This window comes from Pleurodeles waltl, chromosome 10, assembly GCF_031143425.1.
Source record: "Pleurodeles waltl isolate 20211129_DDA chromosome 10, aPleWal1.hap1.20221129, whole genome shotgun sequence".
In the NCBI taxonomy this organism is placed as follows: domain Eukaryota; kingdom Metazoa; phylum Chordata; class Amphibia; order Caudata; family Salamandridae; genus Pleurodeles; species Pleurodeles waltl.
Genome location: NC_090449.1, coordinates 245,660,538 through 246,695,956, shown reverse-complemented (window position 1 = coordinate 246,695,956; position 1,035,419 = coordinate 245,660,538). Strand labels below are relative to the sequence as shown.

The 1,035,419-nt window shown below is 46.8% G+C and overlaps 1 protein-coding gene and 1 pseudogene across 4 annotated transcripts; both read left to right on the top strand.

Annotated features, from left to right (window-relative positions):
* Positions 1 to 61,620: 61,620 nt before the first annotated feature.
* USP42 (ubiquitin specific peptidase 42) lies at positions 61,621 to 730,104 on the top strand. Of its 4 annotated transcripts, none has more exons than XM_069210321.1 (18): positions 61,621 to 61,697; positions 84,703 to 84,952; positions 121,059 to 121,259; positions 155,631 to 155,741; positions 156,046 to 156,148; positions 217,871 to 217,938; positions 218,073 to 218,143; positions 275,730 to 275,812; positions 298,860 to 298,971; positions 407,128 to 407,268; positions 460,370 to 460,470; positions 460,556 to 460,706; positions 523,866 to 524,615; positions 594,227 to 594,324; positions 618,680 to 620,089; positions 647,031 to 647,362; positions 647,645 to 647,761; positions 729,126 to 730,104. In XM_069210321.1, the coding sequence occupies exons 2-18, from the start codon at positions 84,712 to 84,714 to the stop codon at positions 729,140 to 729,142; spliced, it is 4,107 nt and encodes a 1,368-aa protein (XP_069066422.1). In that variant the 5' UTR covers positions 61,621 to 61,697; positions 84,703 to 84,711; the 3' UTR covers positions 729,143 to 730,104. The 4 variants fall into 4 exon arrangements, with proteins under 4 accessions (XP_069066422.1, XP_069066426.1, XP_069066424.1 ...); XM_069210323.1 differs by having other exon boundaries at positions 61,673 to 61,809; XM_069210324.1 differs by lacking the exon at positions 61,621 to 61,697 and adding an exon at positions 62,085 to 62,308.
* A 3,435-nt stretch (positions 730,105 to 733,539) lies between these two features.
* LOC138262490 (5S ribosomal RNA) lies at positions 733,540 to 733,658 on the top strand (annotated as a pseudogene).
* The last annotated feature ends 301,761 nt before the right edge of the window (positions 733,659 to 1,035,419 follow it).

Genomic DNA, 1,035,419 nt, shown 5'->3' with positions numbered 1-1,035,419 from the left:
TTTTAAGTGCCCTCTCAGAATGGGACTTTTTCATTTTTTTGAAGAAAAAAATTGAAATTTGATTTTTTCACTTTTGGGACTAAAACAGATGAAATTTGAATTTTTTCACTTTTTGGATGAAAAAAGTTGAAATTTTTTCCAAGTGCCCACTCAGAATGGGACTTTGTCAATTTTTTGAAGAAAAAAATTGAAATTTGATTTTTTCCCTTTTGGGACTAAAAAAGATGAAATTTTGATTTTTTCACTTTTTGGATGAAAAAATTTGAAATTTTTTCTAAGTGCCCACTCAGATTTAGAATTTGTCACTTTTTTGAAGAAAAAAATAGAAATTTGATTTTTTCACTTTTGGGACTAAAAAAGAGGAAATTTGGATTTTTACACTTTTTGGCTGAAAAAATGTGATTTTTTTCTAATCCCCACTCAGAATGGGACTTTGTCACTTTTTTGACAAAAACTATGAATTTGCTCTTTTTCACTATTCGGATCAAAAAAAGTTTATCCTTCCATCCAATAAGTCAAAATGTCCCACTCTGACATGGGAAGCAGCACACATGTCAACTTAGACAAAAGTTGAATATTTTTCTAAGTCCCATCTCATAATGAGATGGGACTTAGAAAAAAATTCAACTTTTGAAAAAAGTCAAATGAGCTTCCAAGTCCCTTGTCAGAATGGGAATTTGTCACTTCTTTGAAGAAGAAAATTAAATTTGGATGTTTTCACTTTTGGACGATAAAGGTTGACATTTTTCCTAAGTCCCCATTCAGAATGTGACTTTGTGACTTTTTTGAAGAAATGTATTGAATTTGGATTTTTTCACTTTTTGGATGAAAAAAGTTGATTTTTTTTTAAGTGCCCTCTCAGAAAGGGACTTTTTCATTTTTTTGATGAAAAAAATGAAATTTGATATTTTCACTTTTGGGACTAAAAAAGATGAAATTTTGATTTTTTTCACTTTTTGGATGAAAAAAGTTGAATTTTTTTCTAAGTGCCTTCTCAGAAAGGGACTTTGTCACGTTTTTGAAGAAAAAAATAGAAATTTGATTTTTTTCACTTTTGGGACTAAAAAAGATGAAATTTTGAGTTTTTCACTTTTTGGATGAAAAAAGTTGACATTTTTTCTCAGTCCCCATTCAGAATGGAACTTTGTCATTTTTTTGAAAAAAGAATTTCAATTTGTATTTTTTCACTTTTTGGACAAAAAAAGTTGAAATTTTGATTTTTTCACTTTTTGGATGAAAAATGTTGGATTTTTTTAAGTCCCCAATCAGAATGGGACTTTGTCACTTTTTTGAAGAAAAAATTGAAATTTGAATTTTTTCACTTTTGGGACTAAAAAAGTCGAAATTGGATTTTTTCACTTTTTGGATCAAAAAAGTTGAAACTTTTTCTCATTTCCCACTCAGAAAGGAACTTTGTCACTTTTTTGAAGAAAGAATTTGAATTTGCATTTTTTGTTAATTTTGGGACCAAAAACGTTTAAATTTGGATGTTTTTCACTATCTGATGAAAAAAGTTGACATTTTTTTTCAGTCCCCACTCAGAATGGGACGTTGTCACTTTTTTGAAGAAAAATGTGTATTTGGATTTTTTCACTTTTTGGATGAAAAAGTTGAATTTTTTTCTCAGTCCACACTCAGAATGGAACCTTCTCCCTTTTGAAGAAGAAAAATTTTGATTTTGCATTTTTTCACTCTTTGGACCAACAAAGTTGAAATTTGGGTTTTTTCACTTTTTGGATGAAAAATGTTGAATTATTTTCAAAGTCCCATCTCAGAATGGGACTTTGTCACTTTTTTGAAGAAAAAGATGAATTTGTACTTTTTAACTTTTTGGATGAAAAAAGTTGAATTTGGATTTTTTCACTTTTTGGATGAAAAAAGTTGACATTTTTTCTAAGTGCGCATTAAGAATGGGACTTTGTTACTTTTTTGAAGAAAAAAATAGAAATTAGATTTTTTCACTTTTGGGACTAAAAAGATGAAATTTGGATTTTTTCACTTTTGGATGAAAAACGTTGATTTTTTTTCTAAGTGCCCACTCAGAATGGAACTTTTTCAGTTTTTTGAAGAAAAGAATTGAAATTTGATTTTTCACTTTTGGGACTAAAGAAGATGAAATGTGCATTTTTTCACTTTTTTGATGAAAAAAGTTGAAATTTGCATTTTTTCACTTTATGGATGAAAAAAATTTGAAATTTTTTCGAAGGCCCCACTCAGAATGGGACTTTTTCATTTTGTTGATGAAAACTATGAATTTGCACTTTTTCACTATTTGGGTCAAAAAAAATGAATCTTTCGTTCCAATAAGTCAAAATGTCCTATTCTGACATGGGAAGCGGCACACATGTCAACTTAGACAAAAGTTGAATTATTTTCTAAGTCCCATCTTAGAATGAGATGGGATTTAGAAAAAAAATCAACTTTTGAAAAAAGTAAAAAGTGCTTCTAAGTCCCTTGTCAGAATGGGAATTTGTCACTTCTTTGAAGAAGAAAATTAAATTTGGATGTTTTCACTTTTTGGATGATAAAAGTTGACATTTTTTATAAGTCCCCATTCAGAATGGGACTTTGTGACTTTTTTCAAGAAAAAAATTGAATTTGGATTTTTTTCACTTTTTGGATGAAAAAAGTTGAAATTTTTTTTAAGTGCCCACTCAGAAAGGGCTTTTGTCACTTTTTTGAAGAAAATAATAGAAATTTGATTTTTTCACTTTTTGGGACTAAAAAAGATGAAATTTGAATTGTTTCACTTTTTGGCTGAAAAAATGTGAATTATTTTCTAATCCCCACTCAGAATGGGACTTTGTCACTTTTTTGACAAAAACTATGAATTTGCATTTTTTCACTATTTGGATCAAAAAAGTTTATCTTTCCATCCAATAAGTCAAAATGCCCCATTCTGACATGGGAAGCGGCACACATGTCAACTTAGACAAAAGTTGAATATTTTTCCAAGTCCCATCTCATAATGAGATGGGACTTAGAAAAAAATTCAACTTTTGAAAAAAGTCAAAAGAGCTTCTAAGTGCCTTGTCAGAATGGGAATTTGTCAGTTCTTTGAAGAAGAAAATTAAATTTGGATGTTTTCACTTTTTGGACGATAAAGGTTGAAATTTTTTCTAAGTCCCCATTCAGAATGTGACTTTGTGACTTTTTTGAAGAAATGTATTGAATTTGGATTTTTTCACTTTTTGGATGAAAAAAGTAGAAATGTTTTCCAAGTGCCCACTCAGAACCGGACTTTGTCACTTTTTTGAAGAAAAAAAATGAAATTCGATTTTTTCCCTTTTGGACTGAAAAAGATGAAATTTGGATTGTTTCACTTTTTGGATGAAAAAAGTTGAATTATTTTCTAAGTGCCCACTCAGAATGGAATTTTTTTCACTCTTTTGAAGAAAAAAATAGAAATTAGATTTTTTTACTTTTGGGACTAAAAAAGATGAAATTTATATTTTTTCACTTCTTGGATGAAAAAAGTTGAACTTTTTTCTAAGTGCCCACTCAGAACGGGCTTTTGTCACTTTTTTGACGAAAAAAATTGAAATTAGATTTTTTCACTTTTGGGACTAAAAAAGATGACATTTGGATTTATTCACTTTTTAGATGAAAAAATTTGAAATTTTTTAAGTGCCCTCTCAGAATGGGACTTTTTCATTTTTGGGATAAAAAAAAATAAATTTGATTTTTTCACTTTTGGGACTAAAAATATGAAATTTTGACTTTTTCACTTTTCAATGAAAAAATTTGAAATGTATTCAAATCCCTACCCAGAATGGGACTTTGTCACTTTTTTGACAAAAACTATGAATTTGCACTTTTTCACTATTTGGATCAAAAAAGTTTATCTCTCAATCCAATAAGTCAAAATGTCCCATTCTGACATGGGAAGCAGCACACATGTCAACATAGAAAAAAGTTGAATATTTTTCTAAGTCCCATCTGATAATGAGATGGGACTTAGAAAAAAAATCAACTTTTGAAAAAAGTCAAAAGAGCTTCCAAGTCCCTTGTCAAAATGGGAATTTGTCATTTTATTGAGGAAGAAAGATATATTTGGATGTTTTCACTTTTTGGACTATAAAGGTTGAAATGTTTTCTAAGTCCCCATTCAGAATGACTGTTTTGAAAAAATTTATTGAATATGGATTTTTTAACTTTTTGGATGAAAATAGTTGAAATTATTTCTAAGTGCCCACTGAGAATGGTACTTTGTCACTTTTTTGAAGAAAAAAATTAAAATTTGATTTTTTCCCTTTTGGGACTAAAAAAGATGAAATTTGGATTTTTTCACTTTTTGGATGAAAACATTTGAATTTTTTTTTAAGTGCCCTCTCAGAATGGGACTTTTTCATTTTTTTGAAGAAAAAAATGGAAATTTGGACTTTTTCACTTTTTGGATAAAACAAGTTGAATGTTTTTCCAAGTCCCCAATCAAAATGGGACTTTTTTCACTTTTGTGCCAAAATGATGAATTTGCACTTTTTCACTATTTGGATTTAAAAAGTTGATGTGCTTTGTCACTTTTTTGACAAAAACTATGAATTTGCACTTTTTCACTAGGTTAATAATTTCTTCAAAAAAATCTAAATATGACATTCTGACATGGGAACCGGCAAACATCTCAACTTAGACAAAAGTTGAATTATTTTCTAAATCAGATGGGACTTAGAAAAAAATTCAACTTTTGAAAAATGTCAAACGTTCTTCTAAGTCCCCACTCAGAATGGGAAGGTGTAACTTTTTTGGAGAAAAAATATGACATTTGATTTTTTTACTTTCTGGATGAAAAAAATGAAACTTTTCCCAAGTCCCCACTCAAAATGGGACATTTTTCACTTTTGTGCCAAAAATGATGAATTTGTACTTTTTCATTTTTTGGATGTAAAATGTTGATATTTTTTCTAAGTCCCCACTCAAAATTGACTTTTTTCAGTTCTGTGCCAAAAATAATGAATTTGCAGTTTTTCACTATTTGGATGAAAAAAGTTGAATTTTTTTTCTCAGTCCCCAGTCAGAATGGGACCTTCCCCCTCTTGAAGAAGAAAAATTTGATTTTGCATTTTTTCACTCTTTGGACCAACAAAGTTGAAATTTGGGTTTTTTCACTTTTTGGATGAAAAATGTTGAATTATTTTCAAAGTCCCATCTCAGAATGGGACTTTGTCACTTTTTTGAAGAAAAAGATGAATTTGTACTTTTTAACTTTTTGGATGAAAACAGTTGAATTTGGATTTTTTCAATTTTTGGATGAAAAAAAGTTGACATTTTTTCTAAGTGCGCATTAAGAATGGGACTTTGTTACTTTTTTGAAGAAAAAAAGAGAAATTTGATTTTTTCACTTTTGGGACTAAAAAAGATGAAATTTGGATTTTTTCACTTTTTGGATGAAAAACGTTGATTTTTTTTCCAAGTCCCCACTCAGAATGGGACGTTGTCACTTTTTTGAAGAAAAAATGTGTATTTGGATTTTTTCACTTTTTGGATGAAAAAAGTAGAATTTTTTTCTCAGTCCCCACTCAGAATGGGACCTTCTCCCTTTTGAAGAAGAAAAATTTTGATTTTGAATGTTTTCACTCTTTGAACGAAAAAAGTTGAAATTTGGGTTTTTTTCACTTTTTGGATGAAAAATGTTGAATTATTTTCAAAGTCCCATCTCAGAATGGGACTTTGTCACTTTTTTGAAGAAAAAAATTGAAATTTGATTTTTTCCCTTTTGGGACTAAAAAAGATGAAATGTTGATTTTTTCACTTTTTGGATGAAAAAAATTGAAATTTTTTCTAAGTGCCCACTCAGATTTAGAATTTGTCACTTTTTTGAAGAAAAAAAATAGAAATTTGATTTTTTCACTTTTGGGACTAAAAAAGAGGAAATTTGGATTTTTACACTTTTTGGATGAAAAAAGTTGACATTTTTTTCTCAGTCCCCATTCAGAATGGAACTTTGTCATTTTTTTGAAAAAAGAATTTCAATTTGTATTTTGTCACTTTTTGGACAAAAAAAGTTGAAATTTAGATTTTTTCACTTTTTGGATGAAAAATGTTGGATTTTTTTTAAGTCCCCCAATCAGAATGGGACTTTGTCACTTTTTTGAAGAAAAAATTGAAATTTGCATTTTTTCACTATTGGGACTAAAAAAGTCGAAATTTGGATTTTTTCACTTTTTGGATCAAAAAAGTTGAAACTTTTTCTCATTTCCCACTCAGAAAGGAACTTTGTCACTTTTTTGAAGAAAGAATTTGAATTTGCATTTTTTTTAATTTTGGGACCAAAAACGTTTTAAATTTGGATGTTTTTCACTTTTTGGGTGAAAAATGTTGGAATTTTTTTAAGTCCCCACTCAGAATGGGGCTTTGTGACTTTTTTGAAGAAAAAAAATTAATTTGGATTTTTTCACTATCTGGATGAAAAAAGTTGACATTTTTTTTCAGTCCCCACTCAGAATGGGACGTTGTCACTTTTTTGAAGAATAATGTGTATTTGGATTTTTTCACTTTTTGGATGAAAAAAGTTGAATTTTTTTCTCAGTCCCCACTCAGAATGGGACCTTCTCCCTTTTGAAGAAGAAAAATTTTGATTTTGCATTTTTTCACTCTTTGGACCAACAAAGTTGAAATTTGGGTTTTTTTCACTTTTTGGATGAAAAATGTTCAATTATTTTCAAAGTCCCATCTCAGAATGGGACTTTGTCACTTTTTTGAAGAAAAGATGAATTTGTACTTTTTAACTTTTTGGATGAAAAAAGTTGAATTTGGATTTTTTCACTTTTTGGATGAAAAAAGTTGACATTTTTTCTAAGTGCGCATTAAGAATGGGACTTTGTTACTTTTTTGAAGAAAAAAATAGAAATTTGATTTTTTCACTTTTGGGACTAAAAAAGATGAAATTTGGATTTTTTCACTTTTTGGATGAAAAACGTTGATTTTTTTTCCAAGTCCCCACTCAGAATGGGACGTTGTCACTTTTTTGAAGAAAAAATGTGTATTTGGATTTTTTCACTTTTTGGATGAAAAAAGTTGAATTTTTTTCTCAGTCCCCACTCAGAATGGGACCTTCTCCCTTTTGAAGAAGAAAAATTTTGATTTTGAATTTTTTCACTCTTTGAACGAAAAAAGTTGAAAATTTGGGTTTTTTCACTTTTTGGATGAAAAATGTTGAATTATTTTCAAAGTCCCATCTCAGAATGGGACTTTGTCACTTTTTTGAAGAAAAAAATTGAAATTAGATTTTTTCCCTTTTGGGACTAAAAAAGATGAAATGTTGATTTTTTCACTTTTTGGATGAAAAAATTTGAAATTTTTTCTAAGTGCCCACTCAGATTTAGAATTTGTCACTTTTTTGAAGAAAAAAAATAGAAATTTGATTTTTTCACTTTTGGGACTAAAAAAGAGGAAATTTGGATTTTTACACTTTTTGGATGAAAAAAGTTGACATTTTTTCTCAGTCCCCATTCAGAATGGAACTTTGTCATTTTTTTGAAAAAAGAATTTCAATTTGTATTTTTTCACTTTTTGGACAAAAAAAGTTGAAATTTAGATTTTTTCACTTTTGGATGAAAAATGTTGGATTTTTTTTAAGTCCCCACTCAGAATGGGACCTTCTCCCTTTTGAAGAAGAAAAATTTTTGATTTTGAATTTTTTCACTCTTTGAACGAAAAAAGTTGAAATTTGGGTTTTTTTCACTTTTTGGGTGAAAAATGTTGAATTATTTTCAAAGTCCCATCTCAGAATGGGACTTTGTCACTTTTTTGAAGAAAAAAATTGAAATTTGATTTTTTCCCTTTTGGGACTAAAAAGATGAAATGTTGATTTTTTCACTTTTTGGATAAAAAAAATTGAAATTTTTTCTAAGTGCCCACTCAGATTTAGAATTTGTCACTTTTTTGAAGAAAAAAAATAGAAATTTGATTTTTTCACTTTTGGGACTAAAAAAGAGGAAATTTGGATTTTTACACTTTTTGGATGAAAAAAGTTGACATTTTTTCTCAGTCCCCATTCAGAATGGAACTTTGTCATTTTTTTGAAAAAAGAATTTCAATTTGTATTTTTTCACTTTTTGGACAAAAAAAGTTGAAATTTAGATTTTTTCACTTTTTGGATGAAAAATGTTGGATTTTTTTTTAAGTCCCCAATCAGAATGGAACTTTGTCACTTTTTTGAAGAAAAAATTGAAATTTGCATTTTTTTCCCTTTTGGGACTAAAAAAGATGACATTTGGATTTTTTCACTTTTTGGATGAAAAAAGTTGAATTTTTTTCGAAGTGCCCACTCAGATTGAGACTTTGTCACTTTTTTGAAGAAAAAAATAGAAATTAGATTTTTTCACTGTTGGGACTAAAAAAGATGAAATTTGGATTTTTTCACTTTTTGGATGAAAAAAGTTGAAATTTTTTTTAAGTGCCCACTCAGAAAGGGCTTTTGTCACTTTTTGAAGAAAATAATAGAAAATTTGATTTTTTCACTTTTTGGGACTAAAAAAGATGAAATTTGAATTGTTTCACTTTTTGGCTGAAAAAATGTGAATTATTTTCTAATCCCCACTCAGAATGGGACTTTGTCACTTTTTTGACAAAAACTATGAATTTGCAATTTTTTCACTATTTGGATCAAAAAAGTTTATCTTTCCATCCAATAAGTCAAAATGCCCCATTCTGACATGGGAAGCGGCACACATGTCAACTTAGACAAAAGTTGAATATTTTTCCAAGTCCCATCTCATAATGAGATGGGACTTAGAAAAAAATTAAACTTTTGAAAAAAGTCAAAAGAGCTTCTAAGTGCCTTGTCAGAATGGGAATTTGTCAGTTCTTTGAAGAAGAAAATTAAATTTGGATGTTTTCACTTTTTGGACGATAAAGGTTGAAATTTTTTCTAAGTCCCCATTCAGAATGTGACTTTGTGACTTTTTTGAAGAAATGTATTGAATTTGGATTTTTTCACTTTTTGGATGAAAAAAGTAGAAATGTTTTCCAAGTGCCCACTCAGAACCGGACTTTGTCACTTTTTTGAAGAAAAAAAATGAAATTCGATTTTTTCCCTTTTGGGACTGAAAAAAGATGAAATTTGGATTGTTTCACTTTTTGGATGAAAAAAGTTGAATTATTTTCTAAGTGCCCACTCAGAATGGAATTTTTTTCACTCTTTTGAAGAAAAAAATAGAAATTAGATTTTTTTACTTTTGGGACTAAAAAAGATGAAATTTATATTTTTTCACTTCTTGGATGAAAAAAAGTTGAACTTTTTTCTAAGTGCCCACTCAGAACGGGCTTTTGTCACTTTTTTTGACGAAAAAAATTGAAATTAGATTTTTTCACTTTTGGGACTAAAAAAGATGACATTTGGATTTATTCACTTTTTAGATGAAAAAATTTGAAATTTTTTAAGTGCCCTCTCAGAATGGGACTTTTTTCATTTTTTGGGATAAAAAAAAAATAAATTTGATTTTTTCACTTTTGGGACTAAAAATATGAAATTTTGACTTTTTCACTTTTCAATGAAAAAATGTGAAATGTATTCAAATCCCTACCCAGAATGGGACTTTGTCACTTTTTTGACAAAAACTATGAATTTGCACTTTTTCACTATTTGGATCAAAAAAGTTTATCTCTCAATCCAATAAGTCAAAATGTCCCATTCTGACATGGGAAGCAGCACACATGTCAACATAGAAAAAAGTTGAATATTTTTCTAAGTCCCATCTGATAATGAGATGGACTTAGAAAAAAAATCAACTTTTGAAAAAAGTCAAAAGAGCTTCCAAGTCCCTTGTCAAAATGGGAATTTGTCATTTTATTGAGGAAGAAAGATATATTTGGATGTTTTCACTTTTTGGACTATAAAGGTTGAAATGTTTTCTAAGTCCCCATTCAGAATGGGACTTTGTGACTGTTTTGAAAAAATTTATTGAATATGGATTTTTTAACTTTTTGGATGAAAATAGTTGAAATTATTTCTAAGTGCCCACTGAGAATGGTACTTTGTCACTTTTTTGAAGAAAAAAATTAAAATTTGATTTTTTCCCTTTTGGGACTAAAAAAGATGAAATTTGGATTTTTTCACTTTTTGGATGAAAACATTTGAATTTTTTTTAAGTGCCCTCTCAGAATGGGACTTTTTCATTTTTTTGAAGAAAAAAATTGAAATTTGATTTTTTCACTTTTGGGACTAAAACAGATGAAATTTGAATTTTTTCACTTTTTGGATGAAAAAAGTTGAAATTTTTTCCAAGTGCCCACTCAGAATGGGACTTTGTCAATTTTTTGAAGAAAAAAATTGAAATTTGATTTTTTCCCTTTTGGGACTAAAAAAGATGAAATTTTGATTTTTTCACTTTTTGGATGAAAAAATTTGAAATTTTTTCTAAGTGCCCACTCAGATTTAGAATTTGTCACTTTTTTGAAGAAAAAAAATAGAAATTTGATTTTTTCACTTTTGGGACTAAAAAAGAGGAAATTTGGATTTTTACACTTTTTGGCTGAAAAAATGTGATTTTTTTCTAATCCCCACTCAGAATGGGACTTTGTCACTTTTTTGACAAAAACTATGAATTTGCTCTTTTTCACTATTCGGATCAAAAAAAGTTTATCCTTCCATCCAATAAGTCAAAATGTCCCACTCTGACATGGGAAGCGGCACACATGTCAACTTAGACAAAAGTTGAATATTTTTCTAAGTCCCATCTCATAATGAGATGGGACTTAGAAAAAAATTCAACTTTTGAAAAAAGTCAAATGAGCTTCCAAGTCCCTTGTCAGAATGGGAATTTGTCACTTCTTTGAAGAAGAAAATTAAATTTGGATGTTTTCACTTTTTGGACGATAAAGGTTGACATTTTTCCTAAGTCCCCATTCAGAATGTGACTTTGTGACTTTTTTGAAGAAATGTATTGAATTTGGATTTTTTCACTTTTTGGATGAAAAAAGTTGATTTTTTTTTTAAGTGCCCTCTCAGAAAGGGACTTTTTTCATTTTTTTGATGAAAAAAATGAAATTTGATATTTTCACTTTTGGGACTAAAAAAGATGAAATTTTGATTTTTTTCACTTTTTGGATGAAAAAAGTTGAATTTTTTTCTAAGTGCCTTCTCAGAAAGGGACTTTGTCACGTTTTTGAAGAAAAAAATAGAAATTTGATTTTTTTCACTTTTGGGACTAAAAAAGATGAAATTTTGAGTTTTTCACTTTTTGGATGAAAAAAGTTGACATTTTTTCTCAGTCCCCATTCAGAATGGAACTTTGTCATTTTTTTGAAAAAAGAATTTCAATTTGTATTTTTTCACTTTTTGGACAAAAAAAGTTGAAATTTTGATTTTTTCACTTTTTGGATGAAAAAAGTTGGATTTTTTTTAAGTCCCCAATCAGAATGGGACTTTGTCACTTTTTTGAAGAAAAAATTGAAATTTGAATTTTTTCACTTTTGGGACTAAAAAAGTCGAAATTTGGATTTTTTCACTTTTTGGATCAAAAAAGTTGAAACTTTTTCTCATTTCCCACTCAGAAAGGAACTTTGTCACTTTTTTGAAGAAAGAATTTGAATTTGCATTTTTTGTTAATTTTGGGACCAAAAACGTTTAAATTTGGATGTTTTTCACTATCTGGATGAAAAAAGTTGACATTTTTTTTCAGTCCCCACTCAGAATGGGACGTTGTCACTTTTTTGAAGAAAAATGTGTATTTGGATTTTTTCACTTTTTGGATGAAAAAAGTTGAATTTTTTTCTCAGTCCACACTCAGAATGGAACCTTCTCCCTTTTGAAGAAGAAAAATTTTGATTTTGCATTTTTTCACTCTTTGGACCAACAAAGTTGAAATTTGGGTTTTTTCACTTTTTGGATGAAAAATGTTGAATTATTTTCAAAGTCCCATCTCAGAATGGGACTTTGTCACTTTTTTGAAGAAAAAGATGAATTTGTACTTTTTAACTTTTTGGATGAAAAAAGTTGAATTTGGATTTTTTCACTTTTTGGATGAAAAAAGTTGACATTTTTTCTAAGTGCGCATTAAGAATGGGACTTTGTTACTTTTTTGAAGAAAAAAATAGAAATTAGATTTTTTCACTTTTGGGACTAAAAAAGATGAAATTTGGATTTTTTCACTTTTTGGATGAAAAACGTTGATTTTTTTTCTAAGTGCCCACTCAGAATGGAACTTTTTCACTTTTTTGAAGAAAAGAATTGAAATTAGATTTTTTCACTTTTGGGACTAAAGAAGATGAAATGTGCATTTTTTCACTTTTTTGATGAAAAAAGTTGAAATTTGCATTTTTTCACTTTATGGATGAAAAAATTTGAAATTTTTTCGAAGGCCCCACTCAGAATGGGACTTTTTCATTTTGTTGATGAAAACTATGAATTTGCACTTTTTCACTATTTGGGTCAAAAAAAATGAATCTTTCGTTCCAATAAGTCAAAATGTCCTATTCTGACATGGGAAGCGGCACACATGTCAACTTAGACAAAAGTTGAATTATTTTCTAAGTCCCATCTTAGAATGAGATGGGATTTAGAAAAAAAATCAACTTTTGAAAAAAGTAAAAAGTGCTTCTAAGTCCCTTGTCAGAATGGGAATTTGTCACTTCTTTGAAGAAGAAAATTAAATTTGGATGTTTTCACTTTTTGGATGATAAAAGTTGACATTTTTTATAAGTCCCCATTCAGAATGGGACTTTGTGACTTTTTTCAAGAAAAAAATTGAATTTGGATTTTTTTCACTTTTTGGATGAAAAAAGTTGAATTTTTTTTCAAGTGCCCTCTCAGAATGAGACTTTGTCATGTTTTTGAAGAAAAAAATGGAAATTAGATTTTTTCACTTTTGGGACTAAAAAAGATGAATTTGGATTTGTTCACTTTTTGGATGAAAAAAGTAGATTTTTTTTTAAGTGCCCACTCAGAAGGGCTTTTGTCACTTTTTTGAAGAAAAAAATGTAATTTGGATTTTTTCACTTTTTGGATGAAAAAGTTGATTTTTTTTTCACTTTTGGGTCTAAAAAAGATGAAATTTTGATTTTTTAACTTTTTGAATGAAAAAGTTAAAATGTATTCTAAGTCCCCACTCAGAATGGGACTTTGTCACTTTTTTTGACAAAAACTATGAATTGGCACTTTTTCACTAGGTTGATCTTTTCTTCCAAAAAATCAAAATTTGACATTCTGACATGGGAACCGGCGAACATGTCAACTTAGACAAAAGTTGAATTATTTTCTAAGTCAGATGGGACTTAGAAAAAAAATCAACTTTTGAAAAAAGTCAAACATGCTTCTAAGTCACCACTCAGAATGGGAAGGTGTAACTTTTTTGGAGCAAAAATATGAATTTGCACTTTTTCACTTTTTAGATGAAAAAAGTTGAATTTGTTTCTAAGTCCCCACTCAAAATGGGACTTTTTTTCAGTTTTGTGCCAAAAATGATGAATTTGCTCTTTTTCAATTTTTGGATGAAAAAAGTTGAAATTTTTTCAAAGTCCCCACTCAGAATGGGAGTTTGTCACTTTTTGCCCAAAAATATGAATTTTCACTATTTGGATGAAAAAAGTTGAAATTTATTGTAAGTCTCCCTTCAGATTAGGACTTTGTCACTTTTTTGGCGAAAATCATGAATTTGCACTTTTTCACTTTTTAGATGAAAAAAAGTTGAAATTATTTCTAAGTCCACACTCAGAATGGGAGTTTGTCACTTTTTTGCCAAAAAATTGTGCATTTGCACTTTTTCATTTTTTTAGATGAAGAAAGATTAAATTTATTCTAAGTCCCCACTCAAATGGGACTTTTTTCAGTTTTGTGCCAAAAATGATGAATTTGCTCTTTTTCAATTTTTGGATGAAAAAAGTTGAAATTTTTTAAAGGCCCCACACAAAATAGTTTTTTTCACTTTTTTGCCAAAAATCATGAATTTGGACTTTTTCACTTTTTGGATAAAACAAGTTGAATGTTTTTCCAAGTCCCCAATCAAAATGGGACTTTTTTCACTTTTGTGCCAAAATGATGAATTTGCACTTTTTCACTATTTGGATTAAAAAAAGTTGATTTTGTTTCAAGTCACCACTCAAAATGGTGCTTTGTCACTTTTTTGACAAAAACTATGAATTTGCACTTTTTCACTAGGTTAATAATTTCTTCAAAAAAATCTAATGTGACATTCTGACATGGGAACCGGCAAACATCTCAACTTAGACAAAAGTTTAATTATTTTCTAAATCAGATGGGACTTAGAAAAAAATTCAACTTTTGAAAAATGTCAAACGTTCTTCTAAGTCCCCACTCAGAATGGGAAGGTGTAACTTTTTTGGAGAAAAAATATGACATTTGATTTTTTTACTTTCTGGATGAAAAAAATGAAACTTTTCCCAAGTCCCCACTCAAAATGGGACATTTTTCACTTTTGTGCCAAAAATGATGAATTTGTACTTTTTCATTTTTTGGATGTAAAATGTTGATATTTTTTCTAAGTCCCCCACTCAAAATTGACTTTTTTCAGTTCTGTGCCAAAAATAATGAATTTGCAGTTTTTCACTATTTGGATTGAAAAAAATTGAATTTTTTTTTTTAGTCCCGACTCAGAATGACTTTGTCACTTTTTTAATGAAAATGATGAATTTGCACTTTTTTGATTTTTGGATGAAAAAGGTGAAATTTCTTTTGAGACCCCAATCAAAATAGGACTTTTTTTTCACTATTGTGCCAAAAATTATGAATTTGCACTTTTTCAATTTTCTGATGAAAAAAGTTGAAATTTATTTTAAGTCCCCACTCAGAATGGGACTTTTTTAACAAAAAATATGAATTTGCAATTTTTCACTAGGTTGATCTTTTCTTCCAAATACTCAAAATGTGACATTCTGACATGGGAACCGGCAAACATCTCAACTTAGACAAAATATGAATTATTTTCTAAGTTCTATCTCAGACTGAGATAGGACTTAGAAAAAAAATCAACTTTTGAAAAAAGTCAAACGTTCTTCTAAATCTCCACTCAGAATGGGAAGGTGTAACTTTTTTGGAGAAAAAAATATGAATTTGCACTTTTTCACTTTTTAGATGAAAAAAGTTGAATTTTTTTCCAAGTCCCCACTCAAAATAGGACTTTTTTCAGTTTTGTGCCAAAAATGATGAATTTGCACTTTTTCAATAGTTGGAGAAAAAAGTTGACATTTTTTCAAAGTCCCCACTCAGAATGGGAGTTTGTCACTTTTTTGCTAAAAAATATGAATTTGCACTTTTTCGCTTTTTGGATGAAGAAAGTTGACATTTTCTAAGTCCCCACTCAGGATGGGACTTTGTCACTTCTTTGACGAAAATCATGAATTAGCATTTTTTCACTTTTTGATGAAAAAAGTTGAAATTTTTTTCAATGTTCCCACTCAGAGTGGGACTTTGTCACTTTTTTCAAAAAAGAATTTGAATTTGGATTTTTACACTTTTTGGAAGCAAAACATTTACATTTTTTTAAGTCTACACTCAGAATGGGACTTTATCACTTTTTGGAAGAAAACTATGAATTTCCACTTTTTTACTAAGTTGATAATTTCATCCAAAAAGTCCTATTCTGGCATAGGAACCGACAAACATGTTAACTTTGAGAAAAGTTGATATTTTTTCTAAGTCCCGTCTCAGAATAAGATGGCTGAAAGTTCTTCTAAATCCTCCCTCAGAAAGGGATTTTGTCACTTTTTTGAAGAAACAAATTAAGTTGGTGTTTGTCACTTTCTAGGTGAAAAAAGGTGAATTTGTTTTCTTACTCCCCACTCAAAATGGGACTTTGTAATTTTTTTAGAGAAAAATTTTGAACTTTTAACTTTTCTGTTTTTGGATAGAAAAGTTAAAATTATTTCTATATCCTCACTCAGAATGGGACTTTGTCACTTTTTTGAAGAAAAAAGTTCAAATTGTAATTTGACACTTTTTGAATGAAAAAAGTTGCTTTTTTTCCAAGTTCCCACTCAGAATGGGACTTTGTCTCTCTTTTCCAAAAGTGAATTTGAATTTTGATTTTTTTCCCTTTTTGGATGAAATATGTTAGTTTATTCCAAGTCCCCACTCGGAATAGGGCTATGACACTTTTTTGAAGAAAAAAGTAGAAATTGTAATTTGGCACTTTTTGGATGAAAAAAGTTTTTTTTTTCCAAGTTCCCACTCAGAATGGGACTTTGTCACTTTTTTAAAAAAAAAAATAGAATTTGTTTTTTTTCACTTTTTTGGATGAAAATTTTTATTTTTTTCCAAGTCCCCACTCAAAATAGGACTTTTTTCAGTTTTGTGCCAAAAATGATGAATTTGCACTTTTTCAATAGTTGGATGAAAAAAGTTGAAATTTTTTCAAAGTCCCCACTCAGAATGGGAGTTTGTCACTTTTTTGCCCAAAAATATGAATTGGCACTTTTTCGCTTTTTGGATGAAGAAAGTTGACATTTTTTCTGAGTCCCCAATCAAAATGGGATTTTTTCACTTTTGTGCCAAAAATGATAAATTTGTACTTTTTCACTTTTTGGATGAAGACTGTTGATATTTTTTCAAACTCCCCACTCAAAATGGGACTTTTTTCAGTTTTGTGCCAAAAATGATGAATTTGTACTTTTTCACTATTTGGATGAAAAAAGTTGAATTTGTTTTTAAGTCACCACTAAAATGGGACTTTGTCACTTTTTTGACGAAAACTATGAATTTGCAGTTTTTCACCAGGTTGTTCTTTTCTTCCAAAAAGTCAAAATGTGACATTCTGGCATGGGAACCGGCAAACCTGTCAATTTAGACAAAAGTTGAATTATTTTCCAAGTCCCATCTCAGAAAGAATTTGAATTTGGATTTTTTCACTTTTTGGATGAAATTAGTTGACATTTTTTCTAAGTCCCCACTCAGGATGGGACTTTGTCACTTTTTTTTTGACGAAAATCATGAATTAGCATTTTTTCACTTTTTGGATGAAAAAAGTTGAAATTTTTTTCAATGTTCCCAATCAGAGTGGGACTTTGTCACTTTTTTCAAAAAAGAATTTGAATTTGGATTTTTCACTTTTTGGATGCAAAACATTGACATTTTTTTAAGTCTACACTCAGAATGGGACTTTATCACTTTTTGGAAGAAAACTATGAATTTCCACTTTTTTACTAAGTTGATCATTTCATCCAAAAAGTCCCATTCTGGCATGGGAACCGACAAACATGTTAACTTTGAGAAAAGTTGATATTTTTTCTAAGTCCCGTCTCAGAATGAGATGGCTGAAAGTTCTTCTAAATCCTCCCTCAGAAAGGGATTTTGTCACTTTTTTGAAGAAAAAAATTAAATTGGTGTTTGTCACTTTCTAGGTGAAAAAAGGTGAATTTGTTTTCTTACTCCCCACTCAAAATGGGACTTTGTAATTTTTTTAGAGAAAAATGTTGAACTTTGAACTTTTCTGTTTTTGGATAGAAAAGTTAAAATTATTTCTATATCCTCACTCAGAATGGGACTTTGTCACTTTTTTGAAGAAAAAAGTTCAAATTGTAATTTGACACTTTTTGAATGAAAAAAGTTGCTTTTTTTCCAAGTTCTCACTCAGAATAGGACTTTGTCACTCTTTTCCAAAAGCGAATTTGAATTTGGATTTTTTCACTTTTTGGATGAAATTAGTTGACATTTTTTCTAAGTCCCCACTCAGGATGGGACTTTGTCACTTTTTTTTTGACGAAAATCATGAATTAGCATTTTTTCACTTTTTGGATGAAAAAAGTTGAAATTTTTTTCAATGTTCCCAATCAGAGTGGGACTTTGTCACTTTTTTCAAAAAAGAATTTGAATTTGGATTTTTCACTTTTTGGATGCAAAACATTGACATTTTTTTAAGTCTACACTCAGAATGGGACTTTATCACTTTTTGGAAGAAAACTATGAATTTCCACTTTTTTACTAAGTTGATCATTTCATCCAAAAAGTCCCATTCTGGCATGGGAACCGACAAACATGTTAACTTTGAGAAAAGTTGATATTTTTTCTAAGTCCCGTCTCAGAATGAGATGGCTGAAAGTTCTTCTAAATCCTCCCTCAGAAAGGGATTTTGTCACTTTTTTGAAGAAAAAAATTAAATTGGTGTTTGTCACTTTCTAGGTGAAAAAAGGTGAATTTGTTTTCTTACTCCCCACTCAAAATGGGACTTTGTAATTTTTTTAGAGAAAAATGTTGAACTTTGAACTTTTCTGTTTTTGGATAGAAAAGTTAAAATTATTTCTATATCCTCACTCAGAATGGGACTTTGTCACTTTTTTGAAGAAAAAAGTTCAAATTGTAATTTGACACTTTTTGAATGAAAAAAGTTGCTTTTTTTCCAAGTTCTCACTCAGAATAGGACTTTGTCACTCTTTTCCAAAAGCGAATTTGAATTTCGATTTTTTTCGCTTTTTGGATGAAATATGTTAGTTTATTCCAATTCCCCACTCAGAATAGGGCTTTGACACTTTTTTGAAGAAAAAAGTTGAAATTGTAATTTGACACTTTTTGGATGAAAAAAGTTTGTTTTTTTCCAAGTTCCCACTCAGAATGGGACTTTGTCACTCTAAAAAAAAAAAAATTGAATTTGTTTTTTTTCACTTTTTTGGATGAAAAATGTTAGATTTTTCCAAGTCCCCACTCACAATGGGGCTTTGTCACTTTATGGAAGAAAAAAGTTGAAATTGGACTTTGTCACTTTTTGGATCAAAAAAGTTCACCTTTTCAACAAAAAAGTAAAAATGTCCCATTCTGACATGGGAGCCGGCAAACATGTCAACTCTGATAAAAGTTGAGTTCTTTTCGGAGTCCTGGGATGCAGAAATAAATTCAACTTTTGAAAAAAGCCAAAACTTCTTCTAAGTCCTCACTCAGAATGGGACTTTGTCACTTTTTTGAAAAAAAAAAGTTCAAATTGTAATTTGACACTTTTTGAATGAAAAAAGTTGCTTTTTTTCCAAGTTCCCACTCAGAATGGGACTTTGTCACTCTTTTCCAAAAGCGAATTAGAATTTCGATTTTTTTCACTTTTTGGATGAAATATGTTAGTTATTCCAAGTCCCCACTCAGAATAGGGCTTTGACACTTTTTTGAAGAAAAAAGTTGAAATTGTAATTTGACACTTTTTGGATGAAAAAGGTTTTTTTTTTTCCAAGTTCCCAATCAGAATGGGACTTTGTCACTTTAAAAAAAAAAAAAAAAATTGAATTTGTTTTTTTTCACTTTTTTGGATGAAAAATGTTAGTTTTTTCCAAGTCTCCACTCACAATGGGACTTTGTCACTTTTTGGAAGAAAAAATTTGAAATTGGACTTTGTCACTTTTTGGATCAAAAAAGTTCACCTTTTCAACAAAAAAGTAAAAATGTCCCATTCTGACATGGGAGCCGGCAAACATGTCAACTCTGATAAAAGTTGAGTTCTTTTCGGAGTCTCGGGATGCAGAAATAAATTCAACTTTTGAAAAAAGCCAAAACTTCTTCTAAGTCCCCACTCAGAAAGTGACTTTGACACTTATTTGAAGAAAAAAATTAAATTGGAGTGTGTCACTTTTCAAGTGAAAAAAATAAGATAAAATTCCAAGTCCCCAATCATAATGGGACTTTGTCACTTTTTTGAAGAAAAAATTAGAATTTGGAACATTTCGCTTTTTGGATGAAAAATGTTGAAATTATTTCTATGTCCCCCCTCAGAATGGGAGTTTGTCATGTTTCTGAAGTAAAAAAATGAATTAGGATTTTTTCACTTTTGGGATGTGCCACTTTTTTTGACAAAAAAAACTTTAATTGGACTTTGTCACTTTTTGCATGAAAAAATATAAATATTTTCCAAGTCCCCACTCAGAATGGGACTTTGTCACTTTTTTGAAGAAAATGACAAATGTGCACTTTTTCACTTTTTGGATGAAAAAAGTTGAAATTTTATCCAAGTCCCCATTCAAAATGGGACTTTGACACTGTTTTGAAGAAAACAATTGATTTTGGATTTTTTCACTTTTTGGATGAAAAAAGTTGAGTTTTTTTCTAAGTCCCCACTCAGAATGGGACCTTGTAACTTTTTGACAAAAATTATGAATTTGCACTTTTTCACTTTTTAGATGGAAAAAGTAGAATTTTTTTCAAAGTTTTCACTCAAAATGGGGCTGTCACTTTTTTTTGAGTCCTGATTGAAAACAAAAGACAGGAGGAGCCATAATGTGTTCCGACTCTGTCCAGATCTCTAATCCAAAGATTGACACCAAAGGGTCAGCCTCCATCAACCAGAGGAGAGGAGGAATGGGGGGGTCAGAACAGATCCACACCCCCATCTCCTCTCTGTTGCATCCTAATGCTTGGACTCTTACCATAATCAAATAACAAGAGTTAATTCATATTGTGTCTCCCTGGACTGTAAATAGAGAAGGTTAGCTCTGTAGAATGCCAGAAAAGGTTCCCACATTCTCTGACACTTAACCAAGCCATTACTACAATCTAGGTCAGAGATTCTCTTCACCGACAATACCCAATCAGTATAAGTGAGGGGGAGACCAGAGAGCCACTTAATGAATATTTCCCGCCGTGCTATCAGCACCAAAAAAAAAAAGGTGCGCCAGGTTTCTCCAATTTATTGTGTATATTCCTCTTGAAACCCTCATATAATCCAAATACAATCATTGGTAGGGTTATCTCAGCTTGTCTGTTTATGATGGATAAGATCACCTTGCCCACTTTTTCCCAGAATATTTGAATACCCGGACACCGCCACCAGAAATGGATGTCGTCTGTGCCCTCTAGATCGCACTTCAGCCAAGTACTCTTCCATTGAAATCCTATTCTGGCACGCCTTCCAGGAGTCCAATAGCCCTGATACACGGTGAACAAGTGGTTCCTCCATAAGGGAGCGGATTTTACCACAGACAAAGTGTATTCATAGATGCCTGCCAAAAATGAGGGAGGTCCGGTGCAGGGAAGTCAGATTTCTACCCCTCTACGGGTAATGGAAGAGAGACATCTTCAGCTTGTGTTAATACCCAGTACCACCTTGAAACTTCTTTCTTTAATCTCTGGGTGCCTATGATTTCACTTTCCCAACCCATGAAACATCCGGCCTCAGGCTCTCTTTGTACCCAGCTTTGAACTTGTATACCTGAACTTGAACCTGGATAGCTTAGCATTTGTTGCTTCAAATAGGGACTCCCAAGGGATTGCGGAGCCCCCACTATTTGTCCCCATCACACAATTCCTCCCTCTATCAATGGAATAGCTAATGCATCTTGCAGATATATATGGTGTACTGGGCAAATTCCAAATTGGAGCCAGCTCACTGTAAAACGGGATTCTCAGTCTCGTTCTCACTGCAAACCATATCCTACAGGAAGTATTAAAAACTTTTAATCTAACTTTTTTGTAATATCTAGGATGGCTGAATTTATAGAGAAAATGTGTGCCATGCTCCCAGAGGCTCCCTGTTAGTGCCCGCAGCCGAGAAGATCCGTAATCCTTGGAGAATAGTGGTCTAATATTGTTCAGTTGAAATGCCAAGTAATAAAGCTGAAAATCTGGAAGTGTGATTACTCCATCTAGCTTCTTCTTCTTCAGTTTCTTCCAGGCTATTCTTGGATTATTGTAAGACCAAATGAAGCTGACTACTTCCCCCTGAAATGTCCGTAGCCAATCAGCTTTAAAAAATAAGAGGATAGCATTAAATATGAAGGTAAAGTTTGGCAGTATCACCATTTTTTTAAAGTTTGTGCTACCTAAAATGGAGAGATATAAATGTCACCATTGGAGAAGGAGCCTCTTTGTTTCCCTCAAAAGATTTAAAAAGTTCACCTGGGCCATCGCTGCCAAATTGACCACTTTTACCCCTAGATAACGAATTTCATTTTTCTCTAATAGACTGTCCTGTGGACCATTCCAGGTCATTACTTCAGATTCACAAGTACTGACTAAGTAGCCCAAAATTTCCACAAAACCAGCTATGATTTCAAAAAGTGCAGGAAAAGCACTTTGAGGATTCTGTTTATAAACCAGGAGGTCATCTGCATAGAGGGCTTCCTTCAGAACCCAGCCTTGATACTGAAAGGGTATTATTCTCTGATCTAGTCTAATTCTCCTAGCCAAAGGTTCAATGTATAAATTAAAAAGAAGAGGAGAAAGAGGACAACCCTGTCATGTTCCTCGTTCAATTTTGAAGTGTGGGGATAAGATGCCATTAACCAAAACCCTTGCTGTAGGTGCCTTGTAGATAACTTTGATTACCTTAAGGAAATTATCTCCTAAATTGTTGCGTTCCATTACTGTATGCAGGAAAAGCCAGCTTACTCTATCAAATGCCTTTGCGGCATTGATTGTTAATATGGTGAGAGGAATATTAGTGGTAGTGGCGATATGAATTGCAGAAACTAAATCATGAGTCAGATCCCCTAAGTGCCAATTTCTCATGAAACCTTTCTTATTGTTGTGTACCAAGTCACCAATCACATTATCCAGCCTCCTGGCGAGTAATTGTGCAAACATTTTATAATCATTATTAAGCAATGAGATGGGTCTATACAACTCACATCTCCTAGCATCTTTCTGTGGCTTTAATATTAAGGTTATGACGGATGCATGCTGTGCTCACTGCGGGGCTCCGGATGCGGGTTTTTTACATCTGGCGTGGGAGTGTGCGGAAGTATATAATTTCTGGGTGGAGGTTTGGCAAGCGATTACTGAAATGGTTGAACTGGAGATGCCTCTTTCCCCTAAGGTTGCGCTGTTGGGATGTGTTGATGAGATTCAGGGGTCGCATAGGCGTCTAGTAGGCCTGCTCATGTTGTTGGCTAAGCGTAGGGTTGCTATGTGCTGGGGCCGGGGGAATGGCTGCGGGATGTGGCTTTCTGCCATGATCAGCTGTCGGTCTTTTGGGGACTTATGCCAGAGGGGTCCCGTCCCAAGGATATCTGGGCCCCTCTGAATGAATATCTGGCGGCCCGGAATGAGTGTGTGGCGTGATTGGTGGTGCCCGTACGCGAAGTTCATCCCCCCGGACTAGGTGTGCTATTGTGTTGTTAAGATAAGCCTGCACGATATGGTTGTGTGCTCCACCTGCCTTTTTTTAGTGGTTTGTTTTTCCTGTAGCTCTTTCCCCTCAACTATGCTATGGTATGACCTCTAGCGGGCAAGGCTTCTTCCTGCATTGGCGTTGCAGATTGCTTCGCTTCGCCGTCTGTGGAGGATGTTTGGAGATGGATCCCTTGATATTGTTGCATATAGGGAGAGACTTTAACAGAGAGCTCCTTGCGATCTGGGATAATGTTGAAGCTGTATGGTCTGATACTTTTTTCACTGATTTTCACGTCGAGGGACTTGTTTGTACTAATGGATGCTTTTTTGTGTATGGAAAAATTGAATTAAAAAAAAAAAGTAAAAAAAAAAAAAAAAAGGTTATAACAGCTTCGTTCAATGAAGTCGGAACCGGGAAAGACACATAAATATCGAATTCATCAACTGAGTCAAAACTGGCACAAGTTCTTCTTTCAGGAGTTTGTATACTTCAGCTGGTATTCCATCTGGGCCCGGAGCCTTCCCATTTTTCAACCCCACAATTACATTATCTACCTCGCTGGAATAAACACATTGATTGAGAATCTGGTTCTTATCTGGTTCTAGCCTAGGGAGGATATCTCCCCTCAGCCAATTATCAGTCATCTCTGTCAAAGGCACGGTGTCTTCCCTGTATAGTTCACAGAAAAACTTCACAAACACTCCTGCAATATCTTGATCTTCTGAGGAAGTTCTGCCCAACTCATCTATCATTATACCTTTAATAGTATTCCTAACATTGCCAGACCTGGTTTTACAAGCTAGTAACCTTCCGCAACCTTCGCCATACTCAAATTGCGCCAGTTTACTGGCTTCCCATTTACTCTTCACTTTTGATTCCAAAAAGACCTCAAGTGAGTTTTTAACTTCCTGAATTTGGTTCTGTAGATCAACTTGTGTTGTTGCATCCTGAGAGATATCCATCCAGGCTTGGAATTTGAGGAGTTTACTCTCCAGAGTCTCTACTGTGGCTTTAGTTCTCTTAGCTCTGTAGGCTGCATAACTAATCAATTTTCTATGGATGAAGGCCTGATATGCTTCCCAAACTATGGCTATGAGCCTATATTGATCTAAAAATAATCCTTGGAATCCCTTTTCAACTTTTGTACGTTCTCTTCCTCCCCCAAGAGAGATCTATCAAGTGTCTATCTGGGGCATGAATGAGGACCGGAAAATGTTATGTCTCGCTGTACTGCTGAGTGGTCCGAAAGATGAATCATCTGGTGAGAGGCTCCCACTAAGTTATTTCGAGGTCTTGTATCGATCAGGAAAAAGTCAATTCTAGAAGCGTGACCATATTTCTTGTTCCAGAAGGTGAACTCCTTGGTCTGCCCCATTCTAATTCACCGAGGGTCAATCAAGCTGACATTCTTCATTTTGTTATGCAGACAATTTCTCATATTGATTGTGCTGAGAATGTTGCACCGTGGCGGACCGCAGCACGAGCCAAGCATTCGGCTCGCAGCCGACCGCAATACGTGGTGGCCGGGTGTGTCGCGCCCCTACTATACTGTATTTTCTCACTCGAGGCCCCAAATTGGGCATGGGGCCTCGTGAGTTGTGGGTGCGGCACGCCCTCAGTATTTCCTTGGACAGCTCCCACCACACCACTCACTTACCTGGTGAGCCTATCCTCTTTTCCTTCCTTCTTTTCTTTTTCTTCCTTTCCTCCTGTATTTATGTACTTCTCCAGCTGCCATGTTCTTTCTTCTTCCCAGCATGCCTTCTTTCTCCCTGCATACTTTAGGAACTTTTTTCAACATGGTGTCTTTTCTCTATATGTTCCTATGTTTCGTTCCCAATCAATATGGTGACTTTCTACTTCTTGTTGGTCATTTCCTGTTCTTGGGTATACAAGGTGAGTGATTCTTGTTCTCCTTGTACTGCAACACTTCCTTTGGTGGTGATCTTCGCTCCTGCTACTTTTTTCGCCAGTTATATTTTTCCTCGCCTGTTCCAGCTTCTTTCTACTTTTCTCTTCACTATTGATTCCAAAAACACCTCAAGTGAGTTTTTAACTTCCTGAATTCGGTTCTGTAGATCAACTTGTGTTGTTGCATCCTGAGAGATATCCATCCAGGCTTGGAATTTGCGGAGTTTACCCTCCAGAATCTCTACTGTGGCTTTAGTTCTCTTAGCCCTGTAGGCTGCATAACTTACCTGGTGAGCCTATCCTCTTTTCCTTCCTTCCTTCTTTTCTTTTTCTTCCTTTCCTCCTGTATTTATGTACTTCTACAGCTGCCATGTTCTTTCTTCTTCCCAGCATGCCTTCTTTCTCCCTGCATACTTTAGGAACCTTTTTCAACATAGTGTATTTTCTCTATATGTTCCTATGTTTCGTTCCCAATACAATATGGTAACTTTCTACTTCCTGTTGGTCATTTCCTGTTCTTGGGTACATAAGGTGAGTGATTCTTGTTCTCCTTGCACTGCAACACTTCCCTTGGTGGTGATCTTCACTCCTGCTACTTTTTTCGCCAGTTATATTTTTCCTCGCCTGTTCTAGGTTCTTTCAGAATTATTTTTCCTTTAGGAAGACTTACCTTTTTGCTTCTTTTTTGTTCCAGAGAGTTCCTCCTTAGAGGTTTTTCCCTTTTCGTTTTTTTCCTCTGGGACTCCTTCTGGAGGGCATGGACTGCTTTTGGCGTTCCTCCGTCGGCAGCACTGTGGGTACCAGAAAGGGCCACCCCTACCTGGGTCAAGGCAGAACCTGCAAAAATCAAGACCTCTCTGCAGTTCCAGTGGGCCAAAGACATAAACGACGAGTAGCCCGTGACAGACAGTTGGTCTGGGGTGACCCTATCTAGAGTGGGGTTGAGCAAAACATTAAAATCCCCTCCAACTATTATAAGGTTCTTAGCTCTTTCTGACAACTGCTCATAGAGATCCCTGAGTGGGCCTGGGTCATCCACGTTAGGTCCATAATAAGAGACCATGGTGTACTCGACCCCTTCTTGCTTAATGTTTGTCAGCACCCATCTCTCCCTGGACTCAGCACTAACATCTGTCAGGTGACCTCAGTCCTTGTTCTTTGCAATAATTGCCACCCCTTTCACGTTGCAAGATTGATTAGTGCAAGCAAGCTGAGTGATCCATCTTTGTGTCTTAAGGATATTCATCCTCTCCTTATATCTTAAGTGATTCTCTTGCAGTAGAATGATCTGACTGTCAGATAATCTTAAGAATTCAAGAATTCTCCTTCTTCTGCTGCTTACTCTAAGACCATTTGAATTCCTTGTAAGGATTTTAAGTTTGAAAGTGACGTCGGGCCCCAATATCCTGTTCTAATTCGGGTAGCTGTCTCCTGTCCAGCCCAAAAATTATATTAAAAGCGTAAGGAATCTATTTTTTTCCCATCTGCTCCCCCCTAGTGAAACCTTAACCAAGTAATTTTGTTACGTGACACCCCGAAGATACCCTTCCCTCGATCCTCCTTAGGGAACCCTTCTTTAAACCATATTGGGTGGTTCATTTTCCCTTGAGCCCCACCGCTCCGCAGCCCGCTAGCTCTCCACTTTTATCTGTTCAATTAGTGCCATGACTTCTTGGGGATCTCTCATATTGTGCAATTTATTTCTCTGCATTACCTTCAGGGCAGCAGGAAACCTCAGTTGTGGAGTAGCACCCAAGGTTTTAAGCTCCTGCATGCACTTCCCCAGCTCCCATTGTCGATCTTGCGTTACCCTGGACATGTCAGATCTTATTGCGAAAGTCCAACCCTCATGCTTGAAGCCCTGAACTTTGAGAGCTTCTGTAAGAATCTGCTCCTTCACTCAGTATGAGCAAAATTAACCAGCACCTTCCAGGGTTTATCCCTGTTAGGGTTTCTCTTAAAAGGGTCCCGATGGACTCTGTAGTTCCAAGACCAGATCAATGAAGGCTACTGTTGGGATATGTTCTTTAATTAAGGTTATTATGAGACCTTTAATTTTGTCCCCTTTCACTCCTTCTGGGTCCGCCTGCAGTGATTCTCCAAGGATTCTAATTTCTCTCTCAGATCTTTGTCGCTTCGTTTTAAGGCTTGGACTTCATGTCTGTTGGACTCCACTTCTGCCTGTAATACACCAATAGAAGACTCCATAGCCCCTAATCTCTCTGTCAGATTGGTAATTTTTGCATCAAGACTATCGCAAACCCACTGAATTTTAGCCTGGTTGGATTCAGATACAGCAAATTTGTCTCGCATCTCTTGCAGTCATGACTGAAGTAGAGAATCCGATTGGGTTATGCTGCTTCGTACAATCTCCGCCTCCCGCAATAATGAAAGAAAGAGTCCTTATGGATTTCTTTGCTTGTTATTTAAAGTCGTAAAGAAAACAATCTGTCTCCCTTGTTAATAGTGGCAGTTCAAATCTTTTGGCTGCACATTCCATTAAAATATTGTGAAAACCACTAATATCCCCTGGTGGAGAATCTACTGGTGCTGCTGGGGATCAGATAGTCATCCTACTCATCCTGTTCAGTTGTCATGCCCCTTATCTCACCTTCTGCCCTGTCCTCAGCTGACGAGGGCACATCCTCACTTATGGGCTGTGTTAATTTAGTTGCTATCCCCTGTGTGGAAGCAATTGGCATTAAAACCAATGGAGAGGGTCTTGGCAACGGTGTAGGTGTCTCAAAGAGCTGCACCTGAGGTGACCCTTGTGTGATAGGTGTTGCAGGAGTTGAAGAAGGGAACCTACGGTAGTAATCCTAAAGCATACTCTGAAGATTTGTTATTAGAGATGCTGGCATAAGAAAAGAATGCTCCTGTTGATATTCTGAATACTCTTGCTGGAACGGTTGTGTTTGTTCACCTGCCCTGTAATATTCCTGATACTGTTCGTCTTCATCCTCACCAAAGTCCTGGCATTTCACTGTGAGCGGAGATGGGCAACTAGCTGCACCAAAAGGCCTGACCTCTTCAGAATCCCCATTGTCGTCCTAAAGGTGGATAAGTGGGTAAGGCAGGACCTTACTTGGTGATGTATGATTAGGCAGTATTGTGGAATCTGATGACTTGTTTTTCAATGGTATGAAAGACAGTGGTTGAAACAACCTCTTAAATGTGTAACTGGTATTTATGTAGATTGTTCTATTACTTTTGTTGACGAATTTGTCACAGAATGCTGTCCCACTGACGGTAAGCCCATTGCTGTTTGTGTTGACAATGGTAACGTTGTTATTTCTGAGTCCAGAATTGTCATATATGGGCTTGTCAACGGAATCTTCGCCGACGAGACAGCCACCATCAACGGTGTCATCGTCGACAACGAAGATAGCTCTGTCGACAAGGACTTCTTCATCGAAAGTGCCATTGTCGACAAAGGCATCATCGACGAGGCTATTGTGGACGCATTTCCTGCCGTCAACATTGTCTTCTGCGTCGATGGTAAACTCAAGTAGGCTGTTGTCTATGGAGCTGCGGCAGAGCTGTGTTTGAAAATCTTCACAGTTACAATCTCCATTGGTGAAAGTGGTGACGATTAAACTATCATTCGAGAACTTGGTGCTGTAAACATCGGTGTTGCAGTCGTGGTTGTTACTGTAGATGGTGCAGTCTAAGAGCCCATCAACTGTATTTTCATCAATGTTTTCATCAACTACAAATCCATTTTTTTTGCCTTCATCGTCGACGGGGCAGATTGTGAAGTACTTTTAAGAATAGTTTCCTTCAGGGACGGAGTAGTGGGCCCAGACCTAATCTTAGGGGATAGGTTTATGCTGCTTGGAGAATGATGTTTCTCCTCAGTTTTCTACCTCTTACTTGAAGTTGTGGCTTGTGAGGAATCGTCACTATCCTCCTCAGATCAAGGACATTCTCTGGTTTTGAGTTTCTGGAGTCACAATAAAAGCCTAACGTCTCTCTCCTTTAGGGGCATATTTATACTCTGTTGGCGCCGGAATTGCGTCGTTTTTTTTACGCAATTCCGACGCAAAACTAACTCCATATTTATACTTTGGCGTTAGACGCGTCTAGCGCCAAAGTCCATGGAGTTTGCGTCATTTTTTAGCGTGGACACCTACTTTGCGTTAATGATATGCAAGGTAGGCGTTCCCGTCTAAAAAATTGACTCCGATGCATGTGCGCCGTATTTACACTCCCGGGCAAAATTCACGCCCTGGAGTGGGCGGGTCAAAAAAAATTACGTACGGCCGCTTTTGCGCTGTTTTTTAGCGCCTGGAAAAGGCAGGCGTTAAGGGACCTGTGGGCTCAGAAGGAGCCCAGAGGTGCCCTCCCATGCCCCCAGGGACACCCCCTGTCACCCTTGCCCACCCCAGGAGGACACCCAAGGCTGGAGGGACCCATCCCAGAGACATTAAGGTAAGTTCCGGTAAGTATTATTATTATTTTTTTTTTTGTGGCATAGGGGGGCCTGATTTGTGCCCCCCTACATGCCACTATGCCCAATGACCATGCCCAGGGGACAGAAGTCCCCTGGGCATGGCCATTGGGCAAGGGGGCATGACTCCTGTCTTTGCTAAGACAGGAGTCATCTCTATGGGGGTTGGGAGTCGAAAAAAATGGCGCAAATCGGGTTGAGGCGAAAAATTTGCCTCAGCCTGACTTGCCCCATTTTTTGGCGCCCAAGCACCATATCGCCCTACGCCGGCGCTGCCTGGTGTACGTCGTTTTTTTCCACGCACACCAGGCAGCGCCGGCGGCTAACGCCGGCTAACGTCATTGATTAAATACGGCGCCCGCATGGCGCTTCAGAATGGCGTTAGCCGGCGCTAATTTTTTTGACGCAAAACTGCGTTAGCGCAGTTGTGCGTCGAAAAGTATAAATATGGCCCTTAACCCCTTCCCCGCCACGGACGTAATGGTTACGTCCATGGCAGCGCCCGTGTGGCGCCATGGACGTAACCATTACGTCCAGGGACTGGCAGTCGGGGGAAGCGCTAGCGCTTCCCCCGAGGGCCGCCCCCCAACACCCCCAGGCCAGGGCTGAAAGGGGAATCCCTTCCCCTTTCACGCCCACCCCCCTCCCCCCCCCATGACGTCAGCGCGCGATCGCGCGCTGATTTCATGGAAACGGGGAATGACGCGCTGGAAGCCATTTGCTTCCAGCGCGTCAAGGGAGAAGGTGAGTATTTCACCTTCGTGCGGGGTAGGGGTGCTCTCAGAGAGGCATCGAGGGAAAGGAAAGGGTTTTCCTTTCCCTCGATGTCTCTTTGAGCATTCCTGCTGCCCGATCGCGATGCGATCGGGCAGCAGGAATGCCCACTAGACACCAGGGATTTCTGTATGTGTGTGTGTGTGAGTGAATATTAGTGTAGGGGAGCGACCCCTTGGGCAAGGGTCGCTCCCCTTTGGGGGCACATGCTTTTTACGTCGTTTCTGCCCCCCCTGGGGCAGATTGGCCCTATTTTTAGGCCGATCTGCCCCCAAGGGGGGCAGAAAGCCACTAGACACCAGGGATTTTATTGTTGCTGTGTATTTTTTGTGTTGGGGGGCGGCCCCTTGGGCAAGGGTCGCTCCCCTTTGGGGGCACATGTAATTTACGTCGTTTCTGCCCCCCCTGGGGGCAGATTGGCCCTATTTTTAGGCCGATCTGCCCCCAAGGGGGGCAGAAAGCCACTAGACACCAGGGATTTTATTGTTGATTTGTATTTTTTGTGTTGGGGGGCGGCCCCTTTGGCAAGGGTCGCTCCCCTTTGGGGGCAAATGTATTTTACGTCGTTTCTGCCCCCCCTGGGGGCAGATTGGCCCTATTTTTAGGCCGATCTGCCCCCAAGGGGGGCAGAAAGCCACTAGACACCAGGGATTTTATTGTTGATGTGTATTTTTTGTGTTGGGGGGCGGCCCCTTGGGCAAGGGTCGCCCCCAGGGGCCCTCATGTATTTTTGGGCAGTTCTGCCCCCCTTGGGGGCAGAGAGGCCTATTTTTTTTAGGCCTTTCTGCCCCCAAGGGGGGCAGAATCCCAATAGCGCCAGAAATAGTATGTATGTATGTGTGCTTTGTGTTGGGGGGTGGCCCCTTGGGCAAGGGTCGCTCCCCCCAGGGGCGCAATGTATTTATTGTCGTTTCTGCCCCCCTTGGGGGCAGATTAGCCCTATTTTTAGGCCGATCTGCCCCCAAGGGGGGCAGAAAGCCACTAGACACCAGGGATTTTATTGTTGATGTGTATTTTTTGTGTTGGGGGGCGGCCCCTTGGGCAAGGGTCGCCCCCAGGGGCCCTCATGTATTTTTGGGCAGTTCTGCCCCCCTTGGGGGCAGAGAGGCCTATTTTTTTTAGGCCTTTCTGCCCCCAAGGGGGGCAGAATCCCAATAGCGCCAGAAATAGTATGTATGTATGTGTGCTTTGTGTTGGGGGGTGGCCCCTTGGGCAAGGGTCGCTCCCCCCAGGGGCGCAATGTATTTATTGTCGTTTCTGCCCCCCTTGGGGGCAGATTGGCCCTATTTTTAGGCCGATCTGCCCCCAAGGGGGGCAGAAAGCCACTAGACACCAGGGATTTTATTGTTGATGTGTATTTTTTGTGTTGGGGGGCGGCCCCTTGGGCAAGGGTCGCCCCCAGGGGCCCTCATGTATTTTTGGGCAGTTCTGCCCCCCTTGGGGGCAGAGAGGCCTATTTTTTTTAGGCCTTTCTGCCCCCAAGGGGGGCAGAATCCCAATAGCGCCAGAAATAGTATGTATGTATGTGTGCTTTGTGTTGGGGGGTGGCCCCTTGGGCAAGGGTCGCTCCCCCCAGGGGCGCAATGTATTTATTGTCGTTTCTGCCCCCCTTGGGGGCAGATTGGCCCTATTTTTAGGCCGATCTGCCCCCAAGGGGGGCAGAAAGCCACTAGACACCAGGGATTTTATTGTTGATTTTTATTTTTTGTGTTGGGGGGTGGCCCCTTGGGCAAGGGTCGCCCCCAGGGTCCCACATGTATTTTTGGGCAGTTCTGCCCCCCTAGGGGGCAGATATGCCTATTTTTTAGGCCTTTCTGTCCCCAAGGGGGGCAGAATCCCCATAGCGCCAGGGATACTATGTATGTGTGTGTGTGCTTTGTGTGGGGGTGTGGCACCTTGGGCAAGGGTCGCCCCCCCCCAAAGGGCGCAATGTAATCTGGGTGATTTCTGCCCCCTCCCCTTGGGGGTAGATTGGCCTATTTTTTTTTTAGGCCCATCTTCCCCCAAGCAGAGAAGACTAGACTCGGGAAAATGAAAAAATGGTTAGTGGCGGAGTGTTTGTCAACTGGCGAAGTATTTACTTTTATGATAATAACAGTTTTTCTCCTTTTTGTTTTAGTTCTAAGCTTTTGCTGACTTTGCTGTGGCTTGTTGCAGTTTTGGCAGTAGTTGTCCTGCGGTTTGCGTAGTTGCATGTTTTAGGTAAGTAAATAAATTTACTCCAAGTGAGTATTGTTGCAATGCATGAATGACATGTTTGTAGGTGGTGTACTGAATGCAGGATTGTGTGTGAAATTGTCCTTAGAGTTATGCACAATGATTATTGTGTTGTCTTATGTCTAATTTGCTTTTTTTTTTCTCTTTTTAGTGGGATATCGTTGGTGATTGCTGTGGCTGTGCAGAGTAGTTGCTGGTGAGTCAAGCTTTTTCAGGCAAGTGAGCAGTATAGTTTTTGAGTTTATAATTCTTAGTGATAAACCTATACTTTGTTACTTATCTTACACAGTGCTGGTTGTTGGTGGTGTATTTGTCCAGTTAATTTTAGTAGGAAGGATCATGGCCAGCCGTAGGATGACCGCTCAGCAGGTTGTTAGTGTGCTTTTTGAGTCATCTTCTGACCATGAATATGAGACTGACTCTGCATCTGAGGCAGAGGAGGAAGTGCAGGATTCTGGAAGTGAATTTTCTGTCAGAGATGAATCATCTGATGATGAAGCCACTCTCAGTGCTGATGAAGGGCCTGTTTTAGAGGAGGACAGTGATGTGCCAATGGTGCAGGAGCCAGCGGCTGAAAGGCTTCCCATTGGAAGACCTGACGCATGGGTTGCACCAAACATGGAGCAGCCACAGTTGCCTGCGTTTACTGGTTTTCCAGGGTGTCGAGTTAATACGGAAAACTTTTTGCCCGTCAACTTTTTTGAGTTGTTTATGGACGATATATTTTTGGAAGAGATTGTTGAGCAGACTAATTTGTATGCAGAGCAGTTTTTGAGGGACAACGCTGCCAGACTTAGGCCACACTCTAGAGCTAGCCGGTGGATTCCCACAAACCTGGAAGAGTTGAAAAAGTTCTTGGGTTTAACTTTTTTGATGGGGCTGATAAGGAAGCCGTCGCTGTCTTCATATTGGTCTACTAGTCCCTTGATGGCAACTGCTATATTTCCTGCCATCATGAGTCGTAACCGGTATGAGCTTCTTCTTCGGATGTTGCATTTTGTAGATAATGCTTTAGCCTTGCCACGAGATCATCCTGATTCTGACCGTCTTTTTAAGATTAGACCTGTCCTTGATCATTTGGTAGATCGGTTTTCAGAGATCTATGTTCCAGGGAAAGAAATATCTGTAGATGAGTCTTTGGTCCTGTTCAAGGGTCGTTTGGTTTTTAGGCAGTACATTCCTAGCAAGAGGGCACTGTATGGAATTAAATTGTATATGCTGTCAGAAAGTAGTACAGGATATGTTTATAATTTCCGGGTCTACACTGGTAGGGATTCCAATATTGACCCCCCTGGTTGTCCTCCCACTTTTGGAGTTAGTGAGAAAATTGTGTGGGAACTTGGTAGACGACTGTTTAACAAAGGTCACCATTTATATGTAGATAACTTCTACACTGGAGTTCGGTTGTTCAAGGAGTTGTTCAGAGTGGACACTGTTGCTTGTGGCACAATCCGCTCTAATCGGAAAGGCTATCCAAAAGAGCTTGTCTGTAAAAAACTTGAGAAGGGACAGTGCAGTGCCTTGCGGAATGATGAGCTGCTAGCTCTGAAATTTGTAGACAAGAGGGATGTATACATGCTAAGCACCATCCATGATGAGAGTACTTCACCTGTGGCTGTTTGGGGTCAGGTTGCCGAAGTGCGCAAACCTGTGTGCATCTTAGACTATAATAAGCACATGGGTGGTGTTGATAGAGTAGATCAGAGGTTAGAACCTTACACTGCTGCTCGTAAGTCTTATGTGTGGTATAAGAAATTAGCGCTTCACTTGTTCCACTTGGCAACTTTTAATGCTTTTGTTGTGTTTAAGGATAGTTCTCCAGAGTCAAGGATGACATTTGTGAAATTTCAGGAGTCTATCATAGCTAGCCTTGTTGTGCTGGAACAGGCAAGAGTTCCTAGAGAAGCAGTGGTGGAGGATGTGGCTAGATTGAAAGATCGTCACTTTGCTGAGCACATTCCTCCCACGGCCAAAAAAAACTTTCCTGCTAAGAGATGTAGAGTCTGTGCTCGAAGAGGTATCAGGAAGGAGACTAGGATGTACTGCCCTGATTGTCCTTCAAAGCCTGGGCTGTGTGTGGGTGGCTGTTTCAGGAGCTACCACACACAGAAGAATTATTGGGAAATTCCGTGAGCGTAAACTGGTGTTTTATATTTTTATATGTTCGGTTTCACGGTTGGCATTAGTCATGTATTCAGTTAGAGCTTTTGTGTTTGTAGTTTTGTACTAATTTATGATTAGTGGTTTCTTTGTTGTTTAAAAACAAAAAAAAGGGGATGGCATGTGTAAAGTGGCGCTTGGCTGGCGGCGTGGGTGTGGTGGCGCTTGGCTGGCGGTGTGTGTGGGGTGGCGCTTGGCTGGCGGTGTGTGTGGGGTGGCGCTTGGCTGGCGGTGTGTGTGGGGTGGCGCTGGGCTGGCGGTGTGTGTGGGGTGGCGCTGGGCTGGCGGTGTGTGTGGGGTGGCGCTTGGCTGGTGGTGTGGGTGGGGTGGCGCTTGGCTGGCAGTGCCGGCCAAACGCCAGTCCACACACTCATCAGCTGGTGTGATTGCTGTATCAGGCATGTGGGCGTATGAAAGTGATGGGCCCTTGACTGGCGCTGTCTGTGGATGCGAGTCTTGTAATGTGCTGGGCCCGTGGCTGGCGGCGTGAATGGTCTAGTGCATGTCATGTATGAAAGGTGTGTGAATGGACTGTAAAGCGGTTGGTGCCTTGTCGTGGCTTTACAGCTCACGAGCTGTGAGTCATTGGTTCAGTTTTTTGGCCTTTCAGTTATTACCAGTGCATTTCACTTTTGTGAAATCTCTTGTTAATAAAATTTGATCTACTGAACCATCACTCACCCTCGTGCCAAATCCAACCAGTATGTGTGGTACAAATGACAAAACCTGCTCCGCTGTAATCAGGCGTCGCAGCACACTTGAGACACGCTAGGTGCCTCAGGTGGGACCCCGATGATGAAGCATGCCACCAACTTGGTTGGTGGGTGAGGGGTCTTCTTCACATAACCTAAGTGTGTTTCTTTTCACAATTTTAGTGTTTGGCACATCACGGACGTATGTGCACACATCAAAGTGATATATTCCAAAAATACCTGTGTTTGGGGGGGAGGGCCCACCTATGTTTTTGGTCCTGGGTGCGGCCGTCATGTAGGGAAACCTACAAAACCCAGAAACTTTTTAAAACTAGGCACCCCAAGGAGTCTAGGGAGGTGTGGCTTGTGTGGCTCCCCCAACATTTTCTTACCCAGACTCCTCTGTAAACCTCACAATTTGCATAAAAAAGCATATTTTCCTGATTTTTCTTAGTAGGATCACCGCTCCAGCACAAAATTCCTACTCCCCAGTTTTCCCCTCAGTCTCCCAAGTAAAATGACACCTCACTTATGTGGGTCCCCAAAGCAGAGTCCGTCTAAAGATGTATAAAAGAATATGCCCTTATAAACTTGCTGTGCTATCCCTTCTATCCCTTCAGGTTTTGGGCCTTATTATTTTGCAGGCACCTGGGCCACCCACACAAGTGAGGTATCATTTTTATCGGGAGACTTGGGGGAACGCTGGGTGGAAGGAAATTTGTGGCTCCTATCAGATTCCAGAACTTTCTGCCACAGAAATGTGAGGAACATGTGTTTTTTTAGCCAAATTTTGAGGTTTGCAAAGGATTCTGGGTAACAGAACCTGGTCCGAGCCCCGCAAGTCACCCCTCCTTGGATTCCCCTAGGTCTCTAGTTTTCAGAAATGCACTGGTTTGGTAGGTTTCCCTAGGCGCCGGGTGAGCTACAGGCCAAAATCCGCAGGTAGGCACTGTTTTCTCCCAAAATTGTGGATGTGTCCACGTTGCGCTTTGGGGTGTTTCCTGTCGCAGGCGCTAGGCCTACCCACGCAAGTGAGGTATCATTTTTATCGGGAGACTTGGGGGAACGCTGGGTGGAAGGAAATTTGTGGCTCCTCTCAGATTCCAGAACTTTCTGCCACAGAAATGTGAGGAACATGTGTTTTTTTAGCCAAATTTTGAGGTTTGCAAAGGATTCTGGGTAACCGAACCTGGTCCGAGCCACACAAGTCACCCCTCCTTGGATTCCCCTAGGTCTCTAGTTTTCAGAAATGCACAGGTTTGGTAGGTTTCCCTAGGTGGCGGCTGAGCTAGAGGCCAAAATCTACAGGTAGTCACTATGCTAAAAACAGCTCTGTTTTCTGTGATGTGTCCAGGTTGTGTTTTGGGGCATATCCTGTCGCGGGCGCTAGGCCTACCCACACAAGTGAGGTATCATTTTTATCGGGAGACGTGGGGGAATGCTGGGTGGAAGGAAATTTGTCGCTCCTCTCAGATTCCAGAACTTTCTGCCACAGAAATGTGAGGAACATGTGTTTTTTTAGCCAAATTTTGAGGTTTGCAAAGGATTCTGGGTAACAGAACCTGGTCCGAGCCACACAAGTCACCCCTCCTTGGATTCCCCTAGGTCTCTAGTTTTCAGAAATGCACAGGTTTGGTAGGTTTCCCTAGGTGCCGGCTGAGCTAGAGGCCAAAATCTACAGGTAGTCACTTTGCTAAAAACAGCTCTGTTTTCTGTGATGTGTCCACGTTGTGTTTTGGGGCATATCCTGTCGCGGGCGCTAGGCCTACCCAAACAAGGGAGGTATCATTTTTATCGGGAGACTTGGGGGAACATAGAATAGCAAAACAAGTGTTATTGCCCCTTGTCTTTCTCTACATTTATTCCTTCCAAATATAGGGGTGTGTGTAAAAAAGACATCTATTTGAGAAATTCCATGTAATTCACGTGCTACTATGGTCACCCCGGAATTCAGAGATGTGCAAATAACCACTGCTCCTCAACACCTTATCTTGTGCCCTTTTTGGAAATGCAAAGGTTTTCTTGATAGCTATTTTTTACTCCTTATATTTCAGCAAATGAATTACTGTATACCCGGTATAGAATGAAAACGCACTGCAGGGTGCAGCTCATTTATTGGCTCTGGGTTCCTCGGGTTCTTGATGAACCTACAAACCCTATATATCCCCGCAACCAGAGGAGTCCAGCAGACGTAACGGTATATTGCTTTCGATAATCTGACATTGCAGGGAAAAGTTACAGAGTAAAAAGTAGAGAAAAATTGATGTTTTTTTCACCTCAATTTCAATATTTTTCTTTTTCAGCTGTTATTTTCTGTAGGAAACCCTTGTAGGATCTACACAAATGACCCCTTGCTGAATTCAGAATTTTGTCTACTTTTCAGAAATGTTTAGGTTTCTGGGATCCAGCATTGGTTTCATGACCATTCCGGTCACTGACTGGAAGGAGGCTGAAAGCACAAAAAATTGCACAAATGGGGTATGCCCCAGTAAAATGCCAAAATTGTGTTGAAAAATTGGGTTTTCGGATTCAAGTCTGCCTGTTCCTGAAAGCTGGGAAGCTGCTGAGTTTAGCACCGCAAACCCTTTGTTGATGCCATTTTCAGGGGAAAAAGCACAAGCCTTCTTCTGCAGCCCCTTTTTCCAATTTTTTTGAAAAAAACGAAATTTTCACTGTATTTTGGCCAATTTCTTGGCCTCCTTCAGGGGAACCCACAAAGTCTGGGTACCTTTAGAATCGCTAGGATGTTGGAAAAAAAGGACGCAAATTTGGCTTGGTTAGCTTATGTGGACAAAAAGTTATGAGGGCCTAAGCGCGAACTGCCCCAAATAGGCAAAAAAAGGCCTGGCACAGGAGGGGGAAAAGGCCTGGCAGCGAAGTGCCTGAGAGAAAGTATGGCACATTTTACGGTCCTTTACCTTATGATCCAGATATAGAGAGGAACCTTTTCTTTCCACAGGTGTCAAGTGCCCTGAAAAGGTATTTTTTCAAAGTATAGGACATATTGGCCAGTCAAAGAAAGCAGGTTGTCCAATTAAAGAACAAAATTCTTCTGGAAACTTGTGAGGAAAACAGGTAGTTTGAGCAGAGCTGAAGGAGACTCCCTTTACACAATGTGCAGTAGAAAATCTGAGGGAAACAGCCTCTGTTGGGAGTGTGCTAGAGGGTGCTTGTGTCTGGTCATAGGTTAAGTTTGGCCCTTATTTTAGAAAGGAAGTAGGCTATTAAACAGAGTTTACATCGCCATTTTAGCCTATGAAACTAAGATATACTGCTTTGCTAAGGTGCCGTGGGAATCCCACTTTGACAAGGAATATTCAAGCATGTGAATCTATGAAAGATCCAATACTGGAAAAATAGTTTATCAAGTTTGCCAGCTTGTATCACTTTGCAATACTTTGAGCCAGCGTAATTTATTGATAAATCAGCCCCTCAAGTTCAGTCATTATCAGTCTCTCACTGCCTATCACTCACTTTCACACACCACACACACACACACACACACACACACCCTGTCTTACACAAACACACTCACCTGCTTGCACACAACATACATTTAAAACCATATAACTGTACTTAACACAGGTGCCAGGGAAGGTCCTGTTCCAGCTACTGCTGCTTCATTTTACGTACAGTGTAGAGAATAAAACACTATGGGGCATATTTACACTCCGTTTGCGCTGGAATTGCGTCGCTTTTTTTGACGCAATTCCGACGCAAAACTAACTCCATATTTATACTTTGGCGTTAGACGCGTCTAGCGCCAAAGTCCATGGAGTTTGCGTCATTTTTTAGCATGGACACCTACTTTGCGTTAATGAGATGCAAGGTAGGCGTTCCCGTCTAAAAAATTGACTCCGAGGCATGTGCGCCGTATTTACACTCCCGGGCAAAATTCACGCCCGGGAGTGGGCGGGTCAAAAAAAATGACGTCCGGCCGCTTTTGCGCCGTTTTTTAGAGCCTGGAAAAGGCAGGCGTTAAGGGACCTGTGGGCTCTGAAGGAGCCCAGAGGTGCCCTCCCATGCCCCCAGGGACACCCCCTGTCACCCTTGCCCACCCCAGGAGGACACCCAAGGCTAGAGGGACCCATCCCAGTGACATTAAGGTAAGTTCAGGTAAGTATTATTATTTTTCTTGTTTTTTGTGGCATAGGGGGGCCTGATTTGTGCCCCCCTACATGCCACTATGCCCAATGACCATGCCCAGGGGTCAGAAGTCCCCTGGGCATGGCCATTGGGCAAGGGGGCATGACTCCTGTCTTTGCTACGACAGGAGTCATTTCTATGGGGGTTGGGAGTCGTAAAAAATGGCGCAAATCGGGTTGAGGCGAAAAATTTGCCTCAGCCTGACTTGCCCCATTTTTTGGCGCCCAAGCTCCATATCCCCCTACGCCGGCGCTGCCTGGTGTACGTCGTTTTTTTCCACGCACACCAGGCAGCGCCGCCGGCTAACGCCGGCTAACGTCATTGATTAAATACGGCGCCCGCATGGTGCTTCAGAATGGCGTTAGCCGGCGCTAATTTTTTTCACGCAAAACTGCGTTAGCACAGTTTTGCGTCAAAAAGTATAAATATGGCCCTATAATTCTCTATCAGCATAATAAACAAGCATTTGCAATGCAAAAGGTCTAGCATTTGCTTGAGTTAGAGCTATTGGCATTGTAAATTCATACCAGTACTTTTCTTGCCACATAAATTGGTCAACCCTGCCTCATAATCTCGTCTCTCCTCCTGTAAAAATTCCAGTGGCCCTGCATATATCTAAAGCATTTCCATTTACCTTCTTCCTCTATCTGCAGCACAAAATAAAAATGTTGCCATTTAGTATCCTAATTTAAATCTGCCAAGCTAATTCCATTAAAATACCACTTTCACCACCCTACCATCAGAGTTGCTGGCTGGCTAACACAATTCCCCAACAAAAGACACAAGACAGCCAAGGAGCAGAAATAAACAAAAAGGGTCACCCAAACATACCAAGAGTGTTCAAACAGCCATAGTGTAATTAGGATATTAAGTTGGCCTGAATCGTGGTCATAATTATAATAAGGAGAGAATAATGAAACATACACAATTATCATATAAACCTTTATCAGAAATAAACTTTTGGCATTAGACTGTAATGCTCAAAACAGCCCCTTGAGGGCACCATAACAAAAATATCATTTGGAGAAACCTGGTAATGTAACCATTGTTAGCCCATAGAGGGCATAACCCCATGGATAAAAACAGGAGAGAGCAAAGCAGTGTAACTTTATACTTAGCCCCTAGAGGGTGTTTTAGGGCTAGCAGACCAACTGCAATTATATTACAAACACGGACTTTAAAACAAAACTTCTTCCAGCTGTAAAACGAAAGTTCTAGCCATGAGAAAGCTTAAAAGACACTGAATGCTGGGAGGTTTTTTGGGGGGTCCCCACTAACCTAGTATGGGTACCCAGACCTTATGTAGACAGAAAGAGAATTTTGAAGGTGGTCCCATTGACCGAGGACCACCACAGGCTGAGTTATGAGCAAAAAGGTTTTGTAAAAGTAATGCCCTGCGAAGCATTATGGGGCACGTTTCCGTGGCACAAATATTTAAGTGTGTTGATATAACTATAATGCTTAGAACAGCCCCTAGAGGACACCACAATGAAAATAGCATTTATAATAAAGATGGTCATGTAACTATATAGTTAGCCCCTAGAGGGCATTACCACAAAGAACGAAAATGTCATTAAATATTGTAGGGTAACCAGAGATTTAACCCCTAGAGAGCATAGTGCAATACAAATTTTCAGGGGTAGCTAGTCTATAGCAATACTACAAATAATGCCGTTAAAACACATGCTATCCCCGGCTGCAAAACAAAAGTTCCAGCCATGAGAGCACTTAAAAAGGCACTGAATCATGGGAGGAGTTATTATTTTGGGGTTCCCACTAACTTAGTGTAGAGACCCAGAGATGATGTAGACTGAAAAAGCATGTTGTTCTGAAGGTTTTGTAGGTGGTCCCATTGTCCTAGGACCACCACAGGTTGAGTTATGAGCACAAATGTTTTGTAACACGAATGCCCTGCAAAGCATTATGGGACAAGTTTGCTGAGTGCAGTAAATATTGTGGTATTGGCTCTCCTGCTGTGCCGCCAGAGCCGCTTTCGCTTTGAGGATTTCTGTTTTACTTAAAGCATTTACCAATTTCAAGTGTTTTGAGGGGAGAACCACAAGAAATGACTCTTATTAGGTAACTGTGAACAATGTTACCAGTGCTCCAATACCGCTGATTGAGTTCACGCTGTTGTGCCTGTTCGCGCTGTGAGCACCATGGCTGCCTTGCAGCAAGAAGGGGAGAGACAAAAGAAAAAAAAATAGTTACCCCACGCTGAAGTATATCAGCGATCGTGGAATAATCCATGTAACAGGGGCAGTCTGCAAGGTGTGACAAAAACAGCCTCAAGGCGGGATAAACGTAAAGCATTTACCAATGACCAAGTGATTTTGAAAGGTAAGTGTAGGAACAAATGAAAGTGATAGGCGTGGTAAAAAGGTCCACAATATTTACAACAGGTCAAAGTGCTTGTGCACTTGACCTAAAAATGATCCAAAGAGGAGGGTGGAGCACAACACCTATAAGGATAAGCTGTCCCAGTGTTCTTGACACTGATTTTAATACCTCTGCTGCCAGGGGTCACAAAAGCAGTGTTGGCAGTTGCAAACAGTAAGACAGGGGTTGCAGTTGCGACCCCCTAAATGGCATCCCTGGAAGAGGGCTTGGAGGCAGTCCTTGGCTTACCATAGTTTGGCTTCAGTGTCACTCTCATTTGGCAGCTGCCATTGGTTTCCTTCCTCTTCATGTCTTTGTCCCTCACTCAAAGCATGGATGCATTACGTGTGTCCTTCCACTGCTCATTTTTAGGTGCTACTTTTTCATTTTGTTTGAGCCCTCTACCAGAGTGTGTCTTTTTCATTTCTCTCCACTGTGTACTTTTCCTGACTCTGTGCTCCTCCCACCCTGCTGACATTTGGCTGTCATATTGCCCACAACCTACTGTAACTTGGTTATCCTTATTGCCTCACCACCACCTGTCCGTCCATTATCTGTATTGCCCGTCGCCTGATTTCCTTCTTTAGTCCATGTTGCCTCCAGCACCCGCCCTCCCATTGTTGTCTGTGTCCCTATATCACCCACTCTCCCTCCATTGCCTCTGTTGTTCTGACGCCAGCCAAAGCTCCGTTGTCATCCAACTCTTCATCCATGCCTTGTCCGTGTTGCCCTATCCGGTCTCTGTGTTGCTCCTGCCACCTACCCTGCATCCATTGGATATGTTGCCCCCACCACCCACTCTCCATCCATTGTTGGTCTTGTCTCTGCCACATGCCCTGCCTCTCTTGTCCCTCTTGCCTCCGCCATCTGTCCTCCCTGTTGTCCATGTTGCACACCAACCTCCAGAAAAAAAGAAAAAATTGTGACGGAGTCAGCGCTGGCTGCTTATAAATCTCTCCGTTGTCCATATTGCCACTTCCCCAACACATGTGGCTTCCAAACCCACTGTGGTGCCTCCCACCCTGCCCGCCTTCCAGCAATAAAAAAAAAAAAGTGCCTGGGCACTGTAAGCGCTAGCCCTGTCATTTTTTTTTTTTTTACTCTGTCATGCAACACAGCAGCTGTGCTGCTGTACAATATGACTAAAAACTTCGACAAAGGCAATATTTCACGTAGGCGAGACCTAATATCTTTGCTAATGCTTCTTTATTCCTTGGCTAGCGTAGGCTTGCCTTCCTATTAACTTTTTTGTCCCTTCCCTGTAGTATAACCTTTTTACTTGTGTCCTTTCACCGCTCACTTCAAGAGGACTATATTTTCTTCCTGCTTAAGCATTCCATGAGCGTGTATGTGTTTCCCAGTTGTCTGTCTCATGTGCTTCTCTCCCCTGTGCTTTTGGTTTTCTCACATTTGTGTGCTTTTATCCACCACCCGCTCTCTTGCTCTCTTACCCGTGTAATTTTCTTCCTCGCTCTGTGTTGCCTTATTCGCTTGTGTGCTTCTCACCCAGTGTTGCTCTCCCTTGTGTGCTGTTTTTCTACTCCCTCACCCACTCCCTGTTCTTCCCCCACACCTTGCAGTATATTTGTTTTATTTATGAAACTTGAAAAAATGTTTTCATGCTTTTTTTAAATGACTATACTGATCCGTTTCAGAGAATAAACAAATAGACAATGGAGTGACGGTTCATGAACTCTGCTGATGCAGGGATGAGAAACCCTTTTGCCTTTTCATTAATAAATTACACAACATAGCTTTGGGCACCCGGGCAACGTTATTCCAGTAGACAAAATGCTTGAGCGAGGTAGGGCTCTGTATTTGACTTAACTTCTGTGACTATTTCCATCTCAATCTTGTATCAGGCAGTAGAGCTAGCTAAAACACCTACGATTATGACCCCTGACCTAGAAAATCAAGCTGTCAGACGCTTCCATACCTACCTGCTTTCAAGAAAACAATGGTAATAAAGTAGATATACTGGTGTGCTGGGCCTAACGGTTTGCCAGCCCAGATGTTCAAAGCTGAAGTTACATTCTGATCTTGTTGATTGTTATATTTTAGTTTCTTTTTACAGTTGGACATGGTTCTGGGGGCTTGAAGACGCTCGATACAGTATCCACTACTTTACAATGGGACCCGAAGCAAGTAGGCAATTGTCATCTAATAACCGTAACACAGCCGAATGCATTAATGCAGGGAGGTGGTTCCCTTCCACATTGGGTAATACGTGCATAAATGCAATATGCAGATTACACGTTCCTTTTTTGATCAAACGAAGATCGTCATTCCACAGTCATTTGCCATATTAAATAGGTACCTGAAGGCAAAGTGCCTGGTGGCAAATCCTGCAAAACTAATTTGATAACTTTAGGTAAGGCGCAAACAAGCCGAAATTAAATGGTCCGTAGGAAGTATGGAATTAGAGTGCAGCAGTCACTGTAAAGTCACAGGTGTGTGGTTTACCGAATCAGGCTCACACAAACTTCATCAAGTAACGTCACAAAACAAAGTTTCTTCTATTACTTTTGGCTTCTGAAGACTGTCTGGCAAATTGATTAGTTCTTCTGTAGATCCCAATTTCAAAAGTGGACTGTCTGCTGATGCCTTCACTTTGCAATGGCAAAGTGGCTTTCCCTGGGAAAACTCCTGATTTTCTAGATAAAAGTCATTGGACCATGCACAGTTTTAGACTTCCTACAGCATCAAAGTGGACTCAGTTAAGGTTGAAGGTTTATTTGCTGAAGCAGAATTTAACTAGGTATGCACAGTTTCTAAAATAACAATTTAGGGTTCAAGAAGCTAATGCTGGCACTTTAAAGAAGCTTTTATGGCAATTTGTTATAGGCTCTGCACATTCCTATGTGGAGGAAACTCCTTGCATGAAGACCTATTTTCCCTTCAGCTCTTAATGGTCGGAAATTTCATTTACATTGGGATCCGAAGCAGTGTTGATCTTCATTTAAGGATTTAAAATGAAAATGACTTAGCAAAGTTTCTTCTGAGCAGGGTTACATTAAGTTAAACATGCTATATTTTTCTATCAATAGTTTGTGGTTTCATATCCACTGGGGGATACAGCTGAGTGTACCTGTTTTCTTCCAGTAAATGCAGGATTAGGCACGAGATTAGAGTGAGATTCATAGCCATAAGGGATTTTATAAATAATTGGCCTTCATTTCCTAATATGCACCTGGATAACCTGTGCTGATAGTTTCGAAACGTCGATACACTCTCATTCCAGTGTTTCCTGAACTGTGGCTTGCACAAGTAAAGACAGCTTTAAATTTTGTATTTATCTTGTTACATCAGCTGTTCTTCGAAGACAGAGGTCAAATGTCAGGGTATGTCTTCTGACTTTTTTTTTTTTTTTAACATGGAGATTGGTATTGACAAACTCCCCTCCCTTTGCAGTCAGAGATAGAAAAGTAAAATTAGTTATGTGACAATCTTGCTGGGCCTACTGGGAGAATGAAAGTAAAGACTGTAGGATGTCATATTTAGTAACACCCAAACTGTAAATACCTATATTAATGTACACATTCAGCATTTACAACTGTGAAAATGAAGCACTTTTGTGAAATTCTGAAGTGTGATGGAAAAAAAACTATTAGGCTCAAAACAAATGAAGATATTTTACTTAGTGATGAACAAATGATACATATTCACTGACACCCGATTTCCACACATTATCGTTTGTGTCCAATATAGTTTTATCCGTAAAACTATATGCCTGTGCCAAGTTAGTGACCATTTCAATGGAAAATGTGCTGTCTGTAAATTACAGTGTGCTACCACATGTTGCTTTAGTGACATTAAAAAAAAATCCCCGCACATGTCTATTAATGCTTCATGAGTCACGAAAGGTTGTTCTAAAAATTGGGTTGTGGTTCTAAAAAGTTCAGGAAGTACTGGTGCACTTAAAGACATTTTGGCTCAGAAAAATATTTCTGATGAAAGGAATATGTTTATGTGAAAAGTCTGTTTTGTTAAGTCTAAATTCTGAAAATCCTAAAATTGCTTTGTATAGACTAACTTATAAGAGTTAGGATGGTGCAAGTTAGCTTAAAAGTGATAATACAGATCATTGTGAAATTGAAATAGTTTATTTGCAATTTTGACCATTACAGGTATATTAAAGTTGGCTGTTTTGAACAGTGGTTTTCATTTTCACTCTTGCTTTGTAATATATTGAATGTAATGGTTTTAATTAATCTTTTACAACAAAATGAACTTGAGCATTTGGGATAGCACCCTCAAAGGCATGAAATAGTCCAGTAAAGATGTCTCTGAAGGCATAAACCCCACTTCTCCTTATTGAATCATGGAAGGCAGCAGTGAGTAAATACAAAATGAGTCGAGTGTTAAGCAAGTAGTCAGGTCCAGCTGTAGAGATAGCAGTCTGTACAGCAAAAACAAAGTTGAGCTGCCAAAGATAAGGATACTATATTTTGAGTAAAAATTGAATGCTTTTCCCTACTTATCAAAGTGCAATGGAGTAGCGGTAGCATTTGGCCAGAAAGGGACATCTGAAGCCCCAAGAGTAGGTGGAAATAATGAGACAGCACAGCAATTCCAGGGGCATTTGTACTGGTAACAGATAACACCTGGACGCAACTCACTGCAAGAGGCATTCAGACTGAGAATTTAACTCTTGCTTTCCATCAGTGTTTGAAACTGTGGAAGAAAAGTAAAAGACGTGCTCCTTAGCAAAAGTGCACTCTTCCCATTCACAAGCGCTACCCAATAGCATGTGTTCAGCACTTCCATTCCCCTCATCCATCTTCTAAAAGCCTTTCCACTCCTCATCCTTCTCTCTTTATCTCTTTTCCCTGTCCATTTTTCTCCAATCCGCACGTCCTGAAAATAAACACAGAGAGACCAGTATACAATGTAATGTCAAGAGAGAGAGATGACTGAGGCAAACAGTTATGCTGGAAAGTAAAGAAAATGTTAACTTTGAATTTCGGTGCAGGGGGCTTAGTTGTGGGTTCTGGCTCTATCAGGAGGTTATTTTGCTTATTTAAAAAGTAAGTTAATCCATCATTAAGTTATCTCAAAGTGCTGAGGGTAGGACTGAGAGTATAGAATAGTGGGTGCTAAAGAGAGGAAAGGGGGAGGCAGCATGGAGGAAACAAAGTTGGAGAAAAACGTTCCCAAGACACTGGTACCTCACCGGACAGAGCAACAGTGCTTTCACTGTAGCTGCTTTCAAGTGCCTGGCCACAGATAGGAGAAAGAAGTAGTAGTAATGGGAAGCAGGACAAGGCAGCAGGAAAGTGAAGAGGGATATAGGTAGACATGTGGAATGATATTTAGAGGAATCAGAGCATGACAGCTTTAGAAATTAGGGTACACTATTCAGAGAATGCTACGGCAAGATAGAAAGAGCCCCTGGTGGTACCACAGTGCCAACGAATTCCACACTGTTTCCAGTAAGATCATCAAGACCTCTCTCTGGCAGTTAGAATTAGCTGGTTGAGGAAGAACTGGCCATCTGGGAAGACCATCATGATATTTAGAGATTTAGGGCTTTTACCTAAGCAAAAGAGGGAAGAAGAAGACAGTTCAATCAGACAGATGGGCAATCTTTTGAATGGAAAGAAATGCAAGTAGTTACTGTCTTGAAGCACTTATACAGTAAAGGTGGTGCTCTACCGCTGAAAATTAAATTAGCTTGAGATTGAGATTGCAAATCAACCAGTACTTGTAAAGCACAGCCTATCACCTGTGACGGTGTCCAGGCGCTGGGTTGCTGGGCTTAGTTGAAGAGCCGGGTCTTAAGTTTCTTCCTGAAGTCTGTAAGTGAGGGTGATATTTGGAGGTGGAGGGCATGCCAGGATCTGGCAGTGAGGAGTGGCCTCCTCTGTGGCTACTGCAGAAGCGCAGTGTCTGGGTGAGGGAGGCGGAGCAAAGGTTTCTGGATAGTTGATGACAGTTCAGGCAGTGGTACATGTATGCTCGTCATGAGTCGTGAGGGGCCTTATAGGCATGCATTAGTAACTTGAAATGGCATCTTTTCTGGATGGGGAGTCGTGGAGGTTTCTCAGGTGTTGGGAGATGTGGGTCAGTTTAGGAAGGCTGAGAATCAATCTGGCAGCTGAGTTCAGTATTGGCAGGAGCCTTCTCATGGTTCCTGCGTACAGTGCATTGTCCTATTCCAGTCAGCTGCTGATTAAGGCTTGTGTGCCATCTTCTCTCCAGTTGTGTTTCATAGTGCAGAGTTCTGGTGCGTACCACCTGGTGTGTTTGGTAGATCTGCAGGTTTTGGATGTTTTGATGGGGGCGACTAGGTCAGCGGCGTTGGTGATCCAGGTGTTGAAGTACTAGATTGCTTGTTCCAAGTTGGTTGTGGCTTTGGGTTGGGTGGCGTAGAGGGCCTTTATCCATTTGATCTGTGTCACTTTGCTCCAGCTGCATAATGGGGTGTTGGGAGTGTGGAGGCTGTGTGCCTGTGACAGTGAAGTGGACAATGAAGTAGTCAGTCCAGGCGAGTTCTGTGACATGGCTGTATTTGACTCTTTCTGGACGTGAAAATAGGGTCCAGTGTGTGTCCTGCTGTGTGTGTGGGGTCAGTGACCAGCTGGGAGAAGCAGAGGCTGTTCATTCATTACAGGAGGTTGGTGGAGTTAGTGTCTGAGCAGTCTAGGTGGAAGTTGAGGTCTCTGAAGAAGAAGTAGTGCTCGGACTTGATGGCAAGTGGGGCAATGAAGTCTGTGCTTCCATTGCTGAGGCCAGTGCGTAGTCCTAGGTCATCTGTAGGAGATAGTACCTTTGATGGTTGTTTTGTCGTTGGTGTGGAGTTGGAAACTGAGAAAAATGCAAGGTCGACATGGCACCACTCTCAGGGTGCCATGCCCACAAACCACTACCTTTAGCATAGGTAAGTCATCCCTTTAGAAGGACTTACAGCCCTAAGGCAGAATGCACTATACCACAGGTGAGGGCATAGCTCCATGAGCAATATGCCCCTACAGTGTCTAAGTCCATTGTTAGACATTGTAAGTGCAGTGTGGCCATATTGAGTATATGGTGTTGTTTGTTTGTTATTACGAACTCCACAGCTCCATAATCACTTCACTGAATATTGGGAAGTTTGGTATCAAACTCCTCAGCACAATACACCCACACTGATGCTAGTGTAGGATTTATTAAAAAATGCACCCAGAGGCCATCTTAGAGATGTCCCCTGTATATTAACCAAACTGCTAGTGGTGGACTGACCAGTCTGTGCCAGCCTGCGACTTTCAGACAAGTTTCTGACCACATGGGGTGAGAGCCTTTCTGCTGTCTGTGACCAGAAACAAAGCCTGCCCTGGGTGGTGGTGCTTCACACCTTCCCGCTGCAGGAACTATAACACCTGGTGGTGAGCCTGAAAGGCTCAAGCCTAGTGTTACAGTGCCCCAGTGCACTCCAGCTAGTGGAGCTGCCCACCCCCCGGACAAAGCCCCACTTTTGGCGGCAAGTCCAGTGAGAAAATGAGGGAAACCAGGGAGGAGTGACCACCCCAAAGGTGTCCAGTGCTGAGGTGACCCCCCCTCCCTGCAGAATCATCCATCCAGGTTTGGAGGACAGGGTCCAATAGGATTAGGTTTGTGCCCCACCTCCCCGAAGGGAGTGGACACAAGAAGGGTGTAGCCACCCTCAGTGACAGTAGCCATTGGCTACTGCCCTCTGACCCCTGTAATTCCCCTAAATCCAGGATTTAAGGGCTCCCCTGAACCCAAATCATCAGATTCCTGGCAACCTGAAAAGAAAGAAGAAGGACTGCTAAGCTGAAACCCCAGCTGTGAAAAAGGAAGATGAAAACTGACTTGGCCCCAGCCCTCCCGGCCTGTCTCCTACTTCAAAGAACCAGCACAAGAACAGCAATGCTTCCTGTGGGACCAGCGACCTCTGCCAATCTCCAGAGGGCTGTCCTGCATCACAAAGGACCAAGACCTCCCCACAACAGTGGCCCTGTCCAAGAAGAAACAACACCCAAGGACTCCAGAGCCTCCCCGGACTTGTGAGTCCTCACCACTCTGCACCCAACGCCCACGGCCTGTGTCCGGGTGGCCCAACTGACTAGAGAGGTTCCCCAGTCGATTCTGAGCAAGTGGCCACCCTGGGCTGACATCTCCTGTCCCCCACAACAACGACTGCAGTGTGAATCCAGAGGACACCCCATGACTGCGAAAGGTCCGGACGTAGATACCTGTCGCCTAAAGGTCCACTGCACCTGCAGCCCCCAGGCCTTGGAGAACCCGACCGCCAGTGCAGCAACGTTCAGCAGATGGCCCTCCTACTTGTCCAGCCCATGGTTTTCCCAAACCGACCCCCTGGACCCAGCCTGCATCATCCAAGTGAACCCCGGGGGCCCTTCATAGGAAATCATTGGGAGCCAGACACCCTGTTTGCACCCTGCACCTGGCTGTCCCTGTGCTGCTGAGGGTGTGTGTTTGGAGCCTACTTGTGGCCCCCCCGGTACTCCTCTAAACTCCCCAGGTCTGCCCTCCAAAAACACGGGTACTTACCTGCCAGCAGATCTAAAACCAAGTGCCCCCAGTCTCCATAAGAGCCCATGTTAAATTTGCATCAACTTTGACCTCTGCACCCGGCTGGCCACATGTTGCTGGTGGTGGGTGTTTGTGGTTAACTTGAACCCCAACCTGTGGACTTCCTAAAACCCAGAGACTGGAACTGTAAGTTTTGTACTTACCTGCAAATCGAACTAACTTTTCTTGCCCTCAGGAACTGTTTCTGAAAATTGCAGTGTCAACTTTTAAAACAGATAATTGCCAATATCTCAAAAACTGTATAATTTAACAATTTCAAACAAAGTAGTATTGATATATGTGTGAAATACGAATCTATTGAAGTACTTACCTGCAACTTGAATGTTGTGGTTCTAGAAATAAATTTACGAAAAAAATGTTTCCATATAAAAACGACTGGTCTGGTGTTAAGACATTGAGGGTGTGCTTATTCTATTGTCTGTGTGTGTGCAGCAAATGTTTTGCACTACCCTCTGATAAGCCTAACTGCTCAAACACACTACCACAAAAGAGAGAATTAGTATTGTCTAATTTAGCCTCTGGGGAACCCCTGGACTCTGTGCACACTATATCTCATTTTGATATAGTATTTACAGAGTCAGCTTCCTACATACCCAAACTGAGCCTACGTGCTGGGGAGATGTGCTTGACTTGGGTATTGGAGTGGCTACTGGTAACGGACATGGTGATGACCAAGGACACAGAAAATATTCTAATGCAAACAGTGAAGGCGTGCTGGACAACCTACATGACCAAGACACCCTGTACCCCCTCTTATGCCTGAGAATTGCATCTCTGGGCAATGCCAGGATGCAAAGAGCTCGGCTCCCAGCCGGTTGTGCTCAGATAGATGGAATCTGGACTTACCACATGGGGTGACCTCTTTAATGATAACATACTGTACACAGTTGACAGTTTGGAGGCCGATGAGGTTATACCACTGGGCGTCTTTCTAACTTATGCCTCACTAACGAGACATCTTGACGAAAGGCAGAATAGCCATGAACTGGAAATCGACTACTGCCCCCCCACTACGTCAATGGTTACTGGATCTGCGTGCTAACATAACAGTCAAACAAGAAGCAACGAGAATTGCTGGCAGGGGCCATCAGACTCCCACTAACACTTCAAATTGGCAAAAATATCTGGAAGTAGTCGACGCTAAAACTGTCACAGTCCCACTCTGATTACACATCCCGGGAGGGACTGGCACCAAGGGTACTGACCCCCCTGTTCTGACACTCTTGTTTACAAAAAGGGCTTGGAGCTCACCCATCCCATTGATTATGATTTGTCTGCTTCAGTGTCACTCTTCTCTGCTGCCATTTTAGTTTACCAGTTCAGCCTAAACGTCACTTCTGCCACTTGAGGAGGAGCAGGGACCAAGCAAAGATTGATTCAATTTAATCAGTGCCTGTCTGCGGCTCTCAATGCGATTCAGGTATTATTATTATTTTTTTGGCCACTTTAAACATCAGTTCCGAGGACTGTGTATTACTGAGGATCCCAGAGCGAGTGACTCCTCTGAGCACTACAGAACTCCAGATGCCATGGAAAATGCTCTCTATAATAAACAGTTCTTCATCAGGATCTCACAATTAATACAGGCTGTCGCTTAATCAGCTCATTAGATGTCAGCGTGGCTCACTGGGTTGCATGTGAAACCTGTACTAAACCTACTACTCACAGGTTTACATCCTAGAACATAGGTCAATTTTTAATATTTTCCGCAATGATAAAACAAGTCATTTTAGCAATAAAGATGCCACAGATCGCTACTCAATAAACTAATTTGGTGCACCGTGTGGACACTAGGAAATGCAACCCTATGAAAGCACACCATGGTACGGGCCAACATTTAGAGAACATCATATTTTAAAGGAAAATGATGAGTCTCTGTTTTTTTATTTTATTCATTGGGTCCTTTCACTCATGAGGTTTTATCTTTGAACGATGTGTTTATATATTCTCAAATCCGATTTTGGTATTACATATGAAATGGGTATATTAAAATAGGAATAAAGCATATATGAATGCCATTTTGTTAGGTATTGCATAGATGCAACAGGCGTATCTATGCGTAACTGCTGGCTATCATGAGCTCTTCTTGAAAATTACGGAACTTCTCCCGACAGCTTGTGGAATTCTCTGAGAAATTAAAAAATGTCTGCATTTCACATAGTTCTGGTTGTAGGCCCATGGCTTTAGACTGTCACATTTTTTATAACTCGAAAGCACTTTGAATACAAATTCCCCCAAAAATTCCAACCTCTTCGCAAACTCGTTATGAGTCAGAATTACAAGTTCTGCAATATTTATCACGCCTGGTAATTATCATGTGGCATAAACACTGCACCCTCCAGTAAATATTGACAGATCTAACCTGCCGGACTTAGAACAGATAAAAAGGCCCTGTAATTACGAGGGCATGTAGATTTTGGTTTAGTCGCACCAAAATCTGATTTTTATACCACATCACTGAGAAAAACAAAACAAAACTCAGAAAAGGTGCTATTTTTGCACCCCAAAAAAATACATTCCATTAGGTGTCAGATTTTATCAGATGTGATAAATACTGTCTTTCCAGGGAATGTTGTAAATAGCCCTCAAGAATGCTGTAGAATGAGACAGGGAAATAGAAAGACGGAAAGGGTAAAAGGCAGTTAGAATGGTCGTCTTTGAGAAGAAAGAAGGTGGGAGGGTAAATGAATGAAAAAGGTTGAATAGTAAATACAAGAAGGGTCAAAAGGCAACACAAAGTCAGGGGGAGTTGTCATGTAAAATGCCTGTGCTCAATGACACGGACTGTGGTGGAAAACAAATGCAGGCCGCCTTGAAAGCATCAAGGGGGACTCTGCATTGCTTCTCCCAAAAAAAGAACAAGGGAAGCCTGAAGGCCACAAATATGCCATGGCCCCGGCAATTGGGCACTATTCAATGGGTGAACTTATATTTTTCCTCTGCCGTATCCCTACTTGCTAGTGTAGATACTGCTGAATGGGCCAGGGAAAGTGCCCCCTAAACACCAGAGTTCTCAGTGCAGGATAACTGGAATTATGTTATCTTAATTTGGCACATTTTGTGACAGTATTACCTCATTATTTTGTCATATTGAGGTTGAAGTTGCAAAGACACATTGGGGACATACTAAAAGCTTACCTAGAAATGCATTCCGCACATTGCCTACTATTGATTTTGCATTTTGTCTTTCATATTTGTTTCCTGGCTTTATTTATTTTAGCCCGTCCAGCATATGTTTGCCACCCCCAACTCCAGAACATAGCTTGTTTACCACTTCCAATTGGTTCCTTTTATTCTTCTGCAAATGCTTTCCTTTCAGGAACATTTTTTTTCTTTTTTGTGAAGCACTCCAAGAAAGGGCATGTGTTTTATATGTCTCCTTTTTATGCTTCTCTTCCGCATCTCCACCCCTCCACCGCTTCCTTTGAGTTGCTTTCAAGCACTGTGTTCTTCTGTAGATACTCCTTCGGAGCCTGGAATCTAATATCTGGTGTATCACGTCCACAAGGCAGACATGGTTGCAGATGTTGCCTTTTACCTATGTCCTTTTTGCAACATGTGAATACACAGTGTTAAGAGCCAGACAGGGTATTCTTTACAGTGTGTGTTCATACGGTAATACACATTAAAATGGAACAGAATCTGGGGCGACCGGGCTCCGTAACTTCATTCGACACATTAATGCACTGGTCTTCACACTTTTTTATACTGAGTCAGTGCGCCACCTCAACCTTTTGAATGCGGTGGGCAGTGCAGGGGTGCAAGAATTATTAAATCAGCATGTTAGAAATTCCACTGGGCCAAAAGTCATATTTAGGTCCTCAAATTCACATTTAGACCTCATTTGATAATCATTATCCTAAACTTTCTTTTTAAAGTCTTATCCTGAAGACTCTGTAAATTTCTATCCAAAGTCAGTAGCACGTCCCTGTGTACCCCCTGAATGTTACTTTTAGTGACGTTTCAGTGGTGCACACTGCAGGGCCATATTTACATGGCTACGTTAAGCCACCCTGCTTGGCTTTTCACGGCCTTGTACCTATGGACTGAGGCAAGTCGCCCCACCCTGCAATAGGGAGGCGTGCCATCATCATTAAGGTGAGTGTTCCCATGGAACACCCATGGCATTTGACACATTTCTGGATTTACCAGATTTTGTAAACCTGGGATCAACCTCAAAGGTAATGACTCGGACGAGCAGCACCAAAAAAAAGATTGATTACCAGCAAGTAATCGGGCCATTACCCCAGGGGAGGGGAAGGGGACTGCAACAAGAAAAAACACCTTTGTTTCTCCTCTTGTGATTGTTTTTGTGCTGGGAGGAACACCTTACCGCACAAAAACTATCATCCCTGCAACGCAGATACCCCTGCACGACGACGCAAGGATGCAAGCATTGGCAACTGATTATGCGGCCATGCAGGGGAAAAGGGCAGGAATGCACTGTAACTCATAGATACCTGCACATTCCTGTCCTTATCTTTTGCTGCAGGGCAGCACAACAGGAAACCTTGCGACACTACCCTGCGTCAAAACCTCATACGTTGATATACAATGCTCTCACTTACACAAAGCAGTATTTTAATACCCCGGTCAGTACAGAAATTAGCATAATTGAAAAAAGTGGGTATTTTTTCCCATTATGAGTACATATTTTAATCAATAAATATAAGAAGCACACACTTTAGAATGTGTTCTACAGATCCCTTAATAAAAACCTGACAGATAAAGTAAGAAAGAAAAATCATGGTGAAAATAACTACAGGTGATTTGATGTACCATTCTCTTGAAGTAACATGTTCAGGCCTTCATAGTTCTGAAAACGTGATCACATGACTGATATTTTATCTTGCGATAGGTGGAAATTCCACCCACATCAAAACCGTACCTCCCTTCAAGACCTATACAGTCCTCAACTCTTTGCACCCACGTTAGCATAATCCCACTAATAACACAGTTATATATTTTTACTGTAAATCTGATTAAAAATAAGTCTACAACCACATATCAAAAGAATTGAAAAGTGCTTTCTCAGAATGATGAATCTACTCCCCTTGCTTTTGTTTTTTCACTAGGCACTGCCTACATCGAGAAGAGGCAAACTAGAATAGAAGCCCAACTGCCCTTAAAAAATAACCACAAAAAAAAGACAAAAAGACAAAAATAAGATACACAAAATCCATGATAGGGAAACCTTTCTGAGTTTCACTGTTTTGGAATTAGTAAGGCACTGGGGGGCTGTGGTCTTACGCCCCCACCCACCCCTCTTCCCCCGGGGGGTCATGCCACCCAGTTTTAAGACCACTGCCTTAATGGGACAGGCCAGTAAATGTTAGGTATTTTCAGAGTACACTTCATTTCAGATTAGTTTACTTCCTTCAATAAACATAGGCTGCTAGTGTGCTATGCTGAGCAATGAAATTACAGGTTCAAAGGGTGCATGAAACATCACATTCGGACTCACAGCTGTCATTTGTGTGTTTTAGTGAGTTTTAAGGGGTAGGTTTGTATGAAATGTGGTGGCAACCTGTGGACTGCATAGAATGGCTTGAAGGCCCTGCCTGATATGGATAGGTTGATGACAGGACAATAAACAGCTAACAGGAAAAGAAATAGGTGGTAGATCAATGCCATAGGCTGAAACTGTGAGAGTGTTAATGACAAGAGATCCTACTCACTGTTCTAGACCTGATTAAAGGGAGTCATGTGGTAGCAATAATATATCTGCTGAATCTAGTTCAGTGTTTCTGAGTCAACCAATATGCAAGTAGCTGTAAACTCTGACACATGTCCTTCATATAATGTCAGTAGTAGAGTATTCCACAATGTTTCTGTTCCTACAAAAGTAAAAGATTATTGCTTGCAATAGTTGTTCAATAGTATAGTTATATTCTTTAATGTATTGATAGTTGTTTTTGTATCCAGGGGAAGTTGATGCTGTATATACATATGTACATTTTGGCTGTTATTATACTGTGCATCTCGTGGACAGGCTATGTTATGTATGGTAGTTTGTCTGTTTTCAATATAGCAACTGCAATCTGAGTTCCTGCTGGCTGATTGGCAACCATCAGAATAGTGTTCATTTCTGCTGGTGAGCAAGGCAGTGCAAAAGGTCGGTTGTTGGCTCTTCCTGAACCAAAGTAAAGTGTCCATCTTCATCTACTTCTTGTCCCTGTCTCAAACTTTAAAGGAAACACCACCACATTACCCTTACCTACTTTAACATCTACCCACCCTAAATCCTAAATTCAACTTCACCTCTTTCTGCACTTTTACCACTTTTTTAAACAGCATAAAAAATGATGGTATTTAAAAGAAACACTTACCTGGTTGGTAAAGTACTGCATGGTAAAGTATACGGGTTAAAGGTTAAAACCTATTCAGGGTGAAACACCTGTGTGGTACTCATTTGCATGGTAAATATTTTTTTCCTTTTTATTTACTCAACAACTTGGATTGGTGAATAAAAAGAAAGAAAAAAAAGCATTGCTATTTAGTAGGCACATGCCTGCACGCATCTACAAAATGACACAAAGGGCTCCACTTTAGGCTTCTTTCATTTTTCTTTAGCCACGGTGCACAAAATCAGGGACATAGCACTGCTAAAAACCAGTGGCAAAAACAATAGGCCCCAAAGGTGAGATCTATTGGCTTTGCTAGTGCTTGTATTTTGTATGGTTAGACGTGGCATTCGCTGTAGGGTGACCACCCGTCTGTAAATTTCACGGACTGTCTGTAATTTTGCCCTGCCGTCCGTTGTCCGTGATGAAAGGCTTAACGGATGGCATTTGTCCGTAATATTAGCCTTTCACCAGAAGGACAACCGACGGCAGTGCGAAATTACGGGCAGATCAATTTCCCCGAGCTGGATGGAAAGGCAGGGGGTCTCCTGTGCTCTGTGGGAGGCAGGGGCAGACAGATAAGAAAAGGCCTTCTTACCAGGGTGTCTCCTTCCCTAAAGAAATGCAAATGTTGGCAACTTTTATATATGCAAATGCAAAGAGGCTTGAAAACCTGCATTGCCCTTAATCAAAGGAGTCACTTGAGGCTTTCTGATGGCAAAGATATTTTCTTTTAGAGCAGTACGGTAAGGGTGTTCCAAGGTGAGCTGTGGAGTGTGTGGTTTTAATGGAGTGTTCTAAAAAAAAATTAGTACTAGGTATAAACTGTATATTCAAATCTGTATTTGAGAAGCACTTTTTTTTATAATTAAACGAAATGTATTTGCACTTTTTTTTAGCAGCCTATATTATGATGTAATTGTGTTCCATGTTATACACCAGAGTGGCTGCTGTTCAGCATGGCTAAACGTTAGTGGCTTAGTGGTGTGGAGTGAAGTAGAGGGGCATAGGAGCAGTGACGTAGAGCCCAGTGGTGCAGAGTACAGTGCAGTGGGGTACAGTGAAGTTGTTTTGAGTGCATTGGCATAGAGTGCAGTGGTTTAGAGTGCAGTGGCATGGAGTGGCGTGGGACAGAGAAGAGTGGCATAAAGTGCAGTGGAGTAGAGTGGCATACAATAGAGCAGCAGAGTGAAGAGTAGGCATAGAGTGCAGTGGCGTAGAGTGGTGCAGAGTGGAGTATTGTAGATTGGTGCAGTGCAGAGTAGAGCATAGTGTCTAGAGTGCAGTGGCGTAGAGTGAAGTGGCATAGAATGCAGTAGTATAGAGTAGAGTGGTGTAGAGTGCAGTGTTACAGAGTAGAGTGTCAGTGCAGTGGTGTAGAGTGGTACAGAGAACAGTGGCATAGAGTACAGTGGTGCAGAGTAAAGGGCGGTGGAATACAGTGCAGTAGTTTAGAGTACACTGGCATAGAGTGCAGTGACACAGAGTGGCAGGGTGTTAAGTAGAGTGGCATAAAGTGCAGTGAAATAGAGTGTTTTGGTGTAGAATGTAGTAGTACAGAGTAGAATGGTGTAGAGTATAGTGGCAGACAGTGCAGTGTTAGAGTAGAGTGTCAGCATGTAGTGGTGTAGAGTGCATTGAACTAGGGTGCAGTGTTCAGGGTGGCGTAGAGTGCAGTGGCATAGAATAGATTGTTTCAGAGTAGAGTGCAGTTGCATAGAGTGGAGGGGTTCAGGGTAGAGTGCAGTGGCATAGAATGCAGTGGGAGAGAGTGCAGTGGCGTGTAGTAGTATGTTTCACAGTAGAGTGAAGTGACTTAGAGTGGAGAGGTGCAGGGTAGAGTGGAGTTGCATAAAGGGGCATAGAGTGTGATGGCATAGAGTAATGTGTTGAAGAGTGCTGTGGTGTAGAGTGCAGAGTAGATTAGAAGGACGTACAGTGTATTGATGTAGAGTGCAGGGGCATAGAGTTGAGTGCTACATAGTAAATTGCACTAGCATAGAGTGTATTAGCTTAGAGTGCAGTGGCATACATTGCAGTGTTGCAGAGTGGCATAGAGTGGAGTTGTGCAGACACTGATTGGTATTGCCTAGACTGGAGTGGTATTGCGTACAGAGACACAGAGTTCAGTGGTGTAGAGAGGCATAAAGTGCATTGGCATAGAGTAGAGTGGTACAGATTAGAGTAGAGAGGCATAGTGTGAAGTAGCATAGAGTGCAGTTGCATAATGTGGAGTGGTTCAGAATGGAGAAGAGTGCCGTGGCATGGAGTGGTGTAAGGTGGAGTGATACAGAGTAGGGTGCAGTGGTGGGGAGTGGTGCAGAGTGGAGTATGCATGGTGTAGTAACACACTGCCATTACAGACAACACATTTTTGATTGAAATTACCATTACATTTGCACAGACATACAGTCTTTCAAATCTACCTATACTGTGCACAGACAGTGGTGTGTGGAAATTGCATCACCTAATGCAATGATTTGTTTTAATCGTATAAAGGTACTTGTTTCCAGAACAGTTTAGAATTAACAAAAATGTGCTTCATTTGTACTCCTAATTCTGATATATTCTGAAGTTTATTTAAATGTTCTCATGTGATAGAAAAAACTTTCCAAACTCCAGTATTCAGCAAGATTGCCACATAAAACATCTCACTTTGAAGTCAGAGAATGAAAAGTAAGCACTAAGTTCCCACCGAAGACAGAGCCTGACATTTGACTTTGTTCTTTGAATGCACAGCAAATGTGATGAGATAAGAACAAGATTTACAAGCCTATTTACAGAAAGGGAGCACTCGGAAGGATGCTGTAAGTAAGGTTTGGGCAAGGGAGGACGAACTCAAGCTACATAGCCTAAAACAAATAAAGCCAGCAAACTGAAAGCAACAAAATGTGAGTTACAAACCTCAAAGCCAATGGCAAGCAATAGGCGGAATGCATTCCCAAGGAAGCACTATGAATGTACTTAAAGTGACAACTGTGGGATACTTTGTGGGGAGAGTCCAGTATTCACTAGTGCCACAAGGCCCACTACCGAAAGCAGAAGAGAAGACCAAAAAGCAAACTGGGCTTAGAGGGACCGTGACGTTCTGCCGAGATTCCCATACTGCAAATCAGTGAGAGAATAGTAGATATTAATCACTAGGCATCAAAAAGGTAACTGGTTCCCAGTTCAATCTGAGATTTTATTGTACATAAAGGGGAAAACAGTGCCATATGTTGAAGAAACACTAATTACATTTTTAAAATTTTACATTTTGTTTGTGGAATTTACATCCTAAATGTTTTGAAGATTCTATGTGACTTGACACTTCGGGATAACCCAGATCACTAGTTTGGCTTTTGCTCAATTTCAAAACCGTTTAAAGACATGGACAAAGCGGGTAATTGCCTTGCACAACCTTGCAAGGTGTCTGGCCCCTGCTCACCGTTCACGAGCACAGACAGAGGACCATTGCACTAGAAGAGTTTGCCAAGGTGGATGGGTGTTGCTTGTTCAACCACTTGACAGTGCCTCTTCTGTTTCTCTCCTGTGTGCAGAGACACATCCCCAGGTACGCAATACCTTCTGATAGTCTTGGTGGGCCCATCTTGTCTGATTTTAGGAATTGTCCCACTTTGTTCTTCTCTTCTTTATTTATCCAGTTCTTGACAACAACCTTTTGAATCACTAGCCGTGGATCTCCCATATGATCTCGATTTCATCCTCCTCTTTTATTATCTTTGATTGGTAGTCCGGGCTCCCAGTTCTGCGATAAGTGTAGTCTAAGACATACACTCTAGTGCTGTGAGACCACAGACAAGTTGTGTGTACTCACATCCTGACATTTGGGGTGAGACAGTCACCCACACCACCTGCCCCGCCTCATTGCATTTTTTTTATGTTGAAAGTCTATTGGCGGTTGGGGTGAGCCAGATGTTTTTGTTCAATTTGTTTAAACTAGAATAAGGCTAATTACCTTAATGTTTCCCAAACTGTTTGCCAGGGGTTTTAAAATGTTCAGAAACATAATAAAAATGTTGCTGTTACTTTCTCTTCAAGAAAGATTGGGTAGGGGTGATGGCCTAGAAGCAGTGCTGAAGGTCATTAATTTACTACTGAATGAGGATGTAATGTGACTCCTGAATGTAGCATACAAGGAGGCAATCACAAAAAGACCACAGTGAATAAATAGTGCTATGTTAAAATATAGTAAATAAATGCACTGATAACGTAATGGGGTATGGGGCCTCTCTTGGGTGTGTCTGTAAAACTGACGTTTGTTCTTGAATTTTTGCCCTTTATTTTGACCCTTTGTCCTGAATTTTTTACAGTCCTGTCCAGAATTTGCCTCAATGCCTGGTGGTCACCCTAATTTGCTGTTTTGTTTTTCTGTCGCAGAATTGGGATCAACCTCAAAGGTAATGACTCGGACGAGCAGCACCAAAAATATTGATTACCAGCAAGTAATCGGGCCATTACACACAGTGACTGCGGGCATCCTGAAAGCCAAGCTGGGCCTTTGGCCTCAACGGAGCTGCTCATATAACCCAGCTGGGCCCACCAATACTTTAGAGAACCTGACTCCGCGGCCCACAAGTAGACTCAAGCTCTGAAACAGCCCCGCCCTAAAATAGATGTAGTGTAGTGATGCGGTGTATTAATGTAAAGACACAGTTTTGTCAATTGATAGTAGTCTTTCCTATGCCTGCCTCGTTAAATATAACATGTTCGTTTCTCGCGATTGTATACACGTTCCAAGCCTTCCCATAATCATCAAGATATGAAATTTCCTGCGTTTTGTTAAATGGTTTAGGGGAAATTATCATAAGGTTCTGCCCTTTCTTTAATACGGAGTCTTTCCGCACGCGCTCTCTACATCGTTCCTGGGCTACAAAATTCAAACTGCACTTAACAACCGTGCGCAGCCCAGAGTTCGAGATCAAGGGAAACGTCTGCTGCGCCCTCCTTGCCTGTAGCAGCCTTTTCTGACCCGGAGACGCTCCAGCCGGCTCCCCGCCCACAGTACCCGGATGTGGGAGGTAGCCTTGGGTACGTCATTGTTCGAAGACGGGGACGCATTGTAATGGGGTGAACTGAATGGGGGCAAATCCAGGTAATTTACCGATTTTTTTTTCTTTTGCGATTTAAAACGGATCCCCTTTGCTCCTTTTGATTTCGAGTAGCGCAGCCACTTGGAGGAGTTGTGGGACTATTCCTCCTGATAGGTGAGATTCTGTTTTCTTTCACTGAAGCCTCGTGTGTATGGGTTTGCCGGCTTCTTTCGCCAATGTTTTGCACGCCTTTCATACAACGAGGATTTGCTCTGCCGGTCAGCTCTGCCCGGAAGGGCGGCTACCGGGTCGTTGACCCTTGCCCCACTCTTGCTGCACCATTTCGTACACGCGTTATGCGTGGGGCAGGAAGAGGTTCCCGTTCTGCGCCCGTGACCCACAGCACGAGACCGAAGTGGACCTTTGACGCTCGGCGGTAAATGAGGTGCCACACTTGTGGGTGGTCACACAGATCGTATTACGTCAGTGCGTCAAGCAGTTTACGTTACCCGGGTGTCCTGACGTTTCGCTTCCTAGCCGTTATGCCGCCTGGATGTTATGACGTCAAACTCGGCAATCGAATCTTTGGTGCGCGCGCGTGGTTGTTGCTAAGGGCAGCGAACATGAAGGGATAATGCTCGGCTTAGTCTGAATTCAGCCATCTGAGAAAAAGGTATTGGTGGCATGAGCCTCCCCGCTGTGATTTAAAGGGGTAAGGGTGGACAGTACACACCTTCAGCCATTTTCGGTGTGGGCTCAAATCTTGATGGTCTGGAGTATCCCTCCATCCTAAACACACGCCCACTTTCGTGCTGACTATGGGCAAGTCTGGGGCAAATTCAACTGTACGTGGGGTAGTGTTGGGATAGTGTGCCTAGGTAATGGTTTCGGAATGTTTTCCTTTTCTAAATATTTTACTCTTAATTATTGTTTTTACGTTTTGGATTTCGAAAGAGTTGTATATACGTCGGTCTGGGAATAATAATGGATCTAAAATAACAAAACATGAACGTTTGTTTATATTGCCAATTGTCCAGTGTTGCGCAATCGCTTAATATGAATGTCCAAGGGCATATTACAAGTATTCGAATGCCAACAAAGAAGCGTGTGTTATGCTCATAAACACGCGACAGCTGTTAGACCTCATGCACTATTTAAACTAACATAGAACATTCACAACATAAAAATAATTTGCTGTTGAGCTTCGAGGTTAAGTTACGATCTTGTATCCGATCGTAACACTTAGATTTTGCAAGGTTGTAGAAATCTTGTACTACCCCATGTTTGAAAAGAGCCGGAAAATAATTTTCCACTATTCTTAATTTTAAATATAGAAGCATAATGGTTAGCTATTTTTTAATGCCGTGTTTCCGAAAAGCGCTCGCTTCACTAAACTATTTTTTTGCTTCTGACCCGCACTGCTTCCTGGTACTGTTTGTGATACTAACAAGTATTGGCAAGGCCAACACGTTTCGTTTTGGCATTTTTTTTTAACATGTTACATTACAGCACGACCTGATGTGCAACATTGCTTAAAGAAAATAAACTCTGTGAAATGTTTATATCATAAAGGAATTGTGTTATAACGTACAAATATATTTCATGGCAAGCAGGTTAGTATGAATACAGAACGAAACGGAAAAGGCGCTGGGAAATTGTTAGCTCAAGAAGAGTACAATGCTTGCAGCCGGCAGGCCATCTTTTAATTGTTTAGCCTCTTACATTAGAATGGGTACCTTTAGTCGAGGAGGGCTCATAGGGTTGTGTGTCGGATCGTATGTATGGACAGTTTTGCCTCTGTGGTATTTGCAGTTCCCTTTCCTAAACCACTGGGCGCCCGGAGAGCTCAGGCCTTGGTGAAGCCTTCCCGTTTGCTACTAGCCAGATGGCTGCTACTCCTTTTGCCCCCGTTACCTTGCCGCTGCTCAGCCAGTCAGTCCTGGGAACTCCAGCTAAAGCCTAGTGAATTCAGCTCCGGGGTGGAAGGCCAGCCTTATCTTCCAGATTTGATAGTGTGTTGATAAAGGTGAACCCAAAAACTGCATGATGTTTACAAAGGCCTTTGCTCTGCAGCTTCCATAACACTCACTCTTTTGCTCATCTCTACTTCGGGTTTGTTAGAGCATAGAGTCTGGCTAAAACTGAGTGAAGCAGTAACACCAACATATTCCTTTCACATACAAACTGCTCTCTTCTGTCAGACATCCGCCCTGCGATGTTTACCTGCTCTCCAGTGCAGCGTTTTAAGAGCAGTCATTCATTTACAATACTTTCATACAGTGGAATGAAAAGGTTACATTAGAAAATGAAGAGGCAACGTAAATTATAGCTGCTGAAACACAGCTAGAAATATCTGAAGGTCGCCTATTTAAACTGCAATTAATGAGCACAAGAGATTAAACAGGAAATTAGGTGAGAGTTGGCGAGCAGTGACTGATCACGCATCAACAAATACGGGCGTAGAGACAGTCTGCAAAACAATGCACTCTAATGGAGTGCTACTCTTTAAAAGAAAAAAAAAAGTACTTTACAGGTGCACGGACCCGACCCCCAGAAGCAGAGGACGACGACAGAGGTGAGGCGGACTAGCCAAGTGACGTAGTAGCCTTTATGGGAGCCAGCCTGTGATAAGTATAGATAAGTAAGTGGCGGGTTCTAAGCCCCTTTTAATATTTTTTTTATTCCCAAGTACAAGAGATTTCGCAAGCGCTGTTCAGGTGAACCTAAAAATGAGATAGGCATCTGTACCATAGTCACTCCTTACACTCTGATTTACAGTCTGCTCTTTCGCCATGCTTGCCAAACTACGCACATTGTGAGACTCTACATGCTCCTTTGCGCTCAGCCATTTCCAGGAACAGAGTTCATAACTGGAGAAAAGCCATTAAAAGATCTGGCACGTAAATCCCACTACACACGTCATGTGAGATATAACGACTGTTTAATATCGAAAAAAGTATTTATACCACATGTATCATTGTAATACCTTAGATTATAGTACTGTATTGAGTGACATTCATTTAAAGTAACGGTTTCTTAACAAAACTACGTTAGGGAAAGAAGGCCAGTGACTGGGATGCTTGTCCTTGCTATCTTTTGGCTTACCTACCTCCGGGACATAGAGCCAAGCTGCATCCAGACATTTGGATCAAACCAGACTTGAGCCTTACTTGGGTTGTACCTCTCTAATTTCCACACCGCATCTGCAGGGCATGCACAGACAGCTGGCCATGCCGAGCATATACCAGTCCTCCTTAGTAACCCTTTACACACCCTTCGCCATGGTCTGTAGCCCTCAAACACACTGCACCTAAGCAACAATGCTTGGGATGCAGCCGGCTAAGCCACCCTCCCTTTTGCACCCACGCTGTTTGCTGACCATTACACTGCACACATTCATCACACTTTGCTCACCCTCATTTGTGCTTTAATGATTCATAAAGTATGTACCTGTAGCATGAGGAGGGCTTCAAACTGATCAGATTTGCACGCCCACTGTAGGTTTTGGTGGTTGGTATAATTTAGGGCATTAGTCGGAGTGAATAACAGAATAAAAAAAAAATACTTCAAGTAGTCAAACTAACGACTGATAGTCTCTTCAAAATTCAAAAAAGTGTATTTCAAAATTCAAAAAAGTGTATTTCATTAATATACAGAAGCATTACATTTTAGTAGTTCAGATTATATTAAGAGGCGTTTATTAAGAGTGATAGTTTTCAAACATGAACTTAAACCAAATCATGCCTCCGCCAAGCCCTGAAAGCAATACCATTAGTGGACTAAGAGGTCAGTCAGTTGTGATGTGCACCCTTTGGGAGGCCTAGGTTGTTCTTATACATGAAACAACATTATAGTTTATTAAATCAAATACACAAGAAGGTTTTGTATAAAGCGCGCCATGAACTATTATATTTCGAGGTGCTCTTGTGATAATGAATTAAAAGGAGGCAAAGAGAACAGACAATTGGCTAGGATCACGCAGTTTGGTAAAACTATGGTTTCCATTGTGCAATTCACTGACTAAATGGGTATCTTTTTCCCGCTCCTGCTTTACCCCAAAAATGAATGCTTTGTTTTTAATTATGTTGTGGAGGTTGGATCGTGGTTAACAGACTCAAGCCACTTGAAGGCTCGACTTGTTTTGGGCTTTAGACTACAAGCTGAGCCAGAGCAATGCATCTGGCTCAAGCTTGGCTCATCCGTTCAGTAGTTACCCACCTCAATCACATAATGACAATTAAGAGGGCAAAGGTATAGGAAGGATACTATTTGACTGTCAACAAATAATTTGGTGAAGGATTACCAACAACACAGTGCAGGACACATTGCTTCAAGATTCATAACTTTCTCACTACACTATATTTTAGTGAGTGGATTAAGAGATTGGATGTTCTCTTTCCCCATTTGAAAAATCAAATGATTGTTGGGTTACGGTCCTTTTTTAATATCACATTCTTGCTAATATTATTTAAAGTATTTTTATTATTAAAGATTTTCCTTTCTCTGAAAAGTAGAAGAGAAATGTGTTCAGAAAGCAATTACCCAGGAGCGTACAATTTGTCACACCGGCAGGCCAAAATTAATAAAAAAAAAAAAAAAAAAAAAGGCCTTCTGATTCCATAGGTCCAGCTTCCTCATTGCACAATAAGTGGGGTGCGAGTGGTTCAGATAGTGAGGCCTCGGGGACGGCTCTTTCCAAAGAAATGACACACTACAGTACCCAAACAATAAATACAGAGTTCACACCCAGCATATTTTTCAGGGTGCTAGAGGCAGGATTAAGTGTCAAGTCTCATAATGCAATTGTTGAAACTTTCCACTGTCCCATGTCTAGTGTGGAGGTTAGGTGTTTGTGTCTGCCGACCTCTGTGAATTGCACACATTGTGGAGAGTCTTTGGGAAGGATTCCTTTATAGCACTTGCTTTCATAACAGAGCCTGTTTCTAAGCACTCCTAATGTTTACAAATAAGTGACTAAAGTTATCAGTAGGTTGTGAGGTCTAAGATTCTATTTCACCCAAATTTCAATGTTCAACTAACTTTCTTTGTACCGTTCACTTGCTTAATGTAGTGATGGCAAGCAGAGTGTTTTCCTCAGTGCTGTAGAGGGATAGCAACTCGGATACATCATAACATAGTATTGTCAAATCTATGACTATTCTAGCGACTAAGGGCTTAATTTAGAGAGCAGTATGAAATAAAACACTCAAAATAACTCAATTTTCACTGTTCACATAATGTACATGCTTTGCTTCCTCAGCGACCATTGTAAACCCCCTGACCCTTCCCTCATCCTGCTTGCAACAATGCAGACTTCGGTCACCCTTGACCATACATTTGGGCCCCTGTGAAAATGTTTGTGAGTACCCATGGTCTACAACTTTACTACAGTGCACTCTAAAATAATTTACCAGGTGTGTAAATGCCCCATTCCATCTTATTTTGCATTTGTGTTGTGCAATCCTCATTTGAATTTTATGGTCCACAAAGCAAATCACAAGAACATTATATTGCGTAAGAAAACTGGTATAGTTACGATTATTCATGATTGGTAGAGAGTGTGTTATTTTGTTTAATATGGAAAGTTTTGGTATTGGCTGTTTGATCACAAACCAAAGATTTACTACACTTATAGGATCAGTTATCCGAGGAAGGCCTCTAAAAGAAGACAGGGCATTGGTGGTATGCACATTGCTCATTTGGTAGTGTTGCAGGAATCACAGAAGTTTTTGTCCCTCTTGATGTGAATTCAGAGGTTTTTCAAAATGTATCCCTCTGACTGATAAAACATAGCAATTTCTTGAAAGACATTTAGCTGACTGCATTATTCAAAGGGGTTAAGGTGCAACCACTCTTCTGCTGTCATTATTTTCTTGAGCTTGGGGTATGTATCCCTCAAAAAACAGAAAACAATGCTACCAGATTTGCAGTTGTAGTTACTTGGATAATCCACTCAGCCAAACTGTAATGCTCTTGACCCATTGTCTGGTCTCAAATTGTGTGATCCTAAATTATTTTATTTCAGTCACCTATTTTTTCATTATCACATACAAAAACACCTTCCAATACGAGTTCAGCAAGCCTGCTTTACAAAACTCTTGTTTTATTGAATACACTGAATGTTTGCTCCTTGCAAAATAAAAATCAAGCCCACATATAGGATACACATGAATCCTAACTTGCCTCTTAGTTCAATAATAGAATTGTCATTGGTGCTGGGGCAGGAATGTTTTTCGTTTCATGTTTGAATACTCTCACTTGTAATAAATGGATTACTAGACTATGATGTGGTAGCACACTGTCATTTATAAATAGCACATTTCCGTGGGAATGGCCACAAATGTTCCCACTGACATGCACTTTTACTGATAAAACTATATAGCAGACAGATGATAATGTGTTGAATTAATATTTCAGCAAATATTTATGATCTGCACAGCACCAAGTAAAGTGATCTGATTTGTGTGATCCTTATAAAATCTTTGTTTACATCCCAATTCTATTATATGAAAATATACTTTCCTAATTTCTGATATGTTGAAATATTTGAGCAGTATATATAGAAGCTATTTAAATGTTTTTAAAGAAAAACTGACATGCTACAGTCTCATGTCACACTCCCTGTACCCTAGCATGGTTGTCAGACCGTTCACATTACAAAATCCTTTGTCTTTATAGACTGAGAAAGACAAGTAAATAGCAATCTCCAGGATAAAATATGCAGCAATTCGTAAGAAAACATAAGCTGCATTTGACCTCTGTCTTCGAATGCACAACAAATGTCACAATATAAAAGCAATACTGTAAGGCAACTTTGTTGCTCATTCACTTTTTCTGAATCAACAGAACACCTATTCTTTGGCAGCTCGAGTTCTCACAAGAATGGGTCAGTTGGTTCTAAAAATAGGGTGCCCTGATAAAATCGGACTCCTCATAGCAAGTGGGTGAGTAGATTTTAAAAGACCTTGGTATGGGAAGGTTTCCTCTAGGACTAAATCGTGCTATATCTCTTGACCTCCCGACAGTGCTTTTTGGGTAACCTCATTCAATTAGCATCAAATTCAGCAAATATTTCTTGTAACTACTTGGGTGATTATTGGGGATGGGTGCTTACCCACCTCAAGGAATAATCCAAACCTTGTGAGGGTGAACCCTCGAAGTCACTAGATTGACCTGAGTTCAGGCCCCTGGTAGCTATGGCCTAGAGCATACAGATTTGACTTCGGGTACAAATATTTATGCAGCACCAAAACAGTATTAAATATAAAAAGCCAAACAATAAAAATCATTAACCAATTTAGAAAATAGGGTAAAAATAATGGACAAAATGACACAAATTCAGTAAGGAGAATTAGAGAGATTGCGATATAGGCACAATTCCTGGCTGACCATGATGGAGCATGGGTCCGATAAACTAACCAGGTTCATCCTTGTCAAAAATATTACCTTCTGGCTTAGCCTTTTAAGTTACAATCAACCACAAGACTAAATTTCTAAAGCCCCTGTCCCCTCCACCGTCCCCGTACCTCAAGAGTGGGATTTAGAGATTCACAGAGTGTTTGACTGAGACCAACTGCAGGATTCAGTCTATGTCCAGGTTCCATTGGTCTGCTGGGTACTTCCAATGAAAGGCCTCTTGGAGCTTGTTTTCTCCCAGTGGCCACACAGAAGACCATCAAAAAGGCCCATGAGTCCACTTCTTGGTCCAGGTCCTAAGAGGAAGCAGGCCAGTCCTTTTGCGCTCCTCTTAGGTTACAGACGGCAGGTCCAGATCTCTTCTAAGTTTCTGCAGATCCAGAAAGTGTTGTGAAGTTAGCTAGTGGGTGCAATTACTCCTGGGCATGCCCTAACCAATGTGGTAAGAGTTCCCAGGGCCAACCCTATCCACTTTACAGTGGTTCCTGTTTGCCTTTCTGCAAACAGGCCCAAAACGCGACTTATTAAGGAATTTTCAAAATGGTTGTGTGTGTGTGTGTGTGTGTGTTTGTTTGTATATGTGTGGGTGTTGTACTATGGTAGTGAGATCGCAGGAGTTGCCCTGACATCCTGTTCTGTCCCTTTCAAATGTGCCCCAAGTGTTACACGTGGCTCAACAGACCTGTCAAGCAGGATTTTACACTGTGTGGTCACAGGAGATCTACATCCACGCGCTGCATATATTTTTAAATTCAAAGGAAGTATCTCTATTCATTCAAGGTAGCCTTTTGTTTTCTCCTGAAGGCGTTTCACACCTCTTCCATATCTATTTCACACCTATTTAAGGCTGAGTGCAGGCCAAGAGCTGACAGAGGCTCGCGCTAATTACCCTTTTGATTATGCAGACAGGTAGAGCGTAACTATAGGATAACTTTAATTTAATATTTATTAATCATCTGACTTCATCATTTGATTGGATTTGTATTAACTATTATAGTTGTGTGATTATTTTTCCCCCTGGTTCCATTCCTGAGATACAGTAGTCATATTCTAATCAGGCCTAGAAAAATCATAAAAATGTTACTAGACCTGCAGGTCGAGTAGCTTGAATAATCTACGCGACCACAACTGTAATGTACTTGATCCTTAAACAGGTCTCAAATTGTGTGATCCTAGTCAAATATTTTAGTTTACAGAGGCACCTTTTTCTTCATTTTCACATAGGAGAGTACCTTCAAATATGTGAGCTCAACAATTCTGCTGTACAAAAAAACTTTGTTTGCTCCATGTGTAAAAAGAATCTAGCCCACTTATAAGGAACACATGATCCATGACTTGCCTCTTAGTTTTCTAATAGGATTGCCATCAGGGCAGAAGTGTATCTTAGTTTGTTTAAACAATCACTTTTAATAAATACATTACTAAAGCTTGATGTGATCGCACACTGTTTACAGACAGAACACTTCCAAGAACTGTCCAAAAACCTTTCCACTAACTTGCAGCTTTACTGATAAAAGTATATAATGTATTAACAATCTGTAAAAATCAGGTTTCAGAAAACACATTTTCTTTGAACATAACCAAGTAAATAGTTCTGATTTGTTTTCATCCTATTATAATATTTTTTTTGTTCATCACACAGAAGTACAAACAATGGGCTTTCACAACTAATGAACTATTTTGGAAATGTTTGTACAGTTGACTTAGCTATTTAAATGTTTTGTGTTAGGAAAAACCTGACAATTCTGGAATTCTGCAGTGAGATGGAAAAATAATTGTAAGACAAACTGACTTTCGACCTCTGTCTCTGAACACAGACCATAAGTGACAAGAACAAGATTTAAAGGCATCTTTATTGCTCTTCCACTTTCTGACTGAACAGAACACCTGTTCTTTGTCAATTCGCTAGAAGGGGCGAGTAGGTCCTAAAAGTAGCTCAACCTGATAAAATATTACTTGCCACAGCAAGTGGGCGAGTCCCATGTCAATGGGACTTATAGGCAAGTTTAATGTGCCAATTAAGAATAAACTATGTTTAAAGGGAGGCTTGTGGAAGCCCATTAACACAGAGACGAAAGTTGTTGAAAGTAAATAATCCTTTTATTGTCAGGTCGATAGATCAACAAGCCCCATCTAAGTCAGCAGGTTTGTGTGCACCTTCTCCAGATGAAGTTAACTAAAAACTCACTGCTTGTACATTCCTGTGATGATGTTTTGTCACGGAACACAACATACATCATCACATAACTACCACAGCTTCATGGATACAGAACTCTGCATCTAGTTAGTTACCAAAGGGCTCTAGCGGGATAAGTTTAACAATGTCATTATCGTTCATTTCTAGCAAAAGTCAAGAAATTGGGGGTAACTACACAGAAAGCAGGAATTTCCCGTGATTCTTGTATATGCAGCTCCTATGTATCCCGAGAAATTGGCTGAATGGGAGGTCTCCCCTCGGTGCTTCTGTGTGACAGCTATTATATTATAACAGGGAGTTGCACTTGGTTGATTTGCGGAAGAGCTTGATGTAGATGGTATTGTTATTGGTCCTAATCTCAAGCTCTATGTAGTTGACTTTCTGATTGAATGAATTGTGAATCGTAAATTAGGGTTGAAATTGTTAATCCACCCAGCGAATGCCAAGAGAGACCTCTCAGGCCCTTTTCAAATAGCAAGGGTTTATTCTTAAGTGAAGACTATGGATTATCGGAGTTTAAAGATATGTTTGTTCAAAACGATCCACGTGAAGTACGGCAAAATTGTGAATTCTGCAAGGGGTCTGTTTTGCTTCACTAATGACCGAGCTGAAACACTCATGCACTGACAAAAATCTCTGGAATGCGCTTCCTAGTCTAAAGAAGACATTTATTATTTCCCTTTGCAAGGTTTGTAAAAGGAGATTAGCATGCTGAAAGCACACTTTTAAAAATGGTCCCAGCAATGAAATAAAAACATGTACAAATGATTCTACACTGCAATATACACAACAAATATATGTATTTATATTGTAATGCAAAGCAAATAATGAATTAAAAAGTTTGCATCATCATGAGGCAAGGGCACAACTGCTTCATCTCTGTCCTATTCAGCATCAGATCGCCAGATTACAGAATCGATCGAGGAGAGAAAGATCAATTATCCTCATGGAAAGGATGACCAACCCCAGTGTCCTGGGTATGCCTGAGATCTGCAAACACAGTGTTCCCAGTCCATCTCAAACTAGAGAGGAAAATTCTAGAAACTCCCTCTCACTGCAGAAGTTTATGTATTCAAAAAATGCTGATTGCTTTAGGCCAGCTTTGAAAATAACATGTCGGGACTTGGCCACAATCCCAAGGTGCCAATTCAAAACAAGACCGTTTCCCGCCGTTTTAGTACATTCTTATCAGCCTAAGCCCTTGGTGGGCAAGAACACGAAAAATAAAAACATGACTGCAGCTTTTAACGTGGCAGTGGCTAATGCTAAAATAAAGTCAATAGGCAAAATGTATCTGGTGGTCACTAATGTGACGGTGTGCTGCTAGGCGCAACGTGGAGTCAATGGTCAAAACTTGCAAATTATTACAGGGTCATTTGTGTAGCTCCTTCAAGGTTTTCCTGTAGAACAGTTGAAATAAAAAAAAATATTGAAATTGAAAAAAACAGCCATTTCTGTGTACGTTTTCTTCTGTAACTTTACCAACTATGGCAGATTTTTGAAAGCAATATACCATTATGTCTGCTGTACCCTTCTGGTTATAGGATATATAGGTGTTGTAGGTTCATCAAGAACCCAATGTACCCAGAGCCAATAAATGAGCTGCACCTTGCAGGGGGTTTTGATTGTATACCGGGTGTACAGCAGTTCAGTTGGTAAAATATAAAGAGTAAAAAAAAAAAAAGGTATCAAGGAAACCGATGTATTTTCAAAATGGGCACAAGACATGGAGTTCAGAAGCAGTGGTTATTTGCACATCTCTGAATTCGGGGGTGCCTATACTAGCATGTGAATTACAGGGCATTTCTCAAAATTAGTTCTTTCTTAAGCACTGTTACATTTGGAAGGCACAAAGGTAGAGACAGACAGTAGGCAATTGCACTTGTTCTTCTATTCTGTGTTTCTCCAAGTCTTCCTATAAAAATGGTACGTCACTTGTGTGGGTAAGCCTAGTGCCCGCGACAGGAAACGACCCAAAACACTACCAAGAAACTTCACATTTTTCCAGTGAAAACAGATGCGTTTTTTGCAAATTGCCTAGTTGTGAATTTTGGGCTGTAGCTCAGCTGGCAAATAGGGAAACCTAGCAAACCTACACATTTTTTAAAACTAGACACCTAGGGGAATCCAGAATGGAGTGACTTGTGGGGCTCTCACCAAGTCCTGTCACCCAGAAACCTTTGCAAACCTCAATTTGTCTAAAACACACATTTTCCTCACATTTCAGTGATGGAAAGCTCTGGAATCTGACGGGTGCCACAAACTTCCTTCCAGTCAGCATTCTCCCAGGTCTCGCGATTAAAAAATCTTACCTCCCTTTGTGGGTAGGCCTGGTATCTGCAACAGAAAACGGCTCAAAACACAGTGGACTCATCACATTTTTCCAATGAAAACGGATGTGTTTTTTGCAAAGTGTCTAACTGTGAATTTTGGCCTCTAGCTCTAGCTTAAATTAAAAAGAAAAAAAAATACTCGGGTGCAAAGCACCGGAGAATGTTTGAAACCGCTCCCTGGTGTCAGTCAATGGTCGTAGCCCGCACCAGAGAGGGGTGTGTGTGTGTGTGTGTCTGCCATTTGCGCATGCACGCACCAGTTGGGTTAAAAAGACAGTTTTGGCTGAATGAGACTCCTCCTGACATAAGGGGATCCTTGATAAGTAAAATGTTAGCTTTCTTTTTTCACACCTGGGCTTAGGCAATATTTATTTCAGTGGTTGTTCTTTATCTTATTTTAACATTATCTTACATTTTCAGACCTGCTCATGTGAGTTGCAACTGAATTTTGGATGCATATCAGGCTTTACATTTATCCCACTTATTGCTTGTCCTTTAAATTGAAAAAATGCTCCCTCTGAGAACTCTACATTGGCTGCATTAGTTTGTTGTGTCAGACTTTTAAAGAAGATTAAACAGTAAAAAATCTATTTCACTTATAAGGATGACATTTTAATTTGAGCTAAACCTGTTTTCTCCTGGTCCATCTTATATCTAGAGAATGCTCAAAAGCTAGAAGATGGAAGAGCTTAGACATTAAAATCAAAAAGCCAAGGAGATTTGATTGTAAAACCTTATGTTTTTAGAGTTTTTTTGTCTTTGTTCAGTTGAAATATGACTGCCATTTCAGGTGTTCCTAGGTTTTGATGTTCGACCAATTGAAAATAATTCCCAGAAGGCTACAAATGCATAGCGGATGAGCCCATGCAGTGGAGAGCCTTTAAATAAACTAAGTAAGATAGCCTAAAGCAAAGTCAGGTGTTCTTTCATGGCTTTCTTCAATATTATAATATTGATTGAGCATTACATGGTTGTCAAGTGGGAACCTGTTGATATGTTTATACTTATGTTTGTCATTTTTATTGGGGGTACAAGGGAAAACTGTCACACAAGCCAAGAGCAAGTAGACAACCACTAACAGTCATGCACATGTGGTACTCCCAATGCAACATGGTTTAAGTAATTATGCATGTGTTGTACTTCCAATGCAGTGTGGTTCAAGGGTAGCTAAAGAAAGTCCCATGTCTGTCAAACAAATAAATTCTTTCTTCCAAAAATGCTGCAGTTTCCTCTACTTGAGTAAGAGCATGTTGCTATCCTCCCATAAACCTTCATCTTAAGCTTATGGGGTACCACAGCAAACCCAGGTTTTTAATCATCTGAAGCTTGAATTTTCATCAACCGTTGTTATTGATGAAGTACAGGACTTTCTCACCATCCGGTGAGACCACATTCCTCTTGCCAGCTTCACCCAGGCTTATTTTGTGGTCTTGTAGCGTGCTCTGCTCTGCAGTTACTGTGCATTTAGACTGTAAATGCTACTATTCACACTGTTTGTCCATGCTCTTTATATTCTCTTTATCCTTTCACTTGGTGAGATTGTAATTGACAGTTCCCCTTTTCTAATACACCCTGTATGTCCGCATAGAGGGACACACCGTCGTCTGATTGGAAATAAATCTTTATGTGTGCCCTTGAAGGCCTGTCCAGAGTCCTCAAAATTTATGCTGGGGTTCTAGCTGTCTCATGGGTCGGATAATGCAGGATGTAAAATCCATAGTTATTTGTCACACTCTTGAAGCCCCTTTACATGCCTCTTAAGAACCCACACCATGGTGTTCACTCCTTTTGTGTTTTCTTCAGTGTTGGATAGTCTGTGGTCCAAAGCTCCTACCTTGGAAATTATTGAAGGAGACCTTGATCTCAGTGGTGGTTGTGGTGTGTTGTACTTCATGGATGATAGCCAGAATCGGCGACTTTCTTTTTTAAGCTTGAAGCCTCTGGCACAATGAGCATGGGACTCATGTGTGTGCATATGCGTTGATCCTAGAGTTTCTACGTAAAATAACAATAATAATAAAATAAATGTTTGATTTAATCTCAGCCACTAATGATTGCTTTGTGTAGCATTCTATGCTCCAATGTTTTTTGTCTAATGTGCTATTCTGGACATAACCCAGCTGTATGCAAATCATGACTCTAGTTGTGATTCACTGAGGAACAAGTAGGCTGGAAATGGCCTGGAATTGTTTATGTTCTCGTCTGGAGAGGACCCGGTCTGCCACACTCGGTTGGACTGTGCCTAAAGGGTTATAATTGGGACTGATTTGTATATGGCTGGTCTCTTATTTGAGTGACAGTGCCAGTGGTGCATGTGGGCTGGGAGGCAGACAGGACACAGCCGTACTCATAAACACTGACTCAGACCTGTGCATTCACATATGCATGCACACACACAACTATTCACACCACTCACTTTCAAATATTCATGCATGCACGCATGTACAAAACATAAAAAAAATAATTATACATACTTGCGCAGCGCTGCCTTGGAGGTCCTAGGAGAGTTAAGACTGCTGCCTTCCCTCATTGGCTGGTCTAGGATCAGCCAATGAGGGAAAGCAGCAGTCCCTCACTTGTCACAGAATGGGATGGGGTCAGTCAGAGTTGCTGAACCCCACCCCACTCTGTGACGAGGTGTCACTGATTGATACTTGGCCCTGGGTATTTCAGGGCTTAGAACTGAAGGGCCGAGGTCCAGGTAATCAGTGAGCCCCCACACACTTTAACAAGGAGAAGGGCCTCAAGGTGCTTTGCCACACTGAGTAGGCCATGCCTACAGGAACCGGAGCTGGACTTCTCCAACCCGGCAGAGTTCAGCTGCTGAAGCCTGCACAGTTAGCGCATGACTAGCTCATGGCTGCCTGACCTGAAAATAAAGAGTGTCTGTCAAGCTGACCTTTGCTCAGCTTGACGGATACTCTTCTTTTTGGACAATTTTCCCATTAGGACAGGCTGCTTTTCAGCAATGTGGCAAAAACTATGGACTGGAATCCGGTCCAAGCAATCACATGTGACTGTGATTAAATTCAAGCCATCCATCCATCTATTTATTGTTGTGGGAGGTATGAGTACAGCCCATTTGTTGTATGATAAACAGTGTGCACAATAGAAAGTACGTTATGCAGATACTATGCAGGGCCTGCATGGCATTTCCAGTATACTCAGCCCCTGATTATGTGCGACTCTGTAAAGGGTGAGCTTTTGTCTGCACCCAGTAACTACTTAAGTAAATGGATTAGTATTACAGGGTGTTTTTAATACTTTGTTGCAAGTTTTCACTCGGGCAATGGGGAATTATATGCAGAAGTTATGTTCACTGCACGTTTTATGTTGTTTATCAGTTTGACCTTCTGAAATGTGTCAGTGGAAATTGTGCATCTGTATTTAACTCACAATTCAAACCTCTGGGTAAACATAAGTTTGCATAGAGATCAGAATTAACCCACCTCTTTCTCCCATTTTACAGTTAGGGCCTTAGGCTTTCAAAGCCAATCTAAACTCAAAAGAGTTGACAAAAAAACTCTTGTTTACAGCATCAATAGCCTGTATATGAGAGTATATGAGTGAACTTGTAAAGAGAGTTGAAGAAGAAATGGAATGACGTAGACGCCCACCAGAAAACTCCTATGAAGTGAGTGACTTCCAAGTCTTTCGACAAAGAGCCCCTGGACTGCCCAATAACCAGAGATAAGGAAGGAGAATAATAGTGGAAGAATATGTGTAGCGCAACTGGAAGTAATACTTGAATGGAGAAATATTTAGATATATAGTGAAAAAAATCTAATAAGCACTTTCAAACATTTTTATCATATAGATTTTTTTAAATTAAATTACATTAATTGTTGTTTCTCAGCATCTACATATCCCAGTGGTGCAAAAACGTAAAAAAAATAGTTTTAGAAAAGGAATTGAAAATAAAAAAACATGACAGGTTTGTTGGATGTATTACAGCTGCTTGTAACATTACTCCTCATTGGAATTATCACTGTCATACTCGATTTACTTAGGCGAAGGTTGAATGGTATCTAATGCTACCTTTTCCTTGGTGTGAGCTGGAGTACCTTAGAACCCAATATTGATTGTCACAGGAGTTGGGGATCGAGTTGGAAGAAGAAACTTAAGTTGTTAACCCTATAAATGGACACATTATGATTTCTACTGGGTCCATTGCTTGGGCATGTTAATTGAAATTATTCAGAAAGTTAAAAGGTACCCTAGCTGAGCTCGGGTGTATGTGCTACATGATCATTCTAATGGGTGCGTATCCAAAGTAAATAAAAGCGCAATGGCAAAATGTATTATATCGACTAGTCTTACTACTGCTAATACCTTAAGAAGGAAACCAAGGCACTTCTCTGATTTTTATGATGAAAGTCCTTTATTCCTTGTTTTATCAGGGAAGTACATGCCCTGATCCAATAGGATACATTCGACAACTGAATTCGAAGCCAATAACAATTTCCATAGTTAAGAGAAAACAGCCGACACGTGTTTCGTCACCATTGACTTTCTCAAGGCTTAAACAATGTAGAAGTGAATTTTATATTGAAACTTCAAATAGTTTCGAAGATGTACGATCTATCAATAACGAGGTTAAGGTATAGGTCATGTGGGGAGCCAGAGACCATAGTAAGTCTTTTGTTGTCCTCCCGGCTGAAATGTAAACGAACAGCGTCGCATCAAAGGCCTTTGAGTTTCAATATAAAATTGAAAAAGATATAACCGCGAGTATACAATGCATACATTTTGTCATTTTTTACGAGGCTCCCAGGGTCTAACCAGGCAGGCTGTACAAAAGATCGTCATGAAGAGCTCTAAAATGAAAAGGCCATCCGTACTACCAGGAATAGAGCTGCAATGATGGGCACACAAATGACAAACCATGCCACTCTGGTAGGTGAGGATTTGCAAACTTTAAATTGGAATGCGTAGGCAAATTCTGAATGATTCAAGAATATCTAGGGCCTTTGATATAATTAACAAAAGGTAGGTTAAAGTTTTTCAACTCTGAAATGTCTTAGTCTGTAAATGTTCAGAATATGCAAACGGTTTTGATTGGCTTTGGGGTGCTGGTTAAGCAACTTGAGAAGGTTTACCTTTTCTTCCTCAGCCACTACATTTTAGCTTTGGCAATCTGTTGTCAAGCTACAAGATCAAATATTTTACTATTTGTTTTATTGCAGAAGTCAGTAGATTATCCTCAACAACTTAAATATACGGTCAGGGGTGTGGAATTTAATAAAATATCTACATTCCCATTGGAAAGGTTGCTTCTTAAATCTGCTAGTCCTCTTAAAAAAAAAAAAAAAAAAAAAATCTACTTCTCTGCAGATCTTTTTCCAGTTTGGAGTAATTGCTCTCTTCTGGGTGAGGGAAGAGCCCCTTGAAGAGGGCACTATAGAACCCCTCTGTAGTCAAATGCTCATCAAGAGGAGAAACCTGCTGCTTCCCCCTAGAAGGTTGAACATTGCCAGCCACCCCACGTTCCTGAAGGGGTTTTGTAGAACTTGAAGATGTTTGTAAAGAATACTTAAATACAGCCAAATATAGATGTGCAAAGTTGGAAGAAATCTGTATAAACAAATTCATTGTTTTATAACTGCTGTCAAAGTGTCTTCATGAAGTATCACCTCAGGAGAATGGATACTTAGCAAATCACATTTTTATTATGTGAGTGGAGACTTATCAATTGCAGTATTTTTTTAAACTATAATGAATCATTTCATACAATATAGACCATGAATGACAATGGCAAGTGTGATGTGTAGGTATGTTGAAAGACACAGAATTTAATTGTATGAGTTTCTGAGGCACTGATACAACAAAATGAAAAAGTTCAAAAGATGTGTTTTCATATCATTGTAGAAAGTGTGACCGTATCAACAGAGGTACGTTTGTGCCTGAGATTATAGTTTGTAAGATATATTTATTTACCTAATTTTAAATTAATTTTAAAACTCTTTAAAAGCAGCTTTCTGTGAGGAAATGTGCAGCTCGTTCTCTACAAATGTTTTCTTCAGTGGACTAATTGTAAACCAATTGTTATCGAGAAATTCCCAGGAAAGCCAAAAAGTAATCCAGTCTTCATTTAGCAACCTGTCATATCTCTTTCCTTAGGACAGTTGTTTGCTATATTTCTATTTTCAGTCAGTAGAGCTAGCACAAGCACTAAACCGTTGTAAATGGATAGGAGTCTTAAAATAAATAAAAAAGGGCAGGCTAAATTTAAGTATGTCTTTCAGTAGTTTGGTAAACATGAAATAATTTATACATTTTGGGAAATGGGTGTTAAAGGTCATCGGTCCAGTTGACATTTTATTTTTCATTTCTCCTTTTAAAAATACTCTTCCCCTTTTTCTGTAAAACTATACTATATTTAATCTTTCCCCTGCAAGCAAGCGAGCACAGAATGGACAAGAATTTGTGATCTTCAAAGAAGATAATACTATGATAAAAAAAAAAAATGACGGTTTAGTAAATATAATTTCTGATGGATACACCTACCTGTGGATTCCTCACCAAAAGAATTCTCCCCTCGCGCCAGCCTTCAACGGAAATTTCTTCTAGCTCTGCACGTCGACGATGACGTCACAATCGCCCGACTCCACGCGACGCCACATGACGGCATCCAGGCAATAAGAAGCTCTCGTCGACGTGCAGACGTCAGTTCCCTTTTTTCCATGCCCGAATAACGGTTGTTTCTTCGAGGCTCACAGGGAGCTACTGTTACCAACTGTCGGTTATCATGTCGCAGCCTAGAAAATCCAGCTTTAAACCTTGTAACCAATGCGGGGGTCGGATGTCGGTTACCGACCCCCACGATAACTGCCTCTGGTGCCTTAGTTCAGATCATGAGGTCGAGGCGTGCGGTTCGTGCCAGCGCATGAACCCTAAGGCACTCAAAGAAAGAGAGGCGAAGTTATTCTTGGCTCGATCCAAGAAGAGGAAAGAGAGGCGTCATAGGAGGGAGTCTTCGTCGCGATCCTCGAGGTCTCGCCACCATCATAGTGGCTCTTGGCGCCGTCATGGATCTCGGCGCCGATCGAGCAAGGGTCGGTCCAGGTCTAGATCGGCTTCTCCGTCGGCTCGGCGTCGTCCGACGTGGGAGATAAGCCCGACCGTCACCCCTCCTCCTCCGGTGACCCCGACGTCACCCGGGTCGGTCTTTGAGGTCGAGCCTCTCCAGAGGCCTGAAGGTTCTCCTGGCCAGGAGTTACCCGGACCCTCTTCGGCAGCTGTACCGGCGCAGCAACAACAGTACCCGGCTTTCCCGACTCCGGGATCGGATCCTGCAGCGTTTTTAAACACTATGTTTAACATCTTTGCTTCCATGGCGCCGGGTGGAAGTCACGCAGGTCCGTCTGGTCCTTTGGCCTGCGATTTGGGTGTTCCGGCGTCTTTCAAGTCGGCGCCGTTCAACCCGTTTATGCCTACTGCGTCTGAATCCGGTGGATTCGACTCGGATCCCATCGACGTCTTGGATCGCTGGGGAGCCGGAGCCTCTGGCTTCGGACGGATCCGAGGCTCGGCGCCGACGGAGGTCTTGGGCGTCGGCTGACGCCTTGTCGACTCTAGGCTTGGAGGGCTCTCCAGTGGTGCGTCCGCAGGCAGTGGTTTCAGCACAAAGGGGATCTCGAAGACTCGATAAAGATCTCCAGAGACACTGCAGTGGATCTTCAGTGGTGTGCAGCGGTCGGCAACCTGTCTCAAGGAAGGCCGTTTTCGCTACCCCCACCAGTGGCCTCAGTGGTAACGGATGCTTCCACTCTAGGGTGGGGAGCTCATCTGGGGGACCTGGAGATCAAAGGCCTTTGGTCTCCAGTAGAACAGAAATTACACATCAATCTGTTAGAATTGCGGGCAGTACGGCTGGCACTCAAGGCCTTCCTCCCGTCCATTCGCGGTCAGTCATTCCAGGTTCTAACGGACAACACGACCGCGATGTGGTATATAAACAAGCAGGGAGGAGTGGGGTCATATCTTCTCTGCAGAGAAGCTCTTTGACTCTGATCCTGGCTTCAGGACCACAAGATCTGCTTGATTGCATATCATTTGGCCAGAGTCCTGAATGTGCGTGCAGACATTCTCAGTCGACGCAGTTCGGTCGACCACGAGTGGCGTCTTCATCCAGATCTGGTTCTGTATATTTTCCAGATGTGGGGATATCCACAAATAGATCTGTTTGCCACTCAAGAGAATGCGCAGTGCCCGCTATTTTGCAGCCTCCAGTATCCGGTGCAAGGAGCTTTGGGGGATGCATTTCAGATGACCTGGAAGGGTCAGTTGCTTTACGCGTTTCCCCCCATACCCTTGATTCCTCGAGTTCTCAGGAAGATCCGCCAAGACCGAGCCCAAGTCATCCTAATAGCTCCGGATTGGCCGAGAAGGGTGTGGTATTCGGACCTACTGCAACTCTCTGTGCCCTCCGCTCCGTCTCCCTTGCAGGGTGGACCTCCTTTCGCAGTCGCAGGGGCAGATTCTACACCCCCACCTCCAGAGCCTACATCTTCATGCCTGGAGATTGAACTGGGCAATCTGAGTTCCTTTTCTCTCCATCCAGATGTGGTGGAAGTTATTCTATCGGCCAGGCGACACTCCACCAAGTCAATCTATGCGAATCGTTGGGCTAAGTTTACAAGCTGGTGTGGAGAGAATAATTTAGATCCTTTAAAAGCTGGTTTATCTGACATTTTGTCATTTGCACTCTATTTAGCACAGAAAGGTTTTTCAGTTGCCACTGTTAAAGGTTATCTGTATTCACTATCTGCTTTTCTGTGCCTTCCTGATCAACCATCCTTCTTTAAGTCACCAATTGTTTTAAAGTTTCTAAAGGGACTAACTAATAAGTATCCGCCCACGCCATTTGTTATGCCTCAGTGGGATCTTAATTTGGTTTTAACTTTTCTTATGGGGGCCCCGTTTGAACCCATGCACTCTTGTTTTTTACGATTCCTAGTATTTAAAACTGTTTTCCTGGTGGCAATAACATCTGCCAGAAGGGTTAGTGAGCTTCAGGCTCTAACTGTAGAAACCCCATTCCTTTCCTTCTTCAAGGACAAAGTGGTGTTGAGGACCAAGGCGGCTTAACCTACCGAAGGTTGTTACACCCTTTCACCTGGGGCAGTCAATTACGCTCTCTTCCTTTTACCCTCCTCCTCACCCATCCAAGGAGGAAGAGAGGCTCCACCGGCTGGATCCACGAAGAGCGCTGAGCTTCTACGTCGCCAGGACGAAAGAGTTCAGGCAGGGTGAACAGCTCTTCGTTGGATACGTGGGGAAGAGGAAAGGTAGAGCGGTCCACAAGAGAACGCTATCCAGGTGGGTCATTCTGTGTATTAAGATCTGCTATTCTTTGGCGAAGCGAGATCCACCTGTGGGGCTTCGTGCCCATTCCACCAGGGCCAAAGCGGCTTCATCGGCTTTGGCTAGAGGTGTTCCTGTGGTTGACATCTGCAGGGCAGCGACCTGGGTATCCCTCCATACTTTTGCCAAGCATTACTGTTTGGACTCTGAGGTCAGAAGGGATGGCCATTTTGCTCGCTCAGTGCTGCAGGATTTCTTGGTTTGACCATTCGGGCACCCACCACCGGAGGTTATACTGCTTGGGGACTCTATTCTTTTGGTGAGGAATCCACAGGTAAAATGGGGTGTGATAATAAGGGATTGATGGCGCTCAGGGTACTATTAGACCAATTGAATTATTAGGGGTTGCCTACACAAGGGAAAACACCCATCCCTCGAAGGTTCAAGATGAACCCAACAAAAATTTAAAACAAGGTGAGGCCCCCCTACCGAAATTATTACATGCGTAAAATTAAGTATGTCAAAATTCAATTGAGTACAGTTCAAATCACACAAGTCAAAAATTCAAGTGAGTAATGTTCAAAGGAATGCAATCAAGAGGTTCCACATCAAATAATATAAAGTCCAATTCAGATCCACTGTCCACTGGATCCACAGGCTCCACAGCTGCCACAACACCGTCATCTGGATCATCCTCCTGCATAATGTTTGATATTGAGCAGTGAAATGTGTCACATTACTTATCTTTTGGAGTGACTTGCAATAAATTGGAATCGGAAGCTTACAAGAGCCCTGAAGAAGTCGCTGGGGACTAGAAGAATTCCCCTTGACGAAACACGTGTTGGCTCGACGTGGAGTGTACCTTCGTGGAGGATGCTGTAAAATTTAAAATTGTGACCTATTAAATTTCTGGACTGAATTGGACTTTATATTATTTGATGTGGAACCTCTTGATTGCATTCCTTTGAACATTACTCACTTGAATTTTTGACTTGTGTGATTTGAACTGTACTCAATTGAATTTTGACATACTTAATTTTACGCATGTAATAATTTCGGTAGGGGGGCCTCACCTTGTTTTAAAGGAATCCACAGGTAGGTGTATCCATCAGAAGAATAAGTTACTTACCTTCGGTAACGCTTTTTCTGGTGGATACAGTAACTACCTGTGGATTCCTCACAGTCCCACCCACCTCCCCGTTGCCTGACTGGTCAAACCAAGATCTCTTTAGGTGCGCATCCTTGATCTTGTATATATGTATATAGTTTATTCATGCATACAGTTGTATTCATTGTATATACTTTTCCTTTGCAAATTAAGATAGTGAAAAGGACATTTTGGACTGGAATTATTCATATATATATTTACTTCTATCTCGAATTAGAGCATTCATACCTGTGATTTATATTGAGTTTTATATTAAATGTTTTATTTTCATCTATTCTGGATGAATGTGTGCTCTTTAGGTTAGTTAACCTGTTCGCCTCTAGGGCACGTAAAAAATGGTGAAAACTGACGTCTGCACGTCGACGAGGGCTTCTTATTGCCTGGATGACGTCATGTGGCGTCGCGTGGAGTCGGGCGATTGTGACGTCATCATCGACGTGCAGAGCTAGAAGAAATTTCCGTCGAAGGCTGGCGTGAGGGGAGAATTCTTTTGGTGAGGAATCCACAGGTAGTTACTGTATCGACCAGAAAAAGCATTACCGAAGGTAAGTAACTTATTCTTTTATGTTTCTAGTTGAAATAATGTTTTGCATGTGTATTAATGATTTGTTCAACCTGACAACTGTTTCTTTAAAATTATTTTGCAGAGATGAACAATGACTATAGTTGACAAACTCTCCGAGTCCTCTAACCCTACGGCGTGCCAAAACCTGCCTTGCAGCTCTCTGGCACCAGGTTCGGGAGATATGGACTCGGGCTCTGCAAGTTGGGGTGCAGTTTCATCTTTAAATGATGTTCCAAAACACAAACTGTCTTTGGGACCTGTACCTGGAGCTGCTGTGTATTCCAATTCATTGTTGCCTGAAAAAAATAAGCTAGTTCCACAGACTGACCAGTGTAAGTTATAACCTATCAAGCTAATTTCTGCTTATTTGTTCTCAACGGTGTGTACGCGTCTATGTAGTAAGTGTTTTAATATTGCTGAATCTGATGCATGCCTAATTTCTAAATGGAATTAGGCTACACAACTTGTTGTCCATGTAAGGAACATTTCATTTTCTACTCTTAAATTGTAAAACTAGTTTGCCAACTTTCAGCTAGACATGAGTTTGGAGAGAGAAGTAAAGGTGCTTGCTAATCAATAACTTGTGGCTCTAGCAAATCTTGAGAGTTGGAAGATCTTGTATGTAACTGTCTAAGATAAATTATTTAATTTTATGCATTAAATTCTCTGTCATTCATCCCCTTTATGAATGACGATAGATTGCAGGATATGATATTCTTTCACATTAAGCTTGAAGTCTATTTCAGATTCTAACTGTTGGAGAGGCCCAACTACATTGTTGCCAAAGTTGTTGTGTGTCATGTCACTATAAGAAAAAGACCAATCACAATGGCCATGTTTGTCATCTGTTTGTCTAAAAAGTGAATTTGTAGATATATCCACACACCCATGTTTATCCATATTTTGGTTGCCAACCATGATGTGGCACGCCGATATGTGATTTGCTTGCTCTATTATTTATTTGTTTCACATTGTAGGCCTTTTGATCATTATGACCAAGAACATCATTTTCAGCCTCCCAGAATTAGTTTCGGTTCAGCAGTAATACAAAGATAGTTAGGGTTAGTTCAGAGGTGGAATAAAATAGTACCTTAATGAGACCACTCCTGATTAGATTACATGATGATAGCTGGGCAGCCACACATGAGGATGCTGTCCAGTGCTGGATGAGAGTTCAGCATCCATTGGGACTTCCCTGATGTAGAAAAAAAGTTTGAAATAGGCATGACCATCAGGTACTTTCACACTTTGGTTTATTCTCACCCCTAGTGTGGCCAGGCATGTGGTGGGTTCCTCCCCGAAAGGCCTAACTGACGAACTCTGAACCATAGCTGGCAGGGTTGAGTGTCCTGCTTGCATTGCGTGAGTTTGAGCAGTCCACATATCATTTTCTGGCAATCAGAAGCCTTGGTGGAAGGATCCACTAGTAAAAGTTCTGGATGGGTTCTTACCTGCCAGTCTGACAACCCCAGGCGAGTTGACGAAGGGAGGCCTGGTGTGTACCTCTTGCTTATGAGATGATGTGTGCAGCAGTATGAACATGTGAGCGTTATTTCAAGACTGAGATGTTGATGATGCTTCAAGTGAAATGTGTCTATCTTATTGGCTGGCAGATGCTCTTTTTTTTCCTCCTAAGTTAGATTTTATTGCTTAATTGCGCTTCACATGTGAAGTTTGTAAGAATACAGCAGATCATTCTCTACAGCATTGTATGAGGCGAAAGTCAAACATGAACAATAGATTAACCACAAAGTGGGATTGAAAGGTGACGGCCATTGGGAAACATGTTGATTTGTGATTTTTCACCCCAAACACCCCCCTTCCCCACACACAGACCTGACTTTCTTTCTTCTGATAGCTAGCAGCACCCCATACCCATAAAACCACCTTTAGGACTGTAGGCTTGAATACATATTCCTCTAACAAGGATTTTTTTCTGTACATAAAAGATGATTATCACTGTATATGTGTGAGAAATATTTTTTTGTGACGAGATACTCTAAATTTTTTATTTATTAAAATAATTCTCTTTTTTTAAACATTTTTTGGAGAATGAAATGGCTTATTAAATCTACAGAAAAAAAAACAAGTCGGATCATGTTTTGTTTGAATGAATAAAAGAATCTTAAAGATAACTGGGCAGACGGGCATTCTCCCTTTCATATAGAAGAATTAATGCACTTCAGAGGTCTCCAGCACTGCATCCCTTAGCTGTTGAGTACGCCACTGGCTACCAATAAGGAATTTATGGAAGAGCTCTAAAACCCAGGATTGGAAAAGCGATGACTCTGGGAGACCAGTTATTATTTTAGCTCTGCACAATTTGGGACTGTGATTACTGGATTAAGCTGTTGCATTTTTTTTTTGTTTATTTTTACTAAAACTGGTTTGAAACCTGTGTTGTAAAAGCTACCCTCAACATTCCTGGGTTTTTTAGAGGCATTCCTGTTGAGTAGTGAACTTGTAGAATGCTGTATTTTCACACTCATTTTGCTTCTTTAGAGAGATCTGGAACAGCATCCTTATTGACATCCAGACTTCTCCAACTGTCCTACAATTTAGGAAGATGCTGATGACACTCTTTTATGCAGCATTACCCCCAGTAGACTAGAGTTACCTGTTACTTCCCATATATAATTGTAACACTTGTCCATGTTTAGTTTTCCACACATGTGGTCAGATGCAATCAGGCGACAAACAAAAGACACAAGTTAAAGGATGGCGATCCCACAATACATAGGGAAAAAAGCAAAGGTTGAGTCGTTGACAAATACAATTGAAAAAAGAGATACAAGTAAGCCGACTGATAGTCGTTGGCGATGGGCAAAAATTTGGACTCAGCGATGACAGCGCTGACAACATCGTCTAGTGTTGCTGAAAATATAATGAAGGAGTTAACCAAGTTAGGTACCCCTTCCGCATCGAATGAGAGATCACAATCAGGAGAGGCATTGTTGGTGAGTGGTAAGAATGAAGTTGAGCACAAGGAATTTCTTGTCAACATAGGAGTCAGTGTCGAGGGAAAATGTATCATCGACAAAAAGAACACCGTCAACTAGTGTATTGCCTTGGACAGGAGATTTTTCGATAGTGAAAATAATGTCATCGCACAGAAAAAAGATGCTGGAAGAAAAACAAATAATGACAACAAGCATTAAACTAAAAAGTCAGATAAAGGAAATTAATATTGAGAGTGTGGAGCCTATGTTGGAGCAATGCAAGGGTCTCCTGTGCCCTTCAAACCGCCCCAGAAGATATTACAGGACACTTTACCAGAAGGTCATGGTTCGTTGCAGTGTTAAGAGGGAAGCACAGTACCTGATTTAGATGAGATAAAGACTGTGGCCACAAGGGCGAGAGTGCAGCAGAAACTGTCTCCGCCTCGACCATGGGGGTGCGAGGAGAGCGCTAGCTAGCATTCTAGTTGTCGACCACAGCACGTCCCTGGAATGCTCCAATCCCATTATGAGGCGAGAGGAGACTTCCTAGGGTGCACACAGTGAAGGATCGGAGGACACAGTGGCACAGGATGAGGGACAGCAGAATGTGGAAGCAGAGGATGTAAGGGAGTGAGGTGACGCCAGCGACAGCATCAGAGACCCGAAGGACTCTGTTAAGACCAGCTCATCAGCAGGGGAGCTACCACCTAAGTGGATGCAGAGTTCAGTATTGGATTCCCGAGGGACGTCAGAGCATCGGCAGGAGGAGGCGGAGAACAGTGTATCCCGGGTAAAGGCAATATTGGTCAGGCCATGGCATCTCTAAACCAGAGTTGCGGCTTCAGGCAAGTAACGCAGCAAGGCGCATGAACCTGTTTGGTGGGCCGTCACGCAGCGGTAATGGATGGCAAGGGAAGTCCTAGGGAGCCTCCCCTACGTTGTATAAGGTGTTGAGCACAGACAAACTGGGGGAGCACACAGGTGAATAATAGAGCCGGAATATTTAAGGCATATAACGCACAGACCTGGCTGTATGAGGAGAAACTTTACCTATCACATTACCTGTAGCACCCGGAATTTATATTTTTGTTCATTGCTATTGTTCATGGGCCAGTGGGCCTTGCACTGCGGTTTGACTTAGGTGTGGTGTTGGGACCTCCTTATCGTCATAAAGTCTGATTACTAAGTCCTTTCCTGTTTTATTTTCCCCAAGGTTCACAACCAGGACCCAATGGAGGAATTACATCAAGAGGGTGATTCTATCCTAGAAGCTATGGAATGCACTAAACACCCGTACAGTTGATCCTTGTGGATTTATTTATTTATTTTTGTTTAAAAAAAAAAAAAAAAACCTTTACACTTATCATCCTTAGTCTGGGTCATCTTTCAGTTCCTGTTACAGAGGCATTTTTTTAGCAAAGAAGAAAGTGCTGATGACTAGGAAAGGGCAACTCATCCAGTGGATTTAACTATACAATAGATAGAGAATGAGGAGATGCCGTGGAAAATGTGGATTGCTTTCAAGCCAAGAGAGGAATGCAAAGGATACAGGCATTTGAAAAATGTGTCTAAGTACTAATGAAAATGTTAACATTGCTGCATGACATAATTGCAGATATCTTTAAGAGACTACCACCGCAGACTCCACAGGAGGGGCAATGGGAAATGAGGACCCCTCAACCGATGGTTTTGCAGCGAGAATAGCAGGTACGAGAATAACAGGAAACTCATCAATTTTCGAAGGATACACACTCTGGCGAAGTGACATCAGATGAGGAAAAGCAGCATGGTCATGAAGAAACACCGTTGGGAGCAACAATGATAGCAGCCAAGATACAGATGATGATGGAGAAGGTCCACATAGTAGACATGGAGCACGAGAAAATGATTCAGTGGAGGGTGCACTTTTGCCTTGCGTGTCCCCGAGCTCTGGAACACTTTCCCACTGCAGTTAAGGAAAATGGAGTCTGAACTAAAATTCAGAAAATTGTTTAAAACTGCCCTTTTCATCTAATATGTCGGTCCAATGCTACTATGCCTGAATTCTGTCTTAGTGCTGGGAAGCCCTTCTGGATAGCCATGCACTTTAGAAATCCACATGAATAGAATGACCATGAATAGAAGAATGTAACAGTTTATTGTGCCAAAGGATGCTAATCGAGATCCTGTGTGACAGAATTCACCCCCAGATGAAATTGAAAGGTTTCATTCACTGATAGATAAAGCATATGACTGATTCAGCCTGCCAATTTCTGTGTCATAAAAATCTTGTTTTCTTTATGATTTTAAGGAAAAAAACACATTAAAGGCACAAGATGATTTCCTGTTTTAGAACATCTGCGGGAAGGTTTAAAGACCATGAAAAATCCCTCTAGTGCAACAGTAAATCTATCAAGAATAGAGAAAAAATACAAGCCTAGACGATGCACCAGGATATATTTTGAACCACGCAGCCGGTGGTTTTGACAGCTGCGCAACTGAGATCAAGAAATCCCTAGTCCCCTTGCACAACACCAACTGGCAAGAAAGGCAGAAAATGGGTATGAATTGGGAAAAGAGGTAATTTACTGGTTGTGGATGCAAATAAAATGGCAATTTCATCAGGAAGCCTAGCAAGACATGAAAGACAATTATGGAGTTTCATTGCTCCACTACTAGAAAAATTGCCAGTGGAAGACAAAGAGCAAGCCAAGGCAATACTGAAGAATGGCGAATAGGCATCATCATCATCATCATTAATAGATGGGGCAATTGATTTCTCAACATGCACATTTAGGCGGGTTGGAAGTACAACAGTCATGAGGAGGAATGGCTGGTTAAAGAGCTCATCTTTTAGGGCAGAGGTCCAGGCACAAATGATGGATTCGCCATTTGATGGCAGTAATGTTTTTGGGAGTAACATAGATGAGACCTTTCAGGCAATTAAGGCAGACACAGAAGCAGAATGTTGCTCGGTATGGTGCAAGGAAGACAGCTGTACAGAGGGTATAAATGGCAGTTTCTGATGGATACAAACTACCTGTGGATTCTTCACCTCATGAATTCACCCTTGCGCCAGCATCCGATGGAAAATCTTCTTCCCAGCTCCTCACGTCGACGTCACAATTGCACGGCTTCACGCGACTCCGTCTGACGTCACCGAGCCAATAAGAGGTCCTCGTCAGCGTGCTGACGTCGGTTCCCTTTTTTCCGTGCCTTCGATGCTAACGGTTTTCTCCTAGCTCTCGCTTCTGTTGAAGGTTTCCTCTTGTTGCTCTTTGTAGTTACAATGTCTCCCCTGAGAAAGTCCAGTTTCAAGCCTTGCAGAGAGTGTGGTGGTCGCATGTCGGTCACTGACCCTCATGTAGATTCTTTGGTGCCTTAGCTCTGAGCATGACGTCTAGGAGTGTCCGTCTTGCTAGAGCATGAATCCTAAGGCTTTAAAGGAAAGGGAGACCAAACTCTTTTTTGGCAAAAGCGAAGAAGGGTCATACGAGCCATAAAAGATCCTCTTCTCATGCTTCTTCCAAGAAACATAAGAAATGGCACTGTAATGACTCTCGGCGCCGTTCGGCTGGGAGCCGATCAAGATCAAGGTCTCTATCTCGCCTGCGACGTGGGAGGTGAGTCCAACGGTGATTCCGCAACCCCAGAGTCCTGAGGCTTTTCTGGCGCCGTCCGTCTTTGAGGTTGTGGCACCTCAGGACAGTCCTCGGTTTTCACCTGCTGCTCAGGAGTCAGATGGTCAGCAAGTACAGGTGCAACAAGACCAGCGGTATCCTGCCTTCCCGGCTCTGGGAGCGGATCCAGCGGCATTTTTGAATGCCATGTTTGCTGTGTTCAACACCATGGCCCCTACTGGTACACCGGCTGGTCCCACGGGTCCATTGGCATTTTCTTTGGGATCCCCGGCTCCGTACAAGGCGGCACTGTTTATGCCGTTCTATCCGGCTGAGGGTACCGGACCTGCACCAATGACATTGCCTCGAGGTCCTGTGAATCCCATGACGTCGCCAACTACATCTATGGTGCCGATATCATCACTCTGTCAGCCAGCGCCGATGGTGGAGTCACATGCATCTTCGGCGCCATAAGGATCCGTGCCGGCGCTAGACCCGGGTGATGGATTCCAGCGGAGTCAACCCTCCTCTCAGATTCCTCGTCAGGTGTTGAAGCCGGTGTCTTCGACGTTGGCAAACTCCATGTCGACGCCGAGGTTGGAGGCTTGTTTGAGGTCACACAGAAAGGCGAGATTGTCGAGCCCTTGGGAGAGTATCAGGGCTTGGAGTTGGCGAGTGGGCTGGATACTTCCCCAGAATGGGACTTATCTTCACCGGGGGAATTTACAGAGGGGGCAGCTTCATTTCACATGGTAATCAGGAAGGCAGCTGACTTTTTAGAACTTCCATTGCCTGCTGCAGAAGTTAAAACGAACATATTAACGGAGGTGCTGCATCCTTCTTCGGCTTCTGCAGACCCTTTGCTTCCTTTCAATGAGGCTCTTACGGAACCCATTTTGGAACTGTGGAGGAAGCCGGTTTCGTCTCCTGCGGTGAGTAGAGCTGTGGCAAGAAGATATAGAGTGGCGCCTGGCGATACGGGGTTTTTATCGCGGCATCCTACCCCGGAAAGTTTGGTGGTTCAGGCATCTTGCTCTACAAGGTCTGCTCCTGGCGCTTTCCCTGTGATTCCATCTGACAGGGAATCCAAGCGGATGGAGCAATCCGCAAAGAAGACTTTTTATTTTTGCAGCATGGCTCTCGAGGCTGCAAACGCTACCTGTCTGCTGGGTAGGTATGTCCACGCCCTCATTGACTCTGCGAAAGCCATGGTTCCGGATCTGCTGCAAGATATACAGAGGCCTTCTGGGAAACTCCTGTCTGATGCGCAGGCTGCGGCGAAGCAGATAATTCACTCTGGCCTAGACTCTACGGACTAGGTTGCCAGGTCAATGGGTACATCTATTGCTAACAGGAGTCACGCTTGGTTAAGGTCCTCTAGATTTTCTTCAGATGTACAGACCACCTTGTTGGATTTGCCGTTTGATGGGGACAAACTGTTTGGAGGTAAAGCGGATTCTGCCCTAGAGCGCTTTAAAGACAGCCAGGCCACAGCAAAGTATTTAGGATTGCAAGCCTCCTCTGCTACCCCTTTTAGGTCCTTTCATAGGTTCAGGGGGTTTGGACGTGGGGCAGTTTATCGAAGTAGACCACGGTCCTCAGTCCAGCAACCTACTAGCCTCCCATATCGGTCCTTTAGAGGGGGAAGGGTTAAAACGAGAGGGGCCACCCAGCAGCACCCTACGTCATCCTCTTCCTCTGGAGGACAACAGCAAGGGAAGCAGCCCTAGTTTTCTCCCCTTTATCGACCATACTTCTCCTGTAGGGGGAAGATTACGTCTTTTTCTCCACGAGTGGGAGTTAGTTACATCAGACTCCTGGGTGCTAAACATTGTGAGAAAAGGATATACTCTCCGTTTTCAGGAGTTTCCTCCTCCCATCCCTCCCTGTCCCTTGTTTTGTTAAGAAGACCATCTCCTGTTGTTGCAACAGGAAGTTCAGACCCTATTGTCAAAAGGTGTGGTGGAGTTGGTTCCAGAGCAAGAAAGGGGTCAGGGTTGTTATTCAAGATACTTCCTGATCCCTAAGAAGGACGGTCGTTTGAGACCAATCCTAGACCTGAGGATTTTGAATTGGTTCCTCAAACAGGAGAAATTCAAGATGATGACTCTAGCGCAGGTACTTCTGGCGTTGAACAAAGAAGATTGGATGGTGTCTGACGATTTACAGGATGCATACTTTCATATCCCTATACTCAAGTCGCACAGGAAGTATCTCCGGTTTGTGGTGGGGTCGCAACACTACCAGTTTGCGGTCCTTCCGTTTGGTCTTACTTCAGCACCTCAAGTCTTCACAAAGGTGATGGCAGTGGTGGCAGCAAGTCTCAGAAGGAAGGGGATATCGGTATTCCCTTACCTGGATGATTGGTTGATCAAAGCCAAGCCTCCAGAGCTCGTGTTGAATCAATTGCGGATGACAACTCAGTTGTTGTTCAGACTGGGTTTTTCGATCAGTGTACCCAAATCTCACCTGGAGCCCTCTCAACACCTCCTGTTCATAGGGGCAGTGCTGGACACAACATTGAATCGGGTATATCCTCCGCCTCATTGGCTCCGGGATATTCAGGCATTGATTCCAATGTTTCAAGATGGAGAGGTTGTTCCAGTCCTCAAGGTCTTACGCCTGCTCGGTCTGTTCGCTTCTTGCGTTCTGTTGGTCACTCATGCACGTTGGCACATGAAGGCTCTCCAATGGTGCCTCCGCAGGCAGTGGTTTCAACACCAAAGAGGATCTCGGAGCCGATAATGATCTCCATAGACGCTGTAGCGGATTTGCGATGGTGGGCTGTGGACGGCAACCTTTCGCAAGGAAGGCCGTTTTCACTGCCGCCGCCGGTGGCCACGGTCTTGACGGATGCTTCCACTCTAGGGTGGGGAGCTCATCTGGGGAACCTGGAAATCAAAGGTCGTTGGTCCCCAGTGGAACAGACTTTCCATATCAATCTGTTGGAATTGCAAGCGATATGCTTGGCTCTCAAAGCCTTCCTCCCGTCCCTTTGCGGTCAGTCAGTCCAGGTCCTGACGGACAGCACTACCGCAATGTGGTATATAAACAAGCAGGGAGGAGTAGGGTCGTATCTTCTCTACAGAGAAGCTCTGCGTCTCTGGTCCTGGCTTCAGGATCATTGGATTTGCTTGATAGCAAATCATCTGGCCGGGGTGCTCAACGTACATGCGGATTCGATCATTTGGCTCCTTTCGGCCGATCAAGAGTAGCGTCTCCATCCAGATCTGGTCCTGCACATTTTTCAGATGTGGGGTACTCCGGTGATAGATCTGATTATCAGGAGAACGCGCACTGCCTGTCATTCTGCAGCCTCCAGTATCCAGTGCAAAGGACTTTGGGGGACGCGTTTCAGATCTCTTGGTGCAACCAGTTGCTTTACGCGTTTCCCCCTGTAAGGAAATGCCTCCTTGGCATGGTTACCCCCTGACTTTTTGCCTTTGCTGATGCTATGTTTTGATTTGAAAGTGTGCTGAAGCCTGCTAACCAGGCCCCAGCACCAGTGTTCTTTCCCTAACCTGTACTTTTGATTCCACAATTGGCACACCCTGGCATCCAGGTAAGTCCCTTGTAACTGGTACCCCTGGTACCAAGGGCCCTGATGCCAGGGAAGGTCTCTAAGGGCTGCAGCATATCTTATGCCACCCTGGGGACCCCTCACTCAGCACAGACACACTGCTTGCCAGCTTGTGTGTGCTGGTGAGGACAAAACGAGTAAGTAGACATGGCACTCCCCTCAGGGTGCCATGCCAACCTCACACTGCCTATGCAGTATAGATAAGTCACCCCTCTAGCAGGCCTTATAGCCCTAAGGCAGGGTGCACTATACCATAGGTGAGGGCACCAGTGCATGAGCACTGTGCCCCTACAGTGTCTAAGCCAAACCTTAGACATTGTAAGTGCAGGGTATCCATAAGAGTATATGGTCTGGGAGTCTGTCAAACACGAACTCCACAGCACCATAATGGCTACACTGAAAACTGGGAAGTTTGGTATCAAACTTCTCAGCACAATAAATGCACACTGATGCCAGTGGCTACTGCCCTCCCTGAACTAAACACACCCCTAAATCCTGTATTTAGGGGCTCTCCTGAACCTAGGAAATCAGATTCCTGCAACTTACGAAGAAGAGGACTGCTGAGCTGAAAAACCCCTGCAGAGAAGACGGAGACACCAACTGCTTTGGCCCCAGCCCTACCAGCCTGTCTCCCTCCTTCAGAAGAAAACTGCTCCAGCGACTCTTTCCCCAGGACCAGCGACCTCTGAATCCTCAGAGGACTGCCCTGCTTCCAAAAGACCAAGAAACTCCTGAGAACAGCGGCCCTGTTCAACAAAGACTGCAACTTTGTTTCCAGAGGAGCAGATTTAAAGACCCCTGCAATCCCCGCAAGAAGCGTGAGACTTGCAACACTGCACCCGGCGACCCCGACTCGACTGGTGGAGAAACAACGCTACAGGGAGGACCCCCCGGCGACTCCGAGACTGTGAGTAACCAAAGTTGTCCCCCCTGAGCCCCCACAGCGACGCCTGCAGAGGGAATCCCGAGGCTCCCCCTGACCGCGACTGCCTGACTCTAAAATCCAGACGCCTGGAAAAGACCCTGCACCCGCAGCCCCCAGGACCTGAAGGATCGGAACTCCAGTGCAGGAGTGACCCCCAGGAGGCCCTCTCCCTTGCCCAGGTGATGGCTACCCCGAGGAGCCCCCCCTTGCCTGCCTGCATCGCTGAAGAGACCCCTTGGTCTCTCATTGAAACCTATTGAAACCCCGACGTGTGTTTGCACACTGCACCCGGCCGCCCCCGTGCTGCTGAGGGTGTACTTTTTGTGCTGACTTGTGTCCCCCCCGGTGCCCTACAAAACCCCCCTGGTCTGCCCTCCGAAGGCACGAGTACTTACCTGCTGGCAGACTGGAACCGGGGCACCCCCTTCTCCATTGAAGCCTATGGGGCTCATTCCGAGTCCGGCGGGTGCCGCCCTCTGGGCGGAAACCGCCCAAAGACCGCACCGCGGTCAAATGACCGCAGGGGTCATTTTGACTTTCCCACTGGGCCGGCGGGCGATCTCCAGAAGATCGCCTGCCGGCCCAGCGGGAAAGCCCCTGCAACGAGGAAGCCGGCTCCGAATGGAGCCGGCGGAGTTGCAGGGGTGCGACGGGTGCAGTAGCACCCGTCACGATTTTCACTGTCTGCATAGCAGACAGTGAAAATCATGGTGGGGCCCTGTTAGGGGGCCCCACGACACCCGTTCCCGCCATCCTGTTCCTGGTGGGTTTTACCGCCAGGAACAGGCTGGCGGGAAGGGGGTCGGAATCCCCATGGCGGCGCTGCAAGCAGCGCCGCCATGGAGGATTCCCTGGGCCAGGGGAAAACCGTCAGGAAACCGCCGGTTCCCCTTTTCTGACCGCGGCGGTAAGAATAGCCCTGGAAGCACCGCCAGCCTGTTGGCGGTTCTTCCGTTGCCCTCCACCCTGGTGGTTTCAAACCGCCAGGGTCGGAATGAGGGCCTATGTGTTTTGGGCCCTGAGCTGCTGGTGTGGTAACTTTGGGGTTGCTCTGAACCCCCAACGGTGGGCTACCTTGGACCCCAATTTGAACCCCGTAGGTGGTTTACTTACCTGCAAGAACTAACAATAACTTACCTCCCCTAGGAACTGTGAAAATTGCACTGTGTCCACTTTTAAAATAGCTATATGTGTTTTATGTAAAAAGTATATATGCTATTGTGATTATTCAAAGTTCCTAAAGTACTTACCTGCAATACCTTTCAAATGAGATATTACATGTAGAATTTGAACCGGTGGTTCTTAAAATAAACTAAGAAAATATATTTTTCTATACAAAAACCTATTGGCCTGGAATTGTCTCTGAGTGTGTGTTCCTCATTTATTGCCCGTGTGTATGTACAACAAATGCTTAACACTACTCCTTTGATAAGCCTACTGCTCGACCACACTACCACAAAATAGAGCATTAGTATTATCTCTTTTGCCACTATCTTACCTCTAAGGGGAACCCTTGGACTCTGTGCATACTATTCCTTACTTTGAAATAGTGCATACAGAGCCAACTTCCTACACCCCCCCCCCCCCCCCCCTACCCTTGATTCCTCGGGTTCTGAGGAAGATTTGCCAAGATCGGGCTCAGGTAATTTTAATAGCCCTGGATTGGCCAATAAGGGTGTGGTACACGGACCTTCTCCAACTCTTGCTGTGCCCTCCACTCCGTCTCCATCTCAGGGCAGACCTACTCTGTCGCAGGGGCAGGTTCTACACCACCACCTCCAAAGCTGGCACCTTCATGCCTGGTGATTGAACGGGGCAACCTGAGTTCCTTTTCTCTCCCACCAGATGTAGTGGATATTATTTTATCGGCCAGGCGACACTCCACTAAGACCATATATGCCGGTAGGTGGGCAAAATTCGTGGCTTGGTGTGGAGAAAAGCAAATTTACCCTTTGAAGGCCCACCTTTCTGATATTTTATTATTTGCTTTGGACTTCGCAAAGAAGGGTTGTACAGTGGCTACAGTTAAGGGTTACTTAACTGCTCTGTCAGCCTTTCTTTGCCTCCCGGATCAGCCCTCATTGTTTAAATCACCTATTGCAGTTGGGTTTTTTAAGGGTTAACTTAATGCGTTTCCTCCCACTCCTTTTCATGTGCCTCAGAGGGACCTAAATCTTGCTTTGATCTTTTTAATGGGTTCACCTTTTGAGCCCATGCACTCTTGCCTGTTAAGGTTTTTAGTGCTTAAGACAGTTTTTCTTGTTGCCATAACCTCGACTAGGCGGGTTAGTGAGCTCCAAGCTCTTTCTGTTAACCCCCCTCCCCCTTTACCTTGTTTTCCCCAAATAAAGTGGTGTTGAAAACCAGGGCGGCTATCCTGCCAAAAGATGCCACTTCTTTTCATATAGGGCAGACTATTACCCTTCCATCTTTTTACCCTCCTCCTTACCCCTCAAAGGAGGAAGAAAGGCTTCACCGGTTGGACCCTAAAAGGGCACTTAGTTTTTACATTGAAAGTACAAAGGACTTTCGCCTGGAAGATCAGCTGTTGGTGGGGTACATTGGACAAAGGAAGGGTAGAGCAGTCCATAAAAGAACTATCTCGATGTGGGTTATCCTTTGTATCAAGATCTGCTACTCCTTGGCGAAAAAGGTTCCCCCTGAAGGTATCAGAGCCCACTCCACCAGGGCTAAATCTGCTAATTTGGCCCTGGCAAGGGGGAGTTCCGGTGGTCGATATTTGCAAGGTGGCAACTTGGGCGTCCCTCCATAACTTTGCAAAGCATTACTCTGAGGTTTGGAGGGACGGCCATTTTGTATGATCTGTTTTGCAGGATTTCTTGGTGTAATCAGACAGGAACCCACCTCCGAGTTCGGTACTGCTTTGGAACTCTATTCATAAGGTGAGGAATCCACAGGTAGTTTGTATCCATCAGAAGAACAAGTTACTTACCTTTGGTAACGCTTTTTGTGGTGGATACAATAGCTACTTGTGGATTCCTCACAGTCCCACCCGCCTCCCCGTTGCCTGTCTGATTGCACTTCGATTTGTGGTTGTATAAATGTATGTATATAGTGATACTTTTCCTGTGTGTGTATATATATATATGTGTGTGTGTGTGTATATGTATATGTATGTATGTATATATATATATATATATATATATATTTCTATATATCTGAATGATGGTTTTGATTATGTTGCATCATGAAGGCTTTATATATGTATTTACTGGAGTCATTGTGGGGTCGGTTCTCACCTGTTCGCCTCAAAGGCACGTAAAAAATGGGTGAAACTGACGTCAGCACGCCGACGAGGACCACTTATTGGCACGGTGACGTCAGACGGAGTTGCGTGAAGAGCTGGGAAGAAAATTTTCCATTGGATGCTTGCGCAAGGGTGAATTCATAAGGTGAGGAATCCACAGGTAGCTATTGTATCCACCAGAAAAAAGCGTTACCGAAGGTAAGTAACTTGCTCTTTTTCACCAAGAACACCAGCCGCGGTCTTATTTTTGACTGTAGAGACAGAGTTTAACATATGGATAGGAAACAGTTCATATGCACAACAGTCAAGACGACCAGAGGCAGTAGAGGACAAGGCTATAGGCAAGGTCAAAGCAGTGCCAGGAAAGGAAATCAACCCTTAAGGTTTGAGGACAGAGCCAGAAGGTCATGACTTATTGGAGACAGAAGCCCCCAACATTCAGCTGTCAGTTGGAGGGAGGATGCAGTATTACTAAAATAATTCACAGCAGATAACTACAGACAAGTGAGTGCTGCATATTGCAGAACAAGGCCATGTATTGGAATTTATAGAGAACCACCATCAGTCCTTCCAGTAAGAGAACAACACAGACATTTAAGAGAAATGTGGAAGGAGATAGCGAAATTAATAAAGAACGCAATGATGAAGGTGCCGATAAAAGACGTATGGAAGGGTTTTTATTTGAGATTCTTTCTCATTTTAAATAAATCTGGAGAATGGCGTTAAATACTGGATTTAAGCTGTAGGAAAATGGCTCCCTGTTGCAGTTACCCCCACACTTTTTGCCTGATACTGATGCTGACTTGACTGAGAAGTGTGCTGGGACCCTGCTAACCAGGCCCCAGCACCAGTGTTCTTTCATTAAAAATGTACCATTGTTTCCACAATTGGCACAACCCTGGCACACAGATAAGTCCCTTGTAAAAGGTACCAGTGATACCAAGTGCCCTGTGACCAGGGAAAGTCTCTAAGGGTTGCAGCATGTGTTGTGCCACCCTTAAGGACCCCTCACCTAACACATGCACACTGCCATTCCAGATTGTGTGTGTTGGTGGGGAGAAAAAGGCAAAGTCGACATGGCATCCCCCTCAGGGTGCCATGCACACAAAATACTGCCTGTGGCATAGGCAAGCCACCCCTCTAGCAGGCCTTACAGCCCTAAGGCAGGGTGCACTATACCACAGGTGAGGGCATAGCTGCATGAGCAATATGCCCCTACAGTAAGTCTATTCTTAGACATTGTAAGTACAGTGTGGTCATATTAAGTATATGGTCTGGGAGTTTTTCAAAAACAAACTTCACAGCTCCATAATGGCTACACTGAATACTGGGAAGTTTGATATCAAACTTCTCAGAATAATAAACCCACACTGATGCCAGTGTTGGATTTATTAAAAAATGCACACAGAGGGCATCTTACAGATGCCCCCTGTATTTTACCCAATCCTTCAATGCAGGACTAACTGTTCTGTGCCAGCCTGCTGCTGAGAGACAAGTTAGTTTCTAACCCCCTGGGGTGAGAGCCTATGTGCTCTCTGAGGCCAGAAACAAAGCCTGCACTGGGTGTAGATGCTTAACACCTCCCCCCCTACAGGAACTGTAACACCTAGCAGTGAGCCTCAAAGGCTCACGCTTCGTGTTACCATGCCCCAGGGCACTCCAGCTAGTGTGGCTGCCCGCCCCCTGGACACAGCCCCCACTTTTGGCAGCAAGTCTAGGGGAGATAATGAGAAAAACAAGGAGGAGTCACCCACCATCAGGACAGCCCCTAAGGTGTCCTAAGCTGAGGTGACCCCTGCCTTTAGAAATCCTCCATCTTGATTTTGGAGGGTTCCCCTAATAGGAATAGGGATGTGCCCCTCTCCCCTCAGGGAGCAGGCACAAGGAGGGTGTAGCCACCCTCAGGGACAGTAGCCATTGGCTACTGCCCCCCCAGACCTAAACACACCCCTAAATGTAGTATTTAGGGGCACCCAAGAACCCAGAAGATCAGATTACTGCAACCTGAAGAAAGAAGAAGGACTGCTGACCTACAAGCCTGCAGAGGAGGAGGAAGACGACAACTGATTTGGCCCCAGCCCTACTGGCCTGTCTCCAACTTCGAAAACCTGCTCCAGCGACTCATCTGACAGGGACCAGCGACCTCTGAAGCGTCAGAGGAGTGCCCTGGACTACAGGACCAAGAAACTCCTGTGAACAGCGGCCCTGTTCAAAACCAGCTACTTCTTTGCAACAAAGAAGCAACTTCCAAGGACTTCACGTTTTCCGGCGGAAGCGTGAGACTCTACACTCTGCAGCCGACGCCCCCGGATCGACCTGCAGAAAACCAACACATCAGGGAGGACTCCCTGGTGATTGCAAACCTGTGGGTAACCAGAGACGACCCCCTGAGCCCCCACAGCGATGCCTGCAGAGAGAGTCCAGAGGCTCCCCCTGACCGCAACGGCCTGTAACAAGGGACCTGACGCCTGGAACCAACACTGCACCTGCAGCCCCCAGGACCTGAAGGAACCAAACTTTGACGCATGAGTGACTCCCAGGCGACCCTCTGCCTTGCCCAGGTGGTGGCTGTTCCGAGAAGCCCCCTCGTGCCTTCCAGCACTGCTAGAGTGACACCCGGGTCCCTCCATTGAAACCTATACAAAACCCGACGCCTGTATTGCACACTGGACCTGGCCGTCCCTGTGCTGCTGAGGGTGTGTTTTGTGTGTCTACTTGTGTCCCCCCCAGTGCTCTACAAAACCCTCCTGGCCTGCCCCCTGAGGACGCAGGTACTTACCTGCTGGCAGACTGGAACAGGAGCACCCCTGTTCTCCATAGGCGCCTGTGTGTTTTGGGTACCTCTTTGCCCTCTGCTACTTACAGGCCCGAGCTGCTGGTGTGGTAACTTTGGGGCTGCCTTGAACCCGCAATGGTGGGCTGCCTATGCCCCAGGACTGAGACTTGTAAGTGTTTTACTTACCTCCTAAGCTAACCTTTACTTACCTCCCCCAGGAACTGTTGATTTTTGCACACTGTCCACTTTGAAAATAGCTTATTGCCATTTTTACAAAGACTGTACATGATATTCTTTTCATTCAAAGTTCCTAAAGTATTTAAGTGAAGTACCTTACATTTAAAGTATTAACTGTAAATCTTGAACCTGTGGTTCTTAAAATAAACTAAGAAAATACATTTTTCAATATAAAAACCTATTGGCCTGGAGTAAGTCTTTGAATGTATGTTCCTCATTTATTGCCGGTGTGTGTACAACCAATGCTTAACACTACCCTCTGATAAGCCTACTGCTCGACCACACTACCACAAAATAGAAAGCTAGAATTATCTAATTTTGCCACGATCTTACCTCTAAGGGGAACCCTTGGACTCTGTGCACACTATTCTTACTTTGAAATAATATATACAGGGCCAACTTCCTACATAAGCTCAATAGATTTTGATAATGCATTTTCAATAGACCAATTCACAAGAAACACAGACAATACCTCTTCTTTATGGTGGTAGGACAACACTGTCAGTTCAAAACCATTTGATCTGAGATCAGCTCCTCGAATGTTTACAAAATGCATAGCGCCATTTATAAGATGGAAGGGGGGTATTGTGTATCCATACCTGGACGATTGGCTTGTAAAACCAAATACAATGAGAAGGAACAGAGAGATAACAAAGCTAACCCAAAAAGTACTTATGCTTTTGGGCCTTGCATTAAATGCAAAATAGCTAAAAATTTAAGCAGGTCAGGATTTGAATTATCTAGGAGGCAGAATGAGAACATTAAAGGGGTTGGTATTCCCTTTGCAGGAAAGAGGCAGAAAGTTGATAAAGCAGGCGACTACCCTTGTAGTGTGGTCAGTTTTACGTATATTTTGCGCATTAGCTTCAGGCCTTAGGCCTCTGTGCACTTTGCCCTAAATATATTTTATTCATTTGCTAACAGCTTAGAGCCTCTGTGCACTTTGCTCTAAATGCTTTCTATTAGGCTTCGTACTGTTATTTTACAGAATAGCCAGTTCTACGGTGTTGTTTTTTATTCATATCACACTGTTTTGCCTACTTCAGCACTGGAGTTCTTCATAACATATTCACTCTGTGCTTTAGTCAAGGATACAGTCTGGTACATTGCCGATAGACGTGGTAGGAGTCTAGACTTGCCATTCCTGCGTAGGAACATTTTGTGATCACGATGACATGTTAGTTATAAAATCACTTCCTTGTCCCAATACATGCAAGAGGGAGATTCCGACCAGGGAACCACAACTAGACGCTGACTGCCTCGTTGCAGATGCTGAACCAGATCACAGGCCTTTGCCTCAGGTATGAGTGTGTCCGTCTCCCTAGTGATACAGAAAGGCAAGCTGAAAGCTTAACATGCTGTGCTCTAAATAGAACAAGCAGAGGGAGAGTAGAAACGGTTAGGAATTATGATAGCTTTATTTCTATGTTTTACTCTCCTGGTTACTATATCAATCCTACTATGTTGTATTGTTCTGGTTATTGCGGCTCACGCCTTAATATCTAAAATACAGTCGTTTTATTAAAACATTATATAAAACTTATACTGTCTTTGTCATTTGTATATGAGACCATATTGTGAATGAGAGAGTTGGTTTGGATCTGAGTGACCACGACTTCCCTGAGAAGTTCCAAAGATGTCATGCGCTCGGCTGCCCAATCATTTCTTCCCCGTGGGAGAAATGAGGCACTGCTAGTTAGCCGGAGCAACAACCGGATTTAGGGTGACAGAGTTCCTTACACGTGGGTCAGACTCAGTCCCCCACACCATTATCGATCCTACTGCCTAGAAATCCAGTAGTCTCATTTAGGATAATGAGAGCCCACGCGACACCCTGATTGGGAAAGAGAGAGTTATTGAAAGACTAATGAAGGCAATGTTGGGGACCATGTCATCATGTATTCTCTATATACCTTATTGCCGTCGTCGGATGAGAGCAATACTAGATGAGTTGAACAGGCAATGGCAGCATAAAGATGGAGGTTGGGGTGATAGAATCCATATAACTCAAAAGAAGGTCTTTGCCGGGGAATGCAGAGAAAAACAATTTTCAATGGGCAGATTCTGTAGATGCCCTCACTTCAGAAATATCTAACTACAGATGCTTCCATTTTAGGTTGGGGAGCACATATAGAAAACAAGCTTGTTCATGGTGTTTGGTCAAAGGAGAAAGGGAGTGACTACATATATATGTGTTGGAGATGAGGGCAATAAGGCTAACATTAAAAGCTTTTCAGCACCTAGTAAAGAAGTGTCAAGTAATGATAAGAACAGACAATACAACCACAGTGTAGTATATAAGGAGGAACAAGGTTATTGATTCTCTCGAAGGAAGCATATAGAATATAGATATGGGCCATTGCAAACAAAGTTTCGTTGATGGCAGAACATATTCCAGGAGCTGAAAATGGGCAAGCAGATTGTTTGGGCAGACAGCATATGTATAACCACAAGTGGGAAATAGATGCAAAGCAATAGGGCAAAGTATTTCAAAAGTGTAGAAAGTCCGAATGGGATATGTTTGCCACGGATCAGAATGGCAAATACAGAAGGTATGCAGTCAGATGGAATTGCCCAGGAACCGAAGAGCAATGCCTTCACAATAAAATTGAAGGGAAAAGTTTATCTATGGGTTTTCTCGAATATCTCTGATTGCAAGGGTATTGTGAAAGATGAGGAGAGAGAGCTACAGGGCAATTTTCGTAAAACCAGCATGGCCCTGTCCACCTTGGTGTGCATAACTGTTGGAGATGTGTGTAGGCAAACCAGTGAAATTCAGCCTGGATGCACAGTACAGGGGACAGGTGTTTCATTGCAGTTTGAAATCGTTAGACTTAAAGGCAAGGCTCATTGATACTTAGAGTTGGGCATTTCAGCATACCTGAAGACTGTAGAGAGGTATTAAAGAAGGCCAGGGCACCGTCGACAGTTAACGCATATAGTTTGAAATGGCGAAGGTTTGTGCAGTGGGCACTTGAAAAAGGATTGAATCTAATATGTATAGAACCACATGCATAGTTACCATATTTGTAGCATTTGGCTAAATCTGGATTGTCATTTGGGTCAGTAAAACTGCGTTTTGCAGCAACTTCAAGATTCTTAAGGAAACCAAATAGAAAGTCTTAATATTCACAGAAAATAATTAAAGAATTAATGAAGGGTTTGTTTAGAGTATTAGAGTATTACGACAAATACAGAAGTTGGCACCTGATTGGGAGTTAAACATAGTGTTGGCAGGTGTGATGAAGGCTCCGTTTGAGCCAGTTTGCAAGGCAACATTAAAGCATCTGTCATGGAAGATCGTCTTTTTGTTAGCCATAACAGTGGCAGGGAGAGTTGGTGAATTATTGGTGTTAAATATATAGAGCCGTTTTTGTTTTCTTTCAAATGAAAGACGACCTTGATGACAAACCCAAAATGTATACTAAAAGTGGCAAGGACATTTCATTTAAAACAAAAGATAACATTGCCATTGTTTATTGTAAAGCCAGTAACAGCAGCTGAAAGGATATTGCATTCATTAGACATTATAAGATGTCTAAAATGTTATTTACAAGCTACTAAGGAAATTCTGAGAACAGATCAATTGTTGGTTCCCTATGGTTTAGGACATAGGGGAAAATAGTTACAGCTCATTCATTGATGAACATGTCACTAATGCTGGAAGTCAGAGCACATTCGGCAAGGGCAGTAGCAACGACAACAGCCTTCTTTGCGGGAGTATCCTTGGATGATATTTACAAGGATGCAACGTGGAAAACAACATGTTTGTAAGACATTATGGTGTAGACTTTCAAGTGAGCAAAGAGGCCGCTATGAGTCAAGCAGTTCTCAGGAATCTGTTTGGATAAGGTAAGCCTTATTCCCATCTTCCACTGTTAAGAATTATTTACTGCTATGTTAGCCTGGTATTCAAGTTTGTGAATCTATGAATTATGAAATGCTGGAGAAGGAAATAAGGGCCAGATGTACGAAAGTTTTGTGAGTCACAAATGGGTCGCAGCGCTATTTGCGACCTCGCAAAAAGCGAAATGATATGTTCCAATGACATTTCGGAGTACCAAATAGCGATGCGACCCAATACCGACTCGCAAAAATTGCGACTTGAAATTGTGACTCGCAATTACAAAGTCTCAAACCGAATGCACAAGGCAGTCGCAAATTGCGACTAGTCGCAAAAAGCCCGTTTGGCACACCCAGATTAGCACCGATTCCGAACAGGTGGTAACCAGAACCAAAGTATAAAAGGAGACCCAGAAGGCATCTGGGTTTCTCAAAATGGCTGCACTATACGTGATTGCATGGAGAAGGAGAGTCCAGGCTGCCCAGCAGAGGAGGAGGAGGAGGAGGAGGAGGAGGAGGAGGAGGAGGAGGAGGAGGAGGAGGAGGAGGAGGAGGCAGAGACAGGAGAGGATGTACCGAACCAGGCAGACACTATTTCAACAAACTGAGGATGAGATTTATGATAAATACAGACTGAGCAGCGCAGTTATCCTAGAGATCATTAAACTGCTGAAACCTCAGCTTGAACGCCAGACAATGCGCGGCTTCTCCATCCCCACACATGTGCAAGTGCTCTGCTCACTGCACCTCTTGGCCTCTGGTAGCTATCAGGGGGGTGATTGCTGTGGCAGGTGGAGTATCCTAAAGTGCCCTCTCAAGATTCTTCAGAAGTTTCCTAGATGCCATACTCTCACATATGTCCAGATACATATACCTTCCCAGGAATGAGGTGGAAATTAACAGCACCAAGTTGGACTTCTACAGAACTGCCAACTTCCCCGTAATAGGGTGTGTGGACGGGACACATATATCAATTTGCCCACCAGCAAATCTGGAATATGTTCCGCAATAGGAAATTTACCCACTCACTAAACATCCAGGTGGTATGTGATGCCCATAATGTCATTACTGACATTGCGGCTAAATATCCACGGAGTACACATGATGCATACATATTCAGGCACAGTGGGATACACCAACACCTAGAATGTGGGGAGTTTGGCGAAGGATATTTATTAGGTACTGTCAAGTACACTCTGATGCCTTAAATACATGTCACTGCGTAACCCAGTGATGCCCTGCTAATTTTGGCTCTTTTGTCACACAGGTGACAGTGCATTTTCTCTTCCAGGGGATCCTCATCAATAGTCATAAACATTGAATATTCCCACCCTTGTGCGGGGACCCTGGAGCATATATAAAATACACACATATTATACATGTGTAAAAACAGCAATGCAGGCTATAATGTTAAAACAGGCTAAAATGCTTTATTTCTATGAAGTTTTTTTTTTGTTTTTTTTATATATTATAAAATTACAATAGAGAATAAATATCTACCCAAGCCCCCAAAACTGGGCTTAGGGAAGTAAGCAGCAGTAAACTCTAGAGAAAAAGAGAAAAAACTACATTGAAAAACAATGGAGCATTCTTAGCCAATAGGCTGCATGCAGGTTAACACAGGAGAACCATAAAAACTTTGGCACCGTGCCTTTAAGACCCTGAGCACCTCCAGTATCCCACCATGCCTCAGGGGTGAAGGAAAGGTGACAGTTGGTTCACAGTTAGGACAGTTCTTTTTTCCGGCTTCTTCTGAGAGGATCCTGGAGCATTGAGCTCTCAGTTTTTCTGAGTTTTTTTTCAGAAAAATCCTTTTAAAAGCGTTTTTTCCTGTTTCATTCGACAGATAACATCTTTGTCTGTGTTTGGCAGTTTTTTCCTGACAGAAAAATGCCTTCACTTTTTGTCAAATGCCCTTCTTGTGGGAAGAAGAAGGCCCAGTCAGACCCACACTCTCTTTGTATTGTGTGCCTGCCTCAGAGTCACTGCCCTGACACTTGCAAGCACTGCAAGAATATGTCAAGGAGGACTCTGAAGGACAGAGAGAAGATCAGGCTACATGGGCTTCATGAGAGGCAGAAAACATCGTCCTCCTCTCTTCCCAGGCAACCAGCAGGCCATTCTCAGGAGAGAATGGCTATGTCGACGTCAGCAGGTAGGAAAGTACCTGTTTTTTCCCCGTCGACGTCGTCGCTGCCACGTCTCACCGGCATAGATCGCCGTCAACGGCGAAAGACCCGACGTCGAAGGATACGGCGTCGAGGGAACACCATCGCAGGGGCAGATCTCCGTCGACGGCAGCCCGCCGATCGACGTCGAGCCATCGCCGGCGTGCCCGGTCGCCGCCAAAGGCCGTACGCCCCCCGACGTCAAGAGACGCGACGTCGAAATCGCCACGACGGCATGAGAGACATCCGCCGTCGACCTCCCACCGCTCCACGTTGAGGCACACGACGGCGAGTAGGTCGAGGTCCAAAGAGCGCCGTTCGACGTCGAGGCACTCTACGTCGAGGCACTCAACGTCGAGGCAAGAGCATCCGATGGGGCGCCCTTCGACGTCGACACAGGTTTTACCTGTCCCGCAGGGAGTAGAACATCGCCCTTCGCCAACAGACAAGGCCGCACCATCTCCCGTGGTCTCCATACCGAGCGACTCATCTCGTTCAAGAGCGGCATCATCTGGGCATGTTTCGCCCATCAACCTATCTCCAAGATGGCTAGAGAGCCTTAACAGACCAGCGGCCTCCCCGGATTCGCAGTATTTGCGAATGTACTCGCCTACTGCCTCCCTTCCAAGAACGCCATCACCGACAGCAAGGGCAGGACGGGCACGTTCTGTTCCTCGTCAACCGACCGTGAGGCCTCGGCACTCTGCTACAGCGTCTCGCAGCAGGTCTCGTTCTCAACGGCGATCCAGGTCTCGTTCACGAAGAAGATCACCCTCTTGGTCGTCGTCAGGATCATCTGTCGGGCGTTACTCCCCCACCCTAACAGATTCTCCACCTGCTAGGGTCTCACCGGTGGATGACATTACCACGTTTAACGAGGTGCTGTTAAGGGGAGGGCAGAAATTAAACAGAGGTTCCAGAGCCATCTACCTCCTCGTCAGTCATCTTCGAGACTCTGCAGCATAGATCAGCGTCAAAAAAGCTACTGCCTCTAGTGCCTGGTTTGTTGCAGCCAACCATGGACACTTTTCTGGCCCCAGCTACGCTCAAATCTGCCCCGGCTAGGATTCTGAAAAAATATAAGGCTCCCGAACAGGACCCTCTGTTCCTAAGAAAGGATCCGCCACCGGACTCTGTAATATTGGCCGCAGACCGAAAAACCCACTCGGTGGCATCATCCTCCACGGTCCCCCCGGATAAAGAGAGCAGGCATCTAGACTCTCTGGGGAGAAAGATGTGCGGTACGGCGGCTTCGGCAATGAAAGTCTCCAGTGCTTCTGCACTCCTGGGCAGGTATGACCGTTCTCTGTGGGACTCCCTCAATAGATTCACAGAGAAATTGCCCAGAGAAGACAGACAAGATTTTCAAGAGATCTTGCAGGAGGGATGCCTGGTATCCAACCAGGTTATCAGCGCGGCGGCAGATGGGGCGGATCTAGCTGCACATGGGTATGCACATGGAATCTGTGCAAGAAGGTCTTCCTGGCTGAGTCTGTCTGGGTTAAAACAAGAAGCACAACAGCGCATCCTGAATCACCCATTCGCCGGGAACTCGCTGTTCGGTACCCATGGAGACGAGGAAATGGCCCGCATGAAGACCGAGGTGGACACCATGAGGGCCGTAGGCCTGGAAAGGAAGAAAGATTTCAGGAGAAGGTATAGGCCTTATGACAGGTGCCCTTTCCAGCAGAGGGTTCAATCCCCTCACTGGCCCCAGAGGCCACAACAACGGCAGGGACGCCCTCTTTTTCAGTGAAGGAACACAAGGGAGCGAGGGTCAAGTAGACCTCAGCAGTCCACACCGAAAGCGCCGGCCAAACAATGAGATCTCGCTTCCCTCGACACTGTACACCACTCCGGTGGGGGGAAGTATTGCAGGTTATCTTCACGAGTGGCACTCTATCACAAGAGACAAATGGGTGCTCAATATTGTCGAAAATGGCTACTCTCTTCTTTCCAAACAGCCTCCACCACACTTGCCACCAGCCAAATGCAATCCATCTCATCTCAGCCTGCTGCGCAAAGAGGCTCTCGCCCTCTTACAAAAGAATGCCATAGAAAGGGTTCCACCTGCGCACAGAGGAAAGGGGGTTTACTCCCGTTATTTTCTGGTGGCGAAAAAGGGCCGAGAGGGCGTCTTCAGACCAATTCTGGACTTACGGCTGCTGAACAAATACATAAGAAAACAGAAGTTCAGGATGCTAGCGCTTCACCAGATTTTCCCTCAACTACATCAGGGAGACTGGATGTGCTCCATCGACCTACAGGATGCATATTTTCACATCCCAATAGCTCCCAAGCATCGGAAATTCTTGCGCTTCCAAGTAGCGTCACAGCATTACCAGTTCAGAGTTCTACCATTTGGCCTGAAATCTGCCCCACGCGTCTTCTCGAAATGTATGGCGGTGGTAGCGGCACATCTTCGAAAACAAAAGATATTCATCTACCCATACCTAGACGACTGGTTACTGAAGGCTTCTTCTCCGGAGCAGGCGAGAAGCCATCGGGACATTGTGCTCAGGGTTTGCGAGTCTCTAGGTCTTCAGGTCAATTCCCAAAAGTCAACATTGATTCCAACACAGAACCTTCACTACCTGGGAGCTATAATAAACACAGAACTCCAAAGAATGTATCCTTCGGAGGAACGACTATCCTCAATAGACAGGAAGTGTCAGACCTGTTGAAAGCCAACGCACCTACGGCACGTCAGGTGACATCGCTGCTGGGCTCCATGGCATCATGCATCTTCATTGTCCCAAATGCCAGACTGCACATGAGGCCTCTCCAAGAGGCATTGGAGAGCAACTGGAGCCAAATGACAGGTCGCTGGGAGGACAGAGTGCGACTACCGGCAGCGGCACCTCAGTCATTGAAATGGTGGATGCACAGACCTCACCTGTCAATAGGTGCTCCGTTTCACCAGGTAGTTCCATCCGACACTCTTGTAACGGATGCGTCTCTTCAGGGATGGGGGGCTCATCTGGGTCCCCTTCAAGCTCAAGGCCTGTGGTCAGACAAGGAAAAGCAGTACCCCATCAATCTGCTGGAACTCAGAGCGGTCCATCTGGCTCTCAAGTCTTTCACACCATTGATTCAGGGGAAAACTCTCCTAATACAAACGGACAATACAACCACGATGTATTATTTGAACAAACAGGGGGGAACGAGATCCCTACCCCTATCTCGAGAGTCCCAAACGATATGGCATTGGCTCCTGGCCAGAGGAATGTCCCTTACAGCGGTTCACCTGCCAGGACAACAAAACGTGGAAGCAGATTTCCTGAGCAGACACCTAGAGGACGCACACGATTAGGTCCTACACGGCGAAGTCGTCGAATACATCTTCGCTCAATGGGGTCGACCTCAATTGGATCTCTTCGCAGACGAAGTAAACAAGAAATGCCCAGACTTCGCATCCAGGTTCTACCGTCCGGGATCTCGAGGGAATGCCCTGTTGATCGACTGGTCAGGGATATTTCTCTACGCCTTTCCACCGATTCCCCTCATACCGGCAGTGATCAACAAACTTTACAGATCCAGAACCAGAATGATTCTCATAGCGCCACAATGGCCCCGTCAATTCTGGTACACAGATCTCCTCAACCTATCCGAAAAACCTCACAGGAGGCTGCCGTGCAGACCGGATCTTCTGAGCAGAATGGAGGGCAGGATTCTGCATCCCAACCTACCCTCTCTGAGCTTAACAGCATGGCTCCTGAATTCCTGCAGTATGGGCACCTAGGGCTCTCACAGGAGTGTATGAACATCTTGAAAGAGTCCAAACGACCTTCCAAGCGGCGTTCTTACGCTTTTAAGTGGAAAAGATTCTACATATGTTATGTTATGTTATGTTATAAAGATTTATATAGCGCCCAACTGCCAACGGCCTCGTAGCGCTTATACAGCCATAATGATGATATACTGTTTAAAAAACACAAAATTATTCAGTTTTAAGTTTTAAATAGCCATGTCTTCAATTCTTTTCTAAACAATACCTCTTGAGAGTTGTTTCTCAGCTTGAGAGGAAGGCTATTCCAGAGTAACGCGCCTTGATAGGCTACCGATCTTCCTCCCCATCTGGCTTTCCTCATAGTTGGAACTTTAGCCAGATTAGCTGAGGAGGATCTAAGAGGCCTAGCTGGAATATAGAGCTGAGCAAGAGTTTTCAACATTTCAGGTCCCTTCTCAAATATGGCTCTATGAACATGGCACAAAGTCTTGAATTGGATCCTTTCTGCCACAGGGAGCCAGTGTAAAGAAACAATTCCTGGCCGTATTGAGTGATGTTTAGGAATGTTTAGTAGTAGACGAGCCGCTGCGTTTTGTACTCTTTGCAGTCTCTGGATTACATATTTCGGGGAGCCAATGAACAGCGCGTTTCCATAGTCAATCCGGGCCCCAATCAATGCCTGGATGACCATTCTCCTCGCTGTAAAAGGCAGAATAGTTAACACCTTCCTTAAGGTCCTGAGCAGAGCAAAGGTCGTTCCTGCTACTTTATTTGCATGTTGAGCCATAGAAAGAAGGGGATCAAGCCATATCCCGAGGCTTTTTATCAGGTCTTTAGGGGGGGGAAGAGTCGATATTCCTCCCAATATGCTAGGATTAGAAGGAGGAATTTTATTTCCAAAAAACATAACCTCTGTTTTATCATCGTTAAGCTTTAGTTTACTATCAGCCATCCAGGTTGCAACTGCCTTCATACAAGGGCCTAAAGCTAGTCCCATGTCCGGGTGGGAATTGGAAAAGGATACTATCAGCTGCGTATCATCGGCATACGAAACTATGTTCAGTCCAAAGGGCTCAACTATGCCTGCTAATGGCCTCATGTATATATTAAAAAGCAGTGGACTCAAGGCCGAGCCCTGGGGGACACCACAGCTGCTAAAAGTGCTCCTAGAGATACATTCTCTGTCAAGTACCTGGAAAGACCTACCATAAAGGAAGGAGCAGATCCACTCTAAAGCAGACCCATCAATCCCACATTCTTGTGCCCTTTCTTAAAGGATTTTCAGATCAACTGTATCAAAGGCGGCACTTAGGTCAAGGAGGATGATCGCGGTATCCATACCTAAGTCCATCCTCTTCCTTGCCTCTTCTGTTATGGAAATCAAGGCAGTTTCAGTATCATGTTTAGGCCTGAAACCCATCTGAGTCGGATGTATAACCTTTTTTCCTTCTAGGAAAGATGATAACTGAGAATGTACATGTTTCTCAGCCAATTTAGAGATTAAGGGCAACAATAAAATTGGTCTAAAGTTGCTTAGTATCTTGGGGTCCAGGCTAGTTTTCTTCAGGAGTGGCTTGACAATGGCTTGTTTCCAATGGTCAGGTACTATGCCGTCCTTCAGGGAATTATTAATAAGATTCTTTATTATAGGCCCTATTACTGAGATTCCCAAGAGTAGGGCCTGGGGAGGGGCCGGGTCAAGCGGAGAGCCCGATTTTGTTAATCTCATTAGACTGATAACTCTATCCAGACTGATAGGGGTAAAATTAGTAAAAGTGATTACCTCCCCGGCCTTCTGGTTTACTCTCTCCTGTCCTATATTCGACGTATTAGGAAATGCCAGGTAAATATTCTGGATTTTATCCAGGAAAAAATTAGCTAGCTCTTCAACATGTTGTTGGGGGGAGTCTCTACTTTCTACTTCCTCTCTAGGATGGATAAGATCTTTTAGGGCCTTAAAAATCTCCTTAGGAGAGTTGGCCGCCGCTTCAATTTTTCCTGCATAGTATATTGCCTGAGCTTTTTTTATTTCCAGGTGATATTCTCGGCTCGCATTTTTATAATCCTTTTTCATGGATTCATTTTTGGTACATCGCCATCTTCTCTCAAATTTCCTACACTCTCTTTTTTTCTCCAGTAGATCGGCAGTGTACCACGGAGGTGACTTATTACTCCGAGTACAATTAGACGAGGAGAGAGGTATAATCTCATCCAAACTGTTCTCTATCCATTTATTGACAGAATGCGAAAAGACCGTTATATTGTTAGTATTTATGCTCCCTGGTCTATTTTTCTCCAATGCGGAGACAAAATCTGCAGGTTTTAACCTATGCCATTTCCTCCGACGCGGGGGTATCCCTCTGTGTGGGGTCTTGTAGTATGTAAGGTGTAGTTCCATTTCTACAAGAAAATGATCTGACCAAACCAGCGGGAGGATAGTAGAAATTTTAGATCAGGATTATTGGAAAAAGCCAGGTCAAGAGTATGGCCCCTGACATGGGTAGGGCCCTGAATAATTTATTAGCACATATGGTGCTGTCAGCAAGGCCAGAATCCCATACGGGCTCAGGAGGATGTCATACTGTCCTATTTACTTCATCTGGCAAAGTCCAGTCTGCAGGTATCATCCATTAAGGTACATTTGTCTGCCATTACAGCCTATCGTAAGTCACCTTCTCAGGAATTCTTCTTTACGAAACCTGTAGTCAAGGATTTCTTAGAAGGTTTGAAAAAAGTTTTTCCGCCCATTCGGAGACCATCTCCTCCATGGGAACTGAACATAGTATTGTCAAAACTTATGGGCCCTCCTTTTGAGCCTATACACAAGGCCTCTTTACAACACCTTACGTGGAAGACGGCTTTTTTGGTGGCCATTAGGCGAGGAGGGTCAGCGAAATTCAGGCTTTGTCTTCCAAAGAACCGTACACGGTTTTTCACGACAATAGAGTGGTTCTGCGAACTCACCCATCTTTCCTTCCGAAAGTGGTGTCAGAATTCCATATCAATCAGACTATGGTGGTCATTCCAACACTGGCGGTCAATGACCGCCGGGTTGGAGGACCGCGGGAGCACCGCCGACAGGCCGGCGGTGCTCCCAAGGGCATTCCGACCGCGGCGGTAAAGCCGCGGTCGGACCGGCAACACTGGCGGTCTCCCGCCAGTGTACTGCCGCCCTTTTGAATCCTCCAAGGCGGTGCAGCTAGCTGCGCCGCCGAGGGGATTCCGACCCCCCCTACCGCCATCCAGTTCCCGGCGGTCCGCCCGCCGGGAACCGGATGGCGGTAGGGGGGGTCGCGGGGCCCCTGCAGTGCCCATGCCACTGGCATGGGCACTGCAGGGGCCCCCGTAAGAGGGCCCCTACAAGTATTTCACTGTCTGCTTAGCAGACAGTGAAATACGCGACGGGTGCAACTGCACCCGTCGCACCTTCCCACTCCGCCGGCTCGATTCCGAGCCGGCGTCATCGTGGGAAGGGATTTTTCCCCTGGGCTGGCGGGCGGCCGCCCGCCAGCCCAGGGGAAAAGTCAAAATACCCGCCGCGGTCTTGCGACCGCGGTACGGTATTTTGACGGCGGGACTTTGGCGGGCGGCCTCCGCCGCCCGCCAAGGTCCGAATGAGGGCCAATATCTTTACCAACTTTCTTTCCCAATCCGGAGACTCCGGCAGAGAAAGCATTGCACTCCTTAGACTTGAAAAGAGTGCTGAAATTTTATTTGGATAAAAAAAAATCGATTAGACATTCCAACCGATTGTTTGTAAATTATGGTCATTTGAGGACAGGAGAGGCGGCATCTAAACGAACTATATCAAGATGGATAGTTTCTTGTATTGTTAATACTTACCAGCTGGCTAATAAACAATTACTAGCTAGGCCTAAAGCGCATTCCATAGGGGAAAAGCGGCTACTGCTGCCCTCCTTAGTGTTCCAATATCTGAGATTTGTAAGGCTGCTACATGGAAGTCTGTACATACGTTTACTAAACATTACTGTTTGGACTCAGATGCAAGAGCGGATGCCCAAGTGGGGCAGGCCTCTCTGAGAAATTTATTTGCATAATATGTATCTATTCCTGCACTTCTATTAGACAGTCCGCAGAGTTTAGGGATGGGCTTGCTAATCTATTCAATGTTTATGACTATTGATGAGGATCCCCTGGAAGAGAAGGATAAGTTACTTTCCTGTAAATCCTAGTTCTCTTCCAGGGGTATCCTCATCAAAGTCATAAACAACCCACCCTCCTCCCCGGACTCACGTCTCCTAGAAGTGCAGGACAGACTGTCTTTCGAATCAGTTACACAGATTGTCACCGTAAAAAAAGTACTGACCTAACTGTGAACCAACTGTCACCTTTCCTTCACCCCTGAGGCATGGTGGGATACTGGAGGTGCTCAGGGTCTTAAAGGCACGGTGCCAAAGTTTTTATGGTTCTCCTGTGTTAACCTGCATGCAGCCTATTGGCTAAGAATGCTCCATTGTTTTTCAATGTAGTTTTTTCTCTTTTTCTCTAGAGTTTACTGCTGCTTACTTCCCTAAGCCCAGTTTTGGGGGCTTGGGTAGATATTTATTCTCTATTGTAATTTTATAATATATATGTTTTAACATTATAGCCTGCATTGCTGTTTTTACACATGTATAATATGTGTGTATTTTATATATGCTCCGGGGTCCCCGCAAAAGGGCGGGAATATTCAATGTTTATGACTTTGATGAGGATACCCCTGGAAGAGAACTAGGATTTACAGGAAAGTAACTTATCCTTTCCTGAGACCATGGCTACTCACCCCATACCTAACACCTGGCAATCAGAATGAGAGGCGATACAACATAGGACATCGGTGGACCAGAGCTGTCATTGAGAGGACGTTCGGCTTGTTTAAGTCACGTTTCCGATGCCTGCACAAAAGTGGAGGGGCACTCCAGTATGCCCCAGAAACTGCACACAAGATCGTTGCAACTTGTGCCATCCTCCACAACATTGCCACCAGACGTGGGCTATATCTCACCCTCGACGACACAGATTCAGAGGATGAGGAGCAAGAGCTACCACACCGACTGCCTGGGGATGGAAGCATCGCAATGGATGGCAGACGGAGACGGAACCACATTGCAACCCACTACTTTGGCAGGTACATGGCAACCGTGACAACACTCACAAATGTAAGACACACATAGCCCAGTTGTGTAGTACAACAAATTATCCCTTTAATTTCGGGAATATAATACAGAAAATATTGTCAACTCAACTGCATGAAAAAAGCAAAACATAATGTCTGACACATTAAGTTAATGTGCCTCAGTCAAAACACAGATTAGGTAGCTCACAGCCTCCTGCGACTATTGTCACCATGGCCCAATCCAGGTTGGTCCCCTGATCCTTGCTGGGCACTGCTACCCCGCAGGATCCGTGCATCAGAGGCAGATACACTGCTGACGCTGGAGATCTCCTCGCTATCCTGAGGGGTATCGCCAATGCCCCTTGCTGCCTGGCTGGTCTCTATCAGGTCCACTGCATGGCTGATGCGCCCTAGACCTCTTGCCATATCACCAGCAAAATGGCCAAGTTCCACCTGCAGCTTCACTGTGCGCCTTGACAGGCAGGTGGTTGTGGTTGCAAGGCGCCCAATTGATAGACTCAGACGGTCCAAACGGGCAGTAGTGTTGCACTCTCTGCGCCTTGCATGTGCCCTGTCTGCCACCATTTCCTTGACCAAGTCGTTTATGGAGCTTGTAAGGTTTGCCATGTTGGTGTTCATAGCAGTGAATTGGTTGTCCACATTGCCAAAACCCTGGGAGAGTGTCTGCTGCAGTCTGTGCAGGTTCCTATTCATAACCCGCATGTGTTTGTTTTGCAGCCGGTGACTTTGCTGTAAGGATGCCTCCAGTCCTAAAGATTGTTTGTCAGTGACATCCTCCTCACTGGCTGACTGCATTGGGCGTTGCCGTCTCCATACAGACCCAGCTGACCTATGTGGCCGACTCCCACTCATCAGTGGCCTCGGTGTCAAGTTGCCTGCCTCAAGTTCCAGATCAGTCTCATCGATGTTCTCTCGTGCATGTTGAACGGGTGGTGTAGTCATGCACTCCCCAGCAGTTACAGTGGCTGCCTCGTCTGCTGTGTTTGTGGCTGGTTCATCTCCCTGCACAGTAGGGTTGTTGGTGGGTCCTTGTGGAAGAACTGTGGGACACAGGGGATGCAGTGTCGGTGCCTCACATATGTTTGATGTCTCAGAATACATATTTCTCAAAATTTGGACTACTGTACTACATTGCCCATAATGCATTTTTCTATAGGTTGCAATATAGGCATGGAGCAAATCTGGAGAATGCATGCTGATGTGTACTGTGGTTGTGTGCATGGTTCATTGAGTGGTGTAAACAAGTGAATTTTGGTACTTACTTTTGGATGTTCCCGGAGCAGAACTGTCAAGGTCTCCAATTCCGATTACAGCCTCCGGCTCCAGAGTGGTCTCCACCATGGTCTCTATGGCTGTAGGGAGTGGTACTGTTGATGGTCCTCCTCCAGTGCGGTGCATCTCCCTCATCTGCTCGGCCACCCTTTCCTTGGTCCTGGACTGGAGGTCGTACTACCTTTTGCGGACCTCATCTATTGTGCGATAGCTGACCCCAGTAGCATTTATCTTGGTAAGGATGTCCTGCCAGATTTTGTTCTTTTGGGTGTCAGGGACACTCATTGCAGCCTTGCCAAACAAGACATCATGGTGCAGGCAGCACTCTTCTGTTAGGACCTCCTGCTCCTTTTCAGTAAACTTCAGTTTCCTTTTCCTCTCAGCACTGGGTTTCTCCTTGTCCTGATCTGACATGGTTGTAGTAGCTCCTCTCAGCTGGGTGTGACTCTGCTGTGCGTGCTGGGTAGGCTCCTCCCTGTTCCGTGGGGGTACTTCCTGGTTCTGATGTCATCACTCAGAACCAGGAAGTGTGTGTTTAACTTTTTTTTTTTTTTTTTTTTGCACCTGCGTGCAATTTGCAAGCCAGTCGCAATTTGCGACTCCGGACCACACCCTTGTGCAATTTGCGACCTAGCAAATAGCGATTTCGCAAATTGTGAGTTCGCAAATTGCGGTGCGACTCCGCACCGAATCGCAATTTGGTTTAGCGATATTTTCATGCATCTCATTTTGTGAGTCGGAAATAGCGATTCGCAAGGAGTCGCTATTTCCGACTCGCAATTATTTTTCTTCCTACATCTGGCCCTAGGCTACGTACTTGTAACTCTAGTTCTTCTGCATTGGTATCTCATAGATGCACATGCTTCCCTCCCACCTACCCTATTATGAGGCTTCAAAATGGAAAAGAATATAGAAGTTTCGAAAATCGGACGGTTGGAAGAATCAGCGGGGAAACAGCCATGTTTGTAGAAGCAGATTAGCTCAAGTCGAGTCATTACAATGATGTGGATAGGTTGGAATATGTTCCAATCCATGTTACTGTAAAGGCATTTTTGTACTGCTGTTGATAATGTTATCGGGTGTTTCCAGTCTGAGGACTGGGAAGGATCAAGCGTGTGAATCTATGAAAGCTACTAATGCTGAAGAAGCAGAGTTACACACAAGTAACTTATTTCCTTCTCCCTTGCTTCCAAGGTGGGTTCGTGGTATGCAGGTGCCACATACATACATATGACTAGATGGCGTTGATGAGGCAACACATATTTATTATTTTACAAAATATAGATTTAATTAATCAAGGTTTCCAGATCAGAAAGTGTCATACTCTGAGGCGAAACTCCCTGAATCTGTTTTATATTGTAGATGGTTATACCACCTACCTTAATGAAGTTTTGTTTCCTTGTGCATTGCTGTGTGAGGACGCGTAAAAAAAATAATTAATCTGTATGACCCAGATAAGTAGTATGCATGAAGGGAAACAAATAAGCTCCTCTTTTAGATCTTTGCAAAAGTCCTACAGTTAAGATATGTGGAACCGAAAAAAAGAGCAAAATTAAAGATTGCAATAACTTTATATGGTATTTTTAAAGATAATAAGATTGAATTATTTTTGGGGAAGGGCATTTAAGAAGACAGTGAAATGACATTCATTTTCATTTTTATCCATGGATTTAGGACAGATGTCTAAGGAGGGTTTCTTAAAATGCTAAGTTGACTACTCTATGAGTTGAGTCTAGCTATCTTCGAATAAAGTGTGACTACTTTGATCTTCATCTCAAAAGTATACCTACACGTGTTATGGAAATTAGCAGGGTGAAAAGTTGCTGTACTTGTATCCCTTGTTGGAAATTTAATAATAGCATCTTTATAAGCATATGTTGTTTATATATTCTGGAACATTATCTTTTCGGGTGTTAGTGGTAGGGAAAATTAGTTTGATTATAGGTTAGTTTTTTTTTTTTTTTCTCAGAACCTTGTAATCCTTAACAATACTTTAATCTTTACTGCAGAAGATCCTTAGATGAAAATTTAGCTAGAAGCTATGGGTTCAAGAAACCTTCCAGTGAATTCTCCAAGTTGCCAACTTAATGCTAACAGAAACACATTGGATTTGTTTGAAATCAAGGACAATGTTTTAGATTATAAAGATTAATGGATCCTTTTATATTGCTAGACTTGATGTATTTCTTTCTTTTACAAGAATGATTTAAAGAAAAGTGCTCTGCATCATTGAATATTGAGTTGGTCTTCTGATCATACTTTATCTTAATGGAGGAGTTTCTTGTTCTACTGTACTTTTTCCCTGTTTAACTCTCATGGGTAAGTGACGTTTATGAAACACTATTCAAACTTCTTATTGCTCTGACATAACTCCTACTTGCTGAGATGTGGGAGCTACATTTAGCTCCTGCCTACTAAATGTCTATTCCAATGCCCTGACTACATTATGTTATGGAGGAACAGTCAGGCTTACATTTTTTTCAGAACCTCCTTACTCTAATTGACTAGGAACACAAACTTGGTATATCAGCATGGGAAAAATTCAATACCACGCCTGGCTTTTCTAGAAAAGGAAGAACCATTTTGTGCCAGAGAATTGATGTGTGCAAGTTGGTGCACAGTGCCTAAGCCTGACCTTTGCGAATGGTTGACTCCTGTTGAGAAATCGTTCACACAGAAAAAGGTTCCTTAACTTAACATGATTAACGTGGGTTTGTTTGTCACCCTCATCATGAGGTGGCATAACTGAGAATGTTGGCAATAAAACTGTCAGACACTTGAACTGACTTTTCAGGTAAAGTTAAGCATTCAGAATTACACTTATATTACATTATTTGCTGTTAAAATGGAACTGCAATTATTTGACACCATTTATTTTTATTAAAACGTTCATTTTGGATAAGTGGCAAATAGATGCTTATTGATTGACAGTACAAATGCAGATGTTTGTCTTTTTTGCTCTAGGTTCTGGCGACGGAATTTCTCCACCACAGAAAATCCTATTTCCATCAGAGAAGATTTGTTTGAAATGGCAACAAATACATCGTGTTGGAGCTGGACTCCAGAATCTTGGCAATACATGTTTTGTCAACTCTGCTTTACAGTGCTTGACTTACACACCACCTCTTGCAAACTATATGCTTTCTCATGAACATACCAACATATGTAAGTACCCTGATCTGCTTACGTCCTATAACTTAATTGATATAGTCATTCTTCTAGGAAAGTCTAATATTGGTGAATAAGTAAACCTCCATTATTCTGTGCCCCTTGCAGTCTACCAATGAATAAGCAATTTTACTTCCCATACCATAGTTAATCCTTTCCCACAAACTTAATTCTCTTTAGGCTCCACAACAGTAGACCTATAAAGATGTACGTACAAAAAGACCGCATTGACAATCAGTTTTTAACAGAAACATTTTTGCAGTTTTTCTAAAGATCAGCAGAAAAGTCTTATCTTTACTATCCTTGACCCATGAGCCTTAAAGTCCAGTACTGCATATGTGTGCTTACCTTTCAGCTAAACCGAATTCTCTGAATACCTAATCTAAGGTTTGTGGAGGAAAAATATCTAATGAGCCATTAATTATATTTTAGGGAAGCTTCTTTTAAGAATTGACACACAATGCACTTAGCAAATGTATTTGTATGTAATAATAATAATGGCTACATGCAGCCTGTGTAGAGGGCTTAAGCCTGCTTTGATTCTTTCCTGTGTCCTAGGTTACCTAGGGTAGTAGTAATATTTTGCAACCTGGTATATGAGAATTGGGGCGTCCAATACTATGGCACGTAGCTGCGAATGAATGAGCAATTAAACTATGCTTTTGCATTGCAGTTTTTTTGTTAATGTATGCCTGTTTTGTGGTTAGGAAAAGAAAGGCTGCCAGACCACTGATGCAAGGTGAGCCTTCACTTTGAGATTCACTTACGATATAACAACTAAATTATTTTCTATTTTGGTGGGATTGTAGCTTCAATCCAAAACAATGCAAATGAATGAGAAAGTTTACTTGGTGCAAAAATATATTACTTGGATCATTAGAAGGACTTCTTTTAGACCCCTTTCAGTTTCATGCCATTTTTTCATTGGGTAGTTCTCTCATCAACTCCATTTTTAACAGATAAGTCCTCCTAAGTGCTTTTTACATGCAGTTAGATTTGTATATCATCTCCATATGAATGAAGCTGTGTCCCTGACTGACATCTGAGACCGTATACTGCTTAAGAAAGATATTATGGAGGAGCTGAGATGGGGTAATCAGTCTGTGTGCCATCCAGTGGTCTAAATTCCCGATAGGTGACCGTCAAGACAGATTTAGTGATCTGTAATCCTTTTGTACAGCTTCTTTTGGAAAAATACACAGGTTCGAGTATGTATAATCCATAGTTCCTGCAGAAAAGTATGTTGAAATGGTGTGCATGTTAAAACATTAATTTGCTTTTTATCTAACTGAAATGGTTCAGAAACAAAATAGTGTTTTGGAAATCAAAACTGTCACTTGTTTAGCTTATACGTAAGTACTAAGCAAAAGTGCACAATAGCAATTTTACACCAGGTAGTGAAGAAGGAGGGAAAAAGTAGTTACAGAGAGTGGGAATAAAACATTAAGAAAATGTGGTTTATAATGGAGAAGTAAAAGGCGCAGCACTGAGGATAATAGAGGGTTGGACAGGGAGTAGAGAGTCAAAGCTAAAGTTAGGAGGGCACAGTGTCAAACACTGCAGTGTATCATATTTCTTTGTGTGGCATTGTCTCATTGCCCTAAACTTTTTTCTACTGGTTAAAAATGTAGTAGTGATCTCTTTGCCGACATACATGGAAAACCTGTCTACTTTCCTTTGTGGGTCCATGTAAAAGTGAGTGTCGGCACTAGCTAACCTTTCTTCCTAAAGAAAACTGCATGAGGCAACGAAGCCTGTGATTTCATAACCCTCATTCAGATAGGTTTCTAAAATCGTCTTAGAAAAATAAAGTCTAAAAATACATCACAATTCATGCAAGAGGAGTGTACATGTTTGCATTTAGCTAGAAGAGTTCCACAATGTCCTTGTTTCCATCAGGTTTTCTTTTTTTTCTTATTAAACGTAATTTTCCTTTCACTTAATTGTTGATTTTAAAAACATGTTTTCAGCTAAAGTTAACCTTGTGTTTGGGAACATCTGTAAGTACATAAATTATCATTTATAGTTCCTTATTTGAAAATGTAATAGCAGGTGTTACAGATACTATAGCCTTTGTTTTCTAAAGTGCAAATAGAAAACAAGTGCAGTGCAGTGAATAAAGAGGAACTATCACCTGGCAGCATGTTAGTTTCACCAATAGTGTGGTTTAGATTCCTTCATTAACTTTTTCCACGCGCTACCCCATATGAAGGTGTGTTAGTAAAACTTTCAAACCATGTTCTATTGACTGGAATATATGCTTTAATAGTCTTTCCCATGCCAATTTCTCAAGGTGCGTCCAACAGTTTTGGCATATATTGAACTAGCAAGGATTTCTTTCTGTATCTGCAGTCAATATTGAATTTGCCATGATAATACCATTTCCTTTTTCCATATTTTAAAGCGTGCTTCCACCTAGCAGAATCATTATATATTAATTTATGCAATACGCAGATAAAATACTTTTGTTAGTGGAATTTTATTATTTAGATTTACTGACCTCCCTAAATCGAATGCCACATCAAATAAAATATATATGGGAGATCTCGGTCTTTTGCATAAAGTAAGTGACGACTGATAGACGAATACCCAGTGACAGACTAGTACGTCAATTTTCCCCTATTTTATGATTTTGGCTTTTTGCCCCCTAACCCCTATTGCATGGCATGAGTGCACATTCGGCAAACAAATCCAATTAAAGCAGTGCATACAATGTACTCCATCTAGTGCATTCATATTTTTTAAAAGTTTAGATAAAGCTAAAAACTAAGACTAAAAAACGCAACAGCAAACACAGGGGAACCTACGTCTTCAGCATACATACATCTTAATTTGACGGGCGCAGTCAGTCAATTGATATTTCAGATGGTTGAAGTTGTCCAATACTTAACAAGAGGAAGCAACCAAAAGAAATAGACTACAATGTGCTAAGAAATATATTAGGTGGACAGACTTCATCTGCTGTTTGGAACTGCTAAATGGCACCAAGAAAAGAGTTAAGTAACCTTTTACATGGAAATTACATTTGGGCAGGTTTAGATTTTATGTTTATACAAACAGGACTTCTGGGCTCCAATTATAACAATTAATGTACACGCAACACTAAAATATACATTTAAAGATTATTTGAATTGTATAGATAGTTTGGGGGTGGTGGGAGCGGATGAAAGGCAGACTACACATGACCATCTCAGTGATACTGATGATCAGTTTTACTATTGGTATACTACAAAGATGGCATGCAACTTAATGATGCAACTGAATAGGACCCACAGAGGTGTGGAATTTTATAAAATAACTACTTGTCCATGGAACAGGTTGCTTCATAAATCTACTTGCCCTGTAAAAAGAAATCCACTTGTCTCTTTGGTGCCACTTAGTGCAGTGACAAATTATCACAACAGTTTCATTATATAAGAACTCTGATTATATAGCCTCTCTGATTATGCTAGGGTTTGAATACTAGCAATTCCCTTATTTTGCCACCTTTCTGCAGATATACATACTGGTTCTGAAAGTAGTGGTAGCTAATAATTCCAAGATTGGAATGCCCTTTTGATTGTGTGCAAACCTACTAACTTGCATTTTTTTAGGGGGTTTCACCAGCTCTTCTTTAATTTTTCCCAAACTGAGAAAAGTTGGAAATATACTTCTGACAAGGGCAGAAGTAAAATTTCTTCCAGGGTTGGGAAAAAAGTGGTGGGTGAGAAAATGAACTTAAAAATGCTCAACAGATTTTCGTGTGACCAAATCGACACATGCATATTTGCTTGTGCTAAAATGCAGTTCACAAATATTTTCTAGGAGTGTGATTTCCTGGCCTACTTCTGTAAATTCTTGTGAATTCATGAAAACAGTAAATCTGCACTAATGCAAGGACATATACCATGGATGTACTTTTGTGACCTTCTTTAAGAATTGGGGCCCTAGTCAGGTCTGGTGTTAACCAAGACCTTTTGTTGTTACTAAAATTCTGTCTCTTTATCTGTCTATCTATAGAGTGGCTTCACTGAGTGATGGCATTCTGCTCTTTCATAGGGAGCATATTGGCACACAGTGTAGTTTTTTCAGTGCCACGAAAATTGTAGTAATGTGTGCTTTTGAGAAAAAAAGCATTTTTATTTTTGTCAATGTTTGTTGAAATGGTGAGGCACCAATAGCTCCGACTGCTATAAAGTCATGCAAAACATGTCAAAATAAGATACACATTGACAAAACCAAAAGGCTGACCACCAATGTCAGACCTTTTGGCTTTGCCCATGCTTGCTTATTCTCATGTTTTCCATAATCCTGTTGAAACTTGTTACCCTAATTTTCAATTAGGAATATTTTTGGAAATACTAGCATGCATCCACTCATTTTACTAAATGATGCTTCAAAGAAATGGTATTTAAAATTTGACAGGAGTTTAGCAAAACATTTGTTTTCTAGTTGCATTTTTTTTGGAACAATTTATCTTGAAAGCAAAGACCTCATAAATCTTGCTTTTAAAATTCTGCAGATATTTGGATCTATTTTGACTGCATTGTGGGAGCATCAAACGTAGCCTCATGTTGCAAATGTATGTATACATTTGTATACTGGAACCACTGTCAATAGTACAGTCCTAGGCTTACAAAATTTCCCTAGAGCGCTCACCCTAAGAATAAAGGTTTTGCATTAATGAACTATAAATACAAGTTTGCACAGCATTAACCTATGGACACAAACACAGTGCCCTTCACTGATCCATAATATGGTACTGTAAATTGGCAGCAAAAGGGTTTGTGCTGCAGTGGATTGGTCCTACCTGTCCTAAGGACAAAATAGACATGAAAACTTGTTGTCCTTGACGCCAAAAAATATGTGCTGGGCGTCGAACTGTTAACGCGTCCCTTTATGATAATTTATTACATATCCGGACTCGTTTTAGGCCAATGAATCTTTTGACCTAGTTGAGAGACACCTTAGGACGAGATAGCTAATCAATATGTCAATCAATACATCTATGATGTCATCAGTATTTATCACAACAATACATTTCACTTTAGTCAAAGTCATTAATCAATTCAAAACGCTACCATGACCTTTCAGCCATGAATAACCACACCAGTTTAGTAGAATGTTATGAGTTTTATTCCCTATTGATTACAGATCTAAGAGCAGATGCGTTAACCTCAACAACAAGAAACATAATAGCATAGTCACGATATGGCAACTCTGGTAGGATTTCATTAAGGCGAGAATCACAAACATCAGAACATAACACGGCGTAAACATAGAACAATTTAGCAGAGTGTAAATAACACGTCAGTTCAACAAAGCATAGTTTCGGTCGTTTATCTGTTTGCGTCAGTTTGGTGAACACCTGTCCTAACCACTGATTAGCATTCGCATGTTGGGCTTCATGCAAAACAATTTAGAACACCAATTTGAAAAACCTCTAACTATGGTCTCTGTCAAAAGTAAGCAGTTGGTACTTGTAAGGAAATGCCTCCTTGGCATGGTTACCCCCTGACTTTTTGCCTTTGCTGATGCCAAGTTATGATTTGAAAGTGTGCTGAGGCCTGCTAACCAAGCCCCAGCACCAGTGTTCTTTCCCTAACCTGTATCTTTGTTTCCCAAATTGGCACACCCTGGCATCCAGGTAAGTCCCTTGTAACTGGTACCCCTGGTACCAAGGGCCCTGATGCCAGGGAAGGTCTCTATGGGCTGCAGCATGTCTTATGCCACCCTGGGGACCCCTCACTCAGCACAGACACACTGCTTGCCAGCTTGTGTGTGCTGGTGGGGAGAAAATGACTAAGTCGACTTGGCACTCCCCTCAAGGTGCCATGCCAACCTCACATTGCCTATGGCATAGGTAAGTCACCCCTCTAACAGGCCTTACAGCCCTAAGGCAGGGTGCACTATACCACAGGTGAGGGCATAGGTGCATGAGCACTATGCCCCTACAGTGTCTAAGCAAAACCTTAGACATTGTAAATGCAGGGTAGCCATAAGAGTATATGGTCTGGGAGTCTGTCAAACACGAACTCCACAGCTCCATAATGGCTACACTGAAAACTGGGAAGTTTGGTATCAAACTTCTCAGCACAATAAATGCACACTGATGCCAGTGTACATTTTATTGTGAAATACACCCCAGAGGGCATCTTAGAGATGCCCCCTGAAAACATACCCGACTTCCAGTGTGGGCTGACTAGTTTACCAGCCTGCCACACACCAGACATGTTACTGGCCACATGGGGAGAGTGCCTTTGTCACTCTGTGGCTAATAAAGCCTGTACTGGGTGGAGGTGCTTCTCACCTTCCCCTGCAGGAACTGTAACACCTGGCGGTGAGCCTCAAAGGCTCACCCCCTTTGTTACAGCACCCCAGGGCTCTCCAGCTAGTGGAGTTGCCCGCCCCCTTCAGCCACGGCCCCACTTTTGACGGCAAGGCCGGAGGAGATAATGAGAAAAGCAAGGAGGAGTCACTGGCCAGTCAGGACAACCCCTAAGGTGTCCTGAGCTGAGGTGACTCAGACTTTTAGAAATCCTCCATCTTTCAGATGGAGGATTCCCCCAATAGGATTAGGGATGTGCCCCCCTCCCCTCAGGGAGGAGGCACAAAGAGGGTGTAGCCACCCTCCGGGCTAGTAGCCATTGGCTACTAACCCCCCAGACCTATACACACCCCTACATTGAGAATTTAGGGGCTCCCAGAACCTGGCAAGATAGATTCCTGCAACCTGAAGACGAAGAAGAACTGCTGACCTGAAAGCCCTGCAGAGAAGACGGAGACACCAACTGCTTTGGCCCCAGCTCTACCGGCCTGTCTCCCCACACAGGAAAACTGCAACAGTGACGCGTTCCCCAGGGTCCAGCGACCTCTGAAGCCTCAGAGGGCTACCCTGCATCTAAAAGGACTAAGAACTCCCAAGGACAGCGGCTCTGCTCCAAAGAAGAAACATCTTTGCAACAAGCAACTTTTAAAAGACCACACGTTTCCCGCCGGAAGCGTGAGACTTTGCACTCTGCACCCGACCTGCGGAGAACCAACACTACAGGGAGGACTCCCCGGCGACTGCGACCCTGTGAGTAGCCAGAGTTGACCCCCCGAGCCCCCCCAGCGACGCCGCCAGAGTGAATCCAGAGGCTCCCCCTGACCGCGACTGCCTGCTTCAAAGAACCCGACACCTGGTAAAGACACTGCACCCGCAGCCCCCAGGACCTGAAGGATCCGACCTCCAGTGCAGAAGCAGCCCCCAGGTGGCCCTCTCCCTTGCCCCAGGTGGTGGCTACCCCGAGGAGCTCCCCCCCTTGCCTGCCTGCTTCGCTGAAGAGACCCCTGGGTCTCCCATTGGACTCCATTGCAAACCCGATGCCTGTTTGCACTCTGCACCCAGCCGGCCCCGTGCCGCTGAGGGTGTACTTTTTGTGCTGATTCCCCTGGTGCCCTACAAAACCCCCCTGGTCTGCCCTCCGAAGACGCGGGTACTTACCTGCTGGCAGACTGGAACTGGGGCACCCCCTTCTCCATTGAAGCCTATGTGTTTTGGGCATCACTTTGACCTCTGCACCTGACCGGCCCTAAGCTGCTGGTGTGGTAACTTTGGGGTTGCCCTGAACTCCCAACGCTGGGCTACCTTGGACCCAACATTGAACCTTGAAGGTGGTTTACTTACCTGCAAAACTAACAATCACTTACCTCCCCCAGGAACTGTTGAAAATTGCACTGTCTAGTTTTAAAATAGCTTATTGCCATTTGTGCCAAAAGTGTACATGCTATTTTGCTGATTCAAAGTTCCTATGATACTTGAGTGAAATACCTTTCATTTGAAGTATTGATTGTAAATCTTGAACCTGTGGTTCTTAAAATAAACTAAGAAAATATATTTTTCTATATAAAAACCTATTGGCCTGAAGTAAGTCTTTGAGTGTGTGTTCCTCATTTATTGCCTGTGTGTGTACAACAAATGCTTAGCACTACCCTCTGATAAGCCTACTGCTCGACCACACTACCACAAAATAGTGCATTAGAATTATCTCTTTTTGCCACTATCTTACCTGTAAGGGGAACCCTTGGACTCTGTCCATGCTACTTCTTACTTTGAAATAGCACATACAGTGCCAACTTCCTACAGTACCTAGAAAGGAAAAGCAAACAGACAAATTACAATTGCATTGTCATAATTACCCTCCAAAGTTTAGGTCAGCACACAGGTTCAGTCTTCGTCTTCAGGACATCAGTCAAATCGCCATGCGTCAGGACTCAGCTCCGGGGAAAAGGGTACTTCCCTCATAATGAGGTGAAGTGTAAAAATGGACAAATCTAAGGACGAGGATGGTTTTAAGTAAACCAACAAGTCACCAAACAGAGTGACAGAGTTTCTGGATAAAATCAATAGCATTCCCTACCTAATTCTAAATGGCTCCCGTGTCATGGGTTTTTATCCCTTTTTCTTTGTACATTCCCCCAAACTTTTACTGGACATTTGTTATACCCCACTATCTTTAACCTATCAGAAAACACATTAGGTCACCTACTCTTCACCCCATATTATTTTACAGACATTTTATTGGTCTCCATAATTGACTTCTTCAGAGGTGGCACATCCGGTATGATTTAATCTTTTTGTAATTCTTTGCACATCTTTTGGTCAGTAGCTCCATTGTCTTCACCGGTTTGAATGACCTTGTACATTACATTAATCTACACTGTTTTATTCTGTTTTAACATTATTCTACAAGCAAGGAAGAACGCCTGGGAACGGATCTAGCATGGTTACATTTGTCTTCTGGTTTTGAAGAAAAAAGTAGAGGTCTTGTCCTTTGTGAGTCAGCACACTGCAAGATAGGAAAAATACATTTAATAGGCGAGCCAAGCAGCTAAACTTCGGCTCATGCTAACTTAAGGCCTATAAGGATTTCAGCACAATTCAATGATATATTATTAATAATTAGTATAAACTTATTTAATAGTAATACACAAACATTTTAGTCATCATTATTAGTCCACGTATACATTGGCGGCCACTCCCCGTGGTCACATTTTAGGTGCATGTTTAAGTAAATTACTATTACAGTTTCTATGTAGCAGTATCACACATTAATTCATAAACATTTCATGTTAATATAGGTTATATAAGCTACGCTCTCTGAGGGCTATTGGAATTCTGCATCCTTGGGACTCGGACTAGGAGTGTGCAAAAAACAGTAGCAGGGCTTAATCCCCTGCAAAAATATGCACTTTATATTTTCTGTGAATAATTTGAATGTTTTGTCAGCAGTTTGAGAAGAGGGATTGTTGTCTTCTAGCTCATACTGGGGTGGGTACTCATCAGGGATAGTGATTGCTCTGCATTGTTTTGTTACTGGTACATTTTCATAGACAGGGCACCTAGCAAAGATAAAATCACTCCTAATTTGTAAGGTTTCTTTAATCCCATTGAACTGCTGTAGGGAAGGCCTGATCAGCCACTTCCTAGCCGACATACAACATATTAGGGAATAAAACTCTGATCAAATTATGTTACATGGGGAGACTGTAATGATTATTTACTGCCACAAAGTTCTGAGGAGGCAGCTAATTTAAGAGTTGTCAAACGGTTTTGTGGTATTGATTGAATTAAGTTTATTAACTGGAAACAGTGCTGTTACAACTGTGATTTGGAATTGTTTCCAATTGATATTGTTGAGAAATTTGATAGATTTTTCAGTGCTGACATGCTGGTATAGTACACATGTTTTTCTAATCATGGTCCATGTAATTCATTGAATTAAACTTCTGCAGAGTGTTTTCGATACATTGAGGCAGTTTATTTTCATGGTAAAATTGTCATAACTAATACCTGCCAGTAAGAAGTGTTATTAAAGAAGGCATGTATTAACGTTACAACTGAGTAAACTGTGTGCAAATACGGTTGTGATTGGGAACGTTGCCACATTTGTTCAAAGGACCTTAGTCCTTTATTTAACGAGTAAATACGTGCAGGGTATTAAAGGTAGCCTCGGAGTTGTGCCCATAAACAGTGGCCCAGTGAAAACATCGAAGCAGACTGTGTGGGGTAACAGTTTTGTGAAGCTTTGGAACATTCGTAGTTATACTGGACATCCAAATGGTGCAGAACCACATGGTATTAATTTTGAAAACTCATGCTGCACTATTGGGTCATAATTATCATAGGTAATGGAAAGAAGTATTAATTATGGCGTGCCTTCTAAATCCTGGCAGTATATTTTTGAATGCCAATGTTATGCATCTAAAAATGGAATGTAAAAGATGCATACATGGGGGCAAAGTAGACGAGTTGCATCTAAAAGAAGTAGCATCTCTTGGTTTGTTCTTGATTTGGCAGTTACAAAGGAACAGTAGACTACCCATATAAATGCTTTGCGCAGTAAGGCGCAGAGTGAGAGCTGCGTAAGCAAGTCAATAAAGTTGTAATCAATTGGGGACAAAGAGGTTGTATTGAAATGTTTTGAAAATCTGTTAAAATCGGTCAATTTATCTACCTTGCTGGGTCTACATTTTTGCCCAGTGATGGTGGTTATATTAAGTACATACTTTTGGGCTAGATGTTATACGTTTTTATTTTTACTGTTCACCAGAAAAGTCTAACTCTCTTGGCATAAAAGACATCTTAGTCCAGTTCATTTAAAAGGCACTCAATTCTGAATTTTAAACTATAGAGTTATCACTTTTCCCAATTGTGAGGCCAAATTATTGGTGAAATTAATACTCAAGCTTTTGATTAACTGGATTAATGCTAACATAATATTGCCAGCCGAGAATGCTGTATTCAGAGTAGTCATCATGTACTATCACTGATGTTACAGCTCAGTGATGTTTAGTTGAAAATACTTTATTAAGATAGAAATGTCTTTTGCTTTTAGTAAACTGTTTAAGCATGGTTTTATGTGTAAACAAGGAACTGTTGTGATACAATGAAAAAATGCTCTAGCTATCATAACAAAGTTTCTATTCTATTAAGGACACAGAGGCGAGGATTAGGTTTAGTCTTTCTTCACTTTATTTAAGAGCAGCGTTTACCAAGAACTTAAACCACCCCTCAAACTACATTTCCCTGAGAGATTGGGAAAACAACAACAAATAGTTCAGCAAGTGTCTTTCAGTCAACAGTCGTCAAGTCCCTGAAGAGCCCGGGTAGGCATCCTTTCTTTCTGTGACCTTCAATAGAATGGAACTTCACATTCCTGTTTCGAGGTATCCATTCCTAAAACAACATATCACTATGTATAAAACGTGCTACACCGAATGTAAACATTACAGAAATCACAGCAGAGCAGTGTCAAAGTCTCTAGACAATAATATAATCTACAAAAATAGACATGGATGCAACCGATATCAGGAGCCGCATCATCAACACGATCTGTACAGGATAAATCAACAAACTTAAAGTACCCACCTGATACGTGGGGGGGGGGACTGTTTGTCGATAGAGTGTGCAAATCTTCGCCTTTGTGTCCTTGATGGAATTGAAACGCTCCATTACAATAGCTAGGACATTTTTCATTCTATGTCCGTACCGGAGTCGAGGATTAGGCTAGTTTAAAGCTTATCGACCACTAGCGAGGCCACAGTTTGGATAGGTTTGAAGTAGAAGGTCTTGAACATGGAGTCCGAGGACCAGTCGGGCGCATTAAGAATATCTTTCAAGCAAGCCATAGCCCCTCTCACTATATGCACACCAAAAATATATATGTATATTCCAGCCTAACTCATGGCCAACTTGACCCATCTGGCGATTGTAGGAGACGTGACCGCTTTATGAGGTTTTGTGAGGGCTATAAGAAGTTGATTCTCTTCATGTGGTCAGAGATCATTTGTCATAACCTCACCCTTTTATTGCCCTGACTACACATAGCTTTGGAGCATGTGGTAATTTTGGATTTGAGACTGTTCTGAAGTTAGATTTTTTTACACCTGTGGATCTGAAAAGTCACCTCTTTTGGAGTAAATACCCTACCTGTTTGAGCCAATGCTCTGACATCCGAAACTGTGTGACCGGAGATAAGACCTAATAGGGTTGCTAGTTTGGCTGACATTTGCTTCCTGGAGAGGTATTTATTGAAAGGCCAAGATCAGAACAAGGATAGAGCCCATTGGCATCCTAAAGGGAAGAACAGTGAGGTTGCGGGGGAGGATTACCTAAAGCCTCTCAGCAATTTGCACACTAAAGGATGCCCCTCGATTGGAAGCTGGCCCGAGGAAAATATTGACCAACCTATATGCCATCCCTTCAGAGGCTAAGGAAGCTAGGAAGTTAATTATATGGACAACTCCTGCCCCCATGGGATCCAAGTGTAATTTGAGACACCAACCCAGCCAGCGGTTCCAAGTGAGTTATATTGTCTGTTAGCCATTTCTGACCAGGCTTTGGCGAGAAGTGAGGCAGCCTCTTTTGAAATTCCTGGCACTTTCCATCTTTCCCAGTAATCCTCCAAACCATGCGATTGAGGCGACCTTTATCTATCAGGGTATGAGGATTCCCCCAAGGAATAGAGCAGGAGATCCAGGAGAGGGGGTAGACAGATTGGAAAATCCCAAGAAAGTTCCATTAGAACTGGAACCCAAGCTTGAGACTTCCTTGTTGGCGTATCCAGCACTAGATCTGCCTTCTTTCTCCGGAGTTGGGATGACGTCCTCAATATCATAGCAAAGGGAGGAAACGTGTATCCCTGTTCCTGGGTCCAATCCTGGTGGAACGCATCCGTCCAAGTAGCCCCTGGATCTGGTCTCCAGCTGCAGTATCTGTCAATTTTATGATCTAGCCTGGAGGCAAACAGTTCTATGAAGAAATAACTCAGTTTGTCTTCGATCGCTCAAAAAACTCCCTTGTGGAGCTTCCAGAGGCTCGTGTCGTGCCAGGGACATGAGTGCCAATCCACCACCTGATTGGAAGCCCACGGTAAGCGCTCTGCCACTACCGAGATTTGATAGTCAAGGCAATACTCTCAGAAGGATTTCGCCGGATCAGATGGTGCCTCCCAGATGGTTGATGTAGCAGACCACCGCCACATTGTCCATCTTCAGAAGGACTCAGCGTTGAGACTTGTCTTGTGTCCAACATCTCACTTTATAGGAACCCACCAATAGCTCTAGACCACACTTTGTCTGTGAGGAATTCCCTATAATGAGCTCACCAGCCGGATGCGCTGACATCGGACTCTGACTAAATCTGGTTAAGAACCAAAGATGAGCCGGATACCCCTTGATCTGAGGAACTCCACCACGGGTCTTAAGAGCTTGGTGAAGCACCAAGGGCCGAGGAGAGTTCAAAAGGAAGGGAAGTGAACTCGAACACCTGCACTGTCATTCAAAGTGGAGGAAACGATGGTGAGGGGGGAAAATGGGCACCGTAAGATAAGCGTCCTTCAGATAGAGGGGCACTAGCCAGTCGTTTGCCTGCAGGATGTCTCGTAGGAGGGGGATGCCCTCCATCTTGAACTGCCAGAATATCACCCATTCGTTGAATTCTTTCAAGTTGATAACTGGGTGGTGTCCTCTGTCTCTTTTCTACCAGAAAGAGATTGCTGAGGAATCCAGCGGGGTGGAGAGAAGTTCGGGCACAAGCCCTCTTCTACAATAGTTCGGAAATGTCGGGGTCCACCAGGTCCATTTGGGCTGTGGAAAACACTACAGGTTGGGGTCTCCTGGTTTGGACTGGAGAGCTGTAAAACTCTATATGAAACCCTTTCACTGTCTGTAGCACCCAGGCATCTGAAGTAAGGTTTTCCCTGTTGTGCGAGAATTGTGCCAACCTACCCCCCAAAGGACACCTCTTAGAGGGAAGTGCAGTCACCTTGATGGTAGCTAAAGGTGTTGTTATTGCCCCTGCCGACGCTGGTAGAGGGGTGCTAAGGGGCGCAGGGAAAGTGGCGCTGCAGTCGGTGCAGCGCCACTTCCCATAAATCTGCCCCTAATTTGGAAGATCATGTAGTTGTGTTAATTGGGAAAATGCCTTTTTGAGGTATGCAAAGGCCTCTAGGTCGACACCATCTTCCCCTGCATGCTTTTGTTTATGATCTAGGCCTTTTGCCTACCCCGGAGGTGTAAGGCCCGAGGGCCCAGCTTGGTCTTCCCTTGTGAGGGGTAAAGGGCATTGAAATGCCATTTAGTCTAGTTCCCTCTCGGGGTGGGGGTCATTAGTTAAGTAACTACCTTAAAAATAGAGGCGTCCATTATCGGACAGAAATTGTCATCTAGTGGAAGGTAGGAGATCTGCTCCTCTTCCACATATTCCCCAGAGGGGTCTTCAAAATGCCATTTCTCATCCATATTGGCAAATGTGGCAAATATGTACCAGATTATAGGCGCTGTGCATGCTGATCACTGAGGGCAATTAGTGTTCAGGAGGCAGGCCGAAGATATATGTATGCCAAAGGCAATTTAAAGAGAGCGAGAAGTAATTATCTGCCTTTGTTTTCTGGGGGAAAGCAAGATAATGCTGAGCGTTACTATGCCTGGGCCATGTCCCTTTAGTGAGGTCTGAGGGGCCTTAACCATGACGGGTGTCAGGCTCCATACAGACTCCGTAAACGAGTCTTATTTTTAATAAAAACGGACAGCTCCTACCAAGCGTGGGGAAAAAGTAAACCTTCCCTGCAGCTGTAGACCCACATCAGCTTCAGTCATTTTTAGGGTCGAGCCTGCGTTGCATGCGCTCGCGCATGCGTATCGCAGCGAGACGCCTTAGTATTTAGAAAAGGGCTCGGAGCCCTGTCAACTTCACGTCCGTGTTTATTGGTTCGTGGGTGTAAAGAAATGGCTCCCTATTGCAGTTACCCCCCACTTTTTTCCCGATACTGATGCTGACTTGACTGAGAAGTGTGCTGGGACCCTGCTAACCAGGCCTCAGCACCTGTGTTCTTTCACCTAAAATGTACGATTGTTTCCACAATTGGCACAACCCTGGCACCTAGGTAAGTCCCTTGTAACTGGTACCCCTGGCACCAAGGGCCCTGATGCCAGGGAAGGTCTCTAAGGGCTGCAGCATGTCTTATGCCACCCTAGGGACCCTTCACTCAGCACAGACACACTGCTTACCAGCTTGTGTGTGCTGGTGGGGAGAAAATGACTAAGTCGACTTGGCACTCCCCTCAGGGTGCCATGCCAACCTCACACTGCCTATGGCATAGGTAAGTCACCCCTCTAACAGGCCTTACAGCCCTAAGGCAGGGTGCACTATACCACAGGTGAGGGCATAGGTGCATGAGCACTATGCCCCTACAGTGTCTAAGCAAAACCTTAGACATTGTAAGTGCAGGGTAGCCATAAGAGAATATGGTCTGGGAGTCTGTCAAAAACGAACTCCACAGCTCCATAATGGCTACACTGAATACTGGGAAGTTTAGTATCAAACTTCTCAGAATAATAAACCCACACTGATGCCAGTGTTGGATTTATAAAAAAATGCACACAGAGGGCATCTTAGAGATGCCCCCTGTATTTTACCCAATTGTTCAGTGCAGGACTGACTGGTCTCTGCCAGCCTGCTGCTGAGAGACGAGTTTCTGACCCCATGCGGTGAGAGCCTTTGTGCTCTCTGAGGACAGAAACAAAGCCTGCTCTGGGTGGAGGTGCTTCACACCTCCCCCCTGCAGGAACTGTAACACCTAGCAGTGAGCTTCAAAGGCTCAAGCTTCGTGCTACAATGCCCCAGGGCACTCCAGCTAGTGGAGATGCCCGCCCCCTGGACACAGCCCCCACTTTTGGCGGCAAGTCCAGGAGAGATAATGAGAAAAACAAGGAGGAGTCACTGGCCAGTCAGGACAGCCCCTAAGGTGTCCTGAGCTGAGGTGACTCTGACTTTTAGAAACCCTCCATCTTGTAGAAGGAGGATTCCCCCAATAGGGATAGGAATGTGACCCCCCTCCCCTTGGGAGGAGGCACAAAGAGGGTGTACCCACCCTCAGGGCTAGTAGCCATTGGCTACTAACCCCCCAGACCTAAACACGCCCTTAAATTTAGTATTTAAGGGCTTCCCTGAACCTAAGAATTTAGATTCCTGAAACTACAAGAAGAAGAGGACTGCTGAGCTGAAAAACCCCTGCAGAGGAAGAACAGAAGACACCAACTGCTTTGGCCCCAGTCCTACCGGCCTGTCTCCTGCCTTCCAAAGAAACCTGCTCCAGCGACGCTTTCCAAAGGACCAGCGACCTCTGAATCCTCAGAGGACTGCCCTGCTTCAAGAAAGACAAGAAACTCCCGAGGACAGCGGCCCTGCTCCAAAAAGACTGCAACTTTGTTACCGAGGAGCAGATTTAAAAACCCCAGCAATCCCCGCAAGAAGCGTGAGACTTGCAACACTGCACCCGGCGACCCCGACTCGACTGGTGGAGAAACAACACCTCAGGGAGGACCCTCCGGCGACTCCGAGACTGTGAGTAACCAAAGTTGTCCCCCCTGAGCCCCCACAGCGAGGCCTGCAGAGGGAATCCCCAGGCTCCCCCTGACCGCGACTGCCTGACTCTGAAATCCCGACGGCTGGAAAAGACCCTGCACCCGCAGCCCCCAGCACCTGAAGGAACGGAACTTCAGTGCAGGAGTGACCCCCAGGAGGCCCTCTCCCGTGCCCAGGTGGTGGCTACCCCGAGGAGCCCCCCCCTTGCCTGCCTGCACCGCTGAAGAGATCCCTTGGTCTCTCATAGGAAACTATTGAAAACCCGACGCGTGTTTGCACACTGCACCCGGCCGCCCCCGCGCTGCTGAGGGTGTACTTTCTGTGTGGACTTGTGTCCCCCCGGTGCCCTACAAAACCCCCCTGGTCTGCCCTCCGAAGACGCGGGTACTTACCTGCTGGCAGACTGGAACCGGGGCACCCCCTTCTCTCCATTGAAGCCTATGTGTTTTGGGCACCTCTTTGACCTCTGCACCTGACCGGCCCTGAGCTGCTGGTGTGGTAACTTTGGGGTTGCTCTGAACCCCCAACGGTGGGCTACCTTGGACCCAAACCTGAGACTTGTAAGTGATTTACTTACCTGTTAAAACTAACATTACTTTACCTCCCCCAGGAACTGTGAAAATTGCACTGTGTCCACTTTTAAAACAGCTATTTGTGTTTTATGTGAAAAGTATATATGCTACTGTAATTATTCAAAGTTCCAAAAGTACTTACCTGCAATACCTTTCAAATGAGATATTACATGTAGAATTTGAACCTGTGGTTCTTAAAATAAACTAAGAAAATATATTTTTCTATAACAAAACCTATTGGCCTGGATTTGTCTCTGAGTGTGTGTTCCTCATTTATTGCCTGTGTGTATGTACAACAAATGCTTAACACTACTCCTTTGATAAGCCTACTGCTCGACCACACTACCACAAAATAGAGCATTAGTATTATCTCTTTTTGCCACTATCTTACCTCTAAGGGGGAACCCTGGGACTCTGTGCATACTATTCCTTACTTTGAAATAGTGCATACAGAGCCAACTTCCTATAGTGGGCTTGCCTAATAAAATCTGCTTTCTTTCATTAGTCGAAGGCACATATACGTCATGCCTTTTCCGGTAGCAAGCCCTCCTCGAGCGCAGCGACCAAGTACAGAAAACATGCAAGGCTCGCTGTTTTCCATCGGGCTCGTGGACTTCTTTTTCTCTAATTTACGAGTGCGATCTTGCTTGGTAGAAGTCGAGCGCTTTACATAGTTAATTTCACTTTTTCGGGTTATGTACATAAATGCACTTTTGCCCGATAGGTGAAAAGTCGGGTTAGAAGTTTACAACGCGATCAGCTCTAACATGAGCAAACGTGAGACCCGTTGCATTGTAAATAAATGCCTGTTAAACTTAAAACTGATGGGTCTTTGGCGCATATGGCCGAATGTAAGGAATTTGAAGAATATGGGGAAAACTCTGGCGGTCGGAAGACCGGCCTCGCTCAGAGCCAAGGTTTTTGCTGCACAGGAACAAAAACGTTCCCGCAGCATCTGAACGAAGTGCAGAGACACTCTGAAAACTAACAGACACAGTATACAGTTATTTCAAAACACAGTGTAAAGAAAGAGGAGTGGTACTTATTTCGTTCTGGGAGAAGTGAAGGAAGAGGAAGAAAGGATGTCTCTCCGGGCTCTTCAGGGACTTGGCAACCAACACTTGCTGTACTATTTATTGTTTTCCCAATCTCTCATGGGAAATGTAGTTTGAGGAGTGGTTTAATTTCTTGGTTAACGCTGCTGTTAAAGTGAAGAAAGACTAAGCCTAATCCTCGCCCCTGGTCCTGACATAGAATTTGGATTTTCAGGGCATGGATGCATTTCTAATGAAGTTGATTCAGACATTCTAGGTTAATACAATGTTAGTCTTAACATGCGGGACAAATCGAGCACAGATCAGAAAATTACAGCATATTGTTGTTATCATCAGAGACCACATGCCTCATCTCCTTCATAATGATCTGAACTACACAGAATTCAATTTGAATGATCAGACTGTATGAGTACTGAATGATAATGTAGCCCTCTGTACTCCCTAAAACAAACACAGTCCTATCTCACCCCCTTGGTTCAACGATAAACCTTGCAAAGTTAAGTCTATTAAAAGTTTGAATGTAAATGGTACTCTGCATACTTGCCCACCAAAGATTCTAACGCAGATTTCAGGCTTGCACCTTCCTGTGCTCAGTAATATTTGGATATAGCAGGCTATTGTCAGAGTATTGGAAATATGGCCAGGTTATTCCAATTTCGAAAAATTGCTCTCCAGATCCCCTTCTATCTGCTAACTACAGACCTGTTTACTGCTTGCCTTGGCGAAAATACATGAAATTGTCTTTACCTGAGAACTTCTTCAAATCTAGTTCTATCCTAGACATCATCCAATCTGACTTATGTGTCAGTCATAACAGTGACATCGCCTTAGTATCCGCCACCGACAGCTTACGATACATCGCGGCCTCAGTCAGCGGATTTGACACTGTGGTATACTGCATCTGTTTTGAAAGACTCTGAAGCCTAGATATCTGTCATGCAGCCTTGAATGGATCAGTTGATTTCAAATGGACCAGTCAATTGGTATGTTAGACCTTCTGCTGCTTCACAGACACTAATAATAATTATGGAGCCCCACAGGGCTCCACATTGCACACCACTCTTTTCAGTATGTATGTGCTTTCGCTATCAGCCTTGGTTAGATATTTGGGATTTGCAATCCTATTTTATGCTGATAATATTCAGGTTATAATCACAATCCCTACAGAACTGGATGATACTAAAAGCAAGTTTCCACAGTGTTGGAATGGATGCATGTCAACTTTCTTAAGTTAAACTATGACAAAACAGAGATATTATTACTAGGTCATCTGTCTCACCCTTGGCCCAGTGAAGACTGGCCTGCTTCCCTTGAAACAGGCAAGCCCTGCCACCTGTAACTTCAGTCAGAAATCTAAAAAGAGACTTTTGATGCCCATGTTGCTTCTTTCTGCTTCATTACACAAAAATGCTGGAAGCTCTTGCAAATCCATAAGCTACTCGATCTCTACATTAGATTATAGCAGGGCACTTTGTTTGGGCTTATCATCTAGACTTATTGATTAACCACAGCGTTCACCAAAGTTGCGACTAGAGCTGTTCTAGCTCTTCCACAACATTCACACACATATCGCGCTCCTTCAGTCATTATACTATGATGAAAAGAGAGATTTTAAATTTTTTGTGCCTGATCCATATATCGATCCTTCCAATAGGATCCTAATAGTTTCCAAATGTATTTTGCAAGTATGCTTCCAATTGGCCTCTTTGCTGTCCCAAAGCTAATCTTCTCTAAGATTCATGAGTTAGACCTTTTCACTGTGGAGGTTGTGCTTTGTAGTTTCTTGCTCCTAAAACATCTCTTTCAAGGCTCAAAAATATTTTGCTACATTCAAAAAGAACTTAGAAACAAGGCTTCACACAGCACTCATCTGACACTGTCTGTAGTGGTTCCCCGTTCTGTTTTTTTCCCCCCTTGATTTTTAGCACCAGCACGCTCTTAGAGTTGCATGGCAGTATACAAATTCAGTTAGCAGTCATTTAACAAATGATAGAAAAATAAACTGTTTGCTTGCACAGACTCTCTTTATTTGGGTATTCTACTGACATCAACCATGAGTTGTGGGACTCAACTTTAGTTAGGTGCTAGAAAGGTACAAAGATGTGACTTGGTTAATCCTATTTAATAATGAGTATAAATATTGTCTTCTGTTCCTTCTTTATGCACTTTTATAGTAAAGTTAAAGTGACGTTATATGCTGCAGCTATCTCTTGGAACAACTGATGGTAGGGTAAATCATACAGCGTGCAGTGGATGGAATGGTCTACTGAATTTGAGGCAAGGCACCTAGGATGTGCTTTCAGGGTTGCAACTTGGTAGAGTCTAGGTAGAGAAACCATGTTTCTCTAGCTAGAGTAGTTTTCATGTACTTGTTGAGACTGAGGTAGGCAAATATGTATATATAATTTTAATCCAAGTGGTACTGACTTGGCCAGAAATTAATTAAGCTGCTTATTAAACCATGTAAAAGAGGCAATCTTTTCAATAAAAAGTAGTTTGTGTTTCCAATTTATGTTGCCAATTTTTGAGGCAACAGTCTGTCCTGTAAAAATACACTAGAAAGCAAATGAAATGTGATTACAGGTAAATTCAGCTTCACCTGTTTTCTCACCTAGCTTAAAAAGTTGAAGCTTCTGTTTTCATTGGCAGATACTTGTGCAGAGTTAAACTTCCATTGATGTATTGGTGGAACCATTGTCACCTTGGATAAGACGCTTTACAAGATTTTGGTTAATGCCACTTTTAGTAGAGTTAGGCATACTTGTAACACCTATTAAATACGTTTTTGGTTATACAGTGTTGAGACAGAAATCCTGATGCACATATTATGATTTTGCCTGGGCTTCTTGATCTGCACAGGTTTCATTTAAAACACAAATTTAATTTCTATAGTATCTGGAGTTGGTTCTTTTATTTTTTTTTATCTGGGGGCAAGAACAGACTATGGACCGGATGTATAAAGGGTTTTAGCATTCTCAAGCCCTCCGATTCAAAACATCAGAGGGTTTGTGTAGGGAGTTGGCTCTGTATATACTATCTCAAAGTGAGAGATAGTGTGCACAGAGTCCAAGGGTTTCCCCTTAGAGGTTGATAGTTGCAAAATCAGATAATACTAATGCTCTATTTTGTGGTAGTGTGGTCGAGCAGTAGCCTTATCAGAGGGTAATGTTAAGCATTTGTTGTTCTCACACAGGCAATAAATGAGAACACACACTCAAAGACTTAACTCCAGGCCAATAGGTTGTTATATAGAAAAATATATTTTCTTTATTTTTAAAACCACAAGATTCAAATTTGAGGTTAGTACATAAAATGCAAGGTACTTCACACAGGTAAGTAAAAAACTTTGATTTAAAACAGTAGTACACACCGTTTTGGTTAAAATGGCAAATAGCTATTTTAAAAGTGGACATAGTGCAAAAATCAACAGTTCCTGGAGGAGGTAAGTATTGGTTAGTTTTTCAGGTAAGTAAAGCACTTACACAGTCAGTCTCCTGGGCATAGGCAGCCCAGCTTTGGGGGTTCAAGGCAACCCCAAAGCCACAGCACCAGCAACACAGGGCCGGTCAGGTGCAGAGGACAAAGGAGGGCCCAAAACATATAGGCGCCTATGGAGAACAGGGGTGCTCCGGTTCCATTCTTCTAGCAGGTAAGTACCTGGGTCCTCGGGGAGCAGACCAGGGGATTTTTGTAGAGCACTGGGTGGGACAGACACAAGCACACAAAACACACTCTCAGCGGCACAGGGGCAGCCGAGTGCAGTGTGCAAAGTAGGTGTCTGGTTTGCTATTGAAAACAATGGAGGGACCTGGGGGTCACTCTGGCGGTGCAGGCAGGGCACAGGGGGGCTTTTCGGACCAGCCACCAACTGGGCTAGGATGAGGGCCCCCTGCTGGTCACTCCTGCACTGGTAGGTGGTTCCTCTGAGTCCTGGGGGCTGCGGGTGCAGTGCTCGGTCCAGACATCGGGTTCCTTTGATACAAGGCAGTTGCGGTCAGGGGGAGCCTCTGGATCCTCTATGCAGCATCGCCGTGGTGGTGCAGGGAGGTCGACTTAGGGTGTCGACGTTGTTGGAGTTGCCTGGGAGTCCTCTCTGCAGTGTTGATTTCTCCAAACTCGAGCCGGGGGCGTCGGGTGCAGAGTGTGAATACTCCCGCTTCTGGCGGGAAGCTAGAGTCTCTTTAAAAGTTGCTTCTTTGTTGCAGTTTCTGAACAGTGCTGCTGTTCTCGGGAGGTTCTTGGTCCTTTAGGTGCAGGTCAGTCCTCTGAGTCCTCAGAGTTTGCTGGTCCCACTGGATGCGTCGCTGTCCAGGTTCTTTGAGTCTGGAGACAGGCTGGTGGGGCTGGGCCAAGTCAGTTGAAGTCTCTGTCATCTCTGCTGGGCTTTCAGGTCAGCAGTCTTTCTTCTTGTTCTATTTTGCAGGAATCTGATTTCCTGGGTTCAGGGTTGCCCCTAAATACTGAATTTAGGGGTGTGTTTAGGTCTGGGGGCAGTAGCCAGTGGCTACTGTCCTTGTGGGTGGCTACACCCTCTTTGTGCCTCCTCCCTGAGGGGTGGGGGCACATTCCTATTCCTACTGGGGGAATCCTCCAAAACCAAGATGGGGGATTTAAGGCAGGGGCCACCTCAGCTCAGGGCATCTTAGGGGCTGTCCTGACTGGTAAGTGACTCCTCCTTGTTTTTCTTATTATCTCCTCTGGACTTGCCGCCAAAAGTGAGGGCTGTGTCCGGAGGGTCGGGCATCTACACTAGCTGGGATGTCCTGGGGTGCTGTAACAGGCATATGAGCCTTTGAGGCTCACCGCCAGGTCTTACAGTTCCTGTAGGGGGAGGTGTGAAGCACCTCCACCCAGTGCAGGCTTTGTTCCTGGCCACAGAGTGACAAAGGCACTCACCCCATGTGGCCGGAAACTCATCTGGTTGTGGCAGGCTGGCAGGAACTGGTCAGCCTAACACTAGGAGCCGGACTTGCATGCAGGGGGCATCTCTAAGATGCCGTCTGTGTGCATTTTTCAGTAAATTCCACACGGCATCAGTGTGGATTTATTGTGCTGAGAAGTTTGATACCAAACTTCACAGATTTCAGTGTTGCCATTATGGAACTGTGGAGTTCGTGTTTGAGAAACTCCCAGACCATATACTCTTTATGGCTACCCTGCACTTACAATGTCTAAGGTTTTGCTTAGACACTGTAGGGGCATAGTGCTCATGCACCTATGCCCTCACCTGAGGATTAGTGCACCCTCCCTTAGGGCTGTAAGGCCTGCTAGGGGGGTGACTTACACATGCCACAGACAGTGGCATGTAGGCGTGGCACCCTGAGGGGAGTGCCATGTCTACTTAGTCATTTTCTCCCCACCAGCACACACAAGCTGTGAGGCAGTGTGCAGGTGCTGAGTGAAGGGTCCCAAGAGGGGCATAATACATGCTGCAGCCCTTAGAAACCTTCCCTGGCCACAGGGCCCTTTGTACCAGGGGGACCCAGTTACAAGGGACTTATCTGTGTCCCAGGGCTGTGCCTATTGTGGGAACAAAAGTACAGTTTTAGGGAAAGAACACTGATGCTGGGGCCTGGTTAGCAGGATCCCAGCACACTTTCAGTCATAACTAGCATCAGCAAAATGTTAGGGGTTAACCCTGCCAAGGGAGACATTTCCCTACAGTTTGTGAAAGTAAATGCCTTTTACTTGTGTACTAAACTCATTTAGTGATTCGGAAAAGTTTTTCAGAATCACCAAATGCACTTAGAAATAGATACTGATTCAGTATCTGGAAAGGGGATCTTGAGGGCATACCTTCCAAATATTAAATTTGCCCTAACCTCCCCAGTGTTAAGCCTTTTTTTTCTCTTTTTGGGGTAGTTTGTGCTGTTCCCTCCATGACTTTTTGTTCACATAAGGTATTTACGCCAAAGCAGCGTTTTTTCCCCAACATTCTAAGGATTCTAACATTACCCCAGGGTATGTGGATTCCCCTACAGGGGACCGAAAAAATAGTCAAATACAGCTACATTTGTGTTTTTTGGGGAAAGATGGTTTGTAATATCATTGCAGTATGCCTGCTGACCCAAAACGCCCTCTTGGGGCCAAGTATATAATTACACTGCATTGCTTGCTTCTGTTTTTTTCATGGGGTTATCCCCTGTAGCGGCTAATAATATGGTTACATGACCATGTTTCTTACAAATGATATTTTTCTTATGGTGCATTACAGTCTAATAGGCTTTATTTCTGATAAAGGTTTAAATAATTGTATATGCTTTTAATAATCTCTCATTTTTACAGTTATGACCATGATTCAGGCCATCTTAACGTCCTTATTACACTATGACTGTTTGAACACTCTTGATATGTTTGGGTGACCCTTTTAGTTTATTTCTCCTCTGTGGCTGTCTTGTGTCTTTTGGGGGGGAATTGTGTTAGCCAGCCAGCAACTTTGATGGCTTGGTGGTGAAAGTGGTATTCTATTGGAATTAGCACATCAGATTTCTATTAGGATGCGAAATATCAACATTTTCATTTTTTGCTGCAGATAGAGGAAGAAGGTAAATGGAAGTGTTTTAGTTATATGCAGGGCAACTGGAATTATATGGCAACAAATGATGAAATTATGAGGCAGGGTTGACCAATTTATGTGGCTAGAAAAGTCCAATATAAATTTATAATCCCAGTATCTCTATCTCAAGCAAATGTGAGAACTATTGCATTGCAACTGCTTGTTCCTAATATTTGTGCTTGGAACCTCCTTCACTTAGTGGTAGAAATTGAGGTGACACTAATGGTGGATCCCGCAAAGCTGTACATTTCTGAAAAGTAGACAAAATTCTGAATACAGAAATGGGTCATTTGTTTGGATGCTTCAAGGTTTTCATATAGAAAGTAACAGTTGAAAGTTATTTTTTTTTTTTAATTGAGTTGAAAAAAACACCCATTTGTGTCTGTAACTTCTTCTATGGCAGATTTTCAAAACCAATATACAGTTATGGCCGCGGGAACCCTTCTGGTTGCAGGTATATATAGGGCTTGTAGGTTCATTAATAACCCTAGGTGCCCAGAGCCAGTAACAGCTACACCTCGCAATGGATTTTCATTGTGTACCGGGTATATAGAATTTCATTTGGTAAAATATCGAGTAAAAACTAGGTATGAAGGAAACCTACATATTTCTGAAATGGGCACAAGATATGAGATTTAGAAGCAATGGTTATTTGAACATCTCTGAATTTGTGGGTACCCATACCAGCATGTGAATTAGAGGACACATCTCAAAATGACTTCTTTCTTACACACTGTCTTTCATTTAGAAGGCGCGAATGCAGAGAAAGACAAAAGGAAATAACACTTGTTCTGCTATTTTGTGTTCACCCGAGTCACTCAATAAAAATGATACCTCACTTGTGTGGGTAGACCGAGTACCCGCAACAGGGAACGGTCAAAAACACAACATAGATACATCCCATTTTTCCACCCAAAACTGTCCCTTTTTTGCAATTTGCCTAGCTGTGGATTTAGGGCCTTAGCTCATTCTGCCAAGTATCGTTCCACTCAGTCTTCTGATAAAAATCGTACCTTACTTGTGTAGGTGGGCCAGTGCCTGCAACAGGGAAGGGCCAAACATGTGTAAAAATTGAGGGTGAACCAAAGTGGGTCAAAAAGAGCAGGGTTTTTTTTCATAAGTTTTTAGGCTGACTGCTTTGGGCACCCACACAACTGGGGCAGAGCTTTTATCAGTAGAGATGGAGCAATGCTGGGTGGTAGGAATTTTGTGGATTTCTGTGGATTCCGGACGTTTTCATCAAAGAAATGTAGTTAAAATGTGTGATTTCAAGAAAAGTTGGGGGTTTTCAGGGCATTGTAGGTAAGAAAATGGTGTGGGGTGCCTCTGAGGCATACCACTCTTGACCTCCCCCAGATGTTTATTTTTCAGAGGTGTCTGAGTCTGGTAGGTTTTTCCAGGTGGGCAGCGTACCCAGGTCCAAAAAGTGCAGCCGCCCACCATTGCTCGCACCAGAGGGATTTCCTGTCTCCTGGGCCTCACAAGCATTGTGTGCGAGGAGGGCTTCCAGCCGTCCTATGCACACAAGGGTTAATGGAAGGCTGTGGTCCACAGAACTACTGCCTCTCCTTAAACAAAAAAAAATGAGAAAAATAAACTATTCTTTTTAAAAGTAGACCCATTTCCTTTAAGAATATGTGTTGCATTAAAAAAATAAAAGGTTTGCTCTATTAAAAACCAATCATAGCCCATAGACCTGGTGGTCTGCTGATCCCAGCATACCACCATCCCTGTAATAGCTGTGAATCATAGTGAATGGCAGTTTGCGACCTACCTCATCAAATGTTCATGAGGTCGAATTGCGACCCACTATTATTCAGTAGTCTGTCAATCATCCTATTACTATATAGGCCAGTTAGCAAAATTCCACACTGGTCGCAAACTGCTGATCAAGATTGTGACCAGTATTTTATGGCCCGTGCTTTTGTACATCTGGCCCTCTATTGGCATGCAACCCCAAGCTAGCTATAAATCCATTACGTTTAATGTGAAGGTGATTGTTGAATCCAAAATACTGGGGATTCATCTTTTTTTAAATTTCTGTGAGAGGGCCCAATATCAGCCATATAGAAGTGGGTACTAACGAATAATGAAGCACAGCAACATATCATAGTATATATTGAATAGTAATAATGCTGCCAAAATGTTTTTAGTCCATATGAATTGGTTTTTATGTTTGTTGTAAGGAGCCATTGACTTAACACTGCAGTAGAGATTTTGAATTTAATCTCTTGTTCTGGGGCCACCTTACTTTTTTACTTTAAACTAAATACCGAGTACACCCCATAATGACTTGAGTCTCAGGTTTGTGAAGCAAAGCAGCTCGAGGGATACTCTGCGCAGTGACGAGGATTAAGCACTCACAAATTATGCAAAAAAGTGAAATGAAGCTTCTTAAATTAATATCCTATCCTTTAAGTAAAAATGAAAGTACTTTTGACCCTCTGTTATTTTCCTGTGAATTAAGCATTTCCCTGCATACCTCCCCAATTATATCCTTGATCTGTGTTATCCATACTGGAAAGATCTTGCAAATAGAACAGTTGTATGGACATCTCTGCACAGAGTTAAACTGGTGAAAACTCTTCATACATTTCATCTGTGTGGCCTTACGTGGGCACCAAACCGACCTGACATTATCATTTATATTGAGGATTTGTATTATTTCTCCGATGGTTTAAAGTTAGTCAGTATTGCTTATATTTTTCCAGTTACTACCTCTTTAATCTCATATGCTTTTGATATACTTTCATAATGGAATTTGTGGATTCCTTCTTACAAAAGTTTGTTTGTAATTTACCTTCATTTATACAGGATAGCAAAGATATCCTCAATAAATTTGAGGACTTTCCTTGGTCAGATGATCTCTTGTATGTTACTATGGATGTGAATAGTTTTTATACATGTATCCAAAAATCTTTTGGCATATTAGCAGTCACTTCCTATCACTGCACCCGGACGGCTGACCATTATGCCCATAATCAGATGCTTTTAGAAATGATTGACATCATCTTATCTAGGAATTACTTTTTGCACAATACTGAGTGGTTCCAACAAATACAAGGGACCGCGATGGGTTCAAAATTCGCCCCTTCCTATGCATGGCTGGTTTGAGAAAATACATGCTTGGGGAAAGCATGCCTCCCTCTGGACTGAATTTATTGTATTCTGGGGGAGGTATATTGATGATATCATTTTAATATGGAATGGAACCATAGAACAACTCACCTTGTATCACGCTTTCCTCAACGACAATCCCTACAATGTAAAACTCAGCCTACATTACAGTAAAGATACTATTGATTTTTTGGATATAAGATTTTTCATACAACATAATTGTATGCAAAGTGTTCTATATAGGAAATCCACATCCTGTAACAGCCTTCTCCATGCGACCAGTGCGCACCCATTTTCTGTAATCAACAATATTCCTTTTTGTGAGATGACACGTGTGCGACGCAATTGTAGTACTGATGATAAATTCCTTGAACAAATTGAATTTATCAAAAGAGGTTACAGTAGCAAGACTCTTTAAAGCGGAATAACGAATTATGAGAACATCAAGGAAGGACAATTTGACTTTAAAACCCTGTAGAAACAAAAACTGTACTGAACATTTGTCATTTGTGACTTGATACACAGTTCACAGTCAGGGTATTTACAAAATACTAAAACGCCACTGGCATTTGTTGACCGATTTGCCTAGGACTTAAAGGGCTCCTCCCCAAAACACTTAAGATTACTTATCGCAGAGGGAGGACACTCAGGGATCAACTTTGCCCTAGTTATGTCTCTGTACCCAATGCAACAACGTGGCTTTCCACACAACCTTTGTTTTTTTTTTTTACATGTCGTGAATGTATCATTTGTGCTTTTTGTCTGGACACATCCAAAACTTTTTGCTACAACAACACTGGGACTCACACTATTAGAAGTTTCATTAATTGTAACACCAAATTTGCGATCTATATTTTAGGGTGTGCATGCAATAAAATATATGTGGGTAGTACCATATGACCTCTCAAACATAGAATACAGGAGCATATTCATGCCATCAAGAATAATGGTAGCAGGTACCCACTGACATCTCATATGGCATTGGTTCACCCTCATGACAATCTGATTTGGTTTCAAGGGATTGACCATATCCCAAAACATCCCAGAGGAGGGAATAGGGAACTACAATTGCGTAAAAGGGAGGCAGCTTGGATATGCCGCCTACGAGCAGTTGAGTTGGGCCACAACACAGATCACGAATTCCATTATTATTTATAATCCAGTGCTGCTATTCTATAACATGATGTGGTTTTGTGTGTATGGCAATCTTCCAGTACCTGTCTCGCGAGCCTATTCAAGTTATAATTATGATTATGATATGCTTCTTGAGACCCTTGTCTATGTTTCACCTATAGTTACCCTCCTATGGTCAAAACTTAAAATGTATTCTTTTTGTTCATTGCAGTTGGACTTATGAATAACCAATTTATTTGATTCATCTATCAACCTGTAAATAGGCCTATTGATGTATTTACAATTTTGTATTATTACTATTTCTCATCACTTTTCATGGAATTTGGAAATAGAATTTGTTTATTCATTTGGGCTAGTACTCACTAAACATACACCATTCTGGTCACTATGCACTCCCTTCTTTTGGGTCCCCACCCTTCTTTCTTCCTCTTTTTTGTCCACCTTCCCTTTTTTCCACTTTATTTCTTTACATCTTACTTTTGCTTGTAACTCTTGCTGGTATCCGGTCAGTATCTTCTTATATCTAAATTACCACTAAGATAGTCTTTTTTCTATTTTCTCCCAACAATGCATATGGCAATCAGGAAATTGACTTCTATATAATGGCTGCCATATGCAGTTCATCGTTTATGTCGATACTCGCTTCCCGGGCCCGTCTTGACTTCTGGGATTCGGCGTCCTTTTAAAAACCCTCAGCTCCTGCGGGGAGCATGCTTATATTCAGCGGGACGGGCGGCATACGGCCAGGCCAGTTTCTCTTTTTGGTGATTTCTCGTCCAGACCTGAGACCCGGCCTTTGATTTATCGGACTCTATGTGCACCAATTTATGGATATTTTTTGGTAAGACTTTTTACATTTTATTCACGAGCGTGGCATTCCTTTGTTGGATTTACTTTCAGATCGTCTTCTACGTGGGTGCCGATCGGTCTTTTTGTGGTGATTCTTATTTGATAATTACCGAGGGGCATATTATTAAATATTTGTCCCATGATTAATTATTGGTATACTCATTATAATTACTTGTTTCTGAACCCCTCTCTTTTTTATAATTCGATTTGCCATATGGGAGTTTAGGATATTTTCAGTATTCTCAGTATCTTTGTTCCAATATATAGTATTGGTAGCTAATGTCCTTGGTTACACATATTAGTGTTTAATTAACTTTTTTTTCCTCCTTATTAGGCTTATTACACACTTTTGTGCAATCGAACATTAAAAATAGCTTTTGTTCGACTGGATACCACTTTGGTATATTTGCTGACTTCACTTTACCTGCTTACACTATTCTTTGATCACGAATTGGAGTTTTGACACTGGGTAGAGGGTTCCTCTCTTGGGCTCCTAATATTTAGTGTGCACTTTTTCTTCATGACGAATCTGTTCTTTCACGTTCTTTTCACATTTTTTTCACGCCTCTTTCACGTTGTACTTCTGGATTCCCCTCTTTCTGATCTTTTCATTTGATTTCTTCTCCTTGCCGGTTCCCTTGACCACATATGACTTTGTACTTGCTTAGAAGAATATACTACTTACACACTTCTTACTGTATTACTGATGTATTTTGTAGGAAGTTGGCTCTGTATGTGCTATTTCAAAGTAAGGAATAGCATGCACAGAGTCCAAGGGTTCCCCTTAGAGGTAAGATAGTGGCAAAAAGAGATAATACTAATGCTCTTTTTTGTGGTAGTGTGGTCGAGCAGTAGGCTTATCAAAGGAGTAGTGTTAAGCATTTGTTGTACATACACACAGGCAATAAATGAGGAACACACACTCCGAGACAATTCCAGCCAATAGGTTTTTGTATAGAAAAATATATTTTCTTAGTTTATTTATTTTAAGAACCACAGGTTCAAATTCTACATGTAATATCTCATTTGAAAGGTATTGCAGGTAAGTACTTTAGGAACTTTGAATAATTACAGTAGCATATATACTTTTCACATAACACACAAATAGCTGTTTTAAAAGTGGACACAGTGCAATTTTCACAGTTCCTGGGGGAGGTAAAGTATTGTTAGTTTTTGCAGGTAAGTAACCCACCTACAGGGTTCAGATTTGGGTCCAAGGTAGCCCACCGTTGGGGGTTCAGAGCAACCCCAAAGTCACCACACCAGCAGCTCAGGGCCGGTCAGGTGCAGAGTTCAAAGTGGTGCCTAAAACGCATAGGCTTCAATTGAGAGAAGGGGGTGCCCCGGTTCCAGTCTGCCAGCAGGTAGGTACCCGCGTCTTCGGAGGGCAGACCAGGGGGGTTTTGTAGGGCACCGGGGGGGACACAAGTCAGCACAAAAAGTACACCCTCAGCAGCGCGGGGGCGGCCGGGTGCAGTGTGCAAACACGCGTCAGGTTTTCAATGGTTTTCAATGAGAGACCAAGGGGTCTCTTCAGCGGTGCAGGCAGGCAAGGGGGGGGCTCCTCGGGGTAGCCACCACCTGGGCAAGGGAGAGGGCCTCCTGGGGGTCACTCCTGCACTGGAGTTCCGATCCTTCAGGTGCTGGGGGCTGCGGGTGCAGGGTCTTTTCCAGCCGTCGGGATTTTAGAGTCAGGCAGTCGCGGTCAGGGGGAGCCTCGGGATTCCATCTGCAGGCGTCGCTGTGGGGGCTCAGGGGGGACAACTTTGGTTACTCACAGTCTTGGAGTCGCCGGAGGGTCCTCCCTGTAGCGTTGTTTCTCCACCAGTCGAGTCGGGGTCGCCGGGTGCAGTGTTGCAAGTCTCACGCTTCTTGCGGGGATTGCAGGGGTCTTTAAATCTGCTCCTCTGAAACAAAGTTGCAGTCTTTTTGGAACAGGGCCGCTGTCCTCGGGAGTTTCTAGTCTTTCTTGAAGCAGGGCAGTCCTCTGAGGATTCAGAGGTCGCTGGTCCTGGGGAAAGCGTCGCTGGAGCAGGTTTCTTTGGAAGGCAGGAGACAGGCCGTTAGGACTGGGGCCAAAGCAGTTGGTGTCTTCTTTCTTCTTCTGCAGGGGTTTTCAGCTCAGCAGTCCTCTTCTTCTTGTAAGTTGCAGGAATCTAAATTCTTAGGTTCAGGGGAGCCCTTAAATACTAAATTTAAGGGCGTGTTTAGGTCTGGGGGGTTAGTAGCCAATGGCTACTAGCCCTGAGGGTGGGTACACCCTCTTTGTGCCTCCTCCCAAGGGGAGGGGGTCACAATCCTATCCCTATTGGGGGAATCCTCCATCTGCAAGATGGAGGATTTCTAAAAGTTAGTCACTTCAGCTCAGGACACCTTAGGGGCTGTCCTGACTGGCCAGTGACTCCTCCTTGTTATTCTCATTATTTCCTCCGGCCTTGCCGCCAAAAGTGGGGCCGTGGCCGGAGGGGGCGGGCAACTCCACTAGCTGGAGTGCCCTGCGGTGCTGGAACAAAGGGGGTGAGCCTTTGAGGCTCACCGCCAGGTGTTACAGCTCCTGCCTGGGGGAGGTGTTAGCATCTCCACCCAGTGCAGGCTTTGTTACTGGCCTCAGAGTGACAAAGGCACTCTCCCCATGGGGCCAGCAACATGTCTCGAGTGTGGCAGGCTGCTAGAACCAGTCAGCCTACACAGGTAGTTGGTTAAGGTTTCAGGGGGCACCTCTAAGGTGCCCTCTGGTGTGTATTTTACAATAAAATGTACACTGGCATCAGTGTGCATTTATTGTGCTGAGAAGTTTGATACCAAACTTCCCAGTTTTCAGTGTAGCCATTATGGTGCTGTGGAGTTCGTGTTTGACAGAATCCCAGACCATATACTCTTATGGCTACCCTGCACTTACAATGTCTAAGGTTTTGCTTAGACAGTGTAGGGGCACAGTGCTCATGCACTGGTGCCCTCACCTATGGTATAGTGCACCCTGCCTTAGGGCTGTAAGGCCTGCTAGAGGGGTGACTGATCTATACTGCATAGGCAGTGTGAGGTTGGCATGGCACCCTGAGGGGAGTGCCATATTCGACTTACTCGTTTTGTTCTCACCAGCACACACAAGCTGGCAAGCAGTGTGTCTGTGCTGAGTGAGGGGTCCTCAGGGTGGCATAAGCTATGCTGCAGCCCTTAGAGACCTTCCTTGGCATCAGGGCCCTTGGTACCAGGGGTACCAGTTACAAGGGACTTACCTGGATGCCAGGGTGTGCCAATTGTGTAAAACAAAAGTACAGGTTAGGGAAAGAACACTGGTGCTGGGGCCTGGTTAGCAGGCCTCGGCACACTTTCAAATCAAAACATAGCATCAGCAAAGGCAAAAAGCCAGGGGGTAACCATGCCAAGGAGGCATTTCCTTACATATTTTCACACTATTTGTTTTTCGTAAAGCAATTTCGTTTTATTTGCTATATGTATGTAAAAAAACATCTCTCTATGTTAGCATGTTCTGTACTTTGTGTTATTATATTATTCTTTTTATGGTTGTATGTCACTTTTTAGCCCTGAAGAAGCCCCATGGTGAAGGGCGAAATGCGTTGGCTGTGTTTTTTCTGTGTACATCATGTTGTAACAAGTTCCCTGCGTCAATAAAAGTCTTTGGAAAGAAACTGACAGAAGTCTTGTACCATCATTAATATAACAGTATTAGACTCTTTATTCTTACTGCATCCTGTTCAGTGCCTTGGAGCGGTGCACCCCCTGTATGTTTTACTTTCATAATGTTGTTCATACTGTCTGATCTGGGAAGACATAATTGCCAAATAAATCAGGTTGCGGTGTGCAATGGTGACCTTGGGATCCTTGTGCAGAATCACAGGTCAGCCAAAAACATTACAAGGATGCAAAAATGCCAGGTTGTGAGCTATGGAAATGCAGTAACCTAACCTATTAGCGATTTATACACTGGTTAATACAAAAATAGGTGGACAGAGAGAGATACATAAGCTGTAATGCATCCATCCCTTAGGAAAAATGCATAAATGGTGTGCTGCAGTTCCACACACCCACACCACGTTTTCACAAACATCAGGCAGTGTGTCGCACATGCGTTTTGCAGTAACAATGAGGTAAGATTTCACCTCTTATGATTGCCAGATGACAGTGAAGTTATGTTTAATTACAACAGCTTCATAAGAAACGTGTTTTCATTTTAAGTAAGTATTAGATATATTTCTAAATGTCGGAGCGGCCCTCTAAGATTGACTTGGAGGATTTCAGCTATATCCTGTGTATGGGGAGGATTGCTTTGTCTCTGGTAGGTCACCGTTAAGCCGCCACATGGTGTTAAATGTGAACTAGGGAATATGGGCTTACCTAGGTTATCTATAGTCGGGAAGCATTTTCCAAAGTGCATATCCCTTTGTTGAGTTTGGGCTTATGACGTTTGCGAACTCAGTGGTGAATGTGTACCTTTTCATCTTCAGACTGCATTGATATCCATTTCTAATATTAACATGAAGCTTCTGGTGACTCATATAAATATTAACTTGTGGTCTTTGTCCTTTTGTTGTTTATTTTGACAAAATTATTGCCACCAGCATCTAATTGGACTACTGTTGAGTTTGTTAGTTTTTTCGCATAAATGTCCTGTGTGCAGTTTACCTCTTTAAAAATGTCAATTGAATGCCCTTTCTGTCTTTTTGTGCGTTGTAGGTCATGAGCAAGGGTTTTGCATGATGTGTACAATGCAAGCTCATGTCACCCAGGCTCTTGCTAATTCTGGCAGTGTCATTAAGCCTATGGCTGTCATCAACGACCTTAGACGTAAGTCTCCTTTACTCTCGCAGTTTGAGTTTGCTTTGAATTTCTAGTTGATTTTTTTTTTGGGGGGTGGAGTAGAAGGAGTAGAGTACGATAATGATTATGAAAAAAGAGTCTGCTGTTTCTGCAAAGGTACAATATAATAGGATGGCCTTTTTTTTGGGGGGGTAAATAAAAGGTGTCTATTTTCTTATTAAAAAAGTTATTTTTTCTGTTCTATAGATCTAATTAAAATGCATAATGTTGTGTGAAATGTTTATTCTTGCATTGCCGTCACAGTTGACGTATCTTTTTCCTATTCAAAAAGGTATAGCAAAACATTTCCGTTTTGGAAACCAGGAAGATGCACATGAATTCATTCGCTACACTATTGATGCTATGCAGAAGGCGTGTCTAGATGGTAGCAGCAAGTAAGTACTAAGCAAATATATGTTGCTGCAATTATTTTAACAAGCATTTGCAAAGGCACTTAGTGAGACTTTACACTGCTGAAACATGGAACTACAGATTTGTACAAATGCTGGTTGCATGTATTGCATGCACAAATGCTCTGTAGCACATTAAAGCCAGACCTATTGACTTTGCCAGTATTGGGAGAAAAGTAGCAGAAAATGATTAATTTCTGCAGAGACTATATAGAAGATCTAAAAAACCGAATGACAAACAGTGTGATGACTACGTATATTTTCTGATGTAAAATTCCAGTGCAAGAACGTTAGTGGCAGAATAATACACAAACAGCCAACATGAATTGAGAGAGAAATTCTCTTTGGTAGAGCCAAAACGCACTTTATGTATGTTCTTAAGACTTTGTAGCAATAGGTCTAGACCAAAAGATTTGTTGTCAAGCCAGACCAAAAAAGAAACTGTAAAACTTTGGTGAATACAAAACAAAGACTATTTCTTTCAAAACCCGTTACTTTTGGTTTGCTTTCTTGATTCTAGCAGCCATCAGGACATCATAATTAGTCCCAAAGATAGCGGTTAAATAATTGTTTTAACTAAAGATGTTGAGCACTAAGTGTGATAGTTGTGCATCTCGTTATGAGACGCTCTATGAATCTACAATTGTTAAAATCCTGTAATTCCTTAATGATACCACACCGTACCACATGAATACAAGGTGGTTATTCAGCATTGCACGTTTTATAGATTTACATACTTAAATACTGCCTGTTGTCAGTCTCGGAACTCTCTGCACCATAGGAGTGTCACTGATAGTTGTAAATAAATGTGGAGTAGCCCCACCTGAGTACGTTCTTTATATATGTATTGAGCTAATTATTGAGTTTGTAAGTATCGCCTCAAGTTTGTATAGAAGTAGGAAGGTAGTGCTGGGATTGGAGGAATTGGAACATGCCACCAGTGCCTCATGTTCAAGCTTACTTAATCATAAGTCTGGGCCAATGAAGCCTGGAGGACAGCAGTAAAGGTGCATCATTTCACATCTTCTCAGAGAAAGAATTGTAATTGTAAGTAAAGTAGATAGTCCTTTCCCCTGACGGTCTCTCTGAATATAATGCTAAAGTGAAAGTAATTTTTGAAACTGAGCCATTTTGTTTTTTACAGCTGTATTGTTGCTTTATAGCTTAAAGCTTTACACACCCTTTTTGTCAGTGCTTTTTCATATGCTAACGTCTGCTTCCCGTGCTATATAATCAAAGTTAGTTTCAGACATAATAAATTTTTTGTTTATAATCCGAGATTTATGCATTTAGCAATATCAACTGTCTTCAGATAATAATCATGGCTTACCAGCCTAAACTCCGGTACTATGATACATGGGCAACAGAAAGTTTAAATTAGACAAGTGTAGCTCAGCCAAACAGAATCAACCAAATCCTCATATTGTTTTTTCATCTCTTTACCCTACTTCATTGGGGGGGGGGGGGTGTTCCTCTTGAAGCAGGAAAGTCCGACTTTAGATCCCTGGAGTTCATTGATCAAACAAAAGGGATGACTAATTGAGTTTTCACAGATTTTTGCTGACTCACTCTGTCCGAAGCGTGATTCCGCTCAAGTGCTCCCTTGTAAACTCTAGGTGAGCTGTCTTGAGAAATTTGGGGCATTGGAGTAGGGCCATTGGGGGCATAATGGTGTCAAAACTGAAGATGGATATATTAAGCACTTAATAATATTTTTTTTAAAGTAACAATGCATGTCCAGGGTACTGAACGATTTCTGAAAATGTATTACATAAGGCCCTCTCCTCGTTTAGCACCCCTCAAACACTGATGGTCACATATATGGGTAGCTTTTCCAGTTAGGTGTGCAACATTGCCTTCTTAGTGTCCTAGATTGGTGCAATGTTTACAAAAAACCTCAAACATCCACCAGGGAATCACACCCTGGTGTGATTTCCACTGACTAAAATTGGCTCTGCTTTTGATGACAGCGATTTGTAGGATAGACAAACCAGATCTCAACATGAGAGATTGGCAGTCCTTCACAAAATGCGCAGTCAAGTTGCAGGATCTTGCTGAGGTATGGGACTTATAAGTTAAGCAAGTATGTCCCTCTCCAATCCAGAGCTCTGGTTGTTGACTGTGTTCAGGAAGATCCACTTTTGCTCTCTGATGAAATATGCAACCTCCCCAATAGCTTCTGCTTGAAAATCGTATGTCTAGCCAGGTCATACCTATTTTCTCCAGCAGATCTGTTTGAGAATGCAGTTGCACCACATTCACTCTCATAAACAAGGTGCTAACCATGGTCTGCAAGTGTGAAGAAGGAAAAACAACCATTGGTTAGGTGCTGGTGGCTCCATGAACTTTAGTAACCCATGAGTAGAAGTACTGAAGGATGCAGCCTGGCAACTTCAGACATACTTCATGTGGGGAATAGCAAAATCCCCTGAGCAATCAACTAAAATTACTAAATACAAATTCAAGGCCAGGTGGCAAAGTCCGCTGCATATTGATTGTGCAACAAAAGCTCATGGCCTATAATTTTCAGGCCGCCAGAAAGTTAAACTGGATCAGAGCACAAACTCTCCAGCTATCAGATTGCAGTCTTGTGAAGCAGAAACACACTGTAGGTAACTCCAACCACTCTATAGTGTTTGTTTTCTAAAGCCTAATTACACTTTAGTATAAACTTGAGCAGCAAGAGATTGGGTATTTAAAGCTCTTTATCTGGAACCCCTTGACAGCAACTTCATGTGTTTAATTTGTCTCTTATGCTAGTTCATCCCTGGATGCTGGTGCAAAATTATATGTTGGCAAATGAGCCCGGGCTCCTTCTGCCATCCTCCTCTACTCACTTTGAGATCTTTATGCAGCTGCAACATTTAGAAAAGCCTTGAATTTCATAGATTGTTTCTGATCTTAAGTTGGCATCAATGTATGGTAAGAGATTTTACAGGCTAAGCGAAAGATCTCAAGATCCCTGCACAAAGAACCAAAAGCCAAAAACATATGTTGGCGCAGAGTGGCAGGACAACAAGAAAAATAGACAGAAGAAATTACACTTTCAAAGAAGAATCTAATTGTTTTTCAGCTCCATGAAAACTGACACCAGAACTGGGGAAAAAAGGATTCTACTCAGCAAAAGGCTACACTGTTTGTATTGCTTTCTAGAGACTGGTTGATGATAAGTTTCGATATGTTGGGCATGCTTAAACTTTTTTCGGTGACGCGAGTCATTCTCACTAAACTAGCAAATTAATCTTTGGTTGCAACAGGTCTCATAAAGCTGATGACTGGGCAGATCCACATGAATGCTCACCACTTGCATGATCTTTTTAGAACTCAGTGCCCAACTCCTTGCAGACCATTTTATAGTGAACCTTTACTGTTGGAGCTCCCCTAAATCCCATTTTGTCACGGAAGCTAAATAAAACAATTACAATTGAAAGGTGCCACCAAACATTTTTATAGTACTTTTATTAGGCTTTTGTCATCTCATGTTTTTGAAACAAATCTCATTTTAATTAATGCCAATGCCAGTTTTCATGAGACCTTTAAAGAAATCACCCTAAAAATGGAGTTTCGTTTTATCCAAAAAAGATATCAATTATTACTAACTTAACAACACAGCTACAAATAAACTCCTCTGTAAATCGTTGTGCTGCTAATGAAAGTCCAGTGAAGCTTTTACTAAACTTGCTTAGTTTCACCAGCCAGGAATTCCAATGGAATGATTTAAAAGTCCGAAAAATAGTTTGTCCAGAAAGTGCCATCCTCAGAATTCACTGTATTTTATTACTGAAATAATTGCCTCTTGATTTTCAAAATATCATGAAACAAGCATGTGCTTGTTGTCCATTTACACTTCCCTGTGACATTTGCTATCTTAGGTGACAAAAACACCCCTTCATCGGACTGGTATGATCCATTGCAACTGGATAAAGTCTCTTATGTTACAGTCTGCTTTAAAAAAAACAATAGTCATGCCATTACTTAATTAACCTTTCATATCACTTTTTTCCTGTATACAATTGCCTTATATTTTTTTCTTTAAACTACTAGAAAAGAATAGTTGTCAACGGCAAGACTTTATAGGAAAATTACATCAGCTTCACACTCTTCAAACCGAGCATCTCCCAGAGAAAGATTCTTTTCCCAGCTTAGCAGGCTGAACACTGGGAATGGTCAGACACAAAATCCACAGATTTATTACTTTAGAAAATGCCAACCTTCAGAAACCCAAACACTCTTTAGAAGACAGAGATATACTAAATTAAATCTCTCCACAGATCAATCTACTGTTCTAAAAAATGTCTACACTACAGCATGTTATTATAAAACCAGCAGACAAAGGTGGGAGTATAGTTTTACAGAATAAATTAGACTATGATCAGGCGATTTTACAACAACTGAGGCATGACACATAATATTTAAAAAACTACAAGGGGATCCAACAGCGTCTATTCAAAAATTGATTTATGAACTTACCATACGTGATCCAACAAATCTTATATCAGTGCTAATGAGTTTGCTTAACTAAGTAAAAAAAGATTACTCAGTCTCAGCTTTTTACACGCTACCTAAAGTACACAAAAACGTAGAAAAGCCCGCTGGTTGACATATTGTTGCAGGATGTAGTTCTGTACTACATTCTTCAGCTGAATATGTGGAGTTTTTCGTAAACCATTAGTCCCACTCACAAAATTTATACCAAAGACAGTAGAGCACTTATTAATCATCTAGAAGGTGAAACATTTAATGCTACTCAAGATTTGCTTGTTGCAGTCCTTATAGAATGCCTTTATACCAACATCCCACATGGACTTTAAATATCGTTTATTTAGTTCTGGAAACTCGCGCCGTCTACTTAGAGTGCCAAATTCATTCATAGTAGATTGTGCCTCTCTTGCACTAGGACAGACCTACTTTATTATTGTTTTTTAAATATATTTTTTATATATATATATATATGTTCGATGGCATGTGTAGCTGCAGATACACATGCTGTGCACAGTCCGCCGTCTGGTGTTGGGCTCGGAGTGTTACAAGTTGTTTTTTTTCGAAGAAGTCTTTTCGAGTCACAAGACCGAGGGACTCCTCCCCTTTCGGCTCCATTGCGCATGGGCGTCGACTCCATCTTAGATTGTTTTTTTTCCGCCATCGGGTTCGGACGTGTTCCTTTTCGCTCCGTGTTTCGGGTCGGAAAGTTAGTTAGAATCTCGGAAAAAATCGTCGTATTGTTTCGTTCGGTATCGGGTTAGTTAGCACACATCGACACCGAATCTTGAAGAGCTCCGGTGGCCCTTTGGGGTAATTTCGATCCCCCGTCGGGGCCTGGTCGGCCCGACCGCGTGCGACTTCAAGACTGATGGAACGGACCCCGTTCCGATTCTGTCCTAAATGCCCTAATAAATATCCTTATACGGATCAACATTTGGTCTGTAACTTGTGCCTGTCCCCCAAGCACAAGGAGAATACGTGCGAGGCCTGTTGCGCGTTTCGGTCGAGGAAAACGCTCAGAGACCGAAGAGCCAGGAGATTGCAGATGGCGTCCACGCCGACAGGACAACAACGGTTCGAGGAGGAAGAAGAAGAAACTTTCTCCATCCAAGAGTCGGATTCCGAAGAACTAGACGCCGAAGAAATGTCAACCGTGAGTAAGACGTCGAAACCAAAAGCTCACGAAAAGACTGACAAAGCCCAGGGGACGCCACCGCCAACAGGCCATGGCTTAACCCAAAAAGTAGGTGACCGTCCATCAGCACCGAAAAAGGGCGGGCTGCTGCCGAAGTCATCCGACTCCGGTCGAGATACAGGCACGCAGCACTCTCGGGCCCGAGAGAGTGGCGCAGACACCATTCGGCACCAAGACAGCGGCACCGAGATTGGTCGGCACCGAGAGGGCACGACGCAGAAAAGAAAAAAGATTTTGTCGGAGCCGAAAAAATCAGTCGAAAAGGTTTCGGTGCCGAAACAACCGGCATCCGAACCGAGAAGCAGTTCCTACTCAGAGGAACAAGGACTGTCCTCTCAAATGAAAACACACAGATTTGAAGAGGAATTACAAACAAAAGAGCCAGATCACACGCAAAAGAGGCTCTTTATTCAAAAAGATACTGGGAGGATCAGCACTCTTCCCCCAATTAAACTCAAAAGGAAACTTGCCTTCCAACTAGGAGACAAGCAACCACAAGCAAAGGTGGTGAAAAAAGTAACTCCACCACCTTCTCCACCACCATCAACTCATGCATCACCGGCGCAAACTCCACCATTAACACACTCACCAGCTCATACCACAATGAGCCAGGATGATCTAGATGCATGGGACCTCTACGACGCCCCAGTATCAGACAATAGCCCAGAGTCGTACGCAACTAAACCGTCACCACCTGAGGACAGTACCTCATATGCACAGGTGGTCGCTAGGGCAGCCGAATTCCATAATGTATCACTACATTCGGAGCCTATTGAGGATGACTTCCTCTTTAACACCCTGTCCTCCACCCATAGCCATTATCAAAGCCTTCCCATGCTCCCGGGAATGCTAAGGCACTCAAAACAAATATTTCAGGAGCCAGTTAAAGGCAGACCTATAACTCCAAGGGTGGAGAAAAAATTAGGAGACACGCATGGCTGCGCACATCTGGGTTCAAACCTGAAATACAACAGGCTGTGCTCAATATGCCGTTTAATGAACAGCAATTGTTTGGGCCAGAGGTGGACACTGCCATTGAAAAACTAAAAAAGGACACCGATACAGCCAAAGCCATGGGCGCACTGTACTCCCCGCAGAGGCACATTTCGGAAAACACCTTTTAGGGGAGGGTTTCGGGGTCAACCCACAGAAACCAACACCTCACAAACAAGACCACCTACCTACCAGGGACAATATCAAAGGGGAGGTTTTCGGGGACAATACAGAGGAGGCCAATTACCAAGAAATCAGGGAAAATTTCAAGGTCCCAAAACCCCTCAAAATAAACAGTGACTCACAAGTCACACAACCCCTTCACACAACACCAGTGGGGGGAAGACTAAGCCAGTTCTACAAATCTTGGGAGGAAATAACAACAGACACTTGGGTCTTAGCAATTATCCAGCATGGTTATTGCATAGAATTTCTCCAATTCCCTCCAAACGTCCCACCGAAAACACACAATATGTCAAAACAGCATATAGATCTTCTAGGACTAGAAGTTCAAGCATTACTGCAAAAGGACGCAATAGAATTAGTACCAAGTCCACAGAAAAACACAGGAGTTTACTCACTGTACTTTCTAATACCAAAAAAGGACAAAACTCTGAGACCAATACTAGATCTCAGAACACTAAATACCTACATCAAATCAGACCACTTTCACATGGTCACATTACAAGACGTGATCCCACTGCTCAAACAACAAGACTACATGACAACATTAGACCTAAAAGATGCGTATTTCCATATACCGATACATCCTTCACACAGGAAATACCTAAGGTTCGTATTCAAAGGAATACATTACCAATTCAAAGTGTTGCCATTCGGAATAAAAACCGCGCCAAGAGTCTTTACAAAATGCCTAGCAGTAGTAGCTGCACATATCAGAAGGCAGCAAATACACGTGTTCCCTTACTTAGACGACTGGTTAATCAAAACCAACACGCTAAAAAAGTGTTCAGATCACACAAAGTATGTCATACAGACCCTTCACAAGCTAGGTTTCTCCATCAACTATGCAAAGTCACAACTTTTGCCGTGCCAAACACAGCAATACTTAGGAGCGACAATCAACACAACAGAAGGGATAGCCACTCCAAGTCCACAAAGGGTTCAAACATTTCACAAGGTAATTCAGGCCATGTATCCAACACAAAAGATACAAGCAAAAATGGTATTAAAACTCCTAGGCATGATGTCTTCATGCATAACCATTGTCCCAAACGCAAGGTTACACATGCGGTCCTTACAACAGTGCCTAGCATCACAATGGTCACATGCATAGGGTCAACTTCTAGATCTGGTGTTGATAGACCGCCAAACATACATCTCGCTTCTATGGTGGAACAGTACAAATTTAAACAAAGGGCGGCCTTTCCAAGACCCAGTGCCACAATACGTCATAACAACCGATGCTTCCATGACAGGGTGGGGAGCACACCTCAGTCAACACAGCATCCAAGGACAATGGGACATACATCAAAGACGGTTTCACATAAATCACCTAGAACTGTTAGCAGTATTTCTAGCGCTGAAAGCATTTCAGCCCATGATAACCCACAAATACATTCTTGTCAAAACAGACAACATGACAACAATGTATTACTTAAACAAACAGGGGGGGACACACTCAACACAGTTGTGTCTCCTAACACAAAAAATATGGCATTGGGCAATTCACAACCACATTCGCCTAATAGCACAATTTATTCCAGGGATCCAAAACCAGCTAGCAGACAATCTCTCTCGAGATCACCAACAAATCCACAAATGGGAAATTCACCCCCAAATACTGAACACTTACTTTCAAATTTGGGGAACACCCCAAATAGACCTATTTGCAACAGAAGAAAACTCAAAATGCCAAAACTTCGCATCCAGGTACCCACACCAGCGATCCCAAGGCAATGCTCTATGGATGAACTGGTCAGGGATATTTGCGTACGCTTTTCCCCCTCTCCCTCTCCTTCCATATCTAGTAAACAGATTGAGTCAAAACAAACTCATACTAATAGCACCAACATGGGCAAGACAACCTTGGTACACAACACTACTAGACCTGTCAGTAGTACCTCATGTCAAGCTACCCAACAGACCAGATCTGTTAACACAACACAAACAACAGATCAGGCATCCAAACCCAGCATCGCTGAATCTAGCAATTTGGCTCCTGAAATCCTAGTATTCGGACACTTAGACCTCACACAAGAGTGTATGGAGGTCATAAAACAAGCTAGAAAACCTTCCGCTAGACACTGCTATGCAAATAAATGGAAAAGATTTGTTTGTTACTGCCATGATAATCAAATTCAACCATTGCACGCATCTCCAAAAAATGTAGTAGGATATTTACTACATTTGCAAAAATCAAATCTAGCTTTCTCTTCCATAAAGATACATCTCACCGCAATATCTGCTTACCTGCAGACTACTCATTCAACTTCCCTATTTAGAATACCTGTCATTAAAGCGTTTATGGAAGGCCTAAAGAGAATTATACCACCAAGGACACCACCTGTTCCTTCATGGAACCTCAACATTGTCTTAACAAGGCTCATGGGTCCACCTTTCGAACCCATGCATTCCTGTGAAATGCAATACTTAACGTGGAAAGTTGCATTTCTCATTGCCATCACATCTCTAAGAAGAGTGAGTGAGATTCAGGCATTTACCATACAAGAACCATTTATTCAAATACACAAGAATAAGGTAGTTCTAAGAACAAATCCAAAATTCTTACCAAAGGTTATCTCACCGTTCCACTTAAATCAAACAGTAGAGTTACCAGTGTTCTTCCCACAGCCAGATTCGGTAGCTGAAAGAGCACTACATGCATTAGACATCAAGAGTGCACTAATGTACTACATTGACAGAACAAAACAAATTAGGAAGACAAAACAACTATTTATTGCCTTTCAAAAACCTCATACAGGGAATCCAATTTCAAAACAAGGCATTGCTCGGTGGATAGTTAAGTGTATTCAAACCTGCTATCTTAAGGCAAAAAGAGGGCTGCCTATTACACCAAAGGCACACTCAACCAGAAAGAAAGGAGCTACCATGGCCTTTCTAGGGAATATTCCAATGAATGAAATATGTAAGGCAGCAACCTGGTCTACGCCTCATACATTTACCAAGCACTACTGTGTAGATGTGTTAACTGCACAACAAGCCACAGTAGGGCAGGCTGTACTGAGAACATTATTTCAAACTACTTCAACTCCTACAGGCTGAACCACCGCTTTTGGGGAGATAACTGCTTACTAGTCTATGCACAGCATGTGTATCTGCAGCTGCACATGCCATCGAACGGAAAATGTCACTTACCCAGTGTACATCTGTTCGTGGCATGAGTCGCTGCAGATTCACATGCGCCCACCCGCCTCCCCGGCAGCCTGTAGCCGTTTAGAAGTAGATCTTAAACAATTGTACATTTGTAAATATATTACCTTAAACCTTTATTATGTACATAAGTATTCATTCCATTGCATGGGCGCACTATTACTAATATACACAACTCCTACCTCACCCTCTGCGGGGAAAACAATCTAAGATGGAGTCGACGCCCATGCGCAATGGAGCCGAAAGGGGAGGAGTCCCTCGGTCTCGTGACTCGAAAAGACTTCTTTGAAGAAAAACAACTTGTAACACTCCGAGCCCAACACCAGACGGCGGACTGTGCACAGCATGTGAATCTGCAGCGACTCATGCCACGAACAGATGTACACTGGGTAAGTGACATTTTCCATATATGTTCGATGGGATGTGTAGCTGCAGATACACATGCTGTGCATTATCCTGCCATCTAGTGTTGGGCTCGGAGTGTTACAAGTTGTTTTTTCTTCGAAGAAGTCTTTTCGAGTCACGAGACCGAGGGACTCCTCCCTTTCGGCTCCATTGCGCATGGGCGTCGACTCCATCTTAGATTGTTTTCTTTCCGCCATCGGGTTCGGACGTGTTCCTCTTCGCTCCGTATTTCGAATCGGGAAAGTTAGCTAATTATCGAAAATTTGACGGTATTGTTTGCGCTCGGTACCGGTTTAGTGTTAGTACATCAACACCGATAGTAGAAGTGCTCCGGCGGCGCTTCAGGGCTTCCACTCTTCAACGGGGCCCGGTCGGCCCGACCGTGTCCATCGTCAAAACTCAAGGACTGGACCCCCTTCCGCTTCTGCCCAAATTGCCACACCAAGTATCCTTATACAGACCAACACTTGGTCTGTAATCTGTGTCTATCACCGGAACACAGGGAGGATACTTGCGAGGCCTGTCGGGCATTTCGAGCGAAAAAGACCCTACGCGATCGAAGAGCCAGAAGACTACAGATGGCGTCGACAGAACAGATCGACGTCGAGGAGGAGGAAAGAATCTCCATACAAGAATCGGACTCGGACGACTCCGAAAGTGAGCTACAGACGACACCGCAGAAAACTGTGAGTAAAACTGCCCCGTCCAAGACTCACTCCATAATAATAAAGGCCAAGGGGATGCCACCGCCAACAGGCCATGGCTTAACCCGAAAACACGGTGACCAACCATCGGCACCGAAAAAGACCACACAACAGCCGAAGACATCCGACTCCGTCGAGATACCGGCTCCGAACCATCTCGGCACCGAGAGTTCGACACACCCAAGGTGAAAAAGGCTACCTCGGAGCCGAAAGACTGCTCCGAAACCTTCGGTATCGAAAAAGGCAGCTTCGGAGCCAAAAATAGGCTCCTACACAGAAGAACACGGACTTTCCAGCCAAATGCAAGAGCATAGATTTGAGCAGGAATTAAGTATGGGAGAACCAGACCATACTCAAAGGAGGCTGCACATCCAGAAAGAGACTGGTAAAATACAAACTCTTCCTCCAATTAAAATAAAAAGAAAGCTAGCATTTCAGGAGTCTGAAATGCAGCCAAAGGCAAATGTGGCAAGAGACAAAACACCACCACCAAGGTTTTCACCACAGCCATCTCCACTGCATTCACCACAGCTGTCCCCGGTAACAACACCCCCAATGCAGTCACCAACAAACACGGGGATTACACAGGATGACCCGGATGCATGGGCCTTATATGATGCACCGGTCTCAGACAACAGTCCCGATTGTTACCCGGCAAGGCCGTCCCCTCCAGAGGACAGCACTGCATATATGCAGGTATTGTCAAGGGCAGCTACTTTCCACAATGTAGCAATGCATGCGGAGCCAATAGAAGATGATTTCTTATTTAACACCTTGGCGTCCACCCACAGTTCTTATCAAAGTTTGCCAATGCTCCCAGGCATGCTCAAGCACGCAAAACAGGTGTTCCAGGACCCAGTGAAAGGCAGAGCTATCACGCCTAAGGTGGAGAAAAAATACAAACCTCCCCCAACGGACCCTGTGTTTATAACACAGCAACTGACACCAGATTCGGTGGTCGTGGGAGCGGCAAGAAAGCGGGCAAACTCCCAATCATCAGGAGACTCACCACCGCCTGACAAGGAAAGTCGGAAGTTCGATGATGCGGGCAAACGAGTGGCAGCACAGGCAACCAATCAATGGTGGATTGCCAATTCACAGGCTCTACTGGCTCGCTACGACAGGGCACACTGGGACGAGATGCAACATATAATACAGCACTTGCCCCAGGAACACCAGAAACAGGTTGTTGAGGAAGGACAAGCAATTTCCAACAACCAGATAAGGTCTGCACTGGACTCGGCAGACACAGCAGCACGGACAGTGAACACTGCGGTAACCATTCGCAGGCATGCATGGTTACGGAGCTCAGGTTTTAAACCGGAAATCCAGCAAGCTGTGTTAAATATGCTGTTTAACCAGGAACAATTGTTTGGGCCGGAGGTGGATACTGCAATTGAGAAACTAAAGAAGGACACAGACACGGCCAAAGCCATGGGTGCGCTCTACTCCCCACAAAGCAGAGGCACTTTTAGAAGGCCAAAGCTTAGAGGGGGGTTTCGTACCCAAAACCCAGAGCCTTCCACCTCACAAGCCAGACCCACCTATCAGGGGCAGTACCAGAGAGGAGGGTTTCGAGGCTCATACAGGGGTGGTCAATCCCAAGAGCAAGGGGAAAATTCCAAAGCCCTAAAACAACTCCAGCCAAACCGTGACTTCAATGTCACAAACCCCCAACACTTAACACCAGTGGGGGGGAGACTTACTGCATTCTACAAAAACTGGACAATCATAACTACGGACGCATGGGTCCTAGCCATTATCCAACATGGTTATTGCATAGAATTCATACATTTCCCACCAGATGTGCCCCCAAGAGCACACAATATGTCCAAACAACACTTAGACCTGTTACAGCTAGAAGTCCAAGGATTGTTACAAAAACAAACAATAGAACTAGTACCCAACCATCAAAAAGGAACAGGTGTCTACTCCCTATATTTCCTAATTCCAAAGAAAGACAAAACATTGAGACCCATATTAGACCTCAGAACGCTGAATCTCTACATCAAATCAGATCACTTCCACATGGTAACACTTCAAGACGTGATTCCCTTGCTCAAAAAACAGGACTACATGTCAACGTTAGATCTCAAGGATGCATATTTCCATATACCCATACATCCTTCTCACAGGAAATACTTAAGGTTTGTAATCCAGGGCGTGCATTACCAATTCAAGGTGTTACCGTTCGGGATAACAACAGCCACAAGGGTATTCACAAAATGCCTTGCAGTAGTAGCCGCTCATATAAGGAGACAGTACATGCATGTATTCCATACTTAGACGATTGGTTAACAAAAACCAGCACTCATCAACAGTGTCTTCTTCACACGCAATATGTTATAGAAACTCTACACAAACTAGGCTTTTCTATAAATTACCAAAAATCACATCTACAACCATCCCAGATACAACAATACTTGGGAGCAACACTCAACACACAAAAGGCGATTGCCACTCCAAGTCCACAAAGGGTGCAAGCTTTCCAAAATATAGCATTAAATATGTAGCAAAACCAACACTACCAGGTGAAGTTTGTAATGAAACTTCTAGGCATGATGTCTTCATGCATAGCCATTGTCCCAAACGCAAGACTACACATGCGGCCCTTACAACAGTGCCTAGCAAAACAATGGACACAAGCACAGGGTCAACTCCAAGATCTAGTGTTGATAGACCGCCAGACACACTTCTCGCTTCAATGGTGGAACTCTGTAAATTTAAACCAAGGGTGGCCATTCCAAGACCCAGTGCCTCAATACGTGATCACAACAGATGCTTCCATGGTGGGTAGGGGAGCACACCTCAACCAGCACAGTATACAGGGACAATGGGACATTCAACAAAAACAACTGCACATAAATCAGTTAGAACTGTTGGCAGTGTTTCTAGCATTGAAAGCATTTCAACCACTCATAACCCACAAACACATTCTTGTCAAAACAGACAACATGACAACAATGTATTACCTCAACAAACAAGGAGGGACACACTTGTCACAACTGTGTCTCTTAGCACAAAAAAATTGGCATTGGGCTATTCACATTCACCTAATAGCACAGTACATCCCAGGCATTCAAAACCAATTAGCCGACAATCTCAGTCGAGATCACCAACAAACACACGAATGGGAAATTCATCCCCAGATCCTACAAAATTCCTTTCTACGCTGGGGAACACCAAAAATAGACCTATTTGCAACAAAAGAAAACGCAAAATGCCAAAGCTTTGCGTACAGGTACCCACACCCTCAGTCCAAGGGCAATGCGTTATGGCTCAGTTGGTCAGGGATATTTGCTTACGCTTTTCCCCCTCTCCCACTCATTCCTTATCTGGTGAACAAACTAAGTCAAAACAGACTCAAACTAATACTCATAGCACCAACATGGGCTCGCTAACCGTGGTACACAACACTGCTGGACCTATCAGAAGTACCTCACGTCAAATTACCAAACAGGCCAGATCTGTTAACTCAGCACAAACAACAGATCAGTCACCCAAACCCAGCATTGCTCAATCTAGCAATCTGGCTCCTGAAGTCTTAGAATTTGGGCATTTAGACCTTACACAAGAATGTATGGAGGTCATTAAACAAGCTAGGAAAACTACTACAAGACATTGTTATGCAAACAAATGGAAAAGATTTGTTTACTACTGCCACAATAATCAAATTCAACCATTACATGCTTCCACAAAGGACATTGTAAGTTACTTATTACACTTACAAAAGTCTAAATTAGCATTCTCTTCTTTTAAAATACATCTCACAGCAATATCTGCCTATCTGCAGATTACACATTCAACATCGCTTTTTAGAATCCCAGTCATCAAAGCATTTATGGAGGGATTAAAAAGAATCATACCCCTGAGAACACCACCAGTACCTTCGTGGAACCTTAATATTATATTTACACGACTCATGGGACCACCATTTGAACCCATGCACTCTTGTGAAATGCAATACTTAACTTGGAAAGTAGCCTTCCTAATAGCTATCACATCTCTTAGAAGAGTAAGTGAAATACAAGCATTTACTATACAAGAAGCCTTTATACAAATACATAAACGTAAAGTGGTTCTCCGTACAAATCCCAAATTCTTACCAAAAGTTATATCACCATTCCACCTAAACCAAACAGTGCGACTCCCATTTTTTTTTCCACAACCAGACTCAGTAGCCGAAAGAGCCTTACATACGTTAGACATAAAAAGAGCACTAATGTATTACATTGACAGAACAAAACAGTTTCGCAAAACAAAACAATTGTTTGTAGCCTTCCAAAAACCTCATGCAGGGAATCCTATATCCAAGCAAGGCATTGCCAGATGGATAGTAAAATGTATTCAAACCTGCTATATCAAAGCAAAAAGAGATCTACCTATTACACCAAAGGCGCATTCCACTAGGAAAAAAGGCGCCACAATGGCTTTTCTAGGGAATATACCTATGACAGAAATTTGTAAGGTAGCCACATGGTCTACGCCTCATACATTCACAAAACATTACTGTGTAGATGTGTTAACAACACAACAAGCCACAGTAGGACAGGCTGTATTACGAACATTATTTCAGACAACTTCAACTCCTACAGGCTAAGCCACCGCTTTTTGGGGAGATTACTGCTTACTAGTCTATGCACAGCATGTGTTTCTGCAGCTACACATGCCATCGAACGGAAAATGTCACTTACTCAGTGTACATCTGTTCGTGGCATGAGACGCTGCAGATTCACATGCGCCCTCCCACCTCCCCGGGAGCCTGTAGCCGTTATAAGTTGAATGTAAATTGGTAAATAAATACTATTTTAATACACATTATGTACATACATACTTACTCCATTGCATGGGCACATTTACTATATTCACAACTCCTACCTCACCCTCTGCGGGGAAAACAATCTAAGATGGAGTCGAAGCCCATGCGCAATGGAGCCGAAAGGGAGGAGTCCCTCGGTCTCGTGACTCGAAAAGACTTCTTCGATGAAAACAACTTGTAACACTCCGAGCCCAACACTAGATGGCAGGATAATGCACAGCATGTGAATCTGCAGCGTCTCATGCCACGAGCAGTTGTACACTGGGTAAGTGACATTTTCTATATATATATATATATATATATATATATATATATATATATATATATATATATATATATATAGGCTCTGTATGCACTATTTCAAAGTAAGGAATAGTATGCACAGAGTCCAAGGGTTCCCCTTAGAGGTAAGATAGTGGCAAAAAGAGATAATACTAATGCTCTATTTTGTGGTAGTGTGGTCGAGCAGTAGGCTTATCAAAGGAGTAGTGTTAAGCATTTGTTGTACATACACACAGGCAATACATGAGGAACACACACTCAGAGACAAATCCAGCCAATAGGTTTTGTTATAGAAAAATATATTTTCTTAGTTTATTTTAAGAACCACAGGTTCAAATTCTACATGTAATATCTCATTTGAAAGGTATTGCAGGTAAGTACTTTAGGAACTTTGAATAATTACAGTAGCATATATACTTTTCACATAAAACACAAATAGCTGTTTTAAAAGTGGACACTCAGTGCAATTTTCACAGTTCCTGGGGGAGGTAAGATATTGTTAGTTTTCGCAGGTAAGTAAATCACTTACAAGTCTCAGGTTTGGGTCCAAGGTAGCCCACCGTTGGGGGTTCAGGGCAACCCCAAAGTTACCACACCAGCAGCTCAGGGCCGGTCAGGTGCAGAGGTCAAAGAGGTGCCCAAAACACATAGGCTTCAATGGAGAGAAGGGGGTGCCCCGGTTCCAGCCTGCCAGCAGGTAAGTACCCGCGTCTTCGGAGGGCAGACCAGGGGGGTTTTGTAGGGCACCGGGGGAGACACAAGTCAGCACAAAAAGTACACCCTCAGCAGCGCGGGGGCGGCCGGGTGCAGTGTGTAAACAAGCGTCGGGTTCTCTGTAGGTTTCAATGGGAGACCAAGGGGTCTCTTCAGCGGTGCAGGCAGGCAAGGGGGGGGCTCCTCGGGGTAGCCACCACCTGGGCAAAGGAGAGGGCCTCCTGGGGGTCACTCCTGCACAGAAGTTCCGTTCCTTCCGGTGCTGGGGGCTGCGGGTGCAGGGTCTTTTCCAGCCGTCTGGACTTTAGGTTCAGGCAGTCGCGGTCAGGGGGAGCCTCGGGATTCCCTCTGCAGGCGTCGCTGTGGGGGCTCAGGGGGGACAACTTTGGTTACTCACGGTCCCGGAGTCGCCGGAGAGTCCTCCCTGAGGTGTTGGTTCTCCACCAGTCGAGGCGGGGTCGCCGGGTGCAGTGTTGCAAGTCTCACGCTTCTTGCGGGGATTTGCAGGGGTCTTTAAATCTGCTCCTCTGTAACAAAGTTGCAGTTCTTTTGGAGCAGTGCCGCTGTCCTCGGGAGTTTCTAGTCTTTTTCTTGAAGCAGGGCAGTCCTCTGAGGATTCAGAGGTCGCTGGTCCCTGGGAAAGTGTCGCTGGAGCAGGTTTCTTTGGAAGGCAGGAGACAGGCCGGTAGGTCTGGGGCCAAACCAGTTGGTGTCTTCTTTTCTTCCTCTGCAGGGGTCTTTCAGCTCAGCAGTCCTCTTCTTCTCGTAAGTTGCAGGAATCTAAATTCTTAGGTTCAGGGAAGCCCTTAAATACTAAATTTAAGGGCGGGTTTAGGTCTGGGGGGTTAGTAGCCAATGGCTACTAGCCCTGAGGGTGGGTACACCCTCTTTGTGCCTCCTCCAAAGGGGAGGGGGTCACATCCCTAACCCTATTGGGGAATCCTCCATCTGCAAGATGGAGGATTTCTAAAAGTTAGTCACTTCAGCTCAGGACACCTTAGGGGCTGTCCTGCCTGGCCAGTGACTCCTCCTTGTTATTCTCATTATTTTCTCCGGCCTTGCCGCCAAAAGTGGGGGCCGTGGCCGGAGGGGGCGGGCAACTCCACTAGCTGGAGTGTCCTGCGGTGCTGGAACAAAGGGGTGAGCCTTTGAGGCTCACCGCCAGGTGTTACAGCTCCTGCCTGGGGGAGGTGTTAGCATCTCCACCCAGTGCAGGCTTTGTTACTGGCCTCAGAGTGACAAAGGCACTCTCCCCATGGGGCCAGCAACATGTCTCGGTTGTGGCAGGCTGCTGGAACCAGTTAACCTACACAGATAGTCGGTTAAGGTTTCAGGGGGCACCTCCAAGGTGCCCTCTGGGGTGTATTTCACAATAAAATGTACACTGGCATCTGTGTGCATTTATTGTGCTGAGAAGTTTGATACCAAACTTCCCAGTTTTCAGTGTAGCCATTATGGTGCTGTGGAGTCCGTGTTTGACAGACTCCCAGACAATATACTCTTATGGCTACCCTGCACTTACAATGTCTAAGGTTTGGCTGAGACACTGTAGGGGCACAGTACTCATGCACTGGTGCCCTCACCTATGGTATAGTGCACCCTGCCTTAGGGCTGTAAGGCCTACGAGAGGGGTGACTTATCTATACTGCATAGGCAGTGTGAGGTTGGCATGGCACCCTGAGGGGAGTGCCATGTCGACTTACTCGTTTTGTTCTCACCAGCACACACAAGCTGGTAAGCAGTGTGTCTGTGCTGAGTGAGGGGTCCCCAGGGTGGCATAAGATATGCTGCAGCCCTTAGAGACCTTCCCTGGCATCAGGGCCCTTGGTACCAGGGGTACCAGTTACAAGGGACTTACTTGGATGCCAGGGTGTGCCAATTGTGGAATCAAAAGTACAGGTTAGGGAAAGAACACTGGTGCTGGGGCCTGGTTAGCAGGCCTCAGCACACTTTCAATTCAAAACATAGCATCAGCAAAGGCAAAAAGTCAGGGGGTAACCATGCCAAGGAGGCATTTCCTTACACAACCCCCCCCCCCCCCCCCAAACGAAAGAGGATGAGACTAACCTTTCCCAAGAGAGTCTTCATTTTCTAAGTGGAAGAACCTGGAAAGGCCATCTGCATTGGCATGGGCAGTCCCAGGTCTGTGTTCCACTATAAAGTCCATTCCCTGTAGGGAGATGGGCCACCTCAACAGTTTTGGATTTTCACCTTTCATTTGCATCAGCCATCTGAGAGGTCTGTGGTCAGTCTGAACTAGGAAGTGAGTACCAAAGAGGTATGGTCTCAGCTTCTTCAGGGACAAAACCACGGCAAAGGCCTCCCTCTCAATGGCACTCCAACGCTGCTCCCTGGGGAGTAACCTCCTGCTAATGAAAGCAACAGGCTGGTCAAGGCCATCATCATTTGTTTGGGACAAAACTGCCCCTATCCCATGTTCAGAGGCATCTGTCTGCACAATGAACTGCTTGGAGTAATCTGGAGCTTTTAGAACTGGTGCTGTGCACATTGCTTGTTTCAGGGTGTCAAAGGCCTGTTGGCATTCTACAGTCCAGTTTACCTTCTTGGGCATTTTCTTGGAGGTGAGTTCTGTGAGGGCTGTCACAATGGATCCATATCCCTTCACAAACCTCCTATAGTACCCAGTCAAGCCAAGGAATGCCCTGACTTGAGTCTGGGTTTTTGGAGCTGCCCAGTCCAGAATAGTCTGGATCTTAGGCTGGAGTGGCTGAACTTGGCCTCCACCTACAAGGTGTCCCAAGTAAACCACTGTTCCCTGCCCTATCTGGCATTTGGATGCCTTGATAGAGAGGCCTGCAGATTGCAGAGCCTTCAAAACCTTCTTCAGGTGGACCAGGTGATCCTGCCAGTTGGAGCTAAAGACAGCAATATCGTCAAGATAAGCTGCACTAAAGGACTCCAAGCCAGCAAGGACTTGATTCACCAACCTTTGGAAGGTGGCAGGGGCATTCTTTAAACCAAAGGGCATAACAGTGAACTGATAATGCCCATCAGGTGTGGAGAATGCTGTCTTTTCTTTTGCTCCAGGGGCCATTTTGATTTGCCAGTACCCGGCTGTCAAGTCAAAGGTACTTAAGAATTTGGCAGCCCCTAATTTATCAATCAGCTCATCAGCTCTAGGAATGGGATGGGCATCTGTCTTGGTGACAGAGTTAAGTCCTCTGTAGTCCACACAAAACCTCATCTCTCTCTTTCCATCTTTGGTGTGAGGTTTGGGGACTAAGACCACTGGGCTAGCCCAGGGGCTGTCAGAGTACTCAATTACTCCCAATTCCAGCATCTTGTGGACTTCCACCTTGATGCTTTCCTTAACTTGATCAGACTGTCTGAATATTTTGTTTTTGACAGGCATGCTGTCTCCTGTGTCCACATCATGGGTACACAGGTGTGTCTGACCAGGGGTTAGGGAAAAGAGCTCAGCAAACTGCTGCAGGACCTTCCTACAGTCAGCTTGCTGTTGGCCAGAGAGGGTGTCTGAATAGATCACTCCATCTACTGAGCCATCATTAGGGTCTGATGACAGAAGATCAGGGAGAGGCTCACTCTCAGCTTCCTGATCCTCATCTGTTACCATTAACAGATTTACATCAGCCCTGTCATGGAAGAGCTTAAGGCGGTTCACATGGATCACCCTCTTGGGGCTCCTGCTTGTGCCCAGGTCTACCAGATAGGTGACCTGACTCTTCCTCTCTAGCACTGGGTAAGGGCCACTCCATTTGTCCTGAAGTGCCCTGGGAGCCACAGGCTCCAAAACCCAGACTTTCTGCCCTGGTTGAAATTCAACCAGTGCAGCCTTTTGGTCATTCCAACACTTCTGGAGCTGTTGGCTGGCCTCAAGGTTTTTGCTTGCCTTTTCCATGTACTCTGCCATCCTTGAGCGAAGGCCAAGTACATAGTCCACTATGTCTTGTTTAGGCTCATGAAGAGGTCTCTCCCAGCCTTCTTTCACAAGAGCTAGTGGTCCCCTTACAGGGTGGCCAAACAGAAGTTCAAAGGGTGAGAACCCTACTCCCTTCTGAGGCACCTCTCTGTAAGCGAAAAGCAGACATGGCAAGAGGACATCCCATCTCCTTTTGAGTTTTTCTGGGAGCCCCATGATCATGCCCTTTAATGTCTTGTTGAATCTCTCAACAAGGCCATTAGTTTGTGGATGATAGGGTGTAGTGAATGTATAAGTCACTCCACACTCATTCCACATGTGTTTCAGGTATGCTGACATGAAGTTGGTACCTCTGTCAGACACCACCTCCTTAGGGAAGCCCACTCTGGTAAAGATACCAATGAGGGCCTTGGCTACTGCAGGGGCAGTAGTCGAACTAAGGGGAATAGCTTCAGGATACCTAGTAGCATGATCCACTACTACTAGGATGTACATATTTCCTGGGGCTGTGGGAGGTTCAAGTGGACCCACTATGTCCACACCCACTCTTTCAAAGGGGACCCCCACCACTGGAAGTGGAATGAGGGGGGCCTTTGGATGTCCACCTGTCTTACCACTGGCTTGACAGGTGGTACAGGAGGTGCAAAACTCCTTAACCTTCTGGGACATGTTGGGCCAGTAGAAGTGGTTGACTAACCTCTCCCACGTCTTGGTTTGTCCTAAATGCCGAGCAAGGGGAATATCACGGGCTAAGGTCAGAATAAACTCTCTGAACCCCTGAGGCACTACCACTCTCCTAGTGGCACCAGGTTTGGGATCTCTTGCCTCAGTGTACAGGAGTCCATCTTCCCAATAGGCCCTATGTGTTCCATTTTTCTTGCCTTTGGACTCTTCAGCAGCTTGCTGCCTAAGGCCTTCAAGAGAGGGACAGGTTTCTTGTCCCTTACACAACTCTTCCCTTGAGGGTCCCCCTGGGCCCAAGAGCTCAACTTGGTAAGGTTCTAGCTCCATAGGCTCAGTTCCCTCAGAGGGCAGAACTTCTTCCTGAGAAGAGAGGCTCTCTTTTTCTTGTTGTGTTGCAGCTGGTTTCCCAGCTGACTTTCCTTTTCTCTTGGTAGGCTGGGCCTTTCTTCCAGACTCCAGCTCTACTTTTTCACCCTGTGCCTTGCACTGTGCCCTTGTTTTGACACACACCAGTTCAGGGATACCCAGCATGGCTGCATGGGTTTTCAGTTCTACCTCAGCCCATGCTGAGGACTCCAGGTCATTTCCAAGCAAACAGTCTACTGGGATATTTGAGGAGACCACCACCTGTTTCAGGCCATTGACCCCTCCCCACTCTAAAGTTACCATTGCCATGGGATGTACTTTAGTTTGATTGTCAGCATTGGTGACTGGATAGGTTTGTCCAGTCAGGTATTGGCCAGGGGAAACCAGTTTCTCTGTCACCATAGTGACACTGGCACCTGTATCCCTCAGGCCCTCTACACTTGTCCCATTAATTAAGAGCTGCTGCCTGTATTTTTGCATGTTAGGGGGCCAGGCAGCCAGTGTGGCTAAATCCACCCCACCCTCAGAGACTAATGTAGCTTCAGTGTGACACCTGATTTGCTCTGGGCACACTGTTGATCCCACTTGGAGACTGGCCATTCCAGTTTTAGCTGGAGTGGAGTTAGAAGTGGTATCTTTCTTGGGACAGGCCTTGTCTCCAGTTCGGTGTCCAGACTGACTACAGCTACGACACCAGGCCTTTTTGGGATCAAAGTTTTTACCCTTGTACCCAGGATTGTTTTGTGAAGAGGCTCTGGGCCCACCCTCCTGTGCAGGTTTTTGGGGGCCTGTAGAAGACTCTTTACTATTTTTGTTTTTGGCTGTCTCACCACCCTTCCCCTGGGGAGGTTTTGTGACCCCTTTCTTTTGGTCACCCCCTGTGGAAGTTTTGGACACCCTAGTCTTGACACAATGGTCCGCCTTCTTTCCCAATTCTTGGGGAGAAATTGGTCCTAGGTCTACCAGATGCTGATGCAGTTTATCATTGAAACAATTACTTAATAGGTGTTCTTTCACAAATAAATTGTACAACCCATCATAATTACTTACACCACTGCCTTGAATCCAACCATCTAGTGTTTTTACTGAGTAGTCTACAAAGTCAACCCAGGTCTGGCTCGAGGATTTTTGAGCCCCCCTGAATCTAATCCTATACTCCTCAGTGGAGAATCCAAAGCCCTCAATCAGGGTACCCTTCATGAGGTCATAAGATTCTGCATCTTTTCCAGAGAGTGTGAGGAGTCTATCCCTACACTTTCCTGTGAACATTTCCCAAAGGAGAGCACCCCAGTGAGATTTGTTCACTTTTCTGGTTACACAAGCCCTCTCAAAAGCTGTGAACCATTTGGTGATGTCATCACCATCTTCATATTTAGTTACAATCTCTTTAGGGATTTTCAACATGTCAGGAGAATCTCTGACCCTATTTATGTTGCTGCCACCATTGATGGGTCCCAGGCCCATCTCTTGTCTTTCCCTTTCTATGGCTAGGATCTGTCTTTCCAAAGCCAATCTTTTGGCCATCCTGGCTAACTGGATGTCCTCTTCACTGGAGTTATCCTCAGTGATTTCAAATAAGTTGGTCCCTCCTGTGAGGGAGCCAGCATCTCTGACTATTATGCTTGGAGTCAGGGCTTGAGAGGCCCTGTCTTCCCTAGATAGGACTGGTAGGGGGGAATCACCCTCCAAGTCACTATCATCATCCTCTGAGTTGCCATCCTCAGAGGGGTTGGCCTTTTCAAACTCTGCCAACAGCTCCTGGAGTTGTAGTTTGGAAGGTCTGGGGCCCATTACTATTTTCTTTATTTTACAGAGTGACCTTAGCTCCCTCATCTTAAGATGGAGGTAAGGTGTGGTGTCGAGTTCCACCACATTCATCTCTGCACTAGACATTATGCTTCTAAAAGTTGGAATACTTTTTAAGAATCTAAAAACTAGTTCTAGAATCTAATTCAAACTTTTACCAAACTTTTAAACTCTAAAAGAAATGCTAAACAGGATCTAACACAAGGCCCTAGCAGGTCTTTTAAGAATTTAGAAAAATTTCAAATTGCAAAAACAATTTCTAATGACAATTTTTGGAATTTGTCGTGTGATCAGGTATTGGCTGAGTAGTCCAGCAAATGCAAAGTCTTGTACCCCACCGCTGATCCACCAATGTAGGAAGTTGGCTCTGTATGCACTATTTCAAAGTAAGGAATAGTATGCACAGAGTCCAAGGGTTCCCCTTAGAGGTAAGATGGTGGCAAAAAGAGATAATACTAATGCTCTATTTTGTGGTAGTGTGGTCGAGCAGTAGGCTTATCAAAGGAGTAGTGTTAAGCATTTGTTGTACATACACACAGGCAATACATGAAGAACACACACTCAGAGACAAATCCAGCCAATAGGTTTTGTTATAGAAAAATATATTTTCTTAGTTTTTTTTTAAGAACCACAGGTTCAAATTCTACATGTAATATCTCATTTGAAAGGTATTGCAGGTAAGTACTTTAGGAACTTTGAATAATTACAGTAGCATATATACTTTTCACATAAAACACAAATAGCTGTTTTAAAAGTGGACACAGCGCAATTTTCACAGTTCCTGGGGAGGTAAGTTATTGTTAGTTTTATCAGGTAAGTAAATCACTTACAAGTCTCAGGTTTGGGTCCAAGGTAGCCCACCGTTGGGGGTTCAGAGCAACCCCAAAGTTACCACACCAGCAGCTCAGGGCCGGTCAGGTGCAGAGGTCAAAGAGGGGCCCAAAACACATAGGCTTCAATGGAGAGAAGGGGGTGCCCCGGTTCCAGTCTGCCAGCAGGTAAGTACCCGCGTCTTCGGAGGGCAGACCAGGGGGGTTTTGTCGGGCACCGGGGGGGACACAAGTCAGCACAAATGGTACACCCTCAGCAGCGCGGTGGCGGCCGGGCGCAGTGTGCAAACACGCGTCGGGTTTTCAATGATTTTCAATGAGAGACCAAGTGATCTCTTCAGTGGTGCAGGCATGCAAGGGGGGGGCTCCTCGGGGTAGCCACCACCTGGGCAAGGGAGAGGGCCTCCTGGGGGTCACTCCTGCACAGAAGTTCCGTTCCTTCAGGTGCTGGGGGCTGCGGGTGCAGGGTCTTTTCCAGCCGTCGGACTTTAGGTTCAGGCAGTCGCGGTCAGGGGGAGCCTCGGGATTCCCTCTGCAGGGACGCTGTGGGGGCTCAGGGGGGACAACTTTGGTTACTCACGGTCTCGGAGTCGCCGGAGGGTCCTCCCTGAGGTGTTGGTTCTCCACCTGTCGAGTCGGGGTCGCCGGGTGCAGTGTTGCAAGTCTCACGCTTCTTGCGGGGAGTTGCAGGGGTCTTTAAATCTGCTCCTTTGAAACAAAGTTGCAGTCTTTTGGAGCAGGGCCGCTGTCCTCGGGAGTTCCTTGTTTTTCTTGAAGCAGGGCAGTCCTCTGAGGATTCAGAGGTCGCTGGTCCTTTGGAAAGCGTCGCTGGAGCAGGTTTCTTTGGAAGGCAGGAGACCGGCCGGTAGGACTGGGGCCAAAGCAGTTGGTGTCTTCTGTTCTTCCTCTGCAGGGGTTTTTCAGCTCAGCAGTCTTCTTCTTCTTGTAGGTTTCAGGAATCTAAATTCTTAGGTTCAGGGAAGCCCTTAAATACTACATTTAAGGGCGTGTTTAGGTCTGGGGGGTTAGTAGCCAATGGCTACTAGCCCTGAGGGTGGGTACACCCTCTTTGTGCCTCCTCCCAAGGGGAGGGGGTCACATCCCTAATCCTATTGGGGAATCCTCCATCTGCAAGATGGAGGATTTCTAAAAGTTAGAGTCACTTCAGCTCAGGACACCTTAGGGGCTTTCCTGACTGGCCAGTGACTCCTCCTTGTTATTCTCATTATTTCCTCCGACCTTGCCGCCAAAAGTGGGGGCCGTGGCCGGAGGGGGCGGGCAACTCCACTAGCTGGAGTGTCCTGTGGTGCTGGAACAAAGGGGTGAGCCTTTGAGGCTCACCGCCAGGTGTTACAGCTCCTGCCTGGGGAGGTGTTAGCATCTCCACCCAGTGCAGGCTTTGTTACTGGCCTCAGAGTGACAAAGGCACTCTCCCCATGGGGCCAGCAGCATGTCTCGGTTGTGGCAGGCTGCTGGCACCAGTCAGCCTACACAGATAGTCGGTTAAGGTTTCAGGGGGCACCTCTAAGGTGCCCTCTGGGGTGTATTTCACAATAAAATGTACACTGGCATCAGTGTGCATTTATTGTGCTGAGACGTTTGATACCAAACTTCCCAGTTTTCAGTGTAGCCATTATGGTGCTGTGGAGTCCGTGTTTGACAGACTCCCAGACCATATACTCTTATGGCTACCCTGCACTTACAATGTCTAAGGTTTGGCTTAGACACTGTAGGGGCACAGTGCTCATGCACTGGTACCCTCACCTATGGTATAGTGCACCCTGCCTTAGGGCTGTAAGGCCTACTAGAGGGGTGACTTATCTATACTGCATAGGCAGTGTGAGGTTGGCATGGCACCCTGAGAGGAGTGCCATGTCGACTTACTCGTTTTGTTCTCACCAGCACACACAAGCTGGCAAGCAGTGTGTCTGTGCTGAGTGAGGGGTCCCCAGGGTGGCATAAGATATGCTGCAGCCCTTAGAGACCTTCCCTGGCATCAGGGCCCTTGGTCCCAGGGGTACCAGTTACAAGGGACTTACCTGGATGCCAGGGTGTGCCAATTGTGGAATCAAAAGTACAGGTTAGGGAAAGAACACTGGTGCTGGGGCCTTGTTAGCAGGCCTCAGCACACTTTCAATTCAAAACATAGCATCAGCAAAGGCAAAAAGTCAGGGGGTAACCATGCCAAGGAGGCATTTCCTTAAAGTGTCTGTGCTGAGTGAGGGGTCCCCAGGGTGGCATAAGATATGCTGCAGCCCTTAGAGACCTTCCCTGGCATCAGGGCCCTTGGTACCAGGGGTACCAGTTACAAGGGACTTACTTGGATGCCAGGGTGTGCCAATTGTGGAATCAAAAGTACAGGTTAGGGAAAGAACACTGGTGCTGGGGCCTGGTTAGCAGGCCTCAGCACACTTTCAATTCAAAACATAGCATCAGCAAAGGCAAAAAGTCAGGGGGTAACCATGCCAAGGAGGCATTTCCTTATATATATATATATATATATATATATATATATATATATATATATATATATATATATATATATATATATATATATATATATATATATATATATATATGTATATATATATGTATATGTGTGTATATATATATATATGTGTGTGTATATATATATATATATGTGTGTGTATATATATATATATATATATATGTGTATGTATATATATATATATGTTATTGTGTTATACATTAGCAGACAATATCTCAACTGTCCCACACCCCAACACAAGAAGGAGCAAGCCACAGCAACTATAATTAAGTGTCAAGTAAGGTTTTTTCCAGTAGAAATTCCTCAGTTACATGCACATCATTACAAACATTATAAGATGGTTATACACAGTTAAATTTCTACAAGTCGTCATCTACTGCCATCTCCGGAGTGTCCATGATCTGTTGTAAGTGTAGCTCTGCCAGATCCCATTCCATCCTCTCACCTTGACCTTACCCAGTAAGTATTAGTTTGCATCTCACCCCCCCACCTTCCCCACCTCCATTCAGCACTCACCCATCTAATGTATTCCCTTAGCCATTGTTTACCAGTGGTTAATCTGGTTGTGAGCCATCGTTTTTCTATACATTTCTTTGCTACCACCAGCCCCAGTTCAGCAATTTTTTCCACTTTCTTGGTGTGTTTGGCCCGGGGTACTAAGCCCAAGAGGCATAGTAGGATGGAAGTCTGCAGTGGCAGTTCAGTTAGATCCTTCAATTCCTTATTACATCCTTCCAGGAGTCTTGTACCCCCCTGACATTTTCACCACGTATGTAGAAAGGTCCCTATTGCAATTTTACATTTGGGACAGCACTCAGGCTTAGAAGTATCTATCCTATGCAGTCAGCTCAGTGCAACATAATCTCTGTGAATACATTTATAATTTATCAATATGAGCCTTGTGTTGCGCGTCACCCTCCTGCAATTACCAAGTATGTGGGCCCGGCCCTCTATCACTCTACCTGCATCATTTTCCCATTGTAACCCCAGTGACCCAATACGGGGAAATCTTTCAGGAAAAGCAATGTGTATAATCTACTGATTAATTTACCTTCCCTTCCCAAGTCCGGTAAGACTTGATTAAAAAAAATGTGTGTCTGATTCCTGTGTGAATCTGACTCCCAGGCCTTGGGGATGGCCGCGGCCAACCCTGCATAAAGCTAGACAACATCCCCTGGTCAAACTCCATTTGTCATAGAAGGTTGCATAGCTCTCATTAGTTGACTGCCTTCATATAAATCCCCCAGTGTTATTGGAGTATTGTCCCTCTCTCTATGCCCCATAAACAGAGCGATCACAGGGCTGAGTCCCCTATATCACAGTATCATACTTTGGGAGTACATATAGTCCTCTCTTTTGCCTTTCGACGCCTGCTCCCATATACTCAGTAGAGTACGGATCTGCAATGGGAGTAACCCTTTTTTTTCCCCTTTGGACTTGCAGTAAAACCAAGAGCATGTGTGGTTTAATCAATCTCGCCAATATGTCAGTGGCCGGATCAGTGTGCTGTTCATGAATCATGTGACCACATCCTGCAGATGGGATGCCCAATAATAACTGCAGAAGTGCAGAGCCTGTAACCCTCCAATATCCCATGATAGTTGCAACACCCTCAAGCTGGTATGTGCCCTCCTGTTACCCTAGTATAGTAGCCGAAGCAGTTTGTCCATATTCTGGAAGCATGCATCCGGTATATGCATCGGCATATGCTGCAGCACATACATCATCCGAGGTAAAACAATTGTTTTGCTAATCGCTATCCATCCCATGAGTGATATCAGGAACCACAGCCACTGGCGGACACTGCACTCAGCATTATCAAGCAATTCCTCCACATTAGAATCCTACATTTCAACAGAGTCGGAGCTCAAATAAACTCTAAAGTATTTGACGGGGGTCGCCTGAACCCTAATGCTAGGTAGAGAACCCTCCCCTATGCCAGAGAGCCGTCGTGGGTAGATTACTGATTTATCTAAATTTAACATAAACCCAAAATGTGTCCCTGCTTCTGAAATTATGTCCTGCACTGCGGGCCACAAACTTATCGGGTCCCGCAGAGTCAGCAAGATATCCGTATATCGGGATATGATTTCCCGCCTATTCCTAACCATCACACGTCTTCTTCATGTTTAGTTCCCATCAACCTTGCTAAGGGCTCAATAACCAAAGCAAAAACTAGCAGCGACAGGGGGTACCCTTGTCTTGTGCCGCTCTCTACCGGCCAACTGTCCGATAACCTATTGCCTACCTTTATTATGCCTTTGCTATCTGTGTAGAGCAAATGTATCCATTTTAAGTAGGTGTCACTGAGGCCATAGTGTCTGAGCATTCGATCCACAAATATACAGTCAACATGTTGGATGCCTTATGGACATCTAAGCTGGCAAGCGCACAAGATTCCTCCCCCTTTAAAATCTCCTTTATGATCAGGAGTGGCTTCCTGATATTGGTCGTATCAACGCACAGACAGTTCGTCATTTCCCAGTATCTTCCCTGTGTTCATTTGTTCTGTTGCCCACTTAATGTCTGACTTGTTTATCGGAGCGTTCAAAGTCTCCCTCATTCCATCATCCGCAGCAGGTAGCTGCGCTTCATCCAATATAGCGTTTATACCCACCTCGTCATGGCCACCCCGTCGCTTGTACAGAGCAGAGTAGAACTCTGCAAAACTACATAAAATATCCTCATGGGTTGTGTCCCTCCGTGTGCATCTTTGAGTGTAACAACTGCATGCCCTCCCTTCTCTCTATTAACCAACCATGCCAGCAGTTGGCCTGGCATACCTTCCTGTTCATTTTGGACTGAAGTATATGTCTTATAATAATGGTGACCTAGAGTTTCACACGCCTCATTCAGCTCAAACTGTAATCTGTCTCATTCCTCCCAAACCGCTTCCATGTGTGGAGCCTGACAATCTATGTCTCCCACCTGGCGCACTAGAGTGGTGAAAGTGCACTTCAATGATTGATGCACCCCATAGTTTGTGGCCATACGCTTACCCCTGATAAGCACTTTAAAGGCCTCCCCTAGGAGCCCAGCAGAGGCAACCAAACCTGTGTAAATGACAAAAACACTCCCTCACCGCCTCTCGGCGTTCCTTCCTGTAAACGTGGTCCTGCAGTGCACATGCCTGAAAGTGCCATATCAGTATTGGGGCTGCATACGTACTGCCCCTAAGCAAAGCCACCAGTGGGGCATGATCTGACAACGTACAAACAAAGTATTGTACTGCACCAAAGCTCAGAGCCTGCTCCTGATGCACCAGTCAGTAATCAGTTCTAGAAAACGTGAAATGTGGGGGCGAGTAAAAAAAAAAAAAATCTCTAATCTGGCCATTCACTGTCCGCCACAGTTCTGTTAAATTTAAAGTATCCAAACTTTCTAGTCTGGCCCTAGAATCTCTGCCCAACTGCCGCGCCACAAGCCTAGAGCTATCTAGCTCCCTGTCCAGCACGTTATCATCCCCCATCCATATCATATCATATATATTGCGTATACGGTGTCAGCAAGTGTCAGCTCCTCAAAGACGTCCGGTGTATCTGCATTAGAAGGTGCGTGTCCTGTAGCATAAAGACTTTACCCGGTTACCTGCAGGCATTGGGCCAGATCCTATGGCGCTTAATGGGATTCTGGAACCCCCTGACGTTCCAAGATAATATCGTCTCCTCCATGTGTAAATGTGATATATGTCTGTATCCACGCATTGCTACATCTGATTGTAAATATGTCACTGGTAGCAACCACTCCTTCTCAGCAAGTGTAAAAATTATAGCACTCCCCTTCTCCCCCTCCTGTGTGGCCTACCCCAACCTAGCCTCCACAATTGACACATTGAGCCTCATTCTCTCCCTCACAGAACTGCAAACAAACATCCCTGTTAAAAGCGTGGTGCGCCCATGTATCCCTGGTGTAGGTTATCCCAGGTACAACAGCGCCATTGGTGGCACACATACTAGAAATAAAACAAGCCCCAAAGGCCCCCCTCCTCCGGCCAACTCTCATACTATTCACAATCATCTGTAGCGGACCCCCCTCTCTGTAACATGGAGCAGTATCGGCACCCCTACAGTAACCATCACTATGACACAGAACATAAAAAGTACTTATCACTATAGTAGGAATCAATGGCTCTCAAGCAATTCCATAGCTTCTTCAGAGTGGTCCGAGAAATGTTGTTTACCCCACAGATCCACGCGCAAACTTGTTGGGGGCAACAGAGCATGGGCAACCCCACGGTCCCTGAGTTTCCTTTTATCTTTCATGAAAGATCTTCTTTTTTGGGTAGCTATGCCATAATCTGGATAAAAACAATATTCTGTTGGCATTGCATTCAACATGACCCTGTGTACGAGCTGCTGCCAAGATGCCCACTTTATATCGTAGCATACGGGTAATCAACATGCGCGGAGGTGCACCAGGTTTAGGCTTCCCACCGGGAGTTCTGTGTGCCCTATCCACATGTAATCCTACCTCCACGTTCATTCCCGTTGGCACCGTAGAGAGCCAGGTCTCCAGAAATAACTCCACAGGCACTGTTTCCATGCCCTCCTCTAATCCAAGAATGTGCACAAAGTTGTCCCTAGATCTTCCTCTTGTCGCTGTAAAAGCCGCTCCTGGTCTGCAAGCTGGTTAGTGTGAGCCCGAGAAGTTCCTCTGCATCATTAGCCCTGGTGCCTAAATCTTTTATATGGTACCTCATCTTATCCACGTTGTGGTGTGGTAGCGCCACAGTGGTTAGCATTCCATCAGGTTTTTCAGTGATTGCTTTATTGCTCTCTGGAGTCAAATTTTTAATGTCGAGGGTAGACTGCAGAGCAGCCTCCCCCACCTCATGTTCCCGACCAGGAGCCCCACTCTGCTCCATTTTGGCAATGCCCTCCTCAATGGTATTGCGAGATTTCTTGGCCGAATCCGGGCATCCCTTAGGCTTTGGCGGCATGCGTGCAAGGAGAGCTCCCTGTATGTGGGCCCTCAATTCGGGAGCCATAACAATGTCTGTCCTTGCCACTCAGTAATTGAAACTAGGGTACCATCAGCAGTCCACTGCATGCATGGTGCATTCCGTGCAAATATCAGCCAACAACGCTTAAGTATAAGGCTCTGAGCTGCACAACTGCCTTGTTTTGAATCAGTAAGAGGGGGGTAGGAGGGCTGTCACCAGCCACCAGAGATACACTTACTGGGCAGGGATAGCAACATCGATCACACCCAAACTCCAAGACCCCGGTGCAGCACAACGCGTCTGCCCCTGGCACCTCCAACAGCTCACTTGGCCATGGTGTTGTCTTCTCCTTTGCCACTGTTCGGCCTGGTGCGGACCGCCTCGACTCCACTCCATTGGGCACCACACGGGCTCTGGGCTCCAGCAGATATGTTCTGTGCAATGCCGTCGCCCCACGAACTCCAGTGTGCAGCATATGTGGCCGAGACGGTCCCACTAACTGCAATGCGTTGGAACTCCGATCAGGCACGTCCGCTCAGTCAGCCATCTTGGCTCTTTCTCAGAACTACTTTATTTTTAAGTGATTCCTACGCCCAAATCAAAGGAGTGCAATGGCAGCAGTGTTCACTCTGGACTTAGCCAATCTAGACGTGGCAGATTTTGAAGACAAAACATTTTATTCAGACGCAAACTCTTTTATTCCATATATTCTTAAATGACTACAATACATAAACATTTTTTTTTTTTTTTGGTTCCTCGAAGCCCCCTCACAGAACTCTGGTCATTCCACAGTATGCTCAGTAATCAAAGTATTCACTTAGGGCCTGATGTATGATGTAATTTTGCAGTCGCAAAAGGCGAATTATGCCTTTTGCAACCGTAAAATGGCCTATTCCAATGTTCAATCCCTAATTTGTGAGCCAGCATTCAAATACCGACTTGCAAAATAGGGATTGCGACTCGCAGTTGGGAAGGGGCGTTCAAAGGTGTTTTGCTTTCACTAATGACCGAGCTGACAAAATCTCTGGAATGCACTTCTCAGTTCAGAGAAGACATTTATTATTATTTCACCACGAGGTTCCTAAAAAAGGAGATTAGTAGGTTGAAAGCAAACGTTTAAAAATAGTCACTGCAATGAAAGGAAAATATACCAAAATGATTCTCATCTGCAATGTACACAGCAAGTATATGTAGTTATGATTATGAAAAGCAAAGAATAAAGTAACAATTCATCACTGTAGGGCCTGCCAAGCTCTTCATCTTTCTCATGCCAGCAAAAGATGACCCCTTTCAACTGCGAGAAAGAGATATCCACCCTCACTGGACAAGTGTCAGGCATTTGACATCCAGTCCTGACCGAGGTCTCGGAATTCTACAGCTACTGAGCAGGGCCACCTTTTTATATCTTAAAGAACCAAAGGGCTTTCTGGAAAAACCCCTCCCATAAAAAAGAAATATTCAAACATGCTGGCTAATTTAGGTCAGAGTTGAAATAAACAGGTTTGAACTGGCCAGTCTCCCAAATTGTCTCTCTCAAGGCCAAACCGTTTCCTACTTCTTATCGTGCTGACTGACTAACTGTTGGGTGATAATATGTCCTAGCTCTTTGGTGAGAAAGAATACAAAAACAAGCACAGTTTACAATGTGGAAAAACACAAGACGTATTTAACATGGCAGTGTCTAATGCTACGATAAAGTCAGTAGGCAGCTAAGCTGAATACAAAATGAAATCTGTAACTGGTGAACACTGAACAACTAATCCAGGTGCAAAGTGGTACAACAGAAAGTCAGTGGTCAAAAACACTTTTCACTACATTTCCACCCTTTGATCAATAACTGTACTTTTCTCTTATTTAAAAAACAAAAACATTATAAGCAAATCAGGTTTGCATTGTATACAGCAACATAATGAAATGATAAAAGCGATCACTATAAAGAAAAGGAAGTGGATTAATGTATTGATCTTATAAACAGTTAAACCAGACACACCTACAATAAAAAGAAGCTTATATATTCTGATTAAGATAATAACTGATTGAATAGTATCTTTAGGATAGCAGGTTGGTATAGAATTAGATTAAAACATCACGGTCCCCCTTAAAGGTTTGCTGGAATTTAAGTGTTCCCATACAAGAATAGTCAGCCAGCTGGCAATTTAAACATGCTTAATGAGACTGGCAGCAGTCATCAGATGATAACAAGCCATGGGTTGTTCCAGTGGAAACTGTAATCAAACAGGTTGGCAGAACATCCATGGTACTCTGCATTGATCTCAAGCAGAACTTTGATCTGTGAAGCACAATTAGCGCTAAATGGATCCATAGGTTTTGTACTTTAAAAGCAGCCGGAGCGCTGTGCAAAGGTTATCAATCGGGTTCAGGTTGGGGGTGTGGTCCATCCCCGACCCTACATTCAAACTCCCGAATGGAGACCACACAGCACACTCATGGTCAGTGGCAAGTCGTAGTAAGATCTGTAAAAGAAAAAGTATGATTTTTCTTGCCAATAACATTTGTCATCTGAAATGTGCTCGCCTTTTTCCTTTCCTTGTTTTATAATCAGCAGGACATTATTGGGGCCCTTTGCTATAATTTCTGCATGTTCTGGAGGACCATTTGGGAATTCAACACATACCTTAGCACTGATGTTTTTATCTGCTGCATCACAGCTTCCCTTTCCTTGCACTGTCAGAAGGGCTGGGGCAGTCCCCTTTCTCACCAATCCTCCCTACACTGCACTTATGATAAGTTGGACAATTTTGTCTCCAGTCTGTATGAATAAATCAGCTTCTCCACTATTAAACAGAATAGCTTTGATTTCTATCTGTCCTGGTAACTTTCCTCTCCCCAACTGATCTTTGACTGCTTGTGGGACAGAACTCTGTTGTGTGTGCTGACAGAATATTGCAAAATCACAGTTTTTATCAACTCTAGGGGAATGTGCATCTCTCTAATCTCTTCCCCCCTGTAAGTGGATTTGTCTCCCAGATGTCCACATTTCTGGTGCGCCCACTTAGCCATTTCCACCAAGTCAGAATTCTGGGTTGACACTTCTGCCTCTGAACTTTTATCTTTGTCGTCTACAAGGGAATTGAACCAGCGTTCTAGTGAGTCAATGGGACAATGAGCATCTATGATTTTACTCTGTTCTAATATTTCCCAAATTTCCTGCCATAACTCTTTGCTGAATGAACCAGTTATATGCATGCCATGTGGGAAGCCAAATGGCTAATCCATTGGCAATGGACCAAGAATCAGTATAAAAATGACAAGTCCCAGACAGCTTTTACTTTAGAGCCTGACACACAGTGTACAACTCTGCATATTGGCTACTTTTTCCTTCTCCTGTGGTAGACAACAACATTTTTCAGTAACTGGATTGTATGACACTGCTTTCCAATGTCTTTTAGTACCCACGTATTTGAATGAATCATTAGTGAACCAAACATGCTTCCTATTCTCAGGGGAAAATAATTCAAATGGCACACTCCATTTCCCTGGTGACTCTTTTTTTACCTGTGGTGTCTCCTGCACTCTCTCCTCACCCTGTACAGGGGCTTGTGACACCTGTTCATGTAAGGCTGCAGTGCCTGCCGGTCCTACTCGCACCCTGTCTTGTATGTACCAGATCCAGTGTATGATACTAGCCTCTTGGGAATGTCCTATACGGTGACAGTTAGATGAACTCCTCACCCACTGCATGATTGGTATTTCAGGTCTCAGAGTTACATTATAACCTAGTGTTATTTGCTCAGTATCCACCAGAGCCCAATAACAGACCAAAAGCTGTTTTTCAAAAGGAGTACGGTGCTCCCCAAAGTCAGGTAGTTTTCTAATCCAAAACCCCAGGGGCACCTTTGTCCTCCCCTGTTTCTTCCACATATTCCAGTTTGTATATTGTCCCTGAACATTTACATGTAACTCAATGTCTCCCTCTTGCACTGTACACAAGTCTAAAGTCTGTTGAATTATTTCATTTGCCAAATCAAAAGCATAAGCTGCTCTTGACTTCATTCAAACTCATGGTTACTTTGTACCAAAGGGTTAAGATTTCACTCGGATGAGGGTTATGCTGTTTCCAAAAATCAAACAATCTCATGAAACTCTGTCTCTCTTGCTTAGTGCGATTAGTAGCAAACAGTAACATCTTTTGTTTAACCTGTAACAACATCTCTCTATTTTCTGGATTCAACTGAATTCCCAGAAACTGCACATTTTGCGACAGTGTCTGTGTCTTGTTTGAATTCATTGTACACATCGTACTCTGCAAAAGTGGTCTGAATATACCGGTAACATTGTCAACTTCTTGCTCAGTGTAATCTTTTTAAAGAATGCATTTCAACTCCTGCCAAATACTTTGGGCTACTATGCGCACAAACTACGCTCTGCTCATGCAGCTCACACTCGCCCCCACCTTTTTTAACCACCTCATTACTGGAATTTGAAAAGCCAGATTCTCTTGTAACAGCTTGGTAGATTTCAGTTTTATCTTGTAATAATTTGTTCTGACTAACTTGCTCCTTTAATTTCTTATTTTCATATTCTAACTGTTTACATCTCTCATGCATTTTTCTGTAAGCAGACAAAAGTATCCAACCCATCCTGTCAAGAACAAAAGGGATATCATTCTGTTCAAAAAGCACCTTTTCTAAACATGTAAAAACATTTAACACTTTTGTTTTATCCAAGCATCCATCCCAAAACTTAGAAAGTCCTGATAAACAAGAAAATACATTTGCTAAAACATCATAAGGCATTTTAATTTCACATGCATTTTAAAACATGGTTTGCTGTGCTTTCTTTAATTTTCTGAACAAAAACATATTTACACTTTTAAATCGTGCACTTCCAACCTCCAACCCCTCTTTTTTTAGACTGTCCGACCTACACCAAACTAATGACCGAGCTGACAAAAATCTATGGAATGCACTTCTCAGTTCAGAGAAGACATTTATTATTATTTCACCACGAGGTTCCTAAAAAAGGAGATTAGTAGGTTGAAAGCAAACGTTTAAAAATAGTCACTGCAATGAAAGGAAAATATACCAAAATGATTCTCAACTGCAATGTACACAGCAAGTATATGTAGTTATGATTATGAAAAGCAAAGAATAAAGTAAAACATAATCACTGTAGGGCCTGCCAAGCTCTTCATCTTTCTCATGCCAGCAAGAAGATGTCCCCGTTCAACTGCGAGAAAGAGAAATCCACCCTCACGGGACAATTGCCAGGCATTTGACGTCCAATCCTGACAGAGGTCTCGGAATTCCACTGCTACTGAGCAGGGCCACCTTTTTATATCTCAAACCGAAGGGCTTTCTGGAAAAACCCCGCCCATAAAAAAGAAATATTCAAACATGCTGGCTAATGCAGGTCAGAGTTGAAAGAAACAGATTGGAACTGACCGGTCTCCCAAATTGTCTCTCTCAAGGCCAAACGTTCCCTACATGCACTATCAGTCTGGTACATTCTTATCGTGCTGAGTGATTAACTGTTCGGTGATAATATGTCCAAGCACAGTTTACAATGCGGAAAACACAGACTCATTTAACATGGCAGTGTCTAACGCTACGATAAGGTCAGCAGGCAGCTAAACTGAATACAAAATGTAATCTGCAACTGGTGAACACTGAACAACTAATCCAGGTGCAAAGTGGCGCAACACAAAGTCAGTGGTCAAAAACACATTTCACTACAAAAGGGCGTCCCTTCCTAATTGTGACTCACAGGCCTATGTATGATTGTTTTGACTCTTCATTTGCGGTCGCAAAATAATCGCAGTTACCACCACTTTCAAACCGTTGGTAACTCATTTGCAGGCGTCAAGGGGTCCTCAAGGGACTAAATCAACTGCACGTAACACACTTTTAAAATATGGTAGCCTTCATCTTAGAAAGTTGAGAGACAACTTACCTTTTTGGTAATTTTTAAGAATCACAAGCAGCTGCACGAAGATAATGGACTATTTCGAGGAAGAAAAAATACTGTACTTAAAATTTATTACAAGAGGTTACTCGCCGAGACTAGTGTAAAGATCCCTCGAAAGGGCATGATATAATAATAGAGAGGAACTTCTGAAAGAAAAAGTGAGAAACACAAACACTACACTTATAGCGTATGTAACCACATTTGGGACTGAATCTAACAATATATTTAAAAAATTGGCATTTGCTTGAATCTTTCAGTTTTACAAAATCAAAAAGACTGGATAATTTGGGGAAGAAATTGTTTTCTGCAAACAGTCTAGCGCTGCGGTCCGTGAACACAGCATGACTTTTGGGCCGCTATTCCCATACTCTCTGGTATATGGTCGCGCAAGTGCTGCCTGCAGTTCCAGAGGAGGCTCGGACTGTCCTTTTCCAAGCCGTAACAGATGGGAGGGATGCAGCTAAATTAATGATTCATTGTGGACTGGATATGACCGACTCTCTGGGCAGATCGGTTGCATCGACGGTGACACTGAGAACATCTGGCTTTTCAGGTGATGTCCAGCAATCCTTGATGGACATGCCCTTTGATGGCACACGTCTCTTCGGAGACAAGGCGGACTCGGCGCTCGAGTGCTTTAAGGATTCCCGAGCCACGGCCCGGTCCCTTGGCCTCGCGCCCGCACCTAGACCCCAGCAGGAAGGAGCACGCAACCGTGTTCTTTTTACCCTGGCCACCGACCCGTGCCCTGTACAGCCCCTGCGAGTCCGTGGTCGCAGGATCCCATTCTCCCGGGGATCAGGGAGCCAGCGTATCGCCCAGTCCACCCCCTCTTCAGCCTCCAAGCCTTCCTAGTCCACGGGGACATCAGGAGCCAGTGGGTGGCAGGATACACCATCACCTGCCCCAATGGCAATCCATTACCTTGGTCAGTTGGGTCCTCCAAATTGTCCGAATGGGCTACTCCCTCCCCTTCGAGACATCTCCTCCAGCCATGCCACCTTCATACAATCCGATATCGGATGATCATTTGGCCCTTCTCCCCGAGGAAGTTCAAGCCCTTTTGGCCAAAGGAGCTATATAGAGGGTTTTGTTGCCAGAAGTAGGTTGTGGTTGCTATTCCTGCTACTTTCTGGTTCCATAAAAGGACAAAGGTCTTCAACCTATATTAGATCTTCAGTCCCTCAATCTCTTCCTAAAAAAGAAGTTTAAAATGTTGCCATTGGCTCAGGTCCTATCTATCCTGGATCCCGGAGACTGGATGGTAGCGTTGGACTTGCAAGACGCATACTTCCACGTTCCCGTCTTGCCGGCCCACAGATGTTACCTACGATTCGTGGTAGGTCACGAGCACTTTCAGTTTACTGTGCTCCCCTTTGGCCTTACCAGTGCCCCTTGGGTGTTCACAAATGTGATGGTAGTGGTGGCAGCTCATCTGCGCAGGTTAGGGGTCCCCATCTTCCCCTACCTCGACGATTGGCTGTTGAAGGTGAACTCGCCCCAGACAGTCATCTTCCACCTCCAGACTACAGCGAACCTTTTGCATTTGCTGGGGTTCACTATCAACGTGCCGAAGTCACACCTGACTCTTTCTCAGATGCTCCCTTTCATCAGAGCTGTTCTGAACACAGTTCAGTTTCGGGCATATCCTCCCGAAAAGCGAGTCCAGGATATTCGGGCTATGATACCGATGTTTCAGCCTCTGTCCTGGATTTCGGTGAGAATGACTCTGACTCTGAGGCTGCTGGGCCTCATGGCCTCCTGCATCCTGCTGGTTCAAAATACCAGATGGCATATGCGGGCTCTGAAGTTCCAGTGGACGCAGCATCAGAGGAATCTCTCCAACAAGGTCCAGATCTTGGAAGGGACTGCGAAAGACCTGCAGTGGTGGTTAACAAATCAGGATTGGGTCAAGGGCAGATCCCTCTCCTTTCCCCAACCAGATCTTACATTGTGACAGATGCGTCACTCCTGGGATGGGGTGGCCACATGGGAGAGGCAGAGATCAGAGGCTTCTGATGGATACAACTACCTGTGGATTCCTCACCTCATGAATACTCCCATGGCACCAGCATTCGACGGAAATCTTCTTACTAGTGTCTGCACGTCGACGAGGACGTCACTGTCGCCCACGCGACGCCGTCTGACGTCATACAGGCAATAAGAGGTCCTCGACGACGTGCGGACGTCAGTTCCCTTTTTTCCGTGCATTCGAAGCGGTTATCTTCGAGGGAGCAACTGTTACTCTTGCGGTTACAGTGTATATCTTGCTGCGTACTCTTTCTCTGTGGAAATAATGTCGCAGAGAAAGTCTGGATTTAAGCCTTGTCGTGAGTGTGGAGGCAAGATGTCGGTGACGGATCCTCATTCCGATTGCCTTTGGTGTTTGAGCTCCGACCACGACGTCTCGACTTGTGATTCATGTCAGCACATGAATCCGAAGGCCCTTAAAGAACGTGAGGCGAAGCTGTTTATGGCCAAGTCAAAGGAGAAGCATCACAAGAAGTCTTCTCCAAGACATCGGCGTCATCGAGACTCCCGGCGCCGTAGAGAATCTCGGCGTCATTCAAGGGAGGCTCGTTCCAGGTCTCCGGATCGGCGCCGAAGGACATGGGAGGTCAGCCCCACGGTGACGCCGCATCCTTCGACGCCGTTGCCCTCTCCGGCGTCTCCAACTTCGCCTGGACAGGCGTCGGTGATTGAGGTATTGGAGCCTCAAGTGTTTTCTCCGGCGCAGACGCCGAGGCCGGCGCCGGGGTCGCCTCCGAGACAGGCACCCCAGTATCCGGCTTTTCCCACCCCTGGAGCCGATAGTTCCGCATTCTTGAATGCGATGTATGCCATCTTCCAACAGATGGCTCCAGGGGGTGCTCCGGCTGGGCCTTTGGCCTTTTCTTTGGGTGATCCTGCGCCTCTTCGGCCGGCACCCTTTATGCCCTTTCTCCCGTTTGGGAACGTGGGCTCGGCGCCAGTGTCGGCGCCGGTGGCCGCTCCGGTGGCTTCGGAGGGATTGGCCCCAGGGATTTCCATCCCGTCGACGTCGAGATTTCGGCCTGTGACTCCGGTGGGTCCATCCGTTTCAACTGCTCTTCAGTCGGCGCCGAAGTTACCTGTGGTGCCGGATGCGGCGTCGGTGGCTTCGGAAGATCGGCGCCGATCTTCGGCGGAGGCATTGTCGACTCCGCGGATTGAGCAACGACTGCATTCAAGGAGGCGTGCTCTCCGGGTACTAGAAGAGCAGGAGTACCAACGAGCCCTAGAGGAAGGAGAGCTAGAGGACTCGGGTGATGGGCTGCGTGGACTGGAGTCGGCCAGTGGGCTGGACACTTCCCCTGAGTGGGACCTTTCGTCCCCGGGGGAATATACTGAGGAAGCTGCTTCCTTTCATACAGTGGTACGGAAGGCAGCTAGTTTTTTGGACCTGCCTTTGCCGGTGGTGGAGGCGAAACAAAACCTTTTGACAGAGGTGTTGCATCCGGCCTCAGCCGCGGCGGAGCCTCTGTTACCTTTTAATGACGCTCTGCTGGATCCGGTTTTAGAGGTGTGGAAGAGGCCGGCATCTTCCCCAGCAGTTCACAGAGCCGTGGCCAGGAGGTAACGGACGGCTCCAACTGATCCTGGTTTCCTATCTAGGCACCCTACGCCGGAGAGCTTGGTAGTGCAGGCCTCCTGTTCGTCCAAGTCAGCGCCTGGTTCTTTTCCGACGGTGCCTGGGGACAGAGATTCAAAAAAGCTAGAGGCGCAGTCGAAGAAGATTTTTTCGTCCTGCAGTCTGGCGTTAAAAGCCACCAATGCAACCTGTATCCTGGGGAGGTATATTCATGCTCTGATGGATGACATCTCCTCTTCGTTTACAGAGCTTCCCCAGGGTCTTTTGGATCTTGTCTCTGATGCCCAGGCTGCTGCGACCCAAATTATCCAGACGGGACTGGATACCACCGACTCGGTAGCCAGAGCAATGGGCACAACTGTGGTGGAAAGGAGACAGGCCTGGCTCCGTAACTCGGGCTTTTCGGCAGATGTACAGTCCACATTGTTGGATCTCCCGTTTGATGGGGACAAACTGTTTGGGGCTAAGGCTGATTCGGCCTTGGAACGTTTTAAGGAGAGCAGGGCCACGGCTAAGTCGTTGGGACTCCAAGCTCCTTCTTCCACGGCCTCTTCCAGATTCTTCAGGAGGTTTCGTGGATTTGGGCGTGGCTCTTCCTCCTCTTCCTTTCGGGGAAGATATCAGCAACCTGCCTCTTCCCATCCCTATAGATCTTTTAGGGGGAGGGGTAGGGTCCGCACCAGGGGAGCCTCTCAGCAGCACTCTGCCTCTTCCTCATCCTCTGGCGGGGTGCAGCAGGGGAAGCAGCCTTAGGCTTCCACCATTTCCCACTCACTCCTCTCCTGTAGGGGGAAGATTACAGCATTTTCTCACCAAATGGGAGACTGTTACGTCGGACACTTGGGTTCTCAGTGTTGTGGGAAAAGGCTACACCCTTCCCTTTAGGGAGTTTCCGCCCCTCATCCCGCCCCGCCCTTCATATTGTTCACAAGAACACCTCCTGTTGCTAGAACAGGAGGTAGAAGTCCTCCTTTTAAAGGGCGCGGTGGAGTTGGTCCCGGAGCAGGAAAGGGGTCAAGGAGTTTACTCAAGGTATTTCCTGATTCCCAAGAAGGATGGTCGTTTGAGACCAATTCTGGACCTGAGGATCTTGAATTGGTTCCTCAAGCAGGAAAAGTTCAAGATGCTGACCCTAGCACAGGTGCTTTTGGCGTTGAACATGGAAGACTGGATGGTGTCTGTCGACTTGCAGGATGCTTACTTTCATATCCCGATGCTCAAGTCACACAGGAAGTATCTCCGGTTTGTGGTGGGATCGCAACACTACCAGTTTGCGGTCCTTCCGTTTGGTCTTACTTCAGCACCTCGAGTCTTCACGAAGGTGATGTCGGTGGTTGCGGCAGAGCTCAGAAGGAAGGGGATAGCAGTATTCCCTTACTTGGACGATTGGTTGATCAAAGCCAAGTCCCCGGAGCTTGTGTTGCGTCATCTGCAGTCAACAACCCAGTTGTTGTTCGACCTGGGCTTTTCGGTGAACGAGCCCAAATCTCACCTAGAGCCCTCTCAGCGCCTCCTGTTCATAGGGGCAGTACTGGATACAACATTGGGTCGGACCTTTCCTCCGCCTCAGCGGATTCAAGATATTCAGGATTTGGTTCCAATGTTTCGAAATGGAGCGGTAGTTCCAGTCCTCAAGGTCCTTCGTCTGCTCGGTCTTTTTGCCTCCTGCATTCTGTTGGTCACGCATGCTCGCTGGCACATGAGGGCTCTTCAGTGGTGCCTCCGAAGGCAGTGGTCTCAACACAGAGGGGATCTAGAGGGTACTGTCAAGATCTCCAGAGATGCTGCTGTGGATTTGAAGTGGTGGATTGCAAGCAACAATCTTTCACAAGGAAAGCCGTTCCAGCAGTCGCCACCAGTGGCCACAGTCCACTCTAGGGTGGGGAGCTCATCTGGGGGATCTGGAGATCAAAGGTCTTTGGTCTCCAGAGGAACAGAGGTTTCATATCAATCTGTTAGAGTTACGGGCTGTACGTCTGGCTCTCAAGGCCTTCCTCCCTTCCCTTCGTGGTCAGTCGGTACAGGTCCTAACGGACAATACTACCACGATGTGGTACATAAACAAGCAGGGAGGAGTGGGGTCGTACCTTCTCTGCAGAGAAGCTCTTCGACTATGGTCCTGGGCAAAGGACCATCGGATTTGCTTGATAGCAAACCATCTGGCCGGAGTTTTGAACGTGCGTGCGGACAGTCTCAGTCGCCACTTCTCGGCAGACCACGAGTGGCGTCTCCATCCAGATCAAGTCCGTTTAATCTTCCAGAAGTGGGGGTTTCCTCGGGTAGATCTGTTCGCCACTCGAGAGAACGCGCATTGTCCGTTGTTCTGCAGCCTTCAGTATCCGATGCAGGAAGCGTTGGGGGACGCGTTTCAAATGACCTGGTGCGGCCAGTTGCTTTACGCGTTTCCTCCCATACCCTTGATTCCTCGAGTATTGAGGAAGATTCGCCAAGACCGGGCTCTAGTAATCTTAATAGCTCCGGATTGGCCAAGGAGGGTGTGGTACTCCGACCTTCTCCAACTCTCAATGTGCCCGCCGCTCCGTCTCCCTTTCAGGGCAGACCTCCTCTCACAGTCGCAGGGGCAGGTTCTACACCCCAACCTCCACAGTCTGCACCTACATGCCTGGAGATTGAACGGGGCAACCTGAGTTCCTTCTCTCTCCCGCCTGAGGTAGTGGATGTTATATTAGCGGCCAGGCGACACTCCACTAAATCTATCTACGCTAATAGGTGGTCTAAATTTGTTGCGTGGTGTGGAGAGAGGCAGATTGATCCTTTACATGCTCATCTATCGGACGTTTTGTCTTTTGCTCTATCTCTGGCGCAGAAAGGTTGTGCAGTGGCTACCATTAAAGGTTATTTATCGGCCTTGTCAGCCTTCATATGTCTTCCAGACCAACCATCTTTATTTAAATCCCCTATTGTTATCAGATTCTTGAAAGGTCTTCTAAATCAATATCCTCCAAAGCCATTCGTTATGCCGCAATGGGATTTGTCCTTAGTCCTGACTTTCCTTATGGGGTCCCCTTTTGAACCTATGCATTCTTGCCCCTTGAGGTATTTGGTTTTAAAAACAGTCTTCCTGATAGCTATAACATCAGCAAGGAGAGTGAGTGAGTTGCAGGCCTTATCAGTAAAACCCCCTTATACAACTTTTTATGGGGATAAGGTGGTGTTGAGGACCAAGGCTGCTTTCCTCCCGAAGGTTGTTTCACCCTTCCATTTGGCTCAGGCAATTACTTTGTCCACGTTCTATCCTCCGCCTCATCCTTCCAAAGAGGAAGAAAGACTGCACCGTCTGGACCCAAAGAGAGCGTTGAGCTTCTTTATCGATAGAACAAGGGATTTCAGGCTGGAGGATCAGCTGTTTATTGGATACGTGGGCAAGAGGAGAGGAAAGGCAGTCCACAAGAGAACACTATCCAGGTGGGTTGTTCTTTGCATTAAAATATGTTACTCTTTGGCAAAGAAGGATCCTCCTGAGGGCATTAGAGCTCATTCCACCAGAGCTAAGTCGGCCACTTCGGCCTTAGCCAGAGGTGTTCCGGTGGTCGACATCTGCAAGGCCGCAACTTGGTCGTCCCTTCACACTTTTGCAAAACATTACTGTTTAGATTCTGAGGTTAGAAGGGACGGCCATTTTGCACGGTCAGTGCTGCAGGATTTCTTGGTTTGACCATTTAGGCACCCACCGCCGGGCGTGGTACTGCTTTGGGACTCTATTCATGAGGTGAGGAATCCACAGGTAGTTGTATCCATCAGAAGAACGAGTTACTTACCTTCGGTAACGACTTTTCTGGTGGATACATTAGCTACCTGTGGATTCCTCACGGTCCCACCCGCCTCCCCGTTGCCTTTCTGGTCTTGCCAAGTAATCCTTGAGTGCGCTCCTCTTGGTCTTTGAGGGTGCAATAGATGTATATATAATATATTTATATATATATATGTATATGTGTATATATCTTTATGTATATACTTGGTGTGTGTATATATTTTAAAAGAGAGAGTTTTATATATATATATATATATGTACATAAAAAGATTTACAGTTATTCATACAATGTGGTGTATTTTTACAATATAATGGATGTTGCCTTGCTCTTTCATTGCATTGCCTGGTTGTTCTCATGCACGTAAAAAATGATTGGTACTGACGTCCGCACGTCGTCGAGGACCTCTTATTGCCTGTATGACGTCAGACGGCGTCGCGTGGGCGACAGTGACGTCCTCGTCGACGTGCAGACACTAGTAAGAAGATTTCCGTCTAATGCTGGCGCCATGGGAGTATTCATGAGGTGAGGAATCCACAGGTAGCTAATGTATCCACCAGAAAAGTCGTTACCGAAGGTAAGTAACTCGTTCATCTGGTCTCCGGCGGAAACCAGGCTCCATATTAATCATCTGGAGCTCCGAGCTTTTTGACTAGCATTGAAAGCATTTCTTTCCTCCCTCAAGGGGAAAGCAGTGCAAGTGTTCAGACAACACCACCACCATGTGGAGTGGGGTCGTGGACCCTTTATCAGGAGGCCCTTCGCCTCTGGACTTGGCTGGAACATCAGGGCATTTCACTGGTGGTTCAACACCTGGCAGGCTCCTTGAATGCCAGAGCAGACAAACTCAGCCAACGATGCATGGTCGACTACGAATGGCGTCTCCATCCAGAGGTGGCGCAAGGTCTCTTCCTGCAGTGGGGAGAACTTTGGTTAGACTTGTTCGCCTCCGTAGAGCGTGCAGTGTCAGCTGTTTTGCATGTTGGAGTTTCAAAGGCGGCACTAGCTCGGCGATGCTTTTCGTCGCAAGTGGAATTCAGGCCTCCGGTCCGCCTCCGCCTATACCACTTCTGCCCAGAGTTCTGAAGAAGATCAGGCACGACCAGGCCCAAGTAATACTGGTGGCTCCAGTCTGGGCACGAAGAGTCTGGTATCCCGAGCTTTTGAACATGGCCATAGCTCCTCCGATCAGACTGCCCCTTCGGGAGGATCTTCTGTCGCAGCAGCAGGGTAAGGTCCTCCACTCAAACCTGTCAACTCTGCGGCTTCATGTTTGGAGATTGAGCGGTGACAGTTGACGTCTTTTGACTTCCCACCCGAAGTCTGTGATGTTAATCTTGGCAGCCAGGCGTCCCTCAACCAAAAAAGCATACGCCTGTCGTTGGAAGAAATTTGTGCCATGGGGCATCGACAATTCTGTCGATCCTCTATCTGCTCCTCTTTCTCAAGTTCTTCTCTTTATTCTTTCCCTTGCCCGGCAGGGTTCCACCTTGGGCACTATTTATTAAGGGATATCTTTCTGCTATCTCTGCTTTCTTGAGGTTACCTGATCAGCCTTCCTTATTTGAATCTCCCATAGTTGGGAGGTTTCTTAAAGGCCTCACACATCTTTCCTCCTATCCCATTCATCATGCCCCAATGGGATCTCAATCTGATCTTAACATATCTTATGTGTACCCCGTTTGAACCACTTCACAACTGTCCTCTAAGGCTCTTAACTATAAAGACTGTCTTTTTAGTTGCCATTACTTCTGCCCGCAGAGTTAGTAAACTCCAGGTTCTGTCATCGAAGCCACCTTTTCTTGCCATACATCCTGACAAGTTGGTGCTTTGCACAAGGGCTTCTTTTCTACCTACGGTAGTGACACCCTTCCTTGTCGGACAGTCCATCAACTTGCCTACCTTTTACGCACCCCCTCATCTCTCTCATGAAGAGGAGAGACTCCACCGTCTGGACCCAAAAAGAGCGTTGGCGTTCTGTCTTGATCGTACCAAAGACTTCCGGTGGACGATCAACTCTTTGTGGGATATGTGGGTGCAAAGAAGGAGGAAACAAAGTGTGTTTCCCATGTTAATTTCCATAGATTCTTTATGGCGGAGATGTGATTGGCAGCCAACACTTCAACCAGAGAGTGTTGGCAGCCATTCTGGGACTCAATTTCAGCCGAGTCCCAAAAAAGGCACACGCAATAAGGGAGGTAGTTAAAGGGGGGGGGTAGGAATGCCCTAATCCTCTAGCCTTGGTCCGGGGGTCTGCCTGGGACTGATTTCGAAGAGGATGCAATGCATGATGAGTCCTACAATAAGTATGTGTGTCAGCAGGAATGTAGGAATATAATTCTGGAAGTGCTCGTATGGATTTCAGGCAGAAACCCCCTTCTTATGGTAGAGAACCAGAGGTGTTCCAAGTGCCAATGGCCTTTTTTTGATCTACCTTGCAACAAATGATGATAACTTTTACTAAATTATTACTGCAGCCATCCAAGAATCTTAATATGGGATTACCTACTACACCCTTTCTTCCGGCTCCTTTACCAGCTTCACCACCTAGAATGCCATCACAGCTACCTCCTCCACCAACACCAGGAGGGCCGTTCTATGATGGGGACATGGATGATGCTTATTTTAATTCTACTTATTCTAATGCTACTCATTCGAGGAGAGGAAGGAGAAATACCAACAGATGATGCGAGGGATCAAGAGAGGGATGCAAGATTACATTGTTTCAGGCGGAACTGATGGTCTGGCTCCACAAAACGCTACAGATGACATTTCAAAGTTTAATTCCCTCATTGAAAGAGCGGCTAAGAAGTTTAATTTACCAATGGTTCCTGTGGATCAGCCTTGTTTTCTTCATGATTTTAAAGAGCAACCACGAAAATATGTAAAGTCTACCTATTCTGGATTATGTTTGGTTGGGAGGTCTCAAGCTTATATAGATACCTACTACAGTTCCTGCGGTAATACCTTGTCTGGAAAACAAATAAAAAGCTCTGGATTCAGCTCCGGCATGCCTTACTGGTCATACAGAACCTGATTCTGTAATTGCATCAGCAGCTCACAGAAGAACCAAGGCTCCAACAATGCAGTCATCTAATCCGCCAAACAAGGACAGCAAGCGTATTGGTAATTTGGGTCGAAGAATTTGCTCTATGACAGCAACCTCAATAAGGACAGATAATGCACTGGCGATTCTAGGTCATTATGATTGTCAGATGTGGCATGACATAACTCCATTGTGGGACCTTATTACAAAGGACAAGGGGAAAACCGGGAGAGCTATTGTAAAGGAAGGGGAACTGACCTCATCTTTGATTGTTGATGCGGCAATGGATGCTTTAAAAACTGGTTCTCGGCAGTTGGCAGGAAGTACTGTGCTAACGATGCAAGTCTGTTTAAAATCTGCAGCCTTTCGTACAGATGTTCAGCCCAAGGTCTTGACATATATTTTGATGGCCGAACTATTTTTGGAAGGCATGTTGAAGAGGCTTTACAAAGTGTTAAGACTGATACGGATACTGCAAAGGCATTGGGGCGGTTGCAAAATTCCAGATTTTGAGTCTCTAATTTTTGTGGCTCACAGAGGTCACACATTTTCAGAGGAGGATATAATCAGTACGGAGGTCAGGGACGACCTTATTATCCTCAGAAACAGTTGAGTTATGATCAAGGATAGTCCTTCAACAGAAACTAAAGACCAGTTTGTGGAAGATATTCACGAAGAGGTTTATCCCAAGCAAGAACCAATGACCATCTGAAATAAGCCTGACTCATCTCACTCCTCCTCTTCCTTCTGGTCCACAAACGTTGGGGGCGGGGAGAAGTTCCCTTTCTGCTCCTGCACAAAACAACATAACTTTGGACAAATGGTTGAGGCAAATTGGCCAGTCAAGTCATACTCTAGTTCATCCGGAGCACCCCAGTTTGTTTGCCAAGAAAGGTATATCATCTTCATGAAGGAGTTACAGATGGGAAATCTCATGCTTCTCTTTAAACGAGCAATAGAGGTTGTCCCCAAGCCACAAATGAATCCATTGATTGAAAACACAGGAAGTATCTTCAATTCTCAGTAGCTCATCAGTACTACCAGTTCAAGGAGCATCCCTTTGGGCTCAGATCTGCCTAAAAAATATTCACCAAATGCCTCACATTAATTGCCCCATTTCTCAGGTGAGGTCACCAGGTGTTCCTATATGTGGACGACTGTTTAATCAAGGCGTCTTCCAGAGACGCAGCCTTAGAGTCCACAAAGACTGTTACTAATCTATTGCACAGGTTGGGTCTTATGTTAAACAGAGAAAAGTAATAGTTAAGTCCCTAAACAAGCACCCTGTTTCTACGAACAAGGATAGACCCTCAGCTGGGGAAAGCCTTTCCATCAGTGGAAAGAGTGACAAAGTTACAGAAAATGTCAAGATCTATTGCTAGAAAGCAGACGATCACAGTGAGTCCATACAAATCTCTGATAGGACTGATGGCATCCTGTATAGGCCTCATTCCATTCTGCAAACTTCAGATGAGACCTGTTCAGCAAGAGCTGGATCTGCAATGGAAGCAAGTAGAAGGCTTGTGGGAAGATACGGTCTGTATCACAAGGCACTTGAAACAAGCTTTAATGTACTGGAAGATACCAGAAAGCCAACCACAGAACTTTCTTTCCTACCAGTAACATAATGGTTGTTACTGAATGCAGATGTAACCATGGATGGATGGGGAGCTCCTCTCCCAAGAGCTTTCAACCATGGGTCTTTGGTCGGAGGCAGAGCAGAAGTTACACATCAGTGTTTTGGACCTCTGTGCCATAAGCCTAGGCTTACAGGCATTCCTCCCCAGGTTGGCAGGTCAACCGGTTCTGATCAAAATAGACAACGCAACATCCTTGATTTATATAGTCAGAAATGGGGTGGACACGATCCAAGATCCTTTCAGAAAAGGCACAGCTTTTATGGAACTGAGATATTTCTCACAGGGTAGTCATTGCCGTGAAACATCTGCCAGGCTGCCAGAACGATGAGGAAGGCACACTCAGTCGGCAAATGTCAGATTGTCATGAGTGGGAATTGGAGCGGAAGCAGGTGGATTACATCTTCAGGTGGTGGAGTCACCCCACGATCGATCTGTTTGCTACTCTGTACCACAAGAAATGCTGTGCTTTGCAAGAAGGTTCTGGCACCTAGGGCCGATGGGCAACGCTCTTTCGATGAGCTGGTCCAAGATATTTGCTTACACCTTTCCACCTTTTCCCCTGATTCCCAGGGTGTTGAAGGTGAGGCTAGACCATTGCAATCTGATCCTCATTTCTCCGTCCTTGCTAGTACTAGCACAGCGAGCTCCTGCAGTTGGCAGCACATTCAGCCATTCCTTTGAAGTTGCATCCTATGGTATTGTCCAAACATCAAAGAGAGGTCCTTTACCACGACCACAAATCACTGAATTTAACACCAAGGTACCTGACACCTAGAGTTTGGTCATCTGGATCTTTTGCAGTTGTGTATGCCAATCTTGGCACTGGAGCGTGCTTCAGTGACCAGTAAGAAATTTGTTGCTAAGCAGGAGCGGTTCTGTGTCTGGTGCAAGAATAATAGACATCTCATATCCTGGCATATCTGCTAAGTTTTGCCAAGAGTGGTCTTAAATATTTTTCAGTGAGGGTGCATCTGGTTGCAATCTTCAGGTTTAGGAGGACTGGCAATTTGTCGACTACTCTATTTTCCCAAAGGATCATTAATCAATTTATGAAGGGACTCTTCAGAGCTTTTCCACCTCTTCGACATCCTCAAGTTACATGGGAGCTTAACACAGTCCCTAGTCAACTAATGTTACCTCCTTTTAAGCCAATATATTATGTGGTCTTCAAGTTTGTCTCATGGAAAACAGCTCTCCTCTTAGCTCTCACATCTGCCAGGAGAGTGGGAGAGATTTAGGCATTCGCCATCATGGAGTCATTCCACAGCTTCACTAAGGACAAGGTTTTACTCTGAACTATCCCCAAGTTCATTTGTGCCTACTGACTTCTATTTGAATAGGCCTGTCATTCCTGGATCTTTTTTTACTATCATCTCCAGCAGAAAGATCATTCCTTAGATTGTGTGTAGGCCTCAGATTCTGTATGGACTAGACAAAGGGCATACTCACCTCGGAACAGTCATTTGTGTCATTTGCTCGATCAGGAAAAGGAGAAGCCCGGTCAAAGCAGTGAGTATTCTGCTGGCTCATCCTACATTGCTTTCTGCCATGCAAAAGCTAAGCATCCTCTCCAGGGATGAGTGACGGAGCATTCTACCAGGGGCATGGCTTCAACTGCAGCACTCTACGCTGGGGTGCCTTTGAAAAATATCTGCCTTTCAGCCACCAGGGCGAGCAGGCATATGTTCACTAAGCATTACTGCCTAGATGTAGACACAGGTGCAGATGCAGCAGTGAGACAGGCAGTCCTGAGAAACCTATTTTCCTAAAGGTGAGCCTGCTTCCCACTTTGTTGTATTTCATACTGCTTGCTATTCTGATTCAATCATGTGAGTATATAAAATATCCAGTGTTGGAGAAGAAATTTGTAAAATACCTGTATCTCCAGTTCTCCAACATAGGTATCTTTTATATATTCACATGCAACCCTCTCTCCTCCCTGGTCAGAGGTTCATCGTATTTTATTCTCACACTTGTGCTTTAAAATCTAAATATGTGGTGGCCTCTAAGGGGAGTAGGAATATTTGGTGGCCTCTAAGGGGAGTAGGAATATTTAAGGTTCCACCTCTGAACCGCTGAAGTTTGAGCTCTTTCAAATGAAGTGGATGTACTACTAAACTTATTGTGTTGTTTTAGACCTATGGCGTTTTACATTATATACTTCATATTATATGTGTTTTGCACTGTATACTTCTAGTTTAATATATCAGGGATTCCCAACCTGATGACTGGGAATGGTTCAAGCATGTGAATATATAAAAGATACCAATGTTGGAGAACTGGAGTTACAGTTAAGTAACTAATTTCTACTTTAATGTATGTCATTACACTCTGTGCTACTCTACGCAACTACACTCTACCCTGCACCACTGCACTCTACGCCACTTCACTCTTCTCTGAAATAATGTGCTCTACGCCACTGCATTTTCCTGGCACTCTGTGACCCCCCCCATTCCATGCCTCTGCACTGCTCTTATCTACTGCACTCTATGCCAATGCACTCTACACAAGTGCACTCTGTCCTTGCACTGTATGCCACTGCACTCTGCTCTGCATCACTGAACTCTACGCCACTCTGCTCCACACCACTGCACTCTGACACACTTCTCTGCAACACTGCACTCTCCGCCTTGAACTCTCTGCTACTCTACTCTGCACTACTCTATTCTACTGTACACCAATCTACGCCACTGTACTCTCACTCGACTGCACTCTGTGCCACCCGAGACCTCACTGCTCTCTGCATCACGCCACTCTGCTCTGCGCCACTCCCCTCTGCACCACTCCACTCTACTGTGCACCACCACATAGCATTGAACCCTCTACTCTTGATAACATTGACATTTTACAATGTATTTGCATCCTATCCACATCATTGTAACAGACTTAAACTACAGCCAATCAGAGATCACTGGCCTGAGTTGTTCCCTTGTCAGGGGTCCTCTTTATTGATCACATCTGAGCTGGGACAAAATAAATCTTTCTTCAAGGAATGCTGGACTTGTGAGAAAAAAAAAAAAAAAAAAACCTGGATGATCTATAAGGAAAATACAGCATTGTCTTCATCCCACTCACAACCTAGAGAAGTGTTATGCCAAAAAGTATTCTCACAAATCAAAGAGAAAGGCACAGTCTGCTGAGGAAGAACATTTGAAGAGACCTAAGGTTGCTGATATCTGGTACTCAGGTGCCTTGCCGTCTACCAGAAGACCAGTGGAGATGACTTCAGGTCCTGCAAGTATGTCAAGTGCCCAAGATGTACAACATATGCATATGAAGAGATACTCATTGTTGACGACAGCCACACCATCCTCGTAAATACAGCCTGTGATGATTGCTTCTGAAGCATTGACGCATTGTCAACGATGCTTCCATTGCCTATGAGGACGAATCCAGAAAGGCTCTCGTCTATACCAATATCATTGATGATGGGAAAAATTCTTGGATCCACTCCCAGTGAGCCTTCCTGCTACTCCTGAAGTTCAAACGGCTTGCGTTTCAGCCACAGCAGCTTCAACAATATCTGTAGTAATGCCTCTGTACTCTATAATGGTGTCACTAGTGTCATTGCCTCTTCCAAAAAGATTCTTGCAGGATGCTTCTTCAGGCCAAGAAGTGGACGGTGTACAGGATGATTAAAATCTGGGCACAACTGAGGCCTTCGTCAGTGATGATTGCGATCAGGAAGAAGAGTGAGGAGCTGCTAGGCCTTCAGCTCTGAATGTTTGTGTTTTTGATTCAGAAGAGGAGTACAACGAATATCATTTTTCTCCATGTAAGGTGTAGGAGTTGCAGTCACCTAGGCTGATACTCCAAAAAGTCTGAAGAATGCATTCACCCTACCTGCTCCCCCTGTGGTTAAAGTACAATTGCACATTTTCAGTAACTAAAAAGATGTGTTTAAAAAACATTTGTCAAAGACTTCCACATCATTCCAACCTTGGCTGTCATCCAGACGAATGGTTCCCTCTCCAACCACCACTGCCGCTTCCAATTACTTCAGAACTGAAACCTGTTTAGGTGCCTCAAGAACAAATACCAGAAGAACCAACATTGCCTGAAGGATCTGGCTTTACAATAGTAGTAAATAATGGCATTGATAGAGATGTATCTAGTTCAGATGATAGACACCACGAAGGTGTGGAACCTGTTCATGATGGTGATGACTCAGGTTATGCTAAAATGCCTCCACTTGACAATTATGATGTTAATATACCTGAAACTTCTAGTAAGTATTTAGAATGGAATGATGTTATAATTCCTGATGTTGCATGCCCCAAACCAGTGCCAAAAAAAGAAAATGCGCTGCTGGTTGCCATTAAGATTGCAAACCCATCTTCCAAAATTGCTGGGTTAGATCATCAACTTTGGAGCTACTAGAAATATTGCTGGAAGAGGACAAGGCGAAATTTAAAGCAATCTTGAACAAGGTAGGGAGAGCAACATCTGATATAGATGAAGCTACGGATGCTGTAATCTGTGCTTTCTGACAAATTGGTAATGCAGCTGTCATACATAGGATCTGACATCTTTTAGACTTGAAATTCAATCCAATACAATGTACAAACCCTTTGATGGACTGAACATATTTGGGAAAAAGGCGAATTATGCTCTACCATCCCTAAAGGCTGATACAGAGGCAGTGAGATCTGTAGGAGTAGTGTAACCTATGCAGCCTTACAGGGAATACAGATTGTAGAATCCGAGGTCCTACAATCAGGGATCATTTCTTCACCTATATAAACAATATGGATCGTATTGGCTGCAGGCAACCAGTTGAACAACAAAGGGCAAAGATGCAGAGGAAATCAATCCTCCAATTATGACCCCAAAGGAGGTACAGCATGACTTTCCAGCCTAATTTTCCAGGAAATACCTGTTACCTTTTAAATCTGCCAGTGCTGGGGCACAAGATGGCTTATTTCAAGAGAATGTAAAGCAGACAAGAGCAAATGTGTGTTAGACTTCATCCATCGTGGCCACTACCTAGAATTTATGGAAAGCACACTATCACTTCCACCAGGAAAAAAAAAGACACAAACGCCTATAAGGGTTTCAACTGGAGATGTCCATACCAGTGGCCATAGAGGAAGTACCGTCTATGTAAGTCTGTCAATGCTCCTATTCAAGATTCTTGCTCATTCTAAAAAGATCAGGATATTGGTGACTTCTGTTTAACCTAAGGTATTTAAAAACAAATCTAAAAGCCAAAGATTTTGCAAGGTTACACTAGAAGAGGATTCTACCGTTTCCAAGGAAAGGCAAATTCTTCACATCCATAAATCTAGAAGTTGTCTACTTCAACATCCCAATTCATGTAAAACAAAGAAGATGCCTTTATTTCATGGTTCTGATCATGAGTACTAGTTCCAAACCTTAACTTTTGGCCTACAATCAGCTCCTCAAGTCTTCACAAACTGTTTAGTGCCAGTAGCATCCTTTATAAGAACAAAAGGTGCTATGTGTTATCCATATCTAAATGACAGCCTGATGAAGGCAAAAAACAGCTGTCTTGGGTGCCAGCAAACTTAACAATGAAGGTCCTGTCTTTTTTAGGCTTGTTTATCTACAAAAGCAAATCAAATTTGACTCCCAAGCTGAGATTTGGTTATTCTGGGAGACCGAATTCACACACAAGAGGGATCACGATATCCATCCCAGGAGAGAGGCAACAAATAGATGCATTAAGCTACAGCCATTTTATCAAAAGAAGGAGCAATCCCAAGAACAATGTCATTGTGCATTGAGCTATTGCCTCATTGTTGACGACAGAGGGAGATAATCAAAACGGAGAAATCAGTAGTACTAAGGCCCATATTTATACTTTCTATGCGCTGCATTTGCATAATTTGTTTGACGCAAAAGCGGCGCAAACCTACAAAATATAATTATATTTTGTAAATTTGCGCCGCTTTTGCATCAAAAAATGATGCAAATGCAGCGCTAAAAAAAGTTTTAATATGGGCCTCAATCTCAGGAGACTTGGATGATGTGGTTTTCATGACCCCACACATGAAACAAGACATTGGAGGGTGGATCGGAAAGGAGAGTTTTCAAGGGACAATTGCCGACTCCTATGAAGCCCCACCTTCTCTTAACTACAGATGCTTCGCTGACAGAATGGGACATACATTTACAAGGTATGGAAATAAATGGGCTTTGGTTAGTGAGAGTGCCAGTTGCACATCAATACTCTGGAACTCAGAGTAGTCAGGACGGCATTAAAGACATTTTTACCTACAGTTCAAAGGTCTTATGTCATAGTTCATATGGACAACACCGCCACCATGTTTTACATCTTAAAAGGCAGAGGAACCAGGTCACTTCGTCTTTTGCAAGAGACCCAGAAGGAGTAGAGATGGGCAATTCATCACCATGTTGAGCTTTGTGTGAAGTATGTCGTGGAGGTTCCATAATGGTGTGGAAGATCATCCAAGCAGACATTATGTGGGCATCCACAAGTGAAAAATAGACAATAACTATAATTGATCTTTCAAAAAAGGGGTACTCCTCAGCTGGACATGTTAACTTGAGACCAAAACTAAGTGTCCAAATTATGCCAGCAGATGCTTTTGTTCAGGCTCGAAAGGAGGCACCTTCACAATAGATTGGACAGTGAAATTTATGCATTTCCCCAAATATCTTTAATCCCCAGGGTACTATGCAAAATAAGACACAAGAATCGCCACTGAAACTAGTAATCCCAGCATGGGCCAGTCCTCATTGGTATGCTAAATCGAGGTACCAGTCATTGGAAGCACCAGCCCAGTCAAGGTAGATGCATGACTGTTTTCAAGGAAAAGTGGTCGAATACATTGCTGTCGTCCACATTTGCTGCAATTGATCGTATAGCTCATCAAGACATGGACTTTGGGCATTTGCCAATCCCTGAAGCAAATAGAGTAACTTCAGCAGTGAAACGTATAATTTAAAAGGGGATCGTTTTCTGCATTTGATTAAACAGGAAAAATGTAATCCTCTGGAAATGACACTACACCATATTTAGCCTGCTCGGTTAAGTTTAGCAAAAGCTGGATCTCATTTGCATCTGTTAAAGTGCATCAATCTGCTTTTTTTTAAAGAGACTCCAGTATAACGCCATTTTCTGCCATAGAATAAGAAAATAATTTGAGCGGTCTAATGAATGTTCCTGCCTACTCTAGAGTGGGATCCAAAATGGGAGCTGACTCCAGCACTGGTGGCTTTGATGTGTATGCCTTTTGAAACCATTAATCAAGTGTCCATTCAGCAGATTTTGTGAAAGACAGTTTGTCTTTTAGTTATCACTTCAACAAAAAGAGTTAGTGACGAACAAGCATCGTCTTGAAACAGCTTTTCTTGCATTTTGCATAAGATAACGTAGCCCTGACTACCAATTGAAGGTGTATTCACAAAGTTCCTTTGTCATTTCATATCAGGCAGAGAATGGCTTCCCATCATTCTTTTTTAATCCAAACCCTGCAGCTGAAATGTTGCATTCATTGGATTGAATAAAATGTTTTATTCTATTTGAACAGTATGAGAGAATTTCAAAAATCGGCCAGCAAAGAGGCAAGCCAATAACCAGGCAGACTTCAATGAGGTGGATTGCGGCTTGCATCACAGTGTCACATGCATTGATAAACAGACCATTGACAAGTACATTGAAAGCTCATTCTATAAGAGCTATGGAAACAAGAACTTCGCTCTTTGCTGCACTTTCCTTTAGAAACATAGGTGAAACAGTGACACAGTGTGCTGCCCATGTGTTCACTAAGCACTATGGCATTGATGTAGATGGCAGCAAAGGTACTGCATAGTATGGGCTGTGCTCAGAAACCTGTTTAAGATAAACCCTATGTCCGCCTACTGCTTTCCTTATACTGCTTTGATGATCTTTATTAAGGCATGTGCTTATATGAAAGATCCAGTACTTGAAAAGAAAAAAAGTTACTGTAAATCCAATTCTCTAGCAGTTCTTTCATCGAAAGTCTCATATTGGCTGTAGTTTGAATAATTTATAATGATGTTAATAGGATTTAATGGTTTGTTTAAAAAAAAAAATGGCATCTTCAGATGAGAGAGTCCATCTTTGCCTTCTGAAGTACAGCTCTGCTGGACCTCTTTGCCACTTGCAAACAATTGTCTCCTGTTCCACGCCATTTAGTATCTAATGCAGGTAGCTCTAGGGATGCGTTCCTTCTAATCTGGGACTTTCCCCTTGCTCTATGCATTCTCTCCGGTTCCTCTGATTCCTTGGATGCTGAGGATTCTGCACCCAGATCATGCATAGATGCTTCTGATCACTCCAGATGGGCTGTGGAAGATTTTGTGTGTTCCACCCATCTCTGTCCTTCCCTTCTGCTTACAATCAGAGTGCACCTCCTGTTGCAGTCAGAAGGCAGGGTTTTACACCCCATCCTTCATAGCCTCCACCTTCGGGTCTGGTGAGTGAGCAAGGCAATTTAAGATCTGTCCATCGACTTTGGGAGGTGGCGGATGTCATCCTGTCAGCAAGTCACCCCTCAACAAATCTGTCTTCTGTCACTGTCAGATCCCCTTTTTATCTTGGTGAAGTGTGAAGGACACTGATCCTCCTAAGGTTCATATGTCAGATGTGCTGTACTTTGTGCTTTGCTTGCCTGATAAGGTTTCTCACTTGGCCACAAGTAATGATTACATTTAGGCTTTCTTTATCTGCCAGACCATCCTTCACTGTCCAAGTCCCCAATTGTGATGATGTTTCTCAAAAGGTTGTTTTACACATTTCTTCTTTCATTACGCCTCAGTGGGACCTTAACTTGGTTTCACAGTTCTGTTGGAGACGCCTTTTGATACCTTGCATAGCTTCAAGTTTTGTTTGTTACAGATGAAGATTTTGTTTTTGTTGCCGTTATGTTGGCTCGTCGGGCGGTCAGCTATTCGATAGGAATTCCAGACTGGTGATGAGCTATAAAAGGACAAGGCATTCCAGGTGGAGTGCACTGCATTAAAATCTGCTTTGCCCTTGCAGAGAAGGAACCTCCAGAAGGTATCCAGGCCTGACTTACCTAGGTGAAAGTGACTACTGCTGACTGGCCCTCAGACGAAAAGGACTCCGAATACTCCAGGGCGTATTCTACATCTCACCATATTTTGCTTGTAGTGAGTCTGCAATTAGACCCAGCTTTCCCATAGTGTTCAACGCCAGCACAGTCTTCTTCAAACCTTTGCTGCAACAGAGCCAACACCTCTGGTCGCTCCTCAACCAGTTTCAGCTTCACTATCAGAAATCTCTCAACATGACAGGAACTTTCCATATGCCACTCCCACTCATTGGCTAGGCTCCTTAGGAGGTCTAGACATCATTCAGACTGGTCCAGGTGCAGAACACGTTCCCGGTCAGCATACCACTCCAGTTCAAGATCTTGGACCTATTTATCTTGGTCTTGCAAAATGGATTATTCAACCACACTATCTTTGCATCCTCATTCAGGAATCTTTCATGTTCGGTGAGTTTGTGTTCAAATGAATTTTAAAAATTAAGATTCTTAAACCAACTGCACTGACAATGTCATCAGTCATATTAGATACTCCTCATCTGCTGTCCACTACATGGCTACTACTTCAACATTTACCAGGTTTGCTAGAGCTTGCACTCGAGCAGTTGTTCACACCAGCTTTACTAAAATCAATATCTACCTGGCTGCAGAAAAAGTATAAGTCTTGGGATCAAGAGCCATACTTTTGGCAGAAAGATCTTCAACTTGATTCTGTAATTTTTCCTCTGCGACAAGTGAACACTATTTGACTTCTCCAACTTAACCTGTGCCACTGTGAAGGAAAGAAAATGGATAAATGCTGCTGGCCATAAGGTCTGTGTTACCTCCACGAAAGCCATGAAAACTGCCATTGGCATAGCATTAATTGTGAAGTACAACTATTCCTTGAGGTATTTCTGCCAGCCTTTCACAAAAAACATAATTGAGAACATAGAGATGATTTTAGGAAGGCCCTTCTGGAAGGGTTAATAGTTCTAGTAAACTCAAGAGTGCAGTGGCTGATTGATCGGATCTGGCAGCTCATATATTGCAATGGCTTGGCTATGAGGCATTCGTACTGGCTCCGACTTGCAAGATTATAGCTTGTAGAAGAAGTCTGCATGAAGCCTCTTTTATTAGGACCCCTGTGATAAATGATTTCCTCTAATGGTTTAAAAAAAACGTTTCCTACAGTAGGGAGACATTCTCTTTATTTTTACTTAACCATGTGCCCAACCCACCCTTGACATTTTTATTTAATCTATAGCCACCTTTTAAACCAATCGACAGGGCTCCCTTCTGGCACTTGTCCTGGAAAATACCTTTCCTTGTAGTCACAGTTCTGTTTGTAGTCATTGAGATTTGGGTACTTTCCATTAGTAAACCATAAACAGTCTCCACAAAGTTGAGGTGTTTATGCTAACTCATTTGAGTTTCCTACTAGTGGCAGATTTCGTGTCAATTAGACCATTTACCATACAAATACCTTCCAAAATCTCTCCTCCGCAGCAAGGAGGTCATTGCACTGATCGACTTTCGGTGGGGTTCAATCGTCTACTTTAATAAGATAAAGGAAGTAAGAGAATCTAACCTACTTTTTTCAGTTATGGACCCATTCATACTGGTCTAGCCAAGACACAGCATTCTATTTTTTGATGTATTGTTTCCCCTATTTTATTGTGTTAAGAGTGTTTACAGAATCTGATAGGCCCGAACCCCATTCTGCAAGGGGAAGAGCATCTTATTCTACATTCATAAATAAAATTTCTGTTTCTGAAGTCTGTAAATCTGCCATTTAAGTTACGTTCACATCTTTACAAGATATTTTTCCAAAGCAAATGCCTAGGGGAACCAAGCTTCCTTACCAAATCACTCTGTACAGTATTTTATTTTCTTTGTCTGCATCTGCTGTTGTAGTGTTGGCCATAATACTCCATTCAGTGCTTATGACTATAAATGGAGATCTCCTGGAGTAGAAGCAGTATGTAACTAGCTGTAATATTAGTTCTCCTCTAGGGAATCTTCAGTATAGTCCTAAGCAACCTGACGTCCTCCGAGGAGATTAGCCAAAAAAATTGACTGATTCTCTCTAAGGAGCTTTGATATTTGTAAAAAGAGAATTATCTCATGTGTCCCTGACGGGGCATGGTGGGATATTTTTTTAAATGTCCTTCTTTTAAAGAAAGGTGTCAGTTCTCCGGGCCTTTCTACGCTGCATCCTATTTGACTATGCTACCATTCTTTTCTCATGTGAGACTCTAGGCACTTTTGGGCTCCTATATAAGTTATCTTGCCACCTTTGAGTCATCTAAAATCCCATGCCACACATCTCCACCTTTTTTCAAGCAGTTTTATTTTAGAATTTATGATAAAAGATCTGTCTAGTAATACCCTATTATTGATTGCAGTGCACAAGAAAATAGGGGAATATAGTGTCTATTCCATTAATGGTGCATTATCTTTCATGGAAAAACACCTATTTTGCTTTGCAGACTCACTACTTATGATAAAGTGTCTGTTGGTTGACAGTGCCCCTAATAGTTGTAATTTTCTCCAGTTTTGCAAAACTGAAATCACAGAAATCTGTTGCACAGGTAAATCATTATTGTGTTAGTCAATACTAAAAGGTATAAAATTTATTTTATTTTGTGATAGTTCTTTTAGAGAGCCAATAGTGGTCCTTGTGTGTGATCAGAGCTCTGATTGCCTGTGTTTTCATATTTTTTAGGTTGGACAGACATACCCAAGCCACAACTCTCATTTGTCAAATATTTGGAGGCTACCTGCGTTCCAGAGGTATTTTTTTTTTTTTTTTTTAAATAGACATTTTAACACAAAAATGTTGACCTTGTACTCTTGCTGAAGTACATTTTTGGTGTAAAGCATCTCCTAACTTACTTTTTCATGTTTCAAATTATGTGTTTTTACAGTTAAGTGCTTGAACTGCAAAGGCGTTTCTGATACCTTTGATCCATACCTTGACATTCCATTGGAAATAAAGGTAAAACCTTTTTGACTTTGTGATAGTAAGCTATCCCATTCAGAAATTCCTGCCTGTTTCCAATATGTACCTTTAATGGCATGTTGCTTGGAGATCCCATTATACTCTACATGAGATCAGTCTTATGAGCCTGACATAAATAACATCCCCTCTTTGAAGCCAGTTCTTTCTAACTGAGGAGTAGTACTCTTAATTTTGTTTTAGACAACCCAGTTTGAACCTGTTTTGTATAAAAGTACCACAATTCTATAAATAAACTAAATCATCAGTTCCTCAGGAACAGTATGGTTAAGAAGGCATCTCAAACATATATTGCAAACAGTTAATGATACACAGCTTTCTTAAATGCGTGAATTCTCAATAGATTTCTGTTTTAGCAAATGTCTTTTAGGTTGTTGTGATTATAATAATTACTGTAATTACATTGTAAACAGGTATTTCTAATTACCCAATAAAAATATCTTCAGTACTCGAGTATCTAAATCTTAAGCCATTAACAATAATGAGAGGTTTACTTTTTAAGCCAATTTCTTAGACGAAAATTAGTTTAAGAAATTAACATTACGTTAAATCACATTGGTGTTCTACGCCTTTAGCACAAGAAGCACACATTATTTGGACTCCCTGTTCCCATTATTTAGCACAGTTTTTCAGGTTTCTCCAGGATTCCCATACCACAACCTTAGTGCAGTAACTGTTGAACACACTCAGTCTCCTTCTGAAAAGTAAACTACTACTCTGATTTTTGAGAATCCTTGCTCTTGACCATTTAGTTTCTTGTAGCGCAATGTCATCTCAGTCTCTCAAATCTTATTTTGTTCTTAAAGATTTGAGACATCAGCCTTTAAGGAATCCCTGCATTTGCACTTAGAGATGCGAGATCAGTTGTGCATCACCTTTCTCAGCTTCCTTTTAAGCTCCATCTTTCCCAGTCTAAGGATCAAGATCCTATCAGTCATAAAAATCTCCTTCATCCAAATCTTACACAGTTTCATGTTTCACTAAGTTATAGTTTTGGGTATCTGGTAGAGACTTCTAGCTACAGATTCCTTACCATAGAATTTCCAGGCATCTGCTTGGAGTCTGGAACTTTGTGATGAGCAATACCCCTGCGCTCCGCGTTGGGTGGCTTCGTTCAGCTTCGTGTGGTGTTGTCGGCAGGGCCGTCTATGACGTCCCGGTCACATCTTAAGGCGCCACCCAGGCGTTCGTATGTCAGTTCTTTTCCTTCCATGCCGGTTAAGCACAGATCCGAGGTAGAGCTACACCTCTCTTTTATGACAGGCCTTTTTTTCAACTTTTTGGAACGTTTTTTCATCTGTGTGAAGATGTCATCAAGAAAGATGGGATTCAACCAGTATGGTACCTGCCATGGTGCCATGTTGGTGACAGATCCCCATCTAGTATACCTTTGATATCTCGAACAGGCTACGAACATGTGGCTTCCCTGGGGATGTCCAGGCAAACCTTATGAACATGCCCTTAGGTGGCTCACGCCTGTTTGATGAAAAGGCAAACTCAGCGCTGGAACCCCTTAAGGACTCCCAGGCTACGACCAAGTCCTTGGGCCTCTCGGCGACCCCATGCCAGCCGTCTTGTCTTTCGTCCCTTTCGTGGCTACGGGCAGCCTTCTTAGTGGCAATATCATCTGCTCGGAGGGTGAGTGAGATGCAGGCTTTGTCATCCAAGCCTCCGTATCTCACAATGTTTCCAGGCAAGATAATGCTTCGCACTCATGCCTCTTTCCTCCCTAAGGTGGTGACCCCATTCCACCCTGGTCAGACTATCACCCTACCCAGCTTCTTTGCTACCCTGCATCCCTCTAAGGAAGAGGAGGGACTTCACAGACTGAACCCCAAAAGAGTGTTTTAGTTCTACCTTGACCACACAAAAGAGTTCCGGGTGGACGACCAACTCTTTGTGGGGTACGTGGGAGCGAAGACAGCCCAGGCAGTGCAGAAACTTAACAGTTTTGCAGTTGTTCTCTGCATAAAAATATGCTGCGCTCTGGCCAAAAAAGCAGTCTCCCAAGGGGCAAGGCTGCTACCATAGCGCTAGCAGAAGGTGTACCAGTCCTGGATATCTGCGAGACAGCAACGTTGCCAAACACTACTGCCTGGACAATCAGGTCCACAGAGACTGGCATTTTGCCCGTTCGGTCCTGCAGGAGTTTTTTGTCTAGAGTGAATTTGTTGGCAGCCCACTACCAGGAGGTTATGGCTTGGGTATCTGTTATAAGATAAGGAATCTGCAGCTAGAAGTCTCTATTAGATGAACGAGTTACTTACGGTTGGTAACACATTATCGGGTAGAGACTCTATATAGCTGCAGATTCCTCACACCCACCCATGCCTCCCTGCTCTGCGGATTCATTTACTAGGGTTGAGAGTTGTCCCGTTCAGGACCCTAATTTTGGCATCGACCAAGCCTGACCTTTTCTTCCATTGGCTCTGTGCTTCTAGAGTGGACGTTTGTGGAAAAGTAACTGATGTACATGCATCTGGGTGGTGCCTTTATAGGTGACCGTGATGACATAGATGGCTCCAATGATGACGACGCCACACGAAGCCGAATAAATCCACCCTACGGCACACAGGAGTATTGCTCAGCTAAAGAGTTCCGGATTCCAAGCTGATGCCTGGAAATTCTAAGATAAGGAATCTGCAGCTAGATAGACTCTCTACCAGATAACGCGTTACCAAAGGTAAGTAACTTGTTCTTCTGTCTCCTTTCATAGTAGCCACATCAGGGATTAATCAACTGTAGTTAATATATGTGATGCCAACATCCACATATGTTTTGCTTCAAAACTGCGTAATCAGACTATCTCAACTCCAATCACTTAGTTGCCATCTGCTGAACTTTCTAACCACATCCAAGCCTGGTCAAAATCAGTTTTTCCTTCTAAATCATGAGGCGTCCCATCTACAAGTACTCAGACTGTATCCGACTAAGATGGTTGCTTGATAAAAAGAGGCCTAAATGGTTATGCCTTTTTGCTCCTCTCACTGTAGTGAATGCTGACTAATTTTTCATCTACGAAAGGCAAGTATAGCCTTCAGTTGGTTATTTTTCTTAAATGTTATGCATTTGGACTACTCTTAGATGTTGTTCCAGCACCCCTTTTTCCCTTGAGTGACCTTTACCAAAAATTCCATTACTGTTCCGTTAACATTTATCCCAAACATATTATACGTATGTCTTGAGGCATTCTTATGTCTTTTTAAAGGTCCAGTAGGGTAGACTATAATTTCACTATTTAGGGTGCACATAAATGAGTATGGATGGGACCATGACTCTTGTCTTAATCACTTCCTGTACTGGGGTCCATGTAGTCTCACTACTGCTTTGCAGCTTCCCATCGAATAAACATCCTCTGAGAGTCTTTCTTGTGAATCAATCCAGGCACATACTTTCTATATGCAACTCGTAAATTGCATGTACCAGTGGTTATGGAGTTCCACGGTCCTCGACCTTGGACTACTGCCTATTTTCATATCAGAAAACACTGTTGCAAATTCTTTATGCTCTCCATATAACAGTGAACTATTTACTTTGTTAGCTTTATTTGCTTGATTAACTTCTGCCTTTTAAAATATCTGAACTGGAAACGTAACTTCTTTCTTTAAAAAGCAAACTTATTTTCAGAACTGCCCTCCGCTAGCAGGTACTGCACATGCTTGCCTGCCTCAAATGTATCATGTCCCGATCCTTTGAAGCCTTCTATAGTTCCTGCGTACCTCATAAGAGTGTGGCTCAGAACCTACATCTGTCATGCTCATCAAATTCCTTATGCTGGGATTAGACTTGATAGTTGTTTTAGTTTAGATTAAGGTAATTATGGGGTTTTGAACACCAGACACAGTACCAAGTACTGTTTCTGGTGATAAGGTGGTGAGGTTTCAACTCTCACTCGCTACTACCTCCCCCCGGTGACCCAGCGTGGAAGTCAGCCTCATTTGATGCACGTAACATGGAAGGTAAAAGTTTGTGGTCTTGTGACTGTTATCTCCCCTAGCACCGTGTAGCTTGTTCGCACAAGGCCTTGTTCTTATTGTCTACATAAGAGACACAAGGCACCTGGAATTTGGAAACAAATCACTCTACATCGCTGAACAATTTGTATTACCGTCAAGTCAAGCTAGTCTGGTTGTGAAGGTTCCAAGCCAATGTTTTGTAATGTACAATTAGTCTCTCCCTTTTGGTGCTTTGTTGTGAGCCTGTTGCTGTGAGCTTGATTAGGCCTCCCTTCCTGGGTTTCGTCAGAGGGCCAAGACTCAGTTTGCTTTGGTGACTTCAGAGACTTGCTCAGGGGAGTCCAGCTTAGCTTCCCCGGTCGGCGATCTGTATGCCAGTCTGAAAAGGTAGGATGGTCCCTAAAATACTGTTTTGCCCTTCTAGTTGATCTCAGTTGCCACACTTTGCAGATAGCAGTTGAGAAACGAAAGCACTATTTGCTTAGGAACACAAAGCCCAGTTGAAAATAAAGCACAGGAAGCAGGCCTTCCCCAGTGTTCAGACACATCTGTACACCAATGATACAGTAGGCTGAAGAGAAAGTAGAAGCACTGTGAGACTGTCTTTCGCTAATCTTGTCACTCTGGGCACCCAGCTGCTTCATTTCTTTTCAGAAGGTATGCTGACACAAGTTGCACTGCAGTAATATATTTGTGAACCTACTACCTTCTAAGACAGTTCACTTTCTGGAGTAACCGAAGTTGCCATCAGTTTCTCTTGCACGACCCCTGGGCTTTAAAGAGCTTGTCCCTGTACTACAGTCTGTTCCTCAGGACTTTGCTTTAATGGATTTTCACTAACTGTTTGACAACCATCAAGGGTTGTGGGCTCCATGTCCAGCACTTAGATTCACCCAAACCCTCAAACAAGAAGGAGCTGGACCTAGAGTTGCTTCCTACCTCCACTAAGATCTGTCTTTTAAACCTCTTGTGCAGAAGAAGTCTTTGTTCCCCTCCCCGGCATATTTGATAATGCCTGCATGCCACTTCAAGTACCATTTCGGGTCTGAGCTGTGACTTTCTTCTCACTAATTATGTGTTGCGCTGTTTGGGTTTAAAGTTAAGTTTTAAGTGCTCACTCAATCTGCAGATATTGGCAGTGCCATTGTTTCTTTCATCTGAAACTTCTGAGAAACATTCTCTGTCGTGATACCTTCACCAGAGCTGCAGTTGTCACTACAATTGTTGGGTCCATGTTGGATCAGGGGTCTTCCTTGTCTTTGGCTCTTCTTAAGCACCTTTTGTCAAGTCTTCAAAATACTCAAACTGTGACTAGTCGCTGTGGATCTGCCTCCCCCACCCCCACAAAAAGACTGTTGCTCCCACCCTGACTGACGTTTTTTTCATTTGTGTTTATTATTTCACAGTCGTAACAACAGTAAAGCCAGTACGATTGAATACAGTGCACGGCCAAGTTACTAGAAACCATCATCGTAATGTGGTCCATTACCAAGAACAAAAAAGCAAAAATGACTGTCTCAACAGTTCCAAGGATATCCACTGTACGGAAATAAATGCAAAGGGGGGGAATGAAAAAAGCCATACATGAAGAAAGCATTGGGACCAGAATATATCAAACATGGACCATCAGCAAGCAGTAAAAACAAATCAACTAACAATGTTCATGTGTCATGGGAACCCATTCATGTGTCTAACTTGCAGTGCCCACTAAGTTACAGCAATACAGAAGGCTCATGGTACCTCTAGCTTGTCTCTGTGTAGAAGCAGCACTGTGGTGGCAAGACTTTTTTCTCAAGGTGGGGGTGTATTGTTCGTAGCCTCAGTGTTCACAATGTAAGTGTTTCAGATCTCACCTGCGCCACACCTTTAGTGTGTAATGATCGTAGCACAGAGGATTTCTCTTGTGCCCATAGCAATAACGTGTTCAACCATTTTTCAGTGTTCGGGGCAAAGGGTGCCTTCCGCTGTATGCAATCATCCGTTAAAAAAGAATAAATGCAAGATCAATAAACTGGTGTAAGCGTTTATCGCCCTTGACTTTTGGATGAAGAACCAGCAAGCAGGATTCAGGGGTGGGGGACAGCACATCACCCCAGGTGCAATGGAGGGCATTCTCATACCTTGTGGTAAAACCCAGCATATGCCAACTTGCAGCTTGGGCATTCGGGGGTAGATGTGGGATACATGTAATTTAGTCGTTGGGGAGAATAAGCATGATGTGTGTAATTAAATTGTTTAAAACAGACTCTGGGATTCTAAACACCTCCTTCCCCTGTTGCAAAGCTGTGCACAAGACTCGTCCGTTTGTGGTCGAAGGAGAGCTAGATCCCATTGGGCACATGCCTTCCCCAAGTACACAGAGGCATTAGAGAGTACACCCCATAGAGCATGGAAATAGCCACCACATATAAGGAGTGTTTGTAGGATAGGCAATTAATGAGGTTCTGTCTCCCCTGGATCCCCGAATGGCTTTTACCATATGTTGTATGGCATGACAGATGAGGAAGTGGCCCAAATCCAAAGTGTATGTGTCCATGATATCTGTGAAGGGCATGAGATTCCTTCATGGAAAAGGTCTCCTAAAGTGTCGATTCCAGCCAACAGTCAGGGTGTCAGGTTGTGTTGAGGGGCCAACTCCTGTGCAGCCTCAACTGTTCCAAACCGATTGACAGGCACCCTCACTGACTGTATGTTCCCCTAGCTAGTTCTCTCTGACAGGATCAAAATAAAGGTACTATGCGAAGTCCTTAAATCATTAAATTGTACCATTGTACAGTCACCAAGTTTAAAATAGTGCAATATTGCTCTTATCATTTTTTGTTAATTTGTATTCCCCGACGGTATCTCATATAGAAAAATAGAGTCAGAACTCACTGGGAAAGCTTTTAACATTGCACCTGCTCTTTAGAATTCTCTGCCTTCCCCAACCAGCCCCTTATATCTTCTGTTTTCCATGCAGCTTAAAACGTAGAGATTTACTTTCAAAGAGCATCCCTGCTAGATATAGTCTCTACATCTTTTTGGCATATGTACTTGTTGACAAGAAGCTAGTGGATATATGATATTTTAGATATCATAAAAGATCAGTCAAAATCCCCATTGATCACATTCTACCCATCCCAGTCGAGTCAAATATAACCAGAAGCCCAGTTTCTCAGTTCAAGGGAAGCTTTAATCATTTACATCCATAGGGTAACTTAAAACTAACTCTCCTAATCAAATTTCAAAAACTGACAATTAGGTGTTGTAAATAGACATGATGTTAATTAACTGTAATATATTTTTCCAAAGGTCTTCACATCCATATCGCCATGATTATCTAATTTATGTTTTGATCTGTTTATATTACTGTTACTATGACCTCCAGAAAGACAGGTGCAAATTCATTACCACCACCAAGTTAAGTTGAGGCTCATCCTTTTGTCAGGACATTGTTGATAAAGCCTTCACTGTGTTGATGCTTATCACTTACAGATCACGCAACGCTTTTTTTTTATTTTATTTTTTTACATTTATCAGTCTTAATAGCTAATTAGTTTAGTCTGAACACTATTTAGTCAATAGTTCTCAGCAAAAAGGACCATCTCTTGCTATGACTTTGTTATAATTACATCTTTTATGGCATCTCAGTTGGAAATTTGGACAGGGACAGTGTTTTCATATGGAGAAACAATCTGTATATTTTGTAGCTATTTAAAGTTTGCTCAGTTATGCAGCATGTTTGCACAGGATGTCTAAGTGTTAACTGTGCAAAATACCATACTTGCTAAGTTTCAGGCACTAGCATAAATATTTCTATTTGGAAGAGCCTTATTTACTCTTCTGTCCCAGCATACATATGTGTCAGTATTTATTTACAAATCCTTCCTTCCTCTGTTTAAAATATATAACCTTTTGCAAATACTGTGAAAATAAATAGAAGCAATAGGAGGGTTGCGTCTGATGCACAGCAGTAGGCAAAAGCTGAAAGTCATACTCAACTATTTTTCATGTTTAGTATGGAAAATATTGCATAACCACCCTTATAATTGATGATGTGTGATATGAGGGTTATAACTTGATTTATCTCTACACTTGCCTTGACTTAGTGCTTTCACAAAGCCATCAAGAAGGATACAGTGTGGGCCAGCAAGAGCTGACAGTTGGAGACTGGCAAGGGGAGTGCCATCGACTACCTGGGTGAGAACACCTGCCTTGGTGGAATTGGAGGGAGGAAGGCGGGAGAGACAAGGTACTTTAATATTGTTATGGGCCTACCCTGGTCTCTCCCCTCCTACCCTCCTCAGACTACTCTCTGCAGGGCACCTGCATGACAGAGCCAAAAGAAAGCAGGGGATGGAAGTTGTGCAGTGCAAGGAGGTTTATATAGAGAATGAAACTCTGCATGGCTTCAGCGATCATGAACTGGAGCTGTTTTGCAAACATTGTTCTCACCTAACATTACCTAGAAAAATAACTGCCCCATCCAGTATGGCTAAAAATGAAAAGGTTTCCATTGAAACTCAGTATTACTAGAAATGGTATTGTTATATTTATCATACTTTTCATTCAACTTGTTCATAGCTCAAATCTGTTTAGTCCTGTATTTTTTGAACCAGCCATAAGGTCTCCTCTGACTTGCCTATGTACAGATCTTCTGTTTGGCCCTATTAAATTCTACTCGCCCCTGCAAGTACCTGTCCATTACCCACTGTTATTTTTCGCTATTGCGATTTCCTAACTTTCTTTTAAAGCTACTTTGTTGGAATTGCCTTCCACTCCTTTTTACAGAGTTAAAAAAAAAAATCACTATGTCAGAAGCAGTGCCATGCATCAGTCTTGCAAAGCCTGCATTTCATATTTGGGTAACTTACCCAGCATTAATCAACAAGTCATGTCCTTTATAAGCAGTAGTAGCTCTGCTTACATCAGGATCAGTTTGCAGCACACAGGCAATGACATAACCTTCCTTAAGAGACTTTTAATGGCTCAGGTTTTCTAGGACTCTTGAAGCCCAGAAATGTCAACCTATTTTTATTAAGTTTAGAGGCTAAAAGTTCATTGTGTCTGTAAGGGTCATATAAGCCAAAGCATTTTAACAGTGTGTTTTATGAGGATCCTTAATGCAAATGTTTCATAAGCTTCTGGGAAACTGGAACTTTAAAAATGAGTAATTTCAAAGGTGACTTAAGTATGCAGGTCAGTCTCACCTTCCTTGCTAGTCCCCTAAATAGCACCAAGTTCCTTTTCTTTTGAAATAATCTTGGGTCGTAAGGAGTTCTTCAGATACATCTTAAAATATCCGATGTCTATCACTTTACTTACAATCAGCGTCGTATAAGAGGTTCTTATGTACCTTTGTGCATCCAACTTCTTCCAGCCAAAGGGAATACTAAACACCAATAGTTTTTAATTTCCTGAGACATGTCAAAATTCTATATTCACAGTTTTGTGAAAAATGTTGAACTGTGGGGAAACGTTATGATAGGCTTTGATGTGGGACATTATGTGGAGAAATTGTCTTTATTACTGTTTAACTGTTTCCTTATCCATAGCTCTGACACCTGTAACCAATTCTTCCTGGTTTCAGAACATAAGTAGCAAAATTAGAATGATCCTGCACAAGGATTCATCCCAAATTTGTGAAATGTTGCCAATTTTGAAGGCCAGGTTGTAAATACCACTCCTTTTAAAGTTCTAATGAAAGAGTCCGTTCTGTGGTTGTAAGTCCAAACTAGCATGCCAAGACTGACATTTTCTTGAAATTCATCTGTAACCAGATTATATTTCCGAAACATAATACAGTTTGACATTACTGATATGAATCTCTGTAACAGAATTTAATTCTGCCATGCACAGATTAACGTTGCTACAGCTGGTGAAATTCTAAATACATACGGAGAGGCTTCCTGTAATAAATGGTGATAAAAAGTTTAAGCCAACGTCTGCAGTTGTCTCACCAGTCATTTAGAAACAGTAAACATGTAATTTTTCCAAGCATGTCAGTTTGCTACCATAGAAAGGTCTCAATTTCAGGAGGTTCTGAGACATGCCTAGTTGTTCTTACAGAGATCAGTAAAAGTGTTTTCTTTCAGAAGCTTTTAATCCCCTCGGTGGCACTTTATCTGTCAACCATATACCCTCAAGTGATCTAGCTGTGCACAGCCATGTAGTGCAACCCACACCAGTCATTTTTTAATACATTCGTTTTTGAGCTAGCAAGCAGTTGGGATTGGTCTTTTATGTTATTTCCATTGTTCTATGAAAAATTGATCCAGTCTGGAGTATTATTTTTTGCTCCGTTTCACATTTTTCAGTTCCTGATCACTGCATCCTCAGAGTTTGGCCCTTTATAAAGGCAGGCGACTCAGTGGATAAGTGTAGGGTCTATATTGAAATTAATTTCAGTGGCGTTATTGATCAACATCTTGATCCCACTTGTCCTGACTATTTTTGGTCCATGTAATGTTTGAGGTCCTTTTCTGTTTGTGAGTTTCAAATCGGGGCCAATGGAGCAAAATATTTATTCCTTATAAGTGGCAATACACAATTACAGCTGGGCCCAGAAGTGCTGGCTAGGTTCATGATTCAGTGGGATCAGATTGCCTCTGTTTACAGAACTCTTGAACTGTACAATAAAGTATCACAGACCTCTGTATCTCAGACTTTCCCATTAAAAGTTTTTGATTAATGGTAAAGGCTATGTAAGCAGCACTAGAGAATCTTTCATTGATCTGTAACCTTTCTGTTTGTGGCATGTGTAGCTGTAGATACACATGATGTGCATACTCATGCCATCTACCATTGGTCTGGGACGTTCATTTAACAAGAGCATTTTGGGATTTGTATTATTGGTGGATTTCAATTCAACTAACTTCCCGGACAACAATGATGTGAAAAGGGGAATCCAAAGGCTTGTTTTTCTTTCAAGAAGTCTTCGAGTCCCAAGGTATAGTGACTCCACTTGGTTAACAAAGGAGCCAATCCTCATGCACATTAACAGTAGATTGTTTTTTTTTTCCTCCGTCAGGTTCAACCATTGCTCTGCCAAGCTGCTGATTGACTCCTTGTGATAGTCTTCAGGCCTGTTTAGATTCTCCAGCCAGCTGTTAAAGCATTAATTGTGTCTGCCACCCTTTCAGAGTTGTGGTGCTACCTCGTCCATCTTGACAACCAGGATCTTTTTTTGTACCCAGCCTGGGCCTTTCCATTTTGGGCCCTCCTCCGAGACTGACACCTCCCTCAACAAACTATTGTTCAGTAGCTGGGGAACTACACCCTTGCTCTCCTCAGGAACCACGATGTTAAACAAAAAACACAGCCAGGGCCCCTGTCTTTCAGTCCCAACGCCAGTTCCCACTTGCACCTCAAAACCGAAGTCCCAACGCCTGTCAAGGTTCATATGAAGAAAAAATCTGCTGTGAATACATCTCCATTTCCTGTCACAGAATGGAGGCCCAAGTGGTACCCTCAAGGGGGTCAGGCATCGATCCCTGAAGCCCACTGGCACCAAAAACATGTTCCTGCTCTGGGGCCAAGCCAGCTCCCAGCATCAAAGCAAATTCTAAAGCCTTGGCTCTTGGTGTCAGTGTCATAGACAGCCTCCAGACCATCTTCGGCTCTGAAAACTCTTTTGGCACCCAAACCGACCTCGACACCAGAGAGTCCAAAACAATCTTTTGTGCTTAAGCACACAATCCCTAGAGCTCCACCCTTTACTGCATCTGAGGACCAGGACCAACCAATAACACAACGCCTTCAGGAAGAGCTCGATGCCAGGCAAGAGCATCTCAAAACTCAGTTCCTGTAACATAAAAAATAAATAAACAATATTGACTTTTGAGGAGGCATGTGACTTACAGCCTGAGCCACTGGCCAAAATAAAGAAGCACTACCACTGGGGCACCAGTCTTCTACTTCCCCAGCTCGGTCCACCTTTTCCTCCATCTCCTTCTCCTCCATCTCCTTCTCCTCTTCCATCCTCTCCACCTTTCCGCTTCACCTCAGCCGCATGCAGCCCCTCTACTTGATTCACCAGAGGGCTCTCCACATTCTGGTTTTGGAGGAGGGCAGCCCAGGCAATCCACAGGATCTCTGTGATGCACCATTTGTCCCACAGCTACATGATGACCCTCATCAAATATATCCTGTCAGAGCACTTCCACAATGTCATACTCCAGGATGTCATCCCTCTAGTATAGCAAGGCGCTTCTATGACTGGCTTCAGCCTGAAGGACACTCACTTCCTCATCCCAATCCACCATGTGCATCTTTGGGACCCCTGGTTCTTGGTAATTGTCCAGCATTTCCAGTTCCAGATGCTGCCTTTTGGGTCACGACGGGCCCAAGAGTGCTTACAATTTATCTTGCTGTGTTAGCTGCTCTCCTAAGGAGGAGCGGCAACCATGTATTCCGTTATTTGGACAACTGGCTGATCTAGAGTGCAGACGAACAACAATTCTTGACTCATACCCAAGTCACCGTAGACCTCTTGAAGATCTAGGATTCACCATCAACACAGTAAAGTTCCACCTTCTGCCCCTTCAGGTCCATTTCTTTTGAGAAGCCGCTCTCAACTTAGCCACCGGAAGAATGTATCCCAACCCAGCCAGAATTGAAGTATTCTATCTGTTATTGCAATTTTTCTGCCAGATTGCCAAATAACTGTGAGGAAGATCATGTGCCTCCTGGGCTTGGCTTTCTGTATTGCCATTGTCTCCCATGCCACATTACCCATGTGCCCACTCCAAGAAAACCTCGTGGCACAGTGGTCACCAGCGGAGGGTCACTAGTAAGATCTAGTGTTAAATCGGGCCATCACCTATTGCTCTCTGCAGCAGTGGAACAGCACCAATCTGTTACAGGGCCAACCCTTTTACGACCCAGTTCCGCAAGTAACCAGCAACACGGACCCCCCCAACGAGTCATTGCTGGAAGCCAGGGTCCCTGGCCTAAGCATTGTTGATGCTTTGAACAGCAAAACAATAAACAAAATACAGAAACATACACAAGTGATAGCAGTTAAAAAAAAAAAATTGTAAACAAATATAAATTGAAAAAACATAAAAATGTAGTTCTAATAGGAAGGTTGGGGGTTTTCTAAATTCAATTGAAGTCACACATCATCACACTATATTCTATTTGACTCACCTGCACTGCTTCCTTTAATCAATCTGAGGATAACAATTTAATTTTTAGCCTCCAGTTTCAAATTGCTTGACATTTACAGTACACTTTAAAATTTGCAACTGTATTTTTAGCCACTTTATATACACTTTATTAATCTGTTAATAATATTTAATTTTCTAATCAGTCACGGACCCCTTGCAGAGGCTTTGCGGCCCCCCCAGGGGTCCCTGGACTGCAGGTTGGGAACCACTGATCTACAGCTTTCTTGGGTAACATATCTGTAGCTGACATCTGCAAGGCAGCTACTTGGTACACTCTCCACACCTTCAGCAAGCACTACTGTGTAGATGTCTTAGCACACCAACAAGCTAGCTTCAGCCAGGCTATACTCTGTACACTTTTCCAGTCTTCTCCAACATCCTCTGGCAAGCCAGTGCTTAGGGGAGAGCTGCTTTAGAGTCTGCGCACTACATATGTATCTACTGCCACATATGCCACGAATGGGGAATGTTACTTACTCTGCAACCATCTGCTTGTGACATGTTGTGCTGTAGATTAACATGTGTCCACCCTCCTCACCCAGAAGTCTCAGGTTGTTGCAAATGCCTGTTTTGTTTCTGCTTACTTTTCTTGGTCTTCTTTTTTTGTGTCGCTACCCTCCATTTTTCATCCTTACCTGCCCAGCATGTGAATCTACAGCACAGCATGCCACGAACAGATGGTTACAGGGTAAGTAACATTTTCCTTATGGTTAGTCACCAAATGGTGAAGTTTCCCACTGATAGGTCTCAGAGAAATATTCTAGTAGATACATTCTGTTACATTGCAACGATTTTCCAGGATGTGTGTGTTGACAAGTATCTATGTTTTCTGCATGAATCCTTTCTGGGTTCATATGCTGTGTATTACTCTGCCATCTCGTAGTTGGGTCCAGAATCGTCTTGTTTAGTCCTTTCACTCTAGCTTGTATCTCTTTCCATAGATTCTAGAAGAAGTGTTGGTTGGCTAATATGCTCTGCCATTTGCGATACCCAGTAACTGGAGTTTTGGCATTGTGGATTGCTGTGTGACACCAGGTGGATAAATTGCTCTAGAGAGTTTTTTTTAACTTAGTTTAATTTCAGTTTGCTATGTAATGACATATATACCACTCAGTCATATATTTCATTGGTCATCGGCAAGGCCACTGGAATGATGCTTCTGACGAGGACCAAATTATGTGGCAGGATTTACTAAATTATCCATCAAGGAAAGGCAAATCATTCATCATAATGCAGCACATTCTGTGATTGTATTACCTCATTATTTTGTCATTATTAGGTCAAGCCTACTAGACACTGTTGTGAGGCATATTGTGGCTTACCGTGAATACAGAGGGGGTTGGAGCTCGCCCAGTGATTGCCTTTTGTTATCACTCTAATTTCCCTCTATTTTATTTGTGTTCCAGTTTCAGTTGTGTGTTTGTCCCTACCTGATAGCATTGCTTCTTTACTATGTGTTTTTTTGCTTTGTTTGTGCTCGATGTCAGGGAAGTGCTTTTTTCTTTTTTCTTTTTATGTGAGCACTCACAGAAAATGCATATTTGTGAGCAATCTCTAACATGTAATTCTCTCTCGCCCTGTCCGCTTCTCCCTGCACCCCACCATTTTGCACTTAACTGTATGTTTCTCCATGTTGCATCCGCCTCCCACTATGTTGCTTCTGTGTCCCACTGCCCGAACCCTGTTGTTTTGGGGTCTCCCACCCTCTCCTTGTTGCTTCTATGTTCCCACACCCTCTCTCTGTTTTCTTCTGAGTCCCCCTGCCCTTCCTGTGTTGATACCGCGATCCCCACTCTCCCTATGTTGCTTCAGAACCTCCCTGTTTCTAGCCCTGTTGCTTGTGCTCCTGGCCTGCTTTAAAAAGATTTTCAAAAATGCTTTTGCATGTTTTGTTTTTAGTTACCGATCTGATCCTGATTGGTAACCTAAAAACAAAGAAATTCTGCGGCGTCATTTCATATGCATGTATATTGACTCTATTTATTGCTGGTAATTGCAGTGACGCTATTGTTTGATTGTGCCATCCTTTTGGGTCTGTGCTAAAATATGCAGTTTATGCCGCATATGATGGATTTGTGTCAAATGTGACAAATCCTTAATTATGCGGAAAATGCAACATCTGCAAAATTGTCTAATTTATTTCACACGTCTGGCATGTTAAAACCATCTTAGGCCAAGTGTGTGTGTGCAGTGAGAAAATTTTTGCCTTATCAATTAAGTTAGTCTTATACTTTACCTACAGCACTACTGTATAGATTCAGGGTGAGCTTTTGTCTGATTTCTCTATGAAGTCTGAGAAAGCTGTCTTTCATACCTCCAGTGCGGTATGCCGTGGTCTGCTTGAAGACATTCATCTGACGCCCATCAGAGCAACTCAGATCGCCAATTTCACCAAGGTTGGTGCATCTAGCTCATAGCAATTCTGCATTTGGCTAAAATAATGCCAGGTCTGTAAACTTTCTTATTTACTTCTTCCTGCATGTGGGAATAATTGCAGCAGGCACACCTCTGGAAAGGTCTGTAAACTGCTAGATGTAACCCCGTTACTCTCCTCACAGTAAGGTGTTAGTGTGGTACATTCCCAACCCCTGTGGGATCACTAGTGCGAGTGGCACCTTGGTCAACTCCCCAATGTATTTCCAGATACTTTGCATATTCTACTTGGTGGGAGATGTGTGGTGGAGAAAATGTAATTTGTCTTCGCTTGAATTTGCTGTTCCTGGAAGTCGTCGCCTTTTATGGCACTATCCTATTCCTCACTTTAGCTCTAAATTCCCTTCCCGTTTCTTCCACTGTATTGGAAGTCCAATGAGCATCCTTCCCAATGTCTCTCAATATTTTACAGTACATGTGTGACATTATCAGACGTCCTGTCCCTGATGTCCGTTAGGCCTGTGTACATTTATATGTGATTGGATCAATGTTTTCAGCACCCCAGTGTCCTATGGCAGCATGCCAGTCTGTCTTACGACGAGCGTTTCAGTAACATATGTATTTTCAGCTGTGCCACCATGTAGTAATATTTATAGTCTGGGGCCCCTGGGCCACCTGAAGACATTATTATTATGAACCTTATATCTTTTGAACACTTATGCTGGACTTCTCTCTGTTTCCAATTTATAAATTAGGTTCTAGTTGTTTAACCATCACCATCAGGATTGATTTTAATGTTTTGCTAAATTTCTAATAAAAATGAGATTTTGATAATACACACAGATGTTCGTAATCATGCAATCTCAACGTAAATAGCTAGCCTCTTATCAATGCAAACATCCTTGATGATTTCTTACATCATTTTATAACCTAGACGGGTTGCTACAAAATCAAAGGTCCTGAATTGGGGATAGCAAAGGACCAGCCCGCAGGTTGCTCACCAGTGTTGGGCCAGAGAACCCTATGTCTCTGCTGGGTTCAGGTGGTGGGTACTGACACCTGGCCTCAGGTGCGATCCAGCATTATCGCGCCCCTGTGGGCATGCAGTCAGGAGATGCCATTCATACTTTGGCTGCAGTTCTCTCTGCACGGCTGAGTGCTTGCTTACTTGTTTGAGGGCTTGGAACAGAGTTATAGCACTAGTATAAAATTAGTAGACTGAAAGCATATTCCGTTGTATGGATTATCCTGTCCAAGAGGGCTTGTTCACTTCCTGGTCACGATCTACTTCCTGTCTTCTGCACGCAAGTTGGTGAAAGAAAGGAGGCAAACGTTAGTAACATCTACTACATCGAGGGGGTTATTGAAGAAAATGAAAGACCGGGGAATAGACACTATATTGGAATCTATGTTGGTATCACCAATACCCTTGCATTCACCACAATGTTTATTGCAGGAAATTTCTCCATAGGAGCAAGGTCATTTGTTGTATTATCAAGAAGGCAGTTAGGAAGACTTTTGTTTAGTGAAAGAGAAAATGCTAAGGAAGAAGGAAGGGCATCCCGTCCAGGAGAGTTGAACATTAAGTGCATTGATGATGAGAATGATGATGATGTAGAGTATGTAGAGAGATTACTTTCCCAAGCTTGACACTAGCTAAAAGAAGGGATAATTGGCTAAATCCTTCAGAAAGACTGGTTCAGGTTCCAGTGCAAATATTGACATCATTGCAAGATATGATTAGAGATATTTATCAGAGGCTTCGACCTCCGGGAACACAGAAGGGGCAGGAGTCTGAATTAGCAAAGGCTCCTCAGCCGCCAGTTTTGCAGCCTGTTTAAACACAAACCCCTGGAAAGTGAGGGGACGCAAACATTATCAGAGTATGTGAATCCAGAGCAAGTTTTTTTGGGTGAAGGATAGCAGAATGATGGGGTAAAGTCCCCTTTTAGGGGTAGTGATGATGATGATAATGATGATTATAGTACACACAGTCAATCAGGGTCTCCTACAGAGGATTCTGAGTAGAATCAATTTATAGTGCAGTAGGATGCTCTTTCAGGACCGGCATGCAAGAATTGCCCTCTAGATTTAATTTGCTTAGCTAGAAAGTATCCGAACGCTTCAGTCTTTCAGTATGTGCTTCAGAAACACTTGTTTTCTATCTGATTTTAAGGAAAAGGCACACCGGAGCATAAGTCCGAATTGTGTCCTAGTACATCTTTGGGAGGAAGATCTAGCAATTTTGCAAAATACAGCAATTGCGTCAGTAAATTTATCAAGATTTGAAATGAAATAGAATGCTACAAATGATATGGCAGGCTGCATTTTGAACCAGATGCGTACTGACTAAGTAATATCAGTGGCAGCTCAATGATGATGAAGGAAGCCTTCATCCCCTTGAACAGAACCAACTGCCAAGAAAGGCAGAAAGTAGGGCTCTGTGGAGAAGAGAATAAATGTGTTGGCTGCTGATGCAATTAAGATTTCTAATTCGTCTGCGTGATATGACAGACAATTGTGGAGTGACGTGGCACTGTACCTTGAAAAATTCCCTGAGGAGGATAAAGAGAAATTAAACGTGATATTGAGAGATGGAGAAGAAGCGTCGTCTTCATTGATAGAACTTGGCAATGCATGCCTCAACATGCACATTTAGCGAGTTTGGAAATGTGACTGTCATGCATTGGTATGGCTGATTGAAGAGTACATTGTTTAGACTAGAACTCAAGTCACAAGTGATGGACATGCCATATGTTGGCAATAGTGTTTTCAGAAAGAAGGTGGATGAGGCTCTTCAGACACTAACAGCAGATACACAAACGACACATAACTGGGTATGCCTACAGAAAAGGTAGCAATGCAGATGATTCAAGAACAAATGTTTTTTGCCATGGTCTGGTGCAGAAGGCATGTTTTTTTTAGAGCCTGCAGGCAGTATTGATCATATGGCTGTACAATTCATATGGACCGGAGGCGAGGCAGCAAAGACAGCAGAGAGGACAAGTTTGTAGGCAGGGACAAGCAAGAATCCGAAAAGGACCGTAGCCTTTAAAATTTGAGGGCAAAGGAGGAAAATCATAACTTCTTCGGAAGGAGTTCAGCTGCCAGTTGGAGGAAGAATGCCGTTTTATTTGATAAATTGGCAGCAGATAACATCAGACAGTCATGTTCTGAAATTCCGGATTCTGAAGCCTCGTCAGTCCCTCTAATAAAAGGGAGACAAATGAGAGAATTAAAGGTGGGGATGCAAAAGTAGTAAAGAAAGCTAACAAAAGGGTGCCATTGGAGGATGTATGGGAGGGCTTCTACTCCAGATTCTTCTGCCTATTTAAAAAAAAATTGGAGAATGGCTTCCAACATTGGATTTGATGGTATTGAACACATTTATTAAGAAACAGAGTTTCCACATTTTCTGCTTTGTAACATTACAAGAGATTCTTCTGTTTATAAGAAAAGGGGATCTACTGAGTTCAGTAGACTTCAAGGATGAATATTTAAATATGCCCATTCACAACATAAACAAAAAATATCTCTGTTTTATGGTGGCAGGTCAACACTATCAGTTCAAAGCTCTACTTTTTGGTCTTTATGGCAGTTTTATACGGCTAAAGGGGAGGTATGGTGTATCCGTTTACAACGGAAATACTCTTTAAGTTAGACGTTGTATTGCATACAGAAGTCGAACATGGAACCAAGCAGGGATTTGATGTATTTAGTAGCTAGACTAAGAACATCTAAAGGGGTGGTGTTCCCATCACAAGAAAGAGGCAAGAAGCTAATTAGGCAGGTGTAGGAAGTTGGCTCTGTATATACTATTTAAAAGTAAGAAATAGCATGCACAGAGTCCAAGGGTTCCCCTTAGAGGTAAGATAGTGGCAAAAAGAGATAATTCTAATGCTCTATTTTGTGGTAGTGTGGTCGAGCAGTAGGCTTATCAGAGGGTAGTGTTAAGCATGTGTTGTACACACCCAGGCAATAAATGGGGAACACACACTCAAAGACAATTCCAGGCCAATAGATTTTTATATAGAAAAATATATTTTCTTAGTTTATTTTAAGAACCACAGGTTCAAGATTTACAAACAATACTTTAAATGAAAGGTATTTCACTTAGGAACTTTAGGAACTTTGAATTAGCAAAATAGCATATACAGTTTTCACACAAATGGCAAATAGCTATTTTAAAACTGGACACAGTGCAATTTTCAACAGTTCCTGGGGGAGGTAAGTGTTTGTTAGTTTTGCAGGTAAGTAAACCACCTACAGGGTTCAAAGTTGGGTCCAAGGTAGCCCACCGTTGGGGGTTTAGGGCAACCTCAAAGTTACCACACCAGCAGCTCAGGGCCGGTCAGGTGCAGAGGTCAAAGTGGTGCCCAAAACGCATAGGCTTCAATGGAGAAGGGGGTGCCCCGGTTCCAGTTTGCCAGCAGGTAAGTACCCGCGTCTTCGCAGGGCAGACCAGGGGAGTTTTGTAGGGCACCGGGGTGGGGGGACACAAGTTAGCACTAAAAGTACACCCTCAGCGGCACGGGGGCGGCTGGGTGCAGTGTGAAAACAGGCGTCTGGTTTGCAATTGTTCAGTGGGAGACCCAGGGGTCTCTTCATCGATGCAGGCAGGCAAGGGGGGTGCTCCTCGGGGTAGCCACCACCTGGGCAAGGGAGAGGGCCACCTGGGGGTCGCTCCTGCACTGGAGGTCGGATCCTTCGGGTCCTGGGGGCTGCGGGTGCATTGTCTTTACCAGGCGTCGGGTCTTTGAAGCAGGCAGTCGTGGTCAGGGGGAGCCTCGGGATTCCCTCTGCAGGCGTCGCTGTGGGGGCTCAGGGGGGTCAACTCTGGTTACTCAAGGGCTCGCAGTCGCCAGGGAGTCCTCCCTGTAGTGTTTGTTCTCCACAAGTCGAGCTGGGGGCGTCGGGTGCTGAGTGCAAAGTCTCACGCTTCCGGCGGGAAACGTGTGTTCTTTCAAAGTTGCTTCTTTGTTGCAAAGTTGCAATCTTTGTGGAGCAGAGCGGCTGTCCTCTGGAGTTCTTGGTCCTTTTAGATGCAGGGTAGTCCTCTGAGGCTTCAGAGGTCGCTGTACCCTGTGGAAGGTGTCGCTGGAGCAGTTCTTTAGAAGTGGGGAGACAGGCCGGTAGAGCTGGGGCCAAAGCAGTTGGTGTCTCCGTCTTCTCTGCAGGTTTTTCAGCTCAGCAGTCCTTCTTCGTCTTAGGTTGCAGGAATCTATCTTGCTGTGTTCTGGGAGCCCCTAAATACTCGATTTAGGGGTGTGTTTAGGTCTGGGGGGGTTAGTAGCTAATGGCTACTAGCCCTGAGGGTGGCTACACCCTCTTTTGCCTCCTCCCTGAGGGGAGGGGGGCACATACCTAACCCTATTGGGGGAATCCTCCATCTGCAAGATGGAGGATTTCTAAAAGTCAGAGTCACCTCAGCTCAGGACACCTTAGGGGCTGTCCTGACTGGCCAGTGACTCTTCCTTGTTTTTCTCATTATCTCCTCCGGCCTTGCCGCCAAAAGTGGGGCCGTGGCCGGAGGGGGCGGGCAACTCCACTAGCTGGAGTGCCCTGGGGTGCTGTAACAAAGGGGGTGAGCCTTTGAGGCTCACCGCCAGGTGTTACAGTGCCTGCAGGGGGAGGTGAGAAGCACCTCCACCCAATACAGGCTTTGTTACTAGCCACAGAGTGACAAAGGCACTCTTCCACATGTGGCCAGCAACATGTCTGGTGTGTGGCAGGCTGCGAAAACTAGTCAGCCCACACTGGTAGTCGGTTTAAGGTTTCAGGGGGCATCTCTAAGATGCCCTCTGGGGTGTATGTTACAATAAAATGTACACCCGCATCAGTGTGCATTTATTGTGCTGAGAAGTTTGATACCAAACTTCCCAGTTTTCAGTGTAGCCATTATGGTGCTGTGGAGTTCGTGCATGACAGACTCCCAGACCATATACTCTTATGGCTACCCTGCACTTACAATGTCTAAGGTTTTGCTTAGACACTGTAGGGGCATAGTGCTCATGTACTTATGCCCTCACCTATGCTATAGTGCACCCTGCCTTAGGGCTGTACGGCCTGCTAGAGGGGTGACTTATCTATACCTATAGGCAGTGTGAGGTTGGCATGGCACTCTGAGGGGAGTGCCATGTCGACTTAGTCATTTTATCCCTACTAGCACACACATGCTGGCAAGCAGTGTGTCTGTGCTGAGTGAGGGGTCCCCAGGGTGGCATAAGACATGCTGCAGCCCTTAGAGACCTTCCCTGGCATCAGGGCCCTTGGTACCAGGGGTACCAGTTACAAGGGACTTACCTGGATGCCAGGGTGTGCCAATTGTGGAAACAAAGGTACAGGTTAGGCAAAGAACACTGGTGCTGGGGCCTGGTTAGCAGGCCTCAGCACACTTTCAAATCATAACTTGGCATCAGCAAAGGCAAAAAGTCAGGGGGTAACTATGCCAAGGAGGAATGTCCTTACAGCAGGTGCCAGTTTTCACAGGAAAAGAAGTGGCAACAGTGAAAATGATCAAGGCAGTTCTAAATACTATGTCCTCATGCATTCTGTTGATTTCCCCATTGCTGCCTTCGGATGAGCATATTTCCGGAGGAGTTGAGCAGGCACTTGCAGCAGAAAAGAGGAAGATGGGATGATATAGTCAAAGTAACTATGAGTATGGAGAATGCTTTTCGCTGGTGGATGCGGAACAAGAATATTTGTCAAGGGTCAGGTGCTGCAGTCGGAAAAGCCACAGATGTACCTGACTACAGATGCTTCCTATGCTGTGTCTGACTATGGATACGTCCATGATAGGCTGGAGAGCGCATCTGTGCAGCATGAACATACATTGTGTGCGGTCAGAAGTGGACAAAATGTTGCACATGAATGTAATGTAACTAAGAGCAGTAGGGCTGCACTAAGAGCCTTTCAACATTTAGTAAGGAACTGTCATGTAAGGATAAGGACAGACAATTCGACCACAGCGTATTATATCCAGAAGCAAGGAGCAGCAAGACAGTTGATCCTGTCAAGGGAAGCGCAGACGATCTGGTAATGGTTGATTGTCACTGATGGCAGAGCACATTCCAGGAGTGGACAACAAAAAGGCAGATCAGTTGAGCAGATGTTAAGTGGATACACACAAGTATGAAATAGACCTATGGCAATTAAACATGATATTTCAAGGCCTGGAAAGCCCTAATAGTATATGTTTGCAGTGGATCAGACTTGCAAATGCAGGAAGAATGCAGGCAGATGATTTTGCCAGGAGTTTAAGCAAAAAGTACTGATAAAGGCGGAATGCTGAACAATTCGAACATTCAACCCCAGTCACAGAGATCTAGGTTTAATCGATCATTTTTTTTGCCCACCTCTCCACTCAAGTTTGAACCCTGCCATATGCAAATCAGCCTTGACTGTGCTTCCCTTACCAACAGTCCAGTCCGAACTGCCAGGCCAGGTCCTTCGTGGACCGGAAAACGAGCATCCTGGGACTAGTGCCCCAGAATCCCCCCTCATCAGCCAGGCTAGCTTGAATGTAATGGCTCAATGAGCACCGGGCCCACCTCTGGGCATACCATTCTCACTTAATGTGACAAAAGCAAAAAGAACAGATGATGGACGGAATGCTGAGCAATGCAAGCTTTCACCCCCCCAGTCACAGAGATCTGGGTTTAATTTTTTATTTATTTTTGGAAAATAAGACAATGCATTTTCAGTAAATTGGACAGGGATGTTTGTTTATGCGTTACCACCAATACTGTTAATTGAAGAGTAATATGCAAGAGTTCTACATCGATTTTGGTAGCGCCCGTGTGGCAAAGCCAACATTTGTATGCTAATCTATTGTAGTTATGTGTAGGAAGGCCAGTGAATTTCAAACCAGCTGTTCAATTACTTTTAGGGAACAAGGGAAGGGACAAGTACTTCTCTACATTCCACAATTGCTTCACCTGATGGCTTAGCTCATTGGTACTTAGAATTAGGACAGTTGAGTATTCCAGAGGAGTAAAGAGGTATTCTTAAAAAATAAAATAAAAATAAAAGGGGGTGATAAGAGTTTAGGAAAGGTTTAGTTAGAACATTTCCACCAGTACAAAGATGGCATCGGAGAACCAGCAACTGCAGCTGAAAAGACACTACGTCCTTTGGACATTAAGAGATGTCTGAAGTTTTATTTACACGTGTAAGGAAATGCCTCCTTGGCATGGTTACCCCCTGACTTTTTGCCTTTGCTGATGCTATGTTTTGATTTGAAAGTGTGCTGAGGCCTGCTAACCAGGCCCCAGCACCAGTGTTCTTTCCCTAACCTGTACTTTTATTTACACAATTGGCACACCCTGGCATCCAGATAAGTCCCTTGTAACTGGTACCCCTGGTACCAAGGGCCCTGATGCCAGGGAAGGTCTCCAAGGGCTGCAGCATATCTTATGCCACCCTGGGGACCCCTCACTCAGCACAGACACACTGCTTGCCAGCTTGTGTGTGTTGGTGAGGACAAAACGAGTAAGTCGACATGGCACTCCCCTCAGGGTGCCATGCCAACCTCACACTGCCTATGCAGTATAGATAAGTCACCCCTCTAGCAGGCCTTACAGCCCTAAGGCAGGGTGCACTATACCATAGGTGAGGGCACCAGTGCATGAGCACTGTGCCCCTACAGTGTCTAAGCAAAACCTTAGACATTGTAAGTGCACGGTAGCCATAAGAGTATATGGTCTGGGAGTCTGTCAAACACAAACTCCACAGCACCATAATGGCTACACTGAAAACTGGGAAGTTTGGTATCAAACTTCTCAGCACAATAAATGCACACTGATGCCAGTGTACATTTTATTGTGAAATACACCCCAGAGGGCACCTTAGAGGTGCCCCCTGAAACCTTAACCAACTACCCGTGTAGGCTGACTGGTTTTAGCAGCCTGCCACACTCGAGACATGTTGCTGGCCACATGGGGAGAGTGCCTTTGTCACTCTGTGGCCAGTAACAAAGCCTGCACTGGGTGGAGATGCTATCACCTCCCCCAGGCAGGAGCTGTAACACCTGGCGGTGAGCCTCAAAGGCTCACCCCCTTTGTTCCAGTACCACAGGGCACTCCAGCTAGTGGAGTTGCCCGCCCCCTCCGGTCACGGCCCCACTTTTGGCGGCAAGGCCGGAGGAATTATTGAGAAAAACAAGGAGGAGTCACTGGCCAGTCAGGACAGCCCCTAAGGTGTCCTGAGCTGAAGTGACTTTAACTTTTAGAAATCCTCCATCTTGCAGATGGAGGATTCCCCCAATAGGGATAGGAATGTGACCCCCTCCCCTTGGGTGGAGGCACAAAGAGGGTGTACCCACCCTCAGGGCTAGTAGCCATTGGCTACTAACCCCCCAGACCTAAACACGCCCTTAAATTTAGTATTTAAGGGCTCCCCTGAACCTAAGAATTTAGATTCCTGCAACTTACAGAAGAAGAGGACTGCTGAGCTGAAAAACCCTGCAGAGAAGAAGACGACACCAACTGCTTTGGCCCCAGCCCTACCGGCCTGTCTCCCTCCTTCAGAAGAAAACTGCTCCAGCGACGCTTTCCCTGGGACCAGCGACCTCTGAATCCTCAGAGGACTGCCCTGCTTCCAAAAGACCAAGAAACTCCCGAGAACAGCGGCCCTGTTCAACCAAGACTGCAACTTTGTATCCAGAGGAGCAGATTTAAAGACCCCTGCAATCCCCCACAAGAAGTGTGAGACTTGCAACACTGCACCCGGCGACCCCGACTCGACTGGTGGAGAAACACCACCTCAGGGAGGACCCTCCGGCGACTCCGAGACCGTGAGTAACCAAAGTTGTCCCCCCTGAGCCCCCACAGCGACGCCTGCAGAGGGAATCCCGAGGCTCCCCCTGACCACGACTGCCTGACTCTGAAATCCCGACGCCTGGAAAAGACCCTGCACCCGCAGCCCCCAGGACCTGAAGGATCGGAACTCCAGTGCAGGAGTGACCCCCAGGAGGCCCTCTCCCTTGCCCAGGTGGTGGCTACCCGCAGAAGCCCCCCCCCCTTGCCTGCTTGCACCGCTGAAGAGACCCCTTGGTCTCCCATTGAAATCTACTGGAAACCCGACGCTTGTTTGCACACTGCACCCGGCCGCCCCCGCGCTGCTGAGGGTGTACTTTTTGTGTAGACTTGTGTCCCCCCCCGATGCCCTACAAAACCCCCCTGGTCTGCCCTCCGAAGACGCGGGTACTTACCTGCTGGCGGACTGGAACCGGGGCACCCCCTTCTCTCCATTGAAGCCTATGCGTTTTGGGCACCACTTTGAACTCTGCACCTGACCGGCCCTGAGCTGCTGGTGTGGTAACTTTGGGGTTGCTCTGAACCCCCAACGGTGGGCTATCTTGGACCCCAATTTGAACCCCGTAGGTGGTTTACTTACCTGCAAAAACTAACATTACTTTACCTCCCCCAGGAACTGTGAAAATTGCACTGTGTCCACTTTTAAAACAGCTAAATGTGTTTTATGTAAAAAGTATATATGCTATTGTGATTATTCAAAGTTCCTAGAGTACTTACCTGCAATACCTTTCAAATGAGATATTACATGTAGAATTTGAACCTGTGGTTCTTAAAATGAACTAAGAAAATATATGTTCGATGGCATCTGTCGCTGTAGATACACATGGTATGCATGAGCTCGCCATCTGGTGTTGGGTCGGAGTGTTACAAGTTGTTTTTCTTCGAAGAAGTGTTTTCGAGTCACGGGACCGAGTGACTCCACCTTCTGTGCTCATTGCGCATGGGCGTCGACTCCATCTTCGATTGTTTTCTTTCCGCCATCGGGTTCGGACGTGTTCCTGTCGCTCCGAGTTTCGGAACGGAAAGATAGCTGAAGACGGAAGATTTTCGACGGTATCGTTGCGATCCGGTTAGAGATAGACACATACGACGACGCGTTGAACATCGAAGCGCTTCGGTGCCCTTCGGGGTAGATTTCGGCACCCCGTCGGGGCCTAGTCGGCCCGACCGCGTGGAGGACAACGCCGATGGAACGGACCCCGTTTCGATTCTGCCCCGAATGCCACAACAAATATCCTTATACGGACCTACACTCGGTCTGTAATCTGTGCCTGTCACCCGAGCACAGCGAAGAATCCTGTGAGGCCTGTCGGGCGTTCCGGTCCCGAAAAACTCTGCGCGACCGTCGAGCGAGAAGACTGCAGATGGCGTCCACGCCAAAAGAGCGTCGACAGTTCGAGACAGAAGAGGAACAGGAGGAATCCTTTTCCATCCAGGATTCAGACTCCGACGAGCTACACTCTACAAGAACTGTGAGTAAGACGTCGAGATCAAACCTTAAAAAAGGAAAGAAGGCCCAGGGGACGCCACTGCCAACCGGCCATGGCTCCACCCAAATTCTCGGTGACCAACAATCGGCACCGAAAAAGGCCCATTCAGTGTCGAGATCGTCCGACTCCGGTCGAGACACCGGCACGCAGCCTCCTCGAGACCGAGAGACTGCTAAACAGAAGCATCGACACCGAGAGTTCGGTGTCGACACGGATCGACGCCGAGACAGTGGCGCCGAAGACCATAGAGGCCCAGAATTTTCGGCACAGAAAAAGAGGAAGGTTACCTCGGAGCCGAAAAAACAATCGACAGGGTTTTCGGAGCCGAAAAAAGCGACATCAGACCCTGTTTCTGGCTCCTACACTGAAGAGCATTCTATGTCTTCTCAAATGAAGAAACATAGATTTGAACAAGAACTGCAATCCACTGACGTGGATCACACGCAAAAGCGTATCTTTATTCAGCAGGGGACTGGGAAGATCAGTACCCTTCCACCTGTCAAACGAAAGAGAACGCTTCAGTTTACTCCTCAGCAACAAACAGCACAAAAGGTAACACCTCCTCCCTCGCCTCCACCTGTAACTCCGGCTTCGCCAACGTACACCCCGTCACATTCGCCAGCTCACACCGCCATGAGCCACGATGACCAAGATCAGGATGCGTGGGACTTGTATGACGCACCAGTGTCTGATAACAGCCCAGACACATACCCAACTAGGCCATCACCACCGGAAGACAGCACAGCCTACTCACAAGTGGTGGCTAGAGCAGCATTATTCCATAATGTGGAACTACACTCGGAACAAGTAGAGGATGATTTTTTATTTAACACCCTCTCCTCAACCCACAGCTCCTACCAAAGCCTGCCGATGCTCCCAGGCATGCTACGCCATGCAAAGGACATTTTCAAGGAGCCAGTTAAAAGTAGGGCAGTGACGCCTAGGGTGGACAAAAAGTATAAGGCGCCTCCTACGGACCCTGTATTCATCACCTCTCAGCTGCCACCAGACTCTGTGGTGGTAGGGGCTGCCAGAAAACGGGCAAACTCACACACTTCTGGGGATGCACCTCCCCCAGATAAAGAAAGTAGGAAGTTCGATGCAGCCGGGAAGAGGGTTGCTGTCCAAGCAGCAAACCAGTGGCGCATCGCAAATTCACAAGCGCTGCTAGCGCGATACGACAGAGCCCACTGGGATGAGATGCAGCATCTCATTGAACATCTCCCAAAAGATCTGCAAAAAAGAGCAAAACAGGTTGTTGAGGAGGGTCAAAACATTTCCAACAATCAAATACGCTCCTCCATGGATGCAGCAGACACGGCCGCAAGAACCATTAATACGTCGGTTACCATCCGTAGGCACGCATGGCTCAGAACGTCTGGATTCAAGCCAGAAATTCAGCAGGCAGTGCTTAACATGCCAGTAAACGAGAAACTTCTGTTCGGTCCGGAGGTCGACACAGCCATAGAAAAGCTCAAGAAGGACACTGACACTGCCAAGGCCATGGGCGCACTCTACTCCCCGCAGAGCAGAGGATCTTATAACACCTTCCGCAAAACACCTTTTAGAGGAGGGTTTCGGGGTCAGGCCACACAAGCTAGCACCTCACAGTCCGCACCGCCCACCTACCAGGGACAGTACAGGGGAGGTTTTCGGGGCCAGTATAGAGGGGGGCAATTCCCTAGGAATAGGGGAAGATTTCAAAGCCCCAAAACCACTACCAACAAGCAGTGACTCACATGTCACACACCCCTCCCACACAACACCAGTGGGCGGGAGGATACGTCAATATTACGAAGCATGGGACAAAATAACTACAGACACATGGGTCTTAGCAATTATCCAGCATGGTTATTGCATAGAATTCATGCAATTCCCTCCAGACATACCACCAAAATCACAAAATTTATCAAAATACCATTCACAGCTTCTAGAGATAGAAGTTCAAGCACTACTGCAAAAAAATGCAATAGAATTAGTACCAAGCACACAAATAAACACAGGAGTTTATTCACTGTACTTCTTGATACCAAAAAAGGACGAAACACTGAGACCAATTCTAGACCTCAGAGTAGTAAACACATTCATCAAATCAGACCACTTTCACATGGTCACACTACAAGAAGTGTTACCATTGCTCAAAAAACACAACTACATGACAACCCTAGACCTCAAGGATGCATATTTCCATATACCAATACATCAATCACACAGGAAATATCTAAGGTTTGTATTCAAAGGAATACATTACCAATTCAAAGTATTGCCTTTTGGTTTAACAACCGCTCCAAGAGTATTCACAAAATGCCTAGCAGTAGTCGCTGCACACATCAGAAGGCAGCAAATACATGTGTTCCCGTATCTAGACGACTGGCTAATCAAAACCAGTTCGCTCACACAATGCTCAAACCACACAAATCAAGTCATACAAACCCTCTACAAACTAGGGTTCACCGTCAACTTTGCAAAATCAAACATTCTGCCAAGCAAAGTACAGCAATATCTAGGAGCCATAATAGACACGACAAAAGGAGTAGCAACGCCAACTCCACAAAGGATCCACAATTTCAACAGGGTCATTCAACACATGTCTCCAAACCAAACAATACAAGCAAGAACAATACTACAGCTCCTAGGCATGATGTCCTCATGCATAGCCATTGTCCCAAACGCAAGACTGCACATGAGGCCCTTACAACAGTGCCTAGCCTCACAGTGGTCTCAAGCACAGGGTCACCTTCTAGATCTGGTGTTGCTAGACCGCCAAACTTACCTCTCGCTTCTATGGTGGAACAGTATAAATTTAAACATAGGGCGGCCTTTCCAAGACCCAGTGCCAGAGTACGTAATAACAACAGATGCTTCCATGACAGGGTGGGGAGCACATCTCAATCAACACAACATAAGAGGACAATGGAACATACATCAAACAAAACTGCATATAAATCATCTAGAATTATTAGCAGTTTTTCAAGCACTAAAAGCTTTCCAACCAATCATAACCCACAAATACATCCTTGTCAAAACAGACAACATGACAACGATGTATTATCTAAACAAACAAGGAGGAACACATTCAACGCAGTTAAGCTTGTTAGCTCAAAAAATATGGAAGTGGGCAATCCACCATCAGATTGGTCTAATAGCACAGTTTATTCCGGGGATCCAGAATCAGCTGGCAGACAATCTCTCTCGAGATCACCAGCAAGTCCACGAATGGGAAATCCACCCACAGATTCTGTACACCTACTTCACACTCTGGGGAACACCACAAATAGACTTATTTGCAACAAAAGAGAACGCAAAATGCCAAAACTTCGCGTCCAGATACCCACACAAGCAATCCCAAGGCAATGCCCTATGGATGAACTGGTCAGGAATATTTGCTTACGCTTTTCCTCCTCTCCCTCTCCTTCCTTACCTAGTAAACAAATTGAGTCAAAACAAACTCAAACTCATTTTAATAGCACCAACTTGGGCAAGACAACCCTGGTACACAACACTGCTAGATCTGTCTGTAGTACCACACATCAAACTGCCCAACAAACCAGATCTGTTAACGCAACACAACCAACAGATCAGACACCCGGACCCAGCATCGCTGAATCTAGCGATCTGGCTCCTGAAATCCTAGAATTCGGACACTTGCAACTTAGCCAAGAGTGTATGGAAGTCATAAAGCAGGCCAGAAGGCCATCCACTAGACACTGCTACGCAAGTAAGTGGAAAAGATTTGTTTGGTACTGCCATCATAATCAGATACAACCGCTAGATGCAACTCCAAAACATATAGTAAATTACTTGCTCCATTTACAAAAAGCAAAGCTAGCCTTCTCTTCTATTAAAATACACCTTGCAGCAATATCTGCATACCTGCAAACTACCTATTCAACTTCCTTGTATAGGATACCAGTTATCAAAGCATTTATAGAAGGGCTTAAAAGAATTATACCACCAAGAACACCACCTGTTCCTTCATGGAACCTAAACGTGGTTCTAACAAGACTCATGGGCCCACCTTTCGAACCCATGCACTCTTGCGGAATACAATTCCTAACCTGGAAAGTTGCCTTTCTCATCGCCATTACATCTCTAAGAAGAGTAAGTGAAATTCAAGCCTTCACAACACAAGAGCCTTTTATACAAATACATAAAAATAAGGTCGTCCTACGACCTAATCCAAAATTTTTACCAAAAGTTATTTCACCATTCCATCTAAATCAAACGGTAGAACTACCAGTATTTTTCCCACAGCCAGATTCTGTGGCTGAAAGAGCACTACATACATTAGATGTCAAAAGAGCATTAATGTACTACATTGACAGAACAAAGAACATCAGAAAAACTAAACAGCTATTTATTGCATTCCAAAAACCTCATGCAGGTAACCCAATATCAAAACAAGGTATAGCCAGATGGATAGTTAAATGCATCCAAATCTGCTACCTTAAAGCAAAAAGACAACTGCCCATTACTCCCAGGGCACATTCAACAAGGAAAAAAGGTGCTTCAATGGCCTTTTTAGGAAACATCCCAATGCAGGAAATATGTAAGGCAGCCACTTGGTCTACGCCTCACACATTCACCAAACACTACTGTATAGATGTGCTATCCGCACAACAAGCTACAGTAGGTCAAGCTGTATTAAGAACTCTATTTCAGACAACTTCTACTCCTACAGGCTAAACCACCGCTTATGGGGAACTAACTGCTTACTAGTCTATGCATACCATGTGTATCTACAGCGACAGATGCCATCGAACTGAAAATGTCACTTACCCAGTGTACATCTGTTCGTGGCATCAGTCGCTGAGATTCACATGGACCCACCCACCTCCCCGGAAGCCTGTAGCAGTTCAGAAGTTACCTTCAATTTTGTACATTTGTATATATATTACTTAATCCTTTAATAGGTACATACTTACATTTTTCATTGCGCGGGCACTATTACTATAGTACAACTCCTACCTCACCCTCTGCGGGGAAAACAATCGAAGATGGAGTCGACGCCCATGCGCAATGAGCACAGAAGGTGGAGTCACTCGGTCCCGTGACTCGAAAACACTTCTTCGAAGAAAAACAACTTGTAACACTCCGACCCAACACCAGATGGCGAGCTCATGCATACCATGTGAATCTCAGCGACTGATGCCACGAACAGATGTACACTGGGTAAGTGACATTTTCATTTTCTATAACAAAAACCTATTGGCCTGGAATTGTTTCTGAGTGTGTGTTCCTCATTTATTGCCTGTGTGTATGTACAACAAATGCTTAACACTACTCCTTTGATAAGCCTACTGCTCGACCACACTACCACAAAATAGAGCATTAGTATTATCTCTTTTTGCCACTATCTTACCTCTAAGGGGAACCCTTGGACTCTGTGCATACTATTCCTTACTTTGAAATAGTGCATACAGAGCCATCTTCCTACATTGGTGGATCAGCGGTGGGGTACAAGACTTTGCATTTGCTGGACTACTCAGCCAATACCTGATCACACGACAAATTCCAAAAATTGTCATTAGAAATTGATATTTGCAATTTGAACTATTTTTCTAAATTCTTAAAAGTCCTGCTAGGGCCTTGTGTTAGTCCCTGTTAGCATTTCTTTTAGAGTTTAAAAGTTTTGTGAAAGTTTAAATTAGAAACTAGAACTAGTTTTAGATTCTTAAAAAGCATTCCAACTTTTAGAAGCATAATGTCTAGTACAGATGTGAATGTGATGGAACTCAACATCACCCCTTACCTCCATCTTAAGATGAGGGAGCTAAGGTCACTCTGTAAAATAAAGAAAATAACAATGGGCCCCAGACCTTCCAAACTACAGCTCCAGGAGCTTTTGGCAGAGTTTGAAAAGGCCAACCCCTCTGAGGATGGCAACACAGAGGATGAAGATAGTGACTTGGAGGAAAATTCCCACCTACCAGTCCTATCTAGGGAGAACAGGGCCTCTCCAGCCCTGTCTCCATATATAGTAGTCAGAGATGCTGCTTCCCTCACAGGAGGGACCAACATCTCTGAAATCACTGAGGATAACTCCAGTGAAGAGGACATCCAGTTAGCCAGGATGGCCAAAAGATTGGCTTTGGAAAGACAGATCCTAGCCATAGAAAGGGAAAGACAAGAGATGGGCCTAGGACCCATTAATGGTGGCAGCAACATAAATAGGGTCAGAGATTCTCCTGACATGTTGAAAATCCCTAAAGGGATTGTAACTAAATATGAAGATGGTGATGGCATCACCAAATGGTTCACAGCTTTTGAGAGTGCTTGTGTAACCAGGAAAGTGAACAAATCTCACTGGGGTGCTCTCCTTTGGGAAATGTTCACTGGAAAGTGTAGGGATAGACTGCTCACACTCTCTGGAAAAGATGCAAAATCTTATGACCTCATGAAGGGTACCCTGATTGAGGGCTTTGGATTCTCCACTGAGGAATATAGGATTAGATTCAGGGGGGCTCAAAAATCCTCGAGCCAGACCTGGGTTGATTTTGTAGACTACTCAGTGAAAACACTGGATGGTTGGATTCAAGGCAGTGGTGTTAATGATTATGATGGGCTGTACAATTTATTTGTGAAAGAACACCTGTTAAGTAATTGTTCAAATGATAAACTGCATCAGCATCTGGTAGGCCTAGGACCAATTTCTCTCCAAGAATTGGGAAAGAAGGCAGACCATTGGGTCAAGACTAGGGTGACCAAGACTACCACATGGGGTGACCAAAAGAAAGGGGTCACAAAGCCTCCCCAGGGGAAGAGTGTTGAGACATCCAAAAACAAAAATAGTAAAGAGTCTTCTTCAGGCCCCCAAAAACCTGCACAGGAGGGTGGGCCCAGAGCCTCTTCACAAAACAATTTTGGGTACAAGGGTAAAAACTTTGATCCCAAAGAGGCCTGGTGTCGTAGCTGTAATCAGCCTGGACACCAAACTGGAGACAAGGCCTGTCCCAAGAAAACTACCACTTCTAACTCCACTCCCGCTAACACTGGAATGGCTAGTCTCCAAGTGGGATCAACAGTTTCCCGAGAGCAAATCAGGTGTCACACTGAAGCTACATTAGTCTCTGAGGGTGGGGTGGATTTAGCCCCACTGGCTGTCTGGCCTCCTAACATGCAAACATACAGGCAGCAGCTCTTAATTAATGGGACAAGTGTAGAAGGCCTGAGGGATACAGGTGCCACTGTCACAATGGTGACAGAGAAGCTGGTTTCCCCTGGTCAATACCTGACTGGACAAACTTATCCAGTCACCAACGCTGACAATCAGACTAAAGTACATCCCATGGCTATGGCAACTTTAGAGTGGGGAGGGGTCAATGGCCTGAAACAGGTGGTGGTCTCCTCAAATATCCCAGTAGACTGTTTGCTTGGAAATGACCTGGAGTCCTCAGCATGGGCTGAGGTAGAACTGAAAACCCATGCAGCCATGCTGGGTATCCCTGAACTGGTGTGTGTCAAGACAAGGGCACAGTGCAAGGCTCAGGGTGAAAAAGTAGAGCTGGAGTCTGGAAAAAGGGCCCAGCCTACCAAGAGAAAAGGAAAGCCAGCTGGGAAACCAGCTGCAACACAACAACAAAAAGAGAACCTCTCTTCTCAGGAAGAAGTTCTGCCCTCTGAGGGAACTGAGCCTATGGAGTTAGAACCTTATCAGGTTGAGCTCCTAAGCCCAGGGGGACCCTCAAGGGAGCAGTTGTGTAAGGGGCAAGAAACCTGTTCCTCTCTTGAAGGCCTTAGGCAGCAAGCTGGTGAAGAGTCCAATGGCAAGAAAACTGGAACACATAGGGTCTATTGGGAAGATGGGCTCCTGTACACTGAGGCAAGAGATCCCAAACCTGGTGCCACTAGGAGAGTGGTAGTGCCTCAGGAGTTTAGGGAGTTCATACTGACCTTAGCCCATGATATTCCCCTTGCTGGGCATTTGGGACAAACCAAGACGTGGGAGAGACTAGTCAACCACTTCTACTGGCCCAACATGTCCCAGAAAGTTAAGGAGTTTTGTGTCTCCTGTACCACCTGTCAAGCCAGTGGTAAGACAGGTGGACATCCAAAGGCCCCCCTCATTCCACTTCCAGTGGTGGGGGTCCCCTTTGAAAGAGTGGGTGTGGACATAGTGGGTCCACTTGAACCTCCCACAGCCTCAGGAAATATGTACATACTAGTAGTAGTGGATCATGCTACTAGGTATCCTGAAGCTATTCCCCTTAGGTCGACTACTGCCCCTGCAGTAGCCAAGGCCCTCATTGGTATCTTTACCAGAGTGGGCTTCCCTAAGGAGGTGGTGTCTGACAGAGGTACCAACTTCATGTCCGCATACCTGAAACACATGTGGAATGAGTGTGGAGTGACTTATAAATTCACTACACCCTATCATCCACAAACTAATGGCCGTGTTGAGAGATTCAACAAGACATTAAAAGGCATGATCATGGGGCTCCCAGAAAAACTCAAAAGGAGATGGGATGTCCTCTTGCCATGTCTGCTTTTCGCTTACAGAGAGGTGCCTCAGAAGGGAGTAGGGTTCTCACCCTTTGAACTTCTGTTTGGCCACCCTGTAAGGGGACCACTAGCTCTTGTGAAAGAAGGCTGGGAGAGACCTCTTCATGAGCCTAAACAAGACATAGTGGACTATGTACTTGGCCTTCGCTCAAGGATGGCAGAGTACATGGAAAAGGCAAGTAAAAACCTTGAGGCCAGCCAACAGCTCCAGAAGTTTTGGTATGACCAAAAGGCTGCACTGGTTGAATTTCAACCAGGGCAGAAAGTCTGGGTTTTGAAGCCTGTGGCTCCCAGGGCACTCCAGGACAGATGGAGTGGCCCTTACCCAGTGCTAGAGAAGAAGAGTCAGGTCACCTACCTGGTGGACCTGGGCACTAGCAGGAGCCCCAAGAGGGTGATCCATGTGAACCGCCTTAAGCTCTTCCATGACAGGGCTAATGTGAATCTGTTGATGGTAACAGATGAGGATCAGGAAGCTGAGAGTGAACCTCTCCCTGATCTTCTCTCATCAAACCCTAAGGATGGCTCAGTTGATGGAGTGATCTACTCAGACACCCTCTCTGACCAACAGCAATCTGATTGTAGGAAGGTCCTGCAACAATTTGCTGAGCTCTTTTCCCTAACCCCTGGTCAGACACACCTGTGTACCCATGATGTGGACACAGGAGACAGCATGCCTGTCAAAAACAAAACTTTCAGACAGTCTGACCAAGTTAAGGAAAGCATCAAAGTGGAAGTCCACAAGATGCTGGAATTGGGAGTAATTGAGCACTCTGACAGCCCCTGGGCCAGCCCAGTGGTCTTAGTCCCCAAACCTCACACCCAAGATGGAAAGAGAGAGATGAGGTTTTGTGTGGACTACAGAGGACTTAATTCTGTCACCAAGACAGATGCCCATCCCATTCCTAGAGCTGATGAACTGATAGACAAATTAGGTGCTGCCAAATTCTTAAGTACCTTTGACTTAACAGCAGGGTACTGGCAAATCAAAATGGCACCTGGAGCAAAAGAAAAGACAGCATTCTCCACACCTGATGGGCATTATCAGTTCACTGTTATGCCCTTTGGTTTAAAGAATGCCCCTGCCACCTTCCAAAGGTTGGTGAATCAAGTCCTTGCTGGTTTGGAGTCCTTTAGTGCAGCTTATCTTGATGATATTGCTGTCTTTAGCTCCAGCTGGCAGGATCACCTGGTGCACCTGAAGACGGTTTTGAAGGCTCTGCAATCAGCAGGCCTCTCTATCAAGGCATCCAAATGCCAGATAGCGCAGGGAACTGTGGTTTACTTGGGACACCTTGTAGGTGGAGGCCAAGTTCAGCCACTTCAGCCTAAGATCCAGACTATTCTGGACTGGGCAGCTCCAAAAACCCAGACTCAAGTCAGGGCATTCCTTGGCTTGACTGGGTACTATAGGAGGTTTGTGAAGGGATATGGATCTATAGTGACAGCCCTCACAGAACTCACCTCCAAGAAAATGCCCAAGAAGGTAAACTGGACTGTAGAATGCCAACAGGCCTTTGACACCCTGAAACAAGCAATGTGCACAGCACCAGTTCTAAAAGCTCCAGATTACTCCAAGCAGTTCATTGTGCAGACAGATGCCTCTGAACATGGGATAGGGGCAGTTTTGTCCCAAACAAATGATGATGGCCTTGACCAGCCTGTTGCTTTCATTAGCAGGAGGTTACTCCCCAGGGAGCAGCGTTGGAGTGCCATTGAGAGGGAGGCCTTTGCTGTGGTTTGGTCCCTGAAGAAGCTGAGACCATACCTCTTTCGTACTCACTTTGTAGTTCAAACTGACCACAGACCTCTCAGATGGCTGATGCAAATGAAAGGTGAAAATCCAAAACTGTTGAGGTGGTCCATCTCCCTACAGGGAATGGACTTTATAGTGGAACACAGACCTGGGACTGCCCATGCCAATGCAGATGGCCTTTCCAGGTTCTTCCACTTAGAAAATGAAGACTCTCTTGGGAAAGGTTAGTCTCATCCTCTTTCGTTTGGGGGGGGGGGTTGTGTAAGGAAATGCCTCCTTGGCATGGTTACCCCCTGACTTTTTGCCTTTGCTGATGCTATGTTTTGATTTAAAAGTGTGCTGAGGCCTGCTAACCAGGCCCCAGCACCAGTGTTCTTTCCCTAACCTGTACTTTTGTTTTACACAATTGGCACACCCTGGCATCCAGATAAGTCCCTTGTAACTGGTACCCCTGATACCAAGGGCCCTGATGCCAGGGAAGGTCTCTAATGGCTGCAGCATATCTTATGCCACCCTGGCGACCCCTCACTCAGCACAGACACACTGCTTACCAGCTTGTGTGTGTTGGTGAGGACAAAACGAGTAAGTCGACATGGCACTCCCCTCAGGGTGCCATGCCAACCTCACACTGCCTATGCAGTATAGATAAGTCACCCCTCTAGCAGGCCTTACAGCCCTGAGGCAGGGTGCACTATACCATAGGTGAGGGCATCAGTGCATGAGCACTGTGCCCCTACAGTGTCTAAGCAAAACCTTAGACATTGTAAGTGCAGGGTAGCCATAAGAGTATATGGTCTGGGAGTCTGTCAAACACGAACTCCACAGCACCATAATGGCTACACTGAAAACTGGGAAGTTTGGTATCAAACTTCTCAGCACAATAAATGCACAGTGATGCCAGTGTACATGTTATTGTGAAATACACCCCAGAGGGCACCTTAGAGGTGCCCCCTGAAACCTTAACCAACTACCCGTGTAGGCTGACTGGTTTTAGCAGCCTGCCACACTCGAGACATGTTGCTGGCCACATGGGGAGAGTGCCTTTGTCACTCTGTGGCCAGTAACAAAGCCTGCACTGGGTGGAGATGCTATCACCTTCCCCAAGCAGGAGCTGTAACACCTGGCGGTGAGCCTCAAAGGCTCACCCCCTTTGTTCCAGCACCACAGGGCACTCCAGCTAGTGGAGTTGCCCGCCCCCTCCGGTCACGGCCCCACTTTTAGCGGCAAGGCCGGAGGAATTAATGAGAAAAAGAAGGAGGAGTCACTGGCCAGTCAGGACAGCCCCTAAGGTGTCCTGAGCTGAAGTGACTCTAACTTTTAGAAATCCTCCATCTTGCAGATGGAGGATTCCCCCAATAGGGATAGGAATGTGACCCCCTCCCCTTGGGAGGAGGCACAATGAGGGTGTACCCACCCTCAGGGCTAGTAGCCATTGGCTACTAACCCCCCAGACCTAAACACGGCCTTAAATTTAGTATTTAAGGGCTCCCCTGAACCTAGGAATTTAGATTCCTGCAACTTAAAGAAGAAGAGGACTGCTGAGCTGAAAACCCCTGCAGAGAAGAAGACACCAACTGTTTTGGCCCCAGCCCTACCGGCCTGTCTCCCTCCTTCAGAAGAAAACTGCTCCAGCTACGCTTTCCCTGGGACCAGCGACCTCTGAATCCTCAGAGGACTGCCCTGCTTCCAAAAGACCAAGAAACTCCCGAGAACAGCGGCCCTGTTCAACCAAGACTGCAACTTTGTATCAAGAGGAGCAGATTTAAAGACCCCTGCAATCCCCGCAAGAAGCGTGAGACTTGCAACACTGCACCTGCTGACCCCGACTCGACTGGTGGAGAAACAACACCTCAGGGAGGACCCTCCGGCGAGTCCGAGACCATGAGTAACCAAAGTTGTCCCCCCTGAGCCCCCACAGCGACGCCTGCAAAGGGAATCCCGAGGCTCCCCCTGACCGCGACTGCCTGACTCTGAAATCCCGATGCCTGGAAAAGACCCTGCACCCGCAGCCCCCAGGACCTGAAGGATCGGAACTCCAGTGCAGGAGTGACCCCCAGGAGGCCCTCTCCCTTGCCCAGGTGGTGGCTACCCCGAGGAGCCCCCCCCCCCCCCTTGCCTGCTTGCACCGCTGAAGAGACCCCTTGGTCTCCCATTGAAATCTACTGGAAACCCGATGCTTGTTTGCACACTGCACCCGGCCGTCCCCGCGCTGCTGAGGGTGTACGTTTTGTGTAGACTTGTGTCCCCCCCGGTGCCCTACAAAACCCCCCTGGTCTGCCCTCCGAAGACGCGGGTACTTACCTGCTGGCAGACTGGAACCGGGGCACCCCCTTCTCTCCATTGAAGCCTATGCGTTTTGGGCACCATTTTGAACTCTGCACCTGACCGGCCCTGAGCTGCTGGTGTGGTAACTTTGGGGTTGCTCTGAACCCCCAACGGTGGGCTACCTTGAACCCCAATTTGAACCCCGTAGGTTGTTTACTTACCTGCAAAAACTAACATTACTTTACCTCCCCCAGGAACTGTGAAAATTGTCCACTTTTAAAACAGCTAAATATGTTTTATGTAAAAAGTATATATGCTATTGTGATTATTCAAAGTTCCTAGAGTACTTACCTGCAATACCTTTCAAATGAGATATTACATGTAGAATTTGAACCTGTGGTTCTTAAAATAAACTAAGAAAAGATATTTTTCTATAACAAAAACCTATTGGCCTGGAATTGTTTCTGAGTGTGTGTTCCTCATTTATTGCCTGTGTGTATGTACAACAAATGCTTAACACTACTCCTTTGATAAGCCTACTGCTCGACCACACTACCACAAAATAGAGCATTAGTATTATCTCTTTTTGCCACTATCTTACCTCCAAGGGGAACCCTTGGACTCTGTGCATACTATTCCTTACTTTGAAATAGTGCATACAGAGCCATCTTCCTACAACACGCAACTCAGGAAATACGTAGCACAGCACAATTATTTGTACCCAGTGCTTGGGGAAGTAAAGGAAATACAGTATCTAAGCAGACGATTGCAAGATGGATAGGGGCCTGTATATCTACAGCTCATGGTGTAATAAAAAGACCATTGGCACAAAGTCAGTGCCCATTAGACCAAGGCAATGGCTATTACAGCAGTTTTTTTGCAGTATCGTCGTCGAACATGTGTAAAGCATGTGAGAACAACACGTACTGTCTTTTAAGCATTACTGTGTAGACTTGGAAGGAGGCTGCATCAGGTCAAGCAGGTCTCAGGAATCTGTTTGTATAAGGTAACTCATTCCTGCCTTCCACATTTTGAGTGATGGTATTCCTATTTTAGTCTGGTTTCAAGCATGTGAATCTATGAAAGATCTAATTCTAATAATGGAGAAAGAAATAAGTTAGTTACATGTAACTCCGGTTCTCCAGCCTTGGTATGTTTCATTGATTAAGATGCAGCCCACCCGCTTCCCCTTTTATGAGGCTTCCAAAATTATGAGAGAGAGGTTTGCGATTCAGAGACTCTGACATTTGGCAGCATCAGTGAAGGGAACAGCTGGGTGAGGTTGGTTCTGATTGGCTGGAGTTTGTATCATGTATAATGACATGGATAGGTTAAGTAAAGTTTCATTGAGTGTCAATGTTAATGAATACATATAGGTGTACTGCTGTTTGTAATGTTAGAGGGCTCTCAGTCTGAGGATGGGGAAGGATTCAACCATGTGAATCTCTGTAAGATCCAATGCTCGAGAAGTATTTACCTTTTTTGCTCTTTTCTATTTTTGCCAGAGATTTCTTCTTGATATTTATCTCTTTCCTAGCCGTTCTCCAGGACTGTTGGCTCTGCCTGTTGTGGTTATTTTCTCCACCAGCCTCCTTGTGGGAATTGCATCTTAATTTGCCATATGGAGGCCATCTGATCCAAGTGATTTGCTCCTAGCCATCACCAGTATGTGAGACTACCAATATGTGTCTTATATTCAAAACAACACAGTCTTTCCATTGTGGCTGGCAGTGATGATTGGGTCTCGCCCAATTCTTCCTTCAGTCTTTGTTCCAAATTTCTTTGTTTTATTTGATCTTCTCCATGTCTTTGAGGAGGATCTTCTCCATGTCTTTGAGGAGAGTGTCTTGATACTGTTTGATATCTCAATTTATTTCTTCCTGATTACCTCCTTCAAGGCCTCCTATAACACCCACGGCACCCTCAACCGGATAAAAAGGCATGAACAGTGCCGACTTTTAAGGAGCCGGGGAGCGTAATGTGAATGCCAAAGGACCTGTGGGACCATCCGTTGCACCACAGGAGCCATAGCATTGAACATGTTAAACATGGCATTCAAAAATGCCACTGGATCTGCTCCCGGAGCAGGGAAAGCAGGATACCACTGACCTTCCTGCGGCACTTGGGCTGGCTGGGCATCAGAATCCTGCACCCCAGGCGAAAAGCGAGGACTCTCTTGCGGTGCAACCACCTCGAAGACCGATGGCGCCGGAGAAGCCTGACGGCTTTGAGGCTGTGGAGTCACCGTAGGACTAACCTCCCAGGTCGCCTTCTAGATGGAGACCTGGATCATGAACGACCTCTAGACGAACGTCTTAGAAGAAGTATGTGAAGAGGATCTGCAATGACTTCTATGCCCTTTCTTCGCTTTAGCCTGAAAGAGTTTGGCTTCTCTCTCCTTCAGCGCTTTCGAATTCATGCTTTGGCAGGACACACACTCCTCCACGTCATGCTCCGAACTTAGGCACCAAAGACAGTCATCGTGATGGTCCGTAACCGACATGCGACCCCAGCAGTCCCGACAAGGTTTAAACCCAGACTTCCTAGTAGGAGGTATTGTAACCAGAGACAAAAAGGACACCTTTGAAACAGTAACTAGAGTTAGGAGAAAACCGTTAGCGTCGAAGGCAAGGAAAAAAGGGAACTGACATCAGCACGCCGGCAAGGACCTCTTATTGCCACGGTGACGTCAGACGGAGTCATGTGTGGAGCCGTGCAATTGTGACGTCCTCGTCGATGTGGAGAGCTGGGAAGAAGATTTTCTGTTGAATGCTGGCGCATTTGGAGAATTCATAAGGTGAGGAATCCACAGGTAGTTGTACCCATCAGAAACAAGAGTTAGCACCCTCTCTGGTGAAATGGATGGGGCTGTGAGGGAGTGGTTTAAGTGCTGGGAGCCACCAACCCATGACATCTAGAGGCAAAATAGTATGCGGGAAAGAGTCTGAGCCCTTAGCAGGACTGTGAAAGTGCCTCCTGGGTTCTAAATATTGTGAGGAAAATATATCACCTTCCTTTACAGGAGTTTCCCCCATTCATCCCTCCCCGTCCCTCGTGTTCAGAAAACCATCTCCTGTTGTTTCAGCAGGAGGTTCAGGTCCTGTTATCAAAAGGTGCAGCGGAGTTGGATCCAGAGCAGGAAAGGGGTCAGGGTTGTTATTCAAGATATTTCCTGATCCCCAAGAAGGATGGTCGATTGAGACCTATCCTGGATCTGAGAGTTTTGAATTGGTTCCTCAAACAGGAGAAATTCAAGATGCTGACTCTAGTGCAGGTGCTTCTGGCGCTGAACAAAGAGGATTGGATGGTGTCTGTCAACTTACAGGATGCTTACTTTCATATCCCTATTGTCAAGTCTCACAGGAAGTATCTCCGGTTTGTGGTGGGGTTGCAAATCTACCAGTTTGCGGTCCTTCCGTTTGGTCTTACTTCAGCACCTCGAGTCTTCACGAAGGTGATGGCGGTTGTTGGAGAAAGTCTCAGGAGGAAGGGGATATCGGTATTCCCTTACCTGGATGATTGGTAAGTCTCCAGAGCTCGTGCTGCATCATTTGCAAATGACAACTCAGTTGTTGTTCAGTCTGTGCTTTTTGATAAACTTGCCCAAGTCTCAACTGGAGCTCTCTCAGCGCCACCTATTCATAGGGGCAGTACTGGATTCAACATTGAATTGTGCCTATCCTCCACCTCAGCGGATTCATGACATTCAGGCGTTGATTCCAATTTTTCAAAATGGAGCGGTTGTTCCAGTCCTCAAGGTCCGGCACCTGCTCGGTCTGTTCGCTTCTTGCATTCTGTTAGTCACTCGTGCACGCTGGCATATGAGGGCTCTTTAGTGGTGCCTCCGTAGGCAGTGGTTTCAACACAGAGGATCTCGAGGCGTCAATATAGATCTCCAGAGACGCTGCAGCAGATCTACGATGGTGGGCTGTGGACGGCAACCTTTCCCAAGGAAGTCCGTTTTCACTGCCGCCTCCGGTGGGTGCGGTCATAACGGATGTTTCCACCCTAGGGTGGGGAGCTCATCTAGGGGACCTGGAGATCAAAGGCCTTTGGTCTCCAGTGGAACAGACTTTTCATATCAATCTGTTAAAATTGCAGGCGATAGGTCTGGCTCTCAAGGCCTTCCTCCCGTCCCTTCGCTGTCAGTCAGTTCAAGTCTTGACAGACAACACTACTGCAATGTGATATATCAACAAGCAGGGAGGAGTGTGGTCGTACCTTCTCTGCAGAGAGCCTCTGCGGCTCTGGTCCTGGGCTCAAGATCATCGCATTTGCTTGGTAGCAAATCATCTGGCCGGAGTTCTCATAGCATGTGCGGACAGTCTCAGTCGGCATTTCTCGGCCGATCACAAGTGGCGTCTTCATCCGGAGCTGGTCCTTCACATCTTTCGGATGTGGAGCTCTCCGCGGATAGACCTGTTTGCCACTCGGGAGAACGCGCACTGCCCGTCGTTCTGCAGCTTCCAGTATCCGGAGCAAGGAGCTTTGGGGGACGCGTTTCAGATGTCTTGGTGCGACCAGTTGCTTTACGCGTTTCTCCCCATACACTTGATTCCTCGGGTTCTGAGGAAGATTAGCCAAGATCGGGCTAAAGTCATTTTAATAGTTCTGGATTGGCTGAGGAGGGTGTGGTACACAAACCTATTCCAACTCTCACTGTGCCCTCCGCTCTGTCTCCCTCTCAGGGCAGATCTCCTCTCACAGTCACAGAGGCAGGTTCTACACCCCCACCTCCAGAGCCTGCACCTACGTGCCTGGAGATTGAACGGAGTAATCTGAGTTATTTCTCTCTTCCACCAGAGGTAGTGGATGTTATTTTATCGGCCAGGCGACACTCCACTAAGATTGTTAAAATGCGTGGCTTGGTGTGGAGAGAAACAAATTGATCCCTTGAGAGCCCATCTGTCTGATGTTCTGTTGTTTGCTTTAACTTTAGCTCAGAAGGGTTGTGCAGTTGCGACTGTCAATCTATTTGTCGGCACTCTCAGCCTTTCTTTGCCTTCCGGATCAACTTTCCTTGTTCAAATCACCTATTGTTGTTCGGTTCTTGAAAGGTTTAACAAATACATTTCCTCCCACTCCTTTTCTTATGCCTCAGTGGGATTTAAATCTGGTTTTGACTTCTGTAATGTGTTCTCCGTTTGAACCCATGCATTCTTGTCCTTTAATATTATTGGTCTTTAAGACCGTTGTTCTTATAGCTATTACGTCTGCTAGGTGTGCAAGTGAGCTTCAGGCCCTTAGTGTCAAACCTCCTGTTACATCATTCTTTGCTGACAAAGAGGTGCTGAAAACCAGGGCGGCTTTCCTCCCTAAAGTTGTCACTCTTTTCCATATGGGGCAGTCTATTACCCTTTCCTCTTTCTACCCTCCTCCTCATCCTTCAAAAGAGGAAGAAAGCTCCATCGTTTGGACCCCAGAAGGGCTTTCAGTTTCTATATTGAGAGAACAAAGGACTCTCGGTTGGATGACCAACTCTTCGTTGGAAATGTAGTAAAGATGAAAGGCAGATCTGTCCATAAAAGAACCATATACAGGTGGGTCATTCTTTGCATTAAGATCTGTTATCCGTTAGCAAAGAAGATTCCTCCTGAGAGTATTAGACCCCATTTTACCAGGGCTAAGGCTGCCACTTCAGCTTTGGCTAGGGGTGTGCCAGTGGTAGATATTTGTAAGGCGGCAACTTGGGCTTCCCTTCATACTTTTGCAAAGCACTACTGCTTGGATTTGGAGGTCAGAAGGGATGGCCATTTTTCTCGTTCTGTGTTGCAGGATTTCTTGGTGTAACTAGTCAGGCACCAACCTCCGAGTGCGGTACTGCTTTTGGACTCTATTCATAAGGTGAGGAGTCCACAGGTAGTTGTATCCATCAGAAGAACAAGTTACTTACCTTCAGTAACGCTTTGTTCGATGGCATCTGTCGCTGTAGATACGCATGTTCTGCAATAGCTCGCCATCTGGTGTTGGGCCGGAGTGTTACAAGTTGTTTTTCTTCGAAGAAGTCTTTCGAGTCACGGGACCGAGTGACTCCTCCTTTTGTCTCCATTGCGCATGGGCGTCGACTCCATCCTCGATTGTTTTTTTTCCGCCATCGGGTTCGGACGTGTTCCTGTCGCTCCGAGTTTCGGAACAGAAAAAATAGTTAATTTCGGAAGATTTTCGTCGGTATTGTTGCGTTCGGGATCGGCATACTTACATTCAACACCGCATCGAAGATCGAAGAGCTCCGGTGCCCTTCGGGGTAATTTTTCGATCCTCCGTCGGGGCCTGGTCGGCCCGACCGCGTGCTGAAGAACGCCGATGGAACGGACCCCGTTCCGTTTCTGCCCCAAATGCCACAATAAATACCCCTACACAGACCAACACTTGGTCTGCAACCTGTGCCTGTCACCTGAGCACAGCGAAGACACCTGCGAGGCCTGTCGTGCGTTCCGGTCCCGAAAAACACTCCGAGACCGTCGAGCCAGAAGACTTCAAATGGCGTCCGCACCGACAGCCCGACGGGAGTTCGAGGAACAGGAAGAGGAAGGTACCTTCTCGATCCAAGACTCAGACTCCGAAGGATTCGACGATACACAAACCGTGAGTAAGACGTCGAAAACCACACAAAGAAACATTTACAAGGCCCAGGGGACGCCACTGCCACCAGGCCATGGCTCAACCCATAAAATCGGTGACCGACCGTCGGCACCGAAAAAGGCCCAAACAGTGCCGAGATCGTCCGACTCCGGTCGAGACACCGGCACGCAGCCTTCTCGGGACCGAGAAAGTGCTGGAGACAAGCCTCGACACCGAGATGCCGGTGTGGACACGGCTCGACGCCGAGACAGCGGCACCGAAACAGATCGACGCCGAGAGGTTTCGGCCCCGAAAAGGAAAAAAGTCACCTCGGAGCCGAAAAAACACGCAGACACAGTTTCGACGCCGAAACAAACTGCAAGCGACCCAGCTTCAGGCTCTTATACAGAAGAGCACTCGCTAACCTCCCAAATGCAGAAGCATAGGTTTGAGGAAGAGCTACAAGCAACTGATGCGGACCATACGCAAAAGCGTATCTTCATTCAGCAGGGGACAGGAAAAATAAGCACCCTTCCCCCCATTAGGAGAAAGAGAAGGTTGGAGTTCCAGACGGAACAAGCACCACAACCAAAAGTGGTGAAAAGAGTTACACCACCACCCTCTCCTCCGCCCGTGATTAACGTTTCACCAGCACAAACGCCATCACACTCCCCAGCTCACACCACCATGAGCCAGGGTGACCAAGACCAGGACGCATGGGACCTATACGACGCCCCAGTGTCAGATAACAGCCCAGAGGCATACCCTACAAAACCATCTCCACCAGAAGACAGCACCGCGTACTCTCAGGTGGTGGCTAGAGCAGCACAATTTCACAACGTAAGCCTCCACTCAGAACAGGTCGAGGATGATTTCCTGTTCAACACACTCTCCTCCACCCACAGCTCCTACCAAAGCCTGCCTATGCTCCCTGGTATGCTCCGGCACGCAAAAGACATATTTAAGGACCCGGTCAAAAGTAGGGCAATCACACCAAGGGTGGAAAAAAAGTATAAGCCGCCTCCTACAGACCCGGCTTTCATCACAACACAGCTGCCACCAGACTCTGTTGTTGTAGGAGCAGCTAGGAAAAGGGCCAACTCTCACACATCTGGAGATGCACCACCCCCAGATAAAGAAAGCCGCAAGTTTGATGCAGCTGGTAAAAGAGTCGCAGCACAAGCTGCAAACCAGTGGCGCATCGCGAACTCCCAGGCACTACTTGCGCGCTATGACAGAGCCCACTGGGACGAGATGCAACATCTCATTGAACATCTGCCCAAAGACTTCCAAAATAGGGCAAAACAAGTGGTTGAGGAGGGACAGGCCATCTCCAACAACCAGATCCGCTCCTCCATGGACGCTGCAGATACAGCTGCACGGACAATTAATACATCTGTAACTATCAGAAGGCATGCATGGCTCCGAACGTCTGGATTTAAACCAGAGATTCAACAAGCAGTTCTCAATATGCCTTTTAATGAAAAAGAACTGTTCGGTCCAGAAGTGGACACAGCGATTGAGAAACTCAAAAAAGATACGGACACTGCCAAAGCCATGGGCGCACTCTACTCCCCGCAGAGCAGAGGGAATTACAGCTCATTCCGTAAAACGCCCTTTCGAGGGGGGTTTCGGGGTCAAAGCACACAAGCCAGCACCTCACAAGCCACACCGTCCAGTTACCAAGGACAGTATAGAGGAGGTTTTCGGGGACAATATAGAGGAGGGCAATTCCCTAGAAATAGAGGAAGATTCCAAAGCCCCAAAACCCCTACTACTAAACAGTGACTCACATGTCACTCACCCCCTCCACACAACACCAGTGGGGGGACGAATAGGTCATTATTACAGAGCATGGGAGAAAATCACTACAGACACTTGGGTTCTAGCAATTATCCAACATGGTTACTGCATAGAATTTCTACAGTTCCCTCCAAACATACCACCAAAAGCACAAAATTTAACAACACACCATTCCAATCTCCTAGAGATAGAAGTGCAGGCACTATTGCAAAAGAATGCAATCGAATTAGTGCCAAACACACAAATAAACACAGGAGTTTACTCACTGTACTTTCTGATACCAAAGAAGGACAAAACACTGAGACCAATCCTAGACCTCAGAGTAGTCAACACTTTCATCAAATCAGACCACTTCCACATGGTCACACTACAAGAAGTATTGCCATTGCTAAAGCTGCACGACTACATGGCAACTTTAGACCTCAAGGATGCTTATTTCCATATACCAATTCACCCATCGCACAGGAAATACCTAAGGTTTGTATTCAAAGGAATACATTACCAATTCAAGGTACTGCCTTTCGGATTAACAACCGCACCAAGAGTCTTTACCAAATGTCTAGCGGTAGTCGCTGCACACATCAGAAGGCAGCAAATACATGTGTTCCCATATCTAAACGACTGGCTAATCAAGGCCCATTCGTTAATAGAGTGCTCAAATCACACAAATCATATCATACAAACCCTCTTCAAACTAGGGTTCACCGTCAATTTCACAAAATCCAAGATTCGGCCACGCAAGGTACAACAATACCTGGGAGCCATAATAGACACATCAAAAGGAGTAGCCACTCCAAGTCCACAAAGAATTCAAAATTTCAACACCATCATACAACGCATGTATCCAACACAAAACATACAAGCAAAGATGGTATTACAACTCCTAGGCATGATGTCATCATGCATAGCCATTGTCCCAAACGCAAGACTGCACATGAGGCCCTTACAACAATGCCTAGCATCACAGTGGTCTCAAGCACAGGGTCACCTTCTAGATCTGGTGTTAATAGACCGCCAAACTTACCTCTCGCTTCTGTGGTGGAACAACATAAATTTAAACAAGGGGCGGCCTTTTCAAGACCCAGTGCCACAATACGTAATAACAACAGATGCTTCCATGACAGGGTGGGGAGCACACCTCGATCAACACAGCATACAAGGACAATGGAACGTACATCAAACAAAACTGCATATCAATCACCTAGAACTTCTTGCAGTTTTTCAAGCACTAAAAGCTTTCCAACCAATAATAGTTCACAAATACATTCTCGTCAAAACAGACAACATGACAACAATGTATTATCTAAACAAGCAGGGAGGGACGCACTCCACGCAGTTAAGCATGTTAGCACAAAAAATTTGGCATTGGGCAATTCACAACCAAATTCGCCTAATTGCACAGTTTATACCAGGGATACAAAATCAACTCGCAGACAATCTCTCTCGAGATCACCAACAGGTCCACGAATGGGAAATTCACCCCCAAATACTGAACACTTATTTCAAACTCTGGGGAACACCTCAGATAGACTTGTTTGCGACAAGGGAGAACGCAAAATGCCAAAACTTCGCATCCAGATACCCACACAAACAATCCCAAGGCAATGCCCTATGGATGAACTGGTCAGGGATATTTGCTTACGCTTTTCCTCCTCTCCCTCTCCTTCCTTACCTGGTAAACAAACTCAGTCAAAGCAAACTCAAACTCATATTGATAGCACCAACTTGGGCAAGGCAACCCTGGTACACAACGCTGCTAGACCTATCAGTGGTACCCTGCGTCAAATTGCCCAACAGGCCAGATCTGTTGACACAGCACAACCAAAAGATCAGACACCCAGATCCAGCATCGCTGAATCTAGCAATCTGGCTCCTGAAATCCTAGAATTCGGGCGCTTACAACTTACCCAAGAATGTATGGAAGTCATAAAACAAGCAAGACGGCCATCCACCAGGCACTGCTATGCAAGTAAATGGAAGAGGTTTGTTTGCTACTGCCATATTAATCAAATACAACCATTACACACAACTCCAGAACATGTAGTGGGTTACTTGCTTCACTTACAAAAATCTAACCTAGCTTTCTCTTCCATTAAGATTCACCTTGCAGCAATATCTGCATACCTGCAGACTACCTATTCAACTTCCCTATATAAAATACCAGTCATTAAAGCATTCATGGAGGGCCTTAGGAGAATTATACCACCAAGAACACTACCTGTTCCTTCATGGAACCTAAATGTTGTCCTAACTAGACTTATGGGTCCACCTTTTGAACCCATGCACTCCTGCGACATACAGTTCCTAACCTGGAAGGTGGCATTTCTCATCGCCATTACTTCCCTGAGAAGAGTAAGCGAGATTCAGGCGTTTACTATACAGGAACCTTTTATACAACTACACAAAAATAAAGTCGTCCTAAGGACCAATCCAAAATTTTTGCCAAAGGTTATTTCACCGTTCCATCTAAATCAAACAGTGGAACTTCCGGTGTTCTTTCCACAGCCAGATACCGTAGCTGAAAGGGCACTACATACATTAGATGTCAAAAGAGCATTAATGTATTACATTGACAGAACAAAGAACATCAGAAAGACTAAACAACTCTTTATTGCATTTCAAAAACCTCATGCAGGAAACCCAATTTCAAAACAAGGTATAGCCAGATGGATAGTTAAATGCATCCAAATCTGCTACCTTAAAGCTAAACGACAGCTGCCCATTACACCAAGGGCACACTCAACCAGAAAGAAAGGTGCTACCATGGCCTTTCTAGGAAACATCCCAATGCAAGAAATATGTAAGGCAGCCACATGGTCTACGCCTCACACATTCACCAAGCACTACTGTGTAGACGTGTTATCCGCACAACAAGCCACAGTAGGTCAAGCTGTATTAAGGACATTATTTCAGACTACTTCCACTCCTACAGGCTGATCCACCGCTTTTGGGGAAATAACTGCTTACTAGTCTATTGCAGAACATGCGTATCTACAGCGACAGATGCCATCGAACTGAAAATGTCACTTACCCAGTGTACATCTGTTCGTGGCATCAGTCGCAGTAGATTCGCATGTGCCCACCCGCCTCCCCGGGAGCCTGTAGCAGTTTGGAAGTTACCTTCAATTATTTATATATGTATCATCTCAACCTTAAATAAGTGCATACTTAGTCACTCCATTGCATGGGCACTATTACTACAATTCAACTCCTACCTCACCCTCTGCGGGGAAAAACAATCGAGGATGGAGTCGACGCCCATGCGCAATGGAGACAAAAGGAGGAGTCACTCGGTCCCGTGACTCGAAAGACTTCTTCGAAGAAAAACAACTTGTAACACTCCGGCCCAACACCAGATGGCGAGCTATTGCAGAACATGCGAATCTACTGCGACTGATGCCACGAACAGATGTACACTGGGTAAGTGACATTTTCATTCTTGTGCATACACTAGCTACCTGTGGATTCCTCACAGTCCCACCCGCCGCCCCGATGCCTGTCTGGTCATACCAAGACTTCTGTATTACAAGTGTATATATGTTTTGATTGATTTTTTTGTATAAATGATTGTTGTAATTCTGTTACATCAATATGGTTTTATGTATGTATTTATTTGAGCTATTGTGAGGTTGGTTTTGACCTGTTCGCCTCAAAGGCACGTAAAAAATGGGTGAAACTGATGTCAGCACGCCGGCGAGGACTTCTTATTGCCATGGTGACGTCAGACGGAGTTGCGTGCGGAGCCGTGCAGTTGTGACACCCTCGTCGACGTGGAGAGCTGGGAAGAAGATTTTCTGTCGAATGCTGGCACATTGGGAGATTTCACAAGGGGAGGAATCCACAGGTAGCTAGTGTATCCACCAGAAAAAGTGTTACCAAAGGTAAGTAAATTGTGTGTTACATACCTGCGTACCAGGTTGTGCACTCCAGGCCTAAATATATGTTGGTGCAGCACCCGAGACCAACCGCCTTCCAATTGGCCGAATTTTCGGTAATCAAGCAGCTGTTACAAAGGTCAGAGGCTCCACTGACTCCCAGGATCCAGTTGAGCTAGGCAAGTTGGTGTGCTGATCACAGTTATGCGGACAAATTAGGCTGGGTTACTTTGAGTGCAAAAGTGGGAGAGTTGAAATTTCACTCCCTGTTGATCAACTTGCAGGCCAAACATCCACAATTCCCTACCAGTCTCCTGCCCCCTTCCCTCGTGAGAGGGTAGAACTGGGGTGTTTGGGAATTTTTGGGAGGGGGGGGTTGTTTGATCTCAGAGCTCTTACAATGTTTTTAGATGTCATCCATTACACAGCTTCTCATCTGTACAGACTTTATTCCCAATGCAGCAGACCACCAGTGACTTACACAATTTTAAATATTTGGAGCACCAGTGAGCAGAAAGCTCTACATTGCCACTCTTTCCATTCAAGAAGGGACTGAACATTCAAACAACATTTTTAAAACTCAGATGTGTGAACTACAGATGTCAGAGAAGAAGCTTAAATTGTTTAGCGCTTTACTCAGGTAAACTCCTAAGTATTTGGGTAAGGATATGACAATAGTTGGGCCAGTGCCTTTAAGGCATTTTTAATATGTTTCAAAGTGTTTAAATGTTTGGTGGAATTGCAATTATTAAACTTATTTTAAACAACAACTTTTTGTGCATCTGTTGGCATAAGACACGGGCAGGTATTCAGCTGTCTGTTTTTTTTATTTTCTTCTATTTCAACCTGCAGCTACCTGGTACTGGACAGAGTCAATTTCTCAAAATATTACAGTATTAATAAAATGCTTGTAGGAAGCTGGCCTGTTGTGTGGTGAGCACCTATGGTGTTATCACCCTATACCAGGTCCAGGTATCCACTATTAGTGAGGTGTAGGCAGTGTCTAGGAAGCCAGGGCTCTCTAGAGGTAGCTGTGGATGAGCAGCTAAGACTTATCTAGGAGACATGCAAAGCTTATGCAATACCACCATAGTCACACAGCACTTAGACACATGAAAGAACCACACAGTGTTACAAAAATAAAGGTACTTTATTATAGTAACACAAATACTAAAATACTGAATAGGCAATACTCCAATAGGAGGTAAATAAACACACTATTGTGTACACATTAGGAGTCCGTGATTCGCATAGAAAGCAATAGCAAATGGTAAAAGCAATAGTAAGTAATGAAAGCCCCAGGGGGTGACCAAACCAAACACTAAGTAAGTAGAACTTGAAAAGCAGTCACCCACCCAAGGAAGTGGAATCTGTAGAGGGGAGCTGGAGGAACTAGGAACCCCAAAAGGTAAGTACCAGGGTGACACCCCCCAAAGAAGAGAAGAGGTAAGTACCTCTTTTTCCCCCAAACCCACAGGAGAGCTTTGGAAAAGTACTGTGCAAGACACAAACAAGCTTGGAAGATACCAAAGGTGGATCCTGGCAGAAGAGGACCTGCAAAAGAAGGGGGCCAAGTCCAGTTCGAGTGCCCAGCTGTGGCAGGAACCACTACCCACCCTTCTTTGGATGCGGGACCAGGTCTACAGTGGATGAAGGAAGTCAGCAGTGCAGCACAGGAGCAGAAGAGGAGTTCCAGAAATGATGTAAGTGATGTCCCACGTCAGCGGTCGTGATTCAGTCAGTTAGTGGTGCTGGAAAACCACCAACAAACCTTGGCAAATGCAAGAGTAGGACAAGAAGTTTTTGCAAGGCTGAAGAGGACCCACAAGGCCCAGGAGATTTAACCCAGGGAGGGGAGTCCGAGAAGGTCCTCAGCTTCTGGGAGAGTCGCAAGTAGAGGAGGCAGCCCTCATAGGCGACCCACAGGCGGCAGGCACAGGAATCTCAGTGAGGCCCAGTCAGAACACCTGGAGAGATGACCACGTCGCTGGAGCAGCAGGCAGGAGACTGTGCTTTGCAGGGAAGAGTGCTGGAGGCCAGGGCTACACAGAGCCTGAAGATCCCTTGGAGGAGGAACAAACAAGTCTTGGTAACTGCAAGAGTCGCGGTACACAAGGGTACTGTCCTGCAAGGAGAGGCAAGGGCTTACTGTCTCCCAAGTTGGACAGCTGGTAGAGAGGACGAGAGTATCACTCCAGACCACCTGTGATGCAGGATCCACGCAGTTCCGAAGGAGAGAGGATCCACGCAGACGGTAGTCCTTGCAGTTTGTGCCTGCTGACCCTTCACTCCTAGGGAGATTCTTTCTTACTTATTGTGCAGGCTGATGACTCGTCACCCTCAGAGAATGCACAGCAAAGGGAAATGTAGCAATTGCTGGAAGGAGCCAGAGAAACAATGTTGCAGAGCGGAGTCGTCAATGGAGTTGCAGATTGTTTGTTCCTGGAGAGTCCAGTTGTAGTCCCGGTGGCCAGAAGATGAAGTAAATGATGCAGGGGAATCCTGCTGAAATCTTCCATGTTGAATCTGAGGACCCACCCAGGAGAGAGACCCTAAATAGCTCAGGAAGGGGGATTGGTCACCTAGCAGGGTGGCCACCTATCGGGAGGGGTCTGTGATGTCTAAGATGGCCGAATAAAGTGGCCATCTGGAGGAGCTCTGGGCACCACCTCTGGGGTGGTGATGGACAGGGGAGTGGTCACTCCCCTTTCCATTGTGTAGTTTAGTGCCAGAGCAGGGACCGAGGGCCCTGGACTGGTGCAAACTGGTTTATGTAATCAAGGCACCCAATGTGCCCTTCAAAGCATACTGGTGGCTTGGAGAGGCTCCCCCTCCCAAGCCATGTAACACCTATTTCCAAACGGAGAGAGTACCACCTCCCTCTCCCGAAGGCAATCCTTTGTTCTGCCTTCCTCTGCTTGAGCTGGTCAGGAAGCAGGAGAGCAGAAACCTGTGTGAGGGGTGGCAGCAGCGTGACCTGCCCGGAAAACCTCTGAAGACTGGTAGGAGCAATGATGGGGGTCCTCTGAGGAGCTCCCACAGTGCATGGAATCATACAACCAATACTGGCAACAGCATTTGGGTATGATTCAGCGATGTTTGATACCAAACATACCCAGATTCTGAGTTACCATCATGTATTTGGACAGAGGTAGTACACGGGTAAAATTGCTTCACTGCACGTAGGAAGTCAAGAGAAATGTAGTTGGAGTGCGTAGGGGCACCCTCTGCTCATGCAGGGGTGCCCTCACACACAGGTACCTGCACCCTGTCCTCTGGGCTAGGAGGGCTTGACATAGGGGTAACTTTTCGCGACCTGGTGCAATGACCAGTAGTTAAAGGGTGCATGCACATTGTCACACATGCTGCATTGACAAGCTTGCAGACACATTTTGCATGGGCTCCCATGGGTGGCACAGTACATGCTGCAGCCCAGAGTAAACCCCTGGTGCCCCAATGTCCTGGGTACCCAAGTACCATAGACTAGGGATTTATTTGGGGAAACCAGTATGCTAATTGTGGGGTGTGCTAAGTCCTGAGCAACCAAATTTAGATGGAGAGAGCACAGTCACTAGGGTCCTGGTTAGCAGGATCCCAGTGAACACCGTCTAAAACACACTGACAGCAGGCAAAAAGTGGGGGTAACCCTGCCAAAAAGAGGGTAGTTTAATATAGTGCTAATAAGAGGATAATGTTTTTTCTTCTGCTTAATCATGGCAAAACATTAGAAAGTAGAACAGTCTATATGTATAGAATACCAAGAGAAAAATATGCACAAAGTTAGAAATATGCAAGCAAAAACAGTGGATGAAGTTCAGAATACATGGGGGAAATTGAACAAAAGTACTAAAATGTAACTTGCTAACTTCAGTGACCTGTGATCGTCTTCAGTACTGCAGAGTCTCAAGTAACTGAGGTGATGTTTTTTCCGCTCCTGAAGTGGGCATGTTTTAATAAATAAATGCAAAAAAATGTTTGGCCCTGGCTTCACCAGGAGGTGGGCAGTTATCATTGAATTATTGTCCTCAGTATCAACAAAAATGCTCAAATGCAGACATCACTGTTTGTTTCAAGAAGTGATAAAAAAGCAGGACACATATTTTCTAAATTTTATGCTCTAAAGATTCTTGTGCAGGATAAGTTCTGTGCTGCAGCAACTTTGTTCCAGCCACCTCTGAAAATAACATAAACCCTTTTAGACACTTCATAAGACAAAGCTGTGTAAATAACTGATCTGGGTTGAAAACTCATGCAGTTGAAGCAAAAAGGTGATAAGGTGAATTGATGAGTGGAGTGGCATTAGTCCGTAGCAAATAACCACAAAACGAACCCAATGGACAAACATTAGAGGCTTATGCAGAAAGGGGTGGGCAAATACTTTTGAGTGGGTCATGGACACGAAGAGCATATATCAGTGCGGGGAGCAAGGAGCAACAGGAGGGGCATATGGATCTGGTATTGGAAGTACATTTCTTCATGTAGGTGTACAAGGGGCAGATGACAGCACCAGATAGAACATAGTAAACAGAAGAGTCATCAAGCACAATGGACAGTAGATGCTCAAGGGAAGCAAAGCTGGATTGAGCTTCCCTGAGGAATCCCACTCCTCAAGCTGCTTTACAGAATGCTGTAGTGGTGCACTAGGAGCTAGAGCTGCATTGTTTCCCTTTCCTCCTACGTAGCTTCTCCGGGGCCTTAGGAAAATGGAAATTGGGCTGCTTTCTGCATCCACCCTCCAAGAGCCAATGGGAGCAAAGTGGCTGATGTTGGTGTGTCAGCGAGGGAGTTATGTGGACTCCTGTCAGGTAACATCTGGTGGACAACGTTGTTATAGAGTCGTGTGACGCCCTCTACTGACGTGGAGATGTAAAAAGTATTCCGGATTCAGCTTCTTGCCTGTGGAAAATTCTAAAGTATGGCATCTGGGGCTAGATCCTGTCTCTACCAGATAATGTGTTATCGAAGATAAGTAACTTATTCATCTGTCACAGCTCCATCGGTTAGTGTGGTTCTTTTGTAGGGGTTTCCATTCTCATATGAGAAGAACTGTAACAGTCCCTGTGCCTTGAAAGTTAAGTCCCACTCAATTGATATGTCTGCTGCTTCCTCCTTGGCAACTTAATATGTTTTATGTGGAGATATCTCTAAATGCCATACTTAAAGCAAGTGTGGACAAACTGTTTACCTGAATTGTGCTGCCCGCAAGTCTCCAGAGGTGCCATTTTGGAGTTCTTCTATTTTCGGTGGTCATTCTTCATACTCTGGGTGCATTGGAATCTGTGTGTGGGTGGGATGGCAGCGTGTATGCATGCTCCACGCCAATGCAAGTTATTGATTAAATGTAATTTCACCACATCTTTTCTTAACTCTCCCTTCTAGGTGTTCTAACTTTTTGAGAACACTTGTAGATGAGTGGGATGATGAGATCTAAGAGGAAGATGAGATGGTGATCGTCATCTTAGTCCATAGTCTAATTTCGTAGGACCTGTGCCCCTCTCCAGAGCACAATCATGTTTTCAACCTGTAACAATAGATTAGTAAGAATTAAGGAGAACATGCAGGTCATGAGAAAGGATTGAGACAGGTCTGTTCTGTACGATGCTACTCTATTATTACCTTAACTTGAAACGTTTTTAAGAGGATTTTTTAATTATTTGCTGGATCTAATGTTCATTATGTTGGTACATTGGTAATTTGGAGTTGGCTATTAACTGTCCGTTACTTTCTTTCAGAAAGTTACATTTGTTGTGTTTGTTTGGATTGAAATTACCAAAGAGCTGATACATGTGGGTTTGCAGTTGACAGTACTAGGTTAAGCTTTCTGTAGTGCAAGATTTTTTTTAATTCTGTCTGGAAAGTTTCAGAATGGACTGCTATATAGCTATTGGTATATTTCTATGTAAAGGAAATGTGCTTGTTAATGAGTGTTGCATTTTCAAACTGCATTTTTTGTCGAAGTAGAAAGATTATGCTTGCTATTACTGTGCTAGTATTTATTTTATGTATTTTTTTTCCAGACGGCTCAAAGTGTAAGCAAAGCTTTAGAGCAGTTTGTAAAGCCTGAACAACTTGATGGGGAAAATGCGTATAAATGTAGCAAGTAAGATCTAAAAATCATGACTTTGATATAATATGCATGTTTTACTTTTCAAATTCAATATTCTATAATTAAATATTTAGAAACTGCGCATGTAATGTCACTTGTTGGTTACAAGTGCAGTAAGAATGTTCTTTATGTTAAAAGTGTTAGTTGTTTTTCAGCACTTTAATTTTTCTAAATGCATCTACTGTCTGAATATTCCCCCATTTCAACCAAGGAATCCTCGACGAAAAAAGCAGGAAATGTTATATATTTGAAATACATATCTATAAATATATATAAGTAGCATGTGTGGCTGCAAAGAATTGGTTATTTACTTCTAGTTTGGTTCTGCACAGTAGACATCTTCACTGAAATCATAAATATCATAATAATTCTCCACTGTGTGATGTGACCCCACGCTTGGTCTACAATGCACCTTCACACTTGTTACTCCAGTATTGGAACTTTCATAGATTCACATGCTTGAATCATTCCCCGTCGTCGACATGGGAGTCCCCGGTGTAATACAAAAAATCATACTCAATTGCACATAAAGCTCAGAGGCACTAGGCCTCTTAATTTAGTAACCTCTTATAGTCATTTTATTTAAAAAATAAAAGGAACAAACTTAAGAGATAACCAGTCAGCTCTCCCCACCCTCTAGAATCCTTCTGTGAGGAGCTGATTTCCCTTAGATTTTCCACTGCACGTTGTGCTAAGGAGTCTCCTCTGAGCTCTGCTCAGTTTTGTTCTCTCAGAAATCCTCTCTGAGTGGATCTGGATATTTTCTCTCTTCAGGAATAATTCAGGGTGGTTCAACCTGGCTACAATGTCAGAGACACCTAAAAAAGGGTTTTTTAGAGCCTGTGCTGCCTGCATGAAAAAAAGGGTGCATGTTGATGATCAGCATAAGGACTGTATATATTGTCTCGATCCTAGCCATACACCTAGAGACTGCAAGGTAGGAAGAACCTTTTCTACTAAGACTCTGAAGGACAGAGAGGGTCATCTTCTCATCTGGCAACAAAAGTTGAAATCCAGAGACAATCCTGTCTCTGATGAGGACAGTGCCTCTTCTTCTGTTTCTGTGGTGAAAACACCTGTCAAAATTGATAGCCCTTCAAAGATGAAGACTAAAGCTTCAGACTTAAAGAAAAAAAGAACCCTGTGTCGGAGTTGTCGACACCACCATTCAAATTTAAGAATATCTTCAAAAAAACAACTTCTGCACCATCAATCGGATCCTCGTCAACGACGGCGCTCTCTCAAGTCCTAACGATGACTTCCACATTCTCCACACTGTCTCTCTCTGGCGATATCCAGCTCCTCGTTGACGATATGCTCATCCTCGTCGATGGCACGTCCTATAGCTCTACCATCGGCTTTCATACCATCGGCGCTCTCATCGACGACCCCACCGCGGACGCTGCTTCCACTGTGGACGGCCTCGTCGACGCTGCTATCACCTACGACTGCTTCGTCGACAGACCATCAACCGTCGACGACACTCCAACCGTCGACGTCAACCGATCCGTCAATGCTCTCATCGACGATTTCCCCGTCGATGCCACCACTGTCAACGGCGCATCTCTCGTTGACAACGAAGACTGCAGTGAAAGTTCAGAGTCCGTGTTCCTTGCCTCTGTTCTCGTCAGTGGACCAAGATGCTCACAGGAGGGCGAAAAAGAATCACCTAACGCCTTCAGTAACGTCTCCTAGCAAGGTTTCTAGCCTTCTACCCTCACATCTCTTAGATGAAGATGATTCGGATGAGGAGGGTATTTTTGGAGTGGCCTGCAGCCCTTCCCAGTTAAGGGTTAAGTGCCGAGAATACTCGGATGACGATGCTTCATACTATACGCAAAGGTATTATGAGCAGCCAGCGCTAGTAGGTCTTCCCCCTGGGCTTGTTTCTGACCTACAGGCAATGTTGGTGGACTATCAGGAACGTTTTCCAGCTAAGCCTTCGTCGGTACAACAGGCGATACATCTGCCTCCGGCAACAACTCCTCACTTGCAGCAGCCTCCTCATACACCTCAGCCAAGATCACAGCAGTCGGTTCTTTCCACACCAAGACATCAAGTATCCTCCAATGAGGATGCAGAGGAAGGTGAGATGTAGCCTGACAATGATGAGTTGGATGATTATATTACACCAGCACCTGCTTCTCCTACAGCGCCCATGGTTGAGTCCTCACCTGAATATATAGGTGGCTTCCATAACTTGCTTGAGCGTGCCGCCATGCAGTTCGATCTTCCAAAGCCCGCAACTCAGCAGGATTGCTTCCACTATGATTTTAAAGAGCCCCACAGGAAAATGGTCAGAGCTATACCCATTATAGACTGTTTGGAGCCAGGGCCTGAAAATTGTGCAGAATCCGGCAACGGTCCCTGCAGTTCTGCCGAGACTGGATAAGAAATATGAACCCACGGAGGATGCACCGTCTTGCCTCTCAGGACACCCGAATCTGGACTCTGTGATATCGCAAGCCGCCCAACATCGCTCCAGGAACCCCTCTACGGCGTTGACACCACCGCCAGATAAAGAAGGGAGGCGCTTAGATAACATCGGCAAGCGTTTCTCCTCCATGTCTGCTATTGTGGTAAAGGTGGCCAATTCCCTTGCTCTACTAGGCAGATATGATCAACAGCTCTGGTTGGATATATCCCATTCATTGGAGGAGCTTTCAGACGCTTCCAAGACAGAAGCTAGGAAAGTTCTGGTAGAGAGTCAGTGATCTTCAGCAGAGATCATCGATTGTGCACTGGATATAGCGGCAGTGGGCTTCAGGGTCAGATGTGTTGAGGCGTCAAGGTTGGCTCAAAGCCACCAACTTTCGTCCCGAAGTACAGACTAAAATACTAGATCTTCCATATGATGGAAAAGCTCTATTTGGCTAGCATGTCGACAACGCCCTTCAAACCATCAAGTCGGATAAGGAAACGGCGAAATCCTTAGGCACCCTGCAATACAGAAAAGTGCCCTTTTGTGGTGCTAGGGGCAGAGGCCAACCTTCCTTTCGTGGGGATACCAGCAATATAGGTACCCATCTTATTTCTCCACGTTTCAGCCTTCTAGGACACAATATCAGCCGAGGCAACCGCCTCCTGCAGCATATACCAGGCCCTACCACAAGAGCAAGCAGGGGCGACAACCTGAAAATCCGCATGTAGACAATGACTGTCTACCGACACGTCCTATACATTCTCCTCCTACAATTTATTACGGAATTCTAAAACATCATATCCAACGCTGGCAACAAATATCCAAAGACAAGTGGGTGCTGGATGTCGTCCGTTTTGGACACCTGTTGGAATTCACTCAGATTCCCCCTTCAGTGCCTCCATCCCAGATTCGTCAAAAACACCTTCGTCTACTCCACCTGGATGGAATTAACCATGCTGAAGAAAGGGGCTATAGCATCTGTTTCGCATTCCCGGAGGGGAAAGGGTTTCTACTCCAGCTTCTTTCCCATCCGAAAAAGGAGGCCAATCCTGGACATACGGGAGCTAAAGAAGTACCTCAAGAAGCAAACATTTCGGATGCTCACCCTACAAGACATCCTCCAGCTTCTTAACAGAGCAGACTACATGGTCTCTCTAGACCTTCAGGACGCGTACTTTCACATTTCCATTCATCCGCTTCACAGAAAGTACCTGAGGTTTGCGGTCAGCGGCAAACATTTCCAGTTCAAGGTCCTTCCCTTTGGCCTACGTTCAGCACCACAAATTTTCACCAAATGTCTAGAGCCAGTGGCGACCTACCTGAGGAGAAACAAACACCAGGTTTTTCCCTACCTCGGCGACTGGCTATTAAAAGCTCCAGATGTCCAGTCAGCAGAAAATTCAGTCAAGGCGACGCTGCACCTTTTCAGGGAATCCGGTCTTACGCTCAACAAAGAAAAATCGTTCCTACACCTTTCCACTCGATTAGCCTTCCTAGGGGCTATCTTAGACACTCAACGAGCCAAAGCCTATCCAATGCCAGACAGACAAACAAGGTTATAACAGCTGGCAAGGCGCTTCCAAAGAAAAAAGTGTCTTTTAGTTCGGAGGTACAAGTCCATGTTGGGCTTGGTGTCGTCATGTATAAGCCTCATTCCATTCTGCCGCCTGCGAACGCGTCCAGTTCAGGAGGAGCTGGACAGGCAATGGATGCAAGCACAAGGATCCTTAGAGGATACCATCCTCATAACACCACGCATGGTCCATTTTCTGGATTGGTGGACAAATCCCCAGAACGTTTCCAAAGGACTTAGCTTCTTGGCACGAGCTCCTCTAATGATTGTAACTACGGATGCATCACTCACAGGATGGGGCACATGCTTGCAGGACCGTTGGGTGAGCGGCAAGTGGCCACCCTCTCATCGTTTGTTCCACATAAATCTTCTCGAGCTGAGAGCGGTCTATTATGCCTTGCAAGCCTTCCTTCCAAGGTTACGAGGATCAGCAGTGCTCGTCAGGGCAGACAATACCACCACAATGCACTACTTAAACAGGGAGGAACACGTTCTCACATACTTTGTCCAGAAGCACAAACCATCTGGAAATGGTGCATTCACCACTCAATCCACATAACTGCAGGGCATGTCCCAGGCCTACAGAATACTATTGCGGATTCGCTAAGCAGGTTGGCGACATCCTCCCACAAGTGGGAATTAGATCAGGGAACACTAGATCGAATATTCTACCAGTGGGGAAAACCGAATCTGGGCCTATTTGCATCTTCCCAGAACGCCAAATGCCGACATTATGCAAGCATCACCAACAGGGATCATGGGGGGGATGCATTTTCGATCGCATGGTCAGGGATCTGAGCATATGCTTTTCCTCCGATTCCTCTCCTCGCAAGGGTGATCAGGAAGGTGCAGTCAGAACCCTTCCAGCTGATCCTAATAGCTCTAGCGTGGCTGCGTCAACCGTGGTACACAGAGTTGCTTCTCCTGTTGGCCTGTTCACCCATCAGACAATCCAGGAGCTGCTTACCATCAATCGGGGGCAAGTGAGGCACCCGGACCCCAAGTCTCTCAGTTTTGTACGCATGGCTCCTGAGTACAATGACTTTGGCCATCTAGATCTATCGTCTGAGTACGGAGAAGTGCTAGCTAACCCACGTGCAGCTAGCACCAACAAATCTTATCGACTAAAATGGAAACGATTTTGTGTATGGTGCAAAACCCAAACTATGCACCCTCTTTCTTCCGCACCGGAGGCAGTGTTGCCATATTTCTTACAGCTGGCATGTTCCGGTCTGGCCCATTCCTCAATTAGAGTCCATTTAGCTGCCATCTCCAGATACAGAAGAGTACCAGTGCGTCTTTATGCTCCCTAAGATTAGTAAAGCAATTTCTGAAAGGTCTCTTCAGAACTTTTCCTCCAGTAAAGCCTCCAGTAGAGCCTTTTGAGCCTATCCACAGGGCGGACATCAAGTACCTCACTTGGAAAGTGGCTCTCCTTCTCGCCCTTGCTTCGGCGCGCAGAGTTAGTGAAATTCAAGTTTTCACTATACAAGAACCTCTTTTTTTACAGTTCAAACAAGATAGTCATCCTGCACACCAATCCTAAATTTGTCTTTAAAGTGCCTTCGGAGTTCCATATCAACGAGCCGGTGGTGCTCAAAACTTTCTTCCAGAACCCGCAAACTGCTGCGGGAAGAACTCTCCATTCACTCGACCGTAAAAGGTGCATAAAATTCTTCCTGGACAGAACGAAGTCATTCAGACAGTCCATGCAGTTATTTGTAGCGTTCAGTGCCGCTAGAAAAGGTCACTCTGTAACGAAACAGACTATATCCTGATGGAATAAAGACGCAATCATATTCTGCCATCAGAAAGCAGGAAGACCATTGCACACAAGCGTAAGGGCGCATTCTACCGGAGCTATATCTGCGTCCTGTGCGCTGTTTGCTGGTGTATCAATTAAAGACATCTGTCGTGCTGCGACATGGAGGACAACTCACACCTTCCCGCAGCATTACTTCTTGGACACGGAGTCACTTCGGGATGCAGCCGTTGGTCAAGCGGTCCTTCGAAACCTGTTTCAGTGAAGGTGAACTAAATTATTATTTCCCTCCATCCGCTTGTTTTCTGTTATATCACATTTTCTTTATAATAATGCTGTAGATAATAGCAGGAAGTGTATGTACATATTATCATGCAGTTCACATTTCAGAGTACTATGCTGCTAACTATAAGACGAAAATGTGTTATCCACTGCTTACTTTTCTGATTCAAGCATGTGAATCTATGAAAGTTCCAATACTGGAGTAAGAAACAAGTTACTTACCTGTAACTGTAGTTCTCCAGTATTGGAAACTTTCATAGATTCACATGCGACCCACCCTTCCTCCCCTGAGGAGCTCACCTTCATTTTCCTAGTCCTAGATCCAACATTGCACTTGTGCTTGGAAAATCTGAGGGAAATCAGCTCCTCACAGGAGGGTTCTAGAGGGTGGTGAGAGCTGATTGGATGTCTATTAAGTTTGGTCCTTTTTTCTAAAGTGAGTATAAGATGTTACTAAATTAAAAGGCCTACTGCCTCTGAGCTTTATATGCAATTGAGTATGATTTTTTGCATTACACCGGGGACTCCTATCTCGACGACGGGGAATGATTCAAGCATGTGAATTTATGAAAGTTTCCAATACTGGAGAACAACAGTTACAGGTAAGTAACTTGTTTCTTCCACCTCAGATTGTTTTATTCTGCCATGAGGGTGGGACATTTAGGAATGCTTCTTCAGGATTGAAGTGCTAATTCACACATGTTCTCCGTCTTTTGTTCCTGTGGCCTATGCGCCAAACACTGCAACAAAAACCGTGCTACCTCACGGACTAAAGTATCTGCCTTTTAGGACTTCAGACTTGGCTCTCACTGACCTTTAAATTTTGATGCACTGTGTCCTTGAGCCACCATCCTCCTCTGGTCTCCAGTCTTTGCCAATGCCTCTTGGGGAATGCACCTAGGGAACTGATACGGAATGTGCATCCTACCAGTTCTTCCCTAGGTGTAACACCAAGTACCTCTTGAGTGACCTTCATGAGATGAGCAACCTCTATCTTTCCCCAGTCCATATCAACCCTTCCTGTAAAATGTGCCTCCCTTGCCTTCTGCTGCAAAAAAAAGTAAGGTAACTTAGAGAAAGAAGGTGGCCCATCAGAAAATGGAAAAGCATGCCTCGTTGGAGATGCCCAGCAATTTTGTTCACGGATGTGCTAAGTGCTGAGGAATACAAAACTGGTTCCTCAAGTATTCCAGCTTGACAGTTCAGAGACCGTTATCTCCGATGGCCCCCACATCATAGAAGTGGTAGACTTCTTGACCCTTTGGCACAACATTTGCAGACTCTGAGGCCGGAAACGGTGCATACTTCAGGTTTGGGTCTCCCCACCAGGAGTCCCCAGACTCAGGATGCTAGAACGACGCCTGCTAAGACTCCATCCTAGGGCATTGACTTGAACAACTCGTTGATGCTGTCTTGGCCCAGAGGAGCCAAAAAGCCAGACTTTTGAGGTTAAATCAATGGTCCTGGATGAAAAGCAAAATAAGTTTTTGATTCACCCGGACACAGGCAAAATTCTTTCCAAACCTCTGCCTTGAGGACTCTTCCAGATCCTGAAGAAACCCCAGCTGACTTTCAAAGCGGACCCTTCCAGACCACCTCATCCCAAAAGGGTCAGGGATTCTGCATCTATTCCTATACCATTCCCAACATTGCTACCTCTACCACCACTACCTCTGCACTATTCTTCACCTAATCCACAGGACACTGACTCATAGCTGACCCGACCTTACAGGACGTATAATGAGCCCTTCAGGTCCTTGGAAGATGGTGATAACTGGGAGGACTTTATGGTAGATGCTCAAGGCGACCCTTACCTTGAGCCCTGCCACATCACCCCTGCCAAATTATACCTTAAATCATGTGTTAATACATCTAGCTGCACAGTACCATCGAGTCAAAATGCATACAATGTATGAAAAAGACATCTTTGTGATGTAGACCTTGTCCGAGATGGAATATGCATAAATTAGCTACCGTGTTGAAGGGAATGCTTAGGCTGGTGACTGACAACTTTAAGGAAGCGGTAAAGGCCAGGGTGGTCATTCCTTGGTTTGAGAAAAAATATAAATCTGCCTTAAAGATCCTGCTTATGTTTGTGGTCAGATTACCCTGACTCCCTTGTAGTTCACCGTGCTTGTAAAGGGGCTTAGGCACTGGCTACAGGGGATGCTCCTCTGCATGATAAGGAGTCTAAGGGAATTGATGTTGCTGGGAAGCGGATAGCGCTTGGGGCAGACATTCTTTGCCACATTGCAAACTCACCCGATATAGTCTCAAAGTATGATTGGTATCACTGGAAGGAAATGGAAAAATTGACATAAGTTGATGGTTGAAGGGGGAAGCATCAGCATTGTCAATATTAGAATCTGGTATGCCAGGCAGTGTTCTCTCCTTCCCTTTTCTGATTTTCTCCTTGTTGAGTTGTTGGTCAGAACCACGAGAAGACTGTAAGCAGCACCGCCAGCACCCTAGATGTAACTTGTTTCTCTCTACAGAAGAACATCAAATATCCTGAATCAAGGGATACAGAGCACTGGCTGCACCAGCAATGGTGAAAACTAAAGACTTTCAACTAAAGTTCTATTTTGCACTTCATTAACCACAATGTATCAGGGCGCATTGTATGCTGGTATGCCAAGCAGTGTTCTCCCTCCCTCTTTTACTCCTCCACAAGCGTTCCTGGCTTTGGATGTTACGGTTTAGGCCCAAGGAGTAGCAGTACAACCTGAAAATGTCTTAATGGAGAACATCTGTTTGGTCCCCCAGGTTGACCAGATTCTTAAAAAAATCAAGAAGGATACACATATCGCCAAATCTGTGAGTGTCCTACAATTCTCCAGTGTAAGGAAATGGCTCCCTGTTGCAGTTACCCCCCACTTTTTTCTGATACTGATGCTGACTTGACTGAGAAGTGTGCTGGGACCCTGCTAACCAGGCCCCAGCACCAGTGTTCCAGTGTACCATTGTTTCCACAATTGGCACACCCCTGGCACACAGATAAGTCCCTTGTAAAAGGTACCAGTGGTACCAAGGGCCCTGTGACCAGGGAAGGTCCCTAAGGGCTGCAGCATATGTTGTGCCACCCTAAGAGACCCCTCACCTAACACATCCACACTGCCATTGCAGATTGTGTGTGTTAGTGGGGAGAACAAGGCAAAGTCGACATGGCATCCCCCTCAGGATGCCATGCACACAAAATGCTGCCTGTGGCATAGGTAAGTCACCCCTCTAGAAGGCCTTACAGCCCTAAGGCAGGGTGTACTATACCACAGGTGAGGGCATAGCTGCATGAGCAATATGCCCCTACAGTGTCTAAGTCTATTCTTAGACATTGTAAGTACAGTTCTGGCCATATTAAGTATATGGTCTGGGAAATTGTCAAAAACGAACTCCACAGCTCCATAATGGCTACACTGAATACTGGGAAGTTTGGTATCAATAATATACCCACACTGATGCCAGTGTTGGATTTATTAGAAAATGCACACAGAGGGCTTCTTAGAGATGCCCCCTGTATTTTACCCAATTGTTCAGTGCAGGACTGACTGGTCTGTGCCAGCCTGCTGCTGAGAGATGAGTTTCTGACCCCATGTGGTGAGGGCCTTTGTGCTCTCTGAGGACAGAAACAAAAGCCTGCTCTGGGTAGAGGTGCTTCACACCTCCCCCCTGCAGGAACTGTAACACCTAGCAGTGAGCCTCAAAGGCTCAGGCTTCGTGTTACAATGCCCCAGGGCACTCCAGCTAGTGGAGATGCCCGCCCCCTGGACACAGCCCCCACTTTTGGCGGCAAGTCCAGGGGAGATAATGAGAAAAACAAGGAGGAGTCACCCACCAGTCAGGACAACCCCTAAGGTATCCTGAGCTGAGGTGACCCCCTGCCTTTAGAAATCCTCCATCTTGATTTTGGAGGATTCCCCCAATAGGGAACACACCCCTAAAATCAGTATTTAGGGGCACCCCAGAACCCAGGAAATCAGATTCCTGCAACCTGAAGACGAAGAAGGACTGCTGACCTGAAAGCCCTGCAGAGAAGACGGAGACACCAACTGCTTTGGTCACAGCCCTAACGGCCTGTCTCCCTACTTCGAGAAAAACTGCAACAGTGACGTGTCCCCCAGGGTCCAGCGACCTCTGAAGCCTCAGAGGACTACCCTGCATCTAAAAGGACCAAGAACTCCCGAGGACAGCGGCCCTGTTCCAAAGAAACCAAAACTTGCAACAAAGAAACAACTTTAAAAGGACTCCACGTTTACCGCCGGAAGCATGAGACTTTCCACTCTGCACCCGACACCCCCGGCTCGACCTGCGGAAAACCAACACTACAGGGAGGACTCCCCGGCGACTGCGAGCCTGTGAGTAGCCAGAGTTGAACCCCTGAACCCCCACAGCGACACCTGCAGAGGGAATCCAGAGGCTCCCCCTGACCGCGAATGCCTGCTTCACAGAACCCGATGCCTGGTAAAGACACTGCACCCGCAGCCCCCAGGACCTGAAGGATCTGACCTCCAGTGCAGAAGCGACCCCCAGGTGGCCCTCTCCCTTGCCCAGGTGGTGACTACCCCGAGGAGCCCCCCCCCCCCCCTTGCCTGACTGCTTTGCTGAAGAGACTCCTGGGTCTCCCATTGAAACCTATTGCAAACCCGACGCTGCAGCATGTGTTGTGCCACCTTAAGGGACCCCTCACCTAACACATGCACACTGCCATTGCAGATTGTGTATTGGTGGGGAGAAAAAGACAAAGTCGACATGGCATCCCCCTCCGGGTGCCATGCCCACAAAACACTGCCTGTGGCATAAGTAAGTTACCCCTCTAGCAGGCCTTACAGCCTAAGGCAGGGTGCACTATACCACAGGTGAGGGCATATCTGCATGAGCAATATGCCCCTACAGTGTCTAAGTCCATTCTTAGACATTGTAAGTTCAGTGTGGCCATATTAAGTATATGGTCTGAGAGTTTGTAAAAATCGAATTCCATAGTTCCATAATGGTTAAACTGAATACTGGGATGTTTGGTATCAAACTTTTCAGATTAATAAACCCACACTGATGCCAGTGCTGGATTTATTAAAAAATGCACACAGAAGTCATCCTAGAGATGCCCCCTGTATTTTACCCGATCCTTCAGTGCAGGACTGACTGGTCTGTGCCAGCTGGCCACTGAGACAAGTTTCTGACCCCATGGGGATTAGAGCCTTTGTACTCTCTGAGGCCAGAAACAAAGCCTGCACTGGGTGTTGGTTCGTCACACATCCCCCCTACAGGAACTGTAACACCTAGCAGTGAGCCTCATCCAGGGCACTCCAGCTAGTGTAGATGCCCGCTCCCCAGACACAGCCCCCACTTTTGGGCGCAAGTCCAGAGGACATAATGAGAAAAACAAGGATGAGTCACCCTCCAGCCAGGACAGCCCCTAAGGTATCCTGAGCTGAGGTGATCCCCTGCCTTAGGAAATCCTCGATTTGCTTTGGAGGATTCCCCGCAATAGGATTAGGGATGTGCCCCCTCCCCACTGGGTTGAGGCACAAAGAGAGTGTAGCCACCCTCAAGGTCAGTAGCCATTGGCTACTGCCCCCAGACCTAAACACACCCCTAAATTGAGTATTTAGGGGCGACCCTGACCCTATGAAATCAGATTCCTGCAACCTGAAGAAAGAAAGTCTGCTGACCTGAAAGTCCTGCAGAGATGACGAAGACAACAACTGACTTGGCCCCAGCCCTACCGGCCTGTCTCCACACTCAAAGAACCTGCACAGCTACGCATCCAGCAGGACCAGCGACCTCTGAGGACTCAGAGGACTGACCTGCACCTAAAGGACCAAGAACCTCCTGAGGACAGCCGCTCTGTCCAAAAACAGCAACAAGAAACCAACTTTAAAGAGACTCCAACTTCCCGCCAGAAGTGTGAGTCTTCACACTCTGCACCCGACTCCCCCGGCTCGAGTTCAGGACAACCAACACGCCTGGATCAAGCACTGCACCCACATCCCACCGGACCGAGATGAATCACCTACCAGTGCAGGAGTGACCAGCAGGCAGCCCTCATCCTAGCCCAGTCGATGGCTGGCCAGAGATCCACCCCCCACCCCTGTGCCCTGCCTGCATCGCTAGAGTGACCCCTGGGTCTTGCCATTGATTTCAATACAAAACCCGACACCTACTTTGCACTCTGCGCCAGGCCGCCCCTGTGCAGCTGAGGGTGTGCCCCCTCCACCCCCACCAAAGAAGTTACAGCTGAGGCCTGACCTTCTTACTTAGCATCAAGATCAGCTTAGGCATTAAGATTTGGGATCACCCACCAGTCAGCTGAACCTCTCAGTCTGGAAACGGAGTTCCCTTGAGTTTCTTCGGTTTGACTAGCTCATTCTGCAGAATCAATTCTTCTAGCTCAGTCTGCCAGAATGCAGAATGCATTCTTATTCTGTGTGAAACAAGAAAGGCCAATTTTCTCACCTGTTACGTGGCTAAATGGAAAAGGTTCACACATTACTGCATCTTGAAATAGACCCTGTAGGAAAGTCCTTCTTTCTGTCATGTTACCCCCACTTTTTGCCTATTGTCTATGTGCTTAGACTTTTTCACTCAGAATCATGCTAACCAGGACCACAGTGATTGCGTTCACTCCTCTAAATTTGGTTGACTTGGTACCCATTACACCCCACAATTGGCATACTTGTGTTCCCCTGTAAGTCTCTAGAATGTGGTACTGGGGTATCCAGGGCAGTGATGCACCGGTGTCTCCCATGGGCTTCAGCATGTATTATGCCACCCAGGGGAGCCCATGCTAACTGTGTCTGCAGCGAAAAGATGCATGTAACCTTTCAATGCTGGTCACTACACCAGGTTACTGTAAGTCACCCCTGTGATAAGCCCTTCCAGCTCTAAGGGGAGAGTGCAGGTCCCTGTGTGTGTGGGTGCCCCTACAAACTCCAATTCTAATTCCTTGGACTTCGTAAGTGCGGGGAAGCAATTTTAGCTAAGTACTGGCCATAGGTCACTACCTATGGTCCAGCTTCATAATGGAAACTCTGAACCTAGGCATATTTGATATCAAACATGACGAAGTCATAGCTCAATACTGATGACAGTGTTGGTGGCATGATTCCATGCACTGTGTGCAGTCCTGTGATGATCCCCCAGTATTGCTCCTGTCAGTCTTCCATGGCTTTCCAGCAGCCCACTAGACAGGATTCTGCTCACCTGCTGCTTGACCAGCTCAAGCAGGGTAAGGCAAAACAAAGGATTTTCAGTGGGAGAGACGTGTAACCTCCTCTTCCTTGGAAATAGTTGTTAGAAGGCTGGGGAGGGGTAGCTTCACCGCACCACCGGTTTCCTTTAAAGGGCACATTTGGTGCCCTCCTTGCATAATACGGTTTGACCCGACCAAGGGACCCCCAGTCCCTGCTGTGGCATGCAACTGCACAAAGGAAAGGGGAGTGCCCACTCCCCTGTCCATCACTAGCCCCAGGGGTGGTGCCCAGAACTCCTCCAGGTGGCCACTTGATTCTGCCGTCTTGAAAGCAAGATGGGCAGAGTCCCTGGGAGTATCTGATGGGCCAGGTTAGGCAGATGATGTCAGGGAACCCCCTCTGATAGGTGGTCACCTTGCAAAGTGACTAAGCTCTTTTATCGTCTACTTAGGGGCTCCCTTGTGGGTGGGTCCCCAGATTCGGTGTGCAAAATTTCACCAGAACTCCTCTGCAGCAACCTCTGCTGCTCTTGTACTGGGCTTCACAGGAACCGAACAAGACTGCAACACTTAGACAACCTCTCCTTGAACCATTGTTTCCATGCCTCCTGTCAGCAACTTGCAACATTTCCACAGATGTATATCCTCTAGGGTCGGCAGGACTTCAGCTGCAGCAAAGAAGCAGGAAAGAATCTCCCTTGGAGTGAAGGAGTTACTCCACTGCATCTGCAGGCACCTAAGGCAACAGCGTGGGTCTGCTGGGATCTGCTTTCCTCTGGACCTCCGAAGATTCTCCCAACACAGGTGGTGGTTCTGAGGGGTCCTCTGGGTCCCCTCTGCCTTCTGTCTAACTTGGGAGACATTGAGTCCTTGCCTCTTTCTCCAAGTCAGAACCCCTGTGTGCTGCGACTGTTGCAGCAGCCAAGGCTTGTTGACTACTGCTCCTGGGATCTTCAGGCTCCAACTAGCTCCGGCCCCCAGCATGCTAGCTCTGCAAGGACAAGTCTCACCTCTGCTGCTCCACCTGCGTAGGACTCCTCTTCAGGTGTGCTGCATGGGGCTCACTGCGATTTATTGTGCCTGCTGCAAGTGGGTTGCTTGTGGGGACTCCGACTGCTTTTGCTGGCTCTCTTGAATTGCTAGGGCCAGCTCAGACTCCCCTCCAAGGGTCGAGTCCCCAGGACCTTGCTGGTCCTCTTCTGCTCTGCAAATTTCCAACAGTTCCAGTTGCATGTGCTTGTTAGTGGTCCTCCTGACCACTGACCTGTCTGCAATCCGGCGACCGTCAAGGGACAGCTCCTAGGTGAATTCAGGGACTGCTCTGCAGCTCCTGGACTCCGCAGCTGGACTTCATTCACAATTGTCGATCTTCACACACAGAAGAGTGGACATTGCCTCCTGCGTGGACTAAACTCTGTCCCCTTCTTTTGATGGTCCTCTTCATTCAGAATCCACCGTTGGGTTCCACCGGTCTGGTCCTGTTCTTGCAATATTCCATTTACGAGTCCCCATGTTAGCCTATGGGATGACCAGGTAACTTAACTTTGCTCTTCTGGTCAAATGGGGGGTCTTCTAGATACTTACCTCTTGTAGTTCCATTCTCCCCCAACCCTTGGCTAACTATTCCATATACTCTGGTGGGGGGCCCATTCTTGCCTTCCACTTTCTTAGTATACGATTGCCCCCCGGATAGGGCCCTTGCTATTTTGTGCTATTTCCTAATACTTAACTGTGTATATTTTATGTGTACTTATCTCCAGATGAAATTTACCTATAGTAATCGAGTTTGGTGTTCCTGTAATAAAGTACCTTTATTTTTGCAACACTGTTCCTTTCATGTGTGATAGGTTACTGGGTGACTCCTGTGGTATTGCAAGGGCTTCACCCTACTCCTAGATAAGTATTGGCTGCTCTCCACAGTTACCACTAGAGAGCCCTGGCTACCTAGAACCTGTAACACTATCTAATAAGGGCTGCCTGGACCCATTTAAAGGTGTAACACCCTAGGTGTTCACCACACACTTGACCAGCCTCCTAAAGACCCCTTTCCAGTTTCTGTGCAGGAAATTGTTTTACCTCCTACGCCTGTGCAAGACAGACATTGTGTATACGTCTGATAATTACTTTTAACTGCAGTAAACTACTCTAATCCCTTTTTGAGGTCTCAGAAATTAAGGCCTTCATGGAGGGCTTCAAAATTGTAATACCTACAAAGATGCCCCAGAACCTGTGTGGAACCTCATTGTGGTATTCATTCGACTCATTACACTCCCTTTGATTATCTGTACTCATGTAACCTACAGTTCTAGACTTGAAAGGTGGATTTCCTCATCTCAGTCACATCCTTCAGAAGCATTAGTGAGCCCCAAGCTCTTACAGTAAAGGAACCATTCATCGAGGTGCAAAAAGATAAGTCAGTCCTTCGTATCAACTTCATGTTTTTGGTAGTTAAGTGCATTCGGACTTGTTATGCCAAGGCCAAACACAGACAGCCTGTCCCCCGTGAGCCCTCTGTACACACAAAATGGTGTTACCCGAACCTTTTTAGGTAATGTCCCTTTAACAGTTTTATGTAGGGCTGCTACGCAACACACCTTCAGCAAACATTACTTAGTGGATGTTCCAGCATGTCAGCAGGCTTTCGTTGTCATTAAAACACTTGTTCAACATCTTCTGTTCGCTATCCACTTCTTTAACCCCTTAGCTGCTGGGCCTTTTCCCCCCCAGTGCTGAGCCCTTTTTTGGCTATTTGGGGTAGTTCGCGCTTAGGGCTTCATAACTTTTTGTCCACATAAGCTAACCACGCCAAATTTGCGTCCTTTTTTTCCAACATCCTAGGGATTCTAATGGTACCCAGAGTTTGTGGTTTACCCTGGAGGAGACCAAGAAAATAGCCAAAATACAGTGAAAATTTCGTTTTTTCCAAAAAAATGGGAAAAAAGGGCCGCCGAAGAAGGCTTGTGGTTTTTTCCCTGAAAATGCCATCAACAAAGGGTTTCTGGTGCTGGAATCACTATCTCCCCACCTTTCAGGAACGGGCAGACTTGAATCAGAAAACCACATTTTCCAACACAAATTTGGCATTTTACTGGGACATACCCCATTTTTACTATTTTTGGTGCTTTCAACCTCCTTCCAGTTAGTGACAGGAATGGGTGTGAAACCAATGCTGGATCCCGGAAAGCTAAACATTTCTAAAAACTAGACAAAATTCTGAATTCAGCAAGGGGTCATTTGTGTAGATCCTACAAGGTTTTCCTACAGAAAATAACAGCTGAAATAAAAAAATATTGAAATTGAGCTGAAAACAACAGCCATTTTTCTTTGTTTTACTCTGTAACTTTTTCCTGCGATGTCAGATTTCTGAAAGCAATATACCGTTTTGTCTGCTGGACTCTTCTGGTTGCGGGGATATAAAGGGCTTATAGGTTCATCAAGAACCCTAGGTACCCAGAGCCAATAAATGAGGTGCACCCTGCAGTTGGTTTTCATTCTATACTGAGTATACAGCAATTCATTTGCTGAAATATGAGGAGTGAAAAAGAGGTATCAAGAAAACCTTTGCATTTCCAAAATGGGATCAAGATAAGGTTTTGAGGAGCAGTGGTTATTTGCACATCTTTGAATTCCGAGGTGCCCATACTAGCATGTGAATTGCAGGGCATTTCTCAAATAGACGTCTTTTTTACACACTCTCTTATATTTGGAAGGAAAAAATGTAGAGAAAGATAAGGGGCAATAACACTTGTTTTGCTATTCTATGTTCCCCCAAGTCTCCCGAAAAAAATGATACCTCACTTGTGTGGGTAGGCCTAGCGCCCGCGACAGGAAGTGCCCCAAAACACAACGTGGACACATCCCATTTTTTCACAAAATACAGAGCTGTTTTTTTTGCAAAGTGCCTACCTGTGGATTATGGCCTCTAGCTCAGCCGGCACATAGGGAAACCTACCAAACCTGTACATTTTTGAAAACTAGAGACCTAGGGGAATCCAAGATGGGGTGACTCGCGGGGCTCTGACCAGGTTCTGTTACCCAGAATCCTTTGCAAACCTCAAAAAGTGGCTAAAAAAACAAGTTTTCCTCCCATTTCGGTGACAGAAAGTTCTGGAATCTGAGAGGAGCCTCAAATTTCCTTCCACCCAGCGTCCCCCCAAGTCTCCCGATAAAAATGATACCTCACTTGTGTGGGTAGGCCTAGCGCCCGCGACAGGAAATGCCCCAAAACACAACGTGGACACATCACAGAAAACAGAGCTGTTTTTTGCAAAGTGCCTACCTGTAGATTTTGGCCTCTAGCTCAGCCGGCACCTAGGGAAACCTACCAAACCTGTACATTTCTGAAAACTAGAGACCTAGGGGAATCCAAGATGGGGTGACTCGCGGGGCTCGGACCAGGTTCTGTTACCCAGAATCCTTTGCAAACCTCAAAAAGTGGCTAAAAAAACAAGTTTTCCTCCCATTTCGGTGACAGAAAGTTCTGGAATCGGAGAGGAGCCTCAAATTTCCTTCCACCCAGCGTCCCCCCAAGTCTCCCGATAAAAATGATACCTCACTTGTGTGGGTAGGCCTAGCGCCCGCGACAGGAAATGCCCCAAAACACAACGTGGACACATCACAGAAAACAGAGCTGTTTTTTGCAAAGTGCCTACCTGTAGATTTTGGCCTCTAGCTCAGCCGGCACCTAGGGAAACCTACCAAACCTGTACATTTCTGAAAACTAGAGACCTAGGGGAATCCAAGATGGGGTGACTCGCGGGGCTCGGACCAGGTTCTGTTACCCAGAATCCTTTGCAAACCTCAAAAAGTGGCTAAAAAAACAAGTTTTCCTCACATTTCGGTGACAGAAAGTTCTGGAATCGGAGAGGAGCCTCAAATTTCCTTCCACCCAGCGTCCCCCCCAAGTCTCCCGATAAAAATGATACCTCACTTGTGTGGGTAGGCCTAGCGCCCGCGACAGGAAATGCCCCAAAACACAACGTGGACACATCACAGAAAACAGAGCTGTTTTTTGCAAAGTGCCTACCTGTAGATTTTGGCCTCTAGCTCAGCCGGCACCTAGGGAAACCTACCAAACCTGTGCATTTCTGAAAACTAGAGACCTAGGGGAATCCAAGGAGGGGTGACTTGCGGGGCTCGGACCAGGTTCTGTTACCCAGAATCCTTTGCAAACTTCAAAAAGTGGCTAAAAAAACAAGTTTTCCTCACATTTCGGTGACAGAAAGTTCTGGAATCTGAGAGGAGCCACAAATTTCCTTCCACCCAGCGTTCCCCCAAGCCTCCCGATAAAAATGATACCTCACTTGTGTGGTTAGGCCTGGTGCCTGCGACAGGAATAGATCACACAACGGTCAATGTTGGTCCTTACGTGAGGCAGCTGTTGACCCTGGGGTGATCCATTCCTGACACAGACACTAGGTGTAGGCACTCAAGTGGGGTAGTGTTTTTATCAGGACAGGTGAGGAGTCACTGGGTGGTAGGAATATTGTGGATCCCAGCATATTCCTGTAGTTTGTGTGACAGAAATGCGAGAAACATTTAGTTTTTTTTCAACATTTCAGCTTTGCAGGGTATTCTGGTTAAGAACACTTTGGGGAAGCCACAAAAGTCACACCTCTGTGGACTCCCCCGAATGTCTAGTTTCCAGAAATGTTTGGGTTTAGTGTGTTTCTCTATATGGCCGCCGAATCCAGGACCAAAAACACAGGTGCCTGCCTTACAAAACCAGTTTGTTTTGCCATGGATAATTTTGATGTCTCCACAATATGATTTGGGTGGTGGAATTTGGGGCTGAACTAAATTGGGGAGCTCCCAAGAGAGCACTCTCTCTCTGCTTGCCGCCACATTCACCTGCTCTCTGGGTTGACCTAACCCACTATTACCCAGTTGCACAAACAGCTTGCGAAGGGACAGCAGGACTGTCCTCATCACCTCCCTCATAATGTACTGGAAGAGGAGTTATCGAATGGGACTCCTCTGACTGAAAAATCACTCCCAGAGTCTGCGCCATTGTCCTATCCCTCAGATGCTGTCTCAGTATCTGATGTCTCAGTCTCTGATCCTATGTCAGAGCGGTCCTCTATAACCCGAGTGTAGGCAGCAGTCATCCATCAAGATGCCATCTCTGCTATTGGCTAAACTGTTGCTCTAAAACACTAGCCTACGTAGACAGTCACAAAATCGATGGTGTGTGAGATACGTGCAACAGTAGAGGCCACCTTACCTGCGCTTCTTCCCTCAATCAGCACGTACTTTCAAGACACTCAAAAAACACCTTGTCACATACCATTCGTCACAGTCTTTAGCACCTCCTGCGCCCAGTTCAACAATCATTATTGGTGCTCCCACTCCCTCCTCCTCGGATTCCCTCATTACCACCCAGCAAAAGTGCCCTTCATCTCTCCATAGACTTTGCTAATGTACTCAGCTATTTACATAAAATACAGATTTGCTCTTTGCAGTAGGCATATAAACCTTCTGCGCTTCTTTATGGCACTAAAACTGCCACTAGACAAGTCGGACCCTTTTCCCCCCAGGGAAACCACACACATATTGACAAAAGTGATATATATATGACAGCCAATCACCTGAAACTCAACTCAAGCAAAACCGAAATAATCCTCTTTGGCCCACACAAAAACACCTGGGACCCCTCATGGTGGCCCACCACGCTAGGCCCTGCACCCACCCCCGCCAACCACGCACGCAACCTCAGCATCATCCTAGACTCCTCCCTCTCGATGACCCAACAAATCAACGCTCTCACCTCCTCATGCTTCAACACACTCCGTATACTGAAAAACATTCAAATGGATCCCCACAGAGACCAGAAAAACTGTCACTCACGCACACATCAGCAGCAGGCTTGATTACGGAAACGCCCTCTACGCCGGCACCACTCTAAAACTCAAGCGCAAACTACACGCATCTAGAACTCAGCAGCACGACTCATCCTCGACCTCCGCCGACACGAACACATCTCTCCACACCTCCAATCCCTCCACTGGCTCCCCATTGACAAAAGGATCACCTTCAAGATCCTCATCCTCGCACACAAATCACTCCACAACACAGGCCCTGCCTACCTCAACGAGAGTCACCTTCCACACCCCCACACGAAACGTCCGCTCAGCTGACCTCTCTCTCGCCTCTGTCCCCCGCATCAAACACACCACCACCGGGGGCAGATCCTTCTCCTACCTTGCACCCAAAACCTGGAACGCCCTCACAACCCACCTTCGCAAGACCCAAAACCTACTTCTTTTCAGGAAGGGCCTCAAAACCTGGCTTTTCGAACAGTGAACCTCCCAGCCCCTTTCCCTCCCCCCGCCCCCCCCCAAGCGCCTTGAGACCCTCACAGGTGAGTAGCACACTTTATAAATCTCTTTGGTATATATAGATCTACCTCTATATATATATATATATATCTATGTACATAGATATATCTATAGATATATATAGGCAAAAAGTGACTGTGTGCAGGAGAGAGCGCACTTTCCAAATATAAGCTATTGTTCATTTGCAAGGTCCATGATGACGTAAAACGATGGGGGGAGTGCTCAAAGAGGTATGCACCCAGCCACAGAGTGCGTAAACTGTCACCCCGATCGGGTTACAGTTGTAATGTGCATAGAAAAAACACCAAGGCACATCCCAAGAAGCTGTAATGTTCAGTTTTATTCCTCGTATTGTCTTTGAATAAGAACAATGGCCTGTGGCCTAAGCTGACATCTTGGAACCAGAATCGAAGATGGAAACATGAATCCTTGTTCAAGTGTACAAGTCCAAATAATATATAACAGCCGTGGACAGCAGTCCAAATGGTATACAAACAGCCGACACGTGTTTCGTCTGGATAGACTTTATCAAGGCTATAGTAAGGACAATATCTCGAAATTCCAAATTGTTAGAAACAAATTAATGTCGTATATGATGAAAAAACGATTGAAGAAGGTAAAATACGAGGACCATGATAAGCCCAAATAAGCCCGTTTGACGGCGATGGACGCAACTGACTGAACCTCCTGGCTAGGCTATTTTAGCCGTCATTTGGGCTTATCATGGTCCTCGTATTTTACCTTCTTCAATCGTTTTTTCATCATATACGACATTAATTTGTTTCTAACAATTTGGAATTTCGAGATATTGTCCTTACTATAGCCTTGATAAAGTCTATCCAGACGAAACACGTGTCGGCTGTTTGTATACCATTTGGACTGCTGTCCACGGCTGTTATATATTATTTGGACTTGTACACTTGAACAAGGATTCATGTTTCCATCTTCAATTCTGGTTCAAAGATGTCAGCTTAGGCCACAGGCCATTGTTCTTATTCAAAGACAATACGAGGAATCAAACTGAACATTACAGCTTCTTGGGATGTGCCTTGGTGTTTTTTCTATGCATATCTATAGATATATCCATGTACATAGATATATCTATCTACATAGATATATAAATATAGATCTATATATAGATCTATTTTTTTTAGTTGTTGTATAGTTTCCTTGGGGGCCAAAATGGCCCCCAGGGAAACCCTACAACATCTAAAAAAAAAAATTGCCCCCACAGGGGGTCACCCTGCCGACGGGCGACCCCCTGTCATTTTTTTTTTTTTTTTCATTATTTAAAAAAAAAAAAAAAAACAATCCCCGGGGGGGGGGAGGGGGGCGCGATCGCGCCCCCCTCCCCCCCCCCCCCCCCAGGGGGCACCTACCTTTTTTTATTTTTATTAATTATGCCCCCGGGGGGGGGGGGGCGGCCCGTTTTCCGAGGGGGCCGCCCCCCCAAAGTGAAATCCCTGGCGTCTAGTGGTGTTTCCTGGCCCCCGATCGCAGCTGTGCTGCGATCGGGGGCCAGGAAACACTTCGAGAAGGCCTCGTAAGAAAGGGGAGTGTCTCCCCTTTCTTACGAGGCCTTCCTGAAAGTGTTTCCTGGCCCCCGATCGCAGCTGTGCTGCGATCGGGGGCCAGGAAACACTTTCAGGAAGGCCTCGTAAGAAAGGGGAGACACTCCCCTTTCTTACGAGGCCTTCCCGAACGTGAGAAAGGCCGTTTTCCCCATTAAAGCAGGAAGCGGCCGCAAGGCTGCTTCCTGCTTTGATGGGGAAAACACCTTTGCAACGTCAGCGCGCCGCGAGGCGCGCTGACGTCACAAAGGGGCGGGGGGAGACACGGAAGCTTCCGTGTCTCCCGGGGGGGGTTTAAAAAAAAAAAAAATCCTCGGGTGCGACGCACCCGAGGATTTATTGATACCCTTCCTGGTGTCGGCCACTGGTCGTGACCCGCACCAGGGAGGGTGTGTGGGCGTCGGCCAGTGGCCGACGCCCGCACCTATCAGGTTAAAGTCTGTGCAGTGCTTGTGTATGTACAGCCACACATTCTACAAACAAAAATGTTGATTTCCTTTTAACTATCTGCCTGTAGTGTGTAGTCTTTGATGTTTTCAATGTCCTTTTACTCCCTTTAATATGCACAATACACCTTTTTCTACACTGCACTTTCCTTATGTTACTTGCCTGCTGAGCAGAAAATAATCTGACATGGAACCAGTGTGGATCAAGGGTGGGGTCACAACAGTTCTTGTGACTGACATCCTTTCGAAGACATGCAATTGGCAAGAATCCAGAACCAAAATTAGATATATTTGTAACCAATTATTTTAGGTGTAGTTGTTTGGTATAGCGGAGTCTGCTTCATGGAGAACACCATAGATGTAGACCAGACAAGAAATATAAGATTTGAAAAATGTGCTGAACTTTTGACTGGCTTGAGTTCCCTTTTCTAATTTTTCTTTTTTTATCCCTTGTATTTTCAGGTGTAAAAAAATGGTCCCTGCTTCTAAGAGATTTAGTATACATCGATCTTCCAATGTTCTTACTTTATCCTTGAAGAGGTTTGCAAATTTCAGTGGTGGGAAAATTACAAAGGTATTAAACTGAAAAAGTGCAAATGTGATTGTTAATATTTCGATTTTTTGATTATATCATGGATATATCTAAAGTCATTTTGTGAAATGTGTTCAGCTATTCTAAGAAAATTGTACATTCGTACGGGGCGGGTGGGGGATGGATGACTTCTATTGAGTATTTCTCTTTTTTTTTTTTTTATCAATACAAAACAACGAACCACTGTCATACATCGATAGAATATATGAAGAAGACGATGACGAGGGTGTGCAAGATACATTAACTAATATCACATGACTCAGCATCATCAATAGAAAATGTATTAAAGGGAGTTGCATTTCTGTTGCGGGCCAGAAACCCAAAGACACAGCAGCAGCTTCACTGGTTAAGTCCATTATGGGTTATGCTTATTCGTTTTCAAGTTCATAATATGTAATCTAAGGACCCCATATTGAACAACATTTACATTGACAACCTCTGCTCTTATATACCACCCTCTCTGCCGCCATACACCTATCCATCCCTCCCTTCCATTCAGATATCATTGGGGGCTCCAGGGCCCCCCCATTGTCCAGCAGTGTCTCTTTTCGCTATCCGCAGGACCAGGTTACAAAGTGTCAGTTGCCTATGATGGAGGTCTATATCACAGTGGACCCCCAGAATGATGCATTACGGGTCTTCTAGCAATACAGTCTCAAGTATATCCCCCAACTCAGTTAACAGGATTCTCCAATAAGGACATAATACCGGGCAAGACCAGAATGTGTGGAAATATCCTCCGCTGTGCTCCCACATCTCAGGCAGTCAGGACAAGACGACCGACCTATAGCATAGAGGTGCATTCAGTCATAGTAGATGCAGTGCAGTATCTTAAGTTAATGAGACGTAATCGGGTCTTCATTCCAACCTGTCTAGGGAACATAAGAGCCACCTCCCAATCTATATTGTCTAATTTGCCTACCGCTGCTTCCCAGGTAGATCTCAACTTTGTAAGGTTGTCAGGCGTGGTATTATATTAAGTGTTTTATGTGTGGATGAGACTGATTTCCCCGGTATTTCCCCATCATTAATTTGCTTTCCAGGGGCGAATACTCCGCAAGTCAGTTGGTATAGATTCTGCTCTCCATGCATGTTGGAGTTGGAGATATCTGAAGTGTTGCGTATCAAGGAGTTGATACTCCTGCTGCAGAGTATAGAAGGCCATCCATTCCCCCTCTTTGAATAGGTCTCTCACCTGAAATTCCTATGGTGTCCCAGTCTATAAATTGCGATCTCTTTAAGCAGATTTTCTGTCCACAAAGGGGTCTCTCTTGTGATTTTACCCACCCAGCCAATGCGTTTAGACGCTCTGTCATATTCCGATCACCACCTGGGTTGTGGGCAGGAGGTGTCTCACTCCTCCTCAGTATAGATAGTGAAGGTAGGATCTGGATTGAAATTTTGTTCATTACAACGTGTAAGTAGCATGGGGTCCCATGTGCATGACTCCAGTCATAGACGCCCTGTAGTAAGCTCTGAGTTCAGAAAGAGCAACACCTCCATAGTAGCAGTTTCCCTGTAATGCCTGTACGCTTATTAAAGGATGCTTTTCTTGCCAGAGGAACCATCATAGTTCCCTGTCTATTTTTAGGAAGTGCTCATTAGGCAATTTGTAATATCAGTTCTTCAGGGCATAAAGAAACTTGGAGAGGGTAACCATCTTGAACATAGCGGCTCTACCCATGATTGTAAGAGGGAGTGTTTTCAACCCTCAGCATCCACTGGGAAGTCTGACAGTATTTTGCCAACATTGCGGCTAATACTACACTCAGCATTACATGTCACGTAAATGCTGAAATATTGGAATGCCTTATGGGATATTCGCTATCGGACGGTAATGTCTTTCAACACAGACCGCTCAGCCTCTGTCAGATGATTATGATAGAGGACTGATTTTGCCCAGTTTAAGGTATAACCGGAATGCTGAGCATAAGTGTCAAAGGCCCAAAACATGGCTGGCAGAGAAGTGTGTGAATGGGACATATAGAGAAGGATATCATCCACATACAATGATATCTTCTCCTCTGCAAAGGCAGAGTCTAAGGCCTGAAATCCTCGTATCAACAGGTTATCACAGATGTGACCGGCCAAGGGTTCCAGCGTGAGTGGAAATAGAAGGGGTGCTGATGGGTGCTTCTTCGGATAATTCATTCATTCAACATCACTCCGTTAACTCATACTGCTGAATGACGTTCTCTATACAGCAGCTCCCCCATGGCAAAAATTACCCAAATTCATGGGAATCTGGGCGGAACTCCACGGTCTTCATTCAGTTATGGAGTCGTCGGAGGTTACCTCTGGTGGAGTGATTTGGCTTAAACCCCGAATGGTCCAGCTGAATGAGAGGTAGGAGACGACTCTCAAAAGTCTGGTGGCAAGTATGGTGGTGAGGACTTTAGTTTCAACGTTCAGCAATGAGATGGGGAGGTACGATCCAAATTCTGTTGGGGGTTTTCGAGTTTTATGGATGACCACTATTGTGGTTACTCCAGTATTGGAACTTTCATAGATTCACATGCTTGAATCATTCCCCATCGTCGAGATGGGAGCCCCCGGAATATTTAATTAAGTAGTGTTGAAATAGATATAATCTAAGGGCCCCAGGCCTCTTAATTTAAGTCTATCAGAGTCATTTTAAGAAAAAGGGCCAAACTTGAGCATCCACCAATGAGACAACACCACCCTCTAGAACCCTTCTGAGAGAAGCTCCAGTACCTCAGATTTTCTACCAAATGTCGTGCTAGGGAGTCTCCTCAGAGCTCTGCTCTTTCTTCACACTTTTGGATTAGCTTTAAGCTGTTTTTTTCTCTGCTAAACTTGTTTTGACTGATTGTGGGTAAGGCCTCTACAGCATGTTGACAAGGAGAAGAAGGGTTTATTCAGAGCTTGCAAGACCTGTGGTAAAAAGAGACTACACTCTGAAGGCCCTCATCAGGATTGCGTATACTGCCTCTATCCAGACCACTCAGCCAAGGACTGTAAGGTTTTTCATACCTATTCTTCTAAAACTCAAAAGGATAGAGAAGGCAGATTGTTGATATGGCTGCAAAAACGTTAGTCCGGAGATAATCCAGTCTCTGATTCAGATAGTGATGACTCAACATTGTCCAAAAAGGGCTAGATCACATACAAGATCTCCTTCGGAGCAATCAAGAAAAGCCCACAAAAAGACCACCTCAGGGTCTTACAAGGGCCACAGCCCTTCTACTTCACCTCATAGATCCTCCAAGAAAGGGGAAAGAGGTCATGCCAGCAACTCTGAAAGGCACAAAAAGTAATCTTCTGTACCGCCATCTGTGCCTTTCAAAAGGCCCTCATCTGCTCCTGGGGCGAAGACTGTACAGTCGACGACGGATTCATTGTTGACGAGGGTGTGTTCAGTGTTTTTTAAGCGTAGTCGACGACGACTTCCACCGTTTTAGTACCAACAGCAGTTTTGACGACATCGTCGACACGTGTCCCACCGTCGGCCAGAACAATGTCGACGACGTCATCATCTACGAGGATCTACACCTCATCATAATCGACGGCAGTGACAGTGGTGTTTGCATTGCCATCATCGACGGCCTCGTCGACGGTAGACTCTTCAGTAAGGCTGTCGACGATTAAGATCTCTATGCGTTTGTTGACGACGACTCCACCGTCGATGAAGGCTATATTTGCGCCGTCAACGAGGAAAAAACAGCACAAAAACCAGGCAAAACTTACTTACCCCAAAGCCTACCTCACCTAGTAATGTAACCCCTTTCATGCCAGTCCACCTGCTGGAGGAGGATGGAGAGTCAGACGTAGAGGGTCCATTTGGAACAGCACATAGCCCCTCACAATTAAATGTCAAGAGGACGATGATGAGTATGGCGAGACCTATGACCCGCAGTACTATGGAGGGGATCAACCATATCAGGAGGAGGCATACATACCAAGCTCTTTGCTTTCTGATCTAAGAGAAATGCTGGCTGACTACAGTAAGCGTTTTCCTCCTCAAGGACAGCAATCTCCTCAGTCGCCCATTTCAGGGGTTACCACTCCACGTCAGAGGCCAACCTCTTTGCCACTAGCGAATGTGGCCATGCCGGATATGACCATACCGCAGGACACTGATGTTTCAGAAGGTGATCAAGAAGAAGGGGAGCTCCTTGACACTCAGTCGGAGTGGGACAAAGATATTATTCCTCCTCCTCCTTCTCAGCCGAAGGTGGATTCCCCTCCAGATGACATCGGGGGGGGGGTTCCATAATCTCCTGGAGAGAGCGGCTAAACGGTTTGCTCTGCCAATGCCGTCCAAGCAAACGGATTGCTTCCTATATGATTTTAAAGAGCTGTTCCAGAAATCTGTGCGCTCTATACCATTAGTCAACTTCTTATGAGAAGAGGGGTTGAAAGTTATGCACAACCCTGCTACGGTCACGGCGATGCTTCCCCGGCTAAACAAAAAATATAAAGCACCGGAGGATGTCCCAGCATGTCTAACTGGTCACCCTCATCCAGACTCAGTGGTTGCTCAGGCGGCACAGAGAAGCTCCAAATTACTCTGCTTCTTGAAATATTCTGCAGGAAGGCTGTTAGTGCCCGGGGTCTTTCCTGTGGCAAGGTGCACAACCGCAGCTTTCACTTCCATGAGGTTTATCTGTTCGTCTAAAGAATCCTTATCTTCTGCCGGTAACGCCACGAGGGAAATAGTGTCTAGATATTCCTCTACTTGGTGCTCCTTTACCCGGGGACGTTCTCTACAAAGAGCCTCATAAACGCAGGCAAATTCATCTATCATCTCCTTGGCAGTCACACACAGAGCAGCACCTCCCTCTCCTTCTATCGGAGTCACCCATCTCGCCTCCAGTTCCCGCGTCCCAGCAATGCGAGCAAATTCCCTGCCTTGTCACTCGTGTCGTATAGGCAATGCTGTACTGCTAACTGGTGAGTTCTCACCTCTTTAGTGGCCTCCTCTTTATATTTGGTTATTAAAGCCTCTAGCTGTCTGAGGATTATAGGGGAGGGCGAGTTCGTACTCTCTGCTTCCAGACATGTCAGTCTGTCCTCTGTCTTGCATTTCATCAATCCCTTTCTTTTTCTTGTAGGCAATAGCATCTTGTGCCCTACGAGTTATCACCGCCTTATAGGCTTCCCACAGCACCACCGCCGAGCCCACCATATCTTTGTTTTCTAGGAAATAGTTTTGTCTCAGTCGTGATTTTTTTCAGAATCATCTCACCTCGGAACTCCCAAGAATTCAGTCTCCAACCAGCCCCCCTATTCTTGCATCGCTGTCTGATCGTTACCTTCACCTGGCAGTCCTTGTGCCAAGTATTCATCACCCTGTACTACCTCCACTTCTCAAACGAGGGTGAATGCATAGAACAGTCTTGAAAACACTATGAACCTTTGAGTAGTAGGAGTATCTTTGTCCATTCGAGTGTAAGCGCCTCCATAGATCAGTCAGACCCAGCAAATCAACAAAACGTCTACGTGGCGTGGTCCTGCACGACTCCTTCATGCGTGATCTACCTGACTTATCTAATGTGCTCATCAAAACATCATTAAAGCCTCCCCTGATTATATCTAGAGAGGAGTCTTTTTCTAGAAGGATGTCCGTCACAGCTTGCAATGTGCGCTGTTGTAGACGGGAGTGCATAGACACTTGTGATACTGACGTCTTCCCTGCCACACAGACCCTGCACCACTGCATATGTCCCGTTAGGATCTATCCATGTTCTGTGGACCCCGAAGGGAGGTGTCTTTCGAACAAGGATTGCTACACCCCTCGCCCCGGAGGTAAATTCAGCATGCACTAGCAGCGTGTAAGCTCTCCTTGCTACAAAGTGGCAGCGGGTTCCTCGAAGATGAGTTTTCTGTAAGAGGACGACATCTGATTATTCTTGTCTAATAAAGCGGTCACTAGTCCTCTCTTCACTGTGTTCCCCTAGGCCATTCACATTCCATGTAAGAACGAAACGTGTTCCACCAGTAGAGTTAAACGTCGCCATTGGTAACCCGATGTTGCAGTACTTTGTCCCATGTTGGTGAACTGGGCCCACAATTTAACGTAGTATCTGCACCTCATTGTCTTATACAAAATCCTGAACAAACTGCAATCGAGCAAAACAGAACATAACAGTCCCATCCCAATCCCCTCTCCACACCCCCTCCTCTCCCGCTCATCCGTGGCCACATGGATTCTATAGCCATCGTGTCACTGGATCAGGCCTGAGGGTCTGTAGCCCACCCTACCCCAACTATAGAAAATTACAAACTCGTAACTAAACCCTAGGAAAGGGTTCACTCAACAGCAATCACCCCTCAGAACTGAAAATCAACAATCTGGCAATTAGTTCCTAGTATCACTCCACCTCAGACTTCCAACAGTAGGAGAATGCGGCGACAGCCGCACTATACATACGCACTCTACCTATAAAACTATCTAGGGAAAATGGGAGTAAGGAAAGAGGTGAGGAATGGGGCAGAACAAAGGGGGGAGTGGGACTGAGGGGGACGGGATAGGAGGGAGGAGAAGGACAAGAGAGCAAGGGGGTGAGGGAAGGAGGGAGGGAGGGAGTGAGAGAGAGAGAAGAGAAGAGAAAAGAAAGGGGGAGTGCACTTCTCCAGGCTATCCATGCCCAGAGCCATACAGCAGCCCTAAGGATGAGAGAGAAGTCGAGTTCTGTAAGGACAGCATATCAGTGCTCGGAGTCCCCATCCGTCCCTTTACTGAGATCTATGCTACATTGTTATTCGTGACCCGCCGGATATTCCTCTGGTGAGGGGCTCCTTTCATCATGGTCTGTCCCACTCTTCTCCATCCGTGAAGGGTGCCTCTTTGCAGAGTGTTAATTATGTTGAGGGGACAGTACTTGCATCCTCTCTGACTCCAATTTCGAGGAGCGGTTTACCAGGACGTCCTTTGTATGAGCTATTCCACTGGATCTGTTGCAGTCACTACTCAAGCGCATTCCCCGCTTTCGCCCAGGGGTCTCAATTTTAAGTCTGGACACCCTAAGGCCATGTTCCTGCGATCCAACTTCGGTCGACCAACCATGTGACAGATAGGGACGCTCCTCCACCCATCTCCATGCCTCCTCTGGTGTATCAAAAAGGAGCGCATTGTCTTGCAGAATCACTTTCAGTTTCGCAGGGAAAAGGAGCATGTAACTTAGTTTTGTTGCACGGAGTTTAACTTTGACTGCGTTGAAGGATGGCACTGTTTTTGCACTTCACAGGAATAGTCCAGGGAAATCCGTGCCATAGATGAGTGAAAATTGAGGATTCCCTGGTGCTACTCTTTTCTAAAAGTAGCGTCTGTATCATGGTAGTGCGGAAAGTGCACTATGAGGGCTCTTTGGGTAGCTCTGAATGGATGTTTCGGTGCCAACGCTTTGTGGGATCTCTCTATCACAAAACATGTTGAGAAATTGGCAGGCGGAAGGGGGAAACGGAGCCAGGTTTCTAAGAAAGCAGGAGCTTGTGTTCCTTCAGCTCCCTTAGGGAAACCTAGAAACCTGAGATTATTGCGCTGTGCTGTATTTTCAGCATCGTCTACTCTCCAGGGGAGGTGTAGGAAATTGGCTCTGTATATACTATTTCAAAGTGAGAAATAGTGTGCACAGTCCAAGGGTTCCCCTTAGAGGTAGGATAGTGGCAAAAGTCGATAATTCTAATGCTCTGTTTTGTGGTAGTGTGGGCGTGCAGTAGGTTTATCAGAGGGTAGTGTTAAGCATTTGTTGTACACACACAGGCAATAAATGAGGAACATACACTCAAAGACTGACTCCAGGCCAATAGGATTTTATATTGAAAAATATATTTTCATAATTTATTTTACGAACCACAGTTTCAAGATTTGAAGTAAACACATACAATACAAGGTACTTCTCATAGGTAACTTAGGAACTTTGAATGAAAGCAATACCATATACAGTCTTTGTTAAAATGGCAATAAGCTATTTTCAAAGTGGACACAGTGCAAAAATCAGCAGTTCCTGGGGGAGGTAAGTAAAGGTTAGTTTGTGAGGTAAGTAAAACACTTACAAGTCTCAGTTCTGGGGCATAGGCAGCCCACTGTTGGGGGTTCAAGGCAACCCCAAAGTTACCACACCAGCAGCTCAAGGCCGGTCAGGTGCAGAGGTCAAAGAGGTGCCCAAAACACATAGGCGCCTATGGAGAACAGGGGTGCTCTTGTTCCAGTCTGCCAGCAGGTAAGTACCCGCGTCCTCGGGGGCAGACCAGAGGGGTATTGTAGAACACTGGGGGGACACAAGTAGACACACAAAACACAGCCTCAGCGGCACAGGGTCGGCTGGGTGCAGTGTGCAAAGCAGGCGTCGGGTTTCAGATAGGAATCAATGAAGGGACCCGGGGATCACTCTTGCGGTGCAGGCAGGCACGGGGGCTTCTCGGGACAGCCACCACCTGGGCTAGGCAGAGGGTCTCCTGGGGGTCACTCCTGCAATGAGGTTCGGTTCCTTCAGGTCCTGGGGGCTGCGGGTGCAGTGCTGGTTCCAGGCATCGGGTCCCTTGTTACAGGCAGTTGCGGTCAGGGGGAGCCTCTGGATTCTCTCTGCAGGCGTCGCTGTGGAGGTTTAGGGGGTCATCTCTGGCTACTCACGGGCTCGCAGTCACCGGGGAGTCCTCCCTGTGGTGTTTGTTCTCTGGTTCTCGAGCCGGGGGCGTCTGGTGCAGTGTGAAGTCTCACGCTTCCGGCGGGAAACATGCAGTCTTTGAAGATTGCTTCTTTGTTGCAAAGAAGTTGCTGGTTTTGAGCAGAGCCACGGCTCACGAGAGTTTCTTGTTCCTTTAGTCCAGGGCAGTCCACTGAGGCTTCAGAGGTTGCTGGTCCCTGTCGGATGCTTCGCTGGTTGCAGGTTTTCGAGTCAGGCGACAGGCCGGTAGGGCTGGGTCAAAGCATTTGTTGTCTTCTGTCTTCTCTGCAGGTTTGTAGGTCAGCAGTCCTTCTTGTTTCTTCAGGTTGCAGGAATCTGATTTCCTGGATTTCAGGGTGTGTTTAGGTCAGAGGGCAGTAGCCAGTGGCTGCTGTCCTAAAGGATGGCTACACCCTCTTTGTGCCTCCTCCCTGAGGGGATGTGGGAACATCCCTAATCCTACTGGGGGGATCCTCCAAAACTATGGTGAACGATTTCTAAAGGCAGAGGTCACCTCAGCTCTGAGCACCTTAGGGGCTGTCCTGACTGGTGGGTGACTCCTCCTTGTTTTTCTCATTATCTCCTCTGGACTTGCTGCCAAAAGTGGGGGCTGTGTCCAGATGGGCCGGCATCTCCACTAGCTGGGATGCCCTAGGGTGCTGTAACAAAAGGCATGAGCCTTTGAGGCTCACTGCCAGGTGTTACAGTTCCTGCAGTGGGGAGGTGAGAAGCACCTCCACCCAGTGCAGGCTTTTTTTCTGTCCTCAGCACAAAGGCTCTCACCCCAGGGGGGCAGAAACTCGTCTCAGTGGCAGGCTGGCACTGACCAGTCAGTCCTGCACTGAAGGATTGGATAAAATACAGGGGGCATCTTTTAAGATGCCTTCTGTGTGCATTTTGTAATAAATCCAACACTGGCATCAGGGTGGGTTTATTATTCTGAGAAGTTTGATACCAAACTTCCCAGTACCCAGTGTAGCCATTATGGAACTAAAGAGTTTGTGTATGACAAACTCTCAGACCATATACTTAATATGGCCACACTGTACTTAAAAATGTCTAAGAATAGACTTAGACACTGTAGGGGCATATTGCTCATGAAGCTATGCCCTCACCTGTGGTATAGTGCACTCTGCCTTAGGGCTGTAAGGCCTGCTATAGACCTATGACACAGGCAGTATTTTGTGGGCATGGCATCCTGAGGGGGATGCCATGTTGACTTTGCCTTTTTCTCCCCACCAACACACACAATCTACAATGACAGTGTGCATGTGTTAGGTGAGGGGTCCCTTGGGGTTGCACAACATTTGTTGTAGCCCTTAGGGACCTTCCTTGGTCACAGGGCCCTTGGTACCACTGGTACCATTTAGAAGGGACTTATCTGTGTGCCAAGGATGTGCCAATTGGGGAACAATGGTATATTTTTTAGTGAAAGAACACTGGTGCTGGGGCCTGGTTAGCAGGGTCCCAGCACACTTCTCAGTCAAGTCAGCATCAATATCCGGCAAAAATTGGGGGGTAACTGCAACAGGGAGCCATCTTCCTACAGGAGGTCATGTCACATCATCAACCTCTAACATCCTCTCTTCAGCTGCAGTCATTCTTTCATAGACTTTTCGGAGGTCTTGACACAGCAGGGAGATCTATACCGACCACCTTGCCGACATTCGTTTCCAGGCCTTTCCTAGTTTGTTAAATAGCTGACACTAAGGCTACGTTATCTGGCATCAGAATGGCTGTCTCATTAGCCGTCTGGGCCTCTAATGTCTTGGTGTACTTGCTTTTCGCCTGTCTGGAGGGCTTTGGGTCTTTGTCTTTGGCCATTGTGCAGTTATGGGGGTGGAAGCGATCTCGGTTGTCCCACAAAGCGACTGTCTTCGTTAGTTGGAGAAAAGAGGCCGGATACCCCTGCTGCGTCAGTCAGTTCACTCTGGTACCAGAGAAGTAAGGTCTCGGCTCGCCCAGTTAGACCCCTCAAGGAGAGCATTACGGGGATGGAGGCCTCACTCACGTTCTGCCCCACGCCTGTTCTGAAAGATGGGTGGTATACGGCACTCTGTTAAGGTGACACAAGGCGAAGCGAGGGGGTAGGGACCTTGACATGAGACCACAGTTCCCACTGATAGCTGGACATCTAACCTGCGGCACAGCTCAGTGGCACGTCTTCTCAGAGGGTGGAGCGAGGCAAATGCAGTTCTCCATGTCAGTCAGGGCAGCTCTCCACTCACAGGTGGCCTCTGTAGCTGGTGTGGAGAGACTGTGACCGAGGTCTCCCGCACCGTCAGCACCTCTGGAGGAAAGTCCCGTTGTTGTGAGTGCAGCGGCACCGTCCCTCATCACTCAGTCGCTCTGCAGAGCCTCCCTGCGTCAGCCCTGGAGCAGGTTCCCCCGGTACCAGAAGTTCACCGATTCCCTTGCACCTCTTGTCCTGCCATGCAGCGCTTGTCTGCCCTTCTCCGATGCTCAGCAACTGCCGCTGCTCAGTCCAGGTCCGCAGCCACCCAAAGAGACTTCCTCAGGTCAACAGTCACCAGGTAGAGGCACGCAGGCTCTTGACCGCAGCCCTGCAGGATTGCGCCTTCTATGCTTTCCGACTTCCGTAGGCTCGGGCCCTGTCTCTGCAGCGTTTCTTTTGGTGCAAGCCGCAGCTAGTCTGCAGGGCCCTCAGGAGTTGATCGCTACACAGAGAGCAGAGTGCAGGGTCGTCCAGGCAAGCGAATGCACACCGACCCCCTTTTAGGGAGTTGCGTGTCAGCCTTGGAGTATGCCCCGTCTCAGCTGTTTGTCACGGCTATGGCCAGTGCCATTTTACCAGGTCCCTTTCCAGGATGTCCTCCCTTCGGGTGCACCGTGCCAGGTCGTCTAAGGCACTCCAGGAGCACCGCATCCACTCGCGGGTTGTCTCAGATCCGGCAGGTGTATACATTTGCGTGGCGAATGGGAAATTGATGAACAGGATTGCAGCAGGGTAACAGTGGGCTTTGCTGGAGCTTTCGCTAGGCTAGGGTGACCACCCGTCCGTAAATTTCACGGACTGTCCGTAATTTCACCCTGCTGTCCGTTGTCCGTGATGAAAGTCTTCACGGACAGCATTTGTCCGTAATTCTAGCCTTTCACCTAAAGGGCAACGGAGGCAGGGCGAAATTACGGCCAGAGGAGTTTCCCCAGCTGGGCTGGAAGGCAGGCGGTCTCCTGTGCTCTGAGGGAGGGAGGGGCGGACAGATAAGAAAAGGCCTTCTTGCCAGGGTGTCTCCTTCCCTAAAGACATGCAAATGTGGGCAACTGGTAAATCTGCAAATACAAAGGGGCTTGAAAACCTGCATTGACTTTAGTAAAAGGAGTCACTTTAAGTTTGCTGGTGGCAAAGATATTTCTTTCAGAGAGGTATTGTAATGGTGTTCCAAGGTGAGCTGTGGAGTGTGTGTTTTTAATGGAGTGTTATACATTTTTTTTATCACTAGGTATAAACTGTATATTATTCAAAGCACTTTTTTAAAATTTAACCGAAATGTATTTGCACATTTTGTAGCAGCCATTATTATGATGTAATTGTATTTTTCACAGTTCTTTCAGGTACCTCGGTACCTCATAGTACTAACAAACATTGGCAAAGCCAATAGGTCTCATCTACGAAAGAGTTATTGGCTTTGCTAATGTGTTTTTAGCCATTAGCCATGTTATACACCAGAGTAGCTGCTGTTCAGCATGGCTTAAAGCTAGTGGCATAGTGGTGTGGAGTGGGGTAGAGTAGCATAGGAGCAGTGGCGTAGAGCCCAGTGGTGCAAAGTACAGTGCAGTGGAGTACAGTGCAGTTGTTTAGAGTGTGTTAGCGTAGAGTGCAGTGGTTTAGAGTGCAGTGGCATGGGACAGAGTAGAGTGGCATAGAGTGCAGTGGAGTAGAGTGGCATACAATAGAGTAGCAGAGAGAGCAGTAGTGTAGAGTGGTGCAGTGGCATAGATTGCAGAGTAGACTCACATTGCATGGAGTGCAGTGGTGTAGTGTAGAGTAGGGCAAAGTACTGTAGAGTGGAGTGATGCAGAGTAGAGTGACTTAGAATGCAGTAGTACATAGTACATTGGTGTATAGTACGGTGGTGGAGAGTGCAACACTGAAGAGTAGAGTGTCAGTGCAGTGATGTAGAGTGGAGTAGAGTGGCACAGAGCAGTGGCGTAGAGTACAGTGGTACAGAGTAGAGGGCAGTGGCGTACAGTGCAGTTGTTTAGAGTGCATTGGCGCAGAGTGCAGTGGCATAGAGTGGCATGGGGTAGAGTTACATAGAGTGCAGTGGAGTAGAGTGGCATACAATAGAGTAGCAGAGAGTGCAGTAATGCAGAGTGGTGCAGTGTCATAGTGCAGAGTAGACTCATGTGGCATAGAATGTAGTGGTGCAGAGTGGAGTATTGTAGAGTGGTGTAGAGTATAGTGCCTAGAGTGCAGTGGCATAGAGTAGAGTGGTGTAGAGTGCAGAGTTGCAGAGTAGAGTGTCAGTGCAGTGGTGTAGAGTGGTACAGAGAACAGTGGCATAGGATACAGTGGTACAGAGTAAAGGGCAGTGCAGTTGTTTAGAGTGCACTGGTGTAGAGTGCAGTTGCATAGAATGGCATTGGGCAGAGTACAGTGGCATAGAATGCAGTGGAATAGAGTATATTGGTGCAAAATGCAGTAGTACAGGGCAGAGTGGTGTAGAGTATAGTGGCGGCCAGAGCAGTGTTGCAGAGTGTCAGCTTGCAGTGGTGTAGAGTGCAGTGGTCAGAGTGGTATAGAGTACAGTGGCGTAGAATAGATTGTTTCAGAGTAGAGTGCAGTTGCATAGAGGGAGAGGTGCAGGGTAGAGTGCAGTGGCATAGAATGCAGTGGCACAGAGTGCAGTGGCATAAAGTAGATTATTTCACAGTAGAGTGAGGTGGCTTAGAGTGGAGAAGTGCAGGTTAGAGTGGAGTTGCATAAAGTGGCATAGAGTGTGATGGCATAGAGTAAAGTAGTGTAGAGTGCAGTGGCATAGAGTGCAGAGGTGCAGAGTAGATTAGAATGATGTACAGTGTATTGATGTAGAGTGCAGGGGCATAGAGTTGAGTGTTACAGAGTAAAGTGCATTAGCATAGAGTGTATTAGCTTAGAGTGCAGTGGCGTACAGTGCAGCGTTGCAGAGTGGCAGAGAGTGGAGTTGTGCAGATTAGATTGGTGTTACCTAGACTGGAGTGGTATGGCGTGCAGACGAGCAGAGCGCAGTGGTGTAGAGAGGCGCAAAGTGCGGTGGCTTAGAGTAGAGTAGTACAGAGTAGAGTAGAGAGGCATAGTGTGAAGTAGCATAGAGAGCAGTGGCATAATGTGGAGTGGTTCCGAATGGAGAAGAGAACAGTGGCATGGAGTGGCGTAAAGTGGAGTGAAACAGAGTAGGGTGCAATTCTGATATATTCTGAAGTCTATTTAAATGTTGTCATGTGATAGAAAAAACTCTTTCCTAACCCCAGTATCCAGCAAGATTGTTGCATAAATCCTCTCACTTTGAAGTCGGAGAAAGTAAAGTAAACACTAAGTTCCCACCGAAGACAGAGCCTGACATTTGTCATTTTCTTCTTTGAATGCACAGCAAATATGATAAGATAAGAACAAGATTTACAGGCCCGTTTACAGAAAGGGAGCGCTCGGCAGGATACTGTAAATAAGGATTTGGCAAGGGAAGGGACGAATTCAAGCTGCATAGCCTAAAACAAAGCCATCAAATTGAAAGCAACAAATTGTGAGCTACAAACCACAAGGCCAATGGCAAGCAACGGGCAGAATGCATTCACAAGGAAGCACTATGAATTTACTTAAAGTGACAGCTGTGGGATACTTTGTGGGGAAAGTCCAGTATTTTAGTCCATATCTTGCAGACGTTTGGCTACATCAATCACCCAGGTAGTATGACAAGAAGACCTGGAGTGGTTTCCATGTTGCAGGATAGGTCTGTACACCCATTCTATCAGTTTGCCACCATTTCCTATGGTACAGAGCTTCTGGCACACCTCTTGTAGGGTTAGTGCTAGGTAGCAGACATGAAATAGGGCATTTAATGATTATTTAAGGTGGTTGTAAGTAAGGAGTTGACCGGGGTGAAGATTGTAGTCTGCCACAAGGGTATGGAAATTTAGTAGCTCACTGTTCAGAAACAAAGTCCCCAATTTTAAGACACCTGCAACATGCCACTGATGGAGTTGCTCTGAGCACAGCCATCCTGGGCGAGTGGGAAGGCTTAGCAAAGGTAGTGCAGGAGCATAGGGGTTCTTCGTGTCAGTGAGTTTACAGGTTTTGGCAAGGCAAGAGAAAGCCATACATGATAACCCCGGATGGTGAGCCATAGAATGGTCAGTAGGAAACGATGAGCAGTGCATCAAGCCTTCCTTAAAAGTCTTTACTGGTAAACCCCATCTCATGCAGGGAGGTGGGCAGAAAGCCAGTGAGCCACCCATTGGACATCTGCAGTTGAATAAAAGCATTCTACGTCCATAAGATCTAATCTACCCGCAGTCACAGTTAGCTTTAGAGTGGAAAGAGCTCCCGATGGCGCCGCGGCGACCAAATCAGATGTGTTGCATGTCTGAAGAAGGAATGAAGGACGAGCAGGGGAAGGTTTGCAAAATAATACTATCATTGGGGTAGCACACCATCTTCGCTAGTGCCACATGGCCTCTACAGAAAGCAGAAGAAAAGACCAAAGAGCAAACTGGGCTTGGAGGGACCGTTCGCTCTGCCAAGATTTTCTTCCTGGAAATCAGTGTAAGAATGGTAGATATTAATCACTAGGTATCAAAAGGTAACTGGTTCCCAGTTCAATCTGAGATCTAATTGTGTATGAAGGCGAAAGCAGTGCCATATGTTATAGAAACACTAATTAAATTTTAAAATTTGTAAAATTTGTTTGTGCAATTTACATCCCAAATATTTTGAAGATTCTATGTGTACTTGACACTCAGGGATAACCCAGATCTCTAGTTTGGCTTTTGCTCAATTTCAAAACCATATAAAGACATGGACTAAGCGGGCAATTGCCTTGCACAACCTTGCAAGGGGTCTGGCCCCTGCTCACCCTTCACAAGCACTAACAGCTAACCATTGCACTAGAAGAGTTTGCCAAGGTGGATGGGTGTTGATTGTTCAACCACTTGACAGTGCCCCTTCTGTTCGCTCCTGTGTGCAGACAACTTCCCAGGTACCCAATACTTTCAAATAGTCTTGGTGGACCCATCTTGTCTGATTTTAGGAATTGTCCCACCTTGTTCTTCTCTTCTTTATTTATCCAGTTGTTAGCAACAACCCTTTGAATTACTTGCCGTGGATCTCCCATTTGATCGCGAGTTCATCTTACTCTTTTATTATCTTTGGTAGTCCGGGCTCCCATTTCTGAGATAAATGTAGAGTCCCAAACATACACTCTAGTGCAGTGAGACTACAGACAAGTTATGGGTACATCATATCCTGTCATTAGGTGTGAGACTGTCACCCACACCATCTGCCCTGCCTCTTTAAACAAAAATTAGGTTGAAAGTCCATGGGCGGTTGGGGTAAGCCAGATGTTTTTGTTCAATTTCTTTAAACTAGCATAAGGTTAATTACCTTAATGTTTCCCAAACTGTTTGCCAGGGTTTTTGAAATGTTCAGAAACATAATCAAAATGTTGCTGTTACTTTCTCTGCAGGAAAGATCGGGTAGATTTAGGTAGGGGTGATGGCCTTGCTGTGAAGGGCATTAATTTACTACTGAACAAGGACGTATTGTGACACCTGAATGTAGCACACCAGGAGGCAATCACAAAAGGTCCACAGTGAATAAATAGTGCTATGTTAAAAAACAGTAAATAAATGCACTGACAACATAGTGAGGCATGGCCTCTCTTGCGTGTCTGTAAAACTGACGTTTGTTCTTGAATTTTTGTCCTGAATTTTAACACTTTGTCCTGAATTTTTGTCCTGAATTTTGACCCTTTGTCCTGAATTTTTTAGAGTCCTGTCCAGAATTTGCCTAAATGCCAGGTGGTCACCCTACGCTAGGCACGTCAAGGCCGGCATGTTGTCAGCGAGCCCTATTGAGTATTTCTAAAAAGCCCCCTGATCTATTTCCACTCAGAGCGCCAGTTTATGTGCCAAAAATGGGCTTACCAATCTCTGCCAAGGCGTGCACCTTGTGACAGATTTTATTTGAACTTTATTATGAAGTGTGAACTTTGACTGGAGACAGAAGTACTGTTGTATATAGCAGAAAAGTAATGTAGCAAGTTACTGAAACAGGATATTTAAAACACTATAAAACATACAGCGCATATTAATCTGATAATTATCACTGACAAAAAAAATACTAACTTAAGAACCAAACCTTCAGGACAGTCTGTGCACACACATATATAAGCTAACATCCTATTTTTCAGTGAAACAAATCATTAATTTTTGTAGTATGTTTTCAATTCCCTCTGAAGCATGACACAGTTTTGACAGAAACAATCAGGGTGTTCCAGAAATGAGCTGTGGATGAAGATATGGTCTGCTTTTGAGGTATGGAGTTTCTGATCCAAGACATATTCATCAAATAACTTGCTCTAGTCAGTAAACCTCCATAGGTTTGAAGTTTGTTCACAGATAGCTAAGCTGTTACAACACCTCTGTTTTTTACGTCAAGGATCCACGTTTGAACACAAGGTCTCCTCAAATAGAAAACAGTCAACAGATGCTTGAGTGGTGGGGTACGTAATCATATGTTCGATGGCATCTGTTGCTGCAGATACACATGTTGTGCACAGTCCGCCATCTGGTGTTGGGTCGGAGTGTTACAAGTTGTTTTTCTTCGAAGAAGTCTTTCGAGTCACGAGACCGAGGGACTCCTCCTCTTTGCTTCCATTGCGCATGGGCGTCGGCTCCATCTTAGATTGTTTTTTTTCCGCCCTCGGGTTCGGACGTGTTCCTTTTCGCTCCGGGTTTCGGGACGGAAAGATAGTCAAAACTTCGAAAAATTACGTCGGTATTGTTTCGCTCTGGATCGGGATAGTTAGAATCGACACCGAATCGTGAAGAGCTCCGGTAGCCCTTCGGGGTAATTTCAATCCCCTGTCGGGGCCTGGTCGGCCCGACCGCGTGTAACATCGACACCGATGGAACGGACCCCGTTCCCATTCTGTCCTAAATGCCACAATAAATATCCATATACGGACCAACATTTGGTCTGTAACTTGTGCCTGTCACCCAAGCACAAGGAAGAAACTTGTGAGGCCTGTTGTGCGTTCCGGTCCCGAAAAACGCTCAGTGACAGTCGAGCCAGAAGACTACAGATGGCGTCCACGCCGACAGAAAACTGAGAGTTTGAGGAACAAGGAGAAGAGGAGAAAGCCTTCTCCATCCATGAAACGGACTCAGATGAATTCGACGTCGACGAAACTGTGAGTAAGACGTCGAAAAGCACACAGCACAAGAAAATAGACAAGGCCCAGGGGACGCCACTGCCAACTGGCCATGGCTCAACCCATAAAGGTGACCGTCTATCGGCACCGAAAAAGGCCGAACCGGTGCCCAGATCGTCCGACTCGGGTCGAGACACAGGCACGCAACATTCTCGGACCGAGAAAGTGTTGCCGAAAAAGATCGACGCCGAGAAGGCGGAGCCGACGCTGCGCGACGCAGAGACAGCGGCACCGAGGATGATCGACGCCGAGAAGGCTCGACTCCGAAAAAGAAGAGATTCGCCTCGGAGCCGAAAACAAAAAAGGACACAGTTTCGGTGCCAAAACAATCAGCAACCGAAACCACTACCGGCTCATATTCAGAGGAACATTCATTGTCCTCTCAAATGCGTAAACACAGGTTTGAAGAGGAGCTACAGACTACTGATGTAGACCATACACAAAAGAGGATCTTCATCCAGAGTGGAACGGGGAAGATTAGCACTCTTCCACCAATCAAGAGAAAAAGGAGACTAGAGTTCCAAACTGAACAACTAACACCACAAGCAAAGGTGCCAAAGAAAGCAACTCCGTCACCCTCTCCTCCACCTGTAACTCAAATATCACCGGCACAAACTCCGTCACATTCAGCGGCTCACACCACCATGAGCCAAGATGACCAAGATGTTTGGGACCTATACGACGCACCAGTGTCAGACAATAGCCCAGAGTCATACCCTACCAAGCCATCACCACCCGAGGACAGCACAGCGTATGCGCAGGTGGTAGCTAGGGCAGCAGAATTCCACAACGTGTCGTTACACACAGAACCTGTCGAGGATGACTTCCTTTTTAACACCCTCTCCTCCACCCATAGCAACTACCAATGCCTGCCTATGCTTCCGGGAATGCTAAGGCACGCGAAGCAAATCTTCAAAGACCCCGTCAAGAGTAGAGCAATCACTCCATGGGTAGAGAAGAAATATAAAGCACCTCCCACAGACCCTGCTTTTATCACCTCTCAACTGCCACCAGACTCAGTTGTGGTAGGAGCAGCTCGCAAACGAGCCAATTCACACACATCGGGCAATGCACCACCCCCGGATAAGGAAAGCCGAAAATTCGACGCAGCTGGGAAAAGATTCGCTGTACAAGCTGCCAGCCAGTGGCGCATCGCCAACTCTCAGGCGCTCCTAGCGCGCTATGACAGAGCCCATTGGGATGAGATGCAGCATCTCATCGAGCATCTACCCAAGGAATTTCAGAAGCGGGCAAAACAAGTGGTTGAGGAGGGACAAAACATCTCCAATAACCAAATACGCTCCTCTATGGATGCAGCGGACACAGCTGCAAGAACAATAAACACTGCAGTTACCATCAGAAGGCACGCATGGTTGCGCACATCTGGCTTTAAGCCAGAAATACAGCAAGCAGTACTCAATATGCCGTTCAACGAACAACAATTGTTCGGACCAGAGGTTGAGACGGCGATTGAGAAGCTGAAAAAGGACACTGACACAGCCAAGGCCATGGGCGCGCTCTACTCCCGCAGAGCAGAGGCACTTTCGGCACCTTCCGTAAAACAACATTCAGAGGAGGGTTTCGGGGTCAGGCCACACAAGCCAGCACCTCACAATCAACACCGTCTACCTACCAGGGACAGTACCAAAGGGGAGGTTTTCGGGGCCAGTACAGAGGAGGACAATTCCCGAGAATCCGGGGGAAATTTCAAAGCCCCAAAACCCCAACAACCAAACAGTGACTTACAGGTCACTCAACCCCTCCACATAACACCAGTGGGGGGAAGACTAAGTCAGTTTTATCAATCATGGGTGAATATAACAACAGACACTTGGGTCTTAGCAATTATCCAACATGGTTATTGCATAGAATTTCTACAGATCCCTCCAAATATCCCACCCAAAACACAAAAAATGTCAAAACAGCATTTAGACCTTCTAGAAATAGAAGTTCAAGCACTACTGCAAAAAGAAGCAATAGAACTGGTACCATGTACAGAAATAAACACAGGAGTCTATTCACTGTATTTTCTAATACCCAAAAAGGACAAAACACTGAGGCCAATCTTAGATCTCAGAATACTAAACACCTACATCAAATCAGACCACTTTCACATGGTCACGCTACAAGAAGTGTTACCACTGCTAAAGCAACAAGATTACATGACAACCTTAGATCTCAGACGCGTATTTCCACATACCGATACATCCTTCGCACAGGAAATACCTAAGGTTTGTATTCAAGGGAATACACTATCAATTCAAAGTCTTACCGTTCGGTATAACAACCGCACCAAGGGTGTTTACCAAATGCCTAGCAGTAGTAGCCGCACACATCAGAAGGCAGCAAATACACGTATTCCCGTATCTAGACGATTGGCTAATCAAGACCAACTCGCTAACAAAGTGTTCACAACACACAGAGTATGTCATACAAACCCTCTACAAACTCGGGTTCTCCCTCAACTACACAAAATCAAACATTGTGCCGTGCAAAATACAGCACTACTTAGGAGCGGTAATCAACACAACAAAAGGATTAGCCACTCCGAGTCCACAAAGGGTTCAACATTTTCACAAGGTCATACAGGCCATGTATCCAACACTAAAAACACAGGCAAAAGTGGTTTTAAAACTCCTAGGCATGATGTCCTCATGCATAGCCATTGTCCCAAACGCAAGACTGCACATGAGGCCCTTACAACAGTGCCTAGCATCACAATGGTCACATGCACAGGGTCACCTTCTAGATCTGGTGTTGATAGACCGCCAAACATACATCTCGCTTCTATGGTGGAACAGTACAAATTTAAACAAAGGGCGGCCGTTCCAAGACCCAGTGCCACAATACGTAAGAACAACAGATGCTTCCATGACAGGGTGGGGAACACACCTCGATCACCACAGCATCCAAGGACAATGGGACGTACATCAAACAAAACTGCATATAAATCACCTCGAATTACTAGCAGTATTCCTGGCCATAAAAGCATTTCAACCCATCATAACCCACAAATACGTTCTTGTCAAAACAGACAACATGACAACAATGTATTACCTAAACAAGCAAGGGGGAACACACTCGACACAGCTATGTCTCCTAGCACAAAAGATATGGCAATGGGCAATTCACAACCACATTCGCCTAATAGCACAGTTTATTCCAGGGATCCAAAATCAACTAGCAGACAATCTCTCTCGAGATCACCAACAGGTCCACGAATGGGAGATTCACCCCCAAATCCTAAACACTTACTTCAAAATTTGGGGTACACCGCAAATAGACCTTTTTGCCACAAAGGAGAACGCAAAATGCCGAGACTTCGCATCCAGGTACCCACACAGACAGTCTCAAGGCAATGCCCTATGGATGAACTGGTCAGGGATATTTGCATACACTTTTCCCCCTCTCCCTCTCCTTCCATATCTAGTAAACAAATTGAGTCAAAACAAACTCAAACTCATATTAATAGCACCAACACGGGCAAGACAACCTTGGTACACAACACTACTAGACCTGTCAGTAGTACCACACGTCAAGTTACCCAACAGGCCAGATCTGTTAACACAACACAAACAGCAGATCAGGCATCCAAACCCAGCATCGCTCAATCTAGCAATCTGGCTCCTGAAATCCTAGAATTCGGACATTTAAACCTCACTCAAGAATGTATGGAAGTCATAAAACAAGCTAGAAGGCCATCCACTAGACACTGCTATGCAAGCAAATGGAAAAGGTTTGTTTGCTACTGCCATAATAATCAAGTTCATCCATTACACGCATCCCCAAAAGATGTAGTGGGATACTTACTACACTTACAAAAGTCAAATCTAGCCTTCTCTTCCATAAAAATACACCTTGCAGCAATATCTGCATATCTGCAGATTACTCATTCAACTTCACTGTTTAGGATACCCGTCATTAAAGCATTTATGGAGGGCCTAAGAAGAATAATACCACCAAGAACACCACCAGTTCCTTCGTGGAACCTTAACATCGTCTTGACAAGACTCATGGGGCCACCTTTTGAACCCATGCATTCTTGTGAAATACAATTCTTAACCTGGAAAGTTGCATTTCTCATTGCCATCACATCTCTAAGAAGAGTAAGTGAAATTCAGGCATTTACAATACAAGAACCTTTTATCCAAATACACAAAAATAAGGTTGTACTAAGAACCAATCCTAAATTCCTACCAAAGGTTATTTCACCGTTCCACTTAAATCAAACGGTAGAGTTACCAGTGTTCTTCCCACAGCCAGACTCAGTAGCTGAAAGGGCACTACATACATTAGATGTCAAAAGAGCACTAATGTACTACATCGACAGAACAAAGGAGGTTAGGAAAACAAAGCAACTGTTTATTGCATTTCAAAAACCTCATACAGGAAACCCAATATCAAAACAAGGTATAGCCAGATGGATAGTTAAATGCATCCAAACCTGCTATCTTAAAGCAAAGAGACAACTGCCCATTACACCAAGGGCACACTCAACCAGGAAAAAAGGCGCTACCATGGCATTCCTAGGAAATATTCCAATGCACGAAATATGTAAGGCAGCCACATGGTCCACGCCTCACACATTTACTAAACACTACTGTGTAGACGTGCTATCCGCACAACAGGCCACAGTAGGTCAAGCCGTACTGAGAACTTTGTTTCAGACTACTTCCACTCCTACAGGCTGAGCCACCGCTTTTGGGGAGATAACTGCTTACTAGTCTATGCACAACATGTGTATCTGCAGCAACAGATGCCATCGAACTGAAAATGTCACTTACCCAGTGTACATCTGTTCGTGGCATTGGTCGCTGCAGATTCACGTGTGCCCACCCGCCTCCCCGGGAGCCTGTAGCCGTCGGAAGTTATCTTCAACAACTGTACATTTGTATATATATATATTACTTAACCTTAATTTGTACATACTTATTCATTCCATTGCATGGGCACTATTACTAACACACACAACTACTACCTCACCCTCTGCGGGGAAAACAATCTAAGATGGAGCCGACGCCCATGCGCAATGGAAGCAAAGAGGAGTCGTCCCTCGGTCTCGTGACTCGAAAGACTTCTTCGAAGAAAAACAACTTGTAACACTCCGACCCAACACCAGATGGCGGACTGTGCACAACATGTGAATCTGCAGCGACCAATGCCACGAACAGATGTACACTGGGTAAGTGACATTTTCATTTGCATCCTCTTTCACCATCTGTGCAGCAGATGAAAAAACTGACGTAAGGGATGTGCCTTCTTACAGGTTAGGCAGGCATTGCCCTGTTAGTCTGGGACATTGGTGGTATCTGCACTGTAGATTGAAAAGCATAATGTGGCATCCGTGGCCTTACATACCTGGTAATGTTACCTGAAACTATGTTATTTGTATAAGTATGTTTTTTTTGGTTTGTGTGACTGTAGAAAAAGTTATTTTTGTATCTAAGCAAAAGCTTAGCAACAGCAGCACATTTGCCAGCAATTCAGTGCAAAAATTCAGTCTTGCAATATTAAACTTTAAACGAGCAGAGTCACTCCAGTCCTCTGTGACAGAGATGCGGCTTATTTGGATGTGGCCTTCATCACTGTGGTCTAATTGGGTATCCTGTGAATTCAGGTGTGATGATACCCTGGCCACCCAGACGTTTTTCTGTCTGCTGTAAGGACATATTAACAGCAAAGAAAATCATTTAACATGGGATTGAACGTGTCGTTTGTATGCTAAGGACTGGAAATAGGAAAGTTGTGTTTTGAAACGTCTGAACTATAGCTTTGCATCGCGGCTACATTTTAAGTCATTGCTTGCTCCCACAATAGATTTTTTTATTGATTCTTATGAACATGATGGACTGCTCCCATTCACAAACCAGGGATGTGCAATTTGTGGGTCTGCAGTTTGCTTCTCGTAATTTGACCCACAGAGTTATTTTCTTTTCTGCAGTGGAATTGCTGAAAGGTTATCAAACTAGTGCCAACTCCTTGTGGTAAAAGTGATCCTTCTCCTATTAGCCTGATCATGTCTCCAGAAATTTTGCTTAGACTCTCTTAAAAAAACACACTGACAGGATTTGACTTTGCTTTGTTTAGTCTTCCAGAAACTGCACATCTTTACTGGCTGGACTAGGATGTCCAATTGAAAATCAAAAGGGCAGTTTCCTTATAACACCTCACGTGTTTCAAACGTTGAGACAGGTTCCACATTTATCCAGTATCAGGCTTTTTTATTAAGAACTCTTCCTAGAGCAGTTGCACCCTTAAATACACAAACATCACAGGGGACATGAGATAGAATAAATTGATGCCCAACATAAGTGTCCTTTTGTGGGTTTAACATTTGCAAAGCAGTCTTCATAAAAGCGAGATCTAAAAAGCACTTGAAGGTGACCCTTCTCCTCTAGTACCGTACCTTACGAATCACAGCTTTTCTGATTCAAACTTGACGTAAGAACCTTATGGATGCTTCAGCCACAAAAATTGTTTAGTGGTATCAAAAATAATGGTTTTAAAATGACCTGAATATGGATTGAGATCACTTCCCTGCTAAACGGAGTCTTCCCGTAAGTCTGAATCGCCTTTTAGATAAGCACTATTTACAGCCGTTTATGTTACACAAGTGCAGTGTCAAAGGCCTTTCATCTTTATTATTCACAGTGCAGTAGTCTCAGGCACCAACCTCTTTACCTTCTGCGGGCCGTTTTTAGTTCACCGTCCTTCATCAGCTTCTTGAGAGTCACACATTTAAGCACCTTTTTGAAGGAGGGTTTCATCAACCTTATAGATTCGGATTATTTCTTCTTCAGAAAAGGGAGCATGTTAGATGCTGCTCTCATGATTCCATATCAGATCATTTAGTAAATTATCTTACAGATGAGCTGAGAGTTTCTCATTCTGCCAATGGAAACGTCATTGAAAACCTGTATCTTCCCTTGTGTAATCAAGGAGAAGTTAATTACGAGATAGTTGTAGCTAATAAAGTCTAGAAGTTTTTATAATTATGAGAGTGGAATTAGTATATTCAAGATAATTTGGCCAGATGAAGGATAGTGTGTGTTTGGGCATGTTGCTGGCAGGATTTGAGTTATTGCACAGCCGATGGTGATGCTGTTGGGTTTTATCTGGTGTTGGCTAGGCAAAGTGCACTTGGTGATATTTGATTTGCCTTCAAATTTTATGTTGATCTTTGTAACAGGTGGTTGTCATCCATGTTACTAAGATAATCAATATAATAACTGATAATTGGGCCAGGTCAGTGTTAAATAGTGGGGCTGATTAAAATCAGCCTAAAGTCCTAGATCGGCATCCCTCTCTAAGAAGGTAATCTGAACCTTACACGGAAGAATACTAAAATCATATGGAATATGATGTAGTTGCACCATACCCAGCCTATGTATAAACCAGAGGAGAAGGATGAAAGTTGTTCACAAAAAAGTCATGCCGCTAACAATTTTTGCTGTTATATTGAGTGCATTTTTAATGTTAACATCAAGAATGATAGGTTCCATATAGGGACTCAAGGGGTCTCAGTCTTGATTAAAAGATTCCATGTAAGCATACATAACAGTGGTTGTCTACCATTGTGATAGTCAAGATATCATTATCTACTTCAACCCTCTTCACATCCACCCTTCTCCTTATCTCTGAAAGACATTTACCGTGCACAAGCATAATGAATCCAACAATTTCAAAGCAGCAGAATTCTTAGCAGGACCATACAGCAACATGAATCCGAGCTGGGAGCATGCATGCCTCCTAGCTGTATGTAGTCCTAGACTTGATATGTCTAGTTGCCATCTTAGGAAAACTCTCCATATTTTCCACCAGAATTTTCCGAAACTAGCCAAGTGTGAATATCCCCACCACATCTGGCAAAAGTCAGCACCAGTGTCCAAACATTGAGAGCAGGTAGTAGTGTATGATGGATTCATTTTAAAAATGAAAATGAGACAGGTACCTCTCATTCAACACTTGACAGTTTGAACTCGTTACTGGCCTCGTTGGAATTACAGGTGCACAAAAAATGAAGACTTATGTGTTTCAGCCCCACAAGGGCTCCAGCTATCCAATTCACATGCGATAGAGATCTAATCTCCATCCTCATAAGTGACCAGTGCATTCTATGTATTCCCACTCCACTTTGGAGTGCATAACAGCTTACTTTGGAAAACATAATTTTACAAATCACAATTGCTGCAGTAACCATGTCTCTTCCACCTCTTTACAAATTGGAATATGCCATACCATCTGGTACAAACATGATGGAGCCCTGAAGGCCTACCTGTCATTACTAGACTAGATAAACGACTCATTCTCCCTCGTTGCCTCAGATATTATCTGTGTGGCAGTATTGATTAATTTCCGGTATAAAAAAGACCCCTCATTAAAAAGAAAGCAAAATGTAAAAATCCAGATCCTGATTACTGTAGCTGGCCATAATTTTGGCAGTTTAAAAAAATATGTCATCCTTGCAGATTTGATCACTGCATTCTGTACCATCACAAAGTCTCATTAGACTTAGGGGGTGCATATCAACTTCCCAATAAAACAGTATATTTATTAAGTTTAATTTCTGAGCTATGCATAACTTGTTCACAACTGATAACAGCTGCAATATTCCATACTTTCTGTATCAAATGTATGCACCAGAAAAGGCCTTGAAAGATTAAGTAACATCACAAAAATATTTAACAAGTGTGCATTAGCAGTAACTTTTTCACTTTTTACATCACCAGTTCCAAAGTATAGTACCCATCATTTACATGCTGTAGAACTGCTGTCTAGTACTCAGTCATGAAATACAGGGTTTCCAAAATAGCTTCAGTATATAGAAGAAATGTTAACTAGTTGTTACTGTCATTCTATAGCATTGCAGATTCATATGCTTGAATCATTCCACTTCATCAAGCTGGTAGTGCCATAGTAACATTTCTATAGTAGTAGAAAGAACATTCCTTTAGAAACATCTGAAACCCATACACCCTTTAAGGCAGTTACCGCAATACAAAATACCCACATTTCAGCCAATGCCTTGAGAGTGCACTGATCTCCATTCCTCCCAGACACTTTCATTCTTCAAATTTCTGTAGTATTAGTGTGAAATGATTCTTCAATGGAGAGCCTTTTATTGGGAATGAGGGGGGTAGCATGTAATACTGTGACAGACAACAATGCTGGAGACCTGTAACCTAGTTCTTCTCCAGCAATGAATCTTTCAAATTTTAACATTCCTGTCTCAAAATAGCAAGTAGTATCCAGCATGCAGTCTAAACACTGGGTGCGTTATGTAGTACATCAATATCACAAATATCAATGATAAACGAAAAAAAGGCTCACCTTAATCAAAAAGATGATGTAAGACTGCCTAGCCAAAAACTGCATCTCTCGTAAACTCTGTATCCATATAGTAGTGTCTTGAGAAAGTATGCAAGCTCCTCCATGTTGCTGTTCCGTAGGAGACACTTTGGCATAAAGCGCTGCAAAGCGGACCTCCTCACTGCATATACTGGAAGTGTTATAATCATTATCTATTTTCTTTTCCTGGTATCCCGCTTTTCGAATTTTCTATGTTGCTTATTTAGGTGTAGGTTTGAAATAGAAGTGTACATTTGTTCACATAGTTATTCATTGCAATGTAATAATTGTCTGCTTTAGTATATTTGTTTTTCTTTATAGATGTAATGTATGTTTCAGTGATTGTTTTTAATAACGAACAAGGTTGCATAGAAGCTTGTAACTTTATGGCATGTGTAACATAGATACATATGCTTTGCAAAGTCTTCCATCTAGTGTTGGGCTCGGAGTCTTAAGAGTTGTTTTTCTTTGACAATTTTTTTTGAGTCACAGGAGAGAGTGACGCCTCCTCTGAGTAATACTGTGCATGGGCAGCAAGTCCTTTGTTAGATTGTTTTCTCTTTGCTGTCTGGTTCCGACGTGTTTCCTCTTGCTCCGGTGGATCTCGGTTCGGGCCTTCTGAACTTTTTCTACCTTTCTATAATACCGTCAATATTGTTTCAATCGTGTTTTCTGTCTATAGTCAATCTGATTAAAACGGTCAGGGTAAATTTCTTTTTGCCATAAAAAAAAAAAAAGAGGCCTCGCCCTTTTAGGGCCCTCTTGAATGTCAGGCTGATGGAACGGACTTCATTTTCATTCTGTCCTCGGTGTCATGCCAAGTTCCCGTACACCGATCAGCATTTGGTGTGAAGTCTCTGCTTATCTCCCGACCATCGAGAGGAGACTTGCGATGACTGCAGGTTGTTTAAATCAAAGACGATTCTCCGGGATCGAAGAACTTGTCGGCTGGAAATGATGTCCACGTCTATAGAGGACACGTCAGACATTTTTAGTGAGGGCCACGCGCAAAAGAAGGAAGAACAGAGTACAGCACTTTCCATTGAAGACTCTGACTCCGACCACGACTCTGATGCGGACAGCCACTCTATACATCTGGCGCAGTGAGCACACCTGCCCATCATACCACCCAATGGCAGTGAAAAAGTCTCCAGCACAGGTCATCGGTTCTCCACTGCCTTCGGCCATGGTCAGATCCAGAAAACAAGTCTGGATGACCAACCTTCGGGTTGAGCACCGAGAATGAAGACCAAAGTGCTTTCGGCACCGGCAAAACAGACTGATCCAACTGTTTTGGTGTCCAGACGAAAATTAGACATCCATTTTGGAACTGAACAAACATTCGTCTGTTTTGGAGCCGATAATTTCAGTCCAAGTAAATCACTCGGTGCCTAAAACCTTGGAACCGAAAGCTCCAAATGGGAAAATTACTACTTCCACACAAGAAAACTCACAAGTACAGCCCATTCTAGAGGTTATAGACTCTTGGCAGCGCGAATTACAAATACAAAAGGGCACAGGAAGGATAATTGCCTCTTCCCCAGTGACTATAAAGTTAAAATAATCCTTTCAAGAGACCCTAGATGCTAGACCTCCACCAAAAAAGGTCTCAAAGAGAAAAGACTGTGCAGCAGAAACAACCTTTGCCACCACATTCTCCTCTTCTTCCCTCCACACCACCACCATCACTCACATTCCAGATGCAGGTCTCTCCTCAGACATCCTCAGCATCAACACACAGGGATGATTTCAGTGACATTCAACAGGGCACAGATCCATATCTGTATGACCTTAATTCCATTTCATTCAATGGCCCAGATTTATACCCTGCTCGACCTTCTACCCAGAAGACAAAAGAACATATGATCAGTGTAGGAAGTTGGCTCTGTATGTACTATTTCAAAGTAAGAAATAGTGTGCACAGAGTCCAAGGGTTCCCCTTAGAGGTAAGATAGTGGCAAAATTAGGTAATTCTAATGCTCTGTTTTTTTTTTTGGTAGTGTGGTCGAGCAGTAGCTTATCAGAGGGTAGTGTTAAGCATTTGTTGTTCACACACCAGCAATAAATGAGGAACACACACTCAGAGACTTACCCCAGGCCTATAGGTTTTTTTATATAGAAAAATATATTTTCTTATGAACTACAAGTTCAAGATTTGAAGTAAATACATAAAATGCGAGGTACTCCACACAGGTAAGTTAGGAACTTTGAATTAAAGCAATATCATATACAGTCTTTGTTAAAATGGCAATAAGCTATTTTCAAAGTGGACTCTTAGTGCAAAGATTCCTGGGGGAGGTAAGTAATGGTTAGATTGTGAGGTAAGACAGACACTTACAAGTCTCAGTTCCTGGGCATAGGCAGCCATCCATTGGGGGTTCAAGGCCACCCCAAAGTTACCACACCAGCAGCACAGGGCCGGTCAGGTGCAAAGGTCAAAGAGGTGCCCAAAACACATAGGTGCCTATGAAGAACAGGGGTGCTCCGGTTCCCATCTGCAGCAGGTAAGTACCCACGTCCTCGGGGGGCAGACCAGGGGGGGGTTTGTAGAGCACTGGGGGGGACACAAGTAGGCACACAAAACACACCCTCAGCGGCACAGGGGCGGCTGGGTGCAGTGTGCAAAGCAGGCGTCCGGTTTTAAATAGGAAACAACAGAGGGACACGGGGTGGTCACTCTACCTTTGCCGGCAGGCACAGGGGGGGCTTCTCAGGACAGCCACCACCTGGGCTAGGCAGAGGGTCGCCTGGGGGTCGCTCCTGCGCTGTGGTTCGGTTCCTTCAGGTCCTGCAGGTGCAGTGTTGGTTCCAGGCGTCGGGTCCCTTGTTACAGGCAGTCGCGGTCAGGGGGAGCCTCTGGATTCTCTCTGCAGGCTTCGCTGTGGGGGATCAGGGGGGTCGTCTCTGGTTACTCACGGGCTCGCAGTCGCCTGGGAATCCTCCCTGAGGTGTTGGTTCTCTGAATTTCGAGCCGGGGGCGTCGGGTGCAGAGCGTGAAGTCTCCGTGAAGTCTCACGCTTCCGGCGGGAAACGTGCAGTCTTTGAAAGTTGCTTCTTTGTTGCAAAGAACTAGCTGGTTTTGAACAGGTTCGCTGTTCACAGGAGTTTCTTGGTCCTTTAGTCCAGGGCAGTCCTCTGAGGCTTCAGAGGTCGCTGATCCCTGTTGGATGTGTCGCCAGTTGCAGGTTTTTGAAGTTGGAGACAGGCCGGTAGGGCTGGGGCCAAAGCAGTTGTCGTCTTCCTCCTTCTCTGCAGGCTTGTAGGTCAGCAGTCCTTCTTGTTTCTTCAGGTTGCAGGAATCTGATTTCCTGGGATCTGGGGAGCCCCTAAATACTGAATTTAGTGTTGTGTTTATGTCTGGGAGGGCAGTAGCCAATGGGTACTGTCCTGGAGGGTGTCTACACCCTCTTTGTGCCTCCTCCCTGTGGGGAGTGGGGCACATCCCTAATACTATTGGGGGAATCCTCCAAACTCAAGATGTAGGATTTCTAAAGGCAGGGGTCACCTCAGCTCAGGACACCTTACGGGCTGTCCTGACTGGTGGGTGACCCCTCCTTGTTTTTCTCATTATTTCCTCCAGCCTTGCCGCCAAAAGTGGGGGCAGTGGGGCGGGCATCTCCACTAGCTGGGATGCCCCGGGGGCGCTGTAACGAAAGGGGTAAGCCTTTGAGGCTCACCGCCAGGTGTTACAGTTCCTGCAGGGGGCGGTGAGAAGCACCTCCACCCAGTACAGGCTTTGTTCCTGGCCACAGAGTGACAAAGGCACTCTTCCCATGTGGCCAGCAACTTATCTGGTGTGTGGCAGGCTGGCAGAAACAGGTTAGCCTACACTAGAAGTCGGATTGGTATTTAGGGGGCATCTCTAAGACGCCCTCAGGGTATATGTTACAATAAATTGCACACTGGCATCAGTGTGCATTTATTGTGCTGAGAAGTTTGATACCAAACTTCCCTGTTTTCAGTGTAGCCATTATGGAACTGTGGAGTTTGTGTTTGACAAACTCCCAGACCATATACTCTTATGGCTACCCTGCACTAACAAAGTCTAAGGTTTTGCTTAGACACTGTAGGAGCATAGTGCTCATGCACATATGCCCTCACCTGTGGTATAGTGTACCCTGACTTAGGGCTGTAAGGCCTGCTAAGGGGGTAACTTACCTATGCCACAGGCAGTGTGAGGTTGACATGGCACTCTGAGGTGAGTCATTTTCTCCCCACCAGCACACACAAGCTGTGAGGCAGTGTGCATGTGCTGCGTGAGGGGTCCCCAGGGTGGCATAAGACATGGTGCAGCCCTTGGAGACCTTCCCTGGCAACAGGGCCCTTGGTAGCAGGAGTACCAGTTACAAGGGACTTACCCAAGTGCCAGGGTTGTGCCAGTTGTGGAGACAAAGGTAAAGTTTGGGGAACAAACATTGGTGCTGGGGACTGGTTAGCAGGATCCCAGCACACTTTCAGATCATAACTTAGCATCAGCAAAGGCAGAAAGTTAGGGGGTAACCATGCCAAGGAGGCATTTCCTTACAAGTCAGCATCAATCTCAGGCAAAAAGTGGGGGGTAACTGCAACAGGGAGCCATTTTCCTACAATCGTCATAGCAAGAGCAGCTGCATACCATAATGTGCAGATGCACACTGACCCCCTAGAGGATGATTTTCTCTTTAATACTCTCACATCCACTCAATAAGAGTATCCATGTTTCCCAATGCTACCTGGAATGCTCAGGCAATCAACAAACATTTTTAAAGACCCAGTGAAGGCTAGGGTTATCACTCTTAGGGTTGATGAAATATAAACCAGCTCCATCAGACCCAATCTTCATAAGAGCTGTTTCCACCAGATTCTATAGTGGTTGGGGCAGCAAGAAAAAAGGCTAACATTCAGTCAACCGGGGAAGCTCCTCCTCCAGATAAGCAGAACAAAAAGCTAGGCGCTGTAGGAAAAAGGGTTGCCTCACAAGCAGCGATCCACTGGAGAATAGCCAACTTGCAAGCTCTTTTAGTGAGGTATGAGAGGGTCCACTGGGACGAGATGGAACAGTTGCTCACATACCTTCCAACAGAGCACCAAAAGCGGGGACCGCAGATAGTTACAGAGAGACTCACAATCTCAAATAATGCCATTAGATGCGCTACAGATACAGCTGACAATGGAGCTAGGAACATAAATACCAGCATTGTTATTAGAAGACATGCATGGCTCAGATGTTCAGTCTTCTTACCTGAAATTCAACAGGCAGTTTTAAACATGCCTTTCAACAAGGAGCATCTGTTTGGGCCAGAAGTGGAGAGAACCATAGAAAAGTTAAAGAAAGATTCGGAAACAGCCAAGGCAATGGGGGCATTGTATGCTACACCTGCTAGAGGTACCTTTCACAGGCCACAGTTCAGAGGTGGCTTCACGCAAGCAGCCCCAGATCCAACATCCACATCCCAACGGAAACAAATCTTACAATTCTAATCAAGAGGTTCATTTCGAGGCTTATGCAAAGGGTCCACTAATAGCAGAAGAGGAACGTCATCCACTTCCAGAACTTCATCCACTGCAACCAAACAGTGACTCACTCACCATCCCCACAGCACATATCTCCTGTGGGAGGAAGCTGGTACATTTTTATCTGCAATGGCAAAACATCACTAAAGACCAATGGGTTTTGTCAATTATACAATATGGTTATTGTCTGTAACTAATTTCTACTCCACCAAACATTCAACCTCATTTACACAGACTTACTCAGGACCATCTCAAATTACTGAAAGAGGATCTACAGTCACTACTACTCAAAGGAGCCATAGAACTAGTACCCATATCCCAACAAGGATCAGGAGTATATTCACTATACTTCCTAATACCAAAAACGATGGCACATTAAGGCCAATTCTAGATCACTGGCACCTCAATCTATACATTCTTTCAGAACACTTTCACAGGGTCACTCTACAAGATGTCATACCTTTACTACAAAAATGAGATTACATGACAGCATTAGATCTGTGGTACCTCATCACAAGCTACCAAACAGACCAGATCTCTTGACCTAAACCAGAGGTCAAATTAGACACTCCAGTCCCAGCACACCCAATCTTGCAATATGACTCCTGAAGTCATAGAGTTTGGTTACCTTAAGCTTACATCTGAATGCATGGATATTTTAAAAGAGGCACGCAAACCCACAACTAGACAATGTTATGCTGCCAAATGGAAAAAATGTGTGTACTATTGCCAACCCAAAAACATAGACCCACTTAAAGCTTTAGTACAGGATATTGTTTGCTATTTGTTATACTTACAAAAAGCAAACTTGCCATACTCCTCTATTAGACTTCATATAGGAGCTATAGCAGCTTATCTTCAAAACAGACAACTTGTTTCACTGTTTAGAATTGCTGTTATAAAACCATTTATGAAAGGACTCAAGAGAGTAATTCCACCTAGAGTTCCTCCAGCTCCCGCATGGAACATAAACCTTGTACTCACAAGACTTATGGGCTCGCCATTTGAACCCATGCATTCTTGCTCTCTACAATTCTTGTCATGTAAAGTTGCTTCCTTAGTAGTGATAACTTCTCTAAGAAGAGTTAGTGAAATTCAAGCTTTCACTTTGGAAGAACCGTTCTTTCAAATTATTAAAGACAAACTAGTTCTCAGGCCAAATCCAAAATTCCTACCAAAAGTAGTTTCACTTTTTCATATCAACCAGACTCTGGATTTGCCAGTCTTCTTTCCACGGCCAGACTCAGTTGCTGAAAGAACCCTACACACTCTTGATGTTAAAAGAGCTCTCATATACTATATTGACAGAACAAAAGACTTTAGAAAGTCAAAATAACTTTTTGTTGCATTTGCGGAACCTCACAAGGATAATCCTATTTCAACTAATGGATTAGCTAGATGGATAGTCAAATGTATTCAGACTTTATATTAAAGCCAAAAGACAATTACTAGTAGCTCCTAAAGCTCATTCCACCAGAAAAAAATTGCTTTAGTGGCATTTCTAGGCAATATACCAATAGCAGACATATATAAAGCTGTTACATGGTCTACACCACACACATGTACTAAACACTATTGTGTGATGTGTTAGCTCGCCAACAAGCAAATGTTCGGCAGGCAATACTTAAAACATTAGTTCAGGCTTATCCAACTCCTACAGGCTGACCACTGATTATTTTGGAGGGGACTGCTTTACAGTCTGTGAAAAGCATGGGTATCTACAGCTACACAATACATCGAACAGCAAATTTTGCGTACCCAAAAGACATGTGTTTGTGTCATGTAGTGCTGTAGATTCAGGTGCACCCTCTCTCCTACCCGGGAGCCTGTAGCCGTTGCAGAACCATGTATTCTAAATATGTAGATACATTGCATGGACATCTCATTTCTTCTATCTATATACACACTCTTTACTTCACCCGCCTCAGAGAAAACAATCTAACAAAGGACTCAATGCCCATGCGCACTATCACAGAGAGGAGGAGTCACTCAATCTCTTGACTCGAAAACCTTCTTAGAAGAAAAATAACTTTTAACACTCCGAGCCCAACACTAGATGGTGGACTTATGCAAAGCATGTGACTCTGCAGCACTACATGCTACGAACAGATATCTACAGGGTAAGTAACATTTTCCTTCTTTTTTTATTGTTTTTAATGAAATAGACAAGGTTGCACAGAATGTAATTAAGTAAAAGGCTATCAGGGATGTACCGCTAATTGATAAAATATATAAACTTAGAAAAGAGTGTGGTGAGATTGGGACTCAAGACTGAGGTCATACATAGATACAATGACCATCCTATGTTCATTCTTCACTCTGTGGGCTTACCTGCCGACCCACCGACGCATACGACCAGAACAGATGCTGTTCTTGTAATGGACATTGGTTCTATTGTTCCAAAGGGGTATGCTGGTGTGAACTATCTCTGAAACTCGAAGTAACAGATTTTGGTGCTACGTTTTAGCTTGTTAGCCAAGAGCATGGTGGGTGGGTAATAATTGTTGTAAAGAAACTTTGATGTAATCATAATGTTACAAAATTTGTATTATTCACTCTTGATAAGTATCATTGCCAAAACGTTTTTGTTTTTATAATGGTTAATATTCATATTGTATGCTCTAAGATGGGGTTTTGACCTGATGGAAAAACGTAGTATAATCAGTGTAAATCATCTGTATACATCTGAGTGCGGTGCTGTTTCTACATTTTTAGCGGAATTTTGAAAGAAAGCTTCACTAATAACAATTAAGATTAAACTCTAAGGGCATTTTTCAAATGAATTTTGGTAGTACATTGTCCATGCAAAATCACAAAATGGTCGTTTGATGGTGAAAGCACACATTTCACTGTCTGTCCTAGCAAAGATTAGCACTACGAACAAAACAGTCCGCTATCAAATAAACTTAATGTCTGCTTTACATGTGCGTTTGAAGGCATCTCTCATCAACCTAAGAGCTGTGTTCATTTTCAGTGAAGAAGCTTCAGCTGTCACATGCTGAAAAGCAGTGAACAGACTTTTGAGAAATTCCTTTTTAATCCTTGTTGAAAGGAGAAATAATGTAAGAAAAGCTAATGAACCATGCCACTGCCAGTAAATTAACCTTAATGGAGCTATACTATTGTGCCAACTGTTATAAATACAGCAAGATTTGAGAAGGTTGTGTTGAAACCAGATTTAGTCCTTTATGTTGATACCACAGTTAAGTGTTTCAGTTTAGCTTGGTAAGTTTTAGTGGTAGAAGAGACTCTGACCTGAGCTAAGCTTTCTCAGCAGTTGTGTGGGATGTCTAGGTGTGTGAACCTGAGGTGTTGAGCCATGCCAACAAGCTGAGGGTTGCTGGATCATGGTGTAGGATCTGCCTGTTCTTTCTCAATAGCAGATTAGGTGCATTATTAGAGGTTTAGATAGGTCTTCCAACAGATGAAGGAGGTCCATCTACCAGTTCTGGCAGGCTCATGCTGATGCTATTGCCATTAGCCTGCAGAGTTCTGATAGCTTGACTAAGTTCTCTCAAGACTAGGGAAAGTGGTGGAAAGGTCTAATAAAAGTTGTTGACACATAAGATTGAAAATGCATCTACCCTGTACCCCAGATGCCACTGCCTGCTGGAAAAATGGTGGCTTTACTTTTTCAGTGTTGTTGCAAAACCAGCAAAGATATTGATCATTACTTTCTGATGCAATTCCCACTTGTGATTTACAATTTTGGACATGCTGAGAGCATCCCCTCGTGTTGAATTCCCCTGGTAGCTTTGAGCTGTGAGCGGTATTCTGTGATGTATATCACAGTCCCGCAGAAGTTGTGCTTCTACTGACAGTTGATGAGACTGTGTTCCCAGCAGACTTATATAAAACATAGTGGTCATGCTGCCCTTTCGTACGAACAGTGGTGAATTTTATATTCTCGGAATAACATAATTTAATCTCTTTTGGGCTGGCCTGAATTCCAGGATGTTTGTTACAGAGGTCGTACTTCTGGCTCAGCCAATGAGCTTCTTGTCTCCAGTTCCGGAAAGCGAATACTTCAGCCTTTGAGAGATGCATCCGTGCTCATTGGCCACATTTTTTTTTCAATCAATTTTGTATTATGTTTTTTAAAGTACATAGAATACAGGGTGATGACAATTAGTACATGCAGTAGCTTCACGAAGACAAAACCCACAACAAGACGGCAGTACGTTTGTATGTACAGAAGACCCATTCTGTAAGCTTGTGAAGTTTGGGTAAGATCATAGATGCTAGCACAAAAAGTACAGAATGTATCATCGGATAAAAAAGTGAATGATGGGCGGTGCAGGAGGAAGCGAAACTTTGGAAAACTGGGCCAGAAGGGGGAGTTTGGGGTCGTCAATGGGAAAAGGGAATATACTATGGTGGTTAGGATTTGGAACAAAGATCTGATGAATTCAAGTGACAAATGTGGTCTGAGCACCCCAGCGTCAGGGCTAAGAGAAGTGATGGTTCAGGTGATCAGGTGAGGGAGCATCAAGGTTCCGACATAGTGCCGAGGAGGGGCTGTTCTAGAAGTCCTTCAGGGGTACTGGAGTAGAATCCTCCTGTAGCTAATTCAGGACATGTGAGTGAGAGTACTCAGCTAGATTCTTTCATGACAAGTTTTATAATTGAGGTGTAGGGAAAGATGGAGGGAAACCTAGGGGATGAACTCTGGAGGAGGAGGTGGACCAGTTGTGAGATTCTCGTAATTTCGCTATAAGCTCGTCCCATTCAGGGGCTATCGGGTAGTGACGAAGGCTTCGTGCCTCTTCCCTGTGGAGGGCTACAGCTTCCGACCCAGCCCATAGGACCAAGGCCCGCCTCCGCTGCCATGCCCCGGTGGATGGGGGCACAGGGCTTTTTACTGCAAGGAAATGGTGCAGTTCACTAGGAGCAGGGCTAGGTCCAGGAAGCGGAAAGCTGTTCGACATGTATTTAGATCTTTTGTAGATGCCCACTCCCCGCCTTCCCACATGTCAGTCAAATGGAGCCGGCTGTGTTGCGGCCGTGCGACGGGTGCAGCTGACCTGTCGCGCTTTTCACTGTCTGCTATGCAGACAGTGAAAAGCTGCACGGGGCCCCCAGGGGCCCCGCAACTCCCCGTACCGCCAGCCTTTTCCTGGCAGTTGAAACCGCCAGGAAAAGGCTGCCGGTAGGGGACTCGTAATCCCCTGGGCAGCGCTGCAAGCAGCGCTTCCCTGGTGGATCATCACCACCGGGGCAAATGTGGGGGGAAACCGCCGGCCCTGGCGGTGCGACCGCGGCTCTACTGCCGCGGTCGTAATCCCCTCTGAAGCACCGCCAGCCTGTTGGCGGTGCTTCAGCCAAAACAGCCCTGGCGGTCTTGGACCACCAGGGTTGTAATGAGGGCCCAAGTTCCTCCAGATTCAGTGGTAGTGAATGCGACTAGAAAGAGGGCTAATAGCCAATCCTCAGGGGATGCTCCTCCCCCTGATAAGGAGAGCAGAAAATATGATGCTGCTGGCAAGAGAGTGGCCACACAAGCGGCCAACCAATGGTGAATTGCAAATTCGCAAGCACTTCTAGCCAGATATGATAGAGCCCACTGGGATGAGATACAAGAACTCCTACAGCACCTCCCAAAGGAACATCAAAAGAGGGCACAGCAGATTGTAGAAGAGGGACAGGCCATAAGCAACAATCAGATAAGGTCTGCCCTGGATGCTGCGGCTACAGCAGCCAGAAGTGTCAATACTGCCATTACTATAAAAAGGCATGTGTGGCCATGTTGTTCTGGTTTTAAACCAGAAATCCAACGGGCAGTACTCAACATGCCTTTTGGCACAAAACATTTGTTTGGTCCTGAGGTCGATATGACCATAGAAAAGCTGAGGAAAGACTTGGACACTGCCCAAGCAATGGGAGCATTATACACATTATGGAGGCTCCTTTCACAGGCAACAATTTAGGTGACTTATTTACTATCCCTCAACCCCACACATCTCCTCTGGGGGGAAGACTACAGCAATTCCACTCTTATTGGCAAAATATCACCACAGATCATTGGGTGTTGTCAATTATCTGCAATGGCTATTGCCTAGAATTGATCTCCACCCCTCCAAACATTCCCCCATGTTACCACAAATTGTTCCCAGAACACAACGTTCTATTACATGAGGTACAATCGCTAGTACTGAAACAAGCAATAGAATTGGTCCCACATTCTCAACAAGGAACAGGAGTATATTCACTATACTTCCTTATTCCCAAGAAGGCCCATCATAGACCTCAGGTCACTGAATCTATATATCCTGTCATTCCACTATTACAGAAGCAAGATTACATGACTGCTTTAGACCTCAAAGATGCGTATCTTCATACACCCATCCATCCAGCTCACAGAAAATACCTCAGGTTCGTCATAGCAGGAAAACATCAGTTCAAACTTCTGCCATTCTGCATAACAACAACCCCAAGAGTGTTCACAAAATGTCTAGCAGCTTTGGCAGCCTACTTAAGAAGGCACACATTCATGTCTTTCCATGTCTAGACGATTGTCTAATAAAATCAAGCAATTCTACCCAATGCCAACAACACACTCAGTATGTAATAGAGACCCTACATACACTAGGGTTCACTCTAAATTACCAGAAATCTCACCTTCAACCAGCACAAGTACCACCTTATCTAGGTGCTATTTTAAATACACAAAAATCCGTAGCATATCCAAATACACAAAGGATACAGGCTTTCCAAAATCTCATACCACCCATACAGCCAAATCAACAATACACTGTAAGATTTATTATGAAGATTCTAGGAATGATGGCATCTTGCATAGCAATAGTACTGCATGCAATACTCAATATGAGGCCGTTACAACAATGCCTCTCACAACAATGGTCTCAGGCACAAGGTCAATTGCAAGATCTAGTGTTGATGGACTGCCAAACGCTCACGTCCCTTCAATGGTGGAATTTTAGCAATCTAATGAAGGGGAGTAATTTCAAGACCCTGTGCCTCAGACCAAAATAACAACAGACGCATCAATGATAAGTAGGGGAGCTCATCTCAACAACCTTACCATTCAAGGGGAATGGGATTCCAAACAGAAAAAATTTCACGTAAACCATTTAGAATTAATAGCTGCGTCCTTTGCCCTTAAAGCATTTCAACCCCTTCTCAAACACAAGATTGTTCTGATAAAAACAGACAATATGATGACCATGTATTACCTGAAAAAACAAGGCGGGACACATTCATCTCAAGTGTCTCTATTAGCCCAGACAATATGGAAATGGGCAATTCACAATCACATTCATCTGTTAGCAGAATACATTCCAGGAATACACAATCAGCTGGCGGATCTCCTAAGCAGGAACCACCAACAGACCCACGAATGGGAGATTCACTTTTTAGGTACTTCAAAAATATTTTCAAAAGTGGGGAACACCAGAAATTGACTTAATTGCAACAATTGAAAACACAAAATGCCAAAACTTTGCATCCAGACACCCACATCCCCTATCCAAGGGCAATGCTCTATGGATCAATTGGTCAGGGATATTTGCTTACTCTTTGCCCCTCTCCCAACCCTTCCCTTTCTGGTCAACAAACTACGTCAGACATCTCTCATCATGATAATCCTAGCCCTAGCATGGGCACGTTATCATTGGTACACAACACTCCTAGACCTGTCGTAGTACCTCATTCCAAACTCCTAAACAGACCGGATTTGTTAACGCAAAACAAAGATCAAATCGGGCATCCAAACCCCATTGCTCTCAATTTAGCGATTTGGCTCCTGAAGTCATAGAGTTTGGATACCTAAAACTTACATTAGAAGTATTGTATGCTATCTACTTCATTTGCGGAAATCAAATTTAGCTTTCTCATCCATTAAAATTCATCTTACTGCAATATCAGCATACTTGCAGACTATTCAACACACTTCTCTATTTAGAGTTCCAGTTATAAAAGCTTTCATGTAAGGTTTAAAACTCATTATTCCACCTAGAACACCACTGTAGGAAGTTGGCTCTGTATGCACTATTTCAAAGTAAGAAATAGCATGCACAGAGTTCAAGGGTTCCCCTTAGAGGTAAGATAGTGGCAAAAATAGATAATTCTAATGCTCTATTTTGTGGTAGTGTGGTCGAGCAGTAGGCTTAACAGAGGGTAGTGTTAAGCATTTGTTGTACACACACAAGCAATAAATGAGGAACACACACTCAAAGACAATTCCAGGCCAATAGGTTTTTATATAGAACAATATATTTTCTTAGTTTATTTTAAGAACCACAGGTTCAAGATTTACAATCAATACTTTAAATGAAAGGTACTTCACTCAGGTATCATAGGAACTTTGAATCAGCAAAATAGCATGTACAGTTTTGGCAAAAATGGCAATAAGCTATTTTAAAACTAGACACAGTGCAAATTTCAATAGTTCCTGGGGGAGGTAAGTATTTGTTAGTTTTGCAGCTAAGTAAACCACCTACAGGGTTCAAAGTTGGGTCCAAGGTAGCCCACCGTTGGGGGTTCAGGGCATCCCCAAAGTTACCACACCAGCAGCTCAGGGCCAGTCAGGTGCAGAAGTCAAAGTGGTGCCCAAACCACATAGGCTTCAATGGAGAAGGGGGTGCCCCAGTTCCAGTCTGCCAGCAGGTAGGTACCCGCGACTTCGGAGGGCAGACCAGGGGGGTTTTGTAGGGCACCGGGGGGGACACAAGTCGGCACAGAAATTACACCCTCAGCAGCACAGGGGCGGCCGGGTGCAGAGTGCAAACAGACGTCGGGTTTGCAATGGTGTTCAATGGGAGACTCAGGGGTCCCTTCAGCGAAGCAGGCAGGCAAGGGAGGGGCTCCTCGGGGTACCCACCACCTGGGCAAGGGAGAGGGCCACCTGGGGGTCGCTTCTGCACTGGAGGTCGGATCCTTCAGTTCCTGGGGGCTGGGGGTGCAGTGTCTTTACCAGGCGTCTGGTTCTTAGAAGCAGGCAGTTGCGGTCAGGGGGAGCCTCTGGATTCCCTCTGCAGGCGTCGCTGGGGGGCTCAGGGGGGTCAACTCTGGCTACTCACAGGGTCGCAGTCGCCGGGGAGTCCTCCCTGTAGTGTTGGTTCTCCGCAGGTCGAGCCGGGGGTGTCGGGTGCGGAGTGGAAAGTCTCAAGCTTCCGGCGGGAAACGTGTGGTCTTTAAAAGTTGCTTCTTTGTTGCAAAGTTGCAGTCTTTGTGGAACAGGGCCGCTGTCCTCAGGAGTTCTTGGTCCTTTTAGATGCAGGGTAGTCCTCTGAGGCTTCAGAGGTCGCTGGACCCTGGGGGACGCGTTGCTGTTGTAGTTTTTCTCAAAGTGGGGAGACAGGCCGGTAGGGCTGGGGCCAAAGCAGTTGGTGTCTCTGTCTTCTCTACAGGGCTTCAGGTCAGCAGTCCTTCTTCATCTTCAGGTTGCAGGAATCTATCTTGCATGGTTCTTGGGGCCACTAAATACTCAATTTAGGGGTGTGTTTAGGTCTGGGGGGGTTAGTAGCCAATGGCTACTAGCCCTGAGGGTGGCTACACCCTCTTTGTGCCTCCTCCCTGAGGGGAGGGGGGCACATCCCTAATCCTATTGGGGGAATCCTCCATCTGCAAGTTGGAGGATTTCTAAAAGTCAGTCACCTCAGCTCAGTACACCTTAGGGGTTGTCCTGACTGGCCAGTGGTGACTCCTTGTTTTTCTCATTATCTCCTCCGGCCTTGCCGCCAAAAGTGGGGCCGTGGCCAGAGAGGGTGGGCATCTCCACTAGCTGGAATGCCCTGTGGCGCTGTAACAAAGGGGGTGAGCCTTTGAGGCTCACCGCCAGGTGTTACAGCTCCTGCAGGGGGAGGTAAGAAGCACCTCCACCCAGTACAGGCTTTGTTACTAGCCACAGAGTGACAAAGGCACTCTCCCCATGTGGCCAGCAACATGTCTGGTGTGTGGCAGGCTGGCAAAACTAGTCAGCCACACTGGAAGTCGGGTATGATTTCAGGGGGCATCTCTAAGTTGCCCTCTGGGGTGTATTTCACAATAAAATGTACACTGGCATCAGTGTGCATTTATTGTGCTGAGAAGTTTGATACCAAACTTCCCAGTTTTCAGTGTAGCCATTATGGTGCTGTGGAGTTCGTGTATGACAGACTGCCAGACCATATACACTTATGGCTACCCTGCACCTACAATGTCTAAGGTTTTGCTTAGACACTGGAGGGGCATAGTGCTCATGCACCTATGCCCTCACCTATGGTATAGTGCACCCTGCCTTAGGGCTGTAAGGCCTGCTAGAGGGGTGACTTATCTATGCCATAGGCAGTGTGAGGTTGGCATGGCACCCTGAGGGGAGTGCCATGTCGACGTAGTCATTTTCTCCCCACCAGCACACACAAGCTGGCAAGCAGTGTGTCTGTGCTGAGTGAGGGGTCTCCAGGGTGGCATAAGACATGCTGCAGCCCTTAGGGACCTTCCCTGGCATCAGGGCCCTTAGTACCAGGGGTACCAGTTACAAGGGACTTACCTGGATGCCAGGGTGTGCCAATTGTGGAGACAAAGGTACAGTTTAGGGAAAGAACACTGGTGCTGGGGCCTGGTTAGCAGGCCTCAGCACACTTTCAAATCATAACGTGGCATCAGCAAAGGCAAAAAAGTCAGGGGGTAACCATGCCAAGGAGGCATTTCCTTACAACCACCTGTTCCTACTTGGAATCCAAATATCTTACTTACCAGACTCATGAGCCCACCTTTTGAACCTGTGGATTCTTGTCAAATTCAATTTTTGACATTGAAGGTTGCCTTTCTAGTTGCTATTACTTCATTACGAAGAGTTAGTGAATTACAAGCATTCACTCCTGAGGAACCTTTTTTCCAAGTACACAAACATAAAGTTGTACTTAGGATAAATCCCAAATTTCTACCAAAAGTAGTATCTCCTTTTCACATAAACCTAATAGTGGAATTGCCAGTCTTCTTTCTACAGCCAGACTCAGTTGCAGAAAGAGCCCTTCATACTCTTGATCTCAGAAGAGCTCTTATGTACTTTATAGATAGAACTAAATGTTTTAGAAAAACAAAACAACTTTTCATTGCTTTTCGGCAACCACATAAAGACAATCCTATCTCTAACAAAGATTAGCAAGATAGATTGTTAGATGTATACAAACATGTTACATTAAGGCAAAAAGACAACTTTTGATCACACCTAGAGCGCATTCTACATGAAAGAAAGGTGCCCCTATGGCATTCTTAGGACACATACCAATGGTTGATATATGTAAAGCTGCCACATGGTCTACTCCTTTACAAAACATTATTGTGTAGATGTATTTTCAAAGCAACAGGCCAATGTTGGCCAAGCTGGCTTAAGAACACTATTTCAAACAACTTCAACTCCTACAGGCTTGCCACCGCTATTTTTTGGGAGGATTAACTGCTTTGTAGTCTATGCATAGCATGTGTATCTGCAGTTACACATGCCATCAAAACTGAAAATGTCACTTACCCAGTGTACATCTGTTTGTATCATGTAGTGCTGCAGATTCACATGCACCCTCCCTCCTCCCCGGAAGCCTGTTGTCATTGAAAGTTTTATCATTTGTGCATACGTTGATACATTACATTTACATCTGTTTATATTCTTACACTCTATTACTCCTGCCTTCACCCTTTGCGGGAAAACAATCTAACAATGGAGTCGATGCCCATGTGCAGTGTAACCGAGAGGAGGTGTCACTCGATCCCGTGACTCCGAAAAGACTTCTGCAAAAATAATCAACTTGTAACACTCCAAGCCCAACACTAGATGTTGGAAGAGCTATGCATAGCATGTGAATCTGCTGCACTACATGCCATGAACAGGTGAGCACTGGGTAAGTGACATTTTCCATAGATAGATATATTTTCGATGGCATGTTTAGCTGCAGGTACACATGCTTTTCATAAGACCTCCATATAGGGTTGGGCTCTGAGTGTTACAAGTTGTTTTTCTTCGAAGAAGCTTTTTCGAGTCACAAGATCAAGTGACTCCTCCTCTCGGTGATAGTGTGCATGGGCATTGAGTCCCTTGTTAGTTTGTTTTCTTTCCACCATTGGGTTCGGACATGTTCCATCTTGCTCCAGTAGATCTCGGGTCGGTACTATCTGACCTTCTCTATCTTTACTTTAAACGTTGGTATCATTTTCGAATGCGTTTTCCATACTACACTCGATCCGTTGTAGCGTCGGGATCGCTTAAACGCCCTTTCGGGCGCCTGCACACTTCTCAGGCCTTCTGGAGCCTACTGCTTCAAAGGCTCATGGATTGGACTCCATTTCAATTCTGCCCTCGTGCCACACCAAGTTCCTCTACACTGACCAACACTCGTGTCTAATCTCTGCCTGTCTCCGGATAACAAGGAAGAAACTTGCGAGGCGTGCCCATCAGTCATCTCCAAGAAGACTGCGGGATCGAAGAGCTTGTTGGTTAGAGATGGCATCGAAGTCAACCGAACAAACGCCCAACATTTTCACTGAGGATCAGGCACAGACTGCAGTTTCCATCACAGACTCAGATCCCGACCGTGACTTAGATGGGGACAGCCAAGTTATTCCTGCAGTGCAGTACGTGGGTACGCTAGCTCCTTCCCATCACCAAAATCATTCCAAAAAGTCAGCACAAATGGTCTTGGGTCACCACTGCCTGCCGGCCATGGTCTGACCTGAAAGTTACATCTTGTCGACCGGTCCTTGGGTTCAGCGTCGAAAAAAGACCAAAATGCATTCGACCAAACAGACTGCCACGCCTGATTCAGGATCGAGTCGCAAAGTGGAGGCTTCCACTTCGTAACCGAAACATTTGCATACCATCTCAGAGCCGAAGCTTCGAAGCTCCTCTTCGGAGCCGAAAAAAATCCTATCTGTTTCAGCGAACACATTTTTGGCCCGATTAAAGCAGACAGTCACCGCGCTTTCGGATCACACACTTATGGGAAGCAAACATGTTCCATCTGCAGAGGAGTCAACAGACATCAGGCCTGTTCTTGAAGTGATGGACCATAAACAACGGAAAATACAAATTCAAAAAGCACTGGTAAAATTATTGCCTCTCCTCCTTCAATAACCAAAAGGAAACTGTCTTTCCAAGAAAGTTTGGAAGCTGGGCCTTCACCTGCAAAAATATTTAAGCACAAGGAGAAACCAAAACCAGTACAACAGCCTTCTCTGCTGCATTCTCCTTTGCTTCACACTTCACCACCACCTTCACCTACACAGTATTGTATGCAGTCGCCTGCCTGTTCACATGGGGATGATATGGGTGACAATACTTATTCTGTAGCCCCATGGGATGTGTATGATTCAGACCCTATCCCATCTAATGACCCTGATCTATGTCCCATTAGGTCATCTCCACCTGAAAACACTGCGGCCTATAATTGGGTGATTTCTAGAGCAGCCACATACCATAAAGGATGACTTTCTGTTCAACACACTATCCTCTACACATAAACAGTACCAGTGGTTGCCAATGCTACCTGGCATGCTAAAACATGCTGATGATATTTAAAAAAAAAAACAGCAAAGGCTAGGGTACTCACACCGAGAGTGGACAAAAAATATAAAGCTGCACCATCAGATCCACTCTGCCAACTGATTCCATTGTTGTCAGTGCAGCTAGAAGAGGGACAGATAGTCGTTCCACCGGGGTTGCTCCTCCCCCTGATAAAGAAAGCCTAAATTTGATGCAGCAGGCAAGAGTGGCAACTCAAGCTGCAAATCAGTGGAGAATTGCCAACTCCCAAAATCTTTTAGTCAGGTACGACAGGGCCCATTAAGACGAGATGCAAGAGTTCCCCCAATATCTCCCACCAGAACACCAAAAAAGGGCACAGCAGGTAGTGGCAGAAGGACACGCTATTGCCAACAGTCAAATTAGATCCGCCCTAGATGCCGCAGACACTGCAGCTAAGGGTATAAATCCTAGCATTATGATCAGGGGGCATGCTTGGTTGCTGTCCTCAGAATTCAAACCTGAGATAAAACAAGGGGTCCTTAAAATGCCGTTTAACAAAAAGCAGCTATTTGGACCAGAGGTGGATACCAGCATCGAAAAATTAAAAAAGGACTCCGACACAGCAAAGGCCATGGGTGCCCTTTACACAACACCTGTTTGGGGTACTTTTCGCAAGCCCCAATTCAGAGGGGGTTTTAAACCCCAAACATCAGAGGCCTCTACATCCCAACAAAAGCAGGGACAACAGTATTAGTCTAGAGGGTCTTTCGGAGGATCCTATAGAGGACACAACTTTAGAAGTAGGGGGAGATCCACTGCCACAAGAGGTGCCTCCACCTCATCAAAGCAGTGACATTCTCTGCATCCCCACACAACACACATCTCCTGTGGGAGGAAGACTGCAACATTTCTACCATCAATGGCACAACATTACATCAGATCAATGGGTACTGTCAATTATCCACAATGTTTGTCATCTCCACTCTACCAGACATTCCCCCTCGCTCACACAGGCTTTCTCCAGAACACCTTGTTCTGCTAAAACAAGAGGTACATTCACTTCTACTCAAAGAAGCAATAGAGGTAGTACCTATAACTCAACAAGGGACAGGAGTATATTCTCTATACTTCCTCATACCAAAGAAGGATGGCACTCTCAGACCAGTCCTCGATCTCAGACCCTTCAATCAATACATTCTCTCAGAGCATTTCCACATGGTCACTCTTCAGGATGTCATTCCTTTGCTACAAAAACAAGACTACATGACCGCATTAGAGCTAAAAGTTGCTTACTTCTGTGTTCCCATACATCCAGCACACTGCAAATACTTAAGGTTTGTGATAGGCAAGCACTACCAATTCAAAGTGCTACCCTTTGGAGTAACAACAGCACCAAGGATATTTACCAAATGCCTAGCAGTGTTTGCAGCATACCTCAGAAGACAGTATATACATATGTTTGCCTATCTGGACGACTAGCTCATAAAAGCCAACACCATTCAAGTCTGTCAACAACACACACAATACACAATCGATACCCTACACAGTCTAGGGTTCACAATCAATTACCAGAAGTCTCACCTTCAACCAGTGCAAATACAACCATATTTGGGAGCAATTCTGAACACTCAGTCAACATTAGCTTGCCCAAACCCACAAAGAATTCAAGTGTTCCACGGTCTCATATATCAGCTACAATACAATCAAACTTACACAGTAAGGTTTATTATGAAGCTATTGGGAATGATGGTATCATGCATATCAGTAGTGCCCAATGCACGTCTAAACATGAGACTCCCACAACAGTGTCTTTCACAACAATGGTCTCAGGCACAGGGTTAACTTTACGATCTGTTGTTGGACCGCCAGACTTACAACTCTCTGCAATGGTGGAATCACACCAACTTATCAAAATGGCGGCCATTTCAGGACCCTGTGCCACAGACCATAACCACCACAGATGCATCAGTGACAGGTCCCAATTGTCCCTTCTAGCACAGACAGTTTGGAAGTGGGAAATTCACAATCCCATTCACCTATTAGCAGAGTATATCCCAGGGATACACAACCAATTAGCAGGCCTCTTAAGTAGGACACAGCAACAAATACACGAATGGGAGATTCACCCACAAGTAATTCAACAGTACTTTCACATGTGGGGAACACCAAACAGACCTTTTCGCAACAAGCGAAAACGCAAAAAGCCCAAACTTCGCATCCAGGTACCCACACCCTCAATCCAAGGGCAATACTCTATGGATCAATTGGTCAGGAATATTTGCTTATGCTTTTTCCCCTCTCCCACTAATTCCGTTTCTGGTCAACAAGTTCCGGCACACTTCCCTAACTATGATACTCATAGCTCCCACTTGGGCACGTCAACACTGTTACGCAACACTATTAAATCTATCTGTAATACCACATCGCAAGCTCCCAAACAGACCAGACCAGACCTATTGACTCAAAACAAAGGCCAAATCTGGCATCCCAATCCCAGTAAGGTCAACTTGGCGATTTGGCTCCTGAGGTCATAGAATTTGAATATCTACAGATTCCATCAGAATGTATGGATATTCTAAAGGAAGCACGTAAACCTACAACCAGTCAGTGCTATGCAGCTAAATGGAAAAGCTTTGTAGATTACCCTCAACCCAAAAACATTGATCCGCTTAAAGCATCAGTACAGGATAATGTATGTTATTTGCTTTGCTTACAAAAAGAAAATCTTGCATATTTATCTATTCAAATTCATTTAACAGCAATATCAGCCTACCTCCAAAACGGACAGCATACTTCTATGTTTAGAATTCCTGTCATAAAAGCTTTTTGGAAGGCCTTAAGAGTTATTCCACCTAGAGCTCCACCAGCTCCTGCCTTGTATCTTAACATTGTGCTCACAAGGCTTATGGGTCCACCATTTGAACCCATGCATTCTGATGGATACAACTACCTGTGGATTCCTCACCTAATGAATACTCCCATGGCGCCAGCATTCGACGGAAATCTTCTTCCTAGTCTCTGCACGTCGACGAGGACGTCACTCTAGCCCACGCGACGCCGTCTGACGTCATACAGGCAATAAGAGGTCCTCAACGACATGCCGACGTCAGTTCCCTTTTTTCCGTGCATTCAAAACGGTTATCTTCGAGGGAGCTACTGTTACTTTAGTGGTTACAGTGTGTTTTCTGCTGCGTAGTTCTTCTCTGCGGTAACAGTGTCTCAGAGAAAGTCGGGTTTCAAGCCCTGTCGAGAGTGTGGGGGCAAGATGTCCGTTACAGATCCTCACTCCGACTGTCTCTGGTGTTTGAGCTCCGACCACGACGTTGTGACTTGCGATTCATGTCAGCACATGAATCCGAAGGCCCTCAAGGAACGTGAGGCTAAATTATTCCTGGCGAAGTCGAAGAGAAAGGAAAAACATCACAAAAAGTCTTCCTCGCCAAGGTCTCATCAGCGTCATCGAGACTCCCGGTGCGTAGAGATTCACAGCATCATTCAAGCAAGGAGACTCGTTCGAGGTCACCTTCGGCTCGGCGTTGGAGGACTTGGGAGGTCAGTCCAACGGTCACGCCGCATCCATCGACGCCGTTGCCCTCTCCGGCGTCATCGACTTCGCCTGGACAAGCGTCTGTGGTTGGGGTGATGCAGCCTCTTGTGATGTCTCCGGCGTCGAGGCCGGCGTTGGGGTCGCCTTCGATCCAGGCACCTCAGTATCCAGCTTTTCCAGCCCCTGGAGCCGATAGCATTTCTGAATGCGATGTATACCATCTTTCAGCAGATGGCTCCAGGAGGTGCTCCGGCTGGTCCTTCGGGGCCTTTGGCCTTTTCATTGGGTGATCCTGCGCCTCTTCGGCCGGCACCCTTTATGCCCTTTCTCCCTTTTGGGAATGTGGACTCGGTGTCGGCGCCGGTGGCCGCTCCGGTGGCTTCAGAGGGATTGGCTCCGGAGGTTTCCATCCCGTCGACGTCGGGATTTCGTCCTGTGACTCCGGTGGGTCCATCGGCTCCAAGATCTCTTTGTCCTGCTCCTTCATCGGCGCCGAAGCTGCCTGTGGCGCCGATCTTTGACTTCGGCAGAGGCCATGTCGACTCCGCGTATTGAGCAGAGACTGCATTCAAGGAGGCGTGCTCTCCGTCTGTTGGAAGAGCAGGAGTACCAGCGAGTCCTGGAGGAAGGAGAGGTTGAGGACTCTGGTGATGGACTGCATGGTCTGGATACGGCCAGTGGGCTGGATACTTCCCCTGAGTGGGACCTTTCATCTCCAGGGGAGTATACGGAGGAGGCTGCTACCTTTCACGCGGTGGTGAGCCCTCTCAGCGCCTCCTGTTCATAGGGGCAGTACTGGATACAACATTGAATCGAGCCTTTCCTCCGCCTCAGCGGGTTCAAGATATTCAGGAATTGGTTCCAATGTTTCGAAATGGAGCGGTAGTTCCAGTCCTCAAGGTCCTTCGTTTGCTCGGTCTGTTTGCCTCCTGCATACTGTTGGTCACGCATGCTCGCTGGCACATGAGGGCTCTTCAGTGGTGCCTCCGAAGGCAGTGGTCTCAACGCAAGGGAGATCTAGAAGGTGCGGTCAAGATCTCCAGAGATGCTGCTGTGGACTTGAAGTGGTGGATTGCGAGCAACAATCTTTCACAAGGAAAGCCGTTCGCGCAGTCGCCACCAGTGGCCACGGTCATAATGGATGCTTCCACTCTAGGGTGGGGAGCTCATCTGGGGGATCTGGAGATCAAAGGACTTGGGTCTCTAGAGGAACAGATGTTTCATATCAATCTGTTAGAGTTACGGGCTGTACGTCTGGCTCTCAAGGCCTTCCTCCCATCCCTTCGTGGTCAGTCGGCACAGGTCCTGACGGACAATACTACCACGATGTGGTACATAAACAAACAGGGAGGAGTAGGGTCGTACCTTCTCTGCAGAGAAGCTCTTCGACTATGGTCCTGGGCAAAGGACCATCAGATTTGCTTGGTAGCAAATCATTTGGCCGGGGTCTTGAATGTACGTGCGGACAGTCTCAGTCGCCAATTCTCGGCCGACCACGAGTGGCGTCTCCATCCAGATCAAGTTCGTTTAATCTTCCAGATGTGGGGGTTTCCTCGGATAGATCTGTTTGCCACTCGGGAGAACGCGCATTGTCCGTTATTCTGCAGCCTCCAGTATCCGGTGCAGGGAGCATTGGGGGACGCGTTTCTGATAACCTGGTGCGACCAGTTGCTTTACGCTTTTCCCCCCCCCATACCCTTGATTCCTCGAGTGTTGAGGAAGATTCGCCAAGACCGGGCCCAAGTCATCTTAATAGCTCCGGATTGGCCAAAGAGGGTGTGGTACTCCGACCTTCTCCAACTCTCGCTGTGCCCTCCGCTCCGTCTCCCTCTCAGGGCAGACCTCCTCTCGCAGTCGCAGGGGCAGGTTTTACACCCCAACCTCCAGAGTCTACACCTACATGCCTGGAGATTGAACGGGGCAACCTGAGTTCCTTCTCTCTTCCGCCTGATGTAGTGGATGTTATCTTAGCGGCCAGGCGACACTCCACTAAATCTATCTACGCTAATAGGTGGTCTAAATTTGTTACGTGGTGTGGGGAGAGACAGATTGATCCCTTACATGCTCATCTGTCGGACGTCTTGTCTTTTGCTCTGTCTCTAGCGCAGAAGGGTTGTGCAGTGGCTACCATTAAGGGTTATTTGTCGGCTTTGTCAGCCTTCATTTGTCTTCCAGACCAACCATCGTTATTTAAATCCCCTATTGTTCTCAGATTCTTGAAAGGTCTTCTAAATAAATATCCTCCAAAACCATTTGTTATGCCTCAATGGGATTTGTCCTTGGTCCTCACTTTCCTTATGGGGTCCCCTTTTGAGCCTATGCTTTCTTGCCCCTTAAGGTATTTGGTTATTAAAACAGTCTTCCTGGTGGCTATAACATCTGCAAGGAGAGTGAGTGAGTTGCAGACCTTATCGGTAAAACCCCCTTATACAACTTTTTATGGGGATAAGGTGGTGTTGAGGACCAAGGCTGCTTTCCTCCCGAAGGTTGTTTCACCCTTCCATTTGGCCCAGACAATTACTTTGTCCCCGTTCTATCCTCCGCCTCATCCTTCAAAGGAGGAAGAGAGACTACATCGCTTGGACCCAAAGAGGGCGTTAAGCTTCTTCATTGATAGAAGAAAGGATTTCAGGCTGGAGGATCAGCTGTTCATCGGATACGTGGGCAAGAGGAGAGGAAAGGCAGTCCACAAGAGAACACTCTCCAGGTGGGTTGTTCTTTGCATTAAAATCTGTTACTCTTTGGCAAAGAAGGATCCTCCTGATGGCATTAGAGCTCATTCCACCAGAGCTAAGTCGGCCACTTCAGCCTTGGCCAGAGGTGTTCCTGTGGTCGACATCTGCAAAGCCGCAACTTGGTCGTCCCTTCACACGTTTGCAAAACATTACTGTTTGGACTCTGAGGTCAGAAGGGACGGCCATTTTGCACGGTCAGTGCTGCAGGATTTCTTGGTTTGACCATTTCGGCACCCACCACCGGGAGTGGTACTGCTTTGGGACTCTATTCATTAGGTGAGGAATCCACAGGTAGTTGTATCCATCAGAAGAACCAGTTACTTACCTTCGGTAACGACTTTTCTGGTGGATACATTAGCTACCTGTGGATTCCTCACGGTCCCACCCACCTCCCCGTTGCCTTTCTGGTCTTACCAAGTAATCCTTGAGTGCGCTCCTCTTGGTCTTCAGGATTGCAATAGATGATGTATATATGGATACTTGTATATATTTATATGTATATATGTATATATTTTTGTGTATATACATGATTTACATATATTTGTTGGTTAAAAAAAAAAAAGTTATATTAAATCTACAACCATTTTATTGCAATGTTGTGTATTTTACAATGTTATTGGATGTTGCCTTGCTCTTTCATTGCATTGGGTTGTTGTTCTCATGCACGTAAAAAATGTTGGTACTGACGTCGGCACGTCGTCGAGGACCTCTTATTGCCTGTATGACGTCAGACGGCGTCGCGTGGGCTAGAGTGACGTCCTCGTCGACGTGCAGAGACTAGGAAGAAGATTTCCGTCGAATGCTGGCGCCATGGGAGTATTCATTAGGTGAGGAATCCACAGGTAGCTAATGTATCCACCAGAAAAGTCGTTACCAAAGGTAAGTAACTCGTTCTTCTTGCGCTCTTCAGTTTCTTTCATGGAAAGTTGCTTTCCTGGTAGCAATTACTTCCTTGAGGAGAGTTAGTGAAATTCAAGCATTCACTTTAGAAGAGCCTTTTTTCCAATCCAAAATTTCTACCAAGAGTGGTTTCACTATTTCACATCAATCAGTCAGTCGAATTGCCAGTCTACTTTTCACAGCTATATTCAGTTGCTCAAAGAGCTCTCCTCACTCTTGATCTCAAAAGAGCTCTCATGTATTATATAGACAGAACAAAAGATTTTAGAAAATCTAAACAACTTTTTGTGGCTTTTCAACAGCCTCAATAAGGTAATCCTATTTCAAAACGAGGATTGGCCAGAGGGATAGTAAAGTGTATTCAAACTAGCTATCTTAAAGCTAAATGGTAACTATTAGTAACTCCTAAAGCACATTCTACTAGAAAAAAAGGAGCTTCAATGGCATTCTTAGGAAAAATACCAATGGCAGACAGATGTAAGGCAGCCACATTGTCCACACCACACATATTCACTAAACACTATTGTGTGGATGTGCTATCCCGCCAGCAAGCAAATGTTGGTCAAGCGTGCTTAAAACAGTATTTCATACTACTCCAACTCCTACAGGCTAGCCACTGCTTATTTTAGGAGGAGACTGCTTTTCAGTCTATGCAAAGCATGTGTATCTGCAGCTACACATGCCATCGAACGGAAAATGTCACTTACCCAGTGTACATCTGTTCGTGGCATGTAGTGCCACAGATTCACATGTGTCCTCCCTCCTCTCTGGAAACCTGTGTGTGGCTGTTGTCACATTATGTAGTGTAAATATGTATACACGTTGCATGGACATCTCTTTTCTTTACTATATATAAATATCTACAAATACCCTTGTACACTCTTTACTTCACCCGCTGCAGGAAAACAATCTAACAAAGGACTATCCATGCACACTATGAGTGAGAGGAGGAGTCACTATAACTTGTGACTCAAAAAAGCTTCTTCAAAGAAAAACAACTTGTCACACTCCGAGCCCAATACTAGATGGCTGACTTATGCAATGCATGTGAATGTACAGTTTTACCCATACAAAACCATAGAAATTTAGCAGTTATAGTTATGCTTATGTTAAGAAACTGTAACTTGTTGCCCAAAGTTACTTTCCGGCACGAGTTATAGTTTCTTCAGATAAGTATAACTATAACTGCAGAATGTCTTGGTTTTACATGAGTAAAATGTCAACCTAACTATAATGTCCCTGTAACCTTTGTTTTTTTCAGTGAATTTCTATGTTTTTTTAATGCATACGTTATTATTTCTGTCAGGTTGCAGCCAATCAGGGCCGTGCTTTTCCTCAGGATCTGAGGAGGATCCTTGTTTTGCTTTACTGCAGACTAAGAAGACATACACAAATACTGAGAGGAATTTCTGGCATGCAACCCTTTCAGTCTGAGAAACACATTTATCCAGGCAATCTGCAAGTTTTAAATAGGACGGTCAATGGTGTACAACCCGAGTGCACATTTGAAGAAAATCACTGCAGTGAAATAAAAGTGTACTGCTTTACTGTAAACTGAGAGGAGACACGAATGAAAAGAATTCCATCCAGGCAGAGCTCTTAGTCTGAGTAATAAATATAATAAAGTACTGTTTAAGTTTCTAAAAGAGGCGTTATGTAGGTCAAATGCAGCAACACAAATACACCTCCAAAAATAATCAGGGCAATAGGATAATAATGTTCATAAAACTAAACAATAAAAATACACTACTTTAATCATGGATTATATATCTGCATATACAGTGATTATATATGCATGCAAAATGCAAAGCTAGAAATAATAATAAAAAAGAATTCATCACCATGTGGCTCGCTTGCTTCATCTCTTTGCCAGCAACAGGTTGTGAACCCAGTCGACCATGAAGAGAGTACTACCCTCGAGGGAGGATGGTGAGCACAAGCGTCCCTGTCTCAACCAGAGTTCAATCTGTTCACGCCAGCTTGGTCTCGGCCTATTATATACTTTAAACAAGTAGGAGAGGAGAATTCTAGAAATCCCCCCCATTATGATGAGTTGTGGCACAAACGCTGGCTACATCGGGTTAGTTATGAAAAAAACATGTTGAGATAGGCCACATCCCAAGGTGCATTCTCAAAACCAAGCTGGTCCTTGCTGTACCATAAACATTGTCCTAGCAATTCCTTAGCTTATATTTGCTCCCCCGTCTTATGTCCTAGCCCTTGGTCAGAAGAGAACATGTAGTGTTAAAACATGACCGAAAAAAACATTGCATAACTTGTGCACGGAAAAATATCTGCAGCTTCTTTACCTTTAACATGGCAATGGCTAAACCTAATTTAAGCACAAAATAAAGTCAGTGGTCAAGCTGTAGCAGTGGTTAAGTACAAATATCATTACAAGCCGTGAATCTACAGATCAGCCGTAAACACAAATATAGGCAATTTTTTTTTAACCCATGAGAGGTCCCTAAGTGACCCCCTATGGGGTCACCTGTATCCTGCCCCTTACATAGTTTTTAGACCGTTTTTTATCCCCACCGTTTCAGGCAATGCAAGAAACAAAATGGCGGTCACACTTTTTCTGCCAGGTTGTGGCCAGCCAGTCAGGGCATTGCTTTTCCCCAGGATCCAAGGTTTCAAGGAGGATCCGTGTCCCTTTATATACAAATTTAGTTTTCATTTAATAACTAGAAAACCACTGAACTGATTCACACCAAATCTCAAAAAGGTTGCTTTCTGAACCAGGACCTAGCTTTCTGCCAAATTTGGTGTAAATCCGTCCAGTGGTTCAGCCACTATTCCTGTTCAAACTCCCTATGGAAAAATGAATGTGGAAAAAGCATTTTGGGACATCCGTCCCTTTCTCGTCCCTGCTGAATGGACCACCCCAAAACTTTCCATACAGACGCTAAAGTGAGCTTCGTATTTTTTTGGGGGAAATTTCCTGAAGATTCATCAAACAGCTCCACAGTTATTACCAGTGAATGTATGTATGTGTATATATATGTTTGTGTGTGTATATATATGTATGTATATGTTCGATCGCATGTGTAGCTGCAGATACACATGCTGTGCACATCCCGCCATCTGGTGTTGGGCTCGGAGTGTTACAAGTTGTTTTTCTTCGAAGAAGTCTTTTTGAGTCACGAGACCGAGGGACTCCTCCCATTTCGGCTCCTTGGCGCATGGGCGTCGACTCCATCTTAGATTGTTTTTTTTCCGCCATCGGGTTCGGACGTGTTCCTTTTCGCTCCGTGTTTCGGGTCGGAAAGTTAGTTAGAATCTCAGAAAAATCGTCGGTATTGTTTGCGTTCGGTATCGGGTTAGTTACAACAGATCGACGCCGACTTTCGAAGAGCTCTGGTGGTCCTTCGGGGTTTTCTTCGATCCCCCGTCGGGGCCTGGTCGGCCTGCCACGTGTCTCTTCAAGGCTGATGGAACGGACCCCATTCCGCTTCTGCCCAAAATGCCATAACAAGTATCCATATACAGATCAGCTTCTGATGGATACAACTACCTGTGGATTCCTCACCTAATGAATACTCCCATGGTGCCAGCATTCGACGGAAATCTTCTTCTTAGTCTCTGCACGTCGACGAGGACGTCACTCTAGCCCACGCGACGACGTCTGACGTCATACAGGCAATAAGAGGTCCTCGACGACGTGCCGACGTCAGTTCCCTTTTTTCCGTGCATTCGAAACGGTTATCTTCGAGGGAGCAACTGTTACTTTTGTGGTTACAGTGTATTTTTTGCTGCGTAGTCCTTCTCTGCAGTAATAATGTCGCAGAGAAAGTCGGGTTTCAAGCCTTGTCGAGAGTGTGGGGGCAAGATGTCAGTTACAGATCCTCACTCCGACTGCCTTTGGTGTTTGAGCTCCGACCACAACGTCTCAACTTGCGATTCATGCCAGCACATGAATCCGAAGGCCCTCAAGGAACGTTAGGCTAAGTTGTTTATGGCGAAGTCGAAAAAAGAAAAGCATCACAAGAAGTCTTCTTCGCCAAGGCATCGGCGTCATCGAGACTCCCGGCGCCGTAGAGACTCACGGCGCCATTCAAGCAAGGAGACTCGTTACAGGTCGCCTTCGGATCGGCGCCGGAGGACTTGGGAGGTCAGTCCCACGGTCACGCCGCATCCGTCAACGCCGTTGCCCTCTCCGGCGTCACCGACTTCACCTGGGCAGGCGTCGGTGATTGAGGTGATGCAGCCTCTTGTGTTGTCTCCGGCGTCGCAGACGTCGAGGTCGGGGTCGCCTTCGATACAGGCACCCCAGTATCCGGCTTTTCCCACCCCTGGAGCCGATAGTACCGCATTCCTAAATGCGATGTATACCATCTTCCAACAGATGGCTCCAGGGGGTGCTCCGGCTGGTCCTTTGGCCTTTTCATTGGGTGATCCTGCGCCTCTACGGCCGGCACCCTTTATGCCCTTTCTCCCTTTTGGGAACGTGGGCTCGGCGCCGGTGGCCGCTCCGGTGGCTTCAGAGGGATTGGCCCCAGAGATTTCCATCCCGTCGACGTCGGGATTTCGTCCTGTGACTCCGGTGGGTCCATCTGCTCCAAGTTCTGTTCACCCTGCTCTTTCATCGGCGTCGAAGTTGCCTGTGGCGCCGGACGCAGAGTCGGTTGCTTCTGGGGATCGGCGCCGATCTTCGGCGGAGGCCATGTCGACTCCGCGTATCGAGCAGAGGCTACATTCGAGGAGACGGGCTCTTCGTCTATTGGAAGAGCAGGAGTACCAACGAGTCCTGGAGGAAGGAGAACTGGAGGACTCTGGTGATGGACTGCATGGTCTGGATACAGCCAGTGGGCTGGACACTTCCCCTGAGTGGGATCTTTCGTCACCAGGGGAATATACGGAGGAGGCGGCTTCCTTTCACGCTGTAGTACGGAAGGCAGCTAACTTTCTGGACCTGCCTTTGCCGGTGGCAGAGGCGAAGCAGAATCTTCTAACGGAGGTGCTACATCCGGCCTCTGCTGCAGCGGAGCCTCTCTTGCCGTTTAATGAGGCTTTGCTTGATCCGGTGCTAGAGGTGTGGAAGAGGCCAGTATCTTCCTCAGCGGTTCATAGGGCTGTGGCCAGGAGGTATCGAGCTGCGCCATCTGACCCTGGCTTTTTTTTTTCTAGACACCCTACGCCGGAGAGCTTGGTGGTGCAAGCCTCCTGTTCATCAAAATCAGCGCCTGGATCTTTCCCGACGGTGCCTGGAGACAGGGACTCGAAAAAGCTGGATGCGCAGTCCAAGAATTTTTTTTTCATCCTGCAGTCTGGCGTTGAAGGCCACCAACGCAACTTGCATTCTGGGGAGATACATCCATGCTCTTATGGATGACATTTCGTCATCATTTACGGAGCTTCCCCAGGGTCTTTTGGATGTTGTTTCGGACGCCCAGGCTGCCGCGACCCAGATTATTCAGTCTGGGCTGGACACGACCGACTCGGTGGCTAGGGCAATGGGCACGGCTGTGGTGGCAAGGAGACAGGCCTGGCTCCGTAATTCGGGGTTTTCTGCGGATGTGCAGTCAACCCTATTGGACCTCCCGTTTGATGGGGACAAACTGTTTGGGGCCAAGGCAGATTCGGCCTTGGAGCGATTTAAGGAGAGCAGGGCCACAGCCAAATCGTTAGGGCTCCAAGCTCCTTCTTCCTCTGCCTCTTCCAGACTTTTCAGGAGGTTTTGTGGATTTGAGCGTGGCTCTTCCTCCTCTTCCTTTCGGGGGAGATTCCAGGAACCTGCCTCTTCCCATCCCTATAGATCTTTTAGAGGGAGAGGTAGGGCCCGCACCAGAGGAGCCTCTCAGCAGCACTCTGCCTCTTCCTCGTCCTCTGGAGGGGTGCAGCAGGAAAAGCAGCCTTAGGCTTCCACCATTTCCCACTCACTCCTCTCCTGTAGGGGGAAGATTACGGCATTTTCTCCGCAAGTGGAAGACTATTACAACGGACACTTGGGTTCTCAGTATTGTGGGAAAAGGCTACACCCTTCCCTTTCGGGAGTTCCTGCCCCCCATCCCGCCTCGCCCATCTTATTGTTCAGAAGAACACCTCTTGTTGCTAGAACAGGAGGTACAAGTCCTCCTTTCAAAGGGCGCGGTGGAGTTGGTCCCAGAGCAGGAAAGGGGTCGAGGTTGTTACTCAAGGTATTTCCTGATTCCCAAGAAGGATGGTCGGTTGAGACCAATCCTGGATCTGAGGATCTTGAATTGGTTCCTCAAACAGGAAAAGTTCAAGATGCTGACCCTAGCTCAGGTGCTTTTGGCGTTGAACAAGGAAGATTGAACGGTAGCTGTCGACTTGCAGGATGCTTACTTTCATATCCCGATACTCAAGTCACACAGGAAGTATCTCCGGTTTGTGGTAGGATCGCAGCACTATCAGTTTGCGGTCCTTCCGTTTGGTCTTACTTCAGCACCTCGAGTCTTCACGAAGGTGATGTCGGTGGTTGCGGCAGAGCTCAGAAGGAAGGGGATAGCAGTATTCCCTTACTTGGACGACTGGTTGATCACAGCCAAGTCTCCGGAGTTTGTGTTGCATCATCTGCAGTCAACGACTCAGTTGTTGTTCGACCTGGGCTTTTCGGTGAACGAGCCCAAATCTCACCTGGAGCCCTCTCAGCGCCTCCTGTTCATAGGGGCAGTACTGGATACAACATTGAGTCGAGCCTTTTCTCCGCCTCAGCGGATTCAAGATATTCAGGAATTGGTTCCAATGTTTCGAAGTGGAGCGGTAGTTCCAGTCCTCAAGGTCCTTCGTCTGCTCGGTCTGTTTGCCTCCTGCATTCTGTTGGTCACGCATGCTCGCTGGCACATGAGGGCTCTTCAGTGGTGCCTCCGAAGGCAGTGGTCTCAACACAAAGGAGATCTAGAAGGTGCTGTCAAGATCTCCAGAGATGCTGCTGTGGACTTGAAGTGGTGGATTGCGAGCAACAATCTTTCACAAGGAAAGCAGTTCGCGCAGTCGCCACCAGTGGCCACGGTCATAATGGATGCTTCCACTCTAGGGTGGGGAGCTCATCTGGGGGATCTGGAGATCAAAGGCCTTTGGTCTCCAGAGGAACAGATGTTTCATATCAATCTGTTAGAGTTACGGGCTGTACGTCTGGCTCTCAAGGCCTTCCTCCCTTCCCTTCGTGGTCAGTCGGTACAGGTCCTGACGGACAATACTACCACGATGTGGTACATAAACAAACAGGGAGGAGTAGGGTCGTACCTTCTCTGCAGAGAAGCTCTTCGACTATGGTCCTGGGCAAAGGACCATCAGATTTGCTTGGTAGCAAATCATCTGGCCGGGGTCTTGAATGTACGTGCGGACGGTCTGTCGCCAATTCTCGGCAGACCACGAGTGGCGTCTCCATCCAGATCAAGCCCGTTTGATCTTCCAAAGGTGGGGGTTTCCTCGGGTAGATCTGTTTGCCACTCTGGAGAACGCGCATTGTCCGTTATTCTGCAGCCTCCAGTATCCGATGCAGGGAGCATTGGGGGACGCGTTTCAAATAACCTGGTGCGGCCAGTTGCTTTACGCGTTTCCTCCCATACCCTTGATTCCTCGAGTATTGAGGAAGATTCGCCAAGACCGGGCGCTAGTCATCTTAATAGCTCCGGATTGGCCAAGGAGGGTGTGGTACTCCGACCTTCTCCAACTCTCAATGTGCCCTCCGCTCCGTCTCCCTTTCAGGGCAGACCTCCTCTCGCAGTCGCAGGGGCAGGTTTTACACCCCAACCTCCAGAGTCTGCACCTACATGCCTGGAGATTGAACGGGGTAACCTGAGTTCCTTCTCTCTTCCGCCTGATGTAGTGGATGTTATATTAGCGGCCAGGCGACACTCCACTAAATCTATCTACGCTAATAGGTGGTCTAAATTTGTTGCGTGGTGTGGAGAGAGGCAGATTGATCCCTTACATGCTCATCTATCGGACGTTTTGTCTTTTGCTCTGTCTCTAGCGCAGAAAGGTTGTGCAGTGGCTACCATTAAGGGTTATTTGTCGGCCTTGTCAGCCTTCATTTGTCTTCCAGACCAACCATCGTTATTTAAATCCCCTATTGTTATCAGATTCTTGAAAGGTCTTCTGAATAAATATCCTCCAAAACCATTCGTTATGCCGCAATGGGATTTGTCCTTGGTCCTGACTTTCCTTATGGGGTCCCCTTTTGAGCCTATGCATTCTTGCCCCTTAAGGTATTTGGTTATAAAAACAGTTTTCCTGGTAGCTATAACATCTGCAAGGAGAGTGAGTGAGTTGCAGGCCTTATCGGTAAAGCCCCCTTATACAACTTTTTATGGGGATAAGGTGGTGTTGAGGACCAAGGCTGCTTTCCTCCCGAAGGTTGTTTCACCGTTCCATTTGGCTCAGACAATTACTTTGTCCACGTTCTATCCTCCGCCTCATCCTTCTAAAGAGGAAGAAAGACTGCACCGTCTGGACCCAAAGAGGGCGTTGAGCTTCTTTATTGATAGAACAAAGGATTTCAGGCTGGAGGATCAGCTGTTCATTGGGTACGTGGGCAAGAGGAGAGGAAAGGCAGTCCACAAGAGAACACTCTCCAGGTGGGTTGTTCTTTGCATTAAAATCTGTTACTCTTTGGCAAAGAAGGATCCTCCTGAGGGCATTAGAGCTCATTCCACCAGAGCTAAGTCGGCCACTTCGGCCTTGGCCAGAGGTGTTCCTGTGGTCGACATCTGCAAGGCCTCAACTTGGTCGTCCCTTCACACTTTTGCGAAACATTACTGTTTGGACTCTGAGGTCAGAAGGGACGGCCATTTTGCACGGTCAGTGCTGCAGGATTTCTTGGTTTGACCATTTAGGCACCCGCCACCGGGCGTGGTACTGCTTTGGGACTCTATTCATTAGGTGAGGAATCCACAGGTAGTTGTATCCATCAGAAGAATGAGTTACTTACCTTCGGTAACGACTTTTCTGGTGGATACATTAGCTACCTGTGGATTCCTCACGGTACCACCCGCCTCCCCGTTGCCTTTCTGGTCTTACCAAGTAATCCTTGAGTGCGCTCCTCTTGGTCTTCAAGGTTGCAATAGATGTTGTATATATGGATACTTGTGTATATTTATCTGTATATATATATGTATATATCTTTGTGTATATACATGATTTGCATATATTTGTTTGTTTAAAAAAAAAAAAGAAAAAAAAAAAGAGAGTTATATTACATTTACAGCTATTCATTGCAATATTGTGTATTTTACAAGGTTATGGGATGTTGCCTTGCTCTTTCATTGCATTGGGTTGTTGTTCTCATGCACGTAAAAAATGTTGGTACTGACGTCGGCACGTCGTCGAGGACCTCTTATTGCCTGTATGGCGTCAGACGGCGTCGCGTGGGCTAGAGTGACGTCCTCGTCGACGTGCAGAGACTAAGAAGAAGATTTCCGTCGAATGCTGGCGCCATGGGAGTATTCATTAGGTGAGGAATCCACAGGTAGCTAATGTATCCACCAGAAAAGTCGTTACCGAAGGTAAGTAACTCGTTCATCTGGTCTGTAACTTGTGTTTTTCGCCGGAACACAAGGAAGATACTTGTGAAGCCTGTTGAGCGTTTCGGTCCAGGAAGACACTAAGAGACCGAAGAGCAAGGAGACTGCAAATGGTGTCGGCGCCGACAGGACAAGAGCGTTTCGAGGAGGAGGAAGAAACATTCTCCATCCATGAATCGGACTCGAATGAGATCGATCCCGAAGAAACGCCGAAAACCGTGAGTAAGACGTCGAAACACAAAACTCACGAAAAAACCATTAAAGCCCAGGGGACGCCACCGCCAACAGGCCATGGCTTAACCCGAGAAATAGGTGACCGATCATCGGCACCGAAAAAGGGCACGCTGGTGGCGAAGTCATCCGACTCCGGTCGAGATACCGCCACACAGCAATCTCGGGCCCGAGATAGTGGCTCCGAGCAGGTGTGGCACAGAGATAGCGGCACCGAAATGGGTCGGCACCGAGAGACCACGACGCCGAAAGTAAAGAAGGTTTCGTCGGAACCAAAAAACGCAGCCGAAAATGTTTCGATACCAAAACATCCGGCCTCGGAACCGAAAACAAGTTCCTACACTGAGGAACAAGGACTGTCCACACAAATGAAAACACATAGATTTGGACAGGAATTGGAAACAATAGAGCCAGACTATACACAAAGAAGGCTCCATATCCAAAAAGAAACAGGGAAGATCAGTACTCTCCCTCCAATTAAAATGAAACGCAAACTTGCCTTCCAAGAAAAAGACAAGCAGCCACAGGCAAAGGTGGCTAAACAAGTAACCCCGCCGCCATCTCCACAATGCTCTCCGCAACCATCACCGGTAGCCACTCCACCAATGATGCAATCCCCAACTCATACAGGAATGAGTCAAGATGACCCTGACGCATGGGACCTTTATGACGCACCAGTGTCAGATAATAGTCCTGAATGTTATCCAGCTAGACCGTCGCCACCAGAGGATAGTACAGCCTACGCACAGGTGGTGTCGAGAGCAGCGGCATTTCATAATGTCAGCCTGCATGCTGAGCCCATTGAAGACGACTTTCTTTTTAACACACTGTCGTCCACACACAGCCAGTATCAAAGTCTTCCTATGCTACCCGGGATGCTAAAACACTCAAAACAAGTGTTTGAAGAGCCTGTAAAAGGAAGGGCCATTACTCCAAGAGTGGAGAAAAAATATAAACCGCCACCAACAGACCCCGTGTACATCACACAACAGCTAACACCGGACTCAGTTGTAGTAGGCGCAGCGCGCAAGAGAGCGAACTCACATAGTTCAGGAGATGCACCACCTCCAGATAAAGAAAGTCGAAAATTCGACGCAGCAGGCAAGAGAGTGGCGGCACAGGCAGCAAACCAGTGGCGTATTGCCAATTCACAGGCTTTGTTGGCCAGATAGGATAGGGCCCATTGGGACGAAATGCAACACTTTATAGAACATTTGCCCAAAGAGTTCCAAAAGAGAGTGCAGCAAGTAGTAGAAGAAGGACAAAGTATCTCCAACAATCAGATACGGTCAGCAATGGATGCTGCAGACACAGCTGCTAGAACTGTCAACACAGCAGTAACAATAAGGAGACATGCATGGCTGCGTACTTCAGGATTTAAACCAGAAATACAGCAAGCTGTGCTGAATATGCCATTCAGCGGACAGCAGTTGTTTGGGCCGGAGGTGGACACTGCGATCGAAAAACTTAAAAAAGACACTGACACGGCCAAAGCCATGGGCGCACTCTACTCCCCACAGAGCAGAGGCACATTTCGGAAAACACAGTTTAGAGGGGGGTTTTGAGGACAAAGCACAGAACCCTCAACCTCACAAACAAGACCCACTTACCAGAGCCAGTATCAGCGGGGAAGTTTTCGGGGACAATATAGAGGGGGACAATTCCAAAAGAATAGAGGGAAGTTCCAAAGTCCCAAAACTCCTCAAAACAAGCAGTGACTTCCAAGTCACAAATCCCCAACACATAACATCTGTGGGGGGGAGACTAACCAAGTATTACAAACATTGGGAGGAAATAACAACAGACACTTGGGTCCTAGCAATTATCCAGCATGGTTATTGCATAGAATTTCTCAAATTCCCTCCAAACGTCCCACCGAAAACACACAATATGTCAAAACAACATATAGATCTTCTAGGACTAGAAGTTCAGACATTGCTACAAAAAAAAAGCACTAGAATTAGTACCAAACCAACACAAAGGGACAGGAGTTTACTCTCTGTACTTTCTCATACCCAAAAAAGACAAGAGTCTGAGACCTATACTAGATCTCAGAGCATTAAATACATACATCAAATCAGATCACTTTCACATGGTGACATTACAGGACGTAATCCCACTGCTCAAACAACAAGACTACATGACAACACTAGACCTAAAGGATGCATATTTCCATATACCGATACATCCTTCACACAGAAAGTACCTAAGGTATGTATTCCAAGGGGTACATTACCAGTTCAAGGTGTTACCATTCGGAATAACAACTGCGCCAAGAGTTTTTACAAAATGCCTGGCAGTAGTAGCTGCACATATCAGAAGGCAGCAAATACATGTGTTCCCGTACCTAGACGATTGGTTAATCAAAACCAACACGCTAAAACGGTGTTCACAACACACCAAGTACGTCATAGAAATCCTCCACAATCTAGGTTTCTCAATCAACTACACAAAGTCACACCTTCTGCCGTGTCAAACACAGCAATACTTAGGGGTGACAATCAACACAGCAAAAGGGATTGCCACTCCAAGCCCACAAAGGGTTCAAGCATTTCACAATGTAATAAAGACCATGTATCCAAAACAAAAGATACAAGTCAAAATGGTAAACTACTAGGCATGATGTCCTCATGCATAGCCATTGTCCTGAATGCAAGGTTACACATGTGGCCCTTACAACAGTGCCTAGCATCACATTGGTCACAAGCACAGGGTCAGCTTCTAGATCTAGTGTTGATAGACCGCCAAACATACACCTCGCTTCAATGGTGGAACAGTATAAATTTAAACCAAGGGCGGCCTTTCCAAGACCCAGTGCCACAATATGTAATAACAACAGATGCCTCCATGATAGGGTGGGGAGCACACCTCAATCAACACAGCATCCAAGGACAATGGGACACTAAGCAAAGACAGTTTCACATAAATCACTTATAACTATTGGCAGTATTTCTAGCGCTAAAAGCATTTCAACCCATAATAAGCCACAAACACATTCTTGTCAAAACAGACAACATGACAACAATGTATTACCTAAACAAACAAGGGGGGACACACTCAACACAGTTGTGTCTCCTGGCACAAAAAATATGGCATTGGGCGATTCACAACCACATTCGCCTAATAGCACAATTTATTCCAGGAATTCAGAACCAGTTAGCAGACAATCTCTCTTGGGATCACCAACAGATCCACGAATGGGAGATTCACCCCCAAATACTAAACAAATACTTCCAAAATTGGGGAACACCACAAATAGATCTATTTGCAACAAAGGAAAACGCAAAATGCCAAAACTTTGCATCCAGGTACCCACAAGATCAGTCTCAGGGCAATGCGTTATGGATGAGCTGGTCAGGGATATTTGCTTACGCTTTTCCCCCTCTCCCACTTCTTCCATATCTAGTAAACAAGTTGAGTCAAAACAAACTCAAACTCATACTGATAGCGCCAACATGGGCAAGACAACCTTGGTACACAACACTACTAGACCTCTCTGTAGTGCCTCATGTCAAACTACCAAACAGACCAGATCTGTTAACACAACACAAACAACAGATCAGGCATCCAAATCCAGCATCACTGAATCTAGCAATTTGGCTCCTGAAGTCCTAGAGTTTGGACACTTAGACCTTACACAGGAATGTATGGAGGTCATAAAACAAGCTAGAAAACCTACCACTAGACATTGCTATGCAAATAAGTGGAAAAGATTTGTTTATTACTGCCATAATAATCAAATTCAACCCTTACACGCATCTGCCAAAGACATCGTAAGATATTTACTACATTTGCAAAAGTCAAAGCTAGCTTTCTCTTCCATAAAGATACAACCTACCGCAATTTCAGCTTACCTGCAAATTACGCACTCAACCTCACTATTTAGGATACCAGTCATAAAAGCGTTTATGGAAGGACTAAAGAGAATAATACCACCAACAACACCACCAGTTCCTTCATGGAACCTCAACATTGTCTTAACACGACTCATGGGTCCACCTTTTGAGCCAATGCACTCTTGTGAAATGCAATACTTAACATGGAAAGTTGCATTTTTAATTGCCATCACATCAAGAAGAGTGAGTGAAATTCAAGCATTTACCATACAAGGACCATTTATTCAAATACACAAGCATAAAATAGTTCTACGGACAAATGCAAAATTTTTACCAAAAGTTATATCACCGTTCCACTTGAATCAAACAGTAGAATTACCAGTGTTCTTCCCACAGCCAGACTCTGTAGCTGAAAGAGCACTACATACATTAGACATCAAAAGAGCGTTAATGTACTACATTGACAGGACAAAACTAATTCGAAAAACAAAACAATTATTTATTGCTTTCCAAAAACCTCATACAGGTAATCCAATTTCTAAACAAGGCATTGCTAGATGGATAGTTAAGTGTATTCAAACCTGCTATCTTAAAGCAAAGAGAGAACTGCCTATTACACCAAAGGCACACTCAACCAGAAAGAAAGGTGCTACCATGGCCTTTCTAGGAAATATTCCAATGACCGAAATATGTAAGGCAGCTACATGGTCTACGCCTCATACATTTACCAAACACTACTGTGTAGATGTGTTAACGGCACAACAAGCCACAGTAGGTCAAGCAGTACTACGAACATTGTTTCAAACAACTTCAACTCCTACAGGATAACCACCGCTTTTGGGGAGATAACTGCTTACTAGTCTATGCACAGCATGTGTATCTGCAGCTACACATGCCATCAAACGGAAAATGTCACTTACCCAGTGTACATGCATTAGTCGCTGCAGATTCACATGCGCCCACCCGCCTCCCCGGGAGCCTGTAGCCGTTAAGAAGTTGATCTTGAACATTGGTAAATTTGTTAATTTGAAAATATATTACTTTAAACTACATTATGTACATTACTCCATTGCATGGGCACTATTACTAGCATACACAACTCCTACCTCACCCTCTGCGGGGGAAAACAATCTAAGATGGAGTCGACGCCCATGCGCAATGGAGCCGAAATGGGAGGAGTCCCTCGGTCTCGTGACTCGAAAAGACTTCTTCGAAGAAAAACAACTTTTAACACTCCGAGCCCAACACCAGATGGCGGGATGTGCACAGCATGTGAATCTGCAGCGACTAATGCCACGAACAGATGTACACTGGGTAAGTGACATTTTCCATATATATATATATATTTATATACACATATACATACAGTTCCACTTTTTTCCGGCTGCATCCACCAGACGAGGCTGGTGCTGACAAAACGGGTGTTGATACCGTTTAAATTATTAAAAGAATCCTTCAGCTTTGTTGTGCTAAAAGAAAGAACCACACCCAGCGTGTCTGCATCTTTACATTCATTCTTTATTCGGCTATGCGTTTTAACCCCAGAGGGTCTTCGTCATGGTCTAATAGGAAAAATTGTGGTCAATCCCTTGCTGGGTGCGGTTCTTTTTTTTAACACAACAAAGCTGAAGGATTCTTAATAAATAAATATAGATATATATATAATACCCAACGCTCTTTCCTCGTTCCAAAGAGAACCAGGACACCTCCGTATACAGTTCCAGAGTTTATTCATAGCAAACAAAACACATTTTTTTGTTTGCTGTGAATAAACTCTGGAACTGTATCCGGAGGTGTCCTGGTTCTCCTTGGAACGAGGAAAGAGCGTTGGGTATTATATGTCTGGGCGTCCCTGAGCCCGACCAGGACCGCTGTGTTGTAGCGGCCGCATTACGGGGATAAACTTTGTTGAATGATTGATATATTCATATATATATATATATATATATATATATATATATATATATATATATACATTCATATATATATTCTCTCTCTCACACACACGCACACATATACTCTCCCCCCCCCCCCCCCCCCCCCCCCCCCCCAATGTTTAAATTCTGCCACCAGGGTATTACACAAGGTGCAAGTTTCCAGGGCATCAGGAAAGATGTTGTGTATACGCACAGGGGAGAGGCAGGTCCTATGTAGTATGGAATCACTTAAAAACAAGTGTTCTAGGAAACCTTCCAGGGGTATTCTGGGGCCCTGGACCACTATGTATCATGCAGGGCTCTGCCTATCTCTTCTTCCCACTTGTTCCTAAGATGTTGCAGTCAGATTTGAGAATGAATGACAAGGACTCTGGACAGCCAAGTGATGAATCTCCTCCCATTCCCTGTCGTGTTTAAGGTATTATTGAGTTGGTTGGTAACTGTTTCAGACAGTTAAGGTCAGTTTAGCGACTGGCTTCTGGAGCCAAGAGGGCGGAAGTCATCCCCTTAGCCAAAGAAAGGCCCAGGGTGCTGGTATCACTCAAAAGGGTCCTGGATATGCAGCAGGTTGGCCACTGTAGCTGAGGTGCAAGATGGTAGGACTCAAAGTTGGGTGCGCCCAGGTCCTCCAGGTCTGGGTGATGCTGCATCTTTGACAGAGCCACCAGTTGGGGGTTCTCAAATAGGTACAGATGTTATGGAAGCATCACCATCTTAGAGACGGCGCTTCAACTCAGGACAGATAGAAGATACCGCCAAAAGATAACCTGAACTTGGAGGGAAGTTACTGCTGCGGTAAAAGATACTATTGTGGAAGTTCTGGTCTGTGTGGGCAATCCGAATCCCCTGGTATAGGAAGGATGAGGCATTGCATCTACCCCACCCCGCATAATGTCCCAACTCGCAGCAGCAACTGCAGGTGTCAGGAGGTACAGACATTACTTTTTCCAACTCACCGAAGGCCTTAGAGTGTGCCAGAGTTGCCCAGGAGCTGAAAAAAATGGAATTGTCATCTCCAAGAACTTTAATTTAGAACAACACAGTTAGCATAATGGGAAATGAAGTGGGACTTGTCTGGTAAGGAGATTCTCCAGGCCCTTCCAGATAGATGGGTGTGGGTGGCTAGGGGCTCCATCGCTAGCGTGAATAAAAGGGATACAGGAGTATATACCTGATGCCCCTTACCGACCAGCCCCACGTCAAATATAAGGCCCTCAAATCTGGCCCTGCTTGTTGAATTAGAGTATAACAAATGGACAATCCTAATGATGTGTGCTTCCAAGCCGAACTGGGCCAGAACACTGAAGCAGTATTTCCAATCCAGGGAATCAGATTGTAAGGAAATGCCTTCCTTGGCATGGTTACCCCCCGACTTTTTGCCTTTTGTTGATGCCAGTTATGATTGAAAGTGTGCTGGGACCCTGCTAACCAGGCCCCAGCACCAGTTTCTTTCCCTAAGCTGTACCTTTTCTCCCACAATTGGCACAGCCCTGGCACACAGATAAGTCCCTTGTAAATAGTACCCCTGGTACCAAGGGCCCTGTTGCCCGGGAAGGTCTCTTAGGGCTGCAGCATGTCTTATGCCACCCTGGGGACCCCTCACTCAGCACATTCACACTGCCTCACAGCTTGTGTGTGCTGATGAGGACAAGATGACTAAGTTGACATGGCACTCCCCTCAGAGTGCCATGCCCACCTCACACTGCCAGTGGCATGGGTAAGTCACCCCTCTAGCAGACCTTACAGCCTTAAGGCAGGGTGCACTATACCACAGGTGAGGGCATATGTGCATGAGCACTATGCCCCTACAGTGTCTAAGCAAAACCTTAGACATTGTAAGTGCAGGGTAGCCATAAAGAGTATATGGTCTGGGAGTTTGTCAAACACGAACTCCACGGTTCCATAATTTCTACACTGAAATCTGGGAAGTTTGGTATCAAACTTCTCAGCACAATAAATGTACACTGATACCAATGTCGGATTTATTGTAAAATGCACCCAGAGAGCATCTTAGAGATGCCCCCTGAATACCAGTCCGACTCCTAGTGCTAGGCTGACCAGTTTCTGCCAGCCTGCCACAACCAGACGAGTTTCTGGCCACCTGGGGAGAGTGCCTTTGTCACTCTGTGGCCAGGAACAAAGCCTGTACTGAGTGGAGGTGCTTCTCACCTCCCCCTGCAGGAACTTTAACACCTGGCGGTGAGCCTCAAAGGCTCCTGCCTTTTGTTACTGCACCCTAGGGCATCCCAGCTAGTGGAGATGCCCATCCCTCCAGCCACTGCCCCCACTTTTGGCAGCAAGGCAGGAGAGGATAATGAGAAAAACAAGGAGGAGTCACCCACTAGTCAGGACAGCCCCTAAGGTGTCCTGAGCTGAGGTGACCCCTGCCTTTAGAAATCCTCCATCTTGAGATTGGAGGATTCCCCTAATAGGATTAGGGATGAGCCCCCTCCCCTCAGGGAGGAGACACAAAGGGGGTATAGCCACCCTTCAGGACAGTAGCCATTGGCTACTGCCCTCCAGACCTAAACACACCCCTAAATTGAGTATTTAGGGGCGACCCAGAACCCAGAAAATCAGATTCCTGCAACCTACACAAAGGACTGCTGACCTGAAAGCCCTGCAGAGACGATGGAGACGACAACTGACTTGGCCCCAGCCCTACCGGCCTGTCTCCAGACTCAAAGAACCTGCACAGCGATGCATCCGACAGGGACCAGCAACCTCAGAGGACTGCCCTGAACCGAAGGACCAAGAAACTCCAGAGAACAGCGGGAATGTTGCCCAACAGCAACATTTTTGCAACTTTGAAGCAACTTTTAAATAACTCACTCTTCCTGCCAGAATCGCGAGACTTCTCTGCACCCGACGCCTCCAGCTCGAGCTCCAGAGAACCAACACTGCAGAGAGGACTCCCAGGCGACTGCTACCTCATGAGTAACCAGAGAGGATCCAGAGGCTCCCCCTGACCGCGACTGCCTAGTAACAAGAACTCAACGCCTGGACAAAGCACTGCACCCGCAGCCCCCAAGACCGGAAGGAACCAACCTCCAGTGCAGGAGTGACCATCAGTCGACCCTCTGCCTAGCCCAGTCGGTGCCTGACCCGAGAAGCCCCCCTGTGCCCTGCCTGCATCGCCTAAGTGACCCCCGGGTCCCTCCATTGCTTTCTATAGCAAACCTGATGCCAACTTTGCACACTGCACCTGGCTGCCCCTGTGCCGCTGGGGGGGTGTTTCGTATCCCTAACCCCCCCCACCCCCGCCCCCTGTTCTACAAAAACCCACTGGTCTACTCCCCGAGGACGCAGGTACTTCTGCCAGCAGACCAGAACAGGAGCACCCCTGTTCTCCATAGGCGCTTATGTGTTTTGGGCCCTCCTTTGACCTCTGCACCTGACCGGCCCTGTGTTTCTGGTGTGGTGACTTTGGGGTTGCCTTGAACCCTCAACGGTGGGCTGCCTATGCACGGGAAACTGAACTTGTAAGTGCTTTACTTACCTCAGAAACTTAACCATACTTACCTCCCCCAGGAACACTGTTGATTTTTGCATTGTGTCCACTTTTAAAATAGCTTATTGCCATTTTAACATTTACTGTGTATGTTACTGCTCTAATTCAAAGTTCCTTACTTACCTGTGTGGAGTACCTTGCATTTTATGTATTTACTTCAAAGCTTGAATCTTGTGGTTCTAAAATAAATTTAGAAAATATATTTTTCTATATAAAAACTATTGGCCTGGAGTTAAGTCTTTCAGTGTGTGTTCCTCATTTTTTGCCTGTGTGTGTACAATAAATGCTTAACACTACCCTCTGATAAGCCTACTGCTCGCCCACACTACCACAAAATAGAGCATTAGAATTACCTAATGTTGCCACTATCAGCCTCTAAGGGGAACCCTTGGACTCAGCACACCATCTCTCACTTTGAGATAGTATATAGAGAGCCAACTTCCTACACAGATGTCTTCTTTAAGACCAGAATTAGGGCATCAGAACACAGCCAGCTTATCTTCCTGGCCTCCATAATTTGACAAAGCTTTTCTGATCCATATGTATCAAGGCGGGAGCACCCGTTGTTTATGAATGGCTAAGATTTTGTTGAGAATGTTATAGGCTGTATTCAAAACCACTATAGGGTGGGTTTATGTGGTCTTTTGTGCTCATGGGACTCTTGCAGTTGAAAATGAAGGCCTTGTGTCAGGTTCGAACTTGTTCTCCCCCCCCCCCCCCCCCCCCCCCCCCCCCACTATAAAGCATGATTCATGTGGTCAAAGAAGGATCTGGTTACTTGAATTCACTGGTCAAACCAAGCCCTACGGACAGAAGTTTTGATTTTCGGTATTGTTGAGTCAGGGATTGTAAGCAAAGAATTCTTCACTGGCAGAAGGTCCTGATTTTATATACATGTTTGCATCCAGGAGTTGAATGGAAGTGACTGACTGAATATTAGATTTGTCTCTATCAAGGGAGAGGCCTAACTTGTTGAAAAGTTGCTTTCAAACCCTTGTGGATCGCTCTGCTTTTTGTAAGGTCTTCTCTTTGACTAGCCTATCGTCTAGATACAAAAAGACCTCATATCATTGGCAAAGCTGGTAAGAAGCCACTGGTGCCATGCAATTTGTGAATATCTTTGCTGCTGACTGGAATCTAAAATGTAGGGCCTTGAATTGCTAATGGCATCCAGGTGTCTTGAATCATAGATACTTGTACCGTTTAAGGTGGATAAGTATACAGAAACCGGCATCCTGTAGGTCTGGAGAGGCCATGAACTCTTTCTTGAAGAACCAGCAGAACATCTTGCATAGTTGCCATTTTGAATGACCTCTTCCGTAGATGGTGTTGACCTGTTTGAGGTCCGGGACGGATCACCCTTCTCTCAACCTTCTTTTTCCTGATCAGGAAGAACCTTTTGGGTGCTTGGGTTTGGGGTCAGGCTCCAGAGCATTCCTCTACAGTGGAATTTGCAGAGGCCTTGGGACATTCAATTGAGTGTGCCTATTTTTTACCAGGTCTTACACCCACTGGTCGGATATAATAGCTTGCAATTCAGAATAAAAGGCAAAAATCCTGCCTCCACCTGACCTGGAAATTTATATTGGGTACATCACATTATAATATTTGACTCATAATCTTACATTACTGATTACTATAATAATAATCTGCATTTACAGCATAGGCTTAACACTGGGTTTATTGACATACAGCACTTTCAGATCCTCCTGTATACTTAGTCTCAGTATTTTATGCTTTGGCATATGGTGAAGGTTACTTTATGATAACTTTGATTACTTTGCAATGCCCTGATGTCTGTTACTGTTTCTAGATCTAAGTAAGTTGTTTGGACAATGATTTCATTGACAAAACACGTTAGCTTGTGGGGAGACTTGTTTATCAGGAATGTGATTATTATACCAAAGTATAGTTGAAGATCTTTAGTCTTTAGATTAATTAAAATTATTACAATATATAAAAGGACACATGCGAAGAAGGACTAACAGGTTTAACTGCAACGTGGATCTCAAAGTTCGAGTTCACTGTAAAAAGATGATTTTTTAAAAATAAACTAAAAACAAATGGTTTAAAGTAGGCGAACCTCAGTAAAATTCATTGGAATAAGAAAAAGTTCTGTAAGTACACTGAACCAACAGAAGGAGAGAGATCATAATTAATTTCCTGATAACATATTAGATGTTTTTTGTCAGATGGCATGCGTCAGATATTCATTTGCGGAGCCGCATAATCGGCAATTCTTTTTTGCCCCTTCTGACCTCAACCAGGGGTCACTGCATATGAGATGGCAGGATCCTTAAGGGATAGCCTAGATATCTACTCTTGACCCTGCAGTTCAAAGCTATCCCAAGATATTCCTGTGGTCTTAAAGTTTTGTAGCTGGTTAAAGTAGCCCAGGAATGTGAGCGCTTTTCTAGAACTGCTCTATTATCTAGTAAAGAAATTATTTTCATGGTTTTATTGACAGCTCTTTCAAAGATGGTGTCACTCGCAACAACCGGCCACAGATTTGCCAGCCCAAACTGAGTAATTGTTTCCTCAAGGTAGGCATGTGCTGATTAGCGTGGCCTTTTCATTATAACCTCCCATATATGGTAGTTTAGTGTGTATGCCTCGGCGAGTTTGAGGTTATGACAGAAAAGAGCAAACACTGCACGTCTCCCGTGGGACCGTTTTACTAGTCCCAACTCTAACCTGATGTGGGCTGGTGATGCATAACTTGGAAGCTAAACGATTTGTCTATATATTTGTGTTGCTGTTTTTTTTTTTTAGCTAAATTTGAGGTTTGCTGAGGATTCTGGGTGAGAAGACTTTGGGGTATCCACGAAAGTCACACCCCCTTGGACCCCCCTAGTTTTCAGAAATGTCTGGGTTTGGTAGGTTTCCCTAGATGGCTGCTGAGCCCAGGACTAAAAAGGCAGGTGCAACACCCCCCCCCCCCCTTTCCAAAAGAAAAAAAACATGTATTTGATAATTTTGATGTGTCCAGATAGTGTTTTGGGGCCTTTCCTTTCGCAGGCACTAGGCCTACCCACACAAGTGAGGTACCAGGAGACTTGGGAAAAAGCTGGGTGGAAGGAAATTTGTGGCTCCTCTCTGATTCCAGAACTTTCTGTCACCGAAATGTGAGGAAAAAGTGTTTTTTGGGCAAAATTTTGAGGTTTGCAAAGGATTCTGGGTAACAGAACCTGGTGAGAGCCCCTACAAGTCACTCCATTTTGGATTCCCTTAGGTGTCTAGTTTTAAAAAAATGCACAGGTTTGGTAGGTTTCCCTAGGTGCCAGCTGAGCTAGAAGCCAAAATTCACAGCTAGGCACTTTGCAAAAAAACAGCTCTGTTTTCTTTGGGGAAAATGTGATGTGTACACGTTGTGTTTTGGGGCATTTCCTGTCACGGGCGCTAGGTCTACCCACACAGGTGAGGTACCATTTTTATCGGGAGACTAGGGGGAAGCACTTGGTGGAAGGAAATTTGTGGCTCCTCTCAGATTCCACAACTTTCTGTCAGCGAAATGTGAGGAAAAAGTGTTTTTTTGGCCAAATTTTGAGGTTTGCAAAGGATTCTGGGTAACAGAACCTGGTGAGAACCCCACAGGTCACCCCATCTTAGATTCCCCTAGGTGTCTAGTTTTAAAAAATGCACATGTTTGGTAGGTTTCCCTAGGTGCTGGCTGAGCTAGAGGCCAAAATCTACAGTTGGGCACTTGGCATAAAACACATCAGATTTCAGTGTAAAAATGTGATGTGTCCATGTTGCATTTCCTTTTGCAAGCATTAGGCCTACCCACGTAAGTGAGGTACCATTTTTATCGGGAGACTTGGGGAGCACAGAATAGCAAAACAAGTGTTATTGCTCCTTGTCTTTCTCTAAATCTTTTCTTCCAAATGTAAGACAGTGTGTAAAAAAGACGTCTATTTGAGAAAGACCCTGTAATTCATATGCTAGTATGGGCACCCCGGAATTCAGAGATGAGAAGCAGTGGTTATTTGCACAACACCTTATCTTGTGCCCATTTTGGAAATACAAAGGTTTTCTTGATACCTATTTTTCACTCTTTATATTTCAGCAAGTGAATTGCTGTTTACCCGGTATAGAATGAAAACATATTGCAAGGTGCCTAGGGTTCTTGATGAACCTACAAGCTCTATATATCCCCGCAACCAGAAGAGTCCAGCAGACGTAATGGTATATTGCTTAAAAAAATCTGACAGGAAAAAGTTACAGAGTAAAACTTGGAGGAAAATGGCTGTTTTTTTTACCTCAATTTCAATTTTTTATTTGTATTTCAGCTGTTATTTTCTGTAGGAGAACCTTGTAGGATCCATACAAATTACCCCTTGCTGAATTCAGAATTTTGTTTATTTTTCACGAATGTTTAGATTTCTGGGATCCAGCATTGGTTTAACACCCATTTCTGTCACTAACTGGAAGGAGGCTGAAAGCACAAAAAATTGTAAAAATGGGGTATGTCCTAGTAAAATGCCAAAATTGCATTGAAAATTTTGTTTTTTTGATTCAAGTCTGCCTGTTCCTGAAAGCTGAGAAGATGGTGATTTTAGCACTGCAAACCCTTTGTTGATGCCATTTTCAGGGGGGAAAAAACATAAGCCTTCTTCTGCAGCCCTTTTTTCCCATTAATTTTTTTAAACAAATGAAATTTTTGCTGTATTTTCGCTAATTTCTTGGTCTCTTCCAGGGGAACCCACAAACTCTGGGTACCCTTAAAATCCCTAGGATGTTGGAGAAAAATGACACAAATTTGGCGTGGATAACTTATGTGGACAAAAAGCTATGAGGGCCTAAACGTGAACGGCCCCAAATAGCCAAAAAAAAGGCTCGGCATAGGAGGGGAAAAGGCCTGGCAGCGAAGGGGTTAATAAAGTACCTTACACTGTGTGGTTGTTTCATGTGTGTAAATGCTATGTGACTATAGTGGTATTGCATAAGCTTTGCATGTCTCCTAGATAAGTCTCGGCTGCTCATCCACAGCTACCTCTAGAGAACCCTGGCTTCCTAGACACTGCCTACACTTCATTAATAGGGGATACCTTGACCTGGTATAAGATGGTAACACCAAAGGTGCCCACCACACACCAGGCCAGCTATGTGCATTGGTGGTGGAGGGGGGGGGGGTGTAAGACACTTGCCATTGCCTTACCACTCTGTCACTGGTTACGTTCCACTGGAAAGACCATTACTAGTCAGGTACACATTGCACTTAGTTGTCAGTATTTCTAATATCCTACGTTAGGGGGCTAGCGTAGCCCTTGCTCCAAACTTCTCTAGGGGTCCTAGTTGTTAGAGTAGTTAGGTGTACCCGCACCACTCTAGCAAGAATGTCTTCAGTAGAGCACGCCTCTCATGCCCCAGACTCTCATTATGAGAATCTGACTTTCCAAGAGTTGGGGGAGATGTGTGCCCTCTAGAAAACTAAAGACGGGAGAAATCCCAATAGAAGACTGCTTCTGGGGTTACTTTTCCAGCCTAGACAGGGTAGATTTAGGCTACCCTGGGGAGGGTCAGGAAGAGCCTGGGGAACACCAGAGTCCTGTTAGGAGCACTACAGGCAGTGAGGGGGGTCATATTAGTAGGTCCACCTTTACTCCCAGAGGGTTGGTTCAGAGAGTCCCCAGTAGTCTTCCTCTTTCAATACCCATGTCTCCTCAGTATCTGAAGTGAAGAGACCCACTGCTTTCCTTAGATATGGAGCTTAGGAAACTGAGGTTGGAGGAGACCAAGCTGAGGCTGCAGCACCAGCAGCCAACCCTAGACTGGGAGGCCTTAGCAGTGGAAAGAGAGAGACAGGGTTTGGGGTTATCTCCCCATGGTGGCAGCAATCTTAGCTTTAGGGACACCAGGATCAGGGAGGACTCTATGATTCTAGGATCCTGAACATGATCGTCCCACCTTATAAGGTGGGAGATGACATTTACAAATGGTTCACTGCTTTGGAGAGGGCTTGTAAAGTACAGAAGGTCCCCAAAGACAGTGGGCAGCAATCTTGTGGTTCTCCTTCTCTGACAAAGGCAGAGACAAACTCCTCACTGTCAGAGAGAAAGATGCAGACAATTATACATTACTCAAAAATGCATTGCAATATGGTTTTGGCTTGACTACTAAACAATACAGAATTAAGTGCAGGGAACCCAAAAAGGAGTCCTCCCAAGACGGGTTGCATGGGAGCAAAGTCAGTGATTACCAGGGCGTGTACAGTTTGAATCCAAGAGAGCACACGGTGTATCTGATCAGCTGCATCAATACCTAGTTTACTCTGATCTGACCTCTCTCCAAGAATTGGGAAAGAATGCAGACAAGTGAGTCCTCACCAGGGTGAGTAGGAAAACTCACACAGGGGTGACCACAAAAAGAAGGAAGCAGGTAAGCATCAGGATAAGGGTGGTGACAAAGATAAAACTAGTCCTCAGGGCCACAAAACCCCTTTGGGGGTTGAAATAAATCCTCTTCCTCAAACTTTAAGAAACCTTGATGCTACATTTGTAAGAACAAAGGCCGTAGGGCAGTGGACAGCTCCTTTCCTAAGAAAGGCACCTAGCCCCCCACCATTGCTAATACCACTTCTACTCTTAGTGCCCCTAGCAATATCAATAGTAGTGGTAGCAATAATAACAGTAGTCTGTCCAAAAGCATAGCTGGGCTCACCTTGGGGACTGTAGTGGGATCTGGGCTAGTCAGGGAGACCACTGAGGCTGCGTTGGTCTCTGACGGGGACATTGACTTTGCCACTCCTAGCTGCCTGTCCCCTTAATATGGGTAAGTACAGGAAGCATCCCTTAAGAAATGGTGTTGAGGCTGAGACCTACAGGGTCACAGGTGCCAGTGTCACTATGGTGACTGAAAGGTGTCTCCTGATCAATACCGACTTGGTCACTCATCCAAGTGACTGATGCTCACAGTAACACTTTAGGCCACCACATGACAGTTATTGACTTTAGCTTTTTTTGGGGGGGAGAAGTTACTGGCCCTAAAAAGGTTGTAGTGTCCTCTGATCTACCTGTTGAATGTCTGCTAGGTAATGACTTGAAGAATTCAGCTTTGGCTGAAGTGGAATTGGAAGCCCATGCAGCTGTGCTGGGTATCCCTAGCATATCTTTGCCCTTACCAGAGCACAGGCCAAGAAACAAAGGGAACAGGAAGCCATGGAGCATCGAACAATGGCCCAGGAGGCCCCTAAACAGAAGACCAGAAATGGTAAAGAGATGCCCCCTGCTCCAGCCTCTAGTGAAGATTCAACTGCTGAGGGAGAATAATCTACTCCTTGGGTGGAACCTACACCAGAAGTGCTCAAGGCTGACACATCTGAGCTCTTGGGTGGTGGGGGAGCCACCAGGGAGGACCTCGGCAAGGAACAGAAAACCTGTCCCACACTGGAGAGCTTAAGGCAGGAAGCTGCAGCACAAGAGGCAGGGGATGTCAGTGGCACCCATAAGGTGTTCTGGGATAGTAGCCTCCTTTACTTAGAAGCAAGGGACCCTAAACCTGGTAACACTAGGAGACTGGTTACCCCTCTGAAGTTTCGGGAGTTCCTTTTAACTGTTGCACATGACTGTCCCCTTGCAGGCCACTTGGGGCAAAGCAAGACTTGGGACAGGCTTGTTTCTCACTTTCACTGAGCCCACGTGTCTGAAGACACCAAGGAATTGTATTGCTCCTATGTCACTTACCAAGCCAGTGGCAAGAGAGGTGGCACGCCAAAGGCCCCTTTAATTCCTCTTCCAGTGGTTGGGGTGACCTTTGAGAGGGTTGGGGTGGATATTGTTGGCTCCCTGGACCCTCCAACAGCTTCGAACAATTGATTTATACTGGAGGTGGACCACCATGCTACCAGGTATCCAGAGGCCATTCCTCGTAGGACCACTACAGCTCCTGCAGTGGCCAAAGCCCTCCTTGTATTTTTCTCAAGGGTGGGCTTTCCTAACGAGGTATCAGACAGACGTGCAAACTTCAGGTCTGCTTACCTTAAAGCCATGTGGAAGGAGTGTGGTGTCACTTATAAATTCACCACTCCTTACCATCCTCAAACCAATGAATTAGTTGAGAGGTGTAACAAAACCCTCAAAGGCATGATAATGGCACTCTCAGAGAAACTCTGAAGAAGGTGGGATGTCCTGTTACCTTGCCTCCTCTTTGCCTATAGGGAGGTTCTTCAAAAGGGAGTGGGCTACAGCCCCTTTGAACTTTTGTTTGGACACCCTGTTAGGGGTCCCCTTGCTCTTGTGAAAGAAGGCTGAGAGCAACCTCTCAAGCCTCCAAAACAGGACATTGTGGACTATGTATTAGGCCTCAGATCTAGGATGGCCAAAATCTTCAGGCCAGTGAAGAGCTGCAGAAGCAGTGGCATCGCCAGAAGGCTGTTGTAGGAAGTTGGCTCTGTATGTGCTATTTCAAAGTAAGGAATAGCATGCACAGAGTCCAAGGGTTCCCCTTAGAGGTAAGATAGTGTCAAAAAGAGATAATTCTAATGCTCTATGTTGTGGTAGTGTGGTCGAGCAGTAGGCTTATCAGAGGGTAGTGTTAAGCATTTGTTTTACACACACAGGCAATAAATGAGGAACACACACTCAGACAATTCCAGGCCAATAGGTTTTTATATAGAAAAATATCTTTTCTTTGTAAATCTTGAACCTGTGGTTCTGAAAATAAACTAACAATACTTTAAATGAAAGGTATTTTACTCAGGTATCTTAGGAACTTTGAATCATCACAATAGCATGTACAGTTTTGGCAAAAATGGCAATAAGCTATTTTAAAATTGGACACAGTGCAAAATTCAACAGTTCATGGGGGAGGTAAGTATTTGTTAGTTTTTCAGGTAAGTAAAGCACTTACAGGGTTCAAAGTTGGGTCCAAGGTAGCCCACCGTTGGGGGTTCAGGGCAACCCCAAAGTTACCACTCCAGCAGCTCAGGGCCGGTCAGGTGCAGAGGTCAAAGTGGTGCCCAAAACGCATAGGCTTCAATGGAGAAGGGGGTGCCCCGGTTCCAGTCTGCTAGCAGGTAAGTACCCGCGACTTCGGAGGGCAGACCAGGGGGCTTTTGTAGGGCAGCGGGGGGGATAGGGGGACACAAGTCAGCACAGAAAGCACACCCTCAGCGGCTCAGGGGCGGCTGGGTGCAGAGTGCAAATAGGCGTCGGGTTTGCAATAGGTTTCAATGGGAGACCCAGGGGTCTCTTCAGCGTTGCAGGCAGGCAAGGTGGGGGGGCTCCTCGGGGTAGCCACCACCTGGGCAAGGGAGAGGCCACCTGGGGGTCGCTCCTGCACTGGAGGTCGGATCCTTCAGGTCCTGGGGGCTGCGGATGCAGTTTGTTTCCCAGGCGTCTGGTTCTTTGAAGCAGGCAGTCGCGGTCAGGGGGAGCCTCTGGATTCCCTCTGCAGGCGTCACTGGGGGGTCTCAGGGGGGTCAACTCTGGCTACTCACAGGGTTCGCAGTCGCCGGGGAGTCCTCCCTGTATTGTTGTTTTTCCGCAGGTCGAGCCGGAGGCGTCGGGTGCAGAGTGGAAAGTCTCACGCTTCAGCAGGAATCGTGTGGTCTTTAAAAGTTGCTTCTTTGTTGCAATGTTGCAGTTTCTTTGGAACAGAGCCGCTGTCCTCAGGAGTTCTTGGTCCTTTTAGATGCTGGGTATTCCTCTGAGGCTTCAGAGGTCGCTGGACCCTGGGGGACGCGTCGCTGTTGCAGTTTTTCTTGAAGTGGGGAGACAGGCCGATAGGGCTGGGGCCAAAGCAGTTGGTGTCTCCGTCTTCTCTGCAGGGCTTCAGGTCAGCAGTCCTTCTTCGTCTTCAGGTTGCAGGAATCTATCTTGCTTGGTTCTGGGGGGCCCTAAATACTCAATTTAGGGGTGTGTTTAGGTCTGGGGGGTTAGTAGCCAATGGCTACTAGCCCTGAGGGTGGCTACACCCTATTTGTGCCTCCTCCCTGAGGGAAGGGGGGCACATCCCTAATCCTATTGGGGGAATCCTCCATCTGCAAGATGGAGGATTTCTAAAAGTCAGAGTCACCTCAGCTCAGGACACCTTAGGGGTTGTCCTGACTGGCCAGTGACTCCTCCATGTTTTTCTCATTGTCTCCTCCGGCCTTGCCGCCAAAAGTGGGGCCGTGGCCGGAGGGGGTGGGCATCTCCACTAGCTTGGATGCCCTATGGTGCTGTAACAAAGGGGGTGAGCCTTTGAGGCTCACCGCCAGGTGTTACAGTTCCTGCAGGGGGAGGTGAGAAGCACCTCCACCCAGTACAGGCTTTGTTACTAGCCACAGAGTGACAAAGGCACTTTCCCCATGTGGCCAGCAACATGTCTGGTGTGTGGCAGGCTGGCAAAACTAGTCAGCCCACACTGGAAGTCGGGTATGTTTTCAGGGGGCATCTCTAAGATGCCCTCTGGGTGTATTTCACAATAAAATGTACACTGGCATCAGTGTGCATTTATTGTGCTGAGAAGTTTGATACCAAACTTCCCAGTTTTCAGTGTAGCCATTATGGTGCTGTGGAGTTCGTGCATGACAGACTCCCAGACCATATACTCTTATGGCTACCCTGCACTTACAATGTCTAAGGTTTTGCTTAGACACTAGGGGCATGGGGGGTCATTCCAAACCTGGTGGTCATCGACCGCCAGGGTGGATGACCACGGAAGCACCGCCAACAGGCTGGCGGTGCTTCATTTGGGATTCCGACCGCGGCTGTAAAGCCGCGGTCGCCCAACCGGGTCCGGCGGTTTCCCGCCAGATTTCCCCCGGCTGGGAGAATCCTCCATGGGGATTCCGACCCCCTTCCCGCCAGCCTGTTTCTGGCGGTTTTTACCGCCAGGAACAGGATGGCGGGAACGGGTGTCGTGGGGCCCCTTGAGGATTCTCCCAGCCGGGGGAAATCCACTGGCATAGGCAGTGCAGGGGCCCCCTAACAGGGCCCCAGCATGATTTTCACTGTCTGCATAGCAGACAGTGAAAATCGCGACGGGTGCAACTGCACCCGTCGCACCCCTGCAACACCGCCGGATTTCCCCCGGCTGGGAGAATCCTCCATGGGGATTCCGACCCCCTTCCCGCCAGCCTGTTTCTGGCGGTTTTTACCGCCAGGAACAGGATGGCGGGAACGGGTGTCGTGGGGCCCCTACAGGATTCTCCCAGCCGGGGGAAATCCACTGGCATGGGCAGTGCAGGGGCCCCCTAACAGGGCCCCAGCATGATTTTCACTGTCTGCATAGCAGACAGTGAAAATCGCGATGGGTGCAACTGCACCCGTCGCACCCCTGCAACACCGCCGGCTCCATTCGGAGCCGGCTTCTGTGTTGCAGGGCCTTTCCCGCTGAGCCGGCGGGCGCTCCCTTGGCAGGCGCCCAGCGGGAAAGTCTGAATGGCCCCCGCGGTCTTCTGACCGCGGAGCGGTCATTTGACGTGGTAAGTTTGGCGGGCGGCAACCGCCGCCCGCCAAACTTGGAATGACCCCCATAGTGCTCATGCACCTATGCCCTCACCTGTGGTATAGTGCACCCTGCCTTAGGGCTGTAAGGCCTGCTAGAGGGGTGACTTATCTAAGCCATAGGCAGTGTGAGGTTGGCATGGCACCCTGAGGGGAGTGCCATGTCGACATAGTCATTTTCTCCCCACCAGCACACACAAGATGCCAAGCAGTGTGTCTGTGCTGAGTGAGGGGTCCCCAGGGTTGCATAAGACATGCTGCAGCCCTTAGAGACCTTCCCTGGCATCAGGGCCCTTGGTACCAGGGGTACCAGTTACAAGGGACTTACCTGGATGCCAGGGTGTGCCAATTGTGGATACAAAGGTACAGGTTAGGGAAAGAACACTGGTGCTGGGGCCTGGTTAGCAGGCCGCAGCACACTTTCAAATCATAACTTGGCATCAGCAAAGGCAAAATGTCAGGGGGTAACCATGCCAATGAGGCATTTCCTTACAAGACCCTTGCAGGAATGCCTTGAGGACCAATCAACAGGAAATTAAGAGACAGGGTTCAGCTATCCCGTCACTCAAAACTGTCACTGAAATGATGGTGCTCTCCAACCAACATCCTGCGAGGAACACCATTCCATCAGGAGATTCCTCCTCAAACCACATTCACAGTTGCCTTTCTTCTAGGATGGGGAGCCCACATGGACCACCTACAAATTCAGGGTAAGTTGTCCCAGAGAGAATCAACATATCACATCAACCTCCTAGAGCTGCGAGCAGTTCATCTGGCGCTGAAAGTTTCTTCCATCGTTCAGTTCCAACACCCTCCTTGTTCAGATGGACTGTATAACAACCATGTACTACCTCAACAAGCAGGGAGGAACGAGGTCCAGGCCCTTGTCTCACGAAGCCCAAAAAATCTGGACATGGCTTCTGTCCAGGAACTTATAGATAACTATGACTCACCTTCCAGGTGTGCAAAATACCAAAGCTGATTCTGTTAGCAGACTCCTCCAAGAAAATCATGAGTGAGTTTTAAAAGCCAAAGTCGTTCAAGACGTATTTCAATGGTGGGGAACTCTGGCCATCGACTTGTTCGCAACCGCCTAAAGCGCTAAATGCCAAAGCTTCCCATTGAGGTTCTTCCAACCGGGAACTCTGGGAAATGCCCTATGGATCAACTGGTCTGGCAGATTTCTCAATGCTTTTCTGATCATTTCCCCTAATTCAGATAGTCCTCATTAAGCTTGTCCACTCGAGAGCCAAGAAGATACTCATAGCTCCATAGTGGCCACATCACTGGTGGTTCACGGACCTTCTTCCCCACTCCATCTGTACACATCTCAAGCTACAATGCAGACCAGCTATACTGATGAAATTTGGAGGCTAGATAGTGCATCCCAGTCTCTCCTCTTTGAGTTTGGCAGCATGGCTCCTAAGCTAGTACAGTATGGACACTTAAATTTGCCACAAGACTGCATGGACATTCTTAGAGGAGCAAATCGGCCTTCCAAATGCTCCCTATATGCCTTCAAATGGAATACATTTTACATATGGTGTTCATCTAGAGACAAAGACCTTACCACCAACCAGGAAGATGTAATTCTTCTATACTTATTCTCATTGGCACAATCTGGCTTGCGGTTCTCTTCTATAAAAGTTCACCTGGCAGCTCTTCCTGCATACAGAAAATGTCCTCCACAAACCTCTTTTTTAAAATTCCTTGTCATGAAGGATTTCTTAGAGGATTTGTAGAAAGTCTTTTCTCCCATTAGGCGCCCTTTTCGTCCATGGGAGCTAAATATAGTTCTTTCACACCTTATGTAAGACCCTTTTGACTCCATACATAAGGCCTCTTTCTAACATTTATCTTTGGAAAACCACCTTCCTGGCAGAGTTAGAGAAATTGGGCACTGTGTTCAAACAAACCGTACACTGCATTTCATTCCAACAAAGTAGTCATGAGCACTCACCCAAAATTCCTCCCGAAGATGGCTATGGATTTCCATGTCAATCAAACCATATCCTTGCCTACATTTTTTTCAGAATACCTCTACTCCAGCAGAAAGATCGCTCCATTCCCTGGAAGTAATTCAAGTTCTCAAATTCTACCTTGACAAGACACAAAGCATCTGCAAATCGGACCAATTGTTTATCAGCTACGGTTCTCTATCCACAGGTTAGCAACCTCTAAGCAATGCATCTGTGATGCATAGTCTCCTGTATTTTATTGTGCTATCAAAAATGCTACCAAAGCACTCTATTAGGCCAAAAGCACACTCTACTAGAGATACTGCTGCTTAGTTGCGCAATATTCTATCCCAGAGATTTGCAAAGCAGCAACCTGGAAATCAATTCACACATTCACTAAACACTTCTGCCTAGACTCTGACGTTAGAACAGACGCTCGAGTGTGGCAGGCCTCCCTCAGAAACCCTTTTGCTTAATTTTTTTTCAGTTCATCCTCTGTCTCTTACCCTGCTCTCCATAGGGATGGGCTTCCTATTCTATTAAGTGCTTGTCACTATACATGGAAATCCCTTACGAGTGAAGGAACGGTTTCTTACCTGTAACCCCAGTTCTCTCTAAGGGGAATTTCCATGATAAGTCATAAGCAAACCTCCCTCTTCCCCAGGAGAATAGACAGAGATATCGGCACACAGTGCATATGTCTAACTTTGCCTTCAGTTGGAACTGAATCAACTGACACCAGCTGTCCATGATGGGACACTGGTGGTCTCTGAGTTCTTAAAGGCACAGTCTCTTTTTCAGCCATATAGTGGTAGCCTATGGGACTACTCTATCCTCCTGCCCCTCTTCTCTATCAGGCAAAAGGAGTTTGTGAGGGAGATTCATTCTATTGACAAATTACTGTCAAATTGTAATGTGCTGACCTTTTCTTTGATTTAAGATGAAGAGTTCAGCCAGCGTAGCCTATGTACACAGACTGCATTTTCCCTTTCTTAAATCCTGAAAAAAGGTGAAATCATCCACTTAAGATATTTTGAAGTGCTCTGGGGTCCCCGCACATGGGTGGGACTGTTCAGTACTTATGACCTCATGGTAATTCCCCTACAAGGGAACTGGAGTTACAGTTAAAAAACCATTCCTTCACCATCATTACCCTCCCACTTTATGTTGGGTTAGGTTTGTGGTGTTCCGAAAGTCACCCTGCAGTGTCGTCATCTGTGCCATTTTCAACGGGAGTTGCTCACAAAAGAGGTTTTCTCTATGGGGATAAATTCATTAAAAATGCATTTCTTTCTAAAAACCCAAATTACAGATAATTTGTTAAAAATATACTAAAAAATGTCCCAGGTCAACAACAACTAAACTAGTTGAAAAAGTCATCATACGTTGCAGGCAACTTATAAAACTGGTCACAAGAGCCCTGTTGTCACCGGAGTATCCACTCACAAGGACAACTAACCTGTTGGTTTAAAACAGACATTCCAAATAGAGTATAGTATGATGGCTTGGATAGGGAGGCACATATTGCCTTGCCACATGCTGCAGCTTGAATGCTACAGAAAGGTCTACTGACTGATGCGGCTATTTTTATTTTATTTTTTGACAGCAATATCAACTGTGTTAGCAAGACCATTGATATTGAGACAAGAATCCAGTGCACTGAGGAGGAGTGCTTACCAAGCATTGGCCAAATATCGCACTTGTTAATATTTCAATGAGAGACATAACTGAGACAATATTTTTTTTTGCTCTGTGTTATTGCTTTCGTTTTTGTTCTTTGTATGAGACAACTAACATCAGGCCTCTTGTTTTACATCCTTTAATTATATGCAAATCCTGGCTGGTGACATTAGTACGTACATGCTGGTTGAAATTTCCGTTTTAAAACAGCAGATTCCTTGTCCCATTGAGGTGATACTCTGGTGGGTTGTTAATTAACAGGGCAATTGTGCAAATTTTAGAAGATGCCTGCACCATATGATCAACTTTCCAACTACATCATTTGTTGTAGGCCTGCTTGTGAAGGACTGTGGTGTACATGTTACTAAAAGCCTTTTTATAAAAAAAAAGGTTTCTGCAAAATACTCCTATTGTCTAATATCATACACATAGGATTTTTTAGGCAATTGGGGTATTTCACTTCCTTGTGTTTGATCCTGAGAGTCCCAAATGGTGTTGGCCAAAACACGTTGAAAGTTCATTAGATAGAGGTTACATTCAGGAGAACAAAGGAATAGGAGAATTAATTGGATAAACAAATAGTACTTCAAAGTGGTATTGGTCTTTACTGCTTACTGGTTGTGAATTCCTTCAGGATGTGCTGTGGAGATATGAATTCTCAGGGTGTGCTATAGATTGTTCAAATTTAGGCACCATTTTTTGTGAAAATGTAATACAAGGACTGCTGAACAGTGTTATCTGATGTTATGCACTGTGAGGTGACAGTGTGAAGAAATAGTGTGAATAAAATGACAAATGATTTGTTATTGAGTATTACCCATGGTTCTTTATATATTAAGAATCCAAAGGCAAGAGTTGTGAACTTGCATGTTGAATGGAATATAAATGGATTCATGATAGTGATTGATTACGCTATTTCGCTGTAAAGAAAGGTGCAATTAATTCATCTCTTTAGAGAATTCTCTTTCACATATTATATACCCAGGTACACACAGGTTTATTCCCATTTAGCCTATCATCATCATCATGAGTGTCATCAAGGGCTATGAGTTACCTGATGTGCCCTCAGAGGATAACTTGCGTTGCTGGTCTAATTCTTCCTTTGACTCCTTTGAAGTCATCGAGAGGCTCTTCTGGAGTATATGAATTTTCCTGAGATTTCAGAGGCACTTTCGTCATCTCCAGCCAGCATTTTGATGCTTCTTATCTTCATGACAGAGCAATGAGCTAGTGTTATAGCATTTTTGCTTTTGTCCTTAAAAACTTGACTTCCAAATCTGGACTTTTTTCTTTCTGGGGGGTTTAGGTGTTAATCATTTAGTGGTGAATTGGCCTTGAGGTTTCGGGATCTTACCATAGTCTGATTTCTGTCTTGTCTCAGCTCACCAAATTTGTATCTTACAGGTGGGTGTGGGGAAGAGGATGTGTGAGTATTCAGGACGCAACATGGTGGTTTGGGTGGCCTCTGTAAGATTACACAGCTTGTGCAGTCCGGGATGGCTGAGGCATACCAAAACATATGTGACTTTCACTACCCGGTGTTCTTGGTTGCTGGCAATGGGATGGATAATGGTCAGAGAAATAGACTTGCCTCTTGATGGCTGCGAAGGTAAGACAGGGACCCACAAACCTCAAGCCTTGCAATGCTAAGGTACGGCCTGGCAATTCACATGTATGACAAGAGAAGTATGACATATGCACCATTGCTGCTTGAGTCCTAGAACATATGGTGGAGGTGTGTGGTTGAGTCTTTGTAGGGATGCAGGCTTCTACTCTGTGTGCTGCCTGGTGAGGGAGTGCCATGCGATAAGCTGCCTCACATGAAAGTATGTAAACAGCCCATTGAAGGAAAGCCTTAAGTGTACTTGTGCCTGCTTTTTTATAAGCATATTCTTGAATGGATGATGCTGATTCTACCAGGGAGAATCCCAGTTCAAATGCACTGATGTCTTGAATATTTATTAGCTATCTTCCAGCGGTGACTGGAAAGGGCGTTTTAAATGACTTAGTGCTAAGCTCATGGTGTGCTGTTTTAATTTGTTGATGCAGGCAGAAGAGAGTATCCAGTAAGCAAGGACTGCCTGCCGTCTTGTCTGGACCATGTTTGGGAAAGACCAGCCTACTTACTTCCCCAAGTTGTTAGGGACCCTAGTTGAGAAGCATTGAAGCCAGCGACAAACAAGTGTGATATAAACCCTGAGCGTTGTCCTGTTGCTTTTATGTTGATTCCTTAAATAACTGTTACTGCAATAACTAAACTTTGAGGGTGGAAACCATATTCAGTTTTGCCACACATTTTAGTAGGAATACATTAGACATGCCATCTAGTCACAGTGATGAGATTGAAAACTTACAGTTCAAGAGAAACCACTTCTTAGATCACATTCTCGTTCCAGGATAGTAAAGACCCCGGAGCACATACAAAACACACATATATACATTGTATATGTAAGCATACAATTTTATCTAGAATTTTTATACATATATCTATCTATCGACATCAGTAACCCAAACTACGACCAGGCATGATTCACCTACAGTTAAACCTATAGGAAGTAGAACTTCTCTGGCATCCTCAAGAGCTTCCTCCCATTCAGACACAAAAGGACTGTTATCTCCAATTAATCTGTCACCAGTGTAGTGCTTTCCTCTTAGCTAGTTTCTAAGCACTAACATAACACAACAGAAATGCACTTCTGAGGTCAAAGAAGACTTTTATTGTTGTTAATTCTTCCCCAACGCCAATTTTTTATGTATGACGAATTAGTAGCTTTCAAGTCCGCGTTAATCAAACAAAATATATCAGTTTGCAATATACACAGCAGGTTATATTTATAAGATATTGAATGCAAAGCAAAACAAATACTTCACCGTGTGGGAACTATTCACAGCTTCATCTTTCTAAGGTCTGCAAGCTGATGACCCCTGTCAGCCGCGAGAAAGAGATTCATCTACCCACACGGGATTGCTGCCAGCTGGCGCCAAGCTCCAGCACGAGGTCCGGCAGATTCGAATCTGACCCTCTGCAGCCTGTTACATTCGTTACAAAGGTGTGCCCCCTCCTCTCAGACCTGGGAAACTGAGCAAGCCTTTTGGAGACTGGCCAGGTCTCCAAGACTACTCCTGTTCCCAAGCTCAAGCAGAGAGAACAACACCATGTACCCTCTCTTATCAGGTCTAGTCTACTGTGAGAAAAACATCTTGGTTCAAAAACACAGCTTGGAAAAATACAGCTTGGATTCTCAACTGCAATGTCTAACTCCACGTTAAAGGCAATAGGCAGCTAACCTAAGTATCAAATGCAATGTCTAGTGTCATGTCAAAGCCAATAAGCATCTAAGCTGAATACAAAATGCAATGTCTTATATCATGTCAAAGCCCATAGGCAGCTGAGCTGAATACAAAATGCAATGTATAATATCATGTCAAAGCCAATAGGCAGCTGAGCTGAATATAAAATGCAATGTATAATATCATGTCAAAGCCAATAGGCAGCGGAGCTGAATACAAAGTGTAATGTATAATATGATGTCAAAGCCAATAGGCAGTTAAGCTGAATATAAAATGCAATATATAATATCATGTCAAAGCCAATAGGCAGAATATCTAATAGCATGTCAAAGTCAATAGGCAGCTAAACTGAATACATCATGTCAAAGCCAATAGGCGGCTAGACTGGATACAGCATGTCAAAGCCAATAGGCAGAATACAGAATGTAATGGCTAATGCAATGTCAAAGCCCATAGGCGGCTCAACTGAATACAGAAAGTAATGGCTAATGCAATGTCAAAGCCCATAGGCGGCTAAACTGAACAAAACATACCATGTGCTACTGGTGAACATTGAGCAACTAATATGCGCAGTGGTGAAACACAAAGTCATTGGTCAAAACAAAACTTAACAAATGGCAGTACAACCAGGATGGCTAGAAAGCCTTCATAAGGGCCCAGACCCATGCAGTCCGGACTCACAATATTCACAAATGTATTCACCAACGCGGTATCCCCCATGGACACTGTCACCTATGCCTCAGACACAAAAGACTGGACATACAACAGCACCTGGTTCTACCGTTCATTCCGGACTAAAAAAGAACAGACAGGACTCCTTGGTCACGCTCAAGGAGCAGCACACCGCAAAGATCCTGAGCAAGATCACCCTCTCCTACCAGGAGATCTCAGAGCTCTTGATCACGTCTTCGAAGATGCAGATCATCTTCCTGGTCTTCCACTACTACATCACCAATAAAAAAAACTATACGCCCACTCTGATAGACACTCCTTCTGCAAGAGTGTTCTCGGTGGAAGACATTAATACCTTTAATGACATGTTGGTTAGAGGAGCTCATAAATTAAATATTGACATCCCTGAACCCACAACATCGTTGTCTGTAAAAAAAATTTAACTCTGCACCTTCGGTCCTCTTTGAGACAAGCTCCTCCATCAGGCCCCAGGACTCCTACAGCCAGTAATGGGCACTTTCCTAACGCCAGCATCTTTACGTGCAGCTACGACAAAAATCCTGAACAAATATAAGGCCCCAGACCAACACCATTATTTCTCTGAACCGATCTTCCACCGGATTCAGTCATCCTATTTGCCGCCAGTAAGACTCAATCAGTTGCTTCCTCATCAACGGCACCACAAGATAAAGAAAGCAAACGCCTGGACTAGTTGGGGAGAAAAATGTGCAGCACTTCAGCTTCCTTCATGGTGGTATCTAGTGCATCTGTGCTTTTAGGGAGATATGATAGATTTCGCTGGGATTTTCTATCCAGATTTGTTGAAATACTACCCAGGGAGGATAGGCAGGATTTCCAAGAAATCCTACAGGAAGGAGGCCTAGTAGCCAATAAAATAATTAGTGCAGCTGCGGACAGCTCAGATCTAGCTGCACGTGGATATGCCCATGGAATATGGGCCAGACGTTCATCTTGGCTCTGCCTTACAGGCCTCAAGCCGGAAGCACAACACCGAATTATTACCCTCCCATTTACAGGCAACTCTTTATTTGGGTCGCACACGGACGATGAGATTGCCAAAATGAAGGCTGAAATCGACACAGTTAAGGCAGTAGGTCTAGATAAACGTAAAGAATACAGCAGAAGATACATGCCTTACAACAGCCGCCCATACCTTCAGAAGGTTCAAACCCCTCACTTGTTCCCAAGACAGCAACAAAGACCAGGGAGACACTTCTATCAATTCTGTAAACCAACAAGGAGGAGCCAGACAAAATCCATCTACTTCCAAAACACCAGGAAAACAATGAGAAATGACTTCCCGCAGTTCTGTCATCCACTCCAGTAGGGGGAAGTATCACCAGTCATGTAGGAGAATGGAGCTTCATAACCAAAACAGATAGGTTTTAAATATTGTAGAAAATGGGTATTCGCAATGCTTCAAAGCTCCACCTCCATCAGTCCAACCATCAAAAACATCTTGTCATCAACATCTCCTCCTACAAAACAAAGTTGTCACATTACTTCGAAAGGAGCTATTGAAGAGGTCCCACCCTCTCAAAAGCGAAGAGAAGTGTACTCCTGTTACTTCCTTGTGTGGAAAAAAAAGCCCAGAGACTTCAGATCCATTCTAGACCTAAGACATCTCCACAAATACATTTGCAAGGAAAATTTAAAAATGCTTGCCCTCCATCAGCTCTACCCCCAGCTCCATCAGGTGGACTGGATGTGTTCCATCAATCTGCAGGGTGGCTACTTTCACATCCCAGTAGCAGAGAAACACTGGAAATTTCTGCGCTTTATGGTCCGATCCAAACACTATCAGTACAAAGTACTACCCTTTGGTCTGAAGTCAGGCTCTCGCACATTCTCCAAGTGCATAGCGGTAGTGGCAGCAGACCTGTGGAGGAAAAATGTCTTCATTAACTCATACCCCGACGATTGGCTACTGAAAAGTAGCTCACCAACTCAGACAATGCAACATTGGCTACAAACCTTGCAAAGGTGTATCCTTTGGAGGAGAGAATATCAATAGCACAGAAGTGTCACAACGTCCTTCTCATTTCACAACCAATGGCCAGACAAATAGCCTCGCTCCTGGGTTCCATGGTCTCCTGCATTTTCATTGTTCCAAATGCCAGATTACACATGAGACCACTCCAAGAGAATCTGGAGGATCAATGGAGTCAATTCGCAGACAAGTGGGATGACAGATTGACTCAGCAGCGGCAAGGAACTCCCTACTGTGGTCGACTCATCGACAGCATCTGTTAATAGGAGCCCCTTTTCATCAGGACATTCCTACTCAAACTCTTGTAACAAATGCATCTCTTCAGGGATGGGGGCTTACGTGGGCTCCCTCCAATCTCAGGGCTTGTGGTTGAGCAAAGAGCAGCAGCACTACCACATCAACTTGCTAGAGCTGGGGGGCAGTTCATTTAGCTCACCACTCCTTTTACTCATCCATTCAGGACAGTTCTCTCCTGGTTCAAACGAACAGCATGACCACAATGTATATCTGAACAAGCAGGGGGGCACTTGATCTCATACCCTATCTCGGGAAGCACAGAACATCTGGTATTGGCTAATAGCAAGGAAGTTGTCAATCACAGGTATTCACCTCCAAGATATCCAGAACAAAAAAGCGGACCCTCTCAGCCAAAGCTTTTTCGACTCGCACAACTGGATTGTTCACAACAACGTTGTGCAAGATATTTTTCAAGGATGGGGGTATCCTCTATTAGACCTGTTTGCTGACAAAAACTGCAGAATCTTCGCATTCCGGTTCTACCAACCAGGGATAAAGGGGAATGCCCTGTTGATAGTCTGTTCAGGGACATATCTGGATGCTTTTTCACGCCTTCCCCTGATTCACACAGTCATCAACAAGTTTTACAGAGCCTGGACCAGGATGATACTAATAGTCCCAGAATGGCCCATCAATGGTGGTACACAGATCTTCCCCATCTATCAGAAAAGCCACACAGGAGACTCCCATGCAGACGGAATCTTCTCCACAAGCTCGAGGGGAAAGTATTCCATCCCAACCTTGACAGCTTGACTTCTGAACTCCTGCAAAATGGTCATCTAGGCCTTTTGCAGGAGTGCATGAATATTCTAGAGGAGTCTAAAATACCTTTAACACGGCATTCCTATACATTCAATTTGGAAAAGGTTTTACATGTGGGGTCTCCAGAATAACTTGCATCCAATTCTGGGGTAGGAGGATGTCATACTACCCTACCTCCTTCACTATCAAAATCAGGTTTACAGTTATCGTCAATTAAGGTACATCCTGCAGCTATTACTGCTTATCGAAAAATCACCCTCTCAGACAACATTCTTTAGAGTGCCTGTGGTTAAATATTTCCTAGAGGGCTTAAGAAAAATCCTCCAACCAAACCCCCCCCCCCCCCCCCCCCCCCCCCCCCAAAACCACCCTCACTGTTCATTTTCACCTCTTTGGGAATTGAATGTGATTCTGTCAAAGCTCTTGGGACCTCTCTTTGAACCTATACATAAGGCTCCTTTACATCTTACATGGAAGACAGCTTTTCTTGTTGCTATCACTTCAGCATGCAAAGTCTGCAAAATTCAGACTCTCAGTGCTAAGGAGCCCTACACAGTATTCCATGGTAATTGGGTGGTAATGAGGACCCATCCTGATTCCCTCATTATGCCTGATTTTCACATTAACCATACTATCTCACGTCCACCGCTCATTCCTAAACTGTCTACACCAGCAGAAAGAATGTTGCATTTTTTAGATCTGAAAAGAGTACTATCATTCTATCTCGATAAGACTAAAGATATCAGACAGTCTGATCATTTGTTTGTGAACCATGGCCCTATGAGAACCGGCATAACTGCCTCAAAGCAAACCATTTCCAGGTGGATAGTCTCATGTATTGTATTTACCTGCCATTTGGCTAACAAACAATTGACTGCCAGGCCCGAAGCCCACTCTACAAGGGGCAGGGCTCGACTTCTGAAAAATGTTCCCATCTGCGAAATCTGCAAAGCTGCAACATGGAGATCGCTGCATACTTTCACAAGGTATTACTGTTTAGATTCCGATACTAAGACAGACACTCAAGTGGGTCAGGCCTCCTAAAGAAATGCATTTCAGTAAACAAGTCAAATGCTTTTGCTTACATTTTTTCATCCGCAGGGGTGGGGGATTGGCTTGATAATCTATTCAGTGCTTATGACTATTGATGAGGATGCCATGGAAGAGAAGGATGTTACTTACCTGTAATCCTAGTTCTCTTCCAGGGGAATCCTCATTAAAGGCTTAAGCAACCCGCCCACCTACCAGGACGAATTTGGTATACCACAGTTTATACTTGCTGGTATTCTACTCTTCTTATCACCATAAAAAAGAAATAACCTAACTGTAACCCAACTGCCACCTTACTCTCACCTCTGGGGCATGGTGGGATTCTGGAAGCTCTGGAGGCCGTAAAGCATGGTGCCAGTTTTTCGTTCTGCTATGTTTATTTAAGTGCAGCCTATTGGCTATCAATACCTTTACATTTCATTACAGTTTTTATCTCAAATAAAACATTTCCTTAGCACTTTATCACTCTCTTTGCTGCTTTACAGAAATAGTTAACTTTGTTTTTCATGTTTATTAAGGAAAAACGTTACTAAAATAGGGCATTTTCAGCCTATTTTTAACATAGGCTGCATAGATGTGTAGACACGTGTGTGATGGATAAATGTATTTAAATTCTAGATATAATTTTATGCTTGCATTTATATGTAATGTATATACATGTGTGTTTTGTATGTGCTCTGGGGTCCCCTCGCGTGGGCGGGAATATTCAGTGCTTATGACTTTGATGAGGGTTCCCCTGGAAGAGAAACTAGGATTACAGGTAAGTGACTTATCCATCTTGCTCTCCCTCCTTCATATAACCAGTCCATTCATTTCTTCTTTTGGCATACTTCAACTTCTATTCAGCTTTACATAGTGGATATTTTCTAAGAGAGGCCAGATGTCCGATGGTAGAGGAGTGCCTCCATTTGAAGGTCTTGTGAGTGCAAGTAAAATTGCTGATGTTCCTGGGTAAATTTAGATGGAACTCGAAGGAGAAGTGGAAGAAGCTGCAGGTGACTTGGAGTTCTTACTGTGGAAACCAGCAATAATGAGTTTCCAGGATGTGTTTGTGTAGGAAGCTGGCTCTGTATATACTATATCAAAATGAGTTTTAATTTGCACAGAGTCCAGGGGTTCCCTGGAGGCTTAACAGAGGCTAAAGTAGATCATACTAATGCTCTCTTTTAGGGGAGAACCCGGGGTCACAAAGTTGCTGCAGATGAAGTCCAGAAGGTCTGTCCCGGGAAACCAAAGGCTGTACAAGGAGGAGGGCTACACCGAAGATCGGATTCACCAAGGCCAGGGGGCTACGGGTGCAGGGGGTACCTTTTGGCATCTGGAATCTTCGTCTGGTTTTGTTGTGGTCAGGAGGTCCTCCGCAGTTAGGCTGCATTTGACATCGTGTTGGACAGGAGGGGTCAACTCAGAGTTGACATTAGGTCAGAATTGCTTCGGTACCAGCTCTAGTCGGTTGGGCCTCCTGGACACGGGCCGTGGGTGGTTCTGGAGTCCTTTGCTGGTGTTTCTTTCTGGACAGGGCCACTGTCAACAGGAGGTCATGGTCCTCTGGGGTGCAGACAGTTCTCTTGAGGCTTTTCAGAGGTCGCTTGTCCTGCAGGATGCATAGACTTTTGGTTGCAGGGCTTCAGAAGCTGCACACAGGCCTGTAGGGATGGGCCCAAGACAGTTAGTGTATTCATCTTCTCTGCTGGGGGTCGGCTTTGCAGTCTCTTTTTTTTTATTCTTTCTTCTTCTTGAGGTCACCAGGAATCTGGTGAGCTGGATTCAGAGAGGCCCTTCAGTCCTGGATTTAGGGGCGTTACAGGGGTCAGGGGGCAGTAACGAATGGCTACTGTCCCTGAGGATGACTCTACCCTTCCGGTATACCCAAAGGGAGTGCACTATACCCTTCCACTCCATTTGGGGAGGGCGACACAAACCTAACCAAATCCAAGATGGAGGATTCTGCAGGGAGGGGTTCACTTCAGCTCTGGACAACTTAGGGGTGGTCCTAGCTGGAGTGGCCACTCCTTGTTTTTCCTAAGTTTCCTGATGGACTTGTCGCCAAAAGTGGGGCTTTTTCTGGGGGTGGGCATCTCCATTAGCTGGAGCGCACTGCAGCACTATAACAGGAGGCCTGAACCTTTGAGGCTCACTGCCAAGTCTGTACAGTTCCTCTAGAGGGGAGGTGTGAAGCATCTCACCCCCACCCCCCACCCCCTTGCTCAGGCTTTTTTTCGTGGCCTCAGAGTACAAAGGTTCTCAACCCATGGGGTCAGACTCTTGTCTCTTAGTGGCAGACTGGCACAGACTGGTCAGTCCTGCACTAAAGGATTGGGTAAGATACAGGGAAATCTCTAAGACGCCCTCTCTGTGCATTTTACAATAAATCCAACAGTGGCATCAGTGTGGTTTTATTGTGCTGAGAAGTTTAACAGACTTCAGCGAGACTATTATGAAGCTGTGGAGTTAATAATGACAACCCCCAGCCCCTATACTCAGTATGGCCACACTGCACTTGCAGTGTTTAAGAATGGACTTAAACACTGTAGTGGCATATCCTCGTGTAACTATTCCCTCACCTGTGGTATAGTGCAATCTGCCTTAGGGCTTTAAGGCCTGTTATAGGGGTGATGTACCTGGACGTGTGTGTGTGTGTGTGTGTATATATATACATATGTTCGATGGCATGTGTAGCTGCAGATACACATGCTGTGCACATCCCGCCATCTGGTGTTGGGTTCGGACTGTTACAGGTTGTTTTTCTTCGAAGAAGTCTTTTCGAGTCACGAGACCGAGGGACTCCTCCCATTTCGACTCCATTGCGCATGGGCGTCAACTCCATCTTAGATTGTTTTTTTTCCGCCATCGGGTTCGGACGTGTTCCTTTTCGCTCCGTGTTTCGGGTCGGAAAGTTAGTTAGAATCTCGGAAAAAACGTCGGTATTGTTTGCGTTCGGTATCGGGTTAGTTACAACAGATCGACACCGAATTTTGAAGAGCTTCGGTGGCCCTTCAGGGTTTTTTCGAACCCCCGTCGGGGCCTGGTCTGCCCGGCCATGTCTGACTTCAAGGCTGATGGAATGGACCCCATTCCGCTTCTGTCCAAAATGCCATAACAAGTATCCGTATACGGATCAGCATCTGGTCTGTAACTTGTGCTTGTCCCCAGAGCACAAGGAAGATACTTGTGAGGCCTGTCGAGCGTTTCGGTCGAGAAAGACGTTAAGAGACCGAAGAGCCAGAAGACTGCAGATGGCGTCGACGCGGACAGGACAAGAGCGTTTCGAGGAGGAAGAGGAAGCTTTCTCTATCCACGACTCGGACTCGGAAGAGCTCGAGGCCGAAGAAATGCCGAAAACCGTGAGTAAGACGTCGAAACATAAGACTCACGAGAAGTCAACAAAAGCCCAGGGGACGCCACCACCAACAGGCCATGGCTTAACCCAAAAAATAGGTGACCGATCCAAGGCACCGAAAAAGGGCACGCTGGTGTCAAAGTCATCCGACTCCGATCGAGATACCGCCACACAGCAATCTCGGACCCGAGTCATCGGCTCAGAGAAATTTCGGCACCGTGACAGCGGCACCGAACAAATTCGGCACCGAGACACCACCACGCCGAAAATTACAAAGGTTTCTTTGGAGCCTAAAAAGACGTCCGAAAAAGTTTCGGTTCCGAAACATCCAGCCTCGGAGCCGAACACAGGTTCCTATACAGAGGAACAAGGATTGTCCTCCCAAATGCAAAAACATAGATTCGGAGAGGAACTTCAAGCAGTAGAGCCAGACTATACTCAAAGGAGGCTCCACATTCAACAGGACACAGGGAAGATAACCACTCTTCCCCCAATTAAAATAAAAAGAAAACTTGCCTTTCAACAAAAGGACAAGGAGCCACAGGCAAAGGTGGCAAGGAAAACAACTCCACCACCGTCTCCACCACCATCAGTGCACACATCACCAGTAGCAACTCCTCCACTGATGCACTCCCCGACTCATACTACCATGAGTCAAGATGATCCCGATGCATGGGACCTTTGCGATGCTCCAGTATCGGACAACAGCCCAGACTCGTACCCTGCCAGGCCGTCCCCACCTGAGGACAGTACATCTTACACACAGGTGATCGCAAGGGCACCTGCTTTCCATAACGTCACCTTGCATTCCAAACCAGTTGAGGATGACTTTTTGTTTAACACGCTATCCTCCACTCATAGCCAATACCAAAGACTACCTATGCTCCCAGGAATGCTAAAACATTCAAAACAAATCTTTCAGGATCCTGTTACACAATGGTCACAAGCACAGGGTCAGCTTCTAGATCTGGTGTTAATAGACCGCCAAACCTACATCTCGCTTCAATGGTGGAACAGTATAAATTTAAACCAAGGGCGGACTTTTCAAGACCCAGTGCCACAATGCGTAATAACGACAGATGCATCCATGACAGGGTGGGGAGCACACCTCAATCAACACAGCATCCAAGGACAATGGGACATTCAGAAAAAACAGTTTCATATAAACCACTTAGAACTGTTAGCGGTATTTCTAGCTCTAAAAGCATTTCAACCCATAATAACCCACAAATACACTCTTGTCAAAACAGACAACATGACAACAATGTATTACCTAAACAAACAGGGAGGAACACACTCGACACAGTTGTGTCTCCTGACACAAAAAATATGGCATTGAGCGATTCACAACCACATTCGCCTAATAGCACAATTTATTCCAGGGATTCAGAATCAGTTAGCAGACAATCTCTCTCGGGATCACCAACAGATCCACGAATGGGACATTCACCCCCAAATACTGAACACTTACTTCCGAATTTGGGGAACGCCACAAATAGATCTATTTGCAACAAAAGAAAACTCAAAATGCTAAAACTTCGCATCCAGGTACCCACAACATCAGTCTCAGGGCAATGCACTATGGATGAACTGGTCAGGGATATTTGCGTACGCTTTTCCCCCTCTCCCACTTCTTCCATATCTAGTAAACAAGTTGAGTCAAAACGAACTCAAACTCATACTAATAGCACCAACATGGGCAAGGCAACCTTGGTACACAACACTACTAGACCTTTCAGTAGTACCTCATGTCAAACTACCAAACAGACCAGATCTGTTAACACAACACAAACAACAGATCAGACATCCAAATCCAGCATCGCTGAATCTAGCAATTTGGTTCCTGAAATCCTAGAATTCGGGCACTTAGACCTCACACAGGAATGTATGGAGGTCATAAAACAAGCTAGAAAACCTACCACTAGACACTGCTATGCAAATAAGTGGAAAAGATTTGTTTATTACTGCCATAATAATCAAATTCAACCTTTACACGCATCTGCAAAAGATTTAGTAGGATACTTACTACATTTGCAAAAATCTAAACTAGCTTTCTCTTCCATTAAAATACATCTTACTGCAATTTCAGCATACCTGCAAATTACGCACTCAACTTCATTATTTAGGATACCAGTCATAAAAGCGTTTATGGAAGGCCTAAAGAGAATTATACCACCAAGAACACCACCAGTTCCTTCATGGAACCTCAACATTGTCTTAACACGACTCATGGGTCCACCTTTTGAGCCCATGCAATACTTAACGTGGAAAGTTGCATTTTTAATTGCCATCACATCTCTAAGAAGAGTGAGTGAAATTCAAGCATTTACCATTCAATAACCATTTATTCAAATACACAAAAATAAAGTTGTTCTAAGGACAAATCCTAAATTTTTACCAAAAGTAATCTCACCGTTCCACTTGAATCAAACGGTAGAATTACCAGTGTTCTTCCCACAGCCAGATTCTGTAGCTAAAAGAGCACTACATACATTAGACATCAAAAGAGCACTAATGTACTACATTGACAGAACAAAACTAATTCGAAAGACAAAACAACTATTTATTGCCTTTCAAAAACCTCATACAGGAAATCCAATTTCAAAACAAGGCATTGCTAGATGGATAGTTAAGTGTATTCAAACCTGCTATCTTAAAGCTAAAAGAGAACTGCCTATTACACCAAATGCACACTCAACCAGAAAGAAAGGTGCTACCATGGCCTTTCTAGGAAATATTCCAATGAACGAAATATGTAAGGCAGCAACATGGTCTACGCCTCATACATTTACCAAGCACTACTGTGTAGATGTGTTAACTGCACAACAGGCAACAGTAGGTCAAGCTGTACTAAGAACATTATTTCAAACTACTTCAACTCCTAAAGGCTGAACCACCGCTTTTGGGGAGATAACTGCTTACTAGTCTATGCACAGCATGTGTATCTGCAGCTCTACACATGCCATCGAACGGAAAATGTCACTTACCCAGTGTACATCTGTTTGTGGCATTAGTCACTGCAGATTCACATGCGCCCACCCGCCTCCCCGGGAGCCTGTAGCCGTTTAGAAGTAGATCTTAAACATTTGTACATTTGTAAATATATTACTTTAACCTTCATTATGTACATACGCATTCACTCCATTGCATTGGCACTATTACTAGCATACACAACTCCTACCTCACCCTCTGCGGGCAAAACAATCTAAGATGGAGTCGACGCCCATGCGCAATGGAGTCAAAATGGGAGGAGTCCCTCGGTCTCGTGACTCGAAAAGACTTCTTCGAAGAAAAACAACTTGTAACACTCCGAGCCCAACACCAGATGGCGGGATGTGCACAGCATGTGAATCTGCAGCGACTAATGCCACGAACAGATGTACACTGGGTAAGTGACATTTTCCATATATATATATATATATATATATATATTCAATGGCATGTGTAGCTGAAGTCCTTTCGAAGTCACAGGATCGAGTGACTCCTCCTCTCGGTTACAGTGCGCATAGGCATCGACTCCATTGTTAGGTTGTTTTCTTTCCGCTGTCTGGTTCTGACGTGTTTCCTCTCGCTCCGAGATTTCGAACCGGAAATCTCATTTAATCGTCGGTATTGTTTCGATCGCGTTCCATCTAGCCTCGAACCGATAGTGCCGTCGGAATATAGATTTCACCCTTCTGGGCGTGCCCGACTCTGGCCTGTTCAGGCCTACCGCGTGGAAGCATGATGGATGGGACTCCATTTCGATTCTGCCCTCGGTGCCACGCGAAGTTTCCCTATACAGACCAACACCTGCTTTGTAATCTGTGTCTTTCTCCGGATCACCAAGAAGAGGATCGTGAGGCCTGTCGATCGTTTCAATCCAAGAAGACCTTGCGGGATCGGAGAGCCAGAAGGTTAGAGATGGCGTTGAAAAGTACAGAGCATCCCAACGTCATGGAAAAACAGGCGCAGACAGCAGTCTCCCTCCGAGACACCGACTCCGAGCAAGAGTTGGAAGAAGACAGACATATCACTGCTGGCCAGCACGCGAGTACGTCTGCCCCTACGCCCACCTACAAAAAAACCTCTGAAGGCCTTGGGTACACCACTGCCAGAAGGCCATGGTTCTACCCGAAAAAAGACTGTTGACCGACCTTCGGGTTCGGCGCCGAAAAAGACCACTTCTCCGTCCACTTGGGAGTCGAGTAAATCGGTAAAAAGTTCTGCCTCGGACTCCAGTAAGCGTCTTCAATCCTCGGAGACGAAGCTTCGACGCCCTGCTTCGAAGCCGAAACAGCCGACTCCATTTTCGGGACCGAAAAAGATCCGAACTTCGGAACCCAAGAAAGCTTCTTATACAGAGGAACAATGACTTTCGAGCCGCCTCAGACTTCTAAATCAATGCAGGAATCTTACAGACCTTCTGATGAGGACACTGAGATTCAGCTCATACTGGAGGTTATGGATGAGAGACAATCCAGAATCCATATACACTAATAAACTGGCAGAAATGTTAGTGCACCCCCTTTGAAAACTAAAAGAAAGCTGGCTTTTCAAGAGGAATTAGACTCTGTTCAACCACCAGCAAAAATGTACAAGCAAAAGGATCCTTGGGATCTATATGACCTGGATCCTATTACAGATAATGTTCCTGACTTATACCCCCCCCAAGCCTTCTCCACCAGAGGACACTACTGCATTCACGCAGGTTGCTTCCAGGGCAGCTGCTTATCATGATATGCTTATGCATACTGAGCCCCTAGAGGAGGATTTCTTCTTCAACACTGTCTTCCACTCACTCTAGATATCTATGCCTTCCCATTTTGCCTGGAATCGTCAAACATGCAGACCAAATTTTTAGTGAGCCGGTCAAAGCTAGAGTAATTACTCCGCGTATTGACAAAAAGTACAAACCTGCTCCTATAGACCCAGACTACATCACACACCAAGTTCCTCCAGATTCAGTGGTGGTGAGTGTGGCTAGAAAAAGGGCTAATAGCCAATCCTCTGGGATGCTCCTCCACCTGATAAGGAGAGTAGGAAGTTTGATGCTGCTGGCAAGAGAGTGGCCACGCAAGCGGCCAACCAAGGGCGAATTGCAAATTCACAAGCACTTCTTGCCAGATATGATAGAGCCCACTGGGATGAGTTGCAAGAACTCATACAGCACCTCCCAAAAGAGCATCAAAAGAGAGCACAACAGATAGTAGAAGAGGGACAGGCCATAAGTAACAACCAGATACGTTCTGCCCTCGATGCTGCCGATACAGCCGCAAGGAGTGTAAATACTGCCATTACAATAAGGAGTCATGCTTGGCTACGCTCTTCTGGCTTTAAACCAGAAATCCAAAAGGCAGTACTAAACATGCCTTTTGACAAGAAACACTTATTTGGGCCTTAGGTCGATATGACCATAGAAAAGCTGAGGAAAGACTACGAGACTGCCTAAGCAATGGGAGCATTATACACATCACCGTATAGAGGGTCCTTTCGATGGCCACAATTTAGGGGAGGATACAAACCACAATCCTCTGAAGCTTCTACCTCCTAGGCAAAGCAGGGACAACAGTAGCAACAATATCAGAGAGGGGGATTTTGATTGTCCTATTGAGGCTAATATTTTAGAGACAAGTTCCAAGCCTCAAAACAAACCACTACATCATCCAGACAGTGACTTCTTTCCCACCCCTCCACCCCACACATCTCCTGTGGGGGGAGGATTACAGCAATTCTATTCTCATTGGCAAAATATCACCACAGATAATTGGGTGTTATCAATTATCTGCAATGGCGGTTGCCTAGAATTAATCTCCCGCCCCTCCAAACATTCCACCACGTTACCACAAATTGTCCCCAGAACAAGTTCTGTTGCAACAGGAGGTGCAATCACTACTACTAAAACAAGCAATAGAATTGGTCCCACATTCTCAACAAGGAACAGGAGTATACTCACTATACTTCCTCATTCCCAAAAAACAATGGCACTCTAAGGCCTATCCTAGACCTCATGTCTCTCAATCTATATATCCTGTCAGAACACTTTCACATGGTAACTCTGCAGGACATCATTCCACTGCTACAGAAACAAGATTACATGACTGATTTAGACCTCAAAGATTCGTATTTCCATGTACCCATCCATCCAGCTCACAGAAAATACCTCTGGTTTGTTATAGCAGGAAAACATTATCAGTTCAAAGTTCTGCCATTCGGCATAACAACAGCTCCAAGAGTCATCACAAAATGTCTATTAGTAGTAGCAGCCTACTTAAGAAGGCAACACATTCACTTCTTTCTATATCTAGACGATTGGCTAAAAAAATCAAGCAATTTTACACAATGCCAACAACACACTCAGTACGTAATAGAAACCCTACATGCACTAGGGTCCACTCTAAATTACCAGAAATCCCACCTTCAACCAGCACAAGTACAACCTTACCTAGGTGCTATTCTAAATACTCAAAAAGCCCTAACATATTCAAATACACAAAGGATACAGGCTTTCCAAAATCTCATACCACACATACAGCCAAATCAGCAATACACTGTAAGATTTATCATGAAGATTCTAGGAATGAGGGCATCTCGCATAGCGATAGTATGCAAGACTCAACATGAGGCCTTTGCAAAAATGCCTCTCAGAACAATGGTCTCAGGCACACAGTCAATTGCAAGATCTAGTGTTGATAGACCGCCAAACGCACATGTCCCTTCAATGGTGGAATCTCAGAAATCTAATGAAGGGGCAGTCATTTCAAGACCCTGTGCCTCAGACCACAATAACAACAGACGAATCAATGATAGGTTGGGGAGCTCATCTCCACAACCAAACCGTTCAAGGGGAATGGGATTCCAAACAGAAAGAATTTCACATAAACCATTTAGAATTATTAGCTGTTTTTCTTGCCCTAAAAGCATTTCAGCCCCTTCTCAAACACAAGATTGTTCTGCTAAAAACAAACAACATGACGACCATGTATTACCTCAGAAAACAAGGCGGGACACATTCATCTCAACTGTCCCTACTAGCCCAGTCAATATGGAAATGGGCAGTTCACAATCACATTTATCTGTTAGCAGAATACATTCCAGGAATACACATTTAGCTGGTGGATCTCCTAAGCAGAAATCACCAACATACACACAAATGGGAGATTCACTTCCAGGTACTTCAAAAGTACTTTAAAAAATGGGGAACACCAGAAATAGACCTATTTGTAACAAGCGAAAACACAAAATTCCAAAACTTCGCATTCAGACATCCACATCCCCTATCCAAGGGCAATGCTCTATGGATCATTTGGTCTGGGATATTTGCTTACGTTTTTCCGCCTCTCCCACTCCTTCCCTTTCTGGTCAACAAACCTCACCATGGTGCTCATAGCCCCAACGTGAGGACGATAACATTGGTACACAACACTCCTAGACTTCTTTGTAGTACCTCATTCCAAACTCCCAAACAGACCGGATTTGTTAACACAAAACAAAGGTCAAATCAGGCACCCAAACCCCAATGCTCTCAATTTAGCGAAGTCATAAAATTTTGATACCTAAAACTTCCATTAGAATGTATGGAAGTACCTAAGCAGGCACGTAAACCTACTACTAGACAATGTTATGCTAACAAATGGAAAAGATTTTAAATACAAGCATTCACTCTTGAGGAACCTTTTTTCCAAGTACACAAACATAAAGTTGTACTTAGACCAAATCCTAAATTTCTCCCGAAAGTAGTATCTCCTTTTCACATCAACCAAACAGTAGAATTGCCAGTCTTCTTTCCACAGCCTGACTCAGTTGCAGAAAGAGCCCTCCATACTCTGGATCACAAAAGAGCTCTTATGTACTATATAGATAGGACTAAAGATTTTAGGAAAACAAAACAACTTTTCAGCAACCACATAAAGGCAATCCTATCTCTAAACAGAGGTTAGCAAGATGGATCGTTAGATGCATACAAACATGTTACAACTTTTGATCACATCTAGAGCATATTCTACAAGAAAGAAAGGTGTTGCTATGACACTCTTAGGAAACATACCAATGGCTGATGGAAGTAAAGCTGCCACATGGTCTACTCATACATTTACAAAACATTATTGTGTAGATGTATTTTCAAAGCAACAGGCTAACGTTGGCCAAGCTGTCTTACGAACACTATTTCAAACAACTTCAACTCCTACAGGCTAGCCACCGCTTATTTTTGGGAAGATTAACTGCTTTGTAGTCTATGCATAGCATGTGTATCTGGAGCCATAGAACGGAAAATGTCACTTACCTAGTGTACATCTGTTTGTGGCATATAGTGCTGCAGATTGATATGCACCTTCCCTCCTCCCCGGAAGCCTGTATTCGTTTAAGTTTATCATATGTACATATGTAGATACATTTACATTTGTATGGACATCTCTTTATATTCTTATACTCTATCACTCCTTCCTTCACCCTTTGTGGGAAAACAATTTAACAATGGAGTCGATGCCCATGCGCACTGCAACCGAGAGGTGGAGTCACTCGATCATGTGACTCTGAAAAGACTTCTTCGAAGAAAAACAACTTGTAGCACTCCGAGCCCAACACTAGATATCGGAAGAGATATGCATAGCATGTGAATCTGCAGCACTGCATGCCACGAACAGATGTACAATAGGTAAGTGACATTTTCCATATAAGGCCATTAGAATCAAGATTTGATTGGGAAGCCTGGGAAGAATGCAGGTGCAGTATTTACTGAACATATTGAATAAGGTTTTTTTTCCTAACTTTCATCTCAAGTAATTTTGATTAGAGCTTTAGTAAATGTTGCTTCTACCTATGAATGTCATAGCTTAAAAAAATTCTCTGAATATTCACAATAGTGTTCATCATCCAGTATTTATAAAGGTTTACATTTATGGAATGGTACCTTTGTGAGCGACTACTAGCAATTTGATATTTTTTGTGCATGTCTGTCTGTCTTTCTGTAGCTTTATTGTTACCTAGAAAGTATGAAGAGTAATATTGAATGGCCCATGTGGGTTCATTTGCAGTGCTGCAGGATTGATAGGCATTTTCAATGACCACTTCTATTTCTCTAAGACTTACACGATCTAACCATTTATCTACCCGTTCTTTTTTTAGGAAGTGAAATATCCAGAATATTTAGATATACGTCCATACATGTCTCAGCCTAATGGTGAAGCAATATTTTATGTGTTGTATGCTGTCCTTGTCCATAGTGGTTTCAGCTGCCATGCTGGGCACTACTACTGCTACGTGAAGGTAAGAAATTGTTCATTAGTATTGATAAAAAGATTTTAACTGAACAACTGTCTTCAACTTTTAAATATCTAACAAAAGTTGTAATCACTAATGGTTTAATCAATGACGGTTTTAAATTTACGTGAATTGTGTAGGAAAACTATGGATGCAGGACCCTTAAGTTTCCGAAATCTCTCATTTAATGTTACGAGCGAAGAAAAACTACATCTGTGAGTGTGTGGCATCTTTCCTATTTGGGAACATCCAAATGATGTGTTGTAACTTTGAAACTGTACCTGGCAGAAATTGCACACAGTAAAAATATTTCCACCCTCCTCCCACCCTTATATTTAAAAAGTTGTTTCTTGCAAGTTCTTAACTTAAAGGGCTTCATGATAGTGTAGCGATACAAGCTTTGTTGCTTCTTTTTCCAGTCTCCTTTTCAATCTTATATTCTCACTCCCCTGCTATTGTTTCTTTTTTCCCCACACATCCTCTTGCTATTTTGGTTAAATTAATCCTCCTACTGTCTCTAATCAGACTTACTTCTTCCATGCTACGCGTGTCCTTAAACCCTCAAGGTTTTCTTGCTTCCTCTTCTGGAATTCCCATGCACCAGACTAGCCTTTTTTTCTTGTCTGATCTCTCTATTGCTCTTTGTCTTTCCACTGCTGTTTTGTAGGAGGAATAGTCATTTCTCTCGTAGGGGATTTCCATGTATAGTCCTAAGCACTGAATAGTTCTGCGCGCCTGCGGGGACCCCGGAGCACTGATGTGAAGCATATTCTTAAGTGCAGATACCAGCCCTTTGAAAAAGGTCTGTCAAAAACCACTTAAGAATAACACTGTGCAGCCTATGTGAACAGCTACACAGGCCAAATTGTTAAAAAGAAAGCAGCTGCAGTGTAAATTCACGTTCAAACACCTATTTATTGTAGAAATGTGATAAAAAATACATTCTCATACTTTATTTACATCCCTCATGAGAATAAAACAATGCAGGGCAGTGTAGCCCATAGGCTGCCATTATACAGAATGTAAATAGAGCTGTGCCTTTAAGAAAGTAAAGTCTTCCTGTATCCCATCATGCACAGCAAAAGGCAGTTGCCTCAGTTCTTTTTTCCATCTCCTTCTGACAGGACCCTGAAGCATTGAGCTCTACTTCACAAAGCTTTTTTGACAGAAAATTCAATTAAAACTTTTTGAATTTCAATTTCACTCGACGTTTTTAACATTGAGTGAACATTTGCTAACCTTTTCTGTCAAATTCTGACAGAAATTTAAGGTTTTTCTATTTTAGAATGCCTTCACTTTTTGATAAATGTCCTTCTTGTGGCAGAAAAAAGGCTAAAACAGATCCACACCAGGTCTGTATAATTTGCCTTCCATCCAGCCACAAGCCTGACTCCTGTGACATCTGTAGAACTTTCTCCAGAAGAACCCTTCGTGACAGGGAGAAAATTCGACTTCAGGCAAGAGAGGACAGGAGAAGAAGTGGTCAATCTGCCACAGAGCGAGGAGAAGGTCAGTCTTCTACCAGGGCTCACCCTGTTTCCTCTGCTACTTCTGCCAGACCTGCTCATAAACGGCATAGGTCTCCGACGACGTCGAGGCCTGGAACGGCGCCGACATGCTCGCCGTCGAGGACCGGCTCACCGTCGAGAAAGAGGCATCGCTTGACGTCGGCAGCTGTTTCGCCGTCGAGAAGATCTTGGTCCGGGTCGACGCGACGAGGACGATCGGCGTCGAGGGAGAGTGCTCGCCGTCGAAGACGGTCGCTGTCATCACATCGACGTCGAGAAAGGTCGTCGTCGAGAGGATCTCAGCAACGAGGGGAATCAACGTCAAGAGGCACCCGCCGTCACCGTACTTCGACGTCGAGGAGTGTGTCGACGTCGAGGCAACAGTCAAAGAGGCCTAAAAGGGTTTATACCACTTCAGAATCCTCGGCCTCACTCATCCTACTTCCGGCTTCGCCTCAGCTCTCTCCTCAACAGCCGCCGTTGCCGCAGACACCAGTAACACCTGCGGCTCCTCTTCCGTCCCCCCCTTCAGAGTCTGTTTCGATGACTCCAGCGGAATCCATAAGACATTCTAGACATTCCTCTAGACGTTCGTCTTCCTCTCGGCACCAACGACATGAGTCATTTCAGAGATCCTCGCATTCACGTCATAGACATTCTTCTTCGTCTACAAGGGACTACTCTCCAACCCTGTCGGACTCCCCGTCCCCGAGAGTGTCCCCCATAGATGACGTGAATACCTTCCAAGAGGTCCTAGTGCGCGGGGCGACCAAACTAAATATCCCGCTGGCGGTACCCGCCCCATCGACCTCCGTGATTTTTGAGACTTTACACCAGAGGACATCGTCAAGACCTTTACTTCCACTGGTTCCGGGTCTTCTTGAACCGGCAATGGATATTTTTCTGACACCGGCCACAACGAAATCTGCTCCTTCCAGACTTATTAAAAAGTATCGCCCACCGGAGCAAGACCCTCTATTCCTAAGATCGGACCCGGTGCCGGACTCGGTGGTTATAGTAGCGGCAAAGAAGTTACACTCTACATCACCGTCTTCCTCCTCGCCTCCGGATAAGGAGAGCAGAAAGATCGATGCTGCAGGCCGAAAAGTATGCTCTACCGCAGCCATCACAATGAAAGCAGCCAGTGCCACTGCTTTATTAGGAAGATATGATTGTGCTCTTTGGGACTCTATGCTGCAGTTTGCGGAGCACTTACCCAAGGACAAAAATTTCTTGGAGGTCGTGGGTGAGGGTGCCATGGTTTCCAACCAGGTGATAAGTGCTGCTAATGATTGTTCGGTGCTGTCGGCACATAACTACGCTTATGGAGTAGCTTTAAGACGACACGCATGGTTGCGATTGACATCTCTCAAACCAGAGGTACAACAGAGGATTCAGAATTTACCATTTTCAGGCTCCACCTTGTTTGGCTCTCATGCCGATGACGAAATGTCAAGAATGAAGTCTGAGTTAGACACTTTAAAAGCGGTAGGCATTGAACGCCCAAAGGAACAACAAAAAGTATTCTGTCCCTACCAGCGAAGGCTATTCACCCACAGGTATCAGGCACCACACTGGATGTCCTCACTTCCCCAGCAGCAACAGCAGCAGCCAAGGGCCTTCTCGACACAGCGAAAGTCGACAAGGGGTCGTTCCACGCCGCAAACTCAGGCAATTCGCCAGGCTCCCGCGTCTAAGCCCTGAATCTTCGCTTCCCCCTCCTCCGTTACCCACTCCGGTAGTGGAAAGTATCTCAAATCATCTGGACGAGTGGCTACGCATCACATCAGACGCCTGGGTATTGAATATTGTGCGAAATGGTCACGCTCTCAGATTCATCAGTCCTCCTCCATCTGTTCCACCCAAACCAGCCAGCCACCACCTCGAAGCTCTTCAGTTAGAAGTAGATATTCTATTACAAAAAAGAGCAATAGAGCCCGTCCCGATCAACCAACGCGGGAAAGGGATTTATTTGAGGTATTTTCTAGTGCCAAAGAAGGACAAACAAGAGTTTTGTCCCATTCTAGACCAAAGGGCAGCAAACAAGTGGATTTGCAAAGAGAAATTCAGGATCCTATCCTTGCACCAAATTTACCCGCAACTTCGTCAGGGCGACTGGCTCTGTGCGATAGACCTTTGCAACGCTTATTTTCACATTCCGGTGAGCAAGAAACATCGAAAATTCCTACGGTTCACCGTCGGCAAAAGCCATTACCAATTTGCGGTTCTACCCTTCGGCCACAGATCAGCGCCGAGAACTTTTTCCGAATGCATGGCGGTGGTAGCCGCCCATTTGAGGAAGCATCGAATATTTGTCTACCCCTATCTAGACTATTGGCTCATAAAGGCCTCCAACTATCTAGAGGCCCAACAACATTTCAACTGGACTCAACAACTGCTCCACAATATCGGTCTTCAAGTCAATCTTCTCAAGTCCACAGCAACGCCTGTTCAGAGGCTTCATTACTTAGGGGCCATTATATATACCAATCAAGGAAAGGTGTTTCCTTCGGAGGAACAAGAATTATCGATTCTCCAAAAGTGCAAGCAACTAGAGAGAACACCACAGACCACTGCAAGAGTAATAGCCTCTCTACTGGGCTCGATGGCGTTGTGTATTCACCTCGTTCCCAATGCTCGCCTCCATATGAGACCCTTACAGGAGTGCCTGGAGGACCAATGGTGTCAACTGATGGACGATTGGGAGAGCAGAGTCCTTCTTTCCCCCCACGCCTTACAGTCCCTCAAGTGGTGGTGTTCACCCAACAATCTCTTGGTGGGGATGCCTTTCCATCAACAGCCTCCAGCTCAAACCATCGTAACAGACGCATCGCTGCTCGGATGGGGAGCGCACATGGATCATCTTCGAGTCCAAGGCAAGTGGTCACAGAGAGAGAGTCTCTATCATATCAACCTGCTGGAGCTTCGCGCAGTCCATCTTGCGCTCAAGGCCTTCCTACCTTCTCTGAAAACGGAAACTCCCCTCCTCCAGACAGACAACGTGGCCACCATGTATTACGTAAACAAACAAGGAGGCACCAGGTCCAGGATATTATCCAGAGAGGCTCAGACAATCTGGCATTGGCTTCTAGCCAGGAACCTGTCGCTAGTGGCAACGCACCTGCCGGGCAGGCAGAATGTTCAAGCGGATGCTCTCAGCCGCGTAATGGACGAAAACCACGAATGGGTATTACACGACGACGACGTTCGTTCCATTTTCGCACTATGGGGTACCCCCTCTATAGACCTATTTGCAACCCCAGAAAACAAAAAATGCCAAAGCTTCGCCTATAGATATTACCATCCAGGTACACTGGGGAATGCCCTGTGGATAAGCTGGTCAGGAGCATTTCTTTACGCCTTTCCACCGCTTCCCCTGATACCGGCAGTCCTCCAGAAGCTATCCAATGCTCAATCCAAAATGATTCTAATTGCTCCAGAATGGCCACGCCAATGGTGGTTTCCAGACCTTCTGCACCGGTCACTCAAGCCACACATCAGACTGCCTCATCGTCCGGACCTTCTCACGAAGTTCAGAGGGCAGATATCTCATCCCAACCTCTCATCATTGAGTTTGGCAGCATGGCTCCTGAGTTAGTGCAATATGGACACTTGAACCTACCTCAGGACTGTATGGAAATCCTAAGAGAAGCAAAGCGCCCTTCCACACAATCGGCTTATGCATGCAAGTGGAAAAGATTCTGTGTGTGGTGTTTGGACAACAACGTTGACCCGGTATCCTGTGGAGAGGAAGCTATCCTGCCATACTTGCTAAGTTTGGCAAAATCGGGTTTACAATTGACATCAATAAAAGTACACTTGGCGGCTCTAACGGCATATAGAAAGAGCCCCTCTCAAACCTCCTTTTTTAGGATCCCAATTATCAAGGACTTCCTGGAGGGCTTAAAAAAGGTTTTCCCTCCCATTAGGAGGCCATCTCCTCCATGGGAACTGAATGTTGTCCTATCGCGTCTCATGCTACCTCCGTTCGAGCCAATACATAAAGCATCACTTCAACATCTCACGTGGAAAACTGCGGTTGCAATCACATCAGCGCGTAGGGTCAGCGAAATCCAGGCCCTTTGCGCTCAAGAACCCTACATGGTCTTTCATTTTGCGAAAGTAGTGATGAGGACGCATCCAAAATTTTTACCGAAAGTCGTTTCTGACTTTCATGTGAACCAAACCATTTCATTACCGACTTTCTTTCAAAATCCAACTACCCCTGCCGAGAGAACTCTGCATTCTCTGGATGTAAAGAGGGTTTTGAAATTTTACTTGGACAGGACAAAATGCTTGCGTAAATCACAGCAGCTCTTTGTTAACTATGGCCCAGTTAGAACAGGGTTGGGCACGTCTAAGCAATCATTATCCAGGTGGATTGTTTCATGTATACTGTTGTGTTATCAGTTAGCGAACAAATCTCTTGGTGGCAAGCCAAAAGCCCATTCTACTAGAGGGAAGGCAGCTACTACGGCCTTAATGAGAAATATCCCTTTGGCAGAGATATGCAAGGCAGCCACTTGGAAATCAGTCCATACCTTTACACAGCATTACTGCCTTGATACAGACGCTAGGGCAGATGTGCAGGTTGGACAGGCCTCGCTTAAGAATTTATTTGCATGATTCATGTTTTTTCAGTATTATTCTGTCTACTCCACCGCGGTTATGGGGATGGGCTTGCTAGTCTATTCAGTGCTTAAGACTATACATGGAAATCCCCTACGAGAGAAGGAATGGTTTCTTACCTGTAACTCCAGTTCTCTCGTAGGGGTATTTCCATGATAGTCATAAGCAACCCTCCCTCCTCCCCGGTGGAGTTGACATAGAAAAAGTTGCCATAGTAGTATCGAGGTTGGTACTCCAACGAATGTTTTGTTCCTTCATGTCAGGTTACAAGCCTTCAAAAAGAACTGAGGCAACTGCCTTTTGCTGTGTATGATGGGATACAGGAAGATTTTACTTTCTTAAAGGCACAGCTCTATTTACATTCTGTATAATGGCAGCCTATGGGCTACACTGCCCTGCATTGTTTTATTCTCATGAGGGATGTAAATAAAGTATGAGAATGTATTTTTTTATCACATTTCTACAATAAATAGGTGTTTGAACGTGAATTTACACTGCAGCTGCTTTCTTTTTAACAATTTGGCCTGTGTAGCTGTTCACATAGGCTGCACAGTGTTATTCTTAAGTGGTTTTTGACAGACCTTTTTCAAAGGGCTGGTATCTGCACTTAAGAATATGCTTCACATTAGTGCTCCGGGGTCCCCGCAGGCGCGCAGAACTATTCAGTGCTTATGGAAATACCCCTACGAGAGAACTGGAGTTACAGGTAAGAAACCATTCCATCTTCAGGTTTGGCAGTTATGTACATCATTTCCCTTTTGGCCCAAGTCTGTTCTGCTCAATACGTTTTAGGAGGCTATTAAAACATGCTCCTCATTTTAGACACAGTGGGTCCCTCTTTCTAACTTTATGATATTGGAATATGTGACAAAATGTGTTCATCAAGAAACCATCACCATCCACTGTCCCATAAGAAGACCACCATTGAGAAAGTGAAAGTAGAAATTATATATATATGTTCGATGGCATGTGTAGCTGCAGATACACATGCTGTGCACATCCCGCCATCTAGTGTTGGGCTCGGAGTGTTATAAGTTGTTTTTCTTCGAAGAAGTCTTTTTCGAGTCACGAGATCGAGGGTCTCCTCCCCTTTCGGCTCCATTGCGCATGGGCGTCAACTCCATCTTAGATTGTTTTCTTTCCGCCATCGGGTTCGGACTTGTTCTATTTCGCTCCGCGTCTCGGTTCAGAAAGTTAGTTAAAATCTCGGAAAATTCGACGGTATTGTTAGAGTTCGGTATCAGGTTAGTTACAACAGATCGACACCGATTTCGGAAGAGCTCCAGTGGCCCTTCTGGGTTTTCGATTCCCCGGCGGGGCCTGGTCGGCCCGACCACGTGCGTCTTCAAGGCTAATGGAACGGACCCCATTCCGCTTCTGCCCCGAGTGTCACAACAAGTATCCTTTTACAGATCAGCATCTGGTCTGTAATTTGTGTTTGTCTCCAGAACACAAAGAGGATACTTGTGAGGCCTGTCGAGCGTTTCGGTCGAGGAAGACGTTAGGAGACCGAAGAGCAAGAAGACTACAAATGGCGTCGGCGCCGACAGGACAACGACACTTGGAGGTAGAGGAAGAAACCTTCTCCATCGCGGATTCGGACTCGAACCAGGTCGATCCCGAACAGACCCCGAAATCCGTGAGTAAGACGTCACAACACAAAACTCACGGAAAAAACGCTAAAGCCCAGGGGACGCCAGCAGGCCATGGCTTAACCCGAAAAATAGGTGACCGACCATCGGCACCGAAAAAGGGCATGAATGTGTCGAAGTCATCCGACTCCGGGGCAGCACCGAAATGAGTCGGCATCGAGAGATCAGTACGCCGAAAATTAAAGTGTCTTCGGAGCCGAAAAAGGCTGCCGAAAAAGTTTCCATACCGAAACATCCGGCCTCGGAACCGAAATCGTGTTCCTACACCGAGGAACAGGGCCTGTCCTCACAGATTCGGACAGGAACTAGAAGCAGTGGAGCCAGATTACACTCAAAGAAGGCTCCACATTCAAAAGGACACAGGGAAGATCAGTACTCCCTCTAATACGAATGAAAAGAAAACTTGCCTTCCAAGCGAAAGACAAGCAGCCACAGGCAAAGGTGGCAAGACAAGTGACTCCGCCACCATCTCCACAACGCTCACCACAACTATCACCAGTAGCCACACCACCAATGATGCAGTCCCCAACTCACACAGGGATGAGTCAGGATGATCCCGACGCATGGGATCTTTATGATGCGCCTGTACCTGATAACAGTCCCGACTGTTATCCAGCAAGACCGTCACCACCTGAGGACAGCACTGCCTACACACAGGTGGTGTCAAGAGCAGCTGCGTTTCATAATGTCACTCTGCACGCAGAACCTATAGAGGATGACTTTCTCTTTAATACACTGTCGTCTACACATAGCCAGTACCAGAGTCTCCCTATGTTACCAGGAATGCTCAAACACTCGAAACAAGTGTTTCAGGAGCCTGTGAAGGGCAGGGCCATAACTCCAAGGGTGGAGAAAAAATACAAAGCGCCACCAACAGACCCTGTGTACATCACTTAGCAATTAACACCAGACTCAGTGGTAGTAGGGGCAGCTCGTAAAAGGGCGAACTCGCACACCTCAGGAGATGCCCCACCTCCAGACAAAGAAAGTCGCAAGTTCGACGCTGCAAGCAAAAGGGTTGCGGCACAGGCAGCCAACCAATGGCGCATTGCCAACTCACAGGCATTGCTGGCGAGATATGATAGGGCTCATTGGGACGAAATGCAACATTTCATAGAACACCTGCCCAAAGAGTTCCAAAAAAGAGCACAACAAGTGGTGGAGGAAGGCCAGAGTAACACGAACAATCAGATACGTTCAGCAATGGATGCAGCCGACACAGCTGCTAGGGCTGTAAATACAGCAGTGACCATACGGAGGCACGCATGGCTAAGAACCTCAGGATTCAAGCCGGAAATACAACAAGCAGTCCTGAATATGCCCTTTAACGGACAGCAGTTCTTTGGGCCGGAGGTAGACACTGCCATAGAAAAACTTAAAAAGGACACAGATACGGCCAAAGCCATGGGCGCACTCTACTCCCCACAGAGCAGAGGCACATTTCGGAAAACACATTTCCGAGGGGGGTTTCGGGGACAGAGCACAGAACCCTCAGCCTCACAAACAAGACCCACTTATCAAAGTCAATATCAGCGGGGAAGTTTTAGGGGACAATACAGAGGAGGACAGTTCCCAAATAGTAGAGGGAAGTTCCAGAGCCCCAAAACTCCACAAAATAAACAGTGACTTCAATGTCACAAATCCCCAACACATGACACCAGTGGGGGGGAGACTAACCAATTTCTACAACAACTGGGAAGAAATAACAGTAGACACGTGGGTCCTAGCCATTATCCAGCATGGTTATTGCATAGAATTTCTTCAATTCCCTCCAAATGTCCCACTGAAAACACACAACATGTCCAAACAACACATGGATCTCTTACAACTGGAAGTCCAAGTGTTGTTGCAAAAAGAGGCAATAGAGCTAGTACCAATTCATCAGAAAGGAACAGGAGTTTACTCCCTGTACTTTCTCATACCCAAAAAAGACAAGACTCTAAGACCTATACTAGATATCAGAACATTAAACATATACATCAAATCAGATCACTTTCACATGGTGACACTGCAAGACGTGATCCCATTGCTCAAACAACAAGACTACATGACAACACTGGACCTCAAAGATGCGTATTTCCTATACATCCTTCCCACAAAGTACTTAAGGTTTGTAATCCAAGGGGTACATTACCAGTTCAAAGTGTTGCCATTCGGGATAACAGCGCCAAGAGTTTTTACAAAATGCCTGGCAGTGGTGGCAGCTCATATCAGAAGGCAGCAAATACATGTGTTCCCGTATCTAGACGTTTGGTTAATCAAAACTAATACGCAAGAGCCGTGTTCACAACACACAAAGTATGTTATAGAAACCCTTCACAAGCTAGGTTTCTCACTCAGCTACAACAAATCACACCTACAGCCGTGTCAGATACAACAATACTTAGGAGCAACAATCAACACAACAGAAGGGATTGCCAATCCAAGTCCACAAAGGGTACAGGCATTTCAGAACATAATACAAGCCATGCACCCAAATCAAAATGTACAGGTAAAATTAGTGATGAAACTACTAGGCATGATGTCCTCATGCATAGCCATTGTCCCAAACGTAAGATTGCAAATGCGGCCCTTACAACAGTGCCTAGCATCACAATGGTCACAAGCACAGGGTCAACTTTAAGATCTAGTGTTGATAGACCGCCAAACATACACCTCGCTTCAATGGTGGAACACTATAAATTTAAACAAAGGGCGGCCTTTTCAAGACCCAGTGCCTCAATGCGTAATCACAACGGATGCCTCCATGATAGGGTGGGGAGCACACCTCAACCAACACAGCATCCAAGGACAATGGGACACTCAGCAGAAACAGTTTCACATAAATCACTTAGAACTCCTAGCAGTATTTCTAGCGCTGAAAGCATTTCAGCCTATAATAACCCACAAACACATTCTTGTCAAAACAGACAACATGACAACAATGTATTATCTGAACAAACAGGGACGAACACACTCGACACAGTTGTGTCTCTTGGCACAGAAAATATGGCATTGGGCGATTCACAGCCACATTCGTCTAATAGCGCAGTTCATACCTGGAATTCAAAACCAGTTAGCAGACAATCTCTCTCGGGATCATCAACAGATCCACGAATAAGAAATTCATCCCCAAATACTAAAGACTTACTTCCAAAGGTGGGGAACACCGCAAATAGACCTATTTGCAACAAAAGAAAACGCAAAATGCCAAAACTTCGCATCCAGGTACCCACAAGCTCACTCTCGGGGCAATGCGTTATGGATGAATTGGTCAGGGATATTTGCATACGCTTTTCCCCTCTCCCACTCCTTCCATATCTAGTAAACAAATTGAGTCAAAACAAACTCAAACTCATACTAATAGCACCAACTTGGGCACGACAACCTTGGTACACAACACTACTAGACCTCTCAGTAGTGCCCCATATCAAACTACCAAACAGACCAGATCTGTTAACTCAACACAAACAACAGATCAGACACCCAAATCCAGCATCGCTGAATGTAGCAATTTGGCTCCTGAAGTCTTAGAATTCGGGCATCTAGACCTTACACAAGAATGTATGGAGGTCATAAAACAAGCTAGAAAACCAACCACAAGACATTGCTATGCAAATAAGTGGAAAAGATTTGTTTATTACTGCCACAATAATCACATTCAACCATTACACGCATCTGCTAAAGATATCGTAAGTTACCTACTACACTTACAAAAGTCAAAGTTAGCTTTTTCATCCATAAAAATACATCTCACCGCAATTTCAGCTTATCTGCAAATTACGCACTCAACTTCATTATTCAGGGTCCCAGTCATAAAAGCATTTATGGAGGGTCTGAAAAGAATTATCCCACCAAGAACACCACCAGTTCCTTCGTGGAATCTCAACATTGTCTTAACACGACTTATGGGTCCACCTTTTGAACCCATGCACTCATGTGAGATACAGTACTTAACATGGAAAGTAGCATTTCTGATAGCTATCACATCTCTCAGAAGAGTAAGTGAAATACAAGCATTTACTATACAAGAACCCTTTATTCAGATACATAAACATAAAGTAGTTCTACAAACAAATCCTAAATTCTTACCGAAGATCATATCACCGTTCCACCTAAATCAAACAGTGGAACTCCCAGTATTCTTTCCAGAACCAGATTCTGTAGCTGAGAGAGCATTACATACATTAGACATTAAAAGGGCACTAATGTACTACATAGATAGAACAAAACAAATTTGCAAAACAAAACAATTGTTTGTTGCATTCCAAAAACCTCATACAGGGAATCCAATATCCAAACAAGGCATTTTCAGATGGATAGTTAAATGTATCCAAACCTGTTATATAAAAGCAAAAAGAGAACTGCCTATTACACCAAAGGCACACTCCGCTAGAAAGAAAGGTGCTACCATGGCCTTTCTAGGAAACATACCAATGACTGAAATCTGTAAGGCAGCCACATGGTCTACGCCTCATACATTTACCAAGCATTACTGCGTGGATGTGTTAACAACACAGCAAGCCACAGTAGGACAAGCATTATTACGGACTTTATTTCAAACAACTTCAACTCCTACAGGCTGAACCACCGCTTTTGGGGAGATAACAATGTGCAATTTATTGTAACATACACCCAGAGGGCATCTAAGAGATGCCCCCTGAAAACATACCCGACTTCCAGTGTAGGCTGACTAGTTTCTGCCAGCCTGCCACACACCAGACATGTTGCTGGCCACATGGGGAGAGTGCCTTTGTCACTCTGGCCAGGAACAAAGCCTGTACTGGGTGGAGGTGCTTCTCACCTCCCCCTGCAGGAACTGTAACACCTTTGTTACAGCGCCGCAGGACATCCCAGCTAGTGGAGATGCCCGCCCCTCCGGCCACTGCCCCCACTTTTGGCGGCAAGGCTGGAAGAGATAATTAGGAAAACAAGGAGGAGTCACCCACCAGTCAGGACAGCCCCTAAGGTGTCCTGAGCTGAGGTGACTCTTACTTTTAGAAATCCTCCATCCCCCAATAGGATTAGGGATGTGCCCCCCCCCACCCCCCACAGGGAGGAGGCACAAAGAGGGTGTGGCCACCCTCAAGGACAGTAGCGATTGGCTACTGCCCTCCAAGACCTAAACACACCCCTAAATTAAATACTTAGGGGATCCCCAGAACTTAGGAAACTAGATTCCTGCAACCTTAACCAGAAGAAGGACTGCTTACCTGAAGCCCTGCAGTGAAGACGGAGACAACAACTGCTTTGGCCCCAGCCCCACCGGCCTGTCTCCCAACTTCGAAGAAAACTGCAACAGCGACGCATCCAACAGGAACCAGCGACCTCTGAAGCCTCAGAGGACTGCCCTGCAACCAAGGACCAAGAAACTCCCGTGAACAGTGGCCCTGTTCAACAATCTGCAACTTTCTTTCAACAAAGAATTAACTTTAAGGACTTCACGTTTCCCGCCAGAAGCGTGAGACTTCCACTCTGCACCCAACGCCCCCGGCTCGATCTGTGGAAAACCAGCACTACAAGGAGGACTCCCCGGCGACTGCGAGCCCGTGAGTAGCCAGAGACAACCCCCCTGAGCCCCCACAGCGACGCCTGCAGAGGAAATCCAGAGGCTCCCCCTGACCGCGACTGCCTGTAACAAGGGACCCGACGCCTAGAACCAACACTGCACGCACAGCCCCCAGGACCTGAAAGAACCGAACTCCAGTGCAGGAGCGACCCTCTGCCTGCCTAGCCCAGGTGGTGGCTACCCCGAGGAGCCCCCGTGCCTGCCTGTATCGTTGAAGAGGCCCCCGGGTCTCCCCATTATTTCCTATCTGAAACCCGACGCCTGTTTGCACTCTGCACCCAGCCGCCCCTGTGCCGCCGAGGGTGTACTTTCTGTGCCGCCCGCCCCCCTCCCCCACCGGTCCCCTACAAAACCCTCCTGGCCTGTCCCCCAAGGACGCGGGTACTTACCTGCTGGCAGACTGGAACCGGGGCACCCCTGTTCTCCATTGAAGCCTATGTGTTTTGGGCACCTCTTTGACCTCTGCACCTGACCGGCCCTGAGCTGCTGGTGTGGTAACTTTGGGGTTGCCTTGAACCCCCAATGGTGGGCTACCTTGGACCCAACTTTGAACCCCATAAGTGGGGAGGGGGACACAAGCAGGCACAGAAAGTACACCCTCAGCAGCACAGGGATTGATGGGTGCAGAGTGCAAACAGGCGTCGGCGTGCAGGCAGGCACGGGGGGCTCCTCGGAGTAGCCACCACCTGGGCTAGGCAGAGGGTCGCCTGGGGGTCGGTACTGCACTGGAGTTTGGTTCCTTCAGGTCCTGGGGGCTGCGGGTGCAGTGCTGGTTCCAGGCGTCGGGTTCCTTGTTACAGGCAGTTGCGGTCAGGGGGAGCCTCTGGATTTCCTCTGCAGGCGTTGCTGCGGGGGCTCAGGGGGGTCAATTCTGGCTACTCACGGGCTCGCAGTCACTGGGGAGTCCTCCCTATAGTGTTAGTTTTCCGCAGGTCGAGCCGGAGGCGTCGGGTGCAGAGTGGAAAGTCTCTCATGCTTCCGGCGGGAAACGTGGGGTCTTTAAAGTTGCTTCTTTGTTGCAGAAAGTTGCAGTTTCTTGAACAGGGCTGCTGTTCTCGGGAGCTTCTTGGTTCTTTAGATGCAGGGCAGTCCTCTGAGGCTTCAGAGGTCGCTGGTCCCTGTTGGATGCGTCGCTGGTGCAGTTTTCGTTGAAGTAGGGAGACAGGCCGGTGGGGCTCGGGCCAAATCAGTTGTCGTCTCCGTCTTCACTGGAGGGCTTCAGGTCAGCAGTCCTACTTCTTTAGGTTGCAGGAATCTATCTTCCTCGGTTCTGGAAGCCCCTAAAAACTGAATTAAGGGGTGAGTTTAGGTCTGTGAGGGCAGTAGCCAATGGCTACTGTCCTTGAGGGTGGCTACACTCTCTTTGTGCCTCCTCCCTATTGGGGGAATCCTCCTTCTACAAGACGGAGGATTTCTAAAAGTAAGAGTCACCTCAACTCAGGACACCTTAGGGGCTGTCCTGACTGGGGGGTGACTCCTTGTTTTTCTCATTATCTCCTCCAGCCTTGCCGCCAAAAGTGGGGGCAGTGGCCTGAGGGGCGGGCATCTCCACTAGCTGGGATGCCCTGTGGCGCTGTAACAAAGGGGGTGAGCCTTTGAGGCTCACCGCCAGGTGTTACAGTTCCTGCAGGGGGAGGTGAGAAGCACCTCCACCCAGTACAGGCTTTGTTCCTGGCCACAGAGTGACAAAGGCACTCTCCCCATGTGGCCAGCAACATGTCTGGTGTGTGGCAGGCTGGCAGAAACTAGTCAGCCGACACTGAAAGTCGGGCATGTTTTCAGGGGGCATCTCTAAGATGCCCTCTGGGTGTATTTTTACAATAAAGTGCACACTGGCATCAGTGTGCATTTATTGTGCTGAGAAGTTTGATACCAAACTTCCCAGTTTTCAGTGTAGCCATTATGGTGCTGTGGAGTTTGTGTTTGACAGACTCCCAGACCATATACTCTTTATGGCTACCCTGCACTTACAATGTCTAAGGTTTTGCTTAGACACTGTAGGGGCATAGTGCTCATGCACATATGCACTCACCTGTGGTATAGTGCACCCTGCCTTAGGGCTGTACGGCCTGCTAGAGGAGTGACTTACCTATGTCACAGGCAGTGTGAGGTTGGCATGGCACTCTGAGGGGAATGCCATGTCGACTTAGTCATTTTTCTCCCTACCAGCACACACAAGCAGGCAAGCAGTGTGTATTTGCTGAGTGAGGGGTCCCCAGGGTTGCATAAGACATGCTGCAGCCCTTAGAGACCTTCCCTGGCATCAGGGCTCTTGGTACCAGGGGTACCAGTTACAAGGGACTTACCTGGGTGCCGGGGTTGTGCCAATTGTGGAGACAAAGTTACAGTTTAGGGAAAGAACACTGGTGCTGGGGTCTGGTTAGCAGGGTCCCAGCACACTTTCAAATCATAACTTGGCATCAGCAAAGGCAAAAAGTCAGGGGGTAACCATGCCTAGGAGGCATTTCCTTAGACGGTTGTTTCTTCCCGCCCGCCCGCCCCTTGGCTGGGCTGCTCTTTATCCCGCCCGCCCGCCCCTTGGCTGGGCTGCTTTTTATCCCGCACGCCCGCCCCTTGGCTGGGCTGCTTTTTATCCCGACCGCCCGCCCTCCCCGTTGGCTGGGCTGCTTTTTATCCCGACCACCCGCCCGCCCCGTTGGCTGGGCTGCTTTTTGTCCCGCCCACCCGCCCGTTGGCTGGGCTGCTTTTTGTCCCGCCCACCCGCCCGTTGGCTGGGCTGCTTTTTGTCCCGCCCGCCCGTTGGCTGGGCTGCTTTTTTTCCCGCCCGTTGGCTGGGCTGCTTTTTGTCCCGCCCGCCCGCCCGTTGGCTGGGCTGCTTTTTGTCCCGCCCGCCCGCCCCTTGGCTGGGCTGCTTTTTATCCCGCCCCTTGGCTGGGCTGCTTTTTATCCCGCCCGCCCGCCCCTTGGCTGGGCTGCTTTTTATACCCGCCCACCCCTTGACCGGGCTGGCCGGGCTGCTTTTTATACCCACCCGCCCGCCCCTTGGCCGGGCTGCTTTTTATACCCACCCGCCCGCCCCTTGGCCGGGCTGCTTTTTATACCCACCCGCCCGCCCCTTGGCCGGGCTGCTTTTTATACCCACCCGCCCGCCCCTTGGCCGGGCTGCTTTTTATACACCCGCCCGCCCCTTGGCCGGGCTGCTTTTTATACCCAGCCGCCCACCCCATGGCCGGGCAGCTTTTTATCCCGACCGCCCGCCCTCCCCGTTGGCTGGGCTGCTTTTTATCCCGACCACCCGCCCGCCCCGTTGGCTGGGCTGCTTTTTGTCCCGCCCACCCGCCCGTTGGCTGGGCTGCTTTTTGTCCCGCCCACCCGCCCGTTGGCTGGGCTGCTTTTTGTCCCGCCCGCCCGTTGGCTGGGCTGCTTTTTTTCCCGCCCGTTGGCTGGGCTGCTTTTTGGCCCGCCCGCCCGCCCGTTGGCTGGGCTGCTTTTTGTCCCGCCCACCCGCCCCTTGGCTGGGCTGCTTTTTATCCCGCCCCTTGGCTGGGCTGCTTTTTATCCCGCCCGCCCGCCCCTTGGCTGGGCTGCTTTTTATACCCGCCCACCCCTTGACCGGGCTGGCCGGGCTGCTTTTTATACCCACCCGCCCGCCCCTTGGCCGGGCAGCTTTTTATACCCACCCGCCCGCCCCTTGGCCGGGCAGCTTTTTATACCCACCCGCCCGCCCCTTGGCCGGGCTGCTTTTTATACCCACCCGCCCGCCCCTTGGCCGGGCTGCTTTTTATACACCCGCCCGCCCCTTGGCCGGGCTGCTTTTTATACCCAGCCGCCCACCCCATGGCCGGGCAGCTTTTTATACCCAGCCGCCCGCCCCATGGCCGGGCAGCTTTTTATACCCAGCCGCCCGCCCCATGGCTGTGCTGTTTTTTTACACATGGTCACGTTGCTTTTTATCCCACCCGCCCCATGGCTGCGCTGCTTCTGATGGATACAACTACCTGTGGATTCCTCACCTAATGAATTCTCCCAATGCGCAAGCATTCGATGGGCAGCTTTTTATACCCAGCCGCCCGCCACATGGCCGGGCAGCTTTTTATACCCAGCCGCCCGCCCCATGGCCATGCTGTTTTTTACACATGGTCGCGTTGCTTTTTATCCCACCCGCCCCATGGCCGCGCTGCTTCTGATGGATACAACTACCTGTGGATTCCTCACCTAATGAATTCTCCCAATGTGCAAGCATTCGATGGGCAGCTTTTTATACCCAGCCGCCCGCCACATGGCCGGGCAGCTTTTTATACCCAGCCGCCCGCCCCATGGCCATGCTGTTTTTTACACATGGTCGCGTTGCTTTTTATCCCACCCGCCCCATGGCCGCGCTGCTTCTGATGGATACAACTACCTGTGGATTCCTCACCTAATGAATTCTCCCAATGCGCAAGCGTTCAACGGAAATCTTCTTCCCAGCTCTGCACGTGGACGAGGACGTCACAATTGCCCGACTCCCACTCGACGCCGTCTGACATCATCGAGGCAATAAGAGGTCCTCGCAGACGTGCTGACGTCAGTTCCCTTTTTTCCGTGCCTTCGAGTAATGTTTTTTCCTCCTGGCTCTTAGGGAGTTACTGTTTCTCGGAAGAGATACTTTGTAGTGAAAATGTCTCCACCTCAGAAGTCCGGCTTCAAGCCTTGCAGGGAGTGCGGGGGCTCTATGTCGGTGACTGACCCGCATAATGACTGTTTATGGTGCTTGAACTCCGAGCACGACGTGGAAGAGTGTGGTTCGTGTCAACAGATGAACCCAAAGGCGTTGAAAGAGCGTGAAGCCAAGCTGTTTTTGGCTAAATCGAAGAAGGAAAAGCACCAACATCGGAGGTCGTCCTCGAAATCTTCACATAAGAGAGGTTGTCGTCATGACTCTCGGCGTCTGCATGATTCCTGACGTTGTTTGGAAAAAGACCGATCTCGTTCAAGATCTCCATCTGCTCGGCGTCTTACGACGTGGGAGGTCAGCCCGACAGTGACTCCACAAAGCCCTCAGGCTTCTCCGGCGCCGTCGGTTTTTGAAGTGGACGAGCCTTGCCAGAGTCCTTCCTTCTCACCTGCACAGTCAGAGGTGCCGGATCCAGTGCCGACGTCGCAGTCAGCGCTGACCCCTCAGGGGTGTCCTGCTTTCCCGGCTCCAGATGCGGATCCAGCGGCATTCTTAAATGCGATGTACAGCATTTTCAGCTCCATGGCTTCTGACGGCGCACCAGCTGGTCCCTCAGGTCCATTAGCTTTTGGTTTGGTCGTTCCGGCTCCATACAAGCCAATGCCTTTTATACCCTTCTGCCCAGTAGAAGGTGTTGGTCTGGTGCCGGTGCCTTTGGCGTCACCGAGAAGACCTTCGACGCCGGCGGTTTCAGCTGATCCGGTGGCGGCGTTGACTGCGCCACGACTCCAATTGACACCGGCGAAGAGGTCTCGCCTTTCCATGGCGCCGATGGATCCGGCGTCGGAAGAATCCGAAGATCAGCGTCAGCCGAGGGCGTCGGCTAATTCTTTATCGACGCCGAGGATAGAGGCCAGGTTGCGCTCGAGGAGGAAGGCGCTGAGGCTATTGGAGGAGCAGGAGCATCAGAGGCGCTCCTTGAGGAAGGCGAGATCGCAGAGCCCCTGGGGGACTTTCAGGGTTTGGACTCTGCCAGAGGTCTCAATACTTCCCCAGAGTGTGACTTAGCTTCTATAGGCGAGTTTACTGAGGAAGCTGCTTCATTCCACTCAGTGGTGAGGAAGGCAGCGGACTTCTTAGATCTCCCGTTACCTGCAGCTGAGGTGAAAACCAATATCCTCACAGAGGTGTTACATCCGACTTCGGCTGCTGCAGAGCCACTCCTGCCTTTTAATGTGGCTCTCACTGAACCGATTCTTGAGGTTTGGAGGAAACCAGTGTCTTCAACTTCAGTTAACAGATCAGTGGCGCGGAGATACTGATTGGCTCCTGGGGACCCAGGCTTCCTCTCTAGGCACCCGACTTCGGAGAGTCTGGTGGTTCAGGCATCCTGCTCCTCGAGCTCAGCTCCTGGATCATTGCCCGGGGCTCCATCAGACAGGGAGTCGAAAAGTATGGAGCAGTCGGCCAAAAAGATATTTTTTTCTTGCAGTATGGCCCTGAAGTCTGCTAACGCAACTTATGTTTTAGGAAAATATATCCATGCCTTGATGGATGCTGCTAAGGCTGAGATGCCGGATTTGCCCCAGGACATGCGGGGTCTTTTGGCTGATTCACAAGCGGCAGTGACTCAGGTCATTCAGTCAGGGTTAGATACTGCGAATTCTGTGGCCAGAGCGATGGGAACATCCATTGCAACCAGGAGACATGCTTGGCTGAGATCGTCTGGTTTTTCATCTGATGTGCAAACGACTCTTTTAGACTTGCCATTTGATGGGACAAGCTATTTGGTTCAAAAGCTGACTCTGCCTTAGAGCGCTTCAAGGAGAGCAGGGCACCGGCTATGTCCCTAGGTTTGCAGGCTTCAACCACCACCCCGTTAAGATCATTCAGAATGTTCAGGGGGTTTGAACGAGGCTCTTCCTTTTGGGGGAGACTCCAGCCTGCAGGCAAACAACCATCTACTCCTTCCTATAGGTCATTTAGAGGGAGGGGTAGAGTTCGAACCAGAGGAGCCACCCAGCAGCACCCTGCTGGGGGGTGGGGGGGAGGCGCAACAGGGAAAGCGGCCTTAGTCCTCCGTCCATTCCATCCAATATTGTCTCCTGTAGGGGGGAGGTTGTTTCATTTTCTCTGCATGTGGAAGTTGATCACATCGGATTCCTGAGTCATCAATATTGTGGAGAAAGGTTATGCACTTCCCTTTCGGGAGTTTCCCCCTTCCATCCCTCCCCGTCCCTCCTTTTGCACAGAAGACCATCTCCTGTTGTTGCAACAGGAAGTTCAGTCTCTATTGTCAAAAGGGGCAGTGGAGTTGGTTCCAGAGCGGGAAAGGGGTTGTTATTCGAGATATTTCCTGATCCCCAAGAAGGATGGTCGGTTGAGACCTATCTTGGACCTGAGGGTTTTGAACTGGTTCCTCAAGCAGGAGAAGTTCAAAATGCTGACCCTAGTGCAAGTGCTTTTGGCGTTTACGAAGAAGATTGGATGGTGTCTGTTGACTTGCAGGATGCTTACTTTCACATCCCTATTCTCAAGTCGCATAGGAAGTATCTCCGGTTTGTGGTGGGGTCGCAACGCTATCAGTTTGCTGTCCTTACTTTTGGTCTTACTTCCGCGCCTCGAGGCTTCACGAAGGTGATGGCGGTGGTTGCAACGCATCTCAGGAGGAAGGAGACAGCGGTATTCCCTTACCTGGACGATTGGTTGATCAAAGCCAAGTCTCCAGAGCTCGTGTTGCTTCACCTGCAGATGACAAGCCAGTTGTTGTTCGATCTGGGCTTTTTGGTAAACTTGCCCAAATCTCACCTGGAGCCCTCTCAATTGCTCCTGTTCATAGGGGCAGTACTGGAGACAACGTTGAATCGGGCCTTTCCTCCGCCTCTGCGGATTCAGGACATTCAGGCGTTGATTCCAATGTTTCAAAGTGGAGTGGTCGTTCCAGTTCTCAAGGTCCTTTGTCTGCTGGGTCTGTTCACCTCGTGCATTCTGTTGGTTACTCATGCACGCTGGCACATGAGGGCTCTTCATTGGTGCCTCCGGAACCAGTGGTTTCAAAACAAAGGGGATCTCAAGGAATCAATAAGGATCTCCAGAGGCACTGCAGCGGATCTACGATGGTGGGCTGTGGACAGCAATCTTTCCAAGGGACGGCCGTTTTCACGGCCGCCTCCGGTGACCACGGTGATAACGGATGCTTCCACTCTGGGGTGGGGAGCTCATCTGGGGAACCTAGAGATCAAAGGTCGTTGGTCTCCAGTGGAACATATGTTTCACATCAATCTGTTGGAATTGCGGGCAATACGTTTAGCTCTCAAGGCCTTCCTCCCCTCCCTTCGCGGTCAGTTGGTTCGGGTTCTGACAGACAACTCTACTGCAATGTGGTACATCAACAAACGGAGGAGTAGGGTCGTACCTTCTCTGCAAAGGAGCTCTACGGCTTTGGTCCTGGGCACAGGACCATCAGATATGTGTAGTAGCAAACCATCTGGCCAGAGTTCAAAACGTACGTGCAGACCGCCTCAGTTGGCACTTCTCAGTCGATCATGAGTGGTGTCTCCATCCGGACCTGATCCATTACATCTTCCGGATGTGGGGATTTCCTCAGGTAGACCTCTTTGCCACTCAGAAGAACGCACACTGCCCGTCGTTCTGCAGCCTCCAATATCCGGTACAAGGGGTGTTGGGGGACGCGTTTCAGATGTCCTGGCACGGCTGATTGCTTTACACGTTCTCCCCTATACCCTTGATTCCTCGGGTTCTGAGGAAGATTCGCGAAGACCGGGCACAAGTCATTTTATTAGCTCCAGATTGGCCACGAAGGGTGTGGTACTCGGATCTTCTCCAACTCTCACTGTGCCCTCCGCTTCGTCTCCCTCACAGGGCAGACCTTCTTTCACAGTCGCAGGGGCAGGTTCTACACCCCCACCTCCAGAGTCTGCACCTGCATGCCTGGAGATTGAACGGGGCAATCTGAGTTCCTTTTCTCTCCCGCCTGAAGTGGCGGACGTAATTTTATCGGCCAGGTGACACTCCACCAAATCGATCTATGCTGGTAGATGGGCAAGATTTGTAGCCTGGTGTGGAGAGAAACAAACTGATGCCTTACGGGCCTATTTGTCAGACATTTTATTATTTGCGTTGTCCTTGGCGCAGAGGAGTTGTGCAGTTGCGACTGTTAAGGGCTATCTGTCGGCGCTGTCGGCCTTTCTGTGCCTTCCTGATCAACTTTCTTTGTTTAAATCCCCTATAGTTACAAGGTTCTTAAAAGGTCTTACTAATAAGTTCCCTCCCTCTCCTTATATTATACCTCAATGGGATCTGAATTTAGTACTCACATTCTTGATGGGTTCACCGTTTGAACCCTTACATTCATGCCCATTAAGGTTTTTAGTGTTAAAAACTGTTTTTCTTATAGCCATCACATCAGCTAGGCGAGTGAGTGAACTTCAAGCGCTTAGCATTAAACCCCCTTTTACTTCCTTCCATGCGGACAAAGTGGTGCTGAGGACCAGGGGCGGCTTTCCTACCGAAGGTTGTTACGCCCTTCCATTTAGGACAGTCTATAACGCTATCATTCTATTATCCTCCTCCCATCCATCGAAAGAGGAGGAGAGACTCCATCGGCTTGACCCCAAAAGAGCTTTAAGCTTCTACGTTGAGAGAACAAGAGAGTTCTGGGTGAAGATCAGCTCTTCATCGGCTACGTGGGGAAGAGGAATGGCAAGGCGGTCCACAAAAGAACACTATCCAGGTGGGTCATTCTTTGCATAAAAATGTGTTATTCCTTGGCAAAGAAGGTTCCTCCTGTTGGAATTAGAGCCCATTCCACCAGGGCTAAGTCGGTCTCTTCAGCTTTGGCTAGAGGTGTTCCTGTGGCTGATATTTCTAAGGCCACATCTTGGGCTTTCTTCCATACTTTTGGGAAGAATTATTGCTTGGATTCAGAGGTTAGGAAGGACGGCCATTTTGCACGGCCGTGCTGCAGGATTTCTTGGTGTGACCATTCAGGCACCCGCCACCGAGTGGGGTACTGCTTTGGGACTCTATTCATTAGGTGTGGAATCCACAGGTAGTTGTATCCATCAGAAGAACAAGTTACTTACCTTCGGTAACGCCTTTTCTGTTGGATACACTAGCTATCTGTAGAGTCCTCACAGTCCCACCCGCCTCCCCGTTGCCTGGTTGGTCTTACCTAGGGTGTATATGTATATACAGAGGTGTATATATGTTTGATGATATATGTAGATATAGGTGGTTTTTACACATATAAATATATGTTCGATGGCATGTGTAGCTGCAGATACACATGCTGTGCACATCCCGCCATCTGGTATTGGGCTCGGAGTGTTACAAGTTGTTTTTCTTCGAAGAAGTCTTTTCGAGTCACGAGAAAGAGGGACTCCTCCCATTTCGACTCCATTGCGCATGGGCGTCGACTCCATCTTAGATTGTTTTTTTTCCGCCATCGGGTTCGGACGTGCTCCTTTTCGCTCCGTGTTTCGGGTCGGAAAGTTAGTTAGAATCTCGGAAAAATCGTCGGTATTGTTTGCGTTCGGTATCAGGTTAGTTACAACAGATCGACACCGAATTAAAAAGAGCTCCGGTGGCCCTTCGGGATTTTCTTCCATCCCCGCAGGGGCCTGGTCGGCCCGGCCACGTGTCTCTTCAAGGCTGATGGAACGGACCCCATTCCGCTTCTGTCCAGAATGCCATAACAAGTATCCATATACAGATCAACATCTGGTCTGTAACTTGTTTGTCACCAGAACACAAGGAGGATACTTGTGAGGCCTGTCGAGCGTTTCGGTCCAGGAAGACACTCAGGGACCGAGGAGCAAGAAGACTGCAAATGGCGTCTGCGCCGACAGGACAAGAGCGTTTCGAGGAGGAGGAAGAAACATTCTCCACCCAGGAGTCGGACTCTGAGGAGATCGATTCCGAGGAAACGCCGAAAACCGTGAGTAAGACGTCGAAAACAAAAACTCACGAGAAAAGCGCTAAAGCCCAGGGGACGCCACCGCCAGCAGGCCATGGCTTAACCCGAAAAGTAGGTGACCGTTCATCGGCATCGAAAAAGGGCGAGCTGGTGTCGAAGTCATCCGACTCCGGTCGAGATACCGGCACACAGCAATCTCGAGCCCGAGATAGTGACTCAGAGAAGATTCGGCACCAAGACGTCGGCACCGAGAGAGCACGACGCCGAAAGTAAAAAAGGTTTAGTCGGAGCCGAAAAAAGCAGCCGAAAAGGTTTCGGTACCGAAATATCCGGCCTCGGAACCGAAAACAAGTTCCTACACTGAGGAACAAGGACTGTCCACACAAATGAAGACACATAGATTTGGACAGGAATTACAGGCAATAGAGCCAGATCACAAACAAAGACGGCTCTATTCAAAAAGATACAGGGAAGATCAGCACTCTTCCTCCAGTCAAAATGAAACGCAAGCTTGCTTTCCAAGACAAAGACAAACAGCCACACGCAAAGGTGGCTAAACAAGTAACACCACCACCATCCCCACATCACTCTCCGCAACCATCACCGGTAGCCACTCCACCAATGATGCAATCCCCAACTCATACTGGAATGAGTCAAGATGACCCTGACGCATGGGACCTTTATGACGCACCAGTGTCAGACAATAGTCCAGAATGCTATCCAGCTAAACCATCGCCACCAGAGGATAGTACAGGCTACGCATAAGTGGTGTCAAGAGCAGCTGCATTTCATAATGTCAGCCTTCATTCAGAGCCCATTGAAGACGACTTTCTTTTTAATACACTGTCGTCCACACACAGCCAATATCAGAGTCTTCATATGCTACCCGGAATGCTAAAACACTCCAAACAAGTGTTTGAGGAGCCTGTTAAAGGGAGAGCCATTACTCCAAGAGTAGATAAAAAATATAAACCGCCACCAACAGACCCAGTGTACATTACACAACAGCTAACACCAGACTCTGTTGTAGTGGGAGCAGCGCGCAAAAGAGCCAACTCTCATACTTCAGGAGATGCACCACCTCCAGATAAAGAAAGTTGAAAATTAGATGCTGCAGGCAAAAGGGTGGCGGCACAGGCAGCAAACCAGTGGCGTATTGCAAATTCGCAAGCTTTGCTAGCCAGATATGATAGGGCCCATTGGGATGAGATGCAACACCTTATTGAACATTTACCCAAGGAGTTCCAAAAAAGAGCGCAGCAAGTAGTAGAAGAAGGACAGGGTATCTCAAATAATCAGATACGGTCAGCAATGGATGCTGCAGACACAGCTGCTAGAACTGTCAACACAGCAGTAACAATAAGGAGACATGCATGGCTGCGTACATCAGGATTTAAACCAGAGATACAGCAAGCTGTGCTGAATATGCCATTCAACGGACAGCAGTTGTTTGGGCCGGAGGTGGCCACTGCGATCGAAAAACTTAAAAAAGACACTGACACGGCCAAAGCCATGGGCGCACTCTACTCCCCACAGAGCAGAGGCACATTTCGAAAGACACAATTTCGAGGGGGGTTTCGAGGGCAAACCACAGAAGCCACAGCCTCACAAACAAAGCTCACTTACCAGAGCCAGTATCAGCAGGGAGGTTTTCGGGGACAATATAGAGGGGGACAATTTCAGAGGAATAGAGGAAAATTCCAAAGTCCCAAAACTCCTCCAAACAAACAGTGACTTCAAGGTCACAAATCCCCAACACATAACACCATTGGGGGGGGAGACTAACCAAGTTTTACAAACATTGGGAGGAAATAACAACAGACACTTGGGTCTTAGCAATTATCCAGCATGGTTATTGCATAGAATTTATCAAATTCCCTCCAAACATTCCACCGAAAACACACAATATGTCAAAACAACATATAAATCTTTTAGGACTAGAAGTTCAAGCATTGCTCCAAAAAGAAGCAATAGAGTTAGTACCAAAACAAGAACTAAACACAGGAGTTTACTCACTGTACTTTCTGATACCCAAAAAAGACAAAACTCTAAGACCTATACTAGATCTCAGAATATTAAATACATACATCAAATCAGACCATTTTCACATGGTTACATTACAAGAAGTAATCCCACTGCTCAAACAACAAGACTACATGACAACACTGGATCTAAAGGATGCATATTTCCATATACCAATACATCCTTCACACAGGAAGTACCTAGGGTTTGTATTCCAAGGGATACATTACCAATTCAAAGTGTTGCCATTCGGAATAACAACTGCGCCAAGAGTTTTTACAAAATGTCTAACAGTAGTAGCTGCACATATCAGAAGGCAGCAAATACATGTGTTCCTGTACCTAGACGATTGGTTAATCAAAACCAACACGCAAAAACAGTGTTCACAACACACAAATTACGTCATACAAACCCTACACAAATAGGTTTCTCAATCAATTACTCAAAGTCACACCTTCTGCCGTGTCAAACACAGCAATACCTAGGAGCAACAATCAACACAGTAAAAGGAATTGCCACTCCAAGTCCACAAAAAGTCCAAACATTCCAAAATGTCATACAAGCCATGTATCCAAACCAAAAGATACAGGTCAAATTAGTAATGAAACTCCTAGGCATGATGTCCTCATGCATAGCCATTGTCCCAAACGCAAGGTTGCACATGCGGCCCTTACAACAGTGCCTAGCATCACAGTGGTCACAGGCACAGGGTCAACTTCTAGATCTGGTGTTGATAGACCGCCAAACATACATCTCGCTTCAATGGTGGAACAGTATAAATTTAAACCAAGGGCGGCCTTTTCAAGACCCAGTGCCACAATGCGTAATAACGACAGATGCATCCATGACAGGGTGGGGAGCACACCTCAATCAGCACAGCATCCAAGGACAATGGGACATTCAGCAAAAACAGTTTCATATAAACCACTTAGAACTGTTAGCGGTATTTCTAGCTCTAAAAGCATTTCAACCCATAATAACCCACAAATACACTCTTGTCAAAACAGACAACATGACAACAATGTATTACCTAAACAAACAGGGAGGAACACACTCGACACAGTTGTGTCTCCTAACACAAAAAATATGGCATTGGGCGATTCACAACCACATTCGCCTAATAGCACAATTTATTCCAGGGATTCAGAATCAGTTAGCAGACAATCTCTCTCTGGATCACCAACAGATCCACAAATGGGAAATTCACCCCCAAATACTGAACACTTACTTCAGAATGTGGGGAACGCCACAAATAGATCTATTTGCAACAAAAGAAAACTCAAAATGCCAAAACTTCGCATCCAGGTACCCACAACATCAGTCTCAGGGCAATGCACTATGGATGAACTGGTCAGGGATATTTGCGTACGCTTTTCCCCCTCTCCCACTTCTTCCATATCTAGTAAACAAGTTGAGTCAAAACAAACTCATACTAATAGCACCAACATGGGCAAGGCAACCTTGGTACACAACACTACTAGACCTTTCAGTAGTACCTCATATCAAACTGCCAGACAGACCAGATCTGTTAACACAACACAAACAACAGATCAGACGTCCAAATCCAGCATTGCTGAATCTAGCAATTTGGCTCCTGAAATCCTAGAATTCGGGCACTTAGACCTCACACAGGAATGTATGGAGGTCATAAAACAGGCTAGAAAACCTACCACTAGACACTGTTATGCAAATAAGTGGAAAAGATTTGTTTATTACTGCCATAATAATCAAATTCAACCTTTACACGCATCTGCAAAAGAAATAGTAGGGTACTTACTATATTTGCAAAAATCTAACCTAGCTTTCTCTTCCATTAAAATACATCTTACGGCAATTTCTGCTTACCTACAAATTACGCACTCAATTTCATTGTTTAGGATACCAGTCATAAAGGCGTTTATGGAAGGCCTAAAGAGAATTATACCACCAAGAACACCACCAGTTCCTTCATGGAACCTCAACATTGTCCTAACACGACTCATGGGTCCACCTTTTGAGCCCATGCACTCTTGTGAAATGCAATACTTAACGTGGAAAGTTGCATTTTTAATTGCCATCACATCTCTAAGAAGAGTGAGTGAAATTCAAGCATTTACCATTCAAGAACCATTTATTCAAATACACAAAAATAAAGTTGTTCTACGGACTAATCCTAAATTTTTACCAAAAGTAATCTCACCGTTCCACTTAAATCAAACAGTAGAATTACCAGTGTTCTTCCCACAGCCAGATTCTGTAGCCGAAAGAGCACTACATACATTAGACATCAAAAGAGCACTAATGTACTACATTGACAGAACAAAACTAATTCGAAAGACAAAACAACTATTTATCGCCTTTCAAAAACCTCATACAGGAAATCCAATTTCAAAACAAGGCATTGCTAGATGGATAGTTAAGTGCATTCAAACCTGCTATCTTAAAGCTAAAAGAGAACTGCCTATTACACCAAAGGCACACTCAACCAGAAAGAAAGGTGCTACCATGGCCTTTCTAGGAAATATTCCAATGAACGAAATATGTAAGGCAGCAACATGGTCTACGCCTCATACATTTACCAAGCACTACTGTGTAGATGTGCTAACTGCACAACAAGCAACAGTAGGTCAAGCTGTATTAAGGACATTATTTCAAACTACTTCAACTCCTACAGGCTGAACCACCGCTTTTGGGGAGATAACTGCTTACTAGTCTATGCACAGCATGTGTATCTACAGCTACACATGCCATCGAACGGAAAATGTCACTTACCCAGTGTACATCTGTTCGTGGCATTAGTCGCTGCAGATTCACATGCGCCCACCCGCCTCCCCGGGAGCCTGTAGCCGTTTAGAAGTAGATCTTAAACATTTGTACATTTGTAAATATATTACTTAAAACTTTATTATGTACATACACATTCACTCCATTGCATGGGCACTATTACTAGCATACACAACTCCTACCTCACCCTCTGCGGGCAAAACAATCTAAGATGGAGTCGACGCCCATGCGCAATGGAGTCGAAATGGGAGGAGTCCCTCGGTCTCGTGACTCGAAAAGACTTCTTTGAAGAAAAACAACTTGTAACACTCCGAGCCCAACACCAGATGGCGGGATGTGCACAGCATGTGAATCTGCAGCGACTAATGCCACGAACAGATGTACACTGGGTAAGTGACATTTTCTATATATATTTATATATATATATATATATATATATATATATATATACACACACACACACACACACACATATATATGTTATTGTGCTGGTTATATTTGATTAAAGGTTATGTTTTTTATTTGACTGATGTATTCCTGTCATGTATGTATTGTCGGTAGTCACCTGTTTGCCTTGGAGGCACGTAAAAAATGGTGAAAACTGACGTCAGTACGCCGGCGAGGACCTCTTATTGCCCCGATGACGTCAGACGGCGGGCAATTGTGACGTCCTCGTCGATGTACAGAGCTGGGAAGAAAATTTCTGTTGAATGCTGGCGCATTGGGAGAATACACTAGGTGAGGAATCCACAGGTAGCTAGTGTATCCACCAGAAAAGGCGCTACCGAAGGTAAGTAATGCCACCGCATGGGCGCGTTGCTTTTTAAATCCACCCGCCCGCCCCGCCCCATAGCCGTGCTGCTTTTTAACCCACCCGCCCGCCCCATAGCCGTGCTGCTTTTTAACCCACCCGCCCGCCCCATAGCCGTGCTGCTTTTTAACCCACCCGCCCGCCCCATAGCCGTGTGCTTTTTAACCCGCCCGCCATCCCCATAACCGTGCTGCTTTTTAACCCACCCGCCCGCCCCATAGCCGTGCTACTTTTTAACCCACCCACCCGCCCGCCCCATAGCCGTACTGCTTTTTAACCCAAGCACCCGCCTGCGCCATAGCTGTGCTGCTTTTTAAATGGCCGCGTGGCTTTTTATCCTTGCCGCCCGCCCTCCCCATGGCCCCGCTGCCTTTTAATCCCACCCGCCCTCCCCATGGCCCCGCTGCCTTTTAATCCCACCCGCCCTCCCTATGGCCCCGCTGCCTTTTAATCCCACCCGCCCTCCCCATGGCCCCGCTGCCTTTTAATCCCACCCGCCCTCCCCATGGCCACGCTGCCTTTTAATCCCACCCGCCCTCCCCATGGCCCGCAGCCTTTTAATCCCACCCGCCCTCCCCATGGCCCCGCAGCCTTTTAATCCCACCCGCCCTCCCCATGGCCCGCAGCCTTTTAATCCCACCCGCCCTCCCCATGGCCCCGCTGCCTTTTAATCCCACCCGCCCTCCCCATGGCCCCGCTGCCTTTTAATCCCACCCGCCCTCCCCATGGCCCCGCTGCCTTTTAATCCCACCCGCCCTCCCCATGGCCCCGCTGCCTTTTAATCCCACCCGCCCTCCCCATGGCCCCGCTGCCTTTTAATCCCACCCGCCCTCCCCATGGCCCCGCTGCCTTTTAATCCCACCCGCCCTCCCCATGGCCCGGCTGCCTTTTAATCCGACCCGCCCTCCCCATGGCCCGGCTGCCTTTTAATCCGACCCGCCCTCCCCATGGCCCCGCTGCCTTTTAGTACCATCCGCCCTACCCATGGCCGTGCGGCTTTTTAAAATGGCTGTGCTGCTTTTTATCCCACCCGTCCGCCCCATGGCCGTGCTGCTTTTTATCCGACCTGCCCGATGGCGGTGCTGCTTTTTTATCCCACCCGTCCCATGGCTGCGCTGCTTTTGATATGGCCGTGCTGCTTTTTATCCCACCCGCCGGAGGGCCGCGCTGCTTTTTATCCCACCCGCCGGAGGGCCGCGCTGCTTTATATCCCACCCGCCCATGGGCCGCGCTGCTTTATATCCCACCCGCCCGTGGGCCGCGCTGCTTTATATCCCACCCGCGGGCCGCGCTGCTTTATATCCCACCCGCCCGTGCCCCGCGCTGCTTTATATCCCACCCGCAGGCCGTGCTGCTTTATATCCCACCCGCCCGTGGGCCGTGCTGCTTTATATCCCACCCGCCCGTGGGCCGCGCTGCTTTTTATCCCACCCGCCCGTGGGCCGCGCTGCTTTTTATCCCACCCGCCCGTGGGCCGCGCTGCTTTTTATCCCACCCGCCCGTGGGCCGCGCTGCTTTTTATCCCACCCGCCCGTGGGCCGCGCTGCTTTTTATCCCACCCGCGGGCCGCGCTGCTTTTTATCCCACCCGCAATGCTTTTTATCCCACCCGCCGGCCGCGCTGCTTTTTATCCCACCCGCCCTCCAGAGGGCCGCGCGGCTTTTTATCCCACCCGCCCGCGGGCCGCGCTGCTTTTTATCCCACCCGCCTGCAGGCCGCGCGGCTTTTTATCCCACCCGCCCGCGGGCCGCGCGGCTTTATATCCCGCCCGCCCGCGGGCCGCGCGGCTTTATATCCCGCCCGCCCGCGGGCCGCGCTGCTTTATATCCCGCCCGCCCGTGGGCCGCGCTGCTTTATATCCCGCCCGCCCGCGGGCCGCGCTGCTTTATATCCCGGCCGCGCTGCTTTATATCCCGCCTGCTCGCGGGCCACGCTGCCTTTTAATCCCACCCGCGGGCCACGCTGCCTTTTAATCCCACCCACCCTCCCCATGGCCGCGCTGCCTTTTAATCCCACCCGCCCTCCCCATGGCCGCGCTGCCTTTTAATCCCACCCGCCCTCCCCATGGCCGCGGTGCCTTTTAGTACCATCTGCCCTACCCATGCCCGCGCTGCCTTTTAGTCCCACCCGCCCGCCGCATGGCCATGCTGCTTTTCAAAATGGCTGTCCTGCTTTTTATCCCACCCGTCCGCCTGCCCCATGGCCGTGCTGCTTTTTATCCCGCCCACCCGATGCCCGCGCTGCTTTTTATCCCACCCGCCCACCCGATGCCCACGCTGCTTTTTATCCAACCCGTCCCATGGCTGCGCTGCTTTTGATATGGCAGTGCAGCTTTTTAAACCCTCCCTCCCACCCGAGGGCCGCGCTGCTTTTTATATGCCACCCGCCCACCCGAGGGCCGCGCTGCTTTTTAGAGACACCCGAGGGCCGCGCTGCTTTTTATCCCGCCCGCCCGCGGCCCGCGCTGCTTTTTATCCCGCCCGCCCGAGGGCCGCGCTGCTTTTTATCCCGCCCGCCCGAGGGCCGCGCTGCTTTTTATCCCGCCCGCCCGAGGGCCGCGCTGCTTTTTATCCCGCCCGCCCGAGGGCCGCGCTGCTTTTTATCCCGCCCGCCCGAGGGCCGCGCTGCTTTTTATCCCGCCCGCCCGAGGGCCGCGCTGCTTTTTATCCCGCCCGCCCGAGGGCCGCGCTGCTTTTTATCCCGCCCGCCCGAGGGCCGCGCTGCTTTTTATCCCACCCGCCCGAGGGCCGCGCTGCTTTTTATCCCGCCCGCCCTCCCAGTAGCCGCGCTGCTTAATCCCACCCACCCTCCCAGTAGCCGCGCTGCTTAATCCCACCCACCCTCCCAGTAGCCGCGCTGCTTAATCCCACCCACCCTCCCCGTAGCCGCGCTGCTTAATCCCACCCACCCTCCCCGTAGCCGCGCTGCTTAATCCCACCCACCCTCCCCGTAGCCGCGCTGCTTAATCCCACCCACCCTCCCCGTAGCCGCGCTGCTTAATCCCACCCACCCCGTAGCCGCGCTGCTTAATCCCACCCACCCTCCCCGTAGCCGCGCTACTTAATCCCACCCACCCTCCCCGTAGCCGCGCTACTTAATCCCACCCACCCTCCCCGTAGCCGCACTGCTTCTTAATCCCACCCACCCTCCCCGTAGCCGCACTGCTTCTTAATCCCACCCACCCTCCCCGTAGCCGCACTGCTTCTTAAGCCCACCCACCCTCCCCGTAGCCGCACTGCTTCTTAAGCCCACCCACCCTCCCCGTAGCCGCACTGCTTCTTAAGCCCACCCACCCTCCCCATAGATGCACTGCTTCTTAAGCCCACCCACCCTCCCCATAGATGCACTGCTTCTTAAGCCCGCCCGACCGCCCCCCCAGAAGCCGCACTGCTTCTTAGCCCGCCCGCCCCCCAGTAGCCTCGCTTCTTCTTATCAGGCCCGGCCTCACCGTTGCTGGGCTGCTTACTACCCCTCCCTCCTGCCCTCCACGTAGCCCTGTTGCTTCTTATCCCTGCCACCCTCCCCGTAACCGTGCTGCTTCTTATCCTTCCCACCCTCCCCATAACTGCACTGCTTCTTATCCCTCCCGCCCTCCCAATAACTGCGCTGCTTCTTATCCCTCCCGCCCTCCCAATAACAGCGCTGCTTCTTATCCCTCCCGCCCTCCCCATAACTGCGCTGCTACTTATCCCTCCCGCTCTCCCCATAACTGCACTGCTTCTTATCCCTCCCCATAACTGCACTGCTTCTTATCCCTCCCGCCCTCCCCGTAACGGCGCTGCTTCTTATCCCTCCCGCCCTCCCCGTAACGGCGCTGCTTCTTATCCCTCCCACCCTCCCCGTAACGGCGCTGCTTCTTATCCCTCCCTCCCTCCACGTAACGGCGCTGCTTCTTATCCCTCCTGCCTTCCCACTAGCTGTGCTGCTTCTTATCTTGCCTGCCCTCCCCATAGCTGTGCTGCTTATTAATCAGCCACCTTGCTTCTTATACTGCCCACCCTCCCCTTAGCCGCCCTGCTTATTTTGTCCAGTAAGGAAATGCCTCCTTGGCATGGTTACCCCCTGACTTTTTGCCTTTGCTGATGCCAAGTTATGATTTGAAAGTGTGCTGAGGCCTGCTAACCAGGCCCCAGCCCCATTGTTCTTTCCCTAACCTGTACCTTTGTTTCCACAATTGGCATACCCTGGCATCCAGGTAAGTCCCTTGTAACTGGTACCCCTGGTACCAAGGGCCCTGATGCCAGGGAAGGTCTCTAAGGGCTGCAGCATGTCTTATGCCACCCTGGAGACCCCTCACTCAGCACAGACACACTGCTTGCCAGCTTGTGTGTGCTGGTGGGGATAAAATGACTAAGTCGACGTGGCACTCCCCTCATCCTCCCATGCCAATCTCACAATGCCTATAGGTATAGATAAGTCACCCCTCTAGCAGGCCTTACAGCCCTAAGGCAGGGTGCACTATAACATAGGTGAGGGCATAAGTGCATGAGCACTATGCCCCTACAGTGTCTAAGCAAAACCTTAGACATTGTTAGTGCAGGATAGCCAGAGTATATGGTCTCTGAGTCTTTCATACACGAACTCCACAGCACCATAATGGCTACACTGAAAACTGTGAAGTTTGGTATCAAACTTCTCAGCACAATAAATGCACACTGATGCCAGTGTACACTTTATTGTAAAAATACACCCAGAGGGCATCTTAGAGATGCCCCCTGAAACCATACCGACTACCAGTGTGGGCTGACTAGTTTTAGCAGCCTGCCACACACCAGACATGTTGCTGGCCACATGGGGAGAGTGCCTTTGTCACTCTGTGACTAGTAACAAAGCCTGTACTGGGTGGAGGTGCTTCTCACCTCCCCCTGCAGGCACTGTAACACCTGGTGGTGAGCCTCAAAGGCTCACCCCCTTTGTTACAGCACCCCAGGGCACTCCAGCTAGTGGAGTTGCCCGCCCCCCTCCGGCCACGGCCCCACTTTTGGCGGCAAGGCTGGAGGAGATAATGAGAAAAACAAGGAGGAGTCACTGGCCAGTCAGGACAGCCCCTAAGGTGTTCTGAGTTGAGGTGACTCTGACTTTTAGAAATCCTCCATCTTGCAGATGGAGGATTCCCCCAATAGGATTAGGGATGTGCCCCCCTCCCCTCAGGGAGGAGGCACAAAGAGGGTGTAGCCACCCTCAGGGCTAGTAGCCATTGGCTACTAACCCCCCAGACCTAAACACACAGAACACAGCAAGATAGATTCCTGCAACCTAAGACGAAGAAGGACTGCTGAGCTGACAAACCTGCAGAGAAGACGGAGACACCAACTGCTTTGGCCCCAGCTCTATCGGCCTGTCTCCCCACTTCAAAAGAACTGCTCCAGCGACGCGTTCCACTGGGTCCAGCGACCTCTGAAGCCTCTGAGGACTACCCTGCATCTAAAAGGACCAAGAACTCCCGAGGACAGCGGCTCTGCTCCAAGAAAGAAGCATCTTTGCAACAAAGAAGCAACTTTGAAAGAACACACGTTTCCCGCCGGAAGCGTGAGACTTTGCACTCTGCACCTGACGCCCCCGGCTCGACGTGTGGAGAACAAGCACTACAGGGAGGACTCCCCGGCGACTGCGAGCCCTTGAGTAGCCAGAGTTGACCCCCCTGAGCCCCCACAGCGACGCCTGCAGGGGGAATCCAGAGGCTCCCCCTGACCGTGACTGCCTGCTTCAAAGACCCGACGCCTGGTAACGACACTGAACCCGCAGCCCCCAGGACCTGAAGGATCCGACCTCCGGTGCAGGAGCGACCCCCAGGTGGCCCTCTCCCTTGCCCACGTGGTGGCTACCCAGAGGAGCCCCCCCCCCTCCCTTGCCTGCCTGCATCGCTGAAGAGACCCCTAGGTCTCCCATTGGATTACATTGCAAACCCGACGCCTGTTTACACACTGCACCCCGCCGCCTCCGTGCCGCTGAGGGTGTACTTTTTGTGCTGATTTGTGCCCCCCCCCGGTGCCCTACAAAACCCCCCTGGTCTGCCCTCCAAAGACGCAGGTACTTACCTGCTGGCAGACTGGAACCGTGGCACCTCCTTCTACATTGTAGCCTATGCGTTTTGGGCACCACTTTGACCTCTGCACCTGACTGGCTCTGAGCTGCTGGTGTGGTAACTTTGGGGTTGCCCTGAACCCCCAACGGTGGGCTACCTTGGACCCAACTTTGAACCCTGTAGGTGGTTTACTTACCTGCAAAACTAACAAACACCTCCCCCAGGAACTGTTGAAAATTGCACTGTGTCCAGTTTTAAAATAGCTTATTGCCATTTGTGTGAAAACTGTATATGCTATTTTGCTAATTCAAAGTTTCTAAAGTTCCTAAGTGAAATACCTTTCATTTAAAGTATTGTTTGTAAATCTTGAACCTGTGGTTCTTAAAATAAACTAAGATAAGATATTTTTCTATATAAAAACCTATTGGCCTGGAATTGTCTTAGAGTATGTGTTCCCCATTTATTGCCTGTGTGTGTACAACAAATGCTTAACACTACCCTCTGATAAGCCTACCGCTCGACCACACTACCACAAAATAGAGCATTAGAATTATCTCTTTTTGCCACTATCTTACTTCTAAGGGGAACCCTTGGACTCTGTGCATGCTATTTCTTACTTTGAAATAGTACATACAGAGCCAACTTCCTACATTGGTGGATCAGTGGTGGGGTACAAGACTTTGCATTTTCTGGACTACTCAGCCAATACCTGATCACACGACTAAATTCCAGAAATTGTCATTAGAAACTGATTTTTGAAATTTGAGCAATTTTTCTAAATTATAAAAAGTCGTGCTAGGGCCTTGTGTTAGTCTCTGTTAGCATTTCTTCTAGAGTTTAAAAGTTTTGTAAAAGTTTGAATTAAGTTCTAGAGATAGTTTTAGATTCTTAAAAAGTATTCCAACTTCTAGAAACATAGGGGGTCATTCTGACCCTGGCGGTAAAACCCGCCAGGGCTGTGAACGACGGAAAGCACCGCCAACAGGCTGGCGGTGCTTTCCTGCCCATTCTGACCGCGGCGGTAAAGCCGCGGTCAGAAAAGGGGATCCGGCGGTTTCCCGCCGGATTTCCCCTGGCTGGGCTGAACCTCTATTGCGGCGCTGCAAGCAGCGCCGCCATGGGGATTCCGACCCCCTTCCCGCCAGCCTGTTTCTGGCGGTTTTTACCACCAGGGACAGGATGGCGGGAACGGGTGTTGTGGGGCCCCTGGGGGCCCCTGCACTGCCCATGCCACTGGCATGGGCAGTGCAGGGGCCCCCTAACAGGGCCCCAGCATGATTTTCACTGTCTGCATAGCAGACAGTGAAAATCGCGGCGGGTGCAACTGCACCCGTCGCACCCCTGCAACACCGCCGGCTCCATTCGGAGCCGGCTTCTGTCTGAATGGCCCCCGCGGTCTTTTGACCGCGGAGCGGCCAAGTGGCTGCGTAAGTTTGGCGGGCGGCAACCGCCGCCCGCCAAACTTGGAATGACCACCATAATGTCTAATGCAGAAGAGATAGTGATGGAACTCAACGTCACCCCTTACCTGCATCTTAGGATGTCAGAGTTAAGGTCTCTCTGCAAAATCAAAAAGATTAAAACTGGTTCAAACCCTACCAAAGTACAGCTCCAGGAGCTTTTGGCAGAGTTTGCTAAAAACAACCCCTCTGATGATGGCCTCACAGAGGGGGACCCTAGTGACCTGGAGGATTTCCCACCTCCAGTCCTAGATAGGGAGCCCAGGGTCTCTCAAACCCTGACTCCAAATGTGATAGTCCGAGATGCTGTTTCTCTCACAGGAGAGTCCAGCAACTCTGGAAGCATTGAGGGCAGCCTCAATGAAGATGACCTCCTGTTAGCCAGGATGGTCAAAAGATTGGCTTTGGAGAGACAGCTCCTAGCCATAGAAAGGGAAAGACGAGAGATGGGTTTTGGTCCCATCAGTGGTGGCAGCAACATAAATAGGTTCAGAGATTCTCCTGACATGTTGAAAATCCCAAAGGGATTGTAACTAAATATGAAGATGGTGATGACATCACCAAATGGTTCACAGCTTTTGAGAGGGCTTGTGCAACCATAAAAGTAAACAGATCTCACTGGGGTGCTCTCCTTTGTGAAATGTTCACTGGAAAGTGTAGGGATAGACTCCTCACACTCTCTGGAAATGATGCAGAATCCTGTGACCTCATGAAGGCTACCCTGATTGAGGGCTTTGGATTCTCCACTGAGGAGTATAGAATTAGGTTCAGGGGGGCTCAAAAATCCTCGATCCAGACCTGGGTTGATTTAGTTGACTAAGTTAAAACACTGGATGGTTGGATTCAAGGCAGCGGTGTAAATGATTATGATGGGCTGTACAATTTATTTGTGAAAGAACACATGTTAAGTAATTGTTTCAATGATAAACTGCATCAGCATCTGGTAGACCTAGGACCAATTTCTCCCCAAGAATTGGGAAAGAAGGCGGACCATTGAGTCAAGACTAGGGTGACCAAGACTTCCACAGGGGGTGATCAAAAGAAAGGGGTCACAAAGACTCCCCAGGGGAAGAGTGTTGAGACATCCAAAGGGAAAAGTAAAGAGTCTTCCATAGGGCCCCAAAAACCTGCTCAGGAGGGAGGGTCCAGAGCCTCTTCACAATCCAATTTTGGGTACAAGGGTAAAAACTTTGATCCCAAAAAGGCCTGGTGTCGTAGCTTTAATCAGCAAGGACACCAAACTGGAGACAAGGCCTGTCCCAAGAAAGGTTCCACTTCTAACTCTACTCCAGCTAACACTGGAATGGCCAGTCTCCAAGTGGGATCAACAGTGTGCCCAGAGCAAATCAGGGTCCACACTGAAGCTACACTAGTCTCTGAGGGTGGGATGGATTTAGCCATACTGGCATAGCCCTAATATGCAAAAATACAGGCAGCAACTCCTAATTAATGGGATAAGTGTAGAAGGCCTGAGGGATACAGGTGCCAGTGTCACCATGGTGACAGAGAAAATGGTTTCCCCTGGTCAATACCTGGCTGGACAAACTTATCCAGTCACCAACGCTGACAATCAGACTAAAGTACATCCCATGGCTATGGTAACTTTAGAGTGGGGAGGGGTCAATGGCCTGAAACAGGTGGTGGTCTCCTCAAATATCCCTGTACACTGTTTGCTTGGAAATGACCTGGAGTCCTCAGCGTGGGCTGGGGTAGAACTCAAAACCCATGCAGCCATGCTGGGTACCCCTGAACTGGTGTGTGTCAAGACAAGGGCACAGGGCAAGGCTCAGGGTGAAAAAGTGGTGCTGGAGCCTGGAAAAAGGGCCCAACCCTCCAAGAGAAAAGGAAAGAAAACTGGGGAACCAGTTTCAACACAACAAGAAAAACAGAACCTCTCTTCCCAGGAAGAAGTTCTGCCCTCTGAGGGAACTGAGCCCATGGAGTTAGAACATTATCAGGTTGAGCTCCTAGGCCCAGGGGGACCCTCAAGGGAACAGTTGTGTAAGAGGCAAGAAACCTGTCCCTCTCTTGAAGGCCTTAGGCAGCAAGCTGCTGAAGAGTCCAATGGAAAAATAACAGGAACACATAGAGTCTATTGGGAAGATGGACTCCTTTACACTGAGGCAAGAGATCCCAAACCTGGTGCCACAAGGAGAGTGGTAGTGCCTCAGGAGTTTAGGGAGTTCACTCTGACCTTAGCTCATGATATTCCTCTTGCTGGGCATTTGGGACAGACCAATACGTGGGAGAGATTAGTCAACCACTTCTAGTGGCCCAACATGTCCCAGAAGGTCAAGGAGTTTTGTGTCTCTTGTGCCACCGGTCAAGCCAGTAGTAAGACAGGTGGACACCCAAAGGCCCCCCTCATTCCACTTCCAGTGGTGGGGGTCCCCTTTGAAAGAGTGGGTGTGGACATAGTGGGTCCACTTGAACCTCCTACAGCCTCAGGGAACCAATACATACTAGTAGTAGTGGATCATGCTACTAGATACCATGAAGCAATTCCCCTTAGGTTGACTACTGCCCCTGCAGTAGCCAAAGCACTCATTGGTATTTTTACCAGAGTGGCATTTCCTAAGGAGGTGGTGTCTGACAGAGGTACAAACTTCATGTCAGCATACCTGAAACATATGTGGAATGAGTGTGGGGTGACTTACAAATTCACCACACCATACCATCCACAAACCAATGGTCTTGTTGAAAGATTTAACAAGACATTGAAAGGCATGATTATGGGGCTTCCTGAAAAACTCAAAAGGAGGTGGGATGTCCTCTTGCCATGTCTGCTTTTCGCCTACAGAGAGGTGCCTCAGAAGGGAGTAGGGTTTTCCCCCTTTGAACTTCTGTTTGGCCATCCTGTAAGGGGACCACTAGCTCTTGTAAAAGAAGGCTGGGAGAGACCTCTTCATGAGCCTAAACAAGATACAGTGGACTATGTACTAGGCCTACGTTCAAGGATGGCAGAGTATTTGGAAAAAGCAAGTAAAAACCTTGAGGCCAGCCAACAACTCCAGAAGTTGTGGTATGACCAAAAGGCTAATATGGTTGAGTTTCAGCCAGGGCAGAAAGTCTGGGTTCTGGAGCCTGTGGCTCCCAGGGCACTTCAGGACAGATGGAGTGGCCCTTAACCAGTGCTAGAGAGGAAGAGTCAGGTCACCTACCTGGTAGACCTAGGCACTAGCAGGACCCCCAAAAGGGTGATCCATGTGAACCGCCTCAAACTCTTTCATGACAGGGCAGATGTGAATCTGTTGATGTTAACAGATGAGGACCAGGAAGCTGAGAGTGAACCTCTCCCTTATCTCCTCTCCACAGACACTAAAGATGGCTCAGTTGATGGAGTGATCTATTCAGACACCCTCTCTGGCCAACAGCAATCTGACTGTAGGAAGGTCCTGCAGCAGTTTGCTGAGCTCTTTTCCCAAACCCCTGGTCAGACACACCTTTGTACCCATGATGTGGACACAGGAGACAGCATGCCTGTCAAAAACAACATTTTCAGACAATCTGACCAAGTTAAAGAAAGCATCAAGGTGGAAGTCCACAATATGCTGGAATTGGGAGTCATTGATGACAGCCCCTGGGATAGCCCAGTGGTCTTAGTCCCCAAACCTCACACCAAAGATGGAAAGAGAGAGATGAGGTTTTGTGTGGACTACAGAGGACTTAATTCTGTCACCAAGACAGATGCCCATCCTATTCCAAGGGCAGATGAATTGATAGACAAACTAGGTGCTGCCAAATACTTAAGTACCTTTGACTTGACAGCAGGGTACTGGCAAATCAAAATGGCACCAGGAGCAAAAGAAAAGACAGCATTCTCCACACCTGATGGGCATTATCAGTTTACAGTTATGCCCTTTGGTTTAAAGAATGCCCCTGCCACCTTCCAAAGGTTGGTGAATCAAGTCCTTGCTGGCTTGGAGTCCTTTAGTGCAGCTTATCTTGACGATATTGCTGTCTTTAGCTCCAGCTGGCAGGATCACCTGGTCCACCTGAAGAAGGTTTTGAAGGCCCTGCAAGCAGCAGGCCTCTCTATCAAGGCATCCAAATGCCAGATAGGGCAGGGAACTGTGGTTTACTTGGGACACCTTGTAGGTGGAGGCCAAGTTCAGCCACTCCAGCCTAAGATCCAGACTATTCTGGACTGGGCAGCTCCAAAAACCCAGACTCAAGTCAGGGCATTCCTTGGCATGACTGGGTACTACAGGAGGTTTGTAAAGGGATATGGATCCATAGTGACACCCCTCACAGAACTTACCTCCTAGAAAATGCTCAAGAAGGTAAACTGGACTGTAGAATGCCAACAGGCCTTTGACACCCTGAAACAAGCTATGTGTATAGCACCAGTTCTCAAAGCTCCAGATTACTCCAAGCAGTTCATTGTGCAGACTGATGCCTCTGAACATGGGATAGGGGCAGTTTTGTCCCAAACAAATGATGATGGCCTTGACCAGCCTGTTGCTTTCATTAGCAGGAGGTCACTCCCCAGGGAGCAGCGTTGGAGTGCCATTGAGAGGGAGGCTTTTGTTGTGGTTTGGTCCCTGAAGAAGCTGAGACCATACCTCTTTGGTACTCACTTTGTAGTTCAGACTGACCACAGACCTCTCAGATGGCTAATGCAAATGAAAGGTGAAAATCCAAAACTGTTGAGATGGTCCATCTCCCTACAGGGAATGGACTTTATAGTGGAACACAGACCTGGGACTGCCCATGCCAATGGAGATGGCCTTTCCAGGTTCTTCCACTTAGAAAATGAACCTCTCTTGGGAAAGGTTAGTCTCATCCTCTTTCGTTTGGGGGGGGGGGGGGTGTAAGGAAATGCCTCCTTGGCATGGTTACCCCCTGACATTTTGCCTTTGCTGATGCCAAGTTATGATTTGAAAGTGTGCTGAGGCCTGCTAACCAGGCCCCAGCCCCATTGTTCTTTCCCTAACCTGTACCTTTGTTTCCACAATTGGCACACCCTGGCATCCAGGTAAGTCCATTCTAACTGGTATCCCTGATGCCAGGGAAGGTCTCTAAGGGCTGCAGCATGTCTTATGCCACCCTGGAGACCCCTCACTCAGCACAGACACACTGCTTGCCAGCTTGTGTGTGCTGGTGGGGATAAAATGACTAAGTCGACATGGCACTCCCCTCAGGGTGCCATGCCAACCTCACACTGCCTATAGGTATAGATAAGTCACCCCTCTAGCAGGCCTTACACCCCGTAAGGCAGGGTGCACTATACCATAGGTGAGGGCATAAGTGCATGAGCACTATGCCCCTACAGTGTCTAAGCAAAACCTTAGACATTGTAAGTGCAGGGTAGCCATAAGAGTATATGGTCTGGGAGTCTGTCATATGCAAACTCCACAGCACCATAATGGCTACACTGAAAACTGTGAAGTTTGGTATCAAACTTCTCAGCACGATAAATGCACACTGATGCCAGTGTACATTTTATTGTAAAATACACCCCAGAGCGCATCTTAGAAATGCCCCCTGAAACCATACCGACTACCAGTGTGGGCTGACTAGTTTTAGCAGCCTGCCACACACCAGGCATGTTGCTGGCCACATGGGGAGAGTGCCTTTGTCACTCTGTGGCTAGTAACAAAGCCTGTACTGGGTGGAGGTGCTTCTCACCTCCCCCTGCAGGCACTGTAACACCTGGCGGTGAGCCTCAAAGGCTCACCCCCTTTGTTACAGCACCCCAGGGCACTCAAGCTAGTGGAGTTGCCCGCCCCCTCCGGCCACGGCCCCACTTTTGGCGGCTAGGCCGGAGGAGATAATGAGAAAAACAAGGAGGAATCACTGGCCAGTCAGGACAGCCCCTAAGGTGTCCTGAGCTGAGGTGACTCTGACTTTTAGAAATCCTCCTGTAGGAAGTTGGCTCTGTATGTACTATTTCAAAGTAAGGATTAGCATGCACAGAGTCCAAGGGTTCCCCTTAGAGGTAACATAGTGGCAAAAGGAGATAATTCTAATGCTCTATTTTGTGGTAGTGTGGTTGAGCAGTAGGCTTATCAGAGGGTAGTGTTCAGCACTTGTTGTACACACACAGGCAATAAATGGGGAACACACACTCAAAGACAATTCCAGGCGTATAGGTTTTTATATAGAAAAATATATTTTCTTAGTTTATTTTAAGAACTACAGGTTCAAGATTTACAAACAATACTTTAAATTAAAGGTATTTCACTTAGGAACTTTAGCAACTTTGAATTAGCAAAATAGCATTTACAGTTTCCACACAAATGGCAATAAGCTATTTTAAAACTGGACACTGCAATTTTCAACAGTTCCTGGGGGAGGTAAGTGTTTGTTAGTTTTGCAGGTAAGTAAACCACCTACAGGGTTCAAAGTTGGGTCCAAGGTAGCCCACCGTTGGGGGTTCAGAGCAACCCCAAAGTTACTACACCAGCAGCTCAGGGCCGGTCAGGTGCAGAGGTCAAAGTGGTGCCCAAAAAGCATAGGCTTCAATGGAGAAGGGGGTGCCCCCGTTCCAGTCTGCCAGCAGGTAAGTACCCGCGTCTTCGGAGGGCAGACCAGGGGGGTTTTGTAGTGCACTGGGGGGGACACAAGTCAGCACAAAAAGTACACCCTCAGCGGCACGGGGGCGGCCGGGTGAGGCAGTGTGGAAACAGGCGTCGGGTTCGCAATGGAGTTCAATGGGAGACCAAGGGGTCTCTTCAGCGATGCAGGCAAGAGGGGGGCTCCTCGGGGTAGCCACCACCTGGGCAAGAGAGAGGGCCACCTGGGGGTCGCTCCTGCACTGGAGGTCGGATCCTTCAGGTCCTGGGGGCTGCGGGTGCAGTGTCCTTACCAGGCGTCAGGTCTTTGAAGCAGGCAGTCGTGGTCAGGGGGAGCCTCTGGATTTCCTCTGCAGGCATCGCTGTGGGGCTCAGGGGGGTCAACTCTGGCTACTCACGGGCTCGCAGTCACCGGGGAGTCCTCCCTGTAGCGTTGTTTCTCCACAAGTCGAGCCGGGGGCCTCGGGTGCAGAGTGCAAAGTCTCACGCTTCCGGTGGGAAACGTCTGTTCTTTCAAAGTTGCTTCTTTGTTGCAAAGTTCCAGTCTTTGTGGAGCAGAGCCGCTGTCCTCTGGAGTTCTTGGTCCTTTTAGATGCAGGGTAGTCCTCTGAGGCTTCAGAGGTCGCTGGACCCTGTGGAACGCGTTGCTGGAGCAGTTCTTTAGAAGTGGGGAGACAGGCCGGGAGAGCTGGGGCCAAAGCAGTTGGTCTCTCCGTCTTCTCTGCAGATTTTTCAGCTCAGCAGTCCTTCTTCGTCTTAGGTTGCAGGAATCTATCTTGCTGTGTTCTGGGAGCCCCTAAATACTCGATTTAGGGGTGTGTTTAGGTCTGGGGGGTTAGTAGCCAATGGCTACTAGCCCTGAGGGTGGCTACACCCTCTTTGTGCCTCCTCCCTGAGGGGAGGGGGGCACATCCCTATCCCTATTGGGGGAATCCTCCATCTGCAAGATGGAGGATTTCTAAAAGTCAGAGTCACCTCAGCTCAGGACACCTTAGGGGCTGTCCTGACTGGCCAGTGAATCCTCCTTGTTTTTCTCATTATCTCCTCCGGCCTTGCCGCCAAAAGTGGGGCCGAGGGGGGCGGGCAACTCCACTAGCTGGAGTGCCCTGGGGTGCTGTAACAAAGGGGGTGAGCCTTTGAGGCTCACCGCCAGGTGTTACAGTGCCTGAAGGGGGAGGTGAGAAGCACCTCCACCCAGTACAGGCTTTGTTACTAGTCACAGAGTGACAAAGGGACTCTCCCCATGTGGCCAGCAACATGTCTGGTGTGTGGCAGGCTGCTAAAACTAGTCAGCCCGCACTGGTAGTCGGTTAAGGTTTCAGGGGGCATCTCTAAGATGCCCTCTGGGGTGTATTTCACAATAAAATGTACACTGGCATCAGTGTGCATTTATTGTGCTGAGAAGTTTGATACCAAACTTCCCAGTTTTCAGTGTAGCCATTATGGTGCTGTGGAGTTCGTGCATGAAAGACTCCCAGACCATATACTCTTATGGCTACCCTGCACTTTCAATGTCTAAGGTTTTGCTTAGACACTGTAGGGGCATAGTGCTCATGCACTTATGCCCTCACCTATGGTATAGTGCACCCTGCCTTACGGGGTGTAAGGCCTGCTAGAGGGGTGACTTATCTATACCTATAGGCAGTGTGAGGTTGGCATGGCACCCTGAGGGGAGTGCCATGTCGACATAGTCATTTTATCCACACCAGCTCACACAAGCTGGCAAGCAGTGTGTCTGTGCTGAGTGAAGGGTCCCCAGGGTGGCATAAGACATGCTGCAGCCCTTAGAGACCTTCCCTGGCATCAGGGCCCTTGGTACCAGGGGTACCAGTTACAAGGGACTTACCTGGATGCCAGGGTGTGGCAATTGTGGAAACAAAGGTACAGGTTAGGGTAAGAACACTGGTGCTGGGGCCTGGTTAGCAGGCCTCAGCACACTTTCAAATCATAACTTGGCATCAGCAAAGGCAAAAAGTCAGGGGGTAACCACGCCAAGGAGGCATTTCCTTACACAACACCCCCCTCCCCCCCCCTTCTCACCCCCCCAAACGAAAGAGGATGAGACTAACCTTTCGCAAGAGAGTCTTCATTTTCTAAGTGGAAGAACCTGGAAAGGCCATCTACATTGGCATGAGCAGTCCCAGGTCTGTGTTCCACTATAAAGTCCATTCCCTGTAGGGAGATGGACCACCTCAACAGTTTTGGATTTTCACCTTTCATTTGCATCAGCCATCTGAGAGGTCTGTGGTCAGTTTGAACTACAAAGTGAGTACCAAAGAGGTATGGTCTCAGCTTCTTCAGAGACCAAACCACAACAAAGGCCTCCCTCTCAATGGCACTCCAACGCTGCTCCCTGGGGAGTGACCTCCTGCTAATGAAAGCAACAGGCTGGTCAAGGCCATCATCATTTGTTTGGGACAAAACTGCCCCTATCCCATGTTCAGAGGCATCAGTCTGCACAATGAACTGCTTGGAGTAATCTGGAGCTTTGGGAACTGGTGCTGTGCACATTGCTTGTTTCAGGGTGTCAAAGGCCTGTTGGCATTCTACAGTACAGTTTACCTTCTTGGGCATTTTCTTGGAGGTAAGTTCTGTGAGGGGTGTTACTATAGATCCATATCCCTTCACAAACCTCCTGTAGTACCCAGTCAAGCCAAGGAATGCCCTGACTTGAGTCTGGGTTTTTGGAGCTACCCAGTCCAGAATAGTCTGGATCTTAGGCTGGAGTGGCTGAACTTGGCCTCCACCTACAAGGTGTCCCAAGTAAACCACAGTTCCCTGCCCTATCTGACATTTGGATGCCTTGATAGAGAGGCCTGCTGCTTGCAGGGCCTTCAAAACCTTCTTCAGATGGACCAGGTGATCCTGCCATCTGGAGCTAAAGACAGCAATATCGTCAAGATAAGCTGCACTAAAGGACTCCAAGCCAGCAAGGACTTGATTCACCAACCTTTGGAAGGTGGCAGGGGCATTCTTTAAACCAAAGGGCATAACAGTAAACTGATAATGCCCATCAGGTGTGGAGCATGCTGTCTTTTCTTTTGCTCCTGGTGCCATATTTATTTGCCAGTACCCTGCTGTCAAGTCAAAGGTACTTAAGTATCTGGCAGCACCTAGTTTGTGTATCAATTCATCTGCCCTTGGAATGGGATGGGCATCTGTCTTTGTGGCAGATTTAAGTCCTCTGTAGTCCACACAAAACCTCATCTCTTTCTTTCCATCTTTGGTGTGAGGTTTGGGGACTAAGACCACTGGGCTAGCCCAGGGGCTGTCAGAGTGCTCAATGACTCCCACCTTGATGCTTTCCTTAACTTGGTCAGACTGTCTGAAAATTTAGTTTTTGACAGGCATGCTGTCTCCTGTGTCCACATCATGGGTACACAGGTGTGTCTGACCAGGGGTTAGGGAAAAGAGCTCAGCAAACTGTTGCAGGACCTTCCTACAGTCAGATTGCTGTTGGCCAGAGGGTGTCTGAATAGATCACTCCATCAACTGAGCCATCTTTTGGGTCTGTGGAGAGGAGATAAGGGAGAGGTTCACTCTCAGCTTCCTGGTCCTCATCTGTTACCATCAACAGATTCACATCTGCCCTGTCATGGAAGAGTTTGAGGCGGTTCACATGGATCACCCTTTTGGGGGTCCTGCTAGTGCCTAGGTCTACCAGGTAGGTGACCTGACTCTTCCTTTCTAGCACTGGGTAAGGGCCTCTCCATCTGTCCTGAAGTGCCCTGGGAGCCACAGGCTCCTGAACCCAGACTTTATGCCTTGGCTGAAACTCAACCATAGCAGCCTTTTGGTCATACCACAACTTCTGGAGTTGGCTGGCCTCAAGGTTTTTACTTGCCTTTTCCATATACTCTGCCATCCTAGAACGTAGGCCTAGTACATAGTCCACTATATCTTGTTTAGGCTCATGAAGAGATCTCTCCCAGCCTTCTTTTTCAAGAGCTAGTGGTCCCCTTACAGGATGGCCAAACAGAAGTTCAAAGGGGGATAACCCTACTCCCTTCTGAGGCACCTCTCTGTAGGCGAAAAGCAGACATGGCAAGAGGACATCCCATCTCCTTTTGGGTTTTTCAGGGAGCCCCATGATCATGCCTTTCAATGTCTTGTTAAATCTTTCCACAAGACCATTGGTTTGTGGATGGTACGGTGTGGTGAATTTGTAAGTCACCCCACACTCATTCCACATGTGCTTCAGGTATGCTGACACGAAGTTGGTACCCCTGTCAGACACCACCTCCTTAGGAAATCCCACTCTGGTAAAGATACCAATGAGTGCTTTGGCTACTGCAGGGGCAGTAGTCGACCCAAGGGGAATTGCTTCAGGGTATCTAGTAGCATGATCCACTACTACTAGTATGTATTGGTTTCCTGAGGCTGTGGGAGGTTCAAGTGGACCCACTATGTCCACACCCATTCTTTCAAAGGGGACCCCCACCACTGGAAGTGGAATGAGGGGGGCCTTTGGGTGTCCACCTGTCTTACAACTGGCTTGACAGGTGGCACAGGAGGCACAAAACTCCTTGACCTTCTGGGACATGTTTGGCCAATAGAAGTGGTTGACTAATCTCTCCCACGTCTTGGTCTGTCCCAAATGCCCAGCAAGAGGAATATCATGAGCTAAGGTCAGAATGAACTCCCTAAACTCCTGAGGCACTACCACTCTCCTAGTGGCACCAGGTTTGGGATCTCTTGCCTCAGTGTAAAGGAGTCCATCTTCCCAATAGACTCTGTGTTCCTGTTATTTTTCCATTGGACTCTTCAGCAGCTTGCTGCCTAAGGCCTTCAAGAGAGGGACAGGTGTCTTGTCCCTTACACAACTGTTTCCTTGAGGGTCCCCCTGGGCTTAGGAGCTCAACCTGATAAGGTTCTAACTCCATGGGCTCAGTTCCCTCAGAGGGCAGAACTTCTTCCTGGGAAGAGAGGTTCTCTTTTTCTTGTTGTGTTGAAACTGGTTCCCCAGTTTTCTTTCCTTTTCTCTTGGAGGGTTGGGCCCTTTTTCCAGGCTCCAACACCACTTTTTCACCCTGAGCCTTGCACTGTGCCTTTGTCTTGACACACACCAGTTCAGGGATACCCAACATGGCTGCATGGGTTTTGAGTTCTACCTCAGCCCATGCTGAGGACTCCAGGTCATTTCCAAGCAAACAGTGTACAGGGATATTTGAGGAGACCACCACCTGTTTCATGCCATTGACCCCTCCCCACTCTAAAGTTACAATAGCCATGGGATGTACTTTAGTCTGATTGTCAGCGTTGGTGACTGGATAAGTTTGTCCAGCCAAGTATTGACCAGGGGAAACCAGTTTCTCTGTCACCATGGTGACACTGGCACCTGTATCCCTCAGGCCTTCTACACTTGTCCCATTAATTAAGAGCTGCTGCCTGTATGTTTGCATGTTAGGGGGCCAGGCAGCCAGTGTGGCTAAATCCACCCCACCCTCAGAGACTAATATAGCTTCAGGGTGGACCCTGATTTGCTCTGGGCACACTGTTGATCCCACTTGGAGACTGGCCATTCCAGTGTTAGCTGGAGTAGAGTTAGAAGTGGAACCTTTCTTGGGACAGGCCTTGTCTCCAGTTTGGTGTCCTTGCTGATTACAGCTACGACACCAGGCCTTTTTGGGATCAAAGTTTTTACCCTTGTACCCAAAATTGGATTGTGAAGAGGCTCTGGACCCTCCCTCCTGAGCAGGATTTGGGGCCCTATAGAATACTCCTTACTTTTCCCTTTGGATGTCTCAACACTCTTCCCCTGGGGAGTCTTTGTGACCCCTTTCTTTTGATCACCCCCTGTGGAAGTCTTGGTCACCCTAGTCTTGACCCACTGGTCCGCCTTCTTTCCCAATTCTTGGGGAGAAATTGGTCCTAGGTCTACCAGATGCTGATGCAGTTTATCATTGAAACAATTACTTAACAGGTGTTCTTTCACAAATAAATTGTACAGCCCATCATAATCATTTACACCACTGCCTTGAATCCAACCATCCAGTGTTTTCACTGAGTAGTGAACAAAATCAACCCAGGTCTGGCTCGAGGATGTTTGAGCCCCCCTGAACCTAATCCTATACTCCTCAGTGGAGAATCCAAAGCCCTCGATCAGGGTTCCCTTCATGAGGTCATAAGATTCTGCATCTTTTCCAGAGACTGTGAGGAGTCTATCCCTACACTTTCCAGTGAACATTTCCCAAAGGAGAGCACCCCAGTGAGATCGGTTTACTTTTCTGGTTGCACAAGCCCTCTCAAAAGCTGTGAACCATTTGGTGATGTCATCACCATCTTCATATTTAGTTACAATCCCTTTTGGGATTTTCAACATGTCAGGAGAATCTCTGACCCTATTTATGTTGCTGCCACCATTGATGGGACCAAAACCCATCTCTTGTCTTTCCCTTTCTATGGCTAGGAGCTGTCTCTCTAAAGCCAATCTTTTGACCATCCTGGCTAACAGGAGGTCATCTTCATTGAGGCTGTTCACAATGTTTCCAGAGTTGCTGGACTCTCCTGTGAGAGAAACAGCATCTCTGACTATCACTTGTGGAGACAGGGTTTGAGGGACCCTCTTCTCCCTAACTAGGAGTGGGGGTGGGAAATCCTCCACCTCACTAGCTTCCTCCTATGGGAAGGCATCCTCAGAAGTGTTGTTTTTAGCAAACTCTGCCAAAAGCTCCTGGAGCTGTACTTTGGTAGGGTTTGAACCAGTTTTAATCTTTTTGGTTTTGCAGAGAGACCTTAACTCTGACATCCTAAGATGCAGGTAAGGGGTGACGTTGAGTTCCATCACACTCTCTTCTGCATTAGACATTATGGGGGTCATTCTGACCCTGGCGGTCAGCGGTGAAGCGGCGGTAAGACTGCCAACAGGCTGGCGGTTTTTTTCATGTATTCTGACCATGGCGGTTACCGCCATGGTCAGCCGCCGATTCACCGTTCCGACCGCCACGGCGGTAACGACCGCCGGGCTGGAGACCTGGGTCTCCAGCCCGGCGGTCGTCACATACCGCCAGCGGTATTCCAACCCGCCTGACCCCGGCTTACCGCCATGGATTTCATGTGGTTGGGGACCCCCATTCAATCCATGGCGGTAAGCACTATCAGTGCCAGGGAATCCCTTCCCTGGCACTGATAGGGGTCTCCCCCACCCCCAACCACCACCCCGACTCCCTCCCCTACCCCCCCCCCCCCCCCCCCCACCACCCCTGCCACCCCCAAAAGGTTGCAGGACCCCCGTCCCCCACCCCGATCCCCAACATATACACACACATACACACATACAGGCACGCATTCATGCACATACACCCCCCCCACCCCCCCCCCCGCATTCACACGCCCCCTCAATATACACACACGCACACAACTCACAACACCCCCCCACCCCCCTTCCCTAGCGGACGATCACCTTACCTGTTCCGGGTGATCCTCCGGGAGGGAATGGGCAGCTCCGCCGACACCGCGACACCAACAGAACACCGCCACAGCGAATCACAGGTCGCCCTGGTCCGCCCTCCGAAGACGCAGGTACTTACCTGCTGGCAGACTGGAACCGGGGCACCCCCTTCTCCTTTGAAGCCTATGCGTTTTGGGCACCACTTTGTCCTCTGCACCTGACTGGCCCTGAGCTGCTGGTGTGGTAACTTTGGGGTTGCCCTGAACCCCCAACGGTGGGCTACCTTGGACCCAACTTTGAACCCTGTAGGTGGTTTACTTACCTGCAAAACTAACAAACACTTACCTCCCCCAGGAACTGTTGAAAATTGCACTGTGTCCAGTTTTAAAATAGCTTATTGCCATTTGTGTGAAAACTGTATATGCATTTTTGCTAATTCAAAGTTCCTAAAGTTCCTAAGTGAAATACCTTTAATTTAAAGTATTGTTTGTAAATCTTGAACCTGTGGTTCTTAAAATAAACTAAGAAAATATATTTTTCTATATAAAAACCTATTGGCCTGGAATTGTCTTTGAGTATGTGTTCCCCATTTATTGCCTGTGTGTGTACAACAAATGCTTAACACTACCCTCTGATAAGCCTACTGCTCGACCACACTACCACAAAATAGAGCATTAGAATTATCTCTTTTTGCCACTATCTTACCTCTAAGGGGAACCCTTGGACTCTGTGCATGCTATTTCTTACTTTGAAATAGTACATAGAGAGCCAACTTCCTACAGTCCACCATCCCCTTAGCTGTGTTGCTTCCTATTTCGTCCACCCTCCCCTTAGCTTTGCTGCTTCTTATACCGCCTCTTTTAGCATGCTCCTTCTTCCTGTCCACCCTCCCCTTGGCCGCACTGCTTCTTCCCACCTGCATTCCTCTTGGCCGTCTTGCTTCGTGTCATCAGACTTTTTACCTTTCTTCATCAGATTTGCTTTCCACGGTTCTCTATTTTCTCCAGTTCTGTGAGTCACTGTTATTTTTGAAACATTTTTGAAATGAGATGATTGGAATAATTCAATTGGTCTCAGTCAATGGTAACTACTTTGTCACATTTGTAGGAAGCTGGTCTGGTGTTTGGTGAGCACTTGAGCTGTTATCACCTTATGCCAGGTTCAGGTATCTCATATTAGTGAAGTGTAGACAGCGTCTAGGAAGCCAGGGCTCTCTAGGGGTAGCTGTGGATGAGCAGCCAAAACTTAACTAAGAGGCATGCAAAGCTTATGCCACCATAATAATATAGCACTTACACACATTAAAGAACCACACAGTGATACGAAAATAAAGGTACTTTGTTATAGTAACACAAATACTAGAATACTGAATATGCAGTGCCTTAACTGGAGGTAAGTAAACACACTAATATATACTGTAGGAAGTTGGCTCTGTATATACTATCTGAAAGTAAGAAATAGTGTGTACAGAGTCCAAGGGCTCTCCTTAGAGGTAAGATAGTGTCAAAATTAGATAACTCTAATGCTCTATTTTGTGGCAGTGTGGTCGAGCAGTAGGCTTATCATAGGGTAGTGTTAAGCATTTGTTGTACACACACAGGCAATAAATGAGGAACACACATGCAAAGACTTACTCCAGGCCAGTAGGTTTTTATATAGAAAAATATATTTTCTTAATTTATTTTTAGAACCACAAGTTCAAGATTTGAATTAAATACATAAAATGCAAGGTACTCAACACAGGTAAGTTAGGAACTTTGAATTAGGGCAATAACATATACAGTTTTTGATAAAATGGCAATAAGCTATTTTAAAAGTAGACAGTGCAAAAATCAACACTTCCTGGGGGAGGTAAGTAATGGTTAGATTGTGAGGTAAGTAAGACACTTACAAGTCTCAGTTACTGGGCATTGGCAGCCCACATTTGGGGGTTCAGGGCAACCCCAAAGTTACCACACCAGCAGCTCAGGGCGTCTCTCATCCATGTATTCCTTTCTACCATATTATCACACCTCTTCTAATTGCTTCCCTCTTATGTATTTGTTTTGCTGAAGTTTAATGTTTTCCTCCATCTTTTTCTGTACTCTTTAATCTCATGTGACATTAGAAAATGAAAAGTTATTAACATTTCACCTTAGCATTTGAATTTCATGGCTGACGTTTAACTCTGAGTATGTTTTGTGTGAAATATCTTTTTACAATATTCTTGAAATGTTCTTACCTTGCAGGCCAGTAATGGGCAGTGGTACCAGATGAATGACTCTGTCGTTTCAAGCAGTGACATTCGGTCTGTGCTCAATCAACAAGCCTACGTGTTGTTTTACATCAGGTGCCAACAGTTTTTCAAATCTTACTATTATTTTTCTAAAAAATGTAAAGATTGCACTCCTAATTTCAGTTTTTTTTTTCTATAGATCCAGTGACCTGAAAAATGGGGATCATATTAATTCTGTGCATACTCCAGGACAGTCCTCTCCTCGACCCTTAATGAATCACCGTGTCATTAGTAGTAAGCAAACGCCGTCTTCATTTATTGGACCTCAGCTGCCTCATCATATGATTAAGGTAATTCTTCAAATAAGGAAGGAATGGGTTGTGTTGGTTTCTACAATATTTTCAAATGCTGTAGTGCTATTTGGACTTGCTCCAGGCTTTTTTAATTCTGGGATTCTTTTAGCCTCAGCATAGTTAACAGACAACCTGATTGATTGTGAACTTTTACTTGTTCTAATACATCCCTTTTGGTGTCAAACAATTCCAGTCTATTGGTGAAACTAACAGGACCTAATTCTTCTCTTCCTTGTGGATATTTCTACCTGCAGATTTAACATGTCTTAATATGCCTCCATACTGAATTTAGAAATTTGATATTGCTCCTCTGTGCCAATATGTAGCACCTTTGCTCCATCTCAATTCTGCCATACACCCATGATTTAACGTTACAGTCAAATAAGTCGCTACCCAGCACACTGACATAAGTTCCGTTTTACCACATGACCTTCGATGCATGTGTGAGTTGCTCCTGAAAGTGTTATTCAGAAATAATTACATTGACAGTGTTTTTAAGAGGTCTAAACCTTCATTCTCTTGTCAGAGCAAGATGCTACTGACCCTAAAGATGTGTGTCTCTTGTGCCTGTTGAGCCAACATGACTCCAAATGTGCGAAGTATTATATTATACAAATCAAGGGTGGGAGGGCTAGCTCTTCACTATGTAGGCTCGAAATGAATTCTCTGGCGCGTCACCAGTACAGACTTAGGTCCAACTTGATGTCCAATTCTAGTTTGCCTACGACCAGCAAGTCCTCCAGGAGAGTCGCTTCAAAGGACGAAGACAGTTCTTTAGAAGACTCACATATTGTGTTATGAGAGAAATACTTTTGCTTCTTGTTGTCGCTTCTGCTCCAGGGTTATCCCTTCCAGACTGCAGCTGTGGCAACATACCACAAACTCATCATCATCTTCCGAGCCTGTTTTGGTGAAGCTGTACTTGGCTGCAGTTCTGGCTCTGATACCAGAGTCACCTTTTCCCTTCCTCTAGTTTCCCATCTCTGATGTTGACATGGCACAGTTTTTGAATTTCATACAGGCAAACCTGGCCATTTTTCACTTCTCCCTGACTCCCTCGGACACACCTGTGGACCCCCAGAAGCTTCTGGGGCCGCTGACTAGACATTCGCTGCTAACTATCCTTGGCCACCCCTCCTTAAACCCTGAAGGTTTTCCTGCTCCCCTTCTGAAATCTCCATGCATCAGACTAGCCTTTCTCTCTTGTCTGATCTCTTTATTATTCTCGGTCTTTCGAATTTTGTTTTGTCGGAGGAATAGTCACAGCTAAAGAATCCATGATTCACATTTATGTACATCAATTCCCTTTTGTCCTAAATCTGTTCTGCTCAATACATTTTAGAAGGCTGTTGATATATGCTCCTCTTTTTTGACACAGTGGATCCCTCTTTCTAACTTTATGATGTTGGGATATTTTGACATGTGAGCATCAGGAAACCATCACCATCCCCTGTCCCATAAGAAGAGCACCACAGAGAAACTGAAAGTAAAAAATATGTATTCTAAATCTCCTCCTCCAATCTCTACTGCTACCTTGCTGGTTCTAAGCTCACAAATTGTATAGATGACAGCCAAATTCCAAAGCAATTTTGCTCCTTGACAAAACAGATGCAAGACTTTCTGATGGATACAACTACCTGTGGATTCCTCACCTAATGAATACTCCCATGGCGCCAGCATTCGACGGAAATCTTCTTCCTAGTCTCTGCACGTCGACGAGGACGTCACTCTAGCCCACGCGACGCCGTCTGACGTCATACAGGCAATAAGAGGTCCTCGACGACGTGCCGACGTCAGTTCCCTTTTTTCCGTGCATTCGAAACGGTTATCTTCGAGGGAGCAACTGTTACTTTCGTGGTTACAGTGTATTTTTTGCTGCGTAGTCCTTCGCTGCAGTAATAATGTTGCAGAGAAAGTCGGGTTTTAAGCCTTGTCGTGAGTGTGGGGGCAAGATGTCAGTTACGGATCCTCACTCCGACTGCCTTTGGTGTTTAAGCTCCGACCACGACGTCTCGACTTGCGATTCATGCCAGCACATGAATCCAAAGGCCCTCAAGGAACGTGAGGCGAAGTTGTTTATGGCGAAGTCGAAGAAAGAAAAACATCATAAGAAGTCTTCTTCGCCAAGGCATCGGCGTCATCGAGACTCCCGGCGCCGTAGAGAATCACGGCGCCATTCAAGCAAGGAGACTCGTTCCAGGCCTTCGGATCGGCGCCGGAGGACTTGGGAGGTCAGTCCCACGGTCACGCCGCATCCATCGACGCCGTTGCCCTCTCCGGCGTCACCGACTTCACCTGGACAGGCGTCGGTGATTGAAGTGGTGCAGCCTCTGGTGTTGTCTCCGGCGTCGCAGACGTCGAGGCTGGCGTCGGGGTCGCCTTCGATATAGGCACCCCAGTATCCGGCTTTTCCCACCCCTGGAGCCGATAGTACCGCATTCCTAAATGCGATGTATACCATCTTCCAACAGATGGCTCCAGGGGGTGCTCCGGCTGGCACTTTGGCTTTTTCATTGGGTGATCCTGCGCCTCTACGGCCGGCACCCTTTATGCCCTTTCTCCCTTTTGGGAACGTGGGCTCGGCGCCGGTGGCCACTCCGGTGACTTCGGAGGGATTGGTCCCGGAGATTTCCATTCCGTCGTCGGGATTTCGTCCTGTGACTCCGGTGGGTCCATCCGCTCCGAGTGCTTCTTCATCGGCGCCGAAGTTACCTGTGGCGCCGGACGCGGCGTCGGTGGCTTCTGAAGATCGGCGCCGATCTTCGGCGGAGGCGGAGGCATTGTCGACTCCGCGTATCGAGCAGAGGCTTCATTCGAGGAGACGTGCTCTCCGTTTATTAGAGGAGCAGGAGTACCAACGAGTCCTGGAAGAAGGAGAACTATAGGAATCGGGTGATGGACTGCATGGTCTAGATACAGCCAGTGGGCTGGACACTTCCCCTGAGTGGGATCTTTCGTCTCCAGGGGAATACACGGAGGAGGCTGCTTCCTTTCACGCAGTGGTACGGAAGGCAGCTAGTTTTCTGGACCTGCCTTTGCCGGTGGCAGAGACAAAACAGAACCTTCTGACAGAGGTGCTTCATCCGGCCTCAGCTGCGGCAGAGCCTCTATTGCCGTTTAATGACGCTTTGCTGGATCCGGTGCTAGAGGTGTGGAAGAGAGCAGTATCTTCCCCAGCGGTTCATAGAGCCGTAGCCAGGAGGTATCGAGCTGCACCAACTGACCCTGGCTTTCTTTCTAGGCACCCTACACCGGAGAGCTTGGTGGTGCAGGCCTCCTGTTCATCCAAATCAGCGCCTGGTTCTTTCCCGACGGTGCCTGGGGACAGGGACTCGAAGAAACTGGATGCGCAGTCCAAGAAAATCTTTTCGTCCTGCAGTCTGGCGTTGAAGGCCACCAACGCAACTTGTATCCTGGGGAGATATATTCATGCTCTTATGGATGACATTTCCTCATCATTTACGGAGCTTCCCCAGGGTCTTTTGGATGTTGTTTCAGATGCCCAGGCTGCCGCGACCCAGATTATTCAGTCTGGGCTGGACACGACCGACTCGGTGGCCAGAGCAATGGGCACGACTGTGGTGGCAAGGAGACAGGCCTGGCTCCATAATTCGGGGTTTTCTGCGGATGTGCAGTCAACCCTATTGGATCTCCCTTTTGATGGGGACAAGCTGTTTGGCGCCAAGGCAGATTCGGCCTTGGAACGTTTTAAGGAGAGCAGGGCCACAGCCAAATCGTTAGGACTCCAAGCTCCTTCTTCCTCTGCCTCTTCCAAGATTTTCAGGAGGTTTCGGGGATTTGGGCGTGGCTCTTCCTCCTCTTCCTTTCGGGGGAGATTCCAGCAACCTGCCTCTTCCCATCCCTATAGGTCTTTTAGAGGGAGAGGGAGGGCCCGCACCAGAGGAGCCTCTCAGCAGCACTCTGCCTCTTCCTCGTCCTCTGGAGGGGTGCAGCAGGGAAAGCAGCCTTAGGCTTCCACCATTTCCCACTCACTCCTCTCCTGTAGGGGGAAGATTACAGCATTTTCTCTGCAAGTGGAAGACTATTACAACGGACACTTGGGTTCTCAGTATTGTGGGAAAAGGCTACACCTTTCGGGAGTTCCCGCCCCTCATCCCGCCCCGCCCATCTTATTGTTCAGAAGAACACCTCCTGTTGCTAGAACAGGAGGTACAAGTCCTCCTTTCAAAGGGCGCGGTAGAGTTGGTCCCAGAGCAGGAAAGGGGTCGAGGTTGTTACTCAAGGTATTTCCTGATTCCCAAGAAGGATGGTCGGTTGAGACCAATCCTGGACCTGAGGATCTTGAATTGGTTCCTCAAACAGGAAAAGTTCAAGATGCTGACCCTAGCTCGGGTGCTTTTGGCGTTGAACAAGGAAGATTGGATGGTGTCTGTCGACTTGCAGGATGCTTACTTTCATATCCCGATACTCAAGTCACACAGGAAGTATCTCCGGTTTATGGTGGGATCGCAGCACTATCAGTTTGTGGTCCTTCCGTTTGGTCTTACTTCAGCACCTCGAGTCTTCACGAAGGTGATGTCGGTGGTTGCGGCAGAGCTCAGAAGGAAGGGGATAGCAGTATTCCCTTACTTGGACGACTGGTTGATCAAAGCCAAGTCTCCGGAGCTTGTGTCGCATCGTCTGCAGTCAACGACTCAGTTGTTGTTCGACCTGGGTTTTTCGGTAAACGAGCCCAAATCTCACCTGGAGCCCTCTCAGCGCCTCCTGTTCATAGGGGCAGTACTGGATACAATATTGGGTTGAGCCTTTCCTCCGCCTCAGCGGATTCAAGATATTCAGGAATTGGTTCCAATGTTTCAAAATGGAGCGGTAGTTCCAGTCCTCAAGGTCCTTCGTCTGCTCGGTCTGTTTGCCTCCTGCATTCTGTTGGTCACGCATGCTCGCTGGCACATGAGGGCTCTTCAGTGGTGCCTCCGAAGGCAGTGGTCTCAACACAAAGGGGATCTAGAAGGTGCTGTCAAGATCTCCAGAGATGCTGCGGTGGACTTGAAGTGGTGGATTGCGAGCAACAATCTTTCACAAGGAAAGCCGTTCGAACAGTCGCCACCAGTGGCCACGGTCATAACGGATGCTTCCACTCTAGGGTGGGGAGCTCATCTGGGGGATCTGGAGATCAAAGGCCTTTGGTCTCCAGAGGAACAGATGTTTCATATCAATCTGTTGGAGTTACGGGCTGTACGTCTGGCTCTCAAGGCCTTCCTCCCTTCCCTTCGTGGTCAGTCGGTACAGGTCCTAACGGACAATACTACCACAATGTGGTACATAAACAAACAGGGAGGAGTAGGTTCGTACCTTCTCTGCAAAGAAGCTCTTCGACTATGGTCCTGGGCAAAGGACCATCAGATTTGCTTGGTAGCAAATCATCTGGCCGGGGTCTTGAATGTACGTGCGGACAGTCTCAGTCGCCAATTCTCGGCAGACCACGAGTGGCGTCTCCATCCAGATCAAGTCCGTTTAATCTTCCAAAGGTGGGGGTTTCCTCGGGTAGATCTGTTTGCCACTCTGGAGAACGCGCATTGTCCGTTATTCTGCAGCCTCCAGTATCCGATGCAGGGAGCGTTAGGGGACGCGTTTCAAATAACCTGGTGCGGCCAGTTGCTTTACGCGTTTCCTCCCATACCCTTGATTCCTCGAGTATTGAGGAAGATTCGCCAAGACCGGGCTCTAGTAATCTTAATAGCTCCGGATTGGCCAAGGAGGGTGTGGTACTCCGACCTTCTCCAACTCTCAATGTGCCCTCCGCTCCGTCTCCCTATCAGGGCAGACCTCCTCTCGCAGTCGCAGGGGCAGGTTTTACACCCCAACCTCCAGAGTCTGCACCTACATGCCTGGAGATTGAACGGGGCAACCTGAGTTCCTTCTCTCTCCCGCCTGATGTAGTGGATGTTATATTAGCGGCCAGGCGACACTCCACTAAATCTATTTACGCTAATAGGTGGTCTAAATTTGTGGCGTGGTGTGGAGAGAGGCAGATTAATCCCTTACAAGCTCATCTATCGGATGTTTTGTCTTTTGCTCTGTATCTAGCGCAGAAAGGCTGTGCAGTGGCTACCATTAAGGGTTTTTTATCGGCCTTGTCAGCCTTCATATGTCTTCCAGACCAACTATCGTTATTTAAATCCCCTATTGTTGTCAGATTCTTGAAAGGTCTTCTAAATAAATATCCTCCAAAACCATTCGTTATGCCGCAATGGGATTTGTCCTTGGTCTTGACTTTCCTTATGGGGTCCCCTTTTGAACCTATGCATTCTTGCCCCTTAAGGTATTTGGTTATAAAAACAGTCTTTCTGGTTGCTATAACATCTGCAAGGAGAGTGAGTGAGTTGCAGGCCTTATCGGTAAAGCCCCCTTATACAACTTTTTATGGGGATAAGGTGGTGTTGAGGACCAAGGCTGCTTTCCTCCCGAAGGTTGTTTCACCTTTCCATTTGGCACAGACAATTACTTTGTCCACGTTCTATCCTCTGCCTCATCCTTCTAAAGAGGAAGAAAGACTGCACCGGCTGGACCCAAAGAGAGCGTTAAGCTTCTTTATTGATAGAACGAAGGATTTCAGGCTGGAGGATCAGCTATTCATTGGATACGTGGGCAAGAGGAAAGGCAGTCCACAAGAGAACACTATCCAGGTGGGTTGTTCTTTGCATTAAAATCTGTTACTCTTTGGCAAAGAAGGATCCTCCTGAGGGCATTAGAGCTCATTCCACCAGAGCTAAGTCGGCCACTTCGGCCTTGGCCAGAGGTGTTCCTGTGGTCGACATCTGCAAGGCCGCAACTTGGTCGTCCCTTCACACTTTTGCGAAACATTACTGTTTGGATTCTGAGGTTAGAAGGGACGGCCATTTTGCACGGTCAGTGCTGCAGGATTTCTTGGTTTGACCATTTAGGCACCTGCCTCCGGGCGTGGTACTGCTTTGGGACTCTATTCATTAGGTGAGGAATCCACAGGTAGTTGTATCCATCAGAAGAACGAGTTACTTACCTTCGGTAACGACTTTTCTGGTGGATACATAAGCTACCTGTGGATTCCTCACGGTCCCACCCGCCTCCCCGTTGCCTTTCTGGTCTTACCAAGTAATCCTTGAGTGCGCTCCTCTTGGTCTTCAAGGCTGCAGTAGATGTTGTATATATGGATATTTGTGTATATTTATCTGTGTATATATATATATATATATATATATATATATATCTTTGTGTATATACATGATTTGCATATATTTGTTGTTTAAAAAAAAAAAAAAGTTATATTAAATTTACAGCTATTCATTGCAATGTTGTGTATTTTACAATGTTATGGTATTTTACCTTGCTCTTTCATTGCATTGGGTTGTTGTTCTCATGCATGTAAAAAATTGTTGGTACTGACGTCGGCACGTCGTCGAGGACCTCTTATTGCCTGTATGACGTTAGACGGCGTCGCGTGGGCTAGAGTGACGTCCTCGTCGACGTGCAGAGACTAGGAAGAAGATTTCCGTCGAATGCTGGCGCCATGGGAGTATTCATTAGGTGAGGAATCCACAGGTAGCTTATGTATCCACCAGAAAAGTCTTTACCGAAGGTAAGTAACTCGTTCGTTACGCTTCTCCCATCTAGACATCTGCCTGTGATCCTCCTGAAGCGTTAAACATTCCCAACTTTCCTGAAGACGAAGGACAGTCGGGACAGGCCTGATGCAAAGCATGTCAGGCTGGAGGAACTGTTTTTCTGTGATTCACATTAGATTCAGCTGTTGAACATTGTGCGCCACTACAATGAGGATAGCAGTGTGCCTGCCAAAATCCATCATATGCCAACCAACCCCATCCCCCTCCCTCAAGTCCCTCACTCAGGGGAACCCTGGTCACTGACTGACATTCCAGAACGGCAGTGGATGGCCTTGCTACAACCCTGAATCTGAAGTGACCTCCTTGGCTTCCCTCTAAGGAAGTTGTTGCGTAGGTCCTTGAATTGCCTTTACCTTTAGAGGAGAACAAAGCAAACTTCCTTCTTACAGAATGTCTGCACCTGGCATCCTCCGCTGTTGAACCACTGCTCTCCTTCATTGAGGCCTTGATGGACCACATTTTCTATGAGTCAAGAAAACCAGTTTTGCCCCTGTGGTGAACCGTTATCGTCTACTCCCTGGAACCCAAACGTTTGACAACTCACCTCTTTTCTAATAATGGCGAGTCAAAAACTATTGAGGTGATTGTAGGAAGTTGGCTCTGTATGTACTATTTCAAAGTAAGAAATAGCATGCACAGAGTCTAAGGGTTCCCCTTAGAGGTAAGATAGTGGCAAAAAGAGATTATTCTAATGCTCTATTTTGTGGTAGTGTGGTCGAGCAGTAGGCTTATCAGAGGTTAGTGTTAAGCATTTGTTGTACACACACAGGCAATAAATGGGGAACGCACACCCAAAGACAATTCCAGGCCAATAAGTTTTTATATAGAAAAATATATGTTCGATGGCATCTGTCGCTGTAGATACACATGGTATGCATGAGCTCGCCATCTGGTGTTGGGTCGGAGTGTTACAAGTTGTTTTTCTTCGAAGAAGTGTTTTGGAGTCACGGACCGAGTGACTCCTCCTTCTGTGCTCATTGCGCATGGGCGTCGACTCCATCTTCGATTGTTTTCTTTCCGCCATCGGGTTCGGACGTGTTCCTGTCGCTCCGGGTTTCGGAACGGAAAGATAGCTGAAAACGGAAGATTTTCGACGGTATCGTTGCGATCCGGTTCGAGATAGACACATACGACGACGCGTTGAACATCGAAGCGCTTCGGTACCCTTCGGGGTAGATTTCGGCACCCCGTCGGGGCCTAGTCGGCCCGACCGCGTGGAGAACAACGCCGATGGAACGGACCCCGTTTCGATTCTGCCCCGAATGCCACAACAAATATCCTTATACGGACCTACACTCGGTCTGTAACCTGTGCCTGTCACCCGAGCACAGCGAAGAATCCTGTGAGGCCTGTCGGGCGTTCCGGTCCCGAAAAACTCTGCGCGACCGTCGAGCGAGAAGACTGCAGATGGCGTCCACGCCAAAGGAGCGTCGACAGTTCGAGACAGAAGAGGAACAGGAGGAATCCTTTTCCATCCAGGATTCAGACTCCGACGAGCTAGACTCTACAAAAACTGTGAGTAAGACGTCGAGATCAGAACTTAAAAAAGGAAAGAAGGCCCAGGGGACGCCACTGCCAACCGGCCATGGCTCCACCCAAATTCTCGGTGACCAACAATCGGCACCGAAAAAGGCCCATTCAGTGTCGAGATCGTCCGACTTCGGTCGAGACACCGGCACGCAGCCTCCTCGGGACCGAGAGAGTGCTAAACAGAAGCATCGACACCGAGAGTTCGGTGTCGACACGGATCGACGCCGAGACAGTGGCGCCGAAGACCATAGAGGCCAAGAATTTTCGGCACAGAAAAAGAGGAAGGTTACCTCGGAGCCGAAAAAACAATCAACAGGGTTTTCGGAGCCGAAAAAAGCGACATCAGACCCTGTTTCAGGCTCCTATACTGAAGAGCATTCTATGTCTTCACAAATGAAGAAACATAGATTTGAACAAGAACTGCAATCCACTGACGTGGATCACACGCAAAAGCGTATCTTTATTCAGCAGGGGACTGGGAAGATCAGTACCCTTCCACCTGTCAAACGAAAGAGAACGCTTCAGTTTACTCCTCAGCAACAAACAGCACAAAAGGTAACACCTCCTCCCTCGCCTCCACCTGTAACTCCGGCTTCGCCAACTTACACCCCGTCACATTCGCCAGCTCACACCGCCATGAGCCACGATGACCAAGATCAGGATGCGTGGGACTTGTACGACGCACCAGTGTCTGATAACAGCCCAGACACATACCCAACTAGGCCATCACCACCGGAAGACAGCACAGCCTACTCACAAGTGGTGGCTAGAGCAGCACTATTCCATAATGTGGAACTACACTCGGAACAAGTAGAGGATGATTTTTTATTTAACACCCTCTCTTCAACCCACAGCTCCTACCAAAGCCTGCCGATGCTCCCAGGCATGCTACGCCATGCAAAGGACATTTTCAAGGAGCCAGTTAAAAGTAGGGCAGTGACGCCTAGGGTGGACAAAAAGTATAAGGTGCCTCCTACGGACCCTGTATTCATCACCTCTCAGCTGCCACCAGATTCTGTGGTGGTAGGGGCTGCCAGAAAACGGGCAAATTCACACACTTCTGGGGATGCACCTCCCCCAGATAAAGAAAGCAGGAAGTTCGATGCAGCCGGGAAGAGGGTTGCTGTCCAAGCAGCAAACCAGTGGCGCATCGCAAATTCACAAGCGCTGCTAGCGCGATACGACAGAGCCCACTGGGATGAGATGCAGCATCTCATTGAACATCTCCCAAAAGATCTGCAAAAAAGAGCAAAACAGGTTGTTGAGGAGGGTCAAAACATTTCAAACAATCAAATACGCTCCTCCATGGATGCAGCAGACACGGCCGCAAGGACCATTAATACGTCGGTTACCATCCGTAGGCACGCATGGCTCAGAACGTCTGGATTCAAGCCAGAAATTCAGCAGGCAGTGCTTAACATGCCAGTAAACGAAAAACTTCTGTTCGGTCCGGAGGTCGACACAGCCATAGAAAAGCTCAAGAAGGACACTGACACTGCCAAGGCCATGGGCGCACTCTACTCCCCGCAGAGCAGAGGATCTTATAACACCTTCCGCAAAACACCTTTTAGAGGAGGGTTTCGGGGTCAGGCCACACAAGCTAGCACCTCACAGTCCGCACCGCCCACCTACCAGGGACAGTACAGGGGAGGTTTTCGGGGCCAGTATAGAGGGGGGCAATTCCCTAGGAATAGAGGAAGATTTCAAAGCCCCAAAACCACTACCAACAAGCAGTGACTCACACGTCACTCACCCCTCCCACACAACACCAGTGGGGGGGAGGATACGTCAATATTACGAAGCATGGGACAAAATAACTACAGACACATGGGTCCTAGCAATTATCCAACATGGTTATTGCATAGAATTCCTGCAATTCCCTCCAGACATACCACCAAAATCACAAAATTTATCAAAATACCATTCACAGCTTCTAGAGATAGAAGTTCAAGCACTACTGCAAAAAAATGCAATAGAATTAGTACCAAGCACACAAATAAACACAGGAGTTTATTCACTGTACTTCTTGATACCAAAAAAGGACGAAACACTGAGACCAATTCTAGACCTCAGAGTAGTAAACACATTCATCAAATCAGACCACTTTCACATGGTCACACTACAAGAAGTGTTACCATTGCTCAAAAAACACAACTACATGACAACCCTAGACCTCAAAGACGCATATTTCCATATACCAATACATCAATCACACAGGAAATATCTAAGGTTTGTATTCAAAGGAATACATTACCAATTCAAAGTATTGCCATTTGGTTTAACAACCGCTCCAAGAGTATTCACAAAATGCCTAGCAGTAGTCGCTGCACACATCAGAAGGCAGCAAATACATGTGTTCCCGTATCTAGACGACTGGCTAATCAAAACCAGTTCGCTCACACAATGCTCAAACCACACAAATCAAGTCATACAAACCCTCTACAAACTAGGGTTCACCGTCAACTTTGCAAAATCAAACATTCTGCCAAGCAAAGTACAGCAATATCTAGGAGCCATAATAGACACGACAAAAGGAGTAGCAACGCCAACTCCACAAAGGATCCACAATTTCAACAGAGTCATTCAACACATGTCTCCAAACCAAACAATACAAGCAAGAACAATACTACAGCTCCTAGGCATGATGTCCTCATGCATAGCCATTGTCCCAAACGCAAGACTGCACATGAGGCCCTTACAACAGTGCCTAGCCTCACAGTGGTCTCAAGCACAGGGTCACCTTCTAGATCTGGTGTTGCTAGACCGCCAAACTTACCTCTCGCTTCTATGGTGGAACAGTATAAATTTAAACATAGGGCGGCCTTTCCAAGACCCAGTGCCACAGTACGTAATAACAACAGATGCTTCCATGACAGGGTGGGGAGCACATCTCAATCAACACAACATAAGAGGACAATGGAACATGCATCAAACAAAACTGCATATAAATCATCTAGAATTATTAGCAGTTTTTCAAGCACTAAAAGCTTTCCAACCAATCATAACCCACAAATATATCCTTGTCAAAACAGACAACATGACAACGATGTATTATCTAAACAAACAAGGAGGAACACATTCAACGCAGTTAAGCTTGTTAGCTCAAAAAATATGGAAGTGGGCAATCCACCATCAAATTGGTCTAATAGCACAGTTTATTCCGGGAATCCAGAATCAGCTGGCAGACAATCTCTCTCGAGATCACCAGCAAGTCCACGAATGGGAAATCCACCCACAGATTCTGAACACCTACTTCACACTCTGGGGAACACCACAAATAGACTTATTTGCAACAAAAGAGAACGCAAAATGCCAAAGCTTCGCGTCCAGATACCCACACAAGCAATCCCAAGGCAATGCCCTATGGATGAACTGGTCAGGAATATTTGCTTACGCTTTTCCTCCTCTCCCTCTCCTTCCTTACCTAGTAAACAAATTGAGTCAAAACAAACTCAAACTCATTTTAATAGCACCAACGTGGGCAAGACAACCCTGGTACACAACACTGCTAGATCTGTCTGTAGTACCACACATCAAACTGCCCAACAAACCAGATCTGTTAACGCAACACAACCAACAGATCAGACACCCGGACCCAGCATCGCTGAATCTAGCAATCTGGCTCCTGAAATCCTAGAATTCGGACACTTACAACTTAGCCAAGAGTGTATGGAAGTCATAAAGCAGGCCAGAAGGCCATCCACTAGACACTGCTACGCAAGTAAGTGGAAAAGATTTGTTTGGTACTGCCATCATAATCAGATACAACCACTACACGCAACTCCAAAACATATAGTAAATTACTTGCTCCATTTACAAAAAGCAAAGCTAGCCTTCTCTTCTATTAAAATACACCTTGCAGCAATATCTGCATACCTGCAAACTACCTATTCAACTTCCTTGTATAGGATACCAGTTATCAAAGCATTCATAGAAGGGCTTAAAAGAATTATACCACCAAGAACACCACCTGTTCCTTCATGGAACCTAAACGTGGTTCTAACAAGACTCATGGGCCCACCTTTCGAACCCATGCACTCTTGCGGAATACAATTCCTAACCTGGAAAGTTGCCTTTCTCATCGCCATTACATCTCTAAGAAGAGTAAGTGAAATTCAAGCGTTCACAACACAAGAGCCTTTTATACAAATACATAGAAATAAGGTCGTCCTACGACCTAATCCAAAATTTTTACCAAAAGTTATTTCACCATTCCATCTAAATCAAACGGTAGAACTACCAGTTTTTTTCCCACAGCCAGATTCTGTGGCTGAAAGAGCACTACATACATTAGATGTCAAAAGAGCATTAATGTACTACATTGACAGAACAAAAAACATCAGAAAAACTAAACAGCTATTTATTGCATTCCAAAAACCTCATGCAGGTAACCCAATATCAAAACAAGGTATAGCCAGATGGATAGTTAAATGCATCCAAATCTGCTACCTTAAAGCAAAAAGACAACTGCCCATTACTCCCAGGGCACATTCAACAAGGAAAAAAGGTGCTTCAATGGCCTTTTTATGAAACATCCCAATGCAGGAAATATGTAAGGCAGCCACTTGGTCTACGCCTCACACATTCACCAAACACTACTGTATAGATGTGCTATCCGCACAACAAGCTACAGTAGGTCAAGCTGTATTAAGAACTCTATTTCAGACAACTTCTACTCCTACAGGCTAAACCACCGCTTATGGGGAACTAACTGCTTACTAGTCTATGCATACCATGTGTATCTACAGCGACAGATGCCATCGAACTGAAAATGTCACTTACCCAGTGTACATCTGTTCGTGGCATCAGTCGCTGAGATTCACATGGACCCACCCACCTCCCCGGAAGCCTGTAGCAGTTCAGAAGTTACCTTCAATTTTGTACATTTGTATATATATTATTTAATCCTTTAATAGGTACATACTTACATTTTTCATTGCGCGGGCACTATTACTATAGTACAACTCCTACCTCACCCTCTGCGGGGAAAACAATCGAAGATGGAGTCGACGCCCATGCGCAATGAGCACAGAAGGAGGAGTCACTCGGTCCCGTGACTCGAAAACACTTCTTCGAAGAAAAACAACTTGTAACACTCCGACCCAACACCAGATGGCGAGCTCATGCATACCATGTGAATCTCAGCGACTGATGCCACGAACAGATGTACACTGGGTAAGTGACATTTTCATTTCTTAGTTTATTTTAAGAACCACAGGTTCAAGATTTACAAACAATACTTTAAATGAAAGGTATTTCACTTAGGAACTTTCGAAACTTTGAATTAGCAAAATAGCATATACAGTTTTCACACAAATGGCAATAAGCTATTTTAAAACTAGACAGTGCAATTTTCAACAGTTCCTGGGGGAGGTAAGTGTTTGTTAGTTTTGCAGGTAAGTAAACCACCTACAGGGTTAAAAGTTGGGTCCAAGGAAGCCCACCGTTGGGGGTTCAGAGCAACCCCAAAGTTACCACACCAGCAGCTCAGGGCCGATCAGGTGCAGAGGTCAAAGTGGTGCCTAAAACGCATAGGCTTCTGTGGAGAAGGGGGTGCCCCGGTTCCAGTCTGCCAGCAGGTAAGTACCCACGTCTTCGGAGGGCAGACCAGGGGGGTTTTGTAGGGCACCAGGGGGGACACAAGTCAGCACAAAAAGTACACCCTCAGCGGCATGGGGGCGGCCGGGTGCAGAGTGCAAACAGGCGTCGGGTTTTTAATAGGATTTAATGGGAGACCCAGGGGTCTCTTCAGCGAAGCAGGCAGGCAAGGGGGGGCTCCTCGGGGAAGCCACCACCTGGGCAAGGGAGAGTGCCACCTGGGGGTCGCTTCTGCACTGGAGGTCGGATCCTTCAGGTCCTGGGGGCTGCGGGTGCAGTGTCTTTACCAGGCGTCGGGTTCTTTGAAGCAGGCAGTCGCGGTCAGGGGGAGCCTCTGAATTCCCTCTCCAGGAGTCGCAGTGGGAGCTCAGGGGGGGTCAACTCTGGCTACTCACGGGCTCGCAGTCGCCAGGGAGTCCTCCCTGTAGTGTTGTTTCTCCGCAGGTCGAGCCGGGGGCGTTGGGTGCAGAGTGCAAAGTCTCACGCTTCCGGCGGGAAACGTGTGTTTCTTTAAAAGTTGCTTCTTTGTTGCAAAGATGTTTCTTCTTTGGAGCAGAGCCGCTGTCCTCTGGAGTTCTTGCTCCTTTTAGATGCAGGGTAGTCCTCTGAGGCTTCAGAGGTCGCTGAACCCTGGGGAACGCGTCGCTGTTTACAGTTTTCTTGAAGTGGGGAGAGAGGCCGGTAGAGCTGGGGCCAAGGCAGTTGGTGTCTCCGTCTTCTCTGCAGGGCTTTCAGGTCAGCAGTCCTTCTTAGTCTTAGGTGGCAGGAATCTAGTTACCTAGGTTCTGGGAGCCCCTAAATACTCGATTTAGGGGTGTGTTTAGATCTGGGGGGTTAGTAGCCAATGGCTACTAGCCCTGAGAGTGGCTACACCTTCTTTGTGCCTCCTCCCTGAGGGGAGGGGGGCACATCCCTATTCCTATTGGGGGAATCCTCCATCTGCAAGATGGAGGATTTCTAAAAGTCAGAGTCACCTCAGCTCAGGACACCTTAGGGGCTGTCCTGACTGGCCAGTGACTCCTCCTTGTTTTTCTCATTATCTCCTCCGGCCTTGCCGCCAAAAGTGGGGCCGTGGCAGGAGGGGGCGGGCAACTCCACTAGCTGGAGTGCCCTGGGGTGCTGGAACAAAGGGGGGTGAGCCTTTGAGGCTCACCGCCAGGTGTTACAGTTCCTGCAGGGGGAGGTGAGAAGCACTTCCACCCAGTACAGGCTTTGTTCCTAGCCACAGAGTGACAAAGGCATTCTCCCCATGTGTGGTGTGTGGCAGGCTGCTAAAACTAGTCAGCCCACATTGGTAGTCGGGTATGTTTTCAGGGGGCATCTCTAAGATGCCCTCTGGGGTGTATTTCACAATAAAATGTACACTGGCATCAGTGTGCATTTATTGTGCTGAGAAGTTTGATACCAAACTTCCCAGTTTTCAGTGTAGCCATTATGGTGCTGTGGAGTTCGTGTTTGACAGACTCCCAGACCATATATTCTTATGGCTACCCTGCACTTACAATGTCTAAGGTTTTGCTTAGGCCATGTAGGGGCATAGTGCTCATGCACTTATGCCCTCACCTATGGTATAGTGCACCCTGCCTTAGGGCTGTAAGGCCTGCTAGAGGGGTGGCATGGCACCCTGAGGGGAGTGCCATCTCGACTTAGTCATTTTCTCCCCACCAGCACACACAAGTTGGCAAGCAGTGTGTCTGTGCTGAGTGAGGGGTCTCCAGGGTGGCATAAGACATGCTGCAGCCCTGAGAGACCTTCCCTTGCATCCGGGCCCTTGGTACCAGGGGTACCAGTTACAAGGGACTTACCTGGATGCCAGGTTGTGCCAATTGTGGATACAAAGGTACAGGTTAGGGAAAGAACACTGGTCCTGGGGCCTGGTTAGCAGGCCTCAGCACACTTTCAAATCATAACTTGGCATCAGCAAAGGCAAAAAGTCCGGGCGTAACCATGCCAAGGAGGCATTTCCTTACAGTGATGGATAGCTCTATTTTCTTTTTAGGGAGCCTGGCGCTTCGCTTCATAAACACAATTTACTTCCTCGTTCCTCACTCACATTCATTGTTGGTAATGGTGCTAGTAACTGTCGCAAACCTGTGACTATTTAGCAGAAGATTACGTAAAATCTATGCAGATCATTCTTCTGGCCCGATTCAGTGGCGCAATCCATGAGTTCTTCTACTTTTCTCTGCAGATGTACCTGTATATGTTCCACAGGCCTTTCCGGGTATGTCCAGACAAATCTTATGGAGATGCCCTTCTATGGAGTAGTATGCCTCTTTGGAGAGAAGACTTACTCAGCACTGAAGCACTTCAGACAAGTTCAAACTATGGCTAGGTCCTTTGGGCTGACTTTCTCTGCTTGATGTTTTCACAGCAACACTGAAAGTTCAAGGAATGTTCTTGAGGTCTCCCCTTTCTGCAGTGCAGGCTCTTGAAGCCAGTACAGCATTCTGAATCCTTTGAAGCTTCTGGGTGGAGGGGCACTCCAAAGGCTGTTGATGGCAACAACAAAAGTCCTCCTTTGTATGGCATGTGTGGCTGTAGGTACACATGCTCTGCGTACTCCTGCCATCTAGTGTTGGGTCCGGAGTGGTGCAAGTTGTTTTTCTTCAAAGAAGTCTTTACGAGTTACTCCTCCTCTGGGTGATATTGCGCATGGGTATTAACTCCTTTGTTAGGTTGTTTTCTCTCCCCTGTTGGGTTCGGACTTGTGTGTCTTCGCTCAGTCTAACGACTCTCTTTGGTTTGTTTTTTTCCAACCTTATCTCACTTCAACTGTAGTGTAATAATTTTCGCTTTACTTATCTTAGTGCTCTAGTGCTCTTGTTGTTTCCGTTGGTTTCGGGTTTTGATCAACCGCCCTTCCGGGTGTAAGCACCCACCTTGTGCCTACCTTCCAAGTGGCACCGATGGGGATGATTCCCTGATGGAACGACTCCATTCCGCTTCTCTCTTCGGAGCCACACCAAGTTCTTGCACACCGACCAACATCTTGTGTGCAATCTTTGCCACTTTCCAGCAGATCAGACATCCAGATCCAAAGTCACTCAACCTGGCGATATGGCTTGTGAGGTCATAGAGTTTGGCTACATAGGCTTGCCCGCAGAGTATATGGACATTCTTAAGGAAGCCCACATACCTACTAGTAGAGCATGTTATGCTGCAAAATAAAAACGTTTTGTTAGCTACTGCCAACCCAAAACACATTGACCCCCATGAAAGCCACAGTTCAAGAAATTGTTAGCTATTTTCCTCCACTTGCAGAAAGCAAATCTAGCCTGCTCTTCTATTAGGTTACATCTCACAGCCATAGCCGCATATCTACAGAACAGATAACATGTTTCCCCGACTAGAATCCCAGTTATTAAGGCTTTCATGGAAGGCCTTAAATGTGTAATTCCACCTAAGGTACCTTCTGTACCATAGTGGAACCTCAACATTGTATCTCCAGGCTCATTGGTCACCCTTTTGAGCCCCTCCATTCATGTCCACTTCAGTCTTCTCATAGAAAGTGTTTTCTTTAATCTCCATTACTTGGCTCAGATGTGTTAGTGAGCTCCAAGCACTAACCTTGGAAGAGTCTTTCTTCCAAATTCATAGATATAAAGTAGTTATTCGCATTAATCTCAGATTTCTCCCTAAAGTGGTTTCACATTAACCAGTCAATTGAACAACCAGTCTTCTTCCCGCAACCAGGCTCTGTTGCAGAAAGAGCCCTTCACACCCTAGATGTCAAAAGACCACTCATGTACTGAATTGACAGAACCAAAGAGTTTAGGAAAACCAAGCCACTCTTCCTAGCTTTTTCACCACCTCATAAAGGTAACCCAATATCCAAATCAGGCATAGCTAGATGGATATATATAGTCAGGTGCATCAAGACTTGTTATACTAAGAGACCTTTGCCTGTTACCCCGAGAGCACGCACTACTAGGAAAAATGGTGGTACCATCACTTTCCTTGGAAACATAGTAGCTGTATGGTCCACACCGCACACTTTCCTAAAACATTACTGTGTGGATGTGCTAGCATGTCAGGCTGTGCTTCATACACTTTTCCAGTCGACTGCTTTACAGTCTGTGCAGAGGATGTGTATCTACAGCCACACATGCCATCAAACAGATTGTTACTTATCCTGAAAGCATCTGTTTGTGGCATGTAGTAATGTGGATTCACATGCGCCCTCCCTCGTCCCCGGATGCCTGTGGCCATTGCAGATACATTATATCTGCATTTATTTGTACATATGTATTTACATTTTTGCATCAACATCTTTCGCTATACTTTTCTTCCTTACATTCCCTTCTCACCTGCCTGCTGGAAAACAAACTAACAAAGGAGTCTATGCCCATGCGCAGTGTCAGAGAGGGGTCACTCAATCCTGTGACTCGAAAGACAGTTTTTTTTCTTCCACAAAGGAAAAAAAAGAAAACGATCTTGCACCACTCCGGACCCAACACTAGATGGCAGGAGTATGCAGATCATGCGACTCTACTGCACTACATGCCACAGATGCTTAGTCCTTCTCCTTAACAACCTCTCCTGCAAAACTACTTCAATCCACCCTCGAATGAGCACAGGTGGCTTGTTGGAGGGGGAGGTGGGGCAGGTATCTTTCCCTTGACGTACTGGCAGTTCAGTCAACTCACTGTTAAGTGCTTAAAATTGTCAAGCAAGGCTCCTCCCTTCCCATCCAGGATTGCCTTGTCCCACTAGCCCTGTTCCCTCTATCACCTCAGAAAACCATGCCTGCATTCCGCAGGAGAACGTTCTTACTCTGCTGTGCAAAAGGGCCATGGAATTGGTCCCAAGGAATGTGTTTGAGGTGGGATACTTTTCCAGTTATTTGCAAGAAAGTCTATAGTCCTGCCCTAGTTCACGTTCGGAATACCTTCTTCCTTTAGGGGTACTTGAAAATGCTTTCTCTTGCACAGTTCCTTTTGGCTCTGGAACTCTAAGACTGGATAGTGCCCCTTCGACTTGTAGCACAAACAGTTTCATGCTTGATACTGCAGTTGCACAGGTGTTTGCACAGCATTTTATGGCGATTCCACCCACTTTGAATTTACAGTCACCCTTTTGGTCTAAAATTAATCTCCCAACTCTTCACAAAGGTGACATTGGTGGTCGCGTCAGGTCTTCACAAGATGGAGTTTCTAAGTTTTCCCATACTTCGACAACTGGATGCTCAAGTCGTGGTTGCCACAGCCAGTGTGGGGACCACCTGCACTCCACAATCTCTCTGCTTTTCGACTTGTGGTTTTCAATCAACCTCCCCGGGTCCCACCTCCAGCCCTTGCAGTGTCTCTTCAGTGCGGCGCTGGACATCAGCCCTCCTGAGCCAGTTTGGGACAGTCAGGCTTTGATGACAATGTTTTGGGAAGGAGCTCTTCTTCCAGCCCATACGGTCCTCCTTGTCTTGAGCATGCTCACCTCTTACATTTTCCTGGTGCTCCATTCTTGATGACTTGCATTTGCACTCCTATTGTGTCTGTTTTCAGTGGACCCAGCACTAGGGAGCCCTGGTGTACAACACCTGTAATTCCCTAGACACAGCTCATGATCTACATTGCTGGCAGGTGTCAGACCTCAACATGTGGGGAAACCATTCTGCCCCTTGTGATAGGGTCCACTGTAATTATAAACGCCTCCGTTCTTGACTTCTCAAAACATTGGGAATTCGAGAGCTATGGTTATCTTTCTGTATTGGAGATCAGAGACCTATAGTCATTTGGACTTTAGGTACTATATCAACTTGCTCGAGGTCTGGGTGATTTGACTGGCCCTCAAAGCATTCCTGCTTTCTATACACAGTTGATTGATCCAGATCCTGCTGGACCATTTTAATCCAATGATCTTGCTGGGAATCTCTCCAAAGATATGATGACAAGCTACCAAAGGAAGACAGACCTGACTTCCAAGAGGTCCCTAGTAAGGGTGTGTTTGTCTCCACCCAAATCACTGGTGCAGCTTTGGACACTTCTGACATGGTGACGCTTGGATACTGCCATAGTATCTCTCTGAGATGGAGTTAATGGTTCAGATCAGCTGGATTTGAACCTGAGGCTCAGCAGTGGCTATTGAATTTACCTTTTTCAGGGAATTCTCTTTTTTATAATCATGCGGACAGTTAACTTGGTCAGAAGAAGTCTGAAATGGAGATATTGAAAGCTGTGTGTAGTGTCAAAAAAGAGAATACAGTTTCGTGCAGGTCAGTGAATGACATATGACCTCCTCACTCTTTAGATGGCTTAAAATCCCCACTTCTTCGGCGGTGACATTGTAACACAATGAAAACGTCAACGAAGAAGCTACCTCGAAACAGTGTAACAGGAGAGGAAGAAAAACATTTTAGCCTTGAAGCATGGAAAAAAAGGAAACTGACGTCAGCACGCCAGTGAAGACTTCTTATGGCTCTGAAGACATCAGACAGAGTCTCATGCGGAGCCGTGCTATTGTGACGTCCTTGTCGATGTGTTGAGCTAGAAAGAAAAGATTTCCGTTGAATGCTGGTGCATTGCGAGAATTCAAAAGGTGAGGAATCCGCAGGTGGTTATAGATAGTGTATCCACCAGAAAAAGCATTACGGAAGGTAAGTAACTTGTTCTTCGGACCTATTCTCTATTTCCGGTTACTGAACAAATACTTAAGAAAATAAGGATGCTTCTCCAGTATTGGGGTATCTTTCATAGATTCACATGCTTGAATCATTCCCCGTCGTCGAAGTGGGAGTCCCACGGTACATAAAAAGCAGCAAAAAAGAAATTGCCTTTTTTTTTTTTTTTCATTGTAGTTAATGGCAAAAATACATTCACTTTCCCAGCTATCAGCCTCATTAGGAAAGGCCCAAAGTTCAGCCAATCAGGCGAGAGCAGCCCTTTAGAATCCTCAGCACAGAGGCTCAGTCTCTCAGATTTTCTACTGCACGTCGTGTGTAAGGGAGTCTCCCTGAGCTCTGCTCAGTTTCCTTTCTCTTCAGGAGATATTATTCAGCTTTCATTCTTAGCTTGGCTGCAGTGCTTTCTCCATCATGTCTACAGCTAGAAAAGGTTTGTTTAGACCTTGTGGTACCTGTGGAAAATTAAGGCTTCATTGTGAAGACCCTCACAAGGACTGCATCTACTGTCTCCATCTTGAACATAAGGTCAAGGATTGCAAGATCTGCAGGACATTTCCTAATAAGACTCTCAGAGACAGAGAAGCCAGGCTCCTGCTTTGGCTTCAAAAGCGAAAGTCCAGAGAGACTTTCTCTGAGGAGGAGGACAGCGATGCTTCAGTGGCCTCAAGAAAGAGGAAGAGGTCTATGGAGAGCTTCTCCCCCAAGAGCAGTAAGTCAGCTAAAAAGCTGCATGTGTTTAAGGACATGCCTGAGGAACACCCATCAACTTCCAGGGAACATAGTGGTAAGGTTCGTTCTGAGCCATCTACTCCAGCTACCACATCAAAGAAGTTCAAAAGATCTTCAAGTTCCCTACCACCGTCGACATCCAAGATTTCCACACCTTCGACGGCACAGTCGACGACCGCATCATCAACAACAGTTTTTCCTCCATCGACAACAGCGACGGCCACATTTACAGCTCCGTCGTTGCCAATGATTATTACTTCTTCCCCGTTGTCCGCTTCAACCATAACGTCGGTGAGCTTAAACTACGGTCCCTCACCTGCTCATACCTTAAAGATTTCAAAGAGACCGTCGACAGGGAAGAAGGTGAGGTCTTTATCGTCGACGCACACATCAATGGGTAAGCTCCAAAGCTCTTTGTTGACGATACCACTGACGGACGCATCGACGACGGCGCGAGAATCTACTTTGCCGTTGAAGACAACGGCTATGGCACCAGCTCCGTTGCCGACTACTCCGTTGATAACACCTCCATCGACGGCAGCTCCGTCGACGCCTGCACCGTTGATGACAGCTCCATCGTCACTCGCACCGCTGATGACGACACCGCTAATGATGGCTCCGTCGACACCTACACCGTCGACGAGAACACCATCGACGGACGTACCGTTGACAACAGCTCCGTGGATGGCTCAATTTTCTGAGTCCTTATCCAAACAATATCAAGCATCTCCTTTCTTACCTCAAAGGATTCTGCCGATAAAGAGTAAATCTACTCACCTGTTACCAAGTCATACATCGCCTAGTAAAGTCTTGCCATTACCCCCGCAGCATCTGTTTGCTGATGAGGAGGAGGAGGATGACATATATTCAGATGACTGCTTTTTCCCGATGACACTTAGCCCTTCAGAACTACGCATTAAATGTCAGGTGGAGGAAGATGAAGAAGAGAGTGAGAAACACTATTTAGGTCAACAGCCGCAGAGTCACGTACGACCTCAGGAGCAACAAGAACAAACGATCCAGATGCCTGTCTCCTTGATTACCAACCTTCAGCAGATGATGCAAGACTATTACACTAGATTCGATCCACCTGGCTCTACTACTCCGGTGCAACCTCCACACACACCGATAACTACTCCGGTTCAGCCATCGGATTCTACGGAACCTATCCCAGTTCCTTCATCTGGCCCGGATGTTGATCCACCTTCATCAGAGGACGAGCAAGAGGAAGGTGAAATTCAAGACACTGACTCGCTCATCCAGGAATGGGATGAATATCAGATCTAGACGCCATCCCCTTCTACGCCGCCACCGGTGGACTCTCCACCACAAGACATTGGTGGTTTCCATACTATAATGGAGAGAGCAGCAAAAAGATTTCAACTGCCATAAACATCAAAGCAGTCTCCTCTATGATTTCAAAGAGGACACTAGAAAGTCAGTAAGAGCAATACCTATTGTTGACTTCATTTGGGAAGAGGGGCTTAAGGTCATGCAGACCCCGTCTTCAATACCGCCGGTACTACCAAGACTCGAAAAGAAGTTAAAGGCACAGATAACTCTCCAGCATGTTTGGTTAGTCACCCTAAGCCGGACTCTGTGATATCCCAGGCAGCTCAGCGAATGTCCAGGAATCCGTCTTCGACTGCGCCCCCGGATAGGGACGGACGGCGGTTAGATTCGTTTGGCAATTTTTTTTCGACTATGGCGGCAACCACGGTCAGAGCAGCGAATTCCCTGGCAATCCTGGGAAGATATGACCGCCAGATGTGGTCCGACATGTCGCACTTTATAGAGCTACTGCCTGAAGTTAGTAGAGCGGAAGCGCGCAAGATATTACAGGAGGGTGAGAAGATCTCGGCTGAGATTATAGATTGTGCGATAGATGTCTCGTCTACAGGTTTCCACCAGTTAGCTGGAGTGGCCGTACTCAGACGTCAGGGGTGGCCGAAAGCTACATCGTTTCGACCAGAGGTGTAGTTAAAGATCTTGGACATGCCCTATAATGGTGAGCTCTTATTCGGTAAGCATGTAGATGATGCTTTCCAATCCATTAAAACACACCGAAACAGCCAGATCCCTGGGTGCATTACAATGCAGAAGACAGCCCTTTTGAGGAGCGAGAGGAAGAGGGCTCTATGCTTACAGAGGCTGCTCACACCAGTACCACCAATATTCATCATACCAGGGCCAATTTCGTTCCACCATTGGCCAGCAGCAGCCGCATACTTATCAGCAACCACCATCCACACACTTCCGGCAAGCTGCAAGAGGAAAATCGACTTACAAGGCCAAAGAAACAGCAAGAAAACACTGACCTTCATCAGTTGCCTGCACCCAACCCCTATGATAGGGGGCAGAATTTCCAATTTCCTCCACCAGTGGTCCCAGATTACATCAGACAAATGGGTACTCGATATTGTCAGAAAGGGGCACACACTAGAATTCAATCAGCCTCCCCCTCACGTACCACCAAGGGGTCCCCCAACTGCCCATCTAAAGGAACTCCTAGTGCAGATTGCCATCTTGATAGAGAAGGGAGCAATAGAGATCGTACCAAGGAATTAGAGGGGAGCAGGCTTCTACTCTTGCTTCTTCCTTATACGGAAAAAGACAGGAGACTGGAGACCTATTTTAGACCTTCGTTCTCTCAACAAATTCCTCAAGAAGCAATCATTTCGCATTATCTCTGTAAGGAAATGGCTCCCTGTTGCAATTACCCCCCACGTTTTGCCTGATACTGATGCTGACTTGACTGAGAAGTGTGCTGGGACCCTGCTAACCAGGCCCCAGCACCAGTGTTCTTTCACCTAAAATGTACCATTGTCTCCACAATTGGCACACCACTGGCACCCAGTTAAGTCCCTTGTAACTGGTACCCCTGGTACCAAGGGCCCAGATGCCAGGGAAGGTCTCTAAGGGCTGCAGCATGTCTTATGCCACCCTAGGGACCCCTCACTCAGCACAGACACACTGCTTGCCAGCTTGTGTGTGCTGGTGGGGAGAAAATGACTAAGTCCACATGGCACTCCCCTCAGGGTGCTATGCCAACCTCACACTGCCTATGGCATAGGTAAGTCACACCTCTAGCAGGCCTTACAGCCCTAAGGCAGGGTGCACTATACCACAGGTGAGGGCATAGGTGGATGAGCACTATGCTCCTACAGTGTCTAAGCAAAACCTTAGACATTGTAAGTGCAGGGTAGCCATAAGAGTATATGGTCTGGGAGTCTGTCAAAAACGAACTCCACAGCTCCATAATGGCTACACTGAATACTGGGAAGTTTGGTATCAAACTTCTCAGAATAATAAACCCACACTGATGCCAGTGTTGGATGTATTACAAAAGGCACACAGAGGGCATCTTAGAGATGCCCCCTGTATTTTACCCAATTGTTCAGTGCAGGACTGAATGGTCTGTGCCAGCCTGCTGCTGAGAGACGAGTTTCTGACCCCATGTGGTGAGGGCCTTTGTGCTCTCTGGGGACAGAAACAAAAGCCTGCTCTGGGTAGAGATGCTTCACACCTCCCCCTGCAGGAACTGTAACACCTAGCAGTGAGCCTCAAAGGCTCAGGCTTCGTGTTACAATGCCCCAGGGCACTCCAGCTAGTGGAGATGCCCGCCCCCTGGACACAGCCCCCACTTTTGGCGGCAAGTCCACGGGAGATAATGAGAAAAACAAGGAGGAGTCACCGGCCAGTCAGGACAACCCCTAAGGTGTCCTGAGCTGAGGTGAATCTGACTTTTAGAAATCCTCCATCTTGCAGATGGAGGATTCCCCCAATAGGATTAGGGATGTGCCCCCCCTCCCCTCAGGGAGGAGGCACAAAGAGGGCATAGCCACCCTCAGGGCTAGTAGCCATTGGCTACTAACCTCCCAGACCTAAACACACCCCTAAATTGAGTATTTAGGGGCCCCAGAACCAAGCAAGATAGATTCCTGCAACCTAAGACGAAGAAGGACTGCTGAGCTGAAAAACCTGCAGAGAAGACGGAAACACCAACTGCTTTGGCCTCAGCTCTACCGGCCTGTCTCCCCACTTCAAGAAAAACTGCAACAGCGACGCGTTCCCCAGGGTCCAGCGACCTCTGAAGCCTCAGAGGACTACCCTGCATCTAAAAGGACCAAGAACTCCCGAGGACAGCGGCTCTGCTACAAAGAAGAAACATCTTTGCAACAAAGAAGCAACTTTTAAAGAACACACGTTTCCCGCCGGAAGCGTGAGACTTTGCACTCTGCACCCGACGCCCCCGGCTCGACTTGTGGAGAAAGAACACTCCAGGGAGGACTCCCCGACGACTGCGAGCCCGTGAGTAGCCAGAGTTGACCCCCCTGAGCCTCCACAGCGACGCCTGCAGAGGGAAACCAGAGGCTCCCCCTCACCGCGACTGCCTGCTTCTAAGAACCCGACGCCTGGTAACGACACTGCACCCGAAGCCCCCAGGACCTGAAGGATCCGACCTCCAGTGCAGGAGCGACCCCCAGGTGGTCCTCTCCCTTGCCCAGGTGGTGGCTACCCCGAGGAGCCTCTCCCCCCTTCCCCCCCCCCCCTTGCCTGCCTGCATCTCTGAAGAGACCCCTTGGTCTCCCATTGAACTCCATTGCAAACCCGACGCCTGTTTGCACACTGCACCCGGCCACCCCCGTGCCGCTGAGGTGGGCTACCTTGGACCCAACTTTGAACCCTGTAGGTGGTTTACTTACCTGCAAAACTAACAAACACTTACCTCCCCGGGGAACTGTTGAAAATTGCACTAAGTGTCCAGTTTTAAAATAGCTTATTGCCATTTGTGTGAAAACTGTATATGCTATTTTGCTAATTCAAAGTTCCTAAGTGAAATACCTTTCATTTAAAATATTGTTTGTAAATCTTGAACCTGTGGTTCTTAAAATAAACTAAGAAAATATATTTTTCTATATAAAAACCTATTGGCCTGGAATTGTCTTTGAGTGTGTGTTCCCCATTTATTGCCTGTGTGTGTATAACAAATGCTTAACACTACCCTCTGATAAGCCTACTGCTCGACCACACTACCACAAAATAGGGCATTAGAATTCTCTTTTTGCCACTATCTTACCTCTAAGGGGAACCCTTGGACGCTGTGCATGCTATTTCTTACTTTGAAATAGTGCATACAGAGCCAACTTCCTACATTGGTGGATCAGCGGTGGGGTACAAGACTTTGCATTTGCTGGACTACTCAGCCAATACCTGATCACACGACAAATTCCAAAAATTGTCATTAGAAACTGATTTTTGCAATTTGAACTATTTTTCTAAATTCTTAAAAGTCCTGCTAGGGCCTTGTGTTAGTCCCTGTTTAGCATTTCTTTTAGAGTTTAAAAGTTTTGTGAAAGTTTGAATTAGATTCTAGAACTAGTTTTAGATTCTTAAAAAGTATTCCAACTTTTAGAAACATAATGTCTAGTGCAGAAGAGATCGTGATGGCACTCGACCTCACCCCTTACCTCCATCTTAAGATGAGGGAGCTAAGGTCTCTCTGCAAAATAAAGAAAATCACAGTTGGCTTAAGGCCCTCCAAACAACAGCTCCTGGAGCTTTTGGCAGAGTTTGAAAAAGCCAACCCCTCTGAGGATGACACCCCAGAGGATGAAGCTAGTGACTTGGAGGAGACCTCACCCCTCCCCCCACCCTCCAGTCCTGCATAGGGAGAACAGGGCCCCTCAAGCCCTGTCTCCAAATATAATAGTCAGAGATGCTGCTTCCCTCACAGGAGGGGCCAGCACCTCTGAAATCACTGAGGATAGCCTCACTGAAGAGGACCTCCTGTTAGCCAGGATGACCAAAAGATTGGCTTTGGAAAGACAGATCCTAGCCATAGAAAGGGAAAGACAAGAGATGGGCCTAGGTCCCATCAATGGTGGCAACAACATAAATAGGGTCAGAGATTCTCCTGACATGTTGAAAATCCCTAAAGGGATTGTAACTAAATATGAAGATGGTGATGACATCACCAAATGGTTCACAGCTTTTGAGAGGGCTTGTGTAACCAGAAAAGTAAACAGATCTCACTGAGGTGCTCTCCTTTGGGAAATGTTCACTGTAAAGTGTAGGGGTAGACTCCTCGCACTCTCTGGACAAGATACAGAATCTTATGACCTCATGAAGGGAACCTTTATTGAGGGCTTTGAATTCTCCACTGAGGAGTATAGAATTAGATTCAGGGGGGCTAAAAAAACCTCGAGCCAGACCTGGGTTGATTTTGTGGACTACTCAGTAAAAACACTGGATGGTTGGATTCAAGGCAGTGGTGTTAATGATTATGATGGGCTGTACAATTTATTTGTGAAAGAACACCTATTGAGTAATTGTTCAAATGATAAACTGCATCAGCATCTGGTAGACCTAGGACCAATTTCTCCCCAAGAATTGGGAAAGAAGGCGGACCATTGGGTCAAGACTAGGGTGACCAAGACTTCCACAGGGGGTGACCAAAAGAAAGGGGTCACAAAGCCTCCCCAGGGGAACAGTGTTGAGACATCCAAAAACAAAAATAGTAAAGAGTCTTCTTCAGGCCCCCATAAACCTGCACAGGAGGGTGGGCCCAGAGCCTCTTCACAAAACAATTTTGGGTACAAGGGTAAAAACTTTGAACCCAAAAAGGCCTGGTGTTGTAGCTGTAATCAGCCTGGACACCAAACTGGAGACAAGGCCTGTCCCAAGAAAAATGCCACTTCTAACTCCACTCCAGCTAACATTGGAATGGCTAGTCTCCAAGTGGGATCAACAGTGTGCCCAGAGCAAATCAGGTGTCACACTGAAGCTACATTAGTCTCTGAGGGTGGGGTGGATTTAGCCACACTGGCTGCCTGGTCCCCTAATATGCAAACATACAGGCAGCAGCTCTTAATTAATGGGACAAGTGTAGAAGGCCTGAGGGATACAGGTGCCAGTGTCACCATGGTGACAGAGAAACTGGTTTCCCCTGGTCAATACCTGGCTGGACAAACTTATCCAGTGACCAACGCTGACATTCAGACTAAAGTACATCCCATGGCTATGGTAACTTTAGAGTGGGGAGGGGACAATGGCCTGAAACAGGTGGTGGTCTCCTCAAATATCCCAGTAGACTGTTTGCTTGGAAATGACCTGGAGTCCTCAGCATGGGCTGAGGTAGAACTGAAAACCCATGCAGCCATGCTGGGTATCCCTGAACTGGTGTGTGTCAAGACAAGGGCACAGTGCAAGGCTCAGGGTGAAAAAGTAGAGCTGAAGCCTGGAAAAAGGGCCCAGCCTACCAAGAGAAAAGGATAGACAACTGGGAAACCAGCTGCAACACAACAACAAAAAGAGAACCTCTCTTCTCTGGAAGAAGTTCTGCCCTCTGAGGGAACTGATCCTATGGAGTTAGAACCTTATCAGGTTGAGCTCTTAGGCCCAGGGGGACCCTCAAGGGAGCAGTTGTGTAAGGGGCAAGAAACCTGTCCCTCTCTTGAAGGCCTTAGGCAGCAAGCTGCTGAAGAGTCCAATGGCAAGAAAACTGGAACACATATGGTCTATTAGGAAGATGGACTCCTGTACACTGAGGCAAGAGATCTCAAACCTGGTGCCACTAGGAGAGTGGTAGTGCCTCAGGAGTTCAGAGAGTTCATACTGACCTTAGCCCATGATATTCCCCTTGCTCGGCATTTGGGACAAACCAAGACGTGGGAGAGACTAGTCAACCACTTCTACTGGCCCAACATGTCCCAGAAAGTCAAGGAGTTTTGTGTCTCCTGTACCACCTGTCAAGCCAGTGGTAAGACAGGTGGACATCCAAAGGCCCCCCTCATTCCACTTCCAGTGGTAAGGGTCCCCTTTGAAAGAGTGGGTGTGGACATAGTGGGTCCACTTGAACCTCCCACAGCCTCAGGGAACATGTACATACTAGTAGTAGTGGATCATGCTACTAGATACCCTGAAGCTATTCCCCTTAGGTCGACTACTGCCCCTGCAGTAGCCAAGGCCCTCATTGGTATTTTTACCAGAGTGGGTTTCCCTAAGGAGGTGGTGTCTGACAGAGGTACCAACTTCATGTCAGCATACCTGAAACACATGTGGAATGAGTGTGGAGTGACTTATAAATTCACTACACCCTACCATCCACAAACTAATGGCCTTGTTGAGAGATTCAACAAGACATTAAAAGGCATGATCATGGGGCTCCCTGAAAAACTCAAAAGGAGATGGGATGTCCTCTTGCCATGTCTGCTTTTCGCTTACAGAGAGGTGCCTCAGAAAGGAGTAGGGTTCTCACCCTTTGAACTTCTGTTTGGCCACCCTGTAAGGGGACCACTAGCTCTTGTGAAAGAAGGCTGGGAGAGACCTCTTCATGAGCCTAAACAAGACATAGTGGACTATGTACTTGGCCTACGTTCAAGGATGGCAGAGTACATGGAAAAGGCAAGTAAAAACCTTGAGGCCAGCCAACAGCTCCAGAAGTTTTGGTATGACCAAAAGCCTGCAATGGTTGAATTTCAACCAGGGCAGAAAGTCTGGGTTTGGAGCCTGTGGCTCCCAGGGCACTTCAGGACAAATGGAGTGGCCCTTATCCAGTGCTAGAGAAGAAGAGTCAGGTCACCTACCTGGTGGACCTAGGCACTAGCAGGAGCCCCAAGAGGGTGATCCATGTGAACCGCCTTAAGCTCTTCCATGATAGGGCTGATGTGAATCTGTTGATGGTAACAGATGAGGACCAGGAAGCTGAGAGCGAACCTCTCCCTGATCTCCTCTCCACAGACCCTAAAGATGGCTCAGTAGATGGAGTGATCTACTCAGACACCCTCTCTGGCCAACAGCAATCTGACTGTAGGAAAGTCTTACAACAGTTTGCTGAGCTCTTTTCCCTAACCCCTGGTCAGACACACCTGTGTACCCATGATGTGGACACAGGAGACAGCATGCCTGTCAAAAACAAAATATTCCTACAGTCTGACCAAGTTAAGGAAAGCATCAAAGTGGAAGTCCACAAGATGCTGGAATTGGGAGTCATTGAGCACTCTGACAGCCCCTGGGCTAGCCCAGTGGTCTTAGTCCCCAAACCTCACACCAAAGATGGAAAGAGAGAGATGAGGTTTTGTGTGGACTACAGAGGACTTAATTCTGTCACCAAGACAGATGCCCATCCCATTCCAAGGGCTGATGAACTGATTGATAAATTAGGTGCTGCCAAATTCTTAAGTACCTTTGACTTAACAGCAGGGTACTGGCAAATCAAAATGGCACCTGGAGCAAAAGAAAAGACAGCATTCTCCACACCTGATGGGCATTATCAGTTTACTGTTATGCCCTTTGGTTTAAAGAATGCCCCTGCCACCTTCCAAAGGTTGGTGAATCAAGTCCTTGCTGGCTTGGAGTCCTTTAGTGCAGCTTATCTTGACGATATTGCTGTCTTTAGCTCCAACTGGCAGGATCACCTGGTCCACCTGAAGAAGGTTTTGAAGGCTCTGCAATCAGCAGGCCTCTCTAGCAAGGCATCCAAATGCCAGATAGGGCAGGGAACTGTGGTTTACTTGGGACACCTTGTAGGTGGAGGCCAAGTTCAGCCACTCCAGCCTAAGATCCAGACTATTCTGGACTGGGCAGCTCCAAAAAACCCAGACTCAAGTCAGGGCATTCCTTGGCTTGACTGGGTATTACAGGAGGTTTGTGAAGGGATATGGATCCATAGTGACAGCCCTCACAGAACTCACATCCAAGAAAATGCCCAAGAAGGTAAACTGGACTGTAGAATGCCAACAGGCCTTTGACACTCTGAAACAAGCAATGTGCACAGCACCAGTTCTAAAAGCTCCAGATTACTCCAAGCAGTTCATTGTGCAGACAGATGCCTCTGAACATGGGATAGGGGCAGTTTTGTCCCAAACAAATGATGATGGCCTTGACCAGCCTGTTGCTTTCATTAGCAGGAGGTTACTCCCCAGGGAGCAGAGTTGGAGTGCCATTGAGAGGGAGGCCTTTGCTGTGGTTTGGTCCCTGAAGAAGCTGAGACCAAACCTCTTTGGTACTCACTTTGTAGTTCAAACTGACCACAGACCTCTCAGATGGCTGATGCAAATGAAAGGTGAAAATCCAAAACTGTTGAGGTGGTCCATCTCCCTACAGGGAATGGACTTTATAGTGGAACACAGACCTGGGACTGCCCATGCCAATGCAGATGGCCTTTCCAGGTTCTTCCACTTAGAAAGTGAAGACTCTCTTGGGAAAGGTTAGTCTTATCCTCTTTCGTTTGGGGGGCGGGATTGTGTCAGGAAATGCCTCCTTGGCATGGTTACCCCCTGACTTTTTGCCTTTGCTGATGCTAAGTTTTGATTTGAAAGTGTGCTGAGGCCTGCTAACCAGGCCCCAGCACCAGTGTTCTTTCCCTAACCTGTACTTTTATTTACACAATTGGCACACCTTGGCATCCAGGTAAGTCCCTTGTAACTGGTACCCCTGGTACCAAGGGCCCTGATGCCAGGGAAGGTCTCTAAGGGCTGCAGCATAACTTATGCCACCCTGGGGACCCCTCACTCAGCACAGACACACTGCTTGCCAGCTTGTGTGTGCTGGTGAGGACAAAACGAGTAAGCCGACATGGCACTCCCCTCAGGGTGCCATGCCAACCTCACACTGCCTATGTAGTATAGATAAGTTACCCCTCTAGCAGGCCTTACAGCCCTAAGGCAGGGTGCACTATACCATAGGTGAGGGCACCAGTGCATGAGCACTGTGCCCCTACAGTGTCTAAGCAAAACCTTAGACATTGTAAGTGCAGGGTAGCCATAAGATTATATGGTCTGGGAGTCTGTCAAACACGAACTCCATAGCACCATAATGGCTACACTGAAAACTGGAAAGTTTGGTATCAAACTTCTCAGCACAATAAATGCACACTGATGCCAGTGTACATTTTATTGTAACATACACCCCAGAGGGCACCTTAGAGGTGCCCCCTGAAACCTTAACCAACTACCCGTGTAGGCTGACTGGTTTTAGCAGCCTGCCACACTCGAGACATGTTGCTGGCCACATGGGGGAGAGTCCCTTTGTCACTCTGTGACTAGTAACAAAGCCTGCACTGGGTGGAGATGCTTATCACCTCCCCCTTGCAGGAGCTGTAACACCTGGCGGTGAGCCTCAAAGGCTCACCCCCTTTGTTACAGCACCACAGGGCATTCCAGCTAGTGGAGATGCCCGCCCCCTCCGGCCACGGCCCCACTTTTGGCGGCAAGGCCAGAGGAGATAATGAGAAAAACAAGGAGGAGTCACTGGCCAGTCAGGACAACCCCTAAAGCAACCTGAGCTGAAGTGACTGACTTTTAGGAATCCTCCATCTTGCAGATGGAGGATCCCCCCAATAGGGATAGGAATGTGACCCCCTCCCCTTGGGAGGAGGCACAAAGAGGGTGTAGCCACCCTCAGGGCTAGTAGCCATTGGCTACTGCCCTCCCTGACCTAAACACACCCCTAAATTCTGTATTTAGGGGCTCCCCTGAACCTAGGAACTCAGATTCCTGCAACCTAAGAAGAAGAGGACTGCTAAGCTGAAAAACCCTGCAGAGAAGACGGAGACACCAACTGCTTTGGCCCCAGCTCTACCGGCATGTCTCCCCCCTTCTGAAGAAACTGCTCCAGCAACGCTTTCCCCAGGACCAGCGACCTCTGAATCCTCAGAGGACTGCCCTGCTCTAGAAGGACCAAGAAACTCCTGAGAACAGCAGCCCTGTTCACCAAAGACTGCAACTTTGTTTCCAAAGAAGCAACTTCAAGACAACTGCGTTTCCCGCCAGAAGCGTGAGACTTGCAACTCTGTACCCGACGCCCCCGGCTCGACTTGTGGAGAAACAACACTTCAGGGAGGACTCCCCGGCGACTACGAGACTGAGTAGCCAGGGTTGTCCCCCCTGAGCCCCCACAGCGACGCCTGCAGAGGGAATCCAGAGGCTACCCCTGACCGCGACTGCCTGACTCCCAGATCCCGACGCCTGGAAAAGACTCTGCACCCGCAGCCCCCAGGACCTGAAAGATCGGAACTCCAGTGCAGGAGTGACCCCCAGGAGGCCCTCTCCCTTGCCCAGGTGGTGGCTACCCCGAGGAGCGCCCCCCTTGCCTGCCTGCATCGCTGAAGAGACCCCTTGGTCTCCCATTGATTTCAACGACAAACCCGACGCGTGTTTGCACACTGCACCCGGCCGCCCCCGTGCTGCTGAGGGTGTACTTTCTGTGATAACTTGTGTCCCCCCCCAGTGCCCTACAAAACCCCCATGGTCTGCCCTCCGAAGACGCGGGTACTTACCTGCTGGCAGACTGGAACCGGGGCACCCCCTTCTCCGTTGAAGCCTATTCGTTTTGGGCACCACTTTGAACTCTGCACCTGACCGGCCCTGAGCTGCTGGTGTGGTAACTTTGGGGTTGCTCTGAACCCCCAACAGTGGTCTACCTTGGACCCAAACTTAAACCCCGTAGGTGGTTTACTTACCTGCAAAAGCTCACTAACTCTTACTCCCCCTAGGAACTGTGAAAATTGCACTGTCTAGTTTTAAAATAGCTATATGTGATTTATTGGAAAAGTATATATGCTATTGTGATTATTCAAAGTTCCTAAAGTACTTACCTGCAATACCTTTCATTTGAAGTATTACATGTAAAATTTGAACCTGTGGTTCTTAAAATAAACTAAGAAAAGATATTTTTCTATACAAAAACCTATTGGCCTGGAATTGTCTTTGAGTGTGTGTTCCTCATTTATTGCTTGTGTATGTACAACAAATGCTTAACACTACTCCTTTGATAAGCCTACTGCTCGACCACACTACCACAAAATAGAGCATTAGTATTATCTCTTTTTGCCACTATCTTACCTCTAAGGGGAACCCTTGGACTCTGTGCAAACTATTCCTTACTTTGAAATAGTGCATACAGAGCCAACTTCCTACACATCCTCAATTACATCAAGTGGGCTTTGATGTGTGCAATAGACCTCCGTGATGCTTATTTTCACAATCCGACAATAAAGAGGCATTGAAAATTCCTCTGTTTCAAATCATTGCCAATGCAAAATCCTACCATTATGCCTAAAATCAGCTCCTTGATCATTCACAGAATATATTTTTCCCATTGTAGCAACCTTGAGTAGGTAAAAAAATCTCCACCTACCTTTATCTAGACAACTGGCTAATAAAAGCTGGACCTTCGGAGGACACTTTAAAACTCTTAAAAATATGGCTGTATACACTATGCCATCTGGGTCTCCGAGTCAGCCTCAAGAAATCAACAATCTTCTCAGTGCACAGAATACACTGTTTTGGTGCTATTTGGAATACTCAGGCCACAAACATTTATCCTTCAGAGGAGACACTATCATATGTCCCTCTGAAATGGCTTAATCTGTTATAAACTCCTCGCCCAATAATACAACAAATATCTCTTCTAAGACCGATGGCATCCCCTATTTTTCTGATACCTCACCCCAGACTTCACATGAGGCTACTACAACAATGCCTAGAGGACCAGTGGAATTAGTTCTCTAGGAAAGAGATTAACTCTTATAACATTCAGCGATTGTAGGAATCTAGCTCTGTATATACTATATCAAAATGAGATATAGTGTGCACGGAGTCCAGGAGTTCCCTAGAGGCTTAACAGAGGCAAAAGTAGATAATACTAATTCTCTCTTTTGTGGTAGTGTGGTCAAACAGTTAGGCTTATCAAAAGGTAGTGCAAAGCATTTGTTGCACACACACAGAAAATACAAGAAGCGCACTATCAATGACTTAACTCCAGACAATGGTTTTTTTATATGGCAAATATATCTTTTGTAAATTTATTTCTAGAACCAAATTACAGGTAAGTACATAAATAAGTATTTCACATATGTGTCAATACCACTTTGGTCAGAATTGGTATGTTATACAGTTTTTGAATAAATGGTAATTATCGATTTTAAAAGTTCACACAGTGCAATTTTCAGAAACAGCTCCTGGGGGGGAAGAATAGTTAGTATGATTTGCAGGTAAGTACAAGGCTTACAGTTTCAGTCTCCAGGTGTTAGGAAGTCCAGTTAGGAAGTCCACATATTGGGGTTCAGGTTAACCCCAAACAATCACCACCAGCAACACAAGGCAGGCTGGATGCAGAGGTCAAAGATGAGGCAAATTTAACCTGAGCTCCTATGGAGACTGGGGGCACTCTGAATCAGGCCTACTTGCAGGTAAGTACCCGCGTCTTCGGAGGGCAGACCCGGGGGGTTTAGAGGAGTACCGTGGTGGCCACAGGTACGCACCATACATACACCCTCAGCGGCGCAGGGGCAGCAGGGTGCAAACACAGCATTGGGCTTGCAATGCTTTCCTTTGAGGGAATCCCAGGGGTCACTTAGATGCTACAGGCTGGGTCCAGGGGGGCGGTTCCGAAAACCACAGGTGAGACAAGTAGGAGGGCCACCTATTGAACGTTGCTGCACCGGGGGTCGGGTTCCCAAAGGCCAGGGGGCTGCGGGTGCAGTGTACCTTTTGGCATCGGATATCTTCATTGAGTGCTGTTGGGGTCCTCTGGATTCACACTGCAGGTGTCGTCGTGAGGGATAGGAGAGGTCAATCCAGGGTGGGCACTTGCTCGGAATCGCCTGGGGACCCTCAGCAGTCGGTTGGGCCACCTGGACACGGGCCGTGAGCTTCTGGTGCAGAGTGGCCTGAATATCCACACAGGAGGCTGTCATGCAGACGGGATTTCTTGTATAAGTTTGGTGGCTAGGTCCTTCACCCCATTCTTCCATTTTTAGGTCGAGCATAACAGCGCACAAGCGCTGCCTTTCCAACATGGTGTAATCTATTCTGGGCTTTAACCGTGCCCACCTCACGCCCATCACTTTCATTCGTCCCTGGGCTTGCCTTTCAAAACTCTCTTGATGTCATTGGCAAATGCTTTACGTTTGTCCCGCCTTGTGGCGGTTTTGTTATGCCTTGCAGACTGACCCACTTACATGGATTATTGCACCATCGGCCATATACTTTAGTATGTGTGCAATTTTTTTTTTTATTTGTCTTTCCCCTTCGCGCTCCATGGCGTGTTGAAGTTCCATATAGCGTGAACTGAGTTGGAAGTATTAAAGCACTTAACAATACAGCATTTGTTTTTGGAAGTGGGGTTGTGTGTTCGCTGTATACATAACCTTTTTCGTGGGGAGTGTTGTGTGCATGTGTGTACGCAACTTCTCCCTTCACTGGCATGTTCTGTATGCACTACATTCAACACGTTTTTGCATTAACAATCCTGAAAAAGTGTGTATTACTATGTTCGATGGCATCTGTCGCTGTAGATACACATGTTCTGCATAGCTCGCCATCTGGTGTTGGGTCGGAGTGTTACAAGTTGTTTTTCTTCGAAGAAGTCTTTCGAGTCACGGGACCGAGTGACTCCTCCTTCTGTCTCCATTGCGCATGGGCGTCGACTCCATCTTCGATTGTTTTCTTTCCGCCATCGGGTTCGGACGTGTTCCTGTCGCTCCGAGTTTCGGAACGGAAAGTTAGTAGATTTCAGAAGATTTTCGTCGGTATTGTTGCGTTCGGGATCGGCGTAGTTAGATTCAACACCGCATCGAAGATCGACGCGCTCCGGTGCCCTTCGGGGTACTTTTCGATCCCCCGTCGGGGCCTGGTCGGCCCGACCGCGTGTCCAACACCGCCGATGGAACGGACCCCGTTCCGTTTTTGTCCCAAATGCCACAACAAATACCCGTATACAGACCAACATTTGGTCTGTAACCTGTGCCTGTCACCTGAGCACAGTGAGGAGACTTGCGAAGCCTGTCGCGCGTTCCGGTCCCGAAAGACACTCCGTGACCGTCGAGCCAGGAGACTTCAGATGGCGTCCACGCCGACAGCGCACCGAGAGTTCGAGGAACAAGAGGAAGAAGAAACCTTTTCGATCCACGAATCGGACTCCGAGGAATTCGACGATCAAAGAACCGTGAGTAAGACGTCGAAAACAACACATAAGAAAAGTGACAAGGCCCAGGGGACGCCACTGCCACCAGGCCATGGCTCCACCCATAAGTTCGGTGACCGACCATCGGCACCGAAAAAGGCCCAAACAGTGCTGAGATCGTCCGACTCCGGTCGAGACACCGGCACGCAGCCTTCTCGGGATCGAGAAAGTGCTGGAGAGAAGCAACGACACCGAGATAGCGGTGTAGAAACGGCTCGACGCCGAGACAGCGGCAACGACGAAGATCGACGCCGAGAGGTTTCGACTCTAAAAAAAGAAAAAAGCCACCTCGGAGCCGAAAAAAGATACAGGCAGGGTTTCGGTGCCGAAACAACCCGTAACCGACCCAGGTCCAGGCTCTTATACAGAGGAGCAATCACTGTCCTCTCAGATGCGAAAGCATAGGTTTGAGGAAGAGCTGCAATCCACCGAAGTGGACCATACGCAAAAACGTATTTTCATACAGCAGGGAACAGGAAAAATAAGTACCCTTCCCCCTATTAGGAGAAAAAGGAGACTGGAGTTTCAAACAGACCAGGCGCCACAAACAAAGATGGTGAAAAAGGTGACTCCGCCACCCTCTCCTCCACCTGTAATTAACGTCTCACCGACGCAAACTCCGTCACATTCCCCGGCTCACACCACCATGAGCCAAGGTGACCAAGATCAAGACGCTTGGGACTTATATGACGCCCCAGTGTCGGACAACAGTCCGGAGGCATATCCAACAAAGCCCTCACCACCTGAAGACAGCACAGCATATTCTCAAGTGGTGGCTAGAGCAGCACAATTCCACAACGTAAACCTCCACTCAGAACAAGTCGAGGATGACTTTTTATTCAACACCCTCTCCTCCACCCACAGCTCCTACCAAAGCCTGCCTATGCTGCCAGGTATGCTTCGGCACGCAAAGGAAATCTTCAAGGAGCCGGTCAAAAGTAGGGCAATAACGCCAAGGGTGGAAAAGAAATATAAAGCACCTCCTACAGACCCTGTTTTCATCACCACACAGCTGCCACCAGATTCCGTCGTAGTGGGAGCAGCTCGGAAAAGAGCCAACTCCCACACATCTGGGGACGCACCACCCCCAGATAAAGAGAGCCGCAAGTTCGATGCAGCTGGGAAAAGGGTCGCAGTACAAGCTGCAAACCAGTGGCGTATCGCTAACTCTCAAGCACTACTTGCGCGCTATGACAGAGCCCATTGGGATGAGATGCAACACCTCATCGAGCATCTACCCAAGGAACTTCAAAAAAGGGCAAAGCAGGTGGTTGAGGAAGGACAGAACATATCAAATAACCAGATACGATCTTCTATGGACGCAGCAACCACAGCTGCAAGAACAATTAATACATCTGTGACCATTAGAAGGCACGCATGGCTAAGAACGTCTGGGTTCAAACCAGAGATACAGCAGGCAGTGCTCAATATGCCATTCAACGAAAAACAACTGTTCGGACCAGAAATGGACACGGCAATCGAAAAACTTAAAAAAGACACTGACACTGCTAAAGCCATGGGCGCACTCTACTCCCCGCAGAGCAGAGGAACCTACAGCACCTTCCGCAAGACACCCTTTAGAGGGGGGTTTCGGGGTCAGGCCACACAAGCCAGCACCTCGCAGGCAACGCCGTCCAGCTACCAGGGACAGTACAGGGGAGGCTTTCGGGGCCAATACAGAGGAGGGCAATTCCCTAGGAATAGAGGAAAATTTCAAAGCCCCAAAACCCCTACAACCAAGCAGTGACTCAGATGTCACTCACCCCTTCCACACAACACCAGTGGGGGGAAGAATAGGTCATTATTACAAAGCATGGGAGGAAATAACTACAGACACTTGGGTCTTAGCAATTATCCAACATGGTTATTGCATAGAATTCCTACAATTCCCTCCAAACATACCACCAAAAGCACAGAAATTGTCAAAACAACATTCCGACCTTCTGGAAATAGAAGTTCAAGCACTATTGCAAAATAATGCAATCGAATTAGTACCAAACACACAAACAAACACAGGAGTCTATTCACTGTACTTCTTAATACCAAAAAAGGACAAAACACTGAGACCAATCCTAGACCTCAGAATACTAAACACCTACATCAAATCAGACCACTTTCACATGGTCACGCTACAAGAGGTGTTACCATTGCTAAAACTACAGGACTACATGACAACCTTAGACCTCAAAGACGCGTATTTCCATATACCAATACATCCATCTCACAGAAAATACCTACGGTTCGTATTCAAAGGAATACATTACCAATTCAAAGTATTGCCTTTTGGTTTAACAACCGCACCAAGAGTCTTTACAAAATGTCTAGCAGTAGTGGCTGCACACATCAGAAGGCAGCAAATACATGTATTCCCGTATCTAGACGATTGGCTAATCAAAACCAATTCACTAACAAAGTGCTTACAACACACAAATCAAATCATACAAACCCTCTACAAACTAGGTTTCACCGTCAACTTTGCAAAATCCAACATTTTGCCGTGCAAAATACAACAATACCTGGGAGCCATAATAGACACAACAAAAGGAGTAGCCACTCCAAGTCCACAAAGAATTCAAAATTTCAACAAGATCATACAACGCATGTATCCAACACAAACAATACAAGCAAAGATGATATTACAACTCCTAGGCATGATGTCTTCATGCATAGCCATTGTCCCGAACGCAAGACTACACATGAGGCCCTTACAACAGTGCCTAGCATCACAATGGTCACAAGCACAGGGTCACCTTCTAGATCTGGTGTTGATAGACCGCCAAACTTACCTCTCGCTTCTATGGTGGAACAGTATAAATTTAAACAAAGGGCGGCCATTCCAAGACCCAGTGCCACAATACGTAATAACAACAGATGCTTCCATGACAGGGTGGGGAGCACACCTCGATCAACACAGCATACAAGGACAATGGAAGTACATCAAACAAAACTGCATATAAATCACCTAGAAATGCTAGCAGTTTTTCACGCATTGCGGGCTTTCCAACCAGTTATAACTCACAAATACATTCTTGTCAAAACAGACAACATGACAACTATGTATTATCTAAACAAACAGGGGGGGACACACTCAACGCAGTTGAGTCTTCTAGCACAGAAAATATGGCGATGGGCAATTCACAACCACATTCGCCTAATAGCGCAGTTTATTCCAGGGATCCAGAATCAACTTGCAGACAATCTCTCTCGAGATCACCAACAAGTCCACGAATGGGAAATTCACCCCCAAGTTCTAAACACTTACTTCAGACTCTGGGGAACACCTCAAATAGACTTGTTTGCAACAAGAGAGAACGCAAAATGCCAAAACTTCGCATCCAGATACCCACACAGGCAGTCCCAAGGCAATGCCCTATGGATGAACTGGTCAGGGATATTTGCCTACGCTTTTCCTCCTCTCCCTCTCCTTCCTTATCTGGTAAACAAATTGAGTCAAAACAAACTCAAACTCATTTTAATAGCACCAACTTGGGCAAGGCAACCCTGGTACACAACACTGCTAGACCTATCAGTAGTACCCCACATCAAATTGCCCAACAGGCCGGATCTGTTAACACAACACAACCAACAGATCAGACATCCAGATCCAGCATCGCTGAATCTAGCAATCTGGCTCCTGAAATCCTAGAATTCGGACACTTACAACTTACCCAAGAATGTATGGAAGTCATAAAGCAAGCCAGAAGGCCGTCCACTAGGCACTGCTATGCAAGTAAATGGAAGAGGTTTGTCTGCTACTGCCATCATAATCAGATCCAACCTATACACGCAACTCCAAAGGATGTAGTGGGTTACTTGCTTCACTTACAGAAATCTAGCCTAGCCTTCTCTTCCATTAAAATACACCTTGCGGCAATATCTGCATACCTGCAGACTACCTATTCAACTTCCCTATATAGGATACCGGTCATTAAAGCATTCATGGAAGGGCTTAAAAGAATTATACCACCAAGAACACCACCTGTTCCTTCATGGAACTTAAATGTTGTCTTAACAAGACTCATGGGTCCACCTTTTGAACCCATGCACTCTTGCGAAATACAGTTCCTCACCTGGAAGGTTGCATTTCTCATCGCCATTACATCTCTAAGAAGAGTAAGCGAAATTCAGGCGTTTACAATACAAGAACCTTTTATACAACTACACAAAAATAAAGTCGTCCTAAGGACTAATCCTACATTTTTACCAAAGGTTATTTCACCGTTCCACCTAAATCAAACAGTGGAACTACCAGTGTTCTTCCCACAGCCAGATTCCGTAGCTGAGAGGGCACTACATACATTAGATGTCAAAAGAGCATTAATGTACTACATTGACAGAATGAAAAACATCAGAAAGACTAAACAACTATTTATTGCATTCCAAAAACCTCATGCAGGAAACCCAATATCAAAACAAGGTATAGCCAGATGGATAGTTAAATGCATCCAAATCTGCTACCTTAAAGCAAAACGACAACTGCCCATTACACCAAGGGCACACTCAACCAGGAAAAAAAGGTGCTACCATGGCCTTTCTAGGAAACATCCCAATGCAAGAAATATGTAAGGCAGCCACATGGTCTACGCCACACACGTTCACCAAGCACTACTGTGTAGACGTGCTATCCGCACAGCAAGCCACAGTAGGTCAAGCCGTGTTAAGAACGTTATTTCAAACCACTTCCATTCCTACAGGCTGAACCACCGCTTTTGGGGAGATAACTGCTTACTAGTCTATGCAGAACATGTGTATCTACAGCGACAGATGCCATCGAACTGAAAATGTCACTTACCCAGTGTACATCTGTTCGTGGCATCAGTCGCTGGAGATTCACATGTGCCCACCCACCTCCCCGGGAGCCTGTAGCAATTCGGAAGTTAGCTTCAACTTTGTATATTTGTATATATATTATTTTAGCCTTAAATAGGTACATACTTAGTCACTCCATTGCATGGGCACTATTACTACAACACAACTCCTACCTCACCTTCTGCGGGGAAAACAATCGAAGATGGAGTCGACGCCCATGCACAATGGAGACAGAAGGAGGAGTCACTCGGTCCCGTGACTCGAAAGACTTCTTCGAAGAAAAACAACTTGTAACACTCCGACCCAACACCAGATGGCGAGCTATGCAGAACATGTGAATCTCCAGCGACTGATGCCACGAACAGATGTACACTGGGTAAGTGACATTTTCATTACAGCACACAGACATTTTGACTTATTACGGTGATTTAAGGAAGTCCATCTTGCACCTTATTTTTTCTTCGGTTTACAAACTCCGCTAGATATAAAAATCTGTGTTAGTTAGCCATAGTGTAACATGGCAGTTGACCGAAGAGGCGCCCCAGCACTTAAAGATAACCTATGGTGGTTTTCTCAAGAACGTTTGATCTTGTACATGTTTACCAGACAGAGGCGTGTTTTGTCTTTGCTAGCGGGCACGCTCACCATCGCCAACATTTTGCCGAGTCAAGCTCACTAAGAGCTTTGAGGGTCTCTGCTACAACACACACATATGCAAATTAGCCATACAGGGGCACATAGCTTCCCTCTCAGAAACTGGGCAGAAACAAAAAATGTAGCGCAGCCGAGCTTTCTTTTACGTTATAGGAGCAAAAGCTAATGCGTTTTGCCCAAATGAGTTGGGAAAAAGATTGCATTTTCATTTCATTCTGTTTTTGTGCGCTTGTGCGTTTCTTGCGATTCAGTTCAAAGTGAGTAGACAGAAAAATGTGCCTTTGTTACACAACCAGTCCTGAAAATTTAATTCTTCATGCATGCAGGGCCTCATCCATCTGTGACGTTCCAACTGAAAAATCAAATTTATGCTTCGGAATTTCTTGCAAGCTTGTAAATCTCCTGGCCCGAGAGCAAAAAACGCATCTTCCTTTGGTCTCCCAGACTCATTGCCTGACCAAGTAGTTAAGTGTTTCTGGTGAATTTATGATGATTTGTCATTCAATTAGAATGCACCTACGTGTGCAAGGATGCATTTTATATGGAAAACAAAGTCACACTTCAAAGCAGGTAATGTTTCCGTTGGTATAATGTTCACTGTATGTGTGCAGCAGCTGTCCTACGGCTCGTTGATAAAGGATGCAGCACAATGCCTTTCTAAGTTGACAAACTAAGGCCCGTATTTATACTTTTTTAGCGTCGCATTTGCGTCGTTTTTTGACGCAAAAACGGCGCAAACTTGCAAAATGCCATTGTATTTTGTAGGTTTGCGCCGTTTTGCGTCAAAAAGCGGCGCAAATGTGGCGCTAAAAAAAGTATAAATACGGGCCTAAGCTCTTCATGGCTGGCTGGGAGCTTGTGAACAAAGAAACCAGCCCAGCTGAAGGATTTTCTACTGTGCCGACTGGGAGCATTGCAAGGCCAGAAGCGAACAGAGGGAAGAAAGATGGTATTCGAATGGGACTTTTTGTGGGAGGCAAGAGAGATGAGATAGTTCTCAGTTATACCTGCCAATAGCCTTAAGCACAGTCAAATGGGCATCTGCACAGGGGAGAAGACTTCGACAGTGGTGTCCAGGGTATAGTTCAGCTAAGAAGAGGAAATGGCATGTCAAGGAGCCTGGGGTAGCCCACCGTTGTAGGCAGTATATCTTATCAGCACTATGACTATTTATCTGATGTATCAGTGTCAGAGCTAAAAACTGCTAGCATTCTGCACTTCCTAGTCTTAAATAAACCAGTGCTGTGGCCCTCGCCCAAAACATGCTTTCTGATCTGCAACCTGACCAAAACATTCCAGGGGCCTTGTATCCTCTCACCAGTGCAAAACATATTGTGTTCCACCTTCCTAATGTAAAACATAACATGTGCCCCTTCACTCCCATCACATCAGAAACACTGCTTATCGTGTCCATTCCCAAACTTTACTCTAGCCATCTACTCCTCACTCCAGAACATATCTTGTTGTCTTTCTTGCCAGGAATGGTAGAATTTAACAAGTCGTGCCTTTACTTAGAAGTTATACTAAGACACACAACACAGAGTACTGATCACTATATATCATGACCACTTAAAATTCTTATTGTAGTTACAACAGTTGCTATAAGTGGTTGGAAGAGTGTGGCTTTATATATAGCTTGCAGAAAGACTGGTGATGTAATATGCTTTTGACTGACAAGCTCCAAGTGTTCCTGCTGCCAGTCTGAAGAACGTCTTCCTATCGGATGGAACTCTATGCAGAGGACAATTTTGTTTTAATGCGCATGTTTTGTGGCATTGCATGACTACCAGAAAACGTTTTGTGTTGCACAAAAAGATAACTAGCTTGGAAGAAAATGTAGTATGTCACTCAGTATGACTGTATGGGTGACCCTTCTAGGTTTTTCCTCTGTGGCTGTCTTGTCTTTTTTTTTTTTTTGCCAATAGTGTTAGCCAGCCAGCAACTCTGATGGAGGGGTGGTAAAAGTGGTAGTCTATTGGAATTAGCATGGCAGATTTAACTTAAAATGCTAAATTGCAAAATGTTAATTTTTTGCTGCAGATAGAGGAAGAAGGTAAATGGAAGTGCTTTAGTTATATGCAGGGCCACTGGAATTATATGTAAGGAAAGGACCAAATTAGGCCAGGGTTGAACAATTTATGTGTCAAGAAAAGTCCAATTAGGCATTTACAACGCCTGTAGCTCTAACTCTAGCAAATGCAAGACCTATTGAGCAATGCAAATGCTTGTTGAGCTTAGCGACCTGGCTCCTGAATTCCTGTAATGTAGGAGACTAATCTATTGCAGGACTGCATGGACATTTTGCTAGAAGCCAAAAATCCCCCCAGAAGAACATTTTAAGCATTCTGATGTAAAAGGTTATGCAGTTGGTGCATTCAAAACAACCATGAAACCTCCGTAGATCAGAAAGAAATGGTGATTCCTTGTTTACTTCATCTGGCAAGGTCTTGGGCCTTGAAGCCTTCCCCATTATGTATGTGTGTGTACCTCTGGGATGTCTTCTCTGGGGTGCTACTCAGGTTGCGTCAACAACTCGGCTGATCTTTACTTCTGGCCAAGCTTCCACTTGCCATGGATTCTTCTTGTCAGCTGACTCCTTGTTTACTCCTCATAGTGGTTGCTGGATGCCAGGCTGTTGAGATGTCACCCTGTCTTCATGAGACAGTGCTGAGTGGATGGTTTCTAGCATTGTTGGCCTGGTAATTGCTGCTACTTAGTTTGTTAGTTTTCAGAGACTGGCAGTGTGTATGTGCCATTTTTGCCTGGAATCTGGTAGGTGGCATTTTGTTGTGATACTATTAGTCTTATCACTTTCTACCTTCTCCTTTTGTTTTCCTTTAAGCTGTGATGGCATCTGACCTCTGGGAACAATTGTGGTCTATTTTGTACTTCTTTGGGCCCAGGGGCCACCCTGCTTCAGGGCCCCTTGCACTGTTTGGTCCCTTCTGAACCTCCTGATACCACAATCCATAATTTCTTCTGATGGACTTGCTGGGCTTAGAAATGCCAGTTTCTGCTGATTCTGTGTTGTGTGATGGGGTGTGTTTGGTAATGTCTGCCAAATTGTACCCCGAGGCCAGTGTTGTTTCAGCCACTGGTGCTTGTAATTGCCCTGCAGTTGCAGTTTGTTTCGTTGTGGCCGTCCTCCGAATTGACCTTTACGCCGAAAGCATACTGTACATTGAGTGGGAGTATTGGTGTGTCTACCCTGCCCTGTGACAGAAAGGTTATTACCAATGGCGAGTAACTTTTTTGATGATTTATAGTCCTTCCCTTCTTGCCTAGTTTGTTTGACAACCAAAGTCCAAGAAGATGTGAATTCTGCTGGCTCTAAAAAGTAAATGTTCCTGGAACCCTATCCCCAGAATTAAGAAAGAAAGTGCTTAGATATTCTTAGCTAGGTTCTAACCCATAAAAACAGATCATGAAAGAAAGCTAAGAACTCTGGGCCTATATATTGGGGGTCATATCTGTTTGATTAAAACATGTCCTTAGCAGTGTGTTCTTAAATGTAAGCCTAATGGGGTAATGAACTGCAACTCCTTTGTTCAACCCAACTGTAACATGTCAACAGTTGACAAGTGTGTTTGCATAAAACCCCACATAGTTTGTGGTTGGGAGGAGTTATGCGGGGTGAACCATCGGGAACATGGACTAACACAGACGTAAGAAGGGGTTTCTTTGATGAAGATACATAGGATTCTAATATGAATTTGTTATAATATTTACATTACTTTTTCCAGTTTCTGTTTTGATAATTAGTATTAGTATTTAATCAGTAGGGCTCGACCTGCACAGATTGAATAGTTAAGAGACCTTACCTAAGGTGCTGTGCAAAGAGGAAACTGTGGGGAAGAACTAATTTGAAACTAATAAACACTCCAGGCAACTACCACTGTTTCACAAAGGGTTAGGTTGGTGACCCAAAGCAGAGTTTATCATCATCATTTCCTGGAAAGACACACATTGAGAATTCCACTCACAGGAGCAGTTAAGGCTTCATCCACGGCCCCCATCCGTTTACAGTTTAACTTTCTCATTGTGTGTAGCGCCTTGAGGCCCTCACAGGTGAGTAGCCGCTCTTTACAAAAACTGATTGATTGATTGTGTATCATAATAGTGCTCTCTGTCTTTGTGTACAGTATTGAAATGTAATGTAGAGCTAATGTATTTTTTTTTCTTTCTCGCTCAGTAGTGTTTTATTAATTACTATTGAATTTTTGAGTTCTGCCTCTAACCCCATCACCCCTGAGTATATGCTGGTCTTCTGAAAAAGTGATGTTCTTTGTGCTCAATTTTGAGCTCAGTGGTAGGGAAAAGCTCCTGGATACAATCGCTTAAAGGTTCTAGTGATAAAGTCTGAACCTAATAACCCATCTCCCCTTGGACGTCTGAAACACTGGCTAATCTCTGCACAACTGCTCTATTAACTCTGTTTAGGGAAGGCTCTTCACTTTTGTTGTCTGTTTGATGTTACACTCCATTTCTTCGAATGACTCATCTATGATTGTGTATGGTATTCAAAATTTTGTGAAGGTTCTAACCATTATATTCTGTGTGGTTATAATTTCCTTGGCCCACCAGTTACTCAGTGTTTTGTGACTATTGTCAATTGGTGTTCATTACCAGAGAAGTTGAAGCCAAATTGTGTCCATTATACTGACTTGTATATAGGTCAAGAACATTCCAGACCACCCCATGACACTGCTCCCTGTTGAAAGATTGATAAGCTTTAGGGGACTTTCAGCTCCTTCTGCTGTATTCTGCATCCAGTCTTAGATCAGATAGCTGTGTTTCTTGAAAAGGTCTACAGTTGTATTCTTCTTATCATATTCTTTCCTCAATCCTGGAAGCAGGCGATAGTGATACCTCTTAAAAAGAAGCCCACTGGAGGCCCTATTTCTCTTCTTCCTGTTCCAGCTAAGATAGTAGAGAAATATCTGAATCTAGAGTTGCAAGAACTATTGGATCTTGCGCAGAATGGTTTGCAGAAGGGCAACAACGGAGAGGGTGCCCTTTTGGCTGCCACTGACACCATTTGTCAGCAGGTTGACCAGGAAGGTTCCGCCATTCTAGTGCTTTTGGATCTTTCAGCCACGTTTGATATGGTGTCCCCTGCCCACCTGGTACATAGATTGCGCCAGGCTGGCTTGAGGGACATATCCCTGGCTCTGATGGAAAATGTTATTTTTAACAAATCTCACACAGTGATCTGTGGTCAGTTTAGGTCAGGTTCTTTTGAGCTCCCTTGTTGGGTGCCTCAGGGCTCTTCGCTTAGCCGGACTTTGTTCAATCTTTTTGTGGCCTCCCCCTTGCTAAACTGATCTAGTCCTTTAGCTTCCAGGTGTCTATCTCTGACGATATACTTGGGGTGGCTGAGAGGTTCAAACTGTGTATGGTTGATATCACTGTGAATGAAAGAGAGCTGGCTTAAACTGAATTCCGATAAGACTGAGATCCTGGACTTTGGTGAGCAAAATTACTTTATGGTCAGATGCGTCGTGGCCTGAGATCTGTGGCCAACCCCCACTCCCGGTTACAGAAGCGAAAAATCTAGTGATGGCCCTTGGTACTTCCCCATCTTTTAATACACAGGCAAAGAGGACTTGCCAGCTCTTGCTGCTTTCTTTAGGACCCTAAGGAAGGTCTTCCCTTTCATATCTGGGGAGCTCAGGGTTGCCATAGTCATTGTGCTTATCACTGTGCAAAAACTACTGCAATGCTCTGTATCTCAGTATTAAGCGAGGTACTCCAAACAGTCTACAGTTGATTTAGAATAGAGCTGCCCGTCTGATTCTGGACATCCCTAGACATCAGTCAATCAGAGAAGGGATTATTCTCTGCATTTGCTACTGGTTACGAAACAGGTGCTGTTCAAAGCTCTTTATTTGGTTCACAACGCTCTTGACGGTCAAGGGCCTTTGCATTTGAGAAGAGCCTTTAAATGGTATGTTACCAAGAGACAATTGAGGTCTACCTCTCGAAAAAAGGTTGAGGTTCTGAGGTTTCGTGAAGGAGGGTGGGGGAACGCTCCTTTTTATGTAGCGGAACCAGATTATGGAATTCCCTGCCCACTCATATCGCAGGTCTTTCCTCTCATATGGCCTTTCGGAAGAACTTGAAAACTTGGCTCTTCTGTTGTAGCTACTGATTAAGCGATGAAAGCAGATCAACTGATGAAATTCTTGTAGCTTGGGCGTGCTACTCTAGAGTCCTTGCTATCTTTAATTAAGTGTTGACAGGCCTAGTCTACACAAGCTTTGGCTTCCCCTCAAAGTAATCTGGTGGCTAAGTGTATTGGGACCCTCTTCTGAAATTCCGGCATTTCTGACCCAGCACTTGAATCTCAAGAACTTGGTAGTTCAAGTCTCCTCTAGCAAAGTGAATCCCAGTGCATCCCCTGCTGTGCTGCCAGACAGAGAATCAAAGCAAATTGCAGCATTCAGAAAAGAGTCTTTTACTCTGCTAGTTTTGCTCTAGAGTCACTGAACGCTGTCTGCTTGCTAGGTCTCTATAGACAGTGTGTAGGAAGTTGGCTCTGTATATACTATTTCAAAGTAAGAAATAGTGTGCACAGAGTCCAAGGGTTCCCCTTAGAGGTAAGATAGTGGCAAAAAGAGATCATTCTAATGCTCTATTTTGTGGTGGTGTGGTCGAGCAGTAGGCTTATCAGAGGGTAGTGTTAAGCATTTGTTGTACACACACAGGCAATAAATGAGGAACACACACTCAAAGACTAACTCCAGGCCAATAGGTTTTTATTGAAAAATATATTTTCTTAGTTTATTTTAAGAACCACAGATTCAAGATTTACAAGTAATACTTTAAATGTAAGGTACTTCACTTAGATACTTTAGGAACTTTGAATGAAAGCAATATCACATACAGTCTTTATAAAAATGGCAATAAGCTATTTTCAAAGTGGACACAGTGCAGAAATCAACAGTTCCTGGGGGAGGTAAGTAAAGGTTAGTTTTGAAGGTAAGTAAAACACTTACAAGTCTCAAAGTTTGGGCATAGGTAGCCCACCATGGGGGGTTCAAGGCAACCCCAAAGTTACCACATAGCTCAGGGCCGGTCAGGTGCAGAGGTCAAAGAGGTGCCCAAAACACATAGGCTTCAAAGGAGAACAGGGGTGCTCCGGTTCCAGTCTGCCAGCAGGTAAGTACCCGCGTCCCCGGGAGGGGGCAGACCAGGGGGATTTTGTAGGCCACCCTCAGCGGCACAGGGGTGTCCGAATGCAGAGTGCAAACAGGTGTCGGGTTTTGTATAGGAAGTAATGGAGGGACCCAGGGGGCACTTCAGCAAGGCAGGCAGGCACGGGGGGGGCTCCTTGGGGCAGCCACCACTTGGGCTAGGCAGAGGGTCGCCTGGGGGTCACTCCTGCACTGGAATTCGGTTCCTTCATGTCCTGGGGGCTGCGGGTGCAGTGTTGGTTCCAGGCGTTGGGTCCCTTGTTACAGGCAGTCGCGGTCAGGGGGAGCCTCTGGATTCTCTCTGCAGGCGTCGCTAAGGGGGCTCAGGGGGGTCGTCTCTGGTTACTCACAGGCTCGCAGTCGCCGGGGAGTCCTCCCTGAGGTGTTGGTTTTCTGCAGGTCGAGCCAGGGCCGTCGGGTGCAGAGTGGTAACTCTCATGCTTCCGGCGGGAAACGTGAAGTCTTTAAAGTTGCTTCTTTGTTGCAAAGAACTTGCAGGTTTTTTAACAGAGCTGCTGTTCACAGGAGTTTCTTGGTCCTTGGGTGCAGGGCAGTCCTCTGAGGCTTCAGAGGTCACTGATCGCTGTTGGATGCGTCACTGTTGCAGTTTTCTTCGAAGTTGGGAGACAGGCCGGTAGGGCTGGAGCCAAGCAGTTGTCGTCTCCGTCTTCTCTGCAGGGCTTCAGGTCAGCAGTCTCCTTCTTGTTAAGGTTGCAGGAATCTAGTTTCCTAGTTTCTGGGGAGCCCCTAAATACTGAATTTAGGGGTGTATTTAGGTCTGGGGGGGCAGTAGCCAATGGCTACTATCCTTGAAGGTGGCTACACCCTCTTTGTGCCTCCTCCCTGTGGTGAGGGGGGCACATCCCTAATCCTATTGGGGGAATCCTCCGAACTCAAGATGGAGGATCTCTAAAGGTAGGGGTCACCTCAGCTCAGGACACCTTAGGGGCTGTCCTGACTGGTGGGTGACTCCTCCTTGCTTTTCTCATTATCTCCTCCAGCCTTGCCGCCAAAAGTGGGGGCAGTGGCCGGAGGGGTGGGCATCTCCACTAGCTGGGATACCCTGGGGCACTGTAACAAAAGGGGTGAGCCTTTGAGGCTCACCGCCAGGTGTTACAGTTCCTGCAGGGAGAGGTGAGAAGCACCTCCGCCCAGTACAGGCTTTGTTCCTGGCCACAGAGTGACAAAGGCACTCTCTCCATGTGGCCAGCAACATGTCTGGTGTGTGGCAGGCTGGCAGGAACTGGTCAGCCTACACTGGAAGTCCGGTATGTTTTCAGAGGGCATCTCTAAGATGCCCTCTGGGTGTATTTTACAATACATTGCACACTGGCATCAGTGTGCATTTATTGTGCTGAGAAGTTTGATACCAAACTTCCCAGTTTTCAGTGTAGCCATTACGGTACTGTGGAGTTCGTGTTTAACAAACTCCCAGACCATATACTCTTATGGCTACCCTGCACTTACAATGTCTAAGGTTTTGCTTAGACACTGTAGGGGCATAGTGCTCATGCACATATGCCCTCACCTGTGGTATAGTGCACCCTGCCTTAGGGCTGTAAGGCCTGCTAGAGGGGTGACTTACCTATGCCACAGGCAGTGTGAGGTTGGCATGGCACCATGAGGGGAGTGCCATGTCGACTTAGTCATTTTCTCCCCACCAGCACACACAAGCTGAGAGGCAGTGTCCATGTGCTGAGTGGGGGGTCCCTAGGGTGGCATACGACATGCTGCAGCCCTTAGAGACCGTCCCTTGCATCAGGGCCCTTGGTACCAAGGGTACCAGTTACAAGGGACTTACTTACCTGAGTGCCAGGGTTGTGCCAATGTTGGAGACAAAGGTACAGTTTTAGGGAAAAAACACTGGTGCTGGGGCCTGGTTAGCAGGGTCCCAGCACACTTTCAAATCATAACTTGGCATCAGCAAAGGCAAAAAGTCAATGGGTAACCATGCCAAGGAGGCATTTCCTTACACAACCATCCCCTCACCCCCCCCAAACGAAAGACGATGAGACTAACCTTTCCCAAGAGAGTCTTCATTTTCTAAGTGAAAGAACCTGGAAAGGCCATCTGCATTGGCATGGGCAGTCCCAGGTCTGTGTTCCACTATAAAGTCCATTCCCTGTAGGGATATGAACCACCTCAACAGTTTAGGATTTTCACCTTTCATTTGCATCAGCCACATGAGAGGTCTGTGGTCAGTCTGAACTACAAAGTGAGTACCAAAGAGTTATGGTCTCAGCTTCTTCAGGGACCAGACCACAGCAAAGGCCTCCCTCTCAATGGCACTCCCACGCTCCTCCCTGGGGAGTAACCTCCTGCTAATGAAAGCTACAGGCTGGTCAAGGCCCTCATCATTTGTCTGGGACAGAACTGCCCCTATCCCATATTCAGAGACATCAGTCTGCACAATGAACTGCTTGGAGTAATCTGGAGCTTTTAGAACTGGTGCTGTGCACTTAGCTTGTTTCAGGGTGTCAAAGGCCTGTTGGCATTCTACAGTCCAGTTTACCTTCTTGGGCATTTTGTTAGAGGTAAGTTCTGTGAGTGGTGTCACTACGGAGCCATATCCCTTCACAAACCTCCTATAGTAACCAGTCAAGCCAAGGGATGCCCTGACTTAAGTCTGGGTTTTTGGAGCTACCCAGTCCAGAATAGCCTGGATCTTGGGTTGGAGTGGCTGAACTTGGCTTCCACCTACAAGGTGTCCCAAGTAAACCACAGTACCCTGTGAAAAATCTAGCTTTTACATCCATCAAAATACATCTCACAGCAATTTCTGATTATTTGCAAAATAAACAGACCAAATCTCTATTTAGGGTACCAGTCAGTAAAGCCTTCATGGAGGGCCTAAAACGAATCATACCTCCAAGAACTCCACCAGTACCCTCGTGGAATCTTAACATTGTACTTACACGACTCATGGGTCTACCATTTGAACCCATGCACTCTTTTCAGATCCAATTCTTAACTTGGAAAGTAGCATTTCTTGTGGCAATCACTTCATTACCAAGAGTTAGTGAGATACAAGCATTCACTATTGAAGAATCCTTTATACAAGTACACAAACATAAAGTTGTACTCCGCACAAACCCAAAATTTCTACCAAAAGTCATCTCACCGTTTCATTTAAACCAAACAGTGGAACTCCCAGTCTTCTTCCCACAGCCAGACTCAGTGGCAGAAAGAGCACTGCATACATTAGATATTAAAAGAGCTCTAACGTATTACATCAACAGAACAAAATCATTTCGCAAAACTAAACAGTTGTTTGTCGCATTCCTAAAACCGCATACTGATAATCTTATATCCAAACAAGGCATAGCCAGATGGATAGTGAAATATATACAAACTTGTTACCTGAAAGCTAAAAGACAACTGCTCATTACGCCAAAGGCACACTCCACTAGAAAAAGGGAGCAACAATGGCATTTCTGGAAACATACTAATGACAGAAATTTGTAAGGCAGCCACTTGGTCCACACCTCATACTTTTACCAAGCATTACTGTGTTGATGTGTTAGCAACACAACAAGCCACAGTAGGACAGGCTGTACTAAGAACATTATTTCAGACAACTTCAACTCCTACAGGCTGACCACCGCTTAGGGGAGGATTACTGCTTTGAAGTCTACGCATAGCGTGTGTATCTGCAGCTACACATGCCACCGAACGGAAAATGACACTTACCCAGTGTACATCTGTTTGTGGCATGTTCTGCTGCAGATTCGCATGCACCCTCCCTCCTCCCCAGGAGCTGTTTAAGTTATAATTACAATTTGTACATATGTATATAAACATACCTTTATTTAAACTCTGTAGATACATCTCTATTCCATTCCATGGACATCTCTCTCTTTACATCCTATCACTCCTACCTTACCCTCTGCGGGAAAACAGTCTAACATGGAGTCGATGCCCATGTGCAATGGAGCCGCAAAGGAGGAGTAACTCGGTCCCGTGACTCGAAAAGACATCTTTAAAGAAAAACAACTTGTAACCTGTGCATAGCATGTGAATCTGCAGCGGAACATGCCACGAACAGATGTACACTGGGTAAGTGACATTTTGCATATATATATAGTCTTATGGGCCTCAACATGAACAACTCTGTTCTGGTCCATACGCATTTTCCATTCAAGAAGCCTTTTGTTTTTTATCTGACCTTAACTTTTATCTCCCATGGAGTTGCAGAAAAATTGTCAACCTACTAACCAAATTGTGTTCTGTTCTGTGCTGAGGGGAAAAAAGGTAAATATATCTCAGAAACTACAGAACGTATTTACACCAATCCATCGTAAGCAAACATTCTGAGTAAAGTTCAACTTTCAATACAAGTTTGTTGTAAATCAGTTCAGTGAGTTAATGTGTAGATGTGAGCAACGTTTCCTTTGGGAGCTGAAATGGAAAACACTTTTTCTTTTTTTTTTTCTTTTTTGACACCACGTCCCCCCAGCTTTATTTCTTGTGGATGCATCGTCACGAAACTTGGCTTGCCAAAGGCCAGCTCACTAAGCTAGTAAATTGCAAAATTTAGTGCAAATCCGTCCATGGGGTCAAAGGTTGTTGGCAAATAAAAAATGCCTTTTTCACTGACAGTGCGTCTGAACCATAGCTACTCAGACTCCGTGTCCCCTAATAGAAAGATAGATAATGTGGGGCGAAGTGTAATATGCAGTTTATTGTCACGATGTATTTTGTGGCTGGACTATGATACCCCTCACCTTCTTCATAAATGTTGATAAATAGCATAATATACTCTGCACATCTGAATATATGATTTATGCCATGACATTTTTGTGTGCATTTGTTTTAACAAATGTATTTAACCAAACCCTTAATGTGAGGGGTTAAATGTATGCAGTCAGGTCAATTCATACCTAAGAAACATCACAACTTTTGCAAGAGTTCTTTCTCTCGTAGGGGATTTCCATGTATAGTCATAAGCACTGAATAGTTCCGCGCGCCTGCGGGGACCCCGGAGCACTGTTGTGTAGTATATTCTTAAGTGCAATCATCAGCTCCTTGACAAAAAGGTCTGTGAAAAACACTTAAGAATAACAATGCGCAGCCTATGTGAACAGCTACACAAGCCAAAATTGTTAGAAGAAAAAACAGTTGTAGTGTAAATTTCACATTTAAACCTCTATTTATTCTATAAATACATAAATAAATAAATACATTCTCATATTTTATTTACACCTCTCATGAGAATAAAACAATGTAGGGCAGTGTAGCCCATAGGCTGCCATTATACAGAATGAAAATAGAGCTGTGCCTTTAAGAAAGTAAAGTCTTCCTGTTTCCCATCATGCACAGCAAAAGGCAGTTGCCTCAGTTCTTTTTTCCGGCTCCTGCTGACAGGACCCTGAAGCATTGAGCTCTACCTCACAAAAGCTTTTGTGACAGAAATTCATTGAAATATCTTCTGAATTTCATTTTCACTCGACGTTTTTACCTTTGAGTGATCATTTTCTACTGATTTCTGTCAAATTCTGACAGAATTTGGAGGTTTTTTCTAGTTAGAAATGCCTTCACTTTTTGATAAATGTCCTTCTTGTGGAAGAAAGAAGGCTAAAACAGATCCACATAGGGTCTGTATAATTTGTCTTCCATCCAGCCACAAACCGGAGTCGTGTGACATTTGTAAAACCTTCTCTAGAAGAACCCTTCGTGATAGAGAGAAGATCCGACTTCAGGCGAGAGAGGACAGGAGAAAAAGTGGCCATTCCACTACAGAGCGAGGAGAAGGTCAGACTTCTACCAGGGCTCAACCTGTTTCCTCCATGACTCCTTCCAGACCTGCTGAAAAACGACATAGATCTCCGACGACGTCGAGAGCGTCGACGTCGAAGCAGGGAACGGCGCCAACATGTTCGCCGTCGAGGAGTGCTTCGCCGGCGAGAAAAAGGCATCGTTCGCCGTCGACAGCTATTTCGCCGTCGAGGCGGCGAAGACACCCGACGTCGAGAGGATCTGGGTCGCCGTCGACACGGCGAACACAGTCAACGTCAAGGAGATCCGAGTCGGGCTCGCCGTCGACACGGCGAGGGAGATCGCCGTCGAGAGAGAGTGTTCGCCGTCGGAGGCGTTCACCGTCACTGCACCGACGTCGAGGTTCGTCGTCGAGAGATTCTCAGCGGCGAGACGAGTCGACGTCTAGAGGCACTCGCCGTCACCGCAGTTCGACGTCGAGGAGTGCTTCGACGTCGAGAAGACCATCTAAGAGGCCTAGAAGGGTTTATACAACCTCGGAATCCTCGGCCTCGCTTATCCTACTTCCAGCATCGCCACAGCTCTCGCAAAGGCAGTCGCCGTTACCACAGACGCCGGTAACACCTACGGCTCCTCTTCCGGCGCCTCCTCCAGAACCTGTTCCGAGGACTCCAACGCGATCTGCAGGGCGTTCTGGTTATTCCTCGAGGCGTACATCTACCTCTAGGCACCGTCGTCAGGAATCACATCATGGACATTCTTCATCGTCCACACGAGACTACTCTCCAACCTTATCGGACTCACCATCCCCAAGAGTGTCTCCCATAGATGATGTCAACACTTTTCAGGAGGTCTTAGTAAGAGGGGCAACCAAGCTGAATATCCCGCTAGCAGCTCCGGCCCCATCGACATCAGTGATCTTTGAGACCTTGCATCAAAGGACATCTTCACGACCTTTACTTCCACTGGTTCCGGGTCTTATTGAGCCAGCAATGGACATTTTTCTCACGCCGGCTACAACAAAGTCTGCTCCTTCCAGACTCATTAAAAAGTACCGTCCACCAGAGCAAGATCCTCTATTCTTGAGGTCGGACCCAGTACCAGACTCGGTAGTTATAGTGGCAGCGAAGAAATCGCATTCGACGTCACCGTCTTCCTCTGCTCCCCCAGACAAAGAGAGCAGAAAGATCGATGCTGCAGGAAGAAAAGTATGCTCGACGGCATCCATCACCATGAAAGCAGCCAGTGCCACTGCTTTATTAGGGAGATATGATCGATCCCTCTGGGACTCTATACTGCAGTTCGCGGAGCATCTCCCTAGGGACAAAAGGGAAGATTTCCTAGAGGTCGTGAGCGAGGGAGCTATGGTTTCTAACCAGATTATAAGTGCTGCGGCGGATTCTTCAACACTATCCGCACATAACTATGCTCATGGTATAGCGCTCAGGAGACATGCATGGCTGAGGCTTACATCGCTTAAACCCGAAGCACAGCAGAGGATACAGAACCTGCCTTTCTCAGGCTCCACTTTGTTCGGCTCTCATGCCGATGATGAGATGGCCAGAATGAAGTCGGAGCTGGATACCCTGAAAGCGGTAGGCATGGAGCGACCTAAGGAACAGCGAAAAGGATTCCGCCCATATCAAAGAAGACTGTTCACCCACAGGTATCAGGCTCCACATTGGACGTCTTCACGCCCTCAGCAACAGCAGCAGCATCAGAGGGGCTTCTCCAGAAGGTCGACAAGGGGTCGTTCAACACCTCAGACCCAAACACCTCGACAAGCTCCCACGTCTAAGCCCTGAATCTTTGCTTCCCCCTCCTCCGTTACCCACTCCGGTAGGGGGAAGTATCGCAAATCATCTGGACGAGTGGCAACGCATCACAACAGACGCCTGGGTATTGAATATTGTGAGACATGGTTAAGCTCTCAGATTCACCAGTTCTCCACCATCTGTTCCACCCAAAACAGCCAACCACCATCTCGAAGCTCTGCAGTTAGAGGTCAATATCCTATTGCAGAAGAGCCATAGAACCCGTTCCCATCAGCCAACAAGGGAAGGGGATTTATTCGAGATATTTCCTTGTACCGAAAAAAGACAAACAAGAGTTTCGTCCCATCTTAGATCTGAGGACAGCAAACAAATGGATTCGCAAAGAAAAATTCAGGATGTTAGCCTTACACCAAATTTACCCACATCTACGTCAGGGCGACTGGCTATGTGCGATAGATCTTTGCGACGCTTACTTTCATATCCCAGTAACCAAGAAACACCGAAAATTCCTAAGGTTCACCGTCGGAAAACGCCATTACCAATTTGCAGTTCTACCTTTCGGCCTAAAATCAGCGCCAATAACTTTTTCCAAATGCATTGCGGTAGTAGCCGCCCACTTGAGGAAACAGCGAATATTCGTCTACCCCTATTTAGACGATTGGCTCATAAAGGCCTCCAGCTGTCTCGAGGCACAGCACCATTTCGAATGGACTCTACAACTGCTACAAAAACTTGGTCTTCAAGTCAATCTTCTGAAATCTACAGCAACACCTGTTCAGAGGTTGCATTACTTAGGGGCCATTGTAGATACCAGGCTAGGAAAGGTGTTTCCTTCGGAGGAACGACGGTTATCGATTCTCCAAAAATGCAAACAACTGCAGGAAAGACCTCAAGCCACTGCAAGAATAATAGCTTCTCTACTGGGCTCGATGGCGTCTTGTATCCATCTGGTTCCCAATGCTCGCCTCCATATGAGACCATTGCAGGAAAATCTAGAGGATCAGTGGTGTCAACTGAGGGACGATTGGGAGAACAAAGTCCTTCTTTCTCCTCACACCCTACAATCCCTGAAGTGGTGGTGCTTACCCAGCAATCTCTTGGTGGGGATTCCGTTCCAACAACGGCCTCCATCTCAAACCATCGTAACAGATGCGTCACTGCTCGGATGGGGGGCGCACATGGAACATCTTCGAGTCCAAGGCGAGTGGTCACAGAGAGAGAGTCTCTATCACATCAACCTGCTGGAACTTCGCGCAGTCCACCTTGCGCTCAAAGCCTTCCTTCCCTCTCTGAGAACGGAAACTCTCCTTCTTCAGACAGACAACGTGGCCACTATGTACTACGTGAACAAACAAGGAGGCACCAGGTCCAGAGTTTTATCCAGAGAGGCTCAGACAATCTGGCATTGGCTTCTAGCCAGGAACCTGTCGCTAGTGGCAACTCACCTGCCCGGCATCCAGAATGTTCAAGCGGATGCCCTCAGTCGGGTAATGAACGAGAACCACGAATGGGTACTACACGACGACGTCGTTCATTCCATTTTCGCACTCTGGGGTACCCCCTCTACAGACCTATTCGCAACCCCAGAAAACAAAAAATGCCAAAACTTCGCCTCCAGATATTACCATCCAGGGACACTGGGGAATGCCCTGTGGATAAGCTGGTCAGGAGCATTTCTTTACGCCTTTCCACCGCTTCCCCTGATTCCGGCGGTCCTCCAGAAGCTGTCCAATGCTCAGACCAAAATGATCCTAATTGCTCCGGAGTGGCCACGCCAGTGGTGGTTCCCAGACCTTCTTCACCGGTCACTCAAACCACACATCAGGCTACCATATCGTCCGGACCTTCTCACGAAGTTCAGAGGGCAGATATCTCATCCCAACCCCTCATCGTTGAGTTTGGCAGCATGGCTCCTGAGCTAGTGCAATATGGACACTTGAACCTACCTCAGGACTGTATGGAAATTCTGAAGGAAGCAAAACGCCCTTCCACACGATCAGCCTATGCAAGCAAGTGGAAGAGATTCTGCATTTGGTGTTTACACAACATTGACCCGGTTTCCTGTGGAGAACAATCTATCCTGCCATACCTGTTAAGTTTGGCAAAATCGGGCTTACAACTGTCGTCAATAAAAGTTCACTTGGCGGCGATAACGGCATACAGAAAGAGTCCTTCACAAACGTCCTTTTTTCGGATGCCGATTATTAAGGATTTCCTAGAAGGTTTAAAGAAGGTTTTTCCTCCCATTAGAAAGCCTTCTCCTCCATGGGAACTGAACGTTGTCTTATCACGTCTGATGCTGACGCCATTCGAGCCGATACACAAGGCATCGCTGCAGCATCTCACATGGAAAGCTGCTTTTCTAGTGGCAATCACTTCAGCGCGTAGGGTCAGCGAAATCCAGGCCCTTTGCGCGCAGGAACCCTACACGGTTTTTCATTCTACAAAAGTGGTAATGAGAACTCATCCAAAATTTCTACCTAAGGTAGTCTCCGACTTCCATGTGAACCAAACAATTTCATTACCGACTTTCTTTCAGAATCCAGCTACTCCTGCTGAGAGAACTCTGCACTCTCTGGATGTAAAGAGAGTATTGAAATTTTACTTGGACAGGACAAAAAGCTTACGAAAATCACAACAGCTTTTTATTAACTATGGCCCAATCAGAACAGGTTTGGGCACATCTAAACAATCTTTATCCAGGTGGATTGTTTCATGTATAATGTTATGTTATCAGTTAGCAAACAAATCCCTTGGTGGTAGGCCAAAAGCCCACTCTACCAGAGGGAAAGCAGCTACTGTAGCCTTGATGAGAAATGTCCCTTTGGCAGAAATATGCAAGGCTGCCACTTGGAGGTCGGTCCATACCTTTACTAAGCATTACTGCCTTGATACAGACGCTAGGGCAGATGCTCAGGTTGGACAGGCTTTGCTCAAGAATTTGTTTGCATGATTCATGTTTTTTCTCAGTATTCTTATATCTACTCCACCGCGGTTATGGGGATGGGCTTGCTACTCTATTCAGTGCTTATGACTATACATGGAAATCCCCTACGAGAGAAGGAATGGTTTCTTACCTGTAACTCCAGTTCTCTCGTAGGGGTATTTCCATGATAGTCATAAGCAACCCTCCCTCCTCCCCGGTGGAGTTGACACAGAATATGAATATTATGGAGGTTGGTACTCCAACAAATGTTTTGTTTTTCTTCATGTCCGGTTAATAGCCTCCAAAAAAGAACTGAGGCAACTGCCTTTTGCTGTGCATGATGGGAAACAGGAAGACTTTACTTTCTTAAAGGCACAGCTCTATTTTCATTCTGTATAATGGCAGCCTATGGGCTACACTGCCCTACATTGTTTTATTCTCATGAGAGGTGTAAATAAAATATGAGAATGTATTTATTTATGTATTTATAGAATAAATAGAGGTTTAAATGTGAAATTTACACTACAACTGTTTTTTCTTCTAACAATTTTGGCTTGTGTAGCTGTTCACATAGGCTGCGCATTGTTATTCTTAAGTGTTTTTCACAGACCTTTTTGTCAAGGAGCTGATGATTGCACTTAAGAATATACTACACAACAGTGCTCCGGGGTCCCCGCAGGCGCGCGGAACTATTCAGTGCTTATGACTATCATGGAAATACCCCTACGAGAGAACTGGAGTTACAGGTAAGAAACCATTCCTTCCCTTTCTAAGGTAATTGTTACATGGAATATGAGACACTAGAAAGTGGTTTTCTCATGTTACAGTTGCTGTACTTTGGTAACCAACTCGAATCAGTCCTTTGCACTGCAGTACTGTATGTGTGAATAATTTTTAGTAGTAGCAGCAGTAGGAGAATCTATATTTCACAGAGAACTGTGAAATATGGGCAGTATTTCAATGTTCTTCACGGTGAACTATGGGTTCATTATCATATTTTGCAAACTACAAGGCTATCTAAATGGTGCGGTGAAGTTAATAAGTTATGCATCAAAAAGGGGAAATTAGGCTGCATGTTTGCTGGCAGTTTTATTTTTACCTGTTTGAGTGAGAAATGCTTTTTGTGAAATCTTTAAATTGTGTGCAAATTATGTGGCAAATGTGGAATTATGTTTTAAACACTGCATCCAGGGAAATGCATGAATTCACTTTCCTCACCGTTGTCCGTTGTTTTATCAACAATTTGTTTGTGAAAGATAAATCTATGTGATCTTAATTCCGGTCAGTACTCATTGCTATATGAGCTCTGAAGAAAACAACTTTTTCAAGCGAACTACCCCGAAACAAGCATGTCACATGACTGACACTTAATTGATGACTCCCAATATGTTCCTGTATTGCCTTCTCAGGGTTTGGAGATTTCAGAAGAACCCCTTGATGTGGCAATAGTGGACCAAGTAACGTGGTTACTGTATGTGTGTGTGCACGCGCGCGCATATTGTTACTCATATAACTTATCTTTCCTGAGATCATTTCTGGTCCAAATCAGTCCTAAAGATATCAAAGGTAGATGCATATTCACAAACATATACCTCATAGGAGCACATGAAGCAGATGTTGTTAATTGTCCTATGCTTATTTAATTATTTAACCAACTTGCTATTGCAACGTTAAGGTTTGTAATTAGAATACTGTGGCAGCCCTAGTTTATGCAGATAAAATATTTGAGTGTACTTAACAACATTGACAAGTAAAATCACAGCCATGGAGCAAACCAATAGTTGCTTTTGTGTTTGTTATTGTTTCTCCTTTCAGACCATGCATTTTGAGATTTAATGCAGGTCATACATTTAATTGTAAATTGTGCCTAAATTATTTTTACTACTTTCAGTTGCTGAAGAGTGATTATATGTTGGCTGAACTTATGTCAAAACACATGTAAACGTCTTAAAACAAAATTTCATTTTGCTGTTGATGGATTTTTAAAATGTAAGCTGTCATATTTTATTTGCAGAATTCGAATCAGTATAGTGGTGCTGAATCACTGAAAGAAACTCCTAGCTGTTCTGCAACAAGTCCAAGCAGCTCAAATGTAAAGCGTCCATTTTCAGCTCCACCATCAGCTTCTCACCACAACTGGCAAATTAGTAGGCCAACAGTGATTCCAGAAGCTGCAAAAAAGCAAAAGATCACAATCAATATTCACAATAACAAGCTTCCAGCTCGTCAAGGGCAGTCACAACCAGTTCTTCAGAATGGTACTTTAGAACATGTAAACAAGCCATTACCTTCATCAACAGTTAGCAGTTCTTCTGCACTACAGTCTACCTCGCAAGCTTCTGCATCATCGTCTACTAACATAATCAAACAGGCTGCATCAAATGACAGTCCTACAAAACCAGTTCTGAATGGCAAATGTAAAGTACAGTCAGGTGTATTGGTCCCTTACGGAGAAGAGTCTTCAGACGAATCTGACGAGGAGTCCAAAGGATTAATACAAAAGAATAGCTACTCAGATTCTATGAATGGGATTCTTAGTGACAATAAAGTTGAGAAATTAAAGAAATCCCAAACTAGCTGTGAGAATTCAGATGATAAACCCTCCTTGAATGAAAATGTGACCAGTGTTACTGTTAATGGCATCATTAGTATGGATGGTGACCGTAAAGTAAATGGCTTCAAACATTTTGAATCATCATCCTACATGAAATCTGGGGATCACGCTGAAAGTTGTTTTCTGAAAACAAATGGGTTACATGGAAAAGTAAGTGTTTCTTAAATTTTAAATGTTTCGTAAACCTGTTTAAACAAAAGCATAAGCGCTCTCAACATTCTTTTTTTAATTCTGAAATCCTGGTGAAAGTAGACGTGGCGTTTAACTTATCCAATTAATTTTTTGATCTGGTGTTAGCCTTTTGATTTTAGTGAAATTATATGTATTCTATACTTAACTATAGAGGCTTTTAGCTGGCCATCTCATCCATTGTTCCGTTATCATTCACATGTTTCTTCTACCCTCTGCAACATACATTTGGGGTAATGGGTCAGACCGCTTCAGCCATTAGCTAACTTCAGTGTGTGTGACCCTGTTCTGCCCTTTCACAGAGAGCACTTCCACGCACAAAGTATCCCCTCATGTGCCAAGGACTACTACTATAACAGAGTGTACTTTCTGAGACCCAAAGTATTTTTGCTTTTGGCCCGGCAGCTTCACTAACAAAAAAAGTTGCAAAAACCATGACAAAAAGACAGGCACTGACAAAGCAAAACGGCTGAAGGCCAGTCCAAGTCCTATTGCCTTTGCCAGTGCACATATGAATGTGTGGGAGTCTGGAGTCTAGAACACTAGAGACTGTTTATTTAGCTTTAAATGATGCCATCTTGTTCATACACATTTGCAGCCTATTAACTACAGGGTCTGTTCATACTAATTTCTCTTGAGTGCTTCACCTTTATACAAAGTGGAGTATTTTCTACCAAATGGATTAAAATGGAAATTGTGCAGCTGATTTGTTTGCTTTTTCTGGCTATCACTCTTCCTTTGTGGTGCTCAGTTTGGTGGTCAGACTTGAGCTGCTGCTCATAAAGCCTACTAACATAGTTGATGTAATTTTAACCAGTCCTCCTTTAGTAGATATTTGTAGTGCACATTATTAATTTTGCACTGGGGGGTTAAATGATGTTTAGCATAGATTGGACATGATTTGACATAAATGATACGTACTAGGACAACTCGTGTGTAATGGCATTATAAGCAAACCCAATTCATTATATGTACCATCTTTTACCTCAGGGTCCCCTTTTCAAATCCCCCTGATGCAATTGACTGATCCAAGACCTTTGTCTGTTGTACATGCGCCTCTGATTGCAACCATTTCTTCATCGTTTCATTTGTTGTGAGAAGGTGTAAGATTGAAGGCAGTTCCGGTCTCCTATGATTTTTCATGTGATGTTTTCATGCTTTACAGAAGCTGGCTGCAAACTGAGTAAAGGGACACACTTAACCTGGGTACTTTTGTAAGAGAAAAAGACATAAAGGTCTCTCATAATCAAAAGAAGGAAGGCAAAGTCTAAGAGTAAACCCAGGAGCCACTATATTTACTAAATCATTTCTGAATTGTGCAGAGTAACAGTTGCTGCCTTCAAGACATTACAGATTAAAAAGAGATGGACGGATCCCAGGTTGTTTGAATTCAAGTGGATGCAAGGTGTGGCCTAGGACTTTCTCTATGTCATAACACCTTGATGCTGTAGAGATAATAGGTATACAGAATATTGATGTAAGATGTGTGTGACAAGGGTCCTGATGTCCTGTATTTTTGTGACATGCTCAAAGATGAGAGAGAAGTAAAAGGTCAAAATCTAATCGGGTACCTCAACTTTGTCAAAGTCTAAACATAGCCTGTATTTGGGCAGGGGGTTCACTTCAGTGCTGTTTTACTACATATCAGTGCTTTGTGTTCTCAGCTGTGTGTTGTCCCTAGATCCCTCCCTCTATCATACCATAGTATTTGGGCAGGGCATCCTCTTTAAAGGAGAGCAGCAAGTGGTAAATGGCAGGATTTTGCAGCACAACGCACATTGGCAGTAATGATTGGCAGAAGGTGGCTACTCACCCTCACTAGCATTCACCTTCCTATTTTTAGTCTTTGTCATTGAAAGTCACTTAAGAGAAGTTTCTGTTATAGATTTCAACTGTGATAAATGTGCACTCTGCAAAATGTTGAGAAAAACAAGATATTATTCAAAGCCCAAATAGTAAATGATGAAATTGTGCGCTGTTAGTGGATCCGTTAGAGGCCTGCTTCAATTTATTGTTCTAGGTAGTTAACCTGTTTGCTCTTGGTTCAGAACCAAGCTTGCTTTCTTGCTTGGAGGTCTGGTTGGTGATCAGGTATGCGGTGGCTGAATTCATATTCCTGGCTTGCATGTTTAACATTAGGAGGGTTGTTTGTCTTTAGGCACTGAGGCCTTAGGAGAACCATGAGTTGTAACTAAAACCTTTGTCTGATTAGCCTTACACACCTTTTTGGAAATACCACTGGAATTTATGGGTCCTAGGCCAATGGTTCTGCCTTTGAATGATAACCTAGCTTTATAGTGCCCCCAGCCCCGTGGTTTCTTCAGCAGCTAGTCTTTTTGAGGCTTAAACTATTGGGAAGCTTGCAGTTTTTTATTTTTCTGAATTCTGCCTGGGCAGCATTTGCCTTTTCGTCTCCTTTGTTGTAGCATACAAACATTCACTCCTCCTTATTTCTGATTTTCTCTGAGAGTTCCATGGGAACCTTAAAAAACAGTATTTTCCAAAGAAGACGTAACAGGCCTTCAAACAAAGTTATTTTAGTAACCAAACAACCTCAAAGAGAATAAAAAAAAATTCTAGCTATCGCGTCAAGAATTTTCAATTCTATTAAGGACACGGAGGCGAGGATTATGCTTTCTCTCTCTTTACTGAAAAACTCAGCAGCCAATCAAATTGAAACAAAACAAAAAACTACATTTCCCATGAAACCCAGTAGTCTAAAGTCCACCAATCATAGTATATCCAAGTGTATATCAGTCTCTAACTCCACAGTCCTTCCTCTTTCTTTGCGATAAAAAGTACTTAACACTAGCAGAAAACTTCTGAACCTTCTCCCGACAGACAGCGAAGAAACTGTGCTGCATCACAACGATCGTCAAAGGCAAAACAGGACTCTGAAATGTCCTAACTGGATTGGAACTGCCAACTTCAAGAGTGATCAAACTCCTTTGTTCTTAGTACCTAGGAATAAAATAAACCATAATATCCTCAGAACTCACTAGATCTAAATCTTACAGGGGTAGGGGGGGGGACAGACTGTAATAATCATGTTTAACATACTTTGCATCATTAAATGAACATATATTACAGACTCTCCAAAGGGAGGGATAATCCTCGCCTCTGTGTCCTTAATAGAGTTGAAAATTCTTGACACGATAGCTAGAATTTGTTTTATTCTATGTCAGGACCGGAGGCTTCGGATTATGCTAGTTCAAAGCATCAACAACATTTGACACCACATCAACAATTGGTTTATGATAAAAGACTTTAAATGTAGAGTCCGATGACCAATCAGCCACTCTCATAATATCCTCTAAACGAGAACCAAACGAGAATGCTTAGAGGCCATCGCACCTCGAACCGTATGTGCCCCAAATCTAGAAATATCTATGCCTGCTTCTTGAAGAATCCAGCGAACCCAACAAGCTAGCGCTGCTGTTGACACAGGACCAAACAGTTTTTAGTAAGGAAATCAACGATTGCCCTAGATATTCCTGCATAACTCTCTAGTACATTCCTTATATGCTTTTAAACATTTGACAATACATAGATTTTGGTGATGAGGAAAAGCTGGATATGAAACACATCTGGAATATGTCTTAGTATGGTTAGAGATAGAAAAAGAAACTCCAGAAGGAGTAAATACTCTACCTGCCAAATCCAGTGCCCGAACATCCGATACTCTCCGACATGATAGAAGGCATAATAAAATAGTAAATTTAGCTGAACGTTGCTTACGAGAGAGATCCTCGTTGCATGGCCAAGATTTTAAAAACTTTAAAACAATATCAACATCCCAGAGTGAAGAATATTTAGGTTGAGGTGGGGCGATCATGCAGATTCCCCTAAGAAGTTTACAAACCAGTGGATGTTCACCCGTCGGCTTCCCTTCTAAATGGGGATGACCTGCTGAAATTGCTGATCTAAAGTTATTGATGGGTCTATAGGCTAAGCCCTGAGAAGCTAAATCCGAAAGGAAATTGACAATCATCACAATGGAGGACCCCATGGGATCAATACCTCATTCATTGCACCAACACACCCACCTTTTCCAGGCAAATTGATATTGTTTGTGAGTGGAAGGAGCCCAGGATTGGGACAAATAAAACATTGCATTGTTCGAAACTCCGGGCACTTGCCAGCGTCTCCTGAAATTCTCCACGCCATGAGGGGCAATTGTCCCCTCCAAATCAGAGGATGAGGGGATCCGACAGGATCTAACAACAGAAGAGGGTCCTGTGGAATTGGCACAGGCGGGGGCGCATGACGACCACATCGCTAATGGGAACCAAGGCTGCGCTTTCCAAATGGGTGTCACTAAAACTAACTCTGCTCTCTGTCTCCTCACCTGAGAGAGTACTCTCTGAATCATGATGAAGGGGGGAAACGCATAAAGCATTCTCAAGTCTGGAGAAACGCATCGGTCTCGGCCGCCAAAGGGTCCGGTCTCCAGCTGAAGAAGCGAGTCAGTTGCTTGTTGAGTCTTGAGGCAAAAAGGTCTATCGTGCAAGGGCCCCAACGAGCATTCAACTTGTTGAATATCAAAGGGCTCAGCTTCCAGTCGCTGCCGTCCCTCAGGAAGCGCGAGTTCCAGTCTGCAATCAGATTGGATCTGCCTGGAATATATTCCGCTGTCACCGATATGTGATGGAGAAGACAGAACTGCCAAAACTCCTTCGTAATCTCCGCTAAAACACAAGACCTGGTCCCCTCCAGACAGTTGATATACTGGACTGCTGAAATGTTGTCCATCCGAAGAAGAATACAACACTTCACTTGCCGCGGAGAAAGAGAGCGAATAGCAAAAGCTCCTGCTAATAGCTCTAGGCAATTGATGTGGAGGGACAGTTCCTCCTGGGACCATCGGCCCCCTGTCCGAACTGGACCACAGCGAGCCCCCCAGTCCCATCGGCTGGCATCCGATTCTATAATAATTTCCGGACTCAAAGAAAAAATGGCTCTGCCGTTCCAGGCATCCATGTGTGCTAGCCACCAATTGATCTCCGACCTGGCCTCGTCGGACAACACAATCTGTTCTACATAAGACAAGCCCCTGCGAAGATGAAGGATCTTCAGGTGTTGTAAAGCCCGATAATGGAGAGGCCCGGGAAATATTGCTTGGATTGAAGAGGCCAACAGACCCACAAGGCGAGCCAGGGTCTCTCAATGATATAGTCTGAAAAGCAAGGGCTCTCCTCAATTCCTTCTTGATAGCTCTCCTCTTTGTCAGAGGTAAAAGTAGCTGAGCTTTGATGGAGTCTACCTGGAACCCTAAGAATTCTAAAACTCTGGATGGAACCAGCACTGATTTGTTGAGGTTGATGAGGAATCCTAGTTCCTGTAGCAGGTGGATCGTCCAGTTCAGGTGAAGGAGGATTAACTCTTCTGATTGGGCCATAATCAGGATGTCGTCCAGGTAGATAATGAGACGAACCCCTCTTTCTCTGAGAATCTGGACTACAGGTCTTAACAGCTTGGTGAAACACCAAGGAGCGGATGACAGTCCAAAAGGAAGGAAGGAGAATTCGTACCAAATCTCTCGCCAACAGAATTGGAGGGAGCGGCGGTGAGGCTCGAATATGGGAACCATAAGGTAAGCATCCTTTAGATCTAACCTCACTAAAAAATCTCCTAAGAGTAGGTCTCTTAGTAAATGGATGCCCTCCATCTTGAAATGGCGATAGACCACCCAAGAATGTAACTCCTTGAGGTTGAGGACTAATCTCGATCCGCCTCCTTTTTTCTGCACTAGAAAAATCGAACTTACAAACCCGAGCGGGTGAGGGTCGGAACAGCAAATGGTGCGTTTCTGAAGCAGACGCGCTACTTCGTCGTCTATGAAAGAACCTTCTGTCTGGGAAAAAGTGTGAAGGTGAGGGAACTTTGTTTGACTAGGAGGGGCATAAAATTCTATCCTGTACCCTTGTACAGTTTGAAGGATCCAGGGATCCTGTGACACACGCTCCCACGCTATCACATGGTCTCTCAATCTGCCCCCTAGAAAGACTAAGGAATAATTCTCACCTGTGGAGGACCCTTCGGCGGAAGAGATACCACCTCTGTTACGGTAACCACGTCCTCTACATCTGCGGGCTCGAGAGGGATAGAACCCTGATCTGGAATAGTAGGCCTGCTGGTTGTAGCTTCCAAGGGCCTGATTGAAACCACAGCCCGACGCTCGGCCTCGGAAGCATCCGGCCCTGGTAAAAAGGCCTCTGTTAAACATTTTCCTCATAGAGGACTGTGCCTTGTCCAAGGCTGAGAAGGCAGCCACATACTTTCCTAAGTCCTTTACAAACTTGTCGCCAAAAAGTAAGCCATTGGCTGCAGGACCCGCATCATTGGGAGCCCGATCTGCTAACTTGGGGTCAATCCTTATAAGAAAGGATCGTCTACGTTCAGTAGACCTGGCACAGTTTGCGTTGCCTAGAAGGCAAATTGCCCGTTGGGCCCACTCCAAGATTGTCTGAGGCTCCAGAAAAGATTCAGATTCCTTAGCCTGGACGGCTAACTTGAGGATCTTTGTGATGGGACCAGAAATATCGAGGAGTCTGTCCTGGCAGTTCTTCCAGGCATGATCTAGTACTTTTTTGGGATCTTTCGAGAACTTGCGCATGAATGTGGCCATGTTTGGGTCTAGATCTGGGGTCTCCGCTACTTTACCCAAAAGGGAAGGACGAGGACATTCTGAGTGCAGAGTGTTCCGCACGTCGCGGTCAAACCCTTTACGGATGTGATCCTGTACATATTGGGCAACCTCCTCACAAGGAAGCCACTCTGAAGATCTAGGGTGAATGATACTTTCAGGGTCAAAGGAAAGATTGGGGAGAGAAGCACTGCGCTCCTTAACATTGTGGGATTTACGCTTACGTTTCCCCATTGGCTTGGGGTCATCATGCTCTTGGTCTGAGCCGGAGGAAGGAGAAGGGGAAGAAAGACCCTCTGGCTTAGAAGAGGCTTCTCTGCCTGTATCAGATGTGTCCCAAGAAGAGTATGTCATAGCCATGATCTTGCATCACTGAGGCTGCCATATTAGCCAATATATCTGCTGAGTATAAGGGTCTTTTCAAGGCTCCCTGGGACGAACCCAGATCAGAAAGCTGGTCAGGTTGTGAACCAGCATCAAGCAAGGGGCGACCCCTCAATTCTCGCTGCCCAAAGCGTCTCAAGGGCTGAGCAAAGGGTTTGAGAGCATTAATTAGAGGCTGATTCACGGAGTCCTGGACATGGTAGCCCAGGGCTTCCACTAGTCTTTCCTCCATATGGTCATCCATGGTGTCAGGTTGGTCCTGATAATAGTCATCCTCGCCAGCGTAGTACGCCATGTTCAAGGAGATGGAGGAGATCACGGGGGGCAATAATACTCCCCAGCAGGGAAAATAAATATAGTTTTTTAATCTGACACAGTCAATTTTTTTTAATTGTGGAGGGAGCCCCTGCTTAATCCCCCTAGGTAGAGCCTAAATAACGTGAATTTGCCCCGTCGGGCGTTCAGGGGCTCAAACGCTGCGTTCGGAGCCGGAGAGAGCTAAAAATAACTTTCCTCCGTGCTCCTTGCGCTGTAAACACCTCATTCTCAGATGGGAGAAAGAACGCGAGGTGAGCGCATGCGCGCGCGTTAAAATAGAAAGAGGACAAGTCCTCTGATTCATGCCGCGAGCTCGGAGTCGGAGCGACTCCGAAGCCGGCGTTCAGCCACGCTTACCGGCTCGGCGCCGGGCTCTCAACTAGCCAAAGGGCATAAATACACGCATTCTGATGTGCTGAAACACCAAGGACACCGCGGCGCGAGACGAGCCCGCTCCCACTCCACTCTGTGTGTAGGAAAACGATCATAAATCGGAATAATGACAAAATTGAAGAAATTACTTATCTCTTGGCTGCAGCAGCAAAGAAAGAGGAAGGTGCTGTGGAGTTAGAGACTGATATACACTTGGATATACTATGATTGGTGGACTCAGACTACTGGGTTTCATGGGAAATGTAGTTTTTTGTTTTGTTTCAATTTGATTGGCTGCTGAGTTTTTGCAGTAAAGAGAGAGAAAGCATAATCCGAAGCCTCGGGTCCTGACACAGAGTTGTCGCGTAGGCTCTCATTATTCTAATGCGACTACTGGATTTTGAGCAGCAGGATCGTCTGCAGTGTGGGAGACGGAGTCTAACCCACTGCAGCTAACACCTGTCGCTCTAAATCCGGGTTTTGCTCCAGCTATCTAGCAGTGCCTCATCGCTACCACAGGATAGTGATGATTGGGCAGCCGAGCGCATGACATGCTAGGCTTCTCAGGGAAGTCGTGGTCACTCAGGTCGCATCCGGTTCTCTCATTTACAATTCAGTCTCATATATAAATGACAAACAGAAGCAGTATATGTTTTATTAGTTTAATAAAAACGACTGCATCTTAGAAAGCAAAGCTTGAGCTGCAATAACCAGGACGACACAACATGACAGTATTAAAATGGTGATGAGAAGAGTGAAGCATAAAAACAACACTATCATATTGTCACTATAATCGAAGGTCTATTTCCTATATAGGTTATAATTTGAGCACAGCATGTTAAGCTCTAATTCTGCCTTTCAGGTCCCCCTGTGAAGACATCAACCCTTATACCTGAGCAAAGGCCTGTGGTCTGCGTTAGCATCTGTAACGAAGCATTCAGCATACAGTTGTGGTTCCCTGGCTGGAATCTCCCTCTAACATGTAAGGGACAAGGAAGTGTTTATATAACAACACAACTGATGTTCTGAGAAAATGTCCCTACGTAAGGATGTGTATTTTCTACGAATGTTGGAGATTAAACTTCTACCACGTTCACTGGCAATGTACCGAACTGTAGCCTTGAATGAAGCACAGAGTGATCAAGAATGTCTTGGTTGAGAACACAGTGTTGGGCTAGGCAAAAACAGTTAGATAGATTAAATAAAACAAGACCGTAAAAATGGTTATTGTAAAAATAACAATGCGAAGCCGAATAAAATATATCTAGGTTAAAGTGCACAGCGGCCTAGTGTGTTAAAATAACATGCATGGAGCTGTAACTAAAATGGCTACACAACAGAATGATCCAAACTTCAATCAATCTGCTTCCAGGGGTTTGCCCACTACTGCCCCAATCTCTCCTGAGGTCACCATACCTCGGATTTTGTGCCATACTTTCTGTGAAAAGGAGTCCCTTCAAAGTCACTCTCCCTTCTAGAGTGGTTTTCTGATGTCCCAATGTTTTTTCATCTCTACTGGGTCTTTCCCAAAAGCCTTCAAGAGGATCCATTTACACAGTTGTTACAAGTGAACATTTGATGACCAGATAAAAGTTATGCTTGAGATGGAAGATGCATTACAGTAGTGGCTTTCAATACCTAACCTGACTGTCAGTCTTTTGTTCTCATTGGTAAAAAGGCATAGTTTATGACCACAGATACTTATCTACACCCTGAATCCAAAGCCTATTGGACCAGGAAAGAGACCCAACTCCATATCAATGTTTTGTAACGCACATAGTTAAAAAAAGGTCTTCAATCGTTTCTTCCAAGAAAAATGAATATACCAGTCTCGATGAAGAAAGGCAACACCACCACAAAGTTTACATTATTAACAAGGTGTACGAAGTCTTAAGTCCAATCAGAAGAGGTACAAGCCCTCTGGGCCTGGGCCGTTAGTCAAGGAGGATCACTAAGATCTGAACATCTGCCAGGAATTCAAAACACCTGGGCAGGTTCTGTCAATCAAGACTTGTGTGTGAATCATGAAAGGGAGCTAAACCACTTTGCGTTAGACAAGATCTTTCATGTTGTGACCAGCCAAATCTAGACCTTTTTGTGACATTGACCAACAAGAAAAGCTTTTTGGTAGCAGGAACTGAGAACAAGGGTCAAATGGAAATCCCTTTTCATTATCCTCATGAAAGACCTTTGCATTTGCATTTCCACCGCTTTCTCTCATCCCTCACATCATCAGCAAGATCAAACAAGAGCCCTGTCAGATCATTCTTATAGCATTTTCTGGCCTTTAAATTATTACTTCACATATCTCCGTGAAAATGTCCCTAGGCAGTCAACCAGATAGTCTAATCAGGTGTTCAAGTCATAATGCAGCATCACTTAAATTATTGGTATGGTTCCTGAAGACCTGAATTATGCCAGTCTATATATTCCACCGGAGTGTCATTACATTCTGGTCCAAACTAGAGCACATTCGACAAACAAGAGTTGCCAGCCTAAGTTGAAAAGTTTCTGTGCTTGATATCTAGCGCAGGGTTTTCAACCACTGTCTAGACTATATTTACCAAGCACAAGTTGAAGGCTAGTTAAGAGAAAACTTTATCAAGATTTCAAAAGAAGCTTCCGTTCAAATGAAGGATTTATTTGGGCTTGAATTGGGCACCTTGAAGTTTCCTAACTCTCCTTCTCAAGACACTGCTGAATCTGATGATGAGAGAGAGGATTTTACCTCCAGGGGAACTTTTCCTGTGGCTGCTTTGCGTCATGTCAGCAAACTAGACATATCCTGAGATGGAATTACTTCAACATCAGGTGCCTGCTTGAGATGAACAGGCTCATTATTCTGTCTTGAAAAAAAAAGGCAGCAGAGAATTCGGATTTTTATAAATAACCACATAAAAATTAGCTATTTGTTGAAATTATGATAGGAAATGCAAACATCTTATGCTTGACCAGTTTCATGATCGGCCTCAAAGGAATACCATCCCTCACAGTCTGATCCTTACTATGCCAGATGATCCAGTTGTGCACACTTCAGGTAGTAAACAGAAGCAGAACACCATTCCATTAAATCCAGCACCAAGATAAGAAGTTCAGCGCATTGGGAAAACCAGTGTTTTGCTTTAGGGAATATGGGCCTTAGGTCTAATGCTACTTGTTTGTTGGCAAGTTGTAACCATACCTTAAAGCAGTTGATTGCCTTGGCTGTACCTTCCTGATCACTTTATGGGTCCTTATTAGTGTGCTCTTTTAGGATGGTTTGGATGCAACTACGCAGGTGATGTATACTAGCCTGGATAAAGTGGATGCTGTGGCTCGATCCATAATTTTCTGTGTAATTTTGAGAAAGCATGCCTCAATGACAACCTTTTGTTTGAGGTATGTGTTGCTGTAGATATACTTGCTATGAATATTTTTGCCATCTAGTGTTGGGCACAGATGTCTGCTAGTTGCTTTTCTCCAAAGAAGTCCTCTTGAGTCACCGGGTATGATGACTCCACATATTTCTGGTAATGTTCATGAGCATCGGTTCCATTGTAAAATTGTTTTAATTCTGCTGTCTGGTTTGGACCTGTGTGACTGATCTCCAGATCGATGTTGCGATGATGTCTTCATGATTTCTCAGTTCCTCTCTCTTCTGTCAGTATTGTTTGCTATTGCGGTTGCCTTTCTCGCATCAACTCAATGCTTGTTGTCCAGGTCGGGGATTGTTACACCTTGGTGGGGCCTCGCCCTTCTGCACCTCTCCCGTTCACTTTCTTCACAGCAAGCATGTCTCTTCTGTGATGGAACAGATGCCATGCTAATACTGTCCTTGGTGTTGTGTCAAATAACCCGGGGCCGATCTCCACCAGGTCTGCAACCTCTGCCCCTTTCCGGAGCACAACAGAACCTCCTGTTTTGCCTGCCACTCCTTCTGCTCAAACAAAAAGCTTTGATACTGTCAGGCTCTGTGTCCCAGCTCGTCGTCGAGAAGTGGCAACAACACTCTAGATCTCTGTGGTGCCCAAGACCTTGAGGTGGATTACCAGCTGGAAAAGTCGACCGCTAAGGAGGCTGCCTTCTTGCCTGAAACTGACATTGCAGCTCGAAGCATCAATTCTAACATGCTCATCCGCAGACACGCCTGGCTCCATGTCTGGGGCTTCAAGCTTGGATGTTCAACAGCATACAGCTCAATACATGATGCAGCTCTGGTTCTGACCTGGAGATAGAACACTTGCTACTTGCTCAACAGGCCATGAGAATGAACCCCTCCTCCCCTGCCCTTTCGACACTGCTCAAACTCTAATTAGCCTGTGCCCAGGGGCCAGGCATCCATCCTTGAAGCCCAGTGACAGGCTTCAGGTCCACCACTGAAATCCTGCGATGGTCGCCACTGACCACCCGCTTGGTACTTCTCGTCCATCCTTGACTTAATGTCGATGAAAATCTTGAAACCAAATCACTTGGCACTGACTGCCACCACTTTTGCTGTACTGGAACTCCCTTCGGACTTTGACATCGAAACACTGCTTGGCGTGGATGACCTACGCGCCAGCACTGGAATCCTCAGCATCGAAACCAGCATCTTCTATATGCTCCTTCAAACCTGTTCTTGAGAGGCTGCAGAACAATGCTGCTGACATTGCAGCTCGCAGCATGAATTCTAACATGCTCATCTGCAGACATGCCTTGCTCCGTGTCTCCCTTGCTCAAAGCTGGATGTTCAACAGCATACAACTCAATACATGATGTAGCATACCCGCAGACGTGTAGAGAAAAAATGGAGGACCAGCCAAACCAGCGAAGACCTCGACTCCTTCACAGCCGCAACCGCAGAAAAATCAAGGACACAAGGAAGGACGCATTCCAGGAGCGCATCAACTCCTCCACACACAAATCGAAGGAACTCTTCTCAGTCATCGAATTCACAGATCCCCCCCCCCCCTCCCCCCCCCCCCCACCAAAGCCATTAGCATCCCCATGTCACAGGACCTCTGCTACAAACTAAACCTTTTTCCACTGCAAGATCCAGGACATCTACGACAGCTACCTCCCAGAAAATCCTGGCACTGGAAAATGTGACCGGCCCACCCCCAAGAACCCACCCAGACCATCCACAGCTGGTACACGCTCACCGCGGAGGAAACAGTCAGCATCATGAACAGCACCCACTCCGGAGCCACCACAGACCCCTGCCCACACCACATACACACCAGAGCCAGCGCGTCCATCGCCCGAGCTCTGGAACACAATGAACTGCTCATCAACACTGGCACCTTCCCCGAGGACTGGAAACACACCAAAATACGCCCTCTCCTGAAGAAACCTTCGGCCGACCCTTCAGTACAAAAGAATTTCTGGTCCCCCTTGCTGCTACCCTACCCCGCCAAAGCAACCAACACACAACTACGGAATTTCATTGAGGCCAACAACTCCCTGGACAGCTCCCAGTCCGGCTTCCACAGCATGGAGACAGCCCTCCTGGATCTCTCATCAGCCTTCGACACCGTCTCCCACAGAACTCTACGCACCAGACTCCACAACCTAGGAATCCGCGGAAGAGCCCGGGAACGGATCCTGGGAGGACGCAGAGGGTCAGACTCCTGCCATACACATCCAGACCCACAGGCGTCCCACACTGTTCAATGTATATGGGACGACTCCTGGTGGCCCACATCCCTCAGCTCCCCCGCTTGCACCGACTGAGCATGCCCGCAGCTTAAGCATCATCCTCAACTCCTCCCTATCCATGACCCTCCAGGTAAATTCAGTTGCCTCCTCCTGCTGGCACACACTCCGCAAACTTCGGAAGATCTTCAGATGGATCCCAGCAGACTGTCACAGGACAGTCACCCATGCCTTAGTCACAAGCAAGCTCGACTGTGGCAACTCCCTCTATGCCAGCACTTCGACTAGGAACATCAAAAAACGACAGCTCATCCAGAACGCCGCTGCCAGACTCATCCTGGACCTCCCACGTCGAGAACACATCTCTGAACACCTGAGTACCGTTCACTGGCTCCCGGTCGAGAAACGAATCACCTTCAAGCTACTAACCCACATGTACAAGACCATACACAATGCAGGGCCAACCTACCTTAACCACAGTGTCTCCTTCTACACCCCCACCAGATCCCTCCGCTCCGCCACATGGCCCTGACAACCATCCCTTGCATCCGCAAAACTACCGCCGGAGGACGATCATTTACTTACATCGCAGCAAAGAGCTGGAACAACCTCCCCCTGTACCTCAGACAAAGCCCGTCCCTCACCATCTTCAGGAAGAACCTCAAGACGTGGCTGTTCGGATGAGGCCCCTCCACTCCCCCCTAGCGCCTTGAGACCCTCACAGGTGAGAAGCCACGTTTTACAAAAACTGATTGAGCGTGATTTTTAATGTACGTACGTTTGCCTGACAATTGTGATGTGCTTTTACTGTGCAACTCCAGCTGCTATATTTTTTCTGTTAACAATCACTTTATAATAATAACCATTAAGGTGAAGGATGTGCAAAGGATTCCCATTGTGTATCTGGTCTGTTTCAGGTTGATCTCACATCCATTTTAGGAGACAGAACCCTTTTGCTGTGTTTATGGTAACTAGCTGCTCTATAGGCGTTGAACTATGACAGCAAACACTGCCTTGTCCAGAAGAAAGGTGATAGCTGGCCGGTGCTTAATTTGAGCCGGTGATTTCCAGCGTGGGGCACCAGCACTTATTTTTTGAGGCCCACACTTAGTTTTCTGCAGCAGGCATTTACTGTGAGCAAAAGACACACATGGAAAAGGCGGAGGAAAATAATAAACGAAAAATCTTCGGAAAGGGAGAAAGCAGAAAGCTGCAAGAGTGAGTTGAAGGGGCAGGGAGTAGCTGTGAAGGGATTAAAGAGGCCTGAGATGGCTTTAGAAATACGCTGCCTCAGTATTCTGTGCTCGCACATTTAAATGCAGCAGCCAAGTGTTTCAAAGAAGAGCTTTGGGCACCGGTACCTTTTTATTTACAAATTAAGCACTGGAGCTGCCGTTGTTCCGAACAAGCCCTCTATCAGTGTAAACTAATACTACTAGGAAGGGGAAGCGCTAGAAAAAAAAAATCATGAGTAGCTTTGGTGTTTTTTTATAGAAATCTGCCGCCCGCACACTTTTAACTGTAGGTTTTCTGACATTAACACACCATTACGTGGCATGCAAATATCTGTCCAAAAGCCCGTCGATGGATCTGGCTGTAAAGAATGTGCTTGCAGCAGAGATGGGCTGATAATAAATGAGTTCAGGATGGTCCCAGCACCATCTCACCGCAGCCCCTCCTCTTCAAGCGAAGACATGCACAGCAAACAAAGAAAAGCATTTGCAATGCAGTGGGTCTCACGTTTGCTCGAGTTACAGCTATTAGCATTGTAAACTCCTAACCGGACTTTTCTTGACATATAAACTGAAAATTAAAAGATAAACAGTTTCACATAAGCGAGCCAACGGCTGCCATGAGCTAAACACAGAAAAGAAAACAGAAGTTCGCTTGCAGTGAAACGTATTGGCAAAAGTGCATTTATCTGTGTTACCGGCAAAAGTGCAATTATCTATGTAAAAGGATTGATGTCATGGAAAGTGTGTGACTACTGCCCAGCGAGATCGCACTGCCTGCGAAACAAAGAGAAAAGGTAGTCCAGAAACCATATGGGAAAACATGGAGCCTAGTATGTTTTCAGTTGGCCAGTGCGCTCGAGGAGGGCTAAACACCGGAAAAGGCATGACGTATGCATGCCTTTCACTAATCAAAACAAGTGATTTTTAAAAGGCAAGCCCACTAACCAACCAAACTGATGGGCGTGGTTACAAGCCAGTAGAGATATAACAATAGGGACAGAGCGCTTTACATGCTCAGCCCTAAAAAAGCAAGTCTACACGAAAGTGGTGTATGTACAGAGCAAAATCCTAACTATAATATCATTATCCTTATACAAAACGTCTTGCAGCCATGAGCTATTTTTTTAGAGAGATGTACACATGAAAAATTAAGTCAGTCACAGTGAACACACCCAACGGCTGAATTGGGCTGAACCATGCTATTATACTGTGGTGGGTGGACCAATATTTAAATGACGCTTCAGTATACCAAAGGATGAAGCCTGACCAAAAGCTCCTGTGTGTATATGTCTGTGTGTGTTTTAATTATGATTTATTTTGTGAAAACATGAGAATGGCAAGACAGCTAAAGCTTTCTCTGGGCCAGATTTAAAATGAAATATCGAGTGTGTTAAAACTAAAGAACAACACAAGACTACCCATATTCTGATGGACACAACTACCTGTGGATTCCTCACATAATGAATTCTCCCAATACACCAGCATTCGACGGAAAGTCTTCCCAGCTCTTCACGTCCACGTCACAATTGCACGGCTCCGTACGCGACTCCGTCTGATGTCATTGTGGCAGTAAGAGGTCCTCGCCGGCGTGCTGAAGTCAGTTCCCTTTTTTCCATGCATTCAATGCTAACGTTTTTTTGCTGGCTCTCGAACAGCTACTCTTTCGAAGGTGTCTTATTGTACTTGTTACAAGGTCTCCACCTAAGAAATCAGGTTTTAATCCTTGTCGTGAGTGCAGGGGTCGTATGTCAGTCACAGACCCTCATGAAGACTGTTTGTGGTGTCTGAGTTCGGACCATGACGTGGAAGGGTGCGTGTCTTGCCAGAGGATGAATCCAAAGGCGTTAAAAGAAAGAGAGGCTGAGCTTTTCTTATCAAAAGCTAAGAGAGGACACGAGTCATCGGAGATCTAAGACAAGGGACTCTTCATCTCATAAGTCATCGAGATTACACAAGAAGCGGCCGACACGATTCTCGACGCCGTTCTTCTATAGATCAGTCTCAAACTCAGTCCCTTTCGAGCCGATGTCATACGGTGTGGGAGGTCAGTCCGACTGTTACTCCCCAACCTCAGAGTCCTCAGGCTTCTCCGGCGCCATCACTGATCGAGGTGGTAGAGTCCCCGGCGAGTCCTCCGACTCACTTTTCACCTGTGTTGGTTCAGGAGACGGTGGCGCAGGTTTCGGATCCAACCCAAGCGCCGCAAGACGAACAGAGTTTTCCTGGCTTCCCGACTCCGGGAGCTGATCCGGCGACTTTCCCAAATGCTATGATCTGATAGAGACTTCTAGCTGCAGCTTCCTTACCTTAGAATTCCCTGGCGTCAGCTTCGAATCCAGAATTTTTCTGCTGAGCAGTACCCTGCGCGTGCCATCAGGCGTCATCATTCGGATCCGCGTGCGTCAGTGTCGTTGTAGCCGTCTGTGACGTCACGGTTGTCTATATAGACGCCGTCTCGGCACACGTACGTCAGTTCTTTTCCTTCCGCGCCGGTTAAACGCAGTTCCGGAAAGAGCTACCCTGCTACAACGGTTTGTCGAGGTTTTTTTTTTACTGTTTGAAGTCATGTCTTCGAGAAAGACAGGGTTCAAGCCGTGTGGTGCGTGTCATCGCACCATGTCGGTGACGGACCCGCACTGTGTTTGTCTTTGGTGCCTGGAGAAGGACCACGATTCCACCTCGTGCTCCGAATGTCGGGCCATGGCGCTGAAGGCCTTGAGGGAGAGATCCCTCAAGCTTCTTGCGGCCCGACATTCGTCTTCGGTCGGCGCAACTCCGCGGAGGTCGAGGTCACGGTCCCGCAGTTAGGAGGAGGTCGCGGCACTGCTTCCGGAGCCCCAAGTCCTCTTCCTCGCATTCGAGGTCATCCGAAGGCAAGAGGCACAAGAAGAAGAAGTCCAAGCAGACTTCGTCTTCACACGCCCGTCGTCCGACGAGGCGTCTAGGGAACGTCGACGTTCTGAGCGCGGTTCCGCGGAGCCTGGCCAGGGTCGACTCTGCATCTTCCCCCCTTTCCGGGGACCGGATGGACCCCCGCTCAAAGAAAATAATTTTACGAGGCCATGCGTCTCGTTTTTGAGCAGGCTGCACCCTCGGGTGGATCTTCGGGCCCCGCAAGATCAGCAGGGGCCCCCTCCGATTCGACTTCGGCGCCGTTGGTGACCCCAGGATCCGATACTAGATCCGGACCGGTGCCGGTCCCTCACAGTCGACCTCCTTCGGCGCCGGGTCTGACGTCGACGATTCCGCCACTGGCGCCCACCGGTGGCAGCCCCACCCTTATTCCGGATGAGCCGGAGCGACATTGTACAACTTCGACTGAGCCAATTCGCCCAGATCATTGTCTGAGCATTATTTAGAACAGCCAGACGCAGGAGAGGAATGGGAGGGGTCTGAGGACCCTTTCGAATGTGGTTTACAACAGGACTAGTATGAGGATCTAGGGGAGGCCAGTGGACTGGACACGTCTCCAGATACTGGTATGCTCTCTCCTCCTAATGTGGCTATGGAGGAGGGTGCTTCTTGTGCTATGGTGGTGCGTAGGGCAGCTGAGGTCTTGGACCTAGATTTGCCTACGGTGCCAGTCAGGACGAATATCCTGATAGAAGTGCTTCAGCAGGGGTGACAACATCAGAGCTGATGTTGCCCTTCAATGAGGCTCTTACAGACGTCCATCTGGGTACGTGGTCCAAACCCAGCACAGGGGCTCCTGTGAATAGGACGGTCGGCCGCCACCATAGACCTGCTCCGAGCGACCCTAGTTTCCTGACACAACACCCCACTCCTGAGAGCTTGGCTGTCCAAGCCTCTACTTCCTGTGGTGCCTTCCCTTCCGCTCCCCCGGATAGGGAATCCAAGAGGCTGGATCAGCTTGGGAAGAAGATGTTTTCTTCCACCAGCCTGGCATTGAGGTCCGTAAACACCTCTTGCCTATTGGGCCGTTATTCCCATACTTTGAGATACGGTGGCACAGGTGCTGTCCCAGGTTCCAGAGGGCGTATGGGACACACTCACCCAGGCTGTTAAGGATGGGAGAGATGCAGCCAAGTTTACGATCCGGTGTGGTTTGGACACGACCAGCTCGCTGGGCAGAGCGATTTCATCGTCAGTGGCCCTTCGTCGCCACGCCTGGCTACGTTCTACTGGTTTCTCAGGGGATGTCCAGTCCAGCTTGATGGACATGCCCTTTGATGGCTCTCGCCTTTTTGGCGAAAAGGCAGACTCCACGCTTGAGAGGTTCAAGGATTCTCGAGCCGCGGCCAGATCCTTGGGCCTTTCAGCGCCAGCACGACAGCAGTCTGTCTTTCGCCCCTTTCGAGGCTTCGGAAGGGGTGTGGTACCACACCAGCCACAGTTCAGCCACCGTCCTCAGGCTTCACAGCATCCCGGAAGAGGACGTGGTCGTTGTACTATCAGAACCAGAGGGTCTGACCAGAGGTCAGCCACCACACAGCCCCCCTCCACTGCACTCAAGCCCTCCTAGTATGGTTCTGCAGGATCACGTCCGTCCAGTTGGAGGGAGGATTCATTTTCATCTCCCTCTCTGGCTTTCCATCACAACGGACAAGTGGGTCCTGCAGATCATACGGAAGGGCTACTCCCTTCCCTTCTTTCCCTCCTTCTATCCCTCCGACAAAGGACTGGCTGATTGAGGATCATCTGGCTTTGCTCCGCGAGGAAGGTACGGCTCTTTTGGCCAAGGGAGCCATAGAAAGAGTCCCGATATCAGAAGTAGGCAGTGGTTGTTATTCCCGCTACTTTCTGATTCCCAAAAAGAACAAAGGCCTTCGCCCTATCTTGGATTTAAGGGATGTCAATCTTTTCCTCAGGAAGGAGAAATTCAAGATGCTCACTCTTGCTCAGGTTTTGTCTGCCCTAGACCAAGGAGACTGGTTGGTAGCGTTGGATTTGCAGGATGCGTCTTTCCACATTCCTATCCTGCCAGCCCACAGACGTTACCTGTGGTTCAAGGTGGGCCACGAGCACTTTCAGTTTACCCTGCTTCCTTTCAGTCTCACCAGTGCCCCTCGGGTGTTCACAAAGGTGATGGCGGTGGTGGCAGCTCATCTTCGCAGGTCAGGGATTTCAGTCTTCCCCTGCCTAGACGATTGGCTGCTGAAGGCTTCTACGCCCAGGCTCTCGTCACCCACCTCCAGACGACGGCGGATCTCCTGCATTCGCTATGGTTCACTATAAATGTGCCAAAGTCACACCTGACTCCCTCTCAGAAGCTCACTTACATCGGAGCTGTTCTGGACACAGTGCAGTATCGGGCTCATCCTCCCGAACAGCGGGTCCAGGATATTCAGGTTATGATATTGACGTTTCGGCCTCTATCCTGGATTTCGGTGAGACAGACTCTGAGGCTGTTGGGACTCATGGCTTCCTGCATCCTATTGGTCAAGCACGCCAGATGACGCATGAGGGCTCTGCGGTGGGACCTGAAGTTCCAATGGGCAGATCATCAGGGAAATCTAACCGACGTGGTTCAGATCTCGGAGGGGACTGCAAAGGATCTGCAGTGGTGGTTAGTGAACTGCGATTGGGTAAAAGGCAGACTCCTCTCCCTTCCCCAACCAGATCTCACAGTATTGACAGATGCGTCACTTCTGGGATGGGGGTGGGCATCTGGGGGAGGTGGAGATCAGAGATCACTGGTCTCCGGCGGAATCTGGGCTCCACATCAACTTGCTGGAGCTTTGGGCGATCTGGCTAGCATTGAAAGCATTTCTTCCTGTTGTGAAAGGGAAGGTGATGCAGGTGTTCACGGACAACACTACTGCAATGTGGTACTGCAACAAGCAGGGCGGTGTGGGGTCGCAGACCCTTTGTCAAGAGGATTTACGTCTCTGGACATGGCTGGAACAGCAGGGCATGACCCTGGTGGTTCAACACCTGGCAGGTTCTCTGAACGCCAGGGCAGACGAGCTCAGCCGAAAATGCTTAGAAGATCACGAATGGTGTCTCCATCGGGAGGTGGCGCAAGGACTCTTTCAGCAGTGAGGAGAGCCTTGGTTAGATCTGTTCGCCTCCGTAGAAAATGCACAATGTCAGCAGTTTTGCGCGTTGGAGTTTCCAAGGGGGCTATCGCTAGGCGACGCTTTTCATTGCGAGTGGAGTTCAGGCCTCCTGTACGCCTTTCCGCCTATACCACTTCTGCCCAGAGTTCTCAAAATCAAGAACGACCGGGCCAAAGTAATCCTAGTGGCTCTGGATTGGGCACGGAGAGTTTGGTATCCAGAGGTTCTCAAAATGAGCATCGGTCCTCCAATCAGGCTGCCTCTTCAGGAGGATCTTCTGTCGCAGCAGCAGGGGAAGGTTCTCCACCCGAACCTGTCAGCTCTGCGCCTTCATACGTGGAGATTGAGTGACAGTTGATGGTTTATGACCTCCCTCCCGAGGTCTGTGATGTCATTCTGGCAGCCAGGCGTCCCTCTACTAAGTAGATCTACGCCTGCCGTTGGAAACGTTTTGTTTCATGTTGTACAGAGAGGTCTATTGATCCTCTTTATTCTTCTCTGTCTAACATCCTTTTGTTTATATTGTCTCTCGCCCAACAGGTTTCCTCCTTAGGGACTCCAAAGGGCTATCTTGCAGCCTTATCTGCTTTTCTTCAGTTGCCCGATCAACCATCTCTGTTTAAATCACCAATAGTACAGAGGTTTTTGAAAGGGCTTGTGCATCTGTTCCCACCTGTGCCTTTCGTTATGCCCCAGTGGGATCTTAATCTGGTTCTTACCTTCCTTATGTGTGCTCCCTTCGAGCCATTACATAACTGTTCTCTTCAGCTGCTCACTATTAAGACAGCCTTTTTGGTAGCAATTACATCTGCCAGAAGAGTGAGTGAGCTACAGGCTTTGTCTTCATTAACCGCAGTATCTCACAATCTTTCCTGAAAAAGTGGTTCTCAGAACTCGTGCCTCTTTCCTCCCCTATGTGGTGACCCCTTTCCATCTGGGTCAAAATATCACCCTGCCCACCTTCTTTGCACCACCGCATCCCTCTAAGGAAGAGGAGCGTCTCCATTGGCTGGACCCAAAAAGAGCGTTATCGTTCTACGTCGGCCGCACTAAAGAGTTCTGGGTGGACGACCAACTCTTTGTGGGGTACATTGGTGCAAAGGGTCGGGCGGTACAGAAACGATCCATTTCACGCTGGGTCATTCTCTGTATAAAGATCTGCTACGCTTTGGCAATGAAGCAGCCTCCCGAGGGCTTGAGAGCTCATTCTACTAGGGGGAAAGCTGCTACCACTGCGTTAGCACGTGGAATACCGGTGGTGGACATCTGTCAGGCTGCAACGTGGGCTTCCTTGCACACGTTTGCAAAACACTACTGCCTGGATAGCCAGGTGAGAAGAGAGGGGCATTTTTCCCGTTCTGTTTCGCAGGACTTCCTAGTGTAAAAATCTCCTTCAGACCCACCGCCATGGGTTATAGCTTGGGTATCTATTCTAAGGTAAGGAAGCTTCAGCTAGAAGTCTCTATCAGATGAACAAGTTACTTACCTTTTGGTAACGAGGTATCTGGTAGAGACTCTATCTAGCTGCAGATTCCTTACACCCACCCAAGCCTCCGGCTCTGTGGATATTTTTATACGAATATATATATATGTATATATGTAGATATATAGATATGATCTTGGCATTTTTGCCTTTCTTAAAGGCATGTAAGAATTGTTTCTTCAAACAGTCAAATAAAGAGATAAAATCCATATCTGTTGGTTCTTCCATGACTCTGCGCTTCTGGCGTGGAAAGTTGTGGGAAAAGAACAGACGTGCGCACACCGAGACGGCGTCTATATAGACAACCATGACGTCATAGACGGCTCCAACGACACTGACGCCGCACGCGGATCCGAACGACGGCGCCTCACGGCTCGCGCAGGGTACTGCTCAACAGAAAAATTCCAGATTCGAAGCTGACGCCAGGGAATTCTAAGGTAAGGAATCTGAAGCTAGATAGTCTCTACCAGATACCTCGTTACTGAAGGTAAGTAACTTGTTCTTCAGCATTTTTAATAAAGCTATGGCCCCTGCTGGTGCACCGGCTGGTCCCAAAGGTCCATTAACGTTCTCCTTGGGTTCGCCAGCTTCATACAAGTCGGCTCCGTTTGTGCCTTTCTATCAGGCTGAGGGTGCTGGTTCGGCACCGATGACGTCGTCGCCTCAAATGATGCTGATGGAGTCAATACCTGCGCCGGATGGGTCCTGGTCAGGATGTAGTGTATCTCCATCATCTCCTATGCCACGTCCATCTGTCTTGAAGCCGGCATCGTCGAAGTCAGCTAACTCTCTGTCGACGCCGAGACTGGAGGCCAGACTGAGATTGAGGAGGAGAGCATTGAGGCTCTTGGAAGAGCAAGAATACCGTTATTAGAGGAAGGAGAGATTTCTGAGCCTTTGGGAGATTTTCAGGGTTTCAACTCAGCTAGTGGACTGGATGCCTCCCCTGAGTGGGATCCTTCATCCCCGAGTGAATTTACAGAGTTGGCAGCATCCAATCACTCTGTTATAAGGAAGGCTGCAGAATTTTTGGAGCTTCCATTGCCATCTTCGTAAGTAAAGACAAACATTTTGACAGAGGTATTGCATCCTTCCTCCACTTCTGTTGAGCCCCTGCTCCCTTTGAATGATGCTCTTACTGAGCCCATTTTGGACATTTGGAGAAAGCCTGTTATGTCTCCAGCGGTGTCCAGGACTGTAGCAAGGAGGTACAGGGTTGCTCCTGGGGATCCTGGATTTTTATCCCAACATCCGACTCCTGAGAGCTTGGTGGTCCAGGCTTCTTGTTCTGCTTGTTCTGCACTTGGTTCCTTTCCTGCTACTCCCATCGGACAGGGAGTCCAAGAGAATGGAGCAAGCAGCCTAGAAGAGTTTCTCCTCTTGTAGAATTGCCCTAAAATCAGTCAGTAATACTGTGCTGGGTAGGTGTGTCCAGGCCCTGATGGACACGGCTAGAGCTGTGGTGCCTAACTTGCCATCAGGATATGCAGGGGCAGTTTGATGAGCTCCTTTTGGACACCCAAGCGGCGGCCAAGCAGATCATCCAGTCTGGTCTGGATACAGCAGACTCAGTAGCCAGGGCAATGGGTACTTCGGTGGCCACCAGGAGGCATGCGTGGCTATGGTCTTCTGGATTTTCAACGGACGTTCAAGCAACTTTATTGGACCTCCCATTTGACGCTGAAAAGTTGTTTGGGTCCAAGGCGGACTCTGCTTTAGAACGTTTCAAAGACAGCAGGGCCGCTGCAAGATCTTTGGGGCTACAGGCTTCTGCATCTACTCCCTTCAGATCCATTCGGAGATTTAGGGGTTTGGCCGTGGATCCGCTTATCGTGAAAGGCCTCAGTCCAGCACTCAACAGCCTGCCTACCCTCTCTATAGATCTTTTAGAGGGCGGGAGAGGGTTAGGACACGAGGAGCCACCCAGCAGTACTCTGCCTCATCCTCTTCCTGTGGGGGAACACAACAAGGAAAGCAGCCCTAGTTTTCCATCCATCTTAAGTCATGCTTCTCCCGTAGGGGGCCGGATATTTCATTTTCTCCACAAGTGGGAGTTAGTCACATCTGACTCTTGGGTACTAACTATTGTGGGGAAAGGTTATACCCTTCCTTTTCGAGAGTTTCCCCCGCCCTTCACTCCCCGTCATTCGTTTTGTTCAGAAGATCATCTCCTGTTGCTGCAACAGAAGGTTCAAGTCCTTTTATCAAAAGGTGCAATGGAGTTGGTTCCAGAGCAGGAAAGGGGTCAGGGATGCTACTAAAGATATTTCCTGATTCCCAAGAAGGATGGTCAACTGAGACATATCCTGGACCTGAGGATTTTGAATTGGTTCCTCAAACAGGAGAAATTCCAAATGCAGACTCTAGCGCAGGGTTCGTCTGGCGTTAAACAATGAAGACTGGATTGTGTCTGTCGACTTGCAGGATGGTTAATTTCATATCCCCATTCTGAAGTCGCACAGGATGTACCTCCGGTTTGTGGTAGGGTTGCAACACTACCAGTTTGCTGTCCTCCCCATCAGAAAGAAGGGAGTATCTGTATTCCCTTACCTGGACGATTGGCTGGTCAAAGCCGGGTCCCCAGAGCTTGTGCTGCATGTAAGGAAATGCCTCCTTGGCATGGTTACCCCCTGACTTCTTGCCTTTGCTGATGCCAAGTTATGATTTGAAAGTGTGCTGAGGCCTGCTAACCAGGCCCCAGCACCAGTGTTCTTTCCCTAAATCTGTACCTTTGCCTCCACAATTGGCACACCCTGGCATCCAGGTAAGTCCCTTGTAACTGGTACCAAGGGACCTGATGCCAGGGAAGGTCTCTAAGGGCTGCAGCATGTCTTATGCCACCCTAGAGACCCCCCACTCAGTACAGACACACTGCTTGCCAGCTTGTGTGTGCTGGGGAGGAGAAAATGACTAAGTCGAGATGGCACTCCCCTCAGGGTGCCATGCCAACCTCACACTGCCTATGGCATAGATAAGTCACCCCTCTAGCAGGCCTTACAGCCCTAAGGCAGGGTGCACTAGACCATAGGTGAGGGCATAGGTGCATGAGCACTATGCCCCTACAGTGTCTAAGCAAAACCTTAGACATTGTAAGTGCAGGGTAGCCATAAGAGTATATGGTCTGGGAGTCTGTCATACACGAACTCCACAGCACCATAATGGCTACACTGAAAACTGGGAAGTTTGGTATCAAACTTCTCAGCACAATAAATGCACACTGATGCCAGTGTACATTTTATTGTAAAATACACCCCAGAGGGCATCTTAGAGATGCCCCCTGAAACCATACTCGACTACCAGTGTGGGCTGACTAGTTTTAGCAGCCTGCCACACACCAGACATGTTCCTGGCCACATGGGGAGAGTGCCTTTGTCACTCTGTGGCTAGTAACAAAGCCTGTACTGGGTGGAGGTGCTTCTCACCTCCCCCTGCAGGAACTGTAACACCTGGCGGTGAGCCTCAAAGGCTCACCCCCTTTGTTACAGTGCCACAGGGCATTCCAGCTAGTGGAGATGCCCGCCCGCCCCCTCCGGCCACGGCCCCACTCTTGGCGGCAAGGCCGGAGGAGGTAATGAGAAAAACAAGGAGTCGTCACTGGCCAGTCAGGACAACCCCTAAGGTGTCCTGAGCTGAGGTGACTCTGACTTTTAGAAATCCTCCATCTTGCAGATGGAGGATTCCCCCAATAGGATTAGGGATGTGCCCCCCCTCCCCTGAAGGAGGAGGCACAAAGAGGGTGTAGCCACCCTCAGGGCTAGTAGCCATTGGCTACTAACCCCCCAGACCTAAACACACCCCTAAATTGAGTATTTAGGGGCCCCCAGAACCAAGCAAGATAGATTCCTGCAACCTAAGACGAAGAAGGACTGCTGACCTGAAAGCCCTGCAGAGAAGACGGAGACAGGCACCAACTGCTTTGGCCCCAGCCCTACCGGCCTGTCTCCCCACTTCAAGAAAAAGTGCAACAGCGACGCGTCCCCCAGGGTGCAGCGACCTCTGAAGCCTCAGAGGACTACCCTGCATCTAAAAGGACCAAGAACTCCTGAGGACAGCGGCCCTGTTCCAAAGAAACTACAACTTTGCAACAAAGAAACAACTTTTAAAGGACTGCACGTTTCCCGCCGGAATCGTGAGACTTTCCGCTCTGCACCCAACGCCCCCGGCTCGACCTGCGGAGAAACAACACTACAGAGAGGACTCCCCGGCGACTGCGTCCCTGTGAGTAGCCAGAGTTGACCCCCCTGAGCCCTCCCCAGCGATGTCTGCAGGGGGAATCCAGAGGCTCCCCCTGACCACGACTGCCTGCTTCCAAGAAACCGACGCCTGTTAAAGACACTGCACCCGCAGCCCCCAGGACCTGAAGGATCCGATCTCCAGTGCAGAAGCGACCCCCAGGTGGCCCTCTCCCTTGCCCAGGTGGTGGCTACCCCGAGGAGCCCCCCCCTTGCCTGCCTGCTTAGCTGAAGAGACCCCTGGGTCTCCCATTGAAACCAATTTCCAACCCGACGCCTGTTTGCACTCTGCACCCGGCCGCCCCTGTGCCGCTGAGGGTGTACTTTTTGTGCTGACTTGTGTCCCCCCTGGTGCTCTACAAAACCCCCCGGTCTGTCCTCCGAAGTCGCGGGTACTTACCTGCTGGCAGACTGGAACCGGGGCACCCCCTTCTCCATTGAAGCCTATGCGTTTTGGGCACCACTTTGACCTCTGCACCTGACCGGCCCTGAGCTGCTGGTGTGGTAACTTTGGGGTTGCCCTGAACCCCCAACGTTGGGCTACCTGGGACCCAACTTTGAACCCTGTAGGTGGTTTACTTACCTGCAAAACTAACCAATACTTACCTCCCCCAGGAACTGTTGAAAATTGCACTGTCTAGTTTTAAAATAGCTTATTGCCATTTTTGTCAAAACTGTACATGATATTGTGTTGATTCAAAGTTCCTACGATACCTGAGTGAAATACCTGTCATTTGAAGTATTACTTGTAAATCTTGAACCTGTGGTTCTTAAAATAAACTAAGAAAATATATTTTTCTATATAAAAACCTATTGGCCTGGAATTGAGTTTGTGTGTTCCTCATTTATTGCTTGTGTGTGTACAACAAATGCGTAACACTACCCTGTGATAAGCCTACTGCTCGACCACACTACCACAAAATAGAGCATTAGAATTATTTCTTTTTGCCACTATCTTACCTCTAAGGGGAACCCTTGGACTCTGTGCATGCTATTCCTTACTCTGAAATAGTACATACAGAGCCAACTTCCTACACTGCATCACTTGCAATTGACAACACAGTTGTTCAACCTGGGCTTTATGGTAAACGTGCCCAAGTCTCACCTGGAGCCCTCTCAGCGCCTCCTGTTTATAGGGGCAGTACTGGATACAACATTGAATCAGGCCTATCCTCCGCCTCGGCAGATTCAGGCATTGATTCCAATGTTTAAAAAGGGAGCGGCTGTTCCGGTCCTCAAGGTTCTACGCCTGCTCAGTCTGTTTGCTTCTTCCTTTCTGTTGGTCACTCAAGCACGTTGGCACATGAGGGCTCTCCAGTGGTGTCTCCGCAAGCGTTGTTTTCAACACAAAGGGAATCTGGAGGAGTCGATAACGATCTCCAGAGACACTGCAGCAGATCTACGATGGTGGGCTGTGGACGCGAACCTTTCTCAAGGAAGGCCGTTTTGCCTTCCACTTCCAGTGGCCACGGTCATAACGGATGCTTCCACTCTAGGGTGGGGAGCTCATCTGGGGGAACCTGGAGATCAAATGCCATTGGTCTCAGAACTGCGGGCAATACGTCTGGCTCTCAAGGCCTTCCTCGTGTCCATTCGCAGTTAGTCAGTACAAGTCTTCACGGACCACACTACCGCAATGTGGTACATCAACAAGCGGGGGTGGGGGGAGTAGGGCTGTATCTTCTCTGCAGAGAGGCACTGCAGCTCTGGTCCTGGGCTCAGGATCATCAGATTTGCTTAGTAGCAAACAATTTGGCCGGGGTTCTCAACGTACGTGCGGACAGTCTCATTTGGCATTTCTCGGCCAATCACAAGTGGCGTCTCCATCCAGACCTGGTCCTTCACATCTTCCGGATGTGGGGTTTTCCACAGATTGACCTGTTTGCCACTCTGGAGAACGCACACTGCCCGTCGTTCTGCAGCCTCCAGTATCCAATGCAAAGAGCATTGGGGGACGCGTTTCAGATGTCTTGGTGCGGCCAGTTGCTTTACGCTTTTCCCCACATACGCTTGATTCCTCAGGTTCTGAGGAAGATTGGCAAAGACTGGGCTCAGGTCATTTTAATAGCTCCGGATTGGCCAAGAAGTGTGTGGTACTCACACCTTCTCAAACTTTCATTGTGCTCTCCGCTCCGTCTCCCTCACAGGGCAGACCTCCTCTCGCAGTTGCACGGGCAGGTTCTACACCCCTACCTCCAGAGCCTGCACGTTCATGCCTGGAGATTGAACGGGGCAATCTGAGTTATTTTTCTCTTCCTCCAGAAGTGGCGGATGTTATTTTATCGGCCATGCGACACTACACCAAAACTGTCTATGCCAACAGATGGGCGAAATACGTTACTTGGTGTGGAGAGAGGCAAATTGATCCCTTAAAGGCCCATTTAGCTGATGTTTTGCTTTTTGCCCTTTCCTCAGCACAGAAGGGTTGTGCAGTTGTGACTGTGAAGTGTTCCGTATCGGCATTGTCAGCCTTTCTGTGCCTTCCTGATCAACCTTCCTTGTTTAATTCTCCTATAGTTGTCAGGTTCTTGAGAGCGAGATCAAGGCTCTTAGGGGGTCATTCTGACCCTGGCGGTAAAATCCGCCAGGGCCAACGACCGCGGGAGCACCGCCAACAGGCTGGCGGTGCTCCCTTGGGCATTCTGACCGCGGCGGTACATCCGCGGTCAGAAACGGAAAACCAGCGGTGTACCGCCGGTTTTCCGCTGCCCTGGGGAATCCTCCATGGCGGCGTAGCTTGCTGCGCCGCCATGGGGATTCCGACCGCCATCCTGTTCCTGGCGGTTTTGGCCGCCAGGCACAGGATGGCGGTATGGGGTGTCGTGGGGCCCCTGGGGGCCCCTGCAGTGCCCATGCCAATGGCATGGGCACTGCAGGGGCCCCCGTAACAGGGCCCCACCAAGATTTTCAGTGTCTGCCATGCAGACACTGAAAATCGCGACAGGTGCAACTGCACCCGTCGCACCCCTTCCACTCCGCCGGCTCCATTCGGAGCCGGAATCCTCATGGAAGGGTGTTTCCCGCTGGGCTGGCGGGCGGCCTTCTGGCAGTCGCCCGCCAGCCCAGCGGGAAACCCAGAATACCCGCGGCGGTCTTTTGACCGCGCAGCAGTATTCTGGCGTGCCCAGCCAGGCCGGCGGCTTCCGCCGCCGGCCGGGGTCAGAATGACCCCCTTAGTGTCAAACCTCCCTTTACATCCTTTCATGCTGACAAGGTGGTGTTGAGAACCAGGGCAGCTATCCTTCCTAAGGTTGTCACTCTCTTCCATATGGGGCAGTCTATTACTCTTTCATCCTTCTACCCTCCTACCCACCCTTAAAGGAGGAAGAAAGACTTAATTGCCTAGACCCGAGAAGAGCTCTGAGTTTTTATATTAAAAGGACAAAAGACTTTCACGTTGATGACCAACTCTTCGTTGGATATGTGGGCAAGATGAAGGGCAAAGCAGTCCACATACAAGAGAACCATATCCATGTGGGTCATTCTTTGCATAAAGATCTGTTATTCACTTTCAAATAAGGTTCCTCCTCAGGGTATTAGAGGCCATTCCACAGGGCTAGTCTGCCACTTCAGCCTTGGCTAAAGGTCTACCAGCTGTGGATATTTTTAAAGCACTGACTTGGTCTTCCCTCCACACTTTTGCGAAGCATTATTGCTTGGATTCGGAAGTTAGGAGGGACAGCCATTTTGCACGTTCTGTGTTGCAGGATTTCTTGGTGTGACCGGTCAGACATCCACCTCCAAGTGTGGTACTGCTTTGGGATTCTATTCATAAGGTGAGGAATCCACAGGTAGTTGTATCCATCAGAAGAACAAGTTACTTACCTTCGGTAAAACTTTTTCTTGTGGATACAGTAGCTACCTGTGGATTCCTCACAGTTTAGGTGTTTTTATATAAATAAATATTGTGTTTATATTGTATTTGGATTGGTAAATGTATGTTGTTTTTGTGAGGTAGTTTTTCACCTGTTCGCCTCAAAGGCACGTAAAAAAATGGTGAAACTGGCGTCAGCACGCCGGCGAGGACCTCTTATTGCCACAATGACGTCAGACGGAGTCGCATGCAGAGCCGCAAAATTGTGATAGAGGCTTAAAAGAGGCCAAAGTAGATAATACAAATGCTATCTTTTGTGGTAGTGTGGTTGAGGTGATCGGGTGCAGAGGTCAAAGTTGAGGCAAAGTTAACATGGGCTTCTATGGAGACTGGGGGTACTCCGAGTCAGGCCTGCCTGCAGTTAAGTACCTGCAACTTCGGAGGGCAGACCTGCGGGTATTTAGAGGAGCACTGGGGGGCCAGAAGTAGGCACCAAACATACACCCTCAGCGGCATTACGACGGCCGGGTGCAGAGGACAAACAAGGTGTCGGGTTTCCAATGCTGGTCTCTGAGGGGACCGCGGGGGTCACTCATATGCTGCAGGTGAAGTCTAGGGTGTCGACTTGGACAAACCATAGGTTGGACAGGAAGAACTGCCGCCTGCTGAACATAGCCGGAGGTCAGTTCTCCAAGGCCTGGGACCTGCAGTGGTCTTTTAGGCGTCGGATATCTTCGTCCGGAGCTTTCGCAGTCAGGGGGGGTCCTCTGGATTCCCAACTGCAGCCGTCGTCGTGGAGGGGTGGTGAAGTCAACCCAGGCTGGGTATTTGCTCACAATCGCCTGGGGACTCTCTCTAGCTGGTTGGGCCACCTGGTAACCGGCGAGAGGCGTTGGGTGGAGGGTGATCAGGACTCACTGATCTGGGGAGGCTCTGGAGTCCATTGGTAGTAGTTTCTTCTTGGACAGGGCCATTGTCCACAGTAGTTTTTTGTCCTTTGGGGTGCAGGGCACTCCTCTGGAGTTTGGCAGAGGTCACTGGTCCCACAGGATGCATCACTTTCTTGTTGCAGGTTCTTTGAAGCAGGAGACAGACCGGTAACATCAGTGTGCATTTATTGTGCTGAGAAGTTTGATACCAAACTTCCCAGATTTCAGTGTAGCCATTATGGCACTGTGGAGTTCGTGTTTAACAAACTCCCAGACCATATACTCTTATGGCTACCCTGCAGTTACAATGTCTAAGGTTTTGCTTAGACATTGTAGGGGCATAGTGCTCTTGCACATATGCCCTCACCTGTGGTATAGTGCACCCTGCCTTAGGGCTGTAAGGCCTGCTGCAGGGGTGACTTACCTATGCCACAGGCAGTGTGAGGTTGGCATGGCACTCTGAGGGGAGTGCCATGTCGACTTAGTCTTTTTCTCCCCACCAGCACACACAAGCTGTGAGGCAGTGTGCATGTGCTGAGTGCGGGGTCCCCTGGGTGGCATAAGACATGCTGCTGCCCTTCGAGACCTTCCTTGGCATCAGGGCCCTTGGTTCAATGGGTACCAGTTACCAAGGACTTACCTGAGTGCCAGGGCTGTGCCAATTGTGGAAGCAAAGGTACAGTTTAGGGAAAGAACACTGGTGCTGGGGCCTGGTTAGCAAAGTCCTAGCACACTTTCAATCAAAACTTAGCATCAGCAAAGGCAAAATGTTAGGGGGTAACCATGCCAATGAGGTATTTCCTTACACCCACGGTCTGGGAATTGCAGACACAACTGAGTGTCATGAAAGAGGAGGTAGCTTCATTGCACCACAGAGCAGATGACGCTGAAAGGTGTTGGTGGTGCAACATCATCTAATTCCTAGGCTTCCCAGAGTGCTTCAAAGACCCCCTGCACCGAGCTCTTCATCGAAAACTGGCTGGTGACCACTGTCCTTGACAACAAGGTCCTCATACTGTTCTCCATAGAGGTGGTGCACTGCATCCCCGGCAGGCCGCCACTGCCTGAAGCGCTGCCATGACCACTCATTGCTTGTTTCCTAAATTACTGAGATCGTGATCTTATCCCTCAATGACTCCGAACATAGGACCCCTGGTGGTATGACAGAGTGGAGATCGCAGCATATCCTGATTTTACAACCAAAGTTCAACAACTCTGGGACTCAGACACAAAGTCAAGCAGCACCACGAGGACTACAACACAGATATGCACTGCTGTTCCTGGCAAAGCTCAAAGTGATAGAAGGTGAGACCTCCCACATCTTCTCTACACCTAAAGACGTGTGGTCCTGGCTCGCAACATTAGACGCAGAAAACGCAGGAAAGTTTGGACAAGTCCCACCCAGGACCAGGTGACCGCAGAACAAGCGCGAACTGTGGCAACGACTTCACAGCACAAATCCTTTCGCTCTACTATGACCCAACCAATCCTTGGTCTCCAGTTCAGAGATGGGCACTCCGGGGTCCTCGAACACTAGCACTGGACATGGCCCAAAGCTTACACTGCGGCCAGTTGATGACTTGTTGTAAAAATATTTCTTAGATCACACAGCAAACTTTAACTTGAGGGGGGGAGCTGCCTGGGCATGTCATATTACTGACAACTGTGGCTCCGGCAGCAGGAAAGACACTGAGGGCCATGATCTGGGCGCAGCCTACGAAGAACATGCCCAGTGGAAGACCCACACCCCACACGTTCTCCAAAGAGGACTTGTTTCACTGTTTCCTCAGTTTCTTTCACTATTTTTTACAGTTACAGCATTTATGGCCGTGGACGTAAGAGTCTACTGTCCTGGGGGTGGGAGAGGGGTGTTTGGCAGATCCAACCATTGTGGATGTTCAGTGCTCCTGTTTTTGTTATTCCTTTCAAGGAGCTTTATCTAGAGTCTGCTTACCACTTAACCAGGTGGCACGACTGGCTGGGAACGGGCGGTTCACCTAGCGCTGGGCACCATCCACATAGAATGCCAAGTCACACCACATTATACACAACCCTTAATGCCAAACCAACAAGATATGCTGAGGGCCGCAGACCAGCTGGAGTGGCGTTATTTTGAACCTTTATCGAACAAAGCTTGGTCCAAAGTGCTCCAGAAAGTGAGAGGTGTCTCGTAACCTGAGGTTCTATATCACAATTTAATTACCTCCATCAGGTTTACCTCTCCCCACAGTGCATTAAACGCATGTTTCTGGCCCTGACTTCTGACTGCCCCAGATGTAGACTAGTGGATGCTGGAATATGGTGTTGGGAGTGCCCGATGTTACAGGTGGTCTGGTATGAGATTGCACACACTGTTGCTGAAGTCCCAGACCACACCCTTGACCCAGCTCCTGAGTCCTGCCTGCTGGGTCTGCACCCCAGAACCAAGGTGATCAAACACTTTCACAAGCTCCTTAACCTTGAGCTTGTCGTGTTTAAAAGACCAATAGCAACATTGTGGAAGGTGTTCACAGCTCAGAAAACCCCACTGTTGGCTTGCCACTTTACTGACATGGGTGCACGGGGAAGCAAATGCTCTCACGTTGCTCCAGTCAAGAGGGGACAATAGGACAGACAGCGAATGTTAGGAAACCTATATCACCAACACTTTAGCGAAAAGCGACACGCCCACCCTGAAGTGCACACTACGGTTCACTAGTAGTGATCCTGCTTATACTCTGAAGATGTGGGCTGCTCACCACTGGAGCATTAGCACACCGAGAACCCATATGAGGTGGGACAGTCGGCTCTACCAGACCCCTTCACAATATCCTAACCACAGGTAACATTGATGAACACGAGACAGAGTACACCCCACTAAATGGATGCACACCCCTACCTGACTGACAGACACAGTACTCCTCCACACAGATGTCCTGTATTGTCCCACCACCGCTGCCACCAATCCATCCCCTCCCCCACCTCATCCATGGGACACTGCGCCCAGGGACCGCCCTTGCCTCGCCACCCTGACCCACCGTTGGGCTGCAGCCCCCAGTGATACCCCACACATCGAACCATCTGCATCTTCAACAGACTCATCAGTTGTTATAGTTTAAAACCCATTACCTCTATTATCTCTTCTTGGTTCACTTATTTTCAGTACCATGGAAGACCATATTGTTTTGACTGTCTTATTTGATGGCTCCACATCAATTGAAAATACAATAAACAAACACATTAAAGAAAAGGTTCGACAGTGTCTAACTCTGTAATGTTTTGCCTTGAAGGCCTATTTTTAAGCATAATGTATTTTGAAGTCTGTCAGAACTTTCTGGTCAAAGGAATATATAGTGTTTGTTAATCGTCCAAAAACCATCACTACAGAGCCATTAACTGAGCTGCAGCTTCTAATGACATTTCATTGTGTACCGTAATTCATATGGTAAAAGCTAATTAATGAAAAATGGGTATGAGAAAAACCTATGCATTGTTTAAATGTGACCAAGGTACTGACTTTAGAAATAGTGATTCTTTGTAAACCTCTGAAGTTGTGGTTACCCATACTATCCAGAGGGCATTTTTCATTCAGTTGTTTTACTATTGTTTATTCCCATACACCCCCTGACACGAACTGTATTCCACTTTTGTAACTGGAGCCATGTATGTGACACATTAACCTCCAAAACACAACATGAAGACATTGCATTTTTGGCATGAAACCTAACCCATTTTGTTAATTTGATTTGCTGCGGTATATGGGCCCAGGTTCAGCCCTCACCCATTGAAACTTAGTAAAACCAGCCATTTCTGAAACAATATATGGCCAGGGATATCTAGTAGGGTTTATCTTAACCAGAATGTCTTACAAACCTCAGTCCTTGGCTAAGATCATATATTTTTCTCAGCCATCTTTGAGGGAAAGTTCTGTAATTTGCCGATACCCACAAAATTAAAACCAGCCATCCAGTGCTTAATGTGTGCTGGTTATTGCCGGTGCTTGGCATCAGCACTTACTTCTTAACACAGGCAATTATTTTTGGCAGCGCACCACAGGTGGGAACTATTTTTCTATTGTTGAGCAAGACATACAAGAAGAGTGTTATATATTAAAACTAAAATACTAATATCTTGCCTGGGCTATTACAGCTTTGTTGACATACAGTAATTGAAATTGTCACATTTGTTGGGCATTGCATTTCTCAGTACTGGTAGTCTATTCAAGCTGCAAAGGACTCCCATGAGGTACCTTGGACCCTGCTACGTCGTTTTTTACTGTATTATCACATTTGCCCAAATAAAAAACGACCTACTTGAGTGACTTAACCTATTGCCTGCGACAGGAACTGATGAAAGCTGCTGTGACCATATAAACTCAGTCGTCTTCACATGGTCTGTGGCTTGGTCTATTCTTATCTAAGCTAATTGGCCAAGCCACACAACTGGACTACTTTTTTTATTTGGAAAAGTATGGGAATGGTGGTTGGCACGAATTGTGTGGATCCCTACAAAGTCAGGGACTTTACTTTACAGAATTGTGAATAAAATGTGTGATTTTAACTAACATTTGACGTTTGCTGGGTGTTCTGGTTAAGGAAATCTCGTAGGATCCAAGCAAGCTATGCAAACCTAGAAATGCATGAGTCTCTAGGTGGGTTCCCTGGTTGCTAGCCGTTCAAGAGCACAAATAGTGTGGTCGTTCTCTATTGCAAGTGAGAGGAAATTGGGATTAACCCCTTCATTGCCAGCCTTTATGTCAAAACTATATAAAAAAGAATCAACATTTTCAAATTTCCTCCTGTTTGCTATGGGGATGAAGAAAGATTCTCTAGGCTGCAGGGTTGCAAAAAGACTGCAAAAGCAAACGGGACGGGTGTGGACTGTTCATCTGTTTTACTGTCCACTCTCAAGCAGGTTGTAAATCAAATGATAAAATTGTTCCAGCACTCAGGGAGCAGCATTTTTAGATGCTCCCTGTGTAAGGGAGCAATGATGGCTCCCGCTGGAGGCGGGGGAGTCAGCATTGACCGCGGGGGCACTGAGGCTCCCCAACAGTGCACACTGGGTGGAGCCAGGGCACTGAGCAACAAGTGGCCTGGTCCTGGGAATGCGGTCCCTTGGGCCAAAAGTGGCCCATCGAAGGGAGCCAGCGTGCCTCACCCCCACCTTTCCACTAATCGACTGGGTCCAATAGATGGGTCCCTGAGGCCAAAAATGACCCGGGGAGGGGTTGCAGCAGGTTAGGGTACCTACGGCGGGTTAACAGCAGGACCTTGCTCAGTTTAGGCCCTACTGCCAACCCGTGGCGCATTTGACCAAAGGCCTTGCTTGGCGCACTGTTGGGTGCCTACGAGAGATTGGCCTTCAGCCAGACCCTGTGGCAATATCCACAGTGCATGGCCAAAGACCATGTTCGTCAGTGGTTGAATTAACGTAAGGTAATTAAATATTATTTTTTTTTTTTTTTAAACATAGAAATTCACTTAAAAAATAAAGTTTACAGGGACATTATAGTTAGGAACTAGAATTCAGAAAATTCTTATTAATTCCCTAAAACACCAAAGGTTAGAGGGACACCATGCACTGCTGCTTACCCCACATATTACACCAGTAATTACATTTTCTATGACATCATTTATAATGTAACTCCAACATTTCCAATAAAATTATTGAAGAGAGACCTGTGTACAGCAGGGCACAAGTTATATTGTTTTAAGATAAGTAAAACTATAACTGTTTAAATTATTTGGTTTTGTGCGTGTAAAATCTGAACTTAACTATAATGTCCCTCTATCCTTTGTTTTTTTTTTAGTGAATTTCGAAGGTTTTTTTAATTCTATTTCCCAACTATATAGTCCCTGTTACCTTTGTTTGTTTTCAGTGAATATATATAGATATATGCATATTTGTTGGATTGCATGTGTGGCTGTAGATAAACATGCTGTGCATACACCTGCCATCTAGTGTTGGGTCTGGATGTGTTCAAGTTGTTTTTCTTCAAAGAAGTCTCTCGAGTCAAGAGATAAAGTGACTCCCCCTCTCAGTGATAGTACGCATGGGCATCAACTCCACTAAATTGTTTTCTTTCCGCCATCGGGTTCAGACATGTTCTTCAGTGCTTCAGCTCGAGACTGTTTCTTAGGGCTCCATTCGGTACATCTACACCTCTATTCCAGTTGGTGCTCTTCGCGATCATGCTTCCTATCTCGCCAATTGATAATAAAGAAAACCGTCACTCGTCGATTCGACGTGCTGCACTCGTGGCCTCCGGGGCCTACCGATCTGGGCCTTCTTTTCTCAACTCTAGTCTCCAACTACAATGAACTGCTAATGGAATGGACTTCATTCCGATTTAGGCCTCGCTGCCATGTTAAGTACCCCATACCGATCTCCACCTGGTCTGTAATCGGTGCCTGTCTCTCAACCACGACGAAGAGAACTGCAAAGTCTGTCGATCGAAAAAGACACTGTGGGATCACAGAGCTTGTCGGAAAGAGATGCAGTGTAAGGACCTCGAGGAGACCCTAGACATCTTCGGTCTCAATGACACTGAACAGGAGGAAGAACTGCACGAGTCCTCGGCAGCAGAAGAAGAGGTGCTTTCAATTTCAGACTGAGTCGGATTCGGAGTCGGAGTTACAACTCAGCGTGCTGACCCAAGGTCTGCCTTCAGAACAACGCGTAGTGAGTATTGATGCCCCTGTCCAATCTACAAAAAGACTATATGCTTCAACCAAAATTTTGGGTCCAGGGCCACCTCTGCTTTTGAGTCATGGTAGGCACTGACTATCTGCTAAGGATGCCCTGCCCTTGGGCTTGGCACTGAAAGCCAAACCAAAACATAGCCCGCTGTTTCGAGTCGGCCAGTCAACTTCCTCTTTGGCTCTGAGTGTTTCCAACGCTGCTACTTCCGCCCCAACCAACTCAGTCCTGATCACTTCGGCACCAAAACACAAGTCACCTTTGGTTTCGAAACATACCAACTTGGTACCATAACCAATATTACAAACTATGCCTTAAAGAATCAACCCAAAACACAAGAAGATTCATAATACAGCCTTCTACTGGACACATTCTGGCGAAAGCAGTGCACTCTGTGCCTACTCCATCTAAGCACCAGCTATTTTTCGAAGAGGCCATCAAAATACAAACTCCTCCAAAAAGATGATCAGACATTGCTACTAGTCCTATTCATCCATCTTTGCCTGCTTCGCCTCCACCACCTCTACCTCTCTCACCACCACCCAGGTCCCATTACATAAAGATCCAATAGAAGAGGACTTTCTATTTGAAACACTAAATTCAACTAGTAGACGACGGCAGTATTTGCCCATGTTGAAAGGCATGGCCTGAGATTCTGATATCATCTTTGTAGATCCAATAAGAACACGTAATATTATTCCATGTGTAGATAAAAAACACGAGGCTGCACCTTCAGACCCTCAGTATGTTAAGGGCCAGCTTCCTCCAGATTCATTATTAGTATCTAATGCACGCAAAAGGGCAAATTTACAAGCATCATAGATGCCCCTCTCTGGACGAAAAAGTCCAGACTAATTGACTCATTGGGTAAAAGAGTAGCCGCTCAGGAAGCTAAACACTTGTGCATAGCAAATACTGAAGGGTTACTGGTGAGAGATGACAGAGCCCATTGGGATCAAGTGGAGGAATTATTACAATACCTCCTCGATGAGTATAAGAAAAAAGAGCAGCAAATTGTTCAGGAGGGTAAATTAATCTTCAGTAATTCTATCAAATGTGCGCTTGATGGAGCAGACACAGGAGTCAGGGTGTGAATACAAGCATTTTATTACGCAGATATGCCTGTCTACGCATATTTAGCTTTAAGCCAGAGGTGTAATAGACAACATTCAACACCCCATTTGATCAACAACATCTATCTGATAGAGACTTCTAGCTGCAGATTCTTTACCTTTAGGATTTCCTGGGGTCAGCTTAAAATCTGAAACTTTTGCAGAGCAATACTCTTGCGTGCGCAGTCGGGTGGAATCGTTCAAATCCGCGTGATATCAGCATCGTTGGAGCCGTCGGCACCTCCAAGGCACGCGCTTGCGTCATTTAATTTCCTTCTGCGCCAGTTAAAGCGCAGATCCGGAATCAAGTTACCCACTGCCTTTTTTTACAGGCTTTTTTCTAGTTTTTTGTCAAGACTTTTTTGCGTCTGTGCAGGAATGGCTTCTAGGAAGACGGGCTTCAAGCCGTGTGACACCTGCCAGAGCACCTTGTCGGTGACGGACCCCCGCCAGGATTGTTCCTGATGCCTAGACCGAGACCACGACTCAGTCGTGTTCGGACTGCCAGGCCATGGCTCCGAGAGAGGTCCCTGAAGCTCATGGCGGCCCGGAGGTTGACGTAGGCTGGCATGACTCCTCAGAGGTCCCGGTTGAGGAGGAGGTCGCGGGACCGCTCCAGGAGCCCTAGGTCCTCTTCATCCCATTCGAGATCCTCCGGGCACTTGGAGAAGAGGTACAAAAAGAAGTCTAAGCAGACTTCACCTCGTCCATCAGCGGACAAGACTAATCGGGAGCATCACTGACTGACTAGTCTGATTCTGAGCCTCCCCTCCTTTCCTGGAGCTGGAGCGACCCCCACTCAGCTCAAAGAGTTTTACAAGGCCATTTGTCTCATATTTGAGTGGGCTGGCCCCGCCGGAGGGCCACCTTGCCGGCTGCAGCCTCGGCACCAATGGAGACTCATGGATCCGATATCAGGCAGAATGTGCCTGACTTCATCTGAAGTGACATGCATGTTCAGTTGGTCTATCATGAGTACACTTGAAGTTATGAAGCGATTTAAGAAGTATTATGCGGATCAGTACTTATACCTGTGTCATACTAAACTTGGCACCAATAACAAAGCAGTTAACACACTGCAATAAAGATGCTAGAAGAACAAGTTAAATTTTTTCGGCAACGCATTGTCTGGTATAGACTCTTTCTGATGGATACAACTACCTGTGGTTTCCTCACCTAATGAATACTCCCATGGCGCCAGCATTCGACGGAAATCTTCTTCCTAGCTTCTGCACGTCGACGAGGACGTCACATTTGCCCATGCGACGGCGTCTGACGTCATACAGGCAATAAGGTCCTCGCCGACGTCAGTTCCCTTTTTTCCATGCATTCGAAACGGTTATCTTCGAGGGAGCTGCTGTTGCTTTCAAAGTTACAGTGTGTTTTCTGCTGCGTGTTTTTTCTCTGAGGTTACTATGTCTCAGAGGAAGTCTGGTTTCAAGCCCTGTTGGGAGTGTGGGGGCAAGATGTCCGTTACTGACCCACATTCGGACTGCTTATGGTGCTTAAGCTCCGACCACGACGTCGCAACATGTGATTCATGTCAACACATGAATCCGAAAGCCCTAAAAGAGCGAGAAGCCAAACTCTTCATGGCGAAGTCAAAAAGGAAGGAGAAGAAACATCATAGGAAGTCCTCCTCGCCGAAGTCTCATCAGCGTCATCGAGACTCCCGGCGCCGCAGGGATTCATGGCACCATTCGACCAAGGAGAGGTCTCGATCGAGGTTGCCTTCGGCTCGGCGTCGAAAGACTTGGGAGGTCAGTCCCACAGTCACTCCACACCCATCGACGCCGTTGCCTTCTCCGGCTTCGCCGACTTCGCCTGGGCAGACATCTTCAGTGGTTGAAGTGACGCAGCCTCAGGTGTTCTCTCCGGCGTCGCAGACGTCGAGGCTGGCGTCGGGGTCGCCTTCGATCCAGGCACCCCAGTATCTGGCTTTTCCTGCCCCTGGAGCCGATAATACCGCATTTTTGAATGCGATGTTTACCATCTTCCAGCAGATGGCTCCAGGCGGTGCTCCGACTGGTCCTTCGGGGCCGTTGGCTTTCACCTTGGGTGCTCCGGCGCCGCTACGGCCAGCACCCTTCATGCCCTTTCTCCCCTTGGGGAATGTGGGCTTGGCGCCGGTGTCGGCTCCGGTGTCCGCTCCTGTGGCTCCAGAGGTTTCGGCTCCGGAGGTTTCCATCCCGTCGACTTCGTGGTTTCGGCCAGTGACCCCGACAGGACCATCTGAGACTCCGAGACGCACCTCTCTTCATCTGGCTTCTAGCTCGGCGTCGAAGCTTCCTGTGGCGCCGGACATGGCGTCGGATGGATCCGGCGATCGGCGTCGTTCCTCGACTTCGGCAGATGCCATGTCGACACCGCGTATTGAAGAGAGGCTGCATTCTAGGAGACGTGCTCTCCGTCTCTTGGAGGAACAGGAATACCAACGGGTCTTGGAGGAAGGAGAAATTGAGGATTCTGGCGAGGGTCTTCATGGACTGGATACAGCTAGTGGGCTGGATACTTCCCCTGAGTGGGACTTGTCATCTCCAAGGGAGTATACTGAGGAGGCAGCCACTTTTCACGCTGTAGTAAGAAAGGCAGCTAACTTCCTCGAACTGCCTTTGCCGGTAGCGGAGGCGAAACAGAATTTATTAACTGAGGTCCTACATCCGGCCTCTACTGCAGCAGAGCCTCTTTTACCATTTAACGAGGCTTTGCTTGATCCGGTATTGGAGGTTTGGAAGAAGCCGGTATCTTCCTCGGCTGTTCATAGGGCTGTGGCCAGGAGGTATCGGGCTGCACCATCTGACCCTGGCTTTCTGTCCAGACACCCTACGCCGGAGAGCTTGGTGGTCCAGGCTTCCTGTTCTGCTAGATCTGCGGCTGGATCTTTTCCAACGGTGCCGGGGGACAGAGACTCCAAAAAGTTGGACTCACAATCGAAGAAAATATTCTCGTCCTGTAGCATGGCGTTGAAGTCCACCAACGCTACATGTATCTTGGGGAGGTACATCTATGCTCTTATGGACGAAATAACATAATCGCATACAGAGCTTCCCCAGGGACTCTTGAATATCGTGTCGGATGCTCAGGCTGCTGCAACCCAGGTTATCCAATCTGGGTTGGATACAACTGACTCAGTGGCTAGAGCGATGGGCACGGCGGTGGTTGCGAGGACACAGGCTTGGCTTCGCAACTCAGGGTTCTCTTCGGACGTGCAGTCGACCCTGTTGGACCTCCCGTTTGATGGGGACAAACTTTTTGGGGCCAAAGCGGATTCGGCCTTGGTAAGGTTTAAAGAAAGCAGGGCCACAGCCAAGTCATTAGGACTGCAAGCCGCTTCTTCTGCCTCCTCCAGGTTTTTTAGGAGGTTTCGTGGATTTGGACGTGGCTCTTCCTCCTCTTCCTTTCGGGGGAGATTCCAACAACCTGCCTCTTCTCTCACCTTTAGATCAATTAGAGGGAGGGGGTAGGGTCAGCACCAGGGGAGCCTCTCAGCAGCACTCTGCCTCTTCCTCGTCCTCTGGAGGGGTGCAGCAGGGGAAGCAGCCTTAGGCTTCCACTAATTCCCACTCACTCCTCTCCTGTAGGGGGAAGGTTACTGCATTTTTTTCACAAGTGGGAAGCTATTACATCAGACACTTGGGTTATCAGCATTGTGGGAAAAGGCTACACCCTTCCCTTTCGGGAGTTTCCGCCCCCCATCCCGCCCCGCCCATCTTATTGTTCAAAAGAACACCTCCTGTTGTTAGAACAGGAGGTTCAAGTCCTCCTCTCAAAGGGCGCGGTGGAGTTGGTTCTGGAGCAGGAAAAGGGTCAAGGTTGTTACTCAAGGTACTTCCTGATCCCCAAGAAGGATGGTCGATTGTGTCCAATTCTGGACCTGAGGATTTTGAATTGGTTCCTCAAACAGGAAAAGTTCAAGATGCTGACCCTAGCTCAGTTGCTTTTGGCGTTGAACAAGAGAGATTGGATGGTGTCTGTCGACTTGCAGGATGCTTATTTTCATATCCCGATACTCAAGTCGCACAGGAAGTATCTCCGGTTTGTGGTGGGGTCGCAGCACTATCAGTTTGCGGTCCTCCCGTTCGGTCTTACTTCGGCACCTTGAGTCTTCACGAAGGTGATGTCGGTGGTTGCGGCAGAGCTCAGAAGGAAGGGAATAGCAGTATTCCCTTACTTGGATGACTGGTTGATCAAAGCCAAGTCCCCGGAGCTTGTGTTGCATCATCTGCAGTCGACAACCCAGTTGTTGTTCGACCTAGGCTTTTCGGTGAACGTGCCCAAATCTCACCTAGAGCCCTCTCAACGCCTCCTGTTCATAGGGGCAGTACTGGATACAACATTGGATCGAGCCTTTCCTCCGCCTCAGCGGATTCAAGATATTCAGGAGTTGGTTCCAATGTGCATACACCTGGAGCGGTCGTTCCAGTCCTCAAGGTCCTTCGTCTGCTCGGTCTGTTTGCCTCCTGCATACTGTTGGTCACGCATGCTCGCTGGCACATGAGGGCTCTTCAGTGGTGCCTCCGAAGGCAGTGGTCTCAACACAAAGGAGATCTCGAAGGTTCTGTCAAGATCTCCAGAGATGCTGCTGCGGACTTGAAGTGGTGGATTGCGGGCAACAATCTTTCACAAGGAAGGCCGTTCACGCAGTCGCCACCAGTGACCACGGTCATAACGGATACTTCCACTCTAGGGTGGGGAGCTCATCTGGGGGATCTGGAGATCAAAGGGCTTTGGTCTCCAGAGGAACAGATTTTTCATATCAATCTGTTGGAGTTGCGGGCTGTACGTCTGGCTCTCAAGGCCTTCCTCCCATCCCTTCGCGGTCAGGCGGTTCAGGTCCTGACGGACAATACTACCGCGATGTGGTATATAAACAAGCAGGGAGGAGTAGGGTCGTACCTTCTCTGCAGAGAAGCTCTTCGACTATGGTCCTGGGCAAAGGACCATCAGATTTGCTTGGTAGCAAATCATCTGGCCGGAGTCTTGAATGTACGTGCGGACGGTCTCAGTCGCCATTTCTCGGCCGACCACGAGTGGCATCTCCATCCAGATCAAGTCAGTCTAATCTTCCAGTTGTGGGGGGTTCCTCGGATAGATCTGTTTGCCACCCGGGAGAACTCTCACTGTCCGTTATTCTGCAGCCTCCAGTATCCGGTGCAGGGGGCTTTGGGGGACGCGTTTCAGAGAACCTGGTGCGACCAGTTGCTTTACGCGTTTCCCCCCATACCCTTGATTCCTCGAGTATTGAGGAAAATTCGCCAAGACCAGGCCCAAGTAATTTTAATAGCTCCGGATTGGCCAAGGAGGGTGTGGTATTCCGACCTTCTCCAACTCTCAATGTGCCCTCCGCTCCGTCTCCCTCTCAGGGCAGACCTCCTCTCGCAGTCGCAGGGGCAGGTTTTACACCCCAACCTCCAGAGCCTGCACCTTCATGCCTGGAGATTTAACGGGGCAACCTGAGTTCCTTCTCTCTCCCACCTGATGTAGTGGATGTTATCTTAGCGGCCAGGCGACACTCCACTAAAACTATCTACGCTAATAGGTGGTCTAAATTTGTGGTATGGTGTGGGGAGAGACAGATTGATCCCTCACGTGCTCATATGTCAGATGTTTTATCTTTTGCTTTGTCTTTAGCGCAGAAAGGTTGTGCAGTGGCTACTATTAAAGGTTACTTGTCTGCCTTGTCAGCCTTCATTTGTCTTCCAGTCCAACCATCGTTATTTAAATCTCCTATAGTACTTAGATTCTTGAAGGGCCTTATGAATAAATACCCTCCAAAACCTTTTGTTATGCCTCAATGGGATTTGTCCTTAGTCCTGACTTTCCTTATGGGGTCCCCTTTTGAGCCTATGCATTCTTGTCCATTAAGGTTCTTAGTTATTAAAACAGTTTTCCTGGTGGCCATAACATCTGCAAGAAGAGTGAGTGAGTTGCAGGCTTTATCGGTAAAACCCCCTTATACAACTTTTTATGGGGATAAGGTGGTGTTGAGGACCAAGGCTGCTTTCCTTCCGAAGGTTGTTTCACCCTTCCATTTGGCTCAAACAATTACTCTGTCCACGTTCTATCCTCCGCCTCATCCTTCAAAGGAAGAAGAGAGACTTCATCGCTTGGACCCAAAGAGGGCGTTAAGCTTCTTCATAGACCGAACGAAGGATTTCAGGCTGGATGATCAGCTTTTCATCGGATACGTGGGCAAGAGGAGAGGAAAGGCAGTCCACAAGAGAACACTCTCCAGGTGGGTTGTTCTTTGCATTAAAATGTGTTACTCTTTAGCAAAGAAGGATCCTCCTGATGGTATTAGAGCCCATTCCACCAGGGCTAAGTCGGCCACTTCGGCCTTGGCTAGGGGTGTTCCTGTGGTCCACATCTGCAAGGCCGCAACTTGGTCGTCCCTTCACACTTTTGCGAAGCATTACTGCTTGGACTCTGAGGTCAGAAGGGACGGCCATTTTGCACGGTCAGTGCTGCAGGATTTCTTGGTTTGACCATACAGGCACCCACCACCGGGCGTGGTACTGCTTTGGGACTCTATTCATTAGGTGAGGAATCCACAGGTAGTTGTATCCATCAGAAGAACGAGTTACTTACCTTCAGTAACGACTTTTCTGGTGGATACATTAGCTACCTGTGGATTCCTCACGGTCCCACCCGCCTCCCCGTGCCTTTTTGGTCTTACCAAGTAATCCTTGAGTGTGCTCCTCTTGGTTTTGAGGACTGGTGTAGATTATGTATATATGGATATTTGTATATATATATATATTTATTTGTGTATATACATATTTAGTGTATATATGTATTGTTTAAAAAAAAAAAAGGTTATATTAAATCTATAGCCATCTTCTTGCAATGATGTGTAGTTTGCGATGTTATGAAATGTTGCCTTTATTTTTCATTACATGGGATTACTGTTCTCAGGCACGTAAAAAATGTTGGTACTGACGTCGGCACGTCGGTGAGGACCTCTTATTGCCTGTATGACGTCAGACGGCGTCGCGTGGGCAAATGTGACGTCCTCGTCGACGTGCAGAAGCTAGGAAGAAGATTTCCGTCGAATCCTGGCGCCATGGGAGTATTCATTAGGTGAGGAATCCACAGGTAGCTAATGTATCCACCAGAAAAGTCGTTACCGAAGGTAAGTAACTCGTTCATCTAGCTGCAGATTCCTTACCTTTAGAATTTCCAGGCATCACATTGGAATTCAGAACTTTTGCTGAGCGATACCCCTGCGTATGCTCTAGGGTGGCATTGTTCAGATCTGCGTGGCATCGTTGGAGCTGCCTGTGACGTCAAGGTTGCCTATAAAGGCACCAACCAGGCATGCGTACATATCCACAAACCTCCACGCCAGAAGGGCAGAGCTATAGAAAGAACCTACAGTTTTGTCTGTGTGAAAAAATAGGGCCTTGAAAGGGACAGTATTTAACCGTACTAAATAAGACCGTAGAGCAGGGAGGCATGGGTGGTTGTAAGGAATCTGCAGCTAGATAGTCTTTACCAGATAATGGGTTACCGAAGGTAAGCAACTTGTTTGTTAAGTCCACAAGTGGACCAAACCCTGGAGAAAATGAAAAAAGACAAAAAAGTTGCAAAATCTATGGGGGCACTTCAAATTCAAAATACATGTTCTCCTTTCAGCACCCCTCATACGAACATTGCCATAAAACAATTTTAACAGATCAGATGCCTATACTTCCCCTTATAGACAACAATATCAAACCTCCCCTTCAAGGAGTGTTTACAGAGTTTCACATAGAGGAAACCACGCCAAAGGATGAGGGGAAGGTGCCTCCATTTGTTCCACTCCCTCCACCTCCGAACAGTGACTCACTTTCAATTCTCCCCACCATTTAACACCTGTCGCGGGACGTCTACAACGATTTCTCCCAGCTTGGAAAAACATAACAGATCAATTGTTGTTGGACATTCACCAACATGGTGATTGCCTGGAATTCCTCAAAACACCTCCAAACGTACCACCAAGGAAACATAAACTTTACATAGAACATCTAAAACTGTTATAGCAGGAGTTACAAGCTCTTCTTCACAAAGGAGGTATAGAGCCTGTTCCTCTTCAACAGCAAAGAATAGGAGTCTACTCCCTATACTCCCTCATTTCCACAAAAGGCATCTCTCTTTGGCCTATTCTAGATCTTAGACCTCTGAATCAATACATCCTTTCGTAGCACTTCCATAGGGTAACCCTACAGGACGTGCTCCCTCTGTTACAGCAGGAAGATTTTATGTCTAAACAAACTAGACTTAAAAGATGTTTTCTTTCACATCCCCATTCACGTAGCTCACCGCAAATATCTCAGGTTCATAATACAAGGAAAACAATACCAGTTCAAGGTGCTTTTCATTCAGAGTTACTACCACACCTGGTGTTTTCATCAAGTGTCTTGTAGTTGCAATGTATCTACACAGACAGAATATTTGTCTTCCCATATCTCGACTGGCTTATCAAAGCCAAGTACGTTAATATTATGCCATCAACACACAAGCCACGCTTCACCATCTTCATCAATTGGGTTTCACAATCAATATACACACGTCACATCTACAACCCTCACAAGTTACATATTTTACGAGCTATCCTCCACATACAACTAGTACTTGCTTACCCAAATTCAGTCAGAATTCAAAACATCACAACGTTAATAAAACAGATACTTCCTAGTCAATGTATAACAGTCAAAACTGTTCAGCGACTCTTAGGAATGATCCCGTCTTGCATTGCAATGGTGCCATATGCGAGACTACACATGCGTCTACTGCAGGAATGTCTGGCGAGCCAGTGGTCTCAGGGTCAATTACAAGAACTAGTGTTGGTAGACAGCCGCACTCATCACTCTCTGCAGTGGTGGAACATACAAAACCTATCAAAGGGACGGCTGTTTCACGACCCTGTTCCCCAGATCATTCTACAGTGGACGCATTCCTCACAGGATGGGGCGTTCATCTCCAAAACCTCTCAGTCCAGGGGCTTAGGAACTCCAAACAACAAACTCTACACATCAACTCTCTGGAGCTTCAAGTCATTCATCTGGCATTGAAGGCCTTTCTGGTCCACCTAACAGGCAAGATTGTATTAGTCTGTACGAACAACAGCCATGTTTAATCTTCAAAAACGTTCTCTACATTTATCACACCTATCTCAAACAATCTGTTGTTGGGCAATACATCACCACATTCATGTGTTAGTGGAACACCTTCCAGGTATTGACAACACTGTTGCCAGCCTCCTCAGCAGGAGGCAGCAACAAGTCCATGAATTGGAGCTCAACTCCCAAATCCTCCTCCAATATTTTTGTATTTTTGCAAGTAGGGGTTTCCGCACATAGACCTGTTTGCAACCACAAACAACACAAAATGCCCAAACTTCGCCTCCCGGCTCCCAGAACCCCATCCCAGGAAAATGCTGTATGGATGAAGTGGTCAGGGATATTTGTCTATGCTTTTATACCTCGTCCTCTTCTTCCATTTCTGGTTCGGAAGCTCAGGCAGCGGTCCCTCACCCTCATTCTAGTAGCTCCAACTTGGGCTCGATAACCATGGTTCACCACATTATTTGAATTCTCTGTAGTTCCCCACAAGAAGCTTCCCCTCAACCCAGATCTACTCACTCAGCACCATGGCGAAATCAGGCACCCCATTCTAAAGGAATTGTGGTACCTAAATTCTTCTGCAAGAATATGTGTCCATTCTCAAGGAAGCACATAAACTTATAGCAAGAGCATGCTATCAGCTAAATGGAAAATATTTGTTTTCCTCTGCTATAGTAAAAATATTGATCCTTTCAGTGCAACGATGCAAAAATATTGTTGGTTATCTACTGTATTTTCACACTTGTGGTGTAGCGTATTCCTCAGTACGACTACATCTAGCAGCAATAGCTGCTTACCTACAAAATAGACAACATTTATATTTTCTTAAAATACCAGTAAATAATGCATGCATTCATGGAAAGCCTTAAGAGTAATTCCACGCAGAGTGCCCCCTGCAACAGCCTGGAATCTCAACATTTTACTTATTAGGCTCATGGGTCCACCATATGAACCTTTACATAGTTGCTCTTTGCAGTTGTACTTACTATGCTCATGGGTCCACCATATTAACCTTCACATAGTTGCTCTTTGCAGTTTTTATCATGGAAAGTAGCCTTTCCAGTAGCAGTCACTTCACTTAGATGAGGACAGAGTAGTCCTTCGTACTAATCCAAAAGTAGTTTCAGCTTTCCACCTGAATTATCTCTCTCTCTCTCTCTCTCTCTCTCTCTTTCTCTCTCTTTCTCTCTCTTTCTCTCTCTTTCTCTCTCTCTCTCTCTCTCTCTCTCTCTCTCTCTCTCTCTCTTTCTCTCTCTTTCTCTCTCTCTTTCTCTCTCTTTCTCTCTCTCTCTTTCTCTTTCTTTTCTCCTTCGGGCTTAGACATTTCCCTGGAGCTTGGACAAAGTACTCCTTACGGTTGGCGATCAGATGTGGGCTTCTGAGGTACTTCTTTTATTTACACTCCTACTGATTCACCAACCCCTGCCCGCCCTGCATACACACACACACCAGTCGGGACTGAGTCCTGTATCATCTCCCCACTCTCAGTGCGCTGTTGAGGATCTTATTCTTTTTACTTTTTTCTTGGCTGTCGGTGCGTCTGCAATGTCAGCGTTTGAATTGCCGCATTTAAAAGACTCTCCATTCACCAATCGTCCTCCTGTGCCACTCCTCCCATAGATTCTTATCATCTTGGTTGCGCAGCCACAGATTTACTCTAAGCACTCCAATGTACCACATCCTGCGCCTCAGCAAACCACCCCTCCCCACCCCACCCAGCTTCCCATTGGACAAAGAGCTGAGCCAGGGACCTGCAGCAAAGAGATGTTGAGTCCCGCACAGGTAAAATCCACTCCCGAGCAATCTCCCCACTCCACAGTGATGGTCAGCTGTCCCTGTGTTCCGCTCTGTCACTCTCTTCTGCTTCTCATTCCATTCCTTTCGAGCTCAGTTTGCCTACAACCGCGCACTTACTTATCAGGCAGCTCTGGAGCGTCCACTCTACTCTCTGTCTGCTGCCGGGACTAGGTTATCTCTCAGACAGCTGTCAGGGCCTGCTCTGGACGTCAGAAGGGTGAAGTGAGAGTGAATTAGGGGTTCTAGCCCAGCCGGGCACCAGAGGAGGGGTCCCTGTACACAGAAAATGTAAACCTTTATATTAAAAATGTAACTTCTTGATGCATCCTTTCCTTCGCCCGGGATATCTCACACTACAGTACAAGTCAGTGCCCATATAGACCATGTATCACCGCTGCCCTCCGGCCGTGATCAACCCAGATGTTGAGAGCTTTGTAAACTTAAATGCATGGTAGGGGGTTGAGGTCAAGCAGAAGCGCCCTTATAGTGCAAAAAATATACATATTGTTGTGGGATAAAGTACAGTGCATTTTAACACTGCAGGAAAGTCATTTGTGTAGCAGTCGCTTTCTATATGGCATCAAGTGGCACCTTTCTTGCCTCGGGGGGCAATTGTGACTGAAACTAATCAGGATTCAGGAGGGGATTAGTTATGAGCAAAAACTGAAAATCCGTGCAGGACAGGAGTGTGGCAGCTGTGTCCTAGTTTTATTCCAATAACATATGCCTCATATTGGAATATATTGCATTGTAGTATATGCACAGAGGGAGATACATACTCCTATCATTTGCTCTTTGTGTAATGGGCTGTTCCGTAAGTGTATAATATGTGATGAACCTGTGTATTATATTGGTGTTTACCACTGTTCCTGGCATTAAAAGCTCTATAAGGAAGACAACACAGAATACCATCGCCTCACATCCACACCTCTGTCATTAAACCTCTGCGACAGTGCAGTGTAGATCTCATCACTCCCACCACACCCTGGCATGGAATAAGTGCGATGAGGAGCACGCAAGCCACAAATAATTCACGAAGCCCCTAACTGACCGCTGACAGGTCTTCTGGGCGTGCACTGTCTGTTACTAGTGCAACACAGTAAAAGCAGCATTACTGTTAATGACTTTAGCACATTCGTTACCAGACTTGGACACATTAAAGTGCGTAAAATCAGAAATTCCAAAAACGAAATGCAGGTGTGCATATTTACCACTCTCTCCCCTCCCCGCCACCCTCTACACACACACAGACGTGTGCATATTTTTATTTTCAGTGTATTCAATCACGTGTCTCTTTTTTTGGTGCCAAAACACAGCACAACATATACACTTGAACACACATCATTTCCATACCATTATACTTGACTCTCCTTATATTTAATATTATTTGTCAGCCTATTCACATACTTCAGTGTTCACTTCTACCCTCTCGAAATCAGTCTGCCCCATCCCTGCACCACTTGCCCCTTCTAGAGGTGCCCCTTTGCTACCTGTTGCTTTGTTTGAGGGGTTTCTATACCTGCTGCTTCTAGCCATGCTCCTAGGTTAGTTGTTCATGGTCCATGTGCTCCCATCCTAGGTGTTCGTTCTTTGTTTTTTCCTTTCTTAGCTGCTAGGTGCTCACACACTCTCTGCTCCTGCACTTTCTGGCTGAACTCCTTTTTAAGTTGCTCTCACGCTTGGATTAAGCTAGTTGTCAGCATGGATTGGAAAAAAATATATAAAACAATAACAAAGCCAACAAAGATGTTGCATAGGCGAAACCTGTTGGCTTTGCCAATGCTTGTTTAAATTTGATGTAGAACTTGTCCATGCCTAGTGATACATACACTTTCAGCTGTGTCTTTATTAGCTATTTTTACCATTTATTTGAAATATTCATAGAATGGACTTCAGCTCCACCAGGAGGAGTTTTTCTTTCTCATTTCTTGCTATTGGCCGCTTACTTTGTCATTCACCTTCTCGGAAATGCAGTGTTGATTATTTTACATTTGAAAAATGCACTCCCTCATCACTGTGTCACATTCAAATCTTTATCTTATAAATTCATTTTATACAGAAAGCAATACGTTTTTGCTACTTTCTCCCATCATTGGCAAAGATACCAGGTCTAGTTTAATGTGATTATTTTGAGCAAACAATGCATGGAAACGGTGTTTGTGCATGCATTGCATGTTTTTACATGCATTAGGACATTCATGCCAGTCCCAGTGGCTTTTGTTTTACTATGCACTGCAACCACTAATTATCTTTTTCATATAACAATAATTGGAATACATGATCAGATTGTTCATCAAACACTTCATATAATGTATATTCAAGCAGTGTTGGCTCCACCCTTTGGGCGGAAGAGTGTTGCCTCCCTGCCAGCAGCGGCAGCTACAAAACCTTTTAAAGAAAAATATAATAAACTATGTTTATTATCGTTTTCTTTGAAAGGGGTGGGGCCACGTGGGTGACGTGCACTGAGGGGGAGGGCTCAACACTCCCCCTTCACAGCGCTTGTGTGTTTGGCCGGCTGTCTCAGTTTGGCCAAACATGCATGCCCTGTCTGCTCTCTCCAGCCCAGCAACTGTGTTGCTGGGCTAGAGAGAACCTGCACAGGCTCCCAGTGTGCCTGGGAGTGCTCCCAGCCAATCCTGATGCTCTGAGCAGCGTCAGGATTGGCGCAGTGCAGGTTGGGAGCCTGTGACTGCAGCTAGGAACGTCGAGGGACAGAGGAGTGGCGGAGGAAGTAAGCGATTTCCTTTTTTTTTCTTCTTTTTTAAAAATTAAAATAAATGTTTATTTCCCCCCCACCACCCCTGCGCCCCCCCACCCTGCGAGCCGCTACTGTATTCAGGCCTCAAAAAAATCATAAAAATGTTACTAGACTTGCAGGTCGAGTAACTTGAATAATCTATTTGACCAGAACTCTAATGTACTTACCCCATAAACGGATCTCAAACCGTGTGATTCTAGGCAAATAATTTAGTTTACAGGCACCTTTTGTTTCCTTCACACAAGTGTACCTTCAAATATGTGAACTTAGCATTTCTGCTGTACAAAAAACTTTGTTTGATTAAATAGACTAAATGTTTGCACCAAGTATAAAAAGAATCTATCCTCATATAGGGGACACATGATCCATGACTTGCCTATTAGTTTATTAATGAATTGCTACCAGGCCTCTTAATTTACTAATAGCATTGCTACCAGGCAGGAGTGTTTCGAGGTATTATGTTTAAACATTCACTTTTAATAAATATATTACTAAAGCATGATGTGGTCACGCACGATCATTTATACACAGAAATTTACCAAGAAATGTCCAAAAGCCTTTCCACTTAACTCACAGCTTTACTGACAAAGCTATATAATGTACTAACAATCTGTGAAAAATCGGGATTCAGAAAACATATTTATTCTTTGCACATCAACCCAGTAAAGTGTCCTGATTTGTTTTCGTCCTATTATTTTTTTTCCTGACACAGAAGTGCAAACAATGGGCTGTACATATTGTTATATATAGTTTGAAATGCTTGTACAGTTGACTTACCTATTTAAATGTTATGTTAGTTAAAACCTGGAACTCTGCAGTCAGAAGGAAAATTAATTGTAAGACAAACTGACTTTTGACCTCTGTCTATGAACACAGACCAAATGTGACAAGAACAAGATTTAAAGGCCTCTTTATTGCTCCTAAACTTTCTGACTGAACAGAACACCTGTCCTTTGTCAACTTGCCCTAAAGGGATAGTAGGTCCTAAAAATAGCTCAACCTGATAAAATATGACTCATCATAGCAAGTGGGCGAGTAGAGTTTTAGAGGCCTGGTGTATTATTTCTTCAAATGCCGTTTGGTTGTCACAATCAAAATATTCAAGAGCAATTACAAGCCTCTCCATAAAAAACTGAAAACATTGAACAAAACCTTTTTCAGTTTTCCCTTACCTGCCTCAATTTCTGATGGATACTTCTGTTCATAGACTCCTCGCATTTGTAATTTTCTACATGCATTAGACTGGATTTAGAACTGTTCTTATCAATTGTTCCAGCACATTGGTGGGTGGGGCCATCAGACTCCATGGCAATCTTTTTCCACCTTGAGGCATGATGGCCCGGAACCATATTTAGGCACTGCCCCTGCATGCTGACGTTAGCTCTTTGTCTTCCATGCCCTTTGACATGGATCTGAAGCTCTTTCCCTAACTTGTCAGTTCCTTACCAACGTCCTAAATGTATTTTCTTCAACAGTGTGTTACGGAAGTGTCTCCTTGATGACTCAAACCATGCCTCACCCGTAGGAAGTAGATGTCAGTTGCCGTTTGACATCACTTTTGAGTCTAGTGCCTCAGATGCAAACATTAGTCAGTGACATGCAGAAAAATTCTCCCTGATGCATCCAGTGATCATGAGAAATCGAGATGTGATACTGTTGGTTGCCAAGCACCGTCCCCAAGGAGTTCTGCAATGCCTTTTCCCAGATGGTCTATAATGGACAGGATGTGGCCAAACACATTTTACCGGCCAGGCTGGACACCACAAACTTGGCCAGGCTATGTTTGGTGACTCAACGTCATGTTTGGATGCATACCACGCTCTTTTCTGAGGACATGTGGCTATTTATTATGGACATGTTGTTTGATGGAGCTAAACTGTTAAATGACAGAGCTGATTAAGCATTGGAGTGGTTCAAAGATAGCCATGCTTCTGCCCACTCCTTAGGAAACTTGCTATCTGTGACTCATCACAACAATACTGGGCAACTCCTGGGATGTTGATTATCACCAAACACAGCCCTCCTAACTGGCGCAGCAGCCCACACAACGTTTTTCTTTCAGTAGTACAGGTGTGTCAGAATATATTTTTGCCTCCTAAACAGTCATGCAAATTGAATCCTGCAGGTTTTTTTTAGCATGAGTACTCCCTCCCATTTTTGTTCAGATTTCGGAAAATCGTGCTGCCATCCTTACCAAGGATGCTCATACATGGATGTCCAAAAGGATAATGCAGAGAGAGTTCCTTTGGTCGGGAGGGGCCAGGCGTGCTACTTCTGGTACTTCTTGGTTCCCAAGAAGGACGGCATCCCGCTTTTGCCTTCCGCCCATTTTCACATATGGTGCCTACAGTGAAACTTCTTACTTGAGTAGTCTTAGCACTACTGGTGCGCCTCACACAGTATCCACATTTTGCACAAATGTGCAGCAAAAAAACACCCTGGTAATTGTAGACTGATTTATCGTTTTGACGCTGATGGTAAAATCTGTGGCTGTTTGTTGCTCAACCAATTGCTGATTTGGGTGGAAACAGATACCATGCTAATAAGTATGTAGACTGGCTTTGGAGAAGGACTGAGCACTTTACACCAGGCAATGCACCTGTACATGTTCTACAGGAAAATTCTTCCAGTCTTAAAAACGAAAAAAGGCTCTTTATGACTTATGTGTACCTGAAGTCAGTGTTTGATCTAGTCAGCAAGGTAAGTGACAAAATGTTTTACAAGGTCTCTTCACCAAAAACATAGTGAAACTGCAGTATGGAGGCAGAAAGGAATGCACAGATAACTATGTAATTACAACTGATGTATGGTGAAGGTGTGTTTAATCGCCAATACTCATTATCTAATTTATTACTGGCATACTTACCTACGTGGGGGAATAAGCTGTAGATAGCCAAAATTTTGCAGTGAGAGGATACCTATATTAATTTTTGCAGATGATGCTTTTCTTTTATCATTAACCATCATTTCCATGCATATGCTCAACAATAGTTTTGTACAATATAGCATTGCTAAAGATGTCATGATTAATACCTGCAAAACTAAGGTTATGAGAACCAAACCTTCCCCATACACATTGTCATCCCACTCCAAATCCTCAGGTAACTCCATGAAGGAAAACAACAAAAAGTCAAAACATGGCTCCTCTTCTTCCCACCCCTCTTGTCAGAAAAAGTTGTGTGGGCGTGAGGGTACCCCCAGATCTCGGTCACTCACAATGGAACCAATCCTGCTTGAGTTCCCGGGACCATTGGTGACACCAGAGCAGATATAAGACTTCAAGGAAGTTATGTTGTGTGTTTTCTGCAGCATTCTGGAGCCCTCTGGCGCACGTTCTGGCCCCATGGATTCAAGATTAGCTCCAGCCAGGTTACCTCTGGCGGATCCATTCCCATCACCAACTGTGCCTCTGACCCCATTCCAGGGTCCACTCAGACTTCATGGCATACATCTGCTCTGACTCTTTATACAGAGCCCTACACCATGCCCGTTCACCATGCATTAATGCCGGTAGCGACTCCCACCATGCAGGAGGGTGACTGGATAGTCCTTTCGCACAGATTTTCAGACTCTGGAGCTACACGATGACAGTGGTGATGATGAATCACAAATATACAATGAAAATAACCTTTTTCTGGACTTCCAGGAGGCCAGTGGCCTTGACATGTCACCTGACATTGGTTTCAGTTCTCCTTCTGCCACCTCTATGAAATAATCTGCCTTATTTGCAGTAGTCATAAGAATGGCTGCAGAAGTTCTTGATCTTCACCTTCCCTCAGTGGAGATTAAAACAAACATACTTACTGAGGATCTGCAACCAGGGCATACCTCTTTAGAACCATGCCTACCATTTAATGAGGCACTTGCAGGCACCCTTTTGGGCACATGGGTGAGGCCAGGAACTTTCCCTTGTGTCAACAGACAGATAGTCCAGTTCTAGGGGACCCAGCTGTCCTTCTCCAGCACCCAATGTCAGAGAGCCTAGTGAGTCAAACTTCCTCAAGTAGAATAAGTCCAAATGCATTTCGAACCAGGCTGCCAGATAGAAAATTAAAACACATGGAGTTGTCTTATTTTAGGCTTTCGCCTTCTGAACATTCTGCTAAAGAACGACATGTTCAGGATGCTCGCTATCATCCATATACTTTCTGCCTTGGAGGAGAGTGACTGGATGGTGATGTTGGATTTATAGGATGCCTATTTCCACACCCATATCTTGTAGTCCCGTAGGAGATACCTGCGGTTTACATAGGCCACAAGCACTTCGGTGCTCCTCTTGGGCCTCATCAGTATCCCTCGTGTGTTAACAAATGTGATAGTGGTGGTAGCTGTCCATCTTCAAAGGTTAAGAATACCACTCTTCCTATACCTCTACAACTGGTTGCTCAAGGTGGGCTCGCCTCAAACAGTTGTTCCACCTCGAGATGACAGCCCATCTATTGACATCCCTGGGATTCTTTATCAATGTGCCAAGGTCACAACTGATTCCTTCACAGAAGCACCCTTTTGTCAGAGCCACCATAGATATAGTGCTGTTTTGCCTTCCCTCCACCTCAGCGAGTCCAACACGTTCAGGTTGTGATCTCAATGTTTCAGCCTTTAACCTAGGTGTTGGTGAGAGACGTTCTGAGACTTCTTGGCCTCTTGCAACTTGCTTATACACCATGCCTGTTGGAGCATGCAGGTTTTTAGTGGGATCTGAAGCCTCAGTGGGCTCAGTAACAAGGACATTTCTCAGTTATTGTCCAGGTGTCAGAGGAGACTGTGAACGATCTGCAGTGGTGACTTCTGGACCAAAACTGGACCAGTGGCAGGCCCCTCCCCTGAATTCAGCTGGCTGTGCTTAGCACATCACAAATCTAGGCAAAGTTTGGAGGTGACACAAGGTGTCTTCCAGCACTGGGGAGAACCCAGGCTCAGTCTTTTTGTCAACACAAATAATGTTTCCCAACGTTTGCACATTGACATTTCCAAGGCAGTTCTCACTTTGAGATGCCTCTTGGTTGGACTGAAGTTCGAGACTGAAATGTGTCTTCCCACCTCTACCTCTCCTGCTCAAAGTTCTGAAGAAGATCAGGAGCGACTGGGCACAAATCATTCTAATGGCATCGTATTGGGCCGGGAGAATTTGGTACCTAGACCTTCTGGCCCTGAGCATCTGTCCCCCAGTCCTGCTCCCTTTTTGGGAGGCCCTTCTGTGACAACATCAGGAAATTGTTCTATACCAGAGCCTGAACAACATACGCATCCATGCTGGGAGATTAAACAACAACAATTGACAACCTTTGATTCCCCCTCCCGAAGCAGTGGGTGTCATTTTGGCTGCCAGGCCCTCCTCCTCCATTAAAACAACCTGTGAGGAAGTGGATTATTAGCTGGGGTGAATGGGAGCCCGCTACAGACAATGTCACTGTCTTATTAGGTCCAGGGAAGATTTTAGTATTTTAAATCTGAGTCCAACCCTTGATAGCTACGGCACACAGCAAACAGGCTTAACTTAAGAAATCAGTAAAGCAGTGAGAAGTACCAATACAGTGAAAAAGTTGAAAGCACAATAAAAATCTAACTACAATTTATAAAAAATAGTGTCTTAATAAACAAAATGAAACCAAAACAAAAAAATCAATCAGCGGAACCGTAGATATGACTGTTTAAAGTTTTAAATAAAAAATAGCACCATGAAACATTAAGTGCTAGTGCGGGTCAACTGGTCACGGTAGACCAAAGACCTAGGCACGTTTTTTTAAATGCTGACCGCGAAGCACAGGTCAAATGCACTAACCAGGTTCAACCCTGTTAGAGATTTTATCTTCGGACTTAGTCTTGAAAATGGAAGTCCAATTCCTTCTGTGGGAAGGCAGCAGACTGTAATTGAGAAGGGCTCCATAATATTGGATAGGCATTCAATAAGGTCTCAGTGAAGCCATTGGTTTAGGTGGCAAAAGCTCAGAGTAGGAAAATTAAAAATTAGTGCCCACACAATTCCTCTCGCCAGCCAGATACTTTTGACTCCTTTGCTCAGAAGTAGTTCTCTATATCTGAAAGAGAATTCTAGTTGCAGATTCCTTACCTTAGAATTCCTCCCAGGCGTCCGTCTGGATCTGGAGATTTTTCTTGAACAGTACCCCTGCATGCTGTCAGGTGGTGTCGGTCGGCTCTGCGTCTGTCGTTGGCGTTGTGTGCACTGCATATGATGTTGTGAGTCCTATGTAGGTGCCACCCTGGCACGTTAACATCCGTTCTTTTCTTTCTGTGCCAGTCAGAGCAGATCTGAAGAGCTACTTTTTGAATGGTCTTTTTTTAATGTTTTTTCTAAGTTTTTTGAGTGTTTACACTCATGGTGTGTCGAGGCTGTCGTCATGAAAGACCTGGTTCAAGCCCTGCGTATCCTGTCATCGGGCGATGTCCTTGACGGATTCAGACCTCGTGTGCTTGTGGTGTTTTTTGGAGCACACCAAAACCCTAAGTTGTGCTCCAAGTGTCTGGCTGAATGAATCTGAAAGCTTTGAGGGAGCGGTCCCTAAAGCTGATTGCGACCCGACGACCGCTCCTTGTTGCTCCTGATTTCAGTTGAGGAAGGTCCAGAGAACGGTCGGGGAGTCCGCATTCTTCATCAACCCACTCCAAGTCCTCAGGACGGTCGGGTAAGTCGAGGCACAAAAAGAAGTTGAAGAACAAGTGTTCTTCGATTTCACCCTGTTCCTCAGTTAACACGACGAGGGAAAAGAGGGGCTGTAGTTCCAGGCCTCCTCCAACTTCAGAGCCGGTGTCTAGGTCAACTCCGCACCTCTCAAGTTTCTGGGGACAGTAGGACCCCTGCCCAAATACGTGACTTTTATGGGACCATGTGCCTCATATCTGGGCAGTCCGACTCTGCTGGAGCATCTTCGGGCCCTGCTAAGTCAGCAGGGGCCCATTTGGGTTCCACAGCAGCAGCTTCAGCCTTGGCTCCGCGGGGGCACCCATGGATCCGAACCGTGCTGCCACAGGTCCCGGAGCTTCCCAGCCTCCGTGTGGCTGGGGACGTGGGATCCAACGCCCTCATGGATCAGGGAGCCAGCGGTCTAGCCAGTACCACCTTCCCCCTCCCCCCTCCTGCAGCAGCCTCCAAACCTACCTACCCTGACGCTTCCCCACCCAGTAGAAGGCAGGATTCCCCAATACTTGCTCCACTTGCAGCCCATCACATCAGACTGGTGGGCTTTGCAAATAGTCTGAAGGGGATACTCGCTCCCTTTAAAGACTACCCCTCCCTCCATGCCACCATCCTCCGATCGGATGACAGAGAATCACCTGGCACTTCTCCGCTAGGAGTTTACAGCTCCCTTGGCGAAGGGAGCCATAGAGAAGATCCCTGTTCCAGAAGAATGTCGTGGGTGTTACTCCCATGACTTTCTGGTGCCCTAAAAGGACTAGGGCCTCCGCCCTATCCTAGACCTTCAGTCCCTCAATCGCTTCCTCATAAATGAGAAGTTCAAAATGCTCAAGTTTTATCTGTCCTGGACCCAGGATACCGGATGGTAGCGTTAGACTTGCAGGATGCCTATTTCCATATTCCCATCCTGCCTGCCGACAGACGTTACTTGTGGTTCACGGTAGGCCACGAGCATTTGACCTTGCCTGCGCCCCTCGGGTGTTTACCAAATTGATGGCAGTGGTCGCAGCTTTTCTGTTCAGGTCAGGGGTTTCAGTCTTCCTGTACCTCGACGACTGGCTTTTGAAGGTGGGCTCGCCCCAGGCGGTCAACTCCCATCTCCAGGCTACGGCACACCTCCTGCATTCACTGGGCTTCACTATAAACACGTTGAAGTCACACCTGACTCCCGATCAGAAGCTATATTTCATCATAGCTGTTCTGGTCACAGTGCGGTTTCTGACTTATCCTCCAGAGTGGCAAGTCCAGGTTATTCAGGCTATGGTACCGATGTTTCACCCTCTATCCCAAATTTTGGCGAGGATAACTCTGAGGCTGCTGGGCATCATGGCCTCCTGCATCCTGCTGGTTACACATGCCAGATGGCATGTGCGGGCTCTGCAGTGGGACCTGAAGTTCCAGTGAACGCAGCATCAGGGAAATATCTCCTACATGGCGCAGATCTCGGAGGGAACTGCACAAGATCCCAAATCTCTGAGGGAACTGCACAAGATCTGCAGTGGTGACTCTTGATCCGCAATTGGTTGAGAGGCAGATCCCTCTCTCTTCACCAACCAGATCTGACCGTAGTGACAGATGCATCACTCTTAGGATGTAGTGGCCACATGGGAGAGGCGGAATTCAGAAGTGTATGATCTCCGCCAGAGTCCGGGCTCCATATCAATTTTTTGGAGCTCAGGGCGTTCAGACTGGCATTGAAAGCATTCCTTCAAAGTGAAAGTAGTGCAGGTGTTCACAGACAACTCCACCTCCATGTGGTACTGCACGAACCAGGGCAGGGTGGGGTCATGGACCCTTTGTCAGGAGGATCTGTGCCCCTTGGCATGGCTGGAACATCAGGGAATTTCCCTGCTAGTTCAACACCTGGCAGGTTCTCTGAACGCCAGGGGGGACAAACCCAACTGACAATGCCTGGTCGGACAAATGGTGTCTCCATCCAGAGATTGCGCAGGGTCTCTTTCAGCAGTGGGGAGAGCCTTGGTTAGATCGGTTTGCCTTCACAGAGAACGCACAATGTCATCAGGCTTGCTCTTTGGAGTTTCCAAAGCCACACTTGCTGGGCAGCGCTTTTCGTCTTGAGTGGAGCTCAGGCCTGCTGCATGCTCTTCCACCCATACCACTTCGGCCCAGAGGTCTCAAGAAGATCAAGAACGACCGGGCCGAAGTAATCCCTGTGGCTCCAGATTGGGCACGAAGAGTCTGGTATCCCAGGCTATTGAGCATGGCCATCGATCCTCTGATCAGACTGCCCCTTCGGGAGGATCTTCTGTCGCAGCAGCTGGGAAGGTTCTCCACTCAAACCTGTCCAGTCTTCGCATTATGTGGAGATTGTGTGTTGGAAATTGACAGCTTTTGACCTTCTGCCCAAAGTCTGTAACATTACCTTGGCAGCCAGGATCCCTCCACCAAAACGCCGATGGAACAGATTTGTGGCATGGTGCGCAGACAAGTCTGTTAACCCCCTCCCTGCCCCTCCTTCCGAGGTCTTCCTGTTTATATTTTCTTTGACCCAGCAACGCTCTGTTTTGGGCACCCTGAAAGGTTATTTGTCTGCTATCTCTGCATTTCTGAGATTACCTGACCTCTTAATTTAAGTCTCCTATATTTAGTAGTTTCCTCAAGGGATTTACACATGTTTCCTTCCTCACCATTCATAATGCCCCAATGGGATTTGAATTTGGTTCTTACCTTTTTAATGTGCGCTCCTTCTGAGCCGCTCCATAACTGTTCTTTCAGGCTTCTGATGTTAAAAACAGTCTTCCTTGTGGCTATTACATCTGCCAGCAGGGTGAGTGAGCTGCATGCATTGTCATCTGAGCCATCCTACCTTTCCATCTAGCCTGGCAAAGTGGTGCTTCGTACCAGCGCTTCCTTATTGCCAAAAGTGGCCACATCCTTTCCTGTAGGCCATTCCATCACCTTGCCTGTTTTTTTGCGCCCCCTTATCTTTCTAGGAAGAGTAGCGACTCCACTGTCTGGACCTAAAAAGAGCATTGGCGTTCTACCTTGATTGTACCAAAGAGTTCTGGGTGGATAATCAACTCTGTTAGATATATGGGTGCGAAGAACTGTCAGGCAATGCAGAAGAGAACCATCTCTAGATGTGTCGTTCTCTGCATTAGAATGTGCTACACATTAGCTAAAATGCAACCCCTGGAGGGTTTGCGCACTCACTCTGCCAGAGCGACAGCTGCCACCACTGCGTTAGCCTGCGGAGTTCCAGTTCTGGACATCTGACAGTAACGTGAGCTTCACTGCACACGTTCACTAAACACCACTGCCTGGGCAGTCTGGTCCGAATGGACGTGTACTTTTCGCATTTGGTCCTGCCGGACCTCCTAGTGCAATTTTGGTTCCAGACCCACCTCCGGGGATGGTATTGCTGGGGTATCTATTCTAAGGTAAAGAATTTGCAACTAGAAGTCTCTATCAGATGAACAAGTTACTTATGTTTGGTAACGCCTTATCTGGCAGAGATATATTCTAGTTGCAGATTCCACACAAGCCCACCCATCCTCCCCGATCTGTGAATTAATTTCTAGGGTCTGGGACTTACTTTTCAGGGCCCTAGTTTTGACGCACCAGTGGTCAGTGCTTTTCATGGCTCAGTGCTTCTAGCGTGGAAAGTCGTGAAAAGAAACTGACATCAGGGTGCTGGGGTTGCGTCTATATAGGTCCTGCAATGTCATATCTGGCGTGCACAACGACCGACTTGAAGCTGACCTACACCACCTCACGGCGAGCAGGGGTACTGCTCGAGAATAATCTCCAGATCCAGACTGACACCTCGGGCAACTAGAATATGTCTCTACCAGATAAGGAGTTACCGAAGGTAAGTAACTTGTTCATTAGGAGTTAGTACAAAGCTCAGATTCCTCCAACAGGGCAAGGTTGCAAGTTGTAGTCGAAGAGGGCTCCATGAGACAAGAAACAACCTTTGCAAGGTCCCACTGAAATGGATTTGCTGATGCTGAAAATACCTCAGCGGGAGACCTCTGAATCTTCAGCCCGGCGGTAATGCATCTTGGTTGTGTTAACTTGACAGGTTTAGCCCTATCCTCTTGAGGTCTTTGGAACCAAAAGGTTTGTAAGTACCAGGTTTTTCAGAATGTTAAGATGAGTAGACTTTGAGGTCCTAGGCCCTCAAGAACAATACTTGGGGGTCATGATCCACTACAGCATGGTCCAGGACAGGCCCAGTTGGAAATGGTCAGTTGGGCTCTTCAGGAAAAGGAGTCTTGTAGCTTGTTGTGGCTTATAACTTAACAGGAGGTTTCTCAACTGACCCTTAAAGTCCACTTCCTTGCCCTGGGTTCAAGTGGGAGCGGATCCAGCCCTTCAAGTCTCATAAACCTCAAATAGCAGGTGCAGTCCTTCAGGTTCAGACTATACTGAAAGAGCCCAGAGGTGCCACATTTATGTCCGCCACTATACTGTGGATAGTGGTGACTCCTGACTCCTCCCTAACCAATAGGGAATAGGTTCCCAGGGGTTAACCATACCCATCTTTTTGCAAGACTTCCTGTGTGCCCTGTTGCAAAGAAGCCCACAGTGACCCTTTCTATCTAAATCAAGGTTGGTGAGACACTTCTCTTTTGTAAAGCCTGTATACTCACACAAGCAGTGTAGCCAGGGAAATGAGCAACCCCTATTCTATGGTCCCTTAAAACAAGTTCTGGAGACAACTCCCTTACCACTTGGATTGGAGACTGCCTGACTGAGGGAACAAACAAACAAAAGGGCCTGTTCAGATGTCATCTGACACTTTTCTGTGACAGGACAGGCCACTTTGAAGTTAATTAAGCTACTGGACTCTGCCCTATTGATCCTCTTGCCAGAGGAACAGAAACACTTACCCACAAAGGCCTTTGCCAGTTTTCAAACCCCATTCATGGCTTGAGCACTCAGATAGCTGCAGCTGGAGGCTAATGCAGATTGGTCTCCTAGGCAGGGAATATTTAACTTTTTAAATGTACAATTTCCTTAGTATTTATTAAAAATCTGGTTTCACCAGTAAATTTGACTTTTAGTAAATAATGCAGAGTCCACAAATGAAATTTCTTGATGTTTCATAGCTGGTAACAGCGTCATTAAGTTAAATGGTGAATCCTGTTGTTCTTCATGGAACAGCCAGTTTTGTTACAGGGAAAATAGCTTTTTAAGTTAATCACTCTAAGGAGATGTTTAATATAAACTTTCTACTTAATCTACTTTTAGATACAGTGCACTCTGTTATGGGCTAAAAAGCTTACTTATTGATTTTTGAAATTGAAGGTTTAGACCTGTCAAAAGGGTTTATTTTGACATGTCAAATTGCACCCCCAGGCTACAGTGATAGGGCTGAGGCCATGTTTACACTGCCACTGTAGTGTTTGGTACACAAGGTGCCGAAGTTCACTATTGACATTTAGTTTACAAGCTGAGGGTATGCTTTGTACCATTGACTAGGAACTTGTTAATTTTAATATGACAATTAGGAGTATAACCAGTTTAAACATGTTTTAGGGGGTCAGATCACATGCACTGGGACCTGATTAGCAGAGTCCCAGTGCACAGAAACCAACAATATCATTCCACACAAAAAATGAGGTGACTACGCAAAAAGAGACACTTTCCTACACTATCTGGGATGCTGGGAGGACCTCATTGTTTGGTGTTCTTCACAGTAAATACAACACATACCAGCCAGTTGTTTGGTGTTATTCTTTTCTCACTACCACTATTTCAACAAGGCTTTGCTGGACCAACTGTTACATTTTATCCACCTTATAGGCCTTTTTATGATTGCCTTGTTCAGACATCTTTGTTCAAATCAGTTGTTGTAGTGCGTTTTCTGAGAGGGCTAACCCACATGTTCCTGTCAAAACTGTTTGTGGTGCCTCAGTGGAATTTCAGTCTAGTCCTGCACCACTTTAAAGTCAGTGTACATTTGACCTCTGAGGTTTCTCCCATTGAAGACAGTGTTCTTCATAGTGATTACATCAGCTTGTTGCATGAGAGAGCTGCAAGCCCTTTCTGTCCAGCTGCCGTACTCTACATTTTGTCCAGGCAAACTTGTGCTATAGATTAAGGCAGCATTCCTCCCAGAAGTTATAACGTCAATCCACATTGGGAGGTCCATCGCTCTGCCCTGTTTCTTAGCCCACCTCATCTATCTGAGAAGAAAGAGAGACTCCAACGGCTAGACCCAGAGAGAGATCTTGGCTTTTACATTGATCATGGCAAGGACCATTAAGTGGATAATCAACTCTTCGTTGGGTTCTCTGGGGGCAATGAAACGAAAAGGCTTGCACAGACACACCATCTCCAGATGGATTGTCCTTTGTATAAAGATCTGCTATGGCCTAGATAAGAAACAGCCTATGGAAGGCCTGTGATCTCATTCTACCAGAGCGAAAGCTGCTACCACTGCACTAGCATATGGAGTGCCTGGTGTGGACGTTTGGCAGCCTGCGCCATGGGTGTCCATTTACAAGGCACTAGTACATGGATAGACAGGCCTGGCAGGAGGGGCACTTTGCCCCAGTGGCGTAACAAAACTTGAGGTAGCCGCCCTGCAAAGTACATGCAGGGGCCCCCCTCTGAACCCACTCGAGCTCTCAGGCCCCCTCCCAACCATTGCAGGGGCCTTTGTTGGGCCACTGCTTTGCCCATTTGGTCCTGCAAGAACTTGTGATCTGAGTCATTCAACATGCCCGCCACCTAGGTGGGAGGGTTCTGCTTTAGTTTCTGTTCACAAGGTGAGGAATCTACAGTTAGAAGTATCCATCTAAAAAACATATTACTTACCTTTGGTAACACTCTTTTTGGCAGATACTTTTATCTAACTGCAGGTTCCTCACCCACCCTCCTTCTGCTTTCTTGGGAACTGACTCCTTTGGTCCATACTAAAAAGATTGTCTTTAGAGATTTGCATACTGGCACAATCTATTCACTGAGGACCACACGTCCGATGGCACAGAAAGAAGCTGATGTTGACTCATGGAGGCAATGGTTATTTTGTGGCCCTGATGTAATTTCTAAGCAGGATAGACCGGATGTGGATCTGTGCGATTCCACCTGCCGGTGCGCGAGGAAATTGCTGAGAAAAAACTCTAGATCCAGTAGGACACCTGGAGGTATTCATGATGTAAGGAATCTGCAGTTAGAGTAACCACCAGAAATAGTGTTACCGAAGGTATTTTGTTTGTTCTTTACAACCTTATTTTTACTCCACTTTTTCGCTGAATTAGTTTTGTCGGTTTTCAGACTCTGGCACTCAATCACTGCTAAACAGTGGTAAAGTGCATGTGCTCTCTCCTCGAAACATGGTATAATTACACCCGTTTGGCATCTTTAAATAAGTTTGAAGTCACTAGTAAAGTACACTATATGTGCCACCACTTGTAAATTAAATGCTACTTGTGGGCCTGCAGCTCTGATTGTGCCACCTACTACAGTGGCTTTTCAAACATGTCTTAGGATAGAAGTGTGGAGTTTGGTGTCTCTGGACTCACAATTTAAAATCACACCTTATGATGAAGTTGGCTTTTAAATTGTAAGTCTGAAAATGCCACTTTTAGAAAGTTGAAATGTTCTTACTTTAACCATTTTGTGCCTCTACCTGCCTCTGAATACACGTCTAGGTTGGGTAACAGCTGGGCTCTGTGCATTCCCTCTAGATAGCCACACACAATGGGAGATTAGGTGTGACCGGAGGGGCCTTAATGGGTCTTAATGGGCCAATAACTGCCTTGATGGGAGGGCAGAGCTTAGCACTACTTACTTACACATTTACACGTAAACATAATTGTCCTGTCCACCCACAATAGGGATTAACAATTCTGTATTGTCATGCCAGCCAACTTGGAGCCAGCACAGGGGTGGCAGAGCATCTGTACATTTCAAAGGCTTGCCTCTGGAAACTTCTCCCACCTTCCAGAACCAGGTCCCCAGAGAATAAATACTGGATCCCAAACCCCAGAAAATTAGATTCTACTGGAACCAAGAATAATCTGCCAGGAAGAAGGCCTGCCATGCTGCCAGGAGGGGCTGCTACTCTACAACTGTATTGCTGTGTTGGCCTACTGCTGCTGCTGTAGGAGGGAGTGCCACTTTAGTGTTTGCCCTGCTGTGTTGGCCTGCTGCTTCTGTCCTGCAGTGAGAGGGACAGGACTTGCTCTCTGCATTCTTGAACCTAAGAATCCCCAAGGGCTTGTTGGCTTGCTCCCTGTTCTTCCACAGTCTCAGTGACATCAACGACTGCTGCAACCCACCTTGTACTGCCATCTGTGAGTCTACCCTGCCAAGTCTTGCCATTCCATTCCTGTACACTTTGAAGTGGGTCTTAGGTGTCTGCCTACTGTGGTTTTTATCAGCACAACTCCCCAGGATCGATGCAAAGCGACACCAACCCCCGCAAAGCCTCACCATACAGCTCCCCAGGATCAACACAAAGCAACGCCAAGCCCCACAAAGCCTCATCACTCAGTTCTCGGAACTGACGCCAGATGACACAAAGGCCCTCATTACAACCCTGGCGGTCAAGGACCGCCAGGGCTATTTCGTCGGATTGCACCGCCAACAGGCTGGTGGTGCAATCCTGTGTATTACGACCGCAGCAGAAGCGCTGCGGTCGCACCGTCAGTTTACCGCCACGTTGGTCCCAGCGGTTTAACGCCACTTTGGTCCCGGCGTTTGTAATCCCCCAGCAGCGCTGCCCAGGGGATTACGAGTCCCCCTCCTGCCAGCCTGCGGGGCCCCCTGCCACAGTCCCATGGAGCTTTTCACTGTCTGCTATGCAGACAGTGAAAAGCCTGACTGGTGCAATAGCACCCGTCGCACCGCCGGCTCCATTTGGAGCCGACATCCCCGCTGGGCCGGCCGGCGGAAACTCGGTTTCCGCCCGCCTGCCCAGCGGGGAAGTTAAAATGGCCACCGCGGAAGTGCGGCCGCACAGCGGTTACAACCGCCGCCCGCCAAAGTTGTAATGAGGGCCAAAGTCTTGCGTAGCACCTCTGCTTCAGGATTTAAGGTACTGGGCCCAGCAGGCCCAGGTGGCTCCCTGTAGATGTCCCACACTCCATCACTGTCGACCCGGACTTGTGACTTTGTCTCCGTCCAGCATGACCAGATAACCACCATTAGCAGTTTGCACTTCTGTACGCTAGTTTCACCTAAATCTTAAAAATTACATATCTCAGGATCTACTTATTGGATTTTTTGTCATTTTGGTCTTGTTTTAATCAGATAAATATTCTCTTGTTCTAACCTGTTTAGTCCTTTTTGTGGTGTCTTTCACTATTACTGTAATTAAGGGCCAGATGTAGCAAACATTTTGCGAGTCGCAAACGGCGAAAATCGCCGTTTGCGAGTCGCAAACGTGTGTTTGCTATGCAGAAATGCATTTTGCGAGTCGGAACCGACTCGCAAAATGCATTTCAGAGTCGCAAATAGGAAGGGGTGTTCCCTTCCTATTTGCGAGTCGCAGTGGTATGCAACTCAATTTGCGACCGCGTACGCGGTCGCAAATGGAGTCGCAGTTACCATCCACTTGAAGTGGATGGTAACCCACTTGCAAACGGGAAGGGGTCCCCATGGGACCCCTTCCCCTTTGTGACTGGACCCCAAATTATTTTTTCAGGGCAGGTAGTGGTCCAAGGGACCACTACCTGCCCTGAAAAAATCCGAAACAAAAGCTTTTTTTTTTTTTTTTTCTAAGTGCAGCTCGTTTTCCTTTAAGGAAAACGGGCTACACATGGAAAAAAAAAACTGCTTTATTTAAAAGCAGTCACGGACATGGAGGTCTGCTGACTACAGCAGGCCTCCATCCCCGTGAGTGCCCATAGTCGCTCTGGGGGCGCAAATTGCGACCCACCTCATTAATATTAATGAGGTGGGTCTTTGCGACCCCATAGCGACTCGCAGACCGTGTCTGAGACACCATTCTGCATAGCAAATTGCGAGTCGCTCGGACTCGCAAATTGCAAGTCGCAATTTGCCGGCTTCCTACATCTGGCCCTTAGTGTTGCACAAATACTTTACACATTGCGTTCTACATTAAGACTGCCTGCTTTGTGCCAGGCTACCAGGGGATGAGCACAGGTTTATTTAGGGTGTGTATCTGACTTACCCTGATTAGAATTGTGGTCTCTATTTGGAGAGGGTGCATACCTCTGCCAACTAGAGACCCAATTTCTATCACATTACATCTGGTATAAGAGTGAATATTGCCACTTCTTAAGCATTTGTATACTCCCCTTATTCCCACCACACCCCATCCCACCAGTATTGGCTGTATGTGACTCACCATTTTATTTCCAGATTCTCTTACTGATGGAAAATAAGAAATTGCTTGTTGCTTTGTGCCCTGAATGAAGCTTCATGCCCAGGGAATATAAAGTGTTTTCTTTGTCACTTTATCGTTCATTCTTGTAGGCAGTTTCCACGGTTTTGCCATCTGTTCCAGAGGATCAAATAGTGCAGTCATTTATACAGAACACCACATTGAAAACTTTGTCAGAAGAAGAAAAAAGGTAAGGATAAATATATGCATGTGTATTTGTACTGCTGTCGTTGAGTCTTGCTATTTGGTCTTTCTGGTGGTCTGTTATAAGTAACAGTGACCAAAATTATTTGGTTGGCTTTTTGAGAAACACCGCATTCTCTTACTTAATTTAAGCAACATTTTACTGAGGAGATGATTTCTTTGCCCCAGAGCATAAGATACTGTCTTTGGGGTTTTAACTACTAAAAAAAAGATTTAAAGACTGTTTTTTTGGTACTTTATATGGGAGCATGTTCATAAGTTCTTGGTCAGTGATATTAGTATGTGTTTTTCTTGTAATTTCATAACTCATTTTAGGAAACAGATATTCAAGTATTTTAATATTTTCTTGCGTGAGCTTGCTTTTTACATTTTTTTACTTTGACACAAAGGACTTGTGATCGTGCTCATTTTTGAAACTTTGAAATTGCAACCCCAAATACAAAGCATTTATCTGCAAATTGTAATATTCTGTAGGAAGCTGGCCTGGTGTGTGGTGAGCACCTATGTTGTTGTCACCTTATACCAGGTCCAGGTAGCCCCTATTAGTGAGGGGTAGTCAGTGTCTAGGAAGCTAGGGCTCTCTAAAGGTAGCTGTGTATGAGCAGCCAAGACTATAGGAGACATGCAAAGTGTATGCAAATCCACTGCAGCCACATAATACTTACACACATGAAAGAACCACACAGTGTTATAAAAATAAACTTACTTTTTTATGGTAATACGAATACTAAAATACTGTATAGGCAATACTCCACTAGGAGGTGAGTAAACACACTATATTATATACACATTAGAAGTCAGTGATTAACATAGGAAGCAATAGCAAAACAGTAGAAAATAGTGAAGGCTCTAGGGGGAGACCAAACCATGTATTAAGTGGAATGTGAAAGGCAGTCCCCCACCGAAGGAAGTGGCATCAGTAGAGGGGAGCTGGAGGAACTAGGAACCCCAAAATGCAAGTACCAGGATGCCCCCCAGCGACCAGGAGAGAAGAGGTGAGTACCTTGTCCTTCCCCCAAACAAACAGGATAACTGTGGAAGACGCAGACAAGACTGCAAGAAACCAAAGGTGGATCCTGACAGAGGAAGACCTGTAAAAAATAAATAAAAAATAAATGGTACCAAGTCCAGTTCGATTTGGAGTGTCCGGCTGTGGCAGAAGCTACTACGCACCCTTCTGTGGATGCAGGACCAGGTCGACGGTGAATGAATAAAGTCAGCAGTGCAACACAGAAGCAGAAAAGGAGTTCCAGAAGTGATGCAAGTGATGTCCCACGTCAGTGGTCGTGATGCAATCAGTGGTGCTGGAAAACCACCAACAAGCCTTCACAAATGTAAGTCTGTGAAGAAGGTTTTGCAAGGCTAAAGAGGACCAGCCAGGCCCAGGGGACTGGAACCAAGTAGAGGAGTCTGAGGTACCCTTCAGCAGTTGGGAGAGTCACAAGAAGAGGTTTCAGCCCCCACAGGCGACCCACAGGCAGCTGCATAGGAGTCCCAGTGAGGCACACGTCGGAAGAAGAGTTGCAGTTGGTCAGTGGTGTGAAAAAATCACCAACAAGCCAGAAGAGTTGCAGACCAGGAAGGTCCAGGGGGACTCAACCCATGGAGAGAAGTCCCAGGTGACCCTCAGCAGTGGGGAGAGGCAGAAGATGAGGGGGCAACACCCACAGGCAACTCACAGGCAGCAGGCACAGGAGTCCCTGTGAAGCCCACTCAACACACCTGAAGAGGAGTCTAACGTCACTGGAGCAGCAGGCAGGAGACTATGCTTTGCAGAAAGGAGTGCTGGAGGCCGGGGCTACACACAGCCTGAAGATCCCTTGGAGGAGAAACAAACAAACCTTGGTAGCTGCAAGAGTTGAGGTGCATGGTGATACTGTCTGCGTGGAGAGGCAAGGGCTTACCTTCTTCAAAGTTGGAAAGCTGGTAGAGAGGACCAAGGGGACCACTCCAGACTATCACTTGTGATGCAGTTCCGGAGGAGAGAGGATCCACGCAGCCGGTCGTCATTGCGGTTGGTGCATATGGATGCAGGGGAGTCACTCCTTCACTCCAAGGGAGATTCCTTCTTTGCTGTTGTGCAGGCTGAAGACTCGTCGCCCTCAGAGGATGTACAGCCAGGGAAATTATGCAGCTACTGGAAGGAGCCGAAGAAACAATGTTGCAAAGAGGAGTTGTTCCTGGAGGTGCAGATTGTCTGTCTGTTCCCAGAGGGTCCAGTTGCAGTCCCATGGACGCTGCCTCCTTCTCTTGTGGTTTTCCCAGCTGCTGAGGGTACCTCGGACTCCCATCCTTAGGTTGAGTTCCCTGGACCTTGCTGGTCTTTTTTAGCCTTGCAAAACCTTCTACACAGACTCTTGTATTTGCCAAGGCTTGTTGGTGATTTTCTAGCACCACTGACTGACTGCATTACGACCGCCAATGTGGGACATCACTTCTGGAACTCCTCTTCTGCTCCTGTGCTGCTGACTTTCTTCATCCACCGTTGACCTGGTCCTGCAACCACATAAGGGTGTATAGTTGCTCCTGCCACAGCCAGACACTCCAACTCAAACTGGACTTGGTCCCCATCTTTTTTTGTAGTTCAGTGAACATGAAGTTACCTGCTGTGAGGTAGCATTCCAGACCACCTCTTTCTTGCATTCCTCGTTGTCATGAAATGTTTAGAACTATTGAGTCTGTTCTGCCTCCTCGCCCCCTGACCATTTGGTTTTGAGGTAGCCCATCTTTCAGTCGCTAGGATCCCCTTTCACCCATACCCTGAAGGAACTCTGTTGGTTCCTTTTGCAGGTCCCGTAAAACCTAGCTGCATCTGACTGAGACCTCCAGCTTCCTTACCTTTGATTTTCCCCTTCGTCAGGCTGGATCTGCAAACTTTTGCTCGAGCAATACCTCTTGTGCACGCCATTGGGTGGCTCCATTCGGCTCTGCTTAGAGTTATTGGCGCTTGAAGTGACGTCACGATCACGTATATAGGCGCCCCCAAGGCATGTGGGCATCAGTTCTTTTATTTCTGTGCCAGTTAGTGCAGATCCAGAGAGAGCTACCCCTTTCACGCTTTTTGCCAGGCCTTTTTTTTACTTTTTGTGGAGTTTTTCTTATAGTGTGTTTATATCATTGATAAAGGCTAGGTTCAAACCGTGTGTTGCCTTTCATTGTACCATGTCTGTTACGACCCCCATCTTGTTTGCCTCTGGTGCCTCGTGCGTGACCATGACAGCAAGTTGTGCTCAGACTGCAGGGCCATGGTACTGCAGGTTTTGAGGGAGCGGTCCCTAAAGCTGCTTGTGTCCCGGCATTCAGCAACACCGGCACGCACAACTCCGAGGAGGTCTCTGTCATGGGTGAGAAGGAGGTTGCAGGTCCGCTCCAGGAGCCCCTGGTCCTCTTCGTCCCATTCGAGGTCCTCTGGACACTCGAAAAAGAGGCATAAGAAGAAGTCCATGACGAGACAAGTGGGGAACATCGGTGTTCCCGGCACAGTTCTGCGGAGCAGTTGCCCATTGGGCTCTGTGCCGCCCCCCTGTCCCGGGAGCCGGATCGACACTCGCTGTAGGAAAGTAGCATCTTTCTAGCTTGGTTACCCCTTCTTTTTGCCTGTTTGTCAGTGTGTTTGACTGTGTTTACTGTGATCCTGCTAACCAGGATCCCAGTGATTATGCTTGCTCCTCTTAAACTTGGTTGCTGGTACCTTTTTTTTTCCCACAATTGGCATACTGGTCCCCCCCATGTAAGGCCCTACTATATGGCACCTAGGTACCCAGGGCATTGTGGCTCCAGGGGATCCCTATGGGCTGCAGTAGTTATTCTGCCTCCCATAGGGAGCCCCTGCAAAGGGGCCTGCAGGCCTACCATTGCAGTCTGCGTGACCGTTTTCACTACATGTCACAGCACCGGGTCACTATAAGTCACCCCTATGGTAGGCCCACCTCACTCCAGAAGCGCGAGTCCCCACTACTCTGCACCTGACGCCCCGGCCTGTGTCCAGAGAAACCAACTACCCAGAAAGGACCCCCAGGTGACTCCGATGACATGTCCACCCTGGGCTGACCTCTCTGCACCCCCACGACGATGCCTGCAGAGGGAATCCCGAGGACCACCCTGAGCGCGACTGCCCGGGACGAAGATATCCGACGCCTGGAGAAGCACTGCACCCACAGCCCCCAGGCCTGTGAGAAACCGACCACCAGTGCAGCAATGACCAGCAGGCAGCCCTCACCCTTGCCCAGTCAGTGGTTTGCCCGAGAGGCCCCCTATGCCCTGCCTGCAGTGCCTAAGTGACCCCTGGGTCCCTCCAAAGAGTTCTATTGAGAACCTGACATCCTGTTGGCACACTGCACCCGGTTGCCCCTGTTCCTCTGAGGGTGTGATTTTTGTGCCTACTTGGGACCCCTACAAACCCCTCTGGTCTGCCCTCTGACAGCGCCGGTACTTACTTGCAAGCAGACTGGAACCAGAGTGCCTCCTGTCACCATGGGCGCCAACGTTATTTTGGCTCCTATTTGACCTCTGCACCTGACCGGCCCTGTGTCGCTGGTGCTGGGTGTTTGGGGTTGCATTGAATCCCGAACAATGGGCAACCTATGCCGCGGAGACTGAACCCCTAAGTGTGGTACTTACCTCTGAAACTGTGCTGTACTTACCTCCCCCAGGAACTGTTGAAAATTGCAGTGTCCACTTTTAAAATAGCTTTTTGCCATTTTAATGAAAACTGTGTACAATATTGAATCTATTCAGAGTCTCCACTATTACTATGCAAAGTTCTTTTCAATTAATGTACTTACCTGCTAAATGAATCTTGTGGTTCTAAAAATAAATTAACAAAAGAATATTTTTCTGTATAAAAACCTATTGGCCTGGAGTTAAGTCATTGAGCGTGTGTTTTAACTTATTGCTTGTGTGTCTACAACAAATGCTTAACACTACCCTCTGATAAGCCTAACTGCTTGACCACACTACCACAAATAGAGCATTAGCATTATCTGTTATTACCTCCGTCAAGCCTCTTGGGGAACCCTTGGACTCTGTGCACACTATATCTCATTTTGATATAGTATAAACAGAGCCAGCTTCCTACATCGGTGGATTAGCGTGGGGTCTAAGACTTTTTGCATTTGCTGGACTACTCAGCCAATACCTGATCACACGACAAAATTCCAAAATTGTCATTAGAAAATAGATTTTCAAATTTTTACTATTTTTCAAAAAAATGTAAAAGTCCTGCTAGGGCCTTGTGTAAGTCCCTGTTGGCATCTCTTCTTTAAGTTTGAAAGTTTTATAAAAGGTAGGATTTCAGTACTAGAAGTAGTTTTTAGTTTCTTAAAAAGTAATCCCAACTTCCAGAGACATAATGAGTAGCTCAGAGGATATGGTGACGGAACTCAACCTCACCCCTTGCCTGCACCTAGGGATAGCAGAGCTAAGGTCCCCTGTAAATTAAGAAAAGGTTTAACTAGGTCCAACCATACCAAGGTCCAGGAGTTCTTGGCAGAGTGCACTAGGGACCACCCTACTAAAGGGGAAGACCTCCCCTCAGAGGAGGAAGAAGTTGGGGATCAGGAGGTAGCCTCCCCCCTCCTACCCTAGCTAGGGAGACCAGGGTTCCAAGACCCCTGTCTCCACAAATCAGACTCAGATTCTGAATCTTCCACAGGGGAGTCCAGTCTCTCTGGGAACATTGAGGACAGCATCAATGAGGAGGACATCCTTTTAGCAAGGATTTCCAAAAGATTAGCTTTGGATGAACAGTTCCTAGCTATAGAAAGGGAGAGAGCAGAAATGGGTTTAGCACCCATAAATGGTGGCAGCAATATAAATAGGATCAGAGAGAATACTGACATCCTAATAATCCCCAAAGGGATTGTTTCAAAATATAAAGAAGGTGAAGGTATCACAAAATGGTTCACAGCTTTTGAGAGGGCTTGTGCAACCAGAAAACTAAACATATCTCACTGGGGAGCTCTCCTTTGGGAACTGTTTACAATTAAGTGTACGTATACACTCTCTGGTAAAGATGCAGAATCCTATTTACCTCATGAAGGCTACCCTAATTGAGGGCTTTCTATTCTCAACTGAGCAGTACAGAATTTGGTTCAGGGGGCTCACAAAACCTCAAGCCAGTCCTGGGTTGATTTTGTTGACTACTCAGTCAAAACACTAGATGGTTGGATAACTGGCAGTGGAGTGCATGACTGTGATGGGCTGTATAATTTATTTATGGAAGAAAATCTGTTAAGTAACTGCTTCAATAACAAGTTGCATCAACATCTGGTAAACCTAGGTCCAATTTCTCCCCAGGAATTGGGAAAGAAGGTAGACCACGGGCTCAAGATAAGGGTGACCCAATACTTCCACAGGGGGTGACCAAATGAAAGGGGTCACAAAGCCTCCCCAGGGGAAGGGTGGCGAGACATCCAAGGACAATACTAAAGAGTCTTCTCAAGGGCCCCAAAAACCTGCTCAGGAGGGTGGGCCCGAGCCTCTTCACAGTCCACAAATGAGTATAAGGCTAAAAACTTTTATCCCAAGAAGTCCTGGTGTCACACCTGTAGACAGCATGGGCACCAAACTGGAGACAATGCCTGTCCCAAGAAAAATCCCACAATTTCTACTCCAGTTAGCACTAGAATAGCCAGTCTCCAACTGGGATAAACAGTGTGCCCAGAGCAAATCAGGGTTCACACTGAAGCTACTTTAGTCTCTGAGGGCAGGGTGGCTTTTGCCACACTAACTGCCTGGCCACCTAACATGCAAAAATATAGGCAGCACCTCTTGATAAATGGGACTACGGTAGAAGGCCTGAGGGATACAGGTGCCAGTGTCACCATGGTGACAGATAAACTGGTTTCCCCAGGACAGTATTTGGCTGGACAAACATAGCCAGTCACCAATGCTGACAATAAAACTAAGGTCCATCCCATGGCAATGGTGACTTTAGTATGGCGAGGGGTTACTGGCCTGAAAGAGGTAGTGGTCTCTTCTGCAATCCCAGTAGAATGTTTGCTAAGGAATGATTTGGAGTCCTCAGCATGGGCTGAGGTAGAACTCAAAACTCATGCAGCCATGATGGGTATCCCTGAACTGGTGTGTGTAAAAACAAGATCAGAGAGCAGAGCACAGGGTGAAAAAGAAGTGTTCGAGCCTGGAATAATGGCCCAACCTTCCAAAAGAAAAGGTAAAAGGACTGGGGGACCAGCCTCTGTTCAGCAAAGGAAACAGGACCTCTCTTCCCAGGAAGATGTCCTATCCCCGGAGGGAATTGGGTCCATGGAGCTGGAGCTGGAGCCGTACCAGGTAGAGCTCTTGGGCCCAGGGGGACCCTCAAAGGAACAGCTGTTCCAGGGACAAAATACTTGTCCCACTCTTGAAGGCCCGAGAGAGCACACTGCTGAGCTGGAAAAAGGAGATGTCAGTGGCTCACACAGGGTCTGTTGGGAGGATGGACTACTTTACACTAAGGCAAGAGATCCCAAACCTGGTGCCACTAGGAGAGTGGTAGTGCCTCAGGAGTTTAGAGCGTTTATCCTCAAATTGGCCCATGACATCCCCCTAGCTGGGCATTTGGGTCAAACCAAGACATGGGACAGATTAGTGAACCATTTCTATTTGCCCAGTATGTCCCAGAAAGTAAGGGAGTTTTGTAGCCCCTGTGTCACCTGTCAAGCAAGTGGCAAGACAGGTGGCCATCCAAAGGCCCCCCTCATTCCACTTCCAGTGGTGGGGGTCACCTTTGAAAGGGTTGGTGTGGACATTGTGGGTCCACTTGAACCTTCCACAGCCTCAGGGAACCAATACATACTCGTAGTAGTGGGTCATGCTACCAGATACCCTGAAGCAATTCCCCTTAGGTCAACTACTGCCCCTGCAGTATCCAAGGCACTAATTGGAATCTTTACCAGAGTGTGTTTACCTGAGGAGATGGTTTCTGACAGAGGTACTAACTTCATGTCAGCATACCTCAAATACATGTGGAATGATTGTGGGGTGACGTATAAGTTCACCACACCTTATCCACAAACCAGTGGCCTTGTTGAAAGGTTTCACAAGACATTGAAGGGCATGATTATGGGGCTCCCTGAAAAACTCAAAAGGAAATGGGATGTCCTCCTACCATGCCTGCTTTTCGCTTACAGAGAGGTGCCTCAGAAGGGAGTAGGGTTAGGTCCACCCCACCCTCAGAGACTAATGTAGCTTCAGTGTGGACCCTGATTTGCTCGGGGCACACTGTTGATCCCACCTGGAGACTGGCTATTCCAGTGCTAACTGGAGTAGTAGTAGAAGTGGAACCTTTCTTGGGACAGGCCTTGTCTCCAATTTGGTGTCCCTGCTGATTACAGCTACGACACCAGGCCTTTATGGGATCAAAGCTTTTACTCTTGTACCCAAATGATGATTGTGAAGAGGCTTTCGACCCACCCTCCTGAGCAGGTTTTTGGGGCCCTGTAGGAGACTCTTTACTTTTTCCCTTGGATGTCTCAACACTCTTCCCCTGGGCAGTCTTTGTGACCCCTTTCTTTTGGTCACCCCCTGTGGAAGTCTTGGTCACCCTAGTCTTGACCCAATGATCTGCCTACTTTCCCAATTCTTGGAGAGAAATTGGACCTAGGTATCATTGAAACAATTACTTAAAAGGTTTTCCTTCATAAACAAATTATACAGCCCCTTCATAATCATTCACACCACTGCCATTAATCCAACCATCCAGTGTTTTGACTGAGAAGTCAACAAAATCAACCTAGGTCTGGCTCGAGGATTTTTGAGCCCCCCTGAACCTAATCCTGTACTCCTCAGTTGAGAATCCAAAGCGCTCAATCAGGGTAGCCTTCAAGAGGTCATAGGATTCTGCATCATTTCCAGAGAGTGTGAGGAGTCTATCCCTACACTTTCCAGTGAACATTTCCCAATGGTGTGTGGCCAGCCTGCCACACACCAGTCATGTTGCTGGCCACATGGGGAGAGTGCCTTTGTCACTCTGTGGCCAGGAACAAAGCCTGTACTGAGTGGAGGTGCTTCTCACCTCCCCTTTCGGGAACTTTAACACCTGGCGGTGAGCCTCAAAGGCTCACCCCCTTTGTTACAGCACCACAGGGCATCCCAGCTAGTGCAGATGCCCGCCCATCCGGCCACTGCCCCCACTTTTGGCGGCAAGGCTGGAGGAGATAATTAGGAAAACAAGGAGGAGTCACCCACCAGTCAGGACAGCCCCTAAGGTGTCCTGAACTGAGGTGACTCTTACTTTTAGAAATCCTCCATCTTGTGGATGGAGGATTCCCCCAAAAGGATTAGGGATGTGCCCCCCTTCCCACAGGGAGGAGGCACAAAGAGGGTGTAGCCACCCTCAAGGACAGTTGCCATTGGCTACTGCCCTCCCAGACCTAAACACACCCCTAATTTCAGTATTTAGGGGCTCCCCAGAACCTAGGAAACTAGATTCCTGCAACCTTAACCAGAAGAAGGGCTGCTGACCTGAAGCCCTGTAGTGAAGACGGAGACGACAACTGCTTGGGCTCCAGCCCTACCGGCCTGTCTCCCAACTTCGAAGAAAACTGCAACAGCGACCTCTGAAGCCTCAGAGGACTGCCCTGCAACCAAGGACCAAGAAACTCCTGTGAACAGCGGCCCTGTTCAACAACCTGCAATTTTCTTGCAACAAAGAAACCACTTTAAGACTTCAGGTTTCCCGCCGAAAGCGTGAGACTTTCCACTCTGCACCCGACGCCCCCGGCTCGACCTGCGAAAAACCAACACTACAGGGAGGACTCCCCAGCGACTGCGAGCCCATGAGTAGCCAGAGACAACCTCCCTGAGCCCCCACAGCAACGCCTGCAGAGGAAATCCAGAGGCTCCCCCTGACCGCGACTGCTTGTAACAAGGGGCCCGACGCCTGGAACCAACAGTGCACCCGCAGCCCCCAAGACCTGAAGGAACCGAACTCCAGTGCAGGAGCGACCCCCAGGCGAACCTCTGCCTAGCCCAGGTGGTGGCTACCTTGAGGAGCCCCCCCTGTGCCTGCGTGCATCGTTGAAGAGACCCCGGGTCTCCCCATTACTTCCTATACAAAACCAGACACCTGTTTGCACTCTGCACCTGGCCGCCCCGTGTCGCTGAGGGTGTAATTTCTGTGCCTGCTTCTGTCCCCCCGGTGCGCTACAAAACCCCCCTGGTCTGCCCCCTGAAGACGCGGGTACTTACCTGCTGGCAGACTGGAACCGGGGCACGCCTGTTCTCCATTGAAGCCTATGTGTTTGGGCACCTCTTTGACCTCTGCACCTGACTGGCCGTGAGCTGCTGGTGTGGTAACTTTGGGGTTGCCTTGAACCCCCAACGGTGGGCTACCTTGGACCCAACTTTGAGACTTGTAAGAGTTTTACTTACCTGTGAACTTAACCTTTACTTACCTCCCTCAGGAACTGTTGATTTTTGCACTGTGTCCACTTTTAGAATAGCTTATTGCCATTTTTGTCAAAACTGTACATGCTGTTGTGATTATTCAAAGTTCCTAGAGATCCTAAGGGAAATACCTTTCTTTTAAAGTATTAATTGTAAATCTTGAACCTATGGTTCTTAAAATAAACTAAGAAAAGATATTTTTCTATATAAAAACCTATTGGCCTGGAGTAAGTCTTTGAGTGTGTGTTCCTCATTTATTGCGTGTGTATGTACAACACATGTTTAACACTACCCTCTGATAAGCCTACTGCTCGACCACACTACCACAAAATAGAGCATTAGAATGATCTCTTTTTGCCACTATCTTACCTCTAAGGAGAACCCTTGCACTCTGTGCACACTATTTCTTACTTTGAAATAGTATATACAGAGCCAACTTCCTACAGTACCTTTGACTTAACTGTAGGGTACTGGCAAAATAGGATGGCTCCTGGAGCAAAAGAGAAAACAGCATTCTCAACACCTGATGGGCTTATCAGTTTACTGTTATGCCCTTTGGCTTAAAGAATGCCCCTGCCACCTTCCAAAGGTTGGTGAATCAAGTCCTTGCTGGATTGGAGTCCTTTAGTGCAGCATATCTAGACGATATTGCTGTCTTTAATTCCAACTGGTAGGATCACCTGGTCCACCTAGAGAAGGTTTTGCAGGCCCTGCAAACAGCAGGCCTCTCTATCAAGACATCCAAATGTGAGATAGGGCAGGAAACACTTCTACACTTGGGCCACCTTGTAGGTGGAGGCCAAATGCAACCCTTACAACCCAGGATCCAGACAATTCTTGACTGGAAAGCTCCAAAAGCCTATACTTAAGTCAGGGCATTCCTTGGCGTGACTGGATACTACAGGAGGTTTGTGAAGGGATATGGATCCTTACTGACTCCCCTCACAGCACTTAACTCCAAGAAGATGCCAAAGAAAGTAAACTGGACCATAAACTGTCAAAAGGCCTTTGACACCCTAAAAGAAGCTATGTGCTCAGCACCAGTTCTAAAAGTTCCAGATTATTCTAAGCAATTCATTGTGCAGACAGATGCCTCTGAACATTAGATAGGAGCAGTCCTGTCCCAAACCAATGACGATGGCCTTGCCCAGCCTCTTGCTATCATTAGTAGGAGGTTACTCCCCAGGGAGCAGCTTTGGAGTGCCATTGAGAGCTGTGGTTTAGTCACTGAAAAAGGTGAGACCATACTTGTTTGGTACTCACTTTATAGTTCAAACTGACCATAGACCTCTCAGAAGGCTCATGCAAATGAATGGAGAGAACCCTAAACGTTTGAGGTGGTCCATATCACTCCAGGGAATGGTCTTTGTAGTGGAACTCAGACCTGGGACTGTCATGCCAAAGCAGATGGCCTCTCCAGGTTCTTCCTCTTAGACAATGAAGACCATCTTGGGAAAGGTTAGTCTCATCCTCTTTCGTTTGGTGGGGGTTGTGTGGGACATGCCACTGTTGGCATGGTCACCCCCCACTTTTTGCCTAGTGTTGGTGCCAGCTTTGATTGGAAGTGTGCTGGGACCCTGCTAATCAGGCCCCGGCACCAGTGTTCTTTCTCTAAAACTGTACTTTTATTTCCACAATTGGCAAAGCCCTGGCACACAGTTAAGTCCCTTGTAAAAGGTACCCCTGGTTCCAAGGGCACTGTGGCCAGGGAATGGCCCTAAGGGCTGCAGCATATATTATACCACCCTCAGGGACCTCTCACTCAGTACCTGCACACTGCCTGGCAGCTTGTGTGTGCTGGTGGGGAGAAAAGGCAAAGTCGACATGGCACTCCCCTCAGAGTGTCATGCCCACAAACCACTGCCTGTGGCATAGGCAAGTCACCCCTGTAGCAGGGCTTACAGCCTAAGTCAGGGTGCACTATACCACAGGTATACTAAATTGAGGGGTGTGTTAGGGTCAGAGGGCAGTAGCCAATGGCTGATGTCCCTGAGGGTGGCTACACCCTCCTTGTGCCCACTCCCTCTCAGAGTGGGGCACATCCCTATCCCTATTAGTCCTAATCCTCCAAGGCAGGATGGACGATTTCTCAAGGAGGGGGTCACTTCAGTTCTGGAAACCTTACGGGTGGTCCTGGCTGAGGGGGGTGACTCCTCCTTGTTTTTCTCATTATCCCTCCAGACTTGCTGCCACAAATAGGGGCTCGTCCGGGGGGGCGGGCATCTTCACTAGCTGGAGTGCCCTGGGGCACTGTAACACCAGGCTTGAGCCTTTTAAGCTCACCGCCAGGTGTTACAGTTCCTGCAGGGGAACGTGTGAAGCACCTCCACCCAGGGCAGGCTTTGTTTCTGACCGTAGAGTGCACAAAGGCACTCACCCCATGTGGTCAGAAACTCGCTTGGAAGTGGCAGGTCTGCACATACCGGTCAGCCTTGCACTAGCTGTTGGGCTAACATACAAGGGTCATCTCTACGATGCCCTCTGCGTGGGTTTATTGTGCTGAGAAGTTTGATACCAAACTTCCCAGTGTAGCCATTATGGTGCTGTGGAGTTCGTAATGACAAACTCCCAGACCATATACTCAGGCTACCCTGCACTTACAATGTCTAAGAATTGACCTAGACACTGTAGGGGCATAGTGCTCATGCAGCTATGCCCTCACCTGTGGTATAGTGCACCCTTCCTTAAGGCTGTAAGGCCTGCTAGACGTGGGACTTACTATGCCACAGTCAGTGGTTTGGGGGCATGGCACTCTGAGGGGAGTGCCATGTTGACTTTCTTTTCTCCCCACTAGCACATACAAGCTGCAAAGCAGTGTGCATGTACTGAGTGAGGTGTTCCTGAGGGTGGCATAATACATGCTGCAGCCATTAGGGACCTTCCCTGGCCACAGGGCCCTTGGTCCCAGGGGTACCTTTTACAAGGGACTTAACTGTGTGCCAGGGCTGCGCCAATTGTGGAAACAAAGGTACAGGTTTAGGGAAAGAACACTGTTGCTGGGGCCTGGTTAGCAGGGTCCCAGCACACTTCCAATCAAAGCTGGCATCAACACCAGGCAAAACGTGGGGGGTGACCATACCAACAGTGGCTTTTTCCTACAGCATTCCGTTTGTTTAGTATATGGTTTGTGCTCCCCCCTAGAGTCACTATTGGTTATTACTATTTGCACTGCTTTCTAACCTTTTCTATGCCTATTTCCGGTTACTGGTGTATATATTTAGTGTATTACTTACCTCTTATTGGAGGATTGCCCTTCTAGTATTTTGTCTTATTGTGTTCTAAAAAAAAAAAAAAAAAGTACCTATTATTTTTGTACAACTCAGTGTTTTCTTTCATGTGTGTAAGAGCTGTGTGACTACAGTAGTATTGCATGGGCTTTGCATGTCTCCTAGATAAGCCTTGACTGCTCACCCACAGCTACCTCTGCCTACACTTCACTAAGAGGGGATACATGGACCTGGAGCAGGCCAACCCCTCTGACGTACCTTCGTGCCCCGCAGGGTCAGAGGAGGACTCCACTGGTTCCACGCCAGCTGCTTCGACCTCGGCTCCAGTGGGAGCTCATGGATCCGATTCTGGACCCGGACTGGCGCCGATTGTACCCAGGTGACCTCCGGCGCCAGTCACGATGCCAATGCTCCCAGCGTCGGCGGCACCATTCGGATTCCCAATGAGCCGGAACAGCGTCGCACGATGATGATTACAGGTGCCGACAGGTTCCGGATCATTGCTTGAGCCTTATTTTTCACAGGCATTGGAGAAGAGTGGGAGGTGCCTTTGGACCCTTTGGAACACCAGTTGGAGAGTAATTTGAACTGTTATGAGGAACTGGGAGAGTCAGTGGTCTGGACACCTGTCAAAATACTGGCGTGTTCCCTCCGCCCTCTGTGGCTACAGTGGAGGGAGCCTCTTATGCAGTGGTGGTACATAGGGCAGCGGAGGTCCTCAACCTTGAACTGCCCTCAGTGGCTGTCGAGACAAACATCTTGATGGAAGCCCTTCAGCCAGGGGCTTCTATTTCTGAACCCCTTCTGCCCTTTAATGAAACACTTACAGAATCCTGCTGGGAACTTGGTGCAAGCCCAGGACAAGGGCTCTTGTAAATAGGACCATCACCCGCCCCCATCGCCCTGCGCTGGGCGATCCAATCTGTTCAGTGGCATGTGTAGATGCAGATACACATGCTATGCATATCCCTTCCAACATCTAGTGTTGGGCTCGGAGTGTTACAAGTTGTTTTTCTTCGAAGAAGTCTTTTGAGAGTCACTGGATCGAGTGACGCCTCCTCTCAGTTCCATTGCGCATGGGCATCAACTCTATTGTTAGATTGTTTTCTTTCCGCCGTCGGGTTCGGACGTGTTTCCTCTCGCTCCGAGATTTCAATTCGGAAAACTTTAGAAAACCTTCTTATTTGTCGGTATTGTTTTGATCACGTTTTCTATTTAGCATCGAACCAGTAGTACTGTTGGAACCTTCTTTTTTGCACTTTGGGACACGTGCACCCAACTCAGGCCTATTTGGGCCTACCGTATGGAAAGCCTGATGGATCGGACTCCATTCCGATTCTGCCCTTGGTGCCACCCAGACCAGCACTTGGTTTGTAATTTGTGCCTTTCTCCAGACCATCGGGAGGAAAATTGTGAGGCCTGTCGATCATTTCGTTCAAAGAAGACTCTCAGAGATCGCAGAGCTAGAAGACTCGAAATGGCGTCGGAAAGCAGTGAACATCTCGATGTTGCTGAAGAAGAGCAGGCACAGACAGCAGTCTCCATCCGAAACAGACTCCGAACAGGAATCAGAGGACGACAGACCCATCACAGCTGGACAGTATGTGAGTGCGTCTGCCCCTACACCCCTGCACAAAAGACATTTAAAGGCCTTGGGTACACCACTGCCGGAAGGCCATGCTTTGGCCCGAAAAAAGACTGTCGAAGACCATCCATCGGGGTCGGTGCCGAAAAAGGCCACTCCTCCGTCTACTTCGGAGTCGAGTAAATCAATCAAAGTCTCAGTTTCGGACTCTGGTAAAAAAGCCCCTTCTTCAGAGTCGAAAATTTGACAGTCAGCTTCAGAACCGAGACCTTCCACTACCATTTCGGGCCGAAAAAACAACAAACTTCAGAGATGAAAAAATCCTCATATACAGAGGAACAAGGACTTTAAAAAAAAAAATGAGAGAAACCCATACAACCTCTGAGGAAGAGCCTGACATTGAGCCCATGTTACAAATCATGGATGGGAGACAATCTAGAATACACGTCCATAAAGAGACAGGAAGAATTGTCACTGCACCTCCTTTTAAAAACAAAAAGAAAGCTGGCTTTCCAAGAGGAACTGTGCTCTGTAAAGCCACAGCAAAGGTGCAAAAACAAAAGGAGAAGCCAATACCTTTTCATACTTCTCCTCCTCATTCTCCACAAGTATCTGGATCACCTTACACCAGCCCACCACCGATACCTTCTCCAACACATTCATTATATTCACAGGGAGATATGGCAGACCCATGGGATCTTTATGACTCTGATCCCATCCCAGATAATGACCCAGATACCTAACCATCAAAACCATCTCCACCAGAAGATACCACTGCATACAACCAGGTCATATCCAGGGTAGCAGCTTATCATGGGGTAACCATGTATTCAGAGCCATTGGAAGAAGATTTCTTATTTAATACATTATTTTCTACACATTCCAAGTACCAGTGTCTCCCAATGTTACCAGGCATGGTAAAATATCCAGACCAAATTTTTAGCGAGCCTGTAAAATCTAGGATTATCACACCTAGAATCGATAAAAAGTATAAGCCTACACCCTCTGACCCAGATTACATTACTCATCAGGTCCCTCCAAATTCAGTGGTAGTCAGTGCAGCAAGAAAGAGGACAAATAGCCAGTCTTCAGGAAATGCACCTCCTCCTGATAAGGAAAGCAGAAAATTTGACGCAGCGGGGAAAAGAGTTGCTACACAGGCAGCAAATCAGTGGAGAATTGCAAATTCTCAGCAACTTCTAGCCTGCTATTATACAGCATCTTCAAAAAGAACACAAGAAAGAGGGCACAGCAAGTAGTAGAAGAGGGTCTAGCGATTAGTAATAATCAAATAAGATCTGCCCTTGATGCTGCTGATATAACTGCAAGGAGCGTAAACACTGCCATCACAATCAGAAGACATGCATGGCTGCGCTCCTCTGGTTTTAAACCAGAAACTCCACAGGCTGTACTTAACATGCTTTTCGATAAAAAGCACGTCTTTGGCCCAGAAGTCGACACCACTATTGAAAAACTGAGAAATGACTCCGATACTGCGAAAGCAATGGGTGCTTTGTACACTACCCCTTATAGAGGTTCATTTTGCAGGCCACAGTTTCAGGGAGGTTTTAAACCACAGTCCTCAGAGACTTCCGCCTCCCAAACAAAGCAACCACAACAAACCCACTATCAACGAGGTGGGTTTAGAGGATCATATCGAGGTCAGTACTTTAGAAATAGAGGTAAATTCCAAACCCCTAAACAACCAACACAACATAAACAGTGACTTTCTTCCCTCCCTTCCACTCCACACATCTCCTGTTGGGGGAAGACTACAGCAGTTCCACTCTCATTGGCAAAATATCACCACAGACAACTGGGTATTGTCAATTATCTGCAGTGGCTATTGCCTAGAATTGATAACCACCCCTCCAAACATTCTGCCAAGATATCACAAGTAGTCCCCCGAACATACAGTTCTGTTACAACAAGAGGTACAATCTCTACTGTTCAAACAAGCAATAGAATTAGTTCCACAGTCCCAACAAGGAACAGGAGTATATTCACTATACTTCTTAATTCCCCAAAAAGATGGCACCTTCAGGCCCATATTAGACCTCAGGCCCCTCAATCTATACATTTTGTCAGAGCATTTTCACATGGTAACTCTGCAAGATGTTATTCCACTACTGCAAAAACAAGATTTTATGACTGCTCTAGAACCCAAGTATGCGTATTTCCACATACCCATCCACCCAGCTCACAGAAAATACTTTAGGTTTGTCATAGCAGGAAAACACTACCAGTTCGAAGTGTTGCCATTTGGCATAACAGCTCCAAGGGTGTTCACAAAGCGTCTAGCAGTAGTAGCGTCATACTTAAGTACACAACACATCTACGTCTTTCCATGCCTAGATGATTGGCTCATAAAATCAAGCAATCTTACACAATGCCAAAACCATACTCGTTATGTGATAGAAACTCTGCACACTCTAGGGTTTTCTATAAACTACCAAAAGTCACACCTTCAACCAGCACAAGTACAACTTTATCTAGGTGCTATCCTAAATACTCAACTAGCTCTAGCGTATCCAAATACAAAGGATACAAGCTTTCCAAAATTTAATACCACTCATACAGCCAAATCAAAAATACACTGTAAGATTTATCATGAAGATTCTAGGAATGATGGCATCTTGTATAGCAATAGTCCCACATGCAAGATTAAACATGAGGCCCTTAGAACAGTGCCTTGCACAACAATGGTCACAAGCACACGGTCAACTTCAAGATCTAGTGTTGATGGACCGCCAAACACATATGTTCCTTCAATGGTGGAATCGCAGCAATTTAATGAAGGGGCGGTCGTTCAAGACCCTGTGCCTAAGACAATAATTACAACAGATGCATCAGTGATCGGTTGGGGAGCTCACCTAAACAATCAAACCATTCAAGGTAAATGGGATGTCAAACAGAAACAGCTACCCATAAACCACTTAGAATTATTAGCTGTGTTACTTGCCCTAAAAACATTTTAACCTCTTCTCAAACAGAAGAATGTTCTCATAAAAACAGACAACATGACAACCATGTATTATCTCAACAAACAGGGAGGGACGCATTCATCTCAGCTGTCCCTTCTAGCCCAAACAATTTGGAAATGGGCAATTCACAATCAAATTCATCTACTAGCACAATACATTCCAGGAATAGACAATCAGTTGGTAGATCTCCTCAGCAGAAATCACCAACAAACACACAAATGGTAGATTCACTCCCAAGTACTTCAAAAGTATTTTCAAAAGTGGGGAACAACAGACATAGATCTATTCGCATAAGCAAAAATGCTAAATACTCAAACTTCGCATCCAGACACCCACATCCTCTATCCAGGGGCAATCCTCTATGGATCAATTGGTCAGGGATATTTGCTTACGATTTCCCCCCTCTCCTACTCCTTCCATTTCTAGTCAGCAAATTACATCAAACGTCACTCAACATGATACTCATAGCACCAACATGGGCACGCCAGCCTTGGTACACAGACCTATCTGTAGTACCTCACTCCAAACTCCCAAACAGACCAGATTTGTTAACACAAAACAAAGGTCAAACCAAGCATCCAAACCCCAATGCTCTTAATCTAGCCATTTGGCCCCTGAAGTCATAGAATTTGGTTATTTAAATATTCCATCAAAATGTGTGGAAGTAATTAAACAAGCAAGAAAACATGGTACTAGACAGTGCTACGCAAACAAGTGGAAAAGATTTGTCTACTATTGTCAATCTAAAAACATAGATCCACTTACAGCATCTATACAAGATATTGTATGCTATTTACTTCATTTACAAAAATCAAATTTGGCTTTTTTATCCATTAAAATACACCTTACTGCAATATCTGCATATTTATAAACTATTCAACACACTTCTCTATTCAGAGTTTCTGTTATCAAAGCCTTCATGGAAGGATTAAAACACATCATTCCACCCAGAACACCAGCTGTTCCATCATGGAATTTAAATATTGTACTTACCAGACTCATGGGACTATCTTTTGAACCCATGTACTCTTGCCAAATTCAATTTTTAACATGGAAGTTCGCCTTCCTTGTGGGTATTTCTTCTTGAAAAACCTTTTTTCGAAGTGCATAAACATAAAGTTGTACTAAGAACAAATCAAAAATTTCTACCTAAAGTAGTATCTCCTTTACACATCAATCAATTGAATGCCAGTCTTCTTTCCATAGCCAGATTCTGTGGCAGAAAGAGCTCATCATACATTGGATCTCAAAAAAGCTCTTATGTACTACATAGACAGAACTAAAGATTTTAGGAAAACAAAGCAACTTTGTGTTGCTTTCCAACAACCACATACAGGCAATCCTGTATCAAAACAAGGTTAAGCAAGATGGATTGTTAGAGGTATACAAACATGTTATATCAAAGCAAAGAGACAACTTTTATCACTCCTAAAGCACATTCCACAAGAGAGAAAGGTGCAACAATGTTTTTTTAGGAAACATACCAATGGTTGATATATGCAGAAAATGTCACTTACCCATTTTACATCTGTTCTTGGCATGTAGTGCTGCAGATTCACTTGCACCCTCCCTCCTCCCCGGAAGCCTGTAGTCGTTTAAGTTTCTAACATTTGTACACATGTATATACATTTACATTTGCATGGACATCTCTTTATATTCCTATACTCTGTCACTCCTTTCTTCACCCTCTGCGGGAAAACAGTCTAAAAATTGAGTCTATGCCCATGCGCAATGGAACCGAGAGGAGGAGTCACTCTATCCAGTGACTCTCAAAAGACTTCTTCGGAGAAAAACAACTTGTAACACTCCGAGTCCAACACTAGATGTCGGGAGAGATATGCATAGCATGTGAATCTGCAGCAGTACATGCCACGAACAGATGTACACTGGGTAAGTGACATTTTCCTTCTCAATTAACACCCCACCCCTGAGAGCTTGGTAGTCCAAGCCTCCACGTCTCATGGCATTCCTTTCTGCTTCCCCGGACAGGGAATCCAAGAGCCTGGACCTTCTTGGAAAGAAGTTGTTTTCTTCCACCAACCTGGCACTGAGGTCGGAGAGCACCTCATGCTTATTGGCCTGCTTCTTGCACTCCATTTGGGATAGGGTTGCACAAGTGTAGCCTCAGGTTCCAGGGGAGGCCCAGGCCGTACTCTAGCTGCGTCCCGCCCGGGCGGTAAAAGATGGGAGGGATGCAGCTAAGTTTACCATTTGGTGTGAATTAGATACAGCTGTCTCTCTAGGCAGAGTGATTGTCTCAACAGTGGCCTTAAGGCGCCACACCTGGTTTCAGAACATCTGTTTTTTTGGGGGATGTCCAAGCAGACCTGATGGAGTTGCCATTCCATGGCATTCGCTTGTTTTGCGAGAAGGCAAACTGCGCTGGAGCGCTTTAAGGAATCTTGGGCTACAGCCAAGTCCTTGAGCCTCTCGGCGACCCCTCGTCTGCCTTCTGCACTTTTTGTGGCTACAGGGGGCACGTGGTATCATGCCACCCCTATGCCAGCCACCTTCCCAATCAACCAACCCAGGCTACGTGAGGACGTGGGTGAAGTTCCTTCAGACCAAGAGGGTCTACAGGCCAGAAGTGGTCTGCCACCCAGCCCCCGGCAGCTGCAGCCTCAAAACCCTGCTACTTCGGATCAGAAAGACCATGCTGGCGCAGTTGGAGGGAGAATATACCATCATCTCCTCCACTGGAAGTCCATAACATCGGATGTATGGGTACTGCAGATCATCAGGAAGGGCTATGCCCTGCCTTTCCAATCCTTTCCTCCCCCATTCCACTGTGGTTGTTATTCCTGTTACTTTCTGATACCAAAAAAGAAAAAGGGTCTTCGCCCTGTTCTAGACCTACGGACCTTAAATCTCTTCCTCAAGAAGGAGAAGCTCAAGATGCTCATGTTGGCTCAGGGCTTGTCTGCCCTAGACCCGGAAGACTGGTTGGTAGCACTGGACTTACAGGATGCATGCTTTCATATCCCCATCCTGCCTGTCCACAGGTTATCTACAGTTCAAAGTAAGCCACAAACACTTTCAATTCACTGTGCTGCCATTCAGAACTCATCTGCTCAGGTCAAGGGTTTCAGTCTTTCCCTACCTTGACAACTGGCTGTTGAAAGCAGGCTCACCCCAGGCTGTCATATCCCCCCTCCAGACTACGGCGAACCTTCTGCATTCAACCTGACTCCCTCTCAAATGATCTCTTTCATAGGAGCTGTTCTGTACACAGTGCAGTTTCGGGCTTATTCTCCAGAGGAGCGAGTCCAGGATATTCAGGCTATGATTCCAATATTTCAGCCTCTATCCTGCGTTTCGTGAGACTGGCTCCGAGGCTGCTGTGCCTCATTGCCTCCTGCAGCCTGCTTGAAAACATGCCAGATGGTGTAGGCAGGTCCTGCAGTGGGACCTGCAGTTCCAGTGTGTGGAGGATCAGGAAAATTTCTCTGACATGGTTCAGGTCTCGGAGAGAAGCGCGAAAGACCTGCAGTGGTGGATTACAAACCGCGATTGGGTCAGACCAACCAGACCTTACAGTAGTGACAGATGCGTCACTTCTGGGAGGAGGCAGCCATCTGAGAGAGGTGGAGATCAGAGGACTCTGGTCTCCTGTGGAATCCAGAATCCACATAAACTTGTTGGAGCTCCAGGCGATCCGACTAGCATTGAAGGAATTTCTTCCCTCTGTCAAGGGGAAGTTAGTGCATGTGTTCACGGACAACACCACTGCTTTGTGGTACTGGAACAAGCAGGGTGGGGTCAGGTCATGGACCCTTTGTCAAGAGACCCTGCGTTCCTGGGCATAGCTGGAACAGCAGGGCATAACCTGGTGGCTCAACATTTTGCAGGTTCTCTGAACACCAGAACAAACAAACTCAGCCGTTGAAGCGGATCACAAGTGCCGTTTCCATGCGGAGGTGGCACAAAGTCTCTTTCAGCAGTGGGGAGAGCCTTGGTTAGATCTGTTCACCTCCGAAGAGAGCGAGCAATCTCAGCAGTATTGCACATTGGAATAAGTGGATTAATGCTGAAGTCAACACTTAAAGCTATCCACAGAGAGGAAAATTAATCTTTCAGACTTTTGAAGAGAGCTTCTTTGAATCGTTTCTGTATGCCAGCTCCTTATTTATGGTTAACCTTCTAGGGATAACTCAGCCATATAACTTAATTTTCTTCATGTCTTCTGGGGCGCTTCATTGTCTATCACTTGGTCCATCAACATGTCTTTGACTGAGGGGTTATGTTTGACCTACCCCTCCGTTATGACTAACCACAGTCCTAGAGTTCCCACCTCTTGATCATTGTGGGACTGTGTTATGTAGTGCATCATCCTTGCTATCTGTAAGTACTCCTTTGACTGTAATGTCAGGGGTCCTCTGTGTTGTTACTCCTCCTTGGTAGCTTTGATGCTTCTCCTCCCACTCTTTCAAATCTCGCCTACCAGACAGCGCAAGCTATCTGGTTGCGAAAGACCTTTAGTGGGCTTACCAGAAAGTTGCAGTGGACTTGCAGCTCGTTCATTGGTCGCCTTTGTCGTACTCATTTGCTTGCTTCTTATTCGATGGCTTGCCTTCCTCTTATGTTGTCTTCCCTGAAGCATAGCCTCTTTACCATTTTTTGATTGGTTCACTTTTATCCTTCCACTGCTCACTTTTAGTGAACTTTTTTTTTTTTTTTTTGGGTTAAGCACTGAGTGTGCATGGGTTTTACAGCTCTGTCCTTTGTGCTTCAAAGCCTGTCAAATAGTTACACCCTATATGCTTGTGTGTTGCTTTCTCACTAGTGTTTTGCTCTCTCTCTAGTATGTTTCTTCTTTGCCAGACTCCCCACACTCAGTGTTGCTCACCATTATATTATATGTTTTGTTTTTAGTTTTCATTGTAACACCCGGCAGTTCCCACTTACCACCAGCCACTCCACTAAATACATTTGTGCTTCTACTGATCAAAGCGACTACCACCATCTAGATCTGTAAATTAAAAAAATGGCCACAATTAACTAGGCACACACAGGTGCTCATACATCAACACGCATGCGCAGCCCTGGGGAATGATGCAGCTGAACAAAAATAAAATAGCCACCTCAGCATAATTATGTTTACGTGCACAAGCATAGTCATTCATGCATGCATTTATGTCGTGACACCTATGTGTACTTGCGTGCTGACACGTTTGCATTTACTTCTCACAAAAGATGGGGTTTTTTTTGGCTGATGATCAGCATTGAAATATCAAAAACAAAAGTGACAGATGGATGCTTGAATTAATCTCAGCCTACTCGGTTGTTGTTTTGCACACCATGCAACTTCAGTTTGGACCCAGTCGTATGCAAGTCAGTGTTGACCTTTCTCCAATGGGAAAAGTCCAGCCTGGACTGCCAGACCAGGTCCTCCCTCAACCAGAACACAAGCAGCCCACAGCTGTTTTTTTTTTCCCCTTGTCGGACTCATCACTCGGGTATAGCTTGTTTCCAGTGGCATAGTGCACACATGACCAATGCCTGGGCAACCCTCTGAAAATGCAAAAAGAGCTGGATACAATGCTTGAATTAATCTCAGCCACAGGGAATTACTCTAGCCCTACTCAGTCTATTGTTGCCTTGCACACCACGCCACAACAGTTTGATCACCCTCCGCAACAAATAAAACACAGTTGAAAAGTGAGGACTTTTGTCTTTGCTAATGCTTGTTTCTCCGTGATCATGATATCAGCACCTAGAAGCAGTTAGATATACCCTGTGTTGTTTTTAAAGTCTCCTATGTTACTGCAGGTTGGTAGTTTTTAAAAATGTTTTATTAAAGGGCATTCATGTGGGTCTCCTAATTCATGGTATATATGAACATTCTGTGCCTCAATTTCAACAATAACTTATTTAAGGGCACGGATTCAGTATGCGTAATGAATTGCTTAACTATGTTGTTGTTCATTGCTTTGTTTATACAGCTGTAAGCCCTCATCCAAGAAGGTATTTCCTGGCGTCACTTTCTATTATTAACAGAAATCTTCTAGCCAAATAGGAGAAAGAAGCTGTAGGATCATTCGTTTATTTATTGATTTACATTTTCAAAGAATAAGTTCATATACTAGGATAGTCAATGTAGTATTATACATAACTCTCACAAACAAGACGTTTCATCTTTTTTTTTCTTTGTGCAGTGTACATGCAACGAAACCGAAACAGACCAATGAAGAAAATGATAAAGAATTCTATTCAACTGCCAGCGAAAGCATCTCCCATGAAAAATCAGAAAATGAACCTCACCTTCTTAACTGCAGAGCCTTAGCACTATCAGAGTCGAATCCAGTAAACAACATTACCAAAGAAAAACATATCATATGTAAAATAAAAGCTGGCGACACAGAACAAAAGTTAATTGCAGAGAAATGCAGCATTGTAAAGCAGCACAACCCAGATGAATACAACAATGGGGAAAAAAGGAAACCTCAAAATAAGAAAGTTATGTTGCAGTTTCCTATTCAGAGAATTAAAGGGACTACTGAGAAAAACCCTCATAAAAATGACTGTAGTCCACAAAGAGAGAATCCCAATGAAACAGTGGAAGAAGGTGAAAAATGTGCTCGTACTAATAGCTTTTGTTCTATAAGGCATGATAATGTAGAAAACAACAACTGCAGAACTAGTGATAACCTTGGTAGTGAAGATATGAATGAGGGAAAGCGGAGTAAGAAAGATAACTCCTCTGTTCATGTGAAACGCAGCGACTTACACAGAATAGAGGACCACCATCATAATAAAGTACTTTGTGAAGAAAACTCTGAACAAGCAACCCAATATGTAAATGAAATAAATGACAGCTGTTATAAAAGAAGGCATTCCCATAGCAAGGAAAGGACTAGGCCAGATAGATATATAGAGCGAAACTGGAATAGTAATACGAGTAGATACAGGCCTTATGATGAAAGTTGTCGTTCAGATGGTGGCAAGGCTTCAGGGAAATACAGCTATAATAGAGATGGGTTCCGAAACAGAGAGAAAAATGAACATGGAAGGGGTAGATATTACAATAGTAAAAGAGAAAGATATGGCGACCAGGAGAGATATTATCCAGATAGACAGAAACAATGGGATGACTATAGATACAATAATCATCATTATTCTCCTTATGCTTCCCGAGATGGCAGAGATAGAAGGTTGTTGCATAACGACAGAGGGTATGATAGTCTATATTACAACAATAGACCACATAAAGATTTTGATTACAGAAGCAGGTGGATGCACAGTTCAGCTGATAAAGACAGAGGAAGAAACTACTTCAGCAGTTCCACACTAGACCACCATCCCAGATCATTGTTTCATCAGTACTCTGGAAAGTACCATCCAGAGGAAACCTCTGTCTCCGAATTAAAGAATTGTTATAATGACACTTTGTGCAGGATTAATGAAAGGAAAAGAAAATTTGATAGCAGCCTAGAAGATAGTGACAGTGATGGAGAAGAAAGGCAAAGAAAGAGCTTCAACCAAGACGGTCCTTTTGATGGGGAAAGATGGAAAAAACACAAAAAGTCTAAGAAGAAAAAACGATCTAAAGATAAATACAAATATAAGTAAGTATGATTCAACTATCTGCCACTTTTTATTGACGTGCTGCTTAATAGTTGGTAAATAGTTATTACCCTACCAATGGTTTTATCTCCTCGCATTGACACCTTTTTTAATTACCTTTGTCAGATCACTTCTACATTCAGTTCTAGAACTTGTTTTGAGATCACTTCATTTTTACTGTCCAATACGAGGGGTTGATTTTTGTATATCTCCTATGTTTTTTTGTCACCAACAACAGGGTGGGTACTGTTCAAAAGAGCAGACGAATGTTAAAAAAAAAAAAAAATACTTATTGTGTTGAAATATTAGATGTATATATTCGCAGTAGTGGCAACCTTCTGTAGTCAAAGATGTTAAATTGCAATGTTCCCTCAACCTTTCCTTTTTAAGTGTTCTATGTTTTGTTTTCATTTCTTTGTGCTCTGCTACTTGCAATAGTGACATTTAGTTCCTATTTGAACCTTCTCACATTAATCCTTAAAATGTTGGGGAATGGCCTGGATGGTTATTCCATTAATTTGTTTCTATTTTTACTTATATGCCACTCACCAAAAGCCAGATAATTTCTAGGTGCTGAAACATATGGTCAGCACGTAGTCATTCACATATGAAGAATATCTGAGAGAGATGCTTTCATCATGACCAGTGTGATAATTTCCAAAGGAGAGGGTTTTAACTGTTCTTGTGAAGATCATTAATAGTGGTATTTGTATAATCTCAGTTCGTGTGAAAAGTATTCAGAATCTAAATTCGATTTCCAGAGTCTGCAGGTTTAGGATTGGTACAACTTCCCACCGATTCCTCACTTATCAGTACGATTGCCAGGTGTACTGATCTGAAAAAGCTTTAACAAGCAACAACTCTCCATCTGAATGTGATGTTTCTAAAGTACATTAGGTGCTAATCACATTGCTTGAATCACTTACTCCTTTTCTGCATCTCATCAATGTGGTCGGCAGCTCTCTCTCTCTGCCTCAACAACAAAATTCCTCAGCTTTTCACCTGCGGCTAGAGCACATCTCCCAAAACGTCTCAGGCTGTAGCCTTGTGGAAAATGCTGCAAGAAAATCTCCTTTGGATCACCACAACATACCTATTGATGTCTAGGGACAGCGCCACTGCTGTTGAGTTCTGTGTTCTATGCACCCTAAGGCTGTCGGGGAGCAGAGGGCCAAGCTTTTTATAGCAAAGACCCCAGGGGGATGCCACAGTGTCCTCCTTCATCAAAAAGTATGTTGCCGTCCAGAAAAACAATCTCTCCTCCAACAACAACCAAAAAAAAAGTCATAAGTAGAGAAAGTTATCTTCTTCCTCAATGAAACTGCCCTGCCCCAGGACTCTTGGGAGTGTCACCATGGTTCCCAATGCCAGACCCTTCACTAGACTTTTCCTCATGTTCAGATAACACTTATCGGACGAAGAAGGTGAGACCGGAGTTTCAGTTTGTGGTCTATTGGCCAACTTCGAACCTGTTGATGCATTCTTGCTAGCTGTGCTTGATTTCTTAATGATGGTTGGGCCACTCCCCAAGGGGGGTGGTCGAGGGGGGACCTCCTTCCAATGGGTTTGATGACTCCGTGACTCTGATGCTTTGTAATGTTGCCTTTCCACAGGCTCCAGCCTTGTTGACTTAGACATTGTTTAAGCAAGCCAAGGCACTGTCACTTGTTTGTTCAGGCTCCCTTGAGGCCGAGCCAGGGAGCCATTGGAGATGGAAAAGATGGTCAGTGTGTGTAGCTAAGGAGAACGATTAAAGCCTATTTTCCCTGTGCTGAACACCTGTCAGTCTAGAGAAAACATTATTTTTCTATGTGAAGAAGTCTTTATTGAAACTTACCATGACATTAAACCATAAATCATATAAAATAAACAAATTGGTTTACGCAATACAGATCTCGTAGAAATATAGTTTGTTAAAAACAGGGGGAATGTCCTTAAGAGATAATCATCACAATCAAGGTTACTACATAAGCTATATGTCCCATGTCCATGTGGGTCGGAGTGGGCCAGTGGGTAGGCATAGTCCGGCATTTAAACATCATGACTATCAGAAGAGAGAGAAAAACATTCATAAGTAGCAAATAACATTGCATACTAGACATATTATACACATAATTATAGAGTCTAATGGTGGACGGTACTAGCAACAAGGAGATAACCTGAAGATTGAGGAATTCGGGGGATGGCGCAAGTGTTGTGTATAATTGATTATTAGGTGTGTTGTCTTATCTATTACACATTGGAAGAAGTCAGAGATTTTAACCAGTAGGGTTGTGATGTATAAAGTCGTCCAGACTTTACCATATCATCATCATCATTTTAACTTTATTTCGGTAAGTAAAAACATACCATAAAAGTACAGTACAAACATTAAAAAAAAAAAAATGATTTTTAAAATTGGAAAAAACACTAAAAATATAAGCACAATAAAGAATTAAAAAAGATAAAAGGAAGTTACAATCCAAACAGAATGATCAAAATATGTGTCTCCTAAAAATAGAATGTTCCACTCAACAAGGGCCCCATACCCTGCGCCCATAGATGTTCGATAATACAATAAGACAATGTCTTTATACTAAAAATTGAGTACTAAAATCAGACATCAAGAATCAATAAATATACATACATGGATCTAAAAATTAGCTACCCAGTCTTATTCTTTATAATTGCTAATCTAAGGTGCCAGATTGATTTGAGAAATTTTGCCACTGGTAAAACTACCTGGACAGATGAATCAGATTTTAAAATTCTCTCAACATGAAGATAGGACCTGGCGCCTGTAGATTTGCAAAACGGAATGATACAAAGAGCTCTTTGTTTGTGATATGCATGGCAATGAAAGAGAACATGTGAGATAGACTCTTCACGTTGACAACCCATCGGACAAAACTTGGGTCTATTGGTGGAACAAAGCCATTTGTACGTTAAGGAGCACAGAGGGAGGGACCCTATTATGAATCTAATAAAAAGAGCTCGCGCAAATGGGGATAGTGCTATATCCATGAAAGGCTCAAATTCGTAATGGCATTTGATTGATAAATAACTATCAGACATAGACAGCGGGACAATCTTAGTAAATTGCACAATCTGAACGTTATGCCAAAAAAGCATCCTTCAGTAACTGCACAGCATTTTTAGGAATGGAAAATGGGTCCAACCAATAGGACCCTAGACCTAGATGGATTAAGGACTCTTTGACATAAGCACACCATTTCGTTTTGCTGATAGTGTTACTGCCCACCAGTTTGAGAAGCCCACAACGAAATGAAGAAAGGGCGCCTGTTGACCAAAGCCGGATCCAATATAGCAAGGGCCTTAAGGCAACGATCTGCGAGATAGAAAAAAGATTTAAATCCATACGGATGGGCAGAGATGGAGTACTGGAGGGAACTTTTAGCAACAGTTTCAAAAATTGATTTTCCACCCTTGCCAAAACCACCAGGTTACAATGGCCCCAAAGTTTGGCACCATATAGCCCCCCCCCCCCCCTCTAGAGCAATCTAGAAAGGCCCATGGCAGTTCGTGAGAGTAACAGGGTGTCCTCTGCGAACAGAAGACGGGGGAACTTCTGCCCGCCCAAATTCAGGGCATCGCCATAGCTATCTAGACGGTATGGGATACATGCATTAATAAACAATAAGAATAGGGTAGGCGCAAGAACGCACCCCTGTCTCACACCTCGTGCTGTAGGAAAAGCTGGGGTCAGGCAGCCAGCCGAACCCCAGCGAACTCTGGCATAGTTATCAGAATAAAGATCTTTGATAATATTAATCATAGAACCCGGAACTCCAATATTGCTCAGGACCTTCCAAAGCTTAACACGCGGGACAAGGTCAAATGCAGATTTCAAATCAACAAAGGCCACAAATAAATGGCCTTTGTCTGCGTCTACGATGTTCCACTTGATGGTAGTAAATCGGAAGACCTGATCGATGGTACTATACTTGTCCCGAAATCCAGCCTGGAGATGACTTAAAACCTGATTTTTTGTTATCCAGTATTTTAATCTGGATAACAACTGGAAGGAGAATATTTTTTGCAAGTTGTCTAATAGACTAATCGGTCTATAGTTCCCAGGGGAACTCTTATCTCCTTTTTTGTGAATGGGGACGATAATAGCCATCTTCCACGAGTCTGGGTAAGATCGAGTTGTCAAAACAATGTTCGATAACCTATTGTTGTACCGGGTCCAAACGGATAAGTCTGATTTATACAAGTCCGATGGAACACCGTCTGAGCCAGGAGCCTTCCCTGTTCTTTGGGCACGAATTGCCAGCTCTGTTTTCTTTAGGGTAAAGGGCAGCACAAGGGGGAGACACAATAGAGAATCAGTAGGAGTGTTGTTCAAATCGGAGCAGGACCCATAAAGTTCCCGAAAGTGGGAGAGCCAAGTTTCTGCATCAATGTGGCATTCAGGAATAGATGAAAGGGCGGGGTCTCTACGTGAGACCAAGGACCAGAAAAGTTTAGGATCACGAGCACTAGCCGCCTCCGCGAGACACTCCCATAAATTTTCCTCATATTTAGATTCAGATGACTTACAAGTAGAAGCATAATTTCTTCTCGCGTGTGTAATGGCGTCCCGGCTCTTTAGCTTTAAAGCTTTGGACAAAAGGCTCTTGGCCTCCCGACACTCTTATCAAACCACTTACAATTAGGCAAAGAAGAATTGTTTTGGGTTGAAGGAGGTTTGGTAAAAAGCTCCTTAAGATCTGCAAAAAGAGCCACATGAGAGGACATAACTTCTGAGGGAGATAGGACAGTAAGGTCATCAAAGAGCTGGTGGCATGAAACTAAGGCGCAGAGCTTATCATTAAGCAGACTGGATTTCGAAAACGAAGACCATCTCACCACGCGCCTATTGCTGGATAATTCCAGCCAGTCATTGGAAACATCCGAAACACGAGGTGGAGTGAGCCCTATAAAAAGAGTTGCATTATATTCAATTTGTAAAGGGGCATGGTCACTAGTGCACCGAGAACCCACCTCTACATTGATTATAAACTGCCAGACTCGCAGATCAAAAATAACGTAATCCAGAGTACTGCTATAATGGCCTCTGAAGAAGGTAGGTCTGACAAGGTTGTCATTTAAAAATCGACCATTTCCAAAACGAAGGCCATATGTTACTGCAAGATCTATTATCTGCAACACCCTAGGGGAAGGAGTACATGACACTGGCTGGGTTAAAAGCGGGGGAGATTCCATAATTCATCTTGGCATGGGTAGACTCGGCAAAAGCTGAGTCGAATTCAATTTGGGCATTAAAGTCACCTGCAATAATAACACAGTATTTAAAATAAAGGTCAGATAAAAGATTGTGCAACAGATGAATAGTATCAGACTGATGGTTAGAAGGGCCTGGTCTGTTATAAATATTAATACATAACACCGGAGTACCTGAAATAGGCCATATTGCTATTGCAAGAATGTCGCAAGAATCGACAGCAATTTCCTTTACCCTGCCCACCTCAGTCAGCTTGACCCAAGTACATAGACCCCCCAATCGCCCTTCCCCTAGAGGACTGAATCACCTTTTTGGTAAAACAACAATAGCCTTGCCTGTACACACAATCCATGGACCAAGTTTCCTGAAACATACATATGGAAAAAGATTCAACATAAGCCCCCTAGTCCGGGTCAGATAATTTACTCTTGATGCCAGCCACGTTCCAAGACAGTAATTTCCTTGATATAATGCTACAAACTGGCGTACAAGAGTCCGCATCGGGAACTGAATTGGAAGTCCCGTTAGTAATGCAAGATGAAGCCCTTATAGTATTGGCACCCAAACCAAATGGAGATCTTGGAAGTGCGCTACCCAGACATATGGAACGTTATGTTTGCAAAAATTAGAATGGCGTAGTCAATCCACATCTGATGTGTCCCCTGGGGTGACGGGGTCTTGTATGAAAGTACCTTTAATGTTGCAGACCAGAGCAGCCCCATCTCCAGGAAAAGGCAACAAGCCAGGAGGGACAGTTGAAACAGGAGCATTTCGTACAATTGGGTTGACTCTAGGTGGACGAGAGGACGTAGTCTTGTGACCCGAAACAGGCAAACTTTCTCTAAAAAATATATCAAAGTCTGTTCTTGATAAGTTACGAGCTTCCATCTGCAAAATCCCCTTAACTAAAGCGGGGCTGGCGAGTTGAAGTTTAATGATGTCCCGCCCACCAGGGCCTCGCACACGAGAAGCAAAAACAATATCAGCGTGAATGATAGAGCCACAACCCCTAGTGTGGCGAATCCAATACGACACCTTATTAATAAGAGAAGAAGTGTCTTCCCTCGTATGAGGTGAAAGTCGAGGGACATTACACATGTCGATGCAATTTTGGTTGGGCACGTGAATAAAATGGGCCACAGATTGACCCGGATTAAAAGGAGAGAATGATGAATTCGCTAAAACTGAGGTCGAATGATTTCCATGATGAGGTCTATAACTGGGACCCTTGTCCGTTTCCCGTGGCAGGGGAGAATCTACTGGCAGGGCAACAGGAACCGAAGGCCAAGAAACTTGTGCTGGCACTAGATTCGAGATGCACGGAGTGGTTAGGTCAGATTTTTTAAGGAGTTTAAGGACCTCAAATAAAAGACTCTTCAATTCCCCAACTTCACGCTTTAGACTAGATACCAGTATTAAGACATCATCGCTAGGTGGATCACAACTGGATTTAAAAGGCACAGAAGGCAAAGACTGTTTGGCGCTCGCCAATTCAGGTTGGTCCAAAACAGAGAACCGATTTGTACATGGAATCCCATTAAGAATGGAGAGAGAAGGAATTACATCCAAATTGGAACCAATACCAGGCGAAGACGAAGAGTTGGCCAGACAAGTCAAGCTGGGAGGGACAGAAACATGGGCTAAAATTTTCTGAGGCTGTGTATCAGTAGGGTTATTGGGGCCAGTTGTTAAAAATGGAAGTAAAGATCCTGATTTCAGTCTCTTGCGGCATTGCCCTCTTTTTCCTTAAGGGTGGATTCCACTTCCTCAATTAAGTTGTCAATTTCTCTAGAGACGCAATTGGAATGGATTTGCGTTACTCTATTGGATTTGGAGCTTTTGGATTTGACTATAGCTGGGTCGGGGCTAGAGCGATCCTTACGCTTTCCCATGCTAGATAGAAAATAAAGAAAAGAAAAAAGGAAAAGACTTACTCAGCACCGCTGGTCAGCACAACACAAAAACAAAAAATTAAGGAGTGTGGCCCAGCCCAGCCTCTTCCAGGCGCTGACGGGCGAAGGATGGGCCCGCCCTTCGCCCGGGCGCCGCCCTCGCGTGTCCCGTGACAGCGGGAGCGCAAAGTTTATTTAAAGGGCTCATGCCCAGTGACACCGCCTCCTGCCGCCTCCAATGCGCGTCCCCATATCACTTTTGATATTCTGGGGATAAGCTTCTTGGGAATTCTGTGTACTTCTTATGTAACTGATGCATGCCACCCAGGTATGATAAGAAATTTGAATGGATTTCCATTCTGTGAGGATGACATTTGTAGCTTCAAATTGCAGTGTCAACTTCTAAAACAGATTATTGATAATATATCAAAAACTGTATAACTTATCGGTTTCAAAGTACTATTGATATATGTGTGAAATACAAATCTATTGAAGTACTTACCTGCAACTTGAATCTGGTGGTTCTAGAAATATATTAAGAAAATATATTTCTGATGGATACAACTACCTGTGGATTCCTCACCTTATGAATTTGTCCTTGCGTCAGCATCCAACGGAAAGTCTTCTTCCTAGCTGTTCACGTCGACGAGGACGTCATAATGGCACGGCTCCACGTGACTCCGTCTGACGTCAACGTGCCAATAAGAGGTCCTCATCGGCGTACTGACGTCAGTTTTCCTTTTTTACGTGCCTTCGACCCCAACGGTTTTTCTTCCTGGCTCTTTGATAACTGTAGCGCTTTTTGGTGGTTACAATGTCGCCTCCAAAAAAGTCCAATTTCAAGCCGTGTAGAGAATGTGGATTGTATTTGGTGCCTTAGTTCGGAGCATGATGTAGAAGGATGCTCTTCGTGCCAGAGCATGAATCCGAAAGTTCTGAAGGAGCGTGAGGCGAAGCTCTTCTTGGCAAAAGCGAAGAAGAAGGGCCATAAGGATTCCTCCCATGCTTCTCCCAAAAGGCATAAGAAGCGGCGTCATCAGGACTCTCGGCGCCGTCATGACTCTCGGCACCGTTCGGAGCGGAGCCGATCGAGGTTGAGGTCTCGATCTTCTCGACGTCAGAAGACCTGGGAGATGAGCCCTACTGTCACTCCTCAACCCGAGAGTCCGGAGTTGTCGCCGGCGCCATCCGTATTTGAGGTCTTCAGGGTAGCCCTCAGTTTTCGCCTGCGTCGAGGGAGCCTGATGTACAGCAGACCTCGGCTGAACAGTACCCTGCTTTCCCGGCTCCAGGGACGGATCCGGCTGCATTTCTGAATGCAATGTATGCCATGTTCCAATCCATGGCCCCTGCTGGTGCACCGGCGGGTCCCACAGGGCCATTGGCGTTTAATTTGGGTTCTCCGGCGCCGTACAAGGCTGTTCCATTCATGCCCTTCTGCCCTTCAGAGACTGACGGTTCGGCACCGAGGGTATCCCCTGGCAGGAGTCCTCCTCTGGTGACGGTGGATCCTTCTTCACGTCAGCCGACTCCTTCTCCGCGTCATCCGACGTTGTTGATGTCCCCATCCAGGGCGGCTCCATCACCTTCCTGCCAACTGACTCAGAGAAGGTCATCGGTCGACTCCGTGTCGGCGCCGGCTCCGGCGTCGGGTGAGTCTAGGAGTCGTCCATCTCTTCCTGGGCACTTTCGGGATTCGAAGTCGTCGGCGTCGATGGATTTTTTGTCGACGCCGGCCTTAGAGACGCATCTTCGATCTCGGAGGAAGGCTTTGAGACTTTTGGAGGAAGAGGAATATAGACAGTTGGAGGAAGGCGAGATTGAGCCTTCGGATGAGTTTCAAGGTCTTGCCACTGCAAGTGGTCTGGATACTTCCCCGGAGTGGGACATTGCGTCTCCGGGGGAGTTTACTGAAGAGGCCGCTTCCTTCCATTCAGTGGTGAAGAAGGCAGCGGAGTACCTGGATTTACCTTTGTCTGTGGCAGAGGTGAAAACTAACCTGCTCACAGAGGTACTACATCCCTCCTCGTCCAGTGCTGACCCTTTGTTGCCTTTCAATGAGGCTTTAACTGAGCCTATTCTAGACTTGTGGAAGAAGCCAGTAACAACTCCGGCTGTGAACAGGGCAGTGGCGAGGAGACAGGGGCGCACCAGGAGATCCGGTTTTTCTATCACGACATCCAACTCCGGAAAGCTTAGTAGTACAAGCGTCATGTTCTGCAAGGTCTGCTCCTGGGACTTTCCCTGGAGTCCCTACTGATAGGGAGTCCAAAAGGATGGAGCAGTCTTCAAAAACAATCTTTTCATCTTGTAGTATGGCGCTTAAGGCTACTAATTCTACCTGTGTGCTGGTCAGATATGTCCACGCCCTTATGGACTCCGCTAAAGAGATGGTGAAAGAACTGCCACAAGAGATGCAGAAATCGTTTGGTTCCCCTTTTATGGATGCGCAGGCAGCTGCTCAGCAAATAATACAATCTGGCCTGTACACTTCAGATTCCATAGCCAGGGCCATGGGAACATCTGTGGCTACTAGGAGGCATGCATGGTTAAGGTCCTCTGGTTTTTCTTCAGATGTTCGATTCACCCTAATGGATCTGCCATTCGATGGAGAGAAGTTGTTTGGGGACAAGGCGGACTCTGCCCTTGAACGGTTTAAGGACTGTCGGGCGACAGCTAAGTCCTTGGGCTTACAGACATCGACTGCAACGCCTTATAGACCTTTTCGTAGGTTTCGGGGGTTCACTCGAGGCTCTGTCTTTCGGAGGTCGCAGTCCTACGCCCAGCAACCTGCCAATCCGCCCTATCGTGCCTTTAGAGGGCGGGGTAGGCGTAAAGCTAGAGGTCCAGCCCAGCAGCTGTCATCTTCTTCATCCTCCTCTGGTGGACGACAGCAGAAGCAGCCCTAGTTTTCCCCACTTTATCAACCATTCTTCTCCTGTAGGGGGAAGATTAAGTCTTTTTCTGCAGAAAAGGAAGTCGATTACAACAGACTCGTGGGTGCTAGGAATTGTGGAAAAGGGCCATGCTCTCCCCTTTCAGGAGTTCCCACCTCCCTTAACCATTCCAACCGCCCCCCGTCCCTCCTTTTGTTCAGAAGACCATCTTCTGTTGTTACAACAGGAGGTTGTCACCATGTTGGCAAAAGGTGCTATAGAGTTGGTGCCGTTGCAGGAAAGGGGTCAGGGGTGTTATTCAAGATATTTCCTGATTCCCAAAGTGGACGGTCGTTTACGGCCGATCCTAGACTTGAGGATTTTTAATTTATTCCTCAAGCAGGAAAAATTAAAAATGCTGACCCTAGCGCAGGTTCTTTTAGCGTTGAACAAAGGAGACTGGATGGTGTCTGTCGACTTGCAGGACGCGTACTTTCATGTCCCTATAATCAAGTCGCACAGGAAGTATCTCCGGTTTGTGGTCGGAACGCAACACTACCAGTTTGCGGTCCTTCCGTTTGGACTTACTTCAGCACTTCGGGTTTTCACAAAGGTGATGGCAGTTGTTGCAGCACATCTCAGAAAGAGGGAAGTAGCGGTTTTTCCCTACCTGGACGATTGGTTGATCAAAGCCAAGTCTCCAGAGCTTGTGTTGTCTCATCTGCAAATGACAATACAGTTGTTGTTCGATCTGGGCTTTTCAGTAAATGTACCCAAATCTCACCTGGAGCCCTCTCAACGCCTCCTGTTCATAGGGGCAGTACTGGACACAACAATGTTTCGGGCCTACCCCCCGCCTCAGCGGGTTCGGGACATTCAGGCGCTGATTCCATTGTTTCAGGTTGGAGCGGCAGTTCCAGTCCTCAAGGTCTTATGCCTGCTAGGTCTGTTTGCTTCTTGCATTCTGTTGGTCACTCACGCTCGCTGGCATAGGAGGGCTCTTCAGTGGTGCCTCCACAGGCAGTGGTTCCAGCACAAAGGGGATCTCCGGGATTCAATAAATATCTCCAAGGACGCTGTAGCGGATCTTCATTGGTGGACAGTGGACGGCAACCTTTCCCAAGGAAAACCGTTTTCACTACCAACTCCTGTGGCCACAGTAATATCGGATGCTTCCACTCTAGGGTTGGGAGCTCATCTGGGGGACCTGGAGGTCAAGGGTCTTTGGTCTCCAGCGGAACAGATGTTGCATATCAATCTGTTGGAATTGCGGGCAGTACGTTTGGCGTTCAAGGCCTTCCTCCCTACCCTTCGCGGTCAGTAAGTTCAGATCTTGACGGACAATACTACCGCGATGTGGTATATAAACAAGCAGGGAGGAGTGGGGTCGTACCTTCTTTGCAGAGAAGCCCTGCGACGCTGGTCCTGGGCTCAGGACCATCAGATTTGCTTAATAGCGAATCATTTGGCCGGAGTTCTGAATGTACGTGCGGACAGTCTCAGTCGTCACTTCTCGATAGATCACGAGTGGCCTCTCCATCCAGACCTGGTCCTCCACATCTTCGGGATGTGGGGCACTCCTCAGGTGGATTTATTCACCACTCAAGAGAACACGCAATTGTAAATAGGTTTCTTAAAGGTTTAGTGAATAAATTTCCACCTGTGCCCTTTCACATGCCTCAATGGGACTTGAATCTGGTATTGACGTTCTTGATGGGTTCGCCTTTCGAGCCCATGCACTCATGTCCATTGAGATATTTGGTCTTAAAGACTGTTTTCTTAATTGCGATCACATCTGCTAGGAGAATTGGAGAGCTTCAAGCCCTTTCAGTTAAACCTCCTTTTACCATGTTTTTCCCTGATAAAGTGGTACTGAAAACCAGAGCTGCTTTTCTGCCGAAAGTTGTCACTCCTTTTCATATAGGGCAGTCTATTACCCTATCCTCGTTCTACCCTCCTCCCCACCCTTCTAAGGATGAAGAGAGGCTACATAGGCTGGATCCTAAGAGGGCGCTGAGCTTCTACTTGGAGAGGACTAAAGACTTTCGCCTGGATGATCAGCTGTTTGTTGGGTATGTTGGACAGCGAAAGGGCAGAGCGGTCCAGAAGCGTACACTCTCCAGGTGGGTCATCTTGTGTATTAAGATTTGTTACTCTCTGGCGAACAAAGTTCCTCCTGAAGGTATCAGGGCCCATTCTACTAGGGCTAAGTCTGCATCTCAGCCCTAGCGAGAGGAGTTCCGTTAGTAGATATATGCAAAGCGGCAACTTGGGCGTCCCTCCATACCTTCGTAAAACATTATTGTCTAGACTCTGAAGTGAGGAGGGACTGTCATTTTGCTCGTTCGGTATTGCAAGATTTCTTGGTGTAATCAGGCAGTCACCCACCACCGAGTGCGGTACTGCTTGGGACTCTATTCATAAGGTGAGGAATCCACAGGTAGTTGTATCCATCAGAGGAACAAGTTACTTACCTTCGGTAACGCTTTTTCTGGTGGATACACTAGCTACCTGTGGATTCCTCACGCTTCCCCGTTGCCTGCCTGATTTCACAATTATCTTGCAGTAATTGGAAATATGTTTCTTTATATATTTGTATATACATGTATTTTAAGGTGACTATGTAAATATATGAGTTTAATGGACAATGTTATTGTGTCTGCATATATATATATTTTTATGGTTTTTGATGGGTCGGTATTCACCTGTTCTCCTCAAAGGCCCGGAAAAAAATGAGGTGAAACTGACGTCAGTACGCCGACGAGGACCTCTTATTGGCACGTTGACGTCAGACGGAGTCACGTGGAGCCGTGCCATTATGACATCCTCGTCGACGTGAACAGCTAAGAAGAAGACTTTCCATCGGATGCTGACGCAAGGACGAATTGATAAGGTGAGGAATCCACAGGTAGCTAGTGTATCCACCAGAAAAAGCGTTACCGAAGGTAAGTAACTTGTTCTTTTGCTATATAAAAAGCAACTGGAGTTGTCATTGAGTGTGTGTTTCTTTTATTGTCTGTGTGTGTACAAATGCTTTGCACTACCCTCTTATAAGCATAACTGCTTGATCGCACTACCACAAAAGAGAGGATTGGTATTATCTACTTTAGCCTCTGTTAAGCCTCTGGTTAACCCTTAGTCTCTGTGCACACTATATCTCATTTTGATATAGTATATACAGATACAGCTTCCTACAATCTGCCTACTGACGACTTCTAAAATGGAATCCAGCGTGCTAAGGAACTATGTCACCTCCTAAAACTAGAGGTTTGAAACCATACCATGTCTGTAAGAAACTGATCTCCATAACGGACCTGGTGTTTGGGGTCTGGGTACGACTTGACGTAGTGCAGTAAGTGCAGTCATGCACTTGAAGGCAGTCAGGAATCGAGAAACAACGTTCTAAGTTGTTGAACATAAGAAGTTACAGCCTTACAGTAAGCCCTGCTTCAGGTCACAGATGCAGATCTGCTCCTGCTTCTGAGGTTATTCCTGCGAGAGGTCTACTTTGCAGTCAAATTCCTCTGGTAAGTCCAAACGTAAACACAAAAATGCAAAGTGGGATTCAACCCCATCTCACACTCAGTATCCAGGAAAAAGACACAGGGCATCAGAATTTTAGTCAGTCTCCCTCAGGGGTCACAGTTGCAGACCTGATTTCTACACTGATCCCAATGTGTCTTGAGTTTCCTGGTCCATTCACAATCCTACAGCAGATCAATGCTTTTGAAGAGGCCATGCTGCATATTTAGGGGAGACCTCCAGCCCAAAGGAATTAAACAGGTCTCCAATCGGGAGGTCTGTCAATGTCTGACCTCTTAAGACCCATTCTGGGTTCTCAAACTATCTAGTACATAGTTCAACTCCAGCTCCAGGATCCACACCAGGCCATTCCTTTTTCATTTAGGTGTAGACACAACTGGCACCAGAAGAGAATCTGGCAGTGATTCCAATGTCTGAACCAAAACAAACTTTCTCCGTTCTCTGACAGTGTTACGCTGCTAAATTACTATAGCACACCTGGTCCTAATGCAGCCTGACCATACCAATGTCTCTTCCACGGCAGACATAACAGCAGAGGCTCCCTCGTTATGACAATGACAATGACAATTTTTACATGGCCAGTGGGCTTGATACATCGTCTGATATTGCGGTTGACTGTACTTGGATCACCAGCAGAAGAGGGTGTATCATTTGAAATAGTAGTCTCATGACAGCTGTGGTCGTGGAATTTCCACTATCTTCAGTTGAGAACAAGACTAACATTGTTAAAAAAAATTGTTGCAGCCTGGGCCAGCCACATCTGAGCCCTTGCATCCCTTTTACAAGGTCTTCACCAATACTCTGACAGCCTCTTATTCAAAGCCCTGTTCCTGACCAGAGGTGAATAGGCAGGGTGCTAGACATCACAGACCGGCGCCTGACAATCTCACTAAACACCCTCCCCAAGAGAGCCTGGTGGTTCATCGCTTCAACCAGCAAGGTGAACACCAATTGATTCTGATCACTCCTCCAGATAGGAACTGCAAGAGGACTGAGGCTTTTGAAAAACAAATGTTCTGTTATGCTAGACTTGGATATTCTGTTGACGGCTTAGTTGAGGAGTACCTCAAGATGAAGGCACACCTGTTCAATCAACTAGCCAAAATCTCACCTGATTTATTCCCAGAGTCTGCCATACATTGGAATTATCCTGGATACAGTGTAGTTCAAGGCCTTCCCTCTGCTACAACGATTTCAGGACATTCGGGCTTTGATCCCAGTATTTCAGCCTTGGTCCTGGATCTCGGTAACAGCAACGCTGAGGCTTCCTGGCCTCTTTGCCTCCTGCATCTTCCTAGTCGGCTATGGCAGGTGTGGTCTTTGCTTTGGAATTTGAAGTTCCAGTGAGCCCAGCACTAAGAAATGCGTTGAAGCAGTCCAGCTTTTGGAAGAGACAGCTCATAGTTTGTAGTGGTGGTTGCTCAAGTGTAGTCAAGGCCATGAGAAATCCTCTCTCCGACTCGCTAAGGTGAGTCGGGTTTTATCAGGGCGAGCTCTTTTTAGGGCCTACTGGACCAGTCTGACCAGAGAGCTTGAACTGGCAAAGAATACGTGTACTTTTCATTCTGAAAGTTAATGAGCAATACAGATGCCTTTAAATCTTGTTTTAACCTTGTCACTTTTTCTGTGCATTCAAAGCCAGAGGTCTGTTGTCAGCTTATGGCTACTTACAAATTGGTGCTTATTTTATCCTGGAGGTTTGTGATTACACAATCCACTAAGTTTGCAGTTAGAGAAAAAAAAGTGAAGTGAACTGTCTGACAGTCGTGCTCAGTACAGGCAGTGTGAAATGAAAGGCTATAAGATATCATGTTTTTTCTAGCATACAACATTCAAATAGCTTGTAAATGAACTGTGCAAATATTTCAAATTATATTCAGGGTTCGGGCAACGCTAGTGGACTCAATACCTCTCCTGACGCTGCCGTGCTTTCTCCCCCTACCGTGGCTACGGAGGTGGTAAGAAGGGCTGCTGAGATTTGGACCTCAAGCTTCCTTCTGTGGAGATCAGGACTAACTTCCTGACGAGTTGCTTCAGCCTGGGGATTCCAATTCGGAATCCCTCCTTCCCTTTAATGAAGCCTTTCCGGACGTCTTACTGGGTACCTGGTCCAAACCCAGCACAGGGGCGTCTGTGAATAGGACGGTTGCCCACCGCCATCGGCCTACGCTGACTGACCCAAAATTCCTGAGCCAACTATGCCTGAGAGCCTCGTGATCCACTCTCTCTTCTTCTGGCACATTCCCTTCCGCTCCCCCGGATAGAGAATCAAAAAGGCTAGATAACTTTGGGAAGAAAATGTTTTCTTCCTCCGGTCTAGCGCTGCGGTCCGTGAACACTGCATGCCTTTTGGGCCGATACTTCCATACTCTCTAGTATACGGTCACACAGGTGCTGCCTCGAGTCCCGGGGGAGACCCAGGTGGTTCTCTCCCAAGCTGTTACTGACTGGGAAGATGCAGCAAAGTTCATGATTCATTGTGGACTAGATACAACCGTCTCACTAGGTAGATAGGTTGCATCGACAGTGGCCTTGAGGCATCCCGCCTGGTTGAGGTCGTCTGGCTTTTCAGGGGATGTCAAGCAATCTCTAATGGACATGCCCTTTGATGGCACCCATTTCTTCAGAGAAAAAACGGTCAGCACTCGAGCGCTATAAGGATTCCTGGGCTACAGCTCATCCCTTGGCCTAGTACCTGCTCCTCGCACCCCAAAGTCCGCTTTTCGCACATTTAGTTGCTATGGAAGGGGCACCGACCCGCACATGCTTCACAGCCTCTGTGCAGACGCTGGATCCAACAGTGGCACTTTCCTAAAAGGTTATATGCTAATTTGGTGAGCTTTTCAAATGTTTGCAGGTATTTTTTTTCAATGTTCACCTCATCTTCTCGAGTGTGAGTTATCATTAAGGGGTGAGCGGTGGATGTTTTTCTATTTCTTATACCAGAAGGGCAAGGGCTCAACATTCAATGATGTTTGATATGTGTACTATGGACAGGTGTCTTGCGTTGTGTTTATCTAGAGCAATATTTTATTCTATGGTCAATGCTCTAGATGGCTCCATTGCAGGGATTTGTTTATGAATATGTATGTCATCCATTGATTTTGTTCCCTTCCAGTATGGCCGCCATGGTTTCTCTGAAGAGAGCCGGGTGTCCAGGCTCATCAGAATGACATCATTACTCTCAACTGCGCTGTCAGTAGGCCGGTGAGGACCTTTTGGCGTATATAACTTGCTCGTTTCCCCTAACAGTTTAGATCTCCGTTAGGACTACATTTAGTTTTTTCCGGTTTGCGTTGTTACCATTGTGATCAAGACTTTGAGGTCTGAGTGTATATTGTAATGCAAAGTTCGACTTTGGTGCTGGTGATACTCTTACTTTTTATGTCGGACTGTCACTAACATGTTGGGCTTATTTAATGCTTTGTTTGTGTTTGTTAGCAGTTAGGGAACCATCGTAATCCTGTGGGCCCTGACGGTTTCTCTCTTCATGTGAGTGGAAATGCTTAGTGCATCATTGCGGACTGGGGAAAACCAACAAGATTAGGTACGATGGTATTTCTTGAGACATGTTTTGGGATTGTATGAGTTGGAGTTATGTTATGTGCAGTAGTTGTTTCTCGTATCTTTCTTGATGCAGTGATCACAAGTAGACTATTGGTCCATAGCTGTTTATGGTATGGTTGTGAGACATCTTGGGACACTTGTAAGAATATGAAGATACATTGTAAGTTTAAAGTTTGGGACCTTTCCTTAATGGTTTGGTCTTTTTTTCTTGAGTGATAAGTGATTTTCTATATGTAAGAATGTGCATGTTCACATTGGATTCTCTATTTTTCCTCTTCACCCTGGTCTATCGGGTGGTGGTTAGATAAGTGGTAAGTGATTTTCTGTATGTATGAATGTGCATGTCCACAGTGGATTCTATCATTCCTGTTCACCCTTGTCTGACAAGTGGTAGTTAAAATTCCTAATTGGTTTCTCTAGGAGTTTTTTTTTGCTAATCTAGTATTCTTTGGAGTTGTTCACTGTTCACATTTAGTCTTCTGAGCACCAAGGGCCATCATGAGGTTTGACCACTAGTATATATCTTTTCTGATGTATGGTAATCCCCCCTTATAATATTTTCTTTATTTTGGTAGAGTATTGAACTTTTTTTGGTTTTGGTTTTGTGGATTTTTAAGCTTCTGTTGATTGTGCCCTGAAGAAGGTGCATGGCCTTTGAGCCACTTGACACTGAATTGCGCGTCAACACCACATCATCAGTTTGGACATTGACACCGCATCAACAGTTTGGACATTGTAACAGCAGTTACCATTTGAGGCCCTTGTACAAATCCTGGGTGTTGCCTTTTGGCCGAGAGGCCCCCGATTACTGGTTATTAGTTTGAGTGTAACAGCTCACAGGACTCTTATTACTGAAATTGGGAAATTGCTGTATTCATTATATTTGAATGTTTTTAACAAAAATTATATATGTGACAAATAAAGACAACAACATGACATTTTCAATATCATGATGTTATTCGGAGGATATTCTTGCTGTTTTTGTTAATTTTTTATTAATTATGATTGAGAGCTGTCCTGCTGATTAGTTATTTTATTCAAGTGAGTGGTATATTCACATGAGGTAAGGTAGGTATGGAGACAAGATATGATGGTGCTGGAATGACTGCGATGGTATGAATGGTGTTTTTTTTTTTTTATATTAGGAGGTTGGCTGTAATATAATAGGACATTTTATAGGTAATCCTTGTGAAAAATTATTTTGTTTAATACAAATTATAATTTTTTTGTGGTTAAAGATGCTATGTATGTGATTTGGATTCTTTATATAGAACCTTGTTTGGAGGTGGGGCTTTTGATATTTTTTCTTTGACATTTCCCCTGTCCCACACCTACATCCCTTTTGGTCAGGGGCCCCTTTTAAAAAAAAATGTATTACCAGGTAAGAGAGGAGCCCGCTAGATGTAACTGGACCATCAGTCGAATTTCCCAAGGCGAGGGGGCTGTGGATGCAGGGGTACCTTTACGTGTAAGGAATAGGCCGGCATCTTCCACTAGCTGCAGTACCCTGGGACAGTGTAACATGAGGCAGGAACCTTTGAGGCTCACCAGCAAGTGTTGCAGTTCCTGCAGGGGGGAGGTGTGAAGCACATCCACCCAGAGCAGGCTTTGTTCCTGACTCAGGAGAGCACAGAAGCTCTCGCCCCATGGAGTCAGAAACTTGTCTGTTAGTGGCAGGCTGGCACAGACTGTCCAGCCTTATACTAAAGGGTTGGATGAAATACAGAAGGCATCTTTAAGATGCCCTCTGTGTGCATTTTCAATACGTCCAACACTGGCATCCGTATGCGTTTATTGAGCTGAGAAGTTTGATACCAAACTTCCCAGTCTTCAGTGAAGCCAACATAAAGCTGTGGAATTCACAATGTCAAACTCCCAGCCCATGTACTCAATATGGCCACATACAGTGTCTAAGAATGGACTTAGACTCTGTAGGTGCATATTGCTCATGCAGCTATTCCCTCACCTGTGGTATAGTGCACCCTTCCTTAGGGCTGTAAGGCCTGCTAGAGGGGTGACTTACCAGTGCCACAGGCAATGGTTGGTGGGCATAGCACCCAGGGAGGGCTGGCATGTCACCTTTACCTTTTTCTCCCCACCAGCACACATAATCTGCAATGGCTGGTACCCTTTACAGGGGATTTATTGGTGTGCCGGTGTGTGCCAATTGTTGAAGCAGTGGTACAGTTTAGGGGAGGAACACAGGTGCTGGGATCTGGTTAGCAGGATCCCAGCGCACACTCAGTCAAGTTAGCATCAGATATCAGGCAAAAAGTGTGTTTGTGGAGGTGGGGTGCTGACCCGCCAAAATGGACACTTTCCTACACTGAGCAAGATCTACCGGAGTAGAGAGGTCCTGCTAAAACAATTCCGGATCCAGTCTGAAGCCTCAGGAATATTCTTAAGATAAGGAATCTGCAGACAGAGAAATTGTCTACCAGAAAAAAAGTGTTACCAAAGGTAAGTAACTTGTTCATTTGCATTAGCCGACAGCTAGTGACCTCATCACCTAGCAAAGACTGTAGAAAGCTTGCGTGGTGGTTTCCTAAGGTACTCACACCTTATACCAGGTCCAAGTATCCCCTATTAGTGTAGTGTAGGCAGTGTCTAGAAACCAAGTTCTCTAAAGGTAGCTGTGGACGAGCAACCAAGGCTTATCTAGGAGATATGCAAAGCTCATGCAATACCACTGTAGTCACACAACACTTGCACACATGAAAGAAAACACTCAGCTGTACATAAATAACGGTACTTTATTTTAGTGACATAATTACCAAAAAGTACTAGAGGCAACCCTCCAGTGGGAGGTAAGTAACACACTAGATATGTACACTAGTAATCAGTAATAAGCATAAAAATTGATAGAAAACAGTGCAAATGCAAATAGACCATAGTGACCCTAGGGGGATCCCAAGACATATACTAAAAAAATTGGAATGGAAACACAGGACCCCCACCTAGGTAAGTGGAATGTGTAGAGGTGAGATGGGGGTACTAGGAAACCCCAAAGGTAAGTACCTCAGTGCTCCCTAGCAACCAGGAAGAAAAGAGTAAGTTACTGGATTTTCCCCAAACCACCCAAAAGGAAGGAAATTCAACACCCTGACAAGACTGCAAGAAGCCAGCGGTGGATTCCTGAAGAGGAAGCCCTGTGGAAGAAGGGGACCAAGTCCAGAAGAGTCCAGAAGCTACTATCCACCCAGCTGTGGTTGCAGGAGTTGGTCGATGGTAGGACAAAGACGGTCAGGAATACAGTCCTGCAGCAGATGAAGAGTTCCTGGAGAATGCTGTCAACGCCTCCTGCCGGATGATGAATACAGTCGGTCACTGGCATGGAAAAGCCACCAACAAGCCTCGGCAAAGGCAGTAGTGGAGGGGAAGCACAGGTGGAGCTTCCGGGGACCAGCAAGGTCCAGGAGGACTCAACCCACGGGGGGAGGATTGCTAGGGGGACCCTCAGCAAGGCAGAGAGTCCACAGAGGAAGAGGCAGCCCTATAGGAAGACCCACTGGAAGAGGAACCAGGAGTCGCAGAGGAGCTCACACAGCACAACTGGAGAAGGGTCCCACGCTGCAGAAAAAGCACAAAGAGGGCTGTGCTTCGCAGGAAGGAGTGCTGGGGGTTGGGGCTACACAAAGCCTGAAGATCCCTCCGAAGAGATGCAAATAAGCATTGGTAGCTGCAAGAGACGTGGTGTACGGGGGTACTGTGTTGTGTGGAAAGGCGGGGGTTTACCTCCACCAAAGTTGGACACCTGGCAGAGAGGACTACTCTGTAGTGAATCCTAGTTTGTTTTAACGGGTTAACAGGAGTTAGCTTAGCCATAGGCTTGTAAACTCGTACCCCCGTCACCCAGTGACTTTTAACCTACTTAGCTTGCTCTGGCTTAGTCCATTTAATTATTTATTTCCTTTAAAATGGCGGCCTTGTTTATAGTTAGGCCACTTGTTATGGGTTCTATTATCAGTGTCACTGCGCCAAGGCGTCAAGATCAAGCACGGAAGACAAACATACAGTAGGCATTCACACTTAGGGATTTTCCCTCTCTATACTTTCGAGGGATTGTTGATATTAATTGCCGTCCCAAGCATGCCTGTTATCTATTGTTATGAATAACACTTATGACAGGGGACCTTGTAGATCTGTATAAATACAACACACTTTTAGACAGATAATCAGAGGGATTCCGACCAGAGGGCATCGCCACCATCGCTGATACCGATGCTGCAGTCATCTTGACACTGATCCAGTCTTCGTGTCCCTGCGGAGTCTGAGATAGAGACCTCATTCCAAGGTAACGAGGGTTGGGGGCTCCTCTCATGGACACGGTTTTGGCAGATTAGGTTTAACGAACCCAGCTCTTCCTTTTAGGTAGAAGGTTAGACCTACTCTCCTTAGGGTATTAGGGCTTATTCCATCTTTTACATATATTTTTATCTTATATTGCATAATGGTGGGGGTCTTTATAACAATGACTCTCCTCTTTACTACACTGTTGCTTGGTATATTCATTATCCTAATCATTGCAGTTCATGCAACTTATCACAAATTGCAGTTATGTTGAATAAATACTATTATAACTTTACTGCATCTGTGTTATTGCCTTTGTTTGTATGAGACATTATAAATCTGTGAGAAAAGGGTAATTTCCGTTTAACCACGACAACCCTGAGATATTGTATTTTGAGTCCATGCGTAAGCGACTGCTACAAATCACCTTTTACTATTGTGTTTTCGGTGAGGTACTGCTAGTAAGCCGGTAAGGTTTGGACAATAGTTACAAATAGTTGTAGGAAGAGACCTAGTCACCTACGAACGAAAGTACTGTCATCCTGAGACCAGCAGTCTTGCTCAAAGCAAGAGTCCAAACTACGACCACCACCCGTGATGCAGGATCCACGCAACTCAGGATGAGAGGAGAGCCACGAAGCCGGTCGTCGTTGCAGTTGGTGCCTGCGGATGCAGGGGAGTGACTTCTTCACTCCAAGGGAGATTCCTTCTTCTTCTTTTGCAGATTGAAGTGTGCCACCCTTAGAGGATGCACAGCTGGGGAAATGTTGCAGAAGCTGGAAGGAGCCGTGAAAACAATGTTGCAAGCAGAGCCTTTGTCATTGATTGCAGAGTTGTCGGTTCCTAGAGGGTCCAGTCGCGGTTCCAGTAGCCAGAAGTCGAAGTGGAGGTTGCAGAGGAATCCTGCTGGAGTCTTGCTAGCTGAGTCTAAGGACTCAACCTAAGAGAGAGACCCTAAATAGCCCTGAAAGGGGAATTGGTCACCTAGCCAGGTGACCACCAATCAGGAGGGGGCTCTGACGTCACCTGCCTGGTCTGGCCACTCAGATACTCCCAAAGTTCCCTGCCAACCTTGAAAACAAGATGGCAGAACCCAGGGACCCTCTGGAGGAGCTCTGAGCGCCTCCTATTTTCATTGTCCAGTTTCGTGTCAGAGCAGGGACTGGTAGTCCCTGAACCGGTGTGGATTGGTTTGTGCATAGAGGGCACCAAATGTGCCCTTCAAAGCATACCAGTGGCTTGGGGAGGCTACCCTTCCCAAGCCAGTCACACCTATCTCCAAAGGAAGAGGGTGTTACCTCCCTCTCCCAAAGGAAATCCTTTGTTCTGCCTTTTTGGGCTTAATTAGATCAAGCAGCAGGAGAGTAGAAACCTGTCTGAGGGGTGGCAGCAGCTTGGGCTGCCCGGAAAACCCTGTAAGACTAGTGGTAGCAATGCCGGGGGTCCTCTAAGAAGTGCATGGAATCATACGTCCAATACTTGCAACAGTATTGGGGTGTGATTCTGACATGTTTGATACCAAAAATGCCCAGGTTCGGAGTTACCATTATGTAACTGGACATAGGTATGTCCAGTACATACGTAAAATATCGTCCTCGCACTCACAAAGTCCAGAAAATGGTCCTGGAGTTTGTGGGGCCACCTCTGCTAGTGCAGGGGAGCCCTCACACACAGGTACCTGCACCCTGCCCTCTGGGTTGAGAGGGCCTACCATAGGGATGATTTACAGTGACCTGTAATGAAAACGGGTGCATGCACCCGTTTCACGCAGACTGCAATGGCAGGCCTGCAGAACCCTTTGCATGGGCTCCCTATGGGTGGCAGAATAAATGCTGCAGCCCATAGGCATCCTCTGGTACCCCATTACCCGGGGTACTTAAGTACCATATACTATGGACTTACATGGGTGTACAAGTATGCTGGTTGTGGGGAGAAAAAGATACAGTTACCAAGTTAGAAGAGAGAGAGCATAATCACTGGGGACCTGGTTAGCAGGATCCCAGTGACCACAGTCAAACACACTGACAACAGGCAGAAAATGGGGGTAACCATGCCAAGAAAGAGGGCACTTTCCTACACATGTGCTGCCTCAAGTTCCAGAAGAGGCCTGGACCTTTCTCTCCAAAGCTATGACAGATGGGAGCGGTGCGGCCAAGTTCATGATATATTGTGGATTGGATACGACCAACTCACGGGGCAGATCGGTTGCATCGTCTGTGGAATTGAGACACCACGCCTGGTTGAGGATGTCTGACTTTTTGGGTGATGTCCAGCAACTTTTGGACATGCCCTTTGATGGCAACTGTCTCTTCGGACTCAGTGCTAGAGCGCTTTGAGGATTCACGGGCTACGGCTTGGTCCCTTGGCGTTGCAGTAACTCCTCGTCCCCATCAGTCTGTGTTTTGCTCCTTTCATGGCTACGGAAGGGGCACCCAACCATGTTCCTTTCCACCTGGCCACCAACCTGCATATGCTGTACAGCCCCTGCGCGTCCGCTTTATCTAACAAGCTCGTGGATCAGGGAGTCAGCGGTCCTCCCAGTCCACCCCGCCCCCTCCTCTGCCTCAAAACCTTCCTAGTTCATCAGAATATCCGGCATCAGTTGGCGGCAGGATTCGCCATTACCTGCCCCACTGGGAATCCATTACCACGGACAGAGGTGGGTTTTACAAATCGTCTGAAGGGGTTAGTCCCTCCCCTTTGAGACTTCCCAACCAGCCATGCCACAATCATTCGATCATCTATCGGGAGAACACGTCACTTCTCCAAGGGAGCCATAGAGAGGATTCCTATGCCAGAAGTAGGTCGTGGTTGTTATTCCGGCTACTTTCTGGTTCACAAAAAGGACAAGGGCCTTTGCCCTATCCTAGACCTTCAGACCCTCAATCTCATCCTCAAGAAGTAGAAGTTCAAGATGCTAATCCTAGCTCAGTTCCTTTCTGCCCTGGACCCTGGAGACTGGATGGTAGCGTTAGACTTGCAGGATGCCCATTTTCACATTCCCGTCCTGCCGGCCCACAGATGATACTTGCGATTGGTGGTAGGTCACAAGCACTTTGTTTATCCTGCTCCCCTTTGGCTTTACCAGCGCCCCTCAGATGTTCGCGAAAGTGATGGTAGTGGTCGCAGCTCATCTACGCAGGTTAGGGGTTCCAGTCTTCCCCTACCTCAAAGACTGGCTGTTGAAGGTGGACTCGCCCCAGAAAGTCGTCTCCCACCAAAGACTATGGCGAACCTCCTGCCCTCGCTAGGGTTCACTATAAACGTGCCGAGATCACAACTGACTCCCTCTCAGATGTTCCCTTTCATCGGAGCTGTTTTGAACACAGTGCACTTTCGGGCTGTGATACCGATGTTTCAGTCTCTATCTTGGAGAATGACTCTGAGGCTGCTTGGCATCATGACCTCCTGCATCCTGCTGGTCCAACATGCCAGATGGCATATGCAGGTTCTTCTGCAGTGGGACCTGAAATTCCAGTGGGCGCAGCATCAGGGGAATCTCTCTGACATGGTTCAGATCTCAGAGGGAACTGCTGAAGACCTGCAGTGGTGGTTGTCAAATCCAGATTGGGTCAACGGCAGATCCCTCTCCCTTCCCCAACCAGATGTCATAGTGGTGACAGATGCGTCACTCCTGGAATGGGGCGGCCACATGGGAGAGGCGGAGACCAGAGGAGAGTCCGGGCTCCACATCAACCTTTTGGTGCTCTAGGCGATCCAACTTGCATTGAAAGCATTCCTTCCCTCTCATAAAGGAAAGTGGTGCAGGTATTCACCGACAACACCACCGCCATGTGGTACTGCAACAAGCAGGGCGGAGTGGGGTCGTGGACCCTTTGTAAAGAGGCTCTTCACCTCTGGATATGGGTAGAACGCCAGGGCATTTCCCTGGTCGTTCAACATCGGGCAGACTCTCGAACGTCAGAGTAGACAAATTCCGCCGTTGATGCATAGTCAATCACGAATGGTGTCTCCATCCGGAGGTGGCGCATGGTCTCCTTCAGCAGTGGGGAGAGCCTTGGTTCGATCTGTTTGCCTCTGCAGAGAACGCACAATGTCAGCTGTTTTGTGCGCTGGAGTTTCCCAGGCGGTACTCGCTCAGTGATGCTTTTCGTCACAAGTGGAACTCAGGCTTCCTTAACGCCAATACCAGTGCCCAGAGTTCTGAAGAAGATCAGGCAAGACTGGAACCTAGTAATCCTGGTGGCTCCGGACTGGGCACGAAGAGTATGGTATCCCGAGCTATTGAGCATGGCCATTGATCCTCCGATCAGACTGCCCCTTCTGGGAGGATCTTGTGTTGCAGCAACAGGGGACGGTTATCCACCCGAACCTGTCCAGTCTCCACCTCCTTGTGTGGAGGTTGAGCAGTGTCAGTTGACGGCTTTTGACCTCCCATCCGAAGTCTGTAAAGTCATCTTGGCCGCCAGGCATCCCTCCACCAAAACGGTATACGCCTGTTGTTGTGTATCAACAATTCTGTTGATCCCTCTCTGTACCTCTGTCAGAGGTTCTCCTCTTTATTCTCTCTCTTGCCCTGCAGGGCTCTGCTCTGGGCACCATCAATGGATATTTGTCTGCTGACTACTTTTTTAAGGCTTACAGATCAGCATTCTCTATTCAAATCTCCCATTGTTGGGATGTTTCTTAAAAGCCTCGCACATATGTTCCCTCCTGTTCTGTTCATAATGCCTCAGTGGGATTTGAACTTGGTCTTCCGATACATCATGTGTGCTCCTTTTAAGCCGCTTCACAACTGTTCTCTACGGCTCTTCACCGGTGGTTAGTCCTCTGCATCAAGATGTTCTACGCTTTGGCAAAAAAGCAACCCACGGAGGGTTTGCGTGCTCATTCGACCAGAGCAACTGCTGCTACCACAGCTTTAGCACACGGAGTTCCAATCCTGGACATCTGCCAGGCGGCAACCTGGGCGTCTTTACATACGTTCGCCAAGCATTACTGCCTGGAGAGTCAGGTCTACAGTGATGGCTACTTTGGCTGTTCCATCCTGCAGGACTTTATGGTGTGATCTTGGTTCTCAGTCCACCTCCGGGGATGGTATTGCTCGGGTATCTAATCTAAGGTAAGGAATCTGCAACTAGAATATGTCTCTACCAGATATACTGTTACCGTAGGGAAGTAACTTGTAGACCTTGGCTAACGTGCCCACGCACTGAATTTGCCACAGTACTTTTCATATTTACTTTTCCCCCCGTTACATTGACTTCACTGTTTTTTCAATTGAATCATTCTATAATATAGAGCTCCATATGAAACCCAATGTTTTGTTGAGCGATATGATTTCTAATTATTAGAGATCAGTTTTGTATTGAGAGCTGTTCAATGTAGTTGAGTTTAAAAAAAAAATGTTTGAAATTTGTAACGCCATACACTTCATATAGTAACACAGTGTCCAATATAAATAGACAAAATAGTGAGATTGATAGAGATACATATCAGTTGCTCGTACTATTATAGCATGGAAATCTGTTATTAACTTAGAGCTTGGAAATATACAAGCCAAAACCTATGCTTTTATTTCCCTCAGATATACTGACTCAGATGAATCTTCAGCTTGCTCTGACTCTGACAACCACAGATACAAAAAGAAAAAGAAGAAAAAGAGAAGACATGAGAGAAAATATGAGGGCTATTGTGGAGACTCTGATCATCTTACAAAACTAGCTTCCTATTCTGGGCCAGAGAAGAGTGCCCTTAGCACAGACGACTGTCATCTAGGATATTTTGGACCTCTGGATAAAGACCACCGAAATTATGATGACGAGCGGCATCACAAGCCTGAGCAGTGCTTAAAAACAAAATACATTCCAATAAAATGTGAGGAAAATGGTTATTACAGGGAAGACGAGTGTCATATTGGTAAGACTAGACTGTTTTCTTTCTCCCCAACCAAAGTCTGAAAGACTTCCATCATGTTCTTTATGCTGGCATCAGTAGTCCTGGTACTCTAACATTTAGTGCATGTTTAATGCTAAAACATATACTAAACACAGATGTTTATATTTGAAATTAGAGAGACCAGTAGTATGTATGCTCTAAACACTGTGAATTAGTATAAACTTCCACAGAACAAGCATGTGTAGGTGAGTGACCTCAAAATAAGTTCATCCATTTCTGTGTTTGTCTGTATGTTTTTTGCAGATAGCTTTTATCCTCTGCCATACCGACATGGGCCTAGAGTAGTTTCTGAATATAGTCACATTGACATACCTAGATTTGGGCATGAATGTTCACATCCCTGTAAAGATGTAGAGCCAGGTAAGTAGAGTGCTATCTTTTATGGATTCATTCGTTTTTCTTATTGATATGTTTGATGACTAGCTATTAAATAGATTGATACTGTATTGCAAATGAAATGAGTTCCTTCAGTTTTAAGTCTGTCCCTGTTAAGTCGTTAATAAAATTAAGTGGATCTACTTTACTTCCTCATTAATGTGAAGTCTTGATATTACTACGGAGACATGAACCCCTCTCTACAGTTTCACTATTTGAGGAGCCCAGTGACAATTGTATTAGTCCAGCAGCATGCAAAGAGACCCATGCTTCCCATACACCTGTCTCACCTCAGTTTCTCAGTTCCTTTATTTTGAGTCCATTTGTTGTTTTTCTTTACAGATGATCACTTTTATTTCGGGAATCCAAATCTCCAGAGGGTGGATACACCTATACATAGGGGCTTTAAATTATAGAACATACTGCTTTGCCTTTTGTGGTGTTTTGTCCCGGCTCGTGTTTTCAGTAATATCTTTGATGTCTAAGAGTAAGCTTTCTTGAAAACAGCTACAACTTGATTGTTACTTATCTCTTTATGAAGTTTACAAAATTTAAACCCGAACAGTGGCAATCTCTGGTAGCCATAGACTTGTGGGAGACAAACTTGGCAAGGAAACCTCCAACCTTTAGCAAAAGAATTGTGCTGCAAAAATGTTTTTGGAAGAAAATTATTTTACAATTTCTTTCTTTTTTTGCCAGATAGCTTCTCCTGCAAGCAATACTGGTAAACTCAGCAAACAAAGCGAGATGCAAAGATTGCTAGCCACCTCCAATGCCAAATTATAAAACTTGACTCATCCTTACTTTGGTCCCTTCGTTCCCTTCCATATACTCCACAATAATTAGTCTACAAATGTGACAGACCTTTGGTATGTTTTTAGCATCAGAGTAAAATTGTTTGATAAGTGTGGCATCACATATGTTTTATTTCATGCAAAGAGTTTGAAAACAGTATATTGCCCCCCTTCTTCATTCATTAATACTTTTTAATTTTGTATTTTTACTATGCAAGGAGAGCCAAATAGATATTATTACAATACGTTATGATTCTCTGATGCAGTGCCTGCCAACTTAAGAGAATTTTTTGATTTCAGAATTTTTTATTAAGACTTTTAATAGATAACAGATGGTTGAGCTAAAAGCAGTCTGTACATAATATATTAACACAAAGATGCATGTGGCAGGTACAATTCATGTTACATAGATAAAATAGGGCTCAGCGATGTGTTATTATCTCTCATGCACAACCGTAAGGAGAGAAAATAGTAAGTGTAGTAATTAGGAAAGAAGGTGAAAAGGAAAAGTCCAGAGAAGTGATTACCCAACATTGGTTTGGAGGTGGAGAGCAGAATTTGTCAAGACGTATCCGGTAGTGTCAATAATGTAGCATTATAAAATGTAGAGGGTACAGGTAGGAACCAGTGTATTGAGTTGTAAATGGGCTGCATAGGACAAGGGTAGACCACTTTTCCCATGGGGGGGTTAATTATTTCTACGTATCTGTCAAGGTTCTTCCATAGGACCTTATGAGCTGAGATCGCTGGATATTGTGGGGAGAGAATAGAGTATATGCACCGCTAATAAATCTCAACCATTCACACCATGTATTATTGGAGACATTCCCCAATGATTTCCAAGAGGAGAGGATGGATTTGTGAGCAAGGGTGAATAGTAAGTCAACAAGTAATAATTCTTCACCTTACAGGTCCATCGTGTTGAGGGGTTAAAGGTGCCGCAGACTGAGATTGAAAAGTTCCTTGGAAGTGTCATTTGGAAATATCCTCTATGGTGTTGTGGATTTTAGTCCACAAATTGGGTATTAAAGGGCAATCATACAGCATGTGGCGAAGGTCTGCATTAGCATAGCTACAACATGAATTCTTGCCCATAAGACCTTGAAGAAAAAGCATGTGGCGAAGGTCTGCATTAGCATAGCTACAACATGAATTCTTGCCCATAAGACCTTGTCTGGTAAGTTGGTGTGGAGTATAGAAGGTTGTGTAGGATATGTAGTTTGGTCTGTGCGAGACTTGGGATACTTTTCTTGGTGAATGAGGAAGCCCATAATTTAGGCCAGTCAATGTCCAGTGGGTTAGCTAAGCCATCATGAGACAAGTCCCTGTGTCATTTCCGTAGGGTAGGGTAGCGTTGTGGCGTGGTTATGAGACTAAGTTTTGTGAAGATCTTGGAGACTAAATGACAACCCCTCTTAAGTACAAGTTGGACGATTGGGAGTGAGGCAGTTTAAAAAAAAAAGGAAGGCTTTATGTTTAGAAATGACTACTTTGTTTGAGAAATTCATAAAAGTCAGAAGTTGGTATTTCAAATAGTTGAGAAATATTGTCGAACAGTAGAGGTTGGAGTCTGGAGCCAAGACCGCCTTACAGAGATTCACTTTGAACTCCACCAATTGAGAGATTGGGATGAAGTTTGATGTCATTATTGGACCAGATTGAGGCCTGTAAGGGCTGTTTTATTTTCACATCTGACAGACGAAGATGATATAATAGGGTCTGTCTAGTATGTTTTAGAATCAAGTTGTTTAGAACCGGATGGTCTTTGTGGATGGTCAAAAGGGATGTCAAAGGCAAGTTGTCTTTTATTAGTCGTTCAAGAGAGAGACATGGAGGAGTGAAGTCAGGAGTGTTGTCCAGCCATTTCACCCCGTGGTCCACTAAAAAGGCGAGTTAATATTTTCTAAAGTCGGCAAGGTTAGCACTGCCTAGGTGTTTAGATAGAGAAAGTTTCTTTAGGAAAATACAGGGTTTTTTAGAATTCCAAATGAATTTTTTTAGAAGCTGGTCTATGTTGTGAAAAAAATTGATCCGAGCACAGAATGGGGACATGTTTAGTAAGTAGTTAACAATTGGAGTAATCATTTTAATGGATTTGAGTTTGCCCCACCAGGTCAGAAATTTTGGTGACCATTCTTTTATACTTTTTGGTGTACTAGGGATTCATTATGTCGGATCGACTCGGTGAGACTGTCATTAAATTCGAGACCTAAATATTTGGATTGCCAAACTAAACCAAAGATTCCCAGAACCTACTTGGTGCAGATCATTTTCAATGGACGACCTCTGATTTAGGATTAAGAGTGTAGCCCGAAACTGCAGCTTATTGCTCGATTTTGATCATAATTTGAGGGATGGCAATATCCGTGTGCTCCGTTACAATAAGGATGTCATCCATGTATGCTGCGGTTTTGAAAAATCTACCATTAATGTTCAAACCTAAGGAGTTCTGCCGTTTGTTGAGTGACACCAGAAGTGAATAAAGGGCATCCTTGCCTTGTTGGAGAGGGAAAGAGTCAGACGGTACCCCATTAGACCTGATTTTGGCACTGGGATTTTAACATAATGCCATAATCATGTTTATGAATGCATCACCTAAGTTGAAGTAGGACATTGTGGGTTTCAGGAAGGGCCATGCAACCTTATAGAATGCTTTTTCAGCATCGAGTGCTATGGCAGCAGCTGGAGTATTCTTGGATTTGGAAAGCTGTAGTGCATGTCCTAAAAGCCTGATGATATCATTAAAGAATCTGCCTTTAAGGAAGACCGCTTGATACGGTCCGGTCAAGAGTGGTAATGTTGCCTCCTTACTTTTAATTAGAATTTTAGCATAGAGCTTGTAGTCTAAATTGAAAAGCGAAATTGGCCTTCAATTTTTTGGTTCTGTGTAGTCTTTACCTTCCTTAGGGTGTAGAGCTATGGTGGCTTCAGCTGTGGGCCCTCCAGTGTACCCATGTCTGTTTAATTGTGAAAGAGACAATAGAAGCACATGTAATTCTTCAGCAAAAGTCTTACAGAATTGTGCAGTGAGGCCACCTGGTCCCGGGGCCTTCCCAACCTTTAGGAACTGCTGACTGTAGTTCGGAGCCTGTAATTGTCTGATGTGGTGATGGGTATCTAGTTTGGGTAAATGTATCTTTTTTAAGGTAGATCAAGCCTGCTCTGGGTTAATATTAGTATTTTCATGATACAAAGTTTTGTAGAAATCTAGAAAGACTAGAAATTTTCCATGGATCTAAGTGTAGTTGACCTTTTTTTTTGTCCCTTACTGGGGTCATTTGTGAGTTATTCTGTTAGTTGTTTTAAGTAACGCACTAAGATTTTTCCAGTGGTGTTGCCAGCACATATTTTTATGATATTGAATTTGGTCACCCATTGGCCTGCTGTAGAGCCAAGTTTATTATATTCATATTGTTTTATGGTTTAGGGTGTCCAAAAGGACTGTTCCTGTTAGAAATGGGGTCTCTAGTTGGCAGTCGGTTTGCACCCTGTCCAAGTAGGGACCCTTATTCTAGTCAGGTTAAGGGAGATATCTGCTCAGATAACCCCTGCTCACCCCCTTGGTAGCTTGGCACGAGCAGTCAGGCTTATCTCGGAAGCAGTGTGTAAAGCACTTGCACATGACCCAGAGTAATACAGTGAAAACGCTACAAAAGGACACCACACCAGTTTTAGAAAAATAGACATTATTTATCTGTGTAAAACAAGACCAAAACAATAAAAATCCAACATACAGTGTTAAAGATATTAATTTTGGAAGATTTATTTTAAAAATACAGTTCCTTGAAGTCGATAGCTCCACCTGGGGGTATCAGGGTGTCGTGATCAACAAAACAAACAGTTCAGGCCAGCTGTGGCGTTGCAGGCCAGCTACGGTGTTGGGAAAACCCGCAAACAGTTCCTTGGATTTGCAGGGCGTCGTGATCTGCGCGGTGAGTTCCAGAGAGTGCCATTGCAGTGTCAGTTCCAGAGTTGGTACGGGAGTTGTTGGGCCCTTGAAGTCACATGCGTTGCAGATCAAACTCCGGGATGATGAAGTCCGGAACGCTGGCGTGGATGGCGTCAGGACTGCGCTGCGAAGTGAGACAATGCGACGTGCGGTGCCCACAGGTCACGCAGCAGCTCGTGATGGCGTCCAGCGGCATCGGTGAGACCAGGACTTGCAGTGTAAAGCGGGGGAAGTGAGACGTGCGGTGTCACCAGGTCATGGTGCAGGCAGCGTCATCGTTGCTGAAGCACTGTCGTCGGTAGGCCCAAGCCAGCGGTACGGAACAGTGCTTTGTGACCCTCACGAGTGGTGTCCACAGGCCACTGTGCAGGCAGGAATGCCTAGTGACGTCACTGGAGTAGATGGTGCTGGCATCGGTGGACTGGGGCTGCGGCGCGGGACGGTGCTTTGTGTACCTCATGAGTGGTGTCCACAGGCTACGGTGCAGGCAGCAGTGCCGGTGTCAGCAGGAGCGGTGTCGCCAGGTGTGCCCAGGCTGCCGTATGAGCAGGTGATGCCGGAGTGCAGGCCCCAAAGTTTGCGGTTCGAGCAGCTGCTCGATGAAGTCCGATGACGGCATCGGTTAGACCAGGGTCGCGGTGCTGAGTGGGGCAGTGCGGCTCTGTGAGGTGTCAGCAGTTCACGGTGCAGGCCAGCGGCGTCGTTGATGTCGTTGCAGTGGTTTTTCTCCTTCAACAGCACAAAACACAGTTCCCAGTGATGTAGGAAGAGGAAACTGAAGTCTTTGATATCCCTGAGACTTCCGACAGGAGGCAAGCTCTACTCCAAGGCCTTGGAGAACTTTCTCAAGCAGGACACACAGCAAAGTTCACCCTTTGCACTCTTGTTAGGCAGGAGCAGCAACTTCAGGCCAGTCCAGCAAAACAACACAGCAAAGGGACAGTACTCCTCCTCCAGCTCTTCAGCTCTTGTCCTGGGTAGAGGTTCCTCTTGATTCCAGAAAGATTCTAAAAGTCTGGGGTTTTGGGTCGTCGTCTTATACCCTGTTTGCCTTTGAAGTTGGCAAACTTCAAAGCAAAGTCTCAAATATTTGCAAAATGCTTCCTTGTCCAGGCCAAGCCCCAGATGCACACCAGGGGGTTGGAGACTGCATTGTGTGAGGGCAGACACAGTACTTACAGATGTAAGTGACCACTCCTCCCTCCACTCTAGCCCAGATGGCTTTTCAGGATATGCAGGCTACACCAAAGCTCCCTTTGTATCACTATCTAGAGGAGAGGCGTGAACAGCCCAACTGTCAAATTGACCCAGATGAGTAATCCACAAACAGGCAGAGTCACAGAATGGTTTAAGCAAAAAAATGCCTACTTTCTTAAAGTGGCATTTTCAAACTCACAATCTAAAAACCAACTTCACTAAAAGATGTATTTTTAAATTGTGAGTTCTGAGACCACAAACTCCTTCTTTCTATCTGCCCTCAAAGAGAATCTGCACTTTAAAGTTATTTAAAAGCAGCGCCCATGTTAACCTATGAGGGAGGTAGGCCTTGCAACAGTGAAACCCGAATTTGGCAGACTTTCACTTTTAGGACAACATATAAAACAAACCAGTACATGTCCTACCTTTTAAATGCACTGTACCTTGCCCATGGGGCTACCTAGGACCTACCTTAGGGGTGCCTCACGTGTAGTAAAAGGGAATGTTTAGGCCTGGCAAGTGGGTACACTTGCCAAGTCAAATTGGCAGTTTAAAACTGCACACACAGACACTGCAGTGGCAGGTCTGAACTATGTTTACAGGGCTACTAATGTGGGTGACACAACCAGTGCTGCAGACCCACTAGAAGCATTTGATTTACTGGCCCTGGGCACCTCTAGTACAATTCACTAGGGACTTAATAGTAAATCAAATATGCCAATCATGGATAAACCAATCCACAGTACAATTTATATAGGGAACACTTGCACTTTACCACTGATTAGCAGTGGTAAAGTGTGCAGAGACAATAAACCAGCAAAACAGAGTCCAGTACACTAAAACCAGGAGGTCAGAAGGCAAAAAGACAGGGGAGACACACCAGAAAGCTGCCAGGTCTAATGGCATCAATTTTGGGTTGTAGGGGGGGGCCACCCTGCCACTCCCTACCTGGTGTCCTAAGTACACCACTGACCCCTGCCCTATCTGGCACTTACTGGCCTTGATGGTGAGGCCTGCAGCTTGCAGCGCCTTCAACACTTCCCGGAGGTGGTGCAGGTGGTCCTCCCAACTGGAGCTGAAAACATCAGTGTTGTCAAGGTAGGCTGCAATGAAGTTTTAAAACCCATCCTGGACCTGATTGACCAGCCTCTGGAAGGTGGCAGGGGCGTTCTTCAACCCAAAGGGCATGACCCGGAACTGGAAGTGCCCCTCTGGTGTTGAGAATGCTGACCTTCGTCTCCTCGGTCAAAGCAATCTGCCAGTACCCAGACATTAAATTAAATGTGCTGAGGAACTTGGCTGCCCCCACCGATCTATGAGCTCATCAGCTCTGGGGAAGGGGTGGGCATCCGTTTTGGTGACGGCATTGAGCCCCCCCATAGTCCACACAGAACCGACTTTCTGGTGTGGCACCAGGTGCAGCAGGCTTGGGTACCAAGACCACTGGGCTGGACCAAAAGCTGCTGGAGCGCTCAATCACTCCTAAAGCCATCATTTTAGAAACCTCTTCCTTGATGCTGGCCTTCACTCTATCAGCCATCCTGTAAACTTTGTTTTTCACAGGGAGGTTGTCCCCGGTGTCCACTCCATGCATGCATAGATGGGTGACGCCTGCAGTGAGTGAGAACAGAGTGCCAAAGTGTTCCAGTAACTGGCGACACTCACACTGCTGTTCTAGAGCCAGAGAAGGGGAGAGGACTCCACCTTCTACTGACCCATCCTGCTCCTTGGCAGACAGGAGGTCAGGGAGAGGTTCACTCTCCTCCTCTGCCCCATCATCTGTAGCCAGAAGCATGGTTAACTCGGACCTCTCAAAGTGAGGTTTATGGCGGTTCACATGTAGAACTCTCAAGGGTTTCCTAGGAGTCTGCAAGTCCACCAAATAGGTGACATCACTCTTGCACTCCTTCACCCCCAAACGGCCGTGACCACCTGTCCTGCAGAGCACAAGGCTCTACGGGGCCCATGACCCACTCTTTTTTGGCCTGGCTGAAACTCAACCAGGGTGGTATTCTGGTCATACCAGTGTTTCATGTCCTCCTGGCTTGCCACAAGGTTCTCTTGTGCGAGCTTCCTGAAGCGGGCGGTCTGGTTTCGGAAGGCCAGCATGTAACTAAATACATCCTGGGGGGTGGCTTCCAAGGAGCCTGCGTCCAGCTCTCTTTCACCAGACTCAGAGGTCCTCTGACTGGGTGCCCATTCAACAGTTCAAAGGAGCTAAAGCCAACCCCCTTCTGTGGTACTTCCCGGTAGGCAAGGAGAAGGCATGGTAATAGGATGTCCCACTTACGCCTCATGGAGCCTGACAGACCCTCAGTCATGCCTTTCAGGGTTTGGTTGAATCTCTCAACCAACCCATTACTTTGGGGGTGGTAAGGAGTGGTGAATTTTGTGGTTCACTCCACATTGCCTTTATGTACATGGGCATAAAGTTGGTACCCTGGTCAGATACCACCTCCTTGGGGAAACCCACTTCGGTGAAGATCCCCATCAGTGCCCCGGCCAAAACAGGCGCTGTCACTGTTCTCAGAGGGATAGGTTCCGGGTACCGGGTGGCATGGTCCACCAAGACCAAAGTGAACCTGTTGCCTAGGGCCTTCTTGGTGTCCAGAGGCCCCACTATGTCAATGCCCACCCGCTCAAAAGGAGTACTCACGACAGGAAATGGTTGGAGGGGGTCTTACATTTCCCTCCACTTTTGCCACTTGCTTGGCAAGTCTGGCAGGATCTACAGAACGCGTCTGAATGTTTTCTCATTTGGGGCTAATGAAAGTGGGTAACAAGCCTGTCAAAGGTTTTGCCTTGCCCTAAGTGTCCTGCTAGAGGCACATCATGAGCCAAACCCAGTAGGAAGACTCAAGCGCTGGGGTACCACCAGCACCCAGGCCGCCCAGGTTCAGCAACCTTAACTCGCTATACCGGGGATCATTCTCCCAGTATATCAGGTGATCCTTGGGCTCAGCACCAGCTGCTTGATCTTCGGCCTGCTGCCTATGACCCATGATATTAGGGCACACGTTCTGCTCTGTGCAGAACTCCTCTCTGGTGGGACCCCCCCCTCTTGCTGCCAATGGGTCAGCTCAGGTAGGTCTCCCAGTTCAACAAATTGCTTCCCTGTAGGGCTGGGGCTTCCCCCTCGAGGTCAGACTCCTCCTGGACTGTGGGAACTTCTGGTGGGGGTTCCCATGCCCCTTGCCCGTTCTCTTGGCAGTCATCTGGGCCATGGTTTCAGGCTCCAGGTCTGTCTGATCACCCTGACTGGCTGCCATGGACCGAGTGATCACGCATGCCCATTCTGGCAACCCCAACAGTCCTAAGTGCGGCCTGAGCGCCACCTCCTTCCAGGCAGAAGTCTCCAGGTCGTTGCCCAGCAGAGAGTCAACTGGCATGGCAGGACTCACATCTACTCTCAAGGAACCAGAGACCCCTCCCCACTCAAAGGGAACCTGTGCCACCTTAAATTGGCGCTCCAAGTTGTCCACTGCAACTACTTGGTGGAATACACCAGGGACCATGTGCTCTTCAGACACCAGGTGACACCGGACTGTGATCACATTGGCTCCAGTATCTCTGAGAGCTTCTACCCCCTGCCCATTGATAGTCACCCACTGCCTGTATTTCTTAGTGTTATCAGGCATTAGGTTTCTCTGGACCATCGCACCACCCCCTAGTGATCCCTACACCCACCTGGGACCACCCCCTTCCCAAAGGTTACACTGGCCAACCCCTTGATCTGCCCACCGCTGGGTGGTGGTGTCCAAATGGGACATTTGGGATCTCCCTTCATGTGACCCTCCTGGTCACAAGCAAAGCACTTACGGTGCCTCGCCTCTGCAGGCTTTCCTGAAGAGGCCCATTGTAAGGAAATGCCTCCTTGGCATGGTTACCCCCTGACGTTTTGCCTTTGCTGATGCCAAGTTTTGATTGAATGTGTGCTGGGATCCTGCTAATCAGGCCCCAGCACCAGTGTTCTTTCTTTAAACTGTACCCTTGCTTCCACAACTGGCACACCCCTGGCACTCAGGTAAGTCCCTTATAACTGGTACCCCTGGTACCAAGAGCCCTGATTCCAGGGAAGGTCTCTAAGGACTGCAGCATGTCTTATGCCACCCTGGGGACCCCTCACTCAGCACATGCGCACTGCCTCACAGCTTTTGTGTGCTGGTGGGGAGAAAACGACTAAGTCGACATGGCACTCCTCTCAGAGTGCCATGCCAACCTCACTGCCTGTGGCATAGGTAAGTCACCCCTCTAGCAGGCCTTACAGCCCTAAGGCAGGGTGCAGCATACCACAGGTGAGGGCATATGTGCATGACCACTATGCCCCTACAGTGTCTAAGGAAAACCTTAGACATTGTAAGTGCAGGGTAGCCATAAGAGTTTATGGTCTGGGAGTTTGTCAAACAGAAACAAATCTGGGAAGTTTGCCAGTGTGCAATTTATTTTAAAATGCACTCAGAGGGCATCTTAGAGATGCCCCCTGAATACCAATCCGACTTCTAGTGTTAGGCTGACCAGTTTCTGCCAGCCTGCCACAACCAGACGAGTTGCTGGCCACATGGGGAGAGTGCATTTGTCACTCTGTGGCCAGGAACAAAGCCTGTACTGGGTGGAGGTGCTTCACACCTCCCCCTGCAGGAACTGTAACACCTGGCGGTGAGCCTCAAAGGCTCACCCCCTTTGTTACAGCGCCACAGGGCATCACAGCTAGTGGAGTTGCCCGACCCTCCGGCCACTGCCCCCACTTTTGGCAGCAAGGCTGGAGGAGATAATTAGAAAAACAAGGAGGAGTCACCCACCAGTCAGGACAGCCCCTAAGGTGCCCTGAGCTGAGGTGACCACTGCCTTTAGAAATCCTCCATCTTAGTTTTGGAGGATTCCACCAATAGGATTAGGGATGTGCCCCTCTCCCTCAGGGAGGAGGCACAAAGGGGGTATAGCCACCCTCCAGGAAATTAGCCATTGGCTACTGCCCTCCCAGACCTAAAACACCCCCCTAAATTTAATATTTAGGGGCACCCCAGAACCCAGGAAATCAGATTCCTGCAACCTGAACTAAAGAAGGACTGCTGACCTACAAGCCTGCAGAAACGACAGAAGACGACAACTGCTTTGGCCCCAGCCCTACCGGCCTGTCTCCGGAGTCAAAAACCTGCAACCAGCGACGCATCCAACAGGGACCAGTGACCTCTGAATCCTCAGAGGACTGCTCTGACCCCCAGGACCAATAAACTCCTGTGAGCAGCGGTTCTGCTCAATATCCTGCAACAAACTTTTCTTCAACTTCAAAGACCTCACTCTTCCCGCCGGAAGCGTGAGACTTCACACTCTGCACCCGACGCCCCTGGCTCGAGTTCCAGAGAACCAACACCACAGGGAGGACTCCCAGGCAAATGCGAACCCGTGAGTAGCCCAAGACGACCCCCCTGGACCCCTACAGCGACGCCTGCAGAGAGAATCCAGAGGCTCCTCCTGACTTTGACTGCCTGTAAGAAGGGACACGACGCCTGGACCAAGCACTGCATCTGCAGCCCCCAGGACCTGAAGGGACCGAGCCTCAGTGCAGGAGTGATCCCCAGGTGACCCTGTGCCTAGCCCAGGTGGTGGCTGGCCCGAGGAAGCCCCCCCCGTGCCCTGCCTGCACCGCTAGAGTGACCCCTGGGTCCCTCCATGGAAACCAATACAAAACCCAACATCTGCTTTGCACACCTCACCCGGCCGCCCCTGTGCCGATGAGGGTGTGTTTTGTGTACCTACTTGTGTCGTCCCCCCCTCCCCCCCAGTGCTCTACAAACCCCCCCCTGGTCTGCCCCGATGACGCGGGTACTTACCTGCTGGCAGGCTGGAACCAGAGCACCCCTGTTCTCCATAAGCGCCTATGTGTTTTGGCCACCACTTTGACCTCTGCACCTGACCGGCCCTGAGCTTCTGGTGTGGTAACTTTGGGGTTGCCTTCAGACCTCAACGGTGGGCTGCCAATGCCCAGGAACTGAGACTTGTAAGTGTCTTACTTACCTCACAATCTAACCAATACTTACCTCCCCCAGGAACTGTTGATTTTTGCACTACTTTAAAAATAGCTTATTGCCATTTTAACAAAAACTGTACATGTTATTGCTCTAATTCAAAGTTCCTAACTTGCCTGTGTGGAGTACCTTACATTTTATGTATTTACTTCAAATCTTGAACTTGTGGTTCTAAGAATAAATTAAGAAAATATATTTTTTCTATATAAAAACTATTGGCCTGAAGTTAAGTCTTTGAGTGTGTGTTCCTCGTTATTGCCTCTGTGTGTGTGTGTGTGTACAACAAATGCTTAACACTACCCTCTGATAAGCCTACTACTCGACTACACTACCACAAAATAGAGCATTAGAATTATCTAATTTTGCCACTATCTTACCTCTAAGGGGAAACCTTGGACTCTGTGCACACTATCTCTTACTTTGAGATAGTATATACAGAGCCACCTTCCTACATCTTTGGGAGACTCCTTTTGTTTTCCCTTGGCCCCACCCCACCGCCCCTCCCCACACACACACACACTCTGCTGCTGGGAACCCTGCCCACCTTTGGTAGAATCTCCCCCATATACCTTTTTGTGGACTCTGGTACTCACCCAGTGGTCCTCCTCCATAGCAAGCTTCCTGGGGTCAGTCAGCTTACTATCCATCAAGTGCTGGCGCAGTTTTGCAAAACACAGACTAGAAAAGTGCTCCCACACATTTATTTTTTTTAATATCTTTTATTCATTTTCACAACAAATCAATAAAATGACACAAATCCATCACTTAATCGCAATTTTCCCCTAGCCCCCTCTCCACCTTCATGCACTCCCATCTAACCATATTTATTTCCATTGATCCTAACATTTCCAATATAGTGATCCATTCCTTCACATATACTATCAGTTATATGTTTAAGTGATAGAGGTGTCTTCCATATCGGATTCTGAAGTTGTGCTTGAATCTTCTAGCATTGCATTGTCTGGGTGCTTTAAACTGTCTAATATTGTGTCCTATTGTTTTGCTATATCCTTTTACTTCCTGTAGTAGTATAGTTCGTTCAATTTCTGCCCATTTTATCAATGCGTCATGCCATCTATACACCTGCGGGCCCCCTGTGTCTTTCCACTGGGATGTAATTTCCCTTTTGGCCAGGATGAGTGCCAGATCAATAAATGTATTAGTTGTTTTATTGACTGAAGGGCGAGGAAAGTCTCCCAATAGCGGCATTAGATGGGAAGGTATCAGTATTCTTTCCTTGCTAGCGGTTATATTCTTAAATATTTCTTCCCAATAAGATTTTACTCGTGGGCAGCTCCATAGCATGTGTTATAGCCCTGCTGCTGGTTCTGAGCATCCGGGGCAACCTCCTCCACTTGTATTAAACATCTTCTCTATCGCTTGTGGAGTTAAGTAGGCTCTATGATATATATAGAGGTTAATTAATTTAAATCGAGCATTTCTGATGGATACAACTACCTGTGGATTCCTCACCTCATGAATACTCCCATGGCGCCAGCATTCGACGGAAATCTTCTTACTAGTCTCTGCACGTCGACGAGGACGTCACTGTCTCGCACGCGACGCCGTCTGACGTCATACAGGCAATAAGAGGTCCTCGACGACGTGCGGACGTCAGTTCCCTTTTTTCCGTGCATTCGAAACGGTTATCTTCGAGGGAGCAACTGTTACTCTTGCGGTTACAGTGTATATCTTGCTGCGTACTCTTTCTCTGTGGAAATAATGTCGCAGAGAAAGTCTGGATTTAAGCCTTGTCGTGAGTGTGGAGGCAAGATGTCGGTGACGGATCCTCATTCCGATTGCCTTTGGTGTTTGAGCTCCGACCACGACGTCTCGACTTGTGATTCGTGTCAGCACATGAATCCGAAGGCCATTAAAGAACGCGAGGCGAAGCTGTTTATGGCCAAGTCAAAGGAGAAGCATCACAAGAAAAAGTCTTCTCCAAGACATCGGCGTCATCGAGACTCCCGGCGCCGTAGAGAATCTCGGCGTCATTCAAGGGAGGCTCGTTCCAGGTCTCCGGATCGGCGCCGGAGGACATGGGAGGTCAGCCCCACGGTGACGCCGCATCCTTCGACGCCGTTGCTCTCTCCGACGTCTCCAACTTCGCCTGGACAGGCGTCGGTGATTGAGGTATTGGAGCCTCAGGTGTTTTCTCCGGCGCAGACGCCGAGGCCGGCGTCGGGGTCGCCTCCGAGTCAGGCACCCCAGTATCCGGCTTTTCCCACCCCTGGAGCCGATAGTTCCGCATTCTTGAATGCGATGTATGCCATCTTCCAACAGATGGCTCCAGGGGGTGCTCCGGCTGGGCCTTTGGCCTTTTCTTTGGGTGATCCTGCGCCTCTTCGGCCGGCACCCTTTATGCCCTTTCTCCCGTTTGGGAACGTGGGCTCGGCGCCAGTGTCGGCGCCGGTGGCCGCTCCGATGGCTTCGGAGGGATTGGCCCCAGGGATTTCCATCCCGTCGACGTCGAGATTTCGGCCTGTGACTCCGGTGGGTCCATCCGTTTCATCTGCTCTTCAGTCGGCGCCGAAGTTACCTGTGGCGCCGGATGCGGCGTCGGTGGCTTCGGAAGATCGGCGCCGATCTCCGACTTCGGCGGAGGTGTTGTCGACTCCGCGGATTGAGCAACGACTGCATTCAAGGAGGCGTGCTCTCCGGGTACTAGAGGAGCAGGAGTACCAACGAGCCCTAGAGGAAGGAGAGCTAGAGGACTCGGGTGATGGGCTGCGTGGACTGGAGTCGGCCAGTGGGCTGGACACTTCCCCTGAGTGGGACCTTTCGTCCCCGGGGGAATATACCGAGGAAGCTGCTTCCTTTCATACAGTGGTATGGAAGGCAGCTAGTTTTTTGGACCTGCCTTTGCCGGTGGTGGAGGCGAAACAAAACCTTTTGACAGAGGTGTTGCATCCGGCCTCAGCCGCGGCGGAGCCTCTATTACCTTTTAATGACGCTCTGCTGGATCCGGTTTTAGAGGTGTGGAAGAAGCCGGCATCTTCCCCAGCAGTTCACAGAGCCGTGGCCAGGAGGTATCGGACGGCTCCAACTGATCCTGGTTTCCTATCTAGGCACCCTACGCCGGAGAGCTTGGTTGTGCAGGCCTCCTGTTCGTCCAAATCAGCGCCTGGTTCTTTCCCGACGGTGCCTGGGGACAGAGACTCAAAAAAGCTAGAGGCGCAGTCGAAGAAGATTTTTTCGTCCTGCAGTCTGGCGTTAAAAGCCACTAATGCGACCTGTATCCTGGGGAGGTATATTCATGCTCTGATGGATGACATCTCCTCTTTGTTTACAGAGCTTCCCCAGGGTCTTTTGGATCTTGTCTCTGATGCCCAGGCTGCTGCGACCCAAATTATCCAGACGGGACTGGATACCACCGACTCGGTAGCCAGAGCAATGGGCACAACTGTGGTGGAAAGGAGACAGGCCTGGCTACGTAACTCGGGCTTTTCGGCAGATGTACAGTCCACATTGTTGGATCTCCCGTTTGATGGGGACAAACTGTTTGGGGCTAAGGCTGATTCGGCCTTGGAACGTTTTAAGGAGAGCAGGGCCACGGCTAAGTCGTTGGGACTCCAAGCTCCTTCTTCCACGGCCTCTTCCAGATTCTTCAGGAGGTTTCGTGGATTTGGGCGTGGCTCTTCCTCCTCTTCCTTTCGGGGAAGATATCAGCAACCTGCCTCTTCCCATCCCTATAGATCTTTTAGGGGGAGGGGTAGGGTCCGCACCAGGGGAGCCTCTCAGCAGCACTCTGCCTCTTCCTCATCCTCTGGCGGGGTGCAGCAGGGGAAGCAGCCTTAGGCTTCCACCATTTCCCACTCACTCCTCTCCTGTAGGGGGAAGATTACAGCATTTTCTCACCAAATGGGAGACTGTTACGTCGGACACTTGGGTTCTCAGTGTTGTGGGAAAAGGCTACACCCTTCCCTTTCGGGAGTTTCCGCCCCTCATCCCGCCCCGCCCTTCGTATTGTTCACAAGAACACCTCCTGTTGCTAGAACAGGAGGTAGAAGTCCTCCTTTTAAAGGGCGCGGTGGAGTTGGTCCCGGAGCAGGAAAGGGGTCAAGGAGTTTACTCAAGGTATTTCCTGATTCCCAAGAAGGATGGTCGTTTGAGACCAATTCTGGACCTGAGGATCTTGAATTGGTTCCTCAAGCAGGAAAAGTTCAAGATGCTGACCCTAGCACAGGTGCTTTTGGCGTTGAACATGGAAGACTGGATGGTGTCTGTCGACTTGCAGGATGCTTACTTTCATATCCCGATACTCAAGTCACACAGGAAGTATCTCCGGTTTGTGGTGGGATCGCAACACTACCAGTTTGCGGTCCTTCCGTTTGGTCTTACTTCAGCACCTCGAGTCTTCACGAAGGTGATGTCGGTGGTTGCGGCAGAGCTCAGAAGGAAGGGGATAGCAGTATTCCCTTACTTGGACGATTGGTTGATCAAAGCCAAGTCCCCGGAGCTTGTGTTGCGTCATCTGCAGTCAACAACCCAGTTGTTGTTCGACCTGGGCTTTTCGGTGAACGAGCCCAAATCTCACCTGGAGCCCTCTCAGCGCCTCCTGTTCATAGGGGCAGTACTGGATACGACATTGGGTCGGGCCTTTCCTCCGCCTCAGCGGATTCAAGATATTCAGGATTTGGTTCCAATGTTTCGAAATGGAGCGGTAGTTCCAGTCCTCAAGGTCCTTCGTCTGCTCGGTCTTTTTGCCTCCTGCATTCTGTTGGTCACGCATGCTCGCTGGCACATGAGGGCTCTTCAGTGGTGCCTCCGAAGGCAGTGGTCTCAACACAGAGGGGATCTAGAGGGTACTGTCAAGATCTCCAGAGATGCTGCTGTGGATTTGAAGTGGTGGATTGCAAGCAACAATCTTTCACAAGGAAAACCGTTCCAGCAGTCGCCACCAGTGGCCACAGTCATAACGGATGCTTCCACTCTAGGGTGGGGAGCTCATCTGGGGGATCTGGAGATCAAAGGTCTTTGGTCTCCAGAGGAACAGATTTTTCACATCAATCTGTTAGAGTTACGGGCTGTACGTCTGGCTCTCAAGGCCTTCCTCCCTTCCCTTCGTGGTCAGTCGGTACAGGTCCTAACGGACAATACTACCACGATGTGGTACATAAACAAGCAGGGAGGAGTGGGGTCGTACCTTCTCTGCAGAGAAGCTCTTCGACTATGGTCCTGGGCAAAGGACCATCGGATTTGCTTGATAGCAAACCATCTGGCCGGAGTCTTGAACGTGCGTGCGGACAGTCTCAGTCGCCACTTCTCGGCAGACCACGAGTGGCGTCTCCATCCAGATCAAGTCCGTTTAATCTTCCAGAAGTGGGGGTTTCCTCGGGTAGATCTGTTCGCCACTCGAGAGAACGCGCATTGTCCGTTGTTCTGCAGCCTTCAGTATCCGATGCAGGAAGCGTTGGGGGACGCGTTTCAAATGACCTGGTGCGGCCAGTTGCTTTACGCGTTTCCTCCCATACCCTTGATTCCTCGAGTATTGAGGAAGATTCGCCAAGACCGGGCTCTAGTAATCGTAATAGCTCCGGATTGGCCAAGGAGGGTGTGGTACTCCGACCTTCTCCAACTCTCAACGTGCCCGCCGCTCCGTCTCCCTTTCAGGGCAGACCTCCTCTCGCAGTCGCAGGGGCAGGTTCTACACCCCAACCTCCAGAGTCTGCACCTACATGCCTGGAGATTGAACGGGGCAACCTGAGTTCCTTCTCTCTCCCGCCTGAGGTAGTGGATGTTATATTAGCGGCCAGGCGACACTCCACTAAATCTATCTACGCTAATAGGTGGTCTAAATTTGTTGCGTGGTGTGGAGAGAGGCAGATTGATCCTTTACAAGCTCATCTATCGGACGTTTTGTCTTTTGCTCTATCTCTGGCGCAGAAAGGTTGTGCAGTGGCTACCATTAAAGGTTATTTATCGGCCTTGTCAGCCTTCATATGTCTTCCAGACCAACCATCTTTATTTAAATCCCCTATTGTTATCAGATTCTTGAAAGGTCTTCTAAATCAATATCCTCCAAAGCCATTCGTTATGCCGCAATGGGATTTGTCCTTAGTGCTGACTTTCCTTATGGGGTCCCCTTTTGAACCTATGCATTCTTGCCCCTTGAGGTATTTGTTTTTAAAAACAGTCTTCCTGATAGCTATAACAACAGCAAGGAGAGTGAGTGAGTTGCAGGCCTTATCAGTAAAACCCCCTTATACAACTTTTTATGGGGATAAGGTGGTGTTGAGGACCAAGGCTGCTTTCCTCCCGAAGGTTGTTTCACCCTTCCATTTGGCTCAGGCAATTACTTTGTCCACGTTCTATCCTCCGCCTCATCCTTCCAAAGAGGAAGAAAGACTGCACCGTCTGGATCCAAAGAGAGCGTTGAGCTTCTTTATCGATAGAACAAAGGATTTCAGGCTGGAGGATCAGCTGTTTATTGGATACGTGGGCAAGAGGAGAGGAAAGGCAGTCCACAAGAGAACACTATCCAGGTGGGTTGTTCTTTGCATTAAAATATGTTACTCTTTGGCAAAGAAGGATCCTCCTGAGGGCATTAGAGCTCATTCCACCAGAGCTAAGTCAGCCACTTCGGCCTTAGCCAGAGGTGTTCCTGTGGTCGACATCTGCAAGGCCGCAACTTGGTCGTCCCTTCACACTTTTGCAAAACATTACTGTTTAGATTCTGAGGTTAGAAGGGACGGCCATTTTGCACGGTCAGTGCTGCAGGATTTCTTGGTTTGACCATTTAGGCACCCACCGCCGGACGTGGTACTGCTTTGGGACTCTATTCATGAGGTGAGGAATCCACAGGTAGTTGTATCCATCAGAAGAACGAGTTACTTACCTTCGGTAACGACTTTTCTGGTGGATACATTAGCTACCTGTGGATTCCTCACGGTCCCACCCGCCTCCCCGTTGCCTTTATGGTCTTGCCAAGTAATCCTTGAGTGCGCTCCTCTTGATCTTTGAGGGTGCAATAGATGTATATATATAATATTTTTATATATATATAGGTATATGTGTATATATCTTTATGTATATACTTGGTGTGTGTATATATTTTTAAAAGAAAGAGTTTTATTTATATATATATATATATATATATATATATATATATATATATATATATATATATATATGTACATAAAAAAGATTTACAGTTATTCATACAATGTGGTGTATTTTTACAATATAATGGATGTTGCTTTGTTCTTTCATTGCATTGCTTGGTTGTTCTCATGCACGTAAAAAATGATTGGTACTGACGTCCGCACGTCGTCGAGGACCTCTTATTGCCTGTATGACGTCAGACGGCATCGCGTGCGAGACAGTGACGTCCTCGTCGACGTGCAGAGACTAGTAAGAAGATTTCCGTCGAATGCTGGCGCCATGGGAGTATTCATGAGGTGAGGAATCCACAGGTAGCTAATGTATCCACCAGAAAAGTCGTTACCGAAGGTAAGTAACTCGTTCTTCTGGACACTGGGTATATGTGGGTGGTAATCCTAGACCACTGCTGTTCATCTATGTTAATTCCCAATTCTGTCTGCCATTTTAGTCTAAGCTTGTTCAAAGGTGTGTACGTGCTTTTATGTCATGCCTGGTAGATTGCTGAGATCACCCCTCTTTGCTCCCCCACTGAACAAATTAGTCTGCATCCTTCGTGTACAGGAGGTTCTTTTGTGCCTGCTTTCCATGTCCTTTGTATAATTCTAGTGATTGCGTTATATGTAATAAACATTCCAGACGGAACTCCAAACTGTTCTTGCAGTTCTGCGAAGGTACGTAATTTCCCGTTGCTGAACAAGTCTCCCAATACTGCTATGTTATTTGCTGCTAGTTTTTTAATTCCTACTAGTACTGGGTTCCCTGCTAAGTGCTTCAGGCATATTATTGGTACTTCTGGTGCATAAGGGGATCTTTGTGCGTGTACGCCGCAGATATTGCTCCCAGCAAATTCTTATCGAATTCCACTCCAGTGGCAATTGCTGTTGTTTCCCCCTAGGGTTCAGTAAGATGTTTAGGATGTCCTCTAATGAGCCACTTAAAGTGTTTTGCAAACCATGTACAACTGGTGTTTCACTAATTAACCTCACCAGCCATTGTAATTGACCTACCCAATAGTATATTTCCATGGCTGGGGCAGCTAACCCTCCTTCTGCGGTGGGTCTTTGAAGAGTATGCTAGGAAATTCTATACCTGTCCGCTCCCCAAATAAAACTCGTAATCATTTATTCAATATCCTTAAACACTGATCTCGGAATTATCAGAGGCAGTGTAGAAAAATAATACAGCAGTCTTGTCAACACTCTCATTTTTAGCAATGCTACTCTCCCCGTGACCATCAGAGGTAATGTTTCCCAAAATCGCTTGTTTGATCTCAGCATCCTTAGTGATCTATGTATGTTCCCCTCTATTAAATCCTCTGGTTTGTGATATATGTTCACCCCTAGGTATTTAAATGTGTTAGGTGTCCAGGGCAGCCCCTGTGTGTCATTGATCCTCGGGGACCCCTCGATTAATGGGAAAACAGCAGACTTCTGCCAGTTGATCCTCAAACCCGAGGCTCCCCCAAAGCTCTCCAAAATGCCCATTGCTCCCAGTAAGTCAGTCTCTAAATTCCGGAGGAAGAGCAGCATGTCATCTGCATAAACTGCAATATGGTGAGTCCACTGTTTAACTGGTATACCTTCAAAGTGTAGGCCAGTTCTGGCCATTTGGGCCAGTGGTTCCACAGCCACTGCAAACAGCACAGATGACAAGGGACAACCCTGCCTAGTGCCATACCTATTCGAAACAAATCTGATATAGTGCTGCCCGTTCAAACCCTCGCAGTGGGGTTTGTGTATAACAGTTGTGTCCAACGGACGAAGCGTTTTCCTATGCCCAATTTCAACATGACCGTCTCTAAATAATCCCATCTTAGGCTATCAAAGGCCTTTTCAATATCCACTGATATAATCACTGCCTGCGTCAGCGTTGAGGGTACTGCATGAAGTATTGAGATCAGTCGTCTAATATTTTGTGCTGTACTACGTAGGGGGATAAAGCCAGATTGGTCTTGATGAATCAATGAAGACATGTGGGGCAATAGTCTGGTGGCTAGTATACAACTAAGTATCTTATAGTCCATGTTAAGCATGGACAACGGTTGGTAGGATCGAACATCACTGGGTGGTCTATCTGGTTTCAGTAATGTTATCATGACAGCTTTGTTTGTGGACTGAGGCAGCCATGCCCTTTCCCATGCTTCGGAATATAGTGTGCAAAGGTGCGGGGCTAATTCTTCCTGGTACACACCATAAAACTCCACTGGATGTACATCTGCACCCGGGACCTTGCCTCTTGCCATACTTTGGATTGCAGCTTTGATCTCTGACATCGAGATAGGCTCGGCGAGGGCCAAACTATCCTCGTTCCCCAATGGAGGGAGAACAAGTTCTTCTAATTCCTGTATCTGGGAGGTACTAAGAGTTTCAGTAGGCAGTGCATATAATTTGGAATAGTAATTAGCAAATCTTGCGTTTATTTCTTTCTGACCATAGATACGGCTACCTGTGGTGTCTTCAATTTCTACTATTACTGTTTGCTGTTTCTGTGGAGTAGCAAGCCATGCTAGAAGTGCTCCTGCTTTATCTCCCTCCGCATGTTGCTTAGTCAGTTATTTCTTATAGTCAAAGCAGTTCGGCCTTGTATTTGCTCTAGCTATTTTCCCTTTAGTTTCCACCAAAAGAGGGTCAGATTTGGACAATCTGGTCTTCTACGTTCAATATCTCTGAGGGAGTCCTCGAGCCCCAGGATTTCTAATTCCAATGTTCTCCTTAATACAGATTCCTCTAATTACTGTTTTAAATGTCTCCCACTTAAGTGCTCTGGAAGACTTTGTTCCCAAGTTGAAGGTAAAAAACTCACCAATTGTCGTTTGCAGTAGATATTTAAAAGCTCGTCTTCTAGCATTTCTGCTCTGAGACGCCATGTTGGAATGCTCGGTCTATCTTTACCCCAGGTCAGCAAAACAAGTAGAGGGTTGTGATCAGATATTGTACGACATAAGTATTCAGCTGTTACTACTTCGCTTTGTATTTCAGGGGATGCTAGGAAAGTGTCAAGGCGAACATGTAAGTCGTGTAATGTGGAGTAAAATGAGTAATCTCGAATATTTGGGTGGAGCTGTCTCCAACTATCTCCCAGTCTGCAATGTTGTTGCCATTCTGCAAACAGTTTAGCAGTTTTTGTAGTCTGGGAGTGTGGCAGGGTAGGATGGGATCTATCTAATGCAATATCTGCTATACAGTTAAAGTCTCCTCCTATTATGATGGGTCCTATAAGATAGGGTCCTAATTCCAGCGATAATTAAGGAAAGCTCCCTGTTCTTGATTTGGTGCGTATACACTACCTATTGTAATGTCCTTTCCCTCTAATTTTCCAACTAACAAGACATATCTCCCTTCTTTATCTATAATCTCGGGAGATTTTTGGAAGGGGACCCCTGGACGAATCCACAATAGTACTCCCCTGGCAAATGCTGAGTAAGTTGTAGCGGCTACTTGGCCTCTCCATCTCTTCGTTAGGGCTCTGACTTCATGTTCTATGAGGTGGGTTTCTTGTATTAGAGCTATGTGAACTCCTCTTCGCAATCTAAGATGGAGTCGACGCCCATGCGCAATGGACTCGAAATGGGAGGAGTCCCTCGGTCTCGTGACTCGAAAAGACTTCTTCGAAGAAAAACAACTTGTAACACTCCGAGCCCAACACCAGATGGCGGACTGTGCACAGCATGTGAATCTGCAGCGACTAATGCCACGAACAGATGTACACTGTGTAAGTGACATTTTCTACCTCTTACACATGTTATTTAAACCCCTGACATTCCAGGTAGCAATTCTATAATTCAAGGAAGCATTCATGAGTTTCTAGTGTAGTGTAATTATTATGTATACTCTCTCCAGGGCGTTTAGGCTTGCACCTCAATAGTGTTTCTTTAATGTGAAAGACTGGTAGTATTATGGTGGTGGGTACATGATTTTTATAACACACAAAATTAACAACCCAAAATCCCAACTCCCTTACCCCAGGATCGGTAACTATAACTATCCCCGTCCAAACTATAAAAACTATAACTAGCGTCCTATAGGTAGGGAGACGTGCCAAAAGCCAATAGCCTACGCTCCGGGCCGCCCACAGGGGCTCTACTAGAGTGCATTAACGACCAACAGGTTTGTTATTCAAGTTTTTTCCCTGGTTTACTGTGGTAATATATATTATATCCTTAGATAACAACACCCTGGTCATAAGTTATTTCAGCCATTGTAATTTTCCTCATTCCCCCACAGGTCACCTATTATTCCACTTAGACCCTAGGTCTCTTAAAGTGTTGTAAACTAATATAGTTCGTTCATTATTACTCACGGTCCCTCAATATACTAATGTTCAAAAAAGGTCTTCCGAAGATCTCAGGGTTACTTTGAGCATACTGATGGAAGTATCCCGCGAGGAAACAGAGGAGCCCCCACAGCTCGAGTCATGATCAGATATAGCCCCAGACGATTGAGTCAAAGGCAGGCTCCCTCCACTCAAAGCTGCTGCCGCATCCACTGCCTTTCGCATTTCCTGTAGTGTTTGGTGTCTCGGAGGAGCTGCCTCCATCCCACGTTTCTTGGATCTACTGTGTTTCCAATGCGACATACGATGCCACTGCTCTGGGGTTTTGAAGAAGTTGAGTTCAAAGATTCCAGCCAGTCCTATACCAGTTGTGGTGAGGTGAAAAGGTGAGCTTTGCCCTCGTACTATACTCTGTTTGGCCGGAAAGAGCATTGCATATTGAATTCCGCGTTCACGGAACAAACGTTTGGAGTCTTTAAAGGAGGCTCTTTGTGCTTGTTTCTTTCGTAAAGTCCGGGAAGATCATAATTCGTTGGTTTTCCAGAGTTATTTCACCCTTTAGTCTAGCTTGTGTTAAAAAAAAGTCTCCATCTTTAAAGTGAAGCAATTTTGCAACTATCGGTCGAGGTCTTGCTCCTGGTGGGGGGGTGTCTACTAGGAACCCTGTGAGCTCTCTCGATTGCCAAAAAGGATGATAGACCCTCTGGGGCTACTACTTCCCTTATCCAGTTCTCTAGGAAAGTCTCCATATTAGTTGCTGATGATTCCACTTTTTCCGGTAAACCTACCAGTCTGAGATTGCTCCTGCGTGTGTGATTTTCTGCATCTTCCGCTCTTGCTTCCAGCATTCTTACCCGAGACGTAAGACCAGTGAGGTCTGTGGAAAATGTTTCCTGGATTGGGGTCAGTTGTTCGAGCGCTTTTTCATTTGACACCACTCTTTCTGTTAGTCTACGATGATCATCTCTCAATAATGAAAGAGCTACAGTTAGATTGTCTATTTTCTGCTCAAGGGCTTCGCGCAACTCACTGATTGCTTGAAGTATCGTATCCAGCATAGTTTCTTGATTCGGTGTACTATCTTGAGTACTTAGTTTAAAAGTTTGTTCATAGGGCTTAGTTACGTTCATTTCCTCAAGTTCCTGGCCCTCACGTTTTTTTGGTTTTTCCATCGTATTACCACTTAGGCTATTCTCTTAGGCATTTAAATGCTGTTTGCTCCGGTTGGTCAGAAGGTTTTATTTAAACAGAGAGCATTATAGGTAGGTCTTATCTGCCGCCAGATGGAATTTCAAAAGAAGTCTGAGTGGGAGGGCAAGTAGAGCCAGAGGCTTCAGTTTTGCAATTGTTTACTTTCCGTACATTTTATATTTATATCAATGTTCTGAGGGCTCAGTTGCGTCTTACAAGGGACCGGGCCGTGTAAATCCTCTGCCTTATTAGAGTGGATGATCTCCTTCCGCCCCACAGCAATCCACTCTTATGGTAATCTCACACAATAGCATCTATTCCCCCCTGTTCCTGTGATACTCTAGTTTCCAGTCTAGGTCTCCATAAATAGCAGTTTCCTATCACAGTGTGTTGTGTTCTGCAATCGTGCTTTGTGTCCAAATGCTCTGAGATTCCGTAATCAAGGAGGAGTGGCAATCCTATCAGTTTCTATCGCACTGCCGTTCCAGAACCGTCGGATCCAGCTCTATGAACGGCTCCTGCCGTTTTATCAAGACGGGGCATTTCACTTTCACTCTTGCCGCTATATAAACTCCCCCTCATTTCTCCTCCGATTCTCACAGAGTGGAGGGGCGTGGTGGCACCGCTTCTTACGCCTCCATCTTCGGGGAGATCCACTCCATGTGTCCACAGCCTCCGGCGGACCTCCGAGTCTTCCGACAGGGAGAACGCAGCTCTGGCTCAGGGCTGGGTCACGGCCGCCATTTTGTTTTTTCGCGTTGTGCGCTTCGAGCCTCGGATTCCTCTTTGCCGCAGCTCGTTTTGCCAGTGGAGGGCTCCAGTCGAAGTCCCAGTCCCTCAGGAGCAGGAGGCACTGTCTGGGGTCCCGTTTTGGGTCGTTATTCCTGCATAATTTTGCGAGCCCTGCTTATGGCCCCAGGAGCGTCATCTAGGCGTGCAGCTTCATCGGCTGCAGGCCACGCCCTGTGCTCCCACACAATTAAGTTGTACAGCCCCTGAAAATCCGTCACATTACTGCCCTTCACCCAACCATCCAGTGCTCGGCAAAACAAATCCACACATTCTAACCAGGTCTGGAAATCAGTTTTCTTACTCTGCCTAAGCTGATCCCTGTACTTGTCAGGAGTGAGACCATACCGAGTGAGAAGGGCCTCCATGTCAGCGTAGGTGAGGTTGTACCCCTTACCCAAAGCTAGCAATGTGTCCCTCCCCTACTCTGTGAAATGGTTCCACAATCCTGCCCCCCAATTCTTCTCAGGGACCCCATTCATGTGGATGGATGCCTCATATCCCTGAAACCACCTCTGTATGTCATCTGCCTTCTTGTACTCTCTCCCTACATTTTTAGGATTGTGCACAATTCTGTCTGACTACACTGATGAATTTCTGCCACCATCCTGGCTGGTCCTGCTCCTCACATCCAGCTCTTTCACTTTGAGCTCATGGTCCAAAAGCATCTTTCTTTTCTCCATGGCTCGCTGCTCCCTCTGAGCCTCCATTTTTAATCTCTACAACTCAGTTTGGTGCCTCCTGGCTTCTCTCCTGTCCTCCAGCTCCTCTGGAGTAAGGCCTTTTGATCCAAAACTGCTGCTTGGCACAGGGGGTACCTCACCCCCTGGCAGCTCCTGCACCCTCAGTACATCTTCCCTAGAATTTGTGTCAGCAGACTCTTCAATTGGATCCTCAGACTGCCCACTGGCAGTGCTGGCGGCTACCCAGGCCCTCAGCGCCTTTTGTAGCTCCTCCTTTTTGGTGAGGTCTCTGACCTGAACTTTGAGATTTTTACAAACTGCATTCAGCTCTTTTACAGTATAGGTTTTCAACTTACTCTCCTCAAAAATCAAATCCTGGGATGCAACTGAAGATGCTCTGGATTGAGACATTATTTCGTTGGGGTTCCCTTGAACTGAAGATCAAAAATAGGTCAAAGAGAAAAATGTAAAAAACAAAAAATCTGTATGTGGCATGTAGTGCTCTGCGATCTGGTAGTAGTGTACACCAATCACTGTAAGTCAAGTGCAAGTACTATCACCGATCACAAACAGTGTTAGAAATGGGGTCTCTAGTTTGCAGTCGGTTTGCACCCTGCCCAAGTAGGGACCCTTATTCTAGTCAGGATAAGGGAGATACCTGCCCAGATAACACCTGCTAACCCCGTTGGTAGCTTGGCATGAGCAGTCAGGCTTATCTCAGAAGCAATGTGTAAAACACTTGCACATGACACACAGTAATACAGTGAAAACACTACAAAAGGACACCACACCAGTTTTAGAAAAATAGCCAATATTTATCTATGTAAAACAAGACCAAAACGATACAAATCCAACATACAGTGCTAAAGATGTGAATTTTGTTAGATATATCTTAAAAATACAGTTCCTTGAAGTCACTAGATCCACCTGCGGCTATCACTGCATTGTGATCAACAAAACAAACAGTTCAGGCTGGTCGTGGCGTCGTGGGCCAGCTACGTTGTCAGGAAGACCCGCAAACAGTACCTTGGATTTGCAGGGCGTCGTGATCCTCGCGGTGAGCTCCGGTGAGCGGCGTCGCTGGCATCGCTGTGTCGATTCCAGAGTCGGTGAGGGAGTCGTTGGGCTTTGAAGTCACACGCGTTGCAGATCGAACTCCGGGCTGATGAATTCAGGAGCACTGGCTTGGATGGCATTGGGGCCTGCGGTGCGAAGCGGGACGAGGCGATGTGCGGTGCTCACAGGTAATGGTGCAGGTAGCAGCTCAGTGACGGCGTCCAGCTGCGCCGGTTAGACCAGGGCTTGCGGTGTGAAGCGGGCGGTGGGGCGTCACCAGCGCTGTCATCGGTAGGCCCATGCCAGCGGTGCAGGCGGGACAGTTCTTCATGACCCTCACGAGCTGTGTCCACGGTGCAGGCAGGGATGCCTGGTGACGACACTGGAGTCGATGGTGCTGGTGTCGGTGGACTAGGGCTGCGGTGCTTGAGGGGACAGTGCTTCGTGTACCTCACGAGGAGTGTCCACAGGCCAAAGTGCAGGCAGCAGTGCCGATGTCATCAGGGATGCCCAGGCTGAGGTGTGAGCAGGTGATGCCGGAGTGCGGGGCCCACAAGTCGCAGTGCAAGCAGCAGCTCAGTGAAGTCGTCCGATGACCATGTCGGTGAGACCAGGGTCACGGTGCGAAGCGGGGCATTGCGGCGGCATCGGCAGGTCATGGTGCAGGTCAGCTGCATCGTTGACTGCGTCGCTGTGGTTTTTCTCCTTGAACAGCACAAAACACACAGTTCCCAGTGCTGTAGGAAGAGGAAACTGCAGTCTTTGATATCCCTGAGACTTTCAACAGTAGGCAAGCTCTACTCCAAGCTCTTGGAGAACTTTCTCAAGCAGGACACACAGCAAAGTTCACCTTTTGCACTTTTGTCAGGCAGAAGCAGCAACTGCAGGCCAGTCCAGCAAAGCAATACAGCAAAGGGACAGTACTCCTACTCCAGCTCTTCGGCTCTTGTCCTGGGCAGAGGTTCCTCTTGATTCCAGAAAGATTCTAAAAATCTGCGGTTTTTGGTCGTCTTCTTATACCCTGTTCTGCCTTTGAAGTTGGCAAACTTCAGAGCAAAGTCTCAAGTGTTTCCAAGATCTTGACCTGGCCGGGCCCCAGAAGCACACCAGGGGGTTGGAGACTGCATTGTGTGAGGGCAGGCACAGTCCTTTCAGGTGTAAGTGACCACTCCTCCCTCTACTCTAGCTCAGATAGCTTATTAGAATATGCAGGCTACACCCCAGCTCCCTTTGTGTCACTGTCTAGAGGAGAGGCGTGAACAGCCCAACTGTCAAACTGACGAAGACGTGGAATCTGCAAACAGGCAGAGTCACAGAATGGTTTAAGCAAGAAAATGCCTACTTTCTAAAAGTGCCTTTTTTGAACTCACAATCTAAAACCCAACTTCACTAAAAGATGTATTTTTAAATTGTGAGTTTAGAGACCCCAAACTCCATACTTTTTTGGGCCCTCAAAGTGTTAACCTATGAGGGAGATAGGCCTTGCAACAGTGAAACCCGAATTTGGCAGTATTTCACTGTTAGGACATATAAAACACACCAGTACATATCCGACCTTTTAGATGCACTGCACCCTGCCCATGGGGCTACCTAGGGCCTACCTTAGGAGTGCCTTACATGTAGTAAAAAGGAAGGTTTAGGCCTGGCAAGTGGGTACACTTGCTAAGTCGAATTGGCAGTATAAAACTGCACACGCAGACACTGCAGTGGCAGGTCTGAGCTATGTTTACAGGGCTACTAATGTGGGTGGCACAACCAGTGCTGCAGGCCCACTAGTAGCTTTTGATTTACAGGCCCTGGGCACCTCTAGTACACTTCACTAGGGACTCATAAGTAAAACAAATATGCCAATCATGGGTAAACCAATCCACAGTACAATTTATATGGGGAGCACTTGTACTTTACCACTGATTAGCAGTGGTAAAGTGCGCAGAGGCAAAGCAGCAAAAACAGTCCAGTACACCATAAAACCAGGAGGTCAGAAGGCAAAAGGATAGGGGAGACGCACCAAAAAGTTGCCAGTTTTAACAGTTCCTTTTTCTGAATGAAGTCTGAGTTGTGGTGGTTTTATTTTAGTTACTAATATTACCCACTGAGCTTTTGCAGATTTACTAATATGAGCGCTGATGCCTACGACTACACTTACGGGACAGCTCCCTCAAAGCCTTCTGGTTCCTGGTCCGGCACTCAGAGCACAACTTTGTGTCGTGGTCGCGCTCCAGACACCACAAGCACATGAGGTGCGGATCCGTCACTGATATCATACCGGTGACATGAGTCACATGGCTTGAAACAGGTTTTATGTGACATACACGACGCACCAAAAAGGTATTTAAAAAACAAACTACAAAACTGTCGAAGTCAGTCAAAAAAGACTAAGGGTAGCTCTCTCTGGATCTGCGCGTAGGCTAGCACGGAAAGAGAAGAACTGACATCAGTGCGCCGGAGTGGTGCCTATATTCCAACGCAACATCATCATGGCAAATACGATGCCAGCGATGCACGTGGAGTCGACCTACGCCACCTGACGGCACAGTAGAATCTGGTGGTTTTATTTCAGTTTCTAATACTACCAACTGAGCTTTTGCTGATTTTTTTATTTTTTATTTTTTTAATAGGAGGACTGACGCTTTTGACTACCCTCCCTGATGGTTGCTTTAAAAGCATCTGAGTGAACCTGAGGAGAGAAGTCATTGGGAGAATTTTCGAGGGAAATATTTGGAATAGCTTGGCAGATCTTTCCTAGGTGGTTTTTATCTTGTAAGATGTCCGAGATAAGTCTCCAGGATTTGTCTTTTGGGGTGATTCTGGCCCGGTCCAAAGAACACAGAATGGCAGGAGCCAGAGATCATTTCCGCCATGTTAGTGAATACCAATATGTGGTTAATTCTAGAGAGCGAGTGGCGTGGTGGGGAATAAAACGTATAGTCCTTGGTATCAGGGTATTGAATGTACCACATAGGTAAAAGCTGAAGCATATGTTCCAAAGTAAGTTGTGAGATGGAGATGGTCTAAATTTGACTCTTACTACCGTCAACGGTAGGGTCAAATGGGAGGTTGGAATCCTTATTATCAGACTCGAGTTGTTAGGGAAATTTGCGATCAGTTGGTCATTGTGTTTCCAGAAGTCAATTCTGTTAGTGTTAGGCGCATAAATGTTGAGTATATATCATTTTTTGCCAGATATTGAAAGTTTGTTGAGTATCCATCTTCCGTTCTGGTCAGAGTGTTTCTAGAGCAGTAATATTTGCTTGTTTGGTGATGACGGAGAGAACCCTATTTTTCTTCTTATGTGCGGGTGAGCCAATGACTTCAGCAAACGATTCGGGATTAAAGCAAGATATATCTGAGGAAGATAATTTAAAATCCTGTATATGGTCACATTTGAATTTGTAGGTGTATTTGATAATTTTCCTCCTCTTAAGTGGATAGTTCAGCCCAATTGTATTAAGTGAAAGAATTTGTATGGAGTCACTTTGACATAGGGTGTGTGATGAGAGGCCTGAAAAGCATGAATGAATAAGGTCATCCCCGTGTGTTGTGGGATGCAGAACCAGCTACTAGATGAGACATATAATGCATATCTACCAAGCATATTGAACCTGCTGGGATTGACACAGTGCTCATTGCGAAATTGGGTTGTCTTGAGCTTGAAACAGAGGTTGGAACAATTCTCTCCCATCCATTCCAAAAACACCCAACCCTGGAATAGGAAATGCATAGGATCCAGGGGTAGAGACCAACCATCTTCTAGTGTGCCACAGTCAGTTTTTGTCTGTGTAAACGAGCTCAAACAAAAATGCAATAATTAGGACATTACACATCACTAGGAAGCTCTGAAAAACTACTGACAAAGTGTGAGACTGCTTCTAGATCATAAAATAGAACCATCTGATCCAACCTTTGACAAGTTAGAACAATTAACAAATATCATGAGACTAACAGCAATAGAATCGAACAGTGAGATATCATAAACAGCATGACAGTTTATAACTGTATGCTGTCATGAAATCTGCCTACCTTTGTAGGTTATCATAGGACGAACAGACCTTGAGTAGCATAGTGTTTCATCTTCTAGTAGTAGTGTGTCATCTAATGACTATCTAATGATAACCTAATGATAGTGTGGCACCATGGTTGCAGCCGACATGTGTGAAGACTGTTCATCTGATGGTTAAGGTGAGAAAACCATGGTGTAGGAAGTTGGCTCTGTATGTACTATTTCAAAGTAAGAAATAGTATGCACAGAATCCAAGGGTTCCCCTTAGAGGTAAGATAGTGGCAAAAAGAGATAATTCTAATGCTTTATTTTGTGGTAGTGTGGTCGAGCAGTAGGCTTATCAGAAGGTAGTGTTAAGCATTTGTTGTACACACAGAGGCAATAAATGAGGAACACACACTCTGAAGACAATTCCAGGCCAATAGGTTTTTATATAGAAACATATATTTTCTTAGTTTATTCTAAGAACCACAGGTTCAAGATTTACAAACAATACTTTAAATGAAAGGTATTTCACTCAGGTATCTTAGGAACTTTGAATCATCACAATAGCATATACAGTTTTGGCAAAAATTGCAATAAGCTATTTTAAAATTGGACACAGTGCAAAATTCAACAGTTCCTGGGGGAGGTAAGTATTGGTTAGTTTTGCAGGTAATTAAAGCACCTACAGGGTTCAAAGTTGGGTCCAAAGTAGCCCACCGTTGGGGGTTCAGGGCAACCCCAAAGTTACCACACCAGCAGCTCAGGGCCGGTCAGGTGCAGAGGTCAAAGTGGTGCCCAAAACGCATAGGCTTCAATGGAGATAGGGGTGCCCCAGTTCTAGTCTGCCAGCAGGTAGGTACCCGTGACTTCGGAGGGCAGACCAGGGGGGTTTTGTAAGGCCGGGGGGGACACAAGACAGCACAGAAAGTACACCCTCAGCGGCACAGGGGCGGCCGGGTGCAGAGTGCAAACAGGCGTCGGGTTTGCAATAGGTTTCAATGGGAGACCCAGGGGTCTCTTCAGCGTTGCAGGCAGGCAAGGGGGTGGCTCCTCGGGGTAGCCACCACCTGGGCAAGGGAGAGGGCCACTTAGGGGTCGCTCCTGTGCTGGAGGTCGGATCCTTCAGGTCCTGGGGGCTGCGGGTGCAGTGTGTTTCCCAGGCTTCGGGTTCTTTGAAGCAGGCAGTCACGGTCAGGGGGAGCCTCTGGATTCCCTCTGCAGGCGTCGCTGGGGAGGCTCAGGGGGGTCAACTCTGGCTACTCACAGGGTCGCAGTCGCCGGGGAGTCCTCCCTGTAGTGTTGGTTCTCCGCAGGTCGAGTCGGGGGCATCGGGTGCAGAGTGGAAAGTCTCACGTTTCCGGCGGGAAATGAGTGGTCTTTAAAAGTTGCTTCTTTGTTGCAAAGTTGCAGTCTTTGTGGAACAGGGCCGCTGTCCTCTGGAGTTCTTGGTCCTTTTAGATGCAGGGTAGTCCTCTGAGGCTTCAGAGGCTGCTGGACCCTGGGGGACGCGTCACTGTTGCAGTTTTTCTTGAAGTGGGGAGACAGGCCGGTAGGGCTGGGGACAAAGCAGTTGGTGTCTCCGTCTTCTCTGCAGGGCTTCAGGTCAGCAGTCCTTCCTCGTCTTAAGGTTGCAGGAATCTATCTTGCTTGGTTCTGGGGGCCCCTAAATACTCAATTTAGGGGTGTGTTTAGGTCTGGGGGTTAGTAGCCAATGGCTACTAGCCCTGAGGGTGGCTACACCCTCTTTGTGCCTCCTCCCTGAGGGGAGGGGGGGCACATCCCTAATCCTATTGGGGGAAATCCTCCATCTGCAAGATGGAGGATTTCTAAAAGTCAGAGTCACCTCAGGACACCTTAGGGGTTGCCTGACTGGCCAGTGACTCCTCCTTGTTTTTCTCATTATCTCCTCCGGCCTTGCCGCCAAAAGTGGGGCCGTGGCCAGAGGGGGCGGGCATCTCCACTAGCTGGGATGCCCTGAGGCGCTGTAACAAAGGGGGTGAGCCTTTGAGGCTCACCGCCAGGTGTTACAGTTCCTGCAGGGGGAGGTGAGAAGCACCTCCACCCAGTACAGGCTTTGTTACAAGCCACAGAGTGACAAAGGCACTCTCCCCATGTGGCCAGCAACATGTCTGGTGTGTGGCAGGCTGGCAAAACTAGTCAGCCCACACTGGAAGTCGGGTATGTTTTCAGGGGGCATCTCTAAGATGCCCTCTGGGTGTATTTCACAATAAAATGTACACTGGCATCAGCGTGCATTTATTGTGCTAAGAAGTTTGATATCAAACTTTCCAGTTTTCAGTGTAGCCATTATGGTGCTGTGGAGTTCGTGTATGACAGACTCCCAGACCATATACTCTTATGGCTACCCTGCACTTACAATGTCTAAGGTTTTGCTTAGACACTGTAGGGGCATAGTGCTCATGCACCTATGCCCTCACCTGTGGTATAGTGCACCCTGCCTTAGGGCTGTAAGGCCTGCTAGAGGGGTGACTTATCTATGCCACAGGCAGTGTGAGGTTGGCATGGCACCCTGAGGGGAGTACCATGTCGACTTAGTCATTTTCTCCCCACCAGCTTGCCAGCTTAGCAGTGTGTCTGTGCTGAGTGAGGGGTCCCCAGGGTGGCATAAGACATGCTGCAGCCCTTAGAGACCTTCCCAGGCATCAGGGCCCTTGGTACCAGTTACAAGGGACTTACCTGGATGCCAGGGTGTGCCAATTGTGGAGACAAAGGTACCGTTTTAGGGAAAGAACACTGGTGCTGGGGCCTCGTTAGCAGGCCTCAGCACACTTTCAAATCATAACTTGGCATCAGCAAAGGCAAAAAGTCAGGGGGTAACCATGCCAAGGAGGCATTTCCTTACACATGGTCATAGAACAGCTAGAGATGCAAGTATATGCATTGTGAAATAAGTCTTAGAGCAAAAACTAACACATCTAGGTGTGTAGGGAGGGAATCAAATGGAGACTTGATGTGATAAACATAGGATGTTGAAGGCTGTAAGCAACTAACTTCGTAATACGAATACAGTAGAGGATTTATGAAAGGTATTACTACATTACAATGTCCCTGTGTTAGAATAAGTTTCCATCTCAGCCTCTTGGTTGTTGTCAAGGAAGGAGGTCAAGTCACGATGATCATGGAACAGATGTGGGTTGCCTTTATAAATGATACGAAATCTGTTGAGGCCTGAGAAAGCAAAAGTAATGCTCATGCTCCAAAGCTCGGTCTGAGAGAGAGGAAGCCTTTCTTTGTTCTGACAGTGTGTTTAAAATAGTCTTGCGAGATGGTGATTTGGGTACTTTCCGAGGGTAATGTATCTCTTCTTGCGTATAAATTCCTAAATTAGCTCCACAGGTTGATATCTGAGGGGTTTGAAGATTATCAGTCTGGGTGGCCCAAATGGGGAAGCATAGTTGTTTCCTTGGGCCAGAATCCAGTGTGCTCTCTCAAGCAGTTATCAAAGGAGATCGTAGTGTGGCGAGGGATCCATTCCTCCTGATGCAAGAACTACACTGTCTTTCACAATTCTCAGGAAAGCTGAAACGTTGCCTCTCCTATTTCTATCTTCCAGTTCAGTGATGGAGCATTGCAATGATATTGAGGTTTTGTGGAGAGAGCTGAGGTTTTTTTGGGTGTTTTTTTTTGTTTTTTTTTAATACAGAAAGAGATTTGTCTTCATGGTCACTAATGCGCTGTTCGGCTGTGGACAATTTGTCAGTTATTTGTTTAATTCCCAATCTCATGCCTGCCACATCCTGTTGCTAGAGAAGAGCCTTTGACTGATGGCTGCAACAGCTTCCCTTTGTGCTGGGTACTGTGTGTTCATTTATTCCTGTGCTGTTGGATGAGCTGAGCATTGGTCACCCAGAAGCTCATGCGTATCATCCACTCTTGAGCACCCTCAGACCTTTGCCCCACCACATCTTCAACCGAGCAGTCACCACCATGGCACCCGAACTATGACGTACCATCAACTGCTCCATCAAGACTGCCACCTTCCCAGATAAATTGAAACACGCAGAGATACACCCACTAGTGAAAAAGCCCTTCGCAGACCCAACAAAGCTGAATAACTACAGAACGATCTCACTGCTCCCTTTTCCTTCCAAGGTATTTGAAAAAGTGATCAACACACAGCTCACTGAGTTTGAGACAAACCACATCAAAGATCCCTCCCAGTCCGGATTCAGGAGCAACCACAGCACTGAAACCGCACTCCTAGCAGCCACGGATGACATCCGCGCTCTATTGGACCACGGTGAAACAGCTGCCCTTATCCTTCACGACCTCTGCTGCTTTCAGCACCATCTCTCACCATCATCGCGTGAAAGTGGATCCGGTCCTTCCTCACCGGCCGAACCGAGAAAGTCAGCCAGCCACCTTTCACTTCAAAACTCCCGGAAACCAGCTGCGGAGTACCGCAGAGCTCCTCTCGAGTCCCACCCTCTTCAATGTCTACATAACCTTGTTCGACAAGATAGTCAGACAACACGAGTTCAACATTGTCTCATACGCCGACAACACACAGCTAATTCTCTCCCTTACCAACGAGCCATCAACAGCTAAAAACAACTTTCACAATGGAATGAAGGCAGTTGCCGACTGGATGAAAGACAGTTGCCTCTAGCTCAACTCTGATAAGTCAGAGATCCTCATCATGGGCCCCACCGCCTGGGATGACTCCTGGTGGCCCACTGCCCTCGGGGCTGCCCCATCTCCCACCGACCACGCACGCAACCTCGGCATCATTTTTGACTCCTCGCTCTCTATAGCCGGCCAAGTCAACTCCGTCTCATCCACGCGAGAACAGTTACCCATGCACTTGTCAGTAGTAAACTCGACTACGGCAACACACTCTATGCTGGCATCAACAAGAAACTCCAAACAAGACTCCAGAGAATACAGAACGCCATGGCCAGACTCATCCTGGAGATCCCTCGCCACAGCCATATCTCTGACCACCTGTGAGACCTACACTGGCTCCCCGCCAACAATCGCATCACTTTCAAACTCCTGGTATACGCTTACAAGGCCCTTCACAGCATCGGACCTGCCTTCCTCAACCACCGCCTCTCCTTCTAGGCACCCACCCAGATAACTCTGCTCTGCTCTGCTCTGCTCTGCTCAACTGGCCCTTGCTACCATCTCAGATCCAGAAGAAAACGGCTGGAGGAAGATCGTTCTCTTGTCTCGCCGCGCAGACCTGGAACACAGTGACGCTTCACCTCTGACAGTCACCCTCGCTGGCTCAGTTCAGGAAAGACCTCAAGACCTGGCTCTTCGACTGACCCGCATCCCCCTTCAGCGCCTTGAGACCGCCCTGGGTGATAAGTTGCGCTCTACAAATGTTTGAATGATTGGTGGGTTGCAGGACTGTCTTAAAAGTTGTTAAATTAGTAGAAATGATTAAGAACATCTCATTGATTTTGTATATTTCTAGCTACCACGTTCATTCCACGTTGGGCCAATAAACCTTCTACTGTGCTTTTTCTATGCCATCTGTTGACTTGGAGATATTGATAGGATTAAATCTGATAGATCCTCTGTATAAGATAATGATATACAGTGAGCATGGGGTTAAGGGTGACAGGCAGAATGTGTAAAGAGACACTAACATTGCATCCGCCTGCATGTGGAGACCCAGTATTTATCACTATCAGACCACAATTAGGGGTTAATCAGCAGGTATGTTATGTAATGTAATATTTATTTGTCTAGTGCACTATTAAACCAAGAGTGTATTCAGGCGCTTGGGCATGTGTGTAGGTGTTTGGTCCCCAAGATGCTTATAAGAGCCAGGCCTTCTGCTTCCTGTGGAACTCAAGAGAGCAGGCTCTGGTCTGTTGAGGGAGATCGTTCCATGTCTTGGATGCCGATTGGGAGAATGAGCGACCTCCCATTTTGCTTTTGTGGATATGGGGAATGTGTACGAATGAGAGTGTGGCAGAATGTAGGTGTCAGGTGGATTAGTGAAAGTGTATGCGGCTGTTCAGGTATTCTGGTCCTGTGTTAGGGTGGACTTTGTATGTTTGCATATATGAACTCACTAGATGATTCCTGTTTGAACTTGATATATTTTATGTGTCTCTGCATTTAAAGTGATTTCACAGTTCAGGAAAACAGTCAAAGCTGTATAACCAGGAGAAGAGTAGCAAACACCTTAATCCACCAAGCACATTAGTTTTCCCTCTCATGTATTGTCTGTCTTGGTAATTGTTATAAAGGTTTTTAAAATGTTTCTAGTGGCCTTGGTACTACTGTAGGAAGCTGGCACGGTCTGGTGGGTACCTACAGTATCTGCACCTTAGAGTGAAGAAGTCACTCCCCTGCATCCCGCAGGCACCTGCTGCAACAACGACCAGCTGCGTGGATCTCCTCTCATCCTGAGCTGCGTGGATCCTGTATCCTGTGTAGTGGTCCAAAGTAGTCCTCTCTGCCAGATGTCCAACCTAGGTGGAGGTAAGCCTTTGCCTTCCACGCAGGACACTACCCCCGTGCACCGGGTCTCTTGGAGCTGCCAAGGCTTGCTTGCATCTCCTCTAAGGGATCTTCATGTGACGTGTAACTCCAGTCCCCAGCACACTTTCCTTCAACGCTCCGCCCTCTGAGTGGTTCTCCTGATGCGTGGGATCCTTTTCTGTAGTGCTGCGTGGGCTCCTTCTGCAACTTCTGTGTCCGCATCCTGTAGGACTCCTGTGGGTGCTGCCTCTGCTCCTATGGACAGTCTGTGACGTTGATGGTCCCCTGTGACACCCCTCCTGGTTTGAGTCCTTCTGGGTCTTGCTGATCCCCAGCAGCACCACTTTTCCACTAACCACAAGTTTGCCTTTGCCAAGGCTTGTTGGTGGATTTCCTGCACCAACACCAGTCTTCAATCTTCATTCCAGCATGGGCCATCTTCTGCATCTTTCAGGAACTTCCCTCTTACTCCAGGACTGCAGTGTTGACCTGATCTTCATCACCGTCAACCAACTCCTGCAAGTACAGCTGAGTGGGTAGTAGCTCCTACTCCTCCTGGACTCCACGTACACTTCTGGACTTGGTCCTCTCTTTTCAAAGGTCTCCAGGAATCCACCGCTGGTTTCTTGCAGTCTTGTCTGGGTGTCTTCAATTATTCTTTTCCTTCCTTTTAGGTGGTTTGGGGGAAATTCCAGTGATTTACTCCTACTTTCCTGGTCGCTGGGGGTACTGTGTTACTTATCTCTGTGGTTTTCTTGTACTCCCAGCTCCCCTCTACACATTCCACTTACCTAGGTGGGGGTCCTGTGTTCGCATTCCATTTTTTTAGTATAAGGTTTGGGCTCCCCCTAGGGTCACTATTGGTTATTGCTATTTGCACTGTTTTCTAACCTTTTCTATGCCTATTACTGTTTATTTTTGTACAACTGAGTGTTTTCTTTCATGTGTGTAAGTGCTGTGTAACTACAGTGGTTTCTGCATGAGCTTTGCATGTCTTCTAGATAAATCTTGGCTTCTCATCCACAGCTACCGACCGCTAGAGAGCCTGGCTTCTAGACACTGCCTACACTTCACTAAGAGGGGATATCTGGACCTTGTATAGGGTGTAAGTACCATAGGTACCTGGCACACACCAGGCCAGCTTCCTACATTGGTGTTGCAGCGGTGGGATAAGCACTTGCAATTGCCTTACCACTCTTTCACTTGGTGCTTTCTAGAAGAAAGACCACTTACTAATTAGGTTTACACTTATATCTAGAAACAGGGATAGTCTCTTAAAGTTTGGGTAAGAGAGATGTCTGGCATATCCTCTACTCCAAACGTTTCTAAAAAGAGACTAGATGTTAGGGATTTAGGCACTCCCTACACCACTGTAACATGTCTTCAGTGCCTAGCACATCTCAGAACATGGATTCTCCCTATGAGGATCTCACATTCCAGGAACTGTGGGAAGTGTGCAAGAGCAGGAACCTGAAGACAGGAAGGAATCCTAACAAGACTGCTTCTTGGCCTGCTCCTCCAGGGTGACCAGGAACAGACTGGAAGCCAGGAAGAGGAGGAGGAAGAAGAGGAGTCTACCCCACTCTCCTCCCCCCAGAGTTAAAAAGAGAGGTTCTGATCACTCAGGAGGGTCCCTCAGAGGACCACATGGTCTCTAGTAAACCCCCTAGTGTAGCTGGGAGCACTACAGGTAGTGCCAAGGGTGGCCATGTCAGTAGGCCCAGCCCAGGGGACTAGTGCAGAGGGTTACCAAACCTAGGGACAGATCCTCATCCTGCCACTCATGTCACCTCTGTTTCAGAGGGGACAAACATCTCAACTCCAGAGGACTCCTAAGATAAGGAGCTTAGGAAATTAAGGATGGAGGAGGCCAAGCTGAGGTTGCAGCAGCAACAGCTAGCCCTAGACAAGGAGACCTTGGCAGTGGAGAGAGAGAGGCTGGGATTGGGGTTAACGCCCCATGGTGGCTGCAGTAACTTTGGTTTCAGGGAACCTAGGGTCAGGGAGGACTCTTTTGATTCCAGAAATCTTAGTAAGGTTGTTCCCCCATACAAGGTGGGGATGACATCCAGAAGTGGTTTTCTGCTCTGGGGAGGGCCTGTAAAGTTCAGAAGGTCCCCTAGACACAGTTGGCTGCTATTCTTTGGCTCTCCTTCTCTGACAAGGGTAGGGATAGGCTTCTTACTGTCAAAGAGGAGGATGATGATAACTACACAGTTTTATACTGTGCTCTGTTAGAAGGCTTTGGTCTTACCATTGACAAGTACAGAATTAAGTTCAGGAGACCAGGAAAGAGTCCTCCCAAGACTGGGTTGATATTGTGGACTGCTCTGTAAACGTTTTGGAAAGCTGGTTACATGGTAGCAAAGACAGTGACTGTGAGGGCTTGTACAATCTGAATTTGAGAGAGCATATACTGAACAACTGTGTGTCTGATTTGTTCACCAGTACTTGGTAGACTCCGATCTGACCTCTCCCCAAGAATTGGGAAAGAAGGCAGACAAATGGGTCGGAACAAGAGTGAGCAGAAAAGCTCACACTGGGAGTGACATAGACAACAAAAAAGGAAGCAGGTAATTATCCAGTATTGGATCTTTCATAAATTCAGATTCTTTAATCATCTCCATTGTCGAAGTGGGAGTCCCACGGTACATGAAAAGCAATAAGCACCAAACAAATTTCCATTGGCTATAATGCTAACCCAAATGACTCATATAGCATATCTCTGTCCTTTTGTGAAAAGGACCCAAACCTGGCTGCTGGCCAATCAGGCACCAGCACCCTCTAGAATACTCTCCAGAGAGGCTCTTTCCCTCAGATTTTCTACCGTACGTCGTGTGAAGGGAGTCTCCCTGAGCTCTGCTCAGTTTTCTAATTCTTCAGTAAGATTTTCTCTTAGAAAACCTCAAAAAGATGTCCGATTCTTCTAGGAAAGGCCTTTTCTGCCCTTGTAAGAGCTGTGGAAAGAAAAGGCTGCATGTGTATGATCCACACAAAAACTGCTTATATTACTTGCATCCAGAACACCAGGCGAAAGACTGCAAAATATGCTGCACTTTCTCTGCAAAATCCCTCAGAGACAGAGAGGGTAGCCTTTTAACATGGTTACAGGCAAAATCTTGTACTTCAGGTGAGGAGAGTGAGTCAGAAAGGCCACATAAAAGGTCCCGATCTGAGGACCTGGGACAGGCTGAAAGATCCAGAAAGCGTAAAAAAATGCATCATAAAGAAGGTGCAAAAGGCTTGCAGGGCTCAATTTCATCTGAGCCATCCTCTCCTTGACGAAAGAAAGAGTCATCACACCGGTCTCCTTCATCTGAGCCTTCTACCTCTAGAAAGGTGTCTATCAAGATTAAGATGACGATACAACCGTCGACGACAGTGATGACGACAACGGTTTTCACATCTACCGTCTCCACCACCTCGTCGACGTCTGTGGTAAAGGCTCCTATTCCTTTCATTAGCCCACCGTTGATGAAGGCTCCAGAAAAGACTTCGTCACTGAAGGTAATGTTGACGCCATCGTCAACGAGAACATAGTCGTTGACGACGACGTCTATGAAAATTCCGTCAACCGCAACACCGTCGACAAGAGTACCGTCGGCCACACCACTGTCGATGAGACTGTCGTTGATGGAAAAATCATCCACGGCATCAGTTCCGTCGACTGGACCATCGTCGGCGACCCCATCGACGATGCCAATAGTAGCTGTGAGTCAAATGGATCTTATTTCTATTTCTTCTGGGTCTCCTGATCTTCGCGCTACAGTTAAGATCACAGCAATGTCTAGGTCTGCAATATATCCTCAGGATACTTCACCAAGTAAGGTGACAACCTTGCTGCCTAGTCATCTGCTGGACTGGGAAGAGTCAGATGAGGGCCCATTTGGTGATGCACACAGCCCATCCCAGTTGCATGTTAAGTATCAGGAGGAGGAGGATGATGATGAGTACGATCAATACCAGCCTTATTACTCTCATCAGGGATGATATTATGAACCTCCGCCTCAACCAAGAGACTCTGTTCAGATGCCTGCCTCCTTGAGTCAGGACTTGCAGTCAATGTTGCAGGATTATAGAACGAGGTTCCCAGCTACAGCGAAGGAGCTACCGCTGCTTCCAACCTCTCCTGTTACACCAAGGAGTGTACCTCCAGCTACTGCTAGGATGACTCCACAGTCTACGGTAGCCGCTCCCCCTAGAGATGAGGTTTCGACGTCTGGGGATGAAGAAGAAGGTGAAATTTCAACACCACAGCATTCTAGTGAGGAATGGGACAACTCTCTAGCCCCTACTCCTTCCCCACCACCTCCTCTGCCTTCAGATTCTCCGCTGGAGGATAAAGGTGGTTTTCACAACTTGATGGATAGGGCGGCCACACGTTTTCACTTGCCAACATCGGTCTCGCAGTCTGAATGCTTCCTCCATGACCTTAAGGAACAAGCAAGAAAGTCTGTGAGGGCTATCCCTATCATATACTTCATTTGGAGTGAGGGGATCAAGATCATGCAGAGCCCGACAACAGGGGATATATGTAAGTCCAAGATAGATTTATTTAAGTATGTGAGAAAGTTAAAATTGAAGAAACACTTTGACATGCAAACAGCAATAAATAAAGAAGTAGGATACGCCATTTTTTTGGCTCATAAGCACATATTAATAGAAGATAAGGGTTCTACTACACGTAGTGAGATGAGTTACACTGCAGTATTTGGGACATAAGGATTATTTGAGGAAGTCCTGATGAAGTCAAGGGGTATTCCCCAGACAAAACACGTGTTGACGGATGGAATTTGAGCAATTATTTATGGTTAGAATTTTGAACAAGTATTGTAAGCCATGTTTTAAAGAGGAATAAAATACGATTGGATTCAACTTATGAAGTCAGTTGGAGAAGGACTGTCTTTAATTATTGGCAAGGATATGAACTATGAATAGTATTGTAGCGTGTGCCATTGCAGTATGATTGTTGAGTGACAATTTTCATTGTCAAGTGGGACTTTATTTAGGGTGAGGTCCTAGCTATTGGCACCGCCAAATTTTTGTGAAAGGAAAATATTGAGGTTGAGCGACGGATACTCATATATTCACCCTTAGGAAGTTGGTAGTCATGCAGAGCCCAGCAACAGTTCCACCAGTGCCACAGAAGCTCAACAAAAAATATAAGGTGACTCAGGACTCTCCGGCATATTTGATCGGCCATCCAAAACCAGACTCTGTCATCTCCCAAGCTGCCCAAAGGCATTCTAAGAACCCGGCAGCGCCTATATCTACTCCTCCTGATAGAAAAGGAAGAAGACTGACTGGATAATGTGGGCGAGAGATTCTCGTCCATGGTGGCCATAACTGTTCAGGCAGCAAATTCCCTGGTGATTTTGGGTTTCTATGATCGTCAAATGTGGTTGGATATGAATGTTTTCATGGATCTCATTCCGGAGAGCAAACAGGCAGAGGAACGAAAGATCCTTCAGGAAGGAGAGCGTACGTCTGAAGAAATAATTGACTGTGCCCTGGATATAGCTTCCACCGGTTTTCGCCAATTGGCGGGAGAGGCTGTATTACGCCGCCAAGGTTGGTTAAAAGCGGCCTCTATCAGACCAGAGGTACAGTCCAGAATTCTAGACATGCCGTACGACGGAGAATCTCTCTTCGGCAAACACGTAGACGACGCATTGCAGGCCATCAAGGCTGACACAGACACTGCTCGGTCCCTGGGTACTTTGCAGTACCGAAAGCAGCCCTTTCCGGGTGCAAGAGGTAGGGGTTTTACAACATTTAGAGGTTCTTACCACAGGCAGTATCTAAAACCTCAGTATAGACCAACCAATCAGCAACAATATAGGCAACCATCCAGCGCCTCATGCTCCAGACAGGGAGGAAGGAGAAAGCAGAGTTCCCAAACCCAGGATCAGCCTCGAAAACAATGATTCTTGTCCGGCACCAGCTTCGCTTCCACAGTATTCACAGAGCCATCAAGTGGGAGCGAACATCTCCAATTACCTCCAGAATTGGAAAAGCATAACATCGTACAAATGGGTGCTGGATATAGTGGCTCGAGGTCATATGCTGGAATTTATACAAAAACCTACACACACCGTCCGCCAGGAAAATCCAAACCGCTTCATCTTCGCTTGCTTCAGCAGGAGGTGCTCCAGATGCTCGCCAAGGGAGCGATAGAGGAGGTTCCGGTTCAGCACAGAGGACTTGGGTTCTATTCCCGGTTCTTTCTAATAAGGAAGAGGTCACAGGAATGAAGGCCAATCCTAGACCTCAGGAAGCTGAACAAGTTTTTACGGAAACAATCCTTTTGTATGATCACGCTGTCGGATATCCTGCACCTTTTGAACCCTGGAGATTACATGACAACATTGGATCTCCAGTATGCCTGTTTCCTCATACCGATACATGTAAAACATCGCAAGTATCTCCGCTTCACTGTGGCCAGTGCCCATTATCAATTCAAAGTCCTTCCTTTCGGCTTGAAGTCAGTGCCACAAATTTTCACTAAATGTCTTGCCCCAGTAGCAGACTGTCTCTGCAGCAGGGGTTTTCAGGTGTTCCCATACCTGGACGACTGGCTGATAAAAGCTCCTTCATCACAGCTAGCGTCCAAGGCTACCAACGTCTGCCTAGAACTATTTCACAATTTGGGACTAACGGTGAATTTCCAGAAATCAGTCACTCTTCCTATACGCAGTATAGTCTTTTTGGGTGCAGAACTCAACATCATCGAAAGCAAAGCGTACCTCACACAGGCACGGCAGCAGAAACTAACCAACTTGGTTGTCAGGATCTCAAGAAGAAGGTCCAATTCATTACAACTGTTCAATTTGCTCCTAGGCATGATCTCCTCATCCATCGTCCTAGTTCATCTGGTAAGGTTGAAAATGAGACCTTTGCAGGAGGAGTTACAGCTGTAATGGACCCAATCACAAGGATCCTTGAGGATCTGATAAGTGTTACACCGAAGATAGTGGAAGCATTGCGAAGGTGGTCTCAAGCCAAGCATCTTTCTCAAGGACTAACCTTTCTCACTCCAATGACAGACTTCATCATCACAATAGACGCTTCATTGGAAGGTTGGGGAGGTCATCTACAGGACATGCACATTCAGGGAAGATGTTCAGATGTGCAGAGAAGAATGCACATATATCTGTTGGAATTAACACATTTTCTCACGCTCAAAGCGTTCCTACCACGGATTGCAGGGTCATCTGTGTTGGTCCGTACAGACAAGACAACAAGCATGTTCTATATCAACAAACAGGGAGGAACAAGATCTCTATCAAGAGAAGATCAAACTCTTTGGGACTGGCTCACGCTGCACAACATTTGCCTCGGGGTGGAGCACCTGCCAGATGTCAACAACGTCCTGGCGGACTCTCTCAGCAGGACGGACGACAACTGCCACGAATGGGAACTCAACCAGACGGTACTGGACAGCGTCTTTCGATGCTGGTGACAGCCGACCCAGGATTTGTTTGCCACCAATCAGAATGCCAATTCTACACCAGTCGATACCCACTCCCGGGATCGTGGGGAAATGCTCTTTCGATGAGATGGTCCGGGATCTTTGCATACGCTTTTCCCCCATCCCATTGATTCCCAGACTCTTGAGGAAGATGAAGTCGGAAGGTTGCAAGATCATACTCATAGCACCCAGGTGGCCCAGGCAGTATGGTACACAGGGCTTCTGCTCCTGTCGGTGTTCCATGAGTTCCAGGGTATGAGCATTGATGAGGAATCCCGACTGATTTTATCCAGGGCACGAGCGGACAGTACAAATAAGACGTACAAACTCAAATGGAAGAGATTTTGTGTCTAGTGCCTGCAAAACAACTTCCATCCGTTAAAGATTGAGCCGGAGCAGATTCTCTTGTATCTTCTCACCCTGTCAAAGGCTGGGCTATGTCACGCATCCGTTAAGATCCATTTGGCAGCTATAGCTTCTTATAGACGCTCAGCAGATATACCCTCACTTGGCTCATCCTGCATTATTAAACAGTTCATGAAGGGCCTGTTTCGCACTTTTCCTCCGGTGCGTCCACCTCCGCCAGAGTGGCATCTGAAAATAGTTCTGTCCCAGCTAATGAAAGCCCAGGTGAACCTATTCACAAAGCGGAACTCAAATACATCACATGGAAGGTGGCAACTCTGCTGGCTATTACATCCACCAGAAGAGTCAGCGATATACATGCCTTTACTATTAAGGAACCCTTTCTTATCTTTTCAGAAGACTTAGGACTAATCCAAGGTACATTCCTAAAGTGCCCTCATCCTTTCACCTGAATGAGCCGGTAATATTAAGAACTTTTTTCCCGAATCTGTCAACAATCGCAGAAAAGACTCTGCATTTGTTGGACATCAAGAGATGCCTGAAATTTTACCTTTAACGTACTAAGCAGCTTCGCAAGCCAGACCAGCTCATGGACGGCAAAGAGCAGGGTTCACTAAGGCCGCCATAGCCCAGTGGATTGCATCTACAATTCAGTTTTGCCACGCAAAAGCAGGAAAACCATTGACTAAGCGCCCGAGAGCGCACTCCACAAGAGCAGTCTCCACATCGGCTGCTTTGTTTCAGGTCATTACTCTGGATAAAATATGTAAGGCTGCGACGTAGAAGACTCCACACTCCTTTACCCAGCACTACTGTTTGGAATCGTCTCAAAAGAACTGATTCTCTCGTTGGACAGGTCTTACGTCATCTTTTTCATTAAGGTGAGATCATTCCCTTAATGTATAAACATTATTCTATATGCAGCAGTCTATAATTGCCATGCAGTTTTGTTTCATATATTTGTTTTATGCACATAGTACAAGATTTATAAGCATGTTATTTGGTAATATGTTTCAGAGGATTTCTATGCTTGCACCCACCATCCACGGCGGGTATGACGTTTATTAAGAGTACTGCTGGCTCTTCAGGTTCAAGCATGTGAATTTATGAAAGATCCAGTACTGGATAATAAAACAAGTTACTTACCTGTAACTACAGTTATCCAGTTTTGGAATCTTTCATTAATTCACATGCGAGCCACCCTCCTCCCCTTAGACGCTCTCATTTCCTTCTCAGGTCATCGTCTTCACTCATGTGCTAGAAAATCTGAGGGAAAGAGCCTCTCTAGAGGGTGCTGGTGCCTGATTGGCCAGCAGCCAGGTTTGGGTCCTTTTCACAAAAGGACAGAGATAGTCTATATGAGTCATTTGGGTTAGCATTATAGCCTATGGAAAATTTGTTGGTGCTTATTGCTTTTCATGTACCGTGGGACTCCGTGGGGTGTCCCCTTCCTATTTGCGACTCGCATCGCGATGCTAAATTGCTTTGTGACCACGAACGCGGTCGCAAAGGAATTCGCAGTTACCACTAGTGTCACACTGGTGGTAACCCATTCGCAGAAGGAAAGGGGTCCCCATGGGACCCCGTCCCCTTTGTGAATGTTGCCAAAAATGTTTTTTCAGAGCAGGCAGTGGGCCAATGGACCACTGCCTACTCTGAAAAAACGAAACCAAATGGTTTCGTTATTTTTGTTTGTATTGCAACTCGTTTTCCTTTGAGGAAAACGGGCTGCAATACAAAAAAAAACTGCTTTATTTAAAAAGCAGTCACAGACACGGAGGTCTGCTGTCTTCAGCAGGCCACCATCCCTGTGAGTGCAGGGACTCGCTATGGGGTCGCAAAATGCGACCCACCTCATTAATATTAATAATAGAGCCTGGTAAACCCCCCCCTCCCACACACACAGGCACACACGAAATCAACAACTGACATGGGGTGGCATACAGTGTTGTTGTGGGCCATTCCCAGGCGGTGTCTGAGGCACTGTTCTGCATCCGAATTTTCGCACCGACTCACAATTTACGAATCGCAAATTCGGAACTTGCTACATCTGGCCCCAAGTGACTGGCGCCCACAACAACACTGTATGCCACCCCATGGCAGTTGTTGATTTCATGTGGTGGTTTACTGACCCAAAGAAGGTTGTGGTGTCGACAGATGTACCTGTAGAGTGTCTCTTGGGGAATGACTTGGAGACTTTAGCTTGGGCTGAAGTGGAGTTGGAGGACCATGCAGCAGTACTGGGCATCACAGGCCATATGTTTGCTTTGACCAGGGCTCAGGCCAAGAAGCAAAAAGAAAAATGAATCTTGAAACCTGGAACAATGGTCCAAGAGGCTTCCAAAGCCAAGGGTAGGAAATGCAAAAAGGTGTCCCCTACCCCACCCTCTAGTGAGGATCCAACCTCTCATGAGGAGGAATCCACTCCCTTGGTAGAACCTACACCTGAAGAGTTGAAAGCTGATAGAGCTGAACCTGAAGGTGCAAAGGGGCCTGCCAGGAAGGAATTCAGTAGGGCACAGCACACTTGTCCCACACTGGAAGGGTTAAGACAGCAGGCTGTCCTTCAGGAAGCTGGGGATGTCAGTGGAACCCACAGGGTGTACTGGGAGGACAATCTCCTATACTCAGAAGCAACGGAGCCCAAACCTGGTGCCACCAGGAGGTTGGTAGTACCTCTGCAGTGTAGAGAGATTTTGTCGAAACTGGCACATGACATACTCCTGGCAGGTCACTTCGGGCAAAGTAAGACTTGGGACAGACGTGTTACACACTTTCACTGGCCCCACATGTCTGAAGATACAAAAGAGTTTTGTCGCTCCTGTATCACCTATTAAGCCAGTGGCAAGACAGGTGTGTAGGAAGTTGGCTCTGTATATACTATTTCAAAGTAAGAAAAAGTGTGCACAGAGCCCATGGGTTCCCCTTAGAGGTAAGATACTGGCCAAATTAGATAATTCTGATGCTCTATTTTGTGGTAGTGTGGTCGAGCAGTAGACTTAGAGGGTAGTGTTAAGCATTTGTTGTGCACACACAGGCAATAAATGAGGAACACACACTCAAAGACTTACTCCAAGCCAATAGGTTTTTATATAGAAAAATATATTTTCTTAGTTTATTTTAAGAACCACAAGTTCAAGATTTGAAGTAAATATATAAAATGCAAGGTACTCCACACAGGTAAGTTAGGAACTTTGAATTAAAGCAATATCATATACATTTTTTGTTAAAATGGCAATAAGCTATTTTAAAAGTGGACACATTGCAAAAATCAACAGTTCCTGGGGAAGGTAATTAATGGTTAGATTGTGAGGTAAGTAAGACACTTACAAGTCTCAGTTCCTGGGCATAGGCAGCCCACCGTTGGGGGTTCAGGGCAACCCCAAAGTTACCACACCAGCAGCTCGTGGCGGGTCGGGTGCAGAGGTCAAAGAGGTGCCCAAAACACATAGGCGCCTATGGAGAACAGGGGTGCTCCGGTTCCAGTCTGCCAGCAGGTAAGTGTCCTCTGGGGGCAGACCAGGGGGGTTTTGTAGAGCACTGGGGGGAACACAAGTAGGCACACAACACACCCTCAGCGGCACAGGGGCGGCCGGGTGCAGTGTGCAAAGCAGGTGTCGGGTTTTAGATAGGTTTCAATGGAGGGACCTGGGGTCACTATAGCGGTGCAGGCACGGGGGGCTTCTCGGGACAGCCAACACCTGGGCTAGGTAGAGGGTCGCTTGGGGGTCACTCCTGCACTGAGGTGAGGTTCCTTCAGGTCCTGGGGGCTGCTGGTGCAGTGCATGGTCCAGGCATCGGGTCCCTTGTTACAGGCAGTCGCTGTCAGGCGCAGCCTCTGGATTCTCTCTGCAGGCCTCGCTGTGGGGGGTTAAGGGGGGTCGTCTCGGGCTACTCATGGGGTCGCAGTCGCCGTGAAGTCCTCCCTGTGGTGTTTGTTCTCTGGATCATGAGCTGGGGGCGTCGGGTGCAGAGTGTGAAGTCTCACGCTTCCAGCGGGAAGAGTGAGTTCTTTGAAAGTTGCTTCTTTGTTGCAAAGATGGTTCTGTTTTTGAGCAGAGCCGCTGCTCACAGGAGTTTCTCGGTCCTTGGGGTCAGGGCAGTACTCTGAGGCTTCAAGAGGTCGCTGGTCCCTGTTGGATGCGTCGCTGGTTGCAGGTTTTCGACTCTGGAGACAGGCCGGTAGGGCTGGAGCCAGAGCAGTTGTCGTCCTCGTCCGTCGTCTCTGCAGGCTTGTAGGTCAGCAGTCCTTCTTTATAGTTCAGGTTGCAGGAATCTGCTTTCCTGGGTTCTGGGGTGCCCCTAAATACTAAATTTAGGGGTGTGTTTAGGTCTGGGAGGGCAGTAGCCAATGGCTACTGTCCTGGAGGGTGGCTACACCCTCTTTGTGCTTCCTTCCTGTGGGGAGGGGGGCACATCCCTAATCCTATTGGGGGAATCCTCCCAAACTAAGATGTAGGATTTCTAAAGGCAGGGGTCACCTCAGCTCAGGACACTTTAGGGTTTTCCTGACTGGTGGGTGACTCCTCCTTGTTTTCCTGATTATCTCCTCCACCCTTGCCGCCAAAAGTGAGGGCAGTGGCATGAGGGGCGGGCATTTCCACTAGCTGGGACGCTGTAACAAAGGGGGTGAGCCCTTGAGGCTCACTGCCAGGTGTTACAGTTCCTGCAGGGGAGGTGTGAAGCACCTCCACCCAGTGCTGGCTTTGGTCCTGGCCACAGTGACAAGGGCACTCTCCCCATGTGGCCAGCAACTCGTCTGGTTGTGGCAGGCTGGCAGAAACTGGTCAGCCTAACACCAAGTCGGATTGGTATTCAGGGGGCATCTCTAAGATGCCCTCTGGGTGCATGTTACAATAAATTGCACACTGGCATCAGTGTGCATATATTGTGCTAAGAAGTTTGAGACCAAACTTCCCAGATTTTAGTGTAGCCATTATGGAACTGTGGAGTTCGTGTTTGACAAACTCCCAGACCATATACTCTTATGGCTACCCTGCACTTACAATGTCTAAGGTTTTGCTTAGACACTGTAGGGGCATAGTGCTCATGCACATATGCCCTCATCTGTGGTATAGTACACCCTGCCTTAGGGCTGTAAGGCCTGCTAGAGAGGTGACTTACCTATGCCACAGGCAGTGTGAGGTTGGCACGGCACTCTGAGGGGAGTGCCATGTCGACTTAGTCATTTTCTCCCCACCAGCACACACAAGCTGTGAGGCTCTGCACATGTGCTGAGTGAGGGGTCCCCAGGGTGGCGTAAGACATGCTGCTGCCCTTAGAGACCTTCCCTGGCATCAGGCCCCTTGGTACCAGGGGTACCAGTTACAAGGGACTTGTCTGAGTGCCAGGGTTGTGCCAATTGTGGACTATGTACTTGGTCTCAGATCCAGGATGGCTGAGTACATGAAAAAAGCCACTAAAAACCTTCAGGCCAGCCAAGAACTGCAAAAGCAGTGGTTTGATCAGAAGGCTGTCTTGACTGTGTACCTGCCAGGACAGAAAGTGTGGGTCCTGGAGCCTGTGGCTCCCAGGGCACTCGAAGACAAATGGTGTGGTCCCCACACTATAGTGGAGAAAAAGGGTGAGGTCACCTACTTGGTGGACCTTGGCACTCCTAGAAGCCCACTCACGGTGCTTCATGTGAACCGCCTTAAGCCCTACTATGACAGGGCTGATCTGACCCTGTTCATGGCAACAGAAGGAGGATTGCAGGAACCTCCTATGCCAGTTCTCTGAACTGTTTTCACTAACACCCGGTCAGACTACATGGTATAAACACACCATTTACACAGGGGACAGTTTGCCTGTTAAAAGTAAAATTGACAGGCAACTTAATCATGTTAGAGATACCATCCAAGCTGAAGTGCAAAAGATGCTTGACCTAGGAGTGGTTGAGCACTCTGGCAGCCCTAGGCTAGCCCAGTGGAGCTGGTACCACAACCTTACTCACAAAATGGTTAAAAAAAAAAAAAAAAAAAGAGATGATGTTCTGTAGGAAAGTGCCACTGTTGACGTGGTTACCCCTCCCCTTTTTGCCTAGTGTTGATGCCAACTTTGATTGAAAGTGGGCTGGGACCCTGTTAACTAGGCCCCAGCCCCAGTGTTCTTCCCCTAAAACTGTACCTTTGTTTTCACAGTTTCCAAGGAACTTAACTTTGTGCCAGAGATGTGCCAATTGTGGAAACACAGGTGCAGTTTTAGAGAAAGAACACTGGGGCTAGGGCCTGGTTAGCAGCATCCCCGCCCACTTTCAGTCAAAGTTGGCATCAACACCAGGCAAAAGGTGGGAGGTTAACCATGCCAACAGTGGCACTTTCCTACAGCTGCTTTCATGACAGGTGTGATCTGTATGAGGTGTTGCATTGTCCTTTGGACTGGAGCCACTGTGCATTCAGTTTGCTCCTGGAAAGGTCGCATTTTGAGAAAAGCATAAGGTATTAAAAGAATGACTGAAGACATCAGGCTTATTAGATGTTTGATCAGGCAAACCTAAGCACAATTTCTTCTTGAAAGGGAGCAGGCCAGAATGGAGTTTCTGCTGTCTGTCTACAGACAAATCCCTTGTTAGTGAGGTTTCTACAGTTGCTCCCAGAAAGGGTATCCTTACTGAAAGCAAAAGAAGAGACTTCTGGAAATTGACTGTGAGCCCCAGCGTAGAAGGCTGGCTGGCCTGGTGTGTGGTGGACACCTATGGTATTGGCACCTCATACCAGGCAACCCTTATTAGTAAGTGTTACAGTGTGTAGCAAGCCAGGGTGCTCTAGTGATAGCTGTGGTGAGCAGCCAAGACTTACTATCTAGGAGGAGTGTGAAGCACTTGCAATACCACAGAAGTCATACAGTAACTTATCACACAAGGAAGGAACCACACAGTGTTGGAAAAATAAAGGTACTTTATTATAATAACACTGAACTAGAATAGTATAGCTAATCCCCCTCCAGAGGTAAGTACACACAAATATACGCAGGTAAGTATTAGGAATTAGCATAAACCAACATTAGAAATAGCAAGGGTCCTGTGGGGAGGACAAACCATCTACTAAAATAGTGGAATACGAAAATGGGTCTCCACCAGAGGATATGCAGTAGTTAGCCAAGGGCTGGGAGACTATGGAACCCCAAGAGGTGAGTAACTAGAAGACCCCTGGCGACCAGGAGAGCAGAGGTAAATTACCTGGTCATCCCATAGGCTAACATGGGGACTTAGAATTGGAACAATGCAAGAACAGGACCAGGCCAGTGGAACCCAACGTTGGATTCCAGAGGTAGAGGACCTGTAAAAGAAGGGGACAGAGTCCAGTCCACGAAGGAGTGTCCCGCAGGGCAGGACGCAATGCCTGCCCTTCTGTGGGTGAAGATTTGGGGCGACAGTGATGGGTGAAGGCCAGCTGTAGAGGAGTCCCTGAAGTTGTCTAGAAGCTGTTCCTCGACGGTGGCCGGATTGCAGACTGGTCAGTGATCAGGAGGACCACCAACAAGGACAATCAAATGCAAGTTGGAGTTGAAGAAGATTTGCATGGCTGGAGAGGACCAGCAATGTCCTGGGGACTCGACCCTTGGAGGAGAGTCCCACGTCACTAGAGCAGCAAGGAGGAGACTATCCTTGCAGAGGTGGAGTGTTGGGCCCCCAGTCTACTAGGAGCCTGGCGATCCCCCGGAGCAGAAGTTGGATTCCATCCTGGAGGAAGAGGCAAAGGCTCACCATTGCCCAAGTTTGTCAGAAGGCAGAGAGGATCCAGAGGACCCCTCAGAACCACCACCTGTGATGGAGAATCTTCGCAGTTGGAGAAGTCAATAGATGCAGTGGAGTGAATCTTTCACTCCAAGGGAGATTCCTTCTTGCTTCTTTGGTGCAGATGAAGTCTTGCTGACGCCAGAGAATGCACAGCAGTGGAAATGTTGCAAAGTGCTGACAGGATCCGCAGAAACAATGTTGCAGGGCGAGGTTGTCTCGGTGTTGCTGTCTTGTTAGGTTCCTGTGAAGTCCAGCAGCGGTTCCGGTGGCCAGGAGCAGAAGTTGTTGTTGCAGAGGAGTCCTGGTGGAGTCATGCATGCCAGACCTGGGGACCAACCCGCAAGGTAGTCCCTAAATAGCCCAAAAAAGGCCTTGGTCACTTTGCAAGGTGACCACCTATCAAAGGGGGTCACTGATGTCACTTGCCTAACCTGACCACTCAGATGCTCCCAGGGGCCTCTGCCCATCTTGCTTTCAAGATGGCAGAATCAAGTGGCGACCTGGAGGAGCTCTAGGCACCACCCCTGGGGTGGCGATGGACAGGGGAGTGGTCACTCCCCTTTCCTTTGTGTAGTTTAGCGCCAGAGCAGGGACTTGGGGGTCCCTGGACTGATGCAAACCAGATTATGCATGGAGGGTACCTAATGTGCCCTACAAAGCAAGCCGGTGGCTTTGGAAGGCTATCCCTCCCCAGCCTTGTAACACCTATTTCCAAGGGAGAGGAAGTTGCACCCCTCTCCCTCAGGAAATCCTTTGTTCTACCTTTTGCAGGGGTGCCCTTATACCCAAGGACCTACACCTGGCCTGTAGAGCGCCAATGATGTGCTTCCCAATTTAAAAAAATCTGTCAAAGGCCATATCAAGGATTCTGGTTTGCACTTCTGTGGAGAACGACGCGGCCTTACGCCAACCTTGGCATCGAAGTACACAAGATCCAGCCAACTACAGGAAAACTATAGATGCAATATCCATTGCACAGTCAATTTCAGATGCTGCTTCTTCAACCTCCTGTAAAATGTGAGTAGCTTTGTATTTCTTGTCATCTGGCAGGAATCCAGGTATGTGGCAATGTCTGACCACAACTGGCGATAATATCGCCCCAGAATGGCCAGAGAGTTTTCGGATTGGACAGCCGTACTTGACATGACAGTGAATCTTTTGCCGATAATCTCCAGCCGCCTGCCCTCCTTGTCATGGGGAGAAGTGATTGCTGTGTAATGATTTTTAGACTTGCCTTGTGCAGCCTGCGAAATGATACAATCAGGTCTTGAATGTCTGATCAAACAAGCAGGTGCGTTCTCTGGCGCTTTGTATTTCTTATCCATTCTAGGAAGAACGGCAGTGACAGTCGCTGGTATTCATGATTTTTCTCCTTCCTCCCAGATATAGTCTACAATAGGTATTGCTCTTACTGTCTTACAGGACTGGTCTTTGAAATCATATAAAAAAGTCTGCCTGTTTAGTTCTGATGGGCAATTGCAAACGTTTGGCCACTCTATCCATTAGCATATGAAAACCACCAGTATCTCCTGGTGGAGAATCCACTGGGTGTGATGCTGGAGGAGAAGGTGGAGGAATGAGTTAATCATCCCATTTGTTGGCGATGGTACGATTGTATGTTATTTTGTATTCTTCTCTATCTCCATTATTGTCAGCATCAACTTTATCTGTAGAATAAGGATCTTCTCTAGAAGGAATCGCATTGTAGGATTGCAGAGTCATTCTTGGGGTAAGTGGTGATGGTAGATGTTCTGCGATCTAGGTGCAGGCGTAGTTACTACTGCAGGTGATTGTTGCACTTCAGCTGGTGTTGGGAAACACTTGTAATAGTCTGTAAACATGCTTTTCATGTCTTGCAGTAGGGTAGCTGGAATCTGGACCATGCCAGGTGGTGGTGGAGGAGCAGCATAATGTTGTTATTGCTTTACATAGTGATGACTTTGGTAAAGAAGCTCATAATAATCTTGTTCTTCCTTTTCATCCTGAACTTTAACATGCAATTCTGAGTGGCTGTGAGCTGCACCAAACATCCCTTGATCGTCATCCGAGTCCTGAATATCCAGTAAGTGGCTGGGTATAAGTGGTAACAGGTCAGCAGTTGATGTGAATTCAGGATGAATACTTTGAGGAGATGGTAAAACTTTCGTTGATGACGGTGGCATTGACGCAGATGCAGTCGTTGACTGTGTTGCACAGTCTTCATCAACTTTACTGTTGTCGTTGATGCAATGGATTTCGTCGGCTGTGTGGTGGTGGTCGCTGACGAGATAGTCTTCGTCAACATAGCCACCATTGTAAATGTCGTTGGCAATGGGATCGATGACCACGGTGAAATCGTTGTCAGGCTTTCGGTCGATGCTGTCGACAATAGTTTTGACATCTTTGGCATAGTCTACAATAGTTAACAGTGATTTTTGGCTTCTTTGAGATAGGTTCAGATAAAGATTTTGGTTTCAAAAGAAGGGCTGTAGATGGAGTTGAGGGCTCAGATTTATAGTCTGAGGAAGCGAGGAAGCCCTTTTTTGTTTTTCCTCATGGGAGGAGCCTTCCATAAATCCACGGTGGGCCTTTTCATTTTTTTTTTTTTTTTTTTTTTCTTTCTTTGATGAGGGGAGTCATGGTGAGACCTTTCCCTCTTTCTGGAAGTCTGTGAGAAGATGGAATACTCACTATTTCCCTCCTCCGAAACCACAACAGTTTTGGTCTTAAGTTTCTGCAACCATAATAAAATTCTTCCCTCACGATCCATATCTTGCAGTCTGTCATATTGTGGGATGGATGAAGGCAACATATACATTTTTTGTGAGGATCTTCCGAATGGTGCCTTTTCTTGCCACAGATGGCACAAGGTCTGAAGAGTTCTTTCTTAACCAGTTCTGACATACTGGAACCGAAAAATACTAATTTGGAAATTAGCGAATCTAGAAAAACTGAGTAGAACTCAGGGAGACTCCTTCATACACAACGTGCAGTGAAAAGCTGAGAGTAGATGCCTCTGTTGGGAGGGTTCTGAGGTTGCGGTCACCTAATTGGTAATTGTTCAACTTTGGTCTTTTCACAAAAAAGGGCACGGCTCTGACCAATGTTCATTTGTGAGGATTGTAGAGGTTAGACAAGTACAGCATGGTGTTAAGGCATGTCTCTCTGTTGTGTGATCTAAACGTGATTTTAATTAGTGGTGTGACTAGTTTTGCTGCAGCTGGTGCAAAGACACCAGGGCCAGGTTGTGAGACAGGGTCAGTCTGCTTTGCACTGGCTGCAGTTTATTTAACAGCCTTTTGTTAGGAAAGTTTTGGAGTACCTCCCTCAGTTTAGCTCTGTGCAATCCCTTCCTCTGGAAGGGGCTGGGTAAAAAACATTATCAGAGAGATGCAGACAGGTTCCAAGCAGGTACTGGTAAAACCAAAATGGAGGCTAGACTGCATCATAGGCCATACATTGTATTCAAAGGTTTTGTGCACAGGGCTTGCCATGAGGTAGAAAATAGGACAGAGACAGAGTGGAAGGTGAGAAATCCGGTGAGGAGGCAGCAGAAATCAAGAAAAACAGAAGGGTTTAACACGAAAGAGATGGCTAGAAATCGGTTGGGGGGCAGAGGGCAGTAATGTAGGTGAAAAAAATGAAGCAAAGAAGGAGAGAAAGAAAGGAGGAATATAGAACAGTAAATGAAAATGGAATTTGAAGTAGAGAGAACAAAAAGAGGAGACACATCATGAGAAAATAGACAAAGGAGATAGGAAGGGCCGAATGTAAGGAAAGATGGGATGGTAAAGAATGGAGAAAGAATATAGGAACATGGAATAGAAAGGGAGAAAAGGTCAATTATATGATTGGAGAAAAAGAAGGAAGGTTAGAAATAATCACAGGAAGGTCGGGAGGTAAGAAGGAAATCTGGAGGAGAGATTTGACAGTAGCGAGAAAATGGGGCACACGTGGAGAGGATGAGCTATGGAAATAAGGTAGTGAGATAAAAAAAGGGGAAGAACTGAATAAGCTTGAAATGGAGAGAAGAGAAATAATGGGGGTGAAACGTAGCAAGGAGAGGAAAAGAGTGCAAGAAGGAAGGAACACACAGAAGATAAGAGCAAACAAAAGGAGTTAGAGAGACAGAGGTGGCAACCAAGGAGGTGGAGACAAGGAGAGGTCCAGAATGAGTTAGAGGAGCATAGTCAAAATATAGATTTGATCAAGCAAGGGTGGAATGAGAGCGAACTGTGGTGTAGGAGGGAGGTCAGAGGAGAGAGAAGGGTAGTGTAGGAATTTGCCTCTGTATGTACCATTTCAAAGTAGGAAATAGTGTGCACAGAGTCCAAGGGTTCCCCTTAGAGGTAAGATAATGTGAAAAGTAGATAATTCTAATGCTCTATTTTGTGGTAGTCTGGTCGAGCAATAGGCTTATCAGAGGGTAGTGTTAAGCATTTGTTGTACACACACAGGCAATAAATGAGGAACACACACAAAGACTTACTCCAGGCTAATAGGTTTTTATATTGAAAAATATATTTTCTTAGTTTATTTTAAGAACCACAGGTTCAAGATTTACAAGTAATACTTCAAATGAAAGGTATTTCACTTAGATACTCTAGGAACTTTGAATAATCACAATATCATGTACAGTCTTTGTAAAAATGGCAATAAGCTATTTTATAAGTGGACACAGTGCAAAAATCAACAGTTCCTGGGGGAGGTAAGTAAAGGTTAGTTTTGCAGGTAAGTAAAACACAAGTCTCCACGTTGGGTCCAAGGTAGCCCACCCCAAAGTTACCACACCAGCAGCTCAGGGCCGGTCAGGTGCAGAGGTCAAAGAGGTTCCCAAAACACATAGGCTTCAATGGAGAACAGGGGTGCCTCGGTTCCAGTCTGCCAGCAGGTGAGTACCCGGGTCCTCGGGGGCCAGACCAGGGGGGTTTTGTAGGGCACCGGGGGGGACATAAGCAGGCACAGAAAGTACACCCTCAGCGGCACAGGGCGCGGCCGGGTGCAGTGTATAAACAGGTGTCGTGTTTTAGATAGAAAGTAATGGAGGGACCCGGGAGTCACTTCAGCAATGCAGGCAGGCACAGGGGGGGCTCCTCGGGGTAGCCACCACCTGGGCTAGGCAGAGGGTCACCTGGGGGGTCGCTCCTGCACTGGAGTTCGGTTCCTTCAGGTCCTGGGGGCCGCGGATGCAGTGTTGGTTCCAGGCGTTGGGTCCCTTGTTACAGGCAGTCGCGGTCAGGGGGAGCCTCTGGATTTTCTCTGCAGGCGTCGCTGTGGTGGCTCAGGGGGGTCGCCTCTGGCTTCTCATGGGCTCGCAGTCGCCGGGGAGTCCTCACTGTAATGTTGGTTTTCCGCAGGTCAAGCCGGGGGCGTCGGGTACAGAGTGGAAAGTCTCACGCTTCTGGCGGGAAACGTGAAGTCTTTAAAGTTGTTTCTTTGTTGCAAGAAAGCTGCAGGTTGTTGAACAGGGCCGCTGTTCACAGGAGTTTCTTGGTCCTTGGTTGCAGGGCAGTTCTCTGAGGCTTCAGAGGTCGCTGGTCCCTGTAGGATGCGTTGCTGTTGCAGTTTTCTTCGAAGTCGGGAGACAGGCCGGTAGGGCTGGGGCCAAAGCTGTTGTCGTCTCCGTCTTCACTGCAGGGCTTCAGGTCAGCAGTCCTTCTGGTTAAGGTTGCAGGAATCTAGTTTCCTAGGTTCTGGGGTGCCCCTAAATACTGAATTTAGGGGTGTGTTTAGGTCTGGGAGGGCAGTAGCCGATGGCTACTGTCCTTGAGGGTGGCTACACCCTCTTTGTGCCTCCTCCCTGTGGGGAGGGGGGCACATCCCTAATCCTATTGGGGGAATCCTCCATCCACAAGATGGAGGATTTCTAAAAGTAAGGGTCACCTCAGCTCAGGACACCTTAGGGGCTGTCCTGACTGGTGGGTGACTCCTCCTTGTTTTTCTAATTATCTCCTCCAGCCTTGCCGCCAAAAGTGGGGTCAGTGGCCGGAGGGGCAGGCATCTCCACTAGCTGGGATGCCCTGTGGTGCTGTAACAAAGGGGGTGAGCCTTTGAAGCTCACCGCCAGGTGTTACAGTTCCTGCAGTTGGAGGTGAGAAGCACCTCCACCCAGTACAGGCTTTGTTCCTGGCCACAGAGTGGCAAAGGCACTCTCCCCATGTGGCCAGCAACATGTCTGGTGTGTGGCAGGCGGGCAGAAACAGGTCAGCCTACACTGGAAGTCGGGTATGTTTTCAGGGGGCATCTCTAAGATGCCCTCTGAGTGTATTTTACAATAAATTGCACACTGGCATCAGTGTGCATTTATTGTGCTGAGACGTATGATACCAAACTTCCCAGTTTTCAGTGTAGCCATTATGGAACTGTGGAGTTCATGTTTGACTAACTCCCAGACCGTATACTCTTATGGCTACTCTGCACTTACAATGTCTAAGGTTTTGCTTAGACAATGTAGGGGCATAGTGCTCATGCACATATGCCCTCATCTGTGGTATAGTGCACCCTGCCTTAGGGCTGTAAGGCCTGCTAGAGGTGTGACTTATCTATGCCACAGGCATTGTGAGGTAGGCATGGCACTCTGAGGGGAGTGCCATGTCGACTTAGTCATTTTCTCCCCATCAGCACACACAAGCTGAGATGCAGTGTGCATGTGCTGAGTGAGGGGTCCTCAAGGTGGCTTAAGACATGCTGCAGCCCTTATAGACCTTCCCTGGCATCAGGGCCCTTGGTACAGGGGTACCAGTTACAAGGGACTTACCTGGGTACCAGGGTTGTGGCAATTGTGGAGACAATGGTACATTTTAGGTGAAAGAACAGTGGTGCTGGGGCCTGGTTAGCAGGGTCCCAGCACACTTCTCAGTCAAGTCAGCATCAGTATCAGGCATAAAGTGGGGGGTAACTGCAACAGGGAGCCATTTCCTTACTCAAGCCCCCCCTCAGCCCACAGGCCAGGAGACTCAGACAAAGCTGGGACAGTCTTCCTAGTCTGTCAGGCGAGGAAGAGTAGAGGAAATAGGCTGGTTTGTTGCAGGGCCTACTCTGCCTTACATCCTCCTGCTCAGGTCATTCCCTCTGGGGAACTGACCCACTTCCACAGTGATAGGACCTAGTCTGAATTGCCTCTTGTCTCTGCTTTGAATGTCTTCACCCATTCTCTCTATTTTGGGGTTAGAGGTATCCACCTCTGCTAATCTTATCTTAGCCTGGGTCACCCCTAGCTTACCCAAAGAGGTTACCCAGAGCTGGAGTAACCCCACCATGACCAACAGGGTCAGGGGGCCTAACTTGCTATTTGACATGGGGTCAGACCACCATGCCAAGGATAGTGCAGCCATAAAGACTAACACCCAGCAAAGACCACTGACAGCTGTCAGTGCCCAGAACCACACCTTTAGCTTTTCACCTGAAAGGGAAGGAGCTAAGTTACAGGCTTCTTTGGGTTCAGGGTGCCTGTCTGCTGTGTAAGAGTGGGGGGTTACTACATCTTGTAGTAAACACCCTTCTTCCACTCTTTCTTCTGTTAACTGAGGAGCCACCCACTCAGGTTTAACAGTTGCCTGACTAACCAGGACTTCTTGTGGGTCAGGTTGGACTTTACCAGTGCCATTTTGGAGTTCTCCCCTACTGGAGCAGAATCTCCTTGGCTTGCTGGAATCTTGGCTAAAGGTTGTCCACCTTTCCTACTCTGTTTTCTTTTCTTTTTCTTTTGGGGCTACGTGCAGTTACTGCAGGGGTAGTACCGCCAGAATCCTTGGGAGAGGACTGGCACTGGACCAGTTCCTCTCTTGGGCTCTGGCTAACCTCTGGGTAGTCATTTCCAAAGAGACAATCAAGGGGGAGGTCTGTACTGACTACCACCCTTCTCCAGCTAAAAGTCCCACCCACTTCTATGGGCACAAAAGCCACAGGCCTATCAGTGATCCTGTCTGGGCTAACTCTTACTCTGGCAGTCTCACCTGGGATATACTGGTTGGAGAACACCAGCCTGTCATGCACAATAGTGTGACTGGCACAAGTGTCTCTCAGGGCAGTGGCTGGGATTCCATTCACCAGTAGGTGGTGGAAGTGTCTACTTCCCTCTGGGATCTCCAACTCACCTGTTGGGCCCTTTTTCCAGTTGAAGGCTATGAAGACCTCCTCATCTGAGGAGTCATCCCCAATGGCTACACTGGTCACCCCTGGGATATTGCTATGGGGTTTGTTTTTGGGACAAGAAGTGTCCTTGGTGTGGTGCCCTGTCTGTCTACAGTTTTGGCACCATGCCTTAGTGGCATCCCTGTTCTTACCCTGGTACCCACCTTTGTTTTGGGTTGCGTCTTGGGGCCCACCCACCTGGTCTGGTTTTTGGGGGCCTACAGAGGACTCTTTTTCTTTATTTCTAGTGTCACCCACTTTCTCCTGGGGAGGCTTTGTAAGCCCTCTCAAAAGCTGTGAACCATTTAGTGATGTCAACACCATCTTCATATTTTGTTACAATCCCTTTGGGGATTTTTAGTATGTCAGTATTTTCTCTGACCCTATTTAAGTTGCTGCCACCATTGATGGGAGCTAACTGCCATCTCTTGTCTTTCCCTCTCTATGGCTAGGAGCTGTCTCTCCAAAGCCAATCTTTTGGCCATCCTGGCTAACAGGAGGTCATCTTCATTGTGGCTGCCCTCAATGCTTCCAGAGTTGCTGGACTCCCCTGTTGGAGAAGCAGCATCTCTGACTATCACTTGTGGAGTCAGGGTTTGAGGGACCCTGGTCTCCCTAACTAGGACAGGAGGGAGGGAGTTATCCTCCAGGTCACTAGTTTCCCCCTCTGCAAGGTTGTCTTCAGAGGGGTGGTCTCTAGCAAACTCTGCCCAAAGCTCCTGGAGCTGTACTTTGATAGGGTTTGACCCAGTTTTTATGTGTTTTATTTTACAGAGAGTCCTTAACTCTGACATCCTAAGATGCAGGTAAGGGATGAGGTTGAGCTCCACCACCATCTCATCTGTACTAGACATTATTTCTCTAAAAGCTGGGATACTTGTTAAGACTCTAAAACTTTCTCTAGAACTTAATCCAAACTTTTACAAAACTTTTAAACTCTAAAAGAAATGCTAACAGGGACTTCCACAAGGCCCTAGCAGGACTTTTAAACATTTAGAAAAATAGATCAAATTTCAAAAATCAGTTTCTAATGAAAATGTTTGGAATTTAGTCGTGTGATCAGGTATTGGCTGAGTAGTCCAACAAATGCAAAGTCTTAGACCACACTACTGATCCACCAATGTAGGAAGTTGCCTCTGAATGTACTATTTCAAAGTAAGAAATAGTGTGCACAGAGTCCAAGGGTTCCCCTTAGAGGTAAGATAGTGGCAAAAGTAGATAATTCTAATGCTCTATTTTGTGTTAGTGTGGTCGAGCAATAGGCTTATCAGAGGGTAGTGTTTGGGGGGGCGTGGTCAGCAGCCGATGAGGCTGCACGCTTAGAGCGGAGCTCCGGGGCGGCAGCCGGGGCCTGGCTAGTGCTACTGCACTGAAAAACGCCCCGAAATGAGAATAACCTAGAAAAATCGATATCGGAAAGCGGGTAGCATACAAGTGGACCGCTTCCGATAAAAGCTCGCCAGGACTGCTGGCAGAAACAAATCAACTTCCCCAGGGACCGCAGTGGAACAAAATGGCGGCCGTGTACGAACGGCTCTTCAATTAAAGAAAAGTACGGAAGCAGGGAGTCGGAATTCCCGCATCAGTAGCGAACGGACCCCCAGTCTCTCGAAGAACCCACCTACGTTTGGACCCCCTATGGCATCCTGAGAGGACCGGTGAGTGAGGGATCGCGTGAGCGAGGAGAACCCACGGACTCCTCCTGAGCGTGAACCTGCATCCGACTGCACGGAGCGTACACGCTGCGCGGTGATCGACTCGGGGGGACCCCAGCAACAATACCAGAGTTGGGGGGGGCGCGGAGAGGCCCCTGTTGGACCGCTGGCTGAGGGCGCCCCCGATGGAGAAACACCCTGACCGGGGAGCACCGCGGCCGGGAGTGAGGTGCGGCCCCCCTGCAGCTCAGTAGCCCTGAGCAAAAAGAATCTGGCGGTGCATCCGACCCGGTCCCTCCCTCTACGAGCTAGATCGCAGGGCCCCCTCTGATGGCCCTGGGACCGAAGGTAAAACAGAATGGGGAGCGGGGGGACTCCGCCCCTTCCTTGACCGATCCCTTGTGATGAGAGCAGTCAAACAACAGACCCAAGAGAGCAGAGTCCTTTGAGCCGACAACCAACCGGCCCTCGCCAACGGGGGAGATCCCCCGAATTGGATAACCACTCTGCCAGTCCAGAGGAGAGCTACGGGTCGGAGAGAGGAGAGCAGGGAGGGGGCCTGGAGCCCCTCCAGATCACGAGGAAGAACCCTTGTATGCCCATCCAGCACTCACCCAAGCACGGCGGATATCTCAGAGGGCACCTAACGTCTGATCAAATCTTAGAAGGAACATCATAGGCCGCCTACGAACTAAGGACCAAGGCACATCCTCCAGCTAAGCAGCACATAAATTAGGAAGCTCCGATCTCGGAGGGCGGAGTCGCACCCCTCTTCACAATACTCATCCTGAACGGAACAAGAAATCAAAGGCACCTTCGACCCTGATTGCCCCAGGAGAGGGAGAAAGAACCAAGGAATACCAGAAAGACCCTCTGGGCGGAAAATACAAACACGCACTCCCTCCAACAAAGCAGACGAGTCACTCTGCATCCCAATCAAATAACTGTATTAAATATGGAGAAACCTAAAAAACGTGAAGAACAGAACCAAATGGAGTCCACAATTGCGAAACCCCCTAACGAACCCACAAAACCAACCTCCATAGACAATCTGCCGCATCAGGAAACAACACTAGACACAGTCCTTCTAGCCATTAAGGAATCCCGTGAAGCACTTGAGCAAAAAATTGACAATCTACCAACGGACCTCTCATCACTGCGAGATGACCACCGTAAACTAAAAGATAGAGAGGGTACGAATGAAAAATCGCTCGCAACTGTGACTCTCACACAGCAATCAGCATCTACAGTACTTGCGGATCTTACCACCCGGATTAAAACCTTGGAAACCAGAGCAAAAGATTCTGAAAGTCAAGCACGCAGGAGCAACCTCAGACAGATTGGGGTACCAGAAGGCTCAGAATCCTCAGCAATCAACATGGAATCATTTCTGGAAGATTGGATCAGGAATACAGTAGCCACAGAAGGCCTCTCGACCTTTTTTGCGATAGAAAGAGCCCATAGGGTACCCAACAGGATGCCACCTCTGGGAGCTAGACCCCGACCAATTGTAGCGAAGTTGTTGCATTATAAAGACAGAGACTATATACTTCCACAATCACGTCAACTTGGCGAAACCATGTGCAATAATCAACGAGTTATGATTTTCCCAGACTTCACCAAAGAAACACAGGCACAAAGGGCCACTGTCAACAAATCCAAACACACACTACGCGAGAACGGTATAAAATATGCGATGCTCTTCCCGGCCAAGCTTAGAGTAGAATATGAGGGCAAAGCGCAGTTCTTCTTATCGCCGCAACTGTTCGGGAATGGCTGGAAACCCTGAACCTCACCAGTTTAACCCCCCCTCCAGAAACCCCAGCAAGCCGGGCAGGAAACGCAGCAGATCCTCCAAGCGAGTCAGAGGCAGCAACCCCCCCCCCCCTCCCCCAAGACACCAATCCCTCCAAGAGATGCGAGACGCAGTGGACGCAGCCGCAGCACTGAGTGGGGGGAAATGCCCTCAATCTCGCACCTCTGGCAGACTCTCGGACCCTGACTCAAGTTGTGGAGGTTCTTCGATATCCTCGCAGGACACTGCCATTAGCCTACCTAAAATAACGCCAGGAACCTCAGAAGAAATTATATGACCCCTTCATGAGCAGTCTGAACTGTCCGTGAGTACTTAAGCGAACCTAATGTCACCAACCGTATATCTAGCAAAGACCACTTCTGCCAGCTGACAAAATCACATTATAGGCAGATCTTAGAGGGGCTTAACCACAATGCAGCCGGGCCCCGGGAGCAGCTTGGGCGTGAGTACTTAAGCGAACCTAATGTCACCAACCGTATATCTAGCAAAGACCACTTCTGCCAGCTGACAAAATCGCATTATAGGCAGATCTTAGAGGGGCTTAACCACAATGCAGCCGGGCCCCGGGAGCAGCTTGGGCGTGAGCTCTCGGTCTCCGACACCCCACCCACCTATAGGTCTTAAGATTAGAAATGTTAATGGTTTGGACGGGGAGAGTTCTAGTTAACGGTCCTGGGGAGTGGGAGTTGGGATTTAAGTTCATTCACACAGGTTTAGGGGGAATTTGTGCACTAGTCCTAAAAACGACAAATAACTTGATCTAGATCCTTGGCAGATAAATATAATAGCAGTACACACCAACGGTTTTTCCCTCCCCACAACCTACAATTTGAATATCACAAACTATGGCCTCAAAATATAAAATAATAACCTGGAACGTCAGAGGTCTAAATAATATGTCCAGGCGGTATAAAGTATATAACGATCTCAAACGCAGGGGGGTACACATAGCTCTATTGCAAGAAACACATCTACTTGAACCAGAGGTTGCAGCACTTAAAAAAAGATGGAGAGGCCAAACGTTCGCCACTAGTTACTCGCCGTTTGCCAGAGGAGTACTGATGTGGATCCGCCCCGGAGTACCATTTCAAGCACTGCACACAATAATAGATAAAGAAGGCAGGTATCTCATGGTCACTGGAAGACTAGATGGAAGGGAAATAACCATTGGCGGCCTGTATGCCCCGAACTTAGAGCAAAGGAAATTCTTTGATAGATTATCTCGGGAATTAGGTCCAACCCTGGCGGGCCCAAAAGTAATTGGTGGAGACTTCAATTGCATAGCTGATATTAACGTGGATAGATCGCACCCTCCTCTATTACAATCGCAAACTGTAAAAACCACTAAAGCATTTACAGAATGGCAACAACACAGGCAATTAGGAGACTGTTAGAGACAACTTAACCCACACAGCAGGGACGATTCTTATTACTCTGTAGTACACGACCTACACGTCAGACTTGACACAGTATTAATATCCCCAGAAATACAAACCACGGTGGTAGCAGCCGAATACCTGAGCCGCACCATATCAAACCATAATCCCCTATTAGTTTCATTGGCATGGAGTAGAGAGAGACCACTGATCCCTACTTGGCGTCTTGGAGCGGAGGCCTTCGGAGATGAAGCATTCAAACATCTACTACACAAAAACGTTGAGGAATACTTCAAGCAAAACACAGGAACAGCAACCTCTAGATCACTCGAATGGGAAGCTTTCAAGATAGCTTTCAAGATAGTAACCAGGGGAAACTGTATCGGGGTCCGAAAATCAATTGAAACCGAAATAAAAAGGCTTGAGGACTCCCTCAGAGACATTGAGCGCAGGCACCCTACACATCCTGAGCTAACCCCCCTTCTGAACGAAACCAAAACCAAAATATCTGAAGAGAACACTAGGCTGTCTCGCTTTGACTATAAGCAGTTCCTAACTAGACAACATGCTGAAGGGGACAAAGCTGGCGCCCTTTTGGCATGGCTTGCCAAACACTCCAAACAACCATAGTCGAAATTGAGAGACTCCCAGGTGGCAGAGTGCTCGACCAAAAGGAAATAAATACTTGCTTCTTTGAATATTATTCAACATTATATGCACCCCCTAGTGAGACCATCAATAACACCCAGATCATGGAGTTGGAAGCTCTCGCTCTACCCAAATTAGGAGCTGTAGAATGTGAGTCCCTGGCTGCCCCTATAACAATTGCAGAAATCAAAACAGCAATACAAGGCATGGCGAGGGGTAAAGTCCCGGGAGCAGATGGACTCCCTATGGAGTCTTATCTACTATTTCAGGACATACTAGCGCCAAAGCTCTGTGAATTATATACAGAGGCATGGCATAATAAAAGGTTTCCCCAGTCAACCAACAAAGCCATAATGATCCCTTTACTGAAGCCAGATAGACCGCCCACAGATGTCCGTTCCTACCGCCCACTGTCCATGTTAAACCTAGATTATAAAATACTAAGCCGGATCTTAGCTAACAGACTCTTACCCTTCATGTCCTCACTGATCCACCAAGACCAGTCGGGATTTATCCCTCAGCGCAGCACAGCGCAGAACATTAGACCCCTGATCTCGGTGCTGCACTCGATGCCCTCATCTATGCCTCAAGCAGCGATATTATCAATAGACATAGAAAAAGCCTTTGATAGCCTTAGGTGGGACTACCTAGAACGGGTCATGTTAAAACTTGGACTAGGTGAAGGCTTCACCCGATGGACAAAGCTATTATATACCAATCCCACAGCTAGAGTGCGCACAGGCATCACAATATCTGACCCTTTCTCAGTGGGTAGAGGGACCAGGCAAGGCTGTCCATTATCCCCCCTCCTGTTTGCGATGGCAGTGGAGCCTCTTGCTCAAACAGCTAGATCCAAAAAATGCTTTGAGGGTATCCCAATTAATAGTTGGACACATTATATCGCCCTTTACGCAGACGACATGCTCCTATTTCTTAAGAACCTAGAAACTGATCTACCTGGAGCAATAGATATGCTAGAAAAATTTGGAATAGCCTCAGGACTTCGAATCAATTGGAGAAAATCCTCCATTTTCCCATTGATAAAAGGTACTCCAGAACCCACAGATACTAAAGGTCTACCCTGGTCTCCAAATACATTTAAATATCTAGGAATTAACATTTACCACGAGGTGGATGACCTATTAGAGGGGAATATACATAGAACAATCAGGGGAATTAAGGCTAGTATGCACTTCTGGAGCACCCTACCCCTAACGGTCTTTGGGAGAATCGCCCTACTCAAAATGATAGCATTGCCAAGAATACTATACTGTTTCTCTACTATCCCACTAATAATCCCGAAAACAGTAATAAAAAATATAGAGTCTTTAGCTGCGAGTTTTATTTGGGGAACTAACAGGCACAGAATAGCACTCCGAACTCTTCAAAGACCCACCACAGAAGGAGGCAAGGAGACCTAGCTGCCCCAGACCTAGAAATCTACTACTGGACGGGGCAACTACAATGGTTAGCAAAATTAATTAACCCCAGTCACAAAAGACTTGCAATTACCGCTAAACAGCCCAATAGGAAAAATCCTAAATATTCTAGTGAACCCCAGAAAATCAAAACAACAACTCCCGATAGAATGGGAAGCAACGAGACACTGCTGGGAACAGTGCCTAAAACGCACCCACACAAAGACCCCTTACGTGCCCAAAGTTCCCCTGATATCCTTAAACCACCTTCCTAGGGGCCTTATCGCTATGCACACTAACAAATTAATAGCATATAACATCACAAAACTAGGAGACTTATTTAAAAGCGGAAAACTTAGCTCCTATGTAGAAATACAAGATGATTCACCTTCCCGTCCGGCTTGTTCCTCACCCATAGTGCTTTAATGAGAACTATTCAAAAATTGTGGGGCACAAAATCATGCGAACCGCCTACTCACAGAAGCTGTAGCCTCATATGCTCAGTAGGGGATCAAAAGGGGTTGATCTCAGGAATATATAAGTCCATACAGAACAGCACGTGTTTACCACTGAACAAACTCAAATCCAAATGGCAGGCAGACTTGGACACTATACTGGACGACAACCAATGGACTAGGATTACCTCACACGTTTACTCTGTATCTAGAAACGCAAGATTCAAACTGATAAACGTATACATTTTTCATAGAGCCTATTTAACACCCCAATTAATATCCAAAATATACAACACTAACAACTCCAGTTGCCCCCGATGCGCTAAAATAGAAGCGGACTTAATGCACATGTTGTTGAACTGCCCTCAAATCAATCTATATTGGGCAGAAGTATTCAGGAAGACATCTACCTGCACGGAAAGAAAGATCATTCTCACCAACCCCATTAGTGACAATCTTGGGGGACTTCCCCCGCCCCTCAGCTCATAAAGTATCCAGCAGATTTACAGACTTGGCACTGATACTGGCAAAGAGAGAGATAACTTCGCATTGGAAAGACCCAGGGGGCCCCCAAGTGAGCAGGTGGCAAGGTGCACTTGAGAAATGGGCCGAGACTGAGAGCACAGTGTTACTGAAAGAAGCTCTACAGGGACAAAGACCTAGAGACAATGCCACACAATGGGATTCGATGTTGGAAAACCTAAGAACCATAGACACTCCCACTTCAGAGGATGATACTCCTACTACTGACTCAGACTCCGAACAGATAACCACAAATACCACATAAAATAGCATTGAACTGGGAATCGCCATCTGGTTACAGAGATCTGTTGTATCAAGAACTGTAATTGCGGTACTAAGTGCACAACGGGGGGGGGGGGGACTAAGCATTTTGTTGGGGTCCACTTTCGTAATTCAATTGATATTTGTTATAAACGCAATAAAAGATATATAAAAAAAAAATCAGAGGGTAGTGTTAAGCATTTGTTGTACACACAGGCAATAAATGAGGAACACACACTCAAAGACTTACTCCAGGCCAATAGGTTTTTATATAGAAAAATATATTTTCTTAGTTTATTTTAAGAACCACAGGTTCAAGATTTACAAGTAATACTTCAAATGAAAGGTATTTCACTTAGGTACTCCAGGAAGTTTGAATAATCACAATATCATACACAGTCTTTGTGAAAATGGCAATAAGCTATTTTAAAAGTGGACACTGCAAAAATCAACAGTTCCTGGGGGAGGTAAGTAATTGTTAAGTTCACAGGTAAGTAAAACACTTACAAGTCTCAAAGTTGGGGCCAAGGTAGCCCACCGTTGGGGGTTCAAGGCAACCCCAAAGTTACCAAACCAGCAGCTCAGGGCCGGTCAGGTGCAGAGGTCAAAAGGGTGCCCAAAACACATAGGCTTCAATGTACAACAGGGGTGCCCCGGTTCCAGTCTGCCAGCAGGTAAGTACCCGGGTCCTCGGGTGGCAAACCAGGGGGGTTGTGTAAGGCACCGGGGGGGACACAAGCACGCACAGAAAGTACACCCTCAGCAGCACAGGGGCGGCCGGGTGCAGTGTGTAAACAGGCGTCGGGTTTTAGATAGGAAGTAATGGAGGGACCCGGGGGTCACTTCAGCGATGCAGGCAGGCACACGGGGGGTTCCTGGGGGTAGCCACCACCTGGGCTAGGAAGAGGGTCGCCTGGGGGTCGCTCCTGCACTGGAGTTCGGTTCCTTCAGGTCCTGGGGGCTGCGGGTGCAGTGTTGGTTCCAGGTGTCGGGTCCCTTGCTACAGGCAGTCGCGGTCATGGGGAGCCTCTGGATTTCCTCTGCAGGCGTCGCTGTGGGGGCTCAGGGGGGTCGTCTCTGGCTACTCACGGGCTCGCAGTCGCCGAGGAGTCCTCCCTGTAGTGTTGGTTTTCCGCAGGTCGAGCCGGGGGCGTCGGGTGCAGAGTGGAAAGTCTAACGCTTCCGGCAGGAAACGTGAAGTCTTTAAAGTTGTTTCTTTGTTGCAAGAAAGTTGCAGGTTGTTGAACAGGGCCGCTGTTCACGGGAGTTTCTTGGTCCTTGGTTGCAGGGCAGTTCTCTGAGGCTTCAGAGGTCGCTGGTCCCTGTTGGATGTGTCGCTGTTGCAGTTTTCTTCGAAGTTGGGAGACAGGGCGGTAGGGCTGGGGCCAAAGCAGTTGTCGTCTCCGTCTTCACTGCAGGGCTTCAGGTCAGCAGTCCTTCTTCTGGTTAAGGTTGCAGGAATCTAGTTTCCTGGGTTCTGGGGTGCCCCTAAATACTGAATTTAGGGGTGTGTTTAGGTCTGGAAGGGCAGTAGCTAATGGCTACTGTCCTTGAGGGTGGCTACACCCTCGGTGTGCCTTCTCCCTGAGAGGAGTGGGGCACATCCCTATTCCTGTTGGGGGAATCCTCCAAAATCAAGATGGAGGATTTCTAAAGGCAGAGGTCACCTCAGCTCGGGACACCTTAGGGGCTGTCCTGACTGGTGGGTGACTCCTCCTTGTTTTTCTCATTATCTCCCCTGGACTTGCCGCCAAAAGTGGGGGCTGTGTCCAGGGGGCGGGAATCTCCACTAGCTGGAGTGCCCTGGGGCATTGTAACACGAAGCCTGAGCCTTTGAGGCTCACTGCTAAGTGTTACAGTTCCTGCAGAAGGAAGGTGTGAAGCACCTCCACCCAGAGCAGGCTTTGTTTCTGTCATCAGAGAGCACAAAGGCTCTCACCCCAGGGGGGCAGAAACTCCTCTCTCAGCAGCAGGCTGGCACAGACCAGTCAGTCCTGCACTGAAGGATTGGGTAAAATACAGGGGGTATCTCTAAGATGCCCTCTCTGTGCATTTTTTTTAAATAAATCCAACACTGGCATCAGTGTGGGTTTATTATTCTGAGAAGTTTTCAGTGTAGCCATTATGGAGCTGTGGAGTTCATTTTTGACAAACTCCCAGACCATATACTTAATATGGCCACACTGTACTTACAATGTCTAAGAATAGACTTAGACTCTGTAGGGGCATATTGCTCATGCAGCTATGCCCTCACCTGTGGTGTAGTGCACCCTGCCTTGGGGCTGTAAGGCCTGCTAGAGGGGTGACTTACCTATGCCACAGGCAGTATTTTGTGTGCATGGCATCCTGAGGGGGATGCCATGTCGACTTTGCCTTTTTCTCCCCACCAACACACACAATTTGCAATGGCAGTGTGCATGTGTTAGGTGAGGGGTCCCTTAGGGTGGCACAACATATGCTGCAGCCTTTAGGGACCTTCCCTGGTCACAGGGCCCTTGGTACCACTGGTACCTTTTACAAGGGACTTATCTGTGTGCCAGGGGTGTGCCAATTGTGGAAACAATGATACATTTTAGGTGAAAGAACACTGGTGCTGGTGCCTGGTTAGCAGGGTCCCAGCACACTTCTCAGTCAAGTCAGCATCAGTATCAGGCAAAAAGTGGGGGGGGGGCTGCAACAGGGGGAGCCATTTTCTTACAGTAAGGAATCTGCAACTAGAATATGTCTCTACCAGATATTTGGTTACTGAAGGTAAGTAACTTGCACATCTCGTCCTAATTCAGTCTACTAATTGGTTGCAGGAAGTGGAAAAAAACTGCAACTCACAACATTCATGAAGTTGTGAAATGAACACAAAGGGCCAAAACGTGAATTCTCTCTGTTAAAATTGTGTCATCTGCTAATGACAGCTAGACGTATGTTTTTAGGTCAAGCATAGCAGTGCACATGTGCTGCTTTTCTGACATGTTGGTATGTATCTGGGCTTTTAGCAATGCCCACCTCACGCCCATCACTATCACTCATTCGTGGGCTTGCCCTTCAAAAATCCTTTTATGACATTGGTAAATGGTTTGTGTTTATCCCTCCTTGGGGCGGTTTTGTTACCGCCTTGGCTAACGCCCCTGTTATGTGGGTAATTGCACTTTTGCCAATAAGTTTAACTGCAAGCAAACTTCTTTTTCCTTTTGTGTCTCTCCTTATCTAATGTTCATGGCGGCCATAGCGCTGTGAATCGGCTCGCTTATATGAAACTGTTTTACTTTTGATTTTCAAGTTATGTGGCAAGAAAAGTCTGGTTAGGGGTTTACAACGCTAATAGCTCTAACTCGAGCAAATGCGAGACCCATTGCATTGCAAATGCTTGTTTTATTGTAGTGGCATGTTTTATTAACGCACTCAATTTCTTTTGTAAAATTCTCCATGTGCTAAACTGTAAAATGGTGGCCTTCTAAACATGTGGGGCTGTAAGGATAGGCAGCTGTGTTTCAGACTTCAAACAAAACAAGAAACAGGACCCTATTGCCTGAGGTGCCAACTGCACTGCGTTCCAGGCCTCTTTACAAACCTAGTGTTAGGCATCTGCTGTCATCTGACAGGATCAGTCAGAGCACGCTGCACATTTCAAAGGCATCAATCACAGACCAGCAAATAGAGGCAGAGGTGAACTGAACAGCATACAACAAGCGCGTTGTACAGTCCCCAGAAATAGCAACAATGACTTGTTTGTGATTGTGTGAGCATGGCTTTGTAAAGCAGCGAGAGGACTGCATACCTTGATCCTTGCTCATAAAGCACTGATGCACACAAAGCATCGGGTGCCACACAAAAGGAATGGTAATATGCTGGTCAACTTGAATTGGTTTTTGCAGATGTAAAGGGCTAAGCGTGGTTTATGTGGCTTCACGTTAAACTTAGTAAGTTACATTCTAAAGCTTCCCTTATTAACCGTGCAAAATACATGCTCAGTGTGTGGTAAAGCATTAAAATGTCTGGCGGTAATTTACATTTTTTTTGTTGTTTCCGATCGGCTTCAGCTTTGCCCGTGACTTACTCTCCCTGTAACTTCCCACCCAGCCCCTCACCCTCTTCCACAACACTCCTTGCCCGCTCCCACCACCACCCACCTGAGGTCGCTGCTTGTTTTAATGTACATTGATAAAGCGCAACGTAGGTATGGGAGCACTTTACATGAACACCAGTTGCATTACAGAAGGTCATATTTATTTTCTACGCATAACATAACACAACTCAATATAACACAACATAGCATAACAACATAAAACCACATAGCATAACACAGCATAGCGTAACATAACACAACATGGCATAGCATAACACAACATAAGACAACATATCATATGATAACATAAGACAACATAGCATATGATAACATAACACAACATAGAATAAAATAACACAACACAACAGAACTCACATTACCTCCCTGCCTTCCCTCGCCTTTCTTCGTAATCAATGAGGCTTCCTTTCCTCCCATAGACCCCCTCCACCTCCTGTTCTTTTCTTTGTCTCATCTATTGACTTACTTCTTTCCTCCTCCACGGCAGGGTCTTCAGTGCTGGATCTCGGTGGGGTGCAGTGCTCTCTACGGCGGCCTGGCAACATTCTTGTGGGAGAGCCCAGCCCTCTCTGGAACATGGCTTGCAGATGCTGTGACGATGTTGGGCGGTCCTGCTGCAGCTTGGGCTGTGCTTCAGGATTGGCACCTGTGCCATACTGGGCGCGTATACTGAGGCTGTGTATGGTGTTCTGAAGGCAGTAGGAACGTGTTTGCTGGCCATTTTCTTTTTATTTCCTGTTTGTGGGGATTTTCTTTCAGCACCTTGCAGGGTTGTTCCTCTCCCCAACTCGTTGTTTCTGGCTGCTGGTCTTTCTGTAGGGGTGTGTGCGCCTCTACTTGAGTATGGTCTACTGGGTCGTGTCACTGATGCTGAGCGTTGCGGGCTCTACTTCGCGTGTGGCTGTTACCCTTCCCCGCCTCTTACTTGTTGGATCTTCTTTAAACACTTTATCTTTATTGCAAAACCATCAGAAAAATGGGGAAAAGAGAAAATGTATAACAAACTTAAATAAGGTATTCATATGATGACACAGATGGTGGCTGTAAGATAAGATTTGTTGCTTCCGCACTTGATTCTTTGTGGGCTGGTTGCTGGTTCCTGGCCCTCTCTACTTTATAGACTGGGACTGCAATGCCTCTCTGACCATCCCTGGGTGGGTCTTGGTGGTGGTCTACATTTCTTTGGCATCTAAGTTGACGACCCCCTTCTGCTTCCTCAGGTGGGCTGTGTGTTTCCCATGACTTTTGTGTCCTTTCGGCCCCTGTGTGGGACTGCTTGGTGTGGCTGTCCATTCTGCTGTAGGGCTATGGCTGGTTCTGGGCCTCCCTCGGTTTTCACCCTGTGGGTTTGTCGTGCCCTTCGGGAGTCCGGTTTGGGATTTTGCTGCTGTGGGTTTTGTGGGTTGTGGTTTGTTTCCGTGCCCTCTTTCTCTCTCCACATGTTTTGCTTGGTGGTGGGCAGTTCTTCCTCCCACTGGCTATCCTGTTGGGCTTTTGCCCTTCCTCTGGGGAGCTTCTACTCTGCTGTCCATTAATTTTTGTAACGTTTGGCGTACCAGTGCACTGGGTGCCTACCACGGCTGGTGTTCTGCCATGTCCACTTGCCTGTTCCCGCAGGTTTGGAGTCCTGCATCTGCCTCAGACCTTTTTAGTTTACTGCTGGGCTTTCCCTCCCCGTTGTCTCCTTTCGCCATTGGCAATGGTTTTTCTCTTCCTCCTTCTGTCCGGTTTGGATGGGTTTTCCCTCCTGCTTTCAAGTGGTGGCTGCTGAGGTGCTGTCTGTTCCGGTCCCTCTGTGGCCCTTCCGGTGCCCCCCTCTGTGGGCCTCTGGCTCACTTCCGCACTACGGCTCTCTTGGCTTAGATTTTGTGCTGTTCTTCGCAGGCGCTTTTTTCCCCTGAGCGGTGGGCTTTGGTTTCTGGTCTTTTGCGGCTTTTTTTTGTCGCTCTCTCCCTGTTGCTGGTCTTCGTTGGGCTGGCAGTGGGCATTCTGGTGGGTGCTTGCAGGTCTGCTCTGTTGGCTGTTCTCGCTCTGCCTGTGCGGTGGCTTGCTGTCTTTTCTGGGATGTTTGGTGCTCATACTCTTTGTCCGCTTTCCTGGTGGCTTGGTTTTTCCTTTAGGCTGTGGCAGCGGCAGGGCCCCTCGGGTGTTGCCCTCCTCTGCCCATTTGCGCTTCTGTTTCAGGGTCTGGCTCCTTGGGGTGCTGTTGCTTGTTCTCTTATTTTCAGTCATTTTGTGGGTGTTCCCTGCCCTTGCCATTTCTGTGGTTCTGTTGGGGCCCTCGATGTGGGACTCCTAGCCTTTGCTGTGCCATTGGGGCTTTGCCATTCTTTGCTGGTTCCTGCTGTCATCTGTCTGTCGGCTGAGGTGTGTCGTGCCCTTGGTTCTGGCCTGGTTGGCTGCGGACTCGGCCCCCTTGTTAGGTGCCTCTTCCCCAGATTGCGGGTATCCGGCTTCCTCGGTTCCTGTTTCAGTGGGGTGTTGTTTGGCTCTGCTGGTTGGGGTCAGGACTTGTTGTTCCGTGGCCCTCTGCTGTGTCCCTGTGGAGGCCATAGGTGGGTGTCCTGTTCCCTTTTGTGTTTGTTTCTTACGGAGTTTGGTTGATTTTGGGCCGATACTGGTTTTCCAGTGGGTCGATACTTTGTTTCGACTAGTCTTTCTGGATGGTTGCTGTTCGTGCATTTCTGTTGCTGGAGGGTCCCTGTGTTTCTTGACCTCCTGGCTTTGCCGGTTGCCTTTTTGCCTTGTCTCAGTTGCATTTTCCTCTCTACAGTTTCTGCTGTTTGCTTTTGCTGTTGTGCGTTTCTGGTTGTGTGTCCTTCCCTTCGGGGTCGGGCCTCTCCATGGCTGTTTGCCTTGGGTCTGCCAACACTATGGCTGCTTTTGGTTCAGTCTGTCCTACAGTCATGCTTTGGGGCCCTATGCTTATTGAGTTATGGCCTTTTTGGTACGGTTCAAGAGTTCCCTATGTCTCTGGTTCCTTGGGCTAGTTTCCCCTTCTTTTTATAGTTGTCTGGTTTCTCTGGTCTGTGGGAGCTCTAATTCTTCTCGTCCATTTTCTGTTGGTGGTGCTGGCCCATGGGGTTCCGCAGAGGTGGCTGGTGTGGGTCCTTCTGGGTGGTGCCTACCCTGTCTCCTCCGGCTCCGCTGTTTGTTCCATTGGCTGCCGGTCTATATGAATTGGGGGGCTCGGCTGGTTTGTTGGTGCTTAGTCTGGGGCCCTGCCTTGGTGGCTTGGGTCGTCTTTTGAGCCTCGGTTGTCTTCTGACTATGACTGCACTGTGCTTTCCTTGGGTGGAATACGTCTGGAATGCTCTGTGTGGCTGTGCCCTTCTGTGCTCTGTTGATTTCTTCTTACGCCCTTGTCCTCCCTCCTTGTCCTGAGGTGGGGTCTTCTGGTGGTATTCATATTTCCTTCACCAGTGTCTGCTTGGTGCAGGCGGTTTGTTTGTGCACAGTCCTCCGGCTTGGGCTTTGGCCTTGTCATTGTCCTCTAGGCCTTTTTGTTTGCCTTCCCACCTACTCCGTTGGTCCGGCTTTTCTGGTTTGGGTCCCTGGGGGGGCTCTGGTGTTTTTTTGATGGTGCCTCAAGGGCCTCCTGCATCTTGGTTCCCTCTGCTGGTGTGGTTGTGGGATGGTCTGCTATGGGGTCTTCCCGCGTTTCCATCTCCACTTGGCTTCCCCGTCCTCCCTCTGGGGTTGTTAAGGTGTGGCTTTTGTCAGCTTGTCTATTTTCCGGTTTGGCTTCACTGCTTTGGGGGTTCCTGTGCTGCTGGTTGTGTTCTTGCTGGTCCTCCATTGTTCCCCTTGCGAGCATTGCTTTGAAGCCTTTTTCCATTTTGGTGTTGTCCTGTATGTTGCTTTCTGTTGGGTGTTTCCGGCCACTTTGTTCTGTTGCCAGTTCCCTCAGTTATGTCTGCGATCAGACTAGCGATCTTTGGACTTTTTGGTCCTGCTATGGTGCTGGTGTGGTCTTGTCCTGCTGCCTTGCATTGGGTTTCTTGCTTGTGTCACAATGTTCTGTCCTCTGTCTGCCTGGGAGTTTTTTTCTTCTGGGCACTCTTTTGGATGTGGTTTTTGTGACTCAGTTGTCCATTTCTCTTTTTGCTTGTTATGTCTCAAGGGTTACAAACAAAGGCGAGGTAGGGACAGGAGGTAATGCGTCCATTACTTACCGTTAATTTAACTGCTTCTAGTCCTACTCCCTCAACTTCCTTCGTGTTGCCTCCCAGTACGGTTCAACAGAACCTCTGATAGGCTTGTTTACATACAGGAGATGGAAGGGGTTGGGGCTTTTTTATTTAAGGAGGGAGGGTTCACATATATACACTCCATTCCAAACCAAAATACATGGCTAAAAAACATTGTCATTTACAATGCCTATAGCTCTAACTCTCACAAATGTGAGACTGATTGAATTGCAAATGCTTGTTTCTGGTTTGCTGAAGGACCCTTAGCACCCTTGCTTATGTAGGAGGCTGGCTAAGTTTATGATGTACACCTATGGTGTGGCACCCTTTACTGAGTTCTGGTAACCCGTAGTAATGGTGAATAGTTGTCCAGATAACAAAAGCTCTCTAGAGGTAGCTGAGGCGAGCAGCTCAAGCTTATCCAAGAGGAATGTAAAGCACATGCAATACCACAGCAGTCGGACAGTAACTCACTCACAAGAAAAAAACACACAAGCTTTGCAAAAATGAAGTATTCTTTATTACAGCACTAACTACTAGACTAGCATTGGTGTATCTCCCATTGGAGATATGTACACACAATATATACACAAAATATCAAGCAGAAATAACTAAGTATACAGGGCCCTATGGGGGGGCCAAATCATATACTAAGTAAGTGGAATGTGAAATAGTGAATCCAGCCAAGGTAAGTCTGGTAGTTAGCTAGGTGTTATGGTAGATGAAAACACCAGAGGTAAGTATGGTAAGTGTCCTCCGCGATCAGGTGCAGGGTGGTTACCTACCCAGTTGTCCCATAGACTAACACAGGAAAGTAGTGGTTGGAGTTCATGTGTGTCTGGACCCTTCCCAGTGGACCCCGGGGCAACCAACAGACAAGAGGAAGGTTGGAGAGGCCAGTGGAACACAGGGACAGATTCTGGATATGGAGGACCTGAAAAGGAAGGGGACAGAGTCTTAGCCTTGTGGTGCAGGTGGCAATGCTGACCCTCCTAGAGGTGAAGTTCCTGCAAGTCAGTGGAGAAAGAAGTACAGCTTGGGGGTCCAGGAGCTGCAGAAGATCCCAGGAGTCGCCTACGAGCTGTTCCTCGACAGTCCCCTGATTGTAGAGGAGGTCAGTGACCAGCGAGGCCACCAACAAGCACTGGCAAATGCAAGCAGGAGCTGAAGATGTATTTGCAAAATTGTGGGGACCAGCAAAGACCCGAGGACTCTACCCTTGAGGGGGAGTTAGGGCTGGCTCTCAGCACGCTGGAAGGCCAGCAGAACTTGTTAGAGCCCCCACGAGTGACTCACAGGCAATAGACACAGGGAGTCACAAGGAGGCATCAACAGCACATCAAAACAGAAGTCCCACATTGCAGGAGTTGCAAGACAGGGGCCGATCTTCAAGTTGCAGAGTGCTGAAGGCCGGGGACTTCTTGGCACCGGAAGATCTCCAGGAGGAAGGGTCAACAAGTTTTGGCAAGAGCAACAGTTGCGGTGACAGAGGTTCCAGTCCAGTGGCAGAAGCAGGAACCCACAGTCTCCCAAGTTGGTCAAAAGACCAGCAGGACCAAGAGGAGGCCACATACCCACCACCTGTGATAGTCTTTCTATGTCTTTGGGACAGCAGACCCCATCAGCCGGTCAATGTTGTCTTTAGGTGCCTGTAAATAAGGGCGGGGTGACTCCTTCACTCCAGGGGAGATTCCTTCGTGCTTCCAGGTGCAAACCTAGCCCTTGTGACCCCCAGACCAAAACACCCCCCTAAATTTAGTATTTAGGGGTGACCCTGAACCCAGGAAATAAGATTCCTGCAACCTGAAGAAAGGAGGACTGCTGACCTGAAAGCCCAGCAGAGACAACAGAGACACCAACTGACTTGGCCCCAGCCCTACCGGCCTGTCTCCAGACTAAGAACCTGCACAGCGGCGCATCCGACAGGGACCAGCGACCTCAGAGGACTGCCCTAAACCCAAAGGACCAAGAAACTCCAGAGAACAGCGGCACTGTTCAAAAACTGCAACATCTTTGCAATTGTAAAGCAACTTTTAAAGAACTCTCTCTTCCGCCAGAAGCGTGAAACTTCTAACTCTGCACCCAACGCCCCTGGCTCAAGTTCAGGAGAACTACCACTGCAGAGAGGACTCCTAGGTGACTACGACAACGTGAGTACCCTGAGTCGACCCACCCCCCCCACAGCAACGCCTGCAGAGAGGATCCAGAGGCTCCCCCTGACCGCGACTGCCTGGTAACAAAGAACCCGACACCTGGACCAAGCACTGCAACCGCAGCCCCCAGGACCGAGAGGAACCACCTTCCAGTGCAGGAGTGACCAGCAGGCGTTCTTCTTCCTAGCCCAGTCGGTGGCTGGCCTGAGAAGCCCCCCTGTGCCCTGCCTGCATCGCCTGAGTGGCCCCCGGGTCCCTTCATTGCTTCCTATAGAAAACCCGACGCCTACTTAGCACACTGCACCCGGCAGCCCCTGTGCCGCTGAGGGTGTGTTTTGTGTTCCTGTTTGTGCCCGCCTCCCCCCCAGTGCTCTACAAACCCCCCCTGGTCTGCTCCCCGAGGACGCAGGTATTTACCTGCCAGCAGACCAGAACCGGAGCACCCCTGTTCTCCATAGGCACCTATGTGTTTTGGGGCCGCCTTTGACCTCTGCACCTGACCGGCCCTGTGTGGCTGGTGCTGTGGCTTTGGGGTTGCCTTGAACCACCAACGGTGGGCTGCCTATGCCGAGGAGACTGACTGTGTAAGTGCTTTACTAACCTGAGAAACTTAACAATACTTACCTCCCCTAGGAACTGTTGATTTTTGCACAGTGTCCACTTTTAAAATAGCTTATTGCTATTTTAACCTAAACTGTGTGTACTACTGCTTTAATTCAAAGTTCCATACTTACCTGTGTGAAGTACCTTGCATTTTATGTACTTACCTCAAATCTTGAATCTTGTAGTTCTAAAATAAATTAAGAAAATATATTTTTCTATATAAAAACTATTGGCCTGGAGTTACGTCTTTGAGTGTGTGTTCCTCATTTATTGCCTGTGTGTGTACAATAAATGCTTAACACTACCCTCTGATAAGCCTATTCCTCGACCACACTACCACAAAATAGAGCATTAGTATTATCTAATTTTGCCACTATCAACCTCTAATTGGAGCCCTTGGACTCTGCACACTATCTCTCACTTTGAGATAGTATATACAGAGCCAACTTCCTACACACGGGTACTTGCACCCTTTCCTCTGGGCTGGGAGGGCCTGCCATAGGGGTGACTTACAGTGACCTGGTGCAGTGACCTGTAGTGAAAGGATGCATGCACCTTTTCACGCAGGCTGCAATGGCAGACCTGCAGACCCATTTTGCATGGGCTCCCATGGGTGGCATTATACATGTTGCAGCCCATGGGGGCACCAGTATGCCAATTGTGGGGTGTACTAAGCCAGGAACAACCAAATTTAGAAGGAGAGAGCAGTCACAGGGGTCCTGGTTAGCATGATCCCATTGAACACAATCAAAACACACTGACAGCAGGAAAAAAGTGGGGGTAACCATGCCAAAGAGAGTGTACTTTCCTACAATGTCATTCAGAGCCAACCTTACCAAAGGCAAGTAATATGCATTTTTTACAATAATTCTGATACAATAAGAAGAACACTAGGAAAAGGACATGCTAGTTTGATTGGACCTGTGTCTTAAAATACTGATTTTTATTTTTAATTACATGTTTTCTCTTTGTCTTTCAGATAGAGTGTTAAACTGAAGTGAGCTTCAGATCTAAAATATTTATGACTACGCAACCGAGAAATGGTTATTTCCAGAAGTGGTGCTACTTCGAATACTGTACAGAATTTTACCATGGGATTTTTTTTTACTGAAGACTTTTTTTAATTTTATTTTAGTAGTCCAAATGGATGGATGGAAATGTTTTACAACTTTTAAATGTTGTAAAATGCAGTGTAAATGTCACATTGAAAATAATGCCCTGGAATACAACATCTCAAGTGCTGCTTACAGACTCAGGTTGATTTCTTGTATTTCATGTAATGTAACTCAAGGTGGTGCAAAGAAGATCATAAAACCATGGCTATTTAAAATGATGAATATACTGCAACTGACCGTGTGCATATTTAATTTAATAAATTATTTAAAAATTCACAAACTCGAAGAAATTTGTAAGAACAGTGTTTTTGGTGATGTATGATAATAGACACTTATCAATATTATATATTTCACATTGTTAGTTGTAAGGAAGCTGAAAATATTACATGACGAGTATTTTCCAGACCATTTACTTAACTGCCTCTCTTGCAAAATTTAGAAAATTACAAATTTATGAATAGTCAGGAATGTATCTCCGATACCATGCCCATTTCAATGTCCGTTTCTAGTAATACACGGTTTCATACAGTGTCATTTGTCTTCTGTTATGGTGAAAGCGCTATCTTTCTCTCTGAAGTTTCTAGTTACTGACAATTATTCATACTGTGATTTTATTTAAATATGAAATGCTGTCAGACTGTGATAAACATTTATAATTTACTGGTCCTGCATCAGGAGATATAGTGGGATTTGTTCTATGACAATTAAAGGCTAATTGTATGTTCATACAGTTTGTTCAGAGGTGTCAAGAATGTTGATCTTTGTTTTTCTAAAGATTAAAAACACATACCCCCACTAATTTAGCACGTCCAATGTACATAGTATGTAAATACAAACATTTTGAAAACAAAACTTGCCTCTTTTTGCTTCTTTCTGCTAAATGTTTAGCATGTATCTGCACCATTAGCTTTCCTATAGATGGGCAGAATTTGATTATTTTAATTTGCTTTAAGTAAGCCTCACACTTTATTGCCCAGTCCCCCCTCTTTTCTCAGAACAAACAGACCTCAAGTTCCTTGCTTGAGTGTGAGACTCCTACATCAGGAATTTAGTTGCAGCCTTCCCACATGATAGGCAGTGGGACTAAACTGACTGATACCTCCCTTCTAATGAATATAGCACAGCTTTTCAAGTATCAGTAGAAAACAAAAAAAAGTAATGCCTTCAGGACATCATCCAATTGTTATAAAGTCAACAACTTTCATAACAAATCTATAGTTCATTGTTCCTTACCGTTTGTAAACCTTTAGGTAAAAAAATCATTGGAATGTGTAAGTGTAGGAAATCACCCATTTTTTCATGACCTTTCAATGTACTTACTGTAAGAAATGGAAACTGTCACCGGTGAAAAGGAAGTACAAGTGATTGTGAAAAATATTCTTAAAATAGGCAAGAACAATTACTTTTAAAATAAAAGACTTAATGGGTTTTGGGAGATAATTGTTCCCACGGAGTCATGGATACCCTTGGGGAAATGGAATGGATAAGTTCTGATTCCTTCTGAGTGTCCCAGTAGTTGCCTCACAGGTAGTTTTCAACTTTTGGGAAGTGCTGTTGATGCATCTCCACCTCATATATTTCTGGGCCTCCACAGTATGCAGACATGATTAGGGACCTGATGGTTATAGTTTGTAACCGGGACAAAGAGGGGAGCATCAGTAGGCAAAATGTTAAGAAATATTGCTGTGTGAAAAAACTTGGTGCTCAAACCAAATGAGGAGAAAACACCCATGTATGCCATATCTTATATTAAAATTAGGTATAATCCCCAGTAGTTCTGTAGGGCAATTGTTCTGTAACATGAGAAAAATTACAAAAACTCAATTTTGGGTACGCTTTGGCAAGAGTAAATAGAAATTCCACAAATGGAACGGTGCCTGGTTGCCTTGTTATTTCCATTACCTGATAGAGACAACTATCTGCAGATTCCTTACCTCCGAATTCTCCACAGGCGCCAGACTGGATCCTGAAAAACTTTTCAGCCGTACTTTTGCGCGTCGGTAGATGGCGCTGTGCGACTCTGTATCGATGTCGTCTACTGGTTATGACGTCGACGGAGTCTATATAATCCCTCCTCCAATGTGCTGACGTCACTTTCTTCTTTTTTGCGCTACAACGTGGATCCAGAGAAGCGGTTCCACTGTTCATTTAGCCTCCCTTTTTCAACTATTCTGCCTGATGGAGCAGTGTGTATTCCTTCTGGCTTTAATCCCTGTGGATCCTGTGCTCATCAGATGTCAGTCATGGACCCCCATTCTGTCTGTACCGACGATCGTGATGCCTGTCAACATTTGAGGCCGATAGTGTTGAGGGAGCAGCAGATGAAGCTCCTGGTGGTGTGGTTGTCGCAGTCTTACCAAGACTCCCGTAGGTGTCGGAGTCATTCTCTTTCCAAGACCTGTCCGTGCCGAATGCTCTAGGAGTCGTTTACATGTGGCTCCATTGACATCTTAAGGTAAGCGTTGTCTACATTTGAAATCGCGTCCTCTTCTATCTTCACCGCCCGAACGCAGCTCCTCCTGCTTTTCTGAGGATGTGTCTGCGCAGGAGTCCACCCTTTTCTTGGTGTCGGGGCAGATGCGGGACTGTTACTCGTCCCTACATGCAATTTTTGGTCCTACCCCTCCCTCTGGAGCTTCTTCGGGCCCTAAGGAGGTGGAGGGTGCCCTGACAGGATCTTCACTGGCGGCTTCATCCTTGGTGCCCTTCGGGCCCCCGACCCAGTCTCCAGATTTGTTTTGGCGCTATTGCACAGCCTCCTATGGCTTCCACCTTCCGTGCCTGATTCTTCTCTACCGGCTCCATTGTCGCCATGGAGTTCCGTCTTGCTAACTCTGGTGGTGCCCTCGATTTTGAACGACTCCCCCATTGTCCTCTCTCTCACCATGGTCTATTGACGAACCTTCAATGTTGAGGTCTCACCCTCTCAACGTCAGTCAACGTCCACCCCGGCGCCGGATGGAGTCTGCAATTTCAGATGTCCCCTGGGGCCCTTCCTCCAGTTCCTCAATTGGAGGGGCATGGTTTGGATTGTCTGCCTCCCATTTCTGACACCATTCTGCTTCTAGGTTCAGATTGGTTATTTGACTTGGGCAACCCTAGTGGCCTGGGCTTCTCCCTGGCTTCTAGCCTCCTGTTATCCCCTGGGTTGGTTTCAGAAGCAAGTTCTGCTCTAGCACACATGTTAAAGCGTGTTTTGGAAGTGTTTCACTTAGCGAGAGGCCAGACAGCTTGACGCTTCTGGTTATTCGGATTTTCACTTCATCTAGCTCTGCCCTGCATTCAATCAACGCTTCTCCCATGGCTTTTGGGACTCAGTGGAGCACGTTTTCCCTTCTATACCCGAAGAGGCTAGGAATATTCTAGATCCCTTAGTACGGGGTGGTCAGCAAGCTGCCAAGCTTAGTATCAGATGTGGTAAGGATACCACAGATTCTGTTGGCAGGGTTATGGCTTTTCAGTGGCTGTGCGTCGGCGAGCATGGTGGCGTCCTTCCAATTTTGGAGGGCTGTGCAGGCAGCTTTACTTGACATGCCTATGATGGCACCTGACTTTTTGATGCACATGCCTATTCATCTTTACACCGCTTTAAAGACTGATGGTGGCACTCAGTTTTGAAGCTTCCTGATGTTATAAGAGGGTCTTCCAAATCTGCATTGGTTTCCTTCCTTTGTTCAGGTCCATTTTTATTCCCCTGTTGCTTCTTTCTACCGCTCTTATGGGAAGTGTGCTTCTTGCTTTAAGTATGACACTCTGTGGTGTTGTTCCTGCTCCTTGCAGTTGCTTTTTCTTATTATTATATTCAAATTGCCTAGTGCCCTAGTTTGTGTTTCTGCGTCTAGAGGTGTGCGTTCTATTTCCACTTGTCGTGGACATATTCCATTATTTCTAGTGGCCCTGTTTTGGTCTCACTCCTCTTAGAGAGGGCGTTTTCTGTAGTCTCTTCTTATGGGTGTTTCACCTAAGAGTTTTGCTGTCTATGGGGTCCTTCCTCATGTGGGAGTCATTTTTATTTCCCTACTTTTAAGAGCACGTGCTGTAGGCTTTTAGCCATTTTTTAATGTCTGCTGTTCCCTATAGGGACCTTGTTAGGTGCGTCTTTTGGAAGTTGTAACTATATAGTTCCTTGTATAAGTAAGGACACTACTGGTACATTAGGTCTTCCCTCCATTTTTTGGGGGTAGGGGGGCACCTTTGTTTTTAGTCCTGTCCTTTCCCATTAGGTGTTCTGCATTCAAACTCATGGTACATCTTCCTTTGGAAGTTTTCCTTTTTAATGCCTACTACCATACCACCCTGAATGTGCCAGATCTCGTCCGATCTCTGAAGCTAAGCAGGGTCGGGCCTGGTTAGTACTTGGATGGGAGACAGCGTTGGAGTACGAGGTGCAGTAGACCTTATTGTTACTGGCTTGCTTCTTCACAGTGGGCACACTGGCACCCTTATGGTGCACCTATTCCATTTCTAACTTTCTCATTGTCTGTTAAATCCTCTTTATGCATTGGCCCACATGTTTTTGTTTGGCCAAGTGCCACAGTCGTAGTCCTCCTTCTGACCATTTTGTCTGATCCTGACTGCAGTTCACTAGATACTTCACGTGTGTGTATATACATATATGTGTATAAAATCTCCTTCATACATATATGTTCGATGGCATGTGTAGCTGCAGATACACGTGCTTTGCATAAGTTTTCCATCTAGCGTTGGGCTCGGATTGTTACAAGTTGTTTTTCTTCAAAGAAGCTTTTTCGAGTGACTCCTCCTCCCGGTGATAGTGCGCATGGGCATAGAGTCCTTTGTTAGATTGTTTTCTTTCTGCTGTCCGGTTTGGACGTGTTCCCTCTCGCTCGGTAGATCTTGGTTCGGTACTGTCTGAACTTCTCTATCTTTTCCTTCAACGTCAGTATCGTTTTCGAATGCATTTCTAACTAAACTCGATCCGATTGTAGCTTTGGGATCAATTTAACGCCCTTTCGGGAGCCCGTGACTCCATTTCGATTCTGCCTTCGGTGCCACGCTAGGTTCCCCTACACCAACCAAAACGCGGTGTGCAACCTCTGCCTCTCTCCAGACCATAAGGAGGAAACCTGCGAGGCATGCCGATCCTTCCGATCTAAAAAGACTTTGCAGGATCGAATAGTGCGATGACTAGAGATGGCATCGAAGTAGACAGAACAAACGCCCAACAATTTCGGTGTAGAACAGGCACAGACTGTGGTTTCCATCGTAGACTCCAGTTCCGAGTGTGACTCTGATGGGGACAGCCAAGTGATTCCTGCGGCGCAGTACGTAAGTACGCCAGTCCCTTCCCATCAACAAAAACATTTTTAAAAGTCAGCACAGAAGTCCATGGGTCCACCACTGCTTGCCGGCCATGGTCGGACCCAAAAATCACATCTTGACGAAAGGCCTTCGGGTTCAGTGTCGAAAAAGGCAAAAATGCATTTGACCGAACAGACTGCCACGCCTGTTTCGGGATAGAGTCGTAAGATGGAAGCATCCGTTTCAGAACTGAAGTATCTACATACCACCTCGGAGCCGAAACATCCAAGCTTCTCTTCAGAGTCGTAGCATCCAAGCTCCTCTTTGGACCTGAAAAAACTTCCATCTGCTTCAGAGACCACATTTCCGGCCCGTTTAAAGTAGTCCATCACCAATCTTTCGGAGCATGCATCGGTGGCGAGTAAACATGGTCCATCTTCAGAGGAGGCAACGGACATTAGGCTCATTCTTGAGGTTACGGACCATAAACAGAGGAAAATACAGATCCAGAAGGATACAGGGAAAATTATTGCCTCTTCTCCATTAACCAAGAGGAAACTGTCATTCCAAGAAGGTTTGGACTCTGGGCCTTCACCGGCGAAAATATTCAAACACAGGGAGAAGCCAAAGACAGTGCATCTGCCTTCTCCACTGCATTCACGTTGCCTTCCTACTTCTCCACCACCTGACACTCCACCACCTTCACCCACGCAGTTTTCTGCACAATCTCCTGTTTCCTCACATGGGGATTATATGGGTGACAGTCCTTACAACATAGGCCCATGGGATATGTATGATTCTGACCCAATTCCATCGAATGACCCTGATCTGTATCCCACAAGGCCATCTCCACCTGAAGACACCACAGCCTATAATCATTTCTAGAGCAGCCACATACCACAATGTGCAGCTGCACTCTGAGCCCATAGAGGATGATTTCCTGTTCAGCACCCTATCCTCTACACATAAGCAGTACCAATGTTTGCTCATGCTACCAGGCATGCTAAAACATGCTGATAACATTTTCAAAGAGCTGTCAAAAGCTAGGGTACTAACACCTAGGGTGGATAAAAAATATAAAGCTGCATCATCAGATCCAAATTTTATAACACAACAATTGTCACCTGATTCCATCGTGGTCAGTGCAGCTAGGAAAAGGGCAGTCAGTCAGTCCACATGGGATGCTCCTCCACCTGATAAAGAAAGCCACAAGTTTGATGCACCAGGCAAAAGAGTGGCAACTCAAGCTGCAAATCAGTGGCAAATTGCCAACTCCCAAGCTCTTTTAGCCAGGTACGACAGGGCCCATTGGGACAAAATGCAGGAGTTCTTCAATATCTCACTACAGAACACCAAAAAAGGGCCTAGCAGGTAGTGGCAGAAGGACAAGCAATTGCCAACAATCAAATCAGATCCGCCCTAGACGCTGCTGACACCGTAGATAGGGGAATAAATACTAGTGTTATGATTAGAAGGCATGCTTAGTTGCGGTCCTCAGGACTCAAACCTGAGATACAGCAAGCGGTCCTTAATATGCCGTTCAATAAACAACAACTATTTGGACCTCAGGTGGATAACACCATTGGAAAAATTAAAAAAGGACTCCGATACAGCAAAGGCCACGGGCGCCCTTTACACAACACCCTTTTTGGGCCACTTTTCGTAAAGCCCAATTCAGAGGAGGTTTTAAACCACTAACGTCAGAGGCCTCTATGTCCCCGCAAAAACAGGGCCACAGTATTATTCTAGGGGATCTTTCAGGGGTTCCTATAGGGGACACAATTTTAGAGGGGGGGGCAAATCCGCTGCCACAAGAGGTGCCTCCACCTCATCAAAGCAGTGACTTTCTCTCCATCCCCACACAGCACACATCTCCTGTGGGAGGAAGACTGCAACGTTTCCACCATCATGGGCAACAAATTACATCAGATCAATGGGTACTGTCAATTATCCACAATGGTTATTGCCTAGAACTCATCTCCACTCTACCAAACATTCACACAGGCTTTCTCCGGAACACATTATTCTCCTAAAATAAGCACGCCGCAAGTACTTAAGGTTTTTAATAGCAGGCAAACAATACCAGTTCAAAGTTCTACCCTTTGGAGTAACAACAGCACCAACAATATTTACCATATGCCTAGCAGTGGTTGCAGCATACCTCAGAAGACAGTGCATACATGTCTTTGCCTATCTAGACAACTAGCTAATAAAAGCCAGTACCAGTCAAACTTGTCAACAACACACACAATACACAATGAATACCCAACACAGTCTAGGGTTCACAATCAATTACCAGAAGTATCACCTTCAGCCAGCGCAAATACAACCATATCTTGGAGCAATTCTGAACACTCAGTCAGCATTAGCTTAACCAGACCCACAAAGAATTCAACACAGTCTCGTATCTCAACTCCAATACAATCAAACTTAAACAGTAAGATTTATCATGAAACTCATGGGAATGATGGCATCCTGCATATCAATAGAGCCCAATGCATTTTTAAACATGAGACTCCTGCAACAGTGTCTCTCACAGCAATGGTCTCAGGCCAGGGTCAACTTCACGATCTAGTGTTGTTGGACCGCCAGACTTACAACACTCTGCAATGGTGAAATCACACCAATTTATCAAAGGGGCGGCCATTTCAAAACCCTGTGCCACAGACCATAATCACCACTGATGCATCAATGACAGATTTGTGGAGCCCATCTCGACAATCTTACAATACAGGAAGAATGGGGCTCAATCCAGCAGACTTACCACATAAACCCCTTGGAATTGCTGGCTGTCTTCTTGGTAATCAAAACATTCTAGCCACAGATCACACACAAGACAGTATTCATAAGGACAGACAACATGACAACAATGTTTTATCTGCAAAAACAAGGGAGGTACTCACTCATCCCAATTGTCCCTTCTAGCACAAACAATTTGGAAGTGGGCCATTCACAATCACATTCATCTACTTGCAGAGCACATCCCAGGGATACACCACCAACTAGCGGACTTCTTAAGCAGGATGCAGCAACAAATACACAAATGGGAGATTCACCCACAAATAATCCAACAGTACTTTCACATGTGAGGAACACCAAACAAAGACCTTTTCACAACAAGCGAAAATGCTAAATGCCCAAACTTCGCATCCAGGTACCCACACCCTCGATCCAAGGGCAATGCTCTATGGATCAATTGGTCAGAGATATTTGCTTACGCTTTTCCCCCTCCTGCTAATTCCGTTTCTGGTCAACAAGATCTGTCACACTTCCCTCACTATGATACTCGTAGCACCCACTTTGGCACATCAACACGGGTACACAACACTATTGAATCTGTCAGTAGTACCACATTACAAGCTCCCAAACAGACCAGACCTATTGATTCAAAACAAACGTTAAATCAAGCATCCCAATCCCAGTATGCTCAACCTGGCAGTTTGGCTCCTGAGGTCCTCGAGTTTGGATATCTACAGCTTCCATCAGAATATATGGACATTCCAAAGGAAGCACGTAAACCTACAAACAGGCAGTGCTATGCACCTAAATGGAAACTTTTTGTATTTTACTGTCAACCCAAAAACATTGATCTACTTAAAGCATCAGTACATGATATTGTATGTTGTTTGCTTCACTAACAAAAAGCTAATCTTGCATTTTCATCTACTAAAATTAATTTAAGGCAATTTCAGCCTACCTCAAAAACAGACGGCATACTTCTCTGTTTAGAATTCATGCCATAAAAGCTTTTATGGAAGGCCTAGGTTATTCCACCAAGAGCTCCACCAGCTCTACATGGAATCTTACCCTTGTCTCACAAAGCTTCTGGGTCCACCATTTGAACCCATGCATACTTGCGCTCTTCGATTTCTATCTTGGAAAGTTGCTTTCTTGGTAGCAATTACTTCCTTAAGAAGAGTTAGTGAAATTTAAGCATTCACTTGAGAAGAACCTTTCTTCCATGTTCACAAGCACAAAATAGTACTCAGAACATATCCAAAATTTCTACCCAAAGTGGTTTCACCATTTCACAGCAGTCAGCCAGTGGAATTGCCAGTCTTCTTCCCACAGCCAGATTCAGTTGCTTTAAGAGATCTGCACACTCTTGAAGTCAAAAGAGCTCTTATGTACTATGCAGACAGAACCAAAGATTTCAGATAATCTAAACAACTTTATTTGGCTTTTCAACAGCCTTATGAGGGTAATCCCATTTCAAAACAAGAATTAGCCAGATCGATAGTAAAGTGTATTCAAACTTGCTATCTTAAAGCTAAAAGGCAACTATTAGTAACTCCTAAAGCACATTCTACTAGAAAAAAGGAGCTTCAATGGCATTTTTAGGAAATATACCAATGGCAGAGATATGCAAACCAGCTGCATGGTCTACACCACACACATTTACAAAACACTATTGTGTGGATGTGTTGTCTCACCAACAAGCAAATGTGGGTCAAGCAGTGCTTAACACACTATTTCAAACTACTCCAACTCCTACAGGCTATCCACCGCTTATTTTACGAGGGGACTGCTTTTCAGTCCATGCAAAGAAAATGTACCTGCAGCTACACATGCCATTCAACGGAAAATGTCACTTACCTAGTGTACATCTGTTTGTGGCATGGGGTGCTGCAGATTCACATGTGCCCTCTCTCCTTCCCGGAAGCCAGCTGCTGTTGTGATAGTTTATTATATAAATATGTATATACATCGCATGGACATCTTTACTTACTATATATATATATATATATATATATATATATATATATATATATATATATATGTATGTTCGATGGCATGTGTGGCTGCAGATACACATGCTGTGCATTATCCTGCCATCTAGTGTGGGGCTCGGAGTGTTACAAGTTGTTTTTCTCCGAAGAAGTCTTTTCGAGTCACGAGACCGAGGGACTCCTCCCTTTCGGCTCCATTGCGCATGGGTGTCGACTCCATCTTAGATTGTTTTCTTTCCGAAAAGTTAGTTAGCTATCGGAAAATTCGACTGTATTGTTTGCGCTCGGTACCAGGTTAGTGCTAGCACATCGACACCAAAGAAAGAAGCGCTCCGGCGGCCCTTCGGGGCTTCCACTCCTCGGCGGGGCCTGGTCGGCCCGACTGCGTCCATCTTCAAACCTCATGGACCGGACCCCCTTCCGCTTCTGCCCCAACTGCCACGCAAAGTATCCTTATACAGACCAACACTTGGGCCCTCATTCTAACCCCAGCGGTCTCAGACCGCCGGGGCCAGGGTCGGCGGGAGCACCGCCGACAGACCGGCGGTGCTCCGCAGGGCATTCTGACCGCAGCGGTTTGGCCGCGGTCAGAAAGGGTAAACCGGCGGTCTCCCGCCGGTTTACCGCTGCCCTTAGAATCCTGCGCCGCCATGGGGGATTCTGACACCCCCTACCGCCATCCTGTTCCTGGCGGTTTGCCCGCCAGGAACAGGATGGCGGTAGGGGGTGCCGCGGGGCATGGCATGGGCACGGCAGGGGCCCCCGTAAGAGGGCCCCACAAAGTATTTCAGTGTCTGCCTAGCAGACACTGAAATACGCGACGGGTGCAACTGCACCCGTCGCACCTTCCCACTCCGCCGGCTCAATTCTGAGCCGGCATCTTAGTGGGAAGGTTGATTTGCCCTGGGCTGGCGGGCGGCCTTTTGGCGGCCGCCCGCCAGCCCAGGGCAAATCCCAAAATACCCTCAGCGGTCTTTCGACCGCGGAGCGGTATTTTGGTGGGGGAACTTCGGCGAGGCCGCCCGCCGAAGTTAGAATCACCCCATTGGTCTGTAATCTGTGTTTGTCTCCTGAACACAAAGAGGATACTTGCGAGGCCTGCCGGGCATTTCGATCCAAGAAAACACTGCAGGATCGAAGAGCTCGAAGGCTCCAGATGGCGTCGACACCAACCGGGCACATCGATGTCGAAGAAGAGAGATTCTCCATTCGAGATTCGGACGAGTCCGAGAGTGAGCAGCCGAAGACGCAACAAACCGTGAGTAAACCAGCCCCGGGGAAAAACTCACGCCAAAATAATGAAGGCCAAGGGGACGCCACCGCCAACAGGCCATGACTTAACCCGAAAACACGGTGACCAAACATCAGCACCAAAAAAGGCCTCCCAGCAGCCGAAGTCATCCGACTCCGGGCGAGATACCGGCTCTGACCAGACTCGGCACCGAGAGTTCGGCACCCCGAAAGCCAAAAAGGTTTCCTCGGAGCCGAAAAAGACTGTCGAATAGATTTCGGTACAGAAACATGCAGCCTCGGAGCCAAAACAAAGCTCCTATACAGAGGAACAAGGCCTTTCCACACAATTACAAGGCCACAGATTTGAACAAGAACTGGGCATGGGAGAGCCAGACCACACCCAGAGGAGGCTCCATATACAAAAAGACACAGGGAAAATCTGTACTCTTCCTCCAATAAAGATGAAGCGGAAGCTCGCATTCCAAGTGGCGGAAATGCCGCCAAAAGCGAAAGTGGCTAAAGAAAAAACACCACCACAGTTTTCGCCACAACAATCGCCAGCGCACTCACCACATCTGTCCCCGGTAGCAACACCCCCAATGATGCAGTCACCAACACACACAGGGATGAGCCAAGATGACCCGGATGCATGGGATTTGTATGATGCACCGGTCTGAGACAATAGTCCTGATTGCTACCCGGCAAGGCCTTCACCACGTGAGGACAGTACTGCTTACATGTAAGTGGTTTCCAGGGCAGCTACATTTCATAATGTAGCATTGCATGCAGAGCCCATAGAAGATGACTTCTTGTTCAACACCCTGTCATTTATGCACAGCCAATACCAAAGCTTGCCAATGCTGCCAGGCATGTTAAAACATGCCAAACAGGTGTTTCAGGACCCAGTCAAAGGCAGAGCCATCACGCCTAGGGTGGAGAAGAAATATAAACCTCCCCCTACTGACCCTGTATACATCACACAACAGTTAACTCCTGATTCGTGGTAGTAGGAGCAGCCCAGAAAAGGGAGACGCACCACCGCCTGACAAAGTCGGAAATTCAATGCAGCAGGAAAGAGGGTGGCAGCACAGGCAGCCAATCAATGGCGAATTGCCAATTCTCAAGCTCTACTGGCAAGATACGACAGGGCACATTGGGATGAAATGCAACATCTCATTCAACACCTTCCCAAAGAGTTCCAGAAACGTGCCCAACAGGTTGTCAAGGAGGGCCAAACTATCTCCAGCAACCAAATAAGGTCGGCTATGGACTCAGCAGACACGGCGGCCAGGACAGTGAACGCAGCAGTAACCATCCATAGACACGCATGGTTACGAACCTCCGGATTTAAGCCAGAAATCCAGCAGGTTGTGCTGAATATGCCTTTCAACGAACAACAATTGTTTGGGCCGGAGGTGGATACAGCGATAGAAAAACTGAAGAAAGACACGGACACGGGCAAAGCCATGGGCCCACTCTACTCCCCACAGAGCAGAGGCACTTTTAGGAAGCCGCACTTTAGAGGGGGGTTTCGGGGCCAAACCACAGAGCCTTCCACCGCACAAGTCAGACCCACATATCAGGGCCAATATCAGAGAGGAGGTTTTCGAGGACAAACCAGACAGTGACTTCAATGTCACAAACCCCCACCACACAACACAAGTGGGGGGGAAATTTACAGATTACCACCACAACTGGGAACATATAACTACGGATGCCTGGGTCCTAGCCATTATCCAACATGGTTATTGCATAGAATTCCTACATTTGCCACCAGATGTGCCTCCAAGAGCACACAACATGTCCAAACAACACTTAGATCTGTTACAAGTAGAAGTCCAAGCATTGTTACAAAAAAAAGCAATAGAACTAGTACCCAACCAACAAAAAGGAACAGGTGTTTACTCCCTGTATTTCCTAATTCCAAAAAAGGACAAAACACTGAGACCCATATTAGACCCAGATACTACAAACTTACTTTCGACGCTGGGGAACACCACAAATAGACCTATTCGCAACAAAAGTAAACGCAAAATGCCAAAACTTTGCGTCCAGGTATCAACAACCTCAGTCCAAGGGCAATGTGTTATGGATGAGTTGGTCAGGGATATTTGCTTACGCTTTTCCCCCTCTCCCACTCCTTAATTATCTAATAAACAAATTGAGTCAAAACAAATTCAAACTAATACTAATAGCACCAACCTGGGCCCGTCAGCCATGGTATACAACACTACTGGACCTGTCGGTAGTACCTTGTAGGAAGCTGGCTCTGTATGTACTATTTCAAAGTAAGAAATAGCATGCACAGAGTCCAAGGGTTCCCCTTAGAGGGAAGATAGTGGCAAAAAGAGATAATTCTAATGCTCTATTTTGTGGTAGTGTGGTCGAGCAGTAGGCTTATCAGAGGGTAGTGTTAAGCATTTGTTGTACACACACAGACAATAAATGGGGAACACACACTCAGACAATTCCAGGCCAATAGGTTTTTATATAGAAAAATATATTTTCTTAGTTTATTTTAAGAACCACAGGCTCAAGATTTACAAACAATACTTTAAATGAAAGGTATTTCACTTAGGAACTTTAGGAACTTTGAATTAGAAAAATAGCATATACAGTCTTCACACAAATGGCAATAAGCTATTTTAAAACAGGACACAGTGCAATTTTCAACAGTTCCTGGGGGAGGTAAGTGTTTGTTAGTTTTGCAGGTAAGTAAACCACCTACAGGGTTCAAAGTTGGGACCAAGGTAGCCCACCGTTGGGGGTTCAGGGCAACCCCAAAGTTACCACACCAGCAGCTCAGGGCCGGTCAGGTGCAGAGGTCAAAGTGGTGCCCAAAACGCATAGGCTTCAATGGAGAAGGGGGTGCCCTGGTTCCATCCTGCCAGCAGGTAAGTACCCGCGTCTTCGGAGGGCAGACCAGAGGGGTTTCGTAGGGCACAGGGGGGGACACAAGTCAGCACAAAAAGTACACCCTCAGCGGCACGGGGGCGGGCGGGTGCAGTGTGCAAACAGGCGTCAGGTTTGCAATGTAGTTCAATGGGAGACCCACGGGTCTCTTCAGCGATGCAGGCAGGCAACGGGGGGCTCCTCAGGGTAGCCACCACCTGGGCAAGGGTGAGGGCCACCTGGGGGTCGCTCCTGCACTGGAGGTCAGATCCTTCAGGTCCTGGGGGCTGCGGATGCAGTGTCCTTACCAGGTGTCGGGTTCTTTGAAGCAGGCAGTCGCGGTCTGGGGGAGCCTCTGGATTCCCTCTGCAGGCGTCGCTGTGGGGGCTCGGGGGGGTCAACTCTGGCTACTCACGGGCTCGCAGTCGCCGGTTAGTCCTCCCTGTAGCGTTGTTTCTCCACAAGTCGAGCCGGGGGCGTCGGGTGCAGAGTGCAAAGTCTCACGCTTCCGGCGGGAAACGTGTGTTCTTTAAAAGTTGCTTCTTTGTTGCAAAGATGTTTCTTCTTTGGAGCAGAGCCGCTGTCCTCGGGAGTTCTTGGTCCTTTTAGATGCAGGGTAGTCCTCTGAGGATTCATACTGTAGGTTGCTGGACCCTGTGGAACGCGTCGCTGGAGCAGTTCTTTTGAAGTGAGGAGACAAGCCGGTAGAGCTGGGGCCAAAGCAGTTGGTGTCTCCGTCTTCTCTGCAGGATTTTCAGCTCAGCAGTCCTTCTCCGTCTTAGGTTGCAGGAATCTAGTTACCTAGGTTCTGGGAGCCCCTAAATACTCGATTTAGGGGTGTGTTTAGGTCTGGGGGGTAAGTAGCCAATGGTCCTAGCCCTGAGGGTGGCTACACCCTCTTTGTGCCCCCTCTCTGAGGGGAGGGGGCACATCCCTAATCCTATTGGGGGAATCCTCCATCTGCAAGATGGAGGATTTCTAAAAGTCAGAGTCACCTCAGCTCAGGACACCTTAGGGGCTGTCCTGACGGGCCAGTGACTCCTCCTTGTTTTTCTCATTATCTCCTCCGGCCTTGCCACCAAAAGTGGTGCCGTGGCTGGAGGGGGCGGGCAACTCCACTAGCTGGAGTGCCCTGGGGTGCTGTAACAAAGGGGGTGAGCCTTTGAGGCTCACCGCCAGGTGTTACAGTTCCTGCAGGGGGAGGTGAGCAGCACCTCCACCCAGTACAGGCTTTGTTACTAGCCACAAAGTGACAAAGGCACTCTCCCCATGTGGCCAGCAACATGTCTGGTGTGTGGCAGGCTGCTAAAACTAGTCAGCCCACACTGGTAGTCGGGTATGGTTTCAGGGGGCATCTCTAAGATGCCCTCTGGGGTGTATTTTACAATAAAATGTACACTGGCATCAGTGTGCATTTATTGTGCTGAGAAGTTTGATACCAAACTTCCCAGTTTTCAGTGTAGCCATTATGGTGCTGTGGAGTTCGTGTATGACAGACTCCCAGACCATATACTCTTATGGCTACCCTGCACTTACAATGTCTAAGGTTTTGCTTTGACACTTTAGGGGCATAGTGCTCATGCACCTATGCCCTCACCTATGGTATAGGGCACCCTGCCTTAGGGCTGTAAGGCCTGCTAGAGGGGTGACTTATCTATACCTATAGGCAGTGTGAGGTTGGCATGGCACCTTGAGGGGAGGGCCATGTCAACTTAGTCATTTTATCCCCACCAGCACACACAAGCTGGCAAGCAGTGTGTCTGTGCTGAGTGAGGGGTCTCCAGGGTGGCATAAGACATGCTGCAGCCCATAGAGACCTTCCCTGGCATCAGGGCCCTTGGTACCAGGGGTACCAGTTACAAGGGACTTACCTGGATGCCAGGGTGTGCCAATTGTGGAAACAAAGGTACAGGTTAGGGAAAGAACACTGGTGCTGGGGCCTGGTTAGCAGGCTTCAGCACACTCTCAAATCATAACTTGGCATCAGCAAAGGCAAAAAGTCAGGGGGTAACCATGCCAAGGAGGCATTTCCTTACATACCTCATATCAAACTACCAAACAGACCAGGTCTGTTAACTCAACACAAACAACAGATCAGACACCCGAATCCAGCATCGCTCAATCTAGCAATCTGGCTCCTGAAGACTTAGAATTTGGACATTTAGACCTTACACAAGAATGTGTGGAGGTCATTAAACAAGCTAGAAAACCTACTACAAGACATTGTTACGCAAACAAATGGAAAAGATTTGTTTATTACTGCCATAATAATCAAATTCAACCACTACATGCTTCTGCAAAAAACATTGTAAGCTACTTATTACACTTACAAAAATCTAAACTAGCATTTTCTTCTATTAAAATACATCTCACAGCAATATCTGCCTATCTGCAAATTACACATTCAACATCACTTTTTAGAATCCCAGTCATCAAAGCATTTATGGTGGGATTAAAAAGAATCATACCCCCAAGAACACCACCAGTCCCCTCGTGGAACCTCAATATTGTGTTAACACGACTCATGGGACCACCATTTGAACCCATGCACTCTTGTGAGATGCAATACTTAACTTGGAAAGTAGCCTTCCTGATAGCTATCACATCTCTTAGAAGAGTAAGTGAAATACAAGCATTTACTATACAAGAACCCTTTATACAAATACATAAACATAAAGTGGTTCTCCGTACAAATCCCAAATTCTTACCGAAAGTTATATCACCGTTCCACCTAAACCAAACAGTGGAACTCCCAGTCTTTTTTCCACAACCAGACTCAGTAGCCGAAAGAGCCTTACATACGTTAGACATCAAAAGAGCACTAATGTATTACATTGATAGAACAAAACAAGTTCGCAAGACAAAACAATTGTTTGTAGCCTTCCAAAAACCTCATGCAGGAATTCCAATATCCAAACAAGGCATTGCCAGATGGATAGTGAAATGTATTCAGACCTGCTATATTAAAGCAAAAAGAGATCTACCTATTACGCCAAAGGTGAACTCCACTAGGAAGAAAGGCGCCACAATGGCCTTTCTAGGAAATATACCTGACACAGAAATCTGTAAGGCAGCCACATGGTCTACGCCTCATACATTCACAAAACATTACTGTGTAGATGTGTTAACAACACAACAAGCCACAGTAGGACAGGCTGTATTACGAACATTATTTCAGACAACTTCAACTCCTACAGGCTAAGCCACCGCTTTTGGGGAGATAATTGCTTACTAGTCTATGCACAGCATGTGTATCTGCAGCTACACCTGCCATCGAACGGAAAATGTCACTTACCCAGTGTACATCTGTTCGTGGCATGAGACGCTGCAGATTCACATGCGCCCTCCCGCCTCCCCAGGAGCCTGTAGCCGTTATAAGTTGAATGAAACTTGTAAATTTGTAAATATATACTATTTTTTTATACACATTATGTACATACATACTCACTCCATTGCATGGGCACTTTTACTATATACACAACTCCTACCTCACCCGCTGCGGGGAAAACAATCTAGGATGGAGTCGACGCCCATGCGCAATGGAGCCGAAAGGGAGGAGTCCCTCGGTCTCGTGACTCGAAAAGACTTCTTCGAAGAAAAACAACTTGTAGCACTCCGATACCAACACTAGATGGCAGGATAATGCACAGCATGTGAATCTGTAGCGTCTCATGCCACGAACAGATGTACACTGGGTATGTGACATTTTCCATATATATACACAAACGCATATACATTTCTTCACTCCTTACTTCATCCTCCTGCGCGAAACAATCTAACAAATGACGCGATGCCCATGGACACTATCACCAAGAGGAGGAGTCACTTGATCTCGTGACTCGAAAAAGCTTCTTCGAAGAAAAACAACTTGTAACACTCCTAGCCCAACACTAGGTGGCAAACTTATGCAAAGCATGTGAATCTGCAGCACCACATGCCACAAACAGATGTACACTAGATAAGTGCCATTTCCATATATAGCTATATATGTATATATATGTTTTCATAAAGGTATTTTCTTACCTTGCTGCTCCAGTTGTACAACGATGTCAGTGTGCTGACTCCTTTCTTTCCCCTTCCTTTTTCTGGAAAGGTTCGGGCTTCACATCTCTGAGTATGGGTTCTTGTCTTTATTAAAGACTGTTAGCCCTTCCCTCTCAGGTTGTTTCTTTAACTTCCCTTTCTTTTTTGTGTACCTTGGTCATCTTTTCTTCACTATGTTCTAGCATTTAGTGCGTAGGATAGCTGTCCCAGCAGTTACTTCATTCTGTCCTGGCACTTGCTTCATCCTGACCTAGCACCTGCTTAATTCTTCCCTGTCTGCTACACAGCGGTAGTTATGTATCTTATTTTTGGAAGCCATTTTTCATCAGGCCATATGTCGTTCTGTAGCTCAGAGCTATAGTCTCTGGTTTATATATGTGCTTTGACCTTGCATACCCCTGCAGGTCTCCTGTTCAGATCCCATTCTGGGCACCAACGTCACCTTTACTTTTTCCTTTGGTTCTTCCATCTGCTGGTCTACTCGTAGCCATTATCTTGGCCTTCTATGGATGGCGTGGCCTCTTGTGATGATTTCTCGCCTGGTGTCGACCTTGTTTCATATTCCACAAGTTTCTGTTGTTCCTATGAGCAGGTTTTTTTGCCAGCTTCTTTTGGGTTTTTAGTCAGTTAGCATTCTTTTTCCTGCTCAACTGGCCTTTTCCGTCCTAGAGGGGTTAGAGGTTTTTTTTCTCTCTCCCCTCGTTTTTTTTTTTTTTTTTTTTTGGGTCACTATTTACTTAGCTCCTTTCTCTAGTTCCATATTCTTTGCATCTATATATCTACATATATTAGGTTCTACATCTAGGTCTGTATATTGATATATACGTCTGTGTCTACCGGGACTCTATGTATTACCTTTCTATGAACATCTTATCGTTACATCTTTGTGTGCAGCTCTGTGTTTCAGCGCATCTCTTTCCGATCTCTTAGTTTCTCCATCATCTGTTGCGCACATGGTACGCGTTGTCTCTTTTTGTTCCTTTTTAAATGCATTACTGTTGTGTTGCACATCTAATAGAGACTTCTAGCTGCAGATTCCTTAGCTTAGAATTCCCTGGTGTCCGCTTCGAATCCGGAATCTTTCTGTTGAGCAGTACCCTGGTGGCGTCGTTCGGATCCGCGTGCGTCGTCAGCATCATTGGTGCCATCTATGACATCATGGTTGTCTATATAGCTGCCGCCTTGGCGCCCGTACGTCAATTCTTTTCCTTCTGTGCTGGTTAAGCGCAGATCCGGACTAGAGCTCACCTTTCTGCGACGTTCGTCGAGGTCCTTTTGACTGTTTGATGTCATGTCTTCGAGAAAGACTGGGTTCAAGCCACGTGGTGCGTGTCATCGCACCATGTCAGTGACGGACCCGCATGGTGTTTGCCTTTGGTGCCTCGAGAAGGATCACTATTCCTCCTCGTGCTTTGACTGTCGGCCATGGTTCCGAAGGCCTTGAGGGAGAGATCCCTTAAGCTTCTTGTGGCCCGACAGCCGTCTTCGGTCGGCGCAACTCTGAGGTGGTCACGGTCCCGCAGTAGGAGGAGGTCGCGGCACTGCTCCCGGATCCCCAAGTCCTCTTCCTCGCATTCAAGGTCATATGATCATTCAGGTAAGAGGCACAAGAAGAAGAAGAAGTCCAAGCGGACTTCGACTTTGCCATGCCTGTGGGCTGATGAGGTGTCTAGGGAACGTCGATGTTCCGAGCGTGGTTCCACGGAGCCATCGCCAGGGCCGACTCCGCGTCTTCCCCCTTTTCCGGGGACCGGAGCGACCCCCGCTCAAATAAAGGAATTTTACGAGGCCATGCGTCTCATTTTTAAGCGGGCTGCACTCTCTGGTGGGTCTTTGGGCCCCGCAGGGTCAGCAGGGACACCTTCGTGTTCGACACCGGTGGCTTCGGCCTCTGCGCCGTTGGGGACCGCAGGATCCGATACCGGATCTGGACCGGCGCCGGTCCCTCACAGTCTACCTTCACCGGCGCCCACCAGTGTTAGCCCCATCCTCATTCTGGATGGATGATCTGGAGCCGGAGCGCCGTCGTACGACGCCGGCTTCGACAGTGCCAATTCTGCCCAGATCATTTTCTGAGCATTATTTAGAACAGCCAGGCACAGGAGAGGAATGGGAGGGGTCTGAGGACCCTTTGGAATATGACGTGGAAGAGGACTGGTATGAGGATCTAGGGTAGGCCAGTGGACTGTACACATGTCCAGATACTTGCACGCTTTCTCCTCCTAATGTGGCTACGGAGGAGGGAGCTTCTTATGCTATGGTGGTGCGTAGGGCAGCTGCGGTCTTGGACCTAGACTTGCCTACGGTGCTGGTCATGACGAATCTCCGGACAGAGGTGCTTCAACCGGGGGTGACAACATCAGAGCGGATGTTGCCCCTCAGGGCCGGCTTTAGGACTGGTGGCGCCCTGTGCAACAGTTTATTGTGGCACCCCCCCACCCCATGACCTCCTCCTCGGTTTCACTCACTACCATCCGGCAAATGTGCTCCTCATCCCTCCATCGATCCCCTTTCACATACATTCATGTGTTTTTAAAGCACTTGTAAAGGCTGGCTTTACTAATCCACTCAGCTAGCCACATAACTTATAGGGGCATATTTAAGAGCCCTTAGCGCCATTCTAACTCCACATTAGTGTCATTTTTTTAATGCTAATGTGGCGTTGGAAGCCAAAAACGCCGTGCCATATGTACAAAGTGTGGATCCGTTTGCACTACATTATGCCTGCGCCAGGTATAACGTATGCAAAGGTGCCTCAGAGCAGGCATTAAAAGGAGGGGTCTGGTGGTTACAATGGGCCTCTGGGTGCTTTGCAGGATTAGCGTCAACATTTTTTTACACTAATCCTGCAAAGCACCGGACTAGCGTAAAACATTCTGACACCAGTCCCCTTACTACTGCCATGTTGCGCCATATTTTACATACACCACACACATGGTGGTGTTAGGGGAGTGATAAGGGGTGCAAGAAAAGTGGTACAGCACTGTGTGTAGCACCACTTTTTTCAAATATACCCCATAGGGACATATTTAAGAGCCCCTAGTGACACATTAATGTAATTCTTTTTAAAGCTAATGTGACGTTAGAAGGCCAAAAACGCTGCACCATATTTACAAAGTGGCTATTGTGCCACTTTGTAACCCTTTGTGCTACATTATGCCTGCACCAGGCATAATGTATGGAAAAAGGGCATCTCCCGTTAGGGAGGCCAAAAAAATGGTGTGAAGAAATCAGACAGATTTCTTTGCGTCATTTTTTCCTGCACTTTTAACGTCTGCTCAGAGCTAGCATTAAAAGGAGGCTTCCATTGGTTACAATGAGCCTCTGGGTGCTTTGCAGGATTAGCGTCAACATTTTTTATGCTAATCATACAAAGCGCCGGACTAGCATAAAGAATTCTGACGCTAGTCCCCTAACTACCGCCATGGTGCTCCATATTTTAAATATGATGCACACATGGTGGCATTAGGGGGTGCTAAAGGGTGCAAGAAAAGTGGAGCAGCACTTTGTGCAGCACCACTTTCTTCAAATATGACCCATAGGGCAGTGCTTAATTTGTAAATAAAAAGGTGCTGGTGCCCCAAACCCTCCTCTTAAACATGTGGCTGCTGCAATTAAATGTGTGAACACGGAATACAGAGGCAGAGTAATCCTGAAGCCATCTTGGGGCTCTTCAGTCCATTTATAGACACTCCCCGCCCCTTCAGCTCACTCTTGTGGATTTCAGCTTTTTCCCATTGTGATGCTTTTTCGTGTTTCTCTTCCTCTGTCTTTCCCACATGTAAATGCTTGAGGCAAAAAAATAAGTGCCGGCCCTCAAAAATAAGTGCTGTGGTCTGCACCAGAAACATGAAGCACTGCCATAGTGGCATTTTTAAGAGCCCCTAGTGACATTCTAACAGCACATTAAGGTCATTTTTTACACTAATGTGGCGTTAGAAGGCCAAAAATGCTGCGCCATATTTACAAAGAGGCGCAATGCATGCATTGCGCCACTTTGTAACCCTTTGCGCTACATTATGCCTGCGCTAGGTTTAATGTATGCAAAGGGGGCATCCCCCGTTACTAGGGCCAAAAAAATTACGCAAAGAAATGTTAGATTTCTTTGCGTAATTTCTTTCCAGTACTTTTAATGCCTGCTCAGAACAGGCATTAAAAGGAGGCTTCAATTGTTTACAATGGGCCTCTGGGTGCTTTGCAAGATTAGTGTCAACATTTTTTACGCTAATCCTGCAAAGCGCCGAACTAGTGTAAAAAATTCCGACGCTAGTCCCCTAACTACCTCCATGGTGCACTGTACTTTAAGTATGATACACACATGGTGGCGTTAGGGGGACCCTAGAGGGTGCTAAAAAAGTGGCGCTGCACTGTGTGCAGCGCCACTTTTCCTAAATATGCCCTGTAGTTCTGTTTTTGCAGCAGGCATAATAACCCTCTGTGCAGCTTTATGTTGAGTCAATGATGCCACTGGGTAAAACTCCCATCTCTCTTCCTAGCAGTAACATTAATCGCAAGAGGTATCTTGACATTTTAATTGTTTCTTGAAGGCTAAACGCACAAGGAACTTTTCAGCAGGTGCTTTTAAACCGCAAGTTATTTCTACACACAGCGCCCCCCTAAGGTTAGCGCCCGATGCGGTAGCACCACTCGCACTGCCCAAAAGCAGGCCCCATTGCTCTTCACTGAGGCCCTAACAGACGTCCTTCTGGGTACTTGGTCCAAACCCAGCACAGGGGCTCCTGTGAATAGGACAGTCGGTTGCCGCCATAGACCCGCTCCGAGCGACCCTAGTTTCCTGACACAACACCCCACCCCTGAGAGCTTGGTAGTCCCCGGATAGGGAATCCAAGATGCTGGACCAGCTTGGAAAGAAAATGTTTTCTTCCACCTGCCTGGCATTGAGGTCCGTAAACACCTCTTGCCTTTTGGGCCGTTTTTCCCATACTTTATGGGATACGGTGGCACAGGTGCTGCCCCAGGTCCCGGAGGGTGTACGGGACACTCTTACCCAGGCTGTCAAGGATGGGAGAGATGCAGCCAAGTTTAGGATAAGGTGTGGATTGGACCCGACCGACTCGCTGGGCAGAGCGATTTCATCGTCAGTGGCCCTATGTTGCCACACCTGGCTACGTTCAACTTTTTGGGGGATGTCCAATCAAGTTTGATGGACATGCCTTTTGATGGTTCTCACCTTTTAGGCAGACTCTGTGCTTGAGAGGTTCAAGGATTCTCAAGCTATGGCCAGATCCTAGGGCCTTTCAGCACCAGTACAACAGCAGTCTGTCTTTCGCCCATCTCGAGGCTTCGGAAGGGGCGTGGTACCACGCCAGCCACAGTTTAGCCACCATCCTCAGGCTTCACAACATCCCGGAATGGTATCATCAGACCCAGAGGGGCTGGCCAGAGGTCGGCCACCACACAGCCCCCCTTCACTGCGCCCAAGCCCTCCTAGTATGGTTCTGCAGGACCACGTCCGTCCAGTTGGAGGGAGGATTCAATTTCATCTCCCTCACTGGCTTTCCATCACAACGGACAAATGGGTTATGCAGATCATACGGAAGGGCTACTCCCTCCCCTTCCAGACTTTCGATCCCTCTATCCCTCCTACAAAGGAACGGCTGATGGAGGACCATCTGGTTTTGCTCTGCAAGGAAGTTATGGCTCTCTTGGCCAAGGGAGTCATAGAAAGGGTCCAGATGTCAGAAGTAGGCAGTGGTTGTCCCGCTACTTTCTGATTCCCAAGAAGAACAAGGGCCTTCACCCTATCCTGGATTTAAGGGACGTCAATCTCTTCCTCAAGAAGGAGAAATTTAAGAGGCTCACTCTTGCTCAGGTCTTGTCTGCTCTAGATCAAGGAGACTGGATGGTAGTGTAGGACTTGCAGGACGCGTATTTTCATATCCCCATCCTTCCAGCCCACAGACATTACCTGCGGTTCAAGGTGGGCCACGGGCACTTTGTTTACCGTGCTCCCTTTCGGTCTCACCAGTGCCCCTCGGGTGTTCACAAAGGTGATGGCGGTGGTAGCAGCTCATCTGCACAGGTCAGATATTTCAGTCTTCCCCTACCTAGACGATTGGCTGTTGAAGGCTCCCACCCCCCAGGCTCTCGACACCCATCTCCAGACAATGGCGTACCTCCTGCACTCGCTGGGGTTCACTATCAATGTGCCGAAGTGTCACCTGACTCCCTCTCAGAAACTCACTTTTATCAGAGCTGTTCTGGACACAGTGCAGTATCGGGCCTATCCTCCCGAGCAGCGAGTTCAGGATATTCAGGTTATGATACCGATGTTTCGGCCTCTATCCATGATTTCGGTGAGACAGACTCTGAGGCTGCTGGGACTCATGGCTTCCTGCATCCTGTTTGTCAAGCATGCCAGATGGCATATGAGGTCTCTGCAGTGGGACCTGAAGTTCCAATGGGCACAGCATCAGGGAAATCTTACCGACGGGGTTTAGATCTCAGAGGGGACTGCAAAGGATCTGCAGTGGTGGTTGGTGAACTGCGATTGGGTCAAAGGCAGATTCCTCTCCCTTCCCCAACCAGATCTCACAGTAGTGACAGATGTGTCGCTTCTGGGATGGGGCGGCCATCTGGGAGAGGTGGAGATCAGAGGTCATTGGTCTCTGGCTGAATCTGGACTCCATATCAACTTACTGGAGCTTCGGGCGATTCGAATAGCATTAAAAGCATTTTTTCCTATTGTGAAAGGGAAGGTAGTGCAGGTGTTCAGACAACACTACCGCAATGTGGTAGTGCATCAGGCAGGGCGGTGTGGGGTTGTGGACCCTTTGTCAAGAGGCTCTGCGTCTCTGGACATGGCTGGAACACCAGGGCATTACCCTGGTGGTTCAACACCTGGCAGGTTCTCTGAACGCCAGGGCGGACAAGGTCAGTATTACTATTTGCGACGCCGTCAACATAACGAAGCGAGAAAGGCGTGAAGGCATTTGAGGCTTACCATGGTCCTCATGCATTTTCTTCCTCGACTGCTATATCAATTTTTAAGACAGTAATATGTCTCTGGTATTTTGGAACATCGAGCAAATATCTTTACTATAGCCTTGATAAAGTCTACCCAGACGAAACACATGTCGGCTGTTGTTCATTTGGGCTGCTGTCCATTTGAAAATGAATTCTGTTGTCATCATTTGATTCTGGTCCCAAGATGTCAGCTTGGGCCAAATGCCATTGTTTCATCTAAAGACATTACAAGGAATAAACTGGAACATTATCAACTTTCTGGGATGTGCCGTGGTTTTCCTTCTTTACAATCCAAAAGGTGTTGACGCGTTTCGGCCCCTTCTATTCTGGGCCTCATCAGGACTAGAAAGGGACAATATTACCTTAACGATTTGTAGAACTTGTGCCACACATAAGGTATCTCATACAGGTAAAACTTTCATAGCGGGTTGAGTAACATCCAATCGTTCTAGCGGGCCGCTAATCTATATGCAGCAACCGCCTGGTGGTTTTCTCTCAATCCACCTCATTAGCACCGTGGAAAATCACACGGCTGGCTGACACCGCGGTTCCAAAACGCGTCGACACCTTTTGGATTGTAGCGAGGTTTCGTAATAAGCGCAGTAGATTTTCTTGAAGCATATCACACAGTGCAAGGAACCCTAAGAAGACATTTTATAAAGTCTAGCATACGTGGGGTTTTCTATACACAACCATCGGTTCTGAGTAGAGTACAAGTTTAAATAATCTTGGTACCACTACCTCCAACGGAGGAAATTTAATTGGGACAATTTCCAGACAATGTATTGATGTTATGTTTGACAATGATGTATATGTAGATATTTGTTGTATTATTGTTGACAATTTGTAAATATTTTCCTGGCACGATGGGACAGCTGGGTTGGGACATTATGCTCTTTTGAGTTTGTTTTTCTATGTCCTGCTTGAATTAATGTAAATAAATGGTGTAAAGAAATTACTTTCCGAAGAGAGTATTGATGACTTCTCTTTGCAGAAAATAGAGTTATTCATCCCGGCCTTTTGACCAATTTTGTGTTACTAAGCGCTTTGGCCAAGAAGCAGCCACCAGAGGTCTTGAGAGCTCACTCTACCAGAGGGAAAGCTGCTACCACTGCGTTAGCTCGTGTTGTACCCGTGTTGGACATCTGTCAGATGGCAACGTGGGCTTCCTTGCACACGTTTGCAAGACACTACTGCATGGATAGCCAGGTGAGAAGACAGGGGCATTTTGCCCGCTCTGTCCTGCAGGACTTTCTAGTATAAAAATATATTCTTCAGACCCACCAGCATGGGTTATAGCTTGGGTATCTATTCTAAGGCAAGGAATCTGCAGCTGGAAGTCTCTATCAGATGAACAAGTTACTTACCTTCGGTAACTAATTATCTGGTAGAGACTCTATCTAGCTGCAGATTCCTTACACCCACCCAAGCCTCCCCGCTCTGCAGATATTTTGATACATATATATATGTTCGATGGCATGTGTAGCTGCAGATACACATGCTGTGCATTATCCTGCCATCTAGTGTTGGGCTCGGAGTGTTACAAGTTGTTTTTGTTCGAAGAAGTCTTTTCGAGTCACGAGACCGAGGGATTCCTCCCTTTCGGCTCCATTGCGCATGGGCGTCGACTCCATCTTAGATTGTTTTCTTTCCGCCATCGGGTTCGGACGTGTTCCTCTTCGCTCCGTATTTTGATTCGGGAAAGTTAGTTAGTTGTCGGAAAATTTGACGGTATTGTTCGCGCTCGGTACCGGTTTAGTGTTAGCACATCGACACCGAAAAAAGAAGCGCTCCGGCGGCCCTTCGGGGCTTCCACTCTCCAGCGGGGCCTGGTCGGCCCGACCACGTCCATCTTCAAACCTCATGGACCGGACCCCCTTCCGCTTCTGCCCCAATTGCCACGCAAAGTATCCTTATACAGACCAACACTTGGTCTGTAATCTGTGTTTGTCTCCGGAACACAGGGAGGATACTTGCAAGGCCTGTCGGGCATTTCGATCCAAGAAAACACTACGAGATCGAAGAGCTCGAAGACTCCAGATGGCGTTGACACAGGCCGAGCAGATCGACGTTGAGGAAGAGGAGAGATTCTCCATTCGAGATTCGGACGAGTCCAAAAGTGAGCAGCCGAAGACGCAGCAACAAACTGTGAGTAAACCAGCCCCGGCAAAGACACACTCACAAATAATAAAGGCTAAGGGGATGCCACCGCCAACAGGCCATGGCTTAACCCGAAAAGACGGTGACCAGACATCAGCACCGAAAAAGGCCTCCCAGCAGCCAAAGACATCCGACTCCGGTCGAGATACCGGCTCCGAACCATCTCGGCACCCCTAAAGTCAAGAAGGTTTCCTCTGAGCCGAAAAAGACTTTACAAAAAGCTTTGGTGCCGAAACATGCAGCCTCGGAGACGAAACCAGGCTCCTATACAGAACTGCAAGGCCTTTCAAGTCAATTGCAAGGGCACAGATTTAAACAAGAACTGGGCATGGAAGAGCCAGACCATACCCAGAGGAGGCTGCACATATAGAAGGACACAGGGAAAATCCAAACTCTTCCTCCAACTAAAATCAAGCGAAAGCTAGCATTCCAGGAAACGGAAATGCAGCCAAAAGCGAAAGTGGCTAAAGACAAAACACCACCAAGGTTCTCGCCACAGCAATCTCCATTGCATTTGCCACACCTGTCCCCGGTAGCAACACCCCCAATGATGCAGTCGCCGACACACACGGGGATGACAAAAGATGACCCGGATGCATGGGACTTGTATGATGCACCGGTCTCAGACAATAGTCCCGATTGCTACCCTGCAAAGCCGTCACCACCTGAGGACAGCACTGCATATATGCAGGTGGTTTCAAGAGCAGCTACATTCCATAATGTAGCAATGCATACAGAGCCCATAGAGGACGACTTTTTGTTTAACACCTTGGCATCCACTCACAGCTCACACCAAAGTTTGCCAATGCTGCCAGGCATGTTAAAACACAGCAAACAAGTGTTCCAGGACCCTGTAAAAGGCATAGCCATCACGCCTAGGGTGGAGAAGAAATATAAACCTCCCCCAACGGACCCTGTGTTTATCACACAACAATATTAACTCCTGATTCGGTGGTAGTGGGAGCAGCCCGAAAGAGGGCAAACTCCCAATCCTCAGGAGATGCACCACCACCCGACAAGGAAAGTTGGAAATTCGATGCAGCAGGAAAGAGGGTGGCAGCACAGGCAGCCAATCAATGGCGGATTGCCAATTCTCAGGCTCTACTGGCTCGATACGACAGGGCACATTGGGATGAAATGCAACATCTCATTCAGCACCTTCCCAAGGAGTACCAAAAACGTGCCCAACAGGTTGTTGAGGAAGGACAAATTATTTCTAACAACCAAATAAGGTCGGCTATTGACTCAGCAGACACGGCGGCAAGGACAGTGAACACTGCAGTAACCATTCGTAGGCACGCATGGTTACGGAGTTCCAGTTTTAAGCCAGAAATCCAGCAGGCTGTGCTGAATATGCCGTTCATCCAAGAACAATTGTTTGGGCCGGAGGTGGATACGGCAATATAAAAACTCAAAAAGGACACGGACACGGACATGGCCAAAGCCATTGGCGCGCTCTACTCCCCACAGAGCAGAGCCACTTTTAGAAAGCCGCACTTTAGGGGGGGTTTCGTTCCCAAACCACAGAGCCTTCCTCCTCACAAGTCAGACCCACATATCAGGGCCAGTAGCAGAGAGGAGGTTTTCGAGGAACATATAGGGGTGGACAATTCCCAAAGACAAGAGGGAAATTCCAGAGTCCAAAAACCCCGCAAACAAAACAGTGACTTCAATGTCACAAACCCCCACCACTCAACACCAGTGGGGGGGAGACTTACCGCATATTACCACAACTGGGGAAACATAACTACGGACGCATGGGTCCTAGCCATTATCCAACATGGTTATTGCATAGAATTCCTACAATTGCCACCAGATGTGCCTCCAAGAGCACACAATATGTCCAAACAACACTTAGACCTGTTACAACTAGAAGACCAAGCATTGTTAAAAAAACAAGCAATAGAACTAGTACCCAATCATCAAAAAGGAACAGGTGTCTAATCCCTGTATTTCCTAATTCCAAAGAAAGACAAAACACTGAGACCCATATTAGACCTCAGAACACTGAATCTTTACATCAAATCAGATCACTTTCACATGGTAACACTTCAAGACGTGATTCCCTTGCTCAAAAAACAGGACTACATGTCAACGTTAGATCTCAAGGATGCATATTTCCACATACCCATTCATCCTTCCCACAGGAAATACTTAAGATTTGTAATCCAAGGCCTGCATTACCAATTCAAAGTGTTACCATTCGGGATAACAACAGCCCCAAGGGTATTCACAAAATGTCTTGCAGTAGTAGCCACTCACATCAGGAGACAGCACATGCACGTATTCCCTTACTTGGACGATTGGTTAATAAAAACCAGCACTCACAAACTAGGGTTCTCTCTAAACTACCAAAAATCACATCTACAACCGTGTCAAATACAACAATACTTGGGAGCAACACTCAACACACAAAAAGCGATTGCCACTCCAAGTCCACAAAGAGTACAAGCATTCCAAAACGTAATATTAAACATGTACCCAAATCACCACTACCAAGTGAGGTTTGTAATGAAACTTCTAGGCATGATGTCTTCATACATAGCCATTGTCCCAAACGCAAGGCTACACATGTTACAACAGTGCCTAGCAACACAATGGACACAAGCACAGGGTCAACTTCAAGATCTAGGGGGTCATTACAACATTGGTGGTAAAAGCCGCTTACCGCTGTGCAGAAGACTGCCAATACACCGCCGCGGGCGCGGAATTCCGCCACAGCTATTATGACCCACATCTCGGAATCCGCCGAAATTCAGACACCCACACAAGTCCGCCACACCAAAGGTCAGTGATAAACTGGCGATAACAAAACCTCCACCGTCACGCCAACAGAAACACGCCCATGCTATCACGACCCACGAATCCACGCAGCGGTCTTTCAACCGTGGTATTCCATTGGCGGTACACACTGCCGCGCTCAAAATACACACACATCTCCAAAACACACCCACATTGGACAACTCCAAATACACACACCTGATACACATACACACACCACTCCCACACACCCATTACAATATAAAACACACACCCACATCACCCACAAACCCCTACGACCAAAAATTATAGACGAAGGCGAGAGAGCACAGCATAGACAACCCCACCACACAGAGGCACACAACACCATCACCCACACAACATCCACGCACAAAACAGCACACACCACTACACATCACCACACTCATCACCACATACACCACCCCACAAATCACCTACACCACCCCATGGCACGGCAACGACACCCCAGGTTTTCGGAGGAGGAGCTCAGGGTCATGGTGGAGGAAATCGTACGGGTAGAGCAACAGCTATTTGGATCACAGGTGCAGCACATCTCCATTGCAAGGAAGATGGAGCTATGGCGAAGAATAGTCAACAGGGTCAACGCAGTGGGACAGCACCCAAAAAATCGGGAGGATATCAGGAAGAGGTGGCACGACCTACGGGGGAAGGTGCGTTCTGTGGTCTCCAGGCACAACATCGCAGTTCAGCGGACTGGCGGCGGACCCCCACCTCCTCCCCCACAACTAACAACATGGGAGGATCAGGTCTTGACCATTATGCATCCAGAGTGCCTCGAAGGAGTCGGTGGAGGAATGGATACTGGTAAGTCAAATCTTAACTATCATATCCCCCACCCTACCTGCATGCTATCACACACCCCCACCCTCACCCTCTCCCCTATCACTCCAACTCCTCACTAATGTACTAATAACACAAACCACCCATCCCAACACCAAGCCCTGCATGACACAACAAAGCATGGTCACCCCTCACTAAAGCATGCCCACTGCACATACCCATAACACCCCCCCAACCATCATCACACAAGGCCCCACACAGTAGTGCTAGCACTGGGGTACACGCTCACCCACCCATTGCACACCATGACATACACAGATGCAATAATCATGCTTTTACACCCCTGCAGGACCACTACCTAACGTCGCCAGACAGGAGGGTCCAGACATCTCTACCCCACCCACAGAAGAGGTCCACAGTGATGACAGCAGTTCTGGCCAACTGGAACTAGATGACCAGCCCGGACCATCGTGGGCCTCGGGACAGTCGGTTCCCCTCGCACAGGCACAGCCCAACACTGACCTTCCACCCTCTGGAAACACCAATACAGCACCCACCCAGCGGGCCCATACCTCCGTACCCAGGACACGTCAATCAGCTGAACCCTACAGGGAACCCAGGATAACCCACCACCCCAACAACAACAGGGACCTGGGGGCATTGGTAGTGGGCACACGGTCCAGGGGACGGAGGCACAGGAACACAGGGGAACTGGGAGGGCTGCTGTGCGACAGGGGGCGGACAGGCCAAGGGAACCCACTCTCCACGAGGCCCTCTCCTCCATCATGGGAGCATACCACCACTCCCAGGAGACTATGGCTACGGTCCTGGCCAAGTTTCAGGAGACCCTGCGCCTGCAGGAGGAGCAGTATTTGGGGTTCAGGGAGGAACTCAGAACCATCAGCTCTGCCCTGGGCACCATCGTAGGGGTGCTGAAGGACATGCAGAACACCATGAGGGACACCGTGGCACTCCAAGGGGCCCCTGACACTAGCATGGACGATGAACTGCCCACCACCTCCGCCGGCGCTAGTGGACAGGACGCCCCGCCACAGGACCACCACACCAGCACCCCACCCCCTGCAGACAGAGAACCACCCGCAAGCCGTCCCTGAGATCCAGGAACAGGACAGAGCACGATGGCAAGACCCCCGCCAAGAAATGAGACCACCCTGATTGTCATCCCACTGTCCCACTTTGTAACCCTGTCCATATTGGAACTGCCCCAGCTCCACTTCCTATGCCAATATGGGCCATGCACCTGTGAGACTAATAGACTGGACTCTGCCATGGACATTCCTCCACCATCACCCATCACCATTTGACCACCCCCTCCAATAATTAGCACCTCAATAAACACCCTTGAAGCACAACAATATCTGGAGTCAGTCTATGATTTTGAAAATGTGTATTAGCTATGACAATGACATCCGTTCGAAAATGTAATGTCAACATACCTATGTCACACATCACAAGTCCATGAAGGATGCAAGCAGATGACACACGTTGGTAACCACACCTGTGAAACCGTAATGGAAATGTACAATTCAGTTACCAAATACTGCTTGAAATTGACAGACAGGATAAAGGTAGAAGTGTGAAAGTAAATGTAGTAGTCAAGAAAGTGTTCTCACCTGTGTGTCACTGGAAATATTGCTGTATGACTGAGTCCCTGTTGTCAGTGTCTTCTTCCTCTGCTTCCTCCTCATCACTGTCCACTGGCTCCACAGCTGCCGCAACACTGTCATCTGGACCATCCTCCTGCAAAAAAGGCACCTGGCGTCGCAAAGCAAGATTGTGAAGCATAGAGCAGGCGATGATGATCTGACATACCTTCCTTGGTGAGTAGAATAGGGAACCACCTGTCATATGGAGGCACCTCAACCTGGCCTTCAGGAGGCCGAAGGTGCATTCGATCACCCTCCTAGTCTGCCCATGGGCCTCATTGTAGCGTTCCTCTGCCCTGGTCCTGAGATTCCTCACTGGGGTCAATAGCCATGACAGGTTGGGGTAACCAGAGTCCCCTAATAGCCACACCCGGTGCCTCTGGAGTTGACCCATCACATAAGGGATGCTGCTATTCCGCAGGATGTAGGCGTCATGCACAGAGCCAGGGAACATGACATTTACCTGCGAGATGTAGTGGTCTGCCAAACATACCATCTGTACATTCATCGAATGATAACTCTTCCGGTTCCTGTACACCTGTTCACTCCTGTGGGGGGGGAACCAGAGCTACATGGGTCCCATCAATGGCACCTATGATGTTAGGGATTTGTCCAAGGGCATAGAAGTCACCTTTAACAGTAGCCAAATCCTCATGTGTTTCAGCAGGGCAGACAACACGTTGGAAAACATAGGCTGGGACATCCCTGATGCCATGGCCACTGTTGTTTGAAATGATCCACTTGCTAGGAAATGGAGCACTGATAGCACCTGCACTTGAGGGGGGATTCCTGTGGGATGGCGGATTGGTGACATAAGGTCTGGCTCCACCTGGGGACACAGTTCCTGGATTGTGGCACGGTCAAACCTGTAGGTGATGATTGAATGTCGCTCCTCCATTGTCAACAGGTCCACCAGCGGTCGGTACACCAGAGGATTCTGCCTTCTCCTCACATGTCCCAGCTGACGGTGCCTAGGAAGGACAACAGCGACCACAGAGTCAAGCAACTCAGAGGTATGTACCCACAGCTACACAGAACACGAAACAAAATCCAAAAAGTTGTCTGTGTGTTGAGTCCAGGCCTAGGTATGTGTGACGCAGTTGAAAATGAAGCCATGTGGGCCCCTGAAATGGCGGCTGCCTGACCTCTAAACTGGGACAATGGGATGTGAGGTAACTGCGCTGGCGTTGTACACTGTCGCGGTAGGCGGTCAAAGACCGCTGCGCAATGCTGCATTGGTTAACATTGGACCCTATGAGTCCCAGGAGCCAATGACGAAGTGCACCGGCGGTGATGATACGCACCGCCGCGGACTTGACTGCCATTTTCTATCTGTTCAATCACTCGATACTGATCTTCGACAGGAGAGGACCTATACTGCAAGTGCTGCTGTGACCTCGGTCTGGAAGAGACAATGGCACGTGCGTCTGGGGAAAGGGCCCCTGCCTTCACTGCACAGGAGTTGGAGAAGCTCGTGGACGGGGTCCTCCCCCAGTACACGCTACTCTACTGTCCTCCAGACCAACAGGTGAGTACATAGGATGCAAGTTGTATGGGCTATGCCTGGGTGGAGAGGGCTGGATGTAAGAAGGAAGGGGGGAGAGTTCTGCGAGCATGAAGGACTGTGAATGCATGTGCCACATGGCAAGGGTAGGGATGTGGGCCACTCACTTTGACGGTGCAGTTGGTAATGACTTCTCTTCTTCACCTGTGCATGTCATGTAGGTCAGCGCCCACCAGAAGAAGGATATTTGGCGTGCCATCGCCAAGGACGTCCAGACCCTGGTGGTCCACCAGAGACGGAGCACTCACTGCCGTAAAAGATGGGAGGACATTTGCCGCTGGAGCAAGAAGACGGTGGAGGCTCAGCTGGGGATGGCCTCCCAACGTGGGAGGGGTGCCCATCGCACCATGACCCCCATGATGTTCCGGATCCTGGCGGTGGCCTACCCTGAGTTGGATGGGCACTTGAGGGCATCACAGCAGACACAAGGGGGTGAGTACACTATCATTCAGCTGACATGCGCGCAGTGAAGGTGTCTGGGTGGGGGAGGAGGGCTGTGGGTTTCCCTAGGCCAGGGCAAGTTCCGTAGGCTAGGCCCCTCTGTAATGCAGGCCATGTGCCACTCCACCCCACCTCTGTAGAGTGCCAAGTACAGGTATACATGCCCCTGTGTCATCTATGTGTGCAGATGTCCACCATAGCCATGTAGGCCATATCCCAGGAACTGCATCTGTAGAGCCAAACAGCACGGCGTAGTGCAGGGGGCTGTTGTGTCTGTATTGTCCGCAAACAGTAGCGGTAAGCCATGCACTCAACCTGTCTTTCTTCTGTCATCCACCCCCCCCCCTTTTTGTGCTCTCCCTGTTGTTTTGTGCATCAGCATCATCAGGCGGAGGTACCACACCACGGACTCTGAATACACCAGTGGGACGGAGGGCGAGGTGAGCTTCACGGCGGTCACCGGATCAGCAACCAGCGACACGGACTCGTCCTCCGATGGGAGCTCCCTTGTGGTGGCGGCAACATCTGTGCCCCCACTTCTACAGGTACAGCCACCACCCCCCCTACCAGCACCGCCCTCCCAGCAGCACCTCAGCGTGTGCCCCATGCCCGCTCACCCAGGAGGGTGGGCATCACCTTCGCCCCAGGCACCTCAGCCCCTGCCCCTGTCACCTCTGCTGCCCTCAGTGAGGAGGCCATTGACCTCCTCAGGTCACTCACTTTTGGGCAGTCTACCATTGTGAATGCCATCCAGGGTGTAGAAAGGGAGTTGCAACACACTAATGCATTCCTGGAGGGCAGTCATTCTGGGCAGGCTGCCCATCATCGAACCCTGCAATCTCTGGCCTCAGCACTGATGGCAGCCATTGTCCCTGTGTCTAGCCTCCCCCCTCCAACTTCCTCCACCCAGACCCAATCCCCTGTACCTCTGCCTATCCCAAGCACACCATCAGACCAGCCTGCACACACCTCAACACACAAGGGAAGCTCAGGAAAACATAGAAACCACACATCCCACAGGCACTCACACAAGCATCACCCACATACAGACACAGCAACATCCACTGCCTCCACTGTGGCCCCCTCCTCCTCGTCTCCCTCCTCCCTCCCAGTTTCGTCTACACTCTCACCTGCATGCACTACCACAGCCACTAGGACTCGCACCAGAACACCCACCACCACACCCCGCTCACCTGCACTCACCACCCCCACTACCATTTACACGTCCCCTGTGTCCTCTCCCAGTGTGTCTGACGCCCCCTCCCAAAGTACACAAACGCGGGCACACACACACCCAACATCCATCCACCTCATGACAGCGTCCAGAACATGCACCTGCACCCAAATCATCAAAAGTTACACCTCCTACAACCACCTTCTCTTCCTCCACTCCCAGACCCCCTCCAGCTACCCGTCCCAGTGTTTGTCAGAAACTTTTCCTGAGCAACGTTGACCTCTTTCCCACCCCCTCCTCCAATTCATAGGTCCCTTACTAGCACCTCAGCCAAAAAATCTCCGATACCAGTGGTGCCTGTTAGAGGTATGTGGAGTGCACCGGGCACTAGGGCAGCCAGTGTGACACGGAGCCAAAGCACAGCCAGTCCCCCCACCCCCCCTGTGAAGCACCAGAAGTGGGACAGTGCCCGACGGGAGAGGGGGAAGAGTCCTGCCGGCAAAACCGCTCACAAGGGTCCCGGGGGGAGTGTTGAGTCAGCTGTGACTCCTCCCAAGGTGGGGAAGGGGCAGAAGAAAGCGCCAAAGTCTGGGAAGAGCAGCACGGCGGAGAAGGCCGCCATCATCCCCGCTGCCCAGGACGCCACCGCCAGCCCGATCGTCAGTGGTCAGGAGACCACCGCCAGAGTCAGTGCCCAGGAGGGCAGTCCAGTCGTCAGTGGTCAGGAGACCACCGCCAGAGTCAGTGCCCAGGAGGCCAGTCCAATCGTCAGTGGTCAGGAGACCACCGCCAGTCAGTGCCCAGGAGGGCAGTCCAGTCGTCACTGGTCAGGAGACCACCGCCAGAGTCAGTGCCCAGGAGGGCAGTCCAGTCGTCACTGGTCAGGAGACCACCGCCAGAGTCAGTGCCCAGGAGGGCAGTCCAGTCGTCAGTGGTCAGGAGACCACCGCCAGAGTCAGTGCCCAGGAGGGCAGTCCAGTCGTCAGTGGTCAGGAGACCACCGCCAGAGTCAGTGCCCAGGAGGGCAGTCCAATCGTCTGTGGTCAGGAGACCACCGCCAGAGTCAGTGCCCAGGAGGGCAGTCCAATCGTCACTGGTCAGGAGACCACCGCCAGAGTCAGTGCCCAGGAGGGCAGTCCAATCGTCTGTGGTCAGGAGACCACCGCCAGAGACAGTGCCCAGGAGGGCAGTCCAATCGTCAGTGGTCAGGAGACCACCGCCAGAGTCAGTGCCCAGGAGGGCTCCGGCAGCCACAGCCCCGCTGGGCAATGAGGGACCGCCATGGCAGACACAGCTGCACAGGTCAGAGACAGCAAAGTCAAGCACCGCTGAACAGGTCAGAGACAGCAAAGTCAAGCACCGCTGAACAGGGCAAAGACCGCTGAACAGGGCAAAGACCGCCATGGCAAGCACCGCTGAACAGGTCAGAAACTTCAAAGTCAAGCACCGCTGAACAGGGCAAAGACCGCCATGGCAAGCACCGCTGAACAGGTCAGAGACAGCAAAGTCAAGCACCGCTGAACAGGGCAAGCACCGCCATGGCAAGCACCGCTGAACAGGGCAAAGACTGCTGAACAGGGCAAAGACCGCCATGGCAAGCACCGCTGAACAGGTCAGAAACTGCAAAGTCAAGCACCGCTGAACAGGGCAAGCACCGCCATGGCAAGCACCCCTGAACAGGGCAAAGACCGCTGAACAGGACAAAGACCGCTGAACAGGGCAAGCACCGCAGAATCAAGCCCCAGTAGCCCATGTGCGGCAGGGGCAGTGACAGAACTGGGACCGTAACTGGGAGAGTGATGCACTCTGGGCACCAGTCCCCCTCCAGAACCAGTGGAGAACAGTATCCACTACCTCAGTCCTTAACAGGAAGAAGCACTCTGAGCACCAGTCCCCCTCCAGAACCACTGGAGAACAGCATCCACCACCTCAGTCCTTAGCAGGATGAAGCACTCTGGGCACCAGTCCCCCTCCAGAACCAGTGGAGAACAGCATCCACTACCTCAGTTCTTAACAGGATGAAGCACTCTGGGCACCAGTCCCCCTCCAGAACCAGTGGAGAACAGCATCCACTACCTCAGTCCTTAACAGGATGAAGCACTCTGGGCACCAGTCCCCCTCCAGAATCAGTGGAGACTGTTATCCACTTGTGAGACTGTGGCTTTGCACTCCCCAGGATGGTGCAGTGGGCAAACCACCCACTGAAAAGACTTGTGAGACTGTGGCTTTGCACTCCCCAGGATAAAGCAGTGGGCAAACCACCCACTGAAAAGACTGTGGCTTTGCACTCCCCAGAATAAAGCAGTGGGCAACCCACCCACTGTAGAGACTTGTGAGACTGTGGCTTTGCACTCTCCAGGATAAAGCAGTGGGCAACCCACCCACTGAAAAGACTTGAGACTGTGTCTTTGCACTCCCCAGGATGGTACAGTGGGCAAACCACCCACTGTGGAGACTTGTGGGACTGTGGCTTTGCACTCCCCAGGATACATCAATGGGCATGGAGCCCCGTCGTGGATCTGGCATGGGCTGAGGTGCTCCCCCTGAGGTGCCTGTTGGATTTCGATCTGATGCCCCAGCAGTGTTCTCTCCGTTTCTGGTCAGGTATCTGATGTGGGCCTCGCCCATGCATTTAGGGTCCAGTGGTCCACGGACATTGAATGGTGCATACCTGCACTACTAATAGTGATGTATAATTTTTGGAATGTGTATATATATCTGTATATATTTGCTTACTGTATTTTGTAACATTACAATGGTTGAACTCATTTCCTTTTGTCTTTGCATTCTTCCAGGGGGCTTGGGGGTTGTTACTGTGATGTTTGGAAATGCATTGGTATGAGTGTTGTAGTGGGTGAGGGTCGGGTGGGGGTGGGGGTGTTGCGTGTGTGTGTCCCTGACTTTTGCCTCCCCTATGTCGTAGGTGCAGTACTCACCGTTGTCTTTGGCACCGGCGTTGCTAATGATCGTAGAGGAGCAGGAAGACTATCGCAAGGAGTATTTGGAGTTCCGGCTCCATGGTGCCCTCCTTCCTCGTGGAGTGTGTTAAGGTGAGCGTTTTCCCATTGAAATGGCTGTTTCCGCCGTGTTTTTATCCACGGTGAATCCGCCCCAGAAAAGGTGGCGGATTGGCCTGTTGTAATACTGTGGGCGGTACTTTGTCTCCCACCTGTCTGTTGGCTGTGACCGCCGCGCTGCTTGTCTGTACCGCCGTGGCAGTCGGAGTGTTAAAGTGGCTGTCTTTGTTGGCGGTTTCCGCCACGGTCATAATTCCCTTTTTTATTCCGCCGGCCTGTTTGTGGTCTTACCGCCGCTTTAACACCGTCCGCCAGGGTTGTAATGACCCCCCTAGTGTTGATATACCGCCAGACACACTTCTCGCTTCAATGGTGGAATCCTATAAATGTAAACCAAGGGCGGCCGTTCCAAGAACTAGTGCCTCAATACGTGATCACAACAGATGCTTCCATGATGGGGTGGGGAGCACACCTCAACCAGCACAGTATACAGGGACAATGGGATGTTCAGCAAAAACAACTGCATAGAAATCATTTAGAACTGTTAGCAGTGTTTCTAGTATTGAAAGCATTTCAACCACTAATAGCCCACAAACACATTCTTGTCAAAAACAGACAACATGACAACAATGTATTACCTAAACAAACAAGGAGGGACACACTCGTCACAACTGTGTCTCTTAGCACACAAGATTTGGAATTGGGCGATTCACAATCACATTCGCCGAATAGCACAATACATCCCAGGGATTCAAAACCAGTTGGCCGACAATTTCAGTCGAGCTCACCAACAAACACACGAATGGGAAATTCATCCCCAGATAGTACAAACTTACTTTCTACGCTGGGGAACACCAAAAATAGACCTTTTCGCAACAAAAGCATCGCTCAATCTAGCAATCTGGCTCCTGAAGTCTTAGAATTTGGACATTTAGACCTTACACAAGAATGTATGGAGGTCATTAAACAAGCTAGAAAACCTACTACAAGACATTGTTACACAAACAAATGGAGAAGATTTGTTTATTACTGCCATAATAATCAAATTCAACCACTACATGCTTCCGCAAAAAACATTGTAAGCTACTTATTACACTTACAAAAAGCTAAACTAGCATTTTCTTCTATTAAAATACATCTCACAGCAATATCTGCCTATCTGCAGATTACGCATTCAGCATCACTTTTTAGAATCCCAGTCATCAAAGCATTTATGGAGGGTTTAAAAAGAATCATACCCCCGAGAACAACACCAGTCCCCTCGTGGAACCTCAATATTGTATTAACACGACTCATGGGACCACCATTCGAACCCATGCACTCTTGTGAGATGCAATACTTAACTTGGAAAGTAGCCTTCCTAATAGCTATCACATCTCTTAGAAGAGTAAGCGAAATACAAGCATTTACTATACAAGAACCCTTTATACAAATACATAAACATAAAGTGGTTCTCCGTACAAATCCCAAACTCTTACCAAAAGTTATATCACCGTTCCACCTAAACCAAACAGTGGAACCCCCCGTCTTTTTTCCACAACCAGACTCAGTAGCCTGAAAGAGCCTTACATATGTTAGACATTAAAAGAGCACTAATGTATTACAATGATAGAACAAAACAGTTTCGCAAAACAAAACAATTGTTTGTAGCCTTCCAAAAACCTCATGCAGGAAATCCAATATCCAAACAAGGCATTGCCAGATGGATAGTGAAATGTATTCAAACCTGCTATATCAAAGCAAAAAGAGATCTACCCATTACGCCAAAGGCGCACTCCACTAGGAAGAAAGGCACCACAATGGCTTTTCTAGGAAATATACCTATGACAGAAATCTGTAAGGCAGCCACATGGTCTACGCCTCATACATTCACAAAACATTACTGTGTAGATGTGTTAACAACACAACAAGCCACGGTAGGACAGGCTGTATTACGACATTATTTCAGACAACTTGATCTCCTACAGGCTAAGCCACTGCTTTTGGGGAGATTACTGCTTACTAGTCTATGCTTACTATGTGCATAGACTAGTAAGCAGCATGCATCTGCAGCTACACATGCTATCGAACGGAAAATGTCCCTTACCCAGTGTACATCTGTTAGTGGCATGAGACGCTGCAGATTCACATGCGCCCTCCAGCCTCCCCGGGAGCCTGTAGCCATTATAAGTTGAATAAAACCTGTAAATTTGTAAATTTTTTGAAGACTTACTAGTTTTATACACATTATGTACATACATGCTTACTCCATTGCATGGGCACCTTTACTATATACACAACTCCTACCTCACCCTCTGCGGGGAAAACAATCTAAGATGGAGTCGACGCTCATGCGCAATGGAGCCAAAAGGAAGGAGTCCCTCAGTCTCGTGACTCGAAAAGACTTCTTCGAAGAAAAACAACTTGTAACACTCCGAGCCCAACACTAGATGGCAGGATAATGCACAGCATGTGAATCTGCAGCGTCTCATGCCACGAACAGATCTACACAGGGTAAGTGACATTTTCCATATATAATTATGTAAATATTTTTTGGCATTTTTGCCTTTCTTAAAGGCATGTAAGAATTTTTACTTCAAACAGTCAAGTGAAAAAGCTAAAATCCATAACTGTTAGTTCTTCCTTGACTCTACGCTTCTGGCGTGGAAAGTTGTGAAAAAGAAATTACGTACACGCGCCGAGGCGGCATCTATATAGACAACCATGATGTTATAGATGGCTCCAACGACACTGACAACGCACGCGAAGCCGGCTGACGCACGCGGATCCGAACGATCCCACCTGACGGCGCGCGCAGGGTACTGCTCAGCAGAAAAATCCCAGATTCTAAGCTGACGCCAGGAAATTCTAAGGTAAGGAATCTGCAGCTAGATATAGTCTCTACCAGATAATTCGTTACCGAAGGTAACTAACTTGTTCTTCTCAACAGTACCTCAGTTGTTGTTCGTGGAGAAGTGCCATCTGTTTTTCAACTTACTCTTCCTTACAGCATTTTCTACTTGTTAATGGTTTTGTCTAGGCATCCTGCTGAGACAGCACATATGCATTGCTTCTCTTCTTTACATATTGTAGGAAGTTGGCTCTGTATATACTATTTCAAAGTAAGAAATAGTCTGCACAGAGTCCAAGGGTTCCTCTTAGAGGTAAGATAGTGGCAAAAAGAGATAATTCTAATGCTCTATTTTGTGGTAGTGTGGTCGAGCAGTAGGCTTATCAGAGGGTAGTGTTAAGCATTTGTTGTACACACACAGGCAATAAATGAGGAACACACACTCAAAGACTTACTCCAGGCCAATAGGTTTTTATATAGAAAAATATATTTTCTTAGTTTATTTTAAGAACCACAGGTTCAAGATTTACAAGTAATACTTCTAATGAAAGGTATTTCACTCAGGTGTTCTAGGAACTTTGAATAATCACACTATCATGTACAGTTTTGGCAAAAATGGCAATAAGCTATTTTAACATTGGACACTGAAAAATTCAACAGTTCCTGGAGGAGGTAAGTATTTGTTAGTTTCACAGGTAAGTAAAGCACTTAGAGGGTTCAAAGTTGGGTCCAAGGTAGCCCACCGTTGGGGGTTCAAGGCAACCCAAAAGTTACCACACCAGCAGCTCAGGGCCGGTCAGGTGCAGAGGTCAAAGAGGTGCCCAAAACACATAGAGGGTCATTACAACCTCAGCGGTCTTTTTACAAGACCGCTGAGGAACCGCCGTCCTGAAGACCGCCAGTGCAGGCGGTTTTCCGCTCTGCGCATTATGACTGCTGGCAGCCCTCCGTACTTTTCTGGACGGAGAGCCGCCAGCAGCCATACTGGCGGTCGGCGGGGAAGTGGGGGTTGCTCCACCTCCACCGCCACGTCAACAGAACACCGCTCACCGAATCACGTTCTGTGATTCGGCGTGGCGGTGTTCTGTTGACGGGGTGCTGGCGGCGGAGCAGCCACCATGGATCCCGTCCCCTCCCGGATGATCAACGGACCAGGTAAGTTGATCGTCCGTTAGGGTGGGGGGGGTTTGTGTCTGTTGATGGGGGGTGTGCGTGAGTATGTAGAGGGGGTGTGTGAGTGCATGTATGCATGCAGGGGTGTTGTGTGTTTGTAAATGTGTGTGTGTCTGTATGTATGTCTGTATGGATGTGTGCGTGTATGTCTGAATGTGGGTATGTGTGTTGGTGCCTGCGTGCGTGTCGGGTGTGAATCAGTAATGTAATGTTGGGGGTGGGAGGGGGGTCCTGCCACCTTTGGGGGGGTGGCAGGGGGGTGGGGGGTGTTGAGGAAGGACTCGGGTGGGGGAGACCCCTATAAGTGCCAGGGAAGGAATTCCCTGGCACTGATAGTGCTCACCGCCATGAAATACATGGCGATTCCCAACCCCATGAAATCCATGGCGGTGAGCCGGGTCATGATACCGCTGGCGGTATTGTGACGGCTGCCAGGCTGGAGACACAAGTCTCCAGCCCAGCGGTCGTCTCCGCCCTGGCGGTCTGATCGAAGAAGTGGCGGATGACCATGGCAGAATGGTAGACTTTAGCTGAGGTGAGATTACTGGCCCTAAACAGGTTGTAGTGTCCGCTAACTTACCTGTAGAGTGACTCCCAGGAAATGACCTGGAGACCTCAGCTTGGGCTGAAGTAGACTTTCAAGCCCATGCAGTCATGTTGGGCATCCATAAACACCTTTTTGCCTTAACCTCAACACAGGATAAAGAGCAAGGAGCCCTGGAGCCTGGAATAATGTTCCAGGACACTCCTAAGAACAGATACAGAAAGGATACAGAGTTACCTCCAGTCCACACTCCACTGAGGACCCCACTCTGCTGAGGGAGGAACCCACCCCGCTGAGGGAGGAACCCACCCCCTGGGTGGAACCTGTACCACAGGGGCCTAAAGCTATCACAGCTGAGCTCCTAGGGATAAAAGGATCCCTCTGGAAGGAGCATAGGGTAGCCACCATGTCCTACTTTAGAAAATGTGGGATAGCCATCCTGTCCTTCCATAGAACCTTTGGGGCAGAAACTCTGCTCCACCCCAGACAACTTAAGACAGTAATTCTGCCCTATACTAAACCTTTTAGGACACTAACTCTGTCCTCCACTACCCCTCTTAGGACGGCAACCCTGCCCTACTATAGACCCACAAGGACAGCAGTCCTACCCTCCTCTAATATCCTTAAGTCCACAACCTCTAACTAGGAAACTAGAGGGCCCACAGTTTAGGCACATTACAGGCGAAAAACCCAAACTGATAGCTTGGTCCACCTCCAAACAGGGAAGGGACATACAGTGGAAAATAAAACTGTGAGTAACCACTCCAATGCAGATATACTCTCCAGATATTTACACTTAGACAATAAAGACACATCTGGCCAAGGTTAGTCTTATTGTCCTTTGTTTAGGAGGAGAGTTATGTATGAAAGTGCCCCTTTTTTGGCATGGTTACCCCCACTTTTTGCCTGCTGTCACTGTGTTTTGACTTGTGTTCACTGGGATCCTGCTAACCAGGACTCCAGTGAATGTGCTCTCTCCCTCTAAATGTGGTTGCTTTGGACATTGCAAACCCCACAATTGGCATACAGGTGCCCCCATATAAGTCCCTAGTATATGGTACCTAGGTACCCATGGCATTGGGGCACCAGGGGTTCCCCATGGGCTACAGCATATATTATGCCACTAACGGGAGCCCATGTAAAATGTGTCTGCAGGCTCGCCTTTGCAGCCTGCCTGAAAAGGTGCATTCACTCTTTCACCAGGTCACTGTAAGTCTCCCCTATGGCAGGCCCTTCTAGCCCAGAGGGCAGGGTGCAAGTACCTGTGTGTGAGGGTACTCCTGCATGAGCAGAGGTGCCCCTACAAACTTCAGCTCCATTTTCCTGGACATTGTAAGTGCGGGGAAGCCATTTTACCAGTGCACAGGGCACAGGTCACTGTGTGTGTGACCAGCTTAATAATGGTAACTCCGAACCTGGGCATGTTTGGTATCAAACATGTCGGAATCATACCCCAAAACCGTTGCCTGTATTTGTTGTATGATTCCATGCACTCTGGGGACACCTTAGAGGACCCCCAGCATTGCTCCTACCAGTCTTCTGGGTTTTGCGGGCAGACCTCACTGCTGCCACCCCACAGACTGGTTTCTGCCCTCCTGCTGCTTTACCAGCTCAGGCAGAGGAAGGCAGAACAAAGGATTTCCTTTGGGAGAGGAAGGCAACACCCTCTCCTTTTGGAAATAGGTTTTATATGGCTTTGGAGGGGTAGCTTCCCCAAGCCACTGGTATGAATTGAAGGGCAGATTTGATGCCCTCCCTGCATAAGCCAGTTTGCACCAGTCCAGAGACCCCTGGTCCCCGCTCTGGCGCAAAACTGGATAATGGAAAGGGGAGTGACTACTTCCCTGTCCATCAGCACTCCAGGGGTGGTGCCTAGAGCTTCTCCAGGTGGCCACTTGATTCTGCCATCTTGAATCCAACGTGGGCAGAGGCCCCTGGAAGCATCTGAGTGGGCATGTCAGGCAGGTGACATCACAGCCCCCTCATGATAGGTAGTCACCCTGCTAGGTGACCAGTCCCGCTTCCTGGGCTATTTAGGGTCTCCCTCCAGGGTGGGTCTTCAGATTCGACGTGCAAGATTCCAGCAGGACTCCTCTGCATCGTTTACTTCATCTTTTGGACACTGGGACTGCAACTGGACACTCCAGGAACCAACAATCTGCAACTCCAGCGGTCTCCACTCTGCAACATTGTTTCTCCTGCTCCTTCCAGCAACTGCAACATTTCCCTGGCTATGCATTCTCTGAGGGCGATGAGTCTTCAGCCTGCACCGGAGGCCAGAAGGAATCTCCCTTGGGGGTCTGGCTGCATGGATCATGGATCCTACAACACAGGTGGTGGTTGGGAGTGGGCCCTTCGGTCCTCTCTACCAGCTGTCCAACTTGGCAGAAAGTAAGCCCTTGCCTCCTTGCAGGACAGTACCCCTGTGCACCGCAACTCTTGCAGCTACCAAGGCTTGTTGGCTCTTCTTCCAAGGGATCTTCAGCGTTCATGTAGCCCCGGCCTCCAACACTCTTCCCTGCAAAGCACAGTCTCCTGTCTGCAGCTGCAGCTACGTGGGACTCCTCTTCAGGTGTGTTGAGTGGGTCTCACTGAGACTCCTGTGCCTGCTGCCTGTGAGTTGTGTGTGGGGGCTCCATCCTCGTCTTCCGACTCTCCTCACAAATGAGGGTCACCTGGTACTCCCCTCTTTGGTTGAGTCTCCTTGGACCTTCCTGGTCCCCAGCAGCTCGGCAACTCTTCATTTGAGACTTTTGCCTTTGCCAAGGCTTGTTGGTGGTTTTCCAAGACCACTGACTGACAGCAACTCTTCTTCTGTTGTGGAACATTGTCTGCATCCCTTCTGGAACTCGTCTTCTTCTCCAGCGCTGCACAGCTGACTCCTTGTCTTCTCCGTTGACCTGGTCCTGCATTTCCAGAAGGATGGGTCTTCGCTCCTGCCGCAACCGGACACTCCAGCATGAACTGGACTTGGTCCCCTTCTTTTGCAGGTCCTCTTCTGTCAGGATCCACCTTTGGTTTCTTCCAGTCTTGCTTGGGTCTTGCACAGTTCTTTTCCAAATCTTACCTGTGGGTTTTGTGGAAAAACAAGGTAATTACCTCTTCTCTCCTGGTCACTGGGGGGCACCCTGGTACTTACCTTTTGGGGTTCCTAGTTCCTCTAGCTCCCCCTACAGATTCTACTTGCTTGGGTGGGAGACTGTCTTTCGCATTCCACTTACTTAGTATATGGTTGGTCTCCCCCTAGGTTCCTCATTATTTTATGTTATTTCACTGTTTTCTATTGCTTTTTATACCAATTCCTGACTTCTAATGTGTATATAATAGTGTCTACTCACCTCCTAGTGCAGTATTGCCTATACAGTATTTTAGAAATTGTGTTACGATAATAAAGTACCTTTATTTTTTAAACACTGTGTGGGTCTTCCATGTGTGTAAGTGCTGTGTGACTGTAGTGGTATTGCATAAGCTTTGCTTGTCTCCTAAATAAATATTGGCTGCTCATCCACAGCTACCTCTAGAGAGCCCTGGCTTCCTAGACACTGCCTACACTTCACTAATAGGGAATACGTGGACATGGTATAAGGTGATTACACCATAGGTGCTCACCACACACCAGGCCAGCTTCCTAAAACTATAGTCATTGTCTTGCAGTCAGAAAATTAGCAATGCCACGTTCCTCCTATTGCCATAGGAAAATTTAATTTATTTGAGTGTATCTTGACAAACCCAGCATTTCATGAATCTGTGGTGTCCTTGGATAAGTTGGGGCTTCCAAGTGTATCTAAAGTGCTTCTAGTGGTAGAATTTGTTTTGTGTATGCCCTCACTAAATAGTTTCTAAGACTGATTTGTTTTCAGGCCAGGAGTGGCTTCTCCAATTGATAATCCTAAACAGACTGGACATGCAATTGTTTGCTGATGAGTCATTTAATTTGGTTAGTTCTTGGGCTATATGTCTTGACACAGGTGTTCTAGGATGTCTCTTTTTTTGGAACTTTTGCTTCAGAAGAATTCTCAGACTATAAGTTACACTCTTTTGGATGATGTTTTTAAAGTAGATTCTGAGGGTACCCCTCTGACCTTTTTATTAAGAGTGAGACATGCTCAAACTAGTTTTCTTTGGTGGTGCAGTTACAATGGCTTCTCAAGAATTGTCCATACAGTATATTGTCTTGGATGGAAACTGTCTTTTGCAAGCATTAAGAAATACTTACATTGCCTGCTTAGCTGAGATCTTTCTGAGACCAATCCACATTGTGTACCTCTCTCAGGGACAGTCTTAACACCTTATTCACCTTATGTATCTGCATTTTGGTTATATTCCCTCATGCAAATTAAGATTAGTGGGCAGTCCTGTACGAAGCTGGCCTAGTGTGTGGTGGACACCTCTGGTGTTTGCACCTTATACCAGGTCCAGGCAACCGCTATTAGTGAATAAAGACAGTGTCTAGGAGGCAAAGGCCATTTAGTGGTAGCTGTGGTGAGCAGCCACGACTTATCTAGGAGTGTAAAACACTTGCAAAACCACAGCAGTCACACAGCAATTTATCACACCTGAAAGGAACCACACAGTGTTACAAAAAAGGTACTTTATTATAGTAGCATTGAACTAGATAACTTATAGGCTGTCCCTCAACTGGAGGTAAGTACACACTTACCCAAGGATTTGGAGTAGTTGGAGGTGAGCTGGGAGAACTCAGGACCCCCCAAGAGGTGAGTACCTTAGTGACCCCCCAGAGACCAGGAGAGCAGAGATAAGTACCTGCTCTTCCCAAGGACTAACAAGAGGTCTTAGAAAGAGGAAGACTGCAAGACCACGACCAGTCTGGTGGAACCCGACCATGGATTCCAGGAGAGGAGGACCATAAAAAAAAGAGAGAGGAGAGAGTCCAGTCCTCTGAGGAGTATCCAGGCGGGGCCAGAGCCATTGCCCACCCTTCTGTGGATGAAGAACCAGGTTGATGAGGGAAGATGAAGATCAGCTGTGGAGCCCAGGAGCTGCAGAGAAGTCCTTGGAGCCATGCAGATGATGTCCCATGTCGGTCACCGCGTCGCAGTTGGTCAGGGGGACAATCAACAAGCCTTGGCAAATGCAGGTTGAAGCAAAAGAAGAGTTACAGAGCTGAAGAGGACCAGCAAGGTCCAGGAGATTTGATCCTTGGAGGGGAGTCCGGACTGACCCTCAGCAGTCGGAAGAGTCAGCAGAAGCAGTTGCAGCCCCCACAGGCAGCCTACCGGTAGCAGGCACAGTAAGTTGCAGTGAGGCCCAGTCAGCACACCTGAAAAGGAGTCCACATTGTTGGAGCAGCAGAGGAGAGACTGTCTTTGAAAGGATGAAGTGCTGGTGGCCGGGGCTACTTGGAGCCTGAAGATCCCTTGGAGCAGGAGTCAACAAGCCTTGGCTGCTGCAAGGAGAGACAAGGGCTCACCGTCTCCCAAGTTGGACAGCAGATAGAGAGAACCCAGGGGACCACTCAAAACCACCACCTGTTTTGGAGCTTCTTCCTGGAGCCGGATGGCAGAAGATCCCAGCAGCCGGTCGTCATTGCCTTAGGTGCCTGCGGATACAGGGGAGTGACTCCTTCACTCCAATGGAGATTCCTTTTTGCTTCTTTGGTGCAGCTGAAGTCTTGCTGACCCCAGACAATGCACAGCCGTGGAAATGTTGCAGTTGCTAGAAGGAGCCAGAGAAACAATGTTGCAAGGCGAGGTTGTCTCAGGAGTTGCAGGCTTGTTTGGTTCCTGAAGAGTCCAGTTGCGGTTCCGGTGGCCAGGAGCAGAAGAGGTCATTGCGTAGGAGTCCTGGCTAAGTCTTGCACGCCGAATCTGGAGACCCACCCGCAAGGGAGTCCCCAAATAGTCCTACCAGGGGGATTGGTCACTCTGCAGGGTATCCACCTAACAGAGGGGGTCACTGACATCAGTCACCTGTCCTGACCTGACCAACCAGATGCTCCCATCTTGTAACATCTTGTTTTCAAGATGGCAGAATCAAGTGACCACCTGGAGGAGCTCTGGGCACCACCCCTGGGGTGCTGATGGACAGGAGAGTGGTCACTCCCCTTTCCTTTGTGTGCTTTCATGCCAGAGCACAGACTGGGGTTCCCTGGACTGGCACAAATCGGATTATGCAAGGAGGGCATCAAATGTGCCCTTCAAAGCAAGCTGGTGGCTTGGGGAGGCTACCCCTCCCAAGCCATGTAATACCTCTTACCAGGGAGAGAGTGTTGCCCCCTCTCCCACAGGAAATCCTTTGTTCTGACTTCCCCTGCTCGAGCTGGTCAAGAAACAGGAGGTTAGAAACCTGTCTGAGGAGCTGCAGCAGCGAGGGCTGCCCGCAAACCCTAAAAGACTGGTAGGAGCAATACTGGGAGGTCCTTTAAGAAGCCCCCAGAGTGCCTGGAATCATGCCACCAATACTGGCATTAGTTTTGGGGTATGATTCTGACATGTTTGATACAAAACATGCCTAGGTTCTGAGTTACCATTATGTAGCTGGACCACAGGTAGGGGCCTATGGTCAGTACACGGCTACAATGGCTTTCCTTCACTTACGAAGTCCAGCGCATTGGAACTGGAGTTCGTAAGGGCACCTCTGCTCATGCAGGGATGCCCTCACACACAGGCACCTGTACCCTACCCTCTGACTAAGAAGGCCTACTATAGGAGTGATTACAGTGACCAGGTGCAGTGACTAGCAGTGAAATTGTGCATGCACCTTTTCATGCAGGCAGCAATGGCAGGCCTGCAGACATAGTTTGCATGTGCTCCCATGGGTGGCATAATGCATGCTGAAGCCCATAGGGGACCCCTGGTGTACCAATGGCCTGGATATCTAAGTACCATATACTAGGTACTTACAGGGGTACACCATTGTGCCAAATGTGGGGTTTAAGGTGTACCAAAGCAATCAAATTTGGATGAGAGCTCACAATCACTGGGATGTAAAGGATACCAAAGCAACCAAATTTGAATGAGAGCGCACAATCACGGGGGTCCTGGTTAGCAGGATCCCAGCGAAGACAGTCTAAACACACTGATAAGCAGGCAAAAAGTGTGGGTAACCATGCCAAAAGTAGGGACTTTACTACAAATCCCATACCAGAGATACCTCAATTCAAGCGAGTCATTGAGATGACTGATCTGAATGATTTTCTCTTTCAAAAGTCAAGTTTTCCTATTGAGTTTCAGCAGGAAATTTGCAATATTGAACACATCCATTGTTGCAGTCCAACTCCGCTGGTACACCTTCTGGCCCCTCAGAGTTGGAAGAGGCTCTGAAGGACACCCATGGATCCATTCTTGGATCCGAACCGGCATTGATACCACTTCGACCTTCCCCACCACTGATCCCGGTGTCAACGCTCCCAGTGCCGCTTGTGCCCCCAGGCAGCGCCACCCACATCCTTATTGCCTACTCCAACATGGAGATGAATGGGTGTTGTATGATACCAATTCCAGCATTTCCTCCTATGTCGGATCCTGAGCCTTATTACTATGGGCTAGGTTACAATGAGGAAGGGAAGGGATTTCTGGACCCTTCAGAATACCAGCTACAAGACCCCATATGGACTTTGGTGAAGCCAGTGGACTGGATGCCTTCCCAGATACTGGCATGCTTTCTCCGCCTACTGTGGCTAAAGAGGAGGGTGCTTCATATTCAATGGTGGTGCGGAGAGCAGCCAAGGTCCTGGACCTTGGGCTGTTTTTGGTGGTAGTCAGGACTAACCTCCTGACAGAGGTGCTTCAGCCTCTGAACCCCTGCCTTCCTTTAATGAAGCCCTTACGGACATCCTTCTGGGTACTTGGTCCGCACCCAGCATAGGGGCTCCTGTGAACAGGACTATTGCCCACTGCGATCGCCATGCACCGGGTGACCCAGGTTTCCTAATGCAACACCCCACCCATGAGAGGTTGGTTATCCAAGCCTCCACTTCCCAGGGCGGGTTTCCTTCGGCACCCCCGATAGGGAATCCAAGAGGCTGGGCAAACTTGGGAAGATGTATTCTTCTGCCAGCCTGGCATTGCTGTCTGTGAACACTGCATGCCTTTTGGGCCGTTATTCCCACATGCTGTGGGATATGGTAGCACAAGTGCTGCCACAGGTCTCGGAGGAGGCCTGGGCTGTACTTTCCCAAACAGTTGCTGATGAAAGAGGTGCAGCAGAATTCATGGTCCGATGTGTACTGCACACAACTGACTCACTGTACAGAGTGGGTGCACCAACAGTGGCTCTTTGGCGCTACTCCTAGATGAGGACAGCTGGCTTTTCAGGGAATGTCCAAGCTAACCTCATGGGCATACCCTTTGATGGCACCCATCTCTTTGGAGAGAAACCAGACTGGGCGCTCAAGCGCTTCAAGGATTCTTGTGCTATGGCCAGGTCCTTGGGCCCTTCGGTAGTCACTCATCTACCACAGTCCTCTTTTCGCCTCTTTCGTGGCTACGGAAGGGGCACCTAACCACGTCCCTTTCCCTCTGGCCACCGAGCCGCACATGCTGCCAAGCCTTTGCGTGGCTGGGAACGTGGGATCCACTGTCCTTGCAGATCAGGAAACCAGCGGTCTGGCTAGTCCATTCTGTAGGAAAGTAGCATCTTTCTGACATGATTACCCCCATCTTTTGCCTGGTCTCAGTGTCTTTAGACTGTAGTACACTGGAATTCAGCTAATCAGGACTCCAATGTCTGTGCTCCCTCATCTAAACTTGGTTGCTAGTAAACTTTTTCACCCCACAATTGGCATACTGGTGCACCCATGTAAGTCCCTAGAAAATGGTACTTAGGTACCCATGGCATTGGTACACCAGGGGTCTCCCATGGGCTGCAGCATATATTATGCTACCCATGGGAGCCCAGGCAAACTGGGTCTGCAGGCCTCCTATTGCAGCCTGCATGAAAAGGTGCATGCATCTTTCACTTGGACACTCTAAGTCACCCCTCTGGTAGGCTCTTCAGCCCAAAGGCAGGGTGCATGTCCCAAAGTGTGAGGGTACTCCTACATGAGCAAGATACCCCTACAAGCCCCAGACTCCATTCCCTGGGCTTTGTAAGTGCAGGGAAGCCATCTTACGGTATATAGAGGACACTGGTCGACACAAGTGGTCCAACTACATAATGGCTTCTTAAAACCTAGGCATGTTTGGTATCAAACATATTGGCATCATGCAACTACACCAATTCCAGTGCTAGTTGCATGATCCAAAGTACCCTGGGGGTTCCAGAGGACCCCCAGTTCTGCCTGTACAGCATTACGGGGTCTGGCTGCCAGCCCACGTTGCTGCTGACCCAAGACACTGTTCAGCCCTTCTGCTGATGAGCCTAACTCAAGCATGGGAAGGCAGGACAAAGGATTTCCTGCAAGAGAGAGGTGTGACCACCCCTCCCTTTAAAATAGGTGTCTCTGGGCTGTGTGGCTTCTGATTGTCACCAGACAGCTTTGAAGGGCACATTTTGTGCCATTCTTGCATAAACCGGTTTGCACCAGTTCTGGAGCCCCTGGTACCCGCTCTGGCGTGAAACCACACAAAGATCAGGGGAGTTACCACCCGCTGTCCAGCTCCTCCCCTGCGGAGGTGCACAGAGCTCTGCCAGGTGGCCACTTGATTCTGTTTTCTTGGAAATAAGATGTGCAGAGGCCCCTGGGAGCATCGGACTGGTTAGGCCTGGCAGATGATGTCCTTGATCCCTTCTGATAGGTGGGCGCAGCATTTCACGCAGGCTGCAATGGCAGGCCTACACACACAGTTTGCATGGGCTCCTGTGGGTGACATAATACATGTTGCAGCCCATGGGAGACCTTTGCTGTAACAATGCCCTGGATACCTAAGTAGCATATAGGAGGGACTTACATAGATGCACCAGTATGCCAATTGTGGGGTGTAACAAAGTTAGAGGAAAGAGCACAGACATTGAGGTCCTGATTAGCAGGATCCCAGTATACTACAATCTAAACACACAAACACCAGGCAAAAAGTGGGTGTAATCATGTCAGAAAGATGCTACTTTCCTACACATTACACCCACCCCTCCCCCCGCAGCCTCCTCAAAACTTTCCTAGGCTGACACTTCCCCACCAGGGACCAATCAGGGGATATATCTGCCACCACCTGCTCTGTCTGCAATCCATCACGTCAGACAAATGGGTTTTGCATATAGTCCGAATGGGCTACTCCCTCCACTTCGATACTGCCCCCCCAACCCCACCACCATCCTACAATCGAATGACGGAGGATCACTTGGCACTTCTCCAAGATGAAGTTACAGCTCTCTTGGTGATGGGAGCCATAGAGGCAGTGACTGTGCCAGAATTAGGTTGTGGTTGTTATTCCGCTACTTTCTGGTGCCCAAAAAGGCCATGGGCCTCTGCCCTTTCCTAGACCTTCGGTCCCTCAACCTCTTTCTAAAGAAGGAAAAATTCTAAATGCTCACTCTGGCTCAGGTTTTATTTGCCCTCCGGGAGATTGGATGGTAACGCTGGACTTGCAGGATACTTATTTTCATATTCCTGTCCTGCCTGCCCACAGACTTTACTGATGGTTCATGGTGGACCTTGTACACTTTCAGTTCACTGTGCTCGCTTTTGGCCTTACCAGTCCCCCTCAGGTGTTCACCAAGGTGATGGCGGTGGACACAGCTCATCTGCGCAGGTCAGAGTTTTCAGTCTTCCCCTACCTCGACGACTGCCTGTTGAAGGCGGGCTCACCTCAGGTTGTCATGTCCTATCTCCAGACTACAGCAGACCTCCTGCAATCACTGGGAGTCACTATAAATGTGCCAAAGTCACACCTCACACCTTGTCAGACACTCCTTTTCATCTGAGCTGTTCTGGATACAGTGCAGTTTCGGGCTTATCCTCCCGTGCGGTGAGTCCAGGATATTATATGATACCAATGTTTCAGCCTCTATCCTTGACTTCGGTGAGAATGACTCATGGCCCTCTGCATCTTGCTGGTGACACATGCCAGATGGCATTGTTGGCTCTGCAGTGGGTCCTGAAATTCCAGTGGGTGCAACATCAGGGGAATATCTCCGACATGGTCCAGATCTCAGAGGGAACTGTGCAAGATCTGCAGTGGTAGCTAACTAAGCACAATTGGGCCAGAGGCAGATCCCTCTCCCTTCCCCAACCAGATCTGACAGAAATTACAGATGTATCACTCCTTGCATGGAGCAGCCACCTGGGAGAGGCAGGGATCAGAGGAGTCCATATCAACCTCTTGGAGCTCCAGGCAATCAGACTAGCATTGAAAGCATTTCTTCCCTCTCTCAAAGAGAAGGTAGTGCAGGTGTTCACGGACAACATCACAGCCATGTGGTGTTACAACAAGCAGGGTGGAGTGGGGTCGTGGAGGCTCTGCGGCTCTGAATGTGGCTGGAACATCAGGGAATGTCCTTGATGGTTCAACATCTGGCAGGCTCTCTGAACATCAGAGTGGACAAACTAACCCCACAATGCTTAGTCGATCACGAATGGTGTCTCCATCCAGAGGTGGTCCAAGGACTCTGTCAGCCTTTGGGAGAGCTTTGGTTAGATCTGTTCACCGCCCCAGAGAACGGCCAATGTCACACAGGTATCAACAGTACTTTGTTCGAAATAGGTAAGTAATACAGTTTTTGAATTATTGTCAATAATCTGTTTTAAAAATGGACACAGTACAATTTTCAGAAACAGTTCCTGGGAGGAAGAAATGTTAAATCATTTTACAGGTACGTACAACACTTACAGTTTCAGTCTCCAGGTTTTAGGAAGTCCACCCGTTGGAGTTCAAGTTAACCCCAAAAACCCACCACTAGCAACACAGGGCCGGCCGGGTGCAGAGGTCAAAGTTGAGCAAATTTAACGTGGGCTCCTATGGAGACAGGGGGCACACGGAATCAGGCCTGCCAGCAGGTAAGTACCCGCGGCACATAGGGCAGACCAGGGGGATTAGAAGAGCACTGAAGGGGCCACAAGTAGGCACCAAACACACACCCTCAGCGGTACAGGGTGTCCAGGCGCAGGGTGCAAACAGGACATAGGGTTTTCAATGCTGGTCTGTGAGGAGACACCGGGGGGGTACTCAGAGGCTGCAGGCGAGTTCCAGGGGGCTGTCTTGGGCACACCACCGGCTGGACAGGGAGGAGGGCTGCCTGTTGAATGTAAAGGCACAGGGAATTGGGTTCTGCAAGGCCTGGGAGCTGTGGGTGCAGTGTGTCTTTAGGTGTTGGGTATCTTCGTCCGGAGCTTCACGGTCAGGGGGGTACTCGGGATTCCCTCTGCTGGCATTGTCACGAAGTGGTGGAGAGGTCAACCCAGGGTGGGCACTTGCTCGCAATCGTCTGGGGACCCTCTCTTGCTGGGTGGACCACCTGGACAAAGACCGTGGGCATCGGGTGCACAGGGGTCAAGACACCAGCATACAGAGTGAGGTGGGAGTCCTTGGTTGTAGGTTTTCTTAGACAGAGCCGCAGTTCTCAGGAGTTCTTGGTCCTTTTAGGTGCAGGGTTGTCCTCTGGAGTCAGCAGAAGTCGCTGGTCCCACTGGAGGCATCGCTGGTCCTTTGCAGGTTCTTTAAAGCAGGAGACAGGCCGGTAGGGCTGGGGCAAAAGCAGTTGTAGTATTCCTTATTCTCTGCTGGGGGTTACAGCTTAGCAGTCCTTCTTCTTGTGAGATCGCTAGGAATTTGGTGAGCTGAGTTCAGGGATGCCCTTAAATCCTAGATTTAGGGGCGTTTTAGGGGTCACAGTGCAGTAGCCAATGGCTACTGTCCATGAGAATGGCTACACCCTCCTTGTGCCCAATCCCTTTGGGGTGGGGGGCACAAACCTAATCCTATTGGTCCCTGTCCTCCAAACAAGATGGAGGATTCTGCGGGGGGGGGTCACCTCAGCTTTGGACACCTTAGGGGTGGTCCTGGCTGGGTGGCTACTCCTCCCTGTATCCCCTAATTTTCCCGCTGGACTTGCCACCAAAAGTGGGGCTTTTCCGGGGGGTGGGCATCTCCACTAGCTGGAGTGCCCTGGGGCACTGTAATCCGAGGCTTTAGCCGTTGAGGCTCACCACCGGGTGTTACAGTTCCTGTAGGGTGGGAGGTGTGAAGCACCTCCACCCAGGACAGGCTTTGTTTCTGAGGACAGAGTACACAAAGGAACTCACCCCATGTGGTCAGAAACTTGTTTGAAAGTGGCAGACTGGCACAGACCGGTCAGTCCTATACTAGCAGTTTGGCTTTCATACGGGGGGCATCTCTAAGATGCCGTCTGTGTGCATTTTTCAATAAATCCCACACTGGAATCAGTGTGGGTTTATTGTGCTGAGAAGTTTGATACCAAACTTCCCAGTATTCAGTGAAGCCATTATGAAGCTGTGGAGTTCGTAAGGACAAACTCCCAGACCAGATACTTAATATGGCTAAACTACACTTACAATGTCTAAGAATGGACTTAAATACTGTAGGGGCATATTGCTCATGCAGATATGCCATCACCTGTGGTATAGTGCACCCTGCCTTAGGGTTGTAAGGACCTGCTAGAGGGGTGACTTATCTATGCCACAGGCAGTGGTTTGGGGCATGGCACCCTGAGAGGGGTGCCATGTCGACTTTGTCTTTTTTTCCCCACCAGCACACACAAGCTGCAAGACAGTGTGGATGTGCTGATTGAGAGGTCCTCTAGGGTGGCATACTAAATGCTGCAGCTCTTAGAGACCTTCCCTGGCCACAGGGCCCTTGGTACCATGGGTACCTTTTACAAGGGACTTAACTTTGTGCCAGTGTTGTGCCAATTGTGGAAACAAAGACATAATTTTTAGTGAAAAAACACCTGTGATGGGGCCTGGTTAGCAGGGTCCCAGCACACTTTCACTCAAAGTTGGCATCAGCACTAGGCAAAAAGGGGGGTAACCATGCCAAAAGTGGCTCTTTCCTACAATGGGGTAATCAGGAAGGTAGCTGAACTTCTGTACTTAACTGTTGCCCACTACGGAATTGAAGTCGAACATTCTGACCAAGGTCCTCCACTCTTCTTCTGCAGCATCAGAACCCCTCCTTCCATTTAATGAGGGTTTATCAGAGCCAGTCTTGGATCTGTGGCAGAAACCTATTACTGCTCCTCCAGTTCCGAAGTCCATTGCCAGGAGGTATAGAGCTGCACCAGGTGACCCACAGTTTCTGAGTCAGCACCCAACACCTGAAAGCCTAGTGGTGCAGGCTTCATGTTCATCTCAGGCTACACCTAGTTCCTTCCCCATGCCTCCTGCAGACAGGAGATCGAAAAGCATGGAGCAGTCGGCAAAGAAGATCTTTTCACCAGGAAGCATTGTGTTGAAATCGGTGAATGCTACGTCTGTTGGGCAGGTATAGCCATGCACTGATGGATTCAACCAAAGAGGTCATTCACAAACTGCCGCAGGATGTGCAGGGTCATTTTGCGGAGCTGCTGCAGGACGGTCAGGCAGCAGTGAAACAGGTTATTCAATCAGGCCTGGATACCACGGACTCTGTTGCTAGAGCCATGGGGACTTCAATTGCAAAAAGAAGGCATGCATGGCTTAGAGGATCGAGATTCTCCCTTGATGTACAATCCGTTTTAATGGAACTTCCATTTGATGGATCCAGATTGTTTGGAACCAAAGCAGATTCAGCCTTAGAGAGGTTTAAGAAGGGTAAGGCAGCTGCCAAGTCACTAGGTGACCTTTCTGTAGGTTTAGAGGGTTTGGCCACAGGTCCTCCTTTCGTGAGAGCCAGCACTTCATAAGTTAGCAGTCTGTCAACCCCCTCTATAATTCCTACAGAGGTCGTGGAAGACCTAGGCAGCCTGGTACCGCCCATCAGCCTTCCTTCTCTTCCACTTCATCCTCTGCTGGAAACCTTTTGGGGAATTAACCCTAGTTCTCCCTTCTTTCAACAGCATGTGTTACCCATATGGGTGAGGTTAATTCATTTCGTCCAAGAGTGGAAGTCAATAACAACAGACAGTTGGGTGTTAGACATTGTAGGAAATGGGTATGCCCTCCCATTTCTGGAGTTTCCCCCTCCCTACCCTCCCCAGCAAACTTTTTGTTCTGAAGAACATCTGCTACTGCGTCAGCAGTAGGTACAAAATCTGCTTTTAAAGGGCACAGTGGAGTTGGTTCCAGAGCAGGAAAGGGGTCAGGGATGTTTTTCAAGATACTTGAATCTTCAAAAGGATGATCGTTTGCGCCCCATCGTAGACCTGAGGATTTTGATTTGATGAACAGGCGAAATTCGAAATGCTGACCCTAGCACCGGTGCTTCTTGTGCTGGACAACGAAGACTGAATGGTTTCTATCGACTTGCAGGATGTTTTTTTCACATCCCCATTCTGCAGTCACACAGGAAGTATCTCCACTTCATGGTAGGAACACAACTCTACCAGTTTGCGGTCCTTCCTTTTGGGCATACTTCCGCACCTTGAGTCTTCACGAAGGTGATGGCAGTGGTTGCCGCGCATCTCAGGTGAGGAATACCAGTATTCCCTTACCTAGATGACTGATTGCTAGAAGCTGTCTCTACAGTTGGTACAACATCACCTCCAATTGACGACGCATCTGTTGTTCACTCTGGGGTTTTTGAACAATGTCCCCAAATTTCACCTGGAGCCCTCTCAGCGCATCCTGTTCATAGAGGTGGTGCTCAACATCACAGCGAATCCTGCCTTTCCTCCTCCACAGAGGATTCAGGACATTTGGTCTATGATTCCAGTGTTTCAGAATGGGAGCGCTCGTTCCAGTCCTAAACGCCTACTCAGTCTGTTCACTTCCTGCATTCCGTTGGTCACTCGTGCACGCTGGCACATGGGGGCCCTCCAGTGGTGCCTCCGCAAGCAGTGGTTTCAACACAACGTAGATGTCAGGGAGTTAATCTCCAGAAGCACTGCAATGGATCTTCACTGGTGGTTTGTAGAAGGCAACCTAACTCAAGGGAGGTAGTTTTACCTACCACCTCCAGTGACCACAATCATAACAGATGCTTCCCACTCTAGGGTGGGGAGCTCATCTGGGGGATCTGGAAATCAAGGGACTTTGGTCTCTGAAAGACCAGATGTTTCATAACAATCTGTTGGAGTTGGGGGCGATACGTCAGCTTCTCAAGGCCTTCCTCCTTTCCATTAGCAGTCATTCTGTACAGGTTTTGACAAACAACACAAACACAATGTGGTACATAAACAAACAGGAGGGAGTAGAGATGTATTTTCTCTGCAGAGAGGCTCTACGACTCTGGTCCTGGGCTCAGGACCATCAGATTTGCATAGTAGAAAACCATTTGTCCAGAGTTCTCAACGTACGTGCGTCAGTCTCAGCCGGCACTTTTCAGCCGGCCACGAGTGGCCACTTCATCCGGAGGTGATTCATGTCTTCCAGTTATGAGAGATGCCTCAGATAGACCTGTTTGCCACTCCTGAGAACACACACTGCCCGTTGTTCTGCAGCCTCCAGTACCAGATGCAGGGAACGCTGGGGGACTCGTTTCAGTTGAGCTGGAGCAACCGGCTGCATTACAAGTTCCCTCCTTACCCATGTGTAAGGAAATGCCTCCTTGGCATGGTTACCCCCTGACCTTTTGCCTTTGCTGATGCCAAGTTATGATTTGAAAAGTGTGCTGAGGCCTGCTAACCAGGCCCCAGCACAAGTGTTCTTTCCCTAAAACTGTACCTTTGTCTCCACAATTGGCACACCCTGGCATCCAGGTAAGTCCCTTGTAACTGGTACCCCTGGTACCAAGGGCCCTGATGCCAGGGAAGGCCTCTAAGGGCTGCAGCATGTCTTATGCCACCCTGCAGACCCCTCACTCAGCACAGGCACACTGATTGCCAGCTTGTGTGTGCTGGTGGGGAGAAAATGACTAAGTCCACATGGCACTCCCCTCAGGGTGCCATGCCAACCTCACACTGCCTGTGGCGTAGATAAGTCACCCCTCTAGGAGGCCTTACAGCCCTAAGGCAGGGTGCACTGTACCACAGATGAGGGCATAGGTGCATGAACACTATGCCCCTACAGTGTCTAAGCAAAACCTTAAACATTGTAAGTGCAGGGTAGCCTATATGGTCTGGGAGTCTGTCATACACGAATGCCACAGCACCATAATGGCTACACTGAAAACTGGGAAGTTTGGTATCAAACTTCTCAGCACAATAAATGCACACTGATGCCAGTGTACATTCTATTGTGAAATACACCCAGAGGGCATCTTAGAGATGCCCCCTGAAAACATACCGGACTTCCAGTGTGGTCTGACTAGTTTTGCCAGCCTGCCACACACAAGACATGTTGCTGACCACATGGGGAGAGTGCCTTTGTCACTCTGTGGCTAGTAACAAAGCCTGTACTGGGTGGAGGCGCTTCTCACCTCCCCCTGCAGGAACTGTAACACCTGGCGGTGAGCCTCAAAGGCTCACCCCCTTTGTTACAGTGCCACAGGGCATCCCAGCTAGTGGAGATGCCCGCCCCCTCCAGCCACGGCCCCACTTTTGGCGGCACGGCCAGAGGAGATAATGAGAAAAACAAGGAGGAGTCACTGGCCAGTCAGGACAACCCCTAAGGTGACCTGAGCTGAGGTGACTCTGACTTTTATAAATCCTCCATCTTGCAGATGGAGGATTCCCCCAATAGGATTAGGGATGTGTCCCCTCCCCTCAGGGAGGAGGCACACAGAGGGTGTAGCCACCCTTAGGGCTAGTAGCCATTGGCTACTAATCCCCCAGACCTAAACACACCCCTAAATTGAGTATTAAGGAGCCCCCAGAACCAAGCAAGATAGATTCCTGCAACCTGAAGACGAAGAAGGACTGCTGACCTGAAGCCCTGCAGAGAAGACAGAGACACCAACTGCTTTGGCCCCAGCCCTACCGGCCTGTCTCCCCACTTCAAGAAAAACTGCAACAGCGGCGCGTCCCCCAGGGTCCAGCGACCTCCGAAGCCTCAGAGGACTACCCTGCATCTAAAAGGACCAAGAACTCCCGAGGACAGCGGCCCTGTTCCAAAGAAACTGCAACTTTGCAACAAAGAAGCAACTTTGAAAGACCACACGTTTCCCGCCGGAAGCGTGAGACTTTCCACTCTGCACCCGACTTCCCCGGCTTGACCTGCGGAGAACCAACATTACAGGGAGGACTCCCCGGCGACTGCAACCCTGTCAGTAGCCAGAGTTGACCCCCCTGAGTCCCCACAGCGACGCCTGCAGAGGGAATCCCGAGGCTCCCCCTGACCGCGACTGCCTGCTTCAAAGAACCTGACGCCTGGTAAAGACACTGCACCCGCAGCCCCCAGGACCAGAAGGATCTGATCTCCAGTGCAGGAGCGACCCCCAGGAGGCCCTCTCCCTTGCCCAGGTGGTGGCTAACCCGAGGAGCCCCCCCCTTGCCTGCCTGCTTTGCTGAAGAGACCCCTGGGTCTCCCATTGAAACCAATTGCAAACCCTACGCCTGTTTACACTCTGCACCCCGCCACCCCTGTGCTGCTGAGGGTGTACTTTTTGTGCTAACTTGTGTCCCCCCCGGTGCCCTACAAAACCCCTGTGGTCTGCCCTCCGAAGTCGCGGGTACTTACCTGCTGGCAGACTGGAACCGGGGCACCCCCTTCTCCATTGAAGCCTATGCGTTTTGGGCACCACTTTGAACTCTGCACCTGACCGGCCCTGAGCTGCTGGTGTGGTAACTTTGGGGTTGCTCTGAACCCCCAACGGTGGGCTACCTTGGACCCAAACTTGAACCCTGTAAGTGCTTTACTTACCTGAAAAACTAACAAATAATTACCTCCCACAGGAACTGTTGAATTTTGCACTGTCTACTTTTAAAATAGCTTATTACCATTTTTGCCAAAACTGTACTTGCTATTTTGTTGATTCAAAGTTCCTAAGATACCTGAGTGAAATACCTTTCATTTAAAGTATTCTTTGTAAATCTTGAACCTGTGGTTCTTTAAATAAACTAAGAAAATATATTTTTCTATACAAAAACCTATTGGCCTGGAATTGTCTTTGAGTGTGTGTTCCTTATTTATTGCCTGTGTGTATGTACAACAAATGCTTAACACTACCCTATGATAAGCCTACTATTCGACCACACTACCACAAAATAGAGCATTAGAATTATCTCTTTTTGCCACTGTCTTACCTCTAAGGGGAACTCTTGGACTCTGTGCATGCTATTTCTTACTTTGAAATAGTACATACAGAGCCAACTTCCTACATTGGTGGATCAGCGGTGAGTACAAGACTTTGCATTTGCTGGACTACTCAGTCAATACCTGATCACACGACTAAATTCCAAAAATTGTCATTAGAAACTGATTTTTGAAATTTGAGCTATTTTTCTAAATTTTTAAAAGTCCTGCTAGGGCCTTGTGTTAGTCCCTGTTAGAATTTCTTTTAGAGTTTAAAAGTTTTGTAAAAGTTTGAATTAAAAGATGTAAAATCAAAAAGATAAAAACTGGTTCAAACCCTACCAAAGTACAGCTCCAGGAGCTTTTGGCAGAGTTTGCTAAAAACAACCCCTCTGATGATAGTCTCATAGAGGGGTACACTAGTGAGTTGGAGGAACTCCCACCTCCAGTCCTAGATAGGGAGACCAGGGTTTCCCCAACCCTGACTCCAAATGTGATAGTCAGAGATGCTGTTTCTCTCACCGGAGAGTGCAGCAACTCTGGAAGCATTGAGGAAAGCCTCAATGAAGATGAACTTCTGCTAGCCAGGTTGGCCAAAAGATTGGCTTTGGAAAGACAAATCCTAACCATAGAAAGGGAAAGACAAGAGATGGGATTAGGTCCCATCAATGGTGGCAGCAACATAATGAGGGTCAGAGATTCTCCTGACATGCTAAAAATCCCTAAAGGGATTGTCACTAAATAGGAAGATGGTGATGACATCACCAAATGGTTCACAGCTTTTGAGAGGGCTTGTGTAACCAGAAAAGTAAACAAATCTCACTGGGGTGCTCTCCTTTGGGAAATGTTCACTGGAAAGTGTAGGGATAGACTCCTCACACTCTCTGGAAAAGATGCAGAATCATATGACCCTGATTGAGGGCTTTGGATTTTCAACTGAGGAGTCAGGGGGGCTCAAAAATCCTCGAGCCAGACCTGGGCTGATTTTGTTGACTTCTCATTCAAAACACTGGATGGTTGGATTCATGGCAGTGGTGTAAATGATTATGATGGGCTGTACAATTTATTTGTGAAAGAACACCTGTTAAGTAATTGTTTCAATGATAAACTGCATCAGCATCTGGTAGACCTAGGACCAATTTCTCCCCAAGAATTGGGAAAGAAGGCGGACCATTGGGTCAATACTAGGGTGACCAAGACTTCCACAGGGGGTGACCAAAAGAAAGGGGTCACAAAGACTCCCCAGGGGAAGAGTGTTGAGACAACCAAGGGTAAAAGTAAAGAGTCTTCTACAGGGCCCCAAAAACCTGCTCAGGAGGGAGGGTCCAAAGCCCTTCACAAACCCAATTTGGGTACAAGGGTAAAAACTTTGATCCCAAAAAGGCCTGGTGTCGTAGCTGTAATCAGCAGGGACACCAAACTGGAGACAAGGCCTGTCCCAAAAAGGTTCCACTTCAAACTCTACTCCAGTTAGCACTGGACTAGCCAGTCTCCAGGTGGGATCAACAGTGTGCCCAGACAAAATCAGGGTTCACACTGAAGCTACATTAGTCTCTGAGGGTGGGGTGGACTTAGCCACACTGGCTGCCTTGCCCCCTAATATGCAAAAATACAGGCAGCAACTCTTAATTAATGGGATTAGTGTAGAAGGCCTGAGGGATACAGGTGCCAGTGTCACCATGGTGACAGAGAAACTGGTTTCCCCTGGTCAATACCTGGCTGGACAAACTTATCCAGTCACCAACGCTGACAATCAGACTAAAGTACATCCCATGGCTATGGTAACTTTAGAATGGGGAGGGGTCAATGGCCTGAAACAGGTGGTGGTCTCCGCAAATATCCCTGTAGACTGTTTACTTGGAAATTACCTGGAGTCCTCAGCATGGGCTGAGGTAGAACTCAAAACCCATGCAGCCATGCTGGGTATCCCTGAACTGGTGTGTGTCAAGACAAGGGCACAGTGCAAGGCTCAGGGTGAAAAAGTGGTGTTGGAGCCTGGAAAAATGGCCCAACCCTCCAAGAGAAAAGGAAAGAAGACTGGGGAACCAGCTTCAACAAAAGAAAGGGAACCTCTCTTCCCAGGAAGAAGTTCTGCCCTCTGAGGGAACTGAGCCCATAGAGTTAGAACCTTATCAGGTTGAGCTCTTAGGCCCAGGGGAACCTACAAGGGAACAGTTGTGTAAGGGGCAAGAAACATGTCCCTCTCTTGAAGGCCTTAGGCAGCAAGCTGCAGAAGAGACCAAAGGAAAAATCCCTGGAACACATAGAGTCTATTGGGAAGATGGACTCCTCTACACTGAGGCAAGAGATCCCAAACCTGGTGCCACTAGGAGAGTGGTAGTGCCTCAGGAGTTTAGGAAGTTAATTCTGACCTTTGCTCATGATATTCCACTTGCTGGGCATTTGGGACAAACCAAGACTTGGGAAAGGTTAGTTAACCATTTCTATTGGCCCAACATGTCCCAGAAGGTAAAGGAGTTTTGTGTCCCCTGTGCCACCTGTCAACCCAGTGGTAAGACAGGTGGACGCCCAAAGGCCCCCCTCATTCCACTTCCAGTGGTAGGGGTCCCCTTTGAAAGAGTGGGTGTGGACATAGTGGGTCCACCTGAACCTCCCACAGCCTCAGCGAACCAATACATACTAGTAGTAGTGGATCATGCTACTAGATACCCTGAAGCAATTCCCCTTAGGTCCACTACTGCCCCTGCAGTAGCTAAAGCACTCATAGGTATCTTTACCAGAGTGGGATTTCCTAAGGAGGTGGTGTCTGACAGGGGTACCAACTTCGTGTCAGCATACCTGAAGCACATGTGGAATGAGTGTGGGGTGACTTACAAATTCACCACACCATACCATCCACAAACCAATGGTCTTGTGGAAAGATTTAACAAGACATTGAAAGGCATGATCATGGGGCTCCCTGAAAAGCTCAAAAGGAGATGGGATGTCCTGTTGCCATGTCTGCTTTTCGCCTACAGAGAGGTGCCACAGAAGAGAGTAGGGTTTTCCCCCTTTGAACTTCTGTTTGGCCATCCTGTAAGGGGACCACTAGCTCTTGTAAAAGAAGGCTGGGAGAGACCTCTTCATGAGCCTAAACAAGATATAGTGGACTATGTACTAGGCCTACGTTCCAGGGTGGCAGAGTACATGGAAAAGGCAAGTAAAAACCTTGAGGCCAGCCAACAACTCCAGAAGATATGGTATGACCAAAAGGCTGCTATGGTTGAATTTCAGCCAGGGCAGAAAGTCTGGGTTCTGGAGCCTGTGGCTCCCAGGGCACTTTTGGACAGATGGTGTGGCCCTTACCCAGTGCTAGAGAGAAAGAGTCAGGTGACCTACCTGGTAGACCTAGGCACTAGCAGGACCCCCAAAAGGGTGATCCATGTGAACCGCCTCAAGCTCTTTCATGACAGGGCAGATGTGAATCTGTTGATGGTAATAGATGAGGACCAGGAAGCGGAGAGTGAACCTCTCCCTGATCTCCTCTCCACAGACCGTAAAGATGGCTCAGTAGATGGAGTGATCTACTCAGACACCCTCTCTGGCCAACAGCAATCTGACTGTAGGAAAGTCTTACAACAGTTTGCTGAGCTCTTTTCCCTAACCCCTGGTCAGACACACCTGTGTACCCATGATGTGGACACAGGAGACTGCATGCCTGTCAAAAACAAAATTTTCAGAAAGTCTGACCAAGTTAAGGAAAGCATCAAAGTGGAAGTCCACAAGATGCTGGAATTGGGAGTCATTGAGCACTCTGACAGCCCCTGGGCTAGCCCAGTGGTCTTAGTCCCCAAACCTCACACCAAAGATGGAAAGAGAGAGATGAGGTTTTGTGTGGACTACAGAGGACTTAATTCTGTCACCAAGACAGATGCCCATCCCATTCCAAGGGCAGATTAATTGATTGACAAACTAGGTGCTGCCAGATACTTAATTACCTTTGACTTGACAGCAGGGTACTGGCAAATCAAAATGGCACCAGGAGCAAAACAAAAGACAGCATTTTCCACACCTGATGGGCCCTATCAGTTTACTGTTATGCCCTTTGGTTTAAAGAATGCCCCTGCCACCTTCCAAAGGTTGGTGAATCAAGTCCTTGCTGGCTTGGAATCCTTTAGTGCAGCTTATCTTGAAGATATTGCTGTCTTTAGCTCCAGCAGGCAGGATCACCTGGTCCACCTGAAGAAGGTTTTGAAGGCCCTGCAAGCAGCAGGCCTCTCTATCAAGGCATCCAAATGTCAGATAGGGCAGGGAACTGTGGTTTACTTGGGACACCTTGTAGGTGGAGGCCAAGTTCAGCCACTCCAGCCCAAGATCCAGACTATTCTGGACTTGGCAGCTCCAAAAACCCAGACTCAAGTCAGGGCATTCCTTGGCTTGACTGGGTACTACAAGAGGTTTGTGAAGGGATATGGATCTATAGTGACACCCCTCACAGAACGTACCTCCAAGAAAATGCCCAAGAAGGTAAACTGGACTGTAGAATGCCAACAGGCCTTTGACACCCTGAAACAAGCTATGTGCACAGCACCAGTTCTAAAAGCTCCAGATTACTCCAAGCTGTTCATTTTGCAGACTGATGCCTCTGAACATGGGATAGGGGCAGTTTTGTAACAAACAAATGATGATGGCCTTGACCAGCCTGTTGCTTTCATTAGCAGGAGGTTACTCCCCAGGGAGCAGCGTTTGAGTGCCATTAAGAGGGAGGCATTTGCTGTGGTTTGTCCCTGAAGAAGCTGAGACCATACCTCTTTGGTACTCACTCTGTAGTTCAAACCGACCAGAGACCTCTCAGATGGTTTATGCAAATGAAAGGTGAAAATCCAAAACTGTTGACGTGGTCCATCTCCCTACAGGGAATGGACTTTATAGTGGAACACAGACCTGAGACTGCCCATGCCAATGCAGATGGCCTTTCCAGGTTCTTCCACTTAGAAAATGAAGACTCTCTTGGGAAAGGTTAGTCTCATCCTCTTTGGGGGGGGGGTTGTTATGTAAGGAAATGCCTCCTTGGCATGGTTACCCCCTGACTTTTTGCCTTTGCTGATGCCAAGTTATGATTTGAAAGTGTGCTGAGGCCTGCTAACCAGGCCCCAGCATCAGTGTTCTTTCCCTAAAACTGTACCTTTGTCTCCACAATTGGCACACCCTGGCATCCAGGTAAGTCCCTTGTAACTGGTACCCCTGGTACCAAGGGCCCTGATGCCAGGGAAGGTCTCTAAGGGCTGCAGCATGTCTTATGCCACCCTGGGGACCCCTCACTCAGCACAGACACACTGCTTGCCAGCTTGTGTGTGCTGGTGAGGAGAAAATTACTAAGTCGACATGGCACTCCCCTCAGGGTGCCATGCCAACCTCACACTGCCCATGGCATAGATCAGTCACCCCTCTAGCAGGCCTTACAGACCTAAGGCAGGGTGCACTATACCATAGGTGAGGGCATAGGTGCATGAGCACTATGCCCCTACAGTGTCTAAGCAAAACCTTAGACATTGTAAGTGCAGGGTAGCCATAAGAGTATATGGTCTGAGAGTCTGTCATACACGAACTCCACAGCACCATAATGGCTACACTGAAAACTGTGAAGTTTGGTATCAAACTCCTCAGCACAATAAATGCATACTGATGCCAGTGTACATTTTATTGTGAAATACACTCCAGAGGGCATCTTAGAGATGCCCCCTGAAAATGTACCCAACTTCCAGTGTGGTCTGACTAGTTTTGCCAGCCTGCCACACACCAGACATGTTGCTGGCCACATGGGGAGAGTGCCTTTGTCACTCTGTGGCCAGGAACAAAGCCTGTACTGGGTGGAGGTGCTTCTCACATCCCCCTGCAGGAACTGTAACACCTGGCGGTGAGCCTCAAAGGCTCACCCCCTTTGTTACAGCGCCACAGGGCATCCCAGCTAGTGGAGATGCCCGCCACCTCTGGCCACGGCCCCACTTTTGGCGGCAAGGCCGGAGGAGATAATGAGAAAAACAAGGAGTCACTGGCCAGTGAGGGCAACCCCTAATGTGTCCTGAGCTGAGGTGACTCTGACTTTTAGAAATCCTCCATCTTGCAGATGGAGGATTGCCCCAATAGGATTAGGGATGTGCCCCCCTCCCCTCAGGGAGGAGGCACAAAGAGGGTGTAGCCACCCTCAGGGCTAGTAGCCATTGGCTACTAACCTCCCAGACCTAAACACACCCCTAAATTGAGTATTTAGGGGTCCCCAGAACCTAGGAAGTTAGATTCCTGCAACCTAAGACGAAGAAGGACTGCTGACCTGAAGCCCTGCAGAGAAGACGGAGACAACAACTGCTTTGGCCCCAGCCCTACCGGCCTGTCTCCCCTCTTCAAGAAAAACTGCAACAGCGACGTATTTCCCAGGGTCCAGCGACCTCTGAAGCCTCAGAGGACCAACCTGCATCTAAAAGGACCAAGAACTCCCGAGAACAGCGGCCCTGTTCCAAAGAAAACAAAACTTGCAACAAAGAAACAACTTTTAAAGGGCTCCACGTTTCCCGCCGGAAGCCTGAGACTTTCCACTCTGCACCCGACGCCCCTGGCTCGACCTGCGGAGAAACAACACTACAGGGCGGACTCCCCGGCGACTGCGAGCCCGTGAGTAGCCAGATTTGACCCCCCTGAGTCCCCACAGTGACGCCAGCAGAGGGAATCCCAAGGCTCCCCCTGACTGCAACTGCCTGCTTCAAAGAACCCAATGCCTGGTAAAGACACTAGACCCGCAGCCCCCAGGACCTGAAGGATCCGACCTCCAGTGCAGGAGCGACCCCCAGGAGGCCCTCTCCCTTGCCCAGGTGGTGGCTTCCCGAGGAGCCCCCCCTTGCCTGCCTGCTTTGCTGAAGAGACCCCTGGGTCTCCCATTGAAACCAATTGCAAACCCGATGCCTGTTTGCACTCTGCACCCGGCCGCCCCTGTCCCGCTGAGGGTGTACTTTTTGTGCTAACTTGTGTCCCCCCTGGTGCCCTACAAAACCCCTCTGGTCTGCCCTCCGAAGTCGCGGGTACTTACCTGCTGGCAGACTGGAACCGGGGCACCCCCTTCTCCATTGAAGCCTAAGCGTTTTGGGCACCACTTTGAACTCTGCACCTGACCGGCCCTGAGCTGCTGGTGTGGTAACTTTGGGGTTGCTCTGAACCCCCAGCGGTGGGCTACCTTGGGCCCAAACTTGAACCCTGTAAGTCATTACTTACCTGAAATACTTACCTCCCACAGGAACTGTTGAATTTTGCTCTGTCTACTTTTAAAATAGCTTAATGCAATTTTTGCCAAAACTGTACTTGCTATTTTGTTGATTCAAAGTTCCTAAGATACCTGAGTGAAATACCTTTCACTTAAAGTATTGTGTGTAAATCTTGAACCTGTGGTTCTTTAAATAAACTAAAAAAAGATATTTTTCTATACAAAAACCTATAGGCCTGGAATTGTCTTTGAGTGTGTGTTCCTCATTTATTGCCTGTGTGTACGTACAACAAATGCTTAACACTACCCTCTGATAAGCCTACTGCTCGACCACACTACCACAAAATAGAGCATTAGAATTATCTCTTTTTGCCACTATCTTACCTCTAAGGGGAACCCTTGGACTCTGTGCATGCTATTTCTTACTTTGAAATAGTACATACAGAGCCAACTTCCTACAGTGGGGCATCCTGAATTCCTTTTCTCTTCCCCCTGAAGTGGTGGATGGTATTTTATCGGCCAGGTGATACTCCCCCAAAACAGTCTATGCTGGTAGATGGGTCAGGTCTGTCAAACAGTGTGAGGACAGACATGTGGACCCTTTAAAGGCCCGCTTATCCAATGTTTTGCGATTTGCTCTTTCCTTGACGCAGCAAGGTTGTGCAGATGCGACAGCGAAGGGCTATCTCTCTGCACTGTCGGCATTTATTTTTTTACCTGACCAGCCCTCTTTGTTTAAGTCCCCTATAATCTTATGTTTCTTTTAAGAGTTTGACAAAAATGTTTACTCCCACTCCTTTTATAATGCCTCAGTGGGATTTAAATTTAGTTTTAACATACCTGATGGTATACCGTTTGAACCCTTATATGGTTGCCCGTTGAGGCTCCTTATATTTAAAAATGGTTTTCTCATAGCGATCATGTCGGCTAGACCTGTTAGTAAGCTGCAAGCTCTGAGTGTAAAACTCCTGCTTATCACTTTCCATGCTAACAAGGGGGTTTTGAGAACCAGGGCGGCTCTCCTGCCAAAGGTACTGACTCCTTTTCATTTAGGGTAGTCCATCACCCTTCCGTCCTTTTACCCTCCTCCCCATCCCTCTAAGGAGGAGAAAAGGCTGCATTGTCTGGATCCAAAGAGAGTGTTGAGCTTCTGCATGGACAGAACGAGCAAGGCGATCAGCTGTTCGTCGGCTACGTGGGCAAAATGAAGGGCAAAGCTGTCCTGAAAAGAACATTGTCAAGGTGGGTCATTCTTTGAATTAAAATATGTTATGCGCTGGCAAAGAAAGATCCTCCTGAGGGCATTAGGGCCATATTTGACCAGAGCTAAGGCTACCACTTCGGCTTTAGCTAGAGGTTTACCAGTTGTTGACATTTTCAAGGCAGAAACCTGGGCTTACCTCCGCACTTTCGCAAAACATTACTGTTTGGACTCAGACGTGAGGAGGGACACTCATTTTGCCCGTTCGGTGCTTCAGAATTTCTTGATGTAAGCAGACAGGCACCCACCTCTGAATGCAGGACTGTTTTGAGACTCTACTCAAAAGGTGAGGAATCCACAGGCAGATGTATCCATCAGAAGAACAAATGACTTGCCTTCGGTAATGCTTTTTCTGGTGGATACAGCATCTACCTGTGGATTCCTCACTGAACCACCGGCATCCCCATTGCCTGTCTGGATATACTAAGAAGGATGTTATTTATGTATTTTATATATGTATATTGCAAATTATGTATATACCATACAGAATGTATTTTGTTATATAAATGTATATAAATGTTTGAGTTGAGCTTGCACATGTTGTGCTTGTGATGTTGTTCTCCTGTTTGCCTCAATGGTACGGAAAAAAGTTGGTGAAAATGACGTCTGCACGCCAGCGAGGACTTCTTATGGCGCCGATGACGTCAGACGGGGTCGCGTGTGGAGCCGTTTCATTTTGACATCCTGTCGACGTGGAGAGCTAGAATGAAAAAAATCCCATTGAATGCTAGTGCATTGGGAGTATTCAAGAAATGAAGAATCCAGAGGTAGATATGTTATTCCCCAGAAAAAGTGTTATTGAAGGTAAGTAAATTGTTCTTTTAGGGTTTAGGGTGGGTGGGGGTATTTGAGTGGCAAGGGTTTTTAGGGTTTAGGAGGGTGAAGGTATTTGGGAGCTTAGGGTTTAGGGTTGGTGAGGGTATTTAGGTGGTAAGGGTTTTTAGGGTTTAGGGGTAAGGTTATTAGGGGGATGTAAGGGTATTAAAGGTGTGTAAGGATTTTACGTGGTAAGGCTAGTTTTAGGGTTTAGGGGTGAGTGTATTTAGGGGTCAATAAGGGTGTGTGTGTGTGTATATATATATATATATATATATATATGTGTATATATATATATATAATTCACTTAAAAACAGAGGTTACAGGGAAGTTATAGTTACGCTCACATTTTAAACTTACAAAACTATAGGAATTCACCTGTTAGTTATCTCAGTATAACTTGTGCCCTAGGTAAGATAACTATAACTCGCTCCCCCGCCATGCACATTTTTTCGTGAAATTTTTTACCGCAAATATTACATTGATATTATCTATGATGCTATCAACGATGTCATGAGTGCTGTAATTTGTGTGGTAATTAGCAGTGCATAGCGAGGATACAAGTTATAATGATCTTAGGACAAGAGTTATAGTTACTTGGGATAACTCTAATTATAACGGGTGAATTTCTGTGGTTTTGCACGTTTAAAATGTGAGCCTAACTATTAACGTCCTGGTAACCTTGTTGTTGAAGAGAGATAGGGTGAAAACTTTCAGGCTTTGAAGCAACTAAAGACGGTTTCTTGAGTAACAGAATAACTTTAGCATGCTTCCAAGGACCAGGTACAAAGGTAGTAGACGGAGAGATTGACCTAAACCAGTGAATTCTAAACCAAAATCCATCAGCAGAAGCTAAGAATGAAACACATTCTGTAGAGCAGATTAAATAAACTTCACACTTAGGGCCTGCATGTGCTAGGGCAGATACCTAAAGACTGTACCAAGAATAATGAACTCCGGAACCCACTCTGTAGCATCGTAATTAGAAAGCACGGCTTTCTTCCAAAGTATACATTGTTTCAGGTGAATGAATTCGGAACAAAATGGTGTTAAATGTACGGACTCCTAAAAAGTGAGGACGAAGCCCATGTACAGCCTCAGCAGCTGTATTTTAGGGTTGAGCCTGCAATAGCATGCACCCTGCTTGCGAGACACTCTTTTAAACAGAAAAGGGCTTGGAGCCCTGCCTGTTGCTCACCATTTGTTGGCTAGCATGTCAGTCTTCTTAACAGCCCTATAATTGGTCACTCCAAGCATATCATCATTTCCATTCGTGGCCGTGGAGCAGGGACCGAACAATGATTAATTCAACTAATCAGTGCCCGCCCGCTTCTCCCATTGTGACTGGGGCACTATTTTGTTCTTTATAATTTCTAGGGCCCTGCAAACAAAAATGTGCCCAGCAGGACAAACAAAATTGCCAAGTTCTATTTTTTATACTTTATTCTTTTCTTTTAGTTTGACAAATCTTATTTTCTCACTTTGCAATCATGTTTTCTTTTGTATTTGCCTGTGGGAGCTGTTCTCAAAAGATGACGATCATCTTCTTCTAAATGTTGCTAAGTGACATTGTTTCTTTCTTATGTATAATTTCCAAAATTATGCTTTAAACCCTAATTGTGCAGTACACCCTAATCGACTCCACTCCACTCCAATCCCCCAGTCCAATCCATTCCATCTCACCCCACACCATTTCACCCCAGACCAATCCAATCCCCCACTCCAATCCAAACCTCTCACCCCAGTCCAATCCACCACATGCCAGTCCTCTCAATCTACAACAATCTGCCCCACTCCAGTCCACGACAATCTGCCCCACTCCAATCCACAACAATCTGCTGCACTCCAGTCCAAAATAATCTGCCCCACTCCAGTCTGCTCCACTCCAATCCAAAACAATCTGTCCCACTCCAATCCAAAACAGTCTGCCACAGTCCAATCAAAAACATTCTGCCCCACACCAATCTGTCCTACTCCAGTCCACCCTAATCTGCCCCACTCCAGTCTGCCCTACTCGAGTCCACCCCAATCTAGTCTGCTCACTGCAGCCCAAAACAATCTGCCCCACTCCAAACCAAAACAATCTGCCCCACTCCAATCGGCCCCACTCAAATCCAAAACAATCTTCCCTACTCCTAGCCAAAACATTTTGCCCCACTTTAATCTGCCCAATTCCAATCCAAAACAGTCTGTCCCACTCCCATCCAATCCACTTTGCCTCAAACTAGTCCACCCTACTCCATCCCAGTTCACCCAACTCCAATCCACCACTATCCACCCCACTCCAATCTAATCCACCCCACACCAGTCCAATACCCCCAATCTAGCCCAATCCAATATTACCCCACTCCACCCCACTCCGATCCAGTCCTCCAAAATCCAACCCATTCTAATCCAAAAGAATCTTCCCTTCTCCAGTCTGCCCCACACCAACCAGCCCCTCTCCAATCTTCCTCACTCCAGTCCAAAACAATCTTCCCCACTCCAAACCACAACAATCTGTCCCACTCCAATCCAAAACAGTCTGCCATACCACAATCCAAAACAGTCTGCCCCACTCTGACCTGCCCTACTCCAATACACCCCAATCCAATCTGCTCAAATTCAATCTTCCCACTCCAACCCAAAATAATCTGCCCACTCTAATCACAAACAATTGGCCATACTCCAAAACAATATTCCACTCTCCATTCTGCTCCACTCATATCTAAACCTTTCTGCCCCATTCCTATGCAAAATGTTTTGCCCCACTCTAATCCAAAACAGTCTGCCCCACTCCAGTCCGATTCATCTGACCCCAATCTAATCCACCACACTCCATCTCAATTCATCCAACCATAATCCAAAGCAATCACCGCACTTCAATCCAATCTACCCCTATCCAATCTACCCCGATCCACCTCACTCCAATCTAATCCACCCCATTCCAATCCAAAACAGTCTGCCATTCTGCAATCTGCCCCCCACCATCGGTCCCACTCGAATACAAAACAATCAGCTTCACTCCAATCTGCCCCACTCCAGTCCGATCCATCTCACCCCAACCTAATCCACATCACTCCACCGCAATTCATCCAACTCCAATCCACAACAATCACCCCACTTCAATCCTATCCACCCCACTCCAATCCAACCCACCCCACCCCATTCCAATCCAAAACAATCTGCCATGCTCCAATCTGCCTCACACCATCGGCCCCACTCCAATTTAAAACAATCTTCCCATCTCCAATCCAAAACAATCTGCCCCACTGCAATCCAAAACAAGCTGCCCCACTCCAATCCAAAACAGTCTGCCCCACTCCAGTCTGCCCCACTCCAATCCAAAACAATTGTCCCCACTCCAATCCACAACAGTCTGCCCCGCTCAATCCACAACAATATGCCCCACTCCATTCCAAAACAATCTGCACCACTCCAACCCAAAATAGGATGGCACACTCTAATCTGGCTAATCCAGCCTAAAACAATCCGTCCCACTTCAAACTTACCCATTCCAATTTAAATCAATCTGCCCCACTCAAATCTTCCTCACTCCAGTCCAAAACAATCTGCCCCACTCCAACCCCAAACTTTCTGTGCTACTCCAATCTTCCCACTCTAATCTGCTTCACTCCAATCTTCCCCACTCTAATCTGCTCCACTCCAACCTGCCCTACTTCAATCCAAAATAATCCGCCACACTCCAAAAGAATCTGCCCCACTCTAATCTGCCTTACTCCAATCCAAAAGAATCTGCCCCACTCCAATCCAAAAGAATCTACCCCCTCCAATCCAAAAAGTTCCGTCCCACTACAGTACTAAATACTCCGCCCCTCTCCAAAACAATGGCCTCACTTCAACCGAAGCAATCTGCCTCACTCCAATCCAAAACAGTCTGTCCTAATGCAATCTTCCCTTCTCCAATCCAAAACAATCTCTCCCAACTCCGACCCAAAACAATCTACCCCTCTTCAATCCAAAACAGTGTGCCACATTCCAAACTGCCCCACTTCAATACAGAACAATCTGTTCTACTCAATTTAAAAGAATCTGCCCCACTCCAGTCTGCTCCAATCCAAAACAGTCTACCACACACCAATCCAAAATAATCTGCCCCACTCCAATCCAAAACAATCTGCCACACACCAATCCAAAATAATCTGCCCCACTTCAATCCAAAACAATTTGCCACACTCCAATCTGCCCTACAGCTGTCCAAATCAATCTGCCTCACTCCTATCTGCTCCACTTCTATCCAACACTTTCTGCCCCACTCCAAAACAGACCTCCCTAATCCAATCCATTCCATCTCACCCCAATCTAATCCACCCCATTACACCCCATTCCAATTCAGTCCATCCCAATCCATTCTTCCCCACCCCACCCCAATCCAACCCCCCCATTCCAATCGAGAACAATCTGCCATGCTCTCATGTGCCCCACACCACTCTGTCCCACTCCAACATTCCTCACTCCAATCCAAAACAATCTGCCCCAGTCCAATCTAAAACAATTGCCCCACTCTAGTCCAAAATAACCTGCCCAACTCCAATCCACAACAATCTGCCCCAGTCCAATCTGCCTCACTTCAATCCAAAAGAATCTGCCCCACTCCAATCTGCTCTGATCCAAAACAGTCTACCCCACTCCAACCTGCCCCTCTTCAATCCAAAACAATCTAAACCACTCCAATCCTAAACAATCTACCACTCTCCAATATAAAACAATCTGCCCCACTCCAGTCCCAATTAATCTTCCCCACTCCAATCTGCTTCACTCCTATCCAACCTTTCTGCCCCACTCCTATTCAAATCTTTATGCCCTACTCCTATGCAAAACTTTTTACCCCACTCCAATCCACCTCACCCCAATCTAATCCACCCCACTCCATACCAATTCACCCAGCTCCAGTCCACCATAACCCATCCCAATCCAATCTACTCCACTCCACTCGATCAACACCACCCCAATTCAATCCCCCGTTCCAATCCAAAACAATTTGCAATGTACCAATATGCCCTACACCAATACACTCCACTCCACCTAATCAACCCTAGCCCAATTCAATCCACCACAATTCACCCCATTCCAATCTAAAACAATTTTCAATGCTCTAATCTGCCCCACACCAATTGACCACACTCCAGTCTTCCTCACTCCCGTCCAAAACAATCTGCCCAATACAATCCAAAACAATCTACCCCACTCCAATCCAAAACAACCTGCCCCACTCCAATCCATAACCATCTGCCCCACTCCAATCCAAATCAATCTGCCACACTTCAATCCAAAAGAATCTGTCCCGTACAGTCCAAAAGATTCTGCCCCACTCCAATACAAAACAATCAGCCCCACTCCAAAACAATCTGCCCCACTCCAATCCTAAACAGTCTGCCCTAACACAATCCACTCCATTCAGCCCCACTTCAATCCAAAACATCCTGTCCTACTCCAATCTGCCCCACTTCAGTCTAAAACAATCTGCCCCACTCCATGCTGTCCCACTCAGTCCACAAAAATCTGCCCCACTTCAATCCAAAACATTCTACCCCACTCCAACCTGCCCCACTTCAATGCAAAAGAATCGGCCCACTCCAATCCAAAACAACCTGCCACACTCCAATCCAAAACAATCTGCCACACTCCAATCTGCTCCAACCCTATCCAAACCTTTCTGCCCCATTCCTATCCAAAACTTTCTGCCCAACTCCAATTTAAAACAGTCTAACCAGCTCCAATCCGTCCCACTCAAATCCAGTCAACCTCACCCCAATCTAATCCACTCCACTCAATCCCGGTTCACCCAACTCCAGTCCACCTCATTCCACTCCATTCCATTTCAATCCACCCTGCTCTATTTCAATCCACCCCAATCCAATCTACCCCGATCCACCCCACCCCATCTGAATTCAATTCACCCCATTCCAATCTGCCATGCTCCAATCTGCCCCACTCCAGTCCAAAACATTCTGCCTCACTCCAATCCAAAACAGTCTGCTCCACTCCAATCTGCACTTCTCCAATCTAAAACAATCAGCCCCACTCCAATCCACAACAGTCTGCTCCACTCAATCCACAACAGTCTGCCCCACTCAATCCACAATAATCTGCCCCACTCCAATCCAAAATAATTTATCCCACTCTAATTGAAAACAGTCTTCTCCACGCCAATCTACCCTACTCCAAACCAAAACAATATGCTCCACTCCAATCTTACCCACGCCATTCTAAAACAATCTACCCAGTCCAACCCCAAACAATCTGCCCCACTCCAAACAGTCTGCCTCACTTCGGTCCAAAAACAATCTGCCCCACTCCAGTCCAAAACAATCTGCCACACTTCAGTCCAAAGAATCTGCCTCGTCCAATCCAAATGATTCTACCCCACTCCAATACAAAACAGTCAGCCCCACTCCAAAACAATCGGCCCCACTCCAATCCTACACAGTCTGCCCTAATACAATTGAAACAATCTCCCCCAGTCCAATCCCAAACAATCTGCCCCACTCTAATCTTACCCACTCCAATCAGCCCCACTTCAATCCAAAACATTCTGTTCCACTCCAATCTGCCCAACTTCAATCTAAAACAATCTGCCCCACTCCAATCTGTTCCACTCAATCCAAACGAATCTGCCCCACTTCAATCTAAAGCATTCTACCTCCACTCCAACCTGCCCCACTTCAATCCAAAAGAATCAGCCCACTCCAATCCAAAACAACCTGCCACACTCCAATCCAAAACAATCTGCCACACTCCAATCTGCTCCAATCCAATCCAATCCAATCCAAACCTTTCTGCTCCATTCCTATCCAAAACTTTCTGCTTCACTCCAATCTAAAACAATCTGCCCTGCTCCAATCCACCCCACTCAAATCCAATCAACCTCACCCCAATCTAATCCACCCCCCTCAATCTCAGTTCACCCAACTCCAGTCCACCTCAACCCACCCTGCTCCAATCCAATCCACCCCACTCCAATTCACCCCAATCCAATCTACCCCACTCCACCCCAATCCACCCCACCCACCCCATCTGAATCCAATACACCCCATTCCAATCGAAAACAACCTGCCATGCTCCAATCTGCCCCACTCCAATCCACAACAATCTGCTCCACTCCAATCCACAACAAACTGCCCCACTCGATCCACAACAAACTGCCCCACTCGATCCACAACAAACTGCCCCACTCAATCCACTCCAATCTGCCCTACTCCAATCCAAAACAATCTGCCCCACTCCAATTCACAACAGTCTGCTCCACTCAATCCACAACAAACTGCCCCACTCGATCCACAACAAACTGCCCCACTCGATCCACAACAAACTGCCCCACTCAATCCACTCCAATCTGCCCTACTCCAAACCAAAACAATCTGCTCCACTCCAGTCTTACCCATTCCAGTCTACCACAATCTACCCAGTCCAACCCCAAACAATCTGCCCCACTCCAGAATTCCCCACTCTAATCTGCCCCACTTTGATCCAAAAACAATCTGCCCCACTCCATTATACCCACTCAATCCAAATAAATCAGCCCCACTCCAATCTGCTCAATCCAAAACAATCTGCCCCACTTCAATCCAAAACAATCTGCCCTACTCCAATCCAAAACAATCTGCCCCAATCAAATCTGCCCACTCCAGTCAAAAATAATCTGCCCACTTCAATTTAAAACAATCTACCCATTCTTCCTCACTCTAATCCAAAACAATGTACCCCACTCCAATCAAAAACAATCTGTCCCACCCAATCCACGTCACCATAATCCATACCACTCCAATCTGCCCCACTCCAATCCACCCCATCCCACTCCACTCCAATCCAGTCCATTCCACACCAACCTAATCCACCCCAATTGAACCTACCACACTCCAATCCAATCTACCTCACCCCAGTCCACTCCAGTTCACCAGTCTTTCCCACTCCAATCCACTCAGTCCAGTCAACCCATTCCCATCCAATCCACCCAATCAACCCCACTCCAGTCTAATCCAACTCAGTCCAGTCCAACACCACCACATTCAAATCCAACCCGTCCCGCACCAATCAATTCCACTGCAACCCAGTCCACTCCAGTCCAATACACCACAATCCACCCCATTCCAATCCAAAACAATCTGCCCCCTCCAATCCAAAAGAATCAGCCCCCCTCTAATCCAAAATAATCAGCCCCACTCCAATCCAAAAGAATCAGCCCCACTCCTATCTAAACGATTCTGCCCCACTCCAGTCCAAAAGAATGCACCCACTCCAATCTGCTCCAGTCCAAAACAATCGGCCCCACTCCAATCCAAAACAATCGGCCCCACTCCAATCCAAAACAGTCGGTTCACTCTAAAGCAATCTGCAGCACTCCATTCTGCTCCACTCCAATCCAAAAGAATCTGCCCCACCCTAATCCAAACTAATCTACCCCACTCCAATCCAAAACAATCTACCAGTCATTCCCACTCCAATCGGCCCCACTCCAATCCATAACAATCTACTGCACTCCAATCCAAAAGAATCTGCCCCACTCCAATCACCTCACTATAATTCACCCCAATCCAATGCACCCTATGCCAATCCAGTCCACCCCACACCAATCCAATCCACCCCAATTTAATCTCCCACACTCCAATCCCATCCACCTCACCCCAATTCACTCCACTTCACTTCATTCTGTCCCACTCTAATCCACCCCACCCACTCCCGTGCAATCCAGTGCATCCCAGTCCAATCCCCTCCGCTCCAGTCCAATCGACCCCATGCCAATCCAACTGCCAGTCCAACCCACCCCACCACATAAAAATTCAACCCAGCCTCCACCAATCCATTCCACTCCAACCACAAGCCATCCTACCCCAGTCCAATACACCACAATCCACCCCATTTCAATCCAAAACAATGTGGCCCACTCCAAACCACAACAGTCTGCCACATCCCTATCCAAAATAATCAGCCCAATTTCTATCCAAAATAATCTGCCCCACTCCAATCCAAAATAATCTGCCCCACTCCAATCCAAAATAATCTGCCCCACTCTACTCCAAAATAATCTGCTGCACACCAATCCAAAAGAATCCGCCCCACTCCAATCCAAAAGAATCCACCCCACTCCAATCCAAAACACTCCGCACCACTTCAAAACAATCTGCCCCACCCAAATCTAAAACAATCTACCCCACTCCAATCTTACCCTCTGCAATCCAAACCAATTTGCCCTACTCCAATCCCCAAAACAGTCACCTCCAATATAAAACAATCTGCCTCACTTCAATCCAAAACAATCTGCTCCACTCTAATCTGCCTCACTCCAATCCGCAACAGTCTGCCCCACTCCAGTTTGCCCAACTCAAATCCAGTCCACCTCACCCCAATCTAATCCACCCCAACCATGCCAATTCACCCCATTCCATCCAATCCACCCCATTCAAATCCAATCCAAGCCACTCCAGTCCACCTCACTCCAGTTCAATCTACCCCACACCAATCCACAAAACTCCAATCTAACCCACTCCAGTCCAATCCACCCATTCCAATCCAAACCACACCACTCCAATCCAACCCATTCCAATCCATCCCAGCCCACTCCAATTCAACCCACGCCAATCCAATCCATTTTAATCCACCCTTATCCAGTCCAATTCACCCCACTCCAAACCCCCTTCATCCACGACACCCCAATCCACTCCAAACTAATCCAAATTAACCCACTCCAGTCCACCCACTCCAACCCATTCCACCCCACTCTAATTCAGTCCACCCAACTCCAGTCCACCCCACACCAATCCAATTCACTCACTCCAATCCAGCCCACTCCAAACAAATTCACCCATTCTTATCTACCCCACTTCACTTCACTCAAGTCCAATCCATCCTATTCAAATCCAGTCCACTCCAATCCAGTTCACTCCACCCCAACCCAGTTCACTCTACCCCAACCCAATTCCACCCGAATCCAATTCCATCCAATCCACCCCATTTCAAAAGATCAACCCCACTCCAAGAAACCCACCCTACTCCATTCTAAACCACCCGACTCCACTCTAAATCACCCGACTCCACTCAACCCCACTCCACTCCAATCGACCTCACCCCAATCCAATCCACCCCACACCAATCCTATTCACCCTGTCCAATCCAACCCACCCAGTCCAATACACCCAAATCCAGTCCACCCTACTCAAACCAATCCACCTCACCCAAACCAATCCACCTCACTCCAATAAAATCCACCCCCTCCAATCCAATTCACCCTACTCCTGTCCACCACACACACTACTCCTTTCCACCCCACTCCAGTCCACCTCACCCCATCTAATCTACCCCAATCAATCCAATTCACCCCACTCCAATTCACCACACACCACTTCCAATACACCCAAACTAGTCCACCCAATCCAATCCACTCCTTTGAAACCACACCACTCTACCCTAATCAAATCCACCCCACTCTTCTTCAATTCAATCTGCCCCACTACCTCAATCAACTCCAAACCACTCCACCCTATTCCACTCCACACACTGCACTCTACAACACTCTATGCCACTGAACTCTACTTCCCTCTACTCAACTCTTCGCCACTCTACTCCACCCCCTATGCCACTCTACTCCAATAAATTCACTCTCTGACACTCTACTCCCTCACTCCATTCTGACACTCCTTACCACTAACTTTTAGCCATGATGAATAGCAACCAAATTGGTGTACGTGGCAAAAACACATTGCCAAAGCCAATAGCTCTTGTATAGTTGAAACCTATTGGCTTTGCCAATGCATGTTGTTGGAATGCCAGTAAGCAGACAGGAAGCAATTCCCACAGGATGTATGTATGCTGTGGGAACACTGTAAAAGGGTCAGGCACATGTGGCTCATAAAGATGAGGAGGGAAACTGCTGCTGTGGTCTAGATTCCTTGAAATCACCACCACCCGAAGATACTGGAAGGCTCAGACAAGTGACTGCTGGTAGATCGAGTATCCAGCAGAATTATTCTTACCCCCAGGTCCTTCTAGTCCTCGTCCCATTCATCACTAATTGGAGATAACTACCTCCATGACAGAAAAAAGAACATGAGGAATGCTGGGATATCCCTTCCCCAGCCCCTCTCTCTGGTAGTACATAAGCTGTACTCATCCAGCATTCCGCCTGTTATTTTTTCTCTCTTCCAACAGAACGAGGACTTGGGGATGTCATCCCTGCCGAGCTTGGATGACTGCTGTTCCTGAGGCATTCCCTGCAGACTGCTGGGCTTACTGTGGTGGCACCACCATTTTGCCTCTCAATGGCCGCTGGTTGCGCCCTTGTTTTCCAGTGTTTCGGGGGGGCTTCCTCCTCTGGGGGGTTCTTGAGCTGGTCTTCGCGGTTGGTTACTGTCTTCTGGGCTCCGTTTTTGTCTGTTCCCCTTGTGCTCTGCTATGCTACTGGCAGCGGTTCCTCTACTCCTTGGGTTGGCCCGGACACTTCCTTTCTGGTTTGCGCTCGGCTTCTGTTTTGGCTTGGGACTTCGGAATGGGATCTGTTGTCTCTCTGTTTGTTGGGGTTCCTAACTGTATGGTGTTTTGTATAGGATCCCTTCTTGGGGTGTTGTGTTGGCTCTGTCAGGTTTTCAGAAGGCCGGTTTTGCCTGCTTGCGTATTCTCCAATTAGTGATGAGTGGGACGAGGACTAGAGGGACCTGGGGGTAAGGTTCTATTACTTACCGGTAATCTTCATTACTCCTGGTCCTGTTGTCCTCGTCCCATTCATCACACCCCTCCTACCCTCCCGTGCTGCCGGGCTTCTGTTGGGGGCTTGGTAGTGCAGGTGGAATGCTGCATGAGTACAGCTTATGTACTACCAGAGGGAGGGGCTGGGGAGGGGCCATCCCAGCATTCCTCATGTTCTTTTTTTTCTGTCATGGAGATAGTTATCTCCAATTAGTGATGAATGGGACGCGGACAACAGGACCAGGAGTAATGAAGATTAACGGTCAGTAATGGAACATTACCAAAGGTAACAAACCTATTCTTCTGCAGGTAGCTGAATTACATTCTCGCATGGTTCCCACTGACCATCTGATCTGAAACATGAGGATGTTATCATCCAGTAAATGATGAGTCAGATATCCCCCAATCATATGTATTTCATTACCAGATTCATACTCTCTGTGAAGCACCAAAAGGTGACTGAGAGACTGATTAGTACATCTCTTCCTTACACACAAACCTAACAAACCTTATGTGAGGTCTAAAAGTCGGTACCCTCATGTAAGTGACAGTCTTACGATCCACTGGCTTTCCAGCAGGATTACTCTAAATTAAGATTGATGATTTCCATTTTGGATCTCCTGTCAATAAGCTACATGATTAATTCCTGCAGGCCTATATTCTTTGCGTATTGTCCATCTTTAAAACCTTATGGTGTTAAAATGATGATTAAATAAAACCTTTTATCTCAATTTTTGTGATCCCGGTTTCTATCAATACACATTCAGCACACAAATCATGGGCCTTCGCCTTGTATGTTTGATTGATGTTCTGTGAACCTCTATCCGAAAAACTTTATCTGCAAAAACCATGCATTGGTAATCAGTTATTACCACTTGTGAGCTTAGTGCTTTATCCCCCATCTGTAAGTTTTGGAAAAAAGTATATGAATCAGCATTATATCCTTTTGAGTGACGTCTTGTGACGTCTTGTGAAACCTCTGAGGAGATATCTTTGTACGACCTGTCCCTTGAGAGACGAACCGCCTAGCTTTTTTCTGGACCTGCCAATGTCTCTTTCTGCTGGTGCCGTGGTCTGATTCTGGTAGCGTCCCTATGTGCACTTCTTACTTCCAGACTGCCCAAAAACATTGTAATTAAATACTTTCTTCGTGGGAGTTTGGGCCCTTTATAAGGCTGCAACAGTGAAAATTAGCTTTACCACTCTTAGATATATAATCCCTTCAAAAAGAAGAGTTGTAGTTGACTTCCTGGTACACTGACAGCCAAATGTTTTGTTTACATTTTTTATTGATTCACCAACAAACAAAAGATGGAGGAATCTTTAGATAGTTGGCTACAAAGTAGCTCTGGATCCATCTGCAAGGTAAAAACCCTGAACCCACATTCAAAGAAAAACTTCACAGCATTGTTACTATTTATGTCTGGCCCAACCTGCAACTACCCTTGATGGAAAAGATTGGGGGTGAGACAAAGAAGAGACATATGATCATAATTTTAATTAATTGAGCACAACATAGACTGGTAACACAGTAATGATTGTTAAAAAGCCCACCGTTATGTTCTGCTTTCTCTAACACTAAAGGATGATGGACGATTGAGGAATCCAAGATGGCGGCCGGATTTTCCGGCTGATCGCCACCACCGCTCTATCCCATCCCCTGTCTGCACTTGGCTCTCATTCACCAGCTGCGAAAGCCGCGGATGCCGCGGATGCTGCGCGCCTGCAGCACGGATTGCTGCAGGCGCTTCAAGGTTCTCTGGCGGCTTCCCCAAGGATTGAGGCCGCGAGGGCAAGCACCGGAGGGTGCCGCAGGAAGAATTGAGCACGGCGCTCGCTCTAGAGCTGTGCTTTTCCTCCTCCCGACTGAGCGCGACCCCGCAGTTTTTTGGGGGTAGTAGTTGGCGTGTGGGACTTCCTGATGGCACCGAAGCCAAGCAGGACCCCTCGCTCCTCACGGGCATGGCAGAGTCAAGACCCAGGAGGAACCAGAAAGGATAAAAAAACATCGGTCCCCGGATTGAAGGAACACAGCAACCCTTACGCGAAGGGGGCCCAGCAGAAGACAACCGATATGGAAAAGGACGTAAGGATCCCGGTTCCAACAATGTTTGCCAGCATGTTGAGGATTAAACAAATGCCCCCGGAGAAGGCAGTACGTGACTCACAATCCAGTGGGCCAGGAGTCGATGGTGGGCAGGTATCTGTTGCAGCTATATATCTTGAAGTACTTACTCCTACATGTGATGCAGGGGGGATGGAGCCAGCCAGCCTAGAGACTACCAGTGCAAGCCCAGGAAATAGCGGGGAGGTGGTGGTTCCCCCCCTGGTGGGGGGTGAGAAATCATCTGAGCAGGAACCAAAAGAGTTAAAGGAAGGGCTTCAGGAGTCTAATCCAGAGAAATGCAATGTACAATCTCGTGCCTTAAGCAGCAAGGCGCACGCACAACAGGCTGAGGGTGTGACACTTAACGACACATGAGACTATTACACCAGCCTCAGCTCAGAGGGGGAAAGAGGCGAAACTAGCAAACAGTGATCCGGGGCCATTCGATGCAGCAGAAAGCTTTTTTTCCCTCTCCGATCAGTCTAGAGATTCAGATCTAGACGAGGAAATCCATTTAACAGATTCAGATATCGAAGGTAGCTCCGCAGCAAGTATTTGGGTATCTAATTACTCAACATGTAGAAGAAAATCATTTGAGCAGACTTGTGCTAGATACAACTCGGGGGCTAAGCTTAGGAGGGACCCGCTTAATCCTCATGAAGAGGATGGTGAAATGCAGTGGGACTATACTGCTACCCAACAGGCTTTTTTGAAAAGAGATTCAGCCTGTAACACTTTAGTGCCCCCTCCTATAGACGGCCCTGCAGAGACTTCCTCGTTGGATCTTATTTACCGGACAATGGTTCAGAATCATGAGCAGGCTCAGAGGGAGAGTAGGAAAGTGAAATCGGCAAACAGACAGCTACAACTATCCATCAAAAAAGTGGTTAAATCCTGCCAGGACATTGGCACACGCATTGCCTCCATGGAGACCCATACTGAGGAGTTGGAGACTGAAGTTAGAGCGTCAACAGCACAGACGACGACACAAGGGCAACAGATCTCGGATATTCAATGGAAACTGGAAGATGCGGAAAATCGCCAGCGGCGGAATAATTTGAGGATTTTGGGTATAGCGTAGGATCTCGCGGGGCAGGATACCAGGGCCTACATAGTTTCACTTTTCAAGAAAGCATTCCCAGATCTTACTGGGTGGGACTGGGAAAAGGAGATCCAGAGAGCACACCGTTTCCGTTAATGAGAAAGAAACAGACATCGACTACTACTGGTAGAGACCAGAGCTATCCACGGGCTATCATAGTGTATTTTGGTAACTTTTTATTGAGACAGGCAGTGTTTGAAAGGACTCACCCCAATTCAAAGTTGATGGTGGAAGGCGTATCGTTCTTTACCAGGCCAGACTTTGCGCATGCCACTGTAGAAAGACGGTGGCGACTCAGGCAGATGATCGCTCAGTTCCAAGAGTTGGGGGCGGAAGCCTACTTGTTGAGCCCTGCGTGTCTAAAAGTTATCTATAAAGCAACTACAAGATTTTTTCTCTCAGAAGTCAAAGCAGGGGAATATGTACAGCAACTGAAAACTGGCCAAACGCAGGGGGTACGGGAGAAGGGGGGGATAGCTTGTCTTAAAATTGTCATTTATATGTAATTGTATGTGATAGTGATTGCGGGTAGGCAACTCCCCTTTTCTTTATTCCCCTATTTTTTCTTTGTATCTATGTATTTTCTTTCCATTAGCTTTTTCCTTTTTCTTTTTTTCCGATTGTTCCTGGTAGAGGGCATTGATTGGGAGGGTGAAGAAGAGGGGCCGCGTGCAAGGATTTGTAAGGCATGAATTTGTGCAGGTGATTTATATATGTGTGGGCTAACGGGACTGGCAAACACCATCTTACAGGCTCAGGAGCCTGGTGATTCCATTTGTAGGGGTAAGGGTCGGCGGTGGGTTAGTGGATGGCGGAGTCCTTTTTTATGGGTTGGGGGGTGGGTTAGAGTGGGTGGGGGGGGCACAGGGATAAAAGGGATAATGGGACACACAGCAGGGGGAGTGGGGATGGTGCTCATCAGTGGAAAAGGGGTCAGGTCGTGGAAGCAGCAAAGTTGAATGGTGCGTACAGGGGAACCAGGAGGATCAACATGCATAAAAATGGGGCAGGAAAGTGAATTACGTATTGCCACAGTAAACGTCTGTGGGCTCAATAATAATAAAAAGCTACAGTTTGTAGGAGAGGTTTTCAAGTCATGGAACGTTGATATTATTTGTATGCAGGAGACACATATTGCAGGCACACAAAAGCAGCTAATGGAGTTTTATGGGTGGAATTTAGTGGCATTTACACATCAAAACACAACCACCAGAGGGGTTGCTATATTAACTCGGATCAGAACTTTGGTTATACAATTTGCTGATAAATTAGGCAGGCTGGCTCTGTTGGGACATTCGGTTAAAGGGTCAAGGTTCACTATATGTTCCATTTATGGATCCAACACAGACGATCCGGAGATACTGGAATCGCTAAACTTTGAACTTACGGCATGGGCAACGCCGGTTATAATGTGTGGGGATTTCAATATACATCTAGATAATAAAGAACTCATTCAGGAACAAACGCTCTACCTAGGTAGAAAGAATAAAGTCTTTAGGGCGCTTCAGTCATTGGTCATCAATCATGGCTTGATCGACGCCTGGCAGCAGTGCTGCCCGCAGGATCCAGGGTTCACTTTCTTCTCTGCCCCACATAAGAAACTAGTCAGGTTAGATTACTTTTTTGTGACAGCATCTTTACAAAACCAAATAAGGGTCGATAGATTCCCTAGAATCATATCAGATCATAACCCACTGGTATTGGCCATGGAGATTGGGAGAAAGGGCCCGCAGCCTAGATCTTGGACATTTGATAGGGCACTATTAGCTGATCCAGGGTATATCCAAAAAATGAAGGAATGGATCCCGGAATTCTTCAAGACAAATCAGGGCTCTGCTTCTTGTCAGACAGTATGGGATACATTTAAATCAGCTGTCAGAGGAGAAACCTTGAGCTATGGGTTAAGAAAGGAGAAAATACGCATGGATCAGTTAAAACTAATTCAGACAAAGCTGGTGATAGCGGAGCAGCGATTAGGGGAGGCGATCCGTAGTAAAGCAGATACTTCTGACATTTTGTGTGAGGTAAATATTATTAAGGCAGAAGCCACTAAGATTTTTATGGATAGGGTTGCTGCAAAACTTTTGGTATATCACCAGAAATGCTATGAGTATAGTGGGAAAGTCGGCCAACAGCTAGCCTTAAGAATAAGACATAGGCAGGTATTCGGGAACATTAAAAGCTTAATGAATGAAGAGGGGCAGCTGGTTCACAACGGCCCAGAGATTATGGAAGCCTTCAGACGATTCTATCAAAAATTATATACTCAGGGAGAACAGCCGCAAGAAGAGGAGGGGGTTGGTGCTACGGGTAATGAGATACTAGGCCAATTGAGTGAGGAAGATAAGGCAGCTTTAGAAGCGCCCATGACATTTGAGGAATTGGATACAGCAACCCGTGCTCTGGCAAGCGGGAAGGCGGCAGGGGGGGACCTAATTCCACTAGAATTTTATAAAGTTTTTTTTGTGGAGATATGTAAACAGCTGCTTAGCCTATTTATCGAAGTACAGGCATGGGCCCCTCAACCGGCCTCCTTGGGGGAGGCCAAGATAATAGTTTTCTTGAAAAAGGACAAGGAACACTGCCTTCCTGGTTCATATCGCCCAATTTCGTTAATCAACAGCGATGCCAAAAGTTATGCTAAAATACTTGCTAGCCGACTGAGTTCGGTAACCTCAGGTTTAGTATCTCCATGGCAGCATGGCTTTATCCCGGGGAAGAGTACGGCAGATCACATAAGACGGGTTATTGCGTTGCTTGATGTTAGTGCAACGGCCAATCTTCCCATGGCAGTAATTTTGCTAGATGCAGAAAAAGCCTTTGATCGGGTTCATTGGCCTTCTTATGGGCTGTCTTGCGCAAAAACAACATCGGTCCTGGGTTTGTTGAAGCAATTCAACAGCTCTATCACAAACCAACGGCTACGGTACAAGTTGCCGGGCTAAAGTCGGCTTCATTCAGTATTCAGAGAGGTACGCGACAAGGCTGTCCGTGTTCACCATTGCTTTTCGCACTATATATCGACCCCTTGATCCGGAAAATGATCAGTAATGATCGGATCATCCCAGTCTCATTGAAAGGGGGGTGCACCAAGATCTTAGCATATGCACACGATATCGCGGTGGTTACCACTGATCCTAGGACTGCTATATTGGAAATAGAGCAGGAAGCCCTACAGTTTGGAAAAAGGTCTGGCTATTTGTTGAACAAAAGTAAATGCCAAATGTTGGTGAATGAATTGGTAGACTTCAAGGACGAGCGGGTAAAGACACAGGTTCAATATCTAGGTGTTAAACTGACAGCAAACCTTGACGAAGTGGTGAAAATAAACATGGCCCCGATTTTAACTAAGACTAGGAAAGATCTTGCTCGCATTAATAACCTACATATATCACTCATGGGATGGTGCAATGTGATTAAAATGGTGTTTTTACCTAAAGTACTCTATCTTTTTAGAACAATCCTGCTAGAGATTGGGCAGGACTGGTTTAAACTAATAGAGGGATTGGTTAATAGTTTTATTTGGTCCTACACGAAACCGCGCCGGGCCTTCCACTATATGACTCTTCCAAGAGAGAAAGGGGGGTGGGCACTCCCCAATTTGAAACTTTATTATCTGGCAGCAGTACTGCAGTATGCACAGACACTGTGGGGCATATTTATACTGCCTCTGCGCCGATTGTGCGTCAAAAATTTTGACGCACAATCAGCGCAAACGTTGCCCCGTATTTAAACTTTGACGCCCGAGCCCTGCGTCATTTTTTGGATGCGGCAACCCGCCTTGTGTTAATTATATGCAAGGTAGGCGTTCCCGTCCAAAAAATGGCTTAAACGGCCATGTGTCATATTTATGCTTTCGGGCAAAAATGACGCACGTCCGGGAGGCGGAGCCAGAAAATGACGCACAGCCAGGTTTGTGTCAAATTTTAACGCCTGGGTCAGGGCAGGAATATCACAACCATCATTCTCTGCCTTTTTGGCCAAAGTACTGGACGCCATCATTCGACTGACACCCCGCCACATCTGCTTCCCTAACACACTGCAGAAGCAGCAGGAAACTAAACAGGGGTTCTACGCAATCAGTGGCTTCCCACACGTCCTTGGTGCAATCGACTGCACACATGTACGCCTTGTGCCACCTGCTGCAACTGAACACCTCTACCGCAACAGGAAGCACACACATTCCATCAACGTGCAGGCCATTGTCGATCAGCGGGGATTGATCACCAACATCGTGGCTAAATATCCTGGGAGTGTACATGACTCATACATCTTCCGTCACTGCACCATCAATGAACACTTCCAGGATGGATGGTATGGCAATGGACTACTTGTTGGTAAGTACAAAAACCTACATATATATACACTGCACAGCAACCCTCTAGGACACACAACACATACACCACAACAGCAACATGTCGACAGGAACACACTAAGGTCATGACATCGCTAGCCATGTTTCTTAAGTCACCATTGAACCTGTCACACATCGGAATTTACTGTACAGCCTAATGTGAAGACGTCAATGAGTGTGGTTGCCTAAATGTCACCTTGCAAATTGTAAGTGTCCCAATGACCTTTACATTAATACATTGCCTAAGTCTAAAGGTATGGGATGTCCAGGGTACTTTGATATGAACATGTTAACAACACTTTCAATTTTAACTGTGCATGGAACTATCATCTCAACCCCAGTGAAGACACGCGGACACCTGTATCACAAGTCACAATGCTAGGGAGGGCACACTGTACTGCAAATCCCAAACCATACTTCTGACAAACGGTTAGCAGACAAACACTTGTTCAGCCAAGGAAACAACACAATGCAAATGGTATAGCCTACAAGCATAGGCTGTCACATTAGTACACAAAAGAGTCACAGACAACACAAGACAACTACTGCCATTAAAGGTCTTTTCAATAGTGCCAGCTACATCAACATGATCCCATTCATTTTCTCTTGCAGCTGATCAGGGGTATGGCATCCAGCCATGGATTATGACACCATTTGGCAGCCCAAGTACTGCTGCAGAGCGTGCATACAACGAGGCCCATAGGAGGACATGCAGCATTGTTGAGCGGACCTTCGGCATCCTCAAGTCAAAGTTCCGCTGCCTCGACATCACTGGTGGTAGCCTCCTATATTCCCCCGAGATGGTCTGTAGGATCATCCTCACATGTGCAATATTGCACAACATGTGCATCAGAAGAAACATTCCCCTCCTGGAACCAGAGCCACACATGCCTGAAGAGGAGGATGCTGGCCTGCAACAGGAGGGGGAACTACAGAACACAGCTTCTGGTATACGCAGGCGCCAACAGATTGTAAATAATTTCTTCTGAATATGATCACCTTCACCACTTTAGTTAACTATTTTAAATAAACACCTATTATAATCACCATATCATGGTCTGGCTATTCCTTTTTACACACCTTCATCTCTACTTATCAGAATAAGAGTGTTGCCTCATGGAGCATTGCTGAGATACTGAGTACGACACGGAACATCCCAGAGCTTATGTGATGCCTAACATACAATGGTCACATAAACACACACACTCTTAATGACATATATCATGTACATATCTCCTTTGAAGGCCTATAGCAGAGGACCACAACTATTTCACACATATATGTTGAAAGCAAGGTCCAACGCAGCATATGGCACACAACTATGACACCATCACTCAATAAGGGGAAAACAAGCCTCATACATGAGGCAGTCAATGTGCTTTGGCATCACTAACAGGAATGTCTGACAAGACCCTTGACAGCAGTTAGTCCAACTGCATCCAATATTTGCAAGGAATATCTGTGACTAGAGTTCCATAGAAGCAGAACATAGACAGCACAAGTGCCACACATATGACATGCATTGCGCACATGACATTCCATGCACATGTCAGCCCATTTCCTAACTCCTGACACACCCATGCACCTGGTCACAACCCACCTGTCAGAAGAGGTTCCTGGAATACTAAGATGTGTACCCTGATAATACCTCCTCTACAAACACAGACCAACATTAGCAAACCAGTGTGCTACACCCTTTCCTAAGGTATGCCATTGTCATAGAACATCTGACTGCATGGACGTCAGGTCAATTTATACACTGTCTTCTAGTTTCAAAGCCCTATTAGCACATGTAGATTGCTTCCCCATGTGAAAATGTCTGTTGGCCCTTAGAATGCAAGCCTCACCTACAGGACTGGTGAGAAACAGATGCAGCCCACACCTGTGATCACCTCCATGCACACCACCCATTACAAAAAGCACTGCTCCTGATGATGCCTGGAACAGCATAGGAGTCGCCATTATGTCAAATACACCATCAACCATTGATAGTAATTAAGCCGTGTAACACAGCCCTTGGGTTCATTTGTCACCTTCAAAACCACAGGACGTACACAGATTGACATGTCAACTGTCTAGTTTGTCCTCCAAACAGTCTCTGTCAGACCACTGATTATGTAACTTGTCCAGTAGCTGGCTCCTGAATCATCTTGCATTCTGTCAACCTGACTGGCAACTGTCTGTGCGTCACACTAAAGTATCCCTGTGTCTACATATGTACCACACTTGCGTTAGCAAACCTGCCATTCATCAGGGGTGCATTGGGCATGGGCTTCTACCATGCGTACACAATTACATTGTGTAGCATCATCTGCCTTTTAACTGTACCATTTGAGTTAAATCCTCTTGGAAATGCAAAATTCATGGCCCATCCCTTGTCTGGGTTGCATTTATGCATGAATGACAAAGTGTGACAGTGTCCCAGGGTCATAGGCAGGGATTGGGTACGGGGCTTTCAGCACAACCAGCAACCTCTGATAATGTACATGACTAATACACAAATGTCAGAACCATGACAGTTCACACACAGCATCACAGTGCGCACAACATAGTGATGGGCCGTGTGTGGTGAATAGCTGCAAGAATGAACATTACAGATGCAGTGGGAAGTGCAGAGGCCAACCTGTGTACAAATGTTGTAATGACACCTTCCAGAACATGACACCTGAGACATTATCTCACTCAGCATACCAAGGTTGCCCTGTTGACTGTCTCATTACACGTCTTTAGTGACAGAGTGGGACCATCCACATGTTGGTTCACATGTCCACATCTACTTTACTCACATTGATCAACCAAGGATACTCAGTAGATACAGGAATAGCTGCCACTGACTCATGATGAGTCCTGGTCCGAACTGTGACAAATTACACCCCAAAAAATCTACAGGATCATCATTGGACCACACACATGAACAAGACACCTATGTGCAATTGATCACTGGAAATATGTGGACACATGCTGTCTTGTATGCTGGTCCACCACAGCCACTTGATAGTTGGGGCTTACTTCTATGGCCTCAACTGTGGTGTCATCATACTTATGAAATTGACCCTTGTCTGTCTATGCAAATAACATGGTACCCACTTCCTCAATGCATGTGTATGACTCACTGTGGGATTCATCAACTAGTGCCTAGGAAGCTGTTACCAATACTCTAGGACATAGGATGTAGAAATTGTGGACCTTTGACATGAACATGCGTCTGCCATCCATCTGGTGCATGCTATGTCACATGTGGTGTCTACGTGACCCTAAAACTTGGAAGTATACTTTGCGGGTGTTGTTACATGTATGACTAACACATGCCCTTGCTCATTCCAATTTTTACTTGCATCTTAGGGTTGGACACATGGAGGTCACATTCATACAACCAAATGTACAATAATGCTTCATGTGATGTACACACACACTTGGTCAACCAACAAATCAGTTGTCAAAGCACACACTTTGAGCCAAAGGCAATTAGGTATTGTACATATGTGCGTCACATTGCTATCCTCTCCTTATGGCAAACACGCACAATCTGTGCCACACATATATGTAGGGCACACTCATGACCATCTATGACGTCAGTCAACTGTAAAAATACTGTGAAGGGTGTAGTGGATGATGTTCCGCTGCAGTATGATGTCACACATGTGAACATACACCATCAACACCATACTGTCTTCAATTAGCCAATCTCTGATGTGTTCCAAATGTAAAATTACCAAAAAAGAAGTAAAAATGCCCCAAACCAGTTAATGCACTGTAATTTTGACGTCCCTAGCGGTGTGCGTCATTTTTTGTTTACCAAAACTGTATTTGCGTCATTTTTTTTGACGCGCAGGAGTTAAATTTAGCCCAGATCCAGATATTTGTACAGTCCATGTATCATTATGTAGATGCGGGTTAATATTCACGTCTGTGCGTCAAAAAAAATGACGCAAATACAGTTTTGTGCAACAAAAAATGACGCATAACGCGAAAAAGGTGGGACTTTTCATACAGGAAGTGATGTAATAGGATATCCTGTTTACAGATCATGTACAGTGGGTGTACTTTCACTTTCGCTTTGCAGTCTATGATCCTTCTAGACTGTGTGGCTGTGTAGAGAGTGTTGTCCAGAGATTTTGTGCTGTATTTGTCCTGTGTGCTATCTGTAAACTCCTTTTGTGAAATAAATTTTGTTTATGTATACTGTAGTACTGTGTTTTGTCTACATTTGTCCATTTATCTTGTGTATTTCTTGTTTGTGGGGGTCTGTTGTGGGTAATGTTAGTTTGGGGATAGTTGGGCTCTTTTAGTGTTTAGGTTTACTTTTTTTCTGTCTTTTTACCCCTACTTTCACCCATTTCCCCTTTCTATATCTTTTACCCCTATTCCTTCTCTTCAATTATCAGTATGTCTGGTAGGCCACGTCTTGGCAGGATGGGGGAAGAGGAGTTGGGGGGCTTCATCTGGCTGGTGACACATTTCTTGCCGCTCATGATTCAGGCAGGGGGCAGGGTCATACAGGGGTACCCGACAGAGGCACACAGAATTCGGTGGGGAAAGGTGCTGCATCACCTGCAGCGTGTGTATGCCAGCCAGAGGAGTGACCACCAGCTGAAGCACCGGTGGGCTGACCTCATCACCAGGGAGCAGGATCTCTTGGACCACCTGGGAATCATGATTGGTGGCACTGTTGGCGAGTACGACTATTGTTATTGTACACAATTAAATGCTCTGTAGTGACATCAGTGGATTAGTGCAATGTCTGCCAGCTAACTTGATGACTGTGTGTAATTTTGGGGAAACATAAGGGGATCATTGATGCACTATTGCAAGGATCACAATTGCTAGCTGTCAGGTAGCACGTGCTCAGCAAACTTACAGGTAACTTTACAATGAAGGAAATTGGTGCGGCCTTTTTGTCAGCACAGCTAACAAAATAGGAGCCAATCATGTCTATATAGGGTATTATTGACAGAGAAGTACAGATGTACCAACATTTAGGCCAACTATGTTGACGCAATTGCTAGACTGACTTTAGAATCACTACATGATGCTGAAAATGAATGCTGCCTTCACGTCAATTGATAATAGCAAAGTGGCTCAAACATTGGTCTCATGTTAGTCTGGTGAGTGTGGAAGGAAAACGTTCACAGAAGTACTATGAATGTGTGGGATTATTGTGTTTCTTGATCTTTTTGGATACATGTCAGTTCATGATTTGAAAACATTGTGAAAAGGTGTAAGGTGCCCTCAGCTAACATCTTAAGATGTTTGTTGGAATCGGTTGAGCCACAATCCAAATATGGATGGCAGTCCAAGTGTATGCACATGGCTTTACATCTCCATGGTTGGTGCAAATCACCATAGCTGTGCCACATCAATTGACTATACTGTAACAACAGGATGGCTTACAGGAGTCCCTGCCCCTCCCTCTGTGCATTGGGCCTATGTGCACTAAATGTGTCATGGCCACAAGGCATGTTTGACTGGTAATGCAGTCCTCAAGTAACCAGGCGTTGGATGTTTCTCTTGGATGCACATGATGAGACGATTACACTCCATATTTTTTAGTGCTCACCAATTATGGGGCAAGTTTGCAACCACATGATAGTTAGGGCCAATGTATGTGTGCAGATATGTGTGTAACTGTCACAGGAGACCCATGCTATGTACAAGTTGGCCGTGAAATATCAGATGCAGTACCATCATGTCTGAATGGCTGCCATTTCCTTATTCAGCCTACACATTGTAAATGATACTGAAAATGTTGCACTGTGCACAGATTTTGAGCACATTTCTTCCTTCCATACCTTACAGGTGGACCGGCACCCTACACTGTGGGAGAGGTGGCGAAATTTGAGGACCCCGACCACTACAGTAAGTGTTGATATGTCTGTTATGTGTTCTGTTTGCTGGTTATGGACTCGTGTGAGTTGGACGCATAGCAAGGTGTGATGCTGTGGGCAAGTTTTTCACTTGTTCCATGAGTGGGAAAGCAGTTCTCACATGTTTTGAGTTAGCCAATGCGTATCCAATGGTATCATTTAGGGATTGTAGGACATCCCTGTAGGCCCCACTGTGAGTACAGGGGATAGTCATGTCTCTGACACTTGTATCACCAAGAGTCGCAATGGAAGTCAGCCCCTATTTAGTCAGCCTGTCAGACCCACATTCTCTAAGATTGGTGGAGCTAATAGCTTCCCAATAGACATCTGCTTCACTATTTACCTACGTAATTTTGAAACAGTAGGTAGAACCTCCTAGCAGCATGTACTTCCACATGTAGTGCATCAAGTCTGTGGAACCTGAGTGTAATGGCCTAGGTGTGCATGCAATTCATGATCATGGGTGTTCTAGCAACTCTGTGTCTGATGTAAGTCAGGCGTCACTGGAAGTTTATGTGTGTACTAAGTTCTGATTTTCCTGACATGTCTGACCCTATGAGTGCTCTAGGGTTTGCTGACTCCAAACTGTAGATAGACCTTACCTGTGGTGTGTCTGTAGAGACAAACATGTGTGGATTAGCCTATACACTCCTCGGTGTACATGTTGTTGGCAAATTATAGTTGTGTATCCACCGCCCCCCCTCAAACACGCCCATGGGTTTGTGAATGGGGTACCTAGTATTGATGCTACCAGTATGTTGCACATACCTGTGAATAAGTGACGGTTTGGTTGCATAGTAGTATACACACTCAGGTTTGGCACTTGGTACCATACTGGAAAGTCCAGTTACAACTTGCAGACCATGTGGCTTTAGTTTTGCTTTCCGTACACTGACATTTGTAGCCCAGCTCTTGGTGGAGGATATGCAGCATGATTCTTAGATGTTAACTGTCAGAACTCAGATTGCAAGTCAAAGCCAGTTGTTACCCATCTTGTGGGTTATGAATGTGCTTTGTGTGATGTGACCTTTGTTGTCTGGCCTGCCATGTACTTCCTCAGGGACATTCGATGCTCTGTATCGTGATATGAGATGTTAGAAGTACAGTAGATGTAATGTCTGATTAACTTGCTGTGCCGTTTCACACAATGCAGTTACTAATGTGGCATATCTGCATTTGTCTTCACAGCAGCTAACATGACTCCAGACCAAGTCCGTGAATTTCAGCGTCGGGCCATGCGATACCAGCACATCCTGCTGGTGGAGTCGGGGTTCCTGAGGATGGCCCGGCGATATCGCCATGAACGTGACTCCGGGGCATGGCGAGCCTTCCCACAGGGTGGGCCTATTGTGCCCACCACAGCCACCACAGAAACAACCACCAATCAGAGCCAGGTGGCCCCACCCACAGCTGGCTCTGTTGAATCTACATCTGCTGGACTTCCTGGCCCCTGCATTGCCACCGGTGCAGGACAGCCCACACAGACCTCCTCCACCGGTACCCAGACTGCCACTGCTCCAGCTGTTGACCCTGCAGCCTTCAATAGACTTGAACACAAGATGGACAAGGTGCTGCGCAAGGTGAGCCACCTGAGCTGGGACGTGCGGCACACTAAACGGCGGGTCAAGGATATCAAGAGGACCCTCCGGAGGGCCAACCTCTAGACAGTTGAATAGATGAACATGATACCCTCCCCTCCCTCCTCTTTCCTTGTTCTTATAGTTAGTGGGCTTAGGGGGCTTAGTGTTAGGTTAGTATAGGCTGTTAGTTTAGTCAGTGTTAGTGGGTGGGGGGTAGGGGGTCCTGCTTGTTTCTTTTTTGACTTATTACATGTGTGGGTGGGTGGGTGGGGGGCTATGTTGAGGTTATTGTGTGTAAAAAAAAAAAAAAAAAAAAAAAAAATTACAAAAAAAAAAAACAATTACCAAAAATATATATATTTGTTTAGGATAGTATAGTATGTGTTTAGGTTAGTATGTGTTGTCCTCAATGTGTCCCGTCTCATAGAGGGGGGTGGGGGGTAGATGTTTAGAACATTTCGTTACATGTGATAAGTAAGTGTAGCTTAGGTTAGTTAGGGACAGTTGTGGGTAATGAGTAGTCAGGGTAGATTAGGGTAGGTAAGATTTTTCCTTCAGTTTCCTCATCTAATAAATATTTGGTTACCCCTTAATAGTATGTGTTGAATGGTACTTGATCGTGGGTTTGGATTCCGTGTACATCTCTTTTGTACTATAACATCTGTGTCCAATGCTACAAACAAATCCCAACTGAGCTGTACGATTGGCAGCTAACCCAGAGCTACCTTGCAAAGTGTATACCCTTTGTTGCAACCACCAATCACAGTTAATATGGATGACAATGTGTTTCTGTTGATAAGTGTGTTTTCAAAGTCACTAACAGTGCTTCCAGACTTGATATTGGGGAAACAGTTTTAGGTCTGACTACAGTGTGATGATCATGCACACCCTTATAAGAATAGTTCTCATTGGCAATCTAGTATTCTTGTCTTCATGACCCTCATACATCATTTGTGACACAGTTCGGCATGATTACCTATTTGTATGTTAACTCAGACACCTTCATTTGTGCAGTTTTTTTTTTGTATTTACTTAGATTAGTGTGGAATGTTTATTGTGTTATTTTTTCATGTTGACAACATTTAGCGGGCACTATTTGATGACTTAGTTATCCCCTGAGGAAGCATTCTTCTGTCCAACACAGCATGGTGGTGTATGGTTTCTCACTTCATCAGATGATTCCCTCAGGATGGGCAGAGTATGATGCAATCATGGTCACTGTGCAGATTTCTCTAACTACATAATATCTGGACAGTTGTATTGACAAGCTACGTTATTTGACAGTAGGGACATTTCATTTATCTACAGCACAGTTGATATGTCACATTACCCAGAGACAGATTTGTTGTGTAAGTGCTATTTATTGAAAAGTGCTGTAGTGCTATATGTACATTGTCCATTATAGTGATATCTTCCAGTGTGATCCAACACAGGGGTTTACCAAAATGCTTTTGTCATGCTGGGGTTGCTGTTTCAGACAGTGCAGAGGGACAGACTTAGCCAATGAGTAGGAGAGAGACAATAACTGGTCTGGGTGACAAGATATATAGTGGTTAGCAGAACAGTGCTTGAGTACAGTTGTTGTAAGACTGTCATGTTTCAAAATGCAGGACTTAGGTAATAGTTGGCCATGTGGCAGGGACTAGTGCTTCCGGGTCATTTTCCTTGTGAATGTAATCTGCTCCATGTCTTCTTCTTCTGATGTGTGTGTTGCCTGCTTTGTCCTTCTTGTTGTTGGTTGTGAAGGGGCAACACACACCTCAGTGTTAGAAGACATGGAGTCAGACATCCCGGTCGCTGCTCCCTGTGAAGGTCTTAAGGGCAGTACTGCTGCAAGGAGGGTCTGCTGGTTCTTGAGAATAGCAGCCACATCACGATGGTAGGCAGCCAGGTCGGCCCTGAGGGGTTCAATGTTGCATTCGTGCACGTGTTGACAGGATTGCTGTTGTAGGTGTTGGGTCAACTGTATTACAGCTGTGCTGATTTCCTTCTGGGTTTTCTGCAGGTCCTGCAAGATAGATGTTAGGGCTTGCATAGCTGCTGCCTGATCTGCAGATGACATCATGCACGAACGCATCCCCTCAAGGCTGGCTGCCATAGTTTACATCCCCACCCGCCCCTCCTTGGCCAGCTCCCGCTGTACTCCAACTACAGTTCTCTCAAAGCTGGTGCCAGTGTTGTCTGAGTCCTCAGCTGTATTGGAGCTGGCAGATCTTACAATTGGGGTGGTTCCTCTGCGATGGCTGCTTGTTCTGTGCTCCTCCTTGTGACTGAAGGTGGGGTCTGGAGGGTTTCAAGGACCTTTTGGATAGTCTCCTGGGGAATGTTTATCAGCTCGTCATCCATGTCATCAGGGAAATCTGGGACAGGAATATCGGCAGGAGATCCATCTTCCTCTGCAATGAAACAGGGTACAATTAGTGTGTCTGTGTTGTGACAATTTTGACGTGACGTGCCTGCCTTTTGATGAATTCACTTTGTGATCTTGTTTTGTATTAATATCTGCAGTCCTTCAGATGGGCACTGTTTCAGGCCTATGGCCCACCTGTGTGTCACATGTATGTTATTGAGTTATCAGACTTGTCAGCCTCATCGCCTCTAGGTGTTGGTTTATGCCAAATAGAGATTTGCCACCTTCTTGTCCTACTCGACCCTCCGTGTATATCCATTCTCATGGTGAGACCTTTCACTGGCTGTGGGTGTTCTGATGGCCCTGGCAGCACACTTAACTATCAGGACCTGCCCCAATCCCTGATCGTTCACATCGACTTAAATGTAATTGACATGTTGCATATCCTATGCATGGCAATGTTATGATCTGATATGGATGTTGACATTGTTAATGTGTCCTGCTGATGTTGGGTAATGTGTGTTACATTGGATTGCCCTGATAGTCATATCAGTGTCCTATTTCGTCCTCTGACTGTGCAGGTGTATTTCAGGGACCAGTTACATGTGTCCCCTCCTCAATGCTGTTGTCTGAGCAGTATGACATTTGGGATGTTGCCTTGTTACCCAGGCACAGGATGGACCCTAACAAATGCAGCATGGGTGTGTCCTTAGTGCTGTGTCGCTCCTATTGTTGTTTACTTTGGCTGATGTTTGTGACAACTATGGGCATTGACATTTGAGTGTACTGGGGCCTTTGTCTTGTTTCACGGGATTGTTGCAGATGTCATCCTCACCCCCTAATTTAGGTGTGTATGTTCCATGGGGAGGTTACTGCCATTGGCTACTTGAGCTGCACACAGATCAGAGGTGGTAGTGGCAACTGTTGTCGCAGTTACATTGTAGTTGTCGGTTTGGCTAGGGGATTGCTAATAGGGCCCTAGTTAATGTAGGAGGTATGTTGGCTGACGAGTGCCAGGATGTCAGTTTGACGTAGTGGCCTTCCCTCCTGTCGTGGCTTTCCCTTTGCTCCATCGCTGGCATGACAGCATGCCCCCATGGGACTGTTGTTGGTGTTGTGTAATGGTGTGCCCCAGGTCTTCTCAGAACGGGCCATACTCCCATGCCGTGCCCCTTTGCCCATGCCACTCCATGTATTAGATGACTTCCATGCATTTAGTGGTCGGTATCCCCCCCCCATGCTCACAGTTGACATTATTGCATTATAATTCCCCATGCGACCTACCCTGCATGTGCGTTGTGTCCTGGTAGTCTGCGCTGTCCTGACCTTGAATCCCTGTGAGGATCTCCTCGGGGATGACAGCTGCGACCATCTCCTCCATGTGGTCGAGGGCCTCCTGGTGTGCTGGACTCCCCCCTCCAGTCTGCAGTGCTGCCTTCATGTTCCTGGCCATCTTTTCCTTGGTCCTGCGTTTGAAGTCATGCCAGCGTTTCTTGAACTCGATGACTGTTCTGCGTACTTCTGCCACACTGTTTATCTTGTCAACAATTTGTTGCCATATAGCCTCTCTCCTACTGATTGGCAACTTTGATGTGACAAACAGTTGGTGCTGGTGTTCCGTCACCTCTTTAACCAGGATTTCCTGCTCCTCTGCACTGAAGCGACACTTTCTTTTCTTCTTAAAAGTGTCCTGGTTCTTGTGTGGGTCCTCCTTGTTCCTGGTCTGCTGTCATCTTCCTGGGGTCTGTAGTGGCATCTGGGATCCATTTTGGCTCTCCTCTGGTGAAATGGCTGTGTTCTCTGTGTTTTTTGACGCTATTGGGCCAAAATAACGGCGCATATCCGGTTTGCGGTGTCGTAAATCGACCCACAGTCATTTCCGCCACGTTAACGTCGGTTTCCTTTACGACTTGACGCCGCATTGTGCGTCAAAAATAGTGACTCCCACCTGTTGTTTGCACCGCCGTGCGTCAAAGTATAAATCTGACGCCTGCACGGCACACCAAAATGGCGTTAGCCGGCGGTAATATTTTTGACGCATAACTGCGCCGGCGCAGTTTTGCATCAAAAAGTATAAATATGGGCCTGTATGTCACGGATAGATCCAGGCAAGATGCCTTCCCTTCGATATATACCCTGATTCTGGGCAACCTTCGATATATACCCTGATTCTGGGCAAAGAAGCAGATGCAGTTTTTTTGTGTATTTTGGAACCCAGCTATTACAAAAAGGTTAAATTCAAGGTAATTTATTCTGCATTTAAGGCATGGACTCAGGTTAAACGTAAGATAGGTATAAGTAGAATTTGCTATTATACTCCTCTGTGGAATACCCAAATGTTTCCAGCGATATTTAAAGACCACTATTGTCCGAGATGGAGTGGTCGTGGCATTCATAAAGTCGGGGACCTCTTCCATTCTGGTAGCCACTTCAAATCATTGGAAGATCTAAGCGTGGAATTTGCGCTGGAAAAAAGAGTTTTTTTTTAAAATTACAGATCAGGGCTTTTCTACTAACCAGTATGACTCAAGGCTGGCGCATAGACAAAATTAAGCTAATGGAGGTTTTGAGACACTCCACTAGCTGCGGCGTTAAAAATTTGTATTCACTGCTTTTAAGTGCAATACAGGATGACCTGGTTTTACTTGTCAAAAAGTGGGAAGGACGGGTTGGAGCCAAAGAGGCAGAGGTTTGTGAGTCTATGGAAATGGCACGGATGGTCTTCTTGTCTGCAGGCCCTAAAGCTCAGCATTTTATGGTATTGTACAATCTGTATTATACACCTGCTAAGATTGCGAGCTGGGGCAAGACGGTGGGTATTATTTGCCCGCGATGTGGTTGCCCGAAAGCAGATCTTTGCCATATGTTTTTTGAGTGTGCAAAATTGGCAAGTTTGATCACCGGTATATCTGATATATTGAAGAAAATCTTGAAACAGGCAATCTATCTGACACCTCAAATGGTTTTGTTGGGGGTTGATCATTCAGTCTGTAATAATCGAGATAGATACTTTCTGTTCATATCAATGTCGGTATTTCGTAGCTGCGTAGCATCTTATTGGCGGGATGAAGATCCCCCACGGTTTAATCAATGGCTTTCACGACTCTTATCTATTTATCATATGGAAAATAGCCTGTATGAATTAAAAGGAGCCGCAGCTGGTAAAAAGGTCGCTAGAGTTTGGGCACCCTTTGCTGCATGGCTCCTGGGCCCGAGAATATGTTAGCTAAAAAATGAATCCTATATGAGACCTCAAAGATTACAAATTATGATAATTGATTAGAAAGTTTCTCTCTTCTTTATGACAAGATTGATGCACTCATGTATCTGTGCTATAAACATGTACCCCGCTGTGTGTTCAACTAAAAAAAATTAAAAAAATTAATAAAAAAAAGGATGATGGACGAAGTGCTGAAACTTTTCAAACACTCACCCCCAGTCACAGATCTCAGTTTAATCCATCGTTTTTTTGCTCACCATGACACCCCAGTTTGAAATCAACCATATGCAAATCAGTCTTCACCCTGTCCTGCATGGGAACAGTCCAGCCCGAACTGCCAGACCAAGGCCCTCATTCTGACCTTGGCGGGCGGCGGAGGCCGCCCACCAAAGTCCCGCCGTCAGGTTACCGTTCCGCGGTCGAAAGACCGCGGCGGTAATTCCGACATTCCCGCTGGGCTGGCGGGCGGCCGCCTTCAGGCCGCCCGCCAGCCCAGCGGGAAAGAGGCTTCCACGATGAAGCCGGCTCGGAATCGAGCCGGCGGAGTGGAAGCTGTGCGACGGGTGCAGTTGCACCCGTCGCGTATTTCACTGTCTGCGCAGCAGACAGTGAAATACATTTAGGGGCCCTCTTACGGGGGCCCCTGCAGTGCCCATGCCAGTGGCATGGGCACTGCAGGGGCCCCCAGGGGCCCCGCGACCCCCCCTACCGCCATCCGGTTCCCGGCGGGCGGACCGCCGGGAACTGGATGGCGGTAGGGGGGGTCGGAATCCCCTCGGCGGCGCAGCAAGCTGCGCCGCCTTGGAGGATTCCAACGGGCAGCGGAAAACCAGCGGGAGACCGCCGGTTTTCCTGCACTGACCGCGGCCAAAGCGCCGCGGTCAGAATGCCCTGCGGGGCACCGCCGGGCTGTCGGCGGTGTTCCCGCCAACCGTGAGCCTGGCGGTCACAGACCGCCAGGCTCGTAATGAGGGCCCAAGTCTTCCCTGGACCAGAAACAAGCATCCTGGGACCGATTTCAGGGTATCATCCTTCATCAGCCAGGCTAGCTTGGATCCAGTGGCACAGTGAGCATAGGACCCATGTCTGGGCATACCCTTCCCAGTTAGGGCAACTTTAGCAACACAAAAGGATAATGGACGGACTGCTGAAACTTTTCAGACATACCTCCATCACAGATCTCGTTTAATCCATCATTCTTTTGCTCACCATGCCACCCCAGTTTCGACCCAGCCATATGCATATCAGTCTTGACCCTGTTCCCCATGGGAACAGTCCAGCCCGAACTGCCAGACCAGGTCCTCCCTGGACTGGAAACAAGCATCCTGGGACCTGTTTCCGGGTATCACCCTTCGTCATCCGGCTAGCTTGAATCCAGTGGCACAGAGAGTATGGGACCCACATCTGGGTATATCCTTCCTACTTAGGGCAACTTTAGCAACACAAAAGGATGATGGACACAGTGCTGAAATTTTCCAAACACTCACCCTCAGTGACAGATCTCGGTTTAATCCATTGTTTTTTTGCTAACCCTGCCACCCCAGTTTGTAGCCAGCCATATGCAAATCAGTCTTGACCCTGTACCCCATGGGAACAGTCCTGCCCCAACTGCCAGACCAGCTTTTCCCTGGACCAGGAACAAGCATTCTGGGAGCGGTTTCAGGGTAACACCCTTCATCAGCCAGGCTACCTTGAATCCAGTGGCATAGTGAGCATGGGACCCACATATGGGCATGCCGTTCCCACTTAGGGCAACTATAGCAGAACAAAAGGATGATGCACGGAGTGCTGAAACTTTTCAAACACTCACCCCCATCACAGATCTCAGTTTAATCCATTATTCTTTTGCTCACCACCCCGTGACACTCTAGTTTGGACCCATCCATATGCAGATCAGTCTTGACCCTGTTACCCATGGGACCAGTCCAGCCTAAACTGCCAGACCAGGTCCTCCCTGGACCGAAAACAAGGATCTTGGGACCAGTTTCAGGTTATCATCCTTCACCAGCCAGACTAGCTTGAATCCAGCGACATAGTGATGGATTAAACCCAGATCTGAGACTGGGGGTGAGTGTTTGAAAAGTTTCAGCACTCCATCCAACATCCTTTTCTGTTGCTATGTTCTGCTTTCTGGCTCCTCTCACCTTCTAACTGTTATTAAAGTTTCTAAACCTGCTTATTTTCCCTTGGGACCATATAGGGATATGTTGCACCTCTGCTTTTATTTCCCATGCCTAGGAGATATTGCAGATTCAAGATGCAGATCTTTGGCCAACTTTGCTTTGCTCTCCAGTATTTAACTTTCATTGCAGGTGTGCTATGGAGGACCAGGTACAATCCTCAAACCTGTGGTTCTCAAATGAAATTTATTGCATGATTTGGAACTCCTGGGAGGTCAACATAAAACTCAGAAAAATAGAATTTTAAAACTGTCAACATCAGGGCAGTGCGCGCTCTACGGGTGACTAGAATTCAAAATCCTAACAATTTCAAGCTAACATAATTTATGCATTGTGCTGATATGATGTTGTTTAACCTTTTGCATTGCAGAGTTTAATCCTGAAGACTTATGTTCAGCATGCATATAAATACTGTTCACATGTAATGTACCGCTGCAGGCTTTCAGACTGTGTCAGGGTGTGGTCCCCTTCCAGGGCCTTCTAGAAGCTTTCCCTGCAGCATGCCTGGGTGTGGTTGGTGGGCTGGGCTAAGACTCTATAAAAGGGGGCCAGCCCAGCTCCACGTGCTCACTATTCAGAGATCCCGGTGAGGAGCAGCAGCAACTTCCTGAGCTCCTGTTCCGGAGGTCTACCTTGATCTTCCAGGCCTCGCCCTTTCACTTGGCCGGGTGATTCTTGATCAGGCCGGTAAGGCGGAGGTCGGGCTGGGCCCCCGGTCCCGTTCTCAAAGTATTTTGAGTTCTTGGGCCTAATTAATATGATAAATCTATTTGCTCTTGTGCGTGTGAAAGTGTGCTTGATATTTAATGGCATTTACATGCTGACATTTGAATCAGCTAGATGCGCGATTCTATGCTTGTGTGTAACTCTTGATATTTATTGTACGCTGCCATTTTATGGCATTTACAAGGTGGCATTTGAATCGGCAAGACGCGTGATTCATTTCTCGTGCTTAATTCATGTTATTCATTGTGCGCTACCATTCCTTGGCAGTTAGTTACATGGTGGCATTCGAATCGGCAAGACACGCAATTCATTTCTCGTGCTTTAACCCTTGATATTCATTGTGCGCTACCATTCCTTGGCAGTTACATTGTGGCATTCGAATCGGCAAGACCCCCGATTCATTTCTCGTGCTTTAACCCTTGATATTCATTGTGCGCTACCATTCCTTGGCAGTTACATGGTGGCATTCGAATCGGCAAGACACGCGATTCACATCTCATGTTTTAACCCTAGATATTCATTGTGCGCTACCATTCCTTGGCAGTTACATGGTGGCATTCGAATCGGCAAGACGGGCGATTCATTTCTCGTGCTTTAACCCTTGATATTCATTGTGCGCTATCATTCCTTGGCAGTTACTTGGTGGCATTCGAATTGGCAAGACGCGCAATTCATTTCTCGTGCTTTAACCCTTGATATTCATTGTGCGCTACCATTCCTTGGCAGTTACATGGTGGCATTCGAATCGGCAAGACACGCGATCCATTTCTCGTGCTTTAACCCTTGATATTCATTGTGTACTAACATTTCGTGACAGTTAGATGTTGGTATTCGAATCGGCAAGATGTGCGATTCATTTCTTGTGTGTAATTCATGTTATTCATTGTATGCTACCATTTTCTGACATTCATATGGTGACCTTTGAATCAGCAAGCTGTGCGATTCCTTTTCTGTGTTTAAAATCACTGTGCTCATTATGCGCTACCATTTTAAGGCATTTACTTGGTGGCTTTCGAGTTGACAAGACGCGTGATTTATTTCTCGAGTCTAATTCATGTTATTCATGGTGCACAATCATTCTATGGTATTTACAACCTTTGTACAAATCTGCAATGTGCGCAATTCATGTTCCAGCAATTTTGAGAGAACAAAAAAGCTAGAGTTCTAGATGTAATGTTGTGTGTACATAATAAGTTTCTCAAACACGATTCATATTATGGTCTAGAAATCATTCAGATTATTTTCTGATCCTCATGCAAAAGATAATACTTGAATTTGAAAGTTGCATTTAACCTTTCTTGATTCCCTCACAGGTATCCAATCATCTTGAAGCCTAGTCATTTTAAGTCTATGCTGAGGTTGTCCATGTTTTCAGAATGACAATGCTTAAAGTCATAGCCTAGTATTGATTAATATGATATAATCTTGATATTGTGTGTTTTAACCTTTTTGCTTCCTACAGGTCTCCTTCCCAGCTGTTCCCTTCCTAATCCGCTTTTCCCCACTTGGACTCTCTTAGACTCTGTGACAATTGTAATCAGAGTATTGAAACTGTCTTGTGATGAAAGTGTTGGGAACATGCACAGACCCGAGGATCTGGTGACTCTGACAAAAACAACATTACTACATTCAGTACAAAGGCTTCACTGGGTGCATTATTCCCAATGTTTCCCTGTATTTTCCACTAGTTTGAGTCAAAATCAAGGGCATCAACTTTGGGCTGTGTCCGATGCTGGGTTTTTCTTGTCCACGAAGCTCCCTCTTTAGTAGACATTTTAACCTCTATTCAATGGGCAGTGCCCTACAGCTCCATTAATGTCACTATGACCAGCCACTCTGCTTGGATGAAGAAATTCCAGACTCCTCAAAGACTTCCTGCACCACATTTCGTCTCCATCCTAGCATTGCATCCCACCGTTCGCATGAGCCTCCATATGTATGGCTCAGGGATTACAAATGCCACTCTAAAAAAACCCTGGTTCTCACTGTGGGATGTTCTGCCTGGCAAGAACACCTATAATGCCTGGTCTTGGAGTCACCATCTTGAAGGTCCAGAATAACCCTCCACATGGGAAGTAAGCTGGAATCCTAGTAAACTGTGGCCAGCCAAAACACCAATGGGGGCACCAGAAGCTCAGCTGAACATATTTTGTATCAGTCTTGCCTCTGCTAATCATGACCTGACTTGGCTCATAGAATGAGACTGTGCCAGAGCCCAAAAGTAAGTTATTATTTCCACGTCTCTGATTGTCTTTAAATTTATTATGTATTTTTAGAGGATCTCCCTCCTTTTTGTTATAAATTACTTTATCCGTTAGGCTGTTTGAATTCCTCTAACTTTGTTACTAATTTTTGCTTTGTTACTAACTGTTGCAGATTCTTCGTGACCCTTTGCCTAATAAGTAAAAGGATTTATTTGCCTCATTTACTCCAGTAACCCACATGGTATTTTTCTTTTTGACTAGTGGTAGGAGCAATTTCATGATCTTTAACTTTAACTTAGCTGCTATTATCTTGATGCTCAAGACTTATTGCCTGCAGAGTACTTGTGATGACTCTAATCGAGGCAACCACCTTCTCCTCTAAAAGCAAGGAATATACCTTCACTCGAGGTTTTCATCCCAGCAGACTTGAATGGTTGACAGTGTTGGCTGGGTTCAAGTGTTGCTCTTTATCTCCAAATGGAGGAAGTTATAGTCTCTCTCTGTGCTCCTAAACACTTGGAGGTTCATCCCCTTGATTTTAACATGGATATAGTTGTTGAGTGTAATCTGTGGTGGGATCAAACTTTCCTTAGTGGAGGACTTGGTGTTATCTAAAAGCCATCTACAAAATCCAGGCGGAGTAGAGAGGGTTATTGGTCAAGCACATGAGCTCTCTACGAAATATAAAACAAAAACAAAAAGGTGTGCGTTCCTAAACAATCCCAGGAAACCAGCCTCATTAAGGTACTAGGGGTAATGTGACTGCCCACTGATCATTTGACCATCCAGCAGTTGTTGCCGTTTAGCCTACCCGTCTCTGCCTTCCCGAGCGCCTTTCCTATGGAACCCTGATACTTTCTGATTAAGCTCATCATCATGACAAAATATATATATCTGTAGCGGGCTATACCGACCATTAAAGGCATGCTCCAGCATTAAAGACCCAAGCCGAATGTGTGGGCCTTTAACAAGGGAGCAGGCCTTTAATGTCTGGTATAGCCCAGCTATGACAGGCTATAAAGCTATTCGAACATTCCACCCCAGGAAGGCAGAAAGTTCTAATTAAAAACACAGATGCCTCTCGGAGAGCAAGGGGGTTGAAATCCCCCCTCGGGCTCTGAAGCCTTTGTTCACAGCTCTTGCTGTGAAAGTTCGACAGTTAACAGTGCGCGCAGGCCCACAGCTTCCAACTGTTGAACATTCACAGAAAGACCGGTGAAAAGGGGCTGAAGTCAGCCCCTGGTTCTCCCTGGCTTGGCTGAACTGCTTTTTGTAGTTCAACAAAGTCAGGGAGACCCAGGAGCTGGGCAGCATTCGCCCCTCCCTCCTTTTGAAGCCCTAGTGACACTGAGCTACAGGAGGAGAGAAGGGCGAAGGCTGCATGTGTCCTCCTGCAGGCCTCTGCCTCACTCTTTTCTCTTCCTAAATAATATATTTTCGAGAGGCAGGAAAAAGAGAAAGGCTAAGGCTTAGTATTAGGACATTGAAATGTTGAGAGCAACAGGCCTATACCAGTTCATATAGGCTGCTGCTGCTCTGTTTTCAATGGAGCTATCAACCTTCTAATGTTCTGATAAGATACACAACAAAATGTTGGGTTAAAGTTTCTCAGACATGAATTCTTATTATGTTTCTCTTTAGGTAGAACAAGCTCACTTGCAGACCTTCTGATGCCTACTGGGGTATATTATCTTAAGCAGGTCCTGATGAAACACCATTGATATGATTACGGACAGTTTAGGCGTGAAACATGTAGACCATTGTATCTACTTTGTGGGAGTTAGCCCTCCCTTAGGCTTCCCATTTGCTCGCTCCATCGTCTCTCTTCTACACTTTCTCCCCATTTGTCCAAAGCATGCATTTGTCATGCCGATTCCTGTGTTCAGCCCTCCCCAGGAGCAGGGACCAAGTACTAATAGCCATCCCCAGCTGCTATTTTAGCATCCATTTTCAGAACCACTTTTTTCTTTGACCTGGAGCACTCTGGAGTGCTTGTGGTTTACAGAGTTTTGCTTTACATTTTTGTCTTATGTGGTTTTATTTGTTGTGCATTCAAACACCAAGATCAAATGTCAGATGCTGTCTTATCTGCTGACTGCTCTCATATACAATTGCTCCACCCTGTGTTCCACCCCTGTCTCTCTCTTCTTTTCACAGTTACATGCGCCCCAACCGTACCACCCAGTACATTTGAGCCTCACAATGGGCATGATAGCTGAAGACCATAAGCAAATGTCAGATTCTGTCATCTACTGACTGCTTTCTGTAGGAGGTTTACACTGTATGTAGTGTGCAAGGCTAGGCACACTGTGCAGGGGGCCAAGGCCACTACACATCAGTTTACAGGGGTAAAAGCTAGATCACCCAATGTTCTAATTTTTAAGGTAGCTTGGTCAAGCAGTTGTGCCAGTCTTGGAAAAGTGCAAAGCATTTGTTGTACTCACAGCATCAATCTTGTAACTCACACACTCAGAGGAATAAGTCAAGACCATTTTATAAAAATACTTCAGATTTTGTATGTCATTTTTAAGAGCAAAATTGTCAAAATTGATTAAGTACTTTTTGAGATATGAATTTTTGAAGTTTAATAAAAATAGTATTTTTGTGCATAATTGCGCATCATAGGAATCAATGGAAGATCACCTTTAAAAATACAAATAAAAAAGTTCAGTGGGTTTACCAAGTTCTTCTTTTGCAGATTGGTCAAGGTTGTCAGTGGGCACACAGTGCCAGCTGGAGAAATTTGGGTGACTCTCAGTTCTGGCGGGAGCAGTTATGAAAGGTCTCTTGAGCTGGTGCAGGGCCACTGCGGGGGATCACTAGGAAAAACACTGCACAGGTAAGTTTAAAGATGATGGTTCCTTAGAGTGTCGAGGTTGGAAGACGTGGAGGACCCATAGGGTACAGCAGGTTCTTCATTGCAGGGCACAGGTCGGCCGGGTGCAGAGCGAATCGGTGAGCCAGGAGCTGTGCGCAAGGATGCCCTCTGGAGCAGGAGGTAAGTTGGTTCAAGGGTTGTTTGCAGGACAACAGGGCCACTCTGGCAGGAGGTCTGGGGTGTTCCTGAAGTCCCTTTCTTCCTAGTTCTTTTTTCAGCCCCGGGCAGGCTAGTTTTCTCGGTATGTGACATTAGCTGACCAAAACCCAGGATATTGGTACCGTTTGACCACTGGAGGGCACAGTTTCACCAAACTTGGCACACTTGCAGGGTTGGTCCTCGCGGTCATCAATGTGTCGTTATGTCCACCTGCGACTTTTGGTTCGGGAGTTAGCAGCTGGTCAATGAAGTGACCCTTTCTGGCTTGTTGGTTTCTTGCTGCTGTAGAGTGGTACCTCCACTCTGGAGGGAGTCCTAAGGCAATTTTCAAAGCCAGGAGGTCCTATGGGGTTCTTTAGAGTTTTTCCAGCTGTCCAGCAGCTCCTCAGCGGCGATTGTTGGGTCCTGGGTGCAGCAGGCAGGGTCTGGAACCTTTTCTTTGTTGCAGCAGGTCCACAGTTCTCGTGCTTTGGATCTTCTTCCTGCTGGTCTTCTTTTGTCCATCAAATCCAATTCCCTGGTCTAGGGATGCCCACTAAATACTGTATTTAGTGGGTGTTTTAGGGGGAACCTGGTAGTGACCAATGGGCCACCTATCTTTGGGTGGCTACACCCACTACAGTGATTATTTCTTATTGGAAGGGTCATTTCTGTATCACTGATTGGCTATGTTCCTTCCATCCACGATGGAGGAAAATGAAATGGAGTGCCCACCTCACAGACAACAGCCTTGAGGTGGTGCATGCCAGGTGGGGACACTCCTACTACTCTTTGTTTGAGTTTCCCACCGTTGCTCCTGCCAAAAGTGGGGATTTGCACAGGGGTTACCACCTGCTGCTAGCAGCTGGCCTGGGGGTCGAGTTTCAGAGGGGTTAGCCCTTTGAAGCTCACCACCAAGGTAGTGCACATTCCTGAGAGAGGGGGTGTTGGCATCTACACTCAGGAAGGGCTTTGTTCCACAAACCAGAGAGATGGATCTCTCCCCCAAGGTTTGTAGATTGACTGTCTGCAGGTGGCTGGCTGGATAGGACCAGTCCACAACCATGCCAGGGTAGTTAGCTTTTGCAGGGGGCACCTCTTAGGTGACCCCTGGGTATTTTTTATAATAAATCCAACACTGGCACCAGGGTGGATTTATCATTCTGAGTTGTTTGATACCAAACAACCCAGGGTTCAGAGTAGCCATCATGTTTCTGTGAAACTCATACTGATCAGTGTCCAGCACATGTATTTTAAAAAGGTTGCTCTGTTCACCCACTATGTCCCAGCTTTGGCAAGGACACAGTGGGGGCATATTGCTCATGCAGCTATGCTCTCCCATACAATATAGTGCATGCACCCTGCCTTAGGGCTGAAGGCCTGTCAGATGGGTGACTTACCTATATGGTATTCAGTGTGGAGTGAACAGGGCACACAGCCAGTGTGCCATGTCAAGTTTGTGTTTAAGGCTTGCACCAGGACACCCAGCCTGTAATGGCAGTGCTGGGTGCATCTGGGTCCATGGCCCTGGAGGATGGCACAATCAGTGATGCTGCCCTCAGGGGTTTACCCTAAGTCCCCCATGCCCTGGGTACCTAAGTACCTTTTACTAGGGACTTATAGTGGTAGCTAAAGGTGTATTCAATTGTGCCAATGCATCACAACAGTTTTGGGGAAAGAGCTCTGACCCAGGGAACCTGGTTAGCAGGAGCCCTGGGCACTACCATTTCTATGCTCCTACATCAAGAAAAAAGTGGGTGGCTAACCATGTCAAAAAGAGGCCTTTTCTCACACTCTCATATACAATTGCTCCGCCCTGTGCCCGCCCCTATCTCTCTCCTCCTTTTACTGTCACCTGCACCCACCACCGGTGCCCTATGTCGCTATACAGTGCACTTGCGCCTTACATATTGACAACTGTACCGCAAACTTTGCTGCCCTCCGAGGACAAATTTGGGTTAGACCGGCCTGCATGAACGTTCACTGAACACCAAGGGGGTCATTACAACTTTGGCGGTATAAGGCGCTTACCGCCGTGCAGAAGACCGCCAATACACCGCCGCGGCCGCGGTAGACCGCCACAGCTATTATGACACACATCTCGGAATCCGCCGAAATGCAGACACCCACACAACACCGCCACACCAAAGGTCAGCGATAAACATGCGGAAACAAATCCTCCACCTCCATGCCAACAGAAACACACCCATGCTATTACGACCCACGAATCCACGCGGCGGTCTTTCAACCGCGGTATTCCATTGGCGGTACACACCGCCGCGCTCAAAATACACACACAGCTCCAAAACACCGCCACATTGGACAATTCCAAATACACACACCTGAGACACATACACACACCACTCCCACACACCCAACACAATATAAAATAGACACCCACATCACCCACAAACCCCTACAACCAAAAATTCGGAGAGAAGGCGAGAGGTAGAGCACAGCTATTGACAACCCCATCACACCGAGGCACACAACACCATCACCCACACAACATCCACGCACAAAACACCACATACCACTACACTCACCACACTCATCAACACATACACCACCCCACACATCACACACACCACCCCATGTCACGCCAAAGACACCCCCGCTTCTCCGAGGAGGAGCTCAGGGTCATGGTGGAGGAAATCCTACGGGTAGAGCCACAGCTATTTGGCTCACAGGTACAGCACACATCAATAGCCAGGAAGATGGAGCTATGGCAAAGAATAGTGGACAGGGTGAACGCCGTGGGACAGCACCCAAGAAATAGGGAGGACATCAGGAAGAGGTGGAACGACCTACGGGGGAAGGTGCGTTCCACGGTCTCCAGGCACAACATCGTGGTACAGCGGACTGGCGGCGGACCCCCACCTCCTCCCCCACAACTAACAACATGGGAGGAGCAAGTCTTGACCATCATGCATCCTGAGGGCCTCGGAGGAGTCGGTGGAGGATGGTACATTGGTAAGTCAAATCTTAACTATCACATCCCCCACCCTACCTGCATGCTATCACACACCCCCACCCTCACACCCTCCCCTATCACCCCAAATCCTCACTAATCTACCCATGACACCAACCACCCATCCCAACACCAAGCCCTGCATGACACAACTAAGCATGCTCACCCCTCACCAAAGCATGCTCACTGCACATACCCAGAACACCCCCCCAACCATCATCACACAAGCCCCCACACAGGAATGCCTGCACTGGGGTTCACGCACACCCACCCATTGCACACCATGAAACACACACATGCAATAATCATGTTCTTATACCCCTGCAGGAACCCGAAGGAACGTCACCACACCAGATGGTCCAGACAACACCACTCCACCCCCAGAAGAGTCCCACAGTGACGACAGCAGCTCTGCCCCACTGGATCTTGATGACCAGCCCGGACCATCGTGGGCCTCAGGACAGTCGGTTCCCCTTGCCCAGCCACAGCCCAACACCGAGCTTCCACCCTCTGGTAACACCAGGACAGCACCCACCCAGCGGGCCCAAACCTCCCTACCCAGGACAGGTCAATCAGCGGTGTGTCCACCACTACAGGGCACCCAAGGTAACCCACCACCCCAACAACAACAGGGACCTGGGGGCAGTGGTAGTGGGCACACGGTCCAGGGGACGGAGGCCCAGGAACATAGGGGAACTGGGAGGGCTGCTGTGTGACAGAGGGAGGACAGGCCAAGGGAACCCACTCTCCACGAGGCCCTATCCTCCATGATGGGAGCATACCACCACTCCCAGGAGACGATGGCAACGGTCCTGGACAAGTTGCAGGAGACCCTGCGTCTGCAGGAGGAGCAGTATAGGAGCCGTATTTGGGGTTCAGGGAGGAGCTCAGGACCATCGGCTTCGCCCTGGGCACCATCTTAGGGGTGCTGACGGACATTCAAAAGACCTTGAGGGACACCGTGGCACTCCAAGGGGCTCCTGACACTAGCCACGACTATGAACTGCCCACCACCTCCGCCGGCGCTAGTGGACAGGACGCCCCGCCACAGGACCAGCACCCCATCCCCTGCAGACGGACAACCACCACGCAAGCGGTCTCTGAAATCCAGGAACAGGACAGAGCAAGATGGCAAGACCCCCGCCAGGAAATGAGACCACCCTGATTGTCCTCCCACTGTCCCACTTTGTCACCCTGTCCATACTTGAACTGCCCCAGCTCCACTTCCAATGCCCAGATGGCCAGTGCACCTGTGAGACTAATAGACTGGACTCTGCCATGGACATTCCTCCACCATCCCCCATCACCAGTTTACAACCCCCCTTCATTTTTTGAGCACTTAAATAAACACCCTTGAACCACAACAAAATCTGGTGTCAGTCTATGATTTGGAACTTTGTATTATCAATTACAGTGTCATAATGGGTTACCCATTGTAAGGCCAACATAACAATGTCACACATCACAAGCCCTTCAAGGATGCAAGCAGTTGACACGTAGGTTACCACACTTGTGAAACTGAAATGGAAGGGTACAACTCAATTAACAAATAGTGAGTGAAATGTAGGTACAGGATAGAGGTAGACGTGTGAAAGTTAATGTAATGTTAAACCAGAAAATGTTCTCACCTGTGTGTCACTGGAAATATTGCTGTATGACTGAATCCCTGTTGTCGTTTTCTTCTTCCTCAGCTTCATCCTCATCACTGTCCACAGGCTCCACAGCTGCCACAACACCGTCATCCTCCTGCAGAAAAGGCACCTGGCGTCGCAATGCCAAATTATGGAGCATGGAGCAGGCGACGATGATGTCGCACACCTTCTTCGGTGAGTAGAATAGGGATCCACCTGTCATATGGAGGCACCTGAACCTGGCCTTAAGAAGGCCGAAGGTGCGTTCGATTACCCTCCTAGTCCGCCCATGGGCCTCATTGTACCGTTCCTCTGCCCTGGTCCTGGGATTCCTCACTGGGGTCAATAGCCAGGAAAGGTTGGGGTAACCGGAGTCCCCCAATAGACATACACGGTGCCTCTGGAGTTGACCCATCATATCAGGGATGCTGCTATTCCGCAGGATGTAGGCGTCATGCACAGAGCAAGGGAACATAGCATTTACCTGCGAGATGTACTGGTCTGCCAAACAGACCATCTGGACATTCATCGAATGATAACTCTTCCTGTACACCTGTTCACTCCTGTGGGGGGGGGGGGACCAGAGCTACATGGGTCCCATCAATGGCACCTATGACGTTGGGGATATGTCCAAGGGCATAGAAGTCACCTTTCACTGTAGGCAAATCCTCCACCTGAGGGAATATGATGTATCTCCTTACGTGTTTCAGCAGGGCAGCCAACACTCTGGACAAGACGTTGGAAAACATAGGCTGGGACATCCCTGATGCCATGGCCACAGTTGTCTGAAAAGACCCACTTGCAAGGAAATGGAGCAGTGACAGCACCTGCACGTCAGGGGGGATTCCAGTCGGATGGCGGATCGGTGACATCAGGTCTGGCTCCAACTGGGTACATAGTTCCTGGATTGTGGCACGGTCAAACCTGTAGGTGACAATGACATGTCTTTCTTCCATTGTCAACAGGTCCACCAGCAGTCGGTACACCGGAGGATTCCGCCATCTTCTCATATGTCCCAGCTGACGGTGCCTAAGAAGGACAACAGCGAAGAACCAGTCACTATTCCTCCAGGTATGTACCCACAGTTACACACAAGACTACACCAGACAATAAACCCTTCCTGTATGTGTGTTGAGTGTAGGCCTAGCTATGTGTGACGCAGTAGTAAATGATGCCATGTGGGCCCCTGAAATGGCGGCTGCCTGACCTCTAAACTGGGACAATGGGATTGTGGGGTAACTGCGCTGGCGTTGCACACCGTTGCGGTAGGCGGTCGTAGACCGCGGCGCACTGCTGCATTGGTTAACATTGGACCCTATGGGTCCCAGGAGCCAATGAACAGGTGCGCCGGCGGTGATGATGCCCCCCGCCGTGGACGTCACCGCCATTTTCTATCTGTTCAATCACTAGATACCTGACCTTCGACAGGAGAGGACCTACACTGCTAGTGCTGCTGTGACCTCAGTCTGGAAGCGACGATGGCTGCTGCATTTGGGGAAAGGGCCCCTGCCTTCACTGCACAGGAGTTGGGGAAACTTGTGGATGGGGTCCTCCCCCAGTACATGCTACTCTACGGTCCTCCAGACCAACAGGTTAGTACAGAGGGAGCACGTTGTATGGGCAAGGCCTGGGTGGAGAGGGCTGGGTGGAAGAGGGAAGGGGCCAGAGTTCATAGTACATTAATGCATGGGAATGAATGGGCCACATGGTCAGAGTAGGGAGGGGGCCACTCACATTGACGGTGGAGTTGGTAATGACTGTTCCTCTTCCCTTGTGCATGTCATGTAGGTCAGCGCCCACCAGAAGAGGGACATTTGGCGTGCCATCGCCAAGGAGGTCCGTACCTTGGGGGCCCACCAGAGACGGGGCACCCACTGCCGGAAGAGATGGGAGGACATTCGCCGCTGCAGCAAGAAGACGGCGGAGGCTCAGCTGGGGATGGCCTCCCAACGTGGGAGGGGTGCCCGTCGCACCATGACCCCCCTGATGTTCCAGATCCTGGCGGTGGCCTACCCGGAGTTGGATGGGCGCTTGAGGACATCACAGCAGACACAAGGGGGTGAGTACAACCTCATTCTGTGGACTTTGCGTGCAGTGGAGGGGTCTGTAGGCCATGTGGCACTCAACCCCACCTCAGCAGAGTGCCAAGTTGAGGTATAGTTGCCCCTGTGGCATCCATGTGCGCAGATTTCCACCATTGCCATGTAGGCCATATCCCAGAAATTGCATGTGCAGAGGTCAGGAGCACGGCGTAATGCATGGGGCTGCTGCGTCTGTCTTGTCCACCAACGGTAGCGGTATGCCATGCACTAAAACTCTCTTTGTTCTGTCTCCCCCCCTTTTCCTGCTCTCCCTGTCCTTTTGTACATCAGCATCATCGGGCGGAAGTACAGTGGCACCGGAGCACGAGGGAGCTGCATCCCACATGGCCATGGAGGGCCACACCACAGACTCTGAATGCACCAGTGGGACGGAGGGCGAGGGGAGCTTCACGTCGGCCACTGGATCACCAACCAGCGACACAGACTTGTCCGCCGATGGGAGCTCCCCTGTGGTGGCGGCACCATCTGTGCGCTCCACTTCTACAGGTACAGCCGCCACCTCCCCTACCAGCACCGCCCTCCCAGCAGCCCCTCAGCGTTCGCCCCGTGCCCGCTCACCCAGGAGGGTGGGCATCACCTTCGCTCCAGGCACCTCAGGCCCTGTCCCTGTCACCCCTGCTGCCCTCAGTGAGGAGGCCATTGACCTCCTCAGGTCACTCACTGTTGGGCAGTCTACCATTGTGAATGCCATCCAGGGTGTAGAACGAGAGTTGTAACACGGTAATGCATTCCTGGAGGGCATTCATTCTGGTCAGGCTGCCCTTCAGCGAACCCTGCAATCTCTGGCCTCAGCACTGTTGGCAGCCATTGTCCCTGTGTCCAGCCTCCCCCCTCCAACTTCCTCCACCCAGACCCAACCCCTGTACCCCAGCCCATCCCAAGCACACCTACAGACCAGCATGCACACAAGTCAACACACACAAGTAGCTCAAGCAAACATAGGCACCACACACACCACAGGCACTCACGCATGCCTCACCCACATACAGACACAGCAACATCCACTGTCTCCACTGTGTCCCCCTCCTCCTCTTCTCCCTCCTCCTCTTCTCCCTCCTCCCTCCCAGTGTCGTCTACACACACACCTGCATGCACCACATCTACAGGCACTAGGACTCGCACCAGGACACCCAGCACCACAAGCCTCTCACCTGCACTCACCACCTCCACTGCCATTTACATATCCCCTGTGTCCTCTCCCAGTGTGTCTGTGACGCCCCCTCCCAAAGTACACAAACGCCGGCAATCACTCACCCAACATCCATCCACCTCACGACAGCCTACAGTACCTGCACCTGCACCTGCACCCAAAACACCTAAAGGGACACCTCCTACAACCACCTCCTCTTCCTCCACTCCCAGACCCCCTCCAGCTACCCATCCCAGTGTCCGTCAGAAACTGTCCCTATGTCAAATTTACCTTTTTGCCCCCCCCTCCAAATTCATCAGTCCCGTCGTAGCGCCTCAGCCAAAAAGCCTCCAGTATCAGTGGTGCGTGTTCCAGGTTTTTGGAGTGCACCGGCCACCAGGGCAGGCAGTAGGACTCAGAGCCAAGGCACTGGCAGCCCACCCCCTGTAAAGGCTCTGAAATTGGAGAGTGGACGACGGGACTGTGTTAAGACTCCTGGTGGGACAACACGTGACATGGGATCGAAGGCGATTGGTGAGTCAGCTGTAACTCCAAAAAAGGTGGGGAAGGTCCAGAGGAAGTCTGCCCAGCCTGTTGTGATTGTCACGGCGGAGAAATGCGCCATCATTTCCGGCGGTCCAGACACAACCGCCAGCACCGTCGTCACTGGTCCAGAGACCACCGCCAGAGTCACAGCCCAGGAGGGCCCAAGTATCGTCACTGATCCAGAAACCACCGCCGGAGTCACAGCCCAGGAGGGCCCAAGTATCGTCACTGGTCCAGAAACCACCACCGGAGTCACAGCCCAGGAGGGCACAAGTATCGTCACTGGTCCAGAAACCACCGCCAGAGTCACAGCCCAGGAGGGCACAAGTATCGTCACTGGTCCAGAAACCACCGACGGAGTCACAGCCCAGGAGGGCACAAGTATCGTCAATGGTCAGGAGACCACCGCCGGAGTCACAGCCCAGGAAGGCACAAGTATCGTCACTGGACCAGAAACCACCGCCGGAGTCACAGCCCAGGAGGGCACAAGTATCGTCACTGGTCAGGAGACCACCGCCGGAGTCACAGCCCAGGAGGGCACAATTATCGTCACTGGTCAGGAGACCACCGCCGGAGTCACAGCCCAGGAGGGCACAAGTATCGTTACTGGTCCAGAAACCACCGCCGGAGTCACAGCCCAGGAGGGCACAAGTATTGTCACTGGTCCAGAAACCACCACCGGAGTCACAGCCCAGGAGGGCACAAATATCGTTACTGGTCAGGAGACCACCGCCGGAGTCACAGCCCAGGAGGGCACAAGTATCGTTACTGGTCCAGAAACCACCGCCGGAGTCACAGCCAAGGAGGGCACAAGTATCGTCACTGGTCAGGAGACCAACGCCTGAGTCACAGCCCAGGAGGGCACAAGTATCGTTACTGGTCCAGAAACCACCGCCGGAGTCACAGCCCAGGAGGGGCCAGGATGCCACAGCCCCGCTGGGCAATGATGGAACGTCATGCCACACACCAATGCCCATTGTAGGGATCGTCATGCCACACACCAATGCCCATTGTAGGGATCGTCATGCCACACACCAATGCCCATTGTAGGGATCGTCATGCCACACACCAATGTCCAGTGTGGAGATCGTCATGCCACATACCAATGTCCAGTGTGGAGATCGTCATGCCACACACCAATGTCCGTATCAGAACCGCCATGGCAAAGCACCGCTGAACAGTCCAGACCCGCCATGGCAAAGCACCGCTGAACAGGGCAAAGACTGCCATGTCAAAGCACCGCTGAACAGGGCAAAGACTGCCATGTCAAAGCACCGCTGAACAGGGCAAAGACTGCCATGTCAAAGCACCGCTGAACAGGGCAAAGACCACCATGTCAAAGTACCGCTGAACAGTCCAGACCCGCCATGGCAAAGCACCGCTGAACAGGGCAAAGACCGCAATGTCAATGCACCGCTGAATAGGGCAAAGACCGCCATGTCAAAGCACCGCTGAACAGTCCAGACCCGCCATGGCAAAGCACCACTGAACAGGGCAAAGACCGCCATGTCAAAGCACCGCTGAACAGTCCAGACCCGCCATGGCAAAGCACCGCTGAACAGGGCAAAGACCGCCATGTCAATGCACCGCTGAACAGGGCAAAGACCGCCATGTCAAAGCACCGCTGAACAGTCCAGACCCGCCATGGCAAAGCACCGCTGAACAGGGCAAAGACCGCCATGTCAAAGCACCGATTAACAGTCCAGACCCGCCATGGCAAAGCACCGCTGAACAGGGCAAAGACCGCCATGTCAAAGCACCGCTGAACAGTCCAGACCCGCCATGGCAAAGCACCGCTGAACAGGGCAAAGACCGCCATGTCAAAGCACCGCTGAACAGGGCAAAGACCGCCATGTCAAAGCACCGCTGAACAGTTCAGACCCGCCATGGCAAAGCACCACTGAACAGGGCAAAGACCGCCATGTCAATGCACCGCTGAACAGGGCAAAGACCGCCATGTCAAAGCACCGCTGAACAGTCCAGACCCGCCATGGCAAAGCACCGCTGAACAGGGCAAAGACCGCCATGTCAAAGCACTGCTGAACAGTCCAGACCCGCCATGGCAAAGCACCGTTGAACAGGGCAAAGACCGCCATGTCAATGCACCGCTGAACAGGGCAAAGACCGCCATGTCAAAGCACCGCTGAACAGTCCAGACCCACCATGGCAAAGCACCGCTGAACAGGGCACAGACCGCCATGTCAAAGCACCGCTGGACAGGGCAAAGACCGCCATGTCAAAGCACCGCTGAACAGTCCAGACCCGCCATGGCAAAGCACCACTGAACAGGGCAAAGACCGCCATGTCAATGCACCACTGAACAGGGCAAAGACCGCCATGTCAAAGCACCGCTGAACAGTCCAGACCCGCCATGGCAAAGCACCGCTGAACAGGGCAAAGACCGCCATGTCAAAGCACCGCTGAACAGTCCAGACCCGCCATGGCAAAGCACCGCTGAACAGGGCAAAGACCGCCATGTCAATGCACCGCTGAACAGGGCAAAGACCGCCATGTCAAAGCACCGCTGAACAGTCCAGACCCGCCATGGCAAAGCACCACTGAACAGGGCAAAGACCGCCATGGCAAAGCACCGCTGAACAGGGCAAAGACCGCCATGTCAAAGCACCGCTGAACAGGGCAAAGACCGCCATGTCAATGCACTCCTGAGCAGTCCTGAACCGCCATGTCAAAGCACCGCTGAATAGGGCATGCACCGTGTAGGAATGAATGGACCGCAACATCAGGCATCCTTATCCCATGTGCAGCTGGGACAGTGACAGGACATGAACTTTCACGGGGAGACTCATCCAGTCTGGGCACCAGTCCCCCTCCAGAACCAGTGGAGACCTGCATCTACTTGAGAGACTGTGCCTTTGCACTCCCCAGGATGGCACAGTGGGCAACCCTCCCACTGTAGAGACTTGAGAGACTGTGGCTTTGCACTTCCCAGGATGGTACAGTGGGCAACCCACCCACTGTAGAGACTTGAGAGACTGTGGCTTTGCACTCCCCAGGATGGCACAGTGGGCAAACCACCCACTGTAGATACTTGAGAGACTGTGGCTTTGCACTCCCCAGGATGGCACAGTGGGCAACCCACCCACTGTAGAGACTTGAGAGACTGTGGCTTTGCACTCCCCAGGATACATCAATGGGCATGGAGCCCCGTAGTGGATCTGGCTTCGCATTCATGTGGCTGAGGTGCCCCCCTTTCCCTTCCCCCTGAGGTGCCTGTAGTGTTTCCATCTGATGCCCCGGCATTGTTCTCTCCGATTTTGGTCAGGTATCTATTGTGGGCCTCGCCCATGCATTTTTGGACTGTTGGTGCACGGACATTGTTGTGTACATATCTGCACTACTTTTCGGACTGTATGTGTAAATAAGAGTGATTTAGAGATATATATCTGTATATTTTTATATGACATGTATATTGGCACATTACAATGTTTGCCCGAATTTTGCATTGTCTTTGCATTCTTCCGGGGGGATTGTGGGTTGTTAATGTGATTTTTGTGATTGCATTGGTGTGTATGTTGTATAATGTGGGGGTGTTTGGTGGGTGTCCCCCTGACTTTTGCCTCCCACCTCCCACGTGTCGTAGATGCAGTACTCACAGGTATCTTCTGCCCCTACGTAGCTGTTGGTCATAAAGGAGCAGAAAGACAAGGGCAGGGAGTATTTGTAGTTCCGGCTCCATGGTGTCCTCGTTCCTCGTGGGATGTGTTCAGGTGAGCGTTTTCCCATTGCAGAAACTGTTTCCGCCGTGTTTTTATCCACGGTGAATCCGCCCCAGAAAAGGTGGCGGATTGGCGGGTTGTAATAGTGTGGGCGGTACATTGGCTCCCACCTGTCTGTTGGCGGTAACCGCCGCGCTGCTTGTCTGTACCGCCGTGGCGGGCGGTGTGTTAAAGTGGCTGTCTTTGTTGGCGGTTTCCGCCAGGGTCGTAATTCAATTTTTTTGTCCGCCGGCCTGTTTGCGGTATTACGGCACCTTTAACACCGTCCGCCAGGGTTGTAATGACCACCCAAGTTACTTACCTGCGGTAATGCATTCTCTGGCCTAAACTCTATATAATTGCAGATTCCTTACCTTTGAATTTCCTCAGGCGTCAGACTGGATCTGGAAACCTTTGCACAAGCAATACCCCTGCGTGAGCCGTCAAGTGGTTCCGTTCGGTTCTGCGTGACATCATTGGCGCAGGATGTGACATCACGATCACCTACATAAGTGCTACCCAGGCGTGCGGGCATCAGTTACTTTAATCATGAATTTCCATGCCAGGGGTGCAGAGCCATGACAAGAACTAGCGAATATGCGTGTGCAAACTAGGGCCCTGGTAGCGATCACCCTGACCCTACCAAATGAGTCCACAGATCGGGAAGGCCTGAGTGGGTGTAAGGAATCTGCACCTAGATAGAGTCTCTACCAGATAATGCTTTACTCAAGGTAAGTGAAGGAAATTGCCACTGTTGGCATGGTTACCGCCCCCACACTTTTTGCCTAGTGTTGATGCCAAACTTGATTGAACGTGTGCTGGGATCCTCCTAACCAGGCCCCAGCACCAGTGTTTTTTCCCAAAATCTGTACCTTTGTTTCCACAATTGGCACAAACCTGTCACACAGTTAGGTCCCTTGTAAAAGGTACCAAGGGCCCTGTGGCCAGGGAAGGTCCCCAAGGGCTGCAGCATGTATTATGCCACAGCAAGCACATGTACACTGCCTATGCAGCCTGTGTGTGCTAGTGGGGAGAAAAAGGCAAAGTCGACATGGCACTCCTCCCAGGGTGCCCTGTCCACAATCCACTGCCTGTGGCATAGGTAAGTCACCCCTCTAGCAGGCCTTACAGCCATAAGGCAGGGTGCACAATACTACAGGTGAGGGAATAGCTGCATGAGCAAAAAGTCTAAGTCCATTCTTAGATGTATGGGCAGCGTAGCCATATTGAGTATATGGTCTGGGAGTCTGTCATTACGAACTCCACAGCTTCATAATGGCTTCACTGAATACTGGGAAGTTTGGTATCAAACTTCTCAGCACAATAAACCCCCACTGATACCAGTGTGGGATTTATTGAAAAATGCACACAGAGGGCACTTAGAGATGCCCCCTGTATGTTAGCCAAACTGCTAATGTAGGACTGACTGGTCTGTGCCAGCCTGACACTTTCAGACAAGTTTCTGATCACATGGGGTGAGAGCCTTTGTGCTCTCTGTGGTCAGAAACAAACCCTGTCCTGGGTGCTTCACACCTCCCCCCTACAGGAACGGTAACACCTGGCGTTGAGTCTCAAATCTCAAGCCTCGGATTACAGTGCCCCAGGGCACTCCAGCTAGTGGAGCTGCCCGCCTCCCCCGGACAAAACCCCACTTTTGGTGGCAAGTCCGGCGGGAAAATTAGGGAAAACAGGGAGGAGTGACCACTCCAGCCAGAACCACCCCTAAGGTGTCCAGAGCTGAGGTGCCCCCCTCCTTGCAGAATCCTCCAACTTGGTTTTGAGGACAGGACCAATAGGATTAGGTTTGTGCCCCCCTCCCCACAGGGAGCGGGCACAAGGAGGGTGTAGCCACCCTCAGGGATAGTAGCCATTGGCTACTGCCCGCTGACCCCTAAAATGCCCCTAAATCTAGAATTTAAGGGCCTCCCTGAACCCAGCTCACTAGATTCCTGGCGACCTGACAAGAAGAAGAAGGACTGCTTAGCTGGAACCCCCAGCAGAAAAGAAGGAAAACGAAAACTGCTTTGGCCCCAGCCTTACTGGCCTGTCTCCTGCTTCAAAGAACCTGCAAAGGAACAGCGATGCGTCCAGTGGGACCAGCAACCTCTGCCAATATCCAGAGGATTGCCCTGCACCCAAAAGGACCAAGAACTTCAGAGGACAGCGACCTTGCCCAAGAAAAACCAACAAACAAGGATTCCAGCCTCACTCCGAATGTCCCGACCATCCTGCACCTGAAGCCCACAGCCTGTGTCCAGGTGGCCCACCCAGCTAGAAAGGATCCCCAAGTGAATGCAAGCAAGTGCACCCTGCCCACCCTGGGTTGACCTCTCCACCCTCCATGATGACGCCTGCAGAGGGAATCCTGAGGACCCCCCCTGACTGCAATGCACTGGACAAAGATATCCGACACCTAAAGACACACTGCACCCACAGCCCCCAGGCCTTAGAGAACCCAACCTCTAATGCAGCAATGTTCAGCAGGCGGCCCTCCTCCCTGTCCAGCTTGTGGTCTGCCGAAGACGACTCCCTGGACCTCGCCTGCAGGCTCTGAGTGACCCCTGGGGCCCCCTCATAGACCAGCACTGGGAGCCCGATGTCCTGTTTGCACCCGGCCCTGTGCCACTGAGGGTGTGTGTTTGGTGCCTATTTGTGGCCCCTCTAGAGCCTTTCTATTCCCCACTGGTCTGCCCTCCGAGCGGCGGGTACTTACCTGCAGGCAGGCCTGATTCCGAGTACCCCCGTCTCCATAGAAGCCAACGTTAAATTTGCTCATCTTTGACCTCTGCACCTGGCCGGCCTTGTGTTGCTGGTGGTGGGTGATTGGGGTTAACTTGAACCCCAACCTGTGGACTTCCTAAAACCTGGAGACTGAAACTGTAAGTGTTGTACTTACCTGCAAATCAAACATTTCTTCCCCCAAGGAACTGTTTCTGAAAATTGTACTGTGTCCATCTTTGAATCAGATTATTGCCAATAATACAAAAACTGTATAATTTATTGATTTCAGATAAAGTACTGTTGGTACATGTGTGAAATACGAATCTATTGAAGTACTTACCTGCAACTTGAATCTTGTGGTTCTAAAAATAAATTTTTGCTATTAAAAAAAATTGGTCTGGAGTTAAATCAAGTGTGTGCTTCTGCTTCTTCTATTGTCTGTGTGTGTACAACAAATGCTTTTCACTACCCTCTGATTAGCCTAATTGCTCAACCACACTGCCACAAAAGAGAGCATTCGTATTATCTACTTTAGCCTCTGTTAAGCTTCTGGGGAACCCCTGGACTCTGTGCACACTATATCTCATTTTGATATAGTACATAGAGAGCCATATTCCTACAGTAAGTAACTTGTTCATCTGATAGAGACTTCTATCTGCAGATTCCTTACCTTTGAATAGATGCCCAAGCCACAACCTCCTGGTGGTGGGCTGTGTAGAAATCTTCTTTATACTAAAAAGTCCTGTAGGACCGAACTGGCAAAGTGTCCGCCCCTCCAGATTGTCCAGGCAGTAATGTTTTGCAAACGTGTGAAAGGATGCCCACATTGCTGCCTGATAGATATCCAGGACTGTTACGCTCGAGCTAGCGCACTGGTAGCAGCTTTGCCACTTGTAGAATGAGCCCTCAGGAGGCTGCTTCCTGGCCATTTTGTAGCAGATCTTACTGCAGAGAACAACCCAGCGTTTGTTTCTGCACTGCCTGAATGTAGGAAGCTGGCCTGGTGTGTGGTGGGTATCTATGGTACTTACACCTTATACCAGGTCCAGGTATCCCCTCTTAGTGAAGTGTAGGCAGTGTCCAGAAACCAGGCTTTCTAGAGGTAGCTATGAATGAGCAACAAGGCTTATCCAGGAGACATGCAAAGCTCATGCAGTACCATTGTAGTCACACAGCACTTACACACATGAAAGAAAACACTCAGGGGGTCATTCCAACTTCGGCGGGCAGCGGAGGCCGCCCGCCAAAGTTCCCCCGCCAGAAGACCGCACCGCGGTCAAATGACCGCGGCGGTCATTCTGACTTTCCCGCTGGGCGGGCGGGCGACCGCCAAAAGGCCGCCCGCCCGCCCAGCGGGAAAGACCCAGCAACGATGAAGCCGGCTCCGAATGGAGCCGGCGGAGTTGCTGGGGTGCGACGGGTGCAGTGGCACCCGTCGCGATTTTCAGTGTCTGCTAAGCAGACACTGAAAATCATTATGGGGCCCTATGAGGGGGCCCCTGCACTGCCCATGCCAGTGGCATGGGCAGTGCAGGGGCCCCCAGGGGCCCCACGACCCCCGTTCCCGCCATCCTGTTCCTGGCGGTAAGAACCGCCAGGAACAGGATGGCGGGAAGGTGGTCGGAATCCCCATGCCGGCGCTGCTTGCAGTGCCGCCATGGAGGATTCCTATGGCCAGGGGAAAACCGGCGGGAAACCGCCGGTTTCCCTTTTCTGACCGCAGCTTTACCGCAGCGGTCAGAATTGGCCAGGAAGCACCGCCAGCCTGTTGGCGGTGCTTCCGCGGTCGTTTCACCCTGGCGGTCCATGATCGCCAGGGTCAGAATGACCCCCTAAGTTGTACAAAAATAAAGGTACTTCATTTTTGGGACAAATCACCACAAAATACTAGACAGGTAATCCACCCTTAGGAGGTAAGTAAGCCACTAAATATCTACACTAGTAATCAGAAATAGGCATAGAAATGTTAGAAAAGAGTGCAAATAGCAATAACCAATAGTGACTCTACGGGGAGCACAAACTATATGCTAAAAAAAAATGGAATGCGCACAAGGTACCTCCACCTAGGTAATTAAAATGTGTAGAGGGGTGCTGGGAGTACTGGAAAACCACAGAGGTAAGTAACACAGTACCCCCCAGCAACCAGGAATGCAGGAGGAAAACACTGGATTTTCCCAAAACCACCCAAAAGGAGGAAAAGAAGACACCCAGAGAAGACTGCAAGAAAACCAGCAGTGGATTAATGAAGAAAGAAGACCTGTGGAGAGAGAGGACCCAGTTCAAGAGTCACAGTGGAGTCCAGGAGGAGTAGGAGCTCCTACTCACCCAGCTGTGGATGCAGGAGTTGGTCGATGGTGATGCAGAACAGGTTGGCACTGCAGCCCTGGAGCTGGAGAAGAGTTCCTGGTGGACGCAGATGAAGCCCCACGCTGGAAGGAAGATTGCAGATGAGCGTCAGTGCAGTAATTCCACCAACAAGCCTTGTCAAAGACAAACTTGCGGTTAGTGGAAAAGAGGTAATGCTGGGGACCAGCAAGGCCCAGGACAACTCAACCCAGGAGGTTGAGTCACAGGGGACCTTCGGTGTCGTACAGAGTCCACAGCAGCAGAGGCAGCACAGGGACACAGGAGTCGCAGAAGAAGCCCGCGCAGCACTACAGAAGAGTATCCTACGCCGCAGGAGAACCACACAAGAGGCTGTGCTTTTCAGGATGGAGTGCTGGGGGCTTGAGCTACATGTTACCTGAGGAAACCTTGGAGTAGCTGCAAACAAGCCTAGGCAGCTGCAAGAAATGTGGTGCACAGGGGTACTCTCCTGCGTGGGAAGGCAAAGGCTTACCTCCACCAAAGTTAGACAGCTGACAGAGAGGACCAAGAGAACTACTCTGGACCACCACCTGTGATGCAGAATCCATGCGCTCAGCAGGAGAGTGGATCCACGCAGCCAGTTGTCGCTAGTTGTAGTTGCCTGTGGTTGCAGGGCAGTGACTCCTTCACTCCAAGGGAGATTCCTTCTTCTTCTTGTGCAGGCTGAAGAGTTGCAGTCTTCAGAGAATGCATGGCCGGGGAAATGTTGCAAAGCTGGCAGGAGACATGGAAACAAAGTTGCAGAAGAATCTTCTTCGTTGTAGTAGTGTCTGTCGGTTCCTGGAGGGTCCAGTCACAGTTCCAGTGGCCAGAAGTCGAAGTGGAGGTTGCAAAGGAATCCTGCTGGAGTCTTGCAAGCCGAGTCTGAGGACCCACCGAAGAGAGAGACCCTAAATGGCCCTGAAAGGTGGATGGGTCACCTAACCAGGTAAGCACCTATCAGGAGGGGCCTCTGACATCACCTGCTTGGCCTGGCCACTCAGATGCTCCCAGAGTTCCCTGCCAACCTTGGAAACAAGATGTCAGAAGCCAGGGACCCTCTGGAGGAGTTCTGGGCACCACTCCTGGAGTGGTGATGGACAGGGGACTGGTCACTCCCCTTTCCTTTGTCCAGTTTTGCACCAGAGCAGGGACTGGGGGTCCCTGAACTGGTGTGGACTGGTTTATGCATGGAGGACACCAAATGTGCCCTTCAAAGCAAACCAGTTACTTGAGAAGGCTACCCCTCCCATTTCAGTCACACCTATTTCCAAAGGGGGAGGGTGTTATTTTCCTTTCCCAAAGGAAATCCCTTGTTCTGCCTTCCTGGGCTTGATCATATCAAGCAGTAGGAGAGCAGAAACCTGTATGAGGGGTGGGAGCAGCTGGGCTGCCCAGAAAACCTTGTAAGAATGGTGGTAGTAATGCTGGTGGTCCTCTAAGGGGCCCCAAGAGTGCATGGAAACATACTTTCAATACTTGTAACAGTATTGGGGTATGATTCCGACATGCTTGATTCGACACACGCCCAGGTTCGGAGTTACCATTATGTAGCTGGACTTAGGTGGTGACCTATGTCCAGTACATGCGTAAAATGCCATCCCGCACTCACAAAGTCCAGGAAAATGGATCTGAGGTTGTGGGGACACCTTTGCTAATGCAGGGGTGTCCTCACACACAGGTACCTGCACCTTGCCCTCTGGGCTGAGAGGGCCTACCATAGGTGGGACTTATAGTGACCTGTTTTAGTAGCCTGTAGTGAAAACTGGTGCATGAACCCATTTCACGCAGGCTGCAATGGCATGCCTGCAGAACCCTTTGCATGTGCTCCCTATGGGTGGCAGAATAACTGCTGCAGCCCATAGGGATCCCCTGGAACACCAATGCCCTGGGTACCTAGGTACCATAGGGGGACCAGTATGCCAATTGAGGGAAGAAAAAGGTGCAATTTAGAGGAGAGAACAAAAATACTTTTGTTCTGGTTAGCAGGAACCCAGTAGACTCAGTCAAACATACTGACAACAGGCAAAAATGGGGGTAACCATGCCAAGAAACAGCGTAGTTTCTTACACCGAACCTTCTTTGCTCCCACGTACCCCCTCAAAAAGTTGGTCATCCACCAGGAACTCTCTTGAACGGTCAAGGTAGAATGACAATGCTCTTTTTGGGTCCAGCCAGTGGAGTTGATCTTCTTCTTTAGAGAGATGAGTGTAGCATAGAAGGTGGGCAGGGTGATGTTCTGACCTAGATGAAATGGGGTCACCACCTTGGGGAGGAAAGAGGCATGAGTTTTGAGAACCACCTTGTCTGAAAATATGGGGCGATACGGAGGCTTGGATGAAAGAGCCTGCATCTCACTCACCCTCCTGGCAGATGTTATTGCCACTAAGAAGGCTGTCTTGATGATGAGTAGCCAAAGAGGACAGTTGTGTAAGGGCTCGAAGGGAGCACACATAAGAAATGTGAAGACCAGATTTAAGTCCCATTGGGGCATAACAAAGGGCATAGGGGGAAACTTATATACAAGCCCTTTGAGGAATCTATGTACAATAGGAGATTTGAAAACAGAAAGGCTGATCAGGCAGCCCCCATCACTCCTTCAAGCAAAGCACAGCCTTCTGCGTGGATCTCCGGCGATGTGGGATCCTCTTTTGTAGTGCTGCGTGGGCCCCTTCTGCGACTCCTGTGGGTGCTGCCTCTGCTCCTGTGGACTCTCTGCTACGCTGAGGGTCCCCTGTTACTTCCCCTCCTGGTTTGAGTTCTCCTAGGCCTTGCTGGCCCCCTGCAGCACCACCTTTCCACTAACTGAGAGTTTGCCTTTGCCAAGGCTTGTTGGTGGAATTCCTGCACCAACACCCGTCTGCAATCTACACTCCAGCGTGGGACATCTGCATCAATCAGGAACTCTTCTCCGGCTCCAGGGCTGCAGTGCTGACCTGTTCTTCCTCACAGTCGACCAACTCCTGCAGGAACAACTGGGTGGGTAGTAGCTCCTTCTCCTAGACTCCATTGTGACTTTTGGGCTTGGTCCCCTCCCTCCACAGGTCCTCTTCTTCAGGAATCCACCGCTGGTTTCTTGCAGTCTTCTCTGGGTGTCTTCTGTTCTTCTTTTTCCTCCTTTTGGGTGGTTTGGGGAAATTCCAGTGATTTACTCCTGCTTTCCTGGTCGCTGTGGGGTACTGTGTTACCCACCTCTGTGGTTTTCTAGTACTCCCAGATCCCCTCTACACATTCCACTTACCTAGGTGGGGGTCCCAGGTTTTGCATTCCTTTTTAGTATAGTATATGGTTTATGCTCCCCTAGGGTCACTATTGTTTATTGCTATTTGCACTGTTATCTAAGCTTTTCTATCCCTATTTCTGATCACTAGTGTATATATTTAGTGTATTACTTACCTCCTCTAGTATTTTGTGTTATTGTGTTCCAAAAATAAAGTACCCTAATTTTTGTACAACTGAGTGTTTTCTTTCATGTGTGTAAGTGCTGTGTGACTACAGTGGGCTTGGTCCCCTCCCTCCACAGGTCCTCTTCTTCAGGAATCCACCGCTGGTTTCTTGCAGTCTTCTCTGGGTGTCTTCTGTTCTTCTTTTTCCTCCTTTTGGGTGGTTTGGGGAAATTCCAGTGATTTACTCCTGCTTTCCTGGTCGCTGTGGGGTACTGTGTTACCCACCTCTGTGGTTTTCTAGTACTCCCAGATCCCCTCTACACATTCCACTTACCTAGGTGGGGGTCCCAGGTTTGCATTCCTTTTTAGTATAGTATATGGTTTATGCTCCCCTAGGGTCACTATTGTTTATTGCTATTTGCACTGTTATCTAAGCTTTTCTATCCCTATTTCTGATCACTAGTGTATATATTTAGTGTATTACTTACCTCCTCTAGTATTTTGTGTTATTGTGTTCCAAAAATAAAGTACCCTAATTTTTGTACAACTGAGTGTTTTCTTTCATGTGTGTAAGTGCTGTGTGACTACAGTGGTATTGCATGAGCTTTGCATGTCTTCTAGATAAGCCTTGGCTGCTTATCCACAGCTACGTCTAGAGAGCCTGGCTTCTAGACACTGCCTACACTTCACTAAGAGGGAAAAACTGGACCTGGTATAAGCTGTAAGTACCTTGGATACCCACCACACCCCAGGCCAGCTTTCTATATAGGTGGCAGCTGTGGGATAAGCACTTGTAATTGCCTTACCACTCTTTCGCTTGGTACTTTACACAGGAAAGACCACTTACTAGCTATGGATCTACACTTATACCTAGTTTCAGGACAATGGTGGTCATTATGATATTGACGGTCACCTGACCACCATGGTGGCGGTTGGTCCGCCACCAGGCCGGCGGTGAAGACAGCCATATTACGACCGCTGCAGTGAACTGACCCAAGCATAGCCACATCACCACCATTACCGGCAGTGTGGTCTGACCACCGCCGCCGCAGTTGCCATCCCCAGGGCGGCGGAAGGCATATCCCCACCCACCATATTACGAGTCAGCAGACCACCACAAAAAGTCTGGTGGAAATTAGCAGTATATAAGGTGACACTCACCTCCAGGGACACAGACGAGTCCACAGCCGACATGGAACCAAAACTGGAAGTCTTCCCAATGCTCTACCATGCAATCCAAGTACAGGAACAGCGACGTGAGTACAGCCATCTGGCACACAAGGGAGAGAAGGGGAGAGTTACACACCCACACGCAACACACGCACCTGCCATGGTCTGCCATGCACATATACACACAAACACAAACACCTGTTTCAATACACACACACCCACAGCCAAAAGCACACACAAATCACAGACAGGCACAACCAAAACTCACACACCACTCCCAACACACACGGCACACACATAGCATACACAGGGATACAAAACAGCTCCAAAAATACAGAAATAACACAAGCTCACAAAATGTAAGGCCGGACAAATCACTGAAATCTACACCAATGTCATCAGTTGGGCAGATGTATTCGAAGGATATGTATCAATAAAAACTATATACAAGAATGGGTGATTGGCCAGTCCAACAAGTGCAATATGCACACATTGGCATGATGTCACCCCAACTTGACTCCTGACAGCCTCATGGCCTCCACTGGGCAATGACATCAATGGGGCAGGCAGGAATCTCAGGGATCAGGGGGTGGGGTTAGAGGTGGGGCTTTATGTTTGGAAGCAGGGTCCTTGGGCTTTGGTTTGGAAGAGGGTGGGGGTTTGGCCTTAGGTATAGATGGTGGGGGAGTGGTCTTGGAGTGGGTGGTGGGAGTGGCTACAGTCATTGCCTTAGAGGGAGGCTTTATGGCTAGGGGAGGGACATGGGAAACACCAGGGAGACTATGGGAGGACTCAGAGCTGGAGGTACTGGGCTGGGGGAGGGGAACGTGAAGTTTAGGGACAACACAGGATTGGGCTGAAGGATTGAACAGGGCAAGGAAAAGCTTTTTAGGAACAGTGGGGCGGATTGTGGGAGCAGGTTTGGAAGTGGAGGTAGAGGGAGTGGTTGTAGGACATGTAGGTATGCTGGACTTGGAAGTAGGTGCATGCAAAGTGTGCATGTGTGAGATGGATGGCTGTCGGGTGGGTGAGTGGGGGCGTTTGTGTCTTGGGAGGAGGGGGAAAAGAGGCTGGAAGAAGGTAGGCAGGTTATGTGAATGTATGTTGAGGTGGTGTCTGCAAGTAAGGGGGGTGTGCTGCAGGTGGGTGTGATGGTGGTGGTAGTCAATGCGGATGCAATGTATGGGGTGCATGTCTGCTGTGGTGGTGACTGTTGGCAAGGCTGAACTTGTGGCTGGATCTGGGAGTGAGGATGCAGTGCTGGCAGGTGTGAGTAGTGATGTGACTTTGAGGGAGGAGGTGGGGGAGACACAGGAGGCAGTGGCTGTGACTGTGTTTGCTGGTGTGTGTTGGTTGTGTGTATGCTTGTGATGTGATATGTGGTGCTTGTGTTTGTCTTTGTTGTCTTGTCTGTTGTCTTGGGTGCATGCAAGTCTGATGGTGTGCTTGGGATGGGTGGAGGGAGAGTGCTCTGGGACTAAGCACAGGCAGCTGTAGGGGGGACGGAAGATGTAGGGACACTGGCTGCTGTCACAGAGGAGACCAGAGCCTGAAATGATCTCTGTAGGCCAGCCAACACACTGTGAATGCCTTCCAGGTAGGCATTACTTTGCTGCATCAGGGATGCCAGCCTCTTGATGGCATTCACCATGGTTGACTGCCCCACATAGGTGGATCTCAGGAGGTCAATAGCCTCCACATTTAGGGCAGCAGGGCTGACTGGGGCAGGGGCAGAGGTGCCTGCGGCGAAAGAGATGCTCACCCTCTTAGGTGAGCGGACACAGGCAACTTGGTGGGGAGCTACTGGGAGGGCGGTGCTGGTAATGGGGGTGGTAGACGATGTAGTTGCTGGGGTAGTCCCAGAGGGGTCCACCAAACACCAGGGAGCTTCCATCGGAGGAGGAATCTTAATCAGATGTAGCAGTTCCTGTCTTCCCCCATGGCGCTCGGCTCACCTTCCCCACCCACTGGTCCCCTCGGCATCGGTGGACTCTGCCTCCTGGGTCCCCTGGGCTGCAGCCTCCCCACTCGCCGGTGCCCCTTCTCCTTCGCCTGATGATGCTAATGCACACAAGGACAAAAGAAGAAAAGGAGGGAGGGTGGGGGAGAAAGAAAGGAAGCGTAGGGTCAATCACCACACTTGTGCCACATATGAGCCACACTTTACAACAAAACACAAGCAAACTTCAGTATGCTGTGCCTAACACCAGACCAAACGAATGGCTACTGACAATAAGAGCCCTTCCAATTTGAAGCCCCCTACAATCCTCCATCGACAACACTACACTGATACAGCAGCAGACTGTGACTATTCACTAAACCATATTTGGGACTTAACTGAGGGACATCTTCACTTACTCTAAGACACAGTGGGCCTCATTATGACCCTGGCGGTAGAGAACCGCCAGGGCCAACGGGGGCGGGAGCACCGCCGACAGGCCGGCGGTGCTCCCTTGGGCATTCTGACCGCGGCGCTTTGGCCGCGGTCAGAAAGGGAAAACCGGCGGTCTCCCGCCGGTTTTCCACTGCCCCTAAGAATCCTCCAAGGCGGCGCAGCTCGCTGCGCCGCCGAGGGGATTCTGACAATCCTTACCGCCATCCTGTTCCTGGCGGCTCGCCCGCCAGGAACAGGATGGCGGTAAGGATTGTCGTGGGGCCCCTGGGGGCCCCTGCAGTGCCCATGCCAATGGCATGGGCACTGCAGGGGCCCCCGTAAGAGGGCCCCGCTAGTATTTCACTGTCTGCGTAGCACCCGTCGCACCTTCCCACACCGCCGGCTCGATTACGAGCCGGCTTCATGGTGGGAAGGTCGTTTTCCCCTGGGCTGGCGGGCGGCCTTTTGGCGGCCGCCCGCCAGTCCAGGGGAAAACTTGGAATACCCTCCGCGGTCTCTGGACCGCGGAGCGGTACTTTGGAGGGGGGAAGTCTGGCGGGCGGCCTCTGCCGCCCGCCAGACTTAGAATGAGGGCCAGTGTGTGAACAATCTGCATTTGACTGGACATACCACATAGCTAGTTGAAACATCAGTACATGAGAGTCACCAATCTTCACTTTAGTCCCAGGATGTAGCCCTCTACATATGTAGCCATATCTGTAACTTACAACTACCTATCAGACAGACCAATTAGCATTACAATGAGGACCTCAGCTACAAATCTGACCATAGGTTACTTAGGCTTCCACTAGCTATTAGCTAACCATACAATCACTATGCAACTCAATACCAACATGAAGAACATTGTTAGTACTCACCCCCTTGTGGCTGCTGTGCTGCCCTCAAGTGCCCATCAACTCTGGGTAGACCACCGCCAGTGTGTGGGCCATTAGTGGAGTCAGGGTCCGACAGGCACCCCTCCCCCATTGAGAGGACATCCCAGCTGGACCTCTGCGGTCTTCCGCACCCAGCAGCTCAGGTACTCCCACCTTTTTCTGCAGTGGGTACTCCGCCGGCTATGGACCCCCAGGGACCGCACTTCCTTGGCAATGGCTCGCCACAATCCCTTCTTTTGATGGGTGCTGATCTGCCTGGGAGACACAGAGATAAGGACACATTATGTAGACTCCTTAACCAGTTACAGCATTAGACTACATACTGTATACATAATCACAGTACATATCACAGTCATGCTAGACATGACACGTACCTATGTGCACATAAAAGATGTATGACACAACACTCTCAAAAGGACATACTGCATGCCCACACTTGCAACTACATACAACCATGACACATCTACTATACAGAAAAGGTGCTTATCTGTTTATCTGGAGCCCCATACAACTGCCCATACAGGAGTAAGACCCCATCCACAAGCTTCCCAAGTTCTTTCGGTGTGAAGGCTGGGGCCATATCCTCTGGAGAACGTGCTATTGTGGCTTCCAAATACAGGACACAGCAGCACACACAGTGGAGGTCTTGATATCTGGACAGTCAGGAGTCCAGTGAAATGGCATCATTGTCACCACCGAGGGTGATCTTCATTGGCCCCTGTTCCCCATAGACATCAATGATATCCAAGGAGGAGTTGCATAGCGGTTCTGACCGCACACCGCCATGACGAATAACACCGGCGGAGTGAGGTCACTTCCATCTGTCCTCTGCAAGCAGGACAGGCGGCTGCCATTTTACACTGTTATTTATAATTGTACCCAATTATATGTGCTCCATATCTCGATCTGGCACACTACATGCCAGGACCCACACATTGTGAAGTTACTCATCTGAAATGATAATGCCTTACACCATTTGTATTTTAATCAATGCTCTGCTCAAAACTGTCAGACCTGGGGAACTGTGATGTACTATATGGTTTTGTGACTCATTTCTTCACGTCTCCATTGATTGTACATTTAAGCTGTAGACGTACAATATAATGAAAGGGGTTGTATTATACATCCGTCAGTATGTAGGAGCAACCAAGACATAGATGGCAAATAGATGAGGTTGATATTTCAGCTTGATTGCTAACATGGGTCCTCAATATGTATTTTCGTTGTGCCACTTACATTGTTTGCTATGTCTTGATGCCAACCAATGTGGAGGAGGAGGAATGCACCCGTGTACTGGCCCCTAGATGACCGGGCTACAATGGAAGAACAACATGTACTGCTCACCCATCACCTTAATAGTGTGATAATCAGAGAACTGTGTGCACATTTGGTGCTAGATCTCATGCCTGCTAATCGTCATCCAAATATTATTCCTACTACTGTAGATGTGCTTTCAGTGCTCCACATTTCAGTTGACAGTGGCCTTGGCAGCAGGTATATCTCAACCAACTTTCAGTTTAGTGTTGAAGGATGTTCTATCTGCCTTGCTCAAACACATCAGTAGGTACATCATATTCCCACTAGGTGCAGATTTGGCCACAGTTAAGGCAGATTTTTATGCAATGGGACACATTCCACATGTGATTGGGGCCATCAATGGTACCCATATAGCTTTGGTGCCTCCCAGGATACATGAGTAGGTATTCAGAAACAGAAAAAGTTATCATTCTATTAATGTACAGATGGTGTGCCTCGCTGATCAGTGTATCTCATAAGTGACTACCAAGTACTACTAACAAAATTAGGTGGTGTACTTATGTGGAAGAAACTTTTTCTAACCTTGGGCTGTCAAATTATTGGTCAGACCCTTCCCTCCTTCCGAAAACTGCTGTTCAGATTGTGAAGGATGCCTATTGGCTACATGTCCAAACAATTAAATTAGCAGAAGTCTCCACCTCCACCATGACTAGTAGTTTCTTACAAATTAAATGTCACTATGAGTTTGAGTATTATATGGATGCAATACTATCCCCATTTTCACGCACACTTTATATAAGATTCAGATTAGGGTCTCTCCCCCTACGAACTCTAACTCATAAATGGTCCAAGTCTGATAATCATTCTAAGCTATGTCCAACGGGTTGTGGGACCGATGAAAGGGTTACCAATGTTCCAACCAGAGGGCTCGTTGGATTGTGCTGCTATGTAAATCCATGGGCTTTAGGAATTGTTTACCAGCCCTGAGGATGCTTAAATCGGATCCAACTGTGATAATGGCATGCTCCTTGGCAAAGTTTTTTTGAAGCCATTTGGCATTTTAGACATAGAATTTTAAATTGTTAATCTTAATGTTGCGTAGTACTTGTAGTGGGAATTGCAACCTAATAGCTCAAACATTTTAATGTATGATTAGTAGTTTACATTTAGGTGAGGCACTGCTGTTTAGTATTTATTGTAAATATTTGAGCATCACTTGTATATTTATTCAAACTAATATGTATTTTATTGGTTTATTTTAGCCCAACTGTTTTTTTTGATGTTGCACTTAAAAGTTATTGTCTTCCATGTTTTATCTTTATTTTTAAGTACTTTGCACTATGCTTTTACGGTATATTTTTTACCGAAATAAAGCAGAATTTAATTGACTACCAAGTTCCCTGGATCTGTGCAATGACGCCTACATTATGAGGAACATACCCCACACCTTATGGCACAGCTACAGACAGAGAGGGGCTGACTCATTGGTGGATCTGAAGTTTGTTTTCACTGTCTGTCACAGCATCTATCCTCTCCCTTCTCCTCTATATTATTGTACATATGTTATGTGCCATTCCACTATTCCCAGGTGACTACACTAACCTATCCTGGCTGTTGACACACGTGATCCCTGGTGTACTCCCTTGATAAGGTCTGCCAGATAGTCATGGCCTGCTGCAGGCTGCACAGTTTGGCCCTCAGAAGGCATGTGTCATTACTGGAAGAGGAGGGGATTGCAATGCACCAGTGGCAGCAGAGGGAACAGTAGACAGCTATGAAGATGTGGAGGAGGATGATGTGGACACCAGGACTCAGCTGATTCGGTAATATTTCCAATGACAGTCAGGTAGGTTTGTGGTTGAGTTGATGACAATCACCTTGTGGAGTGCAGTGTGGCAGTTCTTATATTCATATCATTAGCATGTGGTTTGCTCTGCCTCAGTCATCTCACTGTGGTTAGTGGTACAGGAGGGAGATATGGGGTTACTGTACTCCTGCCTTTGCTATATTTCAACTGTATGTTTGCTCAGATTGGTTTGGCCAACTCACATTTGTGACTCAGAGTGCCTCTGTAGTTTAGAAGTGCTGTTGGTAGTGTAATGGCTGTACTCATGGTCTCACATTTCACCTCTCTGATTGGGTCTCCCTGACAGTTTCCCCAGCACTGGGTACCATGGAGGAGAGTGTGCCATACAGACAACATGGCATGTCTCTATTCTTGTGTGTGTTCTAAAGCCATTTCCTAGGTGGTGTCATGTGTGTAGTAATGTTGATAGTTCATCACAGTGCTGTACTTGTAGGACATGAGGCCTGTGAATCTAGTATGGTATTTGACACAGGATCATGTTGTTTGACAATCATTTATTTCCAATGTGTATGTCATAGATGTTTTACCCTATTTTCAGATCTTGCAGTGGTCACTAATTTGCACCCATGGAATAGCTGCTGACTGCTGTCACGGAGATTGGTGGATGGTGAATGGTAAAAAGCACTTACACTGAGAAACAGCTGACAATACTTTGGATGGAAACTGATGTTCAGTAACATTTACAGTCACATTGTAGTACACACATTGCATAGTGATTGAATAAAAGCAGAAATACTTCAGCCATGTTTAAGTGTGTTTATTCGCATTACAAAAAGGAAGGGATAGTGCAAAAGAGTGGGCTGATGGTGAACAAAGTCTTCAGTGTAGTGGCCCAAGCCGTTGGTAGCACAGGTCTAGTATCCATGAGGCCATAGGAAAATGGAGCAATGGCAGTCCAAAGTCAATAAGGTTTATCAGTGGCACACAAGGGAGACATGTTACTTCCTGGTAGTGGTTTTGGTCTTGGCTACAGTCTCTGTAGGATATCTTGCTCACAGGAAATGTTTGCGGGGGGTTCCTAGGCTACAGAGGAAGAGGTGCTGATGCCCTGTGAGTCCTCTGGCATGGCCTCCAGTCCATTAGCTGCGGCAGATGTAGGGGACTGACCATGACTCTGGCTAATGGAAGGGGCCTGCTGATGGTTGGAGGACACACGCAGACTGGTGGCTATATCCTTAAGCCCCCCTGCAATGGAGGCCATGGTGACATTGTGGGCCTGCCACTGCTGCATGGCCTCCTGGTGGTGTTCCCTCTACAGCCTCTGGTTCTCCTGCATTGGTGAGTATATGGCCCATACTGTCCTGGGATTTTTGGTAGGCTCCCATGACTTGTGATAGTGCCTCCTGGGCAGTCGGTTACCTGGGTTGCCCTACCCCTTGGCCCACAGATAACCTCCCACTTGCCCTCGCCCCTGTACATGTGTCCCCAGAACTGTGTGCCCTCTCCCACTTGCACCAGGTCCTTCATTGTCTTGCCTGGTAGGTGTTGACTCCGGTCCCTGTAGTGGGGGCATTAGGTGACTGGTGTAGTATCTTCCTCAGTAGTGGGAGGGTCTGGCGTGGCCTGGGTGAGGCTTGTGGAGTGTGACTGACCACAGGTGCCAGATGGGCCAGGGAGATCTTCAAGACCCAACCATTCAGAGTTGCTGTCATCACTGTGGCCTTCTGCTGGTGGATGATTGGGTGTTTGTGGCACTTCCAGCCAGCTGACATTAGCAGTGGTATCTGTGCACAGGGACAAGAGACATTCACATCTGCCTCACATTTTCACATTTCTTAACCAGGGACATGGTGCTGGATGGTTGCTCCCCAAGTATTTCATTGGCATTAGGCTAGTTGTTTAATTGCTTTGTGGCTAATGTAGTTTACTTTATTTTTTTACATCTGATATGTGATGACATTTCAGTATTTTTGCATTACTGACATTGCCATTTCCTGGTTTGCTCTTTTGGGCCTGCTTATTCAGTCGTTTATGTCATCCTTACCTATGTAGGTTTTTTTATGGGAAGGGTGTTGTGCATTTTCAGGTCAGTGAAGGGTGATGCATTGTGGGATGGCTAGTGCTTTAATCTGAACATGCTTTACCAATATTTGTGAGTACAGATGTTGAGAAGGTGTTAGTTCAGTGGTGTGGACATGCAGGGAAAATGCGTATGGGTGGTTAGGGGGTGGGTTTCAGTGTGGGTTTTGGGAGTGATAGGGTGACGGGGATACATGCAATACAGGTGTACATAGTGGTAGGGGAGTATAGGTGACTTACCACTTTCAATTCCTCCGGTGATTCGAGTCAGGCCCTCTGGATGCAGGATAGCCAAGACCACCTCCTCCCATGATGTTAACTCTGGGGGAGGAGGTGGGGGACCACCGCCAGTCCTGTGGATGGCAATCTGGTGTTGTGATGCCATGGATCGCACCTTCCCCTGTAGGTCGTTCCACCTCTTCCTTATATCGTCCCTTGTGTATGGATCATTTCCCACTGAGTTCACCTTGTGGACGATCCTCCGCAATTACTCCATTTTCCTGGATATGGATGCCTGCTGCACCTGTGGATCGAACAGCTGTGGCTCCCACTTGCCCTCGCCCCTGTACATGTGTCCCCAGAACTGTGTGCCCTCTCCCACTTGCACCAGGTCCTTCATTGTCTTGCCTGGTAGGTGTTGACTCCGGTCCCTGTAGTGGGGGCATTAGGTGACTGGTGTAGTATCTTCCTCAGTAGTGGGAGGGTCTGGCGTGGCCTGGGTGAGGCTTGTGGAGTGTGACTGACCACAGGTGCCAGATGGGCCAGGGAGATCTTCAAGACCCAACCATTCAGAGTTGCTGTCATCACTGTGGCCTTCTGCTGGTGGATGATTGGGTGTTTGTGGCACTTCCTAACAATTTCGTCCACCATGGCATGCAACTCATCATCTGTGAAACAAGGGTGCTTTTGCGGGGCCATGATGATGTTGATGTGTGTGTAGTGAATGGGTTGTGCAGAGGGTGGTGTGTTTTTTGGTAGGTGGAGGGTGTGTGGTTATGTGGAATTGAGCGCTAGTGGTCTATAGAGCAATAGTGAGGTGCGTGTTAGTGTGCAATGCTGTTGTGTGGTGTGTGATGTGTGTTTGGGGTGTACAGGAGGCTGTGTTGTATATGTGCAGTTCCTTGTCATGAGTGGCCGTGAGTTGTGTGGCAATTGTTTTCTGTTGCAGAGGATTGTGGGTGGGTGTTTTATACATGTGGGTGTGTGTGGTGTTTGTATGTGTATCAGGTATGGTGTATTTGAAATGACCAATGTAGGGTAGTTTTGTTGGGAAGTCAGTATTGGGACCGTGGCGGTCCACATCGCCTATGGCCTACCGCCATTGAATGACCACTATGTTAATTTGTGCATCGTCATTAGGAGGGTGGTATCTTCTTGGCGTGGCGGTGAGGGTGGTGGGACAGCCTCTCTCCTGCCGTAGTTCCACCTGGTGGGTTCAGATTTGAGGCTGCTTTCTGGCGGTTTTGTGTTTGTGGCTCATAATAGTCGATTTACCACTTCCGCGGAGGTCTTTTGGCAGCCGCCAGCATGGCAGTCTTCGGTAAAGACCGCCAAAGACATAATGACCACTATAGTCTCTAGGGTTTGGGTAAGAGAGGGGTCTGGGCATAGCCCTTGCTCCAAACTTCTCTAAGAGGGACTAGAAGTTAAGGAGGTTAGGCACACCCTACATCACTCTAACACAAACATGTCTTCAGGGCCTAGCACATCTCAGACCATAGATTCTTCTTATGAGGATCTTACCTTTCAGGGTCTGAGGGAAGTGTGTAAGAGTTGGAAACTGAAGAAAGGGAGGAACCCTAACAAGAGTCTGCCCCTAGGCCTTCTTCTCGAGGATGACCAGGGCCATGCTGGTGGCCAGGAGGAGAGGGAGGAGGATGTAGACTCTAGCCCCCCCAGTGTTAGAAAGAGAGGGTCTGGACACTGAGGAGGGTCAAGAAAGTCCCTCAGAGGGTCCCTAGTAAAGTTCCTAGTACAGCTGGGAGCACTGCAGGTAGAGCGAGGGGAAGCCATGTTAGTAGGCCCCCCTTTGTGCCCAGAGGGCTAATTCAGGGTGAATAACACTAGAGACAGATCCCCCTGTGCCCACTCTCATGTCACCTCAGTATCTGAGGGGACATGCTGCTCGACTCCAGAAGAAGACTTCTTAGACAAGGAGCTCAGGAAACTGAGGTTGCAGGAGGCCAGGCTGATGCTGCAAAAGCAACAGCTATCCCTAGATAGGGACGCCTTGTCAGTGGAGAGGGAGAGGCAGGGGTTGGGGTTGATACTCAATGGTGGCAGCAGCTTTGGTTTCAGAGAACCTAGGGTCAGGGAGAACTCTTTTGATTCGAGGAACCTTAGTAAAGTTGTTTCCCCCTACAAGGTGGGGGATGACATCCATAAGGAGTTCTCTGCTCTGGAGAGGGCCTGTAATGGACAGAGAGTCCCCCAGAGGCAGAGGGCTGCTATCATTTGGCTCGCCTTCTCTGACAAGGAAAGGGACCAACTCCTAACTGTCAGATAGGAAGATGCTGATAACTACACAGTTTTAAAGTCTGCTCTTTTGGATGGTTTTGGTCTCACCACAGAATAGTATAGGTTAAAGTTCAGGTAGACCAAGAAAGAGTCCTCACAAGATTTGTCTGATTTTATGGATTGCTCTGGGAAGGCTTTGGAAGACTAGTTACATGGTAGCAAGGTCACTGATTATGAGGGCTTATACAACCTGATTCTGAGACAGCACATACTTAATAATTGTGTGTCTGAGTTGTTGCACCAGACCTTGGTAGACTCAGATCTGACCTCTTCTCAAGAATTTGGAAATAAGGTAGACAAATGAGTCACAACAAGGGTGAGCAGAAAAGCTCACATAGGGGGTGACAAAGACAAGAAAAATGAAGCAGGTAAGTCTCATGACAAAGGTGGGGATAAAATCAAATCTAAAGAGTGTTCCCCAGGCCCACAAAATTCCTCTGTGTGTGGGTCCAAAACTTGCTGCTATGTTTGTAAAAACAAAGGCCATAGGCCAGGAGACAGCTCCTGTCCTAAGAAAGGCACCAAGCCACCCACCACTACAATCCCCACCTCTAACACTAGTGCCCCTAGTAACAGCAGTAGTGGAGGGTCAATTAACATTAGCCAATCCAAGGGTGTAGCTGGGCTCACTTTAGGAAGTGTGGTGGTCATCTGTGGGCCAAGGGGTAGGGCAACCCAGGTAACCGACTGTCCAGGAGGCACTATCACAAGTCATGGGAGCCTACCAAAAATCCCAGGACAGTATGGGCCATATACTCACCACTGCAGGAGAACCAGAGGCTGTAGAGGGAACACCACCAGGAGGCCATGCAGCAATGGCAGGCCCACAATGTCACCATGGCCTCCATTGCAGGGGGGCTTAAGGATATAGCCACCAGTCTGCGTGTGTCCTCCAACCATCAGCAGGCCCCTTCCATTAGCCAGAGTCATGGTCAGTCCCCTACATCTGCCGCAGCTAGTGGACTGGAGGCCATGCCAGAGAACTCACAGGGCATCAGCACCTCTTCCTCTGTAGCCTAGAACCCCCCCGCAAACGTTTCCTGCGAGCCAGATATCCTACAAAGACTGTAGCCAAGACCAAAACCACTACCAGGAAGTAACGTGTCTCCCTTGTGTGCCACTGATAAACCTTGTTGACTTTGGACTGCCATTGCTCCATTTTCCTATGGCCTCATGGATACTAGACCTGTGCTACCAACGGCTTGGGCCACTACACTGAAGACTTTGTTCACCATCAGCCCACTCTTTTGCACTATCCCTTCCTTTTTGTAATGCAAATAAACACACTTAAACATGGCTGAAGTATTTCTGCTTTTATTCAATCACTATGCAATGTGTGTACTACAATGTGACTTTAAATGTTACTGAACATCAGTTTCCATCCAAAGTATTGTCCGCTGTTTCTCAGTGTAAGTGCTTTTTACCATTCACCATCCACCAATCTCCGTGACAGCAGTCAGCAGCTATTCCATGGGTACAAATTAGTGACCACTGCAAGATCTGAAAATAGGGTAAAACACCTATGACATACACATTGGAAATAAATGATTGTCAATCAACATGATCCTGTGTCAAATACTATACTAGATTCACAGGCCTCATGTCCTACAAGTACAGCACTGTGATGAACTATCAACATTGCTACACACATGACACCACCTAGGAAATGGCTTTAGAACACACACCAAGAATAGAGACATGCCATGTTGTCTGTATGGCACACTCTCCTCCATGGTACCCAGTGCTGGGGAAACTGTCAGGGAGACCCAATCAGAGAGGTGAAATGTGAGACCATGAGTACAGCCATTACACTACCAACAGCACTTCTAAACTACAGAGGCACTCTGAGTCACAAATGTGAGTTGGCCAAACCAATCTGAGCAAACATACAGTTGAAACATAGCAAAGGCAGGAGTACAGTAACCCCATATCTCCCTCCTGTACCACTAACCACAGTGAGATGACTGAGGCAGAGCAAACCACATGCTAATGAAATGAATATAAGAACTGCCACACTGCACTCCACAAGGTGATTGTCATCAACTCAACCACAAACCTACCTGACTGTCATTGGAAATATTACCGAATCAGCTGAGTCCTGGTGTCCACATCATCCTCCCCACATCTTCATCGCTGTCTACTGTTCCCTCTGCTGCCACTGGTGCATTGCAATCCCCTCCTCTTCCAGTAATGACACATGCCTTCTGAGGGCCAAACTGTGCAGCCTGCAGCAGGCCATGACTATCTGGCAGACCTTATCAAGGGAGTGGACCAGGGATCACGTTTGTCAACAGCAAGGATAGGTTAGGGTAGTCACCTGGGAATAGTGGAATGGCACATAACATATGTACAATAATATAGAGGAAAAGGGAAAGGATAGATGCTGTGACAGACAGTGAAAACAAACTTCAGATCCACCAATGAGTCAGCCCCTCTCTGTCTGTAGCTGTGCCATAAGGTGTGGGGTATGTTCCTCATAATGTAGGCGTCATTGCACAGATCCTGCAAAAGCCCTCCTGGGTATCTTCTCCAGGGTGGGCTTCCCAAAAGAGGTGGTATCAGACGGAGGTACAAATTGTGTCTGCATACCTTAAGGCCATGTAGAAGGAATGTGGTGTAACTTATAAATTCACCACACCTTACCACCCCGAAACCAATGGTTTGGTAGAGAGGTTTAACAAAACTCTCAAAGGCATGATCGTGGGACTCTCTGAAAAACTCAGGAGGAGATGGGATGTCCAACTGCCATGCCTCCTTTTTGCCTACAGGGACGTTCCTCAAAAGGGAGTGGGCTACAGCACTTTAAACCTCTGTTTGGACACCCTGTTAGGGGTCCACTTGCTCTTTTAAGGGAGGGCTGGGAGCAACCCCTCAAGCCTCCTAAACAAGACATTGTGGATTATGTACTTGGCGTCAGATCCAGAATGACCAAGTACATGAAAAAGGCCAGCCAAGACCTGCAAAAGCAGTGACATGACCAGAAGGCTGTTCTAACGGTGTATTAGCCAGGGCAGAAAGTATGGGTCCTGGAGCCTGTGGCTGCCAGGGCACTCTAGGACAAGTGGAGTGGCCCCCATACTATAGTAGAGAAGAAGGGTAAGGTCACCTATTTGGTTAACATAGGTACTCCCAGAAGCCCCTCAGGGTGCTTCAAGGTAACCACCTTAAGCCCTACTATGACAGGGCTGACATGACTCTGCTCATGGGAATTCATGAGGGACAGGAAGAAGACAGTGACTCTCTCTGACCTCTTCCCCACCACTGCAGCGGATGGCTCATTGGATGGGCTTGTCTTAGCAGGCTGTCTTCTGAGTCTCATAAAAAGGACTGCAGGAATCTCCTAGGGCAGTTCTCAGAACTGTTTTCTCTGACACCTGATCAAACAACATGGTGTGAGCACCCCATTGACACAGGGGACACTTTGTCTATTAAAAGTAAAATTTCCAGGCAACCTGATCATGGTAGAGACTGCATCAAAGCAGAAATGCAAAAGATGCTAGACCTAGGAGTGATTGAGTACTCTGCTAGCCCAGTTGTGCTGATACTAAAACCTCACTCCCAGCATGGGAAAAGGGAGATGAGATTCTGTGTTGATTACAGAGGGCTCAACATAGTCACAAAGACTGATGCACTCCCTATTCCTAGGGCTGATAAGCTGATAGATACACTGGCATTTGCCATGAATCTTAGCACCTTTGATCTGACTGCAGGCTATTGGCAGATCAAGTTATCAGAGAATGCCAAAGTAAACACTGCATTTTTTACCATTGGAGGGCATTATCAATTCACTGTTATGCTCTTTGGTTTGAAGAATGCGCCTGCCACTTTTCAGAGGCTAGTGAATATAGTCCTCCAAGGTTTGGAAGCCTATAGTGCAGCTTATCTGGACGACATAGCTGTCTTTAGCTCCACCTAGGATGACCACCTGGTCCATCTCTGGAATGTTTTTGAGGCTCTGAAAAAAGCAGGCCTCACTATCAAGGCCTCTAAGTGCCAGATAGGGCAGGGGACGGTTATGTATCTGGGCCACCTGGTAGGTGCAGGGGAAGATCTAGACTATTTTAGATTGGATCCCCACTACAACCCTGGCCCAGGTAAGGGCCTTTTTAGGCCTCACTAGGTACTAAAGGAGGTTCATTAAGAATTGTGGTACAATTGTAGCCCCTATTAATGACCTCACATCTAAAAGAATGCTTAAAAAACGATTTATGGACAGCTAGCTGTCAAAAAGCTTTTGCAGACCTCAAACGGCCATGTGCTCAGCACCTGTGTTAAAAAGCCCTGACTACTCCAAGAAATTCATAGTCCAGACTCATGCTTTCTGAGATACGGGTTGGGGCAGTTCTTTTACAGCTCAACACTGAGGGCCTAGATCAACCAGTTGCTTTTATAAGCAGAAGGTTGATCCCCAGAAAGAGGCGTTGTCAGATTTAGTATGGGAGGCCTTTGCTGTGGTCTGGGCCTTGAAGACGCTGAGGCCATACCTGTTTGGCATTCACTTCATTGTTCAAACAGACCACAAGCCCCTTCTATGGCTCAAATGGATGAACGAAGAAAACCCAACATTGTTGAGGTGGTCCATATCCCTACAGAGAATGAACTATACAGTGGAACACAGACCTGGGAGTAACCACTCCAATGCAGATGGACTCTCCAGATATTTCCACTTAGGCAATGAAGACTCATCTGGGCAAGGTTAGCCTTCTTGTCTTTTGTTTGGGGGGCTGTTGTGTAGGAAAGTGCCCTCTTTCTTGGCATGGTTACCCCCATTTTCTGCCTGTTGTCAGTGTGTTTGAGTGTGTCTACTGGGATCCCGCTAACCAGGACCCCAGTAGTTTCTTCCCACCAGTGGCATACTGATGCCCCCATGTAAGTCCCTAGTATATGGTACCCAGGGCATTGGGCTTCCAGGGGATCCCTATGGTCTGCAGCAGTTATTCCGCCATCCATAGGGAGTCCATGCAAAGGGTTCTGCAAGCCTGCTATTGCATTCGGCTTGAAACAGACGCATGCACCCCTTTTCAATACAGGTCACTATACCATGTCACTGTAAGTCAACCCTATGGTAGGCCCTCTCAGCCCAAAGGGCAGGTTGTAGGTACCTGCGTGTGAGGGTACCCCTGCACTTGCAGATGTGCCCCCACAAACTCCAGATCCATTTTCCTGGACTTTGTGAGTGTGGGGACGCCATTTTACACGTGTACTGGACATAGGTCACTACCTATGTCCAGCTACATAATGGTAACTCCGAACCTGGGCATGTTTGGTAACAAACATGCCAGAATCAATCCCCAATACTGTTGCAAATATTAAAAGTATGACTCCATGCACTCTGGGGGCTCCTTAAAGGACCCCCAGCATTGCTACCACCATTCTTACAGGGTTTTCCGGACAGCACAAGCTGCTACCACCCCCCAGACAGGTTTCTGCCCCCTGCTGCTTGATCTGATCAAGCCCAGGAAGACAGAAGAAGGGATTTCCTTTGAGAGGGAGATAACACCCTCTCCCTTTGGAAATAGGTGTGACTGGCTTGAGAGGAGTAGCCTCCCCAATCCACTGGTATGCTTTGAAGGGTATGTTTGGTGCCCTCCATGCATAAATCAGTCCACACTGGTTCAGTGGCCCCCAGTCCCTGCTCTGGCGTGAAACTGGGCAATGGAAAGGGGAGTGCCCACTCCCCTGTCCATCACCACCCCAAGAGGGGGGGGCTCAGAGCTCTCCCAGAGGGTCTCTGGGTTCTGCCTTCTTGTTTCCAAAGTTGGCTGGGAACACTGGGAGCATCTGAGTGGCCAGTCCAGGCAGGCGACCCCAGAGCCCCCTCTTTATAGGTGCTTACCTGGTTAGGTGACCAACCCCCTTTCAGGGCTATTCGGAGTCTCTCTCTTGGGTGGGTCCTCAGATTCATCTTGCAAGACTCCTGCAGGACTCCTTTGCAACCTCCACTTTGACTTCTGGCCACTGGAACTGCAACTGGACCCTCCAGGAATCGACAAGGCTGCAATCAACGAAGAAGACTTTTCTGCATTTTGTTTCCACGACTCCTGCTAGCTTTGCAACAGTGCATCCTCAAAAGACAGCAACTCTTCAGCCTGCACAAGAAGAAGAAGGAATCTCCCTTGGAGTGAAGGAGTCACTCCCCTGCAACGGCAGGCACCTACAGAAAACAATGACCACCTGCGTGGATCTCACCTCATCTTGAGCTGAGTAGATCCTGCAAAACAGGTGGTGGTCAGGAGTAGTCCCCTTTGTCCTCTCTGCCAGCTGTCCAACTTTGGTGGAGGTAAGCCTTTGCCTACCCATGCAGGACAGTACCCCATGCAACCTGTCTTTTGCAGCTGCCAAGGCTTGTTGGCATCTCCTCTAAGGGGTATTCAGGTAACGCGAAGCTCCAGCCCCCAGCACTCCTTCCCGTACAGCACAGCCTTCTGCGTGGTTCTCCAGCGGTGTGGGATCCTCTTTTGTAGTGCTTCGTGGGCCCCTTCTGTGACTCTTGTGTCCCTGTCCTGTGGGACTCCTGTGGGTGCTGCCTCTGCTCCTGTGGGCTCTTTGAAGGTCCCCTGTGACTCCCCCTCCTGGGCTGAGTCCTCCTGGGCCTTGCTGGTCCCCGGCAGCACCACTTTTCCACTAACCGCAAGTTTGCCTTTCCCAAGGCTTGTGTGTGGAATTCCTGCACCGACACCCGTCTGCAATCTTCACTCCAGCGTGGTACATCTTCTGCATCCATCAGGAACTTTTCTCCGGCTCCAGGGCTGCAGTGCTGACCTGTTCTTCCTTACCGTCAACCGAATCCTGCAAGTACAGCTGGGTGGGTAGTAGCTCTTCCTCCTCTTGGACTCCACTATGACTTTTGGACTTGGTCCCCTCGCGCCACAGGCCCTCTTCTTCAGGAATCCACCGCTGCTTTCTTGCAGTCTTCTCTGGGTGTCTTCTTTTCTTCTTTTTCCTCCTTTAGGGAGAAATTTCTGTGATTTACTCCTGCTTTCCGGGTCGCTGGTGGGGGGTACTGTGTTACTTTCCTCTGTGGTTTTCTAGTACTCCCAGCTCCCCTCTACACATTCCACGTATCTAGGTGGGGGTTCTGGGTTCCCATTCCATTTTGTTAGTATATGGTTTGTGTTCCCCTTAGGGTCACTATTGGTTATTGTTATTTGCACTGTTTTTTTAAAACTTTTCTGTGCCTATTTGTGATTACTAGTGTATATATTTAGTGTATTACTGACCTCCTATTGGAGGGTGGTCCTTCTAGTATTTTGTGGTATTGTGTTCCAAAAATAAAGTACCTTTATTTATGTACAACCAAGTGTTTTCTTTCATGTGTGTAACTGCTGTGTAGTATTGCATGAGCTTTGCATGTCTCCTAGATAAGCCTTGGCTGCTCATCCACAGCTACCTCTAGAGAGCCTGGCTTCTAGACACTGCCTACACTTCCCTTCACTAAGAGGGAATACCTGGACCTGGTATAAGGTGGAAGTACCTTGGGTACCCACCACACACCAGGCCAGCTTCATACAGCTTCTATGAAAGAGAGTGTCTGAGAAGGAGTCAGGTGTGACTTTGGCACACTTATAGTGAACCCCTGCAAATGCAGAAGGTTTGCCAGAGCATGGAGGTGGGAGACAACAGCCTGGGGAGAGCTCGTCTTCGACAGCCAGTCAGTGAGGTAGGGGAGACTGACATCCCTTGTAGGAAAGTGCCCCCTTTGGCATGGTCACCTCCTGCTTTTTGCCTGATATGTGATGCCAACTTGACTGAGTGTGTGCTGGGACCCTGCTAACCAGGCCCCAGCACCTGTGATCTTTCCCTAAACTGTACCATTACTTCCATAATTGCCACACCTCTGGCACACAGCTAAGTCCCTTGTAAAAGGCACCAGTGGTACCTAGGGCCCTGTGGCCAGAGAGGGTCCCAAAGGGCTGCAGCATGTATTGTGCCACCCTAAGGAACCCCTCACCAAACACATGCACCCTGCCATGGCATTTTGTGTTTGTTGGTGGGGGGGGGGGGGAAATGTAAAGTCGACATGGCATCCCTCCCTGGGTGCCATGCCTACAAACCACTGGCTGTGGCATGGGTAAGTCACCCTTCTGGCAGACCTCACAGCCCTGTGGCAGGGTGCATTATACCACAGGTGATGCCATGGCTGCATAAGCAATATGTGCCTACAGTGTCTAAGTCCATTCTTAGACATTGCAAGTGCAGTGTAGCCATACTGAGTACATGAGATGGGAGTTTGTCACCACGAACTCCACAGCACCATGATGGCTTCACTGAATGCTGGGACGTTTGGTATCAAACTTCTCAGCTCAATAAACTCACACTGATGCCAGTGTTGGATTTATTGTAAAATGGAAACAGAGGGCATCTTAGAGATTCCCCCTGAAATTCACCCAACTCTCTAGTGTGTCCAGTCTATGCCAGCCTGCTACCAGCAGACAGGTTTCTGACCCCATGCTGTGAGAGCCTTAGTGCTCTCAGAAGTCAGGGACAAAGCCTGCTCTGGGTGGAGATGCTTCACACCTCCCCTCTGCAGGAACAGCAACACTTGATGGTGAGCCTCAAAAGCTACTATCTTTTGTTATGCTGCCACAGGGCACTCCAGCCAGTGGATTTGCCCGCTCCCCGGATCAGGCCCCACTTTTTGGTGGCAGGTCCGGTGGGAAAGTTAGTAAACACCAGGAGGAGTGTCCACCGCAGCTGGGTCCACCCCTAGGGTGCCCAGACCTAAAGTGAACCCCTCCTGGCAGAATCCTCCATCTTGTTTTGGAGGGGGATAGCCAATAGGGTTAGGTATGTGCCCCCATCCCCAAAAGGAGTGGCACAGAAAGGGTGTAGCCACCCTCAGGGTCAGTAGCCATTCGCTCCTGCCATCTGACCCCTGTAACGCCCCCAAATCTAGTACTTAGGGCCACCCCTAAAGCGTGCTCTTCAGATTCTTGGTGACCTGAAGAAGAAGGAGGACTGAAGAGCCGCACCAGTAGTGAAGACTCGAGACGACAGCTGACTTGGTCCCAACCCTACCAGCCTGTCTGCAGCTTCATGGCTCCTGCTACAAGAAGATGACTCGTCCTGCAGGTCCAGCAACCTCTACAAACCCTCAGAGGACTGCCTGCCTTCCCTAAAGACCAGATCTCCCGAGGATGGTGGCCTTGTCCAAAAAGAAACCTCCAACAAGGACTCCAGAGCCCTCCAGACCCACAAGTCCTGCCCACTCTGTACCCGATGCCCACGGCCCGGGTCCAGGTGGCCCACCTGACCAGAGAAAGTACCCAGGCGATTCCGACCTCGAGTTTACCTCGGGTTGACCCCTCCTTACTTTGGTATAGTATATACAGAGCCATCTGCCTGGTGAACACCCAAGGGGCACTGGTAAGGCCAAATGGCAGCATAGTGAAGTGAAAGTGTGTGTGGCCTACCTTGAACCGCAGGTAATGCCTGTGGGCCGGCAGGATGGGAATATGAAAATACGCATCCTGTAAGTCCAAGTCCTACCAAACAGTTATCTAGCTCGAGGGCAGATAAGACCTGAGCCAACGTAAGCATCCTGAACTACGCCTTCTTGTGGAAGAGATTTACAGTTGGTAGGTCTAGAATAGGGCGAAGCCCTTGTGCTTTTTAGGTATGAGAAGGTAGCAGGTATAACAACCACTGCCTACTTCTGATATCAGGACCCTTTTTATGGCTTCCTTGGCCAAGAGAGTTGTAACTTCCTCTCAGACCAGTGACAAATGATCCTTCACCAGCCGTTCAAATGTTGGTGGTATAGGGGGAGAAAATGTTTGGAAAGGCATGGCATAGCCCTTCCGAATGACCTGCAGTACCCATGTATCCAATGTAATGGACTGCCAGTGTTAAAGCTGCGGATATACCGCAAACAGGCTGGCGGACAAAAAAATGGAATTATGACCGTGGCGGAAACCACCAACATAGACAGCCACTTTAACACTCCCACCGCCACAGCAGTACAGACAAGCAGCGCGGCGGTCACCGCCAACAGACAGGCGGAAGACAAAGTACCGCCCACAGTATCACAACCCGCCAATCCGCCACCTTTTCCGGGGCGGATTCACCGTGGATAAAAACACGGTGGAAACAGCTTTTGCAATGGGAAAATGCTCACCTTAACACACTCCACGAGGGAGGAGGCTACCGTGGAGCCCGAACTACAAATACTCCCTGCGCTTGTCTTCCTGCTCATCTATGATCACCAGCAACGTAGGCGCCGAAGACAACGGTGAGTACTGCACCTACGACATAGGGGAGAGGGGAGGCAAAAGTCAGGGGGACACACATGCATACCCCCACCCGCAAACCGACCCTCGCACACTACAAAACACACACCAATGCAGTTCCAAACAGCACAGTAACAACCCCCAAACCCCCTGGAAAAATGCAAAGACAAAACGAAATCAGTTCAAACATTGTAATGTATCAAAATACAGTAACCTACTATATACAGATAGATATACACTTTCCAAATATATACATCACGATTTGTAGTGCAGGTATGCACATTTCAATGTCCGTGGACCACTTGGCCCAAAATGCATGGGCGAGGCCCACACTAGATACCTGTCCACAAACGGAGAGAACACTGCAGGGGCATCAGATCGAAATACAACAGGCACATCAGGGGAAAGGGAAGGGGGGGCACCTCAGACAGATTACAGCACCACGCCAGATCCACGACGGGGCTCCATGCCCATTGATGTATCCTGGGGAGTGCAAAGCCACAGTCTCTCAAGTCTCTACAGTGGGTGGGTTGCCCACTGTACCATCCTGGGGAGTGCAAAGCCACAGTCTCTCAAGTCTCTACAGTGGGTGGGTTGCCCACTGTACCATCCTGGGGAGTGCAAAGCCACAGTCTCTCAAGTGGATAACAGTCTCCACTGGTTCTGGAAGGGGACTGGTGCCCAGAGTGCTTCATCCTGTGAAGGACAGACAGAGTGGATGCAGGTCTCCACTGGTTCTGGAGGGGGACTGGTGCCCAGAGTGCTTCATCCTGTGAAGGATAGACAGAGTGGATGCAGGTCTCCACAGGTTCTGGAGGGGGACTGGTGCCCGGAGTGCATCACTCTCCCCGTGACGGTCCCTGCTCCGTCACTGTCCCAGCTGCACATGGGCTAACGATGCTTGATTTGGCGGTGCTTTGCCCTGTTCAGCGGTCTTCACCATGGTGGTCTTTGCTCTGTTCAACGGTCTTCACCATGTCGGTCTTTGGCCTGTTCAGCGGTGCTTTGCCATGGCGGTGCTTTGCCCTGTTCAGCGGTCTTCACCATGTCGGTCTTTGGCCTGTTCAGCGGTGCTTTGCCATGGCGGTGCTTTGCCCTGTTCAGCGGGCTTCACCATGGCGGTCTTTGCCCTGTTCAGCGGTCTTCACCATGTCGGTCTTTGGCCTGTTCAGCGGTGCTTTGCCATGACGGTGCTTTGCCCTGTTCAGCGGTCTTCACCATGGCGGTCTTTGCCCTGTTCAGCGGTCTTCACCATGTCGGTCTTTGGCCTGTTCAGCGGTGCTTTGCCATGGCGGTGCTTTGCCCTGTTCAGCGGTCTTCACCATGGCGGTCATTGCCCTCTTCAGCGGTCTTCACCATGTCGGTCTTTGGCCTGTTCAGCGGTGCTTTGCCATGGCGGTGCTTTGCCCTGTTCAGCGGTCTTCACCATGGCGGTCTTTGCCCTCATCAGCGGTCTTCACCATGTCGGTCTTTGGCCTGTTCAGCGGTGCTTTGCCATGGCGGTGCTTTGCCCTGTTCAGCGGTCTTCACCATGGCGGTCTTTGCCCTGTTCAGCGATGCTTGCCTTTGCTGTCTCTGACCTGTGCAGCGGTGTGTGGCATTACGGTCCCTCAGTGCCCAGCGGGGCTGTGGCTGCCGGGGCCCTCCAGGTCACTGACGCTGGCGGTGGTCTCCTGACCTGTGACGATTCTGGTGCCCTCCAGTGCACTGACTCTGGTGGTGGTCTCCGGACCTGTGACGATACTGGTGCCCTCCAGGGCACTGACTCTGGCGGTGGTCTCCGGACCTGTGACGATACTGGTGCCCTCCAGGGCACTGACTCCGGCGGTGGTCTCCTGACCTGTGACGGCGGTGGTCTCCTGACCTGTGACGATACTGGTGCCCTCCAGGGCACTGACTCCGCGGTGGTCTCCTGACCTGTGATGATACTGGTGGCCTACAGGCCACTGACTCCGGCGGTGGTCTCCTGACCTGTGACGATACTGCTGGCGGTGGCGTCCCGGCGGGCCGGCGGGGAGGATGGCGGCCTTCTCCGCCGTGCTGCTCTTCCCAGACTTTGGAGACTTCTTTTGCCCCTTCAACATCTTAGGAGGAGTCACAGCAGACTCAGCACTCCCCGCGGGACCCTTGAGAGCTGTTTTTCCGCCAGGAGTCTTCACCCTCTCCCGTTGGCCACTTTCCAACTTAAGGTGCTTTACAGGCGGTGGACTAGCAGTGCTTTGGCTCTGTGTCACACTGGCTGCCCTGGTGGCCGGTGCACTCCACACACCTTTAACACACACCACTGGTACAGGACTTTTTTTGGCTGAGGTGCTACTACGGGACCTATGAATTGGAGGGGTGGGGGTGGTGGGAAAGAGGTCAACGTCGCTGAGCAAGAGTTTCTGACGAACACTGGGATGGGTAGCTGGAGGGGTTCTGGGAGTGGAGGAAGAGGAGGTGGTTGTAGGAGGTGTCACTTTAGGTGATTTGGGTGCTGGTGCAGGTACTGGAGGCTGTCGTGAGGTGGATGGATGTTGGGTGTGTGGGTGCCCGCGTTTGTGTACTTTGGGAGGGGGCGTCACAGACACACTGGGAGTGGACACAGGGGACGTGTAAATGGTAGTGGGGGTGGTGAGTGCAGGTGAGCGGGTTGTGGTGCTGGGTGTTCTGGTGCGAGTCCTAGTGCCTGTAGATGTAGTGCATGCAGGTGAGAGTGTAGACGACACTGGGAGGGAGGAGGGAGACGACGACGAGGAGGGGGACACAGTGGAGGCAGTCGATGCTGTGTCTGTATGTGGGTGATGCTTGCGTGAGTGCCTGTGGGATGTGTGGTGCTTATGTTTGCCTGAGCTACTTTTGTGTGTTGGGGTGTGTGCATGCTTGTCTGATGGTGTGCTTGGGATAGGCTGGAGTACAGGGGATTGGGTCTGGGTGGAGGAAGTTGGAGGGGGGAGGCTAGACACAGGGACAATGGCTGCCATCAGTGCTGGTTCCAGAGCTTGCAGCGTTCGATGAAGGGCAGCCTGACCAGAATGAATGCCCTCCAGGAATGCATTACCGTGTTGCAACTCCCTTTCTACACCCTGGATGGCATTCACAATGGTAGACTGCCCAACAGTGAGTGACCTGAGGAGGTCAATGGCCTCCTCACTGAGGGCAGCACGGGTGACTGGGGCAGGGCCGACTGGGGCAGGGCCTGAGGTGCCTGGGGCGAAGGTGATGCCCACCCTCCTGGGTGAGCGGGCACGGAGCGAAGGCTGAGGGGCTGCTGGGAGGGCGGTGCTGGTGGGGGGGTGGCGGCTGTACCTGTAGAAGTGGGGGGCACAGATGGTGCCGCCACCACAAGGGAGCTCCCATCGGCGAACGAGTCCGTGTCGCTGTTTGGTGATATGGTGACCGACGTGAAGCTCCCCTCGCCCTCCGTCCCACTGGTGTATTCAGAGTCAGTGGTGGGGCCCTCCATGGCCATGTGGGATGCAGCTCCCTCGTACTCCAGTGCCACTGTACCTCCGCTTGATGATGCTGATACACAAAAGAACAGGGAGAGCACAAAAAGGGGGGGGGGGACAACAGAAGAAAGACAGGTTGAGTGCATGGCTTACCGCTACAGTTGGCGAACAATACTGACACAGCAGCCCCCTCCACTACGCCGTGCTCTTGGCCTCTACAGATGCAATTCCTGGGATCTGGCCCACATGGCTATGGTGGACATCTGCACACATAGATGACACAGGGGCATGTATACCTGTACTTGGCACTCTACAGAGGTGGGATGGAGTGCCACATGGCATGCATTACGGAGGGGCCTAGCCTACCTAACTCGCCCTGGCCTAGGGGAACCCACAGCCCTCCTCCCCCACCCAGACCCCTCCACTGTGCGCAAAGTCCGCAGAATGATGTTGTACTCACCCCCTTGTGTCTGCTGTGATGCCCTCAAGCGCCCATCCAACCCAGGGTAGGCCACCGCCAGGATCTGGAACATCAGGGGGGTCATGGTGTGACGGGCACCCCTCCCACGTTGGGAGGCCATCCCCAGCTGAGCCTCCGCCGTCTTCTTGCTCCAGCGGCGAATGTCCTCCCATCTTTTACGGCAGTAGGTGCCCCGTCTCTGGTGGACCCCCAGGGTCCGGACGTCCTTGGCGATGGCATGCCAAATGTCCTTCTTCTGGTGGGCACTGACCTACATGACATGTACAAGGGAAGAAGAGAAGTCATTAACAAGTGCACCATCGAAGTGAGTGGCCCCCATCCCTACCCTTGCCATGTGGCACATGCATTCACAGTCCTTCATGGTCGCTTAACTCTGCCCCCTTGCTATTGACATCCAGCCCTCTCCACCCAGCATAGCCCATACAACGTGCTCCCTGTTGGTCTGGAGGACCGTAGAGTAGCGTGTACTGGGGGAGGACCCCGCCGACTAGCTTCTCCAACTCCTGAGCAGTGAAGGCAGGGGCCCTTTCCCCAGATGCAGCAGCCATTGTCTCTTCCAGACCGAGGTCACAGCAGCACTTGCAGTATAGGTCCTCTCCTGTCGAAGATCAGGTATCGAGTAATTGAACAGATAGAAAATGGCGGTGACGTCCGCGGCGGTGACGTCCGCGGCGGTGCGTATCATCACCGCCGGCGCACTTCCTCATTGGCTCCTGGGACCCATAGGGTCCAATGTTAACCAATGCAGCATTGTGCCACGGTCTACGACCGCCTACCGCGACGGTGTACAACGCCAGCGCAGATACCTCACACCCCATTGTCCCACTTTAGAGGTCAGACAGCCGCCATTTCAGGGGCCCACATGGCTTCATTTACTACTGCGTCACACATACCTAGGCCTACACTCAACACACATACAGGATGAGTTTTGTATTTGGTGTCGTGTTCTGTGTAGCTGTGGGTACATACCTGGGATTTTGTTGACTCTGTGGTCGCTGTTGTCCTTCTTAGGCACCGTCAGCTGGGACATTTGAGGAGATGGCGGAATCCTCCGGTGTACCGACCGCTGGTGGACCTGTTAACAATGGAGGAGCGACATTTGATCATCACCTACAGGTTTGACAGTGCCACAATCCAGGAACTGTGTACCCAGTTGGAGCCAGACCTGATCTCACCAATCTGCCATCCCACAGTAATACCCCCTGACGTGCAGGTGCTATCAGTGCTCCATTTCCTTGCAAGTGGATCATTTCAAACAACAGTGGCCATGGCATCAGGGATGTCCCAGCCTATGTTTTCCAACGTGCTGTCCAGAGTGTTGTCTGCCCTGCTGAAACACGTAAGGAGCTACATTTTTTTCCCTTAGGTGGAGGATTTGACTACAGTGAAGGGTGACTTCTATGCCCTGGGACATATCCCCAACATCATAGGTGCTATTGATGGCACCCATGTAGCTCTGGTCCCCCCACGCAGGAGTGAACAGGTGTACAGGAACCGGAAGAGTTATCATTCCATGAATGTACAGATGGTATGTTTGGCAGACCAGTACATCTCCCAGGTGAATGCTATGTTCCCTGGCTCAGTGCATGACGCCTACATCCTACGGAATAGCAGCATCCCGTATGTGATGGGTCAACTCCAGAGGCACCGTGTGTGGCTATTAGGGGACTCTGGTTACCCCAACCTGTCATGGCTACTAACCCCAGTGAGGAATCCCAGGACCAGGGCAGAGGAAAGCTACAATGAGGCCCATGGGCAGACTAGGAGGGTGATCGAATGCACCTTCGGCCTCCTGAAGGCCAGGTTCAGGTGCCTCCATATGACAGGTGGTTCCCTATTCTACTCACCAAAGAAGGTGTGCCAGATCATCATCGCCTGCTCCATGCTTCACAATCTTGCTTTGTGACGCCAGGTGCCTTTCCTGCAGGAGGATGGTCCAGATGACGGTGTTGTGGCAACTGTGGAGCCTGTGGACAGTGATGAGGATGAAGCTGACGAAGAAGACATAGACAACAGGGAGTCAGTCATACAGCAATATTTCCAGTGACACACAGGTGAGAACAATTATTTTACTATCACATTCACTTTCACACTTCTACCTCTATCCTGTCTGTCAATTAGTAGCAGTATATGGTAACTGAGTTGTACCTTTCCATTACGGTTTCACAGGTGTGGTTACCAACGTGTGTCATCTGCTTGCATCCTTCATGGACTTGTGATGTGTGACATAGGTATGTTGACATTACATTTTCGAACGGATTTTGCCATTGTCATAGTTAATACACATTTTCAAAATCACAGACTGACTCCAGATTATTTTGTGGTTCAAGGGTGTTTATTGAAGTGCTAATTATTGGAGGGGGTGGAAAAATGGTGATGGGTGATGGTGGAGGAATGTCCATGGCAGAGTCCAGTCTATTAGTCACACAGGTGCATTGCCCATATGGGCATAGGAAGTGGAGCTGGGGCAGTTCCAATCTGGACAGGGTAACAAAGTAGGACAGTGGGAGGACAATCAGGGTGGTCTCATTTCCTGGCGGGGGTCTTGCCATCTTGCTCTGTCCTGTTCCTGGATCTCAGGGACCGCTTGCGGGGTGGTTCTCCGTCTGCAGGGGGTGGGGTGCTGGTGTGGTGGTCCTGTGGCTGGGCGTCCTGTCCACTAGCGCCGGCGGAGGTGGTGGGCAGTTCATCGTCCATGCTAGTGTCAGGGGCCCCTTGGAGTGCCACGGTGTCCCTTATGGTCTTTTGTATGTCCTTCAGCACCCCTACGATGGTGCCCAGGGCAGAGCTGATGGTTCTAAGCTCCTCCCTGAACCCCAAATACTGTTTGTCCTGCAGGCGCTGGGTCTGCTGAAACTTGTCCAGGACCGTCGCCATTGTCTCCTGGGAGTGGTGGTATGCTCCCATGATGGAGGAGAGGGCCTCGTGGAGAGTGGGTTCCCTTGGCCTGTCCGCCCCCTGTCACACAGCAGCCCTCCCAGTTCCCCTGTGTTCCTGTGCCTCCGTCCCCTGGACCGTGTGCCCACTACCACTGCCCCCAGGTCCCTGTTGTTGTTGGGGTGGTGGGTTAACCTGGGTTCCCTGTAGTGGTGGACACACTGCTGATTGACGTGTCCTGGGTACGGAGGTATGGGCCCGCTGGGTGGGTGCTGTGCTGATTGTTATCAGAGGGTGGAAGGTCAGTGTTGCCTGTGCAAGGGGAACCGGCTGTCCCGAGGCCCACGATGGTCCAGGCTGGTCATCTGGATCCAGTTGGCCAGAGCTGCTGTCATCACTGTGGACCTCTTCTGTGAGTGGGGTAGAGATGTCTGGACCCTCCTGTCTGGTGACGTTGGGTAGTGGTCCTGCAGGGGTATAAAAGCATGATTATTGCATGTGTGTGTGTCATGGTGTGCTATGGGTGGGTGAGCGTGTACCCCAGTGCTAGCATTCCAGTGTGGGGGCTTGTGTGATGATGGTTGGGGGGGTGTTAAGGGTATGTGCTGTGGGAATGCTTTAGTGAGGGGTGACCATGCTTTGGTGTTGCATGCAGGGCTTGGTGTTGGGATGTGTGGTTTGTGTTATGAGTACATTAGTGAGGATTTGGCGTGATAGGGGAGGGGGTGAGGGCGGGGGTGTATGATAGCATGCAGGTAGGGAGTGGGATATGATAGTTAAGATTTGACTTACCAGTGTCCATTCCTCCACCGACTCCTTCGAGGCCCTCAGGATGCATGATGGTCAAGACCTGCTCCTCCCATGTTGTTAGTTGTGGGGGAGGAGGTGGGGGTCCGCCGCCAGTCCGCTGAATCGCAATGTTGTGCCTGGATATCACGGAACGCACCTTCCCCCGTAGGTCGTTCCACCTCTTCCGGATGTCCTCCCGATTTCTTGGATGCTGTCCCACAGCGTTGACCCTGTCGACGATTCTTCGCCATAGCTCCATCTTCCTGGCTATGGAGGTGTGCTGCACCTGTGCTCCAAATAGCTGTGGCTCTACCTGTAGGATTTCCTCCACCATAACCCTGAGCTCCTCCTCGGAAAACCTGGGGTGTCTTTGGCGTGACATGGGGTGGTGTAGGTGATGTGTGGGGTGGTATATGTGTTGATGAGTGTGGTGATGTGTGGTGGTGTGGGGTGTTTTGAGCGTGGATGTTGTATGGCTGATGGTGTTGTGTGCCTCTGTGTGGTGGGGTTGTCTATTGCTGTTGTCTCTCTCTGGCCTTCTTTCAGATTAATTGGTCGTAGGAGTTTGTGGGTGATGTGGGTGTGTGTTTTATATAGTGTTGGGTGTGTGGGAGTGGTGTTTGTATGTGTATCAGGTGTGTGTATTTGGAATTGTCCAATGTGGCGGTGTTTTGGAGATGTGTGTGTATTTTGAGCGCGGCGGTGTATACCGCCAATAGAATACCGCGGTTGAAAGACCGCCGCGTGGATTCGTGGGTCGTAATAGCATGGGTGTGTTTCTGTTGGAGTGACGGTGGAGGTTTTGATTTCGCCAGTTTATCACTGACCTTTGGTGTGGCGGAATTGTGTGAGTGTCTGAATTTCTGCGGATTCCGAGATGTGGGTCATAATAGCTGTGGCGGAATTCCGCGGTCGCGGCGGTGTGTTGGCGGTCTTCTGCACGGCGGTAAGCGGCTTTTACCGCCAATGTTGTAATGACCCCCATAATCTTTTTACCTGTTGAAGGAAAACACATTCAGCAAGCAATCACTTTACTAAAACTCACAGAACCAGTCTTGTAGACTTGAGGTGAGTACTGGGTAAGGATCAGGACCACACCAACAGGTCACTCTGGGCAGCACTGGAGTGTTCAGGTGCAGAGGTACAGTACAGCGTTGGGTGCCCAATTTAATTCAGAAGGGAATGGTTCTTGTGAGTTTAGGCTACAGGCTGTGGCTGTGACAACCAACAGGTAAGTTGCAAACTTGGGGTGCTTGGGGACGTAGGTGCACCTTTGGTCCTCTTCTCTAAGGCCCACAGGCAACGGATGCAGGGGTGTCCTTTGATGTCGGTGTAAGGAAATGCCTCCTGGGCATGGTTACCCCCTGACTTTTTGCCTTTGCTGATGCCAAGTTATGATTTGAAAGTGTGCTGAGGCCTGCTAACCAGGCCCCAGCACCAGTGTTCTTTCCCTAACCTGTACCTTTGTTTCCACAATTGGCACACCCTGGCAACCAGGTAAGTCCCTTGTAACTGGTACCCCTGGTACCAAGGGCCCTGATGCCAGGGGAGGTCTCTAAGGGCTGCAACATGTCTTATGCCACCCTGGAGACCCCTCACTCAGCACAGACACACTGCTTGCCAGCTTGTGTGTGCTGGCGGGAATAAAATGACTAAGTCGACATGGCACTCCCCTCAGGGTGCCATGCCAACCTCACACTGCCTATAGGTATAGATAAGTCACCCCTCTAGCAGGCCTTACAGCCCTAAGGCAGGGTGCACTATACCATAGGTGAGGGCATAAGTGCATGAGCACTATGCCCCTACAGTGTCTAAGCAAAACCTTAGACATTGTAACTGCAGGGTAGCCATAAGAGTATATGGTCTGGGAGTCTGTCATGCACGAACTCCACAGCACCATAATGGCTACACTGAAAACTGTGAAGTTTGGTATCAAACTTCTCAGCACAATAAATGCACACTGATGCCAGTGTACATTTTATTGTAAAATACACCCCAGAGGGCACCTTAGAGGTCCCCCCTGAAACCTTATCCGACTACCAGTGTGGGCTGACTAGTTTTAGCAGCCTGCCACACACCACACATGTTGCTGGCCACATGGGGAGAGTGCCTTTGTCACTCTGTGGCTAGTAACAAAGCCTGTACTGGGTGGAGGTGCTTCTCACCTCCCCCTGCAGGAACTGTAACACCTGGCGGTGAGCCTCAAAGGCTCACTCCCTTTGTTACAGCACCCCAGGGTACTCTAGCTAGTGGAGTTGCCTGCCCCCCTCCGGCCACGGACCCACTTTTGGCGGCAAGGCCGGAGGAGATAATGAGAAAAACAAGGAGTCGTCACTGGCCAGTCAGGACAGCCCCTAAGGTGTCCTGAGCTGAGGTGACTCTGACTTTTAGAAATCCTCCATCTTGCAGATGGGGCTACTAACCTCCCAGACCTAAACACACCCCTAAATCGAGTATTTAGGGGCTCCCAGAACACAGCAAGATAGATCCCTGCAACCTAAGAAGAAGGACTGCTGAGCTGAAAACCTGCAGAGAAGACGGAGACACCAACTGCTTTGGCCCCAGCTCTACCGGCCTGTCTCCCCACTTCTAAAGACACTGCTCCAGCGACGCGCTCCACAGGGTCCAGCGACCTCTGAAGCCTCAGAGGACTACCCTGCATCTAGAAGGACCAAGAACTCCTGAGGACAGCGGCTCTGCTCCACAAAGACTGCAACTTTTCAACAAAGAAGCTACTTTGAAACAACACACGTTTCCCGCCGGAAGCGTGTGACTTTGCACTCTGCACCCGACGCCCCCCGGCTCGACTTGTGGAGAACAAACACCACAGGGAGGGCTCCCTGGCGACTGCGAAACCGTGAGTAGCCAGAGTTGACCCCCCTGGGCCCCCACAGCGACGCCTGCAGAGGGAATCCCGAGTCTCCCCCTGACCGCGACTGCCTGCTCCAAAGACCCGACACCTGGTAAAGACACTACACCCGCAGCCCCCAGGACCTGAAGGATCCGACCTCCAGTGCAGGAGCGACACCCAGGTGGCCCTCTCCCTTGCCCAGGTGGTGGCTACCCAGAGGAGCCCCCCCTTGCCTGCATCGCTGAAGAGACCCCTTGGTCTCCCATTGAAACCTATTGCAAACCCGACGCCTGTTTGCACACTGCACCCGGCCGCCCCCGTGCCGCTGAGGGTGTACTTTTTGTGCTGACTGGTGCCCCCCCGGTGCCCTACAAAACCCCCTTGGTCTGCCCTCCGAAGACACGGGTACTTACCTGCTGGCAGACTGGAACCGGGGCACCCCCTTCTCCATTGAAGCCTATGCGTTTTGGGCACCACTTTGACCTCTGTACCTGACCGGCCCTGAGCTGCTGGTGTGGTAACTTTGGGGTTGCCCTGAACCCCCAACGGTGGCCTACCTTGGACCCAACTTTGAACCCTGTAGGTGGTTTACTTACCTGCAAAAATAACAAACACTTACCTCCCCCAGGCACTGTTTAAAATTGCACTGTGTCTAGTTTTAAAATAGCTATATGTCATTTGTGTGAAAACTCTATGTGCTATTTTGCTAATTCAAAGTTCCTAAGTGAAGTACCTTTCCTTTAAAGTATTGTTTGTGAATCTTGAACCTGTGGTTCTTAAAATAAACTAAGAAAATATATTTTTCTATACAAAAACCTATTGGCCTTGAATCGTCTCTGAGTGTGTGTTCCTCATTTATTGCCTGTGTGTGTACAGCAAATGCTTAACACTACCATCTGATAAGGCTACTGATCGACCACACTACCACAAAATAGAGCATTAGAATTATCTCTTTTTACCACTATCTTACCTCTAAGGGGAACGCTTGCATGCTATTTCTTACTTTGAAATAGTACATACAGAGCCAACTTCCTACAGTCGGGTTTCCTTGTCCAGGAGCACTCGCGGTTGAGGGGGGTCCGATGGTTTGAGGCTGCAGGCATCATCGTGGAGTCCAGGAGGGGTAAAACCACAGTGGACTCAATCTCAGGAGATCTGGGGCATTGTTGACACCATGGGTTCACTTTAACTCAGGACAGCGGTGACTGGTGCAGTGTTTGCTTGAGTTGTTGGGTTTCTCTCACCACAGAAGCCAATGAAGAAGGGGGCCTGTGTGCAGAGGCTGCAGACAACTTTATGGAGTCCAGGACGGGTGAAACCAAGATGGACTCGGACTCTGGACAGCTGGGGGACCTTGCTGGCACTGGAGGTCTACTCCTACTGGGTTGGTAATGGCAGGTGCAGTGGTGTCTTCAGGAGTAGTTTATTTGCGGTTACAGAGGCTACAGAGTCCTTTTTGTAGAGTTGGTAGGGGAGCATGTCCGCTGCTCACGGGAGACTTGATTCTTTTTCGAAGGCAGAAAGTCCTCCCAGGTTTCTGGAAGTTCAGCTGCAGGACAAGGCATCTTTTGGTGCAGGGTCCATCAAGGAGTGCAGACAGGCTAGCAGGGTTGATGCCAGGACAGCTGCTTCTTCCTCTCCTCTTCTGCAGGTGCATCTCTTTTTTGTCCTTTTCTTCTCAGCTTATAAGGATCTGAGTTCTGGAACTCAGGGGTGCCACCTAAATACTCAATTTAGGGGTGTTACAGGGAGTGCCAGGTGGCAGTGTAGTGTGGTTAGTTTTACGTATCCTTTGCGCATTAGCTTCAGGCTTTAGACCTTTGTGCACTTTGCCCTGGATGTATTTTATTCATTTGCTTGCAGCTTAGAGCCTCTGTGCACTTTGCTCTAAACGCTTTTTATTAGTCTTCGTACTGTTATTTTTCAAATAGCCAGTTCTACGGTCTTGTTTTATATTCATATCACACTGTTTAGCCTACTTCAGCACTGGAGTTCTCCATAACACATTCCTGTTCACTCTGTGCTTCAGTCAAGGATACAGTCTGGTACATTGCCGATAGACGTGGTAGAAGTTTAGTCTTTGGCATTCCTGCGTAGGGACATTTTGTGATCACGCTGACATGTTAGTTATAAAATCACTTCCTTGTCCCAATACACGCAAGAGGGAGATTCCGACCAGGGAACCACAACTAGACGCTGACTGCCTCGTTGCAGATGCTGAACCAAGATCACAGGCCTTTGCTCAGGTATGAGGGCTGATGTCTCTCTAGTGATTCAGAAAGGCAAGTTAGAAGCTTAACATGCTGTGCTGGAAATAGATCAAGCAGAGGGAGAGTAGAAACTAATAGACACGATGATAGCTTTGTTCTTATGTTTTACTCTCCTGGTGACTATTTCAATCCTACTGTGTTGTATGGTTCTGGTTATTGCGGCTCACGCCTTATTATCTAAAATACAGTTGTTTTATTAAAACATTATATAAAACCTATACTGTCTTTGTCATTTGTATATGAGATCATACTGTAAATGAGAGAGTTGGTTTGGATCTGAGTGTCCACGACTTCCCTGAGAAGTTCCAAAGATGTCATGCGCTCGGCTGCCCAATCATCTCTTCCCCGTGGGAGAAATGAGGCACTGCTAGTTAGCCGGAGCAAAAACCGGATTTAGGGTGACAGAGTTCTTTACACGTGGGTCAGACTCAGTCCCCCACACCGTTATCGATCCTGCTGCCTAGAAATCCAGTAGTCTCATTTAGGATAATGAGAGCCCACGCAACATGGCGCCACCAACGATTGGTCTGGCTCTAATATTTAGGTCCGGCTGACTCTCTCGGTCTCATATATATTTTGACTGCTCGGTTCCATAAGCGGAGACGTCCGTGGAGCTGAGGATTTCCACCACCACGGGATAGGCATCCTATTACTTAGTGGTTGGTCGTTCAAGCTTGAACTTTAAAGGGAAAACCCCGAAATTGGTGTGCCTTCTCTGACCTAGTGCTGTTTTTACAAATGGCGAATCCTAATGTAGTGAATATAGCGCTCAATATGCGACAACCGCTCACAGGACATCTGATAGCACATGGACTGACGGTCCAAGGGGGTCCGGTCACTTTTGTGGTGGACGCCCATGCAGCCTATAAAACAGAACTTTTTTATTCTTGGGTCGTATTTCCAACAGTTGATGGGGGTACAAACACTTTTCACGAATACACTGTTGTGAATGTCCCTGGACAGTACAGGGCTTATGCATACTTAGAGATACCTTTATCTTATCAAGAACACCATAATTGGCTTGATGGCGCCCTCCCACACACAGTAGCACAAGTTAGGTTAGGTCCACTAAGTAATGATGGTCCTACCTGGCCTTTATTAGCTACATATACACCACATCCTGCGGTTGCTCAATTGGCAGTGGCTGAAGTTCGTCGTTTATATACAGACTTAACGGCTACATATAGACGATTAGTTCAATTTGTAATGCAGACACTAAATACAAATGCAGCGCGTGCTGCTCCGGCACACCCACAAGCAGTGGTTCCGGGTATTAATCCGGCCACTGTGCACTCAGTTATGGGTAAGGTACCGGCTAAACGTGAGGAAACTCCATTTTGGCTGGCGCAAAAAATGTATATGCTGGAAGCAGTATTTCCCCATACGGGACCTCAGGATAAACATAGAATTTTGACGATGTGTTTGCCGTATGGGATGGTTCCTCCGGTGGACCTTTGTAATACCTGGGGCACGGTGTATGCCGCGCTCTACACTACGGCACACGGTACACCGACATTAGCTAATTTACCGGAAGTGCTTAAACAAATTCAAGATGAATATGGGGATGCCCCTGCCTTAGATTTGGGCATGCAGTTAATGGGCAATTTTACCGCGGTTTCTTCTATTATTTTGAGTAATCTTAAGGGAGAGGCAGTAGCACTAGCAGTGCGAATGCGTCTTCGGGACGTTCTGCAGATTAATCAGGAGCGGGAACTTCCGAGAATAATAGCAGAGACATATTCCAGTATTGGTCGCGATAGCCTAGGGGCTAGACCGCAAAAACCCCAATTACAGGGTAAAAATAATAAAGATAATGCTAAACAACAGCAACCTGAGGGCATTAAAAAGCGCTGGGAAAAGAAACAGCAAACACCTAAGAAAGATGGGGGACAGTCTCCGCAACCGGAGACCCCGCAAAATAGGTATAATCTCAGGAATAGGGATAATTTGAAGACGCCTGATAGAAATCAATATACTGATACACGCCAATCTCGTTCCTTTCAGGACTCCTCGGACAAGAGAAGTGAGAGAGGTGGGCGGTCAGAGCGGAGAACTGAGTATGTGAAACCAAGACAGGATTCACAACGCTCAACGGAGGTTTCTATTAAACAAGAAGAGAAACCACTGCAACAAAAACAACAATTTAAAAAGAAGAAAGTGGCATCAGTCTCAGTTAGGCATGCCGCTCAAGAAGAGAGTTCTCTTGATGAACAAGACAGGGGCGTTAGCACTGTTAGACAGCGTGGCAGAGGTCACAATAGTTCGCCGGAGTCTTCTAGAGCATCTGGAGGTGAAAGCAACTGATGACTTCATACAAGTCGAAACGGCGGATATGCGAGTCTCTGATCCTGATAGAGTATATAACGTGACTCTGCAATTAGAAGGGGACATTGACCGCATTGTACACGCCATCTTTTGGGACCATATGGTGAAATCATATGACGTTCTGCTGGCCAAACAAGATTGGCCGCCTGACTTTGTTCACAACTGTCCGGTTGGGGAAGAGGTTATTACACCTTCCTTCTCACCACTTGTTCCGAGAGAACTAGCCGAGTCCTATAGTAAAATATGGGCTCATGCACAGGCCCCCGCTCTATATAGAAATAATGTGGGGTGGGATAGACAATCACCTTATCATGTAATTCCAATAAAGGCCGAACCTCAGCCGTAGCCGCAGTATCCTATCAAATTTGAGGCAAGGGCATCGGTTAGGAATATTTTTACACAATTGGAGTACCAGGGTGTAATTGAGCCCTATGTCTCGCCGATGAATAATCCCTTATTTCCGGTTGCTAAACCGGACCATTCATATAGGATAGTGGTGGATTACAGACATTTAAATGGACATACACGCACATATGCAATACAGAATTCACATAGCGCAGCGCTTATGAATAATATAGTGTGTAAAAAATACAAAACAACATTAGATATCTCAAATTGAATTTTCTGCCAGAATATAGCGCCCGAAAGTCGGGACTATACCAGTTTCAGTGCGTTTGGCTCTCAGAAAAAGTTTTTTCGTTTGCCTCAGGGGTATAAGAATAGCCCAGGACTATTTTCGGCTCGTGTAACTGAAATTCTGCACGAGTTGGACCCTGAAGCGTTATCATATGTTGATGACATATATTTGACAGACGATGAGATTCTGCAACATCTAAGGCGTGTAACATGCATTGTTGTGGGGTTTGCTGAAATTGGCTATAAGTTTAATTTTAAGAAATCAAAGATTGCCTTCCTCAGTGTCATTTTCCTGGGATATGAGTTGTCAAGAGAGGGCAAGAGCTTAGCGCCACATTTTTTGGAGAAATGTGCTCAATTGCAGCCTCCTAATACGGTTCGGAAGCTCCAGTCATTGTTGGGGTTTCTGAATTTTGGCAGAACTTACATTCCTGAATATGCTACACATATAAAACCCTTATACGAGTTGATTCGTCCGAATTTTTCGAGTAGATTTTGGACAATTGAGCATACACATATACTACGAGATTTGCAAACTGATCTCTTAGCAGTTAAACACTTACATACACGGGACAATAAGACACATTTAGTCATCAGGGTGATACCTGGGGCTGTTGGGTTTACATATGTCACCTTTAATGAGGGTGAGACAGTCCCGATTGCATACAAGACCCACTTGTATTCAGCTGCAGAGCAACGATTTGTGCAAACTGAGAAGATACTCACTGCAGTACAGATGGCTGTGATTAAAAAAAGACCGCTTGCCCAGGGCCAACGCATCATTGTCGTTTTCCCGATTCCAGCCTTAGAGGCTGTTACAAAAGCGAGTGTTCCTAATTCGAAAGCTTTACACCCGCGATGGATACAATGGGCTACGTCTTTGACAGCCACTGATGTAGATTACATATTTGACCCTAAACTGCAGACTCAAGAATTTCTTCAATATGAAATGGAGTACGCAGTTCCTGCTGGCACATTGCCTATTGACCAATATCAGATGGTCATGTATACCGATGGCTCTGCGCAACCAGCGGTTGGGACTAAACAACAGTATTCTGCTGCATGTGCGGTGGTGAGCGGTACTATGGAGGGGGAAGTGTTCTGCCCCTGACATACTTATACTAAAACCTTGGGAGATTGCACGGCACAGCTGGCTGAGCTCAAAGCTCTATTGTTAGCGTTGGAGCACGCGGATCCGGCGATTTTAACCTTGCTGGTCTGTGACTCCTACTACTGTGTTTAGTCTTTCAATGAATATTTACACTATTGGAAGTTGAATGGGTTCAGAGATTCTAAGGGCAACACCATTAAACACAAATTGTTGTGGGGTAAGGTTGCGGATCTGAAAGAAACGCTTCCTAAGGTCCATGTTGTACATACACTTGGACACCAGCGCGTTGGAATACACGTTGCTGGGAATACTTTGGCTGATGAAGCCGCGAAGTCGGCGGTGGCTGTCGCCACTGTGGCCGCAGTGACTCGTTCGAGTTCCAAACCAGACACAGAGATTTCGGCTGCCATAAAAGCTACGGCTGATGGCACGCCCTTTCCTAAAGGATTTCCTTCTAAATAAAGTTATTGCTTGAGTAGTGCGCTAAATGCTATTGTTAATATTCCAGGCATTGGTGTACGTGAAATGCCTAATAAAATTGAGAGACCTCGATTAATTTCTGCAGCACATGAGGGGGCGGCATCTGCACATGCTGGTGTGGCTGCCACGATTTCACTTTTACAGGCTCGTTACTGGTGGCCTGGTCTCTATAAAGAGACAAAGCAGTACGTCCTTTGTTGTGATGTTTGTCAACAAATTAAAGCTTCGTCGGCTAGACGCCCGCAGCAGACGCCCCTTCTGATTTCAAATAAGCCTTTACAGTGTGTGTACTTGGATCATTGTGGTCTGCTGACACCAGATAGTGCATACAAATATATTTTGGTTGCTGTAGATTCGTGCTCCAGACTTGTGTGGGTCTGGCCACAACGCTCGGCTGACGCTCGGACTGTTATTAAAGATTTGCGCATCTTTGTCGATACATTTGCAGTTGCGGCTTTTCATTCGGACCAGGGCCCTGCTTTTGCCTCTAAGGCATTCAGGGACACCATGGCTTCGTTGGGGGTCCAACTCCAATTCTCGTCTCCATTTCATCCCGAGGGAAATTCTGTTGTGGAGCGTTTAAATCGTAATTTAAAGCAATCCTTAACGGCCAGGGTTATAGGTGTGGGTCGTAGTTGGCTAGCCCACCTGTATGGAGTACAGAGAGCACTTAATAACTTGCCTAGACGGTCACTGAGGCTCGTACTTCCTATGAGTGCCTGTTCGGAACACGAATGTATGTTCCTGATCTAGATGGTCCTGGTGTGGAGGCGGCGGATACGCCTTTTGACATAAATGATCGTGTCACTGTTTTGCAGGATTTACAACAATTCCGTGAAGATAACTCTTCTGCAAGTGCTGCCTCCTCAGGAATTAAGGATGAGCCAGTAACACCTACTGGTTGGATACCCAGGATTGGGGATCTAGTGTGTGAAAAGGTCGCAGTAAAGAAAGAATTTGGTCCTTCTTATCGAGCGCCTGTCCCTGTGTTAGGGGTTAGCGGCACAAGAACTGTAATTTTACCGCCGCTGCACGGGGCCAAGGGAAATCGCTTTGTTTCCATTGATAATGTCAAGTTACAACATGTGGCCTATTCTGCACAGCAGACCAAGAGGGACACCCAGTAGTTCCGGAATCCCTCTCACTACTGCGGAAGAAGTCCCGCTGCAGGTGATTTACACTGACGCTGTTTCCTCTCCAAGCTTGGGGAGGGTGGAAGATGATCTTGCGATTGTTCCACAGACGACGATTAATTTGGAATCTTTTGATCAAGTCGCTGTACGTTCTACTGATGTTTCTGAACATGTGGTTTACAGTGTGCCAAGGCGAGGGCCTCCATCTGCTTCTTTGTTCACAGTTGCACCTTTTGCAAGAACTGCCTCTGGCTGCTTCAACGACACCGATGATGCCGTGTCAGGCTCCTCGTCCTCACTGTCTTCGGTCCGAGGTCCACGTAAGCTGCTGTGTTGGCTTAAACGCACGTATTTTGTTTTTCCTTGGAACTATTTGTGGCTTTTTATGGCTATAATGACTATTTTTTTGTGGTTGGGATTTGTGGTTACTTTTTTTCTAGTAATACATGGTCATTTTCTTCCTGAACAATCTGATATTGAGCACGTGGAGACAGTGTTAAAACCACATTTTTCATCTCATATGGTTCGCAGAGACTTGTCCAATGTAAACATTTCTGCAATACCGATTCCGGATGGGATTGTGTGGGATAAAGTAATGTTTGATATATATGGTCCCACTGAATTGATTCAAATACCGTATGTTCTCAAGTTATCAATGAATGATATTGTTATACCAGGCATTGTTTCTGATGATTGGGATGTGAAGACAGTAGATTCTATGCTGACAGATTTGCAATATTATACTGTCTATGACGATGAAGATGCTTACCTATTTAGAGATAATCATGGTGACATGTTTTGCTACAACTATTATGGACACCACTTTATTCATAAAGCAAGTAGCCCTAAGTCCATATTTGATTATGTGCAATGGGAACATTGCCCAACTCCTCCACAAGGGAGTTCAAAAACGTATTATGATAAATTTGCATATTTTTCTGGGCATAATCAACAAAATGCTAAGTCTTACTATTTTAAAGTTACTCCGTATGCTAATAAGCAAATGTTATTGACCGATACTAAATTACTGTATTCAAATTTGTTTGTGTCTAAACTTTCGGTTGAGGGGTATGAATATTGGTTTAAGACTGTTGATTTGAAAAGTGTCTGGGGAACGAAAAATTGGCAAATGCAAGGCAGGGACACATTATTTAGAGCATGTATTATCCCTGTGCAGATGGTTTTCCTCAATCACACAGTACAACAGACTAGCTGTTTGGGCTTGGCAACGATTAGAGAGTTCAATTTGCCTAGTATACCTGTCCCTTCCAAATTGAACAATTGGCAGCGATATGTTAACGCTACGTTTAGTGAGTTTATACACTGGGTCCAGAATGGTACGCTTAACACTTCATTGGTACATCTGGGCGGGTGGTTATTATGGCCTGTAGACACTAATAAGTGTCATCAACGTTTTGTCACCTCTTCAGGGGGGTTCAGGACCAGTAGGGCAGACCCTCGCTACATTTCGCCAGAACATGCTGATATCATAACTACATACAGCGTGGGAAAACTTTGTCAGCAATGGTTGAAATCATCCACGCTGGATGCAGTTAAATCACATCTCACGTTACTGTCTAATGATACTGACTTACAAGATTTTTTGTCAGGACCTAAGGTACCCCGGAAGAAACGATTTTTATACGAAGTAAATAATGAGATTTGGAAGCTTTCACAACAGGAGGCAGCGGCCCGGTTGAGGCAAATTGATCAGGAAAACCTGATACAGGCTTTATCTGTTGTGGATAATGGCATGCATACCCTTTCTGACCGTGTTTACACAATTGACAGCATCGTTTCCTCTGCTATAGACATTATTAAATCAGATATGTCTTCTCTATATCATGGGCAGAGTCAGACGCGGTCCATCATGCAGCTGGGTTGGACTCTTCAGACCTTGAAGGCAGGTTGCGTTCCGTGGCGCACATTCGTGCCAGAGAGATCTTTGTCTCCTTTAATTTAACACGTCAGCAACAGCTAAAAGGAAGCGACGTATGTCATGTTGAATATTGAAAAATTGGAAAAACTGCCTTTCACGGTTGCTGAGATTCCGTCAGCTGAGTGGTTGATTCATGGGGTAATTAATCTGCCTATCTCCACTCTGCAATTTACTTCTTGTTTGAAGCACATTCCGGTGGGTAGATATGAACAGTTGGGAGACAGTTACATACACGAGGTGTGGGAGCTTCCCTTTCTATACAGATGTATTAATGGTTTGAGGGAGGTTTTTCTTAGCGGTAGTGAATGCGAAACTTCTGTCAGCCATTCCATGGTTTGTAAACAGCTGTCCTTGCACGGAGCGTGTAACGCCTCGATTGCTAACTTAGCTTGTTATCTGAAGGGAGTTCCAGTCCCGGTTATTAAAAACACTTTCCAGGTGCTTTCTAACGGCAGTTACATTGTTCTTAACAGCGAACGCTGCTGTGGCATGCGTGCCAGAATAGTTTACGTTGTCGTTGTCACCAAGGCCGTTACGTGCTGCGGGAATGTGTTGTTTCCCCCCACTCAAATTAGGGAGGTAGCGGACATCTGGCCTCATATTGCTACTTCCAAGGTTAATTTAGTCAAGTTGAGTCGACTGAAGGCTTTATTGTTTCAAAAGCATGTGGCTCTTACATCTGCTAGCGAGACCTACGCACTACAGGTGGCAAGGTCATCAGCGGAAATACAGTCCCTTTTGAATACTAACTTTCCGAGTCACTTTGGTGAACTTGTGGGACGTATATTTAATGCGTCCAGCACTGCTGGAATTGCACATTTTTTCAAAGCCGTTGGTGTTGGTTTTGCTCACACCTTCTCTTCCATATTCGGTTTAATACCTTCGGCTATACACTCTATTTTCTGAAGCATTTTTGGGGGTTTCCCGATTACTTTGGCTTTATTGGCTGGAGTCTTGCTATTGTTGCTATTTTTTCGCAATGGCTGTCCCGCCACAACGAGATCCTATATTGCTGCTCCCGTCAGCGCAGCTGTGTCGTGAACGCATGATGCAGCATTTTGGAGCAACACTCCTGGGACATTTGGAGTGTGACTGGTCTCTGTCATTCCGACCAGTTTTGAATTGTGTGCAACCCGTGTTTCGGTGCCTTTGGTGCTCGTTTGAACATGCACTGGCTTTCTGTCTCTCACTGCAGCGCCCTCCAGTGGTCGATACTGATCTGTTGATGTTCCCGATTAGGGCTCATTCCCAGACTTGTGCACTACGGTTGCGTTTGCTTCGTGAGGCAGTTTATGAGATTCCCTTCCTGGAGGAAGATGGTATTGTCTCGTTCATAGACCCTGCACGCGGTGCCGCCCTGAATGGTTTTGGGGCTTTGGAAAACACCTGCTCCATGGTACTTTGTGGCGTGGATCTTCTGATAGTGACATATATTGAAGTGGAGGAGCTCCTACTTTCTATTGCTTCTGTCTGACAATTGGATTTTTATTTTTTTTTCCTGATAAATTGACATTATATTGAATTTGGCTTTATCGTCACATGTTTCCTAAATTTATGACTTTGTTGTCTTCTGACCTTGTCGAAATATATATATATATTTTATGTATTGTTTATATCTGGGGCATACTTTTATATTATTGGAACCACTTGCTACCGACAAGGGGAGGGTGTAGTGTGGTTAGTTTTACGTATCCTTTGCGCATTAGCTTCAGGCTTTAGGCCTTTGTGCACTTTGCCCTGGATGCATTTTATTCATTTGCTTGCAGCTTAGAGCCTCTGTGCACTTTGCTCTAAATGCTTTTTATTAGGCTTCATACTGTTATTTTTCAAATAGCCAGTTCTACGGTCTTGTTTTATATTCATATCACACTGTTTAGCCTACTTCAGCACTGGAGTTCTCCATAACATATTCCTGTTCACTCTGTGCTTCAGTCCAGGATACAGTCTGGTACATTGCCGATAGACGTGGTAGAAGTTTAGTCTTTGGCATTCCTGCGTAGGGACATTTTGTGATCACGCTAACATGTTAGTTATAAAATCACTTCCTTGTCCCAATACTACACGCAAGAGGGAGATTCCAACCAGGGAACCACAACTAGACACTGACTGCCTTGTTGCAGATGCTGAACCAAGGTCACAGGCCTTTGCTCAGGTATGAGGGCTGATGTCTCCCTAGTGATTCAGAAAGGCAAGTTAGAAGCTTAACATGCTGTGCTCGAAATAGATCAAGCAGAGGGAGAGTAGAAACTAATAGACACAATGATAGCTTTGTTCTTATGTTTTACTCTCCTGGTGACTATTTCAATCCTACTGTGTTGTATGGTTCTGGTTATTGCGGCTCACGCCTTATTATCTAAAATACAGTTGTTTTATTAAAACATTATATAAAACCTATACTGTCTTTGTCATTTGTATATGAGATCATACTGTAAATGAGAGAGTTGGTTTGGATCTGAGTGTCCACGACTTCCCTGAGAAGTTCCAAAGATGTCATGCGCTCGGCTGCCCAATCATCTCTTCCCCGTGGGAGAAATGAGGCACTGCTAGTTAGCCGGAGCAAAAACCGGATTTAGGGTGACAGAGTTCTTTACACGGGGGTCAGACTCAGTCCCCCACACCGTTATCGATCCTGCTGCCTAGAAATCCAGTAGTCTCATTTAGGATAATGAGAGCCCACGCGACAGCAGCCAATGGGTTTCCCACCTTTAGGGTGACTACACCCTTCCTATAACCACTTCCGTTGGGAAGCGGGCATAACCCTGACCCTAATGGCCTAATACCTTCCAAACCAAGATGGAGGAACTTTGGCTCGTCCTCCTTAGAGGTGGGACTGGCATGAAGTGAGCACACCTCCTAATCTGCCTCATTTTCCCACCTGTCTTGCTGTCAAAAGTGGGGTCAGGGCAGGGGGCTGGTCATTTCCACCATTTGGAGAGACCTGGGTCGCATTAGAAAGGCAGCTAGGCCTTTGAAGCTTCCCACCCTGGAATGTTCATCCTGCATAGAGGAAGTGGAAACCCCCCTGACCAGTGCAGGCTTTTGTCTCTGGACCTTGAGAGGCCTGGCTCTCTCTTTAGGGGGTCAGAAACATAGCTAAGGTGGCTGACCTGCTGATGACCAATCAGTCGACACACTAGAAGCTGGTAGGTTTTCAGGGGCACCTCAAAAGGTACCCTCTGTGTACATGTATTGGTAAACCCAACACTGGCATCAATATGGGTTCACCAATACGAGATGTTTGAGACCAGCCATCCCTATCTTCTGTGAAGCCATCATGTAGCTGGGGAACTTGTAGTGACCAGTGTTGAGCACATGTATTTGAAATGGGTTCCCTGGTCACTTACTATGTCTGTGAATCAACAAAGACATAGAAGGGGCATATCTGCTTGTGCAGCTATGCACTCACATGTAATATAATGCACCCTACCTTAGGGCTGGAAGACCTGCTAGAGCGGTGACTTACATATATTGCATGTAGTGTTGGGGAATGGGACACACAGGCTGTGTGCCATGTTGTGTTTCCACTTTGGTCTGCACCAAGACACACAGCCTTTAATGGCAGCCTGACTTGTGCTTGGTGAGGGCCCCCTTAGGGTAGCACAGTTCATGCTGCAGCCCTTAGGAACCCTCTTTAGTAGCCTGGGCCCTAGGGTGGTAAAGGTTTTGCCAATTGGGGAAACAACTGTGCAGTTTGGGAAAAGAGACCTGACACTAGAGACCTAGATAGCAGGAACCCAATGCACTTTAAGTCGAAATTACACCAGATACCAGGCAAAAAGTGGGTGTCAACCATGCCAAAAAGGGCGCTTTCCAACAGGCAGCACTGGGGCAACCGTATCCCAAAAGGTGTGTGAGAAACGGCCCAATAACCATGAGGTGTTCACTGACCTCATTGCCAGGCTGGTAAAAGAAAACATCTTGTTCCCAAGGTGGTCCAGCCTTTTCAATTCCCTGTCCGGGGGAGCGGAAGGGAGTGTGCCATGGGAATCTGAGGCATGAACTGCCAAGCTCTCAGGGGTTGGATGTTGGCTGGGAAACTAGGGTCACCTGATGCAGGGTGATGGCGGTGGGCAATCGTCCTATTTACAGGATCCCCTGTGCTGGGCTTGGACCAAGTTTTCAGCAGGACGTCGGTAAGTGCCTTGTTAAAGGGCAGAAGGGATATGGAAATGGAAGCCACAGGTGGAAGCACTTCAATCAGGATGTTTGTTTTGACAGCCACTGAGGGCAGTTTGAGATTGAGGACCTCCTGTCTTCTACGCACCACCATTGCATAGGAAGCTCCCTCCTCTGTAGCCACAGTGGGGAAAGAGAGCAAGCCAGTATCTGAAGAAGTGTCCTGTCCACTTGCCTCTCCTAGCTCTTCATAGCAGTCCAAAGATGTTTCTAACTGATGTTCTAAAGGGTCCAGTGACCCCTTCCAATCTTCTCCCATGCTTGGCTGTGAAAACTAAGGATTAGGCAATGATCTGGCACCTGTGAGCGCCATTGGCTCTGGATCATCGGGAATCAAAATGGGGCTGGTGCCGCCGGTGGGCACCAGCAGTACCAGGAGTATCGGCGTCAGGACCGGTGCTGGTGAAGTTTGCCTGGGTGCACCTGGCGTAGGTCCAGTTCCGGAGTCAATCCATGAGACCCCATTGGAGCCAAGGCAGAAGCCGTGAGCGTGGAACCTGATGGGGCCTCCTCTGATCCAGCAGGGCCTGAAGCTGTGCCAGAGGGGTCAGCCCACTCGAATATTTGGCACATGGCCTCCTAAAATTATTTTAACTGAACGGGTGCCGCTCCGCCTCCCGAAAGCGAGGGGAGGTATGGAGGCAGACAGGGCAACTGCTCCACAGAATCGTGCCGGGAATGCCGATGTTCCCTCCTTGTCACGTCAGCTGAAGTATGAGGTGAAGTCGAAGTCCACTTGGACTTCTTCTTCTTTTCGTGCCTCTTCTCCAAGTGTTCTGAGGACCTCGAGTGTGATGATAAAGGCCTTGGGGCTCCTGAAGCAGTCCTGCAACCTCCTTCTCAACTGGGGCCAAAACTTCAGAGGAGTAGTGTATACCAGTGTTGTCAACTGCCAGGTCGCAAGCAGCTTTAAGGGGTCACTCCCTCAAATATTTTGGCACCATGGCCCGGCAGTCTGAACACAACTTTGAGTGGTGGTCGTGCTCAAAACACCAGAGACAGACAAGGTGAGGATCCGTAACTGACATGGTGCAGTGACAGGCGCCACATGGTTTGAACCCTGCCTTCCTGGATGACATCCTCAACATACCAACAACAAAAAACATCAACAAAATGTTGGAAAAGATCCTGCCAAAAAACAACAGAGGGGTAGCTCTCGCTGGATCTTCTCTAACTGTCTTGGAAAGAAAAGAACCGACATCTGTGTGCCTGGTCCGTGGGTTCACTCCTCAGGGTATGCATGACTTGGCTGCCACCCTAAGCTGCACCACTTTTATCTACATCCCCAGGAAGAAGACATTTTTTTCTCAATCCCTACATTATTTCCCACAGCGACCAGGAATTATTCGAATCCTGCCTCGGGCCTGTAGGAAAGTGCCCTTTTTGGCATGGTTCCCTCCACACATTTTGAATGATAATGATGCTAACTTGCCTGAGTGTGTGCTGGGATCCTGCTAACCAGGCCCCAGCATCAGTGTTCTTTCCCTTATCTGTACCATTGTTTCTACAATGAACACACCCCTGGCACACAGCTAAGTTCTTTGTAAAAGGTACCAGTGGTACCAAGGGCTCTGTGACCATGGAGGGTGCCTAAGGGCTGCAGCATGTATTTTGCCACCCTAAGGGACCCCTCAGCAAGCACATGCACACTGCCATTGCCGATTGTGTGTGCTGGTGGGGAGAAAAAGGTAAAGTTGACATGGTACCTCTTCCAGGGAGCCATGGCCAAAACTACTGCCTGTGGCATAGGGAAGTCACCCCTCTAGCAGGCCTTACATCCCCAACGCAGGGTGCACTATACCACATGTGAGGGCATAGCTGCATGAGTAATATGACCATACAGTGTCTAAGTCCATTCTTAGACATTGTAAGTGCAGTGTGGCCATATTAGGTACATGGGCTGGGAGTTTCTTATTACAAACTCCACAGCTCCATGATGGCTTCACTGAAGGCTTTATTGTACAATGGACACAGAGGGCATCTTAGAGATGCCCCCTGTATTTTACCCAATCCTTTAGTGCAGGACTGACCAGTCTGTGCCAGCTTGCACTCACAGACAAATTTCTGACCCCATGGAGTGAGAACCTTTGTGCTCTCTGGGGTCAGAAACAAAGCCTGCTCTGGGTGGAGGTGCTTCACACCTCCCCCCTGCAGAAACTGTAACAATTGACAGTGAGTCCCATAGGCTCAGGCCTCCTGTTACAGTGCCGCAGGGGACTCCAGCTAGTGGAGATGCCCGCCCCGTGGGCCAAGCCACACTTTTGGTGGCAGGTCCAGTGGGAAAATTGGGAAAAACAAGGAGGAGTGCCCACTTCAGCTAGGCCCACACCTAAGGTGTCCAGAGCTGGTGACCCCCTCCTTGCAGAATCCTCCATCTTGGTATGGAGGAAAGGGACCAACTGGGATAGGAATGTGCCCCCATCCCCAAAGTGAGTGGGCATGGGAAGGGTGTAGTCAACCTCAGGGGCAGTAGCCATTGGCTACTGCCCTCTGACCCCTATAACGCCCCTAACTCTAGAATTTAGGGGTAACCCTGAACCTTACCAGATTCTTGGTGACCTCAAGAAGAAAGAAGGAGTGCCAAGCCCACCCCAGGAGCTAAGACTCCAGATGACATCTGACTTGGCCCCAGCCCTACCGGCCTGTCTGCAGCTTAAAAGAACCCTCTTCCAAGAAGGCGACACATCCTGCAGGATATCAGCCTCTACAAACTCCCAGAAGACTGCCTGCTCTGCAGAGGACCAAGAACTCCTGAGGATAGCAGCCCTGTCCAGAAGAAACCCTCCAAAAGAACTCCAGAACCACCCTGGATCTGCGAACTCTGCCCACTCGGCACCTGACGCCCACAGCCCGAGTCCAGGTGGCCCACAGGACCAGAAAAGGTCCCCAGGCGATTTCGACCTCGAGTACACCATGGGTTGACTTCTCCTGGCCAACACAACGGCTCCTGCAGCCTGAATCCAGAGGACCCCCCCCTGACTGAGACCGGATTTGAATAAGATACCCGATGCCCAAGGAGACCCCCGCACCTGCACCACCCTGGCCTTGGGGAATCTGACCGACGATCCAGCAACATCCAGTGGGCGCCTCCCCCTACCTGTCCAGCCTTTGGTTTCCCAGAACCGACCCCCTGGACCCAGCCTGCAGCATCCATTTTGACCCCCGGGGTTCCTCTATTGAAAAGCACTGGGACCCCAGCTCTGTTTTTGCACCCTGCACCAGCCGCACCTGAGTTGCTGAGGGTGTGTGTTTGTTGTGAACCTGTGCACCCCCCCAACCCCAGTGCTGACCGAAACCCCCCAGGCCTCTATCCTGGAACCTCAGGGACTTACCTGTAGTCTGCTTTCTACCAAGCACCCCCAGTCATCATAGGATTCAATTTTAAACCCAATGCCAGCTTTGAACCCTTCACCCAGCCGGCACATGTTGCTGGTGGTGCAACTTTGGGGTCAACCTAAACTTTGACCTGTGGATATCCAAACCCCCAAAGACTGGAATCATAAATCGTGTACTTATCTGTTTACTTTGCTAATACTTATCCCCGCATGACTCTATTGACTCCTATGAAAAATTGCATTGTGTCAATTTTTGAAATTGAAAAGTGTTACCTACTTGTAAACTGCTTTATCTGCAAAAAACAAAGTACATTTGATATGTATGCTTGATACCTATTGACAACTGTACTTACCTACAACTAAGACCTTCTGGTTCTAGAAATAAAGGGGGTCATTCTGACCTCGGCGGTAAAAGGCTCTTACCGCCGGTCAGAAGTCCGCCATTCTACCGCCGCGGCCGCGGTAAACCGCCACGGGCATTCTGACCCACAACTGCCAAACCGCCAAAAACCCGACATCCACGGAAGGCCGCCTCATCAGCGGTCAGCGATAAACTGGAGATGGCCAAACCTCCACCGTCACGGCAACACAAACACGCCCATGCCATTACGACCCACGAATCCACGCGGCGGTCTTTCAACCGCGGTATTCCATTGGCGGTACACACCGCCGCGCTCAAAATACACACACCTTTACAAAACACAGCCACATTGGACAATTCCAAATACACACACCTGATACACATACATACACCACTCCCACACATCCAATCAACTATAAAACACACACCCACATCACCCACAAACCACCACTATTAGAATTTCGGAGAGAAGGCGAGAGAGAGAGAGAGAGAGAGAGAGAGAGAGAGAGAGAGAGAGAGAGAGAGAGAGAGAGAGAGAGAGAGAGAGAGAGAGAGAGCACAGCTATCGACAAACCCAACAAACACAGGAACACAACATCATCACCCACACTACATCCACGCACAAAACACCACACACACACCACACTCATCACCACAAACACCACCCCACACCACCCCATGGCACCCCAAAGACACCCCAGGTTCTCGGACCAAGAACTCAGGGTCATGGTGGAGGAAATAATAAGGGTAGAGCCCCAGCTATTCGGCACACAGGTGCAGCACACCACAATAGCTAGGAAGGCGGAGCTATGGCAAAGGATCGTCGACAGGGTCAACGCTGTGGGACAGCATCCCAGAAACCGGGAAGACATCCGAAAGCTCTGGAACGACCTACGGGGGAAGATACGGTCGATGGTGTCAAGACACAACATCGCTGTGCAGAAGACTGGCGGCGGACCCCCACCCACTCCACCCGAATTCACAGCATGGGAGCAAGAGGTCTTGAACATCCTGCATCCTGAGGGCCTCGCTGGAGTAGGCGGAGGAATGGACTCTGGAAGTCTAATCTCAACTATTTCACCCCCCCCACCCACCAGCATGCCAACCCACACCCCCGCCCTCACCCCCAAGCCCCCAGCACACATCCTCCCTGCCAATGTCTCACCAGCACAACCCACCCAACACAACCCCAATCCCTGAATGCCACCACAAACCATGGACACCCATCACCTAAGCATGAACACTGCACATACCCATCCCCCCTCACAACCCACCCTCAAAACTCCTCCCACAAGGGAATGCCAGCACTGGGGGACAAGGGCACCCACAAATCGCACGCCATGGCACACACAGAAGCAATAACCATACTCTTTTACCCCTGCAGGGCCCGAACGCCAACACACCGGCCAGGAGGGTCCAGATTTGTCCATCCCGCCCCCAGAACAGGCCCCCAATGATGACAGCAGCTCTGTCGACCTAGAACCTGATGACCAGCCCGGACCATCGGGGACCTCTGGACAGTCGGTTCCCCACACACAGACACTGGCCACAGCAGACCCAACCTCCTCTGGGAATACCAGCACAGCTCCCACCCAGCGGGCCCATGCCTCTGTCTCGCGGACGCGTCAATCAGCGGTGTGTCCGCCACTACGGGGCACCCAGGCTGACCCACCACCCCAACAACAACAGGGACCTGGGGGCAGTGGTAGTGGGCACACCGTCCAGGGGACAGAGGCCCGGGGAAACAGGGCAACTGGGAGGGCTGCTGTGCGAGAGGGGGTTGACCGGCCCAGGGAACCCACTCTCCAAGAGGCCCTCACCACTATCATGGGAGCATACCACCACTCCCAGGAGACGATGGCGACGGTACTGGCCAGGTTCCAGGAGATCCAGGCACAGCAGGAGGAACGGTACATGGGGTTCAGAGACGAACTCAGGACCATCGGTACCGCAATGGGGACCATCGTCCTGGACCTCAACCAGATAGTCACCACATTGCGGGACCATGTGGCACCCCAAAGGGCCCCTGTCAGCAGCCCGGACGACGAACAGCCTACCACCTCCGCCGGCGCTAGTGGACAGGAGGCCCCCACACCACGACAGGCCACCAGAACCCCACCTCCTGCTGAAGATCAACCACCACGCAAGTGGAACCTGAGATCACACAAGAAGACAGAGTAGGATGCCAAGACCCCCGCCAGCATAAGATACCCCCTGATGTCATCCCACTGTCCCACATTGTCACCCTGTCCAACCTTAAACTGCCCCTGCTCCATCCTTCCACAGGCATATGGGCAATGCACCTGTGCTACTGAGAACTGGACTCTGCCATGGACATTACTCCACCCCCACCCATCACTGTTTTACTATCATGGACCTATACGCAGCACTTTAAATAAATCACCAATTGCACTTCAAATGTCAGGAGTCTGCTTGTATTCTTTACAAATGTATTACACATAACGGTGCAATAATGTTCATTTACATTGTGATGACAACATACCAGTGTCAATAAGCATTAGTCCATGGGCAAACAAAGCAGAGGTCACGCTGTGGGTCATACAGCTCTGAAAAGGGAAGGGAAAGTCAAAAATCAGTGAAAAGGAACTGAGGGGGAAACACAGAAAGTAGAGATGCAGGAGGCCAGAAGTAAATGTAAAATGGCGTGGGTGATTCTTACCTGTGTGCTACTGAAAATACTGTTGTATAACTGTGTCCCTGTTGTCCGTGTCGTCCCCGTCGTCTTCCTCCTCTTCACTCTCCACAGGCTCCACAGCTGCTACAACACTACCATCTGGACCATCCTCCTGCAGGAAAGGCACCTGGCGTCGTAAATCCAGGTTGTGAAGCATACAGCAAGCCACGATGATCTGGCACACCTTCTTTGGTGAGTACATTAGGGATCCACCAGTCATATGGAGGCACCTAAACCTGGCCTTCAGGACCCCGAAGGTCCGTTCTATAATCCTCCTAGTTCGGCAATGTGCCTCATTGTACAGTTCCTCTGCCCTGGTCCGGGGATTCCTCACTGGGGTCAATAGCCAAGGCAGGTTGGGGTAACCAGAGTCACCTATTAGCCACACACGGTGTCTCTGTAGCTGTTCCATCACATAAGGGATGCTGCTATTTCGCATGACATACGCGTCATGCACTGACTCCAGGAACTTTGCATTTAGATGGGAGATGTACTGGTCAGCCAAACAGACCACCTGGACATTCATCGAATGGTAATTTTTTCTATTTCTGTACACCTGCTCATTGTCTTTTGGGGGTACTAAAGCCACATGGGTCCCATCAATGGCACCAATGATGTTGGGGATATGTCCAAGGGCATAGAAATCACCCTTCACAGTGGCCAAATCACCCTCCTCAGGGAAAACAATGTATCTCCGCATGTATTTCATCAGGGCAGACAACACTCTGGACAAAACCTTAGAAAACATAGGCTGAGACATCCCTGATGACATGGCCACTGTTGTCTGAAAAGACCCACTTGCCAAAAAATGGAGTACTGACAGAACCTGCACCAGAGGGGGAATCCCTGTGGGTTGGCGGATGGGGGACATCAGGTCTGGCTCCAGCTGGGCACACAGTTCATGTATAGTGGCTCGGTCAAGTCGATATCGAAGTATAATATGTCGTTCTTCCATTGTCGACAGGTCCACCAGCGGTTGGTACACGGGAGGATTCATCCTTCTCCTCGCAAGTCCCAGCGGACGGTGCCTAGGAAGGACAACATGGAGCACAGAGTCAAGCAACCCACAGGTTCGTTCACACAGCTTGCACAGTACACGAATCGCTATGCATTGAAAGGCTTGTATGAGTGGCAATGCAAGGCCTAGGCCTGTGTGACGCAGTAGAAATTAAGATATGGGGGCCCTTGAAATGGCGGCTGCCTGACCTGTGAAGTGTGACAGTGGGATGTGAGGTCACTGCGCTGGCGTGGCACACCGTGGCGGTAGGCGGTCGAAGACCGCGGCCCAAAGCAGCATTGGTTAACATTGAACCCTATGGGTCTCAGGAGCCAATGACGATGTGCGCCGGCGGTCGCGGTACGCACCGCCGCGGGCGTGACCGCCATTTTCTATCTGATTAATCACTCGAGACCTGATCATCCACAGGAGAGGACCTATACTGCAAGTGCTGCTGTGACCTCGGTCTGGAAGAGACAAACGCTGCTGCGACTGGGGAAAGGGCCCCTGCCTTCACTTCAGAAGAGTTGGAGAAACTTGTGGATGGGGTCCTGCCCCAGTATGCGCTACTCTATGGTCCTCCAGACCAACAGGTAAGTCCACTGGGTGCACGTTGAATGGGCTATGCCTGGGTTGTGTATGGTGGATGTAAGATGGTGGGGTGGGGAGCGAATGAGGAGTGCAAGGCACGACAGATGAGAGCATGTGCCACATGGCAGGGTTGGGGAGGGGGGGGGGCAATCATATCTAACATGCAGAAAATGTTGAAATTTTCTTTCCCACCCTGTACATGTCAAATAGGTCAGCGCCCATCAGAAAGTCGACATTTGGCATGCCATCGCCAAGGAAGTCCGGGACCTGGGGGTCCACAACAGACGGGGCACCCACTGCCGAAAGAGGTTGGAGGACATCCGCTGCGGGACCAGGAAGACCGCCGAGTCACTGCTGGGGATGGCCTCCCAACGTAGGAGGGGTGCCAGTCGTACCTTGACCCCCCTGATGTCCCAGATCCTGGCGGTGGCCTACCCCGATTTGGATGGGCGCGTGAGGACATCACAGCAGACACAAGGGGGTGAGTACCAGCACATTCTGCTATCTTTACACGCAGTGGAGGCGTCTGGGTGGGGGAGGAGGGCTGTGGGTGACATTAGACCAGGGTGCTTTCTGTAGTGTAGTCCCCTCCTTTAGGCATGGCCCTGTGCCCCCGCCCCCCACCTCTGTAGGGTGCCAAGTACAGCAATCCATGGTCCAGCATCACCCATGTGCGCATTTGTTGTCCATAGACCTGCTGGCCTAGTCACAAGTACTGAGTAGTGTACCCCGATTGCGCGGCGTAGTGCATGAGGCTCCTGTGTCTGTCCTCTCCGCCAACGGTGTTGGCAATGCATGCACTCAACCTGTTTTTATTTCTCCCCCCACCCTTTTTCTTTATCTTCTTGTGCATGTGTGCACTAGCATCATCAGGCGGAGGAGAATTGGCATCGGAGCACGAGGGAGCTGCAAGTCACAAGGCCCCGGTGGGCCATGGTACAGACACCGAGGTCACCAGTGATACGGAGGGTGAGGGGAGCACCACAATGGGGACCCGTGGTGACACCAGCGACACCGACACGTCCTCGGAAGGGAGCTCCCTAGCGGTGGCGGCAACATCCGGGCCCCCCGCCTCTACAGGTACAGCCGCCACCCAGCGCACCAGCTCCGCCCTCCCAGCAGCCCCTCAGCCTTCGCTCCGTGCCCGCTCGCCCAAGAAGGCGGGCATCTCCTTTGCCCCAGGCACCTCAGGCCCTGCCCCTGTTACCCCTGCTGCCCTCAGTGAGGAGGTCATTGACCTCCTACAGACCATCATTGTTGGGCAGTCTACCCTTTTGAATGCCATCCAGGGGGTAGAGAGGGAGGTGCATCGGAGCAATGCATACCTGGAGGGCATTCATTCGGGTCAGTCTGCCCATCAACGATCGTTCAATGCTCTGGCCTCAGCACTGACAGCAGCCATTGTCCCTGTTTCCAGCCTCCCTCTTCTGACTGCCTCCACCCTGTCTCTGTCTCCTGTTCCTCAGCCTATCCCATCCACACCATCAGACCAGCCTGCACACACCTCAACACCCAAGGGCAGCTCATCCAGACATAAGCACCACAGATCACACAAGCATTCACCCAAGCAACACCCAGATGCAGACATGCCAACAGTCACTACCACCCCTGTGTCCCCCTCCTCCTCGTCTCCCTCCTCCCTCCCTATGACGTCTCCACTCACACCTGCATGCACACCACCATCAGACAGTACTTCCATCACCAGCACACCCTCCAGTACAGTCCGCACACGTGCAGTCACCACCCCCACTGCCATTTACACGTCCCCTGTGTCCTCTACCACTGTGTCTGTCACCCCCTCTTCCAAGACACACAAACGCAGGCAGCCACCCACCCAACAGCCATCCACCTCACGCCAGCCTCCGTCACAAGCACCTGCACCCAAAGACAGCACACCTGACTCTCCTACAACCACATCTTCTTCCTCCACTCCCATACCCACTACACCTACCCTTTACATTGGTCCTAAAAAACTTTACCTCTCCAAACTTAACCTCTTTGCCCCACCTGACCCACCCCCTCCATCTGCTAAGAGTCCCAAGAGCACCTCAGCCACCACCAGCCCTGCTTCAAGTGTCAGCATTGTGCACGGGTTTTGGAGTCCACCCTTTCCCAGCACTGATACATCGGCCAGCAGCAAGGGGACAGCCAGCCCCCCCCCCCTGGAAAGAGGACCCGTAAAATCAAGGGCCGCCGCGAGAAGACTGACACGGCTGCCCCCAAGGAGCAAAGTCCTGGGCCGTCACCTGCCACAACATCCAGGGGAGGCAAGGGGCAGAGAGGCTCATCGAAGGAGGGCAAGGGCAGCAGGGCGGAGAAGACAGCCAGCAGGGGCGCGGACCAGGAGGGACCCACAAGCCCCATCCCGGGTGTGAGGGAGGACACCCACGGGCCCAGGACTCCGTCACAGAAGGGTCCAGCAACTGCACGGTCGGAGGGCGACTAAGCAGGGAGTCCTGGCCAGGTCTGGCTCCCTTGATTGACTGGACAAGGACCGCTGAAGAGGGCCCCGCCGGGCAGAAAGGCACCGCTGAAGAGGGCCCCGCCGTGCAGCAAGGCACCGCTGAAGAGGGCCCCGCCGGGCAGCAAGGCACCGCTGAAGAGGGCCCCGCCGGGCAGCAAGGCACCGCTGAAGAGGGCCCCGCCGGGCAGCAAGGCACCGCTGAAGAGGGCCCCGCCGGGCAGAAAGGCACCGCTCCGCTGGGCCCCGCCGTCTCATGCACCGCTCCGCTGGGCCCTTCCTGTCAAGCACCGCTCCGCTGGGCCCTTCCTGTCAAGCACCGCTCCGCTGGGCCTCGCCGTCTCAAGCACCGCTCCGCTGGGCCTCGCCGTCTCAAGCACCGCTCCGCTGGGCCCTTCCTGTCAAGCACCGCTCCGCTGGGCCCGCCGTCTCAAGCACCGCTCCGCTGGGCCCTTCCTGTCAAGCACCGCTCCGCTGGGCCCCGCCGTCTCAAGCACACTCCGCTGGGCCCCGCCGTCTCAAGCACCGCTCCGCTGGGCCCTTCCTGTCAAGCACCGCTCCGCTGGGCCTCGCCGTCTCAAGCACCGCTCCGCTGGGCCCTTCCTGTCAAGCACCGCTCCGCTGGGCCCTTCCTGTCAAGCACCGCTCCGCTGGGCCCTTCCTGTCAAGCACCGCTCTGCTGGGCCTCGCCGTCTCAAGCACCGCTCTGCTGGGCCTCGCCGTCTCAAGCACCGCTCCGCTGGGCCTTGCCGTCTCAAGCACCGCTCCGCTGGGCCTCGCCGTCTCAAGCACCGCTCCGCTGGGCCCTTCCTGTCAAGCACCGCTCCGCTGGGCCCTTCCTGTCAAGCACCGCTGGCCCATTGACAGTGCCGGTTCTGTGTCGAGCTAGTGTTCACGCTGCACTCTGGGCACCCTGCCTCCTCCATTACCTGTGGAGTCTGTAATCCACCTGATGGCCTGTGTCTCTGCACTCCCCAGGATGGCAGAGTGGGCAGACCACCCACTGTAGAGACTTGTGAGACTGTGGCTTTGCACTCCCCAGGATGGCAGAGTGGGCAGACCACCCACTGTAGAGACTTGTGAGACTGTGGCTTTGCACTCCCCAGGATGGCACAGTGGGCATGGTGGACCCTTCGTGGATCTGGCGTCGTGGACTCATGTGGCTGAGGTGCCCCCCCTTCCCTTCCCCCTGAGGTGCCTGTAGTTTTGTCATCTGATGCCCCAGCAGTGTTCTCTCCAACGGACTCAGGTCTCCTGTGTGGGCTTTGCCCATGTGTTGATACACTTTGGCCCACGGACAGTGGAAATTTAAGTGACTGTGCAGGACTTATTGCCTATGTTTATCGGTTTCGCAAGGTTCTTACTTGATTTTTTTGAATTCATATTGCTATTTTACCATGACTTCAATGACCCTCTTTTATACATAAATTTTGATTCACACTTTAATTATGTCTTTGGATTATTCCGGGGGGTTTGGGTGGTGTCACTGTGACTTGGTGCTCTGCATTGGTGTGTAGATAGTTGGGGGGGGGGGGGTCGCATATGTGTGTGCCCGTAAGCTTTCCTCCTCCCCCCTCGCCTGTGTCGTAGGTGCAGTACTCACCGTTGTCGTCTGCGCCGGCGTTCGTACTCGTGGTAGATGAGCAGGTAGACAATAGCTGGTAGGATGTTTAATTCGGGTTCCATGCTGTTCTCCGTCCTCGTGGAGTGTGTATAGGTGAGCGTTTTCCCGTTCGTAGTCTGTTTCCGCTGTGTTTTTATCGGCGGGGCTCCCGCCCCGGAAAAGGTGGCGGATTGGTGAGTTGTGATAGTGTGGGCGGTACATTGTCTGCCGCCTGCCTGTTGGCGGTGACCGCCGCGCTGTTTGTTTGTGCCGCCGTGGCGGTTGGAGTGTTAAAGTGACGGCCTGTGTAGGCGGTTCCCGCCAGGGTCAGAATTCCATTTTTTGGACCGCCAGCCTGTTGGCGGGTTGGCCTCCGCTTTAACACTGACCGCCAGGGTCAGAATGACCCCCAAAGTAACAAAATATATTTTTGCTGTATAAAGCAATTGGCCTGGAGTTAGTCATTGAGTGTGTGCCTCATTTCTTGACTGTGTGTGTACAACAAATGCTTTGCACTACCCTCTTATAAACCTAACTACTCAGCCACACTACCACAAAAGACAGCATTAGTATTATCTACTTCAGCCTCTGTTATGCCTCAGGCGAACCCATAGACTCTGTGCACACTATATCTCATTTTGGTATCGTATGCACAGAACTAGCTTCCTACAACCATTACATAGTCTTTGAGTCAGTAACCTCACATGACCTTTAACCAAGTGACATTGCAGGAAGTGACATCACATTGTCTTTATTATACAACTCAGGCCCTCATTACATGTGCTCTAACTACGTGTGGTTGTATTGTACTGGGAGAAAACTAGGCGCTCTGGGTAGCTAGGTGAATATCAACGAAGAATGTCGAATCTCGAAATGGTGCACTCTTGAAAGACCACACCCAAAAGGTCTTGATAGATGCTAAAAGCACTATTGCAAATATAAAGTACAAGAGGCACTCATTATAACATGAAAAATAATAGTACTCATAAGTCAGTATACATAGGTAATGTTTTGTCATATATTTCTGAAAATTAATAGGATTATTTCCAACATAAACCCCAATTACAGTATCACTGTCCAAATCCAAATAGTAGAATTAATTGATCTGTTGTTCCAAGATTGCTATGATCCAAAGTCCAAGTCCAGATTTCTCTAATGAAAGTTCAATCATATTCTTCAAAAGATGATATAGCTTGTTATTTAAACTTTAGCAGCCGTATCCAAATTGATAGCCAGTCCAGATTTTCTCAAATCAAGGTTCAATCATATTCTTCAAAGGATGATATAGCTTATTATTTAAATTTTAGCAGCCACATCCAAATTGATAGCGCTTCACGTTTTGGCTCATTGGAAGGTGGATTGATATAACTGATATCAGCAGATAAGTTGCTTAACGGAATTATTCTGGGATTCGCTTGTAAGGAATACTTATGATGTAGGACACATCTACATATATGTTTAGCCCTGATGAAATCATTGGGAAACTCCCGGACGAAACACGTGTTGGCTATCAATTTGGATGCGGCTGCTAAAATTTAAATAATAAGCTATATCATCTTTTGAAGAATATGATTGAACTTTGATTAGAGAAATCTGGACTTGGACTTTGGATCATAGCAATCTTGGAACAACAGATCAATTAATTCTACTATTTGGATTTGGACAGTGATACTGTAATTGGGGATTATGTTGGAAATAATCCTATTAATTTTCAGAAATATATGACAAAACATTACCTATGTATACTGACTTATGAGTACTATTATTTTTCATGTTATAATGAGTGCCTCTTGTACTTTATATTCCCTCATTACATGTGGTCTGTAATTGGTGTGCTATTTAATGCACCAGATAAAATACAACTCCATTGAGTCAGAATGTGTTGGGTATGTTTTGTAACACATATTTACAAAATAGGAACCAGTGAAATAGCCTTAGCTAAAAGACATTCACATTGACAACGCCTATAGCTCTTGTTATTGCCGAGACCGATTGGCTTTGCCAATGCTTGTTGTTTTTGAGTTACCTCATAGCCCACTGTCCCCCCTTTAAGCTGATCATTGTTAGCCATTACTAGCCCTGAGCTACTCCATTTTCTTCAGTGGCGCTCTCAACATTCCAATGTTTTAATGACGATTATACATGTCTGGTGCTAAAATGATGGAAATCATTTGATTGTTTTTTCAAGCATGTAATATTGAACAAGAAATTATCGAAAAGTTAATCCACAGCAAGAAGAAAGTAAGTAGACTTGCAATAATTATTTTAATAATAAGATTTCTTAGATTTGACAAAAAAAATGCCCCCAATTGCTTACTTTGAAATTAGTGATTAAAGTACTTACAATACTGGCACAATTGGTAATGGATGGTACTAAATAACTCTGCGCCTCCTTCGCCACTAATTTAGTCAAGCTGTCTTTCATTATTAGGTATTGCATCCCGACATTCGGACGTCGGGCTTCTGAGGACCTCGAGAAAGAATATCTGACAAACTAATTAAAAATGGCATACAATAATTAAGTGCGGAAAGGATACATAAAGCAGGCCCTGTAAATACTCAACAGCTACATCGCCTTCCCTGGCTAGCATCGTCTTGGCGAAACCGTGCAGGACCTGGTTTGCTTTATCAGGTACGGCATCATTTTTCACTGTCCACGTTTGCAGTGTCATCTATCTGTATTGCTACCCCCATATTAGTGGCGTCACGCCTGGTGAGTTCCCGAAGCTCCAAAAGGAAACTGCATTAACCCAAAAATCATCTTCTTTCTCCCGAAATCCCAGGAACTAATCCATTTTAGCATGTATAGTGTCTCCTATATGTTTGGAGAGAAAGCTGCCTTGTGGGTTTAGTGGTGTGAGTAAATGTTAACTGTATTTCACTGCTTAAATGTATCTACTCCCTCCTTTCGCTGCATGAGTAAAAGTTCAGCGTCCTCAGTCTAGGCAGGTACACCACATTCAGCAAGCCTGTAAACAAGTAGGTCTCAACTGGGTCCCACAACGTATCAAACTCATTGTAAGAATCTGACATTAACCAATTCAGTCTTTCCATGACCATTAAGTTCTGTAGGTGCAGACGCCACTGGAATATGGTTGCCCTTTGCATTTGCAGTTGAATGCCTTTGTTTGGCGATTCAAAGTCGGGGAGGTACTGTGAATTAGCACTGAGCCCATGTTGTTGGGTTAGGGTATCCCAACATGCTCTCCATTGCTGCCATGATTTCTTCCCAGCAGGGCCTTATTTGTGGGTAGTCCCACCACATGTGGCGAGTCACCAAGGTGACCACAGCCTCTTCAACATATGTAGGACACCTCTGGGTAGTATCAGAATAAGTCAGTTTTCATCTGTACCAAACATATCATTTTATGGTGGGCTTCCTTGCTTTTTCTACGTGTCCCTTTTCAAGATCCTGCCAAAGTTGCGTGCATTTCGAAAAGGCTATCTCTCTACCCATATACCCCTCCCAGGCTATTTGATGTCATTTTTTGTAAGGTGTTGATTCTTTCAGTAGCCATAAATAGAGGAAATAATGTCCTTAGATCCTGCTGCCGGATTCTGAAATTTCACAAAGTGACATTTAGTGGCCCCTAATCTACCCATGGGGTGCATCACCCAGTGTCTTATTTCCGCTTCTCTTCTGTCACTCCAACGTCTAATTTGCGGGTTCTAAAAGACTTAATCATGCCTACCTTAAACATCCGAGAAGTCGTAATACAGCCCCTTGTGTTCCAAGGATTGAACTGCCCCCGCAGGATCACAGGAGAAAACGTTGTATTAACGTAGTTCAGATTATATAGGGAGGGGCACGTCGCAAATCCTTGCTATTAGCAAGTTGCATCCCATATCTTCAAGAACATACCCATTGATCTGCTGGGGTAGACAATGAACAAGTGATGTGTCCACGGTTGGTCTGACAGGCCTCCCCACACTTGCCCATGTTCCATGTGAACCTATAATTTATCTGTCTGCTTAAGTGACTAATCAGTTTGCACCCACAAATGAGTAGCTTTGTCATGCAAAGGGAAGTTTGAGAGACCTAGTACCCCTATTTCCTTGTCCCTATACCTCTCAGTGCACAGGATGCCAATCATAGATGCAAACACTGCCATATAAATTTAAGGAGAGTCTGTTTTAGGTCAAGAAAATGATTTAGTTTTACCACCTTAAGAAGCGCTCGAAAGAAATACAAGATCCAAGGTAAAATGTTCATCTTTATAACATATTTGTCTCAACCAAGAGAAGCAAAAATGGGACCTTTTCCTCAAGTCATCCCTGAGAGTTGTGACAATATGTGGACAGTTTGCTCCATAGAGATTGGTCACAGAGTAGATATTGCACTATATAAATTGATCTCAACACGTCATGAAAAAATTACAAAAGAGCTCTTTAAAAATTTAAAATATGTGTTTGTAATGTGTGACTCTAGATACATATGCTGTGAAAACTCCTGCCATCTAGTGTTGGGCTTGGACTTTGCAAGTTGTTTTTCAAAGAAGTCTTTTGAGTCACAAGGTCTTGGTGACTCCTCCTCTGGATGTTGATGCACATGGTCACCGATTCCATTGTTGGATTTTTTTTCTCCACCATCAGGTCCAGACTAGATCCAGCATGCTCCAGGTCTTGACAAGTTTGTCGGTTCCTGTCGTAGCCTTGAGTCCACTGGCCTACACTCTATTGTGAGAAGATTCTTCAAAGCATGTTTTCAACTCGTGGCCATCGGGCCCTTTGGAGCACCATGTGCTCCAGACTCCATTCGGAGAAAGAAGATGCTCTTGAGGCAGGGGAACAGATGCCCTCTAGTGGTGCCCCAAGTGTCACTCTTAAGTATACCTAAGCTGACCTCCACGCCAACTTGTGCTTCTCTCCCCAGATGAAGACGAGCGCCACTGCAACTGTCGATCAGATTACTACACCAAGAAGACATTACGTCAGCACCAAGACTGACAGCATAATGCAGGATATCTCAGTCCATTTTGGAAACACCCAATATCGTTGAGAAGGTTATACCCTGTGAACTGAAGAGCCCAGCTTCTGGAATGTCATGTTCAGTGTTTTAATTGGGTGAATGTCCCATCGGGTGAGCCTCTGGACCTCATCGGTCTTCTAGCTTATTTTTTGGGAGACTTTTCGGTGCCTTACCAGCAAATGCCCTTTCTGCCTTTCATGTTGATGGCCCAGAGACCCAGGCCGACTCCTGCTTTGCCATGAATGAAAGTACATAGAAAGAGGAAGCTTTCTCCTTTGGTCCTTCCACTCATTCAGGTATCTCTGGCGCCTCCTCTGACCTCTCCAGCGCCATTATGGACTTCGCCAGCACCAATACAGATGTCAATGCCTCAGCCCTCTATACATTGATCTGGAAGAAAGGCCTAACAACTGATAGAGGAAGGACAATATTTCATTGGAGAACAGGATTCCCAAGAGGAAGGAGAGATTGTGATGCACTCAATAGATCCAGAATGTGATGGACTAAGAGGCAAGTGGTTTGGACACATTTACAGAGTCGAAGTTGCTGTTTACAGAGGGTATACCACTCCTGAAGTCACTACTTATCATCCTGTAATAAGAAAAGCTGCAGAAATGTTGATCTCCGCTCCCCGCTCCCCACCACAGATATAAAATCTAACCTTTTGACTAAGGTGCTCCACTCTGCTTCAGCATCCTCTGAGCCCCAGTTACCATTCAATGAGGCTTTGACAGAGCTGATTTTGGACATTAGGCAAAAACCTACTGCAGCCACAGCGTTGTCTAGCCAAATAGCTAGGCGTTACAAACCAGCTCCAGGGATCCTTTTTTTTTAATCATCGCATCCATCAGTAGGAGTCTTGTAGTCCAAGCCTCTTGTTCTTCGAAGGTGCCTCCAGGATCATTCTTAACTTCACCTGCGGATAGAGAATCTAAAAAGATGAAGCAGTAAGCTAAAAAGATTTTCTTTTCTGGGAGCATGACTCTCAAATCATCTAATACTGCTTGCCTTCTAGGGAGATCTATGCATGCCGTTCTGGATTCTGCAAAAGTGGTTATTCCTAAATTACCTGAAGTTGTACAGAGTAACTTCTCTGAGTTACGTAATGATGGGCAAGCTGCAGCCCATCAAGTAATACAGTCTGGTTTGGATACAATGGATTTTGTTACTATAGCAATGGGTCCTTCTATTTCCACCCCTAGACATGAATGGTTAAGAGGTTCTGGCTTTTCTCAGGATGATCAGAATACCCTTTCGGATTTACCATTTGATGACTCACGTCTATATGGTTCTAAGGCAGACTCTGCCTTAGAACGGTTCAAGGACAGTAAAGTCACAGCTAGTTCCTTGGGTTTTAAGTCTTTGCCAAGGGATTATTGACAATTGAAACTGTTTTGAGGCTTCTTAAAAGGCTTTTCATTTTGTGGACACCAGTAGTATGCAAAGTACAGGAGCAGCAACTGCAGTTGTCTACACTCTCTACAAGAGCTACAGAAGACATGATAGAGGCAGGCAGCAGGTCACCTCACTTCCCCCATCTTCCACTTCATCATGGCAGTGGTTGCGACACATCTCAGGTTGGGAATACCAGTATTTCCCGACCTGGATGACTGTCTCATAAAAGCCATATCTCCAGAGTTGGTGTTGCATCATTTGCAGGTGACAACTCAGTTGTTGGTCACTCTGGACTTTGCATTAACAAGCCCAGATCTGATCAGGAGCCCTCTCAGCACACCCTGTTTATATGGGCAGTGCTGGGCATTACTGTGAGTTGAGCCTTATCTCCTCCTCAGATGATCCAAGACATTCAGAATATGATTCTGAAGTTTCAGAATGGAGTGATTATTCCAGTCCTGAAAGTCAACTATTAGGTCTGCTAGCATCCTGCATTCTGTTGATCACCTATGCATGATGGTACATGAGGGCCCTCCAGTACTGCCTCCACAGGTAGTGGTTTCAGCACAATGGAGATCTGCAAGCCTGTATCAAAATCTCCAGAGACGATGCAGTGGATCTTTAAAGGTGGAGTGTGACCGGCAATCTTTTTCAAGGGAAACTGTTTCATCTTCCTTCACTGATGGACACAGTCATAATGGCTGTCTCCACCCTAGGGTGGAGAGCTCATCCGGAGGATCTGGAGATCAAGGGTCTTTGATCTCCAGAGGAACAGTTGTGTTGTGTAGCCATTTTAGTAACAGCTCTATGCATAGCTCTTAGCATACTAGGCCTGCCGCTGTGCACTTTAACCTAGATATATTTTATTCAGCTTCATTTTATTTTTCTTACAATAGCCACTTTTGCAGTCTTGTTTTATTTCTCTCTATCTAGCTGTTTTTGCCTAGGCCAGCACTACGTTCACAAACAAGACATTCTTGCTCACTCTGTGCTTCGTTCAAGGCTGTAATAAGATAGGTTGCCGGTGAACGCGGTAAACGTTTTGTCTCTGGTATTCATAGAAAGCACACATCCTTATATAGGGACACTCTCTCAGAACATCAGCTGTTTTATTATAAAAACACTTCCTTGTCCCTTACACGTTAGAGGGAGATTCCAGCCAGAGCACCACGACTGTATGCTGCTTGCTGGACGCTTCGCTACAGCTGCTTATGCAGAATTCATGCCTTTGCTCAGGTATGGGGGATGATGTCTTCCCAGTGGATCCTGAATGGCAGAATTAGAGCTTAACATTCTGTGCTCTATTATAGCCTAGGTAGGAATTAGTCTATTGACTCCAGTGACAATATGGTAGTGTTATTCCTATGCTTTACTCTCCTTGTCACAATTTTAATCCTGTCATGCTGTATTGTCCTGGTTATTGCAGCCCATGCTTTGATATCTAAGATGCAGTCGCTTCATTAAAATCTCATTGAAACATATACTGTCTCTGTTTGTCATTGTGTATGTGAGACTAATGTAACTGAGAGAAAAGGATGAGACATGAGTGACCACAAATTCCCTGAGAAATCAATTATGTCATGCGCTCGGCTGCCCAATCATCCCTGCCCTTGGGTAGAGATGAGGCACTGCTAGTTAGCCAGAGCAAAACCCAGACTGCGGCGACAGGTGTCACCTGTAGTGAGTCAGACCCAGTCTCCCACACTGCAGGCTATTCTGCCACTCAAAATCCAGTAGACTCATTAGAATAATGAGAGCCTACGTGAAATGGGGCCGCTAACGTTTGGTCAGGCTTTAATTTTCGGGTCCTCCTGAGTATCTCTGTCTCACTATATACAAAGACACCTCAGTCCTATATACGGAGACATCCATGGTATTGAGGGTTTCCTCCTCAGCAAAGTAGGGAACACCTATCTGATGCTGGAGGTTGTTCAAGCTTGAACTCTAAAAGGAAAATACCCATTTGGTGTGCTTATCTCTGAACAAATTTACCATCTAATATGGAGAATCCGCAGCAGGTAGCAATTGCAGTTAATATGAAACCACCCCTTACTGCACATTTATTGGCACATGGCCTAACGGCCCAGGGTGGTCCAGTCACATTTGTTGTTGACGCAGATGCAGCTTATAGGACAGAACTCTTTTATTCTTGGTCATGTTTACAGCAGTTGATGGGAACACAAATGAATTTCATCACTATATATCTGCAAACGTACCTGGACAATACAGACCATACGCATATTTAGAAATACCTTTATCTTATCAAGAACATAATAATTGGCTTGATGGTGCCCTACCCCACACAATTTTACCAGGTAGGTTAGGTCCTCTAAGTAATGATGGTCCTACCTGGCCTTTATTGGCCACTTATACACCGCACCCTGCAGTAGCAAACCTAGCAGTAGCTGAAGTCCGTCGCTTGTATACTGATCTGACGGCAATATACTGACGATCAGTACAGTTTGTAATGCAAACATTAAATACAAACCCAGCACGTGCTGCTCCAGCGCAACCACATGCAGTGACGCCAGGCATTAACCCTGCAACTGTACATTAGATCATGGGTAAGGTACCAGCAAAATGAGAAGAAATTCCGTTTTGGTTTTCTAAAAAAATTCACGCATTGGAAGCAGTAGTTCCCCATACGGGACCTCAGGATAAACATAGAATGCTAACAATGTGCTTGCCATTTGGGATGGTTCCCACAAGAGATAACTGTAATTCATGGGGCACAGTATTTGCCACGCTCTATAGTACCGCACACGGTACACCGACACTTGCCAACTTACCGGAAGTGATGAAACAGATTCAAGATAAATACGGGGCTGCCCCGGCCCTGGATTTGGGGATGCAATTAATGGGAAACTTTGCCACAGTATCCTCAATTATTTTAAGTAACCTTAAAGGGGAAGCGGTCGCATTAGCGGTGCGCATGCGGTTCCGGGGTGTTCCTCAACAGGATCAAGAATGAGAGCTGCCCAGGGGCGGCCCGTCCTTTAGGGCAGAGGGGCCAAACCCCCCCACCTTCTCCCCTCATGAAGAGTGTCTGTCAGGCTGAACAAAGGTCAGCCTGACAGACACTCTTCATTTTCAGCTCAGGCAGCCAGGAGCAGACATGCACGATTTGCGCAGACTCCTGGCTGCCTGAGCTGAACTTTGCTGGGCTGAGGAAGTCACGGCTCCTATGGGTGTGACCTACTTGGCTCAGCAAAGGTGCCTCGAGGCCCTCCCCGGGTGACGAGGAAAGCGTCACCCATTGACTTCGCCCTGGGCGCTTCAGGTTTAAGCCCTGAAGCACCCAGGATGAGTGGCAATCAGTGACACTTCGTCACAGAGTGGGGTGGGGTCAGCAGTCTCACTGACCCCATCCCACTCTGTGACGAGGCTGGGACTGCTGCCTTCCCTCATAGGTGAGGGAAGGCAGCAGCCCCAACCCTCCTGGGACCTCGAGGCTGAAGGTAAGTGTGTGTGTGTGATGTTTTAAAATTAATGTTTGGTGCGTGCGTGCATGTTTGAGTGTTGTTAATGGATGTGTGCGCGTATCTGTGTGAAAGAATGAGAGTGTGTGATGTTTTAAAATGAATGTTTGGTGCGTGCGTGCATGTTTGGGTGTTATGAGTGTTGTTAATGGATGTGCGTGTGTGCAAGAATGAGTGTGTGTGTGCGCTTCCCGCCCGGCCCCCTCCCTCCTAAAGCTGCCAGCCGCCACTGGAGCTGCCAAAGATTATTGCGGAGACCTACTCTAGTATCAGTCAAGATAGTCTGGGGGCCAGACCAACAAAACCACAATTCCAGGGTGAATCTACTAAAGATTTTACCAAGCAAGCTCCTGAGGGTAACAAGAAACGCTGGGATAAAAAACAACAAACTCCTAAAAAAAGAAGGGGAGAATCTCCACGTATGGAGACCCCCACAGAATAGATATAATCCCAGAAATAGAGATAATATAGAAATGCCTGACAGATATCCATATACTGATACATGCCAATCTGGTTCCTTTCAAGACTCATCGGAAAAATGCAGTGAGAGAGGTGGGCGGTCAGAGCGAAGAACAGGGTGCGTGAAACCGAGACAGGAATCACAGCGCTCAACAGAGGTTTCTGTTAAAAAGGAAGAGAAACCTTACCAACAAAAACCCCAATTTAAAAAGAAAAAGGTGGTAGCAGTTGCGGTTCGACAAGCCACTCAAGAAGAGGGTCCTCTTGAAGAACAGGAAGTGGGCACTAGCGCTGCTAGACAACGCGGCAGAGGTCACAATAGTTCGCCGGAATCTTCTAGAGCATCTGGAGGTGAAAGCAACTGATGACTTTCTACAAGTAGAAACTGCGGACAAGTGTGTCTCCACACTTGATAGGGTGTACAAAGTAACGTTACAGTTAGAAGGAGACATTGAACGCACAATAGATGCAATCTTTTGGGATCCCGTGGTAAATATATACAATATCTTGTTGGCCGAACAAGACTGGCCACCTGAATTTGTCCGTACATGCCCATAACGGGGAAGATGTTATTAAACCTTCTTTTTCTCCCTTTGTTCCGGAGGAACTCGTAGAATCCTATGCCATCGATTGGGCATTGGTGCAGGCACCTGTGTTATATCGCTATCAAGTAGGATGGGACAAGGATTCCCTCTACCATGTAATTCCTATAAAAATCAAGCCCAACTTCAATATCCAATGAAACATGATGCTAAAGCACTAGTGAAAGAAATTTTCACACAACTGGAGTACCAGGGCATAATTGAACCCTGTGTCTCCCCAATGAATAATCCTTTACTCCCAGTAGCTAAACCGGACCATTCATACAGAATAGTCTTAGACTACAGACATTTAAACAGTCATACACGCACATATGCTCTACAGAACTCACATAGCACAGCACTGATGAACAACATAATGCGCAAAAAATACAAAAGAACACTGGATATTTCCAATGGTTTCTTGTGGCAGAATATAGCTCCTGAGAGTAGAGACTTAACAGGTTTCAGCGCACTAGGCTCTCAGAAACAAATCAATAGTTTACCCCAGGGGTACAAGAACAGTCCAGGACTGTTTGGGGCTCGTGTCACTTCAATCTTGCACGACATTGATCCTGAAGCATTGTCGTATGTAGATGATATCTATCTCACGGATGATGAATTACTGCAACATTTAAGACGGGTAGCCCGCATTGCTGTGGGAATTGCTGAATTTGGCTACAAATTCAATTAAAAAAAAAAAAAAATAGCCTTCCTCAGCGTCCTGTTTCTGGGATATGAGCTATCGAGTGAAGGAAAGAGGCTAGCGCCACAATTCTTAGAAAAACTAGTGCCACAGCGCAGCTGGAGGTGAGCACGCGATCGCTGGAGCACTGTTATTCCTATATTTCTGACTTTATAGGCATGTTTTCTATAGATGTTTTAGTGTGAATCTGTTTTCAAGTTTTTAAACTGAGTCATTCGTTTTACGCTTTATTGTTGCAATTTGGAAGTAAGGGTCTGTTAGAGCCCTTCTGGATTTGTTACAATTTCAACCGCAAAGTTAGCGGTCTAGTCGCCGAGGGATCGGTCTTTCCGACCCAGTGCCATAAATGCCAGCACTAGTGCGGCCGTGCAGCTGGAGGTGAGCGTGCGATCGCTAGAGCGCTGTTATTTCTATATTTCTGACTTTATAGGCATGTGTTCTATAGATGTTTTAGTGTGAATCTGTTTTCTAGTTTTTAAACTTTTTAAACAGAGTCATTCGTTTTACGCTTTATTGTTGCTATTTCGGAAGTAAGGGTCTGTTAGAGCCCTTCTTCTGGTTTTATTACAACTTCAACCGCATAGTTAGTGGTCTAGTCGCCGAGGGATCGGTCTTTCCGAACCGGTGCCATAAATGCCAGCACTAGTGCGGCCGCGCAGCTGGAGGTGAGAGTGCGATCACTAGAGCGCTGTTCTTCCTATATTTCTGACTTTATAGGCATGTGTTCTATAGATGTTTTAGTGTGAATCTGTTTTCTAGTTTTTAAACTTTTTAAACTGAGTCATTCGTTTTACGCTTTATTGTTGCTCTTTCGGAAGTAAGGATCGATTAGAGCCCTTCTTCCGGTTTTATTACAACTTCAACCGCATAGTTAGCGGTCTAGTCGCTGAGGGATCGGTCTTTCCGACCCGGCGCCATAAATGCTAGCACTAGCGCGGCCGCAGCGGGCGCGCCGCTGGCGCACTGGATGCGAGCCTAATGCAAGCCCGTCTGCACCCGTCCGTGCCCGAACGGGCTCAGGGGCCAAGGACTTTTTTAAATACAGGCCCCATCCCCCAGGCATCCCTTTGCACGATTGCTGCTAAATCTTGCAAGCATAAGGTGCCCTCTGACAGCACCACAATTTGGAGTTGTAAGGACTGCAACTGGGAACTTAAAGATCCCTCAGCTCTGAAGGAGGCCTGAGCTCAGCACAAAGGGACACCTAAGTTAGGTAAGATGTCTCACCGCAACAAGGTGGATTATGGTAAGACGCTCTGCCATGCCTTGATTAATGTTCGCTCGCTTCCCAAACATAAATTAGAAATTAGAGAGATGATTGACACTTTTAATATTGATTGTATATTTATGACAGAAACTTGGGGCAAATTAGAATCGGACCCTGATTTCATTGAAGCTACTACCCCAGGATATACCTATTATAGATTGGATAGGCCTATGAGCAGGGGAGGAGGTCTGGCCATAATCTGCAGAGCCGTTTTCACATATACATGGACTGGTATCCCCTCTGAGACATGTGAAGCTATGTCCTTTAAGATTTTGCAGAATAATTTTACTCTCTTTGAGGGTTTATTAGTTTATCGGCCGCCTGGTTCCCTTGCTAGCTTCTATCAAACGTGGATGGATTTGTTAGAACCTATGATCATGTCCACCAAGGCAATTATATTAGGTGATTTTAATATTCATTTTGATGAGACTTACAATACAGTGGTCAGGGAATTTTTAGACCTCATGGCGGCCCTGGATTGGACCCTTAAAGTATCTGCTTCCACTCACATAGTTGGACATTTATTAGATGGGGTTTTTGCCCGCACTGAGGATCAGCTGGTATTAACTAATACCTCGCTGAGCTGGACTGACCATCATCTTCTGATTTTTAAATGTACTGTCAATCATCCCCCTCCTCTGTTCAAAACTAAGAGTAAAGTAATTAGACTATGGAAACAGATCAAGTTGGAAGAGCTGGCACCTGCCCTAGAAGAGGGATGGGACAGGGCCAATAAGCTGTCCCTGCCCTTGCTTGACAGTTTTTATCAGTGTATTGAAACTGCCATGAATCAATTGGCTCCCCCTAGGGTTTTTGCGTCCCGTAACTCCAAGAATCCCAATCAACCTTGGTTTACAAATGAACTTAAACTCTTTCAAAGAAACTATCGTCAACAGGAGCGTTGTTGGAAATCTAACCCTGTTTCAGAGGAGAGGGATATATAGAAGTCTGTTCTTAAAATTTATAAAGCTGCTAGTTTTAAAGCTAAGTCCAAATTTTGTACTCTGAAAATTAAAAAATCATTGAATGCCCCTAGAGAGCTTTTTAAAGTGATTAAAGCATTATCTACTCCCTCTAGGCCATCTGAACTGGAAAATTCTCAAGAGTTCTGCAACAAAGTAGCTAGGCGCTTTGAGACAAAAATTCTTCAAATTCATGCAAATTTCATCCCTCATGAGGATTCTGTGGATCACTCTTCTACGATGCTCTCGGATCCCAAAGCTGGACTTACAACTTTAACTAACTTTCAATCCCCATCTCAGGACAGAAAGCTGATCTCTAAAATTAAATCAGGTCCCCCCCTGGACCCCTGCCCCCCCCCCCCCCCCCCCTATTTTCCAACTGGCCCCCGAACTTATGTCTCGGGCCTTAGTTCCGATCTTCCAGGAGGTTCTTAGTTCTGGGATTTACCCTGCTTCCTGGAAGGAGACCACAGTCATCCCCCTGAAAAAAAAGCTAGATGGCGACAGCCAGGACTTAAACAATCTCCGTCCAATTGCGCTCCTCCCTTTTCTGGCAAAGAGTTTTGAAAAATTCATTAATAAGGAACAAGTAAAATTCCTACTGGAAGAGGGAGGCTTAGATCCCTCTCAACATGGTTTTAGAAAGGCACATAGTATGGAGTCCGCTCTTATCTCCTCTTCTGACTCCATTCGGAGAATGGTGGATGAAGGGCAAGGAGCTTTTTTAGTTCTACTGGATCTATCTGCGGCATTTGATACCATCTCACCGCAAATTCTGCTGGCCCGCCTTCATCAAGCAGGCATCAGAGAGCGGGCTTTTAAACTTTTGGGTTCCTTTTTGACCAACAGATGGACCACTCTTAGCTGTGGCGATTTCAGATCCATGGCTTATCTATTATCCTGTGGGACTCCTCAGGGGTCTTCATTGAGCCCCACTTTGTTTAACATGTATGTTGCCCCATTGGCCAATTTGATTAGGTTCTTTGGATTTATCCCCACCTCCTATGCGGATGACACAAAGCTGATTATCCCAGTCAACAAGAACTGGGAGGAGGTGGCGGATCGTTTCAATAATTGTATGCAAGCAGTCAGTAACTGGATGAGGCTAACTGGATTAAATTGAACATTGACAAAACCGAAATTCTTTGTTTCGGGCCGGGCAACGAGCGATGGAATTCACGATGGTGTCCGACAGACTGCGGTACTCTTCCAATCCCTACTACTGTTAGTAAGAATTTAGGAATCATCTTTGATATTAACCTATCTTTTAAAAGTCAGGTGGATCACACTGTTAAAACGTGCCTTTGGTTTATAAAAATGTTAAGGAAAGTCTTTCCCTATCTTCAACAAGAATGGAAAGTCTCTGCTACCTTAGCTTTGATCATGTCCAAAATAGATTACTGTAATGCCCTCTTTCTTAGTCTGGACAAAGCCTTGCTAGCAAGTTACAACTGATTCAGAATTCGGCTGCTAGATCTGTCCTTAATCTTCCTCGCTGGGCTTCAGTCAAAGACAGCCTTAAACAATTACATTGGCTTCCGGTGGCTCAGCGCATCACTTTCAAAACGCTCTGCTTGACTCACAAAGCTGTTCATGGCATTGGCCCTCAATACCTGACTACTAAGCTCTCCTCGTATAGACCCAAGAGACTTCTTAGGTCATCCAAGGCCTATAGAATTCAGGTCCCTCATACCAACAAAGTCAAATGGGGTAATAAAGCTTTCACCGTGGCCGCAGCAAAATGTTGGAACTTGCTTCCCTTGAATATTAGGAAAGAACCCAGCTATTTAAGTTTCAGGAAACTGATCAAAACCTGGCTTTTCACACTCTAATCGTTGGCGTCGCTATCCTTTCCTGTCACTTTTTTGTCGGTCTTTGAGTCTCTCACCTTTCTGTTAGCGATTCGATGCTCTTTCTGAGCCGGAATGCGCTTTATAAATTTCACATACATACATACAATTACAACCGTCAAACACCATTAAAAACTCCAATCTCTATTGGGTTTCCTAAATGTTGGCAGAACTTACATTCCTGACTATGCAACATGCATAAAACCTTTATATGACTTAATACGTCCTGATTTTTCAAGTAAATTTTGGACAGTCGAACATACACGCATTCTCAGAGACCTTCAGACAGACATGCTTGCAGCACAACATTTACATACAAGGGACAACAAGACACACTTGGTCATCAGGGTAATTGCTGGTGCCATTGGTTTCACCTATGTCACCTTTAACAAGGGTGAGACCATCCCGATTGCATACAAATCACACTTGTACACAGCAGCAGAACAACGCTTCGCTCCCACTGAGACAATTCTCACTGCTGTACAGATGGCTGTCATTAAAGAAGGTCCTCTAGCTCAGGGCAAACACATTATTGTCGTCTCCCCAATTCTAGCCCTTGAGTCTGTCACCAAAGCCAGTGTTCCAAACGCTAAAGCATTACATCCACGTTGTATACAATAGGCCACGTCTTTGACAGCCACTGATGTAGACTACATTTTTTACCCAAAATTACAAACTCAATAATTTGTGCAATATGAACTAGAATACCAAGTTCCAGCAAACACACTCCCTATTGATCAATATCGAAGAATCATGGACAGCGATGGCTCAGTGCAACCTGAAATTGGCACAAAGCATCAATACTCCGCTGCTTGCACAGTCGTAAGTGGCTACATGGAGGATAATACATTTTGTCCCCAACATACATACACGCAAACCCTAGGGGATTGCACAACTAGCAGAGCTAAAGGCTCTGGTGATGGCACTGGAACACACAGATCCTGCACAGTTAACACTTATTGTTTGCGATTCTTACTATTGTGTCCAGTCCTTCAATGAATACCCTCATTACTGGTGCCAGAATGGGTTCAGAGATTCTAAAGGCACCACCATTAAACACAGATTGCTGTGGGGGAAAGTAGCCGGTCTGAAGGAAACGCTACTAAATGTCCATGTTTTACATACACTTGGAAAACAGCGCGTTGGAATACACGTTGCTGGGAATACACTGGCTGATGAAGCCGCAAAGTCAGCAGTAGCCACGGCCACTGTTGCTGCAGTAACGCGCTTAGGTGCGAAAACAGACAAAGACATATGGCCTGCCGTGAAAGATACGGCTGATGGTACGCCCTATCCAAAAGCATTTCCAGCTAAATATTCCTACCGAATGGGAGGTTGCCTAAACGCTGAAGTTAAGATACCAGGCGTAGGGGTTTGAGATATTCCCAACAAAGATCTAAGACCAGAGTTAATTAAAGCAGCGCATGAGGGGGTAGCATCTGCCCATGCTGGTGTGGCAGCTACAATATCATTGTTATAAGCCTGTTATTGGTGGCCAGGCCTATACAAAGAGGCCGAGCAGTATGTCCTTTGTTGTGACATCTGCCAACAAATTAAAGTTTCCATTGTTGAGCGCCCACTGCAGACACCCCTCCTAATTTACAACAAACCATTACAATGTGTGTATCTGGATCATTGTGGTCCCTTAACACCAGACAGTGCATACAAATACATCTTAGTCGCTGTTGACCCCTGCTCCAGATTTCTATGGGTGTGGCCACAACGCTCGGCTGACGCTCGGACTGTTATCAAAGATTTGCGAGTCTTTATCGGTACATATGCAGTTGCGTCCAGAGAGCACTTAACAATCTGCCTAGGAAGTACTGGGGGTCGTACTTCATATGAGTGCCTGTTCAGAACTCTAATGTATGTTTCAGATCTTGATGGTCCTGGCGTGGAGGCAGCAGAAACACCCTTTGACATAAATGAACGTGTCACTATCTTACAGGAATTACAACAGTTTTGTGATGACAATGCTTCTGCCAGTGCTGCCTCCACAGGAATCAAGGATGTACCTGTAATGCCTACAGGCTGGATTCCTAAAGTTGGGGATCTAGTACATGAAAAGGTTGCTGTGAAAAAGGAGTTTGGCCCTTCTTATCGCGCACCTGTCCCAGTCTTGGGAATACGCAGAACTGTCATTCTACCACCTTTTTTAGGTGCCAAAGAAAATTTTGTATCTATCGACAATGTCAAATTACACCATGTGGCCAATCCTGCACAACAGACCAAGAGGAACAGCCAGTAGTTCCCGAATCCCTCTCACTACTGGTCAAGAAGTTCCTCTACAAGTTGTAAGCAGCAAAACTGATACCTCTCCGAGCTTGGGGAGGGTAGAAAATGATCTTGCATTGGTTCCACTGACATCAAACAATACAGAAATTACTGATCGATTTGACACTACTTCAACACAGATGGATGGCATCATCTATTCTGAACCACCGTGGGAAACACCCACTCCACTTACAAACACAACTGCAGCCTTTGCACGAACTGCTTCTGGATATTTTGCCGACATCAACGACAATGTTTCGGACTCATTCGCCTCTTCAACACCTGAACTGTCAAAAACACATAAGCTGATAAATTGGCTTAAAGTAACTTACTTCATTCTTCCATATAACTATCCGTGGCTTTCCTTGACTGTACTGGCTTTCCTGCTTTGGATTGGGTTTGTCATAACGTTCTTTTTATTAATACATGGTCATTTTCGTCCTGAAAAATCAACCACTGAACTGGTGGATGAGGTCCTAAAACCACATTTTTCTTCTCACAAGGTCCGCAGAGACTTGTCTTTTGTGAATATTTCTGCCATACCAATTCCTGATGGGATTGTTTGTGATGGAGTAACATTTGATATATACTGCCCCACGGAGGTCATTCAAATACCATATGTGTTTAAACTTTTTAATGAATTATATAATAATACCTAGAGTTGTTTCTGATGATTGGGATGTGAAAACATTTGATTCTATGATGACTGAATTGCAGTATTACATTGTATTTGAAAATTAAGATGTTTATCAGTCTAAGGAGAACTATGGTGATATGTTTTGCTATAGTTACTATGGGCACCATTTCATCCACAGAGCAAGTACCCCAAAGACTGTTTTTAATTACACACAATGGGAACATTGTCCAACTCCACCACAAGGGAGTTCTAAAACATATTCTGAAAAGTTTACATATTTTCTGGGCACGATGTTAAAAATGTGGAGTCATATTATTTTAAATTACCACCAATAGAAAATGTATGCATATTATTGACAAGTACAAAATGTATTTATTCGGATTCCTTTGTTTCCCGGTTGACTATAGAAGGCTATGAATATTGGCTGGATTTAGGGTCATATTTATACTGTTTGACGCACAACTGCGCCAATGCAGTTGTGCGTCAAAACTTTTACCGCCGGCTAACGCCATTCCAACGCGCCATGAGGGCGCCTTATTTATGGATATAACATTAGCCGGCGCTGTGGACTGGTAAGCGTAAAAAAAAATTACTCACACCAGGCAGCACCGGCGTATGGGAAAATGGGGGTTGTGCATAAAAAAATGGTGCAAGTCAGGTCTGAGGCAAAAATCAGGCCTCACACCTGACTTGCGCCATTTGTTTTGACGCACAATCCCCATTGACATGACTACTGTCATAGAAAAGACAGGAGTCAATGCCCCCTTGCCCAATGGCCATGCCCAGGGGACTTATGTCCCCTGGGCATGGTCTTTGGGCATAGTGGCATGTAGGGGGACCCAAATCAGGCCCCCTATGCCACTTAAAAAATATTTAAAAATATACTTACCAGAACTTACCTTTCCTTCCCTGGGATGGGTCCCTCCATCCTTGGGTGTCCTCCTGGGGTGGGCAAGGGTGGCAGGGGTGTCCCTGGGGGCCTGGGAGGGCACCTCTGGGCTCCTTCCGAGCCCACAGGTCCCTTAACGCCTGCCCTGACCCAGGTGTTAAAAAACGGCACCCATCAGGCTGGGCGACGTTTTTTAAGGCCCGCCCCCTCCTGTGCATCAAAATGACGCCAGAGTATAAATAAGGCGCACAGGCCTTAAAGTCAATTTTTGGAAGGGAACGCCTACCTTGCATATAATTAACGCAAGGCAGGTTCCCCCTGCCAAAAAATGACCCACATGGTGGGATTATGACATCCGCGGGGTCGGGAGTCAAAGTATAAATATGGGGCAGGGTTTGCGCTGAATGTGCGTCAAAATGTTTGACGCACATTCGGCGCAAGCAGAGTATAAATATGCCCCTTAATGCTTCACTGTCACGTCAAGGCGGGTGGTTATTGTGGCCAATAGACACAAACGTTTTATTAACTCCACAGAGGTTTTTAGAAGTAGTAGGCCGGACCCTCGTTATATATCATCCGAACATGCAGGTATAGTAACAACATACAGTGTAGGGAAACTATGCCAGCAATGGTTAAAGAGTTCCTCATTAGATGCGGTTAGAGAACACCTCAGTCTCCTGTCTAATAACACCGACTTACAGGACTTTCTGTTAGGCCCCAGAAAACAACGCAGAAAGCGCTTCTTATATGAAGTATATGAAGAATATAATGAATTTTGGAAGCTTTCACAGCAAGAAGCCTCTGCCTGGTTTAGGCAGATAGACCAGGAACATTTAAAGAAAGCATTAGCTGTTGTGGATAATGGGATTAATACCCTGTCCAACTGGATATACACCTTAAATAACATTGTCTCTTCTGCTATAGACATCATGCAAACAGATATGTCTTCCTTACACCATGGACAGAGTCAACTAAGGTCCATTGTGCAGTTGGGTTGGACACTTCAAACACTGAAGGCGGGTCGCGTTCCCTGGCAACATGTCAGCGCAAGGGAAATATTTTCTACCTTTAATTGAATGCAACAACAACAACTAATGGCTAAGAAAGAAGCGACTTATGTCATTTTAAACATCGAAACATTAGAAAAGTTGCCTTTTATTGTGGCAGAAATACCATCTGCGGAGTGGTTAATACACGGGGCCATTAATCTGCCTATTTCCACACTTCAATTCACCTCCTGTTAAAAACACATTCCGTTAGGCAGATATGAAAGTCTGGGAGATAGTTACATCCATGCGGTGTGGGAGCTGCCCTTCTCCTACAAATGTCTCAGTGGCATGAAAGAAGGCTTTCTTAGCGGTAGTGAATGCACGTCTTCTGTCAGCTATTCAATGGTTTTTAAACAGCTGTCCTTGCATGGGGCGTGTAACAGGTCTGCAGTGAACTTGGGTTGTTATTTGAAGGGAGTCCCAGTCCCCTTGATTAGACATACGTTACAGGTGCTTTCAAACGGCAGCTATGTTCTCCTCAATGGTGAAGACTGTTGTGGGATGCGAGCAGGAATAGTTTATTGTTTCAGTCTCTAAGATTGTTAGATACTGCAGGAATGTACTGTTTCCTCCCACTAGAATAAAAGAGGTAGCTGACATCTGGCCCCATATTGCTACTTCTAAAGTTAATTTTGACAAGTTGAACAGACTCAAAGCTTTACTGTTTAAAAAAAATGTGGCCTTCACATCTGCACACAAGACCTTCGCACTTCAGGTGGCAAGGTCGTCAGCAGAGATACAGTCCCTTTTAAATACCAACTTTCCGAGACACTTTGGTGAACTCGTGGGCCGAATATTTAATGCGTCCAATACTACTGGAATTGCAAATTTCTTTAAGGCTGTTGGTTCTGGTTTCGTTCACTCCTTCTCCATATTCGGTTTGATACCATCAGCCATCCAATCATTATTCTCCAGTATTTTCAGGGAATTTCCAATAACTCTGACTATACTAGTTGGCATTTTTCTGTTGCTACTTTTTATGCGCAATGGCTGTCCCGCCGCAACAAGGAGGAATGGATGCGCTCCCATCAGCGCAGCTGTGTTGTGAACGCATGATACAGTACTTTGGAGCAACACTCCTGGAGGAATTGGAGCGTGACTGGTCTCTGTCATTTAGACTGGTTTTGCATTGGTGCAGCCCGTGTTTCAATGCCTTTGGTGCTCTTTCGAACATGCACTGGAAGTTGATGATCTGTTGATGTTCTCTCTGAGGTTCCATTATGGGACATGCACGTTGAGGGTGCGTTTGCTACGGGAAGCTGCTTATGAGTTGCCCTTCCTGGAGGATGTGTCTCTTAACTCATTATTGGGCCCATCACGGAACGCTGCTGCCTTGGTTGAGGCTCAGGCAATGGAACATGACTGCTCCTTGGTCCTTGTCAGTGATGCTTTTTCAATTTTAACACCTGCTGTAGTGGAAGATTTCCTGTCCTCCATTGTCCCAGATTCGATTGGCAACTTTCAAAATGACTCTGATTCTTGAAATTTGGTCCCTTGTAAGCCACATGTTAACATTTTAAATTATCCTTTTATATATGCTCATGTGTCCTTTTAACTTGTGATAATTGACATTTTTTACATTTATATCTTAGGTTGAGTTTCAGTAGCTTTTACATATGCTTAGGCTTTGAACCACCTTCAACCGACAAGGGGAGGGTGTTGTGTAGCCATTTTAGTTATAGCTCTATGCACGTTATTCTGGCATACTAGGCCTGCCACTGTGCACTTTAACCTAGATATATCTTATTCAGCTTAATTTTATTTTTCTTACAATAGCCACTTTTGCGGTCTTGTTTTATTTCTCTCTATCGAACTGTTTTTGCCTAGACCAGCACTACGTTCTCAAACAAGACATTCTTGCTCACTCTATGCTTTGTTCAAGGCTGTAGAAAGATAGGTTGCCAGTGAAAGTGGTAAAAGTTTTGTCTCTGGTATTCATAGAAAACACACATCCTTATGTAGGGACACTTTCTCAGGACATCAGCTGTTTTATTATAAAAACACTTCCTTGTCCCTTACACGTTAGAGGGAGATTCCATCCAGAGTACCACGACTGTATGCTGATTGCTGAATGCTTTGCTACAGCTGCTTATGCAGACTTCAGGCCTCTGCTCTGGTGGGGGATGATGTCTTCCCAGGGGATACTGAAGGGCAGAATTAGAGATTAACATGCTGTGCTCTATTATAGCCTAGGTAGGAATTAGTCTATTGACTCTAGTGACAATAAAGTAGCGTTATTCCTATGCTTTACTCTCCTCACAATTTTAATCCTTTTATGCTGTATCGTCCTGGTTATTGCAGCTCATGCTTTGCTAAGATGCAGTTGCTTCATTAAAATCTTATTGAAACATATACTGCCTCTGTTTGTCATTGTGTATGTGAGACTAATGTAACTGAGAGAAACGGATGAGACCTGAGTGACCACGGTTTCCCTGAGAAATCAATTATGTCATGCGCTCGGTTGCCCAATCATCCCTGCCCTTGGGATGAGGCACTGCTAGTTAGCTGGAGCAAAACCCGGATTTGGGCGACAGTTGTCACCTGTAGTGGGTCAGACTCAGTCTCCCACACCGCAGGCGATTCTGCCGCTCAAAATCAAGTATTCTCATTAGAATAATGAGAGCCTATGCGACAGTTATTTCATATCAACATGTTAGAATTGTGGGTAATACATTTGGGTCTCAAGGCCTTTCTCCGTTCTCTTCACAGTCAGTCGGTACAGGTCTTGACGGACAACGCTACCATAATGTGGTACATCAACAAGCATGGGAGAGAAAGGCCATCTCTTCTTTGCAGAGAAGCTCTACAAGCACCTGGACGGAGTTCCCAACGTGCATGTGGACAGCCTCACCTAGCATTATTCAATCGACCATGAGTGGCGTCTCCATCAGGAAGTTGTATTATACTTCTTCTATCTATGGGGGGGGATTTCTTTCCCACATGAGAGAACGTGAACCACCCATCGTTCTGCAGCCTCCAATATCACATGCTGGGAGAATGGGGGGATGTGTCTCACTTGAGCTTGAGCTCCCAGCTTTTTTTACACATTTCCTCACATTTGATTGATTCCTAGGGTGCTGAGGACAATTTGCCTTGAGCGGGCCCAAGTAATCTTTATTGCCCACACTGGCCATGAAGAGTGTGGTATCCGGACCTCATTCACCTCTCCCTGGGTCCTCCACTCAGTATCCCTATCAGGGCAGCCCTCCTTTCGCATTCGCAGGGGCAGGTTCTACACCCCACCTCTTGAGCCTGCACCTACATGCCTGGACAATGAACTTGGCAACCTAAGTTTCTTTTCACTTCCCCCGATGTGCTGGATGTTATTTTGTTGTCCAGAAGACAAGCCACTACATCTATTTATGCTGGCATATGGGCTAAATGTGTCAAGTGTTGTGATGCTAATTCTTTGGATCTTTTAAAGGCTAATTTACCTGATATTGTATGTTTTGGCCCCTCTTTGGCCCAGCAAGGCTGTGCAGTTGTCACTGTTAAGAGTTGCCAGCCCCTTTGACTTTTCTCTACCAGAGCAGCCTTCCCAGTTTAAATCTCGTATAGTTTTGAGATTCATTAATGGGCTAACACATAAATATCCTCCCACTCCCTTTAATATACCTCAGTGGGATCTTAATTTAGTTTTAATTTGTCTGATGCGTTCTCCGTTTGAACCCCTTCACAGTTGTCCTTTGAGACTTCTAACTTTTAAGACAATTTTTCTTATTACCATAACATCTGCAAGGCGAGTTACTGAGCTGCAAGCCTTGAGGGTTAAACCTCCGTTCACACCTTTCTTTCCTGATGGAGAGCCAGAGCTGCATTCCTGCTAAAAATGGTTACTCTCTTCCATCTGGGTCAGTCCATCCCCCTTTCCAAGTTCTATTCTCCACCCCATCCAACCAAAGAGGAAGAAATATCTCATCAACTGAACTCCAAGAAAGCTGTCAGTTTCTATGTGGACACAACATGTGAATTCAGACTGGACTACCAGCTTTTTGTGGGGTTACATCAGGAAAATGACGGGAAAGAGCTCACCAAAGGACTTTGTCAAGGTGGATCATTCTTGGAACACAAAGATCCTCCTTAAGGTACTCATGCTTATTCCACTAGAGCTAAATGTTATACCTCTGCTTTAGCTAGAAGAGTTCCTGTAGCATATGGATACTCACAAAAAATGTGGTCTGTAATGTCACTGAGGATAGCATTGATGCCAGCAGAGTGACAGTCGGGAGGGCTGGTGTGTTAAGGTGGGTGTAGGGGCAGCAGAGCATATACATTTAGTGGCTGAATTACACAATGTGAAATCAGTACCCTGGGACCAATCCTGACTTCCCCAGTTGACCAAATTGTGTGATCCTGGGTAATTGCTTTATTTCACTTTTCTTCCTTTTTCTTCACTATCTCAGATAAGAGGGCCTCAAAATACATGACTTTAGAATGTGTGCTGTACAAAATCCTCTCTTGTGTTTGATTTAATAAACTATAATGTGTTCATTTATAATAGCAACCCAGGCCACCCAAAGGGTGCACATAACAACTGATCTGCTTCTTAGTTTACTATTGGCATTGTTGCCAGTGTGGGGGAAGCATGAATGTTTCTCAATTCATGTTGGAAAACTATCACTTTTTAAAAGAAATACTTCTCAATTCACTGATATAAGCTTATGTAAGTTGAAATGGATCTGCATGCTAATGAAATAAACCTTTTGAATTTTGAAGAGACTTTACCATATTTGTTCTCGCTTTCTGCAAGATATCTTTACTGAAGGTATTCCTAAAGTTACAGGACACCGTAGTTTCTTCCTTTAACTTCAAGTAACCTTTAAATAATGCTTGCTCATTTATTCAAATGTTGTTGGTGAGGCCAGGAAAAGGGCAGCATAGAGCTGCTTATGAACAGGGTGCTGCATGTAAAGGTCAGGAGGGCCACACTTTGAGTAGCACTGCTGTATCCAGTAGAAAAAGGGTTACCAAAGGTAACTTATTCGTCCCCACTTGCTAAGAATGATGGCCTTATGCATTGCTATAGTGCCGGACACCAGGCTTCATATGCACCCGCTTCAAGAGCGCCTCTCAAGCCTGTAGACACATAGGGGGACCAAATGGAAGATCTAATATTGTCAAGTCCAGCACCCGTTGCTCTCTGCTATGGAGGAAAATCAACAACCTGTTTCAGTGCATGCCTTTCTCAGACCCTGTCCCACAGGTGACCATCATCACAGACGCATCTCTAGACTGCTGTGGCATGCATTCCTAAACAACTTGACAGTCCAAGGTCTGTGGCCACCTCATTTACGAGGTTTCCATATCAACCACTTGGAGCTGTTAGTGGTTGAACTAGCTCTCAAAGAATTTCTTCTTCGGTTTTAAGGCAAAGTAGTCATGGTGACTACTGACAAGATGACTGCCATGTTCTATATACAGAAGCCGCTAGGCACTCCTTCACCTCCTCTGTTGGGACAAGTCCAACAGATGTAGTACTGGGCCATCCATCAGAGGGTTCACTTTCTGCCAGCGTGTCTACTGGGAAGAGTCAACAACAATTCTGCAGACCTGCTCACCAGGACGCAGCAACAAGTCTAAGAATGGGAATTTTACCAACAAGTCCTGCTCCCTTACTTCCACAGGTTGGATTCCCCAGACAAAGACATTTTTGCCACAGCAGAAACGTAAAATGTCAAAACTTGTCACTAGGTTTCCACGCCCCCATTACATGGGCAATGCCCTGTTAATAAAATGATCAGTGATATATGCCTTCACTTTTACTGCCCTCCCATTGATCTGATATGTGGTCAGGAAGCTGAGACAAGCATCCTTCACACTCATTCTAGTGGCTCCTACATGGGCCAGACAACCATGGTTTTCCACCCTGCTGGGGATGTCCATTGTCCCTCACAAGAAGCTCCCCACCAGACTGAACCTTCTCACTCAAGACCACAGTAAGGTCAGAAACGTAGGTAGCTCAACCTAGCGATTTCCTAAAGTCATAGCGTTTGATTACCTTGGACTGCCTCAGGAGTGCATGTACATATTCAGAGAAGCCCACTGGCCCACAGCATGTGCCTACTCCACTGCTAAGTGGAAACAGGTGGTGCACTACTGTACCCCAAACAACATTATCCACTCACCCCTGCAGTACAGGATATTCTCTGTTAGCTTGTACACCTTCAGATATCAGGGTTGGTTTATGCATCAATCAGGCTACACCTAGCCGCTACTGCAGCATACACGGAGAACATAGAACAATTTTCTCTCTTCAAAATCCCTGTTATCACAGCCCTTATGGAGGGCCTTAAATGGGTAATTCGACCTAGAGTACTTCCTGACCCAGTCTGGAATCTTAACATTGTGCGTACCAGACTAATGGGGCCACCCTTTGAGCCCATGCATACGTCCCCCCTACAGTTCCTTTCTTAGGTTACCTTCCTCATCCCAATTACCTCACTTAGAAGTATCAGTGAACTGCAGGACCTCACTTTACAAGACCCCTTTTTCCATGCACAGAGACAAAAAGGATCCCAGAACCAACCCTACGTTCTTGGCCAAGGTGGTCTTTTAGTTCCACCTTAATAAATCCATTGAGCTCCTAGTCTTTTTCCCACAGCCTGATTCAGTAGCTGAAAGAGCACTCCATACACCTGATGTCAAGCATGCTCTTTTACATTGACAGAACCAAATCTTTTTAGCAAGACACAACCGCTGTTGGTAGCCTTCTCTAAGCCTCATAAAGGCCATGCCATTTTAAAGGCAGGGATTGCCAGGTGGCTTGCTAAATGTATCCATTAAAAAAACACAAGGAAAGTCTGTGGATCTTTCCCATAATATTTTTCAGCCCACACAATGCAATCCTAAAGACTATGTTAAAAAACAAGACTCGCAGAAATGCTGATTTTTTTTTTTTATTGAAACTTCATAAAACATAATCAATAGTAAAAAACATTGCATTGTGTGAATTACTGAAATATACATATGATTAAAAATATTGGAGAAAAACTATGGAACTGCTTTATATATATGGATATGCTCACTCCTCAATGAAGCCATAAGGCCCAGTCTTTATAATTTATTGTGACTCGTAGACAAATGGCCTGATTTAGATCTTGGTGGTCGCTCCACCAAGCCGCATCGGCTGCGGACCCGAGAAGGCCATCATGCCGACGGTCTTCTGCCCGCGTTATTTAGATGTTACAGCTTTGCAAGCAGATTGACTGGCGAAGGATTGCTGACGGGTGGAGACAGCGGCAGGACCCAATGGACTTCGTACAATGGCAGGGGCTATGGAGAGAGGTAAGTGACACACACACACTCCACCTTAGCCATATGTGTACCCCCACACTACACACCACACATACCACATTCACACAACAAACAAACCCTTTGCTAATCTCACACAACACAAGCCATGCAGGCCAAAAACAACATTGACATACTTCTATGACACAACACACACACACCATTGACACTGCACCCACACATAACACAACCGCAACAACCAACACAACTACACACTCAGCTACACAAACACACTCACACATATGCACTACACACATCTCGACAACGTCTGCCACAACAACACTCATCTGAATGTGTAACATGCCAACACAACATACACATGCAAGTGAAACACATACAGACACAACCACATCACCCACTCCAGCTCCCTCCCCCTCATGGAGTCAATTGCATCACATACACACATACACATGCACGTACTGACTCACATGAACAACTCGCAGCACAGCATGACAGGTACAGGTTCCCTAGGCAATGTGCACAGATGGACAAAGTTGACAGGTGTGAATGTACTATCACTTTGGTGCCAGCATTAATTTGCCAATGCATACTGACACCATAATGACAGTTGTGTATGTGTACGATATGTGTTGTGTACCAGTGTGCCCCATCTGTGTCTGACTCACTTGTGTCCCAGATATATGCATGGCACAGTGATTAAAAAAACAAAAAAAAAACTGTGACATGTATATGCCTGCAGTGCCCACGCAATGTACCCTGACAATGCTTATCCCTAACTTCAAGTTGGGTGATGGGGGATCATGTTTTCTCTCCGTGGGTCAGTGGCAACAGTGATAGCACGTGTTGTCCAGTCGTGTCCAGTCCAACTCAGACATTGAGGTCGGACCACCACTTTTTTCTTGGTGGTATGGCACATCCAAATCTGCACTTCAGGTAGGGTGTCTGGGTTCCCGCTAGCCCCTTTTTTTCCTCCCCACTGTTGACACAGGAGGTATTTTTTTGGCGGAGACGGTAGTTTGATTGTGGGCGTTCGTCTATGGGACTGCAAACATCTAAATACGGCAGGCGGATCGTCACAGTGGCAGACGGGTTTCCAGTCGAAAAGTCAATGGTGGGATCATTACCGCCAAGATCTGAATTAGGCTCAAAGTCAGGAAGCCTGCCTAAATGCGCGGGGATGTTTCTGGGGCGGTGGAGTGGGAGATGGATGCCAGGCTCTATGGCCGACCCCACTCTGCACATGGCAAAAAGCAGTGCACAGCATGGAATTGGTTTTACATGTGTTAATAAAGCAATAACTTAAGTTAAAAAAACACTAGAAATTCATTGAAAAACCCAAAGGTTAAAGTGAGGTTGTTGGGAATTGTAATTCTATCTTACTTTTCATTAAAAAAAAGAACATAGAAATTCACTGAAAAAAAACCAAAGGTTAAAGTAACATAGTTAGGTGAAAATTTCAGTGCCAACATAACAGTTTAATTTAAAAACAGAGAAAATCACCAGTTGTATTTAAAGCTAGTAACTATAACTAGTGCCCTAAATCAACTATAGTTGCACCCTTGTCATGCATAGCTAATTACCCTACATATTACATCACCCACATGTTCTATGACATCATTGATGCAATAATTGCAACATCTGAAAATACATTATTGATGACAACACTGTGCCTCATGATTTTTCCAAAGAAACTGATCATAGATTAAAAATTTGAGGAAAATAAGTCAGAAAAACTGTAAGGAAAGTCCTCCTTGGCATGGTTACCCCCTGCCTTTTTTGCCTTTTGTTGCTGCCAGTTATTAAAAGTGCTGGGACCCTGCTAACCAGGCCGCAACACCAGTGTTCTTTCCCTAAACTGTACCATTGTTCCCACAATTGGCACAGCCCTGGCACCCAGATAAGCCCCTTGTAAGTGGTACCCCTGATACCAAGGGCCCTGATGCCAGGGAAGGTCTCTAAGGGCTGCAGCATGTCTTATGCCACCCTGCCTCACAGCTTGTGTGTGCTGGTGGGGAGAAAATGACTAAGTCGACATGGCATTCCCCTCAGAGTGCCATGCCCACCTCACACTGCTGTGGCATAGGTAAGTCACCCCTCTAGCAGGCCTTACAGCCCTAAGGCAGGGCACACTATACCACAGGCGAGGGCATATGTGCATGAGCACTATGCCCCTACAGTGTCTAAGCAAAACCTTAGACATTGTAAGTGCAGGGTAGCCATAAAGAGTATATGGTCTGGGAGTTTGCCACTTCCACAGTTCCATAATGGCTACACTGAAATCTGGGAAGTTTGATATCAAACTTCTCAGCACAATAAATGCATACTGATGCCAGTGTGGAATTTATTGTAAAATGCACCCAGAGGGCATCTTAGAGATGCCCCCTGAATACCAGTCCGACTCCTAGTGATAGGCTGACCAGTTTCTGTCAGCCTGCCAGAACCAGACGAGTTTCTGGCCACATGGGGAGAGTGCCATTGTCACTCTGTGGCCAGGAACAAAGCCTGTACTGGGAGGAGGTGCTTCTCACCTCCCCCTGCAGGAACTGTAACACCTGGCGGTGAGCCTCAAAGGCTCATGCCTTTTGCTACAGCACCCCAGGGCATCCCGGCTAGTGGAGATGCCCGCCCCTCCGGCCACTGCCCCCACTTTTGGCAGCAAGGCTGGAGGAGATAATGAGAAAAACAAGGAGGAGTCACCTACCAGTCAGGGCAGCCCTAAGGTGCCCTGAGCTGAAGTGACCCCTGACTTTAGAAATCCTCCATCTTGAGACTGGAGGATTCCCCCAGTAGGATTAGGGATATGTCCCTCTCCCCTCAGGGAGGAGGCACAAAGAGGGTGTAGCCACCCTCTAGGACAATAGCCATTGGCTACTGATCTCCTGACCTAAACACACCCCTAAATTTAGTACTTAGGGGTGACCCAGAACCCAGGAAATCAGATTCCTGCAACCTACACAAAGAAGGACTCCTAACCTGAAAGCCCTGCAGAGACGACAGAGAAGACAACGGACTTGGCCCCAGCCCTACCGGTCTCTCTACAGACTCAAAGAACCTGCACAGCGATGCGTCCGAAAGGGACCAGCTGTAGGAGGCTGGCCTGGCTTGTAGTGGGTACCAAGGGGTACTTACACTCTGTAGCAGGTCCAGTTATCCCTTATTAGTGTAGAAGAGGTGTTTCTAGCAGCTTAGATAGAAGGTAGCCATAGCAGAGCAGCTTAGGCTGAACTAGGAGACATGCAAAGCTCCTACTACACCACTGGTGTCATATGCACAATATCAGAAGAAAACACAATACACAGATATACTAAAAATAAAGGTACTTTATTTTTATGACAATATGCCAAAAGAATCTCAATGAGTACCCTCAGTATGAGGATGCCAAATATACACAAGATATATGTACACAATACCAAAAATATGTAGTAATAGCAAAAGGAAGTAATGAAAGCAGTGTAAAGTTACAGTAGATTGCAATAGGAGCACATAGGTATAGGGGCAACACAAACCATATACTCCAAAAGTGGAATGCGAACCACGAATGAACCCAAACCTATGTGAGCTTGTAGATGGTCACTGGGGCTGTAAGAAAACAGTGAGGGTTAGAAAAATAGCCCACCCAAGACCCTGTAAGGTAGGTGTAAAGTGCACCTACAACCCCCAGAGAGCACAGAAGTCGTGATAGGGGATTCTGCAAGGAAAACCAACACCAGCAAAGCAACAACAGTGGATTTCCGGACCTGAGTACCTGTAAGAGAAGGGGACCAAGTCCAAGAGTCGCGACAGTGTCGAGAGTGGGCAGATGCCCAGGAAATGCCAGCTGAGGGTGCAAGGAAGCTGCCACCGGATGGGAGAAGCTTGGTGTTTTGCAAGAACGAAGAGGACTAGGAATTTCCCCTTTGGAGGATAGATGTCCCACATCGTGAAGAAGCTTGCCGAGGTGTTCCCACGCAAAAAGACTGCAAACAAGCCTTGCTAGCTGCAAGGGTCGTGGTTAGGGTTTTTGGATGCTGCTGTGGCCCAGGAGGGACCAGGATGTCGCCACTTGGATGAGAAGACAGAGGGGGAGCCCAGCAAGTCAGGGAGCCCTCACAGAAGCAGGCAGCACCCGCAGAAGTACCAGATCAGGCACTTAGAAGAGGTGTGAACCGAAGTCTACCCGAAGTCAGAAAAGGGAGTCCCACGACGCCGGAGGACAACTCAGAAGATTGTGCACTGCAGGTTAGAGTGTCGGGGACCCAGGCTTGGCTGTGCACGAAGGAAATCCTGGAAGAGTGCACAGGAGCCGGAGCAGCTGCAAATCACGCGGTACCCAGCAATGCAGTCTAGCGTGGGGAGACAAGGACTTACCTCCGCCAAACTTGGACTGAAGAGTCACTGGACTGTGGGAGTCACTTGGACAGAGTTGCTGAGTTCCAGGGACCCCGCTCGTCGTGCTGAGAGGGGACCCAGAGGACCGGTGATGCAGTCTTTTGTTGCCTGCGGTTGCAGGGGGAAGATTCCATCGACCCACAGGAGATTTCTTCAGAGCTCCTGGTGCAAGAAGGAGGCAGGCTACCCCCAGAGCATGCACCACCAGGAAACAGTCGAGAAAGCCGGCAGGATGAAGCGATACAAGGTTGCAGTAGTCGTCTTTGCTACTTTGTTGCGGTTTTGCAGGCGTCCTGAGCAGTCAGCGGTCGATCCTTTGGCAGAAGGTGAAGAGGGAGATGCAGAGGAACTCTGGTGAGCTCTTGCATTCGGTATCTGAAGAATTCCCCAAAGCAGAGAACCTAAATAGCCAGAAAAGGAGGTTTGGCTACCTAGGAAGGAGGATAGGCTAGTAAGAAAGGTAAGAGCCTATCAGAAGGAGTCTCTGACGTCACCTGATGGCACTGGCCACTCAGAGCAGTCCAGTTTGCCAGCAACACCTCTGTTTCCAAGATGGCAGAGGTCTGGGGCACACTGGAGGAGCTCTGGGCACCTCCCCTGGGAGGTGCAGGTCAGGGGAGTGGTCACTCCCCTTTCCTTTGTCCAGTTTCTTGCCAGAGCAGGGCTGGGGGATCCCTAAACCTGTGTAGACTGGCTTATGCAGAGATGGGCAGCATCTGTGCCTATCAAAGCATTTCCAGAGGCTGGGGGAGGCTACTCCTCCCCAGCCTTCACACCTATTTCCAAAGGGAGAGGGTGTGACACCCTCTCTCAGAGGAAATCCTTTGTTCTGCCTTCCTGGGCCAGTGCTGCCTGGACCCCAGGGGGGCAGAAACCTGTCTGAGGGGTTGGCAGCAGCTGCAGTGCAAACCCTGAAAAGGGAGTTTGGCAGTACCCGGGTTCTGTGCTAGAGACCCGGAGGATCATGGAATTGTCTCTGCAATGCCAGAATGGCATTGGGGTGACAATTCCTTGATATTATACATGTTACATGGCCATGTTCGGAGTTACCATTGTGACGCTATACATAGGTAGTGACCTATGTATAGTGCACGTGTGTAATGGTATCCCCGCACTCACAAAGTCCGGGGAATTTGCCCTGAACGATGTGGGGGCACCTTGGCTATTGCCAGGGTGCCCACACACTAAGTAAGTTTTTACCCAACCTTCACCAGGTGAAGATTAGACATATAGGTGACTTATAAGTTACTTAAGTGCAGTGGTAAATGGCTGTGAAATAACGTGGACGTTATTTCACCCAGGCTGCACTGGCATGCCTGTGTAAGAATTGTCAGATCTCCCTTTGGGTGGCAAAAGAAATGCTGCAGCCCATAGGGATTTCCTGGAACCCCAATACCCTGGGTACCTCAGTACCATATACTAGGGAATTATAAGGGTGTTCCAGTATGCCAATATGTTTTGGTGAAATTGGTTACTAGCCTGTTAGTGACAATTTGGAAAGCAGAGAGAGCATAACCACTGAGGTTCTGGTTAGCAGAGCCTCAGTGAGACAGTTAGGCATCACATAGGAAACACATACATATAGGCCACAAACTTATGAGCACTGGGGTCCTGGCTAGCAGGGTCCCAGTGACACATAACAAACATACTGACAACATAGGGTTTTCACTATGAGCACAGGGCCCTGGCTAGCAGGATCCCAGTGAGACAGTGAAAACACCCTGACATATACTCACAAACAGGCCAAAAGTGGGGGTAACAAGGCTAGAAAGAGGCTACTTTCTCACACCAGCGACCTCTGAAGCCTCAGAGGACAGCCCTGAAACCGAAGGACCAAGAAACTCCAGAGAACACCGGCACTGTTCAAAAACAGCAACAACTTTGCAACTTTTTAGCAACTTCTAAAGACCTCACACTTCCTGCTGGAAGCGTGAGACTTCACACTCCGCACCCGACGCCCCCGGCTTGAGCTCCAGAAAACTATCACCCTATCACCGCAGAGAGGACTCCCAGGCGACTGCAACTACATGAGTAACCTGAGACGATTCCCCTGCACCTCAACAGCGACGCATGCAGAGAGGATCCAGAGGCTTCCCCTGACAGCGACAGCCTGGAAAAAAGAACCCGACGCCTGGACCAAGCACTGCACCCACAGCCCCAGGACCAAAAGGAACTGAACTCCAGTGCCGGAGTGACCATCCGGCGACCCTCTGCCTAGCCCAGTCAGTGGCTGGCCCGAGAAGCCCCCCTGTGCCCTGCCTGCACCGCTAGAGTGACCCCCGGGTCCCTCCATTGACTTCTATTGAAAACCCGACGCCTGCTAAGCTCACTGCACCCGGCCGCCCCTGTGTCGCTGAGGGTGTGTTTTGTGTGCCTGTTTGTGTCCCCCTTGGTCTGCCCTCTGAAGACGCAGGTACTTACCTGTTGGCAGACTGGAATTGGAGCACCCCTCTTCTCCATAGGTGCCTATGTGTTTTGGGCCCTCCTTTGACCTCTGCACCTGACCGGCCTGTGTTGCTGGTGCAGTGACTTGGAGGTTGCCTTGAACCCCCACAGTGGGCTGCCTATGCCCAGGAAACTGAACTTGTAAGTGCTTTACTTACCTCAAAAACCTAACCTTACTTACCTCTCCTAGGAACTGTTGATTTTTGCACTGTGTCCACTTTTAAAATAGCTTATTGCCATTTTAACCTATACTGTGCATGTTACTGCTCTAATTCAAAGTTCCTTACTTACCTATGTGGAGTACCTTGCATTTTATGTATTTACTTCAAATCTTGTAGTTTTAAAACAAATTAAGAAAATATATTTTTCTATCTAAAAACTATTGGCAGGGAGTTAAGTCTTTGAGTGTGTGTTCCTCATATATTGCCTATGTGTGTACAACAAATGCTTAACACTACCCTCTGATAAGCCTACTGCTCGACCACACTACCACAAAATAGAGCATTAGAATTATCTAATTTTGTCACTATCTTACCTCTAAGGGGAACCCTTGGACTCTGTGCACACTATCTCTCACTTTGAGATAGTATATACAGAGCCAACTTCCTACATTGGTGGCAGCGTTGGGATCTAAGACTTTGCATTTGCTGGACTACTCAGCCAATACCTGATCACATGACTAAATTCCAAAAAGTGTCATTAGAAACTGATTTTTGAAATCTGAGCTATTTTTCTAATTTTTTAAAAGTCCTGCTCGGGTCTTGTGTAAGTCCCTGTTGGCATTTCTTTTAGAGTTTAAAAGTTTGTAAACGTTTGGATTTAAGTTCTAGAAATAGTTTTTAGATTCTTAAAAAGTTATCCCAACTTTTAGAGTGATAATGTCTAGCACAAATGAGATGGTAGTGGAACTCAACCTCATCCATTACCTGCATCTAGGGATGCCAGAGTTAAGGACTCTCTGTAAGCTAATAAATATAAAGACTGGGTCCAACCCTCCCAAAGTAAAGCTCCAGGAGCTTTTGGCAGAGTTTGCAAGGGACCACCCCTCTGAGGATAATCCTACAGATGGGGAAGTTAGTGAACAAGAGCATGATTTCCCCCCTCCTGTCCTAACCAGGGAGAACAGGGTCTCAAACCCTCACTCTACAAATCATAGTCAGAGAGACTGGTCCTTCCACAGGGGAGACCAGTAACTCTGGAAGCATTGAGGGCAGCCTCAATGAAGATGACCTCCTGTTAGCCAGGATGGCCAAAAGATTGGCTTTGGAGAGACAGCTCCTAGCCATAGAAAGGGAAAGACATGAGATGGATTTAGCTCCCATCAATGGTGGCAGCAACTTAAATAGGGTCAGAGAGAATACTGACATCCTAAACATCCCCAAAGGGATTGTAACAAAATATGAAGATGGTGATGATATCACCAAATAGTTCACAGCTTTTGAGAGGGTTTGTGCAGCCAGAAAAGTAAACAAATCTCACTGGGTTGCTCTCCTTTGTGAAATGTTCACTGGAAAGTGTAGGGATCGACTCCTCACACTCTGGTAAATATGCAGAATCCTATGACCTTATGAAGGCTACCCTTATTGAGGGCTTTGGATTCTCCACTGAGGAGTACATGATGAGGTTCAGGGGGGCTCAAACATCCTCGAGCCAGACCTGGGTTGATTTTGTTGACTTCTCAGTCAAAACACTAGATGGTTGGATAACTGGCAAGTGGTGTAAATGATTATGGTGGGCTGTATAACTTGTTTATGAAAGAACATCTGTTAAGTGATTGTTTCAGTGACAAACTGCATCAACATCTGGTAGACCTAGGTCCAATTTCTCCCCAAGAATTGGTAAAGAAGGCAGACCACTGGGCCAAGACTAGAGTGACCAAGACTTCCACAGGGGGTGAAGAAAAGAAAGGGGTCACAAAGTCTCCCCAGTGGAAGGGTGGTGAGACATCCAAAGGAAAAAGCAAAGAGTCTTCTACAGGGCCCCAAAAACCTGCTCAGGAGGGTGGGCCCATAGCCTCTTCACAGTCCTCAAATGGGTATAAGGGTAAAAACTTTGACCCCCAAGAAGGCCTGGTGTCGAATTTGTACTCAGCATGGACACCAAACTGGAGGCAAGGCCTATCCCAAGAAAAGTCCCACAACAAGTACTGCTCCAGTTAGCACTGGAATAGCCAGTCTCCAGGTGGGACCAACAGTGTGCCCAGAGGAAATCAGGGTTCACACTGAAGCTACATTAGTCTTTGAGAGTGGACTTAGCCACACTTGCTGCCTGGCCGCCTAACATGCAAAAATACAGGCAGCTGCTATTAATCAATGGGACTAGAGTAGAAGCCCTGAGGGATACAGGTGCCAGTGTCACAATGGTGACAGACAAACTGGTTTCCCCAGAACAGTACCTGGCTGGACAGAAATATCCAGTCACAAATGCTGACAATCAAACTAAAGTCCATCCCATGGCAATGGTAACTTTAGAATGGGGAGGGGTCACCGGCCTGAAACAGGTGGTAGTCTCCGCTGCAATTCCAGTAGAATGTCTGCTAGGGAATGATCTGGAGTCCTCAGCATGAGCTGAGGTAGAGCTCAAGACCCATGCAGCCATGCTGGGTATCCCTGAATTGGTGTGTGTCAAGACAAGGACACAGTGGAGGGCTCAGGGTGAAAAAGAAGAGTTGGAGTCTGGAATATTGGCCCAACCTTCCAAGAGAAAAGGAAAGAAGACGGGGGAGCCAGCTGCAAAGCAGCACAAGAAACAGAACCTCTCTTCCTAGGAAGATGTTCTGTCTCCTGAGGGAACTGAGTCCATGGAGCTGGAACCTTACCAGGTTGAGCTCTTTGGCCCAGGGGGAACCTCAAGGGAACAGCTGCGTAAGGGGCAAGAAACTTGTCCCTCTCTTGAAGACCTAAGACAGCAAGCAGCTGAGCAAGAAAAAGGTAATGTCAGTGGAACCACAGGGTCTATTTGGAAGATGGACTCCTTTACACTGAGGCAAGAGATCCCAAACCTGGTGCCACTAGGAGAGTGGTAGTGCCTCAGGAGTTTAGGGAGTTCATTCTGACCTTAGCTCATGACATTCCCCTTGCTGGGCATTTGGGACAAACCAAGACATGGTAGAGATTAGTCAACCATTTCTACTGGCCCAATATGTCCCAGAAGGTAAAGGAGTTTTGCAACTCCTGTGTCACCTGTCAAGCCTGTGGTTAGACAGGTGGCCATCCAAAGGCCCCCCTCATTCTACTTCCAGTGGTGGGGGTCCCCTTTGAAAGAGTGGGAGTGGACATAGTGGGTCCACTGGAACCTCCCACAGCATCAGGGAACCAGTATATCATAGTAGTAGTGGATCATGCTACTAGGTACCCTGAAGCAATTCCCCTTAGGTCCACTACTGCCCCTGCAGTAGCCAAAGCACTCATTGGTATTTTTACCAGAGTGGGATTTCCTAAGGAGGTGGTTTCTGACAGAGGTACCAACTTCATGTCAGCTTACCTAAAGCACATGTGGAATGAGTATGGTGTGACGTATAAATTCACCACACCATACCATCCACAAATCAATGGTCTTGTTGAGAGATTTAACAAGACATTGAAGGGCATGATCATGGGGCTCCCTGAAAAACTCAAAAAGAGATGGGATGTCTGCTTGCCATGCCTGCTTTTCGCTTACAGAGAGGTGCCACAGAAGGGAGTAGGGTTTTCCCCCTTTGAACTTCTGTTTGGCCATCCTGTTAGGGGACCACTAGCACTTGTGAAAGAAGGCTGGGAGAGACCTCTCCATGAGCGTAAACAAGATGTGGTGGACTATGTACTAGGCCTACATTCAAGGATGGCAGAGTACATGGAAAAGGCAAGCAAAAACCTTGAGGCCAGCCAACAACTCCAGAAGTTGCGGTATGACCAGAAGGCTGCTATGGTTGAGTTTCAGCCAGGGCAGAAAGTCTGGGTTCTGGAGCCTGTGGCTCCAAGGGCACTTCAGGACAGATGGAGTGGCCCTTACCCAGTTCTTGTGAAAAAGAGTCAGGTCACCCAACTGGTGGACCTAGGCACTAGCAGGACCCCCAAGAGGGTGATCCATGTGAACCGCCTCAATCTCTTTCATGATAGGGCAGATGTAAACATGTTAATGGTTACAGATGAGGACCAGGAAACTGAGAGTGAACCTCTCCCTGATCTCCTCTCCACTGACCCTAAACTTGGCTCAGCAGATGGAATGATCTATACAGACACCCTCTCTGGCCAACAGCAGGCTGACTGCAGGCAAGTCCTCCAGTAGTTTGCTGGGCTCTTTTCTTTGCCCCATGGTCAGACACACCTGTGTACCCATGATGTTGACACAGGAGACAGTATGCCTGTCAAGAATAAAATATTCAGACAGTCTGACCAAGTCAAGGAAAGCACCAAAGTGGAAGTACACAAGATGCTGGAGTTGGGAGTGATTGAGCGTTCTGACAGTCCCTGGGCTAGCCCAGTGGTCTTGGTCCCCAAACCTCGCACAAAAGATGGCAAGAGAGAGATGAGGTTTTTGTGGACTAGAGAGGGCTCAACTCTGTCACCAAGACAGATGCTCACCCCATCCCAAAGGCAGATGAGCTAATAGACAAATTTGGTGCTGCCAAATACTTAAGTACCTTTGACTTGACAGCACAGTACTGGCAAATAAAGATGGCACCTGGAACAAAAGAGAAAACAGCATTCTCTAAACCTGATGGGCACTACCAGTTTACTATCATGCCCTTTGCCTTAAAAATGCCACTGCCACCTACCAAAGGTTAGCGAATCAAGTCCTTGCTGGCTTGGAGTCCTTTAGTTCAGCTTATCTTGATGATACTGCTGTCTTTAGCTCCAACTGGCAGGATCACCTGGTCCTCCTGAAGAAGGTTTTGCAGGCCCTGCAAGCAGCAGGCCTCTCTATCAAGGCATCTAAATGTCAGATAGGGCAGGGTACTGTGGTTTACTTGGGTCACCTTGTAGGTGGAGGTCAAGTTCAGCCACTCCAACCCAAGATCCAGACTACTCTGGACTGGATAGCTCCAAAAACCCAGACTCAAATCAGGGCATTCCTTGGCTTGACTGGGTACTATAGGAGGTTTGTGAAGGGATATGGATCAATAGTGACCCCCCTCCTTACAGAACTAACCTCCAAGAAAATGCCCAAGAAAGTGAACTGGACCGTGGACTGTCAAAAGGCCTTTGACACCCTGGAGCAAGCTATGTGTACAGCACCAGTTTTGAAAGCTCCAGATTATTCTAAGCAGTTCACTGTGCAGACAGATGCCTCTGAGCATGGGATAGGAGCAGTCCTGTCCCAAACAAATGATGATGGCCTTGATCAGCCTGTTGCTTTTATTAGTAGAAGGTTACTCCCCAGGGAGCAGAGTTGGAGTGCCATTGAGAGGGAGGCCTTTGCTGTGGTTTGGTCCCTGAAGAAGTTGAGACCATACCTTTTTGGTACTCACTTCATAGTTCAAACTGACCACAGACCTCTCAGATGGCTGATGCAAATGAAAGGAGAAAACCATAAACTGTTGGACTTTGTAGTGGAACACAGACCTGGGACTGCCCATGCCAATGCTGATGGCCTTTCCAGGTTCTTCTACATAGAAAATGAAGACTCTCTTGGGAAAGGTTAGTCACATCCTCTTTCGTTTGGGGGGGGGGGTTGTAAGGAAATGCCTCCTTGGCATGGTTACCCCCTGACTTTTTTGCCTTTTGTTGATGCCAGTTATGATTGAAAATGTGCTGGGACCCTGCTAACCAGGCCCCAGCACCAGTGTTATTTCCCTAAACTGTACCTTTGTTTCCACAATTGGCACAGCCCTGGCACCCAGATAAGTCCCTTGTAAGTGGTACCCCTGGTACCTTGTGCCCTGATGCCAGGGAAGGTCTCTAACGGCTGCACCATGTCTTATGCCACTGTGGGGACCCCTCACTCAGCACATTCACACTGCCTCACAGCTTGTGTGTGCTGGTGGGGAGAAAATGACTAAGTCGACATGGCACTCCCCTCAGAATGCCATGCCCACCTCACACTGCCTGTGGCATAGGTAAGTCACCCCTCTAGCAGACCTTACACCCCTAAGGCAGTGTGCACTATACCACAGGTGAGGGCATATGTGCATGAGCACTATGCCCCTACAGTGTCTAAGCAAAACCTTAGACATTGTAAGTGCAGGGTAGCCATAAAGAGTATATGGTCTGGGAGTTTGTCAAACACAAACTCCACAGTTCCATAATGGCTACACTGAAAACTGGGAAGTTTGATCTCAAACTTCTCAGCACAACAAATGCACACTGATGCCGGTGTGGAATTTATTGTAAAATGCACCCAGAGGGCATCCTAGAGATGCCCCCTGAACACCAGTCCGACTCCTAGTGCTAGGTTGACCAGTTTCTGCCAGCCTGCCACAACCAGGCGAGTTTCTGTCCACATGGGGAGAGTGCCATTGTCACTCTGTGGCCAGGAATAAAGCCAGTACTGGGTGGAGGTGCTTCTCACCTCCCACTGCAGGAACTGTAACACCTGGCAGTGAGCCTCAAAGGCTCATGCCTTTGGTAATAGCACCCCAGGGCATCCCAGCTAGTGGGGATTCCCGCCCTTCTGGACACTGCCCCCACTTTTGGCTGCAAGGCTGGAGGAGATAATGAGAAAAACAAGGAGGAGTCACCCACCAGTCAGGACAGCCCCTAAGGTGCCCTGAGCTGAGGTGACCCCTGCCTTTATAAATCCTCCATCTTGAGATTGGAGGATTCCCCCAATAGGATTAGGGATGTGCCCCCTCCCCTCAGGGAGGAGGCACAAAGAGGGTGTAGCCACCCTCCAGGACAGTAGCCATTGGCTACTGCCCTCCTGACCTAAACACACCCCTGCATGTAGTATTTAGGGGCGACCCAGAACCCAGGAAATCTGATTCCTGCAACCTACACAAAGAAGGACTGCTGACCTGAAAGCCCCGCAGAGATGACGGAGACGACATCTGACTTGGCCCCAGCATTACGGGCCTGTCTCAAGATTCAAAGAACCTGCACAGTGACGCATCCGACAGGGACCATAGACCTCTGAAGCCTCAGAGGGCTGCCCTGAAACCGAAGGATCAAGAAACTCCCGAGAACAGCATCACTGTTCAAAAACAGCAACAACTTTGTAACTTTTTAGCAACTTCTAAAGAACTCACCCTTCCCGCCAGAAGCGTGAGACTTCACACTCTGCACCTGACGCCCCCGGCTCGAGCTCCAGAGAACTAACACTGCAGAGAGAACTCCCAGGTGGCTGCAACTACGTGAGTAACCTGAGACAACCCCCCTGCACCCCCACAGCGACGCATGCCGAGAGGATCCAGAGGTTCCCCCTGACCGCGACAGCCTGGAACAAAGAACCCGATGCCTGGACCAAGCACTGCACTGGCAGTCCCCAGGACCAAAAGGAACCGAACTCCAGTGCAGGAGTGACCATCAGACGACCCTCTGCCTAGCCCAGTTGGTGGCTGGCCCGAGAAGCCCCACTGTGCCCTGCCTGTATCGCTAGAGTGCCCCCCGGATCCCTCCATTGACTTATATTGAAAACCAGACGCCTGCTAAGTACACTGCACCCGGCCGCCCCTGTGTCGCAGAGGGTGTGTTTTGTGTGCCTGTTTGTGTCCCCCCCAGTGCTCTACAAATCCCCCCTGGTCTGCCCTCCGAAGATGCAGGTACTTACCTGTTGGCAGACTGGCACCGGAGCACCCCTCTTCTCCATAGTCGCCTATGTGTTTTGGGCCCTGCTTTGACCTCTGCACCTGACCGGCCCTGTGTTGCTGGTGCAGTGACTTTGGGGTTGCCTTGAACCCCCAACGGTAGGCTGCCTATGACCAGGAAACTCAAGTTATAAGTGCTTTACTTACTTCAGAAACTTAACCTTTCTTACCTCCCCCAGGAACTGTTGAGTTTTGCACTGTGTCCACTTTTAAAATAGCTTATTGCCATTTTAACCTATCCGGTGTATGTTACTGCTCTAATTCAAAGTTCCTTACTTACCTGTGTAGAGTACCTTGCATTTTATGTACTTACTTCAAATCTTGAATCTTGTGGTTTTAAAATAAATTAAGAAAATATATTTTTCTATATAAAAACTATTGGCCTGGAGTTAAGTCTTTGAGAGTGTGTTCCTCATTTATTGCCTGTGTGTGTACAACAAATGCTTAACGCTACCCTCTGATAAACCTACTTCTCGACCACACTACCACAAAATAGAGCATTCGAATTATCTAATTTTGCCACTATCAACCTCTAAGGGGAACCCTTGGACTCTGTGCACACTATGGGGGTCATTCTAACTCTGGCGGGCGGCGGAGGCCGCCCGCCAGAGTTCCCCCCTCCAGATTACCGCACCGCGGTCAGATTACCGCACCGCGGTCAGAAGACCGCTGCGGTTATTCTGTGTTTCCCGCTGGGCTGGCGGGCGACCGCCAGAAGGCCGCCCGCCAGCCCAGCGGGAAACCCCCTTCCCACGAGGAAGCCGGCTCCGAATGGAGCCGGCGGAGTGGGAAGGTGCGACGGGTGCAGTTGCACCCGTCGCGAATTTCAGTGTCTGCTGAGCAGACATTGAAATTCTTTGTGGGGCCCTCTTACGGGGACCCCTGCAGTGCCCATGCCATTGGCATGGGCACTGCAGGGGCCCCACGACACCCCATACCGCCATCCTGTTCCTGGCGGGCGAACCGCCAGGAACAGGATGGCGGTATGGGGTGTCTGAATCCCCATGGCGGCGCAGCTGCAGCGGAAAACCGGCGGGAGACTGCCAGTTTTCCTGTTCTGACCGCGGCCAAACCGCCGCGGTCAGAATGCCCTGCGGGGCACCGCCAGCCTGTTGGCGGTGCTCCCGCCGACCCTGGCCCCGGCGGTCAAGGACCGCCGGGGTCAGAATGACCACCTATATCTCACTTTGAGATAGTATATACAGAGCCAACTTCCTACACAAACATAAATATACTAATTTCTAATCTTATGCCCCGATGGCCAATTGACACAACTAATATGTCATTGCACCCATCGGACCCTTCTGGTTGTAGGGATGCTTAGTGTTTATTGGTTATCTACCAAAACTCAAATCCCAGAGTCAACCACTGAGCTGCAAACTATAATGATTATTCAAGTACCAAACATGCATCAATTTATATCATAAAACCTAATGGGTATTGCGTTTTGGGCTATTTCCTGTTACAAGCACTAGCCTTACTCACACAAGTGAGGTACCATTTTTATTAGAAGACTTAGGGGAATGCTGGGTGGAAGGAAGTTTGTAGCTCCTGCGGATTCCAGAGCTTTCCATCCATCAATGTGAGAAAATGTATTTTGGAGTCAAAGTTTGAGGTTTGCAAGGTATTCTGGGTAAAACAACCTGGTGAGAAAGCCATGCAAGTCACCCCATCCTGGATTCCCCTAGGTGTCTAGTTTTAAAAAATGTACAGGTTTTCTAGGTTCCCATAGGTGCCTGTTGAGCTATGGTCCAAAAACTACAGCTAGGCACATTGCAAAAAAGGGTCAGTTTCCGGTGGAAAAATTGGATGTATCCATGTTACATTTCAGGGCCTTTCCTGTTGCCGGTACTAGCTCTACCCACACAAGCAGGTACAATTTTTATCTGGAGACATGGAGAACATAGAAAAGATGAACAAATGTTATTACCAACTGTATTTCTCTGCATTTGTGCCTTCCAAATGTAAGCCAGTGTGTAAGAAAGAAGACATTTAGAGAAAAGCCCCTTTAAGTCACATGCTAGTATGGGTACCAACAATTTTGGAGATGTGCAAATAACCACTAATTTTAAACTCCATACCTTATGTCCATTTCAGAAATAAATAAGTTTCCTTGATACCTATTTTTCACTCTCTATATTTTACATATGAATTGCTCTGCACCCTGTAGATGGGGGATATCTTGTTGTGGAAGTGCTTCGCTAGAGCACTGCAGAGTTCCTATGAGGGAGAGGTTGTGTTCTCAGTGGCTGTTGGGCAGGAGAACTCTCTGAGGATCGTGAAGAATTGCTGTCTGCATGGGCATCCTTTTTTGTGTCTTTGAGTCATTGGTGGTACTTGTTAAGGGCTGACTTGAAGTGGCCAGGTCTGTATTGTCTCTGCTGGTGTATCATCTTCTCTCCAGTTGTTTGCAGCTGTGTTTCTTTGTGCTGTGTTCTAGGTGTATACCAGCTTGCTTGTTTGGTGGATCTGCGGATTTTGGCTGGTTTGATGGGGCTGACTCAGTCAGTGGCTTTGGTGACCTAGGTGTTGAAGTTCTTGACTGCTTGCTCCAAGTTGGTTGCGGTATAGGGCTGGGTGGTGTTGAGGGAGTCTGGCCATTGAGTCCTTGTCACTCTGCACCAGCTCCAGAAGGACGTACTGGGTGGGATGGAGGTGGAGCGAGGTGATAATGTAACAGTGAACCAACCTCTTCAGCCTCATCACTACAAAGGGAACATCCCACTGCATGGGAACAGCTCACCACACAGACCACCAAAGCCATCATGAACTCCATCCACCCAGGTACACCCACCGACCCAGGTGCCCAATGCTTCTTCAACCTACAAAGCAACAAGATCATCCACCAACTCACCACCACCCTCAACACATCCACAGCAACCTTTCCCAAAGCATAGGAACACGCAGAAGTCAGACATCTCTGCAAGAAACCCTCCTCTGACCCTAGCAAACTCCAGAATAACACCCCCATCTCGCTGCTCCTGTTTCCCACCAAAGTCTTGGAGGAGACAATCAACCAACAGCTCACCGAACACCTGGAGAGAAACAACTTACTAGACAACTCCCAATTCGGCTTCCATGCCAGCTTCAGCACAGAGACCGCCCTGATTGCCACCATGGATAACATGTGCACCCTACTTACAGAGGAGAATCAGCGGCCCTGATCCTCCTCGACCCAGCCTTCAACACCATATCCCACCACACGCACCTCAAGAGACTGCACCAGCTCAGGGTCAAGGGAGACATACTCAGATGTATTGCATTATTCCTTTAGGGACATAAGCAGAGAGTCCTCCTACCTCCCTTCCCCTCAGAACTCATGAGCACCACCTGCGGCATCCCTCAAGGTTAATCTCTCAGCCCCAGCCTCTTCAACACCTACTAGCCAACATCGTCAGAACTCACAGTATCAACATCATATCCTACGCTGATGACACCCAGCTCATCCTTTCGCACTCAGCAGACCCACAACACTACCAAGACCACATCCACAAATGCATGAAGAACGTGCCCACTGGATGAAGCCAACGGTCTGAAGCTCAAAGCTGACAAGACTGAAGTGGTGATCTTTGGCACCCAACCCCTCCCTTTCTTAATGGCTGCCACAGCGCAGTGAGAGGGCAACTACACTGACCTCCTGGTCAGCGTCTGCTGCCCTTCCCAGCTCCTCCGAGTGCTGCTGCCTCTGCCTTGCCTGGTAATGAACTAAGAGCCTGCCTGACTCTCAGGTCGAGGCACTCCTCCACCCACTGGCTCCTGCCTGCGCTTCATCCCCGGTGGTCTAGTGCCCATCACAAGTAAGTATCTCTCCCTCTCTCTCTCTCCTGTACTCCTGCTTCTTTATTTCTGCCTTTTCTTTCACTCTCTTTTTATTTTTTGGCTTTTCCCTCTTTTTCTGTCCTTTCCCTGACCCTCTACCTCCCACGCCGCTCCGGCAGCTCCGCCCCCTCCCCGCAAAGCACCTTTCCTGCCCTCCCGTCTCTCAGCTGACCGTACCCCCAGCCCCCTTCCCTTCTTAATGGCAGCTGCACACAGTGGGCGCTCCACTGGAGCACCAAAGGCAAGCCTGTCTGCACCCGCCCATGCCCGGACTGCGCCCAGCACCAGAAACCCTGGATCTCTGTCAAGCCATCCCCTGGCCAGCAGACATTACGATGTCGTGACCCTCCACCGCCTTAACACCGGACGTCTAAGGGACTGCTGCACCACATCCCCCACTGACCTTTTTTTGTGCAGGAACTGCAAATTTAGTGCAGGCCACAACACACAGAAGGCACTCCCCACGCCTGTAAACACCAACACTCACCACAACCCTATCAACTGCCTCCTCCTAAACATCTGCTCCCTCCACAAGAGCACCACTGAACTCTGGGATTTGATCGACACCGCCTGACTGGACATCGCCTTCCTTACAGAGTCCTGCACCAACCCCACCTCAGGACCGGTCAACGCCATTGACATCCTGGACAGATACAGCATCCTAAGGAGGGACTGGCCCTTCCGCCCGGGAGGAGGAAGGAGGACTCACCATTGAACACAAGTCCTCACTCCCTATCAAGACCAATTCAGAAGAAAAGTGCACCTCCATAGAACACCTTCACTTCCTGGTCCACACCGATCACAACTCCTCCATCCTCGGCACCCTGGCCTACAGACCACCCGGCCTCCACCCAACATTCATCGACGTCATTGTAGACATCCTCATCCCCCAGGGCCTGGTCTCTGACGACTACCTCTGCCTCAGTGACCTGAACTTCCACCTAGAGGACCGCAACAATCCAAACACCACCACCCTACTTGACAGCCTCGCCACCCTCGGCTTCAGACAGCTGATCACCACGTCCACACACATCGCAGGACACACACTGGACCCCATCTTCACCTCAAGCAACTGGATTACCCTCAAGACCATCTCCACCCCAGACTAGGCCGACCACCGCTGCCTACACTTTATCATCATTGCACCCAGTAGCCGCATCCGAGACACCTCAAGGGAAATGGAACAAAATAATCAACAAGAAACTCACCACAACTCTTGCTAAATACCTCCCACCTCCCTCCGATGACGCCAACACCACAGCGTGCATTCTCAACACATGGATCACTGAATGTGCCGACACTCTAGCCCTCCCCATCTGACATCGGCGCATGCCAAACAAAGCCAGCTGGTTCAGCCCCGAACTCCAAGAATCCAAATGTACCTGCAGGTGCCTAGAGAAAAAATAGAGGAATAGTCAAACTAGTGAAGGCCTCGCCTCCTTCAGAGCCGCAACTACCATCCACCGCTGACACATCAAGAACGCAATCAAGAATGCACTCTGGGAACGCATCAACTCCTCCACACACAACACAAAGGAACTTTTCTCAGTGATCAACAAGTTCACAAATCCCCCCTCCAAAGCCACCAGCATACCCCCGTTGCAAGACCTCTGCGAGAAACTCACCACCTTCTTCCACCGCAAGATCCAAGACATCTATGACAGCTTCCTCCCGAAAACCAACCCAGCACCAGAACCTGCGAATGACCCCCCACCCCATACCTTCCATAGCTGGTCCACGCTCACCACAGAGGAAACAGAAAGCATCATGAACAGCACCCACTTCGGAGCCCCCACAGACCCTTTACCGCACAACATCTACGTCAGAGCCAATACATCCATTGCCCCCGAGCTCTGGAACATAATAAACCGCTCCATCAACACTGGCACTTTCCCAGTGGACTAGAAACATGCCAAAGTACGCCCCCACCTGAAGAAACCCTCAGCTGACCCATCAGAACCAAAGAACGTCCGGCCCATCTCGCTGCTACCACACCTGGCCAAAGTACTGGAGAAAGCCATCAACACACAACTACAAAATTTCATAGAGGTTAACAACTCTCTGTCAACTCCCAGCGTGGGTTCCGCAGCAACCACAGCATGGAGACAGCTTTTCTTGCAGCTACCGACGACATCCGATCACTTCTAGACCACAGCCACACTGCAGAACTCATACTCCTTGACCTCTCAGCAGCCTTCGACGCAGTCTCCTACAGCACACTGTGCACCAGAGTCCACGACGTAGGAATCTGCAGCACAGCCCTGAAATGGATCCACTCCTTCCTCTCCGAAAGGACTCAGAGGGTCAGGCTCCCTCCCTACACATCTAAACCCACAGGAGTCAGCTGCGGATTTCCCCAAGGATCCTCTCTGAGTCCAACTCTTTTCAACATATACATGACCCCACTCGCAGCCATCGTCAGAAGCCATGGAATGAACATTGTGTCCTAAGCAGATGACACACAACTCATCATTTCCCTCACCGAAGACCCGGACACGGCCAAAAGGAATTTCCACTTGGGAATGGAAGCAGTCGCCGCCTCGATGAGAGAAAGTTGTCTCAAGCTCAACTCTGACAAGACAGAGCTGATCGGAAATACCCCCTCAGCATTGGATGACTCCTGGTGGCCCACATCTCTCAGCACCCCGCCTTCACCTACTGAGCACGCCCGCAACCTAGGCATCCTTGACTCCTCCCTATCTGTAACCCAACAGGTAAACTCAGTCACCTCCTCCTGCTGGCACACCCTCCGCCAACTCTAGAAAATTTTCAAATGGATCCCATTAGACTGCCCAGGACCGTCACCCACGCCTTAGTCACAAGCAAGCTTGACTACGCTCTCTACTCTGGCACCATGATGAGAAACATCAAAAAGCTGCAACTCATCCAGAACTCCACCGCCAGACTTGTCCTTAACCTCCCACGCCATGAACACATCACCCATCCCGTGAGGACCCTTCACTGGCTCCCAATAGAAAAACAAATCACCTTCAAGCTACTCACCCATATGGACAAAGCCATACGCAACGTCAGACCGGCATACCTGAACCATCGCGTCTCCTTACACACCCCCACCAGATCCCTCCGTTCCGCTCAACAACCTGCCCCTAGACCTCAGACAAACCCATTGCTCACCATCTTCAGGAAGGACCTCAAGACTTGGCTCTTCGGATGAGGCTCCACCCTTCCCGAAACCCCCCCCCAGAGCTGTGAGACCCTTACGGGTGAGTAGCCATGCTTTACAAAAACTGATTGATTTGATTAATTGATTGATTTGGCAACCACATCTACCTCTGGAGCGACACCTGGTGGCCTGATGAACTCAGACCTACCCCAAACCTAAGAACCACGCCTGCAACCTCCGCATCATCCTGGACAGCAAACTTACCATGAAACAACAGATCACACAGTCTCCTCTGCCTGCTTCCACACTCAGTGGAGGCTCTGGAGAATTCTCAAAAGGCTTCCCATAAGCAGAGGAAAACAGTCACACAAACCATAATCACAAGTCCCCTGGACTAATGCACTGCACGCAGGAACCACCACCGAACTCATGATGAGGCTCAAGACAGTGCAGAACGCTGCGGCCAGATTGATCCTCAACCTCCCCATACAGACCCATATCACCCACCAACTGAGGAACCTCCACTGGCTCCCCATTCAGAAAAAAAGATGCCAATTCAAATTACTGACACATGTCTACAAAGCTCTACAAGACTGAGGACCAGCATACATGAACCATCACCTGAACTCCCACCAACCATTCAGAAACCTCTGCTCTGCCTCCCTCGCACTCGCGCAGACACAGCATGTCTGCAGCAGCCACAGCGGGGCTGCTCCTTCTCCCACCTTGAAGCCAAGTCGTGGAATGCCCTCTCACTCCGTCTCCAAACATCACCCTCACTGACGGACTTCAGGAAGAGACTCAAGACCTGTTTTTTCAATTAAGCCCATTAACCCAGTGCCTGGATACCCACACAGGTAATAAGTTATGCTCTACAAGTACGGATTGATTGAGTTGTACCCGATACACAATGAAAAACCATTGGAAAGTGCAGCTCAGTTATTGGCTCTGGGTACATCAAGTTCTTGGAAAAACCTCAAACCCTCTATACCCTCACAACTAGAAAGGTCCAGCATTTGTAATGATATATTGCTTTGGTAAATCAGCCTTTGTTGCAAGAAGTTACAAATGAAAATGTTATAAAAAATGGGCAGATTTTTCCTACTAATTTTCAATTTTTTATTTATTTCAACACTTAGGGCCTGGTTTAGATTTTGGCAGACAGGCTACTCTGTCACAAGGGTGACGGATATCCCTTCCGCTGAAATATAAATCCCTTAGGAAATAATGGGATTTATATTTTCGGCGGACGGGATATCTGTCACAGTCATGACGGAGTCACCCGTCTGCCAAAATCTAAATCAGGCCCTTAGTTTATTTGGGCAAACCTTGAAGGATCTACGCAAATGACCCCTGGCTGAATTCAGAATTTTGTCTAGTTTTCAGAAATATATAGCTTCCTGGGATCCACCATGTATTTCACACTCGCTTCCACCTCAACCTGAAAAGAGATGGAAAGCACAAAAAAACTGGAATTATGGGCTGTCTCCCGGTAAAATGCCAAAACTTTGTTAAATATTTTGGTTTTCTGAATCAAGTCTGCCTGGTCCTGATAGCTGAGAGGATGGTGATTTTAGCGTCACAAACCTTTCGTGGATGCCATTTGCAGGACAAAGAAACAGACAGTTTCTTCTGCAGCATTTTTTTGTCATTTATCCCAATGAAAACAAAATGTTGCCATATTTTGGCTAATTGCTTGGCCTCCTCCAGGGGAATCCACAAACCCTGGATACCTTTAGGATTCCCCAGGATGACGGGGAAAAAAGGACACAAACTTGGCATGCATAGCTTATGTGAACAAAAGGCTATGGAGACCTAAGCACAAAATACCCCAAATAGCCCAAAAAGGCTTAGCCCTGGGGAGGGGAGAAGGCCTACCAGCACAAGGGTTACAATTTTAAAAATAAACTAAGATTCAAATCAATGAATTTAATGTTCAGCTTTGAGATACAATAACACAGGTGCTTTTCCACCCAGTTATTTTTTTCTTTTACTTTTTTTAATGTACTCTACATACAGACATTGGCAAAACCTACAGCTCGGCCCTCACTTTATAAAGGCAAGGACCATTGGGTGTTTTTTAATATCCTTCCCTAGTGGCTAGTAGCGGATGGGAAGAGAGTGTTGTGACATTTTTATGGTGGTCAGGGCACGCCCTGATGCTAGCTAGGGCCACTCCCACCACATGTTTTATATTGTTCATCCCTGGGGCCTCGTGGGTTTTCTGCCCCCATCTGGATCTGCTTGACCGCATCTTGACCAATTGCTGTGGACAAGATGCAGTCAAGAAGATCCTTCCCTCTGGCATGGACACACTGGACAGCAGTCCATGGGTTCTCCCATTGCCAATCACTGCCATGCTTGTATGCATTCCTCTGGCTTGTCCAAGTAAATCTTATGGCAATGCCTTCAATGGAGCATGCTTCTTTTTAGAAGAAACTGGGCCAGCACTGGAGAACTTCAAATCAGGCCACGCTATATGTACGAACACATTTTCCCATTGCCAAAGAATGGGTCAAAACCTTTGATACATCTGGCCCTTAGTCCTTGGGGCTAGCTTACCCTACTCATCAATTTCATCAGCAGTACTGTAAGTACAGGGCATACTCGAGGTTTGCCACTTCAGCAGCACAAGCCCTGGCAAGGCTGGCATTTGGCTGCCAAATTGGTGAGCAAAGCCAAGTCCTTCCTTTCGAGGAAATGCTGCCTCCCATTCCACCGTTTGCCTCTGTCAACTCGGACGACCATGCATACACTCTCAGCCTGAGGTTCTGGCATATTGGAGAAAAGGGGCCACATAATTAGTCAGGATAACGAAACCTGGTTGGGATGCTATTCCTGTTATTTTCTTGAACCAAGAAAGATGGTGGCCTCAGGACTATTCTGGGCCATCTCAATCTAAATTGCTTTCCCTGGAACAATAAGTCCAAGATACTTTCACTCACAGGTCATTATGCCTCTGGAACTGGAATACTGAACAGTGTCCTTCAACCTACAATATGGGTACTTTGAAGCCCTAATCTTGTAGTTGCACAAGCATTTCTTGGTGGGCTCTGCCCACTAGCAGAACATGGTTTTCTCCTTTTGGTTAACATCAGCCTCAAGGTCTTCACAAAGGTGACGTCAATGGTCATGGCACACCGAAGCAGGTTGGGACTTCTGTATTCTTGGACCTTGGCAACTGGATGCTGAAGGAGGCGGGGTGTGCAGTTGCTAGTGTCAGACAACTTGCTGACTATGATCTTCCAGCTCCTTGACCTAGAGTGTTCCATTACCCTTCCCAAGTCTCACCTCCACGATTCCCAGCATCATCTTTCCATCAGAGAAGAGTCAGGTGCTGTCTGTCTCCTTCAGGACCTTCCAACCTCCTCATCAAGGTAAAGACATCTAGGCTATAATTCCAATATTTCAAAAGTGAAATCTGGTTCTGGCCATCTCATCTGGTGGTCGTCTGTCTCTTGGGTCTGCATGCATCTTAGATGCTGCTGGTGCCCTACGTTTGATGGCACACATGTACACTCCAGTGGTGTTACTGCATTCAGTGGGTCCAGCATTCAGGAGCCCCAATGGACAGCATTTGTTGAACATTTGAACTGGTGGTTGCGTCAGATCACTGCACTGCTGCCCCTGCCTGCGGTTGCAAAACTGGTCATGGATGCCTCCTCTCTTGGCTGGGGTAGTTTTCTTAATGTGTTAGACATTAGAGGACGGAGATCTCCATCTGAGAAGAGGGTGCACATCATCCGCTTGAGCTCCAGGTGGTCTGCCTGGCACTTAAGGCTTTCCTGCTTGCCATCCACGGTCCATCAATTCAATTGTGATGGAAAATTCTTCCACAAAATGATTGGCAACAGGTGGAGTAGCATGGGGTATTGTACCCTATGCCCAGAAGCACTAAGTCTGTGCGACTGAACTCGGGCTCATGATGTCTGGCTGATCGAGAACCATCTGGCTAACTACATGAACGTGCACACAAAAGATCTCATTATGCATGATTTTGCTGATTATAAGAGGCATCTTCAGGCCCTGGGGCAGTCATCCAGTGGATTACTTTGTACTTTGTCACTCACAAAAATGCACCCTTCAGATTTGCATCCTAAGCTTCCCACTACAGGAAGTCTTGGAAGATGTCTTCCTATAGAGATTAGATTTCCATTCCTGCTTTGCATTTCCTCCCATCCCTCTAATTCCATCAGTTTGGAAGAAGATTTGTCTGATTATTCACAGTTGTGGTATTGAAATCTGCTCCTTTGCATGTCCCTCTAACCCCTTTTTCTGCTTCCGATAAGGGTCCGCCGCCTCTCACTTTGGAAAGGGAAGATCCGGCATACAATCTGTCATGCATAGAGATTTAGGGCCATATTTATACTTTTTGACGCAAAACTGCGCCAACGCAGTTTTGCGCCAAAAAATTAGCGCCGGCTAACGCCATTCTGAAGCGCCATGCGGGCGCCGTATTTATTGAATGACGTTAGCCGGCGTTAGCCGCCGGCGCTGTCTGGTGTGCGTTAAAAAAAACGACGTACACCAGGCAGCGCCGGCGTAGGGGGAAAATGGCCTATGGGCGTCCACAAATGGTGCAAGTCAGGCAGAGGCAAAAAAATCGCCTCAACCCGATTTGCGCCATTTTTTTACGACGCCCAACCCCCATTGAAATGACTCCTGTCTTAGCAAAGACAGGAGTCATGCCCCCTTGCCCAATGGCCATGCCCAGGGGACTTCTGTCCCCTGGGCATGGTCATTGGGCATAGTGGCATGTAGGGGGGCACAAATCAGGCCCCCCTATGCCACAAATTTTTTTAAAAAAAAATACTTACCTGAACTTACCTTAATGTCCCTGGGGTGGGTCCCTCCATCCTTGGGTGTCCTCCTGGGGTGGGCAAGGGTGGCAGGGGGTGTCCCTGGGGGCAGGGGAGGGCACCTCTGGGCTCATTCTGAGCCCACAGGTCCCTTAATGCCTGCCCTGACCCAGGCGCTAAAATCCGGTGCTAATGCAGGTTTTTTAGACCCGCCCACTCCCGGGCGTCATTTTTGCCCGGGAGTATAAATATGACGCATATGCATCGGAGTCATTTTTTAAGACGGGAACGCCTACCTTGCATATCATTAACGCAAGGAAGGTGTTCACGCAAAAAAATGACGCTAACTCCATGAACTTTGGCGCTAGACGCGTCTAACGCCAAAGTATAAATATGGAGTTAGTTTTGCGTCGAATTTGCGTCGAAAAAAACGACGCAAATTCGGCGCAAACGGAGTATAAATATGCCCCTGAGTCCATTTGATCTGCCTGCTGAGGTATTGGGAGTTAATTTGTCAACCTGTTACCCCTTCTACCAAAAGATTTTATTCTGAGAGTCCTGTTTTGTCTCTTGGTGTGCCGAAGTGAAAGTTGACATCCCTCAAGGCACCCTTATCCGATGTACTGCGCTTTGCACTTTCCTTGGCTCAGCAAGGTTTTGCTGTAGGCACTCTTAAGTGTTAACTGTTGAACTTCTCACCTTTTCTTTGTTTGCTTCACTAGCCGCCCTTATTTATGTATCCTACAGTTATGCTTTTTCAAAAAGGGTTGACCCATTTGTTTCCCCCTTCTCCCTTTGTTATACCTCTGTGGGACCTTAAATTACCAACAGATCATGCTGTGCGTCAAGGATCTGCTATGCTGTTGCCAAAAAGGAGCCTCATGAGGGCATTTAGGCCAAGAGAGCTAGGGTAAAGGCTGCTTCCTCTGCACTCCGCACTCTGTAGAGGTGTTCCTGACTTCGATATCAGCCTCTCAACAACATGGACTGCAGTCCACACCTTCATCAGGCATTGTCTTGACTGTGCAGTTCGCAGGGGTCACCATTTTGCAAGCTCTGTTTTGCAGGACTTATTGGTATAACCATCTGTTCAGACCCATAGCTTTGCGAGCACTGCCTTGCTATTTATTCCGGAAATAAGTAATCTACAGTTAGCAGTCTCCATCTGAAGACCAAATTACCTTTGGTAATGATCTTTCTGGAGAATATCTACCTCTGGATTCTGCATTTATTCCACCCACCTCCACCTTCCAAGAAGTGGTCATGCAATCTTTTATAAGGTACCAATTAGCTGTGTTACACTGCATCTCCTGTCAATTTGTGCTTCCTTTTATCTCTCTCTGGGAAAAAAAGATGAGGAACTGATGATAGTGCACTAGTGTGGCACCTTATACCACTCTGTGATGTCAGGTGAGAGGTAGTTCCCAGAACTGTAATGGAGCTGTGGAGCCACCTGCCAGCACATTTGCAAGCTGCAATCAATCTGGTGTCTAGAGGGATTCAAGAAGGGAAGGAAGCTGAAGCGAGCTAGACTATCTACCAGAAAGATTATTGTCAAAGGTAACTTGTTCGACTGAGACAAATGTCAGGAATAACTAAGGTCAGCAGCAGTTCCCTATAGGGTAGGATTTACCTTGGGGCAGTGCTTGGCAACTTCCTTCATTGTATGGCTTTTTGTGCTAGTTTATTCACAGACTCTGAGTCTCATATTTTTCTTACTAATTCTCTTAACGGTTCCCATAGTTTTTGACTACTTGGCATGTACTTCTGACCAAGATTAGGGATATTGTTTTGGGTTTGTGTTTGTACCATTTAACACATTGTTTCCAGGGTTGCTACCTGATCTGGCCATGTTACATCTGTTTGCTCCAGCTTCCATCTCCAGTCGTTGACCTTGGTTTCCAGTGGCCAGCCATCGTGATGCTGGTAAGCAAAATACATTTCTTATTTCAAACAAGATAATTATAAGCATGTGGTTATGTACTAGTCTAATATGGACTTGTGATTAATTCTTGTTATAGTTTATGCTGTCTGTTTGAGAATGCCAGTCTGTGATATTCCGGAGAATCCCAAGTGATGGGGCTGCAAAATCCTGGCTGTCGTCTCTTTTCTTTCACTGCCACATTTCTCCTTCCCTCCAGTATATAGTTCTGCCTAGATTTTTTCAGGCCCACATGAAGAGTGCCCCAGATATCTCTCCTAATGGAGACCAACGGCATCTGGTCTCAAGTGCATTTTGATTACTGTCCCTGTTTTAAAAAAAACTTTTTAAACCTTTGTTTCTAAGAAAGCGCCTATATTGTTATCAGGAGGCCTTTCAATGTTTAGTGAACATGGAGGATACTGAGATGTGCTTCGCTTTAGCTAATTATTTTATTACTGTAATAGCTCAAAGGAAGAGGGTCTCTAATCTAATGGTGGTACAACCTTAGACTGGTACCGGTTTTTATCCCTTTTCTCCTAGATGTGATCAAATTGTCTGAATCTATTTGTAGAAGTTAGGAGAGTTTAAGTAATCATGGTTTTAAGATATATTTTCACAAGATTATTTGAAGATGAAATCTAGTTTTAAAGCTCTCCTTTCTTAAAGTTAAGTATGTGATTTTAATGTGATTGTGTGTTTTTATGGTTTATTATTATATGAACTGAATAAAGATTTTTAATTGAATTGAGTGCCCCTACCACGGGTGGAGAAATCAGGCACTATCACGACCACCGTTGGTCAAGAATGAAAAGGTTTGCAGTATGTGATGTGATCTTACACCAGCTACCATTGCAGGTCTTGAGCTGCCTCTGGGGAAATCAAGATGGTACCCATGAGGACTTTCCGGAGTCATCCCACTGTAAGCACAGATACTACTTGAGTACATGCATGTGAAACCTGAGAAGGCTCAGAACGTGTGGAACTGTAACAGTCAGAAGAAAAGCTCCCCCAGAAACTTCAGGGTCATTGCCTGAATGCCCTGAATCTGTTGGTGAGGTAGGAAGGCCTTGAGTGACATAGTGATCAACACTACTTCGATTAAGAAAAGGCACTAGGCGGGCTGTAGGTGTGACTTGAGGAGGCTGATGAAAACCCCAGTTTCAAGAGCACAGAGATTGTGGCCTGTAGGTGATTCAACACAAACTGCGGTGAGCCACCTCCAAAAACCTTTCTTCAATGTACAGGAACATTGAGTCTTTGACATGTGAAGGTGCTCCACAACCACTGCCATCACCTAATAGTAGATCTGCAACTGAACCCCATCACAAATCACAGGTACATCCTGTGTGATCATAGGATTGGTAAGTAAAATGTTGAGTGACACCAACTAATCTTCTAGTTCCAGAGCCAAGCAACTTTAAGCCAAAGACTGCATCTTAAACTGTAAACTACGTACTTGTATAGCGCACTACTCACCTGTTAGGGTCTCAAGGCGCTGTACGCATACCGCTGTGGAACCCCTCCTGGCTTTTCCCTGTGAGGTGCCCACTCCTGGGCAACCTCCAAGGTGAAGCCAGGCATCCCAGCGCTGTTGGGGCCATTGTGGAGATTAAGCAAGCTATTGCCCAGAGTTACAGAGTGGGACCCATGAATTAGATTAGGCACCGATGCAAGAATTATCAGGTCCGAGGAAATTGAGCCCAAGACCTGCTGAGGCGGGAATTGAACCCTGGTCCTGGGCCAGATTTCTGCATCAGGGTTTGCCGCTCTAACCATTGAGCCACACTTCTCCACATCTTGAACTTTGCCTTCTCGCAGAATGCATTCAGAACATTAATGTACAGAAGGGAACAGAGGCTCACATCCTCCTTTGGACAAAGAAATAACAAGAATAGCATCCCAACCATATCAAGTTCTCTGGAACCAAGCGCATAGTTCCTTTGCTTAAAAGAACAAGAGCCTCCTGCTGCAAAAAAAACACATGTGGTTATTCAAGGTGACTGAAGGGAAGGAGATGGGATGGGGCAACTTCTGGGTGAGAAGGGGATGGTCTGCAGCATCCAGCAGTCCAAAGTGATGGGCCACCAGCATACCAAATGATGGGACACCCTTCCTCCTCACAGGCCACACGTGTACTCTCCTAGGAGGACTATAGAGGTTTTGCAGGGGGACCAGGGAGAAAGAGGAAGAGGCTGTGGAGGTGTCCATTGAGTGCACCACTGACTCAACCATGTCCAAGTCAGACCAGAGGATTAGTTTATTCACTGCATTCTGACCATCAAACACAACTCCCAATGGTCATAAGGATGATCAGGAGGATTTGGTATGACCAATCATGCTTTTTCCAAAATGCATTGAAGTAACAGGCCAGGGGGCATGATGAAAAGAATCAGGGTTCTGCTTGGAGGAAAAGTCTGCCTTCACCAGAAGGGACAAGAAATTCTAGACTCACAGGTAACAGATGATGGCAGACAGCAACCAGGTAGTCATCGACGGAGCCAAAGCTGGGTTACTTCATGCCACCAAGATGGGGTCCATTAGTGCCTCATTGAAGGGGAGCAGTGGCCTAACCATTGAAAAGGCTGGCCGCAGAATCTCTGTGAGCCAGTTGGTCTTGGTATTTTCCACAGGCACTGGAAGTTCAAGGAGCTCTGTTAACTTTCCCAAGATTACTATGAAAAAAGCTACTTCCTCAATTGGATGTGCTGAAGGACTCTCCAGGTTCACCTCCAGGGGGTCGTACAACCCCCTGGCCTTCAGTAGAGCCAAGCAGCCATCAGCAGCTGCCCCACTAGGGGAGGGGTGGTTGAAGAGAAGATGGCCTGGCTCACTGATGATTTTGTCACATTGGCAAACAATGACCAGCATCTGAATGTGGTCCAAATCTGAACAAAAAGAGCTGCCAAATCTACCAAGATACTCAATACAAAGCGAAGAACTCTGAGGTGTCTTCTCCCATACCTGCTGAGCCTTGTGTCTGGACCTGACAAGAACCGCCTTAGTCATCACAAAGTTCATCAGAGTGTCCAAAGGATCAGAGGATGGAACCAACGGCCCTGGTGCCAACACTAGGGCCTTCAGTGGAGGGATTTGATGGGCCACAGTTAGAGCAGAATTGAGGAGAGTCCAAGCAAGGTTGAACCTGCCAGCTGGCACCCAATTGTGGGCACTGAAGGCTCCTTCAGACCAACAGAGGGAGCCGGAGTGTAGTTGCTTCAGAAGACGATAAGCAATGTGTGGATGAAGCCGTGATCTATGCATGTTGAGCACCATGGAAGGTAAGCTGGAAGTGGATCAGAGGGCTCCCTATCCGGGGGTGGTACCAGGGGCATATCTGAAAGTCATAGCTCCACCTAGTTCAGCTCCAAAGCCGACATCTAGGCTGGAGTCAGAAAACAGAGCTGCTGACTGGGATACTTGCCCCAGGACAGGAAACTACATCAGAAAGGAAAAGTATTCTTCCTGTGTCTTTTGTGTGCCATAACAGGACTCGGTGTGGGAGCCGGAGAGACTATGAAACCTTTAGCCTCCCACACCTTAATGGCCTTGTCATGGGTGCTGCTAACCAATCACATGGCGTGGAGTAGTGCGCTGAGTTTAGCACCACATATTGACGTCATTAGGAACCAAAAGTAAAATCTGCATGCCACAAGTCTGGAGGAGACATTTTGTGGTATATAATAGCAGAGACGTTGTTTGATGGTAGAAGGTTCCTTTATTAATTTAGGTAAGATAATCCAAGAATCCCCATCCAGTCAGCAATAGAGTCTGCGATCTCTCTCCACACCTTTCACATCAACTGCCACTAGCGTCTCCCTTGTACTATGTCATGATGCATTCTACATTCCATGAATACCTCATTACATAGTTACAAGGTTCCCATGGATATGGATCACCAAGTGCCAGTACGTTACCACATCACCTCCCTTCCAACTCAAAAATTCAAGCCATTATACACCAAACATAACAACTACACATAGGTCCTACAAATGAAATTCTAAAACTCACATCTAGCCTAAAACATTTAACATATCAGATACATATGAAACTCCAATTCCACACTCCAAGACTCATATGCAGTCTTGTAACCGTGGTGGCTTCTTTACATTCCGTTTTGGTCTGGATCGCAATTCACACCCTGCACTCAAGTTAGGTGCAGCAACACCCAGTTCACTGACCAGTTCACAGATATGACACTTCGCCACCCTGTTGAGATTCCAGATCCTGTGATCATTTGTCTTTACAGCATTTTTTAATACTTTTATCACTTTAAAAGGTCCCATAAATTTGGAAGATCTCTTCTCAAGCCTTGGACATTTTGGGGGTTATTCTGACCCCGGCGGTCTAAGACCGCCGGGGCCAGGGTCGGCGGGAGCACCGCCGACAGGCCGGCGGTGCCCTGCAGGGCATTCTGACCGCGGCGGTTCAGCCGCGGTCAGAAGAGGCAAACCGGCGGTCTCCCGCCTGTTTACCGCTGCCCTTAGAATCCCCCATGGCGGCGCAGCTTGCTGCGCCGCCATGGGGGATTCTGACACCCCCTACCGCCATCCTGTTCCTGGCGGTTCGCCCGCCAGGAACAGGATGGCGGTAGGGGGTGCCGCGGGGCCCCTGGGGGCCCCTGCCGAGCCCATGCCAATGGCATGGGCACGGCAGGGGCCCCCGTAAGAGGCCCCCGCAAAGTATTTCAGTGTCTGCTAAGCAGACACTGAAATACGCGACGGGTGCAAACTGCACCCGTCGCACCCCTGCAACTACGCCGGCTCAATTCTGAGCCGGCGTCCTCGTTGCAGGGGCATTTCCTCTGGGCCGGCGGGCGCTCTTTTGGAGAGCGCCCGCCGGCCCAGAGGAAATGTCTAAATGGCCGCCGTGGTCTTTTGACCGCGGTGCGGTCATTCAGCGGCGGTACCTTGGCGGACGGCCTCTGCCGTCCGCCAGGGTCAAAATCAGGCCCTTTATCTTTATCCAATCACCGACTCTTATAATTGTTTCTTTTACACCTTTGCGTGCATCATACTGTTCCTTTCTTTTGACCTTTTTATTATGTTCCCTTCTCCCCCATCCTTCTACATCATCCATAAGAGAATCAATCGTTTTTCTGTTTCCCGTACCCATCAAGGTGCAACTTCATTACTGGGTAATCTACATCTAAATAACTGAAAAGGTGTTACCCCAGTAGAAGAATGTGGTGTTATGTGATACTCATGTATTTGTTTTCTCATTTCATTTTCCCATTGCATTCCTTGTACCTGAGCCAGTTGTAAACTTTCTTTAAGTACCTTAATAAACCGTTCCACTACTCCATTTGATTTGGGGTGGTATAATGCTGCCTTTTTGTGCTTGATTCCCATATCCTTCAAGAAGGACTCTACCAATCCCGATGTAAATTGAATATCATTATCAGTGAGAATAGAAGCAGGAAAGCCTTCCCTCTCAAAGAGCTCTTCAAGAAAGCAAATCACATCTCTAGAATCTATAGAGTTTACTATTTTGATCTCTGGCCACCTTGAATATATGTCAATGCACACTATGACATAACGATCAGCCGATTTCAACCTGACTGGACCAAGTATATCTAAAGCTATGTCCACCCACAACCCTGAAGCTTCCTCTGTTATCACCATGGGTTGAGTTCTACACTTTAGGGTTTTGTCAGATTGAGCACACACTTGACAATCTCTCACTTCTCTTTCTATCAACACATCCATCGTGGGCCACCAGTAAGTAGTTCTAAGCCTCTCCTTGGTTTTGGAAAGGCCCATATGTCTGGAATGAGCATGTTCTACTAATTTCTTTCTCAGACTGTATGGTGGAATCAACTTGCTACCCCTCACCAACACTCCATCCATAACAGTCAACTCATCCCTTACCTGCCCAAAAGCTGACAAAACTTCATCAGTTTCTTTTTGTACCCCATCCATTTCATGTCCTTTCTATTAATCTCTGTAATTTGTCATCTTTCAACAATTCCTCCTTCCATTCAGATTCCTGAATCACAGCTCCCGTTATGAGACATACTTTTATATCTTTGTCTAGATCCTCACCTGCAAAATACTCTCCTTCATCATCACGCCAATGTTCTACAGCTTTGGAAGTATGTTCTTCACACAGTCTAGAAAGACAATCAGCTTGTACATTCAATACACCTGGTATATAAGAGACATCATACTCACTCCTGTAAAGCTACAACCCACTTCCGGATTCTATGTGAAAACCAAATCAATTCCTTTTTTCTTAAATACTTCTTTTAAAGGTTTGTGATCAGTTATAACTTCAAATTTACAGCCCCATAACATTTTTCTCAATTTTCTTACTGTCCAATATACTCCTAGTGCTTCTTTTTCCACAATCGAATAGTTATATTCTGCCCCTTTCAAATTTCTTGATAAGAAAAGAATAGTCCTATTCAATCCTTTTGATTTCTGCATCAGAACAGCACCTATACCCTTTGAGCTGGTGTCAGTCATTAACACAATCTCATCCTTTGCATCAAAACTTCCTAAATGGGATGGATATTGTAAACTATTCTTGATGTCTTGAAATTCACTAGTACACTGATCACACCAGGTGAACTCATTTCCCTTTCGTAACAGTCTTCTCATGCACCCTGTCCTTTCTGCAAATTTGGGTACAAATTTGTTGTAAAATTCCGCCATCCACAATAACTTTACTAATTCTTCATTGTTCTGGGGAGCTGGCATGTTCTTAATAGTATCAACCAAACCCGCTCTTGGTCGAATTTCCTTTTCGGAGATTTTATGCCCTAGATACTCAATAGTTGATGTGCCAAATGTACATTTTTGGGATTTAAAAGTCAAACCAGAAGCTTTTAACTTGCGTAGTACCATCTCAAGTCTCTTGTCATGTTCACTCAAACTAGCTCCATACACAAGAATGTCATCTTGGTAAATCTTTACTCCTTCTATTCCTTTCAAACTTCTTTCTACGCTCTCTGAAAGATAGATGCCGCTGATATCAGGCCAAAGGGCATCCTAAGAAATTTGAAAGTACCAAAAGCAGTAATAAACGTGGTGAGTTCTTGAGATGAAGGATGTTATCTTATCTGGTGGTATGCTGATGACAAATCAAGTGTTTAAACGTGTTTAGTACCATTGAGTGAACACAACATCTCATTAATGTTAGGGAGAGGATAATGGTCCACAATTACTGACTTGTTCGATTCTCTGAGGTCAACACATAACCCAGCCTCCCAATTAGCTTTTTTTGCCATTACCACTGGCGCCACCCATTCTGACGCCTCAATCTCTTGAATTATCCCATTTTTGATCAATTTATCAATCTCTTCCTTCGTTTGTTCTTTCACGCTTAATGGGACCCCTCTCAAGTTAGCAACTTTAGGTTGAACATTGGGTTTATTTTGATCTCATGCATGTAAATTTTTAAACAGCCTATTTCTGTGTTAAAAACTTCATGGAATCTATTTATCCACTTACTCCCAATCTCTGACACACAATTAACTTTGGTAATATCTCTCAGTTTAACTGGCGGATCATCATTAGGATCAAGATAGACATATAGATCACGTTGATGTAACCAACTGATCAAAGAGTCCCCTTTTATAGACACATAAATCTTTCCTGGAATAATGCGTTCTTTAAATTCAATGATTTCCAAAAAGTACCCAAGTAGTTTGATTGGTTCCCCACCATACCCTTTGGGTTTTATATCAGGTTTCATTAACTTGACTTTTCCTTTCAATTACTGATCGTGAAAGCTTCTCGGAATGTGTGTTATTTTTTCTCCAGAATCAAAAAGAATCTTAACAGCTTAACCATTCACTAAAATTGTTTCCATGGGACCACTTAAGGATCCGCTTTTAGTTTGTAAAATCTGAATTTCACCCACTGACTCTACATCATCAGCTTCATCTTCATATTTAACTTCCCTTACTTTCTTAATATCCATTTTTGTTCTACAACACCTTGCTAGGTGACCTTTTCTCCCACAGCTTTTGCAAGTAATCTTCCAACCTGGACACTCTTTATTATTAGCCACATGTCCCACATTACCCCACCTATAGCACCTACCTGGAAAAAGTTTGGTTGATTTTACATTGTCTTTTCCCTTCAAACTTTTATGTTCTGTGTCACTACTGTGTACAGTTTAGACAGTAATGTTCTCACTTATACTAGAGTCATCAGATGTTACCTTATGACACCTCAGAACGTTAACACAGTTCTTAGAATCTTCAAAGGTTTTCGCAATAGTGAGTATTTCATTCAACGACGGATTGTCTTTTTGCCACATGCTCTCCTTAGCTTTCTCTAGTGGACATCCCAGCATAAATTGATCCCTTAAACGTTCTTCAAATGAATTTCCAAAAGTCGCAGATAATCCTCGTAACAAAGTTATATACTGTTCTACTGTTTCTCCTTGTCGCTGCATCCTTTTCCCAAATTGATACCGTTCAAGCACTGTGCTTACTTTGGGAAAATAATGTAAATCAAGTTTTTTAATACATATTTCATATTCATTAAGTCCAGCTGCATCGTTATCTGACAATTCTGGCAAGTTCTCAAATATTTCCTGCCCTTCAGTAGCAAGACAGTGCATTAATAGAGACATCTTCCTCTCTGCACTGAAAGAAGTATCACACACCTTGGGCATAGTTAATGAAAACTTTTTTCCATTTCTGCCATTTTATTGGTGGGTCACCAGGAGAAACTAAAAAAAAATAGTGCTGCTGGAACAGTCTTCATGATGTACATCAGTATGCAGTGAAAGAATTATATGTAGAGAAAAATTGTTACACAAGAAACTTGCCTTCACCTAGTTCCCAGAGTGTTTGACTCTTAGATTGGCTGCACTCCTCTTTTAAAATATATTAATAATCAAAACTACTTGGTGTGCATATCACTGTCTGGAACGCAGCTCTCAGTATCTTCCTTGCGTTTTCTGCAATAATTTCCTGGTATGAGTATCACCGCCAAGAACGCATCCCCTACAATCCTTTAATCGTTCCACAATTAACTTTACTATGGTGGTAATACCCTTCTAGCATGCGTATCACCATGGAGTCCGCACCTCGTTGCCAAGGTGATGTGAAACGCTAGTGAGGCGTCACGTTTTCATACCCCGCATGTCCTGCTAATCCTCTTGTTGTGACGCTGAGCGCTGACGTTTCCATACGCCGCACATCCTGATAATCCTCTTGTCGTCGTGACTCTGAATGCTGAACACGTCACGTCCGCGCGCTTAGGACGGTAATTTAAGTTTCCTAAAAAAAATGTTTAACTTGCCTTTAGTTCGTCTTCTCCTTCCAGAACCGCGTCCATAAGTGGTGATTAGCGGCTTTGCTTGTGCAGCACCGACACCTTCAACTCGTTCCTCTATCCGCAGAGCTGAGTTGGGGCTTCATACCTCTCTGGAAATAGTATAGGTCCCTCATCGCCAAAATGTGGTATATATTAGCAGAGACGTTGTTTGATGGTAGAAGGTTCCTTTATTAATTTAAGCAAGATAATCCAAAAAGCCCTATCCAGTCAGCAATAGAGTCTGCGATCTCTCTCTCAACAGCTTTCACATCAACTGCCACTAAAGTCTCCCTTGTACTATGTCATGATGCATTCTACATTCCATGAATACCTTATGACATAGTTACAAGGTTCCCATGGTTATGGAACACCAAGTGCCAGTACGTTACCTCACATTTCTTCCTATTCAACACTGCAACAAACAATTTATTGGAAAATTGAATATGTTCCCAACAGTGCATCTACATTGGAGGGTGTGGGTTAAAAACAAATTTACATCAGCCCGCTACAGTGATATACTTCCCTGTGTCATTATTTCTGTGCGCTTTTCCAAAGCGGTGGTGACACATTAACGGTGCAGGAGAGTTTATTGTAAGTTTCTGGATCCAATCTGGTGACGGTGCGATTCATGAGATGAGGAATGTGCAGGCAGATGTAGCCATCAGAAATGCATTTAATAGATTACTGTCAACATATTCACTTGGTTTCATTGCAGGTTTCTCTAAGAAAAGTATTTTTCATCACCACACTAACTCACTCTCTCTTTGCCTTTATTAACCTCACAGTATTAAACTAAGTGATAGCACCTCGAGTTCTGCAGTATTTTTATGGCCTTCCAATTTTTAGTTCTCTGTTCAAAATGGCTCCTTTTCACTAAAGAGTGCATCGAGTGTTTTCTAAGAGCGAAGTTGCCATGCCTTTTATTTCTCAAAATATAAATCATTTAAAAAGTTGGTAATTCACTTAGTAACTTACCTAACTTACAAATGCAAATTCTGTTGAACATGCTGTATTTCTAAATTTTATTATACACTTTGACATATTGCACTTGGATGGCACCTGGTTCTGCTACAGGTTTTCTTACGTCGGTGTCTTTTCACTGCATTTGGTAAAGTGTATTGTACTCTGGTATGTTTATTCATCTTCTAACTAACTTATCTTCTATATTGGCAAGTATTACTGCACTATTAGACAATGGTTTCATTCAATATCCACATCCACATGCTGTCTCAGGAAGCAGACCTATAAGAACTAGGACACAAATAATAACACCTCTACATGATTTAGTGAGCTTGCTCTTAGCTGTCTAGGGAAATGGAGGAGTGTTTAGTCCAGCGCGGAACTGCTCTCAAAATTCGCTCAAGGGCGTTGGCCTTTCACAAATGAAGTTCTCGCTTTTATGCGGCACTTGAAAAGAGCAGTTACTTTTTCTTTCTTGAATTGGGATATAATTCTCCACATATTTTCAAATACATTCTTTGCGATCAGTTGAGTGTACTGTGCAGGTCCTATGTATAATTCGCAGGAGGATTTTTATTTCATTTCTGTTTCATTCAAAAATCTCTTTTAGCTAGGCACTGTTAGCCAACATGTTTCTTAGTGTTTCCCCATTCCTCAGGGTCATAGGATAGAAACATATACAAACAAAAGAAAACTCATCAAATAAAAATATACCATGAACCATACATAAAATTACCGACATTCCATTCAAAAGTGACAACATGTTGGTGGGGGGCGTGACCAAGATGGCAGTAGATCTGGACGCACTATAGAAGAGCTCCACGCCGGCCCGTCGTAAATCCTTACATCGCTGAGTGGTTTCCATTGCCACTTCGAGCCTGAACTGCCTGCTGGCTGCGGCGGCCCCCTGTCGACGACCGGCACGAACCGCAACCCGACAGGAGGGCCACAGCACTGCCGACCCCAGGTGAAGAACAGGCCCTAAGGGCCATGGCCGAACGCAGAGAGGGACTGGGCGCAGCTCCCCAGTATCATGGCAGAAACACCCAAATCTGACCGCGCCCTGAAGAAGCAGTGGTGAGGGCCCAGGCGTGGAGGGCCGGCAGGGCCCGCGGTGCTTGTAGCAGAAAGAGGGGCCCCGGCCCTATGTGGCAAAAAATGGCAATGTGGAGCCTCTATTATTGTCGATCATGGCTTGAAGGTGAGGAGAAGGGGACAATTTTTCACCACCCAGGTGGCACGCTGGGCGGGGGACAGATTGTGACCTGCGAGGCCACGGAGAAATAATGGCGGCACTGTGACCTAGAACAACCATGCTGAGAACACCCACCAACGCTCCTCCTAATGCAGCCTTGATCCTCTGGCCTTGCGGCTCGCTTCCTCCTCCTTCTCCTGCCTGGCAAAGGGGAGATTTTGTGATAGTGCATGATCTGCCTAAAGATTGCCTACGAGGGACACTGCAATGGTGGTGACTAGGAGACAGTGTCCCAGTCTTGTTGGTCCGCGTGGCACTTTGGAGCAGTGGGCCTAGGGTACTGGGTGTCGGATCCCCGGCAGGCAGGGAATACAGTCATGCATGCGCAGTGCCTCAGGCCCCTCCTGCAGAACAACTCTTTTCCTCCCCACTGGATCTCACCCCCATCCCTCCCCCGAGACAATACTTTTATCCTCTAGATTGGACCCCTCCTCCCGCCTGTGGGTTGAGATATACGGGACCAACCGGTTCTGGGGTGAAGTGGGAGCCCACGTCGCTGGCAAAATCATGCCTGGGAGAGGCAAATGGGGGCAAGAAGGTAAACACCTAGAGGGACATATCAACCCCTTGATACTGAGCAGCGGAGAGACCCAGAGTTTTACCACAAATTTCCTGGGGGACAGGAAGCCACATAGTAATATATGCCCTGCTACTCGGAATCTACAGAAAAAGCAACCCCATAGGGTGACACTCCTGACAGACCTTCCTCCCTACAGATCCAGGGCTTGAGTGTAGGGTGAGTTGGCTGAGCCCCGCCTGCGCCCTGGGACACTCTGGGGGCTGTTTTAGGCTACTGTAACATGCTAAAGAGGAATGTGCACACTGAAGTCATGGCTAAATATAAAGACCCCAAGCCCACCCATCAAAGGAAGTTGGACTACTACACAAAAGTAATCATTCCCCCCGCCCCCCCCCCACCCAGAGAGCACCCTGACAACCATGCCTGATAATGTGGCCTTGCTCTTGGCAATCCTATCCTCCCGAGAAGCGTTGGAGGGATGAATAGGAGAGGGGCTCTTAGAAGTATCCTTACTCTGCCAGGATCCCTGTAACATGACAGGGAGGGTCTCTGCTGTGGAATCACGAATTTCAGAGCTGGAGGATACGGTCAATACCCTCTGCAAGGAGGTGACCGAGACATCACAAGACTGTGGGTAGGTGGCTAGAGAATGCTGAAAACAGGGCAGCACCATCCCAGGCCGTGCCCCAGATTCTTAGCACTTTTGAAGAATATGGGAGCCATTCAGGATACCCTATTAATTGGGACAAATCAACGCTGTATCTCCCATAATCTGAGACTGATATGCTCCCTGTCCTCCAGCGACTGCCCCTTAGTACCCTGAGGTTTAAATACCCCGGCATATTCCTGACACTGAATAAAGATACATGCTTTGAGCATAACCTCGGAAGAGTGGTAACAGCCTGCGGGTAGGACATAGAGAGATGGCGAGGACTGCCCCTGACACTCCTATGGCCTCACTACCCAAACTTCTCTACGCCCTACAACACAATTTCTCCAGAAATCTTCGCAAGAATCTACAGAGATCTGCAGTCTCTTTTATAGAATGGCAGGCAGACCAGAATTGCTCTTAAACCTTTGCACCATAATCAGTAAAACAGCAGCATTGCTGTGCAGATGTGCGTGCCTATTACTGGGCATCCTACCTAATCAGCATTAATGATTGAATCCTTGCCCCTCTCGGCCATCTAACTTTCAAACTGGAACGGTTGCAATGGACCACATCTATCTCTACGGGGGTCGAAGAACATCGTGCCTTTTCTCAACCGGCGATAAAAACCTGTGAGAGAGCCACACAAAACTATTGGGTGGTATGGTAAGCCCACGAAAGTAACACCATTTTGGGAAGTATGACCAAATATGAAATTCGAGGAGTGAAGGGGCTCCCCAGGGAAGGCATCCCAGAGTATGACCCTTTGGAGCGGCTGTTATTAATGGATCACTGAGGAAAGGTGTAATCTCCTTCACCTACAAAACCTTCAACAATAACATGCCCGATAACCTAGGAGGACTTCGGGAGAAGTGGATGCAGCAGGTGGGAGGACTGGAGGACGTTGATTGGGAGGCGGCCCTAAAGCATCTAAGGGAAGTGGCCATATAAATCAGATTGCAACATAGGGACACTGTAGGAAACTGGCCCTTGTTGCAGTTACCCCCCACTTTTTGCCTGATATTGATGCTGACTTGACTGAGAGTGTGCTGGGATCCTGCTAACCAGGTCCCAGGGTTCTTTTCCTAGAACTGAACCATAGTCTCCACAATTGGTACACCTCTGGCACACAGATAAGTCCCTTGTAAAAGGTAACCAAGGGCCCTGTGGCCAGAGAGTGTCCTTAAGCACTGCAGCATGTGTTGTGCCACACTAAGGGACCCCTCACCAAAAACATGCACAAAGCCTTTGCAGATTGTGTGTGTTGGTGGGGAGAAAAAAGCAAAGTAGACATGGCATCCCTCTCAGAGTGCCATGCCCACAAAACACTGCCTGAGGCATAGGTAAGTCACCCCTCTAGCAAATCATACAGCCCTTAGGCAGGGTGCACTATACCGCAGGTGAGGGCATAGCTGCATGAGCACTATGCCCCTACAGTGCCTAAGTCCATTCTTAGATATTGTAAGTGCAGTGTGGCCATATTAAGTAAACGGTATGGGAGTTTGTCATTACGAACTCCACAGCTCCACAATGGCTTTACTGAATACTGGAAGTTTGGTATCAAACATCTAAACACAATAAACCCACACTGATGCCAGTGTTGGATTTATCGTAAAAAGCACACATAGGGCATCCCTGCCCCCTGTCTTTTACCCAGTCCTCTAGTGTAGGGCTGACTGGTGAGTGCCAGCCTGCCACTAGCAGACAAGTTTCTGACCCCATGGGGTGAGGACCTTTGTGCTCTCTGAGGCCAGAAACAAAGCCTGCTCTGGGTGGACGTGCTTCACACCTCCCCCTGCAGGAACTATAACACCTGGCAGTGAGCCTCAAAGGCTCAGGCCTCCTGTTACAGTGCCCCATGGCACCCAGCTAGTGGAGATGCCCACCCCCGGACGCAGCCCCACTTTTGGCAGCAACTTCAGTGGGAAAATAAGGAAAGCCAAGGAGGAGTGACCACTTCAGCTGGGACTACCCCTAAGGTGTCCAGAGCTGAAGTGACCCCCTCCCTGCAGAATCCTCCATATTAGTATGGAGGACAGGGACCTAAAGGGTTAGGTCTGTGGAAGCCTCCCCAAAGGGAGTGGACACAAAAAGGGTGTAGCCACACTCAGGGACAGTAGCCATCGGCATCTGACCCCTGTAATGCCCTTAAATCCAGGATTTAAGGGCTCCCCTGAACCCAGTTTGTCATATTCCTGGTGACCTCACAAGAAAGAAGAAGGACTGCTAAGCTGAACCCCCAGCAGGGAAGAAGGAAGACGCAAACTGACTTGGCCCCAGCACTACCGGCCTGTCTCATTCATAGAACCTACAACAAGAAAGTGACGCATTCTGCAGGACCAGTGACGTCTGCCAAGCTCCAGAGGACTGCCCTGCATCACAGAGGACCAAGAACTCCTGTGGATAGCGGCCCTGTTAAAAAAGAAACTACAACTAAGGACTCCAGCGCCTCCCCGGATCCGCGAGTCCTGACCACTCTGCACCAGATGCCCACAGCCCGTGTCCAGGTGGCCCAACCAGCTAGAGAGGATCCCCAGGCAATTCCGAGCAAGTGCCCCCCCCCCCCCCCCCGGGTCGACCTCTCCTGCCCCTCATAACTGCAGTGTGAATCCAGAGGACACCCCCAACTGCGAAAGCTCCGGACAAAGGTATCCGACACCTAAAGGTACACTGCACCTGCAGCCCCCAGGCCTTGGAGAACCCGACCACCAGTGCAGCAATGTTCAGCAGGTGGCCCTCCTACTTGTCCATCCTGTGGTTTTCCCGAACCGATCCCCTGGACTCAGTCTGCAGCATCTAAGTGAGCCCCGGGGTCCCCTCATAGAAAAGCATTGGGAACCTGACGCTCTGTTTGCACCCTGCACCCGGCCACGCCTGTGCTGCTGAGGGCGTGAGTTTGGTGCCTACTTGTGCCCCCACCAGTACTCCTCTAAACCACCCAGGTATGCCCTCTGAAAACACAGGTACTTACCTGCCAGCAGATCTGAAACCGAGTGCCCCCAGTCTCCATAGCAGCCCATGTTAAATTTGCCTTAAGTTTGACCTCTGCACTCGGCCGGCCGTGTGTTGCTGGTGGTGGGTGTTTGGGGTTAACTTGAACCCCAAACTGTGGACTTCCTAATCTCCGGAGACTGGAACTGTAAGTCAGATACTTACCTGTAAATCGTACTAACTTTTCTTCCCCCAGGAAGTGTTTCTGAAAATTGTAATGTCAACTTTTAAAACAGATTATTGCCATTTATTCCTTACTGTATAACTTACTGATTGCAAACAAAAAAATTGTTTTAGATTCATATGTGAAATACATATTTATTAATGTACTTACCTGCAACTTGAATCTTGTAGTTCTAGAAATAAATTAAGAAAATATATTTTTGCTATTTAAATACCATTGGTCTGGAGTTAAGTCATTGAGTGTGTGCTTCTTCTATTGTCTGTGTGTACAACAAATGCTTTGCACTACCCTCTGATAAGCCTAACCGCTCGACCACGCAACCACAAAAGAGAGCATTGGTATTATCTACTTTAGCCTCTGTTAAGCCTCTGTAACACCTGGACACTGTGCACACTATATCTCATTTTGATATAGTATATACAGAACCAGCTTTCTACAGAAACCTAGTAAACCTGAACATTTTTGAAGACTAGACACCTAGGGCCCAGAATCCCTTGCAAATCTAAAACTTTGACAAAAAAAAAAACATTTTCCTCATTTCTGCGATAGAAAGCTCTGGAATCTACATAGAGCCCCAAAAGTCCTTCCAAACAGCATTCTCCTAAGTATTCTGATCAAAATGGAGCTTCACATGTGTGGGTAGGCCTAGTGCCCACAGCAGCAAAAGGCCCAAAGTACAACATGTAAATATCACATTTTTCAATGCAAAACTGACCTGTTTTTTGCGAGGTGGTTAGCTGTGGTTTTTGGGCCCTACCTCAGCTGGCACCTAGGGAAATATAGCAAACATGTGCATTTAAAACAACTAGACACCTAGGGGAACCCAGGATGGGGTGACTTGTGTAGCCCTCATGTAGGAAGCTGGCTCTGTATATACTATATCAAAATTAGATATAGTGTGCACAGAGTCAAGGGGTTCCCCAAGAGGCTTGACAGAGGCAATAATAGTTAATACTAATGCTCTATTTGTGGTAGTGTGGTCGAGCAGTTAGGCTTATCAGAGGGTAGTGTTAAGCATTTGTTGTACACACACAAGCTAAAAGTGAAAACACACAGTCACTTAACTCCAGACCAATAGGTTTTTATATAGAAAAATATTCTTTCTTAATTTATTTCTAGAACCACAAGATTCATTTAGCAGGTAAGTACATTAAATGAAAGGTACTTTGCATAGTAATACTTAAAACTTTGAATGGAATCAACAATGCACACAGTTTTCTTTAAAATGGCAATATGCTATTTTAAAAGTGGACACTGCGATTTTCAACAGTTCCTGGGGGAGGTAAGTAAAGTACAGTTTTTGAGGTAAGTAACAAACCTCCAGGTTCAGTCTCTGGGGCATAGGTAGCCCACCATCGGGGTTCAAGATAACCCCAAACACCCAGCACCAGAAACACAGGGCCAGTTAGGTGCAGAAGTCAAACAGGAGCCACAATAACATGAGCGCCTATGGAGACAGGGGGAACTCTGGTTCCGGTCTGCTTGCGGGTAAGTACCTGCGTTGTCGGAGAGCAGACCAGGGGGGTTTGGAGGAGCACTGGAGGGGCCCCATGTAGGCACCAAACACGTACCCTCATCGGCACTGGGGCGGCCGGGTGCAGGGTGCAAACAGGGCGTCGGGTTCCCAATGGAACTCAATGGGCGGACCTGGGGGTCACTTAGGCGCTGCAGGCAAGGCACAGGGGGGCTTCTGGGGCAAGCCACCAACTGGGCAAGGAGGAGGGGCACCGACTGGTCACTTCTGCACCGATGGCAGGTTTCTATCGAGTCTAGGGGCTGCGGGTGCAGTGCTTCTCCAGGCGTTGGATATCTTCGTCTTGGGCAGTCGCGGTCAGGGGGATCCTCGGGATTCCCTCTGCAGGCGGCGTCGTGGAGGGGTGGAGAGGTCAGCCCAGGGTGGACACTTGGTTGCAGTCGCCTGGGGATCCTCTCTGGCTGGTTGGTTCCTCTGGACATGAGCCAGGTGCGTCGGGTGCAGAGTAGTTTGAACTCACGCTTCTGGAGTGAGGTGGTATCCCTTTAAAAAGGGTTTCTTTGTCTTCTTGTTGGACAGGTCTGCTGTCCAAAGGAGTTTCTTGGTCCTCGTGAGGCAGGCAGTCCCCTGGAGGCTTTTCAGGGGTCGCTTGTCCTGCAGGACATGTTGCTTCTTCTTGTGCAGCTTTATGAAGCAGGAGACGGGCCAGTAGGGCTGGGGCCGAGTCTTTTGTTGTCTCCTTCTCTTCTCTGCGGGGTTTTCAGCTCAGCAGTCCTCCTTCTTTCTTGAGGTCGCCGCAAATCTGAAGAGCTGGGTTCAGGGTTGCCCCTACTTACTAAATTTAGGGGTGTGTTAGGGTCAGTAGCCAATGGCTACTGTCCCTGAGGGTGGCTACACCCTCCTTGTGCCCACTCCCTCTGGGCAGGTGGGCACATCCCTATCCTTATTGGTCCTAATCCTCCAAAGCAAGATGGAGGATTTCTCAAGGAGGGGGTCACTTCAGCTCTGGACACCTTAGGGGTAGTCCCGGCTGAGGGGGTGACTCCTTGTTTTTCTCATCATCCCTCTGGACTTGCCGCCAAAAGTGGGGGCTCGTCCGGGGGCTTGCATCTCTACTGGCTGAAGTGCCCTGGGGCACTGTAACACCAGGCCTGAGCCTTTGAGGCTCACCACCAGGTGTTACCATTCCTGCAGGGGGAGGTGTGAAGTACCCCCACCCAGGACACGCTTTGTTCCTGACCACAGAGTGCACAAAGGCACTCAACCCAGGTGGTCAGAAACTCATCTGGGAGTGGCAGGCTGGCATAGACCAGTCAGCCTTACACTAGCAGTTGGGCTAACATACAGGGGGCATCTCTAAGATGCCCTCTATGTGCATATTTCAATAAATCCCACACTGGCATCAGTGTGGGTTTAATGTGCTGAGAAGTTTTATACCAAACTTCCCAGTTTTCAGTGTAGCCAATATGGTGCCGTGGAGTTCGTAATGACAAATTCCCAGACCATATACTCAGTATGGCTACCCTGCACTTACAATGTCTAATAATTGACTTAGACACTGTAGGGCTTATACAGCTATGCCCTCACCTGTGGTATAGTGCACCCTGCCTTAGGGCTGTAAGGCCTGCTAGAGGGGCGACTTACCTATGCCACAGGCAGTGGTTTGTGGGCATGGCACTCTGAGGGGAGCATTTATGGACCTTCCCTGGCCACAAGACCCTTGGTACCAGGGGTACCTTTTACAGGGTGTAAGGAAATGCCTCTTTGGCATGGTTACCCCCTGACTTTTTGCCTTTGCTGATGCCAAGTTATGATTTGAAAGTGTGCTGAGGCCTGCTAACCAGGCCCCAGCACCAGTGTTCTTTCCTTAAACTGTACCTTTGTCTCCACAATTGGCACACCCTAGCATCCAGGTAAGTCCCTTGTAACTGGTACACCTGGTACCAAGGGCCCTGATGCCAGGGAAGGTCTCTAAGGGCTGCAGCATGTCTTATGGCACCCTGGGACCCCTCACTCAGCACATGCACACTGCTTGCCAGCTCGTGCGTGCTGGTGGGGAGAAAAGGACTAAATCGACATGGCACTCCCCTCAGAGTGCCATGCCAACTTCACACTGCCTGTGGCATAGGTAAGTCACCCCTCTAGCAGGCCTTACAGACCTAAGGCAGGGTGCACTATACCACAGGTGAGGGCATAGGTGCATGAGCACTATGCCCCTACAGTGTCTAAGCAAAACCTTAGACATTGTAAGTGCAGGGTAGCCATAAGAGTATATGGTCTGGGAGTCTGTCATACACAAACTCCACAGCACCATAATGGCTACACTGAAAACTGGGAAGTTTGGTATCAAACTTCTCAGCACAATAAATGCACACTGATGCCAGTGTACCTTTTATTGTGAAATACACCCAGAGGGCATCTTAGAGATGCCCCCTGAAAACATACCCTATTTCCAGTGTGGGCTGACTAGTTTTGCCAGCCTGCCACACACCAGACATGTTGCTGGCCACATGGGGAGAGTGCCTTTGTCACTCTGTGCCTAGTAACAAAGCCTGTACTGGGTGGAGGTGCTTCTCACCTCCCCCTGCAGGAACTGTAACACCTGGCGGTGAGCCTCAAAGGCTCACCCCATTTGTTACAGCGCCACAGGGCATCCCATCTAGTGGAGATACCTGCCCCCTCCGGCCACGGCCCCACTTTTGGCGGCAAGGCTGGAGGAGATAATGAGAAAAACAAGGAGGAGTCACTGGCCAGTCAGGAAAACCCCTAAGGTGTCCTGAGCTGAGGTGACTCTGACTTTTAGAAATCCTCCATCTTGCAGATGGAGGATTCCCCCAGTAGGATTAGGGATGTGCCCCCCTCCCCATCGGGATGAGGCACAAAGAGGGTGTAGCCACCCTCAGGGCTAGTAGCCATTGGCTACTAACCTCCCAGACCTAAACACACCCCTAAATTGAGTATTTAGGGGCCCCCAGAACCAAGCAAGATAGATTCCTGCAACCTGAAGACGAAAAAGGACTGCTGACCTGAAGCCCTGCAGAGAAGACGGAGACACCAACTGCTTTGGCCCCCGCCCAACCGGCCTGTCTCCCCACTTCAAGAAAAACTGCAACAGCGTTGCGTCCCCCAGGGTCTAGCGACCTCTGAAGCCTCAGAGGACTACCCTTCATCTAAAAGGACCAAGAACTCCCAAGGACAGCGGCCCTGTTCCAAAGAAACTACAACTTTGCAACAAAGAAGCAACTTTTAAAGACCACACGTTTCCTGATGGAAGCGTGAGACTTTCCACTCTGCACCAGACGCCCCCGGCTCAACTTGCGGAAAACCAACACTACAGGGAGGACTCCCCGGCGACTGCGAGCCCGTGAGTAGCCAGAGTTGACCCCCCTGAGCCCCCACAGCGACGCCTGCAGAGGGAATCCAGAGGCTCCCCCTGACCGAGACTGCCTGCTTCAAAGAACCCGACGCCTGGGAAACCCACTGCACCCCCAGCCCCCAGGACCTGAAGGATCCGACCTCCAGTGCAGGAGCGACCCCCAGGTGGCCCTCTCCCTAGCCCAGGTGGTGGCTACCCCGAGGAGACCCCCCCCTTGCCTGCCTGCATCGCTGAAGAGACCCCTGGGTCTCCCATTGAAATCTATTGCAAACCCGACGCCTGTTTGCACTCTGCATCCGGCCGCCTCTGTGCCGCTGAGGGTGTACTTTCTGTGCTGACTTGTGTCCCCCCCCGGTGCCCTCCAAAACCCCCTGGTCTGCCCTCCGAAGTCATGGTACTTACCTGCTGGCAGGCTGGAACCGGGGCACCTGTATTCCCATTGAAGCCTATGTGTTTTGGGCACCACTTTGACCTCTGCACACCTGACTGGCCCTGAGCTGCTGGTGTGGTAACTTTGGAGTTGCCCTAAACCCCCAACGGTGGGCTACCTTGGACCCAACTTTGAACCCTGTAAGTGTTTTACTTACCTGTGAAACTAACAAATACTTACCTCCCCCAGGAACTGTTGAATTTTGCAGTGTCCAATTTTAAAATAGCTTATTGCCATTTTTGCCAAAACTGTACATGCTATTGTGATGATTCAAAGTTCCTAAGATACCTGAGTGAAATACCTTTCATTTAAAGTATTGTTTGTAAATCTTGAACCTGTGGTTCTGAAAATAAACTAAGAAAATATATTTTTCTATATAAAAACCTATTGGCCTGGAATTGTCTTTGAATGTGTGTTCCTCATTTATTGCCTGTGTGTGTACAACAAATGCTTAACACTACCCTCTGATAAGCCTACTGCTCGACCACACTACCACAAAATAGAGCATTAGAATTATCTCTTTTTGCCACTATCTTACCTCTAAGGGGAACCCTTGGACTCTGTGCGTGCTATTTCTTACTTTGAAATAGAACATACAGAGCCAACTTCCTACACAGGGGACTTAACTGTGTGCCAGGGCTGTGCCAATTGTGGAAACAAAGGTACAGTTTTAGGGAAAGAACACTGGTGCTGGGGCCTGGTTAGCAGGGTCCCAGCACACTTCTAATCAAAGCTGGCATCAACACTAGGCAAAAAGTGGGGGGTGGCCATGCCAACAGTAGCATTTTCCTACACCTCACCAGGTTGTTTTACCCAGAATCCCTCACACTTTTGATTAAAAAACACACTTTCCTCACATTTCTGTGATGGAAAGTTCTGGAATCCGCACAGAGCCACACATTTGCTCCCACTCAGCACTCTCCCATGTCTTCTAGTGAAAATGGTACCTCACTTGTGTGGGTAGGCCTACTGCCTGCAACAGGAACTGGCCCAAAACTTAGCATGGATACATCAAATTTTTCTATGCAAAACTGACCCGTTTTTTGCAAAGTGGGTAGCTGTGGTTTTTGGGCCCTACTTCAGCTTCACCTAGGGAAACCTAGCAAACCAGTACATTTTTTTTAAAACACACTAGACACCTAGGGGAATCTAGAGTGGGGAGACTTGTGTGGCTCTCACCAGGCTGTTTTACCCAGAACCCCTTGCAAACCTCAAAATTTGACTAAAAAACACATTTTCTCCACATTTCTGTAGTGGAGAGTTCTGGAATCTGCCCAGACCTATACACGTCCTTCCACCCAGCATTCATCTATGTCTTCTGATGAAAATGGTACCCCACTTGTATGGGTAGGCCTAGTGCCCGCAACAAGAAATTGCCCAAAATGTGACATTGATACATCAAATGTTTTTATACAAAACTGATCCGTTTTTTGCAAAGTGGGTAGCTGTGGTTTTTGTGCCCTACTTCAGCTTGCACCTAGAGAAACCTAGGAAATCTGTAATAAAAAAAAACACTAGACACCAAGGGGAATTCAGGGTGGGGAGACTTGTTTGGACCTCACCAGGCTGTTTTACCCAGAATCCCTTGCAAACCTCAAACTTTGACTAAAAAAACACATATCTGATAGAGACTTCTAGTTGCAGATTCCTTACCTTAGAATTTCCTCCAGGCACCAGACTGGATCCGGAGATTTTTCTTCGAGCAGTACCCTTGTGCACGGTTAGGTGGCATAGTTGGCATCATGGTTGCTGTGATGACGTCGGGAGTCATATATAGACGCTGCCTCAGCGCGGTGACATCAGTTCTTTTCTTTCCGTGCCACACGCTGATCTGGAGAGAGCTAACCTAGGTCAATTTTTGACTGACTTCAGCACTTTTGTTGAGTTTTTGGTGAAGTTTTTGGTGCATCGAGGATGTCCCGGAAGAACGGTTTCAAACTTTGCGAGACCTGTCACTACATGATGTTGGTGACCGATGCACACCGGGTCTGTTTGTGGTGAATGGAACGCGGCCATGACCTGAAGTTATGCTTCGAGTGCCTGGCCATGCACCCGAAGGCCTTGAGGGAGCGCTCTCTCAAGCTTATGGCGGCCCGGTGCTCGACTCCGCATCGATCCCAGTCTGACTCAAGAGGAAGGTCTTGAGACCGCTCTCGGTGTCACCACCACTGGTCGTCCTCCATGTTGGACCACTCAGGCAAGAAGAAGTCGAAGAAGGCTAGGCATCCTTCGAGTTCACCCTGTCATCGGCTGATACGATGCGGGAGGAACGTTGACGCTATAGGCCTCCATCCTCAGAGCCTACTTCTGGGTCTGCTCTGCACCTCCCCGAATTTCCAGGAGCCAGAGCGACCCCTTGCCAAATTGAATTCTATGAGGCCATGCATGTCATTTTTGGGCAGTCCGATCCCCCTTTGGCACCTTTGGGCCCTGGGGGTTTGGCTGGGGGGCACTTCACATTTTGTGCCAGTGGCTCCAGCCCCGGCCACCGAGGTCCCCTCCAGATCCGATACCAGATCTGTACCGACGCCGGTCGTACCTTGGAGACCTTTCCCAGCATTGGTTCAACTGTCAACGTTCCCGAAGTCGGTTGTGCCCTTGACATTGACCCGATCCTAAGCCCTGAAGACTCTGAGTTGGAGTGGCATTGGCTGACACCGCCCTCTTCTTCAATGGGCTCTCTTTACCCCAAGTTGGATTCAGACCCTTATTCTTATGGGCTTGAATATGGGGAAGGATTCGAGGGGTCCCTGGACCCTTATGAATACCAGGATGACCCTAATATGGAGTGTGCACAGGAATTGGGCAAGGCCAGTGGTCTAGATACTTCTCCTGACATGCTTTCTCCTCCTACCGTGGCTACGGCTGGTGGAGCCACTTATTCTATGGTGGTAGGTAGGACGGCTAAGGGCCTTGGACTCGAGCTGCCTACTGTTGAAGTCATGTCTAATCTCCTGACGGAGGTGCTTCAACCAGGGGCGTCCACATCTGAGACTCTCCTTCCTTTCAAAAAAGCCCTCACTGATGTCCGGCTGGGAATTTGGTCCAGACCCAGCACAGGAGATCCTGTGAAAAGGACGATCGCTCACCGCCTTCGGCCCACCCCGAACGACCCTAAATTCCTGTCCCAACACCCCACGCCTGAGAGCCTTGTTATCCAGGCATCCTTGTCATATGGTGCATTCCCTTATGCACCTCCGGATCAGGAATCAAAGAAACTGGACCAACTTGGAAACAAGATGTTTCTTCCTCCAATCTGGCGTTGAATCAGTGAACACCGCATGCCTTTTGGGCCATTATACTCACTCCTTGTGGGATACGGTCGCGCACGTCTTACCGCAGAGACCGGAGGAGGCCCGGACTATTATCTCTCAAGCAGTTGCTCATGGGAGAGATGCGGCAAAGTTTGCTATTCGATGTGGACTGGAGATGACCGTCACTCTGGGTAGATCGGTTGTGTCGACGGTGCCCTTGAGGTGACACACCTGGTTGAGGACATTTGGTTTCTCAGGGGATGTCCAACAGACCCTTATGGACATGCCCTATGATTGCCCCCATCTCTTTGGAGACAAGGCGGACTCGGTGCTTGAGAGGTTCAAGGACCCCCGGGCTACGGCTTGGTCCCTCGGCCGTTTGACTGCCCCTTGCCCCAACAATTCACCTTTCGCCTCTTTTGTGGCCATGGAAGGGGCTCTGTTGCGTCCCTTTTCCTGCCACCCTGCCACCCATGCTGTTCTGCCGCTGGGTGGCCGGGGATGGGGAATCCCACAGGCTCGTGGGACAGGGAACCAGAGGTCTGCCCAGTCCACCCCGGTCCCCGATGCAGTCTCCAAGCCTTCCTAGTCCACCCCCCAACTCCAAAGCAGGTAGCAGTAGGATTTGCCATCACCTGCCCCACTGGTAATCCATCACTGCAGAGAGGTGGGTTTTGCTGATCATCGAAACTGCCCCTCCGGTCATGAGGATCATCTGGCACTTCTCTGCGAGGAAGTCGTGGCTCTCTTGGCCAAGAGTGCCATACAGAGGGTCCTTGCACCAGAAGCAGGTTGTGGCTGTTATTCCTGCTACTTTCTGATGCCCAAAAAAGGACAAGGGCTGATGTCCTATCCTAGACCTTCGGGCCCTCAAATCTTCCTCAAAAAGGAGAAGTTCAAAATGCTAACCCTGGCTCAGGTCCTGTCTGCTTTGGACCCAGGAGACTGGATGATAGCGTTGGACTTGCAGGGCGCTTATTTCCATATCCCCGTCTTGCCTGCCCACAGACGTTACCTACGATTTGTGTAGGTCACAAGCACTTTCAGTTTACCGTGCTTCCCTTTGGCCTTACCAGTGCCCCTTGGGTGTTGACGAAAGTGATGACGGTGGTTGCAGCTCATCTGCACAAGTTGGGTGTTTTAGTCTTCCCCTACCATGACAAATGGCTGTTGAAGGCAGACACGCTCCAGAAAGTCGTCTCCCACATTCAGACTATGGCGAACCTCTTGCACACACTGGGATTCACCATAAATGTGCTGAAGTCACACCTGACTCCCTCTCAGAAGCTCGCTTTCATCGGAGCTTCTGGCCACATTGGAGTTTAAGGCCTATCCTCCCGAAAAGCGAGTCCAGGATATTCAGGCTATGATTTCAATCTTTCAGCCTCTAACCTGGGTTTCAGTGAGAATGATTCTGAGGATTTTGAGCCTCATGGCCTCCTGCATCCTGCTAGTGACACATGCCAGATGGCATATGCGGGCTCTGCAGTGGGACCTGAAGTTCCAGTTGGCCCTGCATCAGGGAAATCTTTCCAACATGGTCCAGATCTCAGAGGGGACTGCGAAAGACCTGCAGGGGTGGCTTTTGAATCAGGACTGGGTCAACGGCAGATCCCTCTCCCTTCCCCAACCAGATCTGTCAGTAGTGACAGACGCATCACTCCTGGGATGGGGCGGCCACATGGGAGAGGCGGAGATCAGTGGTCTCTGGTCTCCAGCGGAGTCTGGACTCCACATCGATCTTTTGGAACTCTGGGCGATCAAGCTTGCATTGAAAGAATTCCTTCCCTCTCTCAAAGGGAAAGTGGTGCAGGTGTTCACAGACAACACTACTGCCATGTGGTACTGCAACAAACAGGGCGGAGTGTGGTCCTGGACCCTTTGTCAGGAGGCTCTGCGCCTCTGGACATGGCTGGCACATCAGGGCATTTCCCTGGTGGTTCAACATCTGGCGGGTTCTAACGCCAGAGCAGACGAAATCAGCCGCCGATGCATAGCCGATCAGGAATGGCGTCTCCATCCATAGGTGGCACAAGGTCTCTTTTAGCAGTGGGGAGAGCCTTGGTTAGATCTGTTTGCCTACATAGAGAACGCGCAATGTCAGCTGTTTTGCAAGTTGGAGTTTGCAAGGCGGCACTCACTCTGTGGCACTTTTTGTCTCGAGTGGAACTCTAGCCTCCTTTCTGCCTATACCACTTCTGCCCCGACTTCTGAAGAAGATCAAGAATGACTGGACAAAGTAATCTTGGTGGGTCTGGACTGGGCACGGAGAGTATGGTATCCAGAGCTACTGAGCATGGCCACTGATCCTCCACTCAGACTACCCCTTCGGCAGGATCTTCTTTCGCAGCAGCAGGTGACGGTTCTCCATCCAAACCTATCCAATCTTCACCTTAATGCGTGGAGTTTGAGCAGTGGCAGTTGACGGCTTTTGACCTTCCATCTGTGAAATAAATTTACGAGTCTCTTCTTGTAAGAGGCTGAATTTCTACAAGATAGACCACACAGATTTGGAGTATGCTTCAAGATAGCATTTTATTTAGCTGCAGCGGGTCACCCCCAAAAAGTGTTGATGACACTCCCTGGCCAAGAGCTACTGACCTCTTCTCCTTTCTTCCTATGTCTGATTGCAGTACCCACTTTACCACACTATACATGCATCATAATTTCCAAACACGTTCAAGCAAACGTTTCCTGTAACACCGTTGAACCACAAGAACAGGATGTTCAAGCACAGAAATAACATTTCTGAGAGCATGGAGCGGTTAGGCCCTCTGCAAAGTTTCAAAAGCAATTCTAAGAAACCAGCACATTTGTGAGAAACGAAAATAAGCAGGGCTGCTGAAGGCATATAATTTTGCTTGTAGCATAAAACAAATGGAGCAAAAAGTTAGACTAAATGGAGCCCTCATGCGAAAGTTAAGAAATCCATTTTCCACACACCCGAAATCTGTGATGTTATCTTGGCAGTCAGACGTCCCTCCACCAAAATGGTATACGGCTGTTGTTAGCATAAATTGTGGCATGGTGTACCAACAAGCCTGTTGATTCCCTCTCTGCTCCTCTATCTGAGGTTCTTTTGTTCATTCTTTCTTTGTCCCAGCAGGGCTCTGCTTTGGGCACCCTTAAAGGTTACTTATCGTCTATTTTAGCCTTTCTTAGATTGCCTGATCAACCTTCTCTTTTTCAAGTTTGCTATTGTTGGTAGAGTCCTTAAGAGTCTCACCCATTTGTTTCCTCCCACTTCGTTTATCATACCTCAGTAGGACCTCAATCTTGTCTTACTTACGTGATGTGTGCTCCTTTTGAGCAGTTACACAATTGTCCCTTACAGCTCCTTACTTTCAAAACTGTTTTTCTTGTTGTCATCACCTCTGCTCGCAGAGTGAGTGAGCTTCAGGCTCTGTCTTCAAAGCACCAATTTTCGTCTGTGCGCCCTGACAAATTGGTGTTACGCACTAGGGGCTCATTCCTTCCCAGAGTAGTTACACCTTTTCATATAGGCCATTCAATCACTTTTCCTACTTTGTATTCATCTCCTCATCCTTCCTATGAAGAGGAGAGACTCCACCGCCTAGATCTAAAAAGAGCGTTAGTGTTCTACTTCAATCGTACTAAAGATTTCTGGGAGGACGATAAACTCTTTTATTGAATATGTGAGTGCAAAGAAAGGGAAGGATGTGCAAAAGCATACCATCTCACGATGGGTACTACTTTGCATCAAAATGTGCTACGCTTTGGCAAAGAAGAAACCCAGAGGGCTTGCATGCTCATTCCACCAGAGCAACTGCTGTTACCGCAATGTTAGCATGTGGAGTTCCTGTCCTGGATACCTGCCAGGCAGCAAGGTCGGCATCCCTGGACACGTTTATTAAGCATTACTGCCTGGACAGTCAGGTCCGCAGGGATAGTTACTTTGGTACTTTGGTCCTGCAGGACTTTCTATTATACTCTTGGTTCGCAGCACTCCACCAAGGATGGCATTGCTTGGGTATCTATTCTAAGGTAAGGAAACTGCAATTAGAAGTGTTTATCAGCTGAACAAGTTACTTACCTTTGGTAGTAATTTATCTGGTAGAGACATATTCTAGTTGCAGATTACTTTCTGACCCACCCACCCTCCCTGCTTGCGAACTGATTTCTAGGGACAAGGATTCCCCAATCAGGGCCTTAGCACTGGCGCACGATTTTCAGTGTTCTTAATAGCTCTGTGCTTTGGCCTGGAAAGTCGTGAAAAGAAACGGACGTCACTGCGCTAAGGCGGTGTCTATATACGACTCCTGACGACATCACAGCGCCAACTACGCCTGCGGAGTTGACCAAGGCCACCTAACGATGCGCAAGGGTACTGCTCGAAGTAAAATCTCCAGATCCAGTCTGACGCCTGGGGGAAATTCTAAGGTAAGGAATCTGCATCTAGAATATGTCTCTACCAGATAAATTGTTACTGAAGGTAAGTGACTTGTTCGTTCCTCACATTTCTGTGATGGGAAGTTTTGGAATCTGCACAGAGCAACAAATTTCCTTCCACCCAGCATTTTCCTACATCTTCTTATGAAAATGGTACCTCACACGTGGGTAGGCCTAGTGCCCACAACAACAAATGGCCCAAAACGCAACATGGATACACCTATTTTTCCAGGCAAAAATGACCTGTTTTTTGCAAAGCGGGTAGCTGTAGTTTTTAAGCCCTAGCTCAGCCAGTACCTAGGGAAACCTAGTAAACCTGTATATTTTTGAAAACTAGACACCTAGGGAAATCCAGGGAAGGAGGTACTTGCATGGATCCCATGAGGTTTTGTTTACTCACAATGCCCTGCAAGACTCACACTTTGCCTGAAATCACACATTTTCCTTACATATCTGTGATGGAAACTTCTGGAATCCGCAGGAATCCACAAAGTTCCTACCATCCAGCACTGATCGACTTGTGCCAATAAAAATGCTGCACCACTTGTGTGGCTGGTCATAGTGCCAGTGACAGGCACTTATTAAACCAAGGACAATGGGAGCCCTTGCATGCGGACTCCTATTGACATTAGTTGTATCTGTCCCTGTTGCAGGCACGAGGCTCAACCATACAAGTGGCACAGCATTTTTATCGGTAGAAGTGGGACAGTGCTGGGTGGTAGGAATTTTGTGGATTCCTTTGGATTTTGGATGTTTCCATCACAGAAATGTGAGAAAAAATGTATTTTTGGTCAACATTTGAAGTTTGCAGGGCATTGTGGGTAAGAAAATGGTGTGGGATGGATGCGAAACACACCACTCTAGACTCCACCAGATGACTAGTTTTCAGAACTGTCTGGGTCTGGTAGGCTTTTCCAGGTGGCAGCCTACCCAATCTCAAAAAGTGCAGCTGTTCACCATTGCAAGTGGGATGATAATGGGAGTTAGCCAAATTCTCCTGTCCTAATTTGTAAAAAAAAACACCCAACAAAATCAGATACCCTTTTGCTTGCCATTAGGGTGACATGCTTTAGTCTGCAGGGAAGCAGAAAGATTGTTTCCCCATTTTTGAGAGAGTGGGGGCATAGCCATGGCCATGCTCATGTTGGGCAGCACCCACCCCTACAAAAAAAGTAATCCCTGGTATCTAGTGGGCTTTCTGGCCCACTGGGGGGGAGGGGGGGATGGGGTAATTCCCCCTATCTTCCCCCTTGGGGGGGGTCAAAAAGACTTTTCCTTTTTGGGTGGGGGCATGGATATGCCCGTGATGGGCAGCCCCCACTGATACAAATAAAAAAAAAGTAATCCTGGTGTCCAGTGGGCTTACTACCTCCCCTAGGGGGCAAATAGGGTTGATTGCCCTCATCTGCTCCTGGGAGGCAGAAAGACTGTTTCCCTATTGCAGTGAGCTTTCTACCCTCTGCGAGGGGCAGATGGGTGTAACTGCCCCCATCTGTCTCCTGGGGGGCAGAAAGACTGTTACCATTTGTTTCTGGGGAGAGGGGGCATTGGCCTGCCCATTGTGGGCAGCCCCTACCCATGGGCGTCTGCAGAACATTTTTCCGGGGGGGGCATCTGCCATGGTCCCCAGCATCCCAGACTGTTTTTAGCGGGGGCCGCAGCCATACTAGTGTAGGCAGCATAACACTACGGCGGCCATAGTTTTATGCTGCACTGTGAGCCTGCACACCAGGCTGTAACTAAATCTAGGGGGCCAGACTTCCCCCCACCGTCCCCGCGGACGCCAATGCCCCTACCCTCTTTTATTTTAAAAAAAATCTGTGATGCCTGGTGGGCTTTTTGCCTTCCCTCACCTCGGGGGGGGGGTTTGCAGATCAGAGGTAATAACCCCATATGACTCCCGGCAGGGGGTGGGGGGGCAGAAGGAATGTTCTTATTGATAGAGGAAAATATCCCTAGTGACCTAGATGGCTTTCTTCCCCCCTGGGGAGAAGATGGGGGTAGTAATCCCTATCTGCTCCCCACCCCCATCTGCTCCCCAGGGGGCAGAAAGACTGTTCCTATTTGTGTGTGTGGTATTGGTATGCTCGCTGTGGGCAACCCCACCCCTCTTTTGAAAAAAAAGTCCTTTGGCTTCTAGAGGGCTTTCTGCTCTCCCTGGGGGGGCAGATCAGGGGTAATAACCCCCCATCTGTCTCCAGAAGAGGAGGCAGAAAGGCTGTTTATTATTGTTAAGGGGAGGGGGCGTTGGCATGCCCCTTTTGAGCAGCCCCTACCCTAGGTAATAAAAAAATTATTTCTGCCATTCCCAGTCTGAGCTGTTGGACTCCTGTGGGGGTTCACCTGCACTTATTTTTCTGCATCAGGCATTTACTTTGAACAAAAGACACATATGGGAAAGGTGGAGAAAGAGAAAAACGAGAAAGTGTCACAAAAGATGAAAGCAGAACGCTGCAAGAGTAGCTGAAGAGGCATGGAGTGGATCTAAAGAACATATTACTTACCTACAGTAACGCATTATCTGGTAGAGACTCTAACTAGCTGCAGTTCCTTAGCTATGCATTCACTGGTGTCAGCTTCGAATCTGGAATTTTTTGCTGAGCAACACCCTGTGCGCGCCCTCGGGTGGTGTCATTCAGATCCGTGTGCGTCGTTCGGCTCCGTATAGCATCGTCAGCGTAGTTGGAGCCGTCTGTGATGTCAGGGTTGCCTATAAAGGCACCACCCAGGCGCGCGTACATCAGTACTTTTATCCATAAATTTCCAGAACCAACAGTTTGTCTGTGCAAAAATAGGGCCATCAAAGGGATACTCCTAACCCTGCTAGACATATCCGCAGACTGGGGAGGCATGGGTGAGTGTAAAGAATCTGCAGCTAGATAGAGTTCCTACCAGATAATGCGTTACAGAAGGTAAGGAACTTGTTCATCTGAAAGAGACTTCTAGCTGCATTTTCCTTACCTTTGAATAGATACCCAAGCCATAACCTCCTGGCAGTGGGCTGCGGATACCTCTACTACACTAAAAAGTCCTGTAGGACTGAACGAGCAAAGTGACCGTCTCTCAGTACCTGGTTGTCCATGCAGTAATGTTTTGCAAAAGTTTGCAAAGATTCCCACGTTGCCTCCTGACAAATCTCCAGGATTGGAACTTCCCGAGCTAGCACAGTGGTAGCAGCTTTGCCTCTGGTAGGATGAGCCCTCAAGCACTCAGGAGGCTGCTTCCTGGCCAATGCGTAGCAGATCTTGATGCAGAGAACAACCCAGCGCGAAATGGTTTGCTTCTGCACTGCCCGACCCTTATGTGCTCCAACGTACTCCACAAAGAGTTGGTCATCCATCCGGAACCCTTTTGTGCGGTCAAGGTAGAATGACAACACTCTTTTTGGGTCCAGTTGGTCCACTCCTCTTCCGTAGAGGGATGCGGCGGAGCAAAGAAGTTGTGCAGGGCAATGTTCTGACCCAGATGAAATGGGGTCACCACCTTGGGGAGGAAAGAGGCACGAGTTCTGATTACCACCTTTCCTGGATAAATAGTGAGATATCGTGGCTTTGAAGAGAGAGCTTGCATTTCACTCACCTTCCTGGCAGATGTTATTGCCATTAAGAAGGCTGTCTTGATGGTGAGAAGCCAGAGGGGACCGTTGTATTAAGGCTCAAAGGGAGCACACATAAGAAATGTGAGGACCAGATTTAAGTACCATTGGGGCATAACAAAGGGTGTAGGGGGAAACATATGTGCAAGCACTTTGAGGAATCTATGTACCATGGGGAAATGAACAGAGAAGGCTGATCAGGTAGCCAAAGGATGTTGATAAGCCAGAAGAACGAGTTACTTACCTTCGGTAACGACTTTTCTGGTGGATACATTAGCTACCTGTGGATTCCTCACCTGATGAATACTCCCATGGCGCCAGCATTTGACGGAAATCTTCTTACTAGTCTCTGCACGTCGACGAGGACGTCACTCTAGCCCACGCGACGCCGTCTGACGTCATACAGGCAATAAGAAGTCCTCGCCGACGTGCCGATGACAGTACCAACATTTTTTACGTGCATGAGAATAATAATAATAACCCAATGCAATGAAAGAGCAAAGCAACATCTCTTAATATTGTAAATCACACAACATTGCAATAAAATAGCTGTAGATTTAATATAACCTTTTTTTTTTTTTTTTTTTAAACAAATAAATATATTTATACATACGAATCATGTATATACCCAATATATATATAGATTTATATATAAATATACACATATATACAAATATCATACATGCAAAATGTATTGCAACTTTGAAGACCAAAAGGAGCACACTCAAGGATTGCTTGTAGAGACCAAAAAGGCAACGGGGAGGCGGGTGGGACCGTGAGGAATCCACAGGTAGCTAATGTATCCACCAGAAAAGTCGTTACCGAAGGTAAGTAACTCGTTCTTCTGATGGATACAACTACCTGTGGATTCCTCACCTGATGAATAGAGTCCCAAAGCAGTACCACGCCCGGCGGTGGGTGCCTAAATGGTCAAACCAAGAAATCCTGCAGCACTGACCGTGCAAAATGACCGTCCCTTCTGACCTCAGAGTCCAAACAGTAATGTTTCACAAAAGTGTGAAGGGACGACCAAGTTGCGGCCTTGCAGATGTCAACCACAGGAACACCCCTGGCCAAGGCCGAAGAGGCCGACTTAGCTCTGGTGGAGTGAGCTCTAATGCCCTCAGGCGGATCCTTCTTTGCCAAAGGGTAACAGATTTTAATGCAAAGAACAACCCACCTGGAGAGTGTTCTCTTGTGGACTGCCTTTCCTCTCCTCTTGCCCACGTATCCGACAAACAGCTGATCCTCCAGCCTGATATCCTTCATTCTGTCGATATAGAAGCTCAACGCCCTTTTTGGGTCCAGGCGATGTAGTCTTTCTTCCTCCTTTGAAGGATGAGGCGGAGGATAAAACGTGGACAAAGTGATTGTCTGAGCCAAATGGAAGGGTGAAACAACCTTCGGAAGGAAAGCAGCCTTGGTCCTCAACACCACCTTATCCCCATAAAACGTTATATAAGGGGGTTTAACCGATAAGGCCTGCAACTCACTCACTCTCCTTGCAGATGTTATAGCTACCAGGAATACTGTTTTAATAACCAAATACCTTAAGGGGCAAGAATGCATAGGCTCAAAAGGGGACCCCATAAGGAAAGTCAGGACCAAGGACAAATCCCATTGAGGCATAACGAATGGTTTTGGAGGATATTGATTCAGAAGACCTTTCAAGAATCTGAGAACAATAGGGGATTTAAATAACGATGGTTGGTCTGGAAGACAAATGAAGGCTGACAAGGCCGACAAATAACCCTTAATGGTAGCTACTGCACAACCTTTCTGCGCTAGAGACAGTGCAAAAGACAAAACATGTGACAGATGAGCATGTAAGGGATCAATCTGTCTCTCTCCACACCACATAACAAATTTAGACCACCTATTAGCGTAGATAGATTTAGTGGAGTGTCGCCTGGCCGCTAAGATAACATCCACTACATCAGGCGGGAGAGAGAAGGAACTCAGGTTGCCCCGTTCAATCTCCAAGCATGTAGGTGCAGACTCTGGAGGTTGGGGTGTAAAACCTGCCCCTGCGACTGCGAGAGGAGGTCTGCCCTGAGAGGGAGACGGAGCGGAGGGCACAGTGAGAGTTGGAGAAGGTCGGAGTACCATACCCTCCTTGGCCAATCCGGAGCTATTAAGATGACTTGGGCCCGGTCTTGGCGAATTTTCCTCAACACTCGAGGAATCAAGGGTATGGGGGGAAACGCGTAAAGCAACTGGTCGCACCAGGTTATCTGAAACGCGTCCCCCAACGCTCCCTGCATCGGATACTGGAGGCTGCAGAATAACGGGCAATGCGCGTTCTCCCGAGTGGCAAACAGATCTATCCGAGGAAACCCCCACATCTGGAAGATTAAACAGACTTGATCTGGATGGAGACGCCACTCGTGGTCTGCCGAGAATTGGCGACTGAGACTGTCCGCACGTACATTCAAGACCCCGGCCAGATGATTTGCCACCAAGCAAATCTGATGGTCCTTTGCCCAGGACCATAGCCGAAGAGCTTCTCTGCAGAGAAGGTACGACCCTACTCCTCCCTGTTTGTTTATGTACCACATCGTGGTAGTATTGTCCGTCAGGACCTGTACCGACTGACCACGAAGGGATGGGAGGAAGGCCTTGAGAGCCAAACGTACAGCCCGTAACTCCAACAGATTGATATGAAACACCTGTTCCTCTGGAGACCAAAGCCCTTTGATCTCCAGATCCCCCAGATGAGCTCCCCATCCTAGGGTGGAGGCATCCGTTATTACCGTGGCCACTGGTGGCGACTGCGCGAACGGCTTCCCCTGTGAAAGATTGTTGCCCGCAATCCACCACTTCAATTCCACAGCAGCATCTCTGGAGATCTTGACAGTACCTTCTAAATCTCCCTTGTGTTGAGACCACTGCCTTCGGAGGCACCACTGAAGAGCCCTCATGTGCCAGCGAGCATGCGTGACCAACAGAATGCAGGAGGCGAACAGACCGAGCAGACGAAGGACCTTGAGGACTGGAACTACCGCTCCATTTCGAAACATTGGAACCAATTCCTGAATATCTTGAATCCGCTGAGGCGGAGGAAAGGCTCGACTCAATGTTGTATCCAGTACTGCCCCTATGAACAGGAGGCGCTGAGAGGGCTCCAGGTGAGATTTGGGCACGTTCACCGAAAAGCCCAGGTCGAACAACAACTGGGTTGTTGGCTGCAGATGATGCGACACAAGCTCCGGGGACTTGGCTTTGATCAACCAGTCGTCCAAGTAAGGGAATACTGCTATCCCCCTCCTTCTGAGCTCCGCCGCAACCACCGACATCACCTTTGTGAAGACTCGAGGTGCTGAAGTAAGACCAAACGGGAGGACCGCAAACTGATAGTGCTGCGACCCTACCACAAACCGGAGATACTTCCTGTGCGACTTGAGTATCGGGATATGAAAGTAAGCATCCTGCAAGTCGACAGACACCATCCAATCTTCCTTGTTCAACGCCAAAAGCACCTGTGCTAGGGTCAGCATCTTGAACTTTTCCTGTTTGAGGAACCAATTCAAGATCCTCAGATCCAGGATTGGTCTCAACTGACCATCCTTTTTGGGAATCAGGAAGTATCTTGAGTAACAACCTCGACCCTTTTCCTGCTCTGGGACCAACTCTACCGCGCCCTTTGAAAGGAGGACTTGAACCTCCTGTTCTAGCAACAGGAGGTGTTCTTCTGAACAATAAGATGGGCGGGGCGGGATGAGGGGCGGGAACTCCCGAAAGGGAAGGGCGTAGCCTTTTCCCACAATGCCGAGAACCCAAGTGTCCGTTGTGATAGACTTCCACTTGTGGAGAAAACGCTGTAATCTTCCCCCTACAGGAGAGGAGTGAGTGGGAAACGGTGGAAGCCTAAGGCTGCTTCCCCTGCTGCACCCCTCCAGAGGACGAGGAAGAGGCAGAGTGCTGTTGAGAGGCTCCTCTGGTACGGACCCCACCCCTCCCCCTCCCTCTAAATGACCTATAGGGGAGGGAAGAGGCGGGTTGCTGGAACCTCCCCCGAAAGGAAGAGGAATAAGAGCCACGCCCAAATCCCCGAAACCTCCTGAAAATTCTAGAAGAGGCAGAGGAAGAAGGAGCTTGCAGTCCTAACGATTTGGCTGTGGCTCTGCTCTCCTTAAATCGTTCCAAGGCTGAATCTGCCTTGGCTCCAAACAGTCTGTCCCCATCAAACGGGAGGTCCAGCAGGGTCGACTGCACATCCGCAGAGAACCCTGAGTTTCGGAGCCAGGCCTGTCTTCTTGCCACCACAGCCGTGCCCATCGCCCTGGCCACCGAGTCGGTCGTGTCCAGCCCAGACTGGATAATCTGGGTCGCGGCAGCCTGGGCGTCCGAGACCACATCCAAAAGACCCTGGGGAAGCTCCGTGAATGAAGACGAAATATCATCCATCAGCGCATGGATGTACCTCCCCAGAATGCACGTGGCGTTGGTGGCCTTCAACGCCAAACTGCATGACGAAAATATTTTCTTGGACTGCGCATCCAGTTTCTTGGAGTCTCTGTCTCCAGGCACCGTCGGGAAGGAACCAGGCGCTGACTTTGAGGAACAGGAGGCTTGCACCACCAAGCTCTCCGGCGTAGGGTGTCTATAGAGAAAGCCAGGGTCAGAAGGTGCAGCTCGATACCTCCTGGCCACAGCCCTATGAACGGCAGAGGAAGACACCGGCTTCTTCCACACCTCCAACACCGGATCCAGCAAAGCCTCATTAAATGGCAAGAGAGGCTCAGCTGCAGCAGAGGCCGGATGCAATACCTCTGTCAGCAAATTCTGCTTTGCCTCTGCCACCGGCAAAGGCAGGTCCAAAAAGCTCGCTGCCTTCCTCACCACAGCATGAAAGGAAGCAGCCTCCTCCGTATATTCCCCTGGAGATGAAAGGTCCCACTCAGGGGAAGTGTCCAGCCCACTGGCTGTATCCAGACCATGCAGTCCGTCTCCAGAGTCCTCAATCTCTCCCTCCTCTAGGACTCGCTGGTACTCTTGCTCTTCTAAAAGACGGAGAGCACGCCTCCTCGAATGAAGTCTCTCCTCGATACGCGGAGTCGACATGGCCTCCGCCGACGTCGAAGAACGGCGCCGATCTCCAGAAGCATCTGACGCCGCGTCCGGCGCCACAGGCAGCTTCGGCGCCGAGGCAGGAGCCGGAGGACGAGGTCTTGGAGCCGATGGACCAACCGGAGTCACAGGGCAAAATCCTGACTTCGACGGAGGGGCAACCTCCGGGGCCGAAACATCCGAAGCCACCGGAGCGGCCACCGACGCCGGCACCGGCGCCGAGCCCACATTCCCAAAAGGGAGAAAGGGCATAAAGGGTGCCGGCCGAAGAGGCGCAGGATCACCCAACGAAAAGGCCAAGGGCCCCGAAGGACCAGCCGGAGCAGCTCCTGGAGCCATCTGCTGAAAGATGGTATACATCGCATTAAGAAACGCGGTACTATCGGCTCCAGGAGTGGGAAAAGCCGGATACTGGGGTGCCTGGATCGAGGGCGACCCCGACGCCGGCCTCGACGTCTGCGACGCCGGAGAAAACACAAGAGGCTGCACCACCTCAATCACTGACGCCTGACCAGGTGAAGTCGGTGACGCCGGAGAGGGCAACGGCGTCGATGGATGCGGCGTGACCGTGGGGCTGACCTCCCAAGTCCTCCGACGCCGAGCCGAAGGTGACCTCGAACGAGACTCCTTGCTGGAGTGACGTCGTGAGTCTCTACGGCGCCGGGAGTCTCGATGACGCCGGTGAGACCTTGGCGAAGAAGACTTCTTATGATGTTTCTCCTTCTTCTTTGACTTTGCCATGAATAACTTGGCCTCGCGCTCTTTGAGGGCCTTCGGATTCATGTGTTGACATGAATCGCAAGTCGAGACGTCGTGGTCGGAGCTCAAACACCATAGACAGTCGGAGTGAGGATCTGTAACTGACATCTTGCCCCCACACTCTCGACAGGGCTTGAAACCCGACTTCCTCTGAGACATTGTTACCGCAGAGAAGACTACGCAGCAGACAATACACTGTAACCACGAAGGTAACAGTAACTCCCTCGAAGATAACCGTTTCGAATGCACGGAAAAAAGGGAACTGTCATCGGCACGTCGGCGAGGACTTCTTATTGCCTGTATGACGTCAGACGGCGTCGCGTGGGCTAGAGTGACGTCCTCGTCGACGTGCAGAGACTAGTAAGAAGATTTCCGTCAAATGCTGGCGCCATGGGAGTATTCATCAGGTGAGGAATCCACAGGTAGTTGTATCCATCAGAAAGATAGCCCTTGACAGTACCCAAGGTAGAGCCCTGCTGGGCAAGGGAAAGTATAAAGAGAAGGATATCAGAAACAAAAGCAATAGACTTTACTGTACAATAATATACAAAAGCGTTTCCAACGGCTGGCATATACTGTTTTAGTGGGGAAACACCTGGCTGCCAAAATAACTTTACAGACTCCGGGAGGAAGGTCAAAAACCATCAACTGCCACCGCCCAATCTCCATGCATGGAGGCGCAGAGTTGACAGATTCGGGTAGAGAACCTTCCCCCACTTCTGCGACAGAAGATCCTCCCGAAGGGGCAGCCTGATCGGAGGATTGATGCTCATGTTGAGAAGCTTGGGAAACTAGACTCTCAGTGCCCAATCTGGAGCCACTAGAATGACTTGGGCCTGGTCGTTCTTGATCTTCTTGAGAACTCTGGGCAGGAGTGGTATGGGTGGAAAAGCATACAGGAGGCCTGAACTCCACTCGCTACGGAAAGCGTCGCTGAGCAATTGCTGCCTTGGAAACTCCATGTGCAGTACTGCTGACATTGCGCATTCTCTACCGAGGTGAACAGATCTAACCAAAGCTCTCCCCACTGCTGAAAGAGGCCTTGCGCCACCTCTGGATGGAGATACCATTTGTGATCCGCTTGACATCGACGGCTGAGTTTGTCCGCCCTGGCATTCAGAGAACCTGCCAGGTGTTGGACCACCAGGGTTATGCCCTGCTGTTCCAGCCATGCCCAGAGACGCAGAGCTTCTTGACAAAGGGTCCACAAACCCACCCCGCCCTGCTTGTTGCAGTACCACATTGCGGTGGTGTTATCTATGAACACCTGCACTATCTTCCCTTTTACAACAGGAAGAAATGCTTTCAATGCCAGTCGGATTGCCTGGAGCTCTAGCAAATTGATATGGAGCCCGGATCCCGCCGGAGACCAGAGGCCTCTGATCTCCACCCCTCCCAGATGGCCACCCCATCCCAGAAGTGACACATCTGTCACTACTGTGAGATCCGGCTGGGGAAGGGAGAGGAGTCTGCCTCTGACCCAATCACACTTCTCTAACCACCACTGCAGGTCTTTTGAAGTTCCCTCCGAGATCTGAACTGTATCGGTAACATTTCCCTGATGCTGCGCCCACTGGAAATTCAGGTCCCACTGCAGAGCCTGTCGCAGTTGGACTCTTGCTCTTGGCAAGACTGCTGGTTAAAGGAGGACAGCACTTATGTTTGTAGGTGACTATGCCTATCCTACAACAAGTCGCAACTGTGGTCCCAACCCTTCCGGCTCACTAGCAGTACCTCACCAAAAACCCAAAACAGTTAAAGGTGATTCGTGGCAGCCTTAATGCATGGACTCAAAGTATGACATCTCAGGGAGTGTTGTGGTTAAACGGAGATTACCCCTTTCTCACAGATACATCGTGTCTCAACCAAACACAGGCAATGACGAAGATGCAGTAAGGTCTCAATAGTTTTTATTCAACACAATCTGCAATCTGCTATAAATTGCGTGGGCTGCAATTATTAGGATAATGAACAGTGCAAGAGACAGAATGGTAAAAACAAGAGTCATGATTATAAAGACCCCCACCATCTTGCAGAAACATAGAAAGACACAGAGTATATAATATGTCCCAATACCCTATCATAATATGCGTAACCTTCTACCTAAAGGAGAGCTAGGTATGTTAAACCTAATCTGCCAATGCCATTTCCCTGGAAGGAGCCCACCAACCCTTGTTATCTTGGAATGAGGTCTCTAGCTCAGACTCCAAAGGAACACGAAGTCCGGGTCAGCGTCAAGGCGACATGCAGCATCGATAGCAGCTATGGTATCTGGTCGGAATCCCTCTAATTATCTGTCTAAAGTGAGGTGTATTTATACAGATCTACTTGGACGCCTGATGTAGGTTGTTCCCAAACAGTAGATAACACAGCATGCTTAGGACGGTAATTAATATAAAAATTCCCTCAAAAGCGTGAGGAGGGAAAGTACCTAATGTGAACACCTACAGTTTGTTTGTCTTTGTCGCTTGTTTTGACACCTTATCGCGTTGGCACTGATAACATAAAGCTAAACAAATGGACTAACTATAAACAAGGCAGTCATCTTATAAGAATTAATTACATAAATAGACAAGCTAAGTAGGTTAAAAGTCACTAGGTGACAGGGGCACGAGTCTGCAAGCCAAAGACTAAGCTAACTCCTGTTATCCCATTAAAACAAATTAGGATTCACTACACCCTCCCCATTGCCGTAACAAGAATGACGCCAGTACTGGACACCACCGAAGGTGAGGGAATCCAAAAAGCTAAAAAAACTGCTCTGGACTAAAAGCGAAGCATAAAAACAAAGTTAAAAAACATAGTTAAAATTAATAGTTTAAAAAAATACAAAGAGACTTATGCCCTCATTACAACCCTGGCGGTAAATGCTGCCTACCGTCGTGCCAACGGCCGCCAAGATACAGTGACTGCGGCGGTAATCCACCACGGGTATTATGACCCACACAGAGAATACCGGCACAATACAGACACCAAGACAAGTCCACCACACCAAAGGTCAGTGATAAACTGATGATAGCAAAACCCACACTGTTACGCCAACAGGAATACGCCCACAGTATCATGACCCACGAATCAATGCGGCGGTCATTCAACCGCGGTAATCCATTGGCGGTACACACCGCAGCGCTCAGAATGCACACACACTTACAAAACCATACCACATTGGACAATTCACAATACACACACCTGACACACATACACACACCACACCCTCACACTCATACCACTATAAAACACACACCCACATTACCCACAACCCCTTACAATGAAAAAAAAGAGACTAAGCAAGAGAGACAAGCAAAGAGCATCCACTCAATCAGAGGCACAGAACCCCATCAGTCATACACCATCCACGCACATCACAGTATACACCCCAACACATCACTCCACACATCACCTCACACATCCTCACACATCCTCACACATATCACTCACCACATCCAGGGCACCCCAAAGACACCCCAGGTTTTCAGAGGAGCAGCTAAGGGTCATGGTGGAGGAAATCATCCGGGTAGAGCCACAGCTATTCGGATCACAGGTGCAGCAGACGTCCATTGCAAGGAAGATGGAGCTATGGCGGAGAATCATGGACAGGGTCAACGCCGTGGGACAGCACCCAAGAACAAGGGATGACATCAGGAAGAGGTGGAATGACCTACGGGGGAAGGTACGTTCAAGACACCAGATTGCTGTACAGAGGACTGGCGGTGGACCCCCACCTCCCCTACAACTAACAACATGGGAGGAGCAAGTCTTGGCAATCATGCATCCCGAGGGCCTCGCAGGAGTAGCAGGAGGACTGGACTCTGGTAAGTCATATCTTTACTACTATAGCCCCCACCCTACCTGCATGCCATCACATACCCCCACCCTTTCCCTCACTCCCATCACTCCACCAACTCACATATATCTCACTATCACAACCCACCCATCCCAATACCAAGTCCTGCATGCAACAACAATGCATGGACCCCCATCACAGACCTGCATGGACACCCATCACCCCAGCATGCCCAATAGAGAGACTCACCTAGCCCACAAAATAACCACTCACACAAGGCCAAGCCAACAGGGAAAGTACAATCATACAGGGAAACACACCCATTGCACAAGATGGCACACACAGATACATTAACAATGCATTCGCATCCCAACAGGACCCCTACCCAACGTCACCGGAGAGGAGGTGCCAGCTACATCCAGCCCCCTACCCAGAAGGGGCCCACAGTGATGACAGCAGCTCTGCACGCCTGGATCATGATGACCAACCATCAGGGACCTCTGGACAGTCGGTTACCCTGCCACACTCCCAAACCACCACAGAGCCTCCCCCCCAGGGAAACAACACCACAGCACCCACCCAGCGGGCCCATACCTCTGTTCCCAGGACACGTCAATCAGCAGTGTGTCCACCACTACAGGGACCCCAGGCAACCCCACAAACCCAGGACGATCAGGGACCTGGGGTCAGTGGCAGTGGGCACACGGTTCAGGGGACAGAGGCACAGGACAACAGGGAGTCTGGGAGGACTGCTCTCCACGAGGCACCTTCAAGCATCATGGGAGCATACCACCATTCCCAGGAGACCATGGGCCAGGTACTGGCCAAGTTACAGGAGACCCAGTGGCTGCAGGAGGGACTGTACCAGGGGATCAGGAAGGACCTAACTAAAATATACACCATCCTGGTCACCACTGCAGGGGTGCTGGCTGACATGGGCAAGACCATGAGGGACGCAGTGGCACAACAAAGGGCCCCTGACACTAGCCAAACCGAGGAACAGCCTTCCACCTCCGCTGGCACTAGTGGACAGGAGGCACCGCCAGAGGACCAACATGCCACCAGCACCCCACCCCCTACAGAAGGAGAACCACCCCGCAAACGGTCCCTGCGATCCAGGCAGAAGACAGAGAACATTACCAAGACCCCCGCCAGGAAATAAGACACTCCTGATTGTCACCCTTCTGTCCCACTATGTCACCCTGTCCACCTTGAACTGCCATTGCTCCCCTTCCAATGCCCATTGGACAATGCACCTGTGATGCCAATAGACTGGACTCTAACTGGACATTCCTCCACCATCACCCCAGCCCCTTGCACTTACCTCCATACTAATTTGTACAAAAAAAAACACCCTTGAAACTTAAACCATACTGGAGTCAGTGTAATGATTGGAAAGCTGTATTATTACAACATTATCAAAGCATTGCAACGTCTATGTTCAGTGAAATATACCACAGGATGACCTTTGGTGGGCAGCAGTACATATAGCAGTAGCCAGAATGGGGTACACAGATCTGAAAACAGGGAATCCAAAGGGAACAGTCCATAGACATAGGGTAAGAGGCTGCCATGTACAATGTCCAAAAGTTTAATGAAAAGTAAACTTGAGTTACAGTCTCTTACCTGTGTGTTACTGGAATTGCTGCTGTATAATGTTTGTTCTGTTGTCCACATCTTCATCTGCCTCCTCTTCCTCACCGTCCACAGGCTCCACCACTGCCACAAGACCATCTCCAGGCTCATCCTCCTGCAGAAAAGGCACCTGTCGTCTCAATCCAGGTTGTGCAACATACAGCATGCCACGATGATCTGGCACACCTTCTTGGGTGAGTAGTACAGGGGTCCACCTGTCAGATGGAGACACCAGAACCTGGCCTTCGGATGCCGAAGGTTCTTTCAATAATCCTCCTTGTACGCCCAAGTGCCTCATTGTAACATTCCTCTGCCCTTGTCCTGGGATTCCTCACTGGGGTCAGTAGCCATGAGAGGTTGGGTTAACTAGATTCACCTGCAAATATTGAGGGACAACTGTTAGACACACACTATCCCTTAGGGACAACCCCATACTCAGACCCTAACCTATACTGTGTGGGGACCTTGAGCTCACCTATTAGCCACACCCGGTGCCTCTGGAGTTGCCCCTTCACACAAGGGATGCTGCTATTCCTCAAGATATAGGCGTCATGCACTGAGCCAGGATATTTGGCATTCACATGGGAGATGTACTGGTCCGATAGCTTTTTCTATTCCTGTAGACCTGTTCATTTCTGCGGGGGGGGACAAATGCCACATGTGTAACATCAACGGCACCAATGATGTTGGGGATATGTCCTAGGGCATAGAAGTCCGCTTTCACTGTGACCAAATCATCCACCTGGGGGAAAACGATGTAGCTGCGCATGTGCTTCAGCAGGGCAGACAACACTCTGGTCAACACGTTGGAGAACATTGGTTGAGACATCCCTGATACCATGGCCACTGTTGTTTGAAAGGAACCACTTGCAAGGAAATGGAGCACCCGCAGGACCTTCACTAGAGGGTCTATTCCTGTGGGCTGGCGGATAGCTGACATCAGGTCTGGCTCCAATTGGGCACACAGTTCTTGGATTGTGGCACGATCAAGTCTGTATGTGATGATAATGTGTCTGTCCTCCATTGTCGACAGGTCCACCAGGGGTCTGTAACCGGAGGATGCCACCCTCTCATCATCTGCCTCAGCGGTTGTAGCCTATCGAGAACGATGAGCAGAAGGTCATATTTCCACATAGATGGCACAACTGTTTTAGAATTTATGTCACAGAAGCAGTGTGTGAAGTCGAGAGTCAGTAGATGTGCCAATATGTGCTGTGACGCAGCTAGGTGCCATGCCATGTGCCCCCCTGAAATGGTGGCTGCATGACCTGTGAGGAGGGTTAAGGGGAAATTAGGTACGTGCGCTGGCGTTGTGCTGTGTCGCGGTAGGCGGTCGTTGACCGCTGTGCAACTTCGCGTTGGTTATCATTGGGCCCTATGGGTCCCAGGAGCCAATGGCTATGTACGCCGGCAGTGACGGTATGCACCACCGCGGACGTCACCACCATTTTCTAGCTATTCACTCACTTGCTACCTGACCATCAACAGGAGAGGACCTACACTGCATGTGCTGCTGTGACCTGAGTCTGGAAGCGACAATGGCTAGAGTGTCTGGGGAAAGGGCCCCTGCCTTCACTGCAGAGGAGTTGAAGAAACTGGTGGATGGGGTCCTACCCCAGTACACGTTACTCTATGGTCCTCCAGACAAACAGGTGAGTACACTGTGAGCATGATGTGTGGGCAATGCCTGTTTGGAGTGGTGTGGATGTAAGCCATATGTTGGGGGTGCTAAGGTGTCCTGGCCTGAGTGCTGCATGAGAGGTGGTCAGTGTATGTGCGTCAGGGCATGGGTGGGAACTGGTGGTCAATGAGTATGACGGTACGGACAGGTGAGTAATCACATTTTCCGCTGTCTTTTCCCTCTAGGTCAGCGCCCACCAGAAAAAGGATATTTGGTGTGCCATCACCAAGGAGGTGCAGACCCTGGGGGTCTATCACAGGCAGAGCACCCACTGCTGCAAGAGATGGGAGGCCTGGCGCCGCTGGACGAAGAAAACGGCAAAGCCCCAGCTGGGGCTGGCCTCCCAACGTGGAAGTGGTGCCCGTTGCACCATGACCCCCCTGATGTTCTGCATCCTGGCGGTGGCCTATCCGGAGTTGGATGGGCTCTTGAGGGCATCACAACAGCCAGAAGGCGGTGAGTGCACATTCTGAAAGATGACTTTGCGTGCTTTGGGAGCTAGCAGTGTGGGGGATGGGGGTGGTGGGTGCCCCTTGGCCAGGGCGATCATGGCAGGGTAGGTCCCTTGTGTGCAGGCTCTGAAGCACTCCTACCCCAATGGTACAATTGGCCAACTACTACTGGGCAGGGTCCTGTGGGTGTCAGGTGTGCAGATGCTGCTGTTAGGCATTGTACCCCATGGGCTGGTAACTACCTTAGTGACTGGTTGGGCATGGCCTAGTGCATAGGGCTGCTCCCTGTGTGTTGTGTCAGCCAACGGTAGTGTTGCTGGCACTGACCAAGTGTATCCTCTGTCTCTCCCCCACCCTTTTTGTTTTGTCATCCTGTCCTTGTGTGCATTAGCATCATCTGGCGGAGGAGCAGAGGCACCGGCGACGTAGGGAGCTGCATCCCACATGGGGCTGGAGGCCGAATCCACCAAGGGTGAAGGCACCAGTGGGACAGAGGGCAATGAGAGCTCAACGACGGCAACAGGAGGGGAGACCAGTGACAGTGATTCCTCCTCCGATAGAAGCTCCCTGGCAGTGGCAGACACCTCTGTATCCACCCCACCAACAGGTAGAGCCGCCACCCCCCACCAACACCACCCTCCCAGCAGCCCCTCAGCGTGTTTCCCGTGCCCGCTCACCAAGGAGGGTGGGCATCTCCATCACCGAGGCACCTCAGGCCCTGCCCCAGTCAGCTCTGCTGCCTTCAGTGAGGAGGCTATTGACCTCCTGAGATCCCTCTCTGTTGGGCAGTCAACCATTCTGAATGCCATCCAGGGTGTTGAGAGGCATTTGCAACAAACAAATGCATACCAGGAGGGCATTCATTCTGGCGTGGCGGCCCAACAGAGAGCATTTCAGGCTCTGGCCTCAGCACTAACGGCAGCCATTGTCCCTGTGTCCAGCCTCCCCCCTCTCCCCTCCAACTTCCACTACCCAGACCCAATCCCCTCTACCTCACCCTATCCCAAGCACATCTTCAGACCAGCATGCACACAAATCAACACACAAAAGTGGCTCAGGAAAACATAAGCACCACACATCATCTCACAGGCACTCACACAAGCACCATACCCATGCAAACATACCAACATCCACTGCCTCCACTGTGTCCCCCGCCTCCTCTTCGTTCACCTCCCTCCCAGTAGCGTCTTCACTCACACCTGCGTGCAGTGCATCATCAGCCACTACCTTCATCACCAGCACACCCATCACTACATACCCCTCACGGCCAGTCACCACCCCCCACAACCATTCACACGTCCTGTGTCCTCTCCCAGTGTGTCTGTGAGCCCTCCTCCCAAAGTACACAAATGCAGGCACACACCCACTCAACAGCCATCCACCTCACAACAGCATCCAGCCCATGCACCTTCGCCCAAACTCAGCAGACGTACACCTCCTACAACCACTCCCTCTTCCTCCACTCCCAAACCCCCTCCATCTTCACATCCCAGTGTGTCTAAAAAATATTTTCTGGCTAACACTGACCTCTTCCCTACGCCTCCCCCCATCCGTCCCTTAGGGCCAGGGTGTCAAGATCCCAGGCCAGCACCTCAGCCACCAACTCAGCATCCGCTGTGCTACCTGCAAGTCCCAGGGGATCAAAGAGGGGGACCCATCAGGGCTGGCAGTCTGCCACCGACCAATGCAAAGGACCAACCGATTCCTCCACCTGCCAAGGTGAAGAAGGGGCCAGCATGCAGCACGGACAAGACGCACGACCCACCCAGCAAGGCCTCCTCCAAAACTGCATCTGCCAGTGCCAAGGTCCAAGCAGCGTCTGCCAAGGTGGGGAAGGGCAAGAAAACCAAAGGCAAGGCACTCCAGGGCTCGGAGCCTCCAGGTGAGGGACTGGTGACAACCATTAGTCCAGACAGCCCAGCAACCTGTACCGCGGAAAGCACCGCCGCAAGCACCGCCACCTGCACCGCCACCTGCCCCGCCACCTGCCCCGCTGCTGCCACAGCAACAGTCAGCAGCATCATCCCCAGTGGGCAGCCGTCCGAGGCTGCTGGAGATGGCCTGGTGTCACCCTCCACTACTACCAGCACCTGCACCACACCCAGCACCGGCAGCATCTCCGCCACAGACACCGCCACCTGCACCGCCATATGCACCGCCACAAGCCCAGCCAGTGCCACTGCATCTGTCATCAGCAGCATCCCCAGTGGGCAGCTGTCTGAGGCTGCAGGAGACGGCCTGGACCCTCCACCCACCACTTGAAGCACCACCCCCAGCACAGGAAATACCAGCAGTTTGCAGCCTAAATCGCCGCAGGATGAAGTCTGGCTCTGCCTCCATGGAGTATCATCCTACCTGTTCCCTGCACATCTTGTGCCTCAGACACCCAGCTGGGGGAATGTGAACTGCCACACACCAGGTGCAGCATCACTGGGCACAAGGCCCTCTCCAGAACCAGTGGAGATATGCATCCACTCCCCCTATCCTTGGCAGGATGAAGCAGACTGGGCACAAGGCCCCCTCCAGAACCGCTTGTGAGACTGTGGCTTTGCACTCCCCAGGACCAAGCAGTGGGCAAACCACCCACTTGAGAGACTTGAGAGACTGTGGCTTTGCACTCCCCAGGACCAAGCAGTGGGCAAACCACCCACTTGAGAGACTGTGGATTTGCACTCCCCAGGACCAAGCAGTGGGCAACCCACCCACTTGAGCGACTGTGGCTTTGCACTCCCCAGGACCAAGCAGTGGGCAAACCACCCACTTGAGAGACTGTGCCTTTGCACTCCCCAGGACCAAGCAGTGGGCAACCCACCCACTTGAGAGACTGTGGCTTTGCATTCCCCAGGACCAAGCAGTGGGCAAACCACCCACTTGAGAGACTTGAGAGACTGTAGCTTTGCACTCCTCAGGACCAAGCAGCGGGCAAACCACCCACTTGAGAGACTGTGGCTTTGCACTTCCCAGGACATTGCTGTGGGCATGTTGCCCCCTCCAGGAGCAGTGGCGTAGTACCATCTTCTGGCTGAGGTGCCCCCCTCCTTCCCCCTGAGGTGCCTGTGTGTTTTCGACCTGATGCCCCTGCAGTGTTCTCTCCGTTTTGAGGCAGGAGTCAAGTGTGGGCTTCGCCCATGTTTTTTTCGCCCTCTCGGCCACAGACATTTGCAAAGTATGGCCCTCTGTACATATTGTAAATATTTGTATATACTGTTTTTTACAATCATTAACTTTATTTGCATTTTCTAAATATCACTTAATTCACTCCATTCCTTTTGTCCTTGCGTTCTTCCAGGGGGTTACGGGGTGTACATGTAATGTTGATGCATGCTTTTGTGTGTATGGTGTTGTGGGTGAGGGTTGGGATGGGGTGTTGCATGTTGTGTGTGTGTGTCACTCTCCCCCCACCTCCCCTGTGTGCTAGGTGCAGTACTCACTGCGGTGGTTGCCGCCGCCTTCTTTGATATTCCTGGTGTATTAGCATATACACCAGCATTGGCAGGACCTGTAGTTCGGCCTCTATGGTGTCCTGGTTCTTCATTGAGTGTTGAAAGGTGAGTGGTTCCCCTTCAGTGTACTGTTTCCACTGTGCTTTTGATATCGTTGGTACCGCCCGGGAAAAGCTGGAGGATTGGTGCCTTGTAATAGCGTGGGCGGTACATTGTCTTCCGCCTGTCTGTTGGCGGTAACCGCCGCAGTGTTTGTTGCTACCGCCATGGCGGTCGGAGTGTTAAAGTGGCTGTCTATGTTGGCGGTTTCCGCCATGGTCGTGATCCCATTTTTTTTTTTACCGCCGGCCAGGGTTGTAATGAGGGCCTTAATGTCAACCATGACAAGCACAGCAGGCCAAAGTAATGACAATAAAAGCATACTTTGAATTTTAGTTTGGTAGAAAAAGCCAATCATTATTTTGTGGAACTATAGTCATGATCTTGAATAGTAGCTCCGAAGTCACCGACTAAAAAGTCATAAAAAAATGAGGGCAAATTGTCAGATGTAAGATCGATCACATGGGCGGATGGATTCATGGAGCAAAAGTGTGCAGTAGTCGCTTGTGCAGGTCCACGTGCATTAGTGCCAATCTTCGTAGAGTGAAGAGACAACTCAGTCAACACAGAGTGTTCATAGATGGCCTCGTGGATCAGTCTTAGTCTCATGAGGCACAACCGTGTATGAACCCTCATTGGGGACATTAGCAGTTCTTGGTCCACAGGAGGCACTGGCGTCACAGCAAGACACACAGTTGGCAAATGTTCAAAGAAGCACCATACGCAGCGAAAGACAGGCTGCACGCACCAGAGGAGTGATCGAAATGACAATGACCAATCCCACTCTAGTTCCTCCAGCAAGGAAGTATCTCAGATCTGAACCATGCGTTCACGGCACAGTTGTGCTGGTGGCAGCTGCTCCCTCGCTCTGTGTAGCTGTAAAGAAACAACCACTGTGAATCAGAAAAAATAGCAGCAGTATTCCTCCAATTAATGCCATAATTACAGGAAAGCCACCAAACACACTTGAAAAGAGTGAATGGATGGCCGACGGGATGACTACGAAGATAATCTGGAAGACTGACACAAATCCAGACCCGACAGTCTTAAAGAAATGGACAATCCCAGTAGTGCTGGAGGAGTTGAAAATTCTGGATACCAGCTCACCAAAGGGCTTGGGGAAGTTGGTATTTAATAGGGATTGTATCTTGGCTGATGATCTCGCAATGTGGAGAGCATATGTCTCTCTAGCGGATGTCAACGCGACCTGTTTTTGAAACAGTAGCGCCTTTAGTTCGCTCAGCTTGTCATAATTTACACTAATAGTATCAATGGGGGGGGAATAAAACATGTCCACAACACGTAACAACCTTAGAGACCGAAATTGTGTAGGTAATTCCCGGTTGCATACCGCAACAGCTTTGATCGCTCAACACCACATAACTGCCATTGGAAAGTACATGAAATGCTGTTCGAATCAGAGACGGGAGTACCCTTCAGAAAACAGGCCAAGTTCGCGACCCCTGATTGAAATGGCCGTGAAGGGACACCTGCTTGCAGATCATTGAATGACTAACAGTAGTCTCACATTCGCTTCCGCTAAGATAGACCTCTGTTTCGCCATTCAGAAATTTGTAATCAAAGGGCAACTCCCACTCTTCATTAATACAGCTATCGCCCAGACGCTCATACCTGCCCACGGCAAGATGTTTCAGGCATTTAAAATAACTAAAGGTGGATATGGGCAGATTAATGATGCCATGTAGGAGCCATACTGTCAAAGGACTCTCTGCTATTGTAAAAGGCAACTTTTCTAACCTCTCTATATGAGGCATGGTGAAACTTGCTTCCCTTTTAGCCACTGTCTGTTGTTTCCTGGATAAATTAAAAGCAGTGAACAATTCACTACCGTTATTGTACGTCCATGGAATACGGCCATTTTTCAATGTTTGTAACGTCCAACCAAGCTGCATAATAGAACGCAGCTGACTCTGTCCATGGTATAAACGAGACATGTCTGTCTGAATTATATCTATTGTAGACGACACTATGGGCTTGATTACAACTTTGGCGGAGGGGGTTAATCCGTCCCAAATGTGACGGATATCCCGCCCGCCGTATTACGAGTCCATTATATCCTATGGAACTCGTAATACGGTGGGCGGGATATCCGTCACATTTGGGACGGATTAACCCCCTCCACCAAAGTTGTAATCAGGCCCTATGTTTGTTAATGAATACATTCTGTTAGACAGAGTGTTCATGCCGTTATCGACAACTGCTAAAGCCTTTTCTACGTTTTCCTTATCTATTTGCCTTAAACGACTAGCAGATTCTATCTGTGAAAGTTTCCATATCTCAGTATACATAGCATAGATGAATCGTTTAGAGCGCTGTTTCCTAGGACCTAACAAAAAGTCCTGCAAGTCTGTGGCCCTCATTACAACCCTGGCGGTCAGTGTTAAAGCGGTGGTAATACCGCCAACAGGCCAGCAGAATTTTTTTTTTAATCACAACCATGGCGGAAACTGGCAACATAGACAGCCACTTTAACATTCCGACCGCCACGGCGGTACAAACAAACAGCTTGGCGGTCACCACCAACAGACAGGCGGACGACAATGTACCGCCCACACTATTATGAGAGGCCAATACGCCACCTTTGTCGGGGCGGAACCAATGCGAACAAAAACACGGCGGAAACAGGACTTGGAAGGAAAAACACTCACCTCTCCACACCCCACGAGGAACCAGGACGCCATGGAGCCAGAACTCCAAATACTCCCTGCAATGGTATTCCTGCTCCTCTATCAGGAGCAACAAAGACGGAGGCGACGACCAGGGTGAGTACTGCACCTACAACACAGGGGAGGGGGAGGGAAAAGAGAGTGACACACACATGCAACACCCCCACCCCCACCCTAACCCACAACACACACAAATACTGCAACATTACATTTACACCCCCCCCTTCAAGAACGCAAGGACAAAAGGAAATGAGTTGAACGAATGTAATCATGAAAACAACAGTAGTCAAAACTCAAAATACAGTATATACAATTATGTACACCAACTACATAAGTCCGTATAGTGCACCAATTATTGTCCGTGGACCACTGGGCCCAAAATGCATGGGCGAGGCCCACACTCGATGCCAGACTTCAAACTGAGAGAACACTGCAGGGGCATCAGATCTAAAAGAAACAGGCACCTCAGGGGGAAGAGAAGGGGGGGCACCTCAGCCGGATGAGTGCTCGACGCCACTGCTCCACGAGGGGGCTCCATGCCCATTGATGTATCCTGGGGAGTGCAAAGCCACAGTCTCTCAAGTCTCTCCTGTGGGTGGTTTGCCCACTGCTTTATCCTGGGGAGTGCAAAGCCACAGTCTCTCAAGTCTCTCAAGTTGGTGGTTTGCCCACTGTTTTATCCTGGGGAGTGCAAAGCCACAGTCTCTCAAGTCCCTCCAGTGGGTGGGTTGCCCACTGCTTTATCCTGGGGAGTGCAAAGCCACAGTCTCTCAAGTCTCTCCAGTGGGTGGTTTGCCCACTGCTTCATCATGGGGAGTGCAAAGCCACAGTCTCTCAGGTGGATGCCTTCCTCCACTGGTTCTGGAGGGGGCTTTGTGCCCAGAGTGCTTCATCCTGCCAAGGACAGAGGTAGAGGATGTGATACTCCACTGGTTCTGGAGGGGGCCTGGTGTCCAGAGTGCTTCATCCTGCCAAGGACAGAGGTAGTGGATGTGATACTCCACTAGTTCTGGAGGGGGCTTTGTGCCCAGAGTGCTACATCCTGCCAAGGACAGAGGTAGTGGATGCCTTTCTCCACTGAAGGTGGTGTACCATGGAAGCTGCCCAGGCTCCTGGAACTGACCACCAGGTTAGGTCGACTGACCACTGGGGATGGCAGCCATGTCTGAGGTGGTGCCACTGGCTCAGGATGTCGCGGGGCGTTGCCGGTGCTTGTGGCGGTGTCAGTAGCGTCGGTGCTGACAGCGGCCTCTGTGGCATCGGTGCTGACGGCGGACTCTGTGGCAGCGGTGCTTGCAGCGGCCTCTGTAGCATCGGTGCTGGCGGCGGACTCTGTGGCAGCAGTGCTGGCGGTGGCCTCTGTGGCATCGGTGCTGGCGGCAGACTCTGTGGCAGCAGTGCTTGCAGCGGCCTCTGTGGCATCGGTGCTGTTGATGGACTCTGTGGCAGCGGTGCTGGTGGCGGACTCTGTGGCGGCGGTGCTGGTTGTGGTGCTGATGGCAGGCTCTGTGGTGGCGGTGCTGGTGGCGGTGCAGGTGGCGGGCTCAGTGACTGCGGTGCTGGTGGCGGTACAGGTGGCAGTCTTCTCCGCCATGCCGGTTGGCATCGACGTGGACAGAAGGTGTGACACTGGTCCCATAGTCAGTGCCACCATGCCCTCTCCTGACCTGCCCTTGATTTTCTGGCCCTTCCCCACCTTGGATGGTGGCATAGCTGTCTTGCCGCCATCCCCTTTGTGGCAGGTGTTTTCACCCTCTCCCTCCGGGATTTGGGCAACTTTTTTACTTTTGCAGGTGGCGGAATGTCCTTGCCCTCTCTACGTGGCACACTGGCTGCCCTGATGCTTGGCGCACTCCAAAAGCCCGCTGTTGTAGACAGGAAAAGTTTTTTAGACACACTAGGACGGGTAGATGGAGTGGGTTTGGGAGTGGAGGAAGAGGTAGTGGTTGTAGGAGGTGTACCAGTGCTGAATTTGGGTGAAGGTGCATGGGCTGGAGGCTGTTGTGAGGTGGATGGCTGTTGGGTGGGTGTGTGCCTGCGTTTGTGTACTTTGGGAGGTGGGCTCACAGACACACTGGTAGAGGACACAGGGAATGTGTAAATGGTAGTAGGGTGGTGAGTGCACGTGAACGGTGTGTGGTGATGGGCGTGCTGGTGATGGAGGTAGTGGCTGAGGATGTAGTACATGCAGGTGTGAGTGGGGACGAGGCAGGGAGGGAGGAGGATGACGTGGAGGAGGGGGACACAGTGGAGGCAGTGGATGTTGGTATGTCTGCATGGGAATGATGCTTGTGTAAGTGCCTGTGGGATGTGTGGTGCTTATGTTTGCCATGTCCACTCTTATGTGTTGATGAGTGTGCATGCTGGTCTGATGGTGTGCTTGGGATATGCTGAGGTACAGGGGATTGGCTCTGGGTGGCGGAAGTTGGATGGGGGAGGCTGGACAAAGGGACAATGGCTGCCATCAGTGCTGAGACCAGAGCCTGAAATGCTGTCTATTGGGCTGCCTGGCCAGAATGAATGCCCTCCGGGTATGCATTTGTTTGTTGCAAATGCCTCTCAACACCCTGGATGGCATTCAGAATGGTAGATTGCCCAACAGTGAGAGATCTCAGGAGGTCAATAGCCTCCTCACTGAGGGCAGCAGGGCTGGCTGGGGCAGGGCCTGAGGTGCCTACGGCGAAGGAGATGCCCACCCTCCTGGGTGAGCGGCCACGGGACGCACTCTGAGGGGCTGCTGGGAGGGCGGTGCTGGTAGGGGGGCAGCGGCTGTACCTGTTGATGCGGGGGCAGAGAGGGGCCCGCCACGCAAGGGTGCTCCCTTCAGAGGAGGAGTCGCTGTTGCTGAAGTCACCTCCTGTCCCCACCGTGGAGCTCCCCTCCCCTCCATCCCACTGGTGGCTTCAGACTCCATTGTCTGGCCCTCCAGGGCCAAGTGGGATGCAGCTCCCTCCTGCTCCGGTGCCACTGCTCCTCCGCCTGATGATGCTATTGCACACAAGAACAGGGAGACCAAAAAAAGCGTGGGGTAAAGACAGAAGAAAGACATGTTCAGTGCATGCAAAACCACTACCGTTGGTGGACACTACAAACACAGCAGTCCTCTGCACTACGCCATGCACTTAGAGTTCCGAGAGTATTCACAGGGCCATGGGGTACAAGGCCTATGCCCGATTGCTGCACACATGGAAGTCACAGGAGCCTGCCTAGGTGTAGATGGCTCTTACCACTGGTGGGGTTGGGGTGCCACATAGCCTGCCTCACAAAGGGTCCCTACCTACAAAGTTCGCCCTGGCCTAGGGTAACCCACTGCCCACCTCCCCCACCCAGACACCTCGTAATGCACGCAGAGTCAGATGGATGTGATGATACTCACCCCCTTGTGGCTGCTGTGATGCCCTCAAGCACCCATCCAACTCCAGATACGCCACCAGCAGGATCCGGAACATCAGGGGGGTCATGGTGCGACAGGCACCCCTCCCACGTTGGGAGGCCATCCCCAGCTGGGCCTCCGCCGTCTTCTTGCTCCAGCTGCGAATGTCCTCCCATTTTTTACAGCAGTGGGTGCTCCGTCTGTGGTGGATCCCCAGGGTCCGAACATCCTTGGCGATGGCACACCAAATATCCTTCTTCTGGTTGGCGGTGACCTACAGGAATAGTACAGGGGAAAAGGAAAAACTTTAACCGCCCGGACCGTCACAGTCATTGGCCCACGTTCCCACCCTTGCCCTGATGCACATACACTCACCGTCCGCACATGCAGGCCTCAGTCCCCCCCCCATGTATCTTCCATCCACACCACCAAACAGGTATCGCCCATGCAGCATGCTCACAGTGTACCCACCTGTTTGTCTGAAGGACCGTGGGGTAGCGTGTGCTGGGGGAGGACCCCATCCACTAACATCTGCAACTCCTCCGAAGTGAAGGCAGGGGCCCTTTCCCCAGACACATGAGCCATTGTCGCTTCCAGACTGAGGTCACAGCAGCACTTGTAGTGTAGGTCCTCTCCTGTCGAAGGTCAGGTATCGAGTGAGTGAACAGACAGAAAATGGCGGTCACGTCCGTGGCAGTGTGTACCGTCACCGCCGGAGTACATTGTCATTGGCTCCTGGGACCCATAGGGTCCAATGTTAACCAATGCAGGATTGCACTGCGGTCTTCCTACCGCTGTGGTGTACAACGCCAGCGCAGTTACCTCATATCCCCTTGTCCCACCTTACAGGTCAGGCAGCCGCCATTTCAGGGGGCCACATGGCATTAATAATAACTGCGTCACATCTATCTAGGCCTTGCATACACAGAGTAACATGCACATTGCGGATTTACAAATGTTTTCTAATGACATAGTTATACCTCAGTGTTGGCTGACTCTCTGCTCGCTGTTCTCCTCCATAGGGCACGTCCGCTGGGACAGATGGTGAGATGGCGGCATCCTCCGGCGTACAGACCGCTGGGGGACCTGCCGACAATGGAAGAGAGACACGTAATAGTCACGTACAGACTTGATCGTGCAACAATCCATGAACTGTGTACCCAGTTGGAGCCGGACCTGATGTCAGCAATCCGCCATCCCACAGGAATCCCCCCTCTAGTGCAGGTCCTGTCAGTACTCCATTTCCTGACAAATGGGTCTTTTCAAACAACAGTGGCCATTGCATCAGGGATGTCCCAGCCTATATTCTCAAACGTGTTGTTCAGAGTGTTGTTTGCCCTGCTGAAACACATGCACAGCTACATCGTTTTCCCTCATTTGGAGGATTTGCCAACAGTGAAAGGTTACTTCTATGCCCTGGGACATATCCCCAACATCATAGGTGCCATTGATGAGACATATGTGGCCTCGGTACCCCCCGCAGGAGTGAACAGGTGTACAGAAACCGGAAGAGCTACCATTCAATGAAGGTGCAGATGGTGTGTTTGGCCAACCAGTACATCTCCCATGTGAATGCCAAGTTTCCTGGCTCAGTGCATGACGCTTACATTCTGAGGAATAGCAGCATCCCTTATGTGATGGGGCAACTCCAGAGGACAAGGACCCTATACCCTGTCAATAGCTGTCTGGGTCTGGGGTTGTCCCTGAGGGTTAGTGTGTGTCTAACTGTTGTCCCTCGACATTTGCAGGTGACTCTGGTTACCACAACCTGTCATGGCTACTGACCCCAGTGAGAAATCCCAGGACAAGGGCAGAGGAATGTTACAATGAGGCATATGGGTAAACTAGGAGAGTGATCGAAAGGACCTTAGGCCTCCTGAAGGCCAGGTTCCGGTGCCTCCATATGACAGGTGTTTTTCTGAACTACTCACCAAAGAAGGTGTGTCAGATCATCGTGGCCTGCTGTATGCTGCACAACCTGGCATTGCGATGACAGGTGCCTTTTCTGCAGGAGGAAAGTCCAGAAGGAGGTCTTGTGGCAGCTGTGGAGCCTATGGACAGTGAAGAAGAGGAGGCAGAAGAAGAGGATATCGACAACAGAAACAATGTTATCCAGCAATGCTTCCAGTGAGACACAGGTAAGAAGATGTCACTGCCTCACACCTCTCATACAATTGTTAGATCTATCATATGTCTGTCACTTTCACCCAGTGTATGGACCTTGACTTGTCACTTTGCCTTTCCATTTCACAGATGTGGGTCCCACCGTGGGACCTCTGCTATATTACCTCATGGACTAGAGCTGTATTACATCAGTATGTTGACAATACAATCACCATTGCTATATTCCAGAGTTATTGCAAATACACATTTGTGAAAGCACAGACTGACTCCAGCTTGTTTTGTGATTCAAGGGTGTTTATTTCAGTGCAAAGTAGTGGAGGGGTTGTAAAATGGGCAGGGGTGATGGTGAAGGATTGCCCATGGCAGAGTCCAGTCTATTTGTTTCACAGGTACATTGTCCAAAGGGGCATAGGAAGTGGAGCTAAGGCATTTGATGGATGGACAGGGTGACGAAGTGGGACAGTGGGATGACATTCAGGGGGGTCTCATTTCCTGGCGGGGGTCTTGGCATTGTTCTTTGTCTTTGTCCTGGATCTCAGGGACCGTTTGCTGGGTGGTTCTCCTTCTGCAGGGGGTGGGGTGCTGGTGTTGTGGTCCTGTGGTGGTGCCTCCTGTCCACTAGCGCCAGTGGAGGTGGTGGGCTGTTCATCATCCAGGCTAGTGTCAAGGGCCCCTTGTTGTGCCACAGTGTCCCTCCTGGTGTTGACAAGGTCCTTCAGCACCCCTACAATGTTGGCCAGGGTGGTGTTGATGGATTTAATTTCCTCCCTGATCCCCAAATACTGTTCCTCCTGCAGCCGCTGGGTCTCCTGAAACTTGGCCAGTACCATTGCCATCGTCTCCTGGGAATGATGGTACACTCCCATGATGTTGGAGAGGGCCTCGTGGAGAGTGGGTTCCCTGGGCCTGTCCTCCCCCTGTCGCACAGCAGTCCTCCCAGTGCCCCTGTTATCCTGTGCCTCTGTCCCCTGAACCGTGTGCCTACTGCCACTTCCCCCAGGTCCCTGATTTTCTTGGGTTGGTGGGTTTGCCTGGGTTCTCTGTAGTGGTGGACACACTGATGCTTGACGTGTCCTGGGGACAGAAGGATGGGCCCGCTGGGTGGGTGCTATGCTGGTGTTTCCTGAAGGGGGAGGCTCTGTGGTGACTTGTGCCAGGGGAACCGACTGTCCCAAGATCCCAGATGGGCCGGGCTGGTCATCTTGATCCTGTTGGACAGAGCTGCTGTCATCACTGTGGGCC

Coding starts and splice junctions, on each gene's coding strand:
- USP42 (XM_069210321.1), top strand. CDS start 84,712: ATGACTATAGTTGACAAACTCTCCGAGTCCTCTAACCCTACGGCGTGC. Junction 156,149..217,870: donor TGTCTAGATGGTAGCAGCAA/GTAAGTACTAAG, acceptor CATATTTTTTAG/GTTGGACAGACATACCCAAG. Junction 217,939..218,072: donor AGGCTACCTGCGTTCCAGAG/GTATTTTTTTTT, acceptor GTGTTTTTACAG/TTAAGTGCTTGAACTGCAAA.